The 1,153,433-nt window shown below is 44.7% G+C and overlaps 1 protein-coding gene and 2 long non-coding RNA genes across 6 annotated transcripts in view; 1 reads left to right on the top strand and 2 right to left on the bottom strand.

Annotated features, from left to right (window-relative positions):
- Positions 1-198,083: 198,083 nt before the first annotated feature.
- KCNIP1 (potassium voltage-gated channel interacting protein 1) lies at positions 198,084-946,747 on the bottom strand. 4 transcript variants are annotated; one of them, XM_063928311.1, is made up of 9 exons: positions 946,373-946,745; positions 680,405-680,449; positions 308,653-308,777; positions 301,793-301,862; positions 272,375-272,445; positions 268,418-268,525; positions 254,549-254,653; positions 223,580-223,642; positions 198,084-206,805 (listed from the first exon to the last, which is right to left on the bottom strand). In XM_063928311.1, the coding sequence occupies exons 1-9, from the start codon at positions 946,431-946,433 to the stop codon at positions 206,758-206,760; spliced, it is 696 nt and encodes a 231-aa protein (XP_063784381.1). In that variant the 5' UTR covers positions 946,434-946,745; the 3' UTR covers positions 198,084-206,757. The 4 variants fall into 4 exon arrangements, with proteins under 4 accessions (XP_063784381.1, XP_063784382.1, XP_063784383.1 ...); XM_063928312.1 differs by lacking the exon at positions 680,405-680,449 and having other exon boundaries at positions 946,373-946,747; XM_063928313.1 differs by lacking the exons at positions 680,405-680,449; positions 946,373-946,745 and adding an exon at positions 497,168-497,239.
- LOC134935580 (uncharacterized) lies at positions 767,925-768,948 on the bottom strand. The gene is made up of 3 exons (XR_010180266.1): positions 768,872-768,948; positions 768,585-768,798; positions 767,925-767,985 (listed from the first exon to the last, which is right to left on the bottom strand). It is a non-coding gene; the product is annotated as an uncharacterized LOC134935580 (long non-coding RNA).
- Positions 946,748-1,124,450: 177,703 nt separating the features above from the next.
- LOC134933246 (uncharacterized) overlaps positions 1,124,451-1,153,433 on the top strand; it is a 259,257-nt gene continuing 230,274 nt past the window's right edge. The window contains exons 1-2 of the long non-coding RNA XR_010179656.1: positions 1,124,451-1,124,709; positions 1,148,351-1,148,441. This is a non-coding gene — a long non-coding RNA (uncharacterized LOC134933246). The remainder of the gene's footprint in view (positions 1,124,710-1,148,350; positions 1,148,442-1,153,433) is intronic.

Genomic DNA, 1,153,433 nt, shown 5'->3' with positions numbered 1-1,153,433 from the left:
CAGCAGGTCAGGAGGGAAATCAGAAGACTGTGAATAAGGAGGTAACATCTGTTATAGTAGTGGAAAATCCTACAGTAGTGGATAAAAATGATTCCTTTCAAGAAGTAAAGAAAAGTAGTAAGAAAAAGAGAAAGGGAGAGGAAGCACAAGTGAGTTTAAGTAAACGGTTTGACGTTTTAACTTCAGATGAGGAGAATGAAAGTAAAATTATTAGAAATGGGGGAGAGCCCATTTTAGTTCCCAAGGTGAACAGACGCAGAGCAAGGAAAGTGGTAGTAACCCCTAAGGTAGGGGTGGTGCAGGGCAAAAAGAGTAAGGAAAAGAAAAAGAATATTAGAAAGAGACAGGCAGCGGAAATAGAATCTGATGTGGAAATCCAGGACAGTCTGGAATGGGACCCAGTTGGCACAGAGCTGGTTAAAGAAAGTGTGGAAAGTATGGGGGAAGAAAGTGACCTAAGTGATGTGGAATTAAGTGGTGGTGGAAAAAATTTAGAATCATCTGGGTCAGTAATAGGTCCAAGTATTCCACTGGAAGATAAGGTACTGGGTGATCAATGCCTTGAAATTAGGTCTGCTTGTGAACCACCAGACCCAGGACCCCCTCCTAGTGAGGACTCTGGGAAAATGGTGGTTAAGAGGGGTAGAGTCACTTCCAAGAAGGTGACTAGTCAGAATGCTGGATCCTCTTGGAGGGTCACAAAAAGGTTTGTAAAGGAAAAGTGAGCAGGGTCCTGCTTCTATAACCCAAAGAAACATGGATCCCCAACCCATACGATGCGCCACCATTAATGTGGCTTCCGTAGTTTCTGAGCGAGCTTGTTATATGGCCTTTGATTTTTTTCAATACAGTTGAGATTGATTTTTTGTTTTTGCAAGAAACCAGAATTAGTAGGTTGGACATCCTCCACAAGGCGAAAAAAGAGTGGAGGCTTGGGCCTTCCTACTGGTCTCTTGCGGCCGAGCCGTACAGTGGAGTGGCAGTGCTTTTTACTGGTATGGTAACCGTGCACAGGGTTATAGAACTACAGGCATGTAGATGTATGATTTTAGATGTCACCCTAAGGGGACATAACCTGAGGCTTATTAATATCTATGGGCCACAGTCAAAGTGGGACAGGAAATGTCTCTTCAGGGAGATAAAACCGTTCCTTTTTATGGCTCAGCAGATTGTCTTTGGTGGTAATTTCAACACCATTATTAGGCCAAAAGACAGGGGAGGTTCAAAGACAGCCCTGGGCTATGACTCTAATTTTTTAGTTAGTATGATTAGACAGGCAGGTTTGGTGGATGTGCACGTTCGCCATTCTCCAGACCTCACAGGTTACACTTTCTTTAGTGGTAGTGGTAGTCATAGAACTAGGATAGATAGGATTTTTGTTAAAGAGACCTCAAAAACTTTGCCTCCAGAGGTAAAGCCAGTAGAGTTCTCTGATCACGTTTTTCTCTCTGTCATTTTGAATCTTCAGTAGCTGCTCAGAAGGGGCGGGGCCTATGGCGACTGAATTCTGAGCTCCTAAAGGATGAAAAGATTAGACAATCCCTTAGAGACTTCTTTCAATCTCAGGAAACACTTTTGGAGGCTGGATGGAGTAGATCTGAGTGGTGGGAAGAGATTAAAAAGAGAATTCGGAGATTCTTCAAGAGGTTGGTAGCAAAAAAGAACTTGATAAAGCAAAATATCTACCAGAGTTTGAGAAGGAAATTAGATTTCTTGATTTCTGAGTGTGGAGATCGTGGGGAAATCTCCCGAGTGAAGGCTCAGATGAAGGAATATCAGTATAACCGGCTGGATTCTTTGATTTTGGAAAGGGATTTTGGCAAATACCACTCACCTGATCCTTACCAGAATTGTGGAAGATCAGTTGAGATGAAGGAGGTGAGGGGTCTTTATGACAAACGGTGTTCTTCGTGAGGATAAGGAAGGCATCTTGGGAGTCATTAGATCTTATTACTCCGATCTTTTGTCTGAGCAGCCACTTATTAGAGAAAGGATGGAAACATTTCTGAGGGAGACGCCTGGACTTTCTAATCCAGATGCCTCGATTGAAACCTTGGGTAGGAATGTGACGGCAGAGGAAGTTAAGATGGCAATTGATAAGTTAAATTGTAAGAAAACCCCAGGCCCAGATGGTTTAACATCTGAGTTTTATAAAGTATTTGCGGACCTCTTAATTCCTCGCCTAGTAGAAGTATATAGTGAGTGCCTGGGTGAGGGAACCCTCCCTCCTTCTATGAGGATATCTGCCCTCATATTACTGTCCAAGGGAAAAGATGCATCTCGTATTGAGAACTGGTGCCCCATTGCCCTTCTCAATACAGATAGGAAGATTTTGGCAAAGGTACTTTTCAACAGGTTGTCAGAGTTTTCAGAACAACTGCTTTCCCCATCTCAGCATTGTACGGTGAAGGGCCGAAGCACATTTAGTGCTGTCCTTGGTGTCCGGGAAGCCATAGAGCGGTGCCGTGCTGAGAAATGGGTAAAATACTTGCTGGCATTGGATCAGTCTAAGGCTTTTGACCGAGTAAATCATGAGTACCTATGGGCTCTACTTGAAAGGTATGGTTTTCCAGTCAGGGTGGTGAATTGGCTCAGAATAATATACAGTCAGGCCGAGAGCTTCCCGCTTGTTAATGGTTGGGTGGGTCCTACTTTTGAGGTGAGCTCTGGAGTTCGTCAGGGTTGTCCCCTGAGCCCCCTCCTGTATGTATTCGCGATTGACCCCTTCATAAGAAGGGTAGAGAACGGTACGGTGGGAGGGGTGCAGCTGAGCCCAGAGTTCCCTTTTAAGGTGGTGGCTTACGCAGATAATGTCACAGTGGTTCTGTCATCAGTGGCAGAGGCACATGACGTTGAAGAGCTCATCTGTGAATACTCTGTAGCCTCATGCTCTAGGGTAAACCAAGAGAAGTGTGAAGCTTTCTGTATGGGGGAAGAGGGGAAATAATTTTCCCTTCCAGACAGCCTCCCCCGGGCCAGTCCTCAGATAAAGATTCTAGGTATTTGTTTTGACCATGGTGATTATGCCACTCTAAATTGGGTGAGGTGTCTGGAGAATGCTGCCAAGAAAGTGGAGAGCTGGAAGAGATGTAAATTCTCCTTCAGGGAAAGGGTGGACTTGTGCAAAACTTACCTGATCCCATTATTTTTATATGTCAGCTATGTGTGCTTTTTGCCTCAGTCTTTATGGGTCAGATTAAACTCCTTGTTTTTCCTTTTATTTTGGGGAAACAGGATGAATCTAATCAAGAGAGATATTACTTACAAGTCGAGGAAAGACGGAGGGGCTGGCATGATCAACCCTGTAGTCTTTTTTGTTACAACCTTTTTAAAACGTAACCTTGGGAGTTTATTGTTAGAAACTCCTCCTCGATGGGTAAGTGGATTTGAGGTCTGGGTGTCCCCCTTCCTCAAACTTTGGTTAGGTGGTGGCCAAGTGAAGAATCCTCAAATTCGGAAAGGGTATCTTCCGATCTACGTTGTCCAGAGCTTGAAGGTGACAAAGCGTTGGGGTCTGGAAGTGGGTGAAGTCAAAAGCCTTTCTAGGAAGGAGTTGGGGGAGAGGATTTTGCAAACCCATTTTCATGTTCCGCTGTCACTAAGGGATTGCCCAAGTGATGTCGCTTCTGCTGGATTAGCTCTCATAAATTCAGAGAGGATACCGTGGAAGTTTAAAGACATTGCTTGGCTTTCTTTCCATGGGAAGCTTTACGTAAAAGGGAACATGATGTGGAGAAATGCCAATGATCGTGGTTGTCCACGGGAGGAATGTCTAGGGGAGGTGGAGACAATGGACCATTTTTTGATCAAGTGCCCCTTTAATGTAACAGTTTACAAGAGAGTTTCGGGAGCTTTGGGTATCCCGTGTCTTTCGGGGCTTAGTTACCCAGAGTGGGCTTATGGAGCATTCAAAAGATATGGTGTATTTAATTTGACCACAATTTATTTAGTCAGTTTAGTAGTTAGATATCACACTTCGATGGCACGGTGTCAGGTTTCCCTAAGAAATAAAATCCTTCCTTGTGAAGTAGTGGTGGATTTAATTCTGCATGAGGTGGAGCGGATGATGGTTCTAGACAGGGAAAGGGTGGATGCTGTCAGGTGGTCCAATTGGGGCCATCTGAAACCCCCTTAAGTGGGTGGCCGAAATCCTTTTTCAAAGTCTAGCTGGTACTTTTTCTATCCTTCCACATCCCGTAGATTTTTGTGATTATGATTATTTTAAGGAACAGGTTTTGCATAGGTCTAAAAAGCTTTGCTCAGTTTTCCTTTACAAAATGTGGAAATAGGATAATAATATGAAGTTGTGGGTTGTTGTTGTTGCTGTTGTTGTTGTTTTTTTGTGTACATATTTCTTTACTTTGATGATATGTCTTGGTATATTGCGGATTGCATTTAGTTTATGTTGTATTATGTATCATGATGTGATATATTATTTATATATTTATTAATTTATTTAATTTATTTATTGTATTATATTGTAAATATTGTAATATAAGTTGCAAGTTCAATAAATGGGAGCATTCCCTCTCTGCTCTGGGCCCCATAGCAGCTGCAGTCCCTGCACCAATGGTAGCACTGTGGCAAGGAAGGCCGGCCCCTCTCAGCTCTGGGCCCCATAGCAGCTGCAGTCCCTGCACCAATGGTAGCTATGCCCTTGTGTATAACACATGTAACTGTGGCAAGGAAGGCCGGCCCCTCTCAGCCCTGGGCCCCATAGCAGCTCCCCTCCCTGCAGCTATGGTAGCTATACCCTTGCTGACAGCATTCCATCTGTATCTGTGTCCTTCGTATCCTGACATCAGCTAACTGAGTAAATAGATAAAGACATTCTACAAAGTGAAATGTGCAAGTTGTGCAAGGTGCTTGCAGAATCACAGTGTATACACCCTGACTACAGATCAATTAAACAAAAAGAAGAAAAGAAACACATTTGATGATGTTTTATTTTTTTATATATTGACAATAGGACTGTAACCTATAATTAAACATACGCAATGTTCTCAAAAAGAATACAGCTAAGGCTCAGAATATTCCCTCCCAAGTACATAAACACCAGACAATTCAAAACGGGTAGTGTAAGGCTACTAAAAATAAGCCTGGAAGATTGATTGTTCTTGGTAATGAAAGAACAGACTTCCTAATTGTCTGTGTTTACAATGGAAACAAATCTGGGCTGTACTGTATGCTGGGTTCTGAACCAAGCCCTGACATTTCTACTTTAAAATAACAATTTTCCCCAAGTTTGCTCCTGCTCTTACCTCTGAAAAATTACAGCGGCTAAAATTCTTGGGGGTGATTCAGATATGGACAGAGTTCAGACGTCCTTCTCAAAGTACTGATTACCAGTACTTTTCGCATGTACAGGACCTGTTCAGCACACGCGAACATGGGTCCTGCGACAATGGATGCAGATTGACATCAGACTGTCAGTGGCTTACAGTCTGATATCGTTTGGGGGTGGGAGGGGGTGGCAATGGGCTCCGTTTCTCCAAATGGAGGCATGATGCTGCCATTGCAGGGGAGGGTAGAGGCCAGTATCTCTGTCAGAGGACAGGTAGCAGCTGCGGCAGCCAGCTTGTGTGACCCCATGGGTCACACAGCCAGCCATTGGTGCTGGGGAAGATCCGATATTGCGTCCTAGGACGCAGTTTGCATCGGTAATGCAGCAGGAGGGGTATTGCTGCTGCTTCTAATTTATGTAAGCAATAGCGATAGCACTTTTGTCCACATCTGATTGAGTGCCCTTGTGTCTAATTGAATAGCAAAACCCATGCGGCAGCCCAAACTGTTTGCACACCACAGGAAAAATAAAATGACCGCGATCAACTGAATATGTCCCAAAGTGGAGAGGTCGCTCATAGCAACCAATGAGCTTCTAGCTAACATTTGTCAGCACAGAGAAAAAAGGGAGACTTATGGTAAGAACTTACCTTTGTTAAATCTCTTTCTGCGAGGTACACTGGATTCCACAGGGAATTACATCGGGGTGTAGAGTTGGATCTCAATCCGAGGCACCAACAGGCTAAGGGCTAAAACACACTACCCGGCTTTTGCCGGACGGGAAAAAGCCGGCCGGCTTTTTCCCGTGCCGGCATTGTAGTTAACAGTGTGAGGGGTAGGGTACCTTCACACTGCACGGCCCCGGGTCTCACCACTGGAAGGTCCGGCGGCCGGGCGGCCGCCGGGCCGTCTTTGCAGCCAGTAAACCGTGTTTGTGAAGGGGAGCTTTCACACACAACGTTTTTTTCTGAAGCCGTGTCTGATGCTGCGCATGCGCACAGCATCACACACGGCTCAAAGCCGTCCTGTGTGAGCGACTCTGCCGGTTTCTCCCGGATGGCAAAAAGCCGGACAAAGTTTGTCCGGCTTTTTGCCATCCGGGAAAAACCAGAGTGTGTGTTACAGCCCTAAAGCTTTGACTGTTCCAAGGATGCCTTGCACCGCTTCCTCTATAACCCTGCCTCCAGGCGCTGGAGCTCAGTTTTGTTAACCAGTCCAATGCAGTAGCAATTTAAAGAGACGATAACAGTTAGTAGCCACAGTGAACCACATTCTCACGACAGGAGAAGGTACCAGCGGCTAATGCCATACAAACCCAAAGAAGCTAAGTGCGTCAGGGTGGGCGCCCTGTAGAATCCAGTGTACCTTGCAGAAAGATATTTAACAAAAGTAAGGTCTTCTTTACTGCAGCGGGGTACACTGGTATTCCACAGGGAATAACATTGGGGATGTCCTAAATAGTGAGGAGCGGGTTCGGTTCCTCGGAATCCGAACCCCCCCGAACTTCACCCTTTTTAAACGGGTCCGAGGCAGACTCGGATCCTCCCGCATTGCTCGGTTAACCCGAGCAAGCCCGAACGTCATCATCCCGCTGTCGGATTCTCGCGAGATTCGGATTCTATATAAGGAGCCGCGCGTCACCGCCATTTTTCACTCGTGCATTGGAAATGATAGTGAGAGGACGTGGCTGGCGTCCTCTCACTTTGTTTCAGGGGGCTGCAGTGCAAATATCTTTATTCTGGGGACCAGCAGTATTATAGGAGGAGTACAGTGCAGAGTTTTGCTGACCAGTGACCACCAGTATTATACGTTGTCTGCCTGAAAAACGCTCCATATCTGTGCTCAGTGTGCTGCATATATCTGTGCTCACACTGCTTTATTGTGGGGACTGGGGACTAGCAGTATTATATAGGAGGAGTACAGTGCAGAGTTTTGCTGACCAGTGACCACTAGTATACGTTCTCTGCCTGAAAAACGCTCCATATCTGTGCTCAGTGTGCTGCATATATCTGTGCTCACACTGCTTTATTGTGGGGACTGGGGACCAGCAGTATTATATAGGAGGAGTACAGTGCAGAGTTTTGCTGACCAGTGACCACCAGTATTATACGTTCTCTGCCTGAAAAACGCTCCATATCTGTGCTCAGTGTGCTGCATATATGTGTGCTCACACTGCTTTATTGTGGGGACTGGGGACCAGCAGTATTATATAGGAGGAGTACAGTGCAGAGTTTTGCTGACCAGTGACCACCAGTATACGTTGTCTGCCTGAAAAACGCTCCATATCTGTGCTCAGTGTGCTGCATATATCTGTGCTCACACTGCTTTATTGTGGGGACTGGGGACCAGCAGTATTATATAGGAGGAGTACAGTGCAGAGTTTTGCTGACCAGTGACCACCAGTATTATATGTTCTCTGCCTGAAAAACGCTCCATATCTGTGCTCAGTGTGCTGCATATATCTGTGCTCACACTGCTTTATTGTGGGGACTGGGGACCAGCAGTATTATATAGGAGGAGTACAGTGCAGAGTTTTGCTGACCAGTGACCACCAGTATTATACGTTCTCTGCCTGAAAAACGCTCCATATCTGTGCTCAGTGTGCTGCAAATATCTGTGCTCACACTGCTTTATTGTGGGGACTGGGGACCAGCAGTATTATATAGGAGGAGTACAGTGCAGAGTTTTGCTGACCAGTGACCACCAGTATACGTTGTCTGCCTGAAAAACACTCCATGTCTGTGCTCAGTGTGCTGCATATATCTGTGCTCACACTGCTTTATTGTGGGGACTGGGGACCAGCAGTATTATATAGGAGGAGTACAGTGCAGAGTTTTGCTGACCAGTGACCACCAGTATTATATGTTCTCTGCCTGAAAAACGCTCCATATCTGTGCTCAGTGTGCTGCATATATCTGTGCTCACACTGCTTTATTGTGGGGACTGGGGACCAGCAGTATTATATAGGAGGAGTACAGTGCAGAGTTTTGCTGACCAGTGACCACCAGTATTATATGTTCTCTGCCTGAAAAATGCTCCATATCTGTGCTCAGTGTGCTGCATATATCTGTGCTCACACTGCTTTATTGTGGGGACTGGGGACCAGCAGTATTATATAGGAGGAGTACAGTGCAGAGTTTTGCTGACCAGTGACCACCAGTATACGTTGTCTGCCTGAAAAACGCTCCATATCTGTGCTCAGTGTGCTGCATATATCTGTGCTCACACTGCTTTATTGTGGGGACTGGGGACCAGCAGTATTATATAGGAGGAGTACAGTGCAGAGTTTTGCTGACCAGTGACCACCAGATTACGTTGTCTGCCTGAAAAACGCTCCATATCTGTGCTCAGTGTGCTGCATATATCTGCGCTCACACTGCTTTATTGTGGGGACTGGGGACCAGCAGTATTATATAGGAGGAGTACAGTGCAGAGTTTTGCTGACCAGTGACCACCAGTATTATACGTTCTCTACCTGAAAAACGCTCCATATCTGTGCTCAGTGTGCTGCATATATCTGTGCTCACACTGCTTTATTGTGGGGACTGGGGACCAGCAGTATTATATAGGAGGAGTACAGTGCAGAGTTTTGCTGACCAGTGACCACCAGTATTATACGTTCTCTGACTGAAAAACGCTCCATATCTGTGCTCAGTGTGCTGCATATATCTGTGCTCACACTGCTTTATTGTGGGGACTGGGGACCAGCAGTATTATATAGGAGGAGTACAGTGCAGAGTTTTGCTGAACAGTGACCACCAGTATTATACGTTCTCTGCCTGAAAAACGCTCCATATCTGTGCTGCATTGTAGTATATAGTAGGAGTACAGTGCATAATTTTGCTGACCACCAGTATATAATATATAGGAGTACGGTACAGAAGGCCACTGCTCTACCTACCTCTGTCTCGTCAAGTATGCTATCCATCCATACCTGTGGTGCACTTCAGTTTTGCACAGTTTGCTAACCACCAGTATATAATATATAGCAGTACGGTACAGTAGGCCACTGCCCTACCTACCTCTGTGTCGTCAAGTATACTATCCATCCATACCTGTGGTGCATTTCAGTTTTGCACAGTTTGCTGACCACCAGTATATAATATATAGCAGTACGGTACAGTAGGCCACTGCTCTACCTACCTCTGTGTCGTCAAGTATACTATCCATCCATACCTATGGTGCATTTCAGTTTTGCACAGTTTGCTGACCACCAGTATATAATATATAGCAGTACGGTACAGTAGGCCACTGCTCTACCTACCTCTGTGTCGTCAAGTATACTATCCATCCATACCTGTGGTGCATTTCAGTTTTGCACAGTTTGCTGACCACCAGTATATAATATATAGCAGTACGGTACAGTAGGCCACTGCTCTACCTGCCTCTGTGTCGTCAAGTATACTATCCATCCATACCTGTGGTGCATTTCAGTTTTGCACAGTTTGCTGACCACCAGTATATAATATATAGCAGTACGGTACAGTAGGCCACTGCTCTACCTACCTCTGTGTCGTCAAGTATACTATCCATCCATACCTGTGGTGCATTTCAGTTTTGCACAGTTTGCTGACCACCAGTATATAATATCTAGCAGTACGGTACCGTAGGCCACTGCTCTACCTACCTCTGTGTCGTCAAGTATACTATCCATCCATACCTGTGGTGCATTTCAGTTTTGCACAGTTTGCTGACCACCAGTATATAATATATAGCAGTACGGTACAGTAGGCCACTGCTCTACCTACCTCTGTGTCGTCAAGTATACTATCCATCCATACCTGTGGTGCATTTCAGTTTTGCACAGTTTGCTGACCACCAGTATATAATATCTAGCAGTACGGTACCGTAGGCCACTGCTCTACCTACCTCTGTGTCGTCAAGTATACTATCCATCCATACCTGTGGTGCATTTCAGTTTTGCACAGTTTGCTGACCACCAGTATATAATATCTAGCAGTACGGTACAGTAGGCCACTGCTCTACCTACCTCTGTGTCGTCAAGTATACTATCCATCCATACCTGTGGTGCATTTCAGTTTTGCACAGTTTGCTGACCACCAGTATATAATATATAGCAGTACGGTACAGTAGGCCACTGCTCTACCTACCTCTGTGTCGTCAAGTATACTATCCATCCATACCTGTGGTGCATTTCAGTTTTGCACAGTTTGCTGACCACCAGTATATAATATCTAGCAGTACGGTACCGTAGGCCACTGCTCTACCTACCTCTGTGTCGTCAAGTATACTATCCATCCATACCTGTGGTGCATTTCAGTTTTGCACAGTTTGCTGACCACCAGTATATAATATATAGCAGTACGGTACAGTAGGCCACTGCTCTACCTACCTCTGTGTCGTCAAGTATACTATCTATCCATACCTGTAGTGCATTTCAGTTGTGCGCAGTATATATAGTAGTAGGCCATTGCTATTGATACTGGCATATAATTCCACACATTAAAAAATGGAGAACAAAAATGTGGAGGGTAAAATAGGGAAAGATCAAGATCCACTTCCACCTCGTGCTGAAGCTGCTGCCACTAGTCATGGCCGAGACGATGAAATGCCATCAACGTTGTCTGCCAAGGCCGATGCCCAATGTCATAGTAGGGAGCATGTAAAATCCAAAAAACAAAAGTTCAGTAAAATGACCCAAAAATCAAAATTAAAAGCGTCTGAGGAGAAGCGTAAACTTGCCAATATACCATTTACGACATGGAGTGGCAAGGAACGGCTGAGGCCCTGGCCTATGTTCATGGCTAGTGGTTCAGCTTCACATGAGGATGGAAGCACTCATCCTCTCGCTAGAAAAATGAAAAGACTTAAGCTGGCAAAAGCACAGCAAATAACTGTGCGTTCTTCTAAATCACAAATCCCCAAGGAGAGTCCAATTGTGTCGGCTGCGATGCCTGACCTTCCCAACACTGGACGGGAAGAGGTGGCGCCTTCCACCATTTGCACGCCCCCTGCAAGTGCTGGAAGGAGCACCCGTAGTCCAGTTCCTGATAGTCACATTGAAGATGTCACTGTTGAAGTACACCAGGATGAGTATATGGGTGTTGCTGGCGCTGAGGAGGAAATTGACAAGGAGGATTCTGATGGTGAGGTGGTTTGTTTAAGTAAGGCACCCGGGGAGACACCTGTTGTCCGTGGGACGAATATGGCCATTGACATGCCTGGTCAAATTACAAAAAAAATCACCTCTTTGGTGTGGAATTATTTTAACACAAATGCGGACAACAGGTATCAAGCCGTGTGTTGCCTTTGTCAAGCTGTAATAAGTAGGGGTAAGGACGTTAACCACCTCGGAAAATCCTCCCTTATACGTCACCTGCAGCGCATTCATCATAAGTCAGTGACAAGTTCAAAAACTTTGGATGACAGCGGAAGCAGTCCACTGACCACTAAATTCCTTCCTCTTGTAACCAAGGTCCTGCAAACCACACCACCAACTCCCTCAGTGTCAATTTCCTCCTTAACGCCTACTGCTGCTGGCGCTGCTGTTGTTACTGCTAGGAGTCGATCGTCATCCCAGAGGGGAAGTCGGATGACCACTTGTACTACTTCCAGTAAGCAAAGATACAGACTGAATAAAACCAGTGGCGCAGACAGAAGGAACATGCATATAATAACAAACACCACAACCTGATTCACTTGTTCAAGGGTGCTGGTGTTGCTTCGTTAATAAATGTATCCATTCTCGATATTGACCTCAAAAAGAGAATGATTGATAGTGCAACACCGTTTGATAACAAAAACAATCCCAATTTTTGTATATTCCACTCACATAAAGGGACTTTAGAAATTGCATATATTGAGTTCCACAATACAGCCCAGATCGTACTTCTTTCCCGTATTTCTTTAGGTCAATACCTCGGGAGAAATATCATTAGTGCAACACTGTGAGATTTTTTTACACAGTTTTAATTTTAAAAGCACACTCACATGAAACATAAAAAGTAACAGCATAAAAACATGGGGATTTCTGTTCCTCACAAACAGCAGAAATGAGTCCCAGAGAGAATCCTGGAAGTCCACAACAATGGTAAGAGTCCCAGTTCCACCCCCTCCGAAATTTCCACGGTCATAGGCACCTTGCTTCCAGGATTCTCTCTGGGACTCATTTCTGCTGTTTGTGAGGAACAGAAATCCCCATGTTTTTATGCTGTTACTTTTTATGTTTCATGTGAGTGTGCTTTTAAAATTAAAACTGTGTAAAAAAATCTCACAGTGTTGCACTAATGATATTTCTCCCGAGGTATTGACCTAAAGAAATACAAGAAAGAAGTACGATCTGGGCTGTATTGTGGAACTCAATATATGCAATTTTCAAAGTCCCTTTATGTGAGTGGAATATACAAAAATTGGGATTGTTTTTTTTATCAAACGGTGTTGCACTATCAATCATTCTCTTTTTGAGGTCAATATCGAGAATGGATACATTTATTAACGAAGCAACACCAGCACCCTTGAACAAGTGAATCAGGTTGTGGTGTTTGTTATTATATGCATGTTCCTTCTGTCTGCGCCACTAGTTTTATTCAGTCTGTATCTTTGCACTTGTTTTTTGGGCTTTGGTGAAACCCTTGTTTAAAACTTGACTGCACTCAGAGTGTTTACTGCGCAAAAATTGGTTATTCCCTCTATACAGTATTCATTGACTTCCAGTAAGCAATTGACTGTCCAACAGTCCTTTGCGAGGAAGATGAAATATCACAGCAGTTATCCTGCTGCAAAGCGGATAACTCAGGCCTTGGCAGCCTGGGCGGTGAGAAACGTGTTTCCGTTATCCACCATTAATTCACAGGCAACTACAGACTTGATTGAGGTACTGTGTCCCCGGTACCAAATACCATCTAGGTTCCATTTCTCTAGGCAGGCGATACCGAAAATGTACACAGACCTCACAAAAAGAGTCACCAGTGTCCTAAAAAATGCAGATGTACCCAATGTCCACTTAACCACGGACATGTGGACAAGTGGAGCAGGGCAGACTCAGACTGTGACAGCCCACTGGGTAGATGTATTGCCTCCCGCAGCAACAACAGCAGCGGCGGCACCAGTAGCAGAATCTCGCAAACGCCAACTCGTTCCTAGGCAGGCTACGCTTTGTATCACCGCTTTCCAGAAGAGGCACACAGCTGACAACCTCTTACGGAAACTAAGGAACATCATCGCAGAATGGCTTACCCCAAATGGACTCTCCTGGGGATTTGTGACATCGGACAACGCCAGCAATATTGTGCGTGCATTACATCTGGGCAAATTCCAGCACGTCCCATGTTTTGCACATACATTGAATTTGGTGGTGCAGAATTATTTAAAAAATGACAGGGGCGTGCAAGAGATGCTGTCGGTGGCCCAAAGAATTGCGAGCCACTTTCGGCATTCAGCCACCGCGTGCCGAAGACTGGAGCACCAGCAAACACTCCTGAACCTGCCCTGTCATCATCTGAAGCAAGAGGTGGTAACGAGGTGGAATTCAACCCTCTATATGTTTCAGAGGATGGAGGAGCAGCAAAAGGCCATTCAAGCCTATACATCTGCCTACGATATAGGCAAAGGAGGGGGAATGCACCTGACTCAAGCGCAGTGGAGAATGATTTCAACATTGTGCAAGGTTCTGCAACCCTTTGAACTTGCCACACGTGAAGTCAGTTCAGACACTGCCAGCCTGAGTCAGGTCATTCCCCTCATCAGGCTTTTGCAGAAGAAGCTGGAGAGATTGGAGGTGGAGCTAAAACAGAGCGATTCCGCTAGGCATGTGGGACTTGTGGATGGAGCCCTTAATTCGCTTAACCAGGATTCACGGGTGGTCAATCTGTTGAAATCAGAGCACTACATTTTGGCCACCGTGCTCGATCCTAGATTTAAAACCTACGTTGTATCTCTCTTTCCGGCAGACACAAGTCTGCAGAGGTTCAAAGACCTGCTGGTGAGAAAATTGTCAAGTCAAGCGGAACGTGACCCGTCAACAGCTGCTCCTTCACATTCTCCCGCAACTGGGGGTGCGAGGAAAAGGCTAAGAATTCCGAGCCCACCCGCTGGCGGTGATGCAGGGCAGTCTGGAGCGAGTGCTGACATCTGGTCCGGACTGAAGGACCTGCCAAGGATTACTGACATGTCGTCTACTGTCACTGCATATGATTCTGTCACCATTGAAAGAATGGTGGAGGATTATATGAGTGACCGCATCCAAGTAGGCACGTCAGACAGTCCGTACGTATACTGGCAGGAAAAAGAGGCAATTTGGAGGCCCTTGCAGAAACGGGCTTTATTTTACCTAAGTTGCCCCCCCTCCAGTGTGTACTCCGAAAGAGTGTTTAGTGCAGCCGCTCACCTTGTCAGCAATCGGCGTACGAGGTTACTTCCAGAAAATGTGGAGAAGATGATGTTCATCAAAATGAATTATAATCAATTCCTCCGTGGAGACATTCACCAGCAATTGCCTCCAGAAAGTACACAGGGACCTGAGATGGTGGATTCCAGTGGGGACGAATTAATAATCTGTGAGGAGGGGGATGTACGCAGTGAAAGGGGCGAGGAATCGGACGATGATGAGGAGGAGGTGGACAATACATCTTGCCTCTGTAGAGCCAGTTTGTGCAAGGAGACATTGATTGCTTCTTTTTTGGTGGGGGCCCAAACCAACCAGTTATTTCAGTCACAGTTGTGTGGCAGACCCTGTCGCTGAAATGATGGGTTTGTTAAAGTGTGCATGTCCTGTTTATACAACATAAGGGTGGGTGGGAGGGCCCAAGGACAATTCCATCTTGCACCTCTTTTTTCTTTCATTTTTCTTTGCATCATGTGCTGTTTGGGGACTATTTTTTTGAAGTGCCATCCTGCCTGACAATGCAGTGCCACTCCTAGATGGGCCAGGTGTTTGTGTCGGCCACTTGTGTCGCTTAGCTTAGCCATCCAGCGACCTTGGTGCACCTCTTTTTTTCTTTGCATCATGTGCTGTTTGGGGACTATTTTTTAAATCTGCCATCCTGTCTGACACTGCAGTGCCACTCCTAGATGGGCCAGGTGTTTGTGTCGGCCACTTGGGTCGCTTAGCTTAGTCATCCAACGACCTCGGTGCAAATTTTAGGACTAAAAATAATATTGTGAGGTGTGAGGTGTTCAGAATAGACTGGAAATGAGTGGAAATTATGGTTATTGAGGTTAATAATACTATGGGATCAAAATGACCCCCAAATTCTATGATTTAAGCTGTTTTTGAGGGTTTTTTGTAAAAAAAACACCCGAATCCAAAACACACCCGAATCCGACAAAAAAATTTCAGGGAGGTTTTGCCAAAACGTGTCTGAATCCAAAACACGGCCACGGAACCGAATCCAAAACCAAAACACAAAACCCGAAAAAAAATGTCCGGTGCACATCTCTACTCCTAAAGCAGTTCCTCATGGGAGGGGATGCACTGTAGCGGGTACAAGAACCCGGTGTCCAAAGGAAGCATCCTGGGAGGCGGAAGTATCAAAGGCATAGGACCTAATGAACGTGTTCACTGAGGACCACATAGCCGCCTTGCACAATTGTTCAAGGGACGTGCCATGGCAGGCCGTCCAAGAAGGTCCAACATACCGAGTAGAATGGGTCTTGATAGTAGCAGGAGCTGGAAGTCCAGCCTGTATATAAGCTTGTGCAATCACCATTCTAATCCATCTGGCCAAAGCCTGCTCATTAGCAGGCCAGCCACGTTTGTGAAAACTAAAAAGGACAAAGAGAGAATCAGATCTCCTAAGGGAGGCGGTTCTCTTCACATAGATACGGAGAGCCCGTACCACATCCAAAGATCGTTCTTTGGAGGACAAATCAGGAGAGATAAAGGCAGGAACCACAATCTCTTGATTAAGCAGGAAAGATGACACCACCTTAGGTAGATAACCAGGGCGAGTTCTAAGAACTGCACAGTCACGATGAAAAAACAGAAAGGGAGACCTACAGGATAAGGCACCCAGATCTGAAACCCATATAGCAGAGGCAATAGCCAGCAAAAACAAGACCTTAAGCGTAAGCCATTTAAGGTCCACAGACTCAAGAGGTTCAAACAGAGACTCTTATAGGGCGTCCAGAACAACCGACAAATCCCAAGGAGCCACAGGAGGAACATAGGGAGGTTGAATCCGTAAAACACCCTGAGTGAAGGTATGAACGTCAGGCAGAGTCGCAATGTTTCTCTGAAACCACACCAACAAGGCTGGAACATGATCCTTGAGGGAAGCCAGACGCAGGCCCGAGTCCAAGCCCTGTTGCAGAAACACCAGTAGTTTGGCAGTACTGAACTTGCATGCATCAAAATTCTTAACGCACACCAGGAGAAGTAATAATTCCAGACCCTATAATCAATCCGAGCCGAAACCGGTTTACGGGCTTTCAACATCGTTTGAATGACCGCCTCAGAAAAACCTTTGGCCCTCAGAACTGAAGCTTTAAGAGCCACGCTGTCAAAGGCAGTCGGACCAAATCCTGGTAAACACAGGGGCCCTAAACGAAGAGGTCTGGGTGCTGAGGAAGTAGAAAAAGAAGATATGGTAAGAACTTACCTTTGTTAAATCTCTTTCTGCGAGGTACACTGGGTTCCACAGGGATAACATCGGGGTGTAGAGTTGGATCTTGATCCGAGGCACCAACAGACTAAAAGCTTTGACTGTTCCCAGGATGCTTAGCGCCGCCTCCTCTATATCCCCATCTCCATGCACTGGAGCTCAGTTTTGTTAACCAGTTCAATGCAGTAGCAGGTAAGAGAGAAGACAACAGTTAGTAGCCACATACACTACATTCTCACGACAGGAGAAGGTACCAGCGGCTAATGCCATACAAACCCAAAGAAGCTAAGTGCGTCAGGGTGGGCGCCCTGTGGAACCCAGTGTACCTCGCAGAAAGAGATTTAACAAAGGTAAGTTCTTACCATAAATCTACTTTTCTGCAGCGGGGTACACTGGGGTTCCACAGGGATAACATCGGGGGATGCCCTAAAGCAGTTGCTCATGGGAGGGGACGCACTGTAGCGGGCACAAGAACCCGGCTTCCAAAGGAGAAGGCAGAAGTATTGAAGGCATAGAACCTTATGAACGTGTCCACTGAGGACCACGTAGCCGCCTTGCACAATTGTTCAAGGGTCGCACCACGGCGGGCCGCCCAAGAAGGTCCAACAGACCAAGTAGAATGGGCTTTGATGGTAGCAAGAGCTGGAAGGCCAGCCTGTATATAAGCATGTGCAATCACCATTCTAATCCATCTGGCCAAGGTTTGCTTATTAGCAGGCCAGCTACGTTTGTGAAAACCAAAAAGGACAAAGAGGGAATCAGATCTCCTAAGAGAAGCTGTTCTCTTCACATAAATGCGGAGAGCCCGTACCACATCCAAAGACCGCTCTTTGGAGGATAAACCCGGAGAGGTAAATGCCAGAACCACAATCTCCTGGTTAAGGTGGAAAGACGACACCACCTTAGGCAAATAACCAGGACCAGTTCTAAGAACCGCCCGGTCATGGTGAAAAATCAGAAAGGGTGACCGACAGGACAAGGCACCCAAGTCTGAAACCCGTCTAGCAGAGGCAATAGCCAGCAAGAACAAGACCTTAAGAGTAAGACACTTAAGGTCCACAGACTCAAGAGGTTCAAACAGAGACTCTTGTAAGGAGTCCAGAACAACCGACAAATCCCAAGGAGCCACAAGCGGGACATAGGGAGGTTGAATCTGTAAAACACCCTGAGTGAATGTATGAACATCAGGCAGTTGCAATTTTTCTCTGAAGCCATATCGACAAGGCAGAAATATGAACTTCGAGGGAGGCCAGACGAAGGCCTCAATCCAGGCCCTGTTGCAGGAAAGCCAAAAGCTTGGCAGTACTGAATTTGTATGCGTCATAATGGTTAGTCGCACACCAGGTAAAGTAGGAATTCCAGACCCTATGATAAATCTTAGCAGACGCCGGTTTACGGGCCTTCAACATAGTTTGAATGACCGCCTCAGAAAAACCTTTAGCCCTCAGTACAGAAGCTTCAAGAGCCATGGCATCAAAGCCAGTCCGGCCAAATCCTGGTAGACACAAGGGCCCAGAACGAGGAGGTCTGGGCGTTGCGGAAATAGAAGAGGACGCACTATCGAGAGACCCTGCAGGTCTGAGAACCAATGCTGTCTGGGCCACGCTAGAGCGATTAGAAGTAGTATTCCTCCTTCTTGCTTGAACTTCCTTATCACCCTGGGCAGAAGTGACACCGGAGGGAACACTTACGGCAGCCGAAAGTTCCATGGAATTGTCAGTGCATCCACGAACGCTGCTTGAGGATCCCTTGTCCTTGCTCCGAAGAACGGAACCTTGTGATTGTGTCGAGATGCCATCAGGTCTACATCTGGTAGGCCCCACTTGTCAACTAGGAGTTGAAAGACTTCTGGATGAGGACTCCACTATCCAGCGTGTACGTCCTGATGACTGAGGAAGTCCGCTTCCCAGTTGAGGACCCCCGGATTGAACACTGTCGATATGGCTGGCAGATGGCGTTCTGAACAATGAAGGATTTTTGATACTTCCATCGTTGCCCTGTGGCTTCGAGTGCTGCTTTGATGATTTATGTACGCCACTGTGGTGGCATTGTCTAACTATACTTGAACAGGCTTGTTCTGTACCAGAGGCAGTGCTAGTGTCAACGCATTGAATACTGCCCGCAATTCTAGAATGTTTATCGGGAGGAGAGATTCCTCCCTGGTCCACCGACCCTGAAGAGAGTGTTGCTCCAACACCGCGCCCCAGACCCGCAGACTGGCATCCATCATCAGAAAGACCCAGTTGGAGATCCAGAAGGGATGACCCCTGCTCAGTTGCTGGTCCTGTAGCTACCAGCTCAGTGACAGACGGGCCTCTGGAGTCAAGGACCATGTGAGTCCTGATCCAGTGAGGCAGGCCATCCCACTTGGAGAGTATCAACCTCTGCAGAGGGCGGGAATGAAATTGAGCATACTCCACCATGTCGAAAACCGACACCATGAGACCTAGTACTTGCATCGCCGACTGTGTATCGACACACGTGGGCGAGAGAGGAAGCATATTATCTTGTCCTGAAGTTTCAGGACCTTCTCCAGAGACAAAAACAACCGCTGATTGTGGGTGTCCAATAGTGCTCCCAGGTGCACCATACTCTGAGCAGGGACCAGGGAAGATTTCTTTCGGTTGATGAGCCACCTGTGGGCTTGCAGGAATTGGATCGTCAGTTCCAGATGACAGAGGAGAACCACTGGAGAGTTCGCCAGGATCAACAAGTCATCCAGATACGGCAGGATCCTGATACCCTGACGGCGGAGTAGAGCCGTCATGACCGCCATGACCTCGGTGAAAATTCTTGTAGCTGTGGTCAGACCAAAAGGTAAGGCCTGGAATTGAAAATGAAGGTTGCCAATAGCAAACCGCAGGTATTGCTGATGCGACACTGCAATAGGTATATGCAGGTAAGCATCCTGTATGTCCAGGGATACCATATAATCCTTGGGCTCCAAAGCCAGAACAATAGAGCGAAGAGTTTCCATACGGAATATGGAAACTTTCACAAACTTGTTCAAAGACTTGAGGTTGAGAATGGGCCGAGAAGAACCATTCGGTTTCGGAACTAGGAACAGCATTGAATAGTACCCCCTGCCTCTCTGAGTCAGAGGCACCGGCACTATCACTACTGTGTCCAGGAGGGATTGCACCACCAGATGGAGAGTTTTTGCTTTTGCCGGATCCGTAGGGATGTTTGTCAAGCAAAACTGGCAAGGGGGACGTTTCTTGAAAGAGATGGCGTATCCGAGAGCGACGACTTCCCTTACCCAGGCATCCAAAGTGGTCTGTGACCATACCTGAGCAAACTGTAGAAGTCGGCCTCCCACCCTGGAATCCCCCAGGGGGAGGCCCGCCCTGTCATGCGGCAGGCTTGTCTGCTTTGGAAGCAGGCTAACGGGCAGCCCAGGCACATTTAAGTTTGGGCTTAGTGGATTTGGAAGTGCGAGCCTGTTTTGGGTATGCCTGGCCCTTTGCTTTACCTGGAGGTTGAAAGGAATGAAAGGAAGTACTCTTAGCCTTCGGGGCCGAAGGTGTAGTACTAGGTAGACATGCAGTTTTAGCAGATGCTAAGTCAGCAACAATCTTATTGAGGTCTTCCCCAAAAAGTATGTTTCCCTTAAAAGGGATCACCTCCAAGGTCTTTTTAGAGTCCAGATCTACGGACCAAGACCGCAACCAGAGGATCCGGTGAGCCAGAATAGACGTAGTAGACGCTTTGGCTGCAAGGATACCTGCATCAGATGCTGTCTCCTAAATATTATGAGAGGCTGTAATAATGTTTGAAAGACACTGTCTAACATTATCAGGAAAATTAGACGGTAGTTCCACTTCAACTTCCTGAACCCAGGCCTCAATAGCTTTAGCATCCCAAGAGGCCGCAATAGTAGGCCTGTGCACAGCTCCAGCAAGAGTGTAAATAGACTTCAAGCAACCCTCCACACGCTTATCCGTTTCCCAATATTTCTTAACACTGCAGCGAGGGGATAATGAGATAGCATCTTTTTAGACAGGAAGAATTTCTTTCCTGGATACTTCCAGGATTCCTGAAGTATGTCAACTAAGTGGTCAGAGTGGAGCAAAACTAATTTATTAACCTTCTGACGCTTGAACTTATCTGGTTTCTTAGAGGTAGCTGTAGGTTCTTCGGGGGTAATTCCAAGTTGATCGCAGCAGGAATTTTTTTAGCAGTTGGGCAAAACCATGTGCACTGCAGGGGAGGCAGATATAACATGTGCAGAGAGAGTTAGATTTGGGTGGGGTGTGTTCAATCTGCAATCTAAATTGCAGTGTAAAAATAAAGCAGACAGTATTTACCCTGCACAGAAACAAGATAACCCACCCAAATCTAACTCTTTCTGCACATGTTATATCTGCCTCCCCTGCAGTGCACATGGTTTTGCCCAATTGCTAAAAAAATTCCTGCTGCGATCAACTTGGAATTACCCCCTTCGTCATCATCAATTTGAAGAATCAGCCTGATAGCTTCCAAGAGGTCAGGAACATCCAGTTTTGTCATAGATTCCCCATCAGAAGCATCTGCATCAGTGTCTGAGGGGTCAGTATATGCACCATCTTCATCAGAGGAAGTATCTGAAACATGTGTGGATTGTGAGGAAGTAATGGCCCGTTAGGATTTTGTTTAGCCAAAGACTGAATTAATTGCTGTAACTGAGAGGACATAGTATCTGCCCATGGCGGATTAACTGCAGGGACAATATGTAACTGTAATGGCACAGGAGGTCCCATAGGGGGCGCAAGTCTAGTTACCAGCGTAGTCAGTAAATTAGAAAATGTAGCCCACGGTGGGTCATGATTTGCCTGCATTGCTGTAGACTGACTGAGGGGTATAAAACTCCCAGTACCTGAACCCTCAGCTGCAATATTCTCCTCAGAGACATCCATGGCAGTAGCACTGCATGTTGCAGGATCAGCCATAGAATTATCACCCTGTTTAGCTGACATTATATGAAAGCGTAACCGTAGGGGAAAATAGTACAATATAAGCAGACAAAGTACCTGGCAGAAATCCCCCTGTTAGTGTGACTGCAAGCAGAGTACACGGAGGATTTAAGAGGTATATGGTGACTGTAATACACAGAGAAAAATACCAAAAGAGTATATCCTGTGAAACACTACATTACACGAGAACCTTGATGCACTTAGGTGGTCATTCCGAGTTGATCACTAGCTGTTTTCGGTCGCTGTGCAGCGATGTGGCTAAAAAATGGCACTTCTGTGCATGCGTATGCGGTGCAATGCGCACGAGTGACGTACTATATTCAACGAACGATGTAGTTTCACACAAGATCTAGCGAAGCTTTTCTGTCGCACTACTGGCCGCAGAGTGATTGACATGAAGTGGGCGTCGTTTCTGGATGTCAATTGCCCGTTTTCAGGGAGTGTTCGAAAAACGCAGGCGTGCCAGGAAAAACGCAGGCGTGGCTGGGCGAACGCAGGGCGTGTTTGTGACGTCAAAACAGGAACTGAACAGTCTGAAGTGACCGCAAGCGCTGAGTAGGTTTTGAGCTACTCTAAAACTGCACAAAAAAACTTTGTAGCCGCTCTGCGATCCTTTCGTTCGCACTTCTGCTAAGCTAACATACACTCCCAGTGGGAGGCGGCATAGCGTTTGCACGGCTGCTAAAAACGGCTAGCGAGCGATCAACTAGGAAAGTCCACCTTAGCCCCCTTCAGGGTACAGAATATAGGGATAGCAGTATATGTGAGATACACGGAATGGAAATCACACAGCAGCTACTGGCACACACACATGTACACAAGTCACATGTACAATGCAGAAATTATTACAAACAACAATAAAACTGCACTGGACTAGCAATACTAAGTAACTGCACTACAAAGTAAAGCTATATACTGTTTGTATATAGATATAACAATGCACAGTAAAGACTGGATGTATATCCCAGGGTACTTGTACTAAATATCCCTGAATGTATGCACTTGTTCTTAACTAACACTGTCTAAAAGACATGTAGAATACTTTAAAACCGAATCCGCTCATCACTACTGTAAATGCACAGCGCTGATGATGCAGGCGGCTTTACAGAGGAGACATTGCCCAGCAGTCCCAAAGTCAGCTCAGCATGTGTGTAATGGTGTACAAATGCTGACAGGGAGTGAGGCAGACAGAGAGATCTAGCTCCAGGGTGGGAACATTAGCAGTAAATGGCGCCTGGGGGAGGGTCTACAGGTCAGAGCCTTATCCACTTGCTGGACTTCATCACCGGGTACTGCGGTCCTTAGCAAAATGGATTATGTGGTAATCTGACCTGTGCCCTTGCCCTGGTGGTCTAGTGGGGTCCCTGTATGGCCAAAGTATCCATGCCAGTGCGCGTGGTCCATCTCCTAAAGACCGCGCCGGATGCGATTTTCAGCGTGACCCGTCTGGGGGACCCTCTTACCTCCTCCCTTTATGCGGCCAGGCGATCCTGGAGAGCAGCGGCAAGTGTGTGTGCCCTAGTGGAAACCAGAGGCCTCCGCTGTAAGTACCAGGCAACCAGGGGGCGGGAGTATAGAGCGCCACCGGGGGAGGTGAGGGAGCCGCAGCATGATATGTCAGAATGAAATATAGCACTTGTAAGTGCCTATGCTGCGCCCTTGAAGTCTTCTGTCTTCTGAAAAGCTCTTTTCAGGGCTGCCCAGCGCAGCCCTCCCTTTTAGCTGCCTGCACTGCAGGCACCAACTTACAAACTGAGCTCCAGTGCCTGCAAGCGGGGATATAGAGGAGGTGGCGCTAAGCATCCTGGGAACAGTCAAAGCTTTTAGCTTGTTGGTGCCTTGGATCAAGATCCAACTCTACACCCCGATGTTATCCCTGTGGAAGCCCAGTGTACCCCGCTGCAGAAATGACACTCTATCGAGAGACGTCGTAGGTCTAAGAACCAGTGCCGTCTGGGCCATGATGGAGCGATCAAAAGTAGGATTCCTCCTTCTTGCTTGAACTTCCTTTTTACCCTGGGCAGGAGTGACACCTGGAGGGAACATGTATGACAGCCGAAAGTTCCATGGAATTGTCAGGGCATCCACGAACTCTGCTTGAGGATCCCTTGTCCTTGCTCTGAAGTCCGGAACCTTGGGATTGTGTCGAGACGCCATCAGGTCTACATCTGGTAGGCCCCACTTGTCCACTAGGAGTTGAAACACTTCTGGATGAAGGCTCCACTCTCTGGCGTGTACGTCCTGATGACTGAGGAAGTCTCCTTCCCAGTTGAGGACCTCCGGAATGAACACTGCCGACATAGCTGGCAGATGGCGTTCCGCCCATTGAAGAATCTTTGACACTTCCAACATCACCATGCGGCTTCAAGTGCCGCCTTGATGATTTATGTATGCCACCTGAACAGGCCTGTTCTGTACCAGAGGCAGGGCCAGTTTCAAAGGATTGAACACTGCCCGCAATTCCAGAATATTTATCGGGAGGAGAGATTCCTCCCTGGTCCACCGACCCTGAAGAGTGTTGCTCCAACACCGCGCCCCAACCCCGCAGACTGGTATCCGTCGTTAGGAGGACCCAGCTGGAGATCCAGAAGGGATGACCCCTGCTCAATTGTTGGTCCTGTAGCCACCAGCTCAGTGACAGACAAACTTCCGGAGCCAAGACCTGACCCGGTGAGGCAGGCCGTCCCACTTGGCAAGGATTAGCTTCTGCAGAGAGCGACAGTGAAATTGAGCGTACTCTACCATGTCGAAAGCCGACACCATAGGTTGTGTGTGTCCAACAATGCCCCGAGGTGCACCATGCTTTGAGCAGGGACTAGGGTGATTTCTGCCAGTTGATGAGCCACCCGTGGGCTTGCTGGAATTGGACCATCAGTTTCAGATAATGGAGAACCTCTGGAGAGTTTGTCAGGATCAACATGTTGTCCAGATACGGCAGGATCCTGATACCCTGACGGCGGAGCAGAGCCGTCATAACCACCATGACCTTGGTTAAGATTCGCGGAGCCATGGTCAGTCCAAAAGGCAAGGCCTGGAATTGATAATGGAGGTTGCCAATAGCAAACCACAGGTATTGCTGATGCGATATGGCAATAGGTATATGTAGGTAAGCATCCTGTATGTCCAGGGGTACCATATAGTCCATGGGCTCCAAGGCCAGAACAATAGAGCGAAGAGTTTCCATGCGGATCTTGGAAACCTTCACAAACTTGTTCAGAGACTTGAGGTTGAGAATGGGCCGGGAGGAACCAGGTCCAGGAGGGATTGTACAACCAAATGGAGAGTTTTTGCTTTTACCGGATCTAAAGGTATATTTGTCAAGTAAAACTGGTGAGGGGGACGCTTCTTGAAAGAGTTGGCGTATCCGTGAGTGACGACTTTCCTTACCCAGGCATCTGAAGTGGTCTGTAACCATACCTGAGCAAACCGTAGAAGTCGGCCTGCCACCCTGGGATCCCCCAGAGGGAGGCCTGCCCTGTCATGCAGCAGACTTGCCTGGTTTGGAAGCAGGCTGAACGTTTAGGGTTGGGCTTAGATGTTTTGGAAGTGTGAGCCTGTTGCGGGTACGCCTGAGCCTTTGCTTTACTTGGAGGTCGAAAGGAACGAAAGGTGGTACTCTTAGCCTTATGAACCAAAGGATTAGTACTCGGCAGACATGCAGTTTTGCCAGACGCTAAGTCAGCAACAATCTTGTTCAGATCTTCCCCAAACAGGATGTCTCCCTGAAAGGGGATAACCTCCAAGGTCTTCTTAGTGTCCAGATCCACAGACCAGGACCGCAACCACAGAATCCGGCAGGCCAAAATGGACCTAGTAGATGCTTTGGCTGCCAGGACACCGGCATCAAAGGCCCCCCATGTATATAATGAGAGGCTGTGATAATATATGAAAGACACTGTCTGGCATTATCAGAAAAATTAGAAGGTAGCTCCGCTTCAACTTCTTGAACCCAGGCTTCAATAGCCTTCGCAGCCCAAGAGGCCGCTATAGTGGGTCTATGCAGGGGCGGAACTGTGGGAGGCAATGGAGTCGGCTGCCGCCGGTCTCCAGACCTGCAGGGGGCACTTCTCCATTGCCTCCCACCCGACAATCCATCGCCGCATCTGACTGGAGTGGACGGAGGAGCAGCTGCCTCCTCTTATGCACAGAGAGAGCTCAGCTGGCTGCAGCTAGGGGGAGCTCGAGCGCACAGCTGCTCACAGGACTTCCAATAGAGCTGGCCAGCTGAAGCTCTCTCTTCCTCCATCATGAGGATAGCAACAGGTAGGCACTGGCACCACCTGCCTCAAGCTGCTGCATTGTGTGTGTATGTGTGTGTGTGCGGGGGGGGGGGGGGGGCGATTACTGGGGGTATCTTTAATAAATGTTGGCAGCACTGTGTTTATGTGTGTGAATGTTTTTAAGTGAGGTGTGTGTTTAAGTGAAAGAGGCATGTGTGTGTGTAATTGATTGTGTGTAAGTAAAAGTGGCGTGTGTTTGTGTAATTGTGTGTGTGTAAGTGAAAGTGACGTGTGTGTGTAATTGTGTGAAAGTGGCGTGTGTGTAAGTGAAAGTGGTGTGTGTATGTGTGTGTAAGTGAAAGCTGCTGCATTGTGTGTGTGTGTGTGTGTGTGTGTGTGTGTGTGTGTGTGTGTGTAAGTGAAAGAGGCGTGTGAGTTAGTGAAAGAGGTGTGTGTGTATGTGTGTGTAAGTGAAAAAGATGCGTGTGTAAATTAAAGAGGCATGTGTGTAAGTGAAAGAGGCGTGTGAGTTAGTGAAAAAGATTGTGTGTGTGTGTGTGTGTGTGTGTGTGTAAGTGAAAGAGGTGTGTGTGTGTTTTCAGTGAAAAAGGCATGTGTGTGCAAGGAAAAGAGGCATGTGTGTGTAAGCAAAAGGTGTGTGTGTGTGTGTGTGTATCTATACTATTGTGAAAGGCACCTGAGTACGCTGCTACTGTTCACCCTGTGTACCAGATATCTACATATGGCGTATATGTATGTATGTATGTGTATATATATATATGTATATATATATATATCCCTATATGTATAGGGGGGGGGAGGGCACCAACATTTTATCATGCCTCCGGGCGACTGGGGCGAACTTACGCCACTGGGTCTATGCACAACACCTGCAAGGGTGTAAATAGACTTCAAGCAACCCTCCACACGCTTATCCGTCGGTTCCTTCAGAGAAGTGACGGTAGTGATAGACAGAGTAGAGGACACCACCAGACGTGTGACAACATGTGAGTCCACTGGCGGCGATGTTTCCCAATTTTTACATCTTCTGAGACAGGGAGAATTTCCTTCCTGGATACTCCCAGGATTCCTAACGCATGTCAACTAAATGGTCAAAATGAAGCAAAACTAATTTAGTGACCTTCTGACGTTTGAGTTTATCGGGTTTCTTAAACGTATCTGGAGGTTCAGATTCATCATCAATCTGAAGAATCAGTTTGATAGCCTCCAAGAGGTCAGGAACATCCACCTGTGAAATAGAGTCCCCATCAGAAGCATCTGCATCAGTGTCTGAGGGATCAGTGTATACGCCAAATTATTCAGATGAAGTATCTGTAACATGCGTGGATTGTGAGGAAGTAATGGCCCACTTAGATGACCCTTTGGTCCTAGGAGGGCGAGGGTTAGGTTTTTGTTTAGCCAAAGACTGATTTAATTGCTGTAACTAAATTGACAGATTATCTGCCCATGGCGGATTAACTGCAGGGACAATATGTGGCTGTAATGGCACAGGAGGTCCCACAGGTGGCGTAATTCGCGTTACTAGCGTAGTCAGCAAATTAGAAAAAGCAGCCCAGGGTGGGTCTTGGTGTGCCACCGGTGCTGCAGGCTGACTGAGGGGTACTGAACCCCCGGTACCTGGACCCTCAGATGGAATATTTTCCTCAGGTGCATCCGTGGCGTCAGCACTGCATGACGCAGGATCAGCCACGGATCTCCCGCCCTGTGTAGCAGACATTATTTGTGAATGTAGCCTTAGGGTGTAACAGTACAATATAGCCAGACACAGTACCTGACAAAAAAAACCCTATGTAGTGTGACTGCAAATGCAGAGCACAAACAGAGGATTTAAGTGGTATATGGTGACTGAAATACACACAGAAAAATGCCAAGGTAGTATATCCTGTGAAACACTGTGTGTGTGAGATACACGGAATAGGAACCACACAGCAGCTATTGGCACACACAGTCACATGTACAATGCAGAAATTACAGTATTACAACAATAAAACTGCATCGGACTAGCAATACTAAGTAAAGCTATACAGGTTGAGTCTCCCTTATCCAAAATGCTTGGGACCAGAGGTATTTTGGATATGGGATTTTTCCGTATTTTGGAATAATTGCATACCATAATGAGATATCATGGTGATGGGACCTAAATCTAAGCACAGAATGCATTTATGTTACATATACACCTTATACACACAGCCTGAAGGTCATTTTAGCCAATATTTTTTATAACTTTGTGCATTAAACAAAGTGTGTCTACATTCACACAATTCATTTATGTTTCATATACACCTTATACACACAGCCTGAAGGTCATTTAATACAATATTTTTAATAACTTTGTGTATTAAACAAAGTTTGTATACATTGAGCCATCAAAAAACAAAGGTTTCACTATCTCAGTCTCACTCAAAAAAGTCCGTATTTCGGAATATTCCGTATTTCGGAATATTTGGATATGGGATACTCAACCTGTATATGTATACAGATATAACAATGCACAGTAAATACTGGATGCATATACTGAAATATCCCTATAGTAATGCACTTTTTCTTAACTAACACTGTCTAAACGACATGTACAATACTTAAGAGTCCTGTTAATGCACAGTGCTGATGAGGCAGGCGGCTTTACAGAGGAGACAATGCCCAGCAGTCCCAGATCAGCGCAGCTCTGTGTAATGGCGCCCAAACACTGACAGGAAGTGAGGGAGAGAGATGCAGCTCCAGAGCGGAAACATTTGCAGTAAATGGCGCCTGGGGCAGGGGAGGGGCTACAGGTCAGAGCCTTATCCCCTCTGCTGGACTTCACCACTGGGCACTGTGGGGCCTATATCAGATGGATTTTAGTAAATCCGACCTGTGCCCTTGCCCTGGTGGATATAGTGGGGTCCCTGAACGGCTACAGTGTCCACGCCAGCGGTGCGGTCTGTCTCCGGAGACCGCGCCGTATCGCGATTTCGGCGGATCCCGCCTAGGGGACCCTCTTACCTCCTCCCTGAACTTGCGGTCACGCGATCCTGGAGAGCAGCGGCAGGTGTGTGCCTGATGAAGCCGGAGCGCCTCTGCTGTAAGTACCCGTCAACCAGGGCGCGCGAGTATACAGCGCCGCAGGGGTGGTGAGGGAGCCGCAGCACGATATGTCAGACTGACATATATCACTTTTAAGTGCCTGTGCTGCGGCCCTTGAAGTCTTCTTCAGAAAAGCTCTTTCCAGCCCTCTCTGTTAACTTACAAACTGAGCTCCAGTGCCTGGAGGCGGGGTTATAGAAGAGGCTGTGCAAGGCATCCTGGGAACAGTCAATGGTTTAGCCTGTTGGTGCCTCGGATCAAGATCCAGCTTACACCCTGATGTTACTCCCTGTGGAATACGAGTGTTCCCTGCTGCAGAAAATGACTTAAACTGATTGATTGCTATGGGCAATTTCTCAATTTAATTTCTCCCAAAGAAAGATATATCTCCTCTCTGGAAGAAATACAGTTATTGGTGTTACAGACAATCACGTGCTTAGGAAACCTTAGTAACCATGCGACGCGTCACACTGTATCTGGCACACTAGGAGAAGGAGAATTATCATACATATGGCATACAGGCATGGCATTCTGCGCGGATGATGGTCAGGATGTACTTCACGTGGATATTTGCATACATGGTACAGTATATCATACACCTACACAAGTGTCAATTTTCCCATATATTCACTGGGCCCTTATATGGCTCACCACCCGCAGTGTAACCTTTGTATGGCACCCAACATGGCTGCCTTATCTGGTACGCTTGAGGATGGGATGAAAAATACATGAACCTGACGGTTTTGTCGTGAACCCTACTGAGTGTTAGGACACTGCAGTCACACCATTTTGTGCCATCTCTGCTAGGGGTTGTTAAGATCGTTTAACTTACAGGAAAATGTTATACCATACAATACACTGGTTCGGGCCGCTGCGGCCGCTGAATGCAGATTATACCCCTACGACGTGAATGCACGTAGCGTATGCACGTCAACACGCTATGCGCACTATACAGCGTGTGGCTGAATACACTTCTATACCCAAACAAGAATGGAATGCGACACCAGTTGTATATGTTATGTTGTGGTCCAACGCATCAACAAATATTTACTAAAAGGGGTATACACAGAAATACAACAATATTACAAGAGAAGAGCTACAACCAATAGTACATACGTTTGTTCGCCTGCGCCTCCCGGATCCGGTCCTCAGTCAGTCTTAGCAAGATGACCTTCAGAGAATTAAACTGAGACCGGCCAGGAGGCCCTACTTTTATACAGTAGTCCAAAACACAATACAAAGGAAACTGTAAGCTCTTCTTTCATAGGTCAAGGGGCAGGTCATTTACAGTACATGAGGGGTCATAGGTTGGTTTGAATAGGTGGGCGATGCTTGGTTCAGGTGTACTTGCAGATATCCTCCACTGGGTTCCCGCCGAATATCACGAGCACAGTAATTACAGTAAGATATGACTATTGTATTCCCGCGCATATCTATATGCAGGAGCATTCTATAATCTGCAAACTGCGATCGGAATGTAGCCCTTGAAATACTGTGCATCTGGATACCAAACACTATGTCCTAATCTAATTCTGTCCTCTCACATCCTGTAAAGCTGGATATCTCTGTTGTTCTATCTCCTAAGTAAATGTAACTTGCTGGTGTGGTGTGTGTAGACTATGTGTTAATTATGCACTATGTGGATAAAATATAGAATATGTCTTTGTGGCTTTTCTATGCGAATGCATATGCCACCGCATTTACTCATACCATGTGCTTATACGCAGGGCTTTGCAAGCCAATGTACGCAGCGTGCGGGTATGCGCACGCACGGCAGAACACGTGCACGCACAGAGGCCACTCTGTGTAGTGTTTGCACGTGTTGGATGTGGGTGTAATATTTTCGACTTCGACAGGGTAGACTATTCCACTTAGGATAATACTCCTTAGGATAATACTCCCAAGATGGGTGCCTCACCTTGTACCTTGTGAGGGTGGAATACACAACCCATGGAAGTTACTACCCAAAATTAGATATGTGCGCTGGCCCAAATCTCCAGTTTTGGGATATGCTTTTGGATCTGTATTGGTTTTGCCAAAACCGAACTTGTGTGTTTTGGTTTTGGGCCTGTAATTTTTTTTCTTAAATCATGAAAACCGCTCAAATTACAGAATTTTGGCATGTTTTTGTTCCTACAGTATTATTTACCTCAATAACATTAATTTCCAGTCAATTTTGACCACCTCACAATCTTGTTTTCATCAAGCATACAATCTTGCAGATTTTGGATTCCATATAAGGGAGCCGCATCCAGGACTCGGCGCAATTTAATTCCCTTTCAGCCAGGATGTCTGCAATAAAGTGGAAATATGTTTAATTAATACAAAAATTAGTTGTATATATTAGTTAAAAACATACATATTTATTTATATGGTGATGATACATACCTTGCGTAAAGCTGGCTAAGGTAACCTGAGGCACTCTACCCGTTAGTGCCAAACTACTTCAATGGGTGGATCATTCTCCAGATCAAACCTAACTTTCAGGAACTACATTGAGGCTGAAAATAATCTGTATAGATGACTACAGCATCTAAAAATATATAAATTGTACAATATATATTTTTCATTGTTTGTACTGTGGTCAAAATTGCCTATAAATTAATGTTATTGGGATAATAATACTCTAGAAACATAACAAAAACAAGCCAAATCATGTGATTTTAGTTTTTTTGTAAAAAAATGTTTTTACAAAATTATGAAACCAAAATCAGCAAAAATGGTCTGACACAGATCTTTGTCAGTAACTAGATCAGGAGCCCAAGGGAGGTAGAGTATGTATGTAGTGGAAGGAAGGATTGATTAGTAATTTAATTTAAGTTGTTTGATTTTCAAAAATTCAATTAATCATTGGGGGCATTGGTGATGGTCTTTATTGCATAGACAACAATATTTATGGGTTATTACACTAATCTGACTTTTACTAATCTGATTTTTACTTTTTTTTTATTTCACATGCTCTGATTTAAGTTGTCTATGCCCTTGGGCATCAGCCTTAGTAGATGACAATAATGGACTTGTATCATCATGACTGGTGGCAGCATCTGCAGCACTAGTATGTGCTTCCTGCTCTTCTCTCAATTGTTCATCCTCCATATCTATCAATAAACTCACCACAATTTGTACAAAAAATGTACTACCTACAGGGTCACAGTATGTGTATGAGTATGAAATAAAATATATTATTATGGTATAACCTTTACCCGTAGTGTCACATAATACGTGTATGAATACAAAAAAATATATATACAGATGTAGCCACCTTTATCTTGACTGTTTCTCCGCCGAGACGGGCGTTTAGTCACGCTAAGGCGATAGCTGAGTTTAATCACAGGTAGGCGCGTTGAGGCGATCTAGATACTCATCATGCATTACACATCTCCACCACTGTGTGGCTAATGCTCCACTAATCCAGTACTTTCGATCGTACAATATAGCGGCGGATTGATCTACAGCTCTGGCAATACTGTAGGCGTAACGTGAGGCGGTGGAAAAAGTATGGAGTACTGTATGTGTATGGAGACGCAACTACAGTAATTGTGTAAAAGGAAGAATGTACAGGACAATGTATAAACACCATGCTTTTAAAATACATGAGCGTCTGGGAATGGAGGGCTACAGTAGCTAGCAGGAGGCGGTGGAAAATACCGTGCTTTACAAATGCGAGCGTCCGAGTCCTCTAAAGCATAAACCAACACCAATGGGGTGGGGGCCGGGCGCTGTTTGCAGTACTTTCACACATGAAATTGGGAGTCTCTCATGAGGCGTCGTGGGCTAGGGGTGAAGGCTCCCACCTCCCACGCTGGGGGTCCAGGGTTCGAGACGTGATGTGTCTTCTTTTTTTTTTTTTATTGTAATAATACACTGTATTATTTTATCTACATTGTAAGACAGTCAATGGAAAGGTGCACACAAGTTACATATAAATCAGAGTACATCTGCAGGAGCGATTCTTTACGCTAAATGCAACTAAACAGCGGGAATGAAATGAGGGTATTCTGACGCTACTAACTGAGCAAAACAGTACTGTAGATCTTCAGCGTTTGTGTATTGCACATGACCTGAATTCCCTCCCTGTGCAGGCTCCCAGGGGGGAAGGGCGATGGGGGTAGGGGGAGACGATGGGAAATACTGTACTGTGCCTTTGAAATGCAATTACATGAGCGTCCGAGTCCACTACGGCATACTGTAAACCAACACCAATGGGAAGGAAATGCCAACCATTTTTTTATGTGTTCCCGTGACATTCATTTAAAAAAAAAAAAAATTCTCTCTAATACATCCAATGGAAGGATGCACACAGGTTTCACATAAATCAAAGTACATCTGCAGGAGCGATTCTTTACGCTAAATGCAACTGCACAACGGCAATGAGTAGAAATGAGTGTATTCTGACGCTACTAAGTGAGCAAAACAGTACTATACAGTAGATATTCGGCGTTTGTGTATTGCACATGACCTGAATTCCCTCCCTGTCTACTGCATGATCTGTGCAGGCTCCCAGGGGGGAAGGGCAATAGGCTAGCAGGAGGCGGTGGAAAATACCGTGCTTTACAAATGCGAGCGTCCGAGTCCTCTAAGGCATAAACCAACACCAATGGGGTGGGGGCCGGGCGCTGTTTGCAGTACTTTCACACATGAAATTGGGAGTCTCTCATGAGGCGTCGTGGGCTAGGGGTGAAGGCTCCCACCTCCCACGCTGGGGGTCCAGGGTTCGAGACGTGATGTGTCTTCTTTTTTTTTTTTTATTGTAATAATACACTGTATTATTTTATCTACATTGTAAGACAGTCAATGGAAAGGTGCACACAAGTTACATATAAATCAGAGTACATCTGCAGGAGCGATTCTTTACGCTAAATGCAACTAAACAGCGGGAATGAGTAGAAATGAGTGTATTCTGACGCTACTGTGAGCAAAACAGTACTACAGTAGATATTCGGCGTTTGTGTATTGCACATGACCTGAATTCCCTCCCTGTCTACTGCATGATCTGTGCAGGCTCCCAGGGGGGAAGGGCAATAGGCTAGCAGGAGGCTACTGGGGACTCAGACTCATACAGTACTTGCATTTCAAAAGCACAGTATTTTCCACCGCCTCCTGCTTGCCCATCGCCCTTCCCCCCTGGGATCCTGCACAGGTCATGCAGTAGACAGGGAGGGAGTTATTCACGTAAACTAGGGCAAAGCTGCAGGAGCAGTTGTACTGTTTAGGGTCTATGCACCATATGGTATACATACAATTCTATAGCAGAGCAGACTCAATTGAAATGGCTACCGCCTGTGTCTCCTCGCCCAATGGAGGCCCTCGGCTATGGAGCAAGTAACAGCACAGATTTGGTAGGTCACGGGGCAATGCTGAAGGAGCGTCAGAATCCCCTAGCTAAAATACACAGGGGTGATAGGGATAAGTGAGGTCTTTGCGCATAACGATACACCGCAAAGTTCCCCATGGTTTTGATTATGCCTTTTCTTTGAACACGGTATTTTCCACTGCCTCACCCTACCCCCATCCCACTTTCCCCTTCCCCCCCTGGGAGCCTGCAAAGTACATGCAGTAGACAGGGAGGGAGTTCCGATCAGGTTACAAGACATGTGCAACAGTATACTACTGTATGTAGGAAAATCCACCGCCCACTCTGATTTATGTGAAACCTGTGTGCACCCTTCCATTGAATGTATAACAAAGAAAAATAATAATAATAAAGTGAATGTTACAGGAACACATTAAAAAAAGGTTGGCACTTCCTTCCCATTGGTGTTGGTTTATGCCTTAGGGGACTCGGACGTTAATACTTGTATTTCAAAAGCACAGTGTTTTCCACCGCCTCTCCCTACCCCCATCGCCCTTCCCCCCTGGGAGCCTGCACAGGTCATGCAGTGGACAGGGAGGGAGTTCAGGTCAGGTACAATACACAAATGCTGACGATCTACAGTACTGTGTTGCTCAGTTAGTTGCGTTGGAATACACTAATTTATACTCATTACCGCTGTGTATTTGTATATAGCGGAATGAATCGCTGCTGCAGATTTACTTTGATTTATGTGAAACCTGTGTGCACCCTTTCATTGAATGTACAACAAAGAAAAAAAATAATAAAGTGAATGTCACGGGAACATAGAAAAAAAAAGGTTGGCACTTTGTGACTCTCAGCATGGGAGGTGGGAGCCTTCATCACTAGGTTGGTATGGAAGGGGAGACAATTAGCTACCGGAGGGTACCAACCCCAAGTTTCTGTGACCCCCACAAGGCTCATGGCAAGCGTCGGAACCTATGGTGGGTCTGAATTAACGGTCCCATTATAGTCTATGGGAAAATGGGTCCACTTTGCGTACTGATATCTCTGGTTCTGGGTGTCCCAGAGACTCAGGACTGGTACCATACAAAAGAGGAGACTCTTGGCTTTCGGGGCAGACCAACCACTAGTTTATGTGACACTGGAAAAGGAAACGGGAAGCAACCGTGTTTCGGGTCCCCTCCAGTTGTCCGCCTAGCTTGCACAGGATACAGGGTTTCTGGCTAGATAGTAAATACTGTACAGAAATGCTAAGCATGGTAATTTGACATCCAGGAACATAGGGAGGAGTTTTTATCTCACTCCATTATACTTAGAAAAATTACACTTGCCACTGTACGTTACAAGCTGTTTGTGCTAATTAGTACACTAGTAGAACATACTGTACAGAGATACTAAGGACAGTGATTTGGCATCCACGAACTTAGGGAGGAGCTTTTATCTCTCTCCATTGTAATCTTTCTAAGTATAATGGAGAGAGATAAAAGCTCCTCCCTAAATTCCTGGGTGCCAAATAACCGTCTTTAGTATCTCTGTATAGTATTTTCAATTAGGGTACTAATTAGCACGGACAGCTTGTAAAGTACAGCGGCAAGTTTAATCTTTCTATGTAAAATGGAGAGAATTAAAAGCTCCTCTGGAAGTTCCCAGATGCCAAATCACCATTCTTAGTATCTCTGTACAGTATGTTCTACTAGTATACTAATTAGCACGAAAAGCTTTTAACTGGATGCCAAATCACCATACTTCGTATCTCTGTACAGTATGTTCTATTAGGGTACTAATTAGCACGAACAGCTTGTAACGTACAGCGGCAAGTTTAATCTTTCTATGTATAATGAAGAGAGATAAAAGCTCCTCAATAAGTTCCTGGATACAAAATCACCATACTTAGTATCTCTGTACAGTATGTTCTATTAGGGTACCAATTAGCTGTTTGTGCTAATTAGTACCCTAATAGAAAATACTATGCAGAGATACTAAGGATGGTGATTTGGCAACCAGGAACTTAGGGAGGAGCTTTTATCTCTCTATATTATACATAGTAAGATTAAACTTGCCACTGTACTTTACAAGCTGTTTGTGCTAATTAGTACCCTAATAGAAAATACTATGCAAAGATACTAAGGATGGTGATTTGGCAACCAGGAACTTAGGGAGGAGCTTTTATCTCTCTATATTATACATAGAAAGATTAAACTTGCCACTGTACGTTACAAGCTGTTCGTGCTAATTAGTACACTAGTAGAACATACTGTACAGAGATACTAAGTACAGTGATTTGGCATCCATGAACTTAGGGAGGAGCTTTAATCTCTCCATTGTAATCTATCTAAGTATAATGGAGAGAGATAAAAGCTCCTCCCTAAATTCCTGGATGCCAAATTGCTGTCCAGAGTATCGCTGTACTCTATGTTCTACTAGTGTACTAAATAGCACAAACAGCTTGTAACATACAGTGGCAAGATTAATCTTTCTATGTATAATGGAGAGAGATAAAAGCTCCTCAGTAAGTTCCTGGATGCCACATCACTATACTTAGTATCTCTGTACAGTATTTTCTATTAGGGTACTAATTAGCTGTTCGTGCTAATTAGTACCCTAATAGAAAATACTATACAGAGATACTAAGGACGGTGATTTGGCAACCAGGAACCTAGGGAGGAGCTTTTATCTCTCTATATTATACATAGAAAGATTAAACTTGCCACTGTACGTTACAAGCTGTTCGTGCTAATTAGTACACTAGTAGAACATACTGTACAGAGATACTAAGTACAGTGATTTGGCATCCATGAACTTAGGGAGGAGCTTTAATCTCTCCATTGTAATCTATCTAAGTATAATGGAGAGAGATAAAAGCTCCTCCCTAAATTCCTGGATGCCAAATTGCTGTCCAGAGTATCGCTGTACTCTATGTTCTACTAGGGTACTAAATAGCACGAACAGCTTGTAACGTACAGTGGCAAGATTAATCTTTCTATGTATAATGGAGAGAGATGAAAGCTCCTCAGTAAGTTCATGGATGCCACATCACTGTACTTAGTATCTCTGTACAGTATTTTCTATTAGGGTACTAATTAGCTGTTCGTGCTAATTAGTACATTAATAGAAAATACTATACAGAGAAACTAAGGATGGTGATTTGGCAATCAGGAACTGAGGGAGGAGCTTTTATCTCTCTACATTATACATAGAAAGATCAAAACTGCCACTGTACGTTACAAGCTGCTCGTGCTAATTAGTACACTAGTAGAACATGCTGTACAGAGATACTACAGACAGTGATTTGGCATCCCGGAACCTTAGGGAGGAGCTTTAATCTCTCTCCGCTGTAATCTTTCTAAGTATATAGGAGAGAGATAAAAGCTCCTCCCTAAGTTCCTGGATGCCAAATCACTGTCTGTAGTATCTCTGTACAGTATGTTCTACTAGGGTACTAAATAGCACGAACAGCTTGTAACGTACAGTGGCAAGATTAATCTTTCTATGTATAATGGAGAGAGATAAAAGCTCCTCAGTAAGTTCCTGGATGCCACATCACTATACTTAGTATCTCTGTACAGTATTTTCTATTAGGGTACTAATTAGCTGTTCGTGCTAATTAGTACCCTAATAGAAAATACTATACAGAGATACTAAGGACGGTGATTTGGCAACCAGGAACCTAGGGAGGAGCTTTTATCTCTCTATATTATACATAGAAAGATTAAACTTGCCACTGTACGTTACAAGCTGTTCGTGCTAATTAGTACACTAGTAGAACATACTGTACAGAGATACTAAGTACAGTGATTTGGCATCCATGAACTTAGGGAGGAGCTTTAATCTCTCCATTGTAATCTATCTAAGTATAATGGAGAGAGATAAAAGCTCCTCCCTAAATTCCTGGATGCCAAATTGCTGTCCAGAGTATCGCTGTACTCTATGTTCTACTAGGGTACTAAATAGCACGAACAGCTTGTAACGTACAGTGGCAAGATTAATCTTTCTATGTATAATGGAGAGAGATAAAAGCTCCTCAGTAAGTTTATGGATGCCACATCACTGTACTTAGTATCTCTGTACAGTATTTTCTATTAGGGTACTAATTAGCTGTTCGTGCTAATTAGTACATTAATAGAAAATACTATACAGAGAAACTAAGGATGGTGATTTGGCAATCAGGAACTGAGGGAGGAGCTTTTATCTCTCTACATTATACATAGAAAGATCAAAACTGCCACTGTACGTTACAAGCTGCTCGTGCTAATTAGTACACTAGTAGAACATGCTGTACAGAGATACTACAGACAGTGATTTGGCATCCAGGAACCTTAGGGAGGAGCTTTAATCTCTCTCCACTGTAATCTTTCTAAGTATATAGGAGAGAGATAAAAGCTCCTCCCTAAGTTCCTGGATGCCAAATCACTGTCTGTAGTATCTCTGTACAGTATGTTCTATTAGGGTACTAATTAGCACGAACAGCTTGTAACATACAGCGGCAAGTTTAATCTTTCTATGTATAATGGAGAGAGATAAAAGCTCCTCAGTAAGTTCCTGGATACCAAATCACCGTCCTTAGTATCTCTGTACAGTATGTTCTATTAGGGTACTAATTAGCACGAACAGCTAATTAGTAACCTAACAGAAAATACTGTACAGAGATACTAAGTACAGTGATGTGGCATCCAGGAACTTACTGAGGAGCTTTTATCTCTCTCCATTATACATAGAAATATTAAACTTGCCACTGTATGTTACAAGCTGTTCGTGCTAATTAGTACACTAGTAGAACATAGAGTACAGCGATACTCTGGATGGCAATTTGGCATCCAGGAATTTAGGGAGGAGCTTTTATCTCTCTCCATTATGCTTAGAAAGATTACAATGGAGAGAGATTAAAGCTCCTCCCTAAGTTTGTGGATGCCAAATCACTGTCCTTAGTATCTCTGTACAGTATGTTCTACTATTGTACTAATTAGTACGAACAGCTTGTAACGTACAGTGGCAAGTGTAATTTTTCTAAGTATAATGGAGAGAGATAAACTCCTCCCTATGTTCCTGGATGTCAAATTACCATGCTTAGCATTTCTGTACAGTATTTCGTATCTAGCCAGAAACCCTGCATCCTGTGCAAGCTAGGCGGACAACTGGAGGGGACCCGATACACGGTTGCTTACTGTTTCCCTTTCCAGTGTCACATAAACTAGAGATGAGCACCTGAAATTTTTCGGGTTTTGTGTTTTGGTTTTGGGTTCGGTTCCGCGGCCGTGTTTTGGGTTCGACCGCGTTTTGGCAAAACCTCACCGAATTTTTTTTGTCGGATTCGGGTGTGTTTTGGATTCGGGTGTTTTTTTCAAAAAACCCTAAAAAACAGCTTAAATCATAGAATTTGGGGGTCATTTTGATCCCATATTATTATTAACCTCAAAAACCATAATTTCCACTCATTTTCAGTCTATTCTGAATACCTCACACCTCACAATATTATTTTTAGTCCTAAAATTTGCACCGAGGTCGCTGGATGACTAAGCTAAGCGACCCTAGTGGCCGACACAAACACCTGGCCCATCTAGGAGTGGCACTGCAGTGTCACGCAGGATGACCCTTCCAAAAAACCCTCCCCAAACAGCACATGACGCAAAGAAAAATAAAAGAAAAAAGAGGTGCAAGATGGAATTGTCCTTGGGCCCTCCCACCCACCCTTATGTTGTATAAACAGGACATGCACACTTTAACCAACCCATCATTTCAGTGACAGGGTCTGCCACACGACTGTGACTGATATGACGGGTTGGTTTGGACCCCCACCAAAAAAGAAGCAATTAATCTCTCCTTGCACAAACTGGCTCTACAGAGGCAAGATGTCCACCTCATCATCATCCTCCGATATATCACCGTGTACATCCCCCTCCTCACAGATTATCAATTCGTCCCCACTGGAATCCACCGTCTCAGCTCCCTGTGTACTTTGTGGAGGCAATTGCTGCTGGTCAATGTCTCCGCGGAGGAATTGATTATAATTCATTTTAATGAACATCATCTTCTCCACATTTTCTGGATGTAACCTCGTACGCCGATAGCTGACAAGGTGAGCGGCGGCACTAAACACTCTTTCGGAGTACACACTTGTGGGAGGGCAACTTAGGTAGAATAAAGCCAGTTTGTGCAAGGGCCTCCAAATTGCCTCTTTTTCCTGCCAGTATAAGTACGGACTGTGTGACGTGCCTACTTGGATGCGGTCACTCATATAATCCTCCACCATTCTTTCAATGTTGAGAGAATCATATGCAGTGACAGTAGACGACATGTCCGTAATCGTTGTCAGGTCCTTCAGTCCGGACCAGATGTCAGCATCAGCAGTCGCTCCAGACTGCCCTGCATCACCGCCAGCGGGTGGGCTCGGAATTCTGAGTCTTTTCCTCGCACCCCCAGTTGCGGGAGAATGTGAAGGAGGAGATGTTGACAGGTCGCGTTCCGCTTGACTTGACAATTTTGTCACCAGCAGGTCTTTGCACCCCAGCAGACTTGTGTCTGCCGGAAAGAGAGATCCAAGGTAGGTTTTAAATCTAGGATCGAGCACGGTGGCCAAAATGTAGTGCTCTGATTTCAACAGATTGACCACCCGTGAATCCTTGTTAAGCGAATTAAGGGCTGAATCCACAAGTCCCACATGCCTAGCGGAATCGCTCCCTTTTTGCTCCTTCTTCAATGCCTCCAGCTTCTTCTGCAAAAGCCTGATGAGGGGAATGACCTGACTCAGGCTGGCAGTGTCTGAACTGACTTCACGTGTGGCAAGTTCAAAGGGCATCAGAACCTTGCACAACGTTGAAATCATTCTCCACTGCACTTGAGACAGGTGCATTCCACCTCCTATATCGTGCTCAATTGTATAGGCTTGAACGGCCTTTTGCTGCTCCTCCAACCTCTGAAGCATATAGAGGGTTGAATTCCACCTCGTTACCACTTCTTGCTTCAGATGATGGCAGGGCAGGTTCAGTAGTTTTTGGTGGTGCTCCAGTCTTCTGTACGTGGTGCCTGTACGCCGAAAGTGTCCCGCAATTCTTCTGGCCACCGACAGCATCTCTTGCACGCCCCTGTCGTTTTTTAAAAAATTCTGCACCACCAAATTCAAGGTATGTGCAAAACATGGGACGTGCTGGAATTTGCCCATATTTAATGCACACACAATATTGCTGGCGTTGTCCGATGCCACAAATCCACAGGAGAGTCCAATTGGGGTAAGCCATTCTGCGATGATCTTCCTCAGTTGCCGTAAGAGGATTTCAGCTGTGTGCGTATTCTGGAAAGCGGTGATACAAAGCGTAGCCTGCCTAGGAAAGAGTTGGTGTTTGCGAGATGCTGCTACTGGTGCCGCCGCTGCTGTTCTTGCGGCGGGAGTCCATACATCTACCCAGTGGGCTGTCACAGTCATATAGTCCTCACCCTGCCCTGCTCCACTTGTCCACATGTCCGTGGTTAAGTGGACATTGGGTACAACTGCATTTTTTAGGACACTGGTGAGTCTTTTTCTGACGTCCGTGTACATTCTCGGTATCGCCTGCCTACAGAAGTGGAACCTAGATGGTATTTGGTAACAGGGGCACACTGCCTCAATAAATTTTCTAGTTCCCTGTGAACTAACGGCGGATACCAGACGCACGTCTAACACCAACATAGTTGTCAAGGACTCAGTTATCCGCTTTGCAACAGGATGACTGCTGTGATATTTCATCTTCCTCGCAAAGGACTGTTGGACAGTCAATTGCTTACTGGAAGTAGTACAAGTGGGCTTACGACTTCCCCTCTGGGATGACCATCGACTCCCAGCAGCAACAACAGCAGCGCCAGCAGCAGTAGGCGTTACACGCAAGGATGCATCGGAGGAATCCCAGGCAGGAGAGGACTCGTCAGAATTGCCAGTGACATGGCCTGCAGGACTATTGGCATTCCTGGGGAAGGAGGAAATTGACACTGAGGGAGTTGGTGGGGTGGTTTGCGTGAGCTTGGTTACAAGAGGAAGGGATTTACTGGTCAGTGGACTGCTTCCGCTGTCGGCCCAAGTTTTTGAACTTGTCACTGACTTATTATGAATGCGCTGCAGGTGACGTATAAGGGAGGATGTTCCGAGGTGGTTAACGTCCTTACCCCTACTTATTACAGCTTGACAAAGGGAACACACGGCTTGACACCTGTTGTCCGCATTTCTGGTGAAATACTTCCACACCGAAGAGCTGATTTTTTTGGTATTTTCACCAGGCATGTCAACGGCCCTATTCCTCCCACGGACAACAGGTGTCTCCCCGGGTGCCTGACTTAAACAAACCACCTCACCATCAGAATCCTCCTGGTCAATTTCCTCCCCAGCGCCAGCAACACCAATATCCTCCTCATCCTGGTGTACTTCAACACTGACATCTTCAATCTGACTATCAGGAACTGGACTGCGGGTGCTCCTTCCAGCACTTGCAGGGGGCGTGCAAATGGTGGAAGGCGCATGCTCTTCACGTCCAGTGTTGGGAAGGTCAGGCATCGCAACCGACACAATTGGACTCTCCTTGTGGATTTGGGATTTCGAAGAACGCACAGTTCTTTGCGGTGCTACTGCTTTTGCCAGCTTGAGTCTTTTCATTTTTCTAGCGAGAGGCTGAGTGCCTCCATCCTCATGTGAAGCTGAACCACTAGCCATGAACATAGGCCAGGGCCTCAGCCGTTCCTTGCCACTCCGTGTGGTAAATGGCATATTGGCAAGTTTACGCTTCTCCTCCGACAATTTTATTTTAGGTTTTGGAGTCCTTTTTTTACTGATATTTGGTGTTTTGGATTTGACATGCTCTGTACTATGACATTGGGCATCGGCCTTGGCAGACGACGTTGCTGGCATTCCATCGTCTCGGCCATGACTAGTGGCAGCAGCTTCAGCACGAGGTGGAAGTGGATCTTGATCTTTCCCTAATTTTGGAACCTCAACATTTTTGTTCTCCATATTTTAATAGGCACAACTAAAAGGCACCTCAGGTAAACAATGGAGATGGATGGATACTAGTATACAATTATGGATGGACTGCCGAGTGCCGACACAGAGGTAGCTACAGCCGTGGACTACCGTACTGTACTGTGTCTGCTGCTAATATAGACTGGTTGATAAAGAGATGTAGTAGTAGTATGTATGTATAAAGAAGAAAGAAAAAAAAACCACGGGTAGGTGGTATACAATTATGGACGGACTGCCGAGTGCCGACACAGAGGTAGCTACAGCCGTGGACTACCGTACTGTACTGTGTCTGCTGCTAATATAGACTGGTTGATAAAGAGATGTAGTAGTAGTATGTATGTATAAAGAAGAAAGAAAAAAAAACCACGGGTAGGTGGTATACAATTATGGACGGACTGCCCAGTGCCGACACAGAGGTAGCTACAGCCGTGGACTACCGTACTGTACTGTGTCTGCTGCTAATATAGACTGGTTGATAAAGAGATGTAGTAGTAGTATGTATGTATAAAGAAGAAAGAAAAAAAAACCACGGGTAGGTGGTATACAATTATGGACAGACTGCCGAGTGCCGACACAGAGGTAGCTACAGCCGTGGACTACCGTACTGTACTGTGTCTGCTGCTAATATAGACTGGTTGATAAAGAGATGTAGTAGTAGTATGTATGTATAAAGAAGAAAGAAAGAAAAACCACGGGTAGGTGGTATACAATTATGGACGGACTGCCCAGTGCCGACACAGAGGTAGCTACAGCCGTGGACTACCGTACTGTACTGTGTCTGCTGCTAATATAGACTGGTTGATAAAAAGATGTAGTAGTAGTATGTATGTATAACGAAGAAAGAAAAAAAAACCACGGGTAGGTGGTATACAATTATGGACGGACTGCCCAGTGCCGACACAGAGGTAGCTACAGCCGTGGACTACCGTACTGTACTGTGTCTGCTGCTAATATAGACTGGTTGATAAAGAGATGTAGTAGTAGTAGTATGTATGTATAAAGAAGAAAGAAAAAAAAACCACGGGTAGGTGGTATACAATTATGGACGGACTGCCCAGTGCCGACACAGAGGTAGCTACAGCCGTGGACTACCGTACTGTACTGTGTCTGCTGCTAATATAGACTGGTTGATAAAGAGATGTAGTAGTAGTATGTATGTATAAAGAAGAAAGAAAAAAAAACCACGGGTAGGTGGTATACAATTATGGACGGACTGCCCAGTGCCGACACAGAGGTAGCTACAGCCGTGGACTGCCGTACTGTACTGTGTCTGCTGCTAATATAGACTGGTTGATAAAGAGATATAGTAGTAGTAGTATGTATGTATAAAGAAGAAAGAAAAAAAAACCACGGGTAGGTGGTATACAATTATGGACGGACTGCCGAGTGCCGACACAGAGGTAGCTACAGCCGTGGACTACCGTACTGTACTGTGTCTGCTGCTAATATAGACTGGTTGATAAAGAGATGTAGTAGTAGTATGTATGTATAAAGAAGAAAGAAAAAAAAAACACGGGTAGGTGGTATACAATTATGGACGGACTGCCGAGTGCCGACACAGAGGTAGCTACAGCCGTGAACTACCGTACTGTGTCTGCTGCGACTGGATGATAAATAATGATATAAAAAATATATATATATCACTACTGCAGCCGGACAGGTATATATTATATAATGACGGACCTGCTGGACACTGTCTGTCAGCAGAATGAGTTTTTTAAAGAATAAAAAAAAAAACACCACACAAGTGAAGTCACACAACGAGTGTTTAACTTTTTCAGGCAATCACAATATAGTATACTATACTACTAACTATACTGGTGGTCAGTGTGGTCAGGTCACTGGTCAGTCACACTGGCAGTGGCACTCCTGCTGCAAAAGTGTGCACTGTTTAATTTTAATAATAATATGTACTCCTGGCTCCTGCTATAACCTATAACTGGCACTGCAGTGCTCCCCAGTCTCCCCCACAATTATAAGATGTGTGAGCTGAGCACAGTCAGATATATACATAGATGATGCAGCACACTGGGCTGAGCAGTGCACACAGATATGGTATGTGACTGAGTCACTGTGTATCGTTTTTTTCAGGCAGAGAACGGATATATTAAATAAAACTGCACTGTCTGGTGGTCACTGTGGTCAGTCACTAGTAAACTCTGCACTCTCTACAGTTCTACAGTACTCCTAAGCTCCAGTAAATCAGGTCAATCTCTCTCTCTCTCTCTTCTAATCTAAATGGAGAGGACGCCAGCCACGTCCTCTCCCTATCAATCTCAATGCACGTGTGAAAATGGCGGCGACGCGCGGCTCCTTATATAGAATCCGAGTCTCGCGAGAATCCGACAGCGTCATGATGACGTTCGGGGCGCGCTCGGGTTAACCGAGCAAGGCGGGAAGATCCGAGTCGCTCGGACCCGTGAAAAAAAACATGAAGTTCGTGCGGGTTCGGATTCAGAGAAACCGAACCCGCTCATCTCTAACATAAACTAGTCGTTGGTCTGCCCTGAAAGCCAAGAGTCTCCTCTTTAAAATGGTACCAGTCCCGAGTCTCTGGGACACCGAGAACCAGAGATATCAGTACTCAAAGTGGACTCATTTTCCCATAGACTATTATGGGCCCGTTAATTCAGACCCTCCATGGGTTCCGACGCTTGCCATGAGCCTTGTGGGGGTCACAGAAACTTGGAGTTGGTACCCTCTGGTAGCTAATTGTCTCCTCTTCCATACCAACCTAGCGATGAAGGCTCTTACGTCCCACACTGAGAGTCTCAGCTTTGAGTCCCAAAGTGCCAACCTTTTTTTTTTTTATATGTTCCCGTGACATTCACTTTATTATTGTTTTTCTTTGTTATACATTCAATGAAAGGGTGCACACAGGTTTCACATAAATCAAAGTAAATCTGCAGCAGCGATTCATTCCGCTATATACAAATACACAGCGGTAATGAGTATAAACTAGTGTATTCCGACGCAACTAACTGAGCAACACAGTACTGTAGATTGTCGGCATTTGTGTATTGTACCTGACCTGAACTCCCTCCCTGTCCACTGCATGACCTGTGCAGGCTCCCAGGGGGGAAGGGCACTGGGGGTAGGGAGAGGCAGTGGAAAATACGTGCTTTTCAAATACAAGTATTTGCGTCCGAGTCCCCTAAGGCATAAACCAACACCAATGGGAAGGAAGTGCCAACCTTTTTTTAATGTGTTCCTGTAACATTCACTTTATTATTATTTTTTTTCTTTGTTATACATTCAATGGAAGGGTGCACACAGGTTTCACATAAATCAGAGTGGGCGGGGGATTTTCCTACATACAGTAGTATACTGTTGCACGTCTTGTAACCTGATCGGAACTCCCTCCCTGTCTACTGCATGTACATTGTAGGCTCCCAGGGGGGAAGGGGAAATTGGGATGGGTGTAGGGCGAGGCAGTCGAAAATACTGTGTTCAAAGAAAAGGCACAATTAAAACCATGGGGAACTTTGCAGTGTATCGTTATGTGCATATACTGTACCTCGCTTAGTCCTATCGCCCCTGTGTATTTTAGCTAGGGGATTGTGACGCTCCTTCAGCATTGCCCCATAGCCTGCAAAATCTGGACTGTTACTTGCTCCGTAGCCTAGGGCTTCCGTGGAGCAAGGAGTCATAGGTGGTAGCCATTTCAATTGAGTCTGCCCTGCTACAGAATTGTATGTGTACTGTACGGTGTATAGAACCTTAACAGAACCGCTCCTGCAGCTTTGCCCTGGTTTATGTGAATAAAAAAATAATAAAGTGTCTGGTAAAAACTAACATGCATTCGTACTTTAGAAATCGAACTCGGGACTCTGAGTATAGGAAGCGGAACACTTCACCACTTCGCCGCAGACAGATGAATATGCTGTAATGGCTATGGGATTAGGACGCTAACATACTGTACAAAATTCCTAATCTCAAGAGGCAATAGTGAACTTCTAACACGTCCATTTGCGACAGTGTACACTACTGGTTTTATGTTGTTTTGTCTGCGGGACTTGGACGCTCACATATTCATAAAGTACTGTAGATGGATCATATACTGTATGCTGTACTATTTGCGTCTGTACCGTATATACTGTATTAAATAATGCAGCATAATGAGTATTTACTGTATTAAATAATGCAGCGTAATGAGTATTTACTGTATGCAGCGTAATGAGACGCTTAGTAAAGTAGTCCTTATTATATATTTCAGTATTGTATTTTACGGGAGACCACACGCATGCTCAGTGGTGATTGTAAAAAGCGACATCTGGTGGCTGATCGCAGGTATTACACGTAAAGGTAACGCCAAATGCTCTGTCTGCCTCCGTGCGATTAGGTACGCCTCTCTGTGACTAGGCGCGCCTCCCTACGCTGCGTATGCTCGATCGGGACAAACGCCTCAGCCAGTCAAGATAAAGGTGGCTACATCTGTACTGCGAACTGACCGGCAGTGTCGCAGTATTTAGGAAAAAAAAAATTGTATAGTACACTGAGGTACAGCACAAAAAAAATATATATATTATAATTATATTTTAGGCTTTTTAGTTTATATTATTTTCATTTTACACTGTTATGGAGTCCCTGGATGGATGGCCAGAGCACCCCTGTACAGACACAGCAGCCTCTGGATGTATACTGGGGTACAGCACACAAAAATATATTCTTTATTTTAAATATATATTATTAGTTTTATGTAACACTGGGCGGAGCCCCTGAATGGACAGACAGAGCACCAGTATACAGACACAGCTGCCCCTGATTAGCAGAATTTGCTAACATTACTGAATTGGCCCCAGTGTGCATTGTTTTTATGATGACTGTAAAGTGCTTTGAGTACTGTGTGAGAAAGAGCACTACTGTATACAGTGGCGTAACTAGAAATTTTTCTCCCCCAAGCCCAAAAATTCTTCGGCGCCCCCCCCCCCCCCCCCCCCCCTTCATGCTACATAATTGGGAGCAAGAAAGGGATCAATATGCGCGCGCCGAAGGCGCGCGCGGCAAAATAAGGGGTGTGGTTTCGTTGGAATGGGCGTGGTTTCGTATAAAGGGGCGTGGCATTGCAGGAAAAGACTACCTTATACCCCAGTTCTGCAACCTGCACGCCCATACGTTGGCCACCACAGGAAAGAAAAATAATCCTGATTCATGCCCCTTACATTATTTGTCATTTTTCCTCATTATAGTAATGCCCAGTATACATTATGCCACATACTGCAATGCCCTTAGACATTATTCCACACACAATAATGCACGACACAATATGCACACACTGTAATGCCCCCGACACATTATGCCACACACCGTAATGCCCGTGACACATTATGCCACACACCGTAATGCCTGTGACACATTATGACAGGAATCGCAATGCCCGTTATACATTATGCTACACACTGCAATGCCCCTGATACATTATAGCACATACAATGTCTGTGACACATTATGACACACACCGCAATGTCCGTGATACATTATACCACAATGCCCGTGATATAGTATACCATACACCGTAATGCCTGTGACACATACCGCAATGCCCTGCCCGTTACACCCTATGCCACACACCGCAATGCCCGTTATGTATTATGCCACACTGCAATGACCCTGAGACATTATACCACATACCACAATGCCCGTGATATAGTATACCACACACCGTAATGCCTGACACATTATGACACACACCGCAATGTCCGTGATACATTATGCCACACACTGCAATGACCCTGAGACATTATACCACATATCACAATGCCCGCGATATAGTATACCATACACCGTAATGCCTGTGACACATTATGACACACACCGCAATGTCCGTGATACATTATGCCACACACCGTAATGCCCATTACACATTAAGTCCTACAGTAAGGCTTCTAATTACTTTTCAATTACCTGCTCGTTGTCAGGGGTTTCATGCACTGGGTGTCATGCTCGTTGCCAGGGGTTTCATGCACTGTGTGTCAAGCTCGTTGCCAGGTGTTTCATGCACTGTGTGTCATGCTCATTGCTAGGGCTGTGCTCCCAGTGCCACATATGTCCCCAGTGCCAGATATTCCCCCCCAGTGCCACATATGCCCCCAGTGCCAGATATGCCCCCAGTGCCATATATTCCCCCCCAGTGCCAAATATGCCCCCAGTGCCATATATTCGACCCCCAGTGCCAAATATGCCTCCAGTGCCAGATATGCCCCCCCCCCCAGTGCCATATATGCCCCCAGTGCCAGATATCCCCCCCCCAGTGCCATATATGCCCCCGGTGCCAGATATTCCCCCCCTCCAGTGCCATATATGCCCTAGTGCCAGATATTCCCCCCCAGTGCCATATATGCCCCCAGTGCCAGATACTGCCCCAGTGCCAGATATCCCCCCCCTGCCAGATATTCCCCCCCAGTGCCATATATGCCCCCAGTGCCAGATAATGCCCCAGTGCCAGATATCCCCCCCCTGCCAGTTATTCCCCCCCAGTGTCATATATGCCCCCAGTGCCAGATAATGCCCCAGTGCCAGGTATCCCCCCCCTGCCAGTTATTCCCCCCCAGTGTCATATATGCCCCCAGTGCCAGATAATGCCCCAGTGCCAGATATCCCCCCCCTGCCAGATATTCCCCCTCAGTGCCATATATGCCCCCAGTGTCAGATAATGCCCCAGTTCCAGATACCCCCCCCTGCCAGTTATTCCCCCCCAGTGCCAGATAATGCCCCAGTGCCAGATATCCCCCCCCTGCCAGTTATTCCCCCTAGTGCCAGACATCCACCCCCCCCGCCAGATATTCCCCCCCAGTGCCAGATAATGCCCCAGTGCCAGATATCCCCCCCCCCCAGTGCCATATATGCCCCCAGTGCCAGACAATGCCCCAGTGCCAGATATCCCTCCCCTGCCAGTTATTCTCCCCAGTGCCAGATATTCCCCCCAGTGCCAGATATCATCCCCTCCCCCCCCCCCGCCGCCGCCGCCGCCGCTTTTTGGAGGGACACGGAGGGTACAGCCTCTCCTGTGTCCCTCCTGCTGCATCATCTCCGGCGGCCGCGGGTCTAATAGGGGGAAGTGCCGGTTCGTGAGCCAATTAGAGCTCACGGACGGCACTTCTCCCTATCAGACCCGCGGCCGCCGGAGATGATGCAGCAGGAGGGACACAGGAGAGGCTGTACCCTCCGTGTCCCTCCAACAAGTGGCGGAGGGAAGGAGACTGCAGACTGACATGCGGACGCTCGTCCGCATGTCAGTCTGCTGTAAATCAGTGGCGCCCCCGCAGCCCTCGCCCCCAAGCCACCGCGAGGACTGCGGGGGCAGTAGTTACGCCACTGACTGTATATAATCAGGGCTGGTTCTAGCCCTTGTGGCGACCCGGGCGGAAAATAGGGGCGTGGCTTCATACAGGGGCGTGGTCAGTTACGCCCCCTGTAGAGTTGTGCCCCCATTTGTGCCCCCAGTAGCGCCATTTGTGCCCCCAGTAGCGCCATTTGTGTCCCCAGTAGCGCCATTTGTGCCCCCAGTAGCGCCGCTTAAAAAAAAATGAATACTTACAATCCCCGCTCCTGAGTCCCGGCCGTTGCAGACCTCCGCCGGCGCCGCTCCTCTCCTCGGATCTATGGGAAGCACAGCAGAGACACTAGAGGTCAATCATGACCCCTAGCGTCTGTGTCAGTCCCACAATGCTGTGCGGTGCACGATGATGTCATTGCGCACCGCACAGCAAAAGTCCTCTCCATGAAGGGAAACTAGACGGATAGCGTCCAGTTCCCTTCACAACGGGGGACCAGAGGGGGACACAGCGGCAGCGGGGGGCACAGTAGCGGATCTTGCCATGGTGCGGCATCCCCCGGATGGCGCCGGCGCCCTCCGGAAGGCGACGCCCCGGGCAAAAGTCCTGCTTGCCCGTGGCAAGATCCGCTACTGTATACAATTAAAATTATTATTATTATTATACATTTGGCATACAGTTGTAACACTGCTCCTGCATCTTTTCTACCCACCGTCCAATTGAACATCACAAGTCAGATGTCAATAAAGGTACAGCAGCCATATTCATCTGGAATTTTGAGATTACTACAAGGGGTATATTCATGTTAATTATCGGGGGCCGAGTGGTCCCCGATAATTAAGTATCCAACTCACTACATGTAGCAGTGGTATATATAAAATCACCAGAGATCAGCTGTCCCTGCAATTCCTTTCAACGCTACATACTGTGAACTTGGGGTCATGCATGCACGACTTCTGGTAGAAGGCAAAGCGATCCTGTGGGAAGGAGCAGGGGTGTAGGAACAAACGCCATCTGAAGGTATGAAAGGTTCCTGTAGTCAAGCCCTGAAAATTTTATATTTTCAGAGCTTGATGAATTTGGGTTCCCAAACTAGTGTATATCGGTGATATCTCCTGCATTACCCTCCTAATGATGTTCATTATCCTGTACTGTAGTAGAAATTTAGGGATGATGAATAGCCACATAAGTGAGTAGACATAAAGGGGGGTATTCAATTGTTTGAAAAGTCAGTTGGGAGTCTGTTCCCCCCCCCCCCCCCCCCCAAAGAATCTTAGGGGTATATTTAAAAAGGTGTGAGTTTTTTTCAGATTCCACTTAACATTAATCTAGCTGCTTCTAGAAGATAATAGCTAAAATCTGATTGGTTGCTATGGGCAACATCTCCACTTCTAAAAAACTCACACCTTAATAAATATATCCCATAGAATCTACTCTAATTGCAGGGAAGAGTTATTGAATTCTGCTGACCCATATGAATGTTGTAAGAGATGAATTCAGGAAAGGGAAAGTGATAGGTGTGCCCAGTACAGAGATTACACAATACAAGTCACGTTATTGTACGACACTAGCTACACTGCCTCTCACCTCACACTTATAGTATAAACACCCTCTTCACATTAATTATAGGTACATTGTCTATATATGTTCAAAATTCATCACATTATATAGAAAAGAGTGGTACAATTGAAAACAATTTGGCAGAGAATGGGTTAAAGACACACTTGTCATATTTAGGATTTGCAGGTGTGTATAAGCATCCATCTGCCATTTAAATACAATTTGGAGCTAATATAGAGTGAGTACTATGTCAGTGTTTGTAGCCTATCGTGCAAGACTTCGCACTGTGCATGTCGAGAAAGCAAATACATGCATATGTGGTCCCGGACATACAGAACTTCACGACTTTTGCATGTACCAATCCTAACAACCAGTGAAGCGGTGTGAAGGTGGAAACAGGCCCTAAGTCTAGGAGGGTCCCTGCACCCATATAATTATACTTATCCAGTGTTCGCAAATACGCGTTATAGCGCATATTTTACCCAGTTCTGAGGGTCGGGGACTCACTTTTCTAAAATGTGTGGGTCCCCAGGGATGCATTCCGCTGCAGGGAATCCATGGTTGTCTTGAAGCTTCCATGATGTAAAGAGAGGAGGTGGAGCCATGCCAGTTCTCTGGCGGCGGCCCTCCCCACCTGATCACATGCAGCTGCTTCATGGGGTCTGGGCAGAGAGTGAAGACGGCACTGCAATACACTGTGCTGCAGGTGAGAGGTGGGCACCGGTGACAGCGTAAGTGCTGTGGGGAAGGGTGAGCAGCCTCGCAGCGGGTGGCTGGACTTGCGGTGACGGCAGGTGGGGCTGCTGATATCAGTGACATCCGATGGTGTGAAGGCAGAGATAGGGGCCATATGGTGCCGGCAAACAGGTAGGAAAACACTAAAAAAAGTGTTGCATGGGCTAGGGGTGGGGGGCGAGAGAGTGACAATGCTGCTGGGCTGTGCATACAGGACACTCGGTACAGCCACTGGGATTTGAGTCATGCTGCCTGTAATTTAACAACCAAAGACAGCTAGCACAGTGACTGTCACTGAAGTTGATCACTCAGCACATAAATTACAGGCAGCATGACTTGAATCCCAGTGGCTGTACCGAGCGTCCGAAAAGTTGGTGGTCTAGATGCCGGTGTTTAGTATACTGACGTCGGAATCCCAATCGCAGCAATGCCAACAAGGGTGCAGAGGGTACCCTAACCTCCCTCACCTAACCCTCCCACTTCGCAGCCTAACCCTAACCTCCCCCGAGTGGTGCCTAAATCTAACCCTCCCTTTCCCGCAGCCTAAACCTAATCCTCCACCCTTAGTGTCTAACCCTAATCCCCCCTCTCTGCAGCCTAACCCTAACCTCCCCCACCCCAAACCCTAACCCCCCTTCCCTGAGTGTACCTAAACCTAACCCCCCCTCCCGCATGCTAAAACTGTGGCGGCAGTGCATACTTACCTTCGGGATCAGGACTGTCAGGATATCATCGTCGGGTTCCTGATCTCCTCGGGATGCCAGCATCATTATTCTGGCGGCTGTCAGGATTCCGCCATCGGTATTACGGCTGCTGGGATTCCGACAGCCAGGATCTAGAACGCATATCTCCGGTATGATAACAGCCCAGCAGCACTGTCACCTTTTCGCCCCCCGCAAGACTTTTGTAGTGTCTATATCCAGTCTGTGGCTCCTATTATAGCAGCACCATAAACCCATTACATATATAAAATGTATTATTTAATAATTTGTTTAGAATACTTTATTGTCCTGTTTTTTAATCATATAATTGCTAAGTGCTTTTCCTGGCACGAAGTGTATAATGTGCTCTACCTGGTGCAATGTGTATAATGCACTCTCCCAGGTGCAATGTGTTTAAGTGCTCTACCTGGTGCAAAGTGTATAACATGCTCTACATGGTGCAATGTGTATAATATGCTCTACCTGGTGCAATGTGTATAACGTGCTCTAGCTGGTGCAATATGTATAAGTGCTCTACCTGGAGCAAGTGTATAACATGCTCTACCTGGTGCAATGTGTATAACATGCTCTACCAGGTGCAATGTGTATAACATGCTCTATCTGGTGCAATGTGTATAATGTGCTCTACCTGGTGCAATGTGTATAACGTGCTCTACCTGGTGTAATGTGTATAAGTGCTCTACCTGGCGCAAAGTGTATAATGTGCTCTACCTGGTGCAATGTGTATAAGTGCTCTACCTGGCGCAATGTGTATAGGGGTTCTAGCTGGTGCAATGTGTATAACATGCTCTACCTGGCGCAACGTGTATAAGTGCTCTACCTGGCGCAATGTGTATAACATGCTCTACCTGGCACAAAGTGTATAAAGTACTCTACCTGGTGCAATGTGTATAATGCACTCTCCCAGGTGCAATGTGTATAAGTGCTCTACCTGGTGCAAAGTGTATAACATGCTCTACCTGGTGCAATGTGTATAATGTGCTCTACCTGGTGCAATGTGTATAACGTGCTCTACCTGGTGCAATATGTATAAGTGCTCTACCTGGAGCAAGTGTATAACGTGCTCTACCTGGTGCAATGTGTATAACATGCTCTACCAGGTGCAATGTGTATAACATGCTCTATCTGGTGCAATGTGTATAACGTGCTCTACCTGGTGCAATGTGTATAACATGCTCTACCTGGTGTAATGTGTATAAGTGCTCTACCTGGCGCAAAGTGTATAATGTGCTCTACCTGGTGCAATGTGTATAAGTGCTCTACCTGGCGCAATGTGTATAGGGGGTTCTAGCTGGTGCAATGTGTATAACATGCTCTACCTGGCGCAACGTGTATAAGTGCTCTACCTGGCGCAATGTGTATAACATGCTCTACCTGGCACAAAGTGTATAAAGTACTCTACCTGGTGCAAAGTGTATAACGTGCTCTACCTGGCGCAAATTGTATAACGTGCTCTACCTGGTGCAATGTGTATAAGTGCTCTACCTGGCACAATGTGTTTAGGGGGTTCTACATGGCACAATGTGTATAAAGTGCTCTACCTGGTGCAATGTGTAGAACTTGCTCTACCTGGTGCCATGTGTAGAATGTGCTCTACCTGGCGCAATGTTTAAAACGTGCTCTACCTGGCTCAGTGTGTATAGGAGGTTCTACCTGGTACAATGTATATAAGCGCCACTACTATGTGGTGTAATGTGTATTGGTACTATTATGTGGCCACGCCAATTCCCCACAAAGCCATGTCCCTAAATTTTTGGTGCGCATCTTAGGTCCCTTATATGTAATATGGGTGGGGGAGTACCAATTCACTTTCTGCCAAAGGGCACCAAAATGTCTAATTACAGCTCTGGTGCAGAGTGTCCTCTTTGCTACACAGCCCCTGCAGCACTGTCACCCCATTCTCCCCCTTGCAACACTTTTGTAGTGTATAAATCAAGTCTGTGTATTTACAGTTGGTTCCCGCTCATCTTGGCTAGTTTGCTGCGCCTACGCACAACATGGTTTATTAACATAAACCCTTCATCTATTGTTCTCAGCTGCAATACAATACAGAGAACAATACAGCAGGGGATTAAGTCATTACAGCAGGGGAATAAGTCCGACTGCCCTGGGTCAGTTAATCCTATTAAAGGCCAAGATAAAGGTGGACCTATGTTTGAATCATTAATAACTAAGATTAATAAGAACCTTCATTCTGATAGGACCCAGAAAAGGACAGGTAGGACCCAGGAGAGAAGGGAAAGGGGGGACATGATAGAAACTTTCAAATATATCAAGGGTCTTAACAAAGTTCAGGAGGGAAACATTCTTCAAAGGAAAAGAAGTAATAGTACTCTAGGACATACACTGAGACTGGAGGGGGGAGGTTCAGGGGAAATTTAAGGAAAAATTACTTCACAGAAAGGGTAGTGGATAAGTGGAATAGCCTCCCATCAGAGATGGTAGAGGCTAAGATTGTAGAGCAATTTAAACATGCTTGGGATAGGCATATGAATATCCTTACAAAGAATTAAGGTTCAAAAAGGGTTGAGATTGCCTAAAGGATAAAAAAAAGGGGCAGACTAGATGGGCCAAGTGGTTCTTATCTGCCGTCAAATTCTATGTTTCTATGACCCAAATTTTTAAAAGTGAGGGGTCCCAGTTTTATACACTGTTTCATCATATTTAATAAAGAGACAGTACACACCGAAGGCGTGCGCTGCAAAGTAGGGGGTGCTCTCACAATGAAGGGGCGTGGCCACAGAATAGTACCCCCTATTGAATTACAGCAAGATATGTGGGCCAGAAAGAGGAGGGTGACAGATGCTGGGAAGAGAAGTGGGGGAGGGGGGGGGGGGGGAGATGATTGGCAGAGAGAGGAGGGGAGGCAGATACTGGGCACAGAGATGAGTGCAGATGCTGTTCAGAGACAGAGGCGGGGAGGCAGATGCTGGACAGAGAGAGAGAGAGAGCAGAGGGCAGATGCTGGGCAGAGAGAGAGAGAAAGGAGGCAGATGCTGGGCAGAGAGAGAGGAGGGGAGGCAGATGCTGGGCAGAGAGAGAGAGAAAGGAGGCAGATGCTGGGCAGAGAGAGAGGAGGGGAGGCAGAATGCTGGGCAGAGAGAGAGAGAAAGGAGGCAGATGCTGGGCAGAGAGAGAGAGAGCAGAGGGCAGATGCTGGGCAGAGAGAGAGAGAAAGGAGGCAGATGCTGGGCAGAGAGAGAGGAGGGGAGGCAGATGCTGAGCAGAGAGAGAGGAGGGGAGGCAGATGCTGGGCAGAGAGAGAGAGGAGGGGAGGCAGATGCTGGGCAGAGAGAGAGGAGGGGAGGCAGATGCTGGGCAGAGAGAGAGAGAAAGGAGGCAGATGCTGGGCAGAGAGAGAGGAGGGGAGGCAGAATGCTGGGCAGAGAGAGGAGGGGAGGCAGATGCTGGTCAGAGAGAGAGGAGGGGGGCAGATGCTGGGCAGAGAGAGAGGTGGGGAGGCAGATGCTGAGCAGAGAGAGAGGTGGGGAGGCAGATGCTGGGCAGAGAGAGAGAGAAAGGAGGCAGATGCTGGGCAGAGAGAGAGGAGGGGAGGCAGATGCTGGGCAGAGAGAGAGGTGGGGAGGCAGATGCTGAGCAGAGAGAGAGGAGGGGAGGCAGATGCTGGGCAGAGAGAGAGAGGAGGGGAGGCAGATGCTGGTCAGAGAGAGAGGAGGGGGGCAGATGCTGGGCAGAGAGAGAGTAGGGGAGGCAGATGCTGGGCAGAGAAAGAGGAGGGGAGGCTGATGTTGGGCAGAGAGAGAGAGGAGGGGAGGCAGATGCTGGGCAGAGAGAGGAGGGGAGGTAGATGCTGGTCAGAGAGAGAGGAGGGGAGGCAGATGCTGGACAGAGAGAGAGGTGGGGAGGCAGATGATGGGCAGAGAGAGAGGTGGAGAGGAAGATGCTGGGCAGAGAGAGAGAGGTTGGGAGGCAGATGATGGGCAGAGAGAGAGGAGGGGAGGCAGATGCTGGGCAGAGAGTGAGGAGGGGAGGCAGATGCTGGGCAGAGAGAGGAGGGGAAGCAGATGCTGGGAAGAGAGAGAGGGAGATGATGTGCAGAGAGGGGGATACTGGGGAGAGAGAAGTGTCAGATGCCGGGCAGAGAGAGGAGGGGATGCAGATGCTGGGGAGAGAGAGGGGGGGTGAACAGAGGGGGGGGGGGGCTGGGGAGAGAGAGGGGGCAGATGTTGGGCAGAGAGAGGATGGGAGGCAGATGCTGGACAGAGAGAAAGAGAGCAGGGGGCAGATGCTGTGCAGAGAGAGAAAGGAGGCAGATGCTGGGCAGAGAGAGAGAGAGAGAGAGAGAGAGAAAGGAGGCAGATGCTGGGCAGAGAGAGAGAGGAGAGGAGGCAGATGCTGTGCAGAGAGAGAGAGCAGCGGAGGCAGATGCTGGTCAGAGAGAGAGGAGGGGGGCAGATGCTGGGCAGAGAGAGAGGTGGGGAGGCAGATGCTGGGCAGAGAGAGAGAGGAGGGGAGGCAGATGCTGGGCAGAGAGAGAGAGAGAGGAGCGGAGGCAGATGCTGGGCAGAGAGATGAGGGGAGGCGGATGCTAGGCTGAAAGAGAAGGGGGACAGATGCTGGTCAGAGAGAGGGGGGCAGATGATGGGGAGAGAGGGGGCAGATGCTGGTCAGAGAGAGGGGGGCAGATGATGGGGAGAGAGGGGGCAGATGCTGGGCAGAGAGAGGAGGGGACGCAGATGCTGGGGGGAGAGAGAGAGGGGAGATGATTGGCAGAGGGGGGGGACAGATGCTGGGGAGAGGGGGACAGATGATGGGCAGATGCTGGGGAGTTAGAGGGGGGACAGATGCTGAGCAAAGAGAGGCAGAACAGATGCTTGGGAGAGAGAGAACTATGTAGCAGTCAGAGAGAGAGACAGAAGCTGCATATATTACAGAGGGTGGCAGAGACAGGCAGGAGCTATGGAGACGGAATCAGTATGAAATCCTGCTGAACGGGATCCCAGCGGTCGAAATACCGACCCCGGAATCCAGACCAGCAGAATCTCGAAAGGGGTGGCGAGCGGAATGCAGCCCCTTGCGAGCTCGCTGCGCTCGCCACACTGCGGGCATGGTGCCTCGCTGCGCTCACCACACTATTTTATTCTCCCTCTATGGGTGTTGTGGACACCCATGGAGGGAGAATATGTCGGGATTGTGCCGGTCGGGATTCCGGTGTCGGTATTTCGACCGCAGGGATTCCGTCCGGCGGGATCTTGACCACATCCCATGGAGACAGAGGAGTCAGGTTGAATACTCACATTTAGACAGGGGCCATACTGTCAGATCCTCCGTGGTCCAGGGGTCAGAGGAACATATGACAGCTCCTCCAATCAGGGGCTCTTCTAATCAGCATGTGCCGAGTTCCTCCAATCACAGCTCTGCACATGCTCTTGCTGAGATCAGGGAGTAGAGGCACCACAGTGAGTTGCAGGGGCTTTCCCCGCTGCTGCTCTCTCATAGTGAGTATGATCTAAACCCTTATCCCACCCCTGTGCTGCCACGCCGCTGCCTGTCGTACAGTGTTACAGGCACAGCAGCAGCCGGCAGCAACAGCAGCAGAGTAGCAGAGCAGGGAGATCACCTCTCCAGCACGACGCCCCCCTGCTCTCCAGACTCTGCTGAGCGGGTAGCCCGAGCCTGCCTGCACTACTGCACGGTACCTATACATACACTTACCGGCAGTTGAGCTGTATGACACCCTTTTCCGCTCAATCTAACAGTGTTTATAACAGTGAGTACAGCTGTATCTGCTTTGTCTTCAATAAAACTACTCCACCGATAATGTAACTTGGCTGGAATTGCAGGTTATTCAGAGGTAAATAGACACACTCTGTCACCAAGAATAGGGCTTGGCCACTGGTGCAAGTAGATAAAATCTGTTATAGCTACTGTGTGTGCTACTGTGTGCGCCAAAATAAATGGGTGTGGTCAAATGCCACATGGGATGCATACCCTCCAACTGTACCTTTTTAATAGGTACGGTACCTTTTTTTATGGTCTGTACCTATTTTTGGCTCTCCAAACTTCCATTGAAAGTATAGGAAAAGGGGCGTGGCCCTTGCCCCTTTACCCGTGGCCATGCCCCTTTTTCTAATTTGACCCGATTTTTGTGTGTAAAATGTTGGAGGGTATGGGGATGTGGCCAATGAAAATGGGGAGGTGATACACATATGGGGTGGCCAGATACACATATGACCCCAATAGTGCCAGATACACGTTGCCCCACAGTGCCAGATACACATTGCCCCAGAGTGCCAGATACACAAATGCCCCCACAGTGCCAGATACACTACTGCCTCCACAGTGCCAGATACACAAATGCCTCCACAGTGCCAGATACACAAATGCCTCCACAGTGCCAGATACACATTGCCTCAGTGTCACATACACATTGCCCCCCAGTGTCACATACACATTGCCCCCCATTGTCAGATTCACATTGCCCCACAGTGCCAGATACACATTGCCCCACAGTGCCAGATACACATTGCCCCAGAGTGCCAGATACACATTGCCCCAGGGTCAGATTCATATTGCCCCAGTGTCAGATACACATTGCCCCAGGTTCAGATTCACATTGCCCCAGTGTCCGATATACATTGCCCTACAGTGCCAGATATACATTGCCCCAGAGTGCCCCCACCCCCCTCCCCGACTCTGTTTCTGCTATGTGAGGGTAGGAGAGCAACGCGCAGCACCTCTCCTACCCCTCAATGTTCGTGAAGTCCGGTTTCTGGTGGCGGGTATCTCAAATGAGGCACCGGTTTGTTAGCCAATCAGAGCTCATGGACAGGCAGGCAATGGGCTTGTCCAAATGCACAGGGATAGTAATGACTGGGCTTTCAATTATGGATGCATTCATTTAATTTCAAGCATTCAGTGCACTCACAGATGCAGCTGAAGTAGTTCAGCAATTGCACATTATTCATTATTATCTCGATAATGATGACAGCCATAACTTTGCTTTAAAAAAACAAACAAAAAAAACTTCCCCTACGATACAGCGTCCACGGCTTGCTTCCATGTCAAGATCTGTTTTGCTTCACATATAGTACAGATTCAGTCACACACAAATATATAAGTGTTGCATATCAAATTCATTAGCACAGTTTCCTACTTTGGGGGTCATTCCGAGTTGATCGCTAGCTGCATTTGTTTGCGATTAGGCTAAAAAATGGCTGTTCTGCGCATGCGTATGCGGTGCAATGCGCACGCACGACGTACGGGCATAACTAATGATGTAGTTTTGCACAGGGTCTAGCGATGCATTTCAGTTGCACTGGTTGCCGCAGAGTGATTGACATGAAGTGGGCGTTTCTGGATGGCAACTGACCATTTTCAGGGAGTGCCAGGGAAAACGCAGGCGTGGCTGGGCGAATGCTGGGCATGTGTGTGACGTCAAATCCAGAACTGAATAGTCTGAAGTGAACGCAAGCGCTGAGTAGGTTTTGAGCTACTCTGAAACTACACAAACATTTTTTTGCAGGCGCTCTGCGAAACAACTGTTCGCACTTGTGCTAAGCTAAAATACACTCCCAGTGGGCGGCGGCATAGCATTTGCACGGCTGCTAAAAACTGCTAGCAAGCGATCAACTCGGAATGATCCCCTTTGTCCTAGTCACATCTCGTTGTGAATAAGATGCATTTTCAACGAAAAAATATACCTGATACTAGCGGAGTTACAAGGGACCTGTTAGGTCATTCATGCTAGGCAGTCCAGTGGCGGAAACTACCACCAGTGCAAGCAGTGCCTTGCACTGGGGCCCACTGCTGTCAAGGGGCCCAAAGGGGCCCAAAGCATAGGCGCAGATTCCAGCCACCACAGCCCCCGCAGTGAGTTAATTGTGACACGCTTTGGGCTGCGGCAGCACTTCCGTACTTAGCAATGTAAAAAACCCCACCAAAAGGCGGCGACAGACGCTAGAAGTCACATTTGACCTCTAGCGCCTCCCCGGCGGCGGGCTTTTTAAGGTTTTTTTTCACACTGTAATATACGGAAGCGCTACCGAATTATACAGCCTGCCCACACACACCCTCCGATACTGGAACAGTGGCCAGGAGACCCCTGGAAACTCGCAGGGGTCCCCACTGGAAACGCGGAGGAAACCCCTAGCAATGCAGAGGAGCCCCCTGGCAACACGCAGGAAACCCCTGGCAGTGCACATGAAACCCATAGCAATGTGCTGGAGACCCCTGGCAACGCGCATGAAACCCCTGGCAACGTGCATGAAACCCATAGCAATGTGCTGGAGACCCTTGGCAATGTGCATGAAACCCCTGGCAACGCGCAGGTAAAAATATCTAAACTGGCACTATGGGGGCATATCTAGCACTGTGGGGACATATCCGGCACTAGGAGGGCATATCTGGAACCGTGGGGGCATGTGTATCTGGTAATGTAGGGGTATATCTGGCAATGTGGGGGAATATTTGTATCTGGCAATGTGGGGGCATATATGGCAACATGGAGGAATATGTGTATCTGGCACTGTGTGGGCAAATCTAGCACTGTGGGGTATGTGTATTTGGCAATGTGGGGGCATATCTGCAACGTGGCAGAATATGTGTATCTGACACAGTGGGGGCATATCTAGCACTGTGGGGGCATGTGTATTTGGCAATGTGGGGGCATATCTGGCACTGCGGGGGCATATCTGGCATATATATATATATATATATATATATACATACATACACATACCGAAGGAACCCGGCACTCACTGTGGGAAAGTCCAATATACGGCTGCGGTGCCTTCCATAAGTCACAAACGTGGCCTGAACACAAGTAGCAGTAATGGCGGCACTCCACAGACTTGAGAGAATTAAATCAGCATTTTCTTTATTTGGTCCTACGCCGTTTCGGGTAACAACCCGTCGCCAGGGACAAGCATTTAACAATATGAGACATTAACAGACAATATATACCCCACCAACAAACAATCAATACATAAACACAGCTCACCTGTCCTGCGACGCTATTCACGCCGAGCCACTGCCCCTGTGGTGGAGACGCCGGGACTGAACGTCGGCGCCCGGAACAGGTGAGTCAATCAGGAGGTGTAACATCAGTTGCCTGGAAACGCTGCAGATAAACAGTACACAAACCATTCAGAGCTCATAATATAAACCCTCACGACATGTAAAAATAAAAATACATTAATGTCTGGAGCAACACAATTTCTAGAAATACTAAGTTGATAGCACTTGATATGCAGCATACTGTGGCATTCTGACAATGCAGCTATCAGATAACTATAAATATATAAATATATAACATATTCAAATTCAAAAAAATCATAGAAAGCACTGCAGTGTCTCATTCAATCCTTTGGAGGACAGAGTATTAAGGGTAAAAATCCACCTACTCTCACATTGTAATAAAATTTTATTGCAATCTCCCTCCCTATGTGACTGTGGGAGGGGAGTTCGCAATAAAATTTTATTACATGATGTGGGCATATTATTGTTCCTACACTATTATCTACTTCAATAACATTCATTACTGGTCATTTCCAGTAAATTTTTACCACCTCACAGCTCACAATATTGTTTTTATCCAGGTAAGGTGGAAAAAAAAATTGCACTGAGCTAGCTGACTGACTAAGCTAAGTGACAGTAGTGGGTGGCAGGGGCAGTTGAACTTCATATATGGCATATCTAGGAAACACTGCAGGGAATACGAGCAAGGTGGGAAAGCCCATGTCAATGCTCAGGTTCCCGCAGATCCTGGAAGTTCGGGTGGGCTCAGTTTTCAGAAAACTGGGCTCGCTCATTTCTTTTCTGTAGTTAATTTGTCGTGACTGTGTTTTTTGTGAACCCGGTGTGTATGTGAAGTCCGTGCGGGTAACTGGAGGACTATGTGTATATTTGGCTGGTCTGTGGGAATCAGTGAGATGAAGTAGTAAGGAACAATCCCTGACCGGGGGTCGAACTCGGGCCTCGGCAGAGGGAGCCGTATCCTGACCACTGGACCACCAGGGACTTGGTGTTGATAGCAGGATGGTAAATGTATTGGTGAGAATGAACTGGATATACTGTCACAGGAGTAAGTGTTTGTGTACTCAAGGTTACTATGAAACAGTCTCTCTGGAGTTACGCAGATCTGGGGGAAGAACTTGAACCGGACTGGTCACCAGTGAGACTGGAACCGGGCAGGTTACTGGTGAGACTGAGAACCGCACGTTGAACCGGGCTGGGTACTGATAAAACTGGAAACTCAACTGTATGTAGAACAATGACTGTGGCTGTGACTTTAAGCCAAGGCAGAAGATGAACTGAAGACTGTGGCTGTGTCTTTAAGACGAGACTGAAGAATACTGCGGCTGCATCTTTAAGACGAGACTGACACTGGATATAACTGGTAACACAACTGTAATCCAGACTGGGTAGCGAAAGAGCAGAGTTTTACAGGAACCAAAGTAAAAGTGTTACCTTTTAGGGAGTTCAGCTATGAAGCTCACACAGAGCTGTGTGACACAAGGAACTGGCCGATTCTGTAGCACAAGTCTCTTTACTTATCCTTCCTAGTCCTTTGTCATTGGTGAACAGAGTCAGGTGATTCAGAGAGTCTCAGGCTGGCACAGGATTGTATAGCTCCAGGTCAGGTGATCAGACTCTGTCATGTCAGTACTGCAGGTTAGGCTCCGATGTGGAGTGAGGCCTAGCAGGCCGAAAAAACACTGAAGCCTGAACTTCTACAAATAAAAACAGAGGATGCTGACTTTTAAGCCTAAACTCCAGATTGCTGAGCACAGTGGAGAATGTATCTGGTGACCACTGGAGTCAGGGAGGCATATAGTATAATGACAACAATGATTGCTGTGTAGGCACAGCAAAGATAGACTTGCTGAATTCAGATTCACACAGAAGGTTAATCAACAGCTCATTAACTCTCACCTTCCAGGCAGAGAACTCAGCACTCAGGAAATTCATGGTACTGACAAGCTGTGTATCCTAGTGAGCAGAAAAGATACAGGATCCAGGACAGATGGCATAGGTAAGTTACCAAATATGAGAACTACAGTTAGGATCGTGACAGTGTCCCCCTCTTCAAGGGTTTAGATGTTACAGCAGAATTATCCTTACATCGATGAGAAAAAATCCTTTCTGAAGTTTCGCTGAAATCCTCAACTGAGAAATCACTTGAAATGTCCTCCTGGAAGGAGACTCTACTAATTCTCCCTGAAGCTGTGACACTCACATCTGCTACTGAGGCAAACGACTCTGGTGACTGGATTGAGGAAGCAACATCAGTATCCCTCTCAGCAACATTAGCCTGAAGTACTTTATCCAAATCAGCAGATGGAACAATAGGTTGCTCAGAAAAGCTTAGGGACAAAGCTGAGAAAGCTGTACACAAATTGGTGTCCTGCTATGTAGTACTAGAATGCTCAACAGTTGCTGAATGACTAATTTTACTTGGAGTGGCTGAAACTGGAGAAGTCTTTGGATGGACATGTAGGACCAGATTAGATCTGAGGATTATTGGATTGGCTGGAACCAAAGAAGACTGACCAGGCTGGTCCTGGAGTATAGTTGGACTGGCTGGAACCAAGACGTACTGACCAGGCTGTTCCTGGAGTATTGCTGTACCAGCTGGAACTGGGTCGTACTGACCAGGCTGGACCTGGAGAATTGCTGGACCAGATGGAACCGGGATAGACTGACCAGGCTGGGCCCGGAGTATTGCTGCTGGACCGGCTGGAACAGGGACGGACTGACCAGGCTGGGCCTGAGTATAGCTGGACTGGATGGAACCAGGACGGACTGACCAGGCTGGGCCTGGAGTATTGCTGGACCGGCTGGAACCAGGATGGACTGAACTGGACGTATAGACAAGACCAGATTGAGTCCGGACGAACTTGAACTGGCTGGGACCGGAGGAATCCCTGGACCCACGAACGGAACCGGATTGAGTCAAGAGAAATTAGAATCGGTTGGACCTGAAGGAGGCAGATTCCGGCTGGAACCGGAGTGAGTAGAATCCAAGTGTTCAGATGGCCCATCCTGGACCTGAACAATGCTGGATGCCAACATGGTGGTGCTCTCTGAAGATGGCAAACAGGAGTTCATAACTGCATCTGTAGCACAAAGATTTCCATCTGGGAACTTGGCTCTGGATACTTCCCTTGGGGCTAAAACTCTGGTGACCCCTCCTTGGGTTGACGAATCAGACACCTCTCTCAGGGTTGTTATTTCCAGTACCCCTCCTTAGGTTGACAGAACAGAAATTCTTTTTTGAGAAGAAGACTCATATGCCCCTACTAGAGCTTGAACATTGGATACCCCTCTTTGGATTGCCGAGACAGATGCCCCTCCTTGGGCTGCCGAGGCAGACGCCCCTACTTGGGCTGCCGAGACAGACGCCTTTCCTTGGGCAGCCGAGACAGATGCCCCTCCTTGGGCTGCAGAGACAGACACTGCTCCTCTGACTTTAAATGGCTTGAACATTCTTTTCTGGACACCCAACTTGGGATAGGGTGTATTAATCACAGGACTCCAGTAATTTATTATTTATTTATTAACAGTTTCTTATATAGCGCAGCATATTCCGTTGCACTTTACAATTAGAACAGTAATAGAAAAAAACTGGGTAAAAACAGAAAGAGGTAGGAAGGCCCTGCTCGCACGCTTACAATCTATAGGGAAATAGGCACTGATACACAAGGATATATGCTACCTATTGCATAATGGTCCACCAGATTGCTAGGTTCTTAATGGGTTGTATGATAAGATCATCCCGCAATGTTGGCCAAGTGTCAGGAGGGTGTGAGAGTAAAGAAAGACAAGATATGTGATGTTATGTGAACTGTACAGAGAGGACATAACTGGATAGGGAAGCATTGAAGGTTATGTAGATGCTTTTGTAATTTGATAGGCTTGTCTGAATAGGTGAGTTTTCAGGGAACATTTAAAGATTTGGAGACTAGAGGCGAGTCTTATTGTGCGTGGGAGGGCCTTCCGCAGAGTGGGTGAAGCCCGTATAATGTTCTGTCATTTTGAGTGTGAACAAGTGGTGCGTGTGGATAATAAACGCAGATCTTGTGCAGAGCGGAGAGGTCGGGTAGGAAGATATTTTGAGAGGAGTGAAGAGATGTATGTTGGTGCAGTTTGGTTAACAGCCTTTTATGTCAGTAAAAGTATTTTATATTTAATACGGTAGAATACCGGTAACCAATGGAGGGACCGACAGAGCGGATCTGCAGACGATGAACGTCTAGCAAAGAAGATTGGCCTCGCAGCTGCATTCAAAATGTATTGTAGTGGTGAGAGCCTGTGTTTGGGAAGACCGGTCAGGAGACTATTACAATAATCAATGCAGGAGATAATGAGAGTATGGATTAGAGTTTTAGCAGTGTCTTGTGTAAGATATGGTCGTATTCTGGATATGTTTCTTAGGTGTACGTAACATTATCTTGAGACAGATTGAATGTGGGGAACAAAGGACAGTTCGGAGTCAAGAATGACACCTAGGCAGCGAGCTTGTGGGGCAGGGATGATTGCGGAGTTCTCAACAGTGATAGAGATATTAGGTTGGTAACTACTATTGGCCAGTGGAAATATAATTAATTCTGTTTTGGAAATATTAAGTTTGAGGTGGCGAGATGTCATCCAAGATGAAATGGCAAAAAAGCATTCAGTGACACAGCCCAATACAGAAGGTGACAAATCTGGGGAGGATAGGTAGATTTGAGTATCATCTGCAGTCATAAATTTGAGTCTCTTTTTGAGGAGCCTTCTTGACACCCCCGTCAGCAGTAGCAGGATCAGCAACTAAAGATGACTTGTAGACATGAGTGCTATGATACTGAGATTTGTCACCATTTCCTGGCTTGCGAAGAATACAATTATTAACAAAATGACCAGAATTTCCACAGTAAAGACAGAGGTGTAGCTCCCTATGCCGCTGGCGTTCAGCTTCGGAGTGTATATATGGTAAAAGGTGCAATCACTGAGAAACGCCATTAAGACACACACAGACACATATTTCATACAACACATAAATTACACATAGATAAAATATGTCCAACACCAAACTTGTATTATAATGTATTTATATAATAGAGTGTAAACCCAGATATATATGTATTATTGGGACGGAACAAGTTTATTATATCATGCTTAGTGTCAAAATGGTCAGGATAATGTGTGGATTCATTTGATAGCTATGGATAAATTGTAGCACATTGCAACAATTAGTTATGACCAAATGTATAAATATAAAGTCACATTCTATGAGAACAAAGGACTTCCTGAGAAAACATGTGTGCAGAATTCCAGTGGTTAACACCTGTATCTACCTCTTGAAACTGGACATTGCTTACATATGAACTGACCAATAACACACAATGAATGAGAAACCTCCCTTTCCTGGGCCAATTGAAGGAGATCGAAACCAACAACCTGTTAACTCCCACTGTTTAATATAAGCAGTTTTCTAAGGTATAGTTAGTTAGTTGCTGTGAGGAAGAAATGGAAGAATGTTCTATGGGACAGGGTGACGTATACTGGCTGCAACTATTTCTTATGTAACTATAACTCTGTAACCCTATCTTATATTTATATATGTTATACTGAATGATATACTGTACATATGTTATTTTGTATGCATAACTTTTAAATATCAAATACATATATATATCTCTGATGGTTGGACCTCAGTATAAGATGCACCTTGCGTCCGCAGTATATATTAACGCTGGTATTTAAATGATTATTTGAAATAATGGAAATTCAAAGGACAAAACAGGATCAACAACGTTGGTGGCATTCCTGAGGAGTTCAGGTATCACAGAAATAATACTAGTCAAAACTTCTTGTAATTGTATTAACATCTGGTAGAAAATCCACAGTTGGTCAGGAGTCTGAATACAGGAAGTCAGATAATATCTTGAGAAAAAGTTCAGCTGCAGTCACTGTGCCAATCAATGCTGTGATGACTCCAACCCTTCTAGACATCCTGCAATGTTGCTTAGGAGGTCCCGCGTCAGACACTTTCGGCAGGGTCCATGTGGCCAGTTCCTACTGTCATGACTGTGGTTTTTGTGAACCCGGCATGTATGTGAAATCCGTGTGGGTAACTGGAGGACTATGTGTATATTTGGCTGGTCTGTGGGAATCAGCGAAATTAAGTAGTAAGGAGCAATCCCTGACGGGGGATCGAACCCCGGCTTCGGCAGAGGGAGCCGTATCCTGACCACTGGATCACCAGGGACTTGGTGTTGATAGCAGGATGGTGAATGTATTGGTGAGAATGAACTGGATATACTGTCACATGAGTAAGTGTTTGTGTACTCAAGGTTACTATGAAAGGTTCTCTGGAGTTATGCAGATCTGGGGGAAGAGCTGAAGACATTGAACCGGACTGGTTACCGGTGAGACTGAGAACCGCACTGTGAACCGGGCTGGGTACCAATACACTGGGCTGAATTAAATCTGTGGGGGCCCCTGGGCAACAAATTTGTGGAGCCCCCACACACTGTCCTCACAATTGCAAAAAAACATCGGAGTAGGAGTACAGCATTTACCTGTCTCCTCTCCATCCTTCTCGGCAGCTGAGCTGTTCCTTTACTGCTGCAGCCACCAAGGAGCTTCACTCACAGCAGTGGGAAGTCTCGCGAGATAATGTCAAATCTTGCAAGACTTCACGCTGCAGTGAGTGAAGCTCCTCGGTGGCCACAGCTGTAATGGAATGTCTACTGCCGAGGAGAGCGGAGAGGAGACAAGTAAATGCTGTACTCCTACTCTGATTTTTTTTTGCAGTTGTGAGGACAGTGTGTGGGGGCCTCGGGACAACCGCCCCTTCTGCCCTGCCGTTAATCCGGCTCTGCCAATATAACTGGAAATGCAACTGTCTGTAGAACCATGACTGTGGCTGTGACTGTGGCTGTGACTTTAAGCCGAGGCAGAAGATAAACTGAAGACTGTGGCTGTGTCTTTAAGATGAGACTGAAGAATACTGCGGCTGTAGCTTTAAGACGAGACTGAAGAATTCTGCGGCTATGGCTTTAAGACGAGACTGATGAATACTGCGGCTGCATCTTTAAGATGAGACTGACACTGGATATAACTGGTAACACAACTGTAATCCAGACTGGGTAGCAAAAAAGCAGAGTTTTACAGGAACCAAAGTAAAAGTGTTACCTTTTAGGGAGTTCAGCTATGAAGCTCACACAGAGCTGTTTGACACAAGGAACTGGCCGATTCTGTAGCACAAGTCTCTTTACTTATACTTCCTGGTCATTGGTGAACAGAGTCTGGTGATTCAGAGAGTCTCAGACTGGCATAGGATTGTATAGCTCCAGGTCAGGTGATCAGACTCTGTCATATCAGTACTGCAGGTTAGGCTCCGATGTGGAGTGAGGCCTAGCAGACTGAAAAAAACACTGAAGCCTGAACTTCTACAAATAAAAACAGAGGATGCTGACTTTTAGGCCTAAACTCCAGATTGCTGAGCACAGTGGAGAATGTATCTGGTGACCACTGGAGTCAGATAGGCATATAGTATAATGACAACAATGATTGCTGTGTAGGCACAGCAAAGAGAGACTTGCTGAATTTAGATTCACACAGAAGGTTAATCAACAGCTCATTAACTCTCACCTTCCAGGCAGAGAACTCAGCACTCAGGAAACTCATGGTACTGACAAGCTGTTTATCCCAGTGAGCAGAAAAGATCCAGGATCCAGGACAGATAGCAGAGGTAAGTTACCAAATATGAGAACTACAGTTAGGATCGTGACAACATTCCCCCCAAATACTGTACATTACAACTGCAGATTGTACACAGTTAATTAGACAAAACCTGTTTTATCAGGGTGGGACTCTTCTGGAATTTCTACATAATTTCTGATTGCAGTCATCTATGTTAAAGACACATTTCTCATCAATTAATAAGTGCAATGCAGACTGCAATCATAAATTAATTGTGAAGTTCAGTAGCCTCCAACCTAATCTACTCTTACTATGGAGCATATTTATCAAAGCTTGATGAGGGATAAAGTACCAACATTCTATATCAGCTCCTAACTGTCAAGCACAGCCAGTGGGATGGTATCAGGAACCTGACACCTGGAATTCTGGTAGTCAGAATACTGACAGGGCAACCCAATGCTCAGGATCCTGACATCTACTGGGTTAGTATGCTAGCATTAATCCCTAACATCCCTAACCCTCTCTTTCTGCAGCCTTACCCTAACCCCATATGGGTATCGATAGCCACTAGAGGGTAGGCTGCAGAAGATGAGGTTAGCGTTAGGCACTAGGGGGAGGGTTAGGGACTAGGATTAGTGATATACTCACCATGGAAGTGCCACTGTATCTGCCTGAAGTGCTTATTATCTGACTCATACTTGACTACTTTTGGGGAGATTTTAGGAGCGCCGTTGAGGGGGCATGTCTTGGTTCAGCCAAAGAAGCGTGTCTAGCACCACCCATGGGCGTATCTATTTCCACTAAGGAGTGTGTCCTGCAGTGGCAGGTGAAACCTGCAGTACGAAGAGCAGCATACCACAAAGGATTATATAATATGTATATAGTGAGTAGGGTACAGAGGGTTATATACTATGTACTGTATATAGTGAGTAGGGTACAGAGAGTGATATAATATGTATATACTGTATATACTCCCTGTACCCTACTCACTATATACCTATTAAATCACACTGTGTACCCTCCTCACTATAATATACCTATTATATCACCCTGCATAGCCCCCTCACCTGAGTCCAAGGGGTTGTCTTGCTCCTCCTCACGCCTCTCTCCATCACTCAACAAGCTAAAACCCCCTCACATACCCAGCAGCGCTGTCACGCATATCAGAGCCTCGCCCTCACCCGCAGAGCCGGCCCTAGACATAAAAATGTCCTAGGCAAGAGTTTTGTTGGTGCCCCTAGCAGATAATCCGTCCCTTCTCCAAGCATGCTGTGCACAGCCAGAAGAGAATAGCTTGAGATTTAGCCACAGTGGCGCGCCATAGACTTGAAGAGTGATGATTGATCTCATCACCTTTAATTTGAGCTGATGACACCGCTACTATGACCCATAGACCCATCAGAGTTTCCCAAACTTCGCCATTACAGTCCATGTTTCCAGGATATCCATGCTTGAGTCCAGATAGTTAAATAAAATTGACTGAGTTACTGATTTAGGGGTCTATTTACAAAGCCTTGGATGGAGATAAAATAGCGAACAAGAATGAGGGCGCACTAATAATTCATATGAAAAATAATAAATAAATTAAATAAATTTAATTAGCACATATAAACACAAGACAATAAAACACATCAGCTAGTATGGTAACTAGATTATTCAGTGTACTCCTATAAAAGGAACACAATGCAGTCCCTTTAAAAAGTCCAGTATATGAATTCCTGCCTGATATTAAGAAATGGGTAAAGGAGATAGATCAAGGAAATATCAAAAAACAGGCGCTACTTGAATTGGTTTTCTAAGCTGCTGTATTAGGAGATAGTCACACTCCACAGGGTAAAACAATAGAAATAGAAAACAGCGCTTGAAACTAATTCACATAAATCCGTTACACGTGTGGACCACACAGTAATCCTTACTATTAAACCATTTAATAATGCATCTGCAAATGTTAAAATAGCATAGCCACGCACATATAAATATAGAATAAAAATCAACAACAGTGGTGATAAAATGCATATGTCCTTGTACCCCCTTAATAGTGGTCTATTTGTGTGGGTTCAATAGAAAAAAGTCCTGGACTGAATGAGTGCCAGATAGGATGAATATTTCAGTCAAATTACTTGTGGTAAGTGTCCAAATAGTGGAAATAGTTACCGGTCCTGAGAGGGAGAAAGATTTTGCTTTTGCGATAAGGTCTGAATTAGGCCCTAAGTCACCTGTGCTCAAGCATGGCTACTAAGTCACCTGTGCTCAAGCATGGCTATCCTTAAACTGGACTGGATGGTGGAGTATGTCAAGCTCTGGCCTACATTAAAAAAAGCTACATCCAAATAAAAATACATTGAAAATGCAACACCCATACATGCATACACAGTAGCGGTTCTTGCCATGGGCAAGCAGGCTTTTTGCCCGGGGCGCCACTGTCCCCAGGGCGCCACTGTGCCAAGAGCCGCTACTTATCCCCACTCCCTTCTCCCCGGCTGCAGCAGACGCCGTGGGCTGAGTGGGCGCCCGCTGCAGCCAGCTCCACTGACAGACACTAGACGTCATACTTGACCTCTAGTGTCAGTATGGCGCTGCTATGGAAGAGACGTCATGACGTTTCTCCCATAGCGAGGAGCCAGCGGCCGAAGACAGAGGGCAGCGCAGCAGAGGTCCTGAAGCAGGAGCGGGGCTGGTAAGTATTGTGTAGTTGTTGTTTGGGGGGAAGTGAGTTCCATAGAGTCGGAGCTGCATGACTAAAAGCTCGACCCCCAGATGAATTACGGGAGATTCCAGGTACTGCTAAAAGTCCTTCATCTACAGATCACAGTAATCGAGTGGGGCAGTATGGGGTCAGTAGCTGCTTCAGGTACCTTGGGCCCTGGTCATGTAGTGCTTTGAAACTCAGTAAGCCAATCTTAAAGATGATTCGCCATCTTACAGGCAGCCAGTGAAGGGAGTAGAGTATGGGTGTTATGTGGCTAGAACAGGGCTGGTTGGTTAACAGCCTGGCAGCTGTGTTTTGCACCAGTTGTAAGCGGTGCAATTCTTTTGCTGGGAGACCAAGGTAGAGGGCATTACAGTAGTCTAATCGAGATGATACAAATGCGTGGATGACTTTTGGCAGATCATCTGAGGGAATTAAGTGCTTGATTCTGGCTATGTTCCTCAGGTGAAAGAATGAGGATTTGATTGTGGCTGATATCTGATGTTTAAGTGTCAAGCCACCATCCAGGACAACGCCAAGATTCTGCACACGATCAGTGGTTTGTAATTCCGAATCCCCAAGTGTAAGTCCAGTTGGTTGGCTATGCTGCAGTCTTGTCCTTTGATGTTGCGGTCCTATCATAAGGACCTCTGTTTTATCCGTGTTCAGTCGCAGCCAACTAGCACTCATCCACTCCTGGAATTCAGCTAGACAGCCATTTAGGGTTGCTATTGGGTTATCAGTGCCCGGAGCAAAGGACGCTCAATCAGGAGCCCATGGTCCACGGTATCAAATGCTGCAGAGAGATCCAGAAGGATTAATATTGAACAGTTGCCTCTGTCTCTTGCCATCAGATCATTTAACACACACAGGGCTGTTTCAGTGCTATGTCTTCTCCTGAATTCTGATTGGAATGGATCATAGATATCATGGGTTGTCAGGCGGGTTTCCAGTTGATTTGCAACCACTTTCTCAATAACCTTTCCTAGAAAAGGAAGGTTTAATACCAGTCTATAGTTGGTCATGCAGTCGGGATCTAAATTAGGTTTTTTAAGAAGAGGTCTAACAATTGCTTCCTTTAGGGGTCCAGGAAATATGCCTGTCTGCAAAGAGCATTGAACAATTTTTGCAAAGACAGGACCAATTATATCCATACAACCTATTAGAAGCTTGGTTGAGGCAGGGTCCAGATCACAGGTGGTGGGACGCAAAATCCGAGCAATTTCAGCAATGTCCTTTACATCCACTGGGTGAAAGCTGGTCCATGATGGCAGGTGGCTTATATTGGCAGGTTTTGTAGTTTGACACTCCTTTGATGGCACTGTGGAGATTCCAGCATGAATGGTGGATATTTTATCTGCAAAGAAGTTTGAAAACTCGTTGCATCTTGCCTGGGAGAGGGTTTCATCAGTCTGCAGGCATGCTGGCTTGCAAAGCATCTCCACTGTGCGGAAAAGTTGAGCTGGCCTATTGTTTGCTGCCGTGATCTCATTTGACAGAAACTGTGATTTCTTACGGGTGATTGTCGATTGATATTCTTCATTATGCTTTATTAGTTTTATTTTGTCATGCCGCCTCTGCTGTGTGCCGTCCGCTGCGCTGGTGAGGAGAGAGCAGCAGCCGCGCCGGGCAGCGGAGAAGGAGGAGGAGGGAGGGGGACTGGAGCAGCAGCAGCGCTATGTCATTGGTAGTAAGCGTCGCTGCAGCACTCACCTCTCCTTCCATATAGGCTGCCCGTCGCTGCTGTGAATGCTGGGATGCGGTTCTTCCACCCAAGCATTCACAGCGGCGCCGGGCAGCCTAGACAGAAGGAGAGGGGACTGCTGCAGCGGCGCTTACTACCAATGACATAGCGCTGCTGCGGCTCCAGTCCTCCTCCTCCTTGTCCGATGCCTGCACCGAGGGAGCTGCCAGCACGAGGAGCCTGACTGTCAGCGGGGAGATGGTAAGTATATCTCTCTCTCTTTCTTTCTCTCTCTCTCTCTCTCTCTCAAGGGGACACCGTCTGCCGCAATGTGTAAAAAGGGGGACACCGTCTGCCGTAATGTGTAAAAAGAGGGACTGGCTGCCGCAATGTTTAAAAAGGGAAACACCGTCTGCCGTAATGTGTAAAAAGGGGGACTGGCTACCGCAATGTGTAAAAAGGGGGACGCTGGCTGCCATACTGTGTAAAAATGGGGACACTGTCTGCCGTAATGTGTAAAAAGGGGATGCTGTCTGCCGTAATGTGTAAAAAAAGGGGGACGCTGTCTGCCGTAATGTGTAAAAAAGGGGACGCTGTCTGCCGTAATGTGTAAAAAGGGGACGCTGTCTGCCGTAATGTGTAAAAAAGGGGGATGCTGTCTGCCGTAATGTGTAAAAAAGGGGACGCAGTCTGCCGTAATGTGTAAAAAGGGGACGCTGTCTGCCGTAATGTGTAAAAAAGGGGGACGCTGTCTGCCATAATGTGTAAAAAAGGGGACGCTGTCTTCCGTAATGTGTAAGAAAAAAGGGGACGCTGTCTGCTGTAATGTGTAAAAAAAAAAGGGGACGCTGTCTGCCGTAATATGTAAAAAGGGGGACTGTCTGCTGTAATGTGTAAAAAGGGGGACTGTCTGCTTTAATGTATAAAAGGGGCTCTACCTGGTGTAGTGGCGCTACTGTGCAGCGTAATTTGAATAATGGAGACTACTGTGCACCATAGTATGATTTGCTATTATTTTGTGGCCACGCCCCTTCCCCGTGAAGCTACACCCCCATATATTTTTTGCGCGCCCGTGGCGCGCACTTCCCCTATCTTGCATGGGGGGGTGGGGGGGCGCCAATGCCGTTTCTTGCACACAGCGCTAAAATGCCTAGTTACAGCACTGAACAAAGGTGACAGTATTTTTTATTATGGGGCAGAGATTTTGGGGTGACGGACTTTGACTGGGCAAAGGGTGTGGCGTTATGGGCTGTGACCAGGGTACAGAGGAGTTGGTGGTTGCTGACTGGGGACAATGGACAGAAGGTATGAGTAGGCAGAGGAATCTTGGGGACAAAATACAATAAAAAAGCTAATTTAACCACTCTCAGAGATCAAAAATATAATCACCCGTATTACCCTTGAGAAAGGAAGGGGAGTCCAGGGTGACACTCAGAGGTAGAGGGTGTACAGTGTGTCATACACGGGGGGAGGATTACGGAGTATAGGGTATCACACACACACCATGTGTCATACACGGGAGAAGGGGGTACAGTGTCTCATACACAGGGAGGTACAAAATGCCATGCACACAGAGATAGCGGGTACAGGGTATCAAACACTGGGGGGCTTGGGGGGTACAAGGTGTCACACATACTGGGGTAGGGGGGTACAGGGTGACATACACACAAAGGTAGCGGGTACAGGGTGTCACACAAGGTCACACACAGGAAGGGGGTACATGGGGTCACACACACACACACACACACACACACAGGTGGGGGGTACATGGGGTCACACTCACAGGTAGGGAGTACAGAGGGTCACCCACACACACACACAGGTAGGGGCACATGGGGTCACACACACAGGTAGGGGGTACAGGGGATCACACACACACACATACAGGAAGGGGTATAGGCGGTAACACACACAGGTATTGGGTACATGGGGTCACACACACAGGTAGGGAGTACAGAGGGTCACACACACACACATACATGTAGGCGTATAAGTGGTAACACACATAGGTAGGGGGTACATGGGGTCACACACACAGGTAGGTGGTACAGGGGATCACACACACACACACACACATACAGGTAGGGGTATAAGTGGTAACACACACAGGTATGGGGTACATGGGGTCACACACACAGGTATGGGGTACATGGGGTCCCACACACAGGTAGGGAGTACAGAGGGTCACACACACACACACACACACACACACACACAGGTAGGGGGTACATGGGGTCACACACACAGGTAGAGGGTGCAGGGGGTCACACACACACACACACACAGGTAGGGGTATAGGGGGTAACACACACAGGGGGTACATGGGGTCACACACACACACACACACACACATACAGGTATGTGGTACAGTGGGTCACACGCACAGGTAGGGGGTATAGAGGGTCACACATACAGGTAGGGGGTACAGGGTGTCACACACACAAGAAGGGGGTACAGTGGGTAACACACACAGGTAGGGGGTACAGTTGGTCACACACAGGTAGGAGGTACAGGGGGTTACACACATAGGTAAGGGGTATAGGGGGGTCACACACACAGGTAGGGGGTAGAGGGGGTCACACACACACAGGTCCAATCAACATCGAGGTGAGCTGAGGGAGGCCAGCAGACCCAGGTACAGGGTGACAAGGAGGTCATAGGCAGGAGGATCTAGGCGGGACATGGTGGGTGGCTGGCTGACAGCACAGTGTCCGAGGGAGGAGGAGCTGCTGAGTCTGTGCTCATGTGCAGCAGCCCTCCCCCAGGAGAAGGGCCAGTCCAGTTAGCGTTAGAGGCAGCCTCTCTCCTCCTTCTCCCCCCTCCTCCCTTCCACACTGGCAGGCTTTACTATTGCTAGCCACCCACCCATTCTGGTGCTCCCCGCTGCTGCCAGCTCATATCGGCATAATAAGCTGCCCGGCCATCTGCTGCCCGAACGGAGCAGCATGTTCTGGCGCTCCCTCCCGCTGCAGGCTTAGCTTAGCTGTGTGAGCTGTCCTGCCTGCTGCCCGATCTCAGCTCAGACGGGAAGCGCAAATGCAGAGCCACTGGCAGGTGAACCTGCCCCACAAACCACCACCAGAGCCTGACCCTGGGCACCCGTACTCGCTCCTTAGCTCTAGTCCAGGCTATGGTACTGCCAATCAATGAGCACAGTCCCTCCTCTCACCGTGACTGCAGCGTGCTACATGTTGTCAGGGTGAGTGCTCCGCTCCTCATCAGGTAGCAGTTCAGCAAGTCTTCACCCTGCACAGGCTCTGTCACCTGTGTGCGAAAGTTGTTGCTGCATGTACCCAGAGGCGGATTGGCCATAGGGTCTACAGGAAAGATTCCCGGTGGGCCGACGCACCTGTGGGTCCTGTTTTGTTTGAGCACATGTGGTCCTATTTATAGACAATGACATAATGAATAAGATGCCAATTTGCATATATGAAAATGACTTTGCCACTTAGCCTGTGATTGCAGGTGATCTAGTGTATGCTCTGTCTGCCTGCTTAGCTGACATATAAGATTGAGTGAATAGTGATTGGGACACGGTTGGTGTAATAAGCAAGAAAATATATCTTTCTAAAGAATTATATCGTTTCCTAAATTCTGAAGGTGTATCATATAATGTGCTCATAATATTTAATTTTATTTCCTTTTAACTTCCCCCTTGATGCTGGACATGCCCACTATCTGGAAAGTCTTGGGGGGAGGGTGCTGCTGCCATGGCCCATGGCTAGACCTTACACCTCTGGTGCTGCCCATGTGGGGCCACTAGTACAAATTTTTTTCAAGGGCCGTTTTTTGTGCCCAATCCGCCCCTGCATGTACCTAACATCGCCTCTAAATTTCATCAAAATTGGATGTCATCTTGAGGTGCCACAGGGTGTTAAAGTTTTGAAAAAAGATATAAAATTTCTATTTTTTCTCATTTCTGTGAATTCCATTATTTCAATAAGCTTGGGTATTAAAAATGTTAAGACTGATACTACAGTGCTTTTAAATAAAAATTATCTCCCAAACTGATGCACTTGAGGTGCCACAAGACCATAACATATACTGTTTTGAGCATTAAAATTGGTTATTCGGTTGTAACACTGACATTTTTGCAGCTTGTCTAGAATATCTTTTCTTTTGATTCAGATAAACTGGTGTTCTGTTCCAATTTCTTAATAGAAGGAAGTTACCCAGTATAAAAAAATTAAAAAAGCCAAAACCAAACCTGCAACTCGTTCCAAAAATGTCTGTGATGCCTGTTCCCTATTTGGCTTTGGAGCACCATTTAACATGAATGTTAAAGCTATTACCAATTACTTATCCGAAAAAGACTACAAAACAGAGAGCTTAGTTGCAATAGGATGTGACGGAACAAATGTGTACACTGGCTACAAAAATGGCGTTATACGAAAGCTGGAAACACACTACAAGTAGTGAGGTGCACCGGAAATTTTCGGGTTTTGTGTTTTGGTTTTGGATTCGGTTCCGCTGCCGTGTTTTGGATTTGGACGCGTTTTGGCAAAACCTCCCTGAAAATTTTTTGTCGAATTCGGGTGTGTTTTGGATTCGGGTGTTTTTTTTACAAAAAATCCTCAAAAACAGCTTAAATCATAGAATTTGGGGGTCATTTTGATCCCATAGTATTATTAACCTAAATAACCATAATTTCCACTCATTTCCAGTCTATTCTGAACACCTCACACCTCACAATATTATTTTTAGTCCTAAAATTTGCACCGAGGTCGCTGGATGACTAAGCTAAGCGACCCAAGTGGCCGACACAAACACCTGGCCCATCTAGGAGTGGCACTGCAGTGTCAGACAGGATAGCAGATTAAAAAAAATTGTCCCCAAACAGCACATGATGCAAAGAAAAAAAGAGGCGCAACGAGGTAGCTGTGTGACTAAGCTAAGCGACCCAAGTGGCCGACACAAACACCTGGCCCATCTAGGAGTGGCACTGCAGTGTCAGACAGGATGGCAGATTAAAAAAAATGTCCCCAAACAGCACATGATGCAAAGAATAAAAAAGAGGCGCAATGAGGTAGCTGTGTGAGTTAGCTAAGCGACCCAAGTGGCCGACACAAACACCTGGCCCATCTATAAGTGGCACTGCAGTGTCAGACAGGATGGCAGATTAAAAAAATTGTCCCCAAACAGCACATGATGCAAAGAAAAAAAGAGGCGCAATGAGGTAGCTGCATGACTAAGCTAAGCGACCCAAGTGGCCGACACAAACACCTGGCCAATCTAGGAGTGGCACTGCAGTGTCAGACAGGATGGCAGATTAAAAAAATTGTCCCCAAACAGCACATGATGCAAAGAAAAAAAAAGGCGCAATGAGGTAGCTGTGTGACTAAGCTAAGCGACCCAAGTGGCCGACACAAACACCTGGCCCATCTAGGAGTGGCACTGCAGTGTCAGACAGGATGGCACTTCAAAAAAATAGTCCCCAAACAGCACATGATGCAAAGAAAAAAAGAGGCGCAATGAGGTAGCTGTGTGACTAAGCTAAGCGACCCAAGTGGCCGACACAAACACCTGGCCCATCTAGGAGTGGCACTGCAGTGTCAGACAGGATGGCAGATTTAAAAAATAGTCCCCAAACAGCACATGATGCAAAGAAAAATGAAATAAAAAAGAGGTGCAAGATGGAATTGTCCTTGGGCCCTCCCACCCACCCTTATGTTGTATAAACAGGACATGCACACTTTAACAAACCCATCATTTCAGCGACAGGGTCTGCCACACAACTGTGACAGAAATGACTGGTTGGTTTGGGCCCCCACCAAAAAAAGAAGCAATCAATCTCTCCTTGCACAAACACCTGGCTATACAGAGGCAAGATGTCCACCTTCTCCTCATCATCCGATTCCTCACCGCTTTCACTGTGTACATCCCCCTCCTCACAGATTATTAATTCGTCCCCACTGGAATCCACCATCTCAGGTCCCTGTGTACTTTCTGGAGGCAATTGCTGGTGAATGTCTCCATGGAGGAATTGATTATAATTCATTTTGATGAACATCATCTTCTCCACATTTTCTGGAAGTAACCTCGTACGCCGATTGCTGACAAGGTGAGCGGCTGCACTAAACACTCTTTCGGAGTACACACTGGAGGGGGGGCAATTTAGGTAAAATAAAGCCAGTTTCTGCAAGGGCCTCCAAATTGCCTCTTTTTCCTTCCAGTATACGTACGGACTGTCTGACGTGCCTACTTGGATGCGGTCACTCATATAATCCTCCACCATTCTTTTAATGGTGACAGAATCATATGCAGTGACAGCAGACAACATGTCAGTAATCGTTGGGAGGTCCTTCAGTCCGGACCAGATGTCAGCACTTGCTCCAGACTGCCCTGCATCACCGCCAGCGGGTGGGCTCGGAATTCTTAGCCTTTTCCTCGCAGCCCCAGTTGCAGGAGAATATGAAGGAGGAGCAGTTGACGGGTCACGTTCCGCTTGACTTGACAATTTTCTCACCAGCAGGTCTTTGAACCTCTGCAGACTTGTGTCTGCTGGAAAGAGAGATACAACGTAGGTTTTAAATCTAGGATCGAGCACGGTGGCCAAAATGTAGTGCTCTGATTTCAACAGATTGACCACCCGTGAATCCTGGTTAAGCGAATTAAGGGCTCCATCCACAAGTCCCACATGCCTAGCGGAATCGCTCTGTGTTAGCTCCTCCTTCAATGTCTCCAGCTTCTTCTGCAAAAGCCTGATGAGGGGAATGACCTGACTCAGGCTGGCAGTGTCTGAACTGACTTCACGTGTGGCAAGTTCAAAGGGTTGCAGAACCTTGCACAACGTTGAAATCATTCTTCACTGCGCTTGAGTCAGGTGCATTCCCCCTCCTTTGCCTATATCGTAGGTAGCTGTATAGGCTTGAATGGCCTTTTGCTGCTCCTCCATCCTCTGAAGCATATAGAGGGTTGAATTCCACCTCGTTACCACCTCTTGCTTCAGATGATGGCAGGGCAGGTTCAGGAGTGTTTGCTGGTGCTCCAGTCTTCGGCACGCGGTGGCTGAATGCCGAAAGTGGCCCGCAACTCTTCAGGCCACCGACAGCATCTCTTGCACGCCCCTGTCATTTTTTAAATAATTCTGCACCACCAAATTCAATGTATGTGCAAAACATGGGACGTGCTGGAATTTGCCCAGATGTAATGCACGCACAATATTGGTGGCGTTGTCCGATGTCACAAATCCCCAGGAGAGTCCAATTGGGGTAAGACATTCTGCGATGATGTTCCTCAGTTTCTGTAAGAGGTTGTCAGCTGTGTGCTTTTTATGGAAAGCGGTGATACAAAGCGTAGCCTGCCTCGGACCGAGTTGGCATTTGCGAGATGCTGCTAATGGTGCCGCCGCTGCTGTTCTTGCTGCGGGAGGCAATACATCTACCCAGTGGGCTGTCACAGTCATAGAGTCCTGAGTCTGCCCTGGTCCACTTGTCCACATGTCCGTGGTTAAGTGGACATTGGGTACAACTGCATTTTTTAGGACACTGGTGACTCTTTTTCTGACGTCTGTGTACATTTTCGGTATCGCCTGCCTAGAGAAATGGAACCTAGATGGTATTTGGTACCGGGGACACAGTACCTCAATCAATTCTCTAGTTCCCTGTGAATTAACGGTGGATACCGGAAACACGTTTCTCACCACCCAGGCTGCCAAGGGCTGAGTTATCCGCTTTGCAGCAGTATGACTGCTGTGATATTTCATCTTCCTCGCAAAGGATTGTTGGACAGTCAATTGCTTACTGGAAGTAGTACAAATGGTCTTCTGACTTCCCCTCTGGGATGACGATCGACTCCCAGCAGCAACAACAGCAGTTTCAGCAGCAGTAGGCGTTACACTCAAGGATGCATCGGAGGAATCCCAGGCAGGAGAGGACTCGTCAGACTTGACAGTGACATGGCCTGCAGGACTATTGGCTTTCCTGTCTAAGGAGGAAATTGACACTGAGGGAGTTGGTGGTGTGGTTTGCAGGAGCTTGGTTACAAGAGGAAGGGATTTAGTGGTCAGTGGACTGCTTCCGCTGTCACCCAAAGTTTTTGAACTTGTCACTGACTTCTGATGAATGCGGTCCAGGTGACGTATAAGGGAGGATGTTCCTAGGTGGTTAACGTCCTTACCCCTACTTATTACAGCTTGACAAAGGCAACACACGGCTTGACACCAGTTGTCCGCATTTCTGTTGAAATAATTCCACACCGAAGAGGTGATTTTTTTTGTATTTTGACCAGGCATGTCAATGGCCATATTCGTCCCACTGACAACAGGTGTCTCCCCGGGTGCCTGACTTAAACAAACCACCTCACCATCAGAATCCTCCATGTCAATTTCCTCTCCAGCGCCAGCAACACCCATATCCTCATCCTGGTGTACTTCAACAGTGACATCTTCAATTTGACTATCAGGAACTGGACTGCGGGTGCTCCTTCCAGCACTTGCAGGGGGCATGCAAATGGTGGAAGGCACCACCTCTTCCCGTCCAGTGTTGGGAAGGTCAGGCATCGCAACCTACACAATTGGACTCTCCTTGGGGATTTGTGATTTAGAAGAATGCACAGTTTTTTGCTGTGCTTTTGCCATCTTAACTCTTTTAAGTTTTCTAGCAGGAGGATGAGTGCTTCCATCCTCATGTGAAGCTGAACCACTAGCCATGAACATAGGCCAGGCCCTCAGCCGTTCCTTGCCACTCCGTGTCATAAATGGCACATTGGCAAGTTTACGCTTCTCCTCAGACGATTTTGATTTAGATTTTTGGGTCATTTTACTGAGCTTTATTTTTTTGGATTTTACATGCTCTCTACTATGACATTGGGCATCGGCCTTTGCAGACGACGTTGATGGCATTTCATCGTCTCGGCCATGACTAGTAGCAGCAGCTTCAGCACGAGGTGAAAGTGGATCTTGATATTTCCCTATTTTACCCTCCACATTTTTGTTCTCCATTTTTTAATGTGTGGAATTATATGCTAGTAATATATCAATGGCCTACTACTATATATACTGTGCACAACTGAAATGCACTGCAGGTATGGATGGATAGTATACTTGACGACACAGAGGTAGGTAGAGGAGTGGCCTACTGTACCGTACTGCTATATATTATATACTGGTGGTCAGCAAACTGTGCAAAACTGAAATGCACCACAGGTATGGATGGATAGTATACTTGACGACACAGAGGTAGGTAGAGCAGTGGCCTACTGTACCGTACTGCTATATATTATATACTGGTGGTCAGCAAACTGTGCAAAACTGAAATGCAACACAGGTATGAATGGATAGTATACTTGACGACACAGAGGTAGGTAGAGCAGTGGCCTACTGTACCGTTCTGCTATATATTATATACTGGTGGTCAGCAAACTGTGCAAAACTGAAATGCACCACAGGTATGGATGGATAGTATACTTGATGACACAGAGGTAGGTAGAGCAGTAGCCTTCTGTACCATACTGCTATATATTATATACTGGTGGTCAGCAAACTGTGCAAAACTGAAATGCACCACAGGTATGGATGGATAGTATACTTGACGACACAGAGGTAGGTAGAGCAGTGGCCTTCTGTACCGTACTGCTATATATTATATACTGGTGGTGAGCAAACTGTGCAAAACTGAAATTCACTACAGGTATGGATGGATAGTATACTTGACGACACAGAGGTAGGTAGAGCAGTGGCCTACTGTACCGTACTGCTATATATTATTATACTGGTGGTCAGCAAACTGTGCAAAACTGAAATGCACAACAGGTATGGATGGGAAAGTAAACTTGACGACACAGAGGTAGAGCAGTGGACTACTGTACCGTACTGTTATATATATAGTTATACTGGTGGTCAGCAAAATTCTGCACTGTCCTCCTACTATATACTACAATGCAGCACAGATATGGTGCGTTTTTCAGGCAGAGAACGTATAATACTGGTGGTCACTGGTCAGCAAAACTCTGCACTGTCCTCCTACTATATAATACTGGTGGTCCCCAGTCCCCACAATAAAGCAATTAGCACACTGAGCACAGATATTTGCAGCACACAGAGCACAGATATGGAGCGTTTTTCAGGCAGAGAACGTAGATATTTGCACTTGCAGCACACTGAGCACAGATATTTGCAGCACACTGAGCACAGATATTTGCAGCACACTGAGCACAGATATTTGCAGCCCACTGAACATAGAAACTGAGAGGACGCCAGCCACGTCCTCTCACGATCATCTCCAATGCAGGAGTGAAAAATGGCAGCGACGCGCAGCTCCTTATATAGAATACGAATCTTGCGAGAATCCGACCGCGGGATGATGACGTTCGGGCGCGCTCGGGTTAACCGAGCAAGGCGGGAGGATCCGAGTTGCTCGGACCCGTGCAAAAAAAGGTGAAGTTCGGCCGGGTTCAGATCCCGAGGATCCGAACCCGCTTATCACTAACTACAAGTAGTCTCTCCACTGGTTCATGTGTCTTGTTCATTAAAGTGAGCTTCCTCTAAGACACTTGTTAATCCACTTAGATGGAGTGACACATGGGCCGAAATCTTTTGCTGGTCACATTTGAAAAGCTTTAAAAGATTGCGCTTTACCTGTTGTTAAGTATGAACCAATTGAAGGAAATCCAATGCCCAATATCGATTTAAAACAGCTGAGTTGTGACCAGAAATACCTCTATAAAATTGTCGAGGCTGTTACTTCTGGCAAGTGTACTCAAGACTTGGATAATCTTCAACCAGGCTCTACTGTATGTCCCATTCAAGGTGGCTGACAACTGCATGTCGGAAACTTTGCTTGTTTACTAGTACTGATGACCCAACAGAAATCTGGTAATTCTAACCAATTATATAGTAAAAGTATACGCACCAGTTTGGTTTGAAATAAAAATGCTGGCAGAAGTTGGGAATGGACGCCGACATCTGTGGAAATTGATTTTCTTCAGCAGATATTGTGCACTTGAAATTTTTCGGGTTTTGTGTTTTGGTTTTGGGTTCGGTTCCGCGGCCGTGTTTTGGGTTCGAACGCGTTTTGGCAAAACCTCACCGAATTTTTTTTGTCGGATTCGGGTGTGTTTTGGATTCGGGTGTTTTTTTCAAAAAACCCTAAAAAACAGCTTAAATCATAGAATTTGGGGGTCATTTTGATCCCAAAGTATTATTAACCTCAAAAACCATAATTTCCACTCATTTTCAGTCTATTCTGAACACCTCACACCTCACAATATTATTTTTAGTCCTAAAATTTGCACCGAGGTCGCTGGATGACTAAGCTAAGCGACCCAAGTGGCCGACACAAACACCTGGCCCATCTAGAAATGGCACTGCAGTGTCACGCAGGATGGCCCTTCCAAAAAACACTCCCCAAACAGCACATGACGCAAAGAAAAAAAGAGGCGCAATGAGGTAGCTGTGTGACTAAGCTCAACGACCCAAGTGGCCGACACAAACACCTGGCCCATCTAGGAGTGGCACTGCAGTGTCACGCAGGATGGCCCTTCCAAAAAACACCCCCCAAACAGCACATGACGCAAAGAAAAAAAGAGGCGCAATGAGGTAGCTGTGTGAGTAAGCTAAGCGACCCTAGTGGCCGACACAAACACCTGGCCCATCTAGGAGTGGCACTGCAGTGTCACGCAGGCTGGCAATTCAAAAAACTACTCCCCAAATAGCACATGACGCAAAGAAAAAAAGAGGCGCAATGAGGTAGCTGTGTGAGTAAGCTAAGCGACCCTAGTGGCCGACACAAACACCTGGCCCATCTAGGAGTGGCACTGCAGTGTCACGCAGGATGGCCCTTCAAAAAACACTCCCCAAACAGCACATGACGCAAAGAAGAAAAAAAAGAGGCGCAATGAGGTAGCTGTGTGAGTAAGCTAAGCGACCCTAGTGGCCGACACAAACACCTGGCCCATCTAGGAGTGGCACTGCAGTGTCACGCAGGATGGCCCTTCAAAAAAATACTCCCCAAACAGCACATGACGCAAAGAAAAATTAAAGAAAAAAGAGGTGCAAGATGGAATTGTCCTTGGGCCCTCCCACCCACCCTTATGTTGTATAAACAGGACATGCACACTTTAACCAACCCATCATTTCAGTGACAGGGTCTGCCACACGACTGTGACTGAAATGACGGGTTGGTTTGGACCCCCACCAAAAAAGAAGCAATTAATCTCTCCTTGCACAAACTGGCTCTACAGAGGCAAGATGTCCACCTCATCATCATCCTCCGATATATCACCGTGTACATCCCCCTCCTCACAGATTATCAATTCGTCCCCACTGGAATCCACCATCTCAGCTCCCTGTGTACTTTGTGGAGGCAATTGCTGCTGGTCAATGTCTCCACGGAGGAATTGATTATAATTCATTTTAATGAACATCATCTTCTCCACATTTTCTGGAAGTAACCTCGTACGCCGATTGCTGACAAGGTGACCGGCGGCACTAAACACTCTTTCGGAGTACACACTTGTGGGAGGGCAACTTAGGTAGAATAAAGCCAGTTTGTGCAAGGGCCTCCAAATTGCCTCTTTTTCCTGCCAGTATAAGTACAGACTGTCTGACGTGCCTACTTGGATGCGGTCACTCATATAATCCTCCACCATTCTTTCAATGGGGAGAGAATCATATGCAGTGCCAGTAGACGACATGTCCGTAATCGTTGGCAGGTCCTTCAGTCCGGACCAGATGTCAGCATCAGCAGTCGCTCCAGACTGCCCTGCATCACCGCCAGCGGGTGGGCTCGGAATTCTGAGCCTTTTCCTCGCACCCCCAGTTGCGGGAGAATGTGAAGGAGGAGATGTTGACAGGTCGCGTTCCGCTTGACTTGACAATTTTCTCACCAGCAGGTCTTTGAACCCCAGCAGACTTGTGTCTGCCGGAAAGAGAGATCCAAGGTAGGTTTTAAATCTAGGATCGAGCACGGTGGCCAAAATGTAGTGCTCTGATTTCAACAGATTGGCCACCCGTGAATCCTTGTTAAGCGAATGAAGGGCTCCATCCACAAGTCCCACATGCCTAGCGGAATCGCTCTGTGTTAGCTCCTCCTTCAATGTCTCCAGCTTCTTCTGCAAAAGCCTGATGAGGGGAATGACCTGACTCAGGCTGGCAGTGTCTGAACTGACTTCACGTGTGGCAAGTTCAAAAGGTTGCAGAACCTTGCACAACGTTGAAATCATTCTCCACTGCGCTTGAGACAGGTGCATTCCACCTCCTATATCGTGCTCAGTTGTATAGGCTTGAATGGCCTTTTGCTGCTCCTCCAACCTCTGAAGCATATAGAGGGTTGAATTCCACCTCGTTACCACTTCTTGCTTCAGATGATGGCAGGGCAGGTTCAGGCTTTTTTGGTGTTGCTCCAGTCTTCTGTACGTGGTGCCTGTACGCCGAAAGTGTCCCGCAATTCTTCTGGCCACCGACAGCATCTCTTGCACGCCCCTCTCGTTTTTTAAATAATTCTGCACCACCAAATTCAAGGTATGTGCAAAACATGGGACGTGCTGGAATTTGCCCAGATTTAATGCACACACAATATTGCTGGCGTTGTCCGATGCCACAAATCCACAGGAGAGTCCAATTGGGGTAAGCCATTCCGCGATGATCTTCCTCAGTTGCCGTAAGAGGTTTTCAGCTGTGTGCGTATTCTGGAAAGCGGTGATACAAAGCGTAGCCTGCCTAGGAAAGAGTTGGCGTTTGCGAGATGCTGCTACTGGTGCCGCCGCTGCTGTTCTTGCGGCGGGAGTCCATACATCTACCCAGTGGGCTGTCACAGTCATATAGTCCTGACCCTGCCCTGCTCCACTTGTCCACATGTCCGTGGTTAAGTGGACATTGGGTACAGCTGCATTTTTTAGGACACTGGTGACTCTTTTTCTGGGGTCTGTGTACATTTTCGGTATCGCCTGCCTAGAGAAATGGAACCTAGATGGTATTTGGTACCGGGGACACAGTGCCTCCAACAAGTCTCTAGTTGCCTCTGCAGTAATGATGGATACCGGAACCACGTTTCTCACCACCCAGGATGCCAAGGCCTCAGTTATCCGCTTTGCAGCAGGATGACTGCTGTGATATTTCATCTTCCTCGCAAAGGACTGTTGGACAGTCAATTGCTTGGTGGAAGTAGTAAAAGTGGTCTTACGACTTCCCCTCTGGGATGACCATCGACTCCCAGCAGCAACAACAGCAGCGCCAGCAGCAGTAGGCGTTACACGCAAGGATGCATCGGAGGAATCCCAGGCAGGAGAGGACTCGTCAGAATTGCCAGTGACATGGCCTGCAGGACTATTGGCATTCCTGGGGAAGGAGGAAATTGACACTGAGGGAGTTGGTGGGGTGGTTTGCGTGAGCTTGGTTACAAGAGGAAGGGATTTACTGGTCAGTGGACTGCTTCCGCTGTCGCCCAAAGTTTTTGAACTTGTCACTGACTTATTATGAATGCGCTGCAGGTGACGTATAAGGGAGGATGTTCCGAGGTGGTTAACGTCCTTACCCCAACTTATTACAGCTTGACAAAGGAAACACATGGCTTGACAAATGTTGTCCGCATTTCTGTTGAAATACTTCCACACCGAAGAGCTCATTTTTTTGGTATTTTCACCAGGCATGTCAATGGCCATATTCCTCCCACGGACAACAGGTGTCTCCCCGGGTGCCTGACTTAAACAAACCACCTCACCATCAGAATCCTCCTTGTCAATTTCCTCCCCAGCGCCAGCAACACCCATATCCTCCTCATCCTGGTGTACTTCAACACTGACATCTTCAATCTGACTATCAGGAACTGGACTGCGGGTGCTCCTTCCAGCACTTGCAGGGGGTGTGCAAATGGTGGAAGGCGCATGCTCTTCACGTCCAGTGTTGGGAAGGTCAGGCATCGCAACCGACACAATTGGACTCTCCTTGTGGATTTGGGATTTCGAAGAACGCACAGTTCTTTGCTGTGCTTTTGCCAGCTTGAGTCTTTTCATTTTTCTAGCGAGAGGCTGAGTGCTTCCATCCTCATGTGAAGCTGAACCACTAGCCATGAACATAGGCCAGGGCCTCAGCCGTTCCTTGCCACTCCGTGTGGTAAATGGCATATTGGCAAGTTTACGCTTCTCCTCCGACAATTTTATTTTAGATTTTTGAGTCCTTTTTTTACTGATATTTGGTGTTTTGGATTTTACATGCTCTGTACTATGACACTGGGCATCGGCCTTGGCAGACGACGTTGATGGAATTTCATTGTCTCGGCCATGACTAGTGGCAGCAGCTTCAGCACGAGGTGGAAGTGGATCTTGATCTTTCCCTATTTTTGGAACCTCAACATTTTTGTTCTCCATATTTTAATAGGCACAACTAAAAGGCACCTCAGGTAAACAATGGAGATGGATGGATACTAGTATACTTATGGATGACGAGTGACTGCCGACACAGAGGTAGCTACAGCCGTGGACTACCGTACTGTGTCTGCTGCTAATATAGACTGGATGATAATGAGATAAAATTAAAATATATATATATATCACACTAGTACTGCAGCCGGACAGGTATATATTATGTAATGACGGACCTGCTGGACACTGTCTGTCAGCACTGCAGACTCCTAAAGTAAGCTACTAGTATCAAGAAGATAGAAGAAAAAAAAAACACGGGTAGGTGGTATACAATTATGGATGGACGAGCGACTGCCGACACAGAGGTAGCTACCGCCGTGGACTACCGTACTGTGTCTGCTGCTAATATAGACTGGATGATAATGAGATAAAATTAAAATATATATATATATATATATATATATATCACACTAGTACTGCAGCCGGACAGGTATATATTATGTAATGACGGACCTGCTGGACACTGTCTGTCAGCACTGCAGACTCCTAAAGTAAGCTACTAGTATCAAGAAGATAGAAAAAAAAAAACCACGGGTAGGTGGTATACAATTATGGATGGACGAGCGACTTCCGACACAGAGGTAGCTACAGCCGTGGACTACCGTACTGTGTCTGCTGCTAATATAGACTGGATGATAATGAGATAAAATTAAAATATATATATATATCACACTAGTACTGCAGCCGGACAGGTATATATTATGTAATGACGGACCTGCTGGACACTGTCTGTCAGCACTGCAGACTCCTAAAGTAAGCTACTAGTATCAAGAAGATAGAAAAAAAAAAAACACGGGTAGGTGGTATACAATTATGGATGGACGAGCGACTGCCGACACAGAGGTAGCTACAGCCGTGGACTACCATACTGTGTCTGCTGCTAATATAGACTGGATGATAATGAGATAAAATTAAAATATATATATATATCACACTAGTACTGCAGCCGGACAGGTATATATTATGTAATGACGGACCTGCTGGACACTGTCTGTCAGCACTGCAGACTCCTAAAGTAAGCTACTAGTATCAAGAAGATAGAAAGAAAAAAAAAACACGGGTAGGTGGTATACAATTATGGATGGACGAGCGACTGCCGACACAGAGGTATCTACAGCCGTGGACTACCGTACTGTGTCTGCTGCTAATATAGACTGGATGATAATGAGATAAAATTAAAATATATATATATATCACACTAGTACTGCAGCCGGACAGGTATATATTATGTAATGACGGACCTGCTGGACACTGTCTGTCAGCACTGCAGACTCCTAAAGTAAGCTACTAGTATCAAGAAGATAGAAAAAAAAAAACCACGGGTAGGTGGTATACAATTATGGATGGACGAGCGACTGCCGACACAGAGGTAGCTACAGCCGTGGACTACCGTACTGTGTCTGCTGCTAATATAGACTGGATGATTATGAGATAAAATTAAAATATATATATATCACACTAGTACTGCAGCCGGACAGGTATATATTATGTAATGACGGACCTGCTGGACACTGTCTGCAGAATGCGTTTATAAAAACACCACACGACGAGTGTTTAACTTTTTCAGGCAGACAATCACAATATACTGGTGGTCAGCAGACAATCACAATATACTGGTGGTCAGTGGTCACTGGTCAGTCACACTGGCAGTGGCACTCTGGCAGCAAAAGTGTGCACTGTACTTAAAATATGTACTCCTGCTATAACTGCTCCCCAGTCTCCCCCACAATTAAGCTGTGTGAGCAGTGAGCACTCAGCACAGTCAGATAATGATATACAGTATTACATATGATGCAGCACACTGGGCTGAGCACAGATATGGTATGTGACTGTGTCACACTGTGTATCGTTTTTTTTCAGGCAGAGAACGGATTAATTAAACTGGTGGTGGTCACTGGTCACTGGTCACACTATCAGCAAGTAGTACTCCGTCCTAAGCAGACAATCACAATATACTGGTGGTCAGTGTGGTCACTGGTCAGTCACACTGGCAGTGTGGCACTCTGGCAGCAAAAGTGTGCACTGTACTTAAAATATATTATTTATGTACTCCTGCTCTAACTGCTCCCCAGTCTCCCCCACAATTAAGCTGTGTGAGCAGTGAGCACTCAGCACAGTCAGATATACAGTATTACATATGATGATGCAGCACACTGAGGCTGAGCACAGATATGGTATGTGACTGTGTCACACTGTGTATCGTTTTTTTTTCAGGCAGAGAACGGATTAATTAAACTGGTGGTCAATGGTCACTGGTCACACTATCAGCAAGTAGTAGTACTCCAGTCCTAATATGCTCCCCAAAATTAGTAAATAGTGTCTCTAACTCTCTACTCTCTTCTCTATAAACGGAGAGGACGCCAGCCACGTCCTCTCCCTATCAATCTCAATGCACGTGTGAAAATGGCGGCGACGCGCGGCTCCTTATATAGAATCCGAGTCTCGCGATAGAATCCGAGCCTCGCGAGAATCCGACAGCGGGATGATGACGTTCAGGCGCGCTCGGGTTAACCGAGCAAGGCGGGAGGATCCGAGCCTGCTCGGCCCCGTGTAAAAAAAGCTGAAGTTCGGCGGGTTCGGATTCCGAGAAACCGAACCCGCTCATCACTAGCAGATATCTTCCTGAAAGTCTGAAAAAAGTTGTTGATCCTGTGGTGCAGAGAAATGCATATTTTGCGCATCCCGAAAATATGGTGCTAGCTATGCTAACCGATAACAGAGCGACTATTAGAAAACTGGCTTTTCACGGAATCCTAAAGATTAGAATCGAGAACAAAGTTATGAAGCAAATCAGAGACTTCAAGGTACCTGAGCTGAACTTTGATGCTTCAGAATATTTCGAAATGATAGGTCACGAGTGCTACACCAATGATGATTATGAACTGCGCTTAACACGAGCCATCAGCCGAGAAAATATTGAGAGATGTATCACCGACATTGAGCTACTGACATTCCCCAGATTTTTGTGTCACACACAAGCGGTAGAACCAGGCTTGGACTGGCCCACAGGGGTACAGGGGAAACCACCGGTGAGGCCCTACTGCCTGGGGGGCCACCTCCTGTTCTAAGGATCAGGTTCCAGACTGTGCACTTGAGTAATACATTATACACATGTTACCTTATACTGGACTATGGTGTATTTTCTATAGTGCATTGCTGTTATTAATCTGGCACATTATCATGCATGCAGCAGCTGAATTTACTGTATATATTTATGAAGGGGCCCAAAAGTTGCACTGTCTAATGGTTAGTCAAACCAATGAGCTGGCAGGCCACACCCCTAACATGGGCCCCTACCACTGCATTTCCTCGGTGGGCCCTACATGCCCCAGTCTGACACTGGGTAGAACAGTGTGTTTGTTTAGTAACAGAGGCTGCTGCAGCAGTCTGTGAACCCGAAAGAGATGGATACATTAGAACCAGGTTGAACTCTAGAGACATCATGGGGTTTATTTACTAATATTCGTGTTTTTGCCGTTTTGAAGGGTGTTTGATCTCGAATGGTATCGGGTGCATTTTACTGCAACTTTTTGAATCCTGATACGGTCATTCACTAAGCTGCCGAGTTTTGCACATATGTTTTTTCCTATGTCGATGTGATTCGTAATATCAGGCAGTGTTTTACGGGAGTGATGAGTAAAACACTGCCTGACAAAACACAAGGAATCCCGGCCGAATCTGTGAGATCCGTGCAGGGCTTCATTGTGTACCTTAAAAAGTTCATTAAAGTCTTAAAAAAGTTGGAAAAAATTGCGTGGGGTCCCCCCTCCTAAGCATAACCAGCCTCGGGCTCTTTGAGCCGGTCCTGGTTGACAAAATATGGGGGGAAAAATGACAGGGGTTCCCCCATATTTCAACAACCAGCACCGGGCTCTGCGCCAGGTCCTGGTTCCAAAAATACGGGGGACAAAAAGCGTAGGGGTCCTCCGTATTTTTTAAACCAGCACCGGGCTTTACTAGCCAGGTACATAATGCCACAACCGGGGGACACTTTTATAGTGGTCCCTGTGGCCCTGGCATTACATACCCAACTAGTCACCCCTGGCCGGGGTACCCTGGAGGAGTGGGAACCCCTTAAATCAAGCCCCCCCCCCCTTCAGCCACCCAAGGGCCAGGGGTGAAGCCCGAGGCTGTCCCCCCCATCCAAGGGCGGCGGATGGGGGGCTGATAGCCTTGTTTTCAAAATGTGAATATTGTTTTTAGTAGCAGTACTACAAGTCCCAGCAAGCCTCCCCCGCAAGCTGGTACTTGGAGAACCACAAGTACCAGCATGCTGTGGAAAACCGGGCCCGCTGGTACCTGTAGTACTACTACTAAAAAAATACCCCAATAAAAACAGGACACACACACCGTGACAGTACAACTTTATTACATACATGCACACCAACATACACACATACTTACCTATGTTCCCACGAGGCTCGGTCCTCTTCTCCATGTAGAATCCTAGGGGTACCTGTGAAAAAAATTATACTCACATAATCCAGTGTACCTTCTGTTCTTTGTATAATCCACGTACTTGGCAAAATAATAAAACGGAAACCTGACCACGCACTGAAAGGGGTCCCATGTTTACACATGGGACCCCTTTCCCCGACTGCCAGGACCCCCCCTGACTCGTGTCAAAGAGGGTCCCTTCAGCCAATCAGGGAGCGCCACGTTGCGGCACTCTCCTGATTGGCTGTGTGCTCCTGTAGTGTCTGTCAGGCAGCACACGGCACAGATACAATGTTGCGCCTATGCGCTCCATTGTAGCCAATGGTGGGAACTTTGCGGTCAGCCGTTGACCGAAAGTAACCTCACCGCTGACCGCAAAGTTCCCAGGACAGATTTTACACTTAACAGACCCTTTCCCATAGATAACCATGCACAGATCTCACTGATCCGTGCATGGTTATCCAAACTCGACTGGAAAAAGCAGGTCTATTTTATTGCGGCTTTTTTTAACGAATCGAAAAAAAACAGACCCGCACTTGAGCACTCAGAAACTAACACCCAAATACGAATGAATAGTGGATGCCCGTATTCTATGAAATAACAGCCGCGTTTGACCGATTGTCTATTCATTCGTATTTCTGAACGTTGTCATTCAAACCATTACGAATAGTCCAAACACTGCCGAGATTGGTGCTTAGTGAATTCCCGGATTGGGACTTAGAAAAAACACAAATCGGACAAACTCAGATTTTTAGTAAATACTGGCCCATGCCTCAATTTAACTAAATAATCTGATTTTAACTTACTGTAGCATGATTTTTAACTTTTAATGTTTTCTGATTCAGAGTAGTATTTTGTTGTTTTGTTGTTGTTTTTTTATTTTATGTTTTTGAATTTAGAAACAAGAGTACAATAAAATTCCAGATTGATCCTTTCCTATAAATAAAAATATTTGCTTTTTATTTTTTCTGTCTTTTGTGGCACCAAAAAAGATCTTATAAATAAGTATCCATATTTTTTTTCTTACAATTTGTACTTTTACTAACAGTTTTAGCACCCAAGCAATATGAAGGTTGATATGACTTAGGTATGACAACTCCATAATGAAGATACTCTTGCCAAAAATGTGTTATCTTTAGGACCATTATGGCACCTGAAAATATGAATTGATCAAAAAAATTCAAATATGGAGTAAATACACACACAAGGGGGGTCATTCCGAGTTGTTCGCTCGTTATTTTTTTCTCGCAACGGAGCGATTAGTCGCTACTGCGCATGCGCAATGTCCGCAGTGCGACTGCGCCAAGTAAATTTGCTATGCAGTTAGGAATTTTACTCACGGCATTACAAGGTTTTTTCTTCGTTCTGGTGATCGTAATGTGATTGACAGGAAGTGGGTGTTTCTGGGCGGAAACTGGCCGTTTTAGGGGTGTGTGCGAAAAAACGCTACCGTTTCTGGGAAAAACGCGGGAGTGGCTGGAGAAATGGAGGAGTGTCTGGGCGAACGCGGGGTGTGTTTGTGACGTCAAACCAGGAACGAAACTGACTGAACTGATCGCAGATGCCGAGTAAGTGTGGAGCTACTCAGAAACTGCTAAGAAGTGTCTATTCGCAATTCTGCTAATCTTTCCTTCGCAATTTTGATAAGCTAAGATTCACTCCCAGTAGGCGGCGGCTTAGCGTGTGCAATGCTGCTAAAAGCAGCTTGCGAGCGAACAACTCGGAATGACCCCCAATGTAACAACTTTCGCCGGCCCAAGTTATTCGATATCTTGAAAAAAAAATTCACTCTTCCCTAATTCGCAGTCCGCATTTACACAAAATAAAATGTGAAAAACCGGGGAGGACAGGGCGATTTGCAATTTCCCCATGTCTCTGGCGGCTATTCACGCTTTATGAAATAATTAGAGTAGAGATTCTCAAATTCAGTCCTCAACACACCCTAAAGGTCCAGGTTTTAAGTATATCCATGCTTGGCCACAGGTGACTGAATTAGTACCTCAGTTGGTTTGAGTTAAACCATCTGTACTGATCCATGAATATCTTTAACACCTGGACTGTTAGGGTGACTTGAGGACTGCGTTTGGGAATCGCTGCATTAGAGCCTATACAACTCATTCTGTATTTCCCTCTGACAATCACAACACTGAATTAATTGATCTGCATCAGCTTTCATTAATTTTGTTTTTGAATACTATGGGGGTCATTCCGAGTTGATCGCTCACTAGCTAGTTTTAGCAGCTGCGCAAACGCTATGCCGCCGCCCACTGGGGGTGTATTTTAGCTTAGCAAAAGTGTGAACTCATGTGCAGCCGAGCGCTACAAAAACAGTTTGTGCAGTTTCAGAGTAGCTCTGAACCTACTCAGCGCTTGCGATCACTTCAGCCTATTTGTGTCCGGATTTGACGTCATACACCCGACCAGCGAACGCCCAGCCACGCCTGCGTTTTTGCAAACATTCCCTGAAAATGGTCAGTTGACACCCAGTAACGCCCCATTCCTGTCAATCTTCTTGCGGCCACCAGTGCGAAGAAAAACTTCTCTAGAACCTGAGCACAACCACAAAGAGCTTTGTACCCGTATGTCGTGCGTGCGCATTGCGCGGTATACTCATGCGAAGATGCCATTTTTTCACCTGATCGCTGCACTGCAAAAATCGGCAGCGAGCGATAAACTCGGAATGACCCCTAATAGTCTTTGTATGGTATAACAAAATATATGTCATTATGAAAGGCTATCTTACCTGCATTCAATTATCTGTCATCTGTATCCATTCACCTCTCACTCATGTTCCCTAGGATACTTCACCTTCCTTCATGTCTCCCATTTGCCTGTACTTCTCTCATGTGTACAGTACTTACATTTATACCAGTAGCCCATGACAATATATTTTCTTTTTTGGAGTGGTCTCACCCCTGTGACATTAGAGCTCCATCTCACAAATACATCTCTGTTTCTCCACAAAATCAATAACTGTACTACAAGAATAAGGCTTTCGCTGTTATAAATGCAGGCTTGTGTTGTTACATTAATTACATCGTATTTTCCTATAGCATTTCCTCTAGAAAAATAAGCGCTTAGAATGTCCAGAATGTAGAATACAAATGGTCACCACTTTAAGCACATAGGTTATTACTTAAAGCCAGTGCCGGACTGGGGCATGTAGGGCCTACTGGGGGAATGCAGCGGTAGTGGTCCATGTTTAAGGGTGTGGTCAGTCTCAAGGGGGTGTGATCAGTTGCCACATTGGTTTGTCTAACGAGTAGAATGGTCCCCAGCGCATGGTGTGGTCCCCTTGATAAATATATATAGTAAATACTGTAGTGCATGCATGCACCTTAGAAAATACACCATAGTCCTGTGCAGTACTAGGTAACATACTGTATGTATAATGTATAATTGAAGTTCAAAGTCTGAAACCTGATCACTAGAGGATGAGGGGCCCCAGGTAGTAGGGCCCAGCAGGTGTTTCCCCTGTACCCCTGTGGGCCATTCCAACCCTGCTTAAAGCTATGCTAAAAGAAAATGACTACCAGAGTCTTTGCTTTCCCATTGATAGATGAAACAATCGACATGAAATTATTGATGGCTTGACCCATCGATGGACATCCTGGGTCTGTGACACAGCGGACCAATCAGAGATAGGGGGGGCTCTATGCAGCGTGCCCTCTATACCAGAGCAAGAAAAAAAAATCATCAATGACCATCACTATAGCAAATGAAATTACCACTTCAAGTAAACCAAATAGAATATAGGATGATAAAGTAACAGTTGCAGGAAGGTGTGTAGTAAAAAAAGTCACCAGAAGCAGTGAATATCTCTCAGTTGAGATGCCCTTTAATGTCATTACCTCATAAAGAAAAGTGGCTCAAATATACTGTACACAGGGTATATATTTTGTGTGCAATAATACATGCTTTGTTTGGGCGTATAAGGCCTTATGTAACTTAGATAGTTCATATGCTGCCAATAAACAGATGTTGAAAATCCTGTCATACTGGTCAGGTGAGATTAACTGTAAAATTCAAATCATATCATTAATAATACATGTATGTTAATATATATCATACTCTGCATTGTGAAATATGAAGAAATGTTTTAGCAAGATATGCTGTGTATTGCTTGGTGGAAATATAAAAATATTTGTCATCATTACTATTAATTATATCAGTAATATACAGCATTTACCATATTATTTACAACTGCAGAATGTGCACTTGACTTTTACTTTTTTCTCTCTCATCCAGACTAGAGATGAGCGGGTTCGGTACCCTGAGAACCGAACCCCCCTGAACTTCACTACCCGAGCCCGGATCCAAGTCCTGCTCGGGTTTTCCCGCCTGACTCGGAAACCAGAAAACAAAAGACAAAACGTCATCGTCCCGATGTCGGATTCTCGCAGGTTTTGGATTCCATATAAGGAGCCGCGCGTCGCCGCCATTTTCACTCCAGTCCCAGAGAGTGTAACGAGAGGACGTGTCTCCGTGCTCAGTGTCTGTGCTGGAGGGAAAGTGGGGTGGCGATTCCAGTGCTGTCTTGTGCTGCTCAGTCCAGTCACAGTGGTGGTGTCCTCTGCTGCCATATGTCCAGTGCTGCTGTATAAGTCCAGTGATACTGCTGTATAAGTCCAGTGATACTGCCGTATAAATCCAGTCCAGTGACACTGCCGTATATGTCCAGTGGTACTGGCGCATAAATCCAGTGATACTGCCGTATATGTCCAGTGGTACTGCCATATAAATCCAGTGGTAATGGCGTATAAAGCCAGTCCAGTGATACTGCCGTATATATGTCCAGTGATACTGCCGTATATGTCCAGTGGAACTGCCATATATATCCAGTGGTACTGCCGTATAAATTTAGTCCAGTGATACTGCCGTATAAGTCCAGTGATACTGCCGTATATGTCCAGTGGTACTGCCATATAATTCCAGTGATACTGCCGTTTATGTCCAGTTGTACTGCCATATAATACCAGTGATACTGCTGTATATGTCCAGTGGTACTGGAATATAAATCCAGTCCAGTGATACTGCCGTATATGTCCAGTGGTACTGCCATATATGTCCAGTGGTACTGCCGTATATATCCAGTCCAGTGATGCTGACGCATATGTCCAATGATACTGCCATATATGTCCAGTGGTACTGCCATATAAATCCAGTGATACTGCCGTATATGTCCAGTGGTACTGCCATATAATTCCAGTGATACTGCCGTATATGTCCAGTGGTACTGGTGTATAAATTCAGTGGTACTGCTATATAATTTCAGTAATACTGCTGTATAATTCCAGTGATACTGCAATATAAATCCAGTCCAGTGGTAGTGACATATAAGTCCAGTGGTACTGCCGTATAATTCCAGTGATACTGCCGTATAATTCCAGTGGTACTGCCATATAATTCCAGTGATACTGCTGTATAATTCCAGTGGTACTGGCGTATAAGTCCAGTGGTACTGCCATATAATTCCAGTGATACTGCCTTATAAATCCAGTCCAGTGGTACTGCCGTATAAATCCAGTGGTACTGCCTTATAATTCCAGTGATACTGCCGTATATTCCAGTGATACTGCCGTATAAATCCAGTCTAGTGGTACTGCCGTATAAATCCAGTGGTACTGCCGTATAAATCCAGTGATACTGCCATATAATTCCAGTGATACTGCCGTATAAATCCAGTCCAGTGGTACTGCAGTATAATTCCAGTGGTACTGCCGTATAAGTACAGTGGTACTGTCCTGTGCTGTATATATTTTACTCCATGTAAAGGGGTTATTAATATGTAATCCAAATAATTTTTACAGGGTTTGCCCTGTGTGGTGTAGGGATACGCTGTCCTGGGCCGCATATTGTGTTATATAACTCCAGAAAAATAATGGAGAACAAAAATTTGGAGGATAAAATAGGGAAAGATCAAGAACCACTTCCTCCTAGTGCTGAAGCTGCTACCACTAGTCATGACATAGACGATGAAATGCCATCAATGTCGTCTGCCAGGCCGAAGCCCAATGTGATAGTAGAGGACATGTCAAATCCAAAAAGCCAAAGTTCAGTAAAAAGACCCCAAAAAATAAATTTAAATGGTCTGAGGAGAAACGTAAACTAGCCAATATGCCATTTACGACACGGAGTTGCAAGGAACGGCTAAGGCCCTGGCCTAGGTTCATGACTAGTGGTTCAGCTTCACATGACGATGGAAGCCCTCATCCTCCCACTAGAAAAATGATAAAAGTTAAGCTGGCAAAAGCACAGCAAAGAACTGTGCATTCTAAGATGGTATCACAAATCCCCAAGGAGAGTCCAAGTGTGTTGGCGGTTGCGATGCCTGACCTTCCCAACACTGGACGGGAAGAGATGTCTCCTTCCACCATTTGCACGCCCTTTGCAAATGCTGGAAGTAGCACCCACAGTCCAGTTTCTGATATTCAAATTTAAGATGTCATGGTTGAAGTACACCAGGATGAGAATATAGGTGTTGCTGGTGCTGAGGAGGAAGTTGACGATGAGGATTCTGATGGTGATGTGGTTTGTTTAAATCAGGCACTTGGGGAGACAGTTGTTGTCCATGGGATGAATAAGCCCATTGTGATGCCTGGGAAAAATACCAAAAAAGCCAGCTCTTCAGTGTGGAATTATTTCTCCACAAATCCAGACAACAGGTGTCAAGCCGTGTGTTTCCTCTGTCAATTCGTAATAAGTAGGGGTAAGGATGTTAACCACCTAGGATCATTCTCCCTTATACGTCACCTGCTGCGTAGAAGTCAGTGTCAAGTTCTGTAACTTTGGTTAAGAGCATAAGCAGTCTACCGAAACCTAAATCCCTTCTTCCTCTTGTACCCAAGCTCCAGCAAGCCACACCACTAACTCCCTCAACGTCAACTTCTTCCTCAGTCAGGAACGTCCGTAGTCCTGCAGGCCATGTCACTGGCAAGGCTAAGGAGTCTTCTCCTAACCGGGATTCCTCCGGAGGATCCTTGAGCTGTACGCCTACTGCTGCGGTTGCTGCCGCTGCTGTTGTTGCTGCTGGGAGTCGATCGTCATCCCAGAGGGGAAGTCGGAAGACCACTTGTACTACTTCAAGTAAGCAATAGACTGTCCAACAGTCCCTTACAAGGAAAATTAAATATGACAGCATTCATCCTGTTGCAAAGCGGATAACTGAGGCCTTGACAGCTATGTTGGTGTTAGACGTGCATCCAGTATCCGCCATTAGTGCAGTGGGACTTAGAGAATTAATGGAGGTAGTGTGTCCCCGGTACCAAATCCCATCTAGGTTCCACTTCACTAGGCAGGCGATACCAAGAATGTACAGAGACGTCAGAAAAAGTGCCTCAGTGTCCTAAAAAATGCAGTTTACCCACTGTCCACTTGACCACGGACAAGTGGAACAGGGCAGACTAAGGACTATATGACTGTGACAGCCCACTAGGTAGATGTATTGCCTCCCGCAGCAACAACAAAAGCAGTGGCACCAGTAGCAGCATCTCGCAAACACCAACTTGTTCCTAGGCAGGCTACACTATGTATCATCGCTTTCTGTAAGAGGCACACAGCTGACAACCTCTTACAGTAACAGGGACATCATTGCACAATGGCTTACTTCACTTAGACTCTCCTGGGGATTTGTAATATCGGACAACGCCACCAATATTGTGCGTGCATTACATCTGGGCAAATTCCAGCAAGTCCCATGTTTTGCACATACAATTAATTTGGTGGTGCAGAATGTTTTGAAAAATTACAGGGGCGTGCAGGAGATGCTATCGGTGGCACGGAAAATTTCGGGCCACTTTCGACATTCAGCCACCGCGTGCTGAAGACTGGAGCGCCAGCAAACACTCCTGAACCTGCCCTGCCATCACTTGAAGCAGAGGTGGTAACGAGGTGGAATTTAACACTCTATATGCCTCAGAGGATTGAGGAGCAGCAAAAGACCATTCAAGCCTATACATTTACCTACGATATAGGCAAAGGAGGGGGAATGCACCTGATTCAAGCACAGTGGAGAAGGATTTCCGTCTTGTGCAAGGTTCTCCAACCTTTTCGAACTTGCCACACGTGAAGTCAGTTCAGACACTGCCAGCTTGAGTCAGGTCATTCCCCTCATCAGGCTTTTGCAGAAGCAGCTGGATAAATTGAAGGAGGAGCTAAGACGGAGCGATTCCGCAAAGTATGTGGGACTTGTGGATGGAGCCCTTCATTCGCTTTGCCAGGATTCAAGGGTGGTCAATCTGTTGAAATCAGAGCACTACATTTTGGCCACCGTGCTCGATCCTAGGTTTAAAGCCTATGTTGTATCTCTCTTTCCGGCAGACACAAGTCTGCAGAGGTTCAAAGACCTGCTGGTGAGAGAATTGTCAACTCAAGTGGAATGTGACCCATCAACAGCTCCTCCTTAATTTTCTCCCGCAAATGGGGCTGCGAGGAAATCGGATAAGATTTCCTAGCCTACCCGCTGGCGGTGATGCAGGGCAGTCAGGAGCGAGTGCTGACATCTGGTCCGGACTGAAGGACCTGCCAACGATTACTGACATGTCTACTGTCACTGCACATGATTCTGTCACTATTAAAAGAACAGTGGAGGATTATATGAGTGACAGCATCCAAGTAGACATGTCAGACAGTCCGTACGTATACTGGCAGGAAAAAGAGGCAATTTGGAGGCCCTTACACAAACTGGCTTTATTTTACCTAAGTTGCACCCCTCCAGTGTGTACTCCGAAAGAGTGTTTAGTGCAGCCAGTAACCTTGTCAGTGATCGGCTTAGGAGGTTACTTCCACAAAATGTGGAGAAGATGATGTTCATCAAAATTACTTATAAATTCCTCCAGGAAGACCTTTACCAGCAATTGCCTCCAGAAAGTACACAGGGACCTGTGATGGTGGATTCCAGTGGGTACGAATTAATACTCTGAGGAGGAGGATGTACAAGCTGAAAGGGCTGAGGAATTGGAGGATGAGGTCGTCGACATCTTGCTTCTGTAGAGCCAGTTTGTGCAAGGAGAGATTGATTTCTTCTTTTTTGGTGGGGGCCCAAACAAACCAGTCGTCATTTCAGCCACAGTCGTATGGCAGACCCTGTCGCTGAAATGATTAGTTTGTTAAAGTGTGCATGTCCTGTTTATATAACATAATGGTGGGTGGGAGGGCACAAGGTCAATTCCATCTTGCACCTCTTTTTCTTCTTTGCATCATGTGCTGTTTGGGGACTAGTTTTTTAAAGTGCCATCCTGTCTGACACTGCCGTACAACTCCAGGGGTACTGCCGTATAAGTCCAGTCCAGTGGTGCTTCCATAAGTCCAGTGGTGGTGTCCTGTGCTGTATATTATTTACTCCAAATAAAACGGTTATATACATGACTTATATTATTATCCAAATAATTTTAACAGAGTTTGCCCTGTGTGGTGTAGGGGTATGCTCGCCTGTGCTGCATATTATTATAATAGCTCAAAATAAAAGGGTTATTATTATCCAAATTAATTTTACAGGCTTTGCTGTGTGTGTGTGTGTGTGTGTGTGTGTGTGTGTGTGTGTGTGTGTGTGTGTGTGTGTGTGTGTGTGGTTTAGGGGTACGCTCTCCTGTGCCACCAATATTGTGCGTGTATTACATCTGGGCAAATTCCAGTACGTCTCATGTTGTTTGTGCCGCATACTTGTGTCGCTTAGCTTAGTCATACAGCTACCTCATTGCACCTCTTTTTCTTCTTTGCGTGATGTGCTGTTTGGGGCCTAGATTTTTTTAACTGCCATCCTGTCTGCAACTGCAGTTTCACTCCTAGATGGGCCAGGTGTTTGTACCGCACACTTGTGTCGCTTAGCTTAGTCACACAGCTACCGCATTGCACCCCTTTTACGTCTTTGCATGATGTGCTGTTTGGGGCCTATTTTTTAAATCTGCCATCCTGTCTGACACTGCAGTGCCACTCCTAGATGGGCCAGGTGTTTGTGCCGCACACTTGTGTCGCTTAACTTAGTCATATAGCCATCTCGGTGCAACCTTTTGGCCTAAAAACAATATTGTGAGGTGTGAGGTGTTCAGAATAGACTGGAAATGAATGATATTGAGGTTAGTCATACCGTAGGATCAAAATGACCCCCACATTCTGTGATTTTAGATGTTTTTATGTTTTTTTTTTAAATCATCCAGATCCAAAACCAAAACACGAAAGGGTGGTTTTGGCAAAACCAATCCAGATCCAAAACACGTGCATGGAACTAGAACCAAAACCAAAACACAAAAAGTGCCCGCTGCACATCACTAATCCAGACATATGCTGAATTAAACAAGGGGGTACCCAAATGAAACAGGAATTGTGTTCTAGAGGACAGGGCACTTGTAGTGCAAGCTTCCGCCACTAGGTGAATGTTTGTGGAACCCTTCTGAGCAAGTATCCCAGCTGACGTTGCAGGGGAAGGTTCGTAAATCATGAGAGCTCCCATGGTTTAATAACATCACATCAATATTTTAATTAACTACACAAAATTAAAAATGCTCACATTTAAACATAAAAACAAGAGCTCTTCAATATATAGAAGATGGTATTCGTGGTCTCCTGGTCATCAATACAACGCCCAGACCTCTGCACCTACTGGGCTGTGGGTTGTAGGTAAGTTGAAGTCCTTGAAAACACTGTGACCTGAGAACACAGAGCAGGGAAGCATTGAGCTTCCCTTCAGGTACCGCACCGCAGATCAGGTTGCGCCATCCTAAGATGGCTCAAGCTGGGCTTTCTGCTCCTTCATGAATCGCACTCACCATACTAAACTTTGGTGATGCGATTCAGGCACGGAGCAGGCGGGCGTAGGCAGATGTTTTGCCATCACCCTCTCCTGCCACCCTCTGCCTCTCCAAGGCATCACCCTCTCCCCATCATTTGTACACGACATTACCTTTGAGACAACGCTCTTTTTGCAAAGCCACTCCCGCTTTTCCAGGAGAGGGCACACCTTTGATGCAGACAAATAATACCCCACCCTGTCAAATGATGCATGCTTTCTCTAAGCAGTGTTGCTTTAACCAGGGGTGCATGGTAACAGCCTGGTAAGGTAATCAGTCAACCTCCTGTCCCCCCATCGCCACCTCCCCTCTCCGTGCCTCTGGATGTTGGGAGTATACTTTGGGAAATGTTTGTATCATGTGTCCAACAGCGATATTTTCAGTTACAGTATGGACATGTGTTGCAAAGTATGAACGGCCATGACATGCTTGCGTTTACCCGACCACTCCCAGTTACCACTACAAATGCTGTCTTCCTGTCACTCACTTTGCAACTACTTCCATGGTGCAACCGTAATTGCAATACACTTGTTGCGCATGCACACTGCGGCTCAGATGCATGCGCAGTGAGAAAACAGGCCTTTATTTATCTGAATCAGGCCCTATATTTATATGTATTACAGAATGACAGACCGACATTGCTTGGATGTGAGTATTTGAAGAAAGTGCAAGTGCACTAATAGTCTAAAGGGACCTACACACTGGCTGATTGGCCGCCGAAGTGCCCGACGGCCAATAAGGACGACTCGGCGGTGCGCACAGAGCCGGTCCTAGGCATAGGCAAACTAGGCAAATGCCTAGGGCATTTGGAATGCCTAGGGGCACCAGCAGCTTCTGCTGATTAAAATGATATGCGGCATGCCTATATTCTGTGTGTGACTGAGGCTCTATCTGCATACAAAATACATTACTAATGTGCGGCATTATGTGTATAAGGTGTACTACAGTACTTGGTGGCGAAACATATAGAAGGGGCACTACTGTGTGGTCTGATGTGAACAAAGATCAATATGGTGTGGTGTAATGTGAATAAGGTGCACTACTGTGAGGAGTAACATGGTACTACTGTGTGATGTAACGTGGCTAAGAGACAATATTGCATTATATAAGGTGAATAAAGTTGCAGTACTGTGTGGCATAATTTCAACTGGGGGTATAATTGTGTGGCCATGCCCCTTCCCAGCAAGAACACGCCCCATTTTGGGCTGTGCACTGAATATAGGGGGTAGCAGCACCAAAATGAGGACTGCTGTGGGTGAGGGGTGATGGTGCTGGGAAATGGGTACAAAGTCAGAGGCAAAACTAGTGGCGGTGCTAGGGGGCACCAGCCAAAATCTTGCCTACGGCATCATATTTGTTAGGGCCGGCTCTGTGCGCGCGTGTGTGTGAGGGGGGGTGATGGGGGGATTGAAGTTTCTTCACTCCCCCGTCACCCAGCCTCATAGCCCTTCATGCTAATATGAACGATATTGTCCATATTGGCATGCAGGCATAAACTTGCCGGCACCAACAATGAACAAGCGCTCATCGTTGGTGCATACACTGACAGATATGAACGATATCTCATTCATTACTGAACGAGATCGTTCATGTCTTTCAGTGTAACTGGCCAGTGTGTAGGGCCCATAACACTGCAGATATCAAGAGTACGGTGGTCTCACATAATGATGCTACTATTAAAAGAGTAAGGGGTCTATGGGGGTTATTCAAACCTGATCGCCGGGCTGCTAACTTAGCTGTCCTGCGTTCAGATAGTTGCTGCCCCCAGGGGGAGTGTAAATTCACCGTGCAAGTGTGCGATCCCATGTGTACGCTGAGCTGCAAAAATCCAGTGTGTGCAGTCTCTGCGCAGCCCAGGTCTTACTTACTCCTACAGCGCGATGAGAACGGGCTGATCGGGGCCAGAGCTGACGTCAGACACCCTCCCTGAAAACGCTTGGGAATGCCTGCGTTTTTCCGGACACTTCCCAGAAAACGGTTAGTTACCACCCACGAATGGCCTCTTCCTGTCAATCACTTTGCAAACACCTATGCAATCGGAATTTTTACACCATCCTGTCGCTGACCGACGATTCCCGTTATTGGTGTCCGATGCACGTGCGCATTGCGGTGCATACGCATGCGTAGTTATGACCTAATCACCCGCTGTGCGAAAACACACAGCAGTGATCAGGTTTGAGTCACCCCGTATTTACTAAGCCTTGGAGAGAGATAAAGTGGCAGAGATAAGGTGAATGGAGACGAACCACCTCCTAACTGTCATTTTCCAAACACAGCCTCTAACATGGCAGTTAGGAGCTGATTGGCTGGTACTCTATCTCCCTCCACTTTATTTCTATCAAGGCTTAGTACATAGGGGGTCATTCCGAGTTGATCGCTCGCTAGCAGTTTTTGGCAGCCGTGCAAACGCATAGTCGCCGCCCACGGGGGAGTGTATTTTCGCTTTGCAGGAGTGAGAACGCCTGTGCAGCAGAGCGCTTGCAAACACATTTTGTGCAAATCAAGACCAGCCCTGTAGTTACTTATCCTGTGCGATGATTGCTGCGACGAGTGACACGGTAATGACATCAGATACCACCCAACAAACGCCCGGCCACGCCTGCGTTTTTCCAACCACTCTCAGAAAACGGTCAGTTGACACCCATAAATGCCCTCTTCCTGTCAACCTCCTTGTGTTCGGCTGTGCGATTGGAATCGTCGCAAAAATCACAAAGGACTTCGTAGCCGTACGACGCGCGTGTGCATTGCGGTGCATACGTATGTGCAGATTAGCCGCTTTTTTTCAATGATTGCTACGCAGCGACCAACGGCAGCTAGCGATCAACTAGGAATGCCCCCCATAGACACCTTAATTATTTGTTAACTGATACATAACCTGTATTTGAAAGAGGCATAGAAACACTGAATGGAATGAAAGCCACCACTGAATTAGACCAAACTTCTGATACCCTGAACTATGAACTCACCTGTGAATTGTTAAATAAAACCAGAAAACATGGCCTGTGGGGGGTACTTAAGGGCTGCAGTTGAGAAGCACTGTATTAGAAAAGAGCTTCACAAAAATATCACAATGTTCAAGCTGTACCATTATATGAAATTTGACCGAGGATTGAGGCATAGCTGAAACTAGAAGGTACAGGTCTGTTGTCACCTATAAAATGGGGTGAATGAACAATGTCTATAGTTACAGTTTTGAAAAGTAATTAATACAACAATTAATCCAGTGCTGCACACAGTACAATGGGGTCATTCCAACCCATATGCACGCAGCGGTTCTTCGCTGCGGTGTGAACGGGTCAGAACTGCGCATGCGCATCGTTGCCCGGCGATGCAGCGGGGGGGAAAAAGACGCATCGCTGAACGGAAGAAGATTGACAGTGGAGAGGCTTTCCGGGGCGGATACTCACCGTTGGAGGCCATTTTCAGGGAGTGGTAAGAAGAACGCAGCCATGTCCAGGTGAACGGAGGGCAGATGTCTGACGTCAGGACCGGGACATTCATCGCTGGATCCGTCGCACAGGGTAAGTAGCTGCAGGGCTGGTCTTGTTTTGCAGGAAACTTTTTAAGCATAGCAGGGCTGCACAAGCGATCGCAGCCCTGCTATGCTAAAATACACTCCCCCATAGGCGGGGATTAGTTGATCGCAGCAGCAGCAAAAAGTTGCTGGCTGCGATCAACTCGGAATGACCCCCAATATACGTTATCAGTTGAGGTAAGGACATCTTTAAAGCTTTGTAAGGAAGAGAGTATTTTACATGCTGCACACCAGGGCCGAAACTAGGATTTTCGTCACCCGGGGCAAAGCAGTAATACACACACACACACACACACACACACACACACACACACACACACACACACAAAAACGGAAAAAAAACCTGTCAAACTAAAATAATCAGAAATTTCGAAATAAATGGACACTATTGGACAATATTCCCCTTTGTGCCCCAAATGCCCTAAGCGTCACACAGCCACCCTACAGCGTGTTTCACTACATGCCCCCCGTGTGTCCCCATATAGTGCACTATATCACTGCACTATGGGAGTCATTCCGAGTTGTTCGCTCGCTAGCTGCTTTTAGCAACATTGCACACGCTAAGCCGCCGCCCTCTGGGAGTGTATCTTAGCATAGCAGAATTGCGAACGAAAAATTAGCAGAATTGCGAATAGAAATTTCTTAGCAGTTTCTGAGTAGCTCCAGACCTACTCACAGATTGCGATCAGCTCAGGCCGTTTCGTTCCTGGTTTGACGTCACACACACGCCCAGCATTCGGCCAGCCACTGCCCCGTTTCTCCAGGCACTCCCGCGTTTTTGCCTGACACGCCTGCGTTTTTCCGCACACTCCATGAAAATGGCCAGTTTCCGCCCAGAAACACCCACTTCCTGTCAATCACACTCCGATCACTTCAGCGATGAAAAGTCTTAGTTCGGACGTGAGTAAATCTACTAAGTTTTGTGCTAAAATACTTAGCACATGCGCATTTTTGCCTTAATCGCTCCATTGCGAAAATCGGCAACGAGCAATCAACTCGGAATGACCCCCTATATCATAACACTTCATCACTGCACTACGTTCCCCTATCTACTGCACTACATCACTATATGCTACACTGCATCCATTTATATGCTAAACCACATCAGTGACTACATGCCCCTATATACTGCAATACATTACTACGGTACATACCCTATATGGTACACTACATCACTACACTACATCCCCCTATAAGCTACACCAAATCCCCCCATCTGGGAAGCAAAGCAGAGGTTGATACTGCTAACTGGGAGCACAGTGCCGATAATAAAGTCTGTCTTTAAACTCTCCATAAGGCTTCTGTAGTGATACTCGGTGAGAGTTGGAGGTTGTCCAGGCTCTTAGGGGTAAATTACTAAGGTGGGAGTTTTTTTTAGAAATGGTGATGTTGCCCATAGCAACCAATCAGATTCTATCTATTATCTTCTAAAAGCAGCTAGATAAATGTTTTGTAGACTCTGATTGGTTGCTATGAGTAACATCACCAGTTCTAAAAAAAACTCCCACCTTATTAAACTTACCCCTTAGTTTCCACTGTCAAGTGGATAACTAGCAAAGTGAGCCTTTGATTTCTGTAACATCGGTGACTGCACCTGTTGTCAAAGTCGGAAAAATATCATGCTACACGTTGCCATATATTCACCTCATGCGCTTGCCCGCTGCACGTGCACATTCTCTCCCGTGCGTGCGGATACTCGCAGCTGCGTGATGGCGCCTCCTCGGCCATGCGCTCGAGCGCGTGGTATGTGCATTTACGGTAGAGTTTGTGTGGGCGACTCAAACGTTAAATAATAAAACCAAATAGTATGTTTTATAGATAATGTTCCCCTTAATAATGACTGTAAGTTTGTTTAATGTAACTGGTCGCTGGACAGAGGAATTCCTCTTCGCATGGTACGAAGGGTCAGACAGGGTTTGAGCAGTGGTGTCTGGTACCTAACTAAAGAACATTTTATTAGAAACAATCCGGTGCTGGTTAGGTAAAGATTAATCGCTCCTGCGTATAGTTATGTCTATTAGTAGTTTCTGGACATTTACTATATTTGCGGTTCATTATCCATGCGGCGGGAATTCTCAGATTCCCTCCCACCTGAGCAGTTTGATATAGTCACAGCCCACCTGTTCAAACTAATCTATGACCTTTTGTTATGATGCGAGGAGACATTCCTGTGTCCAATGAACAATGAGATTGTAGGTCCCTTTGTAGTATACTGTACGCAGTGTATATAAGGACAGCCAGCCTGGCCAGCTCAGTCTTCTCTCCACAAACGGTTTTCATCTTGACTAACTCGGAGCTGGTACCAGGACTGCGCAGCGATCATTCCCCAGTGTGTGTAAGTTATTCTCTGTGACCATTCTAAATCTCTGAATGTATTTGCCATATTCTCGCTCTCTGTTATTGTATAAGATTGTGACGCTATTGTATATTTATGTGTAGTTATTCTGCTTAGATATTGATGTTAGCCTGTAGTGTATGAACTGTTAACTGTTTTTAACTTTTACATAGCTAGATATTGTTAGTAAAGGTGTTGGAACCTTAGCAAGGTATTGTGTGTTTATTACATTGCTGAGAGTATTCAATCGCTCAAGAGGCTTTCATACAATAGAGGTTAATTAGCATTGCATTGTGCTCACATTACAAAACCAAGGTTTACAGTATAAACTCAATCTTTCACTGTGTTGCATACAAGGTTTACTGAGTGTCATCCCGTGAGCGTCTGCGCCGCTCGTGTTCTCCTCGTGGACACGAGTGTATGCTACGCTAGTAGCGTAGCATTATGGTAGTCGGCCGCCTATAGCGTGCTCGACACCACGCGTTAAGTTGTGAGCGAGCGTGTCGCATGTGCGTCTCGACCACGGCTAAGCGTCTGCTACGCTAAGTGCGTACCCTTACGGTACCCCATACGCCAATTGCGTACTGAGTCTCTTACCCATTTTATAGTGAATGTAATAAGATAAATAGTTAGCTTTATCAATTGGCGGCTCATCCGTCCTCCACATATCCGCACCAGCGAACACAGACTTTATCTGTCAGCAAGGGCGGGAAGGCAGTATCCCTTCGTATCGGGATACAGTAGTGCTGGCTAGATAAGCGTCTGTTTCGCTACGTTGTAGGAGTGCTGGTGGAATCCGGAACCGTAAGGTAAGAACAGTACGCTATTGTCTTTTAAAACTGTTTATTTCTGTTTTGCGTATGCACACACGCACGCACACACCTGTATTTCTTTTCATTTGTGTATTTTCACACCTCACTTTCCTGTTTGCCATTTCACAATTGATAACGTGCTGAGAAAGATTTGTTGCTATTGGTAGTTAAAAGTAATATTAATACGTTAAGGAGTAATTTGTAAAACACGCGCTCGGCTTGCCTAAGATACAAGGAAGTTCAGTGTGGTGTTCAGTAAATGATTACAGTTAAAGATCATCTACATTGATATAAACGTGTTAATTGTATTTCTGTGGATATACCTGGCTTGCGTACATGTGTCTCTAACAAAGGGCGGGACTAGCGTACGCGACGCAAGGGCCGACGCACGGAGCGTATATTACGCAACGGAGCATCTGGGTACGCCCACATAATACAAATAACACGATAGTATTGTTTTAGTTAGGCGATAAGGAGGCAACGCGATAATAGCGCAAATCAATCTCAGTGTCCAAAATTTTAAGCTAATAGATCCTTCTCTAGTTGCAACTCCTCGGGATTAGCCTGCAATACTGAATGAAAGGGATTTCTGCGCAGAAACGAAAGTAAAGAGTATATGAGGTGAAAGAGTGTGTATATATATATAAGTTTCTAAAAATTTGGGGTTGAACCACAGGAAATCATCGAGTTCTCGTGAGGTACATACGTGTAAGTGACGGCACGGTGGCTTGGGAGGCATCCCTTGTTAAACATATTAATAAGAGCATTAGAGTATATCAGACCAGGAGGTCTACTGTAGCACAGACCAGGAGGTCCAGACAGACCAGGAGGTGTAGGTACAGCAGACTAAGAAGTCCGCTATAGATAAAGAGTAAAGGAGCACAACACCAGGAAGGGTTGGTGCGGTACCCATATAGGCCATTAAGCTCTGGCTGAAGGAATTCGCAGCCACAATTTTCGATTCCACTGGTCGCTCCGCACATAAGATTAGTTGCTTATGTGCAGAACGATTGTACCGCACGTAATTGTGTGCATTAGTTAGTAACTTGACCCAGTACCATTTGCGTACGCTAGAGGGGTCATAAACGCTATTTGTACATTCTAACGTGATTTGTGTAATTTTTTTTATTTTAAGGGAGGTTAGCTGGTCACTCTGGAATTCTCTAACAACCAATAGTTACTGGGAAGGGTTAAGTGCTCTTCGGATCACACCCACATGTTCCAGTAAATAGAGGTTCAGGTCGCAGGGGCCCTAGGTTGAGTACGCCAGCGCTAAGGCAGTGTGTGGGCGTATTGGTCGACGTGGGCGAGTGAGTGGAGGTACTCGGTAAACTTCCGCCGCCGGCCTACCCCGGACATCTTGGTTTTTGTAAGGGTTCGCTGAAGACCCTGATTTGAAGGTCAGAGGTAGTGAAAGCAACACCTGCAAAGAAGGGGGCCAGTTGTTCAGGTAGGGGGCGATCAACCTCGGTTCGGGTTGACTTAGTAAACCGACCAATCGGGTCGGCAAGGTATGTAATGTGTGAGAAATACGGTTCACACACAGAGGTTTTGTGCGATGAATGGGAAATAATGACTGTGCATGATGGGGAGAAGTTCCCACGGGTAGGCAGTTTTAGTCCCGAGGTGTTACAAAATCTAAGGAGAAGGATATGTCTCATTAAATCTGCAAAGAGACGGATCAAACATTATGATTATTTACAGTTATGGCAACAGGAAGGTGAAATACAAAGAGGATTGGCTCAAGCGGCTGGATCTAACCCTATCAGAAAACTGATAGCCACTGCGCCACCACCACCATACATAACGGGAGAGAAGGTGGTTACAGAGAATGGCACACTGGTGAATGATAAACATGCACTTAGTAACTGTATAAATGATAAGAATAATGTAACCAAGATTGTTGATGCTAATATTAACCCGTGCAAGCTGTACCCTGTTTTAAACTTTCCCCAGGATTGTGACCAAGAGGATGAGCCAACAACAATATCGGCACTCTCTCTAGCAGCCACCATAGCAGAAACAACAGTGGGCATGTCCCAACCAGTAAGAGCAGTATCAAAGGCCCCTAGTGGAGGGACAGGTGAGGTCGTATCAACTGGTAAGTACGGCACCATACACTATGCTGAAACCATTTCACCACATGTTGTAGAATCTACTTAGAATGATGTTATTGAACTTAATCCCGTTAGGGTAATTGCAGTGCCAAATGGGAAAACTGACACTTCAGGACTCACTCCTGTCAGACACATCGCCATGCACTGCCCCTTTTCCCGAATGGAATTAAGATCAATGGTGTCTGAATTCCCTGATCCTAGGAAAGATCAAGTTGCAAGCCAGGAATACATTAGAGAGCTAGGAAATACTGTGGAGCCCAATAACAAAGACTGGCAGATATTGCTGAGGGCATGTTTACCCTCCAATGTCGACTCAGCGAGATTTATAGCTGACTGTAAATTAGATGAAGAGGTACCCCTTTACGGATGTGTACAACCAAGATAATGTAAAGTGAATAAATTTACAGTTAAAAGAGTATTTTCCAGCTGTTGCCAAATGGAACAACATTTTCTCCATCAAACAATAAGAGGGAGAAACAGCTGCTGATTATTTTCATCGGGCACTACAGGTTATGGCTAAGTATACAGGCATAGAAGACATTAAGACAAATGTGAATCATAGAGAAGTAGCAGTATCTGTGTTAATGGATGGTTTAAAGGAAGTATTGAGGACGAGGGTACAGACCACCCAACCATGTTGGCGAGGTCTGTCAGTGGCTACTTTGAGAGAGGCCGCTATTGATCATGATCGGAATATCACCAGACACAGGGAGTCACAAAGTGATAAGTTAATGGCCGTAAGTATACAGGCCCTGACCACAAGGCCACCTCAGTATAAGTCTCCGACCCCTGTGGGTAAGTCAAATGTGGTAACTTGTTATTACTGTCATAAAGAGGGACATTTTGCACGAGACTGTAGATCGAAAAATGCACAAAAATCATATCAACCCCCTAGACAATGACATGACACACGAAATTGGGATCAAGGACCGCAGAGACGGAGTTATGAGCCACACGCAGGGGAAACAAAAAGGTATCCCCCAAAAAGAGACTGGCAAGTCACTGATAGTTCCCATTTACCCCCTTCACAGGTAATAGCTGCCAGCGCAATGCAGGGAGGTCACCACGCACCATAGGGGCGGGGCCACACCTGTAGTCTGCAGCCAGTGAAATTGATTGCGAGCCTTGGAAGTGAACCCGAGGTCACAATTGATGTAGCTGGTAAATCTCTAAATTTCCTTGTAGATACGGGGGCGGCCAAGTCAGTGATAAATTCGACCGTGGGCATAAGAACCACTGGTAAAACAATTCCAGCCATGGGAGTAACAGGAGTAGTACAGCACTACCCTTTAAGCAAACCTGCAGAGATTACGATAGGGCCTTTGCATACCAATCATTCTTTTCTGCTGGCTGCATCGGCTCCGACTAATCTCCTAGGGAGAGATTTACTGTGCAAAATGGGATGCGTCATATACTGTACTCCTGAAGGTGTGTTCTTGGACATACCCGAAAACCACGCTCAGGAAGCGCAGGATATGCTAGACTCCCCAACAAGATTAATGTCACACACTGTTGTTGTAAATAGGTGTCCGTCCAAGGTAGAGGAAATGATTTCCCAAATACCGGAATCACTTTGGACCAAGGATGGACAAGACACTGGATTGATGGCAAATGTAGCCCCAGTAGTTGTGCAAGTAAAAGATGGTAGGATAGCTCCAAAAATCCCACAATACCCTCTGAAGCCAGAGGTGGAGTTAGGAGTTTACCCTGTAATAGAGCGCTTGCTACAACAGGGCATTCTGGTAAGAACGTCCAGCACTGCCAATAGTCCCATCTTCCCTGTTAAAAAGAGTGGGGGGAGGGGTTACAAATTAGTGCAGGATCTAAGAGGGATCAACAAAATAGTTGAGAGTCAATTCCCCGTAGTGCCAAATCCAGCTGTCATCCTTATGCAAATCCCTCCCACTGCCAAATTTTTCACTGTGATTGACCTCTGCTCCGCTTTCTTCTCGGTACCTCTGCACCCTGACAGTCAATACTTATTCGCATTCACATACAGAGGAGTTCAGTACACTTGGACTCGATTATCACAAGGTTTCATAGACAGTCCAAGTATTTTCTCACAGGCCCTGCATGATTGTTTACAGTCTTTCCAACCAGAGAGTGAATCAATATTGATACAGTATGTGGATGATTTACTGCTGTGTTCAGATTCACTGGAAGCGTCCCTGAGAGATACGAAACAACTCCTGTTTCATCTTTCAGACACAGGACACAAGGTTTCCAAGGACAAGTTACAATTATGCCAAACCCGTGTGAAGTATTTGGGACACTGTCTAACACAAGGACTGAGACACCTTACCGCTGATAGAATTCAAGCAATTCGTGACATGACCCTGCCACAAACCCAGCAACAGATTAGAACATTTTTAGGAATGTGTGGGTATTGCCGTAACTGGATCCCAGGTTTTTCCATACTAGCCCTACCTTTGCAGGAGATGGTCTCCTCAAACAAACCTGATCGGATTTCGCACACAGACGAGTCTGAGATGGCATTTGAGAGACTTAAACAGTGCCTAACGCAGGCACCGGCATTAGGTATGCCTGACTATGGGAAACCCTTTGAGCTGTACGGAACAGAGAGTGCTGGGTGCGCAGCAGGTGTCTTAACCCAGAAGCATGGTGATGCCAGCAGGCCGGTAGCCTACTATAGCGCTCAACTAGATACGGTAGCGCGATCCCTCCCCACATGCTTGCGAAGCGTTGCAGCAATAGCATTGCTAGTCACAAAAAGCGAAGATGTAGTGCTAGGACACAATCTCACAATTCATACACCACATGCAGTGTCAGCCTTACTGAATTCGGCCCAAACCAGACACGTCTCATCAGCGCGGTTTACAAGATGGGAATTGGCATTGATGGCCCCCGTAAACATCACCATAAGGAGATGCAGCACATTAAATCCTGCAACGTATCTCCCAGGTGTGCCTGGACAGGCACAAAGGGTGGAGTATGAGAGTGATGGTGAAGGAGGATTTAATACAGGGGATGACACGCATGATTGTATGGAATATTTGACCCAAACTTTTACGGCAAGGCCTGACATCAGTGACAACCCACTGGAAGATGTAGATTTTACTTTCTACACTGACGGTAGTTGTCACAGACAGACAGACTCGGGAGACTTGTGTACTGGATACGCAGTCGTAGATGACCAAGGTACCATAGAAGCGGAACCGCTAGGCCCACCACACTCAGCACAAGTTGCTGAACTGGTTGCCCTAACCAGAGCATGTGAATTGGCTAAGGGCAAATCAGCCAATATTTACACAGATTCTAGGTACGCCTTCGGAGTAGTCCATGATTTCGGGGCCCTATGGCGCCTCAGAAATTTCATGACGGCAGCTGGCACACCCGTAGCGCATGCAGCCCACATCAAAAGACTTCTAACAGTGATACAGGAACCCGACAGAGTGGCTGTTATCAAGTGTAAAGCTCACACATATAGCCAAGACCCGGTATCACTTGGTAACAGCCGAGCAGATGAAGCTGCTAAATCAGCAGCTAGTAACCCCATACAAACAGACAGTACACAACTGATGGTATTTAATACTGTAAACACACAGAAATTGTGTGAAATGCAAAATTTGTGTTCCCCACAGGAAAAGGCAGTTTGGAGGTCAAAAGGATATGGCCAGGAGTCCTTAGGACTCTAGACAGATGGACAGGGTAAGCCAGTGGCACCCAGAGCATACCTTCCAAGTCTAGCGGAAGCGGCATATGGGCTGACTCATCTAGGCAAAGAAGGAATGTGTAAGTTGGTAAGAGCTTATTGGTGTGCCCCAGGATTTTCTTCCCATGCGGGTAAAAGAGCGATGACATGTCTCACCTGCTTGAGGAAGAATATCGGAAAGGCAATACCGACAGAGCCATCCCATATCCCTCCGACAGATGGCCCTTTTCAGGTAATACAAATTGATTTCATACAATTGCCACCTTGTAGAAATTTAAAACATGTATTGGTCTGTATTGATGTGTTCTCAAATTGGGTTGAAGCATTTCCCGCGGCCACAAATACCGCTGTATTTACTGCAAAGAAAATTGTGCAGGAATTTGTGTGTAGGTATGGTATCCCTAGAATCATTGAAAGTGATAGGGGTACCCATTTTACAGGTGAAGTCTTTCAAACAATGTGTAAGTTGATGGGAATTAATAGTAAGCTGCACACTCCGTATCGCCCCCAGGCGAGTGCGAAGGTGAAAAGAGTAAACAGCACTATTAAAAATAAATTGAGCAAGGTAATGACTGAAACAGGACTGTTATGGCCCGAAGCTTTGCCAATTGTATTATACAGCATCAGAACAACTCCCAGGTCCCCTCTTAATCTGTCTCCTTTTAAAATTCTGTTTGGTCGACAACCCCATGTTATGATTAATCCCCAGGATGATTTGAAATGTAACAATGAAGTAACCGTAAAGTATTTGGTTAAGATGAGTAAGCAATTGAGGAATCAGAATGATAATCTAAAGTTGGTGATTCCTGATCTGCCAGACAGTAATTGTCATGACATTGAACCTGGGGATTATGTATTGATACGGAATTTTCTACGCTCAGGTTGCCTTATCGACAGATGGGAAGGACCATATCAAGTCTTATTGACCAGCACAACTGCTTTGAAGGTTGCCGAGAGAGAGACTTGGGTCCATTCGTCTCATTGTAAAAAGGTCACTGACCCAGAGAGGTCCCGTGATAAAGAACAGACGGTAGAGGTTGTATCACTAGAGTGTCTGTTCAGGGAAGATTGAGACGACACCTGAGCGCTGAGAATAACAAGACCGGAAGCTTGTCGAGCCAGATTTCTTTTTCCGATTTGTTATTTTCTCCAGCTCCCACCTCCCTCCTATTTCCTTTCCCCCTTCTTAGTTTTCTCCTTTTACTCCTCTAAGATGGACTTGCCCCAAGAGACTGTGATCCGGATTTTCCTGTTGACCCTGATGTTAACCAGAGCAGTCTGTTTCGGTGAGAGTACCATGGAGGTCGAGAAAGGATCGGGAATGGGTACTGATGACCAGGATGCAGGCGTAGATTTCCAAGAACAACATAATCTCCGAGTAAAGGCGAGTATCAGAAAACGATCTGGTAGCATTGACAATAGAAGGAATTGTGAAGGATTGTTAGCTGAAGAGAACTGCATCTGTAGGCATTGTGACAATATAGTTGAGGATGGGTGCATCAAGAAATGTCAGTCCAGATTTAATGTCCACATGGACCGGCATCCATTGAGTGACTATCACTCCTTAGTGGGTAAAGTGTTAAACCAGACAGACTGTTGGGTATGCTCTCAAGTACCTCAAGGCCATAGTAAATCAGGACTAGTACCATTCCCTTTAACTGTAGGAGAGGTACTTGAGCTAAGTGGTGGGAGGCCGGTGGACAAGAGGTTTAATATCTCTAGTCCCCCTAGTTTGAAGCTCCACCAATATCATGTGGATAGGTCCTTAGTATGCTTTAACATTTCCAATCCCCGAAAGCCGGGAAATTGGGAAGTGTCATGGAGTAATCAAACCATGACCTTTTCATACAGACCCGACAGAATGCCCATAGACACAGAACTTATACGCCAGATAGCCGACCATGGAAAATATTTCCGGTATAGGTACACTCTAGGAAGTAGGACCATGCGAGTTGGAGAAGTATCACCAGGATACTGTGCACATATCGTACAACCTGATACGTGTACTAAACAGATGGGAGAGTTAGGGTTAGGAGATTTCACATGGAAAATTTGTAACATAATAATGTCATACTCCGTCCCATATGTTCTCCCCGATGATGCATATTTCATATGCGGGAGGAAGGCGTATAAGTGGCTTGCCCCAAACTCAGAGGGATTGTGCTATATTGGAAAAGTACTGCCTGAAGTAATGACTGTAACCCATAACAAAATGAAAGATATTCACCGCAGTGCTCAAGCTCCTTATACTCACACTCATTACGAGCACGTCGTTAAACGGCACCTGATAGAGAGGACAGAGCATTCAGCCTCTGATCTGATCCATGAATCCACTGGGATTCAATTCCTACTTGCATTAGATATCACTCGTACCGCCAGAGGAGTGATAAATTATAAATATATATCTGCGCTTCCAAATTTATTAGACAATATCACCGAAATGTATGACGACACATTCAGGTACACTGGGAAAGAGTTACAAGCCTACAAAACAGAACTGGTTCAGCATAGGATGATTCTTAATTACCTCACAGCTGTGACAGGCGGGTATTGTGTTACCCTAGCAACTCAATATGGAATAAAGTGCTGCACGTACATTACAAACAGCACGGAGGACCCAGCCGAGGTCATAGACCAAAAGATGGATGACATTTTACAATTAAAATGGGAGTTTCGAAGGAAACACAATCTCACACTCGCTGCTGTGGGTAATGAGCTGACCAGTTGGGTGTCATGGTTGAACCCACGAAATTGGTTCTCGGGCTTAGGAGAATGGGCCCAAGGTATTATTATGGATGTAGGGAAATTTCTTTTGTGTATTTTGGGAGTCGTCATATTGGTTGGCCTGATATTTAGATGCGTTCGGGTTTTAACGAAGAGTAAAAGTAATACCAGAGTGATGAGTTTAAGGAGCGAAGACACTGTAACAACAACAACTAATTTGATTTATGACCCAACGATAGAGACAATGTTGTGATGAAAATGTGATTCCACGGTCCGTTTCTTTCACCCGTTTCTCCTTTGTTTTCCTCCAAGGTACAAAGACATCCGCTTGGAAGAAGAATTTGACAACCTCTTTTATACAGACCATTGATGAACTATGCTACAAGCCCCAATTTCCCTAGTGACTTTAACTTTTACAATAGCCCAACACTTTAGAGACTGTAACTTTATGGACAATGGAACAACTTTTGCTCGTTATTTATAGCAAAAGCACCAAGAGACATCAGACAACATGTACATCAAGACAAGACGTCAGAAAAGACCTCAATCATCAAATGCATATTAAACTCACATAGTTTACGACTGCATTTATAGTAATTGCTTCTTATCTTCACCTCTACAACCTTCAGGTAATGACACACATAGTCGATAGGGAATATAGATACAGATATCAGAACTCACATATCCCCCCATTCATGTATCATCAACTAAATGTGCTCCCCCATTTGTTGCAACCAAAAGCCGAAAAGAGCTCGGTAAAGTTTGACAGGCCATCCACAGACCCGTAATACGGGTCAAGAAGGAATTCAAATGTATACTTCGCAATACCTCGAAGCTTGATCTAAAACACGTACGGCACGATGATACATGACCCCTCAAACATGGATTCATACACACATGCTTCTACTATCTCACTAGGTCATACCTTTTTCCCACCTGCTCCTCTCCTCCCTTTACCCAATCATAAAATTGTATTTACATTATGACATATATTTTTCTTTTTGAACTGTTTTAGGAAGTGGCAGTTATTGATGACTGCCAAAGGGTGGACTGTCAAAGTCGGAAAAATATCATGCTACACGTTGCCATATATTCACCTCATGCGCTTGCCCGCTGCACGTGCACATTCTCTCCCGTGCGTGCGGATACTCGCAGCTGCGTGATGGTGCCTCCTCGGCCATGCGCTCGAGCGCGTGGTATGTGCATTTACGGTAGAGTTTGTGTGCGTCTAGCGGGCGACTCAAACGTTAAATAATAAAACCAAAAAGTATGTTTTATAGATAATGTTCCCCTTAATAATGACTGTAAGTTTGTTTAATGTAACTGGTCGCTGGACAGAGGAATTCCTCTTTGCATGGTACGAAGGGTCAGACAGGGTTTGAGCAGTGGTGTCTGGTACCTAACTAAAGAACATTTTATTAGAAACAATCCGGTGCTGGTTAGGTAAAGATTAATCGCTCCTGCGTATAGTTATGTCTATTAGTAGTTTCTGGACATTTACTATATTTGCGGTTCATTATCCATGCGGTGGGAATTCTCAGATTCCCTCCCACCTGAGCAGTTTGATATAGTCACAGCCCACCTGTTCAAACTAACCTATGGCCTTTTGTTATGATGCGAGGAGACATTCCTGTGTCCAATGAACAATGAGATTGTAGGTCCGTTTGTAGTATACTGTACGCAGTGTATATAAGGACAGCCAGCCTGGCCAGCTCAGTCTTCTCTCCACAAATGGTTTTCATCTTGACTAACTCGGAGCTGGTACCAGGACTGCGCAGCGATCATTCCCCAGTGTGTGTAAGTTATTCTCTGTGACCATTCTAAATCTCTGACTGTATTTGCCATATTCTCTCTCTCTGTTATTGTATAAGATTGTGACGCTATTGTATATTTATGTGTAGTTATTCTGCTTAGATATTGATGTTAGCCTGTAGTGTATGAACTGTTAACTGTTTTTAACTTTTACATAGCTAGATATTGTTAATAAAGGTGTTGGAACCTTAGCAAGGTATTGTGTGTTTATTACATTGCTGAGAGTATTCAGAGTGTCTCAATCGCTCAAGAGGCTTTCATACAATAGAGGTTAATTAGCATTGCATTGTGCTCACATTACAAAACCAAGGTTTACAGTATAAACTCAATCTTTCACTGTGTTGCATACAAGGTTTACTGAGTGTCATCCCGTGAGCATCTGCGCCGCTCGTGTTCTCCTTGTGGTCACGAGCGTACGCTACGCTAGTAGCGTAGCATTACGGTAGTCGGCCGCCTATAGCGTGCTCGACACCACGCGTTAAGTTGTGAGCGAGCGTGTCGCATGTGCGTCTCGACCACGGCTAAGCGTCTTACGGTACCCCATACGCCAGTTGCGTACTGAGTCTCTTACCCATTTTATAGTGAATGTAATAAGATAAATAGTTAGCTTTATCACTGTTAACAAGCAAAAGCCTGGGGCAGCGTGTCCTTTCAATGGGGGGTCATTCCGAGTTGATCGCATGTAACAACTTTTTGCTGCTCGTGCGATCAACAAGACGCCACCTATGGGGAGTGTATTTTAGAATAGCAAGGCTGTGATCGCTTGTGCAACCCTGCTATGCTAAAAAAAAAATTGTGCAAAACAAGACTAGCCCTGCAGTTACTTACCCTGTGCGATGGATCCAGCGATGAAGGTCCCGGAATTTACGTCAGACATCCGCCCTTCAAACGCGTGGACACGCCTGCGGTCAGATCTCCACGCCCGGAAAATGGTGAGTTGACGCCCGGGAATGCCTTCCTCCTGTCAATCTTCTTGCCGTGCAATGACGCGCCTGCGCATTGCAGCCGCCGCGCATGCACAGTTCCGACTTGTTTGCACCGCTGCGATAAACTGCAGCATGAAAACAGGTCGGAATGACCCCCAATGTTGTGTAGCCAGGAGCTTATTATCGGTTGGTGCTGGGCAGACAGCCAGGATAAACGCCTGCTGAAAAACACAGCACCAACAGCTTGCTTCTATAGCTTGCACGGTGCCCCACAAGCTACAGCAGTTGCAGCACTGCATGGCAAAGAAGAGAGTTGAAGAGAGTAATCAGTATAGGAGAGATCCCAGGTACTGGAGCTTACTCGCACAGTGTCGGAGCCAGCTGCGGGCAGACTGGTGAGTCTGAGACACTGCCCTGAGAGCCATCTGCTGTCTCACTGAAACAGCTCAGCAGTGTCGGTAAAAACAGAAAAAACTGCTCCTCCCTGGCACCCCTCAAATCCTGCACCCGGGGTACATGCCCCCTTACGCTCCCCCTCCTAGTTGCGGCCCTGCTGGACACACAGTATTTACACATGGAGATTAAAGATGTGCCAAGGAAGTACTTTAAAATGAACACACATAGAGGTTTGTTGCTTTAGTATAACCATCTAGTCTTTGAAATTGTTTCAGCTCCAGCAATTTGGCAAAGAGCCATGGATAAAGAAATTCCTGGTATTCATTGTTATGGCAGTGTTATAATTATTACAGGAAAAGATTATTAAGATCATATAAACAATCTTAAAATCATACTGGAAAGATTATGTGAACATGGGCTTAGAACCATTGAATATAAATTTCTAATTGAGGATACGTGTTTGTCAAAAAAGGTCTGCACATGTCTGAAGTTAAATTGCTCCACGCTCACAGTCCATGACCCAGATACTATATTATCAAGGCCAATAAAGTATTATTTTACATTTCAACAGTGTCACATCCATTGAATGGACGTTTACAGAAAGGAGCCCATGGTCTGCAAATTGTAAAAATTTGTGTATCAGGAGATGAAGAAGCTAATCACATCAGACAAGATGCTCCTACACATTGGTGGTTATTCAGAGATGGAAGCAGATGGCTGCATACGCAGACAGATCTTCATTCATCTCCGCACATGCTGAGGGCTGCTTAGCACAGGGCAAGGCTGCCCAGCGTGTGTGGTGCCGCCTCACGATGCATCCGCAATCTAATTGCAAATGCATCGGATCTAGAGCTGACTGCGCTGTCAGATGGTCAGCGTCCATTTTTTTCTCTGAGCACTTGTGTGTGATATCACGCAGCCGCCTCGAAAACGGTCCAAACATGCCCCCATTCAGTGCCCTCATTCAATACCGCATTGACGCCCCTCCGATGGCTGCCGCTGTCAATCCTTCCTGGATGCGGCCGCAATGTGTAAGGTTGCGCATGCGCACTGCGGTCTGTGCGTGCGCAGACCAGATGGATACAGCCGCTATGAGCAACCACGCTGCTGCATCCATCTCTGAGTAACCCCCACTGACCCTTCTCTACCTATGAAGTTGGGATGTGACGCCTCATCCTTTGGAATAGTGACAGTGTAATCATATACTGTACTCTGACTGCTGGGAGCAACTAATTATGGGCTGATTTATCAAAGCTTGGAGAGAGATACAGTAGAGAGAAATAACATACCAACCAATCAGCTCCCAACTGTAATTTTTCACGCACAGCCTGTAACATGGCAGGGGCTGATTGGTTGGTACTTTGTCTCTCTCCTCTCTCTCCAAGCATTGATAAATTTGAACTTTGAATCAAGATCCTTAAAATTGGCAAAATGTAATTATGCATGAAATGATAATGAACATTAAAGGGTAGTATTTACTAAACCTTGGAAAGAGAAAATGTGGAGAGAGATAAAGTACCAACCAACCAGCTCCTGTCATTTTTCAAGCACAGGCATATTTAACAATGAATGAAAGTCTTGCTATCACCCGTTACAAATGTTAAATGGTGCACCAGCCAATCAAGCGTCTCCACTGGTCTCCTGGGATGAAGGACACTGCCAAGATCCTTGTTAATTCCGACCGGCTCTCCAGGAGGTCAGTCTACCTTATAAGAGCAGGGAGCACCTCCAGAGGACACAATGGCCGCCTGGAAGATGGCCACTGCACGTCTACTGTGTGGGGAGCTCTCCGCTCCATTCCGTTCTACCCACTGCAGCCTCCGGTCTTCTTGGCGGGATCACCTGCTACAGGTACAGGGAGGGAGCCGCGGTGTGGGGAAGTGCGGTGCAGATGCCTTGCAGACCCGGGCAACTCAGTGTGTCTGTGGCATTCCCCCCGGACAGATGCGGCGGGTACTACTGCAGGTCCAGGCTTGTGAGAGGAGAGGGGGCCACAACCCGCAAGGACACTTAGGAGTGTCCCCCGACTCCGCAGAATGCACCTCTCAGTTTAGGGTGGCCATGCAGAACCACTGCAAGGGTATGGCAGTTTAGCAGAGCTGTTTGTGGGACAGGGGAGAATAAATATTAGGTGTCTGGCAGGACCTCGGACAGTTCATATCTGGCCACTCCCCCCAGGGACTGCAACTTTTGTGGCAGCAGTGCTTGGTTTGTTTGGGCCCCACAAAATATATTTTTGGAATGACTACACCTGATCATTAATAAGGAGGTTGACGATGAGAGTGTTGGCAGTGGAACTTGCATGTGCTGGTCCAAACTGCTGGTTGCTGATACTAGACTAAATAATTGTAATTTTGGAAAATAAATTTAATGAACTTGCTGCAAATGACATAACAGGGATAAGTTGCCTAGATGGTTAACGTCCTTTCTTCCATAAATTAAACAGATGCCTTCACAAATGTCAGGAATTGAGTAAAAATAATACCACACCCAAGAGATGTCTTTTTTGGTTTTATGCCCAGACATGATGATGGCTTTCTTTTTATCATGATCAAGAACTGCTGCCACTGATAGCTGACTTACACAAACAACATCTTCATCATCGACATTATCAGTAGTGTCAGACATTACACAAATATGCCCTGCATCCTGTTACACTTCCACACAAGTCTCCCAATTTCTATTATGTCATCATCACCATCTTTGCTTGTACTGCTCATCGCCACATGTGCAGCGGGTGCAGAAATGGTGGAAGGAGGCTTCTCTATGAGTACAATTTCATTAATGCCAGACTCGCGCATACAGTAGCTAATGGGAACACACCTAGACTATCCTCAGGGATTTGTGAACACGCAGTTTGTTCTTCAGCATTAATGGTCTTTTTTTTTTTGGGGGGGGGGGGGCAATTTTAAAGTGACACCTCTTCCTCTTTTCTTAAACATTGTTAAAAATTTAGATTTCAGGTGCCCTTTCTTAATCTATCTACCCCCTGGTCCACCTTTACTACATGTTGTAGTACTATCATGACTGGCAGTAGCTACAGCACTAGTACTTTTTGGAAGAGAAAGAAATCCGCACCAGAAATTATGCATAATTCAAGGGAATATTGATCTTTAATTATTGGTTTAACACTCGTGTGTAGGTTGAAAGTTAGGATCAAGTGCTAGCCTCAAATTTAGGGCAAAGGTCTAGACCAGGCATGTCCAAACTGCGGCCCTCCAGCTGTTGTGAAACTACATATCCCAGCATGCCCTGACACAGTTTTGCTGTCAGAGAATGCTAAAGCTGTATCAGGGCATGCTGGGATGTGTAGTTTCTCAACAGCTGGAGGGCTGCAGTTTGGACATGCCTGGTCTAGACAATTATAGAGAGAAATTAATTGGATTGTTGGATGCACATTTTCCCTATAGAAATATGGTGTATAAAATATAACTTTTATTCATATATTGACTGAAAAATGTGTATCATCTATACTTCACATTAATATTGACTGTTTGGCTTTATGATTCTTGTGTATTTTAATAACTAATTAGCCCACTATGAGACTAAATAAAGTGAAGTATCTAGAAAGTAAAGAAGAAAAACTTAAAGGGGGGGGGGGGGGGGGGGGAATTGTGACGTGATGAGAAAAAACTGTGTTCACAAATAAAACTAATGTTAAAATTATTTCTTGTGTCTTGTCCTTATTTACACATGTAAGTAAGAAGATAATCTTAGGGCTGTATACCATGTATACTTCTATTGCCTATAAAGAATAAATTCACTAGTACTTTGTACTACAGCATAATATTTCCAGTGTATGTATTCAAGATTAATTGTTTCATTCATGAACCATTATGAAACTGTGTATCAGAAATGTGCATGGCTTATAATGGCTGCACCAAATTGTTACAGTGTTGCTCAGAAATAGAATAACATAATATGTCACCATTTCCCAGCTGGAGATCTACAGTTAACCATAAATGCTGGACAATATGAGTGGCTTTTTGTACTACCACAATGAAATCCTTTTGGTGGTACTTCAAAATGATTAATAATCAAAATGCCCACTGCATATAACTTATGGCCACTGCATACAACTATTAAGGTGATACACAATAATAAAGATGCAGGACATATGACTGTTTCCAGCTGGAGGTGTCACAAAATGCAGTGGCTTGTAATAATTATTATTAGTACTCCAATTATTTCAACTCAAAAATATACATATATTTTATATTTTCAATTGCATTTATGTCGCTGTATTAATTTCATTTGTTTTTTTGATGCAACACTTTCTTTCATAATTATATTTCAAAGTGGTTCACAATCTTTGTTCATATGTAGTTAATATAATTATTGTTTAATCTAACTAAGTAGTGATACTGCAGTAGTGGGCATCCCCACTTAAGATATATGATCCTAGGAATATCCCCCGTATAACAACATGCTTTCTATAAAGAGGATCCCTGTCTTAATTCTGCATAATGATCACTTCACTGTAGCATAATTTTAGATAGTAAACTTAATTGAATGGTATACAGCTTAATATCAGTGCATATATTAAGTTGTTTAGGATATATTAGGACAGGACACATCCTCCAATGCGCATTTTGCTTGAAATAGCTTATACAAAGCAAAATGTGCATGTTGTACAATGTTGTACAGTGCCTGAACATCACACATGTTTTTTTTTAACACTGCAGTATGTAACAGGTGGGTGGCACCTACTGAATGTTATTTATTAAGCATAGTGCCTGAACAACAAGATTTATTCTTTTAATGAAAATACAAGCAGGTACTTGTCCATCATCCAATATCATCAGGGAGGCATCTGATTGGCTCCAAATTTATTCTGCAGCAAGACAATGAGCCCAAACTAACAGCCAATGTCATTAAGATATAGCTTCAGCATAAATAACAAGGAGTCCTGGAAGTGATTATATGGTCCCCACAGAGCCCTGACCTCAACATCATCGAGTCTGTCTGGGATTACATGAAGAGACAGTAAGATTTGAGCAAGCCTACATCCACAGAAGATCTGTAGTTAGTTATCCAAGATGTTTCGAACAACCCCCTGCCAAGGTCCTTCAAAAACTGTGTGTAAGTGTACCTATAAGAATTGATGCTGTTGTGAAGGCAAAGGGTGGTCACACCAAATATTGATTTGATTTAGAATTCTCTTCTGTTCATTCACTTTGCATTTTGTTAATTGATAAAAATAAACTTCTATTTTTGAAAGTATTCTCACTTCACGGAATTTTTTCCACAACTACCTAAAACTTTTCCACAGTATTGTATAATATATATATATTATACCAGAGCCGGCTCTAGGCATAGGCAAACTAGGCAAATGCCTAGGGCATTTGGTATGCCTATGAGCACCAGCAGCTTCTGCTGATTAAAATGATATGCGGCATGCCTATATACTGTGTGTAGCATTTTGGATGCAGATACAGCCACAGTCGCACACTCTATATAGGCATGCCACATATAATTTTAATCAGCAGAAGCTGCTTGTGCATCCTAGCCACATAGCAATGCATTTTCATAAAAAAAGGCACCCGACATTAGCAGAGCTGCCAGCCGACTCACGACAGGCATCTCCTGCTGCATGGCACATTGAGGCAAGATGTATGAGGACACATCTATATCCAAGCAGAGGCAGAGGTCACAGTGTTAGCAGCCATGTGAGTGCTGTGTGTGAGTGGGTTGGTTGTGCAATAGTGTTCGGCATATGTGTAAGGGGCATTATATGTGTCGTGTATAAACACATTAATAATGAGCAGGAAATGTGTAAGGGGCACTATGTGTTTCATTATGTGTATAAGCCAGGGCATTAATAATATGCGTCATATGTGTAAGTGGTACTATGTGTGTCATTATGTGTTTAAGGGCATTAATAATGTGTGGCATATGTGTAGGGGACATTATGTGTATAAGGGCATTAATAAAGGTTGGCATAATGTGTAAGGTGCATTATGTTTATAAGGACATTAATAACGTGTCTTATATATGTAGGGGGCATTACTGTGTGGTATTATGTGTATAAATGTATTACTAATGTGTGGCACTATGTGTATAAGGTGCTCTACTGTGTGGTGTTACATATAGAAAGGTCACTACTGTGTGGTCTAATGTGAATAAAGAGCAATATTGTGTGGTGTAATGTGAATAAGGGGCCATTCAGTGTGATGTGATGTGAATAAGGGGCACTACTGTGAGGAGTAATGTTTACATGGTAAAGTGGTACTACTGTGTGATGTAATGTGAATTAGGGACACTATCACATGATAACATGTGAATAAAGTTACAGAACTTTGTGGCCTAATTTGAATTGGGGGTACTAATGTATGGACACTCCCCTTGCCAGCAAAAACACACCCCATTTTGTGCTTTGTGCCGAATGTGCGCACTTTTCCTTTTTAAAATAAAGGGGGTAGGAACACCAAAATAAGGACAGCTATGGGTGAAGGGTGATGGTGCTGGGAAAGGGGTACAGGGTGAGAGGCGGAACTAGCGGTGGTGCTAGGGGGCACCAGCCAAAATCTTGCATAGGGCATCATATTGGTTAAGGCCGGCTCGTATAGCGCCCTCTGGTGTAGTGTGTTATTATTCGATGGTGACACCCTTCACCTTGATAACAATGAACCCCCTTCAATTAGAAGGAGTACCTTAAAAGGTGGTATAGTAATACTCTCTTGATCGCAGTTAGATACACCACTTAGTAGACAGTCAGGCACTAAGATGATAACTCTCCACCTCAAACAATTATTCCCATCACATGCGTAAACCAGCGTATACCATATAGGGGAAAAGAATAGGCATAATAGTGTAATAAATTCAAACACTATTTATTTAGGTAAAAGTATATATAAAATGCATGTACATTAAAAAAGAATATAAACAGCTTATCTGAAAGTGCAGAATCAATTATGGAGTCAGTCAGAATCCTCTCAACATGTTTCGTCCTTCAGTGCTTATAGTCGGACTTCATGAAGAGTTTTTACAATAAAACCATTTCTCCAACCACTCCCCATAAACTTCCCCAAGCGGTCACTTCCTGTCAATCACTTTTCCTTGAAAAACTCATTGCGAGTGAGATTGCAGCGGCACCTTGGCACATGTGCATTGGAATCGCAGCAACTGCTTAGTTGTCGCTCCATTGCGTGATAATCACCCATTGCATACAAACATGGCCCAAAGTGCAGAACCCCTAGTACACCCCTCTCAATGAATAATAATGCACTTGTAGGGGATTAAAATAAATAGCATTATTCGGGCAAAAAATAAATGTCAGTTTTCCAGTGAATATCTCTAAAAAGCTCAATAATGGGTTCAATTATGTGGAACATGTACCTGTAGGCTATGTTGTATCAGTGTCCTCATCCCTAGTGTGCTTTTCCTTGCAACACTTGCACCATCATCTCCTCCCCATAGCCAACAGTGGCTACAGACAGTGCTGTGGGTATCATGCCTGCATATGCAGTAATGTTTATGGTGCTTGTATCCTATGTTCTGCAATGTTTTGCTTTGCAAGTTTTGATCTGCATGTGTGCACTGCACTTTGTAAGGACTGGTAACCCCTTGTAGTTCCATAAAAATAAAGCATAAACTGTATGTACTATTTTGCTGTATACAGTATATGAACCCATTGTCGCCATTCTCATAGTACAATGAGATCTTCAGATGTTTAATAAGGGATAAAATAACTCCTCTCCATATATGTATTTTAATCACAGTGGGACTTGCTTGCAGTCCTCTCTACTCACCCAATTATCACTGAGACCCAGAGTCTCCTTTCCAGGCCAAGGTCTTGTTTGAAATCACCAGCTTTTCTGATATGTCCATGCCAAGTTCTCCCATAGGGTCACTAAAACCCTTTTCAGATAGAAGTCCCAGCAATTAAAACTGAAGTGCCGAGTACTTTTGCCAGTCTCTATCGGCTTCCCCCCCTCCCCCCTCTCACACAGATACCCCTTTCAAAGAGAAAATTAACTTACCGGGTGAAGCAGTTCTACCCGGTAATTTTCTAAAAAAAACATGGGTCCTTTTTCTATGTCCTTTCACATAGACGAAATAGCCGTTTTGATCCGCAAATTACCAGGTCGAAATTCTTGACCCAGTAATTTGCTTCTCTGTGTCAAAAGGGGGGGGAGGGGGATTCAGACAGAGACCGGCAAAACATCCCGGCACTGAAGTGCCGGGTAATTGCCGGGATTTCTGTCTGAAGAGGGTAAGAGAAGTAAATTAGTCAAGACTTTCGACCCAGTAATTTGTAGATCAAAACAGGTATTTTGTCTGTGTGAAAGGGTCAACCTATGACGAAGTTCCCGGGTCTCCAACCCTGGTAAATTCCTGGGTCAAAGTCCCGGGAATTTCAACCCAGGTTGACCCTTTCACACAGGAAAGGGACCAGTATTAATCCTGAAATTACCGGGTAGAACTGCCTCGCCCGGTAATTTCATTTTCTGAGTGAAAGAAGGTTCATTCTGGTCACAGGCAAACCACTGCTTCCTCCTGACACACAGCTGCTGTTGCCTCTTGCACAGGAGCTTTTGCCCTTCCCGCTGAAGCCTTGCGAGTCTCCCCTGTAGCTCTCCGCACACAACGCTGTACACAGACACTCTCCTCCCGCAATATTTTTTAATACTGTACTAGTTTTTCTCTCTCCTCATTTGGATCATATATTATAATTGTTTTAAAATCTAATATAGTAGTCTTTATCTTATTGGCCCAGAATTCTTATAGGCAGAAGAGTTATATTACCAGATGATTGTGCTTTTTTGAGCCATAGCAACCCTTTGTATTATTCTATAGGATTACATTAAGATGGGTTGATAATGTATTTTGCTAATTACTAAATAACTACTGCTAATTACTAAATTATACTGTGGGATACTGTATACATCTATTAAGTATACTTTGAGGTTGTTTAGATGTGGTTTTACGTTGTAATTTGTAAATGTTGATGTTTTATGCATTGCTTTGTTTGTATGTTTGTGTTATGATGAAATTATGCATGAGATAATGAAGACATTTAGATACTGGGTACTAATTATGTGGTGCCATATATGTTGTTCCACTTGCCCACTAATACGTAGGTTTACAGATTATGTCATAGGTTTGGTTTTTCCTAGAATCAGCGCTACAGGACACTGTGTTCAGTAAATGTGTTCATTCTCATTATATTGCTTGCTATATAAACAACTAAATATTGTTTCTTCTACATCGATGTTTAAGTCTTGACAACTCAGAGCAGGATGTACACTTCTGCATTGCATTGCATTATGCAATGCTGTAACAGTTGTTCCATTCTACTTGCAGTCAGCATCATGTGCATGTCCCTACCAATTGTATTTTAAGTTGCTTGTTCCTCTACCTGGAATTATGTATTACAGCGTCATTAGAGGACCGCAGAGCACATACACATATACACATACTCCTATTCCTAATATATATAAATGCTTAAGTATGTTTTGTTTCTAATGTACTTCTACTTGTTTCTACTGTGGGATATTGCTTGTCTCTACTGTGGGATATTGCTATTATGGGTTTGTGCAACTTTGAGTCAGACTGCTACAAAAATAATGTTATACACTATGCTTCTCATGTTGATTGCCCAAAATTGATAACACACTTATCTCAGCCTAGCATTACAGGTTGGTCCTCTTCACCCTCCTCCACAGGGGTAAAGGGGAAACTCCCAGTGGGCCCCACTGTCTGGGCCCCCAACTCCTACTCTAGGGATCAGGTTCCAGACTATGCACTTGAATTATACATTAACCATATGTTAGATTGTACTGCACTGAACTGTGGTATACTTGCTACAGTGCATTGCTGGTATTTATCTGGTATATTATCATGCATGCAATAGCACTGTTTAAAAAAATAAGTAAAAAAACTGATATATATATATATATATAGATATATATATATATATATACACACATACACACACTGTGTATTCCGGGCAACCGGAAACCCTCCCTGCGTCTGCCTATGAGCTGAACATTAGAACTGGCAAACCTAAACAAAAACAGTTTGCATTTTATGCCAGTTGTGAGTGGCAGGTTTGGCTCCCTAAATCTCACCTGGCCAAGCGCAGCCACCTACACCACGTCACCACCGTATGGGTAATCCGGCCTGGTGGGTTGGTATTTGGCCGCTAGTGCTCTGGTTTTCTTTTCTCATCTAAAGGATTCAAATATTTTCAAAGCCATCATGTTATTATCCAGCCTGAAGGGTTTACAGAAACATCAGATAATACTAGAAATTTTAGTCTAATTTAATAATAAATCTAAGAGGACAGTGGGACTGTCTGTATAACATGCTAGAGATTTTTATTGCACTGTTCAAGGTGTTCATAGAGATGTGGATTCCTACAGAATGTCAGCAAAATTCATCGCAGACCTGTTCTCTGGGGTCTCAGAGAATGTATCCCTGTTTTCCAGGAGAAAAAGGAAGTTTCTTTGTTGAAAAACGTACTGTAACTCACTGGAAATGTACTCAGGGCCAGAACTAGAGGTGTGCAAGCTGTGCTTACCTCGCCACTGCCCCGATTCTAGAGGAACAGTCCCGCTATTCAGACACTGTCCTGCTGTCCAACCCGCGGGCATCAGGGTCCCACGGGCGGGGGGCAGTTGGGGGATCCCTGAATAGATGCCATGCGCACACACACAATATCTATTCAGTGCAGGGAGGAGATCCGGGGGCTGCCCAGCTGCTCAGGGAGCGCAGGGCATGCCCCCAAAATGCAGAAAAACAAGTCCATGCAACAAGGCCATGCCCCATTTGCGGGTCTCGCGCGAGCTTCCCAAATATTTGTTCTGAAAAGTTGTGAGGTATGCAGCAGTCTGGGGTGCAGGGACCTGGGTTTTGCTCCGTCGCTGCCCCATGCACCTGCATTTGTGCCTGGAGCCATATGCGTTCAGGATCCTAGCTGTCAGGATACCGGCAGCCGTATTAATGACACCTGAATTCCGACAGCCGACAGAATACCGACGACAGTATCCCAAAGAGATCAGGATCCCGACGACAAAATCCCGACAGTCAGTCAAGGTACAGTCAAGGTACAGATGTAGCCGCACTCATCTAGTGCGACTCCATTGCATACGTACACTCCCAGCGTGACTAGGCGATCCGCCAGAGTGCACAGAGTTCTCTCCCATTCTAGTGAATGGGGCGCATCTCTGTCACGGACACACGCACGCCCCAGACGAAGATGCTCTCGGCGATAAGTGCGCTCGGACGGGCGCGCCCAGGCACAGACGAAGCCACGATTAGAGTGGCTCCATCTGTAAGTATGCACTGCCGGGTTTAGGCTGCAGGAGGGGGGGCTAGTTTTAGGCACACTCCGGCGGGTTAGGGTTAGCGTTAGGCTGCGGGGTGGGGGAAGTTAGGGTTGGGCTGCAGAGAGGGGGTTAGGGTTTGGCACAACTGAGGGAGTGTTAGGGTTAGTGTTAGGCACTAAGGGGTGGGGATTAGGTTTAGGCACACTCCGGGGGGGTTAGGTTTATGCTGAGGTGTGGGGGAGGTTAGGGTTAGGCTGCAGAGAGGGGAGAGTTAGGCACCAAAGGGGAATGTTAGGGTTAGGCACTAAGGTGGGAGGGTTAGGTTTAGGCTGCCGGAAGGGATGGTTAGGTTGAGGCACCACTGTGGTTAGGTTAAGGTTAGCCACCAATAGGGGTAGTTAGGGTTAGGCAGTGGACAGGTAGGATTAGGGGGTAGGGGAGGGAGCTTAGGGTACCCTGTGCAGCCTTATCAGTATTGCCACGTTTGGGATGCAAACGTCAGTATACTGACCGCCGGCATTTCATACTGAACCCCCTGGAGCAGCAGCTCTTCTGTACAGTTGCACAGAGCACCCTTAGGACACTTCGGGTTATGCTCCACTTCCTGGTGCAGACAGCTCCACCCTCTCAAATAATTCCATGATATCAAGTGTTCGGGAAGGGGCTGACACAGTTCGACACATAGCCTTGTTCTGGCACTAAATGCATCTACTCTTTTGACTCGTCAACCTACAGTATCCAGACCTGCTAAATTAAATCTTGGTTTTTTAATTTCAGTGAAAACATAAGGGCAGTCTAGAACCTAATCTGCAGTCAGAAGGGAATACCACAGATCAGGGCATTTCCTCCCAGTGGGCAGTACAGACTCTAGCATCCATGCAGACACAGACATCTTGGACAGCAATTTCATGCACTTTGTGATGAAAGTAAACTAGTAAAGAGAGCATTTAAACAGTAGTTTCTCAATTTTTGGTTCATAAAATAAGCTTTACAGGGATTTAACATAAAGCTCTACTGTGTACTGCAGCTTGATGATAATTAATATAGTGTTTTTATTGTCATTAAATCCAAACAAAATCTGATATCTAGGAGACACTTAGTAAGCAGATTTATGGGCTGATCCATTATGCTTATATTGACAGAGGCAGAAGAGGCAATTTAAGAGAGGAGGGGGCCCATATGCAGGCTCCGATCGGGCCCCCTCCACTCCGGCAGATGCAGTAGAGTCTAGCATTGTGCAGTAGACTCTGCCATTGTACTAGAGTCTACTGAGCATGCACAAGTCTCTGGAAACATGGCACCCATGCCGAGTTCCCAGGGATATCTCTATTAGGCATGTACAAATCAATGGAACTTGACCGCAGTGGCATCCAGAGAGACATTGACAAACTGATTGTGGAACATGTTTAGGTTAATCTGTTCAATTCATTTTGAGATATAGGGCCTGATTCTTTCTGACCTGTATGCAATGCCGATGTTCACGTACCGGAGCCATTATTGGCAACGGAGCATGTGTGAACAATACATGTCTGGAAATCCATATATAGCAAGTGTTACAGTGTGTATGCACAAATGTGCTGCTGTGATTGATTCAGACTGTATCAGAAAGGGGAAGAAAAAGTGATGGCTGGTGACTGGGAGAAGGCTAGTAGTGTAAGCAAAAATGGTCCATTCAGTGAGCTTATTATGGGAAAGTTGCAGGCATGCTAATGCAAGTGGTCTCATTAACAGACACATAGGCCCTCATTCCGAGTTGTTCGCTCGCTAGCTGCTTTTAGCAGCAGAATTGTGAATAAATACTTAGCAGTTTCTGAGTAGCTCGAGACTTACTCCTACACTGCGATCAGCTCAGCCCCTTTCGTTCCTGGTTTGACGTCACAAACACGCCCTGCGTTTGGCCAGCCACTCCCCCATTTCTCCAGCCACTCCTGCGTTTTATCCTGGCACGCCTGCGTTTTTCCGCACACTCCCAGAAAACGGTCAGTTTCCACCCAGAAACACCCACTTCCTGTCAATCACACTCCGATCACTTCAACAATGAAAATTCTTAGTTCGGACGTGAGTAAATCTACTAAGTTTTGTGCTAAATTACTTAGCGCATGCCATGTACCATGCGCATGCGCATTTTTGCCTTAATCGCTCCATTGTGAAAATCAGCAACGAGCGAACAACTCGGAATGACCACCATATTCGCAAGCACAGCCCGTGGTCAGATGGAGAAATTGCACCTGCCATGGTGTGACTGATAGTGAGGTATAAGGATGTGCCAATTGGTATTTCAGTGGGTGTCTCAGTTCTGCACATTCACCCAAACTAAGGGGGTTATTCAGGTCACAACGACCACAATTTCCCCCTTCCCAGTTCCTGTCCTGCACGTGTATGCCCCGGCCAATGTGATTGCATTGGCTGCGAACACCTCTACCTTTTTGACAGGTAGAAGCATTCGCGGGGCGGGCGGGGGTGGCGATGGACTGTTGCGGTGGCGATGCAGGGAAAATGGGGGCGGGTTGGTGGCATTTTCAGGGGGCTGCGTAACATCACATGCAGCCGCTCTGATGGAAAACATGAAGATGGCGTGCCTGCCTTCGCAGCCTAGGTCACCTACACTTGCTGCTACCGCAATTAAATTGCCTTGCGATGGGTGACCCCAAGCATGTGAAAAAAAGGATTGCAGATTCTGCTTTATAGCAGAATCTGCAATCCAACCTGAATAACCCCCTAAGTTTGTACCCCTTTTGCATAAAGTCGCAGAAAAGTGATTGTAAATGGACGCTGCTGTGTGCGCTTTTGCATGTGAGCCCGAATCAGACCCATAGTCTAAGAAAATATAGAGTTATATGATTGCTAACCTGCCTCAGATTGGAAAGCTAAAGGATGACAACATAGTTAAACTGAGGGAAACCACGTGTGCGTTCTACTCCAATGCAAATCACAGCCTTCCTCTGCATTGGCTCTGCACTAGCAGGACATCATCATTCCTTTGTCACATTGGTCTGGTATGATTGTGGTAAGAGTTGAGTTGCATGAGAAGGCATTCGGTATACATGGGCATGATGTATTTGTGCACAGACGGTGTATTTGCACAGGGCAGTTAGTGGTGAGCACAAATGTGATGGACACAGGACAGTACTGAGGTAGGCGTGAAACTGTTAAGCAGGTCACTATTTGGCACATGTGCGCCCTGATTGTGGTTGTCAGGACAAGCACAGCACAGAATAATGCAGTGGCTGGCATGAGACTGATATGCCTAGGCAGTGCACGACATGCACTTTAAGTCTGAAATTGGCATAAGGAAATTAAGTTGGCATAGGGATTTATATTGGGGGCACATGACAACGGTTTACATGAGATTTATAAGGTGCTTACACTGTTATGTATGGCACTCTAGGGTACATTATACCATTGTTTTGAGCATGGATCTTTATTTGGTGGACAACACACTATGGTGGGCATGAAACTAAAGTACTTGGCACATAGCTGCCATAGTTGATAAGAACCTCTGGCAGACAATTGGACAAAGAGTATGCCAGGCACAGTGTTTCTTCTTTCCATACCAAATACATTTACAATGTACAGTATCTTGTAACATGAGCATGAAGCAAATGTAACATTTTCCCTCTCCCATGCATGGCATGCATATTCTAGATCACATAGCGATAGCACAGCACAGCAGGTTTATTCATTTCCCTGCACGCATTAAGTTTCGCCATACTCTATCATGTAAATAATAAAATCTGGTTCTCCCTGCTGGAGAAGTTGTCCAGCACTACAGAAGATGGGCAGCTCTGTAATACATTAGGTATTCATACTTTGGGTGATGAGTAACATCTTGTGTACTCTGTCACATGCAGCACACATGCACAAGTGTCTGAGCACGTGCTTCATTTATAGGCTCAGTCATACTGTAAAGCCAACGGTGACAGTAAATCTAATAGGAAACTAACTCTGCTGAAGGTTTAGCAGAAAGAAGGTTGCTGGATATTACAGTATTACTTTACATCCTATGGGGCGCCTGTAGAGTGTATGCAAGACCCACATATGAGAAAGCACACCTGCATTACACACTTATAGTGCATCCAGAAAGTATTCACAATGCATCACTTTTTCCACATTTTGTTATATTACAGCCTTATTCCAAAACAGAATAAATTCATTTTTTCCCTCAAAATTATACACACAATACCCCAAATGACAATGTGAAAAAAAGTTTTTTTTTAGATTTTTGCAAATTTATTAAAAATAAAAAACTAAGAAATCACATGTACATAAATATTCACAGCCTTTGTCATGAAGCTTAAAATTTAACTCAGGTGCATCCTGTTTCCACTGATCATCCCTGAGATGTTCCTACATCTTAATTGGACTCCACCTGTGATAAATTCAGTTGATTGGACATGATTTGGAAAGACACACACCTATCTATATAAGGTCCCACACTTGACAGTGCATGTCTAAGCACAAACCAAGCATGAAGTCAAAGGAATTGTCTGCAGACCTCCAAGACCGGATTGTCTCAAGGCACAAATCTGTGGAAGGGTACAGAAAAATATCTGCTGCTTTGAAGGTCCAAATGAGCACAGTGGCCTCCATCATCCATAAATGAAAGATGTTCGGAACCACCAAAAGGAGAGAGGAGAACCTTCCAGAAGGACAACCATCTCTGCAGCAATCCGCCAATCAGGCCTGTATGGTACAGTGGCCAGACAGAAGCCACTCCTTAGTAAAAAGCACATGGCAGACCGCATGGAGTTGGCCAAAATGCACCTGAAGGACTCTCAGACCATGAGAAATAAAATTCTCTGGTCTGATGAGACAAAGATTGAACTCTTTGGCGTGAATGCCAGGCATCAGGTTTGGAGGAAAGCAGGCACCGCTCATATTACCAGGCCGATACCATCCCTACAGTGAAGCATGGTGGTGGCAGCATCATGTTCTGGGGATGTTTTTCAGCGGCAGAAACTGGGAGACTAGTTAGGATAGAGGGAAAGATGAATGCAGCAATGTACAGAGACATCCTGGATGAAAACCTGCTCCAGAGCGCTTTTGATCTCAGACTGGGGTGACGGTTCATCTTTCAGGACAACGATCCTAAGCACGCAGCCAAGATATCAAAGGAGTGGCTTCAGGACAACTCTGTGAATGTCCTTGAGTGGCACAGCCAGAGCCCAGACTTGAATCCGATTGAACATCTCTGGAGAGATCTGAAAATGGCTGTGCACCGACGCTTCCCATCCAACCTGATGGAGCTTGAGAGGTGCTGCAAAGAGGAATGGGCGAAACTGCCCAAAGATAGGTGTGCCAAGCTTGTGGCATTATATTCAAAAGACTTAGGCCCTCATTCCGAGTTGATCGCTAGCTGCCATTGTTCGCAGCGATCAGGCTAAAAATCAGCATTTCTGCGCATGCGTATGGGGCGCACTGCGCACGCACTTTCACAAAAGCCAATGCAGTTTCACACAAGGTCTAACGACACTTTTCAGTCGCACTGCTGGAAGTGGGTGTTTCTGGGTGGCAACTGACCGTTTTTGGGGAGTGTGTGTAAAAACGCAGGAGTGGCTGGGAAAATGTAGACGTGGCTGGCTGAACGCAGGACATGTTTGTGATGTCAAAACAGGAACCAAACAGTCTGAAGTGATCACTAGCTAGGAGTAAGTCTCGAGCTACTAAGAAACTGCACAATCTTTTTTTGTAGCAGCGCTGCGATCCTTTCGTTCGCACTTCTGCTAAGCTAAGATACACTCCCAGAGGGCGGCGGCTTAGCGTTTGCACTGCTGCTAAAAGCAACTAGCGAACGAACTGCTCGGAATGAGGGCCTTAAGGCTGTAATTGTTGCCAAACGTGCATCAACAAAGTATTGAGCAAAGGCTGTGAATACTTATGTACATGTGATTTTTTTGTTGTTTATTTCTAATAGATTTGCAAAAAACACTTTGTTCACGTTGTCATTATGGGGTATTGTGTGTAGAATTTTGAGGGAGAAAAATGAATTTATTCCATTTTGGAATAGCTCTGTAACATAACAAAATGTGGAAAAAGTGAAGCGCTGTGAATATTTCCGGATGCACTGCATGTTCCATTGGGCATATCTCAAGAGTGGTGTGGTCTGGCTGACCAGCGGTCAGGAGCAGAGCCGACCATAGGCATAGGCAAACTAGGCAATTGCCTAGGGCATTTGATATGCCATGGGGCATCAGCAGCTTCTGCTGATTAAAATGATATGCAGCATGCCTATATTCTGTGTGTTGCATTTCATATGCAGATACAGCCACAGCCTCACACAGTATATAGGCATGTTACATATCATTTTAATCAGCAGAAGCTGCTTGTGCATCCTAGCCACATAGCAATGCAAATAAGCTGCATTTTCATAAAATAGAGGTGCCCGACGTTAGCATTGAAGCAAGATTTATGAGGACACATCTGTATCCAAGCAGAGGCAGAGGTCACAGTGTTAATGGCAGCGATAGTGCTGTGTGCGTGTGAGTGGGTTGGTTGTGCAGTAGTGTTCGGAATATGTGTAAGGAGCATTATGTGTGTCATGTAAAAATGCATTAATAATGTGCAACATATGTGTAAGGGGCACTATGAGTGTCATATGTATAAGGGCATTAATAATGTGCGGCATATGTGTAACGGTACTACTGTATGTGTGTCATTATGTGCAGCAAATGTGTAGGGGGTACTATGTGTGTCATTACATGTATAAGGGCATTAATAATATGCGGCATATGTGTAAGGGACATTATGTGTAAAAGGGCATTAATAAAGGATGTCATAATGTGTAAGGCGCATTATGTTTATAAGGACATTAATAATGTGTCTCATATGTGTAAGTGGCATTATGTGTATAAGGTGCTCTAAAATGTGGCGTTGCGTATAGAAGGGGCACTACTGTGTCGTCTAATGTGAATAAAGAGCAATAGGGTGTGGTATAATGTGAATAAGGAGCAATTCAGTGTGATGTACTACTGTGGGATGTAATATGAATTATGGACACTATCGCATGATCAAATGTGAATAAAGTTGCAGTACTGTGTGGTGTAATTGGAACTGGGGTTACTATTGTGTGGCCATGCCCCTTTCCAGCAAAAACACACCCCTTTTTGGGCTGAGCACCAAATGTGCGAACTGTTCCTTTTTAAAATATAAGGGGTACAAACACCAAAATGAGGACTGCTATGGGTGAGGGATGATGGGAAAGAGGTGCAAGGTCAGAGGCGGAACCAGCGGTGGTGCTAGGGGGCACCAGCCAAAATCTTGCCTAGGGCATCATATTGGTTAGGGCCGGCTCTGGTCAGGAGACCACTGATCAGCATACTGACACAGGGATCTCGGCAGCATACCGACGGCGGGATCCCGGCGGGGAGGGGTGAGTGCAGCAAGCCTCTTGCAGGCTCAGTGGTGACCTTCGGTTGCCACAGGTTCTATTCCCACTCTATCGGTGCCGTGTACACCCACGAGTGGATATAGTCCCTGTTGGTCGGCATGCCAACCGTCGGGATAGTGAGGGGGCGGGATGTTGGTGGAGGTCATGTGACCGTCGGTCTCCCGACCGCCGGTCACATGAATACCACCCCTCAAGAGGCATAAAGCTCAACATGTCTACACATATGTAGGCTAACCATACTATCCCTCATGAATTGCACAGGTTATGTGTCTGGCTGACTTTAAGCCTGCATTTCACCTGTGTAATCAATGAGTGTCCAGGTTTAAAGGGATAGTAAGGCAAGTTTAAACATATGCACCAGGTTTATGTCAGGACTGAGTATACATATGCACTATGATACTGTACAGCATACTTATCTACTCTCCCGGATCGGCCGGGATGCTACCAAAAATCAGGTGACCCTCCCGGCCGCCTGGAAGGGTAGGCAAGTCTCCCGAGTCCCAACATCTCTGCACAACAGTGGGCGGTCCGGGCAACGCATGATGCAATTTTTGCTAAATCACGTCATCCTAGCCACGCACCTGGCTGTATTATGCCAGTAATTTCACCATTATATAGCGGGGACATGGCTTCGATGACGTGTCCCGGCTGTCACACCCCCCGTACTGCCCCCTTGCCTCCTCACCTGTCACCCCTTGCACGGCCCACCCCAGACACAGCCGCTCTGGCTGCTCGCCCCTGGGGAGAGCAGCCAGGAAGTAGGCAAGTATGGTGTACAGACATAACAAAAAGCAGAAAGTTGAAATTAACTATTTGTAACACCATGTAATAAAGTAATGAAGTGTTCTATACATACAGTAACAGTATATTCACAGGGGCGTATTCAGAGAGGAGGGGGTAGGCAGTAAGCTGACTCTAGGCAGTGGGCACTAGGAGCACAGAGTATTTTATGCATGTGCAGGACCCTCATCACAGAGAGGCAAGTATTGAATAAATGGCCTCTTCTCACCGCCAGACCCAGGGGCACCTCACACACTGTACCCATTATAGATACACCACTGATATACACATTTACACCCACACAGAAAAGTGTCTGTGCAGTTAAAACACAGCTTTATTTTTTAATTTATGGTATAAATTATAACTAAATAGAAAAGCAAAATCGATTTTAGTTTCTTTAGATACAGTTGTATTACCCCTATGTATATGCAGCCATATGTAGGTTTGGGAAAGCAGTGCCATCGTCCAGGGCTCTGGGGGAGGTGAGGGGAACCTGCATTTGGCTCTGGCATTCATATAAAAAGATTTCAGAATCTCTTATAGCTAAGAATCAGTGGTGTTTAGTTAGTAATGACAGGGTTGGGTATGTGTTACCACCGCTGGGGAGCCCGGCAACGGAATGCCGGCATGGGTCCTAACAAGCACCTTTGTGAGCTCGTTGGCATGCTGCGCTCGCCCCAGCTTCTATTCCCACTCTATGGGTGTCGTGGACACCCATGAGTGGGACTAGTCCCTGCTAGTAGGCATGCTCACTGCCGGGATTTAGAGTAGAGATGTGCACTTGAAATTTTTCGGGTTTTGGGTTCGGTTCCGCGGCCGTGTTTTGGGTTCGACCGCGTTTTGGCAAAACCTCACCGAATTTTTTTTGTCGGATTCGGGTGTGTTTTGGATTCGGGTGTTTTTTTTAAAAAACAGCTTAAATCATAGAATTTGGGGGTCATTTTGATCCCAAAGTATTACTAACCTCAAAAACCATAATTTCCACTCATTTTCAGTCTATTCTGAATACCTCACACCTCACAATATTATTTTTAGTCCTAAAATTTGCACCTAGGTCGCTGGATGACTAAGCTAAGCGACCCTAGTGGCCGACACAAACACCGTGCCCATCTAGGAGTGGCACTGCAGTGTCACGCAGGATGGCCCTTCCAAAAAACCCTCCCCAAACAGCACATGACGCAAAGAAAAAAAGAGGAGCAATGAGGTAGCTGTGTGAGTAAGATAAGCGACCCTAGTGGCCGACACAAACACCGTGCCCATCTAGGAGTGGCACTGCAGTGTCACGCAGGATGGCCCTTCCAAAAAACCCTCCCCAAACAGCACATGACGCAAAGAAAAAAAGAGGCGCAATGAGGTAGCTGTGTGAGTAAGATAAGCGACCCTAGTGGCCGACACAAACACCGGGCCCATCTAGGAGTGGCACTGCAGTGTCACGCAGGATGGCCCTTCCAAAAAACCCTCCCCAAACAGCACATGACGCAAAGAAAAAAAGAGGCGCAATGAGGTAGCTGTGTGAGTAAGATAAGCGACCCTAGTGGCCGACACAAACACCGGGCCCATCTAGGAGTGGCACTGCAGTGTCACGCAGGATGGCCCTTCCAAAAAACCCTCCCCAAACAGCACATGACGCAAAGAAAAAAAGAGGCGCAATGAGGTAGCTGTGTGAGTAAGATAAGCGACCCTAGTGGCCGACACAAACACCGTGCCCATCTAGGAGTGGCACTGCAGTGTCACGTAGGATGGCCCTTCCAAAAAACCCTCCCCAAACAGCACATGACGCAAAGAAAAAAAGAGGCGCAATGAGGTAGCTGTGTGAGTAAGATAAGCGACCCTAGTGGCCGACACAAACACCGGGCCCATCTAGGAGTGGCACTGCAGTGTCACGCAGGATGGCCCTTCCAAAAAACCCTCCCCAAACAGCACATGACGCAAAGAAAAAAAGAGGCGCAATGAGGTAGCTGTGTGAGTAAGATAAGCGACCCTAGTGGCCGACACAAACACCGTGCCCATCTAGGAGTGGCACTGCAGTGTCACGCAGGATGGCCCTTCCAAAAAACCCTCTCATCTTCATCTCCAAAAAACATCATCTTCTCCACATTTTCTGGATGTAACCTCGTACGCCGATTGCTGACAAGGTGAGCGGCGGCACTAAACACTCTTTCGGAGTACACACTTGTGGGAGGGCAACTTAGGTAGAATAAAGCCAGTTTGTGCAAGGGCCTCCAAATTGCCTCTTTTTCCTGCCAGTATAAGTACGGACTGTGTGACGTGCCTACTTGGATGCGGTCACTCATATAATCCTCCACCATTCTTTCAATGGTGAGAGAATCATATGCAGTGACAGTAGACGACATGTCCGTAATCGTTGTCAGGTCCTTCAGTCCGGACCAGATGTCAGCATCAGCAGTCGCTCCAGACTGCCCTGCATCACCGCCAGCGGGTGGGCTCGGAATTCTGAGCCTTTTCCTCGCACCCCCAGTTGCGGGAGAATGTGAAGGAGGAGATGTTGACAGGTCGCGTTCCACTTGACTTGACAATTTTCTCACCAGCAGGTCTTTCAACCCCAGCAGACTTGTGTCTGCCGGAAAGAGAGATCCAAGGTAGGCTTTAAATCTAGGATCGAGCACGGTGGCCAAAATGTAGTGCTCTGATTTCAACAGATTGACCACCCGTGAATCCTTGTTAAGCGAATTAAGGGCTCCATCCACAAGTCCCACATGCCTAGCGGAATCGCTCCGTGTTAGCTCCTCCTTCAATGTCTCCAGCTTCTTCTGCAAAAGCCTGATGAGGGGAATGACCTGACTCAGGCTGGCAGTGTCTGAACTGACTTCACGTGTGGCAAGTTCAAAGGGCATCAGAACCTTGCACAACGTTGAAATCATTCTCCACTGCGCTTGAGACAGGTGCATTCCACCTCCTATATCGTGCTCAATTGTATAGGCTTGAATGGCCTTTTGCTGCTCCTCCAACCTCTGAAGCATATAGAGGGTTGAATTCCACCTCGTTACCACTTCTTGCTTCAGATGATGGCAGGGCAGGTTCAGTAGTTTTTGGTGGTGCTCCAGTCTTCTGTACGTGGTGCCTGTACGCCGAAAGTGTCCCGCAATTCTTCTGGCCACCGACAGCATCTCTTGCACGCCCCTGTCGTTTTTTTTAAAATTCTGCACCACCAAATTCAAGGTATGTGCAAAACATGGGACGTGCTGGAATTTGCCCATATTTAATGCACACACAATATTGCTGGCGTTGTCCGATGCCACAAATCCACAGGAGAGTCCAATTGGGGTAAGCCATTCCGCGATGATCTTCCTCAGTTGCCGTAAGAGGTTTTCAGCTGTGTGCGTATTCTGGAAAGCGGTGATACAAAGCGTAGCCTGCCTAGGAAAGAGTTGGCGTTTGCGAGATGCTGCTACTGGTGCCGCCGCTGCTGTTCTTGCGGCGGGAGTCCATACATCTACCCAGTGGGCTGTCACAGTCATATAGTCCTGACCCTGCCCTGCTCCACTTGTCCACATGTCCGTGGTTAAGTGGACATTGGGTACAGCTGCATTTTTTAGGACACTGGTGAGTCTTTTTCTGAGGTCTGTGTACATTTTCGGTATCGCCTGCCTAGAGAAGTGGAACCTAGATGGTATTTGGTAACGGGGGCACACTACCTCAAGAAATTGTGTAGTTCCCTGTGAACTAACGGCGGATACCGGACGCACGTCTAACACCAACATGTCAAGGCCTCAGTTATCCGCTTTGCAGCAGGATGACTGCTGTGATATTTCATCTTCCTCGCAAAGGACTGTTGGACAGTCAATTGCTTACTGGAAGTAGTACAAGTGGTCTTCCGACTTCCCCTCTGGGATGACCATCGACTCCCAGCAGCAACAACAGCAGCGCCAGCAGCAGTAGGCGTTACACGCAAGGATGCATCGGAGGAATCCCAGGCAGGAGAGGAATCGTCAGAATTGCCAGTGGCATGGCCTGCAGGACTATTGGCATTCCTGGGGAAGGAGGAAATTGACACTGAGGGAGTTGGTGGGGTGGTTTGCGTGAGCTTGGTTACAAGAGGAAGGGATTTACTGGTCAGTGGACTGCTTCCGCTGTCACCCAAAGTTTTTGAACTTGTCACTGACTTATTATGAATGCGCTGCAGGTGACGTATAAGGGAGGATGTTCCGAGGTGGTTAACGTCCTTACCCCTACTTATTACAGCTTGACAAAGGCAACACACGGCTTGACACCTGTTGTCCGCTTTTCTGTTGAAATACCTCCACACTGAAGAGCTGATTTTTTTGGTATTTTCACCAGGCATGTCAACGGCCATATTCCTCCCACGGACAACAGGTGTCTCCCCGGGTGCCTGACTTAAACAAACCACCTCACCATCAGAATCCTCCTGGTCAATTTCCTCCCCAGCGCCAGCAACACCCATATCCTCCTCATCCTGGTGTACTTCAACACTGACATCTTCAATCTGACTATCAGGAACGGGACTGCGGGTGCTCCTTCCAGCACTTGCAGGGGGCGTGCAAATGGTGGAAGGCGCATGCTCTTCATGTCCAGTGTTGGGAAGGTCAGGCATCGCAACCGACACAATTGGACTCTCCTTGTGGATTTGGGATTTCGAAGAACGCACAGTTCTTTGCGGTGCTTTTGCCAGCTTGAGTCTTTTCAGTTTTCTAGCGAGAGGCTGAGTGCTTCCATCCTCATGTGAAGCTGAACCACTAGCCATGAACATAGGCCAGGGCCTCAGCCGTTCCTTGCCACTCCGTGTGGTAAATGGCATATTGGCAAGTTTACGCTTCTCCTCCGACAATTTTATTTTAGGTTTTGGAGTCCTTTTTTTACTGATATTTGGTGTTTTGGATTTGACATGCTCTGTACTATGACATTGGGCATCGGCCTTGGCAGACGACGTTGCTGGCATTTCATCGTCTCGGCCATGACTAGTGGCAGCAGCTTCAGCACAAGGTGGAAGTGGATCTTGATCTTTCCCTAATTTTGGAACCTCAACATTTTTGTTCTCCATATTTTAATAGGCACAACTAAAAGGCACCTCAGGTAAACAATGGAGATGGATGGATACTAGTATACTTATGGATGGACTGCCGAGTGCCGACACAGAGGTAGCTACAGCCGTGGACTACCGTACTGTGTCTGCTGCTAATACAGACTGGATGATTGATAATGAGATGAAATCAATATATATATATATGTATATATAATTTCACTAGTACTGCAGCGGACAGGTAGATAATATATTTATTAGGTAATGATGACTGATGACGGACCTGCTGGACACTGTCAGCTCAGCAGCACCGCAGACTGCTACAGTAAGCTACTATACTATAGTAGTATGTACAAAGAAGAAAGAAAAAAAAAAACCACGGGTAGGTGGTATACAATTATGGATGGACTGCCGAGTGCCGACACAGAGGTAGCTACAGCCGTGGACTAACGTACTGTGTCTGCTGCTAATATAGACTGGATGATTGATAATGAGATGAAATCAATATATATATGTATGTATATATAATATCACTAGTACTGCAGCCGGACAGGTAAATAATATATTTATTAGGTAATGATGACTGATGACGGACCTGCTGGACACTGTCAGCTCAGCAGCACCGCAGACTGCTACAGTAAGCTACTATACTCTATAGTAGTATGTACAAAGAAGAAAGAAAAAAAAAAACCACGGGTAGGTGGTATACAATTATGGATGGACTGCCGAGTGCCGACACAGAGGTAGCTACAGCCGTGGACTAACGTACTGTGTCTGCTGCTAATATAGACTGGATGATTGATAATGAGATGAAATCAATATATATATGTATGTATATATAATATCACTAGTACTGCAGCCGGACAGGTAGATAATATATTTATTAGGTAATGATGACTGATGACGGACCTGCTGGACACTGTCAGCTCAGCAGCACCGCAGACTGCTACAGTAAGCTACTATACTATAGTAGTATGTACAAAGAAGAAAGAAAAAAAAAACACGGGTAGGTGGTATACAATTATGGATGGACTGCCGAGTGCCGACACAGAGGTAGCTACAGCCGTGGACTAACGTACTGTGTCTGCTGCTAATATAGACTGGATTATTGATAATGAGATGAAATCAATATATATATGTATGTATATATAATATCACTAGTACTGCAGCCGGACAGGTAGATAATATATTTATTAGGTAATGATGACTGATGACGGACCTGCTGGACACTGTCAGCTCAGCAGCACCGCAGACTGCTACAGTAAGCTACTATACTATAGTAGTATGTACAAAGAAGAAAGAAAAAAAAAAACCACGGGTAGGTGGTATACAATTATGGATGGACTGCCGAGTGCCGACACAGAGGTAGCTACAGCCGTGGACTAACGTACTGTGTCTGCTGCTAATATAGACTGGATGATTGATAATGAGATGAAATCAATATATATATGTATGTATATATAATATCACTAGTACTGCAGCCGGACAGGTAGATAATATATTTATTAGGTAATGATGACTGATGACGGACCTGCTGGACACTGTCAGCTCAGCAGCACCGCAGACTGCTACAGTAAGCTACTATACTCTATAGTAGTATGTACAAAGAAGAAAGAAAAAAAAAACCACGGGTAGGTGGTATACAATTATGGATGGACTGCCGAGTGCCGACACAGAGGTAGCTACAGCCGTGGACTAACGTACTGTGTCTGCTGCTAATATAGACTGGATGATTGATAATGAGATGAAATCAATATATATATGTATGTATATATATATAATATCACTAGTACTGCAGCCGGACAGGTAGATAATATATTTATTAGGTAATGATGACTGATGACGGACCTGCTGGACACTGTCAGCTCAGCAGCACCGCAGACTGCTACAGTAAGCTACTATACTATAGTAGTATGTACAAAGAAGAAAGAAAAAAAAAACCACGGGTAGGTGGTATACAATTATGGATGGACTGCCGAGTGCCAACACAGAGGTAGCTACAGCCGTGGACTAACGTACTGTGTCTGCTGCTAATATAGACTGGATGATTGATAATGAGATGAAATCAATATATATATGTATGTATATATAATATCACTAGTACTGCAGCCGGACAGGTAGATAATATATTTATTAGGTAATGATGACTGATGACGGACCTGCTGGACACTGTCAGCTCAGCAGCACCGCAGACTGCTACAGTAAGCTACTATACTCTATAGTAGTATGTACAAAGAAGAAAGAAAAAAAAACCACGGGTAGGTGGTATACAATTATGGATGGACTGCCGAGTGCCGACACAGAGGTAGCTACAGCCGTGGACTAACGTACTGTGTCTGCTGCTAATATAGACTGGATGATTGATAATGAGATGAAATCAATATATATATGTATGTATATATAATATCACTAGTACTGCAGCCGGACAGGTAGATAATATATTTATTAGGTAATGATGACTGATGACGGACCTGCTGGACACTGTCAGCTCAGCAGCACCGCAGACTGCTACAGTAAGCTACTATACTATAGTAGTATGTACAAAGAAGAAAGAAAAAAAAAACCACGGGTAGGTGGTATACAATTATGGATGGACTGCCGAGTGCCAACACAGAGGTAGCTACAGCCGTGGACTAACGTACTGTGTCTGCTGCTAATATAGACTGGATGATTGATAATGAGATGAAATCAATATATATATGTATGTATATATAATATCACTAGTACTGCAGCCGGACAGGTAGATAATATATTTATTAGGTAATGATGACTGATGACGGACCTGCTGGACACTGTCAGCTCAGCAGCACCGCAGACTGCTACAGTAAGCTACTATACTATAGTAGTATGTACAAAGAAGAAAGAAAAAAAAAAAACCACGGGTAGGTGGTATACAATTATGGATGGACTGCCGAGTGCCGACACAGAGGTAGCTACAGCCGTGGACTAACGTACTGTGTCTGCTGCTAATATAGACTGGATGATTGATAATGAGATGAAATCACTATACCGTATATACTCGATTATAAGCCGACTTTTTCAGCACGTTTTTTTGTGCTGAAAAAGCCACCTCGGCTTATAATCGAGTCAGCGTTAGGAGGGACACGGAGAGCGCAGCGCGCGGCTCTCCTGTGTCCCTCCTGCATCTCCGGCGGTGTGTGTGTTAAAGGAAGTGCACGAACCGGCACTTCCTTTAACAAACGGCGCTGCCGCCGGAGACGCAGGAGGGACACAGGAGAGCCGCGCACTGCGCGCTCCGTGTCCCTCCTTCAGAAGACAGCACGGGAGCGACGGAGGGTAAGTATCTAGCACTGTGGGGCATATCTGGCACTGTGGGGCACATCTGGCACTGTGGGGCACATCTGGCACTGTGGGGCATATCAGGCACATCTGGCACTGTGGGGCATATCTGGCACTGTGGGGCATATCTGGCACATCTAGCACTGTGGGGCATATCTGGCACTGTGGGGCATATCTAGCACTGTGGGGCATATCTGGCACATCTGGCCCTGTGGGGCATATCTGGCACTGTGGGGCATATCTGGCACATCTAGCACTGTGGGGCATATCTGGCACATCTGGCACTGTGGGGCATATCTGGCACTGTGGGGCATATCTGGCACTGTGGGGGCATATCTGGCAGTATGAGGGCATATCTGGCACTGAGGGCTGTGTACGGCTAGAGCTGCATTTCCCACCCTAGGCTTATACTCGAGTCAATAAGTTTTCCCAGGTTTTTGTGGTAAAATTAGGTGCCTCGGCTTATATTCGGGTCGACTTATACTCGAGTATATACGGTATATATGTATGTATATATAATATCACTAGTACTGCAGCCGGACAGGTAGATAATATATTTATTAGGTAATGATGACTGATGACGGACCTGCTGGACACTGTCAGCTCAGCAGCACCGCAGACTGCTACAGTAAGCTACTATACTCTATAGTAGTATGTACAAAGAAGAAAGAAAAAGAAAAAAACCACGGGTAGGTGGTATACAATTATGGATGGACTGCCGAGTGCCGACACAGAGGTAGCTACAGCCGTGGACTAACGTACTGTGTCTGCTGCTAATATAGACTGGATGATTGATAATGAGATGAAATCAATATATATATGTATGTATATATAATATCACTAGTACTGCAGCCGGACAGGTAGATAATATATTTATTAGGTAATGATGACTGATGACGGACCTGCTGGACACTGTCAGCTCAGCAGCACCGCAGACTGCTACAGTAAGCTACTATACTCTATAGTAGTATGTACAAAGAAGAAAGAAAAAAAAAAACCACGGGTAGGTGGTATACAATTATGGATGGACTGCCGAGTGCCGACACAGAGGTAGCTACAGCCATGGACTAACGTACTGTGTCTGCTGCTAATATAGACTGGATGATTGATAATGAGATGAAATCAATATATATATGTATGTATATATAATATCACTAGTACTGCAGCCGGACAGGTAGATAATATATTTATTAGGTAATGATGACTGATGACGGACCTGCTGGACACTGTCAGCTCAGCAGCACCGCAGACTGCTACAGTAAGCTACTATACTCTATAGTAGTATGTACAAAGAAGAAAGAAAAAAAAAACCACGGGTAGGTGGTATACAATTATGGATGGACTGCCGAGTGCCGACACAGAGGTAGCTACAGCCGTGGACTAACATACTGTGTCTGCTGCTAATATAGACTGGATGATTGATAATGAGATGAAATCAATATATATATGTATGTATATATAATATCACTACTACTGCAGCCGGACAGGTAGATAATATATTTATTAGGTAATGATGACTGATGACGGACCTGCTGGACACTGTCAGCTCAGCAGCACCGCAGACTGCTACAGTAAGCTACTATACTATAGTAGTATGTACAAAGAAGAAAGAAAAAAAAAAAAACACGGGTAGGTGGTATACAATTATGGATGGACTGCCGAGTGCCAACACAGAGGTAGCTACAGCCGTGGACTAACGTACTGTGTCTGCTGCTAATATAGACTGGATGATTGATAATGAGATGAAATCAATATATATATGTATGTATATATAATATCACTAGTACTGCAGCCGGACAGGTAGATAATATATTTATTAGGTAATGATGACTGATGACGGACCTGCTGGACACTGTCAGCTCAGCAGCACCGCAGACTGCTACAGTAAGCTACTATACTATAGTAGTATGTACAAAGAAGAAAGAAAAAAAAAACACGGGTAGGTGGTATACAATTATGGATGGACTGCCGAGTGCCAACACAGAGGTAGCTACAGCCGTGGACTAACGTACTGTGTCTGCTGCTAATATAGACTGGATGATTGATAATGAGATGAAATCAATATATATATGTATGTATATATAATATCACTAGTACTGCAGCCGGACAGGTAGATAATATATTTATTAGGTAATGATGACTGATGACGGACCTGCTGGACACTGTCAGCTCAGCAGCACCGCAGACTGCTACAGTAAGCTACTATACTCTATAGTAGTATGTACAAAGAAGAAAGAAAAAAAAAACCACGGGTAGGTGGTATACAATTATGGATGGACTGCCGAGTGCCGACACAGAGGTAGCTACAGCCGTGGACTAACGTACTGTGTCTGCTGCTAATATAGACTGGATGATTGATAATGAGATGAAATCAATATATATATGTATGTATATATAATATCACTAGTACTGCAGCCGGACAGGTAGATAATATATTTATTAGGTAATGATGACTGATGACGGACCTGCTGGACACTGTCAGCTCAGCAGCACCGCAGACTGCTACAGTAAGCTACTATACTATAGTAGTATGTACAAAGAAGAAAGAAAAAAAAAAAACCACGGGTAGGTGGTATACAATTATGGATGGACTGCCGAGTGCCAACACAGAGGTAGCTACAGCCGTGGACTAACGTACTGTGTCTGCTGCTAATATAGACTGGATGATTGATAATGAGATGAAATCAATATATATATGTATGTATATATAATATCACTAGTACTGCAGCCGGACAGGTAGATAATATATTTATTAGGTAATGATGACTGATGACGGACCTGCTGGACACTGTCAGCTCAGCAGCACCGCAGACTGCTACAGTAAGCTACTATACTATAGTAGTATGTACAAAGAAGAAAGAAAAAAAAAAAACCACGGGTAGGTGGTATACAATTATGGATGGACTGCCGAGTGCCGACACAGAGGTAGCTACAGCCGTGGACTAACGTACTGTGTCTGCTGCTAATATAGACTGGATGATTGATAATGAGATGAAATCACTATACCGTATATACTCGATTATAAGCCGACTTTTTCAGCACGTTTTTTTGTGCTGAAAAAGCCACCTCGGCTTATAATCGAGTCAGCGTTAGGAGGGACACGGAGAGCGCAGCGCGCGGCTCTCCTGTGTCCCTCCTGCATCTCCGGCGGTGTGTGTGTTAAAGGAAGTGCACGAACCGGCACTTCCTTTAACAAACGGCGCTGCCGCCGGAGACGCAGGAGGGACACAGGAGAGCCGCGCACTGCGCGCTCCGTGTCCCTCCTTCAGAAGACAGCACGGGAGCGACGGAGGGTAAGTATCTAGCACTGTGGGGCATATCTGGCACTGTGGGGCACATCTGGCACTGTGGGGCATATCAGGCACATCTGGCACTGTGGGGCATATCTGGCACTGTGGGGCATATCTGGCACATCTTGCACTGTGGGGCATATCTGGCACTGTGGGGCATATCTAGCACTGTGGGGCATATCTGGCACATCTGGCACTGTGGGGCATATCTGGCACTGTGGGGCATATCTGGCACATCTAGCACTGTGGGGCATATCTGGCACTGTGGGGCATATCTAGCACTGTGGGGCATATCTGGCACATCTGGCACTGTGGGGCATATCTGGCACTGTGGGGCATATCTGGCACATCTGGCACTGTGGGGCATATCTGGCACTGTGGGGCATATCTGGCACTGTGGGGGCATATCTGGCAGTATGAGGGCATATCTGGCACTGAGGGCTGTGTACGGCTAGAGCTGCATTTCCCACCCTAGGCTTATACTCGAGTCAATAAGTTTTCCCAGGTTTTTGTGGTAAAATTAGGTGCCTCGGCTTATATTCGGGTCGACTTATACTCGAGTATATACGGTATATATGTATGTATGTATATATAATATCACTAGTACTGCAGCCGGACAGGTAGATAATATATTTATTAGGTAATGATGACTGATGACGGACCTGCTCGACACTGTCAGCTCAGCAGCACCGCAGACTGCTACAGTAAGCTACTATACTCTATAGTAGTATGTACAAAGAAGAAAGAAAAAGAAAAAAACCACGGGTAGGTGGTATACAATTATGGATGGACTGCCGAGTGCCGACACAGAGGTAGCTACAGCCGTGGACTAACGTACTGTGTCTGCTGCTAATATAGACTGGATGATTGATAATGAGATGAAATCAATATATATATGTATGTATATATAATATCACTAGTACTGCAGCCGGACAGGTAGATAATATATTTATTAGGTAATGATGACTGATGACGGACCTGCTGGACACTGTCAGCTCAGCAGCACCGCAGACTGCTACAGTAAGCTACTATACTATAGTAGTATGTACAAAGAAGAAAGAAAAGAAAAAAACCACGGGTAGGTGGTATACAATTATGGATGGACTGCCGAGTGCCGACACAGAGGTAGCTACAGCCGTGGACTAACGTACTGTGTCTGCTGCTAATATAGACTGGATGATTGATAATGAGATGAAATCAATATATATATGTATGTATATATAATATCACTAGTACTGCAGCCGGACAGGTAGATAATATATTTATTAGGTAATGATGACTGATGACGGACCTGCTGGACACTGTCAGCTCAGCAGCACCGCAGACTGCTACAGTAAGCTACTATACTCTATAGTAGTATGTACAAAGAAGAAAGAAAAAAAAAACCACGGGTAGGTGGTATACAATTATGGATGGACTGCCGAGTGCCGACACAGAGTTAGCTACAGCCGTGGACTAACGTACTGTGTCTGCTGCTAATATAGACTGGATGATTGATAATGAGATGAAATCAATATATATATGTATGTATATATAATATCACTAGTACTGCAGCCGGACAGGTAGATAATATATTTATTAGGTAATGATGACTGATGACGGACCTGCTGGACACTGTCAGCTCAGCAGCACCGCAGACTGCTACAGTAAGCTACTATACTCTATAGTAGTATGTACAAAGAAGAAAGAAAAAAAAAACCACGGGTAGGTGGTATACAATTATGGATAGACTGCCGAGTGCCGACACAGAGGTAGCTACAGCCGTGGACTAACGTACTGTGTCTGCTGCTAATATAGACTGGATGATTGATAATGAGATGAAATCAATATATATATGTATGTATATATAATATCACTACTACTGCAGCCGGACAGGTAGATAATATATTTATTAGGTAATGATGACTGATGACGGACCTGCTGGACACTGTCAGCTCAGCAGCACCGCAGACTGCTACAGTAAGCTACTATACTATAGTAGTATGTACAAAGAAGAAAGAAAAAAAAAAAAACACGGGTAGGTGGTATACAATTATGGATGGACTGCCGAGTGCCAACACAGAGGTAGCTACAGCCGTGGACTAACGTACTGTGTCTGCTGCTAATATAGACTGGATGATTGATAATGAGATGAAATCAATATATATATGTATGTATATATAATATCACTAGTACTGCAGCCGGACAGGTAGATAATATATTTATTAGGTAATGATGACTGATGACGGACCTGCTGGACACTGTCAGCTCAGCAGCACCGCAGACTGCTACAGTAAGCTACTATACTATAGTAGAATGTACAAAGAAGAAAGAAAAAAAAAAAAACACGGGTAGGTGGTATACAATTATGGATGGACTGCCGAGTGCCAACACAGAGGTAGCTACAGCCGTGGACTAACGTACTGTGTCTGCTGCTAATATAGACTGGATGATTGATAATGAGATGAAATCAATATATATATGTATGTATATATAATATCACTAGTACTGCAGCCGGACAGGTAGATAATATATTTATTAGGTAATGATGACTGATGACGGACCTGCTGGACACTGTCAGCTCAGCAGCACCGCAGACTGCTACAGTAAGCTACTATACTCTATAGTAGTATGTACAAAGAAGAAAGAAAAAAAAAACCACGGGTAGGTGGTATACAATTATGGATGGACTGCCGAGTGCCGACACAGAGGTAGCTACAGCCGTGGACTAACGTACTGTGTCTGCTGCTAATATAGACTGGATGATTGATAATGAGATGAAATCAATATATATATGTATGTATATATAATATCACTAGTACTGCAGCCGGACAGGTAGATAATATATTTATTAGGTAATGATGACTGATGACGGACCTGCTGGACACTGTCAGCTCAGCAGCACCGCAGACTGCTACAGTAAGCTACTATACTCTATAGTAGTATGTACAAAGAAGAAAGAGAAAAAAAACCACGGGTAGGTGGTATACAATTATGGATGGACTGCCGAGTGCCGACACAGAGTTAGCTACAGCCGTGGACTAACGTACTGTGTCTGCTGCTAATATAGACTGGATGATTGATAATGAGATGAAATCAATATATATATGTATGTATATATAATATCACTAGTACTGCAGCCGGACAGGTAGATAATATATTTATTAGGTAATGATGACTGATGACGGACCTGCTGGACACTGTCAGCTCAGCAGCACCGCAGACTGCTACAGTAAGCTACTATACTCTATAGTAGTATGTACAAAGAAGAAAGAAAAAAAAAACCACGGGTAGGTGGTATACAATTATGGATAGACTGCCGAGTGCCGACACAGAGGTAGCTACAGCCGTGGACTAACGTACTGTGTCTGCTGCTAATATAGACTGGATGATTGATAATGAGATGAAATCAATATATATATGTATGTATATATAATATCACTACTACTGCAGCCGGACAGGTAGATAATATATTTATTAGGTAATGATGACTGATGACGGACCTGCTGGACACTGTCAGCTCAGCAGCACCGCAGACTGCTACAGTAAGCTACTATACTATAGTAGAATGTACAAAGAAGAAAGAAAAAAAAAAAACACGGGTAGGTGGTATACAATTATGGATGGACTGCCGAGTGCCAACACAGAGGTAGCTACAGCCGTGGACTAACGTACTGTGTCTGCTGCTAATATAGACTGGATGATTGATAATGAGATGAAATCAATATATATATGTATGTATATATAATATCACTAGTACTGCAGCCGGACAGGTAGATAATATATTTATTAGGTAATGATGACTGATGACGGACCTGCTGGACACTGTCAGCTCAGCAGCACCGCAGACTGCTACAGTAAGCTACTATACTCTATAGTAGTATGTACAAAGAAGAAAGAAAAAAAAAACCACGGGTAGGTGGTATACAATTATGGATGGACTGCCGAGTGCCGACACAGAGGTAGCTACAGCCGTGGACTAACGTACTGTGTCTGCTGCTAATATAGACTGGATGATTGATAATGAGATGAAATCAATATATATATGTATGTATATATAATATCACTAGTACTGCAGCCGGACAGGTAGATAATATATTTATTAGGTAATGATGACTGATGACGGACCTGCTGGACACTGTCAGCTCAGCAGCACCGCAGACTGCTACAGTAAGCTACTATACTATAGTAGTATGTACAAAGAAGAAAGAAAGAAAAAAAACCACGGGTAGGTGGTATACAATTATGGATGGACTGCCGAGTGCCAACACAGAGGTAGCTACAGCCGTGGACTAACGTACTGTGTCTGCTGCTAATATAGACTGGATGATTGATAATGAGATGAAATCAATATATATATATGTATGTATATATAATATCACTAGTACTGCAGCCGGACAGGTAGATAATATATTTATTAGGTAATGATGACTGATGACGGACCTGCTGGACACTGTCAGCTCAGCAGCACCGCAGACTGCTACAGTAAGCTACTATACTATAGTAGTATGTACAAAGAAGAAAGGAAAAAAAAAAAAACACGGGTAGGTGGTATACAATTATGGATGGACTGCCGAGTGCCGACACAGAGGTAGCTACAGCCGTGGACTAACGTACTGTGTCTGCTGCTAATATAGACTGGATGATTGATAATGAGATGAAATCACTATACCGTATATACTCGATTATAAGCCGACTTTTTCAGCACGTTTTTTTGTGCTGAAAAAGCCACCTCGGCTTATAATCGAGTCAGCGTTAGGAGGGACACGGAGAGCGCAGCGCGCGGCTCTCCTGTGTCCCTCCTGCATCTCCGGCGGTGTGTGTGTTAAAGGAAGTGCACGAACCGGCACTTCCTTTAACAAACGGCGCTGCCGCCGGAGACGCAGGAGGGACACAGGAGAGCCGCGCACTGCGCTCTCCGTGTCCCTCCTTCAGAAGACAGCACGGGAGCGACGGAGGGTAAGTATCTAGCACTATGGGGCATATCTGGTACTGTGGGGCACATCTGGCACTGTAGGGCACATCTGGCACTGTGGGGCATATCAGGCACATCTGGCACTGTGGGGCATATCTGGCACTGTGGGGCATATCTGGCACATCTAGCACTGTGGGGCATATCTGGCACTGTGGGGCATATCTAGCACTGTGGGGCATATCTGGCACATCTGGCACTGTGGGGCATATCTGGCACTGTGGGGCATATCTGGCACATCTAGCACTGTGGGGCATATCTGGCACTGTGGGGCATATCTAGCACTGTGGGGCATATCTGGCACATCTGGCACTGTGGGGCATATCTGGCACTGTGGGGCATATCTGGCACATCTGGCACTGTGGGGCATATCTGGCACTGTGGGGCATATCTGGCACTGTGGGGGCATATCTGGCACTGTGGGGGCATATCTGGCAGTATGAGGGCATATCTGGCACTGAGGGCTGTGTACGGCTAGAGCTGCATTTCCCACCCTAGGCTTATACTCGAGTCAATAAGTTTTCCCAGGTTTTTGTGGTAAAATTAGGTGCCTCGGCTTATATTCGGGTCGACTTATACTCGAGTATATACGGTATATATGTATGTATATATAATATCACTAGTACTGCAGCCGGACAGGTAGATAATATATTTATTAGGTAATGATGACTGATGACGGACCTGCTGGACACTGTCAGCTCAGCAGCACCGCAGACTGCTACAGTAAGCTACTATACTCTATAGTAGTATGTACAAAGAAGAAAGAAAAAGAAAAAAACCACGGGTAGGTGGTATACAATTATGGATGGACTGCCGAGTGCCGACACAGAGGTAGCTACAGCCGTGGACTAACGTACTGTGTCTGCTGCTAATATAGACTGGATGATTGATAATGAGAAGAAATCAATATATATATGTATGTATATATAATATCACTAGTACTGCAGCCGGACAGGTAGATAATATATTTATTAGGTAATGATGACTGATGACGGACCTGCTGGACACTGTCAGCTCAGCAGCACCGCAGACTGCTACAGTAAGCTACTATACTATAGTAGTATGTACAAAGAAGAAAGAAAAAAAAAAACCACGGGTAGGTGGTATACAATTATGGATGGACTGCCGAGTGCCAACACAGAGGTAGCTACAGCCGTGGACTAACGTACTGTGTCTGCTGCTAATATAGACTGGATGATTGATAATGAGATGAAATCAATATATATATGTATGTATATATAATATCACTAGTACTGCAGCCGGACAGGTAGATAATATATTTATTAGGTAATGATGACGGACCTGCTGGACACTGTCAGCTCAGCAGCACCGCAGACTGCTACAGTAAGCTACTATACTCTATAGTAGTATGTACAAAGAAGAAAGAAAAAAAAACCACGGGTAGGTGGTATACAATTATGGATGGACTGCCGAGTGCCGACACAGAGGTAGCTACAGCCGTGGACTAACGTACTGTGTCTGCTGCTAATATAGACTGGATGATTGATAATGAGATGAAATCAATATATATATGTATGTATATATAATATCACTAGTACTGCAGCCGGACAGGTAGATAATATATTTATTAGGTAATGATGACTGATGACGGACCTGCTGGATACTGTCAGCTCAGCAGCACCGCAGACTGCTACAGTAAGCTACTATACTCTATAGTAGTATGTACAAAGAAGAAAGAAAAAAAAAACCACGGGTAGGTGGTATACAATTATGGATGGACTGCCGAGTGCCGACACAGAGGTAGCTACAGCCGTGGACTAACGTACTGTGTCTGCTGCTAATATAGACTGGATGATTGATAATGAGATGAAATCAATATATATATGTATGTATATATAATATCACTAGTACTGCAGCCGGACAGGTAGATAATATATTTATTAGGTAATGATGACTGATGACGGACCTGCTGGACACTGTCAGCTCAGCAGCACCGCAGACTGCTACAGTAAGCTACTATACTATAGTAGTATGTACAAAGAAGAAAGAAAAGAAAAAAAACACGGGTAGGTGGTATACAATTATGGATGGACTGCCGAGTGCCAACACAGAGGTAGCTACAGCCGTGGACTAACGTACTGTGTCTGCTGCTAATATAGACTGGATGATTGATAATGAGATGAAATCAATATATATATGTATGTATATATAATATCACTAGTACTGCAGCCGGACAGGTAGATAATATATTTATTAGGTAATGATGACTGATGACGGACCTGCTGGACACTGTCAGCTCAGCAGCACCGCAGACTGCTACAGTAAGCTACTATACTATAGTAGTATGTACAAAGAAGAAAGAAAAAGAAAAAAACACGGGTAGGTGGTATACAATTATGGATGGACTGCCGAGTGCCAACACAGAGGTAGCTACAGCCGTGGACTAACGTACTGTGTCTGCTGCTAATATAGACTGGATGATTGATAATGAGATGAAATCAATATATATATGTATGTATATATAATATCACTAGTACTGCAGCCGGACAGGTAGATAATATATTTATTAGGTAATGATGACTGATGACGGACCTGCTGGACACTGTCAGCTCAGCAGCACCGCAGACTGCTACAGTAAGCTACTATACTATAGTAGTATGTACAAAGAAGAAAGAAAAAAAAAAAACCACGGGTAGGTGGTATACAATTATGGATGGACTGCCGAGTGCCGACACAGAGGTAGCTACAGCCGTGGACTAACGTACTGTGTCTGCTGCTAATATAGACTGGATGATTGATAATGAGATGAAATCACTATACCGTATATACTCGATTATAAGCCGACTTTTTCAGCACGTTTTTTTGTGCTGAAAAAGCCACCTCGGCTTATAATCGAGTCAGCGTTAGGAGGGACACGGAGAGCGCAGCGCGCGGCTCTCCTGTGTCCCTCCTGCATCTCCGGCGGTGTGTGTGTTAAAGGAAGTGCACGAACCGGCACTTCCTTTAACAAACGGCGCTGCCGCCGGAGACGCAGGAGGGACACAGGAGAGCCGCGCACTGCGCTCTCCGTGTCCCTCCTTCAGAAGACAGCACGGGAGCGACGGAGGGTAAGTATCTAGCACTGTGGGGCATATCTGGTACTGTGGGGCACATCTGGCACTGTAGGGCACATCTGGCACTGTGGGGCATATCAGGCACATCTGGCACTGTGGGGCATATCTGGCACTGTGGGGCATATCTGGCACATCTAGCACTGTGGGGCATATCTGGCACTGTGGGGCATATCTAGCACTGTGGGGCATATCTGGCACATCTGGCACTGTGGGGCATATCTGGCACTGTGGGGCATATCTGGCACATCTAGCACTGTGGGGCATATCTGGCACTGTGGGGCATATCTAGCACTGTGGGGCATATCTGGCACATCTGGCACTGTGGGGCATATCTGGCACTGTGGGGCATATCTGGCACATCTGGCACTGTGGGGCATATCTGGCACTGTGGGGCATATCTGGCACTGTGGGGGCATATCTGGCACTGTGGGGGCATATCTGGCAGTATGAGGGCATATCTGGCACTGAGGGCTGTGTACGGCTAGAGCTGCATTTCCCACCCTAGGCTTATACTCGAGTCAATAAGTTTTCCCAGGTTTTTGTGGTAAAATTAGGTGCCTCGGCTTATATTCGGGTCGACTTATACTCGAGTATATACGGTATATATGTATGTATATATAATATCACTAGTACTGCAGCCGGACAGGTAGATAATATATTTATTAGGTAATGATGACTGATGACGGACCTGCTGGACACTGTCAGCTCAGCAGCACCGCAGACTGCTACAGTAAGCTACTATACTCTATAGTAGTATGTACAAAGAAGAAAGAAAAAGAAAAAAACCACGGGTAGGTGGTATACAATTATGGATGGACTGCCGAGTGCCGACACAGAGGTAGCTACAGCCGTGGACTAACGTACTGTGTCTGCTGCTAATATAGACTGGATGATTGATAATGAGAAGAAATCAATATATATATGTATGTATATATAATATCACTAGTACTGCAGCCGGACAGGTAGATAATATATTTATTAGGTAATGATGACTGATGACGGACCTGCTGGACACTGTCAGCTCAGCAGCACCGCAGACTGCTACAGTAAGCTACTATACTATAGTAGTATGTACAAAGAAGAAAGAAAAAAAAAAACCACGGGTAGGTGGTATACAATTATGGATGGACTGCCGAGTGCCAACACAGAGGTAGCTACAGCCGTGGACTAACGTACTGTGTCTGCTGCTAATATAGACTGGATGATTGATAATGAGATGAAATCAATATATATATGTATGTATATATAATATCACTAGTACTGCAGCCGGACAGGTAGATAATATATTTATTAGGTAATGATGACGGACCTGCTGGACACTGTCAGCTCAGCAGCACCGCAGACTGCTACAGTAAGCTACTATACTCTATAGTAGTATGTACAAAGAAGAAAGAAAAAAAAACCACGGGTAGGTGGTATACAATTATGGATGGACTGCCGAGTGCCGACACAGAGGTAGCTACAGCCGTGGACTAACGTACTGTGTCTGCTGCTAATATAGACTGGATGATTGATAATGAGATGAAATCAATATATATATGTATGTATATATAATATCACTAGTACTGCAGCCGGACAGGTAGATAATATATTTATTAGGTAATGATGACTGATGACGGACCTGCTGGACACTGTCAGCTCAGCAGCACCGCAGACTGCTACAGTAAGCTACTATACTCTATAGTAGTATGTACAAAGAAGAAAGAAAAAAAAAACCACGGGTAGGTGGTATACAATTATGGATGGACTGCCGAGTGCCGACACAGAGGTAGCTACAGCCGTGGACTAACGTACTGTGTCTGCTGCTAATATAGACTGGATGATTGATAATGAGATGAAATCAATATATATATGTATGTATATATAATATCACTAGTACTGCAGCCGGACAGGTAGATAATATATTTATTAGGTAATGATGACTGATGACGGACCTGCTGGACACTGTCAGCTCAGCAGCACCGCAGACTGCTACAGTAAGCTACTATACTATAGTAGTATGTACAAAGAAGAAAGAAAAGAAAAAAAACACGGGTAGGTGGTATACAATTATGGATGGACTGCCGAGTGCCAACACAGAGGTAGCTACAGCCGTGGACTAACGTACTGTGTCTGCTGCTAATATAGACTGGATGATTGATAATGAGATGAAATCAATATATATATGTATGTATATATAATATCACTAGTACTGCAGCCGGACAGGTAGATAATATATTTATTAGGTAATGATGACTGATGACGGACCTGCTGGACACTGTCAGCTCAGCAGCACCGCAGACTGCTACAGTAAGCTACTATACTATAGTAGTATGTACAAAGAAGAAAGAAAAAGAAAAAAACACGGGTAGGTGGTATACAATTATGGATGGACTGCCGAGTGCCAACACAGAGGTAGCTACAGCCGTGGACTAACGTACTGTGTCTGCTGCTAATATAGACTGGATGATTGATAATGAGATGAAATCAATATATATATGTATGTATATATAATATCACTAGTACTGCAGCCGGACAGGTAGATAATATATTTATTAGGTAATGATGACTGATGACGGACCTGCTGGACACTGTCAGCTCAGCAGCACCGCAGACTGCTACAGTAAGCTACTATACTATAGTAGTATGTACAAAGAAGAAAGAAAAAAAAAACCACGGGTAGGTGGTATACAATTATGGATGGACTGCCGAGTGCCGACACAGAGGTAGCTACAGCCGTGGACTAACGTACTGTGTCTGCTGCTAATATAGACTGGATGATTGATAATGAGATGAAATCAATATATATATGTATGTATATATAATATCACTAGTACTGCAGCCGGACAGGTAGATAATATATTTATTAGGTAATGATGACTGATGACGGACCTGCTGGACACTGTCAGCTCAGCAGCACCGCAGACTGCTACAGTAAGCTACTATACTCTATAGTAGTATGTACAAAGAAGAAGAAAAAAAAAAAACACGGGTAGGTGGTATACAATTATGGATGGACTGCCGAGTGCCGACACAGAGGTAGCTACAGCCGTGGACTAACGTACTGTGTCTGCTGCTAATATAGAGTCTAGACTGGATGATAAATTATTGATAATGAGATGAAATCAATATAATATCACTAGTACTGCAGCCGGACAGGTACTATATATAGTTATTATGTAATGACTGATGACGGACCTGCTGGACACTGTCAGGTCAGCACAGCACCGCAGACTGCTACAGTAAGCTACTATAGTAGTATGTATAAAGAAGAATGAAAAAAAAAAACCACGGGTAGGTGGTATACAATATTATATATATATATATATATATATATATAGAATGGTGGTGAAGGCGGCACTCAAGCAGGCGTACACAGCGGTAAAGACTATGTCAGTTTATTCCAACATGTTTCGGGGTAAAGTCCCCCGTCCTCAGGGTCATCAATATATATATATATATATATATATATTAAACTGGTGGTGATTGATTATTAAACTGGTGGTCACTTCAGGTCACGTTGCAACTTGCAACTAGTACTCCGAGGCCTAAGCAGACAATCACAAAATATATTATTATACTGGTGGTCAGTGTGGTCACAACAATGGCAGTGTGGCACTGACTCTGGCAGCAAAAGTGTGCACTGTACGTTATATGTACTCCTGAGTCCTGCTCTCAGACTCTAACTGCTCCCCACTGTCAGTGTCTCCCCCACAAGTCAGATAATACACTTACAGTCACACTATCTAATCTATAAATATCACTTCAGCAAGTAGTATAGTAGTATACAGTATAGTAGTACTCCTCCTAATAATGCTCCCCAAAATACTGTGTCTCTCTCTTCTCTAAACGGAGAGGACGCCAGCCACGTCCTCTCCCTATGACTCTCAATGCACGTGTGAAAATGGCGGCGACGCGCGGCTCCTTATATAGAATCCGAGTCTCGCGATAGAATCCGAGCCTCGCAAGAATCCGACAGCGTGATGATGATGTTCGGGCGCGCTCAAGTTAGCCGAGCAAGGCGGGAAGATCCGAGCCTGCTCGGACCCGTGTAAAAAACCTGAAGTTCGGGCGGGTTCGGATTCAGAGGAACCGAACCCGCTCATCTCTAATTTAGAGGGGTGCGGGATTTAGCTGTCAGTAATGAGACTGCCGGTCTCATAACAACATCCCGTAATGAGATCACCTATGTCCTCAATTAGATAGTAACTGAGGATGTACTGTAAATGTATTTGCATCTAGATTTGGTTGAGCTGTAAATAAGTCCGCTGGTAATTGGCGTCTATGTGCTAATGCTGCATGCGCTGATCTGCACACTGAGGGTTATTCAATTGGGTATTCGGATAATAGACAGTGTCTAGTTAGACAGACAATAGATAGACACCATATATTAGACAGACATTAGGTCGACATGGTCGAAAGGTCGACATGAAAAAGGTACAGTACAAAAGGTTGACAAAAGGTCGACATGAAAATGGTTGACATAGAAAAGGTAGACAAGGTTTTTTTAAATTTAAATGGTTTTGGACTATTTCATACCTTCTCTATCCATGTCGGCATAGCGTATAAACCTTGGGGTGAGTGCAGCATGCTATTGAGCCCAAAGCGTCTACAATTGGAGGTCCCAGATGACAAAACTATCCATACAAATCCCCAAAATGCAAAAAGAATGTTGTCTACTCTTTTATGTCGACCATTTCATGCCGACCTTTTGACCCTGTTGACCTTTTGTACTGTCTACTTTTTTCATGTTGACTTTTTGACCCTGTCGACCTAATGGCTGTCTAACATGTGGTGTCTATCTATTGACTGTCTAACTAGACACTGTCTATCTTTTATACCACACCCATTCAGGTGCTGTCATAGGTGCTATCACTTCCTTGGAAGCAGCAGTGATAGCGCTGCATGGTGATGCAGCAGGAGGGGTCTATTACAAGCAGGTGCCTACTGCTGCCGTAGTAATCTGACCTGCATCCTAGGATGTAGCATCAGATCACTCGATCACCATCGGGTGGCTTGCGGAACCCATGGCAAGCCGCACGTCGCAGAGACCAGGAAATCTCCATCTTACGTCAGAGATCCCTGGCCTCTTCTCACCCCCTAAATGGTGGCGTCACGCCTCCATTTAGGCGGTACCGGCCTGTGTGGACCTGTCGCAGGACCTGTTCACGCATGCACAGAACGGTACTTTGCAACGATGGGTGCAGCTGCAACACCCACTGTTTTTGCACTTAACATAAAGATGGAGGATATACTGTACAGGTAGCACAAACCATACCTAAGAGATGTGTTTTGCTCTGCATTTGTGTAAAAATACGCCAGTCTTGCACTTGTATTTCTAAAAACACAAATGACACTTCTTTTTTTTTCTGAAACTCAAAATCAAGTCCATTGTGTGTAGCGTTCAGTGGTCCTACTGTAAAACTCATTTGTGGATTGGTTAACTGTGCCTTTTTGGAATGATAGTTATCATTTAACTTTTTACATTTTTTTTATGGTGTGTTATATTTTTGTGACTCTTGTGTGATACACTGAAATGCAAATGTTTCATTGTTTATCCATAATATTTATAATAAAACAAGCTTTGTTACTGTATCACCACTTAATTGTCTGTAATAAGGATAAATGCTTGTAATAAGTTTGCTGGCTGCAATAAAAAAAGTATAGATTAATTAAAGAAATGTATAAGATCAGTTGTGGTGTTTATAGAGACTCCATTTTAATTAAACACTTATATATTACTCAGTTAAACAAAAGTAATTACAATAAAAATACTTGTGATAAGATAAATGCAATGTAAAACATACAACAAATATTTAAGATGATAAAAAATGACAGTGATAAAACAGAAGCACTTAGAGTGGTAGCACGTACTGTATATGGTAGGAACCTGGGGCCTAATTCATACCTGATCGCAGCAGCAATTCTCTAATAGGCAAAGCCATGTGCACTGTAGGTGGGGCAGATATACCATGGGCAGAGATAGTTCGCTTTGGGTGGGTTATATTGTTTCTGTGCAGGGCAAATACTGCCTGCTTTATTTTTACAGTGCAATTTAGATTTCAGTTTGAATTTTGAACACACCCTACCCAAATCTAACTCTCTCTGCACATGTAATATATGCCCCCGCTTGCAGTGCACATAGTTTTGTCCATTAGAGAACAATTTTGCTGCTGCAATCAGGTCTGAAATAGGCCCTTGGATGTGATTCCGATTTGTACGCAACGATGTTCATGCGCCTGAGCGATTATTAACCGAGTGCGCATACACGAGATCACACTGCAGATTGCACCAAGGTACCTTTGTGATGCTGCTGGCTGTGAGGATTTAATCGCAAAGTGATTGACAAGAAGGGACCATTTGGGGGAGGTAACTGGGAATGGTGGCAAAAATACAGGGGAATTGCGACCATTTTTTGGGGCGTGTCTTTGCCCACATCTGTAAACAAAGCCTCTCAGTTTCCGCGACCATTCTGAGTGACCATAGACTCACTCTAAGAGACGTTGTTCCACCTTTCTGCGTTGATGCTGCAAATGTGTTCCTTGCAATAGTGCCAGTGGGCATCTCTATTCATTTCTGGGTGGCAGCTACAGTTGTGATGCTTGGCAAGTCCGTAGCCTGAACAATCGCAGCTGTGTAGGCTTTTGTGTACAAATCGTAATCACGCCCTCTGTTTTTAAGTGATAGCAAGTGATTAATGTGTAATAGAGTGCTATAAAAAGAGTAAAGACATGCAAAAATAAACAACACTAATGCAATAAACGGAATGAATATAGCTCTTGAGACTGAGAAATCATGTGGGCAGCTGCAGTAACAGGAGTATTGAAACCCTACCTTACCCAATCCGTGTAGTGTCCTAAGCCATGTGTCCCAGTTGTAGTCTTGATAGCAAATTTGATCTTCTCTTCATCCCCTGTTCAGCTTTCCACTCTTGTCCGTGAGCGACGAAACAGAAGTGGAGTTTCAGGATTGTAGACAAAGATGGACGAGGTCAAGAGTGGGACTATTTTTCTTCTCATCCACCTCATTGTTAGTCTGGCCCTGACTGTATGACAGTCACTAGGGGGTTTACTATATTATGTCGATTGTGACCATACTGTATATTCATAATGTTTACATGGTAGTAATGTCAACCAACAACATATTGACATATTCATCATGTTTATACAGTAATTAGCATGTCAACACTTTTAAAATGTCATGGTCATCATTTTGACAATGCATTTCTAAGGTATCCCTAACCCAAATCGTAATGACAATCCTAACCCCTAAAGCTATGTCCTACCCTAATTTACCATTTTAACTATGGCAACATAATACCTGTTGACATTCTAGTGTTCACATTTTAAATGTTGACATAGTGACCCTTTACACACCATAACTAGAATGCTCTTATATGGCGGTTTCTAGGATGCTCTCTGCAATGTATGGTGGGCTCTAAAATGCTTGCCATATTGCACATTGGGATCCTCTCTGTATTGTCTCACTATTTTTTTAATGTATAAAGCATACTAGCCTACTCTCCCAGAAAGGCTGGGAGGCTCCCGAAAATCAGGTGGCTCTCCCGGCCCCCCGGGGAAGTGGGCAAGTCTCCCCAGAGCTGTAACTAGACTTTTTCATGCCCTGTGCCAGAGAGAGAATTGGCACCCCCCACCCACCAAATATGTTTTTTTTTATAGGGAGATGTGGGGAAGGGGCATGATAAGATTGATCACAGAGGAAGCCCATGCTATGATGCCCCTTCCCATATAATATATATATATATATATATATATATAATACATATTTATAGACCACTGCAAGAAAATGTATTTGGACACAAATCCTCTTTATACCACATTCATGCACTTAACTTGAGAGCTCAATGCTATTCTTTTCCAATACCCTTTATTATAGAACACATTTCAATTTGACTGAATAACAAAGAAATCTCAAGTTGAATTCATAGATGTTGTATAGGTATTAGCGACATAAGGGGTCAGGGTAGGAGACAGCGGTGGTCAGGAGATGCTGGTCTTCAAAACGGGGGTAGAGATGCAAGTGAAAGTAATTAAAACAGATAATTGACAAGTGCTGCCAACAGTGCCCCCTACCCTGCAGCGCTGTGTGTGTTGGCCCCTCCGCACACATGTAGTTATGGCCCAGAGTCTCCCGCATCCTGCTGCCTCCCGCCGCACCCCCCACTCACTGCCACCTGCACTCCCGTGGCATCCCGACACACAGGACTGGTGGGTGGGGCGATGACACGATTCACGCTAAATCGCATCATCGTATCCCCATCTCCCACTTTGCAATGCTGGTAATGTGGGACATGATCGCGTCACCACACCCCGACCCGCCTCCTCCATGCCCCCCTGCTGTGTGACCTGGCTTCTCCCTGCCGGAGGGAACGGCCAGAAAGTAGGCAACTAGGGTATAAATGTTTTTATATTCGTGTGGAGGATGAAGGTGGCACATCTCTAACACAGGCTGCTGGAACTTCTACTTCATATTAACGTCAGTATCTTATGTGATCTGTTGCGTCATTGAGTCATTTCAGTTACTCGGCCTGCCCCGGCATATAATTCCTCCAATCCACGCAGTGTGTGTCTGCAGACCCAGGCACACTGAGTCTACTCTGCAAGATGAACATGTTATATTATTATTATTATTATTATTATTATTATTATTCCTAAGCTTTCTATACAGGAATACAAGAGAGAAAGAGATGTACATATTTAATCAAACATAAACACTCTGTTCCATGTCGTGTATATTATTTAGCTTTTACTGTATATAATAACGATTCTGCCTTCTCATTAAATGGACAGCAATTTTAATATAAAGATGTGCTTATATAAATGAGTTAACAATCTTGCTTAAAAACGTATATACCCAGGAACAGACCAACGTATTAATGAGTATTACATAACATGCAGATTTCTCCTTCACAATTTTGACTAATGTAAAAAGTATTTGAGGGCTCTACAGTTTCCTGGGAACATGATAGATTTAAAGTATACAAAGACAGCCAACATCCGTACAGCCAGCTTGACATGGGAAAACTCTCTCTAATACCACTTTCATACATACGACCTGGGAATTTCCTTGCTCAGACCCAGGTTTTTCACCTCTGAAAAATCCCAGGTTTTAGCTCGAGACCCCCTTTCACACTGTTCCAGAGATCTGGGAAATTCCTGGGTCATCCCCTTTCAGACATAAGCCTGGTCTGCCCTGTTTGCTCTCATGCCACTCACACACACACACGTCATATATACACAATTGTCATATACACACATACACACACATGTCACACTCATAAACACACATCATACACACACACACCGGGTGAGAGAAGCTGGAAGCACACCTCACAACACACAGCCTATGGTGTAAGCACAGTCCTGGCCCCGGGCAGTTTTGGGCTCTCCCTGGCAGCCCCAAACAGCCTACCAGAGTGTGACCTGGGAGTAAAATCCCGGGTCGCACCATTCACACCTAACAAGGGTTGTCTAAACCACGATCAATAGCAGGGGTGCCGAGCTGGGAACATGCCTTTCAGGCATACAGGAATCCCGGTATATGCGTGTTCACGAGCAAAAAACTCAGGATTTTAAAGTATGTCTGAAAGGGGTATAACAAACATAAAAGTGTATACTAAGCAACCAGGAGGCTCGGAATGTTATATAACATAAAAGTTAATATAGAAATAATCACGAGAAAACAGAAAGTCTACAGTGTCTCACAGCACTATTGCTGAATCCAGGTTCTGTGAGTAGTACTACAGGAGAGAAGGCAACTATAATTATATATCAACCAAACATATGGTATATCTTGCATGCACCTAGGAGGAAATGCTTATCAACCCTTCTAAAGAGTGGAGAAGTAGAGATCTTGCCCATAGCAACCAGTTTCTAGTTAGCATTTATCAGGTACATTATACAGAATGAAAGATAGACGCTAATTAGTTGCTATTGGTAAAATGATCATCTTGTCTGCTTCTCCATTTACATACATTTCCTCCTAGTTCTCAATATCTTCATAAAGCATTGGTAGCACATCAGAAACAGATACAGTACCTATCCTTAGCTGTGGGCATGGAGACAATGTCACATTGATTATGCATATCCTAACAATGAAGTTGTGCAACATCAGAATTGTGTACAGTTCAGAGCTCAGCTTTATCCTGCCATGAACCCTTACACAACCTGACATGCCACTGGAGGTGAGTCAACCAGTCTGGCCAGTACTGGAATTCTAAAACTAGATTTTCTTTTCCCGGAGTTGGAACAAACTCTCCTCACTCACTGTCAGTCATCATGTCACTGGGCTTTCTGTGGCATGAAGGGGCAGAACTGACTGCTGTGCTTGGGATCTCTTACTGCTGGAAACCTGGGGCCTAAACAGACCTGATCGTAGCAGAAAATTTGTTCTCTAATGGGCAAAACCATGTGCACTGCAGGGGAGGCAGATGTAACATGTGCAGCATACTTGTCTACCTGACCCTCTCCATGAGGGAGAAAATGCTCTGTTCCTGGACTTTCCTGGTAATGTATGATTGCCATCACCTGTGGTGAAACACCTTTCTTATCCATTAACTAGCTCACCACAGGTGATGGCAATCATACATTACCAGGAAAGTCCAGGAACAGAGTATTTTCTCCCTCATGGAGAGGGTCAGGTAGGCAAGTATGATGTGCAGAGAGAGTTAGATTTGGGTGGGGTGTGTTCAAACTGAAATCTAAATTGCAGTGTAAAATAAAGCAGCCAGTATTTCGCCTGCACAGAAACAAAATAACCCACACAAATCTAACTCTCTGCACATGTTATATCTGCCCTGCAGTGCACATGCTTTTGTCCATTAGCTAACAAATTTGCTGCTGCGATCAGGTCTGAATTATGCCCCTGGTCTTATGGTGGTTCCAAGTAAGAGCACAGAGGGCTGGTTTTCAGTAGCAATTTCTAATAGCTTTAAGGTCTATTAGCAAAATAGCTTTTTTTTTTTAGTTGCCACGACAACATAAATTCTCATGTACTTTTCTCATGTACTCAGGGACTTTTTTAACTGGTCTGATTCAGTTGCATACATGTGTGTTTTGCAGACAGATCTTGCAATTGTTATCACTGCACATGCTCCATTGATGAGTGCAGGTACAATCTGCAGGTGATTCCGAGTCACATGCATCTCAGTCACTTGCAGCTGAATGGGTGTAACCGGGCAGCAAGGAGGTGTGCGCACTTAGGCTAAATTTAGTGAGAGCATATAGAGGGTGTGTAGTCAGAATTGATTCAAATGGATATCTTGCAATAGGCAGAGGGCTGTGCCAGCGTGAGAGGATAATGATGACCACTAACTGTTGGAATAGGCATATGGATTGGGAAAGTGCTATCATATAGTGTAGATTCATTTAATTCAACATACGGGCAACTGTCTGCAGTTAGTTCAGGGTAAATGTGAATGCGGCTGACTTGCAAGCAACTCTGAATCAGCTTAATTATTTTATACATTTGTCATTAAATATAAAGTAAAACATGGTCCTAAGGGTTAGGGGCACTTTAAGAGAGGAGGAGGCCTGTGTGCAGAATTCTCCTTCCGGGCCCCCTTCTCTCTGCCGGCAGCACTGTAGAGACTGAGCATTAGAGAGCTCGAACTCTAATGGGCATGCGCAGATCTGCGGGAAAAGGGTGCGGGGCCATTTTCCCAGTGATTTCTCTACTGCACATGTGCAAAACGCTAGGCTCCATGTCCCGACACCTTGGAGGAAGAAAAAAACAAAATTCAGTAGCTACATATCATTGATGGCAGGAAACCATCTGGTTTTCCCACATCGATGGTATAAGTTGTTACCATTGGTCATAGACTATGATTGATGATTTCAGATCTTTGATGGTCGATGACCATCCCTGTTGTGCTGTGGAAAGCATAGCTTCAACATGGAGACCTGATATTCAGACAGGAGTGCCAAAAGGGGGGAGGCAGGTTCACTGTCCACTCTTATCTGTCATGCTGTTGTGTGGTCCAGGGCTGTGGTGTGTCTAAGGAGTGATCCCGCCCCTCCACTCCGGGATCTGCCTCTGACTAAAGACTTGCAGGGCGCCCACCCTGTCTGGCCGTCACAATTAATATTTTATCATCCTTTTTTGGGGGCAGCCATGCCTGCATGATTACAGCTCTCTGCGGCTCTGTATGTAGGATAAGGCATTGCCACCCCTCCAACTAGTCATGCACTTTGTACAGTAAGTACCAGTGTCCAGAACTTTTTCTTAGCACTCAGTGCTGTGCATCTTGTTCACGTTGTGTTCTTGGGTTCATGATGTATGATGTTCATGTACTTCTGACAATAACAGTACACGTATTGGAACTCCTTACTACTGTCTCGCTGACAGTGCCCGCTGCAGCTCCCCGATATATTACTAACATATATTTAGTATATTTATCAAAATATTTAGGGCAGCACGGATGGTGTAGTGGTTAGCACTGAGGTTGTAGGTTTGATTCCCGTCACTGCTCTAATTGTATGGAGATTGTATAGTCTCCCTGTGCCTGCATGTGTTTCCTCCCCCAATCGAAAAATATCCGGGTAGGTTGAATTGACTGCCAACAACAATGAACCCTACTGCATATGTATTTGCGCGTATATGTGGAAAGAATAATATGGGGCAGATGTATTAAGCCTGGAGAAGTGATAAAGAAGTGATATGTGGAAGGTAATAACGCATCAGCCAATCATTACAGGTTTGAAAAATTACAGGAACTGATTGGCTGGTGCGTTATCACCATCTACTTATCACTGCTTTATCCCTTCTCCAGGCTTAATATATCTGACCCGCTGCAACCTTCACTGGGGCAGGGACTGATGTGAATAACCAGGTATTCTCTGTAGCATTGCATAATATTTAATTTATTAATAATAAATATTTATGAAGCATACTTATACCATAAAGTCACATTAACAGTATGCATCAACTGAGATATCTCTGTGTGGCAGATGTACAGTAATAAAACTTGGAGAGTAATAAAGTGGAGAGAGATAAACTACCAACCAATCAGCTAACTGCCATATGTCAAACACAGCCTGTATGTATGGCAGCTAGCTAATTGGCTGGTACTTTAGCTCTCTCCACTTTATCTCTCTCCAAGGCTTAGTACATCTGCCCCTGTATGTCTGTTAATTCCCAGTCTTGTATTCTGACCGTGTTCATTTACAATTGTAAAGAGCTGCTGCGTAAGTACGTATGCTGCGTATACTGGCACTTTCAACATTAATGTTAGTAAATATAAATAATAAAGGGTATAATAAAGTCACCTTTAGCATAAACTTCTTGGATCCCAAATGCCACCCTGAATAATAACATGGGGCAGGGAGGGATTCCTCTGGTAACTATGTAAATGACCAGTCCAAGCCTTCGCTCCACCCTGTACTAGGTAACAGTGTAAAATATTCCTTTCATTATACAGATTAATTACAGTAGTTATTTGAGATTGAGATAAAATAAGAAACTGCATACACTATAACGCACCAAACATGTAAACACACAAGCCACACTATCAGTAATCATGACATTCGTAGCTTGTGTGTAGAAAAATAAAAGGAATAGTATCGAAAGCTTGAGTTAATCAAGATGTTACATGATTAACATTACTTTATGTGAGTATACTCCCACCTAGTGGTTAACAATTATCATGGCATATATTACTTAGGCATTGCTACAAATGTTTCATGATAATGTAAAGGGGTTCCAACTGATAGGTCGACCATGTTTAAGTAGATAGGCACTAGGTCTACACCATATGGTCAACATGCATTAAGTCATCAAGGTCAAAAGATCAACAGGGTCAAAAGGTTGACAGGCAAAAGGTAGACAGGGCTTAAAGTCGACAGGTACAAAAGTTCAACATGACATATGGTCGACACAAGTGTTTTTGTTTGTTTTTACATGTTTGCTAGCTTTTGTTGGGAATAGGAATCTGTAGGGAGCGCAGCTGCAGTTGCGGCAGCCTCTCTTATTACAATGGAAGATTGGGCTATTGGAAGAGAGTTCTTCCCTCAGTGTCTTACCACAGACCCTGTGCCAATTCATAAACTGGCTGCCAGCTGCAGCAACTGAGCTAAGATCTGGTGGGCAGCATGTGAAGCATCTACGCATGCAAGAAGCATGCCTAGCTGATTTGCCCATCCAACTGCCTACAGGTGCCACCGTGCCTAGTGCCCTCCGCTATGAAAACACAAATGGCTGGCCGGGAATGTCTATATATACTGCCTCCCCTCATGAGGTGCCGTGTCACTAGGGGACTCCAAGAAGACCATGTGCAGAAGATGGCTGGAGCTCTGTTACATGACAAGTAGCAATGCTGGGAGCACCAAGCCAAACCCAGCCCACCTCAGTCAGCAGAGGTGAGTGAGTAAAACTCTAAAGATATGTATGGAGAAAATCATTATATATATTATATAAGGGGTCGGGTGAGAAATTAAATACGTAAAGGGTGGGGGTGAAGGATGAGAAATGAAATATATTATATAAGGTGTGGGGGTGAGAAACAAATTAATTATATTATATAAGAGGTGGGGGAGGGAAGGACTAATTAAATACATATGGTGTAGGGGTGAGGGGGGAGAAACAAACTAAATATATGAGGAGTGGGATAGGAGAGTGGGGAGAGAAGATCATTAAATAGATTATACTGTATAAGAGGTGAGGGGGAGAGAAACAAACTAAATATATGAGGAGTAGGAGAGGGGAGTCGGGAGAGAAGATCATTAAATAGATTATACTGTGTAAGAGGTGAAGGGGAGAGAAACTCATTAAATATATAAGGAGTGTTAGTGCACTAATCAGATAAGCGCTGCTGATCTTTTATTAATGTACATGTCTATTTTATAATGTACTGTATGTTAAAAATATTGAGTACATACTTTATTATACTATGCAAACCCATTTTTTTCCCTGAGCACACTGCATTGAATGCAGTTCTGATGTGACTGAATGATAATGTACAAGCATTGTCTGGTTACGGAGACAACATTATTATATTCTTGGAGTTTAAAAATATAACTTTTTGCACCATTTGAGGCGCTTTATCACTCTGGGGGTGGGCCAAATGTTAGGCAGGTTAGCTTTGCCCTTAATCTAATTAGAGCTTTAACTCTAATGACTATCTTGATGGAAAAGTGCCAGCTCCTACAAATCGTGGGCCTTTTGGCCCACTGTGCCAGATATAAAGTTGGACATCTAAATATTTTTTTTATTATTCTGTAAAATACTCATTTCTGTTTATATTTGGGACTGTTGCTAAGTATGTATTGTATTATATGTATTACATGTCCAACTTTATATCTGGCACAATGTGATCTCAAAAATTCAAAAACTGAGCCTGTGGTCAAATGCCAGCCTAGAGGTGATGGCACTGGTCTTCTGGTTACTTATACGTTCTCATATGTAGCTGTGTTACAGTGGTATACATTCAAAATACAGGCTGTCGGGATCCCGGCAGCTGAAATACCGATGCTGGAATCCAGACGCCCGTCAGAGCACCAACGCCGAAATCCAGAACAGGTCAATATTCCGATGCTGGAATCCCGACATCTGCAATCCCGAAAGTAAGTATAGCCTGGAAGGTTAGGGTTTGACTGCAGGGGGAGGGTATTAGGTGAAGGCTCCACGATGGGGGTGAGGGGGTTTTATGGTTAGGCTGCGGGATAAGGGGAGATTAGGGTTACGCTGTGAGAGGGGGGGGGTTAGGGTTAGTCACCTCCAGGGGAGGAGGGATAGGTTTAGGCACTTAAGGGGGACGGTTAGGCTGTGGAAAAGGGGGGTAGGTTTAGGCACTAAGGGGGAGGTTACGGTTAGGCTGTGGTAAGGAAGGGTTGGGGGACTGGGGGGGAGTTTAAATACTTACAGTGCCTCACCCCTGTCGGGAACTTGACCATTGGGATTATACAGAATAACACATATTTACAGATGTGGGCATATAATAACATATACCCGGAAACCAGGGATGGGTAATCTTCGGCCCTCCAGCTGTTGTTGAACTACACATCCCAGAATGCCCTGCAACAGTTTTAGCAAGGCCAAATAGCAAAACTGTAGCAAGGCATGCTGGTATGCGTAGTTCAACAACAACTGGAGGGCCGAAGGTTCCCCATCCCTACCGTAGACTATGGCAGTGCAGACTAGTAACTTACCTGATGTATATGCTCCTGTTGTAGATGTGAATACATCTTTACATACGTCTCAGCATACACAAGGATTCCAGTGTTTGGCTTTCTTACAAGCAAGTCATGCTTTCCCTTTCACTCTCTGTAACTACTTTTGCTTTCAATATTACAAGTCTTCTCTCTGTATCTTGCTCCACCTACCTTGCATGCTTTATTCTGGCGTACTCTGGCCCTCATTCCGAGTTGTTTGCTCGTTGCCGAGTTTCGCTATATTGCGATTAGTCGCTTATTGCGCATGCGATAGGTTCGCAGAGCGCATGCGCTTAGTTATTTTACTCAAAAGTTAGGTATTTTACTCACGGCATAATGAGGATTTTTCATCGTTCTGGTGATCGGAGTGTGATTGACAGGAAGTGGGTGTTTCTGGGCGGAAACTGGACGTTTTATGGGAGTGTGAGAAAAAACGCTGGCGTTTCTGGGAAAAATGCGGGAGTGTCTGAAGAAACGGGGGAGTGTCTGGGCGAACACTGGGTGTGTTTGTGACGTCAAACCAGGAACGAAACTGACTGAACTGATTGCAATGGCTGAGTAAGTCTGGAGCTACTCAGAAACTGCTAAGAATTTTCTATTCGCAAATCTGCTAATCTTTCATTCGCAATTCTGCTATGCTAAAATACACTCCCAGAGGGCGGCGGCTTAGCGTGTGCAATGCTGCTAAAAGCAGCTAGCGAGCGAACAACTCAGAATGAGGGCCTCTGCTCCTTATCTCTCTCACATTACCTCCTTTCTTGTCCCATCTCTCTCACCAATACTCAATTATCCTGCTTTTTTCTCCTTCATTTCTCTCAGATCCCTCTCTGTTAGCACCTGTTACTGGAAGGCATGTGCAGGAGACCTCTCTCTACTTGATTATCTAGAGGAGAGGGTGTTGCTAGGGTTTCCTTCTATCACTTGGGTGTTATTCTAGTGGATGCATGTATTGGTTCACTATATTTAGTTAATGTTAGAGATACCATTCTGTTCAATATCCAAGAGCGTTATTGTAAATGTATGCTGTGCATCATGGGAGATGATGTCATGCCGAGGTGACTCACTTCCTGCTTGTCTCCTATTACTTCCACTTGGTGTCTGGCTCATGCTGAGTAAAGACCTGTATTACACTGATATTGCAAGTGTCATCCTGAGTTTGTTGTTTGTTGAAGTCGAAAATATTATAGCCACACGCATCACATACAAACACCATTCAGAGTGGCTTCTGTGTGGTTGCGTGCCAGCCGTGCGTGCGCAAACCGGACGCTGCGTACATTGGCTCATGAAGCCCTGCATATTAGCATGGGGTATGAGTAAATACGGAAACATATGCATTTGCATAGAAAGGCCCCAAAGCCATGTTCAATATTTTATCCATATAGTGCAGAATTTACACATAGTCTGTACATTCTTCAATGGCAAGTTACTGTACACACACAAATTAATCAAACCACCCATATGCATTCAAAGGCGATTTTCCTAGAAACTCAATTACAAACAGCGTCTTGAATGTATCAGACTGTATTGTTTATGCAAAGCTTTGTAATCATGAACATGGACCCTGATCTATGAGGAAGGTAAATACCTTTGGTTGCACCCATTGTTTTAGAGTGTATATTGAGATAACAGATACTGGACTGTCATTGTTTTGCTAGAAGCCAGGACAAACAAGAAGACAATATACATCCTACACAAAACACAAGCCAGAACCTTGCTTGTACAATAACTTGCAAAAACCACTAAATAGCTGACAAATTACAGACCAGACATTTAATGTATGATATACTGTATAACAATTATATTCTCATACACATAGTCTAAATTCATCCAACCCATGGTAATATAAGTATATTTCATAACTAATTGTAATAGCAGGAATGTATGTGTGTTTATATATATAAGGCACCCCTCCATTTGAGACTATTATATGTTACTTTATACAGGACTAAGCTTTCCCTTAGTTGGGAGTTGTTTGTATCCATTTTCGGACTTCTAGCTGGACAACCTTGGGATAATTCTTATCACCTACAACTACACAGGACCACGACGGCGCCTGGTGATATAGAACATGTCTGATATCAATTCTGAGGTGGACAGTGCTCTGGACCTGATTCAGCGTGATGCAAGTGAGCGTTTGAGCTTTTCGGATGTGGAGGCTAGAGCCATATTGGTGGACAGACGGCTCGCTGATGACACTGTGAAGAGCACTAATGATGAGCTTTACAGAAAATGGCTTAGAATGAAACAAAAAGAATGTGATTTCACGTATCATGGAATAAGTCTGTCAGATTATTACAGGAGTAACATGATCCCACGTGGGTTCAGGATTCGCAATACACCCACTATTGGCCGGTTCAACACCTCGTTCTGTCGTAGATGGGTGGCAATCCTAAATAAATGCTCGATGGACCTTATATTGCTAGTAGTGGAGGAATCCACCAGAGAGCTCAACAACATCAGAGAGCAGCTCCTAGCTTTTGAGGGTGAGCATAAACCCACTCTCCAACTTGATACTCAAACCGATTGGATGACCAGACTTAACAGCCAAGTCGATCAGTACAGACAGGACTTGGTGCGCTTCAAAAAAGAGAAACTCATCACAGTCCAGAGGGACTATCAGCAGCGACAAGTGTATCCTTGGTTGAATGGAACTCGCACTACACAGGATTCCCAATATCCCAATCGACGTCAACACTCACGTCGATGGCGGGAACCACGAGGTGGTACAAGCACCTCTGCAAGCGATTCGGAAGGAGCATCCGGTAGGACCAGTACAGCAGAGGGACAATTCCCTTTAGGCCAGCACCTACGGGGGGTACAAGCTCAGTCCATCCGCACACCAGGCACAGGACGCGGACGAGGACGCGGAGGGCGGGGCAGAACCAAAGATACATACGCTCACAAGCCCCCAAGAAATTAAAAGAGACTGTGTTTAACTTGTCCTCTACACCCCTGACGGATATTGAATATCGGACATTATCTAAAGGGCTTTCTTTTGTCCCTACCACCTTCCCTGATGCCCTGGAAAGAAAGGTGGAAGCCCAACGTTTGGGCAGAACGCTCCGGAGACGGGAACATTTTAACCATATTGGGGAGGATGATGCAAGTAGTTCCAGTCAAACTATCCCCCCACAACTTCAAAAGATAGTTCCTCGGTCACAATTTGACCCTCCTAGCCTCAATCCCACGATCCGTACGTTTACAAGAATGTTGGAGACAGAGGCTCAGTCTTGCTCAAGAAGAGACATTCAATTAAATTTATCCAAACTTGAATTAGATGCCTTGAATGGACTCTCTCTACGATCGGACATAGTAATCCGTAAAGCTGACAAGGGGGGGTCCATAGTGAGACAGGATCTCACCGACTATGTTAAAGAATGTGAGCGACAGCTCGGCGACTCAAATACTTACTCACGTCTCACTATGGACCCTACCCGAAGCTTTAAACAAGACCTTGATACTTTTCTCAACACTTCTATGGATCAGGGTTTGATCACTAAACATGTTTGTCAAAGTTTGCAGGTTGAACATCCACGGGTACCGTTGTTCTACACAGTGCCCAAGGTTCATAAAAGGTTGGTGGACCCCCTGGCCGCCCCATTGTGTCGGCCAGGGGATCCTTATACCACCCTATATCAGTCTACTTAGACTCCTTTCTCAATCCTTGTGTACAGGCACTACCTTCGTACCTGAAGGATACTACAGACCTGCTACTTCAATTGCAGCGATTGGGTCCCTTTCCCGATGGCATTCTATTATGTAGTGCTGACGTTACTAGCCTCTACACCTGCATCCCACATGATGCAGGTGTGGAGGCGGTTCGGTTGCTGATTCAGGACAATGAGGCTTATACAGGCCCTGAGGTGTCCTTCTTATCATTACTGAACCGCATTCTCAGATGTAATTACTTCATATTTAATGGTAAAATCTGGTTACAGACCGCGGGATGTGCGATGGGGTCCGCCGTGGCCCCATCATACGCGAACGCATTCATGTACCAGGTGGAAAAGAAAATGTTCTCCCAGGACCCCGCTATAGCGCCGGCGGTCGTCTTGTACCGACGTTACATAGACGACCTGTTGGTGTTGTGGCGGGGCCCTAGGGATAAATTAAGTTCATTATGGGAGGAGCATAATGCCACACAGCATGCGGTTCAATTTACGTATGTAATTGACGATAAATCAATCAATTATTTAGATGTCACCATTACGCTACGGGATGGTCAACTGGCCACTTCTCTTTATGTCAAGAGCACAGATCGCAACACATTAATGAGTTACCAGAGCCACCACCCGCCTGCCTTACGCAGAGGCCTACCATTCTCGCAGTTTATGCGAGTACGCCGGATCACTACAGATCCGGTTGAAACAGATAAAGCCATGGAAGCCATGTTACTTAAATTTGCAGAAAGGGGTTATCCATTAAAAGCTCTACAGCAGGCCCGTAAGCGGGCTATGGATATCCCTCGTGAAACAGCATTATGCCCTAGGCCCAAGATACAGACTTTATCTAGACGTAGGTTACCTTGGGTTAATAGATACACAGTTGGATCTGATGAAAGGACCAAACGAGCCAAACAATTGTGGCCCATGGTCCAGACTGATCCCGCTTTAACTTCCTTAGCTCATACGTCCCTGTTACCCAGTTACACACGGGGTAGAAATATCGGTGATCATGTAGTTAAATTAGATGTGTCAAGTCTTACTAAGCATCAAGAAAAGCATTTCCTTAGGTCTAAAAAAGGCTGTTTTAGATGCTTAGGATGTGCAACTTGTAACACATTAATTACAGGCACATCATTTAATCACCCTATGACTGGTAAAAAATTTACTATCAGGCACCGTCTCACATGCACGTCCACACACGTGGTTTATTTATTTACATGTCCTTGTGGTCTTGCCTATGTGGGTAAGACCATAAGGCAGTTTCGCGAACGTATGGCCCTACATAGAAGTGCCATTAAGAAGGCACATGAAAAGGGAGCAGTGAACAACCCTTTGCGCGCCATTGCCTAGTTGCTAAACACGGTGTGGCGAGTATCAGAGCCATTTTAATTGATCAGGTGCCTGCCTCCCTTAGGGGTGGAGATAGGGGTAGGATACTATTACAAAGGGAGACCCGTTGGATCTTCACTTTGGGAACATTGTCCCCAGGAGGTCTCAATGAAAATTTGGGACTACAGTGCTTTTTATAGGTCATACATGTTCTTTCACTAGGGAGCCCCATAGTTAATTTACCAGGATAATGACTTGGGATCTATTTTAGGGTTAAACAGCTTGATACGATTTTGGATACCAGGGATTGTTATCCCAGACAACTGCTGTTTTTAATTGTATGTTTAAATGTTGTTGATCTGCAGTTTTGCTTATCTTTACAGCATTTGTTTTGTCTTGTTTACATTTTTTGTATTGTTTAGGTTGTCATGGTTGCTCTCCTGGGTCGCGGACCAATCGTGATGCACGGGGTCCGGTGACGCGCATGGATGTTTCCGGCCGGGACGGATAGTGCAGGTGCACGTGGAGCGTCCTGTTACCATGGTGATGGTCGGCGCGACGCCCACTGATGATGTCACAGGCTGGCGACTCCGGCATGTGCGGGACTCCGGGGCGGACGTTTGGCGCCGTGGCACAGGTGAGCACGGTCATGTATGTAAGTTTCATCTAATGTTTGGTGGGTATATAAGGATGTACTGTGGTTTAGTTTTGGTTGTTATGCCCTGAGGACGGGGAGTTCCCCGAAACATGTCGGATTAAAACTAACCGCTGTTTGACTACAACGATTTGAGTCTGCTTGAGTGCCGCCGTTTTTTGCAGCCTGTATATATATATATATATATATATATCTTGAGGATGGAAATGGATAAACATATCATGTGTGGGATCAAATTGTTCAGGGTCACATAAGCAGTAATCCGGTGGGTATGAGGATATTGTCTCATATTGCAGCAATAAGTTATTACTAATACCGGATTTATGCATGATAATGTGGTGGGTTAACTGGTCTTGGGGCGGGAACTCAGATGTAAACAACAGTAATCACATCTCAGGACTTAGCCATCGCCCACTGCTTGAGCTGACCAATGATCCCCAGTGCACAGGATATGTCCCACCCCTGGACCAATGGAAGAAGAGCATACAGTTTCTATTGTTTCATGCTTTGGAATATTGTATAAAAGCCACGCTGCCTGGCCGGTCAGACACATTCTCTGAAGGTCATCTTTCCAAAATGACTGAGGACCGGAACCGGGTGACGCTGGCGAACAAACGTATGTATCCATTGATTGTAGCCTCTTCTCTTATGTTATTGTATTATTGTTGTAACCCCCTTTTGAGTAAATAGTAGTTGGTGGGTTGGATCCCAACATTTTAAATACAATTGGGGTCATGTTCCTTTCCTGCTAGGGGTTATAGAGTGTATTCCGCCTCACATGTAGCTACTCTGTGCTTACAGCATGACGGCTTGCTTACGCAGCGTGTACGCATCTGTTAGGGGTTTTACACACACACGCTTAGCGGTCGCAGCGGCCGGAACAGTTATACATTTAAAGGTATTGCTTTTTCTTCCTGAAAGTCAATCAGCTTTAACAATTGGGGCCTCTGTCCGTTTTATCTCACACTCACAGACTTGCAGAACATAACAGACTTAAATCTATCAGCAAAGGGTGGAGACGCATGTTAAATAACCTTGCATTGTGTTAAAACCAGTTTGTGCTGTTAGATCACATCTGTTTCTACAGTCTTAGAGGTGCTGCTGTAACCCAGGGGACGAACAGGAAAAAATATGTTTAAAATCTGTGTGTAAATTTTTTGGCGCAAAAAGCATACACAAAGCATACCGATACTTTGCATGCTTTCTCAACATATTGTTGCCATAGGTTAACAGTCATTATAGATCTGTGTGAAAACGGATACATTTGTTTGCTATATATATATATGTGATAGCGTGTTAAGAGAATAATTGTAAAGCACAAAACGCAGTTTCGGCCTAAAACGTTTAGGTTTACACTCAAAAGGAGATTGCCCCATGTGGCTGACTTCCGGTCGAGCGTACGGAACAAGTGTGTGTTGTTTTAGTGAGTAATAGTAATTTTATTGCTCACATTTATCGAGATTGTGTGGTTTATTGAATTGCGAACACACGGTTGTACACATGGTATGGTATGTTAGGACAGCGTACAGAAGTGAGCACGTGGCGCAGGGTCACACACGTGGCATAGAGGCATGCACAGTCATGTGTTTACGCAAGGTTGCATAGAGTTGCGGGCGCAAGGTATAACCACACGATAGTTGTTCAATTTAAGGTGGGATAGTATACATTTAATACTGTAGCACATAACTATCCGATTTCAAAAGCAGATTACCTTAATATTTTGTTTAAACTGTACTACCTCTGGGGTAAAGTAGCCAATCAAAGGGAGTGATATTTTTCTGTACAGAAAAACACTGTGTATTTGAGTGAGCTGAAAGTAGGAGTGAACAGTTGTTGAACCCAGAAATCGGGATCTCATGGAGATACTGAGTAAGCAGAGGCTTGGTGACGTAAGGCGGCTGACTTACGTTAATACATAAATAGAGAAATACGCAAGTCGTGAGGAAATTTGCAGAGGAGCGTGATATAGAATTGTGAATTGAAGTTAAGGTTTTGTGTCACGCTCCGGCTGAGGAGTGCAGCTTGTGGATTCGACTCCAGTGATCGTAAGGCGGATAGATAACAAGTATCTATACGCTTTGCATTTGGACCGTGCATTTGTGTGTGCGATACATGGCGCAACGTGATACCCTTTTGTGAGCTTTTGCGTAAACTACGGTATCATTAGCGCCGTGTAGAGTATACACAAGCCTGATTTGTGTATAGCAAAAAGGGAAGTTTTCGCTGTTCTCTCTTAGGAAAATCTTCAACGGTAGATATTCACTGGAAAAAGTGATTGGTCCTAAAACTTCCAGTGAATAGGAAACCAGGTAGGGTCCTCACTGGGTACGCGGTGTTCACTATTGGAGTGAGTCGTGGTACATCAGCGGAGAAGGAGTGGGTGGAAAGCGCTCGGAGGACTTTCACTGTCACCTAAGGCAAAAAGTCCGTGATGGTATCCAATTGCACAAGCGAGGGGCGTTCGGTAGCCAGGGGTCAGGCTGGAGAGTTGCGGCCAAAGGGGCCGCAAGGTTTATTATGTGTGGGAAATATGGTCTACACGCAGAGGCTTTTTGCAATGAATGGGTGCATATGACTGCTGAAGATAGGGCATCATTCCCTAGGGTGGGTAGCTTTGAACCAGAGGTACTGCAGAATGTAGGTATTAGAATATGTCTGATCGAATCTAGAAAACAGAGGATCAGACATAACGACTGTTTAAACATATGGAAACAAGAGGGGGAGGTGCAAAAGGAACTGGCTCGCACAGCCAGTTCCAAACCTGACAGGAATGTGAGTACGAGCACACCATTACCGACACATGTCGAAGGGGAGAAAATGGCTACAATCAATGGTGCATTGACAAATGATGGGGACAGTTATGTAAAATGTATTAACCCTAACCCATGTATATTGTACCCTGTCCTAAGTTCTCTCCAAGGTCATAGGTCAGAGGAAAATGAGGGATCCACCCTACTCTCAGCCCTCATCCAGACAGTCACCTTGCAGGAAACTCAGGTGGGCCCGGCCCAGCCAACATGAGCAGTGACGGTGTCTCCCACTGAAAGGACTGGTGAGATCACAGCCACCGGTAAGTGTGAGACTGTTCATTACACAGAGACAGTAACACCTCACAGTGAGCCAAATAGGAATGGAATGGTTGGGTTACATCCTGTCTTGGTAATGGAAACTCCCATTGGGAGAACCGGTAGCCAGGAAATAACCCTCACCGGGAATAATGCAATGTATTGCCCGTGGACCAGATCAGAACTGCGGCTAATCATTTCAGAATTCCCCGATCCCCGAAAGCATTTAGCCAGATGTCAGAAGTATATTAAGGATCTGGGTAATGCCCATGAACCTACAAACAAAGATTGGTGGAGACTTTTGAAAGCGTGCCTACCCCCTAATATTGACACCCAAAAATTTATCACAGATTGTAAAATAGAGTCAGATGATCCTCTGACCGATAAACACAATCAGGAGAACGTGGAACGAATTAACATACAACTAGGATTGTATTTCCCCATTGTCATCCAGTGGAATTAAATTTTCTCCATAAAACAGAGAGAAAATGCACTGACATCCGAATATTTCCATAGAGCACTGCAGGAAATGGCTAGATACACAGGGGTATCGGATATAAGGAACAATGCGAATTACAAGGAGATGGCTGTCTCTGTGCTAATGGACGGGCTCAATAAGGCATTGAAAGTCAGGATACAGAATTCTTTGCCTTATTGGAGAGGGGTCACAATAGATACTCTCAGTGAGTCTGCTGGTAAGCAGGAAAGGAATATCTCAACGATGGTAAGTATTCAGGTTCTTACGTGGAAGTCCCATCAGCCTAAACCACGGACCCCGGATGGTAAGAAACGGTCAATAGTATGTTTCTATTGCAGGAAGGAAGGGCACTTTGCCAGGGATTGTAGGAATAGTAGGACACATAGTCAATATAGACTCCCTAGACCAGAACACAAGCCACGTTATTAAACACATAGACGGGACCAAGAGACATATAGTAAAAAAAAATTAAAAGCCATAATAGAACACACTAATTCGGCTAATGAGAAGAACAAGATAAGTGCAACATTACCCTTTGACAACACTTGCTGAGGTTAAGATGGTGCCTCTATGATGCTAAACCTTTACTTCTTTTCCTATCAGAAGTGGCCCCTGACTAACGTAACAGAAACTTTGTTAAATATGATATACATATAGTGTGCTCCCGCTCAGGAGGTACAAAGTATGTTAGACACCCACAAAGACTAACGTTGCATTTCACTGTTCTAAATTCATGTCCATTACAGGTAGAGGAAATTATCTTGCAAAAATATCGGGTTCCCTATGAATTTAGGATTGACAGGGCACTGGATTGATGGCTGGGATAGTCCCAATAGTGATACAACAAACACAGATTTTTAAAGGGGACTAGACCAAGTAGAGAGTCATTCCCCGTAGTGCCCAATCCAGTTGTCAATTTTTATAAAATTTTCTTTACCTCTGAAAACTCATCTATTACCAACTCATATGTGGTTTTTCTCCAAAGTCTCTTTTTCATCGCTTGCGTTAACCTACAAGAGGGTACAATACATGGACCCGATTATAAGTCATATACCACATGCCTTATCAGAGATTCAGAGTGCTGCCCGAATCCAGTATATCTCACCAGCACAATGGCACCAGTATTACGTCAGTGTGCCTTGTCATGCAGGCGGAGAATGGTAATACTGGTGAAGGGAGATTGTGTACGGACACTGATATGCATAATGGTGTGACAGCCTGTTGGTGAATGCAAACCTGACATTTTTCTTTTTTATTCCCCCCTTTTCTCTCTTCTAGAGATGTTTTTACTCCACACAACAAATACACAACATTCAAAATATGCAACAGGTAATTGAAATGCAAAATTTGTGTTCCTCACAGGAGAGGGCAGTCTGGAAGGTGAAGGGATATGGTCAGGAGTCCTTGGGACTTTGGACAGATGGACACGGTAAGCCAGTGGCACCCAGGGCATATTTCCCAAGCCTAGCTGAGGTGGCACACGGTCTGACTCATCTGGGCAAGGAAGGTATGTGCAAGTTGGTAAGAGCCTACTGGAGTGCACCAGGGTTCTCTTCTCATGCAGGTATGAAAGCAATGACATGTCTTACTTGCTTGAGGAAGAATATTGGTAAGACAATACCAATGGAGCCATTCCATATCCCTCCTACAGACTGACCTTTCCAAGTAATACAAATCGACTTCATACAGTTACCACCCTGTAGAAATTTAAAGTATGTGTTAGTATGTACAGATGTCTTTTCCAACTGGGTAGAAGCATTCCCCACTGCCACAAATACTGCCGTGTTCACTGCAAAGAAAATTGTGCAGGAATTTGTGTGCAGATATGGTATCCCTAGAATGATTGAAAGTGATAGGGGTACCCATTTTACAGGTGAAGTCTTTCAGGTCATGTGCAAACCGATGGGTATTAATAGCAAGCTGCATACTCCATACCGAGTCCGACCACAGGCAAGTGCGAATGTGGAGAGAATGAACAGCACTATTAAGAACAAGCTGAGCAAAGTGATGGCTGAAACTGGGTTGTTGTGGCCAGGAGCTTTGCCACTAGTTTTGTACAGCATCAGAACCACTCCCAGGTCACCGCTTAACTTATCACCCTTCGAAGTTCTTTTTGGGTGACAACCTCATGTAATGATATACCCCCAGGATGATTTGAAGTGCAATAACGAAATAACTGTGAAATATTTGGTTAGGATGAGCCAGCAACTGAGAAACCAGCAAAGGAATCTAAAACTGGTGATTCCTGACCTACCGAACAGTAATTGTCATGACATTGAACCAGGGGATTATGTGATGATTCAAAAACTTTTACGCTCAGGTTGCCTCATAGGCAGGTGGGAAGGACTGTATCAAGTTTTGTTGACCTGCACGACAGCACTAAAGGTTGTAGAGAAAGAGACTTGGGTCCACTCGTCCCACTGCAAGAAGGTCGCTGACCCGGAGAAAACTCGTGACAAAGAGAAAGGTGAAGAGAACCTCAAATCACTAGAGAGTCTGTTCCAGTAAAGCTGAGAGGCAGGACTGCTGAACGGCACCTGAGCAAGGAGATCAACAAAAGCAAGGACGGTTGTCGTACCCTTTTTCTTTTTTCACCCCCCCCCACTGCATTATTTTCTTTTTCTCTCTTCCTATTTTTGTTCTGTAACGAAATTGATCCACATCAAGAGACTGTGTTCCGGCTTTTTCTTCTGACTCTGTTTTTGATCAGGACTAACTGTTTTTGTGAGGGCCCCAGAGACGTTGGGCAAGTATCTGGAATGGTTTCTGATGGAGGGTACGGATTCATAGGACCACAGGAGCAGCATATCACTCTAGTAAAGGCTGGTATCAGTAAGAGATCTGGTAGTCACGGAGCTCGGAGGCACTGTGAAGGGTTATTGTCTGTTGAATATTGGAAATGTAGAAATTGCGAAAACATAGTCGAAGATGTCAGAAGATCCAGAGATGTCAATCAAACAGTAATATTGACATTGGCCGACATCCTTTGATTGATTACCACTCATTAGTGGGTACGGTCTTAAACCAAACGGAATGCTGGGTGTGCTCACAAGTACCTCAAAGACAGAGTAAGTCGGGAATAGTGCCATATCCTTTAACGATAGATGAGGTACTCGAATTACGGGGTGAGAGACCGGTGGACAAGAAATTCAATATATCTAGCCCCCTAGCTTGAAGCTCCACCAGGACCACGTAGATAGGTCATTATTATGTTTTAATGTGTCCAAATTCTGGAAACCAGGAAATTGGGAAGTGACATGGAATAACCAGACAATGACCTTTTCACATAGAGCTGATAACGTACCTATCAACTCCGAACTTGTACGTAAGATAGTCGCTAGTGGGAGATACACGTGGGATGAAAACAATGTGGGCTGGAAAAGTATCGCAGGGGTATTGTGCCCACATCATCCAGCCCGATACTTGTACTGAGCAAATGAGAGAACTGGGGATCGGTTTCTTTATAAGAAAGATATGTGATATGGTGTTGTTGCATTTTGTCCCCTATGTTCTCCCAGACAATAAGATAAATATATAAGGTCCAGACTCGTACCCCAAGTTGTGGTCTACAATAGTAGACAATATCGCCTTAATAGGAACAGATCACCAACTCGCAAGTATCCTGGCACCTCTATGGTCCTTTAGGAAAGGTTCCCCTTCTTACTCCACCGAAGATACATGTGAATCAAATAATTTCCAGATAGTGTATTACCGTAAAATTTATTGACACATACAACATAAAAAGTGGTCTACAAGATGGGTTCTCACCAGATGGAATGGTCTACACAAAATGGCAGACAACAGCGTTTGTTACTGATAAAACCAGGCGTCCCCAGAGTTGATCAAGTACAGCCAAGCGAGAACTCCACATGTATTCTGCTACCTTCACCGACGCGTTTCGATAGCTGCAGGCTATCTTTTTCAAGGTGTATATGGTAGCAGACAGTCAGTAATATTTATACTTCCCCTAATCCAGTTAACCTAAAGCCTAATGCCAGACATGGATCCTCTATTTTCTAACAACCTATATTACAAACATAAGATGGTATACAGTTAAAATCCATTCCACATGTTGGTGTTAGCTCTAAAACTTCCATTTCCCGCCTAAAATGATTGTCCAATGATGTCCTGCTCCGCAATAGTGATTTCCGTCGGAAGTCGTCATACCCACAGCCCGCTCCCAACCTGTTAAGGGCGGAAGTCCTGTTAACGGAAATCCGTCACCGGAAGTGACGTGATTCCCTACGTTCATATGTATGTCCAGGATTGTCCTTCCCATTGTGATCTCTCTCACCGCAAGTGACGCGAGTGTGTCCGGAGATATCCTTTCCGTTATAGCCACTCACAGGAAATGACGTTGGCGGAAGTGATCTCATATTCGGAAATCTCGCGGTGCGGGAGATATGTTTTCTGTTTTGTCTCCATGGCAACGTTTCCAAAGATCGTAAATGTAGCCTTCAATTCGCATCTTATGTCCAGAGATTCTGCACCATTTTATTGTAGTCCATTACATAAATTCAATAAAAAGGAAACAAGTTTAGTCTAATATAATACATAACAAATATGGGGTTATAAAATATACTGTAAAGATATACTGTAAAAAATACACTATAAAAACCATTTTGTTTCAAAATCCTTTTTCAGGCCTCCTGGTTCCAAAGTTTTACATTTAAAAATTATTTGCATCTCTGCCTTTGCCAGTTGTTTTTGTGGATCCCCTCCTCTAATACCTGGTTTTACTCGTTTTAGAGCATAAAAGTTTTTAATTTCTTTAGGGTCACAATTATGTGTTTTCTTGAAATGTGCTGACAGGGCATGCGTGTCTAATCCTTTTTTTATATTTCGGAGATGTTCCCCTAATCTCACTTTGAGAGCCCTACTAGTACGTCCAATATAGAATTTATTGCAGCTACATTCCAAGCAGTAAATTACGTTCACAGAATGGCAAGTGATGAATTCTTTTATAACACATTTTCTTTCATTTATATAAATTTCCGTTTTTTTGTTACCAAAAGTATTGGGAACATTTCTGCAAGCTATACATGACCCGCACCTGTAAAAACCCTCAGATGTTATTGTTGGTCCAATTGGGGGTGCTTGAAGGAAACTATGTATCAGTTTAGATTGTAAATTGGGGGCTTTCCTGTATATACAGACTGGTCTCTCTGGAAGATCCGGTCCAATAATGGGATCTTTTTTTAAGATAGGCCAGTCATCAGATGAGCTTTTATTTTTGTTTTTAGCTGCCAATAAATCTGTTCTATTTATTTTTTAGAACAGATTTATTGGCAGCTAAAAACACCAATAAAAGCTCATCTGATGACAAATATAAGTGGGCCTTTATTTCTGATTATTCTTCTCAATATAGAAAAGTACAAAATATAAAAAAAAAAAACACTGGCCTATCTTAAAAAAAGATCCCATTATTGGACCGGATCTTCCAGAGAGACCAGGCAGGTGCGGTGGTGCAGCGGGTGGGAGAGGGAAAGGTGCGGGGGTCCTGCGGGTGTGGGAGGGGGTCCGGAGCTACTGTGGGTGGTGGTGAGGGCGTGTGCTGGTGTGGCGGATGGGGCCCGGAGGTACTGCGAGTGGGGGAGGGTCGGGTATTGCTTCTCCTGCTTCTCCTCCTGGAAGCCGCTAAGCTGCTGTCCTCCCTATGGCAGTGGCTCTCCCGGAGATTCGCACAGCAGCCAAGCAGCCATCACTATTGTTAGCTCCAGTGTCCCAATGTGCCACATTACAGGGAAGAAGATGCACTCAATAAACAGCTCCCAGCAGGCCTTAGTGCTGGAATGCTTCGGCTGGGAGCTGTAGTTTATTTAGTGCGTCTACTTCACTGTAATGCGGCGCGTTGAGACACCGGCGCTAACAATAGGGACTGGTTGGCAGAACTGAGTGATTGGATGAATCAATGTAAAAGGTGAGAGTGCTGTGCAGCGTCAGCAGAGCCGGCCCTAACCAATATGATGCCCTAGGCAAGATTTTGGCTGGTGCCCCCTAGCACCACCGCTGGTTCCGCCTCTGACCTTGCACCTCTTTCCCAGCACCATCACCCCTCACCCATGGCAGTCCTTATTTTGGTGTTTGTACCCCCTATATTTTAAATAGGAACAGTTCGCACATTTGGCGCACACCCCAAAAAGGGGTGTGTTTTTGTTGGCAAGAGGCATGGCCACACAATAGTAACCCAAACTCCAATTACGCCACACAATACTGCAACTTTATTCACATTTGGTCATGTGATAGTGTCCATAATTCATATTACATCCCACAGTAGTATCACTTTACCTTAAACGTTACTCCTCACAGTAGAGCCCCTTATTCACATTACATCACACTGAATTGCTCCTTATTCACATTACACCACACCATATTGCTCTTTATTCACATTAGATGACACAGTAGTGCCCTTTCTATAAGCAACGCCACATAGTAGAGCACCTTATACACATAATGCACACATTAGTAATGCATTTATACACATAATTCCACACAGTAATGCCCCTTACACATATGAGACACATTATTAATGTCCTTAGAAACATAATGTACCTTACACATTGTGACAACCTTTATTAATGCCCTTTTACACATAATGTCCCTTACACATACGCCATACATTATTAATGCCCTTATACACATAATGACACACATAGTGCCCCTACACATTTGCTGCACATTATTAGTGCCCCTATACACATAATGACACACATACAGTAGTACCCTGTTACACATATGCCGCACATTATTAATGCCCTTATACACATAATGACACACATAGTGCCCCCTACACATATGTTGCACATTATTAATGCATTTTTCATGACACACACAATGCTCCTTACACATATTCTGAACACTACTGCACAACCAACCCACTCACATGCACACAGCACTCACACTGCCACTAACACTGTGACCTCTACTTGGATACAGATGTGTCCTCATAAATCTTGCCTCAATGCTTACGTCGGGCACCTTTTTTTCATGAAAAGCCATCTTATTTGCATTGCTATGTGGCTAGGATGCACAAGCAACTTCTACTGATTAAAATGATATGCAGCATGCCTATATACTGTGTGAGACTGTGGCTGTATATGCATATGAAATGCTACACACAGACTATAGGCATGCCGCATATCATTTTAATCAGCAGAAGCTTCTGATGCCCCTAGGCATATCAAATGCCCTAGGCAATTGCCTAGTTTGCCTATGCCTATGGCCGGCTCTGAGCGTCAGTGACACTGCACACCCACTGCACTGCACAGCACTGTCACCTTTTACATTGATTCAGCGTCAGGATATTTCCCTCCGCGATATCACCCACTCTATCCATTACATTAGCCATCTCGGGGCTTCCAGGCTGGCAGCCCAAGTTCTGTGTTGCAGAGTTAGGGCCTCACGGAATCTGTGTGCGGCTGTGGCGGGGAGGCACTTCTGTGACATCACGCGCAGAGGAGGCTTCGGGGCTCAAAGAGTATGCGGTGCAGGGAGGGCTATGAAAGCCTTCCGCTGCGCCGCTATCATACATATCTATGCCATTGACCGCAGCAGCTTTTGTTCCACCTGCGCCGCGGTTAGGGAGTGGGGATTGTTGATGCCGGAGGGGGCAGGGGGACAGGCAGCAGGACATAGGGGGTCATTCCGACCTGATCGTAGCTGTGCTAAATTTAGCATGGCTGCAATCACTTACACTGACATGCGGGGGGACGCCCAACACAGGGCTAGTCCGCCCCTCATGTCAGGCCGGCTCTCCCCCTGCACAAGTACAAAAGCATTGCACAGCGGCGATGTATTTGTACTTGAAGAGTAACTCCCAGCCAGCGCAGCTCCTGCGGCTGGCCGGCAGTTTCTCGTCGGTGGCCTGGTCGCAGTGGCTGCGTTGGCCGGACCGTGCCCACAAAACAGCAGCCAAACACCGCCGTGGCCCACCCTCCCACCCAACGACCGCCTCTGCCTGTCAATCAGGCAGAGGCGATCGCTAGACAGCGACAGCCGTCGGCTGTCAGCCATGGGCTGGTGTACTGCGGTGCTGGTGCATGCGCAGTTCTGAACTGATCGCTGCGCTGCGATGAACTCATTGCTGTGCTGCGATGAACTGCAGTGAGCGATCAGGTCAGAATGACCCCCATAGGACGCTGTAGTAAAAGGTTTTTTTTTTCCCCTATCTACAGCCCAGAGACTTGCTGCAGATGCAGTGGCATACCCTCCAGCTGTACCTTTTTGGCAGGTACAGTCCCTTTTTTTATGATCTGTACTGATTTTTGGCTCTCCAAACTTACATTGAAAGTATAGGAAAAGGGGCGTGGCCACATCACTGTACCCATGGCCATGCCCCCTTTTCGAATTTGTCCTGTTTCTTATGTGTAAATTGCTGGAGGGTATGTTGCTGCAGATGGGGGTGTGGAGTTAGAGCTGCAGCTCCATCAGCCTCATTGTTAATCCTGCTCTGGGAACACACAGCAGCCAAAAGGCCGAGCCTCCCATTGGATGTAACCTGTGTGGGAGGGCGTTTCTCACCCAATCAGCTGTGGACTGGGTGTGATAGACCTGCTGCTAACCCAATGAGAGCTCCTAGCCGCACCCAGCATTATCCACACAGTCACAGAGTGACAGATCTGGGCAATTATATAGGAGATTTGGTCATAAAATCTGATAAGACACAAAAAGACTGTGCCCACTTTGCCTTGAAGCTCGGTTTAAAGCAAGGTGTAGTGGATGTACAGAAAACAAATGATCGTGCAGTATTTCAATATAACAAGAAAGGGTTTTTATTGCGAAACCATTACACTCACAATAGGAAAGTGTATACAGGCATATGCATCATTCCATCACCAGGCAGTCTCAGGATCTAGGCAATCAGTTTGTGGGTACCTTCCTGATTTTCAAAAAGTCTTGGCAAAACAAGAACCTGTGCCCACTATTCCTTAAAGCTCATTAAAAGCAGTGTGTAGTGGATGTCCAGGAATACCAATGTAAAATAGAATACATAACATATTTTTTGTTTCCAATGCACAATAGTTTTGCAGAAAGATTCTAAAGATCCACCCTGGTCATCATGGGACCTTTTATTTGTGTGTGTGATTGAGGCTAAGAATCTCAGTTCTAGATTAGGGCTGGATTAAATTAGCTGCTTTCATATACTGCAGGGAAAAGTGGCAGCCTCCAGCTTTTACACCCAAGGCTATTCAATTATAGCCCTTTTCTCTCATGTGTTAACCCACAGGTTCCAAACAGAAATCTGCTTCATGTGCAGCCTGCAGGTTTATTGCGGGCTGCCATGGGCTGTAATTAAATAGCCACAGCAGACCAATTATTCTGCAGTAATTACTGTGGTTAATTTAATTATAATGGGAAAATTTTATTGAAACTTTTTATTTTTAATCATGGGATTTGTCCAAAACAATATTGGAAATAAAGGTACTGTCTGGCCCTGGCTTCTGGATTGCCTGATACCCCAGTCTTAGTATTAAAAAAAATCCTCCTTAAACATGTGGGGATCACTACCAAGGCCTTTAGCCCTATACATTGGAAATTATTTACTATGCCCCAACTCCAGAATGGTTTTGAACACCTAGATTTGTATATGTACATGAATGATAAAACTGTTTCAGCAGCAGACTGCATTCAAGAGTTTACAACTATCTGATTTAGCTGATTGAATTTAAATAATCTATCTTCTATGCCTCATTGATCACTTCATCTTCCCAGTAACATGCTTGCCCTCCATACTCTCTTTGAGACAATAGCTGGTCCCCTATCTGTCTCTCCTCCTCTAGTTCCTCCACCTTGTTTCTCCATGCTCCTTTTCCTGTTCAATCTGTCTCTCCCTTTCAACTCCCTCATGATGTTTAATGAGGACCAAGTACTCCATTTGCCATTTCTGCCTTTCTCCCTGTTTACCGTTCCCCCTTCTTTGCTTGTTTGCTGGTTATATAAGAAAAAAAAACTTCCTGTAAATTATTAGCAACATTACTGTGGTTTTGTTTGACACATTCCAGTTGTATATGTTCATTGACCGGTTTACTACGTATATAAAGAATATAAAGGCTGCAAAGAAAATCTGTGTTATTGTATTCAGCAAAACCACAAAGTAAAACAAAATCAGTTTATTAAAAAAAATTACATTTTTCAAAATGATGCAACTAAACATAAAACCTTTGCCATTTTGTACAAGCACTTAATGTATCTGTGCTAAATGCTCCGAGAAATGACATTGCAGTTTTCTACATTGATTGGTTTATCCATAATGATCGGCAAATACATAAACATTTTTTGTTCTTCACATTATTAACATCAAACACAAAATTAAAGTAACAAAGTTTAAGTTTTTGAATTGCACAATTCTTACAAATTACCCAGATAATGTTTAACAACTGACATAATTAAATGAGCTTATAAAAAAAAAAAGTAAAATGATATACATACTATGAGTACATAACATTTGGGTCACATGCTATCAATAGAGTCAGTAGAGAGCCAGAAAACTATACATTAGATTGTGCCACACCATTTAATATTTTAATCAAAATGTAACAAAAGAACAAGTCAGGAAACATAAATCAATTTTAGATGTTTTATATTGCCCTTCCCCTACCAATTCCATTAGAGAGTGGAAGATCTCTCATACCTTTGCCACACTGTCTTAATAAGATCTGATACAGGTAAAATGGCTATTTCTAGAGCTCATTAACTTTGCTGTGACATCACTGCCCCTATGTTGTAATCAACCAATCCAAACAATGTATTTTTGCAAAACAAGTGTGTCATTTTATGCCTATCTAGTTAGAGAAGAGCCATCCTTCTACACTGCTCCAAACCAGTCATTGAGAACATGGTCAGCATATTTGTAAACTCTAAACTTTCGGTTTTTTTTATATTTATATTATTCAACTCAGTAATACATTGATATCATTTCATGAAGTGTCATTACATGCACTTTAAGTTTAGATGTACAGAGTTTTAGATACCTGTTTTTAAAGCATGTGGTATAATAGATCTACTGTACACTGTCTCGGTACATAGTCAATAGGTTTCCAACATATGGTCGACATGCATTAGGTCCAAAAGGTTGACAGGTACAAAAGTTTGACATGACAATGGTCGATACATAGATGGCTGACATGTGTTTTTGTCATTTTGGGGCCACATCTAGTATATTTTATATTCTGCGACCACCATAAGTACAAACGTAGACCGAAGCATGCTTGCTTCAAACTGTGGGCACGGTGGCTCACTTTGCAATTTGCAGGTAACTATTCCCAACAGATGTCCATGTGGAAAGTAAATCAAGCAAATGTTGGATGAGACATGTGACCCCCCCCCAAAAAAAAATATGTGTCGACTATTGTCATGTTGACCTTTTGAACCTGTTGACTTTTCAGCTATCTTTTTTTTGTCTGCTTTTGCACTGTTGACCTTTCAGCTGTCAACCTTTTGCACCTGTTGGCCTAATGCATGTCAACCATATCTGTGGACATATTGACCGTCTACCTAGACACTGTAGATCTATCAACCGAATACTGTTTTTAACCCCTATAATAGATTTAGTAAAAATGAATGGTAGTAATAACAAAATAAAGAAAATGTTTCAAAAATGTTATTTGTTTCCGTTTAATAGTACAGACTTACGTGTAGGATCTCTTATCTAAGGTCAGTCGCCTAGCATGGCAACTGTCCACATTATGTAACTCATGTGATGATTGGGAGTGGGGAGGGACAACAGAGTGAAGTCACTGTGCGGAATACCCTTCCCCCAACCCTCCTCACAGTGTCTATAAAACTTTGAAAGCCAAAAAGTAGCTAATTGGTGCTCAGTGATTATGTCATATACACAGACTATATGGTTTTATAGTCATTTGATATAACTTTTATTTTATGTGACTTTAAATGGCTATATCAATTTTATATGACTATCTTAAATGGTCATTTGGGTTCTTAATTGTCTCTTGGTGCATTTCCCACATAATAAATCCGTGGAAGTCCCCAACTACATGATACAAAAAAAGGACAATAATGGTAAGTTACTAAACACAAAAGTGTAAACTGCAAATTCCCTTTTGTGATGTCACCATCACCAGCCTACTGATGAAGGGTCTGGAGCATTCATTACATGTGGGGTATAGATTAGGCATTACAGCAGGTACTGTTGGAAGGACAAGTGACAGAAGTACTAAGAGCACTCCTGACATTATTTTACTCTCATGCATTCATGAGAAGACACAAATTAAGCTAACCAAACTATTTAAAGTTATTATTAAAACAATGGGGGTCATTCCGAGTTGTTCGCTCGTTGTTTTTTTCCGCAACGGAGCGATTAGTCGCAACTGCGACTGCGCCAAGTAAATTTGCTATGCAGTTAGGAATTTTACTCACGGCATTACGAGGTTTTTTCTTCGTTCTGGTGATCGTAATGTGATTGACAGGAAGTGGGTGTTTCTGGGCGGAAACTGGCCGTTTTATGGGTGTGTGCGAAAAAACGCTACCGTTTCTGGGAAAAACGCGGGAGTGGCTGGAGAAACGGAGGAGTGTCTGGGCGAACGCTGGGTGTGTTTGTGACGTCAAACCAGGAACGACAAGCACTGAACTGATCGCAGATGCCGAGTAAGTCTGGAGCTACTCAGAAACTGCTAAGAGGTGTGTGGTCGCAATTTTGAGAATCTTTCGTTCGCAATTTTAAGAAGCTAAGATTCACTCCCAGTAGGCGGCGGCTTAGCGTGTGTAAAGATGCTAAAAGCAGCTTGCGAGCGAACAACTCGGAATGAGGGCCAATGTACCTTAAGTGTTAATAGATTGCACTTTTTCTGTGTGCCTTTCCAGCACGTGCATTTTCTGCAATCGCACAAAGCTGGACACAGTTCACAGTTCCAAGGACTGGTACGCGGAAAGGCACATTAATATGTGAACATGATGGCACATACAGACACATTATCAGTGTCCACTCTTTGCAATAGGATGTTTTATTTTCTACTGAGAACTATCAGCACAGAAAGGGTCCTCTAAGCGCATTATAACACACACAGGCAACATACAAATCTTACATTCTGTTTAGTTTGGGAATGTTTCCAGACCCCAATCAATAATTCAAAGGCCATTTTACAGCTCACATCTAAGAGCATACACTGTCGAGCGATTTGCTTCCATGGTGAAGCTGGATGCTTCTTGTGTCTGGAAGTCTGACTCTGGCTCCTTGTTTTATTTCTTTGCTAATTTTACTTTTAAAAATTATTACTTTTTTTTAGCATTTTAGGTGATTTTTTTCCCCACAGTATTAAAATGCAGAGCAGATTACTTTTTTTTCCACAAAGTCTCGCATCCCTCACTAACACAAACAACTGCGATCGGGCACTCCTACTCATGTCAGCGTAAGCTGCGTCTCTCAGAACTCAGCGCTCTCTTTTTCACATAATTCATTTTATGGGCCAGATGTACTAAGCCTTGGAGAGTTATAAATTGTACAGTGATAAAGCACCAGCCAATCAGCTCCTAACCGTCATTTTTCAAACCTATCCTCTAACATGGCAGGAGCTGATTGGCTGGTACTTTATTTCAAAAGTATCACTTTTCAAGGCTTAGTACATCTCCCCCTATTATGTTTATTATATATACAGTATATTTAACATGTGTGGGAAATGCATACTATAGCTTTCCCGGTATCCGCTCTTTAGGTCGACAGCACTTAGGTTGACACTCATTAGGTCAACCACTATTAGTCGACATGCATTAGGTCGACATGGTCATTAGGTGGATGTGGTCACTAAGTCGACCTGGGAAATGTCGACACATGAAAAGGTTGAGATGAGTTTTTCACAATTTTTTTTACTTTTTCATACTTTTGATCCACGTGGACTACGATTGGGAATAGTAACCTGCCTGAAGCATGGCGAGCGAAGAAAACGACATCCAAGCATTATCCGAGTCAACCTAATGACCGTGTCAACCTATTTCATGTGTCAACCTAGTCACTGTCGACCAATAGTGGTCGATCTAATGACTGTCGACCTAATTATTGTCGACCCAGCGATCCAAACTCAGCTTTCCCAGTGCACTGGTTCCTTTTCTAATTTGGCTATTTGGATGCAGTCTATGTCTATACAGCATCCAGTGAGCAAGGCTGAGGGAGATGCTGGCGCTTATTTCAGTGAGTAGTAGTTCTCGGACAGTTATAATGACCCAATTTCTACACAATATAACACAGTAATGAAGTGTCATATACATAAGACAGAGTAGAAATGCTGTTACTAATACATGTGAAATGTGTATTTCTCATGCTGAATGCAATAAAATACAGACACAAATATTACGTTGAAAATAAATTCAATTAAATACAAACAGCCACTGACTTCCCTTTAAATCAATTGGAAATATACCTAACTACTGCAATTAGCAATAAAGTACTGTGAATAGATGTCAACTTCATGTAATATAGCAACCACGCTGTTACTATCGGTCCAGGTTTTAGTGATATCCATGCTTGAGCACAGATTACTAAATCAAAATAAGTCACCTATGCTCAAGTATGGCTCTCCTTAAAACTATTAGTTTGTCTTGAGGGCCATGGCTGGGAAATACTGGCCTACTGTTAGAGGTGGAAGGGGTGTGACCAGTGCTATGTGGGTGTGGCCAGTATCATGTGGAGTGGACTCCCTCTCCACTATCAGTCCCAATGTTTCCCTAGGAATGTTAAAGTAGAAAAATTACATTATTTTGAGAGTAAAATAGAAATACAGTTTTTATACTTCTAACTTACGGCCAACCATGTGGTCAGCTTGGTGGCTGGTTATCATCATGCTGTCATGATGATTTTTATGTGGAGGTCTAGAGTTATAGTCCCGACTGCCCCATTGATATTCTGGCCCTGCCAAGCTTAGAGTTGAAAGTGTAAGACAGTATTTTACTCAAGAAAGACACGTGTGGATTCTATGACCTGAGCAACCTGATTTTTCTTTATTTCAAAACTGTGGGAGCCTTATCTACTGTACGGAAACAAGAGCCTACTTAGTCTCAACACACTGGGGCTAATTCAGATGTGGTTGGAGTAGCTATGCTTACATAGATGCAGCAGTGATAGCACTAATATGGTAATGCAGTAGAAGGTGTCACGCCTCCTTTTGCATTACTGATCCAACTGCATCTAAGGACGCAGTATCGGAGCTTCCCAAGCAGCATCGGAGTCGCGCAAGCTAGCTGCTGCTAATTTTACACAGGGGCCAGTAAAACTCTGTCTCTTCCCTCATCGGCAGCAGTGGCAACTTGCATCCATTTAGATAAACAGAGTCCGTCGCCGCCCCCTCCCTGCCCCCAAACAGCATCAGACTGTCAATCACTGACAGTATGATACCGATCAGCATCCGCCGTTGCAGGATCCTTTTGTGCATACGCAGAAAGAGTCCTGCACATGCGTAATGTACTCATAATCAGCACTTTGCTTCATGTAAATCAGTTCCAACCACATCTGAATTACCCCCACTGAGCACACAAAATAAGTGTTCTATTTTATTTCAATGTCTAGAAACAGTAATTTTTTTATTGAAATGTATTATCCTTGATTTTCAACCCTAACCTGACATTTAGATAAATGAAGCATCTAATGTTTACAGTGTCAGCCTGTTTCCTAGAGGAAAAGTTTTTGTGGCTACAGTACTTCTTCGGGTGGAGGCAGGTAGGGTCAGGGGCGGATTGGCCATGGGGCTCACCGGAAAGATTCCTGGTAGCCGACTTGTCTGTGGGGCATGTTTTGTGTGATGTCATGTGACCCCACCACCCACATGACAGGCAGCCCACCGCACTCAGAATATTGCTTGGGACGCAGTTAAATTCCAGACAGTCAGGATCCCGGCGGTCGAAATACTGACACTCATTGAAATGCCGGAGGTCGGGATTCCCAGAAACCCCACTTGGGTGGTGGTCCTCGCCACCACCCGATGGGGAATAGATTAGTGTCCACCGGGCCCGAAACATGGCGAGCGCAACAAGCCTGCGAGGGGACATGATGCGCTAGAGGGCGGGTTTCTGACTGTCGAGAATTCGGCACCGGGATTTCAACCGCCGGGATCCCAATAGTCGGGATATCATACTGAACCCCACTGTATTGTCCCCATTCATTCTGTTATTCCATCTCTGTAGTACCACAACTTTGCCATCCAGTGATGCTGCTATAGCTACACGGTATGTTAAACCTCTTGTGCTGCCCATGTCGGGCCACTACGACAAAAATTTACAGAGCCATTTTTAGTTCCTGATCTGTCCCCAGTCTGCGGCAAAAGATGCAAGGAAGGCCGCAGTTGTGTACAATCAGGCCCTATGACGAGGAATCCCACCTCCCTCAGCAGCCCGTACCCCCATAAGGACTGCTCCCATAAATTTCCTGGACTGATTTTCCATCCCAATCTGCCCCTGGGTAGGGCTGTGTAGGCAGGAAAACAAAAATATTTACTGCCTGCCCAGCTATAAGTATAGAATACAGTGCTTGATACCGTAGTATAGCTTACCAGTGGCAACTTACAAAACTGAGTTCCCTAAACATCTGTAAATAGTTTGTTTTTGTTTTTTTGAAGAGCACTCAAAATGTGATATTCAGGACTCCTAGGCAGTTCCTTTATAAAGTGGATCAAACCTAGGAAATAAAACTATTTATTAAAGAATTTCTTGTACAATAAATAAATATAATATAGTTGAAATAAATGAATGGCTATGTTATTTTGAATTACAGCAGGCTCAGTTAAAGCACACAATAAAAAGTCTGCTGCATCACACACTGCATACAGTTAGGGAAACTTTATTGATGAACGCTAGAAACAAATGTACATTTCATAATACTTTTGTAGGATTCAGCTCTTGTTAACTCTTAATTACTGTAAAACATATTCAAGTTCTTCCTTAGTGTCCCATATATAGTAAATTCCAGTTGTTTACCTTAAATACCATGGTGTCCTATATCACTATAGTACATCTAGGGGCAGGTCCAATTAAGGAGGAGATGTACTAAGCAATGAAAAGAGTGGAGAAGTGAGCCAGTAGAGAAGTTGCCTATGGCAACCAATCAGCACTGAAGTAAATTTATAATTTGCATATTTTAAAATTATACAGATCAGCTGATTGGTTGCTATGGCCAACTTCTCCACTGGCTTAATTCTCAACTCTTTTCACTGTTTAGTACATCTCCTTCTAAGCGTGACCTGCCTTCAGCTCGCACTGCTTTCTTGAGAGGTTATGGTAACTGATTTATGCTTGCGCCTCCATTGGTAGAGCTACTATGAGTTAATACAAGGGTTCTGGGTATCTACTTAATCTGCCCCATAGTGCCTTAGAGCTTTCACTAGTATCAGGATCAATTTCAGTTCAGAGAGGTACTTTACAACAAAGTTACTTGGGGGAGGAGTTGTGCAATACACAAAATTCTTCTAAAGAGGAAAGGAGGAGTAGTTGCTCATTGCAAGGCAAGCAATCATATTCTACCTATTCATACATATCGTTTATCTGGTACATTCTATAAAATGATAGGTAGAATCTGATTGGTTGCTGTGTTCTCTTCAGAAGTTCTGCTATATCTCCCCCTTGAACTCATCTCATACTCTTTCAATGTACTGTACACATAAAGAAAGACTATGTTGCACACTTTCGTACCTATTCATTGTATCTATTGTTGATCCCTTGCATTAAAAAAAATATTCAACCTGCTTTGGAAACTGTATAACAGCATTAAGCAGTGTACAGTTTATTTATGAAGTATGTCAAGTGTGACACATTCACACATACCTACATAATAATCAGATACTGAAGTAATGCAAACCTTTACCTCTTTATAATCAGTGATATAAACTACATTATGCTACGTGTCTACTAGATTTAAATTAAATGTTTACGCACTGTAAATATGATTATGAAGCACATATAAACAGAATGTTCTACATAGACTACCATATACTAATAATAATAACATTACTCAAATGCTGCCACTTAACACAATATGTCCTATCAATACAGAAAAGTAAATAATTTATTAAAACTCATATTTTCATTTGTACAGTAAAATAAATGTGCTCACCAAGCTGATAAATAAACAAGCTGAAGTGGGTGGTATGTTCACATTTTATTTGTAATGTTAATAATAATGTATTTGGAATTTAGTTTTCCTTTTGCGCTGTATTCAAAAATAAAAATATCAATCCATCATACACAAATAATGAAAAAATAAAGCATAATACTTTTTTTTACAATATTCTTAGATGGTATGGAAATAATTTTGTTATATATGTTAAATTGTTAAACTATAATTTGGTATGATGTGTTCCTAAAATAAATATAACATTGTATGGTAAGCATTCAGCTTCCAATCACAGTAAATAGAGAAGCAAGCTAACAGTATATATTCTTATGCTTTGTAATCATACAAACTGTATGAGGTTAAAAAGCAGAAGTATCTGTAACAAGCAATCATTTTTTGCGAACGATTCAGATGAAAGTAAAAAATGTTGTTTTTTTTGTTTGTATTTTGTAGCTTTATTTAAATGCAGCATGCATCCAAAAGGATATTTAATCCAATGAATGTGTAATACCAGGGAAACAAAGTTGATTGATTTTTTTCCATATTCTGTTGGCGTTTGTTGCTTGATGTCATAGACTTGTACAAAATTCTTCTCTTAATAGTTGCAAAATTTCTCACATTTCAAAAGAATAAACTCTTTGTGATTTATGTATAGTTTTATAAGGTGACCAGTGTTTCACAGCATCATTCACCATCATCATCAGCAGCCTTCTTCTGAGATGTTACATAACATTCTCAAAAAGCTGTAACGACCTCATAATATTGTCATCCTGAAAAAAGGAATAAGAAGGCATTGTTAATATGCAGGAAATTGGTTGTTTACATTGGTATCTAGTATTTATTTATTACCAGTTATTTATATAGCGCACACATATTCCGTAGCGCTTTACAGAGAGTATTTTGGCTTACAATCTATATTCCCTATCACATGTATATGCACACACATTCACAGTAGGGTTAATTTAGTTGTGATCCAATTAACCTAGCAGTATATTTTTGGATTGTGGGAGGAAACCTAGGCAAGCACAGGGAGAATATACAAACTCCACACAGTTAGGGCCATGGTGGGAACTGAATCCATGACCCCAGTGCTGTGAGGCAGTAATGCTAACCATTACACCATCCGTACTGCCCTAGTATGGCATTATTTCATTGTGTAAACAGATTGCTGTACTACCATATATTGTATTGCAAAGTAAAAATCAATAACCGCAAAAAAAGGCGTGACCTAGTGTGAAGGAGGGTGGCCTTATGTGAAGTCCCCATTGACATCTCTATGGGGGCGTGGCCTCGCAGTAAGCCCTCTGTAAATATCGTTCCAGAAGTGTGTCCAGCATGTCCTGGACTGCACTGCCAGCTCCTTCTCAGTGACATGAGCCAGTTGTGGCAGGATGTCACAATGCAACACCTGGCTCTAGGTCACTACGCAGAAGCCAGCATTTTGGTGTTGGCCCGTGGAAGGGTGATACCTGGGTGTGGTCTGCACCCCCCCTTGTGGAACATCTGTTGAGCAATACAACTGCTGTAATAACTGATTATTATTGAAACTATCTGTTGAAAACACAGGCACTCACTGTTACAGTGCTTCTATTTCACAGGATGCAAATAACTGATTTTCACTGGCAATATCTGTAACCACAGACATAAGGCTTGTACATCTCTCAATGTACCTGATTCTGAGTTGGGAATAAAACAAAAATGAGCAAGTAACTGTGCATCTTGGTGAAACCATGCTGCACTGCAGGTGGGGTAGATTAAAAATGTACAGAAAGATTTAGATTCGAAAGAGGCATGTTCAAACTCAAATCTAAATTGCAGGATAAAAATAAAGCTGTCCAGCATTCGTGGGCTACATGCAAAAGCAGCCAATATTTATCCTGCATGCAAAGTATGTATTTGCACCCTTTGCAGTGTAACATGGTTGTTTGTCCAGGTACAAAGGTATTTGCTCTTTTTTGCTTTATTTCCAATTCAGAATCATGCCCGCCACCCCCTATTTGCAAAGTAATTGGATTGCACCTAAAGAGATGTCTCAATATCCATAAATTCACTTGAGAGCTGATTCTACAACAGAAAATGTCAGTTTACAAAATATATAAAGTATCTGCCGTAATCCCTCCAATTCCAACCCCAAAAGCAGCTCCCATAGGTTTCTATGTGGGCTGTTAAACTGTCAGATTTACCAAGTGCATTGCAGAGCTTGGCCCCCGGTAGCTAAAGCCATCTTCAGATAGGGTTAGTCATAGTATGGTCTTCTGTAATGCATATATTACCGGAGAGAGATCCTTCCCCATCGACCCCACCCCCTATTGATACAGTACATGCATACATAAATGTGGCATGATAAAAATGACCCAAAGTGTAATGTTATTCTTAGCCAATCAGATTCTAGTTAGCTAAAACACTCTACAAAACGCTAACTACAGTAGATTCTGATTGGTTGCTATAGGCCTCTATACGTGCATATTTAATTTATTATTAAACCTACATAAAATAAGTGATGACTGTGCTTATAGTCACACAGCTGTCAAGGTGTTGTGATCAAATGGAAATGACTAGAATCTTCTTTTGGGGTCTTTCAAATAGAGAAATATATATTCAATTTAGCTTTGGTTAAATTCCTATTAGCAGACATGGTTCTATTTCAGATGTCAAAGGGAAGATATATAACCTTTATGTAAACCTCTCTGGCATAAGAAAGTACAAATCAAGAAAAGAATATAATGATCATTTGTGTATATACTATTTACTAAGCAAATATCATAGGTTTAAGGTGGATAAGGTAGCTAATGTTTTCTTTAAAAAAGTTCTGAAAGTGCCCTAATCGAGGCGGCAGCAAATCAGCCGTAGACAGGGTCAACAGAAAAGTAGTTGGGGTTAGCATACCACCATTAGCTCTAGCAAAACGCAAGTAAACCCTGTCACAGTAGGTGGTGCTAAGACACAAGCAGGCAAAGCATTGCACTAGTAGGTGGTGAAAACACAAGTAGGCAGAGCAGCACACCAGTGGGCATGGTACATGCATCAGTTACATGAGAGGTACAGTTTAGTGGAGTGGCAGATCATGAAGCTTGCCCACCATAAGATACATCATTTTAACTGGTGTCTAATGCACTGTCAATCACCCACTGTCAATCCTTGACTAAACAAAATAAATAAATTGTATCACCTCAGGGACCTGATCCAAAATGTACTGTATAATCTAGTTAGATTCACAGCAGATCATAGGGCTCACGTGATGGAGAAGGGAGGTCATGTGGGGTTGTCTGCTGGCAGTGATGTCACATGCTCCCGCCCCATTGTTCTCCACTCAATTCAGATTTTGTGTAAGTGTGAAATAGGGGAAGATGGTGGAATAGGAGGAGGTGGTGATCAGGCAGGTACAGGGTGGGCATAGTATAGTGTAGGGCAGGGGTGGCCAGACATTTTGAGTCGGTGATCTACTTTGAAAGCTGAAAAGCTTTTCTGATCTACCCAGGTGGGATAAATACGGGGCGTGGCATAACAAAAAAGGAGGCATGGTATAACAAAAAAGGGGCATAGCCTTGCTGCACAGGGGTTAATGACTGTCTTGCACAAAATCACGCATTGGCCCCCACAGGTAAATACCTCAAACACATATGCCCCCACAGTGCCACATACGCCTCCACAGTGCCAGATATGCCCCCACAGTGCTAGATTTGCCCCCACAGTGCCATGTGCCCACAGTGCCAGATATGCCCCCACAGGGCCATGTGGCCATAGTGCCAGATATGCCCCCACAGTGCCACATATGCCCCCATAGTGCTGCTCACCATTTTGCTGCTGTGGTGAGGAGAGCACAGCGCACGCCTCGCCTGACTGCCGCCCTGCCCCGGGCCCTCAGTCTGGTCTCCAGTGGTGATGGCAGCGTGTATATCTCAAATCAGGTGCCTGTCCATGAGCTCTGATTGGCTAACGAACTGGCGCCTGATTTGAGCTATCTATACACTCCGCCGTCACCGCCGTAGATCAGACAGAGGAACGGCAGGCAGGAGAGGTGCGCGCTGTGCTCTCCTCACCTATGTAGATGGGCGGCAGATCGCGTTGGACTGGTTGCATGTTCGCGGTTCATCAGTCGATCGCGATCGACTGTTTGGCCACCCCTGGTGTAGGGTATAGAGGAGGAACAATGTAGTGTAAGGCATATAGGGGTTGTTGTCATTATGCTTAAACTTAGGTACTGTATGTTACATTTTTGGGATCGGAGGGGAGCAAAGGAAATTTTTCGGCCTGGTCTCCGCTCAGCGTCAGACTGAGGCATGGAGAGCCCCCCGGGGGGATGCAATGGTAGGGGCCCATACTTATAGGCTTGGCTAACCATTATAGAGTGCATGGTCTGAGCCCCTTGATAAATACATATAGTATATACTGCTAGTGCATGCATGATACTGTACCATATTAATAACAGTAATGCACTATACAAAATACATCATAGTCCTGTGCAGTATAATGTAACATATGTAAAGTATATAATGTATCATTCAAGTGCAAAGTCTTGAACCTGATCCCAAAGGGAGGGCTTGGTGCCCACCGGGGGTTTCCCTTGTACCTAGTGATGTGCACCGGACATTTTTTGTTTTTTTGTGTTTTGGTTTTGGATTCGGTTCCGCGGCCGTGTTTTGGATTCGGACGCGTTTTGGCAAAACCTCCCTGAAATTTTTTTGTCGGATTCGGGTGTGTTTTGGATTCGTTTTTTCTTTACAAAAAACCCTAAAAAACAGCTTTAATCATAGAACTTGGGGGTCATTTTGATCCCATAGTATTATTAACCTCAATAACCATAATTTCCACTAATTTTCAGTCTATTCTGAACACCTCACACTATTATTTTTAGTGCTAAAATTTGCACCGAGGTCGCTGGATGGCTAAGCTAAGCGACACAAGTGGCCGACACAAACACCTGGCCCATCTAGGAGTGGCACTGCAGTGTCAGGCAGGATGGCACTTCAAAAAAATTGTCCCCAAACAGCACATGATGCAAAGAAAAAAAGAGGCGCACCAAGGTCGCTGTGTGACTAAGCTAAACGACCCAAGTGGCCGACACAAATACCTGGCCCATCTAGGAGTAACACTGCAGTGTCAGGCAGGATGGCACTTCAAAAAAATTGTCCCCAAACAGCACATGATGCAAAGAAAAATGAAAGAAAAAAGAGGTGCAAGATGGAATTGTCCTTAGGCCCTCACACCCACCCTTATGTTGTATAAACAGGACATGCACACTTTAACGAACCCATCATTTCAGCGACAGGGTCTGCCACACGACTGTGACTGAAATGACTGGTTGGTTTGGGCCCCCACCAAAAAAAGAAGCAATCAATCTCTCCTTGCACAAACTGGCTCTACAGAGGCAAGATGTCCACCTCATCATCATCCTCCGATTCCTCACCCCTTTCACTGTGTACATCCCCCTCCTCACAGATTATTAATTCGTCCCCACTGGAATCCACCATCTCAGGTCCCTGTGTACTTTGTGGAGGCAATTGCTGCTGGTGAATGTCTCCACGGAGGAATTGATTATAATTCATTTTGATGAACATCATCTTCTCCACATTTTCTGGAAGTAACCTCGTACGCCGATTGCTGACAAGGTGAGCGGCTGCACTAAACACTCTTTCGGAGTACACACTGGAGGGAGGGCAACTTAGGTAGAATAAAGCCAGTTTGTGCAAGGGCCTCCAAAGTGCCTACTTGGATGCGGTCACTCATATAATCCTCCACCATTCTTTCAATGGTGAGAGAATCATATGCAGTGACAGTAGACGACATGTCAGTAATCGTTGGCAGGTCCTTCAGTCCGGACCAGATGTCAGCACTCGCTCCAGACTGCCCTGCATCACCGCCAGCGGGTGGGCTCGGAATTCTTAGCCTTTTCCTCGCACCCCCAGTTGCGGGAGAATGTGAAGGAGGAGATGTTGACGGGTCACATTCCGCTTGACTTGACAATTTTCTCACCAGCAGGTCTTTGAACCTCTGCAGACTTGTGTCTGCCGGAAAGAGAGATACAACGTAGGTTTTAAATCTAGGATCGAGCACGGTGGCCAAAATGTAGTGCTCTGATTTCAACAGATTGACCACCCGTGAATCCTGGTTAAGCGAATTAAGGGCTCCATCCACAAGTCCCACATGCCTAGCGGAATCGCTCTGTTTTTGCTCCTCCTTCAATGTCTCCAGCTTCTTCTGCAAAAGCCTGATGAGGGGAATGACCTGACTCAGGCTGGCAGTGTCTGAACTGACTTCACGTGTGGCAAGTTCAAAGGGTTGCAGAACCTTGCACAACGTTGAAATCATTCTCCACTGCGCTTGAGTGAGGTGCATTTCCCCTCCTTTGCCTATATCGTGGGCAGATGTATAGGCTTGAATGGCATTTTGCTGCTCCTCCATCCTCTGAAGCATATAGAGGGTTGAATTCCACCTCGTTACCACCTCTTGCTTCCGATGATGGCAGGGCAGGTTCTGGAATGTTTGGTGGTGCTCCAGTCTTCGGCACGCGGTGGCTGAATGCCGAAAGTGTCCCGCAATTCTTCGGGCCACCGACAGCATCTCTTGCACGCCCCTGTCGTTTTTTAAATAATTCCGCACCACCAAATTCAATGTATGTGCAAAACATGGGACGTTCTGGAATTTGCCCAGATGTAATGCACGCACAATATTGCTGGCGTTGTCCGATGTCACAAATCCCCAGGAGAGTCCAATTGGGGTAAGCCATTCTGCGATGATCTTCCTCAGTTTCCGTAAGAGGTTGTCAGCTGTGTGCCTCTTCTGGAAAGCGTTGATACAAAGCGTAGGCTGCCTAGGAACGAGTTGGCGTTTGCGAGATGCTGCTACTGGTGCCGCCGCTGCTGTTCTTGCTGCGGGAGGCAATACATCTACCCAGTGGGCTGTCACAGTCATATAGTCCTGAGTCTGCCCTGCTCCACTTGTCCACATGTCCGTGGTTAAGTGGACATTGGGTACAACTGCATTTTTTAGGACACTGGTGACTCTTTTTCTGACGTCTGTGTACATTTTCGGTATCGCCTGCCTAGAGAAATGGAACCTAGATGGTATTTGGTACAGGGGACACAGTACCTCAATCAAGTCTCTAGTTGCCTCTGAATTAACGGTGGATACCGGAACCACGTTTCTCACCGCCCTGAGTTATCTGCTTTGCAGCAGGATGACTGCAGTGATATTTCATCTTCCTCGCAAAGGACTGTTGGACAGTCAATTGCTTACTGGAAGTAGTACAAGTGGTCTTCCGACTTCCCCTCTGGGATGACGATCGACTCCCAGCAGCAACAACAGCAGTGCCAGCAGCAGTAGGCGTTACACTCAAGGATCCATCGGAGGAATCCCAGGCAGGAGAGGACTCATCAGACTTGCCAGTGACATGGCCTGAAGGACTATTGGCTTTCCTGGGTAAGGAGGAAATTGACACTGAGGGAGTTGGTGGTGTGGTTTGCAGGAGCTTGGTTACAAGAGGAAGGGATTTAGTGGTCAGTGGACTGCTTCCGCTGTCATCCAAAGTTTTTGAACTTGTCACTGACTTATGATGAATGCGCTGCAGGTGACGTATAAGGGAGGATGTTCCGAGGTGGTTAACATCCTTACCCCTACTTATTACAGCTTGACAAAGGCAACACACGGCTTGACACCTGTTGTCTGCATTTGTGTTGAAATAATTCCACACCGAAGAGCTGATTTTTTTGTATTTTGACCAGGCATGTCAATGGCCATATTCGTCCCACGGACAACAGGTGTCTCCCCGGGTGCCTGACTTAAACAAACCACCTCACCATCAGAATCCTCCTTGTCAATTTCCTACACAGGGCCAGCAACACCCATATCCTCATCCTGGTGTACTTCAACAGTGACATCTTCAATTTGACTATCAGGAACTGGACTGCGGCTGCTCCTTCCAGCACTTGCAGGGGGCGTGCAAATGGTGGAAGGCGCAAGCTCTTCCCGTCCAGTGTTAGGAAGGTCAGGCATCGCAACCGACACAATTGGACTCTCCATGGGGATTTGTGATTTGGAAGAACGCACAGTTCTTTGCTGTGCTTTTGCCAGCTTAAGTCTTTTCATTTTTCTAGCGAGAGGATGAGTGCTTCCATCCTCATGTGAATCTAAACCACTAGCCATGAACATAGGCCAGGGCCTCAGCCGTTCCTTGCCACTCCGTGTCGTAAATGGCATATTGGCAAGTTTACGCTTCTCATCAGACGCTTTCAATTTTGATTTTTGGGTCATTTTACTGAACTTTTGTTTTTTGGATTTTACATGCTCTCTACTATGACATTGGGCATCGGCCTTGTCAGACGACGTTGATGACATTTCATTGTCTCGGCCATGACTAGTGGGTGGCAGCAGCTTCAGCACGAGGTGGAAGTGGATCTTGATCTTTCCCTATTTTAACCTCCACATTTTTGTTCTCCATTTTTTAATGTGTGGAATTATATGCCAGTATCAATAGCAATGGCCTACTACTATATATACTGCGCACAACTGAAATGCACCACAGGTATAGAATGTAGATGGATAGTATACTTGACGACACAGAGGTAGGTACAGCAGTGGCCTTCCGTACCGTACTGCTATATATACTGGTGGTCACTGTGTCAGCAAACTGCACAACTGAAATGCACCACAGGTATAGAATCTAGATTGATAGTATACTTGATGACACAGAGGTAGGTACAGCAGTGGCCTTCCGTACCGTACTGCTATATATAATGGTGGTCACTGTCAGCAAACTGCAAAACTAAAATGCACCACAGGTATAGAATCTAGATGGATAGTATACTTGACGACACAGAGGTAGGTACAGCAGTGGCCTTCCGTACCGTACTGCTATATATACTGGTGGTCACTGTGTCAGCAAACTGCACAACTGAAATGCACCACAGGTATAGAATGTAGATGGATAGTATACTTGATGACACAGAGGTAGGTACAGCAGTGGCCTACCGTACCATACTGCTATATATACTGGTGGTCACTGTCAGCAAACTGCAAAACTAAAATGCACCACAGGTATAGAATCTAGATGGATAGTATACTTGATGACACAGAGGTAGGTACAGCAGTGGCCTTCCGTACCGTACTGCTATATATACTGGTGGTCACTGTGTCAGCAAACTGCACAACTGAAATGCACCACAGGTATAGAATCTAGATTGATAGTATACTTGATGACACAGAGGTAGGTACAGCAGTGGCCTACCGTACCGTACTGATATATATAGTGGTGGTCACTGTCAGCAAACTGCAAAACTAAAATGCACCACAGGTATAGAATCTAGATGGTTAGTATACTTGACGACACAGAGGTAGGTACAGCAGTGGCCTTCCGTACCGTACTGCTATATATACTGGTGGTCACTGTCAGCAAACTGCAAAACTAAAATGCACCATAGGTATAGAATCTAGATGGATAGTATACTTGACGACATAGAGGTAGGTACAGCAGTGGCCTTCCGTACCGTACTGCTATATATACTGGTGGTCACTGTGTCAGCAAACTGCAAAACTAAAATGCACCACAGGTATAGAATGTAGATGGATAGTATACTTGACGACACAGAGGTAGTTACAGCAGTGGCCTTCCGTACCATACTGCTATATATACTGGTGGTCACTGTGTCAGCAAACTGCAAAACTAAAATGCACCACCGGTATAGAATGTAGATGGATAGTATACTTGACGACACAGAGGTAGGTACAGCAGTGGCCTTCCGTACCGTACTTCTATATATACTGGTGGTCACTGTGTCAGCAAACTGCAAAACTAAAATGCACCACAGGTATAGAATGTAGATGGATAGTATACTTGACGACACAGAGGTAGGTACAGCAGTGGCCTTCCGTACCGTACAGCTTTATATACTGGTGGTCACTGTGTCAGCAAACTGCACAACTGAAATGCACCACAGGTATAGAATCTAGATGGATAGTATACTTGACGACACAGAGGTAGGTACAGCAGTGGCCTACCGTACCATACTGCTATATATACTGGTGGTCACTGTCAGCAAACTGCAAAACTAAAATGCACAACAGGTATAGAATCTAGATGGATAGTATACTTGACGACACAGAGGTAGGTACAGCAGTGGCCTTCCGTACCATACTGCTATATATACTGGTGGTCACTGTCAGCAAACTGCAAAGCTGAAATGCACCACAGGTATAGAATCTAGATGGATAGTATACTTGACGACACAGAGGTAGGTACAGCAGTGGCCTACCGTACCGCACTGCTATATATACTGGTGGTCACTGTCAGCAAACTGCAAAACTAAAATGCACCACAGGTACAGAATCTAGATGGATAGTATACTTGACGACACAGAGGTAGGTACAGCAGTGGCCTTCCGTACTGTACTGCTATATATACTTGTGGTCACTGTGTCAGCAAACTGCAAAACTAAAATGCACCACAGGTATAGAATGTAGATGGATAGTATACTTGACGACACAGAGGTAGGTACAGCAGTGGCCTTCCGTACCGTACTGCTATATATACTGGTGGTCACTGTGTCAGCAAACTGCAAAACTAAAATGCACCACAGGTATAGAATGTAGATGGATAGTATACTTGACGACACAGAGGTAGGTACAGCAGTGGCCTACTGTACCGTACTGCTATATATACTGGTGGTCACTGTGCCAGCAAACTACAAAACTAAAAAGCACCACAGGTATAGAATGTAGATGGATAGTATACTTGACGACACAGAGGTAGGTACAGCAGTGGCCTTCCGTACCGTACTGCTATATATACTGGTAGTCACTGTGTCAGCAAACTGCACAACTGAAATGCACCACAGGTATAGAATCTAGATGGATGGTATACTTGACGACACAGAGGTAGGTACAGCAGTGGCCTACCGTACCGTACTGCTATATATATTGGTGGTCACTGTCAGCAAACTGCAAAACTAAAATGCACCACAGGTATAGAATCTAGATGGATAGTATACTTGACGACACAGAGGTAGGTACAGCAGTGGCCTTCCGTACCGCACTGCTATATATACTGGTGGTCACTGTCAGCAAACTGCACAACTGAAATTTACCACAGGTATAGAATCTAGACGGATAGTATACTTGATGACACAGAGGTAGGTACAGTAGTGGCCTACCGTACTGTACTGCTATATATACTGGTGGTCACTGTCAGCAAACTGCAAAACTAAAATGCACCACAGGTATAGAATGTAGATGGATAGTATACTTGACGACACAGAGGTAGGTACAGCAGTGGCCTTCCGTACCGTACTGTTATATATACTGGTGGTCACTGTGTCAGCAAACTGCAAAACTAAAATGCACCACAGGTATAGAATGTAGATGGATAGTATACTTGACGACACAGAGGTAGGTACAGCAGTGGCCTTCCGTACCGTACTGCTATATATACTGGTGTTCACTGTGTCAGCAAACTGCACAACTAAAATGCACCACAGGTATAGAATGTAGATGGATAGTATACTTGACGTCACAGAGGTAGGTACAGCAGTGGCCTTCCGTACCGTACAGCTATATATACTGGTGGTCACTGTGTCAGCAAACTGCACAACTGAAATGCACCACAGGTATAGAATCTAGATGGATAGTATACTTGACGACACAGAGGTAGGTACAGCAGTGGCCTTCCTTACCGTACTGCTATATATACTGGTGGTCACTGTGTCAGCAAACTGCAAAACTAAAATGCACCACAGGTATAGAATCTAGATGGATAGTATACTTGACGACACAGAGGTAGGTACAGCAGTGGCCTACCGTACCGTACTGCTATATATACTGGTGGTCACTGTCAGCAAACTGCAAAACTAAAATGCACCACAGGTATAGAATCTAGATGGATAGTATACTTGACGACACAGAGGTAGGTACAGCAGTTGCCTTCCGTACCGTACTGCTATATATACTGGTGGTTACTGTCAGCAAACTGCAAAACTGAAATGCACCACAGATATAGAATCTCGATGGATAGTATACTTGACGACACAGAGGTAGGTACAGCAGTGGCCTACCTTACCGTACTGCTATATATACTGGTGGTCACTGTCAGCAAACTGCAAAACTAAAATGCACCACAGGTATATAATGTAGATGGATAGTATACTTGACGACACAGAGGTAGGTACAGCAGTGGCCTTCCGTACCGTACTGCTATATATACTGGTGGTCACTGTGTCAGCAAACTGCAAAACTAAAATGCACCACAGGTATAGAATGTAGATGGATAGTATACTTGACGACACAGAGGTAGGTACAGCAGTGGCCTACTGTACCGTACTGCTATATATACTGGTGGTCACTGTGCCAGCAAACTACAAAACTAAAAAGCACCACAGGTATAGAATGTAGATGGATAGTATACTTGACGACACAGAGGTAGGTACAGCAGTGGCCTTCCGTACCGTACTGCTATATATACTGGTAGTCACTGTGTCAGCAAACTGCACAACTGAAATGCACCACAGGTATAGAATCTAGATGGATGGTATACTTGACGACACAGAGGTAGGTACAGCAGTGGCCTACCGTACCGTACTGCTATATATATTGGTGGTCACTGTCAGCAAACTGCAAAACTAAAATGCACCACAGGTATAGAATCTAGATGGATAGTATACTTGACGACACAGAGGTAGGTACAGCAGTGGCCTTCCGTACCGCACTGCTATATATACTGGTGGTCACTGTCAGCAAACTGCACAACTGAAATGCACCACAGGTATAGAATCTAGACGGATAGTATACTTGACGACACAGAGGTAGGTACAGTAGTGGCCTACCGTACTGTACTGCTATATATACTGGTGGTCACTGTCAGCAAACTGCAAAACTAAAATGCACCACAGGTATAGAATGTAGATGGATAGTATACTTGACGACACAGAGGTAGGTACAGCAGTGGCCTTCCGTACCGTACTGTTATATATACTGGTGGTCACTGTGTCAGCAAACTGCAAAACTAAAATGCACCACAGGTATAGAATGTAGATGGATAGTATACTTGACGACACAGAGGTAGGTACAGCAGTGGCCTTCCGTACCGTACTGCTATATATACTGGTGTTCACTGTGTCAGCAAACTGCAAAACTAAAATGCACCACAGGTATAGAATGTAGATGGATAGTATACTTGACGACACAGAGGTAGGTACAGCAGTGGCCTTCCGTACCGTACTGCTATATATACTGGTGGTCACTGTGTCAGCAAACTGCACAACTGAAATGCACCACAGGTATAGAATCTAGATGGATAGTATACTTGACGACACAGAGGTAGGTACAGCAGTGGCCTTCCTTACCGTACTGCTATATATACTGGTGGTCACTGTGTCAGCAAACTGCAAAACTAAAATGCACCACAGGTATAGAATGTAGATGGATAGTATACTTGACGACACAGAGGTAGGTACAGCAGTGGCCTACCGTACCGTACTGCTATATATACTGGTGGTCACTGTCAGCAAACTGCAAAACTAAAATGCACCACAGGTATAGAATCTAGATGGATAGTATACTTGACGACACAGAGGTAGGTACAGCAGTGGCCTTCCGTACCGTACTGCAATATATACTGGTGGTCACTGTCAGCAAACTGCAAAACTGAAATGCACCACAGATATAGAATCTCGATGGATAGTATACTTGACGACACAGAGGTAGGTACAGCAGTGGCCTACCTTACCGTACTGCTATATATACTGGTGGTCACTGTCAGCAAACTGCAAAACTAAAATGCACCACAGGTATATAATGTAGATGGATAGTATACTTGACGACACAGAGGTAGGTACAGCAGTGGCCTTCCGTACCATACTGCTATATATACTGGTGGTCACTGTGTCAGCAAACTGCAAAACTAAAATGCACCACAGGTATAGAATGTAGATGGATAGTATACTTGACGACACAGAGGTAGGTACAGCAGTGGCCTTCCGTACTGTACTGCTATATATACTGGTGGTCACTGTGTCAGCAAACTGCAAAACTAAAATGCACCACAGGTATAGAATGTAGATGGATAGTATACTTGACGACACAGAGGTAGGTACAGCAGTGGCCTTCCGTACCGTACTGCTATATATACTGGTGGTCACTGTGTCAGCAAACTGCAAAACTAAAATGCACCACAGGTATAGAATGTAGATGGCTAGTATACTTGATGACACAGAGGTAGGTACAGCAGTGGCCTTCCGTACCATACTGCTATATATACTGGTGGTCACTGTGTCAGCAAACTGCAAAACTAAAATGCACCACAGGTATAGAATGTAGATGGATAGTATACTTGACGACACAGAGGTAGGTATAGCAGTGGCCTTCCGTATCGTACTGCTATATATACTGGTGGTCACTGTGTCAGCAAACTGCAAAACTAAAATGCACCACAGGTATAGAATGTAGATGGATAGTATACTTGACGACACAGAGGTAGGTACAGCAGTGGCCTACTGTACCGTAATGCTATATATTATATACTGGTGGTCAGCAAACTGTGCAAAACTGAAATGCACCACAGGTATGGATGGATAGTATACTTGACGACACAGAGGTAGGTACAGCAGTGGCCTTCTGTACCGTACTCCTATATATTATATACTAGTGGTCAGCAAAATTATGCACTGTACTCCTACTATATACTGTCTACAATGCACCACAGATATGGAGTGTTTTTCAGGCAGACAACGTATACTGGTGGTCATTGGTCAGAAAAACTCTGCACTGTACTCCTCCTATATAATATTATACTGGTGGTCCCCAGTCCCCACAATAAAGCAGCACACTGAGCACAGATATGGAGTGTTTTTCAGGCACACAACGTATACTGGTGGTCACTGTCAGCAAAACTCTGCACTGTACTCCTGCTATATAATACAGCTGCTCCCCAGTCCCCACAATTAAGCAGTGTGAGCACAGATATATGCAGCACACTGAGCACAGATAAGGAGCGTTTTTTTCATGCAGAGAACGGATAAAACTGGTGGTCACTGATCAGCAAAACTCTGCACTGTACTCCTCCTATATTAATATACAGCTGCTCCCCAGTCCCCAGAATTAAGCAATAAGTAAAGCAAGCACAAATATTTGCATCAACAATACACGGAGAGGACGCCAGCCACGTCCTCTCCCTAACATTTCCAATGCACAAGTGAAAATGGCGGCGACGCACGGCTGCTTATATAGAATCCGAATCTCGCGAGAATACGACAGCGGGATGATGACGTTCAGGCGCACTCGGGTTAACCGAGCCATACGGGAGAATCCGAGTATGCCTCGGACCCGTGTAAAAAGGGTGAAGTTCGGGGGGGTTCGGTTTCCGAGAAACCGAACCCGCTCATCACTACTTGTACCCCTGTGGGCCAGTCAGTCTGACCCTGGCTCCGTGTGATCTAGAACAGATCCTTGTCTGTACAACATATATATATATATATATATATATATATATGCCAAAAGATTGAAGAAGCAGGGAGCGCCAATAGTGCATTAAAAGAGTACAACAAATTTATTTAAAAATCCAAATCGGTAACAAGTGTGAACCCGTACCATAAAAGGCGGTTAAACCACCGCTTGTATAACCAGCATAAGATTTACCCCACTGTGCAAACCAGCATTCTCAGTTCAAAGTCCATACGTCAGACCACGCCCATACGCATTTCGTCATTCGAAGTCGAATGACGAAACGCGTATGGGTGTGGTCTGACGTATGGACTTTGAACTGAGAATGCTGGTTTGCACAGTGGGGTAAATCTTATGCTGGTTATACAAGCGGTGGTTTAACCGCCTTTTATGGTACGGGTTCACACTTGTTACCGATTTGGATTTTTAAATAAATTTGTTGTACTCTTTTAATGCACTATTGGCGCTCCCTGCTTCTTCAATCTCTTGGCAGGACTACCACCCGTTCGGGATCGGGTAACATTGGGGAAGCGACAGCTGGAAGTCCCAGAGGTGCACACTGACAAGTTTCTTCTGCCAAATAACATTGGCTGTCAGTGATTGTGAGGAACATTGTTTCTTGTCCAGCCTTGGACTTGTAGTTCCACGGGACTCTAAAAAAAAATATTTTACCTTGGTATTTGCGCTCATACTGCTTGTTTCTTACATATATATATATATATATATATATATATATATATGTAAGGAAAAAAGGCGGCACTCAAGCAGGCGTCTTAAGCAAGTAACTCTGTGGTAACTTTTTTCCTTACCAGTATCCAGAGGTATTTGCCTCCAGGAGGGCACCGCAGCATCTATAACCATTAAGAGTGAGTTCCGGGCATACAGTACAATATATATAAATATATATATACACACACACACAATGCAGAGAGAAACCTAGTGAATACCAAACAATATAGGGAGGATACTAGTGACCACTGTACAATGCACAGCATACTACTGATCACCGTGCTAAACAAACAGCAGTTTACTGACCACCATACAATACAGATATATAATATGGGCAGTATCCAAGTGACAGACATATACATAGAAAGCATTCTACTGACCGGACAGCATGGTTGACATAGTGGTTACTTCCTCAAGCTGTGGGGTCATGATTTCAAGTACTGGTCATGGCCTATCTGTGTGGAGTTTGCATGTTTGCTTAGGCGTTTGTGTAGGCTTCCTACAGTTTCTTCCATACTCTAAAAACATACTGGTAAGTTAACTGGCTGTTGTCATGAAAATTAACCTTAGTGTGTGTGTTTGTTCATGTGATATATATTGTAAACTCCACTGGGGCAAGGGTTGATGTGAATGACTAAAATATTCTCTGTAAAATGCTTCGGAATATGTGGCGCTATATAAACAACTATAAATAAAGAAACAATTCAGTTTTCTGAATTTCTCTTTACGAAACTTTTGGCCTAGTGGTGCCATAAATACAATTCAAAAATGTTTGGGAACCACTGACCTATACATAGAGGGGTGATGCAGCAGCAGTGAATTTTGAACTAGGCCTATGGGTGAAGTCCATAATTACATACATACAGATCAGCTAAAAATAATAATTACTTGGTTTATATAAAACAAAGTATAATAAAATGCCCTGCCTTTCTCCTTATGAGAAGAGACGACATCTGGGAGATACTTAGCTGGTGAGCAAACTGTATTGTTGCCAGCCTCACACCTCCCAATCTGCTAACTTGTTCCATTCCAGTACTGTACATCTGTCACTATACTGACCTTCTATACTCTCCTACTACAGTTATACAGCTTTATATAGCAGTTGCTCCTTAATTTGCCACAATAAACAGAAATAGATAATGTGGATTGAACTGACTCAAGAGTTTTCAGATGGCAGGTTTGCAGGAAGATGTATGTGCCCATGGCACTCTCATCTCAATTTCCAGTGAAAAGGAATTATTATAGCAGAAATATATTGAAGAACACCATAAACTGATACATAAAGTACAATATTACCTTTAAGGCTAAATATTGTGAAGATAAAAACATTGCTTTCTTAATTTGCTGAATAGATCACTGTCTAGTTTTAAAGTAAACAAAGTAATTTCTTACCTCTTGGCATGATTCAATGAATTCATCTAAAGTTACAACACCATCTTTATTTTTGTCCATTTTCTGTAAGAAAAACTGATGTTAGTTTGGCATAAATATGAGCAAAAAACTATGCTATCTGCATATACATATCAAGAAGGCATGTAAAATGGCTAATTCACGTGTGTTATTTAGATCCATCTCCCATTCGTTCATATAGAGATCACTGGTTTCTACTAGTGATGAGCGAGGTTCGGTTTTACTCGGTTTTACTCGGTTTTACTCGGTTCTCAAAACGGCATCTTATTGGCTATCCAAAACACGTGACATCCGTGAGCCAATAAGATGCCGTTTTGAGAACCGAGTAAAACCGAGTAAAACCGAGTAAAACCGAATCCGCTCATCACTAGTTTCTACATAGAAACTTGCTAGTGCAGAACACATAGGGCCTGCATTCTGAGTCGCATGTTGCTGTGTCTGGGTCTGCGTCTTTTGCTGGCAGTACATCTGAGACTTTATGCTAATGCCACTACGACCCGTTCCCTGGTATACAGCCGCACATTTGAAAGTGCAAGGACTAAAGAGGCCACTTTCAGTTATTTTAGTTGATAAAATACTGCTTGGTGCGTCTATAGACTACAGAAGTGCACCAGACCATTTTTACTGATTTTGGTTTTAATTTGTTGTCTGGTGTTGGTTTTGCCTAAACGCCTAAAATCACATAATGTGGGACGTTTTTGTTCCTACGGTATTATTAACCTCAATAACATTAATTTCCAGTCACTTACAATCAAATTTGACACCTCAGAGCTTACAATATCCTTATCCAGTTTAGGCCAAAAGCTGCAGCAAGCTGGCTGGTTACTAAGTGACAGAGCAGTGACATAAACACATGGCAATTTATAGCACATCTGTGAAACCTTGCCACACAGCAGTGACAGGAAAGAAAAGTGGAGAAACATGGAAATGTCCTTGGGCTCTCCCACCCACCCTTATGTTAATATTAAAAAGGACATGCACAGCTAAACAAACCAAGCACTTCAGCAACAGAGACTGACACTTTTGTAGCTGAAGTGCTTGGTTTGTTTGTGACCCCCCCCCCACAAAACAATTTATTGGCAGGACTTCCTTCAATCACTAGTGAGGAGGTACATTATAATCTATAATAATTTTCATGGGGTGGTCTTCAGTATGCCGACTGTCTGGATCCCGGCGCACAGTATACCGGTGACAGAATCCCGACAGCCGACATACCAACACTTTTTCTCCCTCATGGGGGGCCACGCCCCCCCTGGAGGGAGAATAAAATCGCGCCACTGTGCCTGCAGTGTGGCGAGCGCAGCGAGCCCACAAGGGGCTCATTTGCACTCGCCATGCTGTTGGTATGCTGGCGGTCGGGCTCCCGGTGCCCGTATGCTGTTCACCGGGAGCCCGGCCGCCGGCATACCATACTACACCATACTTTCATGAACTCACCACAAATAACGTAAAATGGTGGTGGGGGCCTACATAGCTAACATCCCTATCTTTACTAGCTTTGTCCTCACAAATGGAGCAGATGCCTTCACAAATGTCAGGATTTGGGTAGAAATAATTCCACATGCAAGAGGTGGCTATTTTGGTGTTATCACAATGGCTTTCTTTTTATTAGTGGTAAGAACTGCAGCCACTGGTGGCTGAATTACATAAATAATGTCAGCAACATCCTCATCCTCAGATAGTAGAAGTACACATATATCCCCCGCATCCTGTTACACTTCCACAGCAGCATCCTTAATTTCTATTTTGTCCTCATCCGTATCTTTACTTGTACTGTTCCTCACATGTGCAGATGGTGCAGAAATGGTGGAAGGAGGCCAAAGAGGCTTCTTTATGAGAAAAGTGTGAGAAATGTTAGACTCACACATAATAAACGTGGACACCACTAGACTCTCCTCAGGGATGTATGATGGTTCTGAACACACAGTTTGTTCTACTGTCCTAGTGGTTTTCATTTATTTTACACCTCTTCTAGCCTCGAGGGAAAAGGTCTTGCATCGTCATGCCTCATTGACAGTTGTAGAAACACTACTCATAAATAAAAGCCAAGGCCTGAATATTTTCTTGCCACCTCGTTTGGTGAATGGCATGTTGACAATTTTATGTTTTTCTGCCTAACCTTTCCCTTTAATAGAGGTGTTTATTTAGTTACCTCTGTAAAATAATGTTTTTTTTATCTCACATGCCATGACTTAAACCCCCTATAACCTTAGACATCAGCTTTAGTAGATAATGTTGAAGGACTAGTATCATCACAACTGGTGGCAGCAGCAATAGTATTGGGTTGCTGCTCCTGCTCTTCTCTAAACTGATCGTTATCCATTTTTTCACTGGCAGCTCAGCTCACACTGTGTGGAGTCAGACCTCTTTTGTAGGTGCAGTGAACAAAGTACACTGGGGTACAGAGCATACTGGGTAGAGTGCAGAGAACAGCACAAACAATAGAACAATATATTTATTTTTAACTTTGCAGCTAAACTCAAACTGCAGCAATTCAAAGGCTTCCTTTTATATGTACATGAATAATAAATACACAGAGGTAAAGTGCACCAGAACAGTACAAACAGTAGAACAATATGTACTTTTTTCACTTTGCAGCTCAATTTAAACTGCAGCAATTCAAAGGGCTTCCTTTTCCTTGTACATAAATTATAAATGCACAGAGTTAAAATTCACCAGAACAGTAGACACAATAGAACAATATATATATATTTTACTTTGCAGCTAAACTCAAACTGCAGCAATTCAAAGGACTTCCTTTTATAAGTACATGAATAACAAACACACAGGGGTACAGTATGCTAGAAGAAGAGTACAAAAAAAAACAGAACAATATATTTTTCACTCTTCAGCTCAACTTAAGCTGTGGCAATTCAAAGAGATTGTATTATATGTACTTGAATAATAGATGCACAGGGGTACAGTGCACACAGGTTGTACAAACTTACAATTATTATTTTTTTCAACTTTTTCACTTTTTTTTTACTTTTTAACTGCACACCGCTTGTGGAGGGGCACAGCACAACAACTTGTATGGAGTCTGCTCTGTCTGGAGTCTGGACACACAGCACAGCCGCTTGCATGGAGTCTGGACACAGCCACTTTTATATTTTTATGCCTGGAGGCAGAGCCGGATTAAGGGGGGGGGTCCCGGGGATACGTACCCCGGGCCCCCCTTTCTAAAGGGGGCCCCCTTCCACAGAACGGATCGCTTTACCGATCCGCTATGTGGTGATGCTGCGCTCCCGGCTCCCCGCTGCGGCGCTGCATAGCAGAGAGTAAAGGACAGCCGAGCGACGGCTCAGCTGTCCAATAGCGGTTGAAGCAGCAGCAGCCTGCGGCTCAGTCATTGGCTGGGCGCGCAGGCTGCAGAGGGGAGGAAGGAAGAAGAGACCGAAGCATGTGGAGCCAGTCCAGCAGAGGAAGCCTGGTGCCCTTAGAGACAGAGAGGATGGAGCTCTCGATCTCCTCTGTCTCAGCAGACACTGACAGCAGCCTGATCAAGTAAGGCTGACTGTCTTTCATTGTTTTTTTCCCTGTTGCAAAAAATTAAAAACATTTAGGCTCTGGGTTATATATGTATATATATAGTGTGTGTGTGTGTGTGTGTGTGTGTGTGTGTGTGTGTGTGTGTGTGTGTGTGTGTGTGTGTGTGTGTGTGTATATATATATATATATATATATAGTGTTCACTCTAGGCTGTTTTAGCAGGGCGCCGTGCCCTGCCCGATTTTATTAAGGCAAAACCCGCCCATCCCTTTCTGCGGCGCCCTGCTAAACAGCCTGCCCGCTTCCTGCTGTACCCGCCCCCTTTAGTGACGCCGCCAGCCGCCCACACCCCCTTTAGTGACGGCGCCAGCCGCACATGCCCCCTTTCGTGACGCCGCTGCCCACCCATGCCCCCTTAAGTCTGAAGAGTGCCACATTTACAGAAGTTTGTTTTACATATTTATTTATTTATTTCTTCATTGAAAAAATGCCGGCACTCCAGTGGTAAATGTTTTTACTTGTTCCAGTGCCCTCCCGGGTCATCTATATATATATATATATATATATATATATATATATATAATCTACTTCCTCTTTAGTAAGGGCCCCACAGTCTGAAGTGCCCCGGGCCCCCCCATAGCCTTAATCCGGCTCTGCCTGGAGGCACAACCAGCAGAGCAAAGAGCAGCATACAGCAGTGTTCCTGAGTGAGAACAGTGTGAAATGGCACAGATTCACCGTCACCGGGTCCTTATATCAAATCCAAAACCTGCGAGAATCTGACGCCGGGAGGATAATGTTTTGCTTCACTTGGAATCCGAGTCTGTTAGGAAAACTTGAGCCATTGCTTAGATTGCCTCGAATACCAGAGGTTCAGGGGGACTCGGATTCCAGAAAATCTGAACTGCTCATCTCTACTATAGACATAATCGTCCATCGCATCATCAAAACTTGCACCATCCCTATGCTAGGTGCAGATTCTGTGTCAGAGTATGGCCTCTAATGTGAGCAATTCTGCATCTGAGTCCGCAACCACTTCTGCAACAAGCCCACAAAACTACCATTGCATGCCCACAAAACAAGCCAACTCCATGCGTCTGAACTGCCACCTCCCAGTCACTACTCAGTTACACCCAGCACATTTTACTACATTTCTAAAGGGGCCTACACACGGTGCTATTCTGCCTAAAGGCACCGATATTGACTATACACAGTGCAATTTTGGCTATGTACAATTTTGACCATACTAGAAACTACATTGTACACTTTCAATTCAAAATTGACCTGCCTGCACAGTCTATTTTTACTTGCAATACCTACCCTGCGCATCGTCATCACAAGCTGTATACACAAGGTGCGATATGTACTATGTTTTCTACCGTTATGGACAAAATACTCCATATTGGTAGTTCATATTGCACCGTGTGTATGCGGCTTAAGTCTGTGCAACTCAATCGACACTGCGACTTTATGCGCACATACTCAATACACATGCGCATGTGAGTTTGATGTATATGCAGTTGAAAAATATTTACCATTTGCGGGAATATCGGCATTGCGACTGTCTCAGAATTATCCCCACGACCGTCTCAGCATGGGAAAAGTAGTATATGTTCAGTGTAGACCATGCCCCATCTTATACCTTCTACACAATGACCTCTCCATAAGTTTCGTCTCTCCTCAGCTCATCTCTCTAAAAATGAAATTGATACTAGAAGAATCTTTATAAGTTGTCTAATTTAGAACCCGCTGAATCTGCGGCACATATCACAAAGTACCAATGTCTGGTACTTTATGCGTGTGCTGAGCACATACTGTACTGTACTGTCCTGCGTTGTTGGATCACTATAGCTGTCACAAGAGTCTGTTGCCGTATGGAGGTGGCGGTGGCCACTATTTGCCAAAACAGTGGGGTGTCACGGTTGTTTTGGGGGAGTGCCAAGGCCAAGTTATTCGCTGGAAGATAGTGATTCCTGACCTCTTTGTAGGAAGTTTCCACAACCCCATGGGTCACACAGCCAGTTGATGATGTCGCAGGTGATTCAATGCTGCGCCCTAGGACACGGCACAGAACACTCATGCATGCAGGAGACATCTACCAATATCAGACACCTCCTGCTGCATTACCATACTAGTGCATCACTGATGCTTCCAAGTAAGCAGCGCTGATGCCTCCTCCAAACACATCTGAATCAGGCCCAATGAAGAGAAAACCTCAACATCCTCAGCCTGTTAGCATAAATGCATGACTGAGCGACAAAGTTGGAAGTCAAAAGGTTAGGTTGTAACTCTCCTAACAGGATTTATTCAGTCCAACTAGTTTAAAATAAATAATGGATATCTGAAGGAAGAACAAGCCTTTCATTTGCAAATTCTTGGACAAACCAGCACAAGGCTCAGATATTTTGACAAAGCAATGGAGTGTAACCATTTGTGTGCAGGACAAGAGGCATTTGAGGTTGGTTTAGATCAGGGGTGGGGAACCTCCGGCCCGCCAGCCGTTTGGTCCGGCCCACCAGCTTGTGTCAGTGAGACACGCTGCCGCTCAGTCCGGCGGCAGCGTGTCTCAGCTAGAGATGGCTACTGACTCACTGTCTCAACGCAGTGACTCGAATCATCAGGAAGTGTGAATGATTCGAGTCACTCACTGTTTAATGAGTTGAGACAGCTGCAGCAGCAGCTTCTCTCAGCCAGAGGGAGGAAACTCAGTGTGTCCTTCAGTCAGTGTGTTCTGCTGAGTGTCTTTAGCTGTGATTGGCCAGTGGCAATACCAGGTGACACCCAGTAGGAGGGGGGGGAAGGAGCAGTCACGACTCACCAGTCAGTGAGTGCTGTGCTGCTGTGCCTGATCAATTTCATGATTCATGATTCATCCTGAGTCTGCCAGTGAGTTGAGACAGTTGTACACTGTGTAGACTCAGTGGGGTAAATTTACTAAGATTCGTAATTTCCGAAAAAAGGTCAAAGTTCAATCACGAATGACATCGACAGTGTAAAACTGCAACTTTTTAAATTGATTACGATGGATTTACTAAGCTGTCGTATTCGGGTTTTTCTTTTCTTCCGATGTCGATGTCATTCGTTTTTTTTTACCTATTTTTACGGCAGTGATTAGCAAAACACTGCCGTTTTTTTTTACAATCAATCTCGGCCGGATCTGTGTGATCCGTGCTGGTGTTTATTTTTTTTTTTTTTTTAATTAAACAATGTAAAATCATTAAAAAAAATGCGTGGGGTCCCCCCTCCTAAGCATAACCAGCCTCGGGCTCTTTGAGCCGATCCTGGTTGCAAAAATATGGGAAAAAAATGACAGGGGTTCCCCCATATTTAAGCAACCAGCATCGGGCTCTGCGCCTGGTCCTGGTCCCAAAAATACGGGGGACAAAAAGAGTAGGGGTCCCCCGTATTTTTAAAACCAGCACCGGGCTCCACTAGCTGGACAGATAATGCCACAGCCGGGGGTCACTTTTATACAGCGCCCTGCGGCCGTGGCATCAAAAATCCAACTAGTCACCCCTGGCCGGGGTACCCTGGGGGAGTGGGGACCCCTTCAATCAAGGGGTCCCCCCCCCCAGCCACCCAAGGGCCAGGGGTGAAGCCCGAGGCTATCCCCCCCCATCCAATGGGCTGCGGATGGGGAGGCTGATAGCCTTTGTTGTAAAAGAAAAGATATTGTTTTTAGTAGCAGTACTACAAGGCCCAGCAAGCCTCCCCCGCATGCTGGTACTTGGAGAACCACAAGTACCAGCATGCGACGGAAAAACGGGCCCGCTGGTACCTGTAGTACTACTACTAAAAAAATACCCAAAAAAAGACAAGACACACACACCGTGAAAGTAAAGATTTATTACATACATCCACACAAACATACATACATACTTACCTTATGTTCACACGCAGGTCGGTCCTCTTCTCCAGTAGAATCCAAGGGGTACCTGTTGAAGAAATTATACTCACGAGATCCAGGGGTCCAGGCTCCTCGGGAAATCCAGGGGTAATCCACGTACTTGCATAAAATAAGAAAACGGAAAGCCGAGCCACGAACTGAAAGGGGCCCCATGTTTTCACATGGGACTCCTTTCCACGAATGCCAGAAAGCCACTCTGACTGATGTCTAAGTGGGTTTCTTCAGCCAATCAGGGAGCGCCACGTTGTAGCACTTTCCTGATCGGCTGTCTGCTCTTGTCCTCACTGACAGGCAGCACACGGCAGTGTTACAATGTAGCGCCTATGCGCTACATTGTAACCAATGATGGGAACTTTCTGCCCTGCGGTTGACCTAAAGTGACGTCACCGCTGAGCAGAAAGTTCCCATCATTGGTTACAATGTAGCGCATAGGCGCTACATTGTAACACTGCCGTGTGCTGCCTGTCAGTGAAGACAGGAGCACACAGCTGATCAGGAGAGTGCTACAACGTGGCGCTCCCTGATTGGCTGAAGAAACCCACTTAGCCAGAAGGCAAAGTGGGTTTCTTGCATTCGGGGAAAGGTGACCCATGTGCAAACATGGGTCCCCTTTCAGTTCGTGGTCGGGACACCGTTTTTTTATTTTTGGCAAGTACGTGGATTAACCCTGGATTTCCCGAGGAGCCTGGACCCCTGGATCTCGTGAGTATAATTTATTCAACAGGTACCCTTGGATTCTACTGGACAAGAGGACCGACCTGCGTGGGGCCATAGGTAAGTATGTATGTATGTGTGTATGTAAGTAATAAAATTATACTTTCACGGTGTGTGTGTCTTGTCTTTTTTTGGGTATTTTTTTAGTGGTAGTACTACAGGTACCAGCGGGCCCGTTTTTCCGCCGCATGCTGGTACTTGTGGTTCTCCAAGTACCAGCATGCGGGGGAGGCTTGCTGGGACTTGTAGTACTGCTACTAAAAACAATATCTTTTATTTTACAACAAAGGCTATCAGCCCTCCCATCCGCAGCCCATTGGATGGGGGGGGACAGCCTCGGGCTTCACCCCTGGCCCTTGGGTGGCTGGGGGGGGGACCCCTTGATTGAAGGGGTCCCCACTCCCCCAGGGTACCCCGGCCAGGGGTGACTAGTTGGATTTTTGATGCCACGGCCGCAGGGCGCTGTATAAAAGTGACCCCCGGCTGTGGCATTATCTGTCCAGCTAGTGGAGCCCGGTGCTGGTTTTAAAAATACGGGGGACCCCTACTCTTTTTGTCCCCCGTATTTTTGGGACCAGGACCAGGCGCAGAGCCCGATGCTGGTTGCTTAAATATGGGGGAACCCCTGTCATTTTTTTCCCCATATTTCTGCAACCAGGATCGGCTCAAAGAGCCCGAGGCTGGTTATGCTTAGGAGGGGGGACCCCACGCAATTTTTTTAGCAAAAATAAGCACTTTCACACCCCTTCCCACTGATATACATGCACGGATCTCATGGATCCCTGCATGCATCTCAAATCACGGATAAAAAAAGCAGGTCTGTTTATTTTTAGGACTTTTTTACGAGTTGTAATTTTTCACGGCAGTGTTTTGTGTTTTTTTGCTTTGCACTTCTTAGTAAATGACCGAGATTCATACTTAAACAGCCGCGTTTTGACCGATGGTGTATTCATTCGTAATTTTTTTACCTGAACTAACAAAAAATTACGAATGCCCTCATCACTGCCGTGATTAGTGTTTAGTAAATGACCGAGATTTACCGAGATGACACTTTGATGAAAAAACGGCATCTCGGTCAAAATCGGGAGCTTAGTAAATATACCCCCAGTGACTCAGTGGATGGATCTGATTCATGCAGCATAAGCCTGCAGGAGGTGGAGCCCCTGTGGTACAGGGCTCTCAACTCACTGTTCCTGCTCAATGTGATTGTGGGTGGCAAACTCCCTGGAGGCTAGATAGTGGATAATATAAGAAATCCAAGCCCACCTAAAATCATCCAATTAGCAAAGTATGCAAAATAAAAAAAAATATTTTTATTTGGTTTAGTTACAGACTGAATGATGTGTTTCATGGCGGTTAAGCTTTCTCTCCTCAGCCAGAAGTAATGTGCATATTCTGTAACTAGTATGCAATAAGTGCTTATTAATAATATATCAACATAACACTGAATCTATGTTAATATATTATTAACAATCAGTGCATAAGCAGCTGCCTCCCCCAGATACACTGCACATTCACTGCAGCTGAATAACTCCCTCCATGAGTCCAGCACTGACCTGCCAGCACTGGCAACTCACTGATTCATGTGCAGTCTTTGCAATACATTAAAATACAAATGAGTCATGACTCATGTGCCGAGACACTGACTCGAGACACTTCACTGAACTGAGTCATGTGTCTCAACTCAGTTCAGTGAATCACTTTGCCCATGACCAGTCTCAGCTGTCAGAACAGCCAATCAGGAGCCGCGGCTGCCGGTCCGCGAGCTCTGATTGGCTCTCGAACCGGCGGCTGGTTTGAAGTACTACACGCCGCCGCTCCCACCCGACAGCCGCGCTCTCCTCCGTGTCCCACGGTAAGCAGCACGGAGGGGAGAGGGGAGGGCATCTGTATAACTGGCACTGTGAGGGGCATTTGTATACCTGGCACTGTGGGGGCATCTGTATACCTGGCACTGTGGGGACATCTGTATACCTGGCACTGTGGGGGCATCTGTATACCTGGCACTGTGGGGGCATCTGTATACCTGGCACTGTGGGGACATCTGTATACCTGGCACTGTGAGGGGCATTTGTATACCTGGCACTGTGGGGGCATCTGTATACCTGGCACTGTGGGGACATCTGTATACCTGGCACTGTGAGGGGCATTTGTATACCTGGCACTGTGAGGGGCATTTGTATACTTGGCACTGTGGGGGCATTTGTATACCTGGCACTGTGAGGGCAATTGTGGATCTGGCACCGCACTATTGGGGGCATATGTGTATCACGTCCCATTTTAACTGGCCACACCCATTTTTTTGGCGCGTACCTCTAAGGGGCAGACCTACTGGGGGGCAGGGTCATTTTTTAAGTTGAGAATTTTTGTATGGCCCCCGAAGGATTTTATAATTATCCAAATGGCCCTCGGTAGAAAAAATGTTCCCCACCCCTGGTTTAGATCATCCAGAGCTCCAACATCGCACATTTTCCTGTGCATGTCGATGGGGTGTGAGGGAAAATATTTGATGTTAGTTGTCACAAGTTGCCTAGAGAAACAGTCGGAATACCAGCACTTTGCAGGCATTGCCAATGGAATTGTCACCAAAATATCTAACCTCTCTTTGTTTCATGGTAATAAATAAAGCAAATGATAAACTCTATAATACTCAAGTAGAGACTTTTATAACTTTATTGATAAATTAATAATTTTAAGGGGATAGGGCTGGACTGCTAACCCAAATGTTAAACATAAGAGGTACCACCTTGCTGAGGCTTGCAGTGCCACACAATAAACTGTGATAGGCAGAGGTATAGCGTGGAGACATGACACCCGGAGTAGGGTCAGGTCACGGCGCCCCCACCACCACCACCACATACACACACACACACACACACATATATATATATATATATATATATTCACACGCATATAGGCACAGACATATATAAACACACACACATACATATACACACAGATATACTCACACATACTGTATACAAAGAAATATACATATAAGCACACACATATGCACATGCAGACATATACACCTATACACACAAACACACATATATGAACACAGACATATACACACACATATAAACACATTTACACACAAACACTCACATTTACACACACATACATATACACATACATATACACACACACACACACACACATACTTATACACATACATATACACATAAACACACATTATACACAGACATAAACACACACATGTACACACAGAATACACACATGATTCTCAACAAGAAGAGGGCACAGCTCCTCGTTCTAGCATGGAGGGCCGGAGCTTCTATGTGACTTGACAGACTCGGCCTCTGTGGGTAGGAGGAAAGGGAAGGGGTGGCCACCACACTGCCTGCATGTTCCATAGAAGGGAACATAGACACAAACATCACTGAAGGCAGATACAGTACCTGACAGCCAGGAAGGTTATTCTGACAAACCTACCCTCTTCCCTAACAACACACCACATTGCACTGCACTTGACTCTCTGCATTGCAATCAGTGACATGGAACATGCAGGCAGTGTGGTGGCCACCCCTTCCCTCTCTTCTAGTCATCTCCTCCAACCCTGAGTCCCGGCTCCCAGATCTGTTACAAAGAGACAGCCTGAGCTCAAGCTTCACTCGCTCAACCCTCGCTACGCCCCTGGTGATAGGTAACACATGCTACATTTATATAATATGTCAGTATTAGGGATGTTAGGGAAACACCTTATGAGGTCACCATGATATGGTAGGTGGGGGGCACATTTTTGGCCAAAATTCTTCTAAGAAACTCAGTTTTACTCCATTTTAAATTGTAGAGTTTATTATAATTGTTTTGATTATCAGTGTTTTGTGTTCTTAGTTGTCTGTGTTGTTGGCACTTAGAGTGTGCACCTGCATTTTCTTTTTATTCTTTGTGGCACTACAAATTCATCATTTTGTAAACTTATATTGTCCTTAGTAGATTTTAAAGGGAGGCAGTTACGTGGCAGGCGGTCAGGAGACCGCCGGTCACAATACCGATGCCAGAATCCTGCCCCCCTACAGTTCCGAGAGTCGGCATGCCGACTGACAGGGACAATACCCACTTGTGCAAGTCGGGATTCCGGCAGTATGGTGACCGCCAGTCACGCATACCCAACCCATTTTAAAGTGTACTGTACCTTTTCAACAGGCAATCCTACTGTAGATATTTATTATTTGAAATGATCATTAAAGCATAAAGGCTAACTAATGTTTTTGGGGGGATTTTTTGACAGAAGACGAGAGGGAAGAAAAAATATATCAACATAGAAACATAGAATTTGACAGCAGATAAGAACCACTTGGACAATCTAGTCTGCCCCTTTTTTAACCTCATTGCTACCTCAAACCCTATTAGATCCTTATTTCTTTGTAAGGATATCCTTATATCTATCCCAGTCATGTTTAAATTGCTCTACTGTATTAATCTCAACCACCTCTGATCGGGGCTATTCCACTTGTCCATCAACCTTTCTGTAATGTAATTTTTTCTCAAATTTCCCCTGAACCTCCCCCCTCCAGTCTCAGTGCATGTCCTCATTTTCTAATGCTGCTCTTATTTTGAAGAATGTTCCCCTCCATTACCTTGTTAAAATCTGTTGCCACCTAGGACACTCGCCAGTTCCATTTGGATCCTAACCATTGACCACACAGCCAATAACTTATTTGCTACAGTACCTCTACGATTGCCTTAGGACAAAGAGCTTGTTTTTGAACTGCCCATTCACTTCCCAGCACAGGACTGTTTAAACGCTCCCTGATCCCTGCCGTCGTCATCCCATACCTAGTGCCATTACATGCACTACATGCAGGGCTGCATACCGACATCACACCTACATTACACGGCAAGGATATAGACTGACATCACACCTACATTACACGGCAGGGATATACACTGACATCACACCTACATTACACGGCAGGGATATACACTGACATAACACCTACATAACACAGCAGGGCTACACACCGAGATCACACCTACATTACACAGCAGGGCTACACATTCACATCACACCTACAGTACACAGCAGGGCTACACACTCACATCACACCTACATTACATGGCAAGGCTACACACTGACATCACACCTACATTACACAGCAGGGCTACACACCGAGATCACACCTACATTACACAGCAGGGCTACACACCGAGATCACACCTACATTACACAGCAGGGCTACACACCGAGATCACACCTACATTACACAGCAGGGCTACACACTGACATCACACCTACATTACATGGCAAGGCTACACACCGACATCACATCTACATTACACGGCAGTACTACACCGACATCACACCTACATTACACAGCAGGGCTACACCGACATCACACCTACATTACACAGCAGGACTACACCGACATCACACCTACATTAAACGGCAGGGCTACACACTGACATCACACCTACATTACACGGCAGGGCTACACACCAACATCCCACCTACATTACACGGCAGGGCTACACACTAACTTCATAGCTACATTACACAGCAGGGCTACACACTTACACCACACCTATATTACACGGCAGTGCTACACACTAACTTCATAGCTACATTACACAGCAGGGCTATACACTGACATCTCACCTACATGGGTACCCACTGACATCATACCTATATTACATAGCAGGGCTACACACTGACATCACATCTACATTACACAGCAGGGCTACATACTGACATCACACCTACATTACACAGCAGGGGTACATACTGACATCACACCTACATTACACAGCAGGGCTACATACTGACATCACAACTACATTACACAGCAGGGCTATACACTGACATCTCACCTATATTACACAGCAGGGCTATATATATATTACTGACATCACAGCTACATTACACAGCAGGGTTATACACTGACATCACACCTACATTACACAGCAGGGCTACACGCCGACATCACACCTACATTACATGGCAGGGCTACACCGACATCACAGCTACATTACGCAGCAGGACTACACCGACATCACGCCTACATTACACAGCATGGCTACACAACAACATCACACCTACATTACACGGCACGGCTACATACTGACATCACAGCAGGACTACATCGACATCACACCTACATTACACGGCAGGGCTACACACCGACATCACACGTACATTACACGGCAGGGCTACATACTGACATCACACCTACATTACACAGCAGGGCTATACACTGACATCTCACCTATAATACACAACAGGGCTACACACAGACATCACACCTACATGACAACCCACTGACATCACACCTACATTACACAACAGGGCTAACCACTGACATCACACCTACATTACACAGCAGGGCTCCATACTGACATCACAGCTAAATTACACGGCAGGGTTATACACTGACATCTCACCTACAATACACAACAGGGCTACACACCGACATCACACCTACATGGCTACCCACTGACATCACACCTACATTACACAACAGGGCTAACCACTGACATCACACCTACATTACACAGCAGGGCTCCATACTGACATCACAGCTAAATTACACGGCAGGGTTATACACTGACATCTCACCTACAATACACAACAGGGCTACACACCGACATCACACCTACATGGCTACCCACTGACATCACACCTGCATTACACAGCAGGGCTATACGCCAATATCACACCTACATTACAAAGCAGGCCTACACACTGACATCACATCTACATTACACAGCAGGGCTACACACCGACATCACACCTACATTATATGGCTACCCACTGACATCACAACTACATTACACAGCAGGGCTATACGCCAATATCACACCTACATTACATGGCAGGGCTACCAACCGACATCACAACTACATTACACAGCAGGTCTACACACCAACATCACACCTACAATATACAACAGGGCTACACATTGATATCACACAAAATTTAGAGCTTATTAATTTATGCTAATATAAGTCATGAAGTGTGGCCATAGCACACTGCCACCCAGAGGATGTAGCCTGACATATAAATTGCACTTTGCACTATAATGCCACAAACTCTTGAGAATCCATACAATAATGTATACTTCCTTGCCGACTTAGAGGGGAAAAAAGTCTCCAAGAGTCTCCTTGCCGAATTAGAGGGGAGAAGAGTCTGCCGAGAAACAGCCTCCTGGGTTTGCCGAGTCAAACTTCCTGCTGTGCTAGGGGCCGAGCGTCCACCGCTGCCCACAACTCTGTGGTGCCGGTGGATGTCCCTGCAAGCATCATGTAGTCTCTCGTGTAGGCTCAGACGCTTTAATTCCCGACTCCCACATGTGAAGACCTGATTCTCATGAGGGGGGGGGGGGGGGGGGGGGGCAGGGGTGAGAAAGGGAAGCAAAGAGATGTAGTACAATTTGTGGGGCAGAGGGGGACTCCCGCATTGGGCAACCATAGGTTGTGCACAATTTTAGTTGCCCTTCTTTGTACAGCCTCTAATGTATTAATATCCTTCTGGAGAGATGGCCTTCAGAACTGAACACAGTATTCTAGATTTGGCCGTACCAATGACCTATACAGTGGCATTATTACTTCTTTCTTTCTGCTACTGATTCCTCTCCCTATGCAACCAAGCATCTGACTAGCCTTCCTCATTGCTTTGTTATATTCCTTACCTGCCTTTAAGTCCCCTGATATAGTGACATCTAGACCCCTTTCCTCCTCAGTAGTTTCCATTACACTGCCGTTATTACTATTTTTAGCCTTTGGATTTTTGAGACTCAAGTGCATTATTTAGCATCTTTTAGCATTAAACTGTTGTTGCCGTGCTCTTGACAATTTCTCTAGTCTACCTAGATTTTCAAACATTTGTTTTACCCTTTGTCAGGGCCATCTTAATGTATAGATACACTGGGCAGCTCCTCAGAGCCCCATGATTTTAGGGGCCTTTTTGCTGATGCCTCCGGTGCATCTTGGGAGGCAGGAAGAGAGTGCCGCCCGGTCACTCTGTTTGTGAATTACACACAGAGTGGTCATGGAGCATTCTCTACCTGTCTCCCAACCTGCAGTCAGATAGTGAATGCCTATCAGCATGCTGACTGGTGGATGACTGGAGCTATACACCAATCAAAGTGATGACAGCCATTTACTGTATGGAAGCATGTGGAGAGACCGCATGGGACTGCAGGAGGGGTAATTTATGATTTCCTTTTTTTTTTTTCATTTATTGATGTGAATGGGTGGATAGGGGCCTCAGTACATTGCTTGCCCAGGGCAAGTATTTTAGGAAAGAAATGTTAATTGAAACATTATTCGTCCATAATTTCTCAATTTACCTTTACCTGTGCACTTTTAATAAAATGTATAACTAGTCTGTTGTTATTCCTCTTCTAATTTTTATACTGTACTAAATGTGGGAAGGGAGGGCAAAGTGCATCAGGTCAGGGGTCATCTCAGGCATAGGCCATAGGGGTTTTCCCGAGATGACCCCATGTGAAACCTCCCTCTACTGAAAAGAAGATAAAAGCTCGGGTGCAGGCACCACCCATGAAGAGAATCTGCCTCAATTAGATGATATCACCAATCTTATAACTTTACTTCAGTATTAATCATATCAGGGAGGCTGATATAGGTCACAATATCTCTTCGATGGTTAGTATAGTAAAAGATCTGACATTTTATGAGTTTGCAATCTAAGAAAATCCCTTTGTGTAATTGAGAAATTACTAGAGCATAACAACATTAGATTCATCACTATAAACAGCAGGCGTGAGCTTCATCTTGGATTCCACAAGATGGTGGTGTTGTACCAAAAAATAGGATAGTTCTCATTCTAAATCAAATTCAGCTGCTGTAGATTTTAATAGACTCATGGGGGTATATTTACAAAGATTCGTGTTTTTGCCATTTTGAAGGGTGTTTGATCTCGAATGGTATCGGGTGCATTTTACTGCAACTTTTTGAATCCTGATACGATCATTCACTAAGCTGCCGACTTTTCACAATTCGTATTTTCCGATGTCGATGTGATTCGTAATGTCAGGCAGTGTTTTACGGGAGTGATGAGTAAAACACTGCCTGACAAAACCGCAAGCTGGTACTTGGAGAACCACAAGTACCAGCATGCGGTGGAAAACCTGGACCGCTGGTACCTGTAGTACTACTACTAAAAAAATACCCCCAAAAAAACAGGACACACACACCGTGAAAGTATACGTTTATTACATACATGCACACCTCCATACATACATACTTACCTATGTTCCCACGAGGCTCGGTCCTCTTCTCCATGTAGAATCCTTGGGGGACCTGTGAAAAAAATTATACTCACATAATCCAGTGTAGATTCTGTCCTTTGTATAATCCACGTACTTGGCAAAACAAAAAAAACGGAAACCCGACTACGCACTGAAAGGGGTCCCATGTTTACACATGGGACCCCTTTCCCTGACTGCCAGGACCCCCCTGACTCCTGTCAATGAGGGTCCCTTCAGCCAATCAGGGAGCGCCACATCGTGGCACTCTCCTGATTGGCTGTGTGCTCCTGTAGTGTCTGTGAGGCAGCACACGGCAGAGATACAATGTAGCGCCTATGCGCTCCATTGTATCCAATGGTGGGAACTTTGCGGTCAGCGGTTGACCGAAAGTAACCTCACCGCTGACCGCAAAGTTCCCACCATTGGATACAATGGAGCACATAGGAGCTACATTGTATCTCTGCCGTGTGCTGCCTCACAGACACTACAGGAGCACACAGCCAATCAGGAGAGTGCCACGACGTGGCGCTCCCTGATTGGCTGAAGGGACCCTGTTTGACAGGAGTCAGGGGGGGGTCCTGGCAGTCGGGGAAAGGGGTCCCATGTGTAAACATGGGACCCCTTTCAGTGCGTGGTCGGGTTTCTGATTTTTTGTTTTGCCAAGTACGTGGATTATACAAAGGACAGAATCTACACTGGATTATGTGAGTATAATTTTTTTCACAGGTCCCCCAAGGATTCTACATGGAGAAGAGGACCGAGTCTCGTGGGAACATAGGTAAGCATGTATGTATGTATGGAGGTGTGCATGTATGTAATAAACTTATACTTTCACGGTGTGTGTGTCCTGTTTTTTGCTTCACCCCTGGCCCTTGGGTGGCTGGAGGGGGGGACTCCTTGATTTAAGGGGTTTCCACTCCACCAGGGTACCCCGGCCAGGGGTGACTAGTTGGGTATGTAATGCCAGGGCCGCAGGGACCACTATAAAAGTGTCCCCCGGCTGTGGCATTATGTACCTGGCTAGTGGAGCCCGGTGCTGGTTTTAAAAATACGGGGGACCCCTACGCTTTTTGTCCCCTGTAATTTTGGAACCAGGACCGGGCGCAGAGCCCGGTGCTGGTTGATGAAATATGGGGAACCCCTGTCATTTTTTTCCCCATATTTTGGCAACCAGGACCGGCTCAAAGAGCCCGAGGCTGGTTGTGCTTAGGAGGGGGGACCCCACGCAATTTTTTTTTTTACTTTTGACACTAAACAGACCCTTTCCCATAGATAACCATGCACAGATCTCACTGATCCGTGCATGGTTATCCAAACTCGACTGGAAAAAGCAGGTCTATTTTTTTCCTGCTTTTTTTAACTAATCGAAAAAAAATAGAGCCGCACTTGAGCACTCAGAGACTAATACCCAAATACGAATGAATAGTGAATACCCGTATTCTATGAAATAACAGCCGCGTTTGACCGATGGTCTATTCATTCGTATTTCAGAACTTTGCCAATCAAACCATTACAAATAGACCAGACACTGCCGAGTTTTCTGCTTAGTGAATTCCCGGATTGGGACTTAGAAAAAAAAACACAAATCGGCAAAACTCGGATTTTTAGTAAATACTGGCCAAGGTCTACTTGGTTTTTTACAACTACTGGTGCCAGTCAACATTAATGTTTTAGACCCAAAGACCTAGGGCCTAATTCAGATCTGATTGCAGCAACAAATTTGTTAGCTACTGGGCAAAACCATGTGCACTGCAGGTGGGGCAGATGTAACATGTGCAAATAGAGTAGATTTGGGTGGGGTGTGTTCAAACTGAAATCTAAATTGCAGTGTAAAAATAAAGCAGCCAGTATTTACCCTGCGCAGAAACAAAATAACCCAGATCTAACTCTCTCTGCACATATTATATCTGCTCCCCCTGCAGTGCACATGGTTTTGCCCATTTGCTAACAAATTTGCTGCTGCAATCAGATCTGAATTAGGCCCTAATCATCAAAGATACTTTATCTTATTATATGCTCTTTTAATCACTGGTGATAACAGTGGATGGGGTGCAAACTAGAGATGAGCGCCTGAAATTTTTCGGGTTTTGTGTTTTGGTTTTGGGTTCGGTTCCGCGGCCGTGTTTTGGGTTCGAACGCGTTTTGGCAAAACCTCACCGAATTATTTTTGTCGGATTCGGGTGTGTTTTGGATTCGGGTGTTTTTTTCAAAAAACACTAAAAAACAGCTTAAATCATAGAATTTGGGGGTCATTTTGATCCCAAAGTATTATTAACCTCAAAAACCATAATTTACACTCATTTTCAGTCTATTCTGAATACCTCACACCTCACAATATTATTTTTAGTCCTAAAATTTGCACAGAGGTCGCTGAATGACTAAGCTAAGCGACCCTAGTGGCCGACACAAACACCTGGCCCATCTAGGAGTGGCACTGCAGTGTCACGCAGGATGGCCCTTCCAAAAAACACTCCCCAAACAGCACATGACGCAAAGAAGAAAAAAAGAGGCGCAATGAGGTAGCTGTGTGAGTAAGCTAAGCGACCCTAGTGGCCGACACAAACACCTGGCCCATCTTGGAGTGGCACTGCAGTGTCACGCAGGATGGCCCTTCCAAAAAACACTCCCCAAACAGCACATGACGCAAAGAAGAAAAAAAGAGGCGCAATGAGGTAGCTGTGTGAGTAAGATAAGCGACCCTAGTGGCCGACACAAACACCTGGCCCATCTAGGAGTGGCACTGCAGTGTCACGCAGGATGGCCCTTCCAAAAAACCCTCCCCAAACAGCACATGACGCAAAGAAAAAAAGAGGCGCAATGAGGTAGCTGACTGTGTGAGTAAGATTAGCGACCCTAGTGGCCGACACAAACACCGGGCCCATCTAGGAGTGGCACTGCAGTATGTATGTATAAAGAAAGAAAAAAAAACCACGGTTAGGTGGTATATACAATTATGGACGGGCTGCCGAGTGCCGACACAGAGGTAGCCACAGCCGTGAACTACCGCACTGTACTGTGTCTGCTGCTAATATATAGACTGGTTGATAAAGAGATAGTATACTCGTAACTAGTATGTATGTATAAAGAATGAAAAAAAAACCACGGTTAGGTCACTGGTATATACAATTATGGACGGGCTGCCGAGTGCCGACACAGAGGTAGCCACAGCCGTGAACTACCGCACTGTACACTGGTTGATAAAGAGATAGTAGTATACTCGTAACAACTAGTATGACGACGGTATAAAGAATGAAAAAAAAACCACGGTTAGGTGGTATATAATACAATTATGGTTGGACGGACTGCCTGCCGAGTGCCGACACAGAGGTAGCCACAGCCGTGAACTACCGCACTGTACACTGGTTGATAAAGAGATAGTAGTATACTCGTAACAACTAGTATGACGACGGTATAAAGAATGAAAAAAAAACCACGGTTAGGTGGTATATAATACAATTATGGTTGGACGGACTGCCTGCCGAGTGCCGACACAGAGGTAGCCACAGCCGTGAACTACCGCACTGTACACTGGTTGATAAAGAGATAGTAGTATACTCGTAACAACTAGTATGACGACGGTATAAAGAACGAAAAAAAAAACACGGTTAGGTGGTATATATTATAATACAATTATGGATGGACGGACTGCCTGCCGAGTTCCGACACAGAGGTAGCCACAGCCGTGAACTACCGCACTGTACACTGGTTGATAAAGAGATAGTAGTATACTCGTAACAACTAGTATGACGACGGTATAAAGAACGAAAAAAAAAACACGGTTAGGTGGTATATATTATAATACAATTATGGATGGACGGACTGCCTGCCGAGTTCCGACACAGAGGTAGCCACAGCCGTGAACTACCGCACTGTACACTGGTTGATAAAGAGATAGTAGTATACTCGTAACAACTAGTATGACTGACTATGACGGTATAAAGAATGAAAAAAAAACCACGGTTAGGTGGTATATATTATAATAATACAATTATGGATGGACGGACTGCCTGCCGAGTTCCGACACAGAGGTAGCCACAGCCGTGAACTACCGCACTGTACACTGGTTGATAAAGAGATAGTAGTATACTCGTAACAACTAGTATGACTGACTATGACGGTATAAAGAATGAAAAAAAAACCACGGTTAGGTGGTATATATTATAATACAATTATGGATGGACGGACTGCCTGCCGACTGCCGACACAGAGGTAGCCACAGCCGTGAACTACCGCACTGTACACTGGTTGATAAAGAGATAGTAGTATACTCGTAACAACTAGTATGACACTATGACGACGGTATAAAGAATGAAAAAAAAACCACGGTTAGGTGGTATATATTATAATACAATTATGGATGGACGGACTGCCTGCCGACTGCCGACACAGAGGTAGCCACAGCCGTGAACTACCGCACTGTACACTGGTTGATAAAGAGATAGTAGTATACTCGTAACAATTAGGATGACACTATGACGGTATAAAGAATGAAAAAAAAACCACGGTTAGGTGGTAGGTATATAATAATAAATAATACAATTCTGGTCGGACGGACTGCCTGCCGTGTGCCGACACAGAGGTAGCCACAGCCGTGAACTACCGCACTGTACACTGGTTGATAAAGAGATAGTAGTATACTCGTAACAATTAGGATGACACTATGACGGTATAAAGAATGAAAAAAAAACCACGGTTAGGTGGTAGGTATATAATAATAAATAATACAATTCTGGTCGGACGGACTGCCTGCCGTGTGCCGACACAGAGGTAGCCACAGCCGTGAACTACCGCACTGTACTGTGTCTGCTGCTAATATAGACTGGTTGATATTTAAAGAGATATTAGTAGTATACAACAATACTATACTGGTGGTCAGGCACTGGTCACCACTCCTGCAGCAAAAGTGTGCACTGTTAATTAATATAATTGTACTCCTGGCTCCTGCTAACAACCTGCAGTGCTCCCCAGTCTCCCCCACAATTAATTATAAGCTTTTAATTTATACATTGATGACTGTGCAGCACACTGGGCTGAGCTGAGTGCACACAGACTGAGTCACACTGTGTGACTGACTGTGCTGTGTATCGTTTTTTTTTTCAGGCAGAGAACGGATATAGCAGAGAGAAGTGAACGGATATATTATATTAAATAAAAGTTAACTAGCAACTGCACTGGTCACTGACTGTGGTAAACTAACTCTGTCTGCGACTCTGCACAATCTCTCTCTATCTAATCTATCTATCTCTATTCTAATGGAGAGGACGCCAGACACGTCCTCTCCCTATCAATCTCAATGCACGAGTGAAAATGGCGGCGACGCGCGGCTCCTTATATAGAATCCGAGTCTCGCGATAGAATCCGAGCCTCGCGAGAATCCGACAGCGTCATGATGACGTTCGGGCGCGCTCGGGTTAACCGAGCAAGGCGGGAAGATCCGAGTCGCTCGGACCCGTGGAAAAAAAAGTGAAGTTCGTGCGGGTTCGGATTCAAAGAAACCGAACCCGCTCATCTCTAGTGCAAACAGGGCCGTAACTACGTGTGTGCCAGGTGTGCCTGGCACACAGCGCAGTCGCCCAGAGGGTGCAACTGCCCACCTACCCTAAAATCATCAGCGGCTTGTAATGAGTCAAACTGACTTGCCTTCTTTGCTGCAATTTGACATTGTGTATTGTTAAGCCTATTATCTATGAGCACCCGAAAATCTTTTTCCACCATAGTTACCCCTATATTTTCCCCATCTAGAGTGCAGGATGCATGTGTGTTTTTTGTCCCAATATGCATAACTTTGCATTTTCCTATAATGAACCTCATTCTCCATTTAGACGCCCAGGTTTCCAGTTTAACTAAGTCATTCTGTAGAGACTCCACATCGCTGTCTGAATTAATTACCTTACACAGTTTAGTATCATCTGCAAAGATTGACACTGTGCTTTCCAGGCCTATTCCTGGATCATTGATAAATATAGTGAACAGCAGTGGGCCAAGAACGGACCCTTGTGGTATTCCGCTGACTACTGGTGCCCAGCTGGAGAACATCCCATTGACCACTACTCGGCGCACTCTGTTATCCAGCCAATTACTTATCCATGTACAAAGAGTATATCCTAGGCCAAGTTCCCTTAATTTGTTGAACAGTCTCCTATGAGGCACTGTATCGAAGGCTTTTGCAAAATCTAAATACACCACGTCCACTGCTTTTCCAAGGTCAAGATTCTTGCTCAGTTACTCGTAGAAGCTAATTAAGTTGGTTTGGCATGATCTGTCCCTTACAAACCCATGCTGACTTTTGCTAACAAACTTAGTAGCCTGTAGGTGATCCCCTATGCTATCCCTCAAAATGCCTTCTAATATTTTACCCACTATAGAGGTAAACTAACTGGTCTATAGTTTTCAGGATTATTTTTATTTCCCTTTTTAAATAAAGACACTACCTCAGCTATGCGCCAATCCCTTGGTACCATGCCTGATCTAATTTAACTATGGAAAATCAAACCAGCTGTCACGGTCACTAAGGGAAAATTATATGTTCAGATGTATTTGTACTTATGCATTTCTGTATAAAGAATTGAGGTGCTTCTGTCATAGCCCCAGCTTATAGCTACCATGGAACTGACCTCAACCATGCAGTCATTCCAGACAGGAAACATATTCAGGATGCTGACAGCAGACTTTTACTGGGGACTCCTGTGAGAGTTTTCAGGCTGTATTAACACCAGAATGTGAGGTCCTGAGCTAGAGTAGGCCCAAGACACAGCCACAGCGCTACATTTAAAAAAAAATGCTATTTGGGGGGTGGCGTGGGCTCCAAACATTGATATTGGGTTTGTACATATGTTTGTAACAGGTAAGTGTGACCAGACGGTCCCGTACGAGAGCCCACACAACTTTTGCATCCCGTCCCCAGTACACAGAATGGAGTTTTAGGTCACACGGGACCTGGCCACATAGGGGATTGCCGCTTACCATCAGTAACCGCCTGTTACTGACTCCACCCACTGCACAGTGGGCGGGTTCTATGCTGCCACCACCAAACTCCTAACCTGCCGTGGCATCTGGAACTATGGTTCTACTCTGTATTCGTCGACACGCCGCCTTACCACACCTGTGTGGTGTTGACGAATCCCCACTAGTCCTCTACCCGGTAGCTGTCTGGAGGCGGAGCTTGGAGACGCTGGGTACATCCTGGACAGCCGTAAAATGGAACTATGTTTTGCCTAGCGCTGCAGGTCACAAGATGAAGTGTTCGTCTTGAGGCAGATGATGTTTATTTGCTCAAATAGCCTTCAAAAAGACTCTTCCCTATTGCTAGGGGCAACAGCAATACAGCAAGATGTTACAGCAGAATGTAGTTGTTATAATACAACTCGGAGCTCACAGGCCTCCTCTTTTTATACAGTAAAACCACACTGCATCTCAGGAGGTAGTCCCCCCCCCCCCCCTTGAGTCCTTTCCATCCAATCAGGATATTCTGCAAATTCTAAATAAATAAATTACATTTTAAAAGGATATAGGTGCATGAAGCAATTCCTCCTTCATGTCACACACAAAGTTTGGTGTCATTTAAACTCCATTGTTATGAACCACAAGCAGTGGTTCATTCCTGTTCACTACATATATTTTATGTTATAGTTCTGTTGCAGGCCAGGATTTCCATTGTATGGGTTTAGAAGGATTTCCATTGTATGGGTTTAGAAGACTCTTGTTGGCCGCCGGTGGTGAGTCTGTGTAATTGCAGCCTGTTTCTATGTGTTAAGCCTCACCTGTCTGATATTTGATCATTATGTGGTGAGTCTCTGTACTGCAATCTGGCTCTTGTCTGTGTTACTCTCACCTGCAGGTATTTGGCCATTACAGGGTGCTTGGCCTCCAGCCATCCTGATTGGGGCGTGTCCCCTTATTACCCAGCTAGCTCTGCAGTTCTGAGCTGGTGATAGATGTTTGTTAAAGATACCTGTATGTTCCTGGTTTGTTTCAACCCCCGTGATTAACATATTTCCCTGAGGAATTCACACTACCTGCTGTGCACTGCCCAACCTCAAAAGGTTTTGTCATTCACACATCTGCTAGGAGAGGACAATTAGCATGCCATTTCCTAGTCACAGAAGCTAGGGGATGCTTATTCAGACATATATACAGTAGTAAGTGCATTTTTCCCTTTAAAATACATGTGAGCACATCTTAAATTAAATACATTTAAACATGGAATCCTACAATTGTGCACAGAGCACTACATATGACATATTAAAACACATCATTAAACATATTTTTAAACACTCCGCACCCAGCGCCGTAAGTACTTTTCAAATATGGTGCCTAGCACCAGTTGTACTTAAGGGCTAACCCCTTATGTGCCGTGGCCTCCATTAACCATGTGGCCGCCAGGGTCTCCGGCCACACTAAGTATGAGGTGGAATCTCAATGCAGATGCAGGTGTCGGTGGACCAAACCAGTCCGACTTAAGGAACTGCAACACCACATTAAGATCCCATGGCGCCGCAGGAGGCACAAAGGGAGGTTGGATGTGCAGAACCCCCTTCACAAATGTCTGGACCTCAGGAAGGGAAGCCAATTGTTTCTGAAAGAAAATGGACAAGGCCGAAATTTGGACCTTGATAGACCCTAATCTCAATCCAGAATGTTTATGTGAAGGAGAGTTTCTTGACTTGACCATCTTCCTTGGAAGCTTTCCCCTTGCGTGACTGCTCCCCAACCTCGGAGACTTGCATCCGTGGTCACCAGGATCCAGGTCTGAATCCCGAATCTGCATCCCTCCAGGAGGTGAGAAATTTGTAGTCACCACAGGAGCGAAACAATGGCTTTCGCTGACAAGATTATCCTTTGATGCATGTGGAGATGCGACCTGGACCACTTGTCCAGTAGGTCCCACTGGAAAACCCTGGCATGGAATCGGCCATATTGTAGCGCCTTGTAAGCTGCTACCATTTTCCCCAGCAGGCGAATGCACTGATGAACCGATACTCTTTGAGGTCTCAAAATTTGTTTGACCATGCTCTGGATCTCCTGAGCCTTTTCCACCGGTAGAAATACTCTCTGTACCGCGGTGTCCAGTATCATTCCCAGAAATGATAACCTCATCGTCGCTTCCAACTGTGATTTTGGAAAGCTGATGATCCAACCGTGCTGTTGAAGCACCTTCAGGGATAATGCCACGTTCTGGAGTAACTTGTCCCTGGATCTCACTTTTATGAGGAGATCATCCAAGTATGGAATTATGTTGACTCCTTGCTTGCGAAGGAGAACCATCATCTCCGCCATCACCTTGGTGAATATTCTCGGAGCAGTGGAGAGCCCGAACGGTAATGTTTGGAACTGGTAGTGGCAATCCTGAACCGCAAACCTCAGGTATGCTTGATGTGGCGGGTAAATGGGGACATGCAAGTAAGCATCCTTGATGTCCACTGACACCAGAAATTCCTTTTCTTCCAAGCTGGAGATCACCGCTCTCAGGGACTCCATCTTGAATTTGAAACTTTTTAAATAAAGATTCAGAGATTTTAGGTTTAAAATCGGTCTGACCGAGCCTTCCGGCTTTGGCACCACAAACAGGTTTGAATAAAAAAACGTGGTTCTTTTGTTCGTCAGGAACCAAGGAAATTACCTTGTCTTGACATAATTTCTGTATTGCGTTCAGCACATTTGTGCTGTCCTGAACAGAAACTGGTAAGGCTGATTTGAAAAATCGGCATGGGGGAAGGTCTTGAAATTCCAACCTGTAACCTTGGATACTATCTGTAATATCCAAGGATCCAGATCTGAGTGAACCCAGACCTGGCTGAAAAACAGTAGACGTGCCTCCACCCAATCGCACTCCCGCAGGGGAGCCCCAGCATCATGCTGTGGCTTTAGCAGAAGTAGTTGCTGACTTCTGCTCCTGTGAGCCTGATGTTGTTGTAGGTTTTCTACCTTTTCCTCTCCCTTTTCCTGCAAAAAAAGGGGTACCTTTGGCCTTTTTGTACCTGTTGGGCCGAAAGGACTGCATAGTATGAGAATGATATACTTTTTTAGGCGGGGCAGTTGCCAACGGTAGAAATGCTGATTTGCCAGATGTAGTAGTTGATATCATGGCATCCAGCTTTTCCCCAAAAAGGGCTTCACCATTATAGGGGAGCGCCTCAATATTTCTTTTGGATTCTGCGTCAGCATTCCATTGGCGGATCCAGGGCGCCCTGCAGGCTGAAATCGCCCTAGCAGAGGATCTTGAGCACAGTAAGCCAACGTCCTTCATAGCCTCAACTAAGTAACCTGCAGAATCTTTGATATGACCTAGAATTATAAGCATATCATCTTTATCAACCGTGTCATTATTAACAATCAAATTGTCTGCCCACTTTTCCACTGCGTTACCTACCCACGCAGAAGCAATTGTGGGCCTGAGTAACGTAACCGTAGCAATATAGATGGACTTTAAAGTCGTCTCTAACTTGCGGTCAGCAGGTTCTTTTAACGAAGCTGACCCTGGGGCAGGCAAAATGATTTTCTTCGACAACCTAGAGACTGAGGTGTCTACCATTGGGGGCAACTCCCACTTACGCCTGTCATATCCAGTCTGACAGTTGCCTGCAATGCATACCCTTTGTAGTACAAATTAAGGGGGTCCAGTTTGGAATGTCACATGTTCAGTTTATCTTATTTGGGTTGAGGAATCCCCAAAGACCCTCTTTCAAATATTTTACCCTCCACAAAACTAAGGCTGAGAGATTGATGGTCGGATAAATTCCTTACCAGGCAAGGCTTCCCTGTATTCTCCTTCATGAATTCTTTGTTCAGAACAAGAATGAATACAACTAAAAAGGTATTGGACATCCTGTTCATAAAATTGCCTCCATCACCAGAATTAATCATTGCAGTAGTGCAAACATGCACTGTTGTTAATAATTAGTAATTAGGCAACATTTGATAGGAATGAATCATGGTCAGCTTATCTTTATCTTCTACAAATGTAGTGGATGTGTGATCGAATGAATTGCACATCCTAGGAAATGCTTCATCTTCTGTGACATACTGTAAATGTTGTCCCCTTGTTACTGATTAGTATCATCAGGACAACTGATTTATAAACAACCTTTATGTTTAAGTTAATAAGCTATGTATGTATTTCTCCACTAGTTATTGCCTTTGCAAGAACAAATTATCTTACCACATCAATGAGGAGTAAGTGACGTCAGAGTTGGACACTTGAACTGGCCCACAGGGGTACAGGGAAAATCCCTGATGGGCCCCACTGCCTGGGGGCCCACCCTCTCCTCTAGGGATCAGGTTCCAGACTTTGCACTTGAATTATACATTATAGATATGTTATACTGCACAGTATTTTCTACAGTGCATTACTGTTATTAATCTAGTTCATTATCATGCATGCACTAGCAGTATTTACTGTATATATTTCATACTTGCCTACCTGACCCTCTCCATGAGGGAAAAAATGCTCTGTTCCTGGACTTTCCTGGTAATGTATGATTGCCATCACCTGTGGTGAAACACCTTTCTTATCAATTAACTAGCTCACCACAGGTGATGGCAATCATACATTACCAGGAAAGTCCAGGAACAGAGCATTTTCTCCCTCATGGAGAGGGTCAGGTAGGCAAGTATGATATATTTATCAAGGAGACCGGACCATGCACTCTCTTATGTTTAGCCAAGCCTCTGTGGTGGCTACCCCCACCCCTTGGGAGACTGGCCACATCCCTAAACATGGGGCCCTACCACAGCATTTACCTGGTGGGCCCTTCATGCCCCAGTCCAACACTGAGTGACGTTGTACTAAAATCACCATGCATATATGTGTGGGCATTATCTACCTGTAAGCTTATCTATTTAACCCTTTGCCAGCATCATCAGGCTGTGTTAGGCTTCTGGGGAATAGAAGTAAATCCTTGCTGAGGAGCAGGGTACTTATGGGATCCCCAGTTTATTAAATTGCAGTGGTAGATCATTGATATTACAGGTCCTGGATACTTGAGGTAAGTGTGTATAACACCAGTGTTTGGCTGGTGGGGAAAACTTAATTTTCATGTTGACCTACAATGGCTGCTAGGACTGATAGGGGAGACATATCTGCAGAACAGCCCTCTTACTCTCTGAGAGTCAGACAAGACCATGAAAGAAATGGTAGCCTAACGCGCACTTGGTTGAATAATGAGTTTTACGTTTATGGGGTGAGATGTATCGAACCTTGGAAAGATATAAAGTGGACAGAGATAAAGTACCTACCAATCCTAGCTGTCATTTTTCAAGCAAAGACTGTAACATGGCAGTTGGGAGCTGATTGGCTGGTAATTCATCTCTCTCCACTTTATTGCTCTCCAAGGTTTGATACGCCTCCCCCTCAGTCTGAGAAAGCATCAGAGAAGCAACAGGGGAAGGACCCTACTCACAGAGAGTGTTAGGTTACTCATATGAGTGAGACTACTTACTAAGAGTGGCTTTCTCACAGCCTGAAACGTGTCAGTGACAAATTGCTGCTTAAAGGGATAAAATTAAAATTGCTGCTTAAAGGGTAAGGAAGAATTGTGTGTAGTTTATTGTATGCACTACTTTGGCCTTTAAACTAATTGCTGCTTTAAATCTAACTACTATCTCCCCAGACTTGTGCTGTCTCCCTATTACATTTGGCCCTACATCTTGCTAGTACTTAAGTAATGACAAACCTGTCCTTACAGTGTAGGAAGGCGATCAACTATCTTTACCAACTCATGTGTACAATGGCCCTCATTCCGAGTTGTTCGCTCGCTAGCTGCTTTTAGCAGCATTAGCAAACGCTAGGCCACCGCCCTCTGGGAGTGTATCTTAGCTTAGCAGAATAGCGAACGAAAGATTAGCAGAACTGCTACTAAATATTTTCTTGCAGTTTCTGAGTAGCTCCAGACCTACTCCTAGATTGCGATCAGCTCGGCCCTTTAGTTCCTGGTTTGACGTCACAAACACGCCCTGCGTTCGGCAAGCCACTCACCCGTTTCTCCAGACACTCCCGCGTTTTTCCCTGACACGCCTGCGTTTTTAACACACTCCCGGAAAACGCTCAGTTACCACCCAGAAACGCCCCTTACCTGTCAATCATTCACCGATCAGCAGTGCGGCTGAAAAGCGCCGCACGAACACCAGCAAATCTACTAAGTAATATGTAAAATAACTTAGCGCATGCGCTCTGCGTACCATGCGCATGCGCATTTAGCAACAAATCGCAGCATAGCAAAAATCGGCAACGAGCGAACAACTCGGAATGACCACCAATAGTCCTTATACCACACAGCACCTTTATTCTGTTTCTTTCCTGTTATACTGTATTGTTTCCTTGCTATCATTCCCAACCTCTTCCACATTATGCTCACGTAAAAGTACCATTTTTGTTTTTCCTTCGATTTCACATTTGTGCTGTAGATGTGTGCCAGATGAGACAGAACATTCACTTTTAAGAGCGTTAGACACAACAGAAAGTGACAGCTACACTCCCACTAATGGAGGAGCACAGGAGATAAAAGCATCCATACTGTGGAAAGATGCGCTTATATTCTACATTTTAATAACTTTTATTTACATGAATTTCCAGTTGCAGGTTAGAAAGATTCCAATAAAATATTCACTAACCTGAAAAAATATTTCCACGTGCTGCTTAGGAGCATCGTCTTTGAGAACTGGATACGTGTACTTTCCCATCATGTCATATATGGCTTTAACGATATCCATCATTTCCTGTAATACATAATATTATACAGTACATATGTGCAATATAAATCGCATAATCACATAATCTACACATGTATTTTCTACACATATTTAAAGGAGTTCCCATGTACCCTGCCCCACCGTCCAGTAGTTAGTTGTAGTTCACAGTGGTAGACTACCATTTTTCATGGGGCTATTTTAGCCCCTATACCTTAAAGGCATCTAGACTTTCTTAATAATAATAATAATAATTTTATTTATATAGCGCTCTTTCTCCAATAGGACTCAAGGCGCTTAACAGATACATAGCATAATATAGTACAGAAAATAATGAAGTACAGAACGGTTTTTCATAAAATACAGAAGCATGTAGATACTAAAGGGACATTATGGAAATGCTTGAGTAAAAAGGAAAGTCTTGAGTCTACTTTTGAAGGATTCTATAGTTGTGGCCTCTCGCACTGTGCGGGGAAGAGCGTTCCATAGAGTTGATGTTGCATGACTAAAAGTTCGACCCTCAGATGAATTACGGGAGATTCTAGGTACTGCTAAAAGCCCTTCATCTACAGATTGCAGTAATCGAGTGGGGCAGTATGGGGTCAGAAGCTGCTTCAGGTACCTTGGGCCCTGGTCATGTAGTGCTTTGAAACTCAGTAAGCCAATCTTGAAGATGATTCGCCATCTTACAGGCAGCCAGTGAAGAGAGTATGGGTGTTATGTGGCTAGAACAGGGCTGGTCGGTTAACAGCCTGGCAGCTGTGTTTTGCATCAGCTGTAAGTGGTGCAATTCTTTTGCTGGGAGACCAAGTTAGAGGGCATTACAGTAGTCTAATCGAGATGATACAAATGCAAGGATGACTTTTGGCAGATCATCTGAGGGACTTAAGTGCTTGATTCTGGCTATGTTTCTCAGGTGAAAGAATGAGGATTTGATTGTGGCTGATATCTGATGCTTAAGTGTCAAGCCACCATCCAGGACAACGCCAAGATTCCGCACACGATCAGTGGTGTATAATTCTGAATCCCCGAGTGTAAGTCCAGTTGGTTGGCTATGCTGCAGTCTTGTCCTTTGATATTGCGGTTCTACCCACCCGTACTAAGATCTGATCAAAATAATGTTATCCCAATTTTACTTCTGCCGCTAATTACCTGCTATTGTGTTTTTTTATTTTATTATTTTTTCCATTGCTCGCTTCACCCCACCATGTGTTTTTCCTGTAATGTTAACCTCCACTGATTGCACGCCTTGCCATCGTGCCATACATGCAGGGTACATCATACTACTACATAAGCATCAGTTTTCCCATATATGAACTTGGCCCTTGTATGGCTCACCTACCACAGTGTAACCTTCAAAGTGCGCCCAACATGGCTGCCCCATATGGTACACTTGTGGATGGGATGAAAAATACATGGACTTTGTGGTTTTGTTGGAACCCTACTCTAAACTGTAGGACTCTGAAATCACACCCATTTTGTGTCATCTCTTCTAGGGGTGGACTATTCCACCTTGGGTAATCCTACGCTGAGCGCCCAAGATGGCTGCCGCACTTGGTACCTTGTGAGGGTGGAATACACAACCCTTGGAATTATTACCCAAAATGCCTACACCAATCCTGCATTATGCTTTCTGTGTGCTTAAGGTTTTCTTTTATGTCTGTGTGGCTTATCTATTGCTGTATTACTTAAATCTTCTGTATTATGTGTATTGTTTTTGATGTCTGTAAAGCGCCTTGAGTCCTGTTGGAGAAAGAGCGCTATATAAATAAAATTATTATTATTATTATTATTATTATTATTATTATTATCATAAGGACCTCTGTTTTATCCGGGTTCAGTCGCAGCCAACTGGCACTTATCCACTCCTGGAGCTCAGCTAGACAGCCATTTAGGGTTGCTATTGGGTTATCAGTGCCCGGAGCAAAGGACAAGTACAGTTGTGTATCATCTGCATAGCAGTGGTAGACTAGCCCATGGCGCCTGATTATTTCACCCAGTGGGAGCATGTATACTGCAAAAAGCATGGGGGATAGTATAGAACCTTGTGGGACACCACATGGCAATGGCACTGGGGGTGATGAGTATTTCTTCTATTTCCCAGTGTCAATTAAAAAAAAGATGGTATTGGACAACACCACCTCCAATAGTAATAACTTTACTGTCAAATATTGTTACTTAGATCTGTAACATCTTTTTTTTTTTATTTGCTTTAAAATTAATTTAATTTTAATGACTCTAAAGGGTTTATATATTTATTTCAAATGTCATTAAATGAGGTGTAAACATTTTTGCTGAACACTTAGGGGGACATTTATCAAGATATAAAATGAAGAGAGATAAATATAGTACATAGTAATCAGCTTCTGTTATTTTATTTAGCACAGCCTGTAAAATCACAGTTAGGAGCTGATTGGTTGGTACTTTAGTACTGTACATTTTATCTTTCCCTAAGATTTGATAAATCTCCCCACTTATGATGTGAATTGTATATACACCTTCTAGGTTTTTTTTTATAAGATATATTATTCAATACTTATATATTAAACAGTTATTTTGAAATTAATTTAATTGGTTGAAGTCCTGCTTGAATACATCTGATATACTCCCTGGATAGGTACAAACTAATAAAGCCTGCTCACTGCTATTTATCCTTCACATCTAGCACTATTTACACATTTAGGAAAATGCCACATCCACTTTTAAATGTAATTTTAGTTATTATACAATGCCTTGTTGGTACAGTATCTTCACGTCCAAACTTCAAAATGCTCAACCTGTTGAATTAAAAGCTACCATTTGAAATAGGAAGCCGCTATAATACTCTAGTAATTACTAGGTCTATTTATCATTCACTTTCTCAACATGTGGAAAGCAGCTGTAGCATTTATTAAATGCTTTATGCAGACAGTGTCGGACTGGGGCATGAAGGGCCCACCGGGGGAATGCAGTTATAGGGGCCCATACTTAAGGGTGTAGCCAGCCTACAAAGGGGGTGTGGCCAGCCTCCACATATGCTTGAAATACACAATAGTTTAGTGCAGTGTAATGCAACATATCTACCATGTATAATAGAAGTGCACAGTCTGGAATCTGTTCCCTAGAGGAAGGAGTGGGCCCTCAGGCAGTGGGGCCTACCGGTGGTTTCCCTGGTTCCCTGGTACCCCTGTGGGCCAGTCCGACCCTGCATGCAGAAGATATCACAGATATATGACAAATATGAGATGTGATAAACTGGGGATTGGACGTGCTTGTGACCTTCTCGTGGCATCTCTTATTAAACATACAGTACAGTATTATATATCTATAATGGATTCAAGACAGTAACAACCCCTTGCATAATTTTAGTTTTCCAGTGTAGTGTGCACGGTTCCATAGAAACTGCCTGCAGTGCTCATCTGGCTCCTGTTGCACTCTGATTGACCACTGCTATCAGTTTAATGGATATTGCCTCATTCTCAATATAGACCTTATGTTGCTCTCTCCTGATTGGCTGCTGACCAGTGATTAATAATCATTGGCTTTAGGCTACTGCTTTATGATTGCTTTTCAGCTGCTGCTGTCGGCTGACTTGACTAGTCACCTTTGCTGTTAACTGTTGATTGCTTTCCATGTGCCGTGCTCTCAATAGGCCTCTTCCTACACCTGTGACAATGTACCTCCATGGCCACTCATTGGACTTGGTTTTTTACAACCTACAGTACGTACAGTTACATCCCACTTCACCTCCAAAACTTATTTTATTCCATCTATTTCCTCTCCCCCCCTACCAACACTGTCTTCTATCTTCCATGTCACATGACCTGATTCCCTCCAGTCACATACATTTCTTCCCTCTTCTCCTATCTCCACCTTCCCTTGTGACTCAATTCTCTCTCATCTCTACCAGTCCCGCCCTCCTGAAACCAGCTACTATCTTGTCCACCTTGTGAATCTCTTTTTTCTGGTTCCTTACACTTCTCCTTCAGATGTGCCCTAGTTTTTCCATTCTGAAGAAACTGTCTCTTGACTAAATTGGTCTCTCTAATTATAACCCCATCTCTCTCCTCCCCTTTTCCTCTAAGTCCCTTAATCATGTTATCCATATCTGCATTACCTTTTATCGATTCATTCCATTGAAACTGCCCTCACCAGGGTTACCAATGACCTTTTCACTACTTATTCCAAGGGCTCATGTACTTATCCTTCTTGACCTCACAATTGCCTTTAACACCCACTTTTCCTGCAAGGAATTAGTATTTAATTTGTGGACTATACATCCGCTTTTAATTATATTGAGCCATCTTATTAATTTTCTAAGTTATTTAATTTAGGCCTGAATGGGTTTACATATATTTGGGTCCTGAACTTTTTGTCTAGCAGGCTGCAGGTGGTAAAGCTCTAGGTCAAAGGAATTGCTATCCAATACTGGTGTCCCACAAGGCTGCGTTCTTAGCCCTTTGTTGTATGCCTTGTTTATTCACGACTGCGTGTCATTCTCTGAATTTGTAAGGTTGATGAAGTTTGCTGATGACATAGCAGTTGTGGGGTTGATTATAAATGATGATGAGAGCTTTAAAAGAATGGAGGTAGGTAGGTTGGTGCACTGGAGCAGGGAAAATCATCTTAAATGGTGCAAAAATAAAATAAATGGTGATCGATTTTAGAAGGAGTGACAGTACCACTAAGTCACCAGTAATGATAGAAGAAGCTACCATTGAGATAGTTGAGTCTTTTAAGTTTCTTGGAACCATAGTCTCAAACAACGCTACATGGTCTTCAAATACAAAAATTATTTTAAGAAAGGCTCAGCAATGTATCTTTTTTTTTAAGACATTGATAACGGCAGTTGTGGGTAGAGGTACACTTGTGAATTTTTAACATTGTACTATTGAAAGTGTTTTGACATTTGGAATGATAATTTGGTTCAGCAATTGTACTGCAGGAGAGATAGGAGGACTTGAACGTTTGATTAAGACCGCAGGTAAAATTATTGGGGTACAGTAACCTAAAGTTCATGAAAATAGGGTCCTAAAAAGAGCTTGCGGTATCATGTGTGACTCTGGTCATCCATATTGCAGGCTGTTTGAAAAATTACCATCTAATAAAAGGTTTAGAGCACTGATGTCACGTACAAAGCGACTACATGATAGCTTTTTTTATGTTTTTTTTTTTTTTTATGTTGAACCATAATACTGTTTAGCTTGAATATATAGAGGAATTGCTCAGTCCGTCCGTCTACCACTTGTCCATTTTTGGCACTATGTTGTTGTACTTGTAATTTCGTTTAACAATTCATTCTTGTTTTGTTTGATGACAATAAATATTATTATTATTATTATTATTATTATTACAGGTTGAGTATCCCATATCCAAATATTCCGAAATACGGAATATTCCGAAATACGGACTTTTTTGAGTGAGAGTGAGATAGTGAAACCTTTGTTTTTTGATGGCTCAATGTACACAAACTTTGTTTAATACACAAAGTTATTAATAATATTGTATTAAATGACCTTCAGGCTGTGTATATAAGGTGTATATGAAACATAAATGAATTGTGTGAATGTAGACACACTTTGTTTAATGCACAAAGTTATAAAAAATATTGGCTAAAATTGCTTTCAGGCTGTGTGTATAAGGTGTATATGTAACATAAATGCATTCTGTGCTTAGACTTGGGTCCCATCACCATGATATCTCATTATGGTATCTCATTATTCCAAAATATGGAAAAATCCGATATCCAAAATACCTCTGGTCCCAAGCATTTTGGATAAGGGATACTCAACCTGTATTATTATTATGTCCACCAGTCTAGACTCTGTGACAACGCATTCTCCTGTTTCATCTTGTATCTGCACAATTGCACATGTAGTGCCACCTCCCCTCCTCTCCCCATGCTTATTGGCATTCCCCAAGGTTCTGTCAATGTCCCCTCTTCTCCCTCTAAACCTCTCCTTCTGCCTCCAATATCACCTGTAAACTGACGCAACACAACTTTACATCTCCCCTGACCTCTCACCCTCAGTTGTCTCGCTGCATCTCCAACTGTTGGCCATTACCTTCTGGACTATACCAACTTCATAGGCGAGATGTAATAGCGTCTGAGATTGCTGGAGATCCATACGATCTCAAACTTTTTTTTAAAAGCGAAAGTCATTTAAAGGCAAAACCATGGGGTATATTTACTAAAATTCGTATTAGTACCGATTTGGAGGGAGATTCATCACGAATGACATCGAATGTGTGTATTTGCAACTTTTTGAAAATTTTACGCCTCATTTACTAACCTGTCGTATTTTTATTTTTCGTGTTTTCCGATGTCGGTGTCATTTGTGGTTTTGTAAGGTAGAATGCGGCAGATTTAGTGATTTTGTGGCTGTGTTATGAGGTTTTTTTACGACTGCGTCACATTTTGGTTACGGCAGTTTGTCCGTTCACGGACGCGTTTTTTTCCTAAGTTTCGTTTTTGTCACTCGTCCGTGATTGGTTTCATTCGTGATGGAGGAGTGTCTGTGCACATTACTATAAAAACGTCCCAAACCGTCCGAACCTCGTGGGTTTAGCTAGTGTGGAGGTGAGAGGAAGGTGTGTTAGGAGTTGGTGAGTAGTTTGGAGTTTTTGGTGGTTTTGAGGAGGTTCTTTGTGATTGTTGACTGCTGTGCTGTGTGTGTAAGTAGTCTTGTCATACTTGTTGTGTAGTTATTTAAAAGTCTGTCTAGTTTTTTGTCATTGTTTTTTATTTCACGTCTATTGTCATTGTTTGTGAGTGAGTGAGTGAGTGAGTGAGTGAGTGTGTGTGTGTGTGTGTGTGTGTGTGTGTGTGTGTGTGTGTGTGTGTGTGTGTTTGGTGTGTGGTGTGTAGTGGTAGTGGAGGAATGTGTTTACTGTTTTTTTTCCTCAGTGTTATTTGTTGTTTGTCCTGATTATGTCCCAGTCAGAGGTGAGTGTGGTGTAGGAGGTGAGTGAGAGGGAGGAGGTGAGTGAGAGGGAGGAGGTGAGTGAGGTGGAGGAGGTGAGTGAGAGGGAGGAGGTGAGTGAGAGGGAGGAGGTGAGTGAGGTGGAGGAGGTGAGTGAGGTGGAGGAGGTTAGTGAGAAGGAGGGGGAGGTTGTTGCTGCGGCCTCCAGTGATAGTGATGGTGTTGTGGCTCCGCAGCCACGCACCACTGCAAAGACTGGCCGCAATGTAAAATTCAGCTACGCTGAAAATGTGGCTTTGGTGCGGGAGCTGATGAGGCATCATCGGCAGTTGTTTGGCCATGATGCTGCAAAGGTGTCATAACGCAGGAAGAGTGTTCTGTGGGGGAAGGTCGTTGCGGCTGTTAATAGTGAGGGTGTGGTGAGGCGGACCGAGGACACGTGTCGTAAGCGTTTCTACGACATAAAGCGCTGTGTCAAGGCGAAGATGGCCAGGGAGGCTAAATCAGCCCACCAAACCGGGGGTGGACACCCCTTCCGTGCATCTTACCATGATTGGGAGGAGCCTGTGCGTGCACTCATTCCGCCAGAAGTGGTTGGTGCCACTTATGTCTGGGATTCGGATCGGCCAAGGCAGGATGGTGAGTTATTTTTATTTTTTGTAAAAATGTAAACATCTGTGCTTTGTCCTTAGTTGTCTGAAATGTCTTCTAGCTAATTGTGGTTGTCAGTTTGTTCATTATTCTAATGTGTTGGTGATGTAGTGCAGGCCTGGCCAACCTGTGGCTCTCCAGCTGTTGTAAAACTACAAGTCCCATCATGCCTTGCCACAGTTTTGCTATTAGGGAATGCTAAAACTGTGGCAGGGCATGCTGGGATGTGTAGTTTCACTACATCTGGAGAGCCACAGGTTGGCCAGGCCTGATGTAGTGTTATTCTCAATTATGTATTTTTTTAACCTTTGTATAGTTGTTTTTTTGTGGTTGCCTTGTCCTTTTTCTGGTGTTTTATTCCAAAAGTAAATGTTTGTAGGTGTATTTTAAAGAAGTGTGATGATTATTTTTTTTTTTTTTTAATACATTTCATAGCATTTATGTTTATTGTGTGTTGTTCTGGGTTGTCCTTTGTGTGCTTCATGTGTTTTTTCATGCATATTTGGTTGTGATGTTTCCAAGTTTTCGCAGATATTTGTGGCTAGTGTTTTATTGTTAGCATCAAAAATTGGGACCTTAGCGTGCAATAGTGTGGTTGTGTCAAGCTACGACGTTTTGGTTTAAAGTAGTAAAAAATTTTAAATTACTTGCGTTTGTGTATGGATTATTTTTGAAATTTTTATCAAATTTAAATGATACACTCCCAATGAAGTCAGGCAGAAAAGCATAAGCATTGTTTAGTTTACTTCTCATCAGGTACCACATATGTTTATATCACAATAAGGAATTTGCATAAACATATCAACAAAATAGTATGTTCATAAGTACATTCTTCATATTTCTACAGTACGCAAGAGCAGCAGCACAGCCAGGCCACATCCCACACTGCCAAGAGATGCAGATGGTGGCAATGCAGGTAAGATTTTACTGTAAACACATATTCTGCAAACACATAGAAACACAAAATGTTAATGTTTATCTTATCACATAGGTACTTCTTCGGCAAATCCCCCTCCACTAAGGCGCCCATCACAGGGCTCGGTTACTGTGGCTACGAGGCCACCCAAGAGACGCTGTCTTGAGGCAGAAGCTCCAGCACCAGCATCACCACCCCAACGGCGCATCTCCGCAGTGTCGGCCCTGCCACCACTAGCTCTATTGGCCAGCCCACAAAGTGAGGATCCACAATCCCCTCAGTTGTCTTGTGAGTAAACATAACAATTACGTGTAAATAAGTTAAAAAACAGTGGGGTAGATTTAATAACCTTAAGAAGGCATAAGGAAGTGAAAAAACACTGATATGTGCAAGGTGATAAAAGCAGCAGTACAAAATAAACACAAATGTTAATTTACATATTGGAGCTGTTTGCCTTGTACCTTTATCACCTTGCACATATCACTAGTTTTTCACTTCCTTATGCCTTCTCCAGGTTTATACATCTGCACCACTGTTAGTGCAGAGCAAAAAATATTACACAAATGACCAGTCATCCTTGCAATAATCAACAACAACAAGCACATGGTGTTAAGGTATTTTTAGATGGTTAATTGTCAGATGTGATGTTGGCCATATCAACACATTTGTTTGTCATAAATTTCTGCGAAAAAAAACTACATAAATGTTAAGTCTCACCAGTTCTAAACATAGGGCACCTTAATACTTTTTCACCCATTGTTAATGTGTACATTTTAGACCACTATATTTGTTAACGTTTTGGGCAGACCACTGACTGCCTTGAACAATGTATGAGTGTATTGGTCAACACATTTATTGTATTGTGTGTGTTGTTCCAAAGGAAGCTTCATACCCAATATGTAAATGTAGTAATTTGTATTTGTTAGAGTTCTTCGTGTTTAAACATTAATTATGACTCAGAGTCCAACAATTCCCACAACTTTAAACAAATGAGTAGTGAACGTTAGAAGCCACATATTTTTAAAAAAAGGTGAACAACATAGTTAAGTTGAGGCCACAATCTATTTAGCAATTACAACATTAATATTAAGAAGTAATGCATGTTGAGGTAAAGCTATAGTAAGACCAATGCTACATATTTACGAAATAGTGGCTGTCTTCAACCCCATACAGACCCACCCATCATCACCGAGGATGCCCAGCAGGAACGTGACCAGGAGTCCTTCACACTCCACCTGCAGGCCATCGATCCGACCCAGCCAACCACGCCGCAGGACATACCCCAACTACCCCAAACATCACACAGCCCCCAATTGACCACAACACAAGTGGACACACAAATGGGCCCTGAGTTTTGGACCCGTTGGTCCACACAACAGGCGCAATACTGCGCAAGCCTCGACACCCACAGCCAATCAGTGCCGTAACTAGGTGTGTGCGAAGGGGGCGTTGCACACAGCGCAGTTAGGCTGTGGGCGCACCATTCGCACACACTGATTGCTCCCCACCAGCTGCAGCGCTGCCTTCTGTAGTGTAGTGTAATATTAGTAGCGCTGCGCCCGGCACCTTTCCGGCCAAAGGCAGCGCTGCTAATATACATTACAGTCACAGGCAGCGGCGCGCTGTCTGTGAATGTAGACTCCTCACGATCATTCCCCCTCTGCTCAGTCCGCCCCCCTCCTCCTGCTCTTCTCTGCACTGTGTGTGTGCACACACTTCCGGGTTCTGGAGATGACTCCTAGACGGCTGCTGCTGCCTTCACACGAGGGAATTAAGTTTTTCTCTCCTCTCCCTCCCCTCCTGCAGACTCCATAACATGTAGGTACTATACACCAGTATGTGTATATTAATGTTCTGGGCAGAAAACTAAACAAGATTAAGATAGACTGGCCTTGAAAATAAAGATTTGTAAAAATAAAAAATAAAATAAAAAAAACCCTCCAAAAACTGCACATACATGTTTGTGTGTGTATATATATATTGGAATTTTTTCCTAGGGAGGGCACCGGAGCAGATGTCATGTGAGCAAGGGGAGTGCCGGCTGTTTGGATGATTTATATATATATATATACAGGTTGAGTATCCCTTATCCAAAATGCTTGGGACCAGAGGTATTTTGGATATGGGATTTTTCCGTATTTTGGAATAATTGCATACCATAATGAGATATCATGGTGATGGGACCCAAGTCTAAGCACATAATGTATTTATGTTTCATATACACCTTATACACACAGCCTGAAGGTCATTTTAGCCAATATTTTTTATAACTTTGTGCATTAAACAAAGTGTGTGTACATTCACACAATTCATTTATGTTTCTTATACACCTTACACACACAGCCTGAAGGTCATTTAATACAATATTTTTAATAACTTTGTGTATTAAACAAAGTTTGTGTACATTGAGACATCAAAAAACAAAAGTTTCACTATCCCACTCTCACTCAAAAAAGTCCGTATTTCGGAATATTCCGTATTTCGGATATTTGGATATGGGATACTCAACCTGTATATATATATATATATATATATATATAGTACTACTGTCTGTGACTATCGGACGCTGCCATGCTGTGTAATGTGACCGACTGACGCTACCGTGCTGTGTAATGTGACTGACTGATGCTGCCATGCTGTATAATGTGGCCGATGGACACTACCGTGCTGTATAATGTGGCCGATGGACGCTACCCGGCTACCGTGCTGTGTAATGTGGCCGATGGACGCTACCCGGCTACCGTGCTGTGTAATGTGCCCGACGGACGCTGCCGTGCTGTGTAATGTGACTGATGGACGCTACCGCGCTGTGTAATGTGATTGACCGAAACTATCGCACTGTGTATTGCGACTAATGGATGCCACCGCTCTGCGTAACGTGACTAATGGATGCTACCATGTGGTGTAATGTGACTAATGGATGCTACCGTGTGGTGTAATATGACTAATGGGCGCCACCATGTGGTGTAATGTGACTAATGAACGCTACTGTGCAGAGTGAGGTGAGTAACAGACGCTACTGTGCGGTGTAGTGTGAGTAAAGGGTGCTACCGTACGGTGTTATAACTAATAGATGCTCCATGAAGCCACACCCCTTGCGGTGTGTGAATGATGGGGCGGGGGGGAGGCGGGGGGGGGCGCCGATGCTTTTTCTTGCACACAGCGCTAAAATGTCTAGTTACGGCACTGCAGCCAATACCTGTCAAGTCTGCCTAGACTGAGTCGCAACTCAGGCAGACTTATAGTGCAGGTGGGCAGAATCGCAAACTCCATGGAGCAGATGAGGGCAGACAACAGCCAAATGCAATCAAACCTCCAACGCATCTTGGATGAACAACAGCGGCAGCAACAATCACTCATCCAGATCATTCAACATAACCAAATCATAAATGAGAACCTATCACGAATTATAGCAAACAACACTGCCGCTAATACGCAGTTCACAGCAAGCTTGAACAATCTAAGTCAAAGCCTAAGTGTGTTGGCATCACACCATGTGACATCGAGCTCGGGAACAACTACACCAAGCCACACCACAGTTCAATCCCCAGTTCGACGCTCAAGTCGAACCCGCACCAACAAGCCAGCACAATCCTCGGCACCCAGCACACAAAAAAAAACCAAATAATAATGCGTGCACAGAATATGGTGACCATTAAAATGTTTTTGTTTTTTTTTATCATAAATTCGTGTGTTAAAAAAAATAAATTGTTAACACGGAATATGTGTATTGTTTAATTCGCTCCACAAACCACCTCCACATTAGTGTCTTGGGCCAGATGTGTATTGGTATAAATATATTGCCTGCCCCTAGGTGTCCTCAGCTCAACGTGTGTCTAATCTATGGCACCCAGCACATTGGCCATGGCCGCAAGATCACATAAAGCTACCCTGACTGCATGCCACTGAGACTCCTGGGTAGGGAAGCAGAGAGAGGCATCTATGTGGCCATCCAAGACATCAAAAAGCTGAGTGGACATTCCAAAATTAAAGGTGAGTGTCATGACCTGTAATCAATACAATACTGTGTTCTATTACATTACAGAAGCACCACTTAGACATAGACGTGTATATATGTTTTAACTCACCTGAATTACATATTTCTAAAAGGTGGCCTGTGAGATACTAATTACATCGCCAGTCACAGGCTGGAAGCTGCCAGTAGCCATAAAGTGCAGCACAGGCAGGAGTTTGTGCAGGCCTGAGACAGAGCGAGAGCGTGCTGTCTCAGGGTCTAGGTTCAGTTTGACAAGGTCATACAGACAGAAAATTTTATTTACATTTAGTCGGAGCATCTGTATAACATGTTCATCAGCAAATTTGTTATGGTTTAAACGCCCACTAAAACAACAAGCCATGGCCAGCCTACGCGGAACATGTATAACCTGCTGACCATGTTGATTTTCCTGTCCTGGGTTTATTGTAGCCTCATGGAGCAGTGTCAGGTATCTCCCAGCAAACAAGACAGCAGTACTACACACAGAAGCAGCCATTTCAGATTGAGAGTGGTGAAAAATGTGTTGGGGTCCCTTTTAAAGGTCCAAAAAGTCAGGTGTGAGTAATGTAGAATTGGCAACACATGTAAACACGCTTCTCAAAAGCAGGTCTACTTTTTTTTAGGCTTTTTGTACGATTAGTATTTTTTCACGGCCGCACATGCATTTTCACGCAAGAGATTTCAAATACGAATGGTTAGTAAATGACCGTGTTCAATACCTAAACAGCCGCGTTTGACCAATGGTGTATTCATTCGTATTTTTACTACACAGCCGTAATAAAAATACGAATGCCCTCATCACTGCCGTGATTTTAGTTTAGTAAATTACCGAGATGACACTTTGAAGAAAAAACACCATCTCGGCCAAAATCGGGAGCTTAGTAAATATACCCCCATGCCTTGTAAATGACTTCCACTTTAAAAAACATCGGAGATCAGCCGGTATCCCGCACCTCCGGTAATCTTGGATGCTATTAAATCTTGCATAAAATCTCTTAACTGTACTCATTGTTTTTCCTCCGTCCAAAGTCCTTTCTTCTATACACATATTGCTCTCCATAGACAACACATACTTCTCCTCCATTAACCAAGCCTGCTCTCTGGGTGTCATCGCTGATTTTGCATAATTATGAGACCATTACTAGAAAGCATATATTTATTACATTTCAGGAATTACATAACCATTTATTTCCAGTTCTTACAAATTGTAATCAAACTAAATGCAAAATGTATACAAATTAACAGAATTACATTTAAGTACAGTACAATAAATACAGTGCAATGTAATTAAAATGCTTTACTTTATCATTTTTAATGGTTCCGTTTACCTCTTTGTTTATGTATCCATCTTTGTTTATATCATAGAGGTTGAAAGTCCACCTTAATTTTTCATGAATTGTTCCTCTCAACAAAACTGACAAAGCAGCTACAAAATCCTATGTGAAGAATAATGCAGTAAATTATGAATACATTAAAAAGAATCATTCACTATCTAACAAAATGATCTCTCTTAGGGGGTAATTCAGACTGGATCGCTAGCAAGAGATTTTTGTACTGCTGTGATCAGATAGTCGCCGCCTACAGGGGGAGTGTACATTAGTTGTGCAAGTGTGCGAACGCATGTGTAGTAGAGCTGCACAAACAGATCTTGTGCAGTCTCTGCGCAGCCCAGGACTTACTCAGCCGCTGCAATCACATCAGCCTGACCGGGACCGGAACTGCCGTCAGGAACCCTCCCTGCAAACGCATGGACACGCCTGCGTTTTTCCAGACACTCCCTGAAAACGGTCAGTTGACACCCACAGACGCCTTCTTCCTGTCAATCTTCTAACGATAGCCAGTGCGAACGAATCCATCATACAAACCCATCGCTGAGCGGCGATCCGCTTTGTACCCATGCATATGCATGCGTAGTTTGTGTCTGATCGCCCACTGTGCAAAAACGCACAGCAGCGATCAGGTCTGAATTACCCCCTTAGGTCACATTTCCACAACTGTGAATACGTATATAGTAATGGACCACATCATTTAGTGACCCTGTAAAAGAAGTAGTTTCAAGAAACAATGGCTGTTGGTAAAAAAAAATACACTTTAACTTGAATATTTAAAGTTCATTTAATCCTTTCCCAATCACTCAGTGCTGTTGTGGTGGCAAATATGAAACAACATAGAAAGAAGCAAGGATTAATGTTGACTGCATATTCCAATGCACCGCTATTAATGGGCCCATGCTGTCAATGATTTCTGGCAAATTACAATGTACTTTAAGGATTTCTGTACATATGCAGTGACAACACTAGCTGAAGCTGAAGGAGGGGCAGAAACGCAGGCTATTGTCCCTTGACCTAATAAAAATTTATGGGGGTAATTCCAAGTTGATCGCAGCAGGAAATTTTTTAGCAGTTGGGCAAAACCATGTGCACTGCAGGGGGGGCAGATATAACATTTGCAGAGAGAGTTAGATTTGGGTGGGTTATTTTGTTTCTGTGCAGGGTAAATACTGGCTGCTTTATTTTTACACGGCAATTTAGTTTGCAGATTGAACTCACCACACCCAAATTTATCTCTCTCTGCACATGTTATATCTGCCCCCAGGCCCGGCGACAGGGGGGGTCAAAGGGGACACCCGTACCGGGCCCCAGCATTGTGAGGGGCCCCAAGGTTCTGGGCAGTAAGAATGGCTGCGGGCTGTTACAGTGCGTCTGATAGTATTGGTGCATAAGTAGTGGATTTACCGGCCCTGCGGCTCTTTGATTAATACATTTTTACTTCCTGGCCCGGCAAACAGTCAGCGATTGGATTCCGGACAGCTGCCGGGTGCCACTCTGTCTGTCTCCTCCTCTTGCTCACCGCTCTGTTTTGTGCAGCGCTGCCTGTGCCTGCGTGTGATGTGTGACACATCACACGCAGGCACAGGCAGCGCTGCACAAAACAGAGCGGAGAGCAAGAGGAGGAGACCAACAGAGTGGCGGCTACACGCTCAGCCTCAGAGAGAGGAGCCGACTAGAATGATGAAGGCGTGCAGGCTGCAGCCAGTGACCTGAAGAATAGAAGATGAGCTGCTCCCGCGGAGGGGAAGTGGGGTAGGTTGTTGTTGCAGCAGCTGAGGTTCTGGATGGTGGTAGCAGCAGCAGAAGGCCCTATACAGCTTCCAGCAGCTCTCCCATCTGTCCTGCTCCCTGACTACAGCAGTACAGTAGCCTGTACTTGCCAGTAACTCCTATTCTAATACAAAGCTAGTGCAGTATACAAAATTGACAATGTGCGATTTGTCCCAGATGAAGACATTTCAAACACTACACTTGTACATGTGAATTTGTATGTATATGTAGATATATGTATAGTGGTGTATCTGTATGTGTAATGGTGTATCTCTATGTGTATATGTATATTGGTGTATCACTGTGTGTGTATATGTATATTGGTGTATCTCTGTGTATTGGTGTATTTTTATATGTATAAGAACATGTGTATTGATGTATCTGTATGTGCAGTTGTACAGGTGAACCTCTATAAGTGGCAGCGGAAGCCGATGGTCGGGGAGAGGGGAGGATGGGAGGAGGTCTGGTTGTGGTAGTAGCGGCTGATGTTCTAGGTGTTGCTAGCGGCGGACCAAGGCCGGGGGGGGGGGGGGGGGGGCAGAGGTATTACTGTACCGGGCCTCAAGATTTCTGTTGCCGGCCCTGCCTGCCCCCCTGCAGCGCACATGGTTTTGCACAACTGCTAAAATATTTCCTGCTGCGATCAACTTGGAATTACCCCCCATATGTACATATGTACAATGGGCCTAATTCAGACATGATTACAGGAGCAAATTTGTTCTCTAATGGGCAAAACCATATGCAGTGCGGGAGGGGGGGTGCAGATAGTTAGATATGGGTGGGTTATACTGTTTCTGTGCAGGGTAAATACTGGCTGCTTTATTTTTATACTGCAATTTATATTTCAGTTTGAACACACCCCACCCAAATCTAACTCTCTCTGCACATGTTATATCTGCCCCTCCTGCAGTGCACATGGTTTCGCCCATTAGAGAACAAATTTGCTGCTGCGATCAGGTTTGAATGAGGCCCAAAGTTCACATATTTGTTATAAATATATTTAAGAGAAGAGTTTATAAAACACCATCATTCCAGTCCAGGTCTTAAGGATATCCATGCTTGAGCACAGGTGACTTGATTAGTACCTCAGTCAATTTGATGTAACCATCTGGACTCAAGCATGGATATCCTTAAAACCTGGACTGTAATGGCTGAGTTTGGCAATCTCTGCATAAGAGGATTACTGTAGCTGATTCAATCTTGGGATAAATATTTGTGATACCTCTAAGTACGTAAACTTTACCAGTGAAACGTGGAAAATTGAATTTATTTTCCTATTTTGGCTGCTACAGTGTCTCAAGGAGTTTGTGAAATTGGCACCATCGCTGTGAATTACAGCAATACCCAGAGCATCCTCAGGATGCTCCAGGGGGCTGTAAGGGCGGCAGTGTGCATGTCTGGAGTATCCAAAGGTTGCGCCAGGTGGCACTGCAGCAGAGATTCTGGCTGCAGGGTGCTATTCCATACACCCTGCTTGCCAGATGAAGGGATTTTGGGGCAGAGGCGGTGGAACCCACGGGGCTTTGCCCTACTTATGGTGGCACCACTCAAACACCCCTGGTTACGGGCCCTGGAGGCATGATCTGACTATGCAATATGGTGGCTCATTGCCACAACGGGTGGTCTTCAGTATGCCGGCGGTCGGGCTCCCGGCGACCAGCATACCGGCGCCGGGAGCCCGACAGCCGGCATACCGACACTTATTCTCCCTCGTGGGGGTCCATGACGCAAGGGGCTCATTTGCGCTCGCCACACTGTCGGTAAGCCGGCGGTCGGGCTCCCGGCGCCGGTATGCTGGTCGCCGGGAGCACGGCCGCCGGCATATCGTAGTGAACCCACCACAACTACCTAATTACCAATAAGGGTACTTAAAATACAAAGCATTCAGAACTTATTCTATACTTTAACTTTATTTATTTACTAGCTTTATTATAGCAAAATTAAAGCCAAATTCACACCACGCGGGAAAAATGATATACTAGTGTATTTATTGGGTAAGCAGGAAAGTCTGCAAATCAGTCTGACTAATTAAATATTTAGTTACACTTCAAAACATTGTGGTTAAATCTAGAGCAATACTGTACATGTGATATGTCCGTTACACATGAGTATTTATGTCCCAGCACAGGTACAATAAATCATTTACACAATACAGTTTTGCAAACAAAGCCAAAGTATAATTACCTCAAATTTAACGGACCCAGATTGTGCAGCGTCAAATGCATTAAATAGATAATGTGCATACATGCTTGCATCTGTTGAATAGATATACAACAATAACAGGTTACTACATTCTAGTGTAATAATATTATCCACTTACTGTATAAAAAAAATATTGGACCAATTAATTAAACACATACATATTGCATACTCATACTTACTTTGCGCATATAAATTATTACAAATTATAAATATGACATAGTAACAAGAAAAAGAAAAGTACTAGTAAACAGGTACTGTAATATAATTCAACACCAATTCAAAATACATTCACACCGGGCCGGTACAGTGGGTAGCTGGGGCACATTCTCCTCCCTTCGGTGGTGGAGCTCCGCGGCACCTCTAAGGGCTGTAGGCAGTGAGGTGCGGTGACTACCCCAGCCTATAATGCTCAGCTGCCAACAGGGCCCCAGCAGCAGCTAGAATGTGTGAAAAGCAACTGGCACACCCGGCCCTGGCTGTCCCTGGCTTCCTTTGATCTGCCTAACCCAGACCTGTTCATCATGCAGAGAGGAGCGCAGACACCTGCCATGGAAATGTCCTCACATCCTAAAGAAAAGTAAGATAAAACACTGCATGGCATCATGATCTTAATATGTATAAGGGGGAGGGAGGGGTGTCATAGCATAAAGTATATAGCGGGATTAACATAAAATATATAGGGGGTTCTGTGTGCTTTAGCGTAATGTGTAAAAGGCAGCTCTGCCTGCCGTAATTTGTAAAAGGCAGCTCTACCTGGGGTAATGTGTGACAGGGTCTCTACTTGCCGTAATGTGTAAAAGGCCGCTCTACCTGGTATAATGTGTGACAGGGTCTCTACCGGCCGTAATGTGTAAAAGGCCGCTCTACCTGGCGTAATGTGTGACAGGGTCTCTACCGGCCGTAATGTGTAAAAGGCCGCTCTACCTGGCGTAATGTGTGACAGGGTCTCTACCTGCCGTAATGTGTAAAAGGCCGCTCTACCTGGGGTAATGTGTGACAGGGTCTCTACTTGCCGTAATGTGTAAAAGTCTGCTCTACCTGGCATAATGTGTGACAGGGTCTCTACCTGCCGTAATGTGTAAAAGGCCGCTCTACCTGGGGTAATGTGTGACAGGGTCTCTACCTGCCGTAATGTGTAAAAGGCAGCTCTACCTGGGGTAATGTGTGACAGGGTCTCTACCTGCCGTAATGTGTAAAAGGCAGCTCTACCTGGCGTAATGTGTGACAGGGTCTCTACCTGCCGTAATGTGTAAAAGGCCGCTCTACCTGGCGTAATGTGTGACAGGGTCTCTACCTGCCGTAATGTGTAAAAGGCAGCTCTACCTGGGGTAATGTGTGACAGGGTCTCTACCTGCCGTAATGTGTAAAAGGCCGCTCTACCTGGGGTAATGTGTGACAGGGTCTCTACTTGCCGTAATGTGTAAAAGGCCGCTCTACCTGGCGTAATGTGTGACAGGGTCTCTACCTGCCGTAATGTGTAAAAGGCCGCTCTACCTGGCGTAATGTTTGACAGGGTCTCTACCTGCCGTAATGTGTAAAAGGCCGCTCTACCTGGCGTAATGTGTGACAGGGTCTCTACCTGCCGTAATGTGTAAAAGGCCGCTCTACCTGGCGTAATGTGTGACAGGGTCACTACCTGCCATAATGTGTAAAAGGCCGCTCTACCTGGCGTAATGTGTGACAGGGTCTCTACCGGACGTAATGTGTAAAAGGCCGCTCTACCTGGGGTAATGTGTGACAGGGTCTCTACTTGCCGTAATGTGTAAAAGGCCGCTCTACCTGGCGTAATGTGTGACAGGGTCTCTACCTGCCGTAATGTGTAAAAGGCCGCTCTACCTGGCGTAATGTGTGACAGGGTCTCTACCTGCCGTAATGTGTAAAAGGCCGCTCTACCTGGCGTAATGTGTGACAGGGTCACTACCTGCCGTAATGTGTAAAAGGCCGCTCTACCTGGCGTAATGTGTGACAGGGTCTCTACCGGCCGTAATGTGTAAAAGGCCGCTCTACCTGGCGTAATGTGTGACAGGGTCTCTACCTGCCGTAATGTGTAAAAGGCCGCTCTACCTGGCGTAATGTGTGCCAGGGTCTCTACCTGCCGTAATGTGTTAAAGGCAGCTCTACCTGGGGTAATGTGTGACAGGGTCTCTACCGGCCGTAATGTGTAAAAGGCCGCTCTACCTGGCGTAATGTGTGTAAGTGGCGCTACTGTGCGGTGTAATTTGAATAATGGAGACTACTGTACAGCATAATATGAATTGGTATTATTTAATGACCACGCCCCTTCCCCATAAAGCCACATCCTTATATTTTTTATGCGCATCAGGGGGGTGGGGGGGTGGGGGGGTGCCGATGATGTTTCTTGCACACAGCGCTAAACTGTCTAGTTACGGCACTGCAAACACATATAGTATACACACACGCAATGAAGCACTAACCAAGAGAGGAGAGGAGGAGGAGGAGATCCATGTGAGCGGAGCTGCTGCTGCTGCACCTGGTGGTAAGCAGCTCCCTCTGCTGTGTATGTTTGACTGTGCAACAATGGGAGTAATTCCGACCTGATCGCACGCTAGCTATTTTTTGCAGCGTTGCAATCAGGTAAAATCTCGGCAAAACTGCGCATGCACCACAATGCGCAGGTGCGTCGTATGGGTACAAAGTGGATCGTTACTGGGCAATGGATTTAACGAGGAATCCATTCGCACAGCTGATCGCAAGAAGATTGACAGGAACAAGGCGTTTATGCGTGTCAACTGACCGTTTTCAGGGAGTGGTTGGAAAAACACAGGCGTGTCCAAGCGTTTGCAGGGCGGGTGCCTGACGCCAATTCCGGGACCGGACAGGCTGAAGTGATCGCAGCAGCAGAGTAAGTTCAGACCTACTCAGAAACTGCACAAACTGTTTTTGTAGTGGTCAGCTGCACAAGCGTTCACGCAGCGAAAATACACTCCCCCATAGGCGGCGACTATCTGTTTGGAGTGCTGCAAAAAATAGCTAGCGAGCGATCAACTCGGTATGACCCCCAATGTTTCCAAAGCAGAGAGCTCTGGTGATCAGAGCTCTCTGTGAGGAGAGCAGTCGCCAGCCGGGGAGCTGCGACAAGGCTGTCTCCATCTCTGAAAAACTAATTTGGTCTTGCAAGGGGGGGGGGGGGGGCTTGAGATCTGGGGGGGGGGCCCTGCCCCCCCCCCCTAAATCCGGCTCTGGATGTGCCTGAACACTCACCCACCTGCCACTGTATTTATCTGGGGGCTCACACTCCTATGTGAGCACAGTGCCGGAGGTGGCAGCAATGCAAGGACAGATCCACTATAGCACACTGACCATATTTTGTCTCTGTCTCTTAACCATCCATCATCATCTCGCCAGCATCTCCAATGCCTGTCTACCCTTGACTGTGCTCAAAGTGACTTAACTACGCTGTTTCCCAGGCCTGCCATTCCCTCCTCTCTGCCCATTACCTACAGGGCAGTGGGGAGAGAAAGAAATATTCCTAATTCACCAGAACCCTGGCCAACATTCCTGGTTTTGTAGCGTTTTATTATCATTTGATAAAAAGATGTATTTATTACTAAGATGTATCTGTTTACAGAGAGGGAGGGTTATTACATGGTCATTATCTCATAGGAATATCACACATACAGAGCCATTCAGTTGTTTAATGGGCACCCAAAACTGCATTTCCCCATCACTTTAGATGGGGCGGTATGCAATTAATTGGGCGCCCATTATTTTATCACCCTGAAGTGCTAAACCTGACTATTGTGCTGGAGCGATTGCGAAAAGTGCTTTTTGGGTACCCAAACAGGTCACTTTTTGCACATTACTGCTCGCCAGCATGGGGACCTGCAAGCAGAAATCATGTTAGCGCACTTTCTTTCGGAGAGAGAATTGACTGCATAGGAAAGGAATGAGTTAAACATCTTGTGAGGGGTGGACCTAGCTGTGAGGAAAGTACAGCCTTTGGAAAAAGGGGAGGGTTAATATATATAGGGAAGCCTAGGCCATTTTGCTCTCTCTTGTTGGTGATTTGCCTTCCCGCCCTCCCGCCCTGTTGGTAGAGGTTCTGGCACGGAGTGCCTTGGCGTTGAATTGTTGGCTGGGTTTATCGTTGGCTATTTATTGGCGGAAAAGAACGGCAGTTTGTAGTTGTATGGTAAGCTGTAGTGATTTACAGTTTGGTATGGTTTAGGTGCACTCACCTCCATCGACTTTTTGGCCGCTCGACCACCCGTCCGGGGGCAGCGGCAGGGCACCCATCAGGGTGGGTAGTCACTGTGGGGGTTGAGTTGGGCACCTATTACCGATTTGATAGTTTGTAGTTAAATTAGGATGGTTTTGAATTTTAACATTTTAAGGTTAGCGTCAGTTTTATAGAGCCGTTCTTTTTTCTGCCACCATATGCCGGCTGAATCGGCATCTTAACAAAGTTTTCATTTACAGGTTTGCTATGGTTAGGGTCAAATAAATAGCTAGCAATTTTTCTGCCAAATTCAAGTCTCCGTGTCTTTATTTCTTGGTATTAGAGGTAATGAACGCTTTACTTTGAATGAAGGGGTCCACCAAATATCACTAGGATGTTTATTACACTGATAAAAACATACATGAAAACTTCCAGTACTCCATAATTTATTTAGTATATATGTTCAAAGGCTTATTCAGTGTGCCCAAACTCTAAACACAAGGATTATTGGTCCTTTATTACACTGCAGACAATATTTAACTAAAATAATCCACTGACTGAGAAGACATGAAGCGTGCTGTAAAATACTGGAATGGTGGTGGTGGTGGTAATGGTGGGGTTTGCAAATACTGGAGAGAGATAAAGTGGGAAGAGGTAAAGAACCAACCAATCATTTTTCAAACACAGCCTGTAAAATGAAGCTCATTTGTTGGTTCTTTATCTCTGTCCACTTTATCTCTCTCTAAAGTTTGATACATCTGGAACACTGTGTCTGTGTATACATTTTATTATTTTATCCATTAACAATTTCTTATATAGCGTAGCATATACCGTTATGCTTTACAATTGAAAACAACAGTGATAAACCAAAACTGACTAATATCAAACAGTTCTAGAGGTAGGAAGGCCCTGCTCACAAGCTTACAATCTTTAGATGCATACATGAATATAACAAAAAATATATCACTTATAAAGATGGCTATGACCACAACGGGATGGTTTCAGGATCCCGACGCCTGGGATGCTGACTGTAAAAATACAGACAGCGGCATCCTGGCGGTCAGGATCCTGACACCTATTAGGTGAATAAACTACCCCTAACCCCTCCCCCCATGAACCTAGCTCCCCCCCAACAGCCTTACCTTAACCCTTCCCAGTGGTGCCTTACCCTAATTCCCACTTACCGCAACCTAAACATAACCCTCCCTTCCCTGCAACCTAATCCTAACCCTCCCCAGGGGTACCTAACACTAACCCCACCTCCCCACAGCCTAACCCAAACCTTCCTCCCTCCCCCAGCAGCCTAACCTTAATCCTCTCCCACAGCCTAAACCTATCCCCCCTGCACGGCTTACCGGTGGGGAGTGGCAGCATACCTCGATCTTCATTCTGCTGTTTGGGATCCCGGCACTGGCAATTTAATATATGATAGGAATTGATGCCGGAATCAGCATTCTGAACAGTGTTGGGATTCCACTGTCCCACCCCAGCATGTGCTTTGAGCTTGTATACAGCCAAATGTAGGGGAGGGGGGGTGCAATAGGTTTCCAGATGTGCAGTGCACAGGCAGAGTAGACATAATCTGACTGTCTGGTTGTGAACTGTAATTTCTGACTAAAACTCTAGTGAAATAACAAGACACAGAACTGTATATATTGGCCAATTCAGGTTGGATCGCTCCTGCGATCCTCTGTGCATGCGCAGGAACTCTTCTGCCCATGTACAGAATGGGTCATACAATCGCATTGCAGGATTGTGAACGCCTCTGTCTGATTGACAGGCATAGGTGTCCAGGGGGAGAGGGCAGCCAGCGTTGGCAGAAATGGGGGTATGTTGCTCTCGTTTTCTGGGAGTGGAGAGGCATGCAGTTTCCTTGGCCTCGCAAGCCATGCCTGTAATGGACAGCCTGAGTAAGCGGAGGCTTACTCAGCAGACTGTCTGCGTGGAACTTCGCGACTATCGGTCGCGATGTTGATCCCCAGCTGGGCTGTGGGCGCAGGACTGGGATTGTAAATGCAGCAAGGAGGTGTTAAACATTGCTATGGATTGCATTTGTAAAGCTGTGCACAATAGCAAATTATGCTGAATTAGGCAAATAAGCAGCACTGCATACCAAAGAAGTCAGCATCTTCACTTCCTTCACAAACTCATTATGGAGCTCAACAGGAGAGCCATGATCTTCTATGACTACAAGAGTGGTCTGCAACAGCAGGAGAGTTTTGACAGACTGCAAGCTGCTTTTGGGGAGGAAGCACCATCCTGAGCCACTGTGTCTTAGTCGTTTGCAGAATTTCGTCATGGGAAACAATCTCTGGAAGACAAGGAACGCTTCAGCTGACCTGCTTCCGCCACAGAGGAAAATGTTGCTGCTGGGCCGTAGTTGAGGCAGACACCAAGGTGACTGTAGCTCAGTTAGAGAAGGAGAAAGACATCTCATTGGGATCCATATGCTTGATACTCCATGAAAAGCTTGGCCTGAGAAAGGTTTCTGCACACTGGGTGCCCCATCAGCTGACTCGAGAGTAGAAGGAGGCTTAGGTGACTTGGTTCCGCAACATGCTGTTCAGGTTTGATGGAAGTCACACAAACTCTGTCTGGGAGATCATCAGTGGCAATAAATCCTGGATCTACAGTATTGACCACAAGACCAAACAAAAGTTGGACCCCAGTTGAAGGTGAGCTGCCACAGAAGTTCTAATGTGAGCGCAGCATGGCCAAGCAAATGGTGGCTGTTTTAGGGCTAAGACTGATCATGTAGCTATTGTACCACTCATGCAGCAGTCACCATCACTGGGGGCTGGTACGCTAACCAATGCCTGCCGCAAGTGCTGCAGGCCATTTCCAGGTACCATCCAAAACTCTAGCTGGCAGAAGCAGCGGTGCAGCGTGGCTCTAGTGGGGGGTATAGGCTGGCTATCCAGCCATACCCTAGGACAGTACAGCAAGCAACAGTGCGTCTCATTTTGCAACACAGGCAGGCTTGCTGGTCTATTTGGAGAGTGCTGTTTGTGACAGTGTACCTCTATACAGCCTATTTCAGCTGAGACCTTATGGAAACCAACTATCTTCTATCAAAAGTGCGTAGTCATGGGGTGAGTGATTTTTGCACTGTCCGGCCAGACAGCACAGCCCAGACAGCACAGCGGCAGTACAGATACCAGCTTCCATTTTTTCAATATATAGTAAGTCCAGTGCGAACTGCTCCCAGTCGTGAGCCGAAGAGAAGGGGTTGGAGCATAAATACTGACATGCAGGTCATTCTCCCTGTTCACTGACAGGTCACGTAAAACACTCTGTAACATGGAAGTGAAACTTCTAAATGACTGTGGGGTCTATTCATGTAGCAGAGGAAAGGACCAATGGAGAAGTTGCCCATGGCAACAAATCAGCTTTGAAGGAAGCCTTTCTCAAGTACATTTTCTAAAAAATAGTGGAGATACTGACTGGTTGCCATGGGCAACTTCTCCACTTGTCTGTTTCTCCACTCTTCACTGCTTCATAAATAGACCCCTGTATCTTTCTACATGAGCAATTCAACTCATGAATTGTCGGCAACAAATTAACACTTTGTGATCATTACATTGCTATATTGGGCACAATTATCTCATGGTTATATATTAGTAGTAAGAGATTCTTTGTATTAATATCCCCAAAGCGGTTGTGTTTATAAGGTGAATTATTATTGTATGGAATTGATGTTTTTTTTTTGCACAAGAGTTCTATTTATATTTTAAATTTATATATTTTCTGTTAAAATAAAAAGTTTTAAACTCACAAGTCTCTCTAGAATACTATTATAATACTAGACTACTAATTAGCTTTCCTTTGTGCTCCCTGTGCTTTTTGTTTTGTTGACTGTGGAGATTTCTGTTTGGCCATCTCATTAGTAGGTTTACTTTACACTGACACTGACCCTATTTTTACTTACACCAAAAGGTGTGTTTGCATTTTATTTGGACAGTGGATCTAATTTGGGGGGTAATTCTGAGTTGATTGCAGCAGCAAATTTGTTAGCAGTTGGGCAAAACCATGTGCACTGCAGGGGGGGGGGGGGGGGGGGGGCAGATGTAACATGTGCAGAGAGGGTTAGATTTGGGTGGGGTGTGTTCAAACTGAAATCTAAATTGCAGTGTAAAAATAAAGCAGCCAGTATTTACCCTGCACAGATACAAAATAACCCACCCAAATCTAACTCTCTCTGCACATGTTATATCTGCCACACATACACATAGGGGGTCATTCCGAGTTGATCGCACGCTGCAACTTTTTGCAGCCCGTGCGATCAGATAGTCGACACCCATAGGCGGATCCAGGGGGGGCACCCAGGCACGTGCAAACCAACCCCCCCCCCCCTTCGTTTCTGACTTCTTTTTTCAAAAGGAGAACAGCAGCAGCACTACTGCTATTTCCGTCAGTCAGATTTTATAAAAGACACGGCAGGCACTAGGACCCGCTGTGGCTCTAACAGCAAGTCTGTGTGGTATCCAATGGGGAGGCTGGAGCTGCATCTCCAGCCTCCCCCTGCTCACACCTCAACCTACCTCCCCCACTGCCAGCCAGCCAGAGTGCAGCCCAGGTGCGGGCTTCAAATGCCAGCATCGAGTAAGACTGTTACTTATGATGGCGCAGAAGCTTCATTAGCCCTCACTGCACCGCACAGTTTCCCAGCACTTCCTCCTCCACTTCCTTTACTACCATGCTAGGTGCAGTCAAGCTCAGCCTCAGCTTTGAGTAGGAGGCCCGTGTGATTGTGACAGGGCTGTCCTGCATATGTCTTATGCTGCTTGTTGGAGATCCAGCTGGTTGCTTCTGCTAATCAAAGATGGCAGTTCGTGTCCTGCAGTCTGAGTCTCAGAGCAGTGCCCAAAACAAGGTATGCTGCACCTGCCACCACCAACTAAAAACTTTAATAATTATATTGTGCTGGTGTGCCTTCCAGGCTCCCATAACTAATGGAACAGGTGACCAACATTTCAAGGCCCAATCAGCCCTTTCATCAGGGTGAAACATTGGCAATAAACCAGGATGTGCTCCTTCAACCAATCATTACCTGATGGCATATTCTGTGAGACCACGCCCCCTGTGATACCACACCCCTTATCTGGGAGCATGCGTGCCTTAGCTGCATGTAAATATAACTATTACCGTTCCCCTATCATGGTGCCCCCCCTTTTATTTTCTTCTGGATCCGCCCCTGTCGACGCCTATGGTGGAGTGTATTTTAGCTGTGCAAGTGTGCGAATGCCTGTGCAGGGGAGCTGTACAAAAACATTTTGTGCAGTTTCTGAGTAGCTTTGAACTTACGCAGCCACTGCGATTACTTCAGCCTGTTAGGTCCCGGAATTGACGTCAGACACCCGCCCTGCAAACTTCTGGACATGCCTGCGTTTTCTTCTCCACTCCCAGAAAACAGTCAGTTGCCACCCCGGAACGCCTTGCTGCTGTCAGTCATCTTGCAATCGCCGCTGCGATCAAAATCTTTGTTAGAACATTCGCTGCCTGGCGTTCCCCGTCGCCAGGCAGTGACACGCCTGCGCATTGCGGCCGCAGTGCATACGCATTCCGGACCCGATCGTACAGCTGAGAAAAACTGCAGCGTGCGATCGGGTCGGAATGACCCCCATGTTTTGCCCAACTGCTAACAAATTTGCTGCTGCAATCAACTCTGTATTAGGCCCAGTATACCTAGGAAGCCTTCTTAGGGAGGGACAGTGGGACAGTGTCCAATTGGCGGGACTGTCCCACTGTATTTGGGACAGTTAGGAGGTATGCAAATATAATATTTATCCATTTAATTCTTATGTGTAACTAGAACTTATTCAAATGTATTTCAATCTTCTCCTATGTTATTGTTATTTGAAATCACTGAGATCTTGTTGACCCCAATGACTTTTCAATTGATGTTGCAATCTCCTGGTACTATAGATAGGAATCTTGACAAATATGTAACTGCTGTAGCTCAATGGTTATTGTTGTTTTGATCCACCAACAATACCAACATGTACTTTCATTTCATTAGAGCATACAGTTTATCTCTATAAAAATGTCCCCACCTATTGCCTCCTCATACAGTGTATTGATTTACAACAAAAATATTCTCTCTCTCACTTTTTATTACTGTGATTGCTCCCTATAACCATGATATAACTCTTATACCATGATATAACCACTCCTGGTTCTCTGCTTTTCAAGCTTCTAAAATAGAATATTATTTTTGTAGATACTTTTTTGTCATGCGCAGGACTGGCTGTCCCCTTATCTTACCCAGTGCTTCTACTTCCTTGCCTTGTACCTGCTTCTCAAGACATCTGGATGTGTCCCATGCTGTGCTGTTGCCAGCTAATCTATTTGTTTCCTTTATGTTGAGCCAGTGCAGCTAGGACATGGGCGCCACCATCTTACCTAAAATCAGCTGACTGCTGTTCTACCAACCCTAGACCTGATTCCCTGCACTTGACGCCAGTGACCTATCAGACAGCACGCCCAGTACTCATTACCAGAACAACTTCTGCTGTAGTCTGCTTCCTGTGCAGTTGTATTCAGAGTTGGCTCTACAGTCCAGTGTGCTCCACATGTTGCTGTGTCACTCCAAGCACCAGTCACTACTACTGGACACTATCCACAGTTTCCAGGGTGCTCTTGTGACACTCCCAGCACCAGTCATTACTACTGGGTGCTCATCACAGTTTCCGGGGTGTTCCTGTCATACTCCTAGCACCAGTCATTACTACTGGGCACTCTCCACAGTTTCCAGTGTGCACCTGTATTACTCTTAGTGCCAGTCATTACTACTGGGTGATCTCCACAGTTTCCAGTAGGTTCGTGTGACACGTCTAGATAATGAAGCCAACAGGATTCAAAACTACTGCTGGGTATGTCATGATTGGATGTCATTCTGACACCAGAACGTGCATAACTGCAAATAATACTGTATTGATCAATCTTTGCAAATGCCCTGTGTGTGGTTATGTATAAATTCTGTGTGAAAAGGTCATTCTAACTGCCCCTTTCCTAGCAGGAACTCTGCTATGTGTCAAGGTAGCTAAGCTCTTTGATAAGTCAGGCAGGGAAGGCTTCAGGGAAGCAAACTGTATCCCCTTCCTCTCTGCATCCATAAAAACTATATTAAGTACTGTATGTGATCTATTGTATTGTATGTGTTGTCAATGTCTTCTCGGGACAAATAGAAGACTAATACTGGCCTGAATGTATTTCGTTACAGACACAGAGCTTCAAAGGAGGGTTTGATGAGACCCTTATGAGATGTGAGATCTTAAAGTAAATGCAGGCCAGGCCTGAAATTAGTTCTTTCAACTGGCTTGTGTATCTCCCAACAAGTTGTTTCCTGACCCCAGGGGTCACCAGAGAGACTAGAAAGACATGCTGGCTAGGGAAGGTGGTAAAAACTTCCTTCAGCCAACTATGACAGTGTCTTAGTATGACTAATAAATCTGATTGCCCAGCTTCAAAAAGAAGGGTAAACGTAATTAGCCAGCCCCTGTGTATGACCAAGAGACCCTATGTCACAGTTGTGTTTACACAAGAACTATGGCCAGAGCTTCAAAAGCTATTAGAAGATAAGGCCATTCACCCCAAAGCGAGTGGCTGGGAAGCCCAGTATGAGCTGACACTCAGTGCCTTCTCTGGCTTTGGAAGGGTTAAAAACAAACTCTCCAGGGGGAGGGGGGCTGAACGGGCAACCTGAGTTTTAAATAGGAGAAACACAGACTGAAAGCGTGCATTATCAAAGAGGCGAGTCAGGTGAAGCATCCTTGCTCTGTAATGTCCCGAATATCTGAAGAGGCTTCACTTCATCCCATCGTCCCACTCCCCATGTGCTAGGATCGGTGGGTTTTATCTCCCTATGTTTATTTTCTTGAAATTGTCTTTTCTCATATGGCTTTGACTTTTTATCATTATATTCTTGTAACTTTCTTTTTTCTGTAACATAAGCTTTGAAGTGTTTACTTAAATTAAATAATCAATTTTAGCTCTGTTTTCTGTTGTGTATCCAACCCAACTCTCTGAAAGAGGCATTACCAAAATATTACTATTTCTGGATGCAGGCAAAAGCCATAAGTTTGCCTTGGGTCATACCCTAAACGTTTGTACTTTGGCTGGTGACAGTGACCGTGTTGAAATTAACGCATGTGCTCAGGTATCCAGTAACGGTGTCACTTGGCAGGGATTCGCAGATTGGTGTATCTGGGGAATTGCCATGCCTAGGATTGTGACAGGGTGCTCTACACAGTTTTCAGTGTGCCCCTGTGTTACTCTCAGTGCCAGTCACTAATATTGGGCATTCTCTATAGTTTTTGGTGTGTTCCTGTGATATTCCCAGCACAGGTTACCATTGCTGGGCACTCACCACAGACTCCAATCACTGATTGCTGTCTGCCCTGTGCACACTCCATTGTGCACAATGACTCCTCTGGTTCCCAGCTCCCTGCATTCCTTGCTGTGCTCAGAGCTTCCCTGCTACTCCAGAGTGCATCTGTTATGCCTCCCATGGTGTGTGCGCACAGAGATGCAGCAGTTGGCAAGATGCATGGTCTCAGAAATGTAATGTAAATCTATTGGCGTTCCTAGGTGGTAACTGGGAGTGGCTAGTAAGATGCATGGAGATGTTATGGGAGTGTCATGGGCAGGGTCAGACTGGCCCACAGGGGTACAGGGGAAAACCCGGTGGACCCCACTGCCTGGGGCCCCACCTCCTCCTCTAGGGATCTGATTCCAGACTGTACACTAATTATACATTATATATATGTTACATTATATTGCCAAGGACTATGGTGTATTTTATACAGTACAGTCCTGTAATTAATCTGGTACGTTATCATACATGCAGTAGCATAATGACTATCTATATTTATCAAGAGGCCAAGACCATCCACTCTCTGATGGTCAGTCAAGCCTCTGTGTTGACTGGCCACACCCTCTCCTGAGACTGGTCACCCCCCTAAGCATGGGTCCCTACCACTGCATACCCTCGGTGGGCCCTTGATGCCTCAGTCCAATACTAGTCACAGGTGAGTTTCATAACTGATTGTGAACTGAGATGCTTAGTCACTTACATTAGAAGCCAAACTCAAATAATCTGCACCTAGTATGGGGCAGGTGCAAGTTTCCTTGGTGCATCCAGTGATACTGTAGCATCTAAAGACACACTAAGCAGGATTATTATGTCTACAGATGCACAGGGGAGGTGTACCAGTCCAAGCACTTCCCGATACCTGTTCAGTTATGGGTTAGAGTTACCGGACTGTGGTCTAAAGTAGGAGTTAGAGTAGAGGCTGTGTGTAGAAAGCTTGGTGGCCTAATGAAGTCCATGTGCATGGAAGGTATATGTAAGTAGTGATGATAATGCAAAAGGCTAAGCACTGGAGAGAAATATAGAAACAGGAAACTATAGACTCCAAGGAACTAGAAGCTAAAACAGAGAGCTATCGAGCTGGGCTGGGACTGGCAATGCATTACTCTAAAACTGGGCTGGGCTGGATAGCTCTGGAACCGGGGTAGCTCTGGAAAGGGGCTGGGACTCGCAATGCATTCCTCTAAAACTGGGCTGGGCTGGATAGCTCTGGAACCGGGGTAGCTCTGGAAAGGGGCTGGTACTGGCAATGCATTACTCTAAAACTGGGCTGGGCTGGATAGCTCTGGAACCGGGGTAGCTCTGGAAAGGGGCTGGGACCGGTAATGCGTAGCGCTGAAACTGGCATGGGACTGGTAATGCATAGCTCTGTAACCAAGCTGGGACCGGTAATGCATAGCTCTGAAACTGGCATGGGACTGGTAATGCATAGCTCTGTAACCAAGCTGGGACCGGTAATGCGTAGCTCTGAAACCCGGATGGTCTGGTAAAACATAATGCTGGAACAGAGCTGAAAGCAATGTCCTGATGAATCTGTGGCACTGGAGACTTGGCTGGAACTAGACTTGCTAACCAGACTGGGACCGGTGGACTTGTTAACCAGACTGGAACTGGTAATACTGGAGACTGGACTGGGACTGGTGGGCTTTTTTTTTAAGCTATCTTTACCTGACATTCCCTTACTGTCCTCCCAACACTGAGGTTTGTGGTGGGCACATGGGTGCAGCTATAGTGGGTAAGGGGCCCAGAGGCTTAGGGGTCCTGGTTCACTTGCACACAAGTCATATAGTTGTCTACCAATACAAACAGGGGCACTGCTGTGTGGAATAATATGAACTGAGATCACTGTGTAGCCTAATGTGAACTGGGAATCGGCAACATAATGTAAATTGGGGGCACTGTGTGGCTGAATAGGAACTAGGGGTATTATGTGGCATAATGTGAACCTGGGAAACTGTGAGACAATGTGAATTGGGGCACTGTGTGGCATAATGTGAATTGGGGGCACTTTGTTGCAATATGGGAATAGGAGGCACTGTGTGGCATAATGGGAACTGGAGGCACTATGTGGCATAATGGGAACTGGGGCACTGCATGGTATAATGGAAACTGTAGGCACTTTGTAGCATAGTGGGAACTGGAGGCACTGTGTGGCATAATGGGAACTGGGGCCCTGTGTGGTATAATGGGAACTGGGGGCACTTTGTGGCATAATGTAAACTGGGGTCAGTGTGTGGCATAATGTGAACTAGGCCACTATGTGCAGAAGATGAACTAGCGTACTGCTGCGGGCATAAAATGAATGAACAGCTGCAGAGAGAGGTGTTTCTCTAAAGGTATTGAGGCAGGTGCCCTTTCAAACTGTTGATATTAGGTCCAGAAAGTTCTGACTATACCACTGTATGTGGATGCCCATCCTTGTATTCTGAGTCTATAGTTATTGTGTTAGTAAACTACATTTCCTGACTTGCAATTGTTCTGACAATGCTTTCATTTGTTTTGTTTTCTTATGTTAGTTCAATAAAGGTAATAACTTGGATATACATTTATGTTACTTGACATCATGAGGGTAAATAATCTTCATGTAATTGAATAACACTAGACTTTTCATATTAACATTGTTTAATAAGTGTTTGGCCTTGATGTTCAGTTGTTTAATAGACTATTGGCCTTTAGTAGTTGAATGTACTCGAGATTCACAACATTGCGTATTTGTGTATTGTCATTTTGTTTTGATCATATAAAATACAATAAAAAGGTATTTTAAAAATGAGTAGAAATGATTTAGCATATAAAGAATGCACAAACCAATGATTTTGCCTCAATTCCTCACTTGGGCCCTCATTCCGAGTTGTTCGCTCGCTAGCTGCTTTTAGCAGCATTGCACACGCTAGGCCGCCGCCCTCTGGGAGTGTATCTTAGCTTAGCAGAATTGCGAACGAAAGAGTAGCAGAATTGCGAATAAATAATTCTTAGCAGTTTCTGAGTAGCTTGAGACTTACTCCTACACTGCGATCAGCTCAGCCCGTTTCATCCCTGGTTTGACGTCACAAACACGCCGTGCGTTCGGCTAGCCACTCCCCCATTTCTCCAGCCACTCCTGCGTTTTATCCTGGCACGCCTGCGTTTTTCCGCACACTCCCATAAAACGGTCAGTTTCCGCCCAGAAACACCCACTTCCTGTCAATCACACTCCGATCACTTCAACAATGAAAATTCTTCGTTCGGACGTGAGTAAATCTACTAAGTTTTGTGCTAAAATACTTTGCGCATGCGCACTGCGTACCATGCGCATGCACATTTTTGCCTTAATCGCTCCGTTGCGAAAATCGGCAACGAGCGAACAACTCGGAATGACCCCCATGGTCACTTTCAAATCTCTGAATTCAAACTGGTATTTGATTAAGACAATTAGCAATTATTTTAACAGTAAAAAAATAGCGAAAAATATTTATATGTACAGTGCTCAAGCGTGTACAGTATCTTACAAATGCAGTGTGTGTGTGTGTGTGTGTGTGTGTGTGTGTGTGTGTATGTACATATATATGTATATATATATATATATATTATTGTCTTTCAATGGCAGCAATTAAATATCAAAGGAATGGCTTAAAAACAATATATTGAAGAAATATTATATAAAAAGGTCACTGACAAAAAAAACGGTCACTAGTAATCTCTGTATTAGGCTCAAACATGATACATAGATGAAAAATGAATGCGACTAAAAAATCATTAGAGAAATGCTGAGCAAATGCTTCAGAAAGGTAGACTAGTCTTTGTAGTGGGTTGGGTACAGGATTGCAGGGCTTACCATGCCGGCAGTCAGAAGACTGACAGTGGCATACTGATTGTTAGGATCCCAACACCCAGTGGAGAAGTATAATAACCCTCTCCCCATATTTCCCTAACACTCCCTACCTGCAGCCAAACTCTAATTGCCCCGCGTCCCCCCACTAGCGGCAGCAGTGCCCTAACCATCCTCCTTTATTGCTTAACCATAACCCGACCCCCACAGCCTAACACTAACCCCCCCTCCCCCCGCAGCATAATCCTAACCCACCCCCTAGTGCCCAAACCTAACCTCCCACACCTCGCCTAACCCTAAACATCCCTGACATCAAATGGGTTTGGTGTGATATGCTGGCATACGGGATGCTGTCGGCCAGAATACAAACAGGGGGAGATAAGGGTGTTACCCCCTCTTCCCTACCCCTAAACCTCCCTATTTGCAGCCTAACCCTAACCTTCCCCGTTAGTGCCTGACCCTAACCCCCCCATCCCGCAACATAACCCTAACCCGCCCCCCTTAGTGCCTAAACCTAACCTTCCCCGGTGGCGCCTAACCCTGACATCTCCATTCCCGCAGGAAGGTTTATCGTCTACACCAGTGGTTCCTAAACTAATTTGAATCACAACGCCTTAGCTTTGTAATAATATGTTAATGTTACAATTTGAAAAATAATAGTGTTAGTGATCTGCTCCCAGTAAGTTTGTCAGAGTTTGTCCTCATTCAGGCAAGTTAATGCAGCTGATGAGTGACAAGGTCCACTCCTAATAAAACGTTTTATTTGTTATATTTGTCTTTGGGCCCTATGGCCTTACTCCTTGTTGGCAGGAATGTGAGTGTCCAGGTTTGGTTGTTGTGCATGGAATTTGTTTCTTCTTCAGACCCTTTTCCCCATTTGTTAGCTTGCTTTTATGAAAGATGTGTTGCCAGTACTGTAGTTTCACATATAGGGCCATATGCAATTGCGGTCGAATTCATGAAAATGTCGAAAAACGGGCATTTTTGACAAAAAAAACCTGTCGAATTGGATTCGACAATGCAATACAGTACTTTTCGTCAAAAAACCTGCCGTTTCAGATTCGACTTTTTGCAATTTGACATTTTCAAAATTCGACATGTCTGCAATGGTCAAAATGCGGCTTTTCGACAACAGTATATTCAATCGAAGAATGAACAACAGTGCTTTTCGACAGTCATTTCGTCAATTTCAGTCTGCCTCATTTTGCTGTCGTGATCTAATAAAAAATGTTTAAAACATGGGTATTTTTGTGTTTTTTTGATTACTAATAGCATATCTATTTATATTAGAAGGGATTATCTACTTGGTTTGTCTACTTAGGAGCCACAAGTATTATTTAATATATTTTTTAAAAGAATATTTTTTTTTTTTTACTGACTAAAATAATATGGAGAGATCAGTGCATGTTTTGCAGTGGGAAAGGGTGGAAATGGGTTAAAAATCCTGAAAAAAAAATGTGTGGGGTCCCCCCTCCTAAGCATAACCAGCCTCGGGCTCTTTGAGCCGGTCCTGGTTGTAAAAATACCTGGGGAAAAATGACAGGGGTTCCCCCGTATTTTAACAACCAGCACCAGGCTCTGCGTCCGGTCCTGGTGCCAAAAATATGGGGACAAAAGACGTATGGGTCCACCGTATTTTTTACACCAGCACCGGGCTCCACTAGTCAGAGAGATAATGCCACAGCCGGGGGACACTTTTATATTGGTCCCTGCGGCCCTGGCATCAAATCCCCAACTAGTCACTCCTGGCCGGGGTACCCTGGAGGAGTGGGGACCTCTTAAATCAAGGGGTCCCCCCCTCCAGCCACCCAAGGGCCAGGGGTGAAACCCGAGGCTGTCCCCCCCATCCAAGGGCGGCGGATGGGAGGCTGATAGCCAAGTCTAAAAAAAAAAAGAATATTGTTTTTTGTAGCAGAACTACAAGTCCCAGCAAGCCTCCCCCGCAAGCTGGTACTTGGAGAACCACAAGTACCAGCATGCGGGGGGGAAACGGGCCCGCTGGTACCTGTAGTTCTACTGCAAAAAAAATACCCAAATAAAAACAGTACACACACACTGTGACAGTACAACTCTATTACATACATGCACACTGACATACACACAAACTTACCTATGTTGACACGAGGCTCGGTCCCCTTCTCCACGTAGAATCCACGGGGTACCTGTAAATAAAATTATACTCACAACAATCCTGTGTAGATCTGTCCTCTTCAGAGTTTGTAATCCACGTACTTGGCAAAATAAAAAAACGCAAACCACGGACCACACACTGAAAGGGGTCCCATGTTTACACATGGGACCCCTTTCCCCGACTGCCGGGACCCCCCATGACTGCTGTCAAAGAGGGTCCCTTGAGCCAATCAGAGAGCGCCACGTCAGACGGCGCACTCGAGATACAATGGAGAGCATAGGCGCTCCATTATATTCAATGGTGGGAACTTTGTGGTCAGCGGTTGACCGCGAGTAACCTCGAGGTCAACCACTGACCGCAAAGTTCCCACCATTGAATATAATGGAGTGCCTATGCGCTATGCGCCGCCTGACAGCTCAGACGCGCACAGCCAATCAGGAGAGTGCCACGACGTGGTGCTCCCTGATTGGCTGAAGGGACCCTCTTTGACAGCAGTCACGGGGGGTCCCGGCAGTCGGGGAAAGGGGTCCCATGTGTAAACATGGGACCCCTTTCAGTGCGTGATCCGTGTTTTGCATTTTTTTTATTTTGCCAAGTACGTGGATTAAATGGGGTATAAAAAAATTCCCCGTTCTGCGCCTGTATATGAGAGCTGCTTCGACTTTTTTTTTTAAAATTAGCAATAAAGGTTATGTCAAAGCGCTATGAGGGGAAGGGGAAGGGGGAAGGGGAAGATACCAGTATGTTTACAGCTCTTTTTTGAATTAATGAGATGAGTGTCCGGAATTTTTATTTTTTTAAGCAGTATGTTTGGATTCCATATATATGCCTTCTGAGGTGTCCTCAGCAGATAGTTATAAGCTAGCTTTCCCTATCTATACCTTGCTGTAGTGGTAACTTCTGGCTCCCGTGGCTGGTTTCCAAGCTCCTGCTTCACTATATTCACGGCCTAATTGCGGGTTTCGAAGCACTTCCGGTCGCGGCAATGACGTACTTCCGGTCACACGGACCAACGCGTTTCATGCCTCAGCACTTAGTCATGGATAGAGTATGCTGCATGAGGCACTCTATTTATTGGATGATATTTAAAAAACTTTATTTGTAAAACATTTAAAAACGGAAATCCTTTATCTCCAAAACAGGAAGTGATGTCATTATTTGTTGGCAACCTCATGCTTTTTGTTTTACTGGTATCAATGGGGGATTAGTGTATAAAATGAATTGTATGAAGTTAATATGTGAATAAAATATTTTAAAAATTATTTTAAAAGGGTGTCTTTACGTATATAAAGTATCTTTACATTTATAAGGATATGGATATTTTATTTATTCCAAAAAGATTTTTAAATTTATGTCTATGTTAAGTCCGTTTGGTTGCAGAGTTTTTAAATGGTATATCCATTTTGTCTCATACCTTAGCAATTCTGCTGTACTATTTCCTCCTCTCCAATTTTTTGGGACTTTTTGTATGCCCATAAATAAAAGGTTGGAGGCATCTTTATTGTGATGTTCTAAATAATGTTGAGACACACTGTGAGTCGTTAGTCCTTTCTTTATGTTATATAGATGTTCCGAGATGCGAATGCTTAGTTTTCTTTTCGTTTGGCCTACGAATTGATAGCCACAAGGGCATTCAATCAAGTAAATCACTCCCTCAGTGCTACAGGTTATTTGACTATGGAGATCGTATTCCTTATTCGTTATATTTGATTTAAATTTTGTTATCGGTTTGATTCCTTTCTTTTTCATAATTCTGCAAGCATTGCATTGTAGACAGTGGAAGTAGCCTTTTGTTCCAATTTTTGTTTTCTTTTCTTCAATTGGGACAAAACTTCTTGTTAGATCTTGTTTTAAATTTTTTGCCCTTCTATAAATTATTTTCGTTTTTTTTGGAAAAATTTTATTCAATTGATCATCAAGGTTCAGAATATGCCAATGTTTTTTCAGCATTTTTTCTATTAGATGGTGGTCACTGCTATATTGGGTTATGAATGACAATTGATGTTCTGATTTTATTTCTTTTTGTTTATATTGAAACATTGTTTCTCTGTTTATGCCTTCTACTTTGTTTATCTCTTGTTCCAACGTCTTTTCATTATAACCCTTCTCTTTGAATTTTCCTTTCATTTCATGTGCTTGTTTTTGGAAAGTCTTCTTATCTGAACAATTTCTCCGTATTCTTCTGAATTGCCCTCCCGGGATATTCTGTAGCCATGAGTGATGGTGATTGCTTTTCATGTCAAGGGCGGTGTTCCCGCTAACCTTTTTTGTATGTGTACATGTTTGTATACTGTTATTCTGAATGTAGATTTCCAGATCCAGATATACTATACGTTCTTTGCTGAATGTTGAGGTGAACTCCAACCCATATTCATTTTGATTCATATATTCAAAAAAGTCCTTCAATTGCGCATCCGATTCTTCCCATATAAAAAGGAGGTCGTCTATGTACCTGTGCCATTGTTTTAGATTTTTTGCATATGGGTTGTTGTTCCATATTTTTTCTTCTTCCCAGCTTGCAACAAAAAGGTTTGCATAGCATGGTGCAAATGATGTGCCCATAGCAGTGCCCTTACTTTGGTTATAGAAATTCCCTTTATACCAAAAATAGTTGTGGTTGAGAATAAACTCTATTCCATCCATTATGAAATTCGTTTGATCCGTTGGAATATCTGTCATTGTTGTTAAAAACTTTCTTGTTGCTGTGCATCCTTGCTCGTGATTGATGCACGTATATAAAGATCTTACGTCGCTTGTACATAGGATAAAACCTTGTTTCCATTCAATTTTCTTTATCTTTGATAGTACATCCATGGTGTCCTTTAAGAAGCTTTTTTGCTTGCTTACCAGATCTTGTAAAAATTAGTCAATATATTTTGACAGATTAGCTGTTAGTGAGTTTATGCCGGAAATGATTGGCCTTCCTGGAGGTTTGTTTTCACATTTGTGCAACTTTGGTAGATGGTATATTGTTGGGATCTTTGGATACTTATTATACAAAAAGTTGAATTCTTTTTGACTTATGATTCCAATGTCTCTGCCCTCTTCTAGTATCTCTAGTAGTTCTTTCTGAAATTTTTCAGTTGGATCTTCAGCCAATTTCTTATGTTTGTTCATCTGATAGGATATTTGACATCTCATCCTCATATTGTTCTTTGTCCATTATAACTAGCCCACCTCCTTTATCAGCCGGCTTAATTATTCGTGTGGAGTCCTCCTTCAATTGTTTTAGAGCTTCTTTTTCTCCTTTAGTTAAATTGTATCGTACCTTTCTTGTATCTGGTAACTTCTCTATTTCTTCTTCCAGGAGTTTCTGAAAGGTCTGTATATGGGCCCCTTTTATATATGCTGGATAGAAAGTTGATTTTGGTTTCAATTCAGTATGTTTATATCCATTTTCATTCTCCACCTGCATTTCACTGCTGTTTGTTGATGAGAAAAATTTCTTTATACACAGTTTTCTTATATATTTCTGCGTGTCCATATACAGTTCAAATGTATTCAGTTTGGCATGGGGTGCAAATTTCAACCCTTTCTTTAGTAAAGTTATTTGATCTTGTGTTAATTTCTTTTTACTCAGATTGTAAATGCCAACTTCCTTGATATTTTCAATTTTTTCGTTCTTTAAAACCTTCTTGTTCTTTCTCCCACCCCGGACACCCCTTCTCCTGGTGATTGTTCGTCTCTCTTTTTCTTTTTCGGTGCCTCTGTCCAATCCGGGGGGTCTTCTTCCCAGATCTCGTCTAAAAAAACCAGTATCATATTCTTCCTCGTTTTCAGTATCCAATGTCCTTTTTCTCTGGATTCCTCTCAACCTGTAAATAAAATTATACTCACAACAATCCTGTGTAGATCTGTCCTCTTCAGAGTTTGTAATCCACGTACTTGGCAAAATAAAAAACCGCAAACCACGGACCACACACTGAAAGGGGTCCCATGTTTACACATGGGACCCCTTTCCCCGACTGCCGGGACCCCCCATGACTGCTGTCAAAGAGGGTCCCTTGAGCCAATCAGAGAGTGCCACGTCAGACGGCGCACTCGAGATACAATGGAGAGCATAGGCGCTCCATTATATTCAATGGTGGGAACTTTGTGGTCAGCGGTTGACCGCGAGTAACCTCGAGGTCAACCACTGACCGCAAAGTTCCCACCATTGAATATAATGGAGTGCCTATGCGCTATGCGCCGCATGACAGCAGTCACGGGGGGTCCCGGCAGTAGGGGAAAGGGGTCCCATGTGTAAACATGGGACCCCTTTCAGTGCGTGGTCCGTGTTTTGCGTTTTTTTATTTTGCCAAGTACGTGGATTACAAACTCTGAAGAGGACAGATCTACACAGGATTGTTGTGAGTATAATTTTATTTACAGGTACACCGTGGATTCTACGTGGAGAAGGGGACTGAGCCTCGTGTCAACATAGGTGAGTATGTGTGTATGTTGGTGTGCATGTATGTAATAAAGTTGTACTGTCACGGTGTGTGTGTACTGTTTTTATTAGGGTATTTTTTATGTAGTAGAACTACAGGTACCAGCGGGCCCGTTTCCCCCCCCTGCATGCTGGTACTTGTGGTTCTCCAAGTACCACCTTGCGGGGGAGGCTTGCTGGGACTTGTAGTTCTGCTACAAAAAACAATATTCTTTTTTCTGACACTTGGCTATCAGCCTCCCATCCGCTGCCCTTGGATGGGGGGGACAGCCTCGGGCTTCACTCCTGGCCCTTGGGTGGCTGGAGGGGGGGGCCCTTGATTTAAGGGATCCCCACTCCTCCAGGGTACCCCGGCCAGGGGTGACTAATTGGGGATTTAATGCCACGGCCGCAGGGACCGGTATAAAAGTGTCCCCCGGCTGTGGCATTATCTCTCTAGCTAGTGGAGCCCGGTGCTGGTGTTTAAAATACGGGGGACCCCTAGGTCTTTTGTCCCCCGTATTTTTGGCACCAGGACCGGACGCAGAGCCCGGTGCTGGTTGTTAAAATACGGGAGATCCCCTGTCATTTTTCCCCCCGTATTTTTGCAACCAGGACCGGCTCAAAGAGCCCGAGGCTGGTTATGCTTAGGAGGGGGAACCCCACGCAATTTTTTTCAGGGTTTTTTGAACACTTTTGTGCCGTCCATGAAGTGGAATCCAGGACGCACACTAACGTCAATTGGTCCGATTTTCGACAGCGGGACTGTTGAATCCTTTTTTTATTGAATATGTCAAATTCGGGTCCCGGCGGCCGGGATTCGACTGTCGAATTGTGTCGAATCCAAAAATGGTCAAATTCCAGCCGGAATTCGACCGCAATTGCATATACCCCACACTGTACTAATAAATAACATTACCACTGTAATACCTCTTGTACACAAAACGCGGTGGGTTGCACCTGGGAACCTGACACGGGAGCTTCCAGGGCACGACCTGCCTCGGGCCCCCCTCTGTTGCTGTTTCCAACCCGGCATTTTGCGGAGTTGGTGACGTCAGCTGTGATGCAGCGGGGGTGGTGCTTGGAGATCACATGATCTCCAAGTGCTGCTCATATATACACTGTGAACAGGATATGGGTCGATGCGACATGGCTACCATTTACACAGCAAAGCGAACCGGGTTGTACCCATGTTCAACCCTGCACGCTAACCAAGTTGGAAAACCGGGTCACTCGACCTGGATTATTCCAAATGGGTCCTTTTACACCGCACAGCAACACGAGTTATGCATGCTCATGTGCAATAATCCGTGTTAGAAGCTGGCGGTGTAAAAGGGGTGTAAGAGAGGTGGTGTACTCTTGCTTTCCTTTATTGAATACCTTATGGTGCCCATACACTTGTGCGATGCCCCACGACGTGACATCGCGTGGCATCGCACCGGCAGATCAGATGCAATGAAATCGCACCGGAACTGCCAAAGTGATTACCATGCGATCATGCAATAGATCTCATGTGGTTTTAAAACCACATGCGATCGCACTGCGATGCGAGAGATATTAAGTGCAGCACATAATATCTTTAGACGTGACATTTGAGCGGCGTGCCCGCGCATCGCGTCTCAAGGTACCTAAAATGTGCATACAGGGGCAAATTCAGTATGAATTGCAAGTAGCGATTTGTTTGGAATTTTTGCTAAGGGGCCGCGGGCGCATGTGCAGCAGGCCCTACTACGCATGCGCCCGCAATTTCTGCGGGGGGCTGCAGAAATTACTATCGCCTCTGCCTGTCAATCAGGCAGAGGCGGTCGAGGGGCGGGAGGGGGGCTTCAATGCTCCATTTTCAGGGTGGAGACGGAGCGTTGCGGGGGCGTGCCAGCCCAAACGGTGGCCTGGTACGCGCGAACGGGGGCGTGTTGGCGGTGCAGCCACAGCAGCTGAGTGACGTCACACGCAGCCACTTCGACAACAAAAATGGCGCCGGGACTCCTGCGGCCGCAGCTAAGCTGCGCCGGCAGGAGTCATCCTTAATTTCTGCTAACAAGCAGAAATTGCGTGTTGTTCGCAATTTCTGCTTGAAGCAGGGGGGAGGCGCCGGTCAGCATGCTGGGCGGCCCCCAGCATGCGTGCTAATGGTTAGCAAATTCTGCTGATTAGCAGAATTTGCTAACCTTACAGAATTGGCCCTACAATCCTTCGATTTCTCTCACAGATGAGGTCGAAAGCGAAGGTTAGCACCGATTATCTCACAAGTGTATGGGCACCATTACTTTCATTTGTTCAAAAGATTTATTGGTGGTCTGCATAATGGTGGATTTTTCCTTTGCACATAAGTCTACCAGTGCCACTGCATCATCCCATAGGGCCTCAACAAAAGTTATGCTGTTTCTGATAACTATACAGTATGTGGAGACCGCCACCCATAACATGACATCCCTGCGTTGGTGTAGAGGATACAGACCAGGCATAGACACTGGATTTAAGTATCACAGTGGACAACACAGCCGGACTGGCCATGAGGCACTTCTGGCAAATGGCAGAAGGGCCGATGACCCAGTATGCCCTAAAAGTCCAGCTGGGCAGCGCCGCCTTCTAATGGTCTGCTTGGCTGCCCTGCAACAGGCCCCAGCAATTTGTGGAACCCCATAACTCCCTGCAAACTTGTGAAACATAGAGGGGTGGAGGGATACGCCCCCATGAGATGCGGCCATGCCGCCAAGTGACAAGGTCATGCCCCTTTCATGTGCACACGCCAGGGCTGTTTTAGAGCCCTAGTCTGTCCATGGTGATCAGTACAGTGCTAGTATTTTTAGATAATCCTTGTTAGCATGTTATGTTGTCTTAAAAGGAAATTGGAGCAATAACTCAGGCGCTAGTGGTGTCACTGGGATCGGTGACACTCAATGCAACAACCCCCTCTCCCCCCCTCGCATGCAGAAGGCTCACGTGGTCAAAAAGGCTTAACAGGGAGGGGATGTGGTCTGGTACCCCTTTTTAACTACTCCAGGAGCATGCTCAGCATTCCCAGAGATGCCCCAAGAGACTCTCCCTGCACTGTCGGCTTCTCCTCAGTGACAGGTGCCGGGCACTGCACGATAATGTCACAGTGCAGCACCGGTGCGGTCTGCACTCCCTAGTAACACCAGTGTGAGGGCACAGCTGACTCCTGCTCCTATACAGGGAAAATGTGGAACCTATAATTAAATATCAAAAAAAAGAAATCCAATGAGATTTATCAGTCAAACTATTTTATTATTATTACTAATACATATACTGTAGTTAATAAATGGCAAACTGACATGTAAAATCACAAATAAAAAACAATTACAATTAATTCCTTATAAAGGAAATAATGCTATACCCACAGTGACAACCCACTTAATGAATTAACAACATTAAACAATTCCTAATTAATTAATCTTGACTTACTAATATACACAGCCCACTATTTAGTGATCATCCTGGAGGCTTTAAAAGATGGTATTCATCCATTTGACTGGTTTTGATGATAATACGTGCATTATGGAAAATGTGATGCAAGTCAAGTGAAAGCTGATGGTAAGCGCAGTACTTCAGGCTCTAATTAGCAGCCTTTGCAACTGAAGCTTGTTAGTAAATCATCCATGCACATAATATTGCTTGAAAAGCTGCTTGTTCTTAGGCCAATTAGCCAAAGTATTACCATCAAAACCAGCAAATTGGATGAATATTGATCCCATTTAAAGCCTCCAGGATGATGACTAAATAGTGGACTGTGTGGACTAGTAAGCCAAGATTAATTCATTAGGCATTGTTTTATGTCACTAGTCTAGTGCATTAAGTGGGTTTTAACTGTGGATAGCACATTATTTCCTTCGTAAGGAATTCATTAATACTGTTTCTGATGTTTATATTGATTTAATAATGTCAAACTTGTTATGAGTTGTTACATAGTCCTGTAATTGTTCCAATGGGTTCAGTATGATTTGCTGGTGCACGGGATGCCGGCAGTCCGAATACCAATGCTGCAATCCTGACAGGGGGGAGGTAAGAGTGTTACCCCCTCTCCCCTACCTCCTAACCCCCCCATCCCACAGCCTAACCCTAAACTCCCCCCGGCTGTGCCTAAACCTAACACCTCCTGCCCTACAGCCCTCCCCCTAATCCCCCCCCTTTAGTGCCTAAACCTAACAACCCCCCCCCCCCCCCCCCCGATTTCTAAATGTAATCTTGGAGTACTCCCGATAATAACAATATTAATATAATATAATTATACAAGACCTGGCACAGTTTAGCTATGAAGACCAGTGATGGGCATGTTAGTGTGGAAAGGTACCTGACATGCTAAGACTACTGTATATATGTTTTCCATTATGGTTACAGGATTTGACAAGCTCAACACTGTACAGTATACTGAGATTACCTACAGTATGTTCAAAATGTTTACGCTTGGATGAAAGAGGTATAGGACCATGGGTGGACAGACAGTTTTGTGTCACTGGGGACTGTCCATTACATTAATTAATTTGCTGTATTCTTGGGTCCCACAAAAATGAATTGGGGCAGATGTACTGTACTATGCCTTGGAAAGTGATAAAGTGAAGAGACAAACTACCAACCAATCAATTCCTTTCAAACACTAACTGTAACATGGCAATCAGAAGCTTATTGGCTGGTACTTAATCTCTCTCCACTTTATCAACCTCTATGGCTTAGTAAATCTCCCCCATTATAAGATTAATAGAAGGAATGAGGCGCTTATATACTGTATTTACTTGTAGTTGGGCCTGCAGTTTCCTGGACTTTTTTCCCTTCTGTCTCCTTTCTTTCCCATCGCTCTCCGCATTTTTCTCCAACTCCCTTTCTCTCTCCCCCTCTCTTATCTTGTCTCTCTCCCCCTCACATATTACTGTCTCCTTCCTCTTCTCTCTCCCTTATTCCAGATCACTTTTCCCTGTCTCTCTCTCTCTCTGACTCTATCACCCCATTTATGGACCTCTTGTTCTCTCCCCTCTTTTGCTTCTCTTTTTTCCTCTCTCTCCCCCTCTTTTTCCTTATAACTGTCTGCTATATTTTATTAATCAGTATTGCTTCTAGTTCTGCACTATTACAAGTTTGATGTGTCTTTCACTCTCTCTGTAATTTCATTCTTCTGTTTATTATAACAGCATCCTTTACTTTCACTTCATAATTTGTATATTACCAACTACAGTATATAATCAGCGTTACACAATTGTACATCTTCATTCTCGGCACTCCCTCTGGGTGTCCTGTCAAGAGGGATATCTAGCCTTTTGTGCTCTGCTTCCGTTGAGCGAGCCACATCAGTATTTATCTCAGCACGGTATGTACTTGACTACACTAAACAGACTATACATAATCTGGGATGGAAAAGTTAATAATAATAAATACTAATAGTGCTTGAATTTAAAACATGTTTTTACTTAAAATATTCCTTCTTAGGTAGACAGGAGGGGAGATGTATCAAGCTTTGGAGAGAAATAAAGTAGAGCTTTCCAAAGCATCGAGTCAGGGTCTATCTGTCATTAATCTAGCCCAGTATTTAAACTGACAGAAGCTGGTTGGTTGCTTTTGGCATCTTATCACTGTTTTTATCTCTCTCCAAGGCTTGATACATCTCCCCCAGGATGTGGTGAAGTGAGAGCCTAATGTATTTCCCATGCACACTTGTATGTTTAAATTTAGTTTTAAATGGGCAATTGCAGCTTTCGTGTAAATTGCTGTTAGATCAGAGGGACATTGGAGCTTAAGAGACTGGTTAGCGCCAGGGTAGAGCTCTGGTGCCACCACAACTATTACATGGCATCTTCTATTACATCCGGCTTCCATCATATCTAATCATGACAGCATGCAACAGAGACCTGCCCCTGTGGTACTTGCTGATGATGTCATTATTAACTGAGTGTTGCCAAGCATTACCCCACCTCTAAACGTGGAAGTGCTTACCAAGCCTGCATTGAAATAAAAAGTGTTATGTTGAATTGTGAATTAGATTTTTGTGCTTGGTACATTTATTTGTAACAAGTAAAGCATATTATTATTTTGTGTGTCACAGTCAGGCTTGGACTGGCCCACAGGGCTACAGGGGAAACCACCGGTGGGCCCCACTGCCTGGGGGCACACCTCCTGCTCTAAGGATCAGGTTCCGGACTGTGCACTTGAATTATACATTATACATGTTACCTTATAATGGACTATGGTGTATTTCTCAGTGCATTGCTATTATTAATCTAGTACGTTATCATGCATGCAGCAGCTGAATTTACTGTATATATTTATGAAGGGGCCCAGACGTTGCACTCTCTGTAAGTCAAACCAATGAGGTGGCAGGCCACACCCCTAAACATGGGCCCCTACCACTGCATTCCCCCGGTGGGCCCTACATGCCCCAGTCCGACACTGGTCACAGTTAATTGTTGGTTGGATTGGTCCCATGTCAATCTCAGAAAGGTAATAAAGAACAAAAAATAAAAAAGACAGAATTAAAACAAAAGAAAACATTTACCTCCATGAGGAAAGAATTGTGAATATATCTGCTTAAAGGTATCTTCATTAACTACTCCAGTAGGACATTCCTTGGTACATGTAAAAGAAGAAAAAGTTATTGTTATGTTAGAAGGCAAAATTGAAAATAAAGAAATATATATAATTAATTAACAGACAGTATGGGCGGTATTCAATTGTTTGAAAAGTCAGTTGGGTGTCTGTTTTTCCCTATCTAATAGACAGGAAAAAAGACACCCAACCGACTTTTCAAACAATTAAATTCCCCCCTATGTGTCATAACTACCGACCACGTTATATTGGGAGTGTTGCTCCTATACTATGTCAGGGCCGAAACTAGGGGGGGGCTAGGGGGGCAGGTGACCTGGGCGCCGGATTGGAGGGGGCGCGAGACCCCCAAACACCGCCGCGGCACTTTTAAACCCCCTTCTCCCGAGTGCCCAGCTCGGGGGGCGGGGTTTCGCGGAATGACGCGATTGCGTCGTGACGTCACGGCGCAAACGCGTCATTCAACGAAACCCCGCCGGAGGAGGGAGAACTGAAGGGGGAGCCCGGAGCCGCGCAGACGAGGAGGGAGAGGCGGCTAAAGAGCGGCGAGAACCGCTTAAAATGTAAGTCAGCCCCTCTCCCTTCCTCTCTCTCTCTCTCTCCCTCCCTCCCTCTCCCCACCACCTGCCGTAATGTTTAAAATGGGGACCTGCTGTGCCTGCGTACTGTGTAAAATGGGGACCTGTGCCTGCGTACTGTGTAAAATGGGGACCTGTGCCAGCGTACTGTGTAAAATGGGGACCTGTGCCAGCGTACTGTGTAAAATGGGGACCTGTGCCAGCGTACTGTGTAAAATGGGGACCTGTGCCAGCGTACTGTGTAAAATGGGGACACTTGCCAGCGTACTGTGTTAAATGGGGACCTGTGCCAGCGTACTGTGTAAAATGGGGACCTGTGCCAGCGTACTGTGTAAAATGGGGACCTGTGCCTGCGTACTGTGTAAAATGGGGACCTGTGCCAGCGTAATGTGTAAAATGGGGACCTGTGCCAGCGTACTGTGTAAAATGGGGACCTGTGCCTGCGTACTGTGTAAAATGGGGACCTGTGCCTGCGTACTGTGTAAAATGGGGACCTGTGCCTGCGTACTGTGTAAAATGGGGACCTGTGCCTGCGTACTGTGTAAAATGGGGACCTGTGCCAGCGTACTGTGTAAAATGGGGACCTGTGCCAGCGTACTGTGTAAAATGGGGACACTTGCCAGCGTACTGTGTAAAATGGGGACACTTGCCAGCGTACTGTGTAAAATGGGGACCTGTGCCAGCGTACTGTGTAAAATGGGGACCTGTGCCAGTGTACTGTGTAAAATGGGGACCTGTGCCTGCGTACTGTGTAAAATGGGGACCTGTGCCTGCGTACTGTGTAAAATGGGGACCTGTGCCTGCGTACTGTGTAAAATGGGGACCTGCGTACTGTGTAAAATGGGGACCTGTGCCAGCGTACTGTGTAAAATGGGGACCTGTGCCAGCGTACTGTGTAAAATGGGGACCTGTGCCAGCGTACTGTGTAAAATGGGGACCTGTGCCAGCGTACTGTGTAAAATGGGGACCTGTGCCAGCGTACTGTGTAAAATGGGGACCTGTGCCAGCGTACTGTGTAAAATGGGGACCTGTGCCAGCGTACTGTGTAAAATGGGGACCTGTGCCAGCGTACTGTGTAAAATGGGGACACTTGCCAGCGTACTGTGTAAAATGGGGACCTGTGCCAGCGTACTGTGTAAAATGGGGACCTGTGCCTGCGTACTGTGTAAAATGGGGACCTGTGCCTGCGTACTGTGTAAAATGGGGACCTGTGCCTGCGTACTGTGTAAAATGGGGACCTGTGCCTGCGTACTGTGTAAAATGGGGTCCTTTGCCAGCGTACTGTGTAAAATGGGGACCTGTGCCAGCGTACTGTGTAAAATGGGGACCTGTGCCAGCGTACTGTGTAAAATGGGGACCTGTGCCAGCGTACTGTGTAAAATGGGGACCTGTGCCTGCGTACTGTGTAAAATGGGGACCTGTGCCTGTGTACTGTGTAAAATGGGGACCTGTGCCTGCGTACTGTGTAAAATGGGGACCTGTGCCAGCGTACTGTGTAAAATGGGGACCTGTGCCAGCGTACTGTGTAAAATGGGGACCTGTGCCTGCGTACTGTGTAAAATGGGGACCTGTGCCTGCGTACTGTGTAAAATGGGGACCTGTGCCAGCGTACTGTGTAAAATGGGGACCTGTGCCAGCGTACTGTGTAAAATGGGGACCTGTGCCAGCGTACTGTGTAAAATGGGGACCTGTGCCAGCGTACTGTGTAAAATGGGGACACTTGCCAGCGTACTGTGTAAAATGGGGACCTGTGCCTGCGTACTGTGTAAAATGGGGACCTGTGCCTGCCGCAATGTGTAAAATGGGGACACTTGCCAGCGTACTGTGTAAAATGGGGACACTTGCCAGCTTACTGTGTAAAATGGGGACACGTGCCTGCCGCAATGTGTAAAATGGGGACACTTTTTCCTGCCGCAATGTGTAAAATGGGGACACTTTTTCCTGCCGCAATGTGTAAAATGGGGACACTTTTTCCTGCCGCAATGTGTAAAATGGGGACACTTTTTCCTGGATATGAAATTTATGTTAGAAAAGGCAGTTTTTCAGGTTAAAAAGTTCTGAAAGATATATATATATATATATATATATATATATAATATTTTTATTCATTTATTTATTTATTTATTTATTTTTTATTTTATTATTTTTATTCATTTATTGTAAAATATTTTTTTTTTTTTTTTTGCGGGGGGGGGGGGGGGGGGGGTGTCAAATGACTACCTTGCCCCGGGTGACAGAAATCCTAGTTTCGGCCCTGACTATGTAGACATAAACTGACAATAACTACCTCCCCTCCTCTGAGTAAACACACCTGTACAGTACCCTAATCTGGATACACACTGGCTGATATATGTTGGGTGCATCGGCTGGTCTGTACCACAATATGTCTGTGAGCGACGTTGTTCACATACATCTCGCATTGGCCCTACAGCACAGCCGATGGCCGATATATATGCAGACATATCGGTTCATCACGCTGTGTGTACGGGCAGTCATATACTTGCTGCAGATGCCGCCACTGTCTGACAGCACAACTGGGCGGGCACATGTAAATGCCTGTCTAGTTGTGATGTCAGGCAGAACACATTGGGCGGACAATCGGTAAGTGTGTATGCACTTACCAATTGTCAGATACTGTAGGTCGGCTCAGGGGTGGATTTAGGGGTAAAGGGGCCCCTAGGCACAACAGTAATGGCCACTCCCCCCCCCGCCTCATTTTATTATTTTCATTGATTCGTTATAAGAATTAATTTGATGATAGACAATTATATAGATTAATAAAAAAAATCCACTATTAATTTTTTGTTTGTTATTGTATGTATCATATTTACTAAGTAGTACAGCTTACAAGGCAGTATGTGTATGTCCTACCCATTTACACTCCAATCACGATGGCATTTGGTACAGTACAGTGGAAATATTTGACAGTTACTGGTACATTTTGGGATGACAGCACCAACACAAGCATCCAAGTGCCGCCCCCCAACAAGTGCCGCCCCTAAGCAGTGTAAGCACGTGCCTCTGGTGCCTAATGGGAAATTCACCACTAAGTCGGCCTAGTGTGTACCCAGCATAAGAAGCAGCAGCTTATTATTTGTATTGTAACGAAAATATACTTAGTGTAAAATGTATTACATTACAGGTTGAGTATCCCATATCCAAATATCCGAAATACGGAATATTCCGAAATACGGACTTTTTTGAGTGAGAGTGGGATAGTGAAACTTTTGTTTTTTGATGGCTCAATGTACACAAACTTTGTTTAATACACAAAGTTATTAAAAATATTGTATTAAATGACCTTTAGGCTGTGTGTATAAGGTGTATAAGAAAGATAAACGAATTGTGTGATGTACACACACTTTGTTTAATGCACAAAGTTATAAAAAGTATTGGCTAAAATGACCTTCAGGCTGTGTGTATAAGGTGTATATGTAACTTAAATGCATTCTGTGCTTAGACTTGGGTCCCATCACCATGATATCTCATTATGGTATGCAATTATTCCAAAATACGGAAAAATCCCATATCCAAAATACCTCTGGTCCCGAGCATTTTGGATAAGGGATAGTCAACCTGTATCTTCATATTCAGTAATGTGCTGGAAATTACAGTATTATTATTATTATCATTATTATTATTATTATTATTACTTTCTGAACCCTTTACTTGTTTTGTTTTTATGTATGTTTTTATTGAAAATTTTTGCTTTTATGTAAATAGACAATGATGATGAGGATGATCATTAGTACTCACGTATCCTAGAAACAAAAAAATAGTGGTGTAGTTGTTCAAATACAGTATAATATAAATAAATGTAAACAATAATAACAGTCAGTTAAATGTAAACTATTTAATATAAATTAATTTTAAAATACAATAAGAGACACACAAATACTCAGGACAAAGGGCCTAATTCAGATCTGATCGCAGCAGCAAATTTCTTAGCGAATGGGCAAAACCATGTGCACTGCATGCGGGCAGATATAACATGTGCAAAGGGAGTTAGATGTGGGTGTGATGTGTTCAAACTGAAATCTAAATTTAAAAATGTTAATCTAAATTTTTTATGGTTTTTTTCATATTTATAACTTTTTCATACTTTACCTTCCATGTGGACTACGATTGGGAACAGTAACCTCCCTGAAGCATAGCAAGCCATGTGAGGGGGCACAATGCACTAATTGCACAATGCACAAATTGGGGGTCAAGGTGCTCAAACAAATTGACACACCAAAAACTTTAAAAAAAACTTATGTCAACCTTTATATGTTTCACCCATTTTCATGTCAACCTTTTGCTTGTGCCAACCTTTTTTTTTCATGTTGACCTTGTGAAAGTCGTTCTTTTGGAGTCTACCTAGACACTGTCAAGCTTTTACTGTCAACCTAATGATAAATACCTGGATAAACAGCACCTCTGTGGAAATCCATGCAAATATTGGGCCTTTAAGTACATCAAGGATGCTTTTATTTCAACATCTTGGATGAACATTTTCCTTGTGTGTGATCTGGCCAATACTGAAATTGTGGTTTTAAAATTTCAATCATTTAGATCAAGGCTCTGTGCCTTTGGAAGTTATATCTAAATATTAGCAAGTGCTAGCTATCAATAGGATGTTCATTAGATGAGACAGTTGTGATATGGAGATAGTGTATCTATCATGCATTTAACATTTTTGCTGTGTTGTAGCCGTGTGTCACAAGGTATTGTGTATATCTATGTTCTAACTTCAGTTGTGATTGTTCATTTTTTATATAGTCATTCAATTTTATTTAGATCACCTATCTTCTCTTTTATTTATTATGAGCTGCTGCAGCTCGTCTCACTGACGGGTCCTGGTCGTTGCCAGACAACTGGGACGGCAGAGCACTTCCGCCCAGCGATCCCCGCTGGTTGCAAGGCAACCAGGACACTGGGTGTGGTGGGGACTGTGGTTGTTTAGCAACCAGGATGCTTTTGTGGTACATGCAGCGCTGCAACTGCACGGAGTTATGTAATTACTGACATTGCTAGACTGGCTATCTCCATTGGACAGTCTGCTGTTAAAAGCAAGTCAGCCCAGCTCTCAGTGTTGGTTATAGCTTGTGCCTTTATCATTATAAGCTGCTGGTCCCTGTTCTCAGTTACTGTACATATCCCGTTGGTCCTGTGGATACTCTGCCCATTTGCCTGCCTGTCTGATCCCAGTCCTTGTCCTGCCTGCACCCACGTTCTATCCTAGTGTTTAAACACTCCTTTGTTGTTCCCGTACTCAGCCTGCTGAAAGTTACAACTGTGCTGTGCCTGCATACCATCTGCACCGTGTATAGCATCTGCCTCAGTACCTGCATTCCACTGCACTTCTTCTACCTACGCTGAGATCCTAGCTTGTTCCTGACCCTCCACCTTTTGTGCTTACCAGTTCCTGTTTACTCTCAATATACTCCATCTTGTTTACCTGCGGTCTTCAGTCTATTGTGTGAGCCCCTACTGCTAGAGGTATAAGTCCAGGCAGCTGCCTAAGTATCGGTGTGCATGTCGTGCATAAAGGGCTGTTATTGGCAGAAGACCCTCTCATCAGTTCTAGGGGTCTCACACAAATAGCACTGAAGTACCCTAACACCATTTCTCTTTTTTTGATATATGCTATGGCTGCATCTGTATTGTACATTTTAGGTTACATACTTCAGGTGCGTTCAACTCAAAATACAGATGTGGGGAAGGGTGCAAACACATATTTCTGCAATAGTCAACAGTTAAGTCTAAATCACCCCCTTTTACTACATTCAGAACAATAAATAGGGGGATTATGTGCATACATGAATGGAATCTTCTGCATGCTATGCTCCATAAAGAGAGACAGCAGCACTTAACATCCAAATGTGATAGTTGGAAAGGCCCCATTGAGGTCAATGTTTGATGGAAAAAAATGAGTTTTGGGAGTGATCCAGTCCTAAGATTTTAAGGATATCTTCTTTTAATAATTACATACACTCATACCATACCCCTCTAGCATCTTTGTGATGCTTTACTGTATGAGTTACTGTATGAGTAAAAAAAATGCAATATTTGCTGTCGAATTTCATAATTTTACATTTATAATATAACAATAATACAATTATAATTTGCACTCGGGAATATTGTAGAGTATATATTTTGTCTGAGTGTATTTATGAATTAATTAATGTGTCATTTTACCAAGCAGATTTCAAACAATGGTCTACAGTTTATATGAATATAAACATAATCTTACATTTTTGAATCCCCTGTAAAGAACTTGAAGTTCCCTTTTAGAAAATTTTGTTTGTGCCTCTAGTTGCTCCAGTCCCTCTGGTCGGTAACAAACCATCGTCATTTCCAGCTCATCTTCTATTTTATCTATATATTAACAAAAAAAAAAAAAACATATTGCATTAAAAAAAATAACCAAGAAGGCTGCAATTACCAAATACAGATTTCAAAATGTTATAATTTTTATCTTAATAACATTTGAGGACACAGAGGGAGTAAGGAAAGCAGTGCATAAAAATGTATTGTTGTGCTTGAAAATCTGACTCAACTATAAAAAATAATAGACAATATTTAGTTATACACCATCAGTGTAGTGGATAATTAACAACCTAAAGCCGTGGTTCCCAAACTTGGTGCTGTGTCACCCTGGGGTGCTGCAAGACACTTTCAGGGGTGCTATGGGATGGAGGTCTAGTGCCAAATCAATATTTATGGTTAATGTGATAGACAAAACCAGTGCTTGTGGTTGACAATGATAAAATGTGAAAACAAACAGGAGCCCAACCATGTCCACCACCAGTTAGCTGAACATAAGGATGACAGGTACAGTAAGCACAATTTACTTCAATTAATAATTTTGGGCTGAAATTCTCATCTTTTGGCTTAAGGGTGAAATTAAACATATCCTGAAACTCTAGGCCAGGCATTCCCAACCTACAGTATGTCCTCAAGGCACACTAACTGTCCAGGGTTTAGTGATATCCATGCTCGATCACAGCTGGCTTAATTAGTTATTTTGACTTAACCATCTGTGCTGAAGCCTGGATATCACTAAAACCTGCACTATTAGTGTGACTTGAGGACTGAGGTTGGGAATGTCTGCTCTAGGGCACTGTGACACGAGAACGTTTGGGAACCACTGACCAAGAGAATAGAAGAGGGCCATTATTTCCCTATTAACAACTAGCATGCACCAGGTCAGAGTTTCTCATCTCTTTATTCAAATACTGTAGGAAACAAGTGCAGAGGGAATAGGCACATTTCCTTTAATGGGTATTTCCATAGGTTTGGACATTTGTTATAACCAATAAAATGAAAAAGGCTTACAATTACTTATTTTATAATTAAATTGTATACCTATTCATTTATTGGCTAGCTCTAGCCTCTGATAGAAAGCTAGTCGCACATTACATTCAAAACTGTTGAAATTAGGCCAATGATACATTAATTGGGGGTAGACCCTGCACTTTCTCTTTCCAATGCATGTCCCTCTGAATGAGCAAGAGGCATCATTGACACAGGTTAGACACGTTAGTTACAATCTTCTAGTAAGTGTATCTAACCAACAAATGAACATGGTATAGTTATTCATTATTGAAAAGATCTTTAGGGTCTTGACATTGAATTATTTTTAAAACATTTAATAAAGGTGAAAATTTCCTTTACTGACCCCTCTGGACTATACTCTCAGGACTTTTCACTATTTCCAAACTAAAAATAATCTAATTAACTGGAACAAAAACACGTGATTATACAGCGGTAAATGAGATGAAAATTGCCTAATATTGTAGATTAGATAGGGTTGATTCTAGAGACATTCATTCATAGTTTAAATCCCAAAACGTTTTAGAAAAAAAATAATTGTGACCAATCGTTGACTGTCTTTGTATTTTGTGCTGTAAATGCACAGGTAAAGCACTTTGAATCTACTGGGAGAAAAGTGCTATAGAAATATTATTATTATTATTATTATTATTATTATTATTATTATTATTATAATGCAGGAATATCCATCTGTATACTTGTGTACGTGTCTGTAGAGACATTCAGTTTAATACTCACAAGAAGTTTCTCCTATCCAAGAAAAGAATAGCTCAGTCCTGGCTCTTTATTGTAGTTTATGTCAATCTAGCGGTTATATTGTGTATATACACATGATACTTTATATACAGCTTATACATGTGAGTATTTTTACTAAAATTCAGAATTATTGAATGATGACACAATGTTAAACTATAAAATGTTATGTTTCTTTATGATATTTATTACTCTGGGTTCCGCTTTCAATGGTGCAACATGTCTTTGGAATAAAGTAAGGTTAACTAGGACACTTCCCAAAGTGAGTGCTGTATCACCTTAGTGTGTTGTACAGTAAGTTGGTACATGGTGTGTCACACACAATGATAGTAGAGTAACAAAAAAGAAAAAGGCCGGGGTCCCGCAGGACTAGAGATAAGCAGTTCATTTTTTCTCTCTCAAAATTCGAACACAAAATTCGAACACAGATCTTGTGTGTTTTGGATTGCATATAAAAGTCCTCCTTTGTGATCAGGTGCCAGTTCACACTGGAGAGCAAAGGGAGAGGGTATGGGACAGGGCTGGATCACTGTGTAAATAAAACGCCATTAGCACGTGATCAGGGCGCCATTAGGAGTCAGTTTAGCTTTAGCCAGTGGCGTCACAAGGGGGGTGCGGCCATCGCCTGGGTATCACCCCTGGGGGCGTGACACCAAAATGTAGGCTCCTCCACTGTGACAGGAGCTGGGTGCTGCAATATGAAAGTTTCCTACAGCACCCGACTCATGTCATAGAAGATGAGCCAACAGCGCAGGAACACTGTCTCCGGGAGCAGGCACGCCCCCCGAAGTGACGATCTCGGTATCCTCCTCTGTATACATCCACACCCTTGCTATACATGGTCATGCCCCCTTTTCACCCCGACCGCGCCTCCAGTGTGCTGGGAGATCAAAGGTGCACACCGGGTGTCACCACACATGGTGACACCTCTGGCTTTAGCTGACTTTATAATAGTAGGTTGCTGAAGATAGGAGTAGGTGCATGGGAAGGATGTCTTCAGGCATCATTGTCAGTGTGTGTGTGTGTGTGTGTGTGTGTGTGTGTGTGTGTGTGTGTGTGTGTGTGTGTGTGTTTGTCACACAAACTGCACAGCACACTCACACACTGCAAATGCAAGCTTGTTATTCTGCAATATTGCTAATCACTTATGTATGAGCCTGGGCAGAGACAGTGTTGAGTAAAGGTTACCTGTGCACAAAATACTCTGCTGTGCCTGAACTGCACCCCAAGAAGACCGCTTTTGAGTGTTTTCCTGTTATAAAAAGAATAATTCTCTAGTACTCAGACTCCATTGCGCTGTGGTGCTGCCGGCTACAGAGGAGGGGGCCCGGATAGAGGAGGTTGCACATGGGCCTCCTCCTCTGTTAGTACACCACTGGCACAAGCCAAAGATAAAATGGTTCAATCAGTAGGTAAAGGGAGCAAAACCTTTTTTTTAGGTATATAAGTTAAGGGGAAAAAAACAAAAAGGTGGAAATAAAAGACTTGAGACTGAAAGTGGCAGTCTTATTGAAGTAGACAATGTAATAGCAGATCATCGTAATCATTTTCTTTTGCTTTATTAATCACTACTGAAAGTGAGTGAAAGGGACCACACTTATGTTCCAAATATATTTATAGAAATGAGGTAGATAGATACAAGTACATTTACAGAAAAGAAGGTCCTATCAGAACTCTTAAAACTAAAGGTGGATAAATCAAAGGGCCAGATGGGACACATCAATGATACTAAAAGAGCTTAAAGGGGTGCTGGTGACAATTATTCTACCAGTAAATAGCTAGTGGAAGCAGGGCCGTCTTAACAGCAGTGTAGGCCCCTGGGCACAGCAATGCACTGGGCCCCCTACCCATCCTCCAGCAGTAGGGGTGCTATCAGCGGCAACTTTGATGTCCCGTGGGCGGTAGGGGGTGTTCTATCTTCCGCTGAGCATGTAGGATCTGAAGCAGTAATTTCTGCTAATTACTCCTTTACTACACAGATGGAGCAGGAGGGAGAACACTAATCTGTAGAAGGGGGCATTGGGAAGAATGAAGGGGCCCTGGTACATGACTTCCAGTGTGGTAGGGGGTGTTTAATATGTAGGGGAGGGGTGGGTAGTGGAGTGGGCTTAATATTTATCATTTTCTATTTCTTAGCTTTGCATGGAATAAAAAAGCTATAGAGTCCCCAACTTTCAGGAGGTACTGGGGACATGGGAATCAGAGTTCAGGAGCCAGAGCAATCCACCAATTAAAAAAATCTGCATACCAGGCGTGTGGATCTGGGGCAGGGACCAGCTGCTTGAAGGCTGATATCTCTGGTTCTGGGCATATTAGAGACAAGCTGCCAGTGTCCACCAAAAGTGGAGAGTCACAGCTTTTACAGTATACCCTTAGAAAAACTCTATGTCAGACAGAACCTGGGATATCTGGCCAGGAAGAGCAATTAACAGGCTTGGATGGGGACCACTGCTTTGAAGTCGGATATCTCCAGTTCCCCAAAGCCAATTTTCAAAAATCCAGTACCCCTTGAATGAGGGGACCCTCAACTATCAGCCTAGGGCCCTTAGACTCCTGGGGCCCTTGGGCAAGAGCCCATTTGGCCCATACAAAAAGACGGCCCTGAGTGGAAGCATGGAAGAGGCAAGCAATTACCAACCAGTGAGCTTTACATCAGTAGTAGGGAAATTTATGGAAATACTCTTAAAACAAAGAGTTGTAGAATATCTCAAATCCAGCAGCATACAAGATACCAAACAGTATGAATTTACTGAGGGGAGATCATGTCAAACAAATCTTATTGACTTTTTTAAATGGGTGACTAAAGTAATAGATTAAGGAGAGGCAGGCATAGATGTAGCTTATCTAGACTTTAGTAAGGACTTTGACATAGTCCCACATCGCAGACTGGTAAATAAACTTGAAAGCTTGGTATTGGATACTAAGAATGGATAGGACCTTGGTTGCAGGATAGAAAACAGAGTTGCAGTAAATGGAGTGCATTCACAAGAGGGAAATGATACTAGTGGAGTACCCCAGGGATCTGTACTTGGACCAGTGCATTTTAATATTTTTATTGGTGATATTGCAAATGGTATGGAAAGGAAAGTATACCTTTTGCAGATAAAACAAAGGTATGCAACAGGGTAGACATGTCAGGTGGGGTAAAACAAATTATTGATAATCTAGGTAGACTAGAGAAATGATCCAGAGTGTGTCAATTACAGTTTAAAGCCAAAAAATGCAAAATGATGCACTTGGATCTCAAAAATCCATAGGCTAAATATAGTGTTAATGGCACTATATTGGAAACTACTGAGGAGGAAAGGGATCTAAGAGTCACTATTTCAGGTGACTTAAATGCAGGTAAGCAATGTAACAAAGCAACGAGGAAGGCTTGTCAGATGTTTATTTGCTTAGGGAGAGTAATCAGTAACAGAAAGAAAGAAGTAATAATGCCACTGAATAGATCATTGGTACGGCTAAATCTAGAATACTGTGTTAAGTTTTAGAGGGCATACCTACAGAAGGAAATTTATATTTTAGAGACTGTACTAAGAAGGGCAACTAAAATGGTGCATGGCCTACACCACAAAACTTTCCAGGAAAGACTAAAAGATGTTAATACTGTGTGTATAGTTTGGAGCAGAGTAGGGAAAGGGGGACATAATAGAAACTGTCATTGCTCTGTGGAAAGGCTTGTCTCTTTTAAGTGCTGCTTGGATTTCTAAATGTGAGTTTTAAACAGCAAAAAGGTGAACTCTGATTAATCTCTGTCTATCCATATAGGGATAGTAATATTGTGAGAGAAAGTTAATCTGAATCTGATTGTTTATATCTATACTGTTTCTTTTTTGTTTTAATATATCTGTACTGGGTGTTTTTTTTGGAGGGGAAAAAAAAAGTGTGAGGTGAAAAGCCAGAGGGGTTAACTCAGGTGTGAGTAATCAGGAGGAGGAGGGGCTGAGTAAAGCAGCTGGCTGAGCCTATATAAGCACAGCAGCAGTGGTGCAAGTAGAAAAAATGTCTTACGGGTACTGTGTGCGCGCGCCGAAGGCGCGCGCGCAAAAAAATGGGTGTGGCCAAATGCCACATGGGGCGTGGCCAATGAAAATGGGGGCGTGATACACATATGGGGGAGGGGCAGATTCACGTATGACCCCAATAGTGTCAGATACACGTTGCACCACAGTGATAGATATACATTGCCTCACAGTGCCAGATACATATAACCCCACAGTGCCAGATACACATTGCCCCACAGTGCCAGATACACAAATGTCCCCAGAGTGCCAGATACACAAATGTCCCCAGAGTGTCAGATACACATTGCCTCACAGTGCCAGATACACATTGCCCCACAGTGCCAGATGCACATTGCCCCACAGTGCCAGATACACAAATGTCCCCAGAGTGCCAGATACACATTGCCCCACAGTGCCAGATACACATTGCCCCACAGTGCCAGATACACAAATGTCCCCAGAGTGCCAGATACACATTGCCCCACAGTGCCAGATGCACATTGCCCCACAGTGCCAGATGCACATTGCCCCACAGTGCCAGATACACATTGCCCCACAGTGCCAGATACAGAAATGCCCCCAGAGTGCCATACATTGCCTCACAGTGTCAGATACACATTGCCCCACAGTGCTAGATACACAAATGCCCCCACTGTGTCAGATATACATTGCCCCCCGTGCCAGATACAGAAATGCCCCTACAGTGCCAGATATGCCCCCAGTGCCAGATATCCTCCAGTGCCAGGTATACATGCCCCCCTGTGCCAGATATCCCCCAGTGCCAGGTATATATGCCCCCCTGTGCTAGATATGCCCCCAGTGCCAGATATCCCCCAGTGCCAGGTATACATGCCCCCCCAGTGCCAGATATCCCCCAGTGCCAGGTATACATGCCCCCCCAGTGCCAGATATCCCCCAGTGCCAGGTATACATGCCCCCCCAGTGCCAGATATCCCCCAGTGCCTGGTATAACATGCCCCCCCAGTGCCAGATATCCCCCAGTGCCAGGTATAACATGCCCCCCCAGTGCCAGATATCCCCCAGTGCCAGGTATACATGCCCCCCTGTGCCAGATATCCCCCAGTGCCAGGTATATATGCCTCCCTGTGCCAGATATGCCCCCAGTGCCAGGTATACATGCCCCCCTGTGCCAGATATCCCCCAGTGCCAGGTATATATGCCCCCCTGTGCCAGATATGCCCCCAGTGCCAGGTATATATGCCCCCCTGTGCCAGATATGCCCCCAGTGCCAGGTATACATGCCCCCCTGTGCCAGATATCCCCCAGTGCCAGGTATATATGCCTCCCTGTGCCAGATATGCCCCCAGTGCCAGGTATACATGCCCCCCTGTGCCAGATATCCCCCAGTGCCAGGTATATATGCCCCCCTGTGCCAGATATGCCCCCAGTGCCAGGTATATATGCCCCCCTGTGCCAGATATGCCCCCAGTGCCAGGTATACATGCCCCCCTGTGCCAGATATCCCCCAGTGCCAGGTATATATGCCCCCCTGTGCCAGATATGCCCCCAGTGCCAGGTATATATGCCCCCCTGTGCCAGATATGCCCCCAGTGCCAGGTATACATGCCCCCCCAGTGCCAGGTATAACATGCCCCCCTCCCCTACTCACCGCTGCCGTCGCTGTCCTCCTGTCTGTCATGTGAGGGAAGGAGAGTGCAGCCTGCGCCTCTCGTTCCCCTCAGTCTTCGGCGGGTGTCTCAGTTTAATTCAGCGCCGATCCGTGAGCCAATCAGAGCTCGCGGGTGCGAGCTCTGATTGGCTCACGGATCGGCGCTGAAGTAAACTGAAACACCCACCGGAGACTGAGGGGAACGAGAGGCGCAGGCTGCACTCTCCTGCCCTCACATCAGAGGCGTGTGCGGCGGTGCGGCGTGGGGGAGGGAGGGAAGGAAGAGGAGCGGCGGCCCGTCGGTGTGGGTACGGCGTACCCACGGCTAAATTCTTACGGGTACGCCGTACCCACCCGTACCCGCCCACTTGCACCACTGCACAGCAGTGATTAGACTCTTTGGAGCTTGCTCTGTGGAAAGGCTTGTCTCTTTTAAGTGCTGCTTGGATTTCTAAGTGTGAGTTTTAAACAGCAAAAAGGTGAACTCTGATTAATCTCTGTCTATCCATATAGGGATAGTAATATTGTGAGAGAAAGTTAATCTGAATCTGATTGTTTGTATCTATACTGTTTCTTTTTTGTTTTAATATATCTGTACTAGGTGTTTTTTTTGGAGGGGAAAAAAAAAAGTGTGAGGTGAAAAGCCAGAGGGGTTAACTCAGGTGTGAGTAATCAGGAGGAGGAGGGGCTGACTAAAGCAGCTGGCTGAGCCTATATAAGCAGTGATTAGACTCTTTGGAGCTTGCTCTGTGGAAAGGCTTGTCTCTTTTAATTGCTGCTTGGATTTCTAAGTGTGAGTTTTAAACAGCAAAAAGGTGAGTTAGAATACAAAAAAAGGTGAGTTTTATAATACACAATCAGGAACACACATTTGCAGTACCATTAAACTTCTGGTGAGGCTGCAAGGGGCTGACCTTGTGAGTGAGAGGGTCTCTTACTTGGAGTAGCAGAGGGACTGTGATTGTGCGTGTGTGAGGGGCATTTTTATTTTATTTTTTATTTTATTTTTTTTAAGCAGGAGCTGGAAGCTGAGTGAAAAGGAGGTGCAGTGAGCTGGAACAACTGCAACTGCTAAGTGGAGTATAGGTGCCGCAGGAGAGAGTACTACGGCTGCATAAAAGTGAAGGACCAAGACCCGCACAAAGATAGATAAGTATAAGCCAGCTTAATTATTGTATAAGTGAGATTGCTTGTCTTCTACTTTTTATTTTTGCTGCTTTTTCTTTGAGAGTAACAGGGAGTTAGACCTTACAAACAATATGGGAGGGGCTGTGATTGGGGACCTCACTCAGTGCATGTCGTGCAAGATGTATGCACACCTGGAGCTACCGGCCCAGTGTGATTACATCTGCACGAGGTGTGTGCGAACTGTTGCCCTGGAAGCCCAGGTAACTGATCTAGAGCAAACCGTTACGCGACTGAGGGAGATTCACAATCTCGAGCGTAGTTTAGACAGAACGGTGGAGGAGTTGCAAGAGGGGTCACTGGTAGAAGAGGATGATGATCAGGTAGCCAGTTGGGTCACAGTTAGAAGGAAGAAAAAGAGGGGGAGGCTCGACATCTCCGAACTATCAAACCCGAACAAATTTGCCCGATTGGACGAGGAATCGGAGGATGATAGTGAAGAAATGACGGTGCCGGAGGAGACTGCTCCCTCTAGCATCCAGAGGAGCGGTCCCTCTGGCGCGGTTGGGATAAAAGATAGAGAGGTACCTAGTCAGATGGTGGTGGTAGGGGATTCTATCATCAGGAAGGCAGATAGGGCAATCTGCTACCGGGACCGTGATCGCCGTACAGTCTGTTGTCTCCCGGGTGCTCGGGTACGGCACATCGCGGACCGGGTAGATAGATTGTTGGGAGGGGCTGGGAAAGACCCGGCGGTCTTGGTGCACGTTGGCACCAATGACAAAGTTAGTGGAAGGTGGGATGTCCTTAAGAAAGACTATAGGGACTTAGGAAAGAAACTGAAGGCAAGGACATCTAAGGTAATATTCTCAGAATTATTACCCTTGCCACGCGCTAGTCCAGGGAGGCAGAGGGAGATTAGGGAGGTAAATGTGTGGTTTAGGGATTGGTGCAGGAAAGAGGGGTTTGTGTTCCTGGAACACTGGGCGGACTTCTCAGTCAGGCGCCATCTCTTTTGTCGTGACGGATTGCACCTGACTGAGGAGGGGGCAGCGGTGCTGGGGGGCAGGATGGTTAGAAGGTTGGAGGAGATTTTAAACTAGGAGCCTGGGGGGAGGGTTTAGCGAGAAACTACGGGTCATGCAGTGAGAATAGTGGGGATGGCGGTAGTAAACGAAATGGGGGAGAAGTTGGGGGGAGGGTAAGAGCAGGCGGTAAGGTTACTAACATGGGTACTAAAAGGGATTTTACCAAAGCACTAACCAATGACGATTACAGGTCATCATTGCTACTTAAGGTGAAAGATATGCCTAACGCAAGGGAAAATACTTATCTTAGTTGTATGTATGTAAACGCCAGAAGCATTACTGGTAAAAAGGGTGAACTAGAAATACTTGCAGCAAGCAAACAGTATGATATTATAGGCATTACTGAAACTTGGTGGGATGAATCTCATGATTGGACAGTCAATCTAGAGGGCTATACACTGTTTAGGAGAGACAGACTAAATAAAAAGGGTGGAGGGGTGTGTCTTTACGTAAAGCCGTTTTTAAAACCTGATATACGGGAAGATATTCAGGAGGGGACTGTAGACACTGTCGAGACATTATGGGTAATAATTGCATGCGGGGAAAAAGGAATAAAAAAGTTAGTATTGGGTGTATGCTATAGGCCGCCTGGTATCAACGCATCTGATGAGGAATTGTTACTAAAGTAAATTGAAAGAGCAGCAGGAGTAGGAGACATAGTAATGATGGGAGATTTTAACTATCCAGAGATAAACTGGAAAAACGATTCATGTGATACTGCTAGGGGCAATATGTTTTTAAACACACTTAATGATAACTACTTAGTCCAACTAATTGAGGAACCAACTAGGTACAATGCAATCTTAGACCTGGTATTAACAAACAATGGGGATTTGGTATCAGGTATTATAGTAGGGGAACCCTTAGGAAACAGCGACCACAATATGGTCACATTCAATATCAGTTTCCATAAACAGCCCTATACTGGCTCAACTAGGACTCTAAACTTTAGCAAAGCAAATTTTGAAAAGATGAGGGTATTTTTCAGGGATATTGAATGGGAAGGTTAGTTTTTAGGAAAAAATACTACGGAGAAATGGGAGGTACTAAAATTCCTGCTAGCTAAAAATACACTCACATTTATTCCTATGAGTAGCAAAAAAAGGAATAAAAATCATAAACCGATGTGGCTTAACAAAAAGATTAAGGAACTTATGGGCAAGAAAAGGCGAGCATTTAAAAAATACAAATATGACGGGGAAGCAGAGTCATTTCAGCACTATAAGGAATGTAACAAAATTTGCAAAAAGGAAATAAGAGCGGCTAAAGTAGAAACTGAAAAACTAGTAGCAAAGGAAAGCAAAGCGAATCCCAAAAAATTATTTAAATACATTAATAGCAAGAGATTAAAGAAGGAGAGTATAGGCCCTTTAAAAGACAAGTTGGGAGTCTTAAGCAAAAATGATAATGACATAGCGGACACACTAAATGAGTTTTTTTCAACAGTATTCACTAGAGAGGACCCATTTCAGGGACTGACACACAATCTCAATAATGAGAATATCCCACTGATAGGTACTTATTTAAGCGAGGAAGTAGTCTGTGACCGATTAAAACATTTAAAGATTAATAAATCACCAGGGCCCGATGGTATTCACTAGAGATGAGCGGGTTCGGTTTCTTTGAATCCGAACCCGCACGAACTTCACTTTTTTTTTCACGGGTCCGAGCGACTCGGATCTTCCCGCCTTGCTCGGTTAACCCGAGCGCGCCCGAACGTCATCATGACGCTGTCGGATTCTCGCGAGACTCGGATTCTATATAAGGAGCCGCGCGTCGCCGCCATTTTCACACGTGCATTGAGATTGATAGGGAGAGGACGTGGCTGGCGTCCTCTCCATTAGAATAGATTAGAAGAGAGAGAGAGAGAGAGATTGTGCAGACAGAGTTTACCACAGTGACCAGTGCAGTTGTTGTTAAGTTAACTTTTATTTAATATATCCGTTCTCTGCTATATCCGTTCTCTGCCTGAAAAAAACGATACACAGCAGTCACACAGTGTGACTCAGTCTGTGTGCACTCAGCTCAGCCCAGTGTGCTGCACATCAATGTATAAAAGCTTATAATAATTGTGGGGGAGACTGGGGAGCACTGCAGGTTGTTATAGCAGGAGCCAGGAGTACATAATATTATATTAATTTAAAATTAAACAGTGCACACTTTTGCTGCAGGAGTGCCACTGCCAGTGTGACTAGTGGTGACCAGTGCCTGACCACCAGTATAGTAGTATATTGTTGTATACTATCTCTTTATCAACCAGTCTATATTAGCAGCAGACACAGTACAGTGCGGTAGTTCACGGCTGTGGCTACCTCTGTGTCGGCAGTCGGCACTCGGCAGGCAGTCCGTCCATCCATAATTGTATAATTATATACCACCTAACCGTGGTATTTTTTTTTCTTTCTTTATACCGTCGTCATAGTCATACTAGTTGTTACGAGTATACTACTATCTCTTTATCAACCAGTGTACAGTGCGGTAGTTCACGGCTGTGGCTACCTCTGTGTCGGAACTCGGCAGGCAGTCCGTCCATCCATAATTGTATTATTATAATATATACCACCTAACCGTGGTTTTTTTTTCATTCTTTATACCGTCATAGTCAGTCATACTAGTTGTTACGAGTATACTACTATCTCTTTATCAACCAGTGTACAGTGCGGTAGTTCACGGCTGTGGCTACCTCTGTGTCGGCAGTCGGCAGGCAGTCCGTCCATCCATAATTGTATTATAATATATACCACCTAACCGTGGTTTTTTTTTCATTCTTTATACCGTCATAGTGTCATACTAGTTGTTACGAGTATACTACTATCTCTTTATCAACCAGTGTACAGTGCGGTAGTTCACGGCTGTGGCTACCTCTGTGTCGGCAGTCGGCAGGCAGTCCGTCCATCCATAATTGTATTATAATATATACCACCTAACCGTGGTTTTTTTTTCATTCTTTATACCGTCATAGTCAGTCATACTAGTTGTTACGAGTATACTACTATCTCTTTATCAACCAGTGTACAGTGCGGTAGTTCACGGCTGTGGCTACCTCTGTGTCGGAACTCGGCAGGCAGTCCGTCCATCCATAATTGTATTATTATAATATATACCACCTAACCGTGGTTTTTTTTTCATTCTTTATACCGTCATAGTCAGTCATACTAGTTGTTACGAGTATACTACTATCTCTTTATCAACCAGTGTACAGTGCGGTAGTTCACGGCTGTGGCTACCTCTGTGTCGGAACTCGGCAGGCAGTCCGTCCATCCATAATTGTATTATAATATATACCACCTAACCGTGGTTTTTTTTTCGTTCTTTATACCGTCGTCATACTAGTTGTTACGAGTATACTACTATCTCTTTATCAACCAGTGTACAGTGCGGTAGTTCACGGCTGTGGCTACCTCTGTGTCGGAACTCGGCAGGCAGTCCGTCCATCCATAATTGTATTATAATATATACCACCTAACCGTGGTTTTTTTTTCGTTCTTTATACCGTCGTCATACTAGTTGTTACGAGTATACTACTATCTCTTTATCAACCAGTGTACAGTGCTGTAGTTCACGGCTGTGGCTACCTCTGTGTCGGCACTCGGCAGGCAGTCCGTCCAACCATAATTGTATTATATACCACCTAACCGTGGTTTTTTTTTCATTCTTTATACCGTCGTCATACTAGTTGTTACGAGTATACTACTATCTCTTTATCAACCAGTGTACAGTGCGGTAGTTCACGGCTGTGGCTACCTCTGTGTCGGCACTCGGCAGGCAGTCCGTCCAACCATAATTGTATTATATACCACCTAACCGTGGTTTTTTTTTCATTCTTTATACCGTCGTCATACTAGTTGTTACGAGTATACTACTATCTCTTTATCAACCAGTGTACAGTGCGGTAGTTCACGGCTGTGGCTACCTCTGTGTCGGCACTCGGCAGCCCGTCCATAATTGTATATACCAGTGACCTAACCGTGGTTTTTTTTTCTTTCTTTATACATACATACTAGTTACGAGTATACTATCTCTTTATCAACCAGTCTATATATTAGCAGCAGACACAGTACAGTGCGGTAGTTCACGGCTGTGGCTACCTCTGTGTCGGCACTCGGCAGCCCGTCCATAATTGTATATACCACCTAACCGTGGTTTTTTTTTCTTTCTTTATACATACATACTGCAGTGCCACTCCTAGATGGGCCCGGTGTTTGTGTCGGCCACTAGGGTCGCTAATCTTACTCACACAGTCAGCTACCTCATTGCGCCTCTTTTTTTCTTTGCGTCATGTGCTGTTTGGGGAGGGTTTTTTGGAAGGGCCATCCTGCGTGACACTGCAGTGCCACTCCTAGATGGGCCCGGTGTTTGTGTCGGCCACTAGGGTCGCTAATCTTACTCACACAGCTACCTCATTGCGCCTCTTTTTTTCTTTGCGTCATGTGCTGTTTGGGGAGGGTTTTTTGGAAGGGACATCCTGCGTGACACTGCAGTGCCACTCCTAGATGGGCCCGGTGTTTGTGTCGGCCACTAGGGTCGCTTATCTTACTCACACAGCGACCTCGGTGCAAATTTTAGGACTAAAAATAATATTGTGAGGTGTGAGGTATTCAGAATAGACTGAAAATGAGTGTAAATTATGGTTTTTGAGGTTAATAATACTTTGGGATCAAAATGACCCCCAAATTCTATGATTTAAGCTGTTTTTTAGTGTTTTTGGAAAAAAACACCCGAATCCAAAACACACCCGAATCCGACAAAAATAATTCGGTGAGGTTTTGCCAAAACGCGTTCGAACCCAAAACACGGCCGCGGAACCGAACCCAAAACCAAAACACAAAACCCGAAAAATTTCAGGCGCTCATCTCTAGTATTCACCCAAGGGTTCTAATGGAGCTTCACTCTGAACTGGCAAAACCGCTATCTTTGATCTTTAAGGATTCAGTTATATCAGGTATGGTTCCCAAAGACTGGCGTATAGCGGAGGTAGTGCCTATATTCAAAAAGGGAAGTAAAGCTGAACCAGGTAATTATAGACCAGTTAGTCTTACATCTATAGTGGGGAAAGTATTGGAAGGTATTCTAAGAGATAGTATTCAGAAGTTCCTTGAAGTCAATAAGGTCATTAAAAGGAATCAACATGGGTTTATGAAGGACAGATCCTGTCAAACCAACTTACTTGGCTTTTATGAAACAGTAAGCGCAAACCTAGATCAGAGTAAAGACGTGGATGTAATCTTTTTCGATTTTGCCAAAGCGTTCGATACTGTACCACACATGAGACTTATCTACAAGCTACAAGAATCAGGGCTAGGAAGCACAATATGCACTTGGGTCAAAAACTGGTTAGATAACAGGGAGCAGCGCGTTGTGGTTAATGGATCTTTTTCAACTTGGACTGAAGTGCTAAGTGGTGTTCCGCAAGGCTCAGTATTAGGACCGCTATTGTTCAATATTTTCATTAACGACCTAACAGAAGGTCTAGAGAGCATGGTGTCAATTTTTGCAGATGATACCAAATTGTGTAAGGCTATAAATACAGAGAAGGATGCAGAGTCTCTTCAGAATGACTTAGTTAAATTAGAAGCATGGGCAGCCAAATGGAGAATGCGCTTCAACACAGACAAGTGTAAGGTAATGCACTGTGGTAACAAGAACAAAAATTATACCTACCTACTAAATGGGGTAAAATTAGGGGATTCTGTACTGGAAAAGGACTTAGGTGTCCTCATAGATAGCAAGCTAAGCAGTAGTACCCAAAGTAGGACTGCAGCAAAGAAGGCTAATAAGATATTAGCATGCATAAAACGGGGTATTGATGCTAGGGACGAGAGTATTATACTCCCGTTATATAAATCACTAGTGAGGCCACACCTTGAATACTGTGTACAATTCTGGGCACCGTACTACAAAAAGGATATCCTGGAGCTTGAAAAGGTACAGAGGAGGGCGACCAAACTAATTAAGGGCATGGAGACGATGGAATACAAGGAAAGGCTTGAAAGACTAGGCATATTTACATTGGAAAAGCAGAGACTAAGAGGGGATATGATCAACATCTACAAATATATAAGGGGACAATACACAGAGCTTGCGCGGGACCTGTTTTTGGTTAGATCAACACAGAGGACTCGTGGACACTCGCTCAGGTTAGAGGAGAGGAGATTCCGCACAATACGGCGTAAAGGCTTTTTCACGGTAAGGACAATACGTGTTTGGAATTCCCTGCCCGAGGGAGTTGTAATGGCGGAATCTGTCAACACCTTTAAGAATGGGTTAGACAAATTCCTAATGGATAAGGATATCCAGGGGTAAGGTGCATAGTCATGCATTATAGTTACTATAAATAGGGATAAAATGCAACGGCTGACAGCTGCATCAGTCAGAAATTTTAGTCAAATCATCATGCATAGGAGACCACAAATAGGTTGAACCTCAGATACTATGTTACTATGTATATATATCAAGGGTTTTCATAAGGTCCTGAAGGGAAATTCGTCAAAGGAAAAGAAGTATTAGAACACAAGGACATACGCTGAAACTGAAGGGAGGTACAGGGAAAATCTGAGGAAAAATACTTCACAGAAAGGGTAGTGGCTAGTGGAATAGCCGCCCATCAGAGGTGGTAGAGGCTAATACAGTACAGCAGTTTAAACATGCTTGGGATATCCTTACAACTGATTAGACTGTCATACTGATTAGAAGAAGTCTGTTTTTACATATGCCAAACTATTTGGTCATTGCAATTGGTACAGGTACTGTATATTTTTCACAATGGATTAAGATAATCTGGTGCCTTGGGTTGTACTGTACTTAAACCATAAGCCAATATTTCACATGCAGTCCTGATCATAATGTTCTTTATATTGTGTACCGCATTTTCACTCCCCTTTCCTCTCTTCCTCCCCTTGTGGTTCCTTATCCTGCACATGACCCTGCATTTCTCTCATGAATTAGTTTACAATAACAGCAAACTTAAGGGGGGTACACACGGAGAGATCCGTGCTTAATTTCTAAGCAATCTGACGAGGCCATAGCGATAGTGATGTGCGACCCCACGTATCGCTCTTGCCGGTTCTAGATTGTGCCGGCGGGGAGGGTCGAGTGCAGCAAGCCCCTTGCGGGCTCGCTGCGCTCGCCATGCTACGGGCTCGGTGGTGACTGCGGGTTATATTCCCACTCTATGGGTGTCATGGACACCCACGAGTGGAAATAGTCCCTGCTGGTCGGCATGCCGACCATCGGGATAGTGAGGGGTCGGGATGCTGGAGGAGGTCATGTGACTGTCGGTCTCCCGACCGCCGGTCACATGAATACCACCCCTTTAAAGTACTGTATAGACACAAATAATGAAATAATTGTAAAAAATTGTTACTCAGTATGTATTACTGTCTTCTTTGCTCATTCATGGAAGAAGCATGTTACCAAGTAGATAGCCAAGTTGAAAGACACAGCTATTTAGTGCCTGTAACTGGAAGCTACTGTAATTCAAATATGGGCCTTCTAGTAAGGTTGACAGACAGCACATTGGTTTTACAGTATGCCAATCATTTTGGAGCCCACAAATATTGGGCTATCTAAAGTGTGCTGATACCAAATTAGAGAAGAGCAGTTTAGTTATTTGTCTTACAATATAAAGGTAAAGAGAAGGACAACTACATGATTAACCAGTGAACTATCTTTATTTCAAGCATTGTTTTGTGTATTCTATACTGAAAAATGTGTATCACAGTAATTAAATCAGATTAGCATATAATGTCCTTTAGATTGCTGGAGCTGGAGGCCTCAAAGACCATAAGCAGAAGTGGTAGCACATTAAAGGTATTTACTCCTTTTGGCAAGGGGCGTAGGTTGAGTCGAAGAATACTTACAGTATGTAATCACGGTACTGCTAGTAAGAGAACAGCATTTGTCCACATCCCACTCCAATTCATCCTATCCCCCGCACTGTCCCATCTCTTCCTCACTCCATCCTTACTGAATACTTACCTAGTTCCCAGGGTACGCAGTGTACTCCCCCGTTCTCTCCAGCTAAGGACTGTCTAAGGGCCTGATTCAGAGATGGATGCAGGGGAGGGGCCACTCGCAGATTCCAAATTATCGGGAGTCTGCGGTTGCGCAAGGTTGCTCTGCACTTGCACAGAATGGACCTTGAGATGTCGCCCGTAGTTCCCCTCTTTGACGATGGCTCCCACTGCAACGTGGGAGATGGGACAGACCTTAGCAGATTATTATATAAATAGGAGAGATACTGGAATTTTACATTGGAATTCAAAATTAGAGTATTGCCAAATTAGGTTGCAGAACACCATTGAATGCAACTTATTTGCACACCACCCCAATCTATCATTATTATCAGTACACACTAACACCAGCCCTATTCTTGGTGCAAAAAATCCATCTGCAATTCCATAGACACACAATCACTGCTCTTGCCTATGTGAAACCAGTCCATTATAGCCCAGTTACATTCACTTTAGTGGAGATGTATCACGCCATGGGGAGAGATAAAGTCGAGAAGCTGCCCAAAGAACCAATTAGCATCAAAAGAGGTTTCATTTTAAATCTTTGTCCCGTTTGCTACTGCGATGCGTATGATTATTGGCAGCGCTATGATGAGTTATCCTGGGCCCTGTTGCTCCCGTGGGTCTACAATGCAGTTTCAATGGCAGTGGAAGCTGTGCCTCTATGGTGGGATTCCTATGCGCAATTCAGCAACACTACAGAAGGACACATATGTAACTGTAATTTCATAGACTGTGCTAGATAAATAACTACTCCACTTTATCTCTCTCCATGGCTTGATACATCTCCCCCTACGTTGGAAATGCACCTGAGATGCTTACGACTTTAAATCGTCCACTGTTACACAATGGTTCCGGAGTATGCACTATGGGGGTCATTCCGACCTGATCGCTCGCTGCAGTTTATCACAGCGCAGCGATCGGGTCGGAACTGCGCATGCTCCAGCGCTACAGTGCGCCGGCACATGCCAGCCATTGTTGCCAAGTGATCGCCTCTGAGACAGAGGCGGTCGCTGGGCGGGAGGGGGCTGGACGGCGGCATTAAGCCGCCGTTTAGAGGGCACGGTCCGGCCAATGCAGGCGTGGCCCGACCATTGGCGGGCCGCAGTGGCTGCTTGACATCACACGCAGCCGCTGTGACCCGGGGCGGCGAAGAGGTTCTCCCGGCCAGCAGCAGGAGCCGCTGTGCGATGCTTTTGAATTTCTGCGGGAGGGGAGCCGGCACTGACATGCGGGGCAGACTAGCCCTGTGCTGGGCGTCCCCCCGCATGTCTGAGTGCCTGATTGTAGCTGTGCTAAATTTAGCACAGCTACGATCAACTCGGAATGACCCCCTATGTGAAAACAAACAAGAAACACTTCACAGAGGCAAATATTCAACTACTGGAGTTAGGGGAAGATGTACTAAGCCTTTGAGAGTATTAAAGAGGAGAGAAATGAACTACAAACCAATCAAATCCAAGCTATCATTTTCAAACACAGCCTGTAACATGGCAGTTGGAGCTGATTGACTATACTTTGTCTCTCTCTGCTTTATCACTCTCCAAGGCTAAGTACATCTTCTTAATCTCTTTCTCCATCCTCCCCCATGCCGCTTTCTCACATATTACAGTCGGCATCTTCACTCTTAAGGCAACATGAAATCAAGTGATGACTAAAACACTTAAAAAAGCTGCAGATCTGCAACGTCAGTAAAAAAAAAAACCATGGCGATAAAAATAGCAATATTTGAGACAAGAGAAAATTACACCACCTCTATCTAATGTTAAAAAATATAAATGCAAATAAAAATAATAATTAAATCCAAATTAGTGAAAAACAATAAACAACAATAGTACTATTAAAATATCCAGGCAAAGTTCATGAAGTGAAACCAATAACTAGAAAATTAGCTAAAAACAAAAAACATATTAAAATCAACCACATACATCTATAATCAATATAAAATAATTGCACTTTAAGAAAATAGCATAAATGTGCAATGCCAACATTAGCAACTGTATCAACAGACGACTACATCATTGGAGGAATCTACAAATGAAAATGCAATATATATGGTTTTGCAGAAAACTCGTAACATGAACAAAGAGGATGTAGTCAGGAGGCCATCGGTCCCAATGCCGGCAGCAGCATCCTGATTGTCAGAATCTCAATACATTCTGCTGGTAAGTATTAGGGGTATGGTTAGGCTGCGGCGTGGGGGCTAAGCAGGGGGGGGGGGGGCTGCGGGAGGGGAGGGTTAGGGGCAGGCTGCTGGAGGGGAGGGTTAGGGTTAGGCAGCGGGAGGGGAGGGTTAGAGGCAGGCAGCGGGAGGGGAGGGTTAGGGGCAGGCTGCGGGAGGGGAGGGTTAGGGTTAGGCTGTGGGAGGGGAGGGTTAGGGGCAGGCTGCAGAAGGGGAGGGTTAGGGGCAGGTTGCAGGATGGGAGGGTTAGGTTTAGGCTGCGGTAGGGGAGGGTTAGGGGCAGGCTGCGGGAGGGGAGGGTTAGGGGCAGGCTGCTGGAGGGGAGGGTTTGGGGCAGGCTGCGGGAGGGGAGGGTTAGGGGCAGGCTGCGGGAGGGGAGGGTTAGGCTGCGGGAGGGGAGGGTTAGGGTTAGGCTGCGGGAGGGGAGGGTTAGGGTTAAGCTGCGGGAGGGGAGGGTTAGGGGCAGGTTGCGGGAGGGGAGGGTTAGGGGCAGGCTGCGGGAGGGGAGGGTTAGGGTTAGGCTGTGGGAGGGGAGGGTTAGGGTTAGGCTGCGGGAGGGGAGGGTTAGGGGCAGGTTGCGGGAGGGGAGGGTTAGGGGCAGGTTGCGGGAGGGGAGGGTTAGGGGCAGGTTGCGGGAGGGGAGGGTTAGGGGCAGGCTGCGGGAGGGGAGGGTTAGGGTTAGGCTGTGGGATGGGAGGGTTAGGGTTAGGCTGCGGGAGGGGAGGGTTAGGGGCAGGCTGCAGGAGGGTTATGGTTACAGTACTTAACCAAATGTGTCAGTATTATGACAGTTGGGATGCTGTATTTTGCCCATCTGTGTCCTGACTGTCGGGATCCCGTACCCAACACAAACAAAGTACAGTAATTTTCTATGCAAACTGAGAGTGTGATGCAACACATGGTATTTGCATCATGCACTGCCCCGATCAAGCACAGCTTAATTCACAGATAAATAATCCAAAGTGTACTTTATACACTTCAAAATATAGCAATGGATATGATAGTAATTATGGACATTAATATGCTACTAGCAAGGACTGTAGCAATGTTAATATGTGGTGAATAAAAGCCCTATCAGCAAATTTTAGATGGGCGTACTTACTAACTTTAACTTATCTAAGATAATGACACTGACAGCCATATGGCATTTAAATATTTGTCAACCTTTTATTTAAAACTCCAGGAAATTTACGGTGGCGCAAGAAAGAACTGCAGCTAATCAGTGACAACTCGTTTTATGCCAACAAAACAACAACAACAAACTTGCAGGGCTAATTGTCCTTCTAGTGCAATGTCAGAAAACACTCATCCAATACCATAACAGAATGGTCCAGCCAAAAATCCGCTCTCCAAGTTGGGTGGAATCAGTCTAACTGATGTATTAAAGGGGAGCTCACCTATATAGCGAGGACTGGACTGACGTTCTTTCCCGCCAAAATGGTCAACAGACAATAAAGGGAATAATAGGGAGGGAGGGAGGCTGAAGTAAGAGGCAAAGCCCTGCCTAAACTGCACTAAACCAGCTTCCCATCATATAAATATGCCCCTGAATTAATTCAATAGTTCCTTGTATTTAATACTCAAATCTGAAAACTGTCTAGGTGTTTAACTACTATCCTGCCCATGAGGTACCCTTGCTTCTCATATGATCTGTTGAGTGGCCAACTCCCGGCTTCAGTATTGTGTCCCAAAGGAAAAACTCATGGGGAGATGTGTCAAACCTTCTAAGGAGCAAAGGTGAAGTTACCAATAAGATTCTACATTGTATGTTATTGAATGCTTAAAGCTGATTAGTTGCTAAATTTAACTTCTCCACTTGTCCTCTTTAAAAGGTTTGATACATCTCCTCTGTCCCAAATCATACATGAGCCACAAGTAGGTCCATCAAATATTCATAGATGATAACAAAGCTTCGAAGCTGTCACACTGCCAGTCCGTTACTCCTCCTAGTGCATGGCAGAACACTGAAACATATAGCATATTTGAATTACTGTAGTATTACTATAATATAGGAATATTGCACATCTTTAGGGCAAATTGGTGACATAACTGAGCGTCCCCTACATTGCTGGCCTGTAGCATGTGCCCTATTTATCCTAACTGCTGTATTTACTATTGGTGCCACCTTAAGCAATGGGAGTGAACAGGTCCTAAGTAAGTAATTGCTCAGGACACATAAACCCTCTGATGACACATGTGACTAGTCTAGCCTTGCCTATAAGATCATTACAACTCTAAGTTATGACTACAAAGCCAGATTGAATAGGATAGCTAAAGTATGGGGAGTGCTGCAATCAGAAATTGTGGGGCAGGGACTAACAAAATAGGCAGGGCCCCCCTGGAGGTGGAGCTGTGGATAATGTGGGTGGCACTACAATTGGGGTGGGGCATCAGTTGGTGCATAAACCAGTTTTTTTTAAATTGACAAAATATAGGATGTGGTTATTATTATAACATATCAATCTATCATATAAATTATATGATACCCTAGCCCTTCCTCAGCCACCTCAGTATGATGCATAAATACCCACATGGCAGCTCCACCTCACTCACAAACACACCCACATGCAGATGTAGCCACATACATCTATCCCGCGGCACACGTGTTGCATCATGCCGTGGGTGAACCTTAATATACCGGGCTGCAACTATTTGCAGCCCCGATGTATTCCTATGAGCGTGCATGAGCATACACATACATCATAGTCGCGGGCACACTAACCGTGCCAGCTTTGCTGCGAATAGGACACATGTTAGCAAAGTTGGGCATGACTACATTGGTATACACTAATATGTAAAATGTATACAGAACATGTAGGACATCACCAATAAATTAATTTTATGAAGCTTTTCTATAAGGATAATAGCTTTATATTATTTTACAATTAATCATATTTACTGTTACTTGATTTATGAAAGCAGCAATTCTTATTAAAGTCAGCATGGTTTACTACGTTTAAGGATTTTTAAAATACTTGTATAATTTATAGTAAGAAACCCAAAATATGCTACTTATTTCATATTATTGACTTGCAATTGACAAAAAGTATTGATGAGATTATGGGTCACGTAGAATTGGAGGCATTAGTGTGGCGGAGGGGTTTGCAAAAAACACGCATTTCAGTGGCAAATTTGATTTACCCTAGCACTCGTATGTAGGTTTGGTTGTATGGTATGTTTATGACTTGTTAATTAATTTATGTAGATAGAGATACTTCTATATAGAATATGCATTATTTATATATATATATATATATATATATATATATACCGAATGCATGTTTATATATGTATATATATATATATATATATATAAACGGTAAAAAAGAGGCGGCACTCGGAGACTTTTAGGTGCAAAAATTATATTCCAAAAATGAACCTAGGTTCATTTGTGGAATATAATTTTTGCACCTAAAAGTCTCCGAGTGCCGCCTCTTTTTTACCGTTTATGTGGATCTTCTTGGAGGGCACCGGAGCCATTCTTGCAAGTGGAGGAGGGAGTGCCGGTCCGTGGGGAACATATATATATATATATATATATATATACACACACACTCACACACACACACACACACATATATATATATATATATATATATATATATATTATCTTTCTAACATCCCCTCAATATATTTTTATGCTTTTTTACATTAATTGTACTCATAATAGTAATCAGCATTGCAATTGGCTCTCTTATAGTCAATACTCAATTTTATAGAGTAAGAAGAAATTGTTCCAGGTTGGATGATTATCAGGTACAGGGAAGTATTTTAAAGAAACAATTTACAAAAGATAATATACACCTGAATTAGTAGACAAATCCTTCAACAAGTATGTGTTGTATAGTAGCTAAAACAAGTTCAGATACTCACTATGAACAACAAAATAAAATAGAAGCTATCTATCATTCCCACAAGGCAGCAGGAGCAGAGAGCAGCCATTGCTGTGTCTGGCAGCAGGCGGTGAGATCGCATTTAACCTATGACATAGGGGACTGATATGCTTTAATACAAGCTACTATCTGATACGCAACCTTGTTATCTGCATGTGTATATCACACTTTGGAAAGACATACTACACCATAGACGCTTGTTCTTCTCTTCTATTTCACCGAGCCTCTTGGCCACTTTTACCTGGCACTGATCTATACAATGTTGTCGTGATAATAAGTGTATATATATCATACAGTATCATGCATACTGTATATGTGTATGTTGTCATGTCCATAAGATACAGTATACCGTTAGAATTGGCATACACTTCTTGTTGAATGACTATATATTATAAATGATTCTTTTAAGGGTACTGTTTTGTGCTTCATTTGAGCTCCAAGTACCATAACTAGATGCATCACTTCTGATTGTGATGCAAGTATATGTTCTGGACCCAGGGCCGATGCAAAGTTTCTCGGCACCTTAGGCAAAACTTCAGCGTACTGCCCACAACCAAGACCAATACCCACTACCCAGCCCTTCAGATGGAAGTGTGAATTATAGCTTTTACAGCCGCTACTTGCATTAGTGCAACAAGGATGTTTCTCTCAGAAAACATCCTTAATTTTGTGGTAGGCAGACTCTGCAGCTCCCTCCCAGATCCTGATGCCCTAGGCAGCTGCCTAGAGCTGCCTAATGGTAGAGCTGGCCATGTCTGGACCTGGGGCCTGTATTAAATAAATGGAGCCAGCAATTCAAGTATCTTGCTGCTTTACAAACACAGGACACACTTGGGACTGTGTTAGAGTGTCACAGTGTACAGTGGGAGACAGGAGCCTTTCACTTAGCTCTAGTGAGACCTGTGATCACCTGCTGATAATATCATTGTTCCAGCATCCTGCACCTCTAACCAGTATCTACATACACTCATCGCATAAGCACCGCTTTATCTGCCAGTGTGCATAACAGTGAGTACAGCTGTACCCGCTTTATCTTGAATAAAACCAATCCACTGGTTAAGTTACTGGGCTGTACGTAGTTGCAAGTCATCCGTTGGTGTGTACAGAAACTGCTACATCCTCAAGCCTTTACACACACATATTTCCAACATAAATGAAGTACAATACAATGGCTACAGGAGAAAGGTTTGCATCACATGTAACAAGGGCTAAATGATAGTGCTACTATAGAAGAGTAGAGGGTATATAATAAAGAAATGTGTACTCCCTATTATGTTATTTAATTGACTTAACTGTTTAATTAGTTTAATGATAATGAATTATACACAGTGGTATCTGTGTGGACAGTCCGACTGTGTTTCCATATTTTGGACAATTTAGCTGAGCAATTCCATTCAGAATAAACAGTAGCAATTAACTTGTGCTCTAATTTTGGAACAGCAGGGAAAGTTCAATGATTTGTACTTAGCTTGTAACAGTACATGCAGGAAAATGTGTAAGAATACATGTGGATAAGTTTGTGAACATTGGAATGACACACACTTGTTTTATGGGAAAGGTTAATTTAGTTATAGAATGCTGTGTTACATTTTATATTTATGAATGAAATATCAATAGGTTAGTTACATTTTGTTAACAAATCTTTACAATAAGCCATATGTATTATAAATATCTGGTATAATTGTTCATAAAGATAAGAGGAGACCTTTGACGTTTTAATGCTTCAAATCATCCTCCTAGTTCCACTTCCATTTGTTCTGAGTGTAGCAACAATAAAGTACCTATTAGTAAATTACTAATGCATCTTTAGGAAGTAATATTATTCATTTAATATTATACTGTATATTTAGGAAGGCACCTGGACCAGATGACGTGTCTCCAACAGTTTTAAAAACCTGCGCCGAGCAGCTTTCCCCCATTTTCACAAGGATCTTTAGTAGATATTTGAAATGGGTGTGAAGAACCCTTACATACTGGGCAAATAGATCAGCAGAGGATGAGGTTAATATGAGGCTGTATTACATCCTGCAATATCTTGATTTGCTAGATACTTATGTGGGAGTCCTGTTCATGGACTTCATTTCAGCATTCAACACAATTGTCCCAGGGATCTTGTATTCCAAATTACTTCATTTGGAGGTTTCTGTATCGACCTGTCATTGGATTGTAGATTTCTTCTCAGAAGCAGTATGTGAAAATGGGAGAGTTTATCTCGAGTGTATGAAGGATAGGCACAGAGCTCCTCAGGGGTGTGTCCTTTCCCTCATGCTCTTCTCCTTGTATACTAATAACTGCATCTTGGATGACCAATCTGTGAAAGTCATGAAATTTGTGGATGATACCATGGTTATCGGTCTGATTAAAGACGGGGAATAGTCTGATTATAGAGTAGAAGAGAGGTGGACCAGTTGGCCCTGTGGTGCAGTAAGAATAATTTGGAGTTAAACCCGCTGAAAACAGTGGAGATGGTTGTGGGTTTTAGGAGGCCCTTTGTTGCTGTGTCCCCACTTTGTATAGCTAGTAATGTTGCAACTGTAGTGGACTCCTTTAAGTTTTTGGGGTCTAAAATTTCACGAGATCTTAAGTGGGGGGGGCCAACATTGATGCTAATATTAAAATGGCACAGTAAAGGTTGTATTTTTTGCAGCAGCTTAGAAAGTTCAACCTTCCTCAAGAGTTGTTGACTCTATTTTACTCTGCAATAATTGAGTCTGTGTTATGTACTTCAGTTGTAGTTTGGTTTTGCTCGACTAGCGAATGAGACAGGCTTAGGTTTCAAAGGGTAGAGAGGACAGCAGAAAGGAGTGTTGGGGCAGGTCTCCCTCCTGTCCAGGAGTTGTATCTCTAGGGTGAGGAAGTGGGCAACAAACATTGTAGGGGATCAGTTGCATCCTGGTTGTGACTAGGTTCAATTACTTCTGTCAGACAGGCGCTACAGAGCATTGCCGGCAAACACATTTAGATATCTTAATAGTTCCTTCCTACTAGCAGTTTGCTTGAAAAATACCTGAAGGGTTGGACTTAATCAGTACTGTATTATTGTTTCAATCTAGGATATCCTTTTAATAGAAGTTTTTATTGTCTGGTATTGTCTATGTATAGTATTATGTATCCTAAATTGTATGTAAGGTATTTATGTATGTGAGTACGGCACTCACCGGATGTTTTCAACAATAATTCAAATAGCCATCATCTTGGCAACGTTTCAGGTTTAATTACCCATTATCAAGCAGCACAACGTTGCCATGATGATGGCTATTTGAATTATTGTTGAAAACTTCCAGTGAGTGCCGTGCTTTGGAGTTGTACGTTAGAGGACTGTAACGGGCACCACGGCACTTTATGAAAGGAGGGGGAGTGCCTGTTATTTGTTGTATGTGTATATTTATATATATATAATAAGAATTTACTTACCAATAATTCTATTTCTCATAGTCCGTAGTGGATGCTGGGGACTCCGAAAGGACCATGGGGAATAGCGGCTCCGCAGGAGACTGGGCACAAAGTAAAAGCTTTAGGACTAGCTGGTGTGCACTGGCTCCTCCCCCTATGACCCTCCTCCAAGCCTCAGTTAGGATACTGTGCCCGGACGAGCGTACACAATAAGGAAGGATTTTGAATCCCGGGTAAGACTCATACCAGCCACACCAATCACACCGTACAACTTGTGATCTGAACCCAGTTAACATCATGATAACAGAAGGAGCCTCTGAAAAGATGGCTCACAACAACAATAACCCGATTTTTGTAACAATAACTATGTACAAGTAATGCAGACAATCCGCACTTGGGATGGGCGCCCAACATCCACTACGGCAGAGCCGGCCCTAACCAATATGATGCCCTAGGCAAGATTTTGGCTGGTGCCCCCTAGCACAACCGCTAGTTCCGCCTCTGACCCATAGCAGTCCTTTTTTTTTTTCCTACCCCCTGTAATTTAAATAAGAACAGTGTGCACATTCGGTGCACAGGCCAAAAAGGTATGTGTTTTTTGCTGGCAAGGGGCATGGCCACATAATAGTACCCCCAATTCAACTTATGCCTCCCAGTAGTGCAACTTTATTCACAATTTATAATGCTATAGTGTCCCTTATTCACATTACATCACACAGTCGTACCACTTTACCTTATATACGTTACTCCTCACAGTAGTGCCCCTCATTCACATAACATCATACTGAATTGCTCCTTATTCTCATTACACCACACCATATTGCTCTTATTCTCATTACACCACACCATATTGCTCCTTATTCACATTACACCACATTATATTGCTCTTTATTCACATTAGACCACACAGTAGTGCTCTTTCTATACGTTATGCCACACAGTAGAGCACCTTATACACATAATGCCACACATTGGTAATGCATTTATACACATAATACCACACATTAATTCCCCTTACACATATGACACACATTATTAATGTCCTTATAAACATAATGCGCCTTACACATTATGCCAACTCTTATTAATGCCCTTATACACATAATTTCCCTTACACATATGCCACACATTGTTAATGCCCTTATACACATAATGACACACATAATGTCCCTTACACATATGCCACACATTATTAGTGCCCTTATATACATAATGACACACATAGTGCCCCTTACACATATGTTACACATTATTAATGCCCTTATACACATAATGACACATATAGTTCCTGGTGTGAGTCATCTGGCAGCTTTGCTAACGTCAGGTGCCTATTTTTTATGAAAATGCATCTTATTTGCATTGCTATGTGGCTAGGATGCACAAGCAGCATCCGCTGATTAAATTGATATGCGGCATGCCTATATACTGTGTGCGACTGTGACTGTATCGGCATACAACCAGCTACACACAGAATATAGGCATGCCGCATATCATTTTAATCAGCAGGAGCTGCTTGTGCCCCTAGGCATACCAGATGCCCTAGGCAATTGCCTAGTTTGCCTATGCCTAAGGCCGGCTCTGCACTACGGACTATGAGAAATAGAATTATCGGTAAGTAAATTCTTATTTTCTCTAACGTCCTAGTGGATGCTGGGGACTCCGAAAGGACCATGGGGATTATACCAAAGCTCCCAAACGGGCGGGAGAGTGCGGATGACTCTGCAGCACCGAATGAGAGAACTCCAGGTCCTCCTCAACCAGGGTATCAAATTTGTAGAATTTAGCAAACGTGTTTGCCCCTGACCAAGTAGCTGCTCGGCAAAGTTGTAAAGCCGAGACCCCTCGGGCAGCCGCCCAAGATGAGCCCACTTTCCGTGTGGAATGGGCTTTTACAGATTTTGGCTGTGGCAGGCCTGCCACAGAATGTGCAAGCTGAATTGTACTACAAATCCAACGAGCAATCGTCTGCTTAGAAGCAGGAGCACCCAGCTTGCTGGGTGCATACAGGATAAACAGCGAATCAGATTTTCTGACTCCAGCCGTCCTGGAAACATATATTTTCAGGGCCCTGACTACGTCCAGCAACTTGGAATCCTCCAAGTCCCTAGTAGCCGCAGGCACCACAATAGGCTGGTTTAAGTGAAATGCTGAAACCACCTTAGGAAGAAATTGAGGACGAGTCCTCAATTCTGCCCTGTCCGTATGAAAAATTAGGTAAGGGCTTTTATAGGATAAAGCCGCCAATTCTGAGACACGCCTGGCTGAAGCCAGGGCTAACAGCATTACCACTTTCCATGTGAGATATTTTAAGTCCACAGTGGTGAGTGGTTCAAACCAATGTGATTTTAGGAATCCCAAAACTACATTGAGATCCCAAGGTGCCACTGGAGGCACAAAAGGAGGCTGTATATGCAGTACTCCCTTGACAAACGTCTGAACTTCAGGAACAGAAGCCAGTTCTTTTTGGAAGAATATTGACAGGGCCGAAATTTGAACCTTAATGGACCCTAATTTGAGGCCCATAGACAGTCCTGTTTGCAGGAAATGCAGGAAACGACCCAGTTGAAATTCCTCTGTAGGGGCCTTCCTGGCCTCGCACCACGCAACATATTTATGCCAAATACGGTGATAATGTTGTATGGTTACATCCTTCCTGGCTTTGATCAGGGTAGGGATGACTTCATCCGGAATGCCTTTTTCCTTCAGGATCCGGCGTTCAACCGCCATGCCGTCAAACGCAGCCGCGGTAAGTCTTGGAACAGACATGGTCCCTGCTGGAGCAGGTCCTTTCTTAGAGGTAGAGGCCACGGGTCTTCCGTGAGCATCTCTTGAATTTCCGGGTACCAAGTCCTTCTTGGCCAATCCGGAGCCACGAGTATAGTCTTTACTCCTCTCCTTCTTATGATTCTCAGTACTTTTGGTATGAGAGGAAGAGGAGGGAACACATACACTGACTGGTACACCCACGGTGTTACCAGAGCGTCCACAGCTATTGCCTGAGGGTCCCTTGACCTGGCGCAATATCTGTCCAGTTTTTTGTTGAGGCGGGACGCCATCATGTCCACCTTTGGTTTTTCCCAACGGTTCACAATCATGTGGAAGACTTCTGGGTGAAGTCCCCACTCCCCCGGGTGAAGATCGTGTCTGCTGAGGAAGTCTGCTTCCCAGTTGTCCACTCCCGGAATGAACACTGCTGACAGTGCTATCACATGATTCTCCGCCCAGCGAAGAATCCTTGCCACTTCCATCATTGCCCTCCTGCTTCTTGTGCCGCCCTGTCTGTTTACGTGGGCGACTGCCGTGATGTTGTCCGACTGGATCAACACCGGCTGACCCTGAAGCAGAGGTCTTGCCTGACTTAGGGCATTGTAAATGGCCCTTAGTTCCAGGATATTTATGTGAAGTGACGTTTCCATGCTTGACCACAAGCCCTGGAAATTTCTTCCCTGTGTGACTGCTCCCCAGCCTCTCAGGCTGGCATCCGTGGTCACCAGGACCCAATCCTGAATGCCGAATCTGCGGCCCTCTAGGAGATGAGCACTCTGTAACCACCACAGGAGAGACACCCTTGTCCTTGGAGACAGGGTTATCCGCTGATGCATTTGAAGATGCGATCCGGACCATTTGTCCAGCAGATCCCACTGAAAAGTTATTGCGTGGAATCTGCCGAATGGAATCGCTTCGTAAGAAGCCACCATCTTTCCCAGGACCCTTGTGCATTGATGTACTGACACTTGGCCTGGTCTTAGGAGGTTCCTTACTAGGACGGATAACTCCTTGGCTTTCTCCTCCGGGAGAAACACCTTTTTCTGTACTGTGTCCAGAATCATCCCTAGTAACAGCAGACGTGTCGTCGGAATCAGCTGTGATTTTGGAATATTTAGAATCCATCCGTGCTGTCGTAGTACTACTTGAGATAGTGCTACTCCGACCTCTAACTGTTCTCTGGACCTTGCCCTTATCAGGAGATCGTCCAAGTAACGGATAATTAAGACGCCTTTTCTTCGAAGAAGAATCATCATTTCGGCCATTACCTTGGTAAAGACCCGGGGTGCCGTGGACAATCCAAACGGCAGCGTCTGAAACTGATAGTGACAGTTCTGTACCACAAACCTGAGGTACCCTTGGTGAGAAGGGCAAATTGGGACATGGAGGTAAGCATCCTTGATGTCCAGAGACACCATATAGTCCCCTTCTTCCAGGTTCGCTATCACTGCTCTGAGTGACTCCATCTTGAACTTGAACCTTTTTATGTAAGTGTTCAAGGATTTCAGATTTAAAATGGGTCTCACCGAGCCGACCGGCTTCGGTACCACAAACAGCGTGGAATAATACCCCTTTCCCTGTTGTAGGAGGGGTACCTTGATTATCACCTGCTGGGAATACAGCTTGTGAATGGCTTCCAATACCGCCTCCCTGTCGGGGGGAGACGTTGGTAAAGCAGACTTCAGGAACCGGCGAGGGGGAGACGTCTCGAATTCCAATTTGTACCCCTGAGATACTACCTGCAGGATCCAGGGGTCCACTTGCGAGTGTGCCCACTGCGCGCTGAAATTCTTGAGACGGGCCCCCACCGTGCCTGAGTCCGCTTGTAAGGCCCCAGCGTCATGCTCAGGACTTGGCAGAAGCGGGGGAGGGCTTCTGTTCGTGGGAAGAGGCTGTTTGCTGCAGTCTTTTTCCCCTTCCTCTGCCCCGGGGCAGATATGAGTGGCCTTTTGCCCGCTTGCCCTTATGGGGACGAAAGGACTGAGCCTGAAAAGACGGTATCTTTTTCTGCTGCGAGGTGACTTGGGGTAAAAAGGTGGATTTTCCAGCCGTTGCCGTGGCCACCAGGTCCGATAGACCGACCCCAAATAACTCCTCCCCTTTATACGGCAATACTTCCATATGCCGTTTGGAATCCGCATCCCCTGACCACTGTCGCGTCCATAATCCTCTTCTGGCTGAAATGGACATCGCACTTACTCTTGATGCCAGAGTGCAAATATCCCTCTGTGCATCTCGCATATATAGAAATGCATCCTTTAAATGCTCTATAGTCAATAATATATTAGAGATGAGCGCCGGAAATTTTTCGGGTTTTGTGTTTTGGTTTTGGGTTCGGTTCCGCGGCCGTGTTTTGGGTTCGACCGCGTTTTGGCAAAACCTCACCGAATTTTTTTTGTCGGATTCGGGTGTGTTTTGGATTCGGGTGTTTTTTTCAAAAAACCCTAAAAAACAGCTTAAATCATAGAATTTGGGGGTAATTTTGATCCCAAAGTATTATTAACCTCAAAAAACATAATTTACACTCATTTTCAGCCTATTCTGAACACATCACACCTCACAATATTATTTTTAGTCCTAAAATTTGCACCGAGGTCGCTGTGTGAGTAAGATAAGCGACCCTAGTGGCCGACACAAACACCGGGCCCATCTAGGAGTGGCACTGCAGTGTCACGCAGGATGGCCCTTCCAAAAAACCCTCCCCAAACAGCACATGACGCAAAGAAAAAAAGAGGCGCAATGAGGTAGCTGACTGTGTGAGTAAGATTAGCGACCCTAGTGGCCGACACAAACACCGGGCACATCTAGGAGTGGCACTGCAGTGTCACGCAGGATGTCCCTTCCAAAAAACCCTCCCCAAACAGCACATGACGCAAAGAAAAAAAGAGGCGCAATGAGGTAGCTGTGTGAGTAAGATTAGCGACCCTAGTGGCCGACACAAACACCGGGCCCATCTAGGAGTGGCACTGCAGTGTCACGCAGGATGTCCCTTCCAAAAAACCCTCCCCAATCAGCACATGATGCAAAGAAAAAGAAAAGAAAAAAGAGGTGCAAGATGGAATTATCCTTGGGCCCTCCCACCCACCCTTATGTTGTATAAACAAAACAGGACATGCACACTTTAACCAACCCATCATTTCAGTGACAGGGTCTGCCACACGACTGTGACTGATATGACGGGTTGGTTTGGACCCCCCCCAAAAAAGAAGCAATTAATCTCTCCTTGCACAAACTGGCTCTACAGAGGCAAGATGTCCACCTCATCTTCACCCTCCGATATATCACCGTGTACATCCCCCTCCTCACAGATTATCAATTCGTCCCCACTGGAATCCACCATCTCAGCTCCCTGTGTACTTTGTGGAGGCAATTGCTGCTGGTCAATGTCTCCGCGGAGGAATTGATTATAATTCATTTTAATGAACATCATCTTCTCCACATTTTCTGGATGTAACCTCGTACGCCGATTGCTGACAAGGTGAGCGGCGGCACTAAACACTCTTTCGGAGTACACACTTGTGGGAGGGCAACTTAGGTAGAATAAAGCCAGTTTGTGCAAGGGCCTCCAAATTGCCTCTTTTTCCTGCCAGTATAAGTACGGACTGTGTGACGTGCCTACTTGGATGCGGTCACTCATATAATCCTCCACCATTCTATCAATGTTGAGAGAATCATATGCAGTGACAGTAGACGACATGTCCGTAATCGTTGTCAGGTCCTTCAGTCCGGACCAGATGTCAGCATCAGCAGTCGCTCCAGACTGCCCTGCATCACCGCCAGCGGGTGGGCTCGGAATTCTGAGCCTTTTCCTCGCACCCCCAGTTGCGGGAGAATGTGAAGGAGGAGATGTTGACAGGTCGCGTTCCGCTTGACTTGACAATTTTGTCACCAGCAGGTCTTTCAACCCCAGCAGACCTGTGTCTGCCGGAAAGAGAGATCCAAGGTAGGCTTTAAATCTAGGATCGAGCACGGTGGCCAAAATGTAGTGCTCTGATTTCAACAGATTGACCACCCGTGAATCCTTGTTAAGCGAATTAAGGGCTGCATCCACAAGTCCCACATGCCTAGCGGAATCGCTCCGTGTTAGCTCCTTCTTCAATGCCTCCAGCTTCTTCTGCAAAAGCCTGATGAGGGGAATGACCTGACTCAGGCTGGCAGTGTCTGAACTGACTTCACGTGTGGCAAGTTCAAAGGGCATCAGAACCTTGCACAACGTTGAAATCATTCTCCACTGCACTTGAGACAGGTGCATTCCATCTCCTATATCGTGCTCAATTGTATAGGCTTGAATGGCCTTTTGCTGCTCCTCCAACCTCTGAAGCATATAGAGGGTTGAATTCCACCTCGTTACCACTTCTTGCTTCAGATGATGGCAGGGCAGGTTCAGTAGTTTTTGGTGGTGCTCCAGTCTTCTGTACGTGGTGCCTGTACGCCGAAAGTGTCCCGCAATTTTTCTGGCCACCGACAGCATCTCTTGCACGCCCCTGTCGTTTTTTAAAAAATTCTGCACCACCAAATTCAAGGTATGTGCAAAACATGGGACGTGCTGGAATTTGCCCATATTTAATGCACACACAATATTGCTGGCGTTGTCCGATGCCACAAATCCACAGGAGAGTCCAATTGGGGTAAGCCATTCCGCGATGATCTTCCTCAGTTGCCATAAGAGGTTTTCAGCTGTGTGCGTATTCTGGAAAGCGGTGATACAAAGCGTAGCCTGCCTAGGAAAGAGTTGGCGTTTGCGAGATGCTGCTACTGGTGCCGCCGCTGCTGTTCTTGCGGCGGGAGTCCATACATCTACCCAGTGGGCTGTCACAGTCATATAGTCCTGACCCTGCCCTGCTCCACTTGTCCACATGTCCGTGGTTAAGTGGACATTGGGTACAACTGCATTTTTTAGGACACTGGTGAGTCTTTTTCTGACGTCCGTGTACATTCTCGGTATCGCCTGCCTAGAGAAGTGGAACCTAGATGGTATTTGGTAACGGGGGCACACTGCCTCAATAAATTGTCTAGTTCCCTGTGAACTAACGGCGGATACCGGACGCACGTCTAACACCAACATAGTTGTCAAGGACTCAGTTATCCGCTTTGCAGTAGGATGACTGCTGTGATATTTCATCTTCCTCGCAAAGGACTGTTGAACAGTCAATTGCTTACTGGAAGTAGTACAAGTGGGCTTACGACTTCCCCTCTGGGATGACCATCGACTCCCAGCGGCAACAACAGCAGCGCCAGCAGCAGTAGGCGTTACACGCAAGGATGCATCGGAGGAATCCCAGGCAGGAAAGGACTCGTCAGACTTGCCAGTGACATGGCCTGCAGGACTATTGGCATTCCTGGGGAAGGAGGAAATTGACACTGAGGGAGTTGGTGTGGGTGGTTTGCGTGAGCTTGGTTACAAGAGGAAGGGATTTACTGGTCAGTGGACTGCTTCCGCTGTCACCCAAAGTTTTTGAACTTGTCACTGACTTATTATGAATGCGCTGCAGGTGACGTATAAGGGAGGATGTTCCGAGGTGGTTAACGTCCTTACCCCTACTTATTACAGCTTGACAAAGGGAACACACGGCTTGACACCTGTTGTCCGCATTTCTGGTGAAATACCTCCACACCGAAGAGCTGATTTTTTTGGTATTTTCACCTGGCATGTCAACGGCCATATTCCTCCCACGGACAACAGGTGTCTCCCCGGGTGCCTGACTTAAACAAACCACCTCACCATCAGAATCCTCCTGGTCAATTTCCTCCCAAGCGCCAGCAACACCCATATCCTCCTCATCCTGGTGTACTTCAACACTGACATCTTCAATCTGACTATCAGGAACTGGACTGCGGGTGCTCCTTCCAGCACTTGCAGGGGGCATGCAAATAGTGGAAGGCGCATGCTCTTCACGTCCAGTGTTGGGAAGGTCAGGCATCGCAAACGACACAATTGGACTCTCCTTGTGGATTTGGGATTTCAAAGAACGCACAGTTCTTTGCGGTGCTTTTGCCAGCTTGAGTCTTTTCAGTTTTCTAGCGAGAGGCTGAGTGCTTCCATCCTCATGTGAAGCTGAACCACTAGCCATGAACATAGGCCAGGGCCTCAGCCGTTCCTTGCCACTCCGTGTGGTAAATGGCATATTGGCAAGTTTACGCTTCTCCTCCGACAATTTTATTTTAGGTTTTGGAGTCCTTTTTTTTCTGATATTTGGTGTTTTGGATTTGACATGCTCTGTACTATGACATTGGGCATCGGCCTTGGCAGACGACGTTGCTGGCATTTCATCGTCTCGGCCATGACTAGTGGCAGCAGCTTCAGCACGAGGTGGAAGTGGATCTTGATCTTTCCCTAATTTTGGAACCTCAACTTTTTTGTTCTCCATATTTTATAGGCAGAACTAAAAGGCACCTCAGGTAAACAATGGAGATGGATGGATTGGATACTAGTATACAATTATGGACGGACTGCCACGGTTAGGTGGTATAAAAAAACCACGGTTAGGTGGTATATATTATAATAATAATACAATTATGGATGGACGGACTGCCTGCCGACTGCCGACACAGAGGTAGCCACAGCCGTGAACTACCGCACTGTACACTGGTTGATAAAGAGATAGTAGTATACTCGTAACAACTAGTATGACACTATGACGACGGTATAAAGAATGAAAAAAAAACCACGGTTAGGTGGTATATATTATAATAATAATACAATTATGGATGGACGGACTGCCTGCCGACTGCCGACACAGAGGTAGCCACAGCCGTGAACTACCGCACTGTACACTGGTTGATAAAGAGATAGTAGTATACTCGTAACAACTAGTATGACACTATGACGACGGTATAAAGAATGAAAAAAAAACCACGGTTAGGTGGTATATATTATAATAATAATACAATTATGGATGGACGGACTGCCTGCCGACTGCCGACACAGAGGTAGCCACAGCCGTGAACTACCGCACTGTACACTGGTTGATAAAGAGATAGTAGTATACTCGTAACAACTAGTATGACACTATGACGACGGTATAAAGAATGAAAAAAAAACCACGGTTAGGTGGTATATATTATAATAATAATACAATTATGGATGGACGGACTGCCTGCCGACTGCCGACACAGAGGTAGCCACAGCCGTGAACTACCGCACTGTACACTGGTTGATAAAGAGATAGTAGTATACTCGTAACAACTAGTATGACACTATGACGACGGTATAAAGAATGAAAAAAAAACCACGGTTAGGTGGTATATATTATAATAATAATACAATTATGGATGGACGGACTGCCTGCCGACTGCCGACACAGAGGTAGCCACAGCCGTGAACTACCGCACTGTACACTGGTTGATAAAGAGATAGTAGTATACTCGTAACAACTAGTATGACACTATGACGACGGTATAAAGAATGCAAAAAAAACCACAGTTAGGTGGTATATATTATAATAATAATACAATTATGGATGGACGGACTGCCTGCCGACTGCCGACACAGAGGTAGCCACAGCCGTGAACTACCGCACTGTACACTGGTTGATAAAGAGATAGTAGTATACTCGTAACAATTAGGATGACACTATGACGGTATAAAGAATGGAAAAAAAAACACGGTTAGGTGGTAGGTATATAATAATAAATAATACAATTCTGGTCAGACGGACTGCCTGCCGTGTGCCGACACAGAGGTAGCCACAGCCGTGAACTACCGCACTGTACACTGGTTGATAAAGAGATAGTAGTATACTCGTAACAATTAGGATGACACTATGACGGTATAAAGAATGAAAAAAAAACCACGGTTAGGTGGTAGGTATATAATAATAAATAATACAATTCTGGTCGGACGGACTGCCTGCCGTGTGCCGACACAGAGGTAGCCACAGCCGTGAACTACCGCACTGTACACTGGTTGATAAAGAGATAGTAGTATACTCGTAACAATTAGGATGACACTATGACGGTATAAAGAATGAAAAAAAAACCACGGTTAGGTGGTAGGTATATAATAATAAATAATACAATTCTGGTCGGACGGACTGCCTGCCGTGTGCCGACACAGAGGTAGCCACAGCCGTGAACTACCGCACTGTACACTGGTTGATAAAGAGATAGTAGTATACTCGTAACAATTAGGATGACACTATGACGGTATAAAGAATGAAAAAAAAACCACGGTTAGGTGGTAGGTATATAATAATAAATAATACAATTCTGGTCGGACGGACTGCCTGCCGTGTGCCGACACAGAGGTAGCCACAGCCGTGAACTACCGCACTGTACACTGGTTGATAAAGAGATAGTAGTATACTCGTAACAATTAGGATGACACTATGACGGTATAAAGAATGAAAAAAAAACCACGGTTAGGTGGTAGGTATATAATAATAAATAATACAATTCTGGTCGGACGGACTGCCTGCCGTGTGCCGACACAGAGGTAGCCACAGCCGTGAACTACCGCACTGTACACTGGTTGATAAAGAGATAGTAGTATACTCGTAACAATTAGGATGACACTATGACGGTATAAAGAATGAAAAAAAAACCACGGTTAGGTGGTAGGTATATAATAATAAATAATACAATTCTGGTCGGACGGACTGCCTGCCGTGTGCCGACACAGAGGTAGCCACAGCCGTGAACTACCGCACTGTACACTGGTTGATAAAGAGATAGTAGTATACTCGTAACAATTAGGATGACACTATGACGGTATAAAGAATGAAAAAAAAACCACGGTTAGGTGGTAGGTATATGATAATAAATAATACAATTCTGGTCGGACGGACTGCCTGCCGTGTGCCGACACAGAGGTAGCCACAGCCGTGAACTACCGCACTGTACTGTGTCTGCTGCTAATATAGACTGGTTGATATTTAAAGAGATATTAGTAGTATACAACAATACTATACTGGTGGTCAGGCACTGGTCACCACTCCTGCAGCAAAAGTGTGCACTGTTAATTAATATAATTGTACTCCTGGCTCCTGCTAACAACCTGCAGTGCTCCCCAGTCTCCCCCACAATTAATTATAAGCTTTTAATTTATACATTGATGACTGTGCAGCACACTGGGCTGAGCTGAGTGCACACAGACTGAGTCACACTGTGTGACTGACTGTGCTGTGTATCGTTTTTTTTTTCAGGCAGAGAACGGATATAGCAGAGAGAAGTGAACGGATATATTATATTAAATAAAAGTTAACTAGCAACTGCACTGGTCACTGACTGTGGTAAACTAACTCTGTCTGCGACTCTGCACAATCTCTCTCTATCTAATCTATCTATCTCTATTCTAATGGAGAGGACGCCAGACACGTCCTCTCCCTATCAATCTCAATGCACGAGTGAAAATGGCGGCGACGCGCGGCTCCTTATATAGAATCCGAGTCTCGCGATAGAATCCGAGCCTCGCGAGAATCCGACAGCGTCATGATGACGTTCGGGCGCGCTCGGGTTAACCGAGCAAGGCGGGAAGATCCGAGTCGCTCGGACCCGTGGAAAAAAAAGTGAAGTTCGTGCGGGTTCGGATTCAAAGAAACCGAACCCGCTCATCTCTATAATATATTGTCCCTGTCCAGGGTATCAATATTTTCAGTCAGGGAATCCGACCAAGCCACCCCAGCACTGCACATCCAGGCTGAGGCGATTGCTGGTCGCAGTATAATACCAGTATGTGTGTATATACTTTTAAGGATATTTTCCAGCTTCCTATCAGCTGGTTCCTTGAGGGCGGCCGTATCAGGGGACGGTAACGCCACTTGTTTTGATAAGCGTGTGAGCGCCTTATCTACGCTAGGGGGTGTTTCCCAACGCGCCCTAACCTCTGGTGGGAAAGGGTATAATGCCAATAATTTTTTAGAAATTAGCAGTTTTTTATCGGGGGAAACCCACGCTTCATCACACACCTCATTTAATTCATCTGATTCAGGAAAAACTACGGGTAGTTTTTTCACACCCCACATAATACCCTTTTTTGTGGTACTTGTAGTATCAGAAATGTTCAAAACCTCCTTCATTGCCGTGATCATGTAACGTGTGGCCCTACTGGAAAATACGTTTGTTTCCTCACCGTCGACACTGGAGTCAGTGTCCGTGTCAGTGTCTGTATCGACCTGAGGTAACGGGCGTTTTATAGCCCCTGACGGTGTTTGAGACGCCTGTACAGGTATTAACTGATTTGCCGGCTGTCTCATGTCGTCAACAGTCTTTTGTAAAGTGCCGACACTATCACGTAATTCTTTCCATAAGACCATCCAGTCAGGTGTCGACTCCCTAGGGGGTGACATCACTAACACAGGCAATTGCTCCGCCTCCACACCATTTTCCTCCTCATACATGTCGACACAGCGTACCGACACACAGCACACACACAGGGAATGCTCTGATAGAGGACAGGACCCCACTAGCCCTTTGGGGAGACAGAGGGAGAGTTTGCCAGCACACACCAGAGCGCTATATATATATACAGGGATAACCTTATATAAGTGTTTTTCCCTAATATAGCTGCTGTATATTAATATGCCAATTTAGTGCCCCCCCTCTCTTGTTTTACCCTGTTTCTGTTGTGCAGGACTGCAGGGGAGAGTCAGGGAGCCTTCCTCCAACGGAGCTGTGAGGAAAAAATGGCGCTTGTGTGCTGAGGAGATAGGCTCCGCCCCTTTTTCGGCGGCCTTTCTCCCGCTTTTTTGTGGAAAACTGGCAGGGGTTAAATACATCCATATAGCCCAGGAGCTATATGTGATGTATTTTTAGCCATTTAAGGTATTTTCATTGCGTCCCAGGGCGCCCCCCCCCCAGCGCCCTGCACCCTCAGTGACCGGAGTGTGAAGTGTGCTGAGAGCAATGGCGCACAGCTGCGGTGCTGTGCGCTACCTTATTGAAGACAGGACGTCTTCTGCCGCCGATTTTCCGGACCTCTTCACTCTTCTGGCTCTGTAAGGGGGCCGGCGGCGCGGCTCCGGGACCCATCCATGGCTGGGCCTGTGATCGTCCCTCTGGAGCTAATGTCCAGTAGCCTAAGAAGCCCAATCCACTCTGCACGCAGGTGAGTTCGCTTCTTCTCCCCTTAGTCCCTCGATGCAGTGAGCCTGTTGCCAGCAGGTCTCACTGAAAATAAAAAAACCTATTTAAACTTTTATTCTAAGCAGCTCAGGAGAGCCACCTAGATTGCACCCTTCTCGTTCGGGCACAAAATCTTAACTGAGGCTTGGAGGAGGGTCATAGGGGGAGGAGCCAGTGCACACCAGCTAGTCCTAAAGCTTTTACTTTGTGCCCAGTCTCCTGCGGAGCCGCTATTCCCCATGGTCCTTTCGGAGTCCCCAGCATCCACTAGGACGTTAGAGAAATATATATATATATATATACACACACACACACACATTTATTGCAGTATATTGTATATAACTGTATTTTAAGTATTGAGGCTCTGATTGAATGGAATAGAGCTACTGGACTTACACAACAACAGATATTACATATACGGAGTTACAGCATGTCTGATGTTAATTCAGACATAGAGGCGCCATTGGAGCTGGTGCAAAAAGATGCACGGGAAAGTTTACGTTTCTCAGATGCAGAGGCAAGGGCCATATTGGTGGAAAGGCGGCTTGATGATGAGTCAGATAAGAGCTCTAATGAGGAACTTTATAGAACATAGCTCAGGATGAAACAGAGGGAATGTGACTACACGTACCATGGAATTTAAATTTCGGACTATTACCGCAGTAACCTCATCCCTCGTGGTTTTAGGATACGCAACTCACCGACGATAGGTCGCTCTAATGCCCAATTCTGTCGCCGGTGGGTTGCCAACCCTTAACAAATGTTCCATGGACCTGGTCCTGTTAGTAGTGGAGGAATCCACACGAGAACTTAACTTAATTAAGGATCAGTTGCTGACTTTTGAACAACAGCATAAAGCGGATCTTACCTTGGACACTCAGACTGATTGGATTACCAAACTAAGTACCCAAATGGAACAGTATCGGCAGGACCTGATACGCTTTAAGAAGGATAAATTAATTAAGGTCCAGAAAGATTATGAACAGAGACAAGTTTATCCATGGCTGGGTAGTGCTAGACCGGTCCAAGATCAGAGATCGTATAAACGACACCAACAGTCATGCCGGCATAGAGAACAGCAATTGGGTACAAGTACCTCGGCTAGTGACTCTGATCTCACATCTACTCTGACCATACAACATGAAGGCCAGTTCTCTTTAGGTCAAACCAGTTAAGGAGTACAGACCCGTTCAAACTGCATGCCAACCCCAGGTCACGGAAGAGGACGTGGAGTACAGGGCAGAACCAGAGGATCCTACGCTCCAAAACCTCCTCAACCCTAAAAGAGTTGGTCTTCAACCTATCATCTACCCCACTCACGGACCTTGAATACCATCTTCTAGCCGAAGGACTTGCTTTCGTTCCTACAAATATTCCTGATCCATTGGAATGGAAAGTGGATGTTTATCGTTTGAACAGGACGTTGAAAAGAAAAGAGTACTTGATACATCTGATATTCCTCCCCAATTACAGAATATTGGTCCTCGATCACAGTTTGATCCCCCTACCTTGGATCCCTCCATTCGGACATTCGTTAGAATGTTGGAATTAGAGGGTAAATAAGCATTGTCTGACCCAATAAATTTTACTGTTCCTAAACAAGAGATGTCTACACTTAGGAATCTTTCTGAAAGGACAGACATAGTGATTTGCAAAGCGGACAAGGGGGGATCAATAGTGATCCAGGATCCTGTTGCGTATGTGGGTGAGTGTGAACAACAACTTAATGATACCACTGTATATAGGCAACTTAGTAAAGACCACAATGAGCAATTTAAGAATGAGTTAAATCAACTATAGGCTGAGTATCCCATATCCGAATATTCTGAAATACGGAATATTCCAAAATACAGAGTTTTTTGAGCGAGAGTGAGATAGTGAAACCTTTGTTTTCTGATGTCTTAATGTACACAAACTTTGTTTAATACACAAAGGTATTAAAAATATTGTATTAAATGACATTCAGGCTGTGTGTATAAGGTGTATATGAAACATAAATTAATTGTGTGAATGTACACACACTTTGTTTAATGCACAAAGTTATTAAACATATTGGCTAAAATTACCTTCAGGCTGTGTGTATAATGTATATATTAAATACCTGTTAGGCGCTTGGCAACAGGAACAATTAATTAAAAGTAAACATTTTATTCCACATATACAAAACAATGAAACAACACACAGTTAATATATTAAATAATAAAGTGAAGATATTTGCGGGTGTAAAGGGCCAGCATGTGCAGCCGCTGGTACACAGCCTGTGCAGAGTTAACTCCAGGGATCTCCCTTCTGTTTCCTGCTATACTACACAAGCCTGGAAGAGAATATATACCACCTTTACACATATTCTTGGCGTTGAGACTTACTGAACTAATACTGAGAGTCTCCGCCTGTCATAAAAACCGGTGGTATTTCTATGTATCTACTTCATTTGCCTTTTTATTCAAATTATTAACTCCAGGGATATTTTAGGAATTAATTACATTGTAACATTATTCAGAATAGTACTACTATCTGATTATTAATTCAAAGATATTAACTGTGTGTTGTTTCATTGTTTTGTATACGTGGAATAAAATGTTTACTTTTAATTAATTGTTCCTGTTGTCAAGCACCTACCAGGTATTTACTATACACTCTTTAGTTTTTTTGCTATACAGGGGAGGCTGGCTACCTCCTCACCTGGTGGCAGCTGACATACAGGTTTTATTCCTAACTACCTGCACAGCGCCAACAAACTATTATATTGTTTAGTGTGTGTAAAAGGTGTATATGAATCATAAATGCATTCTGTGCTTAGACTTACAGTAGGTCCCATCGCCATGATATCTCATTATGGTATGTAATTATTCCAAAATACGGAAAAATCCGATATCCAAAATAATTCTGGTCCCAAGCATTTTGGATAAGGGATACTCAACCTGTATTGATAAGCTCTAGGGATCAGGGTATTATTTTGTCAGAAGTTTGCACAGCCCTTATGGTTGAGTTTCCTAAGGCACCGTTATTTTACACGGTGCCTAAGGTTCATAAATCTCTGGTTGACCCTCCTGGCCGCCCGATAGTGTCGGCCAGGGGGTCACTTTATCATCCTATTTCAGTGTATCTAGATGCTTACTGAAATCCATGCATACAAGCTTTGCCATCTTATCTAAAGGACGCTACATCCCTTCTTATTCAATTACAGCAGTTGGGACCACTGCCAGAGGGGATGGTATTATGTAGTGCAGATGAAGCAGGCCTCTACACCTGCATCCCTCATGATGCACGTGTAGAGGCAGTGAGACTTCTCATTGAGGATAATGAAGCATACCTAGGCCCAGATCCTGGTCTTTTCTTACAACTCTTGGACAGGGTTCTTAATAGGAATTATTTTATATTTAATGGATTATTCTACCTACAGGTGGCGGGGTGTGCGATGGGGTCAGCAATGGCACCATCGTACGCTAATGCTTTCGTGTATCAGGTGGAAAAGAATATGTTTTATTTAAATCCCTCTGTGTCCACACAAGTAACATACTATAAATGATACATAGATGATTTGATAGTGTTCTGGCAAGGTCCCAAGGAGGATCTTGTTTCCTTGTGGGATAATCACAATGATACTCAACATGCTGTGAAGTTCACTTATGTCATTGATGATAGTACTATTAATTCTCTAGATGTAACCATTACGCGTAAGGAAGATGTTCTGGCTACTTCTTTATATGTTAAACCCACCGATAGAAACATCTTGTTGAATTACCAAAGTTTCCATCCGATTATGTCACGGAAAGAGCTACCTTACCCGCAGTTTCTCGCAGTATCACCTTGTACCCTGAAGAAACGGTGGTAGCATTGGATCACATGTTATAGCGATTTGTGGAACGTGGTTACCCGGTTAGAGAGTTGGAGCTATCTAAAACCCGTGTTCTAAATCTGACATGTGAACAGATCCTAACTCCTAAGGTTAGACAGATTGAAACAACTAAAGATAGATTACCATGGGTTCATAAATATATCACCACCTCAGTACGGTCTGTCAAGAAGACTAACCAATTGTGGCTGATGATACAAACGGACAAAGCATTGACTAGCCTAGCTAACACTAGCTTATTGCCCAGCTATACATATGGTAGAAATTTGGGTGACTTTGTAATAAAGCTGGATGTCACTAATATGTCCTAACACAGTCATAGCCACACCCACTTTTGAGCAGAAGAGAGCTCTCCGGGGAGAGCCTGAGGCAGAATGATGTGCTGCAGCTTATACCACAGCAGCACAGAGGAGCCAGGAGAGCAAGGGTTACAGAGAATTTGCCCCTCACTTGCTGGTGTGTGAGTACTAGGGCTAATAAATACAATTACCCCATAGCACAGTCACATGTACATAGAACAATCACAAAGCTCTATCTCAGTCTCACTCAAAAAGTTCAGTCAGAATTGAGAGGAGGAGTTAGGATTGCATATGGGAGGAGTTGGGATTGTAGAGGGGAGGAGTCAAGATTAAACAGTAAACCGCCCCCACTAAAGAAAAGTCTAGATCCGTCCCTGCGTCCCACTCTCACTCAGAGAGGGCAATAGGGACAGGATTTTATTACAAAAGGAATCCAGGTGCATTTACACTCTGGGGACATTGCACCCTAGGGGTATAAATGAAAACCTGGGGTTACAATGTTTTCTGTGCATTCTTTTTAGTATTTGTGATAAGGAAGTATTAAAGTCTTTTAGTAAGGGTAATACCCTAGAAGGTTGTACCATATGTCTCACAGAGGTAATTTATATTCTGTCATCTAAGAATGTGTGCTAATACTAATCATTGGCTGGAAAAAGCCATAATATGTAGCCATATCCAGTAAGCGCTATTTCCTTAGGTCATTCCTCTATTTGTGTTATTCTTGTTTTTATAATAGGTATTTTTTGATTGTTAATATGTTTAATGTCGATATATTTGTCTTTATATCACAGTTTTATCCATGGAGTAGCCGTGATGGATGCGATCACGGTTGCCATGGTAACTCCCCTGTTGCACCGTGCGCATGATGTCAGGGCACAGCGACACGGAAGCGGACGGTGCACACTGGCGGGCGGTTGCGCTGTGGAACAGGTGAGTATGGTTATTGCACTAACGTCTGATGGTGTGTGTTATATAAACCTGTCTTTTGCTGTATGTCTGGTTGTCTGGCCCTGAGGATGGGGTGCTTCCCCAAAACATGTCGGTTCAATAAATTGACACTGATTTAATCCTCACTGCGAGTCTGCTGAGTGCCGCCGCCATCCTGACAGTACATAGTGAGTTTGCTCACCTAGAGGGCACCGCAGCTCATTTATTTTCGGTGAAGGAGTGCCGGGTCCACTGGAGTATGTAGGTGTATATATAATACACACACACAGACATAATTAAAACTTCCTATGTTCAGATTCCTCTGACCCAGAATATGATAGACACATGCGTGAATGGGTAAGTTCACATCTGCACATGCGCTGTATCAAAAAAATTGCCATTTGCATCCATGCACACAGCTCTGGCCGACTCAGAATTAGCACCTCTGTGTGTTGTCCACAATTACTGTATATTGTAGATGTAATACTCATTAGCGAAGGAGGAAATCTTTATTATTTCTGCATGTCATGTATGACTCACAAGCTGGAAATAGCCATTGCATAATTACACAAATTCCATAATTGAATGTTAATTTTTTTTAATCAAATAAAAAAAATGTTAGTTTAAAAGTGGTGATACATTATATAAAATAATTTCACGTTGTCTTATTAGCAAACATAAAACAGGATACATAAGTCTTGTCTTATAGTACAGGTTGAGTATCCCTTATCCAAAATGCTTGGGACCAGAGGTATTTTGGATATCTGATTTTTCCGTATTTTGGAATAATTGCATACCATAATGAGATATCATGGTGATGGGACCCAAGTCTAAGCACAGAATGCATTTATGTTTCATATACACCTTATACATACAGCCTGAAGGTAATTTTAGCCAATATTTTTCTATAACTTTGTGCATTAAACAAAGTGTGTCTACATTCACACAATTCATTTAAGTTTCACATACACCTTATACACACAGCCTGAAGGTCATTTAATACAATATTTTTAATAACTTTGTGTATTAAACAAAGTTTGTGTACATTGAGCCATCAAAAAACAAAGGTTTCACTATCTCAGTCTCACTCAAAAAAGTCCGTATTTCGGAATATTCCGTATTTCGGAATATTTGGATATGGGATACTCAACCTGTAGTATTAACATGTGAAACAGGTGCCCCCAGTGTCAGCAGTGTCCACAATAACAGACAGCATCATACATATAAGTAGGATACAATAATCACAACTTAGAAGTGCAACACAGGACTGTACTGGCCAAAGCAGCAAGCATGGGGAATGCTCATTTTTTTATTATAACAATAATAATAATAATAATAATAATAATAATAACTTCACTGCACATGCAGTAAAAAAAAGTGGAAAAGATCATCCTACTGTACATTTTGTTTATGCAGATATACATGTTTAACTATATATATATATATATATATATATATATATACACACTGTATATCACATTCATAAACATATTTAGAAGCCTTCACCTCTCCAAAGAGAGTAGGATTCATACTTTAGTTCTCAGAACATGTGTTTAGAGCACTATAATACTGGTATTAGATCACAGCCGCAGCAGTTATACTATATTTGCACAATTGTCTGTGCTTTTGGCAAATCAGACATGGCCAGTGGCCATCATCTTCTATGCTTCAAACATGCACCAGTGGTCAAATACTTTCAAGTCATTTTCCTCCAAACAGGTGCATTTATATTGGTTAAGTCATCATCTTGGTAAATATTTCACATCAACGCAGCCATACTGTGATATGGCCACATCTGTACACCCCTAAAAACTGCCCCTTGGTGCTATCAAGTGAAAAATGCTGCTGTGTCACAAGGGCAAAAGACATGCGACTTAAGAAGAAAACAGCCATAACTTAAGTATTGTCCAAATGTGACTAAGGGTAGCTTTCCGACATATGACAAACTTCAGGTCTGTTATAATAGTGACATACATTACTGTCAGTCTCTTTTCACTACACAAACTACACAAACAATATCATTTAGGTTTCAAGTTCTGTCATCCTATGAGAATTTAGTATATACTGTATACTGTCTGTCTATCTATCTATCTATCTATCTATCTATCTATTGTCAAAGTCAGAAAAATATCACGATGCACACTGCCATATTTGCACCTCATACAGGTCCGCGCTGCGCATGCGTGCGCTCTCCCGTGCGTGCGCATACTCGCTGTTGCGGGCACCCGCGGGCGCGCGGTATGTGCATTTACGGTAGAGTTCATGTGTTCGTAGCGTGCGACTCAATCGTTACATATTTCCACTATATAAGGTATTTTGTAGATAATGGTCCCTTTGATAGAATCTGAAAGTTTAGTTAATGTAGCATGTTCATGGACAGAGAGATCCCTCTTTGTTTGATACGAAGGGTCAGACAGGAGTAATACTGTGGTGTTTAGTATCCATCGGAAGAGTATTTAATTAGCAATATTCCGGTGTTGGTTTGAAGCGGATTAATCGCTCGTGCGAATAGTTATGGACATAAGAAGTTTATGTCCATTTACTATTATTTGCACTTACTTATCCATGCGGCGGGAAACCTAGTTTCCCACCCACCTGAGCAGTTGGAAATCGTCACAGCCCACCTGTATGAATCAACCTATGACCTTTTGTTATAATGCGAGGAGGAATTCCTGTGTCCAATGAACAATGAGATTGTAGGGACCATTGAATTGTATTGTGTGTGGGGCATAAATAGACAAGCCGATAACATCCAGCTCTCACTCTTCAACGGTTCTCATTGCTGAAAATCGGGAGCTGGATGTCCAGAGGCGCATGCGATTGTTCCCCTTGTGCGTAAGTTTTCTCCGCAATCATATTGTCTTTCTTGTTATTGTGGGCCATATCTCTCTCTCTCTCTTCTCCTCTTTCTCTCGTATTCTCTTAAACGTAATAGTATTGTATTGTATTTCCTGTGTAGTTATCTGGTTAGGTAGTCTATGTTATATTGTAGTGTATGACTTGTATTGTATTAATTCTTTTGCAAGTATAACATTCATAATATATATATAAGGCGTTGGACCCTAAGCTCAGGTATCTGTGTATTTCTTATAGTGTTAAGTATTCTCAGAGCTTCGGTGACGCTCAAACAGCTTTTAAGTTAATAAGGTTACACTGTGTTGCATCTACACCCTATCTCTACACTAAGGTTTTTACAGCATATTACATTGTTTATGGTTTAGATATAAAGGTTTAACATTGTGAGCGTCAGCGCCGCTGGTGATCTCCTCATGGTCCCGAGCGTCCGCTACGCTATAGCGAATCATTACGTTAGTCGGCAGCCAATAGCGTGCCTGCCTGTGATCTCTTGGCCGTGAGCGAACGTGACGCTTGAGCGTCTCGACTACGGCTAAGCGATTGTTACGCAACGAGCGTACCCTTACGGTACTCCATACGTAAATAGCGTACAGTGTTCTTAGACCTCATAAAGGGTTTTATATAAGATAAATATTTAGCTTTATCAATTGGCGGCTCGTCCTGTCCTTCACATATCTCTGCTAGGTAATTTCAGCAGACATTATCCATCAGCAAAGGGCGGGAGATCATATTCTTCGCAGTGCTGACGGGATAAGCGTCTGCTTCGCTTAGTAAAGGGTGCTGAAGGAATCCAGAACCGGAGGTAAGAACAAAACGCTAGTGTCTTTTAAAACTGTTTATTTCTGTCTTGCGTACACACGCACATATCTGCATTTCTTTTTCACTCGTGTATTTTCATATATCACTCTCCTGTTTGCCATTTTATAATTGATAAAACGTGCTAAGAGAGATTTGTCGCTATTTCATAGTATAAAGTGTAAAAGTAATGCGTTAAGGGATAAAGTGTAAAGCACACGCAGCTCTACCTAAAGGTACAAGGAGAGATTGGTGTGGGGTTCAGTAGAGGATCGAGGATCATCTACATTGATAAACGTGTTAGTTGTGTTACGGTGGGCATTGGTTTTGTGTACACGTGTCTCTAACAAAGGGCTGAGACTCGCGTACGCAAAGGCCGACGCACGCAGCGTAAATTACGCAACGGAGCGTCTGGGTGCGCCCACGTAACTCAAGTCACACGATAGTGTTGATTTTCAACAGGCGATAAATAGCGCAACAGGCGATAAATAGCGCAAATCTATTTTAAATCCGAAATTTAAATTAACAGATCCTTCACCAAATTTACAACACATCTGGTCTAAAGAAAAATTTCTGCGCAGAAATAGAAATAGAAACAAAAGTGTACATGTGATGAGTGAGTGTTTTTAAGTTTTACAATTTTGGGGATTGAACCACAGAAATCACCGAGTTCTCGTGAAGGTACATACGTGTAAGTGACATACATGGTGGCTAGGGAGGCATCTCTAGTTAAACATAAAATTTGAGCATTAGAGTGTAGCAGACCAGGAGGTCATACTGTAACAGACCAGGAGGTCGCATAACAGACCAGGAGGTCCAGGTACAGCAGACAAGGAAGTCCGCTATAGAGACAAGGCACAACACCAAAAAGGGTTGGTGCAACACCCATATAGGACAATAAAGCTCAGGCTGAAGGAATTCGCAGCTGCCGAATGTCGATTCCACTGGTCGCTCCGTACATAAGATTAGTTGCTTATGTACTGAACGATTGTACCGCACGTAATTGTGTGCATTAGTAACCTGACCAGTACCATTTGTGTACGAACCCGGTCATAAACGCTATTTGTACATTCTAACGTGATTTGTGTAATTTTTTATTTTAACCAAAAAGGGAAGTTCTCTGGTCACTCAGGAATTATCCGACAACCCCACCTTTACTGGAAAGGGTCAATGCTCTGCGGATCACACCCACATGTTCCAGTAAACGAAGGTTCATAGGGGCCCTGGGTCGAGTACGCCAGCACTATATCAGTGTGTGGGCATATTGGTCGGCGTGGGCGAGTGAGTGAGGTGCTCGATAAACTTCACCGTCAACCTATCTTTGAATATTTTGGTTTTTTGTAAGGGTTCGCTGAACACCCTGATATAAAGGTCAGAGGTAGAACAAGCAACACCTGCAAATTATGGGGGCCAGTTGTTCAGGAAGGGGGCGATCAACCTCGGTTCGGGTTGATTCTGTAAACCGACCAGTCGGGTCGGCAAGGTATGTAATGTGTGAAAAATACGGAAGACACACAGAAATTTTATGTGATGAATGGGAGAAAATGACTGTACATGACGGGGAGAAATTCCCAAGAGTAGGTAGCTTCAGCCCAGAAGTGTTAATGAATTTAAGGAGAAGGATATGTCTCATTAAATCAGCAAAGAGACGAATCCAACATTATGATTATTTGCAGTTATGGCAACAGGAGGGTGAAATACAGAGAGGATTGGCTCAGGCGGCGGGATCTGGCCCTATCAGAAAACTGATAGCCACGGCCCCGCCGCCACCATACATATCAGGAGAGAAATTGGTTGCGGAGAATGACGCATCAGGGGGTAACAAACAGGCACTTAGCAACTGTATAAATGTTAAGGATAATGTTAATAAGTTAACCAATGCAAGTATTAACCCGTGCAAGTTGTACCCTGTTTTGAACTTTCCCCAGGAGTGTGATCAAGAGGACGAATCGGCAACAATATCGGCGCTCTCTCTAGCAGCCACCATATCAGAAACAACAGTAGGCACGGCCCAACCCATAAGATTAGTAACAAAGCCCCCTAGCGGAGGGACAGGTGAGGTCGTATCAACGGGTAAGTACGGCACCATACACTATGCTGAGACTATTTCACCACAGGCTGTAGAATCTACACAGAATGATGTTGTTAGAATTAATCCTGTTAAGGTAATAGTAGTGCCAAATGGGAAAACGGACACTTCAGGAGTCACTCCTGTTAGGAACATTGCCATGTACAGCCCGTTTTCCCGAATGGAATTAAGGACCATAGTGTCTGAATTCCCTGACCCCAGAAAAGACTTAGTTGCTAGCCAAAAATACATCAGAGACCTAGGAAACACTTTAGAGCCCAATAACAAAGATTGGCAGGTGTTGCTGAGGGCTTGTTTACCCTCCAATGTCGACGCAGCTCAATTTTTAGCTGACTGTGGACTGGATCAGGATGTACCTCTTACAGATGTGTACAACAAAGACAATGTAAAAAGAATAAATTTACAGTTAAAGGAGTATTTCCCAGCTGTAGCCAAATGGAATAGAATTTTTTCCATTAAACAAAAAGAGTCAGAAACAGCTGCTGAGTATTTTCACCGGGCATTATTAGAAATGGCAAAGTACACTGGCATAGAGGACATTAGGACCAATGCAAACCATCAAGAAGTAGCAGTATCTGTGCTAATGGATGGTTTAAAAGAGGCATTAAAGACCAGGGTACAGACCACACAACCATGTTGGCGAGGTCTGTCGGTGGCTACTTTGAGAGAGGCTGCTATTGATCACGACCGGAATATCACCAGACACAGGGAGTCGCAAGGTGATAAGTTAATGTCAGTAAGTATACAGGCCCTGACCACAAAACAGCCTGTGTTTATATCACCAAACCCTGTGGGTAAGTCAAATGTGGTAACATGTTATTTTTGTCATAAACAGGGACACATAGCACGAGACTGTAGAGCGAAAAATTCGCAAAGATCATACCAACCCCCTAGACAACGACACGACACACGACATTGGGAGCAAGGTCCGCAGAGACGGAGTTATGAGCCACATGCAGGGGAAACAAAAAGATACCCCCCGAACAGAGACTGGCAAGCCACTGGTAGTTCCCATTTAACCCCTTCACAAGTAGTTGCTGCCAGCGGGATTCAGGGAGGTCACCATACCCAATAGGGGTGTGGCCATACCTGGAATCTGCAGCCAGTAAAATTGATTGCAAATCTTGGAAGTGAACCCGAAATTGCAATCAATGTAGCTGGTAAATCATTAAACTTTCTTGTAGATACAGGGGCGGCCAAATCAGTGATAAATTCGACAGTGGGCATGAGAACCACTGGTAAGACAATTCCAGCCATAGGGGTAACAGGAGTAGTCCAGCACTACCCTGTTAGCAAACCAGCCTAGATTACAGTAGGGCCGTTACATACCAAGCATTCCTTTTTGCTGGCTGCATCGGCACCGACTAATCTCCTGGGAAGAGACTTATTGTGTAGAGTGGGGTGCGTCATTTATTGTACTCCTGAAGGTGTATTCTTGGACATACCTGAGAATCACGTTCAGGAAGTGCGAGACATGTTAGACTCCCCATCAAAATTAATGTCACATACCATTATGACAAATAGGACTCCATCCCAAGTAGAAGAAATGACATCCCAGATACCAGAGTCACTTTGGACTAAAGATGGACAGGACACTGGATTAATGGCAAACGTAGCTCCAGTAGTTGTACAAGTAAAAGATGGTAGGATAGCTCCAAAAATCCCACAATACCCTCTGAAGCCAGAGGTGGAGTTAGGAGTGTACCCCGTAATAAAGCGCTTGCTACAACAGGGCATTCTGGTAAGAACGTCCAGCACTGCCAATAGTCCCATCTTCCCTGTGAAAAAGAGTGGGGGGAGGGGTTACCGGCTAGTGCAGGATCTAAGGGGGATTAACAAAATAGTTGAGAGTCAGTTCCCCGTAGTGCCAAATCCAGCTGTCATCCTTATGCAAATCCCTCCCACTGCGAAATTTTTCACTGTTATTGACCTCTGCTCCGCTTTCTTTTCAGTACCTTTGCACCCTGACAGCCAATATTTGTTTGCATTCACATACAGAGGAGTCCAATACACATGGACTCGATTACCACAAGGTTTCATAGACAGTCCAAGTATATTTTCCCAGGCTTTGCATGATTGTTTACAGTCTTTCCAACCAGAGAGTGGATCAGTATTAATACAGTACGTGGATGATCTACTACTGTGTTCTGATTCATTGGAAGCATCCCTGAAGGATACGAAACAGCTCCTGTTTCATCTTTCAGACACAGGACACAAGGTTTCCAAAGACAAGTTGCAATTATGCCAAACTAAGGTAAAATATTTGGGACACTGTCTAACACAAGGACTGAGACACCTGACCGCTGATAGAATTCAAGCAATTAGAGACATGACTCTGCCAAAAACCCAGCAACAGATCAGAACATTTTTAGGAATGTGTGGGTATTGCCGTAACTGGATCCCAGGGTTTTCCATTCTAGCGTTACCATTGCAGGAGATGGTCTCCTCAAACAAACCTGATCGGATTTCGCATACAGACGAGTCCGAGATGGCATTTGAGAGACTTAAACAGTGCCTAACGCAGGCACCAGCATTAGGTATGCCAGACTATGGGAAACCCTTTGAGCTGTACGGAACAGAAAATGCTGGTTGCGCGGCAGGCGTCTTAACCCAAAAGCACGGTGATGCCAGCAGGCCAGTAGCATACTACAGCGCTCAGCTAGACACGGTAGCGCGATCCCTCCCCACATGCTTGCGAAGCGTTGCTGCAATAGCATTGCTAGTAACGAAAAGCGAAGATGTAGTGCTAGGTCACAACCTCACAATTCATACACCACATGCAGTGTCAGCCTTGCTAAATTCTGCCCAAACCAGGCACGTCTCATCAGCGCGGTTTACAAGATGGGAATTGGCACTAATGGCCCCCGTAAACATCACCATAAGGAGATGCAGTGCATTAAATCCTGCAACATATCTCCCAGGTGTGCCTGGACAGGCACAAAGGGTGGAGGATGAGAGTGGTGGGGAAGGAGAATTTAACACAAAGGAAGACACACATGATTGTATGGAATATTTGACCCAAAATTTTTACCGCAAGGCCTGACATCAGTGACAACCCACTGGAAGATGTAGATCTAACTTTCTACACGGACGGTAGTTGTCACAGACAGTCAGACTCGGGAGACTTGTGTACTGGATACGCAGTCGTTGATGACCAAGGCACCATAGAAGCGGAACCGCTAGGCCCACCCCACTCAGCCCAGGTTGCTGAACTGGTCGCCCTAACCAGAGCATGTGAATTGGCTAAGGGCAAATCAGCCAATATCTACACCGATTCTAGATACGCATTCGGGGTAGTCCATGATTTCGGAGCCCTATGGCGCCTCAGAAATTTCATGACGGCAGCTGGTACACCGATAGCGCATGCAGCTCACATCAAAAGGCTTCTAACAGCGATACAGGAACCCGACAGAGTGGCTGTTATCAAGTGTAAAGCACACACATATAGCCAGGACCCAGTATCACTTGGTAACAGCCGAGCAGATGAAGCTGCTAAGTTAGCAGCTGGTACCCCCAGACAGACAGACACCACACAACTGATGGTATTTAATACCATCAACACACAGAAGTTGTGCGAAATGCAAAATTTGTGTTCCACACAGGAAAAGGCAGTCTGGAAGGCAAAGGGATATGGCCAGGAGTCCTCAGGACTCTGGACGGATGGACAAGGTAAACCGGTGGCCCCCAGAGCATATCTTCCATGTTTAGCTGAGGCAGCACACGGGCTGACTCATCTGGGCAAGGAGGGAATGTGCAAGTTGGTAAGAGCATATTGGTGCGCCCCAGGATTTTCATCTCATGCAGGTAAGAGAGCAATGTCATGCCTTACCTGTTTGAGAAAGAACATCGGAAAGGCAATACCAACAGAACCATCTCATATCCCACCTGCAGGCGGTCCTTTTCAGGTAATACAGATTGACTTTATTCAATTACCCCCTTGTCGAAATTTTAAATATGTACTTGTTTGTATAGATGTGTTCTCAAATTGGGTCGAAGCATTTCCTGCGGCCACAAATACCGCTATGTTTACTGCTAAGAAAATTGTGCAGGAATTTGTATGTAGATATGGTATCCCTAGAATAATTGAAAGCGATAGGGGTACCCATTTTACAGGTGATGTCTTTCAAGGAATGTGTAAGTTGATGGGAATTGATAGCAAGCTGCACACTCCATACCGTCCACAGGCGAGTGCGAAGGTGGAAAGAGTGAACAGCACTATTAAAAATAAACTGAGCAAAGTTATGGCAGAGACAGGATTGACATGGCCAGAAGCTTTACCCATTGTACTGTACAGCATCAGAACCACTCCCAGGTCCCCTCTTAATCTGTCTCCCTTTGAAATCTTGTTTGGTCGACAACCGCATGTTATGATTAACCCTCAGGATGATTTGAAGTGTAACAATGAAGTGACTGTAAAGTACTTGATTAACATGAGTAAACAGCTAAGGAATCAAAATGATAATTTGAAGTTAGTGATTCCTGATTTACCAGATAGTAATTGTCATGACATTGAACCTGGGGATTATGTAATGATACGGAATTTTCTACGCTCAGGTTGCCTTATTGACAGATGGGAAGGACCATACCAAGTCTTATTGACTAGCACTACAGCATTGAAAGTTGCCGAGAGAGAGACTTGGGTTCATTCGTCCCACTGTAAGAAGGTTGCTGATCCAGAGAGGTCCCGTGATAAGGAACAGACGGTAGAGGAAGTTGTATCACTGGAGTGTCTGTTCCAGGAGGACTGGGGCGGCACCTGAGCATCAAGAATCACAAGATCAAAAGCAGTTGTCGATTCCCTGTTCCCTTTTATTGTTTTTCTCCACTTCCCATCCCCCCTCCCTCAAATTATTTTTCCCCCTTCTCATTCTTCTTCGTTTCCTCCTATAAGATGGACTTGCCCCAAGAGACTGTGATCCGGATTTTCCTGTTGACCATGATGTTGACCAGAGCAGTCTGTTCCGGCGAGAGTACCATGGAGGTCGAGAGAGGTTCTGGAATGGGTTCTGATGACAGAGATGGAGGCGTAGTTTTCCGAGAACAACATAATCAACAAGCAAAGGCGAGTATCAGAAAACGATCCGATAGCATTGACCATAGAAGGAATTGTGAAGGATTGTTAGCTGAAGAAAACTGTATCTGTAGGCTCTGTGACAATGTAGTTGAGGATGGGTGCATCAAGAAATGCCAATCCAGTTTTAATATCCACATGGACCGGCACCCCTTGAGTGACTATCACTCCTTAGTGGGTAGTGTGTTAAATCAAACAGATTGTTGGGTATGCTCTCAAGTACCTCAAGGTCATAGCAAATCAGGACTAGTACCATTTCCTTTAACGATAGGGGAGGTACTTGAGCTAAGTGGTGGGAGGCCGGTGGACAGGAGGTTTAATATCTCCAGTCCTCCTAGTTTGAAGCTCCACCAATATCATGTGGATAGATCCCTAATATGTTTTAACATTTCCAATCCCCGAAAGCCGGGAAATTGGGAAGTGTCATGGAGTAACCAAACCATGACCTTTTCATATAGAAAGAAAACTGTATATCCCGCACAAAACATAAACAGTAATAAATAGATACAATGTATATGAACCAGCAATTACAATAATTTTCTTACATTCCTTTAGTATCCCAGCTGGAGGTGCTCCACGGAACTGAATATCACATACTCTAATACCGGAAACCCAGAGACGATTTCACAAAGAAAAAAAGTTCCTTTGTGGAGCACTCTTTTATGTGTATAATTAGTAAATGATTTTAATAAAACATAACTTTTAATCACTCTTATTCATAAAACCTTTCTAGACATAATCATACAATACAATTATAATGAAAAAATATTGAAAAAATACATATACGCTCACCAAAATAATATTGGTAGTGGTGGTATTATAAAGCATCAAAAGGTGAAATACCTATAACACATCAACACACCGATAATTTCACTAAGATTTTAGAGCTTTGAATGCTGTTTCATAATCATCTCCAGCTAATGATACCCTTGAAAAAAATCCTAGTAATTTCTCATATAATTCCTTCATATGATACCTGTTAGTAACTAGCATGAAATTCTGGACATTAGACCGTAGGTACTGCTTTGGGGCATGCTATCATGATTTAGATGTTTAACATGCACCCTACCCAGGAGGTCTACGTTACTGCTTTATAACAATTGTTGTAATAGCATAACCAATTGTCCTCTCTCTGTGCCTTCTCCCTTGTTAACCGTCAGGTGCAAATTTGTAATGAACACACTTGGGATAGAAAGGAACAGCGTGAAGGTATGCCACCCCTTCTACTGCCGCCGTCTTCCGTGAGCGGACGGGGGTGAGAGCGGGACCGGCAAACGCTGTTCACGATGGAGAGATGCAGTGATACGCCCTGGCTCCTCCGTTTGCGGTGTTAGATGGTCCTGGTTACACTAGGCATTGCAGGAGCCAAATTCGCCACCGGGAGGAGGGCAGACACCGAAGATAGATAGTACAGATACATAAATCACGTGTTTGCTGCTAGACTCCTTGATAGGTCTAATATTGGTTATGTCAAATGATTACATTCCTGATCGACCACACTTAAAGTTTCTAAAATGTATCCCAGACGTGATATAATATTACTGGATATCAATATGAATGAATTAACTGTTGTGCCTTTGAATAATTTAGGAGAATGTATAACACTGTATCCCTAGCATGATTATAATCAATAATTTAACACATAGATTGAAAATTAGGGACAGCGTGAGAATCTGCAGCCCTTTCAGCTGCCTCCGTCTTCAATGAGCGGATGGAGGTGAGAGCGGAGCTTGCAGGCACGCTGGCCGGAGAGAAAGATACAGTGTACAACCCTGCTCCCGTATGCGGTGTTAGGTGGCCCTGGTTACTGACAGCATTGCAGGGACCAAAATGCGCCGCCGGGAGAGGAGAAGACACCTGAAAGGACAGGGTACCTGACTCTTTTGGCTGGAGGGTGTGGATGTGTGCAGGCTGTTCCCCCTGCAGCGGGGAATCAGCAAGCGGCCAGAACGCGTTTCACCACGGAGGGCTTAATCACCTGTGAGCCTGACCGGAGTCAGGAAATGTGTCAGTATTTAAAGAAGGTAGAACCAATCCTGAAACGGGGACTGATTGCCCAGTAATTGATTGCCTAACTGGCTGATAGTTTAAACCTGATGATACAGGCGGAAAAATTCTGGTTGAGACAATGCCCAAATAGGCATAAATAAAAAGAGGCAATGAATACATCCATAAAACATATAAATAAAACCCCCTGATAATCAGTGGTGCTGTGATAGATAATTTTCCATCATATAGATATTTGTTGCAATATATATTCAATTAAATACACATTAATTATACATTAAAAAGGAAGTAAGGGTTACAAGTTTATAGAATCATGATGTCAGGATACTTGATTAAATTGTCCATCCCGTGGTAATAGTCTATTAACCACTGGGGTGGATATATGGATTCGTACACTTATGATTTATATGCTCAAAGGAAAAAAGAGAAAAGAAAAGAAAAGGGGCGGGGAGGGGGAGGAAAGAAAGATTATTTCACACTATATTGGTGTGGGTGAGTTTTGAAGTGATATGATGGGGGAGGGGGGGGGGGAAGGCAGAAAAGGTTATATGAATGTTTGTAAGGTGAATTAAGAGTGAATTAAAATGAGGGGGGACCGGAAGGTAGGGGGAAGGGGAAGTGACATGGGAAAATAGCCCCATGTAGTGAGCAAAATGCTATTTTTAGACCGGAAGTGACTACTAACTAGTATGTGTAAATGTGAGCCTATAATAGGAAGGGGAGGGAAAAGAGATGAAGGAAGAGGGGCGGGAAAAAGGACCAGTGGAAATAATTGGAATGGGGAAAATTATGATATTTTAACAATGTATCAATATGCTTATGTGAGTGATAATTTGTGATAAATATATAAATATATAAATAAATACATGCACATACATACATCTACACATATATATATATATACACATACACATATATGTACACATACATACACATATACATACGCAATGCGCACGCATGTGAAAGTGAATGTTGAGAATAGTGAAAAGTACAAAATTACATCTTTATAATAATATGCGAAAAAAAGGTGCACGTGTACAAATCCATGAAAAATGAAATACAACACTATCCTCTCAGATAGTATACTTGTATCTATGTACATTATGTATTTAATGAAAAGAATTTTTCAAAAAATAAATATATATGTTATATGATGGTTTCCTACCCTACTATAAATTCGGGAAGCCCATAAGGGGCATAGCCAGAATCTGAAGCTGACAAGCTTGATGGGAGAGATATAATCAAGAGATATGGTGTGTCTATTTATTGACTACATCTGCATGGAAGGATGGGGCATAGCCAGAATCTGAAGCTGACAAGCTTGATGGGAGAGATATAATCAAGAGATATGGTGTGTCTATTTATTGACTACATCTGCATGGAAGGATATTAGAAATTCAACCTTAATTCAACCCATCCGGTCCCTACTTAGTTGGAGGGACCCCTGGGCCTGCTAATCTGTTATCCAGTATATCTATTATAAAGTTACACTTTAAAAGAGAGATGTTATAATTGACGGATTCATTGAGACCAAAAGTTACACTTTCAAAGAAAAATGTTATAATTGATAGATTCATTGAGACCATCTGGTCCCAGAGTACCTAATATGAATGTCCACTTGCTCTCTTTTTGGAGAAGCGCTTTGGTCGTGTCTCCGCCCCTGATGTTTGGTTTAATCTTGTCCACACAGAATACTTTCATTCTGTGTGAGGGATTATGGTGGAAATGTTTGGCAACGGATGTAATCTATTTCATGTTCCCCAGATCTCTGGCCGCGTTCCTGATGGACCCGCAGTGTTCCAAAATTCTCTGTTTTAACATCCTTGTCGTCATACCTATGTATCTTTTGCCACAAGTGCACAGAATACAGTAGATCACATTAATCGTGGTACAGTTGCAGAAGAATCTAATTTTGTGTTTTGTACCATATTTATCTGTGATTTCTTTAACTGGGTCCATATATTGGCAGGCCTTGCAAGAACCACATGGATAAGTTCCACATGTTGATATTTGTTTAGGCGTCTTGGAGACATAGTGACTCTGAACCAGGATATCCCTAAGATTGGGAGATCTTCTCCAGCTCATGGAGACCGAATCCTCAATCTCCATGGCTATGTCAGGATCTGTTTGTAATACATGCCAGTGTTTTTGTATGGCTGCTTTCAATTCTCTCCAATCGCTACAAAAATCACCCACGAATCGAATAGTACCTGAATCTTTACTCTTTTTCTCTTGAAAGATAAGAGTGCCTCTGTCAACCTTCATAAGTGAGGTTCTGGCTTGTTTGATTAGCCTATGGCTATATCCTCTTTCTCGCAGACGAGCAGTCAGTTCTTTACTCTGCTCTAGAAATTCTTGCTTATCCGAGCAGTTACGTTTCAATCTTAAGAACTCACCCTTGGGTATATTGTTAATGGTGGGTGGGAAATGTGAGCTTGAATTGTGCAGGACACTGTTCGTGGCGGTTTCTTTACGGTATAGCTTGGTTGCAAGAGTATTGTCGGTACTTCGATAAATCTGCAGATCCAGGAAGGAGATGTTGTCTCTGCTGTGTTCTGAGGTACATTTGAGATTTAAGTTGTTAGTATTAAGAGCAGATAGAATGCCGACAGATACAGAGCTTGTACGCCACATAGCCAGTAGAGGAAAATCTTTCCGATATAGGTATACCCTAGGAAATAGGATTACGAGAGTTGGAGAGGTATCACCAGGATACTGTGCACATATCGTACAAGCTGATACGTGTACTAGACAGATGGGAGAATTAGGGTTAGGAGATTTCACATGGAAGATGTGTAATATGGTTATGTCCTACTCCGTCCCATATGTTCTCCCCGATGATGCATATTTCATATGCGGGAGGAAGGCGTATAAGTGGCTTGCCCCAAACTCTGAAGGATTGTGTTATATTGGAAAAGTACTGCCTGAAGTAATGACTGTATCACATGCCAAAATGAAAGATATACACCGTGTTGCCCAAGCTCCTTATACTCATACCCATTACGAGCACGTAGTTAAACGGCACCTGATAGAAAGAACAGAGCATCCGGCCTCTGACATGATCCATGAATCCACCGGGATTCAGTTTCTAATCGCGTTAGACATCACTCGCACCGCCAGAGGAGTGTTGAATTATAAATACATATCTGCGCTCGCAAATTTGTTAGACAATATCACAGAAATGTATGATGACACGTTTAGGTATACTGGAACAGAACTAGTTCAGCATAGAATGATTCTCAATTATCTCACGGCAGTAACAGGTGGATATTGTGTCACACTGGCAACGCAGTACGGCGTGAAATGTTGCACATATATTACAAATAGTACCGAGGACCCGGTCGAGGTCATAGACCAAAAGATGGACGATATTCTCCAACTGAAGTGGGAATTTCGCAGGAGACACTATCTCACTCTTGCTGCTGTAGGTAATGAGCTGACTGGTTGGGTGTCATGGTTGAACCCGCGAAATTGGTTCTCTGGTTTAGGAGAATGGGCTCAAGGAGTCATAATGGATATAGGGAAGTTTCTCCTATGTATCTTAGGTGTTATCATAACGATTGGCTTGATATTTAGATGCGGTCAGGCTTTAACGAAGTGCAAACGTAGTACTAGGATAATGAGTTTAAGGAGTGAGGAAATTGTAATTCCAATGGATTTGATTTATGACCCAAATGTAGAAACAATGATGTGATGAAAATGCGATTTCTACGGTCCGTTTCTTTCACCTGTTTTTCCGTTTTCTCCAAGGTAAAAAGACCCACTTGGACGAGGAATTTGATGATCCTGTATACAGACAACTGATGGATTAAAGAAGAAGTTTTGACAACCTTATACACAGATATTTGATGAACTTTGCCATAGACCCCCAGTTTCCCTAGAAATTTTAAAATTACGCTAGCCCAACACTTTTGTAAGTCTATGGACATTGACAAAGCTTTTTGCCCACACGCCTTTTGGCAAAAGCACAAAGAAGACTGCATTCAACAGACACCGAACAAGACTTCAACCGACAAATGTTCATTTACCTGACATAGAATACCACTGCATTCACCGTAATTATGTCTTTCCTTCATCTCTACAACCTTCAGGTAATTACACACATAGTATAGGGAATACAGGCACAGATATCAGCAATCACATATTCCCCCATTCATGTATCATCAACTAAAATGTGCTCCCCATTTTTGTTACAACCACAGCCGAAAAGAGCTCGGTAAAGTTTGACAGCCCATCCACAGACCCGTACCACGGGATAAGAAGGAATTCAAATGTATACTTCGCAATGCCTCGAAGCTTGATTTAAAACACGTACGGCACGATGATACATGACCCCCAAACACGGATTCATACACACATGCTTCTGCTATCTCACTAGGTCATACCCTTTTCCTACCTTCTCCTCTCCTCCCCTACCCAACCATGTAAATGTATTAACCCCTGACATATATTTTTCTCTTTTTGAAATGTTTTAGGAAGTGGCAGTTATTGTTGACTGCCAAAGGGTGGACTGTCAAAGTCAGAAAAATATCACGATGCACACTGCCATATTTGCACCTCATACAGGTCCGCGCTGCGCATGCGTGCGCTCTCCCGTGCGTGCGCATACTCGCTGTTGCGGGCACCCGCGGGCGCGCGGTATGTGCATTTACGGTAGAGTTCATGTGTTCGTAGCGTGCGACTCAATCGTTACATATTTCCACTATATAAGGTATTTTGTAGATAATGGTCCCTTTGATAGAATCTGAAAGTTTAGTTAATGTAGCATGTTCATGGACAGAGAAATCCCTCTTTGTTTGATACGAAGGGTCAGACAGGAGTAATACTGTGGTGTTTAGTATCCATCGGAAGAGTATTTAATTAGCAATATTCCGGTGTTGGTTTGAAGCGGATTAATCGCTCGTGCGAATAGTTATGGACATAAGAAGTTTATGTCCATTTACTATTATTTGCACTTACTTATCCATGCGGCGGGAAACCTAGTTTCCCACCCACCTGAGCAGTTGGAAATCGTCACAGCCCACCTGTATGAATCAACCTATGACCTTTTGTTATAATGCGAGGAGGAATTCCTGTGTCCAATGAACAATGAGATTGTAGGGACCATTGAATTGTATTGTGTGTGGGGCATAAATAGACAAGCCGATCACATCCAGCTCTCACTCTTCAACGGTTCTCATTGCTGAAAATCGGGAGCTGGATGTCCAGAGGCGCATGCGATCGTTCCCCTTGTGCGTAAGTTTTCTCCGCAATCATATTGTCTTTCTTGTTATTGTGGGCCATATCTCTCTCTCTCTCTCTTCTCCTCTTTCTCTCGTATTCTCTTAAACGTAATAGTATTGTATTGTATTTCCTGTGTAGTTATCTGGTTAGGTAGTCTATGTTATATTGTAGTGTATGACTTGTATTGTATTAATTCTTTTGCAAGTATAACATTCATAATATATATATAAGGCGTTGGACCCTAAGCTCAGGTATCTGTGTATTTCTTATAGTGTTGAGTATTCTCAGAGCTTCGGTGACGCTCAAACAGCTTTTAAGTTAATAAGGTTACACTGTGTTGCATCTACACCCTATCTCTACACTAAGGTTTTTACAGCATATTACATTGTTTATGGTTTAGATATAAAGGTTTAACATTGTGAGCGTCAGCGCCGCTGGTGATCTCCTCGTGGTCCCGAGCGTCCGCTACGCTATAGCGAATCATTACATTAGTCGGCAGCCAATAGCGTGCCTGCCTGTGATCTCTTGGCCGTGAGCGAACGTGACGCTTGAGCGTCTCGACTACGGCTAAGCGATTGTTACGCAACGAGCGTACCCTTACGGTACTCCATACGTAAATAGCGTACAGTGTTCTTAGACCTCATAAAGGGTTTTATATAAGATAAATATTTAGCTTTATCACTATCTATCTATATCTATCACTAGAACAGGCAAGTCTCCGGATTTTGTATGTCCCCCCTGCCCAGCCTCCCACATAGTGAGTAAAGTGGGTCCGGCCAGTCGATGACGCAATTATCGCTGAATCGCGTCATCATAGCCATGCCCCCTGCAGTATAGTGGCGGTAATATCGGCATTACAGAGTGGGTGCGTAGCTACAATGACATGATTGCAGTAACCATGCCCCCATTCCGCCTCCTCTCCGCCAATCATCGTGTCATAGCTCCGCCCAGCCCCCCTGCTGAGCTGACCTGGATTTTGGCATCTACTGTTAGGATATGGTGCGCTCTGTACATGTCTACTTCTGTGTATCAGTCTATGTGTGCATCCCCTAGTGTTAGACCTCTAGTACCAGGAGTCACTCGGTGGCGGAGTTATATGATGCAGTTCTTATTCCTCCATCTCAGAGAGAGTGAGGAACATGTGTGTCACACAGAGACTGAGAGACAGAGTCCTGGTGTACAAGTGTGCAGAGCTGAGACTGGGAGCAGATCTCAGCTACAGAGACTCACAGTGTTCCAGTGCATGCATCATCTTCTCTAGAGTGGGAGTCAGACTGCACGTCCTCCATGTGGGAGTGCAGTCCTCCATGCTTCACCACCACAGACATCTCCTGGTAAGTACCGCTACCTAATGCTGTTACCTTGTGTGATATATGGGTTCCTGATTACCGCTATCAGTGTTACATCTGAGTCACCTGTGTTCACTAAATAAACCTGCATTAGCAATTCAAATGTATCGAAAACACATTTACAGGACACCAACATTTCGGGGCGAATTTTCAATACATTTGAATTACCGTACTTCAGTCTTTGAGTGGCACCACCACTACGGAGGGAACCAGAGCACGTAAAGTGATACAGGGGAGTACCGGCCTCTATCCTATATATACAGTATATTCTAAGAAATGTATTTTGGGAAAAAGTCTATGGGAGTATGCTTGGCGCAGCTGAGTGGCATAGTCTTTGCTACCTAACCGCATGACGTGTACTTCCAGAGATTTTATTCCAAAATACACATTTTAGTTACACACTAATGTGACAGAAGTATGATGCAAGGGTACACTGAGTACTGGCACTGGCTTTTTAAATACTTCTGTTTGTGACTAAGGGGTCTATTTACTAAGCCGTTGAAGGAGATAAAGTCGCTGGAGATAAAGTACCAGCCAAGTGGCTCCTAACTGCCATGTCACAGACTGTGGAACATATGTATTAACCCTAAGAATGCATAAGGAAGTGATAAACCAGTGATAAATTCAAGGTGATAAATGCACCAGCCAATCAGCTCCAATATGTAAATTAACAGGAGCTGATTGGCTGGTGCGTTTATCACCTTGCATTTATCACTGGTTTAACAATTCTGATTCTGATTCCTTGTGCCTTCTCCAGGTTAATACATCTGCCCCCGTGTTTGAAAAATGTCAGTTAGGAGTCGATTGACTGGTACTTTATCTCCAGCTACTTTGAGGTATATTCAATTGAAGTCGAAAGCTGCCGTTTGTCGGAAAGATGGCAGTTTTCAACTTTTTTAGGTCAGAAGGGGTTCCGACCTATTCAATATATCCCAAAATGACCTGACAAGTCAGGGAATTCCACTTATCGGAAAGCACGTGGATCGGCAGAATAGCCGCCGATCCGCATACTTCTGTCAGAAACGGGGCCAAATCCGACAGGGTTTGGCCCCCTTTCCGACCATCTCAATCCAACTTTAAAAAAAGTCGGAATGAGATGAGGGACCTGAGGGAGATGAGAGGAGATGAGAGGAGGAGACGGGGGTGGGGGGGGAGATGGGGGAGAGCTGCGGGGAGACAGGGGAGAGCTGCGGCTACAGCACAGCATATGCAGGAGGATGTGGCATAGCCGCCACTCACGGCAGCGTCCAACCAGCTCCAGCAACAGAGGTCTCGCTTGCTGGAGCTGGGTGGACACTGCCCTATAATGCTGCTGTAGTGCTGCTCTCCTCCGTCTCCCCGCGGCTCTCCCCCAGTCTCCTCCTCTCTGCTCTGCTTTTTAAAAGTCGAATTGAGATGGCAATTTGAATAGCCCTGGTCGGATCCATTCCGACAAATGCATGTCGGAATGGATCCGACTTTAATTGAATATACCTTTATCTCCATCCAAGGCTTAGTAAATAGACACCTGAGTCACTAAAGTGGGTACAAAAGACAAAGGGGGTCATTCCGAGTTGTTCGCTCGTTGCCGATTTTAGCAACGGAGCGATTAAGGCGAAAATGCGCATGCGCATAGTACGCAGTGCGCATGCGCTAAGTATTTTAGCACAAAACTTAGTAGATTTACTCACGTCCGAACGAAGAATTTTCATTGTTGAAGTGATCGTAGTGTGATTGACAGGAAGTGGGTGTTTCTGGGCGGAAACTGGCAGTTTTCTGGGAGTGTGCGGAAAAACACAGGCGTGCCAGGATAAAAAGCGGTAGTGTCTGGAGAAACGGGGGAGTGGCTGGCTGAACGCAGGGCGTTTGTGATGTCAAACCAGGAACGAAACGGGCTGAGCTGATCGCAGCGTAGGAGTAAGTCTCGAGCTACTCAGAAATTGCTAAGAATTTTCTATTCGCAATTCTGCTAATCTTTCGTTCGCAATTCTGCTAAGCTAAGATACACTCCCAGAGGACGGCGGCCTAGCGTGTGCAATGCTGCTAAAATCTGCTAGCGAGCGAACAACTCAGAATGACCCCCAAAGTTCTGATACCAGAGATAGCACCATGCCACAGAGCAATACCAAATTGTATGGGACAAAAATCCTACAAAAGTATTACTCTAGGGAGCCTAGTACACTGAGTAACTTTATATTTGACTACAATGTGAATAAGCTGCAAAATTTCAGCACAAGTACCTGACGTATGGGAATCACTTTACGTGGCAAAGCAACTAAGTTGCACCAAGCATCTCACGCCATCTGACGCACAAATCTTTTACAACAAGTAGCTTGTATTGTAGCATTAGCAGTCTTCCAATCAGCCAATGCAGGCAGAATGAATACATTGGTGAAGCGAGCCCTACAGTAGCTGCTGTTAGAGGCACCCTGACCCTGTGTGTAATGCAGTTCAAAAGCAGTAACAACTGAGAAAGAAAAAGCTACAATGTAGTTTGTCAAGTCACAGACAGTTGTCTGATAGAAATTTTGTGTCATGTTACTGGACTCTGACCTAATTTTTAGAAGTAAACATGATTCTCCTAGATAGTGTATCCTTCATAAATCAACATGAATAAGTTACGGTCAGTTCAGTCATAGTAGAAGTAGTTCAGAAAATATTATATAAGCATTCACATGCAATTGATAGCTGAACAGCAACAGTAATAAAAATAATAATAATAATAATAATAATAATATTTAAATCTCTAATTACATATATACTAAACATATTCACCACAGTTCACTGCATTAAACTACTAATTAAGCTAATTCAACAGGATATTTAATAGACAATGTTGATGCAAATCCAGTGACTGCATGATAAAGTCTGACTATGCTGTGTTTTTTCCCTTTCAATAAACTATGGTACTGCCTATATATAATAAGTCATAACATTCTTTTACATATATAGATAGATAGATAGATAGATAGATAGATAGATAGATAGATAGATAGATACAATTATATTATATCGATAGATATATAATATATACAAATATATATATATATATATATATATATATATATATCAAACTTACTGATTATCTTACCATCTGATAGGTCAATTATTCCCAGGTAGTGCAAAAGTTTGAGGGATGAACATACAACAAACACAATGCCCAAAGTGTGCAGTCCTTCTGACTCCCCTTCACTCCACATCCTTTAAGGCACAGCAATATCCTCTGATGTTTTGCTGAAGCAACTGTCAGTTATCTATAGCTGTGGAATGGTCGGGTTGGAGTCCTCTGCTGCTTTGTAAGTGTTTGGCTCATTTTCTCTCTGATTTTCTGTTGCCTTTCTGTAAACTGCCTTCCTCTATTACTGCCTTCTGTGTCCAAATACTCATTCTCGTCCTTCTGCACACAAGCAATTTTCCCTCTTAAAAACCTTTATTTTATTTGCCGTTAGCCCGGGACAATAATCCCAAGCGTACTTACAATCCTCAATTACTGATACCTTAGTGTCGCTTACATCAGCATTATCTCAAGTGAACTGCACTATTCCTTATTGTTACAGTATTACATTTATATGCTACAGTTTCATTTGTGATATAATCAAAAGCAAACTATATTGTTTTAATACTTTTTTAAGCAGCACACACTGTATAGTATATTAATGTATATACAGTATATACAGTACATTTCCATACATCTCAAATAACAATGCATGATGCTGTATCAAATGTGCATTGTAAATGCTGCACTGACCATATTTTATAACACTGTGACTTCATACTGTATACATCCACCACATGTAGCCAGTGCTTCTTCATTTCATTTAAATGTGTGCATTTTATATATATATATATATATATATATATATACACACACACACACACACACACACACACACACACACTCACTCACACATTACAGCATTTTTTCATCACTATGACAAAATCATTTGTTACTGACAATACAAAGCAAAGTGCATGAGTGTTTATATGTATAATATTTATACTATAATCACTATTAATAACAGGATTGTAACAGATCCGTTTAATCCATATTCAATGGATTCTGCAGTCTGTTTAATTTAACCTAAAAGGGTTACATTCAATAGGAAATCCTTTTCTGTTTCCAATTGCAGGTATGGGGTCTTTTATCTGGAAGCCTGTTATGCACAAACTTCTGGAAAGCAGACAGAAACAAGAGAATGACGGCTGCTGTTTCTGGTCACAGTGCCTACAGTCACTGCAGGGATTACTGCTATACAATTAAGTTTGCAGGGTTAGGCGAGTGGCAACGTGGGGGGCCATTTTTAAATGTCATTTATTATATTTTTGGTATGACACTCCCAATTATGGAAAAATCTTTTTATCTTTTTATCCTGAAAAGTCTGAAGTATTAGTGCAATAGATACCAGAATACCAACTTTATATATGGATTGTGGAATCAGTGTTATAACTAATTTATTTGTATATATAGTGTGTGTGTGTGTGTGTGTGTGTGTGTGTGTGTGTGTGTGTGTGTGTGTGTGTGTGTGTGTGTGTGTGTGTGTGTGTGTGTGTGTGTGTGTGTGTGTGTGTGTGTGTGGTGTTTACAAAGTAGAGTCACATTCAGTAACCTTGATTTATGGGCTTTTGGATGGTCTAAGAGATGCAGAATTGAATTTGAATTATATAGCAACTCAGCAGGATATTTTTATTTTAACCTTTGTAAGTGATGAAAAATGCATTTTGTTTTTTCAAAGGCAGGAAATACAGAGAAAACGTGTATTCATTGTTTATACAGCTAGCTTGTTTGTTCATCTCTGGAATATCACAAAGAGCTAATTAAGCAGAACCTAAATATCAGCAATATTTGCACACAGATAGCTTGCCTGATTGTATAATATAACATAGTGATATTTACTCATTATGTACAGATTTTGGGAGAAATATTTCTAAATAACTTTATTAAAGCTTTAGTTGCCCAATTAACAACATAAAAGAGGATTTTTAGATGTCTATTAATTTAGCATGAAATAATATTTCTTATTGTAAAGGAAAACAATGTATTACTTAATCCTATTTTAGAAATAAATGTAATAATTTGTTATGAGTGTTGCTGCTTATGTAGAGCACCACTGAAATAATGGCTTCCAACAATGGGTTCTCTGAAAGCAAGTAGTGGGGCAGATGTATTAAGTCTGGAGAAGTGATAAAGCAGTGATAAATGCAAGGTGATAACGCACCAGCCAGTCAGCTCCTAACTGTAAATTTACATATTGGAGCCGATTGGCTGATGCGTTATCACCTTGCACTTATCACTGCTTTATCACTTCAACAGGCTTAATACATCTGCCCCATTATTTTTAATTCACAGGACCTCGTTCAGCAACATTAATCAATAACAGTGAGAAACATAAACCAATGTCCGTTCTCTACTCATCTAACCACTCACCTCTCATTGATACACCCTCCTGCACAGTGGCGTAACTAGAAATTTTTCTCCCCCAAGCCAAAAAATCCTTCGGCGCCCCCCCCCCCCCCCCATACCCCCCATAATTGGCACTAGTAAAGGGATAAATCTGTGCGCGCCGTAGCCGCGCGCCGCCAAAAGGTGTGTGTCTTCATTTAAATGGGCGTGGCTTCGCGTAAAGGGGCGTGGCATTGCAGGAAAAGACTACCTTATACCCCAGTTTTGCAACCTGCACGCCCAGACGTTAGCCACCACAGGAAAGAAAAATAATCCTGATTCATGCCCCTTACATTATTTGTAATTTTTCCTCCTTATAGTAATGCCCAGTATACATTATGCCACATACTGCAATGGCCCTTAGACATTATGCCACACACAATAATGCACATGACACAATATGCACACACCATAATGCCCCCGACACATTATGCCACACACCGTAATGCCTGTGACACATTATGATAGGAATCGCAATGCCCGTTATACATTATGCTACACACTGCAATGCCCCTGATACATTATAGCACATACAATGTCTGTGACACAGTATGACACACACCACAATGATCCTGAGACATTATACCACATACCACAATGGCCGTGATATAGTATACAACACACCGTAATGTCTGACACATTATGACACACACCGCAATGTCCGTGATACATTATGCCACACACCGTAATGCCCATTACACATTAAGTTCTACAGTAAGGCTTCTAATTACTTTTAAATTACCTGCTCGTTGCCAGGGGTTTCATGCTCTTGGTTCCATGCACGGTGCCAGGGGTTTTCATGCTCAGGGTGTCATGCTCGTTGCCAGGGGTGTCATGCTCGTTGCCAGCGGTTTCATACTCTTGGTTCCATGCACGGTGCCAGGGGTTTTCATGCTCAGGGTGTCATGCTCGTTGCCAGGGGTTTCATGCACTGGGTGTCATGCTCGTTGCCAGGGGTTTCATGCACTGGGTGTCATGCTTGTTGCCAGGGGTTTCATGCACTGGGTGTCATGCTCGTTGCTAGGGGGTAGTGCTTGTTGCTAGGGCCATGCTCCCAGTGCCACATATGCCCCCAGTGCCAGATATTCCCCCACAGTGCCAGGTATATGCCCCCAGTGCCAGATATTCCCCCACAGTGCCAGGTACATGCCCCCAGTGCCACATATACCCCCCCCCAGTGCCACATATGCCCCCTCAGTGCCTGCTCCCCCCAGTGCCAAATATTCCCCCACAGTGCCACATATGCCCCCTCAGTGCCTGCTCCCCCAGTGCCAGATATTCCCCCACAGTGCCAGGTATATGCCCCCAGTGCCAGATATTCCCCCACAGTGCCACATATGCCCCCTCAGTGCCTGCTCCCCCCAGTGCCAAATATTCCCCCACAGTGCCAGGTATATGCCCCCAGTGCCAGATCTTCCCCCACAGTGCCAGGTATATGCCCCCAGTGCCAGATCTTCCCCCACAGTGCCAGGTATATGCCCCCAGTGCCAGATCTTCCCCCACAGTGCCAGGTATATGCCCCCAGTGCCAGATCTTCCCCCACAGTGCCAGGTATATGCCCCCAGTGCCAGATCTTCCCCCACAGTGCCAGGTATATGCCCACAGTGCCAGATCTTCCCCCACAGTGCCAGGTATATGCCCCCAGTGCCAGATCTTCCCCCACAGTGCCAGGTATATGCCCACAGTGCCAGGTATATGCCCCAAGTGCCAGATATTCCCCCACAGTGCCACATATGCCCCCTCAGTGCCTGCACCCCCCAGTGCCAAATATTCCCCCTCAGTGCCAGGTATATGCCCCCAGTGCCAGATATTCCCCCACAGTGCCTGCTCACCCCCCCCCCCCCCCGCTCCTTTGTGTTGGAGGGACACGGAGCACATAGCGCGCCTCTCCTGTGTCCCTCCTGGCTCTCCTGCCGGTCTAATAAAGGAAGTGCCGGTTCGTGAGACAATCAGAGCTCACGAACGGCACTTCCTTTATTAGACAGGCCGGGGGAGAGCCAGGGAGGGACACAGGAGAGGCGCGCGATGTGCGCTCCGTGTCCCTACTTACAGCAGCGGAGGGAAGGAGACCGCAGATTGACATGCGGACGCTCGTCCGCATGTCAATCTGTGCAAAGTCAGTGGCGCCCCCGCAGCCCCTCGCCCCCAAGCCACCGCGAGGACTGCGGGGGCAGTAGTTACGCCACTGCTCCTGCAATGCCTGACAGTAACCTAGGCTTACCATACTAGCCCTTTAAACCAGGACACATATGAATTACACAGGTTCTCAAGCTGCTTAAAACCTGGTGAAATGCAGGCTTAAAGTAGGCAAGACACAGAACCTGTGTAATTCACCATCTGAGCTTCTGACTTTGTTACACTAGTTATTAAGCTTCTACAAAGGACAACCAGAGGTGTGGCCCATAGCAGCCATTCAGATTCTAGTTACAGTATGATAGCTAGATTTTGATTGGTTGCTATCTGCACCACCTCCACTCTACTCTTTAGAAAGTTTGAAAAATCTCCCATATGTATAACTTTAGCAAAGAATATATATCAATGTAGTTTGACTTTAAAACACTTATTTGACATAATACCTGTTCCACTCAATAGCGGTAAGAATACATTTAAAAATCTTTGTAAATATCCAGTCCACTATATCTATCATGCATTGGTATGAAATGTGTAAGAAAAGCATTGACAGTGCACTAAAAAGTATTAGATATTAGGTAACGAAATTATATATATATATATATATATATATATATATATATATATGGTAGTAACAGCTACTACCAGCCGATCGGAATCGTCGTTCTGAGGACCAATCAGCTGTCGTTTATGAGCAGGTGCAAGGTCATGTTCAAAGGTGGGAAAGGTCAGTTTGGCAGTTTCATTTTGCAGAATAAAGTTGGTTACTGAAGTGCAATTACGGTTGGGTGTTTGTGTGTATTGTTTAGTGCTATTGACGGTGTAAAAAATAAATACAACAATGTCGTCCAGGCAAAGTGGTGACGGGTCACCCAGGAAGAGATCCAGGATTGTGGTGTAACGTGAAAATGGTCTTTCATATGCAGCAATTACGAGAGAAGTTGGTGGGAATGTGACAACATCAGGAGTACGAAAGTTTTGTTAACACTATCAGGAAACACAATCTATACTAAACAAAGAAGGAAAAGGGTGGAAAAAGTGCACAACAGCTGTTGATGATAGGAGAATAAAACGAATTTGCGTCAGGGACAGATGGATGTCATTTGCGGCCATTAGCAGTGAACTGAGTGCAACTGGTGTTTTTGCCAGTGCAAGAACGGTACAGAGAAGACTAACGGAAGTTGGCCTAAAAGGTAGGATTCCCCGAAAAAAGCCATTACTGAATAAAAAGCAGTGGCAGAAATGAATACAGTGGGCAAAAGAACACATTGCATGGACAGAAGGTCAGTGGAAACAAGTGATATGGAGTGACAAAACTAAGACATCGATATTTGGTAGTGATGGGAGAAAATATGTGAAACGTCGCATCGGGGAAGAGGTACATCCAGATTGCATTAAGTGATAAAAAAGAATCCTACAAGTGTTATGACAGCAGATGCAGTAGGCCACCTTCATGTCATAGATTACACACTGAACAGCAGAAAGTACATTGACACCATCCTACAATGAAAACTTCTACCTTCTATCAGGGATCCTTTTCCAGAAATGTCCCATTTTTTCAGCTCCCTGCCACACTGCATAGATATGCAAACAGTGATTCATGGAGAATGACATACAGGTGCTGGGATGGCTAGGAAACAGCCCAGACCTGAACCCAATAGAACGTTTGTGGTTCCGTTTGAAAAAACTGCTACATCTGAGGCATCCATCCAATAAAAGAGAATTAATTGAGGCTATAATTGTCTCATGGCACCACATAATAAAGAAGGAAGAGCTCCAAACATTGGTTGGCTCAATGCCATGTCGCTGTGCTGATGTCTTGAAAAATAAAGGATACCCAACGAAATACTGCTAGGACAGTGACATCATAAGTACACAGGGATTTTCACCCTAAGTGTTGTTTTCACTGCATAACTTCCCTTGTAATGCAAATTATTATTAATTATTATTATCCTTTATTTATATGGCGTCACAAGGGTTCCACAGCACCCAATTACAGAGTACATAAACAAATAATCAAAACAGGAAAACAGCAACTTAGGGTGTGTACACACGGTGAGATCCTTGCTATACCCGATTTTCACTTGCGATTTCCCTTGAACTCCCCGGAGCCCAGCACCACCGATTTTGACTAACTTTTCTTGAGATATGGACTATGTGTGCTTACGATTTTGGCTAATGTGCGATTTTGGCTTATGTGAGATTTTGGCTTATGTGAGATGTCATTGACATGTGAGATGAACTAGATAGTACACCGATCTAGCAAGGATTGACTTGCCTACACAGTCTATCTTTTCTTGAGATGCCAACCTGGCGGGACCGCGCATCGGGATCGAATTGGGATTGCAAGGTGACTTTCACCTTGCGATCTGCACTAACTTTTCTTGCGATTTTGACTATATAGTCAAAATCGAAAGAAAATATCTCACCGTGTGTACACACCCTAACAGTTGACGACAATATAGGACAAGTACAGCAGATGACACTGAAATAAGTATCAGGTGGCAGAGGACTGCTGGATTTGGTGCAGTTGAAGATTATTAAAGTAAGAAAAATGATAAGCACATGAGGGAAGAGGACCCTGCTCGTGTCTTTGTCTTCTACATGTGAATACTTGCAAAACCTGATGAAGGGACCCACAGTGGCCCGAAATGCTGCATAGTTTATATGTTTGCGCTTAGACTCACACTTATACTGCATGGCTTGTATCTCTGGATGTTCTACCCTGGATATGTATGCATGCAGACTTTAACTTTATGGACATGAAATACATTTCTATGTTAAGTCCTGGAGTGCCGTGTCCGTTCTGAGCTTCTACCTGTTCTGAACCCACCATGTATTTCACACGGGACAAAGGTACGCAGGCTGCTGCATAAGGTTATTTGAGTGCCGGATTTTCAGTGACAGTATATATATAGTTCTAAAAGTCCCTCCACAGTGACTGTGTGCTATAAGTAAGTCACTTTGCAGGATATAGGGTCAATTGAATTAGATGCGAGTTGCAAGTTAATTTTATGACTTCGCTCGAATGCGCACACCCGAGATTTCTCAAAACAATTAAGAGTGCCTATTTTTGGTACTTGCAGTGGGGAAGAGGGCACATTTTCTACAATATGCGATGTGGGAGAAGTGCATGAAAAACCTTCCTAGACCCCAGAAAAGTGACAGTTTCATTACCAGAATCATATAGAAGGATGTAAGTGGGCAAAAGGAAAATAATAGACACTTTTAAAAGGTGTCAAATGACTGATTTGTGCTTTTTTTTTTTTCTTTTTAAAGGGAAAAGAACGTAAAAAGCTAATGAATTTTGTTTAACTGAAAAGGAATGAAACAAAAAAATTCTAACAAAAAGTAAGAACAGGTGTTTTGGGGTAAATTGTGGCCATTCTAAAGTAATAAAAATGGAGATAAATGATCCAACGAAATCACAGTATTTATGGCTTAAATAAATGCTTTCATTAAATTTGGGGTGCATAATCTAACAAAAAAGTTGATTTTGAGGTTATTTCATTTTTTTTTACTCCCATAAATGCCATGCAATTATTTGCCCAATTAAGCTACAGTGCACATGTGTCCTGCTATAGCCTTGCTGCTTATATTCTGTAGCGGGATCGTAATGCGGGCACATTGCTAGCCAGCTCTCATTAGAATGAATGGTCGACAGGTACGTGCATCACAGCATCAACTTAAGGGACGCACCTGTAATTGCAAACTTCCAAATGCCTAATTAGTCATTCGAGAGGGGGGTGGTGCTCATGGGGTTCTGCACAGTCTACCAACATTTTCACCTTAAAACAAAGATTTTCCCTATTGTCTCTTAGCCTCAGGGAGGTACGAACGGAAAATGAGAATTTACTCTGGTTCAAATTCTAATTGGATTGCAAAACTAATTCTGCAAATTTGTGGAGAAAACTGCAACTCGCAGCTCACACTTCGCAACTTGCCTCTATTTGGATTGACCCTTATGTGTGCTAAGTAATATGATAACTAGGAGGTGCGCTGGCCCAAATCTTGGGTTTTGGGTTCTTGTTTTGGATCTGTATCTCCTTCATGTTTTGGATCTGTATTTGTTTTGCCAAAACCTCCCTTGCAAATTTTGGATCTGTATTTTTTTTAAATCATAAAAACAGCTAAAATCACCAAATTTGGGGGTGTTTTTGTTCCTACAGTATTAACCGCAATAACATTAATTTCCACTCATTTCCAGTCAATTTTGACCACCTCACAGTTCACAATATTGTTTTCATCCAGTCTAGGCCAAAAGGTTGCACCGAGGTAACTGGATGACTAAGCTAAGCGACAGCAGTGGGTGGCACAAACATGTGACACTTAAACTTGCAACATGGCATATCTAGGAAACAGAATGGCACTGCAGTGGTAGACAGATTGGCAGTTTAATAAACTATACAACTGTACAAATGTTTGTCATCGCAGTCAGCAATGCTTCAAACAGCACATAAAGCGAAGAAAAGAGGTGCAAGATGGAATGGAGTCCCACCCACCCAGCGTCTCACCCCCCCTTATGTAGTATATTAATCCGGACATGCACAGTTTAACAAACCAATCATATCAGCGACAGGGACTGTCTCTTGTGGCTGGAATGATTGGGTTGTATGTGCCCCCACAAAACATTTTTTTAGGACTACCTTCGATAAGTAATTACTCTGAGGATGTTGATGATGAGGTGTTATTTGTACAATAAATTTAATGTCTTCGCCGCAAATGACGTAACATGAAGGAGGTGCCTATATGGCTTTTTACTAGAGATGAGCGCCTGAAATTTTTCGGGTTTTGTGTTTTGGTTTTGGGTTCGGTTCCGCGGCCGTGTTTTGGGTTCGAACGCGTTTTGGCAAAACCTCACCGAATTTTTTTTGTCGGATTCGGGTGTGTTTTGGATTCGGGTGTTTTTTTCAAAAAACCCTAAAAAACAGCTTAAATCATAGAATTTGGGGGTAATTTTGATCCCAAAGTATTATTAACCTCAAAAAACATAATTTACACTCATTTTCAGCCTATTCTGAACACATCACACCTCACAATATTATTTTTAGTCCTAAAATTTGCACCGAGGTCGCTGTGTGAGTAAGATAAGCGACCCTAGTGGCCGACACAAACACCGGGCCCATCTAGGAGTGGCACTGCAGTGTCACGCAGGATGTCCCTTCCAAAAAACCCTCCCCAAACAGCACATGACGCAAAGAAAAAAAGAGGCGCAATGAGGTAGCTGTGTGAGTAAGATTAGCGACCCTAGTGGCCGACACAAACACCGGGCCCATCTAGGAGTGGCACTGCAGTGTCACGCAGGATGGCCCTTCCAAAAAACCCTCCCCAAACAGCACATGACGCAAAGAAAAAAAGAGGCGCAATGAGGTAGCTGACTGTGTGAGTAAGATTAGCGACCCTAGTGGCCGACACAAACACCGGGCACATCTAGGAGTGGCACTGCAGTGTCACGCAGGATGTCCCTTCCAAAAAACCCTCCCCAAACAGCACATGACGCAAAGAAAAAAAGAGGCGCAATGAGGTAGCTGACTGTGTGAGAAAGATAAGCGACCCTAGTGGCCGACACAAACACCGGGCCCATCTAGGAGTGGCACTGCAGTGTCACGCAGGATGTCCCTTCCAAAAAACCCTCCCCAATCAGCACATGATGCAAAGAAAAAGAAAAGAAAAAAGAGGTGCAAGATGGAATTATCCTTGGGCCCTCCCACCCACCCTTATGTTGTATAAACAAAACAGGACATGCACACTTTAACCAACCCATCATTTCAGTGACAGGGTCTGCCACACGACTGTGACTGATATGACGGGTTGGTTTGGACCCCCCCCCAAAAAAGAAGCAATTAATCTCTCCTTGCACAAACTGGCTCTACAGAGGCAAGATGTCCACCTCATCTTCACCCTCCGATATATCACCGTGTACATCCCCCTCCTCACAGATTATCAATTCGTCCCCACTGGAATCCACCATCTCAGCTCCCTGTGTACTTTGTGGAGGCAATTGCTGCTGGTCAATGTCTCCGCGGAGGAATTGATTATAATTCATTTTAATGAACATCATCTTCTCCACATTTTCTGGATGTAACCTCGTACGCCGATTGCTGACAAGGTGAGCGGCGGCACTAAACACTCTTTCGGAGTACACACTTGTGGGAGGGCAACTTAGGTAGAATAAAGCCAGTTTGTGCAAGGGCCTCCAAATTGCCTCTTTTTCCTGCCAGTATAAGTACGGACTGTGTGACGTGCCTACTTGGATGCGGTCACTCATATAATCCTCCACCATTCTATCAATGTTGAGAGAATCATATGCAGTGACAGTAGACGACATGTCCGTAATCGTTGTCAGGTCCTTCAGTCCGGACCAGATGTCAGCATCAGCAGTCGCTCCAGACTGCCCTGCATCACCGCCAGCGGGTGGGCTCGGAATTCTGAGCCTTTTCCTCGCACCCCCAGTTGCGGGAGAATGTGAAGGAGGAGATGTTGACAGGTCGCGTTCCGCTTGACTTGACAATTTTGTCACCAGCAGGTCTTTCAACCCCAGCAGACCTGTGTCTGCCGGAAAGAGAGATCCAAGGTAGGCTTTAAATCTAGGATCGAGCACGGTGGCCAAAATGTAGTGCTCTGATTTCAACAGATTGACCACCCGTGAATCCTTGTTAAGCGAATTAAGGGCTGCATCCACAAGTCCCACATGCCTAGCGGAATCGCTCCGTGTTAGCTCCTTCTTCAATGCCTCCAGCTTCTTCTGCAAAAGCCTGATGAGGGGAATGACCTGACTCAGGCTGGCAGTGTCTGAACTGACTTCACGTGTGGCAAGTTCAAAGGGCATCAGAACCTTGCACAACGTTGAAATCATTCTCCACTGCACTTGAGACAGGTGCATTCCATCTCCTATATCGTGCTCAATTGTATAGGCTTGAATGGCCTTTTGCTGCTCCTCCAACCTCTGAAGCATATAGAGGGTTGAATTCCACCTCGTTACCACTTCTTGCTTCAGATGATGGCAGGGCAGGTTCAGTAGTTTTTGGTGGTGCTCCAGTCTTCTGTACGTGGTGCCTGTACGCCGAAAGTGTCCCGCAATTTTTCTGGCCACCGACAGCATCTCTTGCACGCCCCTGTCGTTTTTTAAAAAATTCTGCACCACCAAATTCAAGGTATGTGCAAAACATGGGACGTGCTGGAATTTGCCCATATTTAATGCACACACAATATTGCTGGCGTTGTCCGATGCCACAAATCCACAGGAGAGTCCAATTGGGGTAAGCCATTCCGCGATGATCTTCCTCAGTTGCCGTAAGAGGTTTTCAGCTGTGTGCGTATTCTGGAAAGCGGTGATACAAAGCGTAGCCTGCCTAGGAAAGAGTTGGCGTTTGCGAGATGCTGCTACTGGTGCCGCCGCTGCTGTTCTTGCGGCGGGAGTCCATACATCTACCCAGTGGGCTGTCACAGTCATATAGTCCTGACCCTGCCCTGCTCCACTTGTCCACATGTCCGTGGTTAAGTGGACATTGGGTACAACTGCATTTTTTAGGACACTGGTGAGTCTTTTTCTGACGTCCGTGTACATTCTCGGTATCGCCTGCCTAGAGAAGTGGAACCTAGATGGTATTTGGTAACGGGGGCACACTGCCTCAATAAATTGTCTAGTTCCCTGTGAACTAACGGCGGATACCGGACGCACGTCTAACACCAACATAGTTGTCAAGGACTCAGTTATCCGCTTTGCAGTAGGATGACTGCTGTGATATTTCATCTTCCTCGCAAAGGACTGTTGAACAGTCAATTGCTTACTGGAAGTAGTACAAGTGGGCTTACGACTTCCCCTCTGGGATGACCATCGACTCCCAGCGGCAACAACAGCAGCGCCAGCAGCAGTAGGCGTTACACGCAAGGATGCATCGGAGGAATCCCAGGCAGGAGAGGACTCGTCAGACTTGCCAGTGACATGGCCTGCAGGACTATTGGCATTCCTGGGGAAGGAGGAAATTGACACTGAGGGAGTTGGTGGGGTGGTTTGCGTGAGCTTGGTTACAAGAGGAAGGGATTTACTGGTCAGTGGACTGCTTCCGCTGTCACCCAAAGTTTTTGAACTTGTCACTGACTTATTATGAATGCGCTGCAGGTGACGTATAAGGGAGGATGTTCCGAGGTGGTTAACGTCCTTACCCCTACTTATTACAGCTTGACAAAGGGAACACACGGCTTGACACCTGTTGTCCGCATTTCTGGTGAAATACCTCCACACCGAAGAGCTGATTTTTTTGGTATTTTCACCTGGCATGTCAACGGCCATATTCCTCCCACGGACAACAGGTGTCTCCCCGGGTGCCTGACTTAAACAAACCACCTCACCATCAGAATCCTCCTGGTCAATTTCCTCCCCAGCGCCAGCAACACCCATATCCTCCTCATCCTGGTGTACTTCAACACTGACATCTTCAATCTGACTATCAGGAACTGGACTGCGGGTGCTCCTTCCAGCACTTGCAGGGGGCATGCAAATAGTGGAAGGCGCATGCTCTTCACGTCCAGTGTTGGGAAGGTCAGGCATCGCAAACGACACAATTGGACTCTCCTTGTGGATTTGGGATTTCAAAGAACGCACAGTTCTTTGCGGTGCTTTTGCCAGCTTGAGTCTTTTCAGTTTTCTAGCGAGAGGCTGAGTGCTTCCATCCTCATGTGAAGCTGAACCACTAGCCATGAACATAGGCCAGGGCCTCAGCCGTTCCTTGCCACTCCGTGTGGTAAATGGCATATTGGCAAGTTTACGCTTCTCCTCCGACAATTTTATTTTAGGTTTTGGAGTCCTTTTTTTTCTGATATTTGGTGTTTTGGATTTGACATGCTCTGTACTATGACATTGGGCATCGGCCTTGGCAGACGACGTTGCTGGCATTTCATCGTCTCGGCCATGACTAGTGGCAGCAGCTTCAGCACGAGGTGGAAGTGGATCTTGATCTTTCCCTAATTTTGGAACCTCAACTTTTTTGTTCTCCATATTTTATAGGCAGAACTAAAAGGCACCTCAGGTAAACAATGGAGATGGATGGATTGGATACTAGTATACAATTATGGACGGACTGCCACGGTTAGGTGGTATAAAAAAACCACGGTTAGGTGGTATATATTATAATAATAATACAATTATGGATGGACGGACTGCCTGCCGACTGCCGACACAGAGGTAGCCACAGCCGTGAACTACCGCACTGTACACTGGTTGATAAAGAGATAGTAGTATACTCGTAACAACTAGTATGACACTATGACGACGGTATAAAGAAAGAAAAAAAAATACCACAGTTAGGTGGTATATATTATAATAATAATACAATTATGGATGGATGGACTGCCTGCCGACTGCCGACACAGAGGTAGCCACAGCCGTGAACTACCGCACTGTACACTGGTTGATAAAGAGATAGTAGTATACTCGTAACAACTAGTATGACACTATGACGACGGTATAAAGAAAGAAAAAAAAATACCACAGTTAGGTGGTATATATTATAATAATAATACAATTATGGATGGACGGACTGCCTGCCGACTGCCGACACAGAGGTAGCCACAGCCGTGAACTACCGCACTGTACACTGGTTGATAAAGAGATAGTAGTATACTCGTAACAACTAGTATGACACTATGACGACGGTATAAAGAAAGAAAAAAAAATACCACAGTTAGGTGGTATATATTATAATAATAATACAATTATGGATGGACGGACTGCCTGCCGACTGCCGACACAGAGGTAGCCACAGCCGTGAACTACCGCACTGTACACTGGTTGATAAAGAGATAGTAGTATACTCGTAACAACTAGTATGACACTATGACGACGGTATAAAGAAAGAAAAAAAAATACCACAGTTAGGTGGTATATATTATAATAATAATACAATTATGGATGGACGGACTGCCTGCCGACTGCCGACACAGAGGTAGCCACAGCCGTGAACTACCGCACTGTACACTGGTTGATAAAGAGATAGTAGTATACTCGTAACAACTAGTATGACACTATGACGACGGTATAAAGAATGAAAAAAAAACCACGGTTAGGTGGTATATATTATAATAATAATACAATTATGGATGGACGGACTGCCTGCCGACTGCCGACACAGAGGTAGCCACAGCCGTGAACTACCGCACTGTACACTGGTTGATAAAGAGATAGTAGTATACTCGTAACAACTAGTATGACACTATGACGGTATAAAGAATGAAAAAAAAACCACGGTTAGGTGGTATATATTATAATAATAATACAATTATGGATGGACGGACTGCCTGCCGACTGCCGACACAGAGGTAGCCACAGCCGTGAACTACCGCACTGTACACTGGTTGATAAAGAGATAGTAGTATACTCGTAACAACTAGTATGACACTATGACGACGGTATAAAGAAAGAAAAAAAAATACCACGGTTAGGTGGTATATATTGTAATACAATTATGGATGGACGGACTGCCTGCCGAGTTCCGACTGCCGACACAGAGGTAGCCACAGCCGTGAACTACCGCACTGTACTGTGTCTGCTGCTAATATAGACTGGTTGATAAAGAGATAGTATACAATACATACAACAATATACTACTATACTGGTGGTCAGGCACTGGTCACCACTAGTCACACTGGCAGTGGCACTCCTGCAGCAAAAGTGTGCACTGTTTAATTTTAAATTAATATAATATTATGTACTCCTGGGGGCTCCTGCTATAACAACCTGCAGTGCTCCCCAGTCTCCCCCACAATTATTATAAGCTTTGCCTTTTATACATTGATGTGCAGCACACTGGGCTGAGCTGAGTGCACACAGACTGAGTCACACTGTGTGACTGGCTGCTGCTGTGTATCGTTTTTTTTCAGGCAGAGAACGGATATAGCAGAGAACGGATATATTATATTAAAATAAATAAAAGTTAACTAACAACAACTGCACTGGTCACTGTGGTAAACTCTGTCTGACTCTGCACAATCTCTCTCTCTCTTCTAATCTAATTTCTAATGGAGAGGACGCCAGCCACGTCCTCTCCCTATCAATCTCAATGCACGTGTGAAAATGGCGGCGACGCGCGGCTCCTTATATAGAATCCGAGTCTCGCGAGAATCCGACAGCGTCATGATGACGTTCGGGCGCGCTCGGGTTAACCGAGCAAGGCGGGAGGATCCGAGTCTGCTCGGACCCGTAAAAAAAACATGAAGTTCGTGCGGGTTCGGTTTCAGAGAAACCGAACCCGCTCATCTCTACTTTTTACCTCTACTAACTTTGACCTCACAAATGGAGCAGATGTTTTCATATTGTCAGGATTGGGGTAAAAATAATTCCACTCCCAGGCATCGCAATTACTTTCTTTTTATCACAGTCAACAACTGAAGCCACCGGTTGCTGACTTACACAAACAACGTTATCAACATCCTCTTTACCAACAGTGTAGCACAATACGTGTATGAGAACAAAATAGTGCGGTTGACCTTCAACAACAGTGTCGCACAATATGTGTATGAGTAGGAAATAAAATATATTACTGTGGTACCACCTTCACCCACAGTGTCACACAATACGTGTGTGCATCAGAAATAGTGATTGAACACTGCGGTTGACCTTCACCAACAGTGTCCCACAATAACTGTATGAGTAGGAAATAATATACTGCGGTCTGACCAGCAGTGTCAAAGTACTTATGAAAATAAAAATTGTATAATAAACTGGTGTACACCACAAACATAATAAATAATGTTTTTATAATTATCCTTTTAGGCTTTTTGTTTTTAGCTTTTATTATTTTAATTTTACACTGGGGTGGAGCCCCTGGATGGATGCACAGATCACCCCTTTCAGATACAGCAGACAGAGCACCCCCCGTCTGGACTGATACAGTAGAGCACGCCTTTCAGATACAGCAGACAGAGCACCCCGTCTGGACTGGTACAGTAGAGCACCCCTTTCAGATACAGCAGACAGAGCACACTTTTCAGATACACCAGTCCCACACCAGACAACACAGTACTGAGACGGACACGTCTGTGTAGTACACTCTCCACAGTCGGAGTGAAGATAGTGCCGATCACCAGGGACCTTTATAGAATCCAAAACCCGCGAGAATCCTACAGCGGGATGATGATGTTCAGCCTTGATTTGGGATCCGAGTAAGGTGGGACTCGTATACGGACTCGGATTGCAAAGTTCAGGTGGATCCGGTACTCTGAGGTGGGTCTAGTTCGCTCATCTCTAATGATAACATAATTGTATTTAAATACTTTATTTTATTTACATGAAATAAAAGATAGTTTGTTGCATACTTATACACATTAACTTTTAAAAGTGTTTTTATATATAATTATATATGATTAGTCAAATGAAATAAATACTGTAGGTTAAGAACAGCTCCTTTAATAATTGAACTTTTCTTTCCAGGAGTGGAAAGAGAATTTATCCCAGTCCTTGATTTTTATGATGCAATAGATCAGCAGTTGCCAACCCATCGCTAGCAAGAGACGGGTAGCTTGCAGCTGCAATCTGGGTTGCGCGACCCCTACTGGCTGCTGGCTGACTTTGGGGGGAGTCCACAATTTACTCCCTCTGCTGGTTCTCCTCTGCCTCGGCGGAGACAGACACTAGAGGTCATACTTGACCTTTAGCATCTGACGGGGGTCACATCGCTATACCTACCCTGAAGTGCCAGGAGCGCACAGCACTGGCACAAACCAGAGAGTACGCAGCTTTCTACAAAGCTGCATCTTCTTCCATGACACCACTAACAATGAGCATGATACCCCTGGCAATGAGCATGAACCCCTGGCAACAAGCATAACACCCCTGGCAATGAGCATGACACCAAGAGCATGGAACCCCTAGCAACAAGCATGGAACCCCTGGCAACAAGCATGGAAGCCCTGGCAATGAACATGGAATAAACAAAGAGGAAGGGGGGTGCAAATCCCCACCCCCAAATTCCCTTCCGCACACTGAAAATTACCTGTAACCATCCCTGAATCTATCTGGTAATAAAATTCAGAGAATTCGTCACAAATGTTTGCAAACACATGTTTAGCTGCTGGCCACTTCCAATGAACATGGAATCCCTGGCAATGAGCATGGAACCCCTGGCAATGAGCATGGAACCCCTGGCAATGAGCATGGAACCCCTGACAATTAGCAGGTAATTTAAAAGTAATTTGAAGCCTTTTTGTGGCATACAATGTGTAATGGGAATTATGGTGTGTGGTATAATGTATCATGGGCATTACGGTGTGTGAAATAATGTGTCAGGGGCATTATGGTTTGTAGAATAATGTGTCTGGGGCATTGCAGTGTGTGGCATTGTGTGTCATGGGCATTATGGTGTGTGGAATAATGCGTCGGGGCATTATAGTGTGTGGCTTATTTTGTAAGAGGCATTACTGAGTGTGGTATAAAGTGTCACGGGCATTATGGTGTGAGACATAATGTGTAACGAGCATTATTATAAGGAGGAAAAATGACAAGTACAGGTTGAGTATCCCTTATCCAAAATGCTTGGGACCAGAGGTATTTTGGATATCGGATTTTTCCGTATTTTGGAATAATTGCATACCATAATGAGATATCATGGTGATGGGACCTAAATCTAAGCACATAATGCATTTATGTTACATATACACCTTATACACACAGCCTGAAGGTCATTTTAGCCAATATTTTTTATAACTTTGTACATTAAACAAAGTGTGTGTACATTCACACAATTCATTTATGTTTCTTATACACCTTATACACACAGCCTGAAGGTCATTTAATACAATATTTTTAATAACTTTGTGTATTAAACAAAGTTTGTGTACATTGAGTCATCAAAAAACAAAGGTTTCACTATCTCACTCTCACTCAAAAAAGTCCGTATTTCGGAATATTCCGTATTTCGGAATATTTGGATATGGGATACTCAACCTGTAATGTAAGGGTCATGAATCAGGATTTTTTTTTTTCTGTGGTGGCCAATGTTTGTGAGTGCAGGTTGCAAAATTGGAGTATAAGGTAGTAATTTCCTGCAATGTCATGCCCCTTGCACCGAGACCACACACCCTTTTTGGTACACGCATGGCTATGGCGCCCGCTACTTCTTTAATTTTCATATGTCAATGGGATGGGGTGGCAGAAACTTTTTTGGCTGGGGAACAAAACATATAGCTATGCCACTGCCCACGAGTCCGGTCTCAACATTAAGAGAGCCCCAGCATCCATTCAAGTACAGCATTTTTAAAAAAAACTTTAGTAGCTCTTCAAGAGGTTTAATTTTTCTCGAGTAGCTCACACAACAATTAAGGTTCTAGACCACTGCTATAGATCACATGTTGTCCTATACATATGTCCTATACATTCAATGTGATGTACTTTGCAACATCTAGGGGCCTTATTCAGATCAGATAGTCGCCGCCTATGTGCGTATTTCCGCTGTGCAAATGTGCGAACGCATGTGTAGCAGAGCTGTACAAACTGATTTTGTGCAGTCTCTGCGCAGCCCAGGACTTACTCAGCCGCTACGATCACATGATCCTGTTCAGGACCGGATTTAACGTCAGACACCCTCCCTGAAAATGCCTGATCCTGCTTGCGTTTCCCCGGACACTCCCTGAAAATGATCAGTTGCCACCCACACACGGCCTCTTCCTGTCAATCTCCTTGCGAACACCCATGTGAATGGATCCTTCGCACAATCACGGAGCTGACCGGCGATCCCCATTGCAGTCGTGTGATACGCCGGCGCAGTGCGGTGCATAGTGCAAACACATGCGCAGTTCAGATCTGATCGCTGCTGTGTGAAAACGCACAGCAGCAATCAGATCTGAATGACCCCCTAGGTCACTTTTATACAGTAAGAATGTATTTTTTAGGCACACTTCAAATGATGAAAAACTTGCCATGTTTGTGCATCACACTTCAAACAATGCACATAAATCACATATAAAATAGTGCTGTCATTAAATACAGTAGGTACATTTCACAAATATAAAGACTGTGGACGTCTGCTCTCTTCTGGTTTGTAAATGAATCTTACTGACTATATATTCAAAATGTACTTTTAAATTGGGCTACACTGTAAGTTAAGGTAACCTTCAATTCAACATTCAGAATCCATATTTCATGTACAGGAATGTCACTTTTATTCTTTAAAAAGACATGCTCAATACATAGGAACAAAATCTTTTTTGTATAACAGTTTGGTCACGGCGTGTTATGTCCTGCTCTGAATGATTCCTGCCATGACAGAACAATCGATAAAGCAGTTCCCATTTACACTGCGAAATACAAATCTGAAACAATCTTTGCTTATATTTTACTAAACTAACAAACCAATAGGATATACTTTATTTTTAAATATGAAAACTATGCGATGTTTAAATATTGAGAAAATTGGTATGATTAAAATGGTTTGGGTATGGGATCCGAGCGCTGAGGATGCCAGTGGTGAGAAAACACCTTGCAGGTAAGTATCTTAACCCTCTCCTCCTAACCCCCTAACCTAATGGAGGCTAACTCTACCCCCCCCCCCCCTCACAGCCTAACCCCAACCTCCTCTTAGTGCCTAACCCTAGCTGTGCCCCCTTAGAGCCTAACCCTATTTCTCCCTTCTAAGTGCCTAACCCTAACCCTCCCCTCTCCCTGTATCCTAACCCTCCCCTCTCCCTGCAGCCTAACCCTCCCTCCCTGCAGCCTAACCCTAACCCTCACTCCCTGCAGCCTGACCCTAACCCTCACTCCCTGCAGCCTAACCCTCCCCTCTCCCTGCAGCCTAACCCTAACCCTCACTCCCTGCAGCCTAACCCTAACCCTCACTCCCTGCAGCCTGACCCTAACCCTCACTCCCTGCAGCCTGACCCTAACCCTCACTCCCTGCAGCCTGACCCTAACACACCATGTAGTCCATAAACCCACTGTGCTGTGAGATTTTGTGGCAGGACCTTAAATGTGCAGTTCATAAATAAAACACTCTAATGTGGCTGGATAAAAGCAATTATGCAAAGACAAGAGGGCCAGAAATCCTCCATAGTGATCTGAAAATGTATCTCCAGTTATCGGAAGTGTTTGGTTGCAGAAGTTGCTGCTGAAGGTGGCACAACCTGTTATTAAGTTTAGGAGGCAATTCATTTTTCATGTGTGATATAGGTGTTGGGTAACTTTTTAATAATGAAATGATCATATTGAACTGTAGTTTGCATATACAGTACTCTAGAGATGAGCGGGTTCGGTTCCTCGGAATCCGAACCCGCCCGAACTTCAGGTTTTTTTACACGGGTCCGAGCGACTCGGATCTTCCCGCCTTGCTCGGTTAACCCGAGCGCGCCCGAACGTCATCATCCCGCTGTCGGATTCTCGCGAGGCTCGGATTCTATCGCGAGACTCGGATTCTATATAAGGAGCCGCGCGTCGCCGCCATTTTCACACGTGCATTGAGATTGATAGGGAGAGGACGTGGCTGGCGTCCTCTCCGTTTATAGAGAAGAGAGTGAGACTAGAGTAGAGAGAGACACAGTATTTACTTTAGTAATTTTGGGGAGCATTAGGAGGAGTACTACTACTTGCTGAAGTGATAGTGTGACTGTATATCTGACTTGTGGGGGAGACAGTGGGGAGCAGTTAGAGTCTGAGAGCAGGAGTACATATTTTAACGTACAGTGCACACTTTTGCTGCCAGAGTGCCACACTGCCATTGTGACCACACTGACCACCAGTAAATATTGTGATTGTCTGCTTAGGAGTACTACTTGCAAGTTGCTGATAGTGTGACCAGTGACCTGACCACCAGTTTAATTAATCACCACCAGTTTAATATATATATATATATATATATATATATATATATATAATTGTATATAATATATATATAATTGTATACCACCTACCCGTGTTTTTTTTTTTTTCTTTCTTCTTGATACATACTACTATAGTAGCTTACTGTAGCAGTCTGCGGTGCTGCTGAGCTGACAGTGTCCAGCAGGTCCGTCATCAGTCATTACATAATAAATATATATACCTGTCCGGCTGCAGTACTAGTGATATTATATATATATATATATATTAATTTCATCTCATTATCATCCAGTCTATATTAGCAGCAGACACAGTACGGTAGTCCACGGCTGTAGCTACCTCTGTGTCGGCAGTCGCTGGTCCATCCATAATTGTATACCACCTACCCGTGTTTTTTTTCTTTTCTCTTTCTTCTTGATACATACTACTATAGTAGCTTACTGTAGCAGTCTGCGGTGCTGCTGAGCTGACAGTGTCCAGCAGGTCCGTCATCAGTCATTACATAATAAATATATATACCTGTCCGGCTGCAGTACTAGTGATATTATATATATATATATATTAATTTCATCTCATTATCATCCAGTCTATATTAGCAGCAGACACAGTACGGTAGTCCACGGCAGTAGCTACCTCTGTGTCGGCAGTCGCTGGTCCATCCATAATTGTATACCACCTACCCATGGTTTTTTTTTTCTTTCTTCTTGATACATACTACTATAGTAGCTTACTGTAGCAGTCTGCGGTGCTGCTGAGCTGACAGTGTCCAGCAGGTCCGTCATCAGTCATTACATAATAAATATATATACCTGTCCGGCTGCAGTACTAGTGATATTATATATATATATATATATTAATTTCATCTCATTATCATCCAGTCTATATTAGCAGCAGACACAGTACGGTAGTCCACGGCTGTAGCTACCTCTGTGTCGGCAGTCGCTGGTCCATCCATAATTGTATACCACCTACCCGTGGTTTTTTTTTTTTCTTTCTTCTTGATACATACTACTATAGTAGCTTACTGTAGCAGTCTGCGGTGCTGCTGAGCTGACAGTGTCCAGCAGGTCCGTCATCAGTCATTACATAATAAATATATATACCTGTCCGGCTGCAGTACTAGTGATATTATATATATATATATATTAATTTCATCTCATTATCATCCAGTCTATATTAGCAGCAGACACAGTACGGTAGTCCATGGCTGTAGCTACCTCTGTGTCGGCAGTCGCTGGTCCATCCATAATTGTATACCACCTACCCGTGGTTTTTTTTTTTCTTTCTTCTTGATACATACTACTATAGTAGCTTACTGTAGCAGTCTGCGGTGCTGCTGAGCTGACAGTGTCCAGCAGGTCCGTCATCAGTCATTACATAATAAATATATATACCTGTCTGGCTGCAGTACTAGTGATATTATATATTGTGACAAGAACACTGGGATAGTGTTTGAGGGCAGGTATATTTGTCCCAGGTTCTTGTCTTACATGTTTTAGAAAATGTTAACTTCTAGGAAAAATGCTTTTTGTTTTGTCTGAACCTTTTCAGTTTGCTGTAAAAGCTGGGTAAAGGCTCTGAGAGAGAGATAAGGCGAGTTCTAGACATTGGGCCCAGTTCGGGTCTTTGGCCTCACAGAGGGCTAATCAGGGTTTCAGCTGTGTAAGAGTGTTATAGTGCTTCTAACCTGATTAGTATGGGCAGACTGCCTGGGAAGGCTGCAGGATCTGTGTGTGAGAGACACGCTTTCTGATGCAAGTAAGCTATACAGTATGTACTGACGAACTCTGTGTTTTGTTTAGTGACAGTTAGGAATATCTTATGTTTAGTTAGTGCCGGACAGGCAAGGTATTTTTATTTTGGGGTTTGTTTTATTTTCTGTTTCAATAAAACTGGCCGGGGTCAGTTGTACCAGAAACTGGACTTGTGTTGTTCCTCAGCTGCTGCGTGCGGCCATATTCCCCAGGAAAAGGCGCCTTGCACCCCTACAGTGTTACAACTTGGTGGAGAATGCGAGCACACCGTTCTGCGCATAAGTGAAAGCAGCAGCTTTGTGAGGCCTGCAGAAAACGGTGGTTTATGCAGATACAGCCCAGTGTGAAGTTACTGAGACTCACCCCTGAGGGTTTGATATATGTCTTGGGTGAAAGCAGCTACAAAGCCGCCTGAAAAATCTGTCGACATGGAGGATCTGCTTAAAGCCTTGCTGCAAGCTACAGCGGCTCAGCAGGAGGCCAACCGACAGCAGCAGGTGGCAATGGAGGAAAATAGGAGACAACAGCAGGTGGCAATGGAGGAAAATAGGAGACAACAGCAGGTGGCAATGGAAAAAAATTGGAGACTACAGCAGGAGGCCAACAGACAGCAGCAGGTGGCAATGGAGGAAAATATAAGACAGCAGCAGGTGGCAATGGAGGAAAATAAGAGACAACAGCAGGCAGTTGTTGATGAACTTTACAGGCAACAGCATCAGGATAGAGAGGCCTTAGCAGAAGTGGTGCAGAGACTTGCAGCTCGGGTTGGAGATGTGGCCGTCAGTGCTCCAACCAGCTCTAGTTCTATACGGGCCAGTCACTTCCTGCAGAAAATGACAGAGGCTGATGATGTGGAGGCCTATCTGACCACGTTTGAAAGGACTGCCGAGCGTGAGAACTGGCCGAAAGCACAGTGGGCCAGTCTGCTGGCACCTTTCCTGTCAGGTGAGCCCCAAAAAGCTTACTTTGATTTAAGCCCTGCTGAGGCTCGGGACTATGATAAACTAAAGACTGAGATCCTGACCCGCCTGGGAGTCACGCTGTCAGTACGAGCACAACGGGTGCACCGTTGGCTGTACGCCATGGAGAAGCCTCCGCGCTCCCAGATGCACGACCTTATTCAGCTAACAAAAAAATGGCTACAGCCAGAGACATTAACTGGTCCCCAGATGGTGGAAAGAGTCGTCATGGACCGCTACTTGAGATCTTTGCCCATGGTCCTGCGCAAGTGGGTGAGCCATGGAAACCCGGGTACTGCTGACCAATTAGTGGACATGGTAGAGAGGTATTTGGCAGCAGAGGAACTACTGATGACCACCCAGCAACCCATAGATCCTCGACAGCGCCCTTCAGTAAAGACTGGTAAGACTGTTCCGTGGGAAAACGTTGCTGGGCGGTTAAGAGAACGCAAGGCTGGAGAGACTGTAAACACTGGCCCTGGAGACAGGCCAATGGGGCTAGAACGGTCTATGCTGCCCAAACGGGTTGATAATCGTGTGGTTAAATGTTTTAGGTGTGGTATGCCAGGTCATGTTATTGCCAATTGCCCAGTCACGCAAGAACCCATGCAATGTGATGCTGCCTTTGAATGTCGCAGAATGTCTTTCTTTGCTAGGTTAGCCTGTACTGTGGTACCTTCACCTGAGCTGGAAAAACAAATGTGTGATGTATTCTTAGAGGGTAACCGGGTAGAGGCCTTGCTAGATTCAGGAAGTTTAGTTACCCTCGTGAAAGCTGGGTTAGTGAACCCCTTAAAGGTCCAGCAAATACCTATTGGGGTAACTTGCATACATGGGGATACCCAACATTATGCCACTGCTGAGGTGAATATAGAAACTTGTTGTGGGTCAGCAATGGTTAAAGTGGGACTGGTCCCTACCTTGGTGCATGAGGCCATAATAGGGAGGGATTTTCCTCATTTTTGGAAACTGTGGGAATCACGGTTATCAACAGATGTGAGAAGTAAAAAGCCAGTTGATAATACCGGTGATTTTATGGATGTACGTGGGTCTTCGGAACTTTCTGGCCCTTTGCCTTTTGCTAGTTTGGCTGGGGAAGTGACAGATGGGGAGTCCAGTGAGGACCCTCTTGCCGGGAACAGAGACATAGTAGTTAGAACTGAAAGCGTGCCTGACCTGGAGGTAAAGAAGGATCTGTTTGCGTCTGAACAGTTAAAGGATCCTACCTTAATAAAGGCTAGAGAGAATGTTAAGATTGTTAATGGGGAACCTGTGGTACCAGGTGACAAGGTTACGTATCCCCACATGGACATCTGTAATGAGCTCTTGTACCACATTGTCAAAAGGGGTGAGGATGTGGTGGAACAGCTGGTAGTTCCCCAGCCTTATCGGAGAACGGTACTAGATTTAGCTCATAGTCACGTTACCGCAGGACATTTAGGGGCAGAAAAAACCACTGAAAGAGTTTTACAAAGGTTCTTTTGGCCAGGGGTTTATAAAGAAGTGTCTGAATATTGTTCTTCCTGTCCTGAATGCCAGTATCATGCCCCTAGACCCCATTTCAGGAGCCCACTAGTTCCCATGCCTATTATAGAGGTCCGTTTGACAGAATAGCCATGGATCTCGTGGGGCCCTTGTTAAAGTCTGCTCGGGGCCATCAGTATATCCTGGTAATTATGGACTATGCCACTCGATATCCTGAGGCTGTCCCTTTACGCACTATCACAACCAAGGCGATAGCTAGGGAGCTGGTGCAGGTATTTAGTAGAGTGGGAATACCAAAAGAAATTTTGACTGACCAAGGTACTCCATTTATGTCAAGGATCATGAAAGAGTTGTGCAAGTTATTTAAGGTCACTCACCTCAGGACGTCCATCTACCATCCCCAAACTGACGGGTTGGTGGAAAGGTTTAATAAAACATTAAAAAGTATGTTAAAAAAGGTTGTTGAGAGAGATGGGAAAAACTGGGATTGTTTGTTGCCCTACTTGTTAATGGCCATCAGAGAAGTTCCTCAGTCCTCTACGGGGTTTTCTCCATTTGATTTGTTGTATGGTAGACACCCCAGAGGGCTGTTGGATATTGCCAAAGAGACGTGGGAAGGACAGCCCACTCCTTATAGAAGCGTTATTGAGCATGTAACACAAATGCAGGATAGGATTGCAGCTGTGGTACCTGTTGTCAGAGAGCACATGGAACAGGCCCAAAGTGCTCAACAGAGGGTCTATAACCGGAGTGCCAAGATACGGGAATTTGCTCCTGGCGATAGAGTTCTTGTTTTGGTACCCACTGTGGAAAGCAAATTCCTAGCTAAATGGCAGGGTCCATTTGAGATTAGGGAAAAAGTGAATGAGGTTAATTACAAAGTATACCAGCCGGGAAAGAGAAAACCCGAACAGATCTACCATGTTAACTTAATCAAACCCTGGAAAGATAGGTTGTCTCTGTCAGCGGAGCCTTGCCCTTCGGTGTCTTCACCCCGGTTGCTTCCCGCAGTGAAGGTGTCAGAGACATTATCAGCTGATCAGAACAATCAGGTTAAAGAATTTCTCATCCAAAATAGGGAGGTATTTTCAGAGCTGCCTGGCCGAACGACCATAATAAAACATGACATTGTCACAGAACCAGGGGTCAGGGTTCATTTAAAGCCATATAGGATTCCTGAAGCTCAGCGAGAAGCTATTTCTAAGGAAGTTAAAACCATGTTAGAACTGGGAGTCATAGAGGAGTCTAACAGTGAGTGGTCCAGTCCCATAGTGCTCATCCCGAAGCCCGACGGTAGCATACGCTTCTGTAATGACTTTCGTAAGTTAAATGAGGTGTCCAAGTTTGACGCATACCCCATGCCCCGTGTGGATGAGCTTGTAGAAAGGCTGGGAACAGCCAGGTTTCTCACCACATTGGACCTGACCAAAGGTTACTGGCAAATACCTTTATCTGATAGCGCCAAAGAAAAAACAGCCTTTTCGGTTCCGGAGGGGCTGTACCAGTATAAGATGTTACCCTTTGGGTTGCATGGGGCTCCAGCAACCTTTCAACGGGCGATGGATAAAATTTTGAGGCCCCATAGAAAATATGCAGCTGCCTATTTGGATGATGTGGTAATTCACAGTACAGACTGGGGGTCCCATTTGGTTAAAGTACAAGCAGTACTGGACTCAATCAGAGAGGCAGGGTTAACTGCTAACCCAAAGAAGTGCTGCCTCGCAATGGAGGAGGTCAAATACTTGGGCTTCACCATAGGCAGAGGTCTGATTAGGCCCCAATTGAATAAAGTTGATGCTATTCAAAACTGGCCTCGTCCAGTGAATAAAAAACAGGTAAGGGCTTTTTTGGGAATTACTGGGTACTATAGGCGGTTTATTCCTAATTTTGCGACCACAGCGGTGCCGTTGTCAGACCTTACCAAAGGGAAGCAGTCAAATGTGGTGAAATGGAACCCTGATGCAGAAAAGGCGTTCCAAGCGTTAAAAGTGGCTTTGTGTTCACAACCGGTGTTGATAACACCAGATTTTTCAAAAGAATTTGTGGTACAGACAGATGCCTCAGAGGTAGGGATAGGTGCTGTGCTGTCCCAAACCAGAGATGGGGACGAACACCCTATCATTTATTTGAGTAGGAAACTCAATGAGCATGAAAAAAGGTATGCCATTGTGGAAAAGGAGGCTTTGGCCATTAAGTGGGCACTAGATACCTTGAGATATTACCTCTTGGGTAGACAATTCAGACTAGTGACAGACCATGCCCCTTTAAAATGGATGTATGTAAATAGAGGCAAGAATGCTCGTGTAACTAGATGGTTTCTAGCGTTGCAGGACTTTAAGTTTACTGTCGAACATAGACCGGGAACACAATTGACCAACGCAGATGCATTGTCTCGCATCTTCTGTTTGGGGGCTACAAGTGTTCCGGCCCCTAGGTCGAAACAGGGGAGGGGGATATGTGACAAGAACACTGGGATAGTGTTTGAGGGCAGGTATATTTGTCCCAGGTTCTTGTCTTACATGTTTTAGAAAATGTTAACTTCTAGGAAAAATGCTTTTTGTTTTGTCTGAACCTTTTCAGTTTGCTGTAAAAGCTGGGTAAAGGCTCTGAGAGAGAGATAAGGCGAGTTCTAGACATTGGGCCCAGTTCGGGTCTTTGGCCTCACAGAGGGCTAATCAGGGTTTCAGCTGTGTAAGAGTGTTATAGTGCTTCTAACCTGATTAGTATGGGCAGACTGCCTGGGAAGGCTGCAGGATCTGTGTGTGAGAGACACGCTTTCTGATGCAAGTAAGCTATACAGTATGTACTGACGAACTCTGTGTTTTGTTTAGTGACAGTTAGGAATATCTTATGTTTAGTTAGTGCCGGACAGGCAAGGTATTTTTATTTTGGGGTTTGTTTTATTTTCTGTTTCAATAAAACTGGCCGGGGTCAGTTGTACCAGAAACTGGACTTGTGTTGTTCCTCAGCTGCTGCGTGCGGCCATATTCCCCAGGAAAAGGTGCCTTGCACCCCTACAGTGTTACAATATATATATATATATATATATATATATTAATTTCATCTCATTATCATCCAGTCTATATTAGCAGCAGACACAGTACGGTAGTCCACGGCTGTAGCTACCTCTGTGTCGGCAGTCGCTCGTCCATCCATAAGTATACTAGTATCCATCCATCTCCATTGTTTACCTGAGGTGCCTTTTAGTTGTGCCTATTAAAATATGGAGAACAAAAATGTTGAGGTTCCAAAATTAGGGAAAGATCAAGATCCACTTCCACCTCGTGCTGAAGCTGCTGCCACTAGTCATGGCCGAGACGATGAAATGCCAGCAACGTCGTCTGCCAAGGCCGATGCCCAATGTCATAGTACAGAGCATGTAAAATCCAAAACACCAAATATCAGTAAAAAAAGGACTCCAAAATCTAAAATAAAATTGTCGGAGGAGAAGCGTAAACTTGCCAATATGCCATTTACCACATGGAGTGGCAAGGAACGGCTGAAGCCCTGGCCTATGTTCATGGCTAGTGGTTCAGCTTCACATGAGGATGGAAGCACTCAGCCTCTCGCTAGAAAAATGAAAAGACTCAAGCTGGCAAAAGCACCGCAAAGAACTGTGCGTTCTTCGAAATCCCAAATCCACAAGGAGAGTCCAATTGTGTCGGTTGCGATGCCTGACCTTCCCAACACTGGACGTGAAGAGCATGCGCCTTCCACCATTTGCACGCCCCCTGCAAGTGCTGGAAGGAGCACCCGCAGTCCAGTTCCTGATAGTCAGATTGAAGATGTCAGTGTTGAAGTACACCAGGATGAGGAGGATATGGGTGTTGCTGGCGCTGGGGAGGAAATTGACAAGGAGGATTCTGATGGTGAGGTGGTTTGTTTAAGTCAGGCACCCGGGGAGACACCTGTTGTCCGTGGGAGGAATAGGGCCGTTGACATGCCTGGTGAAAATACCAAAAAAATCTGCTCTTCGGTGTGGAAGTATTTCAACAGAAATGCGGACAACATTTGTCAAGCCGTGTGTTGCCTTTGTCAAGCTGTAATAAGTAGGGGTAAGGACGTTAACCACCTCGGAACATCCTCCCTTATACGTCACCTGCAGCGCATTCATAATAAGTCAGTGACAAGTTCAAAAACTTTGGGCGACAGCGGAAGCAGTCCACTGACCAGTAAATCCCTTCCTCTTGTAACCAAGCTCACGCAAACCACCCCACCAACTCCCTCAGTGTCAATTTCCTCCTTCCCCAGGAATGCCAATAGTCCTGCAGGCCATGTCACTGGCAATTCTGACGAGTCCTCTCCTGCCTGGGATTCCTCCGATGCATCCTTGCGTGTAACGCCTACTGCTGCTGGCGCTGCTGTTGTTGCTGCTGGGAGTCGATGGTCATCCCAGAGGGGAAGTCGTAAGCCCACTTTTACTACTTCCACCAAGCAATTGACTGTCCAACAGTCCTTTGCGAGGAAGATGAAATATCACAGCAGTCATCCTGTTGCAAAGCGGATAACTGAGGCCTTGACAACTATGTTGGTGTTAGACGTGCGTCCGGTATCCGCCGTTAGTTCACAGGGAACTAGACAATTTCTTGAGGTAGTGTGCCCCCGTTACCAAATACCATCTAGGTTCCACTTCTCTAGGCAGGCGATACCGAGAATGTACACGGACGTCAGAAAAAGACTCCCCAGTGTCCTAAAAAATGCAGTTGTACCCAATGTCCACTTAACCACGGACATGTGGACAAGTGGAGCACGGCAGGGTCAGGACTATATGACTGTGACAGCCCACTGGGTAGATGTATGGACTCCCGCCGCAAGAACAGCAGCGGCGGCACCAGTAGCAGCATCTCGCAAACGCCAACTCTTTCCTAGGCAGGCTACGCTTTGTATCACCGGTTTCCAGAATACGCACACAGCTGAAAACCTCTTACGGCAACTGAGGAAGATCATCGCGGAATGGCTTACCCCAATTGGACTCTCCTGTGGATTTGTGGCATCGGACAACGCCAGCAATATTGTGTGTGCATTAAATATGGGCAAATTCCAGCACGTCCCATGTTTTGCACATACCTTGAATTTGGTGGTGCAGAATTTTTTAAAAAACGACAGGGGCGTGCAATAGATGCTGTCGGTGGCCAGAAGAATTGCGGGACACTTTCGGCGTACAGGCACCACGTACAGAAGACTGGAGCACCACCAAAAACGCCTGAACCTGCCCTGCCATCATCTGAAGCAAGAAGTGGTAACGAGGTGGAATTCAACCCTATATATGCTTCAGAGGTTGGAGGAGCAGCAAAAGGCCATTCAAGCCTATACAATTGAGCACGATATAGGAGGTGGAATGTACCTGTCTCAAGCGCAGTGGAGAATGATTTCAACGTTGTGCAAGGTTCTGCAACCTTTTGAACTTGCCACACGTGAAGTCAGTTCAGACACTGCCAGCCTGAGTCAGGTCATTCCCCTCATCAGGCTTTTGCAGAAGAAGCTGGAGGCATTGAAGGAGGAGCTAAAAGGGAGCGATTCCGCTAGGCATGTGGGACTTGTGGATGGAGCCCTTAATTCGCTTAACAAGGATTCACGGGTGGTCAATCTGTTGAAATCAGAGCACTACATTTTGGCCACCGTGCTCGATCCTAGATTTAAAACCTACCTTGGATCTCTCTTTCCGGCAGACACAAGTCTGCTGGGGTTCAAAGACCTGCTGGTGACAAAATTGTCAAGTCAAGCGGAACACGACCTGTCAACATCTCCTCCTTCACATTCTCCCGCAACTGGGGGTGCGAGGAAAAGGCTCAGAATTCCGAGCCCACCCGCTGGCGGTGATGCAGGGCAGTCTGGAGCGACTGCTGATGCTGACATCTGGTCCGGACTGAAGGACCTGACAACGATTACGGACATGTCGTCTACTGTCACTGCATATGATTCTCTCACCATTGAAAGAATGGTGGAGGATTATATGAGTGACCGCATCCAAGTAGGCACGTCAGACAGTCCGTACTTATACTGGCAGGAAAAAGAGGCAATTTGGAGGCCCTTGCACAAACTGGCTTTATTCTACCTAAGTTGCCCTCCCACAAGTGTGTACTCCGAAAGAGTGTTTAGTGCCGCCGCTCACCTTGTCAGCAATCGGCGTACGAGGTTACTTCCAGAAAATGTGGAGAAGATGATGTTCATTAAAATGAATTATAATCAATTCCTCCGTGGAGACATTGACCAGCAGCAATTGCCTCCACAAAGTACACAGGGAGCTGAGATGGTGGATTCCAGTGGGGACGAATTTATAATCTGTGAGGAGCGGGATGTACACGGTGATATATCGGAGGATGATGATGAGGTGGACATCTTGCCTCTGTAGAGCCAGTTTGTGCAAGGAGAGATTAATTGCTTCTTTTTCGGTGGGGGTCCAAACCAACCCGTCATTTCAGTCACAGTCGTGTGGTAGACCCTGTCACTGAAATGATGGGTTGGTTAAAGTGTGCATGTCCTGTTTATACAACATAAGGGTGGGTGGGAGGGCCCAAGGACAATTCCATCTTGCACCTCTTTTTTCTTTCATTTTTATTTGCGTCATGTGCTGTTTGGGGAGTGTTTTTTTGGAAGGGCCATCCTGCGTGACACTGCAGTGCCACTCCTAGATGGGCCAGGTGTTTGTGTCGGCCACTAGGGTCGCTTATCTTACTCACACAGCTACCTCATTGCGCCTCTTTTTTTCTTTGCGTCATGTGCTGTTTGGGGAGTGTTTTTTGGAAGGGCCATCCTGCGTGACACTGCAGTGCCACTCCTAGATGGGCCAGGTGTTTGTGTCGGCCACTAGGGTCGCTTAGCTTACTCACACAGCTACCTCATTGCTCCTCTTTTTTTCTTTGCGTCATGTGCTGTTTGGGGAGTGTTTTTTGGAAGGGCCATCCTGCGTGACACTGCAGTGCCACTCCTAGATGGGCCAGGTGTTTGTGTCGGCCACTAGGGTCGCTTAGCTTACTCACACAGCTACCTCATTGCGCCTCTTTTTTTCTTTGCGTCATGTGCTGTTTGGGGAGTGTTTTTTGGAAGGGCCATCCTGTGTGACACTGCAGTGCCACTCCTAGATGGGCCAGGTGTTTGTGTCGGCCACTAGTGTCGCTTATCTTACTCACACAGCTACCTCATTGCGCCTCTTTTTTTCTTTGCGTCATGTGCTGTTTGGGGAGTGTTTTTTGGAAGGGCCATCCTGCGTGACACTGCAGTGCCACTCCTAGATGGGCCAGGTGTTTGTGTCGGCCACTAGGGTCGCTTATCTTACTCACACAGCTACCTCATTGCGCCTCTTTTTTTCTTTGCGTCATGTGCTGTTTGGGGAGTGTTTTTTGGAAGGGCCATCCTGCGTGACACTGCAGTGCCACTCCTAGATGGGCCAGGTGTTTGTGTCGGCCACTAGGGTCGCTTAGCTTACTCACACAGCTACCTCATTGCGCCTCTTTTTTTCTTTGCGTCATGTGCTGTTTGGGGAGTGTTTTTTGGAAGGGCCATCCTGCGTGACACTGCAGTGCCACTCCTAGATGGGCCAGGTGTTTGTGTCGGCCACTAGGGTCGCTTATCCTACTCACACAGCTACCTCATTGCGCCTCTTTTTTTCTTTGCGTCATGTGCTGTTTGGGGAGTGTTTTTTGGAAGGGCCATCCTGCGTGACACTGCAGTGCCACTCCTAGATGGGCCAGGTGTTTGTGTCGGCCACTAGGGTCGCTTATCTTACTCACACAGCTACCTCATTGCGCCTCTTTTTTTCTTTGCGTCATGTGCTGTTTGGGGAGTGTTTTTTGGAAGGGCCATCCTGCGTGACACTGCAGTGCCACTCCTAGATGGGCCAGGTGTTTGTGTCGGCCACTAGGGTCGCTTATCTTACTCACACAGCTACCTCATTGCGCCTCTTTTTTTCTTTGCGTCATGTGCTGTTTGGGGAGTGTTTTTTGGAAGGGCCATTCTGCGTGACACTGCAGTGCCACTCCTAGATGGGCCAGGTGTTTGTGTCGGCCACTAGTGTCGCTTATCTTACTCACACAGCTACCTCATTGCGCCTCTTTTTTTCTTTGCATCATGTGCTGTTTGGGGAGTGTTTTTTGGAAGGGCCATCCTGCGTGACACTGCAGTGCCACTCCTAGATGGGCCAGGTGTTTGTGTCGGCCACTAGGGTCGCTTATCTTACTCACACAGCTACCTCATTGCGCCTCTTTTTTTCTTTGCGTCATGTGCTGTTTGGGGAGTGTTTTTTGGAAGGGCCACTCCTAGATGGGCCAGGTGTTTGTGTCGGCCACTAGGGTCGCTTATCTTACTCACACAGCTACCTCATTGCGCCTCTTTTTTTCTTTGCGTCATGTGCTGTTTGGGGAGTGTTTTTTGGAAGGGCCATTCTGCGTGACACTGCAGTGCCACTCCTAGATGGGCCAGGTGTTTGTGTCGGCCACTAGGGTCGCTTATCTTACTCACACAGCTACCTCATTGCGCCTCTTTTTTTCTTTGCGTCATGTGCTGTTTGGGGAGTGTTTTTTGGAAGGGCCATCCTGCGTGACACTGCAGTGCCACTCCTAGATGGGCCAGGTGTTTGTGTCGGCCACTAGGGTCGCTTATCTTACTCACACAGCTACCTCATTGCGCCTCTTTTTTTCTTTGCGTCATGTGCTGTTTGGGGAGTGTTTTTTGGAAGGGCCATCCTGCCTGACACTGCAGTGCCACTCCTAGATGGGCCAGGTGTTTGTGTCGGCCACTAGGGTCGCTTAGCTTAGTCATCCAGCGACCACGGTGCAAATTTTAGGACTAAAAATAATATTGTGAGGTGTGAGGTATTCAGAATAGACTGAAAATGAGTGGAAATTATGGTTTTTGAGGTTAATAATACTTTGGGATCAAAATTACCCCCAAATTCTATGATTTAAGCTGTTTTTTAGTGTTTTTTGAAAAAAACACCCGAATCCAAAACACACCCGAATCCGACAAAAAAAATTCGGTGAGGTTTTGCCAAAACGCGGTCGAACCCAAAACACGGCCGCGGACCCGAACCCAAAACCAAAACACAAAACCCGAAAAATTTCAAGTGCACATCTACTCAGGATGTATTTGTCTTATATTCAATTTTGTTTTTTAAAACGTATTGTGTGCCATATCTTGTATTTGCTACAAGTACAGTAAATACATTCTTTAAGCCACAAAATGCTGGTACTTTTGCTATTAAATGCATTTGCTTTTAACATGCCAGCATTAAGGAGAGGATGCCGCAGAGGAGGTTGGCATTGCTGGACCTTGCTGGACAGGTAATCATTTTTAAATACCAGTGGCATATTTGTAAGTATCACAGTGGTGCCAGCAGCATATACTCACTGTAGTATCATTACTAAATGCCAACAGCATATAATATCATCACATTTTTTTCAATCACATAAGACGTTTCTGCCATATACTCAAAGGCGGATTCGGGAGGGGGGGACACCAAGGCACGTGCCCCCCCTGTCATTTAGGATAACAAAAAATTTATAGTACACTCACGGAGCACTTTAATATCGAGCACTGCACTCGGATGAACCAGCGGAGATACAGAATAGGCTGCAGACTGGCCTCTCAATCTATCCCACTGAATGAATGGCAGTGTAAGATGTCGGAGGAAACCATGCCTGATGAGAGAGGCCATGGTGCTGGACCACAGCTCACACCGAGGTCTTAGTGGGGCCCGCTGACAAGGGACCGCTGCAGCTGAAGGATCAGAGATTGGACCACTGGGGAGGGCACCACTAGACTTATCTCTGACCCCAACGAGCTCTGTCCCTGTGTTGCCTTCTGGGTGAGAGAGATCGCTGTTGCCGCAAGGCGTGTGGTGCAGCTAATCCAGTGGATCCACTGATGGGGCCTTGCTCTATAAACTGCCTGCTGCTGTGATCTGCAAGGGAGGGTGGGGGGACAGCCGACGCTGTCTGTATGTCCTACATGGAGAGAGGGGAGCCAGTGCTGCCATTGTTCTGCAAGGGGAGGGGGGAGCCAGCGCTGCCACTGCTCTGCAAGGGTAGGACGGGAGCCATCGTTGCCACTGTTCTGCAAGGGTAGAGGGGGAGCCAGTGCTGTCACTGTTCTGCAAGGGTAGGGGGGGAGCCAGTGCTGTCACTGTTCTACAAGGGGAGGGGGGAGCCAGTGCTGTCACTGTTCTGCAAGGGGAGGGGGGAGCCAACACTGTCACGGTGTCCTGCAAAAGGGGAGGGGGGAGCCGACGCTGTCACTGTGTTCTGCAAGGGGAGTGGGAGCCGATGCTGTCACTGTGTTCTGCAAGGGGAGGGGGAGCCAATGCTGTCATTGTGCTCTGCAAGGGAAAGGGAGTGAAGGGAGTAGTGGTAGGTTGATGGGGTAGCGCCAGTTGTGAGCATTACATGCTTGTTCTCCAGTCACTCTCTGCTCCCACTGTCTCCACTGCCTCTCCCAGTCTCCCACTGCCTCTCCCAAGTAATCCACTGCTTCTGCCAGTTATCCACTGCTTCTCCTTACCCTCTGCCAACCATTGCCTTCCATAGTCACTTACTGCCTCTCTGTCACCCACTGCCAGTCATTGCCTCTCCCTGCCACCTACTATCTCCCTCTGGCATCACTATCTCCCCATCACCCTCTCCTGTCATCCTCTGCTTCTCTCCATCACCTTCTCCCTGTCACCCACTGCCTTTCCCTAACACCTTTTCTTGTCTTGCACTATCTCTCCCCATCACCTCTCTCCTGTTACCCTCTCCCTTTCACCCACTTCCTCCCCCTGTCATCCTCTATGTCATCATCTGCCTCCCCCTGCATCACTATCTCTCCATCAACCTCTCTCCTGTCACCCTATGCCTCTCCAAGGCATCACCATCTCCCCATCACCATCTGCTTCCCTATATCACCCACTGCCTCTCCCTGTCACACTCTTCCTGTCACTTACTGCCTCTCACATCACCTTTTCCGTCACCCACTGTCTTTCCCCAACACCCTTTCCTGTCACCCACTGCTGCCTGTCTCCACTATCTCTCCTGTCACCCTCTTAATGTCACCCACTGCCTATCCCCATCATCAACCTACATCATCCACTGCCTCCCTCATTGCCCATTCCTTGGCATCACTCACTGCTTCCCCGTCACCCATTCCATTGTATCACCCACTCTCACTGTCAGCCTCTCCTGTCACCCAGTGCCTCTCCGTCTCCCACTATCTCTCCCTGTCACCCACTGCCTCTCCAAGGCATCACCCTCTCCCAGTCATATGGATATCAAATTACATTTGAGGCCATGCCCCTTGTTGAGAGGCCAGACCCACTTTTCCAGGAGTGTGCGCACCTTCAGTGCGCACAAATTGCACGCCATCGCCTTTCCCTGTCACAGTGCCCCCCCTGTCATTTTGTTCTGGATCCGCCCCTGCATATACTGTATATATATATATATATATATATATATATATATAGATACATACATACATACGAGTGCTGTACTTATAGTACCTATTAGATATGTTTATGTATCAAAATAATACACAAGTAGAATTAAAACTTAAAAGTAAGTTACAGATATTAAGGGGCCTTGCATATTCTAACATGAATCCAACAGTGGTGACTGTCAGTTCACAGTATTCTGCAGTTACAGTATATGCCTTTTATTAAGCGGAAATACTATATTATGCAATATGTTTTTTTACTGCATTTACTATGTTAATGAAAAACATTAATATATTTTTTTATTTTGCTAATTAGAGCAGTGTCATGTGTACTTGCAGTATCAATTATTTTTAATATGTCTGTGTGTTCAGTGACAGTTAGAGCAACTGCAGTGTGTAGTACATGAATGAGCCAGAGAAACGGTTCAATATTTCATGAAGCAACGAGTTACAGCATTTCTCCATCTGCTCAGAGCTACAAACTATATAATTAATATTTATAATGATGATAATAATAATAAATTCCCTTAATCAAGATTTTATTTCTGTCAAATGCTTAACATTTTGGCAAGATGTATGAATGATCGCATTTATAATGTAATAATTCATTACCATACATTATCATCTATGCACCAGCTGGTATGTCAGCCTATATTCTTCCCCATGATACCCAGCTGTCCTAGCGATGTCTTCACTTCCAAGTTTATGACCTGGCTGATGTAATGTGTATGCACGGCAATCTTGCTGCATATGCGCTAGTAGCCACTATCTGAGAGGTATCCTTCTGGGACAATTTTATTTATATGTAGTTAAATGGTTAATTATTATGTGATGTCTCTTAACTCATCTGTCTAAATAACATCACATGTCTGAGTAAATATTATTCATCAAACTTAAAGGTTAGACTACCTAGACTCCAGGTGCATGATTTGTTTACATGCCTCTTTAAAAGCATTGGCATGTGCACAAGTCTCTCACTGTGTTATTGGACTGCCACAGTGCTGTATAGCTTTACAGCACTGTCAAGAGAGATTGATACTTTATGATATTGACTGTTGTTTGTCTTCTAGCTCATGTATCCTGTTATATTCCGGTAAACCTACTTTGGTTTGGAACATGTGGACTAACCTCCTTGCTTACATCCACTACCGACCTACCAACTTGTAGGCATCTGCCAATATGTCATGGACCCAGGACTGTGTCCGCGAAGGACATGTTCAACAGGATTACAATTTCACATCGAAGGTGAAAATGTATACTACAAGCACAAGTATGAGCTTCATAAAAATGGAAGGCTCAGAGAACTATTCTAAATTTTCTATAGAAAAACAGTTAAAGCCTGAGAAGCTGTAGAAGGTCACGATTGATCCATGAGGCAATTGGCTTATCTGTGGAACAGCAAGTATATTCCATCATCACGGACATGTGGGTGGTCCAAACATATTGCAAAGATAAGGGTCTTATGAGGAGGTTAAGCACTTATATGGGACCAGCAGTGGCACCTACTTTCATTTAGTAGGGGGGCTGCCACTACGCCCATGCCCGGAAAGGAGGCAGCCAGCTGCCAGTCCCTGGTCCCAGCACATGCGTAATGGATCCAGCAGGTGCCGTGACTGACACATGTGCAGATGCCATGGTGCAACTGAGCATGTGCAAACCCCCAGCTTCTATGGACTGCATTGGCTGCAGCACCAAAGGCAGGAAGTGGCTTCATGTAGGATGCCAGCTCTCTGCTAATCACTGCCCAGGCTGGCAGTCCTAGTGGGATGAAACACCTCCCAATGGGACTGCCTTGTGTTTTAAGCAAGTCACTCCCAGTCACAGTGAAGCCAGTGCAGTCACGAACTGCATCTGGCTCACTGACACTGATAGAGGTGGTGGATTTTACTGGGGGGCGGGCTGCAGTCCTGCAGCCCATAGGTAAGATCCGCCACTGTATGGGACTAAACAATGTGAATTTAAGGACATGAACAAATACATTGATAAGATGTTGTCCATTACTCAGCAATTGGTGTCCAGTGGAATCCAGGTAGACAATGAAGAGGTTGCTATGGCTATGTAGCAGAATCTGACCCCAGAAATTAATTTTTTTGGAACTGGCATTAGCGTTAAATACTACTGCATTAACTACTGATGCTGTAAGGGTAAAGCTGCAACAATTCCAAGAGCTGATACCTGTGGACAATATCGCAGGAAGATCTGCCTTTTATACTAAAAAGTTTTAAAAACAAAATTATAAATGCTTTATCTGTCACAAAGTAGGGTACAAGGCTTCAGATTGCAGACTAATAGAACAAAGGACTATGCAGAAACAGTGTTATAACCAAGTGAGTTAGCTTTGAACATAGCAGAGAGTCACAGGAGAGACTGCTGGGATGGTGTAATGGTAAGCATTTACTGCCTCAAAGCACTGAGGACATAGATTTGATTCCCACCATGGCCATAACTGTGAGGAGTATGTATATTCTCCCCATGCTTACATGGGTTTCCTCTGGATACTCCGGTTTACTCCCACATTCCAAAAATATACTGGCAGGTTAATGTGGCAATGGCAAAGATTAACCATAGTGTCTAGGTGTGTGCATGTATATGGGCAGACTAAATGGGCCAAGTGGTTCTTATCTGCCATTAAATTCTGTTTCTATATGGACCTGAAGGCCAATAGACATTTTAGTTGCAATGAAAAATAGTTAAACTCATTGACTGAATGTGAACCCATTCAGAGGAATCAGGGATAAAGTCCTCACATCAGCTAAACCTGGGACAAATAGAGTGAACCAGAAAAGCAAAACTTTAGTCAAAGTTATTTAAGAATTTTCATTTGTACCATATCTTGGAACTTACATAATTGCCTTCAGTTTGCTTGAGAAGAAAAACTACAAAATCAACTTCGCAGAGGTATGTGTACTGAGGACCTCATTCAGCTTCAGTCGCAGTTTTGCTAAAAAAAGCAAAACTACTACTGATAAAATTGCATGATGGGGGCCGCCCAGCACAGGGCAAGGCCATCCATCATGTGATGCACCACTTAGCATTTCAGTTCAATTTGGCAAATATTGGTAGCTCCCTGCATACACAGACATGCGTATATGTATGTTGTCTTGAGGAACATGAATCTCTTAGTAGATTCAGGTACTGTATTTTATGACACAAGACAATTTTGTAAGAATGACCAATGTGTACTTCCTTAGTGCAAAAGGTGAAGTGATACACAAAATTGTGGACTACAAACATTTAGTAGAAACTCAAATGGGTTACAAACTAAAGCCTTTAAGATTCAACAATGTTTTCCAGACATGAGAAAATATGGGATAAAGCATCAGCTAACCATGATATACTGTATATGCTATAACAAAATGGTGTAAGTTAGCATGCAAATCGTACTACAGTGGAAAGAGCTCATCTAATGCTGAACAATGCTGGTTTTGAAAATAAATTTTGGGCTGAGGCAGTTCAAACAGTGGTTTATCTAAAGAACAATGAACCCAAAGGGAAAACCCTGACTGATGTGTGGGCCAGTAAGAAACTTGAAATTAGTCACTTAAGAGTGTACAGTAGATGTGGGCCGACCCCCATGTTTTAGTTTTGGTTTCGAAGCTTTACAGGGCTGTCTTTTCATATGGGCTCAATTGGCAGTTACCCAAGAGCCTCAGGAGTATAATGTCACTAGGCTCATAGCTAAGGGTCCCCTTTTTCCAGGGGTACCAGATTTTTGAAAATCGGCCCTGGGGATCCGGAGATATCTGACTTCAAACAGTGGTCCACATTTGTGCCTGTTATTTGCTCTTCCAAGGCCAGATATCTCAGGTTCTGTCTGACTTAGAGTGTTTCTAATGGAAGATTCCAAAAGCTGAAACTCTCTCCTTTCAGTGAACACTGGCAGCTTGCCTCTACTATGCCCAGAACCAGAGATATCACCCTTCCAGCAGCTGGTCCCTGCTCGAGCTCCACACGCCTGGTATGCTGTTTTATATTTTTGTCGGTGGATTGCTCTGGCTCCTGATCTCTGATTCCCCATTCCTCAGTACTTTTTGGTACTCTCTAGTTTTTTATCCCATTGAAAGCCAAGAAATATATTTTCAGGAACCGGAGATATCTGCAGTCAAGCAAGCTGCCATCCCATTGGAAAATGATTAAAAATTAAGCCCACTCCCCTATCCACCCCTCCACAGCATATTAAACACCCCCTACCACCCTAGAAGTCATGTACTGGGCTCCCGTCATTCAGCCTAATACCACCTTCTACAGTTTAATTTTCTCCCTCCCGTCCCATCCCCCACCATCTGTGCAATAAAGTAGTAATTAGCAGAAATTACTGCTCCAGGTCCTACATGCTGAGTGGAAGATAGAACACCTTCTACCGACCTTTGGACATCAAAACTGCCACTGATAGCACCCCCCACCCCTACCGCTGAAGAATGCGTTGTTTTGCTCAGGGGCCTACACTGCTATTAAGACGGCCCTGGAGCTGTATTAACTTCATGTTTTGGATTCAGTTTTGGTTTTGTCAATACCACCCTCATGTGTTTTGTTTTTGGTTTTGGCTCTGTATTTTGTTTTTTTTTTAATTATTAAAACTGCTAAAATAACATAATGTAGCCCTTTTTATTTCTACAGTATTATTAACCTCAAAATATTAATTTACAGTAATTACATCCAATTCTGACAACATCACAGCTCACAAGATTGTTCACCAACATAGAACAAAGCCTGGCTGGCTAAACTAAGCAACAGAGCAGCGGCACAAACACACGGCAGTTATTTCTGTTTACATTTTTTTGCAAATTATTAATGTATTAGAATTAACCTATATCATGTATTAGAAATAATCTATCAACTTGCAAGTAATTTCAATAGAAAACAATATAACACAGAAACATTGCTCTAAAGTAGAAGTAGATAACAAACAGCAAAGAAAAAACCTTAACCATGTGTAAAACAACAACAGCAGATGTGGATGATCCCTAGGCAAGCACACATGCCCCCATCACATACCTATTCTCAGTGCCCAATCTGTACCTCCCTCCTGGGGGCCCTGGGCCACTGATTACTGGCACACTATTCTCATGTAAAGCCACAATCAATCAGCCTGTTTGTTGAGCAGGACCCCAAATCTCCCCAACTATAAAAATCTTGGGTCAGATACAGTGTGGATCGGAGGCAGTGCAGGTCAGATACAGTGCAGGTAGGATACAGTGTGAGTCAAATACAATGCAGGTCAGATACAGTGCAGGTTACAGTGCAGGTCAGATACAGTGCAGGTCAAATACAGCGTGGGTCAGTTACAGTGTGAGTTGGATACAGTGCAGGTTTGATAAACATGCTAAATGATAATGACTTAGTTCAATTAATCGAGGAAACAACTAGGTACAATGCAATCTTAGACCTGGTATTAACTAACAATGGGGAATTGGTATCAAATCTTGAAGTAAGAGAGCCCATAGGTTACAGCGACCACAATATGGTCGCATTCAATATCAGTTTTCATAAGCAGTTCTATACTGGCTCAACTAGGACTCTAAACTTCCGCAAAGCCAACTTTGACATGATGAAGGAAGCGTTAAGGGACATTGAATGGGAAATTCTATTTCAAGGAAAAAATACTACGGAGAAATGGGATGTATTAATCACTGCTAATTAATAATACTCGTAAATTTATTCCCACCAGCAGCAAAACAATGTGGTTTAACAAAAATATAAAGGAATTAATGGACAAAAAAAGACGAGCACTTAAAAAATACAAATCTGAGGGGGATGCGGAGTCATTTCAGCACTATAAGGACTGTAACAAAATATGCAAAAAAGGAATAAGAGTGGCTAAAGTAGAAACTGAAAAACTAGTAGCAAAGGAAAACAAAGCGAATCCCCCCCAAAAAAAATTAAGTACATCAACAGCAAGAGACTAAAATAGGAGAGTATAGGCCCTTTAAAGGACAGGGGGATCTTAACCAAAAATGATAATGACATAGCAAACAAACTAAACAAGTTTTTTTCAACGGTATTTACCAGAGAGGACCAATTGCTGAGTCTAACAAAAAATCTCAACAAAGATAATATCCCACTGTTAAATGCTTATTTATGTGAGGAGGTAGTCTGTGACCGATTAAAAAAGTTAAAGATTAATAAGTCACCTGGTCCAGATGGAATTCACCCGAGGGTTCTTATGGAACTGCACGCTGAATTAGCAAGACCTCTATTTTTGATCTTCATGGATTCGGTTAAATGGGTATGGTTCCCAAAGACTGGCGTATAGCGGAGGTAGTGCCGATATTCAAAAAGGGGAGCAAAGCTGAACCAGGTAATTATAGACCAGTTAGTCTTACATCTATAGTAGGGAAAGTATTGGAAAGTATTCTAAGGGACAGTATTCAGAAGTTCCTTGAAGCAAATAAAGTCATTAAAAGGAACCAACATGGATTTGTGAAGGACAGATCATGTCAGACCAACTTACTCGGCTTTTATGAAACAGTAAGTGCGACCTTGATCAGGGTAAGGAGGTGGATGTAATCTTTTTAGACTTTGCTAAAGCTTTCGACACTGTACCACACATGCGTCTTATCTATAAGCTACAAGAAATAGGGCTAGGGAGCACAATATGCACTTGGGTCAGTAATTGGTTAGATAATAGGGAGCAGCACGTTGTAGTCAATGGATCATTTTCAAATTGGACTAAAGTACTAAGTGGTGTGCCACAAGGGTCTGTACGTGGACCACTTTTGTTCAACATTTTCATCAACAACCTAACAGTAGGTCTAGAGAGCATGGTGTAAATTTTCGCAGACGAGACCAAATTGTGTAAGGTTATAAATACGGAGGGGGATGCTGAGTCTCTTCAGAACGACTTAACTAAACTGGAAGCATGAGCAGCAAAATGGAGAATGAGATTCAACACAGACAAGTGTAAGGTAATGCACTGTGGGGGCAAGACCAAAAATAACACCTACATACTATATGGGGTAATATTAGGGGATTCTGTACTGGAAAAAGACTTAGGGGTTCACATAGATAACAAATTAAGCAGCAGTACCCAAAGTAGGAGTGCAGCAAAGAAGGCAAAGAAGATATTAGCATGCATAAAATGGGGAATTGATGCAAGGGACGAGAGTATTATACTCCCATTATATAAATCACTAGTGAGGCCACATCTTGAATACTGTGAGCAATTTTTGGCACCATATTACAAAAAGGATATCCTGGAGCTAGAAAAGGTTCAGAGGCGGGCGACCAAACTAATCAAGGGATTGGAGACGCTGGGATACGAGGAAAGGCTTGCAAGGCTAGGCATGTTTACATTGGAAAAGAGGAGACTAAGAGGGGACATGATCAACATCTACAAATATATAAGGGGTCAATACACAGAGCTTGGGAGGGACCTGTTTTCTATAAGATCAGCACAGAGGACACGTGGTCACTTACTTAGTTTAGATGAGAAGAGTTTCCGCACATTGAGGCAAAAAGGTTTTTTCACAGTAAGGACAATACGTGTTTGGAATTTCCTGCCTGAGAGAGTAGTAATGGCGGACTCAGTCAACACCTTTAAGAATGGGTTAGATAAATTCCTAATGGATAAAGATATTCAGGGTTATGGGTGGTCATTATGAGTTGTTTGCTCGCTGCCTTTTTTAGCAGAATAGCGATCAGACTAAAAATGGGCGATTCTGCGCATGCGTATGGGCCGCAGGGTGCATGCGTTAAGTATTTTCACACAAAACTATACAATTTTACACAGGTCAGAGCAACGCTTTTCAGTCGCTCTGCTGATCGGTGAGTGATTGACAGGAAGTGGGTGTTTCTGGGCGGCAACTCTGCGTTTTCAGGGAGTGTGCTAAAAAATGCAGGAGTGGCTGGAGAAACAGGGGGGTGGGTAGCCGAACGCAGTGTGTGTGTGTGACGTCAAACCAGGAACTAAACTGACTGCAGTGATCGCAAGATAGGAGTAGGTCTGGAGCTACTCAGAAACGGCATGACATTTTTTAGTAGCAGTTCTGCTACTCTTTCGTTCGCACTTCTGCTAAGCTAAGATACACTCCCAGAGGGTGGCGGCCTAGCGTGTGCAATGCTGCTAAAAGCAGCTAGCGAGCGAACAACTCGGAATAAGGGCCATGGTGCTTAGGCACGCATTATAGTTAATATAACTAGTCCTAAAATGAAAATAACTAGTCCTATAATAAGACTGCATAGGAGACCACAAATAGGTTGAACTCGATGGACAATTGTCTTTTTCAACCTTAGTTACTATGATACAGTGCAGGTCGGATACATTTTGGTTTACAGACAGTGCAGGTCAGATACATTGTGGGTCAGATACAGTGTGGGTTCGATACAGTGCAGGTCAGATACAATGCAGGTTACAGACAGTGCAGGTTCGATACAGTGTGGGTCGGATACAGTGCAGGTCAGATATAGTGTGGATTCGATACAGTGAAGGAGATCAAATACAGTGCAGGTTACAGTGCAGGTCAGATAAAGTGGGGGTTGGATACATCAATAGTGCACTAACTGTGACAGCAGGTGGGAGGGGCCCTCCAATGTTAAATGCCCCAAGTGGTGTCTGTGAAGAGGAATATGTCAGAGGTGCCAGAAGTACAGGGGTGCCGATGGTGTCCTTTGTGTGGGTGTGCTGGCAGTGTTGGTAGTGCAGGGGTGCCAGCGGTGTCCTCTGTGTGGGGGTGCCAGCTGTGTCAGTGGTGCCAGCGGTGTCCTCAGTGTGGGGGTGCTGGCTGTGTTCTCTGTGCGGGGGGTGCTGGCTGTGTCCACATTGCAGGAGTGCTGGTGGTTTACTCTGTTGGCAGTGCGGGGATACCATTGGTGTCCTCGGTGCAGGGGGGGCAGGCAGCCTCGGTGATGTGGGGGTGCCAGTGGTGTCCTCTGTGCGGGGGTGCAGGTGGTGTCAGCAGAGCGGGAGTGCCAGCAGTGTCCTCTGTGTGGGAGTGCCACTGCTGTCGGCAGTGCAGGGGCTGCCAGTTGTCTCCTAAGTGCGGTGCTGTTGGCCATGTCCTCAGAGCAGGGGTGCCTGGGGTGTCCTCTATGTGGGTGTACCAGCGGTGGCCAGTATCTTTAACACTGTGCCATTGAACTCTATGGCAAGCGCTAATTGGCTGAGAGCCGTGACTGTGGTCACCCTATTGAATTCAATGGGACTGGGACCCGAGGCAAAATCTTGATATCCAACAGCAGTATCTCAAGGTTTTGCCTCGATTTGGGATACGAGGCGCGCAGGGAAATTCGAGCCAAAACTCGGATTGCTTTGGAAACCGGAAGTTCAGATGGGCTTAGTTCTCTGAGAAACGAGCCCGCTCATCTCTGCTTAAAAGTATTTGATTTGCAAAGTTTATGTACATTTTCCAAAAGAAATAAGTTGCTAGTTGGACTACAAATCGTAAGTCTGTATTTTCTTGTATATTGGGGGTAATTCAGACCTGATCGCTCGCTAGGGGTTTTTTGCACTGCTGCAAACAGATAGTCGCCGCCCATAGGTGAGTGTATTTTTGCTTTGCAGGTGTGCGATCGCATGTGCAGCAGAGTGGTACAAAAAGAGTTTGTGTAGTTTATGAGTAGCCCAGGACTTACTCAGATGCTGCGATCACTTCAGCATATCCGGGACCGGAATTGACGTCAGGAGCCCTCCCTGCAAATGCTTGGACACACCTGCCTTTTTCCTACCACTCCCAGAAAACGGTCAGCTGCCACCCACAAATGCCTTCTTCCTGTCAGTCTCCTTGCGAACAGCCGTGCGAATAGATTCTTTGTACAAACCTATTGCTGAGCGGCGATCAGCTTTGTACCCGTGGGACGCGCCTGCATGCGCAGTTCTGACCTGATCGAAGAGCTGCAAAAAACGCTAGCGATCAGTCAGGTCTGAATTATCCCCATTGCTAACAAAAAACTGTTAAATCCCAAGATGTCATATTTCATGAGACAAACTGTGAAGTGCCTACCTGTGAATACCAATACAGTACTTTTGACCAAGAGACTTTTAACCTTGAAAACAAACAGCAAACAAGGATTTCAACAAGACATAACAAAGAAAAAAAACCAAAGATGTACAGTGAGGAATTTGACAATATTGTATAAAGTTTAGAAGAAGCAACATTATGGGGTACATTTACTAAGCAGTGATAAGAGCGGAAAAGTGAGCCAGTTGAGAAGTTGCCCATGGCAACCAATCAGCACTGAAGTGACATCTATAATTTGCATACTATAAAATGATACAAAGCTGCTGATTGGTTGATGGGGAAATTTCTCCACTGGCTCACTTCTCCGCTCTTATCACTGCTTAGTAAATGTACCCCTAAGTAATTATTCCAAATGAAATTTTGCTATAGATAAGGAAATGGGATTGCTAGATGAATATGGGACTTGGACTATTGAGGGTCATTCCGAGTTGATCGCTAGCTAAAAATATTTGCTGCGCTGCGATTAAGGAAAAAAATGGCACTTCTGCGCATGCGTATGTGGCGCAGTGCGCACGCGCGACGTACTTTCACAACGGCCGATGTATTTTTACACAAGGTCTAGCGAAGCATTTCAGTCGCACTGCTGGCCGCAGAGTGATTGACATGAAGTGGGCGTTTCTGGGTGTCAACTGACCGTTTTCAGGGAGTGTTTCAAAAAACGCAGGCATGCCAGGAAAAACGCAGGCGTGGCTGGCCGAACGCAGGGCGTGTTTGTGACGTCAAAACAGGAACTGAGTGGTCTGAAGTGATCGCAAGCGCTGAGTAGGTCTGGAGCTACTCAGAAACTGCACAATATTTTTTTGTAGCCGCTCTGCGATCCTTTCGTTCGTACTTCTGCTAAGCTAAGATACACTCCCAGAGGGCGGCGGCATAGCGTTTGCACGGCTGCTAAAAACAGTTAGCGAGCGATCAACTCAGAATGACCCCCATTGTGAGCAGACCGACCACTGGAAAGCAATTAAAAACGAATGGATTTTCTATAGAAAGCTAAATACAGATAATTCAATTGCCCGTTACAAGGCTCGCCTTGTTGTAAAGGGATTACTCAAAGGCCCGGAGTTGATTATGGTAAAGTGTTCTCCCCTGTTGTGGAGATGTATCAAGCCTTGGACAGGGATAAAATGGAAAAGTTGCCCAAGCAACCGATCAATCTACTCCTACAGTAATTGTCATTTCAGAGACAGTGCTAGATACATGACAAATGTTGATTGGTTGCTTTGAGTAACTTCATTTTATCTTTTTCCAAGGTTTGATACATCTACCCAGTGTGAGATATTTAACTAAAATATATAAAAATCTCACGATTAGGCCAGGTATCCACTCCTGTTAAAAAGTATAATGTTACTAACATTTCTCCCGACTGTAATAGCATGCATATGGGTCTGAAAAATAGAACCTACAGATTGTAATGACCCTACCCCAGTTGTTCCCAAACATTTTTGAGTGACGGCGCATTAGAGTATAAGAATTTTTTCCTAGGCCAAAAGTGTCTTATTGAGAAATTCAGAAAAATTTTATATGTCATCCTTAAATTCATTTGTGGTTGAGGAACAGGATTTGCTTCTGTTTGTCCACATACTTCATGATTGGAAGCCACCAGCACTGGTTTTGCCTATTACATTACCATAAATAATTTGGATTGATATTGGACCACCAACCTGGGGCACCCCTGCAAGTACTCGGAGGCACCCCAGTGTGCCTAGGCACACAGTTTGAGAACCACTGCCCTACCCACTTGTGCTTTCACTTGCAGTCAGCAAGTAGTCAGTGTGGCATCTTTTGTAACCCTTTGCAAACACAGATATAAATGCTAGTTATACACTGCTTGTTAAATACAAACAGATATAACAATCTGCTGCTTACAGTAGATAACTCAAGTTAGCTATTATATTAATATATACAGAAATAACATTTTGCTACAATTAGTATTTAATCTTTTATTTTTATATATTTTATTATTATTATTATTATTATTATTATTATTATTATTATTATTATTGTTATTATTACAGGTTGAGTCTCCCTTATCCAAAATGCTTGGGACCAGAGGTATTTTGGATATGGGATTTTTCCGTATTTTGGAATAATTGCATACCATAATGAGATATCATGGCGATGGGACCTAAAGCTAAGCACAGAATGCATTTATGTTACATATACACCTTGTACACACAGCCTGAAGGTGGTTTTAGCCAATATTTTTTATAACTTTGTGCATTAAACAAAGTGTGTCTACATTCACACAATTCATTTATGTTTCATATACACCTTATACACACAGCCTAAAGGTCATTTAATACAATATTTTTAATAACTTTGTGTATTAAACAAAGTTTGTATACATTGAGCCATCAAAAAACAAAGGTTTCACTATCTCACTCTCACTCAAAAAAGTCGTATTTCGGAATATTCCGTATTTCGGAATATTTGGATATGGGATACTCAACCTGTATTATTATTATTATTATTATTATTATTATGATTATTATTACTACTACTACTTAATTTAACATTTTGTTATACAGAAATGTGTAACGTTTTTTCGAAGTCAATGACATGAACAAGGTGAATATATTTAGGTCTTCACATCTATAAAAAAAAAATATACACTAAAAAATCAACAAGGTGGCCGCTTGCAGAGAAACCTTTTATGTCACTTCACCAAATTGCATGTTCTTGAGAAATCTCAAAAACTGCAGGAGGCAAAGTTCAATAACACGGTACATGTTTTCAGGCTATCTGCAGTAAACGTGTTATTGAGTGTTCCCATTCCTGCTGGATTACTAGAAGGTCACTACTAATGATCATGATCACACATACTGTAGGTTACAAGATACATTAGGTTATTAAAATAACATATATAAAACCAGAAAGATAGCATTCTTTACACCATACAATTTAATTTTGTATTTGGAAAAGTAAAAGTTTAAATGCAATTTAAGAATAAGTAAACAAAACAAAAAAACATATTATATGGCTACTCTGCATATGAAAGGTTTCATTTAGAGTTAGAAGAAAATCCAGTTGAGGAGATAGTTGGCTGCTCTACTGGAAAGTCACTTTTGAGAGTCCTCCTAGAAGCCTGTAAGAGTAGACTGGCCTCATGGATTTACCCACTTTCCCAGGGAAGTGACTGATTTGAGGGCTCGATAAATCAATTTACAGTGAAACTCCTAAATGTGTCCCCGCCCCCTGCATCACAGGGGGGCTCAAAAGAAAGAACTAGGCTAGGAGCCGTAATCATCCTGGTATAAGCCAAGTTTAGAGTGACAACAGCAGTTCTGCAACTTATGATAATAATAATAAATAGCATTTCCACTGGTGTAGATACAATGAAACAGAGCTGGCATCATCAGTGCAAGTATGCGGGTAGCTCGGATACGGAGTACCCTTAAGAATTTGGCAGTGGGTACGCAGTACCACCTGCCACACACTTTGCCATTACCACAATTATAATGTACCACAAAGCAACAAGACCATGGTGCTTGGCAGCATGACGGCTCCTCTTTGTCAGGGTTACTGGGAGTGCGACAGTGGCTGTATTTTCCTGTTATAATGGAGGCATTACTATATATTGTTATTAAATTGGGGGCATTACTATATCTTTCTATTATAATGGAGGTCTCACTATATATTTCTATTATACTGGAGGCATTACTATATATTTTTAGCCTTGCCTCCAGATCCCCCCCCCACAAAAAAGGGGGGCTGTGTCATGTAGCCACTCCCACTAGCAGTATGTGGTCACACCCCTCCCAACACATGACCACGTCCGTTTTTCTGCATTCAGTACCACTAAGAAAATATTTCCACTTGCACCACTGGCTGGCATGTACAGTTAACCCAGTTTAAAAAGAGTAAGAGGCATACTCTATGCAGGGGCACCAGAATGGTTTATGGTTGGTGGGGAGCATAGAATAAAATTAATTTTGCCGCTCCTCTCCTCTGCCCCACCCAGGGATTTGCTTACCTCCGGATCCCCATGGACTGCTCCTCCTTTAAAAGCAGTCTGCTGCTGCAGCGTGCTGTTCCATGTCCTCTCCTTGCCGGTTGTCTCTCACAGATGCATTACTTGGAGAAGGCGTGGCTTTTTTTCCAGGATGTACCAGCAGGCACAGCATGGCCACGCCTCCTCCCAGTAATGCATCAGTGAGAGACAGGCGGCAAGGACAGGTCATGGGACAGCATGCTGCAGCAGCAGACTGCATTTAAAGGTGGAGCCGCCGGCGGGGATCAGGGGTAAGAGCTCATCCACACATCCAGCCTCACCTTGCCCCCTGTTCCAACGTTTCTGCCCCCCAACCATCAACCCCCTCCGTGCCACCCCTTACTTACTGACCCGAAGCCTCTTGCAATTTTGTGGGGGTCAAGGTGCCACCTTGCCCCCCCTCCCTCGTTCCAATGGCTCTGACTGTATGTGTTACATAAAAACAAATTTGTTGGTACATGAGGCAGGAGGTAGGACCTCTGATACAACCTATAATCCACTGACGTATTTATAATGGGTGCAGTTTATGCAGTGCACATGGGCCCCTGAGGTCCAGGGGGGCTCACACCACACACTGTGCACCCATTTATTTAAATACTCACTCCCAGGAGTCCCGCGGCACAGCAGCGCTGCTGTAGAAATCACTGGGATAGTTGCGTGGCACCATTTTCCCAGTGTTACACACATGTACAGTACAAAAATCACTGGGAAAATAGCTGCCGCACCTTTTACCCAGAGATATGAGCATGTGTTCAAGACTCTGGTACAGCGCTAGGATCCCCTAGGGACCCTAGTTCCCAGAGCTAAATGCTGCCGGCTAGTGCGGAGGGGGCCAAGGTGGATCCTGCACACGGGCCTCCTCCTCTCTAGAAATGCCCCTGCTATAATCTACTCACACTCATAATCAGTGAGACCAGCAAGAGGACTGCCTCCCATTTGTTTTTATAAGGGCACAAAAGGCCTTTTAGAGATAAAGTGAATTCAGTTCAAAATAGAAGCAGGAGATTAACTTTCAGGATCCCAGTCTATACAGTAGGGAGAGACAGAGGGAGAACTTCACTGAATGCAAGGTATGTAAAGGTACAGTATGTTAGAATATACCGTATATACTCGAGTATAAGTCGACCCGAATAAAAGCCGAGGCACCTAATTTTACCCCAAAAAACTGGGAAAACTTATTGACTCGAGTATAAGCCTAGGGTGGGAAATGCAGCTCTAGCCGTACACAGCCCTCATACTGCGAGATATGCCCCCACAGTGCCAGATATTCCCCCACAGTGCCAGATATGCCCTCATAGTGCCAGATATGCCCCCCAGTGCCAGATATGCCCCCACAGTGCTAGATATGCCCCCATGGTGCCAGATATTTGCCCTCATAGTGCCAGATATGCCCCCACATTGCCAGATACACATGCCCCCACGGTGCCAGATGTGCCCCCACAGTGCTACATATGCCCCCACAGTGCCAGATATGCCCTCATAGTGCCAGATATGCCCCACAGTGCCAGATATGCCCTCATACTGCCAGATATTCCTCCCCCACAGTGCCAGATATGCCCTCATAGTGCCAGATATGCCCAGCTCCCAACCAACCCCCCCCCCCCTCAACCTGTCTCTACTCACCATGATCCGGCTGTGCGGAAATGAATGATAAGGCAGCGGAGTGCGGGCAGCAGCAGGCGGTGCGGGCAGCGGAGGCCGGCCTTGGGACAGAACTCTGCAGCGGCTGAGGCGAGCGGAACGGCGGTGCTTCAGCGAACATGGAGAGGGATGGCTGCAGCAGCGTCACTGGTTGACCAATTACAGCGCGCTGCTGTGGCTCCCGAGTCCCCCTCCCTCCTCCTCCTTCCATCATGGCTGCTCCCTGCGCTCTGCTCCGGAGCATCACTCGAGTATAAGCAGAGGGGGAACTTTTTCAGCACAAAAAATGTGCTGAAAAACTCGGCTTATACTTGAGTATATACGGTAAGCTCTCATGAGCAGGGCCCTTCCCCTCATGTGATTTTCCTTCTCTTACTTAGACTATCATCTACTCCAGACGGAACCTAATCCTTGGTTTCTGACACCCTGATAGTTATTTCAGTGGAATGACTGCTGATGCAGAAATGTTTATATACCATGTACTTGTCCTACATTTTCTTGTAATGTAAGTCGCTGTTTTCTTGTTTTGCTCATTTGTTTATGTATTTTTTTAGGTGCTGCAGAACCCCTTTTAATAATAATAATAATAATAATAATAATAATAATAGTAATAATAATAATATTTTATTTGCAGGTGTCTGTAAAAGGCAGTATTTGCCCAAAAGTCTATAGCAAGCCAGTCATAGCAAGCCAAATATTGTCTAGGTTATGCTTGCCCAACTCAGTGAAGAAACCATTAATCCAAAGAGGAACATCAGGAGCAATACTGGCGCCCCCATAAGGCAGTGTACAAACTGCCACAAAACAGATGCCTGCTGGAGAAATGAAGCATCCTGAGGTGACCCTGAATTTGATGTAGGGTTAGCACATCACTAGCAGGAGTGAAAGGTGACAGACATAGGCCAGCCTGTGGTTCGGGTGTTGCGTGAAACATTCTCCAACTTAGACAATGCATGCCTTGACATGCAGTAGAAACAAGTAAAGAGCACTGGGAAAAGGCAGTGCCAGGAAATATACAATAAAGATATCAGCCCCAGACTGTAGTGTGAAAACACTAGAGAAGTGCACCGGAAATTTTTTGGGTTTTGTGTTTTGGTTTTGGGTTCAGTTCCGTGCCGTGTTTTGGGTTCGAACGCGTTTTGGCAAAACCTCACCGAATTTTTTTTGTCGGATTCGGGTGTGTTTTGGATTCGGGTGTTTTTTTCAAAAAACCCTAAAAAACAGCTTAAATCATAGAATTTGGGGGTCATTTTGATCCCAAAGTATTATTAACCTCAATAACCATAATTTCCACTCATTTTCAGTCTATTCTGAACACCTCACAATATGATTTTTAGTCCTAAAATTTGCACCGAGGTCGCTGGATGACTAAGCTCAGCGACCCAAGTGGCCGACACAAACACCTGGCCCATCTAGGAGTGGTACTGCAGTGTCACGCAGGGTGGCCCTTCCAAAAAACACCCCCCAAACAGCACATGACGCAAAGAAAAAAAGAGGCGCAATGAGGTAGCTGTGTGAGTAAGCTAAGCGACCCTAGTGGCCGACACAAACACCTGGCCCATCTAGGAGTGACACTGCAGTGTCAGGCAGGATGGCCCTTCCAAAAAATACTCCCCAAACAGCACATGACGCAAAGAAGAAAAAAAAGAGGCGCAGTGAGGTAGCTGTGTGACTAAGATAAGTGACCCTAGTGGCCGACACAAACACCTGGCCCATCTAGGAGTGGCACTGCAGTGTCACGCAGGATGGCCCTTCCAAAAAATACTCCCCAAACAGCACATGACGCAAATAAGAAAAAAAAGAGGCGCAATGAGGTAGCTGGATGACTAAGATAAGCGACCCTAGTGGCCGACACAAACACCTGGCCCATCTAGGAGTGGCACTGCAGTGTCACGCAGGATGGCCCTTCCAAAAAACACTCCCCAAACAGCACATGACGCAAAGAAAAATGAAAGAAAAAAGAGGTGCAAGATGGAATTGTCCTTGGGCCCTCCCACCCACCCTTATGTTGTATAAACAGGACATGCACACTTTAACCAACCCATCATTTCAGTGACAGGGTCTGCCACACGACTGTGACTGAAATGACGGGTTGGTTTGGACCCCCACCAAAAAAGAAGCAATTAATCTCTCCTTGCACAAACTGGCTCTACAGAGGCAAGATGTCCACCTCATCATCATCCTCCGATTCATCACCGTGTACATCCCCCTCCTCACAGATTATCAATTCGTCCCCACTGGAATCCACCATCACAGCTCCCTGTGTACTTTGTGGAGGCAATTGCTGCTGGTGAATGTCTCCACGGAGGAATTGATTATAATTCATTTTAATGAACATCATCTTCTCCACATTTTCTGGAAGTAACCTCGTACGCCGATTGCTGACAAGGTGAGCGGCGGCACTAAACACTCTTTCGGAGTACACACTTGTGGGAGGGCAACTTAGGTAGAATAAAGCCAGTTTGTGCAAGGGCCTCCAAGTTGCCTCTTTTTCCTGCCAGTATACGTACGGACTGTCTGACGTGCCTACTTGGATGCGGTCACTCATATAATCCTCCACCATTCTTTCAATGGTGAGAGAATCATATGCAGTGACAGTAGACGACATGTCCGTAATCGTTGGCAGGTCCTTCAGTCCGGACCAGATGTCAGCATCAGCAGTCGCTCCAGACTGCCCTGCATCACCGCCAGCGGGTGGGCTCGGAATTCTGAGCCTTTTCCTCGCACCCCCAGTTGCGGGAGAATGTGAAGGAGGAGATGTTGACAGGTCGCGTTCCGCTTGACTTGACAATTTTCTCACCAGCAGTTCTTTGAACCCCTGCAGACTTGTGTCTGCCGGAAAGAGAGATACAACGTAGGTTTTAAATCTAGGATCGAGCACGGTGGCCAAAATGTAGTGCTCTGATTTCAACAGATTGACCACCCGTGAATCCTTGTTAAGCGAATTAAGGGCTCCATCCACAAGTCCCACATGCCTAGCGGAATCGCTCTGTGTTAGCTCCTCCTTCAATGTCTCCAGTTTCTTCTGCAAAGCCTGATGAGGGGAATGACCTGACTCAGGCTGGCAGTGTCTGAACTGACTTCACGTGTGGCAAGTTCAAAAGGTTGCAGAACCTTGCACAACGTTGAAATCATTCTCCACTGCGCTTGAGACAGGTGCATTCCACCTCCTATATCGTGGTCAGTTGTATAGGCTTGAATGGCCTTTTGCTGCTCCTCCAACCTCTGAAGCATATAGAGGGTTGAATTCCACCTCGTTACCACTTCTTGCTTCAGATGATGGCAGGGCAGGTTCAGGCGTTTTTGGTGTTGCTCCAGTCTTCTGTACGTGGTGCCTGTACGCCGAAAGTGTCCCGCAATTCTTCTGGCCACCGACAGCATCTCTTGCACGCCCCTGTCGTTTTTTAAATAATTGTGCACCACCAAATTCAAGGTATGTGCAAAACATGGGACGTGTTGGAATTTGCCCAGATTTAATGCACACACAATATTGCTGGCGTTGTCCGATGCCACAAATCCACAGGAGAGTCCAATTGGGGTAAGCCATTCTGCAATGATCTTCCTCAGTTGCCGTAAGAGGTTTTCAGCTGTGTGCGTATTCTGGAAAGCGGTGATACAAAGCGTAGCCTGCCTAGGAAAGAGTTGGCGTTTGCGTGATGCTGCTACTGGTGCCGCCGCTGCTGTTCTTGCGGCGGGAGTCAATACATCTACCCAGTGGGCTGTCACAGTCATATAGTCCTGAGTCTGCCCTGCTCCACTTGTCCACATGTCCGTGGTTAAGTGGACATTGGGTACAACTGCATTTTTTAGGACACTGGTGAGTCTTTTTCTGAGGTCTGTGTACATTTTCGGTATCGCCTGCCTAGAGAAATGGAACCTAGATGGTATTTGGTACCGGGGACACAGTACCTCAAACAAGTCTATAGTTGGCTCTGCAGTAATGGTGGATACCGGAACCACGTTTCTCACCGCCCAGGATGCCAAGGCCTCAGTTATCCGCTTTGCAGCAGGATGACTGCTGTGATATTTCATCTTCCTCGCAAAGGACTGTTGGACAGTCAATTGCTTGGTGGAAGTAGTAAAAGTGGTCTTACGACTTCCCCTCTGGGATGACCATCGACTCCCAGCAGCAACAACAGCAGCGCCAGCAGCAGTAGGCGTTACACTCAAGGATGCATCGGAGGAATCCCAGGCAGGAGAGGACTCGTCAGAATTGCCAGTGACATGGCCTTCAGGACTATTGGCATTCCTGGGGAAGGAGGAAATTGACACTGAGGGAGTTGGTGGGGTGGTTTGCGTGAGCTTGGTTACAAGAGGAAGGGATTTACTGGTCAGTGGACTGCTTCCGCTGTCGCCCAAAGTTTTTGAACTTGTCACTGACTTATGATGAATGCGCTGCAGGTGACGTATAAGGGAGGATATTCCGAGGTGGTTAACGTCCTTACCCCTACTTATTACAGCTTGACAAAGGCAACACACGGCTTGACACCTGTTGTCCGCATTTCTATTGAAATACTTCCACACCGAAGAGCTGATTTTTTTGGTATTTTCACCAGGCATGTCAATGGCCCTATTCCTCCCATGGACAACAGGTGTCTCCCCGGGTGCCTGACTTAAACAAACCACCTCACCATCAGAATCCTCCTTGTCAATTTCCTCCCCAGCGCCAGCAACACCCATATCCTCCTCATCCTGGTGTACTTCAACACTGACATCTTCAATCTGACTATCAGGAACTGGACTGCGGGTGCTCCTTCCAGCACTTGCAGGGGGCGTGCAAATGGTGGAAGGCGCATGCTCTTCACGTCCAGTGTTGGGAAGGTCAGGCATCGCAACTGACACAATTGGACTCTCCTTGTGGATTTGTGATTTCGAAGAACGCACAGTTCTTTGCTGTGCTTTTGCCAGCTTAAGTCTTTTAATTTTTCTAGCGAGAGGCTGAGTGCTTCCATCCTCATGTGAAGCTGAACCACTAGCTATGAACATAGGCCAAGGCCTCAGCCGTTCCTTGCCACTCCGTGTGGTAAATGGCATATTGGCAAGTTTACGCTTCTCCTCCGACGATTTTATTTTAGATTTTTGAGTCCTTTTTTACTGATATTTTGTGTTTTGGATTTTACATGCTCTGTACTATGACATTGGGCATCGGCCTTGGCAGACGACGTTGATGGAATTTCATCGTCTCGGCCATGACTAGTGGCAGCAGCTTCAGCACGAGGTGGAAGTGGATCTTGATCTTTCCCTATTTTTGGAACCTCAACATTTTTGTCCTGCATATTTTAATAGGCACAACTAAAAGGCACCTCAGGTAAACAATGGAGATGGATGGATACTAGTATACTTATGGATGACGAGTGACTGACGACACAGAGGTAGCTACAGCCGTGGACTACCGTACTGCGTCTGCTAGTATAGAGATGATAATGATATAAAAAATATATATATATATCACTACTGCAGGTATATATAATATAATGACGAACCTGCTGGACACTGTCAGCAGACTCCTACTACTAGTATGAAGAAGATAGAAAAAAAAAACCCACCACAGGTAGGTATACAATTATGGACGAGCACTGACGACACAGAGGTAGCTACAGCCGTGGACTACCGTACTGCGTCTGCTAGTATAGAGATGATAATGATATAAAAAATATATATATATCACTACTGCAGGTATATATAATATAATGACGGACCTGCTGGACACTGTCAGCAGACTCCTAAACTACTAGTATGAAGAAGATAGAAAAAAAAAAACCCACCACAGGTAGGTATACAATTATGGACGAGCACTGACGACACAGAGGTAGCTACAGCCGTGGACTACCGTACTGCGTCTGCTAGTATAGAGATGATAATGATATAAAAAATATATATATATCACTACTGCAGGTATATATAATATAATGACGGACCTGCTGGACACTGTCAGCAGACTCCTACTACTAGTATGAAGAAGATAGAAAAAAAAAACCCACCACAGGTAGGTATACAATTATGGACGAGCACTGACGACACAGAGGTAGCTACAGCCGTGGACTACCGTACTGCGTCTGCTAGTATAGAGATGATAATGATATAAAAAATATATATATATCACTACTGCAGGTATATATAATATAATGACGGACCTGCTGGACACTGTCAGCAGACTCCTAAACTACTAGTATGAAGAAGATAGAAAAAAAAAAAACCCCACCACAGGTAGGTATACAATTATGGACGAGCACTGACGACACAGAGGTAGCTACAGCCGTGGACTACCGTACTGCGTCTGCTAGTATAGAGATGATAATGATATAAAAAATATATATATATCACTACTGCAGGTATATATAATATAATGACAGACCTGCTGGACACTGTCAGCAGACTCCTAAACTACTAGTATGAAGAAGATAGAAAAAAAAAACCCACCACAGGTAGGTATACAATTATGGACGAGCACTGACGACACAGAGGTAGCCACAGCCGTGGACTACCGTACTGCATCTGCTAATATAGAGATGATAAAGATGATAGAGATGAACAAAAAAAATAAAACACTACTGCAGGTAAATATTTATATAATATAATGAATGACGGACCTGCTGGACACTGTCAGCAGAATGCGTTTATAGAATAAAATAAAAAAACACCACAGGAGTGTTTAACTTTTTCAGGCAGACAATATACTGGTGGTCACTGGTCAGTCACACTGGCAGCAAAAGTGTGCACTGTACTCCTGCTATAACTGCACCCCAGTCTCCCCCACAATTCAGCTGTGTGAGCAGTGAGCACTCAGCACAGTCAGATATACATAGATGATATTATATCATGCAGCACACTGAGGCTGAGCACAGATATGGTATGTGACTGTGTATCGTTTTTTTTCAGGCAGAGAACGGATTATATTAAATAATAAATAAAACTGGTGGTGGTCACTAGTAACTATCAGCAAAACTCTGCACTCTGAGTACTCCTAATGCTCCCCAAAATTACTAAGTTAGTAGTAAATCAACTCAAGTGTCTCTATCTATTCTAACGGAGAGGACGCCAGCCACGTCCTCTCCCTATCAATCTCAATACACGTGTGAAAATGGCGGCGACGCGCGGCTCCTTATATAGAATCCGAGTCTCGCGATAGAATCCGAGCCTCGCGAGAATCCGACAGCGGGATGATGACGTTCGGGCGCGCTCGGGTTAACCGAGCAAGGCGGGAAGATCCGAGTCTGCCTCGGACCCGTGTAAAAAGGCTGAAGTTCGGGGGGGTTCGGATTCCGAGGAACCGAACCCGCTCATCTCTAGAAAACACCCCAAGAAAGCAGTGCAAATAAAATATACAGTATAGTGCAGGCAAATAAGTGGTGCTAGATGAGTCAGGACAGCCTCAAAGATGTGCTCACAGGCTGAATGACAAAAGCATCAGGATTGCAGAACTAATGTAACTGAAAGAGACATATAGGAAGTTGTACAGTGCAGCTAAATGATCTGCTGTAAATATTAGGCATTCTTTAATTACCACAGGAAACAGGTACATGTGGCACAGATTCCCAACAGCAATAAACTTAGAAACTTAGAAAATCTGAGGCAGTAATGGAGGATTGATCTAACAGTCAGACAGTCTGTGTGCCTTCCCCTTGTTCCTACAGGCTTAGCCAAAGGAACAGATAAGTCATACTGATAATCTAGGCAGCACAACCACCAGATGTTCCATTGAGAGGGAGCAGGATGCCTCAGAAGAGGGTCCCCAGTGACGAGAAAACTGGAGCACAGGGAACTTCTGGAACAATGAGTGAGGTACATGAGACAATTCCAACACTGGTCAATACCCAGAGCCCAAGCAAGCTGTTAAGGTGGTAGCAGGCAGGTTTTCCAGTCAAACTACTCTGTTAGCTCACCAAAGACTGAAGCATATGAGTAGACAGTAATTTCAACTTCTAGGGGTCAAACTGGTCCTATAGGAAGAAATATAGGATCAACTGTTAGATTTTAAGGAGCAAAGAAAGCATTCATAGTGCCCACCCCTCACCCTAAAATTGACACTTTAATATATTGATAAAAAATAATTAAAGTCCAAGAATACGAGTATATTTAATACACTGGTATAAGATTGGTTGGTAGTAGAAGAGGCAACTGGGAAAATATGTTAAATTATTTGAATGCTAATTAAAGGGCATTTTTCCGACCCTACCAGCTTTTTTCTGGACAGTGCTATCAATGTCAGCATACTGTAGGTTTTTGGTTGTTGTTTTTTGTTGGGGATGTCAGTGTGTGAAACTATTATACTCCTACAGCTACTTACATGTGACTACACACAGGTCTGGAGAACATTAAGGTAGCTTTATGATAAAGTAAGTCGTAGTTTAAGTAAAGTTTTCTACTCTCATCCTCCTACTTTGTAGCACCTCCTCTCCCAACCTTTATTCCATTATTCATTTCATAAAGCACCCAAATTTATCTCAAATTTCTGCCGTGACCTTTCTGCCGTCCTTTGTTGATGAGTAAGCAGATGGTTTTATTCACCAGCACCAGACACAGGCAGAGTTAGTATTCCTGATAGAGATTGGTCTTAGAGCAACCAACACAACTCTTACACAGCCCAAAAAAATTGTTTAGTTGCCAAGGAAATGTGAATGAATTTAGGGTATTTTGGGGATTCTGAATTTAAAAAAAATAAAAGTTTTTTTTTTTTAACTGGCTCTTGTTCTTGAGACACCCACAATTAATAAGGTACTTAGACATAACGCGGCCATTATCATTTGGACTCCCACCACTTTCTACCGTGGTATAAAATTGGACTGCATATCTTCTTTGGACTTGCTGCTATATACAGAGGAACTGAAGCCGCCCCTTCATTTACTGCTACTTCGCACTGCTGTGCTGAGACTGGTGACGAACTAAGATGCAACTGGTGTAAGCAAATTGCATCTGACGACACAATGTGGATTTGAGTCCAGAGACAGTCCTAGCCAGGGTATGAATATTGCTGCCAATAGGAGTCAAATTAATGTGTCATTTTTGTAATTAGTTTTTTGCTAATAGCACTGTGACATTTTTATATGAATGCTTTTTATGGATTGTATTGATTTAGTTTATTACATATTTATTACCAATCTTGTAACCAACCGTCATAGAAATAATTTATTTTTTATTTTTTAATATACAGCCGCGCTGGTACACATCTTTTTATCAAACGTATTTTGCATGTTACCTGCACTTAAAAATATTAAAAACGTAAATGCTTTACAACTGTGTTGTGATGAGTGAAAGTACAATAATGCAGAGACACTTTGTAAGATCATTTTAATGCAGACGAGACCATACGCGTGGCTCAGCTATTGCACCAGCGACCATGAAATTTCTAGCTACACCACTTCCTACTATAATTCTGGGAAATTGCCAGGATTTTGCTTTTCTATGAAGGAGATATATGGACGTTCAAGTACTGTATATCATTTGAGCAACATGTAGTTGGCTAATAATATTGAAACATAGACATCATTTGAGAAGACAAAGAGCATCTGCGCTGCACTGAATAAACTAATTATACAAGCAGAAAAAAATGTAATTACACAGCTTTACCAGACCAAGCTTGCGAGGCAGCCAGCTGGCCAGTGGTCTTACAGAGATGGAAACAATGCAAGACTATGGAAGCTGTTAAAATCAGCAAGATCTAGAAAACCGCACTCTGATTGGAACAGCACCAAGTTTACTTATCTGAAATGTCAGCATGTGGCTTAATGCATAAGTGATAACACTGCTCAGAGTCATGGGAATGTAGAAAAATATCCTGAAGCTTTTTTAAAGCTCGTTTACACAAAAGAAAAACTGGAGAGAATTATATCACTGATCTCTTTACAGGTTGTTATATATTCATGCAAGATTGTATTCTGATAGGGAAAATACAGTGCCTTGCTAAAGTATTCACCCCATTGGCTTTTTACCTATTTTGTTATATTGCAACCTGTAATTTATTTTTTAAATCTGAATTTTATGTGATGTATCTACACAAAATAGTCTAAGTTGGTGAAGTGAAATGAGAAAAATCTATATAAAAACGAATTTTTGTAATTTAAATCTGCATATGTATTCACCCCCTTTGCTATGATGCCCCTCAAAACTTCTGGTGCAACCAATTACCTTCAGAAGTCACATAATTAGTGAAATGAAGTCCACCTGTGTGCAATCAACAGTGTATTATGATCTGTCAGTTTAAACACATCTTTTCTGAAAGGCCCCAGAGGCTGCAACACCACTAAGCAAGAGGCATCACACCATGAAGACCAGGGAGCTCTCCAAACAAGTCAGGGACAAAGTTGTTGAGAAGTAAGTCAGGTTTGGGTTATAAAAAAATATCAAAATCTTTGATGATCCCCCGGAGCACCATCAAATCCATCACCTTGAAATGGAAAGAACATGGTACCACAACAAACCTGCCAAGAGAGGGCCGGCCACCAAAACTCAGAGACCGGGCAAGGAGGGCATTAATCAGAGAGGCAGCACAGAAACCAAACGTAACCCTGAAGGAGCTGCAGAGTTCCACAGCAGAGACTAGGGTATCTGCGCATGTGACCACAATAAGCCGTACACTCCAAAGAGCTGAGCTTTATGGAAGAGTGGCCAGAGAAAAGCCATTGCTTAGTGTTAAAAATAAGAAGGCACGTTTTGAGTTTACCAAAAGGCATGTGGACGACTCCCCAAATGTATGGAGGAAGATGCCCTGGTCAGATGAAACTAAAATTTAACTTTTTGGCCACCAAGGAAAATGCTATGTCTGGCGCAAACCCAACACATCCCATCACCCCAAGAATACCATCCCCACAGTGAAACATGGTGGTGGCAGCATCATGCTGTGGGAATGTTTTTCAGCAGCAGGGACTGGGAAACTGTTTCGATTCGAGGGAAAGATGGATGGTGCTAAATACAGGGATATTCTTGAGCAAAACCTGTTTCATTCTGCCTGTGATTTGAGACTGAGACCATCCAGCAGGACAATGACCCGAAGCATAGTGCTAAAGCAACACTCGAGTGGGTTAAGGGGAAACATTTAAATGTGTTGGAATGGCCTAGTCAAAGCCCAGATCTCAATCCAATTGAGAAGCTGTGGCCAGACTTGAAGATTGCTGTTCACAAGTGGAAACCATCCAACATGAAGGAGCAGTTTTGCCTTGAGGAATGGGCAAAAATCCCAGTGGCAAGATGTGGCAAGCTCATAGAGACTTATCCAAAGCGACTTGCAGCTGTAATTGCCGCAAAAGGTGGCTCTACAAAGTATTGACTTTAGGGTGGTGAATAGTTATGCACGCTGAAGTTTTCTGTTATTTTTTTCCTATTTGTTGTTTGCTTCACAATAAAAAAAAACATCTTCAAATTTGTAGGCATGTTCTGTGAATGAAATGATGCAAACTTCAAACAATCCATTTTAATTCTCTGAGGTTTTTTAAAGCACCAATCATTTCCAAGGCAAAAGCATGCCTTGCAAATGATTGCTGTTTTAAAAACCCACCATGATTGGATGACATCCTGCACCTCCTGCAATCTCGGATTCTATTACTAAAACTTGCAATGTTCAAGCTCGCATCCAGATGGTTTCCTATGGAAACATACAGCACGCCCACTGTAATAGTGTGCAAGTTGTAAATTTGCACCCAAAACCTTATATAAGAACCAACACTGGGCTCTTGGACTGGTCCTGGTACTAAAAATACGGGGTCTGGGGAAACAACTGTGAGTCCACTGTATTTTTAGAAACAGCACCGGCTCCACTAGCAGGGAGGTAATGACACAGCCAGGGGACACACTTGATGGGGTACCATGGCTTAAGCATTACCCAACCTACCTAGTCAGCCCAGGTCGGGGTTCCCTGGGGGAGTGGGCCTCCCTAATAAAGGGGTACTCCCCCTCCAGGCACCCAAGGCTGATGCCCAAGGCTTTTTTACTAGAAAAATATTGCAGTACAAGTCATATGATTGTGAAGCACACAAACATATACGATGCAAAGTGTATAGCATATAATATAACTAGGGGGAGGGAGGGAAAAGCAATATAAGTAGGAAGAAGAAAAAAGAATGGGGGAGGGGGGTCACAAAAGTAGCCAAGAAGAGTGTATGCTATACAACAATATGAAATAAATTACACACCTTACAGGGAGACAAATGAACCACTGATAATTTACACCCAGGTATTTAAGAAGAGGGTAATGTGGGATGTATGGGGGTTGGAGTGAAATGGGGGGCATATTAGTCAGACCATAGGCTCCACTTAAATAAGGGAGAAGAGGTAGATATGGAATATTTAAATCAGAGAGTCTCCATTTCAAAGCTGCATTGGATATTACAGATAATTTATGACACTCTTGTAGCTATATATATATATGGCCAATTTCATATTTGTTATGTGATGGGATCAATGGACGAAAATAATAAAAGAATGCAATTTCAGGAAGGTGGCGGAGCAACTCTGAAATCACATGGGTAAGTAAGTTCAAAGCTTCCACCCACAGCAGTTTAATAATTAACGCGAGCAAAAGATATGAAGTAGAGTCCCCACCGCAGTTTCTCCTGCGATATTTTGAGGACTCCGAACATATGTGAGTGGTTAAGGCATCTGGACAACCTAAACATATTTGTAAACAATGCAATCCAATCCTCATCAGTCAGGGAAATTTGGAAGTACGTTTCCATTTAGTTTGAATTACAAGTCTTTTTCATCTTCTATGGTAAAGTTCTTTTTAACCTTTCTAGGTTGCACATGTCTCACAAATCCAGTTTATAACATCTTGGTTCATATCAGGTGAACCACTCTATCAGCAATGCTTGGAATACATTTTGTTAGCAACATTCCAAACTAAAAAAATGCTCTTACATGTTTTCAGTTGTTTAGTTAGGAACATATCCAGACACAACTAGACTTGTCTAGTTGTGACTATAACAAAGCTATAACAAACCAAGCTTTTTCTAAACCAGGGATTCCCATTCATGGTCCAAAAAGTCACAATAACAGCACAGGTTTTAATGACAACCATACTTGAGTACAGGTTACTTAATTAGTACCTCAGTTATTTTGATTTAATCATCTGTGTTCAAGCATGTATTTCACTAAAGCCTTGACTGAAAGTGTGCCTAGAGGACTGAGGTTGGGAAACACTGTTCTTAACCAATTGCATATTTCTTTGGAGTTACAGTCAAATATGTTTATCATACATCTCTTAACACTACTGTACTTTTTTTTTTTTAGGAGTTTCTCAGTGTTCCCTGTAAATTACATCATCAAAATATCCGGCACCATACTTGGAGCCATGAGCAATAAAGTATATCCATAAACCTCTGAAAGCTAGCCAAACCACAAGGTAACTCAAACAGAAAACCTGTGTATTATTTATTAGCATTTTGCAGTATAACGAAAGTGATTTTGGGTTTCTTTTTGTTTGGGGCATTTGCCACAATTCCTTTGCCAAATCTGAAGCACTAATTGATTTGGCTTTCCCTAGAGTAGTTATTGCCTACTGCAACTGATTAACTGAATAAGTGTCAAATTTATACATTCGAATTATGTTTCAAAAATCATTACACATTCCTGTACTGCCATCTGGTTTGGAGACTGAAACAATGGTTCTGGTACATTCACTGTTTGACTCTTCTCCTTAGATTTATCATCTTTTTTTGCAATAAGTATTCTTTAAGGTTTATTTTTAATCCTTACACTTCACTTTATAACAAGATCATGGTAAACATCTATTTGCTGTGTTTATCCCACTCGCTTCCTGTCTGTTTCCTCTTCCGCTGGACCTTTGAATAAACTTAAGTTTTAATGCCTCAATTGTCCCACCTTGATTGAGGCTGTGCTTCTGACTCTGGAAACCAGTGCAAGTAAACAGGTGTGCAAATTAATCTACATCGCAGCTGACTATAGTGTCTGTAGTGTTTCTGCAACAGGATTGGGAATTATATACATATATATATATATATATATATATTTATATACAGTATATATATATATATATATATATATATATATATAAAATTGCAGGCATCTGTCACCTTGTTTTAAAAATGTATTAGACAGAAGGAACAGGGCTGCTCATGGTAAACTAGGTAAACTAGTCACCCAGGTGACAGACCAGGGGGTGGCTACTTTTAGGGGTCTTGGATATCAATGGCTTCTTGAGAATTGACACCTCTGCCTGCAAAGGTCTGCTTCAAACTGTTTTGTGACCTGTGGCTTCCTGGTAACCACTGATGTTCAGATGTGAACTGCCTGTATGTGAAAAGCTATGGACAAATAAACCTTGGCCAAGTCCTTTGGTGTATATAGGACTCCCACCATGGAAAAAAAAGTGTTCCAAAATGATACTCCTAAAAAGGATACACCTTCTCACCAAACATTTCTCCCAACACTGATGGACCAAGGGCCTGAGTAGTCTATAGAAAATATTATTTTGTTCTCTATAAAAATTATACAATATATAAAAAATAGCTTATTGCAATATAATAGTATAATAATTTCACAACTGTCATAGAAGCAGATGTTTAAATAACGCCTATACCCTTAAGCTCATAAGGCGGATGACACTCTATTGGCTGTATGGGTGCTGTATACCAATATCCCTATGCATTTCGTCCAAGAGGACTTCTTCAGGGGTAGACAATATTAGCAATGAGTGGATGTGACTTCACATAGGAAGTGGATTTTAGATGAGCAAAGCAGACAGGTCCATATGTATTTAAGAATATAAAATTTGTTCAAAAGGTAAAAAATTGCTTGGTAGAAGATAAAGACTGCTTTCTTCCAAGCCAAAAGTACAACTCCAAACAGGTCTGCAGAAAATTACTAAAGACTAAAAAAAGGGAATGGATGTTTCTTTCCGGATAAATGATTTATAGTTCACTTCTCAACACCATCTTTACGGAATTGCTAAAAAGAAGAATAGAGTATTTCCTCCAGAATTAGAAGAGAAAACCTCCAACTGTGGCAGTGTGCTTTGTGTATTATTTTATAATCTAACACTATAGCTGTGTTGTGTTTAAACACTTTGTGTTTGCCTCCCAAAGCTAAACTGCAAGAATGTAGATAGGTCAACTATGCAACAATATAAATAGGTTGAGTAAGGTTCACAGAGGTGAGAGAAAGTCTATCGTAGGACTCAAGTATATATTAAATCAGATTATCCAGAATTTGAAAAAAAATCATTCTTAGTAGCCAATGAGGAATGGTGAAATTATTTCAAATTTTTCTTTTTTTAGCCATTGAATCTTCCATTGAGTAGGAGGACATACTGTATTGTACTGTATAATTGATTAGACATCTGTGTGATCTGTGGACACACGTATGGTATGTACCAATCCTTTTTAGGTCCAGTCTTTTGATGTACTGTAATTCCTATAATGGGACCAAAGTTTTCCTGGCATGTTTCCCAGATCACAGAGGAATTTCCTATTAACTTTAACTCTGTGATCGGTTAATCATGTCAGAGACACTTTTGTTCCAAGGTAATGAGTTTCCAACTTGTTCAATCATTGTAGGGTTTTCCTGCCCTCAGATCCATTTCTTCACAGGTTGAGTTTTCTTCAAGCTTTACACTTTGTTGTAAACTGTGAATCTGTACACTATATTCAGATTTCTGGAGGCAGAGCCTCCCCTGTCATACTCCCTGTCAAACTCCTGGGAAATTATATAAAAATGATTAAAGTAATACAAAGAAGATATTTATAACATAAACATCATAAATTAATAGAAAAGTCCAGAAGCAAAGCATTTTGTCCCTCCTTGAGAAGGTCATGTTGGGAGATATGCAGTTACAGTGAGTAGGGGGTGAGACAGGCTCCCAGCATTCAGACCCATCCCCATGTGTGCCTCCCCAGCCATTCACCTCACCCAAGTCACTGGTCACCCCCTATATTTAAATATATTCATATTTAAATACCTTGAGTAGCATGGTAAGGTAGAAAGGGACCAGGGTACTATGGGCCCGATCCAGACCTGATCGCTGTTGTGCGAATTTGCAAGGCGGATGATTATCGACCAACTGCGCATGTGTACGGATCGCAGTGCGCACGCGCGAGGCCAAACTGCAAAAAACTCCAGCATCTTTTTTTTATCGCTAGGCGTACGCAAGTAAGTTGATGACAGGAAGCCTCGCTGAGCAAGGGGGGGTGACGGGGGGACCAATCATTTCACCCAGCTGTGAAATGAGTGATCTACCAGTTTTGGATGCATGCATGCCAAATCTAGATCCGGCGATAGCGACGCGCAGGGCCGCACATCGCTGTCGCCGGCATCCCTACACACGGAGCAATGTGTTCTTAATATCTAAGCAATCTAGTCAGATTGCTAAAAAATTAAGTGAACATCACTCGGTGTGTAACCCCCCTTTACTGTTCATTCTGTTTATTGAAAAATATATGAACTGTGAAGTTTGTATATAAACTATCTTAAAGTGAGGGGTTACTATATATTTAAAAGAAAATCAAGTTAAAAAATGATCCATGCAAGTGGCAGCTGTATATTCCATGCGGTCATTGTTAACCTTTGATTCATATGAGTCAGATTCCAATTAGTGGGAAGCATTATGATATGGACCTTGCCAAGTGAGGGAACTTGCCCTTAGTGTACTGCCATCATGTTGTGTACAATGCATGTACAGATTGGATATCTGGCACATTTTACTTCATGCTTGTTTTGCTAACTGAATAGAAACAGAAGAAACATTAAAAATGGATGCGTAGCTATAATGTTGTACTTACAAATACCATATGTATATAAAAGTATATTTGACTTTTAATCATTAATAGTAGCATTAATGTTGTTCCAACAATATTTACCGTCATAAGTCAATCAAAACATTTAGATAGTAAAAGTGACATTAAAAGGGTGTACAGTAAATAAAAAGATTGACTATGAAAAAGATTATCTGTGACTATTTTCAGCATTACTAATCAAACAATAAATAAAGTAAACAACCAATTATAAGGATCTGTTCATAAAGATAGTGAACCGAATCACAGAAAGTGGTCTATTCATGGAGCAGAGAAAAGCCCTGTTTTGCAGTAAGCAGGGCTTTATTCTGATTTGTCCTATTCATAGTGTGGAGAAGTTCCTGACATCTCCAAGGGTACCCCGCTCTGTGACTGAATCGCATCACCATATTGTAGTATGGTGGGTGCAATTCATTAAAGGACGGAAAGCTCTGCTTTCCGCTTCTCCTATGTGTTAAGCTTCACCATCTCAGGATAGCGTAGTCAGAACACCGTGAGGAAATGGACAGGGAAGTTAATTACGCTCTTCTCTTCTGTCCAGCATCCTCTCTGGCTCTGCCTTTCAACGTACCAGCAGTCATTGCAGCATGCCGGAGCACAGCCACTGGTGTATATGCATGAAGGACCTTCTTTTGCCTCCATGCTTTTCACACTGTACCACAAGAGATTACAGGATACCGGCAGGGCCGGTGTAAGGTTTCTCGACGCCCTAGGCAAAACTTCAGCCTGCTGCGCCCCCCCCAAGGGGTGGGATGTAGGGGGAGGTGTTGTGACCAGCAGTCACATAACTACATCCCGTTCCTGCTGTTTATCCAATACCTTGTGTGTATATATATTTCCGATGTCTCATTCAGAGCAGACACGGCACTCCAGGTCTTTCATATAAGCAGATTTAATAGCCACAACAGCAAAGCATGTATACATATCCAGGGTCAGGGGATGAACTGTGGGAGGCAGTGGAGTCGGCTGCCGCCGGGCTCCTGGCCACAAGGGGGCGCATCTCCTCCACTGTCTCCCGCAGCCTGAGAACTGCGCTGCTATTGCAGATGGAGGAGCTGTGTCAGTGACACGGAAGCTGCCTCCTGTAGAGAGAGATGGCACTGGCTGCAGCTAGGGGGAGCTCCAGAGCACAGCTCCTCCCGGGCCCTTAGTAAGCCAGCCGAGGGAAGCTCAGAACTCTCTGCTCCTCCATGCTCTGGATGATAGCCAAAGGTATGCACTGTGTGAGTGGTGGGGGAGAGGTGTATTTGGGGGGAAGTACTGTGTTTTGTGTGTGCTTGTTTTTAAGTGAGGTGTGTGTGTTTTTAAGGAAAGTTGTACATTCAAGTAAAAGAGGCATGTGTGATGTGTGTGTGAGAGTGGCATGTGTGTGAGAGGCATGTATGTGTATGTAAGTGAGAGGCATATGTGTGTGTGTGTGTGTGTGTGAGGCATGTGTATGTAAGTGGGAGGCATGTGTATGTAAGTGAGAGGCATGTGTGTGTGTGTGTGTGTGTGTGTGTGTGTGTGTGTGTGTGAGAGGCATGTGTATGTAAGGGGCCCTACACACTAGGCGATGCGCCACCAAGGTGCCCGACGGCCGATACGGCCGACGAGCGACCCGGCGGCGGGGGGGCAGTGACGGGGGGAGTGAAGTTTCTTCACTCCCCCCGTCACTCGGCTCCGTAGACTTGCAGGCAAATATGGACGATCTCGTCCATATTGGCCTGCATGCACAGCCGACATGGCCCCAGCGATGAACGAGCGCGGGGCCGCACATCGTTCATCGCTGGGGACTCCACACTGCACGATATGAACGATATCTCGTTCATTAATGAACAAGATCGTTCATATCGTGCAGTGAAATCGCTATGTGTGTAGGGCCTATAAGTGAGAGGCATGTGTATGTAAGTGAGAGGCATGTGTATATGAGAGGCACGTGTATGTGAGAGGCACTTGTGTGAGAGGTGTGTGTAAGTGAGAGGCACGTGTGTGAGAGGTGTGTGTAAGTGAGAGGCATGTGTATGTAAGTGAGAGGCGTGTGTGTTTAAGTGAGACGTGTGTGAGTGTTTAAGTGAATGAGGCGTTTGTGTTTTTTTTAATATATATCTAGTGTTCACGCTAGGTGTCTGCCCCTTTTTTAGACAGCTGAATCCCGCCCTGCCCGTTTTTGTGCGCCCTGCCGCCCCGCCGTTTGCTGCCTGCCGGACCCCTCCACGTCGGCCAGCCGTGCGCCGCCAGACCCGGTACGTACATGAGAGTCCCCCTGGGCTAAATTAACCTTGTAAGTATTTTGCAGCTGTAAACATTAATCTCAGTGCTCTCTACCTGGTGCAATGTATCTCAGTGCTCTCTACCTGGTGCAGTGTGCCTCAGTGCTCTCTACCTGGTGCAGTGTGCCTCAGTGCTCCCTACCTGGTGCAGTGTGCCTCCGTGCTCCCTACCTGGTGCAGTGTTCCTGAGTGCTCTCTACCTGGTGCAGTGTGCCTCAGTGCTCTCTACCTGGTGCAGTGTGCCTCAGTGCTCTCTACCTGGTGCAGTGTGCCTCAGTGCTCCCTACCTGGTGCAGTGTGCCTCAGTGCTCCCTACCTGGTGCAGTGTGCCTGAGTGCTCTCTACCTGGTGCAGTGTGCCTCAGTGCTCTCTACCTGGTGTAGTGTGCCTCAGTGCTCTCTACCTGGTGCAGTGTGCCTCAGTGCTCTCTACCTGGTGCAGTGTGCCTCAGTGCTCCCTACCTGGTGCAGTGTGCCTCAGTGCTCCCTACCTGGTGCAGTGTGCCTCAGTGCTCCCTACCTGGTGCAGTGTGCCTGAGTGCTCTCTACCTGGTGCAGTGTGCCTCAGTGCTCTTTACCTGGTGCAGTGTGCCTCAGTGCTCTCTGCCTGGTGCAGTGTGCCTCAGTGCTCTCTACCTGGTGCAGTGTGCCTCAGTGCTCTCTACCTGGTGCAGTGTGCCTCAGTGCTCTCTACCTGGTGCAGTGTGCCTCAGTGCTCTTTACCTGGTGCAGTGTGCCTCAGTGCTCTCTGCCTGGTGCAGTGTGCCTCAGTGCTCTCTACCTGGTGCAGTGTGCCTCAGTGCTCTCTACCTGGTGCAGTGTGCCTCAGTGCTCTCTACCTGGTGCAGTGTGCCTCACTGCTCTCTACCTGGTGCAGTGTGCCTCAGTGCTCTCTACCTGGTGCAGTGTGCCTCAGTGCTCTCTACCTGGTGCAGTGTGCCTCAGTGCTCTCTACCTGGTGCAATGTGTCTCAGTGCTCTCTACCTGGTGCAATGTATCTCAGTGCTCTCTACCTGGTGCATTGTGCCTCAGTGCTCTTTACCTGGTGCAATGTGTCTCAGTGCTCTCTACCTGGTGCAATGTGCCTCAGTGCTCCCTACCTGACGCAATGTGTATAATGTGCTCTATCTGACGCAATATGTATAACGTGCTCTACCTGGCGCAGTGTGTATAGGAGGTTCTAACTGGTGCAATGTGTATTAGGGGCACTACCTTCCCCACGAAACAACGCCCCTAGATTTTTGCTGCGCACCTTCGGTGCGCACTGTCCATGTTTTGGCCATAGGAATGGGAGCACCAAGCATTATAGTATGTACCTAAGTTTGCCCATCTAACTTAAAAATGTGCCCTCCCGAATGAAAAATGTGCCCTCCCCGTGATCAGCACCCTGCCCTAAAAAAAAATACCACAGTGAACACTAATTATATTGGCACACCGCTGTGCCAAAGCATCTCCATGGAGACCTGGCGGGTGAGGGAGCACTGTAGGTGTACTATAATGGTATGCTGGTGTCTGTTTTATTGTAATGACTGACTTGGAGTGCGTCCACTTTCTATGTGTATCTATATTACTATTGGGAAAGGTACCTGAGCACGCTGCTACTGTTCACCCTGGGTGCCGGATAGCTACATATGGTATGTGTGTGTATGTGTAGGGGGGCACCAAAATGTATCATGCCTCCGGGCGACTAGGACGAACTTACGCCACTGTCCAGGGTTGCAAGTTCAGGAGTGTATTTCATGTGTAGCATAAAGTAGTAGTAACATCAGCACAACCATAATCACAATGCAGCATTTCAGGCCACAGCGGGACCCTTCATCAAGCTTTGCAAGTGCTCAGATAAGACAAACATGAACATAACACACAACATTAATCTTATTACATAAATAGACCCAACAAAAAAACATATATATTAAACATCCATGTTTAATATATGTTTTTTCGTGGGGTCTATTATCTCAGTGTTTTTATGTTTTATCACAGTGTCTCCCTGTATGGTCGCCAGCCTCGGGGCGACGTAGGAGCGTCATGTGCGGCTGGGTTGCTATGGTTACCATTGCTTTTTGATGACAATGCAGGATCAAGCTGTTGGGGGAAGGCTCGGAAAGGAGTAGTGGGCTATAGAGGAAAGGGAATGGCGCCAGCCACAGCGGGGGCGGACAGAGAGGGGACTGTTACTCTAGTGTATATACATAAATATATATTTATATAACCACACACACTCATAATATATGTACAGTACATATACACCTACCTACATTATATATATATATATATATATATAAATATATATACATATGTCCATGTCCGTGCGTAACAAAATATAATTATTCACATGTCCAGTCAGCAGCAGTACATACCTTTCACGGAAGCACTGCTGGACGCTGATACCCCTTCCCTGACAGCTGCTGCCTGGGTAGCTCGGTCATAGAGGCCTCCTTCACGGAGCTGAGGCTGAGATGGCTGCTGCAGTTGTAGTACATGTGGTGGGGCGGCGCTTGGTTTCGTGTCACATGTCGGAGTTTGATGTGACATCACGGCGCTGCCCCGCTGGATAGAGAGGTACTGTGCGGCACTGGGAGGGCTGTGAAACCTTCCGCTGCGCCTCTATTACCAAAATGCTCATGTCCGCTTTTTCAACCTCGGGAAAGTGGGTAAGGGGGGGTTTGCCGCTCCAGTGGGCGGGGCCTTAGGCAGCTGCTGTAACAGTGAAGAAAAAATATTCCTGTGTACAGCAGCGCAGCAGATCTTGTGGGCTTATGCATGTGGAGTGAGATCGCGGGAGTCTGTGGTGCGGGGCGGCAATATGTGGATCGTTTCCGTGGAGAGGAGCTAGAAGCACTGTAACAATAGGCGGCAGTGCGCTGCTTATTCTATGTGGATAGAGTAATTGAGCCGCCGCGGATGGGTTATATTCACACTGACAGCGCTGCACGAATACCGCGGCCGCCCATCTGTTATCAGCCGCCAGCGCTGTCAGTGTGAATATAACCCATCGGCAGTGGCTCCACTACTCTATGCACATAGAATAAGCAGCGCACTGCCGCCTATTGTTACAGTGCTTCTACCAACTGTCTTCTCCTCCGCGCCGCGGTAACATTCCACATATTGCAAGGGACAAGAATGGAAGCATTAATCGGCAGCGTGACCGCCCTCTAGTGGCTGCTGCCCATAGGTAGCTGCCTAAAGATGCCCTGGGTACTGCCGTATATGTCTAGCCCAATCGCAGGGTAGGGTGGGAGCGGGCAACATGATGTGGGAGCCCAATCATGGGGGTGGGAGGGGGTAACATGCAGGAGCCCAATCGTGGGGGTAGGGGGAGCAGGTAACATCACGCGGGAGCCCAATCCCGTCGGGGAGATCAGGTAACATGCAGGAGCTTAATTGTGGGTGGGGAAGAGTGTGTGACATGGTGCTGAAGCCCAATCGTGGGAAACAAGCGGGAGCCCAATCGTGGGGGTAGGGGGGGAATCAGGTAACAATATGCGGGGGCAGTGGGTAACACGTTGGAGACTAAATGCACCAGGGGGACGAGGGAAAAATGATGCAGGGGGGCGAGGGAGAGGGGGTAACATGCAGAAGCCCAATCGTGGGGGGAGTGGGAGTGGGTAACATCATGCAGGAGCCCAATCTCCATGTGTGTGGGTGGGGGGGGGGGTCACGTCAGGATTGCAGGGAGAAGATAGATGTCAGAAGAACAGTCAGTGTTAAGAAATATATGTATTTACTGACATTATATACATTAAGGCAGGCATTCCCAACCACGGTCCTCAAGGCACACCAACAGTGCAGGTTTTAGTGAAATCCAGGCTACAGCACAGATGGTTAAATCAAAATAGCTCAGCTACTAATTAAGTCACCTGTGCTGAGGGCTGGATATCACTAAAACCTGCACTGTTAGTGTGCCTTGAGGACCGTGGTTGGGAATGCCTGCATTAAGGTAATGCCCACCTGGTACTTTCTTGGCCCTGGCCCCTGGGTGCTCCTGATCAAGGGGTGAGCTGGTAACAAGGTGAAGGAAAGGGAGCGGCAAAATGTGGGAGCCCAAATGCGGGGGGGAGAGAGAGAAGAGATGAACCTAGGATCTGGTAATAATATGCAGGAGGGGGGGGACTCAGGGAGGCAGCAGCAGGTCGCGTTTGGTGAGTGCCAGTGGTTTTCAGATGCGGGCGGGAGCCAGTCGCGGGACTGCATAGAGTCGAGGCTGAGCGCGGATGAGATGACATGCAGTTGATCGTATGGGGGAGGCGGCGCCGGAGCGGCAACATGACGGGCAGCAGAGCGGACCAGGCCAGCGGCAGCGGGTGACTGCTTCGTCATGTGCCCAAACAGCCCACTGCCCAAATGCAGGGAAGATTGTGGGGGGGGGGGAGGAGGGAGGGGAGTGGAAGCCGGAGACCATCGCAGGCAGCACTGATAACATAGCGCACTGCGGGGACTCAGGAGCACATGCGGCAGGCGGCAGCAGCCTGAACATAACATGATTCAACTATGCGGGCTATCGCAGAGGTGGGGGGAGGCGTGCCGCCCCCCTCACCTCTGCGATAGCCCGCATAGTGGAATGTTATGTTCAGGCTGCTGCCGCCTGCCGCATGTGCTCCTGCAGGGTTGAAGAATGAATCAGGCCAGGACTCACACAGACCGTCAACTCGATCATTGATTAAATACAGTACAGACGCCCACGAGCTGCTCCTCTATTAAAGAAAAGGAAGAGTTTGGCTGGGCTGAGACGAGGGCGAGGCAGCTGATAAAGAAAGTGTTCCCTTGAATTCTCCTGTGCGGTGCCGCCCTCTAGTGGTCGCCGCCCATAGGCAGCTGCCTAAAGCTGCCTAGTGGTAGCGCCGGCCCTGGATACCGGATCGCATTGTCGGAAAGGTAAGTTTACTGTACATGAATTGCTATAATTTATTATTAACAGTTTCATATATATATAGGCTCATTTATCATTGAGTGATAAATTTCACTGTGATTGATAAATTGCACTAACCAATCAGTTCCTAACTTCCATGTCACAGGCTGTGTTCAAAAAAAAAGACAGTTACAAGCTGATTGGATGGTGCAATTTATCACTCACAGTGAAATCTATCACTCATTGATAAATTAGCCCACTAGTGTAGCAAACTCCGCTGCGCTTTATAATTGGAAAGAACAATGATAAAACAAAACTGTGTAATATTAATACAGGTTGAGTATCCCATATCCAAATATTCCGAAATATGGAATATTCCGAAATACGGAATTTTTTGAGTGAGACAGAGATAGTGAAACCTTTGTTTTCTGATGGCTCAATGTACACAAACTTTGTTTAATACACACAGTTATTAAAAATATTGTATTAAATGACCTTCAGGCTGTGTATAAGGTGTATATGAAGCATAAAGGAATTGTGTGTATGTACCCAAACTTTTGTTGAATGCACAGTTATTAACAATATTAGCTAAAATTACCATCAGGCTGTGTGTGTATAAGGTGTATATGAAACATAAATGCATTCTGTGCTTAGACTTGGGTCCCATCGTCATGATATCTCATTATGGGATGCAATTGGTATCCGGACTCCAGGTCGACAACAAAAAGGTCGATACACCGTAGGTCGCCACCAATTGGTCGACACACCTTAGGTCGACATGGACAAAAGGTCGACAGGAACAAGGTCGACATGGAAAAAGGTCGACATGAGTTTTTCACAATTTTTTTCTTTTTTGGAACCTTTTCATACTTAACGATCCACGTGGACTACGATTGGAATCTGTGCCGAGCGAAGGCACCATGGCCGAAGCATGGCGAGTGAAGCGAGCCATGCGAGGGGACGCGGTGCACTAATTGGGGTTCCCGGTCACTCTACGAAGAAAACGACACCAAAAAAACAAAAACCTCATGTCGACCTTTTTCCATGTCGACCTTGTTCCTGTCGACCTTTTGTCCATGTCGACCTACGGTGTGTCGACCAATTGGCGTCGACCTAAGGTGTGTCAACCTTTTTGTTGTCGACCTGGAGTCCCAGACCCATGCAATTATTCCAAAATACGGAAAAATCCGATACCCAAAATATTTCTGGTCCCAAGCATTTTGGATAAGGTATACTCAACCTGTAACATATCGTAGGAAGGCACTGCTTACAAGCTTACATTCTATAGGGAAATTGCTACTTAGCTAAGCTATATATCAAACTGATGTGATATATAGTGAAAAGTAACAAACCTGTTTTTACTTTCTTTATGAATAGACCCCTAACTTTCAAGACATATCACATCATATCTATGCAATATATCTTGAAGTTATCATGTGATTAATTAATAATTATTTATCCTGTCGTGATGGTGTCCCACGGTCTTCAGCCTCCTCAATAAAGCAGCAGATCAGGGCAGCTTACAAGTACTGCATATGTGTCCTGGCCCCCGGATACTGCGCATGCTTGCCAGGTCCTCATTGACAGTGCCAGAAACAGTCAGCCAGGGGATAGAGGCTGTTAGATATTGGAATCTGGCTATGTCAGATTCACATTGCTGTGCATTCTGTGTTATACTTGCAGTACCATGTTTTACCACTGTTTGTTGTTCAGTGCTATTGTGCAGCTTGCTGCAAAAGTTTGTTGCTTTATGTGCGTTTGCAGTTAAGTAAAGTTGGAAGCAGCATGCTGATCTCAGCTTCTAGTCTCCATGTCTGTTTGTGTCAATGAGCACTTACATAGAAACAACAATTGGCTTCTGAACCCAGGCCACATCTGCTAGACCAGAAAGAAGTGGCAGTGTTTGTGAAGGAATCACCCTGCACTCTGTTCAGCTGCAAGCACTAGTAAGGACCTACTGCCATGGCCAGGGGCGGATCCAGAAGAAAATTAAAGGGGGGGCACCATGATAGAGGAACGGTAATTTATATTTACATGAACCTAAGGCACGCGTGCTCCCAGATAAGGGGTGTGGCATCACAGGGGGCGTGGCATCACAGAATACGCCATCAGGTAGTGATTGGCTGTAGGAGTGCATCCTGGTTTATTGCCAATGTTTCACCCTGATGAAAAGGCTGATTGGGCCTTGAAATGTTGGTCACCTGTTCCATTAGTTATGGGAGCCTGGAAGGCACCCCAAACCAATATAATTATTAAAGTTTTTAGTTGGTGGTGGCAGGTGCAGCATACCTTGTTTTGGGAACTGCTCTGAGACTCAGACTGCAGGACACAAACTGCCCATCTTTGATTAGCAGAATCAGCCAGCTGGATCTCCCACAAGCAGCATAAGACATCTGCAGGACAGCCCTGTCACAATCACACGGGCCGCCTTCTCAAAGCTGAGGCTGAGTTTGACTGCACCTAGCATGGTAATAAAGGAAGTGGAGGAGGAAGCGCTGGGAAACTGTGTGGTGCAGTGAGGGCTAATGAAGCCTTCTGCGCCATCATAAGTAACAGTCTTACTCGATGCTGGCATTTGAACCCCGCGCCTGGGCTGGACTCTGGCCGGCTGGCAGTGGGGGAGGTAGGTTGCGGTGTGAGCAGGGGGAGGATTGGTTACCACACGGACTTGCTGTTAGAGCCGTGGTGGGTCCTAGTGCCTGCCGGCTCTCTATCAAATCTGACTGACGGAAATAACAGTAGCTGCTGCTGTTCTCCTTTTGAAAAAAAATTAGAAGTCCAAAACGACAGTGAGTGCCCCCCTCTCTCCCCCCCCCCCCCCCCTGGATCCGCCTATGGCCATGGCTCTACATATAGGCACCTTAAGTGACTTTGACATTGAAAAAGATGACTGGCTCCTCTATACTGAAAGGCTGGAACAGTATTTTCTGGCAAATAACATTGCTGTAGACAAACAAGTACCAGTACTATTAAGTGCGATTGGAGGAAAAGCCTATGGTCTGCTCCAAAATGTAATGTCCCCTGTGAAACCTACTACTATGTCTTATGTAGATATTGTTATGATTTTACAAGAACAAGCTCTCCTGATAGCAGAACGGTTCAGATTTCATAAACGGAACCAAGAGGAGGGGGATTCAGTGGCTGCATATGTGGCAGAATTAAAAAGTCTATCTGAGTCAGTTTGGGGATGGCCTGAATGATGTCCTGAGAAACCATCTGGTGTGTGGGATTTTAAGCGAAAGTGTGCAAAAATTTTTACTAACAGAGACAGACCTTACGTTTACACGTGCAGTACAAGTGGCACTATCAATTGAAACTGCAGCTAAGGATGTGGCAGAACTCTGGGAGGCAACTGAGTCATCTGTCGCCGGGCTCCTGCTCTGAAGGGGGGCACCTCTCCTCCCATTCTGTGACATTATTGAATTAAGTTAATTGATAGCTGCTGCTATCCTTTCAGTGGCCGACTTCCTCACTGGTCCCTGCACCTTACAAATCACACCCTCTTTATTATACTGAATATACACATTTTACAAGTATCACACCCATGAATAGAAACCACAACCTATTACACTGGAAGCAGACACCTTACTGATGAAGCTGTTTGCTCCTGCATAGGAAATATGAGAATTTTAACTATATGAAGATACTTCTCTGACAATTACATGTAACTTCATATAGTTAGAATTCTCATGCTTCCTCTACAGGAGCAAATCCATCAGTAAAGTGTCTGCTGTTAGTGTAACAGGTCATGGGTTCTAATCTTGGTTATGACTGCTAAGAAATGTGTGATTTAAAATAAAAGACAATTAAATGTATAAATACAGTATATAATTGTTTTTCAGAATACTCCATACACACACACACACACACACACACACACACGCACACACACGCACACACGCACACATACATACATATATTTATCTTAATATAGGAAATAGGGGGGCACCAATATTTATCTTGCCTCCAGGCAACTGTGACGAACTTACGCCACTGGATGGAGCTCCAAATAGCTGGCAAGTTCACAAAATGGTAACAACAACAACAAACACAACACCTTTGCATGCATATGGTCCCCCATTAGAAGTATGCTACCGCTGTGGGGCAGATACGCATTCATCCAGGGACTGTAGGTTCAAACATGAACTGTGTAGGAAATGTAACAAAAAGGGAAGCTAGTGCTCAAAGATGAAGCTGTTCCAAGGTTCCATAAAGCGCGGCCAGTACTGTACGCTATCAGACAGAAGGTGGAGCTGGAGTTAGACCGGCTGGAAAGTGAGAAAATCATATCCAAGGTGGATTGGAGCCCTTGGCAGGGCCGGTGCAAGGTAATTTGGCACCCTAGGCAAAACTTATGCCACCCATATACACACACCTCCCCCTAAGGTGAAAAATCGTGAAGGAGATAGATCTGTGTCAGGGTTTAGCACCACCGCACCATGCTGGCACTGCACGGTGACCTGTATTTGGCCAGATGGTGAACTTGTTCCTGTGCACAACACGGGACCTCCTGCAGCTGCTGCCACTGTCATTGGTCAGTGTATCTGCAGGGTGCCGTGTGCACAGTGGACGCTACTGCTGCTGACTCGGCTTCCAGATGCTTCCAGATGCGTAGCAGGGGACCATGGTGGATAGTGTGTACTGGACCCGCTCTCTGGGGTTTGCAGACAAGGGGCTCCTGGATCAGGACGTGGATGGCCTAGCAGCTCGGTCTGGCATTACTACATCGGAGACAAGCGAACATGCACCGATAAGTATCCCAAGTGGATCTTGTCCCTGCTGCAGAGGCATGACTGCCAGACCGCGCTGAACGTCACCTGTGGCACAGGGTGAGCTCAGTGGGGAAGTTTAAGTTGTACCCGGGAGAGACGATGGCTTCCCTGTCACTGTTACAGTAGTGTCCGTTATTTACATCACACCTCACAGCAGTGTCCGTTGCTCACATTAACATGCACACTAGAGCCCCTTTTACACATTATACCACACAGAAGTGCCCCTTGCACATTATGCTCGCACCACCACTAACACCCTCTTCCCTCCAGTGAACTGAAAAATAAGATTGTAAACATAAAAGCTTTCAATCTAGAATGATGAGAGCAAGCAATGAGATTGGCAGACCTAGAGATGAGGAAGAGCCTTCATGTAAACAGTGATGGGGTGGGGGGGGGTTATAATCACAAACCTGATTGCAGGTATTCTACCTAACTGCGCTCAACCCCTGTATATCGTGATGCATTTGTTTGTACCACCTCTTTTCTCTGAAGAGTAACACTAGAATGCCGTATTCCTTCTATATGCTTAACTTGTTTTTGCAACCTTTATGATAGTTAGTGTTTGTTTAATAAACTAGAGTAAAATGCAGTGTTAAATAAACATACGCTTTATATTGTGCAGAATTAGCAAAATTAGCACAAAACAGGGAGAAAGGAAAAAAAGAAAAAGATACGTGAAATAAATATGCAACAAATGTAACTTTGTAACAAACTCCACTTGGATAAGTCCTTCTTAGGGGTTGAGCGCAGTTAGGTAGAATACCTGCAATTTAAACAAAAAGGGTTTTGAGAACCCTTAACTAGCAGCTCATCCCAACGATTTCATTTACCACAGTGCGCAGATCACCCACCCTCTTTCTTAATCACCAAACCTGCTATACCCTCAGCAGGAGATTTTTCTTTAAGAGGGGGGGGGGGGGATTTAAGGGTGTATCCTGACTCCTCCCCTTTAAAGTTTCCCAGGATCCCGGCGGGCGGGGGCGAGTGCAGCAAGCCCCTTGCGGTCGTCACGGGTTCTCTTCCCACTCTATGGGTGTCGTGGCCACCTTCGAGTGGAAATAGTCCTTTTTGGTCGGCATGTTGACCATCGGGATAGTGAGGGGGCAGGATGTTGGGGGAGGTCATGTGACCGTCAGTCTCCTGACCGCCGGTCACATGAATATCACCCGATGAGACTAGAGCTGCAGTGCCTGGTGAATTGCAAGGCACCCATTTCTTGTCATCTGCCTCCAACAAACATGCAGACTGTTCACCCTGCACAATGCTCTGGTCAAACAGCGCCAGACCATGCAGAAAGTTGGTACAGTAAGGTGCTAATAGCCATGTGCCAGACACAACCTGGTGCCCAAATCTCCAGCTACCTACCTGGGTGAGGCAGGGCAGGGAGTACATGCTGCCTGGTGGTGTGTGCAGATTAGCAAAGGTGTAGTGTGACCAGGGAGAGGGGACAGGATCATGTCTGATGCTCAGAGCCGGCCTTAGGCATAGGCAAACTAGGCAAATGCCTAGGGCATTTGGTATGCTTAGGGGCACCAGCAGCTTGTGCTGATTAAAATGATATGCGGCATGCCTATATCCTGTATGTGTGACTGCGGCTGTATCTGCATACAAAATGCTACGTTACAGTGTATTCCTGGAAATCACTGTAATGTAGCATTTCGTATGCAGATACAGCCACAATCGCACACAGAATATAGGCATGCTGCATATCATTTTAATCAGCAGAAGATGCTTGTGCATCCTAGCCACATAGTAATACAAATAAGATGCATTTTCATAAACAAAAGGTGCCCGACGTTAGCAGAGCTGCCAGCTGACTCATGCCAGGCATCTCCTGCAGAACTAATAGCGGTGCTAGGGGGCACCAGCCAAAATCTTGCCTAGGGCATCATATTGGTTAGGGCCGGCTCTGCTGATGCTGCTATTACATATCTAACTCTGCATTGTGCAGGAGCTGTGTGTTCTTAGCTCAGTAGTTTTAGGATCGGAGCTGGCTTCACAGTAGAAATTACTTTCCAGATACTGCAGCCGTCTGCACCACCTCTGACCTCCGATCTCCGTTCACAGAACAGCAGCTTAATCATGAAAATGAGCTGATCTGTCCTTACATGAAAGGCGCCTGGGGGGTGAGTACAGATAAGGAGACAGTGGGAGCAGCAGAATGAGACTCGATCAGAGGAACTTACAATCTAACCCAGTGCATGGGGGGAATCACACTGTCACACATCAACTTTACCCTCATCCTGCAGCATACTGTAACTCACATATCACTATGCACAAGGGATCCGCGGCTACACCAGCACCAGATTTACATCAGTCTCTAGCTCTGGCCCTGGACAGGTGGTGTTTCAGGTTTGCACGTCGTATAGGAGGAAGAACATTTACAAGGGGTTGAGGGGGGCGGGTCTGCTAGAAAGAGATTCAGCTCATTGGTGGCTGCTCTTAAGGGAGGGACCAGCCACAGGAGCTTGGCTGAACGGAGACTCGGGTTTGCCTGACAGCGGGTTCTATGCTGCATCACAGGAGTCGTGGGCGATTGGTATGACTATTCACAGACACAGTGCACTCCAAGCTGTGCCCCCTACACCCCCTATGCTGTCCCAACCTTGTTATGACACCATTCTGTCCCCTGGCCGCGGGTCCAGTGCCTTCACCCTCTACTGTCAATTATGCACTGTTTTCTCAGGGGCAGCCTCAGCGGGCCGCCCCTTTAGATCCCCCGCCCATAGGCAGCTGCCTAATGGAAGCGCCGGCCCTGGCCCTTGGGCAACTCCAGTAGTTCCAACTGTAAATAAAAATAAAAATGGCACAGTACGTCTGTGCAGGGATTTCAAGGTCACCATCAATCCAGTATTGCAAACAGATCACTACCTGTTACCAAAAATTGAAGATGCCTTTGCAAATCTGGCTGGAGGACAGAAGTTTAGCAAGATTGACCTAGCTGATGTGTATCTACAAATGAAGATAGAGGACGATTCAAAGGTGTTCCTAACCATTAACACACACAAAGGACTTTACAGGTACAATCGTTTGATATTTGGCATTGCTTCTGCCCCTGCCCTTTTGAGCCATGGACTAAGTGTTACAAGAAGTTCCTGGTACCCAGTGCTACCTAAATGACATTATTATGACAGGTTTGTCTGATGCAGAACACCTTCAAAATCTTAAACTGGTGTTGCAGCGGCTTGAACAATATGGGCTCAGAGTCAAAAGATACAAGTGTGACTTCTTCATGGCCTCTGTCACATACTATGGGCACACGATTGATGCAAATGGACTACACAAATGTCAAGAAAAAGTGGAAGCTGTGTTAAGGCTCCTCCCCAAAAGACGTGTCCCATCTTCACTCCTTCTTAGGGTTCGTTAACTATTACCACAGATTCCTGCCTAACTTAGCCACAGTTCAGCATCCATTACATCAGTTGCTCCAGCAGGGTCAGAAATGGCTATGGTCTACAGAATGTAAACATGCTTTCACAAAGGCAAAGGACTTGATAACATCAGACAAGGTGTTAACCCACTAGGACCCCTCGCTTCCTGTTAGAGTGGCCTGTGATGCCTCATTTTATGGCATTGGAGCTGTCATGTCACATACTATGCCAGATGGACAGGAACGTCCAATTGCGTTTGCATCTCGGGCATTATCCAAGGCTGAATGTAACTATGCACAGATTGACAGAGAAGCCTTACGCCTGATTTGGGGAGTTAAACGATTTAATCAGTATTTATATGGCAAGAAATTCACACTGATGACTGACCATCAATCGCTTTTGTCCATCTTTAACCTTAAGAAGGGTATTCCTGTCACGGCGGCTGCAAAGATGCAGCGCTGGGCCATGTTCTTAGGTGGACATTGCTATACTATAGAATTCAAGCAGACTGCACAACATGCCAATGCAGACGGGTTGTCTCGACTGCCTTTACAGACTGCCCATTGCCACAGACAACCAAGGATTCGTGGAATGTTTTCACAATGACACAAGTGGAATGTCTTCCCATAACTGCCAGTATGATCAGATGTGAGACTGCTCAGGACCCTATCCTGGCTCAAGTTCTCACAGCCACAAAAAAGGGGTGGTTGCCCCTGTGCATTGGCGGCTGGCCCTTTACTTTCAGCAGAGGCATGAGTTGACAGATCATTGTGCCTGTCAAGCTGCATTCAAGAGTTTTAGAGGAGCTCCATGTGGGTCATTTTGGCGTGGTCAAAATTAAGGTACTTGCCAGATGTTTTGTATGGTGACCAGGCTTGGATCAACAATTGGAGGATCTGGCAATATAGAATACTCCGGGTACCAATTGGTTCAAAATATGCCTTCAATATGCATCAATGGGAGTGGCCATCCACTCCATGGTAGTGGGTACATGTGGACTTTGCGGGGCCATTTCTAGTGTCCATGTTCCTGGTGGTGGTGGATGCCTGTTCCAAATGGTCTGAAGTTTTTACAGTTACTTCTACAGCTGCACACATGGTAGAAGTGTTGAGGAATCTTTTTGCCAGAATAGGGGTACCAGAGTAGTTGGTCAGTGACAATGGCTCTGAGTTTACCACTGAAGAGTTCCAGACTTTCCTGAAGAAAAACAGAATATTACCTCCGCCCCATATCACCCGGCTACAAATGGACTGGTTGAATGCTTCATACAAACCTTAAAGCAAGCTTGCCGCACCATGCGCGCAGACAGGGGCACTTTACAACACAATCTCTCCGATTTCTTGTTTGTCTACAGGAATTTTGTTCATGCCATAACGAATCAAACCTTAGCTATGCTGTTCCTGGGCAGGAACCTCAGGTCTGGACTGGATTTGATCAAGCCGGATATTCGTGGACGGATTCGTGATCGGCAACTGAAGCAGTCTCTAAGTTCAGTTGTTATCAAAATGTGAGTTTTGTCTCTAGGCCAGACTGTGTGAGCCCGTAACTATTGTGGGGAACAGAAGTGGGTTAATTGCAACAGTTAAACAATGTAAAGGCCCACTGTCATATATAGTAGAAATTGAGCCAGGGGTACTGTCGCACAGGCACCTGGATCAACTACGTGACCATAATGGATCACCTATGCTTGATGGACAAAAACCTTCTGCAGAAGCTCCGGTGTCAATACCCGCACCAGTAGACATAGCGGATTGTTCAGATGACCTGTCCAGAGTTTCACAATTGTTTCAGCCCCATGATAATGTTGAAGTGAACAGTGACACAGTAAAGTCCACAGACATCTTAAGTGCTCCTGCTCACAGTTCACAGGTCAATCTTGAGGACCACCGCTATCCTTCTCATGTAAGACATGCGCCACAAAGACTGGACTTATAAAATGGGCTAAGAGGCATTTATCTACATGGGGAGGGAACTGTTAGATATTGGAATCTGGCTATGTCAGATTCACATTGCTGTGCATTCTGTGTTATACTTGCAGTACAATGTTTCACCACTGTGTGTTGTTCAGTGCTATTGTGCAGCTTGCTGCAAAAGTGTGTTGCTTTATGTTCATTTGCAGTTAAGTAAAGTTGGAAGCAGCATGCTGATCTCAGCTCCTGGTCTCCATGTCTATTTGTGTCAATGAGCACTTACATAGACACAACAAGGGCAGTACATTGGAGAATCAGGGATAGCCGGGAGGTGGGGGCAGTACACCCATGGATAAGGGACAGCTGGGGGGGTGGGAAGACAGTTGGGGGGGGGGGGGGGAGAGTAGTAAACCAGTGGAGCCAGGTCAGGCAGAGGAGTGATTGGATGGTTTACATTGAGGGGTCCGGGAGGATGGAGAGGAGGAAGGGAGACAGCAGTCTTTGCTATTGTCCTCTCACCAGCCTCCTTATGCCATCCTAAAATGGCAACATTTTTCTCAGAAGCCAAATGGAAAGCTGGGCTTTCCATGCTTCTATGAATACTACTGTATGGGGAAGTGATATCTACTGTACATTAATCAGTAGCACTGCTGGGGAATTATGAGATTTCTCCATGGTAACCCCTTCTGTGAATGGAACCATGCAGTGAAAAGTAATGTTATCACTTATAAAGGGTTTTTCACTGCTCTATGAATAGACCCTGTACTATGGTCTCAAACATAATAAAGGAGCAGAACGTGAGCTACTATGTATAATAATTCATTTACATAATCATGATGTCAATAACTGTATGACACTCAGAATGGTTGTCACACAGATGGCACACAGAGAAGAATTCAAATTCAAATGTTTATCCGCTGGCAGCCACTAGATGGCGCCCAAACTGAGCTATTTGATTGTAGCTCCGTTTGGGCGCAAAGGCTGCATTTTAGCTCGCATCCCCCAGAGGTGGCGAGCTGAAAAGCACGAAAGGTGACCCATTTGCGCGCCCAAACTGCACTTTTTGTGATCGAGCCTAGCACTTTGGTAGGGGTTTAGCTGCTTTACGCAGCTAAACCTGACCTCTATGCTTGTGATCAGTGTGAAAACCAGAAACAATTGAATATCGCCCACACTATCTCCCGTCACTTTAGATGGGAGATCGGGTTGCGATAATCAATTCAATATCGCCCACAGAGCGCAGTCTAGTTTTACATAAGCACCACCTGCCAGCTTCTTTAGTCAAGTGATCCACTGTTGCTTGACTGACATAAATTTGCAATACCTTGATATTAACTTTTTTTCTTTTACGTCACTCTGTCATAGTTATGTTGGACAAAGAGGATAGTGATAGAATGACACATTCACACATCTAGTACAGTATATAAAAGAGCTGCATATTCCCCAACATGTGCAAAGAAGAAAGTGCAAGTCTCACCCTCCATTCCTCTGGGCTTTAGATTGCCTTTCATTTTGTTCATTTTCCTCCTTTCTCAGTAGAGAACACCAATGCTAGTGCAACTAATCTGCGTTTTCAAAACACATTTCATGTATATTTGGCTTATCGGAACATTAATAAAAAAATATATATAAGTACAACCTGCAGTTTAATGTTGTAATAATCATCAATACAATGTAATTATTGTGTACTTTCTTCCTAGTTTTTGTGTTTCCCTGACTTTCCACTCTGTGCTCCTCTGAACCACTCTGTAGCTTCTGTACTTTTAGGATATGTGTGAAAATCTGGGGTAGTTTTAGGGCAAATTTTAGCAGAAATATAAAAAATTCTGGATGGTTCACAAACTTTCAAGCACCACTGTATAGGAAACATAAATGCACTTCATGTAATGTATGTACACAAACTATGGGGGTCATTCTGACCTGAACGTTCGCTCCGGACCATGTGGGGGCGGGCCGCAGCGACGAGTAGCTCCTGGCCAGCACGCAAAAGCTGCTCTGGCCGGGAGCTACTCCTGAAGTACAAAAGCATCACCTCTGTGCGATGTTTTTGTACTTCAGCGATGGGGCAAGGACTGACATGCGGGGCGGGATAGCCCTGTGCTGGGCGTTCCCCCGCATGTCAGTGTGAATGATCGTAGCTGTGCTAAATTTAGCACAGCTACGATCAAGTCGGAATCACCCCCAATGTTTCATTAACAAAATGATTTGTATAAAATTATTTTCAGGTTGTGTGTGTAATGTGTATAAGGTATATACGAAACATAAATGCATTCTGTGTTTAGACTTGGGTCCTATCCCCAAAATATCTCATTATGGTATGCAAATATTTAAAAATACAAAATACTTCTGCTCCCAAGGGAAACTCAGGGTTATTCAGAGTTATTAGCAAACCAAAAAAGTTAGCAACTGGGAAAAACCATTTGTGGCATTATCAGAAATTACAAATTGTGAAGAAAGTGGGGTAAGCTAATGCTATGACATCCCTTAGTTTTTTAAGAGGTCAATGATATGCCTCTTAGTGAGCCGATGATACACAGAGTAGCCTGTCTCTGAATGAGCTGGCATTGGGCCTAGGCCCTCATTCCGAGTTGATCGCTAGCTGCCGTTGGTCGCTACATAGCGATCAGTTAAAAAAATGGCAAATGGCATTTGCTGGCCGGGTATCTGATGTCATTACCGTGTCATTCGTCGCAGCAATTATCGCACAGAAGAAGTAACTACAGGGCTGGTCTTGTTCTGCACAAAATGTGTTTGCAGGCGCTCTACTGCACAGGCGTTCGCACTCCTGCAAAGCAAAAATACAATCCCCCGTGGGCGGCGACTATGCATTTGCATGGCTGCTAAAAGTAGCTAGCGAGCGATCAACTCGGAATGAGGGCCCTAATTTAGGGGGTAATTCCAAGTTGATCGCAGCAGGATTTTTGATAGCAATTGGGCAAAACCATGTGCACTGCAGGGGAGGCAGATATAACATGTGCAGAAAGTTAGATTTGGGTGGGTTATATTGTTTCTGTGCAGGGTAAATACTGGCTGCTTTATTTTTACACTGCAAATTAGATTGCAGATTGAACACACCCCACCCAAATCTAACTCTCTCTGCACATGTTATATCTGCCTCCCCTGCAGTGCACATGGGCCCTCATTCCGAGTTGTTCGCTCGTTCTTTTTCATCGCATCGCAGTGAAAATCCGCTTAGTACGCATGCGCAAAGTTCGCACTGCGACTGCGCCAAGTAACTTTACTATGAAGAAAGTATTTTTACTCACGGCTTTTTCTTCGCTCCGGCGATCGTAATGTGATTGACAGGAAATGGGTGTTACTGGGCGGAAACACTGCGTTTTAGGGGCGTGTGGCTGAAAACGCTACCGTTTCCGGAAAAAACGCAGGAGTGGCTGGAGAAACGGTGGGAGTGCCTGGGCGAACGCTGGGTGTGTTTGTGACGTCAACCAGGAACGACAAGCACTGAACTGATCGCACAGGCAGAGTAAGTCTGGAGCTACTCTGAAACTGCGAAGTAGTTTGTAATAGCAATATTGCGAATACATCGGTCGCAATTTTAAGAAGCTAAGATTCACTCCCAGTAGGCGGCGGCTTAGCGTGAGCAACTCTGCTAAATTCGCCTTGCGACCGACCAACTCGGAATGAGGGCCATGGTTTTGCCCAATTGCTAACAAAAATCCTGCTGCGATCAACTTGGAATTACCCCCTTAGACCTGATCTTAGCAGAAAATGTGTTAGCAGATGGGCAAAACCATGTGCACTGAGGGGGGGGAGTGGATATAACATGTGCAGAGAGAGTTAGATTTGGGTGGGTTATTTTGTTTCTGTGCAGGGTAAATACTGGCTGCTTAATTTCTACACTGCAATTTAGATTTCAGTTTGAACACACCCCACCCAAATCTAACTCTCTCTGCACATGTTATATCTGCCTCCCCTGCAGTACAGCATGGTTTTGCCCATCAGTGTGCTTTCTTGGTTTGCTAACAACTATGAATAATACCCTAAAACTGTAGCACCATCAATACTGGTACTAATATCAAACCAGTGGATTGATATATTTTTGGTTAGCTGCTAACAGTAACCAAATCAACTAAATTATACCTGTAAAATGCCTGGTGAGCAATTTAAAAACAATTAACAGAATGACACTAGTTTTTTTTTTTTGTTTGAGGAAGGACAGAGTTAACTTAATTAAATTAAGAAACTTACAGTGAAGAAGACGCATTCAAAAACATTTTTAAACAAATAAATAAAGACACTTAGTTTTTTTTTCTCACGAAACACAACAGTAATACTAACAAAGTGGTAACAAATCAACAAAAAATGATTACATTATAAAAAAAGAGGTTGGGTTCGGGATGCTGGCAGTCGGGATGCCATCGGTCAGCATGCTTATGCCGGGATCCCAGCTGCCATATTTATATGTAACTATTAATATTTATAGTAATTATTAATATTTATAAATACATAAAGGGACAATACAAGGATCTATCAAACGATTTGTTTACCAGAAAAACACTACATAGGACACGAGGACACCCACTGAGGTTAGACGAGAAAAAATTCCATACCCAACGGAGAAAAGGATTCTTCACAGTAAGAGCAGTAGGGATTTGGAATTCTCTTCAAGAGAATGTAGTAATGGTGGAGACAATCAATAAGTTTAAATATGGATTAGATAAATTCCTAGCTGAAAAAAATATATCCAGGGATACAGCATTTAATTAATATTAAAAAAAATATATATAAAATAATGTAATGTACAATAGCTTGAACTCGATGGACATTTGTCTTTTTTCAACCTCAACAACTATGTAACTATGTAAATGCCGACAGGGGGCGAAAGCAACGAAGACCCTTTTGGGCTCATGGCGCTCACCATGCTGTAGGCTCGGTGGCTCGCTGCGCTCGCCACAGGTTGTATTCCCACTCTGTGGGTGTCGTGGACACCCACAAGTGGGAATAGCCCTCGACCTCTGCCGGCATTCTGGAGGCCGGAATCACAGCGTCGGTATGCTGACTGCCGGGATCCCGACTGCCAGGATCGTGACTACATCCCACAAAAAGATGACACTGAAATAAGAATAAGATTATTCGTTTTTATTAAAAAGTCAACTAATTCCTCACGCCTTCATTTAGCTAGATACACATATATTTGTAGTGGTGATGAGCGAATACTGACAATTGACAATTTCAGAAATTGTGGGGCCCAGGACTGACAAAATAGGCAGGGTCCCCCCTTAAAAAAATATTATATATATATATATCTGGAGAAATGTAAGACCTTTCTTGCGCTAAAGATATAGGGGTACATTTACTAAGCAGTGATAAGAGTAGAGAAGTGAGCCAGTGGAGAAGTGCCCATGGCAACCAATCAGCACTGAAGTAACATCTATAATTTGCATACTATAAAATGATACAGAGCTGCTGATTGGTTGATGGGGAAATTTCTCCACTGGCTCACTTCTCCGCTCTTATCACTGCTTAGTAAATGTACCCTTTAAAGAGCTACACCTTTGGGAAAATACCCCCTGTTAGATGGGGTATAATACTATGAACAATAAAGAAAAAAAGATTTCCCAGGGAGCTAATATCATTCTTTGGTATGTATAAGTTTGTTAAATACTGAAACAATCTTAAAAATAGAATTTTTATTCTTTAAAAATACAGTAAATAAAACTGTTTACAATTTCCCAAGATGACAATAAATTATGTTTGTACAGACAATCGTTGTGTTGGTATTAATCCATTTCGGTCAAAACAACAACAGAACTTCCTTGAAGAAATGACAGAAATCACTGTCTTAGACCAACGTGTTACGTCCTACCTACTTCATCAGGGGTTTATTATAACCAAAGGATCACAATATGGACATATATCTTTCGTGTCTTCAAAAGGCAATTTAACAATATTAAAAAATGGTATTGGACCAGATTTCACCACATGGAATATCAATTAAACATTAGATGTGGCCCATTTGGTGATTTTCCACTGAGCAAAGCCCGGTTCAAAAATTACATAGGTAATTTTAAACCAATTAGGTTAAATCAAGCCCATAGAGCAGCTAATCAATGGATTATGCTCAGGTATCAGTTTAAATGAGGCAGGTAAATGTGATAATGCCTCTCTCCAATTAGTGACACTCCTAGCTGCTGCATATAAGCTTTTTTTCCTTCAGTCCGGACCAGATGTCAGTACTCGCTCCAGACTGCCCTTCATCACCGCCAGCGGGTGGGCTTGGAATTCTTAGCCTTTTCCTCGCAGCCCCAGTTGTGGGAGAATCTGAAGGAGGAGCTGTTGATGGGTCACGTTCCGCTTGAGTTGACAAGTGTCTCACCAGCAGGTCTTTGAACCTCTGCAGACTTGTGTCTGCCGGAAAGAGAGATACAAAGTAGGCTTTTAGGATCGAGCACGGTGGCCAAAATGTAGTGCTCTGATTTCAACAGATTGATCACCCGTGAATCCTGGTTAAGTGAATGAAGGGCTCCATCCACAGTCCCACATGCATAGTGGAATCGCTCCGTTTTAGCTCCTTCTTCAATCTCTTCTGCAAAAGCCTGATGAGGGGAATGACCTGACTCAGGCTGGCAGTGTCTGAACTGACTTCACGTGTGGCAAGTTCAAAGGGTTGCAGAACCTTGCACAACATTGAAATCATTCTTCACTGCGCTTGAGTCAGGTGCATTCCCCCTCCTTTGCCTTTATCGTAGGCAGATGTATAGGCTTGAATGGCCTTTTGCTGCTCCTCCATCCTCTGATGCATATAGAGGGTTGAATTCCACCTCGTTACCACCTCTTGCTTCAGATGATAGCGGGGCAGGTTCAGGAGTGTTTGCTGGTGCTCCAGTCTTCGGCACACGGTGGCTGAATGCCGAAAGTGGCCCGCAATTCTTCGGGCCACCGACAGCATCTCTTGCACTACCCTGTCATTTTTTTTAAAAATTCTGCCCCACCGAAGGAGCCACCTCTTCCCGTCCAATGTTGGGAAGGTCAGGCATTGCAACCGACACAATTGGACTCTCCTTGGGGATTTGTGATTTAGAAGAACGCACAGTTCTTTGCTGTGCTTTTGCCATCTTAACTCTTTTCAGTTTTCTAGCGGGAGGATGAGTGCTTCCATCCTCATGTGAAGCTGAACCACTAGCCATGAACATAGGCCAGGGCCTCAGCCGTTCCTTGCCATTCCGTGTCGTAAATGGCATATTGGCAAGTTTACGCTTCTCCTCAGACGCTTTTAATTTCGATTTTTGGGTCATTTTACTGAACTTTAGTTTTTTGGATTTTACATGCTCTCTACTATGACATTGGGCATCGGCCTTGGCAGACGACGTTGATGGCATTTCATCGTCTCTGCCATGACTAGTGGCAGCAGCTTCAGCACTAGGTGGAAGTGGATCTTGATTTTTCCCTATTTCACCCTCTACATTTTTGTTCTCCATTTTTTAATGTGTGGAATTATATGCCAGTAATATTATTATATCAATAGCAATGGCCTACTCTACTGTACAACTATATACTGTTGGTCACCAAAATGCTGCACTGTACTATTATATATACTGCTCACAAAAATGCAGCACAGATATGGAATGGATACTTGCAGTGACACAGAGCTGCAAGATACAGCAATGGCCTACTGTACTGTACATTTATATACTGTTCGTCACCAAAATGCTGCACTGGACTACTATATATACTGCTCACAAAAATGCAGCACAGATATGGAATGGGTATTTGCAGTGACACAAAGCTGCAAGATACAGCAATGGCCTACTGTACTGTACAACTATATACTGTTGGTCACCAAAATGCTGCACTGTACTACTATATATACTGCTCACAAAAATGCAGCAAAGATATGGAATGGATACTTGCAGTGACACGGAGCTGCAAGATACAGCAATGGCCTACTGTACTGTACTGTACAACTATATACTGTTGGTCACCAAAATGCTGCACTGTACTACTATATATACTGCTCACAAAAATGCAGCACAGATATGGAATGGATACTTGCAGTGACACAGAGCTGCAAGATACAGCAATGGCCTACTGTACTGTACAACTATATACTGTTGGTCACCAAAATGCTGCACTGTACTACTATATATACTGCTCACAAAAATGCAGCACATATATGGAATTGATACTTGCAGTGACACAGAGCTGCAAGATACAGCAATGGCCTACTGTACTGTACAACTATATACTGTTCGTCACCAAAATGCTGCACTGGACTACTATATATACTGCTCACAAAAATGCAGCACAGATATGGAATGGGTATTTGCAGTGACACAAAGCTGCAAAATACAGCAATGGCCTACTGTACTGTACAACTATATACTGTTGGTCACCAAAATGCTGCACTGTACTACTATATATACTGCTCACAAAAATGCAGCAAAGATATGGAATGGATACTTACAGTGACACGGAGCTGCAAGATACAGCAATGGCCTACTGTACTGTACAACTATATACTGTTGGTCACCAAAATGCTGCACTGTACTACTATATATACTGCTCACAAAAATGCAGCAAAGATATGGAATGGATACTTGCAGTGACACGGAGCTGCAAGATACAGCAATGGCCTACTGTACTGTACAACTATATACTGTTGGTCACCAAAATGCTGCACTGTACTACTATATATACTGCTCACAAAAATGCAGCACAGATATGGAATGGATACTTGCAGTGACACAGAGCTGCAAGATACAGCAATGGCCTACTGTACTGTACAACTATATACTGTTGGTCACCAAAATGCTGCACTGTACTACTATATATACTGCTCACAAAAATGCAGCACATATATGGAATTGATACTTGCAGTGACACAGAGCTGCAAGATACAGCAATGGCCTACTGTACTGTACAACTATATACTGTTGGTCACCAAAATGCTGCACTGGACTACTATATATACTGCTCACAAAAATGCAGCACAGATATGGAATGGATACTTGCAGTGACACGGAGCTGCAAGATACAGCAATGGCCTACTGTACTGTACAACTATATACTGTTGGTCACCAAAATGCTGCACTGTACTACTATATATACTGCTCACAAAAATGCAGCACAGATATGGAATGGATACTTGCAGTGACACGGAGCTGCAAGATGCAGCAATGGTCTACTGTACTGTACAACTATATACTGTTGGTCACCAAAATGCAGCACACTGAGCACAGATATTTGCAGCACACTGAGCACAGATATGGAGCTTTTTAGGCAGAGAACGTAGATATTTGCAGCACATTGAGCACAGATATTTGCAGCACACTGAGCACAGATATTTGCAGCACACTGAGCACAGATATGGAGCTTTTCAGGCAGAGAACGTAGCCACGTCCTCTCCGTTCAATCTCCAATGCACGAGTGAAAATGGCGGCGACGCGCGGCCCTTTATATAGAATACGAATCTTGCGAGAATCCGACAGCGGAATGATGACGTTCGGACGCGTTCAGGTTAACCGAGCAAGGCATGAAGATCCAAGGCTGCCTCGGACCCATGTAAAATAGGTGAAGTTCGGGGGGTTCGGATCTCGACAAACCGAACCCGCTCATCTCTAGTTTTTATTAACCTTCAAAATAGCCCAGAAACACAAAATGAATACAGCAGGCGGTAGCATCTCAATGTAACAGGAATAAAAATGGGGTTTTCCCTCACCTTACATACTGTGTATTTGTCATTACAATGTTGTCTGTCACGATCCGGGAAATTAGTCACTACTTCTTACCTTCTAAGTGCCTCCTGAGACTGGCCCTGCATTCCAAGCCGGTATTCCACCTGCGCTGTCTGCGTGCAGTGCACTGTACAACATTGCCTCAGTCTCCCCTCAGTGATCCCGTCAGCACTGTTATGGCAACTACACAGCAAGTTCCCTCTGTCATAGTGAATGGCATCTCCTGCCCTCCGCGGCCTCCGCCGCCATTACTACAGATTCCCACATGTTAGTTCAAACAGACTTTCCCTCCAGAACCAAACATGGGCGCAGCCATGTTTGGAATCATCACATGTTACTTCACAGCCTATTCGCTGTGCTCTGGACTCTGCCTGATTGCTCAGCCAGTACCTGCTTCCCAGCTGGTATAAATATTCTGCTTTAAGGCTGCCTAATCATCAGTGCTTTGGTAGTCTTTCCCAGTGATACATGTCTCTTCTGTCTGTGGTTGTTCCAGCTTGTGCTTCCAGGTATTCCAGCTCCTGTGACCTTGCTCCACTTAAAGAGACCCCGCACCAGTTACCAACCTGCGGTGCTGCCTGACTCCAGCAGTGTTCCTACATTGTCCCTTGTGATCTGTAGTGATTCATCACCGGGTTCCAGCTTTCAGCATTGTCCACTATCACTTCCAGCTTCTAGCGGTGTTCCAGCATCACTCCTAATTATCATTGGTGTGTCTACATCGCTCCCCGCAGGCTACAGTGATTCATCACCGGCTTCCAACTCTCAGCGGCTTCCCAGTATCGCTTCCAGCTTCCAGCAGTGTTTCTGTGTCACTTCAGCTCTCAGCGGTGTTCCTGCATCACCTCCAACTCTCAGCAGTGCCCCAGCATCGCTATCCGTTCCTTGTGGTGTTCCAGCATCATTCCATCTGTCAGCTGTTTCTCAACATCGAACCACAGTTCACCATCGGTGCTCACCATCGGTCTCTAACATCATCGGTGAGTTCTGCTACACCTTTCTGTCTGGACCGGTTTCATCTGGCATCCCCGGCAGTTCTCCTGTGTTCTTCTCAACCTCTGTGCATTTATTACAACTCCAGCTTCCAAAGTATCATCTGCTGGTCAGTGCCTGCCCGTTCCTCTCTTCAGTGGTTAGCTGTGGCCAATGGACATTACATCTCCGGGTCTAGCAGAGACTTTATTACCAACTCATTCCATATTGCCACAGTATCTTTCTACCACTGCGCTAAAGGAAGTGTACTGTCGTTACCATTGCACAATCTACTGTTGAGTTGCCTGAACTGCCTAGATGTATACGAACTGTGTATTTAATTAATAGACTTTTATTTTACCACGTTGTCTTCGTCATGCCTTTGGGCTTCGGTGCCTTATCCTCTGCATGTCTAAGAACCCTATTCAACCATCCTGGTTCAAATACACATCTGCCCCTACGCCTTAGGCTTCCCTAAGTCAGCCTCAGCCCTCAGTTGTGACAGCTGTCGGCTGTATTAAAGCAATCCATGGGCGACTACTATGTACTGGAGGTGGGGCGCCAAGCACATTCTTAGCCTCAGGTGATAGAAAGCCTAGCTTTACTCCTGGGGCTTATAAGATACAAATATAAAGTTGACCTTGAACAGATGAAATTTGTGTGTAAGATTCCAATCAATTCAAGTATGTCTCCTTCATAGATTATATCACTAAGAAATTATTTCTATGCTTACCCCAGTAAAAAACAAAACAACCCCCCCCCCCCATAAACAAACATTTATTCAATTATGTATTGAACCTGATGTCCCTAGTCAAGGTTATCACAGCAAGACACAGTTGGTGAGCGAAAACTCCTGTTTTCACTCATGGGTGGCCTTGATTAATGACACAGAGGGCCATAAACAATTTATACACATGTGTAAGAAATCAGTACATACATATAATAAAATATATAGGTAGCAGGGAGTCTAGACATACTGTACGCTGAAATCTCAGGAGGGAAACTGAAAGAAGACCTCCTAGGGTTCCCAGCCTGTGTAGACTATATTTATTTTTAAAGTATTGTTGTTTTGTTTGACAAACAATCTAACAAACTGTTTCAGTGTTTCAAATGATTTACTGTCAATTTTAAAAAATTTGTAACATTGTATATTCCTTAATAGTTTAAATTCATGTCTCCAAAAATAAATGTAATGCAATGTGAATTACTGCCGAATATTCAGCTGCTTACATTTTCTTTATGATTGTATTCATATAATAACTTGTAAACACAAAGTAATATTTATACCTGATTTTTAATCAGTTTTATTGCACCTCGGGTTAAGTTCTGTGTTGATGGAGAGTTTCTTTATCTTAGTTTGTTTGGTATGTTTATAAAATGTATATAATAAAAACCAGTAGTGAATTTCTCATTACGCATGTGAGGCATATGCCTAGGGGTGGCACTTGGATGTTTGTATTGGTACTGTCAGCCCATAATTAACCAGTAACCAGTAAATATGTCCACTGTACTGTACCATATGCCATCTTGAATGGACTGTAAACAGGTAACACATGCACATAGTGCACCTGTCAGCTGCCCTGCTTAGTAAATATGTATACATAATTAATAAAAAATGTCATAGTGGCTTTTTTAAATTCTTTTATTAAATTGTCTTTTGTCAAATGAGGGCTCATAACAAATCAATGAAAAAAATAAAATGAGACAGGGGAGCTGTCATTACTATAGTGCCTAGTGGTGCCCTCACCCCTAACTCTATCCCTGATTAAAAACACATCTTTTAGAAAAGAGAACATGTAGTAATGTGGATGTAACTGTCCTAAAAGCGGGGACAGTTTTTCCAGTTTGGCACCTACAGGAGATATCTCTAACCAGCTTACTGATTGTATAGATACAGTAATAATATTTTTTTGGACAAATTATATGCTATTTACTTTTTACCTTTTTTGCATATACTATTTTTTTTACATTTCCAAATTTCCATGCATTGTTGTACGGCATCTGGGTGTTAGAATTGAGCTCTCTAGGAAACTGGGGTATCTTAGGGTTTGAAATTGCACAGACAACAGGAAAGATACAATCATATCTATATTATATGTTGCGGAAGTAGTATAATACCATATACTAATATCGCAATAGATGGAAAATTAATTAATCACAAAGATAATTACCACAACCCCTTGTTCAGATCTCATCTCCGCAGATCCTCAGAGGAGACAGTACTCCACACTCCACTGTAATATCTCTATATTTTTGCCCAAGAACCTGTCTCCTTATTTCCACTCAAAATCCCACATATTATCATATATCCTGTGAGTGTCCCAAGCGAGCCATGGGCTGGCTTGTGTGATATTACATAATTATTTTCCCTGTATCTCTGGATGGATTCCAGGAGGTCTAGCTTGGTGCAGCCTAGAACAAGAGGCTTAGGTCTGATTCTGAATTGGACTGATCTCTGTGCATGAATGTAAATGGTGCATGAACAGATGTCAATTAACGCAATTTTGCATATATCTGTCCTATTCTGAATTGGGTGGCCTTTTGGGGCGTGGGGCTCCTTTGATTGCTCTGGCTGGGCCACTTTGGGGCATCACAACCTTACATTTATTTTTAACACCTATATCACTCTGAGTTTGTTTTTATTAATGTAGCATTTTTCACACATCTTTTACACTTGTAACACTGATCAGCTAACCTCACTTTCTAACGCTCTGACACCTTACTGCTGTCCTCTTTCTAACACTCAGCAGCTTCTTTCACTTGCCTAACACTGATTTTTCACTCCTCTCCATTATTTGTATGATGCCCTGGAGTGGTATGGCTGGGGTGGTTTGGTGGTGCTCTGCACCCCAGAGGTGAACTCATATAATGTTAGGGACCTGTCCGACGAGTTGAAAGTGATGTAGGTGGGCAGGCTCATATATTGGCCAATATATGCCAAGAACTTTGGATATGATGGTTGTTATAATTTTAATGGTATATGGTGCACCAGCACTCTTGTTCCTGTGTAGGAATGGCCATTAGCCTGCAATGAATAGCAACCATTAATGGTTTGCCAATGATAATCATTGGTTTTGCCATTGATGGAAGAGGATGGGTCAGTCTCTGCCTTCAATAGCAGAGTGTTGCACCAACATATATTTTCCCCAGCGCAGAAGGCATGGTGCTTAGCTAATCTTCCATTATGCATCTTAGCACTGCTCCTTCCCTGATAGGCCAGCCACTTAACTATACTTTCCCACTGTCCGCCCTTTCCCCGATTGGCTTGCCATATGTTGTGCCCCACAGTAGAATTGCCAGGTAACTGATGCAAAGCACAAAGGGACCAGGAAGACCATCAATGGTGAGCCATTCAATGGCCATCCCTAACCCACTGCCCCTTGACTTTGTCCTCTGCACTTACTGACACTAATGGTAGGGGTCAGAAGTCATAACAACTGTAATTACATTCCAACAGTCTATCTTATTAAATAGATTTGATATATGATAATGCTAAATATATGTATGTATGTATGTGTTATTTACGTTATTTACGTTATTGTGATGCATACCATTACAATAACTTGAGTTTGCTGAAACCGATATATATCCAGGACGAACAGATCAAAGGCATATTCAGGGGTGATGCCATATTCCTATAGCGTATTGTATTTTTATTTTCTGTTACAATACAGTATCTTACATAGTTTTTAATCACTGTTAGTGCCTCAAAATATATACAGTATGTACAGTTTCCGTCAAATAGCTGACAACTTGACATACATAAGTATGAGAGAAACTACTACAGAGGCATAGATACTAATAAGTACATCTATCAAATTACTCAGCGTGAACCAGAGAAGCAAATTACTGCAGTATGCAAAGTTAGATGAAAACTATATGGTCATGGCATTCTATTTTTAAATACTTAATGTGCTTTCACCCTCAGCATGGCAGAGAGCAGGTACTGTAGTCAAGCTATAAAAAGGTGACACTGTAGATCTCAGGTGAATTCAGGTCACACATGCGCACTTGGCCAGCTCCGCAGGGGTAAATATCGCTGCTACTTACAGTAGCAGTGTTACAGATTATGGGGTCAGCTGCTGTTCACAGACGTTGTCCCCGCACTGGAGCAATACTGAATGGTTCCAGTAGTTACAGTAAGTATCTACCACAAGTAATGGTGAGTTGGATACTTTATTATTTACCACACAGCCCCTGATGATGAATAGATCCCTTAAAAAAATAAATATGCTAGCAAAATAACAGCTAGAAAGACAGGTATATAAAAATCATTTAGAAATGCCTTAACAGTTAACACTCAGTTGGACACCTGATGATGGTTTGTTATTAAGTACTCTGACACCCTTTGATTTGTACCTCTACATAGTTTTAGGTATATACTTGTTTTTATAATGTTGTATGTTGGTTTAGGCTAGGGCTTCAAAAGCAATTGAATTGTATGAGCATATAGGGGGGAATTCAAATGTTTGAAAGTCGGTTGGGTGTCTGTTTTTTCCTGTGTATTAGACTTTTCAAACAATTGAATATCCCCCATAGAGTACAACTGCATAGTACTAGCACATCAGAGCTGTCTTATGATATATTAAATCTGCTACACTACCGCATATATCCAGGTTGTTGTGATGTGATAGTGCTCTGTAGTGGTATCCATCTATAGGATTTCTCCCCAATCTCACATCCAAAAAAAGAGCTTTACAAAGTTTTATAAAGACTTTTGGATCGCAGCAGTGCAGTGTTGTGTCATCCAAGATGTGGGAATCTGAAATTATTGTCCAATGAAATGATCCAGGGGGATGAAGGTCATGTCAAGAGGTCATTATAACTTGACTAATAATAAGTATAGAATATAATTTATCATGATTTATACACCTGTCCCGGTGTTCTGTAATTTGATTGATTTGTATATTTGTTAAACAGTGATTCTAGAGTTGTAATCTCTGGTTAACATAAATCCATGTCAAGAAACTGAAACCATTATCTTTTTGCCGGCTTGGCTTTCATAGGGAAGAGATCTCATCTGAGCTGGTATTGTATAACTGAGTAGCGTGCTATAACCTGTTACCTTTTATTAATGATACTTAGCTTTCTAGTAATAACACCCTATGCTTCAGTGATATTTTAGATGCATTATAGTAGATTCATTTCATTTTTAAAACCCCAGAGTTGAAGTCCAACAAAAACTCACTTGAACGCCCACAAAAGGAAAGACTGCCTTAAATACAAGTATAATGATGTATAATAAAGAGTTATGGTCCATCTATAATGCTGTCGGGTGATTAGTGGTTTATTCCAGCAGCCAGTGAGTTGTATCACCTGGGAAGTCAAACATGCAGTCTAGCAGTAGCTGCAAGTTCTGTATCCACATAGGGCATTGTTCATATTTCTGCACTGAACTAGGATGTTACCAGAGAACGTAATGTACACTGGAGTAGGGATCAATGATTTCTATACGTGTTCTATTTTCACTACAGGGAGCTTGAGTAGTAGCTGTAAGAACTGTTATCTTCAGAAAATAGCTGAACTAGGGAACTCAACATTTGCAGAGAGAAAAAGTTTCATATAAGAAATTCTGAGGAAGGTAAGAAACCTCATCTGTAATGCAGGGATAGCTGCTAGTGGGCATAAGAAGCACAGTGGGACTACTCTGGTTTGTGTACTGTATCTAAATAAATAAAAAATTTATTTGCACAGAAACAGCGAAACATTTAAAACAGAAGATAGAAAGTGTCTCAAATTACCCTTTCTTCTTTCCCCTCTAATGTTCCCCTTCTGTCTGTACCTTTATAGTATTTCATTTACATATGTTATTGTATAGAAAACTTGGGGTACATTTTGTCCAACAGGTGATGTTATCTTCATTTTTGACTTTCCATATACATATACTGTATTAGGCATGTGTATTTTTAAAGAAAAGATCATATTTTGAAAAAGCCAGTGTATCCAAGAAAATGTGAACAAAAGATTAATTTAAAAACATAGAGATCCTGCTGTTTATATATATATATAATACAGTATAAAAGTTGTATACGCAGTATTGTTATTCACATATTTGCATTCCTTTGTTGGAATTAACTGTGTGTTAGCTTTGTAGATCTTTCACCATACACCTGAATAAATGTAATACAGGTTGAGTATCCCTTATCCAAAATGCTTGGGACCAGAAGTATTTTGGATATCGTATTTTTCCGTATTTTGGAATAATTGCATCCCATAATGAGATATCATGGTGATGGGACTCAAGTCTAAGCACATAATGCATTTATCTTTCATATACACTTTATACACACAGCCTGTAGGTGATTTTAGACAATATTTTTCATAACTTTGTGTATTAAACAAAGTTTGTGTACATTGAGCCATCAGAAAACAAAGGTTTCACTATCTTACTCTCACTCAAAAAAGTCCGTATTTCGGAATATTTGGATATGAGATACTCAACCTGTACTACAATGTTATTAAATGGGGAAAAAAACGATGAAAAGCTATTACTCTAGCAAAACGCATGTTGGTAGCAGATGCCCAATGTGTTTCTCACTAGGTCAAATTGATACAATGTCATGATGTGCAATTGTATGATTATTAGCTAGTGCAGTTAGTAAGCATAAGACCCTGTAAGTCATAGACACGTTAGTATACAGTATGAAAGTGACTAGACTGAACTGAATACTTGTAACTCCACAAACAGCATCCTATGCCAAATTATACTATTGTTAGATCAGAGTCCCAGGATAAGTTGATTATTATACATCAGGTATCAATAATATGAAAGCTTACTTTCTATTGCATGTGGTGTAACTTTACATTGCTACACTGCTAAACTAGCACCAGGGGCAGATTACGATTAAAAACCAGCCGGGGAAATTTATGGAAGCAGCCCTAATAGGGGTGGGGGTCTGTTGAGGGGGTGGAGTCTGCCAAGTGAGCAGGAACACTGCTCAGAAGGAATGATTATATACAGGTATTGAAAGTGCACGCCTCTGGCGCGCAGCCAAATTTTAGGGGCGTGGCTTCATGGGGAAGGGGCATGGCCACATAATAGTGCCAATTCACATTACACCACACAGTAGTGCCACTTATACACATTGCACCAGGTAGAACCTCCTATACACATAATGTGTAAATGGGGGCTCTACCTGCTGTAATGTGTAAGAGGGGGCTCTACCTGGTGTAATGTGTGTAAGTAATGCGTAATTTGAAGAATGGAGACTAATGTGCAGCATAATATGAATTGGTATTATTTTGTGGTCACACCACTTCCCCATTAAGCCATGCCGCTATATTTTTGCAGTGCACCCTTGCCCTATTTTCAGTATGGGTAGGTGGGATTGGGGGTGGGGGGGGGGGCGCCGATGCTGTGTCTTGCACACAGCACTAAAATGTCTAGTTACGGCACTGGTGATGTCTAGTATCCAGCTGTAGGGTATTTTGAGGGTAACATTCCGGTGTTGGTTAGAGAAAGATCGCATGTTCCAGCGTATAGTTATGTGCAGAAGTAGAATATAGATATTAACTGTATTTACTGTATATTATGTATGCGGCGGGAATCCAGAGGATACCACCCACAAGAGCAGTTGGGGAAAGACATCGCCCATCTATTCAAATCACCTATGACCTCTTCTGTAATGAGAAGACACATCTCTGTGTCCAATGGACAATGAGATTACAGTGACCATTGTATTGTGTATGTAAGTTGTGTATAAAAAGCCCATTGTTGCCTGGCCGGTCAGAAGACTCTGAACGCTTTCTATCTGACTAGCGGAGGACCGGCCGGGTTGCGCTTGCGAACATTTTCATGTATGTACATTCTCTGTTGCCATTATTCTGTTTAGATTTATCTTGTTAGCCTGTAGTGTATGATTTGTACTGTTTTACCTTTTGGAATAATCCACGGTGGCCTTAGAACCCTGTGGTTTCAACTACAAATCGGTGTTGTGTTCTCACTTTCCTGCAAGGGTTTTAAATTGTATTTATCTGTATAAGGTGTATAGGTATTGATAAAGGTGTACGCACTGCGGGTACTTTATACCGTCAGCGCTACTTAAGGTTTAAGGTATAACATTGTTGCAGTACTTTGCTGCTAAGAGTTTAAAGTATAATCATATCATTGCATTGTATCATTAACAAGGTTTAAAGGTTATCAATTGTGTGTGCGCACGCTGTGTGTACTCTGTACACTCAGCGCGGCGTGTGTACGCCAAGTACGTACCACGTATGGGACTCGGTACGCAAATAGCGTACAGAGTGCGTAGCACGTGCATTCAGTCTACCGGCCATAGCGGCTCCACGGTAAGAGTGTATCTAGAGGTATAGCTTTACGGTCTAAGATAATATCGACATTATCAATTGGAGGCATCGTCCTGTTCTTCCTCATACCCACAGCCTAGCAGGTTTTCGCAGACTTTATCTATCAGCAAAGGGCGGAAAGGTATCCCCCATAAGCCTTCTCTTGGTCGGTGGATACACAAGTGCTGATTAGATAAGCGTCTGCCCTGCATGGTTTGTAGGGATGCTGGAGGGATCCGTAAGGTAAGAACGCAAAGCTATTTTTAAAATCTGTGAAATTTCTGTTTGGCGCCAAATGCGCACGCAACACACGCATACACCTGTATTTTGTACTCTGCATATCTGCTCGCATTATTGCCGTAAGAATTGATTACTAGATTCATTTTGACATGTACTGAGAAAATTTGTTGCTATTTAGTTAAAATATAGTTAATAGTTAAGGAAGTAAGTGTAAGACGCACACGCAGCCTGGCCTAGTTGTAACGGTTTATACAGTAGAAACTGTGTGTTGTGTTAAGTAAGTGATTATAGTTAAATATCGCTTACATTTATAGAAGTGTGGGATTTGTAGTACTGCGGACGCACGGCCTTTGTACACGTGTCTCGGACGGAGTACGAGACTGCGTACGCAACGTAAAGGTATACACACGTGGCGTGTTCACGCAACGTGCGTAAAAGTACGACCGCTAAATACAAATCACACAATAGCATTGTTTTAGTTTAGGCGCGAGACGGTAGCCACGCGATAATAGCACAAATTGATCAGTTTCCAATATTTAGTTTAAAAACCTTTTTTACTGTATTACCTCTGGAACTAAGGCTGTTTTATCTGATTGAAAGTTAATTTTCTGTACAGAAAAACCAAAGTGTATATGAGTGAACGAGCGTGAGTTTGCAAACAATAAAGGTTTTGTGGACCCAGGGAATTCGGGATCCCGTAGGAGACCACACCAGGTGAGTGGACACTTGGTGGCGTGAGAGTGGCTTGCTCACGTTAACATTGATTAAGGTACAAAGGAGCAAAGTAGTAGAACAGCAGACCAAGAGGTCAGCGAAGTCAGAAAACCGCTGACAAAGTCAAGCGAAGCTCTGAATACCGCTGCCTAAAAGGTCAGCGAGGTTTTTGTGTAGAGAGCGCAGCCCAGGTGGTTGGCGTAGAACCCATATAGGCCCGTTCAGATACGCTCCGGCTGAGGTTTCGCAGCCTGAAAAATGATTCCATTGGTCGCACGGCGGATAAGTAACAGTTACCTATACGCTGGGCGATTGGACCGCGCGTTCGTGGGTGCAAAACTTAGCTCATCATGATACCCTTTTACGAGCTTTGCGTAAAATCGCGGGATCGTTAACGCTAGGTGTAGCACACGCAACGTGATTTGTGTAACAATTTTTTTGTTTTAAGGGAGTTTTCGCTGGTCACTCAGGAAATCTCCAACGACCAATATTTACTGGGAAGGGTAAGTCACTCCCACACATTTCCAGTAAATAGAGGTTACACAGGTGCCCTAGGTTGGGTACGTACCGGCGCTGACGACAGTGTTTAGGTGTATTGGCCAACGTGGGCGTGAGTGGGCGAGAGCACTCGTTAAACTTTCACCATTGCCTTATTTTGAGTATTTTGGTTTTTTGTAGGAATTAGCTGAGAAGGCAATACCTGCAAAAGATGGGGGCCGGTTGCTCAAGTAAGGGACGATCAACCAGGGTTCAGGTTGATATTCCGCGGCCCAAGGGGTCGGCGAGGTACATAATGTGTGAGAAATATGGATCACACGCAGAGGTTTTATGCAATGAATGGGAACGTATGACTGCGGAAGATAGGGAACCATTCCCTAAGGTAGGCAGTTTTAATCCAGAGGTGTTGCAGAATTTAAGGATTAGGATATGTCTGTTAAAATCCCAAAAAGAAAGGATCAGAAACTCAAACTGTTTACATTTATGGCAACGAGAGAGTGGTATGCAAAGGGAACTAGCTCACGCAGCCGGTTCCAACCCTAGCAGGAAACTGATTGCGACTGCACCACCACCACCGTATATTACAGGGGAGAAAGTGGCTACAGACAATGGCATACTAATATATGATAAGAGTGAACTTGATAAATGTATTAATGCTAACCCGTGCAAGTTGTATCCCATCTTAAACTTCCCTTAGGACTGCGACCAAGAGGATGAGCCCAGCACGATATCGGCACTCTCTCTAGCAGCCACCATACAAGACACACAAGTGGGCACGGCCCAACCAGTAAGAACAGTAGCAAAGGCCCCTAGCGGAGGGACAGGTGAGGTCGTGTCCACAGGTAAGTACGGTACAGTACATTATGCAGAGACAATTGCACCTCACATTGAAGAAGCAACCCAGAATTATGTAATTGAACTAAATCCTGTCAGGGTGATCGCAGTCCCCAATGGGAAGACTGACGCTCAGGGAATCACTCCCGTCAGGAACATTGCTATGCATTGTCCTTGGTCCCGGACAGAAATGAGGACAATTATGTCTGAATTTTCCGATCCCAGAAAGGATCTAGCCGCATGTCAGAGGTTTATTAGAGAATTAGGCAACGCCACCGAACCCACAAACAAAGATTGGCGGACAGTGCTACGGGCATGTTTGCCCTCCAATATTGACCCTGTGAAATTCATTGCTGATTGTAAATTAGATGCAGAAGTACCTCTCACTGATTAATACACTCAGGAGAATGTACGACAACTCAATCTACAATTAGGAGTATATTTCCCTACTGTTGTCAAGTGGAATAAAATCTTTTCCATAAGGCAAAAAGAAGGTTAAACTGCTTCTGAATATTTCCATCAAGCACTGCAGGAAATGGCTAGATACACTGGGGTCGAGGACATTAAGGAAAATGTACATCATAGAGAGGTAGCTGTATCCGTATTAATGGACGGTTTGAAAGAGACGTTGAGAACAAGGGTACAAACCACTCAACCTAACTGGAGAGGTATCTCGGTGGCTGCATTAAGAGAGTCCGCTATCGAGCACGATTGGAACATCATTAAGCACAGGGAGTCACAGGGGGATAAGCTGATGACCGTAAGTATCAAAGCCCTGACAACGAAGCCACATCAGCCAAAACCCCAGACCCCTGATGGTAAGTCGTATGTAGTAAAATGTTATAATTGCCAGAGAGAAGGACATTACGCACGGAACTGTAATTATAAAAGCAACGTATATCGACCCCCTAGACCAGAACATGACTCACAGCATAACACACGTAATTGGGATCAGGGATCGCACAGGAGGAATTATGAGCCACACGCAGGGGAAACAAGGCGGTACCCACCTAGGAGGGACTGGCAGACCTCTGGAAATTCTCAGCTACCCCCTCACAAATTGTAGCTGCCAGCGCGCTGCGGGAGGGTCACAACATACAATAGGGGTTAGGCCACACCTGTAGTTTGCAGCCAGTGAAGTTGATTGCTAGCCTTGGAAATGAACCCGAGGTTACAGTTGATGTAGCTGGTAGATCACTACCTTTCCTTGTAGATACAGGGGCGGCCAGGTCAGTGTTAAATTCAACGGTAGGTATGAAAACAACGGGTAAAACAATTTCAGCAATGGGGGTAATAGGAGTAGTGCAACACTACCCTTTAAGTAGACCAGCGGAGATTACGATAGGGCCTTTGCAGACCAAGCACTCCTTTTTGCTAGCTGCATCGGCTCCGACTAATCTACTTGGGAGAGATTTATTGTGTAAGATGAGGTGTGTCATATATTGTACTCCTGAGGGTGTCTTCTTAGATATACCCGAGAATCACGTTCAGGAAGTGCAGGATATGTTAGACACCCCACAAAGGTTAATGTCACACTCTGCTGTTATAGACAGGTGTCCATCCAAGGTAGAGGAAATGATCTCCCAGATACCGGAATCCCTCTGGACCAAAGATGGACAAGACACTGGATTGATGGCAAATGTAGCTCCTGTAGTAGTGCAAGTAAAAGATGGTAGGATAGCTCCAAAAATCCCACAGTATCCTCTGAAGCCAGAGGTGGAATTAGGAGTGTACCCAGTCATAGAGCGCTTGCTACAGCAGGGCATCCTAGTTAGGACGTCCAGCACTGCCAATAGTCCCATCTTCCCTGTGAAAAAGAGTGGGGGGAGGGGTTACAGGCTAGTGCAGGATCTAAGGGAGATAAACAAGATAGTTGAGAGCCAATTCCCCGTAGTGCCAAATCCAGCTGTCATCCTCATGCAAATTCCCCCTACTGCGAAATTTTTCACTGTCATTGACCTCTGTTCTGCTTTCTTTTCGGTCCCTGACAGCCAATATTTGTTTGAATTTACATACAGGGGAGTACAGTACACCTGGACTCGCCTACCCCAAGGTTTCATTGACAGCCCAAGTATTTTCTCCCAGGCTTTGCATGACTGTTTACAATCCTTTCAACCTGAGAGTGGATCAGTGTTAATACAGTATGTAGATGACCAAGACAAAAAACTGCAACAAACGAGCGCCTAATCATCAAATAAAAACCAATACGTATTTCATAAAGTTAAATAACCACAATTGTTTTGTTCCTGATAGACTGCGCTTGCCGGAATACTATGTGTAGTATTAAGGTAATAGTATAGAAAGAGAACAAGCGGCTGCGCTGAATATCAGGAAAAAGATAAAGTGTACAGAGAGCCAACGTACAAAATAACAGTATTTATTAATAAAACATATAAAAACATATGAAAAGATATATATCATATAACCGGTAAATGGTTTAAGAATGGTTTAAGAACATTCACTTAACGTGAACTGATGGTATATTGTAATAACTCAGCTTTTGGGGTGGAAAGAGTTCCGTGTTCCACTTGTTAAATGATTAGTAAGTACCAGGTGTATTAATGGAATCCTAGTGAGTTCAAGGTCCCTCAGTTGAAATGGAAATTCAATACCCTCCGTCTACAGCATCCGACATCAGCGGCTTCAGCATACACGCCGCCACGACCGGGTTGTGAGAGAGACGGGCTTTTTCCTTTCCGCTGCATAGCGTATATGGGCATTGCAGGACATTGAAGCCGAGGACGCTCGGCTCTTACCAGCCCATTCTGGAAAGGTATTGAATTTCCATTTCAACTGAGGGACCTTGAACTCACTAGGATTCCATTAATACACCTGGTACTTACTAATCATTTAACAAGTGGAACACGGAACTCTTTCCACCCCAAAAGCTGAGTTATTACAATATACCATCAGTTCACGTTAAGTGAATGTTCTTAAACCATTTACCGGTTATATGATATATATCTTTTTATATGTTTTTATATGTTTTATTAATAAATACTGTTATTTTGTACGTTGGCTCTTTACTTTATCTTTTTCCTGATATTCGGCGCAGCCGCTTGTTCTCTTTCTACAGTATGTAGATGACTTACTGCTGTGTTCAGATTCACTCGAGTCGTCCTTGAAAGACACGAAACAGCTTCTGTTTCACCTTTCTAATACGGGACACAAGGTTTCAAAGGATAAGTTACAGTTGTGCCAGACCAAGGTAAAATATTTGGGACATTGCTTGACACAAGGACTGAGACACCTCACCGCTGATAGAATACAGGCGATTCGCGACATGACTCTGCCACAAACCCAGCAGCAGATCCGCACTTTCCTTGGAATGCGTGGGTACTGCCGAAACTGGATCCCAGGGTTCTCCATACTGGCTTTACCTTTGCAGGAAATGGTCTCCTCGAACAAACCAGATCGGATCTCTCACACAGATGAGTCCGAACTGGCATTTGAGAGACTTAAACAATGCCTATCACAGGCACCTGCATTAGGCATGCCAGATTATGGGAAACCTTTTGAGTTGTACGGTATGGAAAGTGCTGGGTGTGCGGCAGGTGTCCTAACCCAGAGACATGGTGATGCCAGCAGGCCGGTAGCTTACTACAGTGCACAGTTGGACACCGTAGCGCGGTCTCTCCCCACATGCTTGCGAAGTGTTGCAGCGATAGCCTTGCTAGTGAGTAAAAGTGAAGATGTAGTGTTGGGACACAACCTGACCATCCATACACCTCATGCAGTATCAGCCTTACTGAACTCTGCCCAAACCAGACATTTCTCATCAGCACGGTTTACAAGGTGGGAATTAGCACTAATGGCCCCTGTAAACATCACCATAAAGAGATGCAGCGCACTAAATCCTGCAACTTATCTCCCAGGTGTGCCTGGACAGGCACAAAGGGTGGAGGATGAGAATGATGGTGAAGGAGGATTTAGTATAGACACTGACACACATGATTGTATGGAATATCTTAACCAAACTTTCACTGCAAGACCCGACATTAGTGACAACCCACTGGAAGGCGTAAACTTTACTTTTTACACTGACGGTAGTTGCCACAGACCGATGGACTAGGGAGACTTGTGTACTGGATACGCAGTCGTAGATGACAGAGGTATCACAGAAGCTGAACCCCTGGGCCCACCGCACTCAGCACAAGTTGCTGAGCTGGTCGCCCTAACCAGAGCGTGTGAATTGGCTAAGGGTAAGTCAGCCAATATATATACAGATTATAGGTATGCCTTTGGAGTAGGGCATGATTTCTGGGCCCTATGGCGCCTCAGAAATTTCATGACGACAGCTGGCACACCTGTAGCGCATGCATCCCATATAAAAAGGCTTCTAACAGCGATACAGGAACCTGACAGAGTGGCTGTTATCAAGTGCAAACAGTCAAGACCCAGTGTCACTTTGTAACAGCCGGGCAGATGAAGCTGCTAAATCAGCAGCCAGCACCCCCATACAGACAGATATCACACAACTGATGGTATTCAATACCATCAACACACAAAAATTAAGTGAAATGCAAAATTTGTGTTCTCCACAGGAAAAGGCAGTCTGGATGTCAAAAGGATATGGCCAGGAGTCCTCAGGACTCTGGACAGATGGACAGGGTAAGCCAGTAGCCTCCAGAGCATATCTTCCAAGCTTAGCTGAGGCGGCACACGGTCTGACTCATCTGGGCAAAGAGGGTATGTGTAAGCTGGTGAGAGCCTACTGGTGTGCGCCAGGATTCTCTTCTCATGCGGGTAAGAGAGCAATGACATGTCTTATCTGCTTGAGGAAGAATATTGGAAAGTCAATACCAACAGAACCATCCCATATCCCGCTGACAGACGGTCCTTTTCAGGTAATACAAATTGATTTCATTCAGTTACCACCCTGCAGAAATTTAAAGTATGTGTTAGTTTGTATTGATGTGTTTTCAAATTGGGTAGAAGCTTTCCCCGCTGCCACAAAAACCGCTACGTTTACTGCAAAGAAAATTGCAGGAATTTGTGTGCAGATATGGTATCCCTAGGATAATTGAAAGCGATAGGGGTACCCATTTTACAGGTGAAGTCTTTCAGGTAATGTGCAAACTGATGGGAATTAATAGTAAGCTGCATACTCCGTACCGCCCACAGGCGAGTGCGAAAGAAGAAAGAGTAAACAGCACTATTAAGAACAAGCTGAGCAAAGTGATGGCTGAAACTGGATTGTTATGGCCAGAAGCTTTGCCACTTGTATTGTACAGCATCAGAACCACTCCCAGGTCCCCACTTAACCTATCAACCTTTGAGATTCTTTTTGGTCGACAACCCCATGTAATGATTGACCCCCAGGATGATTTGAAATGCAATAATGAGGTGACTGTAAAATATATGGTTAAGATGAGCAAGCAGTTGAGGAATCAAAACAGAAATCTAAAGCTGGTGATTCCTGACCTACCAAACAGTAATTGTCATGACATTGAACCTGGGGATTATGTAATGATTCGAAATTTTCTACGCTCAGGTTGCCTCATTGACAGGTGGGAAGGACCGTACCAAGTCTTACTAACCAGCACAACAGCATTGAAGGTTGCCGAGAGAGAGACTTGGGTCCACTCGTCCCACTGTAGGAAGGTCGCTGACCCAGAGAGAGCCCGTGACAAAGAGCAGAGTGTAGTGGAAATCGTATCACTGGAGTGTCTGTTCCGGGAAGGTTGAGAGGCAGGACTGTTGTCACGGCACCTGAGCACGGAGTACTATAAGACCAGAGGCGGTTGTCGCACCAAATTTCTTTTTCCTTTTTTATTATTTTCTCCAACTCCCACTACCCTCCTTTCCCCCCCCCCCCTTCTTGCTCCCTTTTCTCTCCCCTTAACAAGATGGACTTACCCCAAGAGACTGCATTCCGGGTTTTCCTGTTGACCCTGTTGTTGACCAGAGCAGTCTGTTTCGGTGAGAGTACCAGAGAGGTCGAGAAAGGATCTGGAATGGGTTCTGAAAGCAAGGACGAATTTGTGGAATTCCAAGAGCAACACATCCACCGAGCAAAGGCGAGTATCAGAAAACGATCTGGTAATCAAGAAACTAGGAGGCACTGTGAAGGGTTATTGGCTGAGGAAAATTGTATTTGTAGAAACTGTGAAAACATAGTTGAGGACGGGTGCATCCAGAGATGTCAGTCCAGCCTTAATATCAACATGGACCGTCATCCATTGAGTGATTATCACTCATTAGTGGGTAAGGTTTTAAACCAAACAGAATGCTGGGTGTGCTCACAAGTACCTCAAGGTCAGAGCAAGTCAGGACTAGTACCGTACCCTTTAACAATAGATGAGGTACTTGAATTAAGGGGTGGGAGACCGGTGGACAAAAATTTAATATTTCTAGGCCCCCTAGTTTGAAGCTCCACCAATATCATGTGGATAGATCCTTAGTATGTTTCAACATTTCCAATTCCCGAAAGCCGGGAAATTGGGAAGTGACATGGAATAACCAAACCATGGCATTTTCACACAGAGCCGACAGAATACCCGTAGACTCTGAACTTATACGCCAAATAGCCGACGGTGGAAGGTATTTTCGGTACAAGTATACTCTAGGATGTAGGACCATGCGAGTTGGAGAAGTATCACCAGGATACTGTGCGCATATCATACAGCCTGATACGTGTACTGAACAGATGAGAGAGTTAGGGATAGGATTTTTCACTTGGAAGGTTTGCAATATGGGAATGTCATATTCTGTCCCATATGTTCTCCCTGATGATGCATATTTCATATGCGGGAGGAAGGCGTATAAGTGGCTTGCCCCAAACTCAGAGAGATTGTGTTACATTGGAAGAGTGTTGCCAGAAGTAATGACCATAACCCATAATAAGATGAAAGACGTTCACCGCAATGGTCAAGCTCCTTACACTCACACTCACTATGAACACATCGTTAAGAGACACCTTATAGATAGGACAGAGCACGCAGCTTCTGATTTTATCCACGAATCCACCGGGATTCAATTCCTTCTCGCGTTAGACATCACCCGTACCGCCAGAGGAATTATAAATTATAGGTATATCCACGCGCTAGCGAATCTGATAGATAATATCACCGAGATGTATGATGACACCTTTAGGCATACAGGGAGGGAGTTGCAAGCTTACAAAACGGAACTGATCCAGCACAGGATGGTTCTAAATTATATCACAGCGGTGACAGGCGGGTACTGTGTCACCTTGGCAACTCAGTATGGTGTGAAGTGCTGCACGTACATTACAAACAGCACTGATGACCCAACAGAGGTCATAGATCAAAAGATGGACGATATCTTGCAGTTGAAGTGGGAGTTCCGGAGGAGACACAACCTTACCCTTACTGCTGTGAGTAATGAACTGACCGGCTGGGTGTCATGGTTGAACCCACGAAATTGGTTCTCAGGTTTAGGAGAATGGGCTCAAAATGTTATTGTGAGTGTAGGAAAGTTTCTCCTTTGTATCCTGGGAGTTGTCATAATGATTGGTTTGATATTTAGGTGTGTTCGAATTTTAACGCGGTGCAAGCGCGGTACCAAAGTGATGAGTTTAAGGAGCGGGGGCATTGTTACACAAACTGATTTAATTTATGAACCATCAATAGAGACAATGTTGTGATAAGATGTGATTCCACGGTCCGTTTCTTTCACCCGTTTCTCCTTTGTTTTCCCTCAGCAAAAATACACCCATCCGGAGAAGACTTCAATCAACACCCAAGAATGATTACGAAAATGTTATGTGAATGTATTGTACATATGTGTTTTATCTTCATCTCTACAACCTTCAGGTAGTGACACACATAGTCGACAGGTGATATCCACATATTAGCATTCACATGTGTTCCCCCTCCATGTATCATCAACTAAATGTGCACCCCATTTGTTGGAACCAGAAGCTGAAAAGAGCTCGGTAGTGTTTGTTGGCCCACTTACAGACCCTTAATACGGGATGAGAAGGATTTAATGTATACTTCGCAATACCTCGAAGCTTATCTAGAACATATACGGCACGATGATACATGCCCCTCAGACACGGATTTCATACATACATGCTTTTACTATCCCACTAGTTCATACATTTCCCGCCTACACCTCTCCTCCTACCTTCCAATTATTTTATGGATAATGTATTGTATACTTTTATCCAACCATCTGTAGATATTGTATTGTATATTATTCTGTTTAATGTTTAGATAGTGGCAGTTATTGTTGACTGCCAAAGGGTGGACTGTCAAAGTCGAAAAATATTGTAATACATATGCCTTGTACTAACCCCATGCACATGCCCGCTGCTCGTGCACTCAGTCCGCCGTGCGTGCACATATCCGCAATTTGCGTAGGATCGCTCCGGCGATCATGCGCGTGATATGGGTATTTACGGCGGAGTTTGTGAGCGCTTAGAGGGTTATTATAACATTACATATTTAACCCAAATAGTGTACATTTTATATATAACTCCTTTGCACCACATCAGCGAGTATTAATAGTTTAAACAGTTCCAGGACTAAGAGATTCGCCTTTGCATGATAGGAAGGGTCAGATAAAGGTTGGAAGGTGATGTCTAGTATCCAGCTGTAGGGTATTTTGAGGGTAAAATTCCGGTGTTGGTTAGAGAAAGATCGCATGTTCCAGCGTATAGTTATGTGCAGAAGTAGAATATAGATATTAACTGTATTTACTGTATATTATGTATGCAGCGGGAATCCAGAGGATACCACCCACAAGAGCAGTTGGGGAAAGACATCGCCCATCTATTCAAATCAACCTATGACCTCTTCTGTAATGAGAAGACACATCTCTGTGTCCAATGGACAATGAGATTACAGTGACCATTGTATTGTGTATGTAAGTTGTGTATAAAAAGCCCATTGTTGCCTGGCCGGTCAGAAGACTCTGAACGCTTTCTATCTGACTAGCGGAGGACCGGCCGGCTTGCGCTTGCGAACATTCTCACGTATGTATATTCTCTGTAGCCATTATTCTGTTTAGATTTATCTTGTTAGCCTGTAGTGTATGATTTGTACTGTTTTACCTTTTGGAATAATCCACGGTGGCCTTAGAACCCTGTGGTTTCAACTACAAATCGGTGTTGTGTCCTCACTTTCCTGCAAGGGTTTTAAAGTGTATTTATCTGTATAAGGTGTATAGGTATTGATAAAGGTGTACGCACTGCGGGTACTTTATACCGTCAGCGCTACTTAAGGTTTAAGGTATAACATTGTTGCAGTACTTTGCTGCTAAGGGTTTAAAGTATAATCATATCATTGCATTGTATCATTAACAAGGTTTAAAGGTTATCAATTGTGTGTGCGCACGCTGTGTGTACTCTGTACACTCAGCGCGGCGTGTGTACGCCAAGTACGTACCACATACGGGACTTGGTACGCAAATAGCGTACAGAGTGCGTAGCGCGTGTATTCAGTCTAGCGGCCATAGCGGCTCCACGGTAAGAGTGTATCTAGAGGTATAGCTTTACGGTCTAAGATAATATCGACATTATCACCGTATTCTGTGGTTGAGGTCATAGAAGGTGGACCTAGACTCCAAACCTTGAAGGTACTCCCTTTTAAGGGGGACATTTTGTTTGGGGAAGATCTAAATAAAATTGTGTCTGAATTGGCGGCTGCTAAGACCACCTTCTCCCAAATAATAATCCTTCTGCACAGAAGGCTAAAGGTACCACTTTTCGTTCCTTTTGGCCTCAAGGGAAAGCAAAAGGTCAGGCATAACCGAGACAATCTCGTGCTCCCAAAACCACTAAGCCCAAGGCAAAGCAGTCCTGATCGGCCCGTCAGCCTGCTTCTAAACAAGGCAAGCCTGCCGCATGACGGGGCAGACCTCCCCCTGGGGGACCCCAGGGTGGGAGGCCGACTTCTGCAATTCACCCAGGTCTGGTTAAAGAACACTTCAGATGCATGGGTGCTGGAAGCTGTCTCTCACGGGTACGCAGTCTCCTTCAAGAGATGTCCCCCTCGCCAGTTTTGCACCATGGTTATCCCTTCAAATCCATTAAAGGCATAAGCTCTACAAAAGGTTGTGGGTTCCCTCCTGAATACAGGAATGGTAATGCCGGTTCCTCTGGCCCAGAGAGGCAGAGTTTACTACTCGACCCTGTTTCTAGTCATAAACCCAATGGGTCTTTCCGGCCTATACTCAACCTCAAATCACTGAAGAAGTTTGTGAGAGTGTCCAAGTTCCGTATGGAAACACTGCACTCAATTGTACTGGCTATGGAACCCGGAGACTATATGGTATCCCTGTATATACAGGATGCGTACCTGTATATACCTATTGCCATGTCGCATCAGCAGTATCTGCGGTTTGCTATTGGCAACCTCCACTATCAGTTCCAGGCTCTACCATATGGACTGGCTACGGCTCCTCAGATCTTCACCAAGGTCATGGCTGTAATGACGGCCCATCTCCGTCGCCAGGGAGTCAGGATCCTGCTGTATCTGGACGACTTGCTGATTTTGGTAAAGTCCCACGATGTCCTCCTCAGTCATCTGCAACTGACGGTAAGCTTCCTACAAGCCCATAGGTGGCTCATCAAGTGGAACAAATCCTCGCTGGTCCCAGCTCAGAAAATGGTGCACCTGGGGGCACTCCTGGACACACACAGTCAATGACTGTTTCTGGAAAAAGTCCTGAGACTTCAAGACAGGATAAGATGCTTCCTTTGTCGCCCCAGAGTGTTGATACACTCGGCGATGCAAGTACTTGGCATGATGGTGTCGGCATTCGACATGGTAGAGTACGCTCAATTTCATTCTCGCCCTCTGCAGAGGTTAATCCTTTCCAAGTGGGACGGCCTACCTTATCGGATCAGATCTCACATGATCACTTTGACTCCGGAGGTTCATCTGTCGCTGGCCTGGTGGCTACAGGACCAGAAATCATATACTTCCCATAACAAGTAAGGGAAATGCCATCTGCTTACTAGAAGAATGTGAATTTAAGGGCATGGAGGACATTTTTGTTACCAAAAACTTCTCAAAAAGCCCTTTCATACATTCAGGTGATACTAAAAAATTGTGAAAATGGTGTGAAACAGTGGCAAATCTATGAGTAATGGGTGCAGTATGTATGGTGTACATGGCCCTTGGGTCCAGGGGAGCCCACACCACACATCCTGCACCCATTTATTCAATACTTACCTCTCTGGAGTCTACCACCGGTGGCAGCAGTGCTGCACAAATCACCGGGAAAATGGCAGGGCAGCCATTTTCCTGGCGTTTTGTGCATGCTCAGTAGGAAAATCACTGGGAAAATGGCCGCTGTTCCATTTCCCCAGAGACAATCAAATGCGCACTAGATTCTGGAACAGCTCTAGGGTCTCCTAATGACCCTAGTGCCCAGAGTTTCTGTGTTGCCGGCTAGAGAGGAGGGGACACAGATGGAAACTGCACACGGGGTCCCCAACCCTTAATAAACCCTTGTATGAAAACAGCAATTTTCACATTATTTTAGTAAATAAAAATTGATAAATATGCCCCTAAGTCCTATGAGTTCTTTCCATCCCTATGTAAAGTTAATTAGCAATGGTGCTTTGTTTGACATGCCTGACTGCAGTCCCACCCTGCCCTTTGCTAACAAAGGGGGTCATTCCGAGTTGTTCGCTCGTTAATTTTTTGTCGCAACGGAGCGATTAGTCGCTAATGCGCATGCGCAATGTCCGCAGTGCGACTGCGCCAAGTAAATTTGCTATGCAGTTAGTTATTTTACTCACGGCATTACGAGGTTTTTTCTTCGTTCTGGTGATCGTAATGTGATTGACAGGAAGTGGGTGTTTCTGGGCGGAAACTGGACGTTTTATGGGTGTGTGCGAAAAAAAGCTACCGTTTCTGGGAAAAACGCGGGAGTGGCTGGAGAAACGGAGGAGTGTCTGGGCGAACGCTGGGTGTGTTTGTGACGTCAACCCAGGAACGAAACTGACTGAACTGATCGCAGATGCCGAGTAAGTGTGGAGCTACTCAGAAACTGCTAAGAAGTGTCTATTCGCAATTCTGCTAATCTTTCGTTCGCAATTTTGATAAGCTAAGATTCACTCCCAGTAGGCGGCGGCTTAGCGTGTGCAAAGCTGCTAAAAGCAGCTTGCGAGCGAACAACTCGGAATGACCCCCAAAATCATTCATTTTGCCACAAACTCTCCACTTCTCTCTGTCTCTCTCTCACTCTCTCAGCAATAGAACCCAGTTTACTTCAGCTGTAGCTAGTAGTGATGTAGGAACAGTTTTATAAATTAACCATTAAACATTTACTATTTTGATAAACATTTAATGTATGGTATTTCAATGATAAAACCAAATCACCAAGTACTTTTTTTAAAACGGCAAGTTATTTTTTGCTTTTTTAGATCAGTGAAAATAGAATACAGTAGAATAGTTAAAAGTGTCTGACCTTGTTAATGGTCTTCTGCAACAGGTAATGACATACAAATTGGTTTGCTATCCAATCAGACATTCCATAAAATTGATAGATCTTGACTTACCTGCAAAATAAAGCACAAATACAAATGAATGCATGGCAAACAATGATGCCTTATCTCAGAATAAAACACTTCAGAAACCTGAACAGCTGGTCACTTTGAATAGTACTATGAATAATTCACCCAAAGGTCTCACTTGGAATGGAAATAATTAAGCAGTACTTTTATCTTGAAAGTCTAATAACAAAAACATTTACACACAGAGATGAAGAAAACCCTTCGGAGAAAGTAATTTGCTTCCTCTCTGTAGTCATTTACTCATTGTACGTAACTCACCCACTGAGACCAAGGCTATCTGAATTTTCAAGGCTATACAGTTTATAAATTACTTAGGATGGCTGTTGTTCCCAAACAATATAAACATTTGAAAAAAACAACATTTCACCAATAGGGTATTTTATTTGCATGAATTGAGTTCTGGGCTGTACTGGCCAATACACAAAGGATAGATTCTTTTTTTAAATTTGCTGTTCTACAAAATGCCATTATGTAATACGGGGTGTACTAAGTTGTGGAGAGAGATAGAGTACCAACCAATCAGCTCCTAACTGCCATGTTACAGGCTGGGTTTGAAAAATGACAGGAGCTGGTTGGTTGGTTGGTTGGTTGGTTGGTTGGTTGGTTGGTTGGTTGGTTGGTTGGTTGGTTGGTACTTTATCTTCATCCATTTTATCTCTGTCCAAAGCTTAGTAATTAGATCCCTTTATCTCCATCCACTTTATCTCTCTCCAAGACTTAAGGCCCATATAGACGGGCCGATGTGGGAGAGATGTGTGCTGAGCGATGTCATATCACCCAGCGGGTGAAATGAGCGACCCGCTAGATTATCACGCACGGCAGGCCAATCTAGCAGCAGCGATAGCGATGCGCGGGGCTGCGCATCGCTATCGCTGTAGGGGGTACACACGGAGCGATAATGCTCAAATTCTAAGCAATCTAGTCAGATTGCTTAGAATATCGCTCCGTGGGTACCCCCTTTAGTACACAGACCACTGCATTTCTACATTTTTATGTCTTGGGATTTACAGTCTACACCTAGAGCGGGGACAGTGACAGCTCAGTCACTCTGCAGTTTGGTGTGGTTGGTTGGGATTTCATCACTTGAAACAAAAATCAGACAGGGAAAGTTGTCAAATAGTAGATTTGACAACAACTTAGTCATGTGTAATATTTAGTAAGAGCGACTAGTGGAGTTACAGTACACTAAGGCGAGGCTCAACACAGATCTGTGCATGAAGGGCAGTGTGTCTACCGAGCAGGGCTAGCGTAAAACCTCAATAATGTTGAAATATTCATTTACATTAAGCTTGCATTAAGCTAGGCCAATTAATTTTCACATCTCTTTTCAAACTCTGTTTATTCAAATGTTCACGTTAATGTAAATTGCAGAAATACAGTCATAAAGTCATACAGCCAACATAGATTCTAATGCAAAAATAATAGCAATCCAAATGCACCAATCTCTTTAATACATTATTCATTCAGACAGACCGAGAGACTGGCATAGAACTAAACTCTAGGATGCTAATGAGACAAAATTGTGAAATGAAACTCTAATCAATGCCTATAGTACTTCAATATATACTGTAAGCTTGCGAGCAGGGCCTTCCTACCTCTATGTCTGTCTGTTATTACCCAGTTTTGTTTTATCACTGTTGTTTCCAAGAATTTGCTGCACTATATAGGAAACTGATAATAAATAATAAATCACATTATATTACTATTTTCCAGAGGGAAGGGAGACTTTCTTTTACCTGGGGCATGGAATGAGCTCTTTGTTCCCCTAACCCCCTTTTTGGGTCCATAAGAAAAAGATCTGGGTGAGCAAAATATATATCACACCGGGTTAGGTATGCGTTACCGCCGCTGGGGATCCCAGCAGACAGCATACAGACCGCGGGATCCCGCCAGCGGAATGCCGGTGGTGGTGGTGGTGGGGTCGAGTGCAACAAGCCCCTTGTTTTTTTGCACAAAAAACTGAGGTGGTCATTCCGAGTTGTTCGCTCGGTAATTTTCTTCGCATCGCAGCGATTTTCCGCTAATTGCGCATGCACAGTGTTCGCACTGCGACTGTGCCAAGTAAATTTGCTATGAAGTTTAGTATTTTACTCATGGCATTACAAGGTTTTTTCTTCGTTCTGGTGATCGTAATGTGATTGACAGGAAGTGGGTGTTTCTGGGCGGAAACTGGCCGTTTTATGGGTGTGTGTGAAAAAACGCTACCGTTTCTGGGAAAAACGCGGGAGTGGCTGGAGAAACGGAGGAGTGTCTGGGCGAACGCTGGGTGTGTTTGTGACGTCAAACCAGGAACGAAACTGACTGAACTGATCGCAGTTGCCGAGTAAGTCTGGAGCTACTCAGAAACTGCTAAGAAGTGTCTATTCGCAATTGTGCTAATCTTTCGTTCGCAATTTTGCTAAGCTAAGATACACTCCCAGAGGGCGGCGGCTTAGCGTGTGCAATGCTGCTAAAAGCAGCTTGCGAGCGAACAACTCGGAATGACCACCTGACATCAAACAATAATGAACTATACAGTCATACAGATAATTTAAACCCGTAAACCATAACATCTGAACTCCTAGCTACAGTATTTCCATGTCCCTAGCCATATGATTATGCATTACAGTCAATGATGAATCTACCGGGTGGTATTCAGTATGCCGGCTATTGGGATCCCAGCGCTCAGTATACCGGCGTCGGAATCCTGACACCAGGCATACCAACAACTATTTTCCCTCTTGGGGGTCCACAACCCCCCTGGAGGGAGAATAAATAGCGTCCATGCCCGCAGCATGGCGAGCGCAGCGAGCCCGCAAGGGGCTCATTTGTGCTCGCCCAGCTGCCGGTATGCTGGCGGTCGAAATCCCGGCTGCCGGCATACCATACTACACTCGAATCTGCCATATATCAACCAGGTTTATTTATACAGAAATGGCCATTTCAAATAACCTGTCATCCAAATGAAGGGAGTAGCAAAACTCCTAATAATGGGTTTCCATTAAGGAGCCATACCCTATGCAGTACATGCAGAAATTTCTCATTGCACCCTCCTTCCTTCCATATCGCTCATTGTCCCTTCTTATCTCTCTCATTGGGGGTAATTCAGACCTGATCGTTAGGGTGCGATCAGGTAGTCACCGCCTACAGGGGGAGGAGGAATTCGCTGTGCAGGGGTGTGATCCATGGAGGTCATTCCGAGTTGTTCGCTCGCAAGGCGATTTTAGCAGAGTTGCTCACGCTAAGCCGCCGCCTACTGGGAGTGAATCTTAGCATCTTAAAATTGCGAACGAAGTATTCGCAATATTGCGATTACACACCTCGTAGCAGTTTCTGAGTAGCTTCAGACTTACTCGGCATCTGCGATCAGTTCAGTGCTTGTCGTTCCTGGTTTGACGTCACAAACACTCCCAGCGTTCGGCCAGACACTCCTCCGTTTCTCCGGCCACTCCTGCGTTTTTTCCGGAAACGGTAGCGTTTTTTCCCACACGCCCATAAAACGGCCTGTTTCCGCCCAGTAACACCCATTTCCTGTCAATCACATTACGATCGCCAGACCGATGAAAAAGCCGTGAGTAAAATTACTAAGTGCATAGCAAATTTACTTGGCGCAGTCGCAGTGCGGACATTGCGCATGCGCATTAAGCGGAAAATCGCTGCGATGCGAAGATTTTTACCGAGCGAACAACTCGGAATGAGGGCCCATGTGCAGAGAGCTGTACAAACGAAAGTTTGTGCAGTCTCTGCACAGCCCAGGACTTACTCAGCCGCTGCGATGATCGGGGCCGGAGCTGACGTCAGAAACCCTCCTTCCAAACGCCTGGATCCTCCTGCATTTTTCCGGACACTCCTGTAAAATTGTCAGTTGCCACCCACAAACGGCCTCTTCCTATCAGTCACCTTGCGATTGCCCGAGCGATTGATTTCTTTGCACCATCCCGTGGCTGCCCTGCGCTCCCAGGCACTGCGGGCCAATGTGCCTGCACATTGCGGTGCATACGCATGTGCAGTTCAGATCTGATCACCCACTGTGCGAAAACGCACAGCAGCGATCGGGTCTGAATTACCCCCATTGTCCCTTAATATACTGTATCTCCCACTGCCTTCTCCATGTCTCTCTCACTGCTTCTTCAATATCTCTCACTGACCATTCCGATCTGTGGGGTCTATTTACTAAGCTTCAGCTGGAGATAAAGTGGCTGGAGATAAAGTACCAGCCAATCGGCTCCTAACTGTCATCTCACAGGCTGGGTTTGAAAGATAACAGTTAGGAGGTGATTGGCTGGTACTTTTTCTCCGGCCACTATGGAGGTCATTCCGAGTTGTTCGCTCGCAAAGCGATTTTAGCAGAGTTGCTCACGCTAAGCCGCCGCCTACTGGGAGTGAATCTTAGCATCTTAAAAATGCGAACGATGTATTCGCAATATTGCGATTACACACCTCGTAGCAGTTTCTGAGTAGCTTCAGACTTACTCGGCATCTGCGATCAGTTCAGTGCTTGTCGTTCCTGGTTTGACGTCACAAACACTCCCAGCGTTCGCCCAGACACTCCTCCGTTTCTCCGGCCACTCCTGCGTTTTTTCCGGAAACGGTAGCGTTTTTCCCCACACGCCCATAAAACGGCCTGTTTCCGCCCAGTAACACCCATTTCCTGTCAATCACATTACGATCGCCAGAACGATGAAAAAGCCGTGAGTAAAATTACTAAGTGCATAGCAAATTTACTTGGCGCAGTCGCAGTGCGAACATTGCGCATGCGCATTAAGCGGAAAATCGCTGCGATGCGAAGATTTTTACCGAGCGAACAACTCGGAATGAGGGCCTTTATCTCCACCTGAGGCTTAGTAAATAGACCCCTAGATCTCTCATTGCTCCCTCCATCTCTCTCATTACACCCTCCCTCCACATCTCTCTGCCCCACCATAGCTCTCACCAGAGGTGTATCTAGGGGTCCGAGCGCCCCTGGCAAAGTAAAGGACTGCGCCCCCCCATATTTGTAATGGCGAAGGCTGAAAAAGGCGCGTGACCACACAATAGTACCCCCAATACAAGTTACACCACACAGTAGTTCCCCTTACTCACATTACACTGCATTACATTCATCTATGTGTGAAGAAATTATGGCCCTCATTCCGAGTTGTTCGCGTGCAAGTGCTATGCCGCCGCCCTCTGGGAGTGTATTTTAGTTTAGCAGAAGTGTGCTGCTACAAAAAAAAAGATTGTGCAGTTTCTGAGCAGCTCCAGACCTACTCAGCACTGGCGAACACGTCAGACTATTTAGTTCCTGTTTTGACGTCACGAACACGCCCTGCGTTCGGCCAGCCACGCCTGCGTTTCCCCAGGCATGCCTGCATTTGTATCTGACACACCTGCATTTTTCCACACACTCCCAGAAAACGGTCCGTTACCTCCTACCCTACCCCTCTCTCCCTTGCGCCTGCACTCTCTCCCCTGCGCCTTCACTCCCTCCCCTGTGCCTGCACTCCCTCCCCTGCGCCTGCACACTCTTCCCTGCGCCTGCACTCCCTCCCCCGTGCCTGCACTCCCTCCCCTGCGCCTGCACTCTCTTCCCTGCGCCTGCACTCCCTCCCCCTTGCCTGCACTCCCTCCCCTGTGCCTGCACTCTCTCCCCTGCGCCTGCACTCCCTCTCCCGTGCCTGCACTCCCTCCCCTGTGCCTGCACTCTCTCCCCTGCGCCTGCACTCCCTCCCCCGTGCCTGCACTCTCTCCCCTGCGCCTGCACTCCCTCCCCGTGCCTGCACTCTCTCCCCTGCGCCTGCACTCCCTCCCCCGTGCCTGCACTCCCTCCCCTGCGCCTGCACTCTCTCCCCTGCGCCTGCACTCCCTTCCCCGTGCCTGCACTCTCTCCCCTGCGCCTGCACTCCCTCCCCCGTGCCTGCACTCCCTCCCCTGCACCTGCACTCTCTCCCCTGCGCCTGCACTCTCTCCCCTGCGCCTGCACTCCCTTCCCCGTGCCTGCACTCTCTCCCCTGCGCCTGCACTCCCTCCCCCGTGCCTGCACTCCCTCCCCTGCACCTGCACTCTCTCCCCTGCGCCTGCACTCTCTCCCCTGCGCCTGCACTCCCTCCCCCGTGCCTGCACTTCCTCCCCTGCGCCTGCACTCTCTCCCCTGCGCCTGCACTCCCTCCCCCGTGCCTGCACTCCCTCCCCTGCGCCTGCACTCTCTCCCCTGCGCCTGCACTCCCTCCCCTGCGCTTGGACTCCCTCCCCTTCACCTCATCAGACCTGGCGCTCTATGCAGCAGCGTTCTCTGGCTAATGGTAGAACTGGCCTTTGATACTGTATTGCTGTCAGAAAGCCGGGACAGAGACATGACTAATAAAGAATAAGAATATGTGATTGCATAGAAGCAGGTAATACAGAAAGGGACTTGCCTGGGCTGTGCAATGGTCAGTGTATAGTACACTGTGTATACCAGGTGTCTCAGGCTTGGAACTCCCACTCCACCCATCATTATCCCCCCTCTCCAATTCCCTCCAACCCTCACTTGATGCATTTACCATCACCAGCAACAACACCCTGTCCTGACAGAGCACACTGCACCCGCCACCCGTGACCAGATCATGCCTCCGGCCAGAACGATTACAGTTTTCCTGTAACCCCTTCCCTGCAAGGCAGCACAGACTGTGTGCTCGCCTCCTAAGTAATACAGCACAGCATTCCCTACACACCCGCTGCTGCTCGCCTCTCACCATCTTTCACTTGTGCTGACATGCAGGCTGTGAGAGGAGGGACGGAGGGGTAACAGCTGCCAGACGATTAACCCTGCCACTGCCACATTATGTTTTTACCACCCCCGCTGTACTCACACGTCTCAGCGGGTCACTCACTCACTGTCCACAGCACACGCACAGCTGCCTTGAAGTTGAACATCCCGGGGCTGCTGACGAATACAGGACACGCCTACTCTGAACATACAGCCAATAGACATGCAGCTGTGCCAGGCAAGGTGGTTTGTGGGAGTTGTAGTTGGTTTAGTTTGCTTCACTTAGTGGGGCCGCGGATGGCACCGCTGGGTGGCGCCCCTCTTCTGCCAGCGCCCCTGGCGAGTGCCATCCTGGCCAAAGCGTAGATACGCCCCTGGCTCTCACTTCCTCCTGACAGCTCTCACAGCCTCCTCACAACTGTCACTGCCCCCCAAATCTCTGTCATTGCCGCCTCATTTTCCTCTTGCTGTATTATTGTGAGACAAGTTTCTGCTACAGTGCAGTTTTCTATGCTGCTCAGACAGGAAGTGAACCCACTACTGCAGGGCTGAAAGGTTGTTTTCCCATGCTTTAGCATGCCATTGGCTGGCCAATGATCCAGTGTCCTGGGCTACGTGGATAAATATGATAATAGACATTGACTGTGAGTGGGAGTACACTGGGGAGAGGTATATTGTAGGAAAAGAACAAGAGGGTGGATGGTAGTGCTACTGAGTGCTTAAAGACTAAGGGGAAGATTTACTAAGCAGTGATAAAAGTGGAGAAGTGTGCCAGTGAAGAAGTTGCCCATGGCAACCAATCAGCATTGACGTAACATTTATAATTTGCATAATATAAAAGTATACAGAGCAGATGATTGGTTGACATGGGCAACTTCTCCACTGGCTCACTTCTCCACTGTTATCACTGCTTAGTACATGTCCTCCTAAGGCCCAAATGTTTTAAGCCTTAAAGAGTGATAAAGAGAGATACAATACCAGCCAATCAGCTTCCAAACTGCCATGTTACAGGATGTGTTTGAAAAATTACAGTTAGGAGCTAATTTATTGGTACTTTATCACTCTGTATCACTCTCCACGATATTGCTTTTTAAGGCTTTATACATTTGGGCCTAAGGGAGCTGTGTTAAAAATAAGACAGGAACTGGGGAGCAATGAGGAAGGGAGCAGATAGGTGAGAGTTAAAATGTGAGGAGAGCTGGAAGGTTTTGATCAATTGGTTCACATTCAGTGAACATTTGTAACAGTGCAGGCTGGTAGACATTCTGATAGGGCGGGGAAATAAATTCCAGAGGAGTTGAGCAGTGCAGAAATCTTGGTTGAGGGAGTGAGAGGAGCTAATTAATACAGGAAAAGACAAAATGCGAGGAAGAGGGCAGAGACCAAGATGGAGTGTGACTTGAGATGAGGACAAATATGTAGGAAGTACTTTGAATGTTAGGATGAGGAGTTTAAACTGGATTCTACCAGGGAAGCAAGTGGTGGAGGTAAAAGAGAGACAAGCAAGGATGAGCTGCAGCATTGAGGTTATATGTTAGAGGTAAGAGTCAGGAGGAAGGAAGGCCAGAGAGTATGAGTAGAAGATGACAAGGTCACAGCTAAAAAAAAAGTTTGTAGCATCACATTTGTTGTATTTTAAAGATGTTGCAGAGGTGGCAGGACAGTGAGGTAGCATGAATGTTGGGGTGAATGAGAGGGTGACCCCAAGGCAATGGACTTGACGAAAAGAAATAGGACAGTGCTTGCAAGTAAGACAAATATGGAAAGGAAAATGCTCATGGTGGGGAGAAAGACAATGAGTTCAGTCTCATACATATTAAGTTTAACAAAAAGTTGGGAAATACAGGAAGAGTTCAAAGAAAGACAATTTATGAGACAGAGAGATGAGAGAGAAAGGGCACAGTAAGAGGTCAGTGGAGGAGAGGCAAATTTCAGTATCTGTTGTATAAAGGTGCTATCATAGAATAAATGAGATGATGAGTTGTCCAAAGGAGGAAGAGTAGAAAGAGAACAGAAGGGGACCAAAGACAACACTATAGGGAATGCCAACAGGAAGATGGATAGGAAGAAGAACCAAAGATGGAGCCGTTAGAAAGATAGGAGGAGAGCCAAGAGGGGGCAGTGTCTATGAGAGTGGAGGATTTGTTGAAGGAGAGGGTGATCAACTGTATCAAAGTCAGCTCAAAGGTCAAGTAGGATAAGAGGTAAGCAGGAGTGGAAGAGAGTAGGAATAGGATAAGGACTAGAGCAGGTAGATAAGATGATTGGATAAGGATTGTGCAGTAGGATGGGACCAGAGTGTGTAAGAGGGTGGCTTGGAGGATCATGGTCAAGGAGGAACAGGCTGAAGCCTTCACTGTCACATAGAGATGGCAGGCCAGACCAAAGATTATGGTATGAAGAGATATGGAGTGAAATATGAAGCAGAGGAGAAGCAATTGAGTGACTGAAGAAGCAGAAAAAAGGCTTCATCCAATAAAAGCCCAAGAGATGAATGGAGAAGAGCCAGGCTAAAGCCTTCTTCTTTATTGAAAAGGCAGGTTGGATGGGGACCACAAATGTGTCAGGGTGAAGATGAGGCTGAAGGAGGATCCGGAGCAGTGTATAGGTGGGTGGCTGTAAGATCAGGTCCTTGGTTACTTCCTTTAAAAAGTTAGGAAGAACATTAGGTTGAAGCTGTGGCCTCATTTAGAGAAGTGGGCAAGAGGGAGAACTAGAACTGAATCAAAGCAGAGTGGAGAGGATGTAGGGTAAAAATTCAGAGCAGAGGAGAGGCAGCTATGTGACCTTGGGAGCTGGGGTCTTGCAAGTCAAGACAACTTGATTTAGAAAAAAAAAGTAAAATGCATAATTTTAATGAAAAAGTTCCATGCAATCACTTTCAACTAAACAAAAGATTGATTCTTTTTCTAAAACTGTTTTCATGTGAACTGGCTGTTAGGATTTCGAAAGCGGTTTCCCTTTACTAATAAAGTAGGAAAATATTTATTTTGCTGTATAGTTTAATAAGGAAACTGCCAACAAATTGAAAAGTTACTAATTGTTACAAAAACAAAAAAAGTTATAGATATATTTAAATATTTAAGAGATACAGATGTAGCCAATGCCATGCTCATCTTGCTGCGATGCGGGCCGGTCTGTGACTAGTTTGCAGCCGGTGATCGCTCCATTAATTCCATTAGGAAATAATGGAGCGATTGTCGGCTGCGAATAGTCACAGCTTGGCAAGCCAAGCAGCATGCAGCATCGCAACAAAGATGAGCATGGCTACATCTGTATATTTTAAATATTTAAATATATCTATATCTTTTAAATATATTTTCAATATTTAAACATCTCAAAAACACATTTCCTGATTTAAATATATTACTTATGGTTTAAGGGCTTAATTCAGATCTCATCGCAGCAGCAAATTTGTTAGCTAATGGGCAAAACCATGTGCACTGCAGGGGGGGGGGGGCAAATATAACATGTGCAGAGAGAGCTACTGTAGATTTGGGTGGGGTGTGTTCAAACTGAAATCTAAATTCCAGTGTAAAAATAAAGCAGCCAGTATTTACCCTGCACAGAAACAAAATAACCCACCCAAATCTAACTGTCTCTGCAAATGTTATATCTGCCCCTCCCCCACCTACAGTGCACATGGGCCCTCATTCCGAGTTGTTCGCTCGGTAAAAATCTTCGCATCGCAGTGATTTTCCGCTTAATGCGCATGCGCAATGTTCGCACTGCGACTGCGCAAAGTAAATTTGCTATGCACTTAGGAATTTTACTCACGGCTTTTTCATCGGTCTGGCGATCGTAATGTGATTGACAGGAAATGGGTGTTACTGGGCGGAAACAGGCCGTTTTATGGGCGTGTGGGAAAAAACGCTACCGTTTCCGGAAAAAACGCAGGAGTGGCCGGAGAAACGGAGGAGTGTCTGGGCGAACGCTGGGAGTGTTTGTGACGTCAAACCAGGAACGACAAGCACTGAACTGATCGCAGATGCCGAGTAAGTCTGAAGCTACTCAGAAACTGCTACGAGGTGTGTAATCGCAATATTGCGATTACTTCGTTCGCAATTTTAAGATGCTAAGATTCACTCCCAGTAGGCGGCGGCTTAGCGTGAGCAACTCTGCTAAAATCGCCTTGCGAGCGAACAACTCGGAATGACCTCCATGGTTTTGCCACTTAGCTAACAAATTTGTTGCTGCGATCAGATCTGAATTAGGCCCTAAGTATCATAATGTTCATGGTCACCTAGACGATAATAGTCACTTAGACAGTTATACAAACATATATTAATTTATCTAATATAAATATGTATATTATTCACATAATTTGATAATTTAAGGCTTCATTTCCAACAATTTATTCTAGTCCTTATCTGCTCATGTTAGTTACTAAGAGTTGCGTATTACAATATCAGAAGTAAAGAACATGTCTTCTCAATGTCACAAAAACAGGACCAAGCAAGATCTAGTTCAGCTATGGTTCAATAACTGTCAACGCAAATTCAATTAACCTTTTTTTGTACCCCAGTGCAAAACATTTTTCAGGAATATAATTCAAAGATTTGCTTGCAGCAGGATTTTTAAGATTAAAATTGGAAAACATGGCCTTGTTCCCATTTTACAATGATATGACAATTTTAACCAACGAAGTAGCACAAAACTTTCTAAGTGTTTAAAGAAACCTACACGCTATATCACAGTGGTTCCAAACTTTAGTCCTTTATTCCCCCTAACAGTCCAGGTTACAGTATAAGGAGTTGCATGCACACAGATGGCTGAATCAAAAGGATTTACAGAGAGATTTTGCAAACCTTCTAAAGAGGACACATGGAGTTGTTGCCAATAGCAACCAGTCATATGAGAGCTATCATTATATAGAATATACTAGATACTGCAACTGATAGCCAGAATCTGATTGGTTGTTATGAACAATACATCCCTTATCCTCTTTAGAAGAGCTAATACATCTCCCTTTAAGCCCTTTAAGAGCTAATACATCTCCCCCAGCATGCCCATACCCTTTTAGCATGACCAAATTGCAAAACTGTTGCAGGGCATGCTGGTATGTGTAGTTCACCAACAGCTGGAGGGCCGAAGGTTCCCCATCCCTGCTTTAAGAAAAAAATAAGACAGATGCACTACAGCATGGAAATCTTAAAAACTGAACAAGTTGAAGGAGTGTGTGTGTATGAAGGGGAGGGAGGGGAATGTGGGCTGGGGGAACATAAAAACTTAAAAGCCAGAGTTGTGAATATAATGTATGAGCATTAATGCCTTCATAAGGTACTGCATGCTGACCATCACTCAGTGTTTGCACACGGGGCCTAATTCAGACCTGGTCGCATGCAGGTTATTTTTTGCACTACTGCGACCAGGTAATCGCCGCCTACAGTGGAGGGGGTAAATGCTGTGCGATCGGCTGTGCAGTGAGCCGCACAAACAAAAGTTTGTGCAGTTTCTGCACAGCCCAGGACTTATTCAGCCGCTGTGATGATCCTGGACGGAGCTGACGTCAGGAACCCTCCCTGGAAATGGCCGGGCACGCCTGCATTTTCCTGGACACTCCCTGAAAATGGTGAGTTGCCGCCCACGAACACCTTCTTCTTGTCAATCTTCGTGCGTTCGCCGCTGCAAATGCTTTCTTTGTTCTTTCCGTCGCTACCCGGCGACGACTGTTGCTGGTGGCCGATGCGCCTGTGCATTGCAGACCATACGCATGCGCCGTTCAGACTCGATCGCATGGCTGTGAAAAAAGGCAGCGTGCGATCGGGTCTGAATGACCCTCATTGACTCATGCCGGCAGTGAGTACTGTCTGTAGCTGTGTAGACCGTGCTGACTAATCAGCAGTGATCAGCAGTACGGCAAACACTGGGGGAGGGTGCAAGGAGGCAGAGGGACGGTCCGGGAATGCTGGTGTGGTCACATCTGATGCGACCATGACAGGCAAATGTTTAAGTATAGGAAGACACAGTTTAACATATGATTTTTCCATGTCAGATCGCTCTCTAGCAGCTCTAGGAAGGTGATCTTTCAGCAGCTGTTGTGCTCTGCACACAGTGCTGACACTTCTGTTGCCTCAGAACCGTCACCCAGCATCCTAAGCCAACCACAAAGGGTGATACTGTTAAATCTTCAGTTTTCCAAACTCGCCCATTACAGTCCAGATTGTTAAATCAAATTGACTGAGGTACTAATTAAGTAACCATGTTCAAAGTTTTTTTGGGTTTTTTAAATATGAAATTACTTAAACAATAGTTATTGAAACCTAATTCTGTATCATTTTATTAATAAATCTGTAGTAGAAAAAAAAAATGTAAACAGCTATTATTCATATAATTTGATTACATTTTTTTTTTTACAATTTTGGAAACATTTTTGGTAGAAAAATATCGGCAGTTAAGTGGTTAATGGTACAGGTTGAGTCTCCCTTATCCAAAATGCTTGGGACCAGAGGTATTTTGGATATGGGATTTTTCCGTATTTTGGAATAATTGCTTACCATAATGAGATATCATGGTGATGGGACCTAAATCTAAGCACAGAATTCATTTATGTTACATATACACCTTATACACACAGCCTGAAGGTAATTTTAGCCAATATTTTTTATAACTTTGTGCATTACACAAAGTGGGTGTACATTCACACAATTCATTTATGTTTCATATACACCTAATACACACAGCCTGAAGGTCATTTAATACAATATTTTTAATAACTTTGTGTATTAAACAAAGTTTGTGTACATTGAGCCATCAAAAAACAAAGGTTTCACTATCTCACTCTCACTCAAAAAAGTCTGTATTTCGGAATATTCCGTATTTCGGAATATTTGGATATGGGATACTCAACCTGTAATACATGAATCATCCCCTTTCACCATAAAATATTTCACTTGGTACCAGACACACATTGGTAAAGGGTAACACTCTTGTTTTTTGTTAGAGATGTACACCAACCCTTGTGTTTTGGTTTTGGATCTGTAGTCATCTTCGTGTTTTGGTTTTAGTTTTGCAAAACCACATTCATGGGTTTTGATTTTGTATTTAGATTTTGTTTTCAAAAAATTGCTAAAAACAGCTAAAATCATGTACAGTAACTTAGGCCTGTTCTTACAGTATTATTAACCTCAATATCATTCATGTTCAACCATTTCCAGTCAAGTTTGACCACCTTACAGTTCACAAAATTGTTAACCAAACTGCTGGCTGGCTAAACTAAGTGACAGTGCATTGGCACAAACACATGGCTGTTTAAAACACTATAGCACATCTATGAAACATTGCCACACAACAGTGGCAGACAGTTTTATAAACTACAACCCCATGAAGGACTTTTAACAGAACCTACAATTTCTTCGAATTCATCTGTTTTGCAGCCACTAAGACAAAAGGCCATAAAATAGTACACTGTTAACAGCAAAGGATTCCTGACAAGGGTTTGAAGAACTGATTAATTCATTGATTCATTTAGAATACAAAAACCACAAGAATCTGTTTTGCAGCAACTAAGAGAAAAGGGCATCTATAAAACAAGAGACCAATATTAATAGTCAATGATTAATGACAATTGTTGAAAGAACTGATGAATTGTAATTGCAATTTTCTAGGCTATGGAGCTGCTAATGTTAACAAGTATAGCTGCCACCAAGAAATAAAAAGAAACACCCACCGGAGCAATAGCAACTGCGTACACATTCGCAGCCTGCTTACAACGGGGAACATCAACTGCTCGAGAAAGTATATGGCTACAGAGACTGGCCGCAGCAGTAGCGACGCAGCCACCATGTTTCTCTGCATACAAAATCACAGGTGATGTCAGATACGTGCCTGAAACCGGGCTTAACACGCCTGTGTTTTTGCTGCCACTCCCCGTTACACCCCCAAATGGTCACTTCCTGTCATTCACTCTGCAAAGTAATCCTCACTGTGAGAAAAAGTAATCTTTACACATGCGTAATGCAGTAGTAACGCATGCACAGTCTGATGATAATTTCTCAATTGTGAAAACATCGGCATAGTGTACAACTGAAATAGGCCCAATATTGGCTCATCCCCACTGGAATCCACCATTACAGAAGTCTCTATACTTTGATGTAATTGGCGATACAAATCTTCCTCATGGGATTTGTAGTTCATTTTTATGAACATCAACTTTTCCACATTTTTAGGAAGTAGCCTTCTACACCAAACACTCACATAGCTCCAGATTGTGCTAAATGCTCCAAATACACACTGGAGGGTGGGCAGCTTAAGCAAAGCAAAGCTATAATACTTTGTACAATGGGCTACAAATTGCTTTTTTTTCTCCCAATAGTCAAAGGGACTTTCTGACATGCTAACTTGTACATTGTCATTAAAATACTCCTTTACCATTCTAATGGTGGTTACTGTGTCAAATTGAGTCACGGTAGAGGTGTCAATAATTTTGGGAAATTCTTTTAGGCCTGACCAGATAATCTTGTTTCACTCTGGTGAACTAAGTGGACTCATGCCCATTACCAGTGGGTGTCTGGTAAAAGGTTAGTTTTTTCCTGGCAGCAGCAGTTGGAGGATAAACTGAAGGAGATGTCGCCATGTTATGTGCCACTTGAGCTGACCACTTGCTCACAAGAAGATCTTTGCGCCCCTTAAGATCTGTCAGTTGGAAAGAAAGACATTATGTACACCTTAAACCAAGGATCAAGCATGGTTGCCAAAATGTGATGGACTGCAAGATGTGGACAACCCTTTAGTCCTGGTTAAGTGAATAAAGAACTTGATCTACAAGTCCAACATATTTAGCGGAATTACTTCATTCCATGTCCTCCATCAGTTTCTCTAGCTGTTTTCCAGTAATTTCATTAAGGGAATCACATGACTGGCAGTGTCTGAACTGACTTTATTGGTTGCTACTTTAAATGGTTTCAGTAACTTGCATAAAGTTGAAAGAATTCTCCATTGTGTTGCACTAAGGTACATTTCCCCCCCATCCCCCTATCATGGCTTGTTGAATATGCTTGTTTCTGTTCCTCCATTTGCTGAAGCATATAAAATTTGGAATACCACCTGGTTATCACCTCTTGCTTTAGTTGGTGGCATGGCAAATTGAACTGTTCTTGTAGCCGCTCCAAACTTCTACATGCGGTTGCTGAATTTTTAAAATGTCCAGAAATTTTTAGGGTCACAGATAGCATCTCCTGCACGCTCCTGTCACTTTAAAAAAAAAATTCTGTACCAAGTTTATTGTGTTCACAAAATATGGGACGGGTTCAAATTCACCCAGCTGTAGTGCTCTCCCAATATTATTAGCATTATCAGAAATGACAAATCCTTAGGAGAGTGCAAAAGTGAGATAAGCCATCTTTCAGCAACATTTTGGGGCATATTCAGTTAGCCATGGGGTTTAACCCAAAGCTAATTACTGTGCCGGCCTGATTCAATTAGCAGGGGTTAAACCGCACCTTAATAACGGTAGGTGTGCTTTTCCTCGCAGCTTCAGGAGCTGCAAGGAAAAGTGCACAAGAAAAAAACACCATTGTGAGTTAATGCATAGGGAAAAGCCTCTGATTCCACAGTTTATGCAGAATCAGTGAGTTTCCGTTCGTTAATCCCTGATTTTCAGCATGGGGAAAGGGCTATTTAATTGTATAGCACTTTCCCCCCGCCACACAGTAAATCACTGCAGCTAATTGAATATGTCCCTCTGTGTCATGTTTGTTAGACAGTGGATCACTCTGGTGTCTGTCTCCGTTCCCAGCACTATAGGCAGCTTCCATGCTCTAGTGTTTTCCCTCATAGTGTTAGCTCAGTGCAGGAGGTGGTGCACAGTCTGAGAGAGTTCTTCCTGGGAGAGACAACTGCACTAATATGCAGCTTCTGCTCTCCTTGGTGTGTGACCTTGTCCACCCCAGAGCTGCACCCTGTGTGTACTAAATCTCTGTGTCACTGCTGTACTGCATCACATGTATACTGTGAGTTCTTGCTGCTGCTGAACATATTCTATATACTACAAGCTGTTATCTCTGTTATTTGAATAAACCAATCATCCTGGTTAAGTGCTGTTGTGTGGTCTAACATCCCTATCCGACATCGCAACATTCTGCCAACAGGCTATGGGCCCGGGACCCCAAGTCGGAAAGGCATTCTAAAACAGAGGTACATAAGAAATAAAAGTGCAGCTGATTAAAGAAGGAGTACTTTTATTAAATACAGAGAAGAATGTACAGTACAGGGAACAGCGTGAACTTTGCAAACCTAGAAGGCTCAGAGAATTACACAACGTGGAAATTCGCCATGGAGATGCAGCTTAATCGGGAAAAGTTGTGGAAAGTCACAATTGAGCCAGGAGCAGTCCCAAACCCAGTTGAAGTGGATAGAGCCATCGGGAAACTACACAGCTACTCCATTATAGGTGAAAAAGTGGCAGCCAAAGACATGTGGGCAGCTCTGCAAATGGCGTATGAGGACAAAGGTCTTATGAGAAGAATAAACTTGAGGCATATGCTGTATGGGATAAAGTTAAGTGCCTGTTAAGACATGAATGATTATATTGACAAAATACTGTCAATAGCTGAGCAGTTGCCATCTGTGGGGGCACAGGTGGATGATGAGGAAGTGGCGGTGTTACAAAATCTGATGGCAGAATTCGATTTCCTGGTAGTAGCTTTGGAGTCTAATAATACCAAGCTGACAACAGAAATTGTAAGAGCCAAGCTGCTACTGTTCCAAGAACGTATTCCTGGCGAGACACATGCTGAGGGTTCTGCCTTATACACAAAAGGTACTAAGTCCAGAAAGCTTAAGTTCAAGTGCTTTATATGTCACAAGGTGGGGCACAAGGCTTCAGATTGTAAACTGAGAAATTGCAGTGGTATGCAGAAGCGTGACAAACCAAATGAGTCAGCATTGAATGTAGCAGATAGTCACAAGTAGAGATGAGCGCCTGAAATTTTTCGGGTTTTGTGTTTTGGTTTTGGGTTCGGTTCCGCGGCCGTGTTTTGGGTTCGAACGCGTTTTGGCAAAACCTCACCGAATTTTTTTTGTCGGATTCGGGTGTGTTTTGGATTCGGGTGTTTTTTTCCAAAAACACTAAAAAACAGCTTAAATCATAGAATTTGGGGGTCATTTTGATCCCAAAGTATTATTAACCTCAAAAACCATAATTTACACTCATTTTCAGTCTATTCTGAATACCTCACACCTCACAATATTATTTTTAGTCCTAAAATTTGCACCGAGGTCGCTGTGTGAGTAAGATAAGCGACCCTAGTGGCCGACACAAACACCGGGCCCATCTAGGAGTGGCACTGCAGTGTCACGCAGGATGTCCCTTCCAAAAAACCCTCCCCAAACAGCACATGACGCAAAGAAAAAAAGAGGCGCAATGAGGTAGCTGTGTGAGTAAGATTAGCGACCCTAGTGGCCGACACAAACACCGGGCCCATCTAGGAGTGGCACTGCAGTGTCACGCAGGATGTCCCTTCCAAAAAACCCTCCCCAAACAGCACATGACGCAAAGAAAAAAAGAGGCGCAATGAGGTAGCTGACTGTGTGAGTAAGATTAGCGACCCTAGTGGCCGACACAAACACCGGGCCCATCTAGGAGTGGCACTGCAGTGTCACGCAGGATGTCCCTTCCAAAAAACCCTCCCCAAACAGCACATGACGCAAAGAAAAAAAGAGGCGCAATGAGGTAGCTGTGTGAGTAAGATTAGCGACCCTAGTGGCCGACACAAACACCGGGCCCATCTAGGAGTGGCACTGCAGTGTCACGCAGGATGTCCCTTCCAAAAAACCCTCCCCAAACAGCACATGACGCAAAGAAAAAAAGAGGCGCAATGAGGTAGCTGACTGTGTGAGTAAGATTAGCGACCCTAGTGGCCGACACAAACACCGGGCCCATCTAGGAGTGGCACTGCAGTGTCACGCAGGATGTCCCTTCCAAAAAACCCTCCCCAATCAGCACATGATGCAAAGAAAAAGAAAAGAAAAAAGAGGTGCAAGATGGAATTGTCCTTGGGCCCTCCCACCCACCCTTATGTTGTATAAACAAAACAGGACATGCACACTTTAACCAACCCATCATTTCAGTGACAGGGTCTGCCACACGACTGTGACTGATATGACGGGTTGGTTTGGACCCCCCCCAAAAAAGAAGCAATTAATCTCTCCTTGCACAAACTGGCTCTACAGAGGCAAGATGTCCACCTCATCTTCACCCTCCGATATATCACCGTGTACATCCCCCTCCTCACAGATTATCAATTCGTCCCCACTGGAATCCACCATCTCAGCTCCCTGTGTACTTTGTGGAGGCAATTGCTGCTGGTCAATGTCTCCGCGGAGGAATTGATTATAATTCATTTTAATGAACATCATCTTCTCCACATTTTCTGGATGTAACCTCGTACGCCGATTGCTGACAAGGTGAGCGGCGGCACTAAACACTCTTTCGGAGTACACACTTGTGGGAGGGCAACTTAGGTAGAATAAAGCCAGTTTGTGCAAGGGCCTCCAAATTGCCTCTTTTTCCTGCCAGTATAAGTACGGACTGTGTGACGTGCCTACTTGGATGCGGTCACTCATATAATCCTCCACCATTCTATCAATGTTGAGAGAATCATATGCAGTGACAGTAGACGACATGTCCGTAATCGTTGTCAGGTCCTTCAGTCCGGACCAGATGTCAGCATCAGCAGTCGCTCCAGACTGCCCTGCATCACCGCCAGCGGGTGGGCTCGGAATTCTGAGCCTTTTCCTCGCACCCCCAGTTGCGGGAGAATGTGAAGGAGGAGATGTTGACAGGTCGCGTTCCGCTTGACTTGACAATTTTGTCACCAGCAGGTCTTTCAACCCCAGCAGACCTGTGTCTGCCGGAAAGAGAGATCCAAGGTAGGCTTTAAATCTAGGATCGAGCACGGTGGCCAAAATGTAGTGCTCTGATTTCAACAGATTGACCACCCGTGAATCCTTGTTAAGCGAATTAAGGGCTGCATCCACAAGTCCCACATGCCTAGCGGAATCGCCTTCTTTTAGCTCCTTCTTCAATGCCTCCAGCTTCTTCTGCAAAAGCCTGATGAGGGGAATGACCTGACTCAGGCTGGCAGTGTCTGAACTGACTTCACGTGTGGCAAGTTCAAAGGGCATCAGAACCTTGCACAACGTTGAAATCATTCTCCACTGCACTTGAGACAGGTGCATTCCACCTCCTATATCGTGCTCAATTGTATAGGCTTGAATGGCCTTTTGCTGCTCCTCCAACCTCTGAAGCATATAGAGGGTTGAATTCCACCTCGTTACCACTTCTTGCTTCAGATGATGGCAGGGCAGGTTCAGTAGTTTTTGGTGGTGCTCCAGTCTTCTGTACATGGTGCCTGTACGCCGAAAGTGTCCCGCAATTTTTCTGGCCACCGACAGCATCTCTTGCACGCCCCTGTCGTTTTTAAAAAAATTCTGCACCACCAAATTCAAGGTATGTGCAAAACATGGGACGTGCTGGAATTTGCCCATATTTAATGCACACACAATATTGCTGGCGTTGTCCGATGCCACAAATCCACAGGAGAGTCCAATTGGGGTAAGCCATTCCGCGATGATCTTCCTCAGTTGCCGTAAGAGGTTTTCAGCTGTGTGCGTATTCTGGAAAGCGGTGATACAAAGCGTAGCCTGCCTAGGAAAGAGTTGGCGTTTGCGAGATGCTGCTACTGGTGCCGCCGCTGCTGTTCTTGCGGCGGGAGTCCATACATCTACCCAGTGGGCTGTCACAGTCATATAGTCCTGACCCTGCCCTGCTCCACTTGTCCACATGTCCGTGGTTAAGTGGACATTGGGTACAACTGCATTTTTTAGGAGACTGGTGAGTCTTTTTCTGACGTCCGTGTACATTCTCGGTATCGCCTGCCTAGAGAAGTGGAACCTAGATGGTATTTGGTAACGGGGGCACACTGCCTCAATAAATTGTCTAGTTCCCTGTGAACTAACGGCGGATACCGGACGCACGTCTAACACCAACATAGTTGTCAAGGACTCAGTTATCCGCTTTGCAGTAGGATGACTGCTGTGATATTTCATCTTCCTCGCAAAGGACTGTTGAACAGTCAATTGCTTACTGGAAGTAGTACAAGTGGGCTTACGACTTCCCCTCTGGGATGACCATCGACTCCCAGCGGCAACAACAGCAGCGCCAGCAGCAGTAGGCGTTACACGCAAGGATGCATCGGAGGAATCCCAGGCAGGAGAGGACTCGTCAGACTTGCCAGTGACATGGCCTGCAGGACTATTGGCATTCCTGGGGAAGGAGGAAATTGACACTGAGGGAGTTGGTGGGGTGGTTTGCGTGAGCTTGGTTACAAGAGGAAGGGATTTACTGGTCAGTGGACTGCTTCCGCTGTCACCCAAAGTTTTTGAACTTGTCACTGACTTATTATGAATGCGCTGCAGGTGACGTATAAGGGAGGATGTTCCGAGGTGGTTAACGTCCTTACCCCTACTTATTACAGCTTGACAAAGGGAACACACGGCTTGACACCTGTTGTCCGCATTTCTGGTGAAATACCTCCACACCGAAGAGCTGATTTTTTTGGTATTTTCACCTGGCATGTCAACGGCCATATTCCTCCCACGGACAACAGGTGTCTCCCCGGGTGCCTGACTTAAACAAACCACCTCACCATCAGAATCCTCCTGGTCAATTTCCTCCCCAGCGCCAGCAACACCCATATCCTCCTCATCCTGGTGTACTTCAACACTGACATCTTCAATCTGACTATCAGGAACTGGACTGCGGGTGCTCCTTCCAGCACTTGCAGGGGGCGTGCAAATGGTGGAAGGCGCATGCTCTTCACGTCCAGTGTTGGGAAGGTCAGGCATCGCAACCGACACAATTGGACTCTCCTTGTGGATTTGGGATTTCAAAGAACGCACAGTTCTTTGCGGTGCTTTTGCCAGCTTGAGTCTTTTCAGTTTTCTAGCAAGAGGCTGAGTGCTTCCATCCTCATGTGAAGCTGAACCACTAGCCATGAACATAGGCCAGGGCCTCAGCCGTTCCTTGCCACTCCGTGTGGTAAATGGCATATTGGCAAGTTTACGCTTCTCCTCCGACAATTTTATTTTAGGTTTTGGAGTCCTTTTTTTACTGATATTTGGTGTTTTGGTTTTGACATGCTCTGTACTATGCCATTGGGCATCGGCCTTGGCAGACGACGTTGCTGGCATTTCATCGTCTCGGCCATGACTAGTGGCAGCAGCTTCAGCACGAGGTGGAAGTGGATCTTGATCTTTCCCTAATTTTGGAACCTCAACATTTTTGTTCTCCATATTTTAATAGGCACAACTAAAAGGCACCTCAGGTAAACAATGGAGATGGATGGATTGGATACTAGTATACAATTATGGACGGGCTGCCGAGTGCCGACACAGAGGTAGCCACAGCCGTGAACTACCGCACTGTACTGTGTCTGCTGCTAATATATAGACTGGTTGATAAAGAGATAGTATACTCGTAACTAGTATGTATGTATAAAGAAAGAAAAAAAAACCACGGTTAGGTGGTATATACAATTATGGACGGGCTGCCGAGTGCCGACACAGAGGTAGCCACAGCCGTGAACTACCGCACTGTACTGTGTCTGCTGCTAATATATAGACTGGTTGATAAAGAGATAGTATACTCGTAACTAGTATGTATGTATAAAGAAAGAAAAAAAAACCACGGTTAGGTGGTATATACAATTATGGACGGGCTGCCGAGTGCCGACACAGAGGTAGCCACAGCCGTGAACTACCGCACTGTACTGTGTCTGCTGCTAATATATAGACTGGTTGATAAAGAGATAGTATACTCGTAACTAGTATGTATGTATAAAGAAAGAAAAAAAAACCACGGTTAGGTCACTGGTATATACAATTATGGACGGGCTGCGGAGTGCCGACACAGAGGTAGCCACAGCCGTGAACTACCGCACTGTACTGTGTCTGCTGCTAATATATAGACTGGTTGATAAAGAGATAGTATACTCGTAACTAGTATGTATGTATAAAGAAAGAAAAAAAAACCACGGTTAGGTGGTATATACAATTATGGACGGGCTGCCGAGTGCCGACACAGAGGTAGCCACAGCCGTGAACTACCGCACTGTACTGTGTCTGCTGCTAATATATAGACTGGTTGATAAAGAGATAGTATACTCGTAACTAGTATGTATGTATAAAGAAAGAAAAAAAAACCACGGTTAGGTCACTGGTATATACAATTATGGACGGGCTGCCGAGTGCCGACACAGAGGTAGCCACAGCCGTGAACTACCGCACTGTACTGTGTCTGCTGCTAATATATAGACTGGTTGATAAAGAGATAGTATACTCGTAACTAGTATGTATGTATAAAGAAAGAAAAAAAAACCACGGTTAGGTCACTGGTATATACAATTATGGACGGGCTGCCGAGTGCCGACACAGAGGTAGCCACAGCCGTGAACTACCGCACTGTACTGTGTCTGCTGCTAATATAGACTGGTTGATAAAGAGATAGTATACTACTAATATTATATACTGGTGGTCAGGTCACTGGTCACTAGTCACACTGGCAGTGGCACTCCTGCAGCAAAAGTGTGCACTGTTTAATTTTAATATAATATTATGTACTCCTGGCTCCTGCTATAACCTATAACTGGCACTGCAGTAGTGCTCCCCAGTCTCCCCCACAATTATAAGCTGTGTGAGCTGAGCAGTCAGACAGATATATAATATATATAGATGATGCAGCACACTGGCCTGAGCCTGAGCAGTGCACACAGATATGGTATGTATGTGACTGAGTCACTGTGTGCTGTGTATCGCTTTTTTCAGGCAGAGAACGGATTATAAATAAAAGTGGTGGTCACTGGTCACTATCAGCAAAACTCTGCACTGTACACTACTGAGTACTCCTAATGCTCCCCAAAATTAGTAAATCAAGTGTCTAAACGGAGAGGACGCCAGCCACGTCCTCTCCCTATCAATCTCAATGCACGTGTGAAAATGGCGGCGACGCGCGGCTCCTTATATAGAATCCGAGTCTCGCGATAGAATCCGAGCCTCGCGAGAATCCGACAGCGTCATGATGACGTTCGGGCGCGCTCGGGTTAACCGAGCAAGGCGGGAAGATCCGAGTCGCTCGGACTCGTGAAAAAAAACATGAAGTTCTGGCGGGTTCGGATTCAGAGAAACCGAACCCGCTCATCTCTAGTCACAAGAGGGATTGCTGTTACATGAACTCGGACCACAAGGCATTTCAGTTGTAATCAGGAAGGGTTCAATTCACTGACAGCATGTGAACCCATTATGTGAACCCATTACAGTAAATGGGATTGGAGACAAAGTCCTTGCTGCTTCAAAATTTGGGACAATCACAGTGCGTCTAAGAATTAAAGGTGAAACAGTTATAGTTTGCAATGGGCAAATGTATGGTGCAATATGAGAAAGGGACTGTAATTGCTGCAGCAACCTAGTGCAACCATCTGTATGTCATAGACACCGAGCAGTGTTCTGCAATGGCAGCCTCTGATTCAAACCTGGCGATGGAGCTGTGGCACAAGCGCCTAGATCCTCTGGGATATGACAACGTCCAGAAACTACTCGATGGAATGGCAACTGGAATCACTGTGATTAATACTGAGAGACCTGTGTGTGAGAGTTGTATAAAAGGAAAGCAGACTCGCACCCCATTTCCTAAGTCTACTAGTAAAGCGGAAATGCCACTAGCCCTAGTGCATACTGACGTATGTGGTCCGATGGAGAAGGAATCAATGAGTGGCTATAGGTATTTTATAACATTTATTGAGGATGCCACAAGGATGACACGTGTATTACATGACAGCTAAAAGTGAAGTTGTCAATAAAATTGTGGAATACAAGAAACTGGGGGAGACTCAGATGGGTCTGAAATTAAAAGTCTTGAGATGCGACAATGGCGGACAGTATGACAACAGAGTTTTAGCACAGTTCCTGAAAAATTATAGCATACAGCATCAACTAACAATTGCTTACACACCAGAACAAAACGGTGTAAGTAAGCATGCAAATCGTACAGTCGTTGAGAGTACGGACTGTGTTGAGTGACGCTGGCCTGGAGAAAAGCTTTTGAGTGGAAGCAGGATCTACTGCAGTATATCTTAAAAACCGTGCGCCTACAGTAGCCGTAAAAGGTAAAACACCATTGGAGGCGTGGTCCAGGAAAAAGCCAGCTGTCAATCATCTCCGTGTCTTCGGCTGTAAAGCTTATGCACATATACCCAAGGAGAAAAGATGGAAATTAGATCCAAAGTCAGTGGAATGTATTATGCTAGGATACTGTGAAGAAAGCAAAGGATACAGGCTTTGGGACATTATAAACAAATGCTTTCTAAAGTCTAGAGATGTGGTGTTCCAGGAGACAGAACCATTTACTGGAACAGTGAAACAAGAATCACAGCAACAATATGTATCGCTGGATGTACAGGCAGCGGAAAGCGTGTCTGAACCTGAAAGAGTTAATGCGGATACCCAATCAGTTAACAGAAGTTCCATAAAAAGCATTAATGGTGTTCCATCCAAAAGATACAGTGAGGAATATGCAAATACAGGTTGAGTCTCCCTTATCCAAAATGCTTGGGACCAGAAGTATTCTGGATATCGGATTTTTCCGTATTTTGGAATAATTGCATAGCATAATGAGATATCATGGTGATGGGACCCAAGTCTAAGCACACAATGCATTTATGTTTCATATACACCTTATACACACAGCCTGAAGGTAATTTTAGCTAATATTTTTAATATCTTTGTGCATTAAACAAAGTGTGTGTACATTCACACAATTCAATTGTTTTATATACACCTTATACACACAGCCTGAAGGTCATTTAATACAATATTTTCAATATTTTCAATAACTTGTGAATAAAACAAAGTGTGTGTACATTGAGCCATCAGAAAACAAAGGTATCACTATCTCAGTCTCACTCAAAAAATTCTGTATTTCGGAATATTCCGTATTTCGGAATATTTGGATATGGGATACTCAACCTGTATAGCTTACTGTGAACCCCAGAATTTACAGGAAGCAAAATCAAGTAGCGACTGGAAAGAATAGAAGTCAGCAATAGATACAGAGCTGTCAGCTCTGGATGATAACAGTACATGGACTGTAATGGACAGGCCGAATAACCGTAAGACAATCAAGAACAAGTAGGTCTTTTGCAGAAAGCTGAATGCAGATATGACTATTTCTCATTATAAAGCCTTATATGGACTATATGGACTATACATCTGATCCCTATTCACACTTTCTCTCACTTCCCACACCACTTAACACTTATTGCGCATTTTCACTAGAGATGAGCGCCTGAAATTTTTCGGGTTTTGTGTTTTGGTTTTGGGTTCGGTTCCGCGGCCGTGTTTTGGGTTCGAACGCGTTTTGGCAAAACCTCACCGAATTATTTTTGTCGGATTCGGGTGTGTTTTGGATTCGGGTGTTTTTTTCAAAAAACCCTAAAAAACAGCTTAAATCATAGAATTTGGGGGTAATTTTGATCCCAAAGTATTATTAACCTCAAAAAACATAATTTACACTCATTTTCAGCCTATTCTGAACACATCACACCTCACAATATTATTTTTAGTCCTAAAATTTGCACCGAGGTCGCTGTGTGAGTAAGATAAGCGACCCTAGTGGCCGACACAAACACCGGGCCCATCTAGGAGTGGCACTGCAGTGTCACGCAGGATGTCCCTTCCAAAAAACCCTCCCCAATCAGCACATGATGCAAAGAAAAAGAAAAGAAAAAAGAGGTGCAAGATGGAATTATCCTTGGGCCCTCCCACCCACCCTTATGTTGTATAAACAAAACAGGACATGCACACTTTAACCAACCCATCATTTCAGTGACAGGGTCTGCCACACGACTGTGACTGATATGATGGGTTGGTTTGGACCCCCCCCAAAAAAGAAGCAATTAATCTCTCCTTGCACAAACTGGCTCTACAGAGGCAAGATGTCCACCTCATCTTCACCCTCCGATATATCACCGTGTACATCCCCCTCCTCACAGATTATCAATTCGTCCCCACTGGAATCCACCATCTCAGCTCCCTGTGTACTTTGTGGAGGCAATTGCTGCTGGTCAATGTCTCCGCGGAGGAATTGATTATAATTCATTTTAATGAACATCATCTTCTCCACATTTTCTGGATGTAACCTCGTACGCCGATTGCTGACAAGGTGAGCGGCGGCACTAAACACTCTTTCGGAGTACACACTTGTGGGAGGGCAACTTAGGTAGAATAAAGCCAGTTTGTGCAAGGGCCTCCAAATTGCCTCTTTTTCCTGCCAGTATAAGTACGGACTGTGTGACGTGCCTACTTGGATGCGGTCACTCATATAATCCTCCACCATTCTATCAATGTTGAGAGAATCATATGCAGTGACAGTAGACGACATGTCCGTAATCGTTGTCAGGTCCTTCAGTCCGGACCAGATGTCAGCATCAGCAGTCGCTCCAGACTGCCCTGCATCACCGCCAGCGGGTGGGCTCGGAATTCTGAGCCTTTTCCTCGCACCCCCAGTTGCGGGAGAATGTGAAGGAGGAGATGTTGACAGGTCGCGTTCCGCTTGACTTGACAATTTTGTCACCAGCAGGTCTTTCAACCCCAGCAGACCTGTGTCTGCCGGAAAGAGAGATCCAAGGTAGGCTTTAAATCTAGGATCGAGCACGGTGGCCAAAATGTAGTGCTCTGATTTCAACAGATTGACCACCCGTGAATCCTTGTTAAGCGAATTAAGGGCTGCATCCACAAGTCCCACATGCCTAGCGGAATCGCTCCGTGTTAGCTCCTTCTTCAATGCCTCCAGCTTCTTCTGCAAAAGCCTGATGAGGGGAATGACCTGACTCAGGCTGGCAGTGTCTGAACTGACTTCACGTGTGGCAAGTTCAAAGGGCATCAGAACCTTGCACAACGTTGAAATCATTCTCCACTGCACTTGAGACAGGTGCATTCCATCTCCTATATCGTGCTCAATTGTATAGGCTTGAATGGCCTTTTGCTGCTCCTCCAACCTCTGAAGCATATAGAGGGTTGAATTCCACCTCGTTACCACTTCTTGCTTCAGATGATGGCAGGGCAGGTTCAGTAGTTTTTGGTGGTGCTCCAGTCTTCTGTACGTGGTGCCTGTACGCCGAAAGTGTCCCGCAATTTTTCTGGCCACCGACAGCATCTCTTGCACGCCCCTGTCGTTTTTTAAAAAATTCTGCACCACCAAATTCAAGGTATGTGCAAAACATGGGACGTGCTGGAATTTGCCCATATTTAATGCACACACAATATTGCTGGCGTTGTCCGATGCCACAAATCCACAGGAGAGTCCAATTGGGGTAAGCCATTCCGCGATGATCTTCCTCAGTTGCCGTAAGAGGTTTTCAGCTGTGTGCGTATTCTGGAAAGCGGTGATACAAAGCGTAGCCTGCCTAGGAAAGAGTTGGCGTTTGCGAGATGCTGCTACTGGTGCCGCCACTGCTGTTCTTGCGGCGGGAGTCCATACATCTACCCAGTGGGCTGTCACAGTCATATAGTCCTGACCCTGCCCTGCTCCACTTGTCCACATGTCCGTGGTTAAGTGGACATTGGGTACAACTGCATTTTTTAGGACACTGGTGAGTCTTTTTCTGACGTCCGTGTACATTCTCGGTATCGCCTGCCTAGAGAAGTGGAACCTAGATGGTATTTGGTAACGGGGGCACACTGCCTCAATAAATTGTCTAGTTCCCTGTGAACTAACGGCGGATACCGGACGCACGTCTAACACCAACATAGTTGTCAAGGACTCAGTTATCCGCTTTGCAGTAGGATGACTGCTGTGATATTTCATCTTCCTCGCAAAGGACTGTTGAACAGTCAATTGCTTACTGGAAGTAGTACAAGTGGGCTTACGACTTCCCCTCTGGGATGACCATCGACTCCCAGCGGCAACAACAGCAGCGCCAGCAGCAGTAGGCGTTACACGCAAGGATGCATCGGAGGAATCCCAGGCAGGAAAGGACTCGTCAGACTTGCCAGTGACATGGCCTGCAGGACTATTGGCATTCCTGGGGAAGGAGGAAATTGACACTGAGGGAGTTGGTGGGGTGGTTTGCGTGAGCTTGGTTACAAGAGGAAGGGATTTACTGGTCAGTGGACTGCATCCGCTGTCACCCAAAGTTTTTGAACTTGTCACTGACTTATTATGAATGCGCTGCAGGTGACGTATAAGGGAGGATGTTCCGAGGTGGTTAACGTCCTTACCCCTACTTATTACAGCTTGACAAAGGGAACACACGGCTTGACACCTGTTGTCCACATTTCTGGTGAAATACCTCCACACCGAAGAGCTGATTTTTTTGGTATTTTCACCTGGCATGTCAACGGCCATATTCCTCCCACGGACAACAGGTGTCTCCCCGGGTGCCTGACTTAAACAAACCACCTCACCATCAGAATCCTCCTGGTCAATTTCCTCCCCAGCGCCAGCAACACCCATATCCTCCTCATCCTGGTGTACTTCAACACTGACATCTTCAATCTGACTATCAGGAACTGGACTGCGGGTGCTCCTTCCAGCACTTGCAGGGGGCATGCAAATAGTGGAAGGCGCATGCTCTTCACGTCCAGTGTTGGGAAGGTCAGGCATCGCAAACGACACAATTGGACTCTCCTTGTGGATTTGGGATTTCAAAGAACGCACAGTTCTTTGCGGTGCTTTTGCCAGCTTGAGTCTTTTCAGTTTTCTAGCGAGAGGCTGAGTGCTTCCATCCTCATGTGAAGCTGAACCACTAGCCATGAACATAGGCCAGGGCCTCAGCCGTTCCTTGCCACTCCGTGTGGTAAATGGCATATTGGCAAGTTTACGCTTCTCCTCCGACAATTTTATTTTAGGTTTTGGAGTCCTTTTTTTTCTGATATTTGGTGTTTTGGATTTGACATGCTCTGTACTATGACATTGGGCATCGGCCTTGGCAGACGACGTTGCTGGCATTTCATCGTCTCGGCCATGACTAGTGGCAGCAGCTTCAGCACGAGGTGGAAGTGGATCTTGATCTTTCCCTAATTTTGGAACCTCAACTTTTTTGTTCTCCATATTTTATAGGCAGAACTAAAAGGCACCTCAGGTAAACAATGGAGATGGATGGATTGGATACTAGTATACAATTATGGACGGACTGCCACGGTTAGGTGGTATAAAAAAACCACGGTTAGGTGGTATATATTATAATAATAATACAATTATGGATGGACGGACTGCCTGCCGACTGCCGACACAGAGGTAGCCACAGCCGTGAACTACCGCACTGTACACTGGTTGATAAAGAGATAGTAGTATACTCGTAACAACTAGTATGACACTATGACGACGGTATAAAGAATGAAAAAAAAACCACGGTTAGGTGGTATATATTATAATAATAATACAATTATGGATGGACGGACTGCCTGCCGACTGCCGACACAGAGGTAGCCACAGCCGTGAACTACCGCACTGTACACTGGTTGATAAAGAGATAGTAGTATACTCGTAACAACTAGTATGACACTATGACGACGGTATAAAGAATGAAAAAAAAACCACGGTTAGGTGGTATATATTATAATAATAATACAATTATGGATGGACGGACTGCCTGCCGACTGCCGACACAGAGGTAGCCACAGCCGTGAACTACCGCACTGTACACTGGTTGATAAAGAGATAGTAGTATACTCGTAACAACTAGTATGACACTATGACGACGGTATAAAGAATGAAAAAAAAACCACGGTTAGGTGGTATATATTATAATAATAATACAATTATGGATGGACGGACTGCCTGCCGACTGCCGACACAGAGGTAGCCACAGCCGTGAACTACCGCACTGTACACTGGTTGATAAAGAGATAGTAGTATACTCGTAACAATTAGGATGACACTATGACGGTATAAAGAATGAAAAAAAAACCACGGTTAGGTGGTAGGTATATAATAATAAATAATACAATTCTGGTCGGACGGACTGCCTGCCGTGTGCCGACACAGAGGTAGCCACAGCCGTGAACTACCGCACTGTACACTGGTTGATAAAGAGATAGTAGTATACTCGTAACAATTAGGATGACACTATGACGGTATAAAGAATGAAAAAAAAACCACGGTTAGGTGGTAGGTATATAATAATAAATAATACAATTCTGGTCGGACGGACTGCCTGCCGTGTGCCGACACAGAGGTAGCCACAGCCGTGAACTACCGCACTGTACACTGGTTGATAAAGAGATAGTAGTATACTCGTAACAATTAGGATGACACTATGACGGTATAAAGAATGAAAAAAAAACCACGGTTAGGTGGTAGGTATATAATAATAAATAATACAATTCTGGTCGGACGGACTGCCTGCCGTGTGCCGACACAGAGGTAGCCACAGCCGTGAACTACCGCACTGTACACTGGTTGATAAAGAGATAGTAGTATACTCGTAACAATTAGGATGACACTATGACGGTATAAAGAATGAAAAAAAAACCACGGTTAGGTGGTAGGTATATAATAATAAATAATACAATTCTGGTCGGACGGACTGCCTGCCGTGTGCCGACACAGAGGTAGCCACAGCCGTGAACTACCGCACTGTACACTGGTTGATAAAGAGATAGTAGTATACTCGTAACAATTAGGATGACACTATGACGGTATAAAGAATGAAAAAAAAACCACGGTTAGGTGGTAGGTATATAATAATAAATAATACAATTCTGGTCGGACGGACTGCCTGCCGTGTGCCGACACAGAGGTAGCCACAGCCGTGAACTACCGCACTGTACACTGGTTGATAAAGAGATAGTAGTATACTCGTAACAATTAGGATGACACTATGACGGTATAAAGAATGAAAAAAAAACCACGGTTAGGTGGTAGGTATATAATAATAAATAATACAATTCTGGTCGGACGGACTGCCTGCCGTGTGCCGACACAGAGGTAGCCACAGCCGTGAACTACCGCACTGTACTGTGTCTGCTGCTAATATAGACTGGTTGATATTTAAAGAGATATTAGTAGTATACAACAATACTATACTGGTGGTCAGGCACTGGTCACCACTCCTGCAGCAAAAGTGTGCACTGTTAATTAATATAATTGTACTCCTGGCTCCTGCTAACAACCTGCAGTGCTCCCCAGTCTCCCCCACAATTAATTATAAGCTTTTGATTTATACATTGATGACTGTGCAGCACACTGGGCTGAGCTGAGTGCACACAGACTGAGTCACACTGTGTGACTGACTGTGCTGTGTATCGTTTTTTTTTTCAGGCAGAGAACGGATATAGCAGAGAGAAGTGAACGGATATATTATATTAAATAAAAGTTAACTAGCAACTGCACTGGTCACTGACTGTGGTAAACTAACTCTGTCTGCGACTCTGCACAATCTCTCTCTATCTAATCTATCTATCTCTATTCTAATGGAGAGGACGCCAGACACGTCCTCTCCCTATCAATCTCAATGCACGAGTGAAAATGGCGGCGACGCGCGGCTCCTTATATAGAATCCGAGTCTCGCGATAGAATCCGAGCCTCGCGAGAATCCGACAGCGTCATGATGACGTTCGGGCGCGCTCGGGTTAACCGAGCAAGGCGGGAAGATCCGAGTCGCTCGGACCCGTGGAAAAAAAAGTGAAGTTCGTGCGGGTTCGGATTCAAAGAAACCGAACCCGCTCATCTCTAATTTTCACACACGTCATTCCCAAGTATCACACATGTACCTTTTACTTGCACCTATCAATTGATCAGCACACGTCCTTAACCCCATTACACCCTCCCCCCGTTTCAATGGTTAACTCCATACTCAATTCTCACCCTCTGCCGTTACAACTTTTAAAATGAGCATCTGAGGCACTTAATATATCTCCATCCTTTTCATTTGCCATTCAGCTTTCCGTAATTGTTATACTCTTTTTCTTTACTTTCGCTATGCACACCCTTTCGTGTGTTTTTTCTTTACACCAACACTACAATGGCAGAGTCCGTACTAATCACCCGCACCTAACTAATCCCTCTCTACAATTCCAGTTATTCTTTTCCCTAACTCCCCTCTTTTCTTTTTCTTTTTCTTTTCTTATACCTACTTATGGTACTAACCCCATGTCTCACCTATTTACCCCTAGCTCACTCACTATCATTCCAGCTTCTCCAGATTCACCACCCCTTTGAAGGTTTGAGTATTTTTCGTGTTTATCTCAATTTTTTGGATTTATTACAATCTACAATTAGCTATAGATATCCAAGGGTGCCTCCACAGGCACCAATATAATAATATATCCTTTTTCTATAACCTGTTCCCATTCTCTGTACATATAGGTTATAGGTACCCTAGCGTGCCTCCTCAGGCACCAATATAATATATAACCCTTTTTCTATAATCTGTTTCCAATCTCTGGGTATATAGCAACCCTACTGTCCCCTGGTCTTGCAACTCAGTCCTTACATTTATGTTTCAACTTATGTAACAACTCTGTTATGTGTATTTACTAATTACATTTTATACTATTTTTTTAGTATCCATTTTATCTTTTATACATCCCCTTAGCAACACGCTGTGTCTTTCTGTTCTATATTGTTCTTTTTTTCATGCCTCATATACTTTAGTTTGTTTACATCGGATCTAATGGGTGTGTCATATGACCACACACCCCTGATGGACCAATGATTCACAAGCTCCCCGCCCCCAGGCGTAGCAATAAAGCATAAAGCCGGGGGAACCTACTACAGGAAGTGAGCAAGCCTTCTATGGGTGAAACGCGTCTTCCGGGAGCATAGGCGGCGAATGGTGACGGTTCCCACCAGCGCACCTCCCATAGCTACATCCCACAGGGAGGGGTGAGTCCGCACGCGGGTACACACCACTGCTATACCAGCGGGACATACTCTATCCCATTTTCAGCATTGGCGTCGGAGATAACGGGTCCCATGCAGCGCACCCCTCACAGCGGCACTAACAGGGACAGGTGAGCCGGCACTCGGAACCCCCGTTTACCTACCAGCAGCTTCTTCTTCACGCCCCCTTCTTCCCCAGCAGTGTTACACACGGGCACAATTGAGCCGGCACGTGGCAATTCCAGCTGCTCCACCATTAGCCTCCTCCCTTTGCCTTTTTTCCAGCAGCACTGTGGTAGCCCAGTTGTACTCTTATTTTACTATCTGAGGTCTGATAGAGCACAGGGAGGTTATTCACAGAACCAGGACGGGCGAGTCATTGTGCAGCCCACACTATTCCACCACAGAGGGTCCTCTTGACCCCCTCCCGCCTCAATACCTGCTAATGCCACCTATTTGTGTACTCCTGGGGTGTTTGGGCTGCTCATGTGAGCACAGTGTCAGTTCATCATCTTCTGCTGAGAGATAACACTTGCTTATTGATGGGGACAGACAGTACAGCGGTCCTAATATTGCTTTGTATTGTCCAGTGTGTATTTACTTCAGGCGGTACATTTTGTGTATGCAATACGATCACATTCCATGCAATTACAGCTAGTATTTGTTTCCCGAGTTACCTTAAACAATATATATCTGTTTATAGGAGTAAACCAGCTGCTTTAACACAGGTCTGTCACACAACTACTCTGAGCCTATTACGGTACATTCATTCTCGTATAGCACACAAGTGCTGTTGAAACAAGGCTCTCCATGGGGTCGATTCTATTCGGCAACTAATGAATAGCGCCGAGAATTAGCTCCCGACGCTATTCATAGCGCCGAGAATTAGCTCCCGACGCTATTAGCTCCCGACGCTATAATTAGCTCCCGACGCTATGTCGGGAGAACGGGCATTCTCCGACTTAACTCCCCGGCGAGAGGCTGATTCCCGACAGAATCAGCCTCGCGCCGGCCGCGAGGCAGCACTTTTGTCGGGTTTCTCTTCTCATCCCCCGGGGATGAGAGAAGAATTCCCGACAATTGCAGGTAACTAGTTGCTGAATTGAATAGCGTCGGGAGCTAATTCCCGGCGCTATTCATTAGTTGCCGAATAGAATCGACCCCTATGTGTTTAAACTTATATGTTGCCTAAAAGTTAACTTTTTTAGTGTCGTCACATCAGGTATGACACTCTGGGCAATATTTACTAATATTCGTGTTTGAGTCGGTTTGTGTAGTGTTTAAACTCGTTTTGTATCGGGTGCATTTTTAGTGATGTGCACCGGACATTTTTCGGGTTGTGTTTTGGTTTTGGATTCGGTTCCGCGGCCGTGTTTTGGATTCAGACGCGTTTTGGCAAAACCTCACCGAAATTTTTTTGTCGGATTCGGGTGTGTTTTGGATTCGGGCGTTTTTTACAAAAAAACCTAAAAAATAGCTTAAAACATAGAATTTGGGGGTCATTTTGATCCCATAGTTTTATTAACCTCAATAACCATAATTTCCACTCATTTCCAGTCTATTCTGAACACCTCACACCTCACAATATTATTTTTAGTCCTAAAATTTGCACCGAGGTCGCTGGATGGCTAAGCTAAGCGACACAAGTGGCCGACACAAACACCTGGCCCATCTAGGAGTGGCACTGCAGTGTCAGGCAGGATGGCACTTCAAAAAAATTGTCCCCAAACAGCACATGATGCAAAGAAAAAAAGAGGCGCACCAAGGTCGCTGTGTGACTAAGCTAAGCGACACAAGTGGCAGACACAAACACCTGGCCCATCTAGGAGTGGCACTGCAGTGTCAGGCAGGATGGCACTTCAAAAAAATTGTCTCCAAACAGCACACGATGCAAAGAAAAAAGAGGTGCAAGATGGAATTGTCCTTGGGCCCTCCCACCCACCCTTATGTTGTATAAACAGGACATGCACACTTTAACAAACCCATCATTTCAGCGACAGGGTCTGCCACACGACTGTGACTGAAATGACTGGTTGGTTTGGGCCCCCACCAAAAAAAGAAGCAATCAATCTCTCCTTGCACAAACTGGCTATACAGAGGCAAGATGTCCACCTCATCATCATCCTCCGATTCCTCACCCCTTTCACTGTGTACATCCCCCTCCTCACAGATTATTAATTCGTCCCCACTGGAATCCACCATCTCAGGTCCCTGTGTACTTTGTGGAGGCAATTGCTGCTGGTGAATGTCTCCACGGAGGAATTGATTATAATTCATTTTGATGAACATCATCTTCTCCACATTTTCTGGAAGTAACCTCGTACGCCGATTGCTGACAAGGTGAGTGGCTGCACTAAACACTCTTTCGGAGTACACACTGGAGGGAGGGCAACTTAGGTAGAATAAAGCCAGTTTGTGCAAGGGCCTCCAAATTGCCTCTTTTTCCTGCCAGTATACGTACGGACTGTCTGACGTGCCTACTTGGATGCGGTCACTCATATAATCCTCCACCATTCTTTCAATGGTGAGAGAATCATATGCAGTGACAGTAGACGACATGTCAGTAATCGTTGGCAGGTCCTTCAGTCCGGACCAGATGTCAGCACTCGCTCCAGACTGCCCTGCATCACCGCCAGCGGGTGGGCTCGGAATTCTTAGCCTTTCCCTCGCACCCCCAGTTGCGGGAGAATGTGAAGGAGGAGATGTTGACGGGTCACGTTCCGCTTGACTTGACAATTTTCTCACCAGCAGGTCTTTGAACCTCTGCAGACTTGTGTCTGCCGGAAAGAGAGATACAACATAGGTTTTAAATCTAGGATCGAGCACGGTGACCAAAATGTAGTGCTCTGATTTCAACAGATTGACCACCCGTGAATCCTGGTTAAGCAAATTAAGTGCTCCATCCACAAGTCCCACATGCCTAGCGGAATCGCTCTGTTTTAGCTCCTCCTTCAATGTCTCCAGCTTCTTCTGCAAAAGCCTGATGAGGGGAATGACCTGACTCAGGCTGGCAGTGTCTGAACTGACTTCACGTGTGGCAAGTTCAAAGGGTTGCAGAACCTTGCACAACGTTGAAATCATTCTCCACTGCGCTTGAGCCAGGTGCATTCCCCCTCCTTTGCCTATATCGTGGGCAGATGTATAGGCTTGAATGGCCTTTTGCTGCTCCTCCATCCTCTGAAGCATATAGAGGGTTGAATTCCACCTCGTTACCACCTCTCGCTTCAGATGATGGCAGGGCAGGTTCAGGAATGTTTGGTGGTGCTCCAGTCTTCTGTACGCGGTGCCTGAATGCCGAAAGTGGCCCACAATTCTTCGGGCCAACGACAGCATCTCTTGCACGACCCTGTCGTTTTTTAAATAATTCTGCACCACCAAATTCAATGTATGTGCAAAACATGGGACGTGCTGGAATTTGCCCAGATGTAATGCACGCACAATATTGCTGGCGTTGTCCGATGTCACAAATCCCCAGGAGAGTCCAATTGGGGTAAGCCATTCTGCGATGATCTTCCTCAGTTGCCGTAAGAGGTTTTCAGCTGTGTGCCTATTCTGTAAAGCGGTGATACAAAGCGTAGCCTGCCTAGGAACGAGTTGGCGTTTGCGAGATGCTGCTAGTGGTGCCGCCGCTGCTGTTCTTGCTGCGGGAGGCAAATTCATCTACCCAGTGGGCTGTCACAGTCATATAGTCCTGAGTCTGCCCTGCTCCACTTGTCCACATGTCCGTGGTTAAGTGGACATTGGGTACAACTGCATTTTTTAGGACACTGGTGAGTCTTTTTCTGAGGTCTGTGTACATTTTCGGTATCGCCTGCCTAGAGAAATGGAACCTAGATGGTATTTGGTACCGGGGACACAGTACCTCAATCAAGTCTCTAGTTGGCTCTGAATTAACGGTGGATACCGGAACCACGTTTCTCGCCGCCCAGGCTGCCAAGGCCTGAGTTATCTGCTTTGCAGCAGGATGACTGCTGTGATATTTCATCTTCCTCGCAAAGGACTGTTGGACAGTCAATTGCTTACTGGAAGTAGTACAAGTGGTCTTCCGACTTCCCCTCTGGGATGACGATCGACTCCCAGCAGCTACAACAGCAGCGCCAGCAGCAGTAGGCGTTACACTCAAGGATGCATCAGAGGAATCCCAGGCAGGAGAGGACTCATCAGACTTGCCAGTGACATGGCCTGCAGGACTATTGGCTTTCCTGGGTAAGGAGGAAATTGACACTGAGGGAGTTGGTGGTGTGGTTTGCAGGAGCTTGGTTACAAGAGGAAGGGATTTAGTAGTCAGTGGACTGCTTCCGCTGTCACCCAAAGTTTTTGAACTTGTCACTGACTTATGATGAATGTGCTGCAGGTGACGTATAAGGGAGGATGTTCCGAGGTGGTTAACGTCCTTACCCCTACTTATTACAGCTTGACAAAGGCAACACATGGCTTGACACCTGTTGTCCGCATTTGTGTTGAAATAATTCCACACCGAAGAGGTGATTTTTTTTTTGTATTTTGACCAGGCATGTCAATGGCCATATTTGTCCCACGGACAAAAGGTGTCTCCCCGGGTGCCTGACTTAAACAAACCACCTCACCATCAGAATCCTCCTTGTCAATTTCCTCCCCAGCGCCAGCAACACCCATATCCTCATCCTGGTGTACTTCAACAGTGACATCTTCAATTTGACTATCAGGAACTGGACTGCGGGTGCTCCTTCCAGCACTTGCAGGGGGCGTGCAAATGGTGGAAGGCGCAAGCTCTTCCCGTCCAGTGTTGGGAAGGTCAGGCATCGCAACCGACACAATAGGACTCTCCTTGGGTATTTGTGATTTAGAATAACGCACAGTTCTTTGCTGTGCTTTTGCCAGCTTAAGTCTTTTCATTTTTCTAGCGAGAGGATGAGTGCTTCCATCCTCATGTGAAGCTGAACCACTAGCCATGAACATAGGCCAGGGCCTCAGCCGTTCCTTGCCACTCCGTGTCGTAAATGGCATATTGGCAAGTTTACGCTTCTCCTCAGACGATTTTAATTTTGATTTTTGGGTCATTTTACTGAACTTTTGTATTTAGGATTTTACATGCTCTCTACTATGACATTGGGCATCGGCCTTGGCAGACGACGTTGATGGCATTTCATCATCTCGGCCATGACTAGTGGCAGCAGCTTCAGCACGAGGTGGAAGTGGATCTTGATCTTTCCCTATTTTAACCTCCACATTTTTGTTCTCCATTTTTTAATGTGTGGAATTATATGCCAGTATCAATAGCAATGGCCTACTACTATATTTACTGCGCACAACTGAAATGCACCACAGGTATAGAATGTAGATGGATAGTATACTTAATGAATGACGACACAGAGGTAGGTACAGCAGTGGCCTTCCGTACTGCTATATATAGTATACTGGTGGTCACTGTGTCAGCAAACTGCAAAACTAAAATGCACCACAGGTATAGAATGTAGATGGATAGTATACTTAATGAATGACGACACAGAGGTAGGTACAGCAGTGGCCTTCCGTACTGCTATATATAGTATGCTGGTGGTCACTGTGTCAGCAAACTGCAAAACTAAAATGCACCACAGGTATAGAATGTAGATGGATAGTATACTTAATGAATGACGACACAGAGGTAGGTACAGCACTGGCCTTCCGTACTGCTATATATAGTATACTGGTGGTCACTGTGTCAGCAAACTGCAAAACTAAAATGCACCACAGGTATAGAATGTAGATGGATAGTATACTTAATGAATGACGACACAGAGGTAGGTACAGCAGTGGCCTTCCGTACCGTACTGCTATATATAGTATACTGGTGGTCACTGTGTCAGCAAACTGCAAAACTAAAATGCACCACAGGTATAGAATGTAGATGGATAGTATACTTAATGAATGACGACACAGAGGTAGGTACAGCAGTGGCCTTCCGTACCGTACTGCTATATATAGTATACTGGTGGTCACAGTGTCAGCAAACTGCAAAACTAAAATGCACCACAGGTATAGAATGTAGATGGATAGTATACTTAATGAATGACGACACAGAGGTAGGTACAGCACTGACCTTCCGTACTGCTATATATAGTATACTGGTGGTCACTGTGTCAGCAAACTGCAGAACTAAAATGCACCACAGGTATAGAATGTAGATGGATAGTATACTTAATGAATGATGACACAGAGGTAGGAACAGCAGTGGCCTTCTGTACTGCTATATATAGTATACTGGTGGTCACTGTGTCAGCAAACTGCAAAACTAAAATGCACCACAGGTATAGAATGTAGATGGATAGTATACTTAATGAATGACGACACAGAGGTAGGTACAGCAGTGGCCTTCCGTACTGCTATATATAGTATACTGGTGGTCACTGTGTCAGCAAACTGCAAAACTAAAATGCACCACAGGTATAGAATGTAGATGGATAGTATACTTAATGAATGACGACACAGAGGTAGGTACAGCAGTGGCCTTCCGTACTGCTATATATAGTATACTGGTGGTCACTGTGTCAGCAAACTGCAAAACTAAAATGCACCACAGGTATAGAATGTAGATGGATATTATACTTAATGAATGACGACACAGAGGTAGGTACAGCAGTGGCCTTCCGTACTGCTATATATAGTATACTGGTGGTCACTGTGTCAGCAAACTGCAAAACTAAAATGCACCACAGGTATAGAATGTAGATGGATAGTATACTTAATGAATGACGACACAGAGGTAGGAACAGCAGTGGCCTTCTGTACTGCTATATATAGTATACTGGTGGTCACTGTGTCAGCAAACTGCAAAACTAAAATGCACCACAGGTATAGAATGTAGATGGATAGTATACTTAATGAATGACGACACAGAGGTAGGTACAGCAGTGGCCTTCCGTACTGCTATATATAGTATACTGGTGGTCACTGTGTCAGCAAACTGCAAAACTAAAATGCACCACAGGTATAGAATGTAGATGGATAGTATACTTAATGAATGACGACACAGAGGTAGGTACAGCAGTGGCCTTCCGTACTGCTATATATAGTATACTGGTGGTCACTGTGTCAGCAAACTGCAAAACTAAAATGCACCACAGGTATAGAATGTAGATGGATAGTATACTTAATGAATGACGACACAGAGGTAGGTACAGCAGTGGCCTTCCGTACTGCTATATATAGTATACTGGTGGTCACTGTGTCGGCAAACTGCAAAACTAAAATGCACCACAGGTATAGAATGTAGATGGATAGTATACTTAATGAATGACGACACAGAGGTAGGTACAGCAGTGGCCTTCCGTACTGCTATATATAGTATACTGGTGGTCACTGTGTCAGCAAACTGCAAAACTAAAATGCACCACAGGTATAGATTGTAGATGGATAGTATACTTAATGAATGACGACACAGAGGTAGGTACAGCAGTGGCCTTCCGTACTGCTATATATAGTATACTGGTGGTCACTGTGTCAGCAAACTGCAAAACTAAAATGCACCACAGGTATAGAATGTAGATGGATAGTATACTTAATGAATGACTACACAGAGGTAGGTACAGCAGTGGCCTTCCGTACTGCTATTTATAGTATACTGGTGGTCACTGTGTCAGCAAACTGCAAAACTAAAATGCACCACAGGTATAGAATGTAGATGGATAGTATACTTAATGAATGACGACAGAGGTAGGTACAGCAGTGGCCTTCCGTACTGCTATATATAGTATACTGGTGGTCACTGTGTCAGCAAACTGCAAAACTAAAATGCACCACAGGTATAGAATGTAGATGGATAGTATACTTAATGAATGACGACACAGAGGTAGGTACAGCAGTGGCCTTCCGTACTGCTATATATAGTATACTGGTGGTCACTGTGTCAGCAAACTGCAAAACTAAAATGCACCACAGGTATAGAATGTAGATGGATATTATACTTAATGAATGACGACACAGAGGTAGGTACAGCAGTGGCCTTCTGTACTGCTATATATAGTATACTGGTGGTCACTGTGTCAGCAAACTGCAAAACTAAAATGCACCACAGGTATAGAATGTAGATGGATAGTATACTTAATGAATGATGACACAGAGGTAGGTACAGCAGTGGCCTTCCTTACTGCTATATATAGTATACTGGTGGTCACTGTGTCAGCAAACTGCAAAACTAAAATGCACCACAGGTATAGAATGTAGATGGATAGTATACTTAATGAATGACGACACAGAGGTAGGTACAGCAGTGGCCTTCCGTACCGTACTGCTATATATAGTATACTGATGGTCACTGTGTCAGCAAACTGCAAAACTAAAATGCACCACAGGTATAGAATGTAGATGGATAGTATACTTAATGAATGACGACACAGAGGTAGGTACAGCAGTGGCCTTCCGTACTGCTATATATAGTATACTGGTGGTCACTGTGTCAGCAAACTGCAAAACTAAAATGCACCACAGGTATAGAATGTAGATGGATAGTATACTTAATGAATGACGACACAGAGGTAGGTACAGCAGTGGCCTTCCGTACTGCTATATATAGTATACTGGTGGTCACTGTGTCAGCAAACTGCAAAACTAAAATGCACCACAGGTATAAAATGTAGATGGATAGTATACTTAATGACGACACAGAGGTAGGTACAGCAGTGGCCTACTGTACCGTAATGCTATATATTATATACTGGTGGTCACTGGTCAGCAAAACTCTGCACTGTACTCCTCCTATATAATATTATACCAATAAAGCAGCACACTGAGCACAGATATTGAGTGTTTTTCAGGCAGACAACGTATACTGGTGGTCACTGTCAGCAAAACTCTGCACTGTACTCCTGCTATATAATACAGCTGCTCCCCAGTCCACACAATTAAGCAGTGTGAGCACAGATATATGCAGCACACTGTGAGCACAGATATGGAGCGTTTTTTTCAGGCAGAGAACGGATAACTGGTGGTCACTGATCAGCAAAACTCTGCACTGTACTCCTCCTATATACAGCTGCTCCCCAGCCCTCCCCACAATTAAGCAATAGTGCACAGCACAATCAAGTTCAACAATAACGGAGAGGACGCCAGCCACGTCCTCTCCCTAACATTTCCAATGCACGAGTGAAAATGGCGGCGACGCGCGGCTGCTTATGTAGAATCCGAATCTTGCGAGAATCCGACAGCGGGATGATGACGTTTGGGCGCGCTCGGGTTTCCCGAGCCATACGGGAGAATCCGAGTATGGCTCGGACCCGTGTAAAAAGGGTGAAGTTCGGGGGGGGTTCGGTTTCCGAGAAACCGAACCCGCTCATCACTAATTTTCATGCAACTTTTTTAATCCATATACGCAAAGTTACGAAGCAGTCGACTTTATGGTTGTCGTGTTTTCCGATGTCAATGGCAGTCGTGTTTTTTTGGCACATTTACGGCCGTCATTGTCGTTTGCGTACGTGTTTTTGTTGTATTTGCTGGCTTTTTTCCTAAGTTAAACGCGGCAGGGTTTTTTTTTTCCCGCGGCCGCATTTTCACTTTCAGTTTCGATTTTTCATCCCCGTTCGTGATTGGTTGTGTTTCAGATGGTAGGAGTGTCTGTGCGCAACCATATAAATACGCCCCAAACCGTCCGCACCTCGTGGGTGAGGAGGAGGGAGGTTGTGCTGTGGAGATAGGTGAATTTGTGGTTTGGTGAGGAGTGTTGGTAGCGATTTCTGAGTGTGGTATTGTGTTTGAAAGTCGTCTTGTCATTCTTGTTGTCTTGTATTTTGTGGTTTTGTCTCATTTTCAGTCCAAGTTATTTTTCTTTATAGTCCCTTGTCAGTGTGGTGTGTGTGTGTGTGTGTGTGTGTGTGTGTGTGTGTGTGTGTGTGTGTGTGTGTGTGTGTGTGTGTGTGTGTGTGTGTGTAGTGGTAGTGGAGGAGTGTGCTGTTTGTCTTTTTTTCCCTGTGTTAACTGTTTAGACACAGAGGTGGAGGGTGTGAGTGAGGGGGAGGAGGTTGGTCAGGTGGAGGAGGTGAGTGTTAGTGAGGTTAGTGAGGTGGAGGAGGTGGGTGAGGTTGCTGCAGCAGCCTCAAGTGATAGTGACAGTCAGAGTGCTCCGCAGCCACGCACCACTACTAAGACTGGGCGGAATGTCAAGTTTAGTTTTGCAGAAAATGTGGCATTGGTGCGTGAGCTGATAAAGTATCAGAGGCAGCTATTTGGCCCCGAGTCCGCCAAGGTGCCAACACGGAGGAAGATGGTGTTGTGGGCGAAAGTTGTTGCTGCTGTCAATAGTGAGGGGGTGGTCAAGCGGACGGAGGACACGTGCCGCAAACGGTACTATGACATAAAGCGACGTGTCAAGTCCAAAATGGCCAAGGAGGCTCGGAAAACCTGTGGTGGGCAGCCCTATATTGCAAGATATCTGGAGTATGAGGAGCCCATGCGGAGTGTAATCCCTCCAGAAGTTGTCTGCAACCCATGTCCGGGATTCAGATAGGCCCAGGAAGAATGGTGAGCATGTGTATTTGCATTTACATTCTATGTTGTTGTTTTTTTTAATGTGTGTCATGTGACGTTGCATATTACTCCCATCTTCAAGTGTGTGTCAGCAAATACATTGTTTTGGTTAATGTTTTATACAAAAGCCAAGGTAACATCTTACTTTATTGTATGTCATGTGTTTTTCTGACAGATATTTTGCATGTGTAGTTTGGACTTGGTGTGTCTCTGAATTGTCCTGCAATAATGTTTTCCTTTTGGGCGTTTTTTATTTAAAAATTGTGACTATGTTTTATATTTTTGTGATCCATGTGCAATGTTTAAAAAACAGTGGTTGTCATGTTAGAGGCTGGAGTAGTGGAAAGTGGTTTGGAAACTACTTACATGTGTAATGTCATTATTAGATAATGTTAAATTTTTGAACAAAATAACACTATTTCATTGATAATTTTTAGCTTGTATTTGTACCGTGACACCACACTGCAGTGTAATTTTTAAAATATTGCTACATTTTGGTTTGGCTCATATAGTGGTAATGTGTGTTTGGAGTGCCACACCACAGAGCAATTTATATATTGCATCTGTAATATTTTTCCTTTCAATACAAAATGAAGATGTGTGTGTTTTTGGTTGGTAATGTTTTTTTTTTTTTTTACTTGTGGCCTATGTCAGTGTCCTGTACATGTTGTCCTGTGTTGATTTTGCCATAGTGAATATGTCTATTGGACAATGTTTATTGTTTTATGTTTTATTTATTTTTTTTGTTTCCGGTCCTTATGGTTTTTTAAAATAAAAAAACAAGCATTTCTTAACGAATAAATGTTTATAAGCATAATGGGTGGATGTATCCACAATAGCATGAATATTTTTTATTTTTTATTTTATACAGTGTTTGAAAAAAGCAGTACTACTCGTCGGCCAGTAACTCATGTGTAATGTCATTATTAGATAATGTTAATTATTTAATTACACTAACACTATTTTTTTTTTTTTTTTGCTTGTATTTGTACCGTGACACCACACTGCAGTGTAATTTTCTAAAAAATGGATACATTTTGTTTTGGATCATATAGTGGTAATGTGTCTTTGGAGTGCCACATCACAGAGCAATTTATATATTGCATCTGTAATATTTATCCTTTCAATACAAAATGAAGATGTGTGTGTTTTTTTTTTTTGTTTGTTTTTCTTTAACTTGTGGCCTATGTCAGTGTCCTGTACATGTTTTCCTGTGTTGATGTTGCCATAGTGCTTATGTGTTTTGGTCAATGTTTTTAGTTTTTTTTTTTTCCTTTTTGCATTTCCGGTCCTTATGTTTTTTATAAATAAAAACCAAGCATTTCTAAAAGAATAAATGTTTATAAGCATAATGGGTGGATGTATACACAATAGCATGATACATTTTTATTTTATTTTATACAGTGTTAGAAAAAAGCAGTACTACTCGACGGCCAGTAACTCCTATCACATCTGATGATGATGACGCTGCAGAAGCAGGTAAAGTGTCCATTGTAGTATAGGGTATGCTTGTAAAGGAATGGCCATAACAAAATTGCACTTTCATTAAAAGGTCCATCAAAAGAAGTATGGAGCAGCAGAAGTGGGACTTCTGTAAGACATCACCACAAAAAACCTGTGGCCGAAAAGAAAGCAAGGTCGTATGTCCCGGGCCAACCACAGCAGGCTACCCCGCCACGAAGATTATCGTCCGTATGTTCTGTCCCCCCACTCCAAATTTTGTACACACCTCCAAGACGTCATCCACACTCCCCTCATCTTGATTGTGAGTATCAAACTGAAATAAATGTAAAAAATTTCAGAACGTAATCCAAATTTTTCATAACCGCATTAAGTCAAAACACATGAAAAACATAGATACTTACCGCAGTAAGTAAAAGCTGAAATGGAGTCCAAGCTAAATGGCCTTGTCCACATCCAGTAAAGATGTGTATGTCCACTTGAGCCATACAGTATGACATTGTGTGTAAGATGATGCAACAAAAAAGCATGTTGGTTTTATTGCAAAAAGTAAGGTTGTTTTTCCAAATTACACATGTGTGTTTGAGGTAACATGGCAAAATACATATAAAAACATTACTATGTTTGTTTGAACAAAGCTATAAGATAACACATTATGTATTCCAATGTGTTTTTATGGTGGAGTATGTGTGAGCTACAATAAAACTAAAGTGTTTGCTTTCACAATTAAGTAACCAGACACATTTGCCACAAACAGGCATATGTATGTATTTAAGCTATGAGTGATGATGTTGCTAGGCAGAATAGTTGAAACCAACAGTGAATGACATGTGTTCCATGTGTAGTGATTTGTTTTCATTTCTCACACATATGGATAGCTAACGGATATTTGTTTAACATTTCAGCTTCTAGTCCTGGGAACAGCATCCCTCCGCAACAACAGCAACACAGTGACATGGAGGAGACAAACATCTTAGAAATGCAGCCATTAATGCAAGGAATGAGCCCCCCAGCACCTGTGAGTACACCACCACAGCAAAGCACACCATCACCACAACACAGCCCAACAACACCAGGAACACAAGGCCCTGATCAGGTGTTTTGGTCCATTTGGGCTAGACAGCAGGCCACTAATGAAGATTGCCTGCGTAAGCAGACACAAATGTTTGCAAGCGTACCATCTCACCTCAGAAGAATATCATGAAATCTGAGTAGACAAAATGAACAAACAACCAGAATAGGCAATACCATGGAACTCATGCGTACATACATTACACAGGTCATTGGCAACTTTCAGCGCATAATGGAAGAACAGCACAGACAACAGCAAAGTTATATGAGCATTTTTCAAAACAATCAAAAGATTAATGAAAGTTTATTCCGAATAGTAGACAATCAAAATGCTGCTACACGTGAACTCAATGCCACCCTCACTAACCTGAATGAAACACTCAGATGCATGCACCAACAGCAAACAAGCAGCAGTTCTGGTACGACTACTCCAATTATCACGCCAGTGTCATCACCACCAAGACGCTCCACCAGAGCACAACAACATGACAGTGCTAAAGGCAAAGGGCAGACAAGCAGCCACCAAAAAAAATGTGAAAAAAATTCAAGTTAGACATTTGTGATAAGTAACTCAAAATAGTTAGTAAGTGTATTTTTGGCAAAAAAATATATAACACTTAGCTCCTTGACACTTTTTTCAACATCATTAATTATAAGTGGTACAAACAAAAACATAAAATTTGTACGCACATTTATTCTTTACCATTTTCTTTTGGTATTGGAGGAGGGAAATGTTGATGGAGCCACACATACATGTTAGCAGGAAGTAAACTGACCACTTGATTTTTTTCTAATCATTACTCTTTCTAGATTCCAATCATTCTCAATCCCTGCAGACAATCCAAATTACAATGTTATTGATACATATTTTAGCTTTATTCTCTATACAACATTACAAGAAGAACACAATTGAGTTGCGTAAAAAGCTTGTAATATGTTGGCTTTGTTTTAAAAACATTGACAAAATGAATGTCAGTATTGTTGGGACATGTTTATGTGTGTTAAAAATTAGTAAGAATGTTTTTACACATGATGCTGAAACAAACAAATATGTACTTTTACAACAAAAATCAAAGAATGTGTATAATAATGTATATGTGTGGGAAACTGTGTATTTACTTACACATCATCAAGTTTACAGCATCAAACATTGGGAAATAAATTAATCCAGATTACAGTAAGTTTGTGTGTCTTAAACATGATGGTGCATCACACATAGGGACACATGTATTCCTCAAGGCTAACATATTATATGTTGAGGAGTGTTTTTTGGGAACACAGGTTCTCAAACTCGGCCCTCAGGAACCCACACAGTGCATGTTTTGCAGGTCTCCTAACAGAATCACAAGTGACATAATTAGCTCCACCTGTGAACCTTTTAACATATGTCTGTGAGTAATTCATACACCTGTGCTTCTACTGGGTTACGTGAAAAACATGCACTGTGTGTGGTCCTGAGGGCCGAGTTTGTGAACCTGTGCATTAGGACGTTGCACACAATGATAAAGTGAAATACTAAATGGATTATGTGGCCTTGTAAGAAATTAGCACTGCAAGTTTACGATCACTTATCCAGACTTAATGCATGCCACTCATAATCTGTTGTTTTGATAATAAAAATACACACAATACACATGCGACATTTGTTTTTCATAAAACGAGGGTATGTTTGTATGTGTCAAGGTGACAGACACATTCTGAGTAATGGTTTTGTGGAAAAAAAGGCAAAACATCTATTTATGATTACACAACAAATGAAATAAGCAAACCAAGCTTACCTTAGAAATAGCGATTGATGATCTCTTGCCTAACCTGCCTCCCTACATCTGTACTCCAAGTATCACCAGATGTCTCTAATTCCTCTGCTTGCTGGCTGCTTTCTTCCTCCTCCTCCTCAACATGTGGCAGATGTTGTTGCAAACACATGTTATGAAGAAAGCAGCAGCAGAACACAATTTGAGTCACCTTGGAGGGATTATACAACAAAAGGCCACCAGATTTATCCAGACACCGAAACCTAGATTTCAGCACTCCAAAACATCTTTCTATCACATTCCGCGAGGACTTATGTGCATGATTGTAATTGTGTTCAGCAGGGGTATCAGGTCGGGACAATGGAGTTAGAAGCCAAGAGAAACAGCCATATCCTCCATCACCTAAAAGACAGATATAGTAACGTGATTCATGTTAAGATACAGCAACACATAAGTAACACACTGTGGGGCAGATGTATTAACCTGGAGGAGGCATAAGGAAGTGAAAAACCAGTGATATGTGCAAGGTAATAGAGGCAGCAGACAATCTGTTCCTAAATGTTCATTTACATATTGGAGCTGATTGGCTGGTGCCTTTATCACCTTGCACAGATCACTGGTTTCTCACTTCCTTATGCCTTCTACAGGTTAATACACCTGCACCTGTATTTGGACAAAGTATACGCAGGCCTACACATATCAAATTACATACCCAGCAGCCATCCATCTGGCATTTGTCCATCCTCAAACTTATCAAAGAGGGATGACTGACTGAGGATGAAGGAGTCATGGCAGCCCCCAGGGTAACCAGCAACAACACTCATTATTTTGAGATTTGCATCACAAACCACCTGCACATTTGTGGAGTGTTCGAAATGGCGGTTTGTATATATGTGCTGCATGCCCCTAGGTGGTCTCAGCTGAATGTGTGTGCAATCTATGGTTCCAAGCACATTGGGCATGCCAGCCAGCTCATAGAAATCTACCCTGATGGCATGCCACTGAGACTCCTGGGTAGGGAAGCAGATTGCGGCCTCGATGTGGGGCTGCAAAACAGCCAACACCTGTGTGTATATTTTAAAGAACAATAAACATGAGATTTTAGGACAGAACTGGCCACCGAGAAATTAAAACAAACACAAAACAGAAGAGGTAGTTAGATATACATCACCTGTGTTAAGATTCTGGAAAATGAGGGCTGTGAGATTCCTATGACATCCCCAGACACAGCCTGAAAGCTGCCAGTAGCCAGAAAGTGCAACACAGCCAGGAGTTTGTGCAGGCCTGAGACAGAGCGAGAGCGTGCTGTCTCAGGGTCTAGGCCCAGTTTGACAAGGTCATACAGACGGAAAATGTTGTTACGATTTAGACGGAACATCTGTATGACCTTATCATCGGACAATGCGTTCAAATTTAAACGCCCCCTAAAAAAACGAGGCCTGCGCAGCCTCCGCGGAACCTGTACAACCTGCTGACCATGTTCAGTTTCTTGGCCCTGGTTACTTACAGGCTGATGTCTGAGTCTGAGGAATCCCACAGCACACAAAAGATCACTGGCCCACAGTCCTGCTGCCATTTCTGAGTGTAGGTGTATTGAAATGGGCCAAACATCCTTTTATAGGCATCCTAATTCAGGTGTGAGTGATTTTTTATTTGCAACACATGTAAACACGACTGGAAAAAGCAGGTCTATTTTTTTGCCGCTTTTTTTAACGAATTGCAAAAAAAATACGACCGCATTTGAACACTCAGAGACTAACACCCAAATACGAATGAATAGTGAATTCCCGTATTCTATGTAATAACAGCCGCGTTTGACCGATGGTCTATTCATTCGTATTTGTGAACGTTGTCATTCAAACCATTACGAATAGTCCAAACACTGCCGAAATTTGTGCTTAGTGAATTCCCGGATTGGGACTTAGAAAAAAAAACACAAATCGGACAAGCTCGGATTCTTAGTAAATACTGGCCTCTGTGTATACACTGTAACTATATTCGGTACCAATATATCTTGTGGTGGCTACAAACTTGCAACTGTTTGCCCAAGTAATAATCAGAGTACTTGACACATGAAAATAGCAGCTTTTCCTAAGGTATAATACGGACCTAGTGTCATTGCATCTTTATATTAGTACACAACCATCTACCACAACCCAGTGGTGATAAGAACCGAGGTGTAATTTCATTGAGTAGGCACTGTATCAATCGTTAGCTTACTGATTTACAGAGTTTATGTTGCCTTAAATCTTTTACTGCTTCTTTGTATCATTACTATATCGGGTATACCTTTAATTACCTACCCGAAGGTGCAAGCATCGCATGTACAAATCTGTCCCAACGGGACTCCTTGCCCCTGTGAGTATATATTTAGTGTCCACTCTAAACTTCTCATTAAGTTATATGTGTAATTACGTTTTAGAAAAGAAGGTACTCCAGTGCTCATGTATTTGCGTATTTAGATTGTCCTAAGGCTGCTACCTGTTTTTCGAAGTGCCTCAAACTTCTATAGGAATATAGTACAGTACAGGGTTAGGTGCGCCAGATGGACAATAATCTATTTGTGTAGGAGAAATGATGTGGTGATAATGATACTCAGACTAGATGTTATAGCTAATAAGAATATTTCTTTATTTATACCAAAAAGATGTGGGGGTGGGGGGGGTTTGAGCGGGATTTAGGTACTGATGGGAGAGGGGAGTGAACACGAATAGATACACTTTACGTGTATAGGGGATTATCTGTGGGTACCGGATAAAATAAATTGTTTTTGTTGCTGTAACTTTAGTGGGGGGCACTCAGATCGGTGGCGTCCCACCTCTGTAGTGCCTTGAGTCTCGTTATGCTGTCCAGAGCCTAATACAGGTGTTTGTGTTTAGTCAAAAAACTGTAAAATTAGTAGAAGCAAAAAATGGTGGGGGTCCCCCCGGAGGGTCGGTGCGGCAAGGGATCCCGGTGGTCGCTAATTTGTCAGGTAATTAGGGCTCCGGACATACCGTCCTCCCCTAGGCTCTGACAGTACGTGGTGTCGTTCTCCTGAGCGCACCGCGACTGTCTGTGCCTGTCGGGGAAGTGGTCACCGTCTTGGAGAGGGAGAAAGACAGCTGCTTCTAGCCCTACTGGGCTATCTGCCGTGTCTTTTCCTCTCCTACAGAGTCCCTTACCTTGTCCTCGTAGCTCCGTCTCGTTCCCACTTGCCGGCGGCCTGCTCCGGTCTCCTTCGGTGGCATTGTCCTCCTCTTGCTTCCGGGTTGTCCTGATCACGTGATCGGGTCGCGAGGTCGCGGCGTTCTTGGTCCGTGAGGCGGCTGCTCCCCCTCGTCCGTCTTAGCTCCTCTATTTCTTAAGGCTCTGTTTGAGAGTTAAAGTTGATGGTTGTAATAAATGGAAATGGTGGTGTACTTCCAACGCGTATCGGCCAGTGTTGGCCTTCGTCAGGGAATCTTGTTCAGCCATGTTTGTTGTGGGCTATTTAGCCCATCTTAGGAGAATGTCTCTCTTCCTCATTGGTCCTATTTTGGGGGCTGGTTAAAATGCTAAGAATGCATGGAGAATAGGGATAATGGGTTGCAGGGGAATAATGAGCATATCGATGTGATAAGGGGTTTAAAAGGAGCACAGGATTTATAATGCAGAAAAATTGTATAAAATCAATAAGATTAATAATGAAAATAAATAAATAGAAAAAATTGAGAGAAATTATTATTGTAGGGATAAATGGAAAATGATAATGTGTGACTGACTATTATCTACAATGTATGGGGGACGATGATCTAACATGTTCTAACAAGGGTTTTGGTTGTATATATTTGTGATTGACAAAAAACTTTTATCAACAATAAGTAAGGGTTGGTGCAAATGAAATGGATGAACCAATAAGTGGATAAGAAATAGTACAATAATAATAATAGTAAAATCAATAAAAATATATTTGATAGAGAAATAAATGAATAAATAGATCCAACAATGGGGGTTAATATCTCAGTGGATGGATAGATGAGTGGAAATTTGTTATCCTTTGACATCGAGATGGGTGGAGTTTATACTGTTTTCGTAATGGTACAACCATACGTGCATGGTATTGGCTGTATATAATCCTGTTTTTCAGTCTACCCTTGCTAACATGGTGCGGGGTTATGTTTAAAAATGTTTCTAGTGCCTTCTTTTTTGGAGTAGAAAGCAAAATATTCCCACATTCTAAATGTAGTTACTGTTTTAAGGTCAAACTCCCATAATCACAGATCTTACTTCGTTGTCTATATTGAGCCCATATGGTTTCAGTGTTTTCAGTGTGAATATCCATTTCAGTTCTTCTTTGTTTATTCTCTTAATAAAGTCTCCTCCCCGCCAATTTTGTGTTACTGTTTTTATTCCTAGTATTCTCATCCCTGTAGGGTCTTGTTTATGTTTCTCCCGAAAATGGTCCGAGAGACTGTGTGTTTCTATACCCTTTCTTATGTTCCTTATGTGCTCCGCTACTCTGATCTTGAGGGGTCTTATTGTTCTTCCTATGTACTGTAAGTGACAGGGGCATTCTATTAGGTAGATTACACCCTTGGTGTGGCATGTAATGTGATCCTGGATGGTAAATGATTCCTGTGTGTTATTCGACTGAAATTTCTATGTGCCTTTTGTCGTGCTCTGTCCGGACTTACAGTATTTGCAACAGTTACAGTGGAAAAAGCCTTTGTTCAGTTTGTTCCCTGTTAGGGTGGTTTGTGTTCCTTTTCTTTCTAGATGACTGTGTGTCACCCTGGATTTTATATCTGGTGCCTTCCTATATATCATTCTCGGTTGTCTAGGTAAAAGGGTCCCTAGTACTTCATCTTCTAAAAGGATGTGCCAATGATCGCGTATGATCTTCTCTATTTTTCGGTTTTTACAGCTGTATTGGGTTTGGAATGTGATCTTCCAGTCTTTTGGATCTTTTGTCTGTTCTTTTTTGTTTCTATATGTTAGGAGTGTTTTTCTTTCTACCTCTGCAATTTCTTGTAAATCTTTGTCTAGTAGTTCCTCTTTGTATCCTCTGTCCATGAATTGTTGTTTCATTTCGTTTGCCTGTGAATGGTAGTCTTCTATTCTCGTGCAGTTTCTTCTGACTCTTTTGAATTGGCCTGCTGGTACATTTCTTAGCCAGTTAGGGTGGTGTCCACTATTCGTTAGGATGTAGCTATTGACATCCACACTTTTCTGGTATATTTTTGTGCATATTTTCGCCTCTTCTATAAAAATAGTGATGTCCAAAAAGTTAACCGAGGTTCTACTGTAAGTGGTGGTGAATACTAAATTGTTTTTGTTTGAATTGATATGTTCAAGGAAGTTAAGGAGCTGATTCTCACTTCCTTTCCATATGAAAATTACGTCGTCTATGTAGCGCCGCCAGAGGACTAGGTTCTCCCCAAAGTCATGTCCGTCCCAAATGTGGGTACCCTCCCATCTACTCATGAATAAATTGGCATAACTTGGGGCGAACCTAGTCCCCATGGCGGTGCCGGTGGTTTGTCTGTAGTATGTGTCCTGAAACCAGAAATAATTGTGTTTTAAGATGAAATTTACACAATCTAAGATGAAGTTGGTTTGTGTGTCTGTCATGGTTTTGTCCTGGTTCAACAAATATTGTAAAGAGTCTAGCCCTTGAGATTGATCTATGATTGTATACAGTGAAGTCACGTCACTAGTGCATATCCAGTATTCTTCTGACCATGTGATGTCATCAAGTGTCTTTATAATGTCAGTTGTGTCTCTGATGTATGATTTCTGTATCTGTACATAGGGTTGTAAAAAACTGTCAATGTACTGAGACAAGTTTGCTGTGAGTGATCCTATCCCAGATATTATAGGGCGTCCCGGTGGGTTGGTTTTGTTTTTGTGTATCTTTGGCAGATAATAAAAGACTGGTATGATGGGATGTGTATTGTCTATATAGGAGTGTTCTTTCTTGGTAAGAATACCCTGTCCTAAGCCTTGTTTGAGTAGGTTTTCTAACTCCTTTTTATATTTCGTGGTGGGATCTCCTTTTAGAATCTCATATGTGTTGGTGTCGTCTAAAATTCTTAGTGACTCTTTAACGTAGTCACCTTTGTCTAGGATTACGATCCCCCCTCCCTTGTCTGCTGGTTTTACCACTAAATCTTTGTTCTCTATTAGGTCCTTTAGTGCCTCCTTTTCTTTCAGGCTCAGATTGAAGTTTTTAGTTCTATTGTCTAGTTTTCAAGATCTCGCGTCACTAATTGTTCGAATGTACCTATTAGTGGTCCTCTCATATGTTGGGGGTAAAAAGTAGATGTTGGTTTTAGGTTTGAATGTCTAAAGTGGTCTTCCGTTTTGTTCTGTTCTATTTCCCTCCCGGTGTTGTTGTAGTACTTTGCGAGTGTAATTTTCCGGGTAAATCTGTGTAGGTCTAGATATGTCTCAAACTTGTTTAGTTTTTTTGTGGGGGCAAACTTCATACCTTTGTTCAGTAGTGCTGTGTGTTCTGGTTTTAGGGCTGTTTTACTGAGATTGAAAATCCCTGTCTGACTTACTTCTGCGAGTGGTGCCTTTTTTGTCTGCTTGCCTCCTCTTCCTCTTCCTCCTCGTCTAGTTCGTCTAGTTTTCGTTTGTTCGGTGTTTTTGAGGTCTGGTTGCAGGTTCTCAGTCCTGCTACCTCCTCTAAAAAAAACCCTGCACATGTTGTCTGTTTTTCGTCTAAATCAGGGGATGGTGTGACTTCTTCTAGATTGATGGAGACCTGAAAACCTTTCTCAAGTGAGACATGAGCTAGGTTTTCATAAACAAAATCCTCATCGATACTGTAAGTAGAGAAGTTGGTTTCTTGTGTCGTGTCACAGTCACCTGTTGATCCTACCTTCCTAGATTCTATTATCTCCTCGACTTCTAATATTTCTTTCTCCTTTCTTCCTTTGTTATGTAATTGTGTCATATATTTCTGATAAGTTAAACTTAATTTCTTGTAAATGGGTATGTTATTCTTTTCTCGGTGGTGTGGAGTTTTCTTTATTAGTGTTTTCTTGTTGGATTTCGTCTTTTTTGGTGTAGCCGTAAGTGTCTTATTCCTTAGTGTCCTATGTCCTCCCTCCTTTCCTGTCTTGTCCCTCAGTATTTTTGATTTCTTGGTTGCCACAATTTCTTCCTCAATCTTTTGTAGTCTAATTTGTGAAATGTTCTCTAGTTGTTGGAATTCTTTATCGTCTTTGTATGCCTCTAATGACGTGTACAAAGATACAGCACCATTTGCACAACAATAACTGTCTATTCAAAGGGATAAATTAATCCCCATTTCGCTTTCCCAAGTCCATAAGGTGGACCTGTGTGTGGTTTCTTTTACCGCCCTTAGGCTATCATAAAAAATTATTCTATACTTCTTTTCGGGGACTCGCATTGGTGATCCAGTGTCCTCGCCTATGGCAGTTCCCCAACTGGTAGACTTACCACACTGTCTAAAGGCCCGTACACACTGGCCGATATATCGGCCATTCTCTTCAACGGGCGATATATCGCGCATCCGTCAGCCAGTGTGTACGGCCGATACGTCTGTGAACTCAGTCATTCACAGACGTATCGCGACGGCCCCGCAGCACAGCCGACGGCCAATATATCTACCGATATATTGGTGCGTCGCTGTGTGTGTACGGGCGGTAATCCGACCGCCCGTACACATGCTGCGGCGGCCGGCGGTGATTGACAGCTGAACTGGGCGGGCGTTTGTACACGCCCGCCCAGTTCATGACGTCAGTCACCGACGGATCGGGCAGTGTGTATGCTCAACACACTGCCCGATCCGTCTACAGATATATCTGCCGATCAATTGATCGGCAGATATATCTTTCAGTGTGTACTCACCTTAACACCAAGAGCAGATCCCGCTCTTATCCTTCTTTTCTCCATTTTTTCACAAACTATCATCAATGATACTGGAGAGGAGGCAATTAAGATTCCTGTGACCTACTATCATACCATACTTCATATGCCCAATCTCGTCCGATCTTGGAAGCTATACAGTATAAGACCGTGTCAGTACCAGGCGGGAGACAACCTGGGAATACTCGGTTTACTAGGCTAGAGATTTGGGGACACTCTGGTCTAACATTGACAGCAGATTCATCCTGTCACTATATCTCTTTTCAATAATAACCTTTGGCGGTTTATATGAATGTTTTTGAACCACACAATGCTGGACAGTAAGACATGGTACTCAAATTGCTTATGTAGACAGTATATCTGGGATAGTGGCGAAGCATTAATACAAGATAGCATAGTATATATTGGTTGCGCATACAATCCAATTGAGGATTTTCACAAGGGGATTTCATTCCCGTCACCACTGCTGCCCCCCCCCCCCCTTTTCACACTGATAGTCATCAGTAATTGGTTAATTCATAACTAATTCATTTTCTTCTTATCAAGGGACTATATTTTATTAATAATAAGTTATATTTTACGATCTCTGCTATATACACATTGACATACGTCTTTCTTCTAAGAGTTCACCAACCAAAAGTCTCTTTCCATTTCTTTTGTTTCATATCTTCCACAGATACAGAGCTGTCAGCTCTGGATGATAACAGTACATGGACTGTAATGGACAGGCAGAATAACCGTAAGACAATCAAGAACAAGTAGGTCTTTTGCAGAAAGCTGAATGCAGATATGACTATTTCTCATTATAAAGCCCACAAGAGGGATAAGTTTGCCTCTTAAAGAAACCTTTGTATGGCCTAAAGCAAAGTGGTCTTTGTTGGTATGTAAAGATGGATGCTGTGCTGCTAGAAAGGAACTTTGTTAGGTCACAGACTGACCACTGCTTATATCACAAAACTATAGAAGAAAAGCGGTTTATCATAGTTTTGTATGTGGATGATCTATTGCTAGCAGGTCAAGAAGAGCACATTACTGATGTAAAACAGCAGCTGAAACAAAGATTCAAGCTAAAGGATTTAGGCCCTGCAAATCATTTGTTAGGCATGAGAATTGTACAAAACCTGAAAGATGGGACTGTTACAATTGATCAACAGACATATATTGAAGCAATACTTCACAAGTATGGAATGTCTGATGCAAAACCAGTGAGCACTCCTACTGACAAAAGATGGTAAAGGCCATGTCACCAACCAGCCAGGAGGAGATATAGGAAATAAGAGAGGTTCCATATCAAAATGCTGTTGGTAGCTTAATGTATACAAGTATTGGGACTTGCAATTAACCCTGGGAGGCAACACTGGATTGCAGTCAAAAGAATCTTAATGTACTTAAAAGGTACAGGTTCATTAAAGTTGGTGTTTACAAAGTCAAAAGGTACGACTTTGGAAATTTTCTGTGACGCGGATTGGGAATCAGAGGAGGATGACCGTTGTTCCTACATGGGATACTTGGTTGTTTAGGCAGGTGCAGCCATCAGCTGGGAGAGCAGAAAGCAACCCGCTGTTGCCCTATCCACCACTGAGGCAGAGTACATGGCACTTACAGAAACTGCAAAAGAAGCTTTATGGATGAAGGAGACTTTATGTGAGCTTAGCCTTCTTTATCACAGTCAGACTATCAACATTGCATGTGATAATAAGGGAGCAATTGATTTGTCTTCCAGCACCAAGGATTGTGGATGGTCCAAATACATTGCCATTAGACATCACTTTATCCGTGAGTTAGTGGAAAACAAGTCTGTCAATGTGGATTACATAGCAAGCGAGAGCAATGCTGCTGATATGTTGACAAAGGGACTGTCATCACACTTGCTGAATATGTTCATGACAAAATGTGGACTGGAATACTTTTGAGAAATGTTGATTTTTTTTTTTTTTACTGTTTGCTTACCATGCTCTATTAATGTGTTTGCAGTTACAGGAAAACTTTATTGAGAAATGTTTTGATAAAGTGATATGCAAATGTATGTATATAACCAGAGACAGCCTTGAGCGAGGGGGGGGGGGGGGGGGGTTAGACAGTGGATCACTCTGCTGTCTGTCTCCATTCCCAGCAATAGAGGCAGCTTCCCTGCTCTAGTGTTTTCCCTCCTAGTGTTAGCTCAGGGCAGGAGGAGGTGCTTAGTGCACAGTCTGAGAGAGTTCTTCCTGGGAGAGACAACTGCACTGACATGCAGCATCTGCTATCCTCAGTATGTGACCTTGTCTACTACGCAGCCGCATCCTGCTGTGTCACTGCTGTACTGCTTCACATGTATACTTTGAGTTCCTGCTGCTGCAGAACATTTTGTATATACTACAAGCTGTTATCTCTGTTATATGAATAAACCAATCATCCTGGTTAAGTGCTGTTGTGTGGACTAACATCCCTATCCGACACCGCAACACTCTGCCAACAATGTTTTGTCATATTTTGTTTCATATTGTCTTTGATTCAAATGATTATTGAGCTACAGTGTAGTGATTTTTCAGTTATTGTAATCAGGGCCACCATTAGGGGTGACTGCCGGAACTGGAGTCCCGTGCCCGGACTGAGCGGAGTGCCCCGTCCCTGACTCCTACCCAGGGACGGATTATTATTTTCCCAACCTGCCCAGCTGCTAAGGAGGCCAGATAAGAGCAGCATCGGTGAAGACCCCATCCTTCACTTATGGCTGGCCACTGGGTCTCACTAACCACCGGACAGGCTCCTGCAACCAAAATATTAAGGCTGCAGCTCCCATCATCTGTGTAAGTCTGGCGATGCACAGCTCCAAACAGCCACAGAGCAGCTATAGGTAATGTAGCTGGGACCCGGCGGTTAGTATGCTTGCTTGGAGACCCACTGAATGGTGCTCCTGGTTCCTGCATCAATGACACCTTTGCCACACCCCCAAGGTGACGCTGTTTCTGTGCTTTTTTCATAGAATTTTTTTTTATTATAACTTTTTTATTATTTTTCTTTTTCAGTATAGATTTTTTATCTTTCATTTCATTCTTCACTTATTACATTTTTTTCAAGGTAAGGGACATACTAGTAGTGGCGCCGGGCTGGTTTAGGTGGCGGACCCAACATCTCAGTCAGGGGTAGGGTGGGAGGGCTGCCTATTTTATCAGTCCCAGGCCCCACAATTTCTAATTGCAGCACTGACTGTAATCTTCATTTCTCTCCATTTACTTTATATGAAGGTGTGTTATAAAGAAATGTTGTGAGCTGTCGCCTTCTGGTGCAATAACTGTGCATTGAGATTTATGTTTCAGAATGTAGTTTGTATTGTATTTACACTGAAGTTTTTTTAACATGTTTGCAGAAAATTAAGTCATTACTTGATCGCAGCAGGAATTTTGTTAGCAGTTGGGCAAAACCATGTGCACTGCAGGGGGGGCAGATATAACGTGCAGAGAGAGTTAGATTTGGGTGGGGTGTGTTCAATCTGCAATCTAAATTGCAGTGTAAAAATAAAGCAGCCAGTATTTACCCTGCACAGAAACAAAATAACCTACCCAAATCTAACTCTCTCTGCACATGTTATATCTGCCTCCCCTGCAGTGCACATGGTTTTGCCCAACTGCTAACAAAATTCCTGCTGCGATCAACTCAGAATTACCCCCATTGAGCCATCAGAAAACAAAGGTTTCACTATCTCAGTCTCACTCAAAAAATTCTGTATTTCAGAATAATCTGTATGTCGGAATATTTGGGCATGGGATACCCAACCTGTATATGTTACCCAGTGGTTCCAGAATTACAGCCATCAGTAATATGCCTCAGTAATTAACCTTTCTCTGTATCATAAACCCTCCAACAAGGGACAAGTTTAGCTTTTAAAGATTTGCTTCTGAAAAATGATCAGATTTTATAGTATTGACCAACTATAGTACAATTCCTCTTATTCTGTACATTCTGCACATTGAATGCAGTTCTGTAGTCCATTTCTTGTTTATTCTATTAGAAATAATATGATATAGCAAAGTCTATAAACTTATACAATCAGTCCTATCCAGTGTCGGACTGGGGCATGTAGGGCCCACTGGGGGAATGCAGTGGTAGGGGCCCATGTTAGGGGTTTGGACAGACTGCAGAGGGGATGTGGCTTGCCACCACATTGGTTTGACTAACCATTAGAGAGTGCAACATCTGGACCCCTTCATTAAATTCAGTAAATTCAGATGCTGCAAGCAAGATAATGTACCAGATTAATAACATCAATGCACTGTAGAAAATACACCATAGTCCAGTATAATGTAACATATGTATAATGTATAATTCAAGTGCACAGTCTGGAACCTGATCCTTAGAGCAGGAGGTGGGCCCCCAGGCAGTGGGGCCAACTGGTGGTTTCCCCTGTACCCCTGTGGTCCAGTCCAAGCCTGGTCCTATCCATCAAGCCCACAACCGAGGTGGTATCATTGAACTTTCCATCTGTTTCCAAATCCTGTTTCAAACATTTGAGAAATATTTCCATAACAAGCACTTACTGTATCTCACATAAGAAAGTGAACTCATTATTTCCAACACTGACTATTGCAATTGCCTCCCTATAGGTTTTCCAAAATTGGTTTTCAGCAGTGGGAAGGGACAGAGGTCTCATTGCCGACAGGTAGTTAGTTGGAAGTGGTTGTGCAAATACTCTCAAACAAAAAAGAGAGCTGAAACAGCATCTCAGTCTACGTGCAATATTTCCCAACACCTGAAAGCGATAAAGCCCAGCCAGCTTGCTGAAGTAAGTTCCATAAACCCTAAATGATTGCTGACACAAGGACATAGCCAGATTAAGGAAGGGGGTACCCAGGGTATACTGCACCACAGGCTGCCCTTTGTCAGTCCCTCCCCCCTCCCCCCAGCTGGAGCACACTGACATCACTAGCTTTCCATCTTATGCATCAACAGACCCAGGCAGCCAGTATGCGAGCAGGCCAATATGCAGTGCAGGCAGAGACACAGGAGTGTCAGGTTTCATGAGCTACTGATAGAGTTTTTGGACCAGAGGAGAGATAGGAGGGTGGAGAAAGCTGTAAGTGACACAGGGATCCCAGCTTCTCCTCCACCCTGCCTGGGTATCTGAATCCTGTGTAACCTGTTATCTAATGAGGGTCTAGAGAGAGCCGTTCTGAGTCCTGTCCCAGTGTGTAAGTAGTACAGAGGCTGCTGCTATTCTTGCATGTGACAAGATAAATTATAGAATTTATTTTTAAAAATTAATTTAAATCTAATATACACCATTGGTTTAAATTTAATACACACAATACAGTACATACCTACCATACCTTCCTTCTTAAGTTATGACCTGTGTTGAAACGGGTGTGGATCATTAAATCGACAGTGTCTAGGTCGACCACTGTAGGTCGACAGTCATTAGGTCGACAGGGTTTGAAGGTCGACAGGGTTTCTAGGTTGACATGTTCTAGGCCGACAGGTCAAAAGGTCAACATGAGTTATTCATGTTTTTTTGTGTTGTTTTCTCCGTACAGTGACTGGGAAGCCCAATTAGTGCACCGTGTCCCCTCGTATGGCTCACTTCGCTTGCCATGCTTCGGGCAAGGTGCCTCGCTCCGCTACCGCAGCGCTCGGCACAGGTTACTATTCCCAATCGTAGTCCGCGTGGATCGTTAAGTATGAAAAAGTACAAAAAAAGAAGAAAAAAATTGAAAAACTAATGTCGACCTTTTGACCTGTTGACCTAGAACATGTCAACCTAGAAACCCTGTCGACCTTGAAAACATGTCAACCTATTGACTGTTGACCTGTAGTGGTTGACCTAAACATTGTCAACCTAGGCACTGTCGATCTTCAGACCGGATCCCGTTGAAACACCTTTCTTATCAATTAAATAGTTCAAAACAAGTGACACCAATAATATATTAAAAGGGAAGTCCAGGTACAGAGCATTTTGTCCCTCCTGGAATGGGTCATGTTGAGGGGTATGTACAATTATTATACACCCCACCCTTCCCCCTGTCTACTGTACCTCAGGCACCCTCAAGGCTTAATCCAGCCCTGCACAGGGTAACACATATCTCTAAACTGTGGCAACTTGGATAAAAATATCTACAAAGTTAACCCTTCCGTCTGTGTCTCTCATCCAAACTCATTACCTATTCCATTCCTGGTTACAGGGGCTGCACCACTCTGTGGAATGCCCTTTCTTGCAAAACTAGATTATCCTCTAGGAACCAAATCTTCAAGCTTTTCCTGAAAACTCACCTCTTCAGACTAGCTTCAAACAAACTTATCAAATTCCAGGACCACTCACTTAAGCCCCCTAAGCTATTCCACCCAACTAACACCCCACTACACAGTTCACACAAAAGTTACAGGAGTTATCTTACTCAAATAACCTTCTGACCCGACACTACTGTCTGACTTTATCATACAGCCCACTAAGCACTTGCTTACATTTTTCAATCTTGCTGGACCATTATGTAATTTATAGCACACAACCTAAATGTATCAAATATCTATTCCTGTATAGATTGTGAGCTTACAAACAGGACCCACTTACCTCTTTGACGGTTAATACCAAGTCTGGTCTTATTACTGTGCTCCCCAGTGTAGTGCATAATGGAATATGCCAGTGCTATATTAAAACATTTTAACAAATAAATTGCAAATGCGTCTAACTGATGGAGGGGGATTAAGTGGATTGTGGAAGTTTAGCATCTAGAACCTAGTGGTAACCCAATGCCCAGTAGAAATATATCAGTTGATAAAGGGGGTTGGGTCTGCGCTTGTTCTACAATGAACAATACTACACTTATGTAAACTTCAATGTATTTATTTAATATGGAGTCACAGGGCTCTAGTTCTATGTCACTTCACTAACAATCATCAAATGTATTGTGTACCCAAGTAATGGATAGTAACTGGTTAATGAGTACATAAACAATTGTATTAGTATACAGCAAATTGGATAGTATCTAAAAACAATGGCTGAAAATAGTTATCACATGTTGAAAATTGAAAGTGATCTTTGGTGCCACCCACGCATTAAAATAAACACAAACAGCAAGTTAATTTTCAATACAGCTTCTACATTTGTCTAGTATTGTCACATTCGGCAATTAACTATCTCAGTGTGCCTTTCTAACACCAGTAGGACCATTGCACAGACCAAATGTTTTACAAATAGCAACTGCATGTTCAAAGACCTTTACTGGGGTCCAGCATAGTGGCCATGCCATTTGGAGGCTGATGTACTAAGCAGTGAAAAGAGTGAACTGGACTAATGTAGAAGTTGCCCATAGTAACCAATCAGCATCTACTTATAATTTTATAGAATGTCATTGATAAGTGCTTCCTCAAAGCTGATGGGTAACTACAGGCAACTTCTTCACTGGTCCACTTCTCCACTGTTTTCACTGCATCATACAACCCCCCCAGCCACGAGAATTGAAGAGGGTTTGGACCAGGAAAGGACAAACCTTGCTTATCTATACTGTATGTGAGCACTGGTTATTTTATTATTTATTCTATTTTATTATTAACAGTGTCTTATAGAGCGCAGCACTTTCCGTTACGCTTTACAATTGGAATACCCCCCCCCCCGCCTATCTTCTTCACACATCTCTGATCAAAACTCACCAAATTTCCAGCATTATATGCTGCTGCACCTGTGTACAGATGTAGCCACCTTTATCTTGACTGGCTGAGGCGTTTGTCCCGATCGAGCATACGCAGCGTACCGGGGCGTAGGAAGACGCGCCTAGTCACAGAGAGGCGTACCTAATCGCACGGAGGCAGACAGAGCGTTTGGCGTTACCTTTACGTGTAATACCTGCGATCATCCACCAGATGTCGCTTTTTACAATTACCACTGCGCATGCGTGTGGTCTCCCGTAAAATACAATACTGAAATATATAATAAGGACTACTTTACTAAGGCATCTCATTACGCTGCATACAGTAAATACTCATTACGCTGCATTATTTAATACAGTAAATACTCATTACGCTGCATTATTTAATACAGTATATACGGTACAGACGCAAATAGTACAGCATACAGTATATGATCCATCTACAGTACTTTATGAATATGTGAGCGTCCAAGTCCCGCAGACCAAACAACATAAAACCAGTAGTGTACACTGTCGCAAATGGACGTGTTAGAAGTTCACTATTGCCACTTGAGATTAGGAATTTTGTACAGTGTGTTAGCGTCCTAATCCCGTAGCCATTACAGCATAATCAAAACCAATGGATTTATTCATCTGTCTGCGGCGAAGTGGTGAAGTGTTTGTGGATTTGGCATCCACAAACTTAGGGAGGAGCTATAATCTCTCTCCATTGTAATCTTTCTAAGTATAATGGAGAGAGATAAAAGCTCCTCCCTAAGTTCCTGGGTGCCAAATTACAGTCTTTAGTATCTCTGTATTCTGTTCTACTAGTGTACTAATTAGCATGAACAGCTTGTAACGTACAGTGGCAAGTTTAATATTTCTATGTATAATGGAGAGAGATAAAAGCTCCTCTGTAAGTTCCTAGATGCCAAATCACCGTCCTTAGTATCTCTGTACAGTATGTTCTACTAGTGTACTAATTAGCACAAACAGCTTTTAACTGAATGCCAAATCACCGCACTTAGTATCTCTGTACAGTATGTCCTATTAGGGTACTAATTAGCACGAACAGCTTGTAACGTACATGGCAGGTTTAATCTTTCTATGTATAATGGAGAGAGATAAAAGCTCCTCAGTAAGTTCCTGGATGCCAAATCACCGTACTTAGTATCTCTGTACAGTATGTTCTATTAGGGTACTAATTAGCTGTTTGTGCTTGTTCACAGGAACACATTAAAAAAAAAAGGTTGGCACTTCCTTCCCATTGGTTTATGCCTTAGGGGACTCAGACGCTCGCATTTGTAAAGCACGGTATTTTCCACCGCCTCCTGCTAGCCCATCGCCCTTCCCCCCTGGGAGCCTGCACAGATCATGCAGTGGACAGGGAGGGAATTCAGGTCCTGTGCAATACACAAACGCCGAATATCTACAGTACTGTTTTGCTCACTCAGAATACACTCATTTCTACTCATTACTGCTGTGTAGATGCATTTAGCGTAAAGAATCGCTCCTGCAGATCTACTCTGATTTATGTGAAACTTGTGTGCATCCTTCCATTGGATGTATTAGAGAGAAAAAAAAATATTAAAGTGAATGTCACGGGAACCCATTAAAAAAAAAAGGTTGGCACTTCCTTCCCATTGGTGTTTGTTTATGCCGTAGGGGACTCGGACGCTCATATAATTGCATTTCAAAGGCACAGTATTTTCCATCGTCTCCCCCTACCCCCATCGCACTTTCCCCCTGGGAGCCTGCACAGATCATGCAGTAGACAGGGAGGGAATTCAGTTCCTGTGCAATACACAAACGCCGAAGATCTACTGTACTGTTTTGCTCAATTCGTTGCGTCAGAATACACTCATTTCTACTCATTGCCGCTGTGTAGTTGCATTTAGCGTAAAGAATCGCTCCTGCAGATGTACTCTGATTTATATGTAACTTGTGTGCACCTTTCCATTGACTGTCTTACAATGAAAATAAAATAATACAGTATATTATTACAATTAAAAAAAAAAAAAAGGCACATCAGGTCTCGAACCCTGGACCCCCAGCGTGGGAGGTGGGAGCCTTCATCGCTAGCCCACAACGCCCCATGAGAGATTCCCAATTTCATGTGTAAAAGTACAGCAAATAGCGCCCGGCCCCCTCCCCATTGGTGTTGGTTTATGCCTTAGGGGACTCAGACGCTCGCATTTGTAAAGCACGGTATTTTCCACCACCTCCCGCTAGCCCACCATTCCCATTATGCCTTAGGGAACTCAGACGCTCATGTACTGTACAGTACATGTATTTTAAAAGCACAGTGTAGGTCACCATCTTTTTCCACCGCCTCCCGTTATGCCTACAGTATTAACATTACAGTCGTCACTGACCAATTGCCAGAGCTGTAGATCAATCCGCCACTATACTGTACGATCGAAAGTACTGGATTAGTGGAGCATTAGCCACCCAGTGGTGGAGATCTGTAATGCATGCTGAGTATCTAGAATCGCCTCAATGCGCCTGCCTGTGATTAAACTCAGCTATCGCCTTAGCGTGACTAAACGTCCGTCTTGGCGGAGAATCGGTCAAGATAAAGGGGGCTACATCTGTATAATGCCCAGATGTACACTTTGGCTCATACAGCTCTGGTACTAGCCATTTACCTCACCACACATCCCTGGTATGGAGGGTTAAAGGGTAAGAGGGTGAGGGGTTGCTTGCTTCCCGACCCCTGTCAGGACTCTAAACAGCGGGATGCCGTGGTCAGTATTCTGACCGCCGTCAACCCACCCACCGGCATTTCATCCCCAACCCATATCATGAAGTAAATAAAAGGCATAAGAGGATTTCAGACAGATAATATGGAATTAAATAAAAAAAATGTGATGATGGTAATGATACAGATAATTAGAGAATGTTTCAAAGCTTTGTGTTATTAATAATTTATGATTGTTTTCAAGAAAGCCAAGACATGAACAATAACCTGTTACACTATTAATGTCAGTGTTAAGGTGTAAACATTTTCACAACGTAATACTAACATTATTAGTGTAAAAGGGTATTGTTCATTTCCTGAATGTCTTGCAAACAATCATAACTTGTTAATAATTCATTAATACAACTCTGCAAAATGTTGGAAATCTTTTACCCTTATAAGGCACTAAGACAAACAAGTGCAACTTTTCATTGACCCTAATTTCTACAAAAAAGATACTTTGCCAAAGCAGATGGCTTTAAAAGATGAAAAATAAAGATACAACTGGGAATTGTTAAGGTTCTGACTGTGCTCCCATGTGTCCAGAGCTGACAAATTCAGAGCAGATTTTTATCTGTACCAAATTCATTTGCACTTCTATTCTCTGTAATCTAACAAGTCATCTTAAAATCGCACTTTTATAGCTCAGGGGACAAGAAAATTGTGCTGCTGTGGGAGTATCTAAAGGATAAATAAATGTGTTACATCTTGTTTCTAACAGCTCAATTGAACATAAAGGTAGAGAAAAATAGTTTAATAACATTTTCAGACCTATTACAAAGAAATTTAGTGAAATTGCTGCATTTTTTCCAATATAATTATAAGCGTGTTATATTGCACTATCCCTCAGGCAAGTAGAACATTAAGCCTGTGTGAAAATAGGTAAAAGATCAAAGGAGTGTTGCCTACAGTAGCTTATTATTGCCATTTTTCCCTTGTTTGTTGCAGATTTTACAAGTGTATGTCCAGACTTTCATAAAGGCGGTTTATTAACTCCCATAGGCTTTTCAAAGACTCTTTATTTTTTATTTTTCATAAGGACACTGCCGTCATTTTTTGCACCAAAAATAATACAAATAGCAGCTATACCTGGACCAAAGTACTCATATTACCGCTTAGGTACAGATGGAGCCAGGCTAGTCGTGGCTCCGTCTGTTACTAGGCGTGCACTGATCACTGAGCGCGTCCCTATGGGCCGAGCGTGCATGCCTGTGATGAAGACGCGCCTCATTCACTTGAATGGAGAGCGTCTCCGTCTGCGCGGCCGGACAGAGACGCTCTGAATGGGAGAGCGTCTCTGTGCACTCTGGCGGGGCTAGGCAGACAGATGGCCTAGTCACGCCAGGAGTGCACGTTTGCGATGGTGCCGCCTCAGATGAACACGGCTCCATCTGTAAGTACTCAGGGCCTGGGACTGTAAGAGACAAAGGCAGATCTATTAAACCTTGAGAAGTGATAAAGCAGTGATAAGTGCAAGGTGATAACGCACCAGCCAATCAGCTCCAATATGTAAATTAACAGTTAGGAGCTGGTTGGCTGGTGCGTTATCACTTTGCACTTATCACTGCTTTATCACTTCTCCAGGCTTAATACATCTGCCCCAAAGATAGGCAAAAAATGTTTTGGGTTTTTTTTTGTTTTAGTGTTGTTGTGAGATTATCAGGAGCTCGTGAACATAAAGAGAATCGGATAAGTCTGATTTGTTGCATTTCACTACTGAGAGAGTCTATCATGGCAGAGATATTCACCAGGGACTTCTGGTATTGGCTTCACTGATGGAAGAAAGGCATGAGCCACCAAAACATGAGGCACCAAAACATGAAGCACCAAGGATACTGATGAGAAAGGAACATGGCATACCAAGGATGGAGTACCTTTAACCTTGTTCAGAGATGTAATAATGTGGATGAAGCACAGAGCACCGAGCATGTCACTAGCAGAGATGTTCTGATGTGGTTGAGGAATGAAGCACTGAGGATACCAGCAGAAAAGTAACTGGATGTCATACTGAACCCCAGGGAGACAAACAGGTGTGTATAGCAGGGATAACATAGATTTGGTGGATTGAGAAGCACTGAACATTATTGCTCACTGACGAGGAGGAGCGCTCTTGGCTCTGCTTGAGAACAACCTTTTAGATTGCACCTGTAAGTCTGGTGTGTTAAAGGGATCTAGCTATATCATAGAGGTGTTAATATTGCTAGTATTGCCATTGAAGATCTAACGGTAATAGGCCCACTCCCGTGTCACATCAACACACACATATACCTGATGTAAGCAAGCTTCAAATGTTATCATTTAAAGTCATTTGAGATAGAGATAGATAGAGATAGATAGATAGATAGATAGATAGATAGATAGATAATATTATTATTATTATTATCATCATTTATTTATATGGTGCCACAAGGGTTACACAGCTCCTAACAAAATACATAAACAAATGAGCAAAACAGGAAAACAATTGCTGACAAGTACATGCTATAAACATTGTTGCATCAGGGGATAGTACACCGAAATAATCATCAGGGTGGCAGAAATCGAGGGTTAGGTGTCGTTGAAGGGAGTATGGAGAAGAAAATAGCCTAAGAGAGGAAAAATCACATGAGGCAAGAGGGCCCTGCACGTGAGAGCTTACATTCTGAAGGGGAGGGGCAAACCTGGCAGGGGTGACACAATAGGGTAGAGGTGAGCATGTAACAGAGCATTAGGATGAGAAATGGCTGAATTTGATGAAGTGGGTCTTGAGAGGTCATTTAAAGTTTTGTAGAGAGATGAAGAGACTGAGAGAGAGAGGTAAACTAAAGAATTCCTGAGATAAAGAGCACTGCAGCCAAAATCTTGGAGGCAGGAATAGGAGGAAGTAACCATTTGGCAGGAAATCTATCCAGTGGAAGGCCCAAAACAGACTCCCTGGGTCACAGTTCTGTCTGGCACATTCCGCCATGAGGTCCGACTGACCCCAACCCCCTAATATGTCTTGCAATGTTTCCACTCTGTGAAGTTTTCATCCAAATTCATACAGTGGCAGGACCAGAACAGGCTCTCTGGGACAAAGTTTTGCAAGCGTACAACAATAGGAGGTCTGATTGGGACTTCAACCCCCTAGTATGTCTTCTAGGATCCAATGTTACTACTCTGTGATTCTTTCTTTCAAATCCATCCAGTAGAAGGACCGAACAGGCTCCCTGGATCAAAACGCTGTCCAGCGCATTCCACCGTGAGGTCTGACTGACCCCAACCCCCTAGTATGTCTTCTGGGACCCAATGTTACAACTCTGTGCCATTTTCTTTCAAATCCATCCAGTGGAAGGTCCAGAACAAGCTCCCTGGGTCAAAGTTCTGCCCGTCGCATTTTGCCGTAATGTCTGACCGGGACCCTAACCCCTATAAATTCTAGTCAGAATCCAACAGAACCACCTTGCATTGGTTTCATCCTAATCGGTGCAGGGGGGTCCAAGTGCATAACCGGACAGACAGACAAGCCAATTAATTTTATATATACAGTAAGATGTACAGTATATATGTGGCACTGTCCCCTAAAGGGGTAGATTTTTTCTAGTTTTATACCCTGCCGGTATTTTATTGAATAATAAAGGGTATGTGTACCAAGTCTGGTCCAGATCCATGTCACCGGTGTGTTATAATGATTTCTAGATGCCTAACAGTTTATTGTGTTAGGCCCAGTGTAGTAGTTATCACATCTCTGTACGCAGACCTTGCTTTTGTAACAGAATTACAAACACACCTTCTATATCAGGGGTGGGCAATTATTTCAGCTGGGGGGCCGCTTAACACTTCCAGCGAATATTCGAGGGCCACATACAAAATATCTTGTATACACAATATCTATCACAAAAATGCTGTTAGATTTTGATTAAAAAATATTTTATTATACGAAGCAAACAGAATAAGAAAATGAACACTGATACAATATAGAACACAGTAAATGTCTAGGTAGGAGTAAAAGGAACAGAAATGGAGGAAGAGGAGGAGAAGACAGAAAGAAGACAGAAAACAAGAGAGAGAAAAAATAACAAACACTCAAGCCTTCGTACAATCAAGTGGAGTGTTCGTTTAAAAAAAACAAAAAACTAACAATCAAAGGTGGAATTAACAATTACATAAAAGAGTCAGTGAGATGATTGAAACCTCTGATGTGCATTAACCAGAGAAGCGAAGTCAGGCATCATCTCTGTTGTCGCAATCCGAAGCACAGCTGCAAGGTGCTCATCATTCATGGAAGATCTGTGTTTTGACTTGTTAAATTTCATCACAGAAAATGCCTGCTCGCATATGTAGGTTGAACCAAATAGCACAAGCATCTTCCGCGCATGAGCCTTGATCTTTGGAAAGTTTTGACCATTGAGAAAGGCATAAAACCGTGGAAGAGGTTCTGATTTGAATTGCTCTTTAAGCAAAGCATCACACTGCAGGTCAATAAGCTCAAGTTGAAGATCACAAGGAGCATTGTCGACATCAAATGTGAAAGGTGAGGAGACCAAAGATAAATCTTTTTCTATTGTTTTGAAATCATTGAATCTCCGTGAAAACTCCCCATGTAAATCGAGTACTGATGATGCATATTTTTCCAGATTTTCATCTGAAACAGCAACTTGATGCAAAGTGCAGAAATGAGTGAACTGCTTGTTCCTTAAATGACGGGAGAAAAGCAGCAATTTGGTCATAAATGACTTCACGCTGAAATGCAGATCATGAGCAAAAAGCCCCATCCCTTGCAATCTTAGATTTAATTCATTCATGTGGCCCATAACATCAACAGCAAATGCGAAATCAGATAGCCAATCCTTATTTTTCAGCTGGGGAAAATCGGGTTCTTTTCCTTTCATGTTCAGAAACACCCCAATCTGCTCTCTCAGCTCCCACACTCTTTTCAAAACATTCCCCAAGCTAAGCCATCTCACATTGGTATGATACAGGATATCTGTGTGCTCAGCATCAGTCTCCTCTAGCAGAGCTACAAATTGTCTGTGATTTAATCCTCTTGCGCGAATGTAGTTGACCACTTTTGTAACTGTGTCCACAACGTTGCTTAATTTTAAAACACTTTTACAAAGGACCTCTTGATGTATGATGCAATGTAGAAAGACAATTTTGAGTTCTGGATTCTTTTCACTGACTTGGTCTTGAATTCTTTTTAGCAATCCAATATTTTTTCCTGTTAGATTGGGGCTTCCGTCAGTTGTCACACCAGCCAATTTTTCCCACTCCACTCCAAGTTTGGATACACACTGATTTACAGCCTCCAATAAATCCTTTCCAGTTGTTGTATCTTTCATGGACTGCATTGATGCCAGTTCTTCTGTAATATCAAAATTTTCATTGATACCTCGAATGAAGATCATCAACTGGGCTGTGTCTTTGACATCACAACTTTCATCCAGTGCTAACGCAAAATATGACATATTGTTGACTTTCTTTTTTAATTGCAGTTCCATATTCTCGGATATGTCCTCGATGCGCCTCACAACAGTTCGCCGTGACAAGCTAATATTTTCAAACATTTTTTTCTTGTCTGGGCACAATATTGCAGCAGAGTCAACCATACATTCCTTTATAAATTCTCCTTCGGTGAACGGATTACTGTTCTTGGCGATTTTGTGTGCTATTAAATAGCTCACCTTTGTAATTCCATCCTGTACAGATGACAATTTTGTGAAAAATGTTTGCTCTTTTTGGATTCGAGCAACCATCTCATTGGCTTTCTCCAATTTGTCTTCAGCAGATAAATTTTTATACTTCAAAGCATGCTTTGTCTCGAAATGGCGATTTAAATTATATTCTTTGAATACTGCCACGGATTCCTTACAAACTAAGCACACTGCTTTTTCACCAACAAGGAAAAAAAAATATTTAGGAGTCCATTCTTTGTTGAATTTTCTGCATTCACCGTCTATCTTTCTTTTCTTTGTGAAACTCATTTCTTAGTCTGTTGATTTTAAATCAAAATCAAAATTTAGGCAATAAATATAAACAAGACTCACACAGTGGTGCGCATTACTGACATCTGTATGATGTTTTTATGTTCTCCGATGTTTGTATGGCTTTCCTCCCACACCACAAAAATATACTGGGAGGTGTTGCGGAATTCATACTGTAAGCGTCAAAAGGGAGGGGACTGATATGAATGACAAATATTTGTAGGAGTAAGTCCTGGGCTGCGCAGAGACTGCACAAAGTAGATTTTTGCAGCTCTTCGTACACATACGATCGCACACTTGCATAGGCGAATTTACACTCCCCCTGGGGGCGGCGACTACCCGAACGCAGGACAGCAAAATTAGCAGCACAGTGATCAAGTCTGCATCAGCCCTTTAATCAGCAGTTGCAGCAAAATGCATATGCAACCAACTCAAAATAAGACCCGTTATAGGGCCCAAGTCAGACACAATCACTGCTGTGCATTTTTGCACAGCAGATGATCGGCTTTGAACTGTGCATACACTGCAATGTGCAGGCACGTCAGTCTGCAGCGCCGGGATGGTGCGAACAAAGCAATCGCACAGGCGATCGCAAGCCGATTGACAGGAAGAGGACGTTTGTGGATGGCAATTGACCGTTTTAGAGGAGTGTCCGGAAAAACGCAGGAGGCACCAGGCATTTCGAGGGAGGGTTTCTGACGTCAGCTCCGGCCCCGATCATCGCAGCAGCTGAGTAAGTCCTGGGCTGCGCAGAGACTGCACAAAGTAGATTTTTGCAGCTCTTCGTACACATACGATCGCACACTTGCATAGGCGAATTTACACTCCCCCTGGGGGCGGCGACTACCCGAACGCAGGACAGCAAAATTAGCAGCACAGTGATCAAGTCTACATCAGCCCTTTAATCAGCAGTTGCAGCAAAATGCATATGCAACCAACTCAAAATAAGACCCGTTATAGGGCCCAAGTCAGACACGATCACTGCTGTGCATTTTTGCACAGCAGATGATTGGCTTTGAACTGTGCATACACTGCAATGTGCAGGCACGTCAGTCTGCAGCGCCGGGATGGTGCGAACAAAGCGATCGCACAGGCGATCGCAAGCCGATTGACAGGAAGAGGACGTTTGTGGATGGCAATTGACTGTTTTAGAGGAGTGTCCGGAAAAACGAAGGAGGCACCAGGCATTTCGAGGGAGGGTTTCTGACGTCAGCTCCGGCCCCGATCATCGCAGCGGTTGAGTAAGTCCTGGGCTGCGCAGAGACTGCACAAATTTCTGTTTGTGCAGCTCTCTTGCACATGCGATCGCAACCCCGGCACAGCGATTACCCCCTCCCCCTGATCGCAGCAGTGCAAAAATCGCCTGCTAGCGATCAGGTCTGAATAAGGCCCATAGTTATGTATATAACTATAAAAACATAGTACATATAACTATAAAAACACACACACCACAATACAATATACAATACATACATAGTACATACATACATACATAGTAGAATACATCGTTTTTTTTACAGGCACAATACATATGTCCAATAAACACAGTAATCCAGTAATAATAAAAAAAAAACACGGGGCTGAAAACAAACAGCACCCTGTGTAATGCTGCAGCCTCAAACCCCCCCCCCCCCCCACCACCACCCCTGGACCCATATAGCAGTCTATCTTCCCCTCTCTCCTAAACCTATATGGCAGTCCCTACCCCCCTTTCCCCACCCTCCCCTAAACCTATATAGCAGTCCTTACCCTCCCCACCCCCACTCCCCTAAACCCATACAACCATTTTTAACTCCCCTCCCCATAACATATAGGGCAGCTTTATCCAGGGGGTTTACCTATTTTACCCCACTGTCAGTGGTGATCCGCGCTGCTGCTGCTGATCGTACTTCTCCCCGCTGGCCGCCGCCGTTTCTTCTTCCCGCTGGCCGCCGCCGTTTCTTCTCCCCACTGGCCGCTTCGTTCAGCTCTTCAGTGCCTGCCCAGCGTCGCCCCCCGTGACGCCCAGCACATGAGATAGAGGAAATCCCGGTCAGCTGACCATGTGACGTGACCGGGATTTCCTCAGCGGCGCCGCGTCTGCGAGCATTGCAATGACAAGCGGCCTGTCGGGCCGCTTGTCATTGCACTCTGGTGGGGCACAGCGGGCCAGGCAGGATCGGTCCGCGGGCCGCATCCGGCCCGCGGGCCGCATGTTGCCCACCCCTATTCTATATGCTGTCGAAGTCAAAAATATTACATAAAAAGAACATACAAACTACACACATATAAGTCGCTATACTTGCAAATACGTGCAGCGAACACAGCCATATATGGTAACACACGCATTTACACGGACATGCCACAGAGATGGAGTCGACACTTATTTCATACAGTACATAACTATAATAATATCAAGCGCCAGAGATCATGATGATTTCAAATTATATATAATGAAGTAATGTCATGTATGTGTATTATTTGAACGAAACAAGATAGACCGGTCATCTTAACTATTAAAGCAACCAGATTAATGTGTAGAATCATTTGATACTTGTTATAAAGTTGTAGGACATTGCAACAAATAATTATGATTATATGTATGTAAGCTAAAATCACTTTTATTAGAACAATAGATATTCCAAACAGGTAGTGGACAGGAAACTCAGGCCAGCCCCTTTGGACGTCCCCAAGGCTGAACCTGTTCAGCATATACAAAGAGACTAGTGACTCATCATGAATGAGTGAGTCCCCTCCCCCAGAAACTAGATAACACATTGCTGACCACACAGTAGGGCAATTGCTTTTTGGTACCAGAGGATGAAGGAGTTGCTGGCAGACCAGTTCCTGCATTTATTTACAGAGAGAGAGAGTGATATGGAAAGACAAATTTATATAACGTAAGGATAATGGTATTGTATGCTGGCCTGTAACTGTATGTAACTGTATGTAACGGTGACTGTAACTGTATGTTTTAACTGCTTACTGTGTGAGTTGTAACCATGTAACTATAGGTATACTGTACTTTGTAATATATCGAATCCATATCCTTTTAATAACAAATATATACATCAATGAGCTTTGGAACTCAGATAATGTGTGGGTGTATTGTTTTCTCTTATGGAATACAGTGTTTTGCGATATATAGCGCACATTCATGGGATATGGTAATAAGAGGTGCAGGCGTTTACAATATATATTAGAGCGGGCATTTTAAATATTTGTGAGAAAGCAATTTGGCATTCACAGATGGGGCTCATCCGGGATATCAGGGTCTTAATGATGCACTGTACATTACAAACGCGGCTGTAATTGACCGGCTCCGATGGACGCATCGCGACGCTGATGAAAATAACATCCACGTGTATTGTTGTGGTATCAGTAAGCCAATGATATGAAATTTCAAGGGACAATGCGTTTCTCATAATATTTAAGATGCTAAAATTTATTTTTATTGTTGCAAAACAAAGTTCAAATAAGTCATATTGTGTTTGATTCATATTGGATTGTTTATCTGTTAAGTAGGGTTAAAAGTACATTTAAAAGTTGCTGCATAGCCTTGATATAGTTTTTTTTTTAACTCAGGCCTAAAATAACTTCTGGTGCTTGTATAATGTGTGATTTCTTTGTGACAAAGAAAGCCACATGGTCTGTCCTCCATTTTGGACTAACCACATGGCCTGTCCACCATTTTGTGTAAACCTCATGGATGTGGAAGGGGGAGGAGCAGTGGCCATTTTAGGAAGGTCATTTTCTAAATAGCTGATTTTCATTCTGCTCAGAACAATCAGCTTTCCTTGGTCACATCAAACACCATTTATGAGTTACCAATGCATTTATTTAACCCATGCCATAGTCAATTACCAATAGTTTCATATGGGCCTAGTGAGAGTAAATGGTAAGATAAATGCTTGGCTTAGGGTAAGAAATTGCACAGATAGAAAAGGAAAGAAAGGGGTTTGGTTTTTCTTTTCTCTTTTTCCTTCCAAGACTTGTAGAATCTGCTTGCTATAAGATAGCCATTTAAATGCAAATGAAGCTGTGTAACTGCTTTTTCTTAGCAGTGGAAAAGCAAATAGCTTTGATATGCAAATAAGAGGTAAGGTGTCTCATAGGAGACCAGTGAATGGTACATATATATAATATTATTATAATTATGTGTATATTTATATCAGTGTATGTTCTGCAAGATAGCTATCCAATCTGAATCATATCATTTAAGTTATTGATTATTGCTAGAGTCATTATAGATCTGTGTGAAATAGGATACATTTGTTGCTATATAGGTAAATTTGAAATAACAGTATTTTAAGGAAGTAAGTGTAAAGACACAAACGCAGGTCTGCATAAAAGTTTATACAGAACAAGTTGTGTCTAGTGGGCAATAGTAATTAGTATTGTTCACATTTATAGAGCTGTGTGATTTATTGCAGACGCAGGGTTTTGTACACGTGTCTCGGACAAAGTAAAGGACTGCGCACGCAGTGTAAGGGACACGCACGGTCGCATGTTTACGCAAAGTGCGTAAGAATGCGGGCGCTGAGTACTAATTATACAATAGTGTCGTTTAGTTCAAAGGTGGGATAGTAGACATTTAATACAATAGCACATAACTATCAGATTTCAAAAGCAGGTTACTCTAAATTTAGTTTAAAAACTGTATTGCCTCTGGGGTAAAGCTGCCTATCTGAATGAATTGAAATTTTCTGTACAGAAAAACCAAAGTGTATTTGAGTGAGCAAACGTAGGAGTGAGTGGATTTGAACTCCGGAAATGGGGTTCCGTGGTACACCAAGTAAGTGGAGGCTTGGTGGCGTGAGGCAGCTGACTCACGTTAATATAGATTGAAATACGCAAATCGTGAGGATTTGCAGAGGAGCGTAATAGGGAATTGTGCATTGTGTAGTATTGAAGTAAAAAGGTTTTTTGTTACGGTCCGAGCTGAGGGTCGCAGTTTGTACATCGACCCGTGGTTGTACGGCGGATAGGTAACAAGTACCTATACGCTGTGCGATTGGACCGCGCGTTGTGGGTGCGATATATAGCTCAACATGATACCCTTTTTACGAGCTTTTTGTGTAAAATCGCGGTATCATTAACGCTGTATAGAGCATACGCAAGAGTGATTTGTGTATAAGTGTATAGGGAGTTTTTGCTGGTCTCTCTCAGGAAAATCTCCAGCGGCGGATATTTACTGAAAAAGGTAAGTCACTCCTAACACTTCCAGTAAATAGAAACTAGATAGGGCCTCACTGGGTACGCGGTGTTCACTATTGGAGTGAGTCGTGGTACTCAGCAGAGAGGGAGCGAGTGAAAGCGCTAGGTGTCTTTCACCGTCTATTTGCGGTGTGCATTGGGGATTGCGTTTATTGGCAAAAAGTCCGCGATGGGATCCAATTGCACAAGCAGTGGGCGTTTGGTAGCTAGGGTTCAGGCTGAAGAAGAGTTGGGACCGAGAAGGTCAGACTCGGGACCAAGAAGGTCATAATTGCGACCGAAAAGGTCAGCAAGGTTTATTATGTGTGAAAAGTATGGTTCACACACGGAGGCTTTTTGCAATGAATGGTTATGTATGACTGACAAAGATAGGGTACCATTCCCTAAGGTGGGAAGCTTTGAACCAGAGGTATTCCAGAACTTACAGATAAGAATATGTCTGATAAAATCCAGAAAACAAAGGGTCAGACATACAAAGTTTTTAAACCTGTGGCAGCAAGAGGGATTGGTGAGTTTGATCCTAAGGTATTGCAGGTGGTATGTTTAACCAAAGTCATATAAGACAAGAATGGAAATATAAGAACTGTTTGAACTTGTAGCAACAATAAACAAGTAGGAAGAAAAAAAAAAGAGAATGCAAGTACACCGCCATATGTAGATGTGGAAGCAGTTACGGCCAGCATACAAACTATAGAAAATAATAAAAATATGAAAAATATGACTGTAACCTATATATGTACTAATGAATGTTGAAGTTTTATTTAGGAGGAGAAGGTGACCTGATTGTTTTCAGCCATTTCTCATGCACCCAGAGGAGTATCCAACTGGTAAAAGAAGAGCAGTAGCCTGTGGGGGAAGTGGCTGAGACCAGTGGAACAGGTAAGTATGATATAATTTGTGTACATATATAGTAAAACCAAAAAATAAAGCCAAAAAAAAATCAAGAAAGTAACGTCAGAAATGGAGAAAAACCTATCCGCACATTAGTATTTTCCAGTAGGAAAGCGGACAGAGACAAGGTAACCCCCGGGTATTTCTTTCAGTTACCATATAAGAAGTATTCATTCCTAGTAATGCCCCTAGTCAAGATGAGCTCGGAAATGTTTGTTGGACCATGTACAGAACCTTAATACGGGATGAGAAGGATTGAATTAAATACTTCGCATGACCTAGATGCTTGTTAAACTTTTTTTTTTTTTTTTGTCTCTTGCAGTAATAGAAGACTCTCCATCTGGATAAGACCACTGGTAAACACTAATTCGGCAAATGGGAGGTGGATGTCTCTGTGCAAATGGACGGGCTCAATAAGGCATTGAGTGTCAGGGTGCAGACTTCATTGCAAAATTGGAAAGGGGTCACAGTAGCTAATCTTAGATAGTGTGCTATTGAACATCACAAGAATAGTGCTAGGCGCAGAGAACAACAGGTGGAGAGGTTGAGGACGGTAAGTATACTGGCACATACAGGAAAGACCCATCAGTCCAAACCCCAGATCCCTAATGGTCAATAATATGTTACACTTGTAGGAAGGAAGGGCATTTTGCCAGAGATTGTATGAGTAGTAGGACACATAGTCAATATAGATCCCCTAGACAGAAAACACAAGCCACATTATTAAACACATAGACGGGACCAAGGGACATATAGTAAGGAATCATAAGCCATATAGAAAACACAGATTCTGCTAATCGGAAGAACAAAATAAATGCAACATTACCCTTTGACAAAACTTGCTGGGGTTAAGATGGGGCCTCTAAACTTTTGCTTCTTTTTCCTAGCAGAAATGGCTCCTGATTAACTTAATTTTGTTAGATATGATATACATATACTATGCTCCCGCTCAGGAAGTACAAAGTATGTTAGACACCCACAAAGACTAATGTCGCATTCTAATGTTCTAGATGCATGTCCATCACAGGTAGAGGAAATTATCTCACAGATACCGGGTTCCCTATGAACTTAGAATGGACAGGACACTGGATTGATGGCTGGGATAGTCCCAATAGTGATACGACAAACACAGAATTTTTTTTAAGGGGAGTAGACCAAGTAGAGAATCACTTCCCCGTAGTGCCCAATCCAGTTGTCAAATTTTTATAAAATCTTCTTCACCTCTACAAACTCATCTGTCACCAACCTCTATTCTGTTTCTCTACAGTTTCCTCTTCATCTTTTGCATTCACACAGGGTGGTACAGTACATGGACCCAAGTACAGTTCAAACTCCACATGCCTAGGTCCTTCAGAGTTCTGCCCGAACCCAGTATATCTCAACAGCACGATGACACCAGTATTACTGCAGTGTGCCTTGTCATGCACAAAGGGTGGAGAATGGGAATACTGGTGAAGGGAAATTTTGTATAGACACTGATATGCCTGTTGGTGAATGGCAAACCTGACATTTTCTTTTTCATTTTCTTCTTCTTTCTCTCCTCTAGCGATGTTTCTTTTTTCTTTTTTTGAGTTATGCTCATGGTATTCTACATTGCAAACACACGATAGTTAAATTAAGATACAAAAAAATTGTGTTCCCTACAGGAAAAGGCAGTCTGGAGGACAAAGGGGTATGGCCAGGAGTCCTCAGGACTGTGGGCAGGTGGACACGGTAAGCCAGTAGCCCCCAGAGCATACCTTCCAAGTCTTGCTGAGGTGGCACACGGTCTGACTCATCTAGGCAAAGAGGGTAGGTGCAGGCTGATGAGAGCCTACTGGTGTGCACCAGGATTCTATTCTCATGCAGGTAAGAGAGCAATGACCTGTCTTGCTTGCTTGAGGAAGAATATTGGTAAAGCAATACCAAAAGAGCCATCCCATATCCCTCCTGCAGACGGATCTTTTCAGGAAATACAAATCGACTTCGTACAGTTAACAACCTTTAGGAATTATTGTTATGTATTGGTGTGCACTGATGTTTTTCGCAAACTGGGTAGAGGCATTTCCTGCCGCCTCGGATGCTGCTGTGTTTACCGCAAAGGAAAATTGCGCAGAAATTTGTGTGTAGATAATGGTACCCCTAGAAGTAGGAGCAAAGCTTGAAATTGTACTATTGTGATCATAGATACTGCCACTAGTATTATGTAGCTTCGGAACCACTCCCAGATCTTCACTTAACGAATCACCCTCTTCGAAATTTGTTTTTGTTTTGGTATTTGTGTTTTTTGTTTCTTTTTGGAAGAAAACCTCATGTCATGATTGATCCGCACAATGATCAGAAATACACCAATGAGGTGACAGTACAGTACCTTATTGAGATGAGCCAGCATTTGAGAACTTGACAAAAGAACTTGAAACTGTTGATTGCTGGTATGCCAAATACTAACTGTCTTGATTGTGAACCAAGAGACTGTGTGATTGTTCTTACGCTCAGGTTGCCTAATAGACAGGTGGGAAGGACCATACCAAGTTTTGTTGACAGCACTAAAGGTCGCCGAAAGAGAAACTTGGGTCCACTCGTCCGACTGCAAGAAGGTCGCTGACCCGGAGAGAACTCGTGACAAAGTAGTTTATTGCTCACATTTATCGAGTTTGTGTAGTTTGGTAACTGTGTGTTCGAAGTGAACTGTGTGTTCCAAGTGAACTGTGTGTTCAAAGAGCAAGGCAAATAGAGCCTCGTATCACTAGAGACTCTGTTCCGTGAAGACTGAGAGGTGGCACTGTTGAACACTAAAGGACTGCAGAAAGACCAGTCATTGTAATTGATTTGCCATCAACAAGAGTTGTTTTGTTCTATTTCTCTTTACTCTCTTTCCCGCTGACAAACATTTTCTTTCAGGATATTCTATTTTTGCGAGGTTTTTTTTATGAGGAGTCGAGTGTGGGACTGGAACTGGTTCTGGAGGAAGGAGTGATTTCCTTATAGGATCCCAAGATTAGCCGATCAGTTTGTTAAAGTCAGAGGAAAAAAATCAAAGTTCTAGTAGTTATGGAGTTCAGAGGTAATCAGGAACAATCAGACAATGGCTATTCACACATTGCAGATAAAGAGCTCATTAATATATGTGGAAGAAAGGTTTATGAGTGGCTCTCCCCGAACTCCGAAGGTTTATGTTATTTAGGAAGGACACTACTTATAACCCTTGTTCAATGATTAAACAGACCTAGCATACGTTCCAGAAATGAAAACAATGTTCAGAAAATGATAGGAATATGTAGATCATGAAAATTTTATATGTCACTGTCACGATTTGTTTGTGTCTTCTTCATCTACCCAGCAGAACCTCAATCGAATCCAAACATCAGTGTACAAAGACGTAGGTACATGTATGTGTGAAATGTTCGTCGCAAATCAGACATTATAGGCCAAAGCACTGTCCCAGCATACTCTATAGGTTGAATGTTGTCCCACACCCAACCAGTGGTCCCGTGACCGCCGAGTGCATATAGAGGATGTCTCGTCCTCCTCCCTTTCTTCCCCAAATATAGTCAAGTGTCTGATTTGCGATATGCATACATACTTGTGTCTAGGTCACCGATTATTGTATGAAATATTTTTTTTTCTTATGTTAATAATTGATGGCAGTTATTGTTTGCTGCCAAAGGGTGGACTGTCGAAGTCAAAAATATTACATAAAAAGAACATACAAACTACACACATATAAGTCGCTATACCTGCAAATACGCGCAGCGAGCACAGCCATATATGGTAACACACGCATTTACACAGACATGCCACAGAGATGGAGTCGACACTTATTTCATACAGTACATAACTATAATAATATCAAGCGCCAGACATCATGATGATTTAAAATTACATATAATGATGTAATGTCATGTATGTGTATTATTTGAATGAACAAGATAGACCAGTCATATTTACTATTAAAGCAACCAGATTAATGTGTAGATTCATTTGATACTTGTTATAAATATGTAGGACATTGCAACAAATAATTATGATTATATGTATGTAAGCTAAAATCACTTTTATTAGAACAATAGATATTCCAAACAGGTAGTGGACAGGAAGCTCAGGCCAGCCCCTTTGGACATCCCCAAGGCTGAACCTGTTGAGCATATACAAAGAGACTAGTGACTCATCATGAATGAGTGAGTCCCCTCCCCCAGAAACTAGATAACCCATTGCTGACCACACAGTAGGGCAATTGCTTTTTGGTACCAGAGGATGAAGGAGTTGCTGGCAGACCAGTTCCTGCATTTATTTACAGAGAGAGAGAGAGTGATATGGAAAGACGAATTTATATAACGTAAGGATAATGGTATTGTATGCTGGCCTGTAACTGTATGTAACTGTATGTAACTGTGACTGTAACTGTATGTTTTAATGTATACATCAATGAGCTTTGGAACTCAGATAATGTGTGGGTGTATTATTTTCTCTTATGGGATGCAGTGTTTTGCGATCTATAGCGCACATTCATGGGATATGGTAATAAGAGGTGCAGGCGTTTACAATATATATTAAAGCGGGCATTTTAAATATTTGTGAGAAAGCAATTTGGCATTCACAATGCCTAGCTGTTTACTGTGTGGGCCAGAATGCGGCCCTGAGAATAAGTTTGTACACATACCTGAGACAGAAGATAGACCATGAATATAAGCAGTGAGTCATAGTGTTGTAACATAGAGTGGGTGCACTGAGCATAAGGCCAAATACCAGTTAGAACCCGGATCAGGGGGATAACTTTGTAAGCAGAAACTATAGTATATGAGGGGAGTCTTCCCTGTCTTAAATAGGGATTCAGCTAAGACAGAGAGACATGCATATATGTGCTTAGTATGGTATTTCTGCAATGACTGACTGTCGATTCTGAGCATCATGTGCGACGATGGATCTCCCTCAAATGATTGAAGATATGAAGGACATGTTTAAGAACTTGCATATATAAGTTGAGTAATAATTATTGTTTATCATTCTTTTGAATTACATGTTCTTGTTATGTTGACATAATTTATATGCACTAATAAATTGTTTTTCCATATTTAACATAATACTGAGTTTCAGATTATATTTATTGATTGACATAGAACAAAAGTGACAAAGGATTACAATCCATCAAGCCATGTAGGAGTCTATGAAGAACAAACATACATACATACATACATACATACATACATACATTCATTTTTTCATACATACATATTTCCACTTTTAGTATATATAGAGAGATACACACATTGCTGCAGTCTTTCAGAAGCATACTTTCGAAAACCATAATATACTTATCGTACAAACATTATAGCTACTATAGCAAATACAAATTGCAGGTTGAGTATCCCATATCCAAAATGCTTGGGACCAGAAGTATTTTGGATATCGGATTATTCCGTATTTTGGAATAATTGCATACCGTAATGAGATATCATGGTGATGGGACCCAAGTCTAAGCACAGAATGCATTTATGATTCATATACACCTTATATACACAGCCTTAAGGCAATTTTATCCAATATTTTTAATAACTTTGTGCATTAAACAAAGTTTGTATACAATGAGCCATCATAAAACAAAGGTTTCATTATCTCGGTCCTACTCAAAAAATTCCGTATTTCAGAAAATTCCGTATTTCAGAATATTTGGATATGGGATACTCAACCTCCTGTATTCCACATTTGAAAGAGGAACACTTTCAAAGGAAGACGTTAAGTAGGTGTAGGGCCAATAAAAGGAACTACTTCACCATGCAACCAAATTCCACAAAGCATTAGAAAGATCTATGGGTATGTTTACAAGGCTGTTTTGCCCATGGGATTTAAAAAGCCAATAAAATTAAAAGCAAAACACCTTTTCTATTCTAAATACCGCAGCCAGAGCCACCGACAACTGACAACTTTTAAAAAACACTATTTTTTAAAGCTCTTGGTTTTGAAAGCTAGAGCTCTGTTAGGCCCCTGATTAGTCTAGTCCAAGGTACTGCAATCTTGCATATCCCCCCCGCTCCCATCATCATAGTATTACATTCATTACAAAGAAACAAAGAGACGATCAACTAGTACCGTGGGAGTCAACGAGAAAGATATTAACATCCACACAATATTATACTACTAAGTTCTATCTAGATGAAAAACTGTTGTTTAAGGACACAGAGTTAAAAGAGATGAACTTTAGAAGCTATTATGCAACATTCATACACAATGTATTCTAACGAGAATAGTGCTTTTAGGTAAATTACATAGCAACACTAATTTTTGACAAAACTTATTTCTTTTTTTAATGTATTTCTTTTCTACTTAACACCAACTACTTATTCCCTCTAAGTTTATATTCCCTAGCTGTTACCTTCTATTTTCAGTCTAAGTTAAAACATTAAAATGTAAAAAATAATTGAAAATAAAAAATAAATCAGTAAAATTGTATTGATGCAGATGGTATTTCCGGAGCAAGAATAGCGCCGGCTGCCCGGCATCAGAAATAAAGGTTGATCCACCTTGCATTCCTCATATTGCAATACATTTAATATTGTATTTATAAATACTGTACCTGCATGCTGAAAATGTTGTGTTAAGGTTTCATAAATGTTTACAGGTGAGCTTTTTAGGGCACCTCTAGACTACTTATCCAATTCCCTACCAACACTTATGATAATTAGGCACCCAGCTGGGTGCTAGCTCAAGACTCACTAATCTAGCCAAATGATGTCAAAAGTTTTGGCAGAGTGTACTGGGTTATCTGGCGCAGTGACATCAGCCCACACACTTAGTGACTTAAACAGTAATGCAGGTTTATTTAGTGAACACAGGTGAGTCAGATGTAACACTGATAGCGGTAATCAGGAGCCCATATATCACACAAGGTAACAGCATTAGGTAGCGGTACTTATCAGGAGATGTCTGTGGTGCTGAAGCATGGAGGACTGCACAGCCATGCAGTCTGACTCCCACTGTAGAGAAGATGATGCATGCACTGGAACACTGTGAGTCTCTGTAGCTGCTCCCAGTCTCAGCTCTGTACACTTGTACACACAGGACTCTGTCTCTCAGTCTCTCTGTGTGTCACAATCTCCTCAATCTCTCTGAGATGGAGGAACAGGAACTTAGATCATATAACTCCGCCTCCGAGTGACTCCTGGCACTAGAAGTCTAACACTAGGAGACGCACCCATAGAGTAATAAACAGAAGTAGAAAGGCACAGAGTGCACCATATCCTAACAGAAAGAGCTGATCATTACCAAAGCCGGCTTAGTGTAGAAAACACTATAACTCATTTTATGGGCTTATGTAATCATATACTAAAGAGCAACTTGTTATATGTCATAGGTTTATAGATGTCCCTTTGTTTCCCACTAAAACTAGCCACATTTCCCCAGAGACTTTTACCGCAGGGAGTCTCCCACAACCCAAGGACCTAACTGGTCAATGGCCACCCTTTCATGGAGCGGACACTAATCCTGCTCTGGTGGCTTTTCTAAGGATTGCCTGTGTTTGGCCAAGCTATTGAGGGAACTATAATGTGTATATAAATTGGCTTCACCCAGGCTTCAGTGCTCAGTTTGGGACAGTACTGACCCCAGCCCAGTGTTGGACTGGGGCATTAAGGGCCCACCAGGGAATGCAGTGGTAGGGGCCCATGCTCCAACTGGGTGAGGTCAACTGCCACAGAGGTTTGGCTAACTATCAGAGAGTGCATTGTATGGACCCCTTGATAAATATAGTAAATACTATGATACTAAATGGACTATGATATGGGACTTGCTGGTGAAAGTTGATTCTGCATGCTGCAGATGGCTGAATCTCGTGAGTCTGAGTCTGACCCACCAGCCATTGTCACACAGTGTAGCTGGAGCCTTGCCAATTTACTGCGTGCTCCGGTTTCTGTAGACCTGCTTTACATGCTGGTGCCCCTTCAGGGCTTGGAGCCCAGAGGCAGGTGTCTCCATTGCCTCTGGGAGTTACGACCCTGCATCCTGTCATTTGTCGGGTTGTCCCATTGGGTGTCAGTACACCTGGCAAATGACCCGTAGGGGTGCGCGGTAGTGGGTACACACTAGACGATGTACCGATATGTCGGTACGATACGCTGGATTGAACGACGTATCACCTAGTGTGTACCCAGCTTAAGTCCCCTACTCTGCCGGGCATTGGAACAAGTCTAGGAATTTGGGGGAGCAGCAGAAGAACCCAACTCTAGACATATACCATATATATGTGATCCGGTATACTGTATGTCAGAAGTAACATCACTGCACTTGTATGAGGCAGACTATAGCTTGTTAAGTACTAATTATGCCCCTTTCATGTATGAGACAAACTGAGCTTTCTAAGCCCACATTCTCCCACCTTACAGTAAAATGGGATAGGTATGCGATCCCTTACCCAGTATAACCCTAACCTCCCCCCTTAGTGCCTAATCCTAACCCCCCTACCCTTTCCGCAGCCCAACCATAACCCTCCCACCTTAGTGGCTAAACCAAACCACCCCCAGGTTAGACATGTGCCTCTTCTTGTTGGCAGCTGCTCTTTGGTCAGGTGCACTGACTGAGTACTCTGATACACACGGCAGACTTAGTGGCAGATGTACTGAGCTGGAGAGTGATAAAGTGGAGAGAGAAAAAGTACCAGTCAATCAGCTCCTGTTATATCTCAAACACAACCTGTAACATGAGTTAAGAGGTGAATGGCTGGTACTTAACCTCTCTCCGCTTTATCACTCATGTAGGCTTAGTACATCTCCCCCTAAGATTATTACTCTATCCTTGGTGCAACAGATCCATCTGAAATCAGGCAGCTCACTATTTATGCTTACCTCTGAATAGTCCAAAATTAGAAGTGGAGATTTGTTTTGAAATGCGTACGACTCTGAATCTCCCCTAATTGTTGAGTATGCAGGCTCAGAAGCATGCACATTAGTAAGTTAATTTTAGAAGTCTAATACTATATATCTCAATATATTACTGTGCTAATTAATTAAGGAAGGTAACAACTGTGTGTGTATGGTATAGCAACATTGTGATTATTGAGACCTGTATAAATTAAATTAATAAGTAAAGATAAGGTTAAAATAGAGGTGGGTCGTTTTTTGAAAAAAGAGGTGGATCAATTAATTGGGAAGCAGGTGGACAAATTAGGTGGACCAATTGAGGACATCCAACAGGTTTAAATAACGTCACCATAAACAGTAAGGACACTCTTCGATAAAGCTCCAGTCGAGCGAAACGCGTCAGAGGTATTGGTGATGAGAGGACCACCATTGAGGACAGACGTAATATGGATACCAGCTCACCACCAGAAAGCGGCAGCAAACCAATTGGCGGTCAGTGGAAGGTGCAGCGGCAATTAGACTGGGGAGGACGGAGATGTCCGGCGCCTCCCAGCCGTTTCCTTTACAACATAACATTGACTCACCGTGGGAGAAGCTGCTCGAGCATTTATTTATCTGACTTTGGTAAGCCCGTTAATATCCTCACAGGTGGCCAGCACTTGGCGTGTATACGCAATGGTATACTAATATAATTAGTTCATGTATGAACGGTTAATTTACTGGAAAAATCTGCATTAGGATAATAATTATTAAAAGAAACATTATGTGGGACTAAAAAGGAAAAGGATAAGAAAAGGTCCGGTACATACAGCTTTTTTTCGGACAATTGTGGTCTTTTCTTTTGACAGTGCACTGTTCTTTGTATTAATTGATCCACCTCTAGTAGTAGTTTATAGAGAATTGATATATTGATATATTATTAGCAATTGGAGAGATTTAAATGTAATAGACCAGGGGGTATATTTACAAAGATTCGTGTTTTGGCCGTTTCGAAGGGTGTTTGAACTCGAATGGTATCGGGTGCATTTTACTGCAACTTTTTGAATCCTGATACGATCATTCACTAAGCTGCCGAGTTTTGGCCAATCGTTTTTTCCGATGTCGATGTGATTCGTAATATCAGGCAGTGTTTTACGGGAGTGATGAGTAAAACACTGCCTGACAAAACATAAGGAATCCCGGCCGGATCTGTGAGAGCCGTGCAGGGCTTCATTGTGTACCTTAAAAAGTTTATTGAAGTCTTAAAAAATCTGAAAAAAATTGCGTGGGGTCCCCCCTCCTAAGCACAACCAGCCTCGGGCTCTTTGAGCCGGTACTGGTTGAAAAAATATGGAGGGGGAAATGACAGGGGTTCCCCCATATTTTATCAACCAGCACCGGGCTCTGCGCCTGGTCCTGGTTCCAAAAATACAGGGGACAAAATGCGTAGGGGTCCCCCGTATTTTTGAAACCAGCACCGGGCTCCACTAGCCAGGTACATAATGCCACAGCCGGGGGACACTTTTATACTGGTCCCTGCGGCCCTGGCATTACATACCCAACTAGTCACCCCTGGCCGGGGTACCCTGGAGGAGTGGGAACCCTTTAAATCAAGGGGTCCCCCCCCTCCAGCGACTCAAGGGCCAGGGGTGAAGCCCGAGGCTGTCCCCCCCATCCAAGGGCGGCGGATGGGGGGCTGATAGCCTTTTGGAAAAATGTGAATATTGTTTTTAGTAGCTGTACTACAAGTCCCAGCAAGCCTCCCCCGCAAGCTGGTACTTGGAGAACCACAAGTACCAGCATGCGGTGGAAAACCGGGCCCGCTGGTACCTGTAGTAGTACTACTACTAAAAAAAATACCCCCAAAAAAACAGGACACACACACCGTGAAAGTATAAGTTTATTACATACATGCACACCTCCATACATACATACTTACCTATGTTCCCACGAGGCTCGGTCCTCTTCTCCATGTAGAATCCTTGGGGTACCTGTTAAAAAAATTATACTCACATAATCCAGTGTAGAATCAGACCTTTGTATAATCCACGTACTTGGCAAAATAATAAAACGGAAACCCGACCACGCACTGAAAGGGGTCCCATGTTTACACATGGGAGCCCTTTCCCCGACTGCCAGGACCCCCCCTGACTCCTGTCAAAGAGGGTCCCTTCAGCCAATCAGGGAGCGCCACGTCGTGGCACTCTCCTGATTGGCTGTGTGCTCCTGTAGTGTCTGTGAGGCAGCACACGGCAGAGATACAATGTAGCACCTATGCGCTCCATTGTAGCCAATGTTGGGAACTTTGCGGTCAGCGGTGAGGTTACTTTTGGTCAACCGCTGACCGCAAAGTTCTCACCATTGGCTACAATGGAGCGCATAGGTGCTACATTGTATCTCTGCCGTGTGCAGCCTGACAGACACTACAGGAGCACACAGCCAATCAGGAGAGTGCCACGACGTGGCGCTCCCTGATTGGCTGAAGGGACCCTCTTTGACAGGAGTCAGGGGGGGTCCTGGCAGTCGGGGAAAGGGCTCCCATGTGTAAACATGGGACCCCTTTCAGTGCGTGGTCGGGTTTCCGTTTTATTATTTTGCCAAGTACGTGGATTATACAAAGGTCTAAATCTACACTGGATTATGTGAGTATAATTTTTTTCACAGGTACCCCAAGGATTCTACATGGAGAAGAGGACCGAGCCTCGTGTGAACATAGGTAAGTATGTATGTATGGAGGTGTGCATGTATGTAATAAACTTATACTTTCACGGTGTGTGTGTCCTGTTTTTTTTGGGTTATTTTTTTAGTAGTAGTACTACTACAGGTACCAGCGGGCCCGGTTTTACACCGCATGCTGGTACTTGTGGTTCTCCAAGTACCAGCTTGCGGGGGAGGCTTGCTGGGACTTGTAGTACAGCTACTAAAAACAATATTCACATTTTTCCAAAAGGCTATCAGCCCCCCCATCCGCCGCCCTTGGATGGGGGGGACAGCCTCGGGCTTCACCCCTGGCCCTTGGGTAGCTGGAGGGGGGGACCCCTTGATTTAAGGGGTTCCCACTCCTCCAGGGTACCCCGGCCAGGGGTGACTAGTTGGGTATGTAATGCCAGGGCCGCAGGGACCAGTATAAAAGTGTCCCCCGGCTGTGGCATTATGTACCTGGCTAGTGTAGCCTGGTGCTGATTTCAAAAATACGGGGGACCCCTATGCTTTTTGTCCCCCGTATTTTTGGAACCAGGACCAGGCGCAGAGCCCGGTGCTGGTTGATGAAATATGGGTGAACCCCTGTCATTTTTCCCCCCATATTTTTTCAACCAGGACCGGCTCAAAGAGCCCGAGGCTGGTTATGCTTAGGAGGGGGGACCCCACGCAATTTTTTTTTCAGTTTTTACACTAAACAGACCCTTTCCTATAGATAACCATGCACAGATCTCACTGATCTGTGCATGGTTATCCAAACTCGACTGGAAAAAGCAGGTCTATTTTTTTGCTGCTTTTTTTAACGAATCGAAAAAAAAACAGACCCGCACTTGAGCACTCAGAAACTAACACCCAAATACGAATGAATAGTGAATGCCCGTATTGTATGAAATAACAGCCGTGTTTGACCGATGGTCTATTCATTCGTATTTCTGAACTTTGATAATCAAACCATTACGAATAGTCCAAACACTGCCGAGATTGGTGCTTAGTGAATTCCCGGATTGGGACTTAGAAAAAAAAACACAATTCGGACAAACTCGAATTCTTAGTAAATATTGGCCCAGGTCGTTTATTTGGTGTATTAGTGTTTATATAGATTTTTAACATTGTATTAAAATTGTGGGATTAGAAGCACCGATTGGTGCTAGTTTTATTATATTAAATAAGAAATGCATGATAACATGTGTCTGTACTCATCTCATTTAAGTCTTTAATTATTAGAAATAAGCGCAGAAGTGAAATTCTTTTATCTTACCTCGGAATAGTCCACAATTAGAAGTGGAGATTTGTTTTGAAATGCGTACGACTCTGAATCTCCCCTAATTGTTTAGAGTTGAGTATGCAGGCTCAGAAGCATGCACATGAAATCTGCCTGCAAAGCACTATTATGTAGAACTAGTCTCAAAGCATTAGATGGAAAGCTTTAAATGTCAGTGGTAAATATTAAATACAGAGGGCATCCTAGTGGCTGCATTACAGTACAGAAAGCATCCTAGCAACAGTGGGTATCCTGGGAACTGTCATACAATACACGTAGCATCCCAGTGACCACCATAGTAGAGCATTTTTTGTGAGTGCCATGAAATTAACCCTCCTCAAAATCATTAATATATAGGGCCGAAAAGTGATAAAGTGGAGAGTGATAAACTACTTACCAACCAGCTCCTGTCATTTTTCAAACAGGGCCTGTGACATGGCAGTTAGGAGCTGATTGGCTGTTACTTTATCACTCTCCACTTTATCACTTTTTAAGGCTTAGTGCTTCTGCCCCAAAGTCCTTCAGCATCATCTAAACATCCCGATTCAAGATAGTTAACACCTTCACAATCATTAACTGCCTCTTCTCCACTAATTAACCCAATTATAGTCATATTCATTAATCTGCAGCGCCTATTTACAGAGTACATAAACAAATAAGCAAAACAAGAAAACAGTGACTTACAGTTCAAGACAATATAGGACAAGTGCAGGGTATATTAATATACTGTTGCTGCATCAGCAGAGAACGCTGAAATAAGTATCAGGGTGGCAGAAAACCAAGAATTTGGCGCCATCGAAAGGAGCAAGGAGTGGGAGGAGGTAATCAGTAGGCAGGAGAGTCGGCGTACATTAGTGGAGAAAAGAGTACAGGTGGGAGATAAGGTCAGAGATGTAAATGGGAGAGGAGTGGGTGAGGGCTTTGTAAGTGCGTGTGAGAAGCTTGAATTGGATTCTAAAGGGGAAGGGGAGCCAATGAAGGTCTTGTAGGAGAGGGGGGTGGAATTAGCATGTTTGGTGGAGAAGATGAGCCAGGCAGCAGCATTGATGATAGATTGGAGTGAAGAAAGGTGTTTGTCAGGGATGCCACATAGGAGAAGAATACAGTTGTCCAGTCTGGAGATGACCAATGAGTGGATAAAGGTCTTAGTGGCTTCCTGGATGAGAAAGGGTCTGATCCTGGAAATATATTTTTGAAATTAAAATGGCAGGTTTGTGAGAGGTACTGTGTGGTTTGAAGGAGAGGGAGGAGTCAATGATTATTCCAAGACAGCACACTTGTGGGCTAGAGGAGATAGTATTGCCCTCAACAGATAATGAAATTGTGGGAGGTGAGGTTGTGTGGGAGGGTGGAAAGATGATCAGTTCAGTCTTAGATATGTTAAGTTTAAGAAAACACTAGGACATCCAAGAAGAGCTAGCAGAGAGACAGTTGGAGATACCAGGGAAGGAAGCAGGGAACGGTCAGGAGAGAAAAGGTAAATTTGAGTATTTTCAATAGAGCACATGAGCTCACCTAAAGAGGATGTATAGAGAGAGAAAAGGAGAAGACCATGAACAGAACCTTGGGGTACACCAGTTAGTGGAAGTGTGGGGGGGGGACTAGAGTCATGAGAGGATACAAAGAAGGAATGGTCAGAGAGGTAGAGGAGAGCCAGGAGAAGGCAGTATTATGCAGACTAAGGGAGTGAAGAATTTGCAGGAGAGGGTAGTCCACAGTGTCAAAACCAGCATAGAGGTCAAGGAAAATAAGCAGAGAGTAGTGGCCCTTGGATTTAGCAGAAAGGAGATCATTGCAGACTTTTGTGAGGGCTGTTTCAATGGTGGAGAGGATGGAAGCCAGTGGAAGGGGTCAAGCAGTGAGTGGGATGAAAGAAAGGCAGTAATGCAGTTGTATACAATATGCTTAAGGAGTTTGGAGGAAAAAGGGAGGAGAGAGATGGGTTGGTAGTCGGAGAGAGCATGTAGATCAAGGGTAGTTTTTTAAGAATAGGGGAGATACTGTAAGTGCATGCTTGAAGGTAGAGGGGACAGTGCCTGATGAGAGGGAGAGATTGAGGAGGTGGGCAAGATGGGGGCATGCAGAAGGAAAGAGATAGCGGAGGAGGTGGGAGAGGATAGGGTCAAGTGGGGAGATGGAGAAGTGAGGTACGGATGAGGGCCATGAGTTCCTCACCAGATACATAGGGAAAGATGTCAGAGTTGATAAGAGGGTTGTGGAGAGGTGGTAAGGGAAAGGACGTGGCTGGTAGCTGATGGTCTGGCAGTATGTGATGTCCTGATGTATGGAGTCAATTTTGATGTGAAGTAAGTAGCAAAGTCAACAGCAGAAAGTGAGGAGGGGAGATGAGGTGGGAGTGGGCAGAGGAGGGAGTTGACAGTGTCAAAGAGACATCAGAGGTTTGAAGACTGGGCGGAGATAAGGTTCTTGAACTACAACTGTTTAGCAATGGAAAGGGCAGCACTGAAAGATGAGAGCATATGTTTGAAATGGAGGAAGTCTGCCTTAGAGCATGATTTCATCTACTGTTGCTCGGCAGTACGTGAGCATTTTTACAGATACTGTATCTAGTGCATTTAGTGTGCCAGGGTTGAGGTGTTGATCTGCAAGGATGAATAGTGGTCAGTGGAGCAACAGAGTTAAGAGCAGAAGTAAGGGATGCATTGTATAGGGAAGTGACTTGTTCAGGGTATGAGAGAGGGAGAGAATAGGAGAAAGAAGTGAGTCAAACAGGGAAGATAGGGAAGTGGTGTTGATATCCTCAATGTTACGCTTAGTGGTGGTAGCCTTATGAGGTAGAGATGGAGTAGCAGAGAGAGATAAGTTAAAAGAGAGCAGGAGATGGAGTTGGAGAAATCAGAAATATCACAATGGTGAGTGAAGACCAGATAAAGTGAGCTCACATTCACATGAGTGGGGGAAGAGATCCACTGGGAGAGGCCAAGTTATGATATGAGGTTAAGGAGTTTAGGGGCAGAGGATTTTGTGGGAATATCAATTGAGAGTTGAAATCATCTAAAATATTGGAGGGAATGTCAGAAGAAAAGAAGTGAAGTAGCCAGGAAGCAAAGTTGTCGAGGAATTTGGAGAGAATGCCAGAGGGACGGTAAATGACAGCTACTCAAAGATGAATAGGTTGGAAGAGGCGGATAGAATAGACCACAAATGTAGAGATGTAAGGGGCGGTTCTGGGGGTATGAGTTGGTAGGAGTAGCTAGAGGGTAAAAGGATGCCAACACCACCGCCTTGGCGACCCTGGGGTCGGGGAGTGTGTGAGAATGTGAGGCCCTGAGCAAAGAGAGCAGTGAGAGAAATGGTGTTAGAGGGGGTAATCCAGGTTTCAGTAATGGCTAAGAGATGCAGGGAGTTGGAGAACGGTTATAGGTGGGGACCAGTTTATTACAAACAGATCTGGCATTCCAGAGGGCACAGGATATTAGAGATGTGTGCCGATCCTGTGTTTTGGTTTTGGTTCTAATTCATCATTAGGTTTTGATTCTGGTTTTGCCATAACCGCCTACAGTTTTATTACAGTATTAATTGTTCTTACAGTATTATTAACCTCAATAACATTTATGTCCAGTCATTTCCAGTCAATTATGACCACCTCACTGCTCACAATATTGTTTACCAAATACTGGTTGGCTACACTAAGCAGCAGAGCAGCGGCACAAACACAGAGCAGTTATTTCTGTTTTAAAAAGTTTTGCAAATTAGTAATTTATTGGCAATAACCTAGCAAGTACTTTCAATATAAAACAATACAACACAGAAATGTACTAAGAATCGTCTGTAATATAATTGCTGAAAAGTAGTAGAAGCTAACAAACAACAAAGAAAAAATCTTAAACCATGAGCAAAGTACTGTAGCAACTGCAGACATGGATGCCCCCGGCACATGCCTATTCTCATTGCCATTCTGTACCTCCCTCCTGGGGGCCCTGGGACACTGAAGACTGGCACTCATGTAAAGCCCCGACCAATCAGCCTTTTTGTTGAGAAGCTCCCCAAAATTTCCCCAACCATCAAAACATTGTTCTGTACCTGCTGGCTACAGTGTGGGGTACAGTGCCTAATATTTTGGGGCACAGAGGTAAATATGGAGCGGGTTACAGTGCGGGACACATAGTGCAGTCGTATACAGTGCAGGTTACAGTGCAGGTTGGATACAGTGCGAGTAATAGTGTGGGACACACACTGCTGGTCAGATAGAGAGCAGGTCGGATACAGTGCAGATTAGGGTCACTGGTGTATTTATAATGGGTGCAGTGTGTGCGGTGCACAAGGGCCCCCAAGGGCCAGGAGGGCCCAAACTGCACACCCTGCACCCATTATTTTTAATACTCACCCTCCAGAGTCCTGTGGCACAGCAGCATCATGGCAGGAATCACTGGGAAAATGGCGCAATGAATCGTATGTACATAAAACATGGTACAATGTGCATACAATTATGACAGATAATATGTGCTGTACATATAGCTGGCCACACACTAGGTCGATATTGTGTACAAATACATGATTTTGATGCCTCATGTGCACATCATGCAAGATTTGGGTACAATTATGATGCAATGCGTGGCCCCGCGTTGAACGTCGCATCCTCAGATGATACATGCAGCCCATATTTAGGTAATTGTATTATAGTGGCACTCATCATGCATCATGCATTAATAGTGTTAAAACGTAACTTTTACTTCATTATTTAAAATAAATTCTCCTAATGACACACAAGGTAAAATAAAAACTGGCAAGACGGTTAGGGCAGGAAATAATTTTTTTGCCTCAAATAAGGTAATAATCAACGGAAGGGTCTATGAAGAACCTTTAACCCATCTATTCTGAACACCTCATACCTCACAATATGATGGATGATTAAGCTAAGCGACACAAGTGGGCGGCACAAACACGTGGCCCATCTACGAGTGGCACTGCAATTGCAGACTGGATGGCACTTAAAAAAACTAGGCCCCAAACAGTACATCATGCGAAGAATTAAAAGAGGTGCAATGAGGTAGCTGTATGATTAAGCTAAGCGACACAAGTGTGCGGCACAAACACCTGGCCCATCTAGGAGTGGCACTGCAGTGGTAGACAGGATGGCACTTAAAAAAACTAGGCCCCAAATAGCACATTATGCAAAGAAGAAAAAGAGGTGCAAGATGGAATTGTCCTTGGGCCCCCCACTGACCCTTATGTTGTATAAACAGGACATGCACACTTTAACAAACCAATCATTTCAGCGACAGGGTCTGCCACATGACTGTGGCTGAAATTATTGCTTTGTTTGGGCCCTCACAAAAAAATAAGCAATTAATCCCCCACCAAAAAAGAAGCAATTAATCTCTCCTTGCATAAACTGACTCTACAGAGGGAAAATGTCATCCTCATCCTCCGATTCCTCACCCCTTTGAGTGTATACATCCTCATCCTCACAGAGTATTAATTTGTCGCCTCTGGAATCCACCATCACAGGTCCCTGTGTACTTTCTGGAGGCAATTGCTGGTAAAGGTCTTCCTGGAGGAAGGTTACCGGCTGCACTAAACACTCTTTCGGAGTACACACTGGAGGGGGGACAACTTAGGTAAAATAAAGCCAGTTTGTGTAAGGGCCTCCAAATTGCCTCTTTTCCCTGCCAGTATACATACGGACTGTCTGACATGCCTACTTGTATGCTGTCACCGATATAATCATCCACCATTCTTTCAATGGTGACAGCATCATATGCAGTGACAGTAGACATGTCAGTAATAGTTGGCAGCTCCTTCAGTCCTGACAAGATGTCAACACTTGCTCCTGACTGCCCTGCATCACCGCCAGCGGGTGGGCTAGGAAATGTTATTCTTTTCCTCACAGCCCCAGTTGCAGGAGAAAATGAATGAGGAGCTGTTGACGGGCCATGTTCCGCTTGAGTTGACAATTTTCTCACCAGCAGGTCTTTGCACCTCTACAGACTTGTGTCTGCCGGAAAGAGAAATACAACGTAGGCTTCAAACCTAGGATCGAGCATGGTTGCCAAAATGTAGTGCTCTGATTTCAACAGATTGACCACCCTTGAATCCTGGCAAAGCGAATGAAGGGCTCCATCCACAAGTCCCACATACTTAGCGGAATCGCTCTGTCTTAGCTCCTCCTTCAATTTCTCCAGCTGCTTCTGCAAAATGCTGATGAGGGGAATGACCTGACTCAAGCTGGCAGTGTCTGAACTGACTTCATGTGTGACAAGTTCGAAGGGTTGGAGAACCTTGCACAACACGAAAATCATTCTCCACTGCGTTTGAGTCAGGTGCATTCCCCCTCCTTTGCCTATATCGTAGGTGGATGTATAGGCAAATGGCCTTTTGCTGCTCCTCCATCCTCTGAAGCATATAGAGTGTTGAATTCCACCTCGTTACCACCAATTGCTTCAGATGATGGCAGGGCAGGTTCAGGAGTGTTTGCTGGCATTCCAGTCTTCAGCACGCAGTCGCTGAATGTCGAAAGTGGCTCACAATTTTTTGGGGCCACCGACAGCATCTCCTGCACACCCGTGTCATTTAAAAAAAAAATCTGCACCACCAAATTAATTGTATGTGCAAAACATGGGACGTGCTGGAATTTGCCCAGATGTAATGTTCGCACAATATTGGTGGCATCAGATATCACAAATTCCCAGGAGAGTCTAAGTGGGGTAAGCCATTGTGCAATGATGTCCCTCAGTTTCTGTAAGAGGTTGTCAGCGTTGTGCCTCTTACAGAAACCGGTAATACACAGCGTAGCCTGCCTAGGAACGAATTGGCATTTGTGAAATGCTGCTACTGGTGCCGCTGCTGTTGTTGCTGCAGGAGGCAATATATCTACCCACTGGGCTGTCACAGTCATGTAATCCTTAGTTTGCCCTGCCCCACTTGTCCACTTGTCCACATGTCCATGGTTAAGTGAACAGTGGGTACAACTGCATTTTTCAGGACACTGAGGAGTCTTTTCTTAAAGTCTCTATCCAGTCCGGAAATTGCTTGCCTAGTGAAGTGGAATTTAGATGGGATTTGGTACTGGAGACACAGAACGTCCATCAACTGACTAAATCCCAACGCACTAATGGCAGATACCGGATGCACGTCTAACACCAGCATAGTTGTTATGGCCTCAGTAATCCGCTTTGCAACAGCGTGACTGCTGTCATATTTCATCTTCCTTGCAAAGGACTGTTTGACAGTCAATTGCTTAGTTGAAGAAGTACAAGTGGTCTTCCGACTTCCTCTCTGGGATGACGATCAACTCCCAGCAGCAACAACAGCAGCGGGAGCAGCAGTAGGCGTACACTCAAGGATCCTCCGGAAGAATCCCGGTTAGGAGAGGACTCGTCAGTCATGCCAGTGACATGGCCTGCAGGACTACTTACGTTCCTGAGGAGGAAATTGACGTTGCGGTAGTTGGTGTTGTGGATTGCAGGAGCTTGGGTACAACAGGAAGAAGGGATTTAGGTGTCAGTGGACTGCTTACGCTCTTATCCAAAGTTTCTGAACTTGACAATGACTTCTGTTTAATGTGCTGCAGGTGTCGTGTAAGGGAGGATGTTCCTAGGTGGTTAACGTCCTTACCCCTACTTATTATGGATTGACAAAGGCAACACACGGCTTGACACCTGTTGTCCAGATTTGTGGAGAAATAATTCCACACCAAAGAGGTGGCTTTTTTGGTATTTTGCCCAGACATGACAATGGGCTTTCTCATTCCATGGACAACAACTGTCTCCACTGGTGCCTTATTTAAACAAACCACATCACCATCAGAATCCTCATTGTCAACTTCCTCCTCAGCGCCAGCTACAACAATATCCTCCTCATCCTGGTGTACGTCTACAGTGTCTACAGTGACATCTTCAATCTCAATATCAGCAACTGGACTGGCGGGTGCTCCTCCCAGCACTTGCAGGGGGCGTGCAAATGGTGGTAGGAGCCCCCTCTTTCCATACAGTCTTGGGAAGGTTAGGCCTAGATATCGCAACCGCGGACACACTTGGACTCTCCTTGGGGATTTGTGATATCTCTGAATGCACAGTTGTTTTTTCCTGTGCTTTAACAAGCTTAATTTTTTTTATTTTCGAGAGAGAGGAGGGCTTCCATCCTCATGAAAAGTTAAGCCACCAATCATGAACATAGGCCAAGGCCTTAGCCTTTCCTTGCCACTTCGTGTCGTGAATGGCATATTGCCAATTTTACGTTTAACGTCAGATAATTTCTTTTTTTTCTGAATATTAATTTTTGCTACTTGGATTTTACATGCCCTCTATGACATTGGGCATCGGCCTTAGCAGACAAATTTGATGGAATTACATCGTCAATGTCATGACTGGTGGCAGCAGCAGCTTCAGCACTAGTACTAGGAACTGGAAGTGGTTCCTGATATTCCACTATTTTTCCTCCAAATTGTTGTTCTCCATTTAACAGGACAGCACCCCTTTATTATTACAGCACACAGAACTGTGCCCCTTTATTTTTACAGCACTCTGTATTCTTACAGCATACAGGACCAGTGTACTTTTATTTTAACAACAGCACCCCTTTATTTTTACAGCATACAGGACCAATGTGCTTTTTTTAACAACAGCACCCCTGAGTTTTTACAGCATACAAGACCATTGTGCTTTTATTTTAACAACACCCCTGATTTTTTACAGCATACAGGGCCAGTGTAATATTTTTTTAACAGCAACACTCCTGTATTTTTACAGCATTCAGGACCAGTGTGCTTTTAGTTTAACAACAGCACCCCTTATTTTTTACAGCATACAGGACCAGTGTGCTTTTATTTTAACAACAGCACCCTTGAATTTTTACAGCATACAGGGCCAGTGCAATATTATTTTAACAGCAGCACCCCTGTATTTTTACAGCATACAGGATCAGTGTGCTTTTATTTTAACAACAGCACACCTGAGTTTTTACAGCATACAGGACCATTGTGCTTTTATTTGAACAACAGTACCCCTGAATTTTTACAGCATACAGGGCCAGTGTAATATTATTTTAACAGCAGCACCCCTGTATTTTTACAGCATACAGGACCAGTGTGCTTTTATTTTAACAGCAGCACCCCTGAGTTTTTACAGCATACAGGTCAGTGTCATATTATTTTAACAACAGCACCCCCCAGGACTTCCGGTTCCGGCGCCCATGTGAGGAGAAGCTGATTGCTGCAGCTCTCCTGCACCCTCGGCAACCGGAGCACACAGCGCCTCCCGTCCGCGGCTTTTCTCCGCGCCTGCTGCACACTATCAGTGGGAAGGTGTAGAGAGCTGGATGGAAAGATTTCTGTCCTCCCCTATGCCCCCTAAAGTCCAGAGATCGAGCCTTTTTGTTGAGAAGCTCCCCAAAATTTCCCCAACCATCAAAACATTGTTCTGTACCTGCTGGCTACAGTGTGGGGTACAGTGCCTAATATTTTGGGGCACAGAGGTAAATATGGAGCGGGTTACAGTGCGGGACACATAGTGCAGTCGTATACAGTGCAGGTTACAGTGCAGGTTGGATACAGTGCGAGTAATAGTGTGGGACACACACTGCTGGTCAGATAGAGAGCAGGTCGGATACAGTGCAGATTAGGGTCACTGGTGTATTTATAATGGGTGCAGTGTGTGCGGTGCACAAGGGCCCCCAAGGGCCAGGAGGGCCCAAACTGCACACCCTGCACCCATTATTTTTAATACTCACCCTCCAGAGTCCTGTGGCACAGCAGCATCATGGCAGGAATCACTGGGAAAATGGCGCAATGAATCGTATGTACATAAAACATGGTACAATGTGCATACAATTATGACAGATAATATGTGCTGTACATATAGCTGGCCATACACTAGGTCGATATTGTGTACAAATACATGATTTTGATGCCTCATGTGCACATCATGCATGATTTGGGTACAATTATGATGCAATGCGTGGCCCCGCGTTGAACGTCGCATCCTCAGATGATACATGCAGCCCATATTTAGGTAATTGTATTATAGTGGCACTCATCATGCATCATGCATTAATAGTGTTAAAACGTAACTTTTACTTCATTATTTAAAATAAATTCTCCTAATGACACACAAGGTAAAATAAAAACTGGCAAGACGGTTAGGGCAGGAAATAATTTTTTTGCCTCAAATAAGGTAATAATCAACGGAAGGGTCTATGAAGAACCTTTAACCCATCTATTCTGAACACCTCATACCTCACAATATGATGGATGATTAAGCTAAGTGACACAAGTGGGCGGCACAAACACGTGGCCCATCTACGAGTGGCACTGCAATTGCAGACTGGATGGCACTTAAAAAAACTAGGCCCCAAACAGTACATCATGCGAAGAATTAAAAGAGGTGCAATGAGGTAGCTGTATGATTAAGCTAAGCGACACAAGTGTGCGGCACAAACACCTGGCCCATCTAGGAGTGGCACTGCAGTGGTAGACAGGATGGCACTTAAAAAAACTAGGCCCCAAATAGCACATTATGCAAAGAAGAAAAAGAGGTGCAAGATGGAATTGTCCTTGGGCCCCCCACTGACCCTTATGTTGTATAAACAGGACATGCACACTTTAACAAACCAATCATTTCAGCGACAGGGTCTGCCACATGACTGTGGCTGAAATTATTGCTTTGTTTGGGCCCTCACAAAAAAATAAGCAATTAATCCCCCACCAAAAAAGAAGCAATTAATCTCTCCTTGCATAAACTGACTCTACAGAGGGAAAATGTCATCCTCATCCTCCGATTCCTCACCCCTTTGAGTGTATACATCCTCATCCTCACAGAGTATTAATTTGTCGCCTCTGGAATCCACCATCACAGGTCCCTGTGTACTTTCTGGAGGCAATTGCTGGTAAAGGTCTTCCTGGAGGAAGGTTACCGGCTGCACTAAACACTCTTTCGGAGTACACACTGGAGGGGGGACAACTTAGGTAAAATAAAGCCAGTTTGTGTAAGGGCCTCCAAATTGCCTCTTTTCCCTGCCAGTATACATACGGACTGTCTGACATGCCTACTTGTATGCTGTCACCGATATAATCATCCACCATTCTTTCAATGGTGACAGCATCATATGCAGTGACAGTAGACATGTCAGTAATAGTTGGCAGCTCCTTCAGTCCTGACAAGATGTCAACACTTGCTCCTGACTGCCCTGCATCACCGCCAGCGGGTGGGCTAGGAAATGTTATTCTTTTCCTCACAGCCCCAGTTGCAGGAGAAAATGAATGAGGAGCTGTTGACGGGCCATGTTCCGCTTGAGTTGACAATTTTCTCACCAGCAGGTCTTTGCACCTCTACAGACTTGTGTCTGCCGGAAAGAGAAATACAACGTAGGCTTCAAACCTAGGATCGAGCATGGTTGCCAAAATGTAGTGCTCTGATTTCAACAGATTGACCACCCTTGAATCCTGGCAAAGCGAATGAAGGGCTCCATCCACAAGTCCCACATACTTAGCGGAATCGCTCTGTCTTAGCTCCTCCTTCAATTTCTCCAGCTGCTTCTGCAAAATGCTGATGAGGGGAATGACCTGACTCAAGCTGGCAGTGTCTGAACTGACTTCATGTGTGACAAGTTCGAAGGGTTGGAGAACCTTGCACAACACGAAAATCATTCTCCACTGCGTTTGAGTCAGGTGCATTCCCCCTCCTTTGCCTATATCGTAGGTGGATGTATAGGCAAATGGCCTTTTGCTGCTCCTCCATCCTCTGAAGCATATAGAGTGTTGAATTCCACCTCGTTACCACCAATTGCTTCAGATGATGGCAGGGCAGGTTCAGGAGTGTTTGCTGGCATTCCAGTCTTCAGCACGCAGTCGCTGAATGTCGAAAGTGGCTCACAATTTTTTGGGGCCGCCGACAGCATCTCCTGCACACCCGTGTCATTTAAAAAAAAAATCTGCACCACCAAATTAATTGTATGTGCAAAACATGGGACGTGCTGGAATTTGCCCAGATGTAATGTTCGCACAATATTGGTGGCATCAGATATCACAAATTCCCAGGAGAGTCTAAGTGGGGTAAGCCATTGTGCAATGATGTCCCTCAGTTTCTGTAAGAGGTTGTCAGCGTTGTGCCTCTTACAGAAACCGGTAATACACAGCGTAGCCTGCCTAGGAACGAATTGGCATTTGTGAAATGCTGCTACTGGTGCCGCTGCTGTTGTTGCTGCAGGAGGCAATATATCTACCCACTGGGCTGTCACAGTCATGTAATCCTTAGTTTGCCCTGCCCCACTTGTCCACTTGTCCACATGTCCATGGTTAAGTGAACAGTGGGTACAACTGCATTTTTCAGGACACTGAGGAGTCTTTTCTTAAAGTCTCTATCCAGTCCGGAAATTGCTTGCCTAGTGAAGTGGAATTTAGATGGGATTTGGTACTGGAGACACAGAACGTCCATCAACTGACTAAATCCCAACGCACTAATGGCAGATACCGGATGCATGTCTAACACCAGCATAGTTGTTATGGCCTCAGTAATCCGCTTTGCAACAGCGTGACTGCTGTCATATTTCATCTTCCTTGCAAAGGACTGTTTGACAGTCAATTGCTTAGTTGAAGAAGTACAAGTGGTCTTCCGACTTCCTCTCTGGGATGACGATCAACTCCCAGCAGCAACAACAGCAGCGGGAGCAGCAGTAGGCGTACACTCAAGGATCCTCCGGAAGAATCCCGGTTAGGAGAGGACTCGTCAGTCATGCCAGTGACATGGCCTGCAGGACTACTTACGTTCCTGAGGAGGAAATTGACGTTGCGGTAGTTGGTGTTGTGGATTGCAGGAGCTTGGGTACAACAGGAAGAAGGGATTTAGGTGTCAGTGGACTGCTTACGCTCTTATCCAAAGTTTCTGAACTTGACAATGACTTCTGTTTAATGTGCTGCAGGTGTCGTGTAAGGGAGGATGTTCCTAGGTGGTTAACGTCCTTACCCCTACTTATTATGGATTGACAAAGGCAACACACGGCTTGACACCTGTTGTCCAGATTTGTGGAGAAATAATTCCACACCAAAGAGGTGGCTTTTTTGGTATTTTGCCCAGACATGACAATGGGCTTTCTCATTCCATGGACAACAACTGTCTCCACTGGTGCCTTATTTAAACAAACCACATCACCATCAGAATCCTCATTGTCAACTTCCTCCTCAGCGCCAGCTACAACAATATCCTCCTCATCCTGGTGTACGTCTACAGTGTCTACAGTGACATCTTCAATCTCAATATCAGCAACTGGACTGGCGGGTGCTCCTCCCAGCACTTGCAGGGGGCGTGCAAATGGTGGTAGGAGCCCCCTCTTTCCATACAGTCTTGGGAAGGTTAGGCCTAGATATCGCAACCGCGGACACACTTGGACTCTCCTTGGGGATTTGTGATATCTCTGAATGCACAGTTGTTTTTTCCTGTGCTTTAACAAGCTTAATTTTTTTTATTTTCGAGAGAGAGGAGGGCTTCCATCCTCATGAAAAGTTAAGCCACCAATCATGAACATAGGCCAAGGCCTTAGCCTTTCCTTGCCACTTCGTGTCGTGAATGGCATATTGCCAATTTTACGTTTAACGTCAGATAATTTCTTTTTTTTCTGAATATTAATTTTTGCTACTTGGATTTTACATGCCCTCTATGACATTGGGCATCGGCCTTAGCAGACAAATTTGATGGAATTACATCGTCAATGTCATGACTGGTGGCAGCAGCAGCTTCAGCACTAGTACTAGGAACTGGAAGTGGTTCCTGATATTCCACTATTTTTCCTCCAAATTGTTGTTCTCCATTTAACAGGACAGCACCCCTTTATTATTACAGCACACAGAACTGTGCCCCTTTATTTTTACAGCACTCTGTATTCTTACAGCATACAGGACCAGTGTACTTTTATTTTAACAACAGCACCCCTTTATTTTTACAGCATACAGGACCAATGTGCTTTTTTTAACAACAGCACCCCTGAGTTTTTACAGCATACAAGACCATTGTGCTTTTATTTTAACAACACCCCTGATTTTTTACAGCATACAGGGCCAGTGTAATATTTTTTTAACAGCAACACTCCTGTATTTTTACAGCATTCAGGACCAGTGTGCTTTTAGTTTAACAACAGCACCCCTTATTTTTTACAGCATACAGGACCAGTGTGCTTTTATTTTAACAACAGCACCCTTGAATTTTTACAGCATACAGGGCCAGTGCAATATTATTTTAACAGCAGCACCCCTGTATTTTTACAGCATACAGGATCAGTGTGCTTTTATTTTAACAACAGCACACCTGAGTTTTTACAGCATACAGGACCATTGTGCTTTTATTTGAACAACAGTACCCCTGAATTTTTACAGCATACAGGGCCAGTGTAATATTATTTTAACAGCAGCACCCCTGTATTTTTACAGCATACAGGACCAGTGTGCTTTTATTTTAACAGCAGCACCCCTGAGTTTTTACAGCATACAGGTCAGTGTCATATTATTTTAACAACAGCACCCCCCAGGACTTCCGGTTCCGGCGCCCATGTGAGGAGAAGCTGATTGCTGCAGCTCTCCTGCACCCTCGGCAACCGGAGCACACAGCGCCTCCCGTCCGCGGCTTTTCTCCGCGCCTGCTGCACACTATCAGTGGGAAGGTGTAGAGAGCTGGATGGAAAGATTTCTGTCCTCCCCTATGCCCCCTAAAGTCCAGAGATCGAGCCTTTTTGTTGAGAAGCTCCCCAAAATTTCCCCAACCATCAAAACATTGTTCTGTACCTGCTGGCTACAGTGTGGGGTACAGTGCCTAATATTTTGGGGCACAGAGGTAAATATGGAGCGGGTTACAGTGCGGGACACATAGTGCAGTCGTATACAGTGCAGGTTACAGTGCAGGTTGGATACAGTGCGAGTAATAGTGTGGGACACACACTGCTGGTCAGATAGAGAGCAGGTCGGATACAGTGCAGATTAGGGTCACTGGTGTATTTATAATGGGTGCAGTGTGTGCGGTGCACAAGGGCCCCCAAGGGCCAGGAGGGCCCAAACTGCACACCCTGCACCCATTATTTTTAATACTCACCCTCCAGAGTCCTGTGGCACAGCAGCATCATGGCAGGAATCACTGGGAAAATGGCGCAATGAATCGTATGTACATAAAACATGGTACAATGTGCATACAATTATGACAGATAATATGTGCTGTACATATAGCTGGCCATACACTAGGTCGATATTGTGTACAAATACATGATTTTGATGCCTCATGTGCACATCATGCATGATTTGGGTACAATTATGATGCAATGCGTGGCCCCGCGTTGAACGTCGCATCCTCAGATGATACATGCAGCCCATATTTAGGTAATTGTATTATAGTGGCACTCATCATGCATCATGCATTAATAGTGTTAAAACGTAACTTTTACTTCATTATTTAAAATAAATTCTCCTAATGACACACAAGGTAAAATAAAAACTGGCAAGACGGTTAGGGCAGGAAATAATTTTTTTGCCTCAAATAAGGTAATAATCAACGGAAGGGTCTATGAAGAACCTTTAACCCATCTATTCTGAACACCTCATACCTCACAATATGATGGATGATTAAGCTAAGTGACACAAGTGGGCGGCACAAACACGTGGCCCATCTACGAGTGGCACTGCAATTGCAGACTGGATGGCACTTAAAAAAACTAGGCCCCAAACAGTACATCATGCGAAGAATTAAAAGAGGTGCAATGAGGTAGCTGTATGATTAAGCTAAGCGACACAAGTGTGCGGCACAAACACCTGGCCCATCTAGGAGTGGCACTGCAGTGGTAGACAGGATGGCACTTAAAAAAACTAGGCCCCAAATAGCACATTATGCAAAGAAGAAAAAGAGGTGCAAGATGGAATTGTCCTTGGGCCCCCCACTGACCCTTATGTTGTATAAACAGGACATGCACACTTTAACAAACCAATCATTTCAGCGACAGGGTCTGCCACATGACTGTGGCTGAAATTATTGCTTTGTTTGGGCCCTCACAAAAAAATAAGCAATTAATCCCCCACCAAAAAAGAAGCAATTAATCTCTCCTTGCATAAACTGACTCTACAGAGGGAAAATGTCATCCTCATCCTCCGATTCCTCACCCCTTTGAGTGTATACATCCTCATCCTCACAGAGTATTAATTTGTCGCCTCTGGAATCCACCATCACAGGTCCCTGTGTACTTTCTGGAGGCAATTGCTGGTAAAGGTCTTCCTGGAGGAAGGTTACCGGCTGCACTAAACACTCTTTCGGAGTACACACTGGAGGGGGGACAACTTAGGTAAAATAAAGCCAGTTTGTGTAAGGGCCTCCAAATTGCCTCTTTTCCCTGCCAGTATACATACGGACTGTCTGACATGCCTACTTGTATGCTGTCACCGATATAATCATCCACCATTCTTTCAATGGTGACAGCATCATATGCAGTGACAGTAGACATGTCAGTAATAGTTGGCAGCTCCTTCAGTCCTGACAAGATGTCAACACTTGCTCCTGACTGCCCTGCATCACCGCCAGCGGGTGGGCTAGGAAATGTTATTCTTTTCCTCACAGCCCCAGTTGCAGGAGAAAATGAATGAGGAGCTGTTGACGGGCCATGTTCCGCTTGAGTTGACAATTTTCTCACCAGCAGGTCTTTGCACCTCTACAGACTTGTGTCTGCCGGAAAGAGAAATACAACGTAGGCTTCAAACCTAGGATCGAGCATGGTTGCCAAAATGTAGTGCTCTGATTTCAACAGATTGACCACCCTTGAATCCTGGCAAAGCGAATGAAGGGCTCCATCCACAAGTCCCACATACTTAGCGGAATCGCTCTGTCTTAGCTCCTCCTTCAATTTCTCCAGCTGCTTCTGCAAAATGCTGATGAGGGGAATGACCTGACTCAAGCTGGCAGTGTCTGAACTGACTTCATGTGTGACAAGTTCGAAGGGTTGGAGAACCTTGCACAACACGAAAATCATTCTCCACTGCGTTTGAGTCAGGTGCATTCCCCCTCCTTTGCCTATATCGTAGGTGGATGTATAGGCAAATGGCCTTTTGCTGCTCCTCCATCCTCTGAAGCATATAGAGTGTTGAATTCCACCTCGTTACCACCAATTGCTTCAGATGATGGCAGGGCAGGTTCAGGAGTGTTTGCTGGCATTCCAGTCTTCAGCACGCAGTCGCTGAATGTCGAAAGTGGCTCACAATTTTTTGGGGCCACCGACAGCATCTCCTGCACACCCGTGTCATTTAAAAAAAAAATCTGCACCACCAAATTAATTGTATGTGCAAAACATGGGACGTGCTGGAATTTGCCCAGATGTAATGTTCGCACAATATTGGTGGCATCAGATATCACAAATTCCCAGGAGAGTCTAAGTGGGGTAAGCCATTGTGCAATGATGTCCCTCAGTTTCTGTAAGAGGTTGTCAGCGTTGTGCCTCTTACAGAAACCGGTAATACACAGCGTAGCCTGCCTAGGAACGAATTGGCATTTGTGAAATGCTGCTACTGGTGCCGCTGCTGTTGTTGCTGCAGGAGGCAATATATCTACCCACTGGGCTGTCACAGTCATGTAATCCTTAGTTTGCCCTGCCCCACTTGTCCACTTGTCCACATGTCCATGGTTAAGTGAACAGTGGGTACAACTGCATTTTTCAGGACACTGAGGAGTCTTTTCTTAAAGTCTCTATCCAGTCCGGAAATTGCTTGCCTAGTGAAGTGGAATTTAGATGGGATTTGGTACTGGAGACACAGAACGTCCATCAACTGACTAAATCCCAACGCACTAATGGCAGATACCGGATGCACGTCTAACACCAGCATAGTTGTTATGGCCTCAGTAATCCGCTTTGCAACAGCGTGACTGCTGTCATATTTCATCTTCCTTGCAAAGGACTGTTTGACAGTCAATTGCTTAGTTGAAGAAGTACAAGTGGTCTTCCGACTTCCTCTCTGGGATGACGATCAACTCCCAGCAGCAACAACAGCAGCGGGAGCAGCAGTAGGCGTACACTCAAGGATCCTCCGGAAGAATCCCGGTTAGGAGAGGACTCGTCAGTCATGCCAGTGACATGGCCTGCAGGACTACTTACGTTCCTGAGGAGGAAATTGACGTTGCGGTAGTTGGTGTTGTGGATTGCAGGAGCTTGGGTACAACAGGAAGAAGGGATTTAGGTGTCAGTGGACTGCTTACGCTCTTATCCAAAGTTTCTGAACTTGACAATGACTTCTGTTTAATGTGCTGCAGGTGTCGTGTAAGGGAGGATGTTCCTAGGTGGTTAACGTCCTTACCCCTACTTATTATGGATTGACAAAGGCAACACACGGCTTGACACCTGTTGTCCAGATTTGTGGAGAAATAATTCCACACCAAAGAGGTGGCTTTTTTGGTATTTTGCCCAGACATGACAATGGGCTTTCTCATTCCATGGACAACAACTGTCTCCACTGGTGCCTTATTTAAACAAACCACATCACCATCAGAATCCTCATTGTCAACTTCCTCCTCAGCGCCAGCTACAACAATATCCTCCTCATCCTGGTGTACGTCTACAGTGTCTACAGTGACATCTTCAATCTCAATATCAGCAACTGGACTGGCGGGTGCTCCTCCCAGCACTTGCAGGGGGCGTGCAAATGGTGGTAGGAGCCCCCTCTTTCCATACAGTCTTGGGAAGGTTAGGCCTAGATATCGCAACCGCGGACACACTTGGACTCTCCTTGGGGATTTGTGATATCTCTGAATGCACAGTTGTTTTTTCCTGTGCTTTAACAAGCTTAATTTTTTTTATTTTCGAGAGAGAGGAGGGCTTCCATCCTCATGAAAAGTTAAGCCACCAATCATGAACATAGGCCAAGGCCTTAGCCTTTCCTTGCCACTTCGTGTCGTGAATGGCATATTGCCAATTTTACGTTTAACGTCAGATAATTTCTTTTTTTTCTGAATATTAATTTTTGCTACTTGGATTTTACATGCCCTCTATGACATTGGGCATCGGCCTTAGCAGACAAATTTGATGGAATTACATCGTCAATGTCATGACTGGTGGCAGCAGCAGCTTCAGCACTAGTACTAGGAACTGGAAGTGGTTCCTGATATTCCACTATTTTTCCTCCAAATTGTTGTTCTCCATTTAACAGGACAGCACCCCTTTATTATTACAGCACACAGAACTGTGCCCCTTTATTTTTACAGCACTCTGTATTCTTACAGCATACAGGACCAGTGTACTTTTATTTTAACAACAGCACCCCTTTATTTTTACAGCATACAGGACCAATGTGCTTTTTTTAACAACAGCACCCCTGAGTTTTTACAGCATACAAGACCATTGTGCTTTTATTTTAACAACACCCCTGATTTTTTACAGCATACAGGGCCAGTGTAATATTTTTTTAACAGCAACACTCCTGTATTTTTACAGCATTCAGGACCAGTGTGCTTTTAGTTTAACAACAGCATCCCTTATTTTTTACAGCATACAGGACCAGTGTGCTTTTATTTTAACAACAGCACCCTTGAATTTTTACAGCATACAGGGCCAGTGCAATATTATTTTAACAGCAGCACCCCTGTATTTTTACAGCATACAGGATCAGTGTGCTTTTATTTTAACAACAGCACACCTGAGTTTTTACAGCATACAGGACCATTGTGCTTTTATTTGAACAACAGTACCCCTGAATTTTTACAGCATACAGGGCCAGAGTAATATTATTTTAACAGCAGCACCCCTGTATTTTTACAGCATACAGGACCAGTGTGCTTTTATTTTAACAGCAGCACCCCTGAGTTTTTACAGCATACAGGTCAGTGTCATATTATTTTAACAACAGCACCCCCCAGGACTTCCGGTTCCGGCGCCCATGTGAGGAGAAGCTGATTGCTGCAGCTCTCCTGCACCCTCGGCAACCGGAGCACACAGCGCCTCCCGTCCGCGGCTTTTCTCCGCGCCTGCTGCACACTATCAGTGGGAAGGTGTAGAGAGCTGGATGGAAAGATTTCTGTCCTCCCCTATGCCCCCTAAAGTCCAGAGATCGAGCCTTTTTGTTGAGAAGCTCCCCAAAATTTCCCCAACCATCAAAACATTGTTCTGTACCTGCTGGCTACAGTGTGGGGTACAGTGCCTAATATTTTGGGGCACAGAGGTAAATATGGAGCGGGTTACAGTGCGGGACACATAGTGCAGTCGTATACAGTGCAGGTTACAGTGCAGGTTGGATACAGTGCGAGTAATAGTGTGGGACACACACTGCTGGTCAGATAGAGAGCAGGTCGGATACAGTGCAGATTAGGGTCACTGGTGTATTTATAATGGGTGCAGTGTGTGCGGTGCACAAGGGCCCCCAAGGGCCAGGAGGGCCCAAACTGCACACCCTGCACCCATTATTTTTAATACTCACCCTCCAGAGTCCTGTGGCACAGCAGCATCATGGCAGGAATCACTGGGAAAATGGCGCAATGAATCGTATGTACATAAAACATGGTACAATGTGCATACAATTATGACAGATAATATGTGCTGTACATATAGCTGGCCATACACTAGGTCGATATTGTGTACAAATACATGATTTTGATGCCTCATGTGCACATCATGCATGATTTGGGTACAATTATGATGCAATGCGTGGCCCCGCGTTGAACGTCGCATCCTCAGATGATACATGCAGCCCATATTTAGGTAATTGTATTATAGTGGCACTCATCATGCATCATGCATTAATAGTGTTAAAACGTAACTTTTACTTCATTATTTAAAATAAATTCTCCTAATGACACACAAGGTAAAATAAAAACTGGCAAGACGGTTAGGGCAGGAAATAATTTTTTTGCCTCAAATAAGGTAATAATCAACGGAAGGGTCTATGAAGAACCTTTAACCCATCTATTCTGAACACCTCATACCTCACAATATGATGGATGATTAAGCTAAGTGACACAAGTGGGCGGCACAAACACGTGGCCCATCTACGAGTGGCACTGCAATTGCAGACTGGATGGCACTTAAAAAAACTAGGCCCCAAACAGTACATCATGCGAAGAATTAAAAGAGGTGCAATGAGGTAGCTGTATGATTAAGCTAAGCGACACAAGTGTGCGGCACAAACACCTGGCCCATCTAGGAGTGGCACTGCAGTGGTAGACAGGATGGCACTTAAAAAAACTAGGCCCCAAATAGCACATTATGCAAAGAAGAAAAAGAGGTGCAAGATGGAATTGTCCTTGGGCCCCCCACTGACCCTTATGTTGTATAAACAGGACATGCACACTTTAACAAACCAATCATTTCAGCGACAGGGTCTGCCACATGACTGTGGCTGAAATTATTGCTTTGTTTGGGCCCTCACAAAAAAATAAGCAATTAATCCCCCACCAAAAAAGAAGCAATTAATCTCTCCTTGCATAAACTGACTCTACAGAGGGAAAATGTCATCCTCATCCTCCGATTCCTCACCCCTTTGAGTGTATACATCCTCATCCTCACAGAGTATTAATTTGTCGCCTCTGGAATCCACCATCACAGGTCCCTGTGTACTTTCTGGAGGCAATTGCTGGTAAAGGTCTTCCTGGAGGAAGGTTACCGGCTGCACTAAACACTCTTTCGGAGTACACACTGGAGGGGGGACAACTTAGGTAAAATAAAGCCAGTTTGTGTAAGGGCCTCCAAATTGCCTCTTTTCCCTGCCAGTATACATACGGACTGTCTGACATGCCTACTTGTATGCTGTCACCGATATAATCATCCACCATTCTTTCAATGGTGACAGCATCATATGCAGTGACAGTAGACATGTCAGTAATAGTTGGCAGCTCCTTCAGTCCTGACAAGATGTCAACACTTGCTCCTGACTGCCCTGCATCACCGCCAGCGGGTGGGCTAGGAAATGTTATTCTTTTCCTCACAGCCCCAGTTGCAGGAGAAAATGAATGAGGAGCTGTTGACGGGCCATGTTCCGCTTGAGTTGACAATTTTCTCACCAGCAGGTCTTTGCACCTCTACAGACTTGTGTCTGCCGGAAAGAGAAATACAACGTAGGCTTCAAACCTAGGATCGAGCATGGTTGCCAAAATGTAGTGCTCTGATTTCAACAGATTGACCACCCTTGAATCCTGGCAAAGCGAATGAAGGGCTCCATCCACAAGTCCCACATACTTAGCGGAATCGCTCTGTCTTAGCTCCTCCTTCAATTTCTCCAGCTGCTTCTGCAAAATGCTGATGAGGGGAATGACCTGACTCAAGCTGGCAGTGTCTGAACTGACTTCATGTGTGACAAGTTCGAAGGGTTGGAGAACCTTGCACAACACGAAAATCATTCTCCACTGCATTTGAGTCAGGTGCATTCCCCCTCCTTTGCCTATATCGTAGGTGGATGTATAGGCAAATGGCCTTTTGCTGCTCCTCCATCCTCTGAAGCATATAGAGTGTTGAATTCCACCTCGTTACCACCAATTGCTTCAGATGATGGCAGGGCAGGTTCAGGAGTGTTTGCTGGCATTCCAGTCTTCAGCACGCAGTCGCTGAATGTCGAAAGTGGCTCACAATTTTTTGGGGCCACCGACAGCATCTCCTGCACACCCGTGTCATTTAAAAAAAAAATCTGCACCACCAAATTAATTGTATGTGCAAAACATGGGACGTGCTGGAATTTGCCCAGATGTAATGTTCGCACAATATTGGTGGCATCAGATATCACAAATTCCCAGGAGAGTCTAAGTGGGGTAAGCCATTGTGCAATGATGTCCCTCAGTTTCTGTAAGAGGTTGTCAGCGTTGTGCCTCTTACAGAAACCGGTAATACACAGCGTAGCCTGCCTAGGAACGAATTGGCATTTGTGAAATGCTGCTACTGGTGCCGCTGCTGTTGTTGCTGCAGGAGGCAATATATCTACCCACTGGGCTGTCACAGTCATGTAATCCTTAGTTTGCCCTGCCCCACTTGTCCACTTGTCCACATGTCCATGGTTAAGTGAACAGTGGGTACAACTGCATTTTTCAGGACACTGAGGAGTCTTTTCTTAAAGTCTCTATCCAGTCCGGAAATTGCTTGCCTAGTGAAGTGGAATTTAGATGGGATTTGGTACTGGAGACACAGAACGTCCATCAACTGACTAAATCCCAACGCACTAATGGCAGATACCGGATGCACGTCTAACACCAGCATAGTTGTTATGGCCTCAGTAATCCGCTTTGCAACAGCGTGACTGCTGTCATATTTCATCTTCCTTGCAAAGGACTGTTTGACAGTCAATTGCTTAGTTGAAGAAGTACAAGTGGTCTTCCGACTTCCTCTCTGGGATGACGATCAACTCCCAGCAGCAACAACAGCAGCGGGAGCAGCAGTAGGCGTACACTCAAGGATCCTCCGGAAGAATCCCGGTTAGGAGAGGACTCGTCAGTCATGCCAGTGACATGGCCTGCAGGACTACTTACGTTCCTGAGGAGGAAATTGACGTTGCGGTAGTTGGTGTTGTGGATTGCAGGAGCTTGGGTACAACAGGAAGAAGGGATTTAGGTGTCAGTGGACTGCTTACGCTCTTATCCAAAGTTTCTGAACTTGACAATGACTTCTGTTTAATGTGCTGCAGGTGTCGTGTAAGGGAGGATGTTCCTAGGTGGTTAACGTCCTTACCTCTACTTATTATGGATTGACAAAGGCAACACACGGCTTGACACCTGTTGTCCAGATTTGTGGAGAAATAATTCCACACCAAAGAGGTGGCTTTTTTGGTATTTTGCCCAGACATGACAATGGGCTTTCTCATTCCATGGACAACAACTGTCTCCACTGGTGCCTTATTTAAACAAACCACATCACCATCAGAATCCTCATTGTCAACTTCCTCCTCAGCGCCAGCTACAACAATATCCTCCTCATCCTGGTGTACGTCTACAGTGACATCTTCAATCTCAATATCAGCAACTGGACTGGCGGGTGCTCCTCCCAGCACTTGCAGGGGGCGTGCAAATGGTGGTAGGAGCCCCCTCTTTCCATACAGTCTTGGGAAGGTTAGGCCTAGATATCGCAACCGCGGACACACTTGGACTCTCCTTGGGGATTTGTGATATCTCTGAATGCACAGTTGTTTTTTCCTGTGCTTTAACAAGCTTAATTTTTTTTATTTTCGAGAGAGAGGAGGGCTTCCATCCTCATGAAAAGTTAAGCCACCAATCATGAACATAGGCCAAGGCCTTAGCCTTTCCTTGCCACTTCGTGTCGTGAATGGCATATTGCCAATTTTACGTTTAACGTCAGATAATTTCTTTTTTTTCTGAATATTAATTTTTGCTACTTGGATTTTACATGCCCTCTATGACATTGGGCATCGGCCTTAGCAGACAAATTTGATGGAATTACATCGTCAATGTCGTGACTGGTGGCAGCAGCAGCTTCAGCACTAGTACTAGGAACTGGAAGTGGTTCCTGATATTCCACTATTTTTCCTCCAAATTGTTGTTCTCCATTTAACAGGACAGCACCCCTTTATTATTACAGCACACAGAACTGTGCCCCTTTATTTTTACAGCACTCTGTATTCTTACAGCATACAGGACCAGTGTACTTTTATTTTAACAACAGCACCCCTTTATTTTTACAGCATACAGGACCAATGTGCTTTTTTTAACAACAGCACCCCTGAGTTTTTACAGCATACAAGACCATTGTGCTTTTATTTTAACAACACCCCTGATTTTTTACAGCATACAGGGCCAGTGTAATATTTTTTTAACAGCAACACTCCTGTATTTTTACAGCATTCAGGACCAGTGTGCTTTTAGTTTAACAACAGCACCCCTTATTTTTTACAGCATACAGGACCAGTGTGCTTTTATTTTAACAACAGCACCCTTGAATTTTTACAGCATACAGGGCCAGTGCAATATTATTTTAACAGCAGCACCCCTGTATTTTTACAGCATACAGGATCAGTGTGCTTTTATTTTAACAACAGCACACCTGAGTTTTTACAGCATACAGGACCATTGTGCTTTTATTTGAACAACAGTACCCCTGAATTTTTACAGCATACAGGGCCAGTGTAATATTATTTTAACAGCAGCACCCCTGTATTTTTACAGCATACAGGACCAGTGTGCTTTTATTTTAACAGCAGCACCCCTGAGTTTTTACAGCATACAGGTCAGTGTCATATTATTTTAACAACAGCACCCCCCAGGACTTCCGGTTCCGGCGCCCATGTGAGGAGAAGCTGATTGCTGCAGCTCTCCTGCACCCTCGGCAACCGGAGCACACAGCGCCTCCCGTCCGCGGCTTTTCTCCGCGCCTGCTGCACACTATCAGTGGGAAGGTGTAGAGAGCTGGATGGAAAGATTTCTGTCCTCCCCTATGCCCCCTAAAGTCCAGAGATCGAGGTCTGAAAAACGGCCGGGAGAATCCAAGATGGCCGCCGCACCTAACACACAAACGAGCCTGCAGGCTGCTGGCAGCATCAAACAGGCTTCTGCAAAACACACTTCTCCCTCAGGTGAGCCTGACTGTACCCCTGCCTCTCCAGTGACTTATGCTGATGTAGTAAGAGCTGTTAGGGATGCCATGGAGCCTATCATGGATGCACATGCTGCTAAAATGCAGCAAGCAGTAAAAGATCTAAAATCCCAAATTAAGCAGCTATCTAAGACTGTTCTTACAAACGAACAAAGGCTGGGGGAGACTTTTCAGGATGTTGGGGATCTTAAACACAGATATGATGAGCTCCAGAAATCTCACTTTCAACTGCTGAACAAGGTTGACGACCTTGAAAATAGATCGAGGAGATCGAATCTTCGGGTGCTGGGGCTCCCTGAATCATTGAAAGGTCCTGATTTGACTCTGTTTTTGCAAACGTCCCTCCTTGATTTACTGCATATCCAGGATGAATGCACTGGCTTAGTTATTGAGAGAGCTCACAGACTGGGTCCCCCACGTTCTGCACCTAATAGCAGACCACGTGTGGTCATATTTAAATGTCTGAACTTTCTCCATAAGGAGGCAATATGGTCGGCATCCAGGAAGCATAGGAATTTACAATGGGAGGGAGCTCGTTTGGCCATTTTCCAGGACTACTCCGCGGAGGTTTCCCGGGCACGTCGAGAATTTACCCCCCTTTGCTCCCGTTTGGTAAAGGCGAATAAAAAATTTGCTCTGCTCTTCCCCGCAAGACTACGTCTGTTTGATGGAAATTCTTTTCGAGACTTTACAAATCATGTGGATGCAGAAGCTTATGTCTCCGAGGCCTCCCAGGCAGATGACGACTCCTCTCAGGTGGACGACACCCTGGAGCGAGATGGCTGAGTATTGCTCCTGCACTTCTCTGTTTCTGGCTATGTCCGCCTATCTAATTTAAATTAATTATTGCTGTAGAAGCCGCTGCGGGTGTTTTTTTCCCCCCAAAAGAGCCTTTGGTCCTATACAACGGGCCGCACCATTTTGCTTTGTTTTATGTTCTAGATTTTTCTTATTCATCTGTTGTTTTTTCCTGGATGTGCAATCTTTCTAGAATGCTTATATATGCTTAGCGGAGATATTTCCCCCTTCTACTTATGTGACAGGCTGCACTTTTCTTTGTTTGTAACAAGCTCTGTGTGCTCTGATATTTTCTGGTTATTTTTCTTATGTATATTTTCATATATTATGTTGCCGAGGGTGGGTAAGGGCACCCCTCCCCTCACTTTTTCCTCAGGTTATCAAATTCTGGCTGGATCAGTGGCGGTCTAAGACGGCCTCTGTGCTTGCTCGAAACGGTTGTTCTCGTTTTCTGAAGTTATGATTGTCCTTAGCAGGACTTTCTTTCACAATGTTAATGTTATATTTTATGTGTTTTCTTTGTTCTTGTCCTTCTTTTCTTCTCCCCCTCCCCTTCTTCTCCTCATGTGTCCACCCTGGTATGATTGGTACTCGTTTCTCGGCGACTGTAGATATTATGGCTACTGTGCAGGTTTTCAGGTGCTCCCAGTTCATTTGATGCATGGCTAGTCTAAGGGTCGGCGCGTTGAATGTGGGAGGGATCAACTCCCCAGCTAAACGCAGGAAGATTTTACTCTATCTCCGGAAGGTGGGGATGGATGTCGTTTTCATTCAGGAATCTCACCTTATGCCAAATGAGGTGGTGAAACTGAACACTATGGGTTGGTCTGTGGTAGCCTCTTCCTCCTTCTCTTCTAAGGCTAGGGGAGTGATTATATTAGCAAGACACATGGTCCCTATCTCTGTCCAAGTGATTTTAGATGACACTCAGGGTCGGTATGTACTGGCAGAGGTCACATTGTATACATCCAGGTTCCTACTCTGTAATATCTATGCTCCCAATCAGTACTCTAAGCAATTTTACACGAACATGGTCACTAAGCTACTAAGTTACTCTGAAATTCCCATAATCCTGGGTGGAGATTTTAATCTATATTCTTCTTCAACCATGGATAAATCCCCTCTCCCTCGCGTTCCCCCCTCGTTACCACGTATTGGTATCCCCTATATCTGCTCGCAGTTGTCCTTAGTAGATGTGTGGCGCGCATGCTACCCATTAGAAAGGGAATTTACATGTCTCTCAGCTGCGCACCACACGTTCTCGAGGATTGATTATCTGCTGTTATCTGACTCCCTTTTCTCAAAAGTGGCTGACTCTAAAATCGAGGATATCTGTATTTCAGACCATGCTTTATGCTGGATGAAATTGATGCTCCTCTCAGAAAAATCCCCTTTTCGCTCCTGGCACTTCCCTTCTCATTTAAGTGGCTCTCTGAAATTCCGCTCCTCATTAGATGCAGCGTGGCTGGATTATCATACGCACAATGGAGAAACTCTGAGCGATGATCCTGCTCTTTTCTGTCTGGCATCAAAATCAGTTATACGGGGACACATTATTTCCTATTGCAAAAAAAGGGATTTAGATTTAAATTCACAATACTTGGAAACCCAGGCGGCCCTTACTCACTCTTTCCAGGAATTTAAATCCTCCCCCTCCCCTTCTACTAGAGAACGATACCTTACACAAAAAACACTGTTTGATACCCTCCTTTCTCAAATGGAAGCGAAATATTCATTTGCAAGGGACTGTAGCATTTACAGATATGGCAACAAGTCTGGCAAACTGTTATCACGTTTGTTAAAAGGCAGGCACCCTAAAGTGGTCATTCCCTCTCTGATCACCCAAGGTGGAGACAGAGTGCGGACCTCGGCCGAGATTGCTGAAGTGCTACAGTCTTTTTATACCACACTGTATTCACGTCCTCCTATTAACCAGACACACAAGTCTAGCTTTTGGTCTTCTACTGATCTGCCTCAAATGTCAGAGTCGCACTGTACCTCTCTTCTTGCACCTATCACCACTGAAGAAGTTTCTCTAGCAATAGCTGGGCTGAAGACTGGGAAGACTCCGGGCCCTGACGGTTTCGCCAATGACTACTATAAAATTCTATCTACTAGACTGAGCGAACCTCTCTCTGTCTTATTTAGTTCTTTTTTGCATGGTGCTTCCTTGCCCCAATATTTTAATTCAGCCGTCATAAAGGTTATACCGAAGCCTGGCCGGGATCCTGAGTCTCCCAGTTCTTATCATCCGATCTCCCTTTTAAACACGGATTATAAATTATTCACTAAAACCCTCTCTAATAGACTCAAGTTCATAGTCCCTGATATAGTGCATACTGACCAGACTGGATTTATCTGGGGTCGGCAATCAGTGAGCAATATCCGAAAGGTCTTGACTGTTATGCAGGCCTTCCAGCTCTCCAAGCCCACTGACACTAATGTACTATTGTCCATTGATGCCGAAAAGGCGTTCGACCTAGTCACTTGGGACCATTTGTATGAAACGCTCCATCGTTTTGGTGCACCTGAAGACTTTGTCTCTCTTATTTCCCGGCTTTATGAATCTCCCTCCACACAAGTTTTAGGGAATAACATTCTCTCTTCCCCTTTCCTTATCCAGAGTGGCACACGACAGGGCTGCCCCTTGTCACCTTTATTGTTTGCCTTAGCTTTAGAACCCTTAGCTGTTTCCCTGAGAAATTCTTCCGACTTTACAGGCATAAAAATCATGGATACCACGGTAAAATTATCACTGTATGCCGACGACATGCTTCTATTTATTTCTCATCCGGATACGTCCATCCCTGCGATTGTCTCCCTGATTGAACAATTTGGTTCCTTTGCGGGATACAAGATTAATATATCTAAATCCGAGCTTCTCCTCCTTTCAGGGGACTCTTCCCTCTTTCCATTACACCCGGTCCTGTCCCGATTCCCAGTGACCCGAGATAGTCTTAAATATTTAGGAGTTCAGATCCCTACTTCCCTCCCGGATCTATATGCGATTAATTTTGGGCCTATTTTGTCCAAAGTGTCTAAAATACTTACTGACTGGGCTTCTCTGCCCCTATCTCTTATGGGTCGCGCAGAAGTTATTAAATCTGTGATCTTTCCCAAGATTGCTTATTTTCTGCTTATGCTCCCTATTGCCCTCGTTGAGAAAGATGTCCTTTTCCTTAAACAATGTTTCACTAGATTTCTATGGGCCGGAAAACGACCAAGGGTCCCCTACGCTAGATTACAGCTATTACGTGAAGAGGGAGGTATGGGAATCCCGGATCCTGTCCTATTTAGCAGAGCAGCAATGTACAGGTATATCACAGACTGGCTTTGGGGCAGATCAGTATTTACGAACCTGACACTTGAACTGGCCGTATTCCATCCTTTCTCCCCTGCTGCACTCTTACACACCCCAAACTCCCGTCTCCCATCTGGGATAAAACATAATATTTTATTTTGGCATACATATCGAGCATGGCAGGCCACACACACCAAAGCACAGAGAAAACCTGACACCTCTCTTCACACTACGTTTTGGGGTAACCCATGTTTCCTTCCTGGCCTTGATAACACACATTTTTTGAGCTGGAGTGAAAAGGGGATCGCAGCTATTAGAGACATATATGACCCAGGAGGCAACGTAGTGCTTTCTTTCTCTGATATCCAGACAAAATTTGGTATTTCCCACCGAGAATTTTTTATGTACCTGCAGGCTAGACATTTTGCTCAATCCCAGTCTCATCCTATGATTTCTGAGGCTACCACAGACCCGCTGCGCACCTTAATGGTGCTCACTAAAGAATGTCCTTACCATCTCAGCTACTTCAGAAACACCTTTAGGGTCTCATATAGGGACCGGCTCTGGGATTCCGCATTGTCCTCGTGGTCCAGAGATATTCCCAATATGGGATCGAGTGCTGAATTGCTAGATAACATTTTACCCACTTTTAGATTCTTACACTCTGCCTCTTTGCAAGAGGTACACTTGAAGATGCTCCAAAGGGCATATATAGCACCTAATCAGAGGGCACACATGGTCCCAGACGACACTGGCTGCTGCATCAAATGTACTGCGCAGAGTGCCACCTTGTACCACAATATGTGGTCTTGCCGAAAAATATCTAAGTATTGGTACAAGGTGGTCGCTTATCTCAACACAGTATTTAACTTACGGTTAATAAAACGCCCGAAGGCGTGTTTGTTACTTGATTTTAGGGAGTGGTCTCTTGGGCCTGAAGATAGGGACATTGTTCCGGTACTCTCTGTTATCCTAACAATAGCCAAGAAACAAATTCTTAACAATTGGATCAAACCGTCTGCCCCTTCTTTGATGGCTGTGAAGCACATGACCCTCCGGATTATTTATTTTGAGAGGCGTGCTACTCTTCCTGATATTGAATTAGGGGTCAGGCGGTTTGCCAGGAAGTGGGAAAGGTATATTGATACTCTAGACCCGGATATTCAAACGTTCATCTATAAACTTTTTGAGACCACAACGTGGTACCTATATAGACAAATCGATAGAGCCTCTTGACAACTTAGGCCCATGTACTGTTCCTTTGAGATCTCTTGTTCTTTTCCTAGAAATTTAAATATATTAATTTTAATACCCCATGCTGTATGTTCAGTCTGATGCCATATAGGTACTGAACCTTCTCTTTGGTTAGAGTGGCTAAACATGCCTGAAATGCCTTTTCACTAGTCTTACTTAAGATGTCTTTGGACGCCACTCATTCATGAGCTGATTATACTTGTATTGTCTTCCCCATTTGTTCCCCCTCCCCCCCCCCCCCCTCCTCCTGTTTGTCTTCTTTACTGACCTCTTGGGTATATTGATGTTCTGTAAATCCTCAGGTAGAACTGGGTGCTTGGCCTTCGGTATATGATGATTTCTTATGTTGAGACGCACACTGGTACAGTCTTCATCATTTCCTAGACCTCATGTAGGTTAAGATTGTTCATCCTTTGCCTCTTACCCAAGCTTACAGCTACCGACTATGTATGTATTTGTTGATTTCACTGATGTGACTTAAAAATACTTTATGTTGAAATATTGTAACTATACCGGTTTTTCTCCGGTTTTTGGTTTGTCTATAACATGAAGGTCTTCCCTGTTCTTGTCTTTCTATAAAAAATCTAATAAAAATTGTTGAATTAAAAAAAAAAAAAAAACAACAGCACCCCTGAATATTTACAGCATACAAGACAGGACCAGCACCCCTGTATTTTAACAGCATACAGGACAGTGCCCCTGCCCCCTGTACAACACAGTGACAGCTAGAACAGCAACACCAATGTAAGGCTGTAGCACCCCTAACAGCACATGAAACACCACTGACAGCCAGGACAGCACCCCTAACAGCACAGATACACCACAGTGACAAGAACAGCACCCAGGGCCGGCCCTAACCAATATGATGCCCTAGGCAAGATTTTGGCTGGTGCCCCCTAGCACCGCTGCTAGTTCCACCTCTGACTCTGCACCCCTTTCCCAGCACCATCACCCCTCACCCATGGCAGTCAACATTTTGATGCTCCTACCCCCTATATTTTAAATAGGAACAGTGCGCACATTCAGTGCACAGCCCAAAAAGGGGTGTGTTCTTGTTTGGTAGGGGCATGGCCACACAATAGTGCCCCCAGTTCAAATAATGCTACACAGTAGTGCAACTTTATTCACATTATATCATGTGATAGTGTCCCTTATTCATGTTACATCACACAGTAGTACCACTTAACCTTATAAACGTTACTCCTCACAGTAGTGCCTCTAATTCACATTACACCACACCATATTGCTCTGTATTCACATTACACCACACAGTAGTGCCCTTTCTATATGGTGCGCCACACAGTAGTGCAACTTATATGTCACGCTCAGCGTAAGTTGGGGTTCCGACAACCAAGCTTTGGCTGAAGGGACAGCTGTCTGTGAAGGGAGTAGACGAGCTGACCGAATGTACTTCCTACTCATGGGGTGGAGGCCTTAGTATAAGAGAAGAAGGAGAACTCCATAGGAGGGTAACTGCAGTTTTAATGAGAAGTAAACTATACACGGATCTTTGAGTGATTGAAAAACACTGAATTAAAGAACTGGAGTCTATGGTTAATGATTTGAAAAAAGAGACTGAAGAATTCTGGTTTTGAAGGACTGTAGAATGCGATAGTGATCAGAAAGATGAGGCTGAAAAACACTGGTTTTGTAGAATTGAAGAATGTGGCTTGTGATTGAAAGACTAGGCTGAAGAACTCTGACTTTGAAGAAATGAAGACTGTGGCTTGTGATTGAAAGATGAAGCTGAAGAACTCCGACTTTGAAGAAATGAAGACTGTGGCTTGTGATTGAAAGACGTCTGTGGAAGCCACCTTTAGCACCCGAAGCTTCCTCTACAGCCTGGGACCCTGTGAGCACTCAACGAGTGGTGACAGGCTTGAAGCAATGGGACTGCAGCGGCGACAGGTAACCGATAGACAATAGCAACCAGAACCAGGGCACCCGTAGCAACCTGGGAGCACAGTGCCAGAGCACCTTTCACAAGAAAGTAACTTGATGCACTGGCATCCTCTCTCTGAGCCAGCCCCCTTTTATAAGGGAAAACTACACTGGATTGGCCAGACACAGAGTGGGAATTCCCACTGGCAGAACACAGGTCTTCAACATGGCATCCCCCAGCACAGGGGACATTCACAGCTGCAGCACACAGCTTACCCAGCTCCGGCCTCTGACTCCCGGAAGCTGTGTATCTGCCAGAGGAACCTGCTGCAGCGGCTCACCACCACAGCACTCGGCTCTCCATACCCCGGCCCCGGCCGCACACATGTCCCAGAGAACCCTGCCACCAACAGCTCTCCGCCGCCGCAGCCACGTCAACCACCGGGAAGGTAACCCCCGGGGGACCATGACGGAGGTAAGACTCCGGATGCTGACATTGGGGGTAATTCTGAGTTGATTGCAGCAGGAACTTTGTTAGCAGTTGGGCAAAACCATCTGCACTACAGGTGTGGCAGATATAACATGTGCAGAGAGAGTGAGATTTGGGTGGGTTATTCTGTTTCTGTGCAGGGTAAATACTGACTGCTTTATTTTTACACTGCAATTTAGATTGCAGATTGAACACACCACACCCAAATCTAACTCTCTCTGCACATGTTATATCTGCCTCCCCCTGCAGTGCACATGGTTTTGCCCAACTGCTAACAAAGTTCCTGCTGCGATCAACTCAGAATTACCCCCATTATACACATAATGCCACACATTAGTGCAACTTTATTCACATTTTATCATGCAATAGTGTCCCTAAGTCACGTTACATCACACAGTAGTACCACTTTACCTTATATACATTACTCCTCACAGTAGTGCCCTTTATTCACATTATATCACACAGAATAGCTTCTTATTCACATTACACCACACCCAGTGGCGGTTCTTGCCACGGGCAAGCGGTACTGTTGCCCGGGGCGCCGCCTTCCGGAGGGCGCCGGCGCCATCCGGAGGGCGCCGCACCAGGGCAAGATCCGCCACTGTGCCCCCCGCAGTGCCTTGCTGTGCCCCCCCGCTTTGAAGGGAACCAGACGCGTAGCGTCTAGTTTCCCTTCATTGAGAAGACCTTAGTTGTGCGGTGCGCGATGACGTCATCGCGCACCGCACAGCAAAGGTCCTCTCCATGAAGGGAAACTAGACGCTACGGTCTAGTTTCCCTTCATGTAGAGGACCTTTGCTGTGCGATGCGTGATGACGTCATCGCGCACCGCACAGCATAGTGGCACAGACACTAGGGGTCATAATTGACCTCTAGTGTCTATGCTGTTCTATGGGAGAGACGTAATAACGTCTCTCCCATAGATCGAAGAGAAGAGAGGAGAGGAGAAGAGCGGCGCCGCCGGCGGAGGGGGTCTGCAGCGGTCTGGATCAGGAACGGGGATGGTAAGTATACTTTTTTTTTATTTCATTTTTTCTTTCAGCGTCGTGACCACGCCCCCATTTGAAGCCACGCCCCTATATTTTGCCCGGGGCGCCACAAAGCTAAGAACCGGCCCTGACCACACCATATTGCTTTTTATTCACATTAGACTACACAGTAGTGCCCTTTCTATACATAACACCACACAGTAGACCACCTTATACACATAATGCCACACATTAGTAATGCCTTTATACTCATACCACACAGTAATGCCCCTTACACAAATGACACACATTATTAATGTCCTTATAAACATAATGCACCTTACACATTATTCTAACCTTTATTAATGCCCTTATACACATAATGTCCCTTACACATATGCCACACATTATTAGTGCCCTTATACACATAATGACACACTTAATGCCCCTTACTCATTTGCTGCACATTATTAATGCACTTATACACATGACACACATATGCCGAACACTACTGCACAACCAACCCACCCGTATACAGCACTCAAATGGCTGCTAACACTGTGACCTCTGTCTCTGCTTGGATACAGATGTGTCCTCATAAATCTTTCCTCAATACGCCATGCAGTAGGAGATGTCTGGCGTGAGTCAGCTGGCAGCTCTGTTAAAGTCGGGCGCCTTTTTTTAATGAAAATGCATCTTATTTGCATTACTATGTGACTAGGATTCACGAGCAGCTTCTGCTGATTAAAATGATATGCGGCATGCCTATATTCTGTGTGTGGCTGTATCTGTATACGAAATGCTACGTTACAGTGATTTCCAGGAATACACTGTATTGTAGCATTTCGTATGCAGATACAGCAGTCACACACAGAATATAGGTATGCCGCATATCATTTTAATCAGCAGAATCCGCTTGTGCCCCTAGGCATTTGCCTAGTTTGGGTATGCCTAGGGCTGCCCCTGACAGCACCCCTACAGAGCACACACTGACCCCACCCAACGCCACCACCCACAGATAGACAGAGGTCTGTCTCCCTTACTCTCCAAGTCTGGAGTGAAAATGGCGGTGACGCACGACTGCTTATATGGAATCTTATTTCCGAGTCTGGCGGACAGTCCTGAGCCAGACTTGGATTCTGGCTCGTAACGGGATGTTCAGGGGGAATTTGGTTCTCTGAGAACCGAACCCACTCATGTCTAATCAGCACTGAGCAGCTTTTGTTCTTTACAAGCTGGGCTGCTGGGCATGTGTCTGGCTTCACTGTGTGGGGTAATAATTTTTTTAATATAATGTGGACACTAATATATATTTCTATTGTTATGGGGGCATTAGTGTATATTTCTAGACTTGCCTCAAGAGTGCAAAGAAAATGGACTATGTTGTGTGGCAACACCTCTAGTGTAATGTAGCCACTCCCCCTAGTGTCATGTGGTCATGCGCCCTCATGACACATGACCACGCCCATTTTCTGGCACACTCAGTACCACTAAGAAAATATTTCTACTTGCACCACTGGTTATGAGTCTGACATATATGTAAGCCAATGACCCAGCTACAGTACTAATAACATACTGTAAATCGTCAATGTTGCAACATAGTTAAAAATCTGGTAACATTCGAGATTTGGGAGTTTATACTGCAGTATAATATATAGTGTTTATTAATAGCCAGGATTCATATTGTTTAAGAGTATATTCTTAGGTGTAAGTTAATGTCTGCTATTATAGAAGAATTTGTGCTTATTAAAACCTCAGAGGTGCTTTTACATACAGTATAATATATACCTGAATACATGCATGCATTTGTGAAGTTGTTAATGTTTACATTTGTATAACTATTCCATAATCTAACGTCAGAGCCGCATGCTACCTTTGTCTCCAACAGCGGCCTCTTAAATAAAAGAAATTTGGCTACGATCAGCCACTCTGACATGCGGGGTTGACTAGCCCTGTGCTGGGCATCCCCCTCATGTCAGAGTGGCTGATCATAGCCATGAAAAATTTTGCACGGCTACGATCAGGTCTGAATTAGGCCCCATGTGCAGACAGTTGCATCTTTTACTAATGACCTGAGGCAGGTTTGGCTGGATATGGTGGCCAGCATATTGCCTATCTGCTGGTCCAGCATTGCATAATGGCACTGTGGCTTTTGGCGAATCAGTATGGTCCTTTATACTGTATAAATGAATGACGTGGGAGCATCAGGTAGTGAATGATGTGGTCGCCTATGCGTGGCTGCATCAATAACCGCTTTTGTTCTATAGGACTCATGTGACACCCACCTTTTGCATAAGATAGTTTGGGTAGGTTAAATCAATAATAACAGGTGTACTTCCTGTACGGCGGCAATGCTTTTGTACTATAGGAGTAGCTCCCTACCAGCGCAGCTCCTGCACGCTGGCTGGGAGCTACCCATCGCTCTCAGGGTCGCAGCGGCTGCGTGTGACATCATGCAGTCGCAGCGGCCCGCCCCCTGCACGGTCCAGGCATGCCTGTGTGGCCCGGACTGTGGCCCCAAATTGGCGGCCAGACGCCGCCGGCCCACCCCCTCCCACCCAGCGAACGCCTCTGCCTGTCAATCAGGCAGGGCAGTCGCTGGGCTGAGATGCTCACAGCACTGCACTGTACTGCACTGCTGCACTGCACTGCGGCACCTGCACATGCGTAATTCAGACGTGACCGCCTGCTGTGGGAAAATGCACAGCAGCGATCGGATCTGAATTAGGCCCATGGACACAAGCATACATCTTTTTTGCCTGAGCAGTAATAAAATGTATATTTTATGCAAAAAAACAAACTAACCAACCCCTGCATGCATCCATTTCTACATAAGATGCAATATATTTTTTTAAATCAAGTTTTCTTTATAACATCCTATAATATCCCATTTTTTTCACTGTAAGTGATTCTTATAATATTATTATACTTGTGTGCTGTGTGGTATCTTATTACATTTTACAACACATTACAAAACATTAAAATAAAAATATTTAATTTAGTGATATAGTCACTGAAATTACTAGTTGATAAAATTAGAAATTATTTCAGTGTGAATAAAAATTCACAAAACAGTGTAAATAAATCAACTAATATCATGTTAATGCTATAAGAAAGGTAACTGAATACTATTCCTAATGGAGCATGTTCACATTTATCATTAAAGTCCCCAAAAATGTATCCTGGGTGCATTGTGCATTCACAAGTACTGGGTATTGCACAGCTTTTCTCTTCTTTTTAAATTATTATTTATTTTCTGTTCCAAATCCACCAAATCCAAATTTGAACACTAGATGGCAGTATTGACTCATGTAACTATCAACTGTAGACATTTTTTTTATCAAAGTTGCCTTTTCTGTAAAGACTATTGCTTTGAATTGAATATACAAAATAAAGCAGCAAGCCCTGTTATTTCAACATATTTTGTCTGCAAAAATAAATATTGAATTAATAAATAACAGTAATAATAGCACAAATGTGTGCATATATTGAAACTCTCTTAATTTTACCACTAAAGATTAGTTAAGCATAATTATGGTGGGTATATGGAAGATTATATGGATCTGATGCTATGCTAGTCCTCTACAAATAAAGTTGAATCTGTTGGTTCCTTGGTGACTGTGAGGTCTATGTACTAAGTCTTGGAGAGAGATAAAGTGGACGTAAATAAAGTACCAACCAATCAGTTCTTAACTGCCATGTTACAGGCTGTGTCTGAAAAATGACACTTAGGAGCTGGTTGGTTGTTCCTTAATCTCCATTCACTTTATCTCTCTCCAAGGCTTAGTACAGAGACCTGTTATCTCTGTCCACTTTATCTCTCTCCAAGGTTTAGTAAGTAGACCCCAAAGTACCAGACCAATCAGCTCCTAATTGCCATGTTACAGTCTGGGTTTGAAAAAAGATAGATTCTGGTTGGTTGTTACTTTGGGGTCTCTGTACTAAGCCTTGGTGAGAGATAAAGTGGATGGAAATGAAGTACCAGCCAATCAGCTCCTAACTGTCATGTTACAGACTGGGTTTAAAAAAAGAGAGAGGAACCGGTTGGTTGGTTGGTTGGTTGGTTGGTTGGTTGGTTGGTTGGTTGGTTGGTTGGTTGATTGATTGGTTCTTTGGGGTCTATGTACTAAGCCTTTGAAAGTACCAGCCAATCAGCTCCTAACTGCCATGCTACAGGCTGTATTTGAAAATGACAGTTAGGAGCTGATTGGCTGGTACTTTAGAGGATTTATGCATTAATTACCCTACATGTATTAAGAGAGTCCTTCTATTTTCAAACATAACTGCAGTGCGAATAGGTTTCTATAGGGTCTGCAAAACTGCCAAATTTACGAAGCCCCTAAAAGCTTAGTTGGTGTTAGCTAGCGTAGCGTATAGCGTATAGGCTATATTGACACAGTGTTTGCTCTAGTAACTAATGCTTGCGCAGGCTCTCTCCAATGCCCACACATCTACATTGAGCAAGCCGTAGTTTACTGGTATTCTCTGTTACATGGAGGGGCTCTTACCAGAGCCTGTTTCCTTCCTAATACATGATTTCTTATTGCCGTGATTTGTTATACTTAAGGGGCGGAAAAAGCCTGGTACCCTGTATTCTCCTGCACACCTACAGTTTAATCATGTGCTGCCAAAAGAAAGCTTCATGGAACACAGAATACTCTAGCTCAGTGTTCCCAAACTGTGTGCCATGGCACCCTTTGGGGCTGCAGGGCACTTGCAGGGGTGGCACGAGTTGGGGGTCCAGTACCAAAAAAATATATATTTTGTCAATGTGATAAAAAAAACCAGTGCTGGTGGCTTCCACTCAGAAGAGCAGTCCTGTCCACCAAAACATAACTGCACCTAAGGATGACAGATAAACACAGTTCACATAATTTAATAATTTTTCCTGAGTTTCTCAATAAGAAACTTTTGGACTGGGGGTGCCATGGAAAGCATGTTGATACCCTAGGAACAGGGGTGGAAATGACTGTACAATTGTAAAAGCACCTCAAGGCAATACATGACATACGGAGATGACTACCATGTACAGCCTGAAATTAGCTGAATGATGGATGGGTGTATCAGACAAGTTTGAAAAGCATATCCAAACAATCTAGGCCATTCTTCAGACTGTGAAGACCATTGTTCCGTGGCCAGCTTCAGCATTTGGTGGTGAAATATGCAGCTGGATTCTGATATGTAACACATTGGGCGAGATTCAATTGTGGCACGTGTCGGCAGCCACTAGATGGCTCCCAACAGAGCAATTAAATGTTTGGTCTGTTTGGGCGCTATGGCTGCCGGCATCTGCATTTCAGCTCTGTTGCAAGCTGAAATGCACAAAAAGTGACCTGTTTGTATTCCCAAATGGCACTTTTCACGAATGTAGCCAGCACTTTGGTTGTGTTTAACTGCTTTTGGGCGTGATCAGCGCAAAAACCCTCCAAAACAATTGAATTGTGATCTCCCATCACTTTAGACGGGTGATCAGGCACGCAAAATAAATTGAATACCACCCATCGACAAAGAAACTTAACTTCTGTTTGACTTTGACATCAAGGAACATTCATGGGGCTAAACTGCACCTGACAGTGGGAAAACATGTATAGGAGTATTTGCCAGGAATATGCCTCTTTAAACTGTAACTTAGAGAATGACCAGTTAAAAGTCAAATATTAAACTGAGAATCTGCATAGATCCAAGAGACCCAAATTAAGATATAATGAGAGTGCTCTATATCATGCCAACATTTAATTGCATCTCATACGAACTGGCAGGTGCAAAGTACTTCAGTGTTCTTGTTCAGTCTGGATATCGCTAACTAATGCTGGATGAAGAATTTAGTAAATTGACCTCTTTAAAAGGTTTCCATCTCCCACTATGTCACTCATATGCAGTTACAGTACTGGCAGCTTTTTTTGTATATGAACATAAGCAGTACATTCTAATGTTCTTAGAAGTTTCACACGTATTCTTCTCTTTGACCAGGCTCCAAGAGGTGTTATGTCTTTTAGGATACTGTACTTGATGGAAAACATTTTTTCAGGTAAACTGCTGTGGACACAGCTTCTGCCCAAAACTGTTTATCTAGGCCTGCATCCTTCAGAGTATACCGACGGTGTGCCGATTCATAATTTTACTCGGGAGTATAGATAATGGTGAACTAATGCTCTATTCCACATTTTTTTCAAGATTTGTTCCGAACCTCTGTTGAGATATTCTCCACTATAATCAGATCTCTGTGGCTTCTTTGGTTTTATAAAAGTCATTTGTAGTCTTCAATATTCTTTGTCACTTCTCATATTTCATTTGTGAAGTACATGTGTATAATTCTCATGAAGTAATCAATAAATGTCACAAATTATCTGTATCCACTAACAGACTTTACTTCTATTGATCCAAACACATCTGAATATACTATCTCAAGTAGTGCTTTAACTCTGCTTGATGACTTTGGAAATGGTTGACTATGTTTGTTTCCCAAATATGCCACTTTCACACACAAGTTTCTCTGTATTAGGGCGACATGTACTAAGCGGTGATAAAAGTAGAGAAGTGAGCCAGTGGAGAAGTTGCCCAAAGCATCCAATTAGCTGCTCTGTATATGTTTATAGTATGCAAATTATAAATGTTACGTCAATGCTGATTGGTTGCCATGGGCAACTTCTCCACTGGCTCACTTCTCCACTTTTATCACTGCTTAGTACATGTCCCCTTAGTCACTGACATTCCTATGACCATCCCATTCTATTGCTTTTGAACTCTTGGCATATCCAAGGTGACCAAATCTTCTATACCAGAGTTCCAATGACTGAGACTCACTTATCATTGCATAGCAGTGATGTGTATCAAGGACATACAGTTTCTGAGTGCCTATCTTGTGCCTATAGCAATAATTGTCCCTCGTCTGTTTTTCACAATGCACTTTCCTTTGCAAATTGAACTCTCTGGTTTCTCTCTTATAATGACACTGATGGCTATAAGATTTGTTCTCATCTCTGGTGCACAAAATCATTTTTTGTTTTCTATGACAAGCAATTAATTATAGCTGTCTCAAGCAAGCTTTAATTGTCCCAACTTTTGTGGCTGCCAACATATGATTGTCAATTCCCTCGATTGTGATAGGATCACACTCAGCTTGGTGAATCGCTCCTTATTGCAGGCGAAATGTCTTGCTGCCTCTGAAACTATACACTAACAATTCTTCTTGCGGGTTATCTGTAACACTCAGGGTCGACAGATCTCTGTCATCACATTTCTGGCTGTGCCCAGGATTCACTTTTTTCTGCTTACAGTTAATTGCTTTGTGACGGGTTGTAGTTATGTGACCGGCGGTCAGGAGACTGCCGGTCATATTACCTTCCCTACACCCGCCCCCTGAAAATCACGATGCTTGGCATTCCGACCAAGAGGGACTATTCCCACTCATGGGTGTCCATGACACCCATAGAGAGGGAATAGAACCTGTGGCGACCGCAGGTCACCACTGAGCCCACAAGGGGCTTGTTGCACTCGCGGGATCCCAGCGGCAGTAAGCTGACTGGCGGTCTCACTCATACCCAAACCCATTGTGACCTATCTTGTGTAACCTACTGTCACCTTCATCGGCTGAAGGACTCCAAGAGGTCAGAAACGCATTAAGCAAAGCTCAACTTTGGACTCTCCTTTGATGAGAACAGATTACAGTGGGCTTCTGTGGGAGGTAAGCGGTCTGAGACTGAAGTACTGACCTGTTCCATTGTATATCATATATTTGGGACCACCAGAGAGTCCCCCTATGTTCCTGTATTGCCATTTAGGAGAGTTTACATGGTTTTTATCTTCTATGTATTATAATTACACTGGATTATTAATCTTTAAAGCATCTCTGCACTACTATGTCCGTTCTATGTGTTTCCCCTAAGGTGTAAATTTACAGGAGAAAGGAGACACGTCTTTTCAGATACACAAAAGGAGAAAGGTGTATACCCTATTCCTGCATTCATTGGATTGGAATTATCAGCACAGTATCACTCTGTAGCTGCAAATTAATCTTATCTGGACATCATTGGACTGCCTCAAAAGTAAATAATTCTAGCATGGCACTTGTGTGCTGCAAGGACTTGTTATGTAGAACGCGCTCTATTGTTTCAATTTACAGTAGTTATCTCTGCATTTCATTTATAGGATACTGTACATGTTCCTAAAAATGTAATAGCTTGATCTTACTGTGTCTGTGGTCAGCTTTGCAATGTTTTCCAAAATTAAAAAGTCAAACTCGTGGTATATTTTGAAGCTGCTGCTATTGATTCATTATCTATTTGTACACCAACAGACGTTAACTGCTGAGAGACAGACACCACCAGGGCTGGCTCCAGGAATGTTCCTTAGGAGCGGCCGCACAGGGCGCAGACTCCTAAGGGTGGGCAGTAGCCAGACACAATTTTAAATCAGCCGCCGGTCCGACACACAGAGCTCTTGAACTGGCAGCAGCAGCTGCTGCCGGACTGTGAGCTTTGACTGGCTGCCGGACCAGCTGCTGATTTTATGCAGGGGGCAGCCGGACTGAGTGGCAAGAGAAGTGCACGCTGTGCTCACCTCCCCTCACACAGAAGCAGTGGCGCAGCAGAAACGGGAGCAGGAGGAGAGGCCCGTGGTGGTGAGCAGCGCCGCAGGGGGAATGTGTATCTGGCACTCTGGAGGTACATGTATCTGGCACTGTGTGGGCATATAATGTGTATCTGGCACTGTGTGGGCATATAATGTGTATCTGGCACTGTGGGGGCATATCATATGTATCTGGTACTGTGGGGGCATATAATGTGTATCTGGCACTGCACCGCTGGGGGCATATGTGTATCTGGCACTGTGGGGGCATATAATGTGTATCTGGCACCGTGGAGGCATATAATGTGTATCTGGCACAGTGGGGGCATATGTGTATCTGGCACTCTGGGGGTATATAATGTGTATCTGGAACTGTTGAGGCATATGTGTATCTGGCACTGTGTGGGCATATAATGTGTAAACTGGCACTGTGTGGGCATATGTGTATCTGGCACTGTGGGGGCATATAATGTGTATCTGGCACTGCACTACTGGGGCATATGTTATCTGGCACTGCACTACTGGGGCATATGTGTATCTGGCACTGTGGAGGCATATTATGTGTATCTGGCACTGTGGGGACATATAATATGTATCTGGCACTGTGGGGGCATATAATGTGTATCTGGCACTGTGGGGTCATATAATATGTATCTGGCACTATGGGGGCATATAATATGTATCTGGCACTGTGGGGGCATATAATGTGTATCTTGCACTACTGGGGGTGCATGTGTATTTGGCACTACTGGGGGCGTATGTGTATCTGGTACTGCACTGCTGGGGGCATATGTGTATCTGGCACTGCTGGGGGCATATAATGTGTATCTGGCACTACTGGGGTATATGTGTATTTGGCACTACTGGGGGTGTATGTGTATCTGGCACTGCACTACTCGGGTCATTATGTGTATCTGACACTATACTGTAGACAATATGTATTAAGTACACTACTGGGGTCAATATGTTTATCTAATACTATACTGGAGACATTATGTGTAAAGTACACTACTGTGGGCAGTGTTATGTGTAAGGACGCTAATTGTGTGTGTAGAGGGAGTGTGAAAATATATTTTATAATATATTTTTCGAGGCTACGCACACTTTTCCTGGAGCGGAGAGGGGGAGTAATTTTCTCGCTCAGGCACTGGCGTTTCTATAATGGGTGCAGTGTGTGCGATGCACACAGGCCCCTAAGTCCAGAGGGGGCTCCCACCGCACACACTGCACCCATTTTCTGAATACTCACCCCTCCGGAGTCCCGTGGCGACGCCCACGGTGGTGTTAAAACTCTGTGAAAATGGCCCAGCGGCCATTTTCACGGAGTTCTGCGCATGCGCAGTAGAGAAATCTCAGGGAAAATGGCCGCTGCACCATTTTCCTGGAGATCTGCGCATGTGCAGTAGAGTTTGAGCGCTCTAGTGCTTAGACTCTCAGAGCTGCTGGCAGAGAGGAGGGGGCCCGAGCGGAGGAGGCTGCACCCGGGCCTCCTCCTCTCTTAAAACGCCCCTGCGTTCAGGGTGCTAGTAGGCCTGGAGCCGGCCCTGGACACCACGATGTCTCTCTAACCACTCATACTTTTGCGTTCATGTAACTTTGTATTATACAATGCTTGTCTTAAATGTAAACCTCTGTCCTGATACTGTATGCCTCTTGCAATGCAGTCCACATGTCTCTAGCTGATATTTTCCCATTAATTATTTAGCATATATGTTCTCCACACTGAAGCCTATGGTTCCCATGGTTCTTTCTACATCATCTGGGCTTGGACTGTCACCAGGATCTATTACTTTCCACAGTCTTTTCCACTTTAGTTGCATTTCCATAGCAAGGTTCATTGTTGTGTAATTTTCTGTATCTTTTAATTTAATGAATTCCATTATATAAGTTATTTCTGTATCTGTGCTTCTCACATCCATTATTCTGCAGCTTCTGTGCTTGAAAATGTGTTTTTTTTTAACTTGTGTAGTTTTTTATTAGAGTTTTTCACAGGGACAAGATAAAAAAAACAACAACAACATTGAATACAGAACAAAACCAGAACAACAAACAAAACAAAGAAAAAAATTACAGGAAAAATACAGTAATTAATACCATCTGTGTCACAGTGTCACATGGAAAAAGATAATTAGTGTCACGGCAACATCGCAAATTCAAATATGAAGCCTCAATTAGTCAGAGAATAGTGCCCCAGCTGTAGCCAGATGGGAGGTATTCCACCTGTCCCACTTGCTAAAGTAATGGGGTAGGGTCCCTCTAGACCTATGTGTAAACCTCTCATGTCCTGACACCTCATTTACTAGGGCTCGCCAGTTGTACACATTGGGGGAAGAGGTAGCAAACCAGTTATGCGCTATAATCACCTTAGCTAAGGTAGTCAGGCAAAGAACATATTTGTATAGTGCCGGGCAGTAGGATTCCTCTAAGTCTAGCGCAAACATACATACAGTAGGAGAGAGGGGGGGCAGCGTAGGTTCAGTGAGCAGAATGTCCGCCCAAACTGCTTCCCTAAAGGCATGTACTGTGGGGCACAGCCATAATAGGTGCCAAAAAGTAGAGTCAAGGGCACCACATCTGGGGCAGGTACTATCAGGCCGTAGGCCTGCTTTATGCAAAGAAACTGGAGTTCTGCATGTCCTATGCAGAACAAAGAAATAAACCTGCTGATATTTGATACACTGAGTAGAGTATTTAAGTGAGCTCAACACCTGTAGCCACTGGTCGTCTGCAATTGGGCCAATGTCTTGTTCCCATTTGAGTTTAAGTTGGTCAAATATATTCGGACAGATGTGGGCATTCAGACTACTATAGAGAATGGAAACTTGGTGTCTTGCACCTAAATTCCTAACCATATCTTTAATCGGGGAGTCAGAAATGGGCGGGGGTGAGGCCCCAAACTGTGCCTGCACCGCGTGGCGGAGCTGTAGATAGCGATAAAAGGATCCATTGGATATTTCAAGCTCCTCCTTCAGTTGTGCGAAAGACTTGAAAACACCATTATCATACAGTTGCGAGACTGTGGTAAGGCCCGCCCCAATCCATATGTTGTCCTGTGAGAGCTGCAACAACTCCCTATATCCTGGATTGAACCAAAGTGGCGTGTCAGAGTCTGTGCCTTGCCATGAATAATAGGAGTGAGCCTGACGCCACACAAGTAGCGATTGACGGAGTAAAGGAGGAAGACCAGCAGTAGAAGAGGCAGAAAGAAGAAACTGGAGATGGGAGAAATGAGACCCCACACACTCGGCAAAGAATCTCTCAAACGTGAGACTATCCCTACTGAGAATCCAATTAGACAGTTGTGCGAGCTGAGCAGCTACATAATAGGCCCGGAGATTGGGAAAGCCCAAACCTCCATCCGATTTAGCCCTAACCAGAGCTCTCATGCCAACCCTAGGCGTTTTGTCGCCCCAAACAAAGGAGGAAAGCACACTATCAATGTTAGTGAAAATTTTCTTGGGGATATAAGTAGGAGAGTGCTGCAATAGATAAAGATACTTTGGTTGCATCACCATCTTGATCAGGTTAATGCGACCCGTGACAGTAAGGGGAAGCTTCTTCCATACATGAACCCTTCAGATCCACCGTGACCTGGTCAATGTTTTGATGTACAAAAGACTTAACATTAGGAGTGATCCAGACACCAAGATACTGAAAGCGAAGGGTCCAGGGCTTGAAAATGTGTTTGCTGATACTCTTAAAATTCACTGTGCTTACTTCACTCTGTGTTGCAGCAGCTCTCTGTGTCTTTACATGTGGCCAAGATGGCACCTCAGTGCTGCTGTAGTGTTCTTATCAAATGTCACAATGTGCATGGGGCACACGTCTGTATATGCTCTGTGCAGTTTGGATGCCTTTTCTCAGTTGTATGTTATGATACCGCTCTGTACATAAGCATTCGGGGTAGGGGTGTAACTAGACCTAGGGGGCCCATAGCTCTCCTTATAATCCAATAGCTCTCCTCATGATCCCTGCAGGATCACCACACTAGTCCCCAAAACACTAGTCTTTCTTAATCATACCCAGCACACCAGTGACTTATTTGCCTCCCCATTACAGCAATTACTCTTTCCCCTCTCCATTACAGCAGTGCTCCTATCCCCTTTCCATCCCACCGGTGGCTTTTTCCCTTCACCATCACAGCAGTGCCCCTTTTCCTTCCCCATCACACCACTGACTCTTTCCCCTCCCCATTACAGCAGTGCCCCTCTACCTTCCCCGTCACACCAGTGCCTCTTTCCTCTCCCCATCTCAACAGTGAAACTTCCCCTTCCCCATCACACCAGTGACTTTTTCCACTCCCCATCACACCAGTGATTCTTTCCCCTCCCCATCACACCAGTGATTCTCCCCATCACAGCACTGACTCCTTCCCTTCCCGATCACACTATCTACTCTTTCACCTACCCATAACACCAGTGACTCTTTCCTCTCCCCATCTCAACAATGACACCCTTATCATCACACCAGTGACTCTTCCCCTCCCCATCATACCAGTGATTCTTTCCCCCTCCCCATCACACCAGTGATTCTCCCCATCACAGCACTGACTCTTTCCCCTCATTATTACACCAGTGACTCTTTCCTATACTTATCACACCAATGACTCTTTCCCCTCCCCATCATACCAGTGACTCATTCCCCTGCCCATCACAGCAGTGCCCATTTCCCCTTTCCATCTTACCAGTGGCTCTTTCCCCCTCCCCATAATTCCAGTGCCTTTTACCTCCCACATCACACTTATGACTCTCATACCCATCACACCAGTGACTCTTTTCCCTCCCTGTCTCACCAGTGACTCTTTCCCCTCCCCAACACACCGGTCTCTCTTAATCATACCCAGCACACCAGTGACTCATTTTCCATCCCATCACAGCAGTGCCCCTTTTCCCTTCCCATCACAACAGTGCCCCTTTCCCCTCCCCACCACACCAGTGACTCTTTCATCTCTCCATCACATTAGCGGCTCTTTCCCTTCACCTCACACCAGTGCCCCTTTCCCTTCCCCATCACACCACTAACTCTTTTAACTCCCCATCACAGCAGTGCCCTCTACCTTCCCCATCACAGCAGTACCATCTACCTTCCCCATCAGACCAGTGACTCTTTCCCCTCCCCATAACAACAAGGAGTCTTTCCCCTCCCCACCACACCAGTGACTCTTTCCCCTCTCCATCACAGCAGTGCTCATAGTCCCTCTCCATCACGTCAGTGGCTCTTTCCTTTCACATCGCACCAGTGCCCCTTTTCTTTCCCCATCACACCACTGACTCTTTTCCCTCCCCATCACAGCAGTGCCCTCTACCTTCCCCATCACCAGTGACTATTTCCCCTCCACATCTCAACAGTGACTCTTTCCACTCCCCATCACACCAGTGATTCTTTCCCTTCCCCATCACACCAGTGACTCTTATGCCTACGCATCACACCAGTGACTCTTTCCCCTCCCCATCACACCAGTGATTGTTTCCCCACCCCATCACACCAGTGATTCTGCCCATCACAGCACTGACTGTGTCCCCTCCTCATCAAACCAGTGATTGTTTCTCCTCCCCATCACACCAGTGATTCTCCCCAACCCAGCACTGACTCTTTCCGCTCCCAATCACACCAGTGACTCCTTCCCCTCCAAATCACAGCAGTGCCCCTTTCCCATTCATGTCACACACTGTTCTTTTATCTCTAGCAATCACACCAATGGTCCCTTTTCCTTTGCCCAGTAATCTCGGGCCCAGTGCTTCAAATCATCTGTCAGGATATAGGCTTGGGGCTCTTACATACACTGTTCTCATTCCTTGTTACTTTTCTGTGGACTTATGGCTCTTAGTACTCCATCTGGAGAAAGCTCTCTTGCACTTGCAGCGTGGACTAGCTGTTGGCCAGGGAAGGTGAACACACTTGCCTACTGTGCACTCTCGCCATGGGCAAACTGATCCAACAGAAGAACCACTGAAAGAGCAGAGTGCAGCAATGCTCAGTGACTTACAGCTCTAGGGTTAAGGGAGATCACAGTATGGAGAGTTTCTCTAACTAGACAGTAGCTCCTTGTACAGCTCCATCTCCTCTGCAAGAGAGAAATTATAATATTGAGATTTCCAGTCCTCCTTCAAGTCCAAAATCTGGAACCAGGCAAGCCAAAAAAAAGCAGTGCAAGTAAATAATAGACTCCAGGCCCAAGATCTCTGGTGGCTCTATCTTTAGACCTGCTGCTTCCCGAAGTGACCTGTAGACACGCTGAGACATCAGAGCCTGGTCCTCTCGTCAAATACACCTGCTGTGGATACCGGATGGGTGGACATGTTGGCCTCCATCTTGCCAATCTGAATTGATGGATATTAATAATGAGAGCCATACAGCAACCATCCACACAAACCACGACTTTATTCACATCTTATCCTCCTAGATTGCAGGGTAGGAATATGAACCATTATAGGACACGGCACAAAGCTCTCCCATTCACAGTAAATGGACATTGAAACACTGTCCTGGGTACATTTCTGTTAGCGGTAACCTTACTAGCAGGTTGTCATATAAAGTACTAAAAAGAATGGAGAGGTTGACAAGTGATGAAGTAGCTCATAGCACCAATAAGCTTTAAAGTTCAGTAGCATTTATCAAATACACATTATGGGGTGATGTTACTGGAGGTTTGTGTGTGTTGGATAGTTAACTGTTATATTTGCCTGTGTTTCCTCCTGTACTGGCATTGTCTATGGTCAGTTTCCTGCAGATGAGCTTCCTAGACATAGAGCAGTACGAGTGTCTCCCTGTTACCCTTTATTGGGGCCCGGCTCTCTGATGTCACTTGCACCCTCCTGAAAGACTCAAAAAAAAGTTTATCTATGTTCATGTTTTGGCAGCGACTGCATTTGGAAATCTGTTATATCCCCCTAGACAGGGGACCCGTACAACATTTCATTGCCAGATAAGGGTTGGTTGGCACTTAGCCCAAATGTACAGTATGGCACAAGAGTAAGTCTAGCATTTAATGGCCCAGGAGCAAATTTGTATTGATGTTATATTTAGAGCAAGATGGCCTATTACATTGACCATAAATAATTTGACTTGATCCTGGACCACCAATCCAAGGCACCCCTGCAAGTGTCCCAAGACACCCCAGGGTGCCACCGTACACAGTTTGAGAACCACTGTAATAGCATGAGAATTGCAGGCATTAGTGGGATCCTTGCAAGTCTGGACATGTTTTAAAGCAACAGTCATTTAAAGGGTAAAACCAAACTGGATCAGAATTGCCAGGATCCCAACAAAGCCTGCAGTTGGTAGGCTATTACATTTACCCTTAGGAGTGGTGCTAACTAAAGAAGACAAGCCAGTAGAAATGTATTAGATCTATGGTCAAGGGACAGTAATTTGAACAGAGTGCAATCCACAAAATATGCAAACTGTGCTGGCTCAGGATGATGTGCTAAGGAAACTGGCAAAGGTGGCATGCAAAGAGAAAACAGATGTATTGTATAAGCAAAGGCCATTGGTCCCTGAGAAACTTGCTGTCTTAAGGGCCCCACACACTAGAACGATTATGCTCGATTTCAGCCCAATTTGGGCATTCGGCCTGATATATTGGGTGAAATTGGGCATTTTGGCTGTGTATCCAATCCGATCCGATGCGCGGCCCCATAAGCATCGGATAGGATCCTCCAGATTAAATGTGCTGCGTATTCGATCTGGTCCAACCCCGCAGGTGTGGCTGGGATCGCCCAAGATACATCGTATGCAAAAAGACAGCATACGATGTATCCTGGGCGATCCTGACGCCTGGGAGGCTGCCGGGGTGATCACCAGCGATCGCCTGCGACATGTCAGATGGACATGTCGCAGTAGTGTATGGGGCCCTTTATTCTCAGATGCAAGCTGTTGTTTTCAAATTCAAGTAGTTGGTGTTGTATGCAAGTAACAGGATTGTTACTCCTGAGCATCTCTGCAGTGAATATTGGTAAAATGACATTGTGAGCATTTGGGAAAAGTGCTGTCATCTACCAGCAGTGCAATGTTCTATCTCATGAAATGAGGACATTGTGAGGTTTATCAGGCACAGCAAAATCACTTCTCAGAGTATCACTGGTAGGAGATGGTATACTGTATGTGAATTCCTGGCAGGAAACAGGCTAAATGCTGGCACTCTGCAAGGAAGCAGGGGGCTTATTCAGATCCCAAAGGATCTGCACCCTGACGCCCATTCTGAATGTGTGCGAATTGATCCTGCGACACAGGACGCATAACAGTATCAGACTCTCAGTGATGGACAGTCTGATGCCATTTGGGGGCGACAACATCCAACGTTTGTGAAAATGGAAGCGCGTTGCTGCCGTTCAGGGGAGAAGAAATGGCCAGGATCTCCGTTGTTGGACAGAGATTTGCTGGCCTCTTACAAAGATCCACGACTGGCAGGTTATGCGCCCAATAGTGTCGCAGTGATCCATTGATGCGTACTAGGACGCAGATCGGATCACTACTGCAGCAAGAGGTGTCTTCTTGTAATATACGCCTCCTGCTGCATTTACAGTACATACAGAGCTTACAAGGAAGCAGCAGCGACAGCTACGCCAACCACATCTGAATGCTGGCCCCAACCTGTGCTATTTTGACCCTAAGATTTGGGAGTTCAACCATCAGAAAAATGTTAGGCATAAACTGTCTGAAGAAGCAGGCAGTGGTCCCATGTAACTTGCAACAAAGGTTATGCAGAATTGTATGCTGTATCTTATTGTCACCTATTAAGACATAGTTGAATTTATGAATAATGATTAATCCTTGATAGTGTTTTTTTCATGTAATATCATAACCTCTTCAATTGGGTGTACTGTACCTGCGCCACAAATGACTGTGTATATGTGATGACATGACTACAGACGGGTTGGGTATGTGTGACCGGCGGTCAGGAGACCGCCTCTCACTATACCAACAGCGGGATGCCCGGCAAGGGGGGGAGCGTAACGAAGCTCCTTGCGCTGCGCTTGCCACAGGTTCTATTCCCACTCTGTGGACACCCACGAGTGGAAATAGTCCCTGTTGGTCGGCATGCTGACCGTTGGGATAGTGAAGGGCCGGGTGCAGGTGCCGGTATTGTGACAGCCGGTCACATAACTACATCCCCTACAAACATGAGTTCCAAGACTTCAGAATAAAATGGGCAATCGGACAACCTCTAGTACACACATGCTGCAATCAAATGGTCTGCATGCAAATAGGAACATTTCAAGACCTAGGCTTCCTAATCCACAGAGAAACCCCAACTCCTTATTTGTTTCTCAGTGGTGTGTTTGTTGATGGTAAGATTGCATTTCTTTCCACAGTTGCCAGTAACCAGTTTCTCCAGTTGCTTCTTTATCTTATTCTTACCTGAATCAAGTGTTGGATATGTGGGGATATGTGGGGTAGTCTGATGCATATGACCCAGAAAAGAAATACTGAAATACTTTTAAAATTGTGCAGTCTTTACCCTCTTTTTTAACTTTAGTAATTCTGAATGAATTCTAATTTTTGTGCTGAGCCACAAAATTAAATGCAGCCTTGTGCCTGAACTGTGTGCATTTCTCTGCAAATGCTGCCATCTACGTGAACAAACCTATGTGCATTGGCAGAAATCTAGATGTAACTCTTCAAAAAGAGGGTGCCAGCGCCACACAGTAGATTTTGGGGGTAATTCTGAGTTGATCGCAGCAGGATTTTTGTTAGCAGTTGGGCAAAACCATGTGCACTGCAGGGGAGGCAGATATAACATGTGCACAGAGAGTTAGATTTGGGTGGGTTATTTTGTTTCTGTGCAGGGTAAATACTGGCTGCTTTATTTTTAGATTGCAGATTGAACACACCACACCCAAATCTAACTCTCTCTGCACATGTTAAATCTGCCTCCCCTGCAGTGCACATGGGCCCTCATTCCGAGTCGTTCGCTCGGTATTTTTCATCGCATCGCAGTGAAATTCCGCTTAGTGCGCATGCGCAATATTCGCACTGCGACTGCGCCAAGTATCTTTGCTATGAAGATAGTATTTTTACTCACGGCTTTTTCATCGCTCCGGCGATCGTAATGTGATTGACAGGAAATGGGTGTTACTGGGCGGAAACAGGCCGTTTTATGGGAGTGTGGCTGAAAACGCTACCGTTTCCGGAAAAAACGCAGGAGTGGCCGGAGAAACGGGGGAGTGGTTGGGCGAACGCTGGGTGTGTTTGTGACGTCAAACCAGGAACGACAAGCACTGAACTGATCGCACAGGCAGAGTAAGTCTGGAGCTACTCAGAAACTGCTAAGTAGTTTGTGAGCGCAATATTGCGAATACATCGGTCGCAATTTTAAGATGCTAAGATACACTCCCAGTAGGCGGCGGCTTAGCGTGTGTAACTCTGCTAAATTCGCCTTGCGACCGATCAACTCGGAATGAGGGCCATGGTTTTGCCCAACTGCTAACAAAGATCCTGCTGCGATCAACTCGGAATTACCCCCTTTGTGCGTCATTAAATAAATGTCCTGTGCTGCTTAAACAACTACACATTCCATCAATTAGAAACACAGAAAATAGTTAATGTTCTTACTGGGTATTCATTAACCCCATTGTAAATATAACATGAACAGGTGGAAGGAGTCCCTCTTACCTGGAGAAGCTGAAAAGAAGTGTGTATTTAACGTAACCAGCACAGGTGGCTTATTACGGCTTTCTTGTCTACTTATACAGTTCTGCTAGTATTATGGGATTGGGGACAATAGAAATAATGAGTACTGTATGTAGATGATATCTCAAACTTAGAAACTTGTTAGACAAACTCACTAAAACTAAGATAAGGGTGGCATCACGTCTGATGTCTTCATATATCCAGGTATCCTGTTTTCGGTCAGTAAAATCTTGACAGCAGTCTACTTCCTTCACTTTGCAGTTATTCTAGATGCAACTGCAGTATTGAACAGAGACCTTTGGTTTACTCTATTAGGCACAATGGGTCTAATTCAGACCTGGGGGTATATTTACAAAGATTCGTGTTTTTGCCGTTTTTAAGGGTGTTTGAACTCGAATTGTATCGGGTGCATTTTACTGCAACTTTTTGAATTCTGATACGATCATTCACTAAGCTGCCGATTTTTCCAAATTCGTATTTTCCGATGTCGATGTGATTCGTAATGTCAGGCAGTGTTTTATGGGAGTGATGAGTAAAACACTGCCTGACAAAACACAAGGAATCCCGGCCGGATCTGTGAGATCCGTGCAGGGCTTCATTGTGTACCTTAAGAAGGTGTTTAAAGTGTTAAAAAATCAGAAAAAAATTGCGTGGGGTCCCCCCTCCTAAGCACAACCAGCCTCGGGCTCTTTGAGCCGGTCCTGGTTGACAAAATATGGGGGGGAAAATGACAGGGGTTCCGCCATATTTCATCAACCAGCACCGGGCTCTGCGCCTGGTCCTGGTTAAAAAAATACGTGGGACAAAAAGCGTAGGGGTCCCCCGTATTTCTTAAACCAGCACAGGGCTCCACTAGCCAGGTACATAATGCCACAGCCGGGAGACACTTTTATTGTGGTCCCGGCGGCCCTGGCATTACATACCCAACTAGTCACCCCTGGCCGGGCTACCCTGGAGGAGTGGGAACCCCTTAAATCAAGGGGTCCCCCCCTCCAGCCACCCAAGGGCCAGGGGTGAAGCCAGAGGCTGTCCCCCCCATCCAAGGGCGGCGGATGGGGGGCTGATAGCCTTGTGTTAAAAATGAGAATATTGTTTTTAGTAGCAGTACTACAAGTCCCAGCAAGCCTCCCCGCAAGCTGGTACTTGGAGAACCACAAATACCAGCATGCGGTGGAAAACCGGGCCCGCTGGTACCTGTAGTACTACTACTAAAAAAATACCCAACAAAAAACAGGACACACCGTGACAGTATAAGTTTATTACATACATGCACACCTCCAAACATACATACTTACCTATGTTCACACGAGGCTCGGTCCTCTTCTCCATGTAGAATCCTCGGGGTACCTGTGAAAAAAATTATACTCACATAATCCAGTGTTGCTTGTCTTCTTTGTATAATCCACGTACTTGGCAAAACAAAAAAACGGAAACCCGACCACGCACTGAAAGGAGTCCCATGTTTACACATGGGACCCCTTTCCCAGACTGCCAGGACCCCCCCTGACTCCTGTCAAAGAGGGTCCCTTCAGCCAATCAGGGAGCGCCACGTCGTGGCACTCTCCTGATTGGCTGTGTGCTCCTGTAGTGTCTGTGAGGCTGCACACGGCAGAGATACAATGTAGCGCCTATGCGCTTCATTGTATCGAATGGTGGGAACTTTGCGGTCAGCGGTTGACCGAAAGTAACATCACCGCTGACCGCAAAGTTCCCACCATTGGATACAATGGAGCGCATAGGCGTTACATTGTATCTCTGCCGTGTGCTGCCTCACAGACACTACAGGAGCACACAGCCAATCAGGAGAGTGCCACGACGTGGCGCTCCCTAATTGGCAGAAGGGACCCTCTTTGACAGGAGTTAGGGGGGGTCCTGGCAGTCGGGGAAAGGGGTCCCATGTGTAAACATGGGACCCCTTTCAGTGCGTGGTCGGGTTTCTGTTTTTTTATTTTGCCAAGTACGTGGATAATGCAAAGAACAGAAGATACACTGGATTATGTGAGTATATTTTTTTTCACAGGTACCCCTAGGATTCTACATGGAGAAGAGGATCGAGCCTCGTGTGAACATAGGTAAGTATGTATGTTTGGAGGTGTGCATGTATGTAATAAACTTATACTGTCACGGTGTGTGTGTCCTGTTTTTGTTGGGTATTTTTTTAGTAGTAGTACTACAGGTACCAGCGGGCCTGGTTTTCTACTGCATGCTGGTACTTGTGGTTCTCCAAGTACCAGCTTGCGGGGGAGGCTTGCTGGGACTTGTAGTACTGCTACTAAAAACAATATTCTCATTTTTAACACAAGGCTCTCAGCCCCCCATCCGCCGCCCTTGGATGGGGGGGGGGGCAGCCTCGGGCTTCACCCCTGGCCCTTGGGTGGCTGGAGGGGGGACCCCTTGATTTAAGGGGTTCCCACTCCTCCAGGGTACCCCGGCCAGGGGTGACTAGTTGGGTATGTAATGCCAGGGCCGCCGGGACCACAATAAAAGTGTCCCCCGGCTGTGGCATTATGTACCTGGCTAGTGGAGCCCGGTGCTGGTTTAAGAAATACAGGGGACCCCTACGCTTTTTGTCCCCCGTATTTTTTGAACCGGGACCAGGCGCAGAGCCCGGTGCTGGTTGATGAAATATGGGGGAACCCCTGTCATTTTTCCCCCCATATTTTTTCAACCAGGACCGGCTCAAAGAGCCCGAGGCTGGTTATGCTTAGGAGGGGGGACCCCACGCATTTTTTTTTCCTGTTTTTACACAAAACACACCCTTTCCCATAGATAACCATGCACAGATCTCACTGATCCGTGCATGGTTATCCAAACTCGACTGGAAAAAGCAGGTCTATTTTTTTGCTGCTTTTTTTAACGATTCACAAAAAAATAGACCGGCACTTGAGCACTCAGAGACTAACACCCAAATACGAATGACTAGTGAATACCCGTATTGTATGAAATAACAGCCGCGTTTGACCGATGGTCTATTCATTCGTATTTCAGAACTTTGCTGTTAAATCCATTACGAATAGACCAGACACTGCCGAGATTTGTGCTTAGTGAATTCCCGGTTTGGGACTTTGAAAAAAAAAACCACAAATCGGACAAACTCGATTTTTTAGTAAATATTGGCCCTGGTCGCACACGGGCTATTTTTTGCACTGCTGCAACCAAGTAATCGCCGCCTAGAGGGGAGGGGGTAATCGCTTTGCAGGGGTGCGATCGGCTGTACAGTAAGCTGCACACAAAAAATGTTTGTGCAGTTTCTGCACAGCCAAGGACTTACTCAGCCGCTGCGACGATCCGGGATGTTGCTGACATCAGGAATCCTCCCAGGAAACGGCCGGGCACGCCTGCGATTTTCCGGACACTCCCAGAAAACTGTGAGTTGCCGCCCACGAACGCCTTCTGCCTGTCAATCTTCTTGCGATAGCCAGTGCGATCGCTTTCTTCGTAAGATTCGTCGCTGCCTGGCGATGGCCATTGCGGGTCACACGCATGCACAGCTCAGACCCGATCGCACGGCTACAAAAAAATGCAGCGTGCGATCAGGTCTGAATGACCCCCAAAGTTATTCATCTGTTTACTGTGCTTTGGTCTTATTTGCAGTACTCTAATGGTTAATTGCTTCACAGAATGCTGTCATATTTTTATAATAAAGTAAAAAACTAACAACAGCTGGAGCTGCCAGCTGAATTCTGTTGTTGTGAATAAGACAGGCGTATGTGTATAGCCCAGACTGCTCTCTTTTCATACTCAGGGTTGTAGTGGTGGATGAGGAATCCAGGCACCAAACAGTTAAAGCTATGCAAGCATATCCCAGAATGCTCGGCTTCCCTCCTTATTGTTGGCATAGTGCGATGGATTGATACCATAGGTGTGCAGCAGGAGGTCTTATAGATAAAGGATCACCTCAGGAGTTACCTTGTATTCAGACAGAACGAGACTTGAGATGTATATCTTCTTTATATAGTACTGAGTACCAGGATCAATATAACAACAGGTTTCAGTAACAGCTTCTTAACTTAAACATGTCAGTAACATGAGCTGCTCAGCTCACCTCCTTTCCTTAGAGACTTTTCTAGAACACACACGTGAGGAGGAAGAACAAACAAGTACATGCATATATCAAAAAAGACAAAAGATAACCCAGCGCAGGCTGATAATATTCAGATATCTGCAGCCTCTAAAGTGGGTATGCTCCTCCCACAAAAAGACAACGAAAGACTAGAAAAAATTCCCCTTCCACAAGTGAAAGGAAAAAATGGAGGCGCTGATATGAGAATATTAATAATACACACGTCTATGACAACATATATAATTAATAATTACTTATTTTATTTTAAGCAATAAAAACAATTTACTTATATATTGATACCGGCCGGTAATTATTTAGGAGTACTTTACATAATGAGTATATTTCTTAAAACTAGATAATATAAAACAAAGATATAAAACAAATTTATCCCTAAAAAAGAGAGGAGAGAATATTGAACAAAAAGGTCCTTAGTAATAAACACTTATCAGGACTTTTAGAATCTATTGCATCAATGTGTATGCCCAGTTCAATGGTAATATTCACTCTTCCCGTCCGCTGGTAGCAGTTCCTTTTAGTGCGGACCTATCTGGAAGTAGGATATGTGCAAATATTGGGCTTTCTTGTGTGCAATATTGAAACTGGATGATAGTTTGTACGGCAGTCTCTTATTTATTAAGGCACAGAGGAGGCACAAATAAGCTTATTTATGCAAGTGGTGATATTACTTCACAGCGGGAGAGCTGTATGGTGATAATTCCATTTATGTGAGGTGTATAATGAAGTGCTCACCTCGTCTTCTCCTCCGAAATATACACCACTTCAAAGCTTGGGTGCCGATGCTGTCTCCAGCGCTAGTCTCTCTCGCAGCCGCTGCTTAGTCTGCTCCCTCTGAGCTGCGGTATCAGACTCTGGGCTGCATGCTGCTTGGAGTCACAGCTGTCTCCTAATGATTCCTCTCTGTGGCTGCAATGTCGATCTCCACAGAGCCCATATGCCGCACAATGATTTGCTATACCCAGCAATACTTCTCCTCCTATATCCACAGGTTTTTTAGCCGTAGAAGGCAAATGAATAAGAAAAAAGAATTGCCGGCTTTTGGTAGAGAGTGTAATAAAGGTTTACGCGTTTCTCTGCCTTTGAAACAATTCGGCAGCTTCCTCAGAACCTAATGAGATTTTCTGCATAGGAGTATGTTTTAAGACATTTTGGCAATTCGATGCACCTGTATGGGGTCTAATTAGACCTCTCCTATTTTAACCCTACAATTGCAGACAAACTCTTACTGCTTAGAAAATAAGTACTTTAGAATCATATAAAAGATATATATACATAAAAAGCATATATATATGTATATATACATGCTTGATGGTGTATTCATAGCTCCATTGAGATGTGTTTGTTCTTACTATTCTTTTTTTATATATGCACCATAATTTATTAGTTATTAATTTCACAGAGGTGTAGTGAGATGTTATATTGTTTTGAAACTCTACCCAATTTTAACATATATGGTAGGCTTCAAACAGCATGGAGAGAGGAAAGAAGAGAGGGGAAGAAAAAAACGGACAAAGAGAGAGACAGATAGAAAAGAGCCTGGTTTAAATATAACAATTTTCTACTATGATAGTGTAATGAATCTACATCATGGTTAGACACTATATACATATCGCTAGGGATCTCCCATATAAACATATATATAAACTCATCAGCAGTACTCGTATGTATGTATGCTTTTAAATTTAAATTGTATATAAGCTAATAATAAAAAAATATATATAAATATGTATATATACAGCTCGAACCAAACATATGTCATCATGCATATATGTATAATTGTACACACACATGCATGGCACATCTACATATATAGAGACACCCCCAGCGATTGTATAGACCCTAGGACAAAAATCAGATATTATTAAGCTCCACTGTGTCATTAAGTCCAAATGGTACCAACGTTTCCAATCTGTAGATCCAAAAAGCTTCTCTCCTACAGAGCATATTGAATCTATCCCCACCTCTTTTTGTATTTTTGATGGTTTCAATCGCCCTAACATTGACACCGCCAAAAGAGTCTGATTTCATACATTGTGAGATATGACTTGAAAGGGGATGGGTCTTGATTCCCTTATTTATGTTCCGCCAGTGTTCCATGAATCTGGTATGCAGCATACGTGTAGTTCTTCCTACGTACTGTTTGCCACAACTACATTGAATTACGTAGATAACATATGTGGATCTACAATTCATGAAATTTTTTATAGTAAATACTTTTCCATTGCTATTTGAAGTGAACTCTACAGTTTTTCTTAGAGCATGTTTACAAGTGGTACAGGTGGATTTACCACAGACATGGAACCCCTTAGGGCGTTCTGGTATCCACGTTTTGTGGGTGACCTGTTCTTTTGAAAAATGACTCTTTACTAATAATGATTGGAGATTGGTAGATTTTCTGAAAATTACAGTACCTTCTAAATCCACATTTTCCCGCAGTATATTATCCAATTTAAGTAGAGCTGAATTCTTTTTTATGATAGATCTGATTCTATATGCACAGTTGTTATATTGTGTGGTGAACAGAGCAGTCCTATCTGTATTACTCTTATTTTCAGATTTTTTAGAGGTCTTAAGAAGAGTTGTTCGATCAATTTTATTGACCTCTGTCAGGGCTTTCTGTAGTATATTATCTGGATAACCCTGTTCTTGGAATGATTGATATAATTTAGCCGCCTGTGTCTTAAAATTACTGTCTAAGCCACAATTTCTCTTTAGTCTGATAAATTGCCCCTTCGGGATATTGATTTTCCATGAATTTTTATGTGAACTGGAAAAATTTAAATATCGGTTTTGATCAACAGGTTTAATATATGTTTGAGTAATTAATTTTCCCTCAGTGACATATAAAGAAATATCTAAAAAATTGATTGAAGTTTCTTGTATATTACATGTAAAGTGCAGACCAAATTCATTATTATTTAGATTGGAAGCAAATAATTGTGCAGAAATTAAATCCCCATCCCAAATAAAAAACAAATCATCTATATATCTGCCATATAGGGCGAGGTTCGCTTCGTGTGGCCCCCCCCATATGTGATGTTCTTCAAATCTTCCCATAAAGAGATTTGCTAGGCTCGGAGCGAACCCCGCCCCCATCGCAGCACCACGTGTCTGTAAAAAAAATTGTGAATCAAATGTGAAACAATTGTGACCCAATATAAATTTGATGGATTGTAAAATGAAACTCCGTAATTGTGATGACATATTGTGATCCTGGAGAAGGTAGTGTTCTACTGCTTTAATTCCTAGTGTATGTGAGATATTCGAATATAATGCTTCTACATCACAAGTCATCAATATGTAATTTTGTTTCCAAGGTATTGTGTTCACTAAATTCAAAAAATGAGTAGTGTCTTTAATATAGGACCGCAGATTTTTTACATGTTCCTGTAAGTAGTGATCAACGAAAAGTGATAAATTACTTGTGAGGGACCCCACACCAGAAATAATAGGGCGACCAGGAGGTGTAGTGAGGGATTTGTGTATCTTAGGTAAATAATAAAACGTGGGAATAATAGGGTGTGCATTAAATAAAAAGTGATAAGTATCTTTATTTATTGCACAGGCTTCCAGACCCATGGATAATAGGTCTGAGAGCTGTTTTTGAAATAGGGGGGTGGGATCGTGATCCAATTTTTTGTAATAATGTTCATTAGATAGTTGTCTATTTACCTCAAATAGGTAATCCTCAATATTAAGTATCACGATCCCACCCCCCTTGTCTGCTGGCTTTATAATAATATTTTTATCAGAATATAAGGTCTTTATTGCCTTTCTTTCACCTTTATTAAGATTATCCTTAAGTTTTTTCTTTTCTGACAGTTCACACATATTCTTAAAGTGTTCTAAAGTGCTATTATAGAAGCTCTCTATGAAGGGACCTCTGTATTGTAAAGGATAGAATTCAGATTTCTTCCTTTGTGAGAAATTATTTTTTGTATCATATATTTTTATAGTATCCTCATTATTGGAACCTCCTTCTTGTTGTAAGAGTTCCAATGCCTCAATTGCTATGTTGTCCTCCTGATCTAGAATAATAGGTATTCCTCTAATTTCTTTCTGTTTAATTGTTTTCATTGCAAAATAGCGTTTACGGCTGAGGGTTCTAACGTATCTATTGAGGTCCACAAACAGACTAAAAAGGTTAGGTTTCATGACGGGCGCAAAATTCAATCCCTTTTCAAGGAGGGCAAGCTCATGTTCATTTAGATTTTTATTGGATAGATTAAAAATTCCTCTACCGGTAGGTTTTATCTTGTGCACAAATTTTTGGTGGGATTTTCGTCTCCCTCCCCTACTTCCCCTTTTCCGTTTTCCCTTGGTCTTTTTTGTCCCCCCCCTGGCGGAAACCTGGAGAGGGGTAGGAAACGTTTCTCTAAAAAAACGTCACTTCGGGGGGACATATCCAAATCATCTTCAGTTTCTGATTGTCTGAAGTTTTGATAGTATCTCGGTGAGGGTTGGTGGACTGGAGATTCATAATCATTAAGAACCTCATATCTATTTTTATGCATGAAATTCACATGTCTATGTCCATCCCTGGGGGGTCTTCTATTTTGAGGGGCATAGGCTACTGGTCTTTCTAATTGGTTTTTCCTATTGTTTGAACCATATCTGGATCGTTGTTTCCACTGTGTATAATAAGGTTTTCTATACACCTCATTATGAGTGTTGTAATTTCTCCTATACTCCAGCTGACCCATATTATTTCTCCTATTATAACTATGAATTTCCCCTTTTTGGTAATCTTGTCTATCCCTATTGATTTTATTTTCCTTACGTGTCACAAGAATCTGTTCAAAATTTTTTATCTTTTTATTAACTCTACTATCTCTCTCTACAAAGTCTGGATTATTCTCAAACGCTTTCAATGCTTTTTGTGTGGATTCAATTTCCACCTGTAATTCTTTAACTTTTTCCTCTCTATAGCGAATGAGGAGTTTCATGAGATTCCTTGAGCATGAATCAAGTATCTGATTCCAATCTTCCGTGAAGGATTTATCATCACTGAAGGTAGATGTTTTCAGTATTCTTAAACCCCTAGGTATTAAATTATTGTCCAGGTATTTTTGTAAGGTAACCTGGTCCCACCAATGTCGCATTTCTGCTGTGCAAAGATGTTCTAGCTTGTTAAATAAACTATGCATGCTCAAAGAATCTCCCTCCACTTCTGTAGTTAAAATTGATACTGTATCTTTAAGATAGGCACTTCTCCTCTGCATCCTATCTGTCACACATCTCAATGAAGCCATCTTAATTCAGCCTGCAGCTAGGTATGAGCAACCAAAAGAATATATCAAAAAAGACAAAAGATAACCCAGCGCAGGCTGATAATATTCAGATATCTGCAGCCTCTAAAGTGGGTATGCTCCTCCCACAAAAAGACAACGAAAGACTAGAAAAAATTCCCCTTCCACAAGTGAAAGGAAAAAATGGAGGCGCTGATATGAGAATATTAATAATACACACGTCTATGACAACATATATAATTAATAATTACTTATTTTATTTTAAGCAATAAAAACAATTTACTTATATATTGATACCGGCCGGTAATTATTTAGGAGTACTTTACATAATGAGTATATTTCTTAAAACTAGATAATATAAAACAAAGATATAAAACAAATTTATCCCTAAAAAAGAGAGGAGAGAATATTGAACAAAAAGGTCCTTAGTAATAAACACTTATCAGGACTTTTAGAATCTATTGCATCAATGTGTATGCCCAGTTCAATGGTAATATTCACTCTTCCCGTCCGCTGGTAGCAGTTCCTTTTAGTGCGGACCTATCTGGAAGTAGGATATGTGCAAATATTGGGCTTTCTTGTGTGCAATATTGAAACTGGATGATAGTTTGTACGGCAGTCTCTTATTTATTAAGGCACAGAGGAGGCACAAATAAGCTTATTTATGCAAGTGGTGATATTACTTCACAGCGGGAGAGCTGTATGGTGATAATTCCATTTATGTGAGGTGTATAATGAAGTGCTCACCTCGTCTTCTCCTCCGAAATATACACCACTTCAAAGCTTGGGTGCCGATGCTGTCTCCAGCGCTAGTCTCTCTCGCAGCCGCTGCTTAGTCTGCTCCCTCTGAGCTGCGGTATCAGACTCTGGGCTGCATGCTGCTTGGAGTCACAGCTGTCTCCTAATGATTCCTCTCTGTGGCTGCAATGTCGATCTCCACAGAGCCCATATGCCGCACAATGATTTGCTATACCCAGCAATACTTCTCCTCCTATATCCACAGGTTTTTTAGCCGTAGAAGGCAAATGAATAAGAAAAATGAATTGCCGGCTTTTGGTAGAGAGTGTAATAAAGGTTTACGCGTTTCTCTGCCTTTGAAACAATTCGGCAGCTTCCTCAGAACCTAATGAGATTTTCTGCATAGGAGTATGTTTTAAGACATTTTGGCAATTCGATGCACCTGTATGGGGTCTAATTAGACCTCTCCTATTTTAACCCTACAATTGCAGACAAACTCTTACTGCTTAGAAAATAAGTACTTTAGAATCATAAAAAAGATATATATACATAAAAAGCATATATATATGTATATATACATGCTTGATGGTGTATTCATAGCTCCATTGAGATGTGTTTGTTCTTACTATTCTTTTTTTATATATGCACCATAATTTATTAGTTATTAATTTCACAGAGGTGTAGTGAGATGTTATATTGTTTTGAAACTCTACCCAATTTTAACATATATGGTAGGCTTCAAACAGCATGGAGAGAGGAAAGAAGAGAGGGGAAGAAAAAAACGGACAAAGAGAGAGACAGATAGAAAAGAGCCTGGTTTAAATATAACAATTTTCTACTATGATAGTGTAATGAATCTACATCATGGTTAGACACTATATACATATCGCTAGGGATCTCCCATATAAACATATATATAAACTCATCAGCAGTACTCGTATGTATGTATGCTTTTAAATTTAAATTGTATATAAGCTAATAATAAAAAAATATATATAAATATGTATATATACAGCTCGAACCAAACATATGTCATCATGCATATATGTATAATTGTACACACACATGCATGGCACATCTACATATATAGAGACACCCCCAGCGATTGTATAGACCCTAGGACAAAAATCAGATATTATTAAGCTCCACTGTGTCATTAAGTCCAAATGGTACCAACGTTTCCAATCTGTAGATCCAAAAAGCTTCTCTCCTACAGAGCATATTGAATCTATCCCCACCTCTTTTTGTATTTTTGATGGTTTCAATCGCCCTAACATTGACACCGCCAAAAGAGTCTGATTTCATACATTGTGAGATATGACTTGAAAGGGGATGGGTCTTGATTCCCTTATTTATGTTCCGCCAGTGTTCCATGAATCTGGTATGCAGCATACGTGTAGTTCTTCCTACGTACTGTTTGCCACAACTACATTGAATTACGTAGATAACATATGTGGATCTACAATTCATGAAATTTTTTATAGTAAATACTTTTCCATTGCTATTTGAAGTGAACTCTACAGTTTTTCTTAGAGCATGTTTACAAGTGGTACAGGTGGATTTACCACAGACATGGAACCCCTTAGGGCGTTCTGGTATCCACGTTTTGTGGGTGACCTGTTCTTTTGAAAAATGACTCTTTACTAATAATGATTGGAGATTGGTAGATTTTCTGAAAATTACAGTACCTTCTAAATCCACATTTTACCGCAGTATATTATCCAATTTAAGTAGAGCTGAATTCTTTTTTATGATAGATCTGATTCTATATGCACAGTTGTTATATTGTGTGGTGAACAGAGCAGTCCTATCTGTATTACTCTTATTTTCAGATTTTTTAGAGGTCTTAAGAAGAGTTGTTCGATCAATTTTATTGACCTCTGTCAGGGCTTTCTGTAGTATATTATCTGGATAACCCTGTTCTTGGAATGATTGATATAATTTAGCCGCCTGTGTCTTAAAATTACTGTCTAAGCCACAATTTCTCTTTAGTCTGATAAATTGCCCCTTCGGGATATTGATTTTCCATGAATTTTTATGTGAACTGGAAAAATTTAAATATCGGTTTTGATCAACAGGTTTAATATATGTTTGAGTAATTAATTTTCCCTCAGTGACATATAAAGAAATATCTAAAAAATTGATTGAAGTTTCTTGTATATTACATGTAAAGTGCAGACCAAATTCATTATTATTTAGATTGGAAGCAAATAATTGTGCAGAAATTAAATCCCCATCCCAAATAAAAAACAAATCATCTATATATCTGCCATATAGGGCGAGGTTCGCTTCGTGTGGCCCCCCCCATATGTGATGTTCTTCAAATCTTCCCATAAAGAGATTTGCTAGGCTCGGAGCGAACCCCGCCCCCATCGCAGCACCACGTGTCTGTAAAAAAAATTGTGAATCAAATGTGAAACAATTGTGACCCAATATAAATTTGATGGATTGTAAAATGAAACTCCGTAATTGTGATGACATATTGTGATCCTGGAGAAGGTAGTGTTCTACTGCTTTAATTCCTAGTGTATGTGAGATATTCGAATATAATGCTTCTACATCACAAGTCATCAATATGTAATTTTGTTTCCAAGGTATTGTGTTCACTAAATTCAAAAAATGAGTAGTGTCTTTAATATAGGACCGCAGATTTTTTACATGTTCCTGTAAGTAGTGATCAACGAAAAGTGATAAATTACTTGTGAGGGACCCCACACCAGAAATAATAGGGCGACCAGGAGGTGTAGTGAGGGATTTGTGTATCTTAGGTAAATAATAAAACGTGGGAATAATAGGGTGTGCATTAAATAAAAAGTGATAAGTATCTTTATTTATTGCACAGGCTTCCAGACCCATGGATAATAGGTCTGAGAGCTGTTTTTGAAATAGGGGGGTGGGATCGTGATCCAATTTTTTGTAATAATGTTCATTAGATAGTTGTCTATTTACCTCAAATAGGTAATCCTCAATATTAAGTATCACGATCCCACCCCCCTTGTCTGCTGGCTTTATAATAATATTTTTATCAGAATATAAGGTCTTTATTGCCTTTCTTTCACCTTTATTAAGATTATCCTTAAGTTTTTTCTTTTCTGACAGTTCACACATATTCTTAAAGTGTTCTAAAGTGCTATTATAGAAGCTCTCTATGAAGGGACCTCTGTATTGTAAAGGATAGAATTCAGATTTCTTCCTTTGTGAGAAATTATTTTTTGTATCATATATTTTTATAGTATCCTCATTATTGGAACCTCCTTCTTGTTGTAAGAGTTCCAATGCCTCAATTGCTATGTTGTCCTCCTGATCTAGAATAATAGGTATTCCTCTAATTTCTTTCTGTTTAATTGTTTTCATTGCAAAATAGCGTTTACGGCTGAGGGTTCTAACGTATCTATTGAGGTCCACAAACAGACTAAAAAGGTTAGGTTTCATGACGGGCGCAAAATTCAATCCCTTTTCAAGGAGGGCAAGCTCATGTTCATTTAGATTTTTATTGGATAGATTAAAAATTCCTCTACCGGTAGGTTTTATCTTGTGCACAAATTTTTGGTGGGATTTTCGTCTCCCTCCCCTACTTCCCCTTTTCCGTTTTCCCTTGGTCTTTTTTGTCCCCCCCCTGGCGGAAACCTGGAGAGGGGTAGGAAACGTTTCTCTAAAAAAACGTCACTTCGGGGGGACATATCCAAATCATCTTCAGTTTCTGATTGTCTGAAGTTTTGATAGTATCTCGGTGAGGGTTGGTGGACTGGAGATTCATAATCATTAAGAACCTCATATCTATTTTTATGCATGAAATTCACATGTCTATGTCCATCCCTGGGGGGTCTTCTATTTTGAGGGGCATAGGCTACTGGTCTTTCTAATTGGTTTTTCCTATTGTTTGAACCATATCTGGATCGTTGTTTCCACTGTGTATAATAAGGTTTTCTATACACCTCATTATGAGTGTTGTAATTTCTCCTATACTCCAGCTGACCCATATTATTTCTCCTATTATAACTATGAATTTCCCCTTTTTGGTAATCTTGTCTATCCCTATTGATTTTATTTTCCTTACGTGTCACAAGAATCTGTTCAAAATTTTCTATCTTTTTATTAACTCTACTATCTCTCTCTACAAAGTCTGGATTATTCTCAAACGCTTTCAATGCTTTTTGTGTGGATTCAATTTCCACCTGTAATTCTTTAACTTTTTCCTCTCTATAGCGAATGAGGAGTTTCATGAGATTCCTTGAGCATGAATCAAGTATCTGATTCCAATCTTCCGTGAAGGATTTATCATCACTGAAGGTAGATGTTTTCAGTATTCTTAAACCCCTAGGTATTAAATTATTGTCCAGGTATTTTTGTAAGGTAACCTGGTCCCACCAATGTCGCATTTCTGCTGTGCAAAGATGTTCTAGCTTGTTAAATAAACTATGCATGCTCAAAGAATCTCCCTCCACTTCTGTAGTTAAAATTGATACTGTATCTTTAAGATAGGCACTTCTCCTCTGCATCCTATCTGTCACACATCTCAATGAAGCCATCTTAATTCAGCCTGCAGCTAGGTATGAGCAACCAAAAGAATATATCAAAAAAGACAAAAGATAACCCAGCGCAGGCTGATAATATTCAGATATCTGCAGCCTCTAAAGTGGGTATGCTCCTCCCACAAAAAGACAACGAAAGACTAGAAAAAATTCCCCTTCCACAAGTGAAAGGAAAAAATGGAGGCGCTGATATGAGAATATTAATAATACACACGTCTATGACAACATATATAATTAATAATTACTTATTTTATTTTAAGCAATAAAAACAATTGCCTCCTCTGTGCCTTAATAAATAAGAGACTGCCGTACAAACTATCATCCAGTTTCAATATTGCACACAAGAAAGCCCAATATTTGCACATATCCTACTTCCAGATAGGTCCGCACTAAAAAGTACATGCATATACAGCAGACAAACAATACACCTCTGTAAGTATACAGCGCCATCTGCTGCCCCTGTACGGTAACTACATGCATATAAACAAACCCATAGTCTGTTGTACATATTTCAACACCCCTTCTCAACAGACTGGGTTTCTTCAGTTAGACCCATCTTTGACGTAAATCTCCAATGTCTCTCTCTGGTAAGAGGCTTAGTCATGATATCAGCTGTCATATCTTCTGTTGGGCAATAGTTCAACTCTATAAGACCTTGTTCCTGTAGATCCCTCAGGAGGTGATGCTTGACATCAATGTGCTTGGTTCTTGGGTTCACTCTTTCTGTTTGCGCTAATGCAAGGCATCCTTGATTATCCTCATATATCTTGATAGGTTCTTCTTGAGGCATTCCTAGGTCTGATAGTAGTTGCATTAACCATACCACTTCTTGACTGGCGTGAGCTGCTGCGATATATTCAGCTTCTGTAGAAGATAGTGCTACGGTAGACTGCTTCTTGCTTGTCCAGCTGATTAATCCTTCTCCGATAGAGAATAGATATCCACTTGTGGATTTTCTGTCACTTGTATCTCCAGCCCAATCTGCGTCAACATATCCTGTTAACTTGTGACTTGTGTTTGCTGAGAGCTTAAGCTTCTTGTTAATCGTTACCTTTAAGTAACGAATTACCCTCTTAACTGCATTCCAATCCATCTTGGTTGGTTTAGAGACTTTTCTGCTTAAAATCCCGACTGCTGTGGAGATATCTGGTCTGGTGACGGTTGCGATGTATAGCAATTTTCCTATGGCTTTTCTGTATAGATGGTTATCCTGTAACAGGTTGCTCTGATCATTTGGTTCCTTTTCATAACTTGTCTCCATAGAAGTGCTTGCTGTCTTTGCATCTTGTATACCAAATTCCTCAATGGTTTCCTGAATTTGTATTTCTGACTTAGTGTGAATGTTCCATCATCTTCTCTTGAGATTTGCATTCCCAAGTAATGCGTTATGTGGCCGAGGTCTTTTGTTTCAAACTGACGGTTTAGTTCTTGTAGCAATTCAATTTCATCCCCTTCTTGTTCAAAACAAACTAGCAAATCGTCCACGTAAATCAATACATAGAACCATCTTTCCTCTATCAACTTTGTATAGAGACATGGGTCTGCTTTGCTTCTAATGAATCCTTTTTCTGTCAGAACTCCATTTATCTTTGTATTCCATGCTCTTGCTGCTTGTTTAAGACCATATATACTCTTGTTAAGTTTACATACATGATCTGGGTTCTGAGAATTCACGAAGCCTGGTGGTTGTTCCATGTATATATCTTCCTTTAGTTCACCATGTAGGAAAGCCGTCTTTACATCGAAATGTTTCACTTGCATACCCTTTATGGCTGCTGTTAGGAGTAAGGTTCTAATGGTAGTGTGCTTCACAACTGGAGCAAACGTTTCATCATAATCTCCAAATTTCTGTGAATATCCTTTAGCAACCAGTCTTGCCTTGTATCTTTCTATTTTTCCTTCAGAATCATACTTGACCTTAAAAGTCCATTTACATCCTATGGCCTTTTTGTCTACTGGAAGTCTGGTCAATGTCCATGTCTGATTGTCTTCCATTGATTCCATTTCTTCTTTTGCGGCTCCTAACCATTTCTGTGCTTCTCTTTCAGAAAAATTAGCAATTTCTTCCCATGATACAGGTTCTTGTATGTTAATAGCTTTTGCTTTGTAAGATAAACGTGCGGGTGCTTTTCCCTTATTTTCTCTTGAAGAGCGTCTCACCCCCTCGAATGTACTCTCACGAGTGTCGCTGGTATTTGTCTTGTGTTGTACTTAAACTTCTTGAGTGATTTCTACTTCATCTGTTTCTTTGGATTCAGTGCTTTCTTCTTCAGTAGAGTCTACTGGAATTATGACATCATCTCGTGTTTCTTCTATGAATGTCACACTGTTGCTTATAACTATTTTTCCAGTTTTTGGATTTAAGATTCTGTAGCCTTTTGAATGTTCGCTGTAGCCGACTAGAACTCCCTCTTCTGCTCGGTTCTGCAACTTGCTTCGTTTTTCAGCGGGAATGTAGACGAAGGCTCTGCATCCAAAAACTCTAATGTGCTTTAAGCTGGGTTTCTTACCGTGCCACAGCTCATATGGTGTCTTCCTTACTGCTTTGGAAAGTAGTCTGTTTTGAAGATAGGTGGCTGTTGCTGCTGCTTCACCCCAATATTTATCAGGTAGTCCTGAATCTGTAAGCATGCACCTTATCATTTCTGTTAGTGATCTGTTTTTCCTCTCAGATACACCGTTTTGCTCTGGTGTATATGGTACTGTCTTCTGATGCTCAATACCGAGTCCTCTTAAGTACCGTTCTATTTTCTGTCCTGTGAACTCGCCTCCATTGTCGCTGCGAAGAGTTAGCATATTCCTCTTGAACCTGTTTCTGGTCATGGTCACATAGTCTTGCAGCTTTTCTAAGACTTCATCTTTACTTTTTATTAGATAAGTGACTGTGAACCTGGAGTAGTCGTCAATGAATGTCAGCATATACCTTTTGTCTCCTACGGTTCGCGTTTTCATAGGTCCACATACATCACTATGTACCAGGTCTAGTGGTCTGGAAGCTCTGTCTTCACTTTTCTTAGGAATTGTCGTCCTTGTTGCTTTTGCTTTTATGCAGCATTGGCACTTCATCATTTCCGAACAGTCTGACACTTTGAGATCCCTGGCTAGGTCTCTCCTCTGCATTTCCTTTATGCAATCTGGGTGTCTGTGTCCTAATCTTCTATGCCACTTGTGAATACAGTCAGCGTGTTTCTGTGTACTCAGCTTTGCCTGCTGTGCTGCGATATCCAGACAGTATAAATGTTCTTTTATTCTGGCTGTAGCTAGCGTTTCTCTTCCATTTTGGATAAAACACTTATTATTCTGAAACTTTACAGTAAGTCCTTTTTCTAATAGATTCTTTACTGATAGCAGTGCTCCTTCAAGCTTGGGAACATATAGCACATCTGTTACGGGTATTTCTGTATAGCTGCCATTACCCTTGGAGCATAGGAATTGACCATTCCCTTTCCCTTCTGCAATGATATTTGTTCCATCTGCTAGGTAGATTGTTTCTTTATGGTTCAAATCAAGTTCAGTAAAGAAGTCCTTGTTATTTGTCATATGACTAGTCGCTCCTGAGTCTACATACCACTTTTCTGACAATTGGGTTACTGTCGCTTTAAATGTTCCATTCCAATTGTGTGCTCCTGTATCTGTAAGTGTGGCTTTGGCTCTTTGTTTGTGTAATCTTTCTGGTGGTTTGTGCTGCTCTGTCTTCCATATGGTGCAATCTTTTTTCAGGTGACCCACTTTCTTGCATCTGAAACATGCTCTTGTTTCCCTGGTGTGTGGCTTAGTGTCCGCCATTTTAAGTGCTTTCTCTGTGTCACTTTCAGTATTGCACTCTGTAAGCTCCTTTCTGCGTTGATACTCCTCTATGAGCCTGTTCTTCACAAAGTCTGGTGTGATTTCTGCTTCAGGTCTCATTTCAAGTGCATTTATTAGTGCACTGTATGTATCTGGTAAACTGCACAGGAGGATAGCTACTATGTGGTTGCTTTTGATTTCTTCTCCCATTGACCTGAGCTGTATGGTTATCTCTAGTAGTGCACTGATGTGTTCTTGCATTGTCTTGCCTTTATTAAATCTCATTTGGTATAATTTTCTTAATAGGAATAGTTTGCTGTTCAAACTTGATCCTTCATGCACTCTCTGTAATGCTGTCCACATGTCTTTAGCTGTACTCTCTTGTCTTATGTGTATAAGCTGTTCATCTTCCACCAGTAAACTTATAGTGGCTCTTGCCTGTCTGTCCTTCTTAATCCACTGCTGATCCTCTCCTTCTGGTCTGTCTGCATTTATAACATCCCATAAATCATCTCTGGTTAATAGCATTTCTACTTTAAACTTCCATGTCTGATAGTTCTCATTAGAAAGCTTGCTAGCAGCTAGTCTGAGATCTGTGTAATTTGCCATAACCCTTCCTTGTATAGATCTCTCTATTCTTCTGTGGTATTAAACTTGTTTTACTCACAGTTTTCTTTCCAAGGTTCTCCTGGGTTGTTTCTTGTGTACGTTACACAGTCTGCTGTCTGCGCCTGCTGGGACTTGCAGTGCAACTCGTGATCTGGATGCTGCTTAGGATGCACTCCTGAAAACTTTATCTTGTATAGACTCCAGTCTGGGCCCATAACCTGTTGGCATAGTGCGATGGATTGATACCATAGGTGTGCAGCAGGAGGTCTTATAGATAAAGGATCACCTCAGGAGTTACCTTGTATTCAGACAGAACGAGACTTGAGATGTATATCTTCTTTATATAGTACTGAGTACCAGGATCAATATAACAACAGGTTTCAGTAACAGCTGCTTAACTTAAACATGTCAGTAACATGAGCTGCTCAGCTCACCTCCTTTCCTCAGAGACTTTTCTAGAACACACACGTGAGGAGGAAGAACAAACAAGTACATGCATATACAGCAGACAAACAATACACCTCTGTAAGTATACAGCGCCATCTGCTGCCCCTGTACGGTAACTACATGCATATAAACAAACCCATAGTCTGTTGTACATATTTCAACACTTATAACCCCGCCTCCAAGCACAGGCACTTCAGTTTTTAGTCGGTGCCTGCAGCAAGCTTTTGATTTTTACGTTTTTTCTGACTGTTTTCTTCAAAGCTGGCAGCGCTGTAAGTCAGTGTGACTTCAGCGCTGCAGCTCCATCACCCCCCGTGCTGGTGCCGAAACTCCCATGGCAGAAGCCTCTAGATGGGTAATTGCGGCAGGGGACACACACGGCTTTTAGCACCACTGCTGTGCAGACTCGAGACTGCGTGGCCAGCACCAGAGAGCAGGTAAGAGGGTTCCTTCTGCGGGACCCACTTTGAAATTGCAGCCCGCCGCAGTCTAAGGAGATGGACTGCAGCGTAGGCGTGGACACTGTCTCCGGGCAGGGACCCCACTAGACCATCAGGGCAAGCTGGCATAGGTTCAGGTGTATATATACACCTATTTATACAGTATAAGGCCCATTATTACCTGGGGTTCAAGACCAGCATAGGGTAGGTGGCACTTTGACCTGTAGCCCCTCCCCCAGCTCTGGGCTCCATCTCCTACAGATTTCCCTCCCTTGACCTGCCTCACTCTCTCTCCTTCCCTCACAGAGACTGGGCAGCCATTAAACAGCAAGGCAGCAAGCAGGTCTCTGGGAACGCTGGGCTATGTCTCCCTGTAAAAACGCCAGGCTTTTACAATATCATTATCCTACCTGCCCAGAGCCGGATTAAGGGGGGGCCCGGGGGATACGTACCCCGGGCCCCCCTTTCCAAAAGGGCCCCCTGCCACACCGCAGATCGGTTCTCTCTTCCGATCCGATCTGCGGTGCTGTGCTCCCCGGCTCCCGTCCTCACTGCAGCAGCTGCGCACAGACAGGACAGCTGAGCTGAGCGACGGCTCAGCTGTCCAATAATGTATGAATGAAACAGCCTGCGTGCCCAGCCAATGACTGAGCGGCAGGCTGCTTCATTCATACTTTATTGGACAGCTGAGCCGTCGCTCAGCTCAGCTGTCCTGTCTGTGCGCCCGCTGCTGCAGAGGGGACGGGAGTGCAGGGCAGGAGGTACTTGTGCCCTTCAAGAATACATAACATTAACATGAAGCCCGCTGACAGGTGATGGTGGGGGCGCGCGGAAGAGAACTTCTTTACTGGCCACTTCTCCACTCTCCAGCTGGTAAAGGATTGGTTCAGTCTCTGAAACTGTGACTGAATACTGTGTAGAGTGTTAATGGAACATATGTAATGGATATACAGTAGCTGTATAAAGAAAGGGAATTTATTGCTATTAAAAATATTGTATATTTTTAGTCAATGGAACAATTATGTGTCCAATGATATAGGAGTATTGTGCGTATTATATATCCCAATCACCTTCTCACAGTGGGGGATAAGACCAGTGGCGCTGAGAGGTGTGGGGTTGGGGGAGGGGAGGGTGTACTAATTACTTGCCCAGCCAATGACTGAGCGGCAGGCTGGCCGCTGCTGCAGTGGGGACGGGAGTGCAGGGCAGGAGGTCCGCCGTGTGCTGCTTGGGGAGGCAAATATATATATTCTGCCTTCTCTATTAGGGGCCCCACTCTCTTAAGTGCCCCGGGCCCCCCATGGTCTTAATCCGGCTCTGTACCTGCCTTAGAGTGGCTGAGTAGTTGATATGTGTTCATTGCAGTTATATTGTATCATTTCTGCATTGTATGTGAATGTGTGCTAATTCTGCTGTCTGGTTTCACTTTCAGTGTATCCAGATATCTATCACTGTTATCTCTATACCCTGGGCTCAGGTGCTTTTTGAGTTACAACTCACAGTATATCTATATATATTTATATTTATATCTGTGTTTAGTCACATACCACTTGTATATCTCTGTATTTTGTATGCACTTTGTTTTTTTACCACTATGTCTAAAAAAAGGGATGCAAATAAGCAGAATCCCCTGTATTACTCTCATGCAGAGTTTGTTCAGCAGGATTATCTGAGTAGGATATGTTAACTGATGCTAACTGTTATACACCTCCCAGTCAGTCTGCTGCTCCTACCCCCATGCAGGAGCCTCCCTGGGCAGCCTTTTCTACACTGTTGGTACTCTGGTAGACCACCTTGCGCCCCATATGGGCCCCCCTATGACTCTACCTCCTAATGTGGTACTATACCTTGGGTGGATAATTTGTCTAATCAGCTGCAACAACTGACCTTGACCCTGACTAGATATAAGGATCTGACAGAGCATACTGTAAGCATGCTGCTGCTCCTTCTAGGCAGGCTACAGTCCTTTCAGATGTATCCTCTGAAGAGGGAGGAGAGCATACAGCTATATCTGACACATACTCCTGTGCTGCAGAAGAGGAAGCTCCTATTTTGGTAGATTTCCCTGACCTTGTGGAGGCAATAAAGTATATTCTGCAATTTTCAGACGAGGAGGAACCCACTATAGTGTCTAAGAAAACTGATGTGTTAAAAAATCTGAAAGTGGTTAAAACTAAATTGCCCCATTCTGATAATTTTAATGGACATTAGGCGGGAACCCTGGAACACTCAGGGTAAGAAGTTCCCTTTGCATAATTGGGCTTTAGCTCGTTATCCTCTTCCAGCAGCTATCTGTGACAAATGGGAAACTGCACCTCCAGTCTCTCATGTCACCCATCTCGTGGTGTCGTCCACGCCTGTTACCACTGTCACCTCCCTGAGGGAACCAACAGACAAAAGTATTAAAAGCCATCTGAAATCTATCTATTCCTTCACAGGGGCTATACATAGACCCACTGTGGCAGCTTCCTTGGCCATAAAGGCTATAGAAGCTTGGGTGCAAGCACTTGAGGAAGAACTGCCTATGGATATTTCTGACAAAGGCAGAATGTATCTAACTCATATTCAGTATGTATCTATACTGATATTCTGCTTCTTCTTATATTCAGGAAGTATCATCTGAGGCTGGAGTGTTGGCCGCAAAGGCGTCAGCTACGTCCATACAGGCACGCTGTACTCTTTGGCTACGTCCCTGGAAAGTGGATTTGGATTCAGAGAAAACCTTGGAAATTATTCCCTTCAGATGGGATATTCTTTTTTGGGGATGAACTAGATAAAATTGTGACATCCTTGGCGACAGCCAAGACAGCTTTTTTGCCCCCAACAAACCCTGCTACCTTTCGCCCCTTTTGTCCACAAGGAAAGGCTAAGGGACAGTCTTTCCCTAGGCAGTCACTGCCTACAAAACCTTGGGCAGCTTGTCAACCTGCAACAAAGCCTGACAAGCCTGCAGCCTGACAGGGTGGGCGTTCCCCTGGGGGACCCCAGGGTGGGAGGCCAACTTCTGTACTTCGCCAGGGCTTGGAACACGACCACTTCAGATGCTTGGGTGCTAGAAGTTGTCTCTCATGGGTACGCCATCTCGTTCAAGGGACGTCTCCCTCAACAGTATTTCACCACGAGCCTACTATCGGACCCAACCAAGGTGCAAACTCTACAAACTGTGGTCAGTTCTCTCCTTCACTCAGGAGTGATTGTGCCAGTTCCTCAGTCCCAGAGGGGCAGAGATTACTACTCAACCCTGTTTCTAGTTCCAAAGCCCAACGGGTCACACTGGACTATTCTCAACCTCAAATCGTTGAACAAGTTTGTGAGAGTTTCCAAGTTTCGAATGGAATCTTTGCATTCAATAGTTCTGGCCATGGAACCTGGGGACTACATGGTTTCCCTGGATATACAGGATGCATTTCTGCATATTCCTATTGCCACTTTACATCAGCAGTTCCTGCAATTTGCTATTGGCAACCAACATTATCAATTTCAGGCTCTGCCATTTGGACTGGCTACAGCTCCTCGCATTTTTGCCAAGGTCATGGCTGTTATGACAGCTTTTCTCCGTCGCCAGTGTATACAGATGCTTCTGTGCCTGGACAATTTACTGATTCTGGTGAACTCGCACAACGTTCTGGTCAGTCATCTCCATCTGACAGTGGCCTTCCTGCAAACTCACAGTTGGCTGATATATTGGAAAAGGTCCTCCCTTACTCTGTCACAAAGGATGGTACACCTTGGAGCCCTTCTAGATATTTACAGTCAACGACTGTACCTGTCATCAGACAAGGTTCTTAAACTGCAGAACATGATACGACATCTCCTTCACCTTCCTCAGGTGTCGGTGCACTCAGCTATGCAAATTCTAGGTCTGATGGTATCATCTTTCGACATGGTTGAGTATGCTCAGTTTCACTGCCGCTCTCTGCAACGTCTGATCCCCTCCAAGTGGAACAGCCGCCCTCATCATATCAGGGCACAAATGATATCTCTGACTCCAGAGGTTTGCCTGTCGCTGACCTGGTGGCTCCAGGACCAGCAACTGAACATTGGCCGTCCCTTCTGGATCCCCAACTGGGTCCCGCTGAAAACAGACACCAGTCTTCGGGGATGGGGAGCGGTGGCAGAGCAGCACTCGTTTTAGGGCCATTGGACCAGGGAAGAGTCAATCAATGTGCTGGAGTTGAAAGCAGTGTTCAATGCATTGACCCTAGCTCGCCCTCTCCTACAGGACTGACCTGTTCAGGTCCAGTCAGACAATACCACCTCAGTGGTTTATATCAGTCACCAGGGCGGCACTCACAGCTACATGGCAATGCTAGAGGTGTCCAAAATTCTGTAATGGGCAGAACGTCATCTACCAGCCATATCAGCAGTGTTCATTCCAGGAGTGCTCAACTCGGAGGCAGACTTTCTCAGTCATCAGGATGTTCACGCCAGAGAATGGGCTCTTCATCCAAAGGTCTTTCAACAATTGGTGGAAAAAGATGGTCTACCAAATGTAGATCTCATGGCCTCTCGACACAATCACAAAGTTCAGGTCTTCGGATCACGAGCCAGAGATCCCCAGGCAGAGTTCATGGATGCATTGTCGATCCCGTGTACCTTCCATCTACCTTGCCTCTTCCCTCAAGTATCCCTTCTAACTCAGGTTCTTTGGAAGTTCAAACAGGAAGGAGGAAACCTGATTCTAGTAGCTCCGGCGTGGCCCAGACGGCACTGGTTCTCAGATCTCCAGGTCCTCTCCGAAGAGCAACCCCTTCCACTTCCTCAGAGAAGGGACCTTCTATCTCAGGGCCCGTCTTCACCCAGACCTTGAAGCATTGTTCCTGAGGACCAAAGGATTTTCAGAGGCTGTCAGTCAAACTATGCTTAAGGCCCGCAAACCGGCCTCTGCACGAATCTACTATAGAGTATGGCCCACTTACTTCACCTGGTGCGCTGCTAAGCATTATGATGCCACTAAGTTTAGAACTTCCAGAATTCTCTAATTTCTTCAAAGAGGTTTAGACTTAGGCCTCCATCTTGCCTCTCTCAAGGTGCACATTTCTGCCTTATCTGTCTGGTTCCAATGCAGGATTGCCTCACTACCTGATGTACATATGTTTCTTCAGGGTATTATTCACATTCAACCTCCCTATGTCTCCCCCCGGTGGCTCCATGGGACCTGTCTGTTGTTGGAGGCTCTTCAAAAGGACCCTTTTGAACCTCTAGAATCGTGGGACTCTTTTCTTACTGGATATAGCTTCTGCTAGAAGGATTTCGGACTTGGGAGCGCTGTCCTGTCCTCCTCCTTTCTTGATTTTCCACCGTGACAGAGCGGTCCTCCGAACTAGACCTGGTTACCTCCCTAAGGTGGTTTCCTCTTTTTACCTTAGTCAAGAGATTGTGGTCCCGGCCTTTATCTCTTCGGACTTTTCAGTAAAGGAATGTTCTTTGGACGTGGTTAGGGGGCTATGTATCTATGTCGACCATACTGCCTCTATTAGATGCTCTGATGCCCTTTTTGTTCCCTTTAGATTTCACAAGTGTGGCTGGCCTGCTAATAAGCAAATGCTGGCCAGATGGATTAGAATGGTCATTGCACATGCTTACTCTTGGGCTGACATTCCATTACCAGCTTTGATTTCTGCCCATTCTACTCGGTCTGTAGGACCTTCTTGGGTGGCATGCCGTGGGGAGTCTGCCAAATAATTGTGCAAGGCGGCTACGTTGACTTTGGTACACATGTTTCTTAGGTTTTATGCCTTTGATACATTCGACTCCAAGGATGCTTCCTTTGGATGCCGGATTCTCTTATCATCTCAGGCGCATCCCCACTCTTGAAGTACTGTTTTGGGACATGCCCGGTGTTTCCCTGTGGAAACCCTATGTACCCTGCTGAAGAAAGGGAGAAAATTATCTTTCTTCGAAGTACATAGGGTCCACAGGGCACCCACCCTGATGCACCTGGCCTCTCTGGGTTTTTACGGCATTGGCCTCTGGTTCCTTTCTTCTGTCTGTGAGAATGTGTTCTTCATATGTGCCTAACATCTTTCTTCTCTCTTTTCTGCTTCATGCATTTAGCTGGTCAACAAAATTGAAGTGCCTGTGCCTGGAGGCGGGGTTATAGGGAGGGAAGCCAAGCATTTTGGGACACGCTTGCAAAGCTTTAACTGTGCCCTGATTCCTCATCCACCACTACAACCCTGATGTTTCCCTGTGGACCCTATGTAAGAAAGAGCATTAACCAAGGTAAGTTTACCATAACTCTCCCTTTTTCTATCCTTACACAGCAAATAAATTAATATGACATTGTGGATATCGTGCTTTTGGAAAATGTTGAGGAAAGTCAATATTTATAATGTAACCTTAATTTTTTTTATAGCATCTCAAGACTCAGACAGCTGGAAAGCTTAATTTCAGAGAACACCACTTAATATATCCTGCATTAAGCAAAGAGTACCTCCCTGTTTCCTGAAGAATTCCTCAGTAGAGCTATCTATAGGGCCTTATGTCATAGAATGTAAGACACAGATACGGGCATGATTCTGGTGTGTTCATCCGTTTTTTGAAAACGGCAATAATTTAATAGTTAAATACATCAAAAAAATGGTTTTGTCTTTCAAATTTTTGCTGTTTTAAAAATACAAGTGAAATGAAAAATGGAAAATCGCCCATGCCAGTATCTTGCAGGCTATTAGGCTGCATACACACTATACAATATGTCTTCAATAAGCCTACAATTGACATATAAGTGGTCATTCCAAGTTGATGACTCGCTAGCAGTTTTTAGCAGCCGTGCAAACACATTGTCGCCGCCCACTGGGGAGTGTATTTTTGCTTTACAGAAGTGCGAAAGCCTGTGCAGTAGAGCGCCTGCAAAAACATTTTGTGCAAAACAAGACCAGCCCTGAACTTACTCTTCATGTTTGTTGATTCTAACGTTGGAGGGTTGGCTTTTGACATCACACTCCCGCCCAGCGTTCGCCCAGCCACGCCTGCGTTTTTCCAGGCATGCCTGCGTTTTTCTAAGCACTCCCTGAAAATTGTCAGTTGACACCCAGAAATGCCCCTTTCCTGTCAATCTTCTTGCGGCCGCCAGTGAGAATGAAAACGTCGCTAGAACCTGTGCAAAACCACAAAGGACTTTGGGGGTCATTCCAAGTTGATCGCTAGCTGCCGTTGTTCGCAGGGCAGTGATCAGGCTAAAAATCGGCATTTCTGCGCATGCGTATGCACCGCAATGCGCACGTGCGACGTATGGGTACAAAGTACTTTGTGGTTTTGCACAGGTTCTATTCTAGCGACATTTTCATTCACATGAAAAAGTAGCTAAAAAGATGCACAGCACATGTGCAGAATCTCAGTGGCTATTGAAACACATGGGCTCAGAAATGTATTGAAAATGTGCTGAGCGTATTCTATTCTTATGGGCGTGTTATGGGAGTGTTGCGAGTTTATCACATAACTAGTTGCGAGCTCAGATGCATAACGGCAGCATTGGAGGCCACACTGTTACGCTGAATCTGCACCTAGCATGGGAAAAGTGCAACTTTGATGTTGCGTCTGAGGTTAGCATCTAAAAATACATCTAGAGGGATTGTTGCAGACACACAAAAGGGGGCGTTACAGTCCTTGCACTTTTGGATGCACACTTGTATACCTGGAAGAGCACTGGTACTAGCATTAGCAAAAAGTTGCAGGTGCAGAATCAGCCCCATGATGTTTTAATGGAAAAACCTGTATGCTGCAGCAGCGATATATACTGTACTTACCTGGTCCTCTGCGTATTTTACTGTCCTGAGCATGAGTTGTGTTTTGTCTACATTTTTTAACTGCACATGATCAATACTAATCTAACCCCTACTGGCACATGTGTAAACATATTTTTGATCTTAGAGAAATCTACATTATTTTACTGATCGTCTTCTGCATTAAATGCAGACATGGAGTTCCTGCATCATCTGAAATATTGATACCTGACCATCGATTGGCCATCCTAAATGTCATTCACTTAATAAGATGACAAAACTGGTGATTGTGATTGCTTTTCATCTTAACCTATAAGTCCCACTTGGCTGAAACAGTCTCGCACTGCTATGCCTATTTACAGTTAATTACAGACACACACATCCTTAAACCAGAAAAATCTTGTTTAAGGATTAGTTCCTTCCTGCATGGGGATATTTCTGAAACCATTTCCAACCATTATATTCTGGACTTCGTTGAGCCATCTGTTATACAGGTTGAGTATCCCATATCCAAATATTCCGCAATATACGGAATATTCCGAAATATGGACTTTTTTGAGTGAGAGTGAGATAGTGAAACCTTTGTTTTTTGATGGCTCAATGTACACAAACTTTGTTTAATACACAAAGTTATTAAAAATATTATATTAAATGACCTTCAGGCTGTGTGTGTATAAGGTGTATATGAAACATAAATGAATTGTGTGTATGTAGACACACTTTGTTTAATGCACAAAGTTATAAAAAAATATTGGCTAAAATTACCTTCAGGTTGTGTGTATAAGGTGTATATGTAACATAAATGCATTCTGTGCTTAGACTTAGGTCCCATCGCCATGATATCTCATTATGGTATGCAATTATTCCAAAATACGGAAAAATCCGATATCCAAAATACCTCTGGTCCCAAGCATTTTGGATAAGGGATACTCAACCTGTACTATTGTATTTGCTAATTTATTTTCTGTTTTTGTTTTTGGGGGTTTTCATCAGCTTCTTTATGTTTGAAAGAAAAAATTCAATAACTACAGTAGAAAAAATGTATTCCATCAAGTGTTTCAGGATACCAGTTCAGAACTGAATCCTATATTACCACACCCCAAAGTGTTTATCTTATAATTCCTTTATTACCATCTTCTACTACATGTACAGTAGAAGGGAATATTCTATAACATGGTCCCCCTTCTTTATCTCAACTTGCTGCAAACAGTTAAAAAAAATTGGAAGAGTGATGTCTCATCCCTCTACATCTATGTACAGGGCCATCTTAACAGCATTGTAGGCCCTGGGCAAGCCGCGCACTGGGGCCCCTATTCACCCATTCACGCAAATAAATAAAAATCTATGATTTAACCCTCCTGAGACTCAGTGCCGTCTTTCAACATGCTTCCGTATAGTACTCTGACTGGTGGACAGCCTCAGCCATCCACCAGTCATAATGTTGACAGCCATTCACTGTCTTTCTGCAGGCTGGGAGTCATGCAGGGAATGCTGCACTCTGATTGGTGGATAGCTTCAGCCATCCACCAGTCAGTATGCTGACAGCCATTCACTGTCTGGCAGCAGGCTGGGAGGAAGATAGAGAAGCCCAGCACACCCTTGTTCTGAAGGCCCCTAGAATCATGGGGCCCTAGACAGTGTGCCCATATGTTAAGATGACCCTGTTATGTAAGACTAGCTCTGAGCATTAACGCTCCTTTACGAATGTTATGGGGGAGAGGCATACAGTAGGCACCTGCTAGTAAAGCGATAAGAGCAGAAAGCAGTGCAGACCTTTACAGGCATTGGGGCTCAGTAAATAGCGCAACCATAATAAAGTGCAATTTTCTTTTTTAATATTAACTTATAGATTTCCATCGAAGACTATTAGTTATGTTTTGGAGTTCTAGAGCCTCCCAGATCATATTACCGCAGCTAAAGTGCCAACACCAATTGAATTAGTTAGTCCCTCCGGAGGTGCAAGAAAAAATGAGAGATATTAAACCCTATTCCAGACGCAATATCCATTGTGGGGCTGTCTAATTCAATTGACGTCGCCACTTTAGCCACAGTAATGTGATTGAATCTCCCCCCAAAGTCTGCCTTTTTTAAGCATGCTCTCTTTGTTTGCAGTTAAGCCATTTGAGCTTAGCTTTTAAATTGTTTCTGTATGCGGTATTACAACCAGCACAATACCAGATCACACTTTGGTTCAATGCAATCAACCCTAGATTGTCTTTTTTGCTTAATGGAGTAAATACTAGATTAATACAAACATTATATAAATGTGGAATCCTAAATGTTTCAAAGAAATTGGTTGCATGCACGCATACAATTCAAGGTACCAAAAAGTTAGAATGCGAGTTCTCCATTCATTTCGTATAGATTTTCCAGCAAGTGGAATGATTTTATTAGCTGTTTGGTAATAGCTTCTTGGCTCCAGAGAAAGAAAATACATTATATTTAGCTGCTAAGTTTAGAGTTAACACATTTAAAAGTTGCAAACAAACTTCTTATTCTTATTTTCCTCTGGGGAAATGTTATGTCCGTATATAGTAAATGTTTTGCCAGCCCCAAATATAAAACATCGTATACACACTGATGTACATTTATACTTGAAATGTATATATATATATATATATATATATAGATATAGATATATCCCCATCTGCAGGACTCCGGAGATAAACAAATACTCTGAGGCAGCTTAATTGCTAATTAAGCTGCCTCAGAGTATTTGTTTGCGTCCGTAGTGCCGCGAATAGGGACATATATTACACGCAGCTGCTTTGACTGTGTGGTGGAGGGCACCCGGCAAAGTTATTTGAGGAACCTACGGAGTGCCGAAGCTGAGAGTTGTATATATATATATATATATATATATATATATACCCGGCACGCACATTGGGATTCCGACACAGTATCTGCCGCGGTGCCTTCCGTGAACAGGTTTCTCCTACCCGATATAGCAATGGCAGTCCGGCGGCACTCAGGCAGACTTCAATAGCACATTTACTGTTGAAAACCTTTTTTCTATTACGTCCTAGAGGATACTGGGGTCCACATTAGTACCATGGGGTATAGACGGGTCCACTAGGAGCCATGGGCACTTTAAGAATTTGATAGTGTGCGCTGGCTCCTCCCTCTATGCCCCTTCTACCAGACTCAGTTTAGAAAATGTGCCTGGAGGAGCCGGTCACGCTTGGGCAGAGTTTTCTGCATTTATTTTCTATTTTATTATTTTCAGGCAAGTCTGGTTGGCACCAGCCTGCCTGCTTCGTAGGGCTTAGGGGGGGAACGGCCCAACCTCCCTAGGGTTAATGGTCCCATTCCCCGCTGACAGGACACTGAGCTCCTGAGGGTCCTATTCGCAAGCCCCACTACGGCGAGCGTACAGACCCGCAGCACGCCACCACCCCTAACAGAGCCAGAAGACTGAAGAGTGGTGAGTAGGTGGCTGGCGTCCCGGTTAGCGGGTCGCCGGCTATAATGGCGGCATAAGGGTAGGAGCGAAGTGCTGCATGCACGCTGTGCTCCAGGCTTCAGATGCACAGTGTGACCGCTGTGAGGGGCGGCTGGAGCCACTACTATTACCCACAAACGGGCATACCGTACAGGGGTTTTAACCCACTGTAGACTTTATTCTGCACCTCAGCCAGTATAAAACCCAGGAAGACCGCGCGCCATTACGGGGGCGGAGCCTTCACTATGAGCGGACCCAGCAGCTCACCAGCGCCATTTTCCCATATGCAGCTTACACAGGCAGCCTGACAGGGAAGCGTAGCTCCTCCACAAGGACTCCAGAGCACCTCAGAGGTACCAGGTGGTCATAGCAAGGGGGGTGGGGGCAATATTTTGGTGTACTAAGCCCTATTAGGGTACTTAGTTTGCGACCCAGCTAAGTCTGTATTTTAGCTATAGGGGCGCTGTGTGGCTGGATCCAATATACCCTGTGTCTCCCTAGAAGGGCTCTGTGTGGGGTAACTGTGCTTTTAACCTATTCCTCACTGTGTGTGTGTGTTCTTTTACATTTATCGGGGGTCATTCCGAGTTGATCGCTCGCTAGCAACTTTTTGCAGCGCTGCGATTAAATCTTGGCAAAGCTGAGCATGCGTATGCACCGAAATGCGCAGGCGCATCTTACGGTTACAAAGAGGATCGGTGCTGGGCAATGGATGTAACGTAGAATCCATTCGCACAGCCGATTGCAAGGTGATTGACAGAAAGAGGGCGTTGTGGGTGTCAACTGACCGTTTTCTGGGAGTGTTTGGAAAAACGCAGGCGTGTCCAAGCATTTGCAGGGCGGGTGTCTGAAAGACTGAAGTGATCGCAGCGGCTGAGTAAGTCCAGAGCTACTCAGAAACTACAAAAAACTTGTTTGAACAGTCGGCTGCAAAAGCGTTCGCACACTTGCAAAGCGAAAATACACTCCCCCATAGGTGGCGACTATCTCATCGCAGCACAGCAAAAAGTTGCTAGCGAGCTATCAACTCGGAAATACCTCCATCATGCAAAAGGAGTGTGTATCATGCACAGCAGAGTGCTTTTCTCAATCTGGGGGATCTCTACAGTGTAATCAGGATAGTACACATTCTCAGGCTAGTGGATCAGAACCTGTATGGTTAGATTCATTAAAAGGGATGATTTTAAATATTTGAAACAAATTATCCCAAAATTAAAAGGAGATGCAATATTTAAGGCAATCTGTAGATGACCTGATGAATAGAGATTCAATGGTTATTCCGGCATCTCAGAACCCTGCTATTTGTCCACAGAAGCGTACTCTGGCCCAAATTATGCAGGCTGAAACCGATGATGATGATGTATCAGACCCAGAGGAGGGTGAGGTGGACTCGGTAGGGGGGGATGCAGCTTTGTCACAAAGGACACAAGCCCTGATAGAAGCTATATAAGGTGTCAGAGGACGAGGAGGAATCTTATTTTAATGTAAAAAAGAAATCCTCAGCTACTTTCCCTGCATCTAAGGAATTAAATTCCCTATTTGAAGCAACTTGGGTGAATCCTGACAAGAAGTATCAGGTCCCAAAAAGGCTACTCACATCCTACCCGTTTCCTCAGGATGACAGAAAGAAATGGGAACACCCACCATTTGTTGACGCATCGGTTTCTAGGCTGTCACGTAAGATAGTTTTACCTGTTCCTGGGGCATCTTCCTTGAAGGATGCTGCAGACCGCAAGATTGAGACTACTCTCAAATCTCTGTACACAGCTCTGGGGATGGCCCAGGGACCCAATATACTGTAGCTTGTGCGTGGATCTCTAGGGCCATTGCAAAATGGTCAGGTAATCTAATTGACGGGTTAGATTCCTTATACAGGGGGGAGATAATTTTTCTCCTTCAGTATATATATGATTCGGCTAACTTTATGGTGGAATCCATAAAGGAAATTGGTTTACTCAATGCACGCTCCACTGCTATGGCAGTATCGGCACGCAGGGGCTTGTGGCTACGCCAGTGGACTGCGGACGTGGATTCCAGGAAAGGCGTGGAAAGCTTACCTTTCACAGGGGAAGCCCTTTTTGGAGATGAACTGGATACGTGTATATCCAAGGCTACGGGTAAGTCTACATACCTTCCTTCCGCAGCTCCCCCGGCTAGTAAATCCTACACTGCTCCAACTCCGCAGTCCTTTCGGACAGCGAAGTTCTTCTACGGCCTTCAAAGGCAATAGAGGTAAACACAGAAAACCAGCAACTGCAGGTTCACAGGAACAGAACCCCGGTTCTGCTTCCTCTAAGCCTTCAGTATGACGGTGGACAGGCAGGTGGGAGCCCGTTTGAGATTCTTCAGTCATAGATGGGCAATGTCTTGCCAGGATCCCTGGACCATAAATCTTTTAACCCAGGGCTACAGACTGGAGTTTCAGGAACTCACACTCGCAGATTCTTCAAATCAGGCTTACCAGCTTCTCAAGAAGCAAGTATGACTTGACAGGAAGCAATTCAAAAACTGGTACGGACTCAGGTCATTGTTCCATTTCCACTTCAGCTGCAAAGCCAAGATTATTATTCCAACCTGTTTGTGGTTCTGAAGCCGGACGGTTCTGTAAGGCCCATTTTAAATCTCAAGTCGTTGAACCCGTACCTACGGGTGTTCAAGTTCAGGATGGAGTCTCTGAGAGCGGTGATCTCAGGTCTGGAATAGGGGGAATTCTTGGTGTCTCTGGATATCAAGGATGCATACCTTTATATTCCGATTTGGCTGCCTCATCAGACTTATCTAAGGTTTGCATTAAAGGACTGTCACTTCCAGTTCCAGGCCCTGCCATTTGGCCTCTCCATAGCACCGAGGGTGTTCACCAAGGTAATGGCAGAGATGTTTCTCCTCCGCAAACAGGGACTGAACATAATTCCGTATCTGGATGATCTGCTGATAAAAGCACCTTCCAGGGAGAGTTTGTTAGACAACATTGCCCTCTCAACCCATCTACTCCAGGCTACTTTGGTAGGCTGAACCTACCAAAATCTCATCTGGAACCAACACGGTGTTATGCACACCAGTGCCTGCAGGAAAGTACTGGTGTCAGGACTGTTATGCACTCCAGTGCCTGCAGGAATGTACTGGTGTTTGAACTGTTATGCAAAACAAATGGACTCACAGACAGACTGGGGAAAATGACATAACGTACACAGAAGGTGATAGGGTAACAAAATACACACAAAGTGAACAGAGAAGCCCAGAGGCTAAGGAACTGGGTATCTCCCTTGTATTAGAACTGCTCAGATGGGAAACGCAAGATGTTGTGTTTTAATACGTAGAGAACCCGAAATGCTGTTGCTAAGGGCAACAGCAAAACCCTAAAGGGTTACCAACGGGTGTGGCAGTAAACTCCTTGGTCAGAGATGGAATGATAGACACAAGGAGAGTCTCCACAATCCTAATTCTCACTTGCAGTGCACAGATTCAGCTTACTGCCACTGAACTGACCCCTGACACCTAGCACAGTGAGACAGGATTAGACAGGCAAGTCTTAGAATACAGCCTCAAACTTGCTAAGTTCACAGAGTAGTAACAGAACCCCAGCAAGCTAAACGACTGACTCCAGTCTTACTGCTAGGTCTGGATTGGCAGAGTGTAATACCAAATCCCCAGGCCTATTTGCAGTAAGCAACAAACAAATACAAAGCTACACAGTACTGGCTAACTTTCAGAAACTGACTAACCAACAAAGATTCAGCAGCATCTGCTTACTCTGAGAAGAGGCCTTATAAAGCAGGTGCTGTCCACGCCCCACTCAGACCTCACAGACTGTGAGCACAAAAACCAGCACCGGATCCCCTGCCATGCACAGAGCCTATAACCACTGCACAGCAAAAGACCCGAACCGGAGTATCAGCTGCGCTCAGGTTACTCCGCTAGCACTTGTCTCCCGGTTGCCATGACGACGTGGCAGCACAGGGCAGGAGACCCTAACACACGGAGATTTCCATTCCTGGGGATGATCCTGGATACGGAGGCACAGGAGGTATTCCTTCTGTTGGAAAAGGCATTGGTGATCCAGTTGATGGTGCAGGATGTTCTAAGGAAAACCCGGATATCGGGGCATCTATGCATTTGCTTTTTGGGAAAGATGGTGGCCATTTACGAAGCGCTGCGGTACGGAAGGTTCCATGCAAGGCCCTTCCAGCTGGATCTGTTGGACAAATGGTCCGGATCGCATCTTCACATGCACCAGAGGATCCATCTGTCGCCAAAATCCAGGATTTCTCTTCTGTGGTGGCTTTAGACTTCTCATCTGACCGAAGGATGGAGGTTCAGGATTCAAAATTGGATTCTGTTAACCACAGACGCAAGCCTCAGAGGTTGGGGAGCAGTCACCCAGGGGGAACAGTTCCAAGGAAAATAGTCAAGTCAGGAAGCCATTCTTCCGATCAACATTGTGGAACTAAGGGCCATATACAACGCCCTACTACAGGCATCGCATCTTCTTCAAGATCAAGTCATTCAGGTTCAGTTGGACAATGTGACGGCAGTAACGTACATAAACCGACAAGGCGGAATGAAGAGCAGAGCAGCAATGTCCACGGTCTTCATTCCGGGAGTAGACAACTGGGAAGCAGACTTCCTCAACAGACATGACCTCCACCCGGGAGAGTGGGGCCTTCTCCCGGAGGTATTCGGGTGCTTGACACGTCGGTGGGGAATGCCACAAATCGACATGATGGCCTCTCGCCTCAACAAGAAGCTCAAGCGGTATTGTTCCAGGTCGAGGGACCCACAAGCAGTAGCGGTGGACGCTTTTGTGACTCCATGGGTCTACCAGATTGTATACATGTTTCCACCACTCCCTTTGAACCCAAAGATTCCCAAAAGAATAAAAAGGGAAAAGGTTCAAGCAATTCTCTTTGCTCCGGACTGGCCAAAAAGGGCCTGGTATGCGGATCTACTGGAGATGCTCCTGGAGGACCCGTGGCCTCTACCTCTTCGCAAGGACCTTCTCCAACAGGGGCCGTTCGTCTATCAGGAGTTACCACGGCTATGTTTGATGGCATGGTAGTTGAGCGTTAAATTCTAGCCCGGAAGGGGATCCCCAATAGGGTTATTCCAACCCTGATCCACCGTATTTGGAAAAAATACAACTCTTGTTGTGAGAACAGGAAAATTCCTGTGGCGGAATTTAAGTTGGGGCGTTTTCTCCAGGCAGGTGTAGATGTGGGCCTACGTTTGGGCTCCATAAAGGTCCAGATTTCAGCTTTATCCATTTTCTTCCAGAAACAATTGGCCTCTCTCCCTGAGGTTCAGATATTTCCTATGGCACCTTGGGATCTCAAATTGTTGTTGCAGTTCCTGCAATCGGATTGGTTTGAGCCTTTACAGGACGTTGACGTCAATTTTCTTACGTGGAAGGCCATCACACTGTTGGCCTTGGCTTCTGCGAGGTGTGTGTCAGAGCTGGGGGCGTTGTCTCACAAAAGCCCCTATTTGATTTTTTTATGAAGATAGGGCTGAACTCAGAACTTGTCTGCACTTTCTTCCAAAGGTGGTGTCTGTGTTTCATATCAACCAACCTATTGCGGTGCCGGTTCTTAATGACAACTCAGCTACTGCAAAGTCCTTGGATGTTGTGAGGGCTTTGAAGATTTATGTGAAATGGACAGCTTGCCACCGGAAATCGGACTCACTGTTTGTTCTCTATGCTCCCAATAAAATTGGGTGCCCTGCTTCAAAGCAGACTATTGCACGTTGGATCAGGCTTACTATCCAGCATGCTTATTCCACGGCAGGTTTGTACAGGCTCACACTACTAGGACGGTGGGTTCTTCCTGGGCGGCTGCCGGGTTGTCTCTGCTTTACAGCTCTGCCGAGCAGCTACTTGGTCAGGTTCGAACACATTTGCTAAGTTCTACAAGTTCGATACTTTGGCTTCTGCGGCCCTTCAGTTAGGTCAATCAGTTCTGCAGGAACCTCTGCACTCTCCCACCCGGTTTGGGAGCTTTGGTACATCCCCATGGTACTAATGTGGACCCCAGTATCCTCTGGGACATAAGAGAAAATAGGATTTTAATTACCTACCGGTAAATTCATTTCTCATAGTTTGTAGAGGATACTGTGCGCACGCCCAGCGCTTCATTTATTCCTGCACTGTTACTTGGTTATGTATTGTTTGTTCAGTGGTTGCTGTTCCTAGTTTAAAGTTTGGTTAGCTTGGCTTTCCTCTAGTTTGTGTGTGCTGGTTCCGAATCTCACCACTATCCTTTTATATCCTTCTCTCAAAGTATGTCCGTCTCCTCGGGCACAGTTTCCTAGACTGAGTCTGGTAGGAGGGGCATAGAGGGAGGAGCCAGCCCACACTATCAAATTCTTAAAGTGCCCATGGCTCCTAGTGGACCCGTCTATACCCCATGGTACTAATGTGGACCCCAGTATCCTCTACGGACTACGAGAAAAGGATTTACCGGTAGGTAATTAAAATCCTATTATTTTCATCCTACGACGTTTCGGGGTATAGTGAACGCTATGTCCCCGATGACAGGGTTATACCCCGAAACACCGTAAGATCAAAATAAAAGTTTTTCAACAGTAAATTTGCTATTGAAGTCTGCCTGAGTGCCACCGGACTGCCATTGATATATATATATATATATATATAAGTAGATAGATAGATATATATATACACGAAAATATTTTATTACATTAATACACTTGCTTTCTTTTTTCTTTTTCTTTTTTCATTGTAAATTTTATTACATATCCACCTGGTGAAGAAAGGGTTAAAGCCTAACCTTGTTAATGTAAAGACGTTAAGTATAACATACAGAGCCATACAGAATATATACACTCATGCAGTAAAATGTGAGTAGAAGCAATGAAAACAAACAGCCCACGTCATCTAAATCGTATTCACTTATACAATATAATTTATACTGAAAGCCATGATTCCATGCGTTTTATAGAACTGTCGCTCAATACATCAAAGCAAATGATGTTGCTAAAATTACTAAGCCCCTTAAGTACAATACTTTTCAAATGTATTATGAATGAAGATGTCAAACTACAGTACTTTGGCAAATTCGGTACAGTATTATTACACCACACAAATAAACATACAGTATACAGTACGTTTCACCAAATATCTCTCAAACTGTCCTGGAACTTAAGGGAGCATCATTGTACGTCATGCACTTAAAACTATTTGTTTCATGAAATACTGTAAGTTAAAAAAAATGACTGACGTACTTCTAAAAGCCAATGTTACAGAACATGAGACGCTGACATACGGCTATGATTTAATGCAAATGGTATCCATAGAGTATGTGGTGATTCTGATGCCAATGCATAAGCCAGCAAGGCAGAAATACAAAAATCCAATACCTGACTTATTTTGGCGAGGGGCGTAGTCCATAACATACAGTTGACCTGTAAAAGAAATAATGTACAGTAGAAGATTCTCATAGTAGTAAAATACTGTGCGGACCGGTACAACCAAACTGCCTTCATGCACATATTGAATGGGGGGGAGGGGCTATATAAAACCATGTGTGCAGTCACCAGCCTATAAAATTACCTGATATGTCTACAACATTCAGGCAATACTTTATTCAACGTTTCTTCACATGAAGTATTCCTACCACAGAGCCAATAAAATGTATTAAAGTTATCATATACAATGGTGTAGCCTAAACTGGACATAATAAACAACATACTGTATCTATCCAGGCTCAGTCTACTGTAATGGGGAGGGACATGATGGAATTTAGCCATCAGGAATTACATCACTTTCTCGTTTTCATACCATTTCACTGAATCAGAGCCGTCCCTAGGCATAGGCAAACTAGGAAAATGCCTAGGGACACAAGCAGCTTCTGCTGGCTAAAATGATATGCGGCATGCCTATATTCTTTGTGAGACTGTGGCTGTATCTGCATCCAGAATGCTACGCTACAGTGTATTCCTGGAAATTACTGTAACGTAGCATATACAGCTACAGTCGCACACAGAATATAGGTATGCCGCATATCATTTTAATCAACAGAAGCTGCTTGTGCATCCTAGCCACATAGTAATGCAATGCCATTATGTGTAGAAGGGCATTAATAATGTGTGGCATATGTTTAAGGGACATTATGTGTATAAGGGCATTACTAAAGGTTGGCATAATATGTAAGGCACATTATGTTTATAATGACATTAATAATGTGTGTCATATGTGTGAGGGGCATTACTGTGTGGTATTATGTGTAAAATGGCATTACTAATTTGTGACATTATGTGTATAAGGTGCTCTACTGTGTGGCGTAACATATAGAAAGGGCACAAGTCTTTGGTTTAATGTGAAAAAAGAGCAATATGGTGTGGTGTAATGTGAATAAGGAGCAATTCAGTGTGATGTAATGTGAATAAGGGGCACTACTGTGAGGAGTAACGTATATAATCTAAAGAGGTACTACTATGTGATGTAACGTCAATAAGCGATACTACTGTGAGGAGTAACGAATATATTATAAAGAGGTACTACTGTTTGATGTAACATGAATAAGGGACACTATTGCATGATAAAATGTGAATAAAGCTGCACTACTGTGTGGCATAATTTGTTTGGGGGTACTATTGTGAGACCATGCCCCTTCCCAGCAAGAAAATGTCCCTTTTTGGGCTGTGTGCTAAATGAGCGCACTGTTCCTATTTAAAATATATGTTTGAACACCAAAATGAGGACTGCTATGGGTGAGGGGGGATGTTGCGGGGAAAGGGGCGCAGGGTCAGAGGCAGAACTAGCGGTGGTGCTAGGGGGCACCAGCTAAAATCTTGCCTAAGGCATTATATTGGTTAGGGCCGGCTCTGCGCTGAATGCCTAATAACATTCCCCTTATTTATTTCTAGTTTTAATGGTTATTTTATAAGTAAACTATATTGTATTTATTCTACTAGTATTTTTAACAACGTATGTGTTTTGGGGGAAGGTGCATAGGGTACAAAGAGGCTGAGAAAGAGTCTTGACTGATGCCACGTTAATATCAGTGGCATCAGTCAAGACTCTTTTTTAGCCTCTTCAGACCAAGAAGATTTGACTTTCTGTTTAGGATAGATAATGTACTGTGTCTTCTCAGTTCTATTTTTAATTTAGATATTAGTACAGGAGAAGCTTAAGGTCATTTGACCATGAGGCATTTACCTCTGAGAAGTTTCTATAGTTTATTTTGCTGCAACACTTAAAAATGGGAGTTTTAGCATGTTCAGTGGCAAATGCATAAAGATCATAGAAGGTTGACTTTAGTAAAGCATGTCAACTACTGTTTATATGGCGTACAGTTTGCACTAAAAAGAGAATGGCTGATAAAAACATTAATAACCAACTGAGAACTTGTATTTGAATGTATCCCTTCTAAGTTCTAACATGATTTTCTAAAAATAAAGAAACAGTATAATAAAAGTTAAATTAGAGCAGTGTCAGATTGAGGGCTGAGATGCCAGGGCTTCTGCTTTATGAAGTTGCTGTGAGTACTCTTTAGGTCTGTTTATCCATAAAGACCTATTTCTCATTGGTGGCAGAGGGATTGGGAGGCAGTCAATATACCGGATTCCAGCTGTCAGGATACTGATGCCAGAATCCAACCACCAGCTGGAATCCCCACTTGGGTGGTGGTCCACGCCACCACCGGAGGGGAAATATAAGCCTGTGGTGACCGAAGGTCGCCACTGAGCCCGAAGCATGGTGAGCAAAGTGAGCTGCGTTTGCTGCCGGTATCCCGGCTGTTGGGTCTCCTGACCGCCAGGATCCCGACAGCCGTGATATCATACTGATCCCATGGGATTAACATTCCTTATCTCTGCGTATTGTGGTAATCTTATATAAAAAATTCATTGGTCTGTTTGTTTGTCCAGTTATGCATTTGGGCACCCTTGCACCGATTGAGATGGAACCATTGTGAGGTGGTCCAGTTGGATCCTGGCCAGGTTTAAGGGGGGTTATATCTCCCATTGGTGCACCCTTGGCAGAACTTTGACCCAGGGAGCTTGTTCTGAGCCCTTCACTGGATGAATTTAGACGAGAACTTCACAGAGTGGTAACATTAGATCCCAGAAGACATACTAGGGGGTTGAGGTCCCGGTCGGACCTCCCGTTGGTGTACGCTGGGCAGGACTTTGACCCAAAGAGACAGCACTGTCCTTTCAAACGGATAGATTTGGACAAAAACTTCACAGAGTAGTAATATTGGATCCCAGAAGACAAACTAGGGGGTTGGGGTCCTGGTTAGATCTCCTGCTAGTGTTCACCAGGCAGAACTTTGACCCGATGAGCCTGTTCTGGGCCTTCCACTGGATGGACTTGGATGAAAACTTTAATCACCAGAAATAACTTACTGAAATAACCATAAATTAATGAAGTAAAATACTGTAACTGAACAGAAATGGAGGTGGGAAGACAAAAAATGTTGTGTACTCAAAAGCCTTTAAATAGCAACATTGATAACAGAAGGAAAACTTTAAACCCATCTCGCAATGTAAAACTTATTATAAAACTAGAGAGAAGGGAAAGCTGCAGATTAGGGCTGCTGGCTAAACACCCTTCACCCCCCAGCCCCCCCCCCCCCCCTCCTCCCCAAAAAAAGACACCATGGGCAGCATACTTGCTTACCCTCCCGGAATGCCCGGGAGGTTCCTGAAAATCAGGTGACGCTCCCGGCCTCCCGGAAAGGTAGGCAAGTGTCCCGCATCCACCGCCAGCTCCCCCAATCCCCCTTGGCCGCCCACAACGGAGCACCAGTGGGTGGTCCGATGGGGACCCGATGATGCGATTCGTGCTGAATCGCATCATCATAGCTCCGCCCCCCCGCTCTCCAACGCCTGATTCCTCGGCACTATATAGTGGGGGGTGGAGCACAATGACGTGTTTCATGCCGTCACGCCTTGGACATGCCCCCTCACTGCCAGACGCGCCCCCCCCCCCCCTGTTCGCCGACCAGACTGCCCCCTCTCGGAAGAGGGGGCAGAAATATCGGCAAGTACGATGAGCAGTCACCTCACGGGTGTGTTGGAGTAGCTAATAAGCTACCAATTATTTTTACATTTTTGACAGTTACATCTAACTCATTGGATTTTTGCAAGCAAAAAACGAGAAAGCGCTGTTCACTTTGGTAAAAATATATTCTTTACTTCATTGGATTTTTAATGGCAAAAATAAAAATCTTCTTGGCGGCTGGATGTCAAGAAAGCAAAGTGATGACCTGTGTTAGTACTGTGCTGCCATGTTTGACAAAGCTTACCTACTGCGCACACTAGGAAGTTGTGACACTACAATGGCTAGTTGTAGAGGAAAATGCTGCCTTTAACAAACAGTTTACCAATGAAATCACAAGGTATGTAGTACTATGTAGCCCCACCAGCTCTGTGCAGTAAAGCACTGCTCCATGTTTAAATATGAATTAAAGTAAGTGGATTTTGTTCTAGCTTCCATAATGCAGTCTAGAAAAAAACAACAACGCATTTGTAGTCACCAGTGTTTTAATTAAATTGTCATAGCTCTATAATGATCCCCAGTAAGTAAACCCGAATGACCCTTGGGGGTCATTCAGACCTGATTGCACGCTAGATTTTTTCGCTGCTCTGTGATCAGGTCAGAACTGCACATGCGTATGTACCGCAATGCGCAGGCGTGTCGTATGGGTGCAAAGCGGATCATTGCTGTGCGATGGGTTTTACGAAGAATCAATTGCACAGTCGATCACAAGGAGATTGACAGGAAGAGGGCGTTTGTGGGTATCAACTGACCGTTTTCTGGGAGTGATTGGAAAAACACAGGTGTGTCCAAGCGTTTGCAGGGCTAGATATACTAAGCCTTGAAAAGTGATAAATTGCACACTGATAAAGTACCAACCAAACAGCTCCTGGCTGTCATTTTTAAAACCCATCCTGTAACATGGCAGTTAGGAGCTGATTGGCTGGTAGTTTATCACTGTGAAATGTATCATTTTTCAAAGCTTAGTACATCTCTCCCCATGCCTGCTACCAGACATCCCATCTTCCACATTCACCCTCTGTACTGCAAGACACCTCATATGTCACTCTTTTCCACTATGCTGCAAGAAGCCCCATATGCCACACTCCTCCTCCACGCTGCCAGACACACCATCTACTGTACCACACTCCCCCTCCCGCTGCCAGACACACCATCTACTGTATCACACTCCCCCTCCCGCTGCCAGACACACCATCTACTGTACCACACTCCCCCTCCACGCTGCCAGACACACCATCTACTGTATCACACTCCCCCTCCCGCTGCCAGACACACCATCTACTGTACCACACTCCCCCTCCCGCTGCCAGACACACCATCTACTGTACCACACTCCCCCTCCCGCTGCCAGACACACCATCTACTGTACCACACCCCCCCCCCCACTGCCAGGCACACGATCTACTGTATCACACTCCCCCTCCCCGCTGCCTGACACACCATCTACTGTACCACATTCCCCCTCCCGCTGCCAGACACACCATCTACTGTACCACACTCCCCCTACCGCTGCCAGACACACCATCTACTGTACCACACTCCCCCTCCCGCTGCCAGACACACCATCTACTGTACCACACTCCCCCTCCCGCTGCCAGACACACCATCTACTGTACCACACTCCCCCTCCCCGCTGCCAGACACACCATCTACTGTATCATACTCCCCCTCCCGCTGCCAGACACACCATCTACTGTACCACACTCCCCCTTCCACTGCCAGACACACCATCTACTGTACCACACTCCCCCTCCCGCTGCCAGACACACCATCTACTGTACCACACTCCCCCTCCCGCTGCCTGACACACCATCTACTGTATCACACTCCCCCTCCCGCTGCCAGACACACCATCTAATGTACCACACTCCCCCTCCCGCTGCCAGACACACCATCTACTGTACCACACTCCCCCTCCCGCTGCCAGACACACCATCTACTGTACCACACCCCCCCCCCACTGCCAGGCACACGATCTACTGTATCACACTCCCCCTCCCCGCTGCCAGACACACCATCTACTGTACCACCCCCCCCCCCACTGCCAGGCACACGATCTACTGTACCACACTCCCCCTCCCGCTGCCAGACACACCATCTACTGTACCACACTCCCCCTCCCGCTGCCAGACACACCATCTACTGTACCACCCCCACCCCCCCACCCCACTGCCAGGCACACGATCTACTGTACCACGCTCCCCCTCCCGCTGCCAGACACACCATCTACTGTACCACACTCCCCCTCCCGCTGCCAGACACACCATCTACTGTATCACACTCCCCCTCCACGCTGCCAGACACACCATCTACTGTACCACACTCCCCCTCCCGCTGCCAGACACACCATCTACTGTACCACACTCCCCCTCCCGCTGCCAGACACACCATCTACTGTACCACACTCCCCCTCCCCGCTGCCAGACACACCATCTACTGTATCACACTCCCCCTCCCGCTGCCAGACACACCATCTACTGTATCACACTCCCCCTCCCGCTGCCAGACACACCATCTACTGTATCACACTCCCCCTCCCGCTGCCTGACACACCATCTACTGTATCACACTCCCCCTCCCGCTGCCTGACACACCATCTACTGTACCACACTCCCCCTCCCCGCTGCCAGACACACCATCTACTGTATCACACTCCCCCTCCCGCTGCCAGACACACCATCTACTGTATCACACTCCCCCTCCCGCTGCCAGACACACCATCTACTGTATCACACTCCCCCTCCCGCTGCCTGACACACCATCTACTGTATCACACTCCCCCTCCCGCTGCCTGACACACCATCTACTGTACCACACTCCCCCTCCCCGCTGCCAGACACACCATCTACTGTACCACCCCCCCCCCCACTGCCAGACATACCATCTACTGTATCACACTCCCCCTCCCGCTGCCAGACACACCATCTACTGTATCACACTCCCGCTGCCTGACACACCATCTACTGTATCACACTCCCCCTCCCGCTGCCTGACACACCATCTACTGTACCACACTCCCCCTCCCCGCTGCCAGACACACCATCTACTGTACCACACTCCCCCTCCCGCTGCCAGACACACCATCTACTGTATCACACTCCCCCCCCACTGCCTGACACACCATCTACTGTACCACACTCCCCCTCCCGCTGCCTGACACACCATCTACTGTACCACACTCCCCCTCCCGCTGCCAGACACACCATCTACTGTACCACACTCCCCCTCCCGCTGCCTGACACACCATCTACTGTACCACACTCCCCCTCCCGCTGCCAGACACACCATCTACTGTACCACACTCCCCCTCCCCGCTGCCTGACACACCATCTACTGTATCACACTCCCCCTCCCCGCTGCCTGACACACCATCTACTGTATCACACTCCCCCTCCCGCTGCCAGACACACCATCTACTGTATCACACTCCCCCCCCACTGCCTGACACACCATCTACTGTACCACACTCCCCCTCCCGCTGCCTGACACACCATCTACTGTACCACACTCCCCCTCCCGCTGCCTGACACACCATCTACTGTACCACACTCCCCCTCCCGCTGCCAGACACACCATCTACTGTATCACACTCCCCCTCCCACTGCCTGACACACCATCTACTGTATCACACTCCCCCTCCCACTGCCTGACACACCATCTACTGTATCACACTCCCCCTCCCCGCTGCCAGACACACCATCTACTGTATCACACTCCCCCTCCCGCTGCCAGACACACCATCTACTGTATCACACTCCCCCTCCCGCTGCCAGACACACCATCTACTGTATCACACTCCCCCTCCCGCTGCCAGACACACCATCTACTGTATCACACTCCCCCTCCCGCTGCCTGACACACCATCTACTGTATCACACTCCCCCTCCCGCTGCCTGACACACCATCTACTGTACCACACTCCCCCTCCCGCTGCCAGACACACCATCTACTGTACCACACTCCCCCTCCCGCTGCCAGACACACCATCTACTGTACCACACTCCCCCTCCCGCTGCCAGACACACCATCTACTGTATCACACTCCCCCTCCCGCTGCCTGACACACCATCTACTGTACCCCCCCCCCCCCCCACTGCCAGGCACACCATCTACTGTACCACACTCCCCCTCCCGCTGCCAGACACACCATCTACTGTACCACACTCCCCCTCCCGCTGCCAGACACACCATCTACTGTACCACACTCCCCCTCCCCGCTGCCTGACACACCATCTACTGTATCACACTCCCCCTCCCGCTGCCAGACACACCATCTACTGTACCACACTCCCCCTCCCGCTGCCAGACACACCATCTACTGTACCACACTCCCCCTCCTGCTGCCAGACACACCATCTACTGTACCACACTCCCCCTCCCGCTGCCAGACACACCATCTACTGTATCACACTCCCCCTCCACGCTGCCAGACACACCATCTACTGTACCACACTCCACCCCCACTGCCAGACACACCATCTACTGTATCATACTCCCCCTCCCGCTGCCAGACACACCATCTACTGTATCACACTCCCCCTCCCGCTGCCTGACACACCATCTACTGTATCACACTCCCCCTCCCGCTGCCTGACACACCATCTACTGTACCACACTCCCCCTCCCGCTGCCAGACACACCATCTACTGTATCACACTCCCCCTCCCGCTGCCAGACACACCATCTACTGTACCACACTCCCCCTCCCCGCTGACAGACACACCATCTACTGTACCACACTCCCCCTCCCGCTGCCAGACACACCATCTACTGTATCACACTCCCCCCCCCACTGCCTGACACACCATCTACTGTACCACACTCCCCCTCCCGCTGCCAGACACACCATCTACTGTACCACACTCCCCCTCCCGCTGCCAGACACACCATCTACTGTATCACACTCCCCCTCCCCGCTGCCTGACACACCATCTACTGTACCACACTCCCCTTCCCGCTGCCAGACACACCATCTACTGTACCACACTCCCCCTCCCGCTGCCAGACACACCATCTACTGTATCACACTCCCCCTCCCCGCTGCCTGACACACCATCTACTGTATCACACTCCCCCTCCCGCTGCCAGACACACCATCTACTGTACCACACTCCCCCTCCCGCTGCCAGACACACCATCTACTGTACCACACTCCCCCTCCCGCTGCCAGACACACCATCTACTGTACCACACTCCCCCTCCCGCTGCCAGACACACCATCTACTGTATCACACTCCCCCTCCCCGCTGCCTGACACACCATCTACTGTATCACACTCCCCCTCCCGCTGCCAGACACACCATCTACTGTATCACACTCACCCTCCCCGCTGCCAGACACACCATCTACTGTATCACACTCCCCCTCCCGCTGCCAGACACACCATCTACTGTACCACACTCCCCCTCCTGCTGCCAGACACACCATCTACTGTATCACACTCCCCCTCCCGGTGCCTGACACACCATCTACTGTACCACACTCCCCCTCCCCGCTGCCTGACACACCATCTACTGTACCACACTCCCCCTCCCGCTGCCAGACACACCATCTACTGTATCACACTCCCCCTCCCGCTGCCAGACACACCATCTACTGTACCACCCCCCCCACTGCCTGACACACCATCTACTGTACCACACTCCCCCTCCCGCTGCCAGACACACCATCTACTGTACCACCCCCCCCCCCCCCGCTGCCAGACACACCATCTACTGTACCACACTCCCCCTCCCGCTGCCAGACACACCATCTACTGTATCACACTCCCCCTCCCCGCTGCCTGACACACCATCTACTGTACCACACTCCCCCTCCCGCTGCCAGACACACCATCTACTGTACCACACTCCCCCTCCCGCTGCCAGACACACCATCTACTGTATCACACTCCCCCTCCCCGCTGCCTGACACACCATCTACTGTACCCCCCTCCCCGCTGCCTGACACACCATCTACTGTACCACACTTCTCCTTCCCGCTCTCAGAAACACCACCTACTGTACCACACTCCACCTCCCGCTGCCAGACACACCATCTACCGTACCACGTTCCCTCTCCCCGTGCCAGACACACCATCTACTATACCACACTCTCCCTCCCCGCTGCCAGACACACCATCTACTGTATCACACTCCCCCTCCACGCTGCCAGACACACCATCTACTGTACCACACTCCCCCTCCTGCTGCCAGACATACCATCTACTGTACCACACTCCCCCTCCCGCTGCCAGACACACCATCTACTGTATCATACTCCCCCTCCCGCTGCCAGACACACCATCTACTGTATCACACTCCCCCTCCCGATGCCAGACACACCATCTACTGTACCACACTCCCCCTCCCGCTGCCAGACACACCATCTACTGTATCACACTCCCCCTCCCGCTGCCAGACACACCATCTACTGTATCATACTCCCCCTCCCGCTGCCAGACACACCATCTACTGTACCACACTCCCCCTCCCCGCTGCCAGACACACCATCTACTGTATCACACTCCCCCTCCCGCTGCCAGACACACCATCTACTGTGTCACACTGCCCCTCCCGCTGCCAGGCACACCATCTACTGTATCACACTCCCCCTCCCGCTGCCTGACACACCATCTACTGTACCACACTCCCCCTCCCGCTGCCAGACACACCATCTACTGTACCACACTCCCCCTCCCGCTGCCAGACACACCATCTACTGTATCACACTCCCCCTCCCGCTGCCAGACACACCATCTACTGTATCACACTCCCCCTCCCGCTGCCAGGCACACCATCTACTGTATCACACTCCCCCTCCCGCTGCCTGACACACCATCTACTGTACCACACTCCCCCTCCCGCTGCCAGACACACCATCTACTGTACCACACTCCCCCTCCCGCTGCCAGACACACCATCTACTGTATCACACTCCCCCTCCCGCTGCCAGACACACCATCTACTGTATCACACTCCCCCTCCCGCTGCCAGGCACACCATCTACTGTATCACACTCCCCCTCCCGCTGCCTGACACACCATCTACTGTACCACACTCCCCCTCCCGCTGCCAGACACACCATCTACTGTATCACACTCCCCCTCCCGCTGCCTGACACACCATCTACTGTACCACACTCCCCCTCCCGCTGCCAGACACACCATCTACTGTACCACACTCCCCCTCCCGCTGCTAGACACACCATCTACTGTATCACACTCCCCCTCCCGCTGCCAGACACACCATCTACTGTATCACACTCCCCCTCCCGCTGCCAGGCACACCATCTACTGTATCACACTCCCCCTCCCGCTGCCTGACACACCATCTACTGTACCACACTCCCCCTCCCGCTGCCAGACACACCATCTACTGTATCACACTCCCCCTCCCCGCTGCCAGACACACCATCTACTGTACCACACTCCCCCTCCCGCTGCCTGACACACCATCTACTGTACCACACTCCCCCTCCCGCTGCCAGACACACCATCTACTGTACCACACTCCCCCTCCCGCTGCCAGACACACCATCTACTGTACCACACTCTCCCTCCCCGCTGCCAGACACACCATCTACTGTATCACACTCCCCCTCCCGCTGCCAGACACACCATCTACTGTATCACACTCCCCCTCCCGCTGCCAGACACACCATCTACTGTATCACACTCCCCCTCCCGCTGCCAGACACACCATCTACTGTACCACACTCCCCCTCCACGCTGCCAGACACACCATCTACTGTATCACACTCCCCCTCCCGCTGCCAGACACACCATCTACTGTATCACACTCCCCCTCCCCGCTGCCAGACACACCATCTACTGTACCACACTCCCCCTCCCGCTGCCAGACACACCATCTACTGTACCACACCCCCCCCCCCCCACTGCCAGGCACACGATCTACTGTATCACACTCCCCCTCCCCGCTGCCTGACACACCATCTACTGTACCACACTCCCCCTCCCGCTGCCAGACACACCATCTACTGTCTCACACTCCCCCTCCCGCTGCCAGACACACCATCTACTGTACCACACTCCACCCCCACTGCCAGACACACCATCTACTGTACCACACTCTCCCTCCCCGCTGCCAGACACACCATCTACTGTACCACACTCTCCCTCCCCGCTGCCAGACACACCATCTACTGTATCACACTCCCCCTCCCGCTGCCAGACACACCATCTACTGTACCACACTCCCCCTCCACGCTGCCAGACACACCATCTACTGTACCACACTCCCCCTCCCGCAGCCAGACACACCATCTACTGTATCACACTCCCCCTCCCGCTGCCAGACACACCATCTACTGTACCACACTCCCCCTCCCCGCTGCCAGACACACCATCTACTGTACCACACTCCACCCCCACTGCCAGACACACCATCTACTGTACCACACTCTCCCTCCCCGCTGCCAGACACACCATCTACTGTACCACACTCTCCCTCCCCGCTGCCAGACACACCATCTACTGTATCACACTCCCCCTCCCGCTGCCAGACACACCATCTACTGTACCACACTCCCCCTCCACGCTGCCAGATACACCATCTACTGTACCACACTCCCCCTCCCGCTGCCAGACACACCATCTACTGTATCACACTCCCCCTCCCGCTGCCAGACACACCATCTACTGTACCACACTCCCCCTCCCGCTGCCAGACACACCATCTACTGTACCACACTCCCCCTCCCGCTGCCAGACACACCATCTACTGTACCACACTCCCCCTCCCGCTGCCAGACACACCATCTACTGTACCACACTCCCCCTCCCCGCTGCCAGACACACCATCTACTGTATCACACTCCCCCTCCCGCTGCCAGACACACCATCTACTGTATCACACTCCCCCTCCCCGCTGCCAGACACACCATCTACTGTACCACACTCCCCCTACACGCTGCCAGACACACCATCTACTGTACCACACTCCCCCTCCCCGCTGCCTGACACACCATCTACTGTATCACACTCCCCCTCCCGCTGCCTGACACACCATCTACTGTATCACACTCCCCCTCCCCGCTGCCAGACACACCATCTACTGTACCACACTCCCCCTACACGCTGCCAGACACACCATCTACTGTATCACACTCCCACTCCCGCTGCCAGACACACCATCTACTGTATCACACTCCCCCTCCCGCTGCCTGACACACCATCTACTGTATCACACTCCCCCTCCCGCTGCCAGACACACCATCTACTGTACCACACTCCACCCCCACTGCCAGACACACCATCTACTGTACCACACTCCCCCTCCCGCTGCCAGACACACCATCTACTGTACCACACTCCCCCTCCCGCTGCCAGACACACCATCTACTGTATCATACTCCCCCTCCCATCAATCAATCACCTTGTGAATGCCCGTGCAATCGGATTTTTCACACCATCCCGTCGCTGACCGGCGATGCCCTTTATTGTTGTCCGACGCGCATGCGCATGCATGCACAGCTAACCTGATCGTTCGCTCTATGAAAACGCACAGCAGCAATCAGGTCTGAATCACCCCCTATGACCTGTCACAGAAAAAATGCAGATGATCAGGTGTTATACGAAAGCAGGATAAAGGCAAATTAATATTTTTTAATATGTTTTAATATTTGTTGAAGTAAATATCAACAAACACTAATATTACATTATATTTATAACATAATATTAGTGTTTGTTGACATTTACTCCAATAAATATTAACATAAGTCACATTCAAGTCGTGATGTCAGTTAAATATTTTATAGAAAACTGTACAAAGATGGATTTGTTGTCATGATGTAAAATAAAATTGTAACTGTGCTAAAAGAAGGAACCATATCCCAGGATACAAGGTTGTCTATCAGTACACTACATTAACATTGACAGCATATGCATAACCAAGTGTTGCTGCTGTGTGAGTTTTGTTGGCGCTGATCCAGCTGTGTGACTGTGTCTACTGTACAATATATTGTTCAGGAAATACTTTCCTTCCGAGAGGAGACAGGTGAAATGAAAGAGATGAAACATGCACAGAAGCACCACTGTTTTCCAAACAAAGGAAACATACTGTGAGTCAGTGCTTCAGCATATATTCACTGTCTCTATCCAGAGAAAGCAGGTGGTGTTATTTTTTAATGTTATCCTCTTATTATACCCACCCACACTTCTCCTATGCTGGGAGACTGGGCTGGCAATTGGCCTCAACAAAGAGATAAGTGAAGAACACGTTGGTGGATGCTGGTGTCTCACTAGAATAAAAGTATCACACTGGGATTGTATGATAAAATATACAGAACACTTAAGTCACTGATCCAGTGTTAGTCGCAAAATAGACCTAAAGCAAATAAAAAAAACTGCATATAAAAATGACTTATTTCTCTGTACACGCAGAGCCATACAAATCTCAGCGTGTGTCTCACTGTGCACAGTCTGCGTTTAGGGCCGGCTATAACAAGACAACATCATCAGTGTGTACAGATGTCATAGGTGTATTTATAAGAGATGCAGGGTGTGCAGTGCACATGGGCAGCCCAACACTGACTGCACACCTAGCACCCAGATTATACCTTGTGTCGTCAAGTGGATCATACTTACCTTCACTCTGGCTGTCCCCTCCAGGAGGAGGCAGCCAGGTCAGTTCAACAGGGGGTGGGCAATCAGAAATTGTGGGCAGTGCAGGGGCGTAGAGACCAGTGGCGGAACTAGCGAGCGGTGGGCCCAGTTGCGACAAAATGCTTTGGGCCCCCATCCCATCCAAGTCCACCCCCTCACCCCTGGAGAGGTTCTGGTGAGGGGGACCTGCTCAGGGCCAGGGAAATGGATACCTAGCAACAGTGCCGTAACTAGACATTAAAACACTGTGTGCAAGAAACTGCATCGAAGCCCCCTATGTAAAACAGGGGCACAGTAGTCTCCATTATTCAAATTACGCAGCACAGTAGCACCACACCAGGTAGAGCCCCTTTTACACATTACGGCGGACAGATTCCCCTTTTTACATATATTACGGCAGAGAGCGTCCCCTTTTTAAACATTACGGCAGACAGCGTCCCCCTTTTTACACATTACGGCACACAGCGTCCCCTTTTTACACATTACAGCAGACAGCGTTCCCTTTTTACACATTACGGCAGACAGTGTCCCCTTTTTACACATTAAGGCAGACAGACAGTGCCCCCTTTTTACACATTACGGCAGACAGTGTCCCCTTTTTACAGATTACGGCAGACAGCGTCCCCTTTTTACACATTACGGCAGACAGCGTCCCCTTTTTACACATTAAGGCAGCCAGTCCCCCTTTTTACACATTGTGGCAGACAGACTGAACAGTTAGATAGACAGAAAGATAGATAGATAGATAGATAGATAGATAGATAGATAGATAGATAGATAGATAGATAGATAGATAGATAGATAGAAAGAAAGGCTTATTCTTACTGTCTCTGCTGGCAGTCAGGCTCCTCGGTACAGCTTGATGGCGGATGATGATCCCGAGCAGGGGAGAAGAAGGAGGAGGGAGCCGCAGCAGCGCAGTGTAATTGGTGGAGGCACTGCTGCTGCTGTCCCCCTCCTTCACTATAGGCTGCCCTCCGCCGCTGTAAATGCTGGGATGCACTTTACAGCATTCACAGCGGTGGAGGTCAGCCTATGGTGAAGGAGAGGGACAGCAGCAGCGCCTCCACCAATAACACTAAGCTGCTGCGGCTCCCTCCTCCACCTCCCTCCTCCTCCTCCCCCCCCCTTGTGGCACAGTGCTCCTCTTCTTGGAGGGCGGCGGGCAGCGGCATGTAATGAGTCAGTTTGACTCATTATATGCCGCGCTGGCTTTGGGCCCCTGGACAGTGGCGGGCCCCAGAGCAAGGCACTGCTTGAACTGGCGGTAGTTCCGCCACTGGTGGAGACGTTATCGCGTCATTGCGGCTCTGCCCCCCGCTTTACAATGCTCAGAATACTGGCATGTAAAGCAGGGGGTGGGGCTATGATGGCTCAATTCAGCACAAATTGCATCCTTGCCCTGCTCCCTTTCACGCCGCAGAGGGGGAAAAACCCATTTTAATACTTGCCTTCTCTTCAGGGGGTGCCACTCAATTTTCTGGAGCCTCCCGGCCAGAGCTGGATTAACAATAGGGCGGATGGAGCTGCAGCTCCAAGTTCCCCAGTGAAAATAGGCCCACAGAGTTCCCTACAGTGCAAGCAGTCAGTGGTGACAGGAAAAAAATATCACACACAGCAGCGCACTCACCTCATTCACCCCACCACGATCTACACCTGCTGCCTTTCCTTTCCTTTCCTCTGCTCCTGTATCAATATGAGGCTCCGTCCCCAGGTCCACCCAAAGCTCCGCCCTGGTCCCGTCTTAAGCCACACCTCCATATGACCCGAGGCCACGCCTCCTTGCCCATCCAAAAATAGGATTTTAATACCTACCGGTAAATCCTTTTCTCTTAGTCCGTAGAGGATGCTGGGGACACTTCAAGAACCATGGGGTATAGATGGGATCCGCAGGAGACATGGGCACTTTAAGACTTTGAATGGGTGTGAACTGGCTCCTCCCTCTATGCCCCTCCTCCAGACTCCCGTTATAAGAACTGTGCCCAGGGAGACGGACATTTCGAGGAAAGGATTTATTGTTAAATTAAGGTGGGATACATACCAGCTCACACCACAAACACGCCGTACAACATGGCATGTAACAGAAATCCAGTCAACGGCATGAACAATATCAGCAACAGGCTGACTACAACAGAAACACAACCTGTGTGTAACATAACCAAAACTTAGCAAGTAAGAACTGCAGATAGAGTCCGCACTGGGACGGGCGCCCAGCATCCTCTACGGACTAAGAGAAAAGGATTTACCGGTAGGTATTAAAATCCTATTTTCTCATACGTCCTAGAGGATGCTGGGGACACTTCAAGAACCATGGTGTTTATACCAAAGCTCTAGAATGGGCAGGAGAGTGCAGATGACTCTGCAGCACCGATTGACCAAACATGAGGTCCTCCTCAGCCAGGGTATCAAACTTGTAAAATTTTGCAAAAGTGTTTGAACCCGACCACGTAGCTGCTCGGCAGAGTTGTAATGCCGAGACTCCTCGGGCAGATGCCCAGGATGAGCCCACTTTTCTGATAGAATGGGCCTTTACAGATTTCGGTAACGGCAATCCAGCCATAGAATGAGCATGCTGAATCGTATTGCAGATTGTGCGCACAATAGTCTGCTTTGAAGCAGGAGTTCCAATCTTATTGGCAGCATACAGGATAAACAGAGCTTCCGTTTTCCTAAATGGAGCCGCTCTGGTGATATAAATCTTTAAAGCCCTGACCACATCAAGAGATTTTGATTCAGTAAAAACGTCAGTAGCCACTGGCAGCACAATCGGCTGGTTCATGTGGAACAATGAAACCACCTTCGGCAGAAATTGCTGACGAGTCCTCAACTCTGCTCTATCTTCATGGAAGATTAAATACTGACTTGGAAGATTAAATTGCGGATGCTAAGGCCAATTACATGACCACTTTCCAAGTGAGAAATTTCAACTCTATCTTCTGTAAAGGTTCAAACCAATGAGATTGAAGGAACTGTAACACCACATTAAGATCCCATGGTGCCACTGGGGGCACAAAAGGAGGCTGGATGTACAAAACGCCCTTCACGAAAGTCTGAACTTTTGGAAGGGAGGCCAATTCTTTTTGAAAGAAAATCGATAAGGCTGAAATTTGTACTTTTATGGAGCCTAACTTCAGGCCCGCATCCACATGTGCTTGCAGAAAATGGAGAAAACGCCCCAGCTGAAATTCTTCCGTAGGAGCCCTCTTCGATTCACACCAAGACACATATTTTCTCCAAATACCGTGATAATGTTTTGCCGTTACTGCTTTTCTAGCCTGAAGAAGTGTGTGAATTACTTCACTTGGAAAACTCTTTCGGGCTAGGATCCGGCGTTCAACCGCCAAGCCGTTAAACGTAGCCGCGGTAAGTCGTGATATACGCACGGCCCCTGCTGTAATAGATCCTCTCGTAGAGGAGAGAGGCCAGGGATCTCCTATGAGTAATTCCTGAAGATCTGAATACCAATCCCTCCTTGGCCAATCTGGAACAATGAGGATTGCTTGAACCTTTGTTCTTCTTATGATCTTTATCACATTTGGAATGAGTGGAAGCGGAGGAAACACGTACACCGATAAGAGCATCCACTGCTATTGCTTGAGGGTCTCTCGACCTGGAACAATATCTCTGAAGTTTCTTGTTGAGGCGAGACGCCATCATGTCTATTTTAGTAATTCCCCAAAGACTTGTCACTTCTGCAAAGACCTCTTGATGAAGACCCCACTCTCCTGGATGGAGATTGTGTCTGCTGAGGAAGTCTGCTTCCCAGTTGTCCACTCTTGGAATGAAGATTGCTGACAGAGCGCGTGTATGTCTTTCCGCCCAGCGGCGAACTTTTGTGGCCTCTGCCATTGCCGCTCTGCTCTTTGTTCCGCCCTGGCGGTTTATGTGCGCTACTGCTGTTATATTGTCCGACTGGATTAGTACGGGCAGGTTTTAAAGGAGACGTTCCGCTTGAAGAAGACCGTTATAAATGGCTCCTAACTCTAGAACGTTTATGTGTAGACAAACTTCCTGGCTTGTCCATCTTCCCTGGAAGTTTTCTCCCTGTGTGACTGCTCCCCAGCCCCGGAGACTCACTTCCGTGGTTACTAGGATCCAGTCCTGGATCTCGAACCTGCGTCCCTGTTATGATTCCAGCACTCTGGTCTGAGGAGATCTTTTTGCGAGGACCGGAGCACTGGAACGAAATGCTGGGGAAGGGAGCGGGAATGGAAAATAGCCCCTGGCGCCCTAACTCCGTTGTCTCACTCGTGCTGTCGGAAATCCCCTGCGAGACTATTGTTGCTTGAGCCCATGGCAGCCGCGTTTGAAGGGCGGATTATGTCTGCCCAACTCCGATGCCCCCCCAGGTCTTAATGAGAGACAAAGGGAAATCCGAGACAGGGTGATAACAAGGGGCCCTCTGACTAAACAACCAGGTCAGGGGCTACAAGCTAACTTAAAACTAGAATATGTGTGGAAACACCGCCAGGGAAAAGGACAACCAAAATATCCACTTGTCCACTTCTCCTACCCAGCACCGCCAAGTTCCAGAGAGGACTTGTGGAAGCGGAACCCTCCGCAAATGCTCCAAAAACAGAATATATAAAGATAAAGCGGCTGGGCCGCAACACACGGCAGAGCCGCAACTCACGGAACACCACTCGATATACAAAGGTGATCAGTCAGGACAACTGGGGACCAAACGACTTCCTGGGATGAGTTGACAACTCCCGAATACAGGACTTCTGAGGACAGGAATGACCGGAAACAGCAGGACTGGAACAGACTCTCAGCAAACCAAAGCAGCATGCAGGAAGCTATTACCGGCGTCTGTGAGAAGTACTGGGAAGGTATTTAACAGGGAGTCCTCCAATCAGCTGCTTAGAGCCTGATTGGGAATAAATGCCGTGCAGCTGCCTTGCTGCACGGCCAGAGGACAAGTGTGTGTGCTTGTAAATTTGGCCCTGCAACGGGGAACGCGGTCCGCCCGTGGCGTCGCCGTTGCTAGGGTCCGTGCGGCTCAGCGCGCCCGGCGTCTAGCGTTGCTAGGGAGCCGCCGGCTGAACGCGCACGGCGTCCCTAGTTGCTAGGCGCCGGGCCGCGCGGACATGCGGACCCCGGCACCTAACAGTACCCCCCCCTTGAGGAGGGGTCAAGGAACCCCTAAAGCCAGGCTTCTGAGGAAATTCCCGAAAAAATGCCCTCTTGAGCCTAGGGGCATGAAGATCCTTATCTAGGACCCAAGACCTTTCCTCCGGACCATAGCCTTTCCAGTGAACTAAAAAATAAAGCCGACCCCGGGACAATTTGGAATCAATAACTTTCTCTACCAAGAACTCCTGTTGTCCCTGTACATCCACTGGAGATCTACCCTGAGAGATCCTCCAAGGAAATCTACTGGAAGAAACGTATTGTTTCAACAGGGAACAATGAAACGTATTTCCAATCTTGAGAGATCTTGGTAAACGTAGCCGAAAGGCAACTGGGTTGACTCTTTTAATACAGGTTGAGTATCCCATATCCAAATATCCGAAATACGGAATATTCCGAAATACGGACTTTTTTGAGTGAGAGTGGGATAGTGAAATTTTTGTTTTTTGATGGCTCAATGTACACAAACTTTGTTTAATACACAAAGTTATTAAAAATATTGTATTAAATTACCTTCAGGCTGTGTGTATAAGGTGTATAAGAAACATAAATGAATTGTGTGAATGTACACACACTTTGTTTAATGCACAAAGTTATAAAAAATATTGGCTAAAATGACCTTCAGGCTGTGTGTATAAGGTGTATATGAAACATAAATACATTCTGTGCTTAGACTTGGGTCCCATTACCATGATATCTCATTATGGTATGCAATTATTCCAAAATACGGAAAAATCCCATATCCAAAATACCTCTGGTCCCGAGCATTTTGGATAAGGGATACTCAACCTGTAATAAGAAATGGTCCAATAAATTTGGGTCCCAGTCTAGCCGAGGATTGTCGAAGCCTGATGTTGCGAGCTGACAACCACACCTTGTCTCCCACCTTAAAAGTGCAAGGACGTCGGAGCCTGTCAGAAAATTTCTTTTCTCGAAAGGCCGCTTTTCTGAGAGCAAGGTGCACTTTTTTCCAAATTGCTCTGAGATGGGAGGTCAATGCCAGCGAGGAGACTGGAGAATGATGAAAAAAAGAATTAGCTCTGGGGTGAAAACCAAAAACTGAAAAGAATGGAGACTCTTTAGTGGAGGAATGACAGGAATTATTGTAAGCAAATTCAGCCAAAGGAAGAAACTCGGACCAATCATTCTGGAGTTTGGCTGAATACAAGCGCAGATATTGTTTTAATGACTGGTTAACTCGTTCGGTTTGCCCGTTGGATTGTGGGTGATAACCGGATGTTAATGACAGTTTCATCTTTAATGAAGCACAAAAACATCTCCAGAATTGTGCGATGAATTGTGGACCCCGATCAAAAACAATATCAGTGGGTAACCCATGAAGCCTAAACACATGGCGGAGGAACAAAACTGCCAACCCTTGAGCAGAAGGCAATTGGGGAAGAGCAATAAAATGAGCCATTTTACTAAAACGGTCCACTACCACCCATATGACTCGGAATCCGGCTGAAAGGGGAAGGTCAACTACAAAATCCATGGAAATATGAGACCATGGCCTGAGAGGGACACTTAAGGGCATAAGTTGCCCGATAGGCAAGGAACGGGGACCCTTATGCTGTGCACAAACCTGACATGAAAAAACAAATTCCCTAACGTCTTTAGACATACTAGGCCACCATACTGAGCGAGAGACTAACTCCAATGTCTTAGTGATTCCCGGATGCCCTGAAACCTTGTTGTCATGGAATTCAGTTAAAACAGTAGCTCTCAAAAATTCAGGAACGTAAAGACGACCAGCAGGAGTAAATCTAGGAGCTTGGTGTTGAAGCTGGTTTAACTGGGTAAATAAATCCTGTGTGAGGCCTGCCCGGATGACCGAAGATGGAAGTATTGGGGTAACAACAGGATTGTTATTGTGAACCAGAAGAAAACTACGTGACAGGGCATCAGCTTTGGTATTCTTGGAACCAGGCCTGAAAGTGATTATAAATTTGAAACGAGTAAAAAATAATGCCCAACGTGCCTGCCGGGCATTAAGCCGTTTAGCTGATTCAATGTATTGCAGGTTCTTATGGTCAGTCAATACCAAAATAGTATGCTTTGCTCCTTCCAGCCAATGCCTCCACTCCTCAAAAGCCCACTTTACCGCCAGTAACTCCCGATTACCAACGTCATAATTGGATTCAGCGGAGGAGAACTTCCTGGACATAAAGGCACAAGGATGTAAGTCCAAAGACACCGGATCCTTTTGAGAAAGGACAGCCCCCACTCCAACCTCTGAGGCATCAACCTCCACAACAAAGGGCAATTCCGGATTAGGATGTCTGAGGACTGGAGCTGAGACAAAGGCTTGTTTCAGAGCCCGGAAGGACAACTCAGCTTCATGCGACCAGTTGGTAGGATCCGCTCCTTTCTTTGTCAGAGCCACAATGGGAGCAACCAGGTCAGAAAAAGAATGAATGAACCTCCTATAATAATTCGCAAACCCTAAAAAGCGCTGAATTGCTTGTAAATTGGTGGGTTGCGCCCAATTAAGGATGGCCTGAAGCTTCTTAGGTTCCATGGAAAATCCCTGAGGGGAAATTATGTACCCTAAAAAAGATACTTTCGTGACGTGAAATTCACACTTCTCCAGCTTGGCATATAAAGGATTCTCACGTAACTTTTGAAGAACCAGACGCACCTGGGTGATATGTTGTTCCATTGATTCAGAAAAAATCAAGATGTCGTCTAAATAAACGACCACGAATTTCCCTAGGAAGTCACGGAGCACATCGTTAATGAGGTCTTGAAAAACTGCTGGAGCATTAGACAGGCCAAACGGCATCACCAGGTATTCGTAGTGACCCGACTGAGTACTGAAAGCCGTCTTCCACTCATCTCCAGATTTAATTCGGATGAGGTTGTAAGCTCCTCTCAGGTCAATTTTAGAAAAAATCACAGCAGAACGTAACTGATCAAAGAGTACAGAAATCAACGGCAAAGGATAGGTGTTTTTGACTGAGATTTTATTCAAGGCTCTAAAATCTATGCATGGTCTAAGTGAGCCATCCTTTTTCTCCACAAAGAAAAAAACAGCACTTAAAGGGAATTTTGATGGTCTAATAAAACCTTTCTGTAAGCTCTCCTGAACATAGTCATTCATAGCCGAAGTTTCTGGCCCGGACAATGCATATAATCTCCCCTTTGGCAATGCGGCACCAGGGATTAGCTCAATAGCACAATCATAGGGCAGGTGGGGAGGCAGAATGTCCGCATTGCTTTTGGAGTATACATCGGCAAACTCCTGGTATTCCACAGGAATGAGTTCTGGAATGATAGCTGCTACTCTAACTGGAAACGAAATACATTCCTTAGCACAAAAAGTACCCCATTGTGAAATCTCCCCGGACGGCCAATCAATGGTGGGATTATGAAAGGCCAGCCAAGGGTGACCCAGAACAACTGGAACTGCTGGGCAATGTGTTAGATAGAACTCGATCTTTTCGGAATGTAAAGCTCCTACTGTAAGTACTACGGGAGGTGTACGGTGAGTAATAACCCCGTTGGAAAGCGGACTCCCATCTAAGCCATGCATGGTGACACACCTACCCAATGGTAACTGAGGAATGCCTAAGGCCTTAGCCCAAGTTAAATCCATAAAGTTTCCTGCAGCTCCACTGTCAACAAAAGCCGACACCAAAGAACTGAGGCTGCCAAAGGAAACCTTAACTGGGACTAAAAGAGAGTTATTCGAGGAGATAAGCTGCAGACCTAGGTGAACCCCCTCACAATTCACCTGGTCAAAGCGTTTCCCGACTTGTTCGGACAGTTACGAGCAAAATGTCCCTTACCACCACAGTACAAACAAAGACCGGAATTTTGCCTTCTGGCCCTTTCCTCAGGAAACAGCCGGGAGAGACCCATCTGCATGGGCTCCTCTACGTCTTCTGGAATGGAATAAACACAAGGACTTGACCTTACAGGTGTTCCTCTTTCAGCCCTCCGCTCTCTGAGACGACGATCAATCTTAATAGAAAGCTCCATGAGTTTATCGAGAGTCTCAGGAGCGGGGTACTGGAGGAGACTGTCTTTAATAGACTCTGATAAGCCGAGGCGAAACTGACTGCGCAGGGCTGGGTCATTCCAGCCACAGTCGTTCGACCAACGGCGAAACTCAGTACAATAAACCTCTGCAGGATTTCTTCCTTGTTTGAGAGCGCGCAGCTGACTTTCAGCGAACGCCTCTCTATCTGGGTCATCATACAAAAGCCCTAAAGACTTAAAGAAAGCGTCTACTGACAACAACGCAGGATCCTCTGCCCTTAAACCGAACGCCCAGGTCTGAGGATCCCCCTGGAGTAAAGAAATAATAATCCCAACCCGCTGAGATTCAGAACCAGAGGAAGTAGGTCTTAAACGGAAATAAAGTTTACAGGATTCTTTAAAACTAAAAAATTATTTTCTATCGCCTGAAAAACGGTCAGGCAAATGCATCTTTGGTTCAAGGACTACCTTTGGGGAGGCTTGCAAAAGATCTTCCTGCGACCTCACCCGAAGAGAAAGATCCTGAACCATCTGAGTAAGTTCTTGAATCTGATTGACTAAGAGCTGGCCAGGGTTTGGCCCTAAACCTGTCGGATTCATGAGGCCAAAAAAATTTAACAAAAACTGAATGAGAGGAAAAAATTAAAGCCCTGTTTCATTTTAATTTTTTGGTATGGCCGGTAATAATGTTATGATTCCAGCACTCTGGTCTGAGGAGATCTTTTTGCGAGGACCGGAGCACTGGAACGAAATGCTGGGGAAGGGAGCGGGAATGGAAAATAGCCCCTGGCACCCTAACTCCGTTGTCTCACCCGTGCTGTCGGAAATCCCCTGCGAGACTATGGTTGCTTGAGCCCATGGCAGCCGCGTTTGAAGGGCGGATTATGTCTGCCCAACTCCGATGCCCCCCCAGGTCTTAATGAGAGACAAAGGGAAATCCGAGACAGGGTGATAACAAGGGGCCCTCTGACTAAACAACCAGGCCAGGGGCTACAAGCTAACTTAAAACTAGAATATGTGCGGAAACACCGCCAGGGAAAAGGACAACCAAAATATCCACTTGTCCACTTCTCCTACCCAGCACCGCCGAGTTCCAGAGAGGACTTGTGGAAGCGGAACCCTCCGCAAATGCTCCAAAAACAGAATATATAAAGATAAAGCGGCTGGGCCGCAACACACGGCAGAGCCGCAACTCACGGAACACCACTCGATATACAAAGGTGATCAGTCAGGACAACTGGGGACCAAACGACTTCCTGGGATGAGATGACAACTCCCGAATACAGGACTTCTGAGGACAGGAATGACTGGATACAGCAGGACTGGAACAGACTCTCAGCAAACCAAAGCAGCATGCAGGAAGCTATTACCGGCGTCTGTGAGAAATACTGGGAAGGTATTTAACAGGGAGTCCTCCAATCAGCTGCTTAGAGCCTGATTGGGAATAAATGCCGTGCAGCTGCCTTGCTGCACGGCCAGAGGACTAGTGTGTGTGCTTGTTAATTAGGCCCTGCAACGGGGAACGCGGTCCGCCCGTGGCGTCCCCGATGCTAGGGTCCGTGCGGCTCAGCGCGCCCGGCGTCTAGCGTTGCTAGGGAGCCGGCGGCTGAACGCGCACGGCGTCCCTAGTTGCTAGGCGCCGGGCCGCGCGGACATGCGGACCCTGGCGCCTAACAGTCCCTCTAGGAGGTGAGAGCTGTGCAGCTACCACAGGAGTGAAATTCTGGTCCTGGAGGACAGGATTATTTTCCGGTGCATGTGTAGATGGGATCCAGACCACTTGTCCAACAGGTCCCACTGAAACACTCTGGCATGGAACCTGCCAAATTGAATGGCCTCGTAGGCCGCCACCATCCTTCCCAGCAAACGAGTGCATTGATGGATCGACACTCTCGCCGGTTTCAGAATCTGTTTGACCAAACTCTGGATTTCCAGAGCTTTTTCTTCTGGAAGAAACACTCTCTATAATTCTGTGTCCAGAATCATTCCCAAGAACGACAGCCGTTTTGTCGGATTCAGCTGCGACTTTGGCAAGTTTAGGATCCAACCATGTTGTTGTTGAACTGTCAGGGATAGCGTAATGTCCTGGACCAATTTGTCCTTGGATCTCGCCTTTATCAGGAGATTGTCCAAGTAAGGGATAATTGTGACTCCTTGCCTGCGAAGGAGAATCATCATTTCCGCCATTACCTTGGTGAAAATCCTCGGAGCCGTGGACAGACCAAACGGCAACGTCTGAAATTGGTAATGACAATCCTGAATAGCAAACCTTAGGTAAGCCTGATGTGGAGGATATATGGGGATGTGTAAGTAGGCATCCTTTATGTCGACCGACACCATGAAATCCCCTTCCTCCAGACTGGAGATCACTGCTCGGAGAGATTCCATCTTGAATTTGAATTTTCTTAGGTAAAGACTGAGAGACTTTAGGTTCAGAATTGGTCTGACCGAACCGTCCGGCTTCGGGACCACAAACAGGCTGGAATAAAAGCCTTCTCCCTGTTGAGACGGGGTAACCCTGATAATGACCTGATTTAGGCATAACTTTTGTATTGCATCGCATACAACCTGCCTGTCCGGAAGAGAAGCTGGTAAGGCCGATTTGAAAAATCGGTGAGGGAGAACATCTTGAAACTCCAGTTTGTACCCCTGGGACACTATTTCTAAAACCCATGGGTCCAGGGCCGAACGAGCCCAGAATTGACTGAAGAGCTTAAGACGTGCCTCCACCGGTGCGGACTCCCTCAGTGGAGCCCCAGCGTCATGCGGTGGATTTGGCAGAAGCCAGGGAGGACTTCTGCTCCTGGGAAGCTGCGACGGCTGGAGATCTTTTACCTTTTCCCCTATTAGCGAGGAAGGAATAACCTCGGCCTTTTTTGTATTTATTTGGCCGAAAGGACTGCATCTGAAAATGGCCTTTCTTTTGCAGTGGAGGAACATAAGGCAATAAAGACGACTTACCCGTGGTAGCCGTAGATGCCAATTCAGTGAAGCCGTCACCAAACAAGACACCACCTTTATATGGGAGCGACTCCATAGCTTTCTTAGAGTCAGCATCAGCATTCCATTGATGAATCCACAATGCCCTCCAAGCTGAAATTGCCATGGCATTGGCTTTTGCTCCCAAAATGCCAATATCCCTCGCTACCTCCTTTAGGTAGGCCGCAGCGTCCCTGATATAACCCAGAGTTAACAGGATACCATCCCTATCTAGGGTATCTATATCAGATGACAAGTTATCTGCCCACTTTTCAATAGCACTACTCACCCACGCCGATGCAATGGTTGGTCTGAGCAGTGAACCTGTGGTGACGTAAATGGATTTTAACGTATTTTCCTGTCTATGATCCGCAGGATCCTTAAGAGCTGCCGTGTCAGGAGACGGAAAAAGCCACTTTTTTAGACAACCGTGACAGAGCCTTGTCCACAATGGGGGAAGACTCCCACTTTTCTCTATCCCCAGAGGGGAATGGATACGTCACCTGAATCCTCTTGGGAATCAGAAACTTCTTGTCAGGATTTTCCCACATTTTCTCAAAAAAAGTATTCAGTTCATGAGAGGGAGGAAACGTTACCTCAGGTTTCTTTCCCTTATACATACAGGCCCTCATTCCGAGTTGTTCACTCGCTAGCTGCTTTTAGCAGCATTGCAAACGCTAGGCCGCCGCCCTCTGGGAGTGTATCTTAGCTTATCAGAATAGCGAACGAAAGAGTAGCAGAATTGCTACTAAATATTTTCTTGCAGTTTCTGAGTAGCTCCAGACCTACTCCTAGATTGCGATCAGCTCGGTCCGTTTAGTTCCTGGTTTGACGTCACAAACACGCCCTGCGTTCGGCCAGACACTCCCGTGTTTTTCCCTGACACGCCTGCGTTTTTTAGCACACTCCCGGAAAACGCTCAGTTACCACCCAGAAACGCCCCTTTCCTGTCAATCACTCACCGATCAGCAGTGCGACTGAAAAGCGCCGCACGAACAACAGCAAAACTGCTACATTTTTAGTTAAATAACTAAGCGCATGCGCGCTGCGTACCATGCGCATGTGCATTTAGCAACAAATCGCAGCATAGCGAAAATCGGCAACGAGCGAACAACTCGGAATGACCACCACAGACCCTAGTATCAGGAACAGCAGGGTCCTCAGTGATATTTAACACGTCTTTTATGGCCACAATCATGTGCTGAATATTCTTTGCCAACTTTGGGTCTAATTTGGCATCACTATAGTCAACACTGGAGTCAGTGTACGTGTCGGTATCTGTGTCTGCCAACTGAGCAAACGAACATTTATGTGACCCTGAGGGGGTCTGGACCTGTGATAACAAATCCTCCACAGATTTCTTCCATGCCTGGTTCTGAGATTCAGATTTATCCAATCTCTTATTAATAAGAGCCACATTAGCATTCAAGGCATTCAACACATTTACCCAATCAGGAGTCGGCGGTGCCGACATGGTCACTCCCACAGCCGTTTCTGTCCATAAAACAGTCTCCTCCTGGGAAGAACACTCAGCCTCAGACTTGCCGACACACGTGTACCGACACCCACTGACACACTGGGCAGATAGGGGACAGACCCACAGTAAAGCCTGTCAGAGAAACACAGAGGGAGTTTGCCAGCTCACAACCCAGCGCTCAAACCCAGTACTGAAACCTTAATATAAAGCCCAGACCTGTTTATAGCACTTTTATAACTTATATAAGCCAAATTAACTGTGCTTCCCCAACCCTCCCCACCCCCCACCCCCGTTTTGCACCCGGTTACTTGGTACAGCAGTGTGGAGGCAAGGACCAGCATCTCTACAGCCTTCTTGTGAAGAGAAAATGGCGCTGAGAGCTGTGAGGGCTAAGCCCCGCCCCCTCAATGGCGCGCTTCAGCCCGCTATTTTATAATATAAAAACGCTGGCCGGGGTCAGGATTCTGTGCCTTGGCACCTCTTATCCACTTTGCCAGCTTGTATGAGGATTTTTTTATGCCGCCCAGGGTGCCCCATCCCCCCCCCGTGCCCTGCACACCGTAGTGCTGCTGTTAATGGGAGCATGGCGCACAGCGCGATCGCTGTGCGGTACCTCAGAAGACGTCAGTGAAGTCTTCTATCTTCTTCTACTCACCTGTCTTCTGACTTCTGGCTCTGCAAGGGGGGTGACGGCGGGCTCAGGGAGTGAACCCCTAGGCGTACCTAGTGTTCCAAACCCTCAGGAGCTAATGGTGTCCTGTAGCCAAGAAGCAGAGCCTTTGAACTCATTAGAAGTAGGTCTGACTTCTCTCCCCTAAGTCCCACGATGCAGGGAGACTGATGCCAGCAGTTCTCCCTGAAAATAAAAAACCTAACATAAAGTCTTTTCAGAGAAACTCAGTAGAGCTCCCCTGTGTGTGACCAGTCTCCCTGGGCACAATTCTAAAACTGGAGTCTGGAGGAGGGGCATAGAGGGAGGAGCCAGTTCACACCCATTCAAAGTCTTAAAGTGCCCATGTCTCCTGCGGATCCTGTCTATACCCCATGGTTCTTGAAGTGTCCCCAGCATCCTCTAGGACATATGAGAAATAAGTGCTGCAGCTTACCATTCCTGCAGCAGCTTCCCAGCATTACTCCTTTCACATCTCCAATGCCGGATCCCACCCGGGAATTGGAAACGGGTCCTTCCCGGGTGGGATCCGGTATTGGAGCCTCTGTGCTGGCTTCCCGAACCCGGCAATATGCCGGGTCGGTTGCCATAGCGCGAGGGGTGTAGGTGGCGCTGAGAGATGAGCTCATCTCTGCGCCGCCTCTCTTTATGTAGTAAACGGGTCCCGGGTCGCATCGACCCGGGAATTCGTTTACACGCCCACTGACCCGGTATTCAAGCCGGGAATAAACCTTCTTATTACCCAGGTTGAATTACCGGGTCAGGCGACCCGGGAATTCTCCAAGGCCCCTTTCACATCGCACACTAACCCGTGTCGACCCGGCAATATACCGGGTCGATACCGGATTATTTTTGCGATGTGAAAGGGGTACAAGAAAATGACTCATGAAAGATGGGAAGGGGTCCGGGCAGGAGGCTGCTGTCCTAGGAGAGCTGGGTCCCTGGATGTCAGTGCTGAGGGGGCATGCAAAACCCGGTGAGTCGCAGCTCACACCAGGCCCTGAGGTCTCCTCTCCTCCTCAGTGGTGTCTGTGTCAGTAAGTTTTGTGTGTGTCAGTAAGTGGTGTCGGTGTCAGTAAGTTTTGTGTTGTGTGTGTGTCAGCAAGTAGTGTCTGTCAGTAAGTGGTGCGCGTCTGTCTGTAACTTTTGTGTTGTGTGTGTAGTATATGTCTGTAAGTGGTGTCTGTGTCAGTAAGTTTTGTGCTGTGTGTGTAGTGTCTGTCAGTAAGTGGTGTCTGTGTCAGTAAATTTTGTGTTTTGTGTGTGCGTGTGTGTCAGTAGGGTCTGTCAGTAAGTGGTGTCTGTGTCAGTAAGTTTTGTGTTGTGTTGTGTCTGCCAGTAAGTGGTGATTGTGTCAGTAAGTGTTGTGTGTGTGTATCAGTAAGTGGCGTCTGTGCCAGTAAGGTTTGTGTTGTGTGTGTCAGTCAGTAAGTGTCTATGTCGGTAAGTAGTGTCATGTCTGTAAGTTGTGTCTGTGTCAGTAAGCATTGTGTTGTATATGTGTGTGTCAGTAAGTAGTGTCTGTGTCAGTAAGTTTATCTGTGTTGTGCGTGTATGTCAGTAAGTAATGTCTATCAGTAAGTGGTGTCTGAGGCTGTTAGTTTATCTGTGTTACTAAGTGGTATACATGTAATGTGTGGGTCTGTAAGGGGTATCAGTAAGTTGTATCTGTGTCAGTAAGGGGTGTGTGTTAGTAAATATGTATCTGTCAATAAGTGGTATCTGTCAGTCAGTAGTGTCTGTGTCAGTAAGCGGTGTTGCAGTAAGTGTGTCTGTGTCAGTAACGGGTGTCTCAGTAAGTGGTCTGTGTCAGTAAGTTGTATCTGTGTCAGTAAGGCGTGTCTGTCAGTAAGTTTCTATGTTCCAATAAGTGGCATCTGTGTCAGTAAGGGTTGTCTGTGTTAGTAAGTGGTATCTGTCAGTAAATGTGTTTTGTATCAGTAAGGAGTGTCTGTGTATGTAAGTGTGTGTGTGTCAGTAAATGTGTATCAGTGTGTTTGTCTCAGTAAGTAGAATCTTTGTCAGTAAGTGGTATCTGTAAGTAAGGGGTGTCTGTGCCAGTAAGTCTGTCTGTCAGTAAGAGGTGTCTGTGTCCGCAAGCGCTATCTGTGTCTATAAGAGATGTCTGTATAGGTAAGTGGTCTCTGTGTCAGTAAGTGGTATCTGTCAGTAAGGGGTGTCTGTTGGTAAGTGGTGTCTGTCTGCAAGTGTGCCTGTGTCAGAAAGAGATGTCTGTATAGGTAAGTGGTCTCTATGTCAGTAAGTGGTATCTGTAAGTAAGGGGTGTCTGTGCCAGTAAGTCTGTCTGTCAGTAAGAGGTGTCTGTGTCCGCAAGCGCTATCTGTGTCTATAAGAGATGTCTGTATAGGTAAGTGGTCTCTATGTCAGTAAGTGGTATCTGTCAGTAAGGGGTGTCTGTTGGTAAGTGGTATCTGTCTGCAAGTGTGCCTGTGTCAGAAAGAGATGTCTGTGTCGGTAAATGGTGTCTGTGTTAATAAGTATCTGTACCAGTAACTGTGTCCCATGAGCCCTCAGTTCCCTGTTTGCTCTGTATTGCCCCCATCTTTTCTAATCTTTCCACACCTGCTCTGTTTTGCCCCATCGTTTCTCCCCTTTCCACCTTCTTTGCATGTTGATACAGCTCTCTGTATCATATGGCGGTCGCTGCGATGCTCTCCATGTTAAATGCTGGTTACTGAGATGCTCTCTGTATCACAAACATTTCTTATATAGCGCCACTATTAAGTGGTCTAAGGTAGGCACAAGCTTTGACCTCCACACACTCTATTTAGACCACACCCACACCACACTGGTCACACCCCCACATCACTAATCACACCACTGCAGCGCTGGTCACACCTCCTGCTGATGCACACAATAGGCCCTTCCTAAATTTCAGCTCCAGGCCCATGTAGACCTTAATCTGGCACTGCTCCCGGACATTCCGGGAGAATAGGCAAGTATGAAGTGGGTCCTTCCTCCTCTGTGGCGCCATCTTCCCAGTGACATCTTCAGTAAGGCTGCACTGCGCAGTTAAAACATAGGGGTAAATTTACTAAGATTCGTATTTTCCCGTTTCAGGTCAAAGTTCAATCACGAATGACATCGAAAGTGTAAAACTGCAACTTTTTGAATTTATTACGCCTAATTTACTAAGCTGTCGTATTCGGATTTTTCATTTGTTCCGATGTCGGTCATTCGTGTTTTTTTCCCGTTTTTTACGGCAGTGATTAGCAAAACACTGCCGACTTTTTAAAAATGAATCTCGGCCGGATCTGTGTGATCCGTGCTGAGGTTCTTTTTTTTTTTTTTTTTTTAATTAAACAGTGTAAAATAAAAAAAAAAATTGCGTGGGGTCCCCCCTCCTAAGCATAACCAGCCTTGGGCTCTTTGAGCCGATCCTGGTTGCAGAAATATGGGGAAAAAAATGACAGGGGTTCCCCCATATTTAAGCAACCAGCATCGGGCTCTGCGCCTGGTCCTGGTTCCAAAAATACGGGGGACAAAAAGAGTAGGGGTCTCCCGTATTTTTAAAACCAGCACCGGGCTCCACTAGCTGGACAGATAATGCCACAGCCGGGGGTCACTTTTATATAGTGCCCTGCGGCCGTGGCATCAAAAATCCAACTAGTCACCCCTGGCCGGGGTACCCTGGGGGAGTGGGGACCCCTTCAATCAAGGGGTCCCCCCCCCAGCCACCCAAGGGTCAGGGGTGAAGCCCGAGGCTGTCCCCCCCCCCATCCAATGGGCTGCGGATGGGGGGGCTGATAGCCTTTTGTGATAATGAAAAGATATTGTTTTTAGTAGCAGTACTACAAGGCCCAGCAAGCCTCCCCCGCATGCTGGTACTTGGAGAACCACAAGTACCAGCATGCGGCGGAAAAACGGGCCCGCTGGTACCTGTAGTACTACTACTAAAAAAATACCCAAAAAAAGACAATACATACACACCTTGAAAGTAAAGTTTTATTACATACATCCACACAACATACATACATACTTACCTTATGTTCACACGAGGATCGGTCCTCTTCTCCAGTAGAATCCAAGGGGTACCTGTTGAATAAATTCTACTCACCAGATCCAGGGTACCAGGCTCCTCGTAGCATCCATTTGTAATCCACGTACTTGAATAAAATAAAAAAACGGAAAGCCGAGCCACGCACTGAAAGGGGACCCATGTTTGCACATGGGCCCCCTTTCCCCGAATGCCAGAAACCCACTTTGACTTCTGTCTAAGTGGGTTTCTTCAGCCAATCAGGGAGCGCCACGTTGTAGCACCCTCCTGATCGGCTGTGTGCTCCTGTACTGACTGACAGGCGGCACACGGCAGTGTTACAATGTAGCGCCTATGCGCTCCATTGTAACCAATGGTGGGAACTTTGTAGTCAGCGGTTGACCGAAAGTGACCTCACCGCTGACCACAAAGTTCCCACCATTGGTTACAATGGAGCGCATAGGCGCTACATTGTAACACTGCCGTGTGCCGTCTGTCAGGCAGTACAGGAGCACACAGCCGATCAGGAGGGTGCTACAACGTGGCGCTCCCTGATTGGCTGAAGAAACCCACTTAGACAGAAGTCAGAGTGGGTTTCTGGCATTCGGGGAAAGGAGTCCCATGTGAAAACATGGGGCCCCTTTCAGTTCGTGGCTCGGGTATCCGTTTTGTTATTTTATTCAAGTACCTGGATTACAAATGGTTGCCCCGCGGACCCTGGGACCCTGGATCTGGTGAGTAGAATTTATTCAACAGGTACCCCTTGGATTCTACTAGAGAAGAGGACCGACCTGCGTGTGAACATAAGGTAAGTATGTATGTATGTTTGTGTGCGTGTATGTAATAAATCTTTACTTTCACGGTGTGTGTGTCTTGTCTTTTTTTGGGTATTTTTTTAGTAGTAGTACTACAGGTACCAGCGGGCCCGTTTTTCCATCGCATGCTGGTACTTGTGGTTCTCCAAGTACCAGCATGCGGGGGAGGCTTGCTGGGCCTTGTAGTACTGCTACTAAAAACAATATCTTTTCATTATCACAAAAGGCTATCAGCCCCCCCATCCGCAGCCCATTGGATGGGGGGGGACAGCCTCGGGCTTCACCCCTGGCCCTTGGGTGGCTGGGGGGGGGACCCCTTGATTGAAGGGGTCCCCACTCCCCCAGGGTACCCCGGCCAGGGGTGACTAGTTGGATTTTTGATGCCACGGCCGCAGGGCACTATATAAAAGTGACCCCCGGCTGTGGCATTATCTGTCCAGCTAGTGGAGCCCGGTGCTGGTTTTAAAAATACGGGGGACCCCTACTCTTTTTGTCCCCCGTATTTTTGGAACCAGGACCAGGCGCAGAGCCCGATGCTGGTTGCTTAAATATGGGGGAACCCCTGTCATTTTTTTCCCCATATTTCTGCAACCAGGATCGGCTCAAAGAGCCCGAGGCTGGTTATGCTTAGGAGGGGGGACCCCACGCAATTTTTTTTGAGAAAATAATCACTTTCCCACCCCTTCCCACTGATATACATGCACGGATCTCATGGATCCGTGCATGCCTATCCAATCACGAATAAAAAAAGCAGGTCTGTTTTTTTTAAGCACTTTTTTACGAGTTGTAATTTTTCACGGCAGTGTTTTGTTTTTTTTTGCTTTGCACTTCTTAGTAAATGACCGAGATTCATACTTAAACAGCCGCGTTTTGACCGATGGTGTATTCATTCGTGATTTTTTTCCTAGGACTTCCAAATATTACGAATGCCCTCATCACTGCCGTGATTTGAGTTTATTAAATTACCGAGATGACACTTTGATGAAAAAACGGCATCTCGGTCAAAATCGGGACCTTAGTAAATTTACCCCTCAGAATCTGGTACTGTACTTGTGCACACATGTTATCTTCCCGAATAGGAGGAGGGACCCGCAGGGCTGCATTAACCATTGGTCTGGACCCAAGACTTTCAGGTATTTCTTGCTCCCCATCGGAGCTTTACTCTATCACATCAAAATGCCTTTAACCACTGGAGCCATGGGGCACAAGTAACAAAAAACTGACAGGCCCCTTGTCCCTGCAGGGACCCTGTGCTTTAGCCTAGTCAGACTAATGGATACAGTAATAAGGCCCTGGGGACCCATGTGCCGGCACAAGGTAAGATGCAGGGTGGGAGGGGCCATCTGCTAAGAGGAAGGGACTGCTGCACACGGGCCCCCTCAGGTGTTAATATGATTTCTATGACACATTTGCATTTTCTATACTGTTTCATGTAAAAATAAAAGACATTTCTTTCATTCACACCTAAACTACTGTAGAGGACAATTCTCCTTTCTTGTGTGCACAGCTCACATAAAGTTCTGGTCACACAGAGTATTATTTATCCACATTTAAAGGTGCAACATCACATTTTTAAATATTAAAGTCAGAGCCGGAGGTTATCTTGTTATTTTAGCCCCTGACATATGTGTCTCCAGTCACCTAGCACTTCTGCACAAAACACTGAGCATGTCTAGACTTTCCGCCATGGGGAGCGATTCCCAGACTTTTGTACTTTTATAGAGGCTCTCACACTGTACTCAATACCCGATATTAGTACTTTTGTCACACAGGAATTGGTATAAAATCTCAGATGACGCATATCTACAGTTTATGTAGCACCTTACACAAAAATACATGTAACACTGGTGCCAGTATGCAGTGTACCCCTGCATTGTGTATTTGTCAAATTATTATTATTATTATTATTATTATTATTATTGTGACTACGATGCATATTTTGTGAAGAAGACTCTGGGCGGGGGATACGGTCATTAGGTCAACCCAACTTAGGTAGACAATCATTGGGTAACTAGGTCAACATGGTCATTAGGTCGACCTGTACTAGGTTGACAGGTCTAAAGGTCGACCCAACGACCCATACCCCTGGGCGGGATGTAATGCCAACCAAGTTAGGCGGCTGTACGGGATGCCGGTTGGAACTCGGACGTTATTTTTAATGAGGCAATCAAGGTAAAACCATGCCTTGTAAGTGATTGCCCTTTAACCACTTGCTTGGCATGGTCGCATCAGATGCGACCATGCCTGTAAGTGCTTTATCTGACCTGGTCGCACAGGATGCGACCAGTCAGATAGAGAGTGTTAGCAGCGGCAGGGAAGAGAAACTTCCCTCCGCTGCTGCTGGTAGAGGGACCGGATGGTCCCTCTGCCTCCCTGCACCTTTCCCCTGTGTCTGCGGTGTTGCTGATCATTGCTGATTGGTCAGCATGGCAGGATCCCCCACCCCCAGCGGCTGCAGACAATAGCAGCGGGTGGTAAGGGTAAAACAACCCTCCCCCTGCCCCCCACAAGCCACCCCCAGAACCCCCTGTGTACCTGGCAGCTGTCCAGCTCCCTAAAAACTAAAGTCACGATGTTCCCGATATCCGATGGTCGCGTTGTTCCCGATCGATGTTTCGATGTTGGGGGTATTTTAAAAAAAATAATAATAATTCTAACTAAAATCATTTTGGATAGGGTTAAATTTATGTTCTTCACCTAAGTCACTCATAAAAAAACTCGACAATTTCGGAGTGGTTTTGGGGGAAATAAATCGCAGTTAAGTGGTTAAAAAAAAGTCCCAGTTCGGCCAGCATCCCGCACAGTCGCTGATCTCAGGCGGCATTACATCTGCTTGCTGGCGGGACACTTGGTGCAGCTAAGTTGCAAAGTCCATGGCGCACCAAACAAGTCTATGTGGCGCAATTTGAGGATATTTGTATGTGGATACATCTGTTTTTACATTTTCTCTGTTGCAGGTTCTAAGGACTGTATCCTAACCAGAGATGAGCGGGTTCGGTTCTCAGAGAACCGAACCGTACAGAATTTCACCATTCGAGTCTGGATCCGAGCCAGGCTCGAGTTTTCCCGCCTGACTCGGAAACCCGAACGAGGCAAAACGCCATCATCCCGCTGTCGGATTCTCGCAGGATTTGGATTCCATATAAGGAGCCGCGCGTCGTGGCCATTTTCACCCCAGTCTCGGAGAGTGTAGTGAGAGGACGTGTCTCCGTCCTCAATGTCTGTGTGAGGGAGGGAAAGTGGGGTGGCGAGTCTTGTGCTGTGTTGTGCTGCTCAGTCCAGTCCAGTGTGTAGTTAGTGTCTTATGCTGCATCAGTCCAGCCAGTCACAGTGTTGGTGTCCTCTGCTGCTATATGTCCCCAGTGCTGCTGGCTGCTGTATAAGTCCCTTGCATTTTTGCTGTGTTGTTTTGCATCAGACCGGGGCTAGTGTCTTGTGCAGCATTAGTCCAGTGACCAGTCACAGTGGTGGTGTCCTCTGCTGTTATATATCCAGTGTACCTGTATAAGTCCCTTTCAGTGGTGCTGTGTTGTCCTGCATTAGACCAGGGGAAGTTTCTTGTGTAGTATCAGTCCAGTGACCAGTCACAGTGGTGGTGTACTCTGCTGCCATATATCCAGTGTGCTGTTAGGGGCCTTTTTTTTTATATCTACCCTCCTGTCTGACACTGCAGTGCCACTCCTAGATGGGCCAGGTGTTTGTGTTGTCCACTTGTGTCGCTTAACTTAGTCATCCAGCAACCTCGGTTGCAACCTTTTGGCCTAAAAACAATATTATGAGGTGTGAGGTGTTCAGAATAGACTGGAAATTAGTGGAAATGATTGGTACTGAGGTTAATAATACTGTAGGAGCAAAATTACCCCCAAATTCTGTGATTTTAGCTGTTTTTATGTGTGTGGGGGGGGGGTTTAAAAAATCATCCAGATCCAAAACCAAAACACGAAAGGGTGGTTTTGGCAAAATCAAGCCAAAACTAAAACACGAAAGTGGAATTAGAACCAAAATCAAAATAAGAACAGTGCCAGCCAGCACATCTCTAATCCTAACAGGCACATATATGTATGCTTCTGCAGTCTGGCACTTTGCACTGGGAGTCAAATTGTCTAGGAACAGCCATGGGTGTAACTAAAAATCCCTGGGACCATTGGCATAAATTTGAAGGGGCCTCCCACAAACCATCACATAGTCATACCTACAATGTCGTACCACAATATCGTGTCCATCTGCAATCAATGTGCACAGGACTAATATTATCTGTAATGGGAAATTATGTTGAATAAGACTGCATACAGTAGTCATTATTTTCCAAGTCTGTTACAATGTACCATGTGCCGCCCATTATCAGTATATAATAGTTACATACTGTACATACAAACTCTATCAAGAAAACCATATAAATTTCATGTACTAAAACCAAAATACATTTTATATTAATCAACACACTACAAACACAAATTTACTGTATATGGGTGTATAATGGTTACAATGATGTACAGTTCTTCACACTGCATCTTCCTATGGATGGTCTGGGGGGACATGTGTCAGAAACAGACATAGGATGAATGGTCCGGTCAGACCATCCGTAGGAGAATGTAAGGAGCATATTTACAGCCTTATCTGGCACACTTGTCGACTTTTGGTCAGCAGTGCAGGGGACGTGGCGCAGCGAAGTGGGTGGTGCAGGGGGATGACACTGTGATTTCATCACCATGGCCCACCCTAGTATACAATGCTGCGGTTTCCCGCAATGTGAAGCAGGGGGGGGGGGGGGGGGGGGTGATTTATTGATTAATAAATCTTCAAGCACCTGGACAGCATCCCGGAGACTTGACCACTTTTCCAGCCATCCGGGAGAGCCATATATGTTGTAGTGGCAAGCTACCTCTTGTTTTATTCTACTACATAATTTTGCTCTATTTTTTATACTATATTACACTGAGAAAATGGGTATGTGGTAAAACTAATATGAGGCTATGGCACATTTTGTATTTATTAACCTATTTTCTATGCTCTTTTCATGCATTGTGCCTTTTACTAATACAATCTATTGTACTTGTAGTGCAATAATGCATAAGAAATAGGTCATGCTACATTCTTAAATTTTAAACGTAACATAAATATTTTACACTGAAATGTTGGGAGCTGTACCCTTTACCGTTATTTGACCTACTTCTAATGCCCTTTTCATTATTTTATTAATGCGTGAAAATCTTACCATATGTGTGAACAAGCTCTAAAAATGGTTTTGCTAAGTAGCAAGTTGTTCCTTTCTCCGTTCCTTTAAAGGAATTGCTCCTTACTCTGAATCAATACACAACGAAACAGGTGTTAGAAATAATAATTGTGCTCAAAAGAAATCAGCTGCCCATAGCCAGTGGATAGGGTGTCACAGTGTCGGGTGTAGTATGAGTGGCCTGCAGGATCCCGACCTCCTGCACACCGACAGCTGGGCGAGCTTCTAAATTAGCAACACCGGTGGATTAATGTAATTAATACATCTGTATGTGCACCAACTAGGAGATCTGTAAAACATGAACTGTTAGGGGTGCTCTGCTATAGACCATCTATAGGGTTAATTAGTAATACAGTAATGTTTACATATATGTCCAGGGCATATGTATACATATATGTCCAGGGCATATAATATAATAAAGATGAAATTTTTGTTTGTCTGTTCATTCCATCACGCAAAAACTACTGGATGAATTTGGATGGCGTTTACTTTTCAGTATTGCCCAAGAAAGAAATTGAGGTATACTGTATATTATCTCGACGTGATATCAGGGTGCAGAAGGGTAGAAGTAAACTTCTAGCAACTGTTTATAGACTATGGAGATAAAAAAAAGTTTTTCAGAAGACATCCACGCGAGCGAAGCCATGGGCAAATGATAGTGTGTGTATGTATATATATATATATATATATATATATATATATATATATATATACATACAGATTGAGTATCCCATATCCAAATATCCGAAATACGGAATATTCCGAAATACGGACTTTTTGAGTGAGAGTGAGATAGTGAAACTTTTTTGTTTTTTTATGGCTCAATGTACACAAACTTTGTTTAATACACACAGTTATTAAAAATGTTGTACTAATTGACCTTTAGGCTGTGTGTATAAGGTGTATATGAAACATAAATGAATTGTGTGAATGTAGATACACTTTGTTTAATGCACAAAGTTATAAAAAATATTGGCTAAAATTACCTTCATGCTGTGTGTGTATAAGGTGTACATGAAACATAAAAGCATCCTGTGCTTAGACTTGGGTCCCATCGCCATGATATCTCATTATGGTATGCAATTATTCCAAAATACGGAAAAATACGATATCCAAAATACCTCTGGTCCCAAGCATTTTGGATAAGGGATACTCAACCTGTATATATATAAATTCTAAGCAACTATTCTTTTGACACCCATATAAAAAATAAACCATAATAACTATATAAACCATACCTGAATACATTGCAAAAATGTATCAAATATCACATCCAGGGACAGAGCTTGCAGGAAAGCTCTGCCCCAAGAATATAGTAAGAACAGTGAGTATGTGCCACCTGTTTTCACATTACTTTAGGAGAATAAAGTTTTATTTATTTATTATTTATTTTTTAACAGTTTCTTATGTAGCGCAGCATATTCCGTTGCGCTTTACAATTAGAACAACAGTAATAGAACAAAACTGAGTAAAAACAGACAGACATAGAGGTAGGAAGGCCCTGCTCGCAAGCTTATAATCTATAGGGAAATAGGCATTGATACACAAGGATAGATGCTACATATCGCATAATGGTCCACCAGATTGCTAGGTTCTTAATGGGTTGTATGATATGATCACCCAGCAATCTTGGCCAAGGGTCAAGAGGGTGTGAGACTAAAGAAAGACAAGATATGTGAGGTTATGTGCACTGTGCAGAGAGGATGTAATTGGATAGGGAAGCATTGAAGGTTATGTGGGTGGGTCTAGAATTTGATAGGCTTGTCTGAAGAGGTGAGTTTGCAGGGAACGTTTAAAGGTTTGGAGACTAGAGGAGAGTCTTATTGTGCATGGGAGGGCATTCCACAGAGTGGGTGAAGCCCGCATAAAGTCCTGAAATTTTGAGTGTGAACAAGTAATGCGTGTGGATGAGAAACGCAGATCTTTTGTAGAGCGGAGAGGTCTGGTAGGGAGATATTTTGAGATGAGTGAAGAGATGTATGTTGGTGCAGTTTGGTTAATAGCCTTGTATGTAAGTAAAAGTATTTTATATTTAAATATGGTAGAATACCGGTAACCAATGTAGGGACTGACAGAGCGAATCTGCTGACGATGAACGACTAGCGAGGAAGATTAGCCTCGCAGCTGCATTCAAAATGGATTGTAGTGGTGAGAGCCTATGTTTGGGAAGACCGGTCAGGAGACTATTACAAAAATCAATGCGGGAGATAATGAGAGCATGGTTTAGAGTTTTTGCTGTGTCTTGTGTAAGATATGGTCGTATTTTGGTTATGTTTCTTAGATGTATGTAACATGATCTTGAGATAGATTGAATTTGGGGAACAAAGGACAGTTCAGAGTCAAGAATGACACCTAGATAGCGAGCTTGTCAGGGATGATTGCGGAGTTCTCAACAGTGATAGAGATATCAGGTTGGTAACTACTACTGGCCGGTGGAAATATAATTATTTATGTTTTGGAAATATTAAGTTTGAGGTGGCGCGATGTCATCCAAGATGAAATGGCAGAAAGGCATTCAGTGACACAGCCCAATACAGATGGTGACAAATCTGGGGAGGATAGGTAGATTTGAGTATCATCTGCATACAGATGGTACTGAAATCCAAAAGAGTTGATTAGTTTGCCAAGAGATGTGGTATAGATAGAGAAAAGCAACTGAAAGAGGTAGCGAAAAGGAACTGGAATCAGAGAAACGAACATTGAAAGGAACGATTAGATAAGTAGGATGAGATCCAAGAAAGGGCTGTGTCTTGAAGACCTAGGGATTGTAGTGTTTGCATGAGAAGAGAGTGGTTAACAGTGTCAAAAGCAGCAGAGATGTCAAGTAGAATAAGTAGTGAGTAATGGCCTTTAGATTTCGCAGTGACCAAATCATTCACTACCTTAGTCAGTGCTGTCTCTGTGGAGTGTTGGGCACGAAATCCTTACTGAAGTGGGTCCAGTAAGCTGCGTGAGTTTACAAAGTGTATGAGGCGTGTGTAGTTGGCAAGTCTCTCAAGTAGCTTGGAGGGGTATGGGAGCTAAGAGATGGGACGGTCGTTTGAGAGAGAGAGAGAGTTAGGGTCAGAGTTTTGTTTTTCAGAATGGGAGTAATCACTGCATGCTTGTACAGAAAAGGAAAGATACCAGTAGACAGAGAGATATTACAGATTTTAGTTAAGGTTGGGATGAGCACAGCAGACAGAGCTTTACTAATTTGTGAGGGTATAGAGTCAGGGGGAGATGTAGTAGAGTAGGTAGATAAGAAGTGTGCAGATGCTTCATCTTCATTTGTAGGATCAAATGAAGAGAAGGTGGTAGAGGGTTCAGGAAGGGAATTGAGCAGGTCACTGGCTGTGGGAGAGCATACCATTTCATTTCAGATCTTATCAATCTTGTCCTTGAAATAGGAAGCAAGATCTTGTGCATGGATAGTAGCTAGTGGGTTGGGTGAGGGAGGGACAAGAAGTGATTTAAATTATTATAAAGTTGCTTGGGGTTAGAGGCTTGAGCAGAGATGAGAGATTGGAAATATGTTTGTTTGTTTGTTTGGCAGTGACCAGAGCGTTACGATAAGAGTGGTACACGGTCTTATATGTGAGAAAGTCACTTGAAGTACGAAATTTACGCCGCTGGCATTCTACTTTATGTGAGAGTTTTTGCAGGTGTCTTGTGATTTAGAGTGCCACGGTTGACATCTAAGACTACATGCAGTGTGATGGGTAGCCGGAGCCACTTCATCGAGTGCTGTTTCTAGAGTTTGGTTAAGGTGTGACACAGCAGTCTCAGGAGAGGTTAATGTAGAAATTAGAGCAGTGGTGGCAGTGAGGTAGATAGTTGTTGAAAATTAATAGTATTAATATTTCTGCAGGTTAGAGGTGGCTTGGTAGACTTAAGGGACATTGAGTTTGAAGTAATGGAGGAGAGCATGCAGGTGATAAGGTTGTGGTCTGAGAGAGGGAAGCGAGTGTTAGTGAGTTCAGAAACAGAGCATAGTCTGGTAAATACAAGATCAAGGCAGTGGGCCTCCTGGTGAGTAGGGGATTCAGTCCATTGGGAGAGGCCAAGAGAGGAGGTTAGAGAGAGTAGTTTGGAAGCATGGGGAGCTTGTGGACTGTCAATAGAGATATTAAAATCGCCCATAGTGATGGTGGAGATGTCAGAGGATAAAAAGTGAGGGAGCCAGGCAGACAGATTGATAATTATGCCTGTTATTCTCACAGACAGAATTGCTATACATACACAAGGAGCTGGTTAATTAACAAGCAATACATTCTATATATACCCACTTTACGCTTTTCTTTTCTCATTGAGCAGCAATCATTAAATATTTATATTTAATTAATATATTACTTTTACCAGTGTTTTATTATCATTTTTATTTGGTTGCTGTTCATTACAGGCAATCTAGGATATTGTTATTTTGCTAGACATACACTTCTCTTTACTTTTGTTACAAAATTCTCAGAATATGTCATTACATGTCATTATGCCTTTATTCTCTTTGATTTAATGTCTCTCACACAGAAATATATTCACTGCTTTGAACCAGCCCTTAAATGTAACATAATTAGCCACTTAGAAATGGAGTAATAGCAGCAATTAAATTTGTATAGCCGCGACTGCTCTTAGAACAACAAGGTGTTAAATGTAAATTTTATAACTTCATATATATATATATATATATATATATATATATATACATAAATTCTTCACAACATCTACATTAAATTAACGACAAAAGGAGAAATAGGCATATTGGGGGTCATTCCGAGTTGTTCGCTCGTTGCCGATTTTCGCTATGCTGCGATTTGTTGCTAACTGCGCATGCGCATGGTACGCAGAGCGCATGCGCTAAGTTATTTAACACAAAACTTAGTAGATTTGCTGGTATTCGAGAGACGCTTTTCAGTCGCACTGGTGATCGGTGAATGATTGACAGGAAAGGGGCGTTTCTGGGTGGTAACTGAGCGTTTTCCGGGAGTGTGCTAAAAAACGCAGGCGTGTCAGGGAAAAACGTGGGAGTGTCTGGAGAAACGGCGGAGTGGTTGGCCGAACGCAGGGCGTGTTTGTGACGTCAAATCAGGAACTAAACGGACTGAGCTGATCGCAATCTAGGAGTAGGTCTGGAGCTACTCAGAAACTGCAAGAAAATATTTAGTAGCAGTTCTGCTAATCTTTCGTTCGCAATTCTGCTAAGATACACTCCCAGAGGGCGGCGGCCTAGTGTGTGCAATGCTGCTAAAAGCAGCTAGCGAGCGAACAACTCGGAATGAGGGCCAGAGGCGGAACTACCGCCAGTGCAACCAGTGCGTTGCACTGGGGCCCGCCTCTGTCCAGGGGCCCAAAGCATGTAATGAGTCAAACTGACTCATTACATGCCGCTGTATGCTGCGGGCAACCGCTGCCCGCAGCACACAGCCGCCCGGACAGAGAGGAAAGGAGCAGCGGTACGGGGGAGAAGGAGGAGGATGGAGGTGGAGGAGGGAGCCGCAGCAGCGCTTTACTACTGGTTGAGGCGCTGCTGCTGCTGCTGTCCCTCTGCTTCACTATAGGCTGTCTTCCGAGAACAGCCTATAGTGAAGCAGAGGGGCAGCAGCAGCAGCGCCTCCACCAATAACACAGCGCTGCTGCGGCTCCATCCTCCACCTCCCTCCTCCTCCTTCTCTCCTGCCCGGGAATCGTCAGAAGCTTCACCGAGGAGCCTGAGCCAGCGGAGAGGGTAAGTATAATTCTTCTCTCTCTCTTTCTTTCTTTCTTTCTTTCTTTCTTTCTTTCTTGTCTTTCTTTCTGTCTTTCTTGGGACTGTGTGCCGCAATGTGTAAAAAGGGGGAATCTGCCTGCCGCAATGTGTATAAATGGGGAATCTGCTTGCCGCAATGTGTAAAAAGGGGGAATCTGCCTGCCGTAATGTGAAAAAAGGGGTAATCTGCCTGTCGCAATGTGTAAAAAGGGGGAATCTTTGTCGTAATGTGTAAAAAGGGGGAATCTTTGCTGCAATGTGTAAAAATGGGGGACTGCCTGCCGCAATGTGTAAAAAGGGGGAATCTGCCTGATGTAATGTGTAAAAAGGGGGAATCTTTGCCGCAATGTGTAAAAGGGGGAATCTGCCTGACGTGATGTGTAAAAAGGGGGAATCTGCCTGCCGCAATGTGTAAAAAGGGGGACGCTGTCTGCCGTAATGTGTAACAAGGGGGAATCTGCCTGCCGCAATGTGTAAAAAGGGGGAATCTGCCTGCCGTAATGTGTAAAAAGGGGGAATCTGCCTGTCGCAATGTGTAAAAAGGGGGAATCTTTGCCGTAATGTGTAAAAAGGGGGAATCTTTGCCGCAATGTGTAAAAATGGGGGACTGCCTGCCGCAATGTGTAAAAAGGGGGAATCTGCCTGATGTAATGTGTAAAAAGGGGGAATCTGTGCCGCAATGTGTAAAAAGGGGGAATCTGCTTGCCGCAATGTGTAAAAAGGGGGAATCTGCCTGATGTAATGTGTAAAAAGGGGGAATCTTTGCAGCAATGTGTAAAAAGGGGGAATCTGCCTGACGTGATGTGTAAAAAGGGGGAATCTGCCTGCCGCAATGTGTAAAAAGGGGGACGCTGGCTGCCGTAATGTGTAACAATGGAATGGCACGCTGTCTGCCACTATGTGTAAAAAGGGGACGCTGTCTGCCTTTATGTGTAAAAAGGGCACGCTGTCTGCCGTTATGTGTAAAAAGTGTACGCTGTCTGCCGCTATGTGTAACAAGGGCACACTGTCTGCCGTAATGTGTAAAAAGGGGCACGCTGTCTGCCCTAATGTGTAAAAATGGGGATGCTGTCTGCCGTAATGTGTAAAAAGGGGCACGCTGTCTGCCGTAATGTGTAAAAGGGGGACGCTGTCTGCCGTAATGTGTAAAAAGAGGAATCTGTCCGCCGTAAGGTGTAAAAGGGTCTCTACCTGGTGTAGTGGTGCTACTGTGCGGCGTAATTTGAATAATGGAGACTAATGTGCACCGTTTTATGAATTGGTATTATTTTGTGGCCACACCCCTTCCACACGAAGCCACGCCACTATGTATTTTTGCACGCGCCTGCGGCGCGCACTGCCCCTGTTTTGCATGCAGGGGTGGGGCTCCGATGCCGTTTCTTGCACACAGTACTAAAATGTCTAGTTACGGCACTGTTGCTAGGTATCCATTTCTCTGGCCCTGAGCAGGTCCCCCTCACCAGATCCTCTCCAGGGGTGAGGGGGTGGACTTGGATGGGATGGGGGGGGGGGCAAAGCATTTTGTCGCACCTGGGCCCACCGCTCACTAGTTCCGCCACTGATGAGGGCCATTGTGCATTAGATCCCATTTCATACTGACTGCAAGCTAATAGTCTTTATCCTCTGCTGCAGTTTACACACCCCTACTGCATATACCTTGAATATACAGGGAGTTCAGAAGGTCCCTCTGCAGTGAGCACTGTCTCTGGCTGCAGATCTTCTCTGCAGCCGTGAGAGTCCTGATAGGGACAAAGCCAGTGGGGAATCACAGAGCCAGATATAAAAGAAATTTGATCCTGCGGCGCTAATACCTGCACAGAGAAGAAAACTTTGGAAAGCCTGATTCCTGATGCAGCCAATGCAGCCGGAGGTTTGTCTAACCTCCCAAACTGAGGTCATCTTTAAAAAAGTGCTACACCTGGCGCTTCAGGAAGGCACAATCCACATGACAATAAAATATAAAATATATGTTTTATTAATATAAAAATCAAGTATAAAAATACAAATAATACTCCCGGGAGCTAATTAGTCACAGCTAGTGTACACAATAATAGCATAGAGCATTTCTTGTAAAATTAATTGCGATGTACTGTATGTCTAGTGTTACTGTAGTATCACACAGTCTCAATAATTGTAAATGTTCAATACAGTACAATGGCAGATTATATAGTCCTTTTAATCATTCTTAATAGACTCACATGTACGGATCATTAGGATACTCGACTCCTTACTTATGATAAATCCACAGTAATATCCTGTATGTAAATAGAGACTCCGTACCTGTGACACTGTGCCTTCCTGAAGCGCCAGGTGTAGCACTTTTTTAAAGGGAATCACAGAGCCACCACAGACTCTACAACAAGAGCAGGACCATGTAAGTAAAGTGTTTAAAAACAATTATGTTACCATATTACTTAGTAAATATTCTCTGCAAGGAGACTTGCATAACGCAGTGTCGCTGCAGAGGGACTTTATAAACCCCCTGTATATTTATTTGATCAATCGGTAGATCTTTTGCCATAACATTACAATGAAATTACTGGTCCTGCCATGTTCACAAAATCTTTCACACTATGAATGATGGGCGATACAGATATTTAAACGACCTTGCCCAGGGTGACATTTTTCCCTTGTTTTCAGAAGTCCAATACAAGTTTGACATTCCCTCTTGGAATTTTTTAGCAATTCCTTCAGCTTAGACACTTCCACTCCAAGGTTAAACACCATCTTTCTCACAGATTCCTTACAACCATCAAAGCACTTTGCTTTAGGCGATACATGACAAATGGTCTAATCTCTCTCTCATACTGGGAGCTGACTGAGGTGTTGGCTTCTCCCTGCGACCCTCATGAGACGGCATGGGAAGCAAATTTAGGGGAAGGACTGGAAGAGTATAACTGGACAGAGATTCAGGAAAATGCAGACTTCCGTTCAATTTGTGTCAAAGTGAATGTCTATAAATGATTGTATAGATGGTACTATGTTCAATCTCGACTAAGGGGGATATCCAATTATCCCCCGGTAATACATTGGGTCCGTAAAACGGACGTTTTTCTGACTTTTTTCCGATGTTTCACCGATTTTCTTTTACAGATTATCCAGATGGATCGCCTGTAAAAAAAAAAAAAACCTTCTCTCGAAAACACACAGGTTCAGTGGAACCTGTGTGTTTTCGTGTGAAATAGCCCCGTTTTCGTACATAAACTGGGCTGTTTCCGGGGATTCTGCTTCGCCTGCAAGAGGCAGGTCAAACAAAATCCCCGATAAGTAGGCACGTGCCGCGGCTTATTGGGGCTAATTAGCTAGCCCCCAGCGGGACAATTAGCCCTGGTAAATTACCGGGGCTAATTGGATATTCCCCTAAGTCAAATCTTCCCAGATACATCAAGCAGATGATGGAGGGGGTGTGGATCTGAAGGAACTGTCCTCCACATTAGGTGGCACGACATCATTAATTTAATTTCAAATACTCTCCAAATTCCTGTACCACGCAATCCTATTTTTTTTTGAGTGCTACCCAATTCCAAAATAAGCCACATTACAATGTCACATAGCTGCTGCCATCACTTGTCAGATTGCAATTGATTGGAGAAAACCTGTCCCTCCATCCCTCAAGAGAATAATTTCCCAAATTTGGTACATATACAGCAGGACCAGCATAATTAATAATTCCTCTAAACATTTTGATAAAGTGTGGAGTACCTGGCTCACATCACACAACTCTTCTTCCCCATTTCAGTTAGGATGAGTCACCCAGTTGAACGGATATGGCCCCATCCACAGTTTTGTTTCCCTTTCTTTCCCTTTCTTTTCTATTCCTCTCTGCTCTTGGCTTTCTTCTCTCTACTTTTCATCATGCACTGCCACACCGCTATCCCTGCCTCCCTCCCCCCCCCCCCCCCCTCCCTTCTAGCCTAGTATATTAAAATTGGTCACTTAGCAGAACCTTTGAATTTGGTCCAGGACCTGATGAAAATGCAAGTCATCGAAACGTCTACATAGACACTCGGGGTATATTTTAGAAGTGTAGATTCTAGCTATTATCTTCTAGAAGCAGCAAGATAAATGTTAAGTGGAATCTGATTGGTTGCTGTGTGCAACATCTCCCCTACTAAAAAAACTCACACCTTAGTAAATATACCCTCATTATTCGATAGATGATAGATAGATAGATAGATAGATAGATAGATAGATAGATAGATAGATAGATAGATAGAGGGCCGGCTCTACCATTAGGCAGCTTTAGGTAGCTGCCTAGGGCACTGGGATTGAGTCTGCCTATCACAAAATTATGGATGTCTCTGAAAGAAACATCCTTGTTGAACTTAATGCACATTGTGACTGTGGAACTTATAAGTCACACTTTCATCTGAAGGGGGAAAAGTGGGTGTTGGTGGTGGTTGGGGGCAGTAGGCTGAAGCTTTGCCTTGGGTACTGAGAAACCGTGCACTGGAAAGACAAATAGATAGATAGATAGATAGATAGATAGATAGATAGATAGATAGATAGATAGATAGATAGACACACATAACAGCAGAATTGCACCTACAGTACATATGTATTCAGAAATTCTAATGGTTTGATTCTGTTTTTGTTGTTTTTGATACCTTTAAAAGTTACAGGATATCTGAGAGTTTGATGAAGCAGAATTGTGAACTGGGTAGTAATGTGTGTTATTGGACTAGAGTCACTGATAGCCAATCATGTACTGACCTTCACATTTCCTGCTTCCAGATCACTTTAAAATTCCGCAGTCTCACACGAGTGTTGGAAAAGCTCGACGATAACTGAAATCATGTCATGGACATTATGCTCTGAGAATGTGTCTACAAGCAGAATATTTTCCCAAACATAATATAGTTGGGAATAAAACACCTAAATGTGATTTTGTTGCTTTTATATTCAATTTAGCAATTGCATACATAGATATCTTTCATGTGCCATACAGCATGCCATTTCAACAATAGAGTTGTAAGTCATAATCATCAATAATAAATTAGAAGAAAAACTGAATCACTGCCAAGAAATGAATCTGCTATATGTGGGGAAGGGACTCGTAAAACTCAGTTAGAACAAATGAGACTCGTCATCACCAGCATGGAAAAGGTGTCTGTCACTATGGGTCTATCGCCATCCTTTAATCTAACAGTTGTTGCATAAATAAAATATGCTAAGTCTTACAGAACAAGTAGTGAAAAAAATGACAATTATTAAGTTAAAATTCATATCTTTGTGATATGTCATTCTTTTTATTAATTATTACTACTTTTATTTACATTTTTTCCCACATACTATGCTCAGTGCCAACAAGGTGTAGATTTAAGTTTTGGCACCATTAATATCATTTATGATGGGGTTTTTCAGTCCTTTCTAAAACATAGAAATACAATATGGAACATTATGCTGATATAATAATATACACTTATACACAGTTTTCCAATTGAACATATGAGTAGGAGTTTCCATATGGAGGACTCTCTCAATAGTACCACATGCAATAACAATATAATATAGGGCCTCTCTTTGTATAATAACAACTTAATCCTTTCGGACTGTAAATTAAATTGTCTTTACAAATAAAAAAAGAAAGCTGAATTATCTAATTTTAGTCATTTATGTTACTATTGAAAGAAAACATTACCATGATGGTAAACAGGAAAATGAAACTTTGTTAAGGATACATTCTATGAGATAATGCAAACAATTAAAATTAGATATAGTGAGAAATAAGTGACATTGCCATTTGACATTAAAAAGAGAAATGTACAAATTAGATATCAGTATTAGAATTTGTAATAGGCACAGCTTAGTACTGTGAGATTCCACCAGTCTCCTGGTAACCAGTCAGCTGTGCAGACTAGGGGGTAAATGTAATAGTCTGTGAACTACAGGCATCAGCAGGATGGTTTTGTCTTTTTAATGACTGCTACTTTAAATATTGGGTAGACCCACTTGGAACCTGCTGATTCCAGCAGTTCTCAGGTTATTAATACCCCTTTTCCACTAGCTAGCACGGGTCACAGCCGGGAGCCTGACACGGCTGCGACCCATGCTAGAGCCCCCTTCTACACTGCGCTCACCAACCCAGCATATTTCCAGGTTGGTGACGCTGCTGGTGACGCAGCAGGGGCGGCGCTGGGAGATCACATGATCTCCCAGCGCCGCCCTTCCATACACTGTGAACGGGAGCTGTCGCATCGACCCAGCTTCCGTTTACACTACACAGCTTACCGGGTTGAACACGTGTTCAACCCGGTAATCTACCCGGGTAGGATTCCCGAATCACTTGATCTGGGAATTTGCAGGGAGTGCCGTTTCCACTAGAAAAAAACATGGGTAAATGCGCACCCCCGCGCATTTACCCGTGTTTTTAGAGCTAGTGGAAAAGGGGTATAAGTTACCCCTAGGTCTCATTGTTCTTGGTTATGTTCTCACTCCTAATCACTACAGCTGGAGATAGAATCTTGCTTGGTCATTTGACTGGTGCTGATTGGATGTTTCAACCCTTTTAGGTAGTCTCCCTGGACACTCTGTTGTGAGATGTAATCAGTCTGACCCTGTATTTTCCTGATGTGTACTTGGATTTATGCTCTGAGCTACTCAACAAAGTTCATATGTCTGTCAAATTTGGAAAGGATATTACCTGATGATATTCTCTATGGTGAAGCTAACCTGGACTATGTGAAAGATCTGCTAAATATCTTATACAGTTATATGATGTGTGCAGATTGAAAGAACTGTGGGGCATTTCATTATAGTGGAGATCTACTGCTTGCCGCAGTGCAAATTACTTGTGCTATTATTATTATTATTATTATTAATTATTATTATTATTGTGCAGTATTTCTCTATGATGTATTTATTGATGCATGAAGAAAACCTGTTACTACTTATCAATTCATATCTCTACTGTGGAATAAAACTGGCTATTGATGGGGACTGTTCAATATTTATATAAAAGGAATTATGCCAATACATGCAAAAAATCTGTTATTTCTCATTAATTTTTTTATTGTGGAAAAGATGTATTATTTGAGAAAATGTACAGCAAAATGTTTATTAGTGCTATTTTGAAAATTGACAAGTATACTCTTCAGTAAAGATTGCACGTGCTACAGTATGTTGAAGATCTTGTTTGCTGTTTTCTTTATAGTTTAAGTAATCTCTGATGTGCCCTGTTCTCTTTAAGTATATGTGTCTGTGATCTTGAGCTTGCACTACTGTACTTACAGTTGAAGTCCTGACAGCCGCCAAATATCAGTGAAGAGAGAACGGGTGCTGTTATAGGTGACAGAGTCAGCAAGTGGGTTCTGTAAGCTGAACATCATGGAAGATACTCATAACAATTACTCACTGTGAGTCTATGGACCTAATTAAAATAACAAATGAATAACAAAAATCAAATCTGAATGACAGAAGGCTGCTCTAAAAGCCTGAAGGGGTTTAAACCCTGAGGCTGTATACATTCAGTGGCGAATTTCCCATTAGGCACGTGAGGCACATGCCTAAGAGCGGCACTTGTTTGGGGTCAGCACCTGGATGCATGTGTTGGTACTACCAACCCGAAATGTACCAAAAACTGCTAAATATTTCCACTGTACTGTACCATATACCATCGTGAATGGAGATTAAATGGGTAAGACATGCACATACTGCCCTGTAAGCTTTGCTACTTATATGTATACATACATACAGTAAATAAAAATAAAAATATGTCATAGCGGCCCTTTTTTTGATATTCTATTAAATTGGCTATCATCAAATGAGAGCTTATAACCAATCAATGTTGTGCTTAGGGACACCCTCACCCAGTGTTTGGAAAGTTCCTCTAGTAACGACTGGCTGTTAATTTGACCAATTGATCAGAGTTAGGGGGGTGGTTAGAAAAGGATGGGTTTTTATAGCCTGGTTTATATAGACTGTTGCCTTTTTGGCTGCAGCTTACCCTACTGTCTCTCCCTGACAGGTGCTGAGTGCTTTATCAGTTTCTTTCTGTTGTCTTCATTTTTGGCTAGTTTTTGCAATGGACAGAGAAGCAGATCAGTGCCTATAGTGAATGTGATGCAATAGTTGGTATAATATCTTTCTCAGTAAGTGTTGGCTTCAGTATATAGTTGTCTTCAGTATATAATTAACTATTAAACGCTATTAAACTGTGTTATGCATTTATTAATGTTTATATTTCTATTAAGTTTGGTAATACGATGCCAGAGGTCACAAGTTGTCGTCTGCCATTAAGAGTGTATAACATCATGGTGACAAGAGCTATTGCTAATAAACATTGTATAGTGTAATATTACACTATACAATGGTGACAGCCAGTCACCAATTTCTTTAAAACTGTAGCCATAGCACCCTACTGGGGCTTACTGTGAGCTAGAAGATGAGTGCTGGGTGTTTCCTAAGTAGCAAGATGTCTGGAGCAAGGTAGAAAAATGTAGCAAGGTGCCTTTCTAGGGTTCCATCAGAGCAGCAATAGTGCTACTCCCTCTGCCTTGCACCCCAGACAGCAGCACACCTCTCGTTATGACCCTGTTTATAGTGCTGATATTAACATAAACATAAATGATGATCATGTTGTGTAACAGATGCATAATGAAACCTGCTACCGGATGAAAGAGAGTCCTCAGGGTGCTGGTGAGATCTCAGTGTGTGGGAGTTAAGCTGCGAGCACACAGGAGTTATACTAGTGTGGATCTTTGTACTGTGCCACGTGACGTATAACAGAAGAGGATGCCAGCTGTTTTTTCTTCTTCTAGTCTTTATTTCAACATCTATAGGGGGATTACTCCTGATTCCTTCAATACAGATGGTCAATTAGTTAAAGACCCAAGTAAGCTACTTGCTTTGATCATAAGAAGATAAAAAAACATTTCAGGACTGTCCCTTCTTAATGATTCTCATATATTATTTGGGGAATAAAAGACTGTGGATCAGCAACTCTTCTGATTAATAAAATTCCCAGCTTAATAAAGGGGTTTCTGTGTGTCCTTCACATTAATGCTATGCTCCATTACAGGCAAACCACCATAAAAGACCTGATAGAAGAACTATGGACGATACAGTAGGTGTCACATCATGTCCACTCCCAAAATAGGTTGCTAAATCCTGAATGGGTGTTATTTGAAATATTAGTGATAGGAAATACAACATTCCCAGCAATTAATAATGAGTTTGATTGTAGCGGTAAAATAGCCACTTATACAATCTGCTGTATCATTCCATTGCAGCAAATTTGTCATTTCTTTCCAAATGAATAAATGTAAATAGGCTTCTGTATGTAGAATGGTTTGATCCTAGTTATTCTGCTTCATGAGTTGGCAGCTGAAGTGGTTCTCATCTCATCCTTACACAAACCACCATAAACATATGGCATATACTGTAGTACCACTTTAGCAGAGGCCGATTTAGACCTCATGGGGTCCTAAGAATGACATTGGGGACCCCCTACCTCAAACAATCCTGTGCGCCCTTACACACACACACACACACACACACACACACACACACACACACACACACACACAATTGTAGCAGACAGGCCCTCACTCATTGTGCAGCCCCCCAGTCAATGTATGCTCCCGAATCTACCCTGCTCGATTGCAGCAGACGAATGGTCGTTGTACTAGTGTACTTAAAATCACACTGTAGGCACCGCGCACGGTCAGGTGCAGGAAACTGGCAGCTATCTAGTCACTGACAGCCTGCCGGGAGTACTCAGCCATCCCAGCACTCTGACATTTTCGGCAGAAATAAAAAAAGCCCTCCCAACTCCATGATCTGTCAGAGAGCCTTCTGAGACCCAGCTAGCCTTGAAGCTGCTTTGGTTGCCTAGTAGTAAATCCGCTACTGCACGTTGGTGAGTTCGCTAATTTAACTGTCAGACATCGTTTAATGGAGTCACACTAAAGGCACTGATATATAGTCAATACAGTCACTGACTGAGGGGTGCAATAATGGATATAATAAGGGATGGAGGACCTGCTAATAGGGGATGTGCTACAATCAATGGTGGGGGGTAGGCACTGATATATAATACAGGCACCAATACCTTATAATACTTATTATTACACCCAATTACATTAGTGATGAGCGGGTTCGGTTTCTCGGAATCCGAACCCGCCGAACTTCAGCTTTTTTTACACGGGGCCGAGCAGGCTCGGATCCTCCCGCCTTGCTCGGTTAACCCGAGCGCGCCCGAACGTCATCATCCCGCTGTCGGATTCTCGCGAGGCTCGGATTCTATCACGAGACTCGGATTCTATATAAGGAGCCGCGCGTCGCCGCCATTTTTACACGTGCATTGAGATTGATAGGGAGAGGACGTGGCTGGCGTCCTCTCCGTTTATAGAGAAGAGAGTAGAGAGTTAGAGACACTATATACTAATTTTGGGGAGCATATTAGGACTGGAGTACTACTACTTGCTGATAGTGTGACCAGTGACCATTGACCACCAGTTTAATTAATCCGTTCTCTGCCTGAAAAAACGATACACAGTGTGACACAGTCACATACCATCTCTGTGCTCAGCCTCAGTGTGCTGCATCATCATATGTAATACTGTATATCTGACTGTGCTGAGTGCTCACTGCTCACACAGCTTAATTGTGGGGGAGACTGGGGAGCAGTTAGAGCAGGAGTACATAAATAATATATTTTAAGTACAGTGCACACTTTTGCTGCCAGAGTGCCACACTGCCAGTGTGACTGACCAGTGACCACACTGACCACCAGTATATTGTGATTGTCTGCTTAGGACGGAGTACTACTTGCTGATAGTGTGACCAGTGACCACCACCAGTTTAATTAATCCGTTCTCTGCCTGAAAAAAAACGATACACAGTGTGACACAGTCACATACCATATCTGTGCTCAGCCCAGTGTGCTGCATCATATGTAATACTGTATATCATTATCTGACTGTGCTGAGTGCTCACTGCTCACACAGCTTAATTGTGGGGGAGACTGGGGAGCAGTTATAGCAGGAGTACATATTTTAAGTACAGTGCACACTTTTGCTGCCAGAGTGCCACTGCCAGTGTGACTGACCAGTGACCACTGACCACCAGTATATTGTGATTGTCTGCTGACCACCAGTATATTGTGATTGTCTGCCTGAAAAAGTTAAACACTCGTCGTGTGGTGTTTTTATAAACGCATTCTGCAGACAGTGTCCAGCAGGTCCTTCATTACATAATATATACCTGTCCGGCTGCAGTACTAGTGTGATATATATATATATTTTAATTTTATCTCATTATCATCCAGTCTATATTAGCAGCAGACACAGTACGGTAGTCCACGGCTGTAGCTACCTCTGTGTCGGCAGTCGCTCGTCCATCCATAATTGTATACCACCTACCCGTGGTTTTTTTTTTCTATCTTCTTGATACTAGTAGCTTACTTTAGGAGTCTGCAGTGCTGACAGACAGTGTCCAGCAGGTCCGTCATTACATAATATATACCTGTCCGGCTGCAGTACTAGTGTGATATATATATATATATATATTTTAATTTGATCTCATTATCATCCAGTCTATATTAGCAGCAGACACAGTACGGTAGTCCACGGCTGTAGCTACCTCTGTGTCGGCAGTCGCTCGTCCATCCATAATTGTATACCACCTACCCGTGTTTTTTTTTTTTTTTTCTATCTTCTTGATACTAGTAGCTTACTTTAGGAGTCTGCAGTGCTGACAGACAGTGTCCAGCAGGTCCGTCATTACATAATATATACCTGTCCGGCTGCAGTACTAGTGTGATATATATATATATATTTTAATTTTATCTCATTATCATCCAGTCTATATTAGCAGCAGACACAGTACGGTAGTCCACGGCTGTAGCTACCTCTGTGTCGGCAGTCGCTCGTCCATCCATAATTGTATACCACCTACCCGTGGTTTTTTTTTCTATCTTCTTGATACTAGTAGCTTACTTTAGGAGTCTGCAGTGCTGACAGACAGTGTCCAGCAGGTCCGTCATTACATAATATATACCTGTCCGGCTGCAGTACTAGTGTGATATATATATATATTTTAATTTTATCTCATTATCATCCAGTCTATATTAGCAGCAGACACAGTACGGTAGTCCACGGCTGTAGCTACCTCTGTGTCGGCAGTCGCTCGTCCATCCATAATTGTATACCACCTACCCGTGGTTTTTTTTTTTCTTTCTATCTTCTTGATACTAGTAGCTTACTTTAGGAGTCTGCAGTGCTGACAGACAGTGTCCAGCAGGTCCGTCATTACATAATATATACCTGTCCGGCTGCAGTACTAGTGTGATATATATATATATATTTTAATTTTATCTCATTATCATCCAGTCTATATTAGCAGCAGACACAGTACGGTAGTCCACGGCTGTAGCTACCTCTGTGTCGGCAGTCGCTCGTCCATCCATAATTGTATACCACCTACCCGTGGTTTTTTTTTTTCTATCTTCTTGATACTAGTAGCTTACTTTAGGAGTCTGCAGTGCTGACAGACAGTGTCCAGCAGGTCCGTCATTACATAATATATAACTGTCCGGCTGCAGTACTAGTGTGATATATATATATATATATATATATATTTTAATTTGATCTCATTATCATCCAGTCTATATTAGCAGCAGACACAGTACGGTAGTCCACGGCTGTAGCTACCTCTGTGTCGGCAGTCGCTCGTCCATCCATAATTGTATACCACCTACCCGTGTTTTTTTTTTTTTTTTCTATCTTCTTGATACTAGTAGCTTACTTTAGGAGTCTGCAGTGCTGACAGACAGTGTCCAGCAGGTCCGTCATTACATAATATATACCTGTCCGGCTGCAGTACTAGTGTGATATATATATATATATTTTAATTTTATCTCATTATCATCCAGTCTATATTAGCAGCAGACACAGTACGGTAGTCCACGGCTGTAGCTACCTCTGTGTCGGCAGTCGCTCGTCCATCCATAATTGTATACCACCTACCCGTGGGTTTTTTTTTTTTTTTCTATCTTCTTGATACTAGTAGCTTACTTTAGAAGTCTACAGTGCTGACAGACAGTGTCCAGCAGGTCCGTCATTACATAATATATACCTGTCCGGCTGCAGTACTAGTGTGATATATATATATATATTTTAATTTTATCTCATTATCATCCAGTCTATATTAGCAGCAGACACAGTACGGTAGTCCACGGCTGTAGCTACCTCTGTGTCGGCAGTCGCTCGTCCATCCATAATTGTATACCACCTACCCGTGGTTTTTTTTTTTCTATCTTCTTGATACTAGTAGCTTACTTTAGGAGTCTGCAGTGCTGACAGACAGTGTCCAGCAGGTCCGTCATTACATAATATATACCTGTCCGGCTGCAGTACTAGTGTGATATATATATATATTTTAATTTTACCTCATTATCATCCAGTCTATATTAGCAGCAGACACAGTACGGTAGTCCACGGCTGTAGCTACCTCTGTGTCGGCAGTCGCTCGTCATCCATAAGTATACTAGTATCCATCCATCCCCATTGTTTACCTGAGGTGCCTTTTAGTTGTGCCTATTAAAATATGGAGAACAAAAATGTTGAGGTTCCAAAAATAGGGAAAGATCAAGATCCACTTCCACCTCGTGCTGAAGCTGCTGCCACTAGTCATGGCCGAGACGATGAAATTCCATCAACGTCGTCTGCCAAGGCCGATGCCCAATGTCATAGTACAGAGCATGTAAAATCCAAAACACCAAATATCAGTAAAAAAAGGACTCAAAAATCTAAAATAAAATTGTCGGAGGAGAAGCGTAAACTTGCCAATATGCCATTTACCACACGGAGTGGCAAGGAACGGCTGAGGCCCTGGCCTATGTTCATGGCTAGTGGTTCAGCTTCACATGAGGATGGAAGCACTCAGCCTCTCGCTAGAAAAATGAAAAGACTCAAGCTGGCAAAAGCACAGCAAAGAACTGTGCGTTCTTCGAAATCCCAAATCCACAAGGAGAGTCCAATTGTGTCGGTTGCGATGCCTGACCTTCCCAACACTGGACGTGAAGAGCATGCGCCTTCCACCATTTGCACGCCCCCTGCAAGTGCTGTAAGGAGCACCCGCAGTCCAGTTCCTGATAGTCAGATTGAAGATGTCAGTGTTGAAGTACACCAGGATGAGGAGGATATGGGTGTTGCTGGCGCTGGGGAGGAAATTGACAAGGAGGATTCTGATGGTGAGGTGGTTTGTTTAAGTCAGGCACCCGGGGAGACACCTGTTGTCCGTGGGAGGAATATGGCCATTGACATGCCTGGTGAAAATACCAAAAAAATCAGCTCTTCGGTGTGGAAGTATTTCAACAGAAATGCGGACAACATTTGTCAAACCGTGTGTTGCCTTTGTCAAGCTGTAATAAGTAGGGGTAAGGACGTTAACCACCTCGGAACATCCTCCCTTATACGTCACCTGCAGCGCATTCATAATAAGTCAGTGACAAGTTCAAAAACTTTGGGCGACAGCGGAAGCAGTCCACTGACCAGTAAATCCCTTCCTCTTGTAACCAAGCTCACGCAAACCACCCCACCAACTCCCTCAGTGTCAATTTCCTCCTTCCCCAGGAATGCCAATAGTCCTGCAGGCCATGTCACTGGCAATTCTGACGAGTCCTCTCCTGCCTGGGATTCCTCCGATGCATCCTTGCGTGTAACGCCTACTGCTGCTGGCGCTGCTGCTGTTGCTGCTGGGAGTCGATGGTCATCCCAGAGGGGAAGTCGTAAGACCACTTTTACTACTTCCACCAAGCAATTGACTGTCCAACAGTCCTTTGCGAGGAAGATGAAATATCACAGCAGTTATCCTGCTGCAAAGCGGATAACTGAGGCCTTGGCATCCTGGGTGGTGAGAAACGTGGTTCCGGTATCCATCATTACTGCAGAGGCAACTAGAGACTTGTTGGAGGTACTGTGTCCCCGGTACCAAATACCATCTAGGTTCCATTTCTCTAGGCAGGCGATACCGAAAATGTACACAGACCTCAGAAAAAGAGTCACCAGTGTCCTAAAAAATGCAGCTGTACCCAATGTCCACTTAACCACGGACATGTGGACAAGTGGAGCAGGGCAGGGTCAGGACTATATGACTGTGACAGCCCACTGGGTAGATGTATGGACTCCCGCCGCAAGAACAGCAGCGGCGGCACCAGTAGCAGCATCTCGCAAACGCCAACTCTTTCCTAGGCAGGCTACGCTTTGTATCACCGGTTTCCAGAATACGCACACAGCTGAAAACCTCTTACGGCAACTGAGGAAGATCATCGCGGAATGGCTTACCCCAATTGGACTCTCCTGTGGATTTGTGGCATCGGACAACGCCAGCAATATTGTGTGTGCATTAAATCTGGGCAAATTCCAGCACGTCCCATGTTTTGCACATACCTTGAATTTGGTGGTGCAGAATTATTTAAAAAACGAGAGGGGCGTGCAAGAGATGCTGTCGGTGGCCAGAAGAATTGCGGGACACTTTCGGCGTACAGGCACCACGTACAGAAGACTGGAGCAACACCAAAAACGCCTGAACCTGCCCTGCCATCATCTGAAGCAAGAAGTGGTAACGAGGTGGAATTCAACCCTCTATATGCTTCAGAGGTTGGAGGAGCAGCAAAAGGCCATTCAAGCCTATACAACTGAGCACGATATAGGAGGTGGAATGCACCTGTCTCAAGCGCAGTGGAGAATGATTTCAACGTTGTGCAAGGTTCTGCAACCTTTTGAACTTGCCACACGTGAAGTCAGTTCAGACACTGCCAGCCTGAGTCAGGTCATTCCCCTCATCAGGCTTTTGCAGAAGAAGCTGGAGACATTGAAGGAGGAGCTAACACAGAGCGATTCCGCTAGGCATGTGGGACTTGTGGATGGAGCCCTTAATTCGCTTAACAAGGATTCACGGGTGGTCAATCTGTTGAAATCAGAGCACTACATTTTGGCCACCGTGCTCGATCCTAGATTTAAAACCTACCTTGGATCTCTCTTTCCGGCAGACACAAGTCTGCTGGGGTTCAAAGATCTGCTGGTGAGAAAATTGTCAAGTCAAGCGGAACGCGACCTGTCAACATCTCCTCCTTCACATTCTCCCGCAACTGGGGGTGCGAGGAAAAGGCTCAGAATTCCGAGCCCACCCGCTGGCGGTGATGCAGGGCAGTCTGGAGCGACTGCTGATGCTGACATCTGGTCCGGACTGAAGGACCTGCCAACGATTACGGACATGTCGTCTACTGGCACTGCATATGATTCTCTCCCCATTGAAAGAATGGTGGAGGATTATATGAGTGACCGCATCCAAGTAGGCACGTCAGACAGTCCGTACTTATACTGGCAGGAAAAAGAGGCAATTTGGAGGCCCTTGCACAAACTGGCTTTATTCTACCTAAGTTGCCCTCCCACAAGTGTGTACTCCGAAAGAGTGTTTAGTGCCGCCGCTCACCTTGTCAGCAATCGGCGTACGAGGTTACTTCCAGAAAATGTGGAGAAGATGATGTTGATTAAAATGAATTATAATCAATTCCTCCGTGGAGACATTGACCAGCAGCAATTGCCTCCACAAAGTACACAGGGAGCTGAGATGGTGGATTCCAGTGGGGACGAATTGATAATCTGTGAGGAGGGGGATGTACACGGTGATATATCGGAGGATGATGATGAGGTGGACATCTTGCCTCTGTAGAGCCAGTTTGTGCAAGGAGAGATTAATTGCTTCTTTTTTGGTGGGGGTCCAAACCAACCCGTCATTTCAGTCACAGTCGTGTGGCAGACCCTGTCACTGAAATGATGGGTTGGTTAAAGTGTGCATGTCCTGTTTATACAACATAAGGGTGGGTGGGAGGGCCCAAGGACAATTCCATCTTGCACCTCTTTTTTCTTTAATTTTTCTTTGCGTCATGTGCTGTTTGGGGAGTATTTTTTTGAAGGGCCATCCTGCGTGACACTGCAGTGCCACTCCAAGATGGGCCAGGTGTTTGTGTCGGCCACTAGGGTCGCTTAGCTTACTCACACAGCTACCTCATTGCGCCTCTTTTTTTTCTTCTTTGCGTCATGTGCTGTTTGGGGAGTGTTTTTTGAAGGGCCATCCTGCGTGACACTGCAGTGCCACTCCTAGATGGGCCAGGTGTTTGTGTCGGCCACTAGGGTCGCTTAGCTTACTCACACAGCTACCTCATTGCGCCTCTTTTTTTCTTTGCGTCATGTGCTGTTTGGGGAGTGTTTTTTGAAGGGCCATCCTGCGTGACACTGCAGTGCCACTCCTAGATGGGCCAGGTGTTTGTGTCGGCCACTAGGGTCGCTTAGCTTACTCACACAGCTACCTCATTGCGCCTCTTTTTTTCTTTGCGTCATGTGCTGTTTGGGGAGAAGTTTTTTGAAGGGCCAGCCTGCGTGACACTGCAGTGCCACTCCTAGATGGGCCAGGTGTTTGTGTCGGCCACTAGGGTCGCTTAGCTTACTCACACAGCTACCTCATTGCGCCTCTTTTTTTCTTTGCGTCATGTGCTGTTTGGGGGGTGTTTTTTGGAAGGGCCATCCTGCGTGACACTGCAGTGACACTCCTAGATGGGCCAGGTGTTTGTGTCGGCCACTTGGGTCGTTGAGCTTAGTCACACAGCTACCTCATTGCGCCTCTTTTTTTCTTTGCATCATGTGCTGTTTGGGGAGTGTTTTTTGGAAGGGCCATCCTGCGTGACACTGCAGTGCCACTCCTAGATGGGCCAGGTGTTTGTGTCGGCCACTTGGGTCGCTGAGCTTAGTCACACAGCTACCTCATTGCGCCTCTTTTTTTCTTTGCGTCATGTGCTGTTTGGGGAGTGTTTTTTGGAAGGGCCATCCTGCGTGACACTGCAGTGCCACTCCTAGATGGGCCAGGTGTTTGTGTCGGCCACTTGGGTCGTTGAGCTTAGTCACACAGCTACCTCATTGCGCCTCTTTTTTTCTTTGCGTCATGTGCTGTTTGGGGAGTGTTTTTTGGAAGGGCCATCCTGCGTGACACTGCAGTGCCACTCCTAGATGGGCCAGGTGTTTGTGTCGGCCACTTGGGTCGTTGAGCTTAGTCACACAGCTACCTCATTGCGCCTCTTTTTTTCTTTGCGTCATGTGCTGTTTGGGGAGTTTTTTTGGAAGGGCCATCCTGCGTGACACTGCAATGCCACTCCTAGATGGGCCAGGTGTTTGTGTCGGCCACTTGGGTCGTTGAGCTTAGTCACACAGCTACCTCATTGCGCCTCTTTTTTTCTTTGCGTCATGTGCTGTTTGGGGAGTGTTTTTTGGAAGGGCCATCCTGCGTGACACTGCAGTGCCACTCCTAGATGGGCCAGGTGTTTGTGTCGGCCACTTGGGTCGCTTAGCTTAGTCATCCAGCGACCTCGGTGCAAATTTTAGGACTAAAAATAATATTGTGAGGTGTGAGGTGTTCAGAATAGACTGAAAATGAGTGGAAATTATGGTTTTTGAGGTTAATAATACTTTGGGATCAAAATGACCCCCAAATTCTATGATTGAAGCTGTTTTTTAGGGTTTTTTAAAAAAAACACCCGAATCCAAAACACACCCGAATCCGACAAAAAAATTCGGTGAGGTTTTGCCAAAACGCGTTCGAACCCAAAACACGGCCGCGGAACCGAACCCAAAACCAAAACACAAAACCCGAAAAATTTCAAGTGCACATCCCTAAATTACATTAGTATTGACTGCAATACATATGAGTGCCTCCACGCACCCTTACTGACTGTAGCAGCCTAACAGGTCCCCCATCCCTTATAATACTCATTGCACCCCTTAGTCAGTGTGACTGTATTGATTATATATCAGTGCCCCACTGATTGTAGCGGACATTTCCCATACACGGTAGTACTTAAAATAGAGTATAATAGCACATTGATATATCACCAGTCAGTGTGTGCCTCCACTCCAGCCATGATTGTAGCAGGCGGATGTTATACACTGTACTTAAAATAAAATTGTCCACCCCCCACCCCCCTCTCACCTGACTGGGATTTGAAGTAGGTGGATGTTATATAAGATGTAAAAAATACTGTAATAAAGTACACTGGAAGCCCTTGTGTTTTTCTCTGTGCACATCCCGGCTCCTTTCTCTAAACATCTGATGTCATACACACGTGTGTCATGACTGGTCACACACATGGAACTACAGGACTGGAGACACAGGCATGCACTGGAGCCGGCACCCAACAGTTGTCTAATCACTGTCAGCCAGCTCTCTGACAATTTCAGTGAAGCTCGTGGTCCACCGGAAATGCCCTTTATCAGGCTTGTCGGCGGGCCCCCTGGGACCATTAGAGAGCTAAGCAGCTGCTTTGGTTGCCTTGTGGTAAATCCACCACTGCACTTTAGGTATGATTAGACTCTGCCAATAACAGAAAAAGTACACATTTAGGCTCAATTTATCATTACAATAGTTACAGGCGGTATAAGTATTTTATTATCACTGCATTGTGCAGTGATACTTTTATGCAGCTGGTACAGTACTTCCCATGACTTACCTGTCCGGCAAGGTTCAATGTGGTGTCTCACTCCATGTGGTGTCATCTACGGGTCACTGCCAAATACGCATGCATGGTATCTGTCTGCACATGCACATAACACTTCAACCTAGAGGGTGTTTCAGCAAAGTCTCGGTCTCTATTGCCTACAAATGTGATGGTACTGTACCACCAATAATACTTTAACTGTTTCAGAATCGGAAACAGCCTTGCATTGCTGTCATAACCCCTTTAGGGGGAATTCAATTGAGAGCGTGAAACTTAGAAAACCCTGCGGTGCGTGGGATTGGCAATTCGATTAGAAAACACAGATGCAGTGATTGTTATAGAAATCACTGCATCTTTTTTCACAAACCACCAGAGCAATAAAATTGTTATTTTTAGGAAAAATCTGCAAGACTTCTCGCTCTAGCTCAATTTATATTTAAAATCTGACGTAAGGAGTTAAATTACCACTGATAGAAATACGGTAATGTAAGGAGGGAAAAGCAATCCTTTGCCTGGTGTCAAAACCACTTCTACTGTCAGCTGGTGTGCTGTTTTGCAGTGAACAGGTTAATGACAGTGTGGAGATAGAAGAGATGAGTAGCGCCCGCTTCTGCTGTCCGACACACAGAGTGCTGCCACTGGTATGCAAGCATAGTACCCAGAAACACCCCTGATGGTTCAAATATTGGACCAAATTAGCCCACCAGCATGCATTTTGCATTTCTATGGGGAGCGGGTGGATCCAATATGATGCAATTGTATGAGTTTTGCCATTATATTGTGAGGTGCTTAATGACACAAAGACTCTAACCCCATCCCAATCAATGACCTCCTGCGGCATCAAAGTATACAGTATGTTAGTGCTTGTGTATGTACAGTATATGTATGTTTGTATATGATCTATGTAATATATATGTGTATGCTATATACAGTATATAGCCCAAAGCTTCTGCCGGAGCTGTGCCTATGGTGATTACACTATTGAATGCAAGATAGTTTCTGGCATCCACTAATCATGTAGCTATAACGTGTACAACTGCATTCAATTTTTCTTTAGAATTCTTTGATTTTTGGTAAGTAATTTGAGAGGTTACGGTTGAATAGATCAACAGTCAGAAGGTCTACAGTTATTAGGTTGACACCATATGGTCGACAGTGAAAAGGTCAGCATGGACAAAATGTCGACCTGACCATTAGGTCAACCTTAAGAGGTCGACACTGGAAAAGGTCGACAGGTACAAAAGGTCAACACATGAAGAGGTCGACATGGAAAATGGTCGACACCGAAAAGAGGTTGACATAAAAAAAATTGCGTTTTTTGGTGCTGTTTTCGCCGTCACAGCACAAGGATCCTCAATTAGTGTACCGCGTTCCCTTGCATGGCTCACCATGGTGCCTTGCTGCACTGCCGCTGCACTCAGCACAGCTTACTGTTTCCAATCATAGTCCACGTGGATGGTAAAGTATGAAGTAGTAGTAAAAATGGGGGGGGAAACATAACAAAAAAAACCATCATGTCGACCATATATGTGTCGACTATCTGAACCTGTCGACCATAAGCATTATCAACCTTTTATAGGTTGACCTAATGACCATGTGGACCTTTTGACCATGTCGCCCTATTGCATATCGACCATTTGGTGTCGACCTATTGACTGTCAAACTAGACAATGTAGACCTGTAGACCTATAGACCGCATACAAGTTGGAATGGTCTAATGTAGGTTTAAAATGCTTTGTAACTGTGGTGGAAGTGAATTACAACTGCACTCATACAACTGCACTCATACAACTGTACTCAATATTCATACAATTGTACTCATGCAACTGCACTCATACAACTGTACTTAATACTCATACAACTGCACTCATACAACTGTACTCAATATTCATACTATTGCACTCATCAGGGCCGTACACAGGTGTGTGCAAAGTGTGCGTTGCACACAGCGCACTTGTGATTGGAGCGCATTCGGCGCTGTGTCCCCGATTGGCTGCCCTGGTTGTTGTCCATCGTGGCAGCGCTGGCGAGCCCCCCGCTGCACTGTTTGCAGGAAAAGTGTTCCGCCGCGGGCAGGGACCCACACGTCTGCGGTGTCAGCCGGGACACTTGTGGGAGAGGCAGCCGGCAGCAGCTCCGGAGCAGTGGCAGCAGGTGAGCACTGGGGCTGGGCTGCGTCTGCTGTGTATCATCCTGCCAGGGCTCAGTGGATAACACTGGTAGCCAGTGGCGCATTCAGGAAGGGAGGGAGAGACACAGGCCAGTGATCCCCATTCCCCCTGTCATTACTGTGCTTTTCTTTTTCCCCAAAGGAAAGGAGAGCCCGTCTGATTCAATAGAGCCGGCGGGCCCTAGGACCCGCACGGCTATAACAGCAGGTCTGTCTGGAATCCTGTGCACTACTGCAGTAGCACAGAGCAGCAGTGGGGAAGATTGAACACGCCGCCTGTGGTGGATCCAATGCTCAGTCACTGCTGCCTGTGAGAGGTACATATTGAGGGAAGTAGCCGTGTTGTGTAGTTTGAAGGACGGGAGAGAGTGCTGTGAACAACGAAGGGGCTAAGGAGGGGGGAGCATGCTGTGGACATTAAAGGGGGCGGGCTGTGTTGTGAAGTGAACATTAAAGTAGGTGGGAATGTGCTGTGGACATTGAAGGGCTGAGGAAGGGGAAGAGTGTGCTCTGGATATTGAAGGGGAGGGGGTACAGTGTGTTCTGGATATTGAAGGGGAGGGGGGAGAGTATGCTCTTGATATTGAAGACGACCAGCAACAGAATCACGACACCTGTTAGAATGCTGATGCCGGAATTACGAACGTAAGTATGTAGGGGAGGGTTAGAGTTAGGCTGTGGGAGGGGGGGTTAGGGTTAGGCTGTGGGAAGGGAGGGTTAGGGTTAGGCTGTGGGAAGGGAGGGTTAGGGGTAGGCTGTGGGAGGGAGGGTTAGGTTTAGTGCCACCTTTAATTTTTTTTCTGGATCCACCCCTGCCTGCCGTAATATGTAAATGGGGGCTCTACCTGCCGTAATGTGTTAAAGGGGACTCTGCCATAATGTGTAAAAGGGGACTCTACCTGCCGTAATGTGTAAAAGGGGACTCTACTTGGCGTAATGTGTGACAGGGGCTACACCTGGTGTAATGTGTGACAGAGGCTACACCTGGTGTAATGTTTGACAGGGGCTCTACCTGGTGTAATGTGTGTAAGTGGCGCTACTGTGTGGCGTAATCTGAATAATGGAGACTACTGTGCAGCATAATATGAATTGGCATTATTTTGTTGCCACAACCCTTCCCCATGAAGCCGCGCCCCTTTATTTTTGACACGCACCTACGGCGCATACTGGCCATGTTTTAAATGTGGTTTCTTGCACACAGCGCTAAAAAGTCTAGTTTCGGCACTGACACTCATGCAACTGCACTCATGCAATTGCGCTCATGCAACTGCACTCATACAACTGCACTCATACAACTGTACTCAATATTCATACAATTGCACTCATACAATTGCACTCATACAACTGCACTCATACAACTGTACTCAATATTCATACAATTGCACTCATACAATTGCACTCATACAACTGCACTCATACAACTGTACTCAATATTCATACAATTGCACTCATACAATTGCACTCATACAACTGCACTCATAACAATATTATTAATTCTTTCAATGTAGATTCAGCAGTTTAATAACAGACTGTAAGTTACTGCACAGCAATTCATTATCCATTAAAAGAGTAGATTTAAATATGGCTTTGTTTTCTCTGTGTTTTAATTACAATTGCTCGACAACACAACTATATACTCTGTACCTCACATTTTGTTCATGTTAATTTAAAATGTGTTCTTCAGTAACAGCAGCAGAATTATAAGCCTGTATGCGCAGATGGGGGGCGTGTTGTCTGTCCTATTTAACTTCAGCAGGGAAAAAAGAAAATAATAATACAGTTTCAGATTTTTAAACCATGTCCTAAAGCAATACTTTCTTCCGCTCTGTTAATCTTTTTGTTTAGTATACATGGGCACAGTGTTGTATTTGTTTTTATTATTGTACAATATCATTTTATTTAGTATCATTTGTACATTTAGTTAATATCAAACATTTGGATCTCACCAAAATGTGTTTCTAGTATGAAATGATGTGCAGAAGGGAGTTAGGGTGATGTCACCTACAGATAGTCCTTGCTCCCTCTGCAATCAATGTCTGGGGTGGGGGGCAGCATTTCATGTAGGGGAGTATCAGCTCTAGACATTTATGTAGGGATTTAAAAAAAAAAAAAGCTTTTACTGATGATGATGATGATGATGATTATGATGATCACCAGCTACTTATATGGTGCACACATATTCTGCAGTGCTGTACTGTGCATAGAATATTTGGTCACACATCATTCCCTGCCCCAGTAATACATGTCATTATTAATACCCATGGACTTGTATGATCACAATAAAAGATCATTTTAGGATAATTTTAGTGTGAACTCACCATCATAAACTAATTCTTTCCAACATGGTTGATGACAGCTAACTAGCAAATACTGGTGTGAGTAGTTTCCAAATGCATTTTATATGCTCCCTTGTCGTTACTATCTAGAGAGGAGCAGGTCCGTGTGCAGGCTCCGTCAGGGCCCCCTCCTCTCTAGCCAGCGGCAGCGCTGTGACTCTGGGCAACCGGTTATCCTATCGTACCCGACCGCTGTCCCAGAATCTACAGCACATGCGCAGATCTCCTGGAAAATGGCGTGGTGCTTTTTATCTCAGTGATTTTTTTTACTGAGCATGCGCGAAACCCTGGGGAAAAAGGCGCGGCACCATTTTCACAGTGATTTGTGCAGCTCTGTTGCTTCACGGCGGGATTCCAGAGGGTAAGTATTACAATTAATGGCATCACAGATTGCAGATGTGCGCACCCCCTGGGATCATACGGGTCAATGGGTGTAGTCGTTAGGGTATTACTTCCCAATTCGTTCGTGTTGGATGGTCTGTATCTTGAGGAAGCTTCCTCAAAGGTTACTATTCCTCTTCTCTACAGTGTTTTCAGGATTTCTCTAAACCTTGCTACAGACTTCAGCTTCCAAGCTGCCGTACCCTCAGTATTAGACTCTGAAACAGCTGCAGCACTTTCCCAGGCTGACTGTGCACCTGTGGAGACTCCGGATTGCAATAAAAAATACTACTACCTCTTTGATGAAGAAAATGGAGTTTGAATTGAATGAATGGATTTTTAATCTTCTAGGCTAGGGTCAGTGCAAAGTAAAGGTTTCAGGTCCAGCTGTTGCTAGGTCAGATGTTTACCCTATCATTTCAAAAGCTGTGAGGTATGCTGTTACATATTGCCTGTGGTGTGTTAACAGACCTTAGGTGTCTACAGTATGTACTAAGCCTTGAAGAGAGATTAAATACCAGCCAATCGGCTCCTATTGGCTCTGTTTAAAAAATTACTGTTAAAGGGCCTACACACAGTGCGATATTTCTACCAATATGGACTATATAGTCCATATCAGTAGAAAACACAGTGCATATCACACGGTGTGTTATCACCTTGTGATGCCGATGCCCGGTCCCGCGGGATCAACAACGCAAGGAAAAATAGTGTGTGCAGGTAAGGTCGATATTGACTATATCAGAGGTTCATGCCTCCAGGCACAATATAGTCAATATCGGCCATCGCACTGTGTCGCACCATGTGTATGCTGCATTAGGAGTTGGTTGGAAGACTGCGTATTACAGATTGTGCTGAAAGAAGGTATCTTACTCAGGGGTTTAACTACTATAAAGCTGCTGTAATTATCATACTGTATCACAGTTTATTGCAGTCATACAAAATACAGCACTGCCATGGCTGCTCTGGAAACCCTGAGAATCATTTTTACCATTGACCCACAGCAAGGAAGAAGTGTTACTGTACGCAGATTAATGACTATCATCCACAATGTGCATAATTGTCAGACCCTGCGGAGCTCTAGCAAAATATGTCCAGCTTTGCTGGTACCCATTGCCAGGTAACCTTAACGTTATCCTAAAGTGGCATTTGCTTTTGGTCACCTGGTTAATTGACATTCAGTAGGCTGCTGTCCCCATAGAGGTCTATGGGTGGCGATAAGGGGTGGTAAGTAAGGCTACAAAGGAGAGATCAGTGATTCATCCGCAATTAGCAAAAATAAAATTTGCAAGTAAAGCTTATTGAGATTTTAAATCACAACCATAAAAAATAGCAGTGGGCCTAATTAAGTCCTAGGGTGTGTTCAACTTGAAACTGAAATCTAAATTGCAGTGTAAAAATAAAGCAGCCAGTATTTACTCTGCACAGAAACAATATATCCCACCCAAATCTAACTCTCGCTGCATATGTTATATCTGCTCCCCCCGCCCCTGCAGTGCACATGGTTTACGCAACTGCTAACAAGTCTGCTGCTACGATCAGGTCTGAATTAGGCCCAATATACCAAGACAATAGGCATCCAATACACATAAGCAGGAACACAGTGCAGTGTCCTTAGCAGAGCACAAAGAACATAGCTGTAAGAGGCCCAAAGCAATATGGGAAAATAACAAAGGCAATGGTTAAGAGCCACATAACTTGTGAGTATGAATAATAAGCCACCATGTGTGTTTAACATGGAATTTATCAATACTCGAAGAGCTTAACCAAGAATGAAAACAGAATAGAGACAATGGAAGGATAACATAAGTTAAAAAAAGAAACAAGTACAGAAAAGGTAATGGAGGGGTGTCCACTGGGTTCTAGATCACCAAAAGACTGGCACCATCATGTGAGAGAGTGGACAGGATCTATGATGCACCAATAAGGGAGTTATACCTATCAGATTCACAGAATTCCAACCAATAGTTCCTGAGCTTGTAAGCAAAATATAGGATAACATCGTCCATTGACCTATACAATTTTATCCTCTGGAACCAATCAATCATCGCACATGAATCACAGATTTAGCTGCACTGTTGAGATATTTCAAAATAAATTTCTTGTACACAGACAGCGGCATGGCATACAAATTGAAGAGCCAAAATTTAGCCCCCCTGGAATATCTGAGCCCAAGATGTCCCGTGCCACCGAAATAAGCCCATCCCAAATGGCCCTCAAAACCAGACGGAACCACCAGATATGAAGAGGAGTACCCAGGGCCATACTGCATCTCCAGCAACTCATAGACATCCCTTGGTACATTTTGGACAGAATAGCCAGACATCGATACTATCAAGGGATGACCTTAAGATGCGTCTCAAAAGGATATTCATGGAGCTACACTAGGATTTTTCAAAAACAGAAGACCAATGGGTATCACTAATATCTGTTCCAATGTCAACAATGCAGAGAAAAAGTGTTCAATTAAAAATTGATACACGGTGGATAAAACATAGATGGGATAAGCTGGGACCATAGCCTTTCTCCTGCATACTGTCACCATGCCTATGTGCTTTTCCCCAATGCACTGCAAGCATTATATAAAAATATCCCATGGCTTTTCAAATTATTATTATTATTATTATTATTATTATTATTTTTTATAAATAATACTAAATAGTTATACTTTAATTTTTAATAGGTATTCATTTTCCAAACAACAAGGTAAAGCATTAAAGTATACTGCCACTATGAAGCTCAGCTATTTCTTCAACTTCCTATAGATTTCCATTATGCTGAGAATGGCAGATAGCTGTATCTAGGACTTAAAGAATCTAATTACTGCGCAGGCTCGATAATCTGAGCTCTGGAACATCATGTGTCAGCAATTTGGCTCAGCTCTCTCACTCCCAGGAATGAGCATTATCAGTGATCCCTACGTGAGCTGTATATTGAGCAGTCCGTACCTAACGCTTGTGTAATAGGTGATTGCCATCAAATGGAGTCACATTGTAATTGCAACCTATTCCCATTTATTCTATACTAGCGGATTACCTGTGCTTCACTACGGAATTTCAAGTATAATCATAAAGATTTTATTGTACGGGAACCTGTAGTCTCTGTGTCTTATTTTCTGGAAAACGGGATATACCTAAAGTTAACTGGTTAGTTTATCACAGAAGATTACCAATTAGACTTACAACAGGACATGCTCCGTCCGCCGCTGCCAATCTTAGTCAGGCTGCACCTCCAGGAAGGCCTTTCCTGGATTGATGCTGTGAAAAGGCTGGCACTGAGGAGAATAATCCGCCTCCTACTCTGCCCCGTCCTGCCTCTGATGCATACTTGCCTACCCGACCCTCTCCATGAGGGAGAAAATGCTCTGTTCCTGGAGTTTCCTGGTAATGTATGATTGCCATCACCTGTGGTGAGCTAGATAATTGATAAGAAAGGAGTTTCACCACAGGTGATGGCAATGGTACATTACCAGGAAAGTCCAGGAACAGAGCATTTTCTCCCTCATGGAGAGGGTCAGGTAGGCAAGTATGCTCTGATGCTGCCCTGCTCAGTGCTGTAAATGCTGGGATGACAGGCCAAGCTCTGCCCCCTGTATGTTAAATATGTAAGGTTTGCAGTGATAGGCTGATTCCAAAGGGCCCTAGGTCTCCTTGCTTAGCTTCTCGCTCTCCTTAGGGCTCCTCCTTTGAGGTAAATAGATAAAGATTTTTGCACAACACTTAAGGTCACTGGGAGACCTGTCGGTACACTTTACACAGCAGATAAGCAGTTGATGACTATCAAGCTTTCCTTTAATGCATTTAATAGTCAAAATATCTATCTCTCCTTTCCTCCTATTGCTCACTAAGAGGTTCGGCAATATTTAGTTCAAGTTACAGGTTAACCTCTGATAATTGAGACACTATCCTCTCCTGATTGGAAATAGGTTATTTAAGTTCTTATATCTGAAATATATATATATATATATATATATATATATATATATATATACACATACATATATATATATATATATATATATATATATGTAAGGCAAATACCACTGACTCATCACAAAATCTAATGAACCATAAGGCTGGATTGCCTTGCCAGTGGCAGTTGCAGAGCAGTCCATTATTCAAATAGGAGTGCCACACCCAGCGATGTTTGACAGTGTTTAGGTGTGGCAGTTGATGTGGCTTCCCTATTTGAATAATGGACTGCTCTGCAACTGCCACTGGCAAGGAAGCCCAGGAACAGAGCATTGTTTCCTCTCCCTTCTGCGACTTGTTATCGACGGCACCATACATTCTTTATAGCCCCGGCTGGGTGGGCACTCCCCTTTGTGAGTGGAGAATTCCCAATAATCATCTCACCCATTTTTTTTTCATTCCTTCTTAGTGGATGCGTACGTCACAAAAGCAGGCTACTGTCCAAATGTCAAGTTCCTAGTCCTTATGGTTCAGGAGATTTTGTGATGGGTCAGTGATATTTGCCTTTTATATACATAGTCAGCTTCCCTCACAGTCCAGTTTGTATTATGACATGCAAAACTGTCCAGCGGTAAAATTAGGACTGTACAGTATGATAGCACTAGGACATACAGTATGATAGCAATAATGGTTGAATGAGTAAATATCTATTATAGTTCACACGTGACTACTCTCTAGGAATGTCATGTGTCTTTTTCGGACTGCCGGAAGAGTAATCAAGTCTACCGGAAACTGCCTGCGGCGTCCTGTCACCGCCTGCCTAACACAGTTTTATCATCATAGTCCCGTCCCTGTTTCACAATGCCAGCAATCACAGCATTGTATGTGTAGTGGGTGGTGGGGCTACGATAATGTGGCTGCGCCATCATGTTCCTCGCACCTCCCACTTCTGCTGCACCACGACCCCTGCTTCCCGTTTTGACAGCCCATTAGTAACTATTCAGTAGTGCATTTAATTGAATTCCCCCAATGATTGTTTACCAACACTCAAGTAAGTGGCCAGTTTAGAGCACCGGTATGGTGCATATGCAGAAAAAAGTCAAATTGCGTACTAGAACTGAGATGTGGGCTGATTTATTTATCAGCTCTGCTCAGTACAGAATTTGCTAGCCAGTGCCTCCTGAGCCATTAGCTCACCGTATGTCCCTGGAATTAAGTATCCCTTAAATGAACCCATTAGGAAATCAGGAGATATCAAAGGTACCTTCTGCTTTCTGTCTGCCAGGGGAAAGTATTTAATAACTTCTACAAAGTGAATGCATGCATGGGCTTCAAATAGCATTAGCCCATTAATTGCAATGGGGCTGCCCCATTGCAATACCTCTCTGGTGGTCTGCATGAGGTCCTAATGTGCAATGTGCATCGCTGACTTTTCTGCATGCTCATTAGCCACAAGAGGGTCCATAGGAGAAAGTAAATTACATGTGATCACTTTAGTTTGTCCTGATCGCCAAGGTGGACTCTCCTAGGACATTGCGTCTCATTAATTTAAATTGATACATTTCAGCGACAAAAAAAAACCTTATTGCCTCAATATGCGACAATAAGGATTCTTAGGGGGATAATCAATTGTTTGAAGAGTCAGTTGGGTGTCTATTTTTTCCTATCTAATAGACAGGAAAAAACAGACACCCAACAGACTTTTCAAACATTTGAATTCCCCCCTTAATATTCAGGAGCTAGGCGCACATTTAAAAAAATATGCCCCTTGGAGAACAAATGAAATTATGTAAAGAAGTCATTTGTTAATAAATATATTAATTTCAGCAACATTTCTTTGCCAGCTGTACACACTATAGGGTAATCCTATCAACCTACAGTATGAAGACCTGACTGTCCCATTATGGTCATACAATTGCTTTCGTCATTTTCAGTCGATAAGCTAGAGAATAGGCTTTCTCCTCATTATGTTTTTTTAAGAACATAATATGTTTTATCTTTCCCCGAATGGAAGTTTGGGTGTAAGTTTGCTGAATTCCATTACTGTTCCGCGTCATTACAGCAACCATGAACAAAATGATGCATTTACACTGCCCAATCTCCCATTCAGATGCAGAAGAAAAGTTAAAATGTAGAGATGTGAGCATGGCCATTTTTCGTGTTTGGCTTTGTTTGTTTTTTCATGTTTTGGTTTTGGCAAAACCGCCTTTGTGTGTTTTGGTTAAAAAAACATTTGTAATCATAAAAACAGCTAAAATCACAAAATGTGGGGGTGTTTTTGTTCCTACAGTATTATTAACCTCAATAACATTAATTTCCACTCATTTCTAGTCTATTGTGAACACCTCACAGCTCACAATATTGTTTGCATCCAGTTTAGGCCAAAAGGTTGCACCGAGGTAGCTGGATGACTAAGCTAAGCGACAGAAGTGGGCGGCACAAACACGTGGCACATCTAGGAGTGGCACTGCAGTGGCAGACAGGATGGCACTTTTATAAACTATGCCCAAAAAATGCTCCAAAAGCACATAACGTAAAGAAATAAGGTGCAAGATGGAATTGTCCTTGGGCCCTTCCACCCACCCTTATGTTGTATTTATTAAACAGGATATGCACAGTAACAAACCAATCATTTCAGCGACAGGGACCGTCACTTGTGGCTGAAATGATTGGCTTGTTTGGGCCCCCACAAAACAATTTTTTAGAAGGACTTCCTCCATTAATTAATTACTCTGAGGATGTTGATGATGAGGTGTTAATTACATTATAATCTTGTACAATAAATGTCATGTCTTCGCCGCAAATTATGTAGCATGGAGGAGGTGCCTAGATGGCTAATGTTCCTACCTCTACTAAATTTGGCCTCACAAATGGAGCAGGTACTTTCATAAATATTGTCAAGATTGGGGTAAAAATAATCCCACACCCAACAGGTGGCTTTTTTGGTTTTATGCCCAGGCATCGCAATGGCTTTATTTTTATCACAGTCAACAACTGCAGCCACCGGTGGCTGACTTACACAAACAACAGCATCATCAACATCCTCACTGTCAGATAGTACACACATATCCCCCTTATCCTGTCCCACTACCACACACGAATCCTCAATTTGTTTTATGTCCTCCTCATCAAATTCGTCACCCTCCTCATCAGATTCATCATCATCTGTACTTGTACTGCTCCCCACATATGCAGATGGTTCAGAAATAGTGGAAGGAGGTGAAAGAGGCTTCTCAATGAGGACAGTGTGAGAAATGTCAGCTGACGTAGATACTCCTAAACGTTTCTCAAGAATGTCTGATGGTTCTGATTCTGAATGTGCAGTTTGTCTTATTGCCTCTACAGCTAACTTTCCTTTTGATTTTTTTTCTTTACCACTCTAAAATGAAATGATTTTACATACCCTTGCCTAAGCCCTCTATGTCCCTGGGCATCTGCCTTAGCAAATGAAGTTGACGGACTTGCCTTGTCAATGTCATGAATAGCAGCAGCAGCTTCAGCACTAGTAGTAGCCTCAATTTCTATCAACACAAAGTGGGGTTGACCTTCACTGACAGCGCCACACAAATGAGTCAGAAATATACAGTATATAATAATTACGCACTGCAGTTGACTTCACCAACAGCATCACACAAATGAGTCAGAAATGTTTATAATAAATAATTACACACTGCAGTTGACTTCACTGACAGTGTCGCACAAATGAGTCAGAAATGTCAGAAACATCGTCACACAATACGTGTATGAGTAGGAAATAATATACTGCAGTCTGACCAGCAGTGTCACAGTACTTATGAAAATAAAATAAAAATTGTACAGTACACTGGGGTACAACACAAACAAAAAAAACAAAAAAAAAATATATATATATATATATCTTTTTTATAATTATAATTTTAGACTTTTAGTTTTTAACTTTTATTATTTGAATTTTATACAGAGCCTCTGGATGGACGGACAGATCACCCCTTTCAGATACAGCTGACAGAGAGAGCACCCCTTTTCAGATACAGCTGACAGAGAGAGCACCCATTTTTCAGATACAGCTAACAGAGACAGCACCCCTTTCAAATACAGCAGACAGAGAGCACCCCTTTTTCAGATACAGCTGACAGAGAGAGCACCCCTTTTTCTGATACAGCTGACAGAGAGAGCACCACTTTTTCAGATACAGCTGACAGAGAGAGCACCCCTTTCAAATACAGCAGACAGAGAGCACCCCTTTTTCAGATACAGCTGACAGAGAGACCACCCCTTTTTCAGATACAGCTGATAGAGAGAGCACCCCTTTCAAACACAGCAGAGAGCACCCCTTTTCAGATACAGCAGACAGATAGAGCACTCCTTTTTCATATACAGCTGACAGAGAGAAAGCACCCCCTTCAAATGCACCAGATAGAGCACCCCTTTTTCAGATACAGCACACAAGGCACCCCCACCGGCCACACGCCAAGCCACGCCTCGCAGACTGAGATGGACACATCCATCCAGTACACTCTTGAATGCCGGAATGAATATGGCGCCGATGCACGGGGAATTATATAGAATCCGACAGCAGGATGATGATGTTTTGTCTCGATGACGTAATCGAGGCAGGCGGGAAATCCCGAGCCGTGCTCGGATCCCAGCTCGGATTGCAAAGTTCGGGGGGTTTGGTTCCCGGGGGCTCATCTCTATTAAAATTATATATATATAGAGAGAGAGAGAGAGAGAGAGAGTGAGAGAGCTTGGACAAAAAAATTGACTACTCAATGAAGATCGCTAATGACACTAAAGACAAACACAAAACTATTTTTGTTTGAGTCAGTCACTGTATTAAAATACAAAAATCAATATCACCATGTACAGTATGTCTTGGATAAATACACAGCTGAGATAGCTGCTGTATATAGTACATTTACCGACATTCTTGAAGTCACCTACACATGGCCAGTACTGGGGGCGTGGTTATGCAAATCACATCATCATGTTCACACCATAGTCATCACACCCAGAGTACCACTTATGTCACCAGGAAGTGAGCGGGATGTGAGAAGGTGACTCCTTCTTTTGGGAGTGAGTCAGGAGAATATATAAGCCTGGTATTCGGTCACTTTGTAAACTTACATCTGCATAGGTACTGGCACTACTGAAAAGTGTTTGTTTTTGTGGCAGTCAGTGCTTCCTTGAGCTACTAACTAATTGTTTGTGTGTTTGTACACCTAGATGTGTACAGTGATAGAACACCCCTTCTACTTGGTCCCAGTTGTTATGAGGGAATCAGTAGGATTACCGGTGGGTGGGATGCCGCCTGTCCATATCCCGACAGCGGCATCCCTCCCACCAGAATGCAGGCAGCGGGGCGAATGCAAAGAGTCTCCTTGTGGGTGGTGAATTCCCACGAGTGGGAATAGTCCTGCTTTGCCGGGATTCCAGCTGGCAGCATTGTCGGCTGTCCGGAGTCCATCGTCGGTATCCTGACCGCCGGGACCCCGACAGCGGGCAAATTGAACGGATCCCGTTATGAGTGGTATATGTAAAGACTCTAGCGGAGATTTATCAAAGCATGGAGAAAGATAGAGTACCAACAAATCAGCTCCTGTCATTTTGGGCAGATGTATTAAGCCTATAGAAGTGATAAAGTGGAAGGTGATAACGCAACAGCCAATCAGCTCGTAACTGTCAAGTTACAGGATGGGTTTGAAAAATGACAGTTAGGAGCTGACTGGTTGGTGCGTTTCACTTTATTACTTCTCCAGGCTTAATACATCTGCCCCTTAGCCTGTAAACATATGATTTTAATTACCTACCGGTAAATCCTTGTCTCGTAGTCCGTAAACGGAAGGTCCTCAGAGGCCAAAATATCGAACTTGTAGAACTTAGCAAACGTGTTCAAACCAGACCAAGTAGCTGCTCGGCAGAGCTGTAAGGCCAATACACCCCGGGCAGCCGCCCAGGAAGAACCCACCAACCTAGTAGAGTGGGCATGTGCAGATCTAGGTACCGGCAAACTTGCCGTAGAGTAAGCATGCTGGATAGTAAGCTTGATCCAGCGAGCAATAGACTCCTTTGAAGCAGGACACCCAATTTTATTGGGATCATAGAGTACAAACAGCGAGTCCAATTTTCTGTGACGAACTGTCCGTTTGACATAGATTTTCAAAGCCCGCACAACATCCAGGGACTTTGAAGTGGAAGAGGTGTCAGTAAGCACCGGAACCACAATAGGCTGGTTGATGTGGAACGCAGACACCACCTTGGAAGAAATTGCTGACGAGTTCAGCTCTATCTTCATGAAAAATTAAATAGGGGCTCTTGTGAGACAACGCCACCAATTCCGACATACGTCTTGCCGAAGCCAAGGCCAGCAATGTGACGGTCTTCCACGTAAGAATCTTTACATCAAGCTGCTGTAAAGGCTCAAACCATTCAGATTGTAGAAACTGCAACACCACAATGAGATCCCAAGGTGCCGTGGGAGGTACAAAGGGCGGTTGGATGTGCAGAACACCTTTCAAGAATGTCTGAACCTCAGGGAGGGAAGCCAACTGTTTGTGGAAGAAAATGGACAAGGAAGAAATCTGGACTTTTATGGAGCCCAGGCGTATTCCCACATCCACAATAGACTGCAGAAAAAGCAGAAAACGACTCAGTTGAAATTCCACCGCAGGAATTTTCCTGTTTTCACACCAAGACACATATTTTCTCCAAATCTGGTAATGTTTAGACGTTACCCATTTTCTGGCTTGGCTCAGGGTAGGAATTACCCTATCCTGAATTCCTTTCCGGGCTAAAATTTGACGCTCAACCTCCATGCCATCAAACGTAGCCGTGGTAAGTCTTGATAGACGAATGGCACCTGTTGCAGAAGATCCTCTCCGAGAGGTAGAGGCCACGGATCCTCCAGAAGCATGTTCAGTAGATCCGCGTACCAAGCCCTTCTTGGCCAATCTGGAGCAATGAGAATTGCCTGAAACTTTTCCCTTTTTATTCTTTTGAGAATTCTTGGGATCAGTGGAAGTGATAGAAACACATACACCATTTGATAGGCCCATGAAGCCACCGGAGCGTCCACCGCCACTGCCTGTGGGTCTCTCGACCTGGAACAATACTGCCTGAGTTTCTTGTTGAGATGAGAGGCCATCATGTCGATTTGTGGAGTCCCCCACTGACGTGTCACACACCCGAACACCTCCGGGTGAAGGTCGTGGTGGAGGTCGTGTCTGCTGAGGAAATATGCTTCCCTGTTGTCTACTCCCAGAATGAAGATCGCAGACAACGCCACAGTGCGTCTTTTCTGCCCAGAGGAGAATCCGTGTTATCTCTGACATTGCTGCTCTGCTCCTTGTTCTGCCCTATCGGTTTATGGGGGTCATTCCGACCTGATCGCTCACTGCAGTTGTTCGCAGCAAAGCAATCGGGTTGGAACTGCGCATGTGCCAGCGACGCAGTGCACCGGCGCATGCCGGAGGGCCGATGGCCGTCATTCCCTAGCGATTGCCTCTGCCTGGTTGACAGGCAGAGGTGGTCACTGGGCGGGAGATGGCGGCACGGCGGGTTTGGCCGCCATTTTGGGGGCGCAATCCGGCCAACGCAGCGACGAGCAACTCCCGGTCAGCCGGAGGAGCTGCGCTGGCTGGGAATTACTCAACAAGTACAAAAGCATCGCCGCTGTGGACAGACATGCAGGGTGGGCTAGCCCTGTGCTGGGTGTCCCCCCGCATGTCTCGGGAACATGATCGTAGCTGTGCTAAATTTAGCACAGCTATGATCAACTCGGAATGACCCCCTTTGTACATTACCGCCGTCACACTGTCCAACTGAAACTGGATCGCCTGATCTTGAAGAAGATGTGCTGCCTGTAGAAGGGCGTTGTATATGGCCCTTAATTTCAGAATGTTGATTGGAAGAATGGTTTCCTGACTTGACCATTTTCCTTGGAAGTGTTCCCCCTGGATGACTGCTCCCCAACCTCTGAGGCTTGCGTCTGTGGTTAACAGAATTCAATTTTGAATCCCGAACCTCTGGCCCTCGGTCAGGTGAAAAATCTGGATCCACCAAAGCAGAGAAATCCTGGCTTTTGGTGACAGACGAATCCTCTGGTGGATGTGGAGATGCGATCCGGACCATTTGTCCCACAGGTCCAGCTGGAAGGGTCTGGAGTGAAACCTTCCGTACTGCAGTGTCTTGTAAGCGGCTACCATCTTTCCCAGTAGGCTGATGCAGATATGCACCGATATCCAGGTTGGTTTGAGAACATCCCACACCATCAACTGGAAGACCTCTGCCTTCTCCAATGGAAGAAATACCTTCTGTACTTCCATATCCAGTATCATTCCAAGGGACGGAAGCATCCGTGTTGGTTCCAGGTGAGATTTCGGTAGGCTCAGAATCCACCCGTGATCCTGGAAAAGCTGACTTAAGAGGGCAATGCTGTCCATCAACCGCTCCTTGGATGGTGCTTTTATCAGCAGATCGTCCAGGTACGGAATTATGTTCATTCCCCGTTTGCGGAGAACATCATCTCTGCCATTACCTTGGTGAACACCCTCGGAGCTATGGAGAGGCCAAAAGGCATAGCCTGGAACTAGTATTGACAGTCCTGTAAGGCAAACCTGAGAGAAGCCTAATGAGGCGACCAGATCGGGATATGAAGGTGTGCATCCTTGATATCCAAAGACACCAAGAATTCCCCTTCCACCGGACTTGAGATCACCACTCTCAGAGACTCACACTTGAATTTGAACACCCGTAAATACGGGTTCAACGACTTGAGGTTTAAAATGGGTCTCACCGAACCGTCCGGTTTCGGTACCACAAACAGGTTGGAATAATAACCTCTGTTCAGTAGCTGAGTCGGAACTGGAACAATGACTTGAATCTGTATCAGTTTTTGAATTCCATCCTTAAATTTATACTTGCCTCCTGAGATGCTGGTAAGCCTGACTTGAAGAATCTGTGAGGTGGGAGGTCTTGAAACTCAAGTCTGTATCCATGGGCGATGAGCTCTTTGACCCAGGGATCCTGTCATGATGTCGCCCATACATGACTGAAATCTTTTAACCGGGCTCCCACCTGCCCGTCTTCCAGTCAGAGAGGTCCACCATCATGCTGAAGGCTTTGAGGAAGCAGAATCGGAGTTCTGTTCCTGTGAACCTGCAGTTGCTTGTTTTCTGGGTTTACCTCTATTGCCTTTGAAGGCTGTAGAAGAACCCTTGGCTTTATTTTAAAATTTTGCTGTCCGAAAGGACTGCAGAGTCGGAGCAGAATAGGCCTTCCTTGCTGGGGGGCTGCGGAAGGAAGGTATGTAGACTTACTCGCCATAACCTTGGATATCCATGTATCCAGTTCGTCACCACACAGGGCCTCGCCTGTGAAAGGTAGGCTTTCCACCCCCTTTCTGGAATCCGCATCCACTGTCCTTTGACACAACCATAGGCCCCTGCGTGCATTGAGCAATCCAATTTCTTTTATGGCTTCCACCATAAAATTTGCAGAGTCCTGTATATAGTGCAGGAGAAAAAGTATCTCACCTCTTGGTAAGGAATCTAACCCCTCAATTAGGTTACCCGACCATTTTGCAATGGCCCTAGTGATCCAAGCACAAGCTATAGTGGATCTCTGGGCCACCCCCGCAACTGTGTATACAGACTTGAGAGTGGTCTCAATCTTGCGGTCAGCAGCATCCTTTAAGGAGGCTGCCCCCGTGACCGGTAAGACTATCTTACGGGACAATCTATATACTGATGAATCAACAATCGGTGGGTTTTCCCATTTTTTCCTATCGCCCTGGTGGAAAAGGGAAGGATGTCAGTAACCTTTTAGAGATCTGAAATTTCTTGTCAGGATTAACCCAAGTTTCTTTAAATAGGGAATTTAATTCCTTAGATGCAGGAAAAGTAGCAGAGGATTTCTTTTTTACATTAAAATAAGATTCCTCCTCATCCTCTGTCGTTTTGTCAGGAATGTGCAGGACATCTGTAATAGCTTCTATCAGGGCCTGTATTACCTGTGACAAAGCTGCATCCCCCCCTCCCGAGTCCACCTCACACTCCTCAATGTCTGATACATCATCATCAGTATCAGTCTGCAGGATTTGGGCCAGTGTACGCTTTTGTGGACAAATCGCAGGGGTCTGAGACGCCGGAATGGCCACTGAATCTCTATTCATCAGGTCATCTATTGACTGTCTTAAGTATCGCGTCTCCTTCTCAATTTGGGATAATTTATGGGAAATATTCGAGATCATCCCTTTCAATTACTCTAACCATACAGGTTCAGATCCACTAGCTTGAGAATGTGTACTATCCTGAGTACACTGCAGTGATCCCCCTGAGTGAGAAAAACACTCTGCCGTGCATGAGGCACACTCCTTTGACATAGTAAAATGTGAAAGAGCCCACACACACAGGACAATAGGTTAAAAGCACAGTTAACCCACAGAGAGCCTCCTAGGGAGACACAGAGAATGATGGAGCTAGCCACACCGTGCCCCTATAGCTAATTGCCAAGTTTAGCTGGGTCGCAAACTAAGCACCCTTAATAGGGGCTTAATATACTATTATTGCTCCCCTTCCTTGCTATGACCCCCTGGTACCGCTGAGGTGATCTGGAGTCTTTGTGGAGGAGCAGCGTTTCCTGCCAGCCTGTCTGTGTATAGCTGCAGAGGGAAAATGGCGCTGGTGAGGTGCTGAATTTGTTCATAATGAAACCCCGCCCCCTTAATGGCACGCGGTCTTCCCGGTTTTTTATACTAGCTGAGGTAATATTTCTGCTCTACAGTAGGTTAAAACCCCTGTAAGATGTACTGCCAGTGTGGGTATCAATGGTTCTGGCTTCAGCTCACCCCTCACAGCGGACCACGCAGCACCCTGCATGTTTCTGAATCCTGGAGCCGCAGCCTGCTTTTCAGCGCTGTGCTCCTACCCTTGTGCCGCCATCACAATCGGCGACTCGCTAACCCTGATGCCGGTCACCTACTCACCACTCTTCTTTCTTCTGGCTCTGTTAGGGGTGGCGGCGTGCTGTGGGTCTGTACGCTCGCCATGGTGGGACTTGTAAATAGGACCCTCAGGAGCTCAGTGTCCTGTCAGTGGGGAATGAGACCATTAAGCCTAAGGAGATTGGGCCGTATCTCCCCCCCCCCCCCCCCCCCCCACCTTACCCCAAGTCCCACGAAACAGGCAGTCTGGTGCCAACCAGACCTGCCTGAAAACAAAAAATAGAAAATAAATGCAGAAAACTCTTCAGGAGCTTCCCAAACGTGACCGAATCCTCCGGGCACATTTTCTAAACTGAGTTTGGTAGGAGGGACATAGAGGGAGGAGCCAGTGCAACCTATTGATTTCTTAAAGTGCCCAAGGCTCCTAGTGGACTCATCTATACCCCATGGTACTAATGTGGACCCCAGTATCCACTAGGACGTAAGAGAAATGACAGTTAGAAGCTTATTGTTTAGTACTTTTATCTCTCTCCACTTTATATCTCTCCAAGCTTTGATAAATCTCCCCTCTCTGTGTGATACTTCTCACCTGTTCTATCACTAACAGTACCTGCACACGAATCTTGACACCTGGTGAGCTCTTCAGGGGAATGCTCGGGACTATGAGCAACAAAGGGAGATTTGGGGAACCCCCTGCCTACCACATACTTTGACTTCTAACACATTGGCAAAGATTTTTACACAGTTTTGCTGCGGAAGTCACACTGGTATGTTTTATTAGACTACAGCTGATTTTATAGAAAAAAATGAACTTTGGAATATCACATAAATGAACTTAAGCAGCTTGGAATAGAATATACACAAGTCAATACTAGTACAGACAAAGCAATAATACAAAAACAGTAATTTATCAAAGATTTAACTCTCCTGTGCAGACACCAAATGCTGGTGCCTAACTATATAAGTAAAATAATCTAACAAGTTGGCTATATCAAACTCTGGGGCAATATATAGTATATGCCAAATTATCATTCACATAGCACAATTCTGACTCAATAGGTGCACTAAAAATAGAGCCTGACTGAGTCTTTGATGGAGCCGTCCTGATCTGCAACTCCTGATATTTTATGCTTCTACTTTCCAGAAAGCTCCAAGCAAATGCTGGCTACAGTCAGAATCCCAATGTGAATTTACAGAGGTGTTTCTTAGCACTGCAGGTGATTTACTGCATCTGTGTAAGTTCCCCATACGTATGAAAAGGGTCCACAGCAGATATCAGAGAGGTCTCTCCTGGGCTGCAATGTGGTTGCATGCATCAAGCTACAGAAGGCGTAAACAACGTTTGATGGCATTAGCCATTGCAGGCTGTTGGCTAAAGGAGCATGTAGAGGGATCAGAAGGATCCTCTCCACAATGGCCGTGCTTGCGCATCACATAACCCGTGTCCCTGTGGGCTCCTACCTTTTTGAGAGATGGGGGCTGCCCTAGCTGCAATTCAGAGATCGGGTCTATATAGACCTTCTTCCTTTGCAAATGTGCAAAAAATGCTCATGTGCAGAAACTCAGCTTCTAGAGACTGTGGAAGAGATTTATCAAATCTTGGAGAGAGATATAAAGAATGAAACAATCAACTTCTAAATTTCACTTCAGAGGCTGTGCTAGAAAAATTACAGAAGCTGATTGGTTGGTACTTTATCTCTATTGAAGAGTTGATAAATCTCCCCCCCCCTGCATTGGCACCAGGCCCTAGAAGGTACAGAACGTATCGCTGGCATAATAGACACAGAAGTGGCTTCCCATTGGACGTATTTTCTGTTAATGGCGGTCCAGCATGCAACGAGCAGAAAGCGCTTCCAATGTGAACCGTACCAGTTGCCAATGCATGGACCTAGGGACTGGGGGCTTACCTCAGGTGAGGGTGGATCTTACTGGTGGAGTAGCAGCTCTGCAGCCCCTAGATAAAATCCACCACTGCCAAGGTACAAACTTGGAAGTGATTATATTTCTGGGAAAGCTGGATATCACTAAGAAAAATAATGAAGAATACCAACAGATGTTCCCTCAGGTATGTAGGCGAAGATGGACATAAATGTAATGTGTTCATTCATACATATTGCCCTAGACCCATTCATATGAAATTCAATACTGAGCGTTTATGATGTCCAGTGACCCGCCCACTTCCTAGTGAAAAGTACAGGGTGGGGGCATAATGTAGTAAATTGCAGTACAGGTGGAGCAGATGGGCCCAATATGATTCTATTCATAGATGCATAGTTTACTTGATTATGCTGTGAGGGGCAGGTCCTTACATCGTGAAGTGCCAGACCTCAACCTGATCAGGGGTCAGCTGCATCAATCCTTCCCAATGAAAAGTAAAAAGTGAGCAAGTATGAGTACAGGTTATCTTTACATGCAACCTATACACTAGATGGCTGCCAGTACTTTATTCCTTCTGTCAAGAGGCTGGAACAGTGGCGAAACACCCAGAGGCAATGGAAGCATTGGCCTCCGGGTGCCAGCTGTCAGGGGGACACCAAGGAGTAAGCCTGCAACAAAAGGGTACAAAGGGCACAGTTGTATTGGTGCCCACATATAAGTACATCTATAATCACTGCCTGTGTCTTACTGATCAATGCAGTGGCACAGACAGCGGTTATAGATGAATCCACCCATGGGGTCTGGGGAGCCGCGGTCTATTTCTCCTATGGGTGCCTGATATGAACTTAAGCCCCTGGGCTGGAATGCTCTTCCACACACTCTCCTGGCAAAACTCAGCAAATATACAATTTCCTATGGTGTTACTTAATCAGTAAAATAATTAATTTACCTAATTTAAATTATTAATAAACCTAAATGTCAGTTGCTTTTTAAAACAACTACAGTACTTACAGTACTTATCTAATAATTAACCATTTTAACATTAGGGTGTAAATGTAATAGGGTCCAAGTTTGCCGAGGTCTGGGATTTCAGCCCTGTATTTTGGTTGGTTTTGCCTTGTAAATGATTGTTGCTTTAAAAATACAGCCGAAATCCCAAACCCCCGGCAAACTCAGACCCTAGTACATTTCCTCCTATATATTGTGTATTCTCATATTCTGATCAGTTGTTTGAATATACTAAGAGGTACTTGAAATCGGGCATAATCTCATTAGGTATAGTGGGGAATATTTATTTGCAGGCAGACACAAGGGCCAATATTTACTAAAAAATCGAGTTTGTCCGATTTGTGTTTTTTTTTCTAAGTCCCAACACGGGAATTCACTAAGCACAAATCTCGGCAGTGTTTGGACTATTCGTAATGGTTTGAATGACAAAGTTCAGAAATACGAATGAACAGACCATCGGTCAAACACGGCTGTTATTTCATACAACACGGGTATTCACTATTCATTCCTATTTGGGTGTTAGTCTGTGAGTGCTCAATTGCGGTCGTATTATTTTGCGAATCGTAAAAAAAATCAGCAAAAAAACAGACCTGCTTTTTTCAGCCGTGTTTACATGTGTTGACACTTACAAATCATTCACACCTGACTTATCATGCCTATAAAAGGGACACAAACTTGTCTCATCCAAAATAATTTATTGCCTTATGTTTGCTGGAGTAAATTTGGAGTTTTAAAAGTCAATACACATTTTTCAACATATATCCATTATTACACACATGTGGGTTCTGCCTCAGGTTTTTAAATATGATTACTCATTTTTACCTAGTGATGTGCACCGGACATTTTTCGGGTTTTGTGTTTTGGTTTTGGATTCGGTTCCGCAGCCGTGTTTTGGATTCGGACGCGTTTTGGCAAAACCTCCCTGAAATTTTTTTGTCGGATTCGGTTGTGTTTTGGATTCTGTTTTTTTTTTTTTACAAAAACCCCTCAAAAACAGCTTAAATCATAGAATTTGGGGGTCATTTTGATGGGTTCACTACGGCTGGCCGGCGGTCGGGCTCCCGGCGACCAGCATCCTGGCGCCGGGAGCCCGACCGCCGGCTTACCGACAGCGTGGCGAGCGCAAATGAGCCCCTTGCGGGGCTTAATGGCTGCATTTCTAACATGATTGTCTCATCCATGTCACTGTGTTGCTGTTGTTGCAGAGGGATGCTGTTACCAGGACTAGAAGCTGTAATTTTGAAAAAATATACGTTAGCTATCCATATGTTTGAGAAATTATAACAAATGACTAAACATGGAACACATGTCATTGACTGTTGCTTTCAGATATCCTGCCTAGCAACATCATCACTCATAACTTAAATACACACATATGCCTGTTTGTGGCAAATGTGTCTGGTTACTTCATTGTGAAAGCAAACACATTAGTTTTATTGTAGATCAGACATACTCCACCATAAAAACACATTGTAATCCATAATGTGTTACCTTATAGCTTTTAAAAAACAAACATAGTAATGTTTTATATGTATTTGGCAATGTTAGGTCAAACACACATGTGAAAATTTGTTAAACAACCTTACTATTTTCCTAAATTACACATGAGTTTCTGTTGCAGCATCTTACACACAATGTGCTACTGTATGGCTGAAGTGGACATACATATCTTTACAGGATGTGGACAAGGCCATTTTCCTAGGATTCCATTTCATGTTTTACTGACTTCGGTAAGTATATCAGAATTTGATGTGTTTTGACTTAATGCGTTTAAGTAAAAGTTTTATTACGATCTGAAATTTATTAAATTTATTTCAGTTTGATACTCACAATCAAGATGAGGGGAGTGTGGTTCACGTCTTGGAGGTGTGTCCAAAATTTGGAGTGGGGGGACCGAACATACTGTCGATAATCTTCGTGCCGGGGTATCCTGCTGTGGTTGGCCTTGGACATCAGACCTTGCTTTCTTTGCTGCCACATGGTTTTTTTTGGTGGTGTGTTACAGAAGTACGACTTCTACTGCTCCAGACTTCTTTTGATGGACCTAGTATAGAAAATTAAATTTTGTTATGGCCATTCCTTTACAAACATACCCTATACTACAATGGACACTTTACCTGCTTCCGCAGCATCATCATCATCAGATGTCATGGGAGTTACTGTAGGACGACCAGTACTGCTTTTTTCCAACACTGTAAAACCAAAATAAAAAATCATGTATTCATGCTATTGTTGATACATCCACCCATTATGCTTATAAACATTAATTCTTTAAAAAATGCTTGTTTTTAAAAAAAAAAACATAAGGACCGTAAACCAAAAAACCACTACATTAAACAATAAACATTGTCCAATAGCCATATGCACTATGGAAAGTGCAACAAAGGAAAACATGTACAGGACACAGACATAGGACACAATTAAAAATACATACACTAACAACCAAAAACACACACATCTTCATTTTGTAATGAAAGGAAAAAATTTACAAATGCAATATAGCAATTGCTCTGTGATGTGGCACTCCAAACACACATTACCACTATATGAGCCAAACAAAAACAAACCACCCCCCCCCCCCACCCCCACCCCCCCCCCCAAAAAAAAAAAAAAATATTAGACTGCAGTGTTGTGTCAGGGTACAAATACAGACTCAAACTGAACAAACAAATACCTGTAGTGGGTTTTTAAAAAACAAATATTACATTCAGTACTAATGACATTACACATGTAAGTGGTTTCCAAACCACTTTCCACTACTCCAGCCTCTAACATGACAACCACTGTTTTTGCAACATTGCACATGGATAACCTAAATATAAAACATAGTCCAAATTAAAAACTTAAAAATGTGCAAAAGGAAAACATTATTGCTGTACAATTCAATGACACACCAAGTCCAAACTACACATGGAAAATATACAGAAAAAAAACACATGACATACAATAAAGTAAGATGTTACATTGGCTTTTGTAGAAAATATTACCAAAAATAATGTATTTGCTGACACACACTTGAAGATGGGAGTAATATGCAACGTCACATGACACACATTTAAAAAAAAAAAAAAGAAGTAAGGTCATAGAATGTTAATACAAATACACATGCTCACCATTCTTCCTGGGCCTATCTGAATCCCGGACATGGGTTGCAGAGACTACTTCAGGAGGTATTACACTCCGCATGGGCTCCTCATACTCCAGATATCTTGCAATATAGGGCTGCCCACCACCGGTTTTTCGAGCCGACTTCGCCTCCTTGGCCATTTTGGACGTGACACGTCGCTTTATGTCATAGTACCGTTTGCGGCACGTGTCCTCCGTCTGCTTGACCACCCCCTCACTATTGACAGCAGCAACAACTTTCGCCCACAACACCGTCTTCTTCCGTGTTAGCACCTTGGCGGACTCAGGCCCAAATAGCTGCCGCTGATACTTCATCAGCTCCCGCACCAATGCCACATTTTCTGCATAACTAAACTTGACATTCCGCCCAGTCTTAGTAGTGGTGCGTGGCTGCGGAGCTCTCTGACTGTCACTATCACTGTCACTTGAGGCTGCTGCAGCTACCTCACCCACCTCCTCCACCTCACTAACCTCACTCACATTCACCTCCTCCACCTGACGACCTCCTCCCCCTCACTCACACCCTCCACCTCACCCACCTCTGACTCACACATAATTGTGTGTCTAAACACTTAACACAGAAAAAAAATAGACAAACAACACACTCCTCCACTACCACTGCACAAATCACACACACACACACACACACACACACACACACACACTGACAAGGGACTATAAATAAAAAATACTTGGACAAAAAATTAGACAAAACCACAAAAAACAAGACTACGAAAATGACAAGACTATTTTCAAACACAATACTACACTCAGAAATCGCAAACAACACTCCTCACCAAACCAAAAACTCACCTACCTCCACAGCACAACCTCCCTCCTCACCACTAACTAAACCCACGAGGTGCGGACGGTTTGGGGCGTATTTATATCACGAACGGGGATGAAAAACTAAACTAAAAGTGAAAATGCGGCCGGGGTTTAAAAAAACCCTGCCGCGTTTAACTCAGAAAACAAACCAACAAAAACACGTACGCAAACGACAATGACGGTCGTAAATGTGCCAAAAAAAACGACTGGCATCGACATCGGAAAACACGAAAACCATAAAGTCGACTGCTTCGTAACTTTGCGTATATAGGCCCTCATTCCGAGTCGTTCGCTCTGTAATTTTCATCGCATCGCAGTGAAATTCCGCTTAGTACGCATGCGCAATATTCGCACTGCGACTGCGCCAAGTAATTTTACAATGAAGATAGTTTTTTTACTCACGGCTTTTTCCTCGCTCCGGCGATCGTAGTGTGATTGACAGGAAATGGGTGTTACTGGGCGGAAACACGGCGTTTTAGGGGCGTGTGGATAAAAACGCTACCGTTTCCGGAAAAAACGCAGGAGTGGCCGAAGAAACGGGGGAGTGTCTGGGCGAACGCTGGGTGTGTTTATGACGTCAAACCAGGAACGACAAGCACTGAACTGATCGCAGATGCCGAGTAAGTCTGAAGCTACTCTGAAACTGCTAAGTAGTTTGTAATCGCAATATTGCGAATACATCGGTCACAATTTTAAGAAGCTAAGATACACTCCCAGTAGGCGTAGGCTTAGCGTGAGCAACTCTGCTAAATTCGCCTTGCGAGCGATCAACTCGAAATGAGGGCCATAGTTTCAAAAAGTTGCATGAAAATGCACCCGATACAAAACGAGTTAAAACACTACACACAGGGCCGGTGCAAGGTTTTCCGGCACCCTAGGCAAATCTTAAGCCTAACCCCCCCACCCCCCATATTTACGTTACGTCACAGTAGTGCCTCTTATTGATGTTTCATCACACAGTAGTGTCCCGTATTCACGTTACACTGCAGTAGAGTCCATTTACATTAAACCACACAGTAGAGCACATCCATGTTACGCCACACAGTAGTACTCCCTGCAATGTGCTTTGATAGCTCCCAGGGTACACATTGTACATAACAATAAAACTACATTACATATGTATTATATATACATATATATATATATGAATCCAACCTTTTTATAATACAATATATCCTTTTCATGAAACCCAGTGAGTGCCTATTATGTTTCCTTCTTTAATTATAGTTGCAAATGCTAGTCACTCCCCTTCGTGTATATATTAACTAAACTGTTTCAGAACAGTAAAACGTACCCTTGCTCACCACAGGTTACTATTCCTATTACATGTCCACGTGGATAGTGAAACTGATAGCTCAGTGTTAATTTCAGTATCTTTCTCTATACTCTCGTCTCCAGCCTCCTCTGCACTTCTGCCTGCCTGGCACTGTTGGGGTGAGGTAAATTGTCACTGGCTTGTGGGAGTCGGAAACTACTTGGTGGACACGCTGACACAACGGGGGTTGATCGCTCGCTAGCTACTTTTAGCAGCAGTGCAAACGCATAGTCACCGCCTATAGGAAGTGTATTTTCATTTTGCAAGTGTGCGAACGCCTGTGCAGCGGAGCTCTGCAAAAACATTTTGTGCAGTTTGAGTAGCTCTGGACTTACTCAGCCCTTTCGATCACTTCAGTCTTTTTGGTCCCGGAATTGACATCAGACACCCGCCCTGCAAATGCCTGTACACGCCTGCGTTTTTCCAAACACTCCCAGAAAACGGTCAGTTGCCACCCACAAACGCCTTCTTCCTGTCAATCTCCTTGCGATCGGCTGTGTGAATGGATTCTTCGTTAAATCCATCACTCAGCAACGATCCGCTTTGTACCCGTACGACGCGCCTGCGCATTGCGGAGCATACGCATGCGTAGTTTTGACTTTTTTTTACCTGATCGCTGCGCTGCAAAAATCGACAGTGAGTGATCAACTCGGAATGACCCCCAAGATTCTCCTGCTGCTAACAGGGTGGTGACATAAGGAAGGGGGAAATCCAAGTGAGGTGCTGACAATGGGTCGCATTGTGTCACATCAACAAGAATTGTACCCTCTAATACAGTTCACAAAGTGGTGTGTGATATGTGTCAGCAATGTCCCTGCTTACTTGTGTTGAGCCTCCTCTGGAATGGACACCAGAATCCCATTAGGGATCCCTCTGGAAGCGGACTCTGCAGTGCTGTCTCCTCCAGGCTCACCCCGTGTGCAGCTGCTTGCTCTTTCCCTTATTTGGGCGGGCTGAGGTCACTGCAAAGCCATGTTCTCTGCGGAGCTTTCTCTCCCTCCCCTGTCAGGGATTCCTTCACTGAAGCTGCCCACACACTCCTTATATGGGCAGGAGTGTCACAGTTCATCTCTGCTCCCGATGCTCTCTCTCTCACAGGGGAAATCCCCGCTGTCACTGCCGGGAGCCACACACTGATACGCAGGCTTCCAGAGCACTCCGGGGCTGACACACAGGACTTCAGCCTCTGCTGTCTGCCTCAGTTGAACGGAGCCGATCAGCGCTCCTCACAGATCCTCCTGTCACAGCACGCCCTAGAGAGTCCCCTTCCTCCGGGCACACTGCATTTTAACCCCTCGCCTCAGGAGTCCCCGGATGTTTCCCCGCGCTGACTCTCCCCCCAGTGGCTGTACAATCAGGTAGGAGGGGTGGCCCCTTTTACACCGCTTGTTGCAGTAAGGATTTCATAAGGAGGGGGGAACGAGGATAAGGCTGCGGGCTGCGTTTTTTTGTGTGGATGGCAGCACAGGGTCACACTGCTGCTATTTAACAGGATTCAGGAGGAGCATGCCGCCCTCTAGTGGCTGCCGCCCATAGGCAGCTGCCTAAAGCTGCCTAATGGTAGCGCCGGCCCTGACTACACAAACCGATTCAAACACGAATATTAGTAAATATAGGCCAAGGTCTGATTCAGAGGTAGACGCAATGGCAATGTTTGCTGATTTAAGCAGTGTGTTATGGACAGTGCGTGCATCACAGTCACATTGCACATGAGCGCCCATTGATTAGCGACAGTAGATTTATTCACAAAGTGATTGACAGCCTTGTCAAACACAGGTGTGTCACAAACGTTTCCCAGGGGTGTCCCAGCCAATGACAGCATCTTTATTTGCAGTTGTACTGGCCCCAGCGACTTAGTTCCGATGGTCATTCTGAGTAACCACTATAGGACTGCTCAAATGTTTATTGTTGTTACCAGTGTGCGACCGATGTTGCTGATAGTTCGTCTTTTATACGTAATCACCAGATTAGAGATGTTAGTGGGTGTCTCTGTACAAATCCCTGAGGCAGCAGCATTAGCATATTGACACAGATCCGCTGCGTACGGAATCGCAGTAGCGACGGAATTTGCTTCTACCTCTGAATCAGGCCCATAATTTATTGTTAGTTACCCTATTAAAATATTAAGAGCAATGTGGTGGCATCCAAACTGACTGATAATAGAGGTCAATGGGTGGTATCTTATTAGCCACAATGTGATTTTGGATGATCAAAATGGACGGATATCGCAATTAATGACCGATGGTAATTATTGCTGTATGCAAATAGAGGCTGTTTTGATCGGGCAAAATTGGATCCGTGATCGCATGAAAACACTTGGGATCGTGGATAAGTCTCCGATCCCATGTATCATTGCGGCTCTTATCCCCTTATCGCGGATAATGCAACCAAATCATAATCCCTGATAAATGCCGGCATCGGGAGAAAAGGATGCCAGCAACAGGGCTGATAGGATGCCGCCCAGAGCCGGATTAAGGGGGGGGGGCCCGGGGGATACGTACCCCGGGCCCCCCTTTCCAAAAGGGCCCCCTGCCACACCGCAGATCGGATCTCTCTTCCGATCCGATCTGCGGTGCTGTGCTCCCCGGCTCCCGTCCTCACTGCAGCAGCTGCGCACAGACAGGACAGCTGAGCTGAGCGACGGCTCAGCTGTCCAATAATGTATGAATGAAACAGCCTGCATGCCCAGCCAATGACTGAGCGGAAGGCTGCTTCATTCATACTTTATTGGACAGCTGAGCCGTCGCTCAGCTCAGCTGTCCTGTCTGTGCGCCCGCTGCTGCAGAGGGGACGGGAGTGCAGGGCAGGAGGTACTTGTGCCCTTCAAGATTACATAACATTACCATGAAGACCGCTGACAGGTGATGGTGGGGGCGCGCGGAAGAGAACTTCTCTACTGGCCACTTCTCCACTCTTCTTCACTCTCCAGCTGGTAAAGGATTGGTTCAGTCTCTGAAACTGTGACTGAATACTGTGTGGAGTGTTAATGGAACATATGTAATGGATATACAGTAGCTGTATAAAGAAAGGAAATTTATTGCTATTAAAAATATTGTTTTTAGTCAATGGAACAATTATGTGTCCAATGATATAGGAGTATTGTGCGTATTATATATCCCAATCACCTTCTCATAGTGGGGGATAAGACCAGTGGCACTGAGAGGTGTGGGGTTGGGGGAGGGGAGGGTGTACTAATTACTTGCCCAGCCAATGACTGAGCGGCAGGCTGGCCGCTGCTGCAGTGGGGACGGGAGTGCAGGGCAGGAGGTCCGCCGTGTGCTGCTTGGGGAGGCAAATATATATATATATATATATTCTGCCTTCTCTATTAGGGGCCCCACTCTCTTAAGTGCCCCGGGCCCCCCATGGTCTTAATCTGGCTCTGATGCCGCCCCAATAGCTCCCAAAGGAGTAATTCCCAATGTGATATAGAAACGTTAATGAAATGTTACAGAATGTGATGCATTTTAATAATGGAGCAACATGTAGTTGAAGGTTAGTGTTAGGCCCGGCGCTACTCGCTCAGCAAAGGGATGCAAAGCAGTTAGGCGCCATGCAAGAGAGGCAATCCCTGCTTTGTATCCCTGCAGCGCCAATGCGCCGCCTGTCTTCTCTGCTGCTGCCGGCTGCTGTGCCTGTCACACTGACAGGCAGAGCAGCGCTGGCAGCTTGGAGCCTCCTCCTCCTCCTCCCCTGTGACAGCGGCTGTGTTCGGGCAAAAGGGGGTGGGGCTACATGGGACAGAGCTACGTGGGGCCTAAGGGGGTGGAGCTAAACAGGAACAGGCTGCTGCAGATCCTGCTGCCTGCCAGCCATACAGCAAGACAAACAGCCAGAAAGATCAGTAAGTGTATGGAAAAGAGTGAGCGAGAGACAAAAAGTGTGTGTGTGTGTGTGTGTGTGTGTGTGTGTGTGTGTGTGTGTGTGTGTGTGTGTGTGTGTGTGTGTGTGTGTGTGTTTGTGCGTATGTGTATGTGTGTGTGTAGGGGTGTCCGAATGTTTTTAGGTTGAGGGGGTATAATCTGAGTTTGGTGCCCCTAGCTACCCAACACATTGTGACAGTGGGTGACATCAGGTTCCGGCGGACGGCACGGGATCTCATTGATAGTGCAGATACATTGAAGTCTCGCTGCCCCCCCCCCCCACACACACACACACATATTTGTCACTGTGTAACATCCCCCTGTGTTCTATCACTATGTCACCCCCCGTATTCCATCACTGTGTCACCCCCCCATGTTCTGTCACTGTGTCACCCCCCCATTTTCTGTCACTGTGTCACCCCCGTGTTCTGTCACTGTGTCACCCCCTCTGTGTTCTGTCACTGTGTCATCCCCCCGTGTTTTGTCACTGTGTCACGCCCCTGTGTTCTGTCAACCCCCGTGTTCTATTACTGTCACCCCCCCATGTTCTGTCACTGTCACCCCCCCCCCCGTGTTCTGTCACTGTCACCACCCCGTGTTCTGTCACTGTGTCACCCCCCGTGTTCTGTCACTGTCATCCCCCCCGTGTTCTGTCACTGTCACCGCCCCCGTGTTCTGTCACTGTCACCCCCCCGTGTTCTGTCACTGTGTCACCCCCCGTGTTCTGTCACTGTCACCCCCCCGTGTTCTGTCACTGTCACGCCCCGTGTTCTGTTACTGTGTCACTCCCCCGTGTTCGTCACTGTGTCACCCCCCTGGGTTCTGTCACTGTGTCATCCCCCCGTGTTTTGTCACTGTGTCACCCCCCTGGGTTCTGTCACTGTGTCATCCCCCCGTGTTCTGTCACTGTGTCACCCCCCTGGGTTCTGTCACTGTGTCATCCCCCGGTGTTCTGTCACTGTCATCCACCTCGTGTTCTGTCACTGTGTCACCCCCCATGTTTTGTCACTATGTCACCACCCTCCCGTGTTCTGTCACTGTGTCACCCCCCGTGTTCTGTCACTGTGTCATCCCCCCGTGTTCTGTCACTGTGTCACCCCCCTGGGTTCTGTCACTGTGTCACCCCCCGTGTTCTGTCACTGTCATCCACCTCGTGTTCTGTCACTGTGTCACCCCCCATGTTTTGTCACTGTGTCACCACCCTCCCGTGTTCTGTCACTGTGTCACCCCCCGTGTTCTGTCACTGTGTCAACCCCCCATGTTCTGTCACTGTGTCATCCCCCCTTGTTGTCACTGTGTCACTCCCCTCTGTGTTCTGTCACTGTGTCACCCCCCGTGTTCTGTCACTGTGTCACCCCGCGTGTTCTGTCACTGTGTCACCATCCCCGTGTTCTGTCACTGTGTTACCCCCCCACCCGTATTCTGTCACTGTGTCACCCCCCCACCCGTGTCCTGTCACTATGTCGCACAACCCCCCCATGTCCTGTCATTGTGTTACCCCTCATCATCTGTCACTCTGTCACACCCCCTCTGTGTTCTGTACCAGTCACTGTGTCACCCAGTTATTGTGCAAACCCCACCCCCATGTTCTCTCCCATCCCTCCCCTGCAAAGCCCTGCATGGTGCCAAACTAGTGCTGTGCCATTGGTGCCTGTCGCACAGCGCATATGCACTTTGGCCGCAGAACCGCTGGCAGCAGCCTCAACACTATGGGGGTGATTCGCATAAATCGCAATGTTGCTGAAATCACATGTGCGCATGTCAGTGTAAAGGGTTGTGCAATTTTTCGTACAACTACAACCCATGCTGAATTAGGCCCTATGTGTGTCCGTCTGCCGCATGGTACTGTAGCTGCAGCGCCCAGCTACTTGTGACATAGGTAGCCAGGCAGTGCTGCAGATTCCCGTCTTTCATTACAGTCCGCCCCTCCTGGCTGGTGCATCGGAGCAAAACGTAAGTTTAATTACAGACAAAGAGACAGACACACACACCCACATAACGGGGGCTTTACCTGGATGTATGACATCGACCCTACCTGCTGTAATATGTAAAGGGGACTCTACCTGGAGCAATGTGTAAAAGGGACTCTACCTGGAGTAATGTGTAATGTGTAAAAGGGACTCTACCTGGAGTAATGTGTAATGTGTAAAAGGGACTCTACCTGGAGTAATGTGTAATGTATAAAAGAGGTCTCTACCTGGAGTAACGTGTAATGTGTAACAGGGACTCTACCTGGAGCAATTTATATAAGTATTCTTACAGGGGTGGTCTTCAGGTTGCCGGCGGCCGGGCTCCCGACGACCACCAGACCGGCACCGGAATCCCGACCGCCGGCATACCAACAACTTTTCTTCCTCTTAGGGGACCACGACCCCCCTGGAGGAAGAATAGATAGCGTGGCGCGCGTCACTGTGCCCGCAGCTTGGCGAGTGCAGCAAGTCCGCAAGGGGCTCATTTGCGCTCGCCCAGCTGTCGGTATGCCGGCGGTCGGGATTCCAGCGCCGGTATGCTGGTCGCCGGGAGCCCGACCGCCGGCAACACAGCCTTCTTACAGTGTGGCATAATTTGAATAATGGAGACTACTGTGCGGCATAATATGAATTGGTATTATATTGTGACCATGCCCCTTTCCGATGAAGCCATGGTGGTCATTTCGAGTTGATCACTCGAAAGCAGTTTTTAGCAGCCGTGCAAACGCTATTCCACCTCCCACTGGGAGTGTATTTTAGCTTAGCAGAAGTGCGAACGAAAGGATCGCAGAGCGGCTACAAAGTTTTTTTGTGCAGTTTCAGAGTAGCTTCAGACCTACTCAGTGCTTGCGATCACTTCAGACCATTCAGGTCCTGTTTTGATGTCACAAACACGCCCTGCGTTCGCCCAGCCACGCCTGCATTTTTTCTGGCATACCTGCGTTTTTACGAACACTCCCTGAAAACGGTCAGTTGACACCCAGAAACGCCCTCTTCCTGTCAATCACTCTGCGGCAGTCAGTGCGACTGAAAAGCATAGCTAGACCCTGTGTGAAACTACATCGTTCGTTGTAATAGTATGTTGCGCGTGCACATTGCGCCGCATACGCATGCGCAGAAGTGACGTATTTTTGCCTCATCGCTGCACAGCGAACAAATGCAGCTAGCGATCAACTAGGAATGACCCCCCATGTCCCTATATTTTTGCAACACACATTCAGCCCCTGTTTTAAATATGGGGGAAGGAGGTGTGCACCATTTCTCTTTCTGGCACAGGGCGCCAAAATGTCTAGCTCTGACCCTGCAGCCTGTTGAATGTAGCTTCCCCATAAATCTGCTCTGCTTACACTTCTGTTTCTGTGGTGTGTTAAGGTCTCCAACTACCAGTCTCCCATAGGTCACTGATGATCAGTGCGGGTACAGGTGCCTCACCCTTCCCCCCTCCGCACCGCTTGGGTAAACCTGCCTCTCAGACACTGGCACCACGCGGAAGCAATGCCTGGTACGCGCTGTCCCTTTGTGAAATATGGTTGGGCGCAAATTTATAGTTTGCAGGGGGTGCAGAACACCCTAGCACCGGCCCTGGTTAGTGTCACTGTATATATATATATATATATATATATATATATATATACTTGCAATTCAGTCGGCACTCTATGGATTAAGAAATCACAACTAGCCTCCGTGCAGCGTTAGACATGTCAGATGCAGTACTCCAAGAAGAAAACGGCACTGGACGCAATGTATAAGAAAATAAGGTGTATTGCAAAAAACGACAGCTGTTTCAGGGCAGCAGCCCTTTCCTCAAGTAGACAGCAACACCACCAACAAATGGACAAGACACACATACAACACTTACCCCAGCTAAATACCCGCTGCAGTGCTCCCCACCGCCGTCTCTCCCCGCGTCCTGGCTTCCGGAAGTGAAGCCGCCGGGTCACTTCCGGTCAGCGCGTCACTGGTTACCATGGCGAGCCGATGTTTGCGGCTCACCTCGTCCCTGCTGCGCTTCACAGGGTGCCGGCTCAGCTTCCTCCATGGCCAGGAAGCTTGTGATCGGAGGGGGGAGGCAGGTAATCTAATGCACATACAGTTGAACATAATAAACAACAAAAAACAAATAATGTACATAGAAAACAAGCAATTGTATACAAACAGATCATTAATACAGGAACATTAAAGTCCCTGCTGTGTAACCCAGGAGAATACCCAAGAATGGAAACCAGACTCCTAATAAAAGGGTTCAATAGTGATAGGCAATAAGCCTTAAACCATTGAAACTATATAAATAAATATAGAAGCTGCATGGGTTCTCCCTCCCCAATACTTTTATGGAAACGCATATTCAATAATGGGCACGTAATGCCTAACCAAGTGTGTTCCAATTAATCTTGTCGTTCAGGCCCCGAGGCCAAAACGTATCTAATTTTAAAATCCAACGAGTCTCCTTCTCCAGTAGGATCCTAGCTCTGTCCCCTCCCCTCATGGATAATGGAACATGTTCAATACCAAAGTATTTTAAGGAACTAAGAGGGTGGCCTGCGTTTTTAAAATGCCGGGCCACCGGCTGGTCAACAGGTTTACCCTCCAGAGTCAATTTAATGGCAGAACGGTGTGCCGCCATGCGTTCGCTAAATTTACGTGTGGTTTGCCCAATGTAGAATAAACCACATGGGCAAACAATAGCATACACCACAAATGAGGTGCTGCAGGTAATTACCTGTCTGATAGAGAATTTAACACTCCTATGTGGATGCTGAAAATCTTTACAAGGCACCATATAACTACACGTTGTGCACTTAGGGCAACGGTAGCAACCCGGAGCTTTTTTTTGAATATTAATAACCGGTGAGCTACCCATCCCAGTGATGTCTGTTTTTACAATTCTATCACGCAAATTAGCGCCACGCCTGAATGCAGCAATGGGTTTAATATTTTTAAATGATGGTAATTCTGGATCCGATGCCACTATAGGCCACAGGTTTTTTGAAGCCCTGCGGATGATTGGACTAGCCGTTGAGAAGTCAGTGGCCCAAGGGAGGATATTACTGGGATCTTTTTTTATTGGATGTAACAACTGCTCCCTAGACATCTGCAGCACCTGTTGTTTTTGAGACTGCAATACTGAATTGTCATAACCCCTCTGTAAAAATTTAAGGATCATATTGTCTAGAAGGGCCGGGATCTTTTCACTATCACTTGTGATGCGAGCTACCCGCATCATCTGGGACAGGGACACTCCCTTTTTCAACGGCTTGGGATGATGACTGGAGGCCATCAACAATGTGTTCCTGTCGGTGGGTTTGGAGAAGATTTCAGTAGAAATACCACCCTCCTTGAGTACAATTTTCACGTCAAGAAAGTTAGCTTCCCTCTCTTCGCAGACATACGTGAATTTAATAGGGGAAGGGAGAGCATTAATTTCTGACATCAATCCCAGGAAGGCTTCTTTCCCACCCCCCCATAACAGGAAAACATCATCGATATACCTGGTATAAAGGATGATATTCCCAGCTACTGCTGGATTGGTAAAAAACATCTTATGTTCTTGAGCAAACATGTAAATATTAGCATACGAGGGTGCTACCGATGAACCCATCGCGCACCCTCGTAGCTGCAAGTAGAACTCACCATCAAACAAGAAGTAATTTCTGCTTAAGGTGAGCTCTAACAGGGTCAAGAACAAGCTGTGGTTAAATACAGATGGAGACAGGTTATCCTCCAGGAAATCCCGCATCGCACACATCCCCTCCTGATGTGGGATGGATGTATATAGGCTGCAAACATCCAGGCAACACATCAAGGTGCCAGGTGGTACCGTAGCAAGCTCCTGCAATTTCAAAATAAAAGAATTAGTGTCCTTGAGAAATGTTCCTTGTTCCAATAATAGCGGCTGTAAAATACTATCCAATAGTCGGGACACTGGTTGGAATAAAGAGTCTCTGGCGGAGATGATCGGTCTCCCGGGCGGTTTCGTTTGGTGTTTATGAAGCTTCGGGATAGTATACAGTATGGGGCTCTTTGGGAACTGGACACATAACACCTTATGTACTTTATCGGGCAATAAGCCCTGTGTCTTTGCTTCTTCCAATATAGTGAACAGTTCTTGTTGGTATTCTAACGTTGGATTCTTAGAGAGCTTACGGTATACCTCCTGATCAGCTAATTGGCTCAGAGCTTCCTCCCTATAATACTCCAGATCCATGATAACTATGGCCCCGCCCTTATCGGCGGGCCGGATCACAATGTCCTTATAGGACTGTAGATTTTTTAAAGCTTCTCGCTCACTGACGGACATGTTCAATTTGATTTTTGCAGGAGCAGCCACAAATCTGCTGACCGATTCTTCCATGAGCCTGCTGAAGGTTCTAATGGAGGGATTAGAGGAAACTGGATCGAACTTGGATCTGGAGACTTGTTGCAAAAACTTGTCAAATACAGAAGGTGCGACGGTTTGTTGGGGAGAATTCTGAAAAAATTCTTTAAGCCTAAGCTTTCTGGTGAATTGATGTAGGTCTCGCGACCAATTGAATGGATCATGCACATTGGTCGGTACAAAGCTAAGTCCACGACTTAGGACCTGTGTTTCAGTGGACGTGATGGTTCTGCGGGACAAATTGAATATTACGTGTAGTTCTTGTTCTGGGCGGCTTTTCTGACCCCTTTTGTTCTGGCCACCCCTGCGGGTGGGAGTGCGTCGGACCTGCCAGAGCCTTCTTTCGTGGCTTGTCCTAAAGGGACACTGCCAGAGGCTTCCTCAGATTCTGAAAAGGCAAAATCACTGTCGCTGCTGGATTTAGCACTCCTGGGGCCTTGTTTCGTCCTCTGCCACGGTCTACGTCTCTGTGTAAATCGCGGTTTGTCCGAACCATCCACGCCCGCTAGCCACCTGTAGACTTTGTTGTCATCATAATCCTGGTCTACCGTCATCTTTTTATTACGCTTAAACTTGAGTAAATCCCGCCTGTATTGGTCACACTGGGTCTCCAGTTTGTGAACCCAATCTTGGGATTTATCAGATTCCAGCACCTTCATATTCTCCCTTTCAAAGGTCGCAATTTTCTGCCGTGTGAGCTGTAATTCCCTATTTGCCTCCTCGATCACCAAGACCATAAGATCGAAGGCACATTTATTGAGGATTCCGATCCACTTTCTGACAAATTCCGGGTTGTGACGCCCAATAGTCGGCACATTGCGGATACGGAATCCTCTGGGTATTTTATGCTCTCTGTAGTATTCGGTGAGGGATATGCCATGTAACAAGAAGTCTATTTCCCTGCGTTTAAATTTCATAAGCTGGAACAGACAATCTTCAGCTTTCATTGCTGTGTCCATAACAGGTAAAATTTCTTTGGACAAGATGTTATCAATCTGTTCCTGGGTAAAACTAAATGTCTCACCAGGGGTCATATTACCCATGATATTACACCCTGGGACGTCCTGGGTCACACTTGCATTTTGCTCCATAATTCTGTGTACAAGCAAACACTTCCGTGCAGTACAGTGTAATAGTGAGTGTCCAAATGGGATTTAAACAAACATCACAAAGTGGTAGGTGCCTTACAACTGGTGCCTGAGGTGGCACAACAAATACTTGCAATTCAGTCGGCACTCTATGGATTAAGAAATCACAACTAGCCTCCGTGCAGCGTTAGACATGTCAGATGCAGTACTCCAAGAAGAAAACGGCACTGGACGCAATGTATAAGAAAATAAGGTGTATTGCAAAAAACGACAGCTGTTTCAGGGCAGCAGCCCTTTCCTCAAGTAGACAGCAACACCACCAACAAATGGACAAGACACACATACAACACTTACCCCACCTAAATACCCGCTGCAGTGCTCCCCACCGCCGTCTCTCCCCGCGTCCTGGCTTCCGGAAGTGAAGCCGCCGGGTCACTTCCGGTCAGCGCGTCACTGGTTACCATGGCGAGCCGATGTTTGCGGCTCACCTCGTCCCTGCTGCGCTTCACAGGGTGCCGGCTCAGCTTCCTCCATGGCCAGGAAGCTTGTGATCGGAGGGGGGAGGCAGGTAATCTAATGCACATACAGTTGAACATAATAAACAACAAAAAACAAATAATGTACATAGAAAACAAGCAATTGTATACAAACAGATCATTAATACAGGAACATTAAAGTCCCTGCTGTGTAACCCAGGAGAATACCCAAGAATGGAAACCAGACTCCAAATAAAAGGGTTCAATAGTGATAGGCAATAACCCTTAAACCATTGAAACTATATAAATAAATATAGAAGCTGCATGGGTTCTCCCTCCCCAATACTTTTGTGGAAACGCATATTCAATAATGGGCACGTAATGCCTAACCAAGTGTGTTCCAATTAATCTTGTCGTTCAGGCCCCGAGGCCAAAACGTATCTAATTTTAAAATCCAACGAGTCTCCTTCTCCAGTAGGATCCTAGCTCTGTCCCCTCCCCTCATGGATAATGTATATATATATATACATACAAAACAGTCTGCAATCAGTATACATACAGTAGTCACCTATATATTTGCTTTGCTTGAAATAAATAAGTTACTATAATACTGGTCGCAGAGGTAAATTCATATTTAGTAAATGACCCCCATTTTTCAAATTATCAAAGATATTCCTTATATTCTTCCAGAAATTGGGGGGTGCTACCACAGGCAAGGTAAGTCTACAAGAAAAAAAGAGAAGAAAGAATTCGAAATGCCCTATGGTGGTGCACACAATCTTGTATTAAGATATAACTTTTATTGAATTATATGTTAAAACCAGCGAATATTAAAAGGAAAGTAGAATCGTGTAAATAGAAAAGAAATAGTGTTTAAAATAAAAGTGCTGCGCACTAGATGTCACCGGATTCGCTCATGTATTGCTAGCAAAATCTATAGATGGTCACGAGTGTGTCAAAAATATTCCATGTCTATGTGTGTTATATTACACTTTTTAGATAGCTGAGAAAGCTGCAAGAATAAATGTCCCACAAATGAATTGTATTCCTTCCCAGGATTCCAGATGTGGGATCGTTGAAACCAAATTCCAGATATCACCTTATGTGGTGCTAATGATTTACTATATATTTTGCTGAATTGTCTCTCAATAAACTGATCAGAATGCTAAATGTGTACTGTGTCTCTCTGTATCTCAGAGTTAATATACAAGCTCAGTCATAAGGTCTCAGTAATGTCTGTGTGTTCTAGCTCCATGAGCAGTGTTGTATCCACTGAGAAAGGAGCATATGAAACATTCAGATACAAATGTATCCACTAAAGGGAAACAGTTATTAAGCTCTGACAGTATTCAATCTTTTACTTGTCACAAGATTTTATCATAGCTTCGCTATGGCTCATAGAGAGCTGTGACAATTAATGATAATAAATGATCAGAAATCTTTTTAACCAGATATTGTTGTACATCATATTTGTTCCCTTGGGATCCTTATATTCAAATAGATGTTTAGTGATCTAATTCGGATCATAAGAGTGGTTTTTCCTCTGTGTTATAATAGGGATGTTAAGGGCTCAACACACTCTTATTTGGATGTAGGCTCAAAGTATCAATATAAACATGGTTCGTTAATGTATCATGTTAAGCCTTCAAGGTGTGTATATGATAGTGAGTCTTACACCAGGTGCCTAAGTATATTAGGCGCCCTCTGCTGCCCTTTTATTTGGGAGGATTATATATACAGTGAGTATATAGCACTTGCTGTGAATGGGTCTGCGATCACTATAGAGTTAATGTGAGTGTAAAATGTGTCATTAATATCCTGACACACATCCAGCTTTTTATTAAATAATTTTTGATGTGGATGTTATATACACATTAAACATCTTTTGGTGTGCGTACCAGGGCTTTATTATTCAGCCTTGTGAACACCATTTAATACCATTCATAATACACAGTGTTATTTCGGCATGGTGAATTATTATCATCAGCATCTAGTTGTGCAATTTCCTCTCTGTAACTCCCACACTTTGCCTGAAATGAAACACTTGCAAAATCAATTATTTCTGATATAGATACATATGCACATTAAATGTCTATTGACCATATGGATTAGAACCTTAGTGTACTGCCTTAGTATAGGGTTCAGTATGGTTCATTACACATGGTAATTACTTGCACAGCAGCATCTAGTTGTGCAATTTCCTCCCTGTAACTCCCACACTTTGCCTGAACTGAAACACTTGCAAAATCAATGATTTCTGATATAGATACATATGCACATTAAATGTCTATTGACCATATGGATTAGAACCTTAGTGTACTGCCTTAGTATAGGGTTCAGTATGGTTCATTACACATAAGAGGCAGAACAGCAAAGCGTGCGTCAGGCTAGCTGCGCACTTTAGGTAGTCACCGGACAATGCTCAGCTAGATAGATTAGGGAAAATGTATACTGAAGCTGAAAGTGTCTGATCTGTGTTAGCTGTGAGGCTTGTCTAAAGCATACAATACTAATAGCTGCTAACAGAATGCTATACTGTGCAAGTAATTACCATGTGTAATGAACCATACTGAACCCTATACTAAGGCAGTACACTAAGGTTCTAATCCATATGGTCAATAGACATTTAATGTGCATATGTATCTATATCAGAAATCATTGATTTTGCAAGTGTTTCAGTTCAGGCAAAGTGTGGGAGTTACAGGGAGGAAATTGCACAACTAGATGCTGCTGTGCAAGTAATTACCATGTGTAATGAACCATACTGAACCCTATACTAAGGCAGTACACTAAGGTTCTAATCCATATGGTCAATAGACATTTAATGTGCATATGTATCTATATCAGAAATAATTGATTTTGCAAGTGTTTCAGTTCAGGCAAAGTGTGGGAGTTACAGGGAGGAAATTGCACAACTAGATGCTGATGATAATAATTCACCATGCCGAAATAACACTGTGTATTATGAATGGTATTAAATGGTGTTCACAAGGCTGAATAATAAAGCCCTGGTACGCACACCAAAAGATGTTTAATGTGTATATAACATCCACATCAAAAATTATTTAATAAAAAGCTGGATGTGTGTCAGGATATTAATGACACATTTTACACTCACATTAACTCTATAGTGATCGCAGACCCATTCACAGCAAGTGCTATATACTCACTGTATATATAATCCTCCCAAATAAAAGGGCAGCAGAGGGCGCCTAATATACTTAGGCACCTGGTGTAAGACTCACTATCATATACACACCTTGAAGGCTTAACATGATACATTAACGAACCATGTTTATATTGATACTTTGAGCCTACATCCAAATAAGAGTGTGTTGAGCCCTTAACATCCCTATTATAACACAGAGGAATAAACCACTCTTATGATCCGAATTAGATCACTAAACATCTATTTGAATATAAGGATCCCAAGGAAACAAATATGATGTACAACAATATCTGGTTAAAGAGATTTCTGATAATTTATTATCATTAATTGTCACAGCTCTCTATGAGCCATAGCGAAGCTATGATAAAATCTTGTGACAAGTAAAAGATTGGATACTGTCAGAGCTTAATAACTGTTTCCCTTTAGTGGATACATTTGTATCTGAATGTTTCATATGCTCCTTTCTCAGTGGATACAACACTGCTCATGGAGCTAGAACACACAGACATTACTGAGACCTTATGACTTAGCTTGTATATTAACTCTGAGATACAGAGAGACACAGTACACATTTAGCATTCTGATCAGTTTATTGAGAGACAATTCAGCAAAATATATAGTAAATCATTAGCACCACATAAGGTGATATCTGGAATTTGGTTTCAACGATCCCACATCTGGAATCCTGGGAAGGAATACAATTAATTTGTGGGACATTTATTCTTGCAGCTTTCTCAGCTATCTAAAAAGTGTAATATAACACACATAGACATGGAATATTTTTGACACACTCGTGACCATCTATAGATTTTGCTAGCAATACATGAGCGAATCCGGTGACATCTAGTGCGCAGCACTTTTATTTTAAACACTATTTCTTTTCTATTTACACGATTCTACTTTCCTTTTAATATTCGCTGGTTTTAACATATAATTCAATAAAAGTTATATCTTAATACAAGATTGTGTGCACCACCATAGGGCATTTCGAATTCTTTCTTTTTTTTTTTTCCTTGAAATAAATAATTATCTTCTTATCTCTCACTGTTTTGTTCCCTTTAATATATGCTTGAGGTATTACAAGGACTCAGTAACCATTTTTCTGACAGGATATGTAATATTTATGCCTCATATCTAAGAAATAGTATATTCAGCAGAAAAAAAGCACTTAAATGTTGTATATATTTTTCTGTGTTACAATGGAAGCTGAAAACCTGAGCCACGGGTGCAGTAAAAGCAGGTCAAGTATTAAAACTAATTAATGGCTCAGAAGGTTCAATGAAAAATTACTTTTCCCTGGGCTACTCTTAAAGAAATAATATTTGTTATTCACAGTCGTCCCCTGGGAGTGTATAAGAGAACCCGTCACTTTCAGTAAGATCATTATTTACTGTATGTAGTGTGTTTTGCACAATAGTGGGGTCTAATCATGTAAAGTGTCTGGAACCCGTTTGTTACTTTACGCTATATATTGCATCAGTTCAATGCAATATATAACTATGTAAAATGGCAATTTATGTATACTCACCTCTCCAACTAAGCACTCTGAAAAAGAGGACTTTTCCTGCAGTTCTCTGTTTTGCCGTGGAGTCAGAAAGGCGTGTCCCGTGTTCCAGTGTGGCTAGCCCGCCTCCCACTTTTGCTGCTGCACACTGCAGAAGCGCGTCCATTTTCTGCTGGGCATGCCCCTGGAGTGATGAACAGGGAGCATGCCACGAACCTATACCCCCTTTTTTAGGAGCACGTAGAAGAACACTCTCTAGCGGTGGTGCTAGGGGGCACCAGATAAAATCTTGCCTAGGGCACCAAATTGGTTAGGGTCAGCTCTAAGTAGCAAGGTTGCTGTGTCTTTGTACAACAGGCTGTATGTAAAATATGCTAATGCTGCAGGTGGTGTCTTGGGTAAACTGTTGTGTCTAAGGACACAGCTCTAGATCACTCTCTGTGAACATCGGTAATCTAATTAATCATCAGACGGATGGCGTATTCACGCAGTCAGGGCCAGTGAATCAGAATCCAAGGACACAGCCACTGACCTCTGCATTAGGGGCGACACACCCCTGTCTTCAAGAATGCTGGTCGTTGCTGCTCCTAAATGGCGCTGTGGCTTAGGGGGCACTGTCACATGCGCAGTGCAGTTCCTGCGCATGTGCAGATCTCATAACATCAGAGATGTCTGCAAACCATCCAACTCTGAATCTGAACCCTACTTGTATAGAATGAGATCTGATTATTTACCAGTTGAGTTTTAGTGCAATATTCTACTAGAGCTGGGTCTGAAGACAGATAACAGAAAGATTAAATATCAACATTTATTAGAGTTTTAGTTTTAAAATAGTGACGGCATGTGAATAAATCAGTAACAAGGCATGGCAGACATGATTCAGGTCCTGATGGTCTTCAGGCAGTAGTCGTAAACTACCAATGTTGGGTACCTTGCGCATGTGCAGTACAAGTCTTGCGGCATCGAAAGCAGACTAATTGATTATATGCAGCCATTGGGAGGAGGGGAGGGGGGTGATGGCCTCCATTACCTAAAATGGAGGATGACGCCTCCGTTTTGTGGAAGTGCTGAAATCTGGATCTCCAGGATTTACTGGCCTCTTGTTAGGAGCTACAGTGACCCATGGGTCCCTAAGCCGGCCAATAGAGTGATCTGATGCTGCATTCTCGGATGCAGTACTGGATCACAAATACATGCAGGAGGCATCTACTTATACCAGACACCTCCTACTGCACTAACATATCAGTACTGCTTCCAAGTAAGTGACACAAACCCAACATGTGGTGGTGAACATGGCATGGCTATCTATATCAACTGGAGATGGGATTAAATAAAAAAAAAAAAATATATATATATATATATATATAAATTAACTGAAACAATGACGCTTAGAGGTTTACCCCATAGCTAATTGCTGCACCGGAGCAATCCAATTAGCGAGGATTATGAATTCCTGAAGTCAAACTGAACCTCACAGCTCATGTAGTCTGTACAGTCTGTGTAAAAATGGCAATATTGAGTTCATATGCGGGGGCGGGGGGGGGGGGGGGGGGGGTTATTCCGCAGTTTGTGTGGAATCAGTTGGTTTCCAAGCCTGAGTCCTAATTTTCAGCTGCAGGAAAAATGCCTTTCCCTACTGCACAGGGATTTTAGCTTCCAATTACCCATGGAATTTAATTGAATACCCCCCACCACCCCTTATTGTACCCTTTTATATATCCTGAAATGTTTGCAAGAAATTTCATAATAGCTTTAAAAAATGTTACGTTAAAAAAAGCAATAATAATATATAAATATGTATAATATATAAATTTCTAGCGATCGCCACTAATCTTACACAATAGGTCTGATGATCTTATTATCTAGTCTGCTGCAAACCTATGTTACTGACAGTAATTCCTGAGAGCATATGAGGTTAGGAACTGCACGGAGCACATTTAGATAACCACCTCTCTATGAAGTTATTGTATATATTCATTTATACACAGACACATAGAATCATCACGGACACTTAGTCTCACCACACGCATACCATCGACCTTACCTTGTAATATTGTACTTTATAAAAAAAACAATTTTTGTTATCTAGCATGGTAAAACAATAATTATAAAATAGATGTAGAAATGCTGTTAATTTACAAGGCGCCATAGTGCTCCGCAGCATGAGAGAGTGGGGGAAACAGAGACATACTGTACAAGGTAGACAAAATAAATCATAAGAGGTTACAATCTATTATCTTAAAATAGATTATTTATGGTTTGCCGAACAAAAAAGTCAGCACTCTCCTCTTCTAGATAAAATCAGGATACACTCAGGGCCAATGCAATTAGCTGCAGAATACGCTGGTCCAGGTTCCAGCAGCTACTGTATGCTTACATCTCAGAATGCTAATTCTGCTCACAGCCTATGGAAGTGCAAGCAGAATCAGCCTGCCAAACTAACTGGCCAGAAACTGTGCATCTGAGCTGCCGATGGCAGGAACATCATGTTCTGGAGTTGCTTTTCCTCACTGAGAACCTTGTTAAAATTGAAGGACTGATGGATGGTGCAAAATACCGGGAGATACTACAGGACACCCTGCTTCAGTCTGTCCAAAAACGAAATCTTGGCAGAAAGTTCACCCTTTAGCAGGACAACGACCCCAAGCACAAAATCAAAGCAACTCTGACATGGGTGAATAACAAAAAGGTGAATATTCTACAATACCAAAGTCAAAGTCCAGATCTCAATCCATTTGAGATTCTGTGGCTCTGTTTAAAAATTGCAGTGCACCAACGTCAACAACCTGGACCGCACGGGCAAAAATCACCCCCAAATGGTGTGCAAACCTGGTAGTAACTGGCCCCAACAGACTTAGAGACACATTTACTAACATTATTTTTACTACAATAATGTGAAAAGAGTGTGTTTTCACACCCTTTTTTACATTATTTTATTATAACTCAATGTATTAAAAAACTGCTCCAAATCCCTTAATTGTAATTTTTTATAGTAAACCACATCGCATTCCACATACTAATAATGAGCAATACGATGTGGCCGAATTTACTAAAAAAACACAAAATGGTTAAAAAAACACTGCAGTGTGTCCTGTGATAATAATGCCAAATCACAGAGCAGCACTGCGATATGCTGTGCGGGACCGGGCTCTGGTGATCAGCTCTGTGGGTCCGATGGACACATAAGCTGGACACCTTTAAAAAAAGGAAAACATACTTACCAGTCCCAGGAGGCGGCGATCAGTGCTCCGGTGAGCTCTGCCGGCCCCGGGTCCTCCATGTGCTGCGCTGTGACACCTGTGCAGTAAAGTGATGCTACAAAGCAGCAGCTTACTTTACTGCACAGGGGGTCACACACAGCCAGGGTCGAAATGGCCCACAGGGGTACATGGGAAACCACCGGTGGGCCCCACTGCCTGGGGGCCCACACCCTCCTCTAGGGATCAGGTTCCAGACTGAGCCCTTGAGTTATACACTATACATATGTTACATTATACTGCACAGGACTATAGTGAATTCACTACAGTACATTGCTGTTATTAATCTGGTACCTTATCATGCATGCACTAGCAGTATTTACTATATATATGTATCAAGGTGTCTAGACCATACATTAATGGTTTGCCAAGCCTCTAAACGTGGGCCCCTACTACTGCATTTTCCCGGATGGGCCTTGCATGCCCCAGTCCGACACTGCTTCTACAAGCAGGAAAATGGCGCTGAACGCTGCTGTGTCCGCTCTGAGGAGAAGCTCCGCCCCCTTCATGGCGCTGTCTTCCCGCTCTTCTGAAGATTATACTGGCCTGAGGAATTGTGCTGGCAGCAATCCTGGGACGCTGACAGGCTTGGTGGTCAGTGTAGGGTGTAGGCGCTGGCTCAGGGCGCCCCTCACAGCGCCGCACCAAGTACCACTGAGCCCTGGAGTGCAGTTAGTACTGCGCTCCATACTGTGTTGCCGCCATCTTTACACCGGCTCCTCGCTTGCCAGGGGGGCCGGTGACTAACTCGCAACCGATCTTCTGGCTCTGTAAAGGGGTGGCGGCATGCTGCTGGGGTGAGCCATCCCCTGTGGCGGGGAACGTTCGATCCTCTCAGGAGCTCAGTGTCCTGTCAGCAGAGATAGTGGCTCAGACCCCACAGGGCGGACACTACTCCCCCCCCCCCCCTTAGTCCCTCGGAGCAGGGAGGCTGTTGCCAGCAGCCTCCCTGTTCCTAAACTCTAATCAAAATAATAAAACTAAAAGAACTCCTATGGAGCTCCCCTAGCTGTGACCGGCTCCTCCGGGCACATTTTCTAAACTGAGTCTGGTAGGAGGGGCATAGAGGGAGGAGCCAGCCCACACTCTCAAACTCTTAAAGTGCCAATGGCTCCTACTGGACCCGTCTATACCCCATGGTACTAATGTGGACCCCAGCATCATCTCGGACAGGGATGGGGAACCTTCTGCCCTCCAGCTGTTGTTGAACTACACATCCCAGCATGCCCTGCAACAGTTTTTGCATGGCTGAAAAGCATAACTGTAGCAAGGCATGCTGATATGTGTAGTTCAACAACAGCTGGAGGGCTGAAGGTTGCCCATCCCTGCTCTAGGACGTAAGAGAAATAAAAAAAATAACAAAAAGTAGGAAAATAGTATGAGAAGATCACGAGCAATACTGCAACATCCACATGCAGATGCTGGGATCTGTTACAGGGGGTGGTAGTCATGTGACCGCCGGTCGGCTGACCGAAAGTCACATGACCTCCTCCGTGAGCCCGACGGCTCACTATCCCGATGGTCGGCATGCCGACCGACAGGGACTATTTCCACTCGTGGGTGTCCACGACACCCATAGAGTGGGAATAGAACCCGTGGCGTCCCCACCGAGCCCGCAGCGTGGCGAGCGCAGCGTGGCGAGCGCAGCGAGCCCGCAAGGGGCTTGCTGCACTCGCCCCTCCCCGCCGGGATCCCGGCGTCGGTATGCTGCCGGGATCCCGGCGTCGGTAAGGTGACCGGCGGTCAGGAGACCGCCGGTCACCCGTACTACACCCGTTACAGGCAGTTAAGGGCTGGAGGCAGTTACTAGGAGGTACAGTATATCAAGCCTGGAAAGAAATAAAGTGGAGAAGTTGCCCAAACTAACCAATTAGCTTCTGCCTTTCATTTTATAAACTGTACTTGATAAATGCTAGCTAGAGCTGATTGGTTGCTATTGGCAACTTCACCAACTGTCCTATTCTGGACTCTTCAGAAGGCCTCATACCTCTCACCTGTAAGCTCCATCCCACAGCCTTTGTATTGTCTATGGAATCTCATTATGCCTTAGGGTATGTTTGAAAGCAGTACATCCCCGGACAACCTTCTATGTTCTTTCTTTATATTACACTATTTTATCTAGAGTTCAGCAGCTGCTTAGAAAACATCTTGTTTAAAACAAATCAAAGAAAAATTACCATAATCACGGTCCTCTATGAAACATTATATTACAGCAAAATGCAGGCCTTTGAAGTGCCAATATTTGTCTCCAGTACTGTTATTTAAAAGAAATACAAAATTATGACACATTACACATACATAAAATTGTGTCTACAAAACTTTTGCATGGAAACAAAATCATTCATTATGCTACATTTTTTTGGAATATGCAAGTGCTAATTAATCTTGTCTTTTGGCAGTCTGGAATTCAATAGAACATTTTTTTTACATATTTTTTAGCATTGATAACCTGCTCTATTTAAAGCCCCATACACACTAGATGAGAAAGTAAAAGATATCGCTCAGAAGGGCCATTCTAAGCGATATCTTTTACTATCTCGTCTAGTGTATACACTCAACATCGTTAATAATGCTCGCTCCCACGCATTGTTAACAACCCCCTCCCTCGTCTGAACAGTTCAGATGAGGGAGGACCTCGTTCAGAGGGAGGGGGAACAGGGGAATAGGACTGAGCAGTGCAATGAAAAGTAAAAGTGGCAGCGGGAATCATATACTTGCAGCCCCACCCCCATGCAATGCCACAAATGACGTACAAGATCCAGGTGGGTTGTTATTGTATACTCTCCCAGGATCACAGGAGAACTCCCCTAAATCTGGGAGTCTTTCAGAAATTCTGGGTGAGTAGGCAAGTATGATTCACTTATTGTACAATGCGCTATGGTACACAATGTGTACTAAACCATACTGGAAACTGAAACTAGACAGTTGTGAAATGATGACAGCTGTTTAGCAGAACTGTAGAAGTTTTGAACCTAGTAGTAAATTAGACCTAAAGACCTGTAGGAGTAAATGAAACCTAAAGACCTGTAGAAGTAAATGAGAGCTAAAGACCTGTAGGAGTAAATGAGATCTGTAGACCTGTAGAAGTAAATGAGAGCTAAAGACCTGTAGGAGTGAATGAGATCTATAGACCTGTAGGAGTAAATGAGACCTAAAGATCTGTAGCAGTAAATGAAAACTAAAGACCTAAAGACTTGTAGGAGTACTGTAAATGAAACCTAAAGACCTGTAGAAGTAAATGAGATCTGTAGACCTGTAGGAGTAAATGAAACCTAAAGACCTGTAGAAGTAAATGAGAGCTAAAGACCTGTAGGAGTAAATGAGATCTGTAGATCTGTAGAAGTAAATGAGAGCTAAAGACCTGTAGGAGTAAATGAGATCTATAGACCTGTAGGAGTAAATGAGACCTAAAGATCTGTAGCAGTAAATGAAAACTAAAGACCTAAAGACTTGTAGGAGTACTGTAAATGAAACCTAAAGACCTGTAGAAGTAAATGAGACCTAAAGAGTGTTACTAGCTCTGCACACAATTTAAAATATCACAAATCAACAATTTTTCTGAGCTACTGTCTATTTTAAGACTGTTTGTTTAGAACAAAAGCAGAGCTGGAAGGCTAGTCATTATTTGATGTGTAGACTGATGAGAAATATTGTTCACTCTAAACACAACTCAATCAGCAGCAAACAGCAATCAAAATCAGAGACCTGAAGGTCACAGTGTACAGAATCCTTTCTGTGGAAGATGCTGTTTTTAGTCTATAGAAACTGCACTGCTTATCATTCTGCATAAGCAGAATCAAAGTTCATCAAATATCTCCTTTTATTTCTCTCAAGCATAACAGAATATGTCCCTATATAAAATATATATTATTGTCCTTCATTTATATAGCTCCAGCATATTACCCAGCACTGTACAATCCACCCCTGCTCTCGTCACTGCCCCAGTGGAGAATTCAAACTAAATTCCGTTCTGCAAGTACACAGACATACTTGTGTGCCATTTTTATTCAGATATAAAATTATAGGATTTTGTATAATGTCATATAATACATGTTGTTTTGACAGTGGGAAAACTAGAACCTAGAGTAAATCCAATTACAAGCTCCATGCAGTAAGCACCGTGGTTGAAGTAGTGACCAAATTCACAAAAGTCTAAAATCTGTATTTATAAAATTTACTAATTGACACGGTTTGAAATATAGAAACTTATGTGTCGGAATTCAATTGATTATTACACTCAATATCCCATCTAAAGCGAAGGGAGAACACGGGGGTGATATTCATTTGAGGTCCATTATTGCACTGATCGTGCCCATAGAGCTTTACACAGCTAAACCCGACTAAAGTGCTGGGTGCACTTGCGTAAAGTCCCGTTTGGGCATCCAAACAGGTAACTTTTCGCGTATTTCAGGGGGGTGTGAGCTGAATTGCAAATGCCAGCAGCCATTCGCAATGAACGGAGCTACAATTAAATAGTTTTGTTTGGGTGCCATCTAGTGGCTGCCGACAGAGCAACATTTAAACCTCGCCCATTATGTGACAGCACTTGCCCGGTGTACACACACACACACACACACACACACGCGGGTTAATTTTTTTTTTGTCAGGAGCCAAATGAAACCCATGGTAGTATGGAGAGAATATAAAAACTCCACACAATTAGAGCCATGGTGGGAATGGAACCCACAACCTCAGTGCCATGAGGCAGTAATGCTAACCATTACACCATCTGTTTGCTTTTATTATTATTATTGGTTATTTATTTAGTAACTGCAGTACATATTAATATAAGTTGCATCGGTCCCTGCCCCAGAGGAGCTTGCAATCTATTATTCCCTACCACGTAGACACTAGTACACTAGAGTTAATTTCATCTACTGTACCTGTACATTTGGTACAGTATGTGGGAGAAAATTTGGAGCACAGAAGGAAAACTCCATACAGACAGAGTTGCATAACTCCCAACTGTCCGATTTCAGCGGGACAGTCCCACTATTTGGACACTATTCTGCTGTCCCTCCCGCGGGTCGCAGTGTCCCGCGGGCGGGGGGGCAGTTGGGGGAGGCTTTGATCACTGAATAGATGCCGTGCGCACGCGCACGACATCTATTCAATGCTGGGAGGGGAGCAGGGGGCTGCCCAACTGCTCAGGGACGCCCCCAAAATGCCAAAAACGGTTCTGGCGATCGGCCACGCCAACTCGGCAGATGTCACGCCCCTTCCACTGCAAGCCACACACCCTTTTCGGGTCGCGTGCGGCTTCAACGCGCAGGGGTCCCTCTTCCTCCCCCTTCAAAGTTGGGAGGTATGGAGTTGCCATGAAACCAGCACTATGATGCAGCAATGATAAATAATATTTTTATTGTTTTTTACTACATTTTCTATTCCCCCAAACTACAGTTGAAATATCATAGTCCTTGAATTTTCGTGGTACTAACGACTGAGCAGATACTGAACTGACAAAGGACTGTTAATGACTTTGTTGAACTTTGTCATTATTGCCTATTCTATGGACCTATTTTAACGTGGAGGCCTGGAGCTGTAGTCACATTTGGCCTATTGGTAATCTGGCACTGCATGCACCTAGCAATCCATGGAATATGTGAGCTGTGGTGCTTCATTTTGGAGAACAATACATAAATGAGATGTTTTTAGTGTATAACTAGCTGAATACCCGTGCTTCACTACAGAATATAAAGAATAATGCCAATGTTTGTCAGGCTGCACTTCTGGGCTTCCCTGGATTGTTGCTGTAAAATTGCTGGTGCTGAGGAGAATAATCCACCTCCTACTCTGCCCCATCCCGCCTCTGATGCTGTCCTGCTCAGTGCTGTAAATGCTGGGACAACAGGCCAAGCTCCGCCCATGGAAATCCTAACGCAATAAGACTATTGTCATTGCGCCCATCTTCAAGCTCAAGTTTACTACCCCTTGACACACCCCATGCCGATGGGGGCTGAACTGAAACGGCATCGGGAGTGTTACTATTCACCTCAGTGACCCCGAAAACTATACATTTTTACATGTCACCCAGGGCAGGCGCTACCACTAGGCAGCTTTAGGCAGCTGCCTATGGGCGGCGACCACTGGAGGGCGGCACTGCTTAGCCTCAGCCCAGCCAAACTCCTCCTTTTCTTTAAGAGACAGAGGAGCAGCTCGTGGGCGCCCCACCACGTCTGTCTTCAAAGTTCAAATGAGTGAGTTTACTATGTGGGACTCGTGAGTCCCTGATTGATTCAGCAAACCTGCCCCCCCACACCTCTCTGCGATAGCCCGCATAGTGTCAGTGTGGAATGTGTTTGACTTGTGTTCAGGCTGCCGCGGCCGCCTGTCTGCCGCATGTTGTGCTCCTGTCCTGAGTCCGGGGTCCCACATTATCGTTATCACATTGAGCTGTAGTCTCACCGCAGGTCCGCAGCTCCCCCACGCGATGGTCTCCCGAGTCCCGCCGCCCGCGTCATGCCCGGTGTCCGTCCCCCTCCCCCTTCCCCCCTCCGCCCTGCATTTGGGCACATCATGTAGCAGTCACCCGCGGCGGCTGGCCTGGTCCGCTCCGCTGCCGCACTGTGTTACTGCTCCGGCGCCGCCTCCCCACTACGATCGCCTGGCTGCAACTTGTCATCAGCCGCTGCGCTCCCCCTCCCTCCATTCAATCCCGCGACTGGCTCCAGTGATCAGCACTGGAACTCAGTGAATCATGGCACCTGCTGGCTGCTGCTGCCTCTTGTTAATAACAGCTCCCCCACAGCTATATTCGGCTCCCGCTGCCCCCCCATCTCCTCCTGCAGCTTGTTCCTACAAGGTTCATCTCCCCCCCCCCCCCGCAATTGGGCTACCGCTGCCCCCCCTCCCCTTCCTGCATCTTGTCACAGTCACCAGCTAGCCTCCCCCACACTTATTGGGCTCCCGCTGCCCCCCCCCCCTGCAGCTTGTTACCAGCTCCCCCACAGTAATTGGGCTCCTGCTGACCCCCCTCTCCCCTCCTGCATCTTGTTACCAGCTCCCCCACCACAGCTATTGGTCTCCCGCTGCCACCCCCACCCCCCCGCCACTCCCCTCCTGCATCTTGTTCCTACTAGGTTCATCCCCCCCCCCCCGCAATTGGGCTCCCACTGCCCCCCCCTCCCCTCCTGCATCTTGTTCCTAGGTTCATCCCTTCTCTCGCCCCCCCCCCCCCCCCAGTTGGGCTCCCGCTGCCCCCCCCCTCCCCTGCATCTTGTTCCTGTTAGGTTCATCTCATCTCCCCCCCCCACCCCGCAATTGGGCTCCCGCTGCCCCCCCTCCTTTTCCTGCATCTTGTTACCAGCTCCACCCCTCGATCAAGAGCACCCAGGGCCAGGAGAGTACTAGGAGGACGTCTCCTTAATGTATATAACGTGACTCAGGGCGGGATGTACTAAGCAGAAAATGCGATAAACCCCCTGTTTACCGCATTTTCCTGATGTACCATCCCCCGGCCGGCAGGTCAGCGCCGCGGTGGGGTTCGCCAGCTTTAGCTGGCGATAGTCCATAGAAGCCTATGGGCTTCTCTCCGTGGCGCTGTGTGAGGGATCCGATCGGATCCCTCCCAGCATGCCTTGCGGCCACCCCCGTCACCCTGCGCATGAGCAGACTGACTCCTGGGGCCGAATCCCGGAAGTCAGGCTGCCGCTGTGCATCGCGGAGGACAGCTCTTATCGGAAGAGCTGTCCTCCACAATGCTGATCGCATATGTAAGTACATATGCGATCAGCATCGTGGTGCAGGGGGGGTTTCTGGGTACCCAGAAACCCCCCCTGATGAACTGCATTCCTTATTTTAGAAACGACAGCTGTGTCTCCACTTCAAAGAAAGCCGTGATCGCAGCTACCGCTGCGGGGATGAGGGATCTATTGCCGGAAAAGTCTGCATAGTGACCTGCAGATACTGGGAGCTGCTGTGCAATGCTGTGGTGTGTCCTCATCATTCCAGTGGCTGTTCCGTGGCTGGCAGTGTCTCTCCTCTGCAACCCAGGTACATATATGTGCAGTACAATGTATATGCTTGTTGAAATGTTCAGTATGTGTGTGGTGTGTTTGTGTGTGGAGTGTATGTGCAGTCTGTGTATTTTGCCTACAAACACACACACTGTCCCTGTTGTCACTCTCCCTGTCGTCACTGTTGTCACTCTCCCTGTCATCATTCTCCCTGTCATCACTCTCCCTGTCGTCACTGTCTCTCTCTCCCTGTCATCACTGTCTCTCTCTCCGTCATCACTCTCTCTCTCCCTGTCGTCACTGTCTCTCTCTCCCTGTCGTCACTGTCTCTCTCTCTCTCCCTGTCGTCACTGTCTCTCTCTCCCTGTCGTCACTGTCTCTCTCTCCCTGTCGTCATTGTCTCTCTCCCTGTCGTCACTCTCTCTCTCCCTGCTGTCACAATTTCGGCTCATTCAGTGTGCTACAATGTGAGTTTTTGCTCATTCAGTGTGATACAATGTGAATTTTGGCTCATTCAGTGTGCTACAATGTGAATTTTGGTTCATTCAGTGTGCTACAATGTGAATTTCGGCTCATTCAGTGTGCTACAATGTGAATTTTGGTTCATTCAGTGTGCTACAATGTAAATTTCGGCTCATTCAGTGTGCTACAAGGTGAATTTCAGCTCATTCAGAGTGCTACAATGTGAATTTCGGCTCATTCAGTGTGCTAAAATGTGAATTTCAGCTCATTCAGTGTGCTACAAGGTGAATTTCGGCTCATTCAGTGTGCTATAATGTGAATTTCAGCTCATTCAGTGTGCTACAATGTGAATTTCGGCTCATTCAGTGTGCTACAATGTGAATTTTGGCTCATTCAGTGTGCTACAATGTGAGTTTCGGCTCATTCAGTGTGCTACAATGTGAGTTTCGGCTCATACCGTGTGCTACAAGGTGAATTTCGGCTCATTCAGTGTGCTACAATGTGAATTTCGGCTCATTCAGTGTGCTACAAGGTGAATTTCAGCTCATTCAGTGTGTTACAATGTGAGTTTCGGCTCATTCAGTGTGCTACAATGTGAGTTTCGGCTCATTCAGTGTGCTACAATGTGAGTTTCGGCTCATTCAGTGTGCTACAATGTGAATTTCAGCTCATTCAGTGTGCTACAAGGTGAATTTCGGCTCATTCAGTGTGCTACAATGTGAGTTTTGGCTCATTCAGTGTGATACAATGTGAATTTTGGCTCATTCAGTGTGCTACAATGTGAATTTTGGTTCATTCAGTGTGCTACAATGTAAATTTCGGCTCATTCAGTGTGCTACAAGGTGAATTTCAGCTCATTCAGAGTGCTACAATGTGAATTTCGGCTCATTCAGTGTGCTAAAATGTGAATTTCAGCTCATTCAGTGTGCTACAAGGTGAATTTCGGCTCATTCAATGTGCTATAATGTGAATTTCAGCTCATTCAGTGTGCTACAATGTGAATTTCGGCTCATTCAGTGTGCTACAATGTGAATTTTGGCTCATTCAGTGTGCTACAATGTGAGTTTCGGCTCATTCAGTGTGCTACAATGTGAGTTTCGGCTCATACCGTGTGCTACAAGGTGAATTTCGGCTCATTCAGTGTGCTACAATGTGAATTTCGGCTCATTCAGTGTGCTACAAGGTGAATTTCAGCTCATTCAGTGTGTTACAATGTGAGTTTCGGCTCATTCAGTGTGCTACAATGTGAGTTTCGGCTCATTCAGTGTGCTACAATGTGAGTTTCGGCTCATTCAGTGTGCTACAATGTGAATTTCAGCTCATTCAGTGTGCTACAAGGTGAATTTCAGCTCATTCAGTGTGTTACAATGTGAGTTTCGGCTCATTCAGTGTGTTACAATGTGAGTTTCGGCTCATTCAGTGTGCTACAATGTGAGTTTCGGCTCATTCAGTGTGCTACAATGTGAGTTTCGGATCATTCAGTGTGCTACAATGTGAATTTCGGCTCATTCAGTGTGCTACAATGTGAATTTCGGCTCATTCAGTGTGCTACAATGTGAGTTTCGACTCGTACCATGTGCTATAATGTGAAAGGGGCACCAGTACTAGATAGTATAATGGGTTCTACTACACGGGACACGCCCCCTTGTGGATGACCACGCCCCCTTTCCCTTGACTTTTGCATACCCCCACTTCAAAATTTCCACTTCGACCACTGTGTATATATATATATATATATATATATATACTGCGTATATATATATATATATATATATATATATATGAGACTACATACAAACACATATATGTGGGGGGGGGGCAGCTGACAATTTGCCTAGGGTGCTGAGAAACCTTGCACCGGCCCTGATGTCACCCCCTTCCCACCCCCAACCCTAGGGGTGTCTTAACCCCACGTCTCACAACTATGCTGATAGGGGCTGAACTTGGTCTGAAACGGCATCGGGAGTATCACTATTCATCTTAGCGACCCCGAAAAGTATAGATTTTTACATGTCACCCCCTTCACACCCCTACCACTAGGGGTGCTTGGGGTGTCTTACCGCCACAGTATTTTTTTCCAGATTGTAAGTCATATGTGTACCAAGTTTTGTTGTAAATTGCTCCAGACATTCCAGAGTTATGCTGGAACATACATACACACATACATACACACATACATACACACATACACACATAGGGGGTAATTCAGACCTGATCGCTGGGTAGCAATTTTTGCAGCCCTGCGATCGGATAATCACCACCTACAGGGGGAGGGTATTTTAGCTGTGCAAGTGTGTGAATGCATGTGTAGCAGAGCTGCACAAACTGATTTTGTGCAGTCTCCGCGCAGCTCAGGACTAACTCAGCCGCTGCGATCACTTAAGCCTGTCCGGGACCTGATTTGATGTCAGACACCCTCCCTTCCAATGCTTGGACATGCCTGCATTTTTCCAGACACTCCTTGAAAATAGTTAGTTGCCTCCCAGAAACGCCCTCTTCCTCTCAATCTCCTTGCGAACACCCATGCGATCGGATCCTTCGCACAAACCTGTCACTGACCGGCGATCCCCGTTGCTGCCTGCGCATTGCGGTGCATATGCATGCGCAGTTCATATCTGATCGCAGGATGTAAGACAATGCAGCCCAGCGATCCGGTCTGAATCGACCCCGTAGATCCATTTTTATTAGTGATGTGCACCGGATATTTTTCGGGTTTTGTGTTTTGGTTTTGGATTCGGTTCCGCGGCCGTGTTTTGGATTCGGACGCATTTTGGCAAAACCTCCCTGAAAATTTTTTGTCGGATTCGGGTGTGTTTTGGATTCAGGTGTTTTTTTACAAAAACCCCTCAAAAACAGCTTAAATCATAGAATTTGGGGCTCATTTTGATCCCATAGTATTATTAACCTCAATAACCATAATTTCCACTCATTTCCAGTCTATTCTGAACACCTCACAATATTATTTTTAGTCCTAAAATTTGCACCGAGGTCGTTGGATGACTAAGCTGAGCGACCCAAGTGGCCGACACAAACACCTGGCCCATCTAGGAGTGGCACTGCAGTGTCAGACAGGATGGCACTTCAAAAAATAGTCCCCAAACAGCACATGATGCAAAGAAAAAATGAGGTGCACTAAGGTCGCTGGATGGCTAAGCTAAGCAACCCAAGTGGCCGACACAAACACCTGGCCCATCTAGGAGTGGCACTGCAGTGTCAGACAGGATGGCAGATTTAAAAAATAGTCCCCAAACAGCACATGATGCAAAGAAAAATGAAAGAAAAAAGAGGTACAAGATTAAATTGTCCTTGGGCCCTCCCACCCACCCTTATGTTGTATAAACAGGACATGCACACTTTAACAAACCCATCATTTCAGTGACAGGGTCTGCCAAACAACTGTGACTGAAATGACTGGTTGGTATGGGCCCATACCAAAAAAAGAAGCAATCAATCTCTCCTTGCACAAACTGGCTCTACAGAGGCAAGATGTCCACCTCCTCCTCATCGTCCGATTCCTCACCCCTTTCACTGTGTACATCCCCCTCCTCACAGATTATTAATTCGTCCCCACTGGAATCCACCATCTCAGGTCCCTGTGTACTTTCTGGAGGCAATTGCTGGTGAATGTCTCCACGCAGGAATTGATTATAATTCATTTTGATGAACATCATCTTCTCCACATTTTCTGGAAGTAACCTTGTACGCCGATTGCTGACAAGGTGAGCAGCTGCACTAAACACTCTTTCGGAGTACACACTGGAGGGGGGGGGGGGCAATTTAGGTAGAATAAAGCCAGTTTCTGCAAGGGCCTCCAAATTGCCTCTTTTTCCTGCTAGTATATGTACGGACTGTCTGACGTGCCTACTTGGATGTGGTCACTCATATAATCCTCCACCATTCTTTCAATGGTGACAGAGTCATATGCAGTGACAGTAGACGACATGTCAGTAATCGTTGGCAGGTCCTTCAGTCCGGACCAGATGTCAGCACTCGCTCCAGACTGCCCTGCATCACCGCCAGCGGATGGGCTCGGAATTCTTAGCCTTTTCCTCGCAGCCCCAGTTGTGGGAGAATGTGAAGGAGGAGCTGTTGACGGGTCACGTTCCGCTTGACTTGACAAGTGTCTCACCAGCAGGTCTTTGAACCTCTGCAGACTTGTGTCTGCCGGAAAGAGAGATCCAACGTAGGTTTTAAACCTAGGATCGAGCACGGTGGCCAAAATGTAGTGCTCTGATTTCAACAGATTGACCACCCGTGAATCCTGGATAAGCGAATGAAGGGCTCCATCCACAAGTCCCACATGCCTAGCGGAATCGCTCCGTTTTAGCTCCTCCTTCAATCCCTCCAGCTTCTTCTGCAAAAGCCTGATGAGGGGAATGACCTGACTCAGGCTGGCAGTGTCTGTACTCACTTCACGTGTGGCAAGTTCAAAGGGTTGCAGAACCTTGCACAACGTTGAAATCATTCTCCACTGCGCTTGAGTCAGGTGCATTCCCCCTCCTTTGCCTATATCGTAGGTAGCTGTATAGACTTGAATGGCCTTTTGCTGCTCCTCCATCCTCTGAAGCATATAGAGGGTTGAATTCCACCTCGTTGCCACCTCTTGCTTCAGATGATGGCGGGGCAGGTTCAGGAGTGTGGAGCTGGTGCTCCAGTCTTCGGCATGCGGTGGCTGAATGCCGAAAGTGGCCCGCAATTCTTCGGGCCACCTACAGCATCTCTTGCACGCCCCTGTCGTTTTTTAAATAATTCTGCACCACCAAATTCAATGTATGTGCAAAACATGGGACGTGCTGGAATTTGCCCACATGTAATGCACGCACAATATTGGTGGCGTTGTCCGATGTCACAAATCTCCAGGAGAGTCCAATTGGGGTAAGCCATTCTGCGATGATGTTCCTCAGTTTCCGTAAGAGGTTGTCAGCTGTGTGCCTCTTCTGAAAAGCGGTGATACAAAGCGTAGCCTGCCTAGGAACGAGTTGGCGTTTGCGAGATGCTGCTACTGGTGCCGCCGCTGCTGTTGTTGCTGCGGGAGGCAATACATCTACCCAGTGGGCTGTCACAGTCATATAGTCGAGTCTGCCCTGGTCCACTTGTCCACATGTCCGTGGTTAAGTGGACATTGGGTACAACTGCATTTTTTAGGACACTGGTGACTCTTTTTCTGACGTCTGTGTACATTCTCGGTATCGCCTGCCTAGAGAAGTGGAACCTAGATGGTATTTGGTACCGGGGACTCAGTACCTCAAGCAATACTCTAGTTCCCTGTGAATTAACGGTGGATACCGGAAACACGTTTAACACCGCCCAGGCTGCCAAGGCCTGAGTTATCCGCTTTGCAGCAGGATGACTGCTGTGATATTTCATCTTCCTCGCAAAGGACTGTTGGACAGTCAATTGCTTACTGGAAGTAGTACAAGTGGTCTTCCGACTTCCCCTCTGGGATGACGATCGACTCCCAGCTGCAACAACAGCAGCGCCAGCAGCAGTAGGCGTTACACTCAAGGATGCATCGGAGGAATCCCAGGCAGGAGAGGACTCGTCAGACTTTCCAGTGACATGGCCTGCAGGACTATTGGTTTTCCTGTGTAAGGAGGAAATTGACACTGAGGGAGTTGGTGGTGTGGTTTGCAGGAGCTTGGTTATAAGAGGAAGGGATTTAGTTGTCAGTGGACTGCTTCCGCTGTCACCCAAAGTTTTTGAAGTTGTCAATGACTTCTGATGAATGTGCACCAGGTGACATATAAGGGAGGATGTTCCTAGGTGGTTAACGCCCTTATCCCTACTTATTACAGCTTGACAAAGGCAACACACGGCTTGACACCTGTTGTCCGCATTTCTGTTAAAATAATTCCACACCGAAGAGGTGATTTTTTTTTTTGTAATTTGACCAGGCATGTCAATGGCCATATTCGTCCCACAGACAACAGGGGTCTCCTTGGGTGCCTGACTTAAACAAACCACCTCACCATCAGAATCCTCCTTGTCAATTTCCTCCTCAGCGCCAGCAACACCCACATCCTCATCCTGGTGTACTTCAACAGTGACATCTTCAGTTTGACTATCAGGAACTGGACTGCGGGTGCTCCTTCCAGCACTTGCAGGGGGCGTGCAAATGGTGGAAGGCGCCACCTCTTCCCGTCCAGTGTTGGGAAGGTCAGGCATCGCAAACGACACAATTGGACTCTCCTTGGGGATTTGTGATTTAGAAGAACGCACAGTTCTTTGCTGTGCTTTTGCCAGCTTAAGTCTTTTCATTTTTCTAGCGAGAGGATGAGTGCTTCCATCCTCATGTGAATCTGAATCACTAGCCATGAACATAGGCCAGGGCCTCAGCCGTTCCTTGCCACTCCGTGTCGTAAATGGCATATTGGCAAGTTTACGCTTCTCCTCATATGCTTTTAATTTTGATTTTTGGGTCATTTTACTGAACTTTTGTTTTTTGGATTTTACATGCTCTCTACTATGACATTGGGCATCGGCCTTGGCAGACGACGTTGATGGCATTTCATCATCTCGGCCATGATTAGTGGCAGCAGCTTCAGCACGAAGTGGAAGTGGATCTTGATCTTTCCCTATTTTAACCTCCACATTTTTGTTCTCCATTTTTTAATGTGTGGAATTATATGCCAGTAATATATCAATAGCAATGGCCTACTGTACCGTACTGCTATATATTATATACTGGTGGTCAGCAATATTATGCACTGTCCTCCTACTATATATACTGCGCACAACTAAAATGCACCACAGGTATGGATGGATAGTATACTTGACGACAAAGAGGTAAGTAGAACAGTGGACAACTGTACCGTACTGCTATATATTATATACTGGTGGTCAGCACAATTATGCACTGTCCTCCTACTATATATAGTGTGCAATACTTAAATGCACCACAGGTATGGATGGATAGTATACTTGACGACACAGAAGTAGGTAGAGCAGTGGCCTACTGTACCGTACTGCTATATATTATATACTGGTGGTCAGCAAAATTATGCACTGTCCTCCTACTATATATACTGCGCACATCTTAAATGCACCACAGGTATGGATGGATAGTATACTTGACGACACAGAGGTAGGTAGAGCAGTGGACTACTGTACCGGACTGCTATATATTATATACTGGTGGACAGCACAATTATGCACAGTCCTCCTACTATATATACTGCGCACAACTTAAATGCACCACAGGTATGGATGGATAGTATACTTGACGACACAGAGGTAGGTAGAGCAGTGGACTACTGTACCGTACTGCTATATATTATATACTGTTGGTCAGCAAAATTATGCACTGTCCTCCTACTATATATACTGCGCACAACTTAAATGCACCACAGGTATGGATGGATAGTATACTTGATGACACAGAGGTAGGTAGAGCAGTGGACTACTGTACCGTACTTCTATATATTATATACTGGTGGTCAGCACAATTATGCACTGTCCTCCTACTATATATACTGCGCACAACTTAAATGCACCACAGGTATGGATGGATAGTATACTTGACGACACAGAGGTAGGTAGAGCAGTGGACTACTGTACCAGACTGCTATATATTATATACTGGTGGACAGCACAATTATGCACTGTCCTCCTACTATATATACTGCGCACAACTTAAATGCACCACAGGTATGGATGGATAGTATACTTGAGGACACAGAGGTAGGTAGAGCAGTGGACTACTGTACCGTACTGCTATATATTATATACTGGTGGTCAGCACAATTATGCACTGTCCTCCTACTATATATACTGTGCACAACTTAAATGCACCACAGGTATATATGGATAGTATACTTGACGACACAGAGGTAGGTAGAGCAGTGGACTACTGTACCATACTGCTATATATTATATACTGGTGGACAGCACAATTATGCACTGTCCTCCTACTATATATACTGCGCACAACTTGGAGAAAAGGAAAAAAGAGAGGCGCCCGTGACTTTCAACCTCGGAGAACTTCCTAATGCCGCACAATATGTAAAAAAGGGGGAAAATTGCCAACCCCCAAAAAATAACAATAACAAGAAAAACGAACCAAAATGTGCGCAGAAGGAAGAGCCAAATAATGAATTAAATTTAATTGATTTTTATTTCATCAGGGTTAATAACCAAGTACTAAATGAATTAGCTAAAATATAATCCTTAGAGTGACCACAATAAGATATGAAGAAAAATAAAAATATATTTAATTAAAACAACATAATATTAAAATCCACAACCATCTGTTAATATTCTCACATACAGCTATAATTTCAGAAGGCCAATAATGGATACAAGTGTATCAAAATCCTATGGAATTAAGCCGTTCCTGAAATAAATATTAATGTAGCCACTTGGGATGCACAAATAAATCACAATTTTTCAAAGAATATCAATACATAAACTAAAAAGTCCACAGTGGCTGCCCAGCCTTATTAACTAATTGATGTAATGTGCACAGACAAAATTCATCCAAGGTCAGTGTAATGAATGGGTAAAAAAATATATATTGCCTGTCAATTAGGATTCATAGGATTAAAACAACGGTGAAGGACTGAAAATCATAACGATCCAAAATTATAATGGTTAACCGTTAAGTATGTAGTCAAAAAGTCCCGTACGGCTCAGCGGCTCCTATCCTCGTACGGCCGCTGGTGTGAGTGGCTAAATGTCGGGACAGTGGGTAGAGGCCAGTCCCGTCCCACTAGACAGAATTAAATATGAAGTCCCGAAATAACTCAAAGGCTCTAATCCTCGTAAGGCCGCCAGTGTGGGCGGCTAATAAACAGATTACTGTAGTGATGAATTAAGTCCCGTATCACCCGCAGCAGTGCAGTAATTAATATAAATATAAAGTCCCAAATGGCTCAAAAAAGCTCCAAGCCTCGTAAGGCCGCCAGTGTTGGTGGCTAATCTAATGGGATATCGTGATGATGAATAAATCCCCGTCTCACCCGTAGTAATTGATGCAGTAGCCATCCAGCCGGATATTCACCGGACCTCCGCCGTTTCTGATCCACAAGCTCGTCCTGTGCTGCGCTGCCTGGGTGCTTCTCCAACAGCGCAGCTGGATAGTCCTTAGGCTATGATGAAGTGGATGGAAATATTCGTGGCGGGTTAGGGCTAGCGGTAATATCCGATCGTCTCCAGGCAGTAGAGACAACCCAGGGATGGTTTGGATATAAAGGTCACTCCAAAGCCGTTCAACTTAACGCGTTTCTCGACCGTAGGCACTGGTCTTTTCATCAGAGGAAGTGAAATAGAGGAAAGTCCTCATCTGACTATATTTAAAGCTCCAAATTCATTATCTGAATAGAAACAGCTGAATTTCAATCAATTCAACCATAAGGATCAAATTAAAGTGAAAGAGTCCAATATTCTTTCATGTGCATATATATAACTGTTAATATCATACTTGAATATAATTAAATAAAACGAAAACAAATTAATAAATGTAATTCAACGAAAAATCAATGTATATATAACTATAAAGATAATGTGAATATATAAACTAAAGATTGATGTCATTGTTATTGTAAGACATAATACTCAAGAGTGAAGTGTCTGGAAGTGTGTAAAATATTAACATAGATTAATAATGATATGACATGTGAAATCAATACAAATATATATAAAATATAATAAATAAGTGCAGATTGCAGCAATAAATATTATTATAATTCATATAGAAAATACAACCAATAAAACCAGTGGTCTGCATATGTGTTATCATAATCGAAATAATAACAAAATACCCGTTGCACCATTCAACAATAAATACCTGATATTTCATTTGTTGTCCATAGATATCAAATATTCAAAATAAACAAAATGTGAAATAAAAATAAAAATAAAATGAAATAAAAATAAAAATAAATATAAAAAAATAAATATTAAATAGTAAATAAATATGAATAAATATAAAATTTGGACCGTATCGCATTAAAAGACCCATCTGCGGGGCAAACAAAAGGAAGACCTGACCCAAAAAGGAGAGATATATTTAAACTCATCCAAGAAACGCCTGTCTCACAAATGTCAACCCCACCTACAAGATCCAAAACCGACACTTCCAAATCCATACATTAGTGATAAATACTACTCTATTAGATACGAAAAAGAAAGGGGAAGTGTGAAAAGTAAACCAAACTATATTATAATATGAGTATTGCCTAAACTATATGTTCAACCCATTTATATAAATTATTATTTACATGGCATATAACAAAAACCTTTAAAGCTTAAATTCATTACCAATAAATAAAAATATACATTGCATAATGTATACAGATAAAACAGAGGGAAGATGTACAACTCCATGTTCACATATAAGTATATCTATAAATATATAAACACTAATAATCTAACAAATAATAAATAGATTAATAATAATAATAATAATAATAATAATAATAATAATAATAATATACTGTACTATTGAAAACATCAAATGGTGAATATCACTTGTTCAATTAGCCTTAAAATTAAAGCATTACAATTGGACTAACCTATATAAAATACATAGAAAACTAAAAATACAAAACTAAAAATATATATATACTAGAAAGGGGGGGGGGGGGTTGTGGGGATACTAGTGTCATAAATGGCCAATTAAAAATAAATGCTTATTTACCCACTAAAACCTAGTGGCCCCAGCGACCTAAGATTTAATTAAGATTAAAATGAATCACACATTGTTAAGCACAACTGTATAATTTAGACCATGTGGGGATAATGTTTGTAATTGGAAGATCCAAAAAGCCTCCCGCTTGCACAACTTATTGAACCTATCACCACCCCTACTGGTTGGCTTGACTTGTTCAATCGCTCTCAATATGAAATTCCCTTATTTCCCCTTTGGACATGAAGCAATATGACTTGAAGGGGTGTGTGCTTTCAAACCCTTCAAAATATTACGCCTGTGCTCGAGAAACCGCATATGTAGGAGTCGTATCGTCCTGCCCACATATTGGATCCCGCAGTGACACTGAATCACATATATCACATAATTGGATCTACAGTTAAGAAAGGTGGTAATCTCAAGTTCCTCTTTGGTGACATGTGAGGTAATCATAGTGCATTTATGATCCACATGTGAACAGGTCAAACATCTTTCTTTCCCACATTTAAAAAACCCCTTTGGTCTAGGCGGTAATCTAAACTCCTGTTCATTAATGTCCACAATAGATGATGCAGATGTTCTTTTAAATATTAACGTATTTTTATGGAGAGTGTGGCACCTTTAAGCCCCATTATTTTTCTATATTGGATTTTTTCTATATTGGATCTTATTATCTAACAACAGAGGCCTACAATTGATGTATGAATTTCTACAGATCATTGCCTTAATGTATTGGTGAATACCACTATACCATCCAGCAGGACTATCACGACTGCAGTAGTGTTCCTTGTGATCTTTTGCACTTTGGTATGTATAACCACCCCTATGGGTGCCTATCAACTTGATACGACAGTATGACCGTTATAATGGTCCCTTTTTTCTTTTCCACTTTAGGTCCAACACAATTTTTGGCTAGCACATCTAAATAATCCCTATAAAGGATCATTTTTACGAACAAAATGTGTATTCTTTTATTTGTTTATATGGAAAAACAAATGTGGTATGTATACCTGCTCTTTTCTCCTTTGTATATTCAATAGATTTCTGAAAATGAACTCTATGATAAATCATCAACTGGCTGTTAGTGAATGTTATTGTGTATAGCCGCTTCACAAACATCGTTGAGTAGGATTTTGGACTATTGTTAAATGACTGGTATTTTATACATGTTTATTGTTTTGTTGTTTTATTTATCATCTAGATACTTACCCCTGAGGAAGTCCTTTCTCGACTAAACGTGTTGGGTTCTGTGTCTTCTTGATACATACATCACCTTTTTTGAACAACTATTTGGCAAGAAAATTCTGTTTGATTAAATTAGAACTATTCCCGGTGTGGATAAAGTTTTGATTATGCAATCTGAAATATAGGCAGGTGACAATGCGCTGCTTACAGCTGTTAGTTTAGATATCATAAAAAGAGGTTTCTCCTCCCTCAAAATAGAACAGACAAGTACAAAACATATATGATACCACTGAACCAGCGCTGTGTAGGGGTCAAATTAGGATCGTATTCCAGTAGTTTTCCTTAGTTCTCAATTTGTACCGGAAAAAAAGGAAAATTGCAAAGCATAGTGCATTACCTTGGGTTACATGGTTTTTTAATCACTTAAAAATTGACACTGAAAAACAAATGACAATCGTGGAAGCTGAATAGCAAAACAATCTCCACTACACAAAGTTAAAATCTGCACAACATGTGCTATTTGTCATTCTTCTGTGGGCCGAATCCTGACAAAATAGAGCAATGGATAATTACCACGAGCTGGTGAGAACCGAAAAATCAGTTCTATAAGCGTGTGAACATCAGGCTTTCCAACTCTGAATTCAGAGGAGCTGACCTTGAGAAAGACCCAGGAAGGGTCGGAACGCGTGGGTGCCCTTGTGGACTGACCTGACTGAAGGAGGACGTGGCACCACCAATGCCAGACCTGGAAGGCCTATGACACCAGAGAACTCTCCAAGCTGCAGTTGGAAAGCCTGATGGTCACACGCTTATAGAACTGATTTTTCGGTTCTCACCAGCTCGTGGTAATTATCCATTGCTCTATTTTGTCAGGATTCGGCCCACAGAAGAATGACAAATAGCACATGTTGTGCAGATTTTAACTTTGTGTAGTGGAGATTGTTTTGCTATTCAGCTTCCACGATTGTCATTTGTTTTTAAGTGTCAATTTTTAAGTGATTAAAAAACCATGTAACCCAAGGCAATGCACTATGCTTTGCAATTTTCCTTTTTTTCCGGTACAAATTGAGAACTAAGGAAAACTACTGGAATACGATCCTAATTTGACCCCTACACAAAGTTTTGATTATGTCTGTTATGTGGAAATTGTGAATAAATTTTACATATTTTATATTGTTCTTTGATATTTCTGATTCCGACTAATATTAGCGCCCTCAGAAATTGTGTTCCATGCTTTATGTGTGGGCCCTTACTAGCAGAGGGCTTTTCTAGAGGTGCAGCTGACTCCTGATTTTAGCGCAGTTGGGTATTTGTTTATATATATATATATATATATACATACACATATAAATATATATATATATATATATATATATACACACACAATGGCACAAGACACAAAACAGCTTTTAACATGACATTCTATCAGCAAGTTTACCAAGGCGAGAATGATCATTGATGATGCAGCAGTTGCATTTGTACCTAAGGGGGACATTTACTAAGCAGTGATAGGAGCGGAGAAGTGAGCCAGTGGAGAAGTGGCCCCATCAACCAATCAGCAGCTCTGTATCATTTTATAGTATGCAAATTATAGATGTTACCTCAGTGCTGATTGGTTGCCATGGATAACTACTCCACTGGCTTACTTCTCTGCTCTTATCACTGCTTAGTAAATGTCCTTCTAAGTGTTCATTGCACAGCTATACGGAACCTGCACTCAGGATGCAACAACATATCTCCCAACTGTCCCAATTTTTGCGGGACAGTCCCTTTTTTTGACACTGTCCTGCTGTCCCAACTGTGTCCGGCTGTCCCCGGAGTGTCCCGCTGTGAGGGAGTGGGAGTTAGGAGGCTCCTATCACTCGCTGCTCTGCAGCAGTGATTAGACGCTCTGTGTTTCTATTCATGGGGTGCATGCGCAGCAAATCTGAGCGCTGGCATTAACCCTAAATGCTGAAAATGGGGGGCATGGCTCGCGATTGTGGCTGTCCCACAAAGCCACACCCCTCATCATTAGGCCACACCCCTTTTGTGGTCACGTGCGAGGGGGTCCCTCTTTGGCAAGAGATAAAATAGAACATTGAATAAGGTTAAATAGGCAGTAAAAACACATTATCTTATGCAATTATGTAAATGTAATGTATCTAGATGTTTTTCACATTTATCGTGCACACATGTAGTGTAATGTTTGTGCTGCCTTCAATGCAAATTTGGAATATTTGTATGAAGCATTATGTCCATGGCTTTCTCAGTTTTTTTTTGTTTAGTCTATACAACATCAGAATTTACTTTGAACTAAATTATCATCAATTATTTATGTTCTGTATAAACCTTGGAATGAACAGACTATTTTTCCATCAAGATTTTCTTCTCAGTGCAAAAAAAAAAATGTTTTAGGATCAGACGTCAAGTCGAAGCTGTGAGGGAGCATTTGGTTCTAAATCCCTTATGTCAGGCAAGGCCTAAAATATAGTCATTGTTCATGGTCCACTGGTTTTATGCCTGCTAAGCATTTCCAACTGAGAGATACATCTGCACAACATTGGAGTAGCATGAGGTAAAATAAACTCAAACTGACTTATACTGCACTCAAAAATAGGGTATATTAGCATCCTGATACTATGTACTGTACACACCAGACACTTTATTCATGTGCTGACAGTGGTATATTTATTTGGTTGTGTAAGTGCATCTTAAAAAAAAGTGATTTAGTGCAAATGTACATTTAAGAACTAAAAGCTGAAAATGTAGGTATTGACAATCTGGGAGACTCCCGAATCGCGGATCACACTCCTGGATGCCCATAAAAGTAGGAAAATCTCCTGGAGGCTGTCCTAAGGTCTGATGACCACTTCCCAAATAAAGAGGGCGGTTTGGATGTCTAGATGATGCAATTTGCATTGAATCGCATCATTTTGGCCCCATCCCAATGCCAATAATCGCAACATTGTTGGCATTGGGGGTAGGGCCCAGACACAATAAGAGCACTGCCAAATCCAAATCCCCTGCATCTCCCACCTGCATTTATATATAATCGGGAAAACATGGGTGGCCCTCCACGGCTTTATGAATAACGCAGACAGCTACACAAGCTTGTTTGCTTTATTCATAAAGCCGTGGGGTGCCACCCGTATTTTCCCGATTCTCTGCATGGTTCCCGGTACTATAATATACATATGGAATGTCAGTCAAATTGCATGTCATATATATTGTAACAGGTTCAGGGGAGCAGGTACCAACTCCTGGGATAGATGGCAGGATGCAGCAGCTGAGATTACAAGTCCGCTGGTTTGGTGCATCTGGCCTCAGCTAGTTTTATTGTGCAAAAAATAGAAATAAACATCAAAATAAATCCCTTGCCATCCGGCGCTAACTATACAAAGGATAAACCTAACTCACTAAAAAAAAAACAATTCAAGAAGTTTTTACCAGGCAGGGCTCACTGTATTTCAAGAGCAGGTTTCCCTTACATAGACTTCATAGTCTCTCCTTTTCCCCAAGCAGTGTGAGAGAGCACTGATCAGGCTGATATTCTTTTTAACATACCAGCTGAAAACCCTAATTAGCCTTCTATGAAGCTAAAAGCCCAAAGACCCGAACTGGGCCTAAATGGATGGAAAACCATAATTAGCCTTCTGTGAGGCTAAAAGCCCAAAGACCCGAACTGGGCCTAAGTGGATGGAGAACCCGCCCTCTCTTCTCACATCCAAGCCCAGAACCCTAATTCACTTCTTACCATAAGCCAAAATATACCTGCCTTCACCACTATTCCAGTGATCTCATCACAATATATACAGTATAGTATATATCAGGAACATATGGTGAAGTAAATGGTTCAGGATGCACTGGCTAGTACCAGAGCCAGATTTACACACAATATATGAGCCAAAGGGTTCATGTGGGCATTATACACAGGTGCAGCAGTATAAACTCCTGGAAATTTGGTGAGTTTTGATCAGAGAGATGCGGAAAAGACAGACAAGGGGGGCACTGCCTCACCTGCCACAGAATTTTTACTCCATAGTTTTGACTATAAAAATTATTAGAATAATACAAAGAGGATATTTCTAACATACACTTTGTATTTTTCATATACTTTATACAGTCGGCCACTTGTGTGTGTGTGTGTGTGTGTGTGTGTGTGTGTGTGTGTGTGTGTGTGTGTGTGTGTGTGTGTGTGTATATATATATATATATAGCAAACAGAATCCGTCCGGCACTCCACTCCCAATGTGTACAGCAGCTGCGGTGCCCTCCCGGCCAAAGACAGAAGAGTCCCAGGTTTACACAGCAAATAGTAAGGGCGGCACTCAGTCCAGACTTCTTTACTTGATAAAGATTAACTTTATTAGGCCATGTGTGTGTGTGTGTGTGTGTGTGTGTGTGTGTGTGTGTGTGTGTGTGTGTGTGTGTGTGTGTATATATATATATATATATAATGACATTCACATTAGTAATAGAATTCTTCAGGGGTAAATTATTCACTGCATACTAATCATTTAAAACTGTGAACTAATATAGTTAACAGAAGAGAGGTTTAATTATTAATATTATCTATTTATATGATGTGTCTGTTACAATATTGTGTTTTAATTGCCAAAATTGGAATATGCAACTGACTCCATAGGATTTAGATACATTAGGGGAATATAACTAACCTACTTAATAAGATTTACTTATCTCAAAATTAAGTTATAATAATCTCTATGTTGCGGGAACTAAAGTGAGGTAATAGATGTGTTTAAACTCTCTATAAACACATGTATGTACAGTATTCTTTTATCCATTTTCTATATAAACATATAGTACAAATGTAACTATTAATATAAATTATATGAATCAATCCATCATATTAATTAAGCTAATTTAAGCTTCCTATACTAAACTGAATTTTAAAATGTTTTTCCTTACACATATTAAGCACGCTTCAAAGAAAATCATATTGAGAATAACTTCTTAAAAAAAGTACCTCTTTATATGATTGATTGTTCCAGTAAATAGATTATTAAACCAGAATGGGATAAATTCACAGAACATAAGTAGGGAAAATAACTAGACAAAGATACAGGACGACTTTTAAACTTATTGGTAATTGACCCTATAATTAACATTAGGGATGGACTCTGGATAATGCCTTGAAAAAGTATATGCAGCCAAATGCATGTTGGTAATTTATGTTCCTGGCCACTCAGGGATGGATTTAATTACCAGGAGAAGCTGGAGGAAGCTTTACATCTGGAGTGTCAAACTCGCGGCCCGCGGGCCTCATGCTGCCCCCTCCGCTTCCTTTTGCAGACCGCGGGCAGCGGTTGGGTAGGGATCCTTTTGCGGCCTGACTGCCTTCTGCGGTGGCGCCGTCGGTATCTTAAATTGGGCACCGGTTCATGAGCCAATTGCTGCCACCAGAGACCGGACTGAGGAGCAGATGAGGCGCGCTCTGCACTCTCCTGCCCTCACACACATCCAGGCAGGACATCCCTGGCAGCAGGCAGCAGCAGTGGTGAGCACAGTGTGGGCATATATATATCTGGCACACTGTGGGCATATGTTTTCTGGCACAGTGTGGGCATATGTATATCTGGCACAGTGTGGGGATATGTTTTCTGGCACAGTGTGGGCATATGTATATCTGGCACAGTGTGGGCATATGTTTTCTGACACAGAGTGGGCATATGTTTTCTGGTACAGTTTGGGCATATGTTATCTGGCACTGTGGGGGCATATATATATCTGGAACAGTGTGGGCATATGTTATCTGGCAGGTGGGGGCATATGTATATCTGGCACAGTGTGGGCATATGTGTATCTGGCACTGTGGGGGCATATGTGTATCTGGCACAGTGTGGGCATATGTGTATCTGCCACTTTTAGGGGCATATGTATATCTGGCACTATTGGGGGCATATATATATCTGGCACAGTGTGGGCATATGTTTTCTGGCACAGTGTGGGCATATGTTTTTTGGCACAGTGTGGGCATATGTGTATCTGGCACAGTGTGGGCATATGTTTTTTGGCACAGTGTGGGCATATATTATCTGGCAATGTGGGGGCATATGTATATCTGGCACAGTGTGTGCATATGTTATCTGGCACTGTGGGGGGCATATGTATATCTGGCACTGTGGGGGCATATGTATATCTGGCACAGTGGGGGAATATGTATATCTGGCACAGTGGGGGAATATGTGTATCTGGCACTGTGGGAGCATATGTATATCTGGCACTGTGGGGGCATATGTATATCTGGCACTGTGGGGGCATATGTGTATCTGGCACAGTGTGGGCATATGTGTATCTGGCACTTTTAGGGGCATATGTGTATCTGGCATTATTGGTGGCATATGTGTATGTGGCACTGCACTACTGGTGGCATATGTGTATCTGGCACTATTGGTGGCATATGTGTATCTGGCACTGCACTACTGGTGGCATATGTGTATCTGGCACTATTGGTGGCATATGTGAATCTGGCACTGCACTACAGAGGGCATATTTCTATATGGCTCTACCTTCTGTAGAAAGCGTCAGCTGTTTATGACGGAGAAACGCGTCAAGGATTCACTAAACCGTTCTGTTGTGCATCTAAGTTTCGAAAGTGCAGCTACCAGAGGTTATACCATCAGAAGTTTCCCACACAGGCATAATCATCTGAAGCCACGTCCTCCCTCCCCGGGACTGAGCATACTTACTGCAGCTCCCACCTGCCCTGTGCACATCTAATTGTCCAAGCACTGCACCAGCTTTTGTACCGATCAGCTATACAAGCACTACAGGACACAGCACTTTGGTGGTGAGCATATCATATGCGGCGGGGGGGTCGTAACATAATGCTGGCTCCTGAACGATTCAACTATTGTCCGTTGGTGGGAAACTAATACACTGTTAAAGTTATACCCTAAAAGATGCCTCATATGGAATATATACATCATTTGTGGCCACAAACCCCATAATATCTTTTGGGGTTTACTGCAAAACGGAATTATAATAATAGTATACTTCATTCCACTCGTTTACAATGATGGACTTTGATTGAACTATGTTATATATGGTTGTGTATACTACCGATCTAACACAGGGCCTAATTCAGAGTTGATTGCAGCAGCAAATTTGTTAGCAGTTGGGCAAAACCATGGGGGTAATTCCAAAATGATCGCAGCAGGATTTTTGATAGCAATTGGGCAAAACCATGTGCACTGCAGGGGAGGCAGATATAACATGTGTAGAGAGAGTAAGATTTGGGTGGGTTATTTTGTTTCTGTGCAGGGTAAATACTGGCTGCTTTATTTTTATACTGCAAATTAGATTGCAGATTGAACACACCCCACCCAAATCTAACTCTCTCTGCACATGTTATATCTGCCTCCCCTGCAGTGCACATGGGCCCTCATTCCGAGTTGTTCGCTCGGTAATTTTCTTCGCATCGCATCGATTTTCCGCTAATTGCGCATGCGCAATGTTCGCACTGCGACTGCGCCAAGTAAATTTGCTATGAAGATTGGTATTTTACTCACGGCATTACGAGGTTTTTTCTTCGTTCTGGTGATTGGAGTGTGATTGACAGGAAGTGGGTGTTTCTGGGCGGAAACTGACCGTTTTATGGGAGTGTGTGAAAAAACGCTGCCGTTTCTGAGAAAAACGCGGGAGTGGCTGAAGAAACGGGGGAGTGTCTGGACGAACGCTGGGTGTGTTTGTGACGTCAAACCAGGAACGACAAGCACTGAACTGATCGCACTGGAAGAGTAAGTCTCGAGCTACTCAGAAACTGCACAGAGAAATCTTTTCGCAATATTGCGAATCTTTCGTTCGCAATTCTGCTAAGCTAAGATTCACTCCCAGTAGGCGGCGGCTTAGCGTGTGCAATGCTGCTAAAAGCAGCTTGCGAGCGAACAGCTCGGAATGAGGGCCATGGTTTTGCCCAATTGCTAACAAAAATCCTGCTGCGATCAACTTGGAATTACCCCCCATGTGCACTGCAGGGGAGGCAGATATAACATGTGCAGAGGGAGTTAGATTTGAGTGGGGTGTGTTCAAACTGAAATCTAAATTGCCATGTAAGAATAAAGCAGCCAGTATTTACCCTGCACAGAAACAAAATAACTCACCCAAATCTATCTCTCTCTGCAAATGTTATATCTGCCCCCCCTGCAGTGCACGTAGGGGTTCATTCCGAGTTGATCGCTAGCAGCCGTTGTTCGCTGTGTAGTGATCATTGATAAAAATGGCTAATCTGCGCATGCGTATGCACCGCAATGCGCACGCGCGTCATACGGGTACGAAGTCCTTTGTGGTTGTGCATTGGTTCTAGCGACGATTCCAATCGCACAGCCGAATGCAAGGAGAGTGACAGGAAGAGGACGTTTCTGGGTGTCAACTGACCGTTTTCTGAGAGTGTTTGAAAAAATGCAGGCATGGCCGGGCGTTTGCTGGGCGGGTATCTGGCGTCATTACCGTGTCACTAGTCGCAGCAATCATCGCACAGGATAAGTAACTACAGGGCTGGTGTTGTTTTGCACAAAATGTGTTTGCAGGCGCTCGGCTGCACAGGCGTTCGCACTCCTGCAAAGCAAAAATACACTCCCCCGTGGGCGGCGACTATGCGTTTGCACGGCTGCTAAAAACTGCTAGCGAGCGATCAACTCGGAATGACCCCCATGGTTTTGCCCAACTGCTAACAAATTTGCTGCTGCGATCAACTCTGAATTAGCCCCACAGTGCGGTTTCTAGACTGTCTAACACAGCTGTTTTAATGTATCAATAATACATTTTATTTTTTATTCATATATGCGCTCCTTCTATACATTGTAGTTTTTATGTATGTATCTGGCACCCATGCGTGTGTCACACCTATTTTTTGGGCGTGCACGCCTTCGCTGCGTGCACACAGTACCACTAAGAAATTTTTCCTACTTGCACCACTGCTTTTTATCTCTTTGACTATGCTTTATTGTTGGTTTTCCTAAAAAAAAGCTTTGAAAATTGCATATAAGACTGTTTCTTTTTCTTGTGGCCCACACAAGACTTAGACCTTGACTATTCGGCCCAGTTGGGATTTTGAGTTTGACATGCCTGCTTTACATGTTACCTCTCTGTAGCTGATTTCTGTATGTGCGAAGAATTCAGCTACTACAATGGGCTGATAAATGTGCAATCTGAGCTTTCTTGTTGAATCCGGTCCTCAGCATACCTTAACATTGCATTGAACTGTTCTCAGCCAAGTTAGGGACATCAATATTGCTACAGGCAGAGGGGTTTCTAGAGAGCAGGAGGCCCGTGTGCAGGCTCCATCTGGGCCCCCTCCTCTAGCTGGCGGCAGCGCTTAGCTCTGGACACAGCACATGCGCAGATCTCCTGGAAAATGGCGCAGCAGCCATTTTCCCAGTGATTTTTCTACTGCGCATGTGCAAAACACCGAGAAAATGCCGTCACGCCATTTTCCCAGTGATTCTGGCAGTGCTGTTGAAGGGCTGCTGGACTCCAGATGGTAAGTATGAAAAATAATGGGTGCAAGGTGTGTGCCCATTATAAATACGGCAGTGACTACAGGGACAGTGCCTGGAGAAAGGGTAGGCAACATGTGCCACTTCAGCTGTTGGGAACTACATGTCTCAGCATGCCCTGACACAGTTTAGCTGTTAGGACATGCTAAAACTGTGGCAGGGTATGCTGGGATGAGTAGTTCCAGAGCAGTTGGAGTGCTGCACATTTCCTACCCCTGGTCTAGAGTTAGATACTGTATGCTACTAGATGTCAGCCCATGATAACTCCGGCAAGTAGCAGAATGAGTGAGAAGTGTCAGTGACTACTGTACATGAATGAATGTGAGGATCAGCAGATACTATCATTACTAATTATGTTAGGCACACGCGTCACCTAGCAATTAATCATTGTGAAGTGGAAACATTTAATATTTTTTAAACATATAAGTGATGACTACAGATATAAATATTGGCCTTTTAACCGCACTAGACCGAATGCATACAGAAATATAGTAACTTATTAGCTGATTATATACCGTATGCTGGGGAAAATGAATAGATCAGCAACATTGAGAGATGCATTGTACACTATGCTACAGAAATAACACCATACTGGCAATGGACAGAGGGTCTGATTATGGTGTGATTGGTACCACAGATATTCTAATGCTGCAGGAGGCGCCTGTAGGAAATATGGGTGTGGTATACAAGATCTACAATGTCAACGACAACACACATTAGGTCAACACTGACAAAAGGTCGACATGGACAAAAAGTCAACAGGATCAAAATGTCGACATAGCAATGGTCGACACACGAATAATTGACACACTTTTTGCATTTTTGGGGTTAATGTGGATAGTTTTTCCATCTGGGACCACCATTTGTAGTCTGCTTGCTACGCTTTGTGCGCCATGTCTCGCTTCGCTCGACACAAGATTACTACAGGTTCTGATTTGTGACATGGATAGGTAAGGATGGAAAAAGTCCAAAAACATGAAAAAAAAAAAACACGTTGACCATATGTGTATCGACCATTTGAACCTGTCGACCTTTTTTCCATGTCGACATTTTCTAGTGTCAACCTTTCATAGGTCGACCCTTTGTCCATGTTGACCTGTCAATGTCATCCTAATGCATGTTGGCCATATGGGGTTGACCTATTGACTGTCGACCTACAGATTGTCGACCTATAGTCCTGATCCCAGGAAATATATGCCTCCTGCCAGGCCAGCATCTGTAATCCAAGTGCTATGTCCATAGACGATGGTTGCGATGGTCGCAGCCCTTGGCCAGACTACTCAGACTGGCCTTCAGAACCCCTCTGAAAGTTTGCATATGGCAACACAGACCCTGGGCTTGGCATGCCTACAAAATGGGGACAACGCTCCCATTTTATAGAAGGGTCCCTGTCGCCGACCCTGCTCAGCTTACCCAAACACTGCAGCGATCATGCAGGAACCATTCTGCACATGCAGGGAACTGGTCCTGTGCGTGTGCAGATTCCAAACTATCAGATTTGTACATAAACCTTCAGGTTTCCGTATAAATCTGAGTCAGGCCCATAGTGAAAGATTAAATCAATATTGGGGCCAATAAATATAAATAATATATGTATGTGATAGAGGATTAAATCCAAAATCAGTGGGTCCTATATATAATCTGAATAACAGTTATCTGTAATAACTGTACCCGCATAGTACTGTACATAGGACTGAGGCACTTTCACTCACTGAATCAGCTTATACAGTAAATGGCAAATGTATTTAAACTATTTCATATTAGAACACAGACATAGCTGAAGTCCAAACTGGTGGACTCCAGCTACAAGTTCAAAATATACTGAACTCTTCTGAATTACCCAATCACTCTTCAGCAGAGATGCAAATCATAGGTAGTATAATTACTGCGCTTGTCATACACATGATATATAACAGGGGGTTTTTTACCACATTTTCACTTAAGTACATCCATGCCCCAATTCCATTTTAGTTGCAACTCTGCCTGAGTCACTGAGTTTCTATAAAACATTTTAGACAATTAGTTACTCATAGGAACATAGTTTCTGGTGTTGAAAAAATACAATTTGTCCATCGAGTTCAACCTGTTAGTGATCTCCTACACTGGAATATTTTAAAACTAATTTTAACTGTGGTGAATGTTTAGTCGTTATGTCTATTTTTACTTTAGTGTATGATTTACCCCCCATAACCCTGTATATCCTTATCCATTAGGAATTTATCTAGCCCATTCTTAAAAGTAATGATCGAGTCTGCAATTACTACATTCTCAGGCAGTTAATTCCAAATACGTATTGTCCTGACTCCTTACTGTGAAGAAACCTTTCCGTCTCAGGGTGCGGAATCTTCTCTCCTCTAACCAAAGTGGGTGTACACGTGTCCTTTGTGTTGATCTTACCAAAAACAAATCCCCCGCTAGCTCTGTGTATTGTCCCCTGTAAAGTTCTATTATTTTACAAGGAAAAGCAATACCTAGTCAAACTGTGGTTCGGGCAGCTGCGGCCATTAAACATAAGCAAATAACCGCTAAGATATGTATGCACGTTGCGTATACACACCGACACGCTATGCGCACAATGCAGCGACACGTGTGGCTGAATACACCTTATCCCCAAACAAGAATGGAAAGCGACACCAGTAGTTAAATGTAATGTTGTGGTCTAACGCATCAATAGTATTTACTCAAAAGATACAAATAAAAGATACACTATTATTACAGAGAAGAGCTACAACCAATAGCACATACGTATGTTCGCGAGGGCTCCCGGATCCAGGACTCAGTCAGTCTTAGCAAGATGACCTTCAGAGAATAGACTGAGCCTGGTCAGGAGGACTCTCTTTATACAATGTGTCCAAATACAGTACAATGGGAAATGTAAGCTCTTCTTTCATAGATCAAGGGGCAGGTCATTTACAGTACATGAGGGGTCATAGGTTGGTTTAAATGAATGGGCGATGCTTGGTCCAGGTGTACTTGCAGATGTTCGCCACTGGGTTCCCGCCGAATATGAAGAGTACAGTACTTACAGTAGTTTATAAATATTACAATTCTGTGCATATCTATGCACAGAAACATGCGATAAACTGCAAATAGCGACCGGAATGTGGCTCTCAAAATACTGCACATCTGGATACCAAACATTAAGTCCTAACCTTGCTCCATCCCCTCACATCTTGTAACCCTGAGTAACTCTGTTGTTCTATCTTTTGAGTATATGTCACTTGCTGGAAAAGTGTGTGGAGACTATGTGTAAATTATGCACTATATAAATAGAATATTGAATATGTCTTTCTGTGCGAATGCATATGCTACCGTATTTAATCATACCACGCACCAATACACAAGGCTCGTGAACCAGTGTACGTAGCATGCGTGTATGCGTACGCATGGCGAAAACGTGCACGTGCAGAGGCCACTCTGCTGTTTGCATGTGGTGTTTATGTAATATTTTTGCCTTCGACACCCCTTATATATTTGTAAATGTTAATGATGTCCCCTCTTAATCTCCTTTTTTCCACTGTAAACATGCCTAGCCTAGCAGGTCTTTCATTGTATTCTAGAGTCTCCATCCCGTTAATCAATTTGGTTACCCGTCTCTGAACCTTTTCTAGTTCCAGGTTATCATTTTTATAGTGTGGTGCCCATAATTGTGCACAGTATTCGAAATGTGGCCTCACTAGTGATATAATGGGAGTATAACTCTCATCCCTTGCATCAATTCCCCGCTTTATACATGCTAATACCTTGTTTGCCTTTTTTGCTGCATTCCTACTTTGGGTACTACTGCTAAGTTTGTTATCTATGTGAACACCTAGATCATTTTTCAATACAGATTCCCCTAGTTTTTCCCCATTCAGTGTGTAGGTAGTGTTTGTTCTTGCTACAAAAGTGCATTACCTTACATTTGTCTATATTGAACGTCATTCTCCATTTTGCTGCACATGCTTCTAATTTAATTACGTCATTCTGAAGAGACTCAGCATCTCCCTGCGAATTTATAACCATACCTAGTTTGGTATTGTCTGCAAAAATTGACACCATGCTCTCTAGACCTACCTCTAGATCATTTATGAAAATATTGAACAGTAGTGGTCCAAGTATGGACCCTTGTGGCACACCACTTAGTACTTCAGTCTATTTCGAAAAAGTTCCATTTACTACTACTCGTTGCTCCCCTTTTTCCAACTAATTTCTAACCCAAGTGCATAATGTGCTCCCTAGCCCAAGTTTTCTTAATTTAGAGATACGACTCATGTGAGGTACTGTAGCAAAGTCTAAAAAGATTACATCCCCCTCTTCTCCTGATCTAGGTTCACACTAACTGTTTCATAAAAGCCTATTAAGTTAGTTTGACATGATCTATCATTCACAAATCCATGTTGGTTCCTATTAACCTTATTGGCTTCAAGGAACTCCTGTATACTATCCCTTAAAATACCCTCCAGTACTTTCCCCACTATAGATGTAAGACTTACTGGTCTATAATTACACGGTTCAGATTTTCTTCCCTTTTTAAATATCGGCACTACTTCCACTATACACCAGTCTTTGGGAACCCTGCCTGATGTTAGTGAGTCAATGAAAATCTAATACAGTCTTGTTAATTCAGAGTGTAGCTCCATTTGAACCCTTGGGTGAATTCCATCGGGACCAGGTGATTTATTAATATTAATATTTTTTAATCAGTCACAGACTGCTTCCTCACTTAAATAAACATTTTGCAGTGGGACATTATCATTGCTGAGGTTATGCATCAATCCCGCCATCTGGTCCTCTCTTGTGAATACAGATGAGAAAAAACTTTAATTTTTCCGCCATGTTAATGTCGTCTTTGATTAGGTCGCCCAACTTACCTTTTAAGTAGAGATGAGCGGGTTCGGTTCCTCGGGATCTGAACCCCCCCGAACTTCACCCATTTTACACGGTTCCGAGGCAGACTCAAATCTTCCCGCCTTGCTCGGTTAACCAGAACGCGCCCGAACGTCATCATCCCGCTGTCGGATTCTCGCGAGATTCGTATTCTATATAAGGAGCCGCGCGTCGCCGCCATTTTCACTTGTGCATTGGAGATTGAACGGAGAGGACGTGGCAGTGTTCTCTCCCTGAAAACCTCCGCAATCTGTGCTCAGTGTGCTGCAAATATCTGTGCTCAGTGTGCTGCAAATAATCTGTGCTCAGTGTGCTGAAAATATCTACGTTCTCTGCCTGAAAACGCTCCATATCTGTGCTCAGTGTGCTGCAAATATCTGATCAGTGTGCTGCATTGTGGGGACTGGGGACCACCAGTATAAGTTTATACATGATGTGGCCATTCACTGGTACCTGGTGAAAGAACGTATACTGGATTCCCCCACAATGTAACTTTATATCTGTCATCTATATACATGATGTGGTCATTCACTGGTACCTGGTGACAGAACGTATACTGGATTCCCCCACAATGTAACTTTATATCTGTCACCTATATACATGATGTGGTCATTCACTGGTACCTGGTGACAGAACGTATACTGGATTCCCCCACAATGTAACTTTATATCTGTCACCTATATACATGATGTGGTCATTCACTGGTACCTGGTGACAGAACGTATACTGGATTCCCCCACAATGTAACGTTATATCTGTCACCTATATACATGATGTGGTCATTCACTGGTACCTGGTGACAGAACGTATACTGGATTCCCCCACAATGTAACTTTATATCTGTCACCTATATACATGATGTGGTTATTCACTGGTACCTGGTGACAGAACGAATACTGGATTCCCTCACAATGTAACTTTATATCTGTCACCTATATACATGATGTGGCCATTCACTGGTACCTGGTGACAGAACGTATACTGGATTCCCCCACAATGTAACGTTATATCTGTCACCTATATACATGATGTGGTAATTCACTGGTACCTGGTGACAGAACGTATACTGGATTCCCCCACAATGTAACTTTATATCTGTCATCTATATAATAATTATAGTAGTACAGTACAGTAGGCCATTGCTGTATCTTGCAGCTCTGTATCACTGCAAGTATCCATTCCATATCTGTGCGGCATTTTTGTGAGCAGTATATATAGTATTACAGTGCAGCATTTTGGTGACTAACAGTATATAGCTGTACAGTAGGCCATTGCTGTATCTTGCAGCTCTGTATCACTGCAAGTATCCATTCCATATCCGTGCTGCATTTTTGTGAGCAGTATATATAGTATTACAGTGCAGCATTTTGGTGACCCAACAGTATATAGTTGTGTACAGTAGGCCATTGCTGTATCTTGCAGCTCTGTGTCGCTGCAAGTATCCATCCATTCCATTTTCTTCCAGTAATTTGGACCAATAATACCATTGATTAGAATGAATAATTCCAGTGATTTTGTCATTTTCTTCCAGTGATTTGGACCAATAATACCATTGATTAAAACGAATAATTCCAGTGATTTTGTCATTTTCTTCCAGTGATTAGGACCAATAATACCTTTGATTAGAATGAATAATTCCAGAGATTTTGTCATTTTCTTCCAGTGATTTGGACCAATAATACCATTGATGAGAACGAATAATTCCAGTGATTTGGACCAATAATACCATTGATTAGAACGAATAATTCCAGTGATTTTGTCATTTTCTTCCTGTGATTTGGACCAATAATACCATTGATTAGAACAAATAATTCCAGTGATTTGGACCAATAATACCATTGATTAGAAAAAATAATTCCAGTGATTTTGTCATTTTCTTCCAGTGATTTGGACCAATAATATCATTGATTAGAACGAATAATTCCAGTGATTTGGACCAATAATACCATTGGTTAGAATGAATAATTCCAGTGATTTTGTCATTTTCTTCCAGTGATTTGGACCAATAATACCATTGATTAGAACGAATAATTCCAGTGATTTTGTCATTTTCTTCCAGTGATTTGGACCAATAATACCATTGATTAGAACGAATAATTCCAGTGATTTTGTCATTTTCTTCCAGTGATTTGGACCAATAATACCATTGATTAGAACAAATAATTCCAGTGATTTTGTCATTTTCTTCCAGTGATTTGGACCAATAATACCATTGATTAGAACGAATAATTCCTGTTATATTGAGGTGTTTGTGTCGCTTAGCTTAGCCGCCCAGCGACCACAGTGCACCTCTTTTTCTCTTTTCTTTGCATCATGTGCTGTTTGGGGCCAATTTTTTTAAGTACCTTCCTGTCTGACACTGCAGTGCCACTCCTAGATGGGCCAGGTGTTTGTGCCGCCCTCTTGGGTCGCTTTGCTTAGTCATCCAGCGATCTTGGTGCAAATTTTAGGACTAAAAATACTATTGTGAGGTGTGAGGTGTTCAGAATAGACTGGAAATGAGTGGACATTGTGGTTATTGAGGTTAATAATACTATAGGATCAAAATTACCCCCAAATTCTATGATTTAAGCTGTTTTTGAGGGGTTTTGTAAAAAAACACCCAAATCCAAAACACACCCGAATCCGACAAAAAAATTTCAGGGAGGTTTTGCCAAAACGCGTCCGAATCCAAAACACGGCCGCGGAACCGAATTCAAAACCAAAACACAAAACTCGAAAAATGTCCGGTGCACATCTCTACTTTTAAGGGGCCTATACTCTCCTTCTTTAATCTTTTGCTGTTGATGTACAGTATTTAAAAATATTTTTGTGGTTTGATTTACTTTATTTTGCCATTAGCTTTTCCGTTTCTATTTTAGATGCTCTGATTTCTTTTTTGCATATTTTGTTACAATCCTTATAGTACTGGAATGACTCCCCCTTCCCGTCCGATTTATACTTTTTGAAAGCTCGGCTCTTTTTGGCCATTGGCTCCTTAATCTTTTTGTTAAGCCATATTGGTTTGGAATTATTACTCCTTTGTTTGCTGCCCATGGGAATGAACTTACGAGTATAACTAGTAAGCAATGTTTTTAATACATCCCATCTCTCTATGGTAGTCGTGCCTTGTACAAAATGTCCCAGTCAATTTCCCTTAGAGCTTCCCTCATCATGTCAAAGTTGGCTTTGTTAAAGTTTAGAGTCTTAGTTGAGCCTATATAGGACTGCTTGTGAAAACTGAAATTGAATGTGACCATATTGTGGTTGCTGTTTCCCATGGACTCCCCTACTATAATATTTTATATCAATTCCCCATTGTTTGTTAATACTAGATCTAAGATTTCATTGTTCCTAGTTGGTTCCTTGATTAGTTGAAGTAAGTAGTGATCATTTAGTGTGATTAAAAACACACTGTTGTGTGGAATACACAACCATTGGAAGTTATTACCCAAAATGCCTACACCAATCATGCATTATGCTTTCTGTGTGCTTAAGGTTTTCTTTTATGTCGGCATTGCTGTATTACTCAAATCCTCTGTATCATGTGCATTGTTTTTGATATCTGTAAAGCGCCTTGAGTCCTGTTGGAGAAAGAGCGCTATATAAATAAAATTATTATTATTATTAATATTACCCCTAGCAGTATCACATGAATCATTTGTCCAATTAATGTCCAAATAGATATAATCTCCCACCACTACTATGTCACCTAATCTTACTGCTTTTTCAATTTGCTTCAGTAATAATAATAATAATAATAATTTTATTTATATAGCGCTCTTTCTCCAATAGGACTCAAGGCGCTTAACAGATACATAGCATAATATAGTACAGAAAATAATGAAGTACATTTTCATAAAATACAGAAGCATGAAGATACTAAAAAGGACATTATGGAAATGCTTGAGTAAACAGAAAATTTTGAGTCTACTTTTGAAGGATTCTATAGTTGGGGCCTCTCGCACTGTGCGGGGAAGTGAGTTCCATAGAGTTGGAGCCGCATGACTAAAAGCTCGACCCCCAGATGAATTACGGTAGATTCTAGGTACTGCTAAAAGTCCTTCATCTACAGATCGCAGTAATTGAGTAGGGCAGTATGGGGTCAGAAGCTGTTTCAGGTACCTTGGGCCTTGGTCATGTAATGCTTTGAAACTCAGTAACAATTCCTCATCAGACACATTAATATCAGGTGCCCTGTAGCATATCCCTATTAGTAGTTTTTTTATTTCCTTTACCCCCGCATGCAATTTCTACCCATAAAGTCTCCACAATATTTCCCGTCCCATCGCAAATGTCTTCCTTTATGTCAGGTTTTAAAAAAGGCTTTATGTAAAGACATACCCGTCCACCCCGTTTATTTAATCTGTCTCTGCTGAACAGCATATAACCCTCTAGATTAACTGTCCAATCATGAGATTCGTCCCACCAAGTTTCAGTAATACCTTTAATATCATACTGTTGTTTGCTGCAAGGACTTCTAGTTCCCCCTTTTTCCCTGTAAGGCTTCTAGCATTAACATACATACAATTAAGATTCATTTTCCCTCTTATGCTAGGAACATCATTTTCTGTATGCATTGTTGGCGATCCATATTCATCGTTAATTTGCGTATTGGTTATGCGTTCCGGTAATGCCCTTGGTAATACCCTTGCCGGCTGCTCTCCTCCACCCCTATCAGCTTACTACCTCCATCCTTTCTATTCTTACTGCTTGCCTCATTCAGGCTGTGATGTGAAACTATACAAGATGCAGAATATGTTTACTGAGGAGGGGCTGAACCTCATACGGTTCATGGTACAGTTGGTGTCCATATACATACAATCTGGTGTAATTAACACTGTAACAAAAAGCAATGGAAGCCTCATGTGTGTGTAGGCTACATATACCCTGTATGCTACTAAAAATAAATAAGTAAATAAATGAGTTTTTAAAAAGTAATGTTACCTCCATTCCCCATATATATCATAGGGGGAATGGAGGTAAACTTACTTTTTAAAAACTCCTATAAAATTTGGCCACTGTTTGGCCCTGTTCCACTAATCTCAGGGGCAGTACGGATGGTGTAATGGTTAGCATTACTGTCTTACAGCACTGAGGTCATGGGTTCGATTCCCACCATGGCCCTGTGCGGAGTTTGTATATTCTCCCCGTACTTGCGTGGGTTTCCTCTGGGTACTCCGGTTTCCTCCCACAATCCAAAAATATACTGGTAGGTTAATTGGCTCCCAACAAAAATTAACCTTAGCGTGAATGTGTCTGTGTGTACATGTGATAGGGAATATAGATTGTAAGCTTCACTGGGGCAGGGACTGATGTGAATGGGCAAATATTATCTGTAAAGCGCTGCGGAATATGTTTGCGCAATATAAATAACTGGTAATAAATAAATATATCTTTATTGTTGCTCCCATTTATTATCTATGTCACCAAAGGGTGTTTACTGTACGGGTGCCTGATGGCATGTCGGGCTATATTGTAGCCTTTATCAATTATGTGATGGAATGATTTATATATTTGGTGGCATATATATATATATATATATATATATATATATATATATATGCGTCAAATCTGTGGAGACCCCAGAGATAACAGGTCCCCAAGATTTCTGCTGCTGGCCTTGGCTATATCATTGCATTAAGACACTATATGGTAGCACAGGGTTTGATGTTGGCATTATTGTTATTACTAGCATGAGAATGTGCTGAACATTTAGAATCAAATACAGCTGCCTGTTGCACAAAGAATTTACTCTTTTGCTTTTCACAATAATTGCTTTTATAACACACTGAGAAAATCCTTTTTACCATTACCATTTATTGATAGTATTTATTTTTTCACTGTGTCCATATATATCATACATGTGTTTAACACATATATAGTAGAGAATTCAATTAGCAGGGAAAAGGATGGTAGACTCGGGCTTTAACGCCTGGGAATAGAACCTGTGGCGAGCGCAGCTTCGTTGCGCTGGCCCCCCTCCCCCGCAACATGTTTATAAATCCTTACGGACAGATTGGTGAAATTGAATATATTATTTCAGATGTTTTAACCCATTTTTGTCCAAAACAAATGTGATACAAGGTAAGAAAAACACTGATAACATGAAACAGGGTATAGAATAGTCTATCTGTATGTAAGCAATTGAGTACTTTGAGCAATGGACACCATTATATACGGTAATGTTTGTCTTGATAAACTGTAACTGAAATAAAATACATTTAGTGCGCTTCTGATTCAAATGATTTAAAAATAAGGGTTTTTTTCAATTACTTCAATGTTAAGGGGAGGTTCCAACCCTTCTACAGCTTTTAGATATATACATTTTACTTCCAGCTTTCTGTTATATACAACCATGTATTTAATTATAATGCAGAGTTATTTACGCTCATTTATTATAGTGTTTGGCTTACAGGGTATCCTACATGAGCTCTGTAAGACCAGTATTGCGATACCAACTCCGGGCTATGTGTCAGGACGAGCGCAGTGTGTTGTCACTTTTGTGCATGACTGAGTGACCGCAGCAAAGGAACAGTATGTGATGGAAAGGGAAAACGGAGAAATACAGAAGGAGGGGGGATGGAGTGGGGGGTTGGGGGACATAAGGTAGAAGAGTAAAAAAGATCAGAGGAGCAAACACGAAAAAATCAGAAAGGAGATAATAGTAAAATAGGGTAAAGGGGAGAGATACAAAGTGGTGGTAATAAAAAAACATTGGAACATAGAGACTGAGATCCAGACAGATATGTTGCCTTCTGGAGGAGAAGAGCAGTCGTCACCAGAAGAGACTGATATAAGAAGTTCTGCCTCAGGATGCAATCTGCAAGAAGCTGTGATACTGGGACTCGCTGTCCTTCACTGAACAGATTACATCCTTGGAAACGGGGCGAGAGTATTTGATCTCAATATACAATTGGTGAATTCCATCATCAGAACATGATAATTATACAAATATTACTTACAGAAATGCCAAAATGTTAGGTAAAAGAATCAATACGAAATTGCTTATGCCCCTTTATCTCCTGTTATATTAAGTGACTATAAATATGTGACTTGGTTAATTATATTTTGATCATTTATTACATTTCACTAATTTGCTGTTTTATGCTTTAGTTGCCTATTTATCAATACTAGCGAAAAGAAAGGTTTTCTATTACCACAGATCGCGGAGGTGGAAAATAGTTTTTGGCTCAAGATACTATTAGATTGTTGCTGGGCTAGCTGAATGATACTGTGGTCCATGATTATATAGACTAGCAGCATTAAGTGACCCTTATCCCTCTGACAGCCAGTCATGTCCCCGCACACATACTCACTGCTCTCTGACCCCAAACTAGGGCCTCCAGCTGCAGATTCATTTAAAAAAAAAAATGGATAAACAGGAAATAATTATTTTAATATATACACATTCTAATAACGACATCTTTTCCAGTCCTGATACCAAGCATCTTGAGGTGGTGATAATGCTAAGAGGACTATTATCTTTGGGAGCCTTGTTAATGATGAAATGTGTCATATATTTATGATTTGCACAACAACACATTCTCGTCCAGTGCTAATTGCTGCAGAGCCCCATAGAAGAACTACTTGACATGTCAGTAGCACTGTAGAGGAGAAGAGCACAGTCCCTCCCTCAGCCGCGGGCAGCATAGCCACCGAGAGTTGTACAGCCTCAGAGATGCAGGAGCTGCACTGTGGGGACACAACGGCATGCGGCTGCATGACCTATGATGTCACGCCACTCTATCACCATAGGCCAAGGCCCAGGTCACGTCTGAGCTGCTCGGAAGAGTCAAGAGCTGCCCATATTCAAAGTTAGTTTGTCCACTCTGGTGACCAGTTGCAGTAGGGGTCAGAGTGCGATTGCACGGCTCGCCCACTCATAGAATTGGCCCTGCTTCACCAAGTGAATAGAGGAAAAAACATAACTACACTAAGGACACAAAGAGTCAGTTTTATTTCATTCATTAATTATTTATTGATACAAAAGGTTATGTTGGCAAAGACACATGCAGTATCGCTTTCAGACCCAAATAATCCACTATAAGGTGTAGACGTGGCCAACTGCCAGTATATATATATATATATGCAAAAAAGTAGGATCAGTGTGCTCGTCCTTGTCTGTATATCCGTTCACACAAACTCGGTAGTTAGTACAGTCATTTAGAAGTAAGTCTTAGGTCCTAATCCCGTATTCGGGATATGTAAGTTATAGTTAGTCACAGAAGGCCAAATAGCCAAAAGTCCACACCCTCCACGTCTTACGGGCGGCAGTTGGGTTCTTCAAACGTGCCACTAGATACAAGTGGCCCAAGGATAGTTAGAAAACAGCAGGAAGAACAAAAGCGCCTATGGTGTATTAATTTCTTAAAGTCTCTGTCACACGCAAACAATCAAAATGTGTACCAAATAGTAGCTTGACTCAAAAGCGTTTCAGTCTCCTATTCTGTGGTCCAGAGGTCTTATAGGCCCTACACACATGCCGATATCACTGCACGAGATAACGTTCATATCGTGCAGTGTGGAGTCACCAGCGATGAACGATGCGCGGCCCCGCGCTCGTTCATCGCTGGTGACATGTCGGCTGTGCATGCAGGCCAATATGGACGAGATCGTCCATATTTGCCTGCACGTCTATGGAGCCGGGTGACGGGGGGAGTGAAGAAACTTCACTCCCCCCGTCACTGCCCCCCCACCGCCGGGTCGCCCGTCAGCCGTATCGGCCGTCGGGCACCTCGGCGGCACATCGCCTAATGTGTAGGGCCCATTAGAATCTAAATATGACAGGGAGACATACAATCGCTGTATAGCTCAGTAATTTCTTGGTCTGTACTTATATGTACAGTACACATAACCTCACATATTTTGTCTTTCTTTAAACTCACACCCTCCTGACTCTTTGCCAACATTGCTGGGTGATCATATCATACAACCCATTGAGAACCTAGCAATCTGGCCGGACCATTATTAAGTAGATAGCATCTATCCTTGTGTATCAATGCCTATTTCCCTATAGATTGTAAGCTTGCGAGCAGGGCCTTCCTACCTCTATATGTTTGTTTTTACCCAGTTTTGTTCTATTACTGTTGTTCTAATTGTAAAGCGCAACGGAGTATGCTGTGTTATATAAGCAACTGTTAATAAATAATAAATATATTTTATATATATATATATATATATATATATACACAGTACATACTGTATATATATGGCTGGAAGCTGTATGATGGAAGCTTGGGAGATTTATTAATATTTCTTCTCATAGATAGTAAAAATGGAAATTGTGTATTGAACACAATGAAAATAATTATCTGATCGAGTACAATATACAATCTTTGATTACCAGCAGGTCTGGCAAATATGACCAACACAGGAAACTGTGGTGAGTGCCCAGCACAGAATACTATAGAATGTCTATGTGGTAACAGCAGTCTATCAATAACAGGTGCCAATGAGAAGTACAGTAGATAACACAACTATGCTTCTCTCAGCAGGTACTGTAGTCAGGTAATGTAGTCAGCAGGAGGGAGCAGTGCCGAAAGTGCCTAGAGGTGCACAGAAGACTCTGACTAGTGCTCAACAGAAGAGACTGATAAAAGTGGGATAGCACATGAATTGTAAGGAGAGCTCTGAAGCTCTGGTACTTGAAGTGTCGCAGTTGCATACTACAGATTGTATGGAGAAGCTCAGTAGGATTGCCAGGGGTAAAATACCACAGAAATGCACTTCAAATTGAAGGAGTGCAGAAAAAGGCAGGCTAGCACTGAGTCCAGCAGGGCTGATCAGCAGGTATACCTAGGAGATTCAATAGTGCTAAGCAGAACTGTCTGGTACTTAGAAGCATACAGCAAATACACAGGAGACTGTGGATAGCACTCAGCTAGACTTATTAGTGCTTGGAGAAAACACAGCTTTACACAGGAGTCCTGAATGGTGCTCAGTAGTGCTGACTGCAACTGGAGGCATTCAGCAATGCACAAGAGACTGTGGATAGCGCTCAGCAGGACTGATTACCGGATGGAAAGAACACAGCTTTACACAGGAGTCCTGAATGGTGCTCAGCAGCACTGACTGGAACTGGAAGCATACAGCAATACACAAGAGACTATGGATAGTGCTCAGCAGGACTGATAAGCACATGGAAAGAACACAGCTTTACACATGAGCCCTGAATGCTCAGCAGGACTGACGGACATGGAAGCATACAGCAATGCGTAGGAGACTATGGATAATGCACAGCAGGACTGGCTAGAGCTTGAAGGAAAACACAGCAGCCAATGGAGCACACTGAACTGTAAAGCCAAACTCTGGATACTGCAAACTGGAACTTGTACACAGATATAAATGCATATGTTGGCCCTTATGCTGAGTTGCATGTAAGGGTGTAGCTACCATAGGTGCAGGCAGTGCAGCTGCTATGGGGTCCAGAGCTGAGAGGGGCCCACCTTCTCTGTCAAAGTTACATGTTTTATATACATTTTTCGTCATTTAGTGGTACGTTGGGGTCCTTTCAAACTTTTTCCTTGGGGCCTGCAACATATCTAGGTACGCCCCTGGACCTGCTCATTGTAGTGTTGTATAAAATGAACTGCAGGGCATTTTAATGTTATTTAATATGAACCGGGGCACTGTAATGAGGCACAATATGAACGGGGAGCACTATATATCATAATGTGAATTGGGGGTGCTGTGCGGCATAAAGTATACTGGCAGCTTTGAAATGTGACATAGGGCAAACATAAGCACTACTGCGATTCCTAAAAGAAACTAGGGCACTAAATAAGGCTCTACTATGGTTCAGAAAATGAACCAGGGCACTATTATGGGGCATAAAATTAACAACTGCTGCAGAGAAGGGTCTCTCTAGAAGCATTGGGATTGGGTCCCCTTCAAAATGCTGCTATGGGGCCCACAAAGTTTTGGCTACGCCCCTGGTTGCATGCATCTAGAGATGTGCCCGCACATGTGTGCACCCAGCTTACTACTTGTTATTATCATGCACTTTCTCCTGCCCTATAATAGGTACGTTTACTTGAAAACACCCTCACTGACTGATTTTTGCCTACGTGAGAACACTACATCACAATGCAGATCAAAATGTGCACAACTCTGTGTCGCCCGTACTTGTGTGTGCTCATTATCTGAGCACGTGCAATGCGAATTCATGCATTACAGAATATGTTCTGCACATTGCTGCATGTTCAACCTTACATCAGCCTCATTGTAGTTACTTTTTGTCATGCTGCCAAAATGCATGTTAAATATTTACACAGTCACCTTAATGATCACTAGTGTAAAAGCACACTAGTATAGCATTTTATATTTAAACCTTTTTACATTCCAACCTGACAATGTAAACCTTATATAATATATGTGGATAAACTTTCTACTACTTCAGAAGCTTGGAAAAGTTTGATGCACTTTTTTATTATGCTTAAAATGTAAATATTATTATTATTATTATTATTATTATTGTAATTTACCATACGTCTTTAAATACTTACCGTATATACTCGAGTATAAGTCGACCCGAATATAAGCCGAGGCACCTACTTTTCCCCCAAAAAACTGGGAAAACTTATTGACTCGAGTATAAGCCTAGGGTGGGAAATGCAGCTCTAGCCGTACACAGCCCTCATACTGCCAGATATGCCCCCCAGTGCCAGATATACCCCCACAGTGCTAAATATGCCCCCATGGTGCTAGATATTTGCCCTCATAGTGCCAGATATGCCCCCACATTGCCAGATACACATATTCCCCCACAGTGCCACATATGCCCTCATACTGCCAGATAATCCCCCACAGTGCCAGATATGCCCCCACAGTGCCAGATATGCCCTCATACTGCCAGATATGCCCCCACAGTGCCACATATGCCCTCATACTGTCAGATAATCCCCCAGTGCCACATATGCCCTCATACTGCCAGATAATCCCCCACAGTGCCACATATGCCCTCATACTGCCAGATAATCCCCCACAGTGCCACATATGCCCTCATACTGCCAGATAATCCCCCACAGTGCCACATATGCCCTCATACTGCCAGATATGCCCCCACAGTGCTACATATGCCCCCACAGTGCCAGATACCGTATGCCCTCATAGTGCCAGATATGCCCAGCCCCCAACTACCCCGCGACAACCCCCCCCCCCCACCGACACACCCGCGCTCCAGCCCGTAGCCCGTCTCTACTCACCATCAATGACGGGGCACGGGAGTGCAGGCAGCGGCAGGCGGTGCGGGCAGCGGTGGCCGGCCTTGGGACAGAACGCAGCGGCTGAGGAGGCGGACGGCTGAGGAGGCAGGCGGCGCGGCGGTGCTTTAGCGAGCATGGAGAGGGAGAAGGATGGCTGCAGCAGCGTCACTGGTGGATGCACCAATTACAGTGCGCTGCTGCGGCTCTCGAGTCCCCCTCCCTCCCTCCCTCCTCCTCCTCCTCCTCCTCCTCCTCAAATGGCTGCTCCCTGCGCTCTGCTCCTGCACACGACTCCCGGGAGCATCACTCGAGTATAAGCCGAGGGGGAGCTTTTTCAGCACAAAAAATGTGCTGAAAAACTCGGCTTATACTCGAGTATATACGGTATATATTTTTCACTGAAATAATAAGGTATCACCAAACCAAAGACAATTTTGATAGAAAACCAGTCCCTATATACAGTATCAGTGGCGGAAGTCCGGGAGGCAATGGAGTCGGTTGCCGCCGGGCTCCAGCAGTGACGGGGGCACCTTCTCCATTGCCTCTGACAGTGCAGCTGTCTGCCTGCGGCTCCTGTCTCTCGCATGACACGCCGGCTCCCGCCCCCTGACAAGTGCGGCTGGCCGGCTCCAGCTCCCGCATAATGATTCCACGTCTGTCCGGCTCCTGGCCCCCCTCCCCCCTGATGGCTCCGGCTTCACAGCGGCTGGCCGGCTCCCGCCCCACAGGGTAGCTGGCCGGCTCCGGCCTCACAGCACAGCTGGCCGGCTTCGGCTACTTCCCCTCAGCGCCACTGCCCGACTCCTACATGCTGACACCTGCCAATGGTGAGGACTAAGCTGTAACTGATGAAGGAGAGTGTGAGGGCTGGGACAGTGTCAATGTGGCTGTGTGTGTGTGTGTGTGTGTGTGTGTGTGTGTGTGTGTGTGTGTGTATTTGTATAGGTGTGTGTGTGTATATGTGGCTGTGAGTATGTAGCTATGTGGCTGTGTGTGTGTATATGTGGCTATTTGTGTATAAGTGATAGTGTGTGTGTGTGTGTGTGTGTGTGTGTGTGTGTGTGTGTGTGTGTGTGTGTGTGTGGCTGTGTGTATATGTGGTTGGGTGTGTATTTGTATATATATATATGAGTGTGTGTATTTGTGGCTGTGTGTGTATACCATAACTGGGCCAAGAAGGGGGGGGGGGGATATTTTTTTTTCCCTCAGGGCGTCTGGAATTAACTTGCGCCCCTGTACAGTATTGTATATTGATTTGGATGTAATGCTAAATTACCGTTTGATAGTGACAGAAAACATAAAAAGAGTTACTGTATAATGGTAATTTACTTGCTGCGGAATGAAGGGACGTGCGTTGAGCTAAATGCCTCAGGAGGCACTGGCTAGTACCAGAGCCAGATTTTCATGCAATATATGAGCAAAAGCGTTATACACAGTTGCAGCGGCATAAACTCATGGACATTTGGTGAGTTTTAATCAGAAGTGTGCGGAAAAGACAGGCATCAGAGGCATACTGCCATAGGCATTTTACTCCAGAGTTTTTGCTATACAAATTATTAGAATGATATAAAGTTCTATGCCTCGGGAACAGAAACAGCAGGTTTATTTTGAATATTATGCATAATCCAGCTGGATTGTACTGCAATAACCCCATTCACTTTATTGTATTCCCCATGCTGAGAGTTTAGACACAATTCGTGTTATCAATGTAGCATCATACAGGTGCCCAGTCACTTCATTTGTACATTACAACTGAGGTAAAGCTGTATGCATTAATAAGTCATGAAACCAGTGCCATTATAGAACGGTGTGCGGCCGATGTGGGATGGCCTGGAGGTGGCAGGGACGTGCAGTTAGGGGAGGCAGTGCCTCCCCTGTCATTCATGAGTAAAATTATACAAAGAAGATACTTATGACACATATTCTGTGTCATAAGTATCTGTTTTAGCGTCTATATTATTTTAATAATTTTTTGATTTGTTAAAAAGTTTAAATAGCGTTTTGGAGGCACCGCTCCCGGTGCCTCCCGCTGTCAATAGTAAAGGAGCGGATGCGGGGGGCGGGGCCAAACATCGGGCAGTAAAAGCCCATTCAAAGAAGTCATTGAAAGCGGCACTAGTATAAGTGCCTCTTTGACAGGGGCGTGCTTTCATCCCATATGAAAGCACGCCCCTGTCACTAGGAAAGATGTGATTGGGCGGGGGCGACTTTGGGGGAGACACAAAGGCAGGTGTCCACCCTGTCATCTTCTTTTTTTCATATGTATACACATATGCGTCCCCGCCCGCCTGCCCGCCCTCCAGTCCACTCCGCAGCCCGTACTGTTCACTGCGGTAGAGGAGGGCCGAGGGCGCCGCCGGCCAGACAAGTGGATGAAGAGAAATTACCCTGCGTGCGGCCAGAGAGCCCCCAGTCCCAGAGTCAGCCCTCACAACGCGGCGGATATGCGGCACCACTGAGAGGTGAGCGGGGAAGGGGAGGGGGAAGCGGCCGGCTGTGCCTGTGCCGCTTGGAGGCATCCCCCATTTCCCCTGTGATGGGAGAGAGAAGGAGAGGGGCTACCTATGCCTCTGAGACAGGGTCGGATCTAGACTTTTCTTTTAGGGGGGGCGGTTTACGGTTTAATCTTGACCCCTCCCCTCTCCAGTCCCGACTCCTTCCCTCTCTCGTCTTGACTCCACCCCTCTCATCTTGACCCCTCCCATCTTGACTCCTCCCCTCTCCCGTCCAAATTCATCCATCACACAAATAGGTATAATTGCAGGTAAAGGATTTGTTAGTGGATGTTAGGTATAATAATCACTTCTACAACACATCAAAGCAAAGTTGCCCAATATGACATCTATCCAAATCCCTCCTTATGTTCATCATAATGTATGACACGTCATGTACAATTGTGATACCTACAGTATAAAAAGTTATAATCCCCTAATATTGGGGTATAGCAAAAGAAAATTAAATATAAACAAAATGTCTGGAGTAATTATTTGCAGCTATTTCTCATCTTAATATGAGGTACTGATATAGAGACAGTCAATCATCAAGGTTTATATGTCAACGTCGTTATGAAATACAGTATTATCATAAACCTTGATGATTGACTGAATCTATATAAGCGCATTATATTAAAATGAGAAACAGTAACAATGTGATAATACCTATAATTCCTTTCTTTGGGATACTAGCAACTTTTATGGATACAAATGGTAACAACTGGCATTTTATGTGTTACTGAACCAGGAAGGGAAGACACATTATAATACCCTGTTATATTATTATAATAAGGGGAACTGCTGAATAGTACCAAGGGGATTTTAGGCACAGAGTCTTGGGGGGTTAGACCAATTATTTGATAATCCCACACAGTACTCAACACTTGCCAACCCTAATAGATGAATTCCACATTTGTAATTGTCCAATAATGGAGTTTGAGACTAACCAGGATTAAGTGAGAGTACGTAATACTCGCAGGAGTTCACCTGTAGATTAAAATCCCTTTTGCATCTATGTGCCACATAGGTTTGGGAAATCCCCCCACCACCCTTTTTTTTCCAGAAAAATGTTGCAAGTATACCATAGTTATCTGATTGATACAATTAATTTAAGGAATTATAGGTATTATCACATTGTTGTATAGAATTTAGCCAGTGCTACTGCATATGTAGGTTGTTCATAAATATACCACTTCAGATACAGCAGATGTCATACTTCTTATTAGGCTCATTCAGCTATCTCCAATGAAAGGGATAAGCAAATATAGTGAAGTACTGTTTAATAATTGTAAATTTCAGCCAAACCTGAGCCTGCACCAGTGGGAGAACCCAGGACTTGCACTGTTTCAAGTGCATTCTGAACTGCTTAAATAACAGTTCATGTCTAGCTGGAATTGTCAAAATTTGGCCACTTGGAAATACATGTGATCTGTGTGGAGTTTATATGTTTTCGTTTTTCTCATATTAAATCTTACAATTATTAAACAGTGTTTCACTATAATTGCTTATCTCTTACATTTTGGGTATATCTGAATGAGCCTAATAAGAAGTATACTGTGAGATATGACATCTGCTGTATCTGAAGTGGTATATTTATGAATGACCTACATACTGTATGCAGTAGCGCTGGATAACTTCTATTCAACCTTTTTTGGCACATATTTGGTGAAGATGTGAGGATACCTTTAAGTAAAATATTGAGCTCACCGAGCTGCTTTTTTTCTGCTTGTGCGCACTGCTAGGATTGTCTATTTTATAAATCTATTATCAGATTGTTAATGTTTCTCATGTTAATATGAGGTGCTGATATAGAATAAGTCAATCATAATTAATCCAGACATTCTGCTTTAATTTAATATTTTTTTGTTATACCCCAATATTAGGGAATTACAACTTTGTATACTGTAGGTATCACAACTGTACAGGACGTGTCATAAATTATGATGAACATATAGATGGTATAATAGAGGGCCATCAAAATACGGCATTTGTGGCAACAGTAGTGACAAGACATTTGGCATAATTCAAACTTGATCGTAGCCGTGCAGCTACGATCAGTTACTCAGACATGCGGGGGGGGGGGGGGGGGGACCCAGCACAAGGCTAGTCCGCCCCGCATGTCTGACTCCCCACCGTACAAGTTCAAAACCATCGCACAGCGGCAATGCTTTTGTACTTGATGAGTAGCTCCCTACCAGCGCAGCTCCTGCGCACAGGCAGGGAGCTACTAGTCACTGACCGGGTCACAGCGGCTGCGTGTGACGTCACGCAGCAGCCTGCCCCCCGCACGGTCCGGGCACACCTGCGTTGCCTGGACCGCACCCCTAAAAAGGCAGCAAAACGCCACCGGCCCGCACCCTCCTGCCCAGCGTCCGCCTCTGCCTGGCAGGGCTGAGATGGCCGTCGGCTGTCTGGCATGCACCAGCGTATATGTGCAGTTCAAACCTGAACGGCTGCTGTGAGAAAATGCACAGCAGTGATCAGGTGTGAATTAGGCCCCTTGTCTGTAATGACATCAGTTATAAGAGAGTGAGGCTCCCGAGGACGCACCATATCAAGCAATTGAAATATTTCTAGGGATTTGGATAGATGTTATATTGGGGGACTTTGATTTGATGTGTTGTAGAAGTGATTATTATACCAAACACCCACTAACAAATCCTTTACCTGCTTATCTTGCAATATATCCCTACCAGCTATTAGGGTGCCATTTATAATCAAGGGATCTCTCCCACTGATATATAAACTGATGCACATTATAGGACCAATGCTATACAGGAACTTGAAGACGTTAATACTCATTTGTGAGGCTATAGTGAGGGCACCTTGTAGGGGAATTACACGGTGAGGACAATTCCGAGTTGATACCTTGTAGAAGGAGTATGGTGTTATGAGAAAGTAACCAAATAGAGGACAGATTAGCATACACCATATTTCTTGTATAGCATTTTTATACACATTTTCTGTACTTTTACACGCATCTCTCTATTATTTTAGTATTTCACTGACAGGACATGATATGTAATGTTTAATATTATGAAATACAAGGAATATTTTAAAACCTATAAGTGCATCTACTACAGACATCCTCTGTTCTACTGTATCGCACATATGTGAGACTCAACCTGTAATACCCTGCCTAGGGAATATGGCAAGAAGATCTCTTACTGGCTGGTTCCTCTGCAACAGGCTGGTAAGATGGTCCCTTTTCCACAGGCTGGTCAATGGCACAGATTGGCAGGAAAGTCCCTCTGGCTGGTCTCTGGGTGCAGGAATGCAGCATGCTCTCAGTGTGGAAAAAAGTAAACACACTATAGTATACTGTTTGTATTAGCCCACTAGCCTGTCTTATAAGTGAAGCCACGCCCCCAACACACAGCCACACTTCCTGGATCTGTTATCAGCAAGGAGACGCTGGGGAGATGAAAGCAGTCTCAATCAACAAACTATGTTGATTGATTAACTGCCGTGCAGGCCAAAAGGGTGAGTGAGGAGGAAGGGGCACCCGCTGTGAGCTGCTGCGACTCACACCACTGACTATAGCTGACTGACTATAGCTGACGGCCAGCTGAGATAGGAAGGGGTTAAGGAGCAGGACTTCACAGACAGATTGTCTGTAGGCAGAAGTGTGCTAGGGGGGGCGATCGCCCCCACCGCCCCCCTCTGTATCCGTGCCTGCTCTGAGACCGGGTCATCTTCTGTGACTGCGGAAGGGGGGATCTGCCTGTGCAGTGTGAGGCATCCCTTGTGACTTGTGTGGTTAGTAGGCTGTCTGCGCTGCAGGGATGCCCGATGGGAAGGGGGTTGAGGATCCTGGCTATATCCTGTCACACACTGCCTCCATCACCCACTATCTCCCTGTCACCCTCGCCATGTCACCCACTATCTCCCTGTCACCCTGACCATGTCACCCACTACCTCCATCACCCACTATCTCCGTCACCCTCACCATGTCACCCACTATCTCCCTGTCACCCTGACCATGTCACCCACTACCTCCATCACCCACTATCTCCATCACCCTCACCATGTCACCCACTATCTCCCTGTCACCCTGTCCATGTCACCCACTACCTCCATCACCCACTACCTCCGTCACCCTCACCATGTCACCCACTATCTCCGTCACCCTCACCATGTCACCCACTATCTCCCTGTCACCCTCTATCTCCCTGTCACCCTGACCATGTCACCCACTATCTCCGTCACCCTCACCATGTCACCCACTATCTCCCTGTCACCCTCTATCTCCCTGTCACCCTGACCATGTCACCCACTACCTCCATCACCCACTATCTCCGTCACCCTCACCATGTCACCCACTATCTCCCTGTCACCCACTACCTCCATCACCCACTATCTCCGTCACCCTCACCATGTCACCCACTATCTCCGTCACCCTCACCATGTCACCCACTATCTCCCTGTCACCCTCTAGCTCCCTGTCACCCTGACCATGTCACCCACTATCTCCATCACCCACTATCTCCGTCACCCTCACCATGTCATCCACTATCTCCGTCACCCTGACCATGTCACCCACTACCTCCATCACCCACTATCTCCGTCACCCTCACCATGTCACCCACTATCTCCGTCACCCTCACCATGTCACCCACTATATCCCTGTCACCCTCTAGCTCCCTGTCACCCTGACCATGTCACCCACTACCTCCATCACCCACTATCTCCGTCACCCTCACCATGTCACCCACTATCTCCCTGTCACCCTGACCATGTCACCCACTACCTCCATCACCAACTATCTCCGTCACCCTCACCATGTCACCCACTATCTCCGTCACCCTCACCATGTCACCCACTATCTCCCTGTCACCCTCTAGCTCCCTGTCACCCTGACCATGTCACCCACTACCTCCATCACCCGCTATCTCCGTCACCCTCACCATGTCACCCACTATCTCCCTGTCACCCTCTATCTCCCTGTCACCCTGACCATGTCACCCACTACCTCCATCACCCACTATCTCCGTCACCCTCACCATGTCACCCACTATCTCCGTCACCCTCACCATGTCACCCACTATCTCCGTCACCCTCTATCTCCCTGTCACCCTGACCATGTCACCCACTATCTCCGTCACCCTCACCATGTCACCCACTATCTCCCTGTCACCCTCTATCTCCTTGTCACCATCACCCACTATCTCCGTCACCCTAACCATGTTACCCACTATCTCCCTGTCACCCTCTATTTCCCTGTCATCCTGACCATGTCAGCTACTACCTCCATCACCCACTATCTCCCTGTCATTCTCACCATGTCACCCACTATCTCCCTGTCACCCTGACCATGTCACGCACTATCTCCGGGAGGAGGGGGGGGGGGCATTAGCAAGAAAATTGCCTAGGGCATCAGGGCCATAGGGGGTAGCGGGCATCAGGGAAGGTGACAGTAGTATACATCGGCTTAGAGGCAGTAGCGGGCATTGGCTCGGCGGCGGTAGGGATCATTGGCGGGACTCGGCGGACATTATGGCTGTAGTGCCTCACCAGCCACTGACCTCACCGCACGCCAATGGGAGGTGGTACCAGCCAAACCTGCCGTCGGCTGCAGGGCTCCCCTTCCTCCGGCATACGGCTCCCGCACTGTTTGGGGAGAGTCGCTGTGTCTTCTCCCCTAGTTCCGTAGGAGCTGTGTTGCTGCTTGAAGCATCTGTAAGAGACTCTAACTAGCAGCCAGTGAGCCAAGCTAATGGTATGACACATAGCCAGCCTGTGCAAGGCCTACCGCTCTTTGAATTTATATGGCCCCCGGGGCCCTCTATAGGATGGTTCCTATACTATAGTATGTTATAAGTAAATCATTCCACCTTGAGCGCCTTCCCAATATAAATTGTGTGTGTGTCTGTGTGTGTGTGTGTGTGTGTGTGTGTGTGTGTGTGTGTGTGTGTGTATATCTATATATACACACATACATTCACTGTACACACACACAAATATATATATATATATATATACATATGCACACACACATATATATTTGCACACACACTGTATCAGTACAATACGCCTTTATCCTGTGATTATAAATATACTTAAAAATGTTACCAAATGTAGCTGCTCCTACCGTAGATCTCCCCTGTTAGTGAGATCTGAGAAAAATCCATAAAATAAAATGACAAATCTACAGTCTGAAAAGATGTTTGCATGTCATTTATAGAAAATGCACCAGCTGCCCTGAAAGCTTTTTTTTTTTTGTAATAAATAGTGTACAGGATTAAATAAAGTAGTTTTACTATAGATTATCCTTTGTGTCCAAATTTCCATGTCAGTTGGTATAGAACAGCAAATTCTATTTTATCTCATGTTGGATAGTAGGTCAGAGACCACAGTACTCCAGTTTTCATTTTATTGTTTTGATAACTTGTTTAAACCTTGTTTCCATTTATTTTTTTAATCTGCTTTTATAAAATGTCAATTGCAAAAGAAGAGACAAATATATGGAATAAATTGCAGTAAAGCTCCTAGTATATTACAAAGCTAACAGGGTTTTAACACAAATCTTAATGAGGACAGCAGATGTGTTAGAAATTGAAAAAGACTGTGGTAAATTCAAATCAGTTTAAGGGCCAGATTCAATTACCCACTGTGCTTACCGTGGGCTTATACAGTATCTCCCAGGTTAAGTGGCCGGGGCTATGGTAAACCCGCAGGCTGCACTTACTGCAGATTTCTTTTCACACCATGGGGGTAATTCCAAGTTGATCGCAGCAGGAATTTTGTTAGCAGTTGGGCAATACCATGGCCCTCATTCCGAGTTGTTCGCTCGCTAGCTGCTTTTAGCAGCATTGCACACGCTAAGCCGCCGCCCTCTGGGAGTGTATCTTCGCATAGCAGAATTGCGAACGAAAGATTAGCAGATTTGCGAATAGAAAATTATTAGCAGTTTCTGAGTAGCTCCAGACTTACTCAGCCATTGCGATCAGTTCAGTCAGTTTCGTTCCTGGTTTGACATCACAAACACACCCAGCGTTCGCCCAGACACTCCCCCGTTTCTTCAGACACTCCCGCGTTTTTCCCAGAAACGCCAGCGTTTTTTCGCACACTCCCAGAAAACGGACAGTTTCCGCCCAGAAACACCCACTTCCTGTCAATCACAGTACGATCACCAGAACGATGAAAAATCCTCGTTATGCCGTGAGAAAAATACCTAACTTTTGAGTAAAATAACTAACCGCATGCGCTCTGCGAACCTTGCACATGCGCAGTAAGCGACTAATCGCAATATAGCGAAACTTGGCAACGAGCGAACAACTCGGAATGAGGGCCCATGTGCACTGCAGGGGAGGCAAATATAACGTGCTGAGAGTTAGATTTGGGTGTGGTGTGTTCAATCTGCAATCTAATTTGCAGTGTAAAAATAAAGCAGCCAGTATTTACCCTGCACAGAAATAAAATAACCCACCCAAATCTAACTCTTTCTCCACATGTTATATCTGCCTCCCCTGCAGTGCACATGGTTTTGCCCAACTGCTAACAAAATTCCTGCTGCGATCAACTTGGAATTACCCCCCATAAGTAGGACTTTTTGCCTTACTGTGGCCACTGAAAGCGCAACAACCCATAGCTGCTTGCACTTAACCTGGAATCCATGGATTAATGGCCCTCATTCTGACCTGGTTGAACGCAGGCCGTTTTTTGCACTGCTGCGACCAGGTAATTGCCGCCTACGGGGAGGGGGGGGGGGGGGTAGGGCTGCGCAGGGGAGCGATCGCTTGTGCAGTCTCTGCACAGCTCAAGACTTACTCAGCCGCTGCGAAGATTCTTCTTGGAGCTGACTTCAGGATCCCTTCCTGCAAACGGCCGGACACGTCTGCGTTTTCTTCATCACTACCAGAAAACGGTAAGTTGACACCCCCGGCAGGCCTCTTCCTGTCAATCTTCTTGCATTCGCCACTGCAAATACTTCTTTGTTATTATCGTCGCTGCCCGCCGACAGTCGTTGCTGGACAATGACGCGTCTGCGCTTTGCGGCCCGCACGCATGAGCAGTTGACACTCGATCGCACGGCTGCAAAAAACTGCAGCGTGCGATCGGGTCAGAATGACCCCCAATGTGCATTAGCCAGAGGCTTACGCAACCAAATGGGCTTGTCATTGAATAGCTCCAGGCATTAAAGTGCAGAGGTACAAGCCTGTGGTAAACATCGCAAACCTTAGGGTGGATTCACAGTAGACGATGGGCCGGATGCAATAATGCCTGAGTTCAGCGGCCGTGCGGGATGCAAGCCAAACTCTGACTTTTTTTAAAGGAGCAATAACTATAATATTTAACTCTTTAAAAAAACGTCAGCGTTCGACAGGCATCACCTTGCAAAAATAAATAAATATTAGTTTATGCTGTGCCATCGATGGAGGGAAACCATCTGGTTCTCTCCCATCGATGGCAAAAGCATTCGACATCGGCCATAAACCATCAATGATTAGGAATCATCGATGGTTGATGGCCATCCTTACAACAGTTCCCCCTCCGTCATCATCTTTTATTCAGCGCACACTGCACAGTGAGCTCTGGTTGATGATAAGAGTTCTCCGAGGAGCTGCAGCACATGCGCGGTAGCTCCGATTTGTGATGCCTCTGTTTAAAAAAAAATTTTTATTACTCAGGTCAGGTGGGCCTTCAGTGCACACATACACAGGTCGCACAGCAGGATGTGCACTGCAGACTGTGTCTGAGCAGTGTAACTATAGGCAGTGCTCGGGAATCAGACACCCTTCCCATCACCCTCGGCACTCCTGATCACCATCTCCACACTCTCACAGGGAGATGGTGATCTATAGGAAAGAGTCCTGTGATCTGTACACAAACCCCTGCACTATGTACTGGATAGCTTGGGGGTACGGTGCAGCGGAACTCTGAGAGAGTGAGCTCAGCAGCAGTGTCCAGGGTGGAAAATGAGTCAGGCAACAACGGGGCTGCTGCGGATTACTCAGTCTAGTGCAGGTGGCACTGGGGGGGTTTGAAGGGAGGGGGTGATCAGGTGCAGGGGAAGTGGGGTCCAGAGGCAGTGTTAGCCCCACAGCAATAGCATCCACAAGTATAACAGACAGGCAGCAGCAGTAATATGTTCAGTAGTAGCATAGCATGTAGTGAGGAGGAAGGCGGGACTCTGAGGCTTGAAAGGGGCCCTGGGCATCCATCCTGACAGTCTCAGCAATGGGCGGACCCTCCAGTCCTCTCTGATGGCCGTCCCAGTAGTTTTTCCCTGATGGCGTCTTTGTATTCAAACCATGTCAGCGGGCCCCCTGCGACCCCTCGGGCCATAAGCAGGCACCTATGTTGCCTAGCGGTAAATCCGCTACTGGATAGGATCATAATATAATTAATGAACATTTAAATAGTCTGCCTGTATGCAGCTTGGTGGCACAGTAGACAGTATGATCACCTCACAACACTGGGGCCATACAGTGCATTTGGAAAGTATTCACAGTGCTTCACTTTTTCCACATTTTGTTATGTTACAGCCTTATTCCAAAATGGAATGAATTCATTTTTCCCTCCAAATTCTACACACAATACCTCATAATGACGTGAAAAAAGTTTTTTTAAATTTTTGCAAATTTATTAAAAATAAAAATCACATGTACATAAGTATTCACAGCCTTTGCCATGAACCTCAAAATTTAGCTCAGGTGCATCCTGTTTCCACTGATCATCCTTGAGATGTTCCTACAGCTTAATTAAGAGTCCACCTGTGGTAAATTCAGTTGATTGGACATGATTTGGAAAGGCACATACCTGTCTATATAAGGTCCCACACTTGACAGTGCATGTCTGAGCTCAAACCAAGCATGAAGTCAAAGGAATTGTCTATAGACCTCCAAGACAGGATTGTCTCGAGGCACAAATCTGGGGAGGGTACGGAAAAATATCTGCCACCAGGACTCTTCCTAAAGCTAGCTGGCTGTCTAAACTGAGCAATCGGGGTAGAAGGGCGCTAGCGACCTCAGACTGAGGCGACAGTTCATCCTTCAGTAGGACAATGACCCTAAGCACACCGCCAAGATATCAAAGGAGTGGCTTCAGGAAAACTCTGTGAATGTCCTTGAGTGGCCCAGCCAGAGCCCAGACTTGAATCCGATTGAACATCTCTGGAGAGATCTGAAGGCGCGGCCGGACCGTGTGGGGGGGCAGGCCACATCGTCTCTGTGACGTCACATGCAGCTGCTGCGACTCGGGCAGCGACGAGTAGCTCCCGGCCAGCGTGCAAAAGCTGCGCTGGCCGGGAGCTACTCCTGAAGTGCAAAAGCATCGCCGCTGTGCGATGCTTTTTCACTTCTGCAATGGGCTAGCCCTGTGCTGGGCGTCCCCCCGCATGTCTGTGTTCCTGATCGTAGCTGTGCTAAATTTAGCAAAGCTACGATCAAGTCTGAATTACCCCCCTTGTGTGTAGAATTTTGAGGGAAAAAAATAATTTATTCCAGTTTGGAATAAGGCTGTAACATAACAAAATGTGGAAAAAGTGAAGCGCTGTGAATACTTTCCGGGTGCACTGTAAGTAATAATAAGTAAAATGTTTAACTTGGGCCCTAATTGTGTAGAGTTGTATGTCGCCCATGTTTGCATAGGTTTCCTCTGGGTGCTAAAGTCTCCACCCACATTCCAAATACATACTAGTAATTTAATTAGATTATGAAAAAATTAACCCTAATTTGTTTGTTAGGGACTTTAGTCTAAAATGGTGTTAGCATAAATGCTAAAAAAATAATAGCAAATTCTCACTGCCATGCAAACATATGATCAAATGCACAGACAGTGATTGTAATTGCTGGGTTTATTTACTGCCCATCTTACCAGCACTGTAGGCTCTGGTCAAAGCAATGCATTGGGACCCCTACTCACCCATTCATGGGAATAAATGAAAAGCAAATGTATATATACACTAGCTTTTTCCCCACGGCTTCGGTTGCGTGGATGTCTTCTGAAAAAACAAATTGTCTTTATAGTTGATAAACAGTCCCTAGAAGTATATTGCTCCAAAAAAATGAATAAAGTTCTTCTGTGATGCTGGAATAAACAGACCAACAAAAATGACAGCTTTATTATAGACTAGCATTTGCATAGATGTCTGTTATTGCTCAGCAGAACTAGTCTTACCAGGACAGTGGTGGCATCTAATATTGTGATGTATATTTTATATTGTAAATATTGATCACAAAATGTCTTTGTAAACACAGCTGAAGTTTATCCTTCAGGTATTAGCACAGAAACATGCTTGGGGCTACTAACTCGTGAGCAAGCCATGTAAAGCTGCCCATGGGAGAAGCATCTGGTACTGAGATCTACGCCTGTAACCCTGGGCATTTGTCCCTGCAACTTGTTTATTGTCATAGCGTCCAGGGTTCATCATTGCTGTGATGTGATATCATGCAACCCACCTAGAACCTTTGCAATCCGGTGGACAAATATGCAATAGATAGCGCCTTTCCTTGTGTATCAATGCCTATTTCCCTATAGAGTGTAAGCTTGCGAGCAGGACCTCTGACTGTTTGTTTATTACCCAATTTTGTTGTTTCATTGTGTCCAATTGAAAAGTGCAACAGAATTTGCTGCGCTATGTGATAAACTGTTAAATAAATAATAGCGTCAGGAAACTGCAGGCGCTTGAATTGAAAAAGAAAATTGTTGGGGGTAACGGGTGCACACAGTCTCACCTGCGCTAGATCCCGTTAGAATCTCGCCTTTAATTTAAGTTAATATATGTTTGAAACCAAAGTTGACAATCTCATGGGAAAAACATCCCTACATGTGTCCTCTTGGTGGTGCGCCCTGAGTCAGAACATACTGTATAACCAATAATCCACAGTTTTCTAATTTTTTATGTAAACCATAAAATCCAATTCAAGGGGCAATCAATCTCACAGTCCAGTCTACAGTAAGTTCACTTTAGTCAAACAAATATTATCTTGTAGATCCCAAATTCATTGCTACTTAACCTAACAGTGAAAGATTGCAAGTACAATGACCAGCGACTCTATGCTATGTAGTATTTGTCTTGGTGTGCCATCTACTGGATTGACATGTACACTGCAACTTCATGAGTTGCATGACAAGATAAGCTGCATGACTAGTTATTAATATACAGTATAGTCGGATTTTACAGCAAAGTACATCTTTAGATATATATCTATGTATTTATATATGCTTACATATATAACTGTTACAAACATACATATAGTCATTTTGAACTTGAGGAGCCTGTAAAAATTCCGATTTTTTTTTTTTATCTCCATAGTCCATAGAAGTATGTGTGTCCCAAAAAAATTACATGTATATACATATAGAGACGTGCTGAGAGTCAAGCATCTGGTTCTTTCTTTATTGCTCCTCTCCCTGATGTGATATTGAGGTCATACTGTACATCACTTTCTTTCTAGGTCACTAAGGTAACCAAAAGTAAAAACGTAATCCAAATTCATCCAGCAGTTTTTGCGTGATGCCGAAACAAAGAGTCAAACATACAAACAAAAATTCCGATTTTTGTTTGTTTGTCTCCATACTGTATTTCATACACAGTTCCAAGAAGTTCATTTCTTAAACAAAATTTCTATGTACAGAGACAACCATTTCAACTTTAAAGACTAGCATTTGCCCACGGCTTTGCTTGTGTGGATGTCTTAAATTTTTCATCTCCAAAGTTCATAAACAGTCCCTAGAAGTATATTTCTCCCCAAAAATTGATATTTATATACATATAGTTACGATATTTTGGACTTGAGGAACCTGCACACTACACGAACCGACTGTCAAGCATTTGGTTTTTCCTTTACTGCTTGTCTCCCTAATGTCACATTCAGATAATACATACCACCTCTTTCTACATCACAAAGCTATCCAATAGTGAAAACTCCCTCCAAATTCATCCATTAGTTTTTGCGTGATGCTGGAGCAAACAGACAAACAAAAATTACAACTTTATTTTATATATATATATATATATATATATATATATATATATATATATATATATATATATATAGATATAGATAGATAGATAGATACAGGGCCGGTGCTAGGGTGTTCGGCGCCCCCCTGCAAACTATAAATTTGCGCCTTCCCATATTACTTTGGCGCGCGCCAGGAAAAGGGGTGTGGTCTCACAAGGAGCATGGCAACACAATAGTACCCCCATTTAAAATTATGCCAAAATGTAGCACAATCTTATTTATCTTATACGTAATGCCCCACCCGTAGTAGTAGCGTCCTTATGCATAATGCCCCCACAGTAGTATTAGCGTCCTTTTACATAATGCCCCCCAGTAGTAGTAGCGTCCTTATACGTAATGCCTCCACCAGTAGTAGTAGCGTCCTTATACGTAATGCCTCCACCAGTAGTAGTAGCGTCCTTATACGTAGTGCACTCCAAGTAGTAGTAGCGTCCTTATACGTAATGCCCCTTCCAGTAGTAGTAGCATTCTTACACGTAATGGCCCCCCCAGTAGTAGTAGCATCCTTATACGTAATGCCCCCCAGTAGTAGTAGCGTCCTTATACGTAGTGCACTCTAAGTAGTAGTAGCGTGCTTATACGTAATGCCCCCCCCCCAGTAGTAGCGTCCTTATACGTAATGCCCCCCCCCAGTAGTAGTAGTAGCGTCCTTACACGTAATGCCCCCCCCCAGTAGTAGTAACATCCTTATACATAATGCCCCCCAGTAGTAGTAGCATCCTTACAAGTGATGCCCCCCCAGTAGTAGTAGCGTCGTTATACGTAATGCCCCCCCCCAGTAGTAGTAGCGTTGTTATACGTAATGCCCCCCTGTAGTTGCGTCCTTATACGTAATGCCCACCCAGTAGTAGTAGCGTTGTTATACGTAATGTCCCCCCTGTGGTTGCGTCCTTATACGTAATGCCCCCCCAGTAGTAGTAGCGTCGTTATACGTAATGCCTCCCCTGTAGTTGCGTTCTTATACGTAATACCCCCCCTGTAGTTGCGTCCTTATACGTAATGCCCCCCCAGTAGTAGTAGCGTCGTTATACGTAATGCCCCCCTGTAGTTGCGTTCTTATACGTAATACCCCCCTGTAGTTGCGTCCTTATACGTAATGCCCCCCCAGTAGTAGTAGCATCGTTATACGTAATGCCCCCCCTGTAGTTGCGTTCTTATACGTAATACCCCCCTGTAGTAGCGTCATTATACATAATGCCCCCCCCAGTAGTAGTATCGGCCTTATAGTGCATTCCAAGTAGTAGTAGCGTCCTTACATGTAACGTCCCCCTGTAGTAGTAGCGTTATACATAATGCCCCCCCAGTAGTAGTAGCGTCCTTACACGTAATGGCCCCCCAGTAGTAGTAGCGTCCTTACATGTGATGCCCCCCCAGTAGTAGTGGCGTCGTTATACGTAATGTCCCCCCTGTAGTTGCGTCCTTACCTGTAATGCCCCCCCCCCCAGTAGTAGCGTCCATAAAGCACGTGCGCACACACACAATTCACACATATAGACACACACATACACACCCACCATATACACACACACACACATTTCTCTGTCACCCTCCACTTACCTAAGCCACTGTCTCCCTCAGTACAGCACTGCAGCAGCCTGGTCCGTGTAGCTCCGCCCCTTCTGTCCCATTTAGCTCCGCCCATTCCGGCCCGTGAAGCTCCGCCCCCTCCTTTGATATGTACGGAGCCACTGACACACAGGTGAGGGGAGGGGGGGAGTGGGCTTTTCATGCTGCCAGCGCTGCACAGCAGCTGGCAGCAGCAGGGGGGACAGGACGGCGCAGCGCAGGGAAGGGTTGCAAAGCAGGGTGAGCGCCTCTCCCTCCCAGCGCCTCCCTGCACTGCATCCCTTCGCTGAGCGGGTAGCGCCGGGCCTGGATAGATAGATAGATAGATAGATAGATAGATAACTTCCCCCTCCTGTGGATCTGTGTCACCTCTCTGCATGCCTCTATACAATGAATGGCTGTCAGCACTCTGGGGGTAATTCAGACCTGATCGTTAGGGTGCGATTTTTGCATCCCTGCAATCAGGTAGTCGCCACCTACAGGGGAGGGGGAAATCGCTGTGCAGGGGTGCGATCGAATGTGCAGGAGAGCTGCACAAACAGAAGTTTGTGCAGTCTCTGCACAGCTCAGGACTTACTCAGCCGCTGTGATGATTGGGGCTGGAGCTGACGTCACGAATCCTCCCACAAATCGCCAGGTCCCTCCTGCGTTTTTCCGGACACTACCTGAAAACGGTCAGTTGCCACCCACAAGTGCCCTCTTCCTGTCAATCTTCTTTCGATCGCCGGTACTATCAGATTTTCACACCATCCTGTCGCTTCCCGCCGATCCCCTTCGCTGTGGATCATCGCGCCTGTGCATTGCGGTGCATTTGCATGCGCAGTTCAGACCTGATTGCCTGCTGTGCGAAAAGGCACAGTAGCAATCAGGTCTGAATTAGCCCTTCTGATTGGTGGATAGCTCCAGCTATCCAGCATAAACAGACTGACATATATTCACCATTTGACTGCAGGCTTGCTCTGGTTGCTCTGATTGTGTGTAATTCACAATCAGAGCTGCCAGACAGTATTCTTTACCTGCCTCCCAAGAAGGTCTTGAGACACCAGTTTTGGAGGCAAATGCCCCCCTGGCCCCAGCCAGCTCTTGCTTGAAGGCACCTAGAATAGTAGGGTTCTGGGCAGCTGCCCAGCGTGCCTATACATTAAGATGGCCCAGTATCGGTCATGGGACAATGATGTTCTAAGACACTGTAATAATCTTTTAATGCTTATTGCTCATAAATTAAGACAATGAAAGCACCTTCATTAATATATTTTGTTGGAATTAGTTTTCCAAATACTTGGAAATATTAAGAATACTATCATTTACCCTGATTCAGTTATCAATGCTATTCCTCTGTAATAGTAGATCTGTCATCCGTTGTCTAGGCTGTGGAGAAAAATGGAATTTACACAATTGAGCCTTAACAGTAGGCATGGTAATAACCCAATGCTTTCCTTTCTTTGTGACATATATTTAAGCACAATACAAAAAACATATACTCACTTCCAAGCTATTTTATTAATATATATACTGTATGCCAGACAGAGGCTATAAGATTTCTTGCTGCAGTTTCAGGAGGACTTAGAACAATCTTCTTTGGCTCACTGCACATTTCTTGCATTAGCTGTTCATCTTATACACACCTATGTTACCGTCTCCCAGAAAAACCACAAAGTATTCATGTAAATGAAGCCGTCTAATAAGAATTAATGTACAAATGATATCAGTTCCTCGGGCAACAGGAAGAAGAAACTCTCATTTTGACGTCTATCTAAAAGGCAATAATGAAGAAAATGTTTTCCCTCTGTGAGACAGGAACATTGCATGCTGTCAGCTCTCAGACATTTTTGCCTGTGAATTTATTTGGCTGCCACTTCTATATAATTACATTTCACATCAGTATGTCAGTGAAAGCTGCAGTACATATTCATACAGTAGCAGAATAATTTGATTGTGAAACAATTATATACTGGGGTAAGACAGTAGTGACATCCTGCACTTTTCCTGACCCCGTACAATGGCTAAAATCTGTCAAACATGCTTCTGCTTGAGTTTTGCTGTCAGTCTCCAGTAAAATAATGTTGTCCAAGGCTATGCCCATTACAGACCCTGTTTATTAGTTCTGTTGCCATGGGTACATATGTCTGACAGTGCCTGGGAGAAATGTTTCTTGCAAATGTGGTTACCAATACGTAGTTCTGTATTTCAATGTTTTGCTTAGAATGACACATCTGAGGGATAGGCAGCACAAGTGCTATTTTTTCTGTTAATGCTTTCTGTTTACTAGATAGATAGATAGATAGATAGATAGATAGATAGATAGATAGATAGATAGATAGATAGATAGATAGATAGATAGATAGATAATTTGCCAGCTCACTGGTAAATAAAATGAATTATACAAAAGCTTAAGGGGCAGCTTTATCAACTTTTTTTTAACTAAAATAATGAGAAAAAAAGGTGTTTTCACACTCTTTCACATTATTTTAGTTTCACTTAAATATATTAAAGGACTTTGGGAAAATGCGATCTGAATTTACTAAAATACTGCAGTGACCCTTGTGAAAATAACGCTGTCCTAAGACAGCGTTATCAGAGGGCTCACTACAGATCCTATACTTCTGCACAACTAAGCAGAGATAGCTGTGGAGGGACCCAGTGGTGTGATCAGTTATGTGTGTCTGGTGTACACACAAGCTGATCACTATAACAAAATGTAAAAAAATAGTAAAGAAAATAATAATAAAATAATATTCACATACCCAGGGACCGGTGATCGGTGCTCCGGAGCGGGCTGCCAGTTATCGGGGCTCCCTGCTGCTCCAGTGACCCCTGGTGCAGTGAAATGTTGCTGCAAAGTGGCTGCTCACTTTACAGCACCAGATGTCACAACAGCAGGAAGCCCCTATGACCGTCAGCCCTCCAGTAGCCTCACCGATCCCTAACGATGGTGAGTATAAGCACAGCGGTGGGTGGGTAGCGGCATGAGGAGGGGGTAGTCGTGACAGGATTGGTGCCTGGCGGCGGTGGTATTGGCGGTGATGTTGGCAGTGGCGGCGGATATGTACCCAATATATATGTCTGCTGAGTGTATTTGCTATCATTCAATGAGGAAAAGGGGGTTGACATACTGATGTCATCATCAATGCGTGGCTTGCGTTGCATGAATGATAACGCCCATACAAACAATTGGCTCAAAATGTGAATTGTACCTCCAGTGTGTAGAATTTAATAAACTACAAAAATGGTCCTGTCACCACTGTATCTGCTACAGGTGCTCCTCAGGTAATGCCAAGAACCATGGATTAATATTTACTTACATTAAGACGTCTCAAATTTACATCTCTATATATTTACCAATTTTTTTACGCTCATTTATAGCTACAACCGTAAAAATCAGAAACTCCCAGGCGAATAACGGGTAGAACAGCTAGAGGCTCTATAGTTGCATTGCAGAGCACATCTGCATGCTCAGTTGCAGATGGTGATATTAACTGCCCCACAGTTATTATTGCCAATTGCTAATATATGTTCTGTTTGTTTGCAATGTCAGAAATCAGGTATAGAAAATGTTACTTTTGTCTTCAGAATCCAGGCCTCCTTGTACTTATTTATGAAATGCCTATTTCCCTATAGATTGTATCCTTGCGAGTAGGGCCATCTTACCTCTTTGTCTGTCTGTTACTACCCAGTCCTGTTTTATTTCTGGTTTGTTCCCAAATGTAACGTGCAACAGAATATGCTATATAAGTAAATGTTAATAAATAAATGTACTTAACTTTATACAGATCAGAGATACATTTCAAACTTAGCGCAGGATGCCCTAGAGACGGAATCAGCCACCGATATGACCTCTACTTTGTGATGTATATGGCTAGTGGTGCACCCGGCATGACCTACATGGCACAGGAGGCGAGGCAGCAGCACAGCAGATGAGCAGGCAGCAGTGAGTGAGGGGAGAGTGGTGGCTGCACCTGCAATACCTTCTGGGCTGACTGGCAGCTGCTACAGCTGTGTCGGGTATGTTAACCCCGTGGCTCCTCCTCTGTGTGGCTGTCCTACTGCAGTTGGGCCTGGCCCTGATGTCCCTGAGGCAAAAAATCTGAGCATGGCCTGAAGAGAGAAAACTTCCTGTCTGCACCTACTAGTCTTAATAACCACTTCCCCCTACCTGCCTCTCTCCTTTCATTCTTCTATAAAGTAGGTATTACTGTGTGGCATAATGTGTAAGGAGCATTACTGTGTAGCATAATGTGTAAGGGGTACTACTGTGTGGTATTACGTGTAAGGGGTACTACTCTGAATAAGAGGCCCTACTGTGTGGCAAAATGTGTTATAAGTAGCACTACTACTGTGGCATTATGTGAATAAGTGGCACTACTGTGTGGCATAATATGTATAAGGGGCACTACTGTGTGGGATAATGGGAATAAGCGGCTCTACTCTGTGGTGTAACATGTATAAGGGGTACTACTGTGTGAAGTTACCTGAATAAGCGGCACTACTGTGTGGTGTAATATAAATAAGGGACATTACCATGTGGTTTAATGTGAATAAGGGTAACTACTGTGTGGTGTAATGCGAATAAGGGGAACTACTGTGTGGTGTAATGCAAATAAGGGGCACTACTGTGCTATGTAATATGAATAGGCACTACTCCAGAGGCGGAACTACCGCCAGTGCAACCAGTGCGTTGCACTGGGGCCTGCCTCTGTCCAGGGGCCCAAAGCATGTAATGAGTCAAACTGACTCATTACATGCCGCTGTGCGCTGCGGGCAACCGCTGCCCGCAGCGCACAGCCGCCCGGAGAGAGGAGAGGAGCAGCGGTACGGGGGAGAAGGAGGAGGAGGAAGCCGATGGAGGGAGCTGCAGCTGCGCTTTACTACTGGTGGAGGCGCTGCTGCTGCTGCCCCTCTGCTTCACTATAGGCTGTCTTCCGAGAACAGCCTATAGTGAAGCAGAGGGGCAGCAGCAGCAGCGCCTCCACCAATGACACAGCGCTGCTGCGGCTCCCTCCTCCACCTCCCTCCTCCTCCTTCTCTCCAGCCCGGGAATCGTCTGACGCTGCACCGAGGAGCCTGAGCCAGCGGAGACGCCGGAGAGGGTAAGTATAATTCTTTCTTTCTGTCTCTTTCTTTCTTTCTTTCTTGGGACTGCCTGCCGCTGTGTGTAAAAATGGGGGACTGCCTGCCGCAATGTGTAAAAAGGGGGGACTGCCTGCCGCTATGTGTAAAAAGGGGGAATCTGCCTGCCGCAATGTGTAAAAATGGGGAATCTGCCTGCGCAATGTGTAAAAATGGGGGACTGCCTGCCGCAATGTGTAAAAATGGGGGACTGCCTGCCGCAATGTGTAAAAACGGGGGACTGCTTGCCGTAATGTGTAAAAACGGGGGACTGCCTGCCGCAATGTGTAAAAATGGGGAATCTGCCTGCCGCAATGTGTAAAAATGGGGGACTGCCTGCCGCAATGTGTAAAAATGGGGGACTGCCTGCCGCAGTGTGTAAAAACGGGGGACTGCCTGCCACAATGTGTAAAAATGGGGGACTGCCTGCCGCAATGTGTAAAAAGGGGGAATCTGCCTGCCGCAATGTGTAAAAAGGGGGAATCTGCCTGCCGCAATGTGTAAAAACAGGGGACTGCCTGCCGCAATGTGTAAAAAGGGGAATCTGCCTGCCGCAATGTGTAAAAAGGGGGGACTGCCTGCCGCTATGTGTAAAAATGGGGAATCTGCCTGCCGCTATGTGTAAAAAGGGGGAATCTGCCTGCCATAATGTGTAAAAAGGGGGACGCTGTCTGCCGTAATGTGTAACAAGGGCACGCTGTCTGCCGTAATGTGTAAAAAGGGGACGCTGTCTGCCGTTATGTGTAAAAAGTGCACGCTGTCTGCCGTAATGTGTAAAAAGGGGACGCTGTCTGCCGTTATGTGTAAAAAGTGTACGCTGTCTGCCGCTATGTTTAACAAGGGCACGCTGTCTGCCGTTATGTGTAAAAAGTGTACGCTGTCTGCCGCTATGTGTAACAAGGGCACACTGTCTGCCGTTATGTGTAAAAAGTGTACGCTGTCTGCCGCTATGTGTAACAAGGGCACACTGTCTGCCGTTATGTGTAAAAAGGGGACGCTGTCTGCCGTTATGTGTAAAAAGTGCACGCTGTCTGCCGTAATGTGTAAAAAGGGGGACGCTGTCTGCCGTAATGTGTAAAAAGGGGGACGATGTCTGCCGTAATGTGTAAAAAGGGGACGCTGTCTGCCGTAATGTGTAAAAAGAGGAATCTGTCCGCTGTAAGGTGTAAAAGGGTCTCTACCTGGTGTAGTGGTGCTACTGTGCGGCGTCATTTGAAGAATGGAGACTACTGTGCACCGTTTTATGAATTGGTATTATTTTGTGGCCACACCCCTTCCCCACAAAGCCACGCCACTATGTATTTTGCGCTGTAAAGTTACCTGAATAAGGGGCAATACTGTGTGGTGTAATGCAAATAAGGGGCACTACAGTGCTGTGTAATGTGAATGAGGTTGCACTAATGTCTGCTATAATTTGAATTGGCGGTACTACTGTGTGGGTATGCCCCTTCGCCGTGAGTCCTGACATGAACTATACCTTTTTAAAATATGGGGTAGGGGGGCAATGCTCTTTCTGGCACAGGACACCAAAATGTCTGTATATGACTTGGCCCAGACCCACCTCTGTAAAAATGACACATACAGATGTGTCCTGCTACAGCCTTGCAGTGTATAGCAGCATGTTGTAGCAAGACCGCATTGCAGACGCAGAGTGGCAGGCCGCGCCCGTTCACATTGCTGCTGGCTCCCATAGGAATCAATGGGACTGCATGTGCACACGGCTCCCACTGAAGTGAACAGCATAGCGGGGTGCATGTTACGGACAGTGTGCTGCGATGCATACACATCACAGCAACACTGTTTAATGACACATCTGTATGACTGGAAAAAGCAACAGATTTCAGAATCACTTCTTCATTTATTTTATATTTATCTGTTCTCTTTGCAGTGGTGGGTGAATAAAATCAGTCCACAGGCCAAAAATCTACTGTAAAGCCAGGTGTTCTAATATCTCAAGAGAAAAGAGGAAAATGTGTCTTAGACCAATTTTCACTTCCAGCCCCTCACTGCTTGTATTGTACTCAAACAAGTGACTGCTTGCCAGATTCTATTAGCACTGTATACGGTATGCTTCTGAAGTGCAGACATTGGTGTTAGATAGCTGTCTTGGGAGCAATAAGGCTTGCTTGGTACAGGAACTCAGACTGACTCTGTGCAGTGACTACAGAAGAAGAGTATTCATAAATATGCACACATTGGCTCGCTAGCCCTCATCTATTTGTAAACTCATGCCCACCTTCAGCCTCCGCTACCACCTCAAGGCTGATGACACCCAAATCTACCTCTCCTCCCCAGAACTCTCTTTCTCTATTATCCCTCATGTCCACGTTTTTCTCCAATCTCCACCTGAATGTCTCCATGATACTTCAAATGTTTGAAACAGAGGTTATCATATTTCTCCCATACTAATGTCACTTTGCCTCTTCTTCCTGCCGACAACATAACGCTCTCCCCTGTGCCCTAAGCCCATTGGTGGGATTAGAGGGTAGGGTCTATCTGCTTCATAGAAGGAGTGACAGTGAGCTGGCCAGTGAGTAGCTTAAGCTGCTATTACTGTAGTTTCTGCTCACCCGTCCCTTTATAATCACTATTTCACCAACTCCCAGGATCAGGCTAACATTGCTTTGGACAACATGGTGTGAAGCACCTGGAACACTGAATGGATGACATAAGGTAATTCATTCAGTACCTTGATTGTCACCACGGCACCCGGGCACTGACCTAGAGGTAGAACAGTTGGCAGTTTCTTAATTGTGAAGCTGACGGCTGCTAATCCTCCATATTTATATTGGTATGTGGGGGTGACACTGGGCTAAGATGTCAGTGCAAAACAGTTCCACATTATCAAGTGGGCAGGGGCAAACGCAGGATTTACTGAGGGGGGTTTCTGTAATATATATATATATATATATATATATATATACAAACAGAAAGTTCAGCACTCACCATAGCAAGCTCACTTATCCTCACAACATCAATAAATAAATGATGGGGGTTTAGTTAGTGAATTGGCCAATTGACGGAAGCCTGCATACCGCTCGCCAAGGTACCCCACCTTCATGCAGGTCCTACACTATCACAAAGTCTCAAAAATTAAAACCTGGCAACTGTATCACACATAATATACTGCACACATGCCCACTAGGTTTAATGTGTGGAGGGTGCACTCTCATGAAACACACAGAGTCTTCTGTCTTGATTCAATTTTTATTGTAGCCTCCAGTGTATGTCTCGACGTTTCGATCCTGCTCAGGGATCTTTCTCAAGAAAGGCCATACAAAGATGATATGGTCAGAAATCTACATTCATATTTAAATGCCTACAATAAACACAAAATGAAAAAAGACTCAGCCTCCCAGGCCCCATAGAGATGGTAATGCGATAAATGCCAAACATGACAATCTCATTATCCAAAGAGATATAGGCTAATTTTGTTAAAGTGACATACACCATATATCCATGACCAATAGAGACACCATATCGTGTACTCAACATTGTACATGCCCAAATAGAAATACTCAAATTGTGCTGTTAATCATTACACCCAAGCATGCATAGAACAATGTGGACACCAAATATAGATATATATATATATATATATATATATATATAGTACAAGGTTATCCACCTAGTGGAACAGATAGCACTCTCCAGACTTTAATCTCAATTATTCAGCAAAGAGAATTTAATAAAGGTAATCTCACAGTTCCAGTTGTAAAGTCCAATTCCGATGTTTCGGTCCACACCAGGACCTTTGTCAAGGAGTTACAGTATAGTTACAGCAGACATCAGTACAGCATGGTCAGCATAAATGGGAACTGTTGTTACGATATAGATATATATATATATATACAGGTTGAGTATCCCTTATCCAAAATGCTTGGGACCAGAGGTATTTTGGATATGGGATTTTTCCGTATTTTGGAATAATTGCATACCATAATGAGATATCATGGTGATGGGACCCAAGTCTAAGCACAGAATGTATTTATGTTTCATATACACCTTATACACACAGCCTGAATGTCATTTTAGCCAATATTTTTTATAACTTTGTGCATTAAACAAAGTGTGTCTACATTCACACAATTCATTTATGTTTCTTATACACCTTATACACACAGCCTTAATGTCATTTAATACAATATTTTTAATAACTTTGTGTATTAAACAAGGTTTGTGTACATTGAGCCATCAAAAAACAAAAGTTTCACTATCTCACTCTCACTCAAAAAAGTCCGTATTTCGGAATATTCCGTATTTCGGATATTTGGATATGGGATACTCAACCTGTATATATATAAGAAATATAACTTACAGCTAAACGAGGACCACAACACCATAGTCTCAGCGGGAATACTTCAGCTGTCTCTGTCTCATAAAAAAGGAATTTGGCTGGTCAAGGAAGGTTTCTGAGTGGGGGCCATGGTGGGGACATATGTGATTGAAGGAGAGGGAGAGAGTGAAGCAGGATAGCTCCCAGGATACCCTAATAGGCCTAGCTAGCATCTGATTTTTGAATAGAGGAGAACAATTACAGTAATTAGGTGGTTTTTTTTTTAATCTTTATATATATATATACACCTCACCGCACATGACGAAACAATATAACAGTAATGTCAGCACCTGAATGGAGCAACAAGAATTGATCCCTTCAGGTGCCATTTAGTGGCAGCTGTCGCGCAAAACACTTGAATTCCCCCCATAGAGGTGAGGAGCAGCGTTAGCCTTTTATTATATAGGATTATTTTATATGGGCCATGGGTAGTGATATGACAAGTTCAGTAAAAATGACAAGGGAGAGATAATTGGCCACATAAAATTGTAATACAGCAAATAAATTAGGATATTCAAAATATAGGGCTCAAAATTGGGTAGATTATTAAATAGGGTGTCACTTCTCTTAATGTGAATAGATATTGTGGTTGGGTCAAAAAAAATAAAAATAAAAATAAAGCTGTTGAAATGATGATTTCCTTACACCTCACCAACCTGATAATACAGACATTACAGACGTAACTGTGCCCTCAGTGCCTTTATACAAGTGAAAGCTTCAGGTTATGCTCGGAGCTGCTGTAGCCTGGGGATGTTCTACCTCACATGCATTAGCTAATGATACACATAGCCAGCACTCCACAAGGCATTAAGAGGCATATTTGCTAATTATCAGGTCCTAGAGCTGATCATTATAATTTCTTATCACCGTGGCAATAGGAAATTTCGTTTTGCTGGAATGTACTGTTGTAGACATGCAAGGAGAGGGTCTGTCCCTGCAGTACGTCATTGTAACGTGATCACATTTCTTTCACCTCAAGGTGGCCGTTGCGATACCGCACATGTATAGTCTGCTGCCCGCACATGTGGGATTGTGGGGGTGTAGAGTCGTTGGGCAGGGATCCTATGGATCCCTCTCCATGTAGTTTTTGCAATATGTAGACTAAAGGCTACAATGGCTAACACCATCTTCTGAGGGCATTAGCTACGGGGCCAAGAAGCAGCCCCCATACGTTATTAATGAGAGCTGCTTTTATAAACAAATCCCAAACAATGTTAATATTAATGCAGCCATGCTCACTAGTTTATTAAGTTCTAAAGCTTCAAAGGCACAATCTCAATATGTCCACCAAAATTGTTTGTAGCCTTTGCCTAATTAATTACTCTGTCTTGTTAATACGTAGTGACCTCAATATCCATGTCAGCTGAGTAGTATGAACATCAAGGGGCATAGGGGGTCATTCCGAGTTGATCGCTCGCTGCTGATTTTCGCAGTGCAGCGATCAGGTGAAAAATGTGCATTTCTGCGCATGTGTATGCCCTGCAATGCGCACGCGCGACGTACGGGTACAAATCTCTTTGTGGTTGTGCTCAGGTACTAGCGAAGTTTTCCTTCGCACTGGTGGCCGCAGGAAGATTGACAGGAAGGGGGCAGTTCTGGGTGTGAACTGACCGTTTTCAGGGAGTGCTTGTAAAAATGCAGGCGTGTCTGAAAAAACGCAGGCATGGCTGGGCGGGTGTATGACGTCAAATCTGGACACGAATAGGATGAAGTGATCGCAAGCGCTGAGTAGGTTTAGAGCTACTCTGAACTACACAAACTGTTTTTGCAGAGCTCAGCTGCACATGCGTTCGCACTTTTGCTAAACTAAAATACACTCCCCTGTGGGCGGTGGCATAGCGTTTGCACGGCTGCTAAAACTAGCTAACGAGCGATCAACTCGGAATGACCCCCATACTGTAAATTTGTCCAAATGCTCATTGTGATAATTTAATACATTGCAAGGATGTGTCAATTATCATATGCAGAGACGGAACTTGAAGAAAGCTCTGTCCCTGCGAATCTCTACCTAAACTTTTCATGATATTTTTCACAAAAAATGCTATGAGCATAGCCGTAACTACATGTGTGCCAGCTGTGCCTGGCACACAGCGCAGTCGCCCTGAGGGCGCAACGGCCAGCGGCTTGTAATGAGTCAAATTGACTCATTACAAGCCGCCTGTGCTGTGCTGTGTGCGCCGCGCCGGAGAAGAGGAGCAGCTTCGGAGGCAGGGGAGGAGGGGGAGGAGGGAGGGGGACTGCAGTCCCTCTCCTTCCGCATTGGCTGGCCAACGCCGCTGTGAATGCTGGGATGAGGTAAGCGCATCCCAGCATTCACAGCAGTGCGGGGCAGCCAATGCAGAAGGAGAGGGACTGCTGCAGCTGCGCCACTACCAATTACATAGCGCTGCTGCGGCTCCAGTCTCCCTCCTCCTCCTTCTCCCCTGTCCAGGATCTGCTGCATGAAGCCTGCACCGAGTAGCCTGACTGCCTGAGCCAGCGGGGAGAGATGGTAAGTATCTATCTATCTATTTCTCTATCTATTCTGTCTGCCGCAATGTGTTAAAAGGGGGACTGGCTTCCGTAATGTGTAAAAAGGGGGACGCTGTCTGCCGTAATGTGTAAAAAGGGGACGCTGTCTGCCGTAATGTGTAAAAAGAGGACACTATCTGCCGTAATGTGTAAAAAGGGGGACGCTGTCTGCCGTAATGTGTAAAAAGGGGGACTGGCTGCCGTAATGTGTAAAAAGGGGGACTGGCTGCCGTAATGCGTAAAAGGGGGCTCTTCCTGGTGTAGTGGCGCTACTGTGCGGCGTAATTTGAATAATGGAGACTACTGTGCACCGTAGTGTGAATTGGTATTATTTTGTGGACACACCCCTTCCCCATGAAGCCACGCCCCTATATATTTTTTGCGCGCCTACGCGCGCACTGCCACTATCTTGCATGGGGGGGGCACCAATGCCGTTTCTTGCACACAGCGCTAAAATGCCTAGTTACAGCACTGGCCATGAGAGTATAATGGCACATGCGCCGCTGCTACTGTGGCCCCCAACGCGCCACCACCACCTTGCGGTAGGAAACCGTTTTGGGGGGCATGATCAGTGAGCTGCTGGGCAGACCCCAGGCTCAACTCTCTCATGGCACTGTTTAGATGCCATGCGCACACATGGCATCTATTCAGGGATCACAGTGATTAAAGTCTCTCAAAACCTTCCCCTCCGTCTGCGGGACATTGCGGGCCCTGGGTGGTCAGCGTGACAGTGACACAAATAGTGGGACTGTCCCGCTGTAATCGGGACAGTTGGAGGTATGCAGTGGTATATTTCTATAGGAAAAGTGCTCACCTAAAGTTACACCTTGATACTGTAGTACAGTAGCTCCCACACTCTGGATAACTGTGCAGATGTTTTTTTATTTCTGTAATGATTTCACTCATTTCTTGTAACTTCTGGAACTAGTTGTCAGAATCAAATATTATACAAGTAAAAAAAATGTAGAATAATATCATGGCCTTTATAAACCATACTGTATATTCTCAGTATCACTCCACTTAGCTAAAGATCTTGCTCTAACTTCCACTTGCAGGAATTACTAAAGTTGTCCCTTTACTCACAGTTATTGTTACATTTGCAAAGAAACTGATCATGGTAAATTGGACAAGGAATTCCCCTCCAGTCCGGACTGTAAGGTAAGAATACTTTAAAAGACATACAACATTGACAGACATTGGGTGTGTCTTGTTTATACAGTATAAAAGGTGGGGCATATACTCGTATATTGATCACTTGGACAGTGCTATACAGTCTAATGTGCAGAATATATTCAAATGCACAAATTGGTTTCTACGCAGCCAACTAGATGCAGCATTTTAATACACTGCTTGGCTTTGAAATGATATTTCTCTATCGTCCTAAGTGGATGCTGGGGTTCCTGAAAGGACCATGGGGAATAGCGGCTCCGCAGGAGACAGGGCACAAAAGTAAAGCTTTTACAGGTCAGGTGGTGTGTACTGGCTCCTCCCCCTATGACCCTCCTCCAGACTCCAGTTAGATTTTTGTGCCCGGCCGAGAAGGGTGCAATTCTAGGTGGCTCTCATAAAGAGCTGCTTAGAGAGTTTAGCTTAGGTTTTTTATTTTACAGTGATTCCTGCTGGCAACAGGATCACTGCAACGAGGGACAGAGGGGAGAAGAAGTGAACTCACCTGCGTGCAGGATGGATTGGCTTCTTGGCTACTGGACATGAAGCTCCAGAGGGACGATCACAGGTACAGCCTGGATGGTCACCGGAGCCACGCCGCCGGCCCCCTCACAGATGCTGAAGCAAGAAGAGGTCCAGAATCGGCGGCTGAAGACTCCTGCAGTCTTCTTAAGGTAGCGCACAGCACTGCAGCTGTGCGCCATTTTCCTCTCAGCACACTTCACACGGCAGTCACTGAGGGTGCAGGGCGCTGGGGGGGGGGCGCCCTGGGAGGCAAATGAAAACCTTTAAAAAGGCTAAAAATACCTCACATATAGCCCCAGAGGCTATATGGAGATATTTACCCCTGCCTAAATGTACTAAATAGCGGGAGACGAGCCCGCCGGAAAAGGGGCGGGGCCTATCTCCTCAGCACACGGCGCCATTTTCTGTCACAGCTCCGCTGGTCAGGAAGGCTCCCAGGTCTCTCCCCTGCACTGCACTACAGAAACAGGGTATAACAGAGAGGGGGGGCAAAATAAATGGCAATATATTAATATAAAAGCAGCTATAAGGGAGCACTTAATCATAAGGCTATCCCTGTCATATATAGCGCTTTTTGGTGTGTGCTGGCAGACTCTCCCTCTGTCTCCCCAAAGGGCTAGTGGGTCCTGTCTTCGTATAGAGCATTCCCTGTGTGTCTGCTGTGTGTCGGTACGTGTGTGTCGACATGTATGAGGACGTTATTGGTGTGGAGGCGGAGCAATTGCCAAATATGAGGATGTCACCTTCTAGGGGGTCGACACCAGAATGGATGCCTTTATTTGTGGAATTACGGGATAGCGTCAACTCGCTTAAGCAGTCGTTTGCCGACATGAGGCGGCCGGACACTCAATTAGTGCCTGTCCAGGCGCCTCAAACACCGTCAGGGGCTGTAAAACGCCCCTTGCCTCAGTCGGTCGACACAGACCCAGACACAGGCACTGATTCCGGTGGTGAAGGTGACGAATCAACCGTATTTTCCAGTAGGGCCACACGTTATATGATTTTGGCAATAAAGGAGATGTTACATTTAGCTGATACTACAGGTACCACTAAACAGGGTATTATGTGGGGTGTGAAAAAACTACCAGTAGTTTTTACCGAATCAGAAGAATTAAATGACGTGTGTGATGAAGCGTGGGGTGCCCCGATAAAAAACTGCTAATTTCAAAGAAGTTATTGGCTTTATACCCTTTCCCGCCAGAGGTTAGGGAGCGCTGGGAAACACCTCCTAGGGTGGACAAAGCGCTAACACGCTTATCAAAACAAGTGGCGTTACCCTCTCCTGAGACGGCCGCACTTAAAGATCCATCAGATAGGAGGATGGAAAATATCCAAAAAGGTATATACACACATGCAGGTGTTATACTACGACCAGCTATTGCGACTGCCTGGATGTGCAGTGCTGGGGTAGTTTGGTCAGAGTCCCTGATCGAAAATATTGATACCCTGGACAGGGACAATATTTTACTGTCGTTAGAACAAATAAAGGATGCATTTCTTTATATGCGTGATGCACAGAGAGATATCTGCACACTGGCATCACGGGTAAGTGCTATGTCCATTTCGGCCAGAAGAGCTTTATGGACACGACAGTGGACAGGCGATGCGTAGAGGAGTTATTTGGGGTCGGTCTATCGGATTTGGTGGCCACGGCTACGGCCGGGAAATCCACCTTTCTACCTCAAGTCACTCCCCAACAGAAAAAGGCACCGACCTTTCAACCGCAGCCCTTTCGTTCCTTTAAAAATAAGAGAGCAAAGGGCTATTCATATCTGCCACGAGGCAAAGGACGAGGGAAGAGACAGCAACAGGCAGCTCCTTCCCAGGAACAGAAGCCCTCCCCGGCTTCTACAAAAGCCTCAGCATGACGCTGGGGCTTCGCAAGCGGACTCGGGGGCGGTAGGCGGTCGTCTCAAGAATTACAGCGCGCAGTGGGCTCACTCGCAGGTAAATCCCTGGATCCTGTAGATAATATCTCAGGGGTACAGGTTGAAATTAGAGACAGAGCCACCTCGCCGTTTCCTGAAGTCTGCTTTACCAACGTCCCCCTCAGAAAGGGAGACGGTTTTGGAAGCCATTCACAAGCTGTATTCTCAGCAGGTGATAGTCAAGGTACCTCTTCTACAACAAGGGAAGGGGTATTATTCCACTCTTTTTGTGGTACCGAAGCCGGATGGCTCGGTAAGGCCTATTCTAAATCTGAAGTCCTTGAACCTGTACATAAAGAAGTTCAAGTTCAAGATGGAGTCACTCAGAGCAGTGATAGCGAATCTGGAAGAAGGGGACTTTATGGTATCCTTGGACATCAAGGATGCGTATCTCCACGTACCAATTACCCCTCACACCAGGGGTACCTCAGGTTCGTTGTACAAAACTGTCACTATCAGTTTCAGACGCTGCCGTTTGGGTTGTCCACGGCACCTCGGGTCTTTACAAAGGTAATGGCCGAGATAATATTTCTTCTTCGAAGAAAAGGCGTATTAATTATCCCATGCTTGGACGATCTCCTAATAAGGGCAAGGTCCAGAGAACAGCTAGAGATGGGTTTAGTACTATCTCAAGAGGTGCTAAAGCAGCACGGATGGATTCTGAATATTCCAAAATCCCAATTAATGCCGACAACTCGTCTGCTGTTCCTGGGGATGATTCTGGACACAGTTCAGAAAAAGGTTTTTCTTCCCGAAGAAAAAGCCAAGGAGTTATCTGACCTGGTCAGGAACCTCCTAAAACCAGGAAAGGTGTCTGTACATCAATGCACAAGAGTCCTGGGAAAAAATGGTAGCTTCTTACGAAGCAATCCCTTTCGGCAGATTCCATGCAAAGGGATCTGTTGGACAAATGGTCAGGGTCGCATCTTCAGATGCACCTGCGGATAACCCTGTCGCCGAGGACAAGGGTATCCCTTCTGTGGTGGTTGCAGGAGGCTCATCTATTGGAGGGCCGCAGATTCGGCATGCAGGATTGGATCCTGGTGACCACGGATGCCAGCCTGAGAGGCTGGGGAGCAGTCACACAGGGAAGAAATTTCCAGGGAGTGTGGTCGAGCCTGAAAAAGTCTCTTCACATAAGCATTCTGGAACTAAGAGCAATCTACAATGCTCTAAGCCAGGCGGAACCTCTGCTTCAAGGAAGACCGGTGTTGATCCAGTCGGACAACATCACGGCAGTCGCCCATGTAAACAGACAGGGCGGCACAAGAAGCAGGAGGGCAATGGCAGAAGCTGCCAGGATCCTTCGCTGGGCGGAGAATCACGTGATAGCACTGTCAGCAGTATTCATCCCGGGCGTGGACAACTGGGAAGCAGACTTCCTCAGCAGACACGACCTTCACCCGGGAGAGTGGGGACTTCATCCAGAAGTTTTCCACATGCTATTAAACCGTTGGGTAAAACCAATGGTGGACATGATGGCGTCTCGCCTCAACAAAACACTGGACAGGTATTGCGCCAGGTCAAGAGATCCGCAGGCAATAGCTGTGGACGCGCTGGTAACACCTTGGGTGTACCAGTCGGTATATGTGTTTCCTCCTCTGCCTCTCATACCAAAGGTATTGAGGATTATACGGCAAAGAGGAGTAAGACTAGTGGCTCCGGATTGGCCAAGAAGGACTTGGTACCCGGAACTTCAAGAGATGGTCACGGACGATCCGTGGCCTCTACTTCTGAGAAGGGACCTGCTTCAGCAGGGTACTTGTTTTTTTTTTCAAGACTTACCGCGGCTGCGTTTGACGGCATGGCGTTTGAATGCCAGATCCTAAAAGGAAAAGGCATTCCAGAAGAAGTCATTCCTACCTTGATAAAGGCAAGGAAGGAAGTCACCGCGAAGCATTATCGCCGTATTTGGCGAAAATATGTTGCGTGGTGCGAGCAGCGGAGTGCTCCGAGGGAGGAATTTAAACTGGGTCGTTTTCCTACATTTCCTGCAATCAGGATTGTCTATGGGTCTCAAATTGGGATCTATTAAGGTTCAAATTTCGGCCCTATCAATATTCTTCCAAAAAGAATTGGCCTCAGTCCCTGAGGTCCAGATTTTTATCAAAGGAGTACTGCATATACAGCCTCCTGTGGTGCCTAAGGTGGCACCGTGGGATCTAAATGTAGTTTTAGATTTCCTCAAATCCAATTGGTTTGAACCACTAAAGAATGTGGATTTGAAATATCTCACATGGAAAGTGACTATGTTACTGGCCCTGGCTTCGGCCGGGAGAGTATCTGAACTGGCGGCTTTGTTTTATAAAAGCCCTTATTTAATTTTCCATTCGACATAGGGCAGAGCTGCGGACGCGTCCGCATTTTCTCCCTAAGGTGGTATCAGCGTTTCACCTGAACCAGCCTATTGTAGTGCCTGCGGCTACAGACGACTTGAAGGACTCCAAGTTGTTGGACGTTGTCAGAGCCTTAAAAATATACATTTAAAGGACGGCTGGAGTCAGAAAATCTGACTCGCTGTTTATACTGTATGCACCCACCAAGTTGGGTGCACCTGCTTCTAAGCAGTCGATTGCTCGTTGGATTTGTAACAAAATTCAACTTGTACATTCTGTGGCAGGCCTGCCACAGCCTAAATCTGTTAAGGCCCATTCCGCAAGGAAGGTGGGCTCATCTTGGGCGGCTGCCCGAGGGGTCTCGGCATTACAACTCTGCCGAGCAGCTACGTGGTCAGGGGAGAACACGTTTGTAAATTTTTACAAATTTGATACCCTGGCAAAGGAGGACCTGGAGTTCTCTCATTCGGTGCTGCAGAGTCATCCGCACTCTCCCGCCCGTTTGGGAGCTTTGGTATAATCCCCATGGTCCTTTCAGGAACCCCAGCATCCACTTAGGACGATAGAGAAAATAAGAATTTACTTACCGATAATTCTATTTCTCGGAGTCCGTAGTGGATGCTGGGCGCCCATCCCAAGTGCGGATTATCTGCAATACTTGTACATAGTTATTGTTAACTAATTCGGGTTATTGTTTAGGAAGCCATCTTTCAGAGGCTCCTCTGTTATCATACTGTTAACTGGGTTTAGATCACAAGTTGTACGGTGTGATTGGTGTGGCTGGTATGAGTCTTACCCGGGATTCAAAATCCTCCCTTATTGTGTACGCTCGTCCGGGCACAGTACCTAACTGGAGTCTGGAGGAGGGTCATAGGGGGAGGAGCCAGTACACACCACCTGACCTGTAAAAGCTTTACTTTTGTGCCCTGTCTCCTGCGGAGCCGCTATTCCCCATGGTCCTTTCAGGAACCCCAGCATCCACTACGGACTCCGAGAAATAGAATTATCGGTAAGTAAATTCTTATTTTTACTGTAACAGACTCATATTGAATACTCTTGGGGCGGGATGTAATGGCGTCCGAGATCGCCAGAGGTGTGTGATGCTGGCCGATCTCTGACTTTTCTTTTTAAAGGGACATCCACTTACAAGGCATGGTTTTCCTTGTAAATAATTGCCCCTTAACGTAGAGGGAAAAACCAGAAGCTGCTACCCTCAAATAACCCACAATTCTCTCTGCAATCTGTGATCAGGTATGATAGGGAAGGTCAATCTATATACAGCCCATGAGACTTCCTTAACAAAAAAATATAGACAGAATAAGCCCCTATTGGTGAATATTACAATAAGGTTTTTCTTTCTGGTAGTTTTAGCGTTATTCCTTATGTCTTGTCTGTGCCTTCACTTTTGTGTTTTCCACGTGTTACAGTCATTATATTAATTTTGTTTTTATGTTTCTTTCCATATTTTAACATTTGGTTTCCATCTTTCATTTCTGAATTCCTCTCTGCACTGAACCCTTCATATCCTTGATGTAATTCTCTGTATGCGGCAGAAGTACTGGAGAGAGATAAAGGGGGTCATTCCGACCCGATCGCGCGCTGCACTTCTTCACAACGGTGCGATGAGGTCGGAACTGCGTCGTTGCCCGGTGACGGCTGTCACCGGGCGATAATGCCAGGAACGAGGAAAGCAGTCATAGCGGCGACGGCAAGAAGATTGACAGGGGGAAGGTGTGTCAGGGCGTCAACTGACCGTTTTCCGGGAGTGGTCCAGCGAACGCAGCCGTGTCCAGGAGTTTTGAGGGCGGATGTCTGACGTCAAATCCGGTACCTGCATCGCTGGATCCGTCACAAATTGTAAGTAGGTCTAGGGCTGGTCTTGTTTTACGTGAAACTTTGTTAGCATAGCAGGGCTGCACAAGCATTTGCAGCCCTGCAATGCTAAAATACACTCCCCCATAGGTGGCGTCAGGTTGATCGCACGAGCAGCAAAAAGTAGCTACGTGCGATCAACTCAGAATGACCCCCAAAGTACCATCCAGCAAGCTGCCATGTTACAGGCATGTGTGAAAAATTTTTCAAAGCGAGCATGTAACATGGCAGTTAGAAGCTGATTGGTTGGTACTTTATCCCCGTCCACTTTATCTCCTTCCAAGGCTTAGTAAATAGCTGCCACTATGTATGGTCTAGCATTGTCTGACCATTATTTCACCTCATAACTCATGTTATTATGAATGGGTGTATTTTTTCATCCCTATTCTTCATATTTGTCATGTAATACACATTTTTTGAAAAACAAAACAAACAAATGACACCAGAAAAAAAGATGTCTGTCCTCTGAGTGCCATCAGAAAAAAAGGCTTTGAATGGATGGATGTACAGTGTACTGAAACCATCACATATTGTGGGGAAAAGCAAAACCAACAGAATCATTTCACAAAGCCTACAAAAATGTTTCCTTTGCTGTAGTAAGAGGTCTATGTATTAATCCTTGGAGAGAGAGAACATGGATAATATCCCAGCCAATCAGCTACTAACTGCCATGTTACAGGTTGTGTTTGAAAAATGACAGAAGCTGGTTGGTTGGTATTTTATCTCTCTCCTCCACTTTATCACTCTCCAAGGCTTAGTACATCTCGCTCTGTGTCTTACCTCAGACAGATAATATGGAATAAAATTAAATAAATGTGATGATGGTAATGACTAATGATACAGATAATTAGAGAACGTGTTTCAAAGCTTTCTATTATTAATAATTTATGATTGTTTTCAAGAAAGCCAAGAAATGAACAATAACCTTTTACACTATTAATGTTAAGGTATAAATATTTTCACTATGTAATAATACTAACATTGCAACTATTGGAACTAGTGAACATTATTATATCTAAAACCAGCTTTGGGGGAAATGTATCAAGTTTTCTAAATAGTACAGAAGTGAACAAGTGGAGAAGTTGCCCATAGCACCAATCAGCTACATACTAGCTATTGTTTATCAAGCACATTCTATAAAATGGTAAATAGAGGCTGATTAGATGCTATGGGCACTTGTCTACTTCTCCACTCTTTAGAAGGCTCGATATATCTCGCCTATTATCTATTATGGGTGGTATTCAAGTAGTTTAGTTTTTTCGACCAGTCAAAAAAAGTATTTTCGCCCATTTTTATGTCGAATTTACATTCAACCTACTCAATGCCCATGCAGTTTATCGACTGGTCTAAAAATCCGCACAGGTGAAAACCACGTGAATCAGCGCATTCTCCACCGATCCATGTGTTTTGTGGAATTTGCTGGCTTTTTCAACAGTTTTTGGCTGGGAAAATTCAGCACTAATTGAATATACCCTTATATTTACAAGTTAGCAGTGTCTATCTGATCACATCCCATAGGTACTATAGTATCATGAACACTGGGGTATATTTACTTGGAGAGTGATAAAGTGGAGAGAGATAAAGCACCAGCCAACCAGCTCCACAGTTAGAAGCTGGTTGGCTAGTACGTTATCTCCATCCACTTCACCTCTCTCTTAGGCTTAGTAAATATACCCCATTGTCTGATAATCCTATTGGTAGCAGTGAATTACTCATCACATCCCATGATGAATGTATGTCATTGTCTTGTAGCTCAGTACATGTACCATGATACAGGTTGAGTATCCCTTATCCAAAATGCTTGGGAACAGAGGTACTTTGGATATGGGTTTTTTCCGTATTTTGGAATAATTGCATACCATAATGAGATATCATGGTGATGGGACCTAAGTCTAAGCACAGAATGCATTTATGTTTCATATACACATTATACACACAGCCTGAAGGTAATTTTAGCCAATATTTTTTATAACTTTGTGCATTAAACAAAGTGTGTCTACATTCACACAATTCATTTATGTTTCATATACACCTTATACACACAGCCTGAAGGTCATTTAATACAATATTTTTAATAACTTTGTGTATTAAACAAAGTTTGTGTACATTGAGCCATCAAAAAACAAAGGTTTCACTATCTCAGTCTCACTCAAAAAAGTCCGTATTTCGAAATATTCCATATTTTGGAATATATGGATATGGGATACTCAACCTGTATATTGAAATAGACATTGCTATTTCTATTTCCTTCACTAGGAAACTATCACCAAACACTCTTTTATCAATGTCCTAAATCTCAGCAGATGTTCAAATTGTGCAAATTGAAAATTAAACCAGATTATCATGGACATGATAAAAACTTAAATTTAAGCAATAAGCTATAGGAGCCAAAACCATCGTCATCTGGCAAATTCAGTTCAGTTCTACAGTACGTCTTGTCTATTTTGCCTTTTCATTCACTGCCCTCAGATATGGATAATTTGTTGCACCAGTTTAAAACAATATCGTTTTTCATCCTCTTTCCACCGGCCCCATCTCCCAAGAGTTTATGAATCTCTCATAGCTATGGAGGTTGATAAATATAAATGACACAGATAACCAGAACAGCCGCTCTCAGACTGTACAATATCCTATAAACTTGTGAAGGATTGGAGAGATGAAAGGCTTTCTGCTCTGACGGATAGGCATCTCCCCTATGGCCAGGTTGTTCTATCAAGCCTAAATTGTGTAAAAGCTTTACACTTCAGAACACACCTAAAATAGCTCTACTGAACATTATAGGGATACTATACAAGTCCCCTCTCCCCTGACAAAGTCCCATCTGTATATCTGTTTTCCACAGTTGGGCACAAGGGGCCCATTGCAGAATATTTGCTACGGTGCTCGCACACATAGGTACGGTGCACTGCACACACCGTAACTAAATTAAATAAAGTTAGGTGAAATATAAAGTACAGTTGACAAAAGAAAACCACATCAGGGTTGCTAAGTTTTCATTTATCAGGAGCTGATAGGCTAATGTAGATTTGGGAGTAATAATCTGCTTTTTGAGCAGTTTACAGAGCAGGATGCTTTTCAAATTGGTTCCAGCACTGCAAGAGTGACATAAGCACTGTTTTATGGCAGGAGATAATAGTAATATTAGCGCCAGACTGACACCAAGAGAAAAATGTAGTATATTTGCCTGTCCAGGAAATGTGGGTTAGCACTGGTGCTACGGTAGTACCGTAATTGCTACCATGCACAAGTCATGCACAATATAGTACTTTATGTCATATACAGAGGTGTCGGAGCGGGGGGAGGGGAATGAAATTTTATCTTTGACTCCCCCAAACTTAAAATATTCTGACACCCCTGCTCATATACATAAGACTGTCTGTGTCTGGACACTTTTATTAATAAGTGCTAAGTCACATTCAAATACAGTTAACAAGAGTCACATATACAGTGTTAAAGTACTAATTAAGTTCAATTAAATACAAACGTACATTGTCGTTCCCTTTGAAAAATTTTAATGGAAATTTGCTTCCCTGCAGTTTACTGATTACAAATATGAATTCAGTAATGTGGATACAGTAGCTCACAGCAGCCATAGTCAGAGGACTCAAGACACACTCAGCCAATCAGAAACAGCTGCTGGTCGTCGTCCTCACCATCAGTGCATATTCTGCACCTGGGAACGAGTGCCTGCAAGTACTGTGTTTATACTATTATAAATGTACAATAAGGTACAGTAAATTAACTGAGAGGGAATATAATTTGTTATTTTCTCTAAATACTGTCTGTGGCGTTCAAGTGTTAAAAGCAGTAGAGCGTGATTTTTTCAAATCAATATTTTTGTATAATGGACAGAATTTGTATTATTATTTGAGGTTAACTTCCCAGCGCATTTGAGAAAGTGTCTAGTTGTGCAAGAAAGGCAACTGCTATAGGTGAAGTCCTCAGCTACTGCTATTGGTCATTAATCGTATTATCTGGCCATTTTCATCAGCCGAAACAGCATCGGGGCTAATTGAATACCCCCTTAGAGTATTTCCTACTCCATACCCTGTTCCATGGCACCTAGCCCTCTGTTTCTGCTGTGAGAGGTGCGGGGGCTGCGGTGCGTGTGGTGCCTGCTGCCGTGCAGGTGTAGACTCGGTACTCACCAGGCGCCGCTCTCTCTCACCTTCAGGTACCGGAACCCTCAACGGACCTGGAAATCTTCACTCGGATCCGGACACGGCGATTCCCTCTCGGAGCTGACCGACGACCGAGCTGAGGAGAGAATGGTTTACATTAAAGGGGGTATCGACCCTTCTTCCACTGGAACAGGGGATACCCCAGGGGTGGCCGCGACCTTCACCGGTTGGGTAAATGGTCATCACCGGCACAAAGCCTCAGCCACCCAGCTTTCACACACTCGCGCTTTCGCACGTAGTGTGATGAAAAGGATTCTCACGTCCGTGAGCAATCCCGACTCCGGCGCTCGGGGACAAACAAGGGACAAACGTACACGGATGCTACTCACCGTCACAAGTCTTGCACTCCGATCTTCTCCACTTACAGGTCCCTGTAAGGAGGCAAAGAGAAACAGCCGTGCAGGGCCTAACTCTACCCTAGTGTCACACCCTATACTAAATACAACAGCAGAGCCCTCAAACTAGCTCTGTGGGTGTGGTGCAACAAAACTATGCAAACACAGTCACTTTGCCCTGCACGGTAACAACATACATCACAATATCGGAATGCAATATCACACGGTGTTGTCCCTTTAAATCCCTACCTGCCGCTGGAAGGGGGTGGGCACCGCACGGCCTACCCACCTCCTGTGCCTTCCTAAATACCTCGGGGTGGCCTGGGCCTAGCGCCCAGGGCCACCTGTATTCACCTCGGGGGCTCTAATTCACTGGGCCTAGCGCCCCCCCTAGCTGCACACAGGCCGGAGGCCTGATTTCGCCCACGGCCTAGCGCCCGCCTAACTCGCTGCCCGTTGGGTGACCTGGGCCTTGTGCCCAGGGTCACCTTATATATATCCCTGTCGGCCAAATTGCACTAGGGCCTAATGCCCTCTAATGCTCCCACAGGCCTAGTGCCTGAACGTGCCCCCGGGCCTAGTGCCCGCCTACCGTGGGGCGGAGGGTGACTCGGGCCTAACGCCCGAACCCCCGGATGACAGAGTGGTCGGGTCTGGACCGGCGGGCCGAGCGGCACCCCGACTACACGCGGCCTCGGCCCAGACTCGCCGACTCTATGCGCCACGGGCCGGAAGGGCCTACCTGACCCGCTGGGAGAGGCACCAGGGGGGAGCTTCGGCAGCCCTTTGCTTCCCACCCCTGGTGACCCCTCCGGCGCTCTTTTTTAATCTTCGGCCGCTGGCCCGTCCTGGCCAGCGGCGCCGCCGTCGTCGCGCCGCGTCCAGCCGCCGCTGGACATCTTCTTTCCGAGGGCTGGAGTCTTCAGGCCTCTTCAGCGGCCACCGGAGCTCTTCTCCTCTCCTCCGCGCGGCGTCTTCTTTCTTCGCGCTCTTCCGCGCGCTCCGTCCCTTCAGATCTTCGCCGCTCTTCAGCGCGGCCTTTTCTTCAGGCTCCCGCCCGGCGTCTGACGTCAGACGCCGGGGGCGGAGCCTATGACGCGGCGAGCGCCGATTGGCTTGCCGCGCCTGCTCCTGATTGGCCGGCGCCCCGCGAGCCGCGATTGGCTCGCTGGATGCGCCGGATTCAAAAAGCCGCGGACGGCGCTTCTCATTGGCGGCCCCAGCGGCGCCAAGTTTAAAGCGCCGCCGCGCCGCTCTCCGCCGCCGACAGCCTGGTGCAGGGAAACATCCGATCCCTGCACCAGGCACCCGCCGCCGCACACTCCGCGCTGGGGACAGACAAGCTGCCCCAGCGCTGCCCCCAGCTAGGGACAGCAACATGGATGTGCCCACAGGGCACATCCTTACACTGCCACCATGAATATTATTTCAGTGTCCTGTTTCTTGATGTAACATTGTTTATATACCATGTACTTGTCCTACATTGTTCTTGAACTGTAACTCGTTGTTTTCTTGTCTTGCTCATTTGGTTATGAATTCTGTTAGGCACTGCAGAACCCTTGTGGCACCATATAAATGATGATAATAATAATAATAATAATACAAATAACCTCTTTTACAGAGTTTTCATTCTGTTTTTTTTATTTTGTTTTCAGTTATACTGAAAGTAAATTCTGGATTTTTTTATACAGAAGGGTGAGGTGATGTTTGTTGAATATTGAATTTACTGAACAAAAGCCACGGTATAGTATTCAGATTCCATTTTAAATCCAGGTTTTATCATGCAAATGGTACAAAGCTGCTGTTACTAAAGCATGCTACATTTTGGATTATTATATTAGTGACTACATAATGCATTAAATAAAAAGAGCCACAATATCAATGGAAATATGTTAAAATCTTACAGCATGATGTAATTAGTCTGTAATTGTGTTCTGCTTGCTTTTGAAACAGTATTGAAAATTATTTTTAGCCAAACCCATTGTTAGATTATTCACAACACAAGAGAAATGTAAAAAGCTTCCTCACCCCAACTACAGTAGGTAAGACAATAAACCTCTACATTCAATGTAAAATGTATCTGTATTTAAATTGACATGACAAAATCTGATGTTAGATGCATCTGCTGCACAAGATATAGGCATACCTCCGTACTGTCTCAATTTTTGCAGGACAGTCACGTTTTTAGGGGACTGTCCCGCTGCAATACCCGTGGGCTGCAGTGTACCGTGGTGGTAGTGGTTGGGGGCAGTTGGGAGGCGTCCTGTCGCTCTGCTGCTTGGGCTCGCTGTGTTGTCCTGAAGCCACGCCTCCTTTTACATAGATCACGCCTCCTTACCGCCACAAAAGGGAGTCCCGACTTAGGAGTCCACGACGTTGGGAGGTATGATATAGGACAGGTGCACGTGCCCACTGATGATGATGACACTTATGAAAGCAAGCGGGTCAAAAGGGGCAGAGCAGTAACTCTGAGTAGTTATCCACATTTAGGGGGCAATTCAGCGTTAAATGCAAGCAGACGGATTCTGCAATTCTCTGCATTGTGCAACAAACACCTCTGTGGGTGATTCAGTCATATGCATCTCAGTCACATCTCCACCTGAGGATGAAGTGGTGTAATGGGCAGCAGTTACCATCACTAGTCCGCTTTGGTGATCTCTGGATGACAACTGTCCTGGCACATTGTCCAGCATTATGTATGATGCTATAGAAAACTGCCACTCACACAATTACTCTGCATTGGAGGATACCAAGTCCTCTAGAGCCATTAGCAGATATAGCTGCGCTCATCTTACCCGTGAGTGGCCACGTTGTGATTGCGACTAGCTGTGACAAGCTGCAGCCTGTTCGCAGGTGCATACGCACCATGCAATCCTATGAATCATCAGTGCTTGCACATTGCACACGCACACCTGTGGGCACACTATTCATGGTAAACCAGTAGCAATTGCCATGAAGAGCATGTAATCTGAAGGCTGGCACATCTGTACATCTCCACCTTCTACTGTCTCTCCTTGTTTCATCTGTGCTATGCCTCCAGTCAGAGCCGGCCATAGGCATAGGCAAACTAGGCAATTGCCTAGGGAATTTGATATGCCTAGGGGCATCATCAGCTTCTGCTGATTAAAATGATATGCGACATGCCTATATTCTGTATGTAGCATTTCATATGCAGATACAGCCACAGTCTCACACAGTATATTGGCATGCTGCATATCAGTTTAATCAGCAGAAGCTGCTTGTGCATCCTAGCCACATAGCAATGCAAATAAGATGCATTTTCATAAAAAAAAAGTGCCCGACGTTAGCATTGATGCAAGATTTGTGAGGACACATCTGTATCCAAGCAGAGGCAGAGGTCACAGTGTTAGTGGAAGTGTGAGTGCTGTGTGCATGTGAGAGGGTTGGTTGAGCATTATGTGTGTCATGTAAAAATGCATTAATAATGTGCAACATATGTGTAAAGGGCCACTATGTGTGTCATTAAGTGTATAAGGGCATTAATAATGTGCGGCATATGTGTAACAGGGTACTAATGTATGTGTGCCATTATGTGTATAGGGGCACTAATAATGTGCAGCAAATGTGTAGGGGGCACTGTGTGTCATTATGTGTATAAGGGCATTAATAATGTGCGGCATATGTGTAAGGGACATTATGTGTAAAAGGGCATTAATAAAGGTTGTCATAATGTGTAAGGTGCATTATGTTTATAAGGACATTAATGTGTCTCATATGTGTAAGGGGCATTACTGTGTGGAATTGTGTATAAATGCATTACTAATGTGTGGCATTATGTGTATAAGGTGCTCTACTATGTGGCGTTGCAAATAGAAAGGGCACTACTGTGTCGTCTAATGTGAATAAAGAGCAATAAGGTGTGGTGTAATGTGAATAAGGAGCAATTCAGTGTGATGTAATGTGAATAAGGGGCTCTACTGTGAGGAGTAACGTTTATAAGGTACAGTGATACTACTGTGGGATGTAATATGAATTATGGACACTATCGCAAGATAAAATGTGAATAAAGTTGCAGTACTGTGTGGCGTAATTGGAATTGGGGTTACTATTGTGTGGCCATGTCCCTTCCCAGCAAGAAGATGCCCCTTTTTGGGCTGTGCGTCAAATGTGCGAACTGTTCCTATTTAAAATATAGGGGGTACAAGGACTGCTATGGGTGAGGGGTAATGGTGCTGGGAAAGATGTGCAAGGTCAGAGGCAGAACCAGCGGTGGTGCTAGGGGGCACCAGCCAAAATCTTGCCTAGGGCATCATATTGGTTAGGGCCGGCTCTGCCTCCAGTAGCTGCGCAGAAATGCAAATCATCATTGGGTTCTTCAAAATAGGTGTCAGATACTGCTTTCCCCTTATGGTAAACATTTCCCCCACTATCAGCCACAACTGTTATTCCAATCCCTAACATTTCCCACATCTCTTAGATTGTAAATTCACAGCCATCTTTCCATTCTGCTTCACGTCATTACATGTCATTTGTCTGTGCTATGATCCTGTCAGTGTACTGCGCTGTGCCATATAAATAATAGATAATAGTGCATCTCACCAATTAGGCAAATTAGACATTTGTATCTATTAAGTATTATTTAGAGTTGCAAAAAGCTGCAAAGGTGACATTTTTCTTTAAATCGTTAGCATGTTGCATGAAATACAGGAACTGATACTCCTCTGCATTAAGCAACGCAATGTTTCAAATACATATTATGGGCCGGATGTAATAAAGTTTGAGTTGTCCGGAGGTGCGGGCTGGATGAGGATTCCCAGCCAAACTCAGATGTTTTTTTTAAAGCGGCAGTCATTTGCAAGCCATGGTTTTGCCTTGTAAATGATTGCTGCTGTAAAAGAAAATCAGAGTTTGGCTGGGAACCCGCAACTCCAGTCAACTCAGACTCAGATCTGACCCCATATGTGTATTTTATTATAAATCCATTAAACCAAATCATTCCATTTAAGACTCGGAGAAGGTCCAAATGGCATTGTATCCAGTTGTAAAATAATTGGAAATAACTCTTATTTCAGACAATTCTTAATAATAATGTCATTTAGTGCTAATAATGCATTACTAAGTAAATAATCTAAAGGAAAAGAGAAACACAGAGGTAAGTGCTGTACCTATGCCTCAGGAGCCCTGTTACCAGCCTACTGGGCCTGATTCAGATGTTGTTGGAGGTGCTATAGCTGCTGCTTACATGGAATTAGCAGGGATAGCACTAATATGTTAATGCAGCAGGAGGCGTCTGGTATAAGTAGATGCCTCTTGCTTGCATTAGTGATCCGTGCTCCACAGGATGCAGCATCGACATCTTCGGCTGGCTGCGTAACCCAAGGGGTCATGGAAGCCAGCCACCGCAGTTCCAGCAAAGAGGACAGGAATTCTCCATCCTGGCCTCGTCACTCCCTTAAAACAGCGTCCACCGTCTCCCCCTCCCTACCCCCCAATTGCATCACTAATATCCCTTTCACACTGACAATGCCGGATCCCACCCGGGAATTGTAAATGGGTCCTTCCCGGGTGGGATCCTGCATTGGACCCTAACAGGCAGCTTCCCGACCCAGGCAATTTGCTGGGTGGGTTGCCATAGCGACGGGGACGGAGCCGACAGCAGGGGCGGAGGCTGCGCTGGGAGATGAGCTCATCTCCGCTGCCTCTCCCTATCTAGTGAATGGGTCCCGGGCCGCATCGACCTGGGAGCCCGTTCATGCTGCCACTGACCCGGTATTCAACCCGGGAGTAACACTGCTTTATTCCCGGGTTGAACTGCCGGGTCAGTTGACCTGGGATTTTGACCATGGCCCTTTCACACCGCACACCAACCCGTGTCGAAAGGGGTATAACAGTCTGGAGCCGACCTGCTTCTGACTCATACTACACATGCGCAGTATTGGTCTGGCGAATGCGCAAAATACCAAACATCAGTACTGTACTGCATGAGACGCACTACTGTCAGAACCTGAACAGAGATGCTCAAATTTTATGATTTGTTTTTGAGCTTTGAAAGCATAACTTTAATTCAGGGAATTTGTTCTTTGTAGTCAAACAAGTCTCTGAACTTTCTTCTAAGCATTAGGATAATAAGACACTTTAATACAGGGAATCTGGGATCAGGGAATCGAGTATTTCCAGAACATTCTTACAATTATGCCATTGAGCCAATGCCGGGGTCAACACTGTTTGGGCAGATTTAATGTCTTTCTGAAGTAGAGTTAAATGTCCTATGAGAATATCTGGATCGTAATTTAAAGCAGGGCTTTACTCATCTTTCATCATTATTCCTCCTGCTGGTGCAGCTTTATTTGACTACAGGGAGTTAAATAACATTACAGTGTAAAAACATTACCCACTCCCTTTAGTTCCTGAATTGCTTTAGACTACAGGATACAGATTTACGGCTACAGGCAATCATTTTTGACACAGCTCAACCCAAGTGGGGCTTGCTGTCTTGTTTGTTTTCTTCTAAGAGGTAAGTGGAAAACTACCTCCAGGACCAGATATGGATATTGGGCCTGATTCAGAGATATACCCTAATGCAGTTGCAAGTGCGATTTACTCCGCAAAACAACTGCAGATATCAGCAAGTGAAGCTGGCGCCCAGATATGAAAAGAGACGCCCACCGGAGCTACCGGAACTCATTCGCAATTGTGTACACATACGCAACCTGTACGCAAGAAAAAGAACATCGGGCTGTAGGGTAGACCTAATGCTATGCAGACTGGACCCTGCAGTAGTCATGCAGGTGCCATGTGTTTGTACTTTAAGGCATGCAACTGACGTCAGATACATGAAAATGGCCATTTTAACAACCACTCCCCCCTAACACCATGATAACACCCCCAAACAGTAATTTCCTGTCAATCACTTTGCGAAGGAGCCCTAATTGCGTGCAGCTTTGCGGCAACACCTTGATGCATGCACAATGCGAACACAGCACATGCACAGTCTGCTGATAACCGATCTGTTGTGTTGCATACTTCTCTGAATCAGGCCCATTGTGAACATTATGCTCTGCCTTTCTGTCTCTGTAATGATCCTGCAACTTTACAGCCTTTCATTCGTGATGTTTCAAGAGTCTATTTGGATTAAATTATTTGAATCTATTATTTCTGATAACCTTGAAGAACATTGCAATCCTGTCTGTACTTTGCTTGGAAGACTAAAGAAGAACTGACTGTACTGTACATTTACTTAGAAAAATGTGAATTTAAAAAGTAGCAACAGAAGGCCGTACTGAAGTTGCTCCACAGAGGGAAAAAGGAGCCTGCAGTTATATCCTGGAGCCTCATGGGGGTGCCATGCTTGGGACTGGTAGGTTTGTGACTTTTGAATAATTCACCTGCCACTCGGAAATGGTTGCTTGGGTAGCAGGCCAAAACATGGCACAAACAGGGCTAGCAATGAGAAATGTCCTTATTTTCCATGCTATATACAAAGCTTTCCATCTATTCATATTTTCTTTAATATACAATTATTTGTTCAAGTTGAATATTTACAATAGAAAAACAAGCACATTAGAATTCAGTAAACATAATAGGACATGGATTGTGGGGCTCAGATGCCTGCTGAGATTGGCTGTGTGCTAAGGTCAACGAAAAGTCTCCCCGGAAATCATTTTAAATTGTTGCCAACTGTGAATTTACAATGTAAACTATTCATGTTGCAGTTGTCATATGGATGGAATGTTAAACTTGAGGCAAATGAACGCAAGACAAGTAGTTCTCTATCTAAACAAATTTATGCATAAACAACACAGTATAATAAAGACCACAATATTCTTAGTCGGCAAATGCAGTTATTTTGGCTGAGTGACATGATAGGAACTGACAGAATCCAAATAAGAAAGATTATTGCCCAAATGTCACACTGACCTTCTGTGCTGGGCTCAGGAGTGATGCTTCTAATGTCTGCATTGTACATCACTGCTTATGTAGTATTTGTTTTTTACTATTATAACATAATACTTATACTCATAATGACAATTAAAAGATCATTCTATAAAAGATCCATCCTACAATGTCCCAGCTAAGGCATGGGCTCAGAAATATTGGAAACGCCTATAAACAAAATACTCAATAACAACAAAAATCAGACACTAGAATATGCCGGAAGAGATGTAATAGTCCTATATCCAATGCAGAGAGTTCAGAACCAGAACAGAGCAAACAGCGAGAACCTCACATACTGTGTAAAGGTCACTGCACCTACCATGGTCAGTGCAGCAGGGGGCTTCCTGCCCAGGCAGCCAATAGCAGGGATCCTGGTGGGCTAAGCATCCATGTGCTAATTACTACCCTTCCAACTACTCTGAGTCTTCCTTATAAACCAAGAATGTTACGGAGTGTTGGGAACTTCATAGTAGAACATGTCTAGGTCCACCAATACTCACAGTACCCGCCCCCTTGAGAAGGGGCAAAGGACCCTTACAGTGCATTGTCTCTATATGAAAAGATAATTTTATCCTCTAAGCACAATCATATATAGAAACAACCCAAGTCCTCTGATCATGGCCACAGCCCTTCCAATGAATAAGCTCCCCAACCCACTTACAATTTAGTATATTTGAGGGCAGTGGTGCCGAGAGGGGGGGGGGGGGGGTGAGAGGGTACAAATTACCTGTGCCCAGGTCTGATGAAGGGGCCCAGTGAGGGTCCAGTAAGGGCCCAGGCCCCCTCCCCCTTACCTGGCAGTGCCAGCTGCAGCTCTTCTTCTCAGCCCAGCATACGCTGCTATGTACTGGGCTGAAGTGCGGCTATGAAGGTGCTTAAAATACTAATTTTTTTTTATTATTATTATTATTTTTTATTATTTTTTCCTAAGGGTACATGACCACACCTTCTGTGATTAGGTCACGCCCCCTGAAAAATACCTGGGGCCAGCCCAGCTCTCAACTGCCCTGTTAGAGGGTAACAGAGAAATATAAAATATCCTAGCAATTCAGAAATGTATCAGATATTGGACCTTATTCATCTTCAGTTGCAATTTTGCTAATTTAGCAAAACTGCAACTGGCAGCAATCGTATTCTGGGGGCCGCCGAGCACAGGGAAAGGGCGTCCAGCATGCAAATACCCGACAGCGATGCGATCACAATGCAATTGTGATTGCATCACTGATTTGTGGAAGCCCCCCAGCCTCCTCAGCCAGGCTGCGAAGGCAAGCGCAGGGCAGCCATTTTTTGAGTCGCAGTGGCTATGTGTGACATCACTCGGCCACCCCAAACCCGCCCCCATTTTTTATGACACTTCTGTCCAACGTCAAGTCGATGTCCCGCAATACCGCATCACCGCCCCACGAATGCCTCTGCCTGTCAATCAGGTAGAGGCGTTCACATAAGTGAGATGCAGTCGCATCTCACTGTGTGCACACATGCAGTGTTGGTCCTGCATGTGCGAATTGCGCACAGAATAGACAGTATGCGATCGCATCGCTGATGTGACGCATACTGAATCGGGCCCATTGCTTTTAGGTTTGGTTGGTCCATTCAGTTTCACTATTGGTGCGTATCGGATGATACGCAGAAGATGTTCCTTAAATTTGAACATAATGTCTTTAAACTCTATCAGGAATAATATTCACTGCAATACCATGTAGTCTGACTACACGCTGAAATGAAAGCAGAGCTATAGTGAAAGAGAATCAGGTAATACCCCTTTCACACTTACTTCAAAATCCCGGGTTTTTGCACATGAGCGTGCATCAACCCAGGATTTTGGTAAATGTGAAAGGAAATGACTGGCCTGATCTTTTAAGTCGGGGTGAGACCCAGGAATTTGCCAGATAACAAACCCGGCAATTTCCTGAGTTGTAAGCCTGAAAGGGTATTAATGGCACAAAAGGACTACTGTATGTTTGCTGGTCCACAACAATTTAAATGGTACTAAAACAATAGAATTCATGGATAAATGTGTTCCTGGTCTCCTCATCCCTCTCACCAACTCTGACATCTTTCTCCCATGCATCTGGTGAGGAAGTCATGGTCCTCATTCGTTCCTGTCCCCTCACCACCTCCCCACTTGACCCTATCCCCTCCCGCCTCCTCCGCTACATCTCTCCTTCTGCCTGTTCCCATCTTTGCCACCTTCTCAATCTCTCCCTCTCATCAGGCACTGTCCCCTCTGCCTTCAAGCATGCACTCATCTCTCTTATTCTTAAAAAAAACTACCCTTGATCCAAACACTCTCTCCAACTACCAACCCATCTCTCTTCTCTCTTTTCCTTCAAACTACTTGAGTGTATTGTCTACAACCGCCTTACTTCCTTTCTTTTCTCACACTCACTGCTCGACCCATTCCATTCTGGCTTCCGTCCTCTCCACTCCACTGAAACTGCCCTTACAAAAATCTGCAATGACCTCCATGCTGCTAAATCTAAGGGACTCTACTCTCTACTTATTCTTCTTGATCTCTCTGCTGCTTTTGACCCTGTGGACCACCCTCTCCTACTGCAAATCCTTCACTCAGTTGGTCTGCATGATACTGCCCTCTCTTGGTTGTTTTCCTACCTCTCTCACCATTCATTTTCTGTCTCCTCTCATGACTCCACCTCCCCCTCACTTCCACTAACTGTAGGTGTACCCCAAGATTCTGTCCTTGGTCCTCTTCCTTTCACTCTCTATACGTCCTCACTAGGTAAACTCATTGGTTCTTTTGATTTCCAATACCATCTCTATGCTGATGACACTCAAATCTATCTTTCCTCTCCAGACCACTCCCCTGCTCTCCTCACTCGTATCTCCAACTGTCTCTCTGCTATCTCTGTTTGGATGTCCCAGCGCTTTCTTAGCAATAAACATGTCTAAGACCGAGTTGATCATCTTCCCTCCCATATAACCTCACCTCCTAGAATCTCATTATCTATTGATGGCACTACTATCTCCTCTAGTCCCCAAGTAATCCTTGACTCCTCCCTCTCCTTCAAACCGCTCATTCAGCACCTCTTGCAAACCTGCCGTTTTCATCTAAAAAATATTTGGATGCTACTAAGACTCTTATCCACTCACTGGTCATCTCCAGACTGGACTACTGTAATCTCCTCCTGACTGGCATTCCTGACACATACCTCTCCAGTCCAAATATCCTCAATGCTGCTACACGGCTCATTTTCCTCACCAAACGCACTATGTCCACCTATCCTCTCTTACAAGACCTTCACTGGCTCCTCTTCCCTTTCAGAATCCATTTCAAGCTTCTCACACTCACTTACAAAGCCCTCATCCACTCCTCTCTCATCTACATCTCTGACTTTATCTCCCTTTACACTCCCTCCCATCCTCTTCGCTCTGTTTATGCACACCGACTCTCCTGCTTACTGATTACTTCCTCCCACTCCTACAGTACCTCCTAGATTTTTCACGTGCTGCTCCCTTTCTCTGAAATTCCCTAACTTTCCCCCTCAGACTCTCCACCTCTCTACAAAACTTCAAACGGGCTCTCAAGACCCACTTCTTCACCAAACCCAGCAAATCTCATCCTAACCCTCTGTTCCACGCTCGCTATGTACCCCGTCTGTATCACCCCTGTCTTTCTACCACTCTCCTTTTGAATGTAAGCTTTCACGAGTAGGGCCCTCTTCCCTCATGTGCTTATCCTTTTTCTTACTTTAATGTTCTTCAACTGCATCAAATACAGCAGTTTTCTGCCACCTGATACTTATTCCAGTGTCATCTGCTAATGTATCTCTGTTTATTTACCCTGTATTTGTCCTATATTGTCATCAACTGTAAGTTGCTGTTTTTCTGTTTTGGTTATTTGTTTATGTACTCTGTAATTGGGCGCAGCGGAACCCTTGTGGCGCCATATAAATAAAAGATAATAATAATAATTAAGCACAAGTAAGGAGATCAATTGACATAAACAGAGTTCTCAAGTGTCTGTTCCTGATAAAACATTACAAATAACAACACTTCTGACTTGATAAAAGAAAGCCACTAAATTAATTAGAACACCTACAGTATTAGTTATGCACATTCCAGGAGGACTACAGTTTACTCTTGTGAACCTCTATCAAAACTGATAAAAGAAGAATTTCATTAGGGACAAAAAGAAGGTGAGAGGGACTGTCTTCAGGATCCTGTCATTGAGCTTGCGGTATGCTGTGATGACATTCACAATGTTGCAACCAGAAAGTCATTATTTTATGAATGTTGACATTCAGAATGTTGACATGGATGTTATGTTGACACTTAATGTTAAAATACACAATGTTGACATTGTCACAATGTCAACATGGTCATTACATCGACATTAGGCATGTCAGTAGTTGGCATGTCAACATAGCATTTTTTCACAATTTAAGCCATAACCCTATGCATAGTAGCATAGTAACATAGTAGATGAGGTTGAAAAAAAGATAAAATGTCCATTGAGTTCAACCTGTGTTATAATTCTTACACTACTCTGTATGTAGCTAGTTTAACTTTAATGACAAAGTTATGTTTTAAGTCTCAATAATAGCTTTAATTCATGCTTTTTCTAACCTTCCTTTAAATGCTATATCCGTGGATATTTCTTTCAGCTAGGAATTTATCTAATCCATTTTTAAATATATTGACCGAGTCCGTCATTACTACTTTCTCTGGCAGAGAATTCCAAATTTTTACTGCCCTTACAGCGAAGAACCCTTTTTTTCGTTCGGTATGAAACTTTCTCTCCACGTGCCCACGTGTCATGTGTAGAGACTTTTTGATAAACAGATCGCCTGACAGATCCTTGTATTGTCCCTTTATATATTTCTAAATATTAATAATGTCCCCTCTCAGCTGACTCTTTTCGAGTGTAAACATATGTAACCTAGTAAGCCTTTTCCTCATAGTCCAGTGCCTCTAACCCCTTAATCAGGTTGGTGGCTCGCCTCTGAACCCTGTCAAGTTCCAAGATGTATTTTTTGTGGAGCGGTGTCCAGACCTGAACACAATATTCAAGGTGTGTCCGTAACGATGATTTATACCATGGTAGGATTACACTCTCGTCCTTGCTCAATTCCCCGTTTTATGCATGCTAACACCTTATTTGCTTTTGTTGCTGCACTTTGACATTGAGATCTGCTGCTAAGTCTATTATCAATGAGCACCCCAAATTGTTTTCAACTACAGTTTCCCCTACATTTTTCCCCATTTCATTTATAGACTGCCTGATTGTTCTTAGTCCCAAGGTGCATAACGTTACATTTTTTTTATATTGAACTTCATTCTCCATTTGTCTGCCCAAACCTCAAGTTTAAATAAGTCGTTCTGTAAAGACTCAACATCCTTGTCTGAATTAATTACTCTACACAGTTTGGTATCATCTGCAAAAATTGACACTGTGCTTTCCAGGCCTATTCCTAGGTCATTAATAAATACATCAAACAGTAGCGGCCCCAGTACTGACCCATGCGGTATTCCACTGAGCACTGGGGCCCAGTCAGAAAACATCCCATTTACCACCACTTGCTGTTCCCTGTTATGCACCCAATTACTTACCCAGGTACAGATAGTGCTCCCTAAACCAAGCTCTCTTCATTTGAAGATCAGTCTCCTGTGGCACTGTGTCAAAGGCTTTAGCAAAATCTAAATATACCACGTCCACTGGGTTTCCCTGGTCAAGATTATCACTCACTTTCTCATAGAAGCTAATTAAGTTAGTTTGACTTGACCTGTCCCTCACAAAACCATGCTGGTTCCTACTTATAACCTTGGAGGTATCCAAGTACTCTTGTATGCTATCCCTTAGTATACCTAACCCTAAACCTTAGACTTGCACTTTTAGAACCCTTTTAATGGTCCTCAGCTCCACAGAGTACTGGAAAGGAGACAATGTTCCACTACGCAGAATACAATTTATTCTGGGATGTTGTGACAACCTTCTTTCTGTTGACTTGAGACCAGTGAGCAATAATGGGGACATCTAAATGCATGGACAATACTGACTTGCATCTTGGTGGTTTATATGTACATACCTCCAGTTCTAATGTGTGTCTTTACATACAATAAAGGCCTCATGTTACTAGCAGGATGTAGTCACATTGCTGGCGTCGGGATCCTGGCAGTCAGTATACCGATGCCGGGATCCCGGATGTTTGAAATGCCGGCCTTTGGAATGCCAACACACAGTGACTATTCCCAATTGTGGGTGTCTACGACACCCATAGAGTGGGAATAGAACCTGTGGGGAGCACAGTAAGCCACCAAGCCACAGCATGATGAGCGCAGCAAGCCCGCAAGGGGCTTCATTAAGCTCACCCTCCTGCCGGCATTCTAGCGGCCTGCATTCTGGTGTAGGGATGCTGACTGCTGGGGTCCCGGCTGCCGGTCACACAATCCCAATGCTTACTAGCAAAAGGGTGATTCATTAAGTAATGAACTGCTTTCTGTCCGAGTTCCTACACCCCACCCATATTGGTGCGTGTTATATTCTGTTGTGTTACATGGGTGATTTCAAGTACTGTATGCCTCTGTACTGCACAATCTGCACTATTCTGCTTATATGTCTGAATGAGTGTCCAGACACTAAAGGGTAGATTTACTAAAGCTTCTAAAAAAGAAAAAAAGGGAGATGTACTAAGCCTTGGAGAGAGATAAAGTTCCAACCAATTAGCTCCTAACTAATTTTTCAAACACAGCTTGTTACATGGTAGTTAGGAGCTGATTGGCTCGTACTTTGTTTATCTCCACTTTATCACTCTCCAAGGCTTAGTACAGTATATATTTACCAAATTATGGTGTTGCCCATACCAACCCATCAGATTCTACCTATCACTTCTCTAGTGCATTCTAGAAGATCATATTCAGAATCTGATTGGTTGCTATGGGCAACACCTCCACATTTTATTTTTAGAAGGTTTAATAAATTTACGCCTGATACTCTGTATACTAACGTGATTATAATGCCAAATCTTTAATATTTTAAGTGCTGAATTTGCCTGTCTGGGGTTCAGTGTTTTACTGCAACCGGTGCATTACCAACCTTTAATACATTTACCTGGTATGCAGTGACGCGCAGTGGGGTGAGGCAGAGCCTTTCCTGCCATACTAACGTTAAAACCAGAGATTCGACTAAATAAAGTATATGACAAATACAAAGAATATATTATAAATATCCTCTTTTTAATTATTCTAATGATTTTTATAGTCAGATCTCTGGGGTAAAAAGTCTATGACAGGTGAGTCAGTGCCCCCCAGCCAATCTTTTCTGCACATCTCTGATCAACACTCACCAAAGTTCCAGCAATATATACTGCTGCACCTGTGTATAATGACCACATGTATATACTGCTGCACCTGTGTATAATGCCCACATGTATATACTGCTGCACCTGTGTATAATGCCCACATGTATATACTGCTGCACCTGTGTATAATGCACACATGAACCCTTTGGCTCATAAACTGTGTATAGATCTTTCTCTGGTACTAGCAAGTGCCTCCTGAGCCTTTTACCTCAACACACATCCCTGCTGGTAAGTCAGATTATGGTGTTACATGGCAGTCCACGCCTTTGTCAGTGGGTGTTCTTCATTGTAACACTCCTAAGGGGATTTTAACTGTTCAAGGAAAAGATTTTGGATCATATTTAATAATGAGTGAAATTCTTGTTATCACGCGTTAGTCATTACTAATCTTGAACGGTGCTCCAAACAATCAGCCCCAGACTGTCATTTATCAAACACGTGACAATTGGGAGCTGATTGGTTGGAGCACCATTTAAGATTAATAATGAGTGATAACAAGATTATCACTCATTATATGCCCCTTATTTTTCTTCTGTTACACTCCCCTATCATTCTCATAGTGTAGGGTTATCCCTTGCATGTTAGTCACAACCTTAGAGCTTAGGTGAGATTGTTAATTTGAAGACCAAGGGGTAAAATTACTAAGATGGGAGTTCTATTTAAGATTGGATGTTACCCATAGAAACCAATCAGATTTCAGGTATCATTCTCTAGAAGGTGCTAGATAAATGAGAAGTAGAATCTGACTGGTCAGGGCAAGCAGAAATATAGGGGGGGAGGGGGGGGGGGTTCAGTCAATAGGTCAAGGCTGGTGACTTCCAGTAGCTAGTCAGTGCAGAAGTTACAAGACTAAATAGTCCCACCTATCACAACAGTGTAACATGGTATAAAGTGCACTACAAAGAGCAGGCAACCAATGACAAATCTCCTAGATAGCCAAGCCCCTATGTGCATATTTGTCACAGTGTGATCACATAAATGCACTGACCCACACAGCTACTCTGAGGCCTGCATGGCAACCGGGCAGCCCACGCAGGTGAAGGCACTTTGTGGTAAACCGTTGTTTTGCCCACCGTTCACAACCTAGATTCAGGTTTTTTTGTAAGGAAAACCTAACTAAAAACACGGTGATCAGGAGTGTAGCAGAAACTGAACCGTGATTAATGAAAAACACGGCACACAAATGTGAGATATTAAATAAGCACAGAGAGAAAAGTGTTACTGCTGGGTTCTGTTTTTTTCTGCAGGCATAATATCTGAACAATAGAAAAATAACACAATGATACATTTGTACTAGATGTTCAATATTTGCATTACGTTTTGCTATTGTGTAATATAATAAACTATGTATATGTATTTAATTAGTAATAAGACAGGCAGGTAATATAATATAGTACAGTATTTGCTTATAAATAAGCATTTCAAAATATAAGATACCATACTCCTGATGTATTTCACACACCATCACCTAATTTTAACATACAGTACATTAACCACTGGGTGGTATAACACTGGAGAGCATAGGCAAATATGCAGAAAATGAGAGTTCTTTGCTCAGTAATATACAGTAAATTATGCACAGCTGTTATACTGTGAATAATTTACTACATTAGGCGATGTTTGCATCTGTAACTTTCTACCCTACTAGAGAATGACTGAACACACCCTCCACCATAATACATATGAATTATGTCACATGAATGCAGGTGTAACCTCCCCCTGCTCTGTTCTTATACCATGGTTAATATGGCAATCATTACAGGCCCATAGGTACTGTACACCTTCAATGGCCAAAATGCAGTATTTTTACAGAATTAATCTTTATACTGTCATATCCATCTATGATTTATAAATAACCTGTCTGCAGAGTTGTTTACTGCACAGGTGTAATAATTATCTCACATATGGTAGAGAGTGAACTACAACAGCAAAGAAAATAGTATGTACAAATAATTATATTTTAGGCCTGTCCTTCCAACCCTTGTTTCAGTATCCACAATGCCCTCAGCTGACCTGCAACAAGAAACTAATGCTATTGTTTCCAGCTCTGGAACTGGATCAGCAGGCAGCAAGCAAGTAGCAACATACAGTATGAGTTGAACAGTTGTCGGAGTTTACCTACTGTGTGTAGGCTGGTAGGGTGACGCAAAGTCAGCCGCATTCACTCGCAGCTCCCCTTGCAACTGAAAAGGCGCAACAGACTGTAACTGGGTGTTCTCAGCCAGGCAGAGATCAGGGAGAAAGCTGCAACTGCAGGTTCATCATAGCTGGACAGAAGCATACAAACTGGCGCAAGTACGCACTGATGATGATGACTAAACCAAGTACAGGGATAGGGCCCGGCGGACCACAAAGATTCTGGCAACTCTGCATTCAGGCAAATATCCGCATTTATTTCCATGCAAGCAATGGGGTAACATCTATGGTCAATTTGCATTCAACTCAGGCTCCCGGAGTGCAGCTTTACTTACTGCACATGTTAAGGCCCCCACACACAGTATGATATGTACGGACAATGTGACTGAGGGTGAGAGGGCCGATATTTTGGGCAGTCCCTACACATGGGGTGAAATGGACAAAGGTTTAAAAAAATTCACAAGAAATTCTTCTGTAAAATTAGGCTAGAATGAGGCGTCGTGGTGAAAGGGGTCAAATCACTAAAAATAGCACACGATTCAGTGTTCTGGAGTATATTATCAGGCTATATGATTGGCAAACTCAAGACTGAAAATAAATCTATGCACATTGTTATTAAACCATGGCTTACCCTGAGATTAAACTCGCAGAATGTATATTTGGCAGACTGGATCAGCCACTTAATGTTTTTTAATCATGATATTTTTTCTACAGAATAAAAATGTCATCATTGTTTTAGTATTTCTCAATAGTAATTGTGTATGGTATAGCACAGAATACCAATTACATTTTTAAGAGCTGCAGGCATTATTAACAATTAAGATCAATTAACCCTAAACCCCAATTAACATCTAACATTGACTCCATACATCAGGACATCACATTCCACCAGACCCTCAGTACCCCACCCCCTCATCTCTCAGACCATCCCTCCCTGTCTATTTTACCAACTCTGATATCTTTCTCCCCTGTATCTGGAGTCATGGCCCTTCTCAGGTCTCCCTAACCCCCTTCCACCTCCTCTGCTACAGTACCTCCTTCTTGAAGCCTGTTCCCATCTTGCCCATCGCTTTAATCTTTCCCACACATCAGGCATTGTCCCCTTTGCATTCATATATGCCCTTGTCTCCCCATTCTTAAAAAAAATACTCCCTCGATTCTAACACTCTCACATACTACGACCCATCTCTCGCCTCCCATTTTCCCCTAATCTCCTTGAGCGTATTATCTACAATGCTCTTACTAATTTTCTGTGCTATTCCCTGCTTGACCTATCTCAGTCATGTTGCCGTCCTCTCCACTCCACTAAAACTTCTGTCACGAAAGTAAGCAATCAACACACTGCTGCGCAAATGATAAGGCCGCCACTCCCTATTCATTCTTCTTGACCTCTCTGCTGCTTTTGACACTGTAAACCACCCTCTCCTCCTGCAAATCCTACACTCCTTCGGTCTGCATGATACTGCCCTCTCCTGGCTGTCCTCCTACAGTACTTCTCTGATCGTTCTTTCTCCATCTCCTCTCATGATTCCACTCCCTCTCCACTTCCACTAACGGCAGATGTCACCCAAGGTTCTGTTCTGTGACCTCTTCTATTCTCCCTCTGTGTGTCCCCTCTTGGTCAGCTCATTAGCTTTTTTGGCCTCCAATATCATCTCTATGCTGATGATACTCAGATCTACATTTCCTCCTCTGACCTCTCCCTCTTTCTACTCACCCGTATCTCCAACCATCTCTCTGCTATTTCTTCCTGGATGTCCCAGTGCTTTCTTAAACATAATGTGTCTATGAGTGAGCTGATCATCTTTCCACCTTCTGTACAACCTCACCTCCCACAATTTCATTATCTATTGACTGCACAACCATCTTCCCTAGCCCCCAAGTATGCTGTCTGGGAGTTAACCTTGGCTCCTTCCTCTCCTTCAAACCAAATATTCAGTAACTCTCACAGTTCTGCCGTTTCCATCGCCAAAATATTTATGGGATCAGACCATTTCTCATCCTGGGGGCAACTAAGACCATCATCCACTCACTGGTTATCTCCAGATTGGACTACTGTAACCTTCTCCTCATACAGTAACTAGCTTCCAAGACTCCTTCCTCTCTCCATTCCAGTCTGTCCTTAATGTAGCTGTGAGACTCATCTTCCTATCCAAAAGTACTACATCTCTCTCCCCTCTCCTACAAGCCCTGCATGTCTCCCCTTGACCTCCAGACTCCAATTCAAGCTTCTCGCACTCACAAAGCCCTCACCCAATCGTCTCCCATTTACATCTTTGACCAAATATACCTTCACACTCCTGCCAGCCCACTTTGTTCCACAAATCCATGTCACCTCTCCTACCAATTACTTTCTCTCACTCTCCCCTCCAAAATTTTGCCCGTGCGGCTCCCTACCTCTGGAATTCTCTCCCTCTCCTTTTCAGACTCTCCACCTCTCTTCAAAATCTCAAATTGGCTTTCAAGAGCCATTTCTTCATGAATGTATTCAGCTCTCATCCTAACCCACTGCTTCCTGCTCCTTCCTCAATGTCTACACTGTCTGTGTCTGTCTGCCCCACCTCTTTAGAATGTAAGCTGTCATGAACAGTTCCCTCTTCCCTCATGTGCTTCTCTTGCCTTACTTTTATTCCCATGTACTCCGTACTCCAGTGGCATGTGGTGGGGTGAGGCAGAGCTTTTCTATCCATACATTTTGATAAAGTATATGAAAAATACAAAGAATATACAGACGGAGCCACGCCAATTGTAGCTCCGTCTGTGCCAATCGGCGAGAGTGTGTCTGTTTGGAGCGCGCGCGCGCCCATGACGGAGACGCGCCCCATTCACTAGAATGGGAGTGCGTCTCTGTGCACTCCGGCGGGGCTAGGCGGACTGATCGCCTAGTCATGCCGGAAGTGCCCGTGTGGGATGGAGCCATACTAGATGAGTTCGGCTCCATCTGTATTAGAATTATGTTCTTTGTATTATTCTAATCATTTTTATAGTTAACTCTGGAGTAAAAAGTCTATGGCAGGTGAGACAATGCCCCCCTGCCTATCTTTTCCGCACATCTCTGATTAAAACTCACCAAATTTCCATCAGTATATACTGCTGCACCTGTGTATAATATCCACATGTATATGCTGCTGCACCTGTGTATAATACCCACATGTATATACTGCTGCACTTGTGTATAATACCTACATATATATACTGCTACACCTGTGTATAATACCTACATATATATACTGCTGCACCTGTGTATAATACCTACATGTATATACTGCTGCACCTGTGTATAATACCTACATGTATATACTGCTGCACCTGTGTATAATACCTACATGTATATACTGCTGCACCTGTGTATAATACCCACATGCACCTATGGGCTCATATATTGTGTGTGTAAATCCGGCTCTGGTATTAGGGGGAGACGGTCCTTAGGTCGACAGTTATTAGTTTGACCACTATTGGTCGACATGCATTAGGTCTACATGAAAAGGTCGACATGAGCTTTTTGCCAGTTTTTTTCATTTTTTTGAACTTTTTCATACTTTCCAATCCACGTGGTCTACGATTGGGAATAGTAAGCTGTGCCAAGCGCAGCGGTAGCAGAGCAAGGCACCTTGCCCAAAGCATGGCGAGCGAAGTGAGCCATGTGAGGGGATACAGTGCACTAATTGGGGTTCCTGGTCACTTTATGAACAAATAGACACCAAAAAAAAAAAAAAAATATCCAAAATGAACTGCATAGTGTATGCTTCTCTTTGTTACTTTTGTATATTGGGGTATTCAATATGCGACTCTCCAGCTGCTGTGGAACTACATATACCAGCATGCTATTAGGACATGCTAAAACTGTAGTAAAGCGTGCTGAGAGCTGTAGTTCCACAACAGCTAGATGACAGCATGTTAAATACCCCTGTTATAAGTCATTTTTGTATAACCTTAAATAATCGTACTTATGAAATTGTTTGTTTGATGCAGAACAAAATGAATATGCAATACAAATTAATATTACAGTCTAAGTCCGGTTTCACATTAAACATTTAAATGTAATGTTGTGAAGAGCTTAAAGACCATTAAACACCTAGTCAGATGAATCACTACAGACATGCAGTGGTAAAGTGCACTCTGGGAGGTTGACAGAGGACATTCCTTTATCAACAATACAATTAGCACTGCAGGCAGTGTAGCAATTACATTGTAGCAACTCAAATATCCCAGGCAATACGTGCAAATACATATTGTATGGGATCATTTCAACCAATGGGTACCAAATGACTACCCACTTCAAAGCTAGCAAATATGTCACATTCTCACGCTGTTATCCTCTCGTGCCTTTCTCCCCTCCTTTTCAGTTCATTTCTGTCATGTTCCATTGTTGTCTTTCTCTGTATAATGGGCCTTATTCATGTTTGTTAGCAAACCAAAAAAGCTCACTAATGGGCAAAATCATGTGCACTGCAGGTGGGGCAGATGTAACGCATTCAGAGACATTTAGATTTGGCTGGGGTGTGTTCAAACTGGAATCTGAATTGCAGTGTAAAAATAAAGCAGCCAATATTTACCATGTACAGACACACTGGCGTCAGAAGGGGTGTGCGTGGGGGCCCGCACCTGGATGTCACCTGCCGAGGCGTGGCACCAAAATGACGGCTCCTCCTCAGTGACAGGAGCCAGGTGCTGCATTGTAACATTACAGTGCAGCAACCCGGCTCCTGTCACTGAGCAGGAGCCGGCACTGCAGCAAGAGCACTCCCCGGGGGCAGCCCGCTCCTCCCGGACCCCCGGCATGATGAAAACGGGGGTCGGGACGGCTAGCCACGTTGCCATCCTGTGAAGCCACGCCCCATCCGCAAAGCCACGCCCCTTTTTTTAAACCCGCCGAGCCAGGTGGAAAGAGGCAGAGCGACACCTTTGTACAGACATAACATAACCCACCCAAATTGTAATCTCTCTGCACATGTTACATCTGCTCCATCTGCAGTGCAACCTGGCTTTGCTTGTTAGTGTGCTTTTTTGGTTTGCTAACAAACCTGAATAACCTCATTGTTATTTTTTATATACTCTAATACATTTAATTGTTAAGTAGCTAGTGACATCACTGTTTTAAAACAAAACAAAAATACAGTTACTTCATGATGAAGCTCCTGTTTGTAAATGTACTACCCAACTGTAGCATATCTAATAGACAGGTGTATTAATTTTTTATCACGTGGAAAAGATGAATTATACATAGATATAATCTAATCAACTGATTATATGACCTCTGAAGACAATTTATTGCTACAAGGATTATTTAAGTGTATATTTATGCAATAAATCATGTTCTGTTTGTACAGGTTGAGTATCCCATATCCATATATTCCGAAATACGGAATATTCCGAAATACTGACTTTTTTGAGTGAGAGTGAGATAGTGAAATCTTTGTTTTTTGATGGCTCAGTGTACACAAACTTTGTTTAATACACAAAGTTATTAATAATATTGTATTAAATGACCTTCAGGCTGTGTATACAAGGTGTATATGAAACATAATGTATGTACACACACTTTGTTTAATGCACAAAGTTATAAAAAGTATTGGCAAAAATTACCTTCAGACTGTGTGTATAAGGTGTATATGAAACATAAATGCATTCTGTGCTTAGATTTAGGTCTCATCACCATGATATCTCATTATGGTATGAAGTTATTCCAAAATACGGAAAAATCCGTTATCCAAAATACCTCTGGTCCCAAGCATTTTGGATAAGGGATACTCAACCTGTATATGTATTTAATAGAAATATCTAGATTTTTTTTTTTTTTACACTACAGATATTTTATGTTGATCAGTGGTGAGAATTCCCCCAAAAAATCCACTGTGATTCCATGGTGCTACAAAATAAAGGACCTGATTATTATGAGACGGCCACAGCGCCAATGCAATGTTTCTGAGCATGCATCTGAGTCGCACCGCACATGTGTCCTGATTTTGTATGTACAAAGTCATAGTTCAGATTTGGATGCATGGTAGTAGAAATGTGAGGGGTATTCCTGGACAGTGGCTGGGTGCAGGGCCATCTTAACGTATGGACTTACTAGGCATCTGCCCAGGATTCTTGGGGCCTTTAAGCAGGTGTAGGATGGTGCCTCTGGAGCTTCTTCTGAGGCAGGTAGATCGAGTTGCCAGGTAGCATTGTATACCTGCCTCTAAACCTGCAGCCAGACAGTGAATGGCTGTCAGCATGCTGAATAGTGGATGGCTGGAAGGAGACGACACTGGGCCACAGGAGGGGTTCCGATTTTATTTTTTATTTATTCCCACGAATGGGTGTGTAAGGGCCCCATTGCTTTGCCCTGGACCTACAATGCTGTCAAGACGGCTCTGGCTGGGTGGTAACATGGTGTTAAACATGGTGGTTAAAAAGACGCATGGAGATATTGAGTCTTATGGGAGTATCGGAAGCTTGATGGGGAATGCAGTTCCTTACAAAGACCCACTCAAACTGAGGGCATACTCAGAGGGCTGGTGCAAGTGTCAATGGTGCGACTGCCGGTGGCTTATAAAGACGCACTTATTAGTATTACAGCATGCACAAATGCTAAAGTGGGCGTCTCAGTCCTTCCACATTTAACCGCATAAATCTCCACCAGGGAAGGAATTTGAAGCAGCATTAGCATAAAGATGCAGAGGAAAATGCGGCAAAAGACATAGTGGCTTCTGAGTCTGACGCAGAATCACCCCGAAAGTGAGCAACTTTCCAAAGGGGTGAAACTTTTTATTTTTTGATTATTATAGGCAAAAGAGGTGGAGCCTATTGATTGTGAAATGCTACTACAAAGTGGGATGTGGCCTGGATAGATTTTGGAATATTGGAAGCTTATTTAAGACATATTACTTTTTCACCTTTTACAATACAGAGTCTGGCTCATACAGTATGTAAAAGGGTTGCAATTTGCAGATCCTGGCATAATTTTAGCAATATACTGTACAGTACTGTAGCTATTAGCTGCTAGATATAAAGCGACCAAGGTTGTAGCTACCATAGGGGCAGGCAGTGCAGCTGCTATGGGGCCCACCTTCCCTGTCAAAGTTACATGTGTTATATACATTTTTCCCCATTGGGTAGTACGTAGGGGTCCTTTCAAACTTTTCCCTTGGGGTCTGCAATATATCTAGGTATGCCCCTGGACCTGCTCATTGTAGTGTGGTATAAAATGAACTGGAGGGCATTTTAATGTTATATAATATGAACCGGGGCACTGTAAGGAGGCACAATATGACCGCGGAGCACTATATATCATAATGTGAATTGGGGGTACTGTGCGGAATAATGTGTACTGGCAGCTCTGAAATGTGACGTAGGGTGAGCTTAACCACTACTACAATTCATAAAAGAAACTAGGGCACTACTATGGGACATAACATTAAATAAGGGTCTACTATGGTTCAGAAAATGAACTAGGGCACTATTATAGGGCATAAAATTAACAACTGCTGGAGAGAAGTGTCTCTTTAGAAGCATTGGGACAGAGGCCACATTCAAAATGTTGCTATGGGGCCTACAAAGTTCTGGCTATGCCCCTGAAAGCGGCAATTAGTTTGAAAGCAAAACTAGGTTGTTTTTGCCCTAGTACTAATCAACGCTTTAAATCTGGCAGCTATCTCACTGAAACCACCCCGGGACCAGAAAATCGACACCTACAGTATTGCATATGGGCTTCAATGTGTTAAAATGCATATCATTAATATTATTAATGATTACAAAAGGAATATGTAAATTACACTAGTTACGGGATGTTTAATACATTATAGAAAGCCGTGTTGCCTTAGCAAAACATCTTAAAGAAGTGTTGTTCTCAACTAGGATAGTGGACGTATCTTTTTTTTTTAAAAGTCACAAAGTTTTATTGACGAGAGAGAAACAATGACAAATGGAGGTAATTGACATAATCAGAGCACAAGAAAACTAGAATAACAGCAACATAAAACAGAAGAGGTGAGAGCGTAAATTAACATGTTGAAGTACATAGACTAGAAAATTAAGTGCATGAATTTGTCTCTATTTTTTTTTTTAAACAAACCCAAAAACAATCAAGAATTAGGAACAAAAATAGAAAATAAGAAAGAATATTCCGAAGGGCCAACCAGTGGAACCCTTGGGAGGGCTTGTAGGAAATTACAAAGACAGTCAGAGGGAAAAAGAAGCAGGGATGATAATGAAAATTGAGGAGAGAAAAGAGTAGAGAGAAATAAAGAGTAAAAGAGCAAAAACAAACCACAGACGAGGGGAGAGCGAGTCGGGAGAAAAGAAAGGTGAGGAAAAAGGGTAGGGTGAACTAGGAGAGACCTGGGAGAGCTACTTGAAATTTAGCGTACCACGGTGTCCATACGCTGTGGAATTTATCCACTGTGTTGTTCATCAAGGAGGAAAGGTATTCCATCTTCGCTACAAACCGAACACGATTCATAAGTTCAGGACGGGTTGGAGGGGTGGGAAGTTTCCATGATTTAGCAATCTGGAGTTTAGCTGCACAGGCTATATGCATAGCCAGTTTGTTTTCAGGCTTGGATAGCCGACAGGCTGGGGCACACAGGAGCAGCGTCTCAGGGGGGAGGGGGGGGGAGCAGTCCGGAATAAGCGACTGAATAAGGATACGGACCATTGACCAGAAAGAGGCTATCTTCAGGCAGCTCCACCAAATATGAATATACGAGCCTACTTGACCACACTGGCGCCAACAGAGGTTAGAATGGACGTATCTTTTTATAACACAGGATACTAATTTAAGTGTAATATAAGTATAAACTAATTTGAACTAAAACAGCAAGTAACGTGTAAATATTGGTTACATTTTAATTACATAACACTTGCATTCTTTGAGCATATTCATGCATTCATCTTGAAAATTGGGGAGTCCCAGGAAAAAAGGAAAGCTCAGTATGTTTTCCTGCAGGGGTGCCTGCTATTTATAGTCCTACACAGATGCAACCCTGGTTTCCTGACGTAAAGAACTGTGTATTTTAATTGTGAATTACAATCATGAAATGTTGACACTTTGAAGGAATAGCAACAGACAGACAGGTATAATTAATAGAGACAGATTTAATTAACTTTGATTACAGGTTTGTATATAAACTCAAGCCCTTTATTACATCTCAGCCTCCTTAGATGACCTGAGAGGCAGAGCCATCTTTTCGTATGGGCTCAATGGGCACTTGCCCAAGGGTCCCAGGAGTATAATGGACATAGACTGATAGCTGAGGGTCCCCTCTTTCCAGGGGTACAAGATTTTTGAAAATCGGGCCAAGGGAACCAGAGATATCCGACTTCAAAGTAGTGGTCCCCATCCAAGCCTGTTAATTGCTCTTCCCAGCCAGATATCTCAGATTCTGTTTGACTTATAGTTTTTCTGAGGGTATACTCCAAAAGCTGGGACTCTCCCCTTTTGGAGAACCTTGGCAGCTTGTCTCTACTATGCCCAGAACCAGAGATATCAGCCTTCCAGCAACTGGTCCCTGCTCCAGCTCTACACGCCTAATATGCAGTTTTATATTTTCATTGGTGGATTGCTCTGGCTCCTGAACTCTGATCCCCAAGTCCCCGGTGCCTCCTAAATGGTGAGACTCTTTAGTGTTTTTTCCCATTCAAAGCTAAGAATCTATTTCCAGGAACTGAGATATCTGCAGTCAAGCAAGCTGCCCGCCCACCGGAAAATGGTGAATATTAAGCCCACTCTACTATCCACCCCTCCCCTGCGTATTAAAAAAAACCCTACCACCCTGGAAGTCATGTACCAGGGCCCCTTAATTCAGCCCAATGCCCCCTTATACAGTTTAGTGTTCCCTCCGCCGCATCTGTGCAGTAAGGGATTAATTAGCAGAAATTACTGCTCCAGGTCCTACATGCTGAGCTGAAGATAGAACGCACCCTACCCCCCGCGGGACATCAAAGCTGCCGCTGATAGCACCCCCAACCCCTACTGCTGGAGGATAGGTAGGGGCCCCAGTGCATTGTTGTGCCCAGGGGCCCACACTGCTGTTAAGACGGCCCTGCTGAGAGGTGAGTGCATTTAATTTCAGTGCAGACAGATATTAGCGTAGGACCCAAAAAATTAGACCCTTGCTTTGATCAAAGTATGAACTAATATCTCATACATTAATTTTGCTAAATTCATGCAGATTTTCCATGTAGCCCCCTGGTACCCCTGGTATGTAATGTCCAGGGAACCACTGGAGCTACTGTATATGTGAGAGGAGTTGACACTGACACTTAGGGGAGCCAGCACAGGGCACTTGAAAACTAGTCCCTGAACCGAGAGACTCCAGTCCTAGATGAATGTCGCAGGGGCAGATCCAGCTCTGCCATTAGGCAACTTTAGACAGCCGCCTGGGGCACTGGAATCTGGGATTGGGGGGAGGGGGGGAAGGGGGGGGGGGTTGCAAGACTGAGTACCATAAGTGGAATAATTATTATATTGTTAGTAATTTGGTCCTAGAGGGATTGTATTTGGGTTTCTAGAGTTAAGAGATCGATTTTAGTGAATTGTGTATTAGTTACTGCAGAGATTCTTTTGATTATTGGTGCTATTTCTTCAATGTTGTCTACCTTCTTTTCTATCTTATTTTCTATACATTATCATTATTGCTCAAAGTTCTATGCTACACATCGATTTTATTTTTTTATTATTTATGCCAGAAACTCATATTGTGTCTTCTTTATCAATTTCCCTCATTTGGTAATGTGTTTTCTTCCCTCAGTATTGCCATAGTTAGATTTTTAGTGATCTTTTCATGCTTTGTCAATTGTTTACTCGTCTATGTTCTATCTTTGTTGATATTATTCTATCTTGAATCCTATTGTCATCTTATTGCAGTTATTATGTGATTGTGTAGCGTTCAAAGTTGGCCTGATTCAGAGGTGGATGCAATGTTGATGTTTGAGCAGTTGAGCGATTTTTGGTTATTAGGCATGCATGAAGAGTCCAGAAAACCCCTGCTGGGCATGCGTTCCCTGTCCATACGCAGACACCGCTGTTGCGTACAAAATCTCTTGCAATAGAGCTTGCAGTGGACAATCAGGCATTCCTGGATGGCGACTCAGAGGTGGTCTGAAGTGTTCACAAAAAAAGGCCTGAGTGCTGGTATGTTTGTCCAAATTGATGATTTCAAATCTACTGTGACGGCCAGTTCATTTATGTCGCATGCACCAGACACAACAAAAATTACTAATCAGCCAATCACATGGCAGCTACCTAGTCAGAGGCTCAACGGGGGTGGATGCCAAAGGAGTGGCACCAGCAGGTACAGTAGGCCGAATCCACCTGACCCGCTCACATAATGCACAGGCTTAGTGTGTGTTGACACACTGATGGCAGCTCAGTACCCTGGGAGAAGGTTGTGGGCACACTGTATGAGAAGCCTTCCAGCCTCAGCCTCCTGCACCTGCGGGTAGTACTATAAATTGGTATAATTGAGGGAAATAGGGTGTTGGAATGTGCAGGTTTCAGTGACAGTAATGTATTTTTTTTCAAGCTGCAGTTATTGCATACATAAATTTTTGTGAATTTTTTTAAATTGTTTCTAGAATGTCCCCAATGTTTCTACATTTTATAATTAGCAGCAAGTATAAACCTAGTGGCACATTAAGGTTTATGTTGCATTTGTCAGTGCTCAAGTGGTTAAAACAAAAGATTCAACCTAAATACTGTAGATTCCAACAATAGCACTTATATATAAGCTTTAGCTATAACCACGCAGTGCACTGAGGTGTCAGGAGTTCTTGATGTATGTGAAATGGTTATTTTCTAATTACATATTTTTATTTTTATTTTAGAAATTCTTACAACCAGACAGCTCTACCCGCTTGGCTGACTATCCTGACAAGAAATACATTTGCTGTGAACCTCCAGTGTGAAATCATAGTCATTAACACTAAAAAGAAGTATTGACAGGGGCTAAGCTAGAGGGATGGCGGTCAGGGTACGTTCCCCGGGTGCTAGAGAGGGGGGCAGCGGGTGAGCGCTGGATGGAAGGGTAATGAATCAGCCGTCAGCAGGGCCACTCACACTCTTTACTTGTGTTCCCCTGACTCTTTATTTTATTGATTTGCATTTTTTTCTACTTGTATTATGTAAGGATAGTATTATATGATTATATGTTGAAAAAGGATTTTTTTAAGACACATGAGTTTCTATTATCAGGTTAAAATTGAAACACAATATTGATATTTAGCTTGTGGACTTGTATGTATGTGGGTTTCCTAAACCCCAATGGCTTTTATTTTTTTTATTTTTTTTTACATTGCAGATGGCTAAATATAAATACATATAAAAATTGTGGCAATTGTGCTTACAAGTCTTCCTCTCTCTGCTGTGATACGTGGGATATAGAGGAATGCAGGATGTCAGAGTATTGCACTGCATGAAATTAATATATTAAAGTAGGGGGGAGGAAGGGGCATGCGCAACTGAGTCTTTGAGAAAGCTTAGCTTCACCCCTGAACCCAATGCATAAAACCATGCAGGACGTGGTCAAGAGGTTCAGATGTTGCTCAGAACAGCTGAACCAAATACATAAAACCATGCAGACCTGATGAAGAGCTTCAGAAGTTGCTCAGAACAAACACCAGAAAGGGTAAAGAAAAAAAGCAATGTACCATAAGGTCCTCATTCAGCTTTATTGCAAAAATGCAAATAAGCTGATTATCAGAAGACTGCAAAAGCACTGTTGTGCGTGAAAGCTGCCCTGTGATCGCCGTGCGATCACATACTCTGAGAAATGTGATTGCCAGGGCCAGAGTAAGCATTTGGGGTGCCCTGGTCACTTAAGACAGGGGGGCCCACCACCTCTTGTCACCACTGCTGCCTGGCTGTGCCGGCTATATGTGTACCTCCTCACCCCGCACGTCATGAGTACCCAAAACCCCTCCCCTGATAAACCACATTTTTCCCCCAGAGATGGAGACAGCCTTGTCAGTGATGTGTGTGCATAAGGTACACTGGGGTAAATGTATGATATCGGCACATATCGTGTCACTATCACACTTCCCGCTTTGCCGAAGTGGGAAGCACTAGCACCAAGATGTATTAACATCTTGGCTGCCAGAGAGGGGGAGTGAAAACTCCCCCCTCTGGCGATGCCTGTCGGTGGCCACTGCGCACCAGTCTAGTGCTGATGCGTTGTGTCTATCCCATCCAGCTGGCTCACTGGGCATGCGCAAGATCTCATAAGACCTCACATGCAGCTGAGTGCCAGCACCCGCCACAGCCAGGCGGAGCTCTGTCCCTGCAGTGGAGTTAGGGCATCGCCACCTGCAGCTATTGAAAATGATAGCTGCAGATGTCAGAACAGTCAGTCAGTGCCACTGACCGTTCATACATTGCCCTGCGCAGCATGGGTCCTGCACATGCTTAAAGTATCAATAATCGGTACTTTGTGACTCCGTCTACATCTGAATTACCCCCATAGGGAAAACAGAGAGGTAATTTAAGGAAAGAATGGCGTTTCATAGGTCAGCTATCAGGGCTGCCCTTAATAAAGGTAGTACTAGCGAGCAATCTCTGACAAGACATTTCTGCAATGTACACACACTGAGGTCACTATGCTGCCTGTATATTGTATATCAGTGGAAATAAGGCGGCAGTCACAGGTCTTCTTAGGCAACAGAATCACAGGACTAGTGAGTCAATTCTAGATCAACGTTTCGGAGTTGCCACCTTTATCCTTTAAGAACACAAGAATTACAAATCCTTATGGTAGACAGCGGTGATTTATATTTAATAGTAGTTCCTTTATTTATACTACTGTTTTTACTGCTAACATACTTGTATTCTAGTATTCCCCATCTGTAGTCGTTTTTTTTATAGTGTTTGTTTTTGCAGTCTGTGATTATGGATACATGACTTGTCCTGTTTGTGGCCATTAACCTGCTATGGCTCCTGCTTTATCTAACCACATTCTGCCAACCGCTTATGTGAACAGGTTTCATTTAACTATGTCCATTTAGCATAAAGGACAGCAGCAAAGCTATACAATATATATGCAAATGCAGCATTGCTATGGTGTCAGAAAACAGAAAGTACCTTTATTAAAACAAATAGTCACAATCTCAACACAGCATAATTTAGCTCTGGGATTAGGAATACTACTAAACCAAATGAATGAAAGAGGCTGTAGCAAATCATGTTATGTGTGCGCGGTTGTGTACCTGTGAGATGGAAATTAGATTGTAAACTGCATGGCAGTTTTCCAGAACCCTGGAATCCCTCATGTATTACAGTCGTGTATGTCACTTATTATGGTTCTCCACTGCTGCTTAGTTTTCTTGTATGCTATGCTTGTCACTGGCACACTGACATTTCATAGTATTGCCTAATGATGCCAGTCCATGTCAAAGCTGTCATTCTTTGGGGTCTATTTAAAATTCACCAGCCATAATTAAGATTTCCTTAGAAAATCTTGGTTTGCTCAAATTTACTTGTAATAAATGCAAAAAATGCAAAAACAGGAATTTTCATTATCTTTTTCATTTGCCTTACTTCCACAACCCAGGAGAGTCAAGGTGAGCCTAGGGCTTTTCACACTGGGGGCCAGATGTAATGCAGTGCGAGACGGCCGGAGCTCCGTACGTTTTTTTAAAACAGCAATCATTTACAAGACAAAACATTGCCGCTTTAAAAAATACGTACGAGTTCAGCCGGAATCTCGGAGCTCCGGCCATCTCGCCCTGCATTATCTCTGGCCCCAGGTTTGGTAGTCTCTGGGAGCATGCTGCAGCTTTTTATATATTTTCATTATACAGTACAGAATCTGTGGATTGATTGGTGGTAACGGTCAGTCACTTTCTCCTATGTATGTTCTCTGAGTGACTGACAGTTACATGTGTTGAGACTACAGATGTTGCTGATTCATTAATTTAAATGTAATTAAGTGTTTTTACTATGCATTATTGCCAGCATCTGCTATTCAGTGTAAACTGCAGTTCTCACCACCACTTCATATGTTTACAAGAATTAAAAGACTACCCATGCGGTAAGAGCGGTAAGCCATGGTATTGCAAGTAAAGTTTGCTGCTTAGTATGAACAATATGCATGGCAGCAACGTTACCCAGCATTCAGTTTGATGCTTGCTACATCTGTAGTAATATTAATAATAATAATAATAATAATAATAACAATTATATTTATATAACATTTTTCTCCTAATAGGACTCAAAGTGCTTTACAATAGTCTTTACAGCTCAAAATACAAAACAAGCTTATCAGTATAGGTTGAGTCTCCCTTATCCAAAATGCTTGGGACCAGAGGTATTTTGGATATGGGATTTTTCCGTATTTTGGAATAATTGCATACCATAATGAGATATCATGGTGATGGGACCTAAGTCTAAGCACAGAATGCATTTATGTTACATATACACCTTATACACACAGCCTGAAGGTCATTTTAGCAAATATTTTTTTATAACTTTGTGCATTAAACAAAGTGTGTGTACATTCACACAATTCATTTATGTTTCATATACACCTTATACACACAGCCTGCAGGTCATTTAATACAATATTTTTAATAACTTTGTGTATTAAACAAAGTTTGTGTACATTGAGCCATCAAAAACAAAGGTTTCACTATCTCAGTCTCACTCAAAAAAGTCCGTATTTCGGAATATTCCGTATTTCGGAATATTTGGATATGGGATACTCAACCTGTAATAATATATTAGTGAAATGTTGAGTAAATAGGTAAGTCTTTAGTCTATTTTTGAAGGATTTTAGAGTGGCGGCTTCTCGTACTGTGCGGGGAAGAGAGTTCCAAAGAGTCGGAGCCAAAAAGTTGAAAGCTCGACCCTCAGATGAATTCCAGGAGATTGTAGGTACTGTTAGTAGTCCTTCATCTACAGGTCGCAGTAATCAAGTGGTATAGTAAGGAATCAGAAGCTGCTTCAGGTACTTTGGGCTCTGGTCATGTAGGGCTTTAAAAGTGAGAAAGCCAATCTTGAAAACGATTCACCAATTTACAGGCAGCCAGTGAAGGGAGTAGAGAATGGGTGTTATGTGGCTGGAACGGGTCTGGTTGGTTAATAGCCTGGTAGCTGCATTTTGTACCATCTGCAAGCAGTGCAATTCTGTTGCTGGGAGACCCAAGGTAGAGGGCATTGCATGATGCCCTCTACCTGGGTCATCCATATGTCTAGGCGTGATGATACAAATGCATGTATGACTTTAGGCAGGTCTTCTGAGTGAATTAAGTGCCTGATTCTGGCTATGTTCCTCAGATGAAAGAATCCTGTGGGACACCACAAGTTAATGGCACTGGTGGCAAAGAGCATACTCCAGACGAAACTCTCTGTGACCTGCCCAGTGAGAAATGATTTGAACCAGCTAAGGACCATGCCATTTAGTCCACAGAAATTGTTCAGGTGCTCCATAAGAATCCCATGGTCCACGGTGTCAAATGCTGCAGAGAGCTCCAGAAAGATTAAGGTTGAACAGTCACCTCTGTCTCTCGCCATTAGTAGATCATTAAGCACATATACCAGGGCTGTTTCAGTGCTATGTCTTCTCCTGAATCCTGACTGGGATGGATCATAAATGTCATGGGTTGACAGGCGGGTTTCTGTTTGAGTTGCAACCACTTTCTCAATAACCTTTCCTAGAAAAGGAAGGTTTGATAGTGGCCTGTAGTTGGTCATGCAGTCAGGGTCTCAATTAGATTTTTTAAGAAGTGGTCTAACTATTGCTTCCTTTAGTGGTTCAGGAAAAATGCCTGTCTGCAAACAGCTTTGAACTATTTTTGCAAATTCAGGGGCAATTATTTCCATAAACCCTAATAGAAGCTTGGTTGAGGCAGGGTCCAAATCACTGGTGGAGGGACGCATTAGGGTCATTTCAACAATGTTTTGTACTTCCATTTGGTCAAAGCTGTTCCAGAAAGACAGATGGCTTACATTGGTAGACTTGTTAGATTGGTACTCCTTTGATGTCACTGTAGTAGAAATCTAAAAAGTACTATTTTTTTTTTGTACACTTACTCAACCTGTATTATGCATCAGATATCATTGCCTGTATATGTGGCTACGCTTGAGGGGGTGTGGTATATTTTGTTAAATTTCATTATGTCAACGTGAGAATGCTGACATGGTATTGATGCTGACATGCTAGCAGTGTTGACATTTTCAACATAGACAATGATGAATGTCAACAGGATTAGAAAGTCGACAAAGACATGATGGTCTAGTGGTGACTTTCCTGGTACAGAGGAGTCGGCGGCTCCAGCAATTTGTTCCAGGTCTGGCAGTCAGCTGATGAGGGCTTCCATCAGATCCAAAAGCACTTCTGGTAGTGAATATGGCTAACCCTATTCCCTAGTGCCTGACCCTTAGATGTCGGTCTGTGCAGAATGCTGGCTTTTCACATGTTGACATTCAGCACATGCCAAAATGTTCAATGTTAACATTTTAACAGTGTCAACATCATAACTAACTGTCCTATCACACAGCCGCTTTGACCCACGTTATTGCTGGCAGTGCCGTTTCTTGCGGCGGGTGAGCCGTGCAACCGCACGGGGCGCCCGCCGCGGCACTTTTTGAGAACTTTGAAACCCTCCTCCCCTCTCCTCCCGAGTGCCCAGCTCGGGGGGCGAGGTCTCGCAGAATGACGCGTTTGCGTCGTGACGTCACGACGCAATTGCGTTATTTCGCGAAACCCTGCCCCCCGAGCTGGGCACTCGGGAGGAGGGAGAAGGGGGAGCCAAGCCGGCCGGCGGCAGTGCCACGCAGACAAGGGAGAGGCGGCTGAAGAGCGGGAAGAGCCGCTTGAAATGTAAGTCAGCCCCTCTCCCTCTCTCTCTCCCTCCCTCCCCCCCACCACCACCTGCCGTACTGTGTAAAATGGGGACACCTGTCTGCCGGAATGTGTTAAATGGGGACTCTTGCCTGCCTTAATGTGTAAAATAGGGACACTTGCCTGCCGGAATGTGTAAAATGGAGACACTTGCCTGCCGGAATGTGTAAAATGGGGACGCAGTCTGCCGTAATGTGTAAAATGGGGGTACGTGCCTGACGCAATGTTTAAAATAGGGACACTTTCCTGCCGCAATGTGTAAAATGGGGGAACGTGCCTGCCGCAATGTGTAAAATGGGGGCACGTGCCTGCCGCAATGTGTAAAATGGGGGCACGTGCCTGCCGCAATGTGTAAAATGGGGACACTTTCTTGCCGCAATGTGTAAAATGGGGACACTTTCTTGCCGCAATGTGTAAAATGGGGGCACGTGCCTGCCGCAATGTGTAAAATGGGGACACTTTCCTGCCACAATGTGTAAAATGGGGGCACGTGCCTGCAGCAATGTGTAAAATGGGGACACTTGCCTGCCGTGCTGTGTAAAATGGGGTCGCGTGCCTGCTATAATGTGTTAAATGAGGCCGTGATGATGAGATCAGATGAGGACACGCCCATTTTAACGAGGCCACGCCCCCTTGCCGGGAGCGCATGCGCCTTCGCCGCGCGCATGCTTTCACTCTATATCTATGGGGGGGGCGCATTTTTTTTGAATGTGAATTGAGGGGGGCGCATTTTTAAATCTCGCACTGGGAGCCAAATTGGCTAGAAACGGCCCTGATTGCTGGATTAACTCAGGTCGTGCTTCGGTGTGAAAAAAAGTGGGTCGGGTAGTGACCTGGGTTGGAAACAGGAATGACCCATGTAACAGGACAGTGTGAACAGTCCAATCTAGGTCAACCAAACCGGATCCTGTTTACAGTATAGGAAGAGCCGCATCACCGAACAGTTAGCACTGCACCCGTGTATAGTGTAAATTTATTAATTTGGGCCAAAAAAGTTGTAGTTTTAAGAAACCAATCACTCCGGTTCCAAATATACATGGTGTTATCTAATATAATATTATATATATATATATATATATATATATATATATATATATCCTTTCTTATGGGCGGCACTCAGAGACTTTTATCAAACGGATTAAGTGAAAAAAAGACGCGCCGCGCCGGAAGTGCCACTGCGGGACGGCGGCCGGGAGCATGGGACACACACGGAGGTTGCACTGGAGGGTCACAGGTCAGTTTTTGTTATAAATGTCACTGTTGTTCACTACTTTGGTTGTCTGAGGAAGGGGATTATACCCCGAAACGTTACCAATAAAACGGCCCGGTGGGGTCTTTTTTTCACTTAATCCGTTTGATAAAAGTCTCTGAGTGCCGCCCATAAGAAAGGAGATATTTACAGATGCTGATCTGAGGGGAGGGCACCGGAGCAAGACAAACGTAAGACCGGAGTGCCAGGGACCCTGTATGCATTGCTATATATATATATATATATATATATATATATATATATATTAATATGTTATATAATATAACCCTGTTCATGACGCAGGGTTAGTATGTAGTGTGCAACTAGGCACGTGATGTGTAGAAATGCATCAGGGCAGCAGCAGTGACCTTGGAAATTAGATTGAAATGTTGGCTTGCAGCTACAGTATGTCAAGTGAGTACAGGTTTTGTATTGCGTACTGTGGAGACAGTGTTGCAGAAATAAAAATAGTAAATTAGTAATTCCGCACAGATATATATTAAATATTTATTAAAAGAAATCCACCACTTAAACTGACTGCAATTAAATTATCTAGAATACAAAATGTCTCTGTTGACAGTTAGCAAAGTCCAAATAAAAACACTTTTTGCAAACATTTTACTTAGGCTAGTTTTTGTTGGACGCAGATTTTGCTTTCGCAGCAATATCTGCGTCCATCGTCTAATACTGGGGTCAGCCAAGCACAGGGCAAGTGTGTGGCACCGAGGGCTGGCAACAGGGGGGGTCAAAGGGAACACCTATACCGGGCTCCAAGGATCAGAGGGGCCCCAAGGATATGCCCTTAGTGCCGGGCAGGTATGTGAGCCGTCTTGTCGAAATAGGGCAGCGAGCTGTAGGCTGAGTGGGCACATCCTCAGAGTGACAGAAGCCTCTGACACACAGTGACTGTGCGGTCGCTCTTCTGGGTCCAGCTCTGTTGCAGGCAGTTATGGGACATGGCAGCAGCTACACTGGCCAGGATTCCCATGCCCTGCGCCGGCCTCTTCTGGTGGGGTGTGAAGGCCACATGGTACCTACTGTTCGGAGTGAGGGTCTGGATACTGGGGATTGCAGTGCAGATGAGTCTCTCCTTGGGGTAAGAGTAGATTGGTGACGGGATACAGGGCTTTGGGGTGGGAAACGTAACAGGGCTATTCCCACTCGTGGGTGTCCACGACACTCATAGAGTGGGACTAGATCCTGTGGCGAGTGGAATGAGCCACCGAACATGCAGCACGGTGAACGCAGAGAGCAAGAAAGGGGACTCTTTTCGTTCACCTCGCTGATGGCATTCGGAAGGGTGGGATGCCGCTGTTGGGATTTTGACAGCTGACATCCCGCCCGCCGGTAAACCATACCAAACCCCTTTAGGATGGGGAGGGGAGCTGGGAATGCACTTATTGGGGAGAGACAGACTGTGGTGTGTGTGGGGGAGAAAGGAGAGATATACATATTTATATATGTGTATAGATAATAAGAATTTACTTACCGATAATTCTATTTCTCGGAGTCCGTAGTGGATGCTGGGGTTCCTGAAAGGACCAAGGGGGAATAGCGGCTCCGCAGGAGACAGGGCACAAAAAGTAAAGCTTTAGGATCAGGTGGTGTGCACTGGCTCCTCCCCCTATGACCCTCCTCCAAGCCTCAGTTAGGTACTGTGCCCGGACGAGCGTACACAATAAGGAAGGATTTATGAATCCCGGGTAAGACTCATACCAGCCACACCAATCACACTGTACAACCTGTGATCTGAACCCAGTTAACAGTATGATAACAGCGGAGCCTCTGAAAAGATGGCTCACAACAATAATAACCCGATTTTTGTAACTATGTACAAGTAATGCAGATAATCCGCACTTGGGATGGGCGCCCAGCATCCACTACGGACTCCGAGAAATAGAATTATCGGTAAGTAAATTCTTATTTTCTCTATCGTCCTAGTGGATGCTGGGGTTCCTGAAAGGACCATGGGGATTATACCAAAGCTCCCAAACGGGCGGGAGAGTGCGGATGACTCTGCAGCACCGAATGAGAGAACTCCAGGTCCTCCTTAGCCAGGGTATCAAATTTGTAGGATTTTACAAACGTGTTTGCCCCTGACTAATATAACCGCTCGGCAAAGTTGTAAAGCCGAGACCCCTCGGGCAGCCGCCCAAGATGAGCCCACCTTCCTTGTGGAATGGGCATTTACATATTTTGGCTGTGGCAGGCCTGCCACAGAATGTGCAAGCTGAATTGTATTACACATCCAATTAGCAAAAGTCTGCTTAAAAGCAAGAGCACCCAGTTTGTTGGGTGCATACAGGATAACAGCAAGTCAGTTTTCCTGACTCCAGCCGTCCTGGAACCTATATTTTCAGGGCCCTGACCACATCTAGCAACTTGGAGTCCTCCAAGTCCCTAGTAGGCGCAAGACACCACAATAAGCTGGTTCAGGTGAAACACTGACACCACCTTAGGGAGAGAACTGGGGACGAGTCCGCAGCTCTGCCCTGTCCGAATGGACAAACAGATATGGGCTTTTTTGAGGAAAAAAAAAAACCACCAATTTGACACTCGCCTGGTCCAGGCCAGGTCCAAGAGCATGTTCACTTTTCATGTGAGATGCTTCAAATCCACAGATTTGACTGGTTTTAAACCAATGTGTTTTGAGGAATCCCAGAACTACGTTGAGATTCCACAGTGCCACTGGAGGCACAAAAGGGGGTTGTATATGCAATACTCCCTTGACAAACTTCTGGACTTCAGGAACTGAAGCCACTTCTTTCTGGAAGAAAAATCGACAGGGCCGAAATTTGAACCTTAATGGACCCCAATTTGAGGCTCATAGACACTCCTGTTTGCAAGAAATGCAGGAATCGACCGAGTTGAAATTTCTTCGTGGGGCCTTCCTGGCCTCACACCACGCAACATATTTTCGCCACATGTGGTGATAATGTTGTGCGGTCACCTCCTTTCTGGCTTTGACCAGGGTAGGAATGACCTCTTCCTGAATGCCTTTTCCCTTAGGATCCGGCGTTCCACCGCCATGCCGTCAAACGCAGCTGCGGTAAGTCTTGGAACAGACATGGTACTTGCTGAAACAAGTCCCTTCTTAGCGGCAGAGGCCATAAGTCCTCTGTGAGCATCTCTTGAAGTTCCGGGTACCAAGTCCTTCTTGGCCAATCCGGAGCCATGAGTATAGTTCTTACTCCTCTACGTCTTATAATTCTCAGTACCTTAGGTATGAAAAGCAGAGGATGGAACACATACACCGACTGGTACACCCACGGTGTTACCAGAACGTCCACAGCTATTGCCTGAGGGTCTCTTAACCTGGCGCAATACCTGTCCCGTTTTTTGTTCAGACGGGACGCCATCATGTCCACCTTTGGTAATTCCCAACGGTTTACAATTATGTGGAAAACTTCCCCATGAAGTTCCCACTCTGCCGGGTGGAGGTCGTGCCTACTGAGGAAGTCTGCTTCCCAGTTTCCATTCCCGGAATGAAACACTGCTGACAGTGCTATCACATGATTTTCCGCCCAGCGAAAAGTCCTTGCAGTTTTTTCCACTGCCCTCCTGCTTCTTGTGCCGCCCTGTCTATTTACGTGGGCGACTGCCGTGATGTTTTATCCCACTGGATCAATACCGGCTGACCTTGAAGCAGAGGTCTTGCTAAGCTTAGAGCATTATAAATTTACCCTTAGCTATATTTATGTGGAGAAAAATCTCCAGACTTGATCACACTCCCTGGAAATTTTTTTCTTGTGTGACTGCTCCCCAGCCTCTCGGGCTGGCCTCCGTGGTCACCAACATCCAAAACTGAATGCCGAATCTGCGGCCCTCTAGAAGATGAGCACTCTGTAACCACCACAGGAGAGACACCCTTGTCCTTGGATATAGGGTTATCCGCTGATGCATCTGAAGATGCGATCCGGACCATTTGTCCAGCAGATCCCACTGAAAAGTTCTTGCATGAAATCTGCCGACTGGAATTGCTTCGAAGGAAGTCACCATTTTTTTTTACCATGGCCCTTGTGCAATGATGCACTGATTTTAGGAGGTTCCTGACTAGCTCGGATAACTCCCTGGCTTTCTCTTCCGGGAGAAACACCTTTTTCTGGACTGTGTCCAGAATCATCCCTAAGCACAGGAGACTTGTTGTCGGGATCAGCTGCGATTTTGGAATCTTTAGAATCCACCCCTGCTGTTGTAACAGTATCCGAGATAGTGCTACTCCGACCTCCAACTGTTCCCTGGACTTTGCCCTTATCAGGAGATCGTCCAAGTAAGGGATAATTAAGACGCCTTTTCTTCGAAGAAGAACCATCATTTCGGCCATTACCTTGGTAAAGACCCGGGGTGCCGTAGACAATCCAAACGGCAGCGTCTGAAACTGATAGTGACAGTTCTGTACCACGAACCTGAGGTACCCTTAGTGATAAGGGCAAATTTGGGACATGGAGGTAAGCATCCCTGATGTCTCGGGACACCAGATAGTCCCCTTCTTCCCGGTTCGTTATCACTGCTCTGAGTGACTCCATCTTGATTTGAACCTTTGTAAGTGTTCAAATTTTTTTAGATTTAGAATAGGTCTCACCTAGCCTTCTGGCTTCAGTACCACAATATAGTGTGGAATAATACCCCTTTTCTTGTTGTAGGAGGGGTAATTTAATTATCACCTGCTGGGAATACAGCTCGTGAATTTTTTCCCATACTGCCTCCTTGTCGGAGGGAGACCTTGGTAAAGCAGCCTTCAGGAGCCTGCGCAGGGGAAACGTCTCGACATTCCAAACTGTACCCCTGGGATACTACTTGTAGGATCCAGGGGTCCTGTACGGTCTCAGCGTCATGCTGAGAGCTTGTCAGAAGGGTTGGAACGCTTCTGTTCCTGGGAATGGGCTGCCTGCTGCAGTCTTCTTCCCTTTCCTCTATCCCTGGGCAGATATGACTCTTATAGGGACGAAAGGACTGAAGCTGAAAAGACGGTGTCTTTTTCTGCAGAGATGTGACTTAGGGTAAAAACGGTGGATTTTCCAGCAGTTGCCGTGGCCACCAGGTCCGATGGACCGACCCCAAATAACTCCTCTTCCTTTATACGGCAATACACCTTTGTGCCGTTTGGAATCTGCATCACCTGACCACTGTCGTGTCCATAAACATCTTCTGGCAGATATGGACATCGCACTTACTCTTGATGCCAGAGTGCAAATATCCCTCTGTGCATCTCGCATATATAGAAATACATCCTTTAAATGCTCTATAGTCAATAAAATACTGTCCCTGTCAAGGGTATCAATATTTTTAGTCAGGGAATCCGACCAAGCCACCCCAGCTCTGCACATCCAGGCTGAGGCGATCGCTGGTCGCAGTATAACACCAGTATGTGTGTATATACTTTTTATGATATTTTTCCAGCCTCCTGTCAGCTGGCTCCTTGAGGACGGCCCTATCTATAGACGGTACCGCCACTTGTTCTGATAAGCGTGTGAGCGCCTTATCCACCCTAAGGGGTGTTTCCCAACGCGCCCTAACTTCTGGCGGGAAAGGGTATACCGCCCATATTTTCTATCGGGGGGAACCCACGCATCATCACACACTTCATTTAATTTATCTGATTCAGGAAAAACTACGGTAGTTTTTTCACATCCCACATAATACCCTCTTTTGTGGTACTTGTAGTATCAGAAATATGTAACAACCTCCTTCATTGCCCTTAACGTGTGGCCCTAATAAGGAATACGTTTTTTAAAAACCCCTGACGGTGTTTTTGAGACGTCTGGACCGGTACTAATTGTTTGTCGGCCGTCTCATGTCGTCAACCGACCTTGGCGCGTGTTGACATTATCACGTAATTCCCTAAATAAGCCATCCATTCCGGTGTCGACTCCCTAGAGAGTGACATCACCATTACAGGCAATTGCTCCGCCTCCTCACCAACATCGTCCTCATACATGTCGACACACACGTACCGACACACAGCACACACACAGGGAATGCTCTGATAGAGGACAGGACCTACTAGCCCTTTGGAGAGACAGAGGGAGAGTTTGCCAGCACACACCAAAAACGCTATAATTATATAGGGACAACCTTATATAAGTGTTTTCCCTTATAGCATCTTTTTTATATATTTCTAACGCCAAATTAGTGCCCCCCCTCTCTGTTTTAACCCTGTTTCTGTAGTGCAGTGCAGGGGAGAGCCTGGGAGCCTTCCCTCCAGCCTTTCTGTGAGGGAAAATGGCGCTGTGTGCTGAGGAGATAGGCCCCACCCCTTTTTCGGCGGCCTCGTCTCCCGCTCTTAACGGATTCTGGCAGGGGTTAAATATCTCCATATAGCCCCCGGAGGCTATATGTGAGGTATTTTTAGCCAAAAAAGGTTTTCATTTGCCTCCCAGGGCGCCCCCCTCCCAGCGCCCTGCACCCTCAGTGACTGCCGTGTGAAGTGTGCTGAGAGGAAAATGGCGCACAGCTGCAGTGCTGTGCGCTACCTTAAGAAGACTGAGGAGTCTTCTGCCGCCGATTCTGGACCTCTTCTCGTTTCAGCATCTGCAAGGGGGCCGGCGGCGAGGCTCCGGTGACCATCCAGGCTGTACCTGTGATCGTCCCTCTGGAGCTAATGTCCAGTAGCCAAGAAGCCAATCCATCCTGCACGCAGGTGAGTTCACTTCTTCTCCCCTAAGTCCCTCGTTGCAGTGATCCTGTTGCCAGCAGGACTCACTGTAAAATAAAAAACCTAAGCTAAACTTTTCTAAGCAGCTCTTTAGGAGAGCCACCTAGATTGCACCCTTCTCGGCCGGGCACAAAAATCTAACTGAGGCTTGGAGGAGGGTCATAGGGGGAGGAGCCAGTGCACACCACCTGATCCTAAAGCTTTACTTTTTGTGCCCTGTCTCCTGCGGAGCCGCTATTCCCCCTTGGTCCTTTCAGGAACCCCAGCATCCACTAGGACGATAGAGAAAAATGAATAAATATATATTTATATATTTATTAATTCTTAACAGTTTCTTATATTGCACAGCAAATTCTGTTGCACTTTAAAATATATATAATCTGAGGGGGCCCCAGAGATGGGATCCGGTCTGAAGATCGACAGTGTATAGGTCGACAATGTTTAGGTCGACCACTATAGGTCGACAGTCACTAGGTCGACAGGGTCAGAAGGTCGACATGTTCTAGGTCGATATGTCAAAAGGTCGACATGAGGTTTTTAAAAAAAATATATATATTTTTTTAACTTTTTCATACTTAATGACCCACGTGGACTACGATTGGAACGGTAATCTGTGCCGAGCGAAGTGGTAGTGGAGCGAGGCACCTTGCCCGAAGCATGGCGAGCGAAGCGAGCCATGTGAGGGGACACGGTGCACTAATTGGGGTTCCCGGTCACTCTACGAAGAAAACGACACCAAAAAAACTCATGTCAACCTTTTGCCCTGTCGAACTAGAACATGTCCACCTTCTGAACCTGTCAACCTTCTGACCCTGTTGACCTAGTGACTGTCGACCTAAAGTGGTTGACCTAAATATTGTCGACCTAGACACTGTCGATCTAATGATCCACACCCCCAGAGATATCACTGTACCGTGTCCCTAGATTTCTTTTTCCGGCACTGGTGGCAACGCCTCATGATGAGTTCACAATTATATTACAAACGCATTGATATGTGGTCGGCCCCTGCCTGGAAGGGAGTCTGGTGCCATTTTTTTTCTTGGAGCAGTAGTGTGTGACATCACACAGCTGCCCCGAAAACGGTCCGGACATGCCTGTGTTATCCGGATCACAACCACGAAACACTGCGCTGATGCCCCCGATGGGTGCCGCCATCAATCACCTTGCGGTCGCATTCTTCCGGGATGAGACCGCATAGTAAAGGGTCACGCACGCGCACTATGGCCAGTGTGTACGCAGGCCAGATGGATGCGACTACTGAGTGCAAACCCAGCGACTGCGTCCATCTCTGAATAACCCCCATAGACTTTAGTGACACCTGTATATTGTATCACAAATTGGAAGATGTCAAAGATGATTTCATTTATTGCACCATCATAAGTGTTTTAAAGTCATATAGGTGACTCTATAAACGCATGAGGAAATAAAATATATAGGGGGGTAATTCCAAGTTGATCGCAGCAGGATTTTTGTTAGCAATCGGGCAAAACCATGTGCACTGCAGGGGAGGCAGATATAACATGTGCAGAGAGAGTTAGATTTGGGTGTGGTGTGTTCAATCTGCAATCTAATTTGCAGTGTAAAAATAAAGCAGCCAGTATTTACCCTGCACAGAAATAAAATAACCCACCCAAATCTAACTCTTTCTGCACATGTTATATCTGCCTCCCCTGCAATGCACATGGTTTTGCCCAATTGCTATCAAAAATCCTGCTGCGATCAACTTGGAATTACCCCCATAATATTATACATCTTTCACTAAATTACACGTTTCTAGTAGTGATGAGCGGATTCGGATCCTTGGGATCCGTACCCGCCCGAACTTCACCTTTTTTTGCACGGGTCCGAGCAACTCGGATCCTGCCGCCTTGCTCGGTTAACCCGAGCGCGCCCGAACGTCATCATCCCGCGGTCGGATTCTCGCGAGATTCGTATTCTATATAAGGAGCCGCGTGTCGCCACCATTTTTCACTCGTGCATTGGAGATGATCGTGAGAGGACGTGGCTGGCGTCCTCTCAGTTTCTATGTTCAGTGTGCTGCAAATATCTGTGCTCAGTGTGCTGCAAATATCTGTGCTCAGTGTGCTGCAAATATCTGTGCTCAGGGTGCTGCAAGTGCAAATATCTACGTTCTCTGCCTGAAAAACGCTCCATATCTGTGCTCAGTGTGCTGCAAATATCTGTGCTCAGTGTGCTAATTGCTTTATTGTGGGGACTGGGGACCAGCAGTATTATATAGTAGGAGGACAGTGCAGAGTTTTGCTGACCAGTATTATACGTTCTCTGACTGAAAAATGCTCCATATCTGTGCTGCATTGTAGTATATAGTAGGAGGACAGTGCAGAATTTTGCTGACCACCAGTATAACTATATATATAGCAGTATGGTACAGTAGTCCACTGCTCTACCTCTGTGTCGTCAAGTATACTATCCCATCCATACTTGTGGTGCATTTCAGTTTTGCACAGTTTGCTGACCACCAGTATATAATATATAGCAGTACGGTACAGTAGGCCACTGCTCTACCTACCTATGTGTCGTCAAGTATACTATCCATCCATACCTGTGGTGCATTTCAGTTTTGCACAGTTTGCTGACCACCAGTATAATAAGAATTTACTCACCGGTAATTCTATTTCTCGTAGTCCGTAGTGGATGCTGGGTACTCCGTAAGGACCATGGGGAATAGACGGGCTCCGCAGGAGACTGGGCACTCTAAAAGAAAGATTAGGTACTATCTGGTGTGCACTGGCTCCTCCCTCTATGCCCCTCCTCCAGACCTCTGTTAGGGAAACTGTGCCCGGTAGAGCTGACACTACAAGGAAAGGATTTGGAATCCCGGGTAAGACTCATACCAGCCACACCAATCACACCGTACAACTTGTGATAACTATACCCAGTTAACAGTATGAACAACAAATGAGCCTCATGAACAGATGGCTCATAACAAAACCCTTTAGTTAAGCAATAACTACATACACGTATTGCAGAGAGTCCGCACTTGGGACGGGCTCCCAGCATCCACTACGGACTACGAGAAATAGAATTACCGGTGAGTAAATTCTTATTTTCTCTGACGTCCTAGTGGATGCTGGGTACTCCGTAAGGATCATGGGGATTATACCAAAGCTCCCAAACGGGCGGGAGAGTGCGGATGACTCTGCAGCACCGCATGAGCAAACTCAAGGTCCTCCTCAGCCAGGGTATCAAACTTGTAGAATTTTGCAAACGTGTTTGACCCCGACCAGGTAGCAGCTCGGCAAAGTTGTTATGCCGAGACCCCTTGGGCAGCCGTCCAAGAAGAGCCCCCTTCCTCGTGGAATGGGCTTTTACTGATTTAGGATGCGGCAGTCCAGCCGCAGAATGTGCAAGTTGAATCGTGCTACAGATCCAGCGAGCAATAGTCTGCTTAGAAGCAGGAGCACCCAGTTTGTTGGGTGCATGCAGGATAACAGCGAGTCAGTATTTCTGACTCTAGCCGTCCTGGAAACATAAATTTTCAGGGCCCGGACTACATCCAGCAACTTGGAGGCCTCCAAGTCCCGAGTAGCCGCAGGCACTACAAAAGGTTGGTTCAAATGACACGCTGATACCACCTTAGGGAGAAATTGGGGACGAGTCCTCAATTCTGCCCTGTCCATATCGAAGATCAGATAGATCAGATAAGGGCTTTCACATGACAAAGCCGCCAATTCTGACACACGCCTAGCCGAAGCCAAGGCCAAATATATATATATATATGACCACTTTCCACGTGAGATACTTCAACTCCACGTTCTAAAGTGGCTCAAACAATGTGATTTTTGGGAAAACCAACACTACGTTGAGATCCCAAGGTGCCACTGGAGGCACAAAAGGGGCTGAACATGCAGCACTCCTTTAACAACGTCTGAACTTCAGGCAGCGTCTTTCCTAGCCTTTAACAGCGTAGGAATTATTTCATCTGGAACGCCCTTTTCCATTAGGATCCTGCGTTCAACCACCAAGCCTTCAAACGCAGCCGCGGTAAGTCTTGGAACAGAGAGGGCCCCTGCAGTAACAGGTCCGTCTGAGACACAGAGGCCATGGGTCCTCCGAGATCATTTCTTGTAGTTCTGGGTACCAAGTCCTACCTGGCCAATCCGGAACTACGAGTATAGTTCTTACTCCTCTCTTACTTACTATCCTCAGTACCTTGGGTATGAGAGGAAGAGGAGGGAACACATAAACCTACTGGTACACCCACGGTGTCACTAGTGCGTCCGCAGCTATCGCCTGAGGGTCTCTTGACCTGGCGCAATACTTTTGTAGCTTTTCGTTGAGGCGGGACGCCATCATGTCCACCTGTGGCCGTTCCCAACGTTTCACAATCTGCGTGAAAACTTCTAGATGAAGTCCCCACTCTCCCGTGTGGAGGTCGTGCCTGCTGAGGAAGTCTGCTTCCTAGTTTTCCACACCCGGAATGAACACTGCTGACACTGTTAGCACGTGATACTCCGCCCATCGGAGAATCCTTGTGGCTTCTGCCAACGCCATCCTGCTTCTTGTGCCGCCTTGTCGGTTTACATGGGCGACAGCTGTGGTGTTGTCTGACTGAATCAGCACCGGCTGGTTTTGAAGCAGGGGTTCTGCTTGCCTTAGGGCATTGTAACTGGCCCTTAGGTCCAGAATATTTATGTAGGGAAGTCTCCTGACTCGACCATTGTCCTTGGAAATTTCTTCCCTGAGTGACTGCTCCCCAACCTCGGAGGCTTGCATCCGTGGTCACCAGGACCCAGTCCTGAATGCCGAATCTGCAGCCCTCGAGAAGATGAGCACTCTGCAGCCACCACAGCAAAGACACCCTGGCCCCGGGGACAGGGTGATTAACAGATGCATCTGAAGATGCGATCCTCACTTGTCTAACAGGTCCCACTGAAAGTTCCTTGCATGGAACCTGCCGGAGGGAATTGCTTCGTAAGAAGCTACCACCTTTTGCAGGACTCGCGTGCAATGATGCACCGACACCTGTTTTGGTTTTTAGGAGGTCTCTGACCCGAGATGACAACTCCTTGGCCTTCTCCTCCGGGAGAAACACCTTCTTCTGTTCTGTGTCCAGAAACATGCCCAATATCAGTAGACGCGTCGTAGGAACCAGCTGCGACTTTGGGATATTCAGAATCCAGCCGTGCTGTTGTAGCACTTCCTGAGACAGTGCTACTCCGATCAACGACTGCTCCTTGGACCTCGCCTTTATAAGGAGATCGTCCAAGTACGGGATAATTATAACTCCCTTCTTTCGAGGGAATATCATCATTTTGGCCATTACCATGGAACACACCCTCGGTGCCGTGGACAGACCAAACGGCAACGTATGGAATTGGTAATGGCAGTTCTGTACCACAACCTTGAGGTACTCCTGGTGAGGTGGGTAAATGGGGACATGTAGGTAAGCATCCATGATGTCCAGTGATACCATGTAATCCCCCTCTTCCAGGCTTGCAATAACCGCCCTGAGCGATTCCATTTTGAACTCGAACTTCCTTATATAAGTGTTCAAGGATTTCAAATTTAGAATGGGTCTCACCGAACCGTCTGGTTTCGGTACCACAAACATTGTGGAATAGTAACCCCGTCCCTGTTGAAGGAGGGGAACTTTTATTATCACCTGCTGGAGGTACAGCTTGTGAATTGCCGCCAGTACTACCTCCCTGTCCTGGGAAGTAGTTAGCAAGGCTGATTTGAGGTAACGGCGAGGGGGAGACGCCTCGAATTCCAGCTTGTATCCCTGCGATACCACTTGTAGAACCCAGAGATCCACCTGTGAGCGAACCCACTGGTTGCTGAAGTTCCGGAGATGCGCCCCCCACCGCACCTGTCTGTGGAGCCCCAGCGTCATGCGGTGGACTCAGTAGAAGCAGGGGAGGATTTTTGTTCCTGGGAACTGGCTGTCTGGTGCAGCTTTTTCCCTCTCCCCCTGCCTCTGGGCAGAAAGGAAGCACCTTTGATCCGCTTGCCTTTCTGAGGCCGAAAGGACTGTACCTGATAGTACGGTGCTTTCTTAGGTTGTGAGGGAGCCTGAGGTAAAAATATCGATTTCCCAGCTTTTCTTGTGGATACAAGGTCCGAGAGACCATCCCCAAACAATTCCTCACCCTTATAAGGCAAAACCTCCATGTGCCTTTTAGAATCAGCATCACCTGTCCACTGCCGGGTCCATAATACCCTCCTGGCAGAAATGGACATTGCATTAATTTTAGATGCCAGCCGGCCAATATCCCTCTGTGCATCCCTCATATATAAGACTACGTCTTTAATATGCTCTATGGTTAGCAAAATAGTATCCCTGTCGAGGGTATCAATATTATCTGACAGGGTATCAGACCACGCTGCAGCAGCACTACACATCCATGCTAAAGCAATTGCAGGTCTTAGTATAGTACCTGAGTGTGTATATACAGACTTCAGGATAGCCTCCTGCTTTCTATCAGCAGGCTCCTTCAAGGCGACCGTATCCTGAGACGGCAGTGCCACCTTTTTTGACAAGCGTGTGAGCGCCTTATCCACCCTAGGAGATATCTCCCAACGTGACCTATCCTCTGGCGGGAAAGGGTACGCCGTCAGTAATTTTTTAGAAATGACCAGTTTCTTATCGGGGGAACCCCACGCTTCTTCACACACTTCATTCAACTCATCTGATGGGGGGAAAAACACTGGCTGCTTTTTCTCCCCAAACATAATACCCTTTTTTAGTGGTACCTGGGTTAATGTCAGAAATGTGTAACACATTTTTCATTGCCGTAATCATGCAACGGATGCCCCTTGTGGATTGTGTATATGTCTCATCCTCGTCAACACTGGAGTCAGACTCCGTGTCGACATCTGTATCTGCCATCTGAGGTAGCGGGCGTTTGTGAGCCCCTGATGGTCTTTGAGACGCCTGGGCAGGCACGGGCTGAGAAGCCGGCTGTCCCACGGCTGTTACGTCATCCAGCCTTTTATGTAAGGAGTTGACACTGTCGGATAATACCTTCCACATATCCATCCACTCTGGTGTCGACCCCGCAGGGGGTGACATCACATTTATCGGCACCTGCTCCGCCTCCACATAAGCCTCCTCATCAAACATGTCGACACAGCCGTACCGACACACCGCACACACACAGGGAATGCTCTGACTGAGGATAGGACCCCAGAAAGTCCTTTGGGGAGACAGAGAGAGTGTATGCCAGCACACACCACAGCGCTATATAATTAGGGATTTACACTATTACAGAAAGTGATTTTTCCCTATAGCTGCTTAACATGTATAGTTTGCGCCTAAATTTAGTGCCCCCCCTCTCTTTTTAACCCTTTGAGCCTGGAAACAGCAGGGGAGAGCCTGGGGAGCTGTCTTCCAGCGGAACTGTGAAGAGAAAATGGCGCCAGTGTGCTGAGGGAGATAGCCCTGCCCCTTTCACGGCGGACTTCTCCCGCTCTTTTATTAATATTATGGCAGGGGATTTTTACACATATATAGTTTATTAGACTATATTATGTGTTTTTTGCCATTTTTAAGGTAATCTAATTGCAGCCCAGGGCGCCCCCCCCCAGCGCCCTGCACCCATCAGTGACCGGAGTATGTGGTGTGCATGGGGAGCAATGGCGCACAGCTGCAGTGCTGTGCGCTACCTTAATGAAGACCGGAGTCTTCAGCCGCCGATTTTCTCCTCGGAATCTTCCGTCTTCTGGCTCTGCAAGGGGGACGGCGGCGCGGCTCCGGGACCGGACGACCGAGGCTGGGCCTGTGTTCGATCCCTCTGGAGTTAATGGTGTCCAGTAGCCTAGAAGCCCAAGCTAGCTGCAAGCAGGTAGGTTCGCTTCTCTCCCCTAAGTCCCTCGTAGCAGTGAGTCTGTTGCCAGCAGATCTCACTGAAAATAAAAAACCTAACAAATACTTTCTTTACTAAGAGCTCAGGAGAGCCCCTAGTGTGCAACCAGCTCGAGCCGGGCACAGATTCTAACTGAGGTCTGGAGGAGGGGCATAGAGGGAGGAGCCAGTGCACACCAGATAGTACCTAATCTTTCTTTTAGAGTGCCCAGTCTCCTGCGGAGCCCGTCTATTCCCCATGGTCCTTACGGAGTACCCAGCATCCACTAGGACGTCAGAGAAATAATATATAGCAGTACGGTACAGAAGGCCACTGCTCTACCTACCTCTGTGTCGTCAAGTATACTATCCATCCATACCTGTGGTGCATTTCAGTTTTGCAGTTTGCTGACCACCAGTATATATAATATATAGCAGTACGGTACAGTAGGCCACTGCTCTACCTACCTCTGTGTCGTCAAGTATACTGTCCATCCATACCTGTGGTGCATTTCAGTTTTGCACAGTTTGCTGACCACCAGTATATAATATATAGCAGTACGGTACGGTAGGCCACTGCTCTACCTACCTCTGTGTCGTCAAGTATACTATCCATCCATACCTGTAGTGCATTTCAGTTTTGCACAGTTTGCTGACCACCAGTATATATAATATATAGCAGTACGGTATAGTAGGCCACTGCTCTACCTACCTCTGTATCGTCAAGTATACTATCCATCCATACCTGTGGTGCATTTCAGTTTTGCACAGTTTGCTGACCACCAGTATATAATATATAGCAGTACGGTACAGAAGGCCACTGCTCTACTTACCTCTGTGTCATCAAGTATACTATCCATCCATACCTGTGGTGCATTTCAGTTTTGCACAGTTTGCGGACCACCAGTATATAATATATAGCAGTACGGTACAGTAGGCCACTGCTCTACCTACCTCTGTGTCGTCAAGTATACTATCCATCCATACCTGTGGTGCATTTCAGTTTTGCACAGTTTTCTGATGACCAGTATATATAATATATAGCAGTACGGTACAGTAGGCCACTGCTCTACCTACCTCTGTGTCGTCAAGTATACTATCCATCCATACCTGTGGTGCATGTCAGTTTTTGTGCGCAGTATATATAGTAGTAGGCCATTGCTATTGATAAATATATTACTGGCATATAATTCCACACATTAAAAAATGGAGAACAAAAATGTGGAGGGTAAAATAGGGAAAGATCAAGATCCACTTCCACCTCATGCTGAAGCTGCTGCCACTAGTCATGGCCAAGGCGATGAAATGCCATCAACGTCGTCTGCCAAGGTCGATGCCCAATGTCATAGTAGAGAGCATGTAAAATCCAAAAAACAAAAGTTCAGTAAAATGACCCAAAAATCTAAATTAAAATCGTCTGAGGAGAAGCGTAAACTTGCCAATATGCCATTTACGACACGGAGTGGCAAGGAACGGCTGAGGCCCTCTCCTATGTTCCTCATAACTAGTTGGTCAGCTTCACATGAGGATGGAAGCACTCATCCTCCTGCTAGAAAACTTAAAAGACTTAAGATGGCAAAAGCACAGCAAAGAACTGTGCGTTCTTCTAAATCACAAATCCCCAAGGAGAGTCCAATTGTGTCGGTTGCGATGCCTGACCTTCCCAACACTGGACGGGAAGAGGTGGCGCCTTCCACCATTTGCACGCCCCCTGCAAGTGCTGGAAGGAGCACCCGCAGTCCAGTTCCTGATAGTCAAATTGAAGATGTCACTGTTGAAGTACACCAGGATGAGGATATGGGTGTTGCTGGCGCTGGGGAGAAAATTGACAAGGAGGATTCTGATGGTGAGGTGGTTTGTTTAAGTCAGGCACCCGGGAAAACACCTGTTGTCCGTGGGACGAATATGGCCATTGACATGCCTGGTCAAAATACAAAAAATTCACCTCTTCGGTGTGGAATTATTTCAACAGAAATGCGGACAACTGGTGTCAAGCTGTGTGTTGCCTTTGTCAAGCTGTAATAAGTAGGGGTAAGGACGTCACCTGGAGCGCATTCATCAGAAGTCATTGACAAGTTCAAAAACTTTGGGTGACAGCGGAAGCAGTCCACTGCCAACTAAATCCCTTCCTCTTGTAACCAAGCTCCTGCAAACCACACCACCAACTCCCTCAGTGTCAATTTCCTCCTTAGACAGGAAAGCCAATAGTCCTGCAGGCCATGTCACTGGCAAGTCTGACGAGTCCTCTCCTGCCTGGGATTTCTCCGATGCATCCTTGAGTGTAACGCCTGCTGCTGCTGGCGCTGCTGTTGTTGCTGCTGGGAGTCGATCGTCATCCCAGAGGGGAAGTCGGAAGACCACTTGTACTACTTCCAGTAAGCAATTGACTGTCCAACAGTCCTTTGCAAGGAAGATGAAATATCACAGCAGTCATCCTGCTGCAAAGCGGATAAATCAGGCCTTGGCAGCCTGGGTGGTGAGAAACGTGTTTCCGGTATCCACCGTTAATTCACAGGGAACTAGAGATTTGATTGAGGTACTGTGTCCCCGGTACCAAATATCATCTAGGTTCCATTTCTCTAGGCAGGCGATACCGAAAATGTACACAGACGTCAGAAAAAGAGTCACCAGTGTCCTAAAAAATGCAGTTGTACCCAATATCCACTTAACCACGGACATGTGGACAAGTGGACCAGGGCAGACTCAGGACTATATGACTGTGACAGCCCACTAGGTAGATGTATTGCCTCCCTCAGCAAGAACAGCAGCGGCGGCACCAGTAGCAGCATCTCGCAAACGCCAACTCGTTCCTAGGCAGGCTACGCTTTGTATCACCGCTTTCCATAAGAGGCACACAGCTGACAACCTCTTACGGAAACTGAGGAACATCTTCGCAGAATGGCTTACCCCAATTGGACTCGCCTGGGGATTTGTGACATCGGACAACGCCACCAATATTGTGCGTGCATTACATCTGGGTAAATTCCAGCACGTCCCATGTTTTGCACATACATTGAATTTGGTGGTGCAGAATTATTTAAAAAACGACAGGGGCGTGCAAGAGATGCTGTCGGTGGCCCAAAGAATTGCGGGCCACTTTCGGCATTCAGCCACCGCGTGCCGAAGACTGGAGCACCAGCAAACACTCCTGAACCTGCCCTGCCATCATCTGAAGCAAGAGGTGGTAACGAGGTGAAATTCAAAGCTCTATATGCTTCAGAGGATGGAGGAGCAGCAAAAGGCCATTCAAGCCTATACATCTGCCCACGATATAGGCAAAGGAGGGGGAATGCAGCTGACTCAAGCGCAGTGGAGAATGATTTCAACGTTGTGCAAGGTTCTGCAACCCTTTGAACTTGTCATACGTGAAGTCAGTTCAGACACTGCCAGCCTGAGTCAGGTCATTCCCCTCATCAGGCTTTTGCAGAAGAAGCTGGAGAGATTGAAGGAGGAGCTAAAACAGAGCGATTCCGCTAGGCATGTGGGACTTGTGGATGGAGCCCTTAATTCGCTTAACCAGGATTCACGGGTGGTCAATCTGTTGAAATCAGAGCACTACATTTTGGCCACCGTGCTCGATCCTAGATTTAAAACCTACGTTGTATCTCTCTTTCCAGCAGACACAAGTCTGCAGAGGTTCAAAGACCTGCTGGTGAGAAAATTGTCAAGTCAAGCGGAACGTGACCCGTCAACAGCTCCTCCTTCACATTCTCATGCAACTGGGGCTGCGAGGAAAAGGCTAAGAATTCCGAGCCCACCCGCTGGCGGTATGCAGGGCAGTCTGGAGCAAGTGCTGACATCTGGTCCAGACTGAAGGACCTGCCAACGACTACTGACATGTCGTCTACTGTCACTGCATATGATTCTGTCACCATTGAAAGAATGGTGGAGGATTATATAAGTGACCGCATCCAAGTAGGCACATCAGACAGTCCGTACGTATACTGGCAGGAAAAAGAGGCAATTTGGAGGCTCTTGCACAAACTGGCTTTATTTTACCTAATTTGCCCCCCCCCCCCCCTCCAGTGTGTACTCCGAAAGAGTGTTTAGTGCAGCCGCTCACCTTGTCAGCAATCGGCGTACAAGGTTACTTCAGAAAATGTGGAGAAGATGATGTTCATCAAAATGAATTATAATCAATTCCTCCGTGGAGACATTCACCAGCAATTGCCTCCAGAAAGTACACAGGGACCTGAGATGGTGGATTCCAGTGGGGACGAATTAATAATCTGTGAGGAGGGGGATGTACACGGTGAAAGGGGTGAGGAATCGGACGATGAGGAGGAGGTGGACATCTTGCCTCTGTAGAGCCAGTTTGTGCAAGAAGAGATTGATTGCTTCTTTTTTGGTGGGGGCCCAAACCAACCAGTCATTTCAGTCACAGTTGTGTGGCAGACCCTGTAGCTGAAATTATAGGTTTGTTAAAGTGTGCATGTCCTGTTTATACAACATAAGGGTGGGTGGGAGGGCCCAAGGACAATTCCATCTTGCACCTCTTTTTTCTTTCATTTTTCTTTGCATCATGTGCTGTTTGGGGACTATTTTTTGAAGTTCCATCCTGTCTGACACTGCAGTGCCACTCCTAGATGGGCCAGGTGTTTGTGTCGGCCACTTGGGTCGCTTAGCTTAGTCACACAGCTACCTCATTGCGCCTCTTTTTTTTTGCATCATGTGCTGTTTGGGGACTATTTTTTTGAAGTGCCATCCTGTCTGACACTGCAGTGCCACTCCTAGATGGGCCAGGTGTTTGTGTCGGCCACTTGGGTCGCTTAGCTTAGTCACACAGCTACCTCATTGCGCCTCTTTTTTTCTTTGTATCATGTGCTGTTTGGGGACAGTTTTTTTAATCTGCCATCCTGTCTGACACTGCAGTGCCACTCCTAGATGGGCCAGGTGTTTGTGTCGGCCACTTGGGTCGCTTAGCTTAGTCATCCAGCGACCTTGGTGCAAATTTTAGGACTAAAAATAATATTGTGAGGTGTTCAGAATAGACTGGAAATGAGGGTAAATTATGGTTATTGAGGTTAATAATACTATGGGATCAAAATGACCCCCAAATTCTATGATTTAAGCTGTTTTTGAGGGGTTTTTGTAAAAAAACACCCGAATCCGACAAAAACATTTTCAGGGAGGTTTTGCCAAAACGCGTCCGAATCCAAAACACGGCCGCGGAACCGAATCCAAAACCAAAACACAAAACCCGAAAAATTTCCGGTGCACATCACTAGTTTCTAGAAACCAGTGTTTCAACTATACTGTAATACCTATATAATGGCAAAGAATAGAGCAGTTGAGAAGTGTGAGCAATATAATTTACTATTAATGCAATGATGCTATATAACTGGTTTAACCACACTAATACATACTTACAGATGTGTCCTGCCTCATCCTGCGTGTAATGGCCTGCCGATTGTGTACGCATAGTGGCAGCGATTACACACAGCTTTGCGGTGCTTAGCCCTGGCATGCGTACGCTCTATACTTCCCTATGGAAAAAATGTGCCCACAGACATTCTCAGGTGCACTAATCGCAGGGAAACGAGTCACGTTTACTGTGACTCGCAAGCTGGCTGCGGCCACATCTGTATAATAAATACAGTGTGACAGGTAACTGAGGGGTATATTCAATTAGCCACAGGCTTTACCGTATGGGGAAATCTCAGTGTTTAACACCCAAAGCTATTCAATTAGTTAGCATTTTCCCTGCATAGTAAATCTGGTGGTAATGCACAGTAACCGACAGATTTTGTGTTAAGTGCTAGAAGTCTATGCTGCATATGCAAATAGGCACAGGGTTTACCGCACAGAGAAAAGCTCCAGATTTCACGCCCGGAGGTATTGCAATATTTTCCCTAGGGTATAACCTTTGGTACTGCGTGGTAACAGATAATTTCCACATAAAATGCAGAAGTCTATGAGTTACTTTGGCACATCAACTCTGAATGGCGCAATTTTAACAGAGACTTATCCTTGCAGCTCCTGACACTGAGGAAAAGTGCACCCACTGATGCTCAATGAGTAAGGTTTCAGCAGTTAATTCAGGCATTCCCAACCACGGTCCTCAAGGCACACCAACAGTGCAGGTTTTAGTGATATCCAGGCTGCAGCACAGGTGACTTAATTAGTAGCTGAGTTATTTTGATTTAACCATCTGTGCTGCAGCCTGGATATCACTAAAACCTGCACTGTTGGTGTGCCTTGAGGACCGCGGTTGGGAATGCCTGAGTTAATTGAATTGGTCAGCACCAACATACTGTATAGCCTTAGGGTATGCCCCTATGGGCAGAGACGGCCCTAACCAATATGATGGCCTAGGCAAAATTTTGTTTGGTGCCCCCTAGCACTGCTGCTAGTTCCGCCTCTGACCCTGCACCCCTTTCCCAGCACTATCACCTCTCAGTCATAGCAGTCCTCATTTTGGTGCTCCTACCTCCTATGTTTTAAATTGGCACAGTGCACTCATTCGGCGCACAGCCCAAAAAGGGTTGTGTTCTTGCTGGAAAGGGGCATGGCAACACAATAATACCCCCAATTCAAATTATGCCACACAGTACTGCAACTTTATTCACATTGTATCTTGCAATAGTGTCCCTTATTCACAGTACATCACACAGTAGTACCACTTTACCTTATATACTCCTCACAGTAGTGCCCCTTATTCACATTACATCACACTGAATTGCCCCTTATTCACATTACAGCACACCATAATGCGCTTTATTCACATTACACCACACAGTACTGCAATTTCTATATGTTAACTTACGGCACACAGTAGAGCACCTTATACACATAATTCCACATATTGGTAATGCCTTTACAAGCATAATACCACACAGTAATGTCTCTTACACATATGACACACATTATTAATTTCTTTATAAACATAATGCGCCTTACACATTATGCCAACCTTTATTAATGCCCTTATACACATAATGTCCCTTACACATATGCCGCACGTTATTAATGCCCTTATACACATAATGACACACATAGTACCCTGTTACACATATGCTGCACATTATTAATGCCCTTATACACATAATGACACACACAGTGCCCTTTACACATATGCTGCACATTATTAATGTCCTTATACACATAATGACACCGATAATGTCCCTTACACTTATGCTGCACATTATTAATGCCCTTACACACATAATAAACACACATAATGCCCTTTACACATATGAAGCACATTATTAATGCCCTTATACACATAATGACACACATAATGTCCCTTACACATATGCCACACATTATTAATGCCCTTATACACATAATGACACACATAGTGCCCCTTACACATATGCCGCACATTATTATTGCCCTAATACACATAATGACATACATAATGTCCCTTACACATATGCCGCACATTATTAATGCCCTTATACACATAATGACACACATAATGTCCCTTACACATATGCCGCACATTATTAATGCATTTATACACATGATACACATAATGACCCTTACACATATTCCGAACACTATTGCACAACCAACCCACCCACACACAGCACTCACATGACCGCTAACACTGTGACTCTGCCCCTGTTTGGATACAGATGTGTCCTCATACAGCTTGCCTCAATACACCATGCAGCAGGACATGCCTGGCGTGAGTCAGCTGGCAGCTCCCGGCCAGCTCTGCTAATGTCAGGCGCCTTTTTTGCATAAAATGTGTCCTAGTTGCATTGTTATGTGACTAGAATGCACAAGCAGCTTCTGCTGATTAAGATTATATGTGGCATGTGTGTATTCTGTGTGTGACTGTGGCTTACAAAATGCTACGTTATAGTGATCTCTAGAAATACACTCTAACGTAGCACTTTGTATGCAGATAGAGCTGCAGTTACACACAGAATATAGGCATGCTGCATATAATTTTTATCACCAGAAGCTGCTTGTGCCCCTAGGCATTTGCCTAGTTTGCCTATGCCTAGGGCCGACCTAGTTTGCCTGTGCCTATGAGTTACCCACACATTAAACCTTAGAGGCTGCATTTGTCATGGGTTTTTCCTTGAAGCTCCTTAAGCGCAGAGATGCAAATCCTAACTGAATAGGTCCGGTTTGTAAATTGGTCAATTAGTCAATTAACTGGATTTGCCCATAAATCTTTCATTAAGGTACTAGCAATGGAAACAAAAGGAGTAAAGTGTTACTAAACTAAACCATGAGAAAAATATTTAATGTACAGTTAAGAGAAATAACATCCACTTATACTATCCCTTCTAACACTGCGTATAAGTACCAGCTTCAGGACTTACACCAGTCCTATAAAATCAGACTTTATGGAGTATTAACTGAGCTGTGCTATAGAGTCCACAGCAATATGGCAACATACAATGAACAACGTGTTAATGAGTAAGATATGAAATCTGTACTGCATTCAAATTACTCTTTGCAAAACATTCAATTATATATTTCCATGCTTTACCTAAACAGTTCTCCTTTAAGGCAGATCATGTAGCACATATTTTTTTAAAGAGTCAGTAAGGTCACTATTTGACATTAATATATATCACAGGCTGTTTATTACTGAGCTTATTACTTTATAGGAAATAACTGGGGTGTTTACAATTATCTAAATTTGGAAATATGAATATGGCCTGCATACTCCCTTTTTTACTTTTTTTTGTAGGAGTTCTCCATTAGGAGAAATCTGCTTTTTCTCAGAGCAGATACTCACTGACTGACAGCTTAGCAGACTCTCTGAATAGTGGTAGCCAGGAGCAGAGCCTGCCCTAACCAATATGATGCCCTAGGCAAGATTTTGGCTGGTGCCCCCTAGCACCGCCACTAGTTCTGAAGGAGATGCCTGGCATGAGTCAGCTGTCAGCTCTGCTAACGTCGGGTGCCTTTTGTTTATGAAAATGCATCATATTATTTGCATTGATATGTGGCTAGGATGCACAAGCAGCTTCTGCTGATTAAAATGATATGCAGCATGCCTATATTCTGTGTGCGACTGTGGCTGTATCTGCATACAAAATGCTACATTACAGTGATTTCCAGGAATACACTGCAACGTAGCATTTCGTATGCAGATACAGCCGCAGTCACACACAGAATATAGGCATGCCGCATATCATTTTAATCAGCAGAAGCTGCTGGTGCCCCTAAGCATACCAAATGCCCTAGGCATTTGCCTAGTTTGCCTATGCCTAAGGTCGGCTCTGGTCAGGAGAAAGGACCTGGTAGGTTACAGTAATTCAAACATCTACAGCAGGCATTCCCAACCACGGTCCTCAAGGCACACTAATACCCCTTTCACATCGCACTAAAAACCCGGTATCGGAACGGCATATTGCCGTGTGGAAAGGGTCAGTGTGCGATGTGAAAGGTCCTTTGCAGAATTAGCGGGTCGCCTGACCCGGTAATTCAACCCGGTAAAAAAGAAGGGTTATTACCGGGTTGAATACCGGGTCAGGTGCAGTGTGAATGGGAGCCGTTCCGATGCGACACGGCTCCCATTCACAGCATAGGGAGAGGCGGCGCAGGAGATGAGCTCATCTACCAGCGCCGCCTCCACCCCCGCCCCTGCTGCTGCTGCGCCCCCGCTGCTATGGCAACCGACCCGGTATATTGCCGGGTCGGAAAGCCAGCAGAGGAGCGCAAATGCCGGATCCCACCCGGTAAGGACACGTTTCTCTTACCGGGTAGGATCCGGCATTTGCGATCTGAATGCAGCATAACAGTGCAGGTTTTAGTGATATCCAGGCTGCAGCACAGAAGGTTAAATCAAAATAACTGAGCTACTAATTAAGTCACCTGTGCTGAAGCCTGGACATCACTAAAACCTGCACTGTTAGTGTGCCTTGAGGACCGTGGTTGGGAATGCCTGATCTACAGCATCTCCTTCTTCTGCATCAAACCCCACCAGGACACCATAATGTGGGAGAGGCTTTTATGATGGAGTGGAGATTTCATTATTTACTTTTTAGCTTTACAGAGCTGCAGTGTCACGTCAGATTACAGTGGCGCACGCAGGGGGGGTTCCGAGTACCCAGAAACCCCCCCCTAATGGACAAAAAAACTTCAGAGACGGAGACAGCATTGTCTCCGTCTCCGCACCAGTCGCAGACCCCCCGCGATCAGAACTGCCGGCTACTTCCTGCCTGTTTGTGCTGCCAGCGCTTCCACATCAGGACACTGTGGCTTTACATAAAGTAAAGGAAGCGCTAGCTGCTGATACATCATCCCTCCAATTGCCGGGCAGTGCGCAAGGAAAAAGAGAGGGAGGAAGCTCTTCACCGACCAGCAGCTAAGCCCAGCACCAAGAGTCACGGAGGAGACCCACAGGTACACTGACCCTGGCGGGATAGAATGGGGAGCGGGCACGCTGACGGGATACAACACAGAGGAGGGCACAGGTATAATGGGTGCAGCGTAAGCTGGGTCTTTAAGCCAAGTGCCCTGGAGAAGACACAGTTGTGGCGGGCAGGGGACAGCATCAACAGGCGTCATGATGGCCAAGCTTACCACAAGTTTTTCAGTATTTTCCTACAGTATCTATAGAAAATATATTTTTTAGAACACTGTTATCATGTCCAGCTTACTAATATTAATAGGGTGATACCCTGATCTGCTGGAGTGCAGATCAACTTGTCTAATATAAAAAAAAAAGTAGTAGTGAGGTCAAGCTGTGACCTCACTACTACTTTTTTTTTAGCTGGACATGATAACAGTGTTATAAAAAAACATATTTATATATTGATTTGGAGAATGTAGAAAAGTTAATGCACTGGTTCACATAAATCATGGCCAATGGTATTGCAGTAGTATGGGGATAGGAACAGTGCTGCTGTTGTAGTGTGTGTGGAACGTAGTATTACTGTATTGAGGGGTTTGGATGTTATGTAGTGTGTAATACTCATCCAAAGGTGCAGCACTCTGTACAATGAACGGCACAAATGATTTGAGAGTACTGTGTGTTGTGCCGATCATTGGGGGTCATTCCGAGTTGATCGTAGCTGTGCTAATTTTTGCACAGCTATGATCATCTTTCCTGACATGCGGGGGGACGCCCAGCACGGGGGTAGTCCGCCCGCATGTAAGTCCGGCCCCCCTCGCAGAAGTGCAAATGCATCGCGCAGCGGCGATGCCTTTGCACTTCAGGAGTAACTCCCGGCCAGCGCAGCTTTAGCGTGCTGGCCGGGAGCTACTCCTCGCTCCCTGGCCCCCAGCGGCTGCGTATGATGTCACGCAGCCGCTGCAGCCCAAACCCCATTATGTCCGGCCACGCCTTCGTTGGCCAGACCACGCCTACGAAACGGCAGCCAAACGCCGTTTCACCCCCTCCCGCCCATCGATCGCCTCTGCCTGTCAATCAGGCAGAGGCGATCGCTATACTGCTACGGCCTTCGGCCGTCCCGCATGCACAGGCGCACTACGGCGCCGGCGCATGCGCAGCAGGGACCCATTCACTCTGCTGCATTAAAACGCAGTGAGCGAACGGGTCGGAATGACCCCCATTGTACAGAGCCTTTGGATGAGTATGTCGATTTACATGTGAGAGCATCTGTCACAGATCTATCTGTTTTTTGAGTGCTGGAGCCAAGCTTCATTAACACCATAATTTTGTATGTCTGTCTGTCTATCTATCTATCTACATGCCAATTACATGTGTGTGTGTGTGTGTGTGTGTGTGTATATATATATATATATATATATATATACGGAAACCCCCCCATAAAAATCCTGCGTTTGCCCTGGATTAGCACTGGTCAGTCTATTTCACCTTCATGGTTCAGAGTTATCTGTTTCCTTCATTTGCTCTTTTCTGACAATTCCTTCATAAAATCAGTGCTATGGCACAGCAAGCTTACATATTCAATAGTTAGTTGTATTATTTAAAATTAAAAAAGTAAGGCATGGAGAGAAAACCTATAAACATGATCATGAAGCCTAAACTGTTTGTACATGTTGGAGGGAATATTATATTATACAGATCATTTTCCCAACTGGCCCATATTACAACTATAAAGAAATGTATGAGGTAAGACTTACTTTATTTTCTCAAATGTCCTCCCTCCCCCCCAAGTGTGCTCAGAGGCTGTGACATTGGTTCCAGTCTTTGTTAGTTCTCAAGATATAGTAAAACCCCTCATTCTATAGTCATCTTATACAGGAGGGTGGGAGAGGGTGAGAGAGAGAGTAGAATGTGATAGGGAAAAACACAAACTTCACTCTTATGTTCGATCATACATATTACCGGTCTGTGCATACAGCCAATACTGTGTGTGGCCCCACAATAAAGGCTCATCATCACACATGTTCGGAAAGGCAATTGAAAAATGACCAGGGGAACCGGATACTAATTCTCAGGCTTGTTGGAGGGGTCCAGCAGCCAAGCAGCAGTATCACAGTACAGGTGGCTAACTTTAGACTACTGTGATTTTTTTTTTTTTTATACAGTGGTTAACTATTTCCCAGTGCATATTTAGATCACATGGGATTCCTCCTTTACTTAGACTCTGGCAGATCTATAGAGTGATATTCTTGTTATGACTTGTTACTAGAGATGTGCGCAGACCCCTGTGTTTTGGTTTTGATCTAATTCATCATCGTGTTATGGTTTGGGCAAAATCACCCTCAAGTATTTTGGTTTAGGTTCGCATTTTGGTTCAGTTTTGGATTCCTTTAAAATTTATAAAAAATCGATAAACATTGACAAAGTATTAAAATCTATAAAACAGATAAAATCATGTCATTTGGACCTGTTTACATGCACTCCAAAACCCAAGTTAATTTTTTTTAAATCCATGTTCTGAACTGACAACTGACCTGATCCAGGACACGGTTCCACTCGGAACACCAAAGTGATTCCGAACTGGGACTCCATTGAACTCGGAACTCTTAAGTTCAAGTGTTTTCGTATTTTAGGAAAACCGAACCGCACATCTCTACTCGTTACTAAGCTTAAATGGTGCTCCAACCAATCTCAGCACCTGTCATTTTCAAATACATGACAGTTAGGAGCTGATTGGCTGGAGCACCATTTAAGAAAACTGTATCACTAGTTGTTAAATCAGGAGGATTAGCATACTTACCTTCGAGATCCTGCGCGTCGGGATGCCACTGTCGGTATTCTGACCGCCGGCATCCGAAGCCCCGGGATCCCAATGCCATCCCGTTAAATCTGCTCCTAAAATAATTTTTAACGTACACTGACATTTGAAGTTGTAACCTGCTGCATTGTGTGGTCCTCATGAACTCTTACCGTAACAATTTGTAAATGTTTTAGGCCAGGTACCCACACTAGGGTGACCATAATATCCCTTTAATCTGGGACACCTATGATTTACACAGGTTCTGTGGCTGGCTAAACTCTAGCCTGAAGTTCACCTGGTTTTAGCCAGCCACAGAACCTATGTAAATCATAGGTCACCCTAGTTTAACCCGTGGTAAGGGCATGTGAATAGAAAAAGATGAGCTACAGAAGATAGAATGCTACTGTAATACAAGCAAATGCAAGCAACTGTGGTAGTGAGTATATTGGCATTGTTAATAGTGATTTCTTTCTAACGTGATTTCTTTTCTAGTGTTTTTTGTTTTTACCAGCATTAAAACATTACTACATGCACATAGATAATGCCAGCTGGTAAGATTCTCCAATCCATTAGTATATAACCAAAAAGAAATCACCCAAAATGTGCAGTAGATTTAGAAGGAATTGCCTAAGTTTATTGAGAAATTTGGGGATACTTTGATGAAACGTTCAGGGGAAGTAGCAAGGACTCAATTAAAACAGGTTGTATCCATATGTTATTTACAAAGATTGGGAAGATGAAATAGCTGTAGATACAGTATACTGTTATAGATCTACAGCTCAATCCATACCCCATTACAGACTTGTTACTCGAGTATCGTTTGACAAAGTTATGTTGATTTCCGTATATACCAGTGATGTAACACTGTAATGTCACAAAAACAATATTTTTCCATATACGGATGGTATAGTAATTAGTATTACTGCCTCACAACAGTGAGGTCATGACCTCTGATTTCAATAATTGGCCAAAAGGTCTATCTGTGCATTTTATGTATGCTCTGTCTATGTTTTAAGGGTTTCCTCCCAAATTCTCAAAACATACTGGTAGATTAATTACTGTAGCTGCTGACAAAAAATCCATTAATAACCACAGTGTGTACATGTAGTGGGTAAAATAGATTGTAAGCTCCACTGGGCCAGGGGTGGATGTGAATGACTGAAACATTCTCTATAAAGAACTGCAGAATATGTTTGTCTCTATTAACAAACAGTTAATAATAAATATCTATTATAATTATTTGGCCAAGATAAATCTATTTTTACCATTTACATTGTTATTCGTAGGTCATACAAAGGCTGCTATACTAAACGACACACCAATGTAGGAGAAAAAAGTCTAGAGTATTTGCATTGATTTTTGGCAAAGTGTTCATTCGTGTGTTAAAACCTAAGGAGACTTCATTGCAAATCTATTATCTACCAGTCATTGTTTTGACCTGAGGAGACTTCTACAGGTGCTACAGACTTAGAGCAACATGTTTTGTATCTCAGCAGAAGCGTAATTAGGTATGTATGATAAGTGGGTAAACAAAAAGCATACATAATTAAACTGGAAGAATGAACGCTTGTTTGAGAAATACAGTCACACTGCTCACTATAAAATACAACACACTGTATACAAATGAGTCTGATCTGTGACAGGTGCAGCACGTGTCTGAGTGTACATCCATCATGCTTCCCTTTCTCAAGTGCTTGTCTTAAGTGTTTACTAAAACGAGAGACAAACTAATATATTTCCCCACACAGAAGGATGCAACAGTTTTCAATATGGCAGTATCCCATTTCAGTCCTTCCCAGTCTAAATATATTATTACCTATTTCCCGACTGCAGTGTGAATTTGCAAGGAAACCCCTATTAGTGTATAACCGTAATAACTAAAATAGATGTCACATTTGAATGATGTGAGGCTGCTGTTCTGTGTTCTTGTTGCATTCAATAGCTTGAATTGTTGCTTTCTAAATTGTCCAGTAATGCACGAATTGTACAATACACTGTATGACAATACACGGTGGGACAGTGCTGTTGGATTTTGACATAATGGATCACAATGCGGGGGCTCGGAAAACAAAGTATAGACGTGATGTAGGTAACAGACATCTTCATTCTCTTCCTCCAGCAGCCCATGAATGAACACCTCAGCCACTTTACCTGCCAGAGACATCCCACTGAAACCCACAGTCCTGTTTTGCATACCCCCTCTTACGACAAAGTGGACACGTATTAATTTATGTAGGATTCACATATGACACATCTCATTGCATCTGTTAGATAACTGCTTGGAGCGGTGTCTATGTTAGAACAGCAGCTGCATATGGTTGGAGAGTTGGAGTCTGTGGGAAGGTACTTTACATCTAATACATTTCCATAGTCTGTCTCATCATAAGAAATGAAAGCAAAGATATTTGATTGCAGTAATAATGAACCTCTGGCTCATCCACAGCATCAATAGATGTTTCTCAGCTCCAATACCTGAGCAATAAGCATGCAGCCAGTTTATGGCTTCATTCTAAGGCTACAGACTGCACATGGTTATCCGGTTAAGTGACCAGTGATTTTAATTGTAAGCATTCAGGCAAGGCAAGAATCTTACCTTTAGAGGCTCTTCTTTGTTTGGTCTGGAAGGAGGAGAATGTCCCCATCACTGCACCCATTTTGGAAATGATACTTGTGTGACTTTTTCTTATCCCCCTTGAATATAAATCCGCTCAGATAGACTACTCCGGGGGAAAAAAATATATAACAGAGAACACTGCAGCTCAGCCACCAGCCAGCGTTCTGTTCAGAGGCTTGCTCTCTCCCCCTCTCCTATCGCTCCCTCTCTCTCTCTCTCTCTCTCTCGCTCTCTCTCTCTTTCAATCAACACACACACACACACACACACACACACACACACACACACACTGACTCACAGTCTTCACAGTTATTATTCAAAACAGCTCCCCATCAAATGTAAATGCTAGGTAGATTCCCTTAGTCTAGTGCTGGCAGCAGATAGCATTATAACATATCTGGAGTGCTGCCACATAAACACACAGTATTTTTTTTTCTGTCTTTTGTTCACTTATGGCTCCCACCGGCAGGCTGACTTAAAAACACACACACATCAATGCATCACTTCCAGAATACTAAACTACAGATATCTGTAGGCATGGAGGGGGTCTCCGGGGATGAAAAGGGTCTTGTAAAGGGTGCCCATCATGAATGAAGGAGAACCTGCTCCATACAATTGATAGCAAGTAAACAAGCAGGGGCAGTGGGAGGTCAGAGCAATGTACAGCCACAATGATTAATGTGGAATATTAAAATCTAAAAACAAGATTTGCATATCAACTGTTTCCTATATCTGTTTTCATTGTATTTATATATTTTTTTTCATTTGTTTGATAAAATTGCAGCATAGTTATATATCACTTTTATGACCAAGTGATCTTGCATGTTATCTCAAAGATAAAACTGCATTACAGAATAGTTCAATTGTAGAACGGCTTTGTGATTGTACAGTATCGTGGCAATTGTTGCTCCACTTTCAGTTTGTTTGTTGTTTTTCTGCATTTATTGCTCTACTGTTTTATTCCTGTGTGTTTTGCAAGCATATATTATTCTATTGTTTCTGTTTTTGTTAGTCTCTTGTGCCCGCAACCTTCCAGGCAGCTTTCAATCCTTGGTTCTAAAGACTGGTTCATACCTTACAAATTTATTTAGAGAGATTTGGAGATTTGAAGCTCTGGATTATCTCCTGTAAAGAACTGGATGAGTGACGTGTTCTGTACATCTGAGTAGTTTATTATCTGCTCTGAAGGTCCCTGCATTTATGTAAATGATTTGCTCTTGCTTTGCTATGGCAACATCCTGGCTACTTTTTATTCATTAGCTATTGATAAATTGTATATTATATTGCCACAATTTTATGATTATGAAAAGCCTATTAGACATCATGAATTCTAGATTTAAAAGTGTCCACTTGATTAAATCGAGATGGAGTCCAAAGGTCGACGATGATATTCCTGGCGTTTGGATTTTTATTGGTCTGCTACTGACTGACAATTTGCATTACTCCTCCCTAATGGCTGTCAAAAGAAGATAGCACAGACAGCTTCTGTAAATGTAACTCAGCGAGGTCTAATAAAAGGCCATAGTGGTTAAGATAACTGTACCCCTTTAATAGGGCTTATTAAATTATGCATTTTTAAAAATACTTATTATACAGAGATCATTTTTAAATTGGCCAAGGAACCTTCTTATCAATTAATATTAGAGGGATATCCCCCCAAAACACCAGTGTTCAAGAGGTATGCAAGACTTCAAAGCAGCCTCAATAGCTTTCTGTGTTGGATTTACCAAGCTCGCTCAACCCCAATAGCTGACGCAATCTGAAGATGGCATTATCCATTGTAGCCTCTGGGCTACTGTAATGGTCTATCTTTCAGAGATGGATACAGATGGCTGACACTGTGCAGTAAGAGCCCCCAGGACTTGAACTGGGAATCGGTGCTACCAGCTCTTTGCTGGGATGGGCTCTTATCAAGCCCATCTCCCGGCAAGAGATTATTTCAAATTTTTCAGGAAAATTTTCATTTTCATGTTGCATTTTAGATATCATATATTTATCACATCTGCTTTAAAAATGCGGATTATGATAAATATGCCTCTAAGGGGTCCATTTAGTAAACCTAATACTCGCATTTTTCCAGCATATTAGGAGGAGAATGTAATATTTCGGTTTTCACCACATTTAAGTGGAGTGAAAAGCCGGGAGAAGACATTTCACTGGTCACCCAACAAACTGCTGCCCCCATAGAATGTCATGGAGTACTGCGTCTGACGATATATACAGTATAAAGTGGAGTAGAGAAGTTTCATAATGCCATCTCTAACTACACTTACCCCTTCAGTACCTTTGGGAATCTTGTTCCTATGATGTCGTCAACTGAGCTTGCCAGGCATTCAGGGATTACGCAGTAGAAAGAGCTGTAAGCCACTACTCAGAACTTGCCAGGACAGACCTTTTCACTTTGGATGTCTCAGCAGATAATATCAATTAAATTTGGCTGAATTATTTTTGCTATAGACCCTTAAGTCTCCACCAGGGGAGATGTTTTTGGTACAGTATACAGAAAGCAGACAGCTTGAAATGAAGTTTTATGTTAGATAAAGGCACCATAGGCCTCATACAGATGTCGTTGTTAATGCAGATGTTGTTAATGCAACTGCTAATATGCCCAGAATCTAACCTGAGCATAGGGACGCCCAATGCTGCCTCCTCATATCCGTCTGCTGGTGTACAGCTGCTGTACCATTTGTAACATCGTCACAGATCGGGTCATCACGCAGAGTCTGAGTGCCTCTGAAGACTCGCAGGCTGAGCTGCTCTCCTGGGTCACAGAGGGCTCTCCACCAGCAAGTGAGATTGCAACCGGTAATTTATGCACACCCAGAGAACACTGTTAAAATGGCCATAACATGCCTGCATTAACCGGACCATTCCCCATTACCACCCCCAAACACTTTCTACCTGACACTTACTTTGCAACTAATTCCTCATTACGAGCGGCATTGCTATTCAATCGCTGCACATGTGCATTGCGGCTCAGATGCATGCGCAGTAAGAAAACATCAACCATCTTGCGTACTTTAGCTGCTTTGTGATGACATCTGAATGAGGCCCCATACGCATAATTTTATTTATTCATTTATTTATTAACAAACTCATCCATGGCACACACATACTGTATTACACAATGCTTTACAGAGTATATGGATCATTAACATGACTGGAGCTTACAGTCTATAGTCATTACCACATATACATATATATATATATATGCACACATACACACATACTGTACCTACTGTGCAAACAGCATTTATATACCATAGCTACAGTATACTCCAGTGGGGGCCTCTCCGCACAACCCTACGGCCATTTTTTAAAATACTCCCGCAGCAGCAACTTTGCGGCACCATTTTCTCTATGTTTCATGTATGCGCAGTAAGGAAATCACTGGAAAATGCCCAATGTGCCATTTTCACAGAGACCTGCGCATGCGCAATAGACTCTAGGACAGCTCTAGGGTAGCCTAGTGACCCTTAGTGACCAGAGCTATGTTGCTGCTGGCTAGAAATGAGGGGGCCCAGTCGGAGCCTGCACACGGGCCTCCTCTCTAGATGCGCCCCTGACTCTACACACAGTGGCGTAACTAGAAGTTTTTCTCCCCCAAGCCAAAAAATTCTTCGGCGCCCCCCCCCCCCTTATCCCCCATAATTGGCACTATTAAAGGGAGAAGCATGCGCGTGCCGAAGGCGTGTGCGTGCGGCGCAAAAAGGGGGCGTGGCTTCGTTGGAATGGGCGTGATTTTGCACAAAGGGGCGTGGTATTGCAGGAAAAGACTTCCTTATACCCCAGTTTTGCAACCTGCACGCTCAGACGTTAGCCACCACAGGAAAGAAAAATAATCCTGATTCATGCCCCTTACATTATTTGTCATTTTTCCTCCTTATAGTAATGCCCAGTATACATTATGCCACATACTGCAATGGCCCTTAGACATTATTCCACACACAATAATGCACATGACACAATATGCACAAACCATAATGCCCCCGACACATTATGCCACACACCGTAATGCCTGTGACACATTATGCCACACACCGTAATGCCTGTGACACATGACAACAGGAATCGCAATGCCCGTTATACATTATGCTACACACTGCAATGCCCCTGATACATTATAGCACATACAATGTCTGTGACACATTATGCCACACACCGTAATGCCTGTGACACATTATGCCACACACCGTAATGCCTGTGACACATGACGACAGGAATCGCAATGCCCGTTATACATTATGCTACACACTGCAAGGGTCTGGGACTCAAGGTCGACAACAAAAAGGTCGACACACCTTAGGTCGACACCAATTGGTCGACACACCTTAGGTCGACATGGACAAAAGGTCGGCAGGAACAAGGTCGACATGGAAAAAGGTCGACATGAGTTTTTTATGTTTTTTTGGTGTCGTTTTCTTCGTAGAGTGACCGGGAACCCCAATTAGTGCACCGCGTCCCCTCGCATGGCTAGCTTCGCTCGCCATGCTTCGGGCATGGTGCCTTCGCTCCGCTCTGCTTCGCTCGGCACAGATTACCGTTCCAATCGTAGTCCACGTGGATCGTTAAGTATGAAAAGGTTCGAAAAAAGAAAAAAAAACATTAAAAACTCATGTCGACCTTTTTCCATGTCGACCTTGTTCCTGTCGACATTTTGTCCACGTTGACCCAAGGCGTGTCGACCAATTGGCGTCGACCTAAGGTGTGTCGACCTTTTTGTTGTCGACCTGGAGTCCGGATACCCATTGCAATGCCCCTGATACATTATAGCACATACAATGCCTGTGACACATTATGACACACACTGCAATGACCCTGAGACATTATACCACAATGCCCGTGATATCGTATACAACACACAGTAATGCCTGACACATACCGCAATGCCCGTTATACATTATGCCACACTGCAATGACCCTGAGACAGTATACCACATACCACAATGCCTGTGATATAGTATACAACACACCGTAATGCCTGACACATTATGACACACACCGCAATGTCCGTGATACATTATGCCACACACTGCAATGACCCTGAGACATTATACCACATATCACAATGCCCGTGATATAGTATACCATACACCGTAATGCCTGTGACACATACCACAATGCCCGTTATACCCTATGCCACACTGCAATGCCCCTGAGACATTATACCACATACCACAATGCCCGTGATATAGTATGCCACACACCATAATGCCTGTGACACATTCTGACACACACCGCAATGTCCGTGATACATTATGCCACACACCGTAATGCCCATTACACATTAAGTCCTACAGTAAGGCTTCTAATTACTTTTAAATTACCTACTCGTTGCCAGGGGTTTCATGCTCTTGGTTCCATGCACGGTGCCAGGGGTTTTCATGCTCAGGGTGTCATGCTCGTTGCCAGGTGTTTCATGCACTGGGTGTCATGCTCGTTGCCAGGGGTTTCATGCACTGGGTGTCATGCTCGTTGCTAGGGGGCAGTGCTTGTTGCTAGGGCTGTGCTCCCAGTGCCACATATGCCCCCAGTGCCAGATATTCCCCCACGGTGCCAGGTACTCACATGCCCCCAGTGCCAAATATAGCCCCCCCCAGTTCCACATATGCCCCCAGTGCCAGATATTCCCCCACAGTGCCAAGTGCTCACGTGCCCCCAGTGCCAAATATAGCCCCCCATGTGCCAGGTACACATACAGTGCCATATATGCCCCCTCAGTGCCCCCCCAGTGCCATATGCCCCCTCAGTGCCCCCCCAGTGCCATATATGCCCCCTCAGTGCCCCCCCAGTGCCATATATGCCCCCAGTGCCAGATATTCCCCCACACTGCCAGGTGCTCACGTGCCCCCAGTGCCAAATATAGCCCCCCCATGTGCCAGGTACACATACAGTGCCATATATGCCCCCTCAGTGCCCCCCCAGTGCCATATATGCCCCCCCAGTGCCATATATGCCCCCTCAGTGCCCCCCCCAGTGCCATATATGCGCCCTCAGTGCCCTCCCCCACACTCCCCCACTGCTGTGAAGGAGGGACACGGAGGGCACAGCGCGCGCCTCTCCTGTGTCCCTCATGGGTCTCCGGCCGCGGGTCTGTTAAAGGAAGTGCCGGTTCGTGAGCCAATCAGAGCTCACGAACGGCACTTCCTTTATTAGACACGCCGGAGACGCAGGAGGGACACAGAAGAGGCGCGCGCTGTGCCCTCAGTGTCCCTCCTTACAGCAGGGAGGGTTAGTGACAACAGATTGACATGCGGACGCTCGTCCGCATGTCAATCTGCTCTAAATCAGTGGCGGCACCCCCGCAGCCCCTCGCCCCCAAGCCCCCGCGAGGGCTGCGGGGGCAGTAGTTATGCCACTGTCTACACATCATGGTACAGTATGGCCACATTAGGGCCATGTCACAAACAGGTTTCACCTCAGACTATTGTGACACTTGTTTGACAAAGTAGTAATCAAAAATGAACACCTGGTCTGTCTAAAAATTATTGAAACCTCCTTTCCTATCACACAATTAATATTAGCTTTGCCACCATCACTAAGATTTGATTCAAGATCTCATACATATCGTAGTTCTTCAGTTCTCCCTCTACTTCTTAATATACTTCCACATTTTACTTTAATCAGATCTATTGTCATTCTAACAAATACTAAATCTGTATGAGCTATAAACACAAGGACTCATAACGTGGACCAAAAGTAGGTATAAGTGTATATATTTATGTTATACTATGTTTATATTATATTAGATATTTATATTACTATATTTATACTAGAGTTACATTACATAGTGTATTTCTTGGTTCTTCACTCAGAGTCCCTGCCATCATTCCAATGCTGCAACAAAACCAGAAAGAATACTGCAAGAGCATTACTGAGTGTATACCTACTACTGGGCCACCCTGTAGATTCTCTTAACAAATCATAGTAATAAAATACTGGTGCAGCCAGAAAGGGATAATCACACACCTCAATATTCTTCAACTGACCAAGGCAGTATATATATATATATATATATATATATATATATATATTAGTGATGAGCGGGTTCGGTTTCCGAGAAACCGAACCCACCCGAGCTTTAAATTTTTTTACACGGGTCCGAGCAGACTCGGATCCTCCCGCCTTGCTCGGCTAACCCGAGCGCGCCCGAACGTCATCATCCCGCTGTCGGATTTTTGCGAGATTCGGATTCTATATAAGCAGCCGCGCGTCGACGCCATTTTCACACGTGCATTGAGATTGATAGGGAGAGGACGTGACTGGCGTCCTCTCCGTTTATATAGTTAATTATTAATAGTATACTACACAGTTGATCTGATTGCTTAGCTTATTGTGGGGAGGATTGGGGACTGGGGAGCAGCTGTTAGGAGGAGTACAGTGCAGAGTTTTGCTAGTTTTTTATCCGTTCTCTGCCTGAAAAAAACGCTCCATAACATATCTGTGCTCAGTGTGCTGCATGATATATATCTGTGCTGAGTGCTCACACTGCCTAATTGTGGGGACTGGGGAGCAGTTATAGCAGGAGTACAGTGCACAGTTTTGCTGACAGTGACCACCAGTATACGTTTGTCTGCCTGAAAAATACTCCTGTGGTGGCTTTTTTTTATACTAGTTTAGCAGTCTGCTGACAGTGTCCACCAGGTCCATTATACTATACCAGTACGGTAGGCCACTGCTGTACCTACCTCTGTGTCGTCACTCGTCGTCCATAAGTATACTATCCATCCATCTACATTGTATACCTGTGGTGTCTTTTTTTTTTTATACTATATAACTATAAACGCAGTCTGCTGACAGTGTCCACCAGGTCCATTGTACTGTATATAGCAGTACGGTAGGCCACTGCTGTACCTACCTCTGTGTCGTCACTCGTCATCCATAAGTATACTATAGTATCCATCCATCTACACTGTATACCTGTGGTGTCTTTTTTTTTTATACTATAAACGCAGTCTGACAGTGTCCACCAGGTCCATTATACTGTATATAGCAGTACGGTAGGCCACTGCTGTACCTACCTCTGTGTCGTCACTCGTCGTCCATAAGTATACTATAGTATCCATCCATCTACATTGTATACCTGTGGTGTCTTTTTTTTTTATACTATAAACGCAGTCTGCTGACAGTGTCCACCAGGTCCATTATACTGTATATAGCAGTACAGTAGGCCACTGCTGTACCTACCTTTGTGTCGTCACTCGTCGTCCATAAGTATACTATAGTATCCAACCATCTACATTATATACCTGTGGTGTCTTTTTTTTATACTATAAACGCAGTCTGCTGACAGTGTCCACCAGGTCCATTATACTGTATATAGCAGTACGGTAGGCCACTGCTGTACCTACCTCTGTGTCGTCACTCGTCGTCCATAAGTATACTATAGTATCCATCCATCTACATTGTATACCTGTGGTGTCTTTTTTTTTATACTATAAACGCAGTCTGCTGACAGTGTCCACCAGGTCCATTATACTGTATATAGCAGTACGGTAGGCCACTGCTGTACCTACCTCTGTGTCGTCACTCGTCGTCCATAAGTATACTATAGTATCCATCCATCTACATTGTATACCTGTGGTGTCTTTTTTTTATACTATAAACGCAGTCTGCTGACAGTGTCCACCAGGTCCATTATACTGTATATAGCAGTACGGTAGGCCACTGCTGTACCTACCTCTGTGTCGTCACTCGTCATCCATAAGTATACTATAGTATCCATCCAACTACATTGTATACCTGTGGTGTCTTTTTTTTTATACTATAAACGCAGTCTGCTGACAGTGTCCACCAGGTCCATTATACTGTATATAGCAGTACGGTAGGCCACTGCTGTACCTACCTCTGTGTCGTCACTCGTCGTCCATAAGTATACTATAGTATCCATCCATCTACATTGTATACCTGTGGTGTCTTTTTTTTTTATACTATAAACGCAGTCTGCTGACAGTGTCCACCAGGTCCATTATACTGTATATAGCAGTACGGTAGGCCACTGCTGTACCTACCTCTGTGTCGTCACTCGTCGTCCATAAGTATACTATAGTATCCATCCATCTACATTGTATACCTGTGGTGTCTTTTTTTTATACTATAAACGCAGTCTGCTGACAGTGTCCACCAGGTAAATTATACTGTATATAGCAGTACGGTCGGTAGGCCACTGCTGTACCTATCTCTGTGTCGTCACTCGTCGTCCATAAGTATACTATAGTATCCATCCATCTACATTGTATACCTGTGGTGTCTTTTTTTTTTATACTATAAACGCAGTCTGCTGACAGTGTCCACCAGGTCCATTATACTGTATATAGCAGTACAGTAGGCCACTGCTGTACCTACCTCTGTGTCGTCACTCGTCGTCCATAAGTATACTATAGTATCCATCCATCTACATTATATACCTGTGGTGTCTTTTTTTTATACTATAAACGCAGTCTGCTGACAGTGTCCACCAGGTCCATTATACTGTATATAGCAGTACGGTAGGCCACTGCTGTACCTACCTCTGTGTCGTCACTCGTCGTCCATAAGTATACTATAGTATCCATCCATCTACATTGTATACCTGTGGTGTCTTTTTTTTTATACTATAAACGCAGTCTGCTGACAGTGTCCACCAGGTCCATTATACTGTATATAGCAGTACGGTAGGCCACTGCTGTACCTACCTCTGTGTCGTCACTCGTCGTCCATAAGTATACTATAGTATCCATCCATCTACATTGTATACCTGTGGTGTCTTTTTTTTTTATACTATAAACGCAGTCTGCTGACAGTGTCCACCAGGTCCATTATACTGTATATAGCAGTACGGTAGGCCACTGCTGTACCTACCTCTGTGTCGTCACTCGTCGTCCATAATTATACTATAGTATCCATCCATCTACATTGTATACCTGTGGTGTCTTTTTTTTTATACTATAAACGTAGTCTGCTGACAGTGTCCACCAGGTCCATTATACTGTATATAGCAGTACGGTAGGCCACTGCTGTACCTACCTCTGTGTCGTCACTCGTCGTCCATAAGTATACTATAGTATCCATCCATCTACATTGTATACCTGTGGTGTCTTTTTTTTATACTATAAACGCAGTCTGCTGACAGTGTCCACCAGGTCCATTATACTGTATATAGCAGTACGGTAGGCCACTGCTGTACCTACCTCTGTGTCGTCACTCGTCGTCCATAAGTATACTATAGTATCCATCCATCTACATTGTATACCTGTGGTGTCTTTTTTTTTATACTATAAACGCAGTCTGCTGACAGTGTCCACCAGGTCCATTATACTGTATATAGCAGTACGGTAGGCCACTGCTGTACCTACCTCTGTGTCGTCACTCGTCGTCCATAAGTATACTATAGTATCCATCCATCTACATTGTATACCTGTGGTGTCTTTTTTTTTTATACTATAAACGCAGTCTGCTGACAGTGTCCACCAGGTCCATTATACTGTATATAGCAGTACGGTAGGCCACTGCTGTACCTACCTCTGTGTCGTCACTCGTCGTCCATAATTATACTATAGTATCCATCCATCTACATTGTATACCTGTGGTGTCTTTTTTTTTATACTATAAACGTAGTCTGCTGACAGTGTCCACCAGGTCCATTATACTGTATATAGCAGTACGGTAGGCCACTGCTGTACCTACCTCTGTGTCGTCACTCGTCGTCCATAAGTATACTATAGTATCCATCCATCTACATTGTATACCTGTGGTGTCTTTTTTTTATACTATAAACGCAGTCTGCTGACAGTGTCCACCAGGTCCATTATACTGTATATAGCAGTACGGTAGGCCACTGCTGTACCTACCTCTGTGTCGTCACTCGTCGTCCATAAGTATACTATAGTATCCATCCATCTACATTGTATACTTGTGGTTTTTTTTTTTTATACTATAAATGCAGTCTGCTGACAGTGTCCACCAGGTCCATTATACTGTATATAGCAGTACGGTAGGCCACTGCTGTACCTACCTCTGTGTCGCCACTCGTCGTCCATAAGTATACTATAGTATCCATCCATCTACATTGTATACCTGTGGTGTCTTTTTTTTTTATACTATAAACGCAGTCTGCTGACAGTGTCCACCAGGTCCATTATACTGTATATAGCAGTGCGGTAGGCCACTGCTGTACCTACCTCTGTGTCGTCACTCGTCGTCCATAAGTATACTATAGTATCCATCCATCTACATTGTATACCTGTGGTGTCTTTTTTTTTTATACTATAAACGCAGTCTGCTGACAGTGTCCACCAGGTCCATTATACTGTATATAGCAGTACGGTAGGCCACTGCTGTACCTACCTCTGTGTCGTCACTCGTCGTCCATAAGTATACTATAGTATCCATCCATCTACATTGTATACCTGTGGTGCCTTTTAGTTGTGCGCATTAAAATATGGAGAACAAAAATGTGGAGGTTAAAAAAATAGGGAAAGATCAAGATCCACTTCCACCTCGTGCTGAAGCTGCTGCCACTAGTCATGGCCGAGACGATGAAATGCCATCAACGTCGTCTGCCAAGGCCGATGCCCAATGTCTTAGTACAGAGCATGTAAAATCCAAAACACAAAAGATCAGTAAAATGACCCAAAAATCAAAATTAAAAGCGTCTGAGGAGAAGCGTAAACTTGCCAATATGCCATTTACGACACGGAGTGGCAAGGAACGGCTGAGGCCCTGGCCTATGTTCATGGCTAGTGGTTCAGCTTCACATGAGGATGGAAGCACTCATCCTTTCGCTAGAAAAAAGAAAAGACTTAAGCTGGCAAAAGCACAGCAAAGAACTGTGCGTTCTTCGAAATCACAAATCCCCAAGGAGAGTCCAATTGTGTCGGTTGCGATGCCTGACCTTCCCAACACTGGATGGGAAGAGCTTGCGCCTTCCACCATTTGCACGCCCCCTGCAAGTGCTGGAAGGAGCACCAGCAGTCCAGTTCCTGATAGTCAAATTGAAGATGTCAGTGTTGAAGTACACCAGGATGAGGATATGGGTGTTGCTGGCGCTGGGGAGGAAATTGACAAGGAGGATTCTGATGGTGAGGTGGTTTGTTTAAGTCAGGCAGCCGGGGAGACACCTGTTGTCCGTGGGAGGAATATGGCCATTGACATGCCTGGTCAAAATACAAAAAAAATCAGCTTTTCGGTGTGGAATTATTTCAACATAAATGCGGACAACAGGTGTCAAGCCGTGTGTTGCCTTTGTCAAGCTGTAATAAGTAGGGGTAAGGACGTTAACCACCTCGGAACATCCTCCCTTATACGTCACCTGCAGCGCATTCATCATAAGTCAGTGACAAGTTCAAAAACTTTGGGCGACAGCAGAAGCAGTCCACTGACCAGTAAATCCCTTCCTCTTGTAACCAAGCTGCCGCAAACCACACCACCAACTCCCTCAGTGTCAATTTCCTCTTTCCCCAGGAATGCCAATAGTCCTGCAGGCCATGTCACTGGCAAGTCTGACGAGTCCTCTCCTGCCTGGGATTCCTCCGATGCATCCTTGAGTGTAACGCCTACTGCTGCTGGCGCTGCTGTTGTTGCTGCTGGGAGTCGATCGTCATCCCAGAGGGGAAGTCGGAAGACCACTTGTACTACTTCCAGTAAGCAATTGACTGTCCAACAGTCCTTTGCGAGGAAGATGAAATATCACAGCAGTCATCCTGCTGCAAAGCGGATAACTGAGGCCTTGGCAGCCTGGGCGGTGAGAAACGAGGTTCCGGTATCCATCGTTACTTCAGAGCCAACTATAGACTTGATTGAGGTACTGTGTCCCCGGTACCAAATACCATCTAGGTTCCATTTCTCTAGGCAGGCGATACCGAAAATGTACACAGACCTCAGAAAAAGAGTCACCAGTGTCCTAAAAAATGCAGTTGTACCCAATGTCCACTTAACCACGGACATGTGGACAAGTGGAGCAGGGCAGACTCAGGACTACATGACTGTGACAGCCCACTGGGTAGATGTATTGCCTCCCGCTGCAAGAACAGCAGCGGCGGCACCAGTAGCAGCATCTCGCAAACGCCAACTCGTTCCTAGGCAGGCTACGCTTTGTATCACCGCTTTCCAGAATACGCACACAGCTGAAAACCTCTTACGGCAACTGAGGAAGATCATCGCAGAATGGCTTACCCCAATTGGACTCTCCTGGGGATTTGTGGCATCGGACAACGCCAGCAATATTGTGCATGCATTACATCTGGGCAAATTCCAGCACGTCCCATGTTTTGCACATACCTTGAATTTGGTGGTGCAGAATTTTTTAAAAAACGACAGGGGCGTGCAAGAGATGCTGTCGGTGGCCAGAAGAATTGCGGGCCACTTTCGGCGTACAGGCACCACGTACAGAAGACTGGAGCACCACCAAAAACACCTGAACCTGCCCTGCCATCATCTGAAGCAAGAGGTGGTAACGAGGTGGAATTCAACCCTCTATATGCTTCAGAGGATGGAGGAGCAGCAAAAGGCCATTCAAGCCTATACATCTGGCCACGATATAGGCAAAGGAGGTGGAATTCACCTGACTCAAGCACAGTGGAGAATGATTTCAACGTTGTGCAAGGTTCTGCAACCTTTTGAATTTGCCACACGTGAAGTCAGTTCAGACACTGCCAGCCTGAGTCAGGTCATTCCCCTCATCAGGCTTTTGCAGAAGAAGCTGGAGACATTGAAGGAGGAGCTAAAACAGAGCGATTCCGCTAGGCATGTGGGACTTGTGGATGGAGCCCTTCATTCGCTTAACCAGGATTCACGGGTGGTCAATCTGTTGAAATCAGAGCACTACATTTTGGCCACCGTGCTCGATCCTAGATTTAAAACCTACGTTGTATCTCTCTTTCCGGCAGACACAAGTCTGCAGAGGTTCAAAGACCTGCTGGTGAGAAAATTGTCAAGTCAAGCGGAACGTGACCCGTCAACATCTCCTCCTTCACATTCTCCCGCAACTGGGGGTGCGAGGAAAAGGCCAAGAATTCCGAGCCCACCCGCTGGCGGTGATGCAGGGCAGTCTGGAGCGAGTGCTGACATCTGGTCCGGACTGAAGGACCTGCCAACGATTACTGACATGTCGTCTACTGTCACTGCATATGATTCTCTCACCATTGAAAGAATGGTGGAGGATTATATGAGTGACCGCATCCAAGTAGGCACGTCAGACAGTCCGTACGTATACTGGCAGGAAAAAGAGGCAATTTGGAGGCTCTTGCAGATACTGGCTTTATTCTACCTAAGCTGCCCTCCCTCCAGTGTGTACTCCGAAAGAGTGTTTAGTGCCGCCGCTCACCTTGTCAGCAATCGGCGTACGAGGTTACTTCCAGAAAATGTGGAGAAGATGATGTTCATTAAAATTAATTATAATCAATTCCTCCGTGGAGACATTCACCAGCAGCAATTGCCTCCAGAAAGTACACGGGGACCTGAGATGGTGGATTCCAGTGGGGACAAATTAATAATCTGTGAGGAGGGGGATGTACACAGTGAAAGGGGTAATGAATCGGACGATGATGATGATGTGGACATCTTGCCTCTGTAGAGCCAGTTTGTGCAAGGAGAGATTGATTGCTTCTTTTTTGGTGGGGGCCCAAACCAACCAGTCATTTCAATCACAGTCGTGTGGCATACCCTGTCGCTGAAATGATGGGTTCGTTAAAGTGTGCATGTCCTGTTTATACAACATAAGGGTGGGTGGGAGGGCCCAAGGACAATTCCATCTTGCACCTCTTTTTTCTTTCATTTTTCTTTGCGTCATGTGCTGTTTGGGGAGTATTTTTTTGAAGGGCCATCCTGCGTGACACTGCAGTGCCACTCCTAGATGGGCCAGGTGTTTGTGTCGGCCACTTGGGACGCTTATCTTAGTCACACAGCTACCTCATTGCGCCTCTTTTTTTCTTTGCGTCATGTGCTGTTTGGGGAGTATTTTTTTGAAGGGCCATCCTGCGTGACACTGCAGTGCCACTCCTAGATGGGCCAGGTGTTTGTGTCGGCCACTTGGGTCGCTTATCTTAGTCACACAGCTACCTCATTGCGCCTCTTTTTTTCTTTGCGTCATGTGCTGTTTGGGGAGTATTTTTTTCAAGTGCCATCCTGTCTGACACTGCAGTGCCACTCCTAGATGGGCCAGGTGTTTGTGTCGGCCACTTGGGTCGCTTATCTTAGTCACACAGCTACCTCATTGCGCCTCTTTTTTTCTTTGCGTCATGTGCTGTTTGGGGAGTATTTTTTTGAAGGGCCATCCTGCGTGACACTGCAGTGCCACTCCTAGATGGGCCAGGTGTTTGTGTCGGCCACTTGGGTCGCTTATCTTAGTCACACAGCTACCTCATTGCGCCTCTTTTTTTCTTTGCGTCATGTGCTGTTTGGGGAGTATTTTTTTGAAGGGCCATCCTGCGTGACACTGTAGTGCCACTCCTAGATGGTCCAGGTGTTTGTGTTGGCCACTTGGGTCGCTTATCTTAGTCACACAGCTACCTCATTGCGCCTCTTTTTTTCTTTGCGTCATGTGCTGTTTGGGGAGTATTTTTTTCAAGTGCCATCCTGTCTGACACTGCAGTGCCACTCCTAGATGGGCCAGGTGTTTGTGTCGGCCACTTGGGTCGCTTAGCTTAGTCACACAGCTACCTCGGTGCAAATTTTAGGACTAAAAATAATATTGTGAGGTGTGAGGTGTTCAGAATAGACTGAAAATGAGTGGAAATTATGGTTATTGAGGTTGATAATACTTTGGGATCAAAATGACCCCCAAATTCTATGATTTAAGCTGTATTTTAGGGTTTTTTGAAAAAAACACCCGAATCCAAAACACACCCGAATCTGACAAAAAAATTTCGGTGAGGGTTTGCCAAAACGCGTCCGAATCCAAAACACGGCCGCGGAACCGAACCCAAAACCAAAACACAAAACCCGAAAAATGTCCGGTGCACATCACTAATATATATATATATATATATATATATACACACACACTGCTCAAAAAAATAAAGGGAACACTAAAATAACACATCCTAGATCTGAATGAATGTTACTAAATACTTTGTTCTCTACATAGTTAAATGTGCTGACAACAAAATCACACAAAAATTATCAATGGAAATCAAATTTATTAACCCATGGAGGTTTGGATTTGGAGTCACACTCAAAATTAAAGTGGAAAAACACACTACAGGCTGATCCAACTTTGATGTTATGTCCTTAAAACAAGTCAAAATGAGGCTCAGTAGTGTGTGTGGCCTCCACGTGCCTGTATGACCTCCCTACAATGCCTGGGCATGCTCCTGATGAGGTGGCGGATGGTCTCCTGAGGGATCTCCTCCCAGACCTGGACTAAAGCATCCACCAACTCCTGGACAGTCTGTGGTGCAACATGGCGTTGGTGGATGGAGCGAGACATGATGTCCCAGATGTGCTCAATTGGATTCAGGTCTGGGGAACGGGCGGGCCAGTCCATAGCATCAATGCCTTCGTCTTGCAAAAACTGCTGACACACTCCAGCCACATGAGGTCTAGCATTGTCTTGCATTAGGAGGAACCCAGGGCCAACCGCACCAGCATATGGTCTCACAAGGGGTCTGAGGATCTCATCTCGGTACCTAATGGCAGTCAGGCTACCTCTGGCGAGCACATGGAGGGCTGTGCTGCCCCCCAAAGAAATGCCACCCCACACCATTACTGACCCACTGCCAAACCGATCATGCTGGGGGATGTTGCAGGCAGCAGAACATTCTCCTTGGCGTCTCCAGACTCTGTCACATCTGTCACACGTGCTCAGTGAGAACCTGCTTTCATCTGTGAAGAGCACATGGCGCCAGTGGCAAATTTGCCAATCTTGGTGTTCTCTGGCAAATGCCAAATGTCCAGCACGGTGTTGGGCTGTAAGCACAACCCCCACCTGTGGACGTCGGGCCCTCGTACCACCCTCATGGAGTCTGTTTCTGATTGTTTGAGTAGACACATGCACATTTGTGGCTTGCTGGAGGTCATTTTGCAGGACTCTGGCAGTGCTCCTCCTGTTCCTCCTTGCACAAAGGCGGAGGTAGCGGTCCTGCTGCTGGGTTGTTGCCCTCCTACGGCCTCCTCCACGTCTCCTGATGTATTGGCCTGTCTCCTGGTAGCGCCTCCATGCTCTGGACACTACGCTGACAGACACAGCAAACCTTCTTTCCACTTCTCGCATTGATGTGCCATCCTGGATGAGCTGCACTACCTGAGCCACTTGAGTGGGTTGTAGACTCCGTCTCATGCTACCACTAGAGCACAGGTTCTCAAACTCGGTCCTCAGGACCCCACACAGTGCATGTTTTGCAGGTCTCCTCATAGAATCACAAGTGAAATAATTAGCTCCACTTGTAGACCTTTTACAATGTGTCAGTGAGTAATTAATTCACCTGTGCACCTGCTGGGTTACCTGCAAAACATGCACTGTGTGGGGTCCTGAGGACCGAGTTTGAGAACCTATGCACTAGAGTGAAAGCACCGCCAGCTTTCAAAAGTGACCAAAACATCAGCCAGAAAGCATAGGAGCTGAGAAGTGGTCTGTGGTCACCGCCTGCAGAACAACTCATTTATTGGGGGTGTCTTGCTAATTGCCTATAATTCCCACCTGTTGTATATTCCATTTGCACAACAGAATGTGAAATTGATTGTCAATCAGTGTTGCTTCCTAAGTGGACAGTTTGATTTCACAGAAGTGTGATTGACTTGGAGTTACATTGTGTTGTTTAAGTGTTCCCTTTATTTTTTTGAGCAGTATATATAACAGACAATTTGACCGCTTTGGGGCTCATTTACAGTTGGACGTAAGTAAATGTAATCACACACCACTCAGCTGTAGCAGTGCACACCCGCTTTAGCACCACTCATATAAGTGTTGCATTCACAATCCCCTTGAAATAAATACTTTTTCAAAAGTAGGCAAGTATTTACTAAATGGTGTGGTCACACCTACAGATGTAGCCACGCTCAGCTTTACCGCTGTGCATCCTATTCACAGCAAAGCTGGCGTGACTTGTGTGCCAGAGACTATGACGCTCACGTGCTTATGCATGTGCTCAGCCATAGAGAGGCTGAGGCTAGTCACAGCCTGGCATAAGTTGCACCCAAAGCATGGCACGCCAAGTGTGTCCATGCGGCCTCGCTGCGGGTGCAATGAGCATGGCTATATCTGAATCTGCAGCTTACTATAGAGCTCTGAGCGGAGACAGCAAGTATCCAATCAGAGTCTGCTGAAAGCAGCTTTATAGTTTGCTCATTACAGATATATACAGTATGTGTGTCTGTGTGTATATATATATATAAACTAGTTGCATTACGTATGCCTTCACATGGCTGCAGGGTGACATTTTTAGTCACAGGATGGCATATGCCATGGGTCTTCAGCCTCAGCCCTCCAGTTGCTGTGGAACTACACATCCCAGCATGCTCTGCCTCAGTTTTAGCATGCCCTAATAGCAAAAAGGGGGCAGGGTATGCTGGGATCTGTAGTGACTTAGATGTCACTGATTGCAATGATTTTTTAATATTTTATTTTTGGGCAAAATATGCAGTCATATCAGTGAAAAAGACTATTTTTGTGTGCTTGATAAGTGTAAGCGATCGTGAGTGCCCCAGCCATATACACTATAACCAATAACTGCTTGTTTGCTTGCGTGAAAAGATGCACACTCAGCTCTTCATAGAGGCAATTTTTTTTTGTGTCCAGTATCAATGTGATAATTTCAAACAGCGTCCCTGGAGCCCCCCATCAATTTGTAACAGACGCAGTGGCGGAAGTCCGGGAGGCAATGGAGTCGGTTGCCGCTGGGCTCCAGCAGTGACGGGTGCACCTTCTCCATTGCCTCTGACAGTGCAGCTGTCCGCCTGCGGCTCCTGTCTCTCGCATGACACGCCGGCTCCCGCCCCTGACAAGTGCGGCTGGCCGGCTCCGGCTCCCACATAATGATACCCCCCTTCCCCTCTGATGACGCAGCTCCCCAGCTCCCCCTTGATGGCACAGCTGCCCAGCTCCGGCTTCACGACGGCTGGACGGCTCCCGCCCCACAGGGTAACTGGCCGGCTCCCGCCCCACAGGGTAGCTGCCGGCTCCGGCTCCTGCCTCACAGCACAGCTGGCCGGCTTTGCCTACTTCCCCTCAGCGCCACTGCCCAACTCCTACATGCTGACACCTGCCAATGGTGAGAACTAAGCCGTAACTGATGGAGGAGAGTGTGAGGGTTGGGACAGTGTGTACGTCAATGTGAGTGTGTGTGTGTGTGTGTGTGTGTGTATTTGTATAGGTGTGTGTGTATATGTGGCTGTGAGTACGTAGCTATGTGGCTGTGTGTGTGTATATGTGGCTATTTGTGTATAAGTGGTATAGTGTGTGTGTGTGTGTGTGTGTGTGTGTGTGTGTGTGTGTGTGTATGTGTAATTTTTTTTGCCTCCAGGCCTCTGGCATTAACTTACGCCCCTGAACGGCAGCTACAGTATCACTGCGTCCTTGCCACACCTCTCTGTTGTATATATGACCAGCATTACTGAGCATAAAAAAACTTTATTTACAGTGTAAGCTTTACAGTAAGTGACTTGCCTACCCATCAGGCTTGCTATAGTACAGTATATAGTAGTATTCTGTAGTGCCATATGCATCCGCTGCTATTGTTTTCAGCACTCTAGTGTTCATTAGTGGAGCAATCACCCCCCCAGTGATGAAACTGTGTTTTGCATGCTGTGGACCCACTTGCACCTTTGGGCCTAATTCAGAGTTGATCGCAGCAGCAAATTTGTTAGAAGTTGGGCAAAACCATGTGCAGTGCAGGGGGGGGGGGGCAGATATAACATGTGGAGAGGTGGCATTGTTAGCACTCTTGCAGAATGAGATCAGCAAATATGCAGAACAGATCTACAACCATGAGAGATGTACGTAAACCATCGGACTTGTGGATTTGTTTATAACTCTGAATTAGGCCCTATGGGGCGTATTCATTTAGTGACGTTTTCTTCGGCTAGCCGAAGAAATGGCACTATTTTGACATCAGTGTATTCAATTTTCTCCCATTTTTGAGTCCCTTTTTGCCCATGCCTTTTCGGGTTTTTTTTGGGTGGACGAATCGGCATGGGCAAAAATGGACCCAAAATGGGTGAAAACACATGCAAATTCACCAAAACACGTGGATCAGGGCGAATTCGCCAATCCACGTGGTTTTTGCCCGTGCCGCTTTTTTCAACCAGTCAAAAAAACGTCACGGGTATTGAATAGGTCGAATGATGTAAATTCGACCTATAAACAGCCGAAAAGTGCAGTTTCCCGCCTGGACGAAAGAACCGGCACTAAGGCACTAAATGTATATGCCCCTACGTATTCCTTTCGCAGACAGAGATATGTTCATATCTCCCCACATTATCTCAAAACAAAGCTCTCTAAGCCACTTTCCATATAATTTGTGGCCTGCACTAACCGGACAGAGGAGGTCATTCAGATTTGATCGCTGGGCTGCTAATTTGCTGTCCTGCAATCAGATAGTTGCCGTCCCCAGGGGGAGTGTGTGCAAGTGTGCGATTGCATGTGTATGTTGATCTGCGAAAATCCACTTTGTGTAGTCTGTGCACATCCCAGGATTTACTTCTACAGTGCAATGAGAACGGGCTGACCGGGGCCGGAGCTGATGTCACACACCCTTCATGAAAAGCTTGGTAATGCCTGTGTTTTTCCGGACACTTCCAGTAAAAGCTCAGTTGCCACCCACAAACGGCCTCTTCCCGTTGCTGACCGGTGATGCGCTTTGTTGTTGTCCGACGCGCGTGCACATTGCGGGGCATACGCATGCGCAGTTAGGACCTGATTGCTCGCTGTATGAAAACGCACAGCAGCGATCAGATCTGAATTACCCCCAGAATTCCAACCTCCATTCTGCGTCCCATAGGAGAATTCACACTATATTAATATATTATTATTATCAAATCTATTATCATCAGCTTTGCGGAACAACTGCGCGGTGGTTGTTGTTGTTGTTGTTTTAATGTTGTTATCTCATTATTGTTGTTGGTCTTTTTTATTATTATTATTATTATTCAAGTTATTGTTTCGTGATGACACCTCTGCTGCATGACTAGAGACTGCTATTATTTTATATCCATTGGTCCATGTTATACGATTTGTCATTCTTCTATACTTGTCATATTGCTGAAATCTTTCTGAAATTTTTTTTTTATTAAAACCCACCCCAACACGTGCCCGTAGTTCTTGTATTATTAGTATTTGATTATAGTACTGAGTGCATTTCTAACATTTTAATTAGTAACCTTTTGACAGCTAAGGACATTTGCACATTTATATTGTCTACAAAACACTGAAGCCACAAGACTTGTTCTTTTAAAACAAGAAAGGCATTAATTAGCAAATAGTGCAAAAGGTTGGCTAAAATATCATCAATATGGTGCATGTCTTTGCTTTAAGCCTTTGTTTCATCATAGTTTAATGTGACTTTAATTAATAGCTAGCCGTATATTATTGTCATCAACCAAAATAGCTAGTGTATACTGTAAAATAAGGTATGTCAAATAAATACACTGGGGTATATTTACTAAAAATTGTATTTTCCCGATTGAGGTTAAAGTTCAATCACGAATGACATCGAAAGTGTAAAGTTGCAACTTTTTGAATTTATTACGACTAATTTACTAAGCTATCGTATTCTGCATTTTCGTATTTACCGATGTCGATGTCATTCGTATTTTTTTGCAGTGTTGTACGTGAGTGACTTGTAAAACACTGCCGACTTTAACACAATGAATCTCGGCCGGATCTGTGAGATCCGTGCTGGGCTTCATTGTGCACCTTTATTAAAATAAAAATCATTGTTAAAATCTGGAAAAAAAAATGCGTGTGGTCCCCCCTCCTAAGCAAAACCAGCCTCGGGCTCTTTGAGCTGGCCCTGGTTGAAAAAATATGGGGGAAAAAATGACAGGGGTTCCCCCATATTTAAACAACCAACATCGGGCTCTGCGCCTGGTCCTGGTTCCAAAAATACGGGGGACAAAAAGCGTAGGGGTCCCCCGTATTTCTGAAATCAGCACCGGGCTCCACTAGCCAGATACATAATGCCACAGCCGGGGGACACTTTTATATTGGTCCCTGCGGCCCTGGCATTACATACCCAACTAGTCACCCCTGGCCGGGGTACCCTGGAAGAGTGGGGACACCTTCAATCAAGGGGTCCCCCCCCTCCAGCCACCCAAGGGCCAGGGGTGAAGCCCGAGGCTGTCCCCCCCCCATCCAAGGGCTGCGGATGGGGGGCTGATAGCCTTTTTGTCAAAAAATGAATATTGTTTTTAGTAGCAGTACTACAAGTCCCAGCAAGCCTCCCCCGCAAGCTGGTACTTGGAGAACCGAAATTAATCTCACCGCTGACCACAAAGTTCCCACCATTGGTTACAATGGAGCGCATAGGCGCTACATTGTATCACTGCCGTGTGCTGCCTGACAGACACTACAGGAGCACACAGCCAATCAGGAGGGTGCCACAACGTGGTGCTCCCTGATTGGCTGATGGAACCCTCTTAGACAGAAGTCAGGGGGGGTTCCTGGCAGTCGGGGAAAGGGGTCCCATGTGAAAACATGGGGCCCCTTTCAGTGCGTGGTCGGGTGTCCGTATTTTTATTTTGCAAAGTACGTGGATTACAAATAGAAAAGAAGAGGACCGAACTACACTGGATTATGTGAGTATAATTTTTCCAACAGGTACCCCATGGATTCTACATGGAGAAGAGGACCGACCCTCGTGTGAACATAGGTAAGTATGTGTGTATGGAGGTGTGGATGTATGTATTAAACTTTTACTTTCAAGGTGTGTGTCTTCTGTTTTTATTGGGGTATTTTTTTAGTAGTAGTACTACAGGTACAGGCGGGCCCGGTTTTCCACCGCATGCTGGTACTTGTGGTTCTCCAAGTACCAGCTTGCGGGGGAGGCTTGCTGGGACTTGTAGTACTGCTACTAAAAACAATATTAATTTTTTGACAAAAAGGCTATCAGCCCCCCATCCGCAGCCCTTGGATGGGGGGGAGAGCCTCGGGCTTCACCCCTGGCCCTTTGGTGGCTGGAGGGGGGGACCCCTTGATTGAAGGGGTCCCCACTCCTCCAGGGTACCCCGGCCAGGGGTGACTAGTTGGGTATGTAATGCCAGGGCCGCAGGGACCAATATAAAAGTGTCCCCCGGCTGTGGCATTATGTATCTGGCTAGTGGAGCCCGGTGCTGGTTTCAGAAATACGGGGGACCCCTACGCTTTTTGTCCCCCGTATTTTTGGAACCAGGACCAGGCGCAGAGCCCGGTGCTGGTTGTTTAAATATGGGGGAACCCCTGTAATTTTTTTCCCCATATTTTTTTAACCAGGGCCGGCTCAAAGAGCCCGAGGCTGGTTTTGCTTAGGAGGGGGGACCCCATGCATTTTTTTTTACAAAAATTAACACTTTCCCACCCCTTCCCAATGAAAAACATGCATGGTTCCGAACACGGTAAAAAAAAGCAGGTCTGGGTTTTTTTAGCACTTTTTCACGATTTGTATTTTATCACGGCAGTGTTTGGCTATTGTCGGCAGTGTTTGTGATTTGCACTTTTTAGTAAATGACCGATTTCTACCAAATTCCAGGCGTATTTGACCGATGGTGTATTGATTCGTAATTTTTTCCTAGGACTTCCAAAATAATACGAATGCCCTCATCACTGCCGTGATTTGAGTTTAGTAAATTCCCAAGATGACACTTTGAAGAAAAAACACCATCTCGGTCAAAATCGGGACCTTAGTAAATATACCCCACTATCTGCTATCTTTCCACAATCTCATAGTGATTTGTCCATATCTAGGCTTTACATTTATATACTCTAAAAAAATATATAACAAAACAAAGAAAGAAAAAATCCAAACCTTTGCCTACATAATGCTTAGGGGTCAATCCAGTTAGGTCAGTGGTTCCCAAACTGTGTGCCTAGGCACCCTGGGGTGCCTCAGAACACTTGCAGGGGTGCCTTGGATTGGTGGTCCAGGACCAATCAAAATTATTTCTGGTCAATGTAATAGGCAAAACCAGTGCTGGTGGCTGCCAATCATAAAATATGTGGGCAAACAGAAGCAAATCTTGTTCCTCACCACATAATAGACCCTAAAGATGACATATATGCACAATTTTTTATTTAATATTTATTTCTAAATTTCTCGCTAATACATTTTTGGCCTAAGGGTGCCGTGAATAAAGTTCTGAAACTCTAGGGTGCCATGATTCCAAAAAGTTTGGGAACCACTGAGTTAGGTGCAAGTCTTCAAGTGCAAGTTTGTTTCATGAAACTCGCAGACTTCACATGAATGCGCGCACCCGAGAATTCTGCAATCCAATTAAAAATGCCTATGATTCACAGTGCTCATAGCAGGGGTGAGCCAATATTCTACAATATGCAATGTGGGCAAAGTGCATGAAAAGTTGGGGAGACCTTCCTGAACCACAGAAAAGTGACAATTTCTTTAGCAGAATCATATAGAAGGATGTTAGTGGGGGGGGGAAATAAAATATTCAACACTTTTAAAAGGTATAAAATGGCAGATTTGTACTTCTTTTTTAGATAAGTAAAAGAATGTAAAAAGCTTACAATTTCCATTTAATTGTAAAAGAATTAAACAAAAATTACAAAAAAATAAATAAATAGAAAAAAGGGTGTTTGTGGGGTAATTTTATGTCCGTTTTAAAATGATCCAAAAACTGATCCGAAGCAATTAGTTTTGGATGAAATGAATGCTTTCACTAAATTTGGCACACATAACCCTAAAAAGTTAATTTTTGGTTAATTTTATACCCAAAACTGATTGAAAACCTCTAAATGCCTAATTAGTCATGAAGGGAGGGGGGTCCATAGGGTTCTAAAGAAAGTTGGGATGCTTTTACCTTAAAACAAAGATTTTTCCCACCTTTGCATACCCTCAGGGGGCACAAACAGATAACTGTGAGTTTACTCTGTTTCAGTGTAGAGATGAGCGGGTTCGGTTCTCAGAGATCTGGACCCTTCCGGACATCACGCTCCGAGCCTGGATCCGAGTCAGGCTCGGGTTTTCCTGCCTGACTCGAAAACCAGAGCGAGGCAAAACGTAATCATCCCGCTGTCGGATTCTTGCGGGATTTGGATTCCATATAAGGAGCCGCGCGCCCCGCCATTTTCACTCAGGCATTGGAGAGTGTAGAGAGAGGACGTGTCTCCGTTCTCTGTGTCCTCAGTGTCCATGTCTTGTGCTGCATTTGTCCAGTCACAGTGGTTGTATTCTCTTGCTGCCATACTGTATGTCCAGTGCTGCTGTATAAGTCCAGTCCAGTGGTGGTGTATTGTGCTGCATCAGTCCAGTGGTAGTGTCCTGTGCATCAGCCATCAGTCATTCCAGTGACCAGTCACAGTGGTATACTCTGCTGCCATATGTCCAGTGCTGCTGTATAATGATAACAAGTCCCTTACAGTGTTGCTATGTGGTCCTGCATCAGACCAGTGGTAGTGTCCTGTGCATCAGCCATCAATCATTCCAGTGACCAGGCAGTCACAATGGTATACTCTGCTGCCATATGTTCAGTGCTGCTGTATAATAATAAGTCCCTTACAGGGCTGCTGTGTTGTCCTGCATCAGACCAGTGGTAGTGTCCTGTGCATCAGCCATCAGTCATTCCAGTGACCAGGCAGTCACAGTGGGATACTCTGCTGCCATATGTCCAGTGCTGATGTATAATAATAAGTCCCTTACAGTGTTGCTGTGTTGTCCTGCATCAGACCAGTGGTAGTGTCCTGTGCATCAGCCATTCCAGTGACCAGGCAGTAACAGTGGTATACTCTGCTGCCATATGTCCAGTGCTGCTGTATAATAATAATAATAATAATAATAATAATAATAACAACAACAACAACAAGTCCCTTACAGTGTTGCTGTGTTGTCCTGCATCAGACCAGTGGTAGTGCCCTGTGCATCAGCCATCAGTCATTCCAGTGACCAGTCACAGTGGTATTCTCTGCTGCCATATGTCCAGTGCTCCTGTGCAGCATATAGTGTTTTATAACTCCAGAAAATAATCGAGAACAAAAATTTAGAGGATAAAATAGGGAAAGATTAAGAATCACTTCCTCCTAGTGCTGAAGCTGCTGCCACTAGCCATGACATAGACGATGAAAAGCCATCAACTTCGTCTGCCAAGACCGATGCCCAATGTGATAGTAGAGGGCATGTAAAATCCAAAAAGCCAAAGTTCAGTAAAAAGACCCCCAAAAAATAAATTTAAATGGTCTGAGGAGAAACGTAAACTTGCCAATATGCCATTTACGACACTGAGTGGCAAGGAACGGCTAAGGCCCTGGCCTATGTTCATGACTAGTGGTTCAGCTTCACATGATGATGGAAGCCCTCATCCTCCCGCTAGAAAAATTAAAAGAGTTAAGCTGGAAAAAGCATAGAAAAGAACTGTGCGTTCTGAGATGGTATCACAAATCCCCAAGGAGAGTCCAAGTGTGTCGGCGGTTGCGATGCCTGACCTTCCCAACACTGGATGGGAAGAGGTGGCTTCTTCCACCATTTGCACGCCCCCTGCAAGTGCTGAAAGGAGCACCCACAGTCCAGTTTATGATATTCAAATTGAAGATGTCACTGTTGAAGTACACCAGGTTGAGGATATGGGTGTTGCTGGCGCTGAGGAGGAAGTTGACGATGAGGATTCTGATGGTGATGTAGTTTGTTTAAATGAGGCACCGGGGGAGACACCTGTTGTCCGTGGGATGAAGAAGCACATTGTCATGCCTCGGCAAAAGACCAAAAAAGCCATCTCCGGTGTGGAATTATTTCTCCACAAATCCAGACAACAGGTGTCAAGCCGTGTGTTGCCTCTGTCAATCTGTAATAAGTAGGAGTAAGGATGTTAACCACCTAGGAACATCCTACCTTATACGTCAAGGGCAGCGCATTCATCAGAAGTCAGTGTCAAGTTGTGAAACTTTGGGTAAGAGCATAAGCAGTCTAATGACACCTAAATCCCATCTTACTCTTGTACCCAAGCTCTTGCAAGCCACAACACCAACTCCCTCAACGTCAACTTCCTCCTCAGCCATGAACGTCAGTAGTCCTGCAGGCCATGTCCTTGGCAAGACTGAGTCCTCTCCTAACCGGGATTCCTCCGGAGGATCCTTGAGTGGTACGCCTGCTGTTGCTGCCACTGCTGTTGTTGCTGCTGGGAGTCGATCGTCATCCCAGAGGGGAAGTCGGAAGACCACTTGTACTACTTCAACTAAGCAACTGACTGTCCAACAGTCCTTTGTGAGGAAGATGAAATATGACAGCAGTCATCCTGTTGCAAAGCGGATAACTGAGGCCTTGACACTTATGTTGGTGTTACACGTGCGTCCGCTATCCGCCTTTAGTGCAGTGGGTTTAAGACAATTGATGGAGGTATTGTGTCCCCGGTACCAAATCCCATCTAGGTTCCCCTTCACTGGGCAGGAGATACCGAGAATGTACAGAGACGTCAGAAAAAGTGTCACCAGTGTCCTAAAAAATGCGGTTGTGTCCAGTGTCCACTTAACCACGGACATGTGGAACAGGGCAGACTAAGGACTATATGACTGTGACAGCCCACTGGGTAGACGTATTGCCTCCCGCAGCAACAACAGCAGCAGCGGCACCAGTAGCAGCATCTCGCAAATCAAAACTTGTTTCTTGGCAGGCTACGCTGTGTATCACCGCTTTCCATAACAGGCACACAGCTGACAACCTCTCCCGGAACTGAGAGACATCACCGCATTGGCTTACCCCACTTAGACTCTCCTGGGAATTTGTGATATCGGAAACGCCACCAATAAGTGCATTACAACTGGACAAATTCCAGCACGTCCCATGTTTTGCACATACAATTAATTTGGTGGTGCAGATTTTTTTGAAAAATGACAGGGGTGTACAGGAGATGCTGTCAGTGGCCCAAAAAATTGCGGGCCACTTTCGACATTCTGCCACTGCGTGCCGAAGATGGAGCACCAGCAAACACTCCTGCACCTGCCCTGCCATCAACTGAAGCAAGAGGTGGTACCGAGGTGGAATTCAACACTCTATATGCTTCAGAGGATGGAGGAGCAGCAAAAGGCCATTAAAGCCTATACATCCACCTACGATATAGGCAAATGAGGGGGAATGTACCGGACTCAAGCACAGTGGAGAATGATTTCGGTCTTGTGCAAGGTTCTCCAACCCTTTGAACTTACCACATGTGAAGTCAGTTCAGACACTGCCAGCTTGAGACAGGTCATTCCCCTCATCAGGCTTTTTCAGAAGCAGCTGGAGAAACTAAAGGAGGAGCTAAGACGGAGAGATTCTGCTAAGTATATGGGACTTGTGGATGGAGCCCTTCATTCGCTTTGCCAGGATTCAAGGGTGGTCAATCTGTTGAAATCTGAGCACTACATTTTGGCCACCGTTCTCGATCCTAGGTTTAAAGCCTACGTTGTATCTCTCTTTCCGGCAAGTGTGCAGAGGTGCAAAGACCTGCTGGGGAGTAAATTGTCAACTCAAGCTGAATGTGACCCGTCAACAGCTCCTCCTTCAATTTCTTCCACCACTGGGGCTGCACGGAAAACGATAAGATTTCCTAGCCCACCCGCTGGCGGTGATGCAGGGCAGTCAGGAGTGAAAGCTGACATCTGGTCCGGACTGAAGGACCTTCCAACGATTACTGACATGTCTACTGTCACTGCATATGATTCTGTCACCATTGAAAGAATGGTGGAGGATTATATGAGTGACAGCATCCAAGTAGGCATGAGACAGTCCGTATGTATACTGGCAGGAAAAAGAGGTAATTTGGATGCCCTTGCCCAAACTGGCTTTATTTTACCTAAGTTGCCCCCCCTCTAGTGTGTACTCCGAAAAAGTGTTTAGTGCATCCGGTAACCTTGTCAACGATCGGCGTAAGAGGTTACTTCCACAAAATGTGGAGAAGATGATGTTCATCAAAATTAATTATAAATTCCTCCGGGAAGACCTTTACCAGCAATTGTCTCCAGAAAGTACACAGGGACCTGTGATGGTGGATTCTAGTGGGGACAAATTAATACTCTGTGAGGAGGAGGATGTACACAGTGAAAGGGGTTAGGAATCGGAGGATGAGGATGAGGTCGACATCTTGCCTCTGTAGAGCCAGTTTGTGCAAGGAGAGATTGATTGCTTCTTTTTTGGTGGGGGCCCAAACAAACCAGTCATTTCAGCCACAGTCATGTGGCAGACCCTGTTGCTGAAATGATTGGTTTGTTAAAGTGTGCATGTCCTTTTTATACAACATAAGGGTGGGCGGGAGGGCCCAAGGACAATTCCATCTTGCACCTCTTTTTCTTCTTTGCATCATGTGCTGTTTGGGGACTCTTTTTTTAAAGTGCCATCCTGTCTGACACTTCCGTATATGCCCAGTGGTACTGCCATATAATTCCAGTTATATTGCCATATAGTTCCAGTGATGTTGCTGTATAATTCCGGTGGGAATTGTTTGTGTCGCTTGGCTTAGTCATACAGCTACCTCATTGTACCTCTTCTACATCTTTGCACGAAGTGCTGTTTGGGGACATTTTTTTTTATATCTGCCCTCCTGTCTGACACTGCAGTGCCACTCCTAGATGGCCAATTGTTTGTGCTACTTGACTTAGTCATACAGCTACCTCATTGCACCTCTTCTACATCTTTGCATGAGGTGCTGTTTGGGGCCTAGTTTTTTAAAAGTGCCATCCTGTCGGCCACTGCAGTGCCACTCCTAGATGGGCCAATTGTTTGTGTCGCTTGGCTTAGTCATACAGCTACCTCATTGCACCTCTTCTACATCTTTGCATGAGGTGCTGTTTGGGGCCTTTTTTTTATATCTGCTCTCCTTTCTGCCACTGCAGTGCCACTCCTAGATGGGCCAATTGTTTGTGTCGCTTGGCTTAGTCATACAGCAACCTCATTGCACCTCTTCTACTTCTTTGCATGAGGTGCTGTTTGGGGCCTTTTTTTATATCTGCCCTCCTGTCTGCCACTGCAGTGCCACTTCTAGATGGGCCAGGTGTTTGTGTTGTCCACTTGTGTCGCTTAGCTTAGTCATCCTGCAACTTCAGTGCAACCTTTTGGCCTAGAAACAATATTGTGAGGTGTGAGGTGTTCAGAATAGACTGGACATGTGTTGAAATTAATATTATTAAGGTTAATAATACCGTAGGATCAAAATTACCCCCAAATTCTGTGATAGCCTTTTTATGTTTTTTTTTTTTTTTAATCATCCAGATCCAAAACCAAAACACAAAAGGGTGGTTTTGGCAAAACCAAGCCAAAACCAAAACACGAAAGTGGAATTAGAAGTAAAACCAAAACACAAAACACGAAAAGTGCCAGCCACACATCTCTACTTCAGTGTGAGTTCATAATTGGATTGCAAAATAAATTTGCATTCCGAATTTTCCCTGAAAACGTCAACTCGGAACTCACACAAGGCAACTCGCACCTAATTGGATTAGCTCTTAAAATTGCAAGTAGTTTGAACATCACACACGGGGGGAATGTAATAGAGTGTGAGGGTTAAATTTACTAAGATGGGAGTTCTATTTAAGATGGGATGTTGCCCATAGCAACCAATCAGATTCCAGGTATTATCTTCTAGAAGGTGCTAGATAAATGAGAAATAGAATCTGATTGGTTGCTTTGGGCAACATCCCTTCTTAAATAGCACTCCCATTTTAGTACATCTACCCCTGACAATCAGGAAGTGAGAGATTTTGTGAGAGTTTTCCTGTTTTTTTTAAAGTGGCAATTATAAACATGGCAAAATCAACTTGGTTTTGCAATGTAAATGATTGCAACTCTAAAAAAAACAGGAAAACACTCACATCCTGTTTCTCACACCCTATTACATTTCCCCCCATATTCGGAATACGGGGTCAGCATGTCGACGGTCACAATGTCAACATTCAGAATGTTGACAGCACAACGTTTACAGTTATGCTGTCAACATTGTTGAAATGTCAACAGATACTGTAACATGTCGATATCTGCAAAACTCTAACAATGTTCACATTGTTGTCATTGTCAAATTAGCACACATTACCCACATTTCTAAATCAGTAAAGTTTTGTGGAAATAAAAACCATGAGGAAAATGAGTCTGATTTGAATGTTTGCATCTGCCGTACACTCCGAGGGATCACCACGGGCAATGGCAACTGGTTAATAACTGCAGTTTAGGCCTCATATTTCTGAATGAAGAAAAAGAGTGTAAAGCTAATGGCCTCCCTTGAGATTTATAGCAGGTCATTATGCTTTTGAAGATGGTATTAATTATTGTCAGGAAACCTATGGATAATCTTAAAAGTTACAGTTGCATATTAAAACGCTGTGTGTATCTCATTACCTAGGCGCCATTTTTAAATTTGTATATTAGAATTAAGTACTCCTTTTGCACTAAGTGTATCATTTTATCCTTTAATTGTACAACATAAAATGAAAATTGTCTGAGGTCCTAGCTTGTTTCTAAGACAACCTGAAGCATAGATCCAGCCGGATTTTTTTGGAGTGTATATGAAGTGCTCAGAGTCTTCAGATGTGCCCCTAAGATGCTCCTAAAATGCCCCTCCATTCATTTGAATGGGATTCTAAATTAAAGTATGCATAAAAGTGGCAGATATAGTCACGGGAAATTAGGGAAAAAACATTCTTCATATAACCTTATGACACACAGAAAAATAACGAGTGTCTTATACAATGGACTGAAAATCACAGCTGACTGAAAATATAAAAAGATAACTAACTGCTGTAATTGAGGGAATTGATATACAATATTTCTGATGTTCATAGAAAATGCTAAATAAGTACACTAAATAAGTAAGCAATAAATGAGGTAAGATATAAATTGATATACTGTACATATTTTGGTTTTCTCCATATATCTGTAAATCTTAGGGCTGAAATGTGTTGTCACACACTCGTCCCCTAAACCATAAATTAATATTATCATAATAAATAAAGATTCAGATATGTAAACTTTGGCAGAAAAGTTAGCTACTAATTTGAAATGTTAATAATAGAGAATCTGTATAGTGGCAATGAAAGGATGGCTAGACCCAACTAACCATGACATGCATTGCAGGCAGATACCGCACAAGGGGGGTCATTCCGAGTTGTTCGCTCGCAAGCTGCTTTTAGCAGATTTGCTCACGCTAAGTCGCCGCCTACTGGGAGTGAATCTTAGCTTCTTAAAATTGCGAACGACGTATTCGCAATATTGCGATTAGACCTCTCTTAGCAGTTTCTGAGTAGCTCCAGACTTACTCGGCATCTGCGATCAGTTCAGTGCTTGTCGTTCCTGGTTTGACGTCACAAACACACCCAGCGTTCGCCCAGACACTCCTCCGTTTCTCCAGCCACTCCCGCGTTTTTCCCAGAAACGGTAGCGTTTTTTCAAACACTCCCATAAAACGGCCAGTTTCCGCCCAGAAACACCCACTTCCTGTCAATCACATTACGATCACCAGAACGATGAAAAAGCCGTGAGTAAAATTCCTAACTGCATAGCAAATTTACTTGGCGCAGTCGCAGTGCGAACATTGCGCATGCGCACTAAGTGGAAAAACGCTGCGATGCGAAGAAATTTACAGAGCGAACAACTCGGAATGACCCCCAAGGTGTCTAGGCCTAACAAATACAGGACAACCGTTCTATCTTCAACTTTGACTATCCATTAGTAAGGGTTATGATACTGCCCCCTTAGGGTGGTACAGTCAAATACCAGTCAACGGAGGTGAGTGCACCCAAAATATATAGTATTACACCCAGAATGATGGTCTGCCATTATTTCCCATCTAAAATAGGCAACATACTCTAAAATACTTAAAACCAACCAAAACACCAAAAAAGTAGTGATGTGCACCGGACATTTTTCGGGTTTTGTGTTTTGGTTTTGGGTTCGGTTCCGCCGCCGTGTTTTGGGTTCGAACGCGTTTTGCCAAAACCTCACCGAATTTTTTTTGTCGGATTCGGGTGTGTTTTGGATTCGGGTGTTTTTTTCAAAAAAACCCTAAAAAACAGCTTAAATCATTGAATTTGGGGGTCATTTTGATCCCATAGTATTATTAACCTCAATAACCATAATTTACACTCATTTTCAGTCTATTCTGAACACCTCACACCTCACAATATTATTTTTAGTCCTAAAATTTGCACCGAGGTTGCTGGATGGCTAAGCTAAGCGACCCTAGTGGCCGACACAAACACCTGGCCCATCTAGGAGTGGCACTGCAGTGTCACGCAGGATGGCCATTCCAAAAAATACTCCCCAAACAGCACATGACGCAAAGAAGAAAAAAAAGAGGCGCAATGAGGTAGCTGTGTGAGTAAGCTAAGCGACCCTAGTGGCCGACACAAACACCTTGCCCATCTAGGAGTGGCACTGCAGTGTCAGGCAGGATGGCCCTTCCAAAAAATACTCCCCAAACAGCACATGACGCAAAGAAGAAAAAAAAGAGGCGCAATGAGGTAGCTGTGTGAGTAAGCTAAGCGACCCTAGTGGCCGACACAAACACCTGCCCATCTAGGAGTGGCACTGCAGTGTCAGGCAGGATGGCCCTTCCAAAAAATACTCCCCAAACAGCACATGACGCAAAGAAGAAAAAAAAGAGGCGCAATGAGGTAGCTGTGTGAGTAAGCTAAGCGACCCTAGTGGCCGACACAAACACCTGGCCCATCTAGGAGTGGCACTGCAGTGTCACACAGGATGGCCCTTCCAAAAAATACTTCCCAAACAGCACATGACGCAAAGAAAAAAAAAAGAGGCGCAATGAGGTAGCTGTGTGAGTAAGCTAAGCGACCCTAGTGGCCGACACAAACACCTGGCCCATCTAGGAGTGGCACTGCAGTGTCACGCAGGATGGCCCTTCCAAAAAATACTCCCCAAACAGCACATGACGCAAAGAAGAAAAAAAAGAGGCGCAATGAGGTAGCTGTGTGAGTAAGCTAAGCGACCCTAGTGGCCGACACAAACACCTTGCCCATCTAGGAGTGGCACTGCAGTGTCAGGCAGGATGGCCCTTCCAAAAAATACTCCCCAAATAGCACATGACGCAAAGAAGAAAAAAAAGAGGCGCAATGAGGTAGCTGTGTGAGTAAGCTAAGCGACCCTAGTGGCCGACACAAACACCTGGCCCATCTAGGAGTGTCACTGCAGTGTCAAGCAGGATGGCCCTTCCAAAAAATACTCCCCAAACAGCACATGACGCAAAGAAGAAAAAAAAGAGGCGCAATGAGGTAGCTGTGTGAGTAAGCTAAGCGACCCTAGTGGCCGACACAAACACCTGGCCCATCTAGGAGTGGCACTGCAGTGTCAGGCAGGATGGCCCTTCCAAAAAATACTCCCCAAACAGCACATGACGCAAAGTAGAAAAAAAAGAGGCGCAATGAGGTAGCTGTGTGAGTAAGCTAAGCGACCCTAGTGGCCGACACAAACACCTGGCCCATCTAGGAGTGGCACTGCAGTGTCACGCAGGATGGCCCTTCCAAAAAATACTCCCCAAACAGCACATGACGCAAAGTAGAAAAAAAAGAGGCGCAATGAGGTAGCTGTGTGAGTAAGCTAAGCGACCCTAGTGGCCGACACAAACACCTGGCCCATCTAGGAGTGGCACTACAGTGTCACGCAGGATGGCCCTTCCAAAAAATACTCCCCAAACAGCACATGACGCAAAGAAAAATGAAATAAAAAAGAAGTGCAAGATGGAATTGTCCTTGGGCCCTCCCACCCACCCTTATGTTGTATAAACAGGACATGCACACTTTAACCAACCCATCATTTCAGCGACAGGGTCTGCCACACGTCTGTGACTGAAATGACTGGTTGTAACCTCGTACGCCGATTGCTGACAAGGTGAGCAGCGGCACTAAACACTCTTTCGGAGTACACACTGGAGGGAGGGCAACTTAGGTAGAATAAAGCCAGTTTGTGCAAGGGCCTCCAAATTGCCTCTTTTCCCTGCCAGTATACGTACGGACTGTCTGACGTGCCTACTTGGATGCGGTCACTCATATAATCCTCCACCATTCTTTCAATGGTGAGAGAATCATATGCAGTGACAGTAGACGACATGTCAGTAATCGTTGGCAGGTCCTTCAGTCCGGACCAGAAGTCAGCATCAGCAGTCGCTCCAGACTGCCCTGCATCACCGCCAGCGGGTTGGCTCGGAATTCGTAGCCTTTTCCTCGCACTCCCAGTTGCGGGAGAATGTGAAGGAGGAGATGTTGACAGGTCGCGTTCCGCTAGACTTGACAATTTTCTCACCAGCAGTTCTTTGAACCCCTGCAGACTTGTGTCTGCCGGAAAGGGAGATCCAACGTAGGTTTTAAATCTAGGATCGAGCACGGTGGCCAAAATGTAGTGCTCTGATTTCAACAGATTGACCACACGTGAATCCTGGTTAAGCGAATGAAGGGCTCCATCCACAAGTCCCACATGCCTAGCGGAATCGCTCTGTTTAACTCCTCCTTCAATGCCTCCAGCTTCTTCTGCAAAAGCCTGATGAGAGGAATGACCTGACTCAGGCTGGCAGTGTCTGAACTGACTTCACGTGTGGCAAGTTCAAAGGGCAGCAGAACCTTGCACAACGTTGAAATCATTCTCCACTGCGCTTGAGACAGGTGCATTCCACCTCCTTTGCCTATATCGTGGGCAGATGTATAGGCTTGAATGGCCTTTTGCTGCTCCTCCATCCTCTGAAGCATATAGAGGGTTGAATTCCACCTCGTTACCACCTCTTGCTTCAGATGATGGCAGGGCAGGTTCAGGTTTTTTTGGTGGTGCTCCAGTCTTCTGTACGCGGTGCCTGCACGCCGAAAGTGGCCCGCAATTCTTCTGGCCACCGACAGCATCTCTTGCACGCCCCTGTCGGTTTTTAAATAATTCTGCACCACCAAATTCAAGGTATGTGCAAAACATGGGACGTGCTGGAATTTGCCCAGATGTAATGCACGCACAATATTGCTGGCGTTGTCCGATGCCACAAATCCCCAGGAGAGTCCAATTGGGGTAAGCCATTCTGCGATGATCTTCCTCAGTTGCCGTAAGAGGTTGTCAGCTGTGTGCGTATTCTGGAAAGCGGTGATACAAAGCGTAGCCTGCCTAGGAACGAGTTGGCGTTTGCGAGATGCTGCTACTGGTGCCGCCGCTGCTGTTCTTGCAGCGGGAGGCAATACCCAGTGGGCTGTCACAGTCATGTAGTCCTGAGTCTGCCCTGCTCCACTTGTCCACATGTCCGTGGTTAAGTGGACATTGGGTACAACTGCATTTTTTAGGACACTGGTGAGTCTTTTTCTGACGTCCGTGTACATTCTCGGTATCGCCTGCCTAGAGAAGTGGAACCTAGATGGTATTTGGTAACGGGGGCACACTACCTCAAGAAATTGTCTAGTTCCCTGTGAACTAACGGCGGATACCGGACGCACGTCTAACACCAACATAGTTGTCAAGGCCTCAGTTATCCGCTTTGCAACAGGATGACTGCTGTGATATTTCATCTTCCTCGCAAAGGACTGTTGGACAGTCAATTGCTTACTGGAAGTAGTACAAGTGGTCTTCCGAGTTCCCCTCTGGGATGACGATCGACTCCCAGCAGCAACAACAGCAGCGCCAGCAGCAGTAGGCATTACACTCAAGGATGCATCGGAGGAATCCCAGGCAGGAGAGGACTCGTCAGACTTGCCAGTGACATGGCCTGCAGGACTATTGGCTTTCCTGGGTAAGGAGGAAATTGACACGGAGGGAGTTGGTGGTGTGGTTTGCGCGAGCTTGGTTACAAAAGAAAGGGATTTACTGGTCAGTGGACTGCTTCCGCTGTCGCCCAAAGTTTTTGAACTTGTCACTGACTTATTATGAATGCGCTGCAGGTGACGTATAAGGGAGGATGTTCCGAGGTGGTTAACGTCCTTACCCCTACTTATTACAGCTTGACAAAGGCAACACACGGCTTGACACCTGTTGTCCGCATTTCTGTTGAAATACTTCCACACTAAAGAGCTGATTTTTTTGGTATTTTCACCAGGCATGTCAATGGCCATATTCCTCCCACGGACAACAGGTGTCTCCCCGGGTGCCTGACTTAAACAAACCACCTCACCATCAGAATCCTCCTTGTCAATTTCCTCCCCAGCGCCAGCAACACCCATATCCTCATCCTGGTGTACTTCAACACTGACATCTTCAATTTCACTATCAGGAACTGGACTGCGGGTGCTCCTTTCAACACTTGCAGGGGGCGTGCAAATGGTGGAAGGCGCAAGCTCTTCCCGTCCAGTGTTGGGAAGGTCAGGCATCGCAACCGACACAACTGGACTCTCCTTTGGGATTTGGGATTTCGAAGAACGCACAGTTCTTTGCCTTGCTTTTGCCGCAAGTCTTTTCTTTTTTCTAGCGAGAGGATGAGTGCTTCCATCCTCATGTGAAGCTGAACCACTAGCCATGAACATAGGCCAGGGCCTCAGCCGTTCCTTGCCACTCCGTGTCGTAAATGACATATTGGCAAGTTTACGCTTCTCCTCAGACGCTTTTAATTTTGATTTTTGGGTAATTTTTTTACTGATATTTTGTGTTTTGGATTTTACATGCTCTGTACTATGACATTGGGCATCGGCCTTGGCAGACGACGTTGATGGCATTTCATCATCTCGGCCATGACTAGTGGCAGCAGCTTCAGCACGAGGTGGAAGTGGATCTTGATCTTTCCCTATTTTTTTAACCTACACATTTTTGTTCTCCATATTTTGCGCACAACTAAAAGCCACCACAGGTATACAATGTAGATGGATGGATAGTATACTATTATTACTTATACTTATGGACGACGAGTGACGACACAGAGGTAGGTACAGCCGTGGCCTACCGTACTTCTGCTTATATATATATAATATACTGTATAACGGACCTGGTGGACACTGTCAGCAGACTGCTAAACTAGTATGAAGAAAGAAAAAAAAAACACCACAGGTATACAATGTAGATGGATGGATAGTATAGTATTACTTATACTTATGGACGACGAGTGACGACACAGAGGTAGGTACAGCCGTGGCCTACCGTACTGCTGCTTATATATATATATATAATATACTGTATAACGGACCTGGTGGACACTGTCAGCAGACTGCTAAACTAGTATGAAGAAAGAAAAAAAAAAACACCACAGGTATACAATGTAGATGGATGGATAGTATAGTATTACTTATACTTATGGACGACGAGTGCACTGACGACACAGAGGTAGGTACAGCCGTGGCCTACCGTACTGCTGCTTATATATATATATATAATATACTGTATAACGGACCTGGTGGACACTGTCAGCAGACAGCTAAACTAGTATGAAGAAAGAAAAAAAAAACACCACAGGTATACAATGTAGATGGATGGATAGTATAGTATTACTTATACTTATGGACGACGAGTGCACTGACGACACAGAGGTAGGTACAGCCGTGGCCTACCGTACTTCTGCTTATATATATATAATATACTGTATAACGGACCTGGTGGACACTGTCAGCAGACTGCTAAACAAACTAGCATGAAGAAAAAAAAAAACACCACAGTGTTTTTCAGGCAGACAAACGTATACTGGACTGGTGGTCACTGTCAGCAAAACTGTGCACTGTACTCCTGCTATAACTGCTCCCCAGTCCCCACAATTAGGCAGTGTGAGCAGTGCACTCAGCACAGATATATGCAGCAGTGCAGCACACTGAGTGAGCACAGATATGGTGGAGCGTTTTTTTTCAGGCAGAGAAACAACGGATTAAACTCACTGGTGGTGTAATCAAAACCCTGCACTGTACTCCCTAACAGCTGCTCCCCGTCCCCAATCCTCCCCACAATTATAACAATGTCACTCTTAGACTTAGTCTTTTCTATTACGGAGAGGACGCCAGCCACGTCCTCTCCCTATCAATCTCAATGCACGTGTGAAAATGGCGGCGACGCGCGGCTCCTTATATAGAATCCAAGTCTCTCGAGAATCTAACAGCGGGATGATGACGTTCGGGCGCGCTCGGGTTAACCGAGCAAGGCGGGAGGATCCGAGTCGCTCGGACCCGTGTAAAAAAAAGGTGAAGTTCGGGCAGGTTCGGATTCCGAGGAACCGAACCCGCTTATCACTACAAAAAAGGAGGAAAGGAGGGTCAGTAATCACCAAATCAAGAGATTTACTGTAGACATTCAAGCCTCTCATTAAATATGCAACTCAAGAGAATAGAAAATCAAATGGTCAGGTCCTCTTCAAAACCACATTGGCAGATGTGTACTGCTATGACATTCTTCATGTACTTAATCACTGCTAGCCTAGATATACTGTAATCATAATTAAACTTAATAGTGTGTATCAGGGACATAAGTTCATACTAGGCGCCCAGAGGTGAAATAGATGGTAGTGCTCCCAGGCAGCCCACCCCCTTCTGTCTCACCAGCCAGCCCCTGCACCCCAACCAGCCCCCTTCATTCTCTCCAGCCAGCCTGTCCCTCCAGCCAACCCCTTTCTATCTCACGAGCTAGCCCGTGTCTCCCCAGCCAGCCCTCTTCTGTCTCATCACCCAGCCCCTGTCTCTCCAGCCAGCACCCTTCTGCCTATTCAACCAGCTCATCTCCAGGGCCAGCCCTCTTCTGTATCTCCAGCCAGTCTGTCTTCCCAGCCAACACCCAGGCAATATCTCACCAGCCAGTCCCTGTCTTCCCAGCTAGCCCCCTTTTGTCTCACCAGCCAACCTCTGTCTACCCAACCAGCACCCTTCTGTCTCTCCAACCAGTCCATGTTTCCTAAGCCAGCCCCCTTCTGTCTCACCACCCAGCCCCTGTCTCCTCAGCCAGCCCCGTTCTGTCTCACCACCCAGCCCCTGTCTCCCCAGCTAGCCCTCTTCTGTCTCACCACCCAGCCCTATCTCCCCATTCAGCCCCTTTCTGTCTCTACAGCCAGCCCCTGTCTCCCCAGCCAGCCCCCTTCTGTCTCTACAGCCAGCCCGTCCCCTCAGCCAGCCCCCTTCTGTCTCTCTAGCCAGTCACCTTTTATCTCACCAGCCAACCCCTCTCTCCCCTGTCTTTCCAGGAAGTCCCTGTGTGTTCAGTCATCACAATACTGTCACTCCAGCCAGCCCCCTCTTTCCCCAGCCAGAACAGCATCCAGCCCCCTGCAGCCCACACTCACTTAGCTTGTCTTTTGGGCGGCTGTTCCTCAGTTGGCTGTGCGAGCGGCTCCTTAGATAGTAGTGTGTCATGCATGACATCATGGTGTCATGCGCGCCTTGTCACAATAAAGAAAAAAAACTAAAACTTTATTGTCAAAACTTGGAGAGAGCGATTAGAGGCCAACAACTGTGTATTAGCACTGAAATGTATGCGCCTTATATAATTACATATCGATTGAAAAATGTCTTCTGAGGTAAATTTCAGTTTAACGTTTTGATTAAAAAAATGTATTTACATTTATATTGTTAGATCAAATGGCGCACTTACAACAAATCTAATTAGTGGAATATTTTAGCTGTATTATATTTAAATTAATTATGTGGAAAACGATTTTTTCTTAGTAGTAATAAATTTATATGTATAACATAAAAAGTACATTCTGCACATACTGTACGTTTTTTTCTAATTTATTGAAAGCATTAATAGGAAGGAAGACGTAATATCACACTGCACTGTACATAAAGATTTATAGCTGTTATATATATTGCGTAAACAAAAAACTGATGAAGCAGAATATTTAAAGGGTTCAAGCATTTTTCTTTTTAAAGGCGAGGAGTCTCCAAAGTGGAGGAGCGAGAGGGTAAGGAGTAAGGCGATTTAAAGGGGGAAAGTTCACTTGTGTGACTGGTAAGGAACAAAAACTTCAGAGCTACTGCAGTACAGGTAAGTGATAGGATAGAGAACCCGAGTCATGTTTGCAAGTAAATCAAATTGTAACATGTGAGAGATTTAGATTTGGGTGGGGCCAGGGCCAGATTAAGTTCTGTGGAGGCCCCTGGGCAATAAAGTTGTGGGGGTCCCTATCAAATACTGATTGATAGATAGATAGATAGATAGATAGATAGATAGATAGATAGATAGATAGATAGATAGATTTATATATATATAGAGAGAGAGAGAGAGAGAGAGAGAGAGAGAGAGGGCTGCCTGTTTCTGAAACTCTCTCTCTCCCCAGCTCAGTCCTCTCTATCCCTGCTGTCCAGAGCGGGGATTGGGGTAAAGAGTACCTTCTCACCTCTCCCCATCCTTCCTCCTCTCTTGGCTGCAGTGGGTGGCTGAAGATGAGTGTGGTGCCTACCTGGTGGCAGGGCACTTGGCAGCTGCGGCCCCCACAGATGGGAAATTCAGAAACAGTGCCCGGCAGAGAGGGGTTTGGAGAGAGAGGCTGAGCGGGTTGGGAAGGGCCCTCTCCTCTCCTCCAGTGCGCTGCTTCATTCCTGCTGGAACTGCCCGCAGTGTACTAATAATGAGTCAGTCTGTTTCATTATCAGTACTTCTGTTAATGTCACTGACTGCAGACCGCGGTGTTATGCACCAGTTATCGATATGCCTCTGAGTTGAGAGTCTGGGGGACAGTGTGTGGGGGCCCTGTGACGACCTACCCTGTTGCCCCTCCTATAATCCTGTTCTTTGTGGGGTGTTTTCAAACTGAAATCTAAATTGCAGTGTAAAAATAAAGCTGCCTAACATTCATGGACCACATGCAAAAGCAGCCAGTATTTACCCTGCACAGAAAACATATAACACACCCAAATCTAAGTCTCTCTGCACGTTAAATCTGCCCCACCTTCAGTGCAGTGTGGTTTTGCTCGGTTGCTTGATAATTTGCTTTACTTACAAACATGATTTAGGCGCAGATTCTACTCAAGAGGCTTCTAGGTTACAGACTGAGCAGAGGCTGAGTGTGAGAGATTGTCCAGGGAGGGCATTCATTTGGCAGGTAACAGAGAAATTCCTCAAGTTGGTAGATTTATATTCTTCTTAGTAGGTTTGCCACATTTATTTTATTTCTTAATTTATCAACATTTATTTATTTATTAACAATCATATGTAGGGGCAAAATAATGTACTAAGCCTTGGGGAGTGATACCAGTGGAGAGAGATAAACTACCAACCAACCAACCAACCAACCAACCAACCAGCTCCTGTCATTTTTCAAACACAGCCTGTAACATGGCAGTCAGGAGCTGATTGGTTGGTTCTTTGTCTCTCTCCACTTTATCACTCTCCAAGGTTTAGTACATCTCCCCCATAGCACTTTACAGAGCACATTCCATTGTTAGAGTGGGGGAGGAGCGTGTAATGGGCATGATTCTAAGAAGTATATATACAGTACACTAGCGAGTTTAGAAAACTGTACAATCCTGACTGCAGCGAGCAAACACATCTTTGTGCATCTCCAGACAATATGGAGTCAGACATATCTCTAATGCTTCTTTCTATTCGGGCATTTCTGGGTGTCAACTGGGCTGGCAACTGGCTATGCAAAGGGGTATGAGAAATGTGTTGGGGTAAGGTCGTGGGTGTGTGTGGCCATAGTTACACCATAGTCTGAGTTATGTGTTTGCCAAGGGAATCCTATTTCAGTCCTATCTATGTCATATCCTACAAACAACTACGTGAAATAGATCCAACTGCACACGTAAACCCACAAGACAAGATCAACTTGATAGCTTATGGTGGCCAGATCACCACCACACTGGGTACCACAACGCTAAAGTTTACCTGTACTGATTTGCTATTCCACATTGTCGATCAAAAGGTAAAACCACTGCTAGGCCTCCCTGCAGTATGAAGCTAGGCCTTCTCAAATTGGGGCCTGAGGTACACGCAATACAGATGACCGTCCCAGAGATAAAAGACTTTCAGGATTTATTTGTTTGCAGTACACTTGGCAAGCTTCCTGTTGTGTACCATATGAGGCTGGATGACTCCATTGTACCTACTGTCTGTGCCTTCCGGAGGGTTCCATTCACAACGAAAGACAAAATCATTAAAGAAATCCACAGAATGACTCAATTGGGTGTCATTGCCCCCATAGAGGAAGCAACACAGTGGGTGTCCGCCATGGTGGCCGCATCAAAAAAGGATGGGACTGTACATCTTTTTATTGATCCAGTACACATGAACAAAGCACTGCTGCGTCCATATCACCCTCTCCGCACCATCGAGCAACTGATTGCTGACATGCCAGGTGCCACAGTTTTCAGTACCCTGGATGCAAAGTTCGGATTCTGGCAAATCCCTTTGGACAGAGCTTTGTCCCTGCTCACCGCTTTCATGAAGCAGTATGTCTTCCTTTCCATGCCCTATGGAATCACTACGTGCAGTGAGGTCTTCCAGCGTTGCATGGAGCAACTGTTTGCAGGCTATCCCTGTGAAATCATCATTGATGACATCCTGGTGTTGGGCCGCACCAAGGAAGAACACGACCAGCGACTGCACCAGGTACTTGAACGGGCCCGTGCCTTGAACCTCAAGCTCAACCCAGACAAATACAAGTTTAAAGTTACAGAAGTGGCGTACGTGGGCCACGTGCTCACTAGTCAAGGCATCAAACCAGACCCGAATAAAATCACTGCTATCCAGCAATTGCCGCTTCCGGCTGACCAACAGGCACTGCAGCGCTTCCTGGGGATGACCAACTACCTGTCTAAATTTGTTCCGCAATACAGTGAAACCACGGCACCTTTGTGGCAGCTACTCCACCAGGACTCAGAATGGTGTTGGCTGGACGCACACATGAATGCTGTTGATCGATTGAAGACCATGCTGACAAATCCACTGGTCCTGCAATACCTCAACATGCATGATTCTGTAGTCCTCTCTGCCGACGCTTCACAGAGTGGTCTAGGTGGTCAGAGTGTGCCTCCAACACCGCAGACCGGTGGCTTTTGCTTCCAGGGCTCTCACTGACACTGAAACCAGGTATGCACAAATTGAGAGAGAACTGTTGGCACTGGTGTTCGCCTGCAACCATTTCCATGACTTCATCTATGGCCGTCCTATCATGGTGGAAACCGACCATCAGTCTCTCATCACCATACTGAAGAAGCCCATCCACTCTGCTTCTTCCTGTATTCAGGACTTGTTGCTCAAGCTGCAACCTGGATGCCATATATAAGCGAGTCAAAGAAATGTACGTTGCTGATGCTCTGTCTCAAGCCTTCCTTTCGACTACTGACATGAACGCTGCTGAGGATGACTATGAGGTCGTGCTGCTACACTTGAGGATAATCTTTGCCAGCTTCTCTCTGCTGTAATTATCAACGGCTGGCCATCGTCTTCCAAGGAACTACCACACTGCTTTCGCTCCTTCTACTGTATGAGAGATGAGCTCACCATGTCTGATGGTGTCATCCTGCAGGGTCATCGCTTTGTGATTCTGTCTGCCCTTCAGATGTTCTACACCCAGCAGATACACCAGGGCCACTCCAGCCTGGAGGCTACCAAGCGTAGAGTCCGTGAAACCGCGTTCTGGCCCTCCATGTACGGTGACATTGACCGTGCTGTCTCGTTTTCTGCACCCTGCAATGCCTTGCGTCCACACCTGCCACGGGATCCCATGCTGCTCCATGACATTCCTGATCTTCCGTGGTCCATTCTTGCGGCTGATCTATTCAAATGGAGGTGGAAGGAGTACTTGGTATTAGTTGACTCCTATTCAGGATGGTTCAAGATAAACTACTTGCCCAGCACCACAAGTCAAATGAACATTGCAAAGCTGAAGAGACACTTTGCAGCACATGGCACCCCACAGCAGCTGATCACTGATAATGTCATGCAATTCAAGAGTAGAGAGTTCAAGGACTTTGCGAACACATGGCACTTCCAGCACATCACTAGTAGTCCACACTACCCACAGTCAAATGGATTGGCAGAGCGTGCAGTTCACTCTGCAAAGCACCTAATGGAGAAGTGTGCACGAGATGGATCGGACATATACTTGGCACTGTTAAACTTGAGAAACATGCCCCAAGATGGACTTCCATCCCCTGCACAATGCCTATTAGCACGGCGCACCCACACAGGCATCCCAATGACAAAGCAGCTCCTGCAACTCAGAGTAGAGCCACAGGTACTAGAGGACATCAGCAAGCACAGAATGGCTGCCAAAGCTTCTTATGACAGATCAATATACCGCCTGCCACCACTGTCTCCAGGCCAGCCTGTCTGTATGCAAACCGAGCAAGGATTTGACAGAATGGCAGTGGTTCAGCATCCTGCAGGTCATCCAAATAGTTACGTGGTACAGTCTAATCATGCCCTCTATGAACGCAACCGCCGCCATCGGTTAAGTGTACCTGAAGAAAGCTCTACACAGCCTGACTCATCAGTTTCTACCACAGCTGCAACCAATGTCAGTGATGATTCGCTTTGCATGGACAGTCCTTCCCCAGAGACCACTTCTGAAGTAATAAAGCCCTCTGGTGGCACAGCGGACATGCCTATAGGTTTCCAGTGTACCATTACCAGATCGGACCGTGTGTCCAAACCCAACCCAAAGTTCCAAGACTTTATTGTATAATGTCTTTTCTTTTGTTCAAGTCTAACATTGTCACATTGTTGCATTTGTTTCATCTATGTTCTGCATTCTTCCAGTTTGAAAGGGGGGATGCTGTGCATCATGTGAGATGATGTCATGTCGAGGTGACTCACTTCCTGTTTGTCTCCTGTTACTTCCACTTGGTGTCTGGTTCATGCTGAGTAAAGACCTGTATTACACTGATGCTGCAAGGGTCGTCCTCATTTTGTTGTTACACATCTACATGCCCCTTACATTATTTATTGTTTTTCCTCATTATATTTTATTACAGTATATTACTTCCCCATTCACTGATTGCACCAAATCCCCTCATCTCTAACTTCCATTATTATACCATACAGTTACTGCATTTTAGATCAGTACTCTCCTCACTGAATGTAGCAGGTCCCCATACCCCATTATTACACCCTCACTCACTGCCTGCTTTGTATATGAGTGATCAAAGCTTACAACACTGCAGGACTGGATAGACAGGCATGTGCTGGAGCTGGCATCCAACAGCTGTCTAATCACTGACAGCCTGCTGGGCGAATTCGGCCAGCCCAGCTCTCTGATATTTTTGACGGTGGTCACGCCTTGGTTGCCTTGTGGTAAATCCTCCTCAGCATGGGGGAAAAAGACTGTCTTGGAATTATACAAAGTAAATGCCCCCTTAGCTTTTATTCAGTGATGACCTAAGTAGGGCAGATGAAAGGACTAGTGAACCAAGTATGTGCTGCTATATGCTGCAATTATGGGCTGCATACAAAAATCCATGAGATAAGGCCACATGGTGGCGAGTTCCAATATGTTGCCGGTGTTTACATGCTGTGGCATCAGCAATTCACTCCCCTCGCGTACTGGGTTGAGTTAATTGTGTTGACCCCATAGTGTTTATTCTGAAAGCCAAACCAAGTTGTGCACTATCACCATAAAATATTAACTATACTATGTCACCACTAATGTCTCCTCTTATTGCACTGTTACCACTCCACACAGGTCCTCTACCAGCCTGGCAGTGGTCAAGCCCAGGAGTCACCCTGCTTTTAGCAGGCTAGTAAAACATCATTATTTTTTGCATAACTTTTATTCATAGAATCAATTCTTCTCTCTTACTGAATTGGTCCAGAGGAATCCATTTATGACCAACCAGGATTCCTTAGGGTTCTTTTATTTTATGGGATTCAGACACCATGGCTCTGTTTGAATAAGGTTCAACTCCTCAAGTTAAGTATTCCTAACTGGGCTGCTGCATGGTTTCTTGGCACCCTGGGCAAAGTAATAGTCTGCTGCCCCTCCTTCTCCTCACTACCCACTGTCCATTTCCTTGCACACATAACATTTGCTAAATAAAAACATAACTCTTCCAAATGAACTGTTGTCATGGCTCCATTGCAGTACAGTAGTGGCTTTTCAAAATCATTCGTTTTGTGTAATTTCTTTTAGGCAAGTTACAAACTGATAGTATTATTAAAGTGAAAACGATTGAATTTTTTTTTAAAAATCTATATTTTAGCATTATATTTTATGCTAATAAGTCTGTGTAAAGCAATCAGCTGTATGGGTGTCGACATGGTTATAAGTTCATATTGTTGATGTAACAAGTCAACACACAAATGTCAACATACAGTTTTTTGCTTAGCCTAACCCAGTAGTTCCCAAGCTGTGTGTTGTGGCACCCTGGTGTGTAGCCAGGCAACTGTAGGGGTGCCTTGAGCCACCACCAGGATCAAATTACATTTTTTTATGGCCAAAATCAGAGCTGGTGGCTGCCAATCATAAAATATGTGGACAAACAGAAGCACAACCCAATCCACCACTGCATAACTGAACCTAAGGATGACAGGTAAGCACAATTTACTTCATTTCATATTTTTCATTTGTCAGTAAGAAACTTTTGGCCTAGGGCTGCCGTGAAAACAAAGCTGATACTCTAGGGCACTGTGACTCAAGAAAGTTTGTGAACCACTGGCCTAACCCTAAAACAACCCTAACCCTAAAAATAACACAGAAATGTACTGTCGCCATTCTGGTGCCAGCATGTTAAATAGCAACATTATGAACATGTCGTCCTTTTAACCATGTTGATATTTGTGAATGTCAACAGTTTTCTTTATATATTTCTTTATATAAGGCCAGCATATTTCATTTTACTTTACAGTTGGGATATACTGTCAGTATAATGAATATTTGTTTGTTAATATTACAGCTAATAACCTGCTTATTTGAATATTAATTGAACACAGTTGGGTATGCTTTTCATACTCGTGTATCTTTTCCTTTACAGATGCTAGTGGTCTGAATAATATAGATGTCAGCACACAGGAAAAACAGCAATCAATTAAAGGTATGAATAGTTCTACTTTAGTAATTCTCAGGGAAGCTGGATCTACAGACAGGTTCACATTTATTCTATATTCCAGCTAGTTTCAGTAAGAGTTTATAGGGAATGCTCAGTGATGAGAAAGAAAACTCAAACAATTAATCATATGTAAGACCTTTATCACCCATTTTAACAGTTGAAGGCAGTTATCATAGCCTGAAGTTGTACTGTAGCATATCTTAGGTCCCCTTTAATACATTCTGCCTTCTAAAGTGCACATCCACCTTCATTTTTCCCCATCATAAACCAATGTCAATTTTCCTTTATCTACTTCTCATCTTTAATCTTCTCCTCTGACAATACCGTCTACTCCCAACAGAATTATCACTGTTTATTCATTAGTATTCTTCAGCCTTCCTGCATCTTTCTGCACACACCCACATCACCCTGGCAACATGGCAGCACCATCCTTTCATTAATATACAACTCTGCATCTCTGATACAAGGCGGCTCAGATATTCCTGCTACTGTACGCAGATACGTCCACACTGGCCAGGAATGCAGAATATCATATGATCTGACAGACCACAGAAATGAATTATGAAAGGTTAGTAAATACAATGCACAGAAACCACTTCTGTGAATTTGCTAAAGGCAACTGAAAGTTAATGTGAGAAAAACAAATGATAGTGTAAATCATTTAACATTAACACTGTAAATGCTGAGTTACAGTACTTAATGCTATTGTATATTCACAAATTCTGTTAAATCTGAAGTCAGCATTTTCACTGTAGCAGTCATAGGGGGCAATTCAATTGTTTTGGGTGCCCGTAGTTCCCATCTAAAGAGACCAGAAGCTATTCAATTGTTTTGGGATGCCCAGCCCCAAGGCTGCACTTAAAGAGGATTTCTGCTTGTACCCACCTGCGGTGCTGATGGAAATCTGAGTAAAGTAGGGCTTTGCGGCTGGGCATGAGTGGTATTGGTTTTGGGCAATGAGTTGGTATTGGACCTAATTATTGGACCTAATTTTGCAAAACTGCAACTGCTAACACTCGCGTGCTGGGTGCCGCCTAGTACAGGCCCAGCAGTTGCGATCGCAACACAAGGTTAGCCCCTGCCTGCGCAGTATGGCTGCCAAGGCAGGCGCACCGCTGCCATGTTTTTTTCCGCAGCTGCCACGTGTGACGTCACGTGGCCGCCCGTGTTTCCGTTGGCACACTCCCGCAATGCCCTATCTCTGCCCTTGACCGCCCTGCGAATGCATTTCCCGACCTTCGCAGAATAGGCCCTGCGCGTGCGCACTGACACGGTAATTGGCAGAATATGATCGCATAGCAGATGCAATGCAATCCCTGCTAAATAAGGCCTTTTCTTTCTTGGTTTCAACCCTTTTTAACTCCAGCCCCCTACATCTTGGTTAAAAAAATAACAAAATAAAAATACCTGTTGTTTCCTGAGCCTTTGTCTTTATATATTACCTAATCTTTGTTATAGTTTTGTACCATTTTTTTATGAGTACTTTGTGTCTGTTTCATTGTAATATTTTATTTGTTTTCATCCTGATGCTTTCAATAAAATTGTTTCTAAAATAAAACAGTGGATTCTATTATTTCTCGGCCTGTACAGTAATGAGCATTGTGAGGAGGGTTTGGTCAGATAGGAAGCAGCCATCATTTTGTAACAAGTAATAGTCTAGTGGTAAAATGAATTTCTTGATTCCACAGATCAAATGCCGCTGTCAGCTCTTGGTGACCTTGAACACATGAAATATCATCTCCATGAAAAAATTGATTGTGAGAGTGTGTAGCTCTCCTTAACATCTGAATGCTTAAAATGAAAATACTTTCACTTACAATAAATAGACATATTGGGCCTCATTTGGACATGTGAGTAACTTAAATAAAACAAGAGTGATGTAACTTGCGCCCTGTAGCTGCTTTGCACTATCCCCCCAAAGATCACCACTCTTCAATTCACATATAACACAACAATGTGGAGTAGTTCTCAAGCGCTACAACACAAATAGACCGAAGCCCCTCAAGGACTTTCTTAGTGTTCAGGCAGTAATCTCCTCGATCAGGCTCACACCTCTGGACTGACCTCCTCTTATTGGGGAGCGTACACCAAAAGGTTTCTTTCACACCACCTCTGATTCGTTTAGTTCCTGTGATTATTCTCTCCCTCAATGTGGGCGCTCACCTTAGTACAGGTCCCTATGTGCCTTGAAAGGTATCTTTTCTCAGACCTTCATATACCACTTTCTATTCATAGCATTAGGGGTCACCCTTTCCCTCCAATGAGACGCTCACCTTAAACACAGGCCCTATATTCCTTGAAAGGTTTCTTTCAACGTGTCCTTCCACAGACCTCTTCTGTGAGGACGTGACGTCTTTCCTCAAGGTGATTGATTCTCATCAGCTATAAGGTAGATATCAAAAAATCCATCCAAAAAGTATTAAAAGATTTATTCCAGATACAACACCGCAAATATATAGCAGCATAAAACATTAAAAAACAATAAAAAAAAAAAAACTCAAATAGAATCCCCAAAGAAGGCGGCCTGGGTTTATCCTTTAACACTCCCCTTGGAAACCGATAGGAGAAATTCCCAAAAATACGAGGGGAAAAAAGATTTGTATAAAAATCTCTCCAGCCAACGGTCCTCAATACAGGGTTGTAAATATGGAAAAACCTTACCACCTGGGGCTTAAAACACTGGCGCCAACGCGTTTCGGATAAAGAAATCCTTCCTCAGGGCATATTACAGGACTAACCCAGTCGGCCTTTTAAACCCCACTGAGCCCTTCCCTTCCCTTCTCCAACCAATCAGAGAACAGTCACAGTTTTATACTCCAAAATACATACTCATATTTTCCACTTTCCATGTATTGTATTCATATCTTAATAATTTCTAACAATACACAACCAATCCTTAAATATAGTTAAAAATAAAAGGAAAAAGACAATATAAGTCTTAATTGGTGAGTTATAAAGTCCGTCCTGGAATCTCCACTCATGTCATTCTCCATATCCTTCCTTTAAAGGCGTCATCTCTAGACCGGATCGGTGATCCATAATTAAGATGTAACCTTAGCTCCCCGGCAAGCGGTCACTTCCGGTCATTTTCGACGTGAAAACGTCATAGTCCCTCCACAACAGGGGTCCCCCCGTGCGTATACCGAGTTCCTAGATGCAATAGGGCCACCGTCGTCTCTCGCGGACCTTTCCGGTGACGCATGTCCGGTTCAGTGAGACGCAAACAGGAAGTGAAACAGCGATATTACAACGGATTGGAGCGCATCAGATTTCCTTAGCGCTGGCTATGTATAGAGACTCTTAGCGCTTGCCAGGTGCATAAGTTCCCATAGGAGAAAACAATCACAAAAGAGATTCTGTTAGAAATCATCATATACATATCTCATTTTTTATTATTATTAATTAAACACCGGTTTTTCACATAGATTCATCACAATACTAATAAATAGACATCTCTACCTTAGCAGTGATTCTTGATCTATATATATGCAAATGGGGACTAAATCCCATACCAATCAAATTTTATAGCATCCCCTATGTTTACCCAGCCAAGTTTGACCATTATGAGTTCCCTCATAGGAACCACTTCATCTCGAATTCCACATTAAGCCCCTTGGGAACCAAAGTTCCCAGCTCGTATATAGTTCTCATTTCCATTTTTGCCAATTTTGCCTCCCCATCATTTGTCCTCCAATCCGGAGTCACCACTTTAATTCCACAGAAACTGATTAAATGATTAATATTGCACTCATGTTTCTTACTGAAATGCAATGACACATTGTGGGATTCAAGTCCCCTTTTGATGTTCCGGATATGTTCAGCCATTCTTATTTTAAGCATACGGGTAGTTCTCCCTACATATTGTGACCCCCATGAGCATCCCAGGAGATACACACAATTTTTAGTATTACACGTTATGAAGTCTTTTATGTTATAGACCTTCTTGGTTTGTGTGGATTTATATTGTGTCACTTTCCCTTCCTTGTTCTTACACGCTCTGCACATAATGCAGGGACCACATCTAAAAAAGCCTTTAGATCTATTTCTAGTAAGCATTTTAGGTACCGATACCACACTGCTGACTACACTTTCCTTCAAGTTCTTAGCCCTTTTATAAATAAACCTAGGGAACTTCGTGATCACTTCCTGAAGACATGGATCTTTTCCTAAAATTGACCAATGCCGTCTTATTATTTTTTCCACTTGTTTATGTTGGCTGTTGAATGATGTGACACAAGACACATCACCTGGAATCTTATCCTTAATAATTGAACTCTTAGTTAGCATTTCCATACGATTGTAGCCACCAGTAGTGTCCATAGCAGATTGGACACTATCCTGATCATATCCCTTTGCTACAAACTGTTCTTGTAATGACTGTGCCTGCTTCGAATAAACCTCCTCATCTGAACAGTTTCTCCTGATTCTTTGAAACTGGCTGATTGGAATGCCCTTCAGCCAGTTCTGGTGGTGGTTATATATGAGTTACAGTCAGTGGGTTTAGTATAATTACTGGTTTTTACCTGATCATTTTCTATATAGACCCATAGGTCCAGAAAATTGACTTCCACCTCACTGACATTTATAGATAAGTGTATATTGTACGTTACGGCCTTATATACTGTGATTAACCATCAGTTAGGCCTAGAAGCGTTAGCCTACTTTATGGGTAAAGAGGAGATGCCGGTGGATAGGAGTAATTTTGTCTTAGAGGGAACATCACTTATTCTACATAATAATTTTTTTTTGTTTGATGGTTTTTATTTACAGTTGACGGGTACGGCAATGGGCACCAGACTGGCGCCAAGCTATGCAAATCTCTGTATGGCCCACTGGGAAGACCAACAGGTGTGGAGTGGCCATGAGCTTGGTGCCAGTCTGGTGTCGTGGAGTCGTTATATTGACGATATATTCTTTATTTGGAGTGGTGATCGGCACTCGCTGGATATTTTTTGTGAACATTTGAACACTAACCAATACAATATACACTTAACCTTTAATGTCATTGCATTTCAGTAAGAAACATGAGTGCAATATTAATCATTTAATCAGTTTCTGTGGAATTAAAGTGGTGACTCCGGGTTGGAGGACAAATGATGGGGAGGCAAAATTGGCAAAAATGGAAATGAGTACTATATACGAGCTGGGAACTTTGGTTCCCAAGGGGCTTAATGTGGAAGTCGAGATGAAGTGGTTCCTATGAGGGAACTCATACTGGTCAAACTTGGCTGGGTATTCATAGGGGATGCTATAGAATTTGATTGGTATGGGATTTAGTCCCCATTTGCATATATATAGATCAAGAATCACTGCTAAGGTAGAGATGTCTATTTATTAGTATTGTGATGAATCTATGTGAAAAACCAGTGTTTAATGAATAATAATAAAAAATGAGATATGTATATGACGATTTCTAACAGAATCTCTTTTGTGATTGTTTTCTCCTATGGGAACTTATGCACCTGGCAAGCGCTAAGAGTCTCTATACATAGCTTTTTATTTTTAACTATATTTAAGGATTGGTTGTGTATTGTCAGAAATTATTAAGATATAAATACAATACATGGAAAGTGAAATATATGAGTATGTATTTTGGAGTATAAAACTGTGACTGTTCTCTGATTGGTTGGAGAAGGGAAGGGAAGGGCTCAGTGGGGTTTAAAAGGCCGACTGGGTTAGTCCTGTAATATGCCCTGAGGAAGGATTTCTTTATCCGAAACGCGTTGGCGCCAGTGTTTTAAGCCCCAGGTGGAAAGGTTTTTCCAAATTTACAACCCTGTATTGAGGACCGTTGGCTGGAGAGATTTTTATACAAATCTTTTTTCCCCTCGTTGTATTTTTGGGAGGAATTTCTCCTATCGGTTTCCAAGGGGAGTGTTAAAGGATAAACCCAGGCCGCCTTCTTTGGGGATTCTATTTGAGTTTTTTTTTTTTAATTGTTTTTTAATGTTTTATGCTGCTATACAGTATATTTGCGGTGTTGTATCTGGAATAAATCTTTTAATACTTTTTGGATGGATTTTTTGATATCTACCTTATAACTGACGAGAATCAATCACCTTGAGGAAAGACGTCACGTCCTCACAGAAGAGGTCTGTGGAAGGACACGTTGAAAGAAACCTTTCAAGGAATATAGGGCCTGTGTTTAAGGTGAGCATCTCATTGAAGGGAGAGGGTGACCCCTAATGCTATGAATAGAAAGTGGTATATGAAGGTCTGAGAAAAGATACCTTTCAAGGCACATAGGGACCTGTACTAAGGTGAGCGCCCACATTGAGGGAGAGAATAATCACAGGAACTAAACGAATCAGAGGTGGTGTGAAAGAAACCTTTTGGTGTACGCTCCCCAATAAGAGGAGGTCAGTCCAGAGGTGCGAGCCTGATCGAGGAGATTACTGCCTGAACACTAAGAAAGACCTTGAGGGGCTTCGGTCTATTTGTGTTGTAGCGCTTGTGAACTACTCCATATTGTTGTGTTATATGTGAGTAACTTAAGCTTAGAGGTGAAACTTTGTACCTAGGCAAAACATTTTACGCCGCAGAGAGGTCAATTTAAAATGTGCGGACAGTTTTACAGTTGGCACGGGGGTGTGCCTAGCTCAACCTTAAATCATAATACTAAAATAAAGATGCCCATTATCGGCCTGTCTCAGAGTCAAAGGCAAGTTCAAATGCAGACGGATCTAGCAGATATGTGCAAAATGCACATGGGCAGGGCCGCCATTGGGGGAAGGGGGGGAATGTGTGTGTGTGGGGGGGGGGGGGGCTGTTCCGGGCCCAGGCACAGAGGGGTGGGGCCTTTGGCCAGTAAGGGAAAAGTCTGCCAGTGATTTATAGTCTGATCAAGGGAAAAGAATAAGCGGGTGAGGTGCTGGCCAGGGATGTGAATGAAGTGTCACTCAGTCAATCCACTCCTGACAGAAGTGACCGCTGCTACCAGCACAGGAATCGCTGCCTGCAGGGGAGCCACGGATGACAGACAAAATGACAGTAGGGAATTCAACAAGTTCTAGGAACATTACAGAAAAATAAGTATTTCTCACACTACATAGTGGCAGAGACTATCACCCATGATGAATAGCACCTTTAGGAGAGAGTGAAAATGGATCCCAGGTACACTAGAATTATTTTGGGTGCTACCTCCAAAGTCTTACGCCACAAACAATCAAACCTATGCACAGAATACCCATTGGATTTACAGTACTGTTTGTGATGCCAGAATAAGTTGAGCAGGGACATTGTCAGGAAGGTGAGGACATTGTCGGGAAGGTGAGGACATTGTCGGGAAGGTGTGCTGTCTTCACAGGTGCTAACTTCATTATTCTCCTGACAGAAAAGCAAGGACTTCCAAACCCCACTAGACAATAGCGTACACTAAAAGGGAGTGGGGGGCCCTGCCTTACCTGTCAGTCCCAGGACCTACAATTTCTGATGACAGTCCAGTGCATGGGCCACAGAAAGCAATCACAATCTGCGCACATGCCTTACAGTACCATTTATAAATACACAGACGAAGGTTGAAAGTGTGGAATGATTGTCCTGTTTGTTGATGGCTCTCTCTTTGGGTAAAATAGAAATTTCCTTTCAGAAACTGAAGGCTTGACGCAAAACCAGTAAGCACTCCCACTGACAAAGGTGTAAAAATGGTAAAGGCCATGTCACCAAGCAGCCAGGAACAGATAGAGGAAATGAAAGAGATTCCTTATCAGAATGCCGTTGGTAGCTTAATATACGCAATTATTGGGTCTCGTCCTGACATCACACATGCAGTAAGTTGGGCAAGTCAGTCTGCAATCAATTCTGGGAAGCAACACTGGATTGCTGTTAAAAGAATTTTAAGATACCTTAAAGAAACAAGTTCACTAAAGTTGGAATTTACAAAGTCTAAAGATTCCATCTTAAAAGTTTTCTGTGATGCCGACTGGGGGTTAGATGAGGACGACCATCGTTCCTACACATGGTATCTGTCTGCATTGGCAGGCGCAGCAGTCAGCTGGGTGAGCAGGAAGCAACCCACAGTTGCTCTTTTTACTACAGAAGCGGAGTATATGGCACTTACAGAAACATCAAAGGAAGCATTATGGATAAAAGAGACTTTGTGTGAATTAAGTCTTCTTTATCACAGTGAACCCATCAACATTGCATGTAATAACAACGGAGCAATAGATTTGTCTTTTAGCACCAAGCATTATGGACGGTCTAAGCATATAGCCATAAGACATCACTTCATTTGTGAATTAGTGGAGAATAAGTCCATCAATGTGGAATATGTGGCGAGTACAATGTTGCCAACATGTTAACAAAGGGACTGTCATCAGCCCTGCTAAATGTGTTCTTGAAAGAATGTGGACTAGAATATATTTGATGTTGATTTGTTCTTACTGTTTTTTTGCTTCATAACCATGTTTTCGATTACAGGTATGACTTTATTGAAAAGTTTTGATAATTTCTCATGTTCTTTTATATGTGACCGAAGGGGATACGGTCGTTAGGTCGACACAGCTTAGGTCGACAGTCATTAGGTTGACCACTGAAGGTTGACATGCATTAGGTCAACATGGTTAATAGGTCGACATGGCCATTAGGTCAACATGTACTAGGTCGACAGGTCAAAAGGTCGACATGAGTTTTTCACATTTTATTTTTCATTTTTGGGATTTTTTCATACTAAATGATCCACGTGGACTATGAATGAAATGGTAACCTGTGCCGAGTGAAGCGAGCCATGCGAGGGGACACGGTGCACTATTTGGGGTTCCCCGTCACTTTCCGAAGAAAATGACGTAAAAAAAACACATGTCGACCTTTTGACCTGTCGACCTAGTACACGTCGACCTACTGACCATGTCGACCTAAATGCATGTCGACCTTCCATGGTCGACCAAATGACTGTCGACCGAAGTTGTGTCTACCCAACGACCCATACCCGACCAAAGACAGTCCTGAGCAAGGGGGATTGTTGGAATATAGTGCACTCAGTACCATGGGGGTCATTCCGAGTTGATCGCTTGCTGCCGTTTTTCACAGCGCAGCGATCAGGTCACTACTGCACATGCGTATGCACCACAATGCGCAGGCGCGTCGTACGGGTACAAAGCGGATCGTTCCTGGGCGATGGATTTAATGAAGAATCCATTCGCACAGCAGATCGCAAGGAGATTGAAAGGAAGAAGGTGTTTGTGGGTGTCGACTGACTGTTTTCTTGGAGTGTTTGGGAAAACGCAGGCGTGGCCAAGCGTTTGCTGGGTGGGTGTCTGACGTAAATTCCGGCACCAAAAAGACTGAAGTGATCGCAAGGGCTGAGTAAGTCCAGAGGTACTCAGAAACTGCACAAAATGTTTTTGCAGAGGTCAGCTGCAAAGGCGTTCGCACACTTGCAAAGTGAAAATACACTCCCCTGTGGGCGCATTAAAAAGTGTTGTTTTTGTATGTTAATAAACCAGCGTTCTGATCAACTATCAGTTGTGTGTATTAACATCACTATCATACACCGCTACACTCTGCCAACAACAAAGTGGTGCGAAAGGCCCCTCCCCCAGTTGAATCACTACGGGGGCATGCCCTGTATCTCCAGAGATACTGAGCAGCTCCATGGTGTTGTGCCTGCAATGCAGGCTCCTTCTCAGTGACAGTGGGCGGTTCCTGCAGGACAATGTCACACTGCAGCACCTGGCTCATATCACTGCTGAAGAGCCAGCATTTTGTGATGCCTGTGCATTAACCCATGGCTGTGAGGTTTATCTAGGAACAACTTTCTATCCTTTAGCTGATCTTACTTTTCACTATATGTGAGCTCCGTTGTTAGTGGGGGGGGGGGGGGGGGGGGGCATTTTTTGTGTTTTGGTTTTGGATCTGGATCTCCTTTGTATTTAGGATCTGTACTGGTTTTACCAAAATCGCCCTTGCGGGCTTTGGTTTTGGAAAATCATAACAATAGCTAAAATCACAGAATTTGGGGGTATTTTTGTTCTTACAGTATTATTATCCTCAATAACATTAATTTCCACTCATTTCCAGTCTATTCTGAACATCTCACAGCTCACAATATTGATTTTATCCAGCTTAGGCCAAAAGGTTGCACCAAGGTAGCTGGACGGAGCAGCAGCGGCCCTTGTATGTATACATTGGGAGAACGGACACAGGACAAAATATGTAACAAAAGAATGTATTTAAAAAAACAACGTATTAGGCATAGTGTCGGACTAGGGCATGAAGGGACCACCGGGGAATGCACTGATTGGGGCTCATACTTAGGGATGTGGCCAGCCTCCAGAGGGGGTGTGGTCAGGTTCCACATAGGCTTAGTTTACTATTAGAGTGTGCATGGCCCGGGTCCCTTTGCAAATATACTGTACGTTATATATAATAAATACTGCTAGTGCATGCTTGAAAATATAATAGTGACAGGAAGCAGGGCCCAAACTAGGATCTTCGGCACCCGGGGCAAGGCAGCAAGTTGGCGCCCCCGATTCATTCCCCCACGTGTGACACACACATTATATATTATATATATATATATATATATATATATATATATAAAAAACCTCCAAAAGGGCAAAGGGCTGGTAGCTGCCGTACAGCTTCTTATGAGAGGAAGGGGGGGGCTAGCTAGCCATTTATTTGGGCTACGGATAGAGAAAAAAAGAGGAGATAATATACGTAAAATCACACATCTGTACACATACATACTGTCCCATACGTAAACACATACACGCACGCATACATTCACTCACATATAGTCACACACCTGTATACATAGTCACACATGTATACATACAGGCACACATATATGTACACACATTTATTCATGTACAGTCACACACATATATAGTAGTCACACACACATACAGTAACCCTTCCCTTTGTCACACTCACTATTTAGGGTCTTCTGCTGCTGATAGTGAGCTCTCTGATAGTGAGCTCTCTCTCTGCTGGCCGGACTGGCACTGTGTACAGTGCCGTGTAGCCCCGCCCCCTTTCGGCTAAATCTTCTTGTTCAGCTCAGCACTGCTGTGACGATTAAAGGCAGCTGGGGGGAGGCTGGGGAGTTAGCTTGTTCCCTGTGTCCCCTCTTTATCTGGCTCTGCCGGGGCGGGCACTACGCGCGACTGCATAGAAGAAAGTGAAAGTAAACTACAGCTCCCGCCGCAAGGGCTGCTGGGAGCTGTAGTTTATTTTCAGTTTAATCACACCAATGCTTTGTGCCCGGCTTGTTAGGCAGACGCAGCAGCTAGTAGAGTCTGGAGCATAAGCTCCAGACTCTACTAGCTGCTGCGGCTGCATAACTAGCTGTTAGGGACGATGCAGATAAGGAGGGATGTTTGGTGAATTAAACCAGTGACGTGCGGTGGGGTGAGGCAGAGCCTTTCCTGTCATACTTACATTTGTACCAGAGTTTTGATTGTATAAAGTATATGAAAAATACAAAGAATATGTTTGAAATATCTTTTTTGCATTATTCTAATCATTTTTATAGCCAAATCTCTGGAGTAAAAAGTCTATGGCAGGTGGGGCAGTGCCTCACTTGTGTATCTTTTCCGCACATCTCTGATCAAAACTCACCAAAGTTCAAGGAGTTTATACTGCTGCACCTGTGTAAAATGCCCAGATGTACCCTTTGGCTCATATTTTGTGTGTAAATCTGGCTCTGGTGCTAGCTAGTGCCTCCTTAGCGTTTTAGCTCACCACACGTCCCTGAATTAAACTGATCATGACGGCGCCCCCTCCAATCCGGCACCCAGGTCACATGCCCCCCTAGCACCCCCCCCCCCCCCTAGTTGCGGCCCTGCAGGAAGGCACTGTAGAAAATACAACAAACTTCTGTCCAGTATAATGTAACAAGTGCACGTTCTAGATCCTGATCCATAAAGGAGGGGGTTGGGCCCACAGCACACCTCCCAACTTCCTTCTTCGGGGAAGCGGGACAACCAAAAAGGGGGCGTGGTCTACGAAAAGGGGGCGTGGTTTCACGGGAGGACCCGCGATCGCGAGTCACGCCCCCGTTTTCGTCACTGAGGGGGCATGCCCAGCGCTCTGTGAGCCGCTGGCATGCCTCCTCTCCCTCTGTCTGCACTGAATATTCACCGCTGCTCTGCTAAGCAGGGCAGCGGGTGACAGAGACTCCCAACTGCCCCCCCCCCCCCCCACCGCGGGACACTGCGGCCCGCGGGTGGGACAGCGGGACAGTCCCCAAAAAACGGGACTGTCCCGCGAAAATCGGGACAGTTGGGAGGTATGCCACAGGCAGTGAGGCCCACTGGGGGTTTTCCCTATACCCCTTGTGGGCCAGATCGACTCTGATTAGGCAAGCTTCAAGGTTTCAGTTCACAAAAAGATGATTAAGGCAAAGATTAAAAAACGACAATATTTTAGATGCTGTAATCATGATTTTAATTTATTATTTTGGATCAAATTCTTCATTTCCTCAAAGATATATTTGATATGCAGAAGGTTCGCTAAACAATTGTGGAGAATTTATTTATATTCATTTAATTTAAATTTAGTTAATTTCTAATTATTATTATTATTAATAATATTAATTTGAATGAATCACAATGTGGTGATAAGAAGAATTATGAAAATAGGACAATAAGTTATAACATAAGAATATGAGCTACGGACACAGCACCCTGAAATGGACAGAGCACGCCTGCATGTATACTGGAATGAAACAGCACAAAATATTAATTTAAATCAAAATATATATATTATTTTTTACATCACACACTGTGGTTACAGTGTCGCACGAATGAGTCAAAAATATTAATTATTATTTTTTATATACAGGTTGAGTATCCCATATCCAAATATTCCGAAATACGGAATATTCCGAAATACGGACTTTCTTGAGTGAGAGTGAGATAGTAAAACCTTTGTTTTTTGATGGCTCAATGTACACAAACTTTGTTTAATACACAAAGTTATTAAAAATATTGTATTAAATGACCTTCAGGCTGTGTGTATAAGGTGTATATGAAACATAAATGAATTGTGTGAATGTACACACACTTTGTTTAATGCACAAAGTTATAAAAAATATTGGCTAAAATTACCTTCAGGCTGTGTGTATAAGGTGTATATGTAACATAAATGCATTCTGTGCTTAGACTTAGGTCCCATCACCATGATATCTCATTATGGGATGCAATTATTCCAAAATACGTAAAAATCCGATATCCAAAATACCTCTGGTCCCAAGCATTTTGGATAAGGGATACTCAACCTGTATCGCACACCGGCGGTTACAGTGTCGCATAAATGAGTCAGAAATATATATAATAATTAAACACTGCGGTTCACTTCACCGTCAGCGTTGCACTTAACGTGTATGAGTAGGAAATAATATACTGCGGTCTGACCAGCAGTGTCACAGTACTTATGAAAGTAAAATAAAAAGTGTATAGTACACTGGGGTACGGCACAAACAAAAAAATACATATTTTGTTATAATTATAATTTTAGGCTTTTTGTGTTTAGCTTTCATTAATTTAATTTACACTGGGGCAGAGCCCCTGGATGGACGGACAGATCACCCCTTTCAGATACAGCAGAGAGAGAACCCCTTTTTCATATACAGCAGACAGAAAGAGCACCCCTTTCATACAGCAGACAGAGAGAGCACCCCTTTGAGATACAGCAGAGAGAGCACTCCTTTTTCAGGGGTGTAGTATGGTATGCCGGCGGCCGGGATCCCGGTGGCCAGAATACTAGCACTGGGATCCTGTCTGCCAGCATACCGACAGCTGTTTGAGAGCCCTTGAGGGCTCGCTGCGGGTATGGTGGTGTGGCTATTTATTCTCCCTCCAGGGGGGTCGTGGACCCCCAAGAAGGAGAATGGTTGTCGGCTTGCCTGGAGCCGGGATTCCGGAGCCAGTTTACTGAGCGCCTGGATCTCAATAGATGGTATACTGAATACCACCCCTTTTTAAGATACAGCAGATAGACAGAGCACCCCTTTCAAATACAGCAAACAGAGAAAACACCCCTTTTTCAGATACAGCAGACAGAGAGAGCACTCCTTTCAGCTACAGCAGAGAGAGCACTTCTTTTTCAGATGCAGCGGACAGAGAGAGCACCCCTTTTTCAGATACAGTAGACAAAGAGAGCACTCCTTTTTCAGATACAGCAAACACAGAGAGTATCCCTTTCAGTTACAGCAGACAGGGCACGCCTTTCATATACAGCAGAGAGATCACCCCTTTCAGATACAGCAGACAGGGCACGCCTTTCATATACAGCAGACAGAGAGAGCACCCCTTTCAGATACAACAGACAGAGCATCGCCCCACGCCACACCAGACAACACAGTACTGGAGAAGGACACGTCCGTCCAGTACGCTCTCCACAGCTGGAGTGATGGCGCAGATACACGGAACTTATTTAGAATCTAAAACCCGCGAGAATCCGACAGCGGGAAGATCACGTTCGGCCTCAGTTTGGGATCCGAGGAAGATGGGAAGACCCGAGCCAGACTCGGATAACAATGTTCGGTTCACAGTGAACCGATCCCGCTCATCCCTAGTTGTTAGACATATATTTTACATGGAATTGTAATGTGTTTTTTTATTATTATTTTTTAAGTAGAACTAAACATTTTTTATTCAAGACTCTAATCTCATTCTGATGTATTATCAGTCCATGCAACCTGTTGAAAGCTAGGACATATAGAGAGGGGGCTAGGACAGCATGGTGCTTCACAGCTCTACCTACATGGGTCGAATTACAACAGGGAATAGCTGTGCAGAGTTTGTATGTTCTCCACGCATTTGAATGGGTTTTCTCCCACATTCCAAAAACATATTGGTACAGTAGCTTTAAAGGCTTTTGACCACAAAGTGTATATTGTGGGAAAAGTTTAAACTGTAGGGACTGAATTATTCCCTATTCTCCGGAAAGTGGCTATATATATACATATATATCAGAGATGAGCGGGTCCGGTTCTCAGAGAACCGAATCCCCCCGAACTTCATCATCCGAGCCCGGATCCGAGTCAGGCTCGGGTTTTCCCACCTGACTCGGACACCAGAACGAGGAAAAACGTCATCATTCCGCTGTCGGATTCTCGCACGGTTTGGATTCCATATAAGGAGCTGCGCGTCGCCGCCATTTTCATTCCGGCATTGGAGACTGTAGACCGAGGACATGTCTCCGTCCTCAGTGTCCGTGTCTTGTGCTGCATCTGTCCAGTCACAGTGGTTGTGTCCTCTGCTGCCATATGTCCAGTGCTGCTGTATAAGTGCAGTCCATTGCAGTGGTGCTGTGTTGTCCTGCATGGGTGTAGTATGGTATGCTGGCGGTCGGGCTCCCGGCGACCAGCATACCGGCGCCGGCTTACCGACAGTGTGGCGAGCGCAAATGAGCTGCGCTTGCCACGTTGCGGGCACGGTGGCGCGCTATGCGTGCCACGCGCGCCACGCTATTTTATTCTCCCTCCAGGGGGGTCGTGTACCCCCACAAGGGACAATAAGTGTTGGTATGCCGGCTGTTGGGATTCCGGCGCCGGTATACTGTGCGCCGGGATCCCGACAGCCGGCATACTGAAGACCACCCGTCCGGCATCAGTCCAGTGGTGGTGTCCCTGTGCTGCCGGCCTGCCGTATATGTCCAGTGGTACTGCCGTATACTGTATGTCCAGTGATCCTGCTGTATATGTCCATTGATACTGCCGTATATGTCCAGCGGTACTGCTGTATAAATCCAGTGATCCTGCCATATAATTCCAGTGATCCTGCCGTATAATTCCAGTGATCCTGCCTTATAAAGCCACTGATCCTGCTGTATAATTACAGTGGTACTGGCATATAAATCCAGTCCAGTGATCCTGCCGTATATGTCCATTGATACTGCCGTATATGTCCAGCGGTACTGTCGTATAATTCCAGTGATCCTGTTGTATAATAACAGTGATCTTGCTGAATAATTCCAGTGATCCTGCCGTATAAGTCCAGTGATCCTGCCGTATAATTACAGTGATCCTGCCGTATAATTACAGTGATCCTGCCGTATAAGTCCAGTGATCATGCCGTATAATAATAGTGGTACTGACGTATAAGTCCAGTCCAGTGATACTGCCGTATATGTCCAGTGATACTGCTGTATATGTCCACTGATACTGCCGTATATGTCCAGCGGTACTGCCGTATATGTCCAGTAATACTGTTGTATATGTCCAGCGGTACTGCCGTGTATGTCCAGAGGTACTGCCGTATAAATCCAGTGACCCTGCCGTATAAGTCCAGTGATCCTGCCGTATAATTACAGTGGTACTGGTGTATAATTATAGTGATCCTGACATAAAATTACAGTGGTACTGATGTATAACTCCAGTCCAGTGATACTGCAGTATATGTCCAGTGATACTGCCGTATATGTCCATTGATATTGCTGTATATCTCCAGCGGTACTGCCGTATATGTCCAGTAATACTGTTGTATATGTCCAGCGGTACTGCCGTGTATGTCCAGCGGTACTGCCGTATAAATCCAGTGACCCTGCCATATAAGTCCAGTGATCCTGCCGTATAATTACAGTGGTACTGGTGTATAATTATAGTGATCCTGACATAAAATTACAGTGGTACTGATGTATAACTCCAGTCCAGTGATACTGCCGTATATGTCCAGTGATACTGCCGTATATGTCCATTGATATTGCTGTATATCTCCAGCGGTACTGCCGTATAAATCCAGTGATCCTGCCATATAAGTCCAGTGATCCTGCCTTATAATAATTACAGTGGTACTGGTGAATAATTACAGTGATCCTGCAGTATAAGTCCAGTGATCCTGCCATATAAATCCAGTAATCCTGCCGCATAATTCCAGTGATCCTGCCATATAATTCCTGTGATCCTGCCATATAAGTCCAGTGATCCTGCCGTATAATTACAGTGGTACTGGCGTGTAACTCCAGTCCAGTGATGCTGCCGTATATGTCCAGTGATACTGCCGTATATGTCCAATGATACTGCCGTATATGTCCAGCGGTACTGCCGTATATGCCCAGTGATACTGCCGTATATGTCCAGCGGTACTGCCATATATGTCCAGTGATACTGCCGTATATGTCCAGCAGTACTGCCGTATAAATCCAGTGATCCTGCAATATAATTCCAGTGATCCTGCTGTGTAATTCCAGTGGTACTGGCGTATAAGTCCAGTGAACCTGCTGTATAATTACAGTGGTACTGGCGTATAAGTCCAGTCCAGTGATACTGCCATATATGTCCAGTGATACTGCCATATATATATATATATATATATATATATATACCCTGTTGCAAAGCGGATTACTGAGGCCATAACAACTATGCTGGTGTTAGACATGCGTCCGGTATCCGCCATTAGTGCAATGGGACTGCAGTGCCAACCCTAGATGGGCCAGGTGTTTGTGCCGCACACTTGTGTCGCTTAGCTTAGTAATACAGCTACCTCATTGCCCTCTTTTACTTCTTCGCATGATGTACTGTTTGGATACAATTTTTTTTTAAATGCCACTGCAATGCCACTCCTAGACGGGCCAGGTCTTTGTGTCGCTTAGCTTAGTCATACAGCTACCTCATTGCACCTCTTTTTCATCTTTGCATGATGTGCTGTTTGGGGCCTTTTTTTATATCTGCCCTCCTGTCTGACACTACAGTGCCACTCCTAGATGGGCCAATTGTTTGTGTCGCTTAGCTTAGTCATACAGCTACCTCATTGCACCTCTATTTCATCTTTGCATGATGTGCTGTTTTGGACCTTTTTTTATATCTGCCCTCCTGTCTGACACTGCAGTGCCACTCCTAGATGGGCCAATTGTTTTTTTTTTCCGCTTAGCTTAGTCATACAGTTACCTCATTGCACCACTTTTTCTTCTTTGCATGATGTGCTGTTTGGGGCCTAGTTTTTTTCAGTGCCATCCTGTCTGCCACTGCAGTGCCACTCCTAGATGGGCCAGGTGTTTGTGCCGCACACTTCTGGCGCTTAGCGTAGTCATACACAGAGGCGTCCCTCACCTCCTTAACACCCAGTGCGGTGGCGGGGAAAAGGGGTGGAGCTTTGCACAAATGGGTGGGGCATAATTAGAGGGCGGGGCTTCATGAGTGGCACCCATTTTAAGTCCATTGAAGGACCAAAAAGGGAACGTGGCTTTGTGCGAAGGGGCGGGGCTTCACATCCCGACACCCATTTTTTTTGTAATTTGGGGGGGGGTGGGAGGTGAGGGCTGACTCCCGGGGAGTGCTGTCCCTGCTGTGCTGGCTCCTACACAGTGACAGGAGCCGAATGCTGCACATAATATAACAGTGCAGCACTCGGCTCCTGTCACTGTGCAGGAGCCGGCATTTTGGTGTCACTCCTTAGCAGGTGACACCCGGGAGCGGGCCGCACCCCCCTTGTGACGCCACTGGTCATACAGCAACCTTGGTTCACCTCTTTTTCATCTTTGCATCATGTTCTGTTTGAGGCATGGTTTTTTAAAGTGCCATCCTGTCTGACACTGCCGTATTAGTCAAGGGGTACTGCTGTATTAGTCCAGGGGGACTGCCGTATAAATACACCAATTGCAGAATTTTTGAAAAATGACAAGAGGCATGCAGGAAATGCTGTCAGTGGACTGAAAAATTGCGGGCCACTTTCGACATTTAGCCGCTGCATGCCACTACTACATGGGTCAGGTGGTTGTGTCGCTTAGCTTAGTCATACAGCAACCTCGGTGCACTTCTTTTTCTTCTTTGCATCATGTGCTGTTTGGGGACTAGTTTTTAACGTGACATCCTACCTGACACTGCAGTGCCACTCCTAGATGGGGCAATTGTTTGTGTTGCTTAGCTTAGTCATACAGCTACCTCATTGCACCTCTTTTACATATTTGCATGATGTGCTGTTTGGGGCCTAGTTTTTTTCACAACAGACAAATTATATGGAGCAGCACTTGGGATGAAACCCCTTTTAGTGGAAACTTAAAAATAACACACAAAAAACACAGAGTATCCTAGTGCGCTAGTAAATACATGACTGTGATTTCAGTACATAAACTATTTAGCGGAAGGTTCTCCTAATAGGGCCAATCAATGGGGGTAATTCAGACCTGATCGCTCGCTAGCGTTTTTTTGCAGCGCTGCCATCAGGTCAGAACTGCGCATGCGTATACGCCGCAATGCGCAAGCGCGTTGCACAGGTACAAAGCGGTTCGTTGCTCTGCGATGGGTTTGTGCAAAGAATCCTGATAAAGCCTAATATTTATCTTACTTAAAACCCTCTAAAAGGTGAAAGAACACAGTACGCTATTGGCGTATGGTATACCGTAAGGGTACGCACGTTGCGTAACAATCGCTTAGCCGTAGTCGAGACGCTCTAGCGTCACGTTCGCTTACGGCCAAGAGATCACAGGCAGGCACGCTATAGGCTGCCGACTAACGTAATGATATGCTACGAGCGTAGCGGACGCTTGGGACCACGAGGAGATCACAAGCGGCGCTGATGCTCACAATGTTAAACCTTTATAACTATACCATAAACAATGTACTTATACTGTAAACCCTTGTGCAGTGATAAGGTGAAAATGCAACACAGTGTAAGCTGGTTTACACTAAAGCTGTTTGAGCGATAGAGACGCTCCTATTACCCACTGCAATATAATGAACACACACAATACCGGTCTAAGGGTCTAACGCCTTTTAAGGAAATGAATGAACGTTCAAAAAGAATAATACAATACAAGTCATACACTACCAATATAACATAGACTACCTAACCAGATAACTACACATGAAATACAATAGCAGTACAATAACACTTAAGAGAAAGAGAGAGAAAGAGGAGAAGAGAGAGAGAGAGATATATGGCTCACAATAACAAGAAAGACAATATGATTGCGGAGAAAACTTACGCTCAAGGGAAACAATCGCATGCGCCTCTGGATATCCAGCTCCCGATTATCAGCAATGAGAACCGTTGAAGAGAATAGCGCGCTGGCCCAGATCGGCTTGTCCTTTTATACCCTACACATAATACTGTACAATGGTCCCTATATTCTTATTGTTCATTGGACACAGGAATTCGTCTTCGCATTATAACAAAAGGTCATAGGTTGATTCATACAGGTGGGCTGTGACTATTTCCAACTGCTCAGGTGGGTGGGAAACTAGGTTTCCCGCCGCATGGATAATAAAGTGCAAATAATAGTAAATGTCCATAAACTTCTTATGTCCATAACTATTCGCACGAGCGATTAATCTGCTTCAAACCAACACCGGAATATTGCTAATTAAATACTCTTCCGATGGATACTAAACACCACTGTATAACCCTTGTCTGACCCTTCGTATCAAACAAAGAGGGATCTCTTTGTCTATGAACATGCTACATTAACTAAACTTTCAGATTCTATCAAAGGGACCATAATCTACGAAATACATTATATGGTAAAAATATGTAACGATCGAGTCGCACGCTAGGAGCACATAAACTCTACCGTAAATGCGCATACCGTGCGCCTGCGGGTGCACGCAACAGCGAGTATGCGCACGCACGGGAGAGCGTACGCATGCGCAGCGGGGACACATATGAGGTGCAAATATGGCAGTGTGCATCATGATATTTTTCTGACTTTGACAGTCCACCCTTTGGCAGTCAACAATAACTGCCACTTTCTAAAACATTTCAAAAAGAGAAAAATATATGTCATGTATAATACATTTCTATGATTGGGTAGGGGAGGAGAGGAGAAGGTAGGAAAAGGGTATGACCTAGTGAGATAGCAGAAGCATGTGTGTATGAATCCATGTTTTGGGGGGTCATGTATCATCGTGCCGTACGTGTTTTAAATCAAGCTTCGAGGTATTGCGAAGTATACATTTGAATTCCTTCTTATCCCGTGGTACGGGTCTGTGGATGGGCTGTCAAACTTTACCGAGCTCTCTTCGGCTTTTGGTTGCAACAAAATGGGGGAGCACATTTTAGTTGATGATACATGAATGGGGGAATATGTGAATGCTGATATCTGTGCCGGTATTCCCTATCGACTATGTGTGTCTTTACCTGAAGGCTGTAGAGATGAAGATAAGAAACAATTATGGTAAATGCAGTGGTATTCTATGTGAGGTTAATATGCATTTGTTGATTGAAGTCTTGTCTGGTGTCTGTTGACTGCAGTCTTCTTTGGGCTTTTGTCAAAAGTGCGAGCAAAAGCTTTGTCAATGTCCATAGACTTACAAAAAGTGTTGGGCTAGCGTAGATTTTAACGTTACTAGGGATAAGGGGGTCTATGGCATAGTTCATCAGTTGTCTGTGTACAAGGTTGTCAAAACTTCTTCTTTAGTCCATCTGTTGTCTGTATACCGGGTCATCAAATTCCTCTTCCATGCAGGTCTTTTTACCTTGGAGAAAAACGAGAAACAGGTGAAAGAAACGGACCGTGGAATCACATTTTCATCACAACATTGTCTCTATCGTTGGGTCATAAATCACATCAGTCGTTGTTATTACAGTATCTTCACTCCTTAAACTCATCACTCGGGCGCTACGTTTACACTTTGTTAAAGCCTGAACGCATCTAAATATCAAGCCAATCGATATGACAACACCCAGGATACATAGAAGAAACTTCCCTACATCCATTATGACTCCTTGAGCCCATTCTACTAAACCAGAGAACCAATTTCGCGGGTTCAACCATGACACCCAACTGGTCAGCTCATTACCCACAGCGGCAAGGGTGAGATTGTGTCTCCTGCGGAATTCCCACTTTAATTGGAGAATGTCGTCCATCTTTTGGTCTATGACCTCGACCGGGTCCTCAGTGCTATTCGTAATATAAGTGCAGCATTTTACGCCGTACTGAGTTGCCAGGGTGACACAATACCCACCCGTCACAGCTGTGAGATAATTGAGAATCATCCTATGCTGAACCAGTTCTGTTTTATAAGCTTGGAGCTCCCTTCCAGTATACCTGAATGTGTCATCATACATTTCAGTGATATTGTCTAATAAATTTGCAAGCGCAGATATATATTTATAATTTATCACTCCTCTGGCGGTACGAGTGATATCCAACGCGATTAGGAATTGAATCCCGGTGGATTCACTGATCAGGTCAGAGGCCGGATGCTCTGTTCTCTCTATCAGGTGCCTTTTAACTACGTGCTCGTAATGGGTGTGAGTATAAGGAGCTTGGGCACTGCGGTGAATATCTTTCATTTTAGTATGTGATACAGTCATTACCTCAGGCAGTACTTTTCCAATATAACACAACCCTTCTGAGTTTGGGGCAAGCCACTTATACGCCTTCCTCCCGCATATGAAATATGCATCATCGGGGAGAACGTATGGGACGGAGTAGGACATAACCATATTACACATTTTCCATATGAAATTTCCTAACCCTAATTCTCCCATCTGTCTAGTACACGTATCTGTTTGTATGATATGTGCACAGTATCCTGGTGATACCTCTCCAACTCTCATGGTCCTACTTCCTAGGGTATACCTATATCGGAAATATTTTCCACTACCGGCTATGTGGCGTATAAGTTCTGTATCTGTTGGCATTCTATCGGCTCTGTATGAAAAGGTCATGGTTTGGTTATTCCATGACACTTCCCAATTTCCCGGCTTTCGGGGATTGGAAATGTTAAAACATACTAGGGATCTGGGAAAATGAAGGTATAAAAAACGTATGATAAGGATTGATTCAAAAAACTTATCTGGCAGGTAAAGACTTGACTCAAGTGGTGGTCTTTTTGAGGATTAAGAACATGTGGATAAAACAGAAAAAACTAACATAGTGTGTACCGTTTATGTTACATATTATGTTACTGTTTGCTTTCACAGGCCTTATTAGGGAACTTAGCTTATTCCCATATAGCAACAATTTATAGCCTGAGCAGTATATGGATTAAAAATACAAACAAGTTTTTAATAACATAATCACATAAAAACACACATAAAAATAGCTGTATAGCATGCGTACAAGATAAAAATTAAATCAGGCTTATCTGTCCATGAAATGACTGAAATGCATGCGTACAGGATTTAAAATAGTTTTAGGCTTATCTGTCCATCAAGAGGGGATGTCTGCAGGTACTCCCAACGCGTTTCGTCCGTCAGCAACAGGACTTCATCAAGACTTGATGAAGTCCTGTTGCTGACGGACGAAACGCGTTGGGAGTACCTGCAGACATCCCCTCTTGATGGACAGATAAGCCTAAAACTATTTTAAATCCTGTACGCATGCATTTCAGTCATTTCATGGACAGATAAGCCTGATTTAATTTTTATCTTGTACGCATGCTATACAGCTATTTTTATGTGTGTTTTTATGTGATTATGTTATTAAAAACTTGTTTGTATTTTTAATCCATATACTGCTCAGGCTATAAATTGTTGCTATATGGGAATAAGCTAAGTTCCCTAATAAGGCCTGTGAAAGCAAACAGTAACATAATATGTAACATAAACGGTACACACTATGTTAGTTTTTTCTGTTTTATCCACATGTTCTTAATCCTCAAAAAGACCACCACTTGAGTCAAGTCTTTACCTGCCAGATAAGTTTTTTGAATCAATCCTTATCATACGTTTTTTATACCTTCATTTTCCCTAACCCTAATAACTTCACTCTTGGGCGCTTGTTTTTCCAATTCTTGCAACAAATTCTATATGCATGCCAAGCATATTTATATATATTACAAGCTGCCGCTCTATTAATTTATTGAGAAGTGCTTTTATATGAAATAGGGATTTTTTACCTCACGTATCTTCCTTTTAAATCTTTTTTAATATACTCACTACGTTTTACTATAATTTTAAAATAATACTTTTTTATTGTGCACTATTACCACATAAACTGCACCCGAGCGCCGTGGTCTTCAATTCTATATCATACTAGGGATCTATCCACATGATATTGGTGGAGCTTCAAACTAGGAGGACTGGAGATATTAAACCTCCTGTCCACCGGTCTCCCACCACTTAGCTCAAGTACCTCCCCTATAGTTAACGGGAAGGGCACTAATCCTGATTTGCTATGGCCTTGAGAGCATACCCAACAATCTGTCTGATTTAACACTTTACCCACTAAGGAGTGATAGTCACTCAATGGATGCCGGTCCATGTGGATATTAAAACTGGATTGGCATTTCTTGATACACCCATCCTCAACTACACTGTCACAGAGCCTACAGATACAGTTCTCTTCAGCTAACAATCCATCACAATTTTTTCTATTGTCAATGCTACCAGATCGTTTTCTGATACTCGCCTTTACTCGGTGATTATGTTGTTCTTGGAAATCTACGCCTCCATCTCTGTCATCAGAACCCATTCCAGAACCTCTCTCGACCTCCATGGTACTCTCGCCGGAACAGACTGCTCTGGTCAACATCATGGTCAACAGAAAAATCCGGATCACAGTCTCTTGGGGCAAGTCCATCTTATAGGAGGAAATGGAGAAGAATGAGAAGGGGGAAAGAAATAATTGAGGGAGATGGGATGGGAAGTGGAGAAAAACAATAAAAGGGAACAGGGGATCGACAACTGCCTCCGATCTTATTATTTTCAATGCTCAGGTGCCGTCTCAGTCCTCCTGAAACAGACACTCCAGTGATACAACTTCCTCTACCGTCTGTTCTTTATCACGGGACCTCTCTGGATCAGCAACCTTCTTACAATGAGACGAATTAACCCAAGTCTCTCTCTCGGCAACCTTCAACGCTGTCGTGCTAATCAATAAGACTTGGTATGGTCCTTCCCATCTGTCAATAAGGCAACCTGAGCGTAGAAAATTCCGTATCATTACATAATCCCCAGGTTCAATGTCATGACAATTACTATCTGGCAAATCAGGAATCACTAACTTCAGATTGTCATTCTGATTCCTTAGCTGTTTACTCATGTTAACCAGGTATTTTACAGTCACTTCATTGTTACACTTCAAATCATCCTGAGGGTTAATCATAACATGCGGTTGTCGACCAAACAAGATTTCAAAGGGGGACAGATTAAGAGGGGACCTGGGAGTGGTTCTGATGCTGTATAGTACAATGGGTAAAGCTTCTGGCCATGTTAATCCTGTTTCTGCCATAACTTTGCTCAATTTATTTTTAATAGTGCTGTTCACTCTTTCCACCTTCGCACTCGCCTGGGGGCGATATGGAGTGTGCAGCTTACTATCAATTCCCATCAACTTACACATTCCTTGAAAGACATCACCTGTAAAATGGGTACCCCTATCACTTTCAATTATTCTAGGGATACCATATCTACACACAAATTCCTGCACAATTTTCTTCGCAGTAAACATAGTGGTATTTGTGGCCGCAGGAAATGCTTCGACCCAATTTGAGAATACATCTATACAAACAAGTACATATTTCAAATTTCGACACGGGGGTAATTGTATAAAGTCAATCTGTATTACCTGAAAAGGGCCGCCTGTAGGTCGGATATGAGATGGTTCTGTTGGTATTGCCTTTCCGATATTCTTCCTCAAACAGGTAAGGCATGACATTGCTCTCTTACCTGCATGAGATGAAAATCCTGGGGCGCACCAATATGCTCTTACCAACTTACACATTCCCTCCTTGCCCAGATGAGTCAGCCCGTGTGCTGCCTCAGCTAAACATGGAAGATATGCTCTGGGGGCCACTGGTTTACCTTGTCCATCTGTCCAGAGTCCTGAGGACTCCTGGCCATATCCTTTTGCCTTCCAGACTGCCTTTTCCTGTGTGGAACACAAATTTTGCATTTCACACAACTTCTGTGTGTTGATGGTATTAAATACCACCAGTTGTGTGGTGTCTGTCTGTCTGGGGGTACCAGCTGCTATCTTAGCAGCTTCGTCTGCTCGGCTGTTACCAAGTGATACTGGGTCCTGGCTATATGTGTGTGCTTTACACTTGATAACAGCCACTCTGTCGGGTTCCTGTATCGCTGTTAGAAGCCTTTTGATGTGAGCTGCATGCGCTATCGGTGTACCAGCTGCCGTCATGAAATTTCTGAGGCGCCATAGGGCTCCGAAATCATGGACTACCCCGAAGGCGTATCTAGAATCGGTGTAGATATTGGCTGACTTGCCCTTAGCCGATTCACATGCTCTGGTTAGGGCGACCAGTTCAGCAACCTGGGCTGAGTGAGGTGGGCCTAGCGGTTCTGCTTCTATGGTGCCTTGATCATCTACGACTGCGTATCCAGTACACAAGTCTCCCGAGTCTGACTGTCTGTGACAACTACCGTCAGTGTAGAAAGTAAGATCTACATCTTCCAGTGGGTTGTCACTGATGTCAGGCCTTGCCGTGAAATTTTGGGTCAAATATTCCATACAATCATGTGTGTCATCCTTTGTATTAAATCCTCCTTCCCCACCACTCTCATCCTCCACCCTTTGTGCCTGTCCAGGCACACCTGGGAGATATGTTGCAGGATTTAATGCACTGCATCTCCTTATGGTGATGTTTACGGGGGCCATTAGTGCCAATTCCCATCTTGTAAACCGCGCTGATGAGACGTGCCTGGTTTGGGCAGAATTTAGCAAGGCTGACACTGCATGTGGTGTATGAATTGTGAGGTTGTGACCTAACACTACATCTTCGCTTTTTGTTACTAGCAATGCTATCGCAGCAACGCTTCGCAAGCATGTGGGGAGGGATCGCGCTACCGTATCTAGCTGAGCGCTGTAGTATGCTACCGGCCTGCTGGCATCACCGTGCTTCTGGGTTAGGACGCCTGCCGCGCAACCAGCACTTTCTGTTCCGTACAGCTCAAAGGGTTTCCCATAATCTGGCATACCTAATGCTGGCGCCTGCGTTAGGCACTGTTTAAGTCTCTCAAATGCCATCTCGGATTCGTCTGTATGCGAAATCCGATCAGGTTTGTTTGATGAGACCATTTCCTGCAAAGGTAATGCTAGAATGGAAAAACCTGGGATCCAGTTACGGCAATACCCACACATTCCTAAAAACGTTCTGATCTGTGCTGGGTTTGTGGCAGAGTCATGTCTCTAATTGCTTGAATTCTATCAGCGGTCAGGTGTCTCAGTCCTTGTGTTAGACAGTGTCCCAGATATTTTACTTTAGGCTGGCATAATTGTAGTTTGTCTTTGGAAACCTTGTGTCCTGTGTCTGAAAGATGAAACAGGAGCTGTTTCATATCCTTCAGGGACGCTTCCAGTGAATCTGAACACAGTAGTAAATCGTCTACGTACTGTATCAATATTGATCCACTCTCTGGTTGGAAAGACTGTAAACAATCATGCAAAGCCTGGGAAAATATACTTGGACTGTCTATGAAACCTTGTGGTAATCGAGTCCATGTGTATTGGACTCCTCTGTATGTAAATGCAAACAAATATTGGCTGTCAGGGTGCAGAGGTACCGAGAAGAAAGCGGAGCAGAGGTCAATAACAGTGAAAAATTTCGCAGTGGGAGGGATCTGCATAAGGATGACAGCTGGATTTGGCACTACGGGGAACTGACTCTCAACTATTTTGTTAATCCCCCTTAGATCCTGCACTAGCCTGTAACCCCTCCCCCCACTCTTTTTCACAGGGAAGATGGGACTATTGGCAGTGCTGGATGTTCTTACCAGAATGCCCTGTTGTAGCAAGCGCTCTATTACGGGATATACTCCTAACTCCACCTCTGGCTTCAGAGGGTATTGTGGGATTTTTGGAGCTATCCTACCATCTTTTACTTGCACAACTACTGGAGCTACGTTTGCCATTAATCCAGTGTCTTGTCCATCTTTAGTCCACAGTGACTCTGGTATTTGGGATGTCATTTCTTCTACCTGGGATGGATTCCTATTTAACATAACAGTGTGGGACATTAATTTTGATGGGGAGTCTAACATGTCTCGCACTTCCTGAGCGTGATTCTCAGGTATGTCTAAGAATACACCTTCAGGAGTACAATAAATGACACACCCCATTTTACACAATAAATCTCTTCCCAGGAGATTAGTCGGTGCCGATGCCGCCAGCAAAAAGGAATGCTTGGTATGCAAAGGCCCTATTGTAATCTCTGCTGGTTTGCTAACAGGGTAGTGCTGGACTACTCCCGTTACTCCCATGGCTGGAATTGTCTTACCAGTGGTTCTCATGCCCACTGTCGAATTTATCACTGATTTGGCCGCCCCCGTATCTACAAGAAAGTTTAATGATTTACCAGCTACATCAATTGCAATTTCGGGTTCACTTCCAAGACTTGCAATCAATTTTACTGGCTGCAGATTACAGGTGTGGCCACACCCCTATTGGGTATGGTGACCTCCCTGAATCCCGCTGGCAGCAACTACTTGAGAGGGGGTTAACTGGGAACTACCAGAGGCTTGCCAGTCTCTGTTCGGGGGATATCTTTTTGTTTCCCCTGCATGTGGCTCATAACTCCGTTTCTGCGGACCCTGATCCCAATTTCGTGTGTCATGTCGTTGTCTAGGGGGTTGATATGATATTTGTGTGTTTTTCGCTCTACAGTCTCGTGCCATGTGTCCCTGTCTATGACAAAAGTAACAAGTTACCACATTTGACTTACCCACAGGGTTTGGTGATTTATACAAAGGTTGCCTTGTGGTCAGGGCCTGTATACTTACGGACATTAACTTATCACTTTGTAATTCCCTGTGTCTGGTGATATTCCGATCATGATCAACAGCTGCCTCTCTCAAAGTAGCCACCGACAGACCTCGCCAACATGGTTGCGTGGTCTGTACCCTTGTCTTTAATGCTTCTTTTAAACCATCCATTAGCACAGATACTGCTACTTCTCTATGACTTATGTTTGTTTTAATGTCTTCTATGCCTGTGTATTTAGCCATTTCTAGTAATGCCCTGTGAAAATATTCTGAAGCTGTCTCTGACTCTTTTTGTTTAATGGAGAAAATGTTGTTCCATTTAACTACAGCTGGAAAATACTCTTTCAATTGTAAATTTATTCTTTTCACATTGTCTTGGTTGTACACATCCGTAAGGGGTACATCCTGATCCAATCCACAGTCAGCTAAAAATTGAGCTGAGTCGACATTGGAGGGTAAACATGCCCTCAGCAATATCTGCCAGTCTTTGTTATTGGGCTCTACAGTGTTCCCTAGGTCTCTGATGTATTTCTGACTAGCAACTAGATCTTTTCTAGGATCAGGGAATTCAGACACTATGGTTCTTAATTCCATTCGGGAAAACGGGCTGTACATGGCAATGTTCCTGACAGGAGTGATTCCTGTAGTGTCAGTTTTCCCATTTGGCACTGCTATTACCCTAACGGGATTAAGTCTACTAACATCCTTCTGAATAGATTCTACAGCTTGTGGTGAAATGGTTTCAGCATAGTGTATGGTGCCGTACTTACCCGTTGATACGACCTCACCTGTCCCTCAGCTAGGGGCCTTTGATACTAATCTTACGGGTTGGGCCGTGCCCACTGCTGTTTCTGATATGGTGGCTGCTAGAGAGAGCGCCGATATTGTTGTCGATTCGTCCTCTTGATCACACTCCTGGGGAAAGTTTAGAACAGGGTACAACTTGCACGGGTTAATATTTGCATTAGTTAACTTATTAACATTATCCTTAACATTTATACAGTTACTAAGTGCTTGTTTATTACACCCTAGTGCGTCATTCTCCGCAACCAACTTCTCTACCGTTATGTAAGGTGGCGGTGGTGCCGTAGCTATCAGTTTCCTGATAGGGTTGGATCCCGCCGCCTGAGCCAATCCTCTCTGTATTTCACCCTCCTGTTGCCATAACTGTAAATAATCATAATGTTTGATCCGTCTCTTTGTTGATTTAATGAGACATATCCTTCTCCTTAGATTTAGTAACACATCTGGGCTAAAGCTGCCTACTCTTGGGAACTTCTCCCCGTCATGTACAGTCATTCTTTCCCATTCATCACATAAAACCTCTGTGTGTGAACCATATTTTTCACACATTACATACCTTGTCGACCCGATTGGTCGGTTTACTGAATCAACCCGAACCGAGGTTGATCGCCCCCTACCTGAACAACTGGCCCCCATAACTTGCAGGTGTTGCTTTCACTACCTCTGACCTTCAATCAGGGTCTTCAGCGAACCCTTACAAAAACCAAGATGTTCAAGATAGGCCGACGGTGGCGGTTTACCGAGTACCCCACTCACTCGCCCACGCCGACCAATACGCCCACACACTGCCTTAGCGCTGGCGTACTCGACCCAGGGCCCCTGCGACCTGAACCGCTATTTACTGGAACATGTGAGGGTGATCCGCAGAGCACTTACTCTTTCCAGTAACTATTGGTTGCTGGATAGTTCCCAAGTGACTGGCGAACCTCCCTTAAAATAAAAAAAAATTACACAAATCACGTTAGAATGTACAAATAGCGTTTATGACCCCTTTCGTACGCAAATGGTACTGGGTCAAATTACTAACTAATGCACACAATTACGTGCGGTACAATCGTTCAGCACATAAGCAACTAATCTTATGTGCGGAGCGACCAGTGGAATCGAAATTTAGCAGCTGTGAATTCCTTCAGCCTGAGCTTTATGGCCTATATGGGTTCCGCACCAACCCTTCCTGGTGTTGTGCTCTTGTCTCTATTTATAGCGGACTTCCTTGTCTGCTGTACCTGGACCACCTGGTCTGTTCTGGACCTCCTGGTCTGTGCTACAGTATGACCTCCTGGTCTGCTATACTCTAATGCTCTTTGTATATTTAACAAGGGATGCCTCCCTAGCCACCGTGCATGTCACTTACACGTATGTAATTCACGAGAACTCGAATTTCCTTTGGTTCAACCTCAAAAAATTGTAGAAACTTATATATGCAAACACTCACTCACCACATGTACACTTTACTTTTGTTTCTATTTCTATTTCTGCGCAGAAATTTCTTTCCTTTAGACCAGATGAGTCGTAAATTTAGAGAAGGATCTATTAATTTAAATTTCAGACACTAAAATTGACTTGCGCTATTTATCGCGTTGCCACCTTTTCGCCTGTTAGAATAACATACGCTGCGTGCGTCGGCCTTTGGGTTACGTACGCGAGTCTCAGCCTTTTGTTAGAGACACGTGTACGCAAGGCAGATATCCACTGTAACACAATTAACACGTTTATCAATGTAGGTGATCCTCGATCATCTACCGAGCACCACACAAGTCTCTCCTTGTATCTTAGGCAAAGCTGTGTGCGTGCTTTACAAATTACCCCTTAAATGTATTACCTTTACTCTTTAACTACTGATAGCAACAAATCTTTCTTAGCCCGTTAACAATTGTGAAATGGCAAACAGGAGAGTGATATGAAAATACACGAATGAAAAAGAGATGCAGATATGCAGATATATGCGTGCGTACGCAAGACAGAAATAAACAGTTTTAAAAGACACTAGCGTGTTGTTCTTACCTCCGGTTCCGGATTCCTTCAGCACTCTTTACTAAGCGAAGCAGACGCTTATCCAGACAGCACTACGAGGAATATGACCTCCCGCCCTTTGCTGATGGATAATGTCTGCTGAAATTACCTAGTGCAGATATGTGAATGACGGACGAGCCGCCAATTGATAAAGCCTAATATTTATCTTACTTAAAACTCTCTAAAAGGTGAAAGAACACAGTACGCTATTGGCGTATGGTATACCGTAAGGGTACGCACGTTGCGTAACAATCGCTTAGCCGTAGTCGAGACGCTCTAGCGTCACGTTCGCTTACGGCCAAGAGATCACAGGCAGGCACGCTATAGGCTGCCGACTAACGTAATGATATGCTACGAGCGTAGCGGACGCTTGGGACCACGAGGAGATCACAAGCGGCGCTGATGCTCACAATGTTAAACCTTTACAACTATACCATAAACAATGTACTTATACTGTAAACCCTTGTGCAGTGATAAGGTGAAAATGCAACACAGTGTAAGCTGGTTTACACTAAAGCTGTTTGAGCGATAGAGACGCTCCTATTACCCACTGCAATATAATGAACACACACACAATACCGGTCTAAGGGTCTAACGCCTTTTAAGGAAATGAATGAACGTTCAAAAAGAATAATACAATACAAGTCATACACTACCAATATAACATAGACTACCTAACCAGATAACTACACATGAAATACAATAGCAGTACAATAACACTTAAGAGAAAGAGAGAGAAAGAGGAGAAGAGAGAGAGAGAGATATATGGCTCACAATAACAAGAAAGACAATATGATTGCGGAGAAAACTTACGCTCAAGGGAAACAATCGCATGCGCCTCTGGATATCCAGCTCCCGATTATCAGCAATGAGAACCGTTGAAGAGAATAGCGCGCTGGCCCAGATCGGCTTGTCCTTTTATACCCTACACATAATACTGTACAATGGTCCCTATATTCTTATTGTTCATTGGACACAGGAATTCGTCTTCGCATTATAACAAAAGGTCATAGGTTGATTCATACAGGTGGGCTGTGACTATTTCCAACTGCTCAGGTGGGTGGGAAACTAGGTTTCCCGCCGCATGGATAATAAAGTGCAAATAATAGTAAATGTCCATAAACTTCTTATGTCCATAACTATTCGCACGAGCGATTAATCTGCTTCAAACCAACACCGGAATATTGCTAATTAAATACTCTTCCGATGGATACTAAACACCACTGTATAACCCTTGTCTGACCCTTCGTATCAAACAAAGAGGGATCTCTTTGTCTATGAACATGCTACATTAACTAAACTTTCAGATTCTATCAAAGGGACCATAATCTACGAAATACATTATATGGTAAAAATATGTAACGATCGAGTCGCACGCTAGGAGCACATAAACTCTACCGTAAATGCGCATACCGTGCGCCTGCGGGTGCACGCAACAGCGAGTATGCGCACGCACGGGAGAGCGTACGCATGCGCAGCGGGGACACATATGAGGTGCAAATATGGCAGTGTGCATCATGATATTTTTCTGACTTTGACAGTCCACCCTTTGGCAGTCAACAATAACTGCCACTTTCTAAAACATTTCAAAAAGAGAAAAATATATGTCATGTATAATACATTTCTATGATTGGGTAGGGGAGGAGAGGAGAAGGTAGGAAAAGGGTATGACCTAGTGAGATAGCAGAAGCATGTGTGTATGAATCCATGTTTTGGGGGGTCATGTATCATCGTGCCGTACGTGTTTTAAATCAAGCTTCGAGGTATTGCGAAGTATACATTTGAATTCCTTCTTATCCCGTGGTACGGGTCTGTGGATGGGCTGTCAAACTTTACCGAGCTCTCTTCGGCTTTTGGTTGCAACAAAATGGGGGAGCACATTTTAGTTGATGATACATGAATGGGGGAATATGTGAATGCTGATATCTGTGCCGGTATTCCCTATCGACTATGTGTGTCTTTACCTGAAGGCTGTAGAGATGAAGATAAGAAACAATTATGGTAAATGCAGTGGTATTCTATGTGAGGTTAATATGCATTTGTTGATTGAAGTCTTGTCTGGTGTCTGTTGACTGCAGTCTTCTTTGGGCTTTTGTCAAAAGTGCGAGCAAAAGCTTTGTCAATGTCCATAGACTTACAAAAAGTGTTGGGCTAGCGTAGATTTTAACGTTACTAGGGATAAGGGGGTCTATGGCATAGTTCATCAGTTGTCTGTGTACAAGGTTGTCAAAACTTCTTCTTTAGTCCATCTGTTGTCTGTATACCGGGTCATCAAATTCCTCTTCCATGCAGGTCTTTTTACCTTGGAGAAAAACGAGAAACAGGTGAAAGAAACGGACCGTGGAATCACATTTTCATCACAACATTGTCTCTATCGTTGGGTCATAAATCACATCAGTCGTTGTTATTACAGTATCTTCACTCCTTAAACTCATCACTCGGGCGCTACGTTTACACTTTGTTAAAGCCTGAACGCATCTAAATATCAAGCCAATCGATATGACAACACCCAGGATACATAGAAGAAACTTCCCTACATCCATTATGACTCCTTGAGCCCATTCTACTAAACCAGAGAACCAATTTCGCGGGTTCAACCATGACACCCAACTGGTCAGCTCATTACCCACAGCGGCAAGGGTGAGATTGTGTCTCCTGCGGAATTCCCACTTTAATTGGAGAATGTCGTCCATCTTTTGGTCTATGACCTCGACCGGGTCCTCAGTGCTATTCGTAATATAAGTGCAGCATTTTACGCCGTACTGAGTTGCCAGGGTGACACAATACCCACCCGTCACAGCTGTGAGATAATTGAGAATCATCCTATGCTGAACCAGTTCTGTTTTATAAGCTTGGAGCTCCCTTCCAGTATACCTGAATGTGTCATCATACATTTCAGTGATATTGTCTAATAAATTTGCAAGCGCAGATATATATTTATAATTTATCACTCCTCTGGCGGTACGAGTGATATCCAACGCGATTAGGAATTGAATCCCGGTGGATTCACTGATCAGGTCAGAGGCCGGATGCTCTGTTCTCTCTATCAGGTGCCTTTTAACTACGTGCTCGTAATGGGTGTGAGTATAAGGAGCTTGGGCACTGCGGTGAATATCTTTCATTTTAGTATGTGATACAGTCATTACCTCAGGCAGTACTTTTCCAATATAACACAACCCTTCTGAGTTTGGGGCAAGCCACTTATACGCCTTCCTCCCGCATATGAAATATGCATCATCGGGGAGAACGTATGGGACGGAGTAGGACATAACCATATTACACATTTTCCATATGAAATTTCCTAACCCTAATTCTCCCATCTGTCTAGTACACGTATCTGTTTGTATGATATGTGCACAGTATCCTGGTGATACCTCTCCAACTCTCATGGTCCTACTTCCTAGGGTATACCTATATCGGAAATATTTTCCACTACCGGCTATGTGGCGTATAAGTTCTGTATCTGTTGGCATTCTATCGGCTCTGTATGAAAAGGTCATGGTTTGGTTATTCCATGACACTTCCCAATTTCCCGGCTTTCGGGGATTGGAAATGTTAAAACATACTAGGGATCTGGGAAAATGAAGGTATAAAAAACGTATGATAAGGATTGATTCAAAAAACTTATCTGGCAGGTAAAGACTTGACTCAAGTGGTGGTCTTTTTGAGGATTAAGAACATGTGGATAAAACAGAAAAAACTAACATAGTGTGTACCGTTTATGTTACATATTATGTTACTGTTTGCTTTCACAGGCCTTATTAGGGAACTTAGCTTATTCCCATATAGCAACAATTTATAGCCTGAGCAGTATATGGATTAAAAATACAAACAAGTTTTTAATAACATAATCACATAAAAACACACATAAAAATAGCTGTATAGCATGCGTACAAGATAAAAATTAAATCAGGCTTATCTGTCCATGAAATGACTGAAATGCATGCGTACAGGATTTAAAATAGTTTTAGGCTTATCTGTCCATCAAGAGGGGATGTCTGCAGGTACTCCCAACGCGTTTCGTCCGTCAGCAACAGGACTTCATCAAGACTTGATGAAGTCCTGTTGCTGACGGACGAAACGCGTTGGGAGTACCTGCAGACATCCCCTCTTGATGGACAGATAAGCCTAAAACTATTTTAAATCCTGTACGCATGCATTTCAGTCATTTCATGGACAGATAAGCCTGATTTAATTTTTATCTTGTACGCATGCTATACAGCTATTTTTATGTGTGTTTTTATGTGATTATGTTATTAAAAACTTGTTTGTATTTTTAATCCATATACTGCTCAGGCTATAAATTGTTGCTATATGGGAATAAGCTAAGTTCCCTAATAAGGCCTGTGAAAGCAAACAGTAACATAATATGTAACATAAACGGTACACACTATGTTAGTTTTTTCTGTTTTATCCACATGTTCTTAATCCTCAAAAAGACCACCACTTGAGTCAAGTCTTTACCTGCCAGATAAGTTTTTTGAATCAATCCTTATCATACGTTTTTTATACCTTCATTTTCCCTAACCCTAATAACTTCACTCTTGGGCGCTTGTTTTTCCAATTCTTGCAACAAATTCTATATGCATGCCAAGCATATTTATATATATTACAAGCTGCCGCTCTATTAATTTATTGAGAAGTGCTTTTATATGAAATAGGGATTTTTTACCTCACGTATCTTCCTTTTAAATCTTTTTTAATATACTCACTACGTTTTACTATAATTTTAAAATAATACTTTTTTATTGTGCACTATTACCACATAAACTGCACCCGAGCGCCGTGGTCTTCAATTCTATATCATACTAGGGATCTATCCACATGATATTGGTGGAGCTTCAAACTAGGAGGACTGGAGATATTAAACCTCCTGTCCACCGGTCTCCCACCACTTAGCTCAAGTACCTCCCCTATAGTTAACGGGAAGGGCACTAATCCTGATTTGCTATGGCCTTGAGAGCATACCCAACAATCTGTCTGATTTAACACTTTACCCACTAAGGAGTGATAGTCACTCAATGGATGCCGGTCCATGTGGATATTAAAACTGGATTGGCATTTCTTGATACACCCATCCTCAACTACACTGTCACAGAGCCTACAGATACAGTTCTCTTCAGCTAACAATCCATCACAATTTTTTCTATTGTCAATGCTACCAGATCGTTTTCTGATACTCGCCTTTACTCGGTGATTATGTTGTTCTTGGAAATCTACGCCTCCATCTCTGTCATCAGAACCCATTCCAGAACCTCTCTCGACCTCCATGGTACTCTCGCCGGAACAGACTGCTCTGGTCAACATCATGGTCAACAGAAAAATCCGGATCACAGTCTCTTGGGGCAAGTCCATCTTATAGGAGGAAATGGAGAAGAATGAGAAGGGGGAAAGAAATAATTGAGGGAGATGGGATGGGAAGTGGAGAAAAACAATAAAAGGGAACAGGGGATCGACAACTGCCTCCGATCTTATTATTTTCAATGCTCAGGTGCCGTCTCAGTCCTCCTGAAACAGACACTCCAGTGATACAACTTCCTCTACCGTCTGTTCTTTATCACGGGACCTCTCTGGATCAGCAACCTTCTTACAATGAGACGAATTAACCCAAGTCTCTCTCTCGGCAACCTTCAACGCTGTCGTGCTAATCAATAAGACTTGGTATGGTCCTTCCCATCTGTCAATAAGGCAACCTGAGCGTAGAAAATTCCGTATCATTACATAATCCCCAGGTTCAATGTCATGACAATTACTATCTGGCAAATCAGGAATCACTAACTTCAGATTGTCATTCTGATTCCTTAGCTGTTTACTCATGTTAACCAGGTATTTTACAGTCACTTCATTGTTACACTTCAAATCATCCTGAGGGTTAATCATAACATGCGGTTGTCGACCAAACAAGATTTCAAAGGGGGACAGATTAAGAGGGGACCTGGGAGTGGTTCTGATGCTGTATAGTACAATGGGTAAAGCTTCTGGCCATGTTAATCCTGTTTCTGCCATAACTTTGCTCAATTTATTTTTAATAGTGCTGTTCACTCTTTCCACCTTCGCACTCGCCTGGGGGCGATATGGAGTGTGCAGCTTACTATCAATTCCCATCAACTTACACATTCCTTGAAAGACATCACCTGTAAAATGGGTACCCCTATCACTTTCAATTATTCTAGGGATACCATATCTACACACAAATTCCTGCACAATTTTCTTCGCAGTAAACATAGTGGTATTTGTGGCCGCAGGAAATGCTTCGACCCAATTTGAGAATACATCTATACAAACAAGTACATATTTCAAATTTCGACACGGGGGTAATTGTATAAAGTCAATCTGTATTACCTGAAAAGGGCCGCCTGTAGGTCGGATATGAGATGGTTCTGTTGGTATTGCCTTTCCGATATTCTTCCTCAAACAGGTAAGGCATGACATTGCTCTCTTACCTGCATGAGATGAAAATCCTGGGGCGCACCAATATGCTCTTACCAACTTACACATTCCCTCCTTGCCCAGATGAGTCAGCCCGTGTGCTGCCTCAGCTAAACATGGAAGATATGCTCTGGGGGCCACTGGTTTACCTTGTCCATCTGTCCAGAGTCCTGAGGACTCCTGGCCATATCCTTTTGCCTTCCAGACTGCCTTTTCCTGTGTGGAACACAAATTTTGCATTTCACACAACTTCTGTGTGTTGATGGTATTAAATACCACCAGTTGTGTGGTGTCTGTCTGTCTGGGGGTACCAGCTGCTATCTTAGCAGCTTCGTCTGCTCGGCTGTTACCAAGTGATACTGGGTCCTGGCTATATGTGTGTGCTTTACACTTGATAACAGCCACTCTGTCGGGTTCCTGTATCGCTGTTAGAAGCCTTTTGATGTGAGCTGCATGCGCTATCGGTGTACCAGCTGCCGTCATGAAATTTCTGAGGCGCCATAGGGCTCCGAAATCATGGACTACCCCGAAGGCGTATCTAGAATCGGTGTAGATATTGGCTGACTTGCCCTTAGCCGATTCACATGCTCTGGTTAGGGCGACCAGTTCAGCAACCTGGGCTGAGTGAGGTGGGCCTAGCGGTTCTGCTTCTATGGTGCCTTGATCATCTACGACTGCGTATCCAGTACACAAGTCTCCCGAGTCTGACTGTCTGTGACAACTACCGTCAGTGTAGAAAGTAAGATCTACATCTTCCAGTGGGTTGTCACTGATGTCAGGCCTTGCCGTGAAATTTTGGGTCAAATATTCCATACAATCATGTGTGTCATCCTTTGTATTAAATCCTCCTTCCCCACCACTCTCATCCTCCACCCTTTGTGCCTGTCCAGGCACACCTGGGAGATATGTTGCAGGATTTAATGCACTGCATCTCCTTATGGTGATGTTTACGGGGGCCATTAGTGCCAATTCCCATCTTGTAAACCGCGCTGATGAGACGTGCCTGGTTTGGGCAGAATTTAGCAAGGCTGACACTGCATGTGGTGTATGAATTGTGAGGTTGTGACCTAACACTACATCTTCGCTTTTTGTTACTAGCAATGCTATCGCAGCAACGCTTCGCAAGCATGTGGGGAGGGATCGCGCTACCGTATCTAGCTGAGCGCTGTAGTATGCTACCGGCCTGCTGGCATCACCGTGCTTCTGGGTTAGGACGCCTGCCGCGCAACCAGCACTTTCTGTTCCGTACAGCTCAAAGGGTTTCCCATAATCTGGCATACCTAATGCTGGCGCCTGCGTTAGGCACTGTTTAAGTCTCTCAAATGCCATCTCGGATTCGTCTGTATGCGAAATCCGATCAGGTTTGTTTGATGAGACCATTTCCTGCAAAGGTAATGCTAGAATGGAAAAACCTGGGATCCAGTTACGGCAATACCCACACATTCCTAAAAACGTTCTGATCTGTGCTGGGTTTGTGGCAGAGTCATGTCTCTAATTGCTTGAATTCTATCAGCGGTCAGGTGTCTCAGTCCTTGTGTTAGACAGTGTCCCAGATATTTTACTTTAGGCTGGCATAATTGTAGTTTGTCTTTGGAAACCTTGTGTCCTGTGTCTGAAAGATGAAACAGGAGCTGTTTCATATCCTTCAGGGACGCTTCCAGTGAATCTGAACACAGTAGTAAATCGTCTACGTACTGTATCAATATTGATCCACTCTCTGGTTGGAAAGACTGTAAACAATCATGCAAAGCCTGGGAAAATATACTTGGACTGTCTATGAAACCTTGTGGTAATCGAGTCCATGTGTATTGGACTCCTCTGTATGTAAATGCAAACAAATATTGGCTGTCAGGGTGCAGAGGTACCGAGAAGAAAGCGGAGCAGAGGTCAATAACAGTGAAAAATTTCGCAGTGGGAGGGATCTGCATAAGGATGACAGCTGGATTTGGCACTACGGGGAACTGACTCTCAACTATTTTGTTAATCCCCCTTAGATCCTGCACTAGCCTGTAACCCCTCCCCCCACTCTTTTTCACAGGGAAGATGGGACTATTGGCAGTGCTGGATGTTCTTACCAGAATGCCCTGTTGTAGCAAGCGCTCTATTACGGGATATACTCCTAACTCCACCTCTGGCTTCAGAGGGTATTGTGGGATTTTTGGAGCTATCCTACCATCTTTTACTTGCACAACTACTGGAGCTACGTTTGCCATTAATCCAGTGTCTTGTCCATCTTTAGTCCACAGTGACTCTGGTATTTGGGATGTCATTTCTTCTACCTGGGATGGATTCCTATTTAACATAACAGTGTGGGACATTAATTTTGATGGGGAGTCTAACATGTCTCGCACTTCCTGAGCGTGATTCTCAGGTATGTCTAAGAATACACCTTCAGGAGTACAATAAATGACACACCCCATTTTACACAATAAATCTCTTCCCAGGAGATTAGTCGGTGCCGATGCCGCCAGCAAAAAGGAATGCTTGGTATGCAAAGGCCCTATTGTAATCTCTGCTGGTTTGCTAACAGGGTAGTGCTGGACTACTCCCGTTACTCCCATGGCTGGAATTGTCTTACCAGTGGTTCTCATGCCCACTGTCGAATTTATCACTGATTTGGCCGCCCCCGTATCTACAAGAAAGTTTAATGATTTACCAGCTACATCAATTGCAATTTCGGGTTCACTTCCAAGACTTGCAATCAATTTTACTGGCTGCAGATTACAGGTGTGGCCACACCCCTATTGGGTATGGTGACCTCCCTGAATCCCGCTGGCAGCAACTACTTGAGAGGGGGTTAACTGGGAACTACCAGAGGCTTGCCAGTCTCTGTTCGGGGGATATCTTTTTGTTTCCCCTGCATGTGGCTCATAACTCCGTTTCTGCGGACCCTGATCCCAATTTCGTGTGTCATGTCGTTGTCTAGGGGGTTGATATGATATTTGTGTGTTTTTCGCTCTACAGTCTCGTGCCATGTGTCCCTGTCTATGACAAAAGTAACAAGTTACCACATTTGACTTACCCACAGGGTTTGGTGATTTATACAAAGGTTGCCTTGTGGTCAGGGCCTGTATACTTACGGACATTAACTTATCACTTTGTAATTCCCTGTGTCTGGTGATATTCCGATCATGATCAACAGCTGCCTCTCTCAAAGTAGCCACCGACAGACCTCGCCAACATGGTTGCGTGGTCTGTACCCTTGTCTTTAATGCTTCTTTTAAACCATCCATTAGCACAGATACTGCTACTTCTCTATGACTTATGTTTGTTTTAATGTCTTCTATGCCTGTGTATTTAGCCATTTCTAGTAATGCCCTGTGAAAATATTCTGAAGCTGTCTCTGACTCTTTTTGTTTAATGGAGAAAATGTTGTTCCATTTAACTACAGCTGGAAAATACTCTTTCAATTGTAAATTTATTCTTTTCACATTGTCTTGGTTGTACACATCCGTAAGGGGTACATCCTGATCCAATCCACAGTCAGCTAAAAATTGAGCTGAGTCGACATTGGAGGGTAAACATGCCCTCAGCAATATCTGCCAGTCTTTGTTATTGGGCTCTACAGTGTTCCCTAGGTCTCTGATGTATTTCTGACTAGCAACTAGATCTTTTCTAGGATCAGGGAATTCAGACACTATGGTTCTTAATTCCATTCGGGAAAACGGGCTGTACATGGCAATGTTCCTGACAGGAGTGATTCCTGTAGTGTCAGTTTTCCCATTTGGCACTGCTATTACCCTAACGGGATTAAGTCTACTAACATCCTTCTGAATAGATTCTACAGCTTGTGGTGAAATGGTTTCAGCATAGTGTATGGTGCCGTACTTACCCGTTGATACGACCTCACCTGTCCCTCAGCTAGGGGCCTTTGATACTAATCTTACGGGTTGGGCCGTGCCCACTGCTGTTTCTGATATGGTGGCTGCTAGAGAGAGCGCCGATATTGTTGTCGATTCGTCCTCTTGATCACACTCCTGGGGAAAGTTTAGAACAGGGTACAACTTGCACGGGTTAATATTTGCATTAGTTAACTTATTAACATTATCCTTAACATTTATACAGTTACTAAGTGCTTGTTTATTACACCCTAGTGCGTCATTCTCCGCAACCAACTTCTCTACCGTTATGTAAGGTGGCGGTGGTGCCGTAGCTATCAGTTTCCTGATAGGGTTGGATCCCGCCGCCTGAGCCAATCCTCTCTGTATTTCACCCTCCTGTTGCCATAACTGTAAATAATCATAATGTTTGATCCGTCTCTTTGTTGATTTAATGAGACATATCCTTCTCCTTAGATTTAGTAACACATCTGGGCTAAAGCTGCCTACTCTTGGGAACTTCTCCCCGTCATGTACAGTCATTCTTTCCCATTCATCACATAAAACCTCTGTGTGTGAACCATATTTTTCACACATTACATACCTTGTCGACCCGATTGGTCGGTTTACTGAATCAACCCGAACCGAGGTTGATCGCCCCCTACCTGAACAACTGGCCCCCATAACTTGCAGGTGTTGCTTTCACTACCTCTGACCTTCAATCAGGGTCTTCAGCGAACCCTTACAAAAACCAAGATGTTCAAGATAGGCCGACGGTGGCGGTTTACCGAGTACCCCACTCACTCGCCCACGCCGACCAATACGCCCACACACTGCCTTAGCGCTGGCGTACTCGACCCAGGGCCCCTGCGACCTGAACCGCTATTTACTGGAACATGTGAGGGTGATCCGCAGAGCACTTACTCTTTCCAGTAACTATTGGTTGCTGGATAGTTCCCAAGTGACTGGCGAACCTCCCTTAAAATAAAAAAAAATTACACAAATCACGTTAGAATGTACAAATAGCGTTTATGACCCCTTTCGTACGCAAATGGTACTGGGTCAAATTACTAACTAATGCACACAATTACGTGCGGTACAATCGTTCAGCACATAAGCAACTAATCTTATGTGCGGAGCGACCAGTGGAATCGAAATTTAGCAGCTGTGAATTCCTTCAGCCTGAGCTTTATGGCCTATATGGGTTCCGCACCAACCCTTCCTGGTGTTGTGCTCTTGTCTCTATTTATAGCGGACTTCCTTGTCTGCTGTACCTGGACCACCTGGTCTGTTCTGGACCTCCTGGTCTGTGCTACAGTATGACCTCCTGGTCTGCTATACTCTAATGCTCTTTGTATATTTAACAAGGGATGCCTCCCTAGCCACCGTGCATGTCACTTACACGTATGTAATTCACGAGAACTCGAATTTCCTTTGGTTCAACCTCAAAAAATTGTAGAAACTTATATATGCAAACACTCACTCACCACATGTACACTTTACTTTTGTTTCTATTTCTATTTCTGCGCAGAAATTTCTTTCCTTTAGACCAGATGAGTCGTAAATTTAGAGAAGGATCTATTAATTTAAATTTCAGACACTAAAATTGACTTGCGCTATTTATCGCGTTGCCACCTTTTCGCCTGTTAGAATAACATACGCTGCGTGCGTCGGCCTTTGGGTTACGTACGCGAGTCTCAGCCTTTTGTTAGAGACACGTGTACGCAAGGCAGATATCCACTGTAACACAATTAACACGTTTATCAATGTAGGTGATCCTCGATCATCTACCGAGCACCACACAAGTCTCTCCTTGTATCTTAGGCAAAGCTGTGTGCGTGCTTTACAAATTACCCCTTAAATGTATTACCTTTACTCTTTAACTACTGATAGCAACAAATCTTTCTTAGCCCGTTAACAATTGTGAAATGGCAAACAGGAGAGTGATATGAAAATACACGAATGAAAAAGAGATGCAGATATGCAGATATATGCGTGCGTACGCAAGACAGAAATAAACAGTTTTAAAAGACACTAGCGTGTTGTTCTTACCTCCGGTTCCGGATTCCTTCAGCACTCTTTACTAAGCGAAGCAGACGCTTATCCAGACAGCACTACGAGGAATATGACCTCCCGCCCTTTGCTGATGGATAATGTCTGCTGAAATTACCTAGTGCAGATATGTGAATGACGGACGAGCCGCCAATTGATAAAGCCTAATATTTATCTTACTTAAAACTCTCTAAAAGGTGAAAGAACACAGTACGCTATTGGCGTATGGTATACCGTAAGGGTACGCACGTTGCGTAACAATCGCTTAGCCGTAGTCGAGACGCTCTAGCGTCACGTTCGCTTACGGCCAAGAGATCACAGGCAGGCACGCTATAGGCTGCCGACTAACGTAATGATATGCTACGAGCGTAGCGGACGCTTGGGACCACGAGGAGATCACAAGCGGCGCTGATGCTCACAATGTTAAACCTTTACAACTATACCATAAACAATGTACTTATACTGTAAACCCTTGTGCAGTGATAAGGTGAAAATGCAACACAGTGTAAGCTGGTTTACACTAAAGCTGTTTGAGCGATAGAGACGCTCCTATTACCCACTGCAATATAATGAACACACACACAATACCGGTCTAAGGGTCTAACGCCTTTTAAGGAAATGAATGAACGTTCAAAAAGAATAATACAATACAAGTCATACACTACCAATATAACATAGACTACCTAACCAGATAACTACACATGAAATACAATAGCAGTACAATAACACTTAAGAGAAAGAGAGAGAAAGAGGAGAAGAGAGAGAGAGAGATATATGGCTCACAATAACAAGAAAGACAATATGATTGCGGAGAAAACTTACGCTCAAGGGAAACAATCGCATGCGCCTCTGGATATCCAGCTCCCGATTATCAGCAATGAGAACCGTTGAAGAGAATAGCGCGCTGGCCCAGATCGGCTTGTCCTTTTATACCCTACACATAATACTGTACAATGGTCCCTATATTCTTATTGTTCATTGGACACAGGAATTCGTCTTCGCATTATAACAAAAGGTCATAGGTTGATTCATACAGGTGGGCTGTGACTATTTCCAACTGCTCAGGTGGGTGGGAAACTAGGTTTCCCGCCGCATGGATAATAAAGTGCAAATAATAGTAAATGTCCATAAACTTCTTATGTCCATAACTATTCGCACGAGCGATTAATCTGCTTCAAACCAACACCGGAATATTGCTAATTAAATACTCTTCCGATGGATACTAAACACCACTGTATAACCCTTGTCTGACCCTTCGTATCAAACAAAGAGGGATCTCTTTGTCTATGAACATGCTACATTAACTAAACTTTCAGATTCTATCAAAGGGACCATAATCTACGAAATACATTATATGGTAAAAATATGTAACGATCGAGTCGCACGCTAGGAGCACATAAACTCTACCGTAAATGCGCATACCGTGCGCCTGCGGGTGCACGCAACAGCGAGTATGCGCACGCACGGGAGAGCGTACGCATGCGCAGCGGGGACACATATGAGGTGCAAATATGGCAGTGTGCATCATGATATTTTTCTGACTTTGACAATCCATTCACACGGGCGATCGCAAGGTGATTGACAGGAAGAAGATGTTTGTGAGTGTCAACTGACCGTTTTGTGGGAGTGGTTGGAAAAATGCAGGCGTTCCCAAGCGTTTGCAGGGCGGGTGTCTGATGTTAATTCCGGTCCTGGACAGACAGAAGTAAGTCCTGGGCTACTCAGAAACTGCACAAAATCTTTTTGTAACGCTCGGCTGCACATGCAATCGCACACTTGCATAGCTAAAATACACTCCCCTGTGGGCGGCGACTATGTGAACGCAGGACTGCAAAAAACAGCTAGCGAGCGATCAGGTCTGAATTACCCCCAAAATTCTGTATGGCAAGGATCTTCCTTGATAAGGTCAATATGGAGTGATCCTAGAAAAAACCCTCTCACAAGGAAATATCACCTAAAAAAGGAACACCATTAATGGTCAAATATGAATAATAAATGTGATTTATTCACAGAGTATGATAAAATTGCTTTTGAAAAATTCATAAACATGCCAGTAATGAGGAGTTAACATACAACACACCCTCAGCTTAACAAAGGTGTGAGCTCAGGGTGGGATTCTCATATACAAAGACACAATAAATGGTTGCTGGTGAACCTTACTCGTTTCGTCTCAATGACTTCATCAGGGGTAAAATATCACTTTAGGAAGTAGATCGCATATGTGGGGATTAATGTATTGTCCCCTCTTCAGAGAATATTTTGGATGTTCTCAATCCAATAAGCATAATCAAAAGGATCCCTGGAATTCTGTAATGAATTCAAGAAGTGCAGGGATCTGGTGTCACAAATAGTCCTATAAAAAAAATGCACAAACTACTGATTGAAAAAAATTCACCTCTTGGTGAGTGATGGATTAGTCCTTAAACAGTGTGATGGAGTTTTTATTAAACAACTTCCCAAGGAGTGCATGTGTATAAGTCTCCAGTCTGAAATACAGTAGTTCATGTACTGAATTCACAGTCATGTTTTTAATAGCGCAGTAGGATACTATGTGCTTCTGTGTGTGTGTGTGCGTGTGTGTGTGTGTGTGTGTATGTGTATATATATATATATATATATATATATACACAGTGTATAAATATATATAGATATATATAGATAGATATATGTCCTATATAATAGCCCAGATCTGTGACTCTGTGCCTGTGTGTATAATGCTGGGCGTGGCTAGGAGCTCTCATTGGGTTAGCAGCACACCCCTTTTCCTATACTTTCAATGGAAGTTTGGAGAGCCAAAAATCGGTTCAGACCATAAAAACAAGGTACTGTACCTGCCAAAAAGGTACAGCAGGAGGGTATGCCACTGCATCTGCAGCAAGTCTCTGCGCTGTAGATAGGGAAAACAAAAAATCCTTTTACTGCAGCGTCCTATATCCTGCTGCCAGTCCGCCTGCCCCCTCCGGCATCAACAATCCCCACTCCCTAGCCGCGGCGCAGGTAGAACAAAAACTACTGTGGCCACCGGCATAAATGTGTAGGAAAGCGGCGCAGTGTAAGGCTTTCATAGCCCTCTCTGTGCCGCATACTCTCTGAGCCCTGGAGCCTCCTCTGCGTGTGATGTCACAGAAGTGCCTCCGAGCCACAGCCGCGCCCAGATCCCCAGAGGCCCTGACTCCACAAAACACCGCACCTGGGCTGCCGGCCTGGAAGCTCTGAGATGGCTAATGTAACGGATAGAGTGGGTGATACCCCAGAGGGTAATGTCTGGACGCTGAATCAATGTAAAAGGTGACAGTGCTGTGCAGTGTCACTGACACTGCATAGCACTCTCACCTTTTACATTGATTCAGCGGGTCAGTCAGTTCTGCCAGCCAGTCACTATTGTTAGTGCCGGTGTCCCAATGCGCTGCATTACAGGGAAGTAGACGCACTAAATAAACTACAGCTCCCAGCAGCCCTTAGCGTAGGAGCATTCCGGTGCTAAGGGCTGCTGGGAGCTGTAGTTTATTGAGTGCATCTTCTTCCCTGTAATGCGGCGCATTGGGACACCGGCGCTAACAATAGTGACTGGCTGCTTGGCTGCTGTGCGAGTCTCCGGGAGAGCCACTGCCAAAGGGAGGACAGAGGAGACGCATTACCCGCTCCTCCCCCACTCGCAGTACCTCCGGCCCCCATCTGCGGCACCCCCACACCCAACCTCCACCACCCGCCACTCCCCCAACCACAGCACCTACTAGGAGATTCATCAGGCTTTGTGTGCGCTGTTCACGTCATTGCAAGGGGCTACGACCCCTTAACCATTGCACGCCCTCTGTCCGTGCAATATTTAACAACTCACAGTTATGATTTGAGGTAATACTCCATATAATAAAAATATTGCACACCACAAGGGCGTGCAAGGGCCTTACGACGGTGTGAAAAGCGCCCGTAGGGCACGATGAATCACCTAGTATATAATAAGATTTTACTCACCGGTAAATCTATTTCTCGTAGTCCGTAGTGGATGCTGGGACTCCGTAAGGACCATGGGGATTAGCGGCTCCGCAGGAGACTGGGCACAACTAAAGAAAGCTTTAGGACTACCTGGTGTGCACTGGCTCCACCCACTAAGACCCTCCTCCAGACCTCAGTTAGGATACTGTGCCCGGAAGAGCTGACACAAATAGGAAGGATTTTGAATCCCGGGTAAGACTCATACCAGCCACCCAATCACACCGTATAACCCGTGATACTATACCCAGTTAACAGTATGAAATATAACTGAGCCTCTCAACAGATGGCTCAACAATAACCCTTTAGTTAGGCAATAACTATAAACAAGTATTGCAGACAATCCGCACTTAGGATGGGCGCCCAGCATCCACTACGGACTACGAGAAATAGATTTACCGGTGAGTAAAATCTTATTTTCTCTGACGTCCTAAGTGGATGCTGGGACTCCGTAAGGACCATGGGGATTATACCAAAGCTCCCAAACGGGCGGGAGAGTGCGGATGACTCTGCATCACCGAATGAGCAAACTCTAGGTCCTCCTCAGCCAGGGTATCAAACTTGTAGACTGTTGCAAAAATGTTTGAACCCGACCAAGTAACAGCTCGGCAAAGTTGTAAAGCCGAGACCCCTCGGGCAGCCGCCCAAGAAGAGCCCACTTTCCTCGTGGAATGGGCTTTTACAGATTTAGGGTGCGGCAGTCCAGCCGCAGCATGTGCAAGTTGAATCGTGCTACAGATACAGCGAGCAATAGTCTGCTTAGAAGCAGGAGCACCCAGCTTGTTGGGTGCATACAGGATAAATAGCAAGTCAGTTTTCCTGACTCCAGCCGTCCTGGAAACATATACTTTTCAGGGCCCTGACTACGTCCAGTAACTTGGAATCCTCCAAGTCCCAAGTAGCCGCAGGCACCACAATAGGTTGGTTCACATGAAAAACTGATACCACCTTAGGAAGGAATTGGGAACGAGTCCTCAATTCCGCCTTATCCATATAAAATACAGATAAGGGCTTTTGTATGACAAAGCCGCCAATTCTGATACACGCCTGGCCGACGCCACGGCCCACAGCATGACCACTTTCCACGTGAGGTATTGTAGCTCCATGGATTTAAGTGGCTCAACCCAATGCGACTTCAGGAAATCCAACACCACGTTGAGATCCCACGGTGCCACTTGAGGCACAAACGGGGGCTGACTATGCAGCACTCCCTTAACAAAAGTCCGAACTTCAGGCAGTGAAGCCAGTTCTATTTTGGAAGAAAATCGATAGAGCCGAAATCTGGACCTTCATGGAACCCAATTTTAGGCCCATAGTCACCTCTGACTGTAGGAAGTGCAGAAATCGACCTAGCTGAAATTTCTCCTTTGGGGCCTTCCTAGCCTCACAGCACGCAACATATTTCCACCATATGCGGTGATAATGGTTTGCGTTCACTTCTTTCCTAGCTTTAAATAGCGTAGGGATAACTTCCTCCGGAATGCCCTTTTCCTTCAGGATCCGGCGTTCAACCGCCATGCCGTCAAACGCAGCCGCGGTACGTCTTGGAACAGACAGGCCCCCTGCTGCAGCAGGTCCTGTCTGGGCGGCAGAGGCCATGGGTCCTCTGAGATCATTTCTTGGAGTTCTGGTTACCAAGCTCTTCTTGGCCAACCCGGAACAATGAGTATAGTTCTTACTCCTCTCCTTCTTATTATTCTCATTACCCTGGGTAAGAGAGGCAGAGAAGGGAACACATACACCGACTGGTACACCCACGGTGTTACCAGAGCGTCCACAGCTATCGCCTGAGGGTCCCTTGACCTGGCGCAATATCTTTGTAGCTTTTTGTTGAGGCGGGACGCCATCATGTCCACCTGTGGCCTTTCCCAACGGTGTACAATCATTTGGAAAACTTCTGGATGAAGTCCCCACTCTCCCGGGTGGAGGTCGTGTCTTCTGAGAAAGTCTGCTTCTCAGTTGTCCACTCCGGGAATGAACACTGCTGACAGTGCTAGCACATGATTTTCCGCCCATCGGAGAATCCTTGTGGCTTCTGCCATCGCCATCCTGCTTCTTGTGCCACCCTGTCGTTTACATGAGCGACCGCCGTGATGTTGTCTGACTGGATCAGCACCGGCCGGTGTTGAAGCAGGGGTCTAGCCTGACTTTGAGCATTGTAAATGGCCCTTAGTTCCAGCATATTATTTTTTTATAGCGAAGTCTCCTGACTTTTCCATAGCCTTGGAAGTTTCTTCCCTGTGTGACTGCCCCCCAACCTCGAAGGCTGGCATCCGTGGTCACCAGGACCCAGTCCTGTATGCCGAATCTGCGGCCCCCTAGAAGATGAGCCCTCTGCAGCCACCACAACAGCGACACCCTGGCCATTGGAGACAGGGTTATCCGCCGATGCATCTGAAGATGCGACCCGGACCACTTGTCCAACAGATCCCACTGGAAAATCCTTGCATGGGACCTGGCGAATGGAATTTCTTTGTAAGAAGCTACCATCCTTCCCAGGGCTCGCGTGCATTGATGCACCGACACCTGTATACGTATTAGGAGGTCTCTGTCTAGAGACGACAACTCCTTGGACTTCTCCTCCGGGAGAAACCCTTTTTATCCTGTTCTGTGTCCAGAACCATACCCAGGAACAGTAGACGCGTCGTAGGAACCAGCTGCGACTTTGGAATATTCAGAATCCAGCCGTGCTGTTGTAGCACTTCCCGAGATAGTGCTACTCCGCCGAACAACTGCTCCCTGGACCTCGCCTTTATAAGGAGATCGTCCAAGTACGGGATAATTATTTCGGCCATTATCTTGGTAAATACCTCTGTGCCGGGGACAGACCAACGGCAACGGCTGGAATTGGTAATGACAATCCTGTACCACAATTTTGAGGTACTCCTGGTGAAGAGGGTAAATAGGGACATGCAGGTAAGCATCCTTGATGTCCAGTGATACCATGAAATTCTCCAGGCTTGCAATAATCGCCCTGAGCGATTCCATTTTGAACTTGAACCTTCGTATATAAGTGTTCAAGGCTTTCAATTTTAGAATGGGTCTCACCGAACCGTCTGGTTTCGGTACCACAACATTTTCGAATAGTAACCCCGGCCTTGTTGAAGGAGGGGTACCTTGATTTCACCTGCTGGAAGTACAGCTTGTGAATTGCCGCCAGTACTACCTTTCTCCGAGGGCAGCAGGCAAGGCTGATGTGAGGTAACGGCGAGGGGGAGTCGCCTCGAACTCCAGCCTGTATCCCTGTGATACTATTTGCAGAACCTAGGGATCCACCTGTGGGCAAGCCCACTGGTCCCTGAAGTTCCCGAGACGCGCCCCTACCGCACCTGTCTCCACCTGTGGAGCCCCAACGTCATGCGGTGGACTCAGAGGAAGCGGGGGAAGATTTTTGATCCTGGGAACTGGCTGCTGGTGCAGCTTTTTCCTACTTCCCTTGTCTCTGTGCAGAAAGGAAGCGCCTTTGACCCGCTTGCTTTTCTGAAGCCGAAAGGACTGTATCTGAAAATACAGTGCTTTCTTAGGCTGTGAGGAAACCGGAGGTACATTTTTTTATTTTTTTCTTCCCAGCTGTTGCTGTGGATATGAGGTCCCAGAGACCATCCCCAAACAATTCCTCACCCTTATAAGGCAGAATCTCCATGTGCCTTTTATAGGCAGCATCACCTGTCCACTGCCGGGTTTCTAATACCATCCTGGCAGAATGGACATTGCATTAATTCTGGATGCCAGCCGGCAAATATCCCTCTGTGCATCCTTTATATCTAAGACGACGTCTTTAATATGCTCTATGTTAGCAAACTATTATCCCTGTCTTAGAGTATTAATATTATCTGACTGGGTATCAGACCACGCTGCAGCAGCACTATTTATGCTGAGGCAATTGCAGGTCTCAGTATATAACCTGAGTGTGTATATACAGACTTCAGGATAGCCTCCTGCTTTTTATCAGCAGGCTCCTTCAAGGTGGCCGTATCCCAAGACAGCAGTGCCACCTTTTTTGACAAACGTGTGAGCGCCTTATTCACCCTAAGGGATATCTCCCAACGTGACCTATCCTCTGGCGGGAAAGGGTACGCCATCAGTAACTTTTTCGAAATTACCAGTTTCTTATCGGGGGAACCCACGCTACTTTACACACTTCATTCATTCATCTGATGGGGGAACAAAACACTGGCTGCTTTTTCTCCCCAAAAATAAAACCCCTTTTATATGGTACTTGGGTTCATGTCAGAAATGCGTAACACATTTTTCATTGCCGAGATCATGTAACGGATGTTCCTAGTGGATTGTGTATATGTCTCAACCTCGTCGACACTGGAGTCAGACTCCGTGTCGACATCTGTGTCTGCCATCTGAGGTAACGGGCGCTTTTTTGAGCCCCTGATGGCCTTTGAGACGCCTGGGCAGGCGCGGGCTGAGAAGCCGGCTGTCCCACAGCTGTTTTACGTCATCCAGCCTTCTATGTAAGGAGTTGACATTGTCGGTTAATACCTTCTACCTATCCATCCACTCTGGTGTTGGCCCCACAGGGGGCGACATCCCATTTATTGGCCTCTGCTCCACCTCCACGTAACCTTCCTCATCCCACATGTCGACACAGCCGTACCGACACACAGCACACACACAGGGAATGCTCTGACTGAGGACAGGACCCCACAAAGTCCTTTGGGGAGACAGAGAGAGAGTATGCCAGCACACACCAGAGCGCTATATAATGCAGGGATTAACACTATAACTGAGTGATTTTTCCCCCAATAGCTGCTTGTATAAACAATATTGCGCCTAAATTTAGTGCCCCCCCCCCTCTTTTTAACCCTTTGAGCCTGAAAACTACAGGGGAGAGCCTGGGGAGCTGTCTTCCAGCTGCACTGTGAAGAGAAAATGGCGCCAGTGTGCTGAGGGAGATAGCTCCGCCCCTTTTTCACTGACTTTTCTCCCGCTTTTTTATGGATTCTGGCAGGGGTATTTATCACATATATAGCCTCTGGGGCTATATATTGTGATGATTTTGCCAGGCAAGGTGTTTATATTGCTGCTCAGGGCGCCACCCCCAAGCGCCCTGCACCCATCAGTGACCGGAGTGTGAGGTGTGCATGAGGAGCAATGGCGCACAGCTGCAGTGCTGTGCGCTACCTTGGTGAAGACTGAAGTCTTCTGCCGCCGATTTTCCGGAACACTTCTTGCTTCTGGCTCTGTAAGGGGGCCGGCGGCGCGGCTCCGGGACCGAACATCAATGGCCGGTTCCATGCGGTCGATCCCTCTGGAGCTAATGGTGTCCAGTAGCCTAAGAAGCCCAAGCTACCACCAGTTAGGTAGGTTCGCTTCTTCTCCCCTTAGTCCCTCGCTGCAGTGAGTCTGTTGCCAGCAGATCTCACTGTAAAATAAAAAACCTAAAATATACTTTCTTTCTAGGAGCTCAGGAGAGCCCCTAGTGTGCATCCAGCTCAGCCGGGCACAAGAATCTAACTGAGGTCTGGAGGAGGGTCTTAGTGGGAGGAGCCAGTGCACACCAGGTAGTCCTAAAGCTTTCTTTAGTTGTGCCCAGTCTCCTGCGGAGCCGCTAATCCCCATGGTCCTTACGGAGTCCCAGCATCCACTTAGGACGTCAGAGAAATATATATATATATATAACACAATATAATATATTGTAACACTAGACGTATCGTCACTGTATACGATCATTCCCCATAGGCTGGGTATTGAGGCAGTAAGGAACCTACTTGTATCCACTGATTTTGGTACCATTCCTATTGATTGTATTCTGGCATTCTTAGAGATGATACTAACTAACAATCACTTCATGTATCAAGGAGAGTATTATATGCAATGCTCAGGGACCGCCATGGGTTCGAACGTGGCACCTGTTTATGCAGGCATATTTATGCATGAATATGAAACGGTAAACATCATGCCGAAATACAGCACTAAGATTGTGTATTATAAACGTTTCATAGATGATGTGTTTTTGCTATGGGACGGTACTGAATTTGAGTTTAACGAGATGTTAGAATATCTGAATAATTTGGACTCTACCGTGCGTTTTACGGGACATTCAGATATGAAGTCTGTTAATTTCTTAGACTTGACTATCTTCCGGGATGGAACCAAACTAGGGACTACACTATTTAGAAAAGAGACGGACCGCAATACAATTCTGCACGCCACAAGTAACCATCCGCCAGCTCTAAGATCAAGCCTTCCAATCTCACAATTTATGCGAGTTTTGAGAAATAATACGAATCCAACGACTGCTGAAGAGCAGATTGAAGAGATGAAGGTTCGCTTTTCTCAGAGGGGGTACAGTAATGACACTATCAGTAAATGTCTGGTAAGAGCACGATCACGTGTGGGTGAAGTAAAACCGACCAAAGAACAGCGGATGATATATGTCACACAGTTTGACGCCAAGTCGCCAGCTATTAGATCATCACTAAGGAAGCACTGGCCTATCTTAAATTCAGATCCAAAATTTAAGAAAGCATTGGAACAACCACCCATGTTAGCATTTAGACGTGGTCGTAACCTGAAACAACTACTGATGCACCCTACCCGACAAACTGGGGATTCAGCAAAGAATTGGTTACACAAAACAAGAAAAGGCTGCGTTAAATGCTTGGGGTGTGTGACATGTCGCTCAATGCTGGTCGGAGATAAGTTTCCACATCCGTTGAGTGGAAAACCAATCACCATCCGGTACCGGTTACATTGTCGGATGGACCATGTTGTGTATATGCTACTATGCCCATGTGGACTGCCATATGTGGGAATGACCACCTGTTCATTCAGGGAACGAATGGCCAACCACCGCAGCTCAATACACCAAGCGCTTCAAACAGGCAGTACCGATAAACCGGTGGCTCTACATTTCCTAAAGGAAGGACACCAAGTGGCATCTTTAAAATGCAGAATCATAGATTGGGTCCCCATCCCAACGAGAGGGGGAGATCGCTCACTCCTCCTTAGGAAGCTTGAAGCAAGATGGATACACAGACTTGGCTCCGTAACACCGAATGGTCTGAATGAGTCCAACCCGCTTAATATATTTCTACGTTAGATTCTTTTTTAGACCTTTTTTGCCCGATGCATGCCCTCTTATTGTCTTTTTCTTCCTTTTTTGCATATTTTTTTATATGATTCTTTGGTGTTATTAGTATATACAGTGTTAGTAATACAATGAATATTTTTACAACAGGGACACTGTATGGTGCATATACAGATACTTGATGAATACACTAAAGAATCCATTGGTTTTAATTATGCATGCTTGCTTTGATCCACTTGATACAGTTTAAATTGCAGGAGGGTGCACGACATTATGGACTAGCAGCCCAACAATGGGTGTATAAATCAATGAAAGATAGTAGTGTCTGTATTTCTGCTGTACCTTGAGGATCTGGACAAATATGCATGTTGTCTGGTTGATGTTGATCTGTTACGTGATTTTATAATAGGAATCCTCTACTCTGCATTGCCTGGCTCTAGTACCCTATGGGTGCATGTTAGATGCACTATATCACTTACACGCCATTACTTTAATTATTTTTTGTTGAGTATATTATAACCAAAGTCTGTTGTGAGACAGTGATGTCCGATAAAACGGAACTTCACTTCCTGTTTGCGTTTCACACGCGCGCTTCCGGTCGTGCGACTTGTGCGTTCCACAGACCGGAAGTGATCGCTCCGGAGTCCCAGCGGCGCATGAGGTGCTATGGTGGCATCTTCTGATGCACCGGACTGAGCGGACATGAGCCGATTTGCCTATATCCTGTGTTGGGGGTGAGTTTGGTTTGTTGTGTTCATTTCCCCCATATGGCTAGGTATTTACATAGTTGAGAACACTTGTGTCGCTCTCTAATGACATCACAGTCGATTTTGGCGCTATTTTTAAGTGATTGGGGTATTTAGGGCCAGTCAGGCAGAACCAGTGTTGCTGCTGGATGCCTGGATTCATTGTTCACGATTGGTGAAAGTGGTGATCTTTATACAGTACCTCCTGAGGAAGGCCCCTGATTCGGGCCGAAAGCGCTTATTGAGAAATTGATGATCATGTAAAGTATTATCTTCAATAAATGAACATTTGTTAAAATACAAAGAAGTCTGGTGAGTGCCCCCTCTGATTTGCTTTTTCTATATATATATATATATATACGGAGAAAGATTGGCGGCACTCGCAGGACTTAATGAGCAAAGAAATTATGAAGGCAATTGCAGCCTATCGTTCATCATAGATGAACGATAGGCTGCAATTGCCTTCATAATTTCTTTGCTCATTAAGTCCTGTGAGTGCCGCCAATCTTTCTCCGTATCTAATTCCACTTTTAGTGGTAAGGAGGGCACCAAGGCGAGTATCACACTGCAGACTGAGTGCCGGCCACTGCAGCTACTATATATATATATATATATATATATATATATATATATATTTAAAACACAATAATAATTATGTTTGAAATGTACAGTTTATATAGGTAGCAGCAGATCTCATCAGGAGTTTAACTATATTTTCACCAGTTAATAAATCTGGTGCAGAAATTGTTCTGCCTGGATTTAAGGCTGGTGGATTTAATGACTTATGTATTTATTCTGATAGCTTTTCTTCCAGTCAATTCGAAGATGGAGAGAAAAACAAACAAACATTAATCAATAATGAAGATTTATTATTCTTTTCTTCATACAGGGATGAAAACCCCTGCTAAATCAATATATTTGAAGAATTCTTCAATTTTAGTGATTACAAGTGATCAAAATCCTTTATTTCAGGTTGTGATGTAAGGCCAGGGAAATATATTTGCCACTACTGTATGCTTGTGTTTTGCACTGAAGATATTTGATGGGGGAAGAGACTGAAAAAATTAAAAACAACACAAAAACTTCCCCCGACACACTAAAATGGGTGTGTAACACATTACCAGCGGCCTGGATCCCGGCGGTAAGCATCCGGTCACATAACTGCAACCCCACTAAAATAAGCCAGTAAAAAAGACAGCATTCTATGGGGCAAATGTTTATTATGCGACATGCAGGCATCGGCGCGATTCCATCAAGTCTGCCTGTTTTTTTAAAATGGCAATAGTTTAAAGGGCAAAACCAGGTTGGTTTTGATTCTTAGCCTATTGCCACTTTAAAAAAAAAAAAAAAACAACAGGGAGACTCACCAGTATCTCATTAATACCTGTATCTTGCAGGATATTACATTCACTGCTTGGAAAAAGGAAAAATTTGCACCCAATTGAATCCCAAAAAATCTTGCACCTGCGGGAAAAACCCCAAGATGCAAGATTTTTGGAAAATTTACTCCCAATTGAATCAGTGGCGGATCCAGGGGGGAGGGGAGTGATCAGGACGATCGCCTCCCTTATCACACAACCCCAAGCCCTGCCTACTTTACTAATCTTCATAAAAACGTCAGGCGCCGCAATAGTATCTCTATGGCTGCAACATTTAGATGGATGGGTTACATCTAAGTAGTATAAGCAGTCTCCCATTGCTTACATTCGCAACGGCGGACTTGTAGCAGCTGATTATCAAGAACTGGAGGTGGATTGTGCATCGCTCAACCTGATTGGCCGGACAAAGTGTCAGTTGGTCGGTCTTTCCAGCATCGTCTCATGGGGAGGTGTCTGTAGTGGGATCCGGCATGCACTGTATGTAGTTGTGCTGGCTGGAGCCAGTCACACCCTGACAGCAATGTCACCACTGACACCCGTCTATGATTAGTCGACCATTGCCTTTGTGGGGTGGGGGCAGGAACGGAGAACGCCGGGGCAGTGGGATTGGAGGGTACTAGTACAATGCATAGTCAGCAGGAGGCTCCAACACACACTCAGAAGCTGGGCTGAATGTAGTGAGTCAGGAGGAAGTGCCAGCCGGACAGAGCTGGGTGCATGCCATGAAACGGCCCATTAAGGCCACCATTCATTTCTGTGATAGAGAGGCTTGGGCTGCATGCTGTCTTCTCCTCCCCCCCTCCCCACCATCTCCCCTCCCCCCTACCCAAAGTCAGCGCATTCCTAGCTTTCTACAAATAAGGATCCTCCTCGGTCAGAACAACAGTCCCCCAAGAAGCGGCAGCTGGACCCGAGCATAGACTTGCAGATGCATTTTATACAATCAGTACATAAGGGGTGGTCTGTTGGAGCATCGAGCCGCAGCAGGTGAGAGTCAGTGTCTGCTCAGGTGAATGTGTTCCCCGGGAGAGTTCCCTGGCAGGCAATTCCCCCAGTTACATCACTCTTGTCCTGTGTCAGGAGAGTTACCATCGATAATGAGGAGAGGCCTTTGGTAAAGGGAGATCTCCTGCTACTAGGGTCTTGATTGTGGTATTAGAAGTAGAGTTTGAATGGGTTTTCTCCCACAGTCCAAAAACATACTGGTGCAATAGCTTTAAAGGCTTTTGACCACAAAGTGCATACTGTGGGAAAAGTTTAGGCTGTAGGGACTGAATTGTGGAATGAAGTGTAGAAGGGACATACCCAATACTGTAATCATTTTTGTTAGGAATATTAATGTAGATGAATACACACACATCGTAAGAGCGCAATATTATGTTTATCTGTCCATTTAGGATTATGTACCCTCAAATGTTCTCTAAGTTAATAAATATTCTGTTTATTTATTTTTTCAATGGTTGTTGAAAATGGGAGGGGAAGAACTGTAAGTGGGAGGAGTAATGTGTGGAGAGGGGAGGGGTCAGTATTAATTCTTAAACCGCCCCCCTCCACCCAAAAGTAAAGTCTAGATCCACCACTGAATTGTATATGCCCATATATATTAATAAAATGCAGATGATTCTATTTGCACATTTGCAAATATATGATAAGCTGCTTCCCCCATTAAGGCATTTCTGCTAAGAGTGGTGTCTTTTGGCTTTTTTTACTGACATTGCATTGTGTTGCAGACAATCTTATTTGTGTTTTCTAGTTTAGATAAACCCCTCCCTGTAGTGACACCCGGTGCGCACCCTTGATATGCCAGCGCGCCAGAGGCACGCTCGTGGCAAAAAGGGGGCGTGGCGGCAAAAAGGGTGTGTGGCCTCACGGGTCGTCACTCCAGGTGATACAGGGCTTTACTGGGCTGCCCCCGGAGACTGTCTGCAGCGCTGTCGGCTCCTCTTCTATGACAGGAACCGGATGCTAAAGCAGAATTTCACACTGAAGCAACTGGCTCCTTTCATTGCGGAGGACCCCACAGATTGGTGTCACCCCTTCTAGGCGTCACACCACTTCCTTAGAAGCACCTGTGTGTATGCCTATTAATTGGTCGAGCAACTTGCATTTTGAATATTTCACTGAATTGATTGTTATATATAGAATCAAAACTGTAAGGGTGTGCTGATCCTTGTAGTGCCATAATGGAATATTTTGGTGTACCTCCTGGTAAGGTAACTCTCAATTTAAAAACACATTAATATATGACCCAATATAGTGCCTAATTCAGGTCTGATCACTGTGCTGCGTTTTTTGCTGCAGATAGTCGCCGCCTAAAGGGCAATGTGCTGTGCAAGTGTGCATTCGCTTCTTTTGCAGAGCTGCACAAAAATCAGTTTGTGTAGTCTCTGTGCAGCCCACGACATACTCTTTGTGTGCAATGGGATCCTGCTGATCGGAGCCGGAGTTGACGTCAGACATCCTCCCTTCAACGCTTGGTCCCGACTGTGTTTTTCCGGACACTCCTGGAAAACGGTCAGTTGCCACCCACAAACGGCCTCTTCCTGTCAATCTCTTTGCGTTTGGATTTTTCACACCATCCCGTCGCTAGGCACCGATGCCTGTTGCTGTGTGCGACGCGCCAGCTCAGTGCGGCTCTGACGCAAATGTAGAGATTTGCCCTATATCACAGGGCACATCAGTGCAGCAGCGGCGAGTGTCCGGTGCTTGGATCCTCTGTGGGTTCCTGGCACCAGACTTGCGGCAATGTGCAGTGCCGTGGAAGTGACGCTTCAAATTTGGCGCAGATTCGGCAGCCAATTGGAAGTGCTGCCCGCAGCCTTTCAAGTCCGGCGCCCTCCGTGAGCCAATCACGGGTTGCGGAGCACCGGCCAATAGGAAGCGGCCGCGGCGAGCCAATCGGAGCTTGCTGCGCTGCAACTGGCCCCGCCCCTGGCATCTGATATTAGACGCCAGGCGGGAGCTGAAGAGAAAGGAGACAGCATGGAAGAGCGCAGAAGAGTCGGTAGGCTGTACGGCGCCCACTCCCCAGTAATCTAAAGCAGATAGGAACTTAAAGGGACAGCACCGTTGTAGATACTTGTACTGTACTCTGTTATTGGATTGTTTCCGTGCAGTGCCAAGTTTGCTTATAGTTTGTGTTTAGTTTTGTTGCACCAGGCACACAGAGTTAGTTTGAGGGCTCTGCTGTTGTAGTTAGTGTAGTGATGTTACACCAGGATAGAGTTAGGCCCTGTACGGCTGTTGTTTGTTTGCCTCCTTACAGGGACCTGTAAGTGAAGAGGAAGATCGCAGTACAAGATTAGCAACGGTGAGTATCATCTGTGTCCGTCTGTCCCTCTGTTTGTCTGTCCCCTGAGGGCCAGTTCGGTGGACCTTGCACGGCCACGAGAGATCCAGGGTACACCTCAGCTTGAGAGTGCTGGTAGGTGATAATTGGGTGGCTGAGGCTTTGTGCCTATGATGACCTTTTACCCAACCGGTGAAGGTCACCGCCACCCCTGGGGTATCCTCTTTTCCGGTGGAAGAAGAGTTGATACCCCTTAATTGGTTCACTTTTCTTCCTCGCACTTCTGTCATCAGCTCCTGGAAGGGGATCGCCGTGTCCGGGTCCAAGTGTAGTTTCCAGGTCCGTGGAGGTTTCCGTGACCTGAAGGAGAGGGGGCGGCGCCTGGTGAGTAGTCAATCTACACTTGCACAGCAGCAGGCACTACACCGCTCCGCCACCCTCACACATGCGCAGTTCAGATCTGAAAATGCACAGCAGCAACCAGATCTGAATTACCCCCATAGTTACTCTCTTTGTTACCACATGTGGTTTGATTTGGCGGGTAGCTTATTATATATCTGCAAATATGTGTAACTGAGTCTTCTGCATTTTACTTACTGCACATATATGGATATACTGTATTCAATTGGAAGCAAATTTTCAAATCTCTTGCACCTTGGCCTGGGTATTTTCCTGCAGTAGTGAGATTTCTGGTATTCAGTTGGGTGTGAGTTCTCTCTTTTTTCACACGGTGCTCAATTTTATTTGAGTACCTCCAGAGCAAGTACATTTTTTTCTAAAATACATATTTTAAGAAAATATTGTTGGAACTAGCTTTGGAACTCTACCATAATGGCTAATTAAGTAATTGGAGGTTTCCAATTAGCTTAATTAGTCCATAATGACTTTCTGCAGCGTTGTCCTCCTCCTCCACTTCCTATCATTGTCCCAGGTGACTGGCCACAGGTACTACCCCCCACCCTGCACCCCTTCCCAGCATGCACTGCACTACACCACACTATCGCTCCCCCTACAGATCCTCCCTGCACACACTGCACTACTCTCCGCGACCGCTCAGACTGCACCCCCTCCCCCCACACACTGCATTACACTACCCTACACCTAACCCTGCACCCTACTCCACACACACTGCACTACACTACCCTACACCTAACCCTGCACCCTACTCCACACACACTGCACTACACTACCCTACACCTAACCCTGCACCCTACTCCACACACACTGCACTACACTACCCTACACCTAACCCTGCACCCTACTCCACACACACTGCACTACACTACCCTACACCTAACCCTGCACTCTACTCCCCACACATTGCACTACACTACTCTACACCTAACCCTGCCCCCCATCCCCACACACACTGCACTACATTACTCTATCGCTCACCTTGGACCACCACCCCACACACACTGCACTACACTACACTATCGCTCACCTTGCACTAAGGGGCGGATTTAGGGCTGAGGTCGCCCCTAGGCACAACAGTAATGCCCCCGACTCCCCCCTAAGTTTATAATGTTTTTGATTGGTTATAAGCCCTCATTTGACGATAGACAATTTACAGTAATAGAATAATAAAAAAGCCACTATGACATATTTTTATTTGTAATTATGCATACATATTTACTAAGTAGGACCGCTTGCAGGGGCAGTATGTGCATGTCCTACCCCTTTACACTTCATTCAAGATGGCATATGGTACAGTACAGTGGAAATATTTTACAGTTATTTGTACTTTTTGGGCTGATGTTACCAACACAAGCATCCAAGTGCCACCCCCAAACAAGTGTCGCCCCTAGGCACATGCGTCTGGTGCCTAATGGGAAATTCACCACTACATTGCAACCCCTCCCCACACACACTGCACTGCACTACACAACTGCTCACACTTCACCGCCTTCCTCACACACACTGCACTACACTACTCTACACCTAACCCTGCACCCCATCCCCACACACACTGCACTACACTACTCTACACCTAACCCCAGAGCCGGATTAAGGGGGGGGGGGCCAGGGGGTATGTACCCCTGGGCCCCCTGCTGTGACAGGGCCCCCCACCAGCCGCCACAGATCGGATCTTATCACCAATCTGCAGCACTGCGCTGGTAGTCACTAACCGCATAGCTTTGCTGCCCGCTCCGGCGCGTCACTACACAGCAGCGCTCGGCTGCCAGCGGCGGAAGTCATTCATAGGGGAGGATGCAAAATGAAAGCCTGCATCTGCGCAGTGTGCAGGCTTTCAATATAACCAGATTGACTGGCTGTCTCATGTGTCAAAGTCAGAAAAATGTCTCTATGCACACTGCCATATTTGCACCGCACACTGGTACATGCTGCGCATGCGTGCGCTTTCCCGTGACTGCGCATACCCGCTATTGCGTGCACCCGCTCGCACGGTATGCGTATTTACGGTAAAGAGTATGTAGTCGTAGCGTGCGACTCATTCGTTACAAATGTTCACAATTAATGTAGTTTGTAGATCATGATCCCTTTGATAGATTCTGAAAGTCTGGTTAATATAGAATGTCCCTGAGCTGAGGAATCCCTCTTTGTATTGTACGAAGGGTCTGACAGGAATCATACAGCAGTGTTTGGTACCCATCGGAAGAGTATTTAATTAGCAATATTCCGGTGTTGGTTTGGAGCGTATTAATCGCTCGTGCGAATAGTTATGGACATAAGAAGTTTATGTCCATTTCTATTATTTACTCATACTCAGGTATGCGGCGGGAAACCCAGTTTCCCACCCACCTGAGCTGTTGGAAATCGTCACAGCCCACCTGTATGAATCAACCTATGACCTTTTGTTATGATACAGGGCCGAATTCCGACGTCCAATGGACAATGGGATTGTAGGGACCATTGGATTGCATTGTGTGTGGGGCATAAATAGGCAGGCCGACCACATCCAGCTCTCACTCTTCAACGGTTCTCATTGCTGAAAATCGGGTGCTGGATGTCCAGGCGCATGCGATCGTTTCCCCTTGTGCGTAAGTTTTCTCTCCGTAATCATTGTCTTACTGTGAGCCAATCTCTCTCTCCGTCTCTCTCTCTCTCTCTCTCTCTCTCTTTCTCTCTCTCTCCCTCTTTCTCGTTTCTCTCACATCTCCCCTAGACTAGTATTGAATTGTATTAGATAGTATTGTATTTTGGTTAGGAAGTCTCTGTTATATTGTAGTGTATCATTTGTACTGTTATCCCCTTTTACAAGTATATTAGATATAATACAGTTAATAGGCTTTGGACCCTAAACCAGTATCTGTGTATTTCCTATAGTGTTAAGTGTTCACTTGAGCGTCGGTGACGCTCAAGCAGCTTTGTAGTTAGTCAGGTTACACAAGGTTGCACTTACACCCTGTATTCACATTAAGTTATTCTGTGTATTTCATTGGTATAAGGTTTAAACATTAAGGTATAGCGTTGTGAGCGTCTGCGCCGCTGGTGACCTCCCCGTGGTCTCGAGCGTATGCTACGCCATAGCGAATCATTACTCTAGTCATAACCAATAACGTGTCTTGTGATCACTGGGCCGTGAGCGAACGTGACGCTTGAGCGTCTCGCCTACGGCGGAGCGATCGTTACGCAAATAGCGTACCCTTACGGTACTTCTTAAGCAAACAGCGTACAGTGTTCTTAGACTTCATAAAGGGTTGTTTATACGACAAAGGAATTTAGCATTGTCAATTGGGGACTCGTCCTATCCTTCTCATATCTGCACTAGGTAGATCAGCAGACATTATCCCCCAGCAAAGGGTGGGAGGTTGTCTCCCAGTGCTGACTGACGGGATAAGCGTCTGCTTCGCTTAGATAAAGAGTGCTGAAGGAATCCGGGAACCGGAAGTAAGAACAAAACGCTTGTGTCTTTTAAAACTGTTTATTTCTCTTCTGTCTTGCGTATACACGCACGCATACATATATATCTGCATTTCTTTTTCAATTTCGTATATCACTATTCCTGTTTGCCAATTTTTATAGTTGATAGAAAGTGCTAAAAGAGATTTGCTGTTATTTCATAGTAGAGGTAATAGTTAAAATATAGACCAACACACGGCTTGTCTGGGAGACAAGGCAGTCAGTGTGGTGTGCGGTAGATGATCAGGGATCATCCACATTGATAAAAATAGAAATTGTGTTACGGCGGATCTTTGTTTTGCGTACACGTGTCCCTAACAAAAGACTTGCGTACGCAATCCAAAGGCAGACGCACGCAGCGTACATTACGCAACGTAGCGTCCGGTTACGCCCACGTAGCTCGTCACGAAAAGTTGAATTAGCGCAAAGCGATAATTAGCGCAAAGGCGATAAGTAACGCACAGCGGTAGATAACGCGACGCGGTAAATAACGCAAATCTATTTTTGGAAAAAATCTGAAATTTAGTTTAACAGATCCTGCTCCTAATTGGTAACACAGTTGGACTGAAGACAATTTCTGCGCAGAAATAGATATAGAAACAAAAGTGTACATGTGTTGAGTGAGTGTGTTTTTATCACATAAGTTTATATAACTTAGAGGTTGAACCAAAAGGAAAGTCGGGTACTCGTCAAGGGACATACGTGTAAGTGACATATACGGTGGCTAGGGAGGCATCCCTGGTTAAATAATATTTGAGCATTAGAGTATAGCGGACCATAAGGTAACAAGAACAAGACCAGGAGGTCACAAGGTACTAAAAGGTCCGCTATAAAGGTACAAGAGGCACAACGCCTGGGGTGTTGGTGCAGAACCCATATAGGCCATAAGCTCTTGCTGAAGGAATCGCGGCCGGAAACATCGATTCCATTAATCTCTCAGTACATAACAGGTAGTGCTTATGTACTGAACGATTGGACCGCACGTAATTGTGTGCAGTAGTTAGTAATCTGACCTAATACCATTAGAGTAAAGTGGTCACAAACGCTATTTGTACATTCTGACGTGATTTGTGTAATTTTTTATTTTTAAAGAGAAGTTCGCTGGTCACTCAGGAACTATCTAACAACCCCAACTTTACTGGAAAGAGTAAGTGTCCTTCGGGTAACCCTCATATGTTCCAGTAAAATAAAGGTTCACAGGGGCCCTGGGTTGGGTACCGCAGCTCTGGTTACAGTGATTGCAGTACTGGCCAACGTGGGCGAGAAGTAAGTGGGGTACTTGATAAACCACCACCGCCGGCCTGCCCAGGACATCTTGGTTTGTTTGTAAGGGTTCGCTGAAAACCTTGAGATAAAGATCCAAGGAGGAATAAGCAACACCTGCAGATTATGGGGGCCATTTGTTCAGGTAGGGGGCGATCAACCTCGGTTCGGGTTGATTTAGGGAACCGGCCAGTCGGGTCGGCACGATATGTGATGTGTGAGAAATATGGAAATCACGCTGAAGTTTTATGTAATGAATGGGAGAGAATGACTGTACAAGACAGGGAGAAATTCCCAAGAATAGGTAGCTCCAGTCCAGAAGTGTTACAAAATTTAAGGAGGAGGATATGTCTCATTGAACCAACAAAGGGACGAAGTAAACATTATGATTATTTGCAGTTAGGGCAACAGGAAGGTGAATTACAAAGAGATTCAATTGACTTTTCTGAGAGGAGAGATAATGGCATCGGGGGAGGAGTTGATTGCGGAGAGAAAAGCACAAGGTTGAACAATAAAAACGCTCTTAGCAACTGTAGTATAGATTATAAGAATAAGTGTAATAACTGTAACAATGATTATTGTAATACTGTTGAATGTATAACTATTAACCTGTGCAAGTTGCACCCCATGTCAAACTTCCCTAAGGAATACAAACAAGAAAGTGAACCCAGAACGATGTCAGCACCTCTTCCAGCAACCATCACAAAAGCCATCCAGGTGGACGCGACCAAATTGGTAAAGGCAATAATCGAACCCCCTAACGGAGGGTCAGGTGAGGTCGTGTCCACAGGTACGTACAATGTTTCATATCACGCACAAACAGATGTACCCCAAAATGTAAGACCAACACCAGATGATGTAACTGAGCTCGATCTGGCCAGGGTGATCTCAGTCCCCAATGGGAAGACTGACGATCAGGGAATCATTCCCGTCAAGGACAGTGCAATGCGCTGTCTCTGGTCCCGGACCGAATTGAGATCAATTATGTCTGAATTTCCTGATCCTAGGAAAAATCTAGCCAAATGTCAAAGGTTTATTAAAGAACTAGGAAACGCCACAGAACCCACCAACAAAGAATGGCGGACAGTGCTGAGGGCATGTTTGCCCTCCAGGGTTGACCCTGAAAAATTCATTGCTGATTGTAAATTAAACACGGAGGTACCTTGTATGGAGGAACACAATCAGGAATGTATTAGGCAGATTAACCGACAGTTAGGAATATATTTCCCAGCTGCTGTCAAGTGGAATGACATTTTCTCCATAAGGCAAAACGAAAGGGAAAATGTTTCTAATTATTTCAATCGAGCACTGCAAATAATGGCTAGAAACACTGGGATCGCAGACATCAAGACAAATGCACAACATAAAGGAATAGCGGTTAAGGTATTAATGAATGGTTTAAAAGATGAATTAAAAACAAGGGTACAGACCACCAACCCAAACTGGAGAGATATCTCGGTGACCGCACTAAGAGAGGCCGTCATCAATCATGATCAGAATATCACCAGATACAGAGAGTCACAAAGAGATAAGTTAATGGCAGCAAATATACAGGCCCAAACCACAAGACCACCCCAACAAAAGCCCCACACCCCTGCGAGAAATCCAGATATGGAAGTCTGTTACAATTGTCATAAAAAGGGACACTTTGCAAGAGATTGTAGATCAAGAGAAAGACAACACCATAATCATAAAATCCAAGGAATCAGGGAAGTACAGGGGAAACGATTGATGATGATGAGCATCCGAGCGTTTGAGGAGGCATCAAATCAACCAAAACCTCAGGTCATTGACACGTGGAGGAAACCCAGGATTTGTTATCATTGTAGAAGAGAAGGGCATTATGCCAACAACTGTAATAACCCACATAAAGTTAGACCCCCTAGACCAAGAAATGAGCAAAATTACAACACACACACCATTATAATCAGAGATCCGACAGGAAGAACTCAGGCCCACACTCATGGTATGTAGTCAGGAAAGGTGAACATTAGAACTGATGGTAAGCCTGAGGTAACGGTTAATAAAGTGGGAGGTCATTCACTGAAGACACAGGAATGACCAGGTGAAAAGTTGTAAATGTATTTGTGAAAAAAATGTTTTTTTTTCTCTCTCTCTCTCTCTATCCCCATCTCTGACGAGTAGTGGTAAGAATTCACACATTGCATATCCACTTGGTCCTTGCAGAAGTCTACCAAACCCCAGCATGACCTCCGCCACAATGTATTTCTGGCCAGATACAGACAGTGGAGTAATGCAGGTGCTGGTGGGGAGGGACTGCTCAAGGAGACCAGTAGACACATAGATATGACAGCCTAATAAGTCTGACAATGTTTTTCTAATGCTAACAATGTTTTCTTAATGTTGACAATGTTTAAAAATGCTTTGTTTCCCTTTTCTTATTTGTGATTATTGTCGAGTTATGTAATGTATATATGCACATGAATTGTTCTCTATCTCTTTTGTTTTTTTTGTTGTCTCTCTCTTCCCACTCATGTTTCCATGGTTTAAAGATGGTATGTCACCCCTCAGTTGGACCAATGGTAATGCCAGATTTTTGCTCCTTACAGAAAGATCGTCGGTTGGGAAGGAACATTGCATCACCAGAATGTTCGTTTGGAAGACTGAGAGACAGCACCTTTGAGAGGACAGCAGAACAAGAAGAACAACAAGACGAGAGAACTTATTATCGTAACAAGTTCTCTCCCCCTCAAACTGTTTTCTTATACCCCCATTACAAATTTCTTCTTTTCTCCTCCTGTAAGATGGACTTGCCCCAAGAGACTGTGATATGGATTTTCCCGTTAACCATGATGTAGACCAGAGCAGTCTGTTTCGGTGAGAGTACCAGTGAGGTCGAGAAAGGATCCAGAAAGGTCCTGATGACTGAGACGGAGGTGTAAATTTCCAATAGCAACCCAATCACCAAGCAAAGGCGAGTACCGGGCACGATCTAACAACCATGTTATCTGTAAACATTTTCTTTGAAGGATTGTTAGTTCAAAAAGAAAAACTGTATCTGTAGGCTCTGTGACAATGGTTGAAGATGGATGCATAAAGAAATGCCAATCCAGTTTTAATATCCATATGGACCGGCATCCATTGGGTGACTATCACTCCTTAGTGGGTAACGTATTAAACCAAACAGATTGTTGGGTATGCTCTCAAGTACCTCAGGGTCATAGCAAATCAGGGCTAGTACCATTTCCTTTAACGTTAGGGGAGGTACTTGAGCTAAGTGGTGGGAGACCGGTGGACCGGAGGTTTAACATCTCCAGCCCTCCTAGTTTGAAGCTCCACCAATACCATGTGGATAGGTCCCTCTTATGTTTTAATATCTCCAATCCCCGTAAGCCGGGAAATTGGGAAGTGTCATGGAGCAACCTTACCATGACCTTTTCGCATAGAGCAGATAGAATGCCTACAGATACAGAGCTCGTACGCCACATAGCCAGTAGAGGAAAATCTTTCCGGTATCGATATACCTTAGGAAATAGGATTACTAGAGTTGGAGAGGTATCACCAGGATACTGTGCACATATCGTACAAACCGATACGTGCATTAAGCAGATGGAAGAATTAGGGTCAGGAGATTTCACCTGGAAGGTTGGTAACATGATCATGTCCTTCTCCGTCCCTTATGTTCTCCCCGATGATGCATATTTCATATGCGGGAGAAAGGCGTACAAGTGGCTTGCCCCAAACTCTGAAGGATTGTGTTATATTGGAAAGGTATTGCCTGAAGTGATGACTGTTACACATGACAAAATGAAGGACATACACCGTGGTGCCCAAGCTCCTTATACTCACACTCATTACGAGCACCGAGTTAAAAGACAGCTGTCAGAAAGGTTAGAGCATCCGGCCTCTGATCTTATCCATGAATCCACCGGGATTCAGGTTCTGGTAGCGTTAGATTTCACTCGTACCGCTCGAGGAGTGATGAATTATAGATACATTTCCGCACTCGCCAATTTGTTAGATAATATCACTGAAATGTATGATGACACGTTTAGATACACTGGAAGAGAACTTCAAGCCTACAAAACAGAACTAGTTCAGCATAGGATGGTTCTTAATTATCTTACAGCAGTAACAGGCGGATATTGTGTTACATTGGCAACACAGTACGGCATAAAGTGTTGCACGTATATCACAAATAGCACCGAGGATCCGGTAGAGGTCATAGACCAAAAGATGGACGATATTCTGCAATTAAAGTGGGAATTTCGTCGAAAACACAATCTCACCCTTGCTGCTGTAGGTAATGAGCTGACTGGTTGGGTGTCATGGTTGAACCCGCGAAATTGGTTCTCCGGTTTGGGAGACTGGGCTCAAGGAGTCATAATGGATGTTGGAAAGTTTCTACTATGTATCTTGGGTGTCATTATATCGATTGGATTGATATTTAGATGCGGGCAGGCTTTAATGAGGTGCAAACAAAGTACAAAAGTGATGAGCTTGAGGAGTGAGGAAACCGTAATTAACCTGGATTTGATTTATGACCCAATGATAGAAACCAGAATGTGATGAAAATGCGATTATACGGTCCGTTTCTTTCACCTGTTTTTCTGTTTTTCTCCAAGATACAAAGACCCCCTTGGACGAGGAAGCTGACGAGACGAGATGTATACAGACAACAGACAAGCACCAAAGATGAAGTTTTGACAACCTATGATATGGACACTTGATGAACTTTGCCATGGATCCCCAGTTTCCCTAGTACTTTTAAACTCACGCTAGCCCAACATTTTTTGTAAATCTGATGGCACTGACAAAGCTTGTTGCTCATGCCTAAGGAGCAAAACAGCGCAAAGAAGACGACTCTCAACAGATACCAAACACAACTTCAACAACAGATGTACATTTCCCTGACATAGAATATCATTGCATTTTTCATAAGTGTTCTTTATCTTCATCCCTACAACCCTCAGGTAACGACACACATAGACGATAGGGAATACAGGCACAGATATCAGCAACCACATACCTCCCCCATTCATGTATCATCAACTAAAATGTGCATCCCCATTTTGTTACAACTGAAAGCCGAAATGAGCTCGGCAGAGTTTGACAGCCCATCCACAGACCTGTACCACAGGATAAGAAGGAATTCAAATGGATACTTCGCAATACCTCGAAGCTTGATTTACCACACGTACGGCACGATGATACATGACCCTCCAAACATGGACTCATACACACATGCTTCTACTTTCTCACTAGGTCATACCCTTTTCACACCTACTCCTCTCTTCTTCCTTACCCCACCATGGAAATCAATTAACCCCTGACTTACATTTTTCTCCTTAAATATTTTAGAAGGTGGCAGTTATTATTGACTGCCAAAGGGTGGACTGTCAAAGTCAGAAAAATGTCTCTATGCACACTGCCATATTTGCACCGCACACTGGTACATGCTGCGCATGCGTGCGCTTTCCCGTGACTGCGCATACCCGCTATTGCGTGCACCCGCTCGCACGGTATGCGTATTTACGGTAAAGAGTATGTAGTCGTAGCGTGCGACTCATTCGTTACAAATGTTCACAATTAATGTAGTTTGTAGATCATGATCCCTTTGATAGATTCTGAAAGTCTGGTTAATATAGAATATCCCTGAGCTGAGGAATCCCTTTTTGTATTGTACGAAGGGTCTGACAGGAATCATACAGCAGTGTTTGGTACCCATCGGAAGAGTATTTAATTAGCAATATTCCGGTGTTGGTTTGGAGCGTATTAATCGCTCGTGCGAATAGTTATGGACATAAGAAGTTTATGTCCATTTCTATTATTTACTCATACTCAGGTATGCGGCGGGAAACCCAGTTTCCCACCCACCTGAGCTGTTGGAAATCGTCACAGCCCACCTGTATGAATCAACCTATGACCTTTTGTTATGATACAGGGCCGAATTCCGACGTCCAATGGACAATGGGATTGTAGGGACCATTGGATTGCATTGTGTGTGGGGCATAAATAGGCAGGCCGACCACATCCAGCTCTCACTCTTCAACGGTTCTCATTGCTGAAAATCGGGTGCTGGATGTCCAGGCGCATGCGATCGTTTCCCCTTGTGCGTAAGTTTTCTCTCCGTAATCATTGTCTTACTGTGAGCCAATCTCTCTCTCCGTCTCTCTCTCTCTCTTTCTCTCTCTCTCCCTCTTTCTCGTTTCTCTCACATCTCCCCTAGACTAGTATTGAATTGTATTAGATAGTATTGTATTTTGGTTAGGAAGTCTCTGTTATATTGTAGTGTATCATTTGTACTGTTATCCCCTTTTACAAGTATATTAGATATAATACAGTTAATAGGCTTTGGACCCTAAACCAGTATCTGTGTATTTCCTATAGTGTTAAGTGTTCACTTGAGCGTCGGTGACGCTCAAGCAGCTTTGTAGTTAGTCAGGTTACACAAGGTTGCACTTACACCCTGTATTCACATTAAGTTATTCTGTGTATTTCATTGGTATAAGGTTTAAACATTAAGGTATAGCGTTGTGAGCGTCTGCGCCGCTGGTGACCTCCCCGTGGTCTCGAGCGTATGCTACGCCATAGCGAATCATTACTCTAGTCATAACCAATAACGTGTCTTGTGATCACTGGGCCGTGAGCGAACGTGACGCTTGAGCGTCTCGCCTACGGCGGAGCGATCGTTACGCAAATAGCGTACCCTTACGGTACTTCTTAAGCAAACAGCGTACAGTGTTCTTAGACTTCATAAAGGGTTGTTTATACGACAAAGGAATTTAGCATTGTCACATGGGTTGCAGGGAGGAGCCGGGGAGGCAGCGGGTACATGAAGGGGTAATGTCGGCAAAGGAATGTGCTGCAGGCACTGCTGTATTTGCAAGCAGCTCAAAGTAAGCCAGAAGTAATTTTTTATTCTTTTTGTTTTAATCAAAATTAAATGGTCATGAAATATATATATATACAAATATACACACACACATACATACTTGTACATACACATATATTATATATATACTATATTTAGTCCTTAGGGGCCCCTTGCCTTCTGTACCCCGGGCCCCTGAAAGGATATGCCCCTCTATTCTTTAACCCTCGATGTGATGGCCTCTCAGACGTCTGTGAGTGTAAACCTTTAGCCACAAGGAACATGCACAACACAAGCAGTAAAGATTCACACTGTTTATTGTTCGTTTAACAAAAGTATATAAAAGAAAGGATTTAGGGCGTGTATATCCCAAGTCAATAACTAATTGGACAGAACACAAAAAGGGGCTAACATAACATGATTGGCTAGGAACTGCCGCAGTGGAAGGATATGCATATATGGGCAAGTTTGTATTTCAAATAGGGAGGTTGTTCACACGGTATAAAAAAAGATAAGAGACAAGGACAGTAGCAAGGAATGTGCTGGAACATTAAGTTCTATAACACAAGCAATTCTATGACATTGAAGCAGAGACGAGCTTTAACCCTTTCAATCCCCTCTTAGAATCATTATTGTTATACTATATGATTCTTGCAAAGCTTACGTCTTTCTGCGCGCCAATGGCGCAATTTTTAGCCTGAGCGGGAGTTGCAGTAATTGTTGGGCATTCTGAGAAGGGTTAATCGTTGAGTTAATGATGTTCCGTGTTTACCCTTTTCATCTAAGGCTTCAGCGGGCTTATAGCCCCATGGGGTACCTGTGTTCCAGGCAGCCGCGGACCATGAGCTGCAATCATTTCCCCAGTTATGGCCTGTAACGCAAATATAGGGTACCTCGGGGCTTAGGTTGTCTGTGGTGTCAGCGCGGATCTGGTAGTCAACAGACTTTTGGACAGCAGCTAGTTGGGGGAATTGGAAATAATCTAGTATGTAGGTTGCGGTGTATGTGGTGGAAGAGTTATACCATAGTGTCAGTTTCCCTTATTCTGAGTTATATCAACCTCAGTCATTGAGAGGGGAAAATGGGCCAGTAGGGCTATCAAGATAGTCCCCAGGGTAAAGATAGGGGGCATTTTCTTCATCCTCCTCTGGTCTTCTGTCTTCGCTAGGTGGGAGGTCAGGGCTGTCCGCCCCGGTTCGTACCTCACTGGAATCACTTGCTTCCCTCTCTAGGTCTGGTCTAGGAACCTTTTTTACTCGGGATGCATGGATCCAGGTAGGACTTTCCTCTGTCAGGACTGCTGTTCGGGTAACTGCTACGACTTCCGCCTCTGGGCCATAGGTGAAGTCTCCTGGGCTCTTGCTGCGGGGGAGGATCTTCACCACTACTCTGTCTCCGACCTTAAAAGGGTGTGTAGGTTCCTGTGGATTCAAAGGGTTTTTACAAACAACCTCATGTTCAATTTCATCAAGTTTGGTTATGAGGGCCCTTACATACTCTTCCCTTATAAATTCTAGATCTCCTTCCTGTATCATCAACGGTTTCTTAGCCCAGGGTGTGGGGAAGGGTCTACCCATTAGTATTTCAAAGGGTGAGTATCCTAGAGTTTTCTGTGGGGTCATTCTGATTTCTGCTAGGACAATGGGAAGGACCTGCTTCCATTTGTGGAAGGTACCTCCTGTGGCCTTCCTTAGTTTGTCTTTGAGGGTCCTATTCATTCTTCCTACGACCCCTGAACTCTGCAGGTGGTACGGGATGTGAAACTTCCACTCCACCTGCAGAGCTTTTACTAAGGCCTGTGTGATTTTGGCTGTAAAGGCTGAGCCTTTATCACTATTTATTTGCAGGGGGCACCCCCATCTAGGGATGATTTTCTGTGTTAGGATTCTTGCTACTGTCTTGGCATCCTCTGACTTAGTTAGGAATACTTCTGGCCAGCGGGAGAACATATCTACAATGACCAGGGCATATTCTTGTTTACCTGTACTAGGGATATGGGTAAAATCAATTTGTAAGTGTGTAAAAGGGGTGGTGGGGTATTCAAGATGCTGGTGTTTAGCTTTATTAGGGTTGTTAGGGTTGTTCCTGAGGCAAGTGATGCATCTGCTAACATACTGGTCCACAAGTGATTTGGCATTAGTAACATAAAAATCATTGGTTAGTAGGAGGAGTGTTGTGGCTTCACCACGGTGACCAACACCACGGCAATGGGCAACGAGCAAAGGGGCACTGGACTGGGGTATACAGGGTTTCCCCTCTTTGCAGATTAATCCTGATTTAGGATTTTTTCTGCAGAATTGGGTAAGTCCAGTCGGAGAGATCAGTATTAGTCGCAGCAGCTTGAAGTTGAGTGAGCAGATGGACATTGTCAAGGGAGGGACATGCTCTAGTGAGTGCAATGAGTTCTGCAGCTTGCGCGGACTGATAAGGTATTGGCAGGGTTTCCAACACAGTGTCAGGGAGGGTGACAATGGCATAGCCAGCCTGGTATGTATTGTCATTGGGCCTACTACAGGAGCCGTCAACAAAAACTATGTCTGCGCCTGGTATGGGAACGGGAGACATGTCAAGTCTGGGAGAAGTTTCAGCTTCAATGGAAGCAGCACAGTCATGTAGGTCGGGTGGTTCATCCTCGGGACCTTTCAAGCCTAAAAGGGCATTGAGAATGGGTGCAGGGCCAGAAGAACTAGCAGTGTACTTGATGGTAAGGGTAGGGTTACTCAAAAGGAGTACTTCATATCCACTAAGGCGTTGTGCTGACATGTGCTGTGTGTGTAAGCCTTTAAGTATTGCCAGGACATCATGTGTGGTGTGGAGTACTGTGATGTGGCCTAAAGTGAGGGTAGTGGCCATTTCTGCAACCATTGCACAGGCTGCCAAAGCCCTGAGGCAGGCAGGCATACCTTGCACAGACACTGGCATGACTTTGGAAAAAAAATGCCACGGGGCGCAACTTCCCTCCATGAAACTGTGTGAGCACCCCCGCCATGGTTTTACAATTGTCCCTTGCATATAGATGGAAAGGTAGTACATAATTGGGGAGGCCAAGTGCCGGACTTTTCATCAACATACATTTTAAACTTTCATATGCAGTTAACATTTCTTGTGACCATTGTACAGTTTTAGGTTTGTCCTTCAGTGTGGCTTGTCTCAAAATGTTATCATAATAAGAGCAATCAGAAATCCACTGTCTGCAGTAATTTACCATACCCAGGAAGGACAGTAGTTCCTTCTGGGTAGTTGGGGTGACCAGGCCCAATACAGACTGTATGCGTTGTGGACTGATTTTCCTCTCTCCCTGAGTGAGCACAAAACCTAAGTAATCAACATGCTTTTTACATCATTGCATTTTTGTTTTGGACACCTTGTGTCCACATTCACAAAGCCAGTTTAGTAATGAAACACCATCCTCTCGGCAGGCCTCCTCAGTTTGACTACAGAGCAGCAGATCATCTGCATACTGTAGCAGGACTGAACCATGGTGAGGTTGCCAGGGCCCCAATGTGGCCTGGAGACAACAGGTGCGTCAATAATCTGCACCAGGTAAGTTGTTTACCCTCAAAAGAAAAGGCAAAAAGTAATTGTGTCTGTGAATCTACAGGTATGCTGAAAAAAGGCATTCTTCAAATCAATTACAGAGAAGAACGCAGCATCTGCAGGGATTGCAGAAATGAGTGAGTTTACATCTGGAACAATTGGTGCAATTGGGACAATTAACTGATTGATCGCTCTGAGATTCTGTACAAATCTTATACTGCCATCAGCTTTGGCAACAGGGTTCACAGGAGTACAGTATGGTGATACAATATGTCTGAGAATACCCTGTTGTAAGAATTGCTGTATCATGGGGCGGAGACCTTCTATCTTTTCTGGTGAGAGGGGATACTGCATAGGTCAGAACACAAAACACTGGTTGTTGCACCGCTGTCCACTAAAAAGGGAATTTTACTTCCATTTATAATAAGTGGCAGCAGAGGTGAATCTTTACTATGACGGGTGAGTTGAATAAAGGCTGGGATACCCTCCTCCGGGCCCCGTCAGTGCGCGGGGTCTTTGGAATCTTCCCTGACTGCGGGGTTGGTTCTGTCTGTCAAAGCGTCTGGAGTTCTGATAGTTATGAGTGAGTGCAGGTTTCTTTACATCAAAACACCCTGCAGCCTCTTTCTCATATAGATGTTTTTTTTTTTAAATCTATCGTACTATCAGAAGTCCAGGAAGAGACGTTAGACGTTTTGCTTAACAGAAACTATGACAGAAGGTTGTTAATGAAGGTGGAAATGAGTAAGCTTTCTGAGTTAAGCAAAGGTAAGCCAGCGTCATCTGTCCAGCAGTCCTTAAACCTTTTCCAAAACTCAGTAACAGACTCCGAAGGTTTCTGTTTACAAGCTACAGCGACAGGCAAAAAAGCACAGGCAAAGGAGCACGGGTTTTAAAGACTTCCTTCATATGTGTATCGCTGCGTCCTTTGCAAGCTTTGCGCAAATAAGATATACAGCCATCGGGGGTAATGGTGGGCTTGGGACAGTGTTTTACTATTATCTAAACTCTGGGTTACTGGTGCGTTAGGGATAGAGCTAGTGGACGCACCCTCCAGCAGTGGAGTTGGAGGCGATCCCATCTGGTGTGAAAGGGTTACTGCTGCCAAGAGATCTGTGTCTCCGAGCGCAGGATACATTGGAATGCAAGGGGGAGGCGAGAGGGATTTCAAAGACTTACAGTTTCTCACTTCTGTGCTGTTGGGAACTGACATTTTTTTTTAATCCTCCATATAGAAAGGGTAATTACTGCCTTCCCGTAGGAATGGGTCCTGTCCTGCTTTCTCTGTCTACCCTGCTAAATTATCCACCCAGGGGTTAACTAAGTAATACTCTGAGGTAGAGTTGCGGGCGACATACATCTTGCATGTCTCACCAGGGAGGGGCGGGGGATATGTAGTTTTTTTTTTTTTTTTACTCTGACTAGAGCCCATTGTCAGACAGTAATATAAATCAACAGTACAACTTTAAAAGAAAATATCTAAAATTTACAACACTCTACTATACATGCATCAGCTAACCAGTTAATTAGTCATTGACAATATCACAATATTATCTGTATAGTGAGAACATGAAATCTTTTGACGTGTACGATACTTACCATTCGTACAAGATGTCAGAAAAATACAGCGTTTTAAACAGGAAGCAGGAAAAGTGTTTGAGTAAAGATATCTGGCAGACGAAAACTTACCAGCCGTCTGGACCAAATATAAGAACTTATCTCACTACAAACATACAAGAATATATAGACGATCAAATCGAGGTATTCTCTACGTTACGTATAGACCCCAGGTCTATTTTAAGTATCCCAGATACTAACGTCACGTTATGTATAGACTCCCAGGTCTATTTTAAGTATCCCAGATACTAACGTCTTTGGAGAGTTGCGCTTGGACCCCTGGTCCCTTCTCAGACGTATCTTTAAGTCCCAGACATTAAAGATGTTTGGTCACGTGTTCCCAGAACACTGACACGGATTCAGCTTCAGTGTATGACCGCAATCCCGTATGGCAAAGACAGACAATAAATTCTCTATCTTACCATCTGGGGACGATCACTGAATCGCGGACGTAGCCCCCACTTGAAAGGATATGCCCCTCTATTCTTTAACCCTCGATGTGATGGCCTCTCAGACGTCTGTGAGTGTAAACCTTTAGCCACAAGGAACATGCACAACACAAGCAGTAAAGATTCACACTGTTTATTGTTCGTTTAACAAAAGTATATAAAAGAAAGGATTTAGGGCGTGTATATCCCAAGTCAATAACTAATTGGACAGAACACAAAAAGGGGCTAACATAACATGATTGGCTAGGAACTGCCGCAGTGGAAGGATATGCATATATGGGCAAGTTTGTATTTCAAATAGGGAGGTTGTTCACACGGTATAAAAAAAGATAAGAGACAAGGACAGTAGCAAGGAATGTGCTGGAACATTAAGTTCTATAACACAAGCAATTCTATGACATTGAAGCAGAGACGAGCTTTAACCCTTTCAGCCCCCCAGAGCCTTAATCCGGCTCTGCCTAACCCCGCACCGCATCCCCACACACACTGCACTACACTACTCTACACCTAACCCCGCACCCCATCCCCACACACACTGCACTACACTACTCTACACCTAACCCCGCACCCCATCCTTCCCCACTCACACTGCACTACACTACACCTAATCCCGCACCCCATCCCCACACACACTGCACTACTCTACACCTAACCCCGCACCTCATCCCCACACACACTGCACTACACTACACCTAACCCCGCACCCCATCCCCACACACACTGCACTACACTACACTACCACTACTTTTGAAAAGCATTTCAGGGAGACTGTGATAGTTAAATTACAAAAGTGCAGACATGTACTGCTACATATGAGAGGGGTGTCATAAAAATGACTTACATCCAAATCTAATGAGCCCCAAAGCAGTTAGTAAGTTCTACTTGTTGATAAAAAAAAGACACTGATTCTTCTAAGGGATTGGGTATGGAATCCCAGTAGTCAGATTACTGATGCTGGGATCCTGGCCACCAGAATGCCGGCAGCGGGGCAAGCGCTAGAAAGCCCCTTGCGGCTCACTCCACTCGCCACACTGTGTGCTCGGTGGCTCGCTGCCCTCGCCAACAGGTTCTATTCCCACTCTATAGGTGTCGTGGACACCCACAAATGTGGGAATAGCCCTGGTGCAGCTGTCGGCATTCTCGGCGGTCGGGATCCCAGTGATGGTATTCTGACCGCCGGGAACCTGACTGCCAGGATATTAACTACATCCCCTTCTCAGGGCCTGCTCATGTATTGTGTTCTACAAGTGGTGTCCATATAAGAAACCTTATTTAAAAATGCATGTAGCTATAGGAATCATTTTGCCTTATTATAACCAATCCAAGGAAATGGCACCAATAATCCCATTTGAATGTACAGTATACTGTATATCTCTAATTTATTTATTTTTTCTCCAAGAATACATCAGCAACATAATGGTGTTAAGGTGCAATCAGGGAGATTGCTAGACTCTTCAGGAACTCACGGAGAATCAGAGCCGGCCCTAACCAATATGATGCCCTAGGCAAGATTTTGGCTGGTGCCCCCTAGCACCACCGCTGGTTCTGCCTCTGACCTTGCACCTCTTTCCCAGCACCATCACCCCTCACCCATAGCCGTCCTTGTACCCCCTATATTTTAAATAGGAACAGTTCACACATTTGACGCACAGCCCAAAAAGGGGCATCTTCTTGCTGGGAAGGGGCATGGCCACACAATAGTAACCCCAATTCCAATTACGCCACACAGTACAGCAACTTTATTCACATTTTATCTTGCGATAGTGTCCATAATTCATATTACATCCCACAGTAGTATCACTTTACCTTATAAACGTTACTCCTCACAGTAGAGCCCCTTATTCACATTACACCACACTTTATTGCTCTTTATTCACATTAGACGACACAGTAGTGCCGTTTTTATATGCAACGCCACATAGTAGAGCACCTTATACACATAATGCCACACATTAGTAATGCATTTATACACAATTCCACACAGTAATGCCCCTTACACATATGATGCACATTAATGTCCTTATAAACATAATGCACCTTACACATTATGACAACCTTTATTAATGCCCTTTTACACATAATGTCCCTTACACATATGCCGCACATTATTAATGCCCTTATACACATAATGACACACAAAGTGCCCCCTACACATTTGCTGCACATTATTAGTATCCCTATACACATAATGACACACATACAGTAGTACCCTGTTACACATATGCCGTACATTATTAATGCCCTTATACACATAATGACACACATAGTGGCCCTTTACACATATGTTACACATTATTAATGCATTTTTACATGACACACATAATGTTCCTTATACATATTCCGAACACTACTGCACAACCAACCCACTCACATGCACACAGCACTCACACTTCCACTAACACTGTGACCTCTGCCTCTGCTTGGATACAGATGTGTCCTCACAAATCTTGCATCAATGCTAACGTCGGGCACCTTTTTTTAATGAAAATACATCTTATTTGCATTGCTATGTGGCTAGGATGCACAAGCAGCTTCTGCTGATTAAACTGATATGCAGCATGCCTATATACTGTGTGAGACTGTGGCTGTATCTGTATATGAAATGCTACATACAGAATATCGGCATGCCGCATATCATTTTAATCAGCAGAAGCTGATGATGCCCCTAGGCATATCAAATGCCCTAGGCATTTGCTTAGTTTGCCTATGCCCGGTTCTGCAGAGAATGCCACTGTTTCAGGATGTCTCCCTGACAATCAGGGACAGTTGGCAAGAATGCACACTTTGCTATAGTACCAGTGGCGTAACTAGAAATTTTTCTCCCCCAAGCCAAAAAATTCTTTGGCGCCCCCCCCCCCCCCCACCCGCCGCATAATTGGGAGCAAGAAAGGGATAAATATGCGCGCGCCGGAGGCGCGCGCAGCAAAAAAAGGGGCGTGGTTTTGTTGGAATGGGCGTGGTTTCTCATAAAGGGGCGTGGTATTGCAGGAAAAGACTACCTTATACCCCAGTTTTGCAACCTGCACGCCCAGACGTTAGCCACCACAGGAAAGAAAAATAATCCTGATTCATGCCCCTTACATTATTTGTCATTTTTCCTCCTTATAGTAATGCCCAGTATACATTATGCCACATACTGCAATGGCCCTTAGACATTATTCCACACACAATAATGCACATGACACATTATGCCACACACCATAATGCCCCCGACACATTATGCCACACACCGTAATGCCTGTGACACATTATGCCACACACCGTAATGCCCCCGACACATTATGACAGGAATCGCAATGCCCGTTATACATTATGCTACACACTGCAATGCCCCTGATACATTATAGCACATACAATGCCTGTGACACATTATGACACACACCGCAATGACCTTGAGACATTATACCACAATGCCCGTGATATAGTATACCATACACCGTAATGCCTGTGACACATACCGCAATGCCCTGCCCGTTATACCCTATGCCACACACCGCAATGCCCGTTATGTATTATGCCACACTGCAATGACCCTGAGACATTATACCACATACCACAATGCCCGTGATATAGTATACCACACACCGTAATGCCTGACACATTATGACACACACCGCAATGTCCGTGATACATTATGCCACACACTGCAATGACCCTGAGACATTATACCACATATCACAATGCCCGCGATATAGTATACCACACACCGTAATGCCTGTGACACATTATGACACACACCGCAATGTCCGTGATACATTATGCCACACACCGTAATGCCCATTACACATTAAGTCCTACAGTAAGGCTTCTAATTACTTTTCAATTACCTTCTCGTTGTCAGGGGTTTCATGCACTGGGTGTCATGCTCGTTGCCAGGTGTTTCATGCACTGGGTGTCATGCTCGTTGTCAGGTGTTTCATGCACTGGGTGTCATGCTCGTTGCTAGGAGGTAGTCCTTGTTGCTAGGGCTGTGCTCCCAGTGCCACATATGACCCCAGTGCCAGATATTCCCCCACGGTGCCAGGTACTCACATGCCCCCGGTGCCAAATATAGCCCCCCCCATGTGCCAGGTACACATATTCCCCCCCCCAGTGCCACATATGCCCCCAGTGCCAGATATTCCCCCCCAGTGCCACATATGCCCCCAGTGCCAGATATTCCCCCCGTGCCAGATATGCCGCCAGTGCCATATATTCCCCCCCAGTGCCACATATGCCCCCAGTGCCAGATATTCCCCCCAGTGCCAGATATCCCCCCTAGTGCCAGACATCCCCCCCCAGTGCCAGACATCCCCCCCCCAGTGCCATATATGCCCCAGTGCCAGACATCCCCCCCCAGTGCCAGATATCCCCCCCCAGTGCCAGACATCCCCCCCAATGCCATATATGCCCCAGTGCCAGACATCCCCCCCCCAGTGCCAGATATCCCCCCTAGTGCCAGACATCCCCCCCCAGTGCCATATATGCCCCAGTGCCAGACATCCCCCCCCAGTGCCATATATGCCCCAGTGCCAGATATCCCCCCTAGTGCCAGACATCTCCCCCCCAGTGCCATATATGCCCCAGTGCCAGACATCCCCCCCCCAGTGCCAGATATCCCCCCCAGTGCCAGACATCCCCCCCCAGTGCCATATATGCCCCAGTGCCAGACATCCCCCCCCAGTGCCATATATCCCCCAGTGCCAGACATCCCCCCCCAGTGCCAGATATCCCCCCCAGTGCCAGACACCCCCCCCAGTGCCAGATATCCCCCCCCAGTGCCATATATGCCCCAGTGCCAGATATCCCCCCTAGTGCCAGACATCTCCCCCCCAGTGCCATATATGCCCCAGTGCCAGACATCCCCCCCCAGTGCCAGATATCCCCCCCAGTGCCAGACATCCCCCCCCCAGTGCCAGATATCCCCCCCCAGTGCCATATATGCCCCAGTGCCAGATATCCCCCCTAGTGCCAGACATCTCCCCCCCAGTGCCATATATGCCCCAGTGCCAGATATCCCCCCCAGTGCCAGATATCCCCCCCCAGTGCCATATATGCCCCAGTGCCAGATATCCCCCCTAGTGCCAGACATCTCCCCCCCCAGTGCCATATATGCCCCAGTGCCAGACATCCCCCCCCCCCCAGTGCCAGATATTCCCCCCAGTGCCGCCGCCGCCGCTTATTGGAGGGACACGGAGGGCACAGATCGCCTCTCCTGTGTCCCTCCTGCTGCATCATCTCCGGCGGCCGCGGGTCTAATAGGGGGAAGTGCCGTCCGTGAGCCAATTAGAGCTCACGGACGGCACTTCCCCCTATTAGACCCGCGGCCGCCGGAGATGATGCAGGAGGGACACAGGAGAGGCACACGCTGTGCCGTCCGTGTCCCTCCAACAAGCGGCGGCGGGAAGGAGAAAGCAGACTGACATGCGGGCGCTCGTCCGCATGTCAGTCTGCTGTAATCAGTGGCGCCCCTCGCCCCCAAGCCACCGCGAGGACTGCGGGGGCAGTAGTTACGCCACTGTATAGTACTCTTAACCCTGCACTGTCCTGTTCCCTTCAAACAGCATCGGCAGCCGGGGGGCAGGCTGCATCCTGATTTACAAAAAAAGAAAAATTGCATCCTGTGGGGAAATAAATTTGCAACCACTTTTTCTTGTGTGCAAATCCACATCATTTAGTCCCCTAAAGTAAGCGGGTGGGATGTGGACAATCCAGACACTCTTCGGTGGGTGCTGAAGACTACCTGAAAATTCTGGTGTCTCCCGCAATTTGCTGGAGAGTATTCAAGTATGGAGTATCGGGAGCACGGTTACCATCAGGAATTTCAAATTAGGAGCAAGGTATGCCCCATAGAATTATGGCCTTTTTACTGGCTTATTGCAGTGTGCTGGGGGGAAAAAAAGTTTTAGTTTTTCTTTATTGTTTAGACCCCCCCCCCCCCCCTCTCTTTACAAGCACCTCTGAGTTAGACCTTTTCAGATAGCTAAAAGCTGTTTTAGGGGGATTTGACACCAGAATGAGAATTCTACCTGATGTCAGAGCAGCAGTTATATGCCATTAAAATATAGTCTGTAGCTTGTTCATGTGATGTCCTTTTTGGTTTCATTTGTCAAACTATCTATAGGCTTCAAATCGCTAGTCTGTTTTGGTGAATCAAATACATTTAATACATTGTTCTGAAAGTAACCATACCTAGACAGACTATTAGATGAAAAAGCTGTTATTCTGTATTCTTATGAAGTACAGATGTGTCCCCATACACTATTGCTACAGTTGCGCCAAATAACCCTTCTCAGCGAGCCAGGTCTTGTGAGACTCAACTTACTTCAAGCATATTTTTCTGCACTTTAGTTGAAAATGAATGTGAGAACATGCAGATGCACATTCTATAGCACTAAGCCCTGCTAAACAGAATAATTAGGATAAACTCTGCAATAGTAAACCTCTCATTAGTGTGATATATTGGAGCTGTTGGCTTGTGCTTGGCTATGGGGTCCTGTGCCCCAAACTTAAATCTTAGTCTTATGAACCCACCAGATGAGGTCACCTGGTCATGAATGGTGGGCCCATGTTTTGTCAAAAAAATAATGCTAAGCACCTTTATTTTGCTCAATGTTAGGTTGCAAAGTGTATTATAATTAATAAGAATTTACTCACCGGTAATTCTATTTCTCGTAGTCCGTAGTGGATGCTGGGGACTCCGTCAGGACCATGGGGAATAGCGGCTCCGCAGGAGACAGGGCACAAAATTTAAAAGTTTGACCACTAGGTGGTGTGTACTGGCTCCTCCCCCTATGACCCTCCTCCAAGCCTCAGTTAGGATACTGTGCCCGGACGAGCGTACACAATAAGGAAGGATTTTGAATCCCGGGTAAGACTCATACCAGCCACACCAATCACACCGTACAACTTGTGATCTGAACCCAGTTAACAGTATGATAACGTAGGAGCCTCTGAAAAGATGGCTCACAACAATAAACAACCCGATTTTTTTGTAACAATAACTATGTACAAGTATTGCAGACAATCCGCACTTGGGATGGGCGCCCAGCATCCACTACGGACTACGAGAAATAGAATTACCGGTGAGTAAATTCTTATTTTCTCTGACGTCCTAGTGGATGCTGGGGACTCCGTCAGGACCATGGGGATTATACCAAAGCTCCCAAACGGGCGGGAGAGTGCGGATGACTCTGCAGCACCGAATGAGAGAACTCCAGGTCCTCCTTAGCCAGGGTATCAAATTTGTAGAATTTTACAAACGTGTTCTCCCCTGACCACGTAGCTGCTCGGCAGAGTTGTAATGCCGAGACCCCTCGGGCAGCCGCCCAAGATGAGCCCACCTTCCTTGTGGAGTGGGCATTGACAGATTTAGGCTGTGGCAGGCCTGCCACAGAATGTGCCAGTTGAATTGTGCTACAAATCCAACGAGCAATCGTCTGCTTAGAAGCAGGAGCACCCAGCTTGTTGGGTGCATACAGTATAAACAGCGAGTCAGATTTTCTGACTCCAGCCGTCCTTGAAATATATATTTTCAATGCTCTGACAACGTCCAGCAACTTGGAATCCTCCAAATCGCTAGTAGCCGCAGGCACCACAATAGGCTGGTTCAGGTGAAACGCTGATACCACCTTAGGCAGAAAATGAGGACGCGTCCTCAATGCTGCCCTGTCCGAATGGAAAATCAGATATGGGCTTTTATACGATAAAGCCGCCAATTCCGACACTCTCCTGGCTGAAGCCAGGGCCAGTAGCATGGTTACTTTCCATGTAAGATATTTCAAATCTACCGATTTGAGTGGCTCAAACCAATGGGATTTGAGAAAATCCAAAACTACATTGAGATCCCACGGTGCCACTGGGGGCACAACCGGGGGCTGTATATGTAGTACTCCTTTTACAAAAGTCTGGACTTCAGGAACTGAAGCCAATTCTTTCTGGAAGAAAATCGACAGGGCCGAAATTTGAACCTTAATGGACCCTAATTTGAGGCCCATAGATAATCCTGTTTGCAGGAAATGTAGGAATCGACCCAGTTGAAATTCCTCTGTCGGGGCCTTCCTGGCCTCACACCATGCAACATATTTTCTCCAAATGCGGTGATAATGTTGTGCAGTCACCTCCTTCCTGGCTTTGACCAGGGTAGGGATGACCTCTTCCGGAATGCCTTTTTCCCTTAGGATCCGGCGTTCAACCGCCATGCCGTCAAACGCAGCCGCGGTAAGTCTTGGAATAGACACGGTCCCTGCTGAAGCAGATCCCTTCTTAGAGGTAGAGGCCACGGATCTTCCGTGAGCATCTCCTGAAGTTCCGGGTACCAAGTCCTTCTTGGCCAGTCCGGAGCCACTAGTATCGTTCTTACTCCCCTTTGCCGTATAATTCTCAGTACCTTGGGTATGAGAGGCAGAGGAGGAAACACATACACTGACTGGTACACCCATGGTGTTACCAGAGCGTCCACAGCTATTGCCTGAGGGTCTCTTGACCTGGCGCAATACCTGTCCAGTTTTTTGTTGAGGCGGGACGCCATCATGTCCACCATTGGTCTTTACCAATGGACTACAATCATGTGGAAGACTTCTGGATGAAGTCCCCACTCTCCCGGGTGAAGATCGTGTCTGCTGAGGAAGTCTGCTTCCCAGTTGTCCACTCCCGGGATGAACACTGCTGACAGTGCTATCACATGATTTTCCGCCCAGCGAAGAATCCTTGCAGCCTCTGCCATTGCCCTCCTGCTTCTTGTGCCGCCCTGTCTGTTTACGTGGGCGACTGCCGTGATGTTGTCCGACTGGATCAACACCGGCTGACCCTGAAGCAGAGGGTTTGCCAGGCTTAGAGCATTGTAGATTGCTCTTAGTTCCAGTATATTTATGTGAAGAGACGTTTCCAGGCTTGACCACACGGCCTGGAAGTTTCTTCCTTGTGTGACCGCTCCCCAGCCTCTCAGGCTGGCATCCGTGGTCACTAGGACCCAGTTCTGTATGCCGAATCTGCGGCCCTCTAACAGATGAGCACTCTGCAACCACCATAGCAGAGAGACCCTTTTTTCCAGGACTCTTGTGCATTGATGCACAGACACTGTCCCTGGTTTTAGGAGGTTCCTGACGAGTTCGGATAACTCCCTGGCTTTCTCCTCCGGAAGAAATACCTTTTTCTGAACAGTGTCCAGAATCATCCCTAGGAACAGCAGACGTGTCGTCGGGATCAGTTGGGATTTTGGAAAATTCAGAATCCACCCGTGCTGTTGGAGCACTACTTGAGTTAGTGCTACTCCGACCTCCAGCTGTTCTCTGGATCTTGCCCTTATCAGGAGATCGTCCAAGTAAGGGATAATTAATACGCCTTCTCTTCGAAGAAGGATCATCATTTCGGCCATTACCTTGGTAAAGACCCTGGGTGCCGTGGACAATCCAAACGGCAGCGTCTGAAACTGATAATGACAGTTTTGTACCACGAACCTGAGGTACCCTTGGTGTGAAGGGCAAATTGGGACATGAAGGTAAACATCCTTGATGTCCAAGGACACCATAAAATCCCCTTCTTCCAGATTCGCTATCACTGCTCTGAGTGACTCCATCTTGAACTTGAATTTTTGTATGTACAGGTTCAGAGATTTCAGATTTAGAATAGGTCTTACCGAGCCGTCCGGCTTCGGTACCACAAATAGCGTGGAGTAATACCCCTTTCCCTGTTGTAGAAGGGGTACCTTGATTATCACCTGCTGAGAATACAGCTTGCGAATGGCTTCCAATACCGTCGCCCTGTCTGAGGGAGACGTTGGCAAAGCAGATTTTAGGAACCGGCGAGGGGGAGACTTCTCGAATTCCAACCTGTAACCCTGAGATACTACCTGCAGGATCCAGGGGTCCACCTGCGAGTGAGCCCACTGTGCGCTGAAATTCTTGAGGCGACCCCCCACCGCCCCTGAGTCCGCTTGTAAGGTCCCAGCGTCATGCTGAGGCCTTTGCAGAAGCCGGGGAGGACTTCTGCTCCTGGGAAGGGGCTGCTTGCTGCAGTCTCTTACCCTTTCCTTTGCCTCGGGGCAAATATGAATGTCCTTTTGCTCGCTTGTTCTTATAGGAACGAAAGGACTGCGGCTGAAAAGACTGCGTCTTTTTCTGCTGGGAGGGGACTTGAGGTAAAAAGGTGGACTTCCCGGCTGTTGCCGTGGCTACCAAATCCGATAGACCGACCCCAAATAATTCCTCCCCTTTATACGGCAATACTTCCATATGCCGTTTGGAATCCGCATCGCCTGACCACTGTCGTGTCCATAGACTTCTTCTGGCAGATATGGACATCGCACTTACTCTTGATGCCAGAGTGCAGATATCCCTCTGTGCATCTCGCATATAAAGGAATGCATCCTTTAATTGCTCTATAGTCAATAAAATACTGTCCCTATCCAGGGTATCAATATTTTCAGTCAGGGAATCCGACCAAGCCACCCCAGCACTGCACATCCAGGCTGAGGCGATTGCTGGTCGCAGTATAACACCAGTATGTGTGTATATACTTTTTAGAGTATTTTCCAGCCTCCTATCAGCTGGATCCTTGAGGGCGGCCGTATCAGGAGACGGTAACGCCACTTGTTTGGATAAACGTGTGAGCGCCTTGTCCACCCTAGGGGGTGTTTCCCAGCGCGCCCTAACCTCTGGCGGGAAAAGGTATAACGCCAATAACTTCTTTGAAATTAGCAGTTTTTTATCAGGGGTAACCCACGCTTCATCACACACGTCATTCAATTCCTCTGATTCAGGAAAAACTACAGGTAGTTTTTTCAGACCCCACATAATACCCCTTTTTGTGGTACTTGCAGTATCAGAGATATGCAAAGCCTCCTTCATTGCCGTGATCATATAACGTGTGGCCCTACTGGAAAATACGTTCGTTTCTTCACCGTCGACACTAGATTCGGTGTCCGTGTCTGGGTCTGTGTCGACCGACTGAGGCAAAGGGCGTTTTACAGCCCCTGACGGTGTTTGAGACGCCTGTACAGGTACTAACTGGTTTGCCGGTCGTCTCATGTCGTCAACCGACTTTTGCAGCGTGCTGACATTATCACGTAATTCCATAAACAAAGCCATCCATTCCGGTGTCGACTCCCTAGGGGGTGACATCACCATTACCGGCAATTGCTCCGCCTCCACACCAACATCGTCCTCATACATGTCGACACACACGTACCGACACACAGCAGACACACAGGGAATGCTCTGATAGAAGACAGGACCCCACTAGCCCTTTGGGGAGACAGAGGGAGAGTTTGCCAGCACACACCAAAGCGCTATAATTATATAGGAACAACCTTATATAAGTGTTGTTTCCTTATAGCTGCTTAAATATATATAATATCGCCAAAAAATGCCCCCCCTCTCTGTTTTTTACCCTGTTTCTGTAGTGCAGTGCAGGGGAGAGCCTGGGAGCCTTCCTATCAGCGGAGCTGTGTAGGAAAATGGCGCTGTGTGCTGAGGAGATAGGCCCCGCCCCCTATTCCGGCAGGCTCTTCTCCCGGTTTTTCTGAGACCTGGCAGGGGTGAAATACATCCATATAGCCTCATGGACTATATGTGATGTATTCTTTTTAGCCAGAAAGGTATTAACATTGCTGCCCAGGGCGCCCCCCCCAGCGCCCTGCACCCTCAGTGACCGCCGGTGTGAAGTGTGCCTGAGCGCAATGGCGCACAGCTGCAGTGCTGTGCGCTACCTCATGAAGACTGAAAAGCCTTCAGCCGCCGGTTTCTGGACCTCTTCTTACTTCGGCATCTGCAAGGGGGTCGGCGGCGCGGCTCCGGTGACCCATCCAGGCTGTACCTGTGATCGTCCCTCTGGAGCTAGTGTCCAGTAGCCTAAGAAGCAAATCCATCCTGCATGCAGGTGAGTTCACTTCTTCTCCCCTAGGTCCCTCGTTGCAGTGAGCCTGTTGCCAGCAGGACTCACTGAAAATAATAAAACTATCAAAACTTTTACTCTAAGCAGCTCTTTATGAGAGCCACCTAGATTGCACCCTGCTCGGACGGGCACAAAAACCTAACTGAGGCTTGGAGGAGGGTCATAGGGGGAGGAGCCAGTACACACCACCTAGTGGTCAAACTTTTAAATTTTGTGCCCTGTCTCCTGCGGAGCCGCTATTCCCCATGGTCCTGACGGAGTCCCCAGCATCCACTAGGACGTCAGAGAAATTCTGATTAGCAGTGTTTAGTACTATAGAGCGTGCATCTGCATTTTCTCTTTTTTTCTGTGTGGAACTACAAGTCTCAGCATGGCAGCACCTCTTATATTTATAATTAATGTCGGCAGCCCAAGGCCCCCTTCCCAATATAGTCTATATTGTGTACACTTGAAGGCAGAGACTCCTTCAGCCTGAATTGGCACCCCTTCCACCTGCCCAAGGGTGTTTTTAATTATTATGTACCTCTGGCATTTATAGGGGTATATGCAATTGCAATCAACTTCCAGGTGGATTCGACACAATTCGACAGTCGAATCCTGGCCGCCGGGACCCGAATTTGACATATTCAATAAAAAACGGATTTGACAGTCCCGCTGTCGAAAAACGGACCAATTGACGAATAGTGTGCGTCCTGGATTCGACTTCATGGACGGCACAAAAGTGTTTAAAAAAAAACCTGAAAAAAATTGCGTGGGGTCCCCCCTCCTAAGCATAACCAGCCTCGGGCTCTTTGAGCTGGTCCTGGTTGTAAAAATACGGGGGGGGGGGGGGGAGGGGAATCACAGGGGATCCCCCGTGTTTTAACAACCAGCACCGGGCTCTGCGTCCGGTCCTGGTGCCAAAAATACGGGGAACAAAACACGTAGGGGTCCCCCGTATTTTTAACCCCAGCACCGGGCTCCACTAGCTAGAGAGATAATGCCACAGCCGGGGGACACTTTTATACTGGTCCCTGCGGCATTAAATCCCCAATTAGTCACCCCTGGCTGGGGTACTCTGGAGGAGTGGGGACCCCTTAAATCAAAGGGTCCCCTCCCTCCAGCCACCCAAGGGCCAGGGGTGAAGCCCGAGGCTATCTTCCCCCCCATCCAAGGGCGGCGGATGGGAGGCTGATAGCCAAGTGTCAAAAAAAAGAATATTGTTTTTTTGTAGCAGAACTACAAGTCCCAGCAAGCCTCCCCCGCAAGATGGTACTTGGAGAACCACAAGTACCAGCATGTGGGGGGGAAACGGGCCCGCTGGTACCTGTAGTTCTACTACAAAAAAATACCCAAATAAAAACAGTACACACACACACCGTGACAGTATTACTTTATTACATACATGCACACCGACATACACACATACTTACCTATGTTGACACGAAGAGTCGGTCCCCTTCTCCACGTAGAATCCACGGGGTACCTGTAAATAAAATTATACTCACAACAATCCAGTGTAGATCTGTCCTTTTCTTAGTTTGTAATCCACATACTTGACAAAATAAAAAAGCGCAAAACACGGACCACGCACTGAAAGGGATCCCATGTTTACACATGGGACCCCTTTCCCTGACTGCCGGGACCCCCCGTGACTGCTGTCAAAGAGGGTCCCTTCAGCCAATCAGGGAGCGCCACGTCGTGGCACTCTCCTGATTGGCTGTGCACGTCTGAGCTGTGAGGCGGCGCACTCGAGATACACTGTAGCGCATAGGCGCTCCATTGTATCCAAAGGTGGGAACTTTGTGGTCAGCGGTATTTTATGAACATTTTGGGACTACCACAAATTGGGATATAAATCAGAGGGCCCTCTGGATATGCTCCATAAAGTGGATTCCATCATCCTTTATGAATAAAGAGTTTGTGACCCATAAATATTAGGTGGAACGCATTTGTGAATATTCTTCCGGCTTAGTGAAGCCGATATGGAACGCAGCACGATTTACTTCCTTATTGAGGTACTTCTGCATATACGCGAAGACTGTGGAACACATACCGGAACGCAAGTACTTCCGGTTCCGGTTATGGCCAATATGGAACGCAGCATGAACCTTTTAGATACTTCCGCATATGCGTGAGGACTGTGGAACGCATACCGGTTCCGGTCACGGAGGCACAAGATTTGTTTGTAGATTGTGATCATTTGTGATTGAATTTGGGTATATAAAGGGACAAATTAGAGTTACCACACATGCTTCTGACGAAGGATTGAGGAGGATCCGAAACTCATTAAGCACTGTGGGGTTGGAGTTCAGGACGGTCATACTGTGGAGATCTCCGGTGGTAGACACTTTTACCCGGGTTGTGTCATTTCCCTTCTTTTCATCGTGGGAACCCTGGAAATGCTCCCTTCTGACCAGAGAGGACTCAGTGTGGAGTGATGTATTATATGCTTCTTTTCACTTTTTATATTGTGAGTGCGGTGTTGTATTAAAAATCCTTTTTTTTATATAAAGGGTATTGCACCATTATTCTCTTTCTGTGCATCCACTACATATTACTGTATGTGAGTTTTAAAAAAACAGTGGGCACAGGTTCTTGTTTTATCAGGTCTGTGTGAAAACCAGGAAAAGCATATTCAAACTGATTATTTGGATCCTGAAATTACCTGGTGATGGAATGATGATATGCCTTTATACACTTTCTTATTGTGAGTGTAATGGTCTAGCAATAAAAAATTATTTTTGATTTTATTACGGTATTGCACGATTATTTGCCTTCTGTGTATCCACTACACCTTGCCTCAAACTGAGTTTTGACGCAAAGTGGGCACATTTTTTTCTTGTTTTATTAGATCCCATAATCGAATAGAGTTGAAAGAAGAACACAAAACCATTCAACTGTTTTTTTAACTGTTCAGATAACACACTTCTTTAATTCTATAATGAGTATACATGGAAATAAAATGTTAACACAATATTAGAATTTATAACAAACATGGTATAAAAATGCCCTGTAATTCTATAAAACAGTCTTTAATTGCTTTTAATCTGCCGGGATTTTACATCATCTTCATCAGCTTTCTTCTTTTAGATGCTTAAGAGGATTTAGCGGGAATGTAACAACGCTTCTATCACTTATCAAGTAGATTCTATAAAATGGTAGGTGGAAGCTGATTGGTTACTAAAGGCAACTTCTCCACTTGTCCACTTCCCTTAAAATGGTTTGATACACGTCTTTCATAACCCTATAATTGCCTTCTCTGTCGGAATCTTTATGAGACTCCCAGATTATTGGAGAAGCAGACAATGCTCCTGATGTCTGCTCCATTGCTTGTGAAGTGGCCGAGGAGTCATATTGACACAAATCATGCCAATCCATTTCCACCTCAGTGAGTACTGTGTGAGCAGTGGTGTGCTGTCACTATTTATAGCATCATATGCCTTGTGCTGTCCACTGATGACATCATTGTGTCATAAAGCTCTGCCACTACATACTGTTAGTCCTCATAGTCCTCTCTGCGTTCTTGTATAGCTAAGGATTTATTATTTACTGTTTCTCATGATTGTGTGACTAGCTATTTCCTATGTAAAGAGATATAATAGAGTACAGGGGGATCTCTTTAGCTCCCTTCACTCCTTCCTAATCATTGTTGGCACAAGTACTGGCCCAACCTCAAAGAATTGCCCATCATTAGTGGCACCTCTACCATGACTCAATTTGATACTGTAAGCCTCCAGTGTCTACTCGGAGAGAGTTCCCTTCACAGCCAGGAACCAAATGAGTGATTGGCGTAGGAGGCTGCTTCCTCAAAGTTGAAAAAGCTGATGTTCATAAAAATGAACTACAAATTCCATGTGAAAGACCTTTCCCGCCTATTATGTCAAAGTACAGAGACTTCTGTAATAGCAGATTGCAATGAGCGTGAGTTAATATTGTGTGATGACGATGTTAACAATGAAGGTGTGGATGAGAATGACCTCTTCAAACTCTAGAGAGGATTAAACACTGTTTGCTGCTTTAATCCCATTGGTAGCTTGTTTTGTGGGGGTGCAAACAAACCAAGCACTTCAGCCACAAAAGTGGCAGTCCCTGTCACTGAAGTGCTTGGTTTGTTAAACTGTGCATGTCCTTTTTAATATCCAACATAACAGTGGGTGTGAGGGCGCAAGGACCAATTCCATCTTGCACCACTTTTCTTTTCTGTCACTGCTGTGTGGCAGTGTTTCATAGATATGCTATAAACTGGCGTGTGTTTGCGCTACTGCTCTATCGCTTAGTAATCAACCAACTCGCTGCAGTCTTTGGCCAATAGTAGCGAAAACAATATAAAACAGACCCCAATCACATGATTTAAGCATTTTTAAGCATTTAAAATAAAAGGAAAAATACAGATCCAAAAGATCTCTGCTTTGTATAGTAAGGACTGGGGCCATGATGACAGAATCATGGTGCCCTGGCCTCCACACCACCTATCTGCTTACAACATGCTCCTCGGATCTCCCATCTGTCTTAGTCCTCCTTGAAGGGATAGCCAGGATATCAGCAACTACGCATTACAATGCACGCTACTTATAATACATTTTGGGTGCACGTTAGGGCGGCAATACCCACACTTTACAGCAGCCTGAACTTGCACAAAACTGCTTGCAGCCTCACAGGGGCAAGGGGTGCAGATGAGGTGCCGTTGTTGGCAACTCGCACCTTTTGTGGTATTTAGGGGATTGACCCCCTAAGTTTCTTCACATTTTCTAAACATTTAATCGCAGTGTTTTACATCGACATTTATTAGTTAATGTCTTTCCTCATACTCAGTTCAGGATAAGCTCTGTATGAACCTTCCTAGCATTTAATAGAGCTTGTGCTCATATTGTTTTACCATACCTTATATCGCCATGGTCTGTTTAACAACATATTCTTCTAGCCTCAGTAACTGTTTTGCTTTTTTACACAGTATTCATCTCTTTTTCCTCTGTTTCCTGACAAACGTTGCAAAGGTTAGTAGCAGGAAACATAAATGAGATTCTGCTAGGTATCCACCTTAGGCCGTAGATTAAAGCTTTGAACTTCTGTGAAGACAACCTTATAAAGTGAGATATAGAGAGTATTCCATACATATCAGGCTACATCTCTAGTATAAATGTTATACGCTTGTACAACATCAGTTCTAAATAATAATTAAAAGAATTGGTAATCTGCAACTTTTCCATTGCATACCTCCCAACATCTAGTCCCTGTGAAGGGGGACTTTTCCATGCACCAATTGTATGCGCTCTCGAAAAGGAGGAGTGACTACATGGAAAGGGGTGTGGCTTCACAGGAATGCCTCTATTGTAAGCCACGCCCTCATTTTCATCACTATGGGGGCATGCCCAGCGCTCTGTGAGCTGCTGTCCATGCCCCTAGCCCCTCTCTCATGTTGAACAGATACACAACATCTGTCCACTGCAGAGTGAGAGAGGGTCTCCCAACTGCCCCTCCACCCCCCACCACGGGACACTGCAGCCTGTGGGTGGGATAGCAGGACAGTCCCAGAAAAACAGGACTATCCTGTGACTGTCAGGACAGTTGGGAGGTATGCATTGGAATCTGAATCTTTAACTCCTTACTGAAGTGAGTTATTGTGCATTTCAATGATTAGATAAGCTCCCACTGTACCACCGGCGGGCTGCATAAACCCACCAGGAGGTTGGGAGCCTGTGATCACCACTGCTCTTCACTGCATAGCAGCGGGTGATATATGAATAGATGCCGTGCACATGTGCCAGGCAGGGAAGCACTCTAGGAGTGCCGCGCATGCCCCCAAAATGATGAAAACAGCAGACATGATGTGAGGCCACACCATCCAGCCCGAGACCACACCCCCATTCAGCTATGCCACGTCCCTTTTTTGGGTGCACGCTGTGAAGCCATTCGAGGGTCACAACTTGCAGTCATTACATGTTGGGAAGTATGCATACAGGGCCAGATATACTAAGGGGTCTATGTACTTAGGCTTAGATGGAGATAAAGTGCACGGAGATAAAATACCAGCCAATCAGCTCCTGACTGCCATGTCACAGGCTGTATTTACAAAATGACAGTTAGGAGCTGGTTGGTTTGGACTTTAACTCTGGCCACTTTATCTCCCCTAAGCCTTGGAGAGTGATAAATTGCACGGTGATAAAGTACCAGCCAACCAGCTCCTAACTGTCATTTTTCAAGCCCAGCCTGTGACGTGGCAGTTAGGAAGCTGATTGGCTGGTGCTTTATCACCGTGAAATGTATCACTTTTTAAGGCTTAGAACATCTCCCCACAGTATGTAATATTTATGGTACAAAATTGGGGAACCCTGTGCACTGAGAGTGATTTCTAATGTGGCTTGGGTAGTGCTTTTGTGTATAGAGGTAGCCCAAACCTCACAAGCATAAATGGTACAACAGTGGAGGTACAGCGCTCAATGCTTTGCGTTGCATTATGAGCAGGAATAATAGATGCGAGTGTTAATATATTAAAATGTTTTACTAATCTCATACAATAAGATATTACAAGTCAGCCATGAAATGCACATGTGATATCAACTACTATAGTGATTACACAAGGTGGTGTGGCAGAAGCACAAAGCCTCCAAGAAGAACGCCTAATTCGTCAAAATGCGTTGGAGCAATACACGTATATTGCCGATCATCACACCATACAAAGGGATGAGCGCTGTGCCCCTACTATTCTACCAGTTGTAATATTTAGTTGCATGCAATGCAGCTTTTCTCATGGTAATTAGGTGAATAGAGTTCTATAAACTAAAGAAGTGTGAGTGAGTACTAAGGCCTGATTCAGCAGCGCACACAAACTACCCTCTATTTTGATGTTTATGTAACTTATTTGCATGAATGTGCCAGCCTTGAGACAATCACTTTTAGCAGTGTGCATGCAGTGACACCGCCAGTGGCCCTAGACATTGTAACTGCACATGTGCAAAATAACCAGAATACCCTACGGCACATGCGTTACCCTAGGTGTGTGCACAAAGGCGCTATTGCAAACGGCTCATATGGGATCAGAAATTGAGCATTCCTGGGCGGGGACTGTGATGGGCGAATTGCGGACGGTTCAGTGAAAGGGGCAGCATTCCCAGACTCACTGTCACTTCTGCAAAGGTCATGTTCAGGCAACGAACCTGCACTTACCATAGCATGCCTCCCAACTGTTCCGATTCCAGCGGGACTGTACCACTACTGTCCTGCTGTCCCATCTGCGGATCACAGTGTCCAGCAGGCAGGGGGAGGGAGGGGGGTCAGTTTGGAGATCCTGTGACCATCGCTGCTCTGCAAAGCAGCCGGTGATCACTGAGTTAGATGGCGTGTGCATCTAAACAGTGCGGTGGAGTGAGGCGGGGGCTGCGCGCTGGGCACCCCCCCAACATGATGAAAACGGGGGTTGTGCGGCCAGGACACACCCCTTCTGATGATGTCCACCCCTTCTTTTGAAGCCCTGCCCCCTCTCTGGCCGTGGACTCGTCTCTGGTGTGGCAAATCCCGCACTCAGCATTTGAAAAGTTGGGAGGTATGCCTTTGGGTAGGTACAAGTGTTGATGGTGCATGTGATGGTTCATCGATAGTGTATTGTCTAGAACCACTGGCGATGTACAGTGCTTAAAGTGGGCATCTCAAGGCTTGCACATTCAGGCATAGGCTAATAAATAAGATTTTACTCACCGGTAAATCTATTTCTCGTAGTCCGTAGTGGATGCTGGGAACTCCATAAGGACCATGGGGAATAGCGGCTCCGCAGGAGACTGGGCACAACTAAAGAAAGCTTTAGGTCACCTGGTGTGCACTGGCTCCTCCCACCATGACCCTCCTCCAAGCCTCAGTTAGGACACTGTGCCCGGACGAGCTGACATAATAAGGAAGGATTTTGAATCCCGGGTAAGACTCATACCAGCCACACCAATCACACCGTATAACTCGTGATACTATACCCAGTTAACAGTATGAATATAACTGAGCCTCTCAACAGATGGCTCAACAATAACCCTTTAGTTAGGCAATAACTATATACAAGTATTGCAGACAATCCGCACTTGGGATGGGCGCCCAGCATCCACTACGGACTACGAGAAATAGATTTACCGGTGAGTAAAATCTTATTTTCTCTGACGTCCTAGTGGATGCTGGGAACTCCGTAAGGACCATGGGGATTATACCAAAGCTCCCAAACGGGCGGGAGAGTGCGGATGACTCTGCAGCACCGAATGAGAGAACTCCAGGTCCTCCTCAGCCAGGGTATCAATTTTGTAGAATTTAGCAAACGTGTTTGCCCCTGACCAAGTTGCAGCTCGGCAAAGTTGGAAAGCCGAGACCCCTCGGGCAGCTGCCCAAGATGAGCCCACCTTCCTTGTGGAATGGGCTTTTACAGATTTTGGCTGCGGTAGTCCAGCCGCAGAATGCGCCAGCTGAATTGTGCTACAAATCCAGCGAGCAATAGTCTGCTTAGAAGCAGGAGCACCCAGTTTGCTGGGTGCATACAGGATAAACAGCGAGTCAGTTCTTCTGACTCTAGCCGTCCTGGAAACATAATTTTTCAAGGCCCTGACTACGTCCAGTAACTTGGAATCCTCCAAGTCCCTAGTAGCCGCAGGCACTACAATAGGTTGGTTCAAGTGAAAAGCTGATACCACCTTAGGGAGAAACTGGGGACGAGTCCTCAATTCTGCCCTATCCATATGGAAAATCAGATAAGGACTTTTATATGACAAAGCCGCCAATTCTGAGACACGCCTGGCCGAAGCCAAGGCCAATAACATGACCACTTTCCGCGTGAGATATTTTGGATCCACGGTTTTTAGTGGCTCACACCAATGTGATTTTAAGAAACTCAACACCACGTTGAGAACCCAAGGTGCCACTGGAGGCACAACCGGGGGCTGAATATGCAGCACTCCTTTTACAATGTCTGAACTTCAGGTACTGAAGCTAGTTCTTTCTGGAAGAAAATCGACAGAGCCGAGATCTGTACCTTAATGGAGCCTAATTTTAGGCCCATAGACACTCCTGCTTGTAGGAAATGCAGAAATCGACCTAGTTGAAATTCCTCTGTTGGGGCCTTTTTTGGCCTCACACCAAGCAACATATTTTCGCCATATGCGGTGATAATGTTTTGCAGTTACATCTTTCCTGGCTTGAATCAGCGTAGGAATGACTTCCTCCGGAATGCCCTTTTCCTTTAGGATCCGGCGTTCAACCGCCATGCCGTCAAAACGTAGCCGCGGTAAGTCCTGGAACAGACAGGGCCCCTGCTGCCGCAGGTCCTGTCTGAGCGGCAGAGGCCATGGGTCCTCTGATATAATTTCTTGAAGTTCTGGGTACCAAGCTCTTCTTGGCCAATCCGGAACCACGAGTATCGTTCTTACTCCTCGCCTTCCTATTATTCACAGTACCTTTTGTATGAGAGGCAGAGGGGGGAACACATAAACCGACTGGTACACCCACGGTGTTACCAGAGCGTCCACAGCTATCGCCTGAGGGTCCCTTGACCTGGCGCAATATCTTTTATAGCTTTTTGTTGAGGCGGGACGCCATCATGTCCACCTGTGGCCTTTCCCAATGGTGTACAATCCTTTGGAAGACTTCTGGATGAAATCCCCACTCTCCCGGGTGGAGGTCGTGTCTGCTGAGAAGATCTGCTTCCCAGTCGTCCACTCCGGGAATGAACACTGCTGACAGTGTTAACACATGATTTTCCGCCCATCGGAGAATCCTTGTGGCTTCTGCCATCGCCATCCTGCTTCTTGTGCCGCCCCGTTGGTTTACATAGGCGACTGCCGTGATGTTGTCTGATTGGATCAGTACCGGCTGGTTTTGAAGCAGAGGCCTTGCCTGACTCAGGGCATTGTAAATGGCCCTCAGTTCCAGAATATTTATGTGTAGGGAAGTCACCTGACTTGACCAAAGTCCCTGGAAGTTTCTTCCCTGTGTGACTGCCCCCCAGCCTCAAAGGCTGGCATCCATGGTCACTAGGACCTAGTCCTGTATGCCGAACCTGCGGCCCTCTTGAAGATGGGCACTCTGCAGCCACCACAGTAGAGATACCATGGTCCTTGAAGACAGGGTTATCAGCCGATGCATCTGAAGATGTGATCCGGACCACTTGTCCAACAGGTCCCACTGAAAAGTTCTTGCATGGAACCTGCCGAATGGGATTGCTTCGTAGGAAGCTACAATTTTTCCCAGGACTCACGTGCAATGATGCACCGATACCTGTTTTGGCTTCAGGAGGTCTCTGACTAGAGATGACAGCTCCTTGGCTTTCTCCTCCGGGAGAAACACTTATTTCTGTTCTGTGTCCAGAACCATCCCCAGGAACAGTAGACGTGTCGTAGGAACCAGCTGTGACTTTGGACTGTTTAGAATCCAACCGTGCTGTTGTAGCACTTTCCAAAATAGTGCTACCCCGACTAGCAACTGCTCCTTGGACCTTGCCCTTATAAGGAGATTGTCCAAGTACGGGATAATTAAAACTCCCTTTTTTCGAAGGAGTATCATCATTTCGGCCATTACCTTGGTAAACACCCTCGGTGCCATGTACAGTCCAAACGGCAGTGTCTGGACTTGGTAATGGTAATCCTGTACCACAAATCTGAGGTACTCCTGGCGAGGATGGTAAATGGGGACATGCAGGTAAGCATCCTTGATGTCCCGGGATCCCATGTAATCCCCCTCGTCCAGGCTTGCAATAACCGCCCTGAGCGATTCCATCTTGAACTTGAATTTTTTTATGTATGTGTTCAAGGATTTTAAATATAAAATGGGTCACACCGAACCATGCGGTTTCGGTACCCCAAACCGTGTGGAATAGTAACCCCGTCCTTGTTGAAGTAGGGGCACCTTGAGTATTACCTGCTGGGAATACAGCTTATTAATTGCCTCTAGCGCAGCCTCCCTGCCTGAGGGAGTTGTCGGCAAGGCATATTTGAGGAAACGGCGGGGGGGAGACATCTCGAATTCCAGCTTGTACCCCTGAAATACTACTTGAATGAAACAGGGATCCACCTGTGAGCGAGCCCACTGATCGCTGAAATTTTTGAGACGGCCCCCCCACCATACCTGGCTACACCTGTGGAGCCCCCGCGTCATGCTGTGGACTCAGAGGAAGCGAGAGAAGAATTTTGATTCTGGGAACAGGCTGACTGGTGCAGCTTTTTCCCTCTTCCCATGTCTCTGTACAGAAAGGAAGCGCCTTTGACCCGCTTGCTTTTCTGAAGCCGAAAGGACTGTACCTGATAATACAGTGCTTTCTTAGTCTGTGAGGAAACTTGAGGTAAAAATATTTCTTCCCAGCTATTGCTGTGGATACGAGGTCCCAGAGACCATCCCCAAATAATTCCTCACCCTTATAAGGCAGAATCTCTATGCGCCTTTTAAAGTCAGCATCACCTGTCCAGTGACAGGTCTCTAATACCCTCCTGACAGAATGGACATTACATTCATTTTGGATGCCAGCCGGCAAAATATCCCTCTGTGCATCCCTCATATATAAGACGACGTCTTTAATATGTTCTCATGTTTGACAGGGTCACCGACCACGCTGCAGCAGCACGATCTGCAGGTCTCAGTCTAGTACCTGAGTGTGTAAATACAGACTTCAGGATAGCCTCCTGCTTTTTATCAACAGGTACCTTCAAAGTGGCCGTTCCTAAAACGGCAGTGCCACCTTTTTTGACAACCGTGTGAGCGCCTTATCCACCCTAGGGGATATTTCCCAGCGTAACTTATCCTCTGGCGGGAAAGGGTACGCCATCAGTAACTTTTTAGAAATTACCAGTTTCTTATCGGGGGGAACCCACGCTTTTCACACACTTCATTCATTCATCTGATGGGGGAACAAAACACTGCCTGCTTTTTCTCCCCAACATAAAAACCCATTTTAAGAAGGGTTAATGTCAGAAATGTGTAACACATTTTTTTTATTGCCGGGATCAAGTCACGGATGTTCCTAGTGGATTGTGTATATGTCTCAACCTTGTCGACACTGGAGTCAGACTCCGTGTCGACATCTGTGTCTGCCATCTGAGTGAGCGGGCGTTTTTGAGCCCCTGATGGCCTTTGAGACGCCTGGGCAGGCGCGGACTGAGAAGCCGGCTGTCCCACAGCTGTTACGTCATCCACCCTTTTATGTAAGGAGTTGACACTGTCGGTTAATACCTTTCACCTAACCATCCACTCTGGTGTCGGCCCCACAGGGGGCGACATCACATTTATCGGCATCTGCTCCGTCACCATATAAGCCTCCTCATTAAACATGTCGACACAGCCGTACCGACACACCGCACACACACAGGGAATGCTCTGACTGAGGACAGGACCCCACAAAGCCCTTTGGGGAGACAGAGAGAGAGTATGCCAGCACACACCAGAGCGCTATATAATGTGGGGATTAACACTATAACTGAGTGAAATTTCCCCAATAGCTGCTTGTATATATAATATTGCGCCTAAATTTAGTGCCCCCCCTCTCTTTTTAACCCTTTGAGCCTGAAAACTACAGGGGAGAGCCTGGGGAGCTTTCTTCCAGCTGCACTGTGAAGAGAAAATGGCGCCAGTGTGTCTGAGGGAGATAGCTCCGCCCCTTTTTCGCGGACTTTTCTCCCACTTTTTTCTGGATTCTGGCAGGGGTATTTATTTACCACATATATAGCCTCTGGGGCTATATATTGTGGTATTTTTGCCAGCCAAGGTGTTTTTATGCTGCAGTGCTGTGCGCTACCTTGGTGAAGACTGATGTCTTCTGCCGCCGATTTTCCGGACCTCTTCTTGCTTCTGGCTCTGTAAGGGGGACGGCGGCGCGGCTCCGGGACCGAACACCAAGGCTGGGCCTGCGGTCGATCCCTCTGGAGCTAATGGTGTCCAGTAGCCTAAGAAGCCCAAGCTGGCTGCAAGCAGGCAGGTTCGCTTCTTCTCCCCTTAGTCCCTCGCTGCAGTGAGCCTGTTGCCAGCAGGTCTCACTGAAAATAAAAAACCTAATTCTATACTTTCTTTCTAGAAGCTCAGGAGAGCCCCTAGTGTGCATCCAACCTCGGCCGGGCACAAAATCTAACTGAGGCTTGGAGGAGGGTCATGGTGGGAGGAGCCAGTGCACACCAGGTGACCTAAAGCTTTCTTTAGTTGTGCCCAGTCTCCTGCGGAGCCGCTATTCCCCATGGTCCTTACGGAGTTCCCAGCATCCACTAGGACGTCAGAGAAAACAGGGGAAGGTTGAAACTAGCATTTGCAGACTGTATTATCGCTAGAGATGAGCGCCGGAAATTTTTCGGGTTTTGTGTTTTGGTTTTGGGTTCCGCGGCCGTGTTTTGGGTTCGACCGCGTTTTGGCAAAACCTCACCGAATTTTTTTTGTCGGATTCGGGTGTGTTTTGGATTCGGGTGTTTTTTTCAAAAAACACTAAAAAACAGCTAAAATCATAGAATTTGGGGGTCATTTTGATCCCAAAGTATTATTAACCTCAAAAACCATAATTTACACTCATTTTCAGTCTATTCTGAATACCTCACACCTCACAATATTATTTTTAGTCCTAAAATTTGCACCTAGGTCGATGGATGACTAAGCTAAGCGACCCTAGTGGCCAACACAAACACCGGGCCCATCTAGGAGTGTCACTGCAGTGTCACGCAGGATGTCCCTTCCAAAAAACCCTCCCCAAACAGCACATGACGCAAAGAAAAAAAGAGGCGCAATGAGGTAGCTGTGTGAGTAAGATAAGCGACCCTAGTGGCCGACACAAACACCGGGCCCATCTAGGAGTGTCACTGCAGTGTCACGCAGGATGTCCCTTCCAAAAAACCCTCCCCAAACAGCACATGACGCAAAGAAAAAAAGAGGCGCAATGAGGTAGCTGTGTGAGTAAGATAAGCGACCCTAGTGGCCGACACAAACACCGGGCCCATCTAGGAGTGTCACTGCAGTGTCACGCAGGATGTCCCTTCCAAAAAACCCTCCCCAAACAGCACATGACGCAAAGAAAAAAAGAGGCGCAATGCGGTAGCTGTGTGAGTAAGATAAGCGACCCTAGTGGCCGACACAAACACCGGGCCCATCTAGGAGTGTCACTGCAGTGTCACGCAGGATGTCCCTTCCAAAAAACCCTCCCCAAACAGCACATGACGCAAAGAAAAAAAGAGGCGCAATGAGGTAGCTGTTATGATTCCTGTACTCCAGACCGGAGGAGATCTTATGGCAGGGATCTGAGTACAGGAAAATAAGCTGGTTGTGGGAGCTGGATAGCCTAGTAACCCCTGGCGCCCTAACTCCGTTGTCTCGCCCGTGTTATCAGAAATCCCCTGCGAGACTATGGTTGCTTGAGCCCATGGCAGCCGCGTTCGAAGGGCGGATTATGTCTGCCCAACCCCGATGCCCCCGCAGGTCTTAATGGGAGACAAGGGGAAGTCCGAGACAGGGTGATAACAAGGGGCCCTCTGACTAAGCAACCAGGCCAGGGGTTACAAGCTAACTAACTAAATCAAAAGGTATGTGCGGACTAGCCGCCAGGAAAAAGGACAACCAAGGATCCACTGATCCGACACTCCTATCCGGCACCGCCGGACACCAGAGTGGATCTGTGGAAGCGGAATCCTCCGCAAAGCTCCAGAACACAATTAAACAAAATAATAAACAGAAGCGGACAAGCCGCAACACACGGCTGCGCCGCGACTCACGAACACCACCAGATGTTAAAGGTGCTCGGTCAGACTCCAGGAACAGATGGTAACTTCCGAGTACAGGATCTCTGAGGACAGGAACAACCGAAAAGACCGGGACTAGGAACTCTCTGCAGCAGACACAGGCAAACAGGAAGCTATCACCGGCGTCTGTAAGAAGTCCTGAGGGTGCCTTTATTCAGGCACCCTCCAATCAGGATCCAGACAGGACAATCAAATAGAAATGCCGTGCAGCTTGCATGCTGCACGGCCAGCACATAATCAGGGTAATGAGAATAGACCCAGCAACGGGGAACGCGGCTGAACGTGGCGTCCCCGTTGCTAAGGTCAGAGCGGCTCCGTGCGCCCGGCGTCTTAGCGTTGCCAGGGAGCCGGCGGCTGAACGCGCACGGCGTCCCTGGTTGCTAGGCGCCGGACCGCACGGCCGAGCGGACCCCGGCGCCTAACAGTACCCCCCCCCCTTGAGGAGGGGTCAAGGAACCCCTAAAGCCAGGTTTCCGAGGAAATTCATGAAAAAATGCCCTTTTGAGCTTTGGGGCATGAAGGTCTTCATCCAGGACCCACGACCTTTCCTCTGGCCCATAACCTCTCCAATGCACCAAAAAATAAAGCCGACCCCGGGACAACTTGGAATCGAGAACCTTCTCAACCAAGAACTCTTGCTGACCCTGTACATTAACTGGTGATCTCCCCTGAGATTTTTTACGAGGAAATCTGCTGGACGAAACATATGGTTTAAGCAATGAGCAATGGAAGGTATTTCCGATCCGTAAAGTTTTTGGTAAACGTAACCGGAAAGCAACTGGATTGACTTTTTTGATAATGAGAAATGGTCCAATATATCTAGGACCCAATCTGGCTGAGGTTTGTCGAAGTTTGATGTTGCGAGTCGACAACCACACCCTGTCTCCTACTTTAAAAGTGCACGGCCGCCGGAGCCTGTCAGAAAATTTTTTTTTCCCGGAAAGCTGCTTTTCTGAGAGCCAGGTGCACTTTTTTCCAAATAAGTTTAAGATGAGAGGTCAGGGCCAGAGAGGAGACAGAGGAATGTTGAAAAAATGAATTAGCTCTGGGGTGGAAACCAAAAACTGCAAAAAATGGAGACACATTGGTGGAGGAATGACAGGCATTATTATAAGCAAACTCCGCCAATGGAAGAAACTCAGACCAGTCATTTTGGAGTTTGGCCGAGTACAAACGCAAATATTGTTTTAGAGATTGGTTAACTCGCTCAGTCTGTCCATTGGATTGTGGATGATAGCCGGAGGTTAATGATAATTTCATCTTTAATGAAGCACAAAAAGACTTCCAAAATTGCGCAATGAATTGTGGACCCCTGTCAGAAACAATATCAGTGGGTAACCCATGGAGTCTGAAAACATGACGGAGGAACAAGACTGCCAATCCCTGGGCAGATGGCAATCGGGGAAGAGCAATAAAATGGGCCATCTTGCTAAAATGGTCCACTACCACCCATATGACTCGGCATCCGGCTGACAGAGGGAGATCTACCACAAAATCCATGGAGATATGCGACCATGGCCTAAGAGGAACTTTCAAGGGCATAAGTTGACCAATAGGCAAAGAACGGGGAACTTTATGCTGTGCACAGACCTGACACGAAAAAACAAACTCTTTAATGTCTTTGGAAAGACCAGGCCACCATACTGAGCGGGATACTAATTCCAAAGTCTTAGCGATTCCCGGATGCCCTGCAACTTTGCTATCATGAAATTCCGCCAAAACAGTTGCTCTCAAAAACTCAGGAACAAAAAGACGACTAGCAGGAGTATTTCCCGGAGCTTGATGTTGAAGCAGCTTTAATTGGGAAAATACATCCTGTGTGAGACCTGCCTGAATGACTGAAGGCGGAAGTATGGGAGTAACAGGACTGTTGTCTTGAACCGGAAGGAAACTGCGTCACAGGGCATCTGCCTTGGTATTCTTGGAACCTGGTCTGAAGGTGATAATGAATTTGAAACGAGTAAAAAATAAAGCCCAACGAGCCTGTCGGGCATTCAGTCGTTTAGCCGATTCAATGTATTGAAGATTTTTGTGATCAGTCAAAACTGAAATGGTGTGGGTAGCTCCTTCAAGCCAATGTCTCCACTCCTCGAAAGCCCATTTAATAGCCAGCAATTCCCGGTTACCAACATCGTAGTTGGATTCTGCAGATGAGAATTTCCTGGACATAAAGGCACAAGGATGTAACTCAAGGGAATCTGGATCCTTCTGAGAAAGGATAGCCCCTACTCCAACCTCCGAGGCATCCACCTCAATAATGAAAGGTAATTCTGGGTTGGGATGTCTAAGGACAGGGGCTGAGACAAAGGCTTGTTTTAAGGCCTGAAAAGATAACTCCGCTTCACATGACCAATTGGTAGGATCTGCTCCCTTCTTAGTAAGTGCCACAATGGGAGCAACTAGGTCAGAGAAAGAGTGAATAAATCTTCTATAGTAGTTTGCAAACCCTAAAAAGCGCTGAATTGCTTTTAAATTGGTGGGTTGCGCCCAACTAAGGATGGCTTGGAGCTTTTTTGGTTCCATTCGGAATCCCCGAGGGGAAATAATGTACCCTAAAAAGGATACTTCCGTGACATGAAATTCACACTTCTCCAGCTTGGCATATAAGTGATTTTCACGTAATCTCTTTAGCACCTGACGCACCTGGGTAACATGTTGTTCCACGGAGTCAGAATATATCAAAATATCGTCTAAATAGACCACGACGAATCTTCCCAGAAACTCACGGAGCACATCATTAATGAGATCCTGGAAAACTGCCGGAGCGTTAGATAGGCCGAATGGCATGACCAGATACTCATAGTGGCCCGACTGAGTACTAAATGCCGTTTTCCACTCATCCCCTGACCTGATTCTGATGAGGTTATATGCTCCTCTAAGATCAATCTTAGAAAAAATAACAGCCGAACGTAGCTGATCAAAGAGGACAAAGATCAGCGGCAGAGGGTAAGTATTCTTTACTGAGATTTTATTCAAAGCTCTAAAGTCAATGCAGGGTCTGAGTGAACCATCCTTCTTCTCTACGAAGAAGAAACCTGCACTTAAAGGGGATTTAGATGGCCTGATAAACCCTTTCCCAAGGCTTTCTTTCACATACTCATTCATGGCCACAGTTTCAGGACCAGACAATGCATATAACCTTCCTTTAGGCAACGTGGCACCAGGAATTAACTCAATGGCACAATCATAAGGCCTATGGGGAGGCAAAATATCCGCATTGCCCTTGGAAAACACATCAACAAAATCCTGGTATTCCCCAGGAATATGTGCGGAACTGGCGGCAGCTACTCGGATAGGAAGCGTAATACATTCTTTATCACAGATGGTACCCCATTGTAGGATCTCCCCAGACTGCCAATCAATGACGGGATTATGAAAGGCCAGCCAAGGATGACCCAGAACCACAGGAACTGCTGGACAATGGGTAAGGAAAAACTCAATTTTTTCAGAATGCAGAGCTCCCACCGAGAGCAAAACAGGAGGTGTACATAGAGAAATAACCCCATTGGATAAAGGACTCCCATCTAAACCATGCATGGTGATACACCTACCTAAGGTTAGCTGAGGAATACCTAAGGCCTTGGCCCATGTTAAATCCATAAAGTTTCCTGCAGCTCCACTGTCCACAAAAGCAGAGACCGAGGAACAGAGGCTGCCATAGGAAACTTTAGCAGGAACCAACAGTGAATTATTTGAGGAGATGAGCTGCAGACCAAAGTGAACCCCCTCACAATTCACTTGGTCAGGAAGTTTCCCAACTTGTTTGGACAACTACGGGCAAAATGTCCCTTACCTCCGCAGTATAAACACAGACCATAATTTTGCCTCCTGGTTCTTTCTTCCGGAGACAATTTGGAGAGACCAATCTGCATAGGCTCCTCTATGTCTACAGGAATGGAAGGAACCCAGGGAGAGGACCCGACAGATGCCCCTTTTTCAGCCCTCCGCTCTCTGAGCCGACGATCTATTTTAATAGATAGCTCCATGAGGTTATCGAGGGTCTCAGGAGCGGGATACTGGAGGAGACTGTCTTTTATAGATTCCGATAAGCCGAGGCGAAACTGACTGCGCAGGGCTGGGTCATTCCAGCCACAGTCGTTCGACCAACGGCGAAACTCCGTACAATAATTCTCTGCGGGATTCCTACCCTGTCTAAGAGCACGCAACTGACTTTCTGCGGACGCCTCTCTATCAGGGTCGTCATACAATAGCCCTAAAGATTTTAAAAAGGCGTCTACAGACGATAAGGCCGGATCGTCTGTCTTTAAACCAAAAGCCCAGGTCTGAGGATCCCCCTGAAGTAGAGAAATAATAATCCCAACCCGCTGAGCCTCTGTACCTGAGGTAACTGGTCTTAAACGAAAATACAGTTTGCAAGATTCTTTAAAATTAAAAAACTGTTTTCTATCCCCAGAAAAACGGTCAGGCAGATGCATTTTTGGTTCAGGGATGACCCTCGGGGAAGTCCGTAACAGATCTTCCTGTGACCTCACCCGGAGGGACAGATCCTGAACCATCTGAGTAAGTTCCTGAATCTGACTAACAAGAAGCTGGCCAGGGTTTGGCCCAACACCGGTGGGATTCATAAGGCCGACAAAAATCTCCCAACTAAAAAGTGAAAAAATTTACTGTAAGTTAAATCTTTTCTTTTGTAGGCCGGTGATAATGTTATGATTCCTGTACTCCAGACCGGAGGAGATCTTATGGCAGGGATCTGAGTACAGGAAAATAAGCTGGTTGTGGGAGCTGGATAGCCTAGTAACCCCTGGCGCCCTAACTCCGTTGTCTCGCCCGTGTTATCAGAAATCCCCTGCGAGACTATGGTTGCTTGAGCCCATGGCAGCCGCGTTCGAAGGGCGGATTATGTCTGCCCAACCCCGATGCCCCCGCAGGTCTTAATGGGAGACAAGGGGAAGTCCGAGACAGGGTGATAACAAGGGGCCCTCTGACTAAGCAACCAGGCCAGGGGTTACAAGCTAACTAACTAAATCAAAAGGTATGTGCGGACTAGCCGCCAGGAAAAAGGACAACCAAGGATCCACTGATCCGACACTCCTATCCGGCACCGCCGGACACCAGAGTGGATCTGTGGAAGCGGAATCCTCCGCAAAGCTCCAGAACACAATTAAACAAAATAATAAACAGAAGCGGACAAGCCGCAACACACGGCTGCGCCGCGACTCACGAACACCACCAGATGTTAAAGGTGCTCGGTCAGACTCCAGGAACAGATGGTAACTTCCGAGTACAGGATCTCTGAGGACAGGAACAACCGAAAAGACCGGGACTGGGAACTCTCTGCAGCAGACACAGGCAAACAGGAAGCTATCACCGGCGTCTGTAAGAAGTCCTGAGGGTGCCTTTATTCAGGCACCCTCCAATCAGGATCCAGACAGGACAATCAAATAGAAATGCCGTGCAGCTTGCATGCTGCATGGCCAGCACATAATCAGGGTAATGAGAATAGACCCAGCAACGGGGAACACGGCTGAACGTGGCGTCCCCGTTGCTAAGGTCAGAGCGGCTCCGTGCGCCCGGCGTCTTAGCGTTGCCAGGGAGCCGGCGGCTGAACGCGCACGGCGTCCCTGGTTGCTAGGCGCCGGACCGCACGGCCGAGCGGACCCCGGCGCCTAACAGTAGCTGTGTGAGTAAGATAAGCGACCCTAGTGGCCGACACAAACACCGGGCCCATCTAGGAGTGTCACTGCAGTGTCACGCAGGATGTCCCTTCCAAAAAACCCTCCCCAAACAGCACATGACGCAAAGAAAAAAAGAGGCGCAATGAGGTAGCTGTGTGAGTAAGATAAGCGACCCTAGTGGCCGACACAAACACCGGGCCCATCTAGGAGTGTCACTGCAGTGTCACGCAGGATGTCCCTTCCAAAAAACCCTCCCCAAACAGCACATGACGCAAAGAAAAAAAGAGGCGCAATGAGGTAGCTGTGTGAGTAAGATAAGCGACCCTAGTGGTCGACACAAACACCGGGCCCATCTAGGAGTGTCACTGCAGTGTCACGCAGGATGTCCCTTCCAAAAAACCCTCCCCAAACAGCACATGACGCAAAGAAAAAAAGAGGCGCAATGAGGTAGCTGTGTGAGTAAGATAAGCGACCCTAGTGGCCGACACAAACACCGGGCCCATCTAGGAGTGGCACTGCAGTGTCACGCAGGATGTCCCTTCCAAAAAACCCTCCCCAAACAGCACATGACGCAAAGAAAAAAAGAGGCGCAATGAGGTAGCTGTGTGAGTAAGATAAGCGACCCTAGTGGCCGACACAAACACCGGGCCCATCTAGGAGTGGCACTGCAGTGTCACGCAGGATGTCCCTTCCAAAAAACCCTCCCCAAACAGCACATGACGCAAAGAAAAATTAAAGAAAAAAGAGGTGCAAGATGGAATTGTCCTTGGGCCCTCCCACCCACCCTTATGTTGTATAAACAGGACATGCACACTTTAACCAACCCATCATTTCAGTGACAGGGTCTGCCACACGACTGTGACTGAAATGACGGGTTGGTTTGGACCCCCACCAAAAAAGAAGCAATTAATCTCTCCTTGCACAAACTGGCTCTACAGAGGCAAGATGTCCACCTCATCATCATCCTCCGATATATCACCGTGTACATCCCCCTCCTCACAGATTATCAATTCGTCCCCACTGGAATCCACCATCTCAGCTCCCTGTGTACTTTGTGGAGGCAATTGCTGCTGGTCAATGTCTCCACGGAGGAATTGATTATAATTCATTTTAATGAACATCATCTTCTCCACATTTTCTGGATGTAACCTCGTACGCCGATTGCTGACAAGGTGAGCGGCGGCACTAAACACTCTTTCGGAGTACACACTTGTGGGAGGGCAACTTAGGTAGAATAAAGCCAGTTTGTGCAAGGGCCTCCAAATTGCCTCTTTTTCCTGCCAGTATAAGTACGGACTGTGTGACGTGCCTACTTGGATGCGGTCACTCATATAATCCTCCACCATTCTTTCAATGGTGAGAGAATCATATGCAGTGACAGTAGACGACATGTCCGTAATCGTTGTCAGGTCCTTCAGTCCGGACCAGATGTCAGCATCAGCAGTCGCTCCAGACTGCCCTGCATCACCGCCAGCGGGTGGGCTCGGAATTCTGAGCCTTTTCCTCGCACCCCCAGTTGCGGGAGAATGTGAAGGAGGAGATGTTGACAGGTCGCGTTCCGCTTGACTTGACAATTTTCTCACCAGCAGGTCTTTCAACCCCAGCAGACTTGTGTCTGCCGGAAAGAGAGATCCAAGGTAGGCTTTAAATCTAGGATCGAGCACGGTGGCCAAAATGTAGTGCTCTGATTTCAACAGATTGACCACCCGTGAATCCTTGTTAAGCGAATTAAGGGCTCTATCCACAAGTCCCACATGCCTAGCGGAATCGCTCCGTGTTAGCTCCTCCTTCAATGTCTCCAGCTTCTTCTGCAAAAGCCTGATGAGGGGAATGACCTGACTCAGGCTGGCAGTGTCTGAACTGACTTCACGTGTGGCAAGTTCAAAGGGCATCAGAACCTTGCACAACGTTGAAATCATTCTCCACTGCGCTTGAGACAGGTGCATTCCACCTCCTATATCGTGCTCAATTGTATAGGCTTGAATGGCCTTTTGCTGCTCCTCCAACCTCTGAAGCATATAGAGGGTTGAATTCCACCTCGTTACCACTTCTTGCTTCAGATGATGGCAGGGCAGGTTCAGTAGTTTTTGGTGGTGCTCCAGTCTTCTGTACGTGGTGCCTGTACGCCGAAAGTGTCCCGCAATTCTTCTGGCCACCGACAGCATCTCTTGCACGCCCCTGTCGTTTTTAAAAAAATTCTGCACCACCAAATTCAAGGTATGTGCAAAACATGGGACGTGCTGGAATTTGCCCATATTTAATGCACACACAATATTGCTGGCGTTGTCCGATGCCACAAATCCACAGGAGAGTCCAATTGGGGTAAGCCATTCCGCGATGATCTTCCTCAGTTGCCGTAAGAGGTTTTCAGCTGTGTGCGTATTCTGGAAAGCGGTGATACAAAGCGTAGCCTGCCTAGGAAAGAGTTGGCGTTTGCGAGATGCTGCTACTGGTGCCGCCGCTGCTGTTCTTGCGGCGGGAGTCCATACATCTACCCAGTGGGCTGTCACAGTCATATAGTCCTGACCCTGCCCTGCTCCACTTGTCCACATGTCCGTGGTTAAGTGGACATTGGGTACAGCTGCATTTTTTAGGACACTGGTGAGTCTTTTTCTGAGGTCTGTGTACATTTTCGGTATCGCCTGCCTAGAGAAGTGGAACCTAGATGGTATTTGGTAACGGGGGCACACTACCTCAAGAAATTGTGTAGTTCCCTGTGAACTAACGGCGGATACCGGACGCACGTCTAACACCAACATAGTTGTCAAGGCCTCAGTTATCCGCTTTGCAGCAGGATGACTGCTGTGATATTTCATCTTCCTCGCAAAGGACTGTTGGATAGTCAATTGCTTACTGGAAGTAGTACAAGTGGTCTTCCGACTTCCCCTCTGGGATGACCATCGACTCCCAGCAGCAACAACAGCAGCGCCAGCAGCAGTAGGCGTTACAAGCAAGGATGCATCGGAGGAATCCCAGGCAGGAGAGGAATCGTCAGAATTGCCAGTGACATGGCCTGCAGGACTATTGGCATTCCTGGGGAAGGAGGAAATTGACACTGAGGGAGTTGGTGGGGTGGTTTGCGTGAGCTTGGTTACAAGAGGAAGGGATTTACTGGTCAGTGGACTGCTTCCGCTGTCACCCAAAGTTTTTGAACTTGTCACTGACTTATTATGAATGCGCTGCAGGTGACGTATAAGGGAGGATGTTCCGAGGTGGTTAACGTCCTTACCCCTACTTATTACAGCTTGACAAAGGCAACACACGGCTTGACACCTGTTGTCCGCTTTTCTGTTGAAATACCTCCACACTGAAGAGCTGATTTTTTTGGTATTTTCACCAGGCATGTCAACGGCCATATTCCTCCCACGGACAACAGGTGTCTCCCCGGGTGCCTGACTTAAACAAACCACCTCACCATCAGAATCCTCCTGGTCAATTTCCTCCCCAGCGCCAGCAACACCCATATCCTCCTCATCCTGGTGTACTTCAACACTGACATCTTCAATCTGACTATCAGGAACTGGACTGCGGGTGCTCCTTCCAGCACTTGCAGGGGGCGTGCAAATGGTGGAAGGCGCATGCTCTTCACGTCCAGTGTTGGGAAGGTCAGGCATCGCAACCGACACAATTGGACTCTCCTTGTGGATTTGGGATTTCGAAGAACGCACAGTTCTTTGCGGTGCTTTTGCCAGCTTGAGTCTTTTCAGTTTTCTAGCAAGAGGCTGAGTGCTTCCATCCTCATGTGAAGCTGAACCACTAGCCATGAACATGGGCCAGGGCCTCAGCCGTTCCTTGCCACTCCGTGTGGTAAATGGCATATTGGCAAGTTTACGCTTCTCCTCCGACAATTTTATTTTAGGTTTTGGAGTCCTTTTTTTTACTGATATTTGGTGTTTTGGATTTGACATGCTCTGTACTATGACATTGGGCATCGGCCTTGGCAGACGACGTTGCTGGCATTTCATCGTCTCGGCCATGACTAGTGGCAGCAGCTTCAGCACGAGGTGGAAGTGGATCTTGATCTTTCCCTAATTTTGGGACCTCAACATTTTTGTTCTCCATATTTTAATAGGCACAACTAAAAGGCACCTCAGGTAAACAATGGAGATGGATGGATACTAGTATACTTATGGATGGACTGCCGAGTGCCGACACAGAGGTAGCTACAGCCGTGGACTACCGTACTGTGTCTGCTGCTAATATAGACTGGATGATAATGAGATGAAATCAATATATATATATGTATGTATATATAATATCACTAGTACTGCAGCCGGACAGGTAGATAATATATTTATTAGGTAATGATGACTGATGACGGACCTGCTGGACACTGTCAGCTCAGCAGCACCGCAGACTGCTACAGTAAGCTACTATACTATAGTAGTATGTACAAAGAAGAAAGAAAAGAAAAAAAACACGGGTAGGTGGTATACAATTATGGATGGACTGCTGAGTGCCGACACAGAGGTAGCTACAGCCGTGGACTAACGTACTGTGTCTGCTGCTAATATAGACTGGATGATTGATAATGAGATGAAATCAATATATATATGTATGTATGTATATATAATATCACTAGTACTGCAGCCGGACAGGTAGATAATATATTTATTAGGTAATGATGACTGATGACGGACCTGCTGGACACTGTCAGCTCAGCAGCACCGCAGACTGCTACAGTAAGCTACTATACTCTATAGTAGTATGTACAAAGAAGAAAGAAAAAAAAAAACCACGAGTAGGTGGTATACAATTATGGATGGACTGCCGAGTGCCGACACAGAGGTAGCTACAGCCGTGGACTAACGTACTGTGTCTGCTGCTAATATAGACTGGATGATTGATAATGAGATGAAATCAATATATATATGTATGTATATATAATATCACTAGTACTGCAGCCGGACAGGTAGATAATATATTTATTAGGTAATGATGACTGATGACGGACCTGCTGGACACTGTCAGCTCAGCAGCACCGCAGACTGCTACAGTAAGCTACTATACTCTATAGTAGTATGTACAAAGAAGAAAGAAAAAAAAAAAAAACACGGGTAGGTGGTATACAATTATGGATGGACTGCCGAGTGCCGACACAGAGGTAGCTACAGCGGTGGACTAACGTACTGTGTCTGCTGCTAATATAGAGTCTAGACTGGATGATAAATTATTGATAATGAGATGAAATCAATATAATATCACTAGTACTGCAGCCGGACAGGTACTATATATATTTATTATGTAATGACTGATGACGGACCTGCTGGACACTGTCAGGTCAGCACAGCACCGCAGACTGCTACAGTAAGCTACTATAGTAGTATGTATAAAGAAGAATGAAAAAAAAAAAAAAACCACGGGTAGGTGGTATACAATATTATATATATATATATATATATTATATACAATTATATATATATATATATATATATATATATATTAAACTGGTGGTGATTGATTATTAAACTGGTGGTCACTTCAGGTCACGTTTCAACTTGCAACTAGTACTCCGAGGCCTAAGCAGACAATCACAAAATATATTATTATTATACTGGTGGTCAGTGTGGTCACAACAATGGCAGTGTGGCACTGACTCTGGCAGCAAAAGTGTGCACTGTACGTTATATGTACTCCTGAGTCCTGCTCTCAGACTCTAACTGCTCCCCACTGTCAGTGTCTCCCCCACAAGTCAGATAATACACTTACAGTCACACTATCTAATCTATAAATATCACTTCAGCAAGTAGTATAGTAGTATACAGTATAGTAGTACTCCTCCTAATAATGCTCCCCAAAATACTGTGTCTCTCTCTTCTCTAAACGGAGAGGACGCCAGCCACGTCCTCTCCCTATGACTCTCAATGCACGTGTGAAAATGGCGGCGACGCGCGGCTCCTTATATAGAATCCGAGTCTCGCGATAGAATCCGAGCCTCGCGAGAATCCGACAGCGTGATGATGACGTTCGGGCGCGCTCGGGTTAGCCGAGCAAGGCGGGAAGATCCGAGCCTGCTCGGACCCGTGTAAAAAACCTGAAGTTCGGGCGGGTTCGGATTCAGAGGAACCGAACCCGCTCATCTCTAATTATCGCATCCAGATTTTACAGCGGACATAGCAGCTTCCCCCTCTGAATCATGCCCCAAGTGTCTGATTGTTCAGGAAAGTAAGGTGGATTGTAGCAAGAATTGCAAAAATATTTTTTTTCTTAAAAGATGTAGCAATTAGTGATTCTAAAATATTAAGAACTAAACTGCAAATTATAATGTATTTGTGCTTTTTTTTTTTATCATCACAGAGTATATGTTCTTTCTTGTAAGGATCCTGTGCTATAGACAGATGTGGAATTACCACCAATTGGATAGAATTGCTACAGTATAATAAAACAGGGTTATTTTCACGTCCATTTCCTCTCCACCAGAGAACTGTAGAAACGGACAACATCTGCTACGAGACACCTTTCATGTGCATAGTAATTGTGGCATTCGCTTCAAGGCTTGCTATGACACTGAAAGAACTATACTGTGGATCTCTCCCTATCCCCCGAGGTGCCTTATGGCTAAATACAGTTTAGCAAACCTGTGAAATGTCTAAAGCAATGTTACACTGTGCTGGAGAGGAATTAACTTTATCTTATAAATATATCACTGGTGAATCAAAATGGTGCAATTTGTGCTTGTTAAATCAAAGTATGATAAATGTTCTTCCTATACATTAGTTATGATAAGGTAGTAATCAATTTTTCACCAATAAGAATTAAGACTAATTATGTCAATATAATATAATATAGCATTTATTCTCTTGCAAGGTATACATTATTACAGTACTATAATCAGCACAATTACTTATATTAACAGTCTGAGGGGGTAATTCAGAGATGATCGCAGCAGCAAATTTGTTAGCGGTTGGGCAAAACCATGGGGGTCATTCCGACCCGTTGGCATGCTGCTGTTTTTCGCAGCGGTGCGAATGGGTCAGTTCTGTGTATGCGCGGTGGCCGCAATGCGCAGGCGCATTGTTGCCCAGCAACGGCCGTCACTGGGCAACGACAAGAAGAACGAAGAAAGCGATCGCTGCCATGACTGCAAGAAGAGTGACAGGAGGAAGGTTTTCCGGGGCATCAACTTACCGATTTCTGGGAGTGGTTAGTCCAACGCAGGAGTGTCCAGGTGTCTGACGTCAATTCCGGGACCGGACAGGCTGAAGACATTGCAGCGGGTGAGTAAGTTGATAGCTACTCAGAAACTGCACAAAATGTTTTTGCATAGCACAGCTGCACAAACGTTCGCAGCCTTGCTATGCAAAAAAACCTTTCTCCATAGGTGGCATCTAGTTGATCGCACAGGCATCAAAAAGTTGCTACGTGCGATCAACTCGGAATGACCCCCCATGTGCACTGTGGGGGGGGGGCAGATATAACATGTGCAGAGAGAGTTAGATTTAGGTGGGTTATTTTGTTTCTGTGCAGAGTAAATACTGGCTGCTTTATTTTTACACTGCCATTTAGATTTCATATTGAACACAATCCACCCAAATCTAACTCTCTCTGCACATGTTATATCTGCCCCACCTGCACTGTACATGGGGGGTCATTCTGACCCGATCGCACGCTGCAGTTTTTCGCAGCGTAGCGATCAGGTCAGAACTGTGCATGCACCGGTGCCATAATGCGCCGGCGCATGGCCGCCTGTCGCTGCGCTATGATTGCCTCTGCCTGATTGACAGACAGAGCTGGTTGATGGGCGGGAGGGGGCGAAACGGGCACCGTTTTGTGGGCGCGGTCCGGCCAATGCAGGCGTGGCCGGACCGTGCGGGGAATGGCCCGCAGCAGCAGCGTCACACACAGCCACTGCGGGCCGGGGAGCGATAAGTAGCTCCCAGCCAGCACGCTAAAGCTGCGCTGGCTGGGAGCTACTCTTGAAGTGCAAAGGCATCGCCGCTGTGCGATGCCTTTGCACTTCTGCGGGGGGAGTGAGCGGCACTGACATGTGGGGTGGACTAGCCCTGTGCTGGGCGTCCCCCCGCATGTCTGAGTTCATGATCGTAGCTGTGTTAAATTTAGCACAGCTATGATCAACTCGGAATGACCCCCATGGTTTTGCCATCTGCTAACAAATTTGCTGCTGCGATCAACTCTGAATTAGGCCCTGAGTCATTCATTTTGGTGAAAATCTGATGATATTTTATACTGACAGCCAAACCTTCACCGCTTAAAAAAAACAAAACATAAAAAACATTGTGCAGCAATAAATTGCCTCCCTATAGTACAGTAGTTCTGGATGCTGTTACTCTGCTCACCATTGGATAAGGTACTACAGATCCTCATAATGGGTATTTTGCAGTCAAACCTCCGAAAATGCAGTTTCAGAGGTTTGGCCGCTTGCCACATATGCACCAAGCTCTGGAAGGACCCGGTAGGTGACGCCATCTGGGCTTCTTTCCACATTGCCCTCTGAGAAGGATCCAATTGGATCCTTCTCAGCACCCCCGCAGTGTGTGCATCATTCTAAGGTGCTGTTGCTATTTTAATAGATGGTTTAAGAATGGTGGCGGAAAAGTGACGGACGTTCCTGGGCGGTGACTAGTAGTGTACTCTCCCTGAACGGTGGGGAGGCTCCTAAAAATTGGGTGACACTTTCGGCCTCCCAGGAAAGTCTCCCAGACCTGGTACCCACTTGTCCGCACCCATCGCCTGCAGCCACACACTCCCCACCGCAGCTGTCACCATGGGATGTAGTTACAATGCCACCAGTTGGGATCCTGGTAGCAGAAATACCGACTCCAGAATTATTAATTATACCGAATCCATCAGCATACCTATTTAGTGGGCGGGGCGATGGCACAATTTATGCTGAATCGCGTCATCATAGCCTTGCCCCTGTTCTACAAAGCCTGTAATCTGTGGATTATATAGCGGTGGGCGGGGCTGCGTTTACGTAAGCATGCCTCCACACCAAATGCCCCTCCCACATATGCCGAAGCCACCCCCTGTTGTACCGACCTGGCTTCCCCCCCCTGGAGGGGCAGCCACAAAGTCAGCAAGTGTGTGCTGCATGTGCTTTTGCATTCGACTCAGAATCAGCCCCCTAGGCCTTCACTTAATAGCCTACAAGTTGCAGGACTTGGCGAGATACTGTCACCAGTCTGTATTTTTAAAGCCCCAACAATGCAACTTGCAGGCTAGTAAGTTCTATAAAGAGTGATATAAGCGTTAAAATAATAAAAAGAATATCTGAGTTTATTCACCCTAATGAATGTATATTTTTCCTTATCGGCAAGTAAATGTTTTTATGTTTGATTAAGGAACATAGAGGTCTTTTTACTAAAGTTAAGCCTTGGATTGAGATAAAGTGGACAGAGATAAAGTACCAGCCAACCAGCTCCTAACTGACATGACAGTTAAGAGCTGATTGGCTGGTACTTTATCTCTGTCCACTTTATCTCCATGAAAAGGCTTAGTAAATATACCCCATAATAGCAAAAAGTATTAACATTTATTTGCTGGTGAAGTTGATGCAAAAGGCAATATACTGTATGTAAGAAAGATCACACAATGAAAACAGCAACATAATACCAATGTAAAATGCATGTAATATCAACATAGTATATTGATATTCAAGTGTATCTCTTTATTATACCACCCAGGGGCACCAAGGGGGGGGGGGGGGGATATTAATTACTAGTGATGAGCACCGGAAATTTTTCGGGTTTTGTGTTTTGGTTTTGGGTTCGGTTCCGCGGCCGTGTTTTGGGTTCGAACGCGTTTTGGCAAAACCTCACCGAATTTTTTTTGTCGGATTCGGGTGTTTTTTTCAAAAAACCCTAAAAAACAGCTTAAATCATAGAATTTGGGGGTCATTTTGATCCCAAAGTATTATTAACCTCAATAACCATAATTTCCACTCATTTTCAGTCTATTCTGAACACCTCACACCTCACAATATTATTTTTAGTCCTAAAATTTGCACCGAGGTCGCTGGATGGCTAAGCTCAGCGACCCTAGTGGCCGACACAAACACCGGGCCCATCTAGGAGTGGCACTGCAGTGTCAGGCAGGATGGCCCTTCCAAAAAACACTCCCCAAACAGCACATGACGCAAAGAAAAAAAGAGGCGCAATGAGGTAGCTATGTGAGTAAGCTAAGCGACCCTAGTGGCCGACACAAACACCTGGCCCATCTAGGAGTGGCACTGCAGCGTCACGCAGGATGGCCCTTCCAAAAAACACTCCCCAAACAGCACATGACGCAAAGAAAAAAAGAGGCGCAATGAGGTAGCTGTGTGAGTAAGCTAAGCGACCCTAGTGGCCGACACAAACACCTGGCCCATCTAGGAGTGGCACTGCAGTGTCACGCAGGATGGCCCTTCCAAAAACACTCCCCAAACAGCACATGACGCAAAGAAAAAAAGAGGCGCAATGAGGTAGCTGTGTGAGTAAGCTAAGCGACCCTAGTGGCCGACACAAACACCTGGCCCATCTAGGAGTGTCACTGCAGTGTCACGCAGGATGGCCCTTCCAAAAAACACTCCCCAAACAGCACATGACGCAAAGAAAAAAAGAGATGCAATGAGGTAGCTGTGTGAGTAAGCTAAGCGATCCTAGTGGCCGACACAAACACCTGGCCCATCTAGGAGTGGCACTGCAGTGTCACGCAGCATGGCCCTTCCAAAAAACACTCCCCAAACAGCACATGACGCAAAGAAAAAAAGAGGCGCAATGAGGTAGCTGTGTGAGTAAGCTAAGCGACCCTAGTGGCCGACACAAACACCTGGCCCATCTAGGAGTGGCACTGCAGTTTCACGCAGGATGGCCCTTCCAAAAAACACTCCCCAAACAGCACATGACGCAAAGAAAAAAAGAGGCGCAATGAGGCAGTTGTGTGAGTAAGCTAAGCGACCCTAGTGGCCGACACAAACACCTGGCCCATCTAGGAGTGGCACTGCAGTGTCACGCAGGATGGCCCTTCCAAAAAACACTCCCCAAACAGCACATGACGCAAAGAAAAAAAGAGGCGCAATGAGGTAGCTGTGTGAGTAAGCTAAGCGACCCTAGTGGCCGACACAAACACCTGGCCCATCTAGGAGTGGCACTGCAGTGTCACGCAGGATGGCCCTTCCAAAAAACACTCCCCAAACAGCACATGACGCAAAGAAAAAAAGAGGCGCAATGAGGTAGCTGTGTGAGTAAGCTAAGCGACCCTAGTGGCCGACACAAACACCTGGCCCATCTAGGAGTGGCACTGCAGTGTCACGCAGGATGGCCCTTCCAAAAAACACTCCCCAAACAGCACATGACGCAAAGAAAAAAAGAGGCGCAATGAGGTAGCTGTGTGAGTAAGTTAAGCGACCCTAGTGGCCGACACAAACACCTGGCCCATCTAGGAGTGGCACTGCAGTGTCACGCAGGATGGCCCTTCCAAAAAACACTCCCCAAACAGCACATGACGCAAAGAAAAAAAGAGGCGCAATGAGGTAGCTGTGTGAGTAAGCTAAGCGACCCTAGTTGCCGACACAAACACCTGGCCCATCTAGGAGTGGCACTGCAGTGTCACACAGGATGGCCCTTCCAAAAAACACTCCCCAAACAGCACATGACGCAAAGAAAAATGAAAGAAAAAAGAGGTGCAAGATGGAATTGTCCTTGGGCCCTCCCACCCACTCTTATGTTGTATAAACAGGACATGCACACTTTAACCAACCCATCATTTCAGTGACAGGGTCTGCCACACGACTGTGACTGAAATGACGGGTTGGTTTGGACCCCCACCAAAAAAGAAGCAATTAATCTCTCCTTGCACAAACTGGCTCTACAGAGGCAAGATGTCCACCTCATCATCATCCTCCGATATATCACCGTGTACATCCCCCTCCTCACAGATTATCAATTCGTCCCCACTGGAATCCACCATCTCAGCTCCCTGTGTACTTTGTGGAGGCAATTGCTGCTGGTCAATGTCTCCACGGAGGAATTGATTATAATTCATTTTAATGAACATCATCTTCTCCACATTTTCTGGATGTAACCTCGTACGCCGATTGCTGACAAGGTGAGCGGCGGCACTAAACACTCTTTCGGAGTACACACTTGTGGGAGGGCAACTTAGGTAGAATAAAGCCAGTTTGTGCAAGGGCCTCCAAATTGCCTCTTTTTCCTGCCAGTATAAGTACGGACTGTCTGACGTGCCTACTTGGATGCGGTCACTCATATAATCCTCCACCATTCTTTCAATGGGGAGAGAATCATATGCAGTGACAGTAGACGACATGTCCGTAATCGTTGTCAGGTCCTTCAGTCCGGACCAGATGTCAGCATCAGCAGTCGCTCCAGACTGCCCTGCATCACCGCCAGCGGGTGGGCTCGGAATTCTGAGCCTTTTCCTCGCACCCCCAGTTGCGGGAGAATGTGAAGGAGGAGATGTTGACAGGTCGCGTTCCGCTTGACTTGACAATTTTGTCACCAGCAGTTCTTTGAACCCCAGCAGACTTGTGTCTGCCGGAAAGAGAGATCCAAGGTAGGTTTTAAATCTAGGATCGAGCACGGTGGCCAAAATGTAGTGCTCTGATTTCAACAGATTGACCACCCGTGAATCCTTGTTAAGCGAATTAAGGGCTCCATCCACAAGTCCCACATGCCTAGCGGAATCGCTCTGTGTTAGCTCCTCCTTCAATGTCTCCAGCTTCTTCTGCAAAAGCCTGATGAGGGGAATGACCTGACTCAGGCTGGCAGTGTCTGAACTGACTTCACGTGTGGCAAGTTCAAAAGGTTGCAGAACCTTGCACAACGTTGAATTCATTCTCCACTGCGCTTGAGACAGGTGCATTCCACCTCCTATATCGTGCTCAGTTGTATAGGCTTGAATGGCCTTTTGCTGCTCCTCCAACCTCTGAAGCATATAGAGGGTTGAATTCCACCTCGTTACCACTTCTTGCTTCAGATGATGGCAGGGCAGGTTCAGGCGTTTTTGGTGGTGCTCCAGTCTTCTGTACGTGGTGCCTGTACGCCCAAAGTGTCCCGCAATTCTTCTGGCCACCGACAGCATCTCTTGCACGCCCCTCTCGTTTTTTAAATAATTCTGCACCACCAAATTCAAGGTATGTGCAAAACATGGGACGTGCTGGAATTTGCCCATATTTAATGCACACACAATATTGCTGGCGTTGTCCGATGCCACAAATCCACAGGAGAGTCCAATTGGGGTAAGCCATTCTGCGATGATCTTCCTCAGTTGCCGTAAGAGGTTTTTAGCTGTGTGCGTATTCTGGAAAGCGGTGATACAAAGCGTAGCCTGCCTAGGAAAGAGTTGGCGTTTGCGAGATGCTGCTACTGGTGCCGCCGCTGCTGTTCTTGCGGCGGGAGTCCATACATCTACCCAGTGGGCTGTCACAGTCATATAGTCCTGAGCCTGCCCTGCTCCACTTGTCCACATGTCCGTGGTTAAGTGGACATTGGGTACAACTGCATTTTTTAGGAAACTGGTGAGTCTTTTTCTGAGGTCTGTGTACATTTTCGGTATCGCCTGCCTAGAGAAATGGAACCTAGATGGTATTTGGTACCGGGGACACAGTACCTCCAACAAGTCTCTAGTTGCCTCTGCAGTTATGATGGATACCGGAACCACGTTTCTCACCGCCCAGGATGCCAAGGCCTCAGTTATCTGCTTTGCAGCAGGATGACTGCTGTGATATTTCATCTTCCTCGCAAAGGACTGTTGGACAGTCAATTGCTTGGTGGAAGTAGTAAAAGTGGTCTTACGAGTACGACTTCCCCTCTGGGATGACCATCGACTCCCAGCAGCAACAACAGCAGCGCCAGCAGCAGTAGGCGTTACACGCAAGGATGCATCGGAGGAATCCCAGGCAGGAGAGGACTCGTCAGAATTGCCAGTGACATGGCCTGCAGGACTATTGGCATTCCTGGGGAAGGAGGAAATTGACACTGAGGGAGTTGGTGGGGTGGTTTGCGTGAGCTTGGTTACAAGAGGAAGGGATTTACTGGTCAGTGGACTGCTTCCGCTGTAGCCCAAAGTTTTTGAACTTGTCACTGACTTATGATGAATGCGCTGCAGGTGACTTATAAGGGAGGATGTTCTGAGGTGGTTAACGTCCTTACCCCTACTTATTACAGCTTGACAAAGGCAACACACGGCTTGACAAATGTTGTCCGCATTTCTGTTGAAATACTTCCACACCGAAGAGCTGATTATTTTGGTATTTTCACCAGGCATGTCAATGGCCCTATTCCTCCCACGGACAACAGGTGTCTCCCCGGGTGCCTGACTTAAACAAACCACCTCACCATCAGAATCCTCCTGGTCAATTTCCTCCCCAGCGCCAGCAACACCCATATCCTCCTCATCCTGGTGTACTTCAACACTGACATCTTCAATCTGACTATCAGGAACTGGACTGCGGGTGCTCCTTCCAGCACTTGCAGGGGGCGTGCAAATGGTGGAAGGCGCATGCTCTTCACGTCCAGTGTTGGGAAGGTCAGGCATCGCAAACGACACAATTGGACTCTCCTTGTGGATTTGTGATTTCGAAGAACGCACAGTTCTTTGCTGTGCTTTTGCCAGCTTGAGTCTTTTCATTTTTCTAGCGAGAGGCTGAGTGCTTCCATCCTCATGTGAAGCTGAACCACTAGCCATGAACATAGGCCAGGGCCTCAGCCGTTCCTTGCCACTCCGTGTGGTAAATGGCATATTGGCAAGTTTACGCTTCTCCTCCGACAATTTTATTTTAGATTTTTGAGTCCTTTTTTTACTGATATTTGGCGTTTTGGATTTTACATGCTCTGTACTATGACATTGGGCATCGGCCTTGGCAGACGACGTTGCTGGCATTTCATCGTCTCGGCCATGACTAGTGGCAGCAGCTTCAGCACGAGGTGGAAGTCGATCTTGATATTTCCCTATTTTTGGAACCTCAACATTTTTGTTCTCCATATTTTAATAGGCACAACTAAAAGGCACCTCAGGTAAACAATGGAGATGGATGGATACTAGTATACTTATGGATTGACGAGCGACTGCCGACACAGAGGTAGCTACAGCCGTGGACTACCGTACTGCGTCCGCTGCTAATATAGACTGGATGATAATGAGATATAAAATATATATATATCACTACTGCAGCCGGACAGGTATATATTATATAATGACGGACCTGCTGGACACTGTCAGCTCAGCACTGCAGACTCCTAAAGTAAGCTACTAGTATCAAGAAGATAGAAAAAAGAAAAAAACACCACGGGTAGGTGGTATACAATTATGGATGGACGAGCGACTGCCGACACAGAGGTAGCTACAGCCGTGGACTACCGTACTGCGTCTGCTGCTAATATAGACTGGATGATAATGATATAAAAAAAATATATATATATATATCACTACTGCAGCCGGACAGGTATATATTATATAATGACGGACCTGCTGGACACTGTCAGCTCAGCACTGCAGACTCCTAAAGTAAGCTACTAGTATCAAGAAGATAGAAAAAAGAAAAAAACACCACGGGTAGGTGGTATACAATTATGGATGGACGAGCGACTGCCGACACAGAGGTAGCTACAGCCGTGGACTACCGTACTGCGTCTGCTGCTAATATAGACTGGATGATAATGATATAAAAAATATATATATATATCACTACTGCAGCCGGACAGGTATATATTATATAATGACGGACCTGCTGGACACTGTCAGCTCAGCACTGCAGACTCCTAAAGTAAGCTACTAGTAGTATCAAGAAGATAGAAAAAAAAAAAAAACACCACAGGTAGGTGGTATACAATTATGGATGGACGAGCGACTGCCGACACAGAGGTAGCTACAGCCGTGGACTACCATACTGCGTCTGCTGCTAATATAGACTGGATGATAATGAGATATAAAATATATATATATCACTACTGCAGCCGGACAGGTATATATTATATAATGACGGACCTGCTGGACACTGTCAGCTCAGCACTGCAGACTCCTAAAGTAAGCTACTAGTATCAAGAAGATAGAAAAAAAAAAAACACCACGGGTAGGTGGTATACAATTATGGATGGACGAGCGACTGCCGACACAGAGGTAGCTACAGCCGTGGACTACCGTACTGCGTCTGCTGCAGTGCTAAAATAGACTGGATGATAATGATATAAAAAATATATATATATCACTACTGCAGCCGGACAGGTATATATTATATAATGACGGACCTGCTGGACACTGTCAGCAGAATGCGTTTATAAAATAAAAAAAAACACCACACGACGAGTGTTTAACTTTTTCAGGCAGACAATCACAATATACTGGTGGTCAGTGGTCACTGGTCAGTCACACTGGCAGTGGCACTCTGGCAGCAAAAGTGTGCACTGTTAAAAATATGTACTCCTGCTATAACTGCTCCCCAGTCTCCCCCACAATTAAGCTGTGTGAGCAGTGAGCACTCAGCACAGTCAGATATACAGTATTACATAGATGATGCAGCACACTGAGGGCACACTGAGGCTGAGCACAGATATGGTATGTGACTGTGTCACACTGTGTATCGTTTTTTTTCAGGCAGAGAACGGATTAATTAAACTGGTGGTCACTGGTCACACTATCAGCAAGTAGTACTCCTAATATGCTCCCCAAAATTAGTAAATCAAGTGTCACTCTCTACTACTCTCTAGTCTACTCTAAACGGAGAGGACGCCAGCCACGTCCTCTCCCTATCAATCTCAATGCACGTGTGAAAATGGCGGCGACGCGCGGCTCCTTATATAGAATCCGAGTCTCGCGATAGAATCCGAGCCTCGCAAGAATCCGAAAGCGGGATGATGACGTTCGGGCACGCTCGGGTTAACCGAGCAAGGCGGGAAGATCCGAGTCTGCCTCGGACCCGTGTAAAAAGCGTGAAGTTCGGGGGGGTTCGGTTTCCGAGAAACCGAACCCGCTCATCACTATTAATTACCCAGGCCCAGGTCTGATGGAGGGGCCCAGGCTCACCCACCCTTACCTGGCAGCAGCAGTTGCAGCTTCTCTCCTCATCCCAGCACGCGCTGCTGTGTGCTGGGCTACAATGTGGCTAGGAATACACTTAAAAATAAAAAAAATTATGTATTTAACTCTAAGGGTGAATGGCCACGCCTCCTATGATTAGGCCATGCCCCTAAAAAGCACCTGGGCCCAGTCAGGCTCTCTACTGCCTTGATACTACCCTTTACAGCGCCGCCATTGCTCACCATTAGAGAAATTGGACCTGATTCAGAGTCGGACGCAATGTGGATGTTCACGTAGTTGGACGATATTTTACTACCGCGCATGTGCAACAAGTTCTGGAAACCCTAACTGGGCACACACAAACCTAAGTATCCGATGGCGTTTCAAATTGCCTACGACATTGCTAACACTTGAGATGGAGCCTTTTGTGGTAGAGACTGGAAGGTGCTCTAAAGTGAGTGCAAAAAGGTTGCTGTGCTTGGGCATGTTATGGGACAATCATTGCTGTGTCTGGGAACGCAACTGCAATTTCACTACTTCAATGGCTGTGTTTAGTGTGATTTGAGGAGCGTAGCTAGATTAGGCCCTAGGCTACTGTCAAGGCCGTCCTGAGCCTAATTTTTTTCGGTAAGCGAATATATATTTTGACGCCCCTTAGTTGTATATATAGGGGCGGGGCTTCACTGGGAAGGGGTGTGACCACAGAATAGTACCAATTCACATTACAACACAGAGTGGTGTCCTCTATTCACATTACACCACACAGTAGTGTCTGCTATTCACATTAGACAGCAAAGTGGTGTCCACTATTTACATTACACTGCACAGTGGTGTCCGTTAGTCACATTACACCACACAGTACTATCTGCTTACACCACACAGTAGTACCCCTTATACACGTTGCACCATCCAGTAGAGACCCTTATACACGTTACACAACAGCAGAGTCCCTTTTAAACATTACCATGGTAGAACCCTTTATACATGTTACACCACAGTAGAGCTACTTATACACAATTTGCCACAGTACAGCTGCTTATACAAGTTATGCCACAGCAGTGCCCCTCATACACATTATGCCATGGTAGAGCCCCTTATACATGCTACGCCACAGTAGAACCAACTGTATTACACACACACACACACACACACACACACACACACACACACACACACACACACACACACATCCTCACACACATTTACGTGCACTGTAAGCATGCACGGAGTCGCAATTCAACAGCCAAAGGCCTGCTGCCCCCATTACCAAACATCCCTGGACAAACACTCAAGCTGATCCGCAACAAACATGATTCCCAACTGCTGCATCCAGTCCCTTCCATGGATCTCTGCTTCTCCCTCCCTGCAGAGGCCCAGAGTCTGCTTGGCACCTACCATGGTGACATTGGCTAGGGCTTGTAGGGGGTCGGAGCATCTCTTTCCTGGGGGCTGGCAGCTGCTTAATGACGGGGTCCATGGACAAATCCACACCACCAATATACTATGTATATATACACCTTTACCCCACCACCACACCGTTATACTGTTTATATACACTCCTCTTAAGAGTTGTACATACACATACCTTCCCATATACATATATACATCCCTCCCGTATATACACATAACCCCCGATATACATTTATACACCCCTCCTGCACATGGACATACCCCCATATGCATATACACAGCTCATGTATATACATATACCCCTCCCCAATATACATACAGTATATACACCCTCCTGTACATGCACACCCCCCACACACATATACAGTACATATATACACCCCCTCCTGTACATGTACACCCCCCCCCACATATATACAGTACATATATACACCCCTGCCTGCACATGGCCATCCCTCCCATACATAAACTTATATACACCCCTGCTGCCCTCCCATATGCTGAAACACAGAATACAATATCTCGGCATTACTCTACAGTGCAGGGAGGGCGGGCAAGTGAAGCATGTCTCTGCTTCAGATTACGGCAGTGTTTCATAGGACAGGAGGAGGGAGTCATGATTGTGGGGGCGGAGCTTACAACTGCTGCTTTCTAGGACAGCATAACCCCAAACCCCCAGCCCGTCCACATAACAACCTGTGCGGTGGGACCTACCTACAGTGTTCTTATGCTGGTGGCCGTGGACCCCCTCCCCTTCCCAGAGTTGCTGCCAGCATGTAAAAGTCAGGCGGGAGAGACACAGCTACAGTGGCTAGAGTGGCTGCGGGCGGCGGGGTGGCTTCGGGCGGCGAGGTTTCTGCGGCAGCGCCCTCCTCATCTGGCGCTCAACGCAGCCGCGTACTCCGCATATGCGTGGGGGCCGGCTCTGGCTACTGTAAATGTCGATGATGCGACTGATGTTACATAGATGTTGGAGTGTTGTAAAACTCCATCGAATGGCGGAGCACGAAGGAACTGCTGAGATTAGCATTTGCATATTTCCACAACCGCTGTTGAGAGAGATGCTGCGATGGCGGCTGGATTACCAACATCTCTGAATAAGACTCATTAAATACACAGGGCCTGATTCTGATCACATGCCACTGTATGTCGATGTCAGAAGTAGTTGTGATATATTTTCCCTGCGCATACATTAAGTTGCACCACGCATGCGTCCATGGGGGATCGGTAGGATTTTCCGATGATTGGGATGCCGGCCGTCAGTATACTGACAACGTCATCCTGATCATCAGTGTGCCGGCAGCGGGGGGATCTCAAAGAGTCGCCTTGACCAGTTGTTTGCCATTTAATATATTGTGTTTTGCACAATACAGACATGCACTTGTAAACATTGTTCTACACTTGTTTGTATTCAATAATAAGTGGAGGCCTTTGGTAACTGCACTAATCACCTGTAGTAATTTGTTATTAATGAGCCCAGGTATTTATAATTTATATTGTTACTCTAAATCTTTTACAATATAGTAATTTGATGACAAATATACATATTGTTCATCTTTCAATATATATTTGAAAATAGTATCCTAATAACTAAAATTGGAATATAGGGCCATAATAAATAATGTATCATAATAGCTCCATTATCCATACCCCCTAACATGACCCTCTCCAGGAGGGGCAGAATGCTCTGCTCCTGGACTTTTCTCTTAATTTATGATTGCCATCACCTGTTCTGAAACACCTTTCTTATCCATTAACCTGTTCAACACAGGTGCCAGCAATCTTAAATTAAGAGAAAAGTCCAGAAGCAGAGCATTGTGTCCCTCCTGGAGAAGGTCATGTTGGGAGGTATGCATTATCTGCTGCATTCCCCCATTTCAATGGAGGCTATGAAATGGGCACATTTACCAAGCTCTGGAATATGAGCTTGGCTCTGGTAGCTAACACTATCTGGGTATATGGGCTACTATTTAGCATTTGTTACAGAGAGGGATCTTCCCTGGTGGCCGTGTGATGCATGGGAAGTCCTACAGCTGAACCTGCCCATTGAGCTGAACTCGGAAGCAAATTGGCAGCAGTAAATGGGATGGAATACTATCGGATCCCATGTCCTGGTAAGAGAAGTTTGCTAAATATGAGTGAAAAATATCTTTGCTTTGTGAATTTAGCATTATTATCATCACATCACAATTGCATTAAAAATACAAGATGTGATAAATATGCACCATTGTCTTTTTAGTTATTGTTGGCAACCTAGCTTTAAGGTATTACTACAGCTAATCTGTTGTAACTCCATTACTCAAAAATGAAAAGATCATAGTGTCTCCTGATTATCCATATAGAGGCTCCCTTTGTTTCCTTACATCAGTGCTTCTAAGGGGTATATTTGCATAAGTGCTGGTTTGTAGAAGTGGAGATGTTGCCCATAGCAACCAATCAATGTCTACTTATCATTTATCTAAAGGTGCCCATACACCTAAAGATTTCTCTTCCAATCCTGCTGGTTGGAATGGAAATCTTGTAATGGATGGGAGCAAATGACAGGACACTTTCAGCAGTGCCACAGGTTGATGATATTATTTATGGTCAAAGTGATCACTGACTCACAACCAGTGCTGGTGGCTGCCAATCACAGAAGTGCAGCTCTGTCCACCATCACATAACTGTACCTAAGGATGACAGTTGAGCACAATTTACTTATTTTCATAATTGTTACTTTATTTCTCAATAAGAAACTTTTGGCCTAGAAGTACCAAAAAAAATATTCTGATACTCTAGGTTGCCGTCATTCAAGAAAGTTTGGGAACCACTGCCTTACATGCATGTTTCCTGACATTTCTGCTAACCACATTTAATCTACTTCCACAAGCACCTGAAATAAAATAACTAACAACCTTTCCAGGAGCTAGAACAACAAAACTGAGATAAACTATAAATACGAAGCAATATTTATTCTTGTAATCTTTGCTTTAAATATACACTTCTCTTCCAAAATGAATTGGTGTATGGTCATTTTCATTATTAATATTTTTTTTATTTATAAATGTTAGTGTGGCTATGCAAATTTGTTTTCATGGATGTTGTTTATCTAAAAAGACACAGATGCATTTATTAAGATGAAAATTTGAGACTTCTGAAGAGTTTTTAAACAGACGATAAATTTACAATAACCTGCAAATAAAAACTGGTGTCTTGTGGATGTCTGTCAAGCAATCTCAAAGAATTATTTTATCTGGCAGTTTTTTTGTTTGGTTGTCCTTGGATACCACAAAAACACTTAGGTCTGTGCATTGGATACAATTGGATACAGGCACCACAAATAAAACAATCTTTACAGAAAATTGACCTTTAGAAAGCAATTCATTGTCAAACAGATAACAGCGGACAGAATGTAGAAACCTGGCCTAAACCTAAAGGGGGAATCAATTCTGGGAGATGTGCAGAGAGAGCGTCTGGAACGGATGGGTGTAGACACTACACAGGGACATAGTAGGGCCAGCCCTGCCCCCACAAACACATGACATGTTACCTTCAGAGGGTGGGCTGCCCAGACCACCAACAAAGGAGTACACAGAGTATCCTAATGAATCTTTGTGCAGCCCTATAAACTGCAGTCACCCTGAAAACCAAATGTTGGTGCCATGGGGCAACATTGCTGCTCCCTGTGCCCTGGGCAGCGGCACCACTCACACAGCACTAGTTATGGCCCTGGCACTCCACGACTGTTATCTTTGATCATTTTACCTCGCACCCCATGGTTATTTATTCAGCCAGACATTGTGCCATGAATTTAATCCCCACTTAAGTGTAGAGGAATGTTACATCACTTAACATCTCTGAGACTTTATACAGTGTCTAACAACACGGATGCAGTTAATATACCGGCTGTCGGGATCCCGCCATTTGGGATACTGATGCAGGGATCCCGACAGATGGTGAAATGCCGGGAGTCGCAATTCCGAACACAGCCCCGTATTCCCACTCGTGGACCCACCACCCGAGTGGGAATATAACCTGTGGCGAGCAAACACCGGGCCCTAAGCTTGACGAGCACAGCAAGCATGCGAGGGGACTCGGGATGCCGTTGTTGGTATAGTGACAGTCGGCATCCCATCTGCCGGTATCCCATATGTATTCCAGCAGCACAGTACATTGCAGATTCTATACCATTTCTCTCTTTTCTTATGTAGCAAGGTCAAAGAAGAATTAAGACTGAGATCCTGTGTCAGTCAGTGCAGAATTGCAGACTTTACATAAGACAGTGCCAAGCAAATGACACAAAAAGCGATAAAGTCATAACATCAGAGCTAAATGGTTCTCTCTAGTTTAATAGCCATATGTACCTAGATGCAGTAATTAGATGAAACTCAGCCATGCAAATGCTCTGGATCTAATGTAAAGGTTTCAATTTTAACGAGTACGGAGTCTATATCTTGTACTGTACGCCTTTCATCCCATAATTCTACCTTTATCTATCATTTATTTATACTCTTACTGTTAAAAGCCAAGTTTCTTTGTGGTCTTTATACACTGGGGAGCCAGCTCCAGACCCATATGTGCTTGAAGATGAAGCAGGAGTGGGCCCACAAGGAGAGGAGCAGATGAGAAATGAAGGAACAGCAGATCAGACAGCCTGACATGGGGCGGGAGACGCATCTGAGCCTGTCCTAGGCTGACCGATAACGAGCTAAGAGAGTGTGTGGCTGATCCCTGTCAGTGCATAGAAAAGCATGGATGACTAGTCACAGGGAAAGGGTCAGCCACCCAAAAGAACTCCAATGACGGCTACAAATTCCTATATATACATACACCAGCCCAGTAAGCACTAGCCAGACCGGTTCCTGATACTTCCCCCACACTAGCTAAAAAAAGGAAAAATCATTAGGCTTCACATTAAACGGTTTTGGTGAACCAATAAGTCCGGGTGTTGGTGCACTGCACACCTTGTGCCAATGATTATTATGATACAGTATGATATTCCTTAGTTTTAAAGTAACATTTTGGGGTAAAATCACATAACATCTGACTGTTCTGCACTGATGTGACTCAGTGTAGCAGGGAAGGAGCACTTCCCTTTATGGTCATGGCCATCGGAGGGCGCCATGAAATTATTGAGCCAATGTGAAGGCATGCAAACATTCGACAGTTTAAAAAAAATAAAGGTGGTGCTTATATGCACAAAAGGCAGAGCTGGTTCATCATGAGTAAAGGAGGACTACCAATAGATCAGTGTTTCTCCTTGTGGTGTAAAGTATGACATCAGGATGTCTCAGCATTGAATGCCAAAAGCATCTTCATCAAGTTGGAAATATGGACGCTTGTAAGCTATTGGTTTCCCATGGCAATCCCTACTCCAATGGGCTCTGCAATTTTCACACTACTACATAGGGCAGTGGTTCCCAAGCTTTTTTCAATCACAGAGCCCTAGAATATCAGATTTTTTTTCATGTCTCCCCTAGGCCAAAAGTTTCTTATTGAGAAATTTAGAAATAAATATTAAATGAAGTAAATTGGGTTTAATTGTGGACGCATTGGGAGTGTCACACATTCTGAGCAGCCTTGCCCTGTGCTGGGCAGCCCCCAGTGTGAGGAGATGGACGCAGCTCTTGCTGTGTATGCAGGGATCTGTTACCATCTCTGAATCAGGTCCTGTGTGTATAAGCGGTGCTACTACAGTGAGAATGATGTGTAAGGGGCACTACTGTGAGCATTATATGTATAAGAAGCACTACTGTGAGCATTATATGTATAAGAAGCACTACTGTGAGCATTATATGTATAAGAAGCACTACTGTGAGCATTATATGTATAAGAAGCACTACTGTGAGCATTATATGTATAAGAAGCACTACTGTGGGCATTGCATATAAAGGGCACAACTGTTTGGCGTAACATATATAAGGGGCACTACTGTGATCATCATATGAATAAGGGGCATTGCTATGTGGTGTAATAATAATCAGGGGCACTACGTGATTTTTAATGTGAATAAGAAACATTACTATGTGGTGTAATATGAATAAGGGGCACTACATGCGGTGTAATGTAAATAAGATTGTGACACTGTGTGGCGTCATTTAAATTGGGATACAATTATGTGACCATGCCTCTTTCTTGTGAGATCACACCCCTTTATAAAGGGAGGGAGGGTGATAGTTTATACAGATTTGTCCTCATACATTGTGCCTCATTATGCCATGCAGCGGGAGATGCCAGGCATGAGTGAACTGACAGGTCCTGTGCAACTATGTTAGAGCTTGGTGTCTTTTTTGATGAAAATGCATCTTATTTGCATCACTATGCGAATGAGGTGCACAAACAGACTCTGATTAAAATGACATGTGGCATGCCTATATACTGTGTGTGACCGCAGCTGTATCTGCGTACGAATTGCTACATTACAGTTTTCTAGGAAAACACTGTAGTGTAGCATTTCATATGCAGACACAGCCACACACAGAATATAGGCATGCCACATATCATATTGATCAGCAACACCTGCATAGGCATCCTGTTTGCATTGTTTGTTAATAAGAAGCATTTTAATGGAAAAGGTCACGTTAAATGTTTCTCGCCGATATCAAGTCATGCCACAGCATGGTGTGAATAGAAGGGCTGTTTATCGTGCAAAGAGGCTAGATGTAAATGGACACATCTGCAGTTTACAGGGGCATGTCGAACACCCTAGCACCGGCCCTGTCTGTATCAACTGTTATCTTGCCATAGTAATGTAAATTACTTATTGAACTTACTCAACTGAAGGAGCTTGGGGGGTCGTAGCAGCAAATTTGTTATCCGTTGGTCAAAACCATTGGCCTAATTCAGAGTTGATCGCAGCAGCAAATATGTTAGCAGTTGGGCAAAACCATGGGGGTAATTCCAAGTTGATCGCAGCACGATTTTTGTTAGCAATTGGGCAAAACCATGTGCACTGCAGGGGAGGCAGATATAACATGTGCAGAGAGAGTTAGATTTGGGTGGGGTGTATTCAAACTGAAATCTAAATTGCAGTGTAAAAATAAAGCAGCCAGTATTTACTCTGCACAGAAACAAAATAACCCACCCAAATCTAACTCTCTCTGCACATGTTATATCTGCCCCCGCCCTGCAGTGCACATGTTTTTGCCCATTAGAGAAAGATTTTGCTTTTGCGATCCATGCTGAACTAGGCTCTTAGAACATTGTGATTTCCCAGGCATTTATGGGTCTAATTATTACCATCCGCATCTGATGATGCGGATGACAGATGATAAACTCGACCAAACTCGCACTGCGATAATTGAGTACATCACATGGATGTATCCAGGGCCGTTTCTAGCCAACTTGGCTCCCAGTGCAAGATTTAAAAATGCGCCCCCCCCATTCACATAAAAAAAAAAATGCGCCCCCCCATAGATTTAAAGAGTAAAAGCATGCGCGCGCTCCCGACAAGGGGGCGTGGCCCTCACTAAAATGGGCGTGGCTTTGTTAAGATGGGAGTGTCCTCATCTGATATCATCACGGCCACCACAGGATAAAAAAAAAAAAGTCCTTATTTTACACATTACAGCAGGCACGCGACCCCATTCTACACAGCACGGTAGGCAAGTGCCCCCATTTTACACATTGCGGCAGGAAAGGGTCCCCATTTTACACAGTACAACAGGCAAGTGTCCCCATTTTACACATTGTGGCAGACTGCGTCCCCATTTTACACATTCCGGCAGGCAAGTGTCCCCATTTTACACATTCCGGCAGGCAAGTGTCTCCATTTTACACATTCCGGCAGGCAAGTGTCCCCATTTTACACATTCCGGCAGGCAAGTGTCCCCATTTTACACATTAAGGCAGGCAAGTGTCCCTATTTTACACATTAAGGCAGGCACGTGCCCCCATTTTACACATTCCGGCAGACTGCGTCCCCATTTTACACATTCCGGCAGACAGGTGTCCCCATTTTACACAGTACGGCAGGTGGTGGTGGTGGAGGGAGAGAGAGAGAGGGAGAGGGGCTGACTTACATTTGAAGCGGTTCTTCCCGCTCTTCAGCCGCCTCTCCCTCGTCTGCACGGCGCCGCCGCCGGCCGGCTTGGCTCCCCCTTCTTCCTCCTCCCAAGTGCCCAGCTCAGGGGGCGGGGTTTCGCCGAATGACGCGATTGCGCCGTGACGTCACGACGCAATCGTGTTATTCCGTGAAACCCCGCCCCCCGAGCTGGGCCCTCGGGAGGAGAGGGGGGATTCAAAGTCCTCAAGAAGTGCCGCGGCGGGTGCCCCGTGCGGTTGCACGGCTCGCCCGCCGCAAGAAACGGCACTGGATGTATCAACTATCACATTCAGCGACAGAGCTTGCAGTAAAGCGCTGTCCCTGCGATGCCTCTTCACAGAGTTATCGGGGTAGCTTTCATAAAAAATACCCCGATGGCCTGCTGTGCATGCTCCGCCGACCCCCCACCCCCCCTTTGCGACTACCCCCGTGCCAGATAGAGCACACACACACGCCCGGATTCATACCTCCCAGTCCCAGGAGCCGGTGTCCACTGCTCTGGTGAGCGCAGCCAAGTGCCGGGTCCTTCTTCTGCGCTGTGAGCCCTGGGGCTGTAAAGTGAGCTGACATTTTGCAGCGGCACTTTACTGCATCGGGGTCACAGCGCAGCATATGGGGGACCCAGCGCCCGGCAGTGCTCACCGGAGCAGCGGACTGGGGCTGGTAAGTATGGTTTGTTTTTTAGTAAATTCGGCCACATCACATTTCCCATTATAAGTATGGGGAATGCGATGTGAGTTATTAAAAAAATTACAATTAAAGTGTTTGGAGCAGTTTTTCCACGAAAACTGCTCCAAATGCCCTTTAATACATACAGGAGATACTAAAATAATGTGAAAAGGGTGTGAAAACACCCTTTTTCACATTATTTTAGTAAAAATAATGTTAATAAATAGGAGGAGAGAATTTAGGTAATTTTGATGTCAAATGTCGTCTGCTGCCAAAACCAGTGTTGAGGTTGTTTCATCAGTAGCACTTTTTGGACGGCCACTCCGTGACTTGTCAGCCACAGTCCCAGTTTCTTGGAAATTGGAAATTAGGCACCTGACAGTGTTATATGAAATTGGAGGTCTTTCTGGGTGCTGTTTGTTAAAATCTGCAGCTATTACACGGAAATTTAGTTCTCCAGACATCAAAATGACCTAAATTCTCTCCTCTTTTGTCAAAGCCATCTTCAATTACCTGCAACAAAAAAAGTGTTGTAACCTTTGAACCATAACTGCTATTTCAAATCTGTTTGCAGCAATAAACTTTTAAGATAGCCCACCTTATCCATACCTAGGGAGGCCAATCCCGGAATCGGGATCGGCGGGATCCCGGGATTTGGGCCCAAAAATGCCGGGATTTGAATCCCGGGATTGGAGCATCCAATCCCGGAATTCACGGGATTATACTGCGCATGCGCGGGAGGGTGGGCGTAAGTAATACTACTTACCAATATTAGGCGGGCGGCAGCCATGAACAAGTTGAACGCGGCGGCACTTCAAATGTTTGCGCCGGCCGCCAGCCAATCAGGAAAGCTGCAGTGGCAGCCAATCAGGAGCGACTGCTGCGGCCGCTTCCCTGATTGGCTGCCGGTCCGCCAGCTCTGGTTGGCTGGCGGCCGGCGCTTCGTTTGAAATGCCGCCGCGTTCAGTGTGTTCATGGTTGCCGCCCGCCTAATAGTAAGTACTATTACTTACACCCACCCTCTCTCCCTCCATGCAGTCAGTGCTCCCTACAGCCTTCCTCCCTCCTGCGCCGCTACCAACCCTCCCTGCCGCGACCTACACCCTCCCTCCTGAGTCCCGCACCGCTACCTACACTCTTTCTTACTCCCGCACCGCTACCTACACTCTCCCTGCCTCCCGCACCGCTACCTACACCCTCCCGCACCGCTACCTACACCCTCCCTACCTCCCGCACCGCTACCTACACCCTCCCTACCTCCCGCACCGCTACCTACACCCTCCCTACCTCCCGCACCGCTACCTACACACTCCCTACCTCCCGCACCGCTATCTACACCCTCTAGCGCTGCTCCCTACATCTTTCACTGATCCCTACTGCAATCCCTGGTAAGTTTTGTCACCACAGGCAATTGCAGGTTTCATGGGACAGGTTAGTTCTTTACAGCCAAACAATGAAGATGATTCAGACCTGATCGTTAGGCTGCTAAAATTGTAGCCCTGTGATCAGATAGTCTCCGCCCAAGGTTAGTGTAAATTTGCAGTGCAAGTGTGCAATCGCATGTGTACGCCAAGCTGCTAAAAAAAACCTTAATCAGCGGACAGCTGCAAATCTGTTCGCACCTCACTCACCAGTGACTGGTTTTTACATGTGTCTGCAGTCTCTGCGCAGCCTAGGACTTACTCCTACAGTGCAATCATAACGGGCTGAACGGGGCCGGAGCTGACGTCACATACCCATCCCGTAAACGCTTGGGAATGCCTGCGTTTTCCCTGACACTCCCAGAAAATGGTCAGTTACCACCCACAAAAGGCTTCCTCCTGTCAATCAGCATGCAAATGGCTGTGCGATTAGAATTTTTGTTGCACCAGCCTGTCACTGACTGGCGATGCCTGTTGTGGTTGGCCGACGCGTGTGCACACTGCGGTACATACGCATGCACAGTTAATAGCTGATCATCCGCTGGGCGAAAACGCACAGCAGCGATCAAGTCTGAATCTGGCCTAATGTTTACAGAGTCTTCAAAAACAGCAAACACAATTCTTCCGTAGACCCTAAGGTATATGTTCCTCATTATTAAACCTAGATAAACAATATATTGCTCAACTTGGTACACTCAGCACCAGATATGGCCCAGCATATTATACTGGATATGGTTTAGCTTTGTATACATGGTGCCATACATAGTTCACTGTATTATTCCTGGCACCAAACATGCGTCAGCATATGGAGTGTTCTAAGTTTGGGGCTGGCTCCCACAGTTTGGACATATTTGCCAAGGCCTGATCAGAATGTGACTCCGCAGCCTGCTGTTTACGGAACTGGACCTCAGCCGGGATCCTGCTGCACAGGCATATGCAGGCACATTTCAGCTCAGTAACAGCTATAATATAGCAAGAGGCATTGAGGGAATGGTACAGGGATGTGCTAACCTAAAACATCTTCTGTTTACTTTTATTTAACCCTTTGGTTGGCTGGTTGCCAGGCTTTCAGTGACATATGAAGCAACCTGTCAGGAAAGGCCACCCCATACTTGTCTACTTTTGAAAACTAGTTTCAGGGAGATTGAAGTTGATAGTAGAATGCGCAGCGCTCCCACTGACTGGGGGTGTCATGCTCCGCCCAAAAGGTGTGTCTTGTTCTAGTTATGGGCGTATCCATTAACAGTCAGGGGTGTGTAAAAATGTAAAATACTAAGGGTCTAATTTAGGGGCAGATTTATTAAGCCTGGTGAAGTGATAAAGTGGAAGGTGATAACGCACCAGCCAATCAGCTCCTAACTGCCATGTTACAGGCTGGGTTTGAAAATTGACAATTAGGAGCTGATTGGCTGGTGCGTTATCACCTTCCACTTTATCACTCCACCAAACTTAATAAATCTGCCCCTCAGACCTGATCGCTAGCAAGAGATTTTTGCACTGCTGCGATCAGATAGTCACCGCCTACAGGGGGAGTGTACATTAGTTGTGCAAGTGTGCAAACGCATGTGTAGCAGAGCTGTACAAACTGATTTTGTGCAATCTCTGGGCAGCCCAGGACTTACTCAGCCGCTGCGAACATATCAGCCTGTCTTGGACCGGAATTGACGTCAGGAACCCTCCCTGCTAATGCATGGACATGCCTGCGTTTTTCCAGATACTCCCTGAAAACGGTCAGTTGACACCCACAAACACCTTCTTGATGTCAACCTCATTGCGATCGCCAGTGCGAACGTATCTGTCGCACAAAACCATTGCTGAGTGGTGATCCGCTTTGTACCTGTGCGACGCGCCTGCGCATTGCAGTTTATACGCATGCGCAGTTTGGACCTGATCATCCGCTGTGCAAAAGTGCACAGCAGCGATCAGGTCTGAATTACCCCCTAAGAGCAGCATGCTGCCAGGCTGGATTTGTGTATGGGTGGCAAAGTATTTTACAACCTCCACTGTTTGAGCTGTGTAGGAATTGGGTGAAACTAGTGAGAATCCTATCTATATATGTGGCTTGTAATCACCTTTCTCTCTGGCACGTAAATGACGAGCATGTTTGTGAATGCCTTTCTGTTTGGTGTAGGGTTACCTCAGTTTTGTTTTTGGTTGATACAGTGTTTCCCCAGGGTATGACAGCAGCCTGCTCTGCAGCTTCCATACCTCCCAACTGTCCCGATTTTCGCAGGACGGTCCCATTTTTATGGCACTGTCCCACCCGCGGGCCACAGCGCCTAGCAGATCAGCGGTGAATAGACGCTATGCGCAGGGCCGGTTCTAGCCCTTTTGGCACCCCGGGCGGAAAAAGGGTGTGGCTTCACACAGGGGGCGTGGTCAGTCACGCCCCCTGTAGAGTTGTGCCCCCTGTAGGAGTAGCGCCGCTTACACACACACAAAAAAAAATTGTTACTATCCCCGCTCCTGATTCCCGACCGCTGCAGACCTCCACCGGCGCCGCTCCTCTCCTCAGATCTATGGGACAGATAGACACGAGAGGTCAATTATGACCCCTAGCGTCTGTGTCTGTCCCACAATGCTGTGCTGTGCGCGATGACGTCATCGCACACCACACAGCAAAGGTCCTCTCCACGAAGGTAAACTAGACGGGTAGCATCGAGTTCCCTTCACAGCGGGGGACAGCGGATGACACAGTAGCGGATCTTGCCATGGTGCGGCGCCCTCCGGATGGCGCCGGCACCCTCCGGATGGCGCCGGCACCCTCCGGAAGGCGGCGCCCCAGGCAAAAGTCATGCTTACCCGTGGGAAGATCCGCTACTGGCTATGAGCACACTCACAGCGTCTATTCACAGCTCACAGAGAGAACTAGGCATTTCCCGATAGTGATGGAAAAAGGGAGCGAGGCTCGCGATCGCGGCTATCCCGCAAAGCAACACTCCTTTTATATAGGCCCTTTCCGTTGCAGCGCACCAGGGAGTCCCGCTTCTCCGTCTCCTGATGTTGGGAGGTATGAGCTTGGGACTGCCCATTATGATATTTATTCTACAGTGCATTCATCACATACACTACGTGGGCTCTCCTACACCTCCTGACACTTATACATATCAGGGGAAAAATATCAGTAGTAGGCAGAAGGAAAGACCTGAACATTACATCTAGGAACCCTACACACACATCCAGCATACCTCCCAACATCTGGATGCTTAAACTCAAGACTCCACGCGGCAAAAAGGGGGCGTGGTCTGTTGAAAGGGGGGCTAGCTTCACATGAATGACACAATACCATATTCATCACAGTTGGGGGCACGGCCAGCGCTCTCTGAGCTGCTGGCCATGCCCCCAGTCCCTCTGCCTCACTCACTCATGTGGCACATGCACACAGACTCTGTTCACCGCTGTTCTGCTCTGAACTGAGCAGAGCAGCGAGTGCAGGAGCCTCCCAACTGCCCCGCCCCACCACGGGACACTGCAGCCCGCAGGAGGGACAGCGGGCCAGACCCCCAAAAAAGTGACTGTCCCACGAAAATCAGGAGAGTTGGGAGGTATGCATCCAGTCCACTAAGTGCTTAATGCCTGTGTGTTATATGAGATTGAGTTGCAAATGACCACAGTCATGTATTGCCAACTTCAGGCTTCTTCACAGTTTTGGATACACACACGCATATTATATAAAACATATACTAAATAAATGTAAAAACACATACATCTGTTTGCTATAAGACCTACACATACATACACAGTCTTATACTCTTACTTCTTATACTCTTACTTCATGCTGCTGCAGGGTACTGATGGGGACAAACGCCTTACATTCTAGGCCCCGCCCCTTGTGACAATATGCTGCAATTTGCGAGAATTCAGTAAAGGGGGGGGGGGCTTGTCATTGGCCCCACCCCCAGTTGATGGGCAGTAAGTACAATTATAGGGGTGGGGGAGGACCTGCATGTGCCAGTCAGGTAGCGAGTTAGCTGAAGGTACATGTGGCTGTGTGAAATAAGACTTCAGCCACATGTAGCTAGGGAACAGGAACTGCAGTGACATAGTAGCGAGTACGAGGGGCTGGACTGAGCAGTGATGATCCTCTGAACTTAGAAAAGGTGGGAGGAATAGCCACCAGAATGCCTACCCGAGGGCTGACTAGTAGATATTGCCACACTGGGGGCATGATCCCCCTCTGGATCTGCTCAGAATAGATACGAGCAGATATAATAAAAGCAGATCTCTCCTCCCTCCATTCCCTACCCCCCCTTCCCCTTTCCGCCCACCACGCTCATTGTGCCACTGATGCTCCTGACAGGACTACTACTGCAATATGCCCAGGACTAGTCCTGCACGTGTATGCACTATGCAGCATACGGCATACCTCCTAACTTTTTCACATCACAAAGAGGGTAGGGATGGCCATCGATGATTCAAAATCATTGATGGTTTATGGCGATGTTGAATACTTTTGCCATCGATGGGGGAGAAACAGATGGTTTCCCTCCATAGATGGAAAGGTATAACCGAATTCCTTTCCTTTTTTTTTTTTTTTTTAAATGTGGTGCTGGGACACAGAGCAGAGCTCCGCCCCCGACACATGCAGTGTCCCGCCCCTGTATTCTGATTGTCCCATGGGCCAGTAAGTGAAAAAACAGGGATGACCATCGATGGTTATCCACTGCATAGTTGGCAGCCATTGACTGTTACTTTCCATATCACCATCGATGGCAACCACACCGATGGCCATTCCTAAAAGAGGGACCTTTACACGCACAAAGTGCGTGCCCCCCAAAAGGGTGTGTCCTATGTAAAGGGGGCGTGCCCTCACTGCAGAGCCCGCAATCGCAAGTCATGCTCCCTTTTACCATCACTGAGGGGGCATGCCCAACACTCTGTGAGCTGCTGGCATGCCCCCTCTCCCTCTGTCACCTGTAAATAGACGCTATGCGCACAGCATCAATTCAACGCCGCTCTGCTACCCAGAGCAGCAGTGACAGGAGCCTCTCAGCTGCCCCCCCCCCCCCCCCCTCCCCGGGACACTGCGGCCCGTGGGTGGGACAGCCGGACAGTCCCGTGAAAATTGGGACAGTTGGGAGGTATGATACGGCTGCAGAAACAAGCGACTTCCCCAGGGCTTAAATCTTAGCAGCCCTAGCATGCCATGTCCCTGGTTGCCGGCTCCTGTTTCTCCTTCCGCTGTACTGCTTCCTGGTCAGTGGTCAGGTGATGAGTGACAAGGGTGGGAGGAGCAATGGGCTTGCAGCAGAAGTCAGGGCTCTGGATCCTCTCGTCCAAGCCCCGTCACAATCACATTACTGACGGGGTATGGAAATCTGGGGTGTTTAATCTAAAACATGGGGTATCAGGAGGTCCCACAGCAAACCGGGAGACTCCCGCAGGATGTGGGATGGTAAGCAATTATGGCCCACCCATACCTGTTGGGAGACACGTCGCCGAACACTGTGTGCTATATTTATGAAGCAGTGATTTCTCTGCGTGTTGGAGCTTATAATTTACAGCACAAACAATCAGGTCGGAATTCAATTGTGCGCAAAGTTCCGTGAGGTAAAAAGCCTTGCATATCTCATGCCTAATTTTGGATTACTGCGGGCATTCACGCCCCCGATACCCACGGTATCCAACCCAAAAAATGGTCATGGAATTTGCAGAGCTGAAAACCCGTGCAGCGCATGAAAAAAATAAAAAACATACCTCTCTGGTGCTCTCTGGTGGTTTCCTAGGCTTCCAGTGGTCTCTCCTGCATCTTGCCACTGGGTGGGGGCTGCTTGGAGGCTCTGGAGGTGTACTTCTCCCAGCAGCCGGCTCTAGGGGGATTACACTGCAGGGGGGAGTCACATACACTGGGGGTCACTCACATACATACACACTCACACACATATTACATACTCACCCTGCTGCAGATGACTGGCTTCCGAGGCAGGAAGACGAGGAGGGGCGTGGATGCCGCCGGGATGCCAGAGCATGCCAGTGATTTTTCCTAAAGATAACAATTTTAGGAAAAATCAGACTTGCTCTGGAGGTGGGAAAAAAAAACTCTCATTTTGTGTCCTATAATTGAGTAGCAAAAACCTGCGGCTGCGGGATAATACTCTGCACCGCAGGTGTTTTTACATTTCACGCCTGCAATTGGATTCCCCGCTCAGTCTAAAGCATGGCAGCCTTTACACTAGATGTTCTTGGTGCTTTAAACTTTAAGCTCTAACCTGCCGCGAAGCAGCAAGCGTACAAAAGCTGCTGCCTCGTATATCTAGCCCTGTATCTCGCCCAGCATCAGTGTAGAGGTGATCCTAGTAGGAATTGCCACATGCAGCTGCCAGCTTTTTAGAATTAAGGGCCCGACACACTGCACGATTGACCACTGGATTGGCCACGGAGGTGACCAACGGCCGATGATGCGGGGTGGGGGGGGGGGGGGGGGGGGTGGTGAAGAGAGATAAAGTGGAGGGAGTTAAAGTATCAGCCACTCAGCTCCTAACTGTCGTGTTACAGGCTGTGTTTGAAGAATGACAGTTAGGAGCTGGTTGGTTGGAGCCGTGCTTTTATCTCTCTCCAACAGTGTCATCACAGCACATAGAATCATCACAGCACAGTGCCATGACGGGAGGCAATCAGTTTGCCGGATGGCGGGATCCCACCGGACGCGATACCAACGCCAACATCCCAACTCCCGGTACAATCCAACTACCGGTCACATTCCCCAGTTGGGTGGTGATCCACGCCACCACCCGAGGGGGAATAAGTCGGGCCCGCAGTATTCTGGCTGTCGGGATCTTGGCGTCGTTCTCCTGACTATGACTGCACATAGGGCCTAATTCTGACCTTATCACTGTTTTGCAAAATCGCACAGCGGCCGATTATCAAATAACTGCGCATGCGTATACATTGCAATGCGCAGGCGCAAGCCCAAACAACAACAGAATGATGGGAAAATTTTGATCACTAGGCATACGCAAGGTGATTGACAGGAAAAGGACATTTGTGGGTGGTAACTGGCGGTTTTCTGGGAGTGTCAGGAAACACGCAGGCGTTCCCAAGCGTTTTCATGGAGGGTGTGTGACGTCTGCTCCGGACCTGATCAGCCTGTTCACATCGCACCTACGCACATACTGCATAGACTGGAACAATCATTAGATTAGATTGTGAGTGAGTTACAATCGGATTTGCAGATGTCCGCTGTCTGGAGAAGTTTTTGCATGGTGTACGCATGCATTCACACACTTGCACGGGGCGGGTTTTCACTCTCTATGGGCAGCGACTATTTGATCGCAGACCTCTGCAAATTTGCAGAAGAGCAATCCGGTCTGAATTAGGCAGAGTAGAGTCATCACAGCACAGCACATATAGTTGTCACAGCATATAGAGTCATTATAGGGCTAGATGCGTCATTGCATGGAAAGTGATAAAATGGAACCAGCCCGTCAGCTCCTAACTGTCATTTTTCAAACACAGCCTGTGACCTGGCAGGTAGGAGCTGATTGGCCGGTACTATTTCTCTCTACATTTTATCACTTTCCAAGCGATGACGCTTCTAGCCCTATGTGACCACAGCACATTGTTGTCAGAGCACATAGGGGCATCTCAGCACACAGTGTGATCACAGCACATTGTCATCACAGCAGAGTCATCACAGCACACAGTGTGATCACAGCAAATTGTCATCACAGCACACAGTGTGATCACAGCAAATTGTCATCACAGCACACAGTGTGATCACAGCACATTGTCATCACAGCACACAGTGTGATCACAGCAAATTGTCATCACAGCACACAGTTTGATCACAGTACATTGTCATCACAGCGGAGTCATCATAGCACACAGTGTGATCACAGCACATTGTCATCACAGCAGAGTCATCATAGCACACAGTGTGATCACCGCAAATTGTCATCATAGCACACAGTGTGATCACCGCAAATTGTCATCACAGCACACAGTGTGATCACAGTACATTGTCATCACAGCGGAGTCATCATAGCACACAGTGTGATCACAGCAAATTGTCATCACAGCACACAGTGTGATCACAGCACATTGTCATCACAGCACACCGTGTGATCACAGCAAATTGTCATCACCGCACACAGTGTGATCACAGCACATAGTCATCACAGCAGAGTCATCACAGCACACAGTGTGATCACAGCACATTGTCATCACAGCAGAGTCATCACAGCACACAGTGTGATCACAGCAAATTGTCATCACAGCACACAGTGTGATCACAGCACATTGTCATCACAGCACACAGTGTGATCACAGCACATTGTCATCACAGCACACAGTGTGATCACAGCACATTGTCATCACAGCACACAGTGTGATCACAGTACATTGTCATCACAGCGGAGTCATCATAGCACACAGTGTGATCACAGCACATTGTCATCACAGCAGAGTCATCATAGCACACAGTGTGATCACAGCACATTGTCATCACAGCACACAGTGTGATCACAGCACATTGTCATCGCAGCACACAGTGTGATCACAGCAAATTGTCATCACAGCACACAATGTAATCACAGTACATAGTCATCATAGCACACAGTGTGATCACAGCACATTGTCATCACAGCACACAGTGTGATCACAGTACATTGTCATCACAGCACACAGTGTGATCACAGCAAATTGTCATCACAGCACACCGTGTGATCACAGCACATTGTCATCACAGCACACCGTGTGATCACAGCAAATTGTCATCACAGCACATAGAGTCATCATAGCACAGTGTGATCACAGCACATTGTCATCACAGCAGTTATCATAGCACACAGTGTGATCACAGCAAATTGTCATCACAGCACACAGTGTGATCACAGCACATTGTCATCACAGCACACAGTGTGATCACAGCAAATTGTCATCACAGCACACAGTGTGATCACAGCACATTGTCATCACAGCACATAGAAGCATCACAGCACACAGTGTGATCACAGCACATTGTCATCACTGCACCTAGAGGAATCACAGCACACTGTGTGAGCACAACACAATCAGGCCCATCTAAAGGTATGGAAATACGGGGTAGCTGCTCAGCGCCCCGCAGTTCTCCGGGCTATGAGCTTTGGCGGACTGGACCGGGAGCAGTGGCAGCAGGGTTTTTTTTAGTTAGGCATCTTCACCTTGTTCTTAGTGACGGCCGCCTGTTCATGGTGGATGGGGTACATCTATACGAGTGGGGGATGTTAATAGATCTTATTGGGGTTCTTCGGGCGTTGTAACTCCTGGGATTTTGTTTGTTATACTTTCTGTTTCTTGCTCTGTCTTCTGGTTGTTCTCCGTGTTTAGGTCAGTTGGCATAGATTTCCTTTAGTTAGTTAGAAGGTTGGTTTAGTATGGATGGCTTAGTTGGCTTGTGACTGCAGTTGGAGGTGCCCTGAGGTGTTCTGGCTCTTTTCCCCATGGGGCAATGCGATGACGAGCACCTCAAGTTGGGGGAGAGTAGGGTGGGTAGTAGGCCACTACTCTTTCCGTTCTTGTCCCGAAAGGGTGTGGCAATAGGCCATTAACAGAAACCCCCCTTTTCGAGTTGAGGTGGTGGTTGGGCTGGAACTTGGGCCTATCCCCCTATGTAGAGGTAGTTTTATTTGTGTAAACTTTCAGTGGTTTTTAGTTAAATGTATTTTATTTACACCGTCTCTTCCTTACTACCTTACTCCCTGAATGTTGGCAATTTGGTTGTCTGTGTTATTTATTTCATAGGTGTATGTATGCATGGGTGATTGCAGGTTCTAGGATGAAGTTGTATGATTACAGCACAGTGTCATCACAGATGTGTCTTAGAGATGTGCGGCTGGCACGTTTCGTGTTTTGGTTTTGGCTTGGTTTTGCCAAAACCACCCTTTCGTGTTTTGGTTTTGGATCTGGATGATTTTTGAAAAAAACATAAAATCAGCTAAAATCACAATTTGGGGGTAATTTTGCTCCTATGGTATTATTAACCTAAATAACATTCATTTCCACTCATTTCCAGTCTATTCTAAACACCTCACACCTCACAATATAGTTTTTAGGCCTAAAAGTTGCACCGAGGTGGCTGTATGACTAAGCTAAGCGACACAAGTGTTTGGCACAAACACCTGGCCCATCTAGGAGTGGCACTGCAGTTGCAGACAAGATGGCACTATTCAAAAACTAGTCCTCAAACAGCACATGATGCAAAGAAGAAAAAGAGGTGCAATTAGGCAGCTGGATGGCCAAGCTAAGCGACACAAGTGTGCGGCACAAACATCTTGCCCATCTAGGAGTGGCACTGCAGTGTCAGACAGGATAGCACTTTTCAAAAACTAGGCCCCAAACAGCACCTCATGTAAATATGTAGAAGAGGTGCAATGAGGTAGCTGTATGACTAAGTCAAGCGACACAAACAATTAGCCCATCTAGGAGTGGCACTGCAGTGGCAGACAGGAGGGCAGATATAAAAAAAAAAAAGGCCCCAAACAGCACATGATGCAAAGAAGAAAAAAGGTGCACCGAGGTTGCTGTATGACTAAGCCAAGCGACACAAACAATTCCAACTGGAATTATATGTCCAAATCACTGGAATTATATGTCCAAATCACTGGAATTAATTGCCAAAATCACTGGAATTATACGTCCAAATCACTGGAATTAATTGCCAAAATCACTGTAATTAATAATTATACATCCAAATCACTGGAATTATACTGCAAAATCACTGTAATTATACATCCAAATCACTGGAATTAATTGGCAAAATCACTGTAATTAATAATTATATGTCCAAATCACTGGAATTAATTGGCAATGGGGGTAATTCTGAGTTGATCGCAGCAGCAAGTTTGTTAGCAATTGGGCAAAACCATGGCCCTCATTCCGAGTTGATCGGTCGCAAGGCGATTTTAGCAGAGTTACACACGCTAAGCCGCCGCCTACTGGGAGTGAATCTTAGCTTCTTAAAATTGCGACCGATGTATTCGCAATATTGTGATTACTAACTACTTAGCTGTTTCAGAGTAGCTCCAGACTTACTCTGCCTGTGCGATCAGTTCAGTGCTTGTCGTTCCTGGTTGACGTCACAAACACACCCAGCGTTCGCCCAGGCACTCCCACCGTTTCCCCGGCCACTCCTGCGTTTTTTCCGGAAACGGTAGCGTTTTCAGCCACACGCCCCTGAAACGCCGTGTTTCCGCCCAGTAACACCCATTTCCTGTCAATCACATTACGTTCGCCGGAGCGAAGAAAAAGTTGTGAGTAAAAATACTTTCATCATAGTAAAGTTACTTGGCGCAGTCGCAGTGCGAACATTGCGCATGCGTACTAAGCGGATTTTCACTGCGATGCGATGAAAAATACCGAGCGAACAACTCTGAATGAGGGCCCATGTGCACTGCAGGGGGGGGGGGGGGGGGGGGCAGATATAACGTGCAGAGAGAGTTAGATTTGGGTGGGTTATTTTGTTTCTGTGCAGGGTAAATACTGGCTGCTTTATTTTTACACTGCAATTTAGATTGCAGATTGAACACACCCCACACAAATCTAACTCTCTCTGCACATGTTATATCTGCCTTCCCTGCAGTGCACATGGTTTTGCCCAACTGCTAACAAAGTTCCTGCTGCGATCAACTCAGAATTACCCCCAATATCACTGGAATTATACTGCAATATCACAGGAATTACACGCCAGTATCAAGAGAATTATACGGCAGTATCACTGGATATATGGCAGCAGAGGACACCACCACTGTGACTGGTCACTGGACTGATGCTGCACAAGACACTACCCCTGGTCTGATGCAAGACAACACAGCAAAAATGCAAGGGACTTATACAGCAGCACTGGGGACATATAGCAGCAGAGGACACCAACACTGTGACTGGCTGGACTGATGCAGCATAAGACACTAACTACACACTGGACTGGACTGAGCAGCACAACACAGCACAAGACTCGCCACCCCACTTTCCTGCCTCCACACAGACACTGAGGACGGAGACACGTCCTCTCACTACACTCTCCGAGCCTGGAGAGAAAATGGCCACGACGCGCGGCTCCTTATATGGAATCCAAATCCCGCAAGAATCCGACAGCGGGATGATGACCTTTTGTCTCATTTGGGTTTCCGAGTCAGGCGGGAAAACCTGAGCCTGACTCGGATCCGGGCTCGGGACGTGGAGTCCGGTAGGGTTCAGTTCTCAGAGAACTGAACCCGCTCATCCCTAGTCTTCACAGCACACAGTATCACCAAGGCAAACAGAGTCATAACAGAACACAGTGTATCAAACATCGTAAAACACCTGATGCCACAGTTCTTTGCTGCAAAGCATTACTGCAATACGTTCTTCATATTTTACTTAAGTCTCAAATCATCCAATAGCCATTATTGCTCTATACTGAGCTGGTGCTGCAATGTCCACCTTTAGCAATAGTGATGCAGATTCCCAACGCCCTGGGCTTCCTGCTTATTCCTGCTCTGTGATGGGGATGTAGTTATGATCCCGGCAGTCAGGAACCTGGTGGTCAGCATACCGACACTGGAATCCCGGCCGCCAAAATGCTAGCAGGGGGCCCAGGACTATTTCAACTCGTGGTTGTCCATGACACCCATAGAGGGGGAATAGAACCCGTGGCGAGTGCAGCAAGCCACTGTGCCCGCAGCATGGCGAGAGCAGCGAGCCCACAAAGAGCTTTGTTGCGTACGCCCCCCTGCTGGCATTCTGGCGGCCGGGATCCTGGCATCGGTGTGCTGACCGCCGGGATCCCAACCACTGGTCACCCAATCCCAACCCCCGTAATGCATAAAGCAGAAGCTAGAGCACTGGAAGAGCTGCCTCCATTGTCTCCCCTATTTACTCCCCTAAGAGAACAGGTGTGTGTGTTCAAGTAGAAGGATATAAAGAATGTCTAGATTTTGTCAACAGTTCACACAGAAGTGGAAATTCAGAACGCCATGGCAACCACAGTCAAACCACAGACTCTTTTTGATTGTACTTGCACAATGGGAGGGGTATTGTAGATTGAGCAGATTAAAAGATGACAATTTAGTACACTTATATTTTACATAAAAAAAAATGAAGGTGACAAAAACCATCTACAATTTAGATTGGTGTTAGCAAAATAGAAAAAAAAACAACCATACATATCAAAACAGGTGAGCCAGTAACAGCATGAGCTCTTAGTGGCTAACCAAGAGGCACTTCCCAGAAGTTGGTCTTCCAACACAGAAGAGAGACAATTCAGCAAGAAATATGCTACTTGTTGCTTAAAGAGAAACAAGAGAGAAGGCAAGAGAGAAATAAAGGCATGTTATAGAGAGGCCAAGATAACTTGCAAAACAGAAAACACCCGCAGTACTGTAATTCTGCAGAATGTGTTTCAAATGTATCATACACAAACAGATGTATATTTTTAAATAAGATTGTTAAATAAATCTTATATACATTTTTAATACTGTACTTTTAAAGTTTTAATTAATGCAGAAAAAAAACAATTTTGGTGCTGCATTTTGTTTCCAAATACATCATACAGAAAAACAAATCCTAAAGATGTATTAAAAAAATGTTAAAGTATAGATGTTCTCAGCTACAGTAATTCATTCATTAAGAAAAATTGTCAATCTCTACATACATAAGGTAGTAAAAAGTCCCTTGTAGACATCTGTCTGTTTTTGTTCGGGCTTATCTCGAGAACCACTTGATTTTGATGCAGTTTTCACAATTCTATAGAGCATTTGTTGAGGAAGGATTAGGTGTACAGTACGAAACATTAATCTATGACAAAAGGAAGTCGAGCAGTGACAATTTCAATGAAACAAGTCAAATTAAAGCTGGATTATGATGTGGTTTTCACAATTCTATAGGGTATTTTGATTCTGTTTTCACAATTCTATAGAGCATTTGTAAAAAAAAAAAAAAAAAAATCTGACAAAAGGGAGCTGCCCAGTGACGATTTTAGTGAGGCAAGTCAAAGAAAAAACGGCCGTCCGAACTGTTGGGATGCCGACTGCGGCATCCCAACAGTGAGCGTAATGATAGGGGGCAGCAGGTAAGTATGTTTACCTTCCCCCCATGGCCCCCTAACTCTCACTCTCCCTTCCCACAGCCTAAATTTAACGCTCCCCCTCCACTGCCTAACCCTAACCCTCAGTGGTGGCGCCTGAACTTAACTCCCTCTTCCCACAGCCTAAACCTCCCCCGCTCTGGCAGATGACCGTTTGGGATCCGAGCGCCGGTGTTGTGTACCTTGTCGGGATTCCGGCGTCGGCATTCCAAGACGTGTCGGGATTTCGGCATTCGGCATTTTAGCTGTCTGCATCCCGAAAGCTGGGATCCTGACCGCATCCCCCAAGTGCTATATACAGTATCACAAAAATTGATTTTATTTTATACAGGTTGAGTATCCCTTATCCAAAATGCTTGGGACCAGAGGTATTTTGGATATCGGATTTTTCCGTATTTTGGAATAATTGCATACCATAATGAGATATCATGGTGATGGGACCCAAGTCTAAGCACAGAATGCATTTATGATTCATATACACCTCATACACACAGCCTGAAGGTCATTTTAGCCAATATTTTTTATAACTTTGTGCATTAAACAAAGTCTGTCTACATTCACACAATTCATTTATGTTTCATATACCTTATACACACAGCCTGAAGGTCATTTAATACAATATTTTTAATAACTTTGTGTATTAAACAAAGTTTGTGTACATTGAGTCACCAAAAAACAAAGGTTTCACTATCTCACTCTCACTAAAAAAAGTCCGTATTTCGGAATATTCCGTATTTCGGAATATTTGGATATGGGATACTCAACCTGTACTATGTAGAGCAGTAATTTTCAACCTTCTTTTACTCGCGGCACACCGAACAATATTTTATAATTGCCAAAGCACACCATCAGTTCCCCACAGAAAAAAACAAAAAACACACATTGGCCCTCATAGTAAAAAAAAATCACATTGCTCCCCACATAAATCATATTGCTCCCTACAGAAATCCTATTGCTCCCACATTAATTATTCACATTGTTCCCCCATAAATCCTTATTCTCCCCACATAAATCCTATTGTTCCCCACAGGAGAAAAAAAATAACAAATATTAGTCCTCCTCCCTGTCCCTCAGTGGCGGGGGTTGTTCATAGTGGAGTGCTGCGAATACTGAGCAGTGGCCGGTCGGGCAGGTGTGGATGTGGGTCGGCAAGGAAAGCTGTGTATGCAGGCAGGAACTGGAAAGATGTGTGTGCAGGTGAGTGGGCTGGCTCAGTGGTGAGAAGAACTATGATATCACACCGCCGCGTCTTCAAGGCATACATCATGGCCGGAGCACGACTGATCCTCTAAGAAGAGCCCGGGCACACAGTTCACTCTGAAGGTGCAGGAAGCTGCTCTGGCTCCGCGGCACACCTTGCAACTGGTCGCGGCACACTAGTGTGCCACGGCACACTGGTTGAAAAAGCCTGATGTAGAGATTGATACATATTATGCAGTTTCTCCAGAAAAATTGATGTAAGCCCTGTTTACTGAAACAAAATGTCAGTTTTTCCATTCCTAGTTCATTTATGTGAAAAACTATTGTTAATTCTCAAAGTAACATTTGGAATGTTGGTTTTTCTATGCATTTTTCTAGGGATTACATTTTTCTTTATGTTTCAGCTCAACTCAATAGGAATGGAAGTCAAAAGGAGAAGGCCAAACTGGCAGAGGATGGGGGAGTGGACGATTGGAGGCTCATGCATGGTCGACGGTATGTGCACATACACGGCGCATACCCATAGCAACATCACCAGTTGTAAAACTCCCACCTTAGTAAATTTACCTCATAGTGTCTCAGAGAACTTAAGGACATATATGTTGAATCCGTAAGATGATACTTTCAAGCTATATAAACCGAATAGGCAGTTGCTAGAAAGTTACTTGTTAGCTCAGGTGAAGACATCTTTAGATTACTCAAGGAATAGATTGTACAGATGGGGTAACAGCAATACAGGACCAAGAACATGGGCGGCTGGTTATCAATAACGAAGAGATTACTAAGATATTTCATACATTTTACTCTAAACTGTATATATCCACCTCACAGGAGTATTCCTTTATGGATCATCTGTTAGCACAGTCGCACCTCCCCAAATTATCTCAAGTACAGCAAGAGATACTCAATTGTGATATTAAAATCGAAGCGATACAATTAAGAAAATCTCTCAGTTCGGATGGGATTTCGGCAGGATCTTTGATCTCATACTAGCTGACCTTTCCCAACATATACATAGACATGGTCCTCACTATCCTACATTCAATTCGGCATTTACAATACTTATATTAAAAATTGGGAAGGATCCCAAAAAGGAGTCCTCCTACCAACCCATTGAATTTGGATTGCAAGCTCTTGGCCAAGATTATGGCAAACAGACTGCAATCGATTTGTTCTAATCTATTGAAAGATCATCAATTGGAGTTTGTATCTGGCCGACAGTCGGATAAAGGAATTAGAACAGTGATTGCAGACATCGACAATCTACATCTAAACCTAGTATATTACTCAGTTTGTACACCAATAAAGCCTTTGACATTATAGCATGGCCGTTTTTATACAAAGTCCTAAATACAAGGGTATTTGGTGAAAGGTTGATAAATTGTATTCATTTTCTATATGAATCACCATACCTCCTTACTTATTAACGGAAATATCAGACAAATAGTTAAAATGATCCGAGGCACACAACAGGGATGTCCACTCTCTCCATTCCTGTTCAACCTGATGTTAGACCCTATGCTCCGACATCTGCAGGACTGGACAGAATTAGGAGGTATTGGGGTAAGATCCAGGGAAATGAAACTAACATCCTTTGCTGATGATCTGTTGTCATATATAACAAACCCAAATCTTCCCTAGCAGGGGCGTAACTAGGTGTGTGCCAGTGGTGCCTTGCACACAGCGCAACTGCACTGTGGGCGCACCATCTGGCAGAACCACCCGCACAGCGACTGCCTGCTCACTCTCACTGCCTTCCGCCTCCCACCACTGCAGCGCTGCCCTGCACGCAGGGGGGTTTCTGATCTTTCTTTATGTAAAGAAGCTGGAATTTGGCCCCACCCCCTTCAAAGACCTGCAAATCCTGGGTTGTGCTGTGTGCCCTTGTTCTGTTGTAACCTCCGACTGCCTCAGTCCCTCCACTGGCTGCTGTATCCTATAACTACAGCCCATTGCTTGGTCCTCTTCCTGGAGGGACTTGTAAGTGATATTATTCCAGAAATACTTATATATGCCGTTATATGTAAAAAGGGGACTCTGCTGCTGTAATGTGTAAAAAGGGACTCTGCTGCTGTACTGTGTAAAATGGGACTCTGCTGCTGTACTGTGTAAAAAGGGGGACTCTGCTGCTGTAATGTGTAAAAGGGGGACTGTTAGGTGCCGCGGTCCGCGGCGCCGCTCGGTCTGCTTCCGAGCGACGCTCACGGCCGCCGCACCTCCCTTCCTGCCCGGCGCCTAGCAATGCCAGGACGCCGTGCGCGCTGAGCCGCCAGGTCCCTGGCAATGCCAGGACGCCGTGCGCGCTGAGCCGCCGGGTCCCTGGCAACGCCAGAACGACGTGCGCGCTGAACCGCCGGGTCCCTGGCAACGCTGGGACGCCGTGCACGCGTAGCCGCCGGACCCTTAGCAACGGGGACGCCACAGACGAACCACGTTCCCCGTTACTTCCTATCAATCAATACACCTGTTAGCTCTGGTCGTGCAGCAGGGCAGCTGCACGACATTACTAATTAAGCTTTGCTGCAGCTATTGGAGGGCTCCCTGTTATATTCTCCCTCACTACCTGGCACAGACGCCGGTGATAGCTTCCTGTATGCTGTTCCTGCCTTGTAACGTCTGTTCCTGGTCAGCTGTATCTGGTCGATCCTGCTCCCTGTGCTCCTGAGTCCTGGAGTTCTGAAGCCGGTCCTGGGAATCCTTCCTGTTCAAGTGAACCTGTTGCATTCATCTGGGGGTTCTCGTTTATTGGGGTTCTCTCCCGGTTTCGTGAGTAGCGGCTTCTGCCGCGTGTTGCGGCCTAGGCAGCTTAGTCCTTTTGGTACTTTTTGTATTGGTGGTTTTTGCGGAGGTTTCCGCTTTTCACTGTCCTCCCCAGAACTCGGCGGTGCCGTGTGGGGGAGTGGACAGTGATATCTTTTGTTCTTTTCCTTTGGCGGCGTGCCGCACATATATTTAGTTTTAGGGTAGTTAGTAGCCCCTAGCTTCTGTTTGCTTTAGTTAGAGGTCCCCTTGTTGTTATCATGTCTCGGTTCACGCTTTGTCTCACACTAAGACCAGGGGGCATCGGAGTTGGGCAGAGCTAATCCGCCCTTCAAACGCGGCTGCCGTGGGCCCAAGAAACCATAGTCACTCAGGCGTGAACTGACCACACGGGTAAAACAATGGAGGTAGGGTGCTAGGGGCTATTCCCATTCCCTCCCTATTTCAGCGTCACGTCCTGGTGCTCTGGACTCCCTTTGCAACATCTTTCTAGTTCTGAGCATCAGGAACGTAACAGGGACTTTGTCTGCAGTAATGTGTAAAAGGGGGACTGTCTACCGTAATGTGTAAAAAGGGGGACACTGCTGCCATAATGTGTAAAAAGGGGACTCTGCTGCCGTAATGTGTAAAAAGGGGGACTCTGCTTCTGTAATATATAAAAAGAAGGACTCTGCTGCTGTAATGTGTAAAAAGGAGGACTCTACCTGCCGTAATTTGTAAAAACGGGTACTCTGCTGCTGTAATGTGTAAAAAGGGGACTCTGCTGCTGTAATGTGTAAAAAGGGGGACTCTGCTACCGTAATGTGTAAAAAGGGGGACTCTGCTGCTGTAATGTGTAAAAAGGGGGCACTACCTGGTGTAATGTGTAAAAACGGGGACTCTGCTGCCGTAATGTGTAAAAACGGGGACTCTGCTGCTGTAATGTGTAAAAAGGGGACTCTGCTGCTGTAATGTGTAAAAAGGGGGACTCTGCTACCGTAATGTGTAAAAAGGGGGACTCTACTGCTGTAATGTGTAAAAAGGGGGCACTACCTGGTGTAATGTGTAAAAACGGGGACTCTACCTGCCATAATGTGTAAAGGGGAGCTCGGCATGCTGTAATGTGTAAAATGGGGCTCTACCTAGCGAAATGTGTGATGGACTCTACCTAGTGTAATGTGTGTAAGTGGCTCTACTGTGTGGCATTTCTGAGAAATGGAAACTACGATGCAGCGTAATATGAATTGGTATTATTTTGTGGCCATGCCCCTTCCCAATGAAGCCATGCCCCTATATTTTTTGCCACACGCCTGCGGCACCCACTGCCCATATTTTAAATATGGGGGGAGAAGCCAATGCTGTTTCTTGCACAAGGCACTAAAATGTCTAGTTACGGCACTGCTTCCTAGTACCCCTAATGCAGAAGCTCACAGAATTTATATTCAAGTTAGGTTTCTTCAGAATGGTGAAGAAAACGCAACACAATAGAAGTGGAGAGACGCATCAAGGAAGCATAGGTTGCCACTCTCACTGACCCCAGAGTGTTACAAGCAATCAGCGTATGAGACTCCAGAGCCGGCCCTAGGCATAGTAAAACTAGGAGTGCGTAGGGGCACCAGGAGCTTCTGCTGATTAAATTGATATGCAGCATGCCTCTATTCTATGTGTAACTGCGGCTGTATTTGCATACGAAATGCTATGTTACAATGTATTGCTGGAAATCACTGTAACATAGCATTTCATATGCAGATGCAGTCACACACAGAATAGAGGCATGTGTAAGGGGCATTATGTGTATAAGGGCATTAATAAAGTTTGGCATAATGTGTAAGGCGCATTATGTTTATAAAGACACTAATAATATGTGTCATATGTGTAAGGGGCATTACTGTGAGGCATTATGTGTGGCATAATTTGAATTGGGGGTACTATTGTGGGGCAATGCCCCTTCCCAGCAAGAACATGCCCTGTTTTGGGCTGTGCAATGAATGTGCGCACTGTTTCTTATTAAAAGGAGCACCAAAATGAGGACTGCTATGGGTGAGGGGTAATAGTGCTGGGAAAGGGGTGCAGTGTCAGAGGCGGAACTAGCGGCAGTGCTATGGGGCACCAGCCAAAAATCTTGCCTAGGGCAGCATATGCTCTGTATGAGACCACACAGGCGGACAGCTTACAATGTGGCCACATTCTCCCTCCCCCTGCTATCGTTGACTCCCGCAACTCACTAACATCAATCCACAACAGGTGGCATACTGTAACTGATTGCTTTATTAAAAAATCCCAGAACCACAATACATTGTTACTGGTGAGCAATTATATACAGCAAATAGGAGGGAGGCATAGTGACTGCTCATAAGTTACTGTTTGGCTCTGCCAGTGCCGTAACTAGACATTTTGGCGCTGTGTGCAAGAAATGGCATTGGCGGCCCCCCCCCCTATATAAAATAGGGGCAGTGTGTGCCGCAGGCGCGTGAAAAATATAGGGGCTTGGCTTCACGGAGAAGGGGTGTGGCCACAAAATAATACCAATTCATATTACGATGCATAGTAGTCTCCATTATTCAAATTATGCCGCACAGTAGCACCACTACACCAGGTAGAGCCCCTTTTACACATTATGGCAGACAGCGTCCCCTTTTTACACATTATGGCAGACAGCGTCCCCTTTTTACACATTATGGCAGACAGCGTCCCCTTTTTACACATTATGGCAGACAGCGTCCCCTTTTTACACATTACGGCAGACAG

Source organism: Pseudophryne corroboree, chromosome 6 (genome assembly GCF_028390025.1).
Source record: "Pseudophryne corroboree isolate aPseCor3 chromosome 6, aPseCor3.hap2, whole genome shotgun sequence".
NCBI lineage: Eukaryota > Metazoa > Chordata > Amphibia > Anura > Myobatrachidae > Pseudophryne > Pseudophryne corroboree.
The sequence above is the reverse complement of the archived record's forward strand: the minus strand, read 5'-3'. Positions and strand labels throughout refer to the sequence as shown.

Coding starts and splice junctions, on each gene's coding strand:
- KCNIP1 (XM_063928310.1), bottom strand. CDS start 377,292: ATGTGGAGTGAAGGGGAGTCAGAAGGACTGCACACTTTGGGCATTGTG. Junction 272,446..301,792: donor ACAATTCTTTCCTCATGGAG/GTAAATGTTTTC, acceptor TCTATTCAACAG/ATGCAAGCATGTATGCACAT. Junction 223,643..254,548: donor ACGTGGAAATATTTTTTCAG/GTTAGTGAATAT, acceptor TTTTTCTTACAG/AAAATGGACAAAAATAAAGA.